The 1,149,688-nt window shown below is 37.1% G+C and overlaps 2 protein-coding genes, 2 long non-coding RNA genes, 1 other non-coding gene and 2 pseudogenes across 10 annotated transcripts; 3 read left to right on the plus strand and 4 right to left on the minus strand.

Moving 5' to 3' along the window:
• The first annotated feature begins 16,019 nt into the window (after positions 1-16,019).
• On the plus strand, positions 16,020-283,363 carry ITGBL1 (integrin subunit beta like 1). 3 transcript variants are annotated; one of them, XM_054445790.2, is made up of 12 exons: positions 16,068-16,597; positions 17,550-17,767; positions 131,620-131,766; positions 139,291-139,413; positions 143,150-143,290; positions 147,091-147,231; positions 162,004-162,150; positions 257,833-257,949; positions 272,223-272,369; positions 279,580-279,693; positions 280,716-280,823; positions 282,661-283,363. In XM_054445790.2, the coding sequence occupies exons 1-11, from the start codon at positions 16,500-16,502 to the stop codon at positions 280,805-280,807; spliced, it is 1,485 nt and encodes a 494-aa protein (XP_054301765.1). In that variant the 5' UTR covers positions 16,068-16,499; the 3' UTR covers positions 280,808-280,823; positions 282,661-283,363. The 3 variants fall into 3 exon arrangements, with proteins under 3 accessions (XP_063507157.1, XP_063507156.1, XP_054301765.1); XM_063651087.1 differs by lacking the exon at positions 282,661-283,363 and having other exon boundaries at positions 16,020-16,597; positions 280,716-281,597; XM_063651086.1 differs by lacking the exons at positions 279,580-279,693; positions 280,716-280,823; positions 282,661-283,363 and adding an exon at positions 273,836-274,828 and having other exon boundaries at positions 16,026-16,597.
• Positions 282,015-965,626, minus strand: FGF14 (fibroblast growth factor 14). 4 transcript variants are annotated; one of them, XM_054445794.2, is made up of 6 exons: positions 964,639-964,698; positions 767,750-767,860; positions 443,876-443,986; positions 437,446-437,549; positions 291,764-291,962; positions 282,015-288,135 (listed from the first exon to the last, which is right to left on the minus strand). In XM_054445794.2, the coding sequence occupies exons 3-6, from the start codon at positions 443,925-443,927 to the stop codon at positions 287,999-288,001; spliced, it is 492 nt and encodes a 163-aa protein (XP_054301769.1). In that variant the 5' UTR covers positions 443,928-443,986; positions 767,750-767,860; positions 964,639-964,698; the 3' UTR covers positions 282,015-287,998. The 4 variants fall into 4 exon arrangements, with proteins under 4 accessions (XP_054301769.1, XP_054301766.1, XP_063507158.1 ...); XM_054445791.2 differs by lacking the exon at positions 767,750-767,860 and having other exon boundaries at positions 964,639-965,626; XM_063651088.1 differs by lacking the exons at positions 767,750-767,860; positions 964,639-964,698 and adding an exon at positions 956,964-957,056.
• LOC129012032 (U1 spliceosomal RNA) lies at positions 344,344-344,509 on the minus strand. The gene has a single exon (XR_008493539.2). It is a non-coding gene; the product is annotated as a U1 spliceosomal RNA (small nuclear RNA).
• Positions 368,088-368,822, plus strand: LOC129011918 (high mobility group protein B3-like; annotated as a pseudogene).
• On the plus strand, positions 668,625-785,107 carry LOC134738078 (uncharacterized). The gene is made up of 2 exons (XR_010123617.1): positions 668,625-668,684; positions 785,048-785,107. It is a non-coding gene; the product is annotated as an uncharacterized LOC134738078 (long non-coding RNA).
• Positions 744,416-760,327, minus strand: LOC134738079 (uncharacterized). The gene is made up of 3 exons (XR_010123618.1): positions 760,024-760,327; positions 756,757-756,839; positions 744,416-755,240 (listed from the first exon to the last, which is right to left on the minus strand). It is a non-coding gene; the product is annotated as an uncharacterized LOC134738079 (long non-coding RNA).
• On the minus strand, positions 824,683-824,925 carry LOC129011154 (large ribosomal subunit protein eL39-like; annotated as a pseudogene).
• Positions 965,627-1,149,688: the final 184,062 nt, after the last annotated feature.

The raw sequence follows: 1,149,688 nt of genomic DNA on the forward strand, positions 1-1,149,688 counted from the left end.
TTAAAAATGTGAAAGATTTAAGTACATGGAGAAGTAAGAGCATTTCCAGTAGATGCAAAAGCAAGATTTTTGAAGATCAAGAAACAAGTGTTGAGGTGGAATTAGGAGTACACAAGGTTTGCTGGGAAAAGGAAGAAGCAAGATTGGGCCGGGGGAGCCATCAGACTTCTATGCTGACCTGACATTGCTTCTGTGTCAGCCCTGTGGGAGGCCCTTGATCCATGATTGCCCTAAGATTATACTACGTTTGGCTCAAATGGCTGGACCCTCAGATCACTGCTTTGTACAGCCAGAGACAGACCATCCTGAGTATCGTGACCTTGGTTCAAACCTGTTTTTGAAGGGGTGAACAGCTGGTGGCTTTCAGCCTACCCTACTCCTCCCAGCTGGTTAACAAGTACTTTTCTGAAGGGAATTCTACACTATATAGCTTTATTTTTCTTCTTATGGCTAAGTGCAAAATGTCAGAAATTATGAATGCTAGTCAGACAGTATCATAGACTATTTGTAATGGAATAGAAACCACCTTGGTAATCATAAGAAATATTACAGATTGTGAGAAATATTCCTCGGGTCTGTCTGGCTTGTGTGTATTTCTCATCGTCTTGCAAACCTGGTATCAGTCTTGATAGTACTTAATAGATGTACACTGAATTTTTTTTGAAAGAATAACTGAATGAGTCTAGGCACGTACCTGTTGCTATGGGAAGGGTATGGGGATGATCCAGTGTTCCAGATGAATCAAAGAAAACTGAGTTACCTGAGAACACGTGGCAGGGAAGGAGAAAGAAGTAACTGAAGTGGAAAACAGATGGGTGCAGAATAAATTTTACCATCTTTATTCTTTGAACTAAGGCAATTCTCTTCCAAAAGAAGCAATTGACTGTAAGCACAATGCTTTCTGTATAATCTACTAGCATGATTATCTTGGTTTGTATGCCTGACTTTTGCGAGCATCGTGTTTCCACCTCATGAAGTTGTATGAGTTAAACAAGATAAAATATCACATCTTGTTTATTCCAAGAGGCAATTATTTTGTTCACATTGTTGACAAATTTGAAATTGGATCAACAGCAATGAATGGCATTTTGCGATCTCTGTTGGTAAGTCATGATGATGCACAAACATCCAAAGCTCTGACTTTGAAATCTGCAAAACTGGTGTCAGGAACTTGCAAGAAAATTCTGAGACAGTAGCAGAGCAAGTGAGTTGGGTTGAGCACGAGTGGGCCATGGTGACTCAACTGAGTTCAGAAAACTTCTAGAAGTTGGAATAAAAAATTGGGCAGCTATAGAAATATACAAAAAGCTCAGCACCAAAGGGATTTGGCTTCTTTCATAGGTTGTGTTAAGTAAAACTGCATCACCTGCACTTAAGGACAATATATAATCAGAGGGTGATATATTATATGAAAAACACAGTCATACGATTCCCAGTTGAAAAGTGAATAGTTGGACTCTCCAAAGGAGTTTTAGGAATATCTCAATCAATTTATTTCACCTGTGTTTTCTTCTTATTTCTATATAATAATATGCCAATATAATGATGTTTTGATAAACAAGGAACCACATATATGATAGGGATCCCATTAAGGTTATAAAACCGTATTTTTACTGTTTCTTTTCTATGTTTACATATGTTTAGATATACATATACTTACTATTGTGTTACAGTTGTCTCCAGCATTCAGTACAATAACGTCCCGTACAGATTTGCAGCCTGGAGGAAATAGGCTATACCATACAGCCCAGGTGCGTGGTAGGCTATCAGGGTGTGTATGTACACTCTGTGATGCTCACACAGTGATGAAATTGCCTAGTGATGCACTTCTCAGGGAAGACCCTGTTGTTAAGCAATGTAGAACTGTAATAGGGAGATATGACAAAAAATATACTTCTAAATAAGCCTAAAATATCTCTTTCAATAAATATAAAATTAAAATCTAACTGATAAGAACACGTGTCATAGTTTAGTTGGCCACATTTTTTTTCTTTTACAGTGGTACATAAAATGATGAAAAATCTCTCAATGGATGGTTATATTTGATAAACTATGGCACGGAAAGTAATTGATACATCATAAGTTCTCAATGAAAGTGAATAGACTTGATTTTTTTTTATTAGTTGTTACTTACCAATCTTAAAGAACTTAGGTAAGCCGTTATAAAGAATTCTTTAGAATAACAAACACAATAAAAATAAAAATATAGAAGATAAACCATCCAGTTAATATCTTCTTGTTCCATAGTATAGGTTTCTCATTAACAGAAAGAAGTATATGCTCTTTTTTTCTGCTTTTATATCCAATCAATTATAAATAGACCTAGCAAGACAGTTAATTTAAAACATGACAATTAAAAAACAATGAACTGCATTTTCTTTCCATTGTATTAAATAGTCTTTCAGTACACCAGGACACTTCCAAGATTATTTAGGTTTTCAAGAACTATTTAATGTGAAGCTTCATTTGACACTACAATGCCAAACTGACTGATTTAGGGGCTAAAGTAACTAAAGGAACAAGTTGCTTGACCATGTCAACCAGAGCTTGAAAGGCAAGTGTAATTTATTGTGTTGCCTGGTCAAGAGGAAGGCAGAAGGTGATAGGAGAAGTGGTAATCGACTGGGCTACCCACAGAGGAGGTAACAAGCTGCTGGCTTTATCATTCAATACTTTTCTCACTCAAGCTACTCTTTTTTTTTTTTTTTTTTTTTTTGGTTACTGGTCTTATTTACCCCTCCTTTTTTCCTTAAATTTAATTCATATCTTACTGTTAGTAATTGATCTAGATTATTATATCAAATAAAAATTTCTATGACTAAATTTCATTTTCTGTTTATGAAAATGAAAAAGTTTTGTGGACAATTTTCATCACAATAAGGCAATGTTTATGGCAATTTGGTCAAAGAAATTACATCAAAATCCATATAATGTCAGTTTTATAAGTTGAATATTATTATGGGAAAATGCTTGGGCTCTCATATGGGCTTTTATACTGTGATTATTATTCCCATAACACATTTTAGTGTCTTACACAGCTCAGGACAGAGTCTCTTGACCCTGGCACTAGCACACAACCTCATGAGCATCTCTCTTCACCTATGGAACCTGTATTTAGTTCGTTGCCTGTGGTTCCCGAGTGTAGCTCTAGTGGACCAGGCTGTGTAGTAGGAAAGGTCTTGGCACAGAGTTCAAATGAAAATACCCATGAATGAAATATATTTGTAACTTCTGGAAACTTATGCTATATAAAATAGCTCTATATGAATGCCTATTAGGAGAAGACTCATACTTGTTTTCATCATTTCCAACTCTGATATGTATGTAGAATATATATATGTTTATTAATCTATTGTATATAATATATAAATAAAGCACCAATCCTGTTGACACTATTCCACAAGATAAGGAAAGAGGGAATCCTCCCTAAATCATTCTATGAAGCCAGTATCACACTAATACCAAAACCAGGAAAGGACATAACAAAAAAAGAAAACTATAGACCAATATCCTTGATGAACATAGACGCAAAAATACTTAACAAAATATAGCTAACTGAATCCAATAGCATATCAAAAAGATAATCCGCAATGATCAAGTGGGTTTCATACCAGGGATGCAGGGATGATTTAACATATGCAAGTCAATAAATGTGATACATCACATAAACAGAATTATAAACAAATATCATATGATCATCTCAATAGATGCAAAAAAAAAGCATTTGACAAAATCCAGCATCTTTTTATGATTAAAACTCTTAGCAAAATCGGCATACAAGGGACATACCTTAATGTAATAAAAGCCATCTATGACAAACCCACAGCCAACATAATAATGAGGAAAAGTTGAAAGCATTCCCTCTGAGAACTGGAATAAGACACGGATGCCCATTTTCACCACTTCTTTTCAACAGAGTACTAGAAGTCCTAGCCGGAGCAATCAGCCAAGAGAAAAAAATAAATTGTATCCAAATCAGTAAAGAGGAAGTCAAACTGTCGCTGTTTGCTGATGATAATATTGTATACCTAGAAAAGTGTAAAGACTCCTCCAAAAAGCTCCTAGAACTTATAAATGAATTCAGCAAAGTTTCAGGATACAAAATTAATGTAAACAAATCAGTAGCTCTGCTATATACCAACAGTGACCAAGCTGAGAATCAAATCAAGAACTCAACCCCTTTTACAATAGCTGTAAAATAAAAATAAAAATAAAAAAATAAAAACCTTAGGAATATACCTAACCAAGAAGGTCAATGACCTCTACAAGGAAAACTACAAAACACTGCTGAAAGAAATCACAGATGACACAAACAAATGGAAACACATCCCATGCTCATGGATGGGTAGAATCAATATTGTGGAATTGATCATACTGCCAAAAGCAATCTACAAATTCAATGCAATTCCCATCAAAATGCTACCATCATTCTTCACGGAACTACAAAAAAAATCCTAAAATTCATATGGAACTAAGAAAGAGCCCACATAACCAAAGCAAGACCAAGCAAAAAGAACAAATCTAGAGGCATCACATTACCTGATTTCAAACTCTACCATAAGGCCATAGTCACCAAAACAGCATGGTAGTGGTATAAAAATAGGCACACAGACCAATGGAACAGAATAGAAATAAACCCAAATACTTACAGCCAACTGATCTTTGACAAAGCAAACAAAAACATAAAGCAAGAAAGGATACCCTATTCAACAAATGATGCTGTAATAATTGGCAAGTCACATGGAGGAGAATGAAGCCGGATCCTCATCTCTCACCTTATATAAAAATCAACTCAAGATGGATCAAAGACTTAAATTTAAGACCTGAAACTATAAAAATTCTAGAAGATAACATCAGAAAAACCCTTCTAGATATTGGCTTAGGCAAAGATTTAATGACCAAGAACCCCGAAGCAAACGGAACAAAAACAAAGATAAGTAGGTGGGACTTAATTAAATTAAAGAGCTTTTCCATGGTAAAAGGAACAGTCAGCTGAGTAAACAGACAACCCACAGAGTGGGAGAAAAATCTTCACAGTCTATACATCTGACAAAGGACAAATATCCAGAATATACAAGGCTCTCAAACAAATCAGCAAGAAAAAAACAAACAATCCCATCAAAACTGGGTTAAGGACGTAAACAGACCATTCTCAGAAGTAGATATGCAAATGGCCAACCAACATATGAAAAAATGCTCAACATCAGTAATGATCAGGAAAATGCAAATCAAAACCACAATGCAATACCACCTTACTTTCACAAGAATGACCACAATCAAAAAATCATGGATGTTGGCATGGATGCAGTGAGCAAGGAACACTTTTACACTGCTGGTGGGAATGTAAACTAGTACAACCAATATGGAAAACAGTGTGGAGATTCCTTAAAGAACTAAAAGTAGAACTATCATTTGATCCAGCAATCCCACTACTGGGTATCTACCCTGAGGAAAAGAAGTCATTATAAGAAAAAGATACTTGCACATACATGCTTATGGCAGCACAATTCGCAATTGCAAAAATATGGAACCAGCCCAAACGCTCATCAATCAATGAGTGGATAAAGAAACTATGAGATATCTATCTATCTATCTATCTATGTATCTATCTATCTATATATATATAGATAGATAGATAGATATATCTATATATACATGTATATATATGGCTAAGTATATATATAGACACACATATGTGTATCTATATATGTATGTATATAGATGTCTATATATATATGTATATATATACTTAGCTCTAAAAAGAAATACTACTAGAAATACTACTTAGCCATAAAAAGGAATACTACTTAGCCATAAAAAGGAATGAATTAATGGCATTTGCAGCAACCTGGATGGGAGAGCATTATTCTAAGTGAAGTAACCCAGGAAGGAAAAACCAAATATCGTATGTTCTCACTCATAAGTTGGGGGCTAAGATATGAGGATGCAAAGGCATAAGAATGATACAATAAACTTTGGGAACTTGGGAGGAAAGAGTAGGAATGGGGTGAGGGACAAAAGGCTACAAACTGTTCTGTGGATACTGCTTGGTTGATGGGTGCACCAAAATCTCACAAATCACCACTAAATAAATCACTTATGTAACCAAACACCACCTGTTCCCCAAAAACCTATTAAAATAAAAACATTTAAAAATATATATAATATATATTTTATATAGTGTATATTATATATTTATTATATAATATATATGTTAATATTAAAATGTTTTATATGTTAAAATATATAATATATTTTATGTATTAAAATATAATATAAAACATACATATAAAACTTACATATTAGAGTTGGAAATGAAATATTTATATACATTTATATATAAATTATATAAATATATAAAACACACATGTATATATGTATAAATTTATGTGTATATAATATATGTGTGTATCTGTATACACACGTGTACATGTGTGTGTATGTGTATCTGTTCTTCATCTATTACTAGAAGACACTGTGGACAAACACATAAAATATAATCATAGAAGTTCAGCATTAGAGAAAACTGATATTCCCTTCAAGCATGCCATTGTGGAAACAGAATTTAGCAGGTTAAGAAACCTGGCCAAAGTCGTCAGCTATTGGATGACAAAGCCAGCAGCACAATTCATCTCTGAATGGTTAAGTCTCCATGCCACTTGTGTGCCTAGTTACATCCTCCTGCTTATTAACAGCTAAATACCACTTTAAGAATTAAAAGTCTATTCATTGGCATAAAAATAATATTTATGTGATAAGTTTCTTTTCCCCTAAAGTCAATGAAAATGACTCCTAGATTTTTTTCCTAAAATTTCCTTCTAGCATCAACTAGAACTGCCGAAATATTCAGAGGAGTGAAAGAATATTTCTCATCCCAGAGACTCCTAATATTTCCAGGTGTTTTTGCTATGTGGGAGGGAAAAAAAGCCCTCTGGTTCTGTGCTAACATCTGGAAAAGATGTTAACTATACACCTTTTTTTTTTTCTCTAATTCCACAGATCTGGCTCAGCTGAGAAGTTCTTTTTCTTGGAAATGCAAACTTATTTTTATTGCTGCCTGGGAATATTTAGCCTTCCTGAAAACTTTGGTGTGCCTTTTACTATTTGAAAACCTGGAAGGTGCCTTTGAGTGAAAGTATTATTCAAGTAGGTTTTGAGTGAAATTGAGATTTTTTTTAAACTTCAAACTTGACTGTAAGTGATTGTAACAATTAGTGCCACACATATATGGAGAGTTCAGTAGGTGCTGTTTATTATCTAACTGTAGATTGACTTTCTTGATATTTTTTCATAATAGATAGAATTTTCTTTGTTTTTATATTTTAGTTGCCTAAATTCATCTCATTACTGCATGTTGATTTTTGCCTTCCATTAAGCTTGAAATACTCTCCTTTAGTTCAAAAGGTTGAGTTTAATCAACATGTATTAAAATTTTAAAACCATTTATTTACTTATTTATTTTATAATTCATTCTGTCAGCAAATACTTGTTGAGGCTTTTCTCTGTGCAAGATACTGGAGTTACAGCAAAGAACAACGGAGAAATGGTCCCTGCTCTCACGGAACTTGTGTTGAAATGGGGGAGTAGTAGATTATTCACAAGTGGATAAAGAAATGGAAACAATAATATTAGATCCTTGTAAGTACTATCAATAAAATAAAATGGAATAAAGGGTGCTTGGACAGAGGAGTGGCTTTAGACAGCACAATCAGGAATCAGCCTCCTCTTTCAGAAGGTGGCATTCAAAGAGAAGCCGCTCAGCACGTAACCTGGGGGGAGAGGGATCCTTGCAAAGCAGGCACTGAGGCAAAGAACAAGCTTAGGATGTTCTAGAAACATGTGAGAAACAGAAAGGCTCTGAATGGTTGGAGAGTAGTGAGTAAAGGGAACAGTAATGAGAGATGAGGTTAGACAGGCTGACAGAGCCACATCACGCAAGGCTTTGTAGGATTTGGGAAGTAAGTGATCAATAGAAATTTATGGAGCAACGTAATAGTGGGAGGAAGAATCAGTGAAAGAGAGTGAGTGGAGATGGAAGCAAGGAAGGAATGAAGGAAGGGAGATATTGTGTAAAGATACAAATGCTGATTTTGCAGAGAAATTACAAGTACCTAGAACTGTTGGACAAGAATATTCTGCCTTTTCCAAGGATAGTAATGGTCAGAGCATGGCATACCTTGGTCTGAGTTGATATAGGTAATACGATAGGGGAGCAGGCAGCTGGAAAACGGAAACAAGTTCACAAAAAGAGATACACACATTTGAAACTGCTTTAACCAGTACTATCTGTATTCATGGTTATTTTGAATTGCTTCAACATGTGTATAATGTGTAGTGTGGTATGTGTATGCGTACATTGATCCTTATTTGTATCATACTTCAGATGTGCTTTATCAGTATAATGAATATTGAAATCAATTTTTAATTGGTGGGATGTATGTTGTTTAAGATAAGAGGTTGGCTTGGAGTGATGCTCTTGCATAAATAAAGTGTTAAAACCAGCCAGTCCATCAGTTACACCAGCTTTGAGGTACATGAGGTCTGGAGGCCATGGGTTCTGGGTCTATTCACTAAAGACCTTGACCACAAGAGATTTGCCAATCCTGTGGGTGGTAAAAATGCCACTGAATATGCTTCAGAAGATTCAGAGGGAAGCTTCTGTACAAAGCTCAGGTTGGTATATCAGAAGACAGGGGTAGGGATATTACTTTTCCAGATAGGCTGTGTGACCACTCTTGCGTGTTTGCTGATAAATGCCTACATGTTTGGCTATTTCAAGTCTGAGGCTCGTTTTCCTTGTGACAAATGCCTAATGGTTTGTGGGGCAGAAACTTACAGCTCTTCTTTCTCCCTCTGTTGGGAACCACCTGATACTGCTGATGTTACCAAAAATCCATCTGAATGACCAAACCAGTTTGTGTTGGTCAACTAAGTCAGTGTCCAAAAAAAAGCAAACAAGTGAACAACAGGGCTTGGTATGATTATTTAAGATCTTTTAGCCCTGGAGAGATCTTTATCCACACCCACATTTTGATGGACAGTAAGAACTGCTGTCATGTTTGTTCACATTTACATTTCTGCAGTCTCAGACCAGTCCTTGGAGAAGCTTGAAGGGGTCAAACTGTCATATTCTCCCAAAGAATCTACTGGAGAAGTTATAATAATAATGCTTAATATCTCACAACAACTTGCCTTTAAAGCCTGGCATCACTTTAAAGCAAAAGAAAAGAGAGATTGTATCCAGACAAGCCATAATTAAAGAAAGGGTTTAGCCTAGAAAAAGCTTTGATCTCCGATGATGAATAGAAGTGTATGACTAGAAATGAAGCAACAAAGACTGGATTTACCAAGATTTCCAGTCATTTCCTACTAAAATCTTGAGGAAATTTACCATCTTATGCTTGCATTTCAGCCCCTGAAATGGAAGCGTCATGGGAATGCTTTCTGTAGTGGAGATGTTTGCACAATGAGTTTATTAATTGATGCATGTAGACAAGAGACTGTTGGGTGGTGCTAGGAAGAAGAAACCGGCACCCTCAGAGAAGAGGTAGGGGTAGTGCCCTGCCCCGTGCAGAGTGGAATTTACTGAACAGAACTTCATGCCCTAAAAACTGGATCATCCCTCATCACTCCGTGGTCTTGGTATACATATGAATTGCATTATTTTTAAAGGAATATGATCCTTGAAAACAGTTTTAAAAGACAAATGATGCACTACTAATAGACTTATGTAGGAATCCCCTGTTCCATCCTCCTACCTCCAGTGTAGCTACCCTGAAGCAAGAACCTTCAACTTCTCTACCCTGAATCAACCGCAGTGCCATTCTCCCCAATGGCATTTACCTCCATGTTTCTAAGTATGTGTTTGTGCTGCTTGTAGTTGATTTATGGTAGAGAAGACTTTAGCTCTCTCATATTACGATTCCATTTCCTCTCTACCCCTGCTTCCTAATTTGGTGATATTACCAGTTTTCTATTTGCTCAGTTGTCTATGTACATATGGTTTGTTTTCCTCTTAATCCAATGCTTCTACTTGTCAAATTTATCATGTCAGATCTGGTAGGTCCATTTTCTGTTCTCTTGAAGATCTGCCTTCTAAAGCCTCACATTGTTATATAGCAATAGAGATTTGTTGTTCTGCAACATAGAACTTGCCTTTGAAATTCCCCTTAACTTCATTATTTGTTCTTATTTTCATTTTTCTTCTGAGTTTTATCTGAATTCCTGGATCCCATGTCTTCTCTTTCTTGATTTTTTGACCTGAGAGTAGTGAATTAGATTTTCTATCAGCTTCCCAGGAAGGGGGCCAGGATGAAACATTTTTAAAAACCAATATATATGAAAGTATTTTAATTAGCATGTATGTTGAAAATAGAATTATGGGCTGAAAATCACCATCATTCTGAATTAAAAAAAAATGCTTCCAATATTACTATTAAAGCATCCAATACCACTCTAGTTCCTGGTTCTCTGTATGTGACCATTTATTCTCTTTTGGAAAGGTTTTTTAAAATATTACTTTCCTATTATTCTGAAATTTCCCCAAGATGTTCCTTGGTTTCCATCATTTTCATTCATCTTTTTACCTGTTAAGTGAGACTATCCAATATGGAAACTCATGGTCTTCAGTTTGGGGAAATTTTCTTGAACTTTTCTTCAATAATTTTATCCCCTTCATTATTTTTCCTGTTCCCTTTCCAGAACTCCTATCGGTTAGACGTCAAATCTCATAGATCAGTCATTTAATTTTTTAGTCTTTATTTGTATCTCTGTTTTGGCTTTCATTTTTAGGAAACTTCTCCTCATTTATTTTTCAACCCTTTTAGTGACTTCTTTCCAGCTAATTTATAATTCACTTTTTAGGTCACTTAATTCATTTTTGATTGTCCTATTTTTATGGCTGCACATTTTTGCAAGCCCAGATCTTCTTAGCTCTCTGAGGAGAGGGATTATACTTTCTTACTTAAGTTGCTTCCTGTTGCCTTCATCATCTATGTCATCTGAGTTTCTTTCATTTGTGCTTTGTTTTTTTAGTTGTTTGTTTGTTTTGACTTGGGCCTTTTATTTTGGAGAGGCTCCTTCAAGTTCTGGTGCCTAGTAATCCTTAGCGATCTTTTTATTAAAAGTGTGGTTTTGAAAGTCAGAGTGTAAATTCACAGTATCTTAGTAGGACCTATTGAGGGTGAGCTCCACCATAGATAATTTTTTTATAAAAGCCTCAAATATTCACATTCATATCCATTGTGTGTTTATATATATATATATATATGTTCAGTTTTCTAAAAGCTAACAATTTAATCGATAGCCCCTGAGGGAAATAAGACTGGTATAGGCCAAGTAAGGAAACGGGGTGGATTATCACTGTTCAGATGGCTCAGTTTCACCTAATTCCCGTTTTCTTTCATACTGCCTTCTGCTGTGTCCAGTATTTCTGAGTTTAAAGCCTGGGGTCTCAATTGGGAAAGAGGTAACTTCCTATCTGAAAGATCATAGGTGAAGATCTGAGGTCAAATTTCTCCTGTAAGAGTATTTATACAAATCTTCTTGTTAACCTCACACCTCACACATCTTGTCGCTTTCAGTTTTTGAATCTTTAAGTCTTTTCTGCATTGTTGACAGAAGCACAAAGATGGAGCTGTCCAGCTCTACAGTTTCCATATATGAGAGGCTTAATGATGTCAATACTGTTGGAGGTAGAGATTAGGGAACTGTTTCGAATCTGAGTGATCAGCCTCTGGGAAGCCTGTCCTCTTATGCGCAGGGCAAGTCTCAGTGAGACGGGCAGCTGTGAGTCATCAGCAGTTACTACTGTCGTCAGCGAGATGGGTGGGTGCATGGGCCCCGGAGAGGGGATCTGGGAGGAACCACAACATCCACTAGGGAGACAATCAGAGTCCAAACACAAAGTAACTTATATGAACTCAGAGAGTATTTGGGCTTTATACTATAAACGATGGAGAGCTACTACAATATTTTCAATAGGGAATGGACGTGATGAAATTTGCATGCTAGAAAGATGTCCTAAGGAGCAGGATAAATGTAGACACAAAAAGATAAGAATAAATGCACAGAGACCAGTTGGGAGGCTATGGCAATAGTGTACAAGATATAAGATGAAGATCTGAAATAAATACATTGAAGTGGAAGGCTAGATTACTAAGAGGTGGGCTCAGTGTGATTCAGGGATTTACCAGAAAATCCAGATGAATTGTAGACAGGAACCAAAGGTAACTCTCACAATTATGTCTACAGGGAATAAGTTAAAATGATATGATTAACAAAAATTGGGAATATAGGAAAAGGATCTGGTGTTATATAGATTCAAGCTGAATCCACAGTGATCTCAGGGGGATACCTAAGGCCAAAATGTCATCTGACAACTGATCCAGAATCCACTATATCACCTGCATCCTTTGTTGACTCATAAATTTATTATTCATGTTGTACATCATTTTTAGTTAATTTATTTTTGCCATAAATATATATCGAGTACGTAATATGTATTGGGCACTATTTTAGATGATGGCAGAAAAAAGTGGTAGCCTATTTAATGGTAAACTAAGAATAGTAAAGCAACTGATGGGACCTTTCATAATATTTTTCTGGGCAAAATTAAGAAATAGGTTCATATCAGACAACTCAGTACACTTGTAAGTGGTTGGATGGCCTATTCAATATGTGCTAAGAGGCTAATATTGTCTTAAGGAAAGATTGTATCTAAACTTGGTCCTCAGCCTAATTTTTTTTCAAATATCTTGTTAATTATTTGAATAAAGGTACAGAATGTGTGCTCATCATATTTACTTTTGAGAGGGTGAAATAAATATAAAACAAGTAACCATAGTTATTTTTACTGACTGGATAAAAGAACAAAGCTTAGATGAAAAATAATAAAGATAAATATCAATTTGTGTTTGGGGAAAAATACACTTATAAGAACACACAACTGGAACAATGTGGCATTCAAAAAAGCAAATATGACCTTCAGTTTTATTGGTAGAAATATAGCATATGAAACAAGAATACTGCAAGTATTGATCTATTCCACATCCATTAGGCCACAGCTGCTTGAATGGTTTCAGTTGTATATATTATACTTTCCAAAAGGCATCCATCCCAGAAAAAGCAAAAATGCTCAGAAAATCAGGGCATTGAAAGCTTGAAGTTATAATACATAAGGAAGAGGTGAAGGCAATGAAAATATTTATCTTTAAGATGTGTGGAATTGTTTGGGGGTTATATAGGCTGGGGAATATGCTATTACATCGTTGAATATTTGATTCAAGGCTTGTGGCTAGAATATTATTTTAAATGTCTTCTTAGAGTAGACCTGGAACCAAGGGGTGAAACCTTCAAAGCAATTCTCAGAAAAGGATGTGGTCCTCTTAATTTTTGTTTTTTTACCAAGGCCACCTAATTACTTGGCAAATATATGGTATGTTATCAACAAATTTAGTTTTGAACTAGACAACCTTTAAAAAATACCTTGAATGCTGAAATTCTCTGATTGTGTAACCTGAGGACTGAAGGACTACATTCTTCAAGGACTAGGGTGTTTTCAATCTTTTTGAATTCAGTTCCAGATGCACCGGGTCCTTTCAGGCACCCTTCATTATGCATCCAACCCACTGCTGTGTCCCCAGCCAGCAGAAGTGAGAAACTCAGGACCTTTCTTGGCCACATGTGTGTCCTTGGGCTTCTGAAAACTGGGAAAATGGAAGGAGTAGGTGTTTCCAAGGCATTCAATACTTTGGTTTAAAAAAAAAAAAAAGAATGCTAAAAGGCATAAATTTAAAGTTACCCTTTGATTTTGACAGAGTTTCTGTGGATCCAAGACTTTCGACTGAGTCACCAAGTCAGCCACAATATAACTATTTCAACTGACTGGGAATATTATTTCTGAGTCACAGGATTGTAATGATCTGAACATTTATATTCTCTCAGTCACCTAGTACATACTAACTTCATTTCAAAGCTGAATAATATATTAAAGAGAATATTGCTTATTGAATACTACACTGTACGAAAATACTACAGGTTAAAAAATCACTTAAATCCATTCAAAATGTTCAATCATCAAGTCCCTATTTCATAATAAATTTTCCCTCAGAAAATATGCGAGGAGTAAACAATACATGACTCATTTATTAAAGCTTCCATGTTTTTATTGCAAATTCCTAGTCAGGCTTTGGAATAGATACTTCCCTTCTATCATTACCATATTCTCTGAGTCACTAGGTTTCTAGATGTTGACAGTAAAGCCTCTTCCTATGTCCTTGTACTATCACACGTGGGCAGGATAAAATGTAACTAGAATTTGTACTAAAGGTGGGTGGAAATTCCACTCTTAGATCCAGGCACCCTCAGGCATCAGCCCTGAGCCCTGTGCTTTGCAGGCTTCTCAAGTTATTATTATGTAAAAGTAGATATCTTAGGATATTATTCAAATGCACTCTGTGATTCCTTAGAGCCGGGGTTGGGGCCTGAGAAGTTGCATTTCCATAAGTTCCCAAATGATGCTGATGTTGCTGGTCCATAGACCACCCTTTAAGAACAACTGACTTAGTAATTCCCATTCTGTCTCTTTTAGACAGGCCCTTCCCCCACAGGCTGTAGTTCATGTGACTTAGGGAACCTGCCAACTCAGAACCTGTGTCCTTTTTTTCTAAGCTGCACTTTGGGTATCCAAGACCCCAGAATTACCTGTCCAGACATCCTCCCAAAACTGTGCATACCTGTCCCCAGTCTGTCCTTGCAATAGAAGACTCCACCAGTGTGTACACACCTGTATCTAAGCGTGGCCAGAAAATCAGCTATTTAAAAAAGGTTAAATTGTGTGGGTAGGAGTTGGGGGGTGGGGGGACACACAGATGTGCCCCATGCAAAACCTCCCCTATTACAGGGTGGAGATTGGGGTAGAAACAGAAATGTACTATGATTAGAGGACCTTCATTTTCTTCTTGCTCCAGCAGGCTAGTGTTGTGGTGGTCTTACCCTTATACCTATTTATATATAAAGGACAGGGAGAAATCCCATCCTGTTATGGCTTATCCCTGATTTTAAGGATCATGGGACCACAGATGATTCTTGGATGGTTCTATTTCATGAGGAAGGATTGCATGTACAGTGCTCTTCTTAGGGTGAAAGAAAAATGTTTTCCCCCTTCCATATAACCCTCTACACATTTTCCCAAATGACCCTAAATGTAGGGGATAGTGTATGCACTTTGGATTTCAGCTGAAATACGACTAACTTCCTGTGTGAATTTGAGCAAGTCAGTTGACCTCTTTGCCCTCAGTTTCTTTATCTTTAAAATGGGAGTAAGAATGTCTCCCTGTTCTCTTCCATCTCCTTCTTATTTCCACCCAATTTAATTCGATGCTTTTTTCAGTTTTTTGTTCAGATGCTGCCATCTTTGATTAGATCAAGTGCCTGTATCTCATCTGGAAGTAACTTCTCACTGCACTTGCAACCGTTCGTTCTTTTTTTTGTGGTTTTGTTTTGATTAATGTATTTCTAGCTCATTGGACTCTGAGAGAGCAGGGATCATGTCTCCTTAGTTCCCTGTTATATTCCTTCTATCTTGCACAAAACCTGGCACCTGATGGATGCTAAATCCCCATTTGCTAATGCATAAATAAATGTGTGATTATTGTCATAATTAGAGAAAACCTACTAAATGACTGGCATATAGTAGGTGCTTAGTAAATGACACCAATTGTTTTTCAGTGCAATTTGTGCTATAAATAAACATTTAATTTTCTTTTCTCACATTTGATATATGGGGAGAATGGGGTGAATTTGAGACAACTACAATTTAAACTGTCCAAGTCACCAAAAAAATGTGGTGTGATAAGCTACTGGCCTAAACAGCTGGAAGCATGACACGCTTTTTAAAGACTAAAGAAATGAAATATCCAGTTTAAATCAAAGGATAATACATGCAAGAAAAAGTTGTATTTGCCAGATTTCCTTGCCCCCGCCCCAACCCAAACTCCAAAGAGTGCATCTTCTTTACCAAGTGTGTGGTGAAAGTAATTCCCTACCCAAGTGTTCACACGACTGTCACTGGCCTCACCCTTCTTCTTCACAACTCAGGAATTATTTTAAAGGTCTCTTTAATATCGGCCAGTCCAAATATTCTCTTGTCAAATATTTCTGGGGCCTGTACTTGAAATCTGTGAACAGGACACTTTTTTTTTAATGTCAAAATAAACCATCTGCTTGTACAACTGTTTCTAATTACTTCCCTGCCTAGACTCTCCACTGAGGGGTTTGGCACCAGCACCCCGCCCAGAGCAGTGCCGCTGCCCAAATCCTCGCAGGCAGCTCATCAACGCAATTGCAACTCCGGCTGGAGCCCTGGACCTGCAAGCCTGGGTGTCCGTGGGTCCGTCTGCCCGGCCATCTGCTGGTGGCACCTCTCCCTCCTGCCGCCTGCCTCGGTGAACCCCACCTTGCAGAAGTGCAGCTCACCCGGAGCAGCCCAGGAGCTCAGCATGCGTCCCCCAGGCTTCAGGAACTTCTTGCTGCTGGTGTCCTCCCTTCTCTTTGCTGGGTTGTCAGCTGTTCCTCAAAGCTTCTCGCCATCTCTGAGGTAAGTTTGGTTTGTTATTCTTCAGTACAGTCCTGCCCTGCTTATGTGGCAGGGCTCAAGCTTGCAGGATGGCTGCCCTAAGCCAAGAGCTGTTACTAAATTGGACACGGGATAAACTGTTTTCAACCTGTTCCTTTTCCTCTCCTTATATCTACACTGTGTGTTGCCTCATGTCTGTCCTTTTGCTTTTCCTTTGGAAAAATGCAATCATTGAAGAAAAATATAATTTACTCTTCTGCAAATACATATCGGGAGGAATTTCTGCTGTGAGTTAAAATTCTATGTGTACCTTTATAGGTTGTACTTCTCACAATCTATAAAGCAGAATGATCTCTGTTTCCCAACAGCAGCAATAGGAGGTCTGTATTACGTTTTGTATCACATCCTGAAAGAGACTGAGGCACACTGCAATAGTGAAACTAAACTTTTTAAAAGTAGAGTTCCTAAAGACTGCTTAATGCAAATTATGCCCGATGCTATCATAACATGTCTAACTCTTTCTATAGATTCACCTCTTCTCTTCTATAATATAACTGCCCATTGGCCATCAGATAGCAGTGGGACGTTTTTTAAAGGAGAACTGAAGAGTCAGCTGAGTGCCATACCTTGGATTACTTTGTATTTAATCTAAATGTGCCTATAAGATTTAGTGATAAACTACCAAAGAGCAGGGCAGATCACCTCTGTCCACCTGGAGGAAGGACCTGTGTCCAGGGGGCAGGTCACCCACTACACATTTTGGGCCCTGGTCATTTCTCTGGTGGGTGATACCTGTTTGCTTGGGAAAATACAGGCCTTCCAGGCAGCGCTTGGACCCCAGAGAGATGTGGGCCTCAGGCTTCCTGTTCTTGGGGTTGTACGTCTGCACCTGGAAGGGACACTGGGGAGGAAACGTGGGTTCGGAGCAGGGGGCGGCGTCCGCGTCTGACCCGGTTGCTTGTCGCCCGCGCAGGAGCTGGCCGGGCGCCGCCTGCAGGCTGTCCCGGGCCGAGTCGGAGCGCCGCTGCCGCGCACCTGGGCAGCCCCCGGGGGCCGTGCTGTGCCACGGCCGGGGCCGCTGCGACTGCGGCGTCTGCATCTGCCACGTGACTGAGCCGGGCATGTTCTTCGGGCCCCTGTGTGAGTGCCACGAGTGGGTGTGCGAGACCTACGACGGGAGCACCTGTGCAGGTAAGGGGGCGGCGCTGTCTCCTCCCTCGGGAGGTGGGAACTCCTCTTCTGGGATTTCTACCACTCCCTAGAAGAGTGAAGGGTGGGGACACGCCTACCTTCACATAAGCACCAATTAAGTTACTGCAATTGTCACACTTTGGCTAGTTAATTCTGGCATCATTTATCACAATACTTTTATCCCCCAGGCTCTGAACTTGAATGGAAGTAATATTTTAAAAATTCATTCACTTAATTATATATTTTATTGTAATTATGATTTTTTAAAGATAGGATCTTGCTATGTTGCCCTGGCTGGTCCCCCCCCACCTACCCCCCAACTCCTGGAATCAAGCCATCCTCCCTCCTGAGTTTCCCAAAGTGTTGAGATTACAGGCGTGAGCCACTGCACCTGGCCGTCATTTGCTTAATTCTAAAATCTCACTTGCCTCTAAAGTTGCTCATTACAGACTAAATTCCCCAATGTCCTCACAAATGGAGTTATTTTGCTGGGTTCTCTTATCCCTATCAAGAATGTTAATGATAATATTTGTAGATCTTAGGCCTGTATTTTATTTTACATGGGAAACAGTGGGAGGGGGAATGTATTATTTTCCTGCATTCTAGGGAGTCAGGTTTTGTCTTTGAAGCCTGATTTGCCCTCTCATCATTAGAATATAGTTCACAGGCAGGAGTGCATATCAGAAAACTATAACAAGGAAAAAAGTAAACAGGCACATATTTACTTAGAATGACTGTTCTTGCATTGTTCTAGCTGCTTGAATTTTTGAGTTGCAATGAAACTTGGTATTTTGTAAGGGTAGAGTGAAAATACATTCATTTCCCTTGCACATTTTTAAGGAGTGATTCAGGTTCTGATACTGGAAAGGGTCAAAAAATTCCTTCCCAGAGAACACCCTTAACCTCTTTACCTGTGTCATTTTACTTTAAGGCCAAGAGCTTCAATTAGTGCCTTGTGAGTGACACAGAACTCCATTAGTGAAAGCACAACACAATGCATTCCAGCCAGGGTTTGGCAAATTTGTAGGAAAAACTAGCCACTTATTTTACCCTCAATGTAGCTGAGAATAATAAGACAGCCAACACTAACATAGAAAGATCAAGAAGGAGTTTATAGCAAAATATTTTTTTCTTGGAACCTGGGCCCAGTAGTGTATAAGTTAGGTTACTTAATATGCAGGCTGCTTGACAGTGCAAAAAATAGTCATAGAAGAAATTTGGAGGGGTGCAGGTGCATCTACTTGATTTGTTTTCCCTGTGAAGGCTGTGGATCAACGCTTTAAAAATACTGAATGCTGGGTGGGGTGGCTCACACCTGTAATCCCAGCACTTTGGGAGGCTGAGGCAGGTGAATCACTTGAGGTCAGGAGTTCAAGACCAGCCTCGCCAACTTGCTGAAACCCAGTCTCTACTAAAAGTACAAAAATTAGCTGGGCGTGGTGGCGTGTGCCTGTAATCCCAGCTACTTGGGAGGCTGAGGCAGGATTGCTTCAACCTGGGAGGTGGAGGTTGCAAAGAGCCAAGATCCTGCCACTGCACTCCAGCCTGGGTGACAGAGCAAGACTTCATCTCAATAAATAAATTCATAAATAAAATAAAAATAAAATATTGGATGCCACAACTTGTTATTTAACTTCGCCGTCCTACAAGCTGCAGTATTATTAAGGGTAGTCCTTTGGAATGAAAGCTAAGTTACCGCCTAATATTTCATTCCAAATTTGACTGTTACTTGGCTTCTCTGACCTATGGCCTCTGGCAAGCCCTCTTCAATATCACGAATTTTGAACAAATTTTCCAGGGCTTTTTCTCTTGTTGTTTTATTAGAGAAGTAAGAGGTAAGATGCAGCCTTTAACTGGTGAAAGTTGTGAGTGCCATCAGATTCACTTTCCCTGTTGAAGAACCTAGGCTGGTGCTTTTCTCCGTGAAACTGTGCAGAAGGAATGCTGTGGTAGACAGCATTCTTTTTTCCCTCCCATGGAAAATGATTTGTTGTTTACTCATAGCATCTTAGTCACTGCATTCCTTCCTTCCTGATACAAAATGCAGGACTGAGTCAAGCATGGTTTTGTTTGGTTATGCATGCATTTCTGTAGAAGACGAAATGCTTCTCTTTATTTTAAGACTGAATGGAATAATGAAGTTCATTTTTTATTCTCATCTTGCTGACTGATGCCCATCGAAGCCTACTCTACAGGGCCTCGAGCAGAATCTGTCCCTGCAAATGCCCTGACCACGTTTGTGGGGCCCATGCGGAGATCCCTACAGGTAGCACATAGGGCTGCCTTGCGAGCTCATCGATGTATTCCATGCTTCGAATTTAGCTTCTCAGTTTTATTTTTAAGAAATAGTTCCAATTTTATCACTGTAATATGGAAATATAATAGGTTTCCTATGTTTATGTGCACCTGTGCTTTTACCTCCATGAAAGTTCCTGTAGGTCCTTTCCAGAAATAGAGTAACTTTCGGAGACCTCTCCAACTTCTAAGAAGAAAACAAAATCCTTCTCTCATAGTACTATATCATGGAGTAATTAAAAGTATGGGCTCTGGGCTGGGTGTGGTGGTTCATGCCTATAATCCTAGCACTTTGGAAGGCTGAAGTGGGTGGATCACCTGAGGTCAGGATTCAAGACTAGCCTGGACAACATGGTGAAACACCATCCCTACTGAAAAACACAAAAATTAGCTGGGCTTGGTGGCATGTGTCTGTAATCCCAGCTACTCAGAAGGCTGAGGCAGGAGAATCGCTTGAACCCGGGAGGCAGAGGTTGCAGTGAGCTGAGATCATGCCATTGCACTCTAGCCTAGGCAACAAGAATGAAACGCTGTCTCAAAAAAAAAAAGTATGGACTTGGGGAGAAAATTTCCAGGATTCAAATCCTAGTCCTACTGCTTAATAGCTGTATGAACTTGGGCAGTTACTTAAACATTCTGAGCCTTCATTTCTTCATCTGTAAAATGGGAATAACAGTACCTAACTTATAGAACTGTTGTAAGGTTTGACATATGTAAAATACTTAGACTAGTGTCTGACATGAAGTAAGTGCTCAGTACATATTAAAATGTATATATACATAATATAATATTACTACAGTGTTGCATAACAAGTGGGCTAGTATGGATGGAAGGATGGGTGGATGGAGATGACAGATGGGTAGATAGCTGGCCTAGTGTTTGTCGGGCATTTAATGCAGTGAGAGCAATTTACTTCTCTTCGTGTAGTCTGGGTCTGTTATTGATTCATGGCCCAAAAGGTCAAGTAGGGATAACTATTTTGGCTCAGCCTCAGGGCAGCTGTATTAGATACACTGTGCCCTTTTAAAGTTAAGTCCATTGGGATTATTATACTGTGAATCATAGGAAACATTATAGTTTGCGCTGGTTGAAAGTGATGAGGTTCCCGCCATTAGAAGTCTATTTCTTCCAGTGTCTACTTGTTCATGGCACATGCATCTTCCACAGACTTTTATAGCATAAAGATCCAGCCAAGTGAGTGTTCCTATGGATGTGATGGTCTATTAAGGGGTAAAATAATTTTGGTAGAATGGTGAAACCCTGTCTCTACTAAATATACAAAAATTAGCTGGGTGTGGTGGTGTGCGCCTTGTAGTCCCAGCTACTCAGGAGGCTGAGGCAGGAGAATTGCTTGAACGCAGGAGGCAGAGGTTGCAGTGAGCCAAGATTGCACCACTGTACTCCAGCCTGGGTGACAGAGCGACACTCCATCACACACACACACACACACACACACACACACACAAAAGAAAGAATGGCAAAATGTTTGATTGCATGGAAAGAAACTTTCAGTTGATATTTCTAAAGCATTCTTGGTTGACCCCATGACCAGCTACAATGACACTTAAATAATACATTGTTTTCTTAGAAATCTTTTGAAATTGCTGTTGAAATATGTCACTTAAAGAGTTTTGGTTTTAGTAATTTAGGAAGAGCTAATTGAATTCAATTTAGCAACACTTGTGAAGCACTGCATATTTTCTAGGCTCTGTCCTGTTGAAGGGAGTGTAAAGATGAGGCATACAAGGCAGCTTACCATTGAGTAGGGAGACACAGACAAATACCAGATATCTATAATGTAATGCAAGATATCATTTGTACCAATTTTTTTGAGGACTCCATTGAGCCAGGGGTTATATATTATGGTTAAAAGTTCTTGAGAAAGAGGTAGCATTTGACATAAGCACTTAAGTACTGGGAGATTTTTTAATACAAAAAGTGGACTGTTGGAATTCTGAGTAAGGAAAATCTTAAGCAAAAGTGTAGAAGCAGAAAAACATGTGGATGTTTGGGAAATAGGGCTACAAGGGTTGGCTTGGCTGGATCTTAGAGCTGTAAGGAAAGTAATACAAGATATGTTGAGAATTACAGTTGATCATATTGTAGAGAGTTTGTTCTTGATTAAACAGCATATAAGAGCTATTAAGAGTCCAAATATAGGAGTGATCATTGGTGCTCTGATTTAAGGAAAGAAATACGGTCATTCCTTGGTATCTGCTGGGGATTAGTTCTAGGGCGCCTCCCCCACCAGTGGATACCAAGGATGTTCCAGTCTCTCATATAAAATGGTGTAGTATTTGCATGTAACCTATACACATCCTCCAGTAAACTTTAAATCATCTCTTGATTACATATAATAACTCACGCAATGTAAATGCTATGTAAATAGTTGTTATACTGTATTTTAGTTGTATTATTTCGTACTACACTGTTATTTTTTTTTTCTGAATAGTTTTAATCTGCCAATGAGGAGCCCACAGATACGGAGGGCCAACTGTATGGTGCCCAAAAGCATGGCAAGTTAAAGTAGAGAACCAATGGGGAGGAACTCCATGGGAGAGGCAATAAGAACGGAATTATTATTTTTTTAAAGGCCATTTAAAAGTAAAATCAATATGAATTAGTGTCCAAGGATGAGTAAGATGAATTAAAACTCATGCTGGGTTTTTAAGTCTGCGAGATCGGAAGTGTGTTGGAACTGATGGAATCAAGAAATCACAGGAAAGAACCAGATAACCAAATCTATGCCTTAAAGTTCTTTTAAAAGAACTCTTATTTTTAAGTGGAATTGATATAAGATGAAAAATTAATGCTAGCAGAAAGAGATTCCGATTTCATTGGCCACCGCATTTGGGGCAGGATGGGAATCTTGTCTGAATTGTTAATGTGGGTTAACTTGTTTGTGTTAACCTTGAGCCAGTTTTTTAATTTACCTGATATTTAGTGCCTTTTTCTGCAACAATATCCTTATGGATATGAAGAACCTTATATTCTGTGTGACATTGAGCATCATTTTATATGTGTAGGTATAAATTTATTTAATATTCATATCCTTTATATACTTCTACATTTATTCAGACTATAAGCCATCCTTAGCTGGGTGTGGTGGCTCACACCTGTAATCCCAGCACTTTGGGAGGCTGAGGTAGGTGGGATTTTGAGACCAGGAGTTTGAGACCAGGCTGAGGAACATGGTGAAACCCTGTCTCTATAAAAGATACAAAAATTAGCTGGCCATGGTGCACACCTGTAGTCCCAGCTACTAGGGAGGCTGAGAGGGGAGGATGGCTTGAGCCCAGGAGGCATAGGTTGCAGTGAGCTGTGATCATGCCACCGCACTGCAGCCTGAGCAACAGAGGGAGGCCCTGTTTCAAATAAATAAATAAATAAAAATAAAAAATAAATATAAGCCATTCTTATAAACATTGATTTTTATGTGCAAATATTAACAATATAACAATTAAAATAATTAGAATACATTGAAACAATTTTAATATGTAAAAATTAGTAATTTTTTTCTTGAAGATGTTTGACTTTTATACTATGAAGTAAGTAGTATGGGAATTATATGTGATTATTCATGAGAACTGGACTTCCTGGCTCTTGAGGCTGTCTGAGGACTGTTCGACTTGCCTTTCCCTTCCAATTGCATTTTTCTTAGATTGTTGAACGATCTCCCTCCAAGCCTACTTGTGGATTTACTCAGGTTTTTTCTTTACTAGTCTTTTTCTGTTTTTCATCTTCTCTCCCTTCCTTCAATCCTCATCCTGTCTTCCTTGCCCACTCCTTTACCTCCATCTAGCCCATCTTGGATTTACCACCCCCTCTCTTTCACAAAATAGCCCTTCCATGTCTCTGAGTCAGAAGCACCAAGCACATAAGAATATTATCTGCCTTGAATCCCCTTCACCAGTAAATAAATGTCTGTAACAGACAGACTGGCTTTCACATTGCCACTTTCCTGTATTTTCTTCATAGTCTTCACATCGCTTGTAGTTTCTGGAAACACATTCAGGAGTTCCCATTAGCTCACCCACTGCACGTAAGCCATTTTTCGGGAGCTCTACTTTCTTACATTCATCTGTGTTGGATAAATGCATATTGTCTTAGCCCAAGTGATATATAAAAGTTAAATGTTTTCATTCGAAAGCAAGTGCCAAACATGCACAGCAATTTTCCTCAATTGTACTGCTTTATTTGGACAGGGCTGTGCAGCTCTACCATGGTTTCTTAGTCTGTTTTGTGTTGCTGTAAAAGAATACCTGAGACTGGGTAGGTTGTAAAGGAAAGAGGCTTATTCGGCTTACAGTTTTGCAGGCTGTACAAGCAAGGCACCAGCATGTGCTAGGCTTCTGGTGAGGCCTCAGGAAGCCTTTACTTATGGAAAGTGAGGGGGGACTGGCATGTCACATGGCAAGAGAAGAAGCAAGAGTTAGAGGGAGGGGCACCACATTCTTTTAAGCAACCAGCTCTCCTGTGAACAAATAGAGAACTCACTCATGACCTTGGGGAGGGCACCAAGCCATTCATGAGGGATCCACCCCCATAACCCAAACACCTCCCACTTGATTCCACCTACAAGATTGGGGATCACATTTCAACATGGGATTTGGAGGGGACACACATCCAAACTGTATCACACAGAGACAGACATACCTTGCCCTGGACTAGGTCATCCCTGCACCTTGATGGTCTAGAGGAACATATTTATAGCATTGTGGTATTTAGATAAAATAGTATAAATGTGAGAAATTCAGGAGTTATTTTCTATGTAAAGTTTCCCCAGAATGAGAAAGAACATATGGAAACAAATTTATTTGTATTACAAATTTTAAATTTGCAAAACATAAACCTCCCTCATAAGGTTCTCAGAGTCTTCAATATATTTTGAAACACGATGCTAAAAGTGACATCGCGTGTTCTTGATATCATAAACCCCCACAAAAGCTGCTCAGCTCCCTGGGCCTCGGATACATATTGTTACATCTGACCTTGTGAGTCACCACGTTCATGTTCTTGAGGTAGGTGACCAATGCCCTAGGAGGGGCTGGGTGTAGTGGCTCACATTGCCTGTAATCCTGGCACTTTGGGAAGTCGAGGGGGGAGGATCCTTGAAGCCCGGTGGTTCAAGAGCAGACTGGGCAGTGTAGCGAGACCTGCTCCCTACTAAAAATTTTTAAAAAATTGCCAGACACAGTGGTGGGTGCCTGTAGTGCCAGCTATCAGGAGGCTAAGACAGGAGGCTCATGTGAGCATGGGAGATTGAGGCTGCAGTGAGCTATGATCAGGCCACTGCACTCCAGCCTAGGTGAGAGAATTAGACCCTGTCTCAAAAAAAAAAAAAAAAAAAATTCCCTGGGAGCAGAGAGCCCCGTTACCGTTCTTTGGGGGAATTCTCTGTCTGCAAAGTTATGAAGTAAGACAAGACATTTTGCCAAGCTTCATATCCTGCCCTTGTATTATTTTTCTATTGCTGCTATAACAAATTACTACAAACCTTGAGGCTTAAACAGCTCAAATGTCTTTTCTAGAGTTCTGTAGGTCTCAAGGTCCCCTGACATGGGACTTCCAGGGCCAAGGTGTTGATAGCCTCTGTTCTTTTCTGAAGACTCTGGGAGAGAATCCGTTTCCTGGTTATTGGTGTTGAGATAATTTAGTTCTGTGTGGTTGTAAGACTGTGGTCCCCAGTTCCTTGCTGGCTGTCAGTTGGGGTCCCTCTTGTTTTCTAGAAGCTGCTTTTGGGTCCTTACAAGTACCCCACTCCCAAATCTCAAAACCGGAAACAGGTCGTGAGACCTTCCTCACACTGCCATCTCCCAGAGCCTCTTCCATCATCACACCCCTTCTTACCACCGTCAGAAAACATACTCCACTTTTAAGGTCTATTTTAACTAGACCGAAGCCAGATAATCCAGGATAACCTTCCCATCCAAGACTCATAAACTTCATCACATCAGCAAAGTCACTTTTGCCATGTAAGGTGACATATTTACAGGTTTCAGGAGCAAGGGTATGGCTATCTTTGAGGGCCCATAGTCTTCTCAGTATAGTCACCCTCCTATAAAGTGCAGGACACTCTGTATGTTGAGTGGCAAGGGAGAGGTTCCAACTCTATTCACATCTGGCTGTTGGTATGCTCCATCGAAGATGCAAGGGCTGAGTCTTTTCCTTCTTTTCCGAGGTTATCTACATGATCTAATTGCTCTGGCCCCAGTCTTTTCCATATCATATCTTTTTTTTTTTTTTTTTGGGATGGAGTCTTGCTGTGTTGCCCAGGCTGGAGTGCAGTGGAGCAATCTCAGCTCACTGCAACCTCCACCTCCCGGGGTCAAGTGATACTCCTGCCTCAGCCTCCTAAGTAGCTGGGACTATAGGCATGCGCTCCCACACCTGGCTAATTTTTGTATGTTTAGTAGAGACAGGCCTTCACCATGTTGGCCAGGCTGGTCTCTAACTTCTGACCTCAGGTGATCCACCTGCCTTGGCCTCCCAAAGTGTTGGGATTACAAGCGTGAGCCATGGCAACTGGTCTTTTCCATACCATTTCTGATAAAGAACACTAAGTGTCTTTCTAAAGCATGAAGAGGGACTTAAGCCCAACGGTTGGCTGCATTCAGTTCCTGACATTGTCATTTGCCCACTGTGGAGCTACAGGGAGGTTACCCAAGAGGTTACAAGCTCCACTTCCTTATGGTTGAAAAGAGGGCAATAATAAGACCAAATAGGGATAATGACAGTGCCAAACACATATGAGTGATTAATAAATCACTGGAGTTATTATGCTTAAATATACTAGACACCCCTCTCCTACCCTAGGGTAATTTCTGGTCCTAACATATTTATTTTCAAATAAGCAATTTTCTTTCCATGTTATATCTTCCTCCAGTACTAAATTCATGTCTTGGAATTACTCTGGTAGTCTGAATTATTCTATCCCAGCCAGCTTGCCTGCTCTATAGTGCCAGGGCTGGGTGTGCCCTCAGCCCTGGCCAGCATGAGGAATCTGAGAGCTTACTGCATCATGTCCCAACTCACCACACTGCCAGCCTTCTGAGTCTTGTATATGTCTTTGTCTCAGAACCTGCCTTTTGTGTTCCTGTCCCTGAAATCTGTACCCTGATTTATACCATCATAATTGATCTAATAGAATGCTCCAGAACCCTACCCTCAGAACTGTGTAATTAGTCCTTGAATTTGGAATTTTCATTCTTTTTCTCTGCTGGAAACCTTTAGATGTCTGCAAACTCCCAGGGCTTACTCTGTAAGTGCAATTCTGCTTCTGACTCTTCCCTCTTATATTTCTAGGGTGTTCCTTGATATCCTCTAAATTGTTGATCCCAAATAGTTGATCCCAGAAACTGCTTCTTCAGTTGCAAAACTGCAGAAAGCAACACAATAAAAAAACAAAATCAAAATAACTCACAGATTTTTAAAAATTTGTAGTAAACATTACTGAATGTTCTGGAGACACTGGGTTGTGTATTATTTAATCATAAGAATGCAAACAACCAAAGATTGAATAGGAGTCATTCTAGTTCTTTTTTTTTTTTTTCGAGATGGATTCTCACTCTGCCACTCAGGCTGGAGTGCAGTGGTGCGATCTCAGCTCACTGCAGCCTCCACCCTCCGGGTTCAAGCAATTCTCCTGCCTCAGCCTCCAGAGTAGCAGGGACTACAGGCGCCCACCATCACGCCTGGCTAATTTTTGTATTTTTAGTAGAGACTGGGTTTTGTCATGTTGGCCAGGCTGGTCTCAAACTCCTGACCTCAGGTGATCCACCTGCCTCGGCCTCCCAAAGTGCTGGGATTACAGGCATGAGCCACTGTGCCTGACCCATTCTTAAAACTCCCAATACTCTGTTATGTACTTCAGCCTCTCTTCTTTATCCTGTTTGAACCCCTCCTTCTCATCACATTTCTTTTTTTATTTCATTTTCAAATAATGTTCATTTTCAACAAGGAGTTTAGTTATTATTTCTGTCGTCTCATTTTTTGCCCATCCATGGCCTCTAAAGTCTTCTTGGCTTGTACCCCAAGTGTTGATGTCCTCAGATATTAAGGATACAGACATATATGCATGTGTCTGTATGTATATATGTAGTTTTTTACATTCTGGTTTATTATGTGTATGTATACATAAATGAGAAGACCCAGGGAGGGACTCTCTCTCTCTCTCTCTCTCTCTCTCTCTCTCTATATATATATATATATATGCATATGTATATTTATTCTCCTATATGTTATTTATGCTTGTATAGGCAATCAAAATATATATATTTCACCCATTTATATTTAGTATATGTATATATTTTGATTGCCTATGCAAACATAATATATATACACATATTTATATATGTATACATACATACATATTTGATATCCTAATTTTATACACATATGCCATACATATGTGAATATGTAAATATGTGCACAAACATGTGTGTTTGTATATATGTGTGAGTCTAAATGTTATACACAGGGACATACATGCGTAAGCCCTTTTCTGATAAACCACTACCTGCAGATCGAAGTCAAGTCCACTTTCAAATTTCTGTAATGCTGACACTCTTGATATAAAGGTTGCTTGGGATTGATGCCACATGTGTAAACCTGCTAGAGATCAATATCTCATTGGGGAATACTTTTGTGTCTTTCTCTGTTTAATGAATGCTATGAAAACAATGACGTATCATTTGGGTGATTCATAATTGGATTCTTTTTTCACTGTGGAGTTAACTAAATGCTTTTAGGCGATTCAAGTCACATTCGAATTACAGTTAATAGTTGGTAAATGGTCCTCATATTGTTATACTAAAACTGTGCAAAGATAGAAAAGAGAAAACAGTTTCTTTTCTTTTTTCAAAATAAATAATAGTGACATTCTTATGACTAATATATTTTAATGCTATACACATTTTTGTGGAGTATTTGGAAATGTCACCAAAATTAGGTTTCATTGGAAATCCTTGAGTCTAGGGTTGGAGACAAAAATCACTCAGGATTCTCTTATAGCTGTCCTCTGAAAGACATAGTCTTAAAAATACAAAACTATGATTAAATTTTCTCTATCTTTAAGGCAATAATAGCTGCTTGTATTATTTTGCTTCTAATAATAAATTCTGATTTCTATTAACAGATATGCTGTTCTTTGCTAAATTACTCTGAATTTTGTAGTCACATCTCAAAAGGAAGAAAAAAGGAAATAATGTGATAAATCAGGTTCAGATTTATCTGGATTTAAGACCCTCTGCCTTAAGAAGCAGCTTGCATTAATGGAAAAATAACTGGATTAGGAGACAGGAGAAACAGGCCCTATTATCCACTTTTCCACTTATCTACTATGTGATCTTGGCAAACAACAAAAATATCCACCTAAGCCTCAGTCACCCATTTATATTTGATACAATACTTCTGACTTTTTCGAAGGGAAGGTATGAGGTTGAGGATCCCTGCAATGAGTAATTTGGCACTTAGTAGGTAGGGGCTCAGTAAATATATGTTCAGTGAATAAATGAGATTCAGCTTATTTAAATTACCATTATGGCTATGGAATAAATATTTACGTAAAGGCATCTGAAAAGATTAATAATTGAGGATAGTGGTAACCGTGTAGAGCATAGAGGATAAAGACACTCATAACTTTAAGAGCAGAGGTAGTGATGTTACTGATAAACAGTTGACAAGCCAACCAAAATGAAGACGTGGAGTCAGAAAGGCCAAGAAAACTTGGAGGGGAGGGGATCCTCTTAGTCATCCAACTAAACTATAGCCAACTTTGACTCATCCTTTTCATTTGCTCTCATATCCTGCCAATATTGCTAATGTTTTTACTTAATTTTCTGCTGAATTTAGTTCTATTGCTAGTGCCTTAGCTTAGTCTTCATTTCCCTTGACAAGGAATATTAATAATAGTTCTTATCACACCTCAGGCTTCATTCAGGCTGTCTTCCCTCCTGTCTATCCTGTATACCACCACTTGGTGAATCACCGTAAGTGACATTTTGTCAAGTGTCCGTGCTTTTCAAATTCACTTCAAAGATCATTCTAACCATTTATACTGGCCACTTATTCTGTATCCCTGCTTTGATTCGCTTCATGAACACACATTGAGGGTATATACTATAGGTATGAAATCTAAACTTTGGCTTCCAATCTACTTGGCCATTAAGACATTCTAGAATCTGATTCCTCTTTAATGGCATGCTGACCCTGCTTCCTCTTTCTCACCCTGTATGCTCCCATCTCTCTAGTTAGATCTTAACATCACTGTCACTTAATACAGTCTACACCAAACACATTTTTCATGATTTCACATGTTTTCTTTTGTTTACAAATATGCTGAATATTCTGAATACGAGCACCATCTCACATATTTTTCTGGAAACGAAAAACATATTTAGCACAAAAAGCAGGCATTTAGCACAGTTCTGAGTAAACAGTACAGATCGATCTTTCCTGGAACTCTGCTTTGTATGGTTTTGAGTTACTGTCTAGTGTCCTTTTATGTCAACCCGAAGGACTCCTTTAGAATTTGTTGCAGGAAAGATGGTTTAGTGCATTCAGGCTGCTGTAACAAAATACCCTAGACTGAGTAATTTAGAAACAGGACAAATTTAATGCTCACAGTTCTGGAGGCTGGGAAGTCTAGAATCAAGGTGCCAAAAGATTCAGTGTATGGTGAGGGCTCATTTTCAGCTTCCTGGATGGCACCTGTATCCTCACATGTTGGAAGGGGTAAACAGGCTCCCCCAAGCCTCTTTTATAAGGGCACTAGTCCCACTAATGAGGGTGGAGCGCTCATGACCTAATCACCTCCTACAGGCCCACCTACCTTCTTAATACTGTCACGTTGGGGATTAGGTTCCAAAATATGGGTCAATATTTGTATCATAGCAGCCAGTCTACTAGCTGACCTTGGCAAAGGGAAACCTCACATCAGTGGGACGGGGGTATTGAAGCCTTTGAACTTTGGGAAATTTAGCTTCCAAACCTGGTCTGAGATTTAAAGGCAAGAGTCACATCTAAGAAGGTGGAAAATCTGGTACTGCTAGACTGAGAGTATCAGGGGAATTTACCAGGGCATTTTTGGGACTCTACATGGGTAAATTCTCAAGCTATTTTCTAATAACTTCTAAATTGATAAAGATAGAGAGCTGCATGGAGGTTGCAAATCTCATTTTCTTTGGAAAAGGAGTGCTTTGTCTTTCCAAGAATCACATTTCCTGGCAAATAAGAAACTATATTTTGTAATAGAAGTCATTCTTCTGTCTACTCTAAATCATTTTACTTAAGGCTGGGTAGAAGAATGAGGGCTTTATAAAGAGAAAAGAAAAATAAGACTTTTATAAGGGTGCTTACTGACTTGACCTTGTACAACCCCACTCTTAGGTAATACGATAAAATCAGTCCCTGTGCCAAGAGCCCTATTGTTGTAATTGTTTGTACATAGTCACTAGTTCAAACACCAAATTATTCAAAGTGAATACCTACCCACTCTAGTTTCCTGTTCTGTTATTTTATCTGGAAACTTCCTAGGGAAACGTAGGCTAAAATTTTTTTTAAATAAGAGGTCAATGAGTTTTGGCATTGCTTAAAAACTTCTCTTATGGCAAGGTAAATTCATGACTTAGTCAATGGGGTAGAGTAAGGAGCCAAAATCAGAAAATGAAAACGTGGTAAATGCATTTCCTAATTATTACTGCTTTTTCAAAGCTATCATTTTCTGCTGAGCAAAATAGTTAGACAAAACTAGTTATTTTTATAAACAAAGTGACTTGGCCATTTAAGCAGTTTCCTCTCCAAAATACAAAAGACAAGTTATAGACTATTTTCTTTTCTTTCCTGGGCAACACCATTAGTTATATGAGCTCTAAGAGCTGTCTTGACATGGAAATAATTCATTTGTTTCAAGAAAGAAAATATTTGATTTGTTAACTATGTACTGGAGAGACTTCTCTCAGTTGCCTGTTTGGATAATTTTAAGCCTTGAAATTAATGCTACATTAGTAATACAAATGAATAAGAGTAGTATCTACCTATATTTGAGTATAGTATGCTGGAAAATATTTTCATACATATGAATTCATTCACTTTTTGTAATAACTTTTAAGAGATAGTCAAAACAATTATCCTCCAACTATTGTGCTAAGTAAGCCTGAGGAGAAATTCCTCCCACCCCGAATCAATAGAAGGGTTTTCTTCAGCATTATGGTAAAATTATCCTAAAACCACATACGTAAGGATAATTTCTTCATGAATTTTGGAGTACTGAAATGAAAAACATAATTTTCAGAAACTTTATTTACATTTAAAAATATAACTTCTTTTTGGAAAAGTAGATTTTGATTCTTATTTTTGTCTTAGAGAGTGCATGTAAAAGCTCAAATCATAAGAAAGTACTGGGCAAAATAACCCATTATGCATCTAATGTTAAAGAAATTGAGATAACCGAAATCACTGGGACAAAATTACTTGTGCTGATAATGAGCATTTTCTCAGCTGTAGTTGAAGTTTTTAGAGAGATTGCATTTAACATCAACCATATCCAAATACGAAGGATCCTCCTGAGTCAGCCTTTGAAGGAATTCCTCCATAACCTAATTTTTCTTGTCTATAAAAGTGAAAGAAAAGGTAGGTAGGAGAGTTGAATCTACATATTTGTTATTTCCTTGGACATTACCTTACATTATTTTGTGTATTACATATTTTGGCTATTACGAATAAGTCACATCAGAGATTCTCTTTTGTTCTTATAAAATTAAATTTCATAAAGTGAGCTTAATAAAATTTAAACACATGCAGATTTTAATATATGTATAGCCTTTTTGAGATCAAAGCTATGTGAGCCAACAATACTGCAAAGAGAGAGAAGAAAGGCATTTACAGAAAGCTGAACAGTTTTGAATGGGTCATCACGTAGGTTCACTTTGCATCTTGGAAATGAATGAGTGGCCCATGGGTCATAATATGAAGGCTTATGGGGACATCCTGGGATTCTGGATATTGTGGTCTTTCAATATTTCAAATATCCCTGTTAATACACCAGTTGTTGCCAGGCTCTGTGGCTCATGCCTGTAGTCCCAGCACTTTGGGAGGCCGAGGCAGATGGATCACCTGAGGTCATGAGTTCGAGACCAGCCCGGCCAACATGGTGAAACCCTGTCTCTACTAAAAATACAAAAACTAGCTGGGCATGGTGGCGGGTGCCTGTAATCCCAGCTACTTGGGAGGCTGAGACAGGATAATTGCTTGAAACCGGGAGGTGGAGGTTGCAGTGAGCTGAGATCACACCATTGTACTCCCGCCTGGGTGACAAGAGTGAAGCTCCATCTATCCATCTATAAAAAAACAAAAACAAAAAACAAAAAAAAACCCACAAATGAAAAAAAAAAAAAACAGATGTTGAATTTTAAGACCTATGAGTGGCAATGCGCTGATCTTTTATTAAAAGATAGTACAGTCTTTACTGAATTTAACAATCTTTTCCTTGGGAAAACTAAGCAGGCAGGTTTGGGTAGGATGAAAATGCAGAGGCAGAATGCTCTGGAAAATGCTTGGGAATTGGAATTAAAAAACAAAGCTGTTTGATCTTCACTATTGTTGCTGCCTGTGTGATCTTGCACAAATCATGTAACTTCTCTGAGCCTCAGTTCAGTTAAATTCAAAAGGCACTTACTAGACATCCCCAAAAGGATGTCTAGAGAAAAACAGGGAAATCTTATGATCAGACCTAGCCTCATTAGCTGTGAGATTTCAGCCATCAGAAGGCAACAGGAGCTGAATCTCCAGTTACTGCAGATTTGATAAGAGGGTGGAAAGAATTTGTTTTCTTACAGTTGACTGCTAAAACGAAATATTCTGTTACCTTAGCTAACCTTGGAAGCTCTGCTTTCCTTGAGGATTTAAGAACTTTCATATCCATAAATAATTATTTAATGCATGTCCAGTGCTTGAAAGGTATTATAATATAGGCATTACTATTTTATTTATTTATTTATTTATTTTTATTTTTATTTTTTTATTTTTTGAGACAGAGTCTCGCTCTGTCACCCAGGCTGGAGTGCAGTGGCGTGATCTCGGCTCACTGCAAACTCTACCTCCTGGGTTCAAGTGATTCTCCTGCCTATGCATTACTATTTTATAAAGTAGACTTGGTGTTTGTCTGTAATTCCCCAACTATATGCCCACAGTCTGTTAAAGCACAATGAAATAATGATATTTGTGTGCATCTCAACATTTACCCTCTAGGTGTATAGTTACCAAAAACCATAATAGTCTCTGCTGCGCTTTATATGAAAGTCAACTAGGCAACCTAGCAAGAGAGCCATGACTTTGAAGAACAACTAATGAATGAGGTGTGTGTGGGAGGGGTGTTGGGGGGTGTTTAGAAGAGAATAGCAATAGTCTGGAAAAAAATTCCTTTTCTAGTAGAACAACATTCTATGGGGTGCCCTTAAAAATCTATTTAATTATAATCCTATATGCTTGTTATGAATTTGAAATAAGGTAATGATAATACAGCTAACATTTATTTAGAATTGCTACATACTTCTTGTGTGGTGTTAAATTCTCCCAATAAACAAATAGCAGGATAAATCATCTTACCATTCTAAAGATAAAAGCATGAGCCTCAAAAAGATTAAATAAAATGTTTAAGATCACATGTTGTCTGACATAAAAACTGTGCAATCAGTCACTTTGTTATTAAGTTACACCATTTAGCACAGTGACACTGGCTAATAAATGCCCCAAGAAGTATTAAATCTCTTTTCTGAATTTTGAATTATCACATGCAGTATTAATCTACCATAATTAAACGTCATTTTCATATGTGAAAGTGTGAGAGGGAGAATACTGAGATTGAAGGAGAAAGACTTATGTGGGTTCCAAAACTGGCTCTGCCTATTATGAACTGTCAGTTTTGGGAAGTTAGTTGATTTGCTTGTGCCTCTGTTTCCTCTTATCATAGTGTTATTATTGAGGAAACTCCCTTGCAGGTAGTAAATCCTCAACAGCAACTTCTTTTTTGTTATCAGCATTATCAGGCCATTCCCATGTCACTAAGATTAAATTATATACTCCTCAAGGGCAGGAATAGTATCTGATTTTCTGTAAGATTTTCTCTTAGGTCTTTGTTGTTATTGCTTCAAGAATGCTTCGTTACAGACCACCACAACATTTAGTGGCTTACAAAAAGGCAACACAAATATATATGTGTGTGTGTGTGTGTGTGTGTGTATGTATATATATATATATATATATATATATAGATAATCTCACTCTTGGGTGTGCAAATGAGCTACAACTCAGCTAGGCAAGCCTGGACTTCAGGCTGAAGGCTGGCTGCATTCTGCTGCACGTTATTTTTATGCTACCCAAGCTACGTTTTTGGTATTGTGGATCACAGGAGCACTAGAAAGTGAGATGAAATACTTGAGATCTCTTAAATCTTTGACTCTGAACCAATAACCTGCACTTTATATCCAAAAATCACTGGGTGAAAGGAGCCACAGGCCCAAGCTGGATATCTCTGCTCTGCATGGTGGCATGGTGGGAGTGAGTGAGGGGCTCAGAGCAGTAATACCATCAGTAGGATTTAGAAGGGATATTCAAATATTCAGTGAAATTAATTTATTGACATGATCATAAACATCTGACATTTAAATTTAATTTGGAAATAAATACATTGTATTTTTAAGTATAACCATATTAATCAATTACATAGTAAATTAATTGACATCATAAGACATTAGGTCTATGTTTAAGGAATTCATTTTTATGAGACTGATATGAATTCTCTTATATATTAACTTCTGGATGTATTTTTACTTGTTTAAAAATTTTCTTGTCCCTTCACAAAAATCCTTAATTTCCTAAATATAGACTTAATGTCTTATGAGTTAAAGAACACTGCACTGAAATATATCCAATATGCCACTTTATGGCACCTTCCAAATGCTCTTAGTGTAAATGTATGTTACAAATCCCATAAAGCACAGCAAAGATAACAACCAAACTATTTGTACAAATTGTGAGACAGATTCAGTAGTTGTCTGTTTTTATATGCACATTCAGTAAGCCACTTACCTATGTTTTGTTACATTACTTTAATTTTCATGCTTTTTCTACCTTAAAATAATATTTTATGTAGGATAATATGGTTAGATCTTTGAATAAGCTACTTTTAGAATTTCTTGAGAACTTCAGGAGTATTAGAAGCAGTCAACATATTTATTATTATTCAGATTTCTGTTTTGGGGGTTTTTAAACCATATAACTCAACTTACTTGAGAAGAAAGGAAAACGTAAATGGCTTTAAATGGTGTTAGCTGTCACACAGGCATTGGGTGGCCAGTCAACTATTGTAAATTAGCTGACAATGCCATTGTGAAGTCCATTAACTTAATGCAGAGGATTGTTTTATTTTTTTAATGGGGAACTTTAAGTCCTTTAGGAATTAATATTTCCATAAAGTTTCATCAATTTTGAAATTTAATACACGTTTTGATTTGATGTCCATATTTGTATAAATATATTTGACAAACATATTTATCCATATCAAATGAACACAGTCTTTAAGAATTAAAACTCTAAAAATGGACTGCTTTCTCATATATAGAGCCAAGGATTTATATATTGATATAAAATAAGAGTTGTATATATTTATGTTGTGTGTGTAATTATGTTGTTTGTTCAATCAACAGTTATTTATTAAGCACCTACTATTTATAAGATGCTATATTCGTAGCTGAAGAGGTTATAAAGATTAAAATATGATTCTTGAGAGGGAAGTGGAACAAGATAGCCAAATAGAACCCTCCAATGATCATCCACCCCACAGAAACACCAAATTGAACAATTATCCATGCGGGAAAGCATCTTTATGAGAACCAAAAACCAGATGAGTGATCACAGTGCTTGGTTTCAATACCGTATCAAAGAAAGAGGCACTGAAGAGGTAGGAAAGAGTCTTGAATCGCCACACCATGCCTCCCCCATCCACCGGCAGCAGCCATGTAGTGTGGAGAGATCATCTCTGTGCTTGAGGGAAAGGGAACGGTGATTGTGAAACTGTGCATTGGAACTCAGTTTTGCCCTGTACAGTGGAAGACAACAAGGGGCAGAATTCAGCTGATGCCCACATACAGAGCATTTTGATCAGCCCTAGCCAGAGAGGAATCATCCATTCCAGCAGTTGGAGCCTGAGTTCTGGCTGGCACCACCACTGTGGACTAAAGTACTCTGGTGTCTTAAATAAACTTGAAAGACATTCTAGACCATAAGAACTATGATTTCTGGGCAAGTCCTGCTCTGTGCTGGGCTTGGAGCCAGTGGATATGGGATGCATGTGACCTGGTGAGAAACCAGCCAGGACAGCCAGGGGAGTGTGTGCATCACCCCTCCTTCGACCCTAGGCAGTGCAGCTCATAGCTCCAGGAGGAGAGGGTAAAGAGGAATTTGTCTTACAACTTGGATACCAGCTCAGCCACAATAAAATCATGTACCAGAGCCCCCATTCCAGGCCCTAGCTCCTTGTGCCAGAAGGAAACCCACTACCTTGAAGGGAAGGACCCAGTGCTGGCAGAATTCATCACCTGCTGGCTAAAGAGCACCTGCGCTTTGAATAAATATCAGTGGTACCCAGGCAGTACTTGCTGTGGGCCATGGGTGAGACCCAGGGCCATGCTAGATTCAGGTGTGATCCAACATATTTCAGTCTGTGGTGGCCATGGGGAGAGATTTCTTTTGCTTGAAGAAAGGAGAAAGAAAAGTAAAGGGGACTTTGTCTTAACAGCTTGGGCAACAGCTTGGCCCAGTGGGGTAGAGGATCAAGTGAATCCCTGGGGTCCCCAGTTTTACAGTTCTAGGCCTTGACTCCTGGATGGCATTTCTGGACCCACACTGGGCCAGAGGGAAGCCCACTGCCCTCAAGGGAGAGACCAAGGCCTGGTAGCATTCACCACCAGCTGAGCCTTGAGTGAACATTGGTACCAAGCCTGGGGTGGTAATGGCCATGGATAGACACTCTTTCTGACTGAGGAAAGGAGAGGGAAGGGTGGGAAGAACTTTGTTTTGCAGCTTGGGTGCCAACTCAAGTCACAGCAGAACAGAGCACTAAGTAGATTCTTAAGTTTCCTGACTCCATGCCCTGGCTCATGGACAGCATTTCTGGACCAGCCTTGAGCCAGGGAGTAGCTTGCTGCCCTAAAGGGAGGAGCACAATCCTGGCTCAGTTTGCAACCTGCTGACTGAAGAGCCCCTGGGCCTTGAACAAAATTGGCAGTAGCCAGGCAATGTGGTTGCTGTGAGCCTTGGGTGAGACCTAGTACCATGCTGGCTTTGGGACTGACCCAGAGCAGTCCCAGTAGTGGTTGCTACAGGGGCGCTTGTGTTACCCCTCCCCCAGTTCCAGGCAGATCAGCATGAAAAGAGAGACTACATTTGTTTGGAGGAAAGTAAGGGAAGTGAACAAGAGTCTGCCTGGTAATTGAAGGAATTCTCCTGGATCTTATCCAGGACCACCAAAGGGATACCTTTACAAGTCTGTAAGAATCACGGCATTACTGGGCTTGGGGTGCCCCCTAATGCAGACACAGCTGCAATGACCAAAGATTTAGATAACAACACAATTCCCTTTGAATGTTTGGAAATCCCTTCTAAGAAGGACAGGTACAAATAAGCCTAGACAGTGAAGACAACAATAAATACCTAACTCTTTAATGCTCAGACATCAGTGAACATCCACAAGCATCAAGGCCATCCAGGAAAACATGACCTCACCAAACTAACTAAATAAGGCACCAGGGACCAATCCTAGAGTGACAGAGTTATGTGACCTGTCAAAGATAATTTAAAATACCTGTTTTGGGGAAGATCAGTGAAATTCAGGATAACACAGAGAAGGAATTCAGAATCCTATCAGATAAATTTAGCAAAGAGATTGAAATAAAAAAAAGCAGAAATTCTGGAGCTGAAAAATTCAATTGACATACTGAAGAATGCATCAGTATCTATCAACCACAGAACTGATCAAACAGAAGAAAGAATTAGTGAGTTTGAAGACAGGCTATTTGAATAGTTAGAAGAGACAAAAGACAAAAAGAATGAAGTTTGCTTACAAGACCCAGAAAATAGCCTCAAAAGGGTAAATCTAAGAGCTATTTCTCTTAAGGAGAAGGGGGAGGGAGAGATCAGCATAGAAAATTTATTCAAAGGGATAACCGAGAAATTTCCAAACCTAGAGAAATATGTCAATACTCAAGTGCAAGAAGATTATAGAACACCAAATAGATTTAACCCAAATAAGACTACCTCAAGGAATTCAATAGTCAAATTCCCAAAGGTCCAGGATAAAGAAAAGATTCTTAAACTAGCAAGAGAAAAGAAACAAGTAACATTCAAAGGAACTCCAATACATTGGAGCAGACTTCTCAGTGGAAACCTTACAGGCCAAAAGCGACTGGTGCAACATATTTAAAATGCTGATGGGGGGCGGGCGGTGGTTGGGGGGAACAAAAACAACTTTTATCCTACAATAATATATTCAGTGAAAATATCCTTCAAACATGAAGAAGCAACAAAAACTTTTCCAGATAAACAAAAGCTTAGGATTTCATCAATACCAGATGTGACCTATGGGAAATGCTAGTTTTTCAATCTAAAAGAAAAGGATGTTAACAAGCAATAAGAAATTATCTGAAGGTACAAAACTCTCTGGTAATAGTAAGTAAACAGACAAATATAGAATATTATAGCACTGTAATTGTGGTGTGTAAAATATTTATATTTTTAGTAGAAAGACTAAAAGATGAACCTATCAAAAATAATAACTCCAATAATTTTTTAAGACATAATATAATAACATAAATAGAAACAATAAAAAGTTAAAAAATGGGTGGATGAAGTTAAAGTGTAGAGTTTTTATTAGTTTTATCTTTGCTTGTTAGCTCATTTTTGCAATTGGTGTTGTCACAGTTTAAAATAATGAATTATAAGATATTATTTGCAAGCTTCATAGTAACCTCAGTTCCAAAAACTGACAGATAAAAAGTTTAAAAATGAAATTAAAACATACCATCAGAGAAAATAATCTTCACAAAAAGGAAAACAGGAAGGAAGACAAAAAAGAAGGAAAGATGACAAAACAACCAGAAAACAAGTAACAAAATGGCAAGATTAAGTCTTTACTTATTAATAATAATATTGACTATAAATGGACTAAACTCTCTAATCAAAAGACATGGAATGACTTAGTGGATTCAAAAACTAAACAAAACAAATGAGACCCAATGAACAGTTGCCCACAAGTAACACACTTCATCTGTAAGACACAAATAGACTGAAAATAAAGGGATGAAAAAACATATTCCATACAAACAGAAACCAAAGAAGAGCAGGAATAGCTATGCTTATGTCAGAGAATATAGATTTCAAGACAAAAACTATAAAAAGAGACAAGTTTATTATATAATGATAAAGGAGTCAACTCAGCAAGAAGGTATAGCAAGTGTAAATATATAGAGACCCCAAACTGGAGCACCTAGACATGTAAAGCAAATATTATTAGAGTTAAAGTGAGAGATAGACCCCAATACAATAACAGCTGAAGACTTTAACACCCCACTTTCAGCATTGGACAGATCATCTAAACAGAAAATCAACAAAGAAACATCAGAGATAATCTGCACTACAGACCAATTGAACCTGATAGATATTTACAGAACGTCAACGGCTGCAAAGTGCACATGCTTCTCCTCTGCACATGGATCATTCTCAAGGGTAGACTATATGTTAGGCCACAAAACAAGTATTAAAGAATTCAAAAATATTGAAATTATATCACGTATCTTCTCGGACCACAATGGACTAAAACTAGAAATCAATAACAAGAGGAACTTTGGAAACTATACAAACACACAGAAATTAAACAACATTTAGCATTAGTAATTATATAATGCTAAATGGCGAGTTAATGGCTGCAGCACACCAGCATGGCACATGTATACATATGTAACTAACCTGCACATTGTGCACATGTACCCTAAAACTTAAAGTATAGTAATAAAAATTAAAAAAATAAAAAAAATTAAACAATATGCTCCTGAATGACCAATGGGTCAATGAAGTAATTAGGAAACAAATTAAAAAATTTCTTGAAACAAATGGAAAGACTACATACCCAAACCTATGGAATACAATGAAAGCAATACTAAGAGGAAAGTTTATAGCAATAAGGACCTACATCAAAAAAGTACAAAAAGTTCCAATAAACAACCTAGTGGTGAATCTTAAAGAATTAGAAAAGCAAGAGCAAACCAAACCCCAAATTATTGGAAAAAAATAAATAGTGAAGATTGTAGCCGAAATAAATGAGATCAAATTAAAAAAATAACAAAAGATCAACCAAATGGAAAGTTGGTGTTTTGAAAAGATAAACAAAATTGGCAAACCTTTAGCCAGACTAAAAAAGAAGAGCCAAATAAATAAAATCAGAGATGAAAAAGGAGACATTACAGCTGATACTACAGAAATTCAAAGGATCATTTGCGACTACTATGAACAGCTATATATGCGCCAATAAATTAGAAAACCTGGAAGAAATGGATAAATTCCTAGACACATACAACCTATCAAGATTGAACCAAGAAATTCAAAACCTAAATAGTCTAATAAAATTGAAACCATAGTAATAAAATTGAAACCATAGTTTATTGTACATTAATGAAAAGTTTCCTGGCCTAGTAAAGCCCAGGACTCAATGGTTTCACTGCTCAGTTTTACAAAACATTTAAAGAAATAATACCGATCCTACTTTAACTATTTCAAAAAATGGAGGAGGAGGGAATACTTCCAAACTAATTCTGTGAGGCTAATATTACTCTGATACCAAAACCAGACAAAAACACATCAAAGTAAGAAAACTATAGGCCAATATCCCTGATAAGCATTGATGCAAAAATCCTCAACAAAATACTAGCAAACCAGATTTAACAACACATTAAAAAGATCATTTATCATGACTAAGTGGGATTCATCCCTGGGATGCAGGGATGGTTCAACATATGCAAATCAATCAACGTGATACAACATATCAGCAGAACGAAGGACAAAGCCATGTGATCATTTCAGTTGATACTGAAAAAGCATTGGATAAGTCACCATTACTTCATGATAAAAACCCTCAAAAAACTGGGTACAGAAGGAACAAACTTCAACACAATAAAAGCCACATATGACAGACCTATGGCTAGTATCATACTGAATGGGGAAAAACTGAAAGGCTTTCCTTGAAGATCAAGAACAGGATAAGGATGCCCACTTTTACCAGTGTTATTCAACACAGTACTGGAAGTCCTAGTCAGAGCAATCAGATAAGAAAAAGAAATAATGATCATCCACATGGGAAAGGAAGAAGTCAAATTATCCTTGTTTGCAGATGATATGATCTTATGCTTAGAAAAACCCACAGGCTCCACCAAAAAACTATTAGAACTGATAAATTCAGTGAAGTTTCAGGATACAAAATCAAAATATAAAAATTAGTAACACTTCTATATGCCAACAGCAAACAATTTGAAAAAGAAATCAAGAAAGTAACCTCATTTACAACAGCTACAAATGAGTTAACCAAAGAAGAGAAAGATCTCTACAATGAAAACTATAAACATTGATGCAAAAAATTGAAGAGGACTCAAAAAATGGAAGAGATTTCATGTTCATGGATTAGAAGACTCAATATTTTTAAAGCATCCATACTACCCAAAGCACTCTACAGATAAAATGTAATCTCCGTCAAAACACCAATGACATTCTTCACAGGAATAGAAAAAGTAATCTTAAAATTTTTGTAACTACAAAATACCCAGAATAACCAAAGCCAACTTGAGCAAAAAGAATAAAACTGGAGGCATCATATTACCTGACTTCAAATTATACCACAGAGCTATAGTAACCCAAACAGTATAGTACTGGCATAAAAACAGACATATAGACTGAAGGAATAGAATAGAGAACACATAAATAAATCCATACATCTACAGTGACCTCATTTTTTATAAAGGTGCCAAGAACATACATTGAGGAAAGCACAGTCTATTCAATAAATGGCTCTGGGAAAACTGATATCCATATGCAGAAGAATAAAACTAGACCCTTATCTCTCACCACATACAAAAATCAAATCAAAATGTATTAAAGACTTAAATCTAAGACTTCAAACTAGGAAACTACTAAAAGAACAGTTGAAGAAACTCTCTAGGACATTGGTCTGGGCAAAGATTTCTTGAGTAATACCCCACAAGCACAGGCAACCAAAGCAAAAATGGACAAACGGGATCACATCAAGTGAAAAAGCTTCTGCACAGCAAAGACAACAATCAACAAAGTGAAGAGACAACCCACAGAATAGGAGAAAATATTTGCAAACTATTCATCTGACAAGAGATTAATATCAAGAATATATAAGAAGCTCACACAACTCAAGAGGAAAAAAAATCTAAAAATCCAATCAAAATGGGCCAAAGATCTGAATGGATATTTTTGAAGACATACAAATAGCAAACAGGCATATGAAAAGGTGCTCAGCATCACAGATCATCAGAGAAATGCAAATCAAAACTACAATGAGATATTGTCTCACCCCAGTTAAAGTGGCTTTTTATCCAAAAGGCAGGCAGTAACATTCCCACCAATAGTGTATGAGAGTTGGAGAAAAAGGAACCCTCTTACAATGTTGGTGGGAATGAAAATTAGCATAGCCACTCTAAAGAACAATTTGGAAGTTCCTCAAAAAACTAAAAATAGAGCTATCATGTGATCAAGCAATCCCTCTGCTGGATACATATCGAAAAGAAAAGAAATCAGTGTATGGAAGAGATATCTGCACTCCCATGTTTATTGCAGCACTATTCACTATCACAAAAGACTTGGAAGCAACCTAAGTGGCCATAAACAGATGAACAGTTAAAGACAATGTATCTATACACAGTGGAGTACTATTCAGCCATAAAAAATGAATGAGATCTTGTCATTTGAAACAACATGGATGGAACTGGAAGACATTATTTTAAGTGAATAAGCCAGGAACAAAAAGACAGACTTTGCATGTCCTCACTAAGTTGTGGGAGCTAAAAATCAATGCAATTGAATTCATGGATACAGAGAGTAGAGTGATGGTTACCAGAGTCTGGGAAGGGCAGTGAGTGGCAGAGGGGTGGAAGTGGGAATGAGTAAAGGGTACAAAAATATAGTTAGATACAATGAATAAGATCTAGTATTTGATAGCTCAATGATGCTATTTTTTCCATTTGATAACACAAATACTAGATGAATGTAGGGTGACTACAGTCAAAAATAATTTATTGTACATTTAAAAATAACTAAAAGAATACAATTGGAATGTTTGTAACACAAAGAAATGTTAAATGCTTGTGGAGATAAATACCCCATTTACCCTGATGTGATTATTACACATCCTATGCCTGTATCCAAGTATCTCACACTCTGTAAATATATACATCTACCATGTACCCATAAAAAGTAAGAAAAAAAAAATTCAGAGTAAAAAATTATATGATTTTGTCCTTGAGTAACTTAGTAGTAGGTTTATGATATAGCATAATGCAGTATTAGAGAAGTACAAAGTGCTTTATATGTGAGGAGTTGGGGTTGTTTTGAAAATGAGCATGATATTGACTGGTGGGTATGAGAAGAATTGCATTGTAGTCAAACAAGCAAAATTTTAAGGTAGGATATCATGGACATTTTGCTTGCCTAGGCCAGCGGGTTCTTTTAAAGATGTTGTTGGAGAGAAACCTTCAGAGATCAATAGGAGCAGCTCATAGGGAGCCTTTAATGTCAGAAGATGTGTGTGTGTGTGTGTGTGTACTCATATATATATGTGTATATACATACACATGCATATATATACACACACGCGCACATAAATATACACACACGCGCACATAAATATACACACACACACACATACATGAGAGAGAGAGACACTGTGAACGTCCTTGGCAGGCAATGTGAGCAGAGAATTGGCTTTTCCAGAAAGGAGTTTCTGGGACATCACTCTTGGGATAAATAGGAAAAAGATAAAAGCCTTCAAATGGAGGTACCAAAGAGAAAGCTATTTAGCTATTTTAATAGCTAATAGTGAAATTAATAATATTCTAAAATTTTGTGGGTGGCTATAGGAAGAAAAGGGAAAGAATGATGCTAGGCACATTGTGATATTATAGAACTGACAGGAATTGGAGACTGGGTTAAGAGGTGGAGACAGGGCTGCAACTTGGTAAATGTAAGCTGTTATGGACATTCTGGCTCTCAAATATTGCAAGTTCTACAACCCTTCCTGCATCCTATCCCAGAGATATCTGAGTGTCTTTTTGGTTTGAATTTCAAATTAAAACCCTGAATATCTGGAGGAACACCCACACCCATCACGCTCTGATGCTAAGTACTTATACCTTTTGCTCATCCTTGGTTAAATCTTTTTTAATTCATTCATTGTTCTCTCTATATATACTCCTCACTAACATGCAAGCTTTTCTTTTTATTTTGAGTTGTATACGTTTTTATTTTTCCCCATTTAATTTTTAGTTGACGTTAATGTTGCACATGTTCACGGTATGCAAAGTGATATTTCAATATGTATATACAATGTATAATGATCAAATCAAGGTGATTAGCGTATCCATCACTGCGAATATTTATCGTACCTGGGAGAGTCAAGGGGAATGTGGTGGGGCCAGAAAGGGGAAATTAAGAAGGCAATATTTGGGAGGCAAAAGAATGAGGGGCAGTTGTTCATGAAATGACAGTCTGAAGGTAGAAAGTGGTGGCCAAAGAATACATCAGCTCCCAAAGATTACCAGTTTATTACGTAATGAGCATGTATTAGCCGAGAAGACTTGAAAAAGTTGACTTTTGAGTGCGACACATTTTCTTTAAAATATTGAATCTGGATATTTTTCTAGTTATTTAAATTCGTATTTTTATTTGTAGGTATCTGTCTAGGGCACTTTGACCCTTTAGTTGTGGGTTAGCCATTTCTCATTAGGACTGGGAAAGATGAGTGAGAAATAAAATTATAGATTGCATGTTAAAAAGAAAAACACTGGTTGTGACACTGAGTATAGGTTTTTTTTTTTTACTATATCTGAAGTGAAATAATATTTATCTGCCTTGTTAATTATATTTATTTGTAAAAATAGTTTCCATTTAAATTTGTCAATAATAAAATTCCTCATGAAAAATACCAGAAACCTACTCTCTTTTATAATGAAAAGGAACCCAAGTATTAGTTTTTTATGTACCTATGACATTTGATTACAAGATGGAATGAAATTTAATTGTAGCATAGTATGAGATGGAAAACACCCTAAATATACCATGAAATTTATGTTTGCTGTGTAATAATTTCCTCATATACTTTCCATATATAGGCACTAAATAAAGTGAAGTAATTTAGGTTAATTTGGGAGGCAGATGTTTTTCAAATACTTATAGGTGTATCAGGTAGAATACTTTATTTGGGGTCCATGTAATAGAAAACCCAAGCCAAGTGTGTGTAAGTAAAAAAATTGCAATTTATTGGACCACTTAACTGAAGTACTTAGGACTGTGATTTCCAAAGTGTGATTCTTGAATCAGCAGTACACGCATCAATGGGGGACTTGTTAAAACTGAATTCTTAGTTTAATACTCATGGCATCAGAGACTCTGGCTGTGGGGCTCAACAGCCTGTGTATTAACAAATCCTCCAGCTTCCGATGCTTCCATAGTCAAGTTTAAGAAACGCTGGTTTAAAACTGGATCTATCCCTGGGTGCAAATCAACCTGGGGTTCAAAGGATACCACCAGGTTCTAAAGGTGGGCTCTGCTAGGCACTGGGATAGCCCCACATCCAGGCTTCACATGGTGGCTAATGACAACATTAGATACATATCATCAGAGCACCCTGTCCAGTGGACAGAGAAATTATCTCACCTGGAATCCTCTTGATGTTCCTGGGTAGCCTGACTCAGGGAGTATCTCTATCCCTCAGCCAATCACAATGCTGAGTGAATGGGATGTTCCAGTTGTCTTATTCTAGTCATATTGTCCACTGCGAAGGTTGCAATTAATTTAGTATGGGGGCATTGCCACAAGAAGGACAAGAAGATGTAGAATATCATTGGCAATGTGTCACAAACAGCAAAGATTCAGTTGTTTCAGAAGACAACCTCAGGCCAAAATTTATTTAACTGAAGTTATTGATGAAAGAAAAATTCAGAGATGCTCTAGAAGTCAATCACTTGACTGGAGAAGGAGAAAAATGTTCACTTGCACAGAAAATGCACAGTCCCATTTTCCAATGTCCTATTACCTAGAGGGCAATTTTAGTTTCATAACCTTGATTACACTATTAATACTGGGCTATTTGGGCTAGTGTGGAGGATAGGCTTGATGTTTGTAAAATAACATTTATTTGAATATGTTTTTACTTCTAAAATTCAATCTTTTTCTTTCTTAATATAAAAATTGTCCTCATTTTACTATCTTACCACATATTTTTGAGATCTAATCTGATTGTTATCACATATTTCTTTAAGTGGAATGGCTTAAATAATTCAGATAATTAAAGGATAATTAAAGGCTTTGTCATCACTAAGATAATTAAAGTATCAATTAACTTTTTAAAAGGAAGCTTAGCCTTAATCAGAAATCCTCTATTCACACAGCAGGGCCTCAGATATGGCAGATATTCCTGAAATGGAAAAACAGTACTTCAAAGTTTAGGCTCTGTGGAACTTCATCATGATTTTTCTTCATCAATCTCCATTCTTTTTTGTAGATGGCATATTTGTTTTTTTTCCCCTGCTTTTTGTCTAACTAGTTTTACGTTGCTTATTGTAGATACTTTTGCAAATACCAAAAGGAATTAAACTCCCAGAAGCAACATTTTAGCTAATTTTTCCCAGTATTTTTCTAAGTTTTATTTTTGTGGTTAAAAGGGATAGGTAAAAACCCATCAGCATAAAAAATTTACTTCTCTAATACCCTAGGAAAACAAGAGAATTACAAAATACCTAGAGCTGAATGATAATGATTTCTGGTTTCAAATATTTCCTGCCATGAACTTAGTTTTATTTATCCTATCAGTGATTATGTATAGCTTTTCTACATGGTTTATTTAATTCTTAAGAATTCTCAGTCATTTTTCTATTCCAACATTGTCAATTGACCCAAGTTGAGTTTCTAGATATGAAAACCACAATATTTGATATGAAAAATACTATATGGGATTAACAGCAGATTCATATCACAGAAGAAAAAATGGTGAATTTGAAGACGGAGCATTAGAAGCTATCCAAATTAAAACAGAAAAATATTTTTATTTGTATAAATTTTAGGATTACAAGTGCAGTTTTGCTACATGAATATGTTGTATAGCAGGGGAAGTCTGGGTTTTAGTGTAATCATCTCCTAGGACTATTCAGAAAATAGGTTTTAAAAATGAATGGAACATCAGTTAGCTGTGAAACAATTTTAATGATCTAATAGAGGTATAATTTAATTTGTGAAGGACAGGAACTGGCAAAATATTTGAAGAAATCATAATGAAAACATTTCAAATTTGATGAACGTTGTATACCCACAAGCACAAGAAGTTCAATAAACTTGAACTATAAACAAAGAACTCTGAAGACACTACACTGAGGCATGTCAAAATTAAATTGCTCAAAACCATTAATAGACAATCTTAAAAAGCATCTAGAGAAAAAAACTATACTACATACAGAGGAACAAAAATAAGGATGATAGCAGATTTCTCTTATTTCAAAGACAGTAAAACATCTTTAAAGGACTGAAGAAAAAATGTAAACCTAGAAGTCTAAACTCAGCAAAATACTTTTCAAAAACAAATGTGAAATTAAGACTTTTTTCAGGCTTACGAAAGAGAATCATCACTGGTCAATGTGAGCTAGAAGAAATGCTAGAGGAAGTTCTGCAGGCACAAGGAAAATCATGCCAAGTGGAAAGATGAATCTACATTAAGTCATGAAAAGAATTAGAAATGGTAATTACATGGGTAAATATATATGGTGCATTTTTCTTTTATTCACATGTCTTTTAAAGAGAAGGTTGCATCAAAAAGTGGGTAAAGGATATGAATAGACAGTTCTCAAAAAAAGATATACAAACAGCTAACAAACATATGAAAAAATGCTCAAAATCACGAATCATCAGGGAAATGCAAACTAAAACCACAATGAGATACTACCTTACTCCTACAAGAATGGCCATAATTAGGCCAGGCACGGTGGTTCACACCTGTAATCTCAGCACTTTGGGAGGCCGAGGTGGGCTGATCACAAGGTCAGGAGATCGAGACCACAGTGAAACCCCGTCTCTACTAAAAATACAAAAAATTAGCTGGGTGTGGTGGCAGGCGCCTGTAGTCCCAGCTGCTCGGGAGGCTGAGGCAGGAGAATGGCGTGAACCCAGGAGGCAGAGCTTGCAGTGAGCCGAGATCACGCCACTGTACTCCAGCCTGGTCAACAGAGCGAGACTCTGTCTCAGAACAAAACAAAACAAAAGAATGGCCATAATTAAAACGTCAAAAAACAATGGATGTTGGTAGGGATGTGGTAAAAAGGGCACACTTTTACACTGCTGGTGAGACTATAAATTAGTGTAATACAACCACTATGGAAAGCAGTGTGGAGATTTCTTAAAAAACTAAAAGTAGAACTACCATCAATCCAGCAATCCCACTCCTGGGTATCTACCCAATAGAAAAGAAATCATTAGACAAAAAAGATAAATGCACACACGTGTTTACAGCAGCACAATTGCAAAGATATGGAACCAACCTAAGTGTGCATCAACCAAGGAGTGGATTAAAAAAAATGTATATGTACACTAGGGAATACTACTCAGCCTTGAAAAGGAGTGAAATGATGTCTTCTGAAGCAACTTGGATGGAGCTGGAGGCCATTATTCTAAGAGAAGTAACTCAGGAAGCAAAAACCAAATATATGTTCTCACTTATAAGTAGGAGCTAAGCTATGAGACTGCAAAGGCATAAGAATGATATAATGGACTTTGGGGACTTGGGACAGGGAAGGGTGTGAGATGGGTGAGGGATAAAAAACTACACATTGGGTACAGTGTACACTGCTCAGGTGATGAGTGCACCAAAATCTCAGAAATCACCACTAAAGAACTTCACCTGTTTTCCGAAACTATTGAAATAAAAATAAAAATTAGAAAAGATCAGAGGGAAAGAATATGGGGGAAATAAGACCCCCATCAAAAATTAAGTGATAAAAGATATTGGGGGAAAACACAGGAGGGCAGGTTACTGGGGAAATAAAGACTATTTGAGAAATGGGCAAAAATGATAAATAATGCAAATCTGCAACATAGGTTTCATATTTTAAAAGTCTAGACCTCTTGCAGCTTTAAAACTTCATGATGCTATTTAAATGTCATGTTTAGTATTGTAAATAATGGTAATTTTAATCATTAATGCTAATTGCTATTCTCTGTGGCTATATTACTATTCATTTATTCAGTCAATGCATGTTTGTTTAGCACTAGAAGGAACATAAGCACACATCCAGTAGTCCGTATTTTATTTGGTTTAATTTCACACACCCAAAAATGCCTATGTAGGTATTAAATGTCAGCTCTTATTTTTAATGCTTTCTAGATTGCATCAGCCAAATGGGAAGAATTATAGAAAATATGTAAAGAACTACTTAAATACATTCATAAGGTCAATAATAACAAAATTTTATAATACTTCTTCATAAACCTTGGATTTGTTTTATTGCTTCTAAGTTCTCATAGTGATTTTGATAGCCTACCTTATCATTTGTTACTATATCTTTATTAGGTATAAATGTTCAGGCTTCGCCTATTACCAGGCATATTAAATTTCACAAGAGAAATGTGTAGTTATAGCTCCAAGGCAGGTGTTGTGATCCTGTCAAATTGCTCAGGCTAATTTTAAATCCTATCAGGTCTGTTGCTGGGAGATATTTGAGGAACACAGGAAATTATATGGAGCCTGTTGATAACAGCCTGTCCTTATCCTGTGACCTAAAATAATACCAAATTTGCCACATTACCAACCCTCTTGTTTAAATGTAAAACCCATATTGGAGGTTTACACCAATGTCATTAAGAAAAGAAACTTAGGATTCAAAAATATGATTGTAATTTTTGAAATCCTGGTAGCGAAAATTTAGCTGAAATTGGCAATTATATTTGACAAAATAATTATTTAATATAAATCAATGTGATGTTTAGTTAAATTACGTCAGGAATATATAGAGTTATCACTGATGGTCTAAAGCCATGCATTCCAAGCTTGGGTGATCATAAGCATTACCTGTGGTGTGTTTCTGCAATACAGTTTCCTAAGCCCCTTTTCCGAAGTGTATTCCGTAGATGTGCAGTTTAACCAGTGTCCTCGGTGAATCTCCTGTGCAGATATACTGGCAACACACTGGCCTAAAATAAGGAATTCTTATGCTTTTTAAGAAACTGGATACAGAGAGCTCATCTGCATCAACTGAAGTATGTTCAGTCTCAGCTTGTCGGTTTTATTTCCTTACAGTTCATTAAGGTCAGAAAGAAGGGTTAATTTTCCTAACTCAAATGATGCTCAGAAGACAGAGGAATTGTTAACTAGGTTTGTGCTCAGTGTGAAACTGGCACAGGGGGCCTGACTGCAAACAGCCATGCAGGGAGGTTGAGGCTGAGGAGGTGGTGATGGTAAGAATGCTGGGGTTCGGAGGAGGAGATCAAATGGGCCTCCCTCGTGATGAGAAGGGAGAGAAGGGATGGAGGATGGCAGGGATTGGGACCTACAGTAAACAGATACTGGTTTTTCTTGAAGGATGTTTGGATTTCACAGCCCATGCTTTTCTAAAAAAAGAGCCAGCCTTAGCATTGACAATTGAGGGAGTATACAATTCCAAATGAGGTTGAAGATAAAGGAGCAATTGCTTTTTACATTAAAGTTACAGCCTTCTCAGAGCAATCTGTTCATCCTCTGTTATCACTTTAAAGGGAGTCTAGTTTTTAGCTTGATATATATATTTAACTGACTCTCTGTAATGGCAGAGAAGACTGCATGGCACTTCCAAGTTCATTTCTTTACCTTTAAGTGGATTAAGGCATATGCCTGCTTAGCTTTCCCACGTTCACTGCTTTGAGGGGAGTAAAACTGGAGTGATTTCAGGAATTGACACTGGAAGAGTTTCCTGGTCACAGGCTTTGAACCCAGAAAGACCTAAGCTGACTGTCAACTTTAACTTGAGAGAGCTGTTAACCACCTCAGTTTCCTTGTCTAAGCGGAAGAACAGAACATGTTAATAGAAAGTGCTGTTTACTGAGCATGTACTGTGTGCTCAGGCATTGTGCTAAGTACCCTATGTCTTATTCATGAACCCCCCACTACAACCTTTGGAGACATGTGTTATGTTCTGACAACAGCAATAATTGTGCGTCTTCCTCATGGGATTTTTTGTTTATGTGTGAGTGATAATGGGATTAGACTCATTAAACATTAAAGAAGATTAAAGCCATGCCAATATTAGGTTCCCAGTTCTCAAAAAAAGGGAGTTATATTCGTTTTCTTTCATTTGTGGCTGTTCCTTTTCATCTTTTCGTGTTTTCAGGAAGCCATTTTGCCTGCAGCCACGGAAGTGGCCCAGCTGCAGATGTTAATGGCTGTTTACCAGTAGAAGCCAAAACACCACACTAAAGAAGCTAGGAGGTGTGGTTATTTTTCCTTTTCTGTAAGATAAATTTCTTAATGCTAATGCCTCCAGATGAAGACATTTGATTTATCTCTAAAGTATATTTTTAAGTATAGAAACTATAATGAGTAGCTAGATTCCTACTCCTCTGTTTTAAAATGTGTTACAAGACAGCTTTCATCATGTCAATCTACAGATCCAACAATTAAAAGAAAGGTTACCGAAATTGTACACAGATAAAATTTTACTTCATATAGCCCTGGCATTCCAGACTCTTCTAAGAATGTGAAATAAAGGATTGATAGATAGATAAACACATGGTAGATCGAGGTCTGATTCAGGTGGTATTAAAAATCAAACAAAAATCATTCCAAAGTAGGGATCAAATTCTACTTCTTTTGAGATATAAACTGTTTATAGCTTTGAAATGACAGTTTCCACCTCAGCACACCCATTAAATTTTTATGGAACCGTTCCTCATCTATTAATACATGGCATATAGGAGGGGCTCAATATAATTTAGTTCCCCTTCAATGCTTTGGTATGTGATTTGGACAGAGCAGCTGACGTAGTTGAATATACATCAGATTTAGGGTTAGAAAAATATTGCGTAGCATCTGTAGCAGAAAAATTAGTTTTCTGAAAAGAGCTAATGTAAATAATGCCAGGGAAGTATGCTTGTGAATAACATTTGGTAAGACCCATTCTGAAAGAAGAGAGTTAGGGAACTTTTATTTTATTTTTCACAGTACAGGAAAAAAGCAAAACAAAGCAACCAAATGTCCTGCTTGGGATGAGGTCATTGATATCAGAGGATGCTGTGATACTGATCAAACTGATAAAATAGCATTCAGTTTGTCTGACTCATTGGTGAAAAATAGAAACCAGTGAGAGGTGGACTAAAGGTCTTAGTGTGATGGTTGCTAGCTTTTTTAGAACAAGCAGAAAACAAAATGTTTTTACTTTAAACTTTGTCTCATGAACTTAGTTGCAGTGATGGGAGCATTTAATAAAGGTAAGTAGTGTTTTTCATTAAATTTTATTAGCATTTTGTTATGGACTGAATATTTGTTTACCCCCAAAATTCTGTGTTGAAATTCTAACCCCCAGTGTGATGGTATTTGGAGGTGGGGCCTTTTGGAAATAATTAGGTTTAGTTGAGTACATAAGGGTGGGGCCCCATAATGGGATCAGTACCTTTATAAGAGAAGGAAGGAACACCAAGAGCTTTCTTTCTCCACCATGTGAAGGTACAGCAAGAAGGCTGCCATCTGCAAGCCAGGAAGAGAGCCCTCACCAAGAACTGAATCTTCCGGCACTTTGTTCTTGGGCTTCCCAGTTTCCAGATCTGTGAGAAATAAATGTCAATTGTTTAAGCCACCTTTTTATGGTATTTTTGTTGTAGTAGCCCCAGCTGACTAAGACACACTTGATAAGTAGCTACTATGCACAGAGTCCTCTTAAGCAATAAAGAACAGTCTAACCCTGAAGCCAGTGAAGACAAGACTAATTAAAATAATACTACTAACAGGGCCGTGAGTAATGTGTTGTTCACACACAGTAAGTAGCCATTAATTCTGCCTGGGATTATCTTGCCGGTGGTGCTGTTTGAGCTGAGTCTTGAAGACTAAGAGGGATTTGTAGCCTTGAGATGGTACAGCTTCTGAAGATAGGAAATTGGAAATGGGCACAGAGAAGAGGCTAACCTACAAATTAAGTGTTTTGACAAAATATGTCAAACCTAACACATGTAGGCAAAGCCACATGCAGTAGTTCTGGCTCTGTTTATCTTCCTGCTCAGATTTTAGTCTGACAGATTTATAGAGAGAAGGGGCAGAGTTTCTGGTTCATTTGAGAAATCATCGCTGAATAACAAGTTTTTCCCTTGATTAGCTGGGAATCCCTAGGGTTGCCCAAGGGCCACAGATACTTATTGACATTTAGTAAAGAACCTCTAAAACATCTTCAGACTGGTCTCATTGTTAATAAGTGGTGTGACACAGATTGTGTGTGTAATGTCTTTCTTTGTTTTTGGTGGACCACTTAAAAGTTTATAAAAACAGTTTTTTAAGGTTCTGATGACTTTTCTGCAATATAATTTGTAAGTGCTTATATATCTCCAACCTGTAACTATGTAAATTACTGTGAATAATTTTGCCCTTAATGAAACTCTGTCTGCTTCTCTGTCTGTGATTAAAGATTATGAATAAAATGCATCGGTCTTTTTTGTCCTACATTCTCCTCTGCAAGGTCAGGAGATAGGGTTTGTCAGGGCCCAGTTCTAGCACTGTCTTAAGACTCCATCCTCAGACCCTCCTTCTCCCCATTACCATCACTGCAAAACTTACCCTATAAAGCAGATAGCTTCCAAATTAACCTACTTTGAAAATTTTTTTATCATTATGAGCAACTTTATCTAGCGGGTATAAGTAGTGAAGTTTTATTCAGATTGTTAAATTTGAAGGGATTTTATAATTTGTCACATTATGGTAGAGGGCCCGTGTGGCCTCCCAAATTATAACAACTTTTCCTCCATCATACATTGTCATTTTCTTATGCCACACATTCTTCTGATGATCTTTAAGTGGATTTGTAAGATGAAAAATTCCGAATCACCTGGATGAGCATTGCTTTCTTTTTCTTTATTTTTTTTTTAAATTATACTTTAAGTTCTGGGATACATGAGCAGAATGTGCAGGTTTTTTACATAGGTATACACGTGCCATGGTGGTTTGCTGCACCCATTAACTCATCATCTGCTTTAGGTATTTCTTCTAATGCTATCCTCCCCTTAGCCCCCCACCCCCTCACAGGGCCCCGGTGTGTGATGTTCCCCTCCCTGGGTTCATGTGTTCTCATTGCTCAACTCCCACTTATGAGTGAGAAAATGCGGTGTTGGTGTTTGGATTTCTGTTGCTGTGTTAGTTTGCTGAGAATGGTGGTTTCCACCTTCGTCCACGTCCCTGCAAAGGACATGAACTCATCCTTTTTATGGCTGCATAGTATTCCATAGTGTATATGTGCCACATTTTCTTTTATTTTTTTATTTTTTTATTTTTTTTCTTTTTATTATTATTATTATACTTTAGGCTCTATGGTACATGTGCGCAACGTGCAGGTAAGTTACATATGTATACATGTGCCCTGCTGGTGCACTGCACCCACCAACTCGTCATCTAGCATTAGGTATATCTCCCAATGCTATCCCTCCCCCCTTCCCCCACCCCACAACAGTCCCCGAAGTGTGATGTTCCCCTTCCTGTGTCCATGTGTTCTCATTGTTCAATTCCAACCTATGAGTGAGAATATGCGGTGTTTGGTTTTTTGTTCTTGCGATAGTTTACTGAGAATGATGATTTCCAATTTCATCCATGTCCCTACAAAGGATGTGAACTCATCATTTTTTATGGCTGCATAGTATTCCATGGTGTATATGTGCCACATTTTCTTAATCCAGTCTATCATTGTTGGACATTTGGGTTGGTTCCAAGTCTTTGCTATTGTGAATAATGCAGCAATAAACATACGTGTGCATGTGTCTTTATAGCAGCATGATTTATAGTCCTTTGGGTATATACCCAGTAATGGGATGGCTGGGTCAAATGGAATTTCTAGTTCTAGATCCCTGAGGAATCGCCACACTGACTTCCACAAGGGTTGAACTAGTTTACAGTTCCACCAACAGTGTAAAAGTGTTCCTATTTCTCCACATCCTCTCCAGCACCTGTTGTTTCCTGACTTTTTAATGATTGCCATTCTAACTGGTATGAGATGGTATCTCATTGTGGTTTTGATTTGCATTTCTCTGATGGCCAGGGATGGTGAGCATTTTTTCATGTGTTTTTTGGCTGCATAAATGTCTTCTTTTGAGAAGTGTCTCTTCATGTCCTTCGCCCACTTTTTGATGGGGTTGTTTGTTCTTTTCTTGTAAATTTGTTGGAGTTCATTGTAGATTCTGGATATTAGCCCTTTGTCAGATGTGTAGGTTGCAAAAATTTTCTCCCATTTTGTAGGTTGCCTGTTCACTCTGATGGTAGTTTCCTTTGCTGTGCAGAAGCTCTTTAGTTGAATTAGATCCCATTTGTCAATTTTGGCTTTTGTTGCCATTGCTTTTGGTGTTTTAGACATGAAGTCCTTGCCCATGCCTATGTCCTGAATGGTATTGCCTAGGTTTTCTTCTAGGGTTTTTATGGTTTTAGGTCTAACATTTAAGTCTTTAATCCATCTTGAATTGATTTTTGTATAAGGTGTAAGGAAGGGATCCAGTTTCAGCTTTCTACATATGGCTAGCCAGTTTTCCCAGCAACATTTATTAAATAGGGAATCCTTTCCCCATTTCTTGTTTTTCTCAGGTTTGTCAAAGATCAGATAGTTGTGGATATGTGGCATTATTTCTGACGGCTCTGTTCTGTTCCATTGATCTATATCTCTGTTTTGGTACCAGTACCATGCTGTTTTGGTTACTGTAGCCTTGAAGTATAGTTTGAAGTCAGGTAGCCTGATGCCTCCAGCTTTGTTCTTTTGGCTTAGGATTGACTTGGCGATGCGGGCTCTTTTTTGGTTCCATATGAACTTTAAAGTAGTTTTTTCCAATTCTGTGAAGAAAGTCATTGGTAACTTGATGGGGATGGCATTGAATCTGTAAATTACCTTGGGAAGGATGGCCATTTTCATGATATTGATTCTTCCTACCCATGAGCATGAAATGTTCTTCCATTTGTTTGTATCCTCTTTTATTTCCTTGAGCAGTGGTTTGTAGTTCTCCTTGAAGAGGTCCTTCACATCCCTTGTAAGTTGGATTCCTAGGTATTTTATTCTCTTTGAAGCAATTGTGAATGGGAGTTCACTCATGATTTGGCTCTCTCTTTGTCTGTTATTGATGTATAAGAATGCTTGTGATTTTTGTACATTGATTTTGTATCCTGAGACTTTGCTGAAGTTGCTTATCAGCTTAAGGAGATTTTGGGCTGAGACAATGGGGTTTTCTAGATATACTGTCATGTCATGTGCAAACAGGGACAATTTGACTTCCTCTTTTCCTAATTGAATACCCTTGATTTCCTTCTCTTGCCTAATTGCCCTGGCCAGAACTTCCAACACTATGTTGAATAGAAGTGGTGAGAGAGGGCATCCCTGTCTTGTGCCAGTTTTCAAAGGGAATGCTTCCAGTTTTTGCCCATTCAGTATGATATTGGCTGTGGGTTTGTCATAAATAGCTCTTATTATTTTGAGATACGTCCCATCAATACCTAATTTATTGAGAGTTTTTAGCATGAAGGGTTGTTGAATTTTGTCAAAGGCCTTTTCTGCATCTATTGAGATAATCATGTGGTTTTTGACTTTGTTTCTGTTTATATGCTGGATTACATTTATTGATTTGTGTATACTGAACCAGCTTTGCATCCCAGGGATGAAGCCCACATGATCATGGTGGATAAGCTTTTTGATGTGCTGCTGGATTCTGTTTGCCAGTATTTTATTGAGGATTTTTGCATCAATGTTCATCAAGGATATTAGTCTAAAATTCTCTTTTTTTGTTGTGTCTCTGCCAGGCTTTGGTATCAGGATGATGCTGGCCTCATAAAAAGAGTTAGGGAGGATTCCCTCTTTTTCTATTTATTGGAATAGTTTCAGAAGGAATGGTACCAGCTCCTCCTTGTACCTCTGGTAGAATTCGGCTGTGAACCCATCTGGTCCTGGACTTTTTTTGGTTGGTAAGCTATTGATTATTGCCACAATTTCAGCTCCTGTTATTGGTCTATTCAGAGATTCAACTTCTTCCTGGTTTAGTCTTGGGAGGGTGTATGTGTTGAGGAATTTATCCATTTCTTCTAGATTTTCTAGTTTATTTGCATAGAGGTGTTTGTAATATTCTCTGATGGTAGTTTGTATTTCTGTGGGATCAGTGGTGATATCCCCTTTATCATTTTTTATTGCATCTATTTGATTCTTCTCTCTTTTTTTCTTTATTAATCTTGTTAGCGGTCTATCAATTTTGTTGATCCTTTCAAAAAACCAGCTCCTGGATTCATTTATTTTTTGAAGGGTTTTTTGTGTCTCTATTTCCTTCAGTTCTGCTCTGATTTTAGTTATTTCTTGCCTTCTGCTAGCTTTTGAATGTGTTTGCTGTTGCTTTTCTAGTTCTTTTCATTGTGATGTTAGGGTGTCAATTTTGGATCTTTCCTGCTTTCTCTTGTGGGCATTTAGTGCTATAAATTTCCCTCTACACACTGCTTTGAATGCATCCCAGAGATTCTGGTATGTTGTGTCTTGGTTCTCGTTGGTTTCAAAGAACATCTTTATTTCTGCCTTCATTTCGTTGTGTACCCAGTAGTCATTCAGGAGCAGGTTGTTCAGTTTCCACGTAGTTGAGGGGTTTGAGTGAGATTCTTAATCCTGAGTTCTAGCTTGATTGCACTGTGATCTGAGAGATAGTTTGTTATAATTTCTGTTCTTTTACATTTATTGAGGAGAGCTTTACTTCCAAGTATATGGTCAATTTTGGAATAGGTGTGGTGTGGTGCTGAAAAAAATGTATATTCTGTTGATTTGGGGTGGAGAGTTCTGTAGATGTCTATTAGGTCTGCTTGGTGCAGAGCTGAGTTCAATTCCTGGGTATCCTTGTTGATTTTCTGTTTCGTTGATCTGTCTAATGTTGACAGTGGGGTGTTAAAGTCTCCCATTATTAATGTGTGGGAGTCTAAGTCTCTTTGTAGGTCACTCAGGACTTGCTTTATGAATCTGGGTGCTCCTGTATTGGGTGCATATATATTTAGGATAGTTAGCTCTTCTTGTTGAATTAATCCCTTTACCATTATGTAATGGCCTTCTTTGTCTCTTTTGATCTTTGTTGGTTTAAAGTCTGTTTTATCAGAGACTAGGATTGCAACCCCTGCCTTTTTTTGTTTTCCATTTGCTTGGTAGATCTTCCTCCATCCTTTTATTTTGAGCCTATGTGTGTCTCTGCACGTGAGATGGGTTTCCTGAATACAGCACACTGATGGGTCTTGAGTCTTTATCCAATTTGCCAGTCTGTGTCTTTTAATTGGAGCATTTAGTCCATTTACATTTAAAGTTAATATTGTTATGTGTGAATCTGATCCTGTCATTATGATGTTAGCTGGTTATTTTGCTCGTTAGTTGATGCAGTCTCTTCCTAGTCTCGATGGTCTTTACATTTCGGTATGATTTTGCAGTGGCTGGTACCGGTTGTGCCTTTCCATGTTTAGCGCTTCCTTCAGGAGCTCTTTTAGGGCAGGCCTGGTAGTGACAAAATCTCTCAGCATTTGCTTGTCTGTAAAGTATTTTATTTCTCCTTCATTTATGAAGCTTAGTTTGGCAGGATATGAAATTCTGGGTTGAAAATTTTTTTCTTTAAGAATGTTGAATATTGGCCCCCACTCTCTTCTGGCTTGTAGGGTTTCTGCCGAGAGATCAGCTGTTAGTCTGATGGGCTTCCCTTTGATGGTAACCCGACCTTTCTCTCTGGCTGCCCTTAACATTTTTTCCTTCATTTCAACTTTGGTGAATCTGACAATTATGTGTCTTGGAGTTGCTCTTCTCGAGGAGTATCTTTGTGGCATTCTCTGTATTTCCTGAATCTGAATGTTGGCCTGTCTTGCTAGATTGGGGAAGTTCTCCTGGATAATATCCTGCAGAGTGTTTTCCAACTTGTTTCCATTCTCCCCGTCACTTTCAGGTACACCAATCAGACGTAGATTTGGTCTTTTCACATAGTCCCACATTTCTTGGAGGCTTTGCTCGTTTCTTTTTATTCTTTTTTCTCTAAACTTCCCTTCTCGCTTCATTTCATTCATTTCATCTTCCAGGGCTGATACCCTTTCTTCCATTTGATCGCATCGGCTCCTGAGGCTTCTGCATTCTTCACGTAGTTCTCGAGCCTTGGTTTTCAGCTCCATCAGCTCCTTTAAGAACTTCTCTGTATTGGTTATTCTAGTTATACATTCTTCTAAATTTTTTTCAAAGTTTTCAACTTCTTTGCCTTTGGTTTGAATATCCTCCTGTAGCTCGGAGTAATTTGATCGTCTGAAGCCTTCTTCTCTCAGCTTGTCAAAGTCATTCTCCGTCCAGCTTTGTTCCGTTGCTGGTGAGGAACTGCGTTCCTTTGGAGGAGGAGAGGTACTCTGCTTTTTAGAGTTTCCAGTTTTTCTGCTCTGTTTTTTCCCCATCTTTGTGGCTTTATCTACTTTTGGTCTTTGATGATGGTGATGTACAGATGGGTTTTTGGTGTGGATGTCCTTTCTGTTAGTTTTCCTTCTAACAGACAGGACCCTCAGCTGCAGGTCTGTTGGAGTACCTGGCTGGCCCTGTGAGGTGTCAGTCTGCCCCTGCTGGGGGGTGCCTCCCAGTTAGGCTGCTCGGGGGTCAGGGGTCAGGGACCCACTTGAGGAGGCAGTCAGCCCGTTCTCAGATCTCCAGCTGCGTGCTGGGAGAACCACTGCTCTCCTCAAAGCTGTCAGACAGGGACATTTAAGTCTGCAGAGGTTACTGCTGTCTTTTTGTTTGTCTGTGCCCTGCCCCCAGAGGTGGAGCCTACAGAGGCAGGCAGGCCTCCTTGAGCTGTGGTGGGCTCCACCCAGTTCAAGCTTCCAGGCTGCTTTGTTTACCTAAGCGAGCCTGGGCAATGGCGGGCGCCCCTCCCCCAGCCTCGCTGCCGACTTGCTGTTTGATCTCAGACTGCTGTGCTAGCAATCAGCGAGACTCCGTGGGCGTAGGACCCTCTGAGCCAGGTGCGGGCTATACTCTCCTGGGGCACCGTTTCCTAAGCCCGTCGGAAAAACACAGTATTCGGGTGGGAGTGGCCCGACTTTCCAGGTGCCGTCTGTCATCCCTGGAAAGGGAACTCCCTGACCCCTTGCGCTTCCCGAGTGAGGCAGTATCTCGCCCCTGCTTCGGCTGGCACACGGTGCGCTCACCCACTGACCTGCGCCCACTGTCTGGCACTCCCTAGTGAGATGAACACGGTACCTCAGATGGAAATGCAGAAATCACCCGTCTTCTGCGTCGCTCACGCTGGGAGCCGTAGACCGGAGCTGTTCCTATTTGTGTGCCACATTTTCTTAATCCAGTCTATCATTGATGGGCATCTGGGTTCGTTCCAAGTCTTTGCTATTGTGAATAGTGCTGCAATAAACATATGTGTGCATGTGTCTTTAAAATAGAATGACTTATAATCCTTTGGGTATATTCCCAGTAATGAGATTGTTGGGTCAAATGGTATTTCTGGTTCTTAGTTCAACCATTGTGGAAGACAGTGTGGTGATTCCTCAAGGATATAGTGCATTGCTTTCTTACAGAGGTGTCTGGAATAAATACAGTTCCTTCTTTTGAAAGTTCAAAGGCTTTAAGTCAATATATGACTGTATTTGTGGTCCTGGTCAACAGTTATTCATTTAGGAGGTGATTTGCTATTTTCTGAGAACAGGGATATGAAATGAATGTGGTTGCTTTTAGAGTCCAGAAATCCATTTGGCTCAATGGAGCTGACACAGTTTATTGCAGTTTTTAGGACCTTTTTGTAATTTACAGTGGATACTAATTTCCTGCTTAAGTTTTCTATGGCAGCTTCTGTGCAGCTGGAACAGAAGCTGGAGCTACGCCCTAAGAGGGTGGTCTGGATTCACTTCTGTGGGTCTTCTCCTCTGCCTCTCCTTCTCTGTTCCCTCTTTCCTTTGCCTTTCTTTTCCCAAATTCCTCAGAGCTTGAAAGGGTGAGATTTTCCTTTTCTTTCCCTTGCTGCCCTCCTTGGAATTCCATTATGTAATTCACCAGCCTCAGCTGTTGGTGGAATAAATGGTAGCTACCAGAGGAATTTAGACAATCCTTTCTCTTGGCTCTCAAGTATATTGTCTCGCTGTACCATCCTCTTTTGAATTCCCAAAGCCGAATATTAACTCTTTCTTTCTTCGCATTGCTTCTGTAATAATCCTAAACTTCCTCACTCCCTTTCCTTTTCCAAGTTCAAATGGAGAAGCTTCAGGCTGCCTAAGGATAAAATGCGTTTATGAAGAATTCCTTTACACAGAACTTTTCTGGGAGTAAATCTCTGTTAAGCATGTAGTAGATGTTGTACAAAGTTTATTGTGTAGATAAATCCATGGGTTAGTGGGTGGAAGGGGAGGTAGAAATTACAGACTTTGTGGAATGAGTAGATTTCAAATCACCCTTGGAATTTTCAAGATTTTACTCAAGGAGCTGATATTTAGAGCTTAGATACACCTCTACTATTTTATAAGTAAAGGGCCAGCTGAAATGTATGAGTTTCTTAGCAGAATTGGAGCTTTTGCTTTTTTGTCTTTCATCGTCTATCCCAAAGATTTGTTGAAAGATGATGAACTGAATGAAGGCTGGGTATCTTTAAGAAGATACCAACAGTGTCACTTATTGAAAAAAAATAAAGCTATTTCGATGACATAGTTTTAATAATCCTCATGTCATGTACTCTTATTACGATTCTCAATATTGCAGTAAATTGTGTTTTGTGGGGCTTTGATTAAAGTTACATTTTGCACTCACTTTTATGGTCTGGAGTGATTCTGATCTGTGGGGGGAGTGATAACATCAGCATGAAGATTTTCTTTGTCCGGGATGTGCTTCAGCTGCGTGACAACTCTCCTCCTGAGTGATATGTGACTTGTGCCTTCATCACCTGTTCATCCTGCCAATATATTTTCCACATCTGTCCTCCCATTCACCTAAAGATTTATTCCACATACCTGATAACAAAATGTCCTTGCACCTGGGGGACCTAAGCCTGTAGAACATCTATCTCATTTTCTTTCTTTTGACACAAGTCCATTAGCTTCATCTGTCTTGAGGACAATCCTGGCTAAGAACCTATCTGATGTTTCTTCTTTGGGGACCTTTCAGAATTTCAAGGTTATAGGAAACTTGGCTTTGTGCAAAGTATGTTGCCATCTGTTGCTAGTTTCTAATTTCAGATCCATTTAAGACATTTGCCAGGTTAGATTTATATAGACATTTTAACTAATTCTATTTCTTTGTACTTAACCTAAGATCACATACTTAGGTTTGTCCTTTCAATATCATTTATCAGAATACTCCACTATTCAGCCACTTTGGGGAGACACATTGTTTACCTGCCACTTGCTGTGATAAGACATTATATGCAGCATGTGTTTATTTGGTAGTTATCAAATAATAATGCCTGGTAACAGACAGCCAAAAAGCAAACAGGGGATTTAGAGGTTCCTGTTTATTTTGGTTTTTTTTTATTTGTTTGTTTCATTTTAAATAAGTAAATTGAAACTCAGAGCGATTATGCAGCTTACTTAAAGTCTCAAAATTAGCTCATATTTCAGATGAAATTTTCCTTCAAGTTCTAGATCAGCTACAGCACTGAAGTTTTGGTGACCATTATTCTTCAGATTTTATTTATGATTCCTTGATTAACAAATCTTTAAAAAGTTGTGAAAATTATTTTCTGGCAAACATTGGAAAAGGACTAAAATATGATAATACTGTAGTCAGAAAAAAACTATTCAAAGACACACTTGTATACAAATAAATATATTTTTATTACATATGCTTCATACACACTTCCTCACATACAGAGCTCTAACTTCAGTGACAATAAGCTCTTTCCAGAGATTTATCTTAATAATCCAGAAGAAGGAAAATGCTATACATATGATGGCTATAATAGCCAAGTGTTATAGGCAAATTGTGTATCCAATAATATAAAATAAATGATAGCATATTAACAAATGTGGTAATTTACAGTCATTAAAATGATGAGTATGAAGACTTAATATATGGAAATATGATGAACAATCAAGTTTAAAAAGCCAAAACCACTGTATTCACTTTCCTTTCAACTATATGAAAAGTATACATGCATAAGACAAAAATGTAAAAGTCTATGAAATACTTAGTGTTAGGTTGATGATATTATAAGTGCTTTTCTACTTTTATATTTTTCTGTAAGTTAATGTTGGTTCCACAACACACCATGATTACAGTAGTATGATATCCACTGCCAAAGAATAGGAATGCATTAGACAAAGAGTGATGGCGATTATTTCACAGAAGTGCTATATTTCTCTACTTCCCATGATTGACATTCTTAATTGATGTTGGAAGGGTTTTGAATCCTTCTCAGTTAGTTCTTCAGGTTCATGAACTGATCAGCAAGAGCATGGAAGTTGCCAACCCTTTTTAACTTTTATGGTAGTTTACTCTATATTCCAAATTAATTGTCCAGAAAGACTATTGACTTTAAATGTGCTCCAAAATATATAAGTAGCAGGAGTGGTGGCTGGGACAAAACTCCTGGTGTTCATTACTTAGAAATGTCTGACGTGGAAGTGATGGAAATGGTGGGATCTGAGCTGGCCGTTGTCGTAGCTGTGAACGAATTCACATTTGTTTCCCAGGCCCCACACACTTAATGGTCTGTCTGTATTCCACAGACAGACGCACGGTCACCCCCACAAGGGTGCTTTTCTGTTCCCTTCCTAGAGTCCTCATGAAAATGTACTTGTTCTCATCTCATCCTCTCAAGGTTTGGCTTTCTACCTCACTGACTCCCAGGATTTAATCCATGTATGGGTGCAGCTCCTCAACAGTGGGATTGCTATTTGTGTAGGAATCTTCTGGGTCCCCACACTTTTTTTTTGTACAAAGAGGTAACTAGCAAAAGGGAGATTTTTTTAAGTAAATGATTTTTGGTACATTTCCAATCATTCTATATGAAGGGCCTCCCTCCTATAAGGATGGGCATGAGTAGGGGAATTAGAAGAGGATTAAAGGGGGTCTTTAGCTGGAGCTACCAGGGAGGTATATGAGATTTCATGGTGTCTGTATGGGACCTGGTAAGGAGTAACCTTTCCCATTTGTGTAGGTATATTTACAGTTGACATAACTGGTATAGCTTTCCTTTATCTCAAGACAGGACAAATAATACTGTAATTCTAGGTAAAAGCAATTCATTGAGAGAGAAACTGATATATCTTACATTGTATATTTCATAATATAGTGAGACATTTTGAAAGCTTACTTGTCTTATATTGGTTTTCTTAATATTCTTTAATTTTCCCAGCAGCTTCAAATTCCACAATTTATCTACATGCAGATACCCACCATTTCTCACAGATACATATATTCCAGCATATATTTCTCCAGAGTTGCTATTTCTTACAGAATATTTCTACTTGAATGATTTGCTAATATGTAACCTATTTTTATTGCAAAACAACAGATAGTGCTCAGTATAGAATTTCACACTCCAATCCAATGTACTCCAGAGGTAGATCAGCTCCCGGGCAGGCTAGTGTTCAGCAGGGACACAGCCCTGGGCTGACAGTTGGGAGACTGGGCCTGGGGTTTTCTCTGCCAGAGCACAGATCTCCGATCCTATAAGTCGTTTAAATTCTTGTGTTTCAAATTCCCTCACTGTAAAAGGAGTGGCTTGACCTAGATGATCTCAAAAGTCTCTCCAAGCTTGAAAATTCTGGTTTTATGATTTTAATATTTAACAATACACATAATCGTGCTTGTGCTTCCATGATAGTCAGCCATGCATGATAAGTGGGGCACAGTGAACGGCTGTAATTAGTTTTACTTCTACAGAGAAAAAATCTATTTTTAAGTCTTTCCACTTCTCATCTTATTAGTTTTTTAAAATATTGATAATCAGTATCAATGGCCTTTGACTTTCCCTTGGAACCTTTTACCCTTACCATCCTCAACTTCCTTCTTGCCACTGCTCTCTGTCATTATAGTGGTAATCACAAATCCACACATATATTAGAGACCATTATGTTGAAAATTAATTCCTGCAGAACTGAGTCCTCCCTGTTCTGACTTTCAGGTAGGACAATCCTCTCCCATATCCTTCATTTTCATCGAATAAAGGTACTTTTGTGGAAGCTTCCTGCCATATCCTGAATGAAGGTGTCCTTAAAAATCCAGAGATGAACATGGAGGAATTAGGTAAACAGGATCTGTTTCACAGGGGCCTGTGGACAGCCTGGGATGTTGTAGTATCAGGCATATGTAGATCATAGTAAAGGGGATGTCAAGGAGCCAGGGGAGCCCGGGAGAAGCATAGCAGAGGGCAAAGCCCACAGTGCAAGAGGCCTGGGGGCCTGCTGACCCACCTGGGAGTTCTGAGGTCAGAGGGAAAAGAGAGGGAGAGTTGTCCTTACAGGATGAGAGAAGCTAGAATTGAGGCCCTTTACTTTAGAAGTAGCCTTCTGGCTCTGTAAGTAAATTTACCTGACAATCATATTAATTATTATAACTAACATTAATTCTACAAATGTGCAAGGAACTGTGATAAGTACTGTAAGAGAATGATTTAACTCCTCACGTTATTCCTTTTAAGTAAATCCTTTTGAATCCCTAAATTGTAGGTTGATGATCTAAGTACTAGAGAGTTCTGAAAACTTGATCCCGGTCACATAAGTAGCAGGCGATGGAGACAGCTTTAGACACAAGGAGATGACATTTTCTTTTCTCTTCTACTTACCCCACAGTCCGTATGCCATCCTCAAAATATATAATTGCAATGTCAATTTTTCCTGTTTAGTTGGACCAGGACATGTAAACCATGGAGGCAGAGTCTGAAAAGTTCTATGTAATTGGGCAAAGTAGTGAAAAAGTGAAGCTGGAAATGAAAGACAAGTTTTGATTCCACTTGGTGTGTTTTAGTTTAAGTTGGCCACCAGGAGTTCCTGAGCAAAGGTGCTCACTGTCTCTAGTGGTACTTGTCTTCCTGAGATGGAAGCTCTCTGTCCTTACTCCCCAAGTGACCATGTCACGCTCCTTAAGGGCAGTCTCTCCAGACGATGACCAAATGGTCATAGGGAAGATTTTAACTCTGATGTGGAGGGGCTCTTCAGGCAAATAGCATTTTGTCTCTTCTCGGTACAGTAATTAAGCTGATAATTTTTTTTTTCTTCCTTTTCGGGCCACTGCAACATTCTCTGCTCTTGGATTCAAAGATGAATGTTCCTTCTGCAAAGTTTAATACGTCGACAGTTCCAGCCGAGATTGGGGGAGATTTTGTCTGATCAGAATGTTTTTCCAATAGTAGTGTCTGGTTCTGTGTTGGGATTTCACTCAGTAAGTTTTTGCATTCAGTTTTATGATTTGGTACTCCTGGTATGCACATCTTAATGTATCTGACCCTTCACTTTAAATTTTTGTTACACTTTTTCTTTTTTTAAATTTTGTACCAAAAAATATGTTCTGTATCCGAGACCTCATATAGCTTCTATTGGGAGTTGTCTCCATTTCAAACTTACATTTCCTTTGAAATCCCAGTGAGTAGCCTTACTTTCCATATGGCCTGATGAGAATGTATTTCCCTTGCAGATGTGAACAAGCTTTTTATTTTTAACTTCTCAAATAAGATGTACATCCAAGACTGTTAAAATAATCTGCTATAATGATTTGTCTTACAGTAGAAATATGTGGCATATTTTTAATCATAAATACATATACATATTATAATTGTTCTTTTGTATTTAAGTTAGTACCTGTGATTTGTTTATCCAGGACAGATGGTAAGGGGTGATACTTTTGTCAGCTTACATCTAGAGATCTATAGTAGGGTTAATTTAGGATTCAAGTAATTTTTCTTCAAGGCTTTATGATTTTATGAAGAAAAAAATAGGAAGAGGTTAAATGTCATCAAGCATTCAGTTTAAAAAATATACAGATGACCTAAATAATTTGTTCAGTTGTATACTTGTATACAGGTGTATGATGTATTACTCAGCTTAAACCTCCAGTCCTTTCTCCTAGAGCCTAATAGCATGAACGGCCACAGATGGGGATTTTACCTAGGTTTCTGTGTTAGCCTGTTTTTAGGCTGCTGATAAAGATGTACCTGAGTCTGGATAATTTATAAAGAAAAACAGGTTTCATGGACTCATAGTTCCACGTGGCTGGGGAGGTCTCGCAATCATGGTGGAAGAAAAAAGGCACGTCTTACATGGCGGTGGGCAAGGAAAGAAATGAGAACCAAGCCCCTTATAAAACCATCAGATCTCATGAGACTTATTCATTACCACGAGAACAGTATGGGGGAAACTGCCCCCATGATTCAATTGTCTCCCTCTCACAACTCATGGGAATTATGAGAGCTACAACTGAACGTGACATTTGGGTGGGGACACAGCCAAACCATATCAGTTTCTGAATGTCCTCTTCAAGCACAATTTTGCCTTGTATTATCTGTGCTCTAACTTCATGCTGCTTGTTTCCTGGCTATCTGCAAAAATAATAAAATGCAGCTTCAGACTCCTGCATTTGCCACATATACTTTTATTATGCTTTACAAACTTTATCCTAGTTATCAAAGACCAGGTGTTGCTGGATATTTCTGCTTTGGCTTCTACTTTTCTTTAATTCTGTCAACCCCTCCCTCATGTCTTTACACTGCAATTACATAGAGGTACTCAGTACAAAATATATTGTATCAGCAGCATAGATGGCTGCAGAGATTGCCTTACAGTAGAAGGCAGTAGAAATTTTTATGGTTTTATATGGAGAAAGAAAATTGTTTGCTGGCACTCACATATTCTTCTCCTTAAGTTCGTTTCTCCCGACTCTGACTTTCACTATAAAAGGCCCTGACTCACTTTTGGAACTGGAGCAAAGAGAACAAGAGAAGTGATCTAGAGTTGCCACTTCTTACTTGGACAAATAAATGTCTCATGCTTCCCCTGTTCCTTTAGTGTGAGTCACATAGAAGACTTTGACAATTGATTTTTCTATTTATAATCAGATATCCCCATACTTTAATGGATTACTCCGACTTTAAAAAAGGAGAGAGATTTCTATATTTAAAATGTTTCATAAAAATAATTGGGGAAAAGAGAAACAAGAAATAAGAGGTGGCTCAGAGCGTAGATGCCTGTGTCCCCTAATTTGCCCCTGAGATGAAGGACATTCCTGCCTTCTGCTGCGTCAGCCTCCTTCCACTGGCTCTTCAACCTCCTGAACCTCAGTGTGGCTTTCCAGGTGTGGCCACTGGCTGGCCTTGGGCCTGTCACCACTCCTTTCATCTGATGCCTTCCCCCACTGAAGGCCATAGGTTTATCTTCCACCATCAGTTTGTCTTATTAAAACTGGCCACTAGACCCTTGCATTTTCTGTGGTCTCACAAAATAACACCTAAGAATAAAGACAGTAAATCCAGAATACACTTTATTTAATTCCTCATGGTGAGGATCATTTTTGATCATTGCCTGCTCCAACGAGCCAGAAAAAAAAGTCCAATAAAATATATTATGCAGTATCTCTTCATAAATTGTTTTCTTGAATAGTTATGAGTGGGTCCATTGGGTTCCCATTTATAACAGAGTTTAATGTAGTGAAATTCCTGCTGACTGATATTGGAAACGAAAGTTTCATTTGTAGGGATGCAATTAAAGCATTGCCAAGTTAAAAATGTCATGTTGCTCTTTGTCAATGAGGTTCATTATGCTATATTATTATATTTGTGTGAATCCTTCTCAGGAGCGAAATGTTCTTTCTGAATATTAACCAACTGCTACAAAATTCTTCAGAGATTATTTTTCTTTCAAATTACATAGAATTTAAAAATCATTTACTAATGAATCCTCCTGAATTTCTCAGAAAAAGAAAGAACTCGAGCAGATTTACCCATTGGTAAAGGAAACTGCCCCTTCTCCAGTATTGGGATGGTTAGTAACCACTCAATTGCATTTTTCCTGCACTTTCATGTAAGTCAATCATAGATGTAGAAGGGCATCCTGGTGGGAAGTAGCATTTTACAGCCTTTAAGCAGATTGTTTTTCCAAAAATAATAACAATGAAAACTATTTGGACACACATGTAAGTCCTTTGTGAGGCTTGAGTCTAGATGAAATATCAGAGTCTACTGCAACATCCAGTCTGAGGGTGCCTTTGAACCGTTTCAGGACAAAAGCAAATTAAACTTGGAATCCTATCCCAAATTCATTACCTAGCTGAATGTACTCACAGTTCATCTAACCTAATTGCTCTTCCTGCTTCCTCCTGACAGTAAATGAAATAATAATGACAATTATTTTAAACAGTAAAGGGATATGTATCTTAGTGGTTGTTATTCTGATTATTACTGTGTGTCTCCTCTGCTTCACAATGGGTAGAGTTTAGTTTGATGGGTGGTTCACCTTTTGGCTTCTGCTATTTGGCTTAATTGATGATTGGCAGGCTATCTGACCTAAATCTGATGACCTTTCTTCAGGAAAGGAAGGGTGAAATGAAGAGATGATAAGAATTTCTCCCATATTTCCTGATCTTTCTTTGGTGGCCCAGGCTTCCAGAATTCCCTGAATCACACTCCTCTGCAGAATCCTTGCAGTAATGGTTGACCATAGTATGGAGAGTGATTGCCCTGTTATCTACTGCTGGCGTGGCTAGACTTATTCTGCCAGCTTTTCTGCTGGTTCCCAGGAACCCAGTGGAATGGGAGTCCTGGCATGCAGTGCCCTGTCAATTCAGTTTCCAGGCAAAACCAAGGAGGAGCTTTCCTTTCGAGAATGCAGCTGACACTGACATCCTCAATGACACTTGAAATACATTGATTACAGTAAACAAAAATACAATGTTGTAAAAAAGAAAATGACTCTTAGATATTACGCAGCAAGGAAACCACAGCATTCCAGAGAATTGTAATGCCCCATGATAGCCCTTAAACTCCCTCACCACTCCTCCTTTTTGATAGAAAGATCTGTAAGGGCTACATGACCTTAGGCTCTACTCCCCAGCAAGGTCAGTTTTGTTCTACAGAATATACTGTAATGTTGATTGTTGTGTTCCCATAAGGTCACCACATCTCCAAGGTCTGTCCTAATGGATAAACTTTTGAATCAGTGGTGAGCAGAGTAGGACAGGTGCAGCATGTGCTCCCTAACCAGCTTCCTGAAGTGGCTCATGGTTGAATTTTTGGGAACCCTTTATCACAAAGATGGAGAAATTGAGGACCAGAGGGTCGAATGTAAGCTGGTTCCTTTTCCCCAGAGGCTTCCCTCTCACCTGAAAGGGCATTTTTGGGTGAGCCTCATCATTGAAAGAAAGTGGGATACAAACAAAACAAAAAGTAAGAATGTGTATTGGCTCCCAAGCAGATGCCCTAATTTAGGGATTGAATGGATATCATAGGTATAAGTAAACACTTAAAAAAACAACAACTAATGCTCTTTGATAGCTTAAACCTTATGTAAGATAGACAATTTATTAAGTCTTTAATTTTTATGAAAATTATTATTTTTTATTTTCCAATTTAAAACATTTGCTTCATTAAATAAAACACATATTAAGGAAACCACACAGGACCATGTATGATATAATAAGTTATCAGAAGGTTAAATTCTTACATCCACTACTCAGGCTAAGAAATTAAAATCTGTGGCCATGCTGAAGCCCTGTGTCCCATCCTAAGTTTGTTCCCACTCTCTTTCTTCAAAAGAAATCGTTATCTTGGTGCCTAGTCCTTCATTTATTTATTCACTTATTCAACAAGCATTATGGTGTGCCTGGCATATGTCAAGTCTTTTCCATCTGAAAAGATTCAGATGGACTCTTAGGTATATGAGATATCATTCTAAATTAATTTTATTCTCCTGGCCTGCAAATTTATTCTCAAAAATTGCTAGTTATATGGTTGCTCTGTTTACTTGGGTACAGGTAGGCTGGTTCATACATTTACTAATTAAATTACTTTTATTGCTGACTTTGAATATTTAATGTCTTGTTTGGTAATTATGAGAGATATGAGTAAACCACAATCTTCGCTTCTACAATGATTATACATTATCCAAACATAATGCAAAGGAAGTGTTACTAGTAAGAATGCCAGAGGCCCTTTTCCCCTAAATTCTTATGTGCCTGGTTCCAGGAAGTGAAAAAGAAAGATTTAGGATGTTTCTTTCTACACCAGTCATTCCCTTGGAGACAAGAGAGAATGAGGCAAGATGAACTGGATTGTTCCTTAGTCTTTTTCCATTATGCCTCTCCATCTACAGATTGTGCTCTCCAACAATTTCCTCCCTCTAATTCAAATGCAGTGCTCTTGGGAACTTATTTTATGTGTACCCAATAAAATGGCATTAATCTGATAGTGGTTTGTTCAAACTCACACAAAGTTTGAAGCAAGTGCTATTTTCCACCAGCCAGATGTCATATTTGGTAAAAGAAATATGGGGTAATCAATTTTAAAGTCCTCCAAGTTTTCCTATACTGTGAAATTTAGGGAGGTAAAATTAGGATTGAGGCAGAAGGATCTGGATCACCTGAAGAAATATGGTTGTGCACTTAGTGTCGTACACATCTTTCCTAACCCTCTCTTTCTTGGACTGTTTGTACTCAGGGTCAGGGAGTGAGGCTGTCATTGGCATGATCATTTAAGGGGTTCAGGAGGTGTCTACTCCACAGAAGGGGCTGCTGAACCTGTGGAAGAAATGCTAACAAGAATTTGAAGAATCAGACTCCAGGAATGGGAAACACTATTCTGAAATAATGGAATCGAAAAGAGACCACATTCCTATCTTGGGGGCTGGGATCAAGAAAGGGCCCCCAGGTGGGCCAGGAACTCACTTGGGCTGGATCCATGCAGAGCTTGTTCATGGTTATTAGAGATTATGCCTTTAGAAGTGACACTGGTGGGCACCCCTGAAATGACCTCCAACACACCCCCTAGGGGAGTACACCTTGAGTTTCCCGAAAAATGAGGAACCACTGACAACAGAAAGAACTGGTTTTCTTTGTGGGGAGAGGTTAGCCTCTGGCAGGGAAGAATCTTCCTTCAGTCTCAATAGCTAAAACTGTGGGGAAGTGATGAATGGTAGAGTTGAGACTTTCCTTCTTTGCTGTTAAATATGATGGACTAGATGATGGATGCTGTTAAAGATGATGATGTTTTGGGACATCAGAGCAACCAACAACTAAACAGCAGCCTGTGATAGGCTGGAGTAGGTTGTCACTAGGAAGACAGGGAGTATTCAAGTCTGGCTTTCTCTAGATCCTGAAATCATTATTCTCACTTTGATGGTTTTAGGCTAATTTGACTTGGTAAAGCAAAGATTACATGAAAAATTCAGATTGTGGCTGACACATGGGCATGTCCCTCAATCTGTAAAAGATAAAGGCAATTAAAAAATAAACTGTGAATGAAGACATATTTTTGCTAAATGTTGGAATAATTGTTAAAAATATTTATTTTGCTTTATAAACATATATTTCCAGGAGGGCTGTCAAAGGCACTGTGGTTAGGATACATACACTTATTTTTTGAAAAGTTGAAGATCTGTTTTTCTTATAAAACTGTTTATCCCTTCTGTGCTTGACACATGCTACCAGAGATACAAAGTGGATGGAAAGGAATCATGCCCTCTCAGAGTCGCGATCCAGCAAAGAACCTGAAAATGACAATCTGATACCCAAGTCCAAGCTCTTAACTACTATTTTACACTGATTCTCAGAATTGCTCGGAAGATTAAGATGATAATAAGAGTGCATCATAACCTTATGGCCAAGTAGAATACCATTCACTAATAAAGCAAATGTTCTGTACATTTCCTTCCATATCTATATCAAATTGTTCATCAAGAACATCAAAATGCTATTATCCATCCACAATTAATATTTACAACCAACATTTTAATAAGTTAATTTTAGGTAAATAAATTGAAACACAGCTTGTATATATATTTTATGTAAAAGTATTAATAGTGAAGTCAGAAACGTTGCATGAGCGTCTCTCCTTAGTCTTTTATACCTATTCTGTGGAAAGATAATTTAAAGAAGGTGAAATTCCCCTTGCAAATGATAGCTGGCTGGCTGACTCACTGCTTTGACTTGCTTTGGTAGCTGCTGCTTCTGTCTTGTCTGTGTTTTAGGGGAAAATATACCTGGCAAATTCCTCTAATGTGCATTGCACCATACTTGGAGGAAATGAAATCTTCACATAATGTCAAAGAAAAAAACAGCATCACACAGCCTTTTTGCACAATTAGGGATAATTCTACCTAAGTGGAAGAAGGGAAGGGCAAAATAGAACATTCAGCAGGTCATCTCTCCAGGAAGTGTTTAATACTAAGGTGTTTTGGGTGTTCGTGCTGTGCTTTAAGCTGTTACCATCTCTCAAGCCTCCCTACTTATTTATTATAAACATTTAAAGCTGAGACCTTTACAAAAGGCCAAAATTAACAGTGAGTGCATTCACACAATGAAAATGTACTTGAATGAGATTTCTCTGCTGTTAGATGGATCGTCAGTGGCATTGTCTCAAAGGATATTTGTGCTTCTCTCCATGTCATTTGGCTTTGACAATCAGAATGATGAAGGTTCATGTAGTAGAAGTGTGCATGTAAATGGAATTTTTTTAACCTATTTTATGAACACTTCCTGAGTGCCTACTGTGGACTGGATGTGCATGTTCTTGAAGAACTCATAATCTAGCAAAAGATATAAATGAATAAATCTATAGAGTAGAATGTGATGAAATGTTGGAGAGAAAGGTGTTCATTTGCCCGGGGGACCCTAAACAGGTTGTGGCTAACTCCGCCTGGAGGATTTAGGGGAGTAATAATGAATAAAACATTCATTATCTTATTCAATCTTTATTGAAATGGATAAAACATTTATTATCTTATTCAATCTTTATTGATTGCTTCAGTGTATGCCAGGCACTGTATTTGGTGCTAGGAATACATGGGCGACAAGACAGCAGTGTCAAGAACTGCAAAAGATCTGAGGTTTCTACCCTCCTTGCCAGCCAACGAGCTCAAGGCTTTCTCTCTGTCTGACAGACCATCGATAGCCGATGTTCCCTTCCTCTTCCTGCTTGCTAATACTCCCCAAAGCAATTCTACCACCGTTTGAACTAGCCACTGAATAGGAGGACACTGACAACTTTGGGTGGCAGCTTTATAGTTCTTCAGAGACTATTAAACCGGCAACAGAGAAGAAGCGGAGCTTGCTGGGACTAGGCCTGCAGGTTTGAAAGTTGCTTCAGTAGCAGAGCACCAGCATCTGAGCTCCCTTTTTTGGCTGCATGTCGGCCCTGGGCTGACAGTGCAGTAGTGACATGAGAAAGAGATCTATTAACAAGAGACTCAGCTGCTTCTGAAGAGGTGGGCTTTCCTACCAAGTGAATATTCTTTTGATGACAAGCCTACTACTATGCACTCACTGTGGAACTAACCTGAGGACATTCAAGAATACTTCAGATGTCCTAAAATGTGATAATGTACTGCTGAGCCAAATAAGACATTCCTGGTGTGTTGAATTTTGGAACTTAGTTTGATTTAGGACAAAAGACCAGGAGGCATATCTCTCTACATTTTTCTAGCATCTGTGACATTGAAGATAGAAGAAATGTTAAATTTGTTTGATTGTTAAAGACAAAACTAATGTGTCAAAGACAATGTCATAATTGCTTCATTTTGTTTATTCTGGGATAAGTTTCTAGAGTCATGTGTATCAGATTAGTAATGGGGTCTTGATGGGAGGCATTGTTGTTCATAGGGACTCTGAAAGACCACATGCAGCAAGGTATTGGGATGCTTAGAAGATGTGCCAAGTATTCAAGGTGAAGTAGCAGGTGCACAAATGGGCAATCAGGGCACAGCCAGGTCGGCAGAGCCAGAATTGTCCCTGCCCTGCTTCCATACTCTACCAACCGCCACCTGCAGGCTGCACACATTTCCGTATGAGGAGTGATTCCTGACCCTTGAGGAAACACAAAAGGTATTGTAACTGAGATAAAATTTGCTTCAGCTTAAAGAATTCCTTCTATTTTTTTTCCTGTGACTTGCATTTTATTTTTTATTTCCTTTGACTTGTGTGACATGTAGGATCCTTGTCTCCTGAGATCTCTCTTGACTGTAAACTAATTACCCATTGTGACATGAAAACAAAATATGCTTCAAATTTCCAAGAACTGTGGATCTTAAAGAGAGTCATTGCTTGTTCAGTGGAGATGAGGGGTTTGAAGATGTAATTGGAAGAGGTAAGCTTTTGTGTATGAGGAAAGGAAATATAAAGACATTGGGGAAGATCTGGGAGAAGGAGAACTGCTGGGGTAGAGGAAGAGGAAATAAGATAAACCTGGTTGCTGAGGTGAAGAAGACATTTGGGAGAAAAAGGAATACATGCAGAAAAGATTCCTTCTCCATGCCCCAGTAAAGTCTTCCCACATAATATGTAGAGTCAACCCTTTTCCTTGCAACTTCATGAAATCTTCAGGAAGACAGTGGTTCCTCATTCATCTATTGAGAAGTCAGAGCTATTTATTTTCTGCTTTTCCTACCAGAAGTTCCATGAGGGCAGGAGGAGAGCCTGCTTTGTTCTCTGCTTTACCCCAGCACCAAGGACAGTGCTTGGTAGAGTGGATATCCAGAAAATACTTGAACAAATAAATGACTTACTTATTTACAAATAAATGCTTTTGTTTACAAATAAATGCTTTTATTTTTGTGATTGTGTTGAACAAAAAGATTTTTCTTCACATATCATCCCGCTTCAAATAATACCTATTTCTAGAATGATTTTTTACCTTTCCTAATGATAAAAATATATATAAATTATTTGATATTTTAAAAATACATAATAATGTGAGGCAAGAAAGCACCCACAACATCATTGATGTTAGGAAACTTAATTCTTTTATGTAGTCTTTCTTGTCTTCTTTGTATACACCATTTTTATACAGCATCATTTCTGGCTGGTGTTTTAAGGCAAAATGGATATATTGAGGTCACAGAGCCATTGGAACAACTGAAGGAAGAGATTTTAAGACTGAGCTTTTGGAAATAACTTTGAGGCAAAATAGATATAATGAGGTCACAGAGCCATTGAAACAACTGAAGGAAGAGATTTTAAGATAGCTTTTGGAAATAACTTCACATTTATCCTGTTCTCTTTCCAAGTTGTGTTCATAAAACTTAGATTGTACGTAGGGCATTGCTCGCAAGGGAGTATGGGAATTTAGTTTTTAAGGCACCAAACCTTTTCTTGTGTATTGATTTTTGTAGTTTTCTTTTGTCTGGACCTCTCTTTCTGCAGCTGGCTCTACAACTAACCTATTGACATATTTCAAGTCTCAGTTCAAAAGTCAACTCTGATGAGATGAGAGACTTTATCTGCTCACTGACTCACAGGTTGCCTCTCCCATTTACTCTACCTTATTACCCCGTTTATTTTCTTTATAGCATTACTGACAATCTGTAATTATTTATTTATGTATCTTGGCTCTCTCTACTACTAGAATGTAAGCTCCATAAAGGCAAGAACTTTGTCTTTCAATACTGTATCCTCAGTACCTAACATTTTGCCAGGGCTTTATGTATTTTATGCACATTTGTAATATGATCAGTTCAACAAAAGTTGTACATTCAGTTTCTTTCCAGTTTACTATAAGCACTGCAATGATGAGCATCTTTGCATAAAAATATTTGTCTACATTTCTGATCATTTCCATAAGATAGATTGGTAGGAGTTATTGAATTGGTAGGTATGGAACATCTTATCTCTTATATTTGCTAAACTGCTTTATAAGAATATGGTTCTATTTACTTTCCTGCCAGCAAAATGTGAGCTTCCATTTTATCATGTCATCACTGGAATTGAATATTTTCACATTTAAATATTTGCTAATTTTTCTCACTAAAGCTTAGAGGGTGTGTTTTCTGATAAATATTTATTAAGTTTTATTATATTATGGATACTTAGGCTTGGTCATATTTTTGAAATAAAATTTACATTGTTTTATTCTATGTTAGAAGTCTTACATTTATATGTAGTCAAATCAATTGATTTTTTTATTTGTGATTTCTCTCATTATTAAGAAAGTTTTTGTCCGGAGCTCAGATGAATATTCCATATTTGGTTCTTTGAGGTTTTCAATATTTCAACTCTTTGAGAAACTTTTTAAATCAAATTTATTGTAATAAATTGTATTTTAAGGTTTTTAAAAAAATTCTCTCCTTTCCGAAACTTGAGACTGGCTCCTGTTAGTAAATAACATTGGCTCATATTAATAGAAAACATTGACTAAGGAACCAAACATAGATCACAAACAAAAAGAAAAGAAAAGTAAAGCTTTTATATCTGTCATATTAGTCCATTTTCATGCTGCTGATAAAGACATACCCCAAACCGGGCAATTTACAAAAGAAAGAGGTTTAATGGACTTATAGTTCCACATGGCTGGGGAGGCCTCACAATCATGGCAGAAGGCAAGGAGGAGCAAGTCAGATCTTACGTGGATGGTGGCAGGCAAAGAGAGTTGTTCAGGGAAACTCCCTTTTTTTTTAAACCATCAGATCTCATGAGACTCATTCACTACACCAGAATAGCACAGGAAAGACCTGCCCCCATAATTCAATCACCTCTCACTAGGTTCCTCCCATGACACCTGGGAATTGTGGGAGTTACAATTCAAGATGAGATTTGGGTGGGAACACAGCCAAACCGTATAGTCTTTTATATGTGTTTATTCTTATACTAGCATTAAGCAAGTCTGAAAATCACATTCAAACATTCATCCCTCATTTTAATTTTATTTACAAACATAATTTAATATTCTACCCAGGTTCTAAATTGAATGATACCATTGGACCCGGTTTACTTAGCACATGTTGTGATTGTTTCAATATTAACCGATATTCAGTATCATTATTATTATTGGATGATAAGGTTTGTACATGGACCTAATTTCAGATTTGAAACTGATCATGGTGACTTCCCAAAGCAAAAATGAATGGGAAAATTTTGGTGTTAGTGATGCACAAAGCCAGTCATCCTCCGTGTCTGATTCCAGAGTAAATAGAAATGATTTCCCATAGTCCCTTTAAAGTTTTAACCTATCAAATAATGTCCTTTAGTCTAATCTCTTTGAAAAACACCATTTTTCAAGTTTCCTGTTATTAACTTCATGTCAGAATTCAAATCCCCAATGTTTTAAAAGATGTTATTGGTTACTATAACAATTAACTTACTTAATTCAACAGAGTGCCTTCCTAGACATAAATTTTGCAGTGACCTTGAAAGAACAAAAGATAATACAAAAAAGAAATCCAATTTCTTTTTTTTTTTTCTTTAGGAGTACTAGCTTTAATTAATTTATCTTTTACTTTCAGCTTTTATTTTAGATATAGGGGGTACATGTGTAGGATTGTTACATGGGTATATTGGACCCAGGTTGTGAACCTAGTACCTAATAGGTAGTTTGTAAACCAGTGCTCCCTTCCTCCATCCCCTCCTCTAGTAGTCCTCGGCATCTATTGTATCCATGTTTACGTTCATGTGTATTCCATGTTTAGCTTCCACTTGTAAGTGAGAGCATGTGGTATTTGGCTTACTCTTCCTGTATTAATTCACTTAGGATTATGGCCTCCAGTTTCATCCATGTTGCTGCAAAGAACATGATTTCATTCTTTTTTATGGTTGGGTAGTATTCTATGATACATATGTACCATATTTTCTTGATCCAATCCACCATTGATGGGTATGTAGGTTGATTCCATGTTTTTGCTATTGTGAATAGACCAGCAATGAACATATGAGTGCAATATAATGATCTATATTCCTTTGGGTATATACCTAGTAATGGGATTACTAGGTCAAATGGTAGCTCTGTTTTAAATTCTTTGAGAAATCTCCAAACTGATTTCTAAAGTAGCTGAACTAATTTACATTCCCACGAACAGTGTATGAGTTCTCTTTTTCCTGCCAGCCTTGCCAGCATCTGCTGTTTTTTGACTTTTTAATAATAGCTATTTTGACTGGTGTGAGATGGTACCTCATTGTGGTTTTGATTTGCATTTCGATGATGATGAGTGATGATGAGCATTTTTTCATGTTTGTTGATCACATATATATCTTCTTTTGAGAAGTGTCTGTTCATGTCTTTTGCCCACTTTTTAATGGGGTTATTTGTTTTTTGCTTGTTAATTTGTTTAAGTTTCATATAGATTCTGGATGAGACCTTTGTTGGACACATAATTTGTGAATATTTTCTCCCATTCTGTATGTTGTCTGTTTAGTCTGTTGATGGTTTCTTTTGCTGTGCAGAAGCTCTTTAGTTTAATTAGATCTCACTTGTCAATTTTTATTTTTGTTGCAATTGCTTTTAGGGAGTTGGCCATAAGTCCTTTACCAAGCTTGATGTCGATGAGGGTATTTCCTAGATTTTCTTCTAGGAACTTTATAGTTTGAGGTCTTACATTCAATTTTCCTAATTTATTGTTTTCTTTCTTAGAATAATCATTCTCTTCTACTCCAATTTGAAAAAAAAATAACTTCAGGAGTAGAAAGGGAGATGACTTTAATTTGCAGAAAGTATGGGTTCACCTATTTAGGCCTTATCAATGAGAACTCTTAAAGAAACAGCCTTTGAGTATACAGTACTGCGGCACACACCCCTAAGGAACCTTCTATGAGTCATGACCTTGTATAATTCCTTTCTCTTGAGTGGAACCTGAGACTTGCCTTTAGCCACTACAATATGACAAAAGTGATAGAATGTCACTCCAGTGATTTTGTTAACTTATACACAAAGGTGAAAGGATTTTTGCAGAAGTATTAAGTCCCTAGCTTTTTGTTTTGAGCTAATAAAAAGAGAAATTTTACTGGGTAGGGTTGACCTAATCAGGTAAGCCCTTTAAAGGAAAAGCCAGGCCTTCCCCGAAGTTAGAGATTCAAAGCAGCAGAGACTCTCGCCCTCCTTTCCTGGCTTTGAAGAAGCAAGTTTCCATACATCCTACAGCCACAAGGAAGTGAATTCCACAAATAACCTGTGGTTGCTGGGAGGTAAAGGCTTCCCCCTTCAAGTCTCCAGATGAGAATGCAGCCAGACATGCACCTTCATGTCAGCCTCCTGAGCGGAATACCCACCTAAGTTGTGCCCAGACTCCTGATCTGTGGAGCTGTGAGATCATGAGTAGATGTTACTTTAAGCGTCTTGTTTGTGGTCATTTGTTATGCTGCAATGGAAAATGAAAACAAGAAGTCTCCTTGATTGCATCAGCTAAGGGAGGAAGAATTCCTTCTCTCAGACATACCAAAATGTGCAATTTCTTTTTCAGTCTGCAGAGTAATTTGAATGTTGTCATTCCAATTTGAAATAATACACCTCTGACTAATAGTAGCAGTTACTCCTGTGGATTTTGAGTTTCTTTGTAATTCGACTACTCGTCCTATTTTTTCTATCCTCATTTAATTCATTTTACTTCCAAGCTCAGATGGATATCCCTCTTCCACTTGCCTTTGTATTTGATGATCTGATCTCTTCTTCTGCATGTTATTTCTACTTTGCCTTTGCCTGGTTATTTCTGTATTTCTTCCTCACTTCTCGCTTATTTCTATTTTTATTTCCATTCTGGGTCCACTCGTGCTCCTCCTCAGGCCACTCACCATCCAGGAAATTTCTGTCTCCACGTCTCTTCTAAGATTTACCTGTACTTAAGAATTTCCATTTTTTGAATGATGTTTCAAGTTTAGAAATGTGGATTTAGGTCTATTTGCCTTGTAAGATTTATGTTTCACAAATTTATTTATTTTCCTTGAGAATTAGTGAACAAATGGTTAGGTAACCTTGAGTGGACATGAAGCTTTTCATCGGAATTGGATACAGATTGTATTTAAACACCTCATCCAAGATCTAGGACTGTGGGATTGTCATTCATAGGTTGTGAGTGAGCACAAAGACCCTTCCCATGGGGCGGTTGACCTTTTGTTTTGAGAGCCAGAGTACTGCAAGGAAATGTAGTTATTCTTTGACTGGAAGATGTCTTTTCTGTTCTGAATGTTCTGAGGTACGTGGATTCTTATCTATAATTACCTTCCCTTAAGTCAATCTGCATGCCAAAGCCTCCCCCAGGTCCTGCATCTGTGCCTCATTCTCTGAAGCTGGGATTCAGAATATATTATAACAGAATAAATTATAAAGATTGCTTGGGTGTTTCCTGTACCAGGACATAGCAGTGGTTTGGTGTCCTGCCCATTTGTGTGGCAGGAAATTCTTTTGTTTGTGCTGGTGAATTTGTTTTGTCTGGGGCTTCTTTCTTTGCTAAAAATCTTTCATTCTTTCATTTGGCAAGCATTTCGTCAACAACTTTAACTTGCAAAAACTATGGGTCCACCTATTTAGGCATTATCAATGAGAACTTCTAAAGGAACAGCCTTTGAGTGTACAGTACTATGGCACACACCCCTAAGGAACCCTCTATGAGTAATGGGGTTGTATAATTCCTTTTTCTTCAGTGGAACCTAGGACTTGCCTGATATTCCAGAGAGTGTGAAGAGGGATATATAAAAATAAAAATGAAAAAGTGTTGCCCCCATAGTATGTAACAAATGCCTCCCAGATGTGACAGATGTGAGCTATACTGTGAAGGTGATATTGATGAGTCTGGGTAGGTGTGCAAACTGCTTATGGCATAAGGCAGGTACACAGTAAGACCAGTAAGACTAAATCAGAATTACTGGGTATGGAGCTTGGGGATCCAATAAGCCTCCCAAGTGATTCCTGTATACACTGAAATTTAAGAAAATTATTACATGGTGCCGAAATTTTGTTGTTGATCATGATGATCATGGTAAGACAAAATACCAAAAATTTTATCCAATGTATTATGTCTTTAAGAGAATGTTATAATTTTAAAAGAGAAATTATATACTCCTTAAAATCATTTTCATTAATCAAAATTACTTATGGCTAGAATTCCTCTGCCTTTATAATGCTCTTGCACTTCTAAGTCTAAAGCCTTTAAAATGGTCAGTAATAATTATACTTCAAATTAATGAAGAACCATTGACCCCATGAAATCAAGTTCTGAAATTGACCTACAAGTAATGAATTGTTAACAAGGATGTATTATTCACATCTGCAGTAATTATTTTACACCAATAATATTCTAGATTTAAATGATCTTGGAAAATATCATACATGTGATACTCCTGATCTCAAAGAACAACTTAGTAATGTATAATTATTTTTATTTTTCTGCAATAACTGAGAATGAAGTGCATATTTAAATAAATATTATATAGTATTCGTTTATTCAATGTGAATTTCATCATATGAAGTTAGTGCCCTAAATTTAATATCTTTTGCATTATTGTGGCAATTGTGATAGTTAAAACATCTGTAAACACGAACACATGTTCTGTGTTTCCATTTGATGACCTATAAATGAAGACACATTCTAAAGTGAGACAAAATAACATATATCCTAAATATTCTATCCTAAACATCCCCATATTCTTGCATTGTATGAAGACGTGTGTTGGCTGGTGTATGCTAATTTAATAGTTAGATATAAATTGGTTGCTTGATGGAAGATAAAGGGAAACTTGCAGTTGAAAGCAGTCAGAATGTTAACATCTGTTAAAAATTTGCTAAGTTTCATCACGAAATTGCCATGACTTAGTACCTTAGAGGGAATAATTATCTCCCTTGGAAAAAACTAATCACTTTAGAAGTGCATAAACTCTTCTAAGTCACAAAGGTGCTGTTTCATGAACGACATCAAATTATTATTATTATTTTTTGGTTAGGAATCATTTTTAGGAGCTAATTTATTTCCTAAAGTCTCTCATTTCTTCTTTAATGTCATTTGTGTAGTGAGAGATATTAACAAGCTAAGTACTCTACAAATGATGAGAAATATAAAAACAAATTAATTGTATCTATTAATAACTGTATCTGTTAATATTATGAAATTTCCATATTTCTCCCCCTAGCTGTTGTCAACATCACATCTATTTATTGTCTGAATTTCAATTTCTTTGTTATCCCTCATATATGAAAGTTTAACCTTGAAACTGAAATGACCACTAAATATACTGCCTTAAAAACTGGAAGACACATGGTGTGGTATGTGTGTACCCTCACTTATTCCAACTTAGATGACTTCCATTCCTTCCATCCACCTTTGCTCCTGAGGTCCCAGGCTAGGGGAATTTGGGTTGTACTAATAAGCACTTTAATATTGGCCACCAGAGGGCTCCCATATTCCTTCCATCTAAGTATGAAAATACAAAGTTCAACTAACATAAAGTTCACCATCAAATAGAAAATGTTGTAGGAATTTATGATCTAGATCTCTCTAGAGTGAAAATGTTCCAAATCCATTGTGTTCTTATATAAAATACTTACAATGAACAAATTTGGGATACTCAACACTTTCATTAAAATAAAGTTATGAAATTATGTTTGGTTTTGTCTTTGTTTTGGGAGGTTATGATAAGACTTATAACACTTAATTGGTGATTCCACATTTTAAATATTAATGTTAATAAATTTGGATGTAAATCCATTATTTACATATGAATGATGTAAAATATAACTGATTCTAGTCATAAGAGTACAATTTTTTATCACAAGCTAGCTATATAAATAATCCTCAATTACAACCCCAGGTATTTTTTTTTTTGTAGGCCAGCATTTTGTTGGTACACAAAACTTTAGACAACAAGATGGTAGGGTTTCTTTAAGTGTGTGTTGGTAGTAAGAAATAGTTCCATTGGAGAAAAACAAGGAATTGCTTCGTTGGTGAGTCTTTCCACTAGTTCTTGTTGGGTTGTGTTAGCCGAGAACCGTTTGCAGTTACTGAGACATGCCGGGATACCTCTCAGGGTTTTAGAAGCAGCAAAGGTATCTGCCATTTTTTTTTCTTTTTCTTTCATTGATGGTAAATTGTTTGGTTTTGTACTGACCAGGTGCTGACCGAAGTATTTATGTATGCAGACATATTTCTGCTATGCAGTAGAGGGTAGGGTTAGCCAATAGTGAAACTGTTGTAATTGACAGTGGAACAGACTTTGAAGTTTCTTTAGGAACTCTTTGAATCTAGGTGAAACATTTCATATGAGTCATCAGATTGATCTTCTCTGCGATGTACTTTTAAAATTACAATTCATTTATCATCAGTAACCGAAAATGGCATTTAACCATTCTACCTTTTTCAATTGCTTTTCTTCTAGAACACATTACTTATATTTCTGCCCTTAAATGTGCATCAAAGAGGATAGCAACATGGAAGGCCTGATTAACTAACTCAATTATACACCCACACCTAGATGCTGTCTTTTTGACTGTGAGACTGCAATACTGCGTTGCAGAAGAAAATAAAACAATCTGTTCCCCTTTTTTATCCATTATGTTATTCTGGTCTGAGAGTTATTGATTGTATTTTTTCTTTAGAAACAGAGAATAAAAATGAGCTAATGTTGGTGCACCTTGTATTTATTGAAATAGTTTTAAAGCAGTGTTTTGAATTATGTTTTGATATGTGTTTTTAAAACGGTTTTTCTGAAAGCAGGCTTTCTTTGTTTAAATCCTCCTCTGTCCCATCCTTTGCTTTCTCTTCATGAGACAATTGTGATTAAAAAGCACTCTAATCTCTAGGGTTAGATTATCATGTCTAAATGAAATGTGGTTATAAAACTATCTTTGTATACAATCTATTTTGGAAATTTGAATAGTTTTATTCAGAATCACACAGTAACAAATCCAGTCCAGTTTGTCCTGATGATTCAGTGGGATTTTGATTTGATAATGTTCACCAGGCATTTGCATTCAATTTCTGCTCAAGGAAATCCACAATATTGCAACTAGTAATTGACTGCATTTTAAAAATATGCACAAGCAAAAGAAAAGATAGAAAAAAATGCAACAAACAATTTTGATAGTGACTGGATATTATCATAGCCCAAAAGCTAATTGTATTATGTTCCTCTTAGAAGTCTTTGAATTAACAAGCAAGGCAAATTTTCAGGGTTAGATAGATTTTATTCAGGAACATCTTTGTTAATTGTCGTATTATTTCTAAGTTTATACTGTCTAGGAATAAAAAATACCTGGAAATGTTTTAATTAGTATGTTCACACACTTCCATGTAAACTGATTTGGGTTCCTAAGTTTCCTGAATAATTGCTCTAATTTTGAAATTCAGCATGCTTAGATACCACTCCAATTGTATGTATTTACCACTTAGAGAGAAAGTTTATTCCTATCTAGCTTGTGTGAAATCAAATTGGCAGAGAATGAACTTTGGCTTAAAACTTCTCCTGACATTTATTTGCAAAGGTTTCTATGGCCAATATTCTTGCACTCAAGGTGACATTAAGCTTCCTTGGTCACTAGGGAGAAATGTGGCTTTTCTCTTCACTGATTCTGGGTATGAGAAGAAAAGAATGACTTGAGGATATGCCAACCTCACCTTGCTTCTGTCTGCCCCTAGCTATATTTGATATTTACATTTCAGGCAAGAGACCAACAAACTGAATTCCCAACACAGAGAGACAGTGGTGAGGGAGAGGACCTGTATCACCCAGCTCTTAAATCCTACATCAGTACCTATTCCTAAAGCTACCAATGATATCCAGAGACCTTCCTATCTGAAGCTATTGATGTTTTTTTTTCTTCAAGACTTTAAGACCTCTCAAAAAATAAAATATAAAATTTAACTTAGAATACTGGCGCTTAATTGTGACTGCACATTACACTCATCTAGGAGTGCTCTTTAATTCCTAATACTCAGGTTGCATCACTGACCAATTCATCAGAATGACTGGGATTCAACCAGACCTCAGTAGTTTTGTAAGCTCTCTCTCATGTCTGTGACTACACTATGGGTTGAGAAGCACTCAAAGTTTGAGAACCACTGTCTTGTAAACCAGGGCCACTAAATGATATCATAATCCTATATCCTGATGTATGTAAAGGATAAGGATCTTAGACTGCAAATCCAGATGTTCAAGAAATACAGGTTGATTATGAGTTGTGTGGTCCAAATTCTGTATTTCAGCCAGTGTGGTGGAGGGTTAATCTTGGCCAATTCAGGATTCTTCCTTTCCATAAGAATGTAAGTGAATTTCAATGGGTTCAGACAGTGCTACATTGTTTAGGGGTATGGCTGGAGAGGACTCTGTCTTAGGTGGCTACTTACCTGTGCCAGCCTTGCTGAAATGTGCACCAAGGCGTCTGTCCACAGTGGATCAGTGGTGGCCCACAGCACTGCCCCTTCACCCCACCAACAGGCCATTTTCTTTCCACCATGCCATGTTATGGCATGACGTGAGCTGGTGTGTACCTGCCGTGAAGTGTCCCTCAAAATTTTTTCCTCTTCAGTCTTCCCCACACTTGAGAAAATGACTACATGTTTGCCGTTTCTCAGAGATTTGACCTCAGATTAAAATGTTAAGAAAGGAACCAATCATTAAACTGAGACTCCTGGTCGGTACAACCAATGTTTCCTCTTCTTTTTAAAGCAAAAGCTTGTAAGTTCCTTTTTTCAATTATAAGGAACCATAAAATCATGCATTTTTTCCTGAAGGAACTTTTTTAGCATGCAATAATTTCATTAAACATAATCACTAAAAAGTATATTACCATCAATTGTTATGTTAAGATACATAATACATGAAGTGTTCATATACATACATTGTTATGTTGCTGGATAAATCTAATTCATCTCTGTTTTCCTAAGGTACTTTTGTCATCTGTCTAAACAGTTAAGAGTCACGTTTAAAATGGTATCAACTGATACCTACTCCAGAGTATTTGTCTTAATCTAATCAGCATTATTGCTCCTGTCATTCAGAATCTTCTTAATTATTGATTTGGATTAATTACCTGGTGAACATTTAAAGCCAATTCAAGGGGAGAAAAAGAACAGTATATCGATTAGCACCATTACTGAGGATATCATCTCAGTTTGTCTTAGACAGGGATCCCCCGGGTATGTATAATATTGGCCTTGAGAAAATGTAATTCTGCCATACAAAGTCTAAGTCAAATATAATGGCATTTATGTTTTTATCAATGTAACAAGAATTTACATTAATTACATTCTTACTATGTGTTGGAGACCATATTAGTACATTGTAAACATTGTCTTGCTTAATCCAATAATCTCATGGGGATATTTACTATTTTATCTCCATTTTACAGTTGAGGAAACTGCTTAAATCACTTTTCCAATTACTCAGCTGGTTAACCACAGTTAGGACTTGCACTATGTTTTTAGCTATTAGACATACAAGTTGAAGGCAGTTCTTGATGTTTTAAACTAATTATTGTAAAGACAGATACATGCACACCCACTTGCAGAAAATACTCCTTTTCCTAATAGATACTAAATTTTAAAAATAAAGTCAGTGGTATGCATTAAAAATACATATGTTCAAATCTATAATGAAATATCAAGGGGAGCCTGGAAATATTTGGGAAATAAATCTTTTTGGGGGTAATATGAGAGAAAGTACCCAGGCCTCTGCAAAAATGTTTTTGATATGAGAATACTGCACTAAGGGCACCATGGTCTACCCCAGGGCTGCCTGATACAGCTATATGCAGTGATGAAAATGTTCTTCATTTGCAATGCCCAGTGTGGTTGTCTGTTGAGCACTTGAAATAAACATAGTGCAAATTAAAAACTGAATTTTTAATTTTTAAAATCTTAATTAGGTTAAATCTATGTAGTCATATGTGGCTATTGGCTACCGTACTGCAAAGTGCAGGCTAATCTGTACCTACTCTGCTTCTTTCTCTCTCTCCCTTTACTCCCACCTCTCCTTCCTGCCTGCCTGTCTTCCCTTCTTCCTGCTTCCCAATAAAGAGAATAAATATAAAGTTTGGATCAGACAAATAAAATTCACTTTTTAATAATCTGCATAAATGCATGCGTTTTTCCTTCTTAAATGCAAACAGTAAATAACAACACCTACTTATATCATTATTTTTAGGAGTAATGAGACAAATAATAACAGATCCTTACTGTAATTTTTTAGAGATAATTAGATAATATATGTAAAGCATCAAGTAGACTTCCTGCTATCAATGATGATCCATTGGTGATGATAACATTATGATGATGGTGATACTGATACTAATGCTGTATTCATTTAGCAAATGGGATAGAAGAAGGTCCCCATTTCTACATCAGTGTCTCATGTGGTAAAAAGAGTCAGATATTTACTCATTGATGTAGTAATATATTTTCTGTCAATAAAGCTATGTGTGTATACAGTGATTTATGAGTATGGGGTAACTGCTCATGTTTGAGCATGTCCACATGCTTTTTGAGTTTAGGGTTGAAATATTAGGCTTGTGTTACTAGTAATAAAATGAAAATCCAGTGAGAGGGATTTGCTGCAGATCACATAGAGTTTGTACTCAAGTTCCTGTCTTCTTTTCCATCTACTTCTCTTTCTGTGTTATCATAGTTCCCATAAAAAAAATGAAAGACTCTAAGATTCAATGAAAAACATAAATTTTGTGGAATTTCATCAAAACTTTTTGATACAAAATAAGATATTAGAATCGGTGGTTGAGTACGATCAAAACTCCAGATGAAATTATTTTTTGCATCTCTTTTTTAACCAATTATTAGCAGTGCTTTTTAGATAGCGGCATTTATTTTGTTTAACCTTTGCAATGAGAGAGCTTCAGGCCCAGTTTTTTAAATGAGTGCAATAGTAGCCAATGATAGAGAAAATCCAGTATTCCTAGGGAATAAAGATTGAAGAAGTAATCGTCTGGCCTTGGAAGTATGTATCAGCATGGCCAAGCCATGTATCGGCTTCCATCTTTCACTGTTGCCATAGTTCCATGGAGGCGATGGAATCCAATCATGTTCTTAAAGGATAACCACTGCTCTGTTCAGGGCACCCTGCTCACTCCTTGGGGAATGCTGGAAGGATGTGGGACACCACAAGGCTGCCTCACTGGAACCAAGGGATTTAGCAAATGCTAGGAAAGAAAAGCAAATTTAAGCTGAGAATGCAAGTCATCTGCTGAGATGTCAAAACAAGAAGAGAGAAGCCAGAGGATTGCTGGGCACATCACAAAGCCATGGGGCCTAAAGGTGGTGGAAATGCAGCATATTAGAGGCCAGATGTGCTTCCACTCAAACCCATTGGTGGCAAGGGCCTGAGAAGGAAGTGGTAATGAGTCACAGGCAGGATGATGCAGTATTCACCCATATCCTTTAGGCGGCTTGAACATAGTCCTTTTGTAGCTGATTCCTCTCTTAGATCAGAATGCTGACTGAGAGACAGAATTTTGACAGAAATAAAATAATAAAGGGTCACCAAGTGAAAGAGTGATAAAAAGTGCTGGAGTGGAAAAATATGTAGTACATTTACAAACTCTGGGTCGGTTCGAAAGAACCGAACTTTGCTAATGTAAGAGTTGTGTTTGGGGCATAGAGTCTGAGATAATATTGGAAAGTTATTCATCATCCTTTTATTCACTCGTTATTTCACTTCTTCATTCATTTCCAGGCATTTTTCTAGAAGCAAGGGACATAGCAACAGATAACAATTGATGAAAATCTCTGCTTACATACAACATTCATTGTAATATGGAAAACAGACAATAAGTGAGAAAAGAAGTAAAAAATAAAGTAGGTTACATGGTGATAAATACTACAGAAAAATTACATAGGAGGGAGGATCAGGGATTGTTGGGCCAATGAGAGAAGCAATTTTAAATTGGGTGGCCAGGGAAGGCCTGCAAATCCAAAGGACCTCACTTTTGTATCTGGGGAACAAGACAGAGACCAGTGTGCCTGGACCTGGACCAAAGGGAATGAGAGGGAGAGTGGGAGGAGATGATGTCAGAGGAGCGATAGGTGGGGACAGAAGATGCCGTGGAGTCTCATCGAACCAGCTTGAAGACGTGGACAGAGGAGGATTGCTTCTCCATCCCGGGCAGCATGGAGAAGGCCTTGTTCCCTGTGTGATCCCCACAGGGGTGCAGAAGAGCATCCTGCCCCTTTCCTGATGTATCCATTTACAATCTGCACAAGTAAAATTGCAACAGCTGTCCCTCTGGACTAGTTTTTTTCCTTTCTTTTTCCTTACCTTTCCTTTTCTTTTTTTTTTTTTTTTTTCCTGTTTGGTTTCAGCAACAGAAATTCATTTTCTCATAGCTCTGGAGGCTCAGGTTCAAGATCAAGGTGCTGTTAGGATTGGCTCTAGGTGAGGCATCTCTCCTTCGCTTACGCTCACAGTGGGAGAGAGAGAGAGGGAGGGAGAGGGAGAGAGAGAAGAGAGCAAAGAGAAGAGAAAGAGATTGTGTGCTCTGGTATCTTCCTATTCTTATAAAAACACCAGCTCTATGAGATCAGGGCCCCATCCTTATGATGTCATTTAACTTTAAGTATCTCCTAAAAGGCCTTGTCTCTACTTACAGTCACATGGGAAGTGAAGACTTCAACACACAAATGTTGGGGGGACACAATTTGGCCCATAATAGTATCTGAACTAAAGTTGTGGCATTAAAAAATGTCTATATTATACTAGTAAAGACCTTACAGACTAGTTACTTTGCATCCACAAAGCTACACTAAAAGAAGTAGAAGAAGAAGGATACTCTTACTATTCCCTCCCTCCATTGGGCCAGCCCTGGAGGTTATGATTTCTGTTACTCTTAACACATGTCATAGAGAAATTTGAATTCAGCTGTGAAGAGCCATTTAAGCCTTTTGAGAAGAAATATACCTTGATCAGAACCATGATTTAGGAAGATCAACATGAACTGCTTTGTGGGAGGTAGGAAGATTAGGAGAAGGGAGACTTATCAAGTAGATTTTAGAGTACTGTAAGAAAAATTCGATGTGGCTATTATGTGGGGCATTGACAGAAGTTTCCTCAGTCAGTACATATTTACTGAGTGTCTACAATGTGCCTGTATCTACTGTAACACATTTATACAGTTCTAGGTGCCAGGAACAAGTCAGGGCTCTTTGTTATTTGCCTTTGATAAAAATGATGAGAAGTCAGATTTGAGGAGCTTTAAATCCAGACACAAGAAGATGTTGTTTTGATCCAGGCAGACAAGTGACAAAGAGCAAGCGCAGAGAGTAGGAATGGAATAAAGTCTTGGAGTTAGGACAATGAAGCAATATCTACAAAGGACAAGCCGTTGGTTACATAGCTGCAGGCAAAATAATGCCAAATGGACAGACATCTCAAAATGCATTCCTCTCTCGTCCAAAGATTTCACCCCAGATCGCTCAGAGATGTTTTTTCTTTTATGCAAGTTAAAAATGTAGACAAATGGAAATAATGCTGCTTTATGAAAATTCAATCTTTAGCTACCTTTATTAGCATATATCTGTTCTATGAAACAAAAGTTATTTGTCCATCCTAGCTCCATTTGTCCTTGAAATAAATATTTGGCCCTAGCTCCTTGATTTCTTAGGAAATTCAATTTATTGCTGGACATGTTTCAGTAATGTGTGAATGACCCCAAATTACCTGTTCATCAGAGAAGGCCAGGCCTGGATGACAAACACAGAAGCCTTTTCATTTTTCCCATGACTTCCTTTTTTGGCAAACCATCCCCTTTGTGAGAGTCCGCCTCCAAGTTGGATTAGAAGATGTCCTGGAGCGTGCAGTTCACCTCCCACTATATTGTAAGCTGAAAGTGTTTTTGCTAACTGAATGTCAAATTAATGAGGTTTTGCTATCTACATGGCATATTTTGACAAAAATACTGTGTGCCTTTATTGACAGTGAACCTTCTGCTCTGGAGTAATGCTAATCCAAGACTGCTGGTTTTTCATGTTAAAAAAAAAACCCATAAACTTGTTATTAGTGCAGATGACTTCCAAAACGTCAAAACTAAAGATGTTGCTTATTCACTAGAGGAGTTTATGTTGTTCACATTTAAGATGACTTATTTTTATTCGCTTGACAACACTTTTAACTTCAAATGGATGCACACAAGCCAATTCTTGGAGGGGCTGTGACTGCAGAAAGAAAATTAAATCTTGTGCTCATGTGTTGCTCCATCATAGTAATCCTCAGTTTTGTCCCAGAAGTAGCATGTGTCACTTCCAGTGATTCAGGACCAGCTGGTAGAAAGGACGGACATTTCATGCTGCCATGAGCAACTGCTGTGTGGTCCAGGATGACTTTTCCAAAAGCTTCACTCACTGCTCCTCAGACCACGTCTGTTTTTGTAGAGGCAAAATGAGATGGCTGAGAGAATTGTGGACTCTGGCCAAATAAGTAGTCATTCCCTGGCCGTAAGTGGGTGAAAGAGAGGTGACAGAACCATTTTTACTGCAGTGTAGTGTGATTAATCTATGTCTTCTTAATGAGATTAAGGGGAAAAACAAACTTAAAAAAAATTTTTTTTTGTATTAGCTCTCCTCTACACTGCAAGTTAAACAACTTATTCTGGCAGAAGGTTGAAAGAAGGGAACAATTGCTCCTTTGCTAGAAATTGTCCTCATTAGGAGCATAGCCTTTCAAAAAACAATGCCACTCATGATATGCTTCAGATTCTATATAATCATCTCACATTGCCCTTCTCCTAATTTATTTTATAAAAGAAGTTCTTTTTTGGTGAGAGATAGATTATAAAACTCAATGTATTCTTATTCTTTTTGGTTTTTTTGCAATTATTCCTGAATACAAAACTTAAAAAATGACACCAGGGCTTTATATCTAGAGTAGACTGTGAAAAAAATGAATACACATTTATTTGGGAAAGATATTGGTGGTCATTACACCAACTGACATATAGCTGTCATCACTGATGTAATTTTGCATTTGTTTGTGTAATTATTTAATTAACATCTGTTTCTCCTACTGTAGTATCAGGTATATGTAGAGGTAATCACAGATGCATCCGCTCAACACTGCTTTTGGAGGGCTGCACACAACCTTGGCACATGGTTGGCACTCCATTTGTATGTTTGTTGGTGAAAGGATGAATGAATAACTACCTATAATTGAAATTTTATGCAGCTCATTTTTTATTTTTGTAGTGCTCATCCAAGCTTTTTTGAGCACCTCTAGCTATACAGAAAAAGTTTTCTTCATAAGGGTGCTCAATGTTTTCAGCAGTTTTGGATATTACAAAGTTTTTTCTTTTATTGAACTGATATATGTTCATATATAGACTTTACCATTTAAAAATAAAATAATTGTATAGAAAAATGACTGATATTAAGGGACAACCTTCTTTATGTAATTTATGTCCTGATTAATGGACTTTTCTTGTTTGGAATTCACTCCTGTTCATTCAAGCATTGTTCACAAAACTTGATTAGTTGTTAATTACAAATGGCCTAAACTATTTTAAGAAAGAATTTTATTATGGAAAAATAAGAGTACTATAAAAAAGTCAGTTGGGGTCACCTCATCTATTGCAACTAAAATAGAATTGACTCAGACCTACATTTTCGTCACCTCCTTTTCCTACCTCTTTCTTGGCCCCCTTATTCTGGCCTTAGATTACTCTGCAGAAACACAGGCACCTTGTTTTTTTTATGATGTGGAAAAAAATTAGGTTTCTTTTTCTTATTCTTACAGTATTCCAGATGAATTCCATGTCTATTTTCTAATAAATGTTAACTATTTTGAAGAGAAATGCATTACTCCCATAGAAAGAACAAATACTTGCAATCAGTGATGTTTTACAGTTACTATTTCTATTTTAATTTTTATTTATTACAAAAAATAGGGGATATGTGTACACATGAAAACATTCTCATTGTGTAACATTAGAGTATTACAGTTAAAACTGAAGCCCTCCTTAAGCAGTAATGCCTCTATTGATTATTAAGCATTTAATATATATGCATATATACATATATCATTGTTTTTATGGGTTTTGGTATGTGGTACCTCAAGACTCTCTTCGCTGTATTTTTCCAAATCAATATCAGTTAATCATAAATTTTGCATTTTCATATATGTATATGTTCATATATATTTCTGATATATGTTGTCTGTTTTTACTTTTGAAAAATAACAACCCTATTTTGACTACTTCACATCAAGAAGTCTGTTTCACTCTTACCTTTAGATTGTTCTACCTTCAAATACAAACATTTTACTTGAAACTGTGGCAGTAAGAACTCTGGAGCCAAAGGCTAGTTTCTTCTTCTTCTTCTTCTTTTTTTTTCTTTTAAATACTTTAAGTTCTAGGATACATGTGCAGAACGTGCAGGTTTGTTACATAAGTATACACGTGCCATGGTGGTTTGCTGCACCCATCAATCCGTCATCTACATTAGGTATTTCTTCTAATGCTATCCCTCCCCTAGCCCCCCACCCCCTGACAGGCCCTGGTGTGTGATGTTCTTCTCCCCGTGTCCATGTATTCTCATTGTTCAACTCCCACTTATGTTTACTGCAGCACTATTCACAATTGCAAAGACTTGGAGCCAACCCAAATGCCCATCAATGATAGACTGGATAAAGAAAATGTGGCACATATACACCATGGAATAGTATGCAGCCATAAAAAAGGATGAGTTCATGTCATTTTCAGGGACATGGATGAAGCTGGAAACCATTATTCTCAGCAAACTAACACAGGAACAGAAAGCCAAAGGCTAGTTTCTAGGCACTCTTTTGGTTTGATTTTGAAATCTGAAAAATCAGCATTGGAGTTTGTGTGTGTGTATGTGTGTGTGTGTGTGTGTGTATAAGAAAAGTACAATAAACACCTTTAGCACCCAAATTAAACACTAGTTAGCATTTTTCTGTAATATATTTTTATGTTCATTAATCTATAATGCCATTATAGATTTATGTATTACCTGCTTATAATTTTTTCTGAATTATTTGATAAGTTGCAGATATCATGGCAATCTACCCCCAAATACTCCAGCTTGCATTTACTAAAAATAAGAACATTTTCTTGTATCAACATAATGCCATAATCACACCCAAGAAAAATAATAATTTCTTATATAATATCTAATTTAAAGTAAAATTTTCCCATTATTTCCAGAATATTTTTAAAGCTAGATACCTTTTTTGATTCTATGCCAACAAAAATTCAGACACCCTATTTAGTTATGTCTTAGTCTCTTTTTAAAAAAATCACATCTATTAAGATAAAATTTGAATTCAATGAATTGCACCCATTTAAAGTATGCACCTTAGTGTATATTGCCCATACATGCATGTTTGATTCTAACTTAATAATCAAGATACAAAACAATATCATCATCTCCAAAATATTTCCTCATGTCCCTTGACTATTCATCTCTCCTTCCATCAGCCCATAGGCAACCACTGAGCTACTTTCTGTTGTTAAAATTAGTTTGCATTTCCTATAATGTAATATAAAAGGAATGATGTACATTGTACTCTTCTGTGTCCAACATCTTTTGCTCTGCATGCTTTTAAGATTCATCCATGCTGTTGCATATAGTATTACATGTATGAATATATCACTATTTCCTTCACCATTCAACTATGGATGGTCATTTGGTTGTTTCCATTTGAGGCTATCATGAATAAAACTATGATGTATATTCATTCCTAAGTTTTCATGTAGGCATGTGTTTTGTTTCTCTTGAGTAAATGCAATAATACATTTAATTTTAGAAGAAACTGCAAAGCAGTTTTACATAATCCTCAACAGTGTCTGAGAGTTCTGGTTACTCTGTATCTGTCAAGACTTGTTTTTTTTTTCAGAGTTTTAATTTAGCCATTCTAATAATGTGCTCAAATTTCACTGATATCAAATTTCAGTTAAATTTTACTAGTATCAAATTTCACTGATAAGTATGTTTTGAATATTTTCATATGGTTATTGGCCATTTATATACATTCATTTGGAAAGTGAATGTTCAAATTTTATCATTTTTTTTAGGAATTTGTCTTCTCATTACTCAGAAGAACATTTATATATGCTTGATAGGAATCGTTTGGCAGGTATGCATATTGCAAGTAATTTTTCCCATTCCATAGCTTGCCTTTTACTTTTCTTATTATATGCTTTGAAGGTAAAATGTTTATGGTTTTGTTAAAATCCAATTTGTAGATTATTTTTTCTTTAATGACCCATGTGTTTTGTTTGCTATATAAGCAACCTGGTGTTTTCTTCTTGGAAAATGTTTTATTACAAAGTTATTGTTTTTATTTATTGTTTTTATTATATAAAAAATATAGGTTTATTAATATTTAATGGTTTATTAATATTTTTCTTTTTGTCAGTTTTTCTATTTCTGTCTTTCAATGAATTTATCCATTTAATCTAAGTTTTCAATTTATTGGCATAGAGCTATTTATAATATTGTCTTATTGCCTTTATAATATTCAAGGAATCTCTAGTTGTGCTCACTCTAATTTAGAATATTGTAATTTGTTTATTACTTGTGTTTTTAACATAAATGTTTGTGTACATTGTTGTTTATAAATTTCATTGATCTTTCCAAAGAGTCAGCTTTTGGCCTCATTGATTTTTCTCTTTGGTTTGTTTGTTTTTTTATTTCCTTTATTTTAGCCCTTATATTTATTAATTTATTTGTGCCATGTTGTGTTCTTCTTTTCCTAGATTCATAAGGAGAACTCTTAGATAATTGATTTTTAGCATTTTCTTATTTTGTTATTATTTTGCTTAAAATATTTTTTAAATTTATTTGTGATTTCTTGTTTTACCTATGGTTTAGAAATAAGTTGTTTGTTCTCCAGATACTGAATGTATATAATGAATGTTCTGTCAAAGTCACTAAGTAGTTCTTAAAACGAAATTAACAGAAGAGGGAGCTTTGTGAAGGTAAACAAGATATTCTGAACTTCAAAATTATGGATCAAGTAATTTTCTATAAAAATAAGCATAGCAAAATATTTAGGCCAAATCCCATAGTAAGATATTATAAGACAAAAGAGAATGAGACAAATAACATCCCTAGAGGTAATAAAAACTGATCAAATAAAATAAATAAAAATATCAACTTGTATTTCAAAACTAGCTAAATGACATTAAGAATATAATGCAAAACATGGAATAACATTATAAAACAGAATTAGAAAAACTCAAAAATTAGGCACTGTAACATAGGGAAAAATATTAATGAAAGAAAATAATAATTTCAGAAATGAAGACTAAACTAGAAATATCAAAAGAACAAATAAACACATGGATAATGCTTTAAGAAAAAACAAAGTTGAAAGTAAAAAAAATTGAGAAAGAGAAATGCAGAAAGAAATACAAATAATTTGAGAGAGAAATTGAAACGTAGAATATGAGTAAAGAAGTTCTAAAATATGGATAATAGGCATCTCTAAACAAGAAAACAAAAGCAAGGGAAAGAACTGATACTAAAATCTGTAATTCAGAAAAAGTTTCTGCAGTGAGAAAAAGATGAAAAAGATTTCAAACTGCATGTTGAAACAGCATACCAAATGCCATATTGACCAGAATTAACCAAGACCAAAATATGTTCTAATAAAACTACCGGATTCTAAAGAAAAAGAAATAAAAAATAATAACTGGGCATCCAGAAAGAACAGTAAGTGACACTGGAAAAAGAAAACTATGTTAACGTCTGTATTTTTGGCAACTATACTATACTCCAGAAGAAAATGAGGCTGCATGGTTCATGTGGTTTGGCTCTGTGTCCCTACCTTGAATTGTGATCCCCACGTGTTGAGGGAGAAACCCGGTGGGAGGTACATGGATCGTGGGGGTTGTTTCCCTCATGCTGTTCTCATGATAGTGAGTTCTCACGAGATCTGATGGTTTAAAAGTGGCACTTCTACCTTTGCTCATTTTCTCCTGCCGCCATAAAAGGCTTGCTGTGCTTCCCCTTCTGCCGTGATTATAAGTTTCCTGAAGTCCCGGCAGCCAATAGAACTGTGAGTCAATTAAACGTCCTTCCTTTGTGAATTACCTAGTCTCAGGTAGTTCTTTTTGGCAGTGTGAAAACAAACTAATTCAGCAGTTAAGATAATCAAGAAAAAAAAAACTTATGAGCCAACAATTTTCTATCTAAAAAAATCACCTTCCAGTATAAAAGGCGTAGACAAACTGTTATCTATAAGGAAGAACTCAGGAAATATTGAGTAATCTAATAAAGAAACAGCCTAAAACAACCGAAGTGCCTAGAGAGAAGAGACAGGTGGTACACATTAAACACTGGTGGGAAGTATTAAAAACATAGTTACTTACGTTGACAAGTCTTACTTTAGTACGAAGACTAGAACAAGTCTTAGGTGACTAAATGCAAGTTAATGGGGAAAAGTATGAAATATAATTATATATATATGTATATATATATATATAGAGAGAGAGAGAGAGTGAGGGGAGAGAGAGAGTAGTGCTGGACAATCAAATTACATTTTCACTTTAAAGAAAAGAATATACTATAGTGATGTCTACTAGTATCTTATAACTAAGAGTAATTATAATAATATTAGCAATTCCCTTGCTGCTTCTGTGCCAGGCATAATTGGATGCCATGTATCAGGGTGATCGTTTTCCCCACCCAGGGTTTTGCTTAGATGGTTCTCCCTTAAGAATGCTTTTGCCACTGTCTCCTAGTTTCCTAGCCCTTCCCTTTTGGTGGAAGACTTCCAAAACCAAGACTGTGAAAGTAAAGTTTGTTTATGCTGATGTGTACTCTCTGGACATTTTTCTTGTAATAGAAATCAGTGTTATTTTATTTTACATCCTGATATTTTATATATTTTATATTTTATCTAAATTTGTTTGAATATGTTTGGTAGTTTACATATGTAGCCTTTAGTTTACAAAAAAAAATTAACACACACATTAAATCTTAAATTTTATCTAATCTATAAGTCATCATATACCATGAACAGTCATGGTAAGTTGCTTGATTTCACTAAGGTTGTTGGGGAATCTTTTAGAAATGTAGGTATGGATCTCTGACTACAGTGATGAGATTTTGATTCTTTAGGTTGGCTATTGACCTAAAAACACATTTTTGGGGTATGGCGCATATAAGCAGCAACAGTTTCTAATGAAATCTTCTTGGACTGTCAACCTCAAATTCTTGAAGGGCAAACCACACATTTACTTAGTGTCTGGTTGGGTCTAGATTCATCTTAAAAAATCACTAAGGAAAGTAAAATCATGTTCGAAAGTCTATGGAGGTTTCTTGTCTTTCTTTCTTTGAACTACTAGAGGAGCTGCAATATAGGAAGAAATATTAGAGGACTTTTTTTTTATTTTTAAAACTTTGGAGGCATACAGGATAAACTTTCAATAATGGCTGAGTTTATGAAATTTAACTGAAATGTGTATACTATATATTTAGTTGCAACTTGATTTTAAAAAAAGTATACTAGTTGGTTCCAATAAAAAAATTGTCAATATTTACGTAATTTAAGTGACTTTAAAAGTTATGGAATACAAAAAAGTAAACAATTGTTTACATGATATGTTTTCAGGACTCTGATATTTCTGCTGCTGCTCCACTGAACTGCAATTTAGCTTAACTGTAACTTAAAGTTTCAGTTTCAGTTTTTGCTAATCATTAATATTCATTCACTTATTCAGTTGTTAAATATTTATCCAGGTCCTGCTACTTTTGTGGGTTTGATAGTGTGCTGTTTTAAAGCAATACTCTGGAAAGGATTTAAAAAAATAGCCATTAATAATATAGAGTGAAGTCAAGGTCAGTGAGTAGGATTTTGCAGAATTGGAAGTAAGACATTTGCACTCGAAAACAGGGGTAGTTGGTTTCTGGAACACACTGCCACCAATTATTTCATAGCGTATTTTTTGGGGGGGAATTTACTTTATTTCTTAAGTAGTTTAGGTGTTTTATTAGCGATTTTGATTTTTCTTGAAGGTTTTATTTTTATTTTATTTATTTATGTTTTTTGAGACGGAGTCTCGCTCTGTGGCTCAGGCTGGGGTGCAGTGGTGCGATCTCGACTCACTGCAAGCTCCGCCTCCCGGGTTCATGCCATTCTCCTGCCTCAGCCTCCCGAGTAGCTGGGACAACTGGCGCCCGCCACAGGCCTGGCTAATTTTTTTTGTATTTTTGGTAGAGATGGGGTTTCACTGTGTTAGCCAGGATGGTCTTGATCTCCTGACCTCGTGATCTGCCCACCTCGGCCTCCCAAAGTGCTGGGATTACAGGTGTGAGCCACTGCGCCCGGCCAGTTTTATACTTTTTAATTTACTCTCCAACATTCAAAACATTTAACATGCACATCTTAAAATAAGTTGTGTATCTGTATTTAAAGAACGATTTTTTTCCAAGTTATTCCTTAGAAGTTATTTATTTGAAGAGATTATTTTTAATCATATGGTTGCTGTTGAATACATTTTTAAAACAAAATATGTAAAGAAGTACACAAAATCATTTTCAGTAATTCTCTCCTTATCTAAGAAGGCAATTTCTATCTTAAGAACCTGCACAGAGTAAATATTCAGTACATTATCAAGTAGTGTGTTTATTCACCACAAATTAAAAATCATCAAATTCCTAATTGTTCTGCTTAATAGATGCTTAACTATATTTTAGCAGATTCCATATATATGTTAATATGTATTTTTGGAATTCAGCATGAGTATCTTTAGATGCTAATTGCAAGTTAATCTTTCTTCCTAGAATGTAAGTTCCATGGATTATAAACGTTATTCCTATTGCAGATTTTCTAAATAGTGTTTCTGCTGGTAAAGTATTCTTCACTCTCTGGTGCTTAAGATTAGAAAGAAAAAAGGAAAGTAACTGAACAAACTAAATTCTTCTTTGAACATGAAATTATCAAATGAAACTGTATATATGCAAAGGAATTTTAAATCATTGCCTTGCAAAGTCTTCTTTTGCATAACAACATTTTGATAAAATGAAGAGACTGACCAAAGTAACAACTCTAAATAATAGCATTTCACTGCCATAAGGATGATTGTAATTATCAGTGGGAGCCTAGAGCATTAGGTCCCAAATACTAATATTAGTTTCAATTTTTATAGCCTAGTTGTTCAAAGACATGCAATTAAACTAACCTAGTATTGTTGGAATAGAAAATAAAGAACTACTGTTGGAAACACAATTAACAATACATAATAGAGGGGCCATATTTCCAATGGCTATGTATTAAAATCAGCACTGAGCTAAACTAAGCATAGGCCAAAGCTGAATATCATCATCATAGGACATACTTCTGGATTACAAGAGTGTATCTGAAAGTCACTACCACTTTAATGATATTAATTTTATCATTAAAAGGTTTTACGGTCAGATTTCAAAATCCTGGCATTGTAATGTAGGGTGAAAGTTCCTCAGCACTGCCATGTGATTATTTCTGCAATGAACCTGCTGCACATTTGCCATTCTAAAGGGACACTGACTTTCAACTTGTGTCTCTGGAAGAGCCGGACCCACCTCTGCCAGTATAGCTTACTGCTAATAGTCATGCTGTAATAACAACATTATCAAGCTTTTCTTCTTCTCTCAAAGAAAATGATTCAGGTAATGCTTTACTTCCTTTGCAACCCAGGGACTGGACACACTGTCTTCAAACAAAGCTCTATGCAGTGTTGGTAGAAATGGTTTCTGAATATTTTTAGAAGCAGACTTAAAACTGTAGCATGATTTCTTGTATTTTCCACAAATGCACTTGACACTTTACTCATTCGTTGAGATAAGTAATCCTTAAAGTCTGGATCCTTCCCTATATTTGATGTTAAATAAATGTTAAATGTATTGGTTAAAACTTTTTGATTAGAAGTTAAGTGTAAATCCAAACACTAAGTTTTGTTCATATTATTCACATTCTGAAACTGATTTGGTATGATATTAAACTTTATAACAGAAGATTTTGCAGCAGGTAATTGAGTATTATGATTTCCAGTGCTGAAGTACAATAAAAGAGTTTGGCTAAGCATCTTGGCTGAGGCCTAACATTAGTGTTTTCCTAATATGATTCATAAAACATTCTTTTCTAATAAAAACAATCTATTTGGCTGCTGCTTTGGACACCTTGAAATCAAAGAAGATTAAATATTCCATTAATAATGTTAAATTAGTGAAGTAGGAAATGGTCCAATTGTTCAAATCTTTGCCTATTTTCCAAGTTAAAAAATAAGCCACTAAGGCAACAAAGAAGAAATAATCAGAGATAGAAAGGCATTCAGAAAATAGTGTGTCAGGGAAGACAAAGACAGGTTTTTAAAGAAAAAATAACTGGCCAACAGCATCATAATCAGCACAGTCTAGTTAGACAAATATAGACTACCATTCTTGTATCTACAGCACGAATGTCATTGTCAACGTTGAAAAGAATAGGTTCAGGGAGTAATGAGAGCAAAAGTTTGGAAGGGGAGAACCATTAATGGGTGGGGAGGAAGGAGAAACAGCAGGCATAGGCTACTCTTTCCAGAAGCTTGGGTTTGGAAGGAAGGGATAAAACAAGAAATAGGTACGTAAGTCTTAGAATTGAGAAAGGTTGCTTTCATGTTTGCTTTTGTTTTTTAGAAGAAGAAATAGGTAGGAATGGTTTTAGGTTGAGGGCAACATACTAAAAGATAAGACAATTTAAAAGTGTAAGAGAAAGATGGATCCAAATCCAGGAGGAAATAGAAGAAGGACTCCAAGATTCACATACACCAGTAAGGAATCAACAGGCAGTTTCCTGTTTCCTCTAAAAATGGAAAGACCCTGGAAAGGGTCAGTGCAGAGGTTGGACAGTCACAACTGACAGGACCAGTGAGAAGAAATCTTAGTTCATGATGGCCTCCATCTTCTTGATGAAGCAGAAAAAAAGGCAGCCTGTTAGGACTGAAAAGGCTGAAGCTTAGGAAGAGGGTGTTAAATGTTCAGAAAGGTCGAAAAGTTGAAAGAAGGTGTTGGAGGGTTTTTTAAGGCCATAAAGGGCTTATTGAGCTGTGTTGAGTGCCCAGAGAAATCTGGAGACCATGATTTTCGTTCCATAAATCTGCACATAGGTGATTTTTTTTTTCCAGCAGTATTATTAATCCAGGTGGAGAGGAGAGATTGTGAAATTAACCCAGGATAAAATAAAACAGTGTAACATAAGATGTTCCGGTGGTGCTACGGCAAGGAGAGATGGAGCATTTGTCAAAGATGATTGTGACCACCATGCTTATTGCCTTCATTCTGTAGTTTGTTTGTCGTATTCCTCTTGCCTTCACAGTCTCTTCATCAGAAGCATCATTGCTTTTACTCCACTTGGAATTGGCTTTCCTGAGTTGGCCCCAGAAAGAGGCTAGAACAGTCTTTTCTTTCTCTGCTGTCATTGACCCTTAGCTGCATTATGCTCAATATATCTACGTGGTGATAATGCCCTATTAAAGGTGAATCTTCACAGATGATATTTTAGGAATCTTAAGTATGTTTTTATTAACTCAAAAAAAAAAAAAGCAAACTTTCACCTACTCCAGCAGAAGACTAGGAAAAGTGTACTCTGATGTTACCCAGATGTTACCTTTTGATGAGGCTTCACCCACTCTTTCAGAGCTCCAGGAGGCTGTGTTCTTCTGGGAGTGCTTGGAGTTAATGCTAGACCTTAGTTAGAGAATATGATGTTAGCTGGCAGAGACATCCTGGTCAAATTATTTTAGTTTGAACTTTCAGCCTCTCTCAAAACATCTTTGAATCCCTATTAAATTCATGACCGGAGAGTTTTCTAAAATTCCTCTGACTTGAGAATCTAGGCTGACTCAGAGCTTGTCCTTGTGAAAACTTTATCTAAATTTCCTTAAGGATAAGTTGAGAGTTCCTATTTCAGAACTGAAAACACGTTGAAGCTAATTGACATAATCTTCACAAACAACAACGACAACAACAACAACAACAACATGTTCCGAGATGTTCTTAAGCTCTTCAAAGATGATTTGATTCCAAAAACTTTTGTGGAGAGTCTTAAAAAAATTTTTCCTTGCAAAATTTTCCAATTCAAATCTCTTCTTCATAATCATTCTTAAAAGTCCAAGTGAAAAGTTTTCATATGGCTGTTAGGAACTATAAGTTGAATATTGATAATTGGCTTAATCTGTGTTGAAATAGAGTTTTTAAAGTATATTTCTCATGGTTAGTTCTGTACTTTAGCTTTTGAAATAGATTTTGTATTTGATCCTCAATTTATTCTCTTTACCTTAAATATAAATATCTGGGGAAGGTTGGTGGCCCTTTTCTTTTAAAAGGACTCTGCCTGGCAAATAATCAAAAGACTAGGTTGTACTTGTTTCCTCTAAAAACAGTATTTGTACCCTATCCCTCCCTGAAGTCAGGCTTACTAATAGAACAAATTGCATTTTTATTTTTAACTTCTAGAAGCTTTCAGTTTCCAGAAGAAGAAATACATAAAACAACAACTATTTTCCCGAGTGACTAATACAGGCAAGATTATTTAGCATAATTTCTAAACATATGTAATTGTAAAATAAATAACCATGAAGGCACACATTTTCTTGAAAGTGTTATTGAGAAGAGGCAAAATTGAGAGCAATTGTTGAAGCTGAGTAGTATAGTAGAAAAGAGAAGACCATGGATATTAAGATTGAGTACAACTTTATGATTTGAGGCAAGTCAGTTGGTCTCCCTGTTATAAATGCTGGCTTTCTCATTCTCAACTCATAAGTTGTGGTCAATAATTCAATAAATTTGAGGACCTAGGTACAATATGTATTCCTTTCTTAGCCTCAGGATTTTTAATCTGCCTCATAAAGACTTCTGAGTAAATTGATGCAAGCCTTCTATTATTTCCCTATGGTTTTCTCACTAGCAAATAATACCTTTCAATACAGAAGATGATTTCTGGTCAAATTAATTTATTATAATCTCATATTAATAATTATTTCCAGAAAATATCTGGAGCAGATGTCACTGGAGCATATTTAAGAAACGAATGGCATTTAAAGGTTTAATTTAAACTGATCACATTTATAAACTTTTAATACATAGATATTCTTTGCTTATCTCTAATTTGAGAAGGATGGTTTTGTCTTTGATGAAAGCTATCTACATTTTAAAATAAACCATTTCCTAAACCTATTCTAGCACCCAGTGTTTCTCTTCCCCATTGTGATAAAACATATGTAAGCATATAGAGGTGACAAGGTTAAAGTCGTACCTTCTCTAACATTCCATGATCAGTCTCCTGAAACATGTGAAATTCATCATATTTTAATCAACTTGTATATTATCAGCCCTGACACAAAAAAATTATATCAGCTCTGACTGCCTCAAACCACATCTTAGCAGTCAGAGACTGGCTCTCCAGGCTATTCCATCTCATTTGAGAAGAAAACCGAGAACCAAACAAATTTTGGTCAAGTAACTTAGGAAGTATTTAAAATGGAATACATATTTCGAGTAACAAATAGATGATATTAAAATAATTTTATATGAAACTTAATCTTTAGAAAAATATAACATTTCAAAGGAAGGCTTTGAACTCAGCCATGAAGCCTGATAATATGTGGCAATTTTGGGATGCCATTGCTGACTGTGGCCTTGGAAAAGGTCAAATTAAAATGAAAGTATACATTTTAAATGACAGATAGTTTGTTTCACTTAGCATAGAGCAGTATTGTACCTTCACTAAACTTCCTAGATTCAAGGTTGATTCAATCATCTTAACAAAACTATATTATTAATTTAAAAACACACAGTTTTCATGTAAAGCAGAGAGTTCCCTCTTATTTCCCAGAGAATTAAAATTGTCATGTGGATCACAATGTATTAAATTGTTTGAATAGACTCCCAGTCATTTTTACCTTAGAATGAACTTTGCAGGTAGTCTATATCTTTAGCTTTGTTTAATAGATTCTAAGATTGTTTGCATGAAGATCCACTGAGTTTTAGTCATTATTATTGACAGGTGGTCAGTTGCAGCTTAATCAACTTAAAGAATTATACAATAATTTCATGAAGAACTGTTAATCCTATGTCAAACTTCAGTTACATAGATTAAAAACTATGTTTGGATCATGCTTTAAAGTCTCACACTAATTAAAGCTTATTAATAATGTCTATGCACACATACATCATAATTTTATCAGTATTAGGATAAATAAGTTATTTGTAAGAGTCATTTGAAGGATAATTATAATTTCATGTATGTAAAACAGGTTTTTGACCTAGACTCAAGTTTTAAAATGTATATTGATATAACTAAGGAAATGTATAGTAGGAAAATAGGATTTGTAGGGACAAGAAGTAGATTCATATTCTACTTTTGCTATTTATCAGTGGTGTGCCCATAAGCAAATAGTTTTAAAGAAGATGAATTCTTAGTTCTAAAGAAGGAAACAGTTTACTGGGGTTGGGGGGCCATATAAAGAGATGATAACAGACTAGAAGTAATGAATATGAGGAGGCATATTGGGGGGTCTAGAAAAGTTTCCTCCCCCATTTGAGAGTTAAGAAGCCTTTCAAGTAGTAAACAAAAAGGAACAAACACTGGCTTACAGTTGTTGGTAGAAATGAAAATTGCTTATAACCATTTTAATGAACTTTAAGGCCATATCTATTAAACTTACATATGAAGATTTGATTTTTTAAATTTACCTTTAGAAATACATAACATGAATGTAATAAGCAAAACTCCAGAAAAAAAAATCAGCACCTGAAAGATCTCACTATGGAACTATAAATTATGAACAATTTTTTTATGTTATACAATTAAAAAGAAAGTGTTTCATTCTAAGAAGCTAATGGATATGTTACTTCCCAGAAATAAGAGTTCAAAGGAGAAATGTCAGGCACGGAAGGGAAAGTTACATGAGAGCAGAGAGAAGTTCTTTTTTAAAAGGATTTAAGAAATACTTATATAGTGTTTATTATGTGACAAGCACTCGTAAGCAGTTTATTATTTTAAATAGAAATTCTATAATGCAAATACTACCATTTTCTTATTTTATAGATGAGTATTCCGTGATATATAAAGAGGTTAAATAACTTTCTCACACAGCAAATCCATGTAGTGGAGCTTTGCCATCAGTGGTACAGTTGCAGAGTCTGTGATTTTGAGATTTATGCTGTGCTGCTTCTAAAACAGTAAGATGAATTGGCGGTGTTTTGGAGGAAAATAATAGGAAAATAGTAAAAATACTGTAAGAATTAAGAATGTTAGAATAAATGTTGTGACAAGAAGAATAATAGATGCACCCAGGCCCATGGGGAACAAGAAACACAGGCTTAAAGATTTAGAAGAATTGAATGAAAAGTAATAAAGTGTTACACCAATGAGTAGAGAGAAAATAATATAGAAAGAAGGAAAAAAGGGAAATCCAACATAAACAAAATTGGTGCACTTGCCGAAGAGAACAGAAAACAGAATAATTTTCAAAGATGTAATTCAAGATTACTTGTTGAAAATATGTACACTTTTATCTGTAGACAGGGAAAAATATGTCCCAGGGGGAAAACAAAAATTAAAAAAAAAAAACATAAAATTCAGCAGTAAAATCGTCCATGGTAAAATCAGTGGATTCAAAAGACAAGGAAAAAATCTAATGGGAGAACCAAGCTAAATATAAACAATAAAAAAAATCATCTTCTTCAGGGAATTTATAGTAACAGCCATCAGTCAATCAGATATATGCACAAAAGAGATATTTTCACACATTGAAGAACTGAAAGAACATCCTGCTCAGAGCATTTTTTCGGGGGAAACTATGAGAGAAAAAGTTTCTATCAAGTAAGTAACAGATGAGCCCCTTTAATAAACACCTTTCCCTGGCATTGTAGATACAGCTAACAAGACAAAACTGTCTTGGTTCTCATTGAGCTAATATTCTAGTTACACAATGGCATAGAGAAAAATAAATTGGAGAATAGAACATTAGACTATGTTCAAGAATGCTTATTGGCCAGGGTAATATTCAGCTGATATGTGCTGAGTAAATTATAATAATTGGTAATACTGTGGTACTTCTCTAGCAGTTAGTGAAAAGATGTTGCCCCAAGTTTTCTAAGATTCTTCAGCCTTTCTTCCACTGGGGCCCTCCGCTGGGACTCATGGACCTGCCTATGATTCAACAACTAAAGGGAGAAGGCAGAGCAAAGCAGCGAGCCTCTAGACTGACGTATGTTCAGATTGGTTACTCCTAGTTAAATATTTTGAATATTATACCTGTTTATAATTACATTCCTAGTATGACAACTACTGAAAGTAATCCCCAAAGTCCCACAGCAGAATAAAGAATAATTTTTAAAAATAATCATACAATGAAATATATTAAGGTGAAAATGAATGAAATACAGCTACAAGTAACCAAATGGATGAATCTTACAATATTATAAATATTACAAACGTAATATTGGGTAAAATGTTATGATAAAAATAATAGCTTTGAGTGACAGAGTTTGTGTAGTATGATTCCTTTATGGACATTAGAACATATGTGAAGTTAAACTGGTCACTTATGCATATTTACAAATTCAATAAAACTGTGAAGAAAAGCAAAGAAATCATAAACATAAAATTCAGGGTGATTGGTGCAATTGCACTGGGCTACAAGGGATACTTATTATGATTTTGGGTTTCATTGTCCAGGTGGTGGTTATGTGGCTTTAATTTCATTATTGGGTGTTAAACCATAGGTAGGGTTTATATATGCACTTTAGTGTTCATGATATTGTGGAACAAAACCATTCACATAGCAGAAATGAAACAAATGAAAATCAACATTTTAAGGGTCCAAAATCGAAGTAAGAAAAGAACAGAATAAACCTAAAAAAGTAAAGAAAGATAATGAAAACAAACAAAAATGATAGAAATAATTTAAAAAGTCAAATGTTAAGTCTTTGACTGTATAGTCTTCCTGCAAACTTAATTTTAAAAACTAACAAATTCAAAACAAACAAAAGTGAAAAGCAACAAACAAACCTAACAGAAAAGCAACAAAGAAAAAAATGGGTAAATATATTAAGAATGAAACTGTATACATTAACTATAGAATTAGCATAGAATTAAGAATATAGCAAGCAACTTTTATCTAGCAAGCTTATAAATTTAGATGAATCTCAATTTCCCAGAAATATTTTTTAATCTGACTCAAAAAGAGATAGAACATGGTAAACTATCAGTTATTAAATAAGGTGGCTAATAATCACAACTGTTTTTCGTATCTTACTGAAGATGCTACCAAGTGAAGTCAAAATAGCATAGCAATGTAAAGGAAAAACAATTCTCAAATATTTTAGCATCAGTAGATCTCTATAATTTTAGGAAGAAAAGAATAATTAATCTAGAGAAAATAAAACACAAAATAAAATCCTATTATTAAAAATATCTCTTGGAAATCTTGCAACAAAAGTCAAACCCAGACTGCAGACCACCAAGATTACAAAAATAATGAAAATCCTGAATATCAGAAATTTGTGTCTGTATAACCTATCTATTTATATTTTTTGTGGACTGACTTAGCACTTTATTTTCCTTTTAGAATTTATTGCTAATTTTTTCTTGTCTGTTTTGTGTATACCTATCTTCCTCCTTTTTGAATTTATTATGAAAGCTAATGACTTTGCCATTTTACTAGCTATTGAACATATTAAGCTCACTTATTCATGTGATTATTTTCTAATTTATTAACTTCTGCTATCATCTTTAATTAGTCCTTCTCCTTTTCTAAGAATTGATATTTAATGACTATTTTTAATTGAAAGATTAATTTTATTATATTCTTTCTTGTTTAGTAAGAAAAATATTTTAAAAGATAGCTTTTTTCCTTAAAACCTCTTAGGAAGTATACAAAAAGATAGAGTGTTGCAAATAAAAATATCTTTATGCATGTAAATATTAAAGCCTAGATGAAATGGATGTCTGGGAAGGGTAGTGGAGAGGGAACTGGAGATGGTTAATGGGTACAAAAATGTAATTACATAGAACGAATAAGATCTAGTATTTGACAGCTCAACAGGATGGCTACAGTCAAAAATAATTTATTGTACATTTTTAAATAACTAAAATATTGGATTGTTTTTAATACAGAGAAAGGATAAATGTTTGAGGTGATAGATCCCCATTTACCCTGATATGACTATTATGCATTGTATGCCTGTATCAAAATATCACATGCACCCTATAATACATACACCTATTATGCACCCACAACAATGAAAAGGAAAAAGAAAAAATGCTTTCTTACATTAAATATATGTATATATCTCTGTATATATATATTCATACACACACAGACACAAAGAGACAAAGCAAACTCTAAAGAGGTTACCGTTTTAGATGTTTAAAAGTCCTGTCACCACCAAGTGCTTAAAACAAGACAAAGTGTTTCACAGATAAATATTATAAAACTTTTAAGAATAAGTTTAGTTCCTTTTTAAGTTCTTTTAGAATGTAGAAAAGAAGGTCAATTTCCAAAGTTTATTCTTCAAGGCTGCAAAACATTGACTATATCCCAAGATAAATATGACATTACAAAACCCTATACCAAACTCACTGGATTGCTAAGCCTTTGAATAATGTATTAACAGATAGAAATAACAGCATGTTTAAGGATACTATACTATTACCAATGGTGTCAGTACAAAAGAGGGAAGGCTGGCTTAATCTTAGTACCTTTTAATATCATTTTCCATATTGAGAGATGAATCTACTTTAAAAATCATGTGGTCATTTCTACAGAGATTGAAAAGCTATTTAACAAAATTTAACTTAATCTGTGCCTTAAATGTGTGACAATAATTTAAAATGGGTGAGTATTTTCTGTATATGAAAAGAATGCATATCATAGTTTTCCCCAAAAAGCAGCATTAAGTTTAGTGCATTTAAGTGAAGAATAAGAAACATATATCCATTTCTGTTATCATTTTAAACATTGTTTTATATATAGAAGGGAAAATAACAAAATGAGTAAAAAGTTGTCTTAACTATTTAACTATCATTAACTTGATAAAGATCTTATTATTCAGCTAAAGCAAAAGAAAACAAAATATCTAAAACAAAAGGATTATTAGAATTAAGAGAATATAGTAATTTATTGAAATTGACAAACTGTTTCTATATTATAAATTATTGTATATCTGTGAATTTACCTTACATTAATCTTTATGTTTAATGTGATTAACTACTCTCTCCAAGAAATTCCAAGATTTATTTTTGGAATTAAATATGCTGAATTGAAAAATAAAAGCTTAAAATGAAGAATACAAAAGGGACATCAGGCCTACCAATTATTTTTTAAAAATACATTATTACACTTGAACATTTAAAAGTCTGGCAGTCACACATGAATTCACGCATAAATTGAGATCAGCAGATATCAACATAAGATTATAAAGAGTTGAGAAAAAGATAAATATTCAGGAATGTAGTATTTAACGAAGATGACTTTAAATAAATGAGAAAGAAATAAGTTGTTCATTAATGGTCCTTCAAAAACCTTTCTAGCCATATGGAAAAAATAAATATGGATAGTAACCATACTTCTTACAGTATAAAAATTCCAGATTTATGCATAAAATCAAACTTTCAAGAAGAAAGCATAAGAGAATTTGATCATATGATTTAGGAGTGTGAGAAACTTTATATATGTCACAAAACTTAGAATTCATAAATAATTTTCAAGCAATAAATATTAAAATTTTATGGAAAAATGTCATTTATTAAAAGTCAAAAGATCAAAAATAAACTGAAAAATAGCTGCAACATGATGGAAGTAAAAGGCTGAAAACAACATACAAAATTGAATGCCCATAAAAATAATGAAAATGTTCAAGACTGAATAGAAAATAAGCCAAATATATAAGGAAAACTTCTAAGAAAATTTTTAAAAATATTTTTGTATATGTAACAAAAATGATTTATAAACCAATGAGAAGATTTTAAATCTTATTCACAGTTGACACACGTCAATGAAAATATCCAGCATAATTTTCAATGCCAAGATTGACACAAGTCATTTGGTAATTTTTTTTTGTTGTGTGTTGGTAAGTGTATTCTTACACATTGTTGGTGAAAATATATTTAATAGAACTTTGAAAACAAATCTGGCTATGTCTATTAACAAGCTATTTGTTATTTATTTAATAGAATATATTTAATAGAACTTTGATAGAATAAAAGTTTAATAAATTAAACAAATTAATAAATTTATTTATTAATAAATTAATATTAATTTATTTATTAATAAATTAATATTAAATTTATTTATTAATAAATTAATATTAAATTTATTTATTAATAAATTAATATTTAATTTATTTATTAAATTAATTAAATTATTGATTTATTAAATTAATTTATTTATAAATAAATTAATAAATTTAATAAATAAATTAAAGTTTAATAAAACTTTAGTAGAATAAAATATATTTAATAGAACTTTGAAAACAAATCTGGCTATATCTATTAACAAGTATTGATATACATATGCTTTCATCCATAAATTCCACATATAATAATTGATCCCAGAGGTCTCTTCATATTTCTGCACAAAGATGCTCGTGTAAGGAAGAGTATTTATGATGATGTAATTTGTAGTGGTAAATGGTCAAAAACTAGTTAAATGTACATTAATAAAGGACTGCTAAATGATTATGGCTATATACTATATACAGTCACAAATTATGCATCTATTCAAAAGAATAAGCCTTTTTCTATGAGCTGGGATAGAGACATGTTTAGATATTGGGAGAAAATTCTGCATGGGCCTCTTGTGTTTGCATATTTTTGTCAACATAGGCCCTGACTAATTTTGTTCCAGACTATCTTTTCATGGCTGTTTGTTCAGAGAACATCCTGGGAAGACAGACATGATGTCTCCCTCTGGAGAAAAAGAGTATATTTATAGCATAATATAATAAACTACTGTCTCCTGGGGCAAAGGTCAAGAATGCTTACTGCCCACTGTGAAAGAGTCGGGACCGCCTATCCTGAGGGTTCCTCTTCTGGAACACAACCAACTGCATGTTCAAACACCATTTTGTTCTCATTGTGTTGCCTTTTGGGAAGTAAAGCTCGATAACTATCTCAAATTGATATTCCAGTTACTGCTCTTGCAGTTATAAAGCCCCTTGACGCTGATTCAAGAGTCTCATGTCTTCTGCCAGAATCCATGAAACTGTGGCAGGCTAATTTGTTAGTTTGAAAGTAAGGTGAAATCTAATCCCAGTCCCCTTTCACAGTTCTCAACAAAAGTTCTCCAAGATATATTTTAGGTGGAAAAATAAATCAAGGCTCAGAACAGTATGTATGGTTGAGTATTAAATTTAAGAAAACTTTTAAGTGTGTGCTTGTGGAAGATTAAACTTCACATTCTTTATCTTGAATATGCAAAGGAAATATTTCTTTTAATTCCTATTTTCTCTGATGTTTCTCATGAGCTTTCTTCCTATTTTCCAACTGCTCACTGAATGCCAGGAAAAAAAATAGAACAAAACTTAATAAAACATAACTTAGTTCAAGCCTACTTAAAACTTAGTGTGCTTCAGTCATGTGAAGAATATCTTTAGGTTTAATTAACTTTCTTCAGAATACATGTTCCAGTCTTGTTCTTTTATTTGCTTCATCGCTTCTTGGATGCATTGGGGTGTATGGATTTTGCTGACCCCCTGTCATCATGTAGGCATGATGGAGAGGGGTGAGGGTACAGAGGAGGATGGGGAGGGTAGGAGAAAGAGGAGAAGTTGTCAAAAGACAAAGAAGCAACCAATGAGGTAAGGATCTAAAAGGCAATTGAACTAAGCAGTAAAAAGCGTATTAGTTTATCTTAGAGAAATGTCAGTAGGATGGTGGGAATGAAATCTGATTGTAAATAAAAGGTGAGACTTGGAATGAAACCTACCTTCGCCTAATATAGTACTGATTATATTTTGTAAAGAACGGGAGACACTTGCTCAATTTTATGGTTTAAGGGGAGGTATCAAAAATGAAGCCAAGGTTGAAATAGAGAAGAGAGAGGAATTCGGGACCCAAAGAACCAGAAGGCCAGGAAGTCAAGGCTTCTTGAAATGAATGGACCTAGACATGGCCTTGGGGGCTGCAGAAAAGGGAGCAAGATGGATCAGGAAGGAAGTTCAGGAAGGGAAGGGATTTCTGTCTTGCTCCTCAGCTCCAGGGTACCTGAGCTGGGTAAGTGAGTTGAGAGATTGGCTAAAAATTTGGAGGAATCATGAAAAGACATTCACCAAGAATTTCCTTTTCTATATGTGAGGATGATTATGTTTTCTGTTTTTCATGCCATTTTGCAAGTCAAAGTGATTTTTAACTCAGAAGATTAACATATGCTTGTGTTATTTTATGCATTATAAACTTGGTAAAGCTATTTTCCAAAGTATTGGTATGCCAATGCAAAAAGGAAGACAAGATGTATTATCTAGAATGATTAAAAATGAGATAGTTTGTAAATGTAAAACTAAGTGAAGATTATCTATCATGACAGACTTTCAGAATGGGGGGTGATATAGCCCATGGGTCAAGAGCAGGGAGGGCAGCCTTGATGGGGGTGGTGAGTTTTGAACTGATCATATTTTCATGGGAAGATATTCCTTTTTATTGAAGTGATTGCTACCACTGTTGTCGTGCTCTTTCCTCAATCTCCAAGTGCCTTGGTTTTAAATGGCTTCAAAACAGCTGTGCATACTGGCTACTGTAGCAACCTTTCCTTAACTGTACAGCTGAGTACAGTTTGCAGTCCCTTTACCAAAATACATGATTCTATGAGAGTTCTACTTGTTGAATGAACTGTGTCCAGTTTTTAGTCCTCAAGAAATGAGATAGGGGCATCAGAGCAGAGCGAGAGTATCACATCCTGCAAAATATTGCTTGGCTTATGGATTTATTCTCAATTTAATTTTTCTGTCTACTGATCTAGGTGTTTTTTAAAATAGAATCAAAAGTGACAACTCTTTTGAAATATTTCTCCCTTGTCTATGAATTGCTTTGTAAATCTTGTGAGCTACTTCACGAGTTATGAAGTTTTTAAGAATAAATAGCAATGAACTCACTTTAGTCTCCATGCCAAGTGCAGATGTTTTTGTGATAGCTGATCTTGTTTTGTAGGAAAACTCTTGCCTTCAAGTCCTTCTGTTGGCTTTCAAGAGAATAATTTCCTTGTTTTAAGTCAGATCAAGCAAACTGTCAATAATGTTTATTAACTACCCACTTTACAACAGCTTACAGTGGAGGTTGCCTGGGGAGTTAGAGTTAATAGAAAAGTCATTGCAATTAGAGGATTTACAATAAAGTTAACTCAAAATATAAATGTTAATTTTGAACTGAGTGAGAAGGAAAGAAAAATAAATTATTGCAATCTTCTCCTTTTCAGTTGGGCAAAGAGAAAATAACATTCCAAAGAATTGAGTGATCATAACATTTGTAGATCATAAGGTGATTATTGGTAATCTTCGTTTTAGCCATTTCACAAATTTATTTGAAGGAGCAGTAAAAATGTTCTGTCTATGAAACATCTTCTCCTCAGGCATAATTTGTAAGCTTTGTGTGGGGGATTCTTTACACAGCCCACTGGAATTCAGTGATGCAATGTTGTTAGTAGAAGAGGACTGACATTTTTTTCAGACAAAGAAAGTGGTCTTGTTTTTTAGACAACAAGCTTTGGGGAATGGAGGAATCCCAAGTAGAATTAGAAAGAGAAGTCATGGAGAGGCATTTGGCCTGTTACTTAGTGATTGCCTCAGCTGTGTGTTTGATTATGTGGGAGATTTCTATTGTGTTTTTTTTTCCTACTGTCTTTAGACACACGTTAGCAAGGAGGAATATATACTTTTGTTCAGAAGTTTTTGCCTTCTGATGTAATTTTCAGGATGGCCCTGGGTATGCCAGGTACAATATTCAGATTTAATTATTTCTCCCAAGATTCATGTAAATTTCAACCCTCATTTATGAGGTCACCTCTTAAGCATATAGATTAAAATGCATTGAATATGTCAATGTGTGGCGATTACTTTTTGAAACTGTAAACTCAGAAATGCAAAATGATATACCTTCATTTTCCTATACGTTTTGAAGACTGTACCTTGAGTTTCTGCCTTGGTTTGCAAGGGCTACTATAACGAAGTGCCACAAACGGGATGGTTTTGAATTACAGAAATTTTTTGTCACAATGTTCTGGAGACCAGTAGGCTGAGATCAAGTTGCTGGCAGATTTGGTTCCTCCTGAGGGTTATGAGAGAGGCTCTGTTCCATGCTCCCTTGGGAGCTTCTGGCAGCTGATGACCCTTGGCTTGTAGGCACATCACCCCGATCCCTGCTTTCATCTTCACAAGGCATTCTCGGTGTGCCTGCCGCTGTGTCCAGATTTCCCCCCGTTTTTGAGACAGAGTTTCTCTCATTGCCCAGGCAGAAGTCCAATGGCGCGCTCTCGGCTCACTGCAACATCTGCCTTCCAGGTTCAAGTGATTCGACTGCCTCAACCTCCCAAGTAGCTGGGATTACAGGCATGCATCACCACACTCAGCTAATTTTGTATTTTTGTAGAGACAGGTTTTCTCCATGTTGGTCAGGCTGGTCTCGAACTCCCAACCTCAGGTGATCCTCCTGTCTCGGCCTCCCAAAGTTCTGGGATTGCAAGCATGAGCCACCGTGCCTGGCCGAGGTTTCCCCTTTTTATAGGGATAACAGCCATATCAGATTAGGAGCCCACCTAATCCAGTGTGATCTCAACTAATTCTATCTGCAACCACCCTATTTCCAAATAAGGTTACATTCTGTGGTACTGGGGTTTAAGTTTTCAGTATATGAATTGTAGGAGGACACAACTTAGCCCATAACAGCTCTCAGTCCACTGATGACAGAATGTTATTAAATTCCATTCAGGTTGCTCTCAATCAATGTGGATTTTCCCTGGAGTCAAGACAATAATCCTTGGGAGTAAACTGTTCACAGTTCACAGGGCTTTGCTACTGTCGCCTGGTCCCTGCTTATGTCTCATTTCTCTAGCTGCTGTCTTACACGATGACATCTGTATCTGCCATGTGGTCAACAGTGGGCAGTCCTTGTGGGCCCATCTACTTGTTCTCACCATAGATCCTCTTCAGACAGCAACCTTCCTTTGAAGCAATTGTGGTTGTTCTCCTGAGCCATGCTGGGTCTGTGGGACATTTGGTGGCCTATGTCAGGCACGTGTGGCCTTAACAGCCACAAGTGCCTTATTCTGTTGAAATTGTTCTGAGATGATTCAGAGAAAATTTGCAACTCTCCAGGGATGTGCAGGTTGGACCTGAGGCTCTATCTTTCCCTGTCTGTACTCCACCCCTCCTGGGGTGGGGCAGGGGACAGGGCCCTTTTGTGGAGTGCCACACAATTCATAGCTTTTCTATGCATTTCTCATACTGGCGTCACATTTTTCTGAATAATAGTTTCCTTTTCATTTAAATAGTCATTAATTACATTCTATTGGCTCTTCACAGCCCCTCAGGTTGCAAAGATTAGTGTTACTCTGTCTTCCCCAGGCAGTGACTTATGAATATGTCAGGATACTATGAGTTGTAACATCTCTTGATATCACTGAAATCCCAAGACAACATCATAGTTAAACAACATCTTTAATATTACTGCTTATAGAGAGACTGTTTCTGACATATATGTTTTTTCTTTTTTAAATTTTTGAGTGAAATATTATCATAAAGTATAAAAAATGATAATATTAATATTGTGTGTTCATCACTCAGCTTAAAAAATAGAATTTTTCTTATAGCTTTGCAAATCTAAGCTTACATCAATTCAAAACTTTTTTGATTACTCATCAAAAGTGAAATTTACACATATATGCATATTCATTTGTAATTTATATAGGCATATTTTACGTCAATATGTTGTGCACATAAAATGTACAAAATAAACATTTTTAAAGATAAAACAAAAATAAGGATAAGTATTAATTCTAGTGTTTTCTTCTTGTATCCCAAATATTTTTTTTTGTACGCCCTCAGTGAGGGCCCTATATTTTGGAAACCACCAGTTTGTATCAGGACCTTTGCTCTGAAGATGAAAAACACAGAAAAATGAATTTTTGCTGTTGGTTATGTTTCTGTTGCTTTTCCAAAGGCAGCTGATGTCAAGGTATAATATGGATATGGGAAGGGGTGGTGTTTAGGAACCTCAAAATAATACACAGACAACGCACACAAGAAAATATATATGCACGTATTTAAGTATTTACATATATGTATGTGTATATATATGCATGTATTTAAGTGTTTTGTGTGTGTGTGTAATGTTTTATATAGATAAAACATTGGTTAGCACTTTAAAGTCTTTGAATTCTTATCTGTCTCCAATTGGTTTTGAATTCATCTCTTAGTAGGTTTGTCTGTTAGTTTTGTGGACATTCTCCAGGAAAATTTCTTATCTCTGTAACCCAGATGCACTATTAGTATTTGATCAGGGATTTTTGTGTGCTATATGAGAGAAGGACTCAGAATTTGCACTTAATGTCCTTTATTTCATTCTGCAAAAGTACTTCTTCATTTAAGTTTAGGGTTGTGATGGTCAGGACAGTTGTGTTAGGGCAACCTGCTCTCCAAACACATTCGTGGATAGTAATAGCTACCATTTTATTGATAAGCAGTGTTCTAAGTGCTTTGTGTGTACTTAGACTCATTCCGTACCTTTGACTCATTCCGTACCTTTAACAGCTCTATGGGAGAGGTGCTATCATTAGCTCTTTTTTCACAAAGGAAGAAGCAGAGATAATGAGAGGTGGTATGAGTTGAACTGGGTCTCCCCAAAAGATGTGTTGAAGTTCTAACACCCAGTACCTCAGGATGTGATCTTATTTGGAAATTGGGCCTTGCAGAGATAATTTATTAAGTTGAGATCATACTGGAGTAGAGTGGGCCCTTAATCCACTATGGTTGGTATCCTTATAAGAAGAAGAAAAGAGGCCGGGCACGGTGGCTCACGCCTGTAATCCCAGCCTTTGGGAGGCCGAGGCAGGCGGATCACCTGAGGTCGGGAGTTCGAGACCAGCTTGACCAACATGGAGAAACTCTGTCTCTACTAAAAATACAAAATTAGGGGTGGTGGCACATGCCTGTAATCCCAGCTACTTGGGAGGCTGAGGCAGGAGAATTGCCTGAACCCCGGAGGCGGAGGTTGTGGTGAGCCGAGATTGTGCCATTGCACTCCAGCCTGGGCAACAAGAGGGAAATTCCATTTCAAAAACAAAAAAAAGAAGAAGAAAAGAGATATAGAGACATGACTGGAGAAGGCCATGTAATTGGAGTGATTGGAGAGGCAAAGATCGGAGTGAAGCAACTGCGAGCTGAGAAACTCCAAGAAATGTAGGTCACTGCCAGAAGCCAAAATAAGGCAATGAAGGATTCTACTCAGAGTCTCAAGAGACCCTGGTCCTGTTCACACCTTGGTTTTGGACTTCTAGTCTCCAGAAATATGAGACAAAATGTTTTTGTTGTCTGGAGTTACTCAATTTGTGGGACTTTGTTATGGCAGTTCTTAGGAAACTAATATGATGGATTAAATAGTTGCCTAAAGTTACATAGTGAGCAAGTCATACAAGCAGAATTTGAGTCAAGCAATCTGTCATTGGAGCCTGCACTCCACAGCCCTGCCTTATCCCTCCTCATGGGACAGACAGAGCAGTGCCACGCTGATGCACAGCTCCTGCTGGGGCATGAGGAATAAGGCTGTGGGCAGAGATTGCTTCTTAGGCAACCAGTGGAACTTAGGATGAAGAACGCAGCACTGTCAGATGAAGAATATTATTAATGTTTATCAAAGATGCACAAAGTTCTGAAAAACATTTTCAACACTGGGAGGAATGTTAAATATCATCTCATTACACAGTGCTTTGACTTTGAGTCACCATTTAAAAGATAAAGTTTATAGCCTTGCTGATCTCCTTGGCATATACTTACATACATAGGTGAATACATAGACACACATGTATGCACATATAAATGTGCATGTCTTTCTTCATTTAACCAGATTCCTTGTGCCCCTGTATTAAAAATGGTCAAGTTTCTATCTCAAACCATGCAATAATTATAATATCAGATAAAGAATTCTTTCACAATCTTTTCTTAGAATTCTAGATGTGACTTAGTTAGTTTCCTTCCTCTACAGTGAGGGAGGAAATAAGAGTGATTTGTGAAGATGCATGTTTTTTTCAGTAAAACTGGGGAGGTTTCACTTATCTCGGGTCTCCTATTCTAGATACAACATTTCAGGAGTCTTGGATTCCTGTTTGATTATCAAGTTCACTTCCATTGACCAATAAATATTGGTAGACGTTAAGTTCTCAGGCTTGAGAGGCTTCTGTCATTTGGTGTGTCTGATGCTAACAGACCCTCTTAAATAAAATGCCTCACGAGGGGCCGGGCACGGTGGCTCATGCCTGTAATCCCAGCACTTTGGGAGGCCGAGGTGGGCGGATCATGAGGTCAGGAGATTGAGACCATCCTGGCTAAAATGGTGAAACCACATTTCTACTAAAACTACAAAAATTAGCCAGGCATGGTGATGCACTCCTGTAATCCCAGCTACTCATGAGACTAAGGCAGGAGAATTGCTTGAATTCGGGAGGTGGAGGTTGCAGTGAGCCGAGATCGCCCCACTCCAGCCTGGGAGACAGAGCAAAACTCCGTCTCAAAAAAAAAAAAAAAAAAAAAGCCTAACGAGAAGGTAAAAGAGCAAGGAGGAAACTAAAGTGAGGATTGTTTTTATTGCAAAAGAGGTGGAGGAATCTTTAAAGATTTCTGAAACAGCAGAAAATCAGATATTGCATGTTCTCACTTATAAGAGAATGAGCTAAACAATGAGTACACAGGGACATAAAGATAAACATAACAGATGCTGAGGACTCCAGAAAGGGGGAGGGAGGGAGGAGGTGGAGGTTGGAAGGTTACTTTTTGGATATAATGTTCATTATTTGGATGATGAGTACACTAGAAGCTCAGTCCCCACCATTAGGCAATATACCCATGTAACAAACATGCACAGGTACCTCCTGAATCTAAGTTTTTTAAAAAAGATTTCTGACAAATAGAGTCTTAGAACTCAAAGCTAGAAGGTGACAAAGAGAACGGAGAATGTCTGTCATCAACTCTAATGGTCTTCCCTTTCTCTCGTTCCCTTCTCAGGACACCTGAGATATGCCATACTCTCTTTTATTATCATGGATTCTCTGGTAGGGAAAGGGTCACCAAGTTTTTGGGATTTATGTGGATGAAACAGGGCAGAGGAAGATAAATCTGACACCCTCTTAAAGGGGCATGCCTTGCCTCCCTCAAGAAATTCTGATCTCATATACATTTTTAATTTACCAGACAAAAATATTGGGACCAGAAAAATTAAAAGATTAACCAACTGGCTGAAGGCCACAGAGCTAGCAGTGACATAATCTATACTAACACCTAGAGGTTTCCTGAATCCCAAACTAGTGCTTGTGTATTTGTATTTGTGTGTGTGTGTGTTTATATAACTTTCATGAATTTGATACATAAATATATGTTTGACTTTATAAAATTTTCTAAGTTCAGCTAAAATATTGTGTTTTGCTTTAGTATAATTTCAATTTCATCCTTTAGTCACAGGTTATTAGAAAACCCCCTAATTTTAGTAGTATTAATGCCAACACACCTTAACAATAAACATATCATGATTATCTGCAATTTTTTTTTTTTTTTTGAGACAGAGTTTCGCTCTTGTTGCCCAGGCTGGAGTGCAGTGGTGTGATCTGGGCTCACTGCAACCTCTGCCTTCCGGTTTCAAGAGATTCTTCTGCCTCAGTCTCCCGAGTAGCTGGGATTACAGGTGTCTACCACTACGCCCGGCTAATTTTTTTTTGTATTTTTAGTAGAGACGGGGTTTCACCATGTTCGCCAAGCTGGTCTCGAACTCCTGACCTTGTGATTCTCCCGCCTCGGCCTCCCAAAGTTCTGGGATTACAGGCGTAAGCCACCGCACCCAGCTGATTATCTGCAATATTTTAATGGATACTTTGAATGACACATAGAATTTTAACTGGTCATGGTTGCTTTTAGTAGGAAACAAGATCTGATCACAATTAATTGATGTCTGTCACCCCCTTGTTTTAATAGATTGCTTTGTTATGAGAAAATACTACTTTGTTATGAGAAAAAGAAAATAATTGAGGATGTAGTATGGGATTTTCAAGATGAAGGGAATCTTGGGGCTATTCAATACAATCTCTTAGTTTTGCACATGAGCACAGTGAGGTAGGTCAAGAAAAAACTCATGACTCGATTTCTGAATTATTTTATGTACCAGTTTTAGCGTTATTCAGTTTTAAATCATGAAGTTCAATAACTTTACTGTTATAGTTCTTTCACCAAGGATTATGAATAATCCAAATCTATGCATGTGTGTTTCAAAGGAAGCAGTAAAAATAAAACCAGTGCTATCAAACAACCAATCCATAGCTTTTACTAACACCACTCTTCCCAGAGAAAGAGTCCTTTCAAGTCCATTGCTAAATTCCAGAACTAAACAGGTAATGTTGGCTGTCATGGGAAAAACATAGCTTTTGAGCTTACCAGCTATGTGACCTTGAGCCAAACCAAACTACTTAAACTCTGCTCAGTCTTCTCACTTGCAGAGTGGAAAAACAAAGCCCATCTCATTGGCTCATTATGAAAATCAGACTAGCTTGCATAAAGTACTTATCATAGTACTAGAAGCCAATAATTATTAGTTTCCCTTTCTTTTCTTTTTTATTTTCCTGTCAAGATTACATGGCTAGTTAGTGTCCAGGCAGGACAAGAGTAGAGACCTTTTAATTTCGAGGCAGTGGAACCCTCTGTATTCTTCCATTGTCCACATGAAAATGCTCTCAGGAACGAAAAGCAGAAATATCTAAGGAACATTCTTTTTTCTCAGCTTGAGAAGCAAGCCAGGGACTGGTGCCCTGTCTTAAAAATGGTGAAGTTTCTATCTCAAATCATGAAATAATTGTAATATCAGATAAAGAATTCTTTCACAATCTTTTCTTAGAATTCTAGATGTTACATAGTTTTTTTTTTTTGTTTCTTATTACTAGAGAAGGCTTAGGAATCCATGGTGGCTCAAAAATGACTAGAGAAAAATTGAGTTTATTATAAACTGAGCATATTTGAATACACTGGAAAATAGGACACAAAACAGGTTTTGGGAATTTACATATTTGAACAAAGCAAATGGATTTTAGCTGGCAGAGTCAACTAAGTGTTCAAATTAAAATACCTCTATTTCAAGGTTATCATGAGGCTGTAGCAGTGGTACACCTAGCTTATTTGATGCACAGAGAGAATAAATTTTTAATATCCATCCTTCTCTATGTAATAAAATGGTTCCCAGTAGTAATCGTGAAGAGATAATTAACAATCAAATTTTTAAATTTGTTTTTTAGTCTTAAAACAGGTAACAATGTACATAGAATAATACATTTACTTTTAAAAGATATTACAAAATTTAATTAAATAATTTATACATGAACAAAAATTTGCACTTACCTCAAAAGTTACACATTACATCCCTCTGTATGCTGTTTTAAAATGTAAAACAAATAAACATTCCAAGTGGTTAAAAAGACAAACACAAGTAAGTTATCCTTTTTTTTGTATTTATAATCTCTGAGCTATAATTATTTCCAATATACATGTAAAGACAGGGCTGTGTAGCATCACAGGTGTTGGGGATGTGAGCTCTAGTTATTCTTTACCCTTGATGAACTTACTTGCAAAGTGGCTGTAAGATTCTGGTTTCCACTTAGGGATGTAGAAAGTTACAAAGTGTGATTCCCATTCTTACGCTGAAGAAAAGTGGGACAAATTAAAAATCCCCATGTGTTTCTGAATTTATCCAAGATCTGAAGTCACAGGAAAAGCAACTGGCCCCAAATCTGGAGATAGATAGGCAGATGAAGGGAGAGAGAGAAATGCGCTCAGGCTTAGCTGGGTAGACACAATTAGGCCCTGAGGAAGGGTGGTTGGAAAGTTGGTAGTGGCCAAATGTGCCCTCATGAATGAGCATGAAGCCCCCGGGTGCTGCAGAATTTGAGAGTCCACACCCTCTTCAGATTTGTATCTATAAATCCTACTGAGCTCTCACAGCAAGGACTGGAGGATGCTTTCGAAAACAGATCCAGGAAGTGGGGAATTCAAGGAAGAGAGGAGCAACTCCTCCAGGATGGTCATGAAACTATCCAGACATTTAGTACCTATTTCCCCTATAAAACAAAATCTTTCACTGTTGGGGGAAGGGTAATACATCTCCTTGCTCTTAGGGTATTTGTAAGTATCCATGGCAGCTATGGGAAGGAAACATAAATAAATGAAAACTCGACATAGATAAATAACAAAGAAAACATATCACACAAAAACAAAGAGGTGGACTTATCATTTTCAAATTACTGAACACAAAAGCAAACAGAAACTCTTACAGGCAGTTACAGAAAAAGAAACACATGCAGAGGAACAAAGATACTAATGACAGGGACTTCTTGTCAGAAACCATGCAGGCTTGGGGAAAATGGAGAGACGTCTTCGAAGGCCTGAAAGAAATAAATGTTAGCATTGAATTCCATATCCAACAAAAAGTATATTCCAAAAATGAAAACAATTAAGGATTTTTATGAGGCTATTCATTACAGCAGACCTACCCTAAATAAATGTGAAGGAAGTTCTTTAGACAAAAAGAATGTGATACTTGACAAACTTGAATCTACACAAAGAAATGAAGAGCAATGGAAATGGAATAAATTAAAGTGTAATAGCATTATAGTTTTATTTTTAGTTACTCTAAAAATAACTGACTGTCTAAAACAAAATTAATGTCAGTAGATTGTGTGTCTATAGGAAACGTGTGTGTTTATGCAAAAGTAAAATGGCACAAAGAATGAGAGGAAAGAGCTGGGAATTTAATGTTTTAAGTTCCTAAAATTACATGTAAAGTGGTACAATGTTATTTGAATGTAAACTCTGGTTTATTAAAGATATATAATGTATATACTAGGACAACCACTAAAAATCAACGTATACAAATAGTAGAGGAAACAGAATAAAAAGTAATTCTCAATAAACAAAACAGAAAGCAGAAAAAAGAGGCAAAAACAAGAACTGATAAAGCTAATAAAAATTGCTTAGAAAGTTGGTAGATTTATATCCAGCAATGTAAAAAATCATGTTAAATGTGATCTCTTTAAACTCACCAGTTAAAAGATAGAGATTGTCAAATTGTATAAAAACTGAGAAACGACTAATCTATAAGAAACCACTTTAAAGATAAGACATTGACAGGTTAAATATAAATGAATGGGAAAGGTATTCTATGCAAACACCCGTCCAATGAAAACTGGATCAACTATATTGATGATAGACAAAGTAGGCTTTAGGACAAGAAATAATATCAAGGATAAAGAGAGATATTACACAATGAAAAAGTAATTATATCCTAAGTTTAAAAATGCTGAGTATATATACACATAAAGCATTTCAAAATGCATAAATTTTTAAAAAATGACAGACTGAAAGGGGAAAAAATCCACAATTGTAGTTGATGTCAATACTCCTTTCTCATAGTCGACAGAACAAGTAGATAGAAAATTAGTGAGGATATAGGAAACCTGAACAAAATTATTACCAGCTTGACCAAATTGACATTTATAGAACAGCAGAAGACACATTATTTTAAAATGCGCAAGGAAAATTGAACAAGATAGATCATCTTCTGGGTCATATTAGAAGCCTTCAGAAATTTAAAAGAAACTCTATTGTCATGTAATAATGTGATTAAACTAGAAATTACAGAAATAGATCTGAAAAAAAATTTGAACAACATACTTCTACATAACCCGTAGGTCAATAGGAAATCTCAAGGGATATTAAAAATATTTTAATGAATAAAAATAAAATAATTTATAAATAAAAATATTTAACTGAAAGAAAATAAAAATATATCAAAAATTTGTGGATTGCAGCTAACATAGTACTTACAGAAAAATTTACAGAATTAAATGTTTATATTAGAACAGAAGAAGTGTTGAAAATTAATTCTTCTATATATATTTCTACCCTAGAAAATAGAAAAAAAAAAGACCTAATTAAATCCAAAGACAGGAGAAGGAAGAAAATAATAAAGATTAGAGAAAAAAATAGTGAAATTGAAAAGAGAAAAACAATAAAGAAAATCAATAAAACCAAAATCTGATTATTTGAAAATAACAATAAAATTGCTTTATTTTTAAGCAGACTGATCAAGAAACATACAGGACATACAAATATTACCAGCATCAGCATGGAATAGCATACATAATATCCAACACTATGCATGTTAAAAAGATAGTAAGCTTATGATATCAGCAAGTCTATGCCTATTAAGTTCAGGAATTTAAATGAAATGGGCCAAGTCCTTGAAAGACACAATCTACCAAAATCAATTAAAAAGAAATAGATAACTTGAATAGCCAATATTGGTCAAGCAAAGTGAATCATAGTTAAACATTTGTAAAAAGGAATATTATAGGCTCCGATGATTTTACTAGCAAATTCTACCAAACCCTTAAGGATAAAATAATGCTGATTCTATACTACCTCTTCCAAAAACTAGGAGATTAGAGAATACATTTCAGATCATTTCATTAGGGCAACATTTTCCTTATCCTAAAAGTAGACAAATACCTTACAACAAACAAAACTACATGCCAGTATGATTTATAAACATAGAACACCAAATTTTTAATAGAATATTAGCAAATGGAATCCAATATATAAAGAAATACATAAAAATATAATACTTACCAACCAAATGAGGTATATCTCAAGACGCAAGGCTGGTACAACATTAAAAAAATCAATCAATATATTTCACTGTATTCACAGACTAAATATTGTTAAGATGGCAATTCTCTCTACTTTTATCTATAGATTCAATGCAATCCCTATCAAAATCTGTGCAAGATGAACTTCTATCCAGGAGATATGTACATATATATGTATATACAACAATTTACATACACATATATCTGTACATATATGTATATATAACAATTTATGTACATATATATGTATCCTGGTTATACATGTATATATGTGTATATATATGTTGATATACATATATATGTTTTTTATATATACATATATGAGACAATGAACTTGCATCCAGGATAAACATACATATACAAGTATATATAAATTTGTAAACATATATATATAGAAATATAGGTATATATGTATGTAAATATGTACATATATGTATATATAATTATATATGTTATATATTCATATGTATAAACGACTCTGAAATTTCAATACAAAAACGGGCAAAATAAGATAGATGTATTGCAAATAAGCATATGAAAGGCTATTCGGTATCATCAGAGCAGAGTTACACTGCCACAAGCCAGGAAATGCTCAAGATTACCTGCAACCACCAGCAACTAGGAGAGAGGCATGGAACAGTTTCTCCCTCAGGTCCTCCAGAACTAACCAACCCGATTTCAGGTTCCAGCCTTCATCACTTTGAGAGAATAAATTTCTGTTTTTTTAAGCCACCAAGTTTGTGGTGCTTTGTTATGGAAGATTCAGGAAACTAACACATAACAAATTATTTTGAAAAATGAGGTGTGTTTTGAAGCCAAGTTATTGGCACTGTAATGGAGATTACCTTGCCACAATAATATAGCAACCTCATCCCCCAAGGTCTGCTAAAGCTCTTACTAACCTTAGAAAAAGTTGTAAAAAATAGTCTGAGTACTATTTTTTAAATATATATTTATCTTTAAACAAGGTTACACAGGCTATTTGATAATTCTTGACAGTCAGAGATCAATTCCTATTCAATGAGTTTTCCTAAATGGAAGAAAATGAATCATGGAACCCTTACTGGGCATAAAGCTTAGAAAGAATGTAAAGGCAGATGGCCCTGTCTGACATTAGCTGTCATCTTTGCCTCCAAACAGATGCTAAGGAAGAAGCTGAAAACACATTACAGTGTCTGACACAGTGTTAGTCTAAGCATGTGCCTAAGATGCTAATACAGGTTATGAGAGAAGGGGGCCTCCTAGCCAAAGTTTTGCAAATTCTAAGCTAAAAAAATTTAAAATATTTTTCATGATAAGACATATGAGGCTCAATAGTGTGCTGATATATATCGTGACACATTAGAACAGAAGATAGCAGACTCTTTTCCATGTTTATTTTACCCTAGAATCTTCTGTGAAGAGAGTTTCATGAAACTGAGCCTCCATGAACTCACTTCAGGGGATAAGCAACTTAGAATATTGCTTCTGTTGATGCTTCATTGGGTCAGTTTGGAAGGGATGGATCTCTCCCTATCCTGTATACATTTTGTTTATTTTCCCCCTATCTTTCTATTTTTAACCATCTCACCTTTAAAAAGATGTTCCTTTGACCCACAAATTATTTCACATCTCTACTGTGTATACTTTAGGATCTAAGATGTCCTATTCAATATAAAATTTAAAAAATCACATTGAGTAGTCTTTTATTCCTGATTCACCAAATTACTGCTACCATAATGCTTTATCTTCTAAATCATTTCTATTTTCTGTACTGTTTATATGAAGACTGTTTATTGGTGTGGAACCATAAGAAACAGCTGATATTCAGCTTATGAAAGTGGCAATTCCATATGGTTCAACCTAATACATTAATGTTATTAAAGAGTCAACACAGTTTCCAAGATAGTTGATTTATCAAAGAGCCTTAGCCACTGCAAGAATTTGGCTCAATGCTTTTATAAATAGGCTAGGTGGTTGACAGGTGAGATTACTTATGCTTATAAATGATACCAAGTTGGGCAAGATTGACAATATTTTGTAGGGCCACGCAGCAATGGAAAATGATGCAGTCAATTTGATGGAGTAATGTGTGCTGAATAGAATGAATTCCTAATAAAATACTTGCAAGGTTTTGGTTATAAAATAGAATAATTAATTTTATAAATGCAACAGAAATAAGAACATTTACGTGGACTGGTCCACATAAAGAGCAGTTTTAAAGTCACAGCCAATCACAGATTCAGGCTCTGCTGAACATGCCCAAATGGGCAGCCTCCAAGCCATTCATACTGACCAGCCATCTGGACCTTATCCCTTGGATTTCAGCTACCATGTTGAATCGGATCAATGACTTCATGTGGCCTATGAATTTTAGGCATTTAGACATAGTAGTATTGTCTTGAGTAATATATGTACACTCTTCCTGTAACCCATTCAAAATCTGCTCAACTTTCAAGGGCCAGTTAACAGTCAAGGAAGTCCAGAAAGTCTCCGCTCTTATGTTTATAGGTCATAGACTTTATCCCAACTTAACTCGAGGTGACAATCACTTGTGGCTGACGATCACATCAGCTTCTTTGTATATTAGCCTTGACTTTGAAGTTTGTACGTTCTTTGAGGACAAGGACCAAGTACTGCACATGTTTTGCCCTTCTGTCAGACTAATGTGCAATCAATAAAAACATTAGTAGGCGTCATCAAGCAGGACTTAATAACGTTGCCGATCACAACAATGAAAACAACATGCATTAAAGAAAAATGACTATTGAGAACATTAAAGATTGAAAAATTTATGTGGAGGTGGATGAATATGAAACAAAATATATACGTATTTTATGTCCATATTACTGAAGTTGGTATTTAATATATCCATAAATTTCATTACATGCTTAATTCGAGTAACAGTAAGGCCAGTGTTTAGTAGAGTTTCATGTAAGAGTCTTTATTCATGGTTTGTGGTTTAATGTGTTATGCAAAATACAGTAAACGAAGTATTTTTTCGTTGGACTTTTGTCTCTTAAATACTGAGATGCTGGATAGAATGGTTTTTCAGTGCTGAATTTTCTGACTCTGTGATTTATCAGGCTTTTTCATGTATTATCCTAATGTCTTTATAAATTAATGTTTTTATAATTTATCAGTTGATTATTGAAATAAAATTTTCATATTCCATTGCATTTTATATAATAGCATTACCCCTCAGCCACTGTGATATACATGAGTTTCAATTTATTATATCTCAGTTCCAAATCTCAATGTCACCGTTAAGAGTATGTGTTACAGTAGTGGTTACCTTTGGAAAACAATCTGAGTCTGACTAGATGTTGTTCAATCCCCAGGCCATGGTAAGTGTGACTGTGGCAAGTGCAAGTGTGACCAGGGATGGTATGGGGATGCTTGCCAGTACCCAACTAACTGTGACTTGACCAAGAAGAAAAGTAACCAACTGTGCAAGAATTCACAAGACATCATCTGCTCTAATGCAGGTAAGAAGTATACCCTGTGAAAATTGTTAAGTGGAATAATCAAATTTTGTTTTTAATGGAAATATGTGGGCGTGGAGAAATGTCGAATCTCAGAGTGAGTCTGCTTTTGAGTATGTTTTTTAGAAGTGAAATTCAGATAAATCAATAGAAAAAAAAAATGCCATCTTGCTGAGACTGGCAAGTTTGATGCTTTCCAGCTGTTCCAAATGCCTCCTTCTAGCAGGATATTCACTGGAAACAACACCCCAACAACATTTTATGTAAATTGTGAGCCATGATATTGAATACCGGATTACATCTGTTAAAAAGGATTTATATAAACCGACTTAATTATTTTCTGTTACAGATCAAGGGTGCTTTGAATTTTTACCTTCGCAAAATAGAACCAAATACTTTAAATTTGATAGAAGTTTCAGATATACTGGTTATAAAGCTCTTTGAAGGATATAGTCACAGAAAGATTTTTTGTTTGATCAAAATATTTTTTATTTCATAGAAGTTATTTGAAAATATTTTTTACAAAATTATAGCGATGCTGTTAAAATTTATTAGCAAAATCATATAAAAGAGTTGCAGTTTAGGTTTCAATGGTATTTAGCGAGTGTTACCGTAATTAAATATTCTTTTTACATTTGGGCAGGTGAAGCCTCAATATCAGATTTTCTCAACCGTGGTTGAACATCAGCATCCCAAGGGGAAAGGAATAAAGTGTCAGTTCTCATGTAGTACACCAGAGGTTCTGTTTCAAGTGCTTTGGTGTGTGGCCTTGACGTTGGTGGTTTTTTTAAAGCTCTCTGGGTGATTTTAATATAGATCGAGTGTGTGACCCATTGCTCTAAATGCTAAAGGTGAGGATTTGACTTCACGAATGAGGACCTTTCCTCCTGAAGCTCACATTGTTGGTAGGGCCCATCTCTAACCAGAGCTGAGAATTCCCCACAGTCTGATTGCAACAGATTGTGTGTTTTAGACTGAGCTGAGTTAAAGGTGTTTTGCTGATAGGAATCAGGACCACATCCAAAGCGAGGTGTGAGTGGATCCGTCAGGGGTCATGACAAATGGTCTTAGCAGTTAGGTCCCTTTCTGTGTTCATGATGTTCTCATCATATTTCTCTAGCACTTCAGTCTTTCTTTCTTCTTAGTAGGATTTCTTTACTTCCAATTCATAACACCCACCCCTCCAAACATACACACACACACACACAAACACGCACACACACACACGCGCGCGCGCGCGCATGCCCCATAGCGTCTTTCATCTTGAAAAAATTATTCTTTTCAAACTGGTTTCAGTAACGAGACTTGAATATTGTTTTGGGTTTGAAATCTATTTTGGGATTTATTTATTTATTGTTTGCAAATCAAATTTAGGTTTTTTTTTTAAAGAGCATTATAATCAAATGCGGTAGTCTAGGATTCTAAAGATGTTTAATATTAAGGAATCTAAACATGTAATTCACCACATTAACATATCTTAAAGGAGAAAACATACAGAAGTGTTTCAGTAGATGATAAAACATATTTGATACAATATAAACGCATTTCTAGGACTCTCTCATTTTTTAAGCATGGATGCAATACTTTTATTCATAACCTGGTTTAGTCAAGTGACCCAGTAGTGTCCTGTATAGCATTTTCCTCTCCTTACAGGATTCAGACTATTGAAAATGTTATGTTTATATCTCTCTTTAGTCTTTAATCTGGGCCATTTCCACAGACTTTGGCTTTAGAGCATTGAAACTTGTGAAGAAAGTTGTCCTCATTTTATTAAAAGAAAAGTGTACTTATCTTGGATTTGTCTGATGTCTCCCCCCCATGATTAGATTCATAATACATATTCTTAGGTAAAACACTAGAGAAATGGTTTTGCGTTCTCAAAATGTTTCATCTGGAAACACATGATGCCCATCTGCTCATATAGGTGATGTCAGTTTTGATGAGCTGGTCAAGGTGTTGGCTAGTGTCTCAACTGTGTTATTTCTGACTTACCCTCTTCACAAATGTGCATTCTATGAGGAAAAATACTTTAAAGCCGTACATGTATCACATTCCTCACTAAAATTACCCCAGATTTATCATCCGCTGATGACAATCACCTGACACAGTATTGACAATGATGACTGGAAAATGATGACTGGAAAATGATGATTTATGAACTGTAACATTCTCTCCAAATAGACTAGTTGGCACTCAGCATTCCATCACAAACAGGAATCCTCCTCCCTCATCTACCAGTTATTTGATATTTCATTTACTTAGTGACTTATTATCAGTCTAGAAGCACAATTCTTATTATTTCATTGATTTGTTATTCATTTTGTACATAATTATTCTGGTGCACAGAGTTTTCCAGATTAGGTATTAGAGCCCATCAGGCTAGCTTTTGTGTTTTTGTGACATGCCTGCCTTGTTTTTTTGTTTTTGTTTTGTTTTTGCAATTCTTTACTTGTTGGCATAATAACATATTCCAGGGTCATATTGGACCTGCTTCACTGCACCTTTGGAATCCGCCACTTATCCAAATAGCCCTGATTCCTTTTAGTGAAAATGGTATTTGAATAAAAATTGTGAGCACAGGGATGCTTATTTCCACTGGAGTGTGTTTGCTTCTTGGCCCTTTCTGCAAATAGGCTTGTGTCAAAAAAGTAGATTGAAGCATAATACAATTTTTATTTTATCTGAGCAAACAATGATTCATGAATCAGGCAGCTCCAGATCAGAAGTGGTTCAGGAGCTTCATTGAGGGAATGCAAGTGGGAGGCTTTTATAGGGTGAACAGATAAAGAAAGCAAAGAAAAATAGTTGATTGGCTAACGTTATACGGTTGCCTTATTTAGTCTATCCTGTTGGAAAGTCCCTAGTTATATAATTATAGGTTTGTTGGTTCCTTCTGATTGGTTAAACTTAAGTTCTGTTCTTCTTTAATGTAGACATTTACAAGAAATAAGCTAAGTTTCACTTATTTTTGCCTATCAGGCTAGGTTAGGATCATTTATGAGGCCTAACTGGCTTAGTCTGCTCAAGCATTCTTTAGGCCTTGTCTCCATTTTAATTTATCTTGACACTAGTAAATATATGCCTGTGCATATACACACAAATACATATACACATACCTGCACACAGATATGCATGTGCACATACACATACATGCGTATTTTAGAAATCATGAATTTACACCAGTGCATCTAATTCCAGTGCAACCTCACAGGATTACTTCTTGTTTTCTCCATTCCATATTTGCATGTCCCATTTTCACAGGGAGAATCCTGGCTCCCAATACCACCAACATATTTACTTATTTGCTCAATCCTATACTACATCTCTAGTTACTCCTAGAAGTGCTGCAGACATACCACTAAACCAAGCAAATCTACCAAAAGAGATTAGGATTTGCAGTCCACCCCTCTCCACTTGCCCCCGCTCACTGTACCTCAGTCATGCCCAAGATTGGGGTGTGTAGTCGAATGCTGTGTTCATAAGTCACTCAGACTTATTTTATTTTCTTCTCTTTTAGTGTGGTTATGGTACTCATTTGAAATACAATTTAGCTTATTTATTTCAGATCACTTTCAATTTTAGGTTTTATAATCCCTTCCCATCTGTATTAATATATTTTATAATGTATAGTACACTAACATGCTTCTAAAATTCATAACTATGCAGAAAAGCATACTCAGAGAATCATCCCTCTCTTCATCAAACCTTGCACCCTGCTTACCCTAACCTTATAGATAACCAACTTTATTGCTTTCTTCCTTCTCTGTGCATGTATTTCTTTTTGTGTAAAGATAAATAGACATATTTGTGTGTTATTATTTCTCATTTTTTTCCTGTGCAAATGGTTGTGCATTCATTCCATGTGTTCTTTTGCACTCTGCTTTTACGACTCAACATAATCTCCTGGAATTCACTCCAAATCAGTTCATAGAAATCCTTCTCTTTATTTTTTTAAAAGCATAGGACTGGATTCTATGTATGCAATGTAATTTATTCAGTCGAGCTCTTATGCTTGAGCATTTAGACAGTAGTCAGAATTTTGGGTTGTAAGTGCACATATATTTTTATATTTTTGGAGGTGTATATTCAGGGCAAATTACCAGAAATGCAATTGGCCAAAAGATACATTTATATTCAGTGTTACATTTAATCTTTTCTGTCTCATTTACTCTTGTAGAAATATCTAAGCCTTTCATGTTTACTTTGGCAATCTCATTCTCACCTGTCTTTCTTTTAATACCCACTTCCACCCTCCGAGTTCAGGACCATTTCCCCCAAATTGCATTATCCTATGAAGTCTCTCTATTAATCTTTCCCTTTCATATCACAGTGTGGTTTTCTGAGGTAGTTTGGAGCAGAAGGGGAAGAGGAGTTAAATGGATTGGGGAATGAGACTGAAGGGCAGGATGAGACAGAGCTGGGGACCAAAGTGTTCCAGAGGCTAACTTTGTGGGAAAACTAGAAGGGAGGTCCAGTGTGCAGAGCAGGGTGAGGCCCCGGCACCACTGCACGGGGATGTGGGCTGGTGTACACGTCTGGTCAGTCATCCTAGAGAGAGTCAGCTCTATTGGGCACTATGAAAATTCAGAGCTAAAATAATCAAGTGTAAGGCAGAAGACCAATCCTAGAGGCTGAGTTAACTGGCAACCACGAGAGAGAAGCTGTGTGTCATAGCATGAGCACAGGAGTCTGGAGCTTTTGCCTGGGCGTCCATATGCCATGTCTTGGAGGCTCAGTTGTGAATTCTGCTTTATGGGTGAGACAGGAAGTCTCTGAGCTGTTGTAAACTTCCCACATCAGCCGGGAATGGTTCCGATGTGTGGATGAGAGGGAGCTGCCTATGGGGGACTTCAGTGAAGAGTCATAGAATTTGGAGGCAGAGGCTGTTCCTTCCCAACTTTCCTGAAAAAACTTCCTCATACACAGCCCTAACCAAGTGACTTCTTGCTCTCATATTATATATGAGAGGCCCATATTATATATGGTTACATGTATAATATTTATATGGGTTTATATTAGTATTTATAAAACAAGAAAACATATGACACAAAGGCTTTTGCAATAGACTTGTGGCAAATGCTATATGAAATGTGTTAATAGGGTATCTCTTTCTTCCTGGTCTATGATTTACTTAATTTTAAGCATCCCATTATTTTCTATAGCACTTAGTTCCTTGCAAACAACATAACAGATAGATAACAAGAAAGTTTAATGGCTGGATATGTGGGTGGTTGAGAGACAGGATGAATAAATGTGAACATGAAAAAGAAGGGTGATAATTAGAGAACAAAAACTAGATGAAGCAATAGCATAAATTATAGCGTTAGATTTCAAATTACTTTTATGAATTGAGATAACTTTTAGGGAAAAATGCAATAAAATGAAGTTTAATAACGGGAAAATTCACATGAGTATTTGCAAGGTAGAAAAATAAATTCTGCAAAATCACCATTTACATGTAACTGTGAGTGAAAATTTTATAGATAATAGTGACTTGCAAGTGATCTGGGTAACAGAATCATGCAGAAGATATGAAAACAAGGATATTGTCAGCATCCATAAATATATTTTCTGGAGAAAATGTTTGGAAGTATGACGAATATGCTCTATATCTTAACGGGAGAAGAGGAAGAACCCAAATTTTCTCAAATCCTACTATGTACTAGGTTCAGCAGTGCTTCTAGAAACATGACTGGGTACATATTCATCGCTTGGTATTGGCAGCATTTCTATGAAGCAGAGATTATTTGCAGATATGGAATCTGGGAATTAGAAATGAAAGCAATGCCTTTAAAAATGCGTAGCTCATGAGGATTAAAACTCGGAATTCAGCTACAGCTCTCTACCTTACTCACAAGTTCATGCTCTTTCTAATACATCACATATAGATTTGCCAATATCTAGTAATTCAAACCAAATTATCAACAGCATCTTTGGTTCCTTCCCATCCTTCACCCTTTACACTCAGTCACCAAATGCCCTCTACTCTTTCTCCTAAAAATATCCCCAAATGTATTTGTTCCTTTCTAAACTCATCGCATCATGTGTCTAGCCACTGTCTTCTTTCCTGCAGACAAATATAACAGCCTTTTAACTTATTTCTTTGCATCCACTTTTGCCTCATTTCAGTTCATTCACTCTTATGCTATTGCTTCATCTAGTTTTTGTTACGTGACAACCAGAGTAATCTGGTAAAAATTCATACGTGATCACAGGACTCCCTTGCTTCTGTGTCTTCCAATTATTGTTGGATTAAAGCTGGAAATCTTTCACATGACCTATAAGACTTCCATGAACTGCACCTCAAGTTGCTTTATTCATTTCATGCCACTTTTCACGCTGTTCTGTTGTATACCTCAATCCTATGTGATGTTTTTCCTTTACCTCCCCTTTTATTGCAGAGCCTGTGCTATTATCTTGTGCTGGAAGTAAGCCTCTTCACCATCTCACTTCTCTTAGCTATGCTTTTGCTCTTGGCTTTTAGTTCTGAGCTAATTCCTCAGGGACTCTGACTTTGACCTACTGGTCTCAGTTAAATCCCCTTGCCATGTGCTTCTGCAACACTTTGCACTTCTGTATTTATTTTATCACATTGGTTTTTGCTCATATAAAACTCTGAGAGGAGGGTTATGGCTGACTTGATTCCCGTTGGATTTTCAGAGTCCTAGGTGGTTTCTTGTGAGTGATCAAGTCTCAGTTGATACATGGTGATGGCTGTGATGAGCATTAAAACTCAAAATAGATACATTAAAAGGAAATTTCTCAAGTGGGCATTCCACCTCTCAAAATTATTTGAGTGCAATATTAATGTTGGTGAAATTACATTTGGGGGATGTGGTAGAATCTTCAGACTTGGATGAGTATATGGCTCATGGTAGACCAGATGACTACCATGCCTCTCTAACATGGAGGTCCCCTGAGAATCTGGTGAGTTCCCAGCAATCCATGCCTAAGGAAATCCACTCTGGTCCCATTATTGTAAGGACATGTGTATCAGGATAAGTTAATGCTGAGGAGGGGAAATTATCAGGGACACATATGATTTTTATTTATGCATTTGACAATAAATTATTTCCACAAATATTTATTATATAAATAGTATGTTCAAACATCGTGCAAAACATTGGATAAATACTGGTGAGGAAGATAAGCAAGGTTGTTTCCCTCACAAAGCTTAGAATTTGCTGCTTTATTTCACTTCAGATCCAGGTGTGATCAGAAGACATTAATGCATTGCTTGGATGGCTATGTGTGGAGTAGCTCTGCACTTGGAGAGGTCAAATTTACATTCATTAAACCATTAGAGGTCAATAATAATAGTTGTGTGATCTAGAATATAATTGCCATGCTAAAATAGCCTCAAGAAAGAGTAGCATGCGCTTTACCTCACCATGCCCACAGAAATATCTAACTGAAATATTAAATTGATTTGGATTATCTACTCTCTTGAAAGAGATGGTATAAAAATTCATTAATTATAGTTGTATATGCATGTAACAAACAGTCGTTTTTGTTTTCATGGTTTAGGTACATGTCACTGTGGCAGGTGTAAGTGTGATAACTCAGATGGAAGTGGACTTGTGTATGGTAAATTTTGTGAGTGTGACGATAGAGAATGCATAGACGATGAAACAGAAGAAATATGTGGAGGTATGTATATTGGCTCTGTAGAAATTAATAAAAGTACCTGTTTTTTCACCTATTTCATTGTTCTTTTATCTCTACATTAATTTCTTCTCTAGGTGTACTAATGTGGTTTAAACCTATGTTTATCTGGAAAACATTTCACATAAGGAGAGTGAGACTATGGCATTAAGAGTAGACTAGTACTTTTTAGATGCAAAGCCAAATTGTCCCCAGAGGAGAGCTGTGTCATTATGGCAACAGGCCAACTGCAGAGCTCTGAAGTAGTCCTAGTAGAATACCATCTCCTCTGCTCACCTTAGCCACTTTTATTTTCCTTTCTCCTACTCTCTTAAGTGTACATTTTCATTTCTTTGTTTTTCCCTTTCTAAAACGTGAGTCCCATGTCCTATTGGGGACATTGAAGGTCAGTAGGGTTATTAGCCTAGAGTTTATCTCCCCCTCTCTGTCCCTAAACACTTAGATAACATTTTCAATGACCTTTTCTGTGTACCACCATTACTCAATTCATTTTTCTGTTGTAGCAGTTCTTGCATGTTTGCTAGTGACAAATTCTGCAATAAGTGCTTTATATTCATTATGTTTTGTCTCACAACATCACTCTAGGGTAAGAATTATGTTTATCCACATAGATAGATGTGGAACCTGGGACGTGGATAAATTAGGTAACGAACCCAGGGTCAGTCCACCAATGATAGTAGAATCTGGGCTCATGTCTGTGTGATGCCAAAGTCTGTGTTCCTGACACCTCACCACTCTCGACTGCATCAGTGCCTCGGAGCTCAGAGCTCCACAAGAGGAGTCTCTCCTCACCTCTTGCAGTTTTCATCTCTTCTACTCAACCTGCAAGCCTGTGCCCAGAGTTTCCATTTGCAACCTTGAGTGGCGTAGGAAAAGGAAAGTAGAAAGCAGAGAGAATCATTTGGTTTAGGTAAATTCTTCTCTGCTCTGAACTTATATTTCACTCCTGTCTCATGGGATTCCAGTTGAAGGAATACTGCCCTGCGTGCAGAAATGGTAGTTTTAAAAATATTGTTTTTCTGGAAGGATTAGGGCCCAATGGGGCCAGGTGGATCCAGAGAACCCTGAGAAACTGTGGCTAGCACAGGACAAGCTTGTTCTTTTGTTTACATTTCGGTAGTTTCAATCCTGTGAGTCATCCAAATACACTTATTTTAGGCCTGATTGGCCCTTCCTCTTTGATCTACTGGCTGTACAACCCACCTGGATAAAACAAACAAACACAAAAATCTTATTTTTATTTTTCCGAGCCGATGACCTAAGCAAGATGCTGCTCGGACAATTCTCTCTTAAAGAGCTCAGTCCGAAATAATTAGATCAACTGGACAAATCCATCCACAAATATATGTATTTGTCCTCTTGATGTTTAGTTTCCATTATTAGAGATGAAAAAAAAAAAGGAAAAGAAGGCAGGAACATGCTTTGGAGCCAGTGTGTGTTGATACCACCACAAAAGCAGAGTCTATTTGCATGTATCAATAGAAAAATGTAACTTGAAACAACACAACAGAAGATGTTTAACTTTCAAACTTTCTAGTTGTTATTTCCATTTGTTTGAGGCTTAAGCAATTTCATGGTGCAAAGTCTCTGAAAAAGGACACCAGCACTCCAGTAAACACCCTCTGGGGGTGACATTGCCTGGGATTGTAAATCTTTCCATGTGTCATTCACATGAAACCAATCTGCTGAGAGATGATTCCACAGTTCATCAGTGAAGCAGTACAAATAGAGATTTTCTTGTGCTATCAGTTTGCACAAAGCAAAGGATTATGTTTATTGTCTGGAATATGTATTGTCCTAAAGCACACATTTTAATCTCAATTATTCAGATGTGTCTCGTTCAATATTTTTATTTATGTGGATATTTGTTTAATTTTCCATACCTGCATAGACGTGTATCGTTACATAATTTTTGCTTCCTTATTTACCTCTAACTCAAAGGTTTCTTAGTAAAACCCTAATTCAATACTGAATTGTATAAATATTCAAAGAATTTGGATGTGAGAAATATAGATTTTTTATCATTTATTAATATAGTAATCCTTACATATGTAGCACCTTCTGTATAAATTTTCTGAAATTACAGAGAAAATAAATTCCGTAGTCCAAAAAGGTGATTGGGTCTTACAAACCTGACTCCTAAGAAAAGCAATTAATATATACTATTGCTTTTTCTTTCAGTGTAATCCTTGAGTTCTTGAGGCCTGTGATATATCACTAGGATGTGATTTAATTGTGTGTGCAAGTAGATACCATTTTAAGTTCATAAATAAGATATATAGATGATATATTCTGTACTGATTAAGTCACTTGACAGCCTTTGCATTTGCTTAAGTAAACAAATTTAAAATTCAGATTCATTGTGGAAATGGTCATTGATTTTTAGGTTAAGAAGTGATTTTCTTTGAATATCCCAATTATAACTTATTTAGACAGAAAACATGGCACTGGGTCCCTGTCTCTTTCTCTGTGTCTCACTATGGCACTCTTTCTGTTCATCTCTCTGGCTCTGTCTCTCGGATGTATGTCTTCTTGATGGAAGTCTCATCTGCTGGACATGAATAGCATAGGAGAACAGAATATTCTGTTGTATTTCCTTCTTCTTATGTGACTTTTACAGGTCCTACTAATGTTCTTGCCATTGGCCAGAAATACCATAGTGTTAGAATGATAAATATGCTTATAAGACAATGAAAAGTAGTCTCATAATCAGTTTTGCATTGTCTTTGGTGGAGTTTGGCTGTAAGAGAAGATTGATGGAAAGAACAAAGACTTTAGCCATAGACTGATAAAACACAAACTCCTATAATACAGAAAGAATAGACTAAAAACAAAACAAGAACAAGGACATACATTTATGCTTAGGTGATATAACTACAAAGATGAGAGTACAAGAAGTAAATTTTGGGATAAATGCCATCTTTGGGGAATTTGCAGAAGGATTGCTAGACGTGGATGAGGAAAGCAATGGTGTGATAATTCATTACAGATGGCTTGGAGACAAGTGCAGATGAGCAATTAACAGGTTACAGAGAGGTGGGAGCTGAAAGAGGGCATCTGGACACAAAATGATGAGTGCTCTTACCTGTCGTTTGTATCCCCTTGACAAGTAGAAAGGGAATTTGATTGTGTGGCCAAGGGCTCATGGTATTTTGTTTGTCTAAATAAGGATTAAACATGGACTAGGCTGAAAACCTCTCTTTCACATGGTGGAACACAACAGCTTGTGGGGCACAGTTGAGTGAAAAGATGAAATATTTCTTCTGCTTTAAAGAGTTGTTTGGTCATTCATAATGTCTATCTAGGTAAATATGCACCATTGGTTTCTCAATAGTTGATTTCAAATGAAATATTTTAATAACTAATTCAAGAAACGTCCTTAGAGTGAATGCTCATATATATTTGGGTTAGATGTGTGCATTTGAGATGGAAAAGTAATAGGCTGTCATGGTCATTCATGTCATTTCTTTAAAAATACTTTTAATCAGTTCCCTGTCTAGCCCAAGTTAAAGGACACTTTGCTCTTTTTGTATAATTAAGCATGTATAGGCACAACCATGATGTGTTTGGAGAAAGCTGTATAATTTGATTATTTTAGGCAAGGAATGTGGAGCTGTGACAGTATTTCAGAAGGCAAAAATGATCACAAAGAGATAGAAAGTTAATTCTGCTTATGAAAGTTGCTTTTTTCCTCACTGTATAAAATTCATTTTGGGTAAAGGCCATGGGAAGTGTTACTGTGGAAACTGCTACTGCAAGGCTGGTTGGCATGGAGATAAATGTGAATTCCAGTGCGATATCACCCCCTGGGAAAGCAAGCGAAGATGCACGTCTCCAGATGGCAAAATCTGCAGTAACAGAGGTGTGTCATTCATACATGTTACTACATAACGGGGAGGCAAACAAAGCTTTTAATTGTTAACACTTCTTTTCTCTGTATTTCCTCTAGTGTGGGAGGAAGTTATCTTCTAACCATTTACTTTGATGTAAATCAACATTCACTATCCCAACAATCTTTTCTGTCTTGTGTTTTATTGAGTAGAAAAGAGAAAGATAAGAAAGTTACTGTCATTCTTTAAGCTTCACTGAATAAACAGTTAACTTAGGGACTGTAATTTCTTTGGCAGCCCTCCAGAAATAGCACAGTGCAGCTAAAAGGCAATTCCTTTAGATACTTCTGTTAAATGTCTCTTGACTAACAGAACCATCTACAGCATGAGCATCTAATTATCCAGAGAGCATTCAGAAAACCCTCTTGTCTTAATTATGAGTAAATGGAAGGCTTGGTTGAAATGCAGATTTGATATGGACTAATTTAACTTCTGTGTGCAATAATAAAAATTTGATATTGAATACAATAGACATACAAAGTATATATCCAATAGCCATAGGAAATGTACACTGACTTTACAAAGGAAGTTAACAAATATATTAATGTTGCTAAACTATAATTTAAAAGTAGTTAACTAACTTTTGATATAAAATCAAACAGTTTAAACATAGTTTTAAAATTCCTTGAAAATACTTAATTTTCCCTTTGCTGTAGTGATAAAGAGAGCCATACTAAAGTTTTCATTGCCTATTCGATGACACTAAAAAGTGATTATACTTCTTCTTTAAAACTAAAAAAATCTAGATAGCTGGAAAACTTTTTTTTCATTTCTATACATGAATGATGCATTGTAATAGATAATGCTAATACAGAAACCGTAGCATACCACCTTTTAGAAATTGACATAGAGGAGTAAAATGTGCCACATTTCTTTACATAGAGAAAATAAAAAGGCAGGAACTTGGAACAAAATCATAAAGTCTTCCTTTGTGGGGACTAAATCTTACTATATATCATACTAATTTACCTTATGGTTTCTTTTTATTTATTATTTTTTATTATTATTATACTTTAAGTTCTAGGGTGCATTGCGCAACATGCAGGTAGGTTACGTATGTATACATGTGCCATGTTGGTGTGCTGCACCCATTAACTCATCATTTACATTAGGTATGTCTCCTAATGCTTTCCGTCCCCATTCCCCCCACATCACAACAGGCCCCAGTGTGTGATGTTCTCCTTCCTGTGTCCAATGTGTTTTCTGCATAAGTCCTTTTATGCAGTAGGGGTCACAGTCACCATTTGTAAGTATATGAAGCTTGAACTGTGGTACTGTGGAAAATGACTATTTAGCTGTCAAAAAGAGAGAGGTGGAAAATGGAATTGGTTAGGCTGTGGATTAAGGTCAGGTTCTGCAGCAGAGTTACATTGGCTGTGAGAGACGATGTTCTTCAGAAACATAAGCTAAGCCACCTGCCTCCCACTTCGCTGTGCTTGGAGCATTCTGACCTGGAGCTCTGGCAGAGGCAGAATGGGAAGCGGCTTGCCTGAGTGAGGCTCACAGCTTCTGAGATTCAGGGGTACTTGAAGACAGGGCAGAAGTGGGCGCTGAGATGAGTCATTTTTTTTTTCTCAAAAGGTAATACTCCTGACTACCCTGAAAGCGTTTCTGCATCATTGCATCCATAGGTAATAGAAAGACACTGGTCCCTGCACATACCTATCTTGTCTTCCTTTTTCCCCATCTTCAGGGGCCAAAAAACCAATGTTGCAGACATAATCATTAATAGAACAAATGTCCTCTATTGCCCATCTGTTTTATTGAGTGTCATATTGGACTCCTTTACACATGGCTGAGAAGCTGCTTCTTTGTCACATCTGCATGGCTCCTAGTCCCTGTTCCTCCTGACCAAACTCATTTATCCTATTATGAAAGCAATGCGTATTCATTTTTTAAAATCTAGATAATAAAGTAGAGTACACAGAAAAATAAGAAAGTGACCCATAAACCTAACTTCCAGGTGTAACCTCCTTTTACATTTTGGTACATGAGCTTTCAGTCCGTATTTATTTATTAAAATTCATTTTTGTGGCTGCCCTATCCCTGTATTTCCTTCTTATTAAAGAAAAAAATCAAATCATACTGTACATGCTGATTTGTAATTTTACACTTTTATTTCATGATATATGTTGTTTATCTTTCCATATTTATGGGGAAAAAACCTAATTATTACTTAGCGATTGCTAGGTAGTCCATATGTGTGCACCATTACTGCGCTAATTCCCTGTTGATCAATATTTCGGTCACTAGTAATTTTTCAAAAACATAAACACAACTATATTTTATACTTCTGAACATACACTTGTGTGTACTTTTTCTTTCTGTTGGGTACATTAATTAAAGTGAGCTGTAAGTCTAAATAATAACACAGATATAAAAAGTACATATTGCAAAATCGCTACCCAGAAAGTTGTAACATTTCGTACTCCTCTTCAGGGCAAGAAAGTACCCATTGTCCCACACCTTTACCGAGTCTGGATCCAAGCAATATTTTCCACCTCTGACAATCTGACATCTAAAATAATTGCCAATCACAATTATTTTGAAGATCTCCCACTGCTACCCACTTAGTAGTGGTTGATTGAGTGATAAATATTTTTCATCTTTATCTATCATTATTTCTGTATGAAATTTCCTTTTGTTCTTTGCTTTTGTCTATTTCACTTTGGGCATATTAATCCTTTATATATTCAATCCTATGATGTATTTATATGTTTTTGAAATTGTTCTTTGTCTTTTACAGACATATTAACTACTTATTTCAGCTTTATCAGTCTTTTTTTTTTACAGTGTTTTGTTTCCAACCAAAATTTTCCATTTTTATGGAAATTTTCAATTTCCTTTTTTAGTAATTGTGCTTTGGGGTCTTGAATAAAAAGAGTTTAGTTCATATTCTACAGTTTTATCTTGTACATTTAAATCTTTAATCCAACTGGTACTTATTTTAATGTAAGAGGAAAAAAAAGGATTTAACTTTATGTCGCTATCAAATGATTAGCTGGTTGCCCTAAAGACAGTTACTGATAATCCACACAGAGTAAATATGATTTACAGCTGGGCATTTCCCTCTGCAAATCTGCAAATGACCAAGTTTATGTTTCTCAATCTGCTCTCCAACATTCTCTATAATCTGGGCTCATCTGATCTAGCAAACCTTACTTCTTAGTCTTTTTTTTTTTTAACATGCACCTCAGGGTCCCTATTCCCATCCCTACCCTTCTTTGCTTAGTCTTTTTTTCTTGACTTTCTCTTAGTTCTACCTCCAATGTCTCCTGGAACATTTCCTCTAATCCCTATATATCCAATCCATCCACTGCTAATTACTCCAACCCTCATTGATCCTCTTTCTCCAAATTCTTAGAGCATTCATGTCTTAGTTTACAAAATATTCGCACATTGTTTTTAGTGTTTGTTAATTTTTCTTTCTAATTAGCTTTCTTTTTGCCAAATAGATTGCAAGCTTCTTGAGGGAAAGGATTATATCTTATATAAATTGTTTTAGTGTTATCTTTGAAGGAAACTAACATAATACTAATGACACATTCCACCAACTCACATAATTATAGAATAGATAATAACTTTTGTTTATTAAGGAATCTCTATTATCAATATTAGATGGTGTTTTTCCTTTTTAGAATATTTTTATCTGAATATATGTGTTTTTTTACAAACACAAAGTAAACAACAGAAAATAATAAGCAATGTGTGAAATGCTTTCTTTCATGGTTTTTCTTGACTGGATTCTTATATAATTCTTCTTCCCACCTAGGGACTTGTGTATGTGGTGAATGTACCTGTCACGACGTTGATCCGACTGGGGACTGGGGAGATATTCATGGGGACACCTGTGAATGTGATGAGAGGGACTGTAGAGCTGTCTATGACCGATACTCTGATGACTTCTGTTCAGGTAAGGGCTCTTCCAATTCCTATTTTTCTGGAGGGGGAGGTGGGGCTGGTTAATGGGTACAAAAAAAAAGCAATTAGAAAGAATAAATAAGACATAGTGTTTGATAGCACAATAGGGTGACTATAGTCAATAACTTAATTGTACATTTTTAAATAATGTAAAGAGTATAATTGGATTGTTTGTAACACAAAGGATAAATGCTTGAGGGGATGGATACCCCATTCTCCATGATGTGCTTATTTCACATTGCATGCCTGTATCAAAACATCCCAAGTACCCCATAAACATATGCATCTACTATGTACCCACAAAAATTTAAAAAGTAATGAATAAAAAATAAAAAATGCATATTTCCCTGTTTTCAAGATTTCTGATTCTCACATACCGTGTAAAAGAAACTGAACGTGTATTCTAAAGCATCTTACGTTTGCAGTGCTCCTACTGGTAACTTGGAAAACCTCCAGAGAATTCCCAAAGTTGGCAAAGACTAGAGATGAGAGGGCACCCACTCTTTTAAAGTTAGTCTAATTCCTCACCCAGGAGAACCATTAGCTCTAGATAGCTACTCAGTTCAACTCTGAGACTACAAAACTAGCAGAGCTGTTGACAATGAACAGGATAGTTACCATTAAGACACCTATATTAATGTATTACAAAACAGGATAATACAGTGCTCAGGGTTATTTTGTGCATTAACTCTTTGATAGGCTTTAAACTAATGTTATTCTGCAATGTAGTCTGTAAATAAATATCAATTAGTAGATTCAAAAATCTTTGACTGTAAATACTATGGAGCAGACACTGTCTGTTAGGGACTGAGTGACATCTGGGCTGCTGGTGTAGTAGGAGCCAGTAGGGGACAGGAGACAGCCATGATCTTTGACTTCATGGAGTTTGCAATCTAAATGCAAATAAATAAAATATGTAAGTCCAGGATGTCTAATAGTGCAAAGAAAAAGAAAGCAGTCAGAAATCTATCTGAAAAGGTATCATTTAGCAAAAATGGAGTTATAGATTTTCAGTCCAGTTCTATTTGATAATCCATAAGGTAGACACATACACATATACATCTTGTTAAGCTTGACTGCCTCATTGGTGCATGCAGATGGATAGAAACTCCTCTGGTCTCCTGAAAGTTTGCCAGCAAGGGAGATAAAAGAGCTGCCCCATTTAATTATGAGTGTGCAACTTCAAAGGCTTCTCCAGACTGACTGGGGAAAGCCTGCTGCTAAATCTTCCCATTGCAGAAGGGTTTCCCTCTTCTGATAATCTCTTGTGCTCCAGGGGATTTCCTAAACATTTTGTGAACACTATTCTCTTGAGGGTATTTTTTTCTAGTATTCATTATACATGCTCATGTTCTTCATTATCATTGCTGTCAACACAGTGGTAATAAAAGAGCTCATGACTAGTGAGCGGCGTCTATGTTCCAAAGAGATGATGAGAATAGTGGAGAAGAGGCCTGTTGGACATTTTAATTAGGATGATGTGGCTCTTCACAGTGGTGGTGATGTAGGGCTCATGCATTGCAGGAGGCTATTGGATCACAATGCATGTGGGTTTTATCCTAAAAAATAATAGGCTTGCAGGTAAAGAAAGATGAGAGGGGCATTCCAAGCAGAAGGAACAGAGGGATAGAATCTGTGTATAGGACCAGACTCAGTTTGAAATTACCAGAATGCAGAAATAAGGAAGCATGTGGTAAAAGGTAAAGTTGGTTGAGAAACAAGAAGTGGGGGGCTTTTTACCTTCCTGCAGACCCAGGTTTTATTCTAAAGGCAATGAGGAGCTGATGATGGTTTTAGGCAATAGAGTGCTGTCATCACCAGATTTCTAGTCTGAGTGTCTGGGAAAATGTTGGTGCCATTTACTGAAATAGGGAATATGGAAGGAAGCTGTCAAGTTTTTTCTAGACGTCTCCAGCGTAGAGGGCAAAGGGTAAGCCAAAGTTTATATTTTTTCCCAGCCTGTTGAATATGTGAGTCAGGGTCAGGGTTAAACCAAGAGAATTTCAACTTGTAAGCATAGAGTTGGTAGTTAAAACTATGCTGGCATTCAGGAAATGCCATTTGACAATGTCATTTTCTTTTTTGAGACGGAGTCTCCCTCTGTTGCCCAGGCTGGAGTGCAGTGGCATGATCTCAGCTCACTGCGAGCTCCACCTCCCGGGTTCATGCCATTCTCCTGCCTCAGCCTCCTGAGTAGCTGGGGCTACAGGCGCCCACCACCACGCCTGGCTTATTTTTTGTATTTTTAGTAGAGAAGGGTTTCACTGTGTTAGCCAGGATGGTCTCAATCTCCTGACCTTGTGATCCGCCAGCCTCGGCCTCCCAAAGTGCTGGGATTTACAGGTGTGAGCCACCTCCCCCGGCGGCAATGTCATTTTAAGATTGCTTTTGAGATAAACATGATTTGACACAATTTAAAATAAGAGAATAAGGGAGGCATATAAAAGGCAGTATTTTAAAATTGTAACTGTGTGGCTTGCTGATATGGAGCCCCTTTTTCCTATGGGTACTCACTCTTGTGAAATCCGTAATTCTGATGTTGATCCTGATTTTGGACTGGGGTTGAAAAATTCAAACTAACTACATTATAGTGATAATCCAGGGTCCTGTGAGCCAGTCCATCTCACTGTGTGGGAGTGGGGTCATGGGGTAAAGATGGGTGATGACTCCTGAATTGACACTTCAATCCTTGTGTAAGCTTGTGTGCAATTCCCGCAGCATGTCATTTAGTCTTAGAGTGCTTACTCTAGGCTGAGCAGGTGAAGTGTCATTAAGGAGGCTGCCCTGGAATCAATTTTCCACCTCACCTGTTCCTCTCCAATCCCTCTTCCCTGTTTTCCTTTTTCTCACATTTTCCTTTCTTTCATACCTTATGAGACTCCACACAGTGGGTATGGACAGGTAGGGGTAGGAAGAGGTGATGGCACAATTGGCTGTAGTTTGAACAAGAAAACATCAGTCTCTTATTGTGATTTTATGATTCGCTAGTTGAAGTGAATTGAACATGGCCAGCTTTCCACAGCTTGGCTCCCACACTTAGAATGAGGAATTGAGGAAAGAGGAAGAAATTCATATTTACAGAGACTCTACTCTATTGGATCCTTGCTGAGTTCTTTTATAAACCTCATTCCATTTTATTTACACACTAACTCAGAGAGGGAGGCATTATTGTCTATAGTTTAGCAGAAGAGAAAATACGTTCAGAGAAATTAAGTAACTTGATAAAGTTCACACTGCCATTAAAGTGTCATCTGAAAATACATATAGCCTGATTACGCATGTAACTTAATCTCCAGGTGACGCAAATACAGTTCTCCAGTTTTACTTTATTTTTCTGAGGAAGAACTGTCCTCTGGGTACTCAGATTTTTTTAAAATAAAACTAAGCTTCTCTGGACATCATTACAATCTGGAGCAGACATCAACCTCTGGAGTATTTCATCATTCTTACAGAATCTGTAGAATTCTATATACTGTATGGTATTATGCTTATTAGTCTTTAAATTTTTCCTAATTACCAGTCTAAGTTGCAGTGTAAGAAGAGTGCCATATAGTTGATTATTGAGTATATTAATACCTTTGTGTTATGGACAGAAGTAACCCAATGACATCAATATTCTCTAGTCTTTCACGCAAGACTAGAATATAATAAGGCTCTGATGAAATGAAGTTTTATTTTTAGCTCCTATTCTTGCCATCCTGAGAGTTTTGGTCTTATTTAAATCCAAGGGAAATCTCTGGATGGATTAGTTTAAGTTAGCTCTTTTAATTGACATTCTCATTTTATTCATTCATTTCCATTCTGTCCATTTATCTATTCAATAATGCATTTAAATGTAAATATTTTATGCCAAACACATCATGAATATAGGGGACACAAATATGTTGAAACATGGTCCCTGCACCCACCAAATAAATCAGTTTTATTTACTTCTTTTCATCCTGTCTGTTGTTCATCATCCACAAAATATGTGTGTTTGTGTATGTTCATTTGCCCATACACCAACATGACTGTTATACTACACACACGCACCCCTCAAAGACAGTACGGTTGACACAATTTGAGTCTGACTGAAATGATCAGGGCATGAACGGGCATCCTGACGTGTCCCGACTGTCCTGTTTGTTACATCCAATTTACTTTCTGATTCTAATATAACTGCTTTATTCCTAATGGCCGCTTACCACTCAGGTCTATTTCCCCAAATCCCATAATTGGAAAAATATGCTGCAATGTGACCTTAAACTTTATCTTTCAGCTTTCCCTGCCTAAGAAAATTATGAAAATTTAAGGAAAGTTTTGGCTTAGAGTTACATTAGTTTGGAAAATTTGTCCCTGTGGATTGTCAAAGCATTAAGAAAAGAAACTAAAGGAAATGATTAAGTATATCCAGACTGTGTTTTCTTGAAAGGAAAAATTAATATATTGAATTTAAAAAAAATAGCAAGTACTACCTAGATCTAAGTTATTCCCCAAAGCTTTTCTCTATTGATGGTCTTCATGTTACTTTGTAAACCTGTTAACAGACTTGTTAACATCAGATTCAAATTCACGGGCATTTTTTGATCCTTTAAAAAGAAAGAAGCATCCTCTAAAACAGAGAAGTGTTTGTCTGGAATAGATGCAACTGCACTTGTGCTGAAACACCTGCACCTGTTTCTGGAGTTTGGATAGCATAACTCCAAAGAACACAATAGTTACAAATAAACAAGAAAAGATTTAGTTAACACCCTTTCCTATAATGGCCTGAGAACCTTAATAACTCCTGCCTTCCCAGCATGGCCTTCGGACCACTTGATGGCTGCTCTTGCTGCAAATCTTCCTTTTCATATGGGTATTTTGGGCTGCAGCCATTTTTATGGTAGGTGGATTATACCAACACCAAGCACTGTATTGTTCTTCCATTGGGGTGTGTGTGTGTGTGTGTGTGCATGTGTGTATACATACAGAGAGGTCTTTAGAGAGCATTTGTCTTATTTGAATTCTTCTGATGTTCGATATCAGGATAAACAGCACCATTCCGAATCTTTCATCTCTATTTCGTTGATCTTCTGCCTACACAGTTTAAAGGAATACTGGTTAGAAGTAATGAAACTAAAACCTGCGGGCTTAACATGCACATAAATTTGACAAACTAGCATGGAAACATTGCATTTCAGATCCATGTAGCAAATTGATCTTTTTTTAGTTCTGTCATTTGAAAGATAAAGCAATTTGACATAAGGCCCAGAAAAGATAGTGGCACATCAGATGAAGGACACAAGTCTCCTGATTTCTTCTTTTATGACCTTTTCACTATTTGTCTATTTAAAAAAAAAAAAACATGATGTAATGTTATGGCAGTCTAAAGGGTTTTCATGCTACCATTATCTCTAAACTCTTCTATATAGCAAAACCCAACATTTTCATCTTCTTGACTTTATCTCTGCCAAATGATTCCTTCTTTGGCATAACTTTTAAAATTGGAATTGAGAAACTGGTAACTTCACAAGAAAAGTTGCAATTTTGTTTTATAATTTTCTATCTTATCTGAAAAGCCCAATACCTGCCTGAGAATCTGGTACGAATACCTGACATTTCTAAGTGATTTTTAAATTCTACCAGTTAAATATCATGAAGGATTTTGTAGGACATGTACAGTTTCACTTAAAGTGGTATCTCTAATATTCTAAAATATATTTTGACAGCACATGACTAACTTCTTGAAATATGTAGTATATAATTTTTATTACTGAAAAAGCAAAAGTTATGTTTCTGTTTTAACTCTGTCAATTAATCTGTAATAGACACTTAAATTAGGCAATACCATTGTCGATACTATTTTTATTATAGTAGGCTAGAATTATAGAAACTTTATCCATGCACTTTTATGCTTGCTTCTTCTATGATATACAGTGAGATATCTTATTTAGAAAATTCTACTTTCCCCAAACAATAAAACCAGTTCTACTCTCCCCAGACAATAAAACCATCAAACACTTTCTGTGCCACTATTTTGTCACTTAAACTGGTTACCATACATTCACTGACTTTCAGGAACTTCATTCTTTATGGATGGCTTATGTATGTCACTCATATTTAAATGCCTCTTCTTTCCTTAGCTTGAACTTGTTCAATTAATATCAAATCCTGGTGGTAAAGCATAGAAGACATATCAGTGGATGATTTAAGGAGGAACATTGGCCATCTTGAACTAAACAATGTTCTCCCACTTTGATACTTTCCTGTTTAGGGCTAAGGTCTTTTATCCTTCAGCCAATCACAGCAATGACACAATCTCTTAAATTCATCCCAATGTGCAAGCAATTGGCTGCAGGTGTGTTATTGAGGAGTCATCACACACATGCCAAAGTAAGGACACAAATATATTATTCCCAGCTTTGCTTATAGTTGGCGGTGCCTGGAGGTGAAGCATGCATTTAGAAGCATGATCCTGGAGAATGTTCATGATGCTGCATTAAGTACACAGGAAAAGAGGTGTGGGAGCTTATAGGCTGTATTTTACCCCTCATGTTTGTAGAAGAGCATCAGAAATAGCAATGGGATATAAAAATAAAGCTGCTATAATGGAATTATGTTAGGGAAAAAAGGTTGAAAGAATTAAACACTGAGAAAAATAAAATGATAAGAAAACAGAACGTGCATATAGGAGAATAAAGGTAAAAGACTGCCAAAGATTTCTTCCTGCAGGTCTAGAGCATCTGAACTTAAAAAGAAAAAAAAAATTAAGGCTTCCACAGCTAATCTGACTTTTGTTACTAATTGGATAGGATTCCAACTTTAAAAATATCTTTTGAATAACTTCTGTCTTTAGGATTTGTTTTATTCTGCCATCATTTGTTTTTAAAGATGTCAACATGTGAATGGACTTCAGATAGGAAATAATGGTTGCTTTTAAACATGGATTCCAACTATGCAACTTAAGAACATTCTCCCTTCAGTCATGAGTTTCCCTCTGTACCTGCCTGTATCACCAAGGTTTCTACTTTATTCTCACTCCCCAGGGAGGGAATCCTCCTGTGGGGCGTGTTACTGCTTGTGAATTCAGGTGGGCCTTAGTGGCAGATGACATTCTCTTGGGCAGTTAGGGATTTCCTGGGTCCTGCATCGGCTAGATGTATTGTTCTAACCTTCACAGCCATTAAACTTTCAAGAGTAGAGAAACTTTTTCTCCCTCTTCAATCTGGTTTTCAATGTTATTGTTAAAGTGTCAACAAGCAATGTTATTGTTCCAGTGTCAACAAGTCTCTCACAAATGTCAGCATGTTCTGTACTTTGCCCAGTTTCCTCACAACAGATCTAACTGTCGCTGAAATAAAACCACTTGTCTCCAAGAATTTCAAAGCCATTGGCTCCTATGAAACAACAGAATTGACTATACTTTAAATGTTAAATATTTCTGTGTTAAAATCATTATTTATATAGGCATTTCCAAAGTAGATCTGTTTGCAATGTTTGTCCTTAACCTTACATGAGGGCTGGAAATAAAGAAAGATAGGAACTTCTTTTTTTGTTTGTTTCTTTGTTTGTTTTTTGAGATGGAGTTTCACTGTGTCACACAGGCTGGAGTGCAGTGGCACAGTCCCGGCTCACTGCAACCTCCGCCTCCCGGGTTCAAGTGATTCTCCTGTCTAGCCTCCCAAGTAGCTGAAACTACAGGCATTTGCCACCATGCCCAGCTAATTTTTGTATTTTTAGTAGATATGGGGTTTCACCATGTTGGCCAGGCTGGTCTTGAACTCCTGAACTCAGGTTATCTACCTGCCTTGGCCTTCTAAACTGCTGGGATTATGGGCATGAGTCACCACGCCCAATGGGAACTTCTTAAACTGAGGTGAGTGAATGGCAAAATCCATAGAACCCAACAACCTATGAAATATAGTTGTTAATAAGCATAAACTGTTACAAAAATTCCCATACTGTAAGGTCTAAATAATCATATTCATATGTCATATATGTTTATTAATAATAACAATTTTCTTTTCCTTTCAACTGAGGTCTAGAGCAGATAATTATGGCAACAATTTGTCAAATAGACTCTGTTACATAGCAGATGATCAACAAATGAGCATCTGAATTGAATTGAATTTGGGATTAAATGAGAGATTTAAATTCAGTGATCCCTAATGTCTCATTCCACTTTGATTTATGATTTTGTGATTTTTTTTTTTTTACTAAAAATTAGTTAAATGGTGAAAAGCTTCTACATATGTGTATTGTCCAGTTTCTTCAAATTCAGAAGATGGAACCGCAAATCTCAAGGAATATTAGTAAAGGGGTCTAGTCTTCACTGGAGGCCAATTTTCATATTGGATGATATACATTAACATCAGATGCTAAAGTCAGTATGCATTTTCATCCATTAGCATTTCTATGTACTTTTAAAAAGTGTAATTCCACTTTTAAAATTCTTCGTACATTTTTGCAGCAATTATGGAAATCTACTTTGTTCTGCATCTGCAGTGATGAGTAGCTTCATGTTTATTAGGAATTACGGAAAGCTCAGTTGAAACTATGCTTTCCTCTACTTGCTTATAATGTGGGATCTGATAAATACAAAAACCAGTAGTTCCTTTTTATGTAGCGTTTAAACTATTTAATGTACTTCCCAAGAAATGTGGATTGATAATATATTTTCTTCCTTTTTAAAATGAAGAAACTGAAACTCAGATGTGGTCATTTGACCAGCCCCATTCTGTAGGAAGCAGAATCAGGATTTGAACCCATTATTTTATTGATAATGTAGGTGAATTTTTGCTAAACCACACCACTGTTTCTCACAATTCTTTGTAAACTGTATATTCATGTGTCGAAAAATTTAATGTCTTTTCTGACTTCTTTTGAATACACTAGGCTAATCTTCAAGAATTGTAAACTCCATGTAGGTTACTGGTTTTACTCTAAGGGTCTCTAGGCTAAACATGTAATATTTACTAAAAAAGTGCATGAAAATAAAGTATGGAGTCTCCATAAGATAACAATCTGCTTCGGTGAAGTAACCAAAACAGAAATTAAGAAAACAATCTTATCTGTGGTCGTGTCAAAAATAATATACTTAGGAATAAAATTAACCAAGGATGTGAAAGATTATTGCACCAAAAACTATAAAACATTGATGAGAGAAATTGAAGATGCAAATAAATGGAAAGATATCTCATGATCATGGATCAGAAAAATGAATATTGTCAAAATATTCACACTACCTAAGGTGATCTACAGATTCATTGCAATTCCTGTCAAAAGTCCCATGACTGACACCCAGCTGATTGTCAACAAAAGTGCTAAGAATACACATTGGAGAAAAGATAATATTTTCAATAAATGGTGCTGGAGAAATTGGATATCCATATGCAGAAGAATGAGATTAAACCACTACTTCTCATGATATATAAAAATCAACTGAAAATGCATTAAAGTCTTAAATGTAAAACCCAAAGCTACAAAATTACTAGAAGAAAACATAGGTTAGTACTTTACTGTGGGCAAGAATTTTTAAAATAAGACCTCAAAAACAAAGCAACAAAAACAAATAGATAAATGGAAGGACATCAAACTGACAAGCTTTTGATCAACAAAGGAATCAACTAAAAGAATGACAAATAGAGCTACATAATGGGAGAAAATAGTTGCAAACTATATATCTGACAAAGGATTAATATTAAGAATACATAGGGAACTTAACAGCAAGAAAACAACCCAAGTAAAAATAGGCAAAATACATTAATAAATATTTCTCAAAAGAAGACATTCAGATGTCCAACAGGTATAGGTATATGAAGATATGATCAAGATCACTAATTGTCAGGGAAATGCAAATCAACACCACAGTGAGATACCTCTTCACTCCAGTTAGAATCGGTTTTATTATAGAATTATAATAAAAAAAAGACAAAACAAATGTTGGCAAGGAGGTAGAGAAAAGAACACTGACACACTGTGGTTGAAAATGTAGATTTGTATAGTCACTATGGAAAACTGTATGGAGGTTCCTCCAAAAATTAAAAATAGAGCTGTAATATGCATATGATTCAGTAATTTCACTACTAGATATATATCCAAAAGAAGTGAAATCAATATGTCAAAGATATATCTGTACCCCTTTGTTTATTGCAGCACTATTTACAGTAGTCAAGATATGGAATCAACCCAAGTGGCCATTAACAGATGAATGGATAAAAAAATGTGGTATATATACACAATGGATAATTCTGTAAAAAGAAAGAAATCCTGTCATTTGCAACAATATGAATGGAACTGGAGTTCATCATGTTAGGTGAAATAAGGCACAGAAAGACCTTATTTCAAAACCTAAAAAATTAGAATCTAAAAATAAAATTGGGATCATAGAAGCAGAGAGTTTAAAATGTGGTTACCAGAGATGGGAGGAGGAAGATGGGAGGATAGGGAAAGGTTGGTCTGTGGTCCAAGTTACAATCAGATAGCAGGAATAAGTTCAACTTCTATTACACAGTAGAGTGAGGACAGTTAACAGTAAGATATGGCATATTATAATTAGAAAATAATTAGAGAAGCTTTTGAATGCCCTTACCACAAATGATAAATGCATAAGGTGATCATCATGTGAAATACCCTAATTTGATCATAATACAACCTATATATGTATCAAAACATCTAATTCTACCCCATAAATATGTACATATAATAATTTTTAAACTCTCCTAGCATTTTTAATAGTAATAACAAAAAAATCGTAAAATTCACATGGAACCACAATATACCCCAAATAACTAAAGCAATCTTCGGCAAGAACAAAGCTGAAGCTCTTGATTTCAAATTATATTACAAAACTATAGTAATTAAAACAGTATGATACTAACATAAAAACAGACACATAGACCAATGGAACAGAATAGACAGCATAGAAATAAACCCATACATTTACAGCCAATTGACTTTAAACAAAGACAACAAGAACACACAATAGGGAAAAGACAGTTTATTCGATAAATGGTGTTGGGACAACTGGATGTCCACATGCAGAAAAAAATTAGAGTCTTATCTCATACTGTGTATAAAAGTCAACTCAAAATGGATTAAAGACTTATATGTAAAACCTGAAATTTTAAAACTACTCAAAGAAACGTAGGAGAAAATCTCCATGCCATTGGTCTTGGCAATGATTTTTTTGGATATAACACCAGAACACAGACAACAAAAACAAAAATAAGTGAGTGGGACTGCATTGAACTAAAATGTTTCTACAGCAGCAAAGGAAAAAACAAAAATGAAAAGGCAACTTCTGGAATGAGAGAAAATATTTGCAAACCATATATCCAATAAGGGGTTAATATTCAAAATATATGAGTTCTAGTCCATTTTTGCATTGCTACAAAGAAATACCTGAGGCTGGTTAATTTATAAAGAAAATAAATTTATTTTGGGCCAGGCACATACATGGTGGCTAATGCCTGTAATCCCAGCACTTTGGGAGGCTGAGGTGGGCAAATCAATTGAGGAAAGGAGTTGTAGACAAGTTTGGCCAACATGGTAAAATCCCGTCTCTACTAAAAATACAAAAATTAGCCAGACGTGTTGACGCACACCTGTAGTCCCAGCTACTGGGGAGGGTGAGACATGAGAATCACTTCAACCTGGGAGATGGAGGTTGCAGTGAACGGAGATCGTGCCACTGAACTTCAGCCTGGGCAATAGAGTGAGACTCTGTCTCAAAAAAGTAAATAAATAAATAACTAAAACCAAAAAACGGAAAACAGGTCTATTTTGGCTCACATTTCTGCAGCCTGTACAGGAAGCATGCCACCAGCTTCTGTTCCTGGTGAGGTCTCAGGAAGCTTCTGATCATGGCTGAAAGTGGAGGCAGAGCTAGTGCATCACATGGCGAGAGAGAGGAAGACAGAGGGAACAAAAGAGGTTGGGAGGAGGTGCCACACTCTTTTAAACAACCAGATCTTACATGAGCTACCAGAGCAGGAACTCCCTCATCACCAAAAGGACAGCATTAAGCCATTCATTAGGGATCTGCCCCCACAGTCAAAACACCTCTCACCAGGCCCCATCTCTAGTATTGGGGATTCCATTTCCACGTGAGATTTGGAGAGGACAAACGTTGAAACTATATCTAACTCATACAATTCAATAGCAAAAAAATCAAATAACCAGATTAAAAAAATGGGCAAATGACCCGAATAGATATTTTTCCAAAGAAGATATTGCAAGTGGCCAGTGGGTATATGAAAAAGTGCTTAATGTCACTGATCAGGGAAATGCAAATAAAAACCACAATGAAATATGACCTCACACCTGTTAGGATGGCTGTTATCAAAAAGTCAAAAGATAGATGTTGGCAGGGATGCGGAGAAAAGGAAAACTTCCATGTTGTTGGTGAGGATGTAAATTGATACAGCCATTATGGGTGATACTATGGAGTTTCCTTAAAAAATCAAAAAGAGAATTATACAATCTAGGAATTTCTGGATTTATGTACAAAGGAAATGAAATCAGTATCTTGAAGAGCTGTCTGCACTGCCATGGTCACTGCAGCATTATTCCTAATAACCAAGATATGAAAACAACACAAGTGTCTGTTGTAAGATGAATGGGTAAAGAAAATGTGAGAATATATATATATATATGCAACATGATGTTTTGATATGCATATGCATAATATGCGTATATTTACGTGTGTGTATGTGTGTATATATATATCTATGTATACACAAATACCCAGTGGAATAGTATTCATCCTTTAAGAAGGAAATCCTTTCATTTGCCACAACATGGATGAACCTGGAGGACATTCTGCTAAGTAAAATAAGCCAGACATAGACAGGAAAACACTGCACGATCTCACTCATGTGTAGAATCTAAAAACGTTGAACTCTTAGAAATAGAGTAGAAGAGTGGTTACCCAGGGCCGAGGGGTAGGAGAAATGGGGAGACTTTGCGTACAAACTTTCAAAGTTACAAGATGAATACGTTCTGGAGATCTAATATACAGCATGGTTACTATAGTTTGTAATACTTTCTACTTGCATTGTATGAGGAGAGTAGATCTTAGGTATTCTCACTGCACATAGACATGCACACAAAGTTAACTGTGTGAGGTGAGGGATATGTTTGTTATCTTGGTTGTGGTAATCATTTCACAATGCATATGCATATCTAAACATCATGTTACATACTTTAAGAATCTACAATTTTTTTGTCACTTATACCTCAATAAATCTTGGGGAAGAAAAGAGCGACCTCTTCTGAATTCTAGATTTCATGCTTTTTGTCAGTTCATGGCCCCCAATTTGACCGTGGTTGTGAGACCTTAATAAATAATGATCCATTAAATGGTTAATTTAAAAAAATCCTGCTCTGAATAATATTCCATTCTTTGGATATACCACAGTTTATTTATCCATAGAGGAATCTTAGATGCATATTACCAACTGAAAAAAAAAAACTGAAAGGACTACATATACTGTATGACTCCAACTATATAACATTAAGGAAAAGGCAAAATTATGGAGGACAGTGAAAAGATCAGGTTGTCAGGGATTGGGGAAAGGTGTGGGAAAGGGACGGACGACTAGGCAGATCACAGAGGGTTTTCAGGGCAGTGAAATTACTCTGTATGAGTGATGAATTCATGTCACTATATGTTTACTCACACTCATACAATGTACACTAAGAGTGGACCCTAATGTCAACTATTCACTTTGGGTAATAGTGATGTGTCAATATACGCTCATCAGTTACAACAAATGTACCTCTCTGGTGGGAATTGTTGATAATGGAGAAGGCTATGCACATGAGGGAGAAAGAGGTATATGGAATATCTCTGCATCTCTCTCAATTTTGCTGTGCACCTAAAACTGCTCTAAAAAAAAAAAAACTAAGTCTTAAAAGAATATGTACTCTCTCTGATATTGTTTGTTAGCATGCTCTAGAAATGTTAATTATGTCTACTTGGCTGTTAATGTCAATTTTTCTACATCCATACTGATTTTAATTTCACTTATAGCATTAATTACTGAGAAAGGAGCATTTATATATTAAAAAGTAGTCTAAAAAGCAAAAAAAAAAAAATCCTGCTTCAAAAATACATTGTTTGTCCTTCCCTGTGACTCCCCTCCATGCAAATTAATTGCCAAATCCACCAAATACTCCTTTCCGTTTTTTCTTTTTTTTTTTTTTTTTTCTGTTTTTTTGAGACGGAGTCTCGCTCTGTCACTCAGGCTGGAGTGCAGTGGCATGAACTTGGCTTACTGCAATGTCCGCCCCTCCGGGCTCAAGTGATTCTCCTGCCTCAGCCTCCTAAGTAGCTGGGATTACAGGTGCACGCCACCACGCTTGGCTAATTTTCGTATTTTTAACAGAGACCAGGGTTTCACCATGTTCATCAGGCTGGTCTTGGACTCCTGACCTCGTGATCTGCCCTCCTCGCCCTCCCAAAGTGCTGGGATTATAGATGTGAGCCACAGCGCCCAGCCCGAATACTCCTTTAAGGCCCCAGCAGACCAATACAATCACATGCACCTGGAATTTGACAGCTTGAAGTTTATAGCCTTACTAAACTGTTTATCTTATCTGTTGCTTTTCTTTACCCCTCAAGATCAAGTCATATAAATCAGTTATTTAAGAATTTGAGAAAAATGTGCCTTTGCCTTAATGTGTTTATATCATGTTCATCAAGATCCTGACTCATTTGTGACATTTGCTGTTAGAATGAAAACTAATTCCGACTTCATTATCTTTATGTACATTTTTATTTTTTGCCACTCTCACGGTGAAGGTCATGGACAGTGTAATTGCGGAAGATGTGACTGCAAAGCAGGCTGGTACGGGAAGAAGTGTGAGCACCCACAGTCCTGCACACTGTCAGCTGAGGAGAGCATCAGGAAGTGCCAGGGAAGCTCTGATCTGCCTTGCTCTGGGAGGGGTAAGTGAGGTCTCAGGGCTTGCCACGGCCTCTCCATCACGATTCAAATGAATTCAATGCACACACATGTTTTTTTTGTGTGTTTGTTTTTTGTTTGTTTTTTGTTTTCTGCTTTTTTTGTTTTTTATTTTTTATTTTATTTTTTATTATTATACTTTAAGTTTTAGGGTACATGTGTGCAACGTGCAGGTTTGTTACATATATATACATGTGTCATGATGGTGTGCTGCATGCATTAACTCATCATTTAGCATTAGGTATATCTCCTAATGCTATCCCTCCCCCCTACCCCCACCCCACAACAGTCCCCAGAGTATGATGTTCCCCTTCCTGTGACCATGTGTTCTCATTGTTCAATTCCCACCTATGAGTGAGAACATGCGGTGTTTGGTTTTTTGTCCTTGCAATAGTTTGCTGAGAATGATGGTTTCCAGCTTCATCCATGTCCCTACAAAGGACATGAACTCATCCTTTTTTATGGCTGCATAGTATTCCATGGTGTATATGTGCCACATTTTCTTAATCCAGTCTATCATTGTTGGACATTTGGGTTGGTTCCAAGTCTTTGCTATTGTGAATAGTGCCGCAATAAACATACGTGTGCATGTGTCTTTATAGCAGCATGATTTATAATCCTTTGGGTATATACCCAGTAATGGGATGGCTGGGTCAGATGGTATTTCTAGTTCTAGATCCCTGAGGAGTCACCACACTGACTTCCACAATGGTTGAACTAGTTTACAGTCCCACCAACAGTGTAAAAGTGTTCCTATTTCTCCATATCCTCTCCAGCACCTGTTGTTTCCTGACTTTTTAATGATTGCCATTCTAACTGGTGTGAGATGGTATCTCATTGTGGTTTTGATTTGCATTTCTCTGATGGCCAGTGATGATGAGCATTTTTTCGTGTGTCTTTTGGCTGCATAAATGTCTTCTTTTGAGAAGTGTCTCTTCATATCCTTTGCCCACTTTTTGATGGGGTTGTTTGTCTTTTTCTTGTAAAATTGTTTGAGTTCATTGTAGATTCTGGATATTAGCCCTTTGTCAGATGAGTAGGTTGCAAAAATTTTCTCCCATTCTGTAGGTTGCCTGTTCACTCTGATGGTAGTTTCTTTTGCTGTGCAGAAGCTCTTTAGTTTAATTAGATCCCATTTGTCAATTTTGGCTTTTGTTGCCATTGCTTTTGGTGTTTTAGACACGAAGTCCTTGCCCATGCCTATGTCCTGAATGGTATTACCTAGGTTTTCTTCTAGGGTTTTTATGGTTTTAGGTCTGATATGTAAGTCTTTAATCCATCTTGAATTAATTTTTGTATAAGGTGTAAGGAAGGGATCCAGTTTCAGCTTTCTACACATGGCTAGCCAGTTTTCCCAGCACCATTTATTAAATAGGGAATTCTTTCCCCATTTCTTCTTTTTGTCAGGTTTGTCAAAGATCAAATGGTTGTAGATATGTGGAATTATTTCTGAGGGCTCTGTTCTGTTCCATTGGTCTGTATCTGTTTTGGTACCAGTACCATGCTGTTTTGGTTACTGTAGCCTTGTAGTATAGTTTGAAGTCAGGTAGCGTGATGCCTCCAGCTTTGTTCTTTTGGCTTAGGATGGACTTGGCAATGCAGGCTCTTTTTTGGTTCCATATGAACTTTCAAGTAGTTTTTTCCAATTCTGTGAAGAAAGTCATTGGTAGCTTGATGGGGATGGCATTGAATCTGTAAATTACCTTGGGCAGTATGGCCATTTTCACGATATTGATTCTTCGTATCCATGAGCATGGAATGTTCTTCCATTTGTTGTTATCCTCTTTTATTTCATTGAGCAGTGGTCTGTAGTTCTCCTTGAAGAGGTCCTTCACATCCCTTGTAAGTTGGATTCCTAGGTATTTTATTCTCTTTGAAGCAATTGTGAATGGGAGTTCACTCATGATTTGGCTCTCTGTTTGTTATTGGTGTATAAGAATGCTTGTGATATTTGCACATTGATTTTGTATCCTGAGACTTTGCTGAAGTTGCTTATCAGCTTAAGGAGATTTTGGGCTGAGACAATGGGGTTTTCTAGATATACAATCATGTCATCTGCAAACAGGGACAATTTGACTTCCTCTTTTCGTGATTGAATACCCTTTATTCCCTTCTCCTGCCTGATTGTCCTGGCCGTAACTTCCAACACTATATTGAATAGGAGTGGTGTGAGAGGGCATCCCTGTCTTGTGCCAGTTTTCAAAGGGAATGCTTCCAGTTTTTGTCCATTCAGTATGATATTGGCTGTGGGTTTGTCATAGATAACTCTTATTATTTTGAGATACATCCCATCAATACCTAATTTATTGAGAGTTTTTAGCATGAAGGGTTGTTGAATTTTGTCAAAGGCCTTTTCTGCATCTGTTGAGATAATCATGTGTTTTTTGTCTTTGGTTCTGTTTATATGTGGATTACATTTATTGATTTTCATATGTTGAACCAGGCTTGCATCCCAGGGATGAAGCCCACTTGATCATGGTGGATAAGCTTTTTGATGTGCTGCTGGATTCTGTTTGCCAGTATTTTATTGAGGATTTTTGCATCAATGTTCATCAAGGATATTGGTCTAAAATTCTCTTTTTTTGTTGTGTCTCTGCCAGGCTTTGGTATCAGGATGATGCTGGCCTCATAAAATGAGTTAGGGAGGATTCCCTCTTTTTCTATTGATTGGAATATTTTCAGAAGAAATGGTACCAGCTCCTTCTTGTACCTCTGGTAGAATTCGGCTGTGAATCCATCTGGTCCTGGACTTTGTTTGGTTGGTAAGCTATTAATTATTGCCTCAATTTCAGAGCCTGTTATTGGTCTATTCAGAGAATCAACTTCTTCCTGGCTTAGTCTTGGGAGAGTGTATGTGTTGAGGAATTTATCCATTTCTTCTAGATTTTCTAGTTTATTTGTGTAGAGGTGTTTATCGTATTCTCTGATGGTAGTTTGTATTTCTGTAGGATTGGTGGTGATATCCCCTTTGTCATTTTTTATTGCGTCTATTTGATTCTTCTCTTTCTTCTTTATTAGTCTTGCTAGCGGTCTATCAATTTTGTTGATCCTTTCAAAAAACCAGCTCCTGGATTCATTGATTTTTTGAAGGGTTTTTTGTGTGTCTATTTCCTTCAGTTCTGCTCTGATCTTAGTTATTTCCTGCCTTCTGCTAGCTTTTGAATGTGTTTGCTCTTGCTTCTCTAGTTCTTTTAATTGTGATGTTAGGGTGTCAATTTTAGATCTTTCCTGCTTTCTCTTGTGGGCATTTAGTGCTATAAATTTCCCTCTACACACTGCTTTGAATGCGTCCCAGAGAGTCTGGTATGTTGTGTCTTTGTTCTCATTGGTTTCAAAGAACATCTTTATTTCTGCCTTCATTTCGTTATGTACCCAGTAGTCATTCAGGAGCAGGTTGTTCAGTTTCCATGTAGTTGAGCGGTTTTGAGTGAGTTTCTTAATCCTAAGTTCTAGTTTGATTGCACTGTGGTCTGAGAGACAGTTTGTTATAATTTCTGTTCTTTTACATTTGCTGAGGAGTGCTTTACTTCCAACTACGTGGTCAATTTTGGAATAGGTGTGGTGTGGAATGCACACACATCTTAATTTAAAAAACAGCTGAGACCCCTGAATGAGGGGCTATTAGTCTTTTTAGAACTAATAATAAATCCAGTCTCCATGAATGAAAGTACGTGGAGAAATATGTTTCTCTTCCTGTATATATATGTCTTTTGCACACAGACACTCTCTCTCACTGTCAGTCTACTTTAGCCTTAAGGTATGTTCAATTTCAGTTCAGTTCAGTTCAATGTTACATTAAAAAAAGAAACACAGTTTAGACGTTTGCTTAAAGCTTTCTGAATGAGACCATCTAATTGCCACTGACATTTATGAAACCCAGTAACATTATTTTGAGGACAGTGTTGGCTTTTGAAAATTCATTGTATAAACAAATAGCTATGAATAAGCTTTTGCCATTTTAGAAGGAAGGCATGTAGCCTCAGGTGTGTTCTTGGTATCAGATCAATACAAATTGGAGAAGGACAAATTCATCTGGAAGAACACGGGTTCCATTCCTCTTGATTTATCAAAATAAGAAATGCAATTTCACTTCTCACATGAGAATAGCAAAGTTAATATGAAATATGCTTTTGAAGAACTCATAATTGACATTATTACCAATTTTGTTCAAGAAAGAGGAAACAGAGAAAGACTTTCTTCACTTGAACATTAGATCAGAAATTTAATTTTACGTTGCATTTTTCTTTTTTAAAAAATGTATTTTAATATGGATACAATTCACATACCATAAAATTCACATACCACTCAGTATTTTAATATATTAACATAATTATGCAGCCATCACCACTGTCCATTTCCAAAAAAATGTTTATCATCATAAAAAACCCTGTTACCCTATAGCAGCCACTCCCCATTCTCTTGTCCCAGAACCCCTAGAAACCACCAATCGACTTTCTGTCTCTTTGGACTTGTCTATTCTGAATATTCCATACAAATGGAATCATAAAATATGTGATCTTCTTGCATCTGGCTTTTTTCACTTAGCCTAAGTGTTTGCAAGGTTTTTCAAAGTTTTAGCATATGCCAGTCCTTCATTGCTTTTTATGGCTGAATAATATCCTGTTGTATGGATACACCACCGTTATTTAATCCTTCATCAGTTAATGGGCATTTGGACATGGGGTTTCTACTTTTTGGCCATTATGAATAATTATGCTGCTACAAACATTCCTTTGCGAGTTTTTGGGTGGACATGTCTTTTAATTTCTTTGGGGTCTGTATCTGTGAGTGGAATTGCTGGGTCATAGAGTGACTCTGTTTTACCTTTTGAGGTAGCGCAGGACTGTCTTCAAAATGGCAATACCATTTTACATTCCGCCAGCAGCGTGTGGAGTTTCCAGTTTCTCCACATCCTTGCCATTTCTTGGTATTTTCTGTCTTTTTGATTCTTTAGAGTATTGTTTATAAAGAAAACTCCATAAAGTGTCTCAGATTGTTTGCAGCATAGATATTTTCTCATATCCAGTATTTTCCCCTAATGGTTGTAAGTAGAAGAGTGGAGGAGTAGGATATGGGTATAATAATTTTTTTTAATTTCAGAAGTATTTTTGACTAGCCCTGTATTTCACCAGCAACCCCAGACAGGAACCACTGCTCTATCTGCATTGTAATATTGTCATTATAGTGCTGCATAAGCCATCATGCTTTTAAAGTAATAAAGAATAAATTCATATCCCTCAGACTGCTTAGTTACCAACACTTGTAATCTACAGCAAAAATAATTTTACATTATTATTTTACATTTACAAAAAGCTTTATCTATTGGGCCCAGCCATGTAAAAAAATGAACATAGGAAGGCTAACCACTGTCTCTTTTTTAAAAAAAATCTGTGTATATTTTCAAAAATGTATTATAATCCTGGGGACAATTCCATTTCAAATTGAAAACCTTGGGAGGGAAAGAAAATGACTTTATCTCAAAAATAGATTTTTGATCTTGAGGAAACTTTTTCAGTTACATTTAAGTTAGAGAACTTTAGGTACAGTGATTTTTACTGTTATCTTAAAGTGATAAACAAAGCAAAGGGAGGTCTGATATCTTAAAACATTATTTAAAGGGTTCACATTTGGTAAAATTATTTAAACTCCAAATGGTTATGTCACTAGTAGAAGTAAACAGAACAGAAACCAATAGGGATATGCACTTATATTTTAAAACAAAGAAATGAACAAAATGTATACTTTTAACAAATGCTTTTATATTTTGAAGTTAAAAATGTCAAACCATATAATAGAAAAATAAGAAAAGCATACAAAATAGCTCTCAAACAGAGAAAATCACTGTAAGTATATACTTATACCAATGGTTTTCATTTGTCTCTAAATTTTTTAATATGTAGAACAAGTAAAATAAAATTATTGGGGACTTAATATATTGATCTTTTATAAACTCCACTAGGTTTTTCCTCAAACATGCATATTTCCTGTCTTTCTCGAGATTCACTAACTTATTTAATTACCATTTTTTAAGCAATAGAGTATGTTTAAACTTTATTTTATTAAAAAGGTGTTGAATAAATGTATAGAATTAAGGTTTTTAAAATTGTTTATAATACATTTCAGCCTCTTGAAGTACTTTAAAACTAAATAAGCTTCATCAGTTTCCTTACATGAGCAAAGTGATTTTGCAGGGAATCATGACAATATGTAAGATTTTTGAAAAGGAAAACCAATAATTTATGACAGCCAGTTGAGTGCTTTTGGTCAAGGTCAGGGACTCTTTCTTTCTCATAGTGCCATATCTGCAAACTCATTGGTACTGGATGTTTTGAAGCACATGACCAGTATGAAAACTTTTAAAGAGTTCGTTTTGCAATTTATGAATGAAAACTGCAGCTGTGGTTACATGAGTTAGGAAAGCAATTATAAGACCCATCAGTTTCTCAATCCTGCCAGCCTCATCAGCTCACCAGCTGGAAAAAAAAATCCTAGTAGAATATACTGAAGTTCGTCAGGGACCAGGTGAAGTCCATAGATATACGATATAAGGATAGCCTTATACCGTATATATTTTTTATATATATATATTTTATATATATATTATATATATATATTTTATATATATATTATATATATATTTTATATATATTTTATATATATATTTTATATATATTTTATATATATATTTTATATATATTTTATATATATATTTTATATATATTTTATATATATATTTTATATATATTTTATATATATATTTTATATATATTATATATATTTTTTATATATATATATTTTATATATATATATTTTATATATATATATTTTATATATATATATATAGCCTTCACCTGGTCCCTGACGAACTTCAGTATATTCTATTAGGATTTTTATATATATATATATAAATATATATATAATATAATATATATATCATATATATAATATATATTTATATATATAATATTATATATAGGGTAATATATATATTATATATAATATATATTATATATAATATATAATATATATTATATATAATATATAATATATATTATATATAATATATATAGCCCTATATCATATATATGATATATATAGCCTTATATATATATCATATATGTGATATATATATAGCCTTATATCATATATATATCGTATATGTGATATATATATCAGAAATTAAGTTAAATTTCTCATTTCTTATTTCTGCTGGTGGTGACTAAGTGTGATCATTATGTCTTGAAGGTAGAATAACTTAGATAATATCTTACATTCTCTATCCTGTGATTCCTTGATTTCTATACCATATTGGCTGTAGATATATTTTCATGTAACTAGATGTAGCTCATATAGCCAATATAGATATAAAGACATTCGTCCTAATTTCGGTTCCTGGGAGTAAAGGTGGGAAAACACTTTCTCTAGTCTCCTAGTGTTCTGCTCAAAAACTATAATGGCTTATGATAGACTAAACATTAGTTTTACATTATTCCTGATTAAAGAATACATCATTATTATTATCGATGTTCTCCTGAGCATCAGTTTGACTTTGGCTTAAAAAAAATGTGAGTAAAATTAGTTTGCATCACATCTGAGCAGAAGCTATAAGAGGCAGGGAAAAATCTGCCATTCTCTCAGGCAGGAGGATTTGCAGCGCAGGAGATCGTCTCTGACCCATTAGCCTGGGTCTCTGAATGGGGATGGGAAGCAGAAACCTCTGTTAATCCACCAATGTTCTATGATGTGAGTGAGAAAGAAACTCCTGTTGTTTTAAACAAGTGAGATTTTGGAGGGAGGTGTTATTGCAGGAGAACCCCTGACTGATAATCGATTCCCCATATAAAATGTAGGGAATGTGGTTAAGCCAAGGTAAACAAACACAACAAAAATCATACTTACGTAATTTATATTTTATATTATATACATAATTTATAAATGCCATAATTTATATTCTTGTAGCAGGATTCATGTACAAATTTCTTAGTATTAATTCTTGGATATGGAATACATAGGTCTAAAAAAACCATGCATATATTTTATAAATGATGTATTTATGCTGTTTTATCAACAGCATTTATGTGCACTTAGTCAACAGGTAAAATGATAAGAACATTGAATACATTTTTTAAAATTTCCTAAAAACACAATGAGGTAGGAAGACATATAATTATTATTCTTTTTACAGAAAAAGAAATTAGATGTCTGAACAGTTTGCCATTTTACATAATTCCAGTGGTGCAAGTTTAAAAAAAATTAATGCATGTTCTCTGACTCCAAGATTGTTGTTTTGGATAACTTACAGGTTCTTGTTACATGCCAATTTATTGGACAATATATATTAAACATATTTCCTGTTACAAATATAATTCTGCAGAATAATTGAAATGGCTGCATAATATTCCATTATATAGTTGTAGCAAAATAATTCAATCAATCCTCTTTTTATTAGATATCTGTATGTTCTCTTATTCAAGTTCTAAATGCCATAATTTATATTCTTGTAGCAGGATTCATGTACAAATCTCTTAGTATTAATTCTTGGATATGGAATACATAGGTCTAAATGAAAAACAAAATAAGTTAAATATTTTGAAGAAAAAAGTCCAATTTATAATCTCTAAAATAAATTATACAGATGTGCTCTCCTGCCAGGGGCATAAGAAAAGTCTTCTTCACCCACCACTAGTGACAATTTAAATAATCTGTTAGCTCTTCTCAATGTATTTTGCTGTTGGTGTTACAAACTTTTGCCATTTATCAAACTTCTTTCATTGACTTCTATAGTAATCAAAATGAATGATTTATCTGCAGGCATTATTATTCAGAGGCTTGTGTTTTCAGTATTTGCCTTCTTTGATCATCGTTTGTCCTTGTGTCTAAGTCATCCTTTCGTTTGATACTGCAATCCCATGTGCTTTTCTTATCTGTCCTGTTTGCCTTTTGGTTTTCTTTTATCAGACTTGTTCTAAGAGGTATTGCATATGTTTTAGTTCCTTAAACATGTAACCATACACCCCCATAAGGGAAGGTGTGAAATGGGGGAAGAATGATAGATGGAGGCTAATTATTTAATATTGTGACTTCTAGAAAATAGAAACCATGTCCTCATTTTTCTCAATTAGCATGCTTTAATTAATGAATTAAGAATTGTTTCAATTCCCTTACCTAGGAACATGCTTTCAAAGAATAATAGCATGCCAAATTCTCACCATCTGGATATTTTTCAATGAAGTCACCATTTATCTTTCCTTTTTATTGGCAAAGCCCATCTTTAATTTCCTGTTTTATATTTCAGAGAAGTTTTCATGATACATGCTTTCTTTCCCCCCCCTGTTTTTTTTCTGACCTGTGTGTTTTTTACTCTATGTAATTTTGGACAGCTGAATCATTACCTTTCTTATTCATGTTTACAGAGAGTTTATTTATTTGGAACAAAGAGAAAGTTTAAAAATTTGGAAGTCCTCCAAACATTTTCATTTAAGCAGCATACCATATATAGTGATTCTGATTATATTTTAAAATTCTTTGTGGCTTAATTAACCATCTTATCATAAGTTTGCTGCTGCAGGAAATGTGCTGAGTGTTTAGGTGACAAGAGAACCCCAATGTGTTCTTCCAGTAGTACTTTGAGAAAGCAAGTGGGATTCAGATTTACTCTTTTCTGAGCTTTCTGCTAGATTTATTCATTATTTCTGCCAGTGCTAGAGGACCCTGGAATAGTCATGCACTGAGTTATGCCATTTGAAAACTAGTTTTTATAAACTATAGCCAAAGATGATAAATAAATGACCCTGCAAAATTAACTTATTTACTATTTCTTATCCAAGAGGAATGGTCCTGCTTTTAGTGTGCATCAAATAAGGAGAAATATAAATGAATTGGTGAATTGTTTCAGAAGGAAAGGCCTGGACTTTGTCATGTTATGGACATTAAATGACAAAAATAAGCCTGCATACCACCAGGGAGTCTTCCATGCACCCTTGAACTGACAATGCCCACTATTATGGCTTGTATATGCTCTATTACCATGCAATAGCCCATAATAGTAATATTACATGTAGAAATAGAAAAGCCTGTTTATCATTTGCTTTCTTTGTACTCGTTATGATATCTTAAACTGTATATGCATCGTACATTTCAGAACACATCAGGAATGTAATTGTTATTTATTATGAGGTTATTAAGGATAGTACTGACATGAGAAGACTGAGATCGAGGGAGAATTAAATAGGGTGCTTCTGGTATCCTTTATCTATCTTTTTGATGCACTTGGATTTCTGTGTTGGGACATTGTGTATTCTCATAGAGATAGCCAAAGGTGCAGGTGCTCAGAATAGTCATCTACTTGAAGGTCCTAGTTAAATCCAGTATTAAATCTCTCAGTCATATGATGAAGCAGCATTTACTAAGCTAATGACATAATCCACATATGTGAAAGGAAATTATTAAAGGGAATGGAAAAGAGCCTTGTTAAATAGAAGAGACGATCTCATTCAAGTTGATTTTTCAGAGACTCCCCTTTGCAGTGGGTATTTATGTTCCTTATTTCTCCTCTTGTGTTTGATCTTGCCTTTCATCTTGCTATTGTTATATTCAACAGAACAGAGAGAAAAGAAGACTCCAGAAGCTGAATTTAATAGTTTTGTTTATTTTTAAGAGATGATAGAAAATAATTCAGTGGAAAATAATAAACATAATATATTTTAATTAACTGAAGTTTTTCTAACTAATAGTCCCGAAAACTGTATTACTACCAAGTAAGAGAGAGTATTTTTTTCCTGTTCTAAATAAACAATCTTTATCTATGGCAACAGAACAGTTTGTATCAAAGATAGGAACTGATCCAAATAAATAGACAAGTTTCATTTCATTTTGCATTATTTTTATGTTGTAAGTTGAAAACCAGTGAAATTCTTTGGCTAAGATAACTTCCTATTAAAGACTGCAACCAATATTGTCAAAATCTATTTGAAACGAAAATAGAAAATTGGATTTGAATTTAATTCCAATTTCTCCAAGCAAGCTTAAAATAAATGTGACAGCTATGACAATTTTGTTACTATGATTATGTATTTATTTCTATTAAAACACTAAAATTATAGTGCAGATTGTAGTGGAGAACTTTAAAAGTTATTTACCTGATTTCATTCAATATAAACAGGCAAACCAGATACTTTTATGGGAAACAATTTGCTCTGGTTATCAGCCATAATCTTCATAGAATCAGCCTCAACAGATGTTCTTTCTAATCGAAAACCAGTGAAGCAGAGTGTTATCCCTTTGTGTAGCCTGTAGAGTCACATAGCTGATCAGAACCTGCGATGCCACTCTTAGGATACACAAAACTTAATAGGGTTGGTCATTGTGCTATAGTTGCAAAATGAATGCAGATACTCTCTACTCACAGCATACAGAAAACATGTACATCATATTTTCATAAATGATGTTGCTTATCATAGTTAATCTAATATTTATTGATCTTACCACCATGTATCTCTGGGCTAAGCTAGTGGTCAGAAAACTGGGGTTAGGCCTACATTCTCTTTTTGTAAATAAAGTTTTATGAGATCATCACGCTCATTTGTTTACATATGGCTACTTTCTTGCTGTAATGGCAAAGTTGAGTAGTGGCCACAGAGAGCACATGGCCCACAAAGCCTGAAATATTTCTCATGTAGCCCCTTACAGAAAAAGCCTGCTACCCCTGAGCTAAGCATTTGTGATAATTGTGACAAATATGTCGGGAGAAGGGATTGAGTGTCTTGAGAATCAGAGGAAGATGACATTTGCTCAATTTGTGTGCAAATGTGGCTTCATGAAATGAGTGAACCTAGTGGGTGTCTGCAGAGATGAATAGTAGCATTAGCCAGATGATAATTTAGAAAAAAAATGAAAGGACATCCCAGGTAGGAGGAACAGCAGGGACAGAAACTCTGAGTTATGATGGAAATAATGTGTAAAGAACAGGAAGCATACTCACTTGTGATGATTTAGAAAAAATAAGAAAATGGTGGGAGACAGCCTGGGGGGAAATATGTCTCTCCCCTCTTACCTAACTTCTTCTTGTGTGATTGACAGGTTTCAGACAGAAAAAGCCGCGTCTTTGCAGAGCTCTCTATGTCATAATTGTCTTATGAGGTTAATCGTTAGTAAAATGATGTCATAAGAACGCCAAGTTAACGTTGCTTCATGCCCATCCATTAGGTCATTGCTAAAATGCCAAGTTTTATTTAACTGAATTTAGTGAGATTCAAGTTTTTCCATGAACAAGACAAATAGTTTAGCATCCTTTCATGTGCCCTTCTGCACCTCGTATCATGTTTACTTAACTACTGACAGAAGATGAGAAAACAAACACAAATCCAAAATTGTTTAATTCAAAGGCATTTATATCAGCAAAGTATTAAAATGACAACTGTCAGCAGTCAGATTTGTAGTTTGAGAATGAGATTACTATTATCTAGATATTGGGTACGTATATAGATACCTACACGTTTAAAATGGGAAAGGGACACGTTGCACAGTTAGTTGAACAGTAAGCTACTGGGTAGAGGTGAGTAGACCCTGAGTTAGTCTGGGTTCAGTCACTAGCCAGCTGTGTGACCCAGCAAGTCATACACTGAACTGGCAGCAAAACCCTGCTCGGTAACCTTGAACTTAGCTCCATAAGCTTGCATTGCCTCCCTTTAACCTCTCTTTGCAATAAGTGAATTTGACACTGTGTTCTGACTCATCTGGACCCTAGATTTTATATCTACTCAAATGGATACCATGCCTGTCATTTCTGACATACCTTCATAGCAGACTTTGTGTCTGGTTTTGCAAAGCTAACTAGACAGACTAAGATGCGACTAACTACGCCTCATGAGAATCATGTGACTAACCCATCGTTCTTTCAGACTCTGCTTTCTACCAAGAGTCTGCTAGGGATTCAAACTAATATATTCTTCCGTTATGGCAGTCTTTCCTTTGGAATATAACAATTTAAGATGGACGAGATTTTGGTTCTCCATAAATATTTATTTTTCATGTGTTGCCTACTATTTGGATAAAGGCAAAAAGGCAAAATTCTTTGGCTTCCTATTTAAGTTTATAAATAATTTTGGCCTCTTTGATGCTCAAAATATTCATGCCATGTGGATGTTAGTAAATAATACCAAATGGCCTGGCATGGTACAGTTGTAAGCTGCTTAAGATTTGGGTGGTCTCTAGGGTGAAACAGCAAATATTTTGAGGTCATGTATAAAGTCCTTTATAAAGATATTAACTCTTTTGCCAAGATTTCTTTGCAGAGCCTTGTATTGTATAATAGTTAACTAAAGGAAGTTAAAAGGAATGTGAAAAACATAAGAAAATATGGAGTATGTAGTGCCTGGTAAAGTCTCTCCTATTGCTTCCTTTAATTTGCTGGAAGTCTGGGTATGGTTAATGATACTGTTGAGTTATAGTTGCAATGGTGAGAGTGAATTGCAAAACTCACCCTCTTGAGTGTAGTTTAATATAATTATTAAAAAAAAAGGTGGTAGCAAAATCCAAGTGACATGATTTATGCTTGAGTCTAGATATATTCTGGATAACTCTACATAGAGAGGAAAACCCAGAGGGATTGCAGTTTTTAGGTTAGGCTTCTTAATAAATAAGATTTTGGATGTGTTAGGAGGCCTGGAGTCTTGTGACCACACAAGGGTATGACAGAGTGAGCACAGGCCGACACTACTCACCCCCGCTCATCTGTTCATCAGTGATACTCTCCTCTTCACCGGCAAGGTCCCTGGAAACGCTATTAACAGGCATCAGTTTCTTGTTTGGGTAGAAAGACACACACGCTGCCAACGCCATGCCTTCCCTCAGCGTCCGTAGCTTACCAAATCAGCCAGGCTCCAACTGTGAGGGCATGTGCTCTGAGGGGCAGGAATGGAAGACATGGCCATGTGGCTGCATGACACCCTCATAGAGCTGATGTCTCACACCACTTATTATTAATGTGACTCTGTAGAGTTTTGTATTTTAAAAAAAAACTTTTTGGACCCTTAATTTTGTTATCTATAAAAATGGCATTATAACAATTGCTGTTTACTCTGAAATGTTGTTGTGAGAGACACTTGAAATGGTATATAGGAAACTTCTTTGTTAACTTTAATATACAATTGTAAGGGCTTACAAGGGTTTTAAGTAGATGGCATACAAATGACCTCCAGGGCATACGATTTAATAGAGAAAACAAGGTCAACGTTCATACATTCATTCATTCACTCACCCAGTCAACATATATTTACCAGGATCCTCCTGTGTTCCCAGAACCACTCTTACTGCTGAGAAAAAATAGACAAGGCAACAGATGTCATAGAGTTTGGGAAAATAAGTTAAACCAGAAAACAAATAACTTCAGATAGTCCTATGAGAAGGGAAATCAAGAGAATATGAGAGAGTGGCCAACATGAAGTCTGGGGACTGCTGTAAGTACGGAGGGCAGGGACCGTCTCCCAGGAAGTCATATTTGGCCAGATTGGAGTATTGAAAGTGGGCCACATGACAACTCAGGGAAGATGGCAGAGGAAACAGGAAAACAATTTCAGACTCAAGGGATAAAGTTTTCCGGAAGGAGATGTAAGTCAGGTGGGCTTCATCCTTAAAAAAATCATGGAGGAGATGAGGGCACTTGGAGAGCTTGCAGAAGTATTTTTAAAATACCAGTGCTGAGTTCCCACCTGACTTAATTTGTCTGCAATATGGCCTGGGCGTCCGGGATTTTAAAAGCTCCCTGGGTGATTCTGCTGAGCAGCCACATGAAGACTCACCACTCTGCAGGATTGTATAACAGGCACCGTCCTGCAGCAGGAGGATGGACACTTTAGTTTTTGCCCTACCTCCCACTGAGCAAACAGGGCTTTAGGGAGTGCTTAAAAGTTGCACAAAACCTATTGCTCTGTGGTGTCCTTTCCCAAAGCTTTGTTGAATAGGGATGGGAGGGAAAGGAATGAGTCAAGGGCAAGAGGGTTGGGTGGGTCGGGTAGGGGTGTAGAGAGAAATAGAGAGAGGGGATCTTGAACAATGAACCACCTTAGGCACGTTTGAATACCGGCAGCATACAGGACAATGATTATTTGTTCTATATGAAAGATAATTGGCTGAATAGATAGAATTGTCAAAGAGTCCAGAAAAGGGGCTTTGTCAGAAATGCATTTTGGGTTTTCACCATAGATAATTTCTGCTTTGAAAAATAATATGGAGGAATGTATTTAGCCACTCTTTTTCCTAGAATAGCCATGGTGATATTTAATAATAAAATATTATTTAGTTCTGTTACCACAACAGTACTAATTGTTTTCCATGTTGTCTTTTTTGCCATTCATATTATCTTATGTGTTGAGGAGAGGCATTCCTCAGGATTATATTTTCCTTGTTAATGAAACTAAGAATTTTGTGGATGAGTCTGAGTAGGTGCAGTTTGAGCACATTTTCCATTATTAAATCAAAGAACTGACCAGCAAATCCATATCAGCTCCCTACAATCTGTTCCCAGCCCAGCCTTCCTGCTTGGTCCGCTGCTAAGCTGGCTCCTTGTCTGCTTTGTCCCCAGGTTTTTGTTTGGGCTTTCGCAGCTACAGTGAGGGGTGACACTTCTGAGAAGTGAGGCGCATGCTCAGGGGGGCAATGAGCCAAGGCGAGGTTAGCAGTAAAACCATTGCACGTTGTCCAGAGAGACGCTCCTCAGGACCAATGCTGGGAAATAGCCCAGAGAAAGTTAGGCTGTCCTCAGATGCTCCCCAGAAACCCTTCATTTGCATAGTGCTTCTTTGAAGAGCCCGATTTTGAAACACCACTTCTCTCTTAGCTGCAGGTGACCCCTTATGATCCACATTGGAGGTATACCCCAACCCTGCCCTCAGGTTAGATTCCTAGGGCTGCAAAAACAAATGACCACATATTTGATGGCTGAAAACAACAGAAATTTATTCTCACAGCTCTGGAGATCAGAAATTTGAAATTGAAAAATGTCAGGATCCCTCCCAAGGATCTAGGAGAGAATCCTTCCTTGCTGTTTCTAACTTGTGGTGGCTTTTGGCGTTCCTTGGCTTGTGACAGCATCACTCCCTGCTCTGCCTCTCTCTTCACATGGCTATCTTACCTGCCTCTCTGTGTGTCCAAGCTCCCCTCTCCTTTCTCCCATAAGCACAATAGTCTTCGGACTTAGGGCCCACTCTAAATCCAGGATGATTCAGCCCTAGTCTTTAATTATATCTGTAAAGACCCTATTTCCAAATGAGGTGACACCCTGGGGTCCTAGGTGGACATGAATTTTGAGGAACACTATTCAACTGATTATACCCTCTTAGGGGAAATCAAGCCTGCTTCTACCAGAGGTATTTATTCAGAAAATAAATGTCTTATCCACCATATACTACTTTATTTGCTGATTTGTGCACATTACTTTGGCCTGAATGTTTGTGCCCTTCTTAAAAATTACATGTTGAAACCTAGCCCCAAAGTCGATGGTATTAGAAGGTGGGGTCCTTGGGAGGTGATTAGGTCATGAGGGTGGAGTCCTCATGAAAGGGAATGGTGCTCTTACAAAAGAGACCCCAGAGTGTGGTAGTGCATGCCTGTAGTCCCAGCTACTCAGGAGGCTGAGGTGGGAGGATTTCTTGAGCCCAAGAGTTTGAAGCTGCAGTGAGCCATGATGGCACCACTGTAATTCAGCCAGGGAGACAGAGACCATGTCTCTAAAAGTAATTATAATAATAATAAAATAATAAATAAATAACAAAAGAGACCCCAGAAAGCTAGCTTGACAATTCCACCATGTGAGGACACAGTGAGAAGGTGCCATCTATGTGTAGGAAGCAGGCTCTCGCTAGACACTGAATCTTCAGGTGGCTTGATCTTGGACTTCCCGGACTCCAGAACTGCAAAGCATAGATATCTGTTGTTTATGAGCTACTCATCTATGTATATTTTATAGCAGCTCAAATGGACTAAGACAAGTATCAAAGTTCAATTAGATACAGCGTAAAAAAGAAAGAGAAGAACATAAATCATTGCAGTAGAATGTAGTAAATGCTCTGACGGAGATATTTGAGGTGATCTCTACCTGCAAAATTAAGAGGGTGAGGGAGGTCTTGAATGGTCAGAAGTTTGCTCATGGAGAAATGGGGAAGAATATGTCCAAGACAGGAAATCCCATCACGAAGCACAGAAAGATGAAAGGATATGATAAGTTCAGGTAATTGTTTCATCCAGCTTACATATATCCAAGGTAGGATGGGAGTCTTTATTTGTAAATAGGTCTCCAGTGTGAATATGAAGTATTTTGGCATAAATTCTGGGGGTATAAATCTGTTTCATAAAACTTTCCTTCTGTGGTATAAGTTGCTCAGAACTCTGAGATCGGCTTTCTGCTTTCATAGCTAGTTTTCTTTCTTTTTCTTTTTATAATTGTTTATTTTTTTTGAAATGGAGTTTCACTGTTGCCCAGGCTGGAGTGCAGTGGCGCTATCTCAGCTCACTGCAGCCTCCGCCTCCCAGGTTGAAGCGATTCTCCTGCCTTGGCCTCCTAAGTAGCTAGGATTACAGGCATGCACCACCATGCCCAGCTAATTTTCGTATTTTTAGTAGAGATGGGGTTTCACCATGTTGGCCAGGCTGTTCTCAAACTCCTGACTTCAAGTGATCTACCCACCTCGACCTCCCAAAGTGCTGGGATTACAGGTGTGAGCCACCACAGGCAGCCGATAGCTAGTTTTCTGAGAGCTACTCTCTGATGTGCTTCCTTGGCCAGAATAATCTGCCTTGTAATGAGGGAGTTGGGGAATCCCATATCCAGGGACTCTTAGCCTGGAATTCATGCAACCCCAGAGGATGGTTAGGTATCAGACAATGAGAACCCCTTAAAATGGCACAAATATATTGTGTTTACCTTTTAATATTTTCGTGCAGAAAGAGTCCATAGCTTCTTTGACTAGATTATAAAAGGGCTTCATAATATCAACAAAGGTGGCAGTGATTTAGACATCTCTGCATAAAATCAAACAAAGACTTTTAGCTGTCACAATATATTATTTTGAGCTACATATGTTTTAACTAGGTACTGTATTGTTTACTAAGTAAATTAGCAAATTATCCAAAAGGTAGTCAAACATAGAAGTACCTTGTGATATCCAGTTTTACTTATAGTTTTTGATTCTGCTTTTAAAAAATTGGAATAAAAAGGCAGACCAAGCCCCAAATTATTTTACTGTAAGTCATAAGAATTTGTCACTGAAGTTTCTTTTTAGGATAATTGGTAACAAGCAGAAGTTCAAGCAGAGAAAAGAATTCCTCTCCTGTTTTACTCTCAGAAGAGAGTGACCTTTGTTCTATAATTCCTTAGGTTTTAGTGTGTATCCATGAGAAGGTTCTCTATTCTGATTAATGTGGAAGCACTGGATGCTCATATGAGTACAGCCTGGCATTCTAGAAATAATAGGAATACAGAAACAAGAAGAGAAATAATTTTAATTTCTATGCTAATCAAGTTTCATTTGAAAATGTTTTAAGCAGACTCATCTCATTATGTAAAAATACAGTCTTTTATTAAAAATATAGAAATTTAATAAAAAATATAATTGATGTTTTGCAATTCCTACATGACTCTAACGTAATATTTAGCCAGTTTATAGACTGGCTAAATCAACCTTCAGCCATATTATTACTGTTTTAACTTTGGCTAGTGAATATCCATATGAATCTTGTGAATGTGTGGGATATGGCTAAATTGTCAAAGACAATTTCAGTGTGGCAGAGCACCCAGAACCTGAGGAGACAATAGTGAAGATGTATTAATGGATCATGAAGCAGCAGTAACAGTGGTTTGTTGATATTGAATGATCCAGGGCCTACCTCCTGGGCTTAGAACTATTTTTTTCACTATATATTCATGTACTTAATCATTCACTCAATGTGATTAGTTACATTGGCAATATAAGATAACTAGAGAATCTTCCTAGTATTCACTTTAGTGAAATAATTTGGTTGCTGCTATTTACCTCTTACATATGCTGTTTATAGATTCTGGTTGAATCCACGGACTTTGTTTCTATGCTATTAACTAGCTACATGGGGGGAAATTATGTTTAGTGAGAATATTTGCTATTATTTGTTCAACATAGGCAATAGATTAGGAAAGTGTTAAAGAGACATGGTTGATGCCTACTATAGATCAAAGACTTAGCAACAAAAAGCTATGGTGTTGCTGGTACCAGATTACACTTAGCAGCAATCTCCAGTTTGGAACATATAAAGAGTTGTTCTTCGTTTTCTATGTCCTGAAAGAATTCTAGTTTCTTTATTACATTTTAAAATCCTTTGTCATTAGTTACAGTGCTGAGCATATAAGAAAACTATACAGCATCTATTTTAATTAAAAGACCTTAGATGAAAGTGGCAGAATCCCAATTCAAACAACCAGAAACAAACAAATGATTTAAGTGCTCACAAACCAAAAAGGACAGGGGTACAGATGACCTTTGGGAAGAATGGTAAAGGGACTTAGACAACCTCCCACAGACTCTCTCACTCTTTCACTTTCTCTATCACACCTACACCCGTGTACACACACATGCACATGGGTTGACACAACAGCCTCCAACACACACGTTTCTGCTTTTATCAGCCCTTTAATCTGAATCTTGTCTACTGCAGATGGATTTTTCTCCATACAGGAGGAACATAGATTTTAGCATCATCTAAGGTTATAGTTTTACTATGCTCTGACCAAGAAAGATTAAAGGCTTATCCTTAGCAGTTTAAGGGAGAAATAAAACATTCAGGGGAAAAACTCAGATTGACTTTGCCTGGATGAAATGGTCAGGTTTGAACCAATCACTGATGATAGAGGGATGATAGCATTCTAAACTTGGGTCACCACTGGGGGCAGGTGGGAATTGGGGGAACGAGATGTGAGACTGTAAGACTTTAAGGAGTCCTTCTGAGCAGACCACAGTTTTCACTAGATACAACTGCATTCAGGTTGATATTGATCTTGAGTATCATTGATTACGTGTACAGCCTTCTTAATGTAACAAAGATGATACATAGCTTATTTCCAGACTTATAACCACATGACAGCATGACAGGACAAAAGAATTCATTGATGATTGTGGTAGGTAGAATACTGCCCCTGTCAAAAACACCCCTGTAATCCCTTGAATCTGTGAATATGTTAGATTACATGGCAAAGGGGACTTATGATAGCTAATCAAAAGATTATACTGCATCATCTGGGTGTGCCCAGTACAATCACAAGGGCCCTTACAAGTGGACACGGGAATGAAAGAGTCAGAATCAAGTGATTCAACATGAGAAGGACTCAACCTACCACTACTGCCTTTGAAGACGGAGAAAGGGGGCCAGGAAAGAGATCCTAAAGCCTCCAGAAGGAATATAGTCTTGATGACACCTTGATTTGAGCCCAGCAAAACCATTTTAGATTCTGATCTCCAGAACTGTAAGATAATAAATGTGTATTGTTTTTAGGCATAAAGTTTGTGGTAATTTGTTATTGCAGGACCAGGAAATGAATACAGTGATCTTTGGACATATTCTTTGGCATAGTCAACAGAATATACATCAGAAGCTGTTTCTGAATTATGTATTCCCATGTATTTTGAAAAGCTTTTTTACAAAAAATCTGAAAAAGAATAATGTATAAAAGATTATTTCCTTTACTGAGAGTATTTCAACTGTAGGCATAAACATAGATTAGTTGAGATACGATTTTCTTCTTGGCTTTTTTCTTGCTTTGTCTTTAAATGAAACTAGTCCTCTTATAACTAGTTTTAAAGCACAAATTTATAGCTTACTCGTTGCACCTATTTGAAATCTTGCAATTTATTCCATGTTGTAATATAATCTTGGTATATTGTTTTTAATGATTATACATTATATTAAGATATTTTGACCAAGCATAATATGCATTATATTCCGTCGTTTAATCAATTTTTCTATTTAAATGGCCCATGAACATAATTACAATATTTTAATGTTATGGTCTAAATTGTTTTACTATTTTTACATTGTAATTCTACATTGCAATTTGGGATGCATGTCTTTGTCTAACATAGATAAGTAGATTCACATTTTGCAGGGTTTACATTTTGGGAGTCCTTTTTAATAAAATGAATTCAAAATCAAAAGTACAAAGTTATTTAAGGTGAATACTAACTTAGGATGAAAAGGCAATCAACACAAATTACATTTTTATATCAGACAGGTACCATAAACCTCACAAATCTAGAATATGATGTAATTATAATTTTACACATCTGTTGTAAGTGGCTCTGTATATTTCAAAACTTGTTCCTTCTCAACTTCCTAAATGTGGGCTGAGCATTATAGGATGCATACAATTTTATTATTTGATCTCTCGTCTTAAATTGTCATGACCCAAGAGGGCTACAGCAGTATTTCTAGAAGGCGTTTCTATACCCTGAAAAGCCACAGAAGTGATGGTACCCGACTAATCTCAAAATGAATGTGTCCTCAACTCACCTTCTCTTTGGCTGAATCTCAGAAGTACCTGGAGTCTTTCCAGAGCCACTGGACATGACAGGAAATGTGGCTGAGTCAAAGTTAGAATAGAAGGAGAGTCAGTCATCTTACTTCACTCAAAACTTCTTATTTTGGAAAAATTTAAAACACGTATGTCATCTATTGTCACGGTCCTTCCCAGTGCCAGAGACTCCCACCAGTGAGGAAATCTAAAGAATAATTGCTGTTAATTCCATGGTAAATGTGCTTGTCTCTTTGATGATTGATACGGAACAACTGCACCTGGGGCTGTACCCAAAGTGGAGAACAGTGAGTTTCTGTGTCGTGACTGTCATTGACCTTCCACCTTTCCTCTCCAAAAGAATAACAAGCAAATCAATTGTGAAGATGGAGCAGGTGCTGTGGTTCAGCCTTTCTTTATATCACCAGACAAGGTGAAGCCTGCCTGGGTTTATCATGGTCTCCCAAAGGACTGTTGACACCTTTATACCTACACAGCTTTCTGCTGCTTGATGCTAATATCATACACATTCTTCTGAAATATTAACAGGAAAATATCTGTTTGAATAAATAGCTTTGTACAAGTGGACATCTCCATCCCAGGCATCCTTCCACTCCCCGGGTGTGTATGGAATTAGAAACATCTACCACTTTATCAGCTTTCAAAGACATTTTTTAAAAATTTGGAAGTGTATAGCCTGGGGCCTCAGTGTTTCTATTTCTGTTTATTTGTCATACAGAGTGTTGCTTCTCACCTGAACCCCTTGCAGACATTCCAGCAAAATGAAAACATGACCTTCAGCCTTAGTTTCACTGTCCGTGAAAAGCTCAACGCTTATTATAGAAATTCAGGGTTAGAGCCCTTCTTTTTTTTCTCCCACTTAAAAAGGGATAAAGAAACTAACCCACCCAGATTGCTGCTAAGCCTAACATGAGCTTTGCATACCCATTGAAAAAGGTTCCCACACTCTAGAATTTTTATTCCACCTTTTAAAATGTTCTTGTCCATCTCTTCTTAAGACTTTGGAGACAGGAGATTTTTCAGTCTTAATGCATTGAAATGAAGATAATACAAAAAGAAAGCTTTTTCAAAAATTTTAGTCTCAAAAAGACTTCTCTTGGGAAAAGGCAGACCTTTATCTTAGTCAAAACGAAATGAGACTGTTGGCGATGACAAATTAAAGTTTGAGGGGATAATTGAAATAAGGAAATGGAAAAGTATGGCTGATTATCCCCAAAGCCTGGATCAGACAAGGAAATAAGCCAGAGGCAGCATAGATTTCAGTGAAGATGTGCACCCTCAGGTCAAGAGCTGAGGCTGGTTGGGAGCAAAGAAAAATAATAGAACAAAAAGAAATGGGAGGACATGTTTTAATACATTTAAGATAGTAGAATATAAATAAGCAGGCAGGGGTTTCTATTTATTGTGTTTCCTTTGCCTGCACAGAATGTTGATTGACTTAACCTTTCTTCATATCCAAAAATCCTTCTATGTGATTAAACTTTTGTTCTTAAACAATGCTTCTAATATTGATGGAAGATTTAATGAATAATAGTAGTTAACATTAAGTGAGTACTTATAGAGTTCTAGGCACTGTTCTAAATGTTTGACATATGTCATTTAATAATCTCATCAACCTCAGGATGATGGTAGTATCATGATTATCCCTACACAGCTAGTAATAACACCAGCGTCTCTCTCTGTTTATATAAATTTAATCATTCCTATTTCCATCAATACCAATTCAGTCTAGGTTCTTGCTTTTGCCCTCCTCTCTGTCTAGAATAACCACTGACACCTTGTAAGCTTGAAAAAAATGCAACCTCACATGTAGCTGTGATCACATTTTCCTCCATATTCCAGCTAAACTGGTGCGCACCTTTAGTTTTGTGTTTGCCGTTTACTATAATTATTTGTTGATGTTGGTCTCTCTGACTCCATGAGTAGTGTTGATTTTCTTTGTATTTCTAAAACCTAGAATCTAGCAAATATTTGACTGAGTAAAGAATAATTATTGACTGTGAAACAAATGACTGCATGAGCACACAGATGAATCCAGTGTTTTTTTCTTTTAAATAAATGATCATGTACCAGTAATTACAGAACCGGTTCTAAACATGGATTCTTATGTAGTTAGAGATCCATGAATAGAAAATCTTTATTTAATTTATTACGAGGCCTCTAGCCTAGTATTCAGTTAGTTCTAGGTTCCCCAGCACTGATCTGGGAGGGAAAAGAAAATTGAATCTGAAATGAGGCTGGGATGTGTGTGGGGTATGTGTGTGTGTGTGTGTGTGTGTGTGTGTGTGTGTTTTCCTGTAGTTGTGCCTTGATATCAAAGACAATTGCAGATAATATGAGAACTTTTCATTATTTATGCTTCTTTTCTCTAATTGAGATTAGATTATATTTTGCAGATAAACAATTTGAATTCGTTAATAACGTGATTTTTGGAAATCACTGACACTTGTTAATGTTACTAGGATGAATATTATTCTCTATTTAAATTGTGTGTTTTGATCTTTCCTCTTAAAAATAATTTACTACAAATTTTAAAATATTAAATATTAATATGATAATGCAATCTGAGGTTTATAATTTAGCTTGATCCCATGACAGAGTAAGCTAATATTAACTATATAATCAACAACTTGTAAAAAATGTTCAGAGATTACCTCTTAAGGCCCACAGTAATAAAACTATCTACACTTTTCTCTAAAAGTCATAAAAATGTTTGTGAAATAAAATCAAGTTTCATGTTTTTGTATACTGAAATTAGTTTCTTATTCCTACCCAATTATCTAACATACAATTGTCATTTTGTTATGAGATACATACACTTCTCATTACACATGGAGAAGCATTATGTCATTATTTTTATAAAAGGCTGATAAATACAGTTGTTCCTTCACATATGGCTCCCATACAGATTCCTGGCAAGATGATTCTATAAAATTATAAAACTCAAATCTCCTGTTGACTTTCATCTGAGGACAGGCAGTGGGTTCACTGTGAGTCACTGTAGTTCAAAGATGTAAAGAAATCTGTTGTAATCACACTTAACCTTCGCAGAGCACAAATTTAAAGGGAGATTCATGATTTAAAAGTGGACAATTAACAAATGAACTTTCTCCTTCACATTAGGTGAGATCATCAGGGCAGTGTAGTAAATAGTCTGACTGTAGAATATTTCAAAGGAATGAAAGGTTTTTTGAGTATACCTTCTGGCCTTCTGGGCCTGTTTTTGGCCTTCTGGGCCTGTTTTAAATCCCATTTTTAAAAACCCTATTGCTTAAAACAGCTAAAAGAACAAATTTTGTAAGCATTCCATTAGACTGGCTAAACATCTCCCCCGCCCAGTTTACAATGTATACAATCACTTATATTCATGTGGCTTAGTGATTTGTACAGGGTGACCTAAAGCCACCCGGATTCCTGGAGATATTCCTAGATATTTAATAGGTTGCGTTGGAGAGTGAGAAGAAATCTGGGCTTGTTGAGCTTTACCTACCCTACCCACTGCTTCCTCTGGGCAAATTTGCTTACGTATGTTTTATTTAGCATGGATCTTTTAATACTTTCATTTGGAATGAAATGTTTCTGCCGGTTTCTTTCTGTTGTTGTGCAAATGTGAAAACTGTTGCTTTAGGGAAAGCAAACACCGTTACTTCCTGAATCACAGCTCCCTCCTAAGCTCTCCTCTCCAGATAAACATTTATGTTCTATGCCCTAATAACTACACTTCTTTTTATTTTCTCTGCTCTGAGCCTTGAAGTGTTCACCTGAAAGCATTTTAAAATAGTCTGTAATTCCAAAGGAAATGAAGTAATTGTCCATGGAAGGGAGGTGAGTGAGGACTCAGGATACAGACTGACCTGGGGTTGTTCATGAATTGAGACCAAAAGAAAAACAGAGGTAGAATAAAATGAAAGGGAGAAGAGCTCAGTAAACATCTGTGCTTTCTCTTTGCTGAGTCCTGACACAGAGCTCACTACCCCTCTGCATTTTATCCCTGTCACCATTTGGAGAATCAGGCAGGCGGGCCCAGCATCAGGGATTTCCTCTCCCTTCAAATTCTGGTCCCTGCAGCTAGCTGGAGCCACCCACAGATTCCCTTTGTTAATGAGTGCTTCCGGAAGGTGAAAGAGAACCTCCCCATCAGGGGGCTGCAAATGTCCCAAACTGCAGCATCATTCACGAAGTGGCTAACATTTACCTTCATTTTTGTAGGGGGTGGAGCAAGGTATTTTTTTATAGTAATAAAATACAATCTGTGAATCCTGCCATACACCAAATTAAAAGAGGTTTTGCGGTACAGCTTTCCATGGAGACAAGGAACAGGTAATCAGAGATAATGCTTCTGAAACAGCACATTGTCACTGTATAATGGTTCCCTGCCGGTAGATAAATGCAGAGGTAAAGACAGTATATTTATTTTTTAAAGCAAGAGACATTCAGTAATGCAATTGCAACTCTTGCAATTACCTTTCCTGTTTTACCAGATGAAAGGTTGTAGATTTAATCATCATGCCTGATGGAGCACTGGTGTCACAAAGTGACAGAAATAAGCCCAGTGACAGTAGCCCTGCTGTGTACAGATTGACTTAGTAAACACTCTTGGCACAGACTTTAGCCGTTGAGGAACTTCTTAGTTATAAATGGGTGGATTCTTCATATACCTTCTCAAATTCTAAATTCATTATATTCCTGCCAGTTAAGCCTTCGTATGTCTTTGCTTTGTCAATGAAAAGTTAGCCGGCCAGGAACAAATCATATACAGACTTAATTTGAATTCAAGGGATGATATTGCTTCTTCTGTAGGTTAAGGGTTGCAGTGGTAGCTTGATAATTGTGTTAACTACACTGCACTGCAAGGGCTCATCAGGCCCCACTCAGTATTTTGTTTCTAATAATAGTAATGGCTATTTTTTTTTTTTTTTTGAGATGGAGTTTCACTCTTGTTGCCCAGGCTGGAGTGCAATTGCACGATCTAGGCTCAACGCAACCTCTGCCTCCTGGGTTCAAGCAATTCTCCTGCTTTAGCCTCCCGAGTAGCTGGGAATACAGGAGCCTGCCACCATGCCCAGCTGATTTTTTGTATTTTTAGTAGAGACGGGGTTTCATCACGTTGGACAGGCTTGTCTTTAACTCCTGACCTCAGGTGATCCACCCACCTCGGACTCCCAAAGTTCTGGGATTACAGGCGTGAGCCACCGCACCCGGCCAGTAATGGCTAATTTTATTGAGCGTTTAATGATGTGTTAGACACTGTTCTAAAGACTGCACATATATTTTTCATCAACCATATCATGTATTTTTAAAATGTGGTAGATTTCTCTTTTACCCAGGGAGAAAGTAGAACTTAAGGGAATGGCTTGGATCTGATCACATGGCTAATAAATGGTAGAACTTTGACTCAGTTGAGTTAACGGGCCTCTTAACCGTTGTACCTTTGCTATTCAAAGTGTGGTTTGTAGACTAACGGTATCAGCATCAAATTGTATTTCAGATACAACTTCAGACCCAGTTAATCAGAATTTGCATTCTAAAGAGATCCCAGGTGATTTGTAGTCTTCTTCATAGACAGTGTCTACAAACTTTTCTGGAATGCTTTTGCTATTTTAAAATGAAGATCACTACCACCCATGGATTTTTATAGCCTTTCTCATCATCTTTGATCTATTAAGCACTTTGAAAATTACACTACAATTTAATGGCACAGAAAAGAATGAGTTTTGTGGACATTTTAATTTTAGAAAAATGTCATTGTAAGTGACTAACAATTTTCTCCAACATAAGCAGCTTACCTTAGAAGTTAGCTTGGGACTGATTGATGTGAGTCCTTGAGAGATAGCTCTTTTGCTGAATCAGTCAGATCTTTCATCTATCTCTCAAAAGTACCGTCTACTCCAGGAAACCTGGCAGTTTCTACTACCTTTATCTGCATTGCTTTGCTTGTGACAGTCCTTTGCATATACGATGGCCTTTTTCAGTGCTTTCTAAAGATACTTTTAATATAAATGAAAGATTTGAATTTAAATTAAAATCTAGCTGCACACATTATTATTAAAGATAATTTAATTGTGGAGAAACTCTAATCAGTAGATATTTTTATTGATGTTAATGTGCCAATTCTCAGACAATAGGAGTACATCTTTTTTTGTAAAGAAATCATTTTAAAATTGATCCTAATTTCAGAAACCTTAAAATATGAAAACATTTTAGAGTCAAGGGATTAGCTAATTAAATGTTTTCCAATTTTGATCTTAGTATTTCTTCGATAGGGAGACAGTAGTATATCTTAAAAAGAGCCCTGGAATAGGAGGCAGAAGATCTGAGTGAAATCCTGATTCAGACACTTATAGTCTGTATGACTTTGCACGGGTCATTTAACTTTTGGAGACTCCTTTATCTTGTCTGCAAATAAAGATAAAACACGAGAATTAAATAAGGATTAAAACTTGCGGTTTTCTGTTTCACTCATTTCTGTAACAGGTTTCATGTTTTACTTTCATTTTCACTGCTTCTCAAAGTGTAGTCTGAGTTGTAAAATTCCTCTTTCATGTAATTTTTTTTTATATTTCTTACAAGTTTTTTTTGGAATTATGACCACAGACCATAGCTTGTAGAAAACATATGATATTTCAGTGCTTTTTGTAATACACTTTATTTTTTAGTGCAGTTTTAAGTTCACAGTAATATTGAACAGAAAGTACAGGGAGAGCCCATATACTCCCTGCCCTCACCCGTGCATGGCCTCCCCATCATCATCCCCCCACCCCACCACAGTAGGTCCACTGGTTACAAGCCAGGAACCTGCATTGACACAGCACTATCCCCCAAAGTAATTATTATAATTTACCTTAGGATTAACTCTTGGTGTTGTATTTTCTATGTGTTTGGTAAATTTTATAATGACACATACCCACCATGACAGTAACATACAAAGTAGTTTCACTGCCCTACAGATCCCCTGTGCCCCACCTGTTCACCCCTCTCTCCCTGCAACCCCTGGCATGTGTGGATCTTTTTACTGTCACCATAGTTTTGCATTTTCCAGAGTGTCATACAGTGTGTAGGCTTTTCAGATTGGTTTCTTTCACTTACGAATATGCACTTAAGTTTTTTAAGTGTGTTTTGATGGCTTGCGAGCTCGCTTCTTTTTATTGCTGAGTAATACTGCCTTGTCTGAATGAACCACTGTTTATTTACTCATTCACCTACTGAAGGACGTCTTGGTTGCTTCCAGGTTTTGGCAGTTATAATGTAGCTGCTGTAAACATTGGTGTGCAGATGTTCATGTGGACATTAAGTTTTCAATCCCTTTGGGTAAATAACAAGGAGTGTGATTGCTGGATCATATAGTATGTTTCGTTTTGTAAGAAACTGCTGAACTGTCTTCCAAAGAGGCTGTAGCATTTTGCATTCCCACCAGCAATGAATGAAAGTCTGTGTTTTCTCCACATCCTTACCAGTGTTGGGTGTTTTCAGTGTTCTGGATTTGAGCCATTCTAATAAGCGTATAGTGGTATTTCATTTTAATTTGCATTTGCCTGATGACAAATAATATATATTATGAAACATCTTTTTATGTACTTGTTTGCCATCTGTATATCTTCTTTAATAAGGCATCTGTTAAGATCTTTGGCCCATTTTTAAATTGTTTTTCTCTTATTGTTGAGTTTTAGGAGTTATTTGTTTAAGTAACAGAACTTTATCAGATATGTCTTTTGGAAATATTTTCTCCTTGTCTATAACTTATCTTTTTGTTCTCTTGATATTTCTTTTCTTTCTTTCTTTTTTTTTTTTTTTTTTTGAGACAAAGCCTCGCTCTGTCACCCAGGCTGGAGTGCAGTGGCTTGATCTCAGCTCACTGCAACCTCTGCCTCCCAGGTTCAAGCAATTCTCCTGCCTCAGCCTCCCTAGTTGCTGGGACTACAGGCGCGCACCACCATACCCAGCTAACTTTTTTTTTGTATTTTTAGTACAGACTGTGTTCCACCATGTTGGCCAGGATGGTCTTGATCTCTTGACTTCGTGATCCACCCACCTTGGCCTCCCAAAGTGCTGGCATGAGCCGCCACACCCAGACCTCTCTTGATATTTCAATGCTTTTTACATGATCTAGTATATGATGGATATATCTATTTTTCATAAATGTTCTGTGGATAGTTTAGAGAAGGTTGATTAGAGTAAGAGGCCAAGTTGACATATTAAATAAATTAACCTTATTAATTATTTTGTTCTGAGTCTATATAATACTGTTTAGACTTTCTCATAATAGTAATCAATTTCTCATCAGTTTCTAACAGTTTTTATGTCATATATATTGATAATGGGTTATACTGATCAAAAATTCATGACTTCACATATTCCTTAACATTCAAATTATAGAAAAAGAAAATTGTATGACCTTTTTGTTTTGTTTAGTTGCTTTGTGTTAAATTCTGCTGGGTCTGAAATTTAGGCTACCAAGCCTTTTTTCTATATGCTTGATAAATCTTTGACAACCCTTTAAATTTTATTCTTCTTCATTCCTTTGAGTCAGATTTGTCACTTTGGGGCAGCATACACTTTGATTTATGATTTTGTTAATTTTTTACCTAATCTACAAATCTTTGCTGTAAGAGGGTAGGGATTAAAATGTTTGAGTTTACTATCATAATTGATATATTTGATTTTATTCCTGCCAACTTATTTTATCCTTTCTTCATGCCATTTTTAATTTTGTGTCTTCTTTCAATTATTTTATAAAATACATTGCATACAGTTTAATGCCCAATCCTTTGAAAATAAATATATATTTTTATTTATCCTAATGGTTAACTTATATTGTTTTTAAAACATTGTCAGTATTTATTTTATATTTATATCAAGGTCTCAAATTTAATGTTGTCATTTGTTCTTCATCTATTTAAAATGAAAGATCTAGCATTTTTTCAATTTTCCTCCCATCTTTACTCACTAGAAATTATTAGTATAAACTTTGCTTTTTGTAACTAGGTAAATAAAATAAAATATTAACTATTTTGTAGTGCTTCAATTTTGATATTTCCATTGAGTTGTATAACCATATTTATATTGGTCCTTAAATCCAACTACTATAGGAATTGATTAACATAATATAGGCAGCCCCATTTTCCAATTCTCCCATATTTTGAGCCCATTTATTTATTTATTCATTTATTTTTTGAAATAGAGTCTTGTTCTGTCACCTAGGCTAGAATGCAGTGACACAACTTTGGCTCACTGCAACCTCTGCATCCCAGGTTCAAGCAATTCTCCTGCCTCAGCCTCCCGAGTAGCTGGGATTACAGGTGCGTGCCACTACGCCTGGCTAATTTTTTTTTTTTTTTTTTTTTTTTTTTTTTTTGTAGAAAACAGGGTTTCACTATGTTGGCCAGGCTGGTCTTGAACTCCTGACCTCGTGATCCACCCACATTGGCCTCCCAAAGTGCTGGGATTACAAGCTTGAGCCACTGCGCCTGGCCTTATTTATTTTTTTGTTATAAATTTCAAAGTAAATTTTTAAATAATTTTATTTGGACAATTTGTTTTCTAAAACCTTGAATACCTAAGATTACTTTTTCTATTGCCCTAACCATGAACACAGTTTACCTTTGGTGTTCAAAATAAGTATTGTCATTCAATATTTATTTTGAAAACAAAATAAATGACAAATCATTGAATATTTTGAATGACAATATTTTCTCTCTAAATGCTCCATTTTTTGCTGTTTTAATTGTAAGAAGTATGATCCTTTGTAGGTGGTCTACATGTATTTATCACTTGTATATATAAATTCTGACATGATGTGAATCTCTTAATTGATCTATCCATGGAGCATGGTAAGTTGTTTCTAACTTCACACTGAGACCTGGTTTTAGGTACAAAATGTATACTTCAATGGTTTCTTCAACGTCACATCTGGTACTGTTGCACTTGATTTTTCTTGGAGAAGACCCATAACTCCTAGATTTGATAGTTCTACATCTATCATCATATTCTAGTGATTTTCCCTTATTCATTTCCTCTGAATTTTTGAAATACTTTTCAGTTTGTATTCCAAATCATTGTTAGATCTCCCCTGGTAAGTGCTGATCTGCATTGTTTTCAATGGCAAATTTAATTTTACAAGTGTACTTTTATTTTCTTTGTTATCTCTTTCTTACCTGCTCCCTTGTAATATTAGTTGCCTCTCTGTCTCTGTATGGCATTTTTGTTATTATTTAATTGGAGCTATATCTTTTGCTGCAATCAGTAAAGACAAAGACTTCTTTTAGTGTTTCTGCTAAAATAATTTTGGAAGCATGTGTTCTGAATTCAACTTGTCGCTTTGCTGGTTCTGTAGCTCTGTCTTATGCTCCAACTGATCAGACATATGTTGATCACTCTGTCCTCTTCTTGGAGATGTTCAGCACCTGTTGATTAGTTAAAGACTCTGATATATCCTGCAGTAAGAAAAGTCTTTAACTCTGTCCAACCAATATTTCCTGAAATTAATTGATCCTGGAACTTTTCTCCCCATGAAACACCTTACAGAGCTACTGTTTCATGAAATCATATTTGATCGCAAATGGTTAAAAATGTCATCTTATAGTTAGTAAATATCTTGGGGAATTCTTTCACTACTATGATTATACACTAATATTCATCTTCACTTTAAGGATAATTTATTTGATTTTCTATTTAATTGCAGTTTCTTTACAAATGAAAAGAAATTGTGATGCAGTTTCCCAGTGATTTTTTTCTTGCAATGTGAGTGATTTGTAGATGTTAAGTCTGTATCTCATAGCTCTTTAAATGAGGAGGAAAGGCATTTAATGAGTTTGTATAGACACATTTTCAGACACCCACACAGAGAAACTGCAGAAGAAAAGCGCAAACACATTTACACTGTCCTACTGCCATAGATCATGTTGAAATTTTGCAAGGGATTACTAAAAGATGTCAAATGAGCTAACTATAGGATGTGAAGTCATGTTTTTGCCTACATTTGCTAATTGAAGAACTGTGTGTGAGAGAGGTTATTGCAAAGTGTCAATGACTCATTTTTTGTGTATCATGAAAATTATGCTCCATTATTTTATAGCTACATAGAATATGAAAAGATACTTACACAAAAGTATCTGAAAAATGAAAGTCAAGAGGGTTTCCACAGCTACAGCTAATTGCCAAGGCAAGTTAATGAGTAAAGGAAACATTTTAAACAAATGGTACTAGAACAATAATATAAATGTTTGAAAAAGAATGAATGGACCCCTTCCACACAGTATATACAGCCGAATGTAAAAGTCTAAACTAGAATCTAGAAGAAAATAGGAAACAATTTGTTTTGACCTTGGGTTGATGAAGATTTATATACGGTACACAAAAAAAGCAAAAACCATAAAAATTGATTGAATTTCTTACAATAAAAACAATAAGCTTGGTTTATCAAAACACACTCTTAAGAGAATGAAAAAGAAAGTCACACATGGATAAAATATTCTCTCTATATATATATGTATATATCTGACAATAATCTATACCTAAAATATATAAACCACTTTTATTACTAAATAATACAAAGATAAACAACCCAACTACACAGGAAAATGACTTTATCAGATATTACAAAAGAAGGTATATGCTTGGCTAGTAATCACTTGGAAAGGTGCTCAGTAATCACTTGGAAAGGTGATTAAAACCCCAATGAGTTATCCCTGCACAACCACTAGAATGGAGAAAATTAAAGAGCCTGAAAAGCACCAATATGTTGGTTAGGCTGTAAAGCCCAGAACTCTCATACACTGCTATTGGGAGTATAAAATGGAACACCTGCTTTGGAGAAAGTGCACACCTACTCTGTGACCTAGCAATGTCACATAGGTGTTAACCCAAGAGAAATGTCTGCGAACAATATGTATTGGTAAGTGAACCACCACTTACCAGTTATTCCATTCATAAAGTGCAATATTACTCAGTAATAAAGAGGAATAAATTACTGATAAAGACAACAATATGGATTTATTTATATAGCTTGTATTTTATCTCCATTCATCAAAAATCTCTACTTATTTTGGGTGAAAGATACACATTTTCTTTCTTTACCTGAGTTTTTCTTGAAAGAGACTATCAGGTTTTCAAGTTTAGAAGTAAGAATGTTAGTCTTCTAAAACATCACTTCAGTAGAGGAGAACTTTTGAGTCACAGACTAAGTCCAGCCTTCAGTTTAATTTCACCTGATGATATTGCTTTGATCAGATAATTATTGTGAATGGCAAAGCAGAGGTTCTCAAACCTTAACATGCATGGGGATCCACTGGAGTTTCAGATTTAGCTGGACTGGAATGAAGCCTGAGATTTCTCATTTCTCCCAAGTTCCCAGGTGATGCTGGCACTGCTGGTCCAGGATAGATGAGTGCTCTGGATAATGAACTTTCTGTTGGAATTGGAAGGGCTGAAAAGAATGTTTTTTCACAATTTGTATTTCAAAGAGTACATGGATATCAGAGTGTGGTGAAGCCTGCCCTTTCAGGCATATCACAGATGGGACCACTGTCTGAGTTCATTTTAAGCCTTTTTAGGCACCTCCATAATGAATGTATCTACTTTTGCCCCAAATTGACCATTTTCCTTTCTACTTGACCTGAGGAGAAGCAATAGTGAAATGATAAACTAGATTAAGAAGATACATATTGTTTTGTATCTTCTAATTGACATGGCGTTAACAATTCCAGAAAGTGTATGAGTTCTTAAGCCATGTCGTTGATTTACTGAAATAGGTTGAATGGTGTGGTGGCTTCATGATCCATCCATGCATGTTGCCCTGTGACTTCTATTGCTGTGAAACTCATGTGAGTTGTCAGCCAAAAAAACCAAGTGGAATGTGAGTCTGACAGTTCTGAGCAGAAGATTTGAGAGCCTCCGGTGGCTTCTCAGCCTTTTTGCTTTTTCCCTTCTGCAGTAAGAATGGCACGTCACAGATAGTGACTGATCTTTCGGCCAAAGTAAGAAAAATACATGAAGAGTTGCAGCTGACATGTAACCTGAGCAAGAAATAAATAATTGTTGTATCTCAGTGAGACTTTGGGGTTATTATTGTGGCAAAATCTAGGAAAAAATCCACAAATAGTCTATATCTCATACCTGGTGTCAGGTATTGGGATAGGCTGATTATGTATTTTATTTGTATTAGTCATCACAATAATGGTTACATAATTCTTCTCAAATTATAGGGGAGAAAATAAGGTTTACAGAGAGTCGACAACATTAATTCTGGGAAAAGATTTATTTCAAATGTACTGTGGTGTGATGATGCATAAAATTATGAAATATGACTAAAGATTTTGTACAAATATAATGAGAAAAGTTATTAATAAATAGTACTAGTTTAACCTTTTAATTATAATATTCTAATCAATGGGCGGAATTAATGCAATTATAGACAATAGCAAAAACTGCTTTTCACCAGAATTGGTTTTCTCATTCAAATTCAATTGAATATATTTTTAAGAACTGAAAGCAAAATGTTCCAGTTAAAAATTTCTACTCTGCAAAACTTGGAGTACAATTTAATTAGCTTTCTTGGAGTAAATGAACTGAGATTTTGATCTTTGAAAGTGGAAGATGATAGACTCCAATGGGGAGATGACCTTAGCCTAGTTAAGAAATGTTTAGTCAAGTAAGTCAACATGATAATGTAACAGATCATTGGTATTTTGGTTGCTAATGAGGCAGAAAATGAAAGCTTCATAGGAGACATAATAAAGGCCTTGATATCCAAGTTTTGTGCTTAGGAGGCTGGTTTTCATGAAGAGATTAAGTTTAGGGATATGCAAAGTAAGATACTTTGGCAATAAGATGGGAAAGATTTCTTTTTTTATTTTATTATTATTATACTTTAAGTTTTAGGGTACATGTGCACAATGTGCAGGTTAGTTACATACATATACATGTGCCATGCTGGTGTGCTGCACCCATTAACTCGTCATTTAGCATTAGGAAAGATTTCAATAAAGATGTTATATAAGGAAAGTTTTGAGAATCCACTGGGCTAGTCATTTGGGACTAGCTTTCTTAAACATTTCATTCATTTAGTCCTTAAATACGTTTTTACAGTGGACCTACTCTGCTAAGAGTGCCAGGTGTGTGTCATATGCACTGAATAGGAAATTATCCTGTTCTCACAGATGTCTTTCATTTCAGTGGGGGAAATAAACAAGAAACAAAGGAATTCCTTTTTAAAATCATAAGTGCAATGAAGAAAATGATAAAAGAAGAGTGTGGCTATTTGCAAGGGGCAGGGATAGTATTTGCAAGAGGAAGGGAGGCAGATGGGGTGAATGAAAAGGGAGCTGATGAGGAACCAATGTTTTGTCTAAGACCCGAATGAACTAAGGAAGCATAGATATACTTTCAGTATAAGCAAAAGGTGTGTGTGTGGGGGGGGGGGTGTGTGTGTGTATTTCTAGTTTTATAGGCAATTATGCTCAATTTCAATTCGAATTTCTTTTCTTTTTTTTTTTTTTTTTAGCTTTATGGGCATATCTTAACTGTAACAGCTATGCTGGGAACATGTTAAATTGTATATTATATAGTCAAAAGAAAATGAGAATGTACAATTATCTGGGAAGGTTTCATATCATTCATACGGACTTTTAGAAAAATAAAATTGGTTCCCTAAATTATCTGTGTTGCCTCGGCAAATAAGAGTCTCTCAAGCTTTTGTGGCACAAAATATCCTATGGAGCAAAAGATTTAGTCACTGAGTTATTTCCACCCCTGGCCTGCCTTCCAAAAATAATGTCATACAGAAGGAAATAAAACACAGGTTAAATATCTGCATAATGAACCAAATAAAAGAACCGAAAATAACATCTATTTCAATAGACTGAATAAGAATATAATCTCTTTGAAATAAACTCCAATTTAGTCATAAACAAATAACTCATGCTAGTCATAGATATTATTACATGCCACGTAGTTGTGTGAGGTTTAAAAAATCAGTCTCGAAGCTTATTAAAGGAAGTACAATTGTATTATTTGCTTGTGGGGTCAAGAAATGTATGAAATGTGGCCATATTTCAATGAGTGCTATTGTGTAAATACTTGCTGATTCCCATGGTGAAGACAGAAGATACATTCTTAATCTGTATGCACTTAGGTACTATAGATTAAATGTGCAGCTCTTTGTGTATTAGAATTCGCTCCAGTAACTAATGTAGACCCAAACCATATAGGAGGTAGTAATTATATATGCATAAAGATGGGCATATTAAGTCATTTCAAACACTTTAAAGAATATCTGGGCTAATTTTCTACTCATATGGAACTGAATAAAATCCAGATCAAAATTGCATCCACCATTTATATTTACCATAACTTAATTGTGGCATAATTCAATCAGTATCTAAAGAAAACTGAGAGGAAACAATTACTGTTTACCTAACCAAGTTATATCTGTTTTAAATGACTTAATTTCCAATTAAATATTAAAAATTAAAGAACATAAAAATTATACAAATTAATTATTTACTCAGTGATGAGAACTTTTTTATCCCAACAGGCTGAGACCATATTTAATACTTTTCCTTGTATTTTATTATTCCATGCAATACACTTTTGAGTTTTCAGAATGTGTTCCTCCTTTCAGTTTGTCCCTACATGTTAGTCAAGAGATTCCCAATGGCAATTCAGAATAGAAGAGTGTTTAAGTCTAGAAATTTGATTTTGGGTACCAACAGCCTGCTGCAGACACTTTCAGGAAGAAAAACTACTTTCTAATTGGCCAGTGGCAAGGATCCAAGAGTCACCTATTCCTTTAATACTCAAACATATATCCACTTAGTGGGAAAGTTACCTTAATTTATCATTTAATCATAATATTCATTTTCAATCTGAACAAATCAGAAACTTATGACATGTTTAATCAAGGGCTAACAGGAGGAACTGGCACTCTGGATCAATATAAAATCTCCATATTTGTTTAGAAGCCTATTCAAATATGTATAGGTTATAGGCTTGTCAATATGTTACTTATATTTCTTCAGTATTTTTTATGAACAGAACTATTGAAAAATTAATTGGAACCTTCTTATTGACTTTCGTTGGAGACACCAAGTTCTACTCCTAGGTTAGCAGAGGATTAATAGCATTGAACTACTTAAAAATAGCTGCATCTTGTGCTTTGCAGAAGTGGGAAGGAGAAGCTAAAGAAAATAATTATTCCTCACTTACACTGTGTAATACACTGGTCCTGGTGATTTTCAATATTGAAATACATTCTATCATCTCTAAAGTTTCTAATATTGATCCTGCTGTATCTTATTCTGAATATATTATTTCGTATTATTTATTTGGATGCCAAAGACTCAGTCTACTGCTTTGACAAATTTTGTTCTAGCTCATCACATCAAATTTTTTGTGGAGTTTAATTAAATTAAATTAATTTTACATGTTATATCAAAATATCACATCCACTTAATTCTGAAAGCAACTCTTCACTGGGGCTGAAGTTTAAAATTGACTACGTCTAGAAAATTCTATGGGTATTAATTAGACAATTTATTTTTATAGTTATAAAGTGTTCATGTGTGTATCACCAAAAATAACAAAATGGGAAGATGCATCAAAGTTACGTAGAACAAGTTCACTAATGTTCCATATATGTGGGCACTTTCAATGACTTGGAGGTGATGATATTTTCAAATAAAATAATTTGAAAGCATACCTCAATTCAATGTTTGTTATATACCCAAAGAAATTTGTGTATATACGTAACCATACTTGAAATGCCAAGTATGGTTTGAAGTTAAATCAGCGCTGGGGACAACAAAGTCAAAATGATTGGAACTATATATATATATATTTTTTTGAGACAGAGTCTCACTCTGTCACCCAGGCTAGAGTGCAGTGGTGTGATCTGGGCTCACTGCAACTGCCGCCTCCTGGGTTCAAGCGATTCTCCTGCCTCAGCCTTCCGAGTAGCTGGGACTACAGGTGCATGCCACCACACCTGGCTGATTTTTTGTATTTTCAGTAGAGATGGGGTTTCATTGTGTTAGCCAGAATGGCCTCGATCTCCTGATCTTGCGATTCACCCGCCTTGGCCTCCCAAAGTGCTGGGATTACAGGCGTGAGCCACCGTGCCCCACGGAACAATAATTTTAAGAACATTAATTGTTGACATCTTGGCTGCCATCACACCAACAGAACTACTGCCATCACTCTAAGCCAACTATCCCTTTTACCCTTGGTTTACATGGGCATACCATATCTGGCTACAGAGAAATTCTCTAGCAGTCAGCAGTACACTTCCACGTTGTCCAACAATGCTAACATTCACTCTTAAAGGTCATTTAGCAGCTCGTGACTGAGTTGATTTTGTGCAGTAAGGCTTAGATCTATAATGAAAAACAAATCTTCATTTACTTCTGTTGCCCCATTTAATGATTATGAAGAGTAAACTCATAAAGTAATACTGTACTTGAAAGGAATATTCCTGTTACACTATAAAATATGTTACCAGATATTAATTTGATGGTAGAAGAAAGGAAGGATCTGTTATAAAATATATGAAGTAAGGTTTTACGTGTCATTATACACAATTGCAGAGTTTTTTGAGAGGCTCTAATGAAAGGGTACTTCTCATGCTTTGGAAGCTCAAGTCCTCCTCCTCAAAGAGAGTCAATGACAGTATTTTACAGAGGATTTTGTAGAAATGAAAAGTAATAAATGCCATATAAAAGCAAAAACATTACATCTGTAATTGCTACATAGTATGTGCATGATAAATTGCTGGTGCCCATAAGGGACAGCACTCGAAGGTCAAAGGAAAGAGCATACCCTTCCACTTCTCAGTTTGATTTGAGGATTAAATGAGCTAGCACACAGCTTGGCACATGTTAGGCTTTCAATATTTACCTTCTTTCTTAAAAAATTAAAAAAAAAGCTATTTGTATTAGCCCGTTTTCATGCTGCTGATAAAGATATACCCTCGACTGGGCAATTTACAAAAGAAAGAGGTTTAATGGAGTCACAGTTCCACATGGCTGGAGAGACCTCACAATCATGGCGGAAGGTGAAAGGCACATCTCACATGGCGGGAGACAAGAGAGAATGAGAATCAAGTGAAAGGGATTTCCCTTTATAAAACCATCAGATCTCATAAGATTTATTCACTACCATGAGAACAGTATGGGGGAAACCACCCCCATGATTCAATTATCTCCCACTTGGTCCCTCCCACAACACATGGGAATTATGGGAGCTACAATTCAAGATGAGATTGGGGTGGGAACACAGCCAAACCATATCACTATTATTCAGAGTAATTATGATCAAATGCAAAAGTGAGATTGAAATGAATATTATTTAATATTGCATTTTGAGTACAAATACATTTTGGCTTTTAATCGTGAAGTCATCATGTTGAATGTTTTACTTAACTGTATTTATTATTAATTTTTTGAAATGGTAAAAAGTAACAACTAACAAACTAAGAAAAAAGAGAAAGGAAATGAACAGTGTTATAGGCAAGTAGATGCTGTGGCTTACAAGCATATGGTTTTCTCCCAGAAACGCCCCAGTCCTGTCTCCTGTCTCATCTCTAGGAGCCCACATCTACACATCAACCTTTCCTACCTGAAGTCAAGACCTAAAATAGCTGTTTACATTTGGAAGATAGTATTCAGAGTATTCGCTTTAAATATCTTATCTAGAAATTACAAAAAGCTCAGACATCTCATAGATTTTCTACACCATATTTTCTACTCATGGCCAATATTTCCCTGAGACAAAGTTTTCTTTTGTTCTGAAATTCATGGGATAAAATAATTGCTTGAATAATCAATTTTTGGAAAGACCGATAACGTTGCACAAGAATTGAAGATACACATATCTAATCATCATTTGGAATTGGGTGAGTCGTCTCCAAGTTATTTCATATGAAATAAAATCAAATCCATTATTTAAATTACAGCTCACAGATATTTCTGAAATTACAACTCCTTCAAATATATATAATAAGAAATTAAATATTTACTTTTAAGATTTATTCTAAGACAAAATAGTTTACTACATTGAATAGACTCAGATTTCAATTTGGGTCTTTAGGTATAACTAGGACCTGTCTTTCTTACTTTTAACTTTTAATTTATTTTAATATGCCTTTATTATTCTGCATTACACACTGTCTTGTGTGTTTCTAATTACAAACCATGTTTCATCAGGTTCTCTCAGCATTTTAGTTTTGTTTTTGAAATATTTGGTGGTTGCTTCTCCTCTAAAATGCTTTAATGCAATTTCGGTTAAACTTCAGATCATCCAATTATCAGAATAGCACTATGTAGACAACACATGAAGAAGTGAGTCATTCACCCATTTCCTGTCTTTTGTTTCTTTACTGATTGAAGGGTTCAATAAATTGCTTCAGCTCATAATGACTATGAAAGTTAAATACTATTTTTATCCATTCAGCTGGGTTTTAAATACAGCGTGTGGATCCATCATTCTGTCATGGGCAGAAGCTCTGGAAATTCTTGACAACTTATAATCTTCCCTGCCCATATTCACAAGTGAAAATGATTATACTTACAAGAAAGAACTTTACACACTAATTTTTGAATCAACTTTCAGAAAGACAAGAAGTCCATGAAAATCAGTGTACTCTACTGCTTTTGAGAAAAAAATTATCTTGGAGTATAAAGCATTCAGGATTTAAAGGTTCAACTTATTACTTGTTTATCATAAGTTAAAGTTCTTACTTGTTTATCACAAGTTGAATAAAATCAATCATTCATGATAACACTTTGGCTTACTCAGATGTTAATATTCTTGGATTAAAGTTAAATTTTAAAATAAGGCATTCTGTTTGATAGAAAATGAAACTTTCACTTTAGGAGAAGAATACAAAGTCCCAGACCACTCAATTTAGATCACACCAGGCACTCTCTTGATTTATCCCATACCCTTGTATATTCTACCTGGGTACATTTTTTACTACCTGAAATCTCACCGTATATTGTTTTACTTCTAGAAGTCTATTTTACCTTTTAGGATAAAATTACAGAAGAACGCAAACTTTTCTTATTTACCTTTGTGGTCTTTTAATTTTTTTAATTTGCGTTTATTTTATTTTTAAACCTTCAACTTCTATTTTGGATTCAGGGGGTACATGTGCAGGTTTGTTACATGGGTACATTGTGTGATGTCAAGGTTTGGGGTAGGAATTATCCCATCACCCAGGCAAAGAGCATGGTACCTAATAGGTAGTTTTTCAGTTTTTGTCCCCCTTCCTCTCTCGCTTTCTAGTAGTCCCCAGTGTCTATTGTTCCCATTTTTATGCCCATGAGTACCCGATGTTTAGCTCCCACTTACAAATGAGAACCTGAGAGCAGTACATTAGCATGTCAAGTACTCCAGTGGCCTAATATATAGCTGATGACTAACGTTGAAGGAATGAAAAATATCCATCATTACTTATTTAGTATTAGTGTACATTTTACTACTATGGCCCTTATGACTAAAGGTTTTGAAATGTGCACTGCAGAACTTCATGGGTCTTTGTTTATGCCTATGTTCTGAGTGTCATTATTCCTCAGTTGTTTCATGTGCATATATGAGTTATTTTTCTCAATTAGGATGCAAACATGCTGATGGCAGGAACTTGCAATAGCTTCATCTTTTGAGTTCTATCATGGCTGACATAGATTAGCAGTGGAGTGTAAATGTGTGCAATGAGGGAATGATGAGTCCATGTCTAGGTGCAACAGTAGGTGTCAAGTGATGGTTGTTAAATAAATGCATTACTCTAATAATCTGCCAGTCAGTTTATGAATAAGGTGAAGAAATAAACATATATTTCTTTTTATTTTTTGTATATTTTAAATTATTTCCTCTTGGTCTATATAAAAAAGGAGTTAAAATGTGTGCTTTCTAAAGCCTCTCTGATTTTTTGATTGATTATTTATGTCATTGTGGTTTTTATTCTCAATTTTGGGGTGTACTCCTTCATAACTTGCCTTTATGTGTCTTTCTTTTTTTATTTTATTTTATTTTTATTTTTTATTTATTTATTTTTCTTTTTTTTATTATGCTTTAAGATTTAGGGTACATGTGCACAATGTGCAGGTTAGTTACATATGTATACATGTGCCATATTGGTGTGCTGCACCCATTAACTCGTCATTTAACATGAGGTATATCTCCTGATGCTATCCCTCCTCCCTCCCCCCACCCCACAACAGTCCCCAGTGTGTAATGTTCCCCTTCCTGTGTCCATGTGTTCTCATTGTTCAATTCCCACCTATGAGTGAGAACATGCGGTGTTTGGTTTTTTGTCCTTGTAATAGTTTGCTGAGAATGATGGTTTCCAGCTTCATCCATGTCCCTACAAAGGACATGAACTCATCCTTTTTTATGGCTGCATAGTATTCCATGGTGTGTATGTGCCACATTTTCTTAATCCAGTCTATCATTGTTGGACATTTGGGTTGGTTCCAAGTCTTTGCTATTGTGAATAGTGCCACAATAAACATATGTGTACATGTGTCTTTATAGCAGCATGATTTATAATCCTTTGGGTATATACCCAGCAATGGGATTGCTGGGTCAAATGGAATTTCTAGTTCTAGATCCCTGAGGAATTGCCACACTGACTTCCACAATGGTTGAATAAGTTTACAGTCCCACCAACAGTGTAAAAGTGTTCGTATTTCTCCATATCCTCTCCAGCACCTGTTGTTTCCTGACTTTTTAATGATTGCCATTCTAACTGGTGTGAGATGGTATCTCATTGTGGTTTTGATTTGCATTTCTCTGATGGCCAGTGATGATGAGCATTTTTTCATGTGTCTTTTGGCTGCATAAATGTCTTCTTTTGAGAAGTGTCTGTTCATATCCTTCACCCACTTGTTGATGGGGTTGTTTATTTTTTTCTTGTAAATTTGTTGGAGTTCATTGTAGATTCTGGATATTAGCCCTTTGTCAGATAAGTAGATTACAAAAATTTTATCCCATTCTATAAGTTGCCTGTTCACTCTGATGGTAGTTTCTTTTGCTGTGCAGAAGCTCTTTAGTTTAATTAGATCCCATTTGTCAATTTTGGCTTTTGTTGCCATTGCTTTTGGTGTTTTAGACATGAAGTCCTTGCCCATGCCTATGTCCTGAATGGTATTACCTAGGTTTTCTTCTAGGGTTTTTATGGTTTTAGGTCTGTTATGTAAGTCTTTAATCCATCTTGAATTAATTTTTGTATAAGGTGTAAGGAAGGGATCCAGTTTCAGCTTTCTACATATGGCTAGCCAGTTTTCCCAGCACCATTTATTAAATAGGGAATCCTTTCCCCATTTCTTGTTTTTGTCAGGTTTGTCAAAGATCAGATAGTTGTAGATATTTGGCATTATTTCTGAGGGCTCTGTTCTGTTCCATTGGTCTGTATCTGTTTTGGTACCAGTACCATGCTGTTTTGGTTACTGTAGCCTTGTATAGTTTGAAGTCAGGTAGCACGATGCCTCCAGCTTTGTTCTTTTGGCTTAGGATTGACTTGGCAATGCAGGCTCTTTTTTGGTTCCATATGAATTTTAAATTAATTTTTTCCAATTCTGTGAAGAAAGTCATTGGTAGCTTGATGAGGATGGCATTGAAACTATAAATTACCTTGGGCAGTATGGCCATTTTCATGATATTGATTCTTCCTACCCATGAGCATGGAATGTTCTTCCATTTGTTTGTATCCTCTTTTATTTCATTGAGCGGTGATTTGTAGTTCTCCTTGAAGAGGTCCTTCACCTCCCTTGTAAGTTGGATTCCTAGGTATTTTATTCTCTTTGAAGCAATTGTGAATGGGAGTTCACTCATGATTTGGCTCTCTGTTTGTCTGTTATTGATGTATAAGAATGCTTGTGATTTTTGCGCATTGATTTTGTATCCTGAGACTTTGCTGAAGTTGCTTATCAGCTTAAGGAGATTTTGGACTGAGATGATGGGGTTTTCTAGATATACAATCATGTCATCTGCAAACAGGGACAAAGAGGAAGGCTTTATGTGTCTTTCTCCATTGCATTAGTATGTTGGAATAAAGTCCACTGTGATCACGGAACACAGTTTGTGGAAAATAAAGTCTAGGACTTCATTTTCTCATATGTAATCTTTAGTCACCAGTGAGAATGAGCTGCTTTCATCCCCTCAAATTGCTAATACAGGGTACAGGGGAGCAACTTGAGAACCAGCTGGATCCACTGTAGGGGCTGGGAGAGTCGCTTGATCTCTTCACTTCTCTATCCCCTCACCTGAGTTCTTATAAATAAGTCTAAGAAATAAGTTCTTATAAATAAGTCTTAGAAATAAGTTCTTATAAATAAGTGACTTATTTATAAGTTTTGTGTTCAGCAGTTCTGGTTTTGCAATGAGAAGTGCTACAACTTCTCAATAAATACCAAGCTCTTTCTCTTCTTTCTGGGGTTGTAAACTGGCTGTCTTCCAGATTGGCCCACACAATGTTAGCTCCGTTTCAAACTTAGAACCAACATCCAGCTATAAAGACACGTGCAAACGTATGTTTATTGCGGCTCTATTCACAATAGCAAAGACTTGGAACCAACCCAAATGTCCAACAATGATAGACTGGATTAAGAAAATGTGGCACATATACACCATGGAATACTATGCAGCCATAAAAATTGATGAGTTCATGTCCTTTGTAGGGACATGGATGAAATTGGAAATCATCATTCTCAGTAAACTATCACAAGAACAAAAAACCAAACACCGCATATTCTCACTCATAGGTAGGAATTGAACAATGAGAACACATGGACACAGGAAGGGGAACATCACACTCTGGGGACTGTTGTGGGGTGGGGGGAGGGGGGGAGGGATAGCATTAGGAGATATACCTAATGCTAAATGACGAGTTAATGGGTGCAGCACACCAGCATGGCACATGTATACATATGTAACTAACCTGCACATTGTGCACATGTACCCTAAAACTTAAAGTATAATAATAATAATATGAAATAAAAAAGAAAATGAAAAAAAAAAAGTGGAAGATCTGGCAACTTTGGCCCAGATCCCTGGCTGGCTGTGCCACCTCGGGGAGTAGTAGCTGCTGTCTTTGAAGGATGTATGCTTGGCCCTCCCTGTTGCTCCCTTACCTGAAACTTAGTGGGAGCTTCCAGTTACCCTCATACTTGTTGAGTACAGTCTAATGGAGAATAAAACACTGATTCTGCACCTTCAATAAAAACTACTTTGGTCACTGTAGATATGTGAGTTTGTTTTCTCCACCAGAATATAAAACAATGGAGCTTTATGTATAAAGTAGAGGGAGATGGTTAGGCTCAATTTTATCCTTTTCATTGCATTTGGAATCTGAGTGATAGTCATGGAGAGGACAACAAGGAGTTCAGGTATTAGAAGTGGTGTCTAATGTCCACTTCAGATAATGGTGAGATCAAATGATTGCGATGCCTGTGGACACTGATGTGGCCTTGGAGATATTAAGTAGAATATCCTCAGATTTATAACTACTCTATACTCACAGTGAGATTACAGCAGGAAAATGAAGTTCATCAAATTTCCATTGAAAAAAGTAAACAAAATCTGCCAAATAAAGATTTAAATTCCTCTTTAGAGATTCAGCAAATACTTGAAAAGCAAAGTCATCCTTATATTTACATTTATATTTTGTTCAAAATGCACTGTAACCGTTTTGAACAAAATGTAACTATACCTCTGAATTTGTCTAAGAAAAATCCAGTAACTCTTTTTTAGATGAGTAATATTTAATCATTTATGTGAATAAGCAATTGACAAATAAAGGAATAAATTAGATATTGTGGAGTACCTGATGAAAATATTAGAATGTATAAGGCAAGGATTTCTAATTCATGTAATACCTTAAGAACTAGATTCTGGGAGAGAAAATTTTGTCAGTTTCAGACAAAAGGATTTTAGATAGAAGATGAATGTCATCAAAATAAGCAGCAATGGAAAATGGAGACCAGATAAGTAAATTGGAGAATTGCATTACTCAGGAATAATTTTTGACTCAATAACAGAGATCCCCCCTCCCAATCAAATGGCAGGTTAAACAAATTTTGAGGGAGGTCTTATTTTGAGGAAGTGTAAAGGTAGGCAGGTTAGGGCTGGTGTGACCACTGTGCAACATGTCATCAGAGACCCAGGCTTGCTTTGGCTTGTGGTCTGTAAGATGGAACCACACTTGCACTCATGCTCTAAGATATCTGCAGGGACCCTAGAGTCATCCCTGCATCTCAGGAAGGAAGAAAGTAAAATGCCAAGGGAAAACAAAACAACATTGCTTGTTCTTTTTTTTAATTATTATTATACTTTAGGTTTTATGGTACATGTGCGCAATGTGCAGGTAAGTTACATAAGTATACATGTGCCATGCTGGTGCGCTGCACCCACTAACTCGTCATCTAGCATTAGGTATATCTCCCAATGCTATCCCTCCCCCCTCCCCCCACCCCACAGCAGTCCCTGAAGTGTGATGTTCCCCTTCCTGTGTCCATGTGTTCTCATTGTTCAATTCCCACCTGTGAGTGAGAATATGCGGTGTTTGGTTTTTTGTTCTTGCGATAGTTTACTGAGAATGATGATTTCCAATTTCATCCATGTCCCTACAAAGGACATGAACTCGTCATTTTTTATGGCTGCATAGTATTCCATGGTGTATATGTGCCACATTTTCTTAATCCAGTCTATCATTGTTGGACATTTGGGTTGGTTCCAAGTCTTTGCTATTGTGAATAATGCCGCAATAAACATACGTGTGCATGTGTCTTTATAGCAGCATGATTTATAGTCCTTTGGGTATATACCCAGTAATGGGATGGCTGGGTCAAATGGAATTTCTAGTTCTAGATCCCTGAGGAATCGCCACACTGACTTCCACAAGGGTTGAACTAGTTTACAGTCCCACCAACAGTGTAAAAGTGTTCCTATTTCTCCACATCCTCTCCAGCAGAATTGGAAAAAACTACTTTAAAGTTCATATGGAACCAAAAAAGAGCCTGCATCGCCAAGTCAATCCTAAGCCAAAAGAACAAAGCTGGAGGCATCACGCTACCTGACTTCAAACTATACTACAAGGCTACAGTAACCAAAACAGCATGGTACTGGTACCAAAACAGAGATATAGATCAATGGAACAGAACAGAGCCGTCAGAAATAATACTACATATCTACAACTATCTGATCTTTGACAAACCTGACAAAAACAAGAAATGGGGAAAGGATTCCCTATTTAATAAATGGTGCTGGGAAAACTGGCTAGCCATAGGTAGAAAGCTGAAACTGGATCCCTTCCTTACACCTTATACAAAAATCAATTCAAGATGGATTAAAGACTTAAATGTTAGACCTAAAACCATAAAAACCCTAGAAGAAAACCTAGGCATTACCATTCAGGACATAGGCATGGGCAAGGACTTCATGTCTAAAACACCAAAAGCAATGGCCACAAAAGCCAAAATTGACAAATGGGATCTAATTAAACTAAAGAGCTTCTGCACAGCAAAGGAAACTACCATCAGAGTGAACAGGCAACCTACAAAATGGGAGAAAATTTTTGCAACCTACTCATCTGACAAAGGGCTAATATCCAGAATCTACAATGAACTCCAACAAATTTACAAGAAAAAAACAAACAACCCCATCAACAAGTGGGCGAAGGACATGAACAGACACTTCTCAAAAGAAGACATTTATGCAGCCAAAAAACACATGGAAAAATGCTTGTTCTTTAAGTAAAGAACTTGATGCCTTTAAAGCCACCTTTTCAGGAGCCCACTCAGTGGCTTCTGTTTCTTTTTTATACAATTATATTTCATTGACTTTGATTGCATTTGACAGGATATAGCTATGCCTATCTGAATGAGCCTGGGAATAGAGCTTTGCATTTGGGCACATTATAAACCTGAAAAAAAAAATTTGTCTCTAAGAAACAAGGGGGTCACTATATTGTATAGGCAACTAGCATTCTCCTTGCTTTTTCTCTCATTCGGGAAAATTAAGTATAATCAATACCTTGAGGCATAGTTTGCAGGTTCTATGCAAAAGCCTTCTCTGGGGTGAGCCAGGTAAGCAGCCAGGGAGTGAGACAGGGAATCTGAATATGGGCTCTAAGAAGTGAAGATGAAAAGCTCAGGGATGGGCATAGCATGAGGTTCATGCCCTGCAACTGCCTCATGCAGGAGGGACACGTGGGTAAGGAGACTGAGTTTAGGCAGGTGTGTTTTATAAATTCTCATTTCTCATATTTTGTTTTCTGGGATAATTTATTTTTTGTTTTTTGGAAATTAAGTGGGGAAAAATCCTAGTATTTAGCTTTTGATATTTGAATTTTTTGTTTTCTCCAACTGAACTTCTCTTGCACTCGACTTCAGAAACAGTCTCCAGTTTTGCTGGAGGAGCAATATAATGCTGTTCTCTGCCTAATGAAAGCAGTTAATAATGATTAATGCCAAAGAGTGTGTGCTCAGAGGGAGGAACAGAGCTGCTGGACAGTATCCACCTTTGATTGATGTGTTTCCATTGGCTTTTACCCTTCATTGTTTCTTTGCATCTGCAATGGCGTGAACTGCAAGCATCATTTTGAGGACAGCGTGCTTCTTGTTGTAGTCTCTCACATATTCCACCACTCTACTGAGTTTCCCTATGAAGAAAACTCTTTTACAGTAATTGGTGTTTCCTTTTGAGAGCCACCAGGTGTAATTATTTTACCTTGTATTTCAGAAAAAAAAAAATCATTCTTAATGTGAAAAAGCCTAAAAAATATATGAAGATTGCAAATTACATAAACAAATGGTCAAAGAACCTTAAGAAATAACTTACCCAAAGGTTAAAAAAAAGTAATTAAAATGTGTATATAAAAGTTCCATTAATTTGGAAATATGAACCTTTTTTACTTATAAATTGGAAGGATATTTTTAGTGATGTTCAGGGTTGATAAGAATTCACCATGGAGTAACTGGCCAGTGTGAATTAAAGAACCTTAAACATCTATACCCCTTTGCCCAATAGTTTTATTTTACAGAGTCTACCTCAGTAAATGCTAAAAAATGCAAAGGTTTATATATATATAAATACATATATAAATAAATATATATATATAAAATCTTTGAAATTTAATTTATAATAGTGGAAAAAAGGAAAGCAACCTAAAAATCTAATAAGAGAATTAAATGGTTAAATAGAATGCTGAACCACACTAAAACAAAACAAAACAAAAAGGAAAAAAACTTTTCAAAGGACATTGAAAGACATGAGATGTTACTGATATAATATGTAAAATAAGTAAGATTCAAAGATGCAAGAGAAGTTCAGTTGGAGAAAGAAATTCAAATATCAAAAACTAAATCCTGGAGTTTTATAACATATATTGTATATAATCTGTTAATGAGAAATAATAGAAATTAAATAGGCCAAAAATGTAAGAGTAATAGACTTTGAGTGGTGCAATTATGTATTACTCTTGTTTCTTCTCTTTTTTTATTTTCCCATTTTACATAGTGAATCTATATTTATTCAGTCATTAAAATGTGTTAAATATCTTAGCATGATGTTTATTAGTCACTGAAATATTTGAAGTCAATTTCTAGGACAGATGAGAAATGCTACATAATCATGAGAATACATTTTTAGACTTCTATTTACCACAATTATAGAAATTAACCTCAAGCAAGTAATTCAATAGTAATAGAAATAGTTATCCAAATTAATATTTTTCATTTTCAAAACCATCTATGATGAGAAAATATTTGTCTATTATTCATTTATAATACAAGATTTTTATTGAAAAAATTTGTTAACACATTTTAAAAATTAATATGTGATTCAATTTCTTATTATGATGAAATAGTTTTAGCAGACCAATGCTACTGACAAAGGCAACAAGAAAAGCTGTATAAAATACCAACAAAAAAAAATCTATTTGAAGGAATGGGAATGTTGTTAAGGCAGCCAGCGCTTGAGAAACCCAGATCTCATTGGGAAAAGAAGCTGATTTGGGTGTGCAATGCTTCCCTCTCAGGCCATTTGCTGAATTTTACCCTGTACAGGGAAAGAGGATGAGAAGTTCAGCAAATAACTTGGATATAAGAAGAGAAGATGTCAGAACTTTCTGGGTTCTTACAGGGATGGAAGAAAATATAGAAAGTTGAGACTTTTAAAACCACCAGCCCTTTTGGGTCATGACCTTGGAGACAAAGGAGGTGCAAAAAAGTGAGCCAACTATTCCACTCTAGTTTTTTTCTCCAAAGCATTTGCCAATTCAAGAACAGTGAAAGATTAGAGAATAAGAAGCCAAGAAGAAAGTGACTAACAAACTGATTAGAACTGGCAGGAGCCCTGGCGTGCTTGGAAAACAAATACTGAATTTCAACATCCATGAAGAAGCATGGACCTCATATTCTTACAGAAGCCTGTGGAAGTATTGGTGAATCAGAGAGATCAAACCTAGCAAAGACTGCTGCCTACCTGGCGTCAGCTCAGTTGCTGATTGGACTTGTGAGATCTACCCCTAATTTTGATGACTGCCAGACAATAGGATAAATTATTTCAGGAGAATTATTACACCGTTCAGAACTTCTACAGTGTCCTACATGCAATAAAAATATGTCCAAACAAAAAAAACAAATAAGCAGACAACAACAAACTAGGACTATTAGGAAATACAGATAATAAAAAGAGAAAGGTGAGACAGATATTGGAATTATCAAATATGTGTGATATATGTTTAAGAGAGGACAAGATGTAGAATTCAAAAGATATTTAGAATCAAGTAAAAGAATGCAGTAGCTAAGATCGAAAGGTGAGACAGATATTGGAATTATCAAATATGTGTGATATATGTTTAAGAGAGGACAAGATGTAGAATTCAAAAGATATTTAGAATCAGTAAAAGAATGCAGTAGCTAAGATCGAGAACTCAAGTAGTGGGTTTAACACAGATTGGGCTTAACAGAAGAGAGAATTAGTCAAAACGAATAAAAGATAGATATTAAATGGTGAAATATTTAAAGCTTTCTCCCAGTGATTGAGGACAAGGTAAGGATGCCTGATAGCACCACTTGTATTCATCATTGTTTTGGTGAACTTAGTCCATATATAAAGGCAAGAAAATTATAAAAGGACATAACAAATGGAAGGGAAGAAATAAACTGTTATTGTTCACCAATGACATAAAGTAATTTCTGGAAAACCATTAAAATTATTAAAGTTCATAGAAAATAAGAATATAAGAAAAAATTAGTTGTACAACTATCCTAGCAACAATGTTAGACATGAAAGAGTATATTCTGCACAATTCCAATTACAAAAATTTCAAAAATTGATCTACAGTAATAGAAGCTAGATTAGTGGTGGAGTTGGTGGGGGACAGAAGAGGAAATCTGGGGGTGCTAATAACATTATTTTCTTTCACTTGGGTGTTAAATTGATGTGTTCACTTTATGACAATTCATTGAGTCATGAATTCATGATTTGTGCATTTCTCTGTATATGCATGATAAGTGATATTAAGATTGACATACTAGGAATATGAGACATCTCCATAAGATTTTATTTAAAGAGTGATAAGAAGAGCCATAATTAAAAGTATGATTAGCACACTTTTAATAAAGAGGAGTATACATATGAATCAAGAAATTTGTAATTTTAGTTTTAGAGTCTTGTTGGCTTTTAAACATCTGCTCACTTTTGTGGTTCACAGATACTCAATTTTTATTGAAATTTAAATGTGAAAACACATCTGTTTCTCTGATTCATATTTTTATGGTCAACTCTGAAATGAGACAGTTGTTGTGAACTGAGAAATCATTTAAAACACAAGGCATGTGTCTTCTTATTATTTGTGAGGAGGAAGTACAATAAAGTTCTGAAATCAGCAAGTTGCATTGGTGGCTTGTTCACATAAGAAAATATATTAAATATTTCCTTTTCTACTTGTGGATTTCTGTCTTTCTCAATTAGACTATAAGGTCAATGTAAGTAGGGTTCCTAAATAAATGATTAAAAAAATTAAAGTGTGAATAGCAGAGCTACATTTTGAATTAGAGATTTTAAAAAATATTGTCAAGGTAATGGACCTGCAGATGATATTTCTCATGGAAATCTATACTTGTTTAGATATTTTTTTTCCGGTCCAATGAGGTAATGTCGGATCGCCTAGATGCTTCTGTCACAACCTTAGCAAGGATCATCATTTCTCAATTGTATTGCCCAAGAGCCTTCGGCTGCTCTTACTGATCAGCCTATTACTCATCTTGTACACTTTGATTTATGTATTCACCACACTACCGTCAAGGTAATGTGGCCAAAATTTTATTTTCCAATTTTTCGGCTTAAAGTTTATTAAGACTTTAGGACATGTCTAGATTCCTTTCCTCTTCACTTCAAACCTCAGTGAAAGTGTGACCTCTTTCAAGAAGCTCTCAGGGCTGGAACCAGATATCTGTGATCCAGCTACATTTCCCACATTCTTACCACCTTGTGTTATAACATGTAGGATTATTTGTCTGCTCTGCCCAATAAAGTGTAAGAAACCTGAGAAGGAATTAGAGTAAGAATAAAAGCAAGAGAGAGAGACTGAGAGAGATAATTCGGTTTTTTTTCTGAAAATGCATTGTCCTCTTAATGCTCATGGTGCTGTTGGGTCTCAACTTTCTCATCAGATTCTAAAATGCTCAAAAACTTTTTGATTAAAGTAAATGTAATTGTTGCCCTGAACCGTGGTCTTATATTTTCTCAGATATATACTAACAGCATTAGAAGATGTACTTTACTTTCTTTCTTTTAGGAAGAATATTAGGTTAGTTTGTGTTTAAATGAACGAATTGTTTTGCAAATGTGTTTATAGGGAGATGATATACGTTTTTTTCTTGTACCTTATGGTAAATACTTGAATGTTTGTATTACATATTTTCCCAGTATCTTCCTTTGAGAGTAATTTTTATATCATGACCCTTATTTCATGTTGAAAAGCATAAATACATTTATGGTAATGGAAAATATTAATTACTTTTCTTTGGCATTTGTCCAAAATAAAAAATAAGTATCACCAGTGATTTAAAATGTAAATTTTGAGAAGTACAAAAATTGGATCAACTTCTGGCTCCCCATCTGCTGGCCAGGTGACTTTTTTTTTTTTTTAAATCAACTTCTAATTGCCAGGGTACGTGTGCGGGATATGCAGGTTTGTTACATAGGTAAACATGTGCCATGGTGGTTTGCTGCACAGATCTGCCCATCACCTAGGTATTAAGCCAAGCATCCATTAGCTGTTCTTCCTGATGATCTTCCTCCTCCCATGTCCCCCTTTTGACAGACCCCAGTGTGTGTTCTGCTCCCCCACAACCTACCGATATGTCCCTGTGTTCTCATTGTTAAGCTCCCACTTATAAGTGAGAACGTGCAGTGTTTGGTTTTCTGTTCCTGCATTAGTTTGCTGAGGATTATGGATTCCAGCTCCATCCATGTCCCTGCAAAGGACATGATCTTCTTCCTTTTTATGGCTGCATAGTATTTCATGGTGTATGTGTACCACATTTTCTTTAGTCTATCATGGATGGGCATTTGGGTTGATTGCATGTCTTTGCTGTTGTGAATAGTGCTACAGTGAACATATGCATGCATTTATCTTTATAGCAGAAGGATTTGTATTCCTTTAGGTATATACCCAGTAATGAAATTGCTGGGTCAAAGGGTATTTATGCTTCTAGATCTTTGAGGAATCTCCACACTGTCTACCACAATGGTTGAACTAATTTACAGTCCCACCAACAGTGTAAAAGCATTCCTTTTTGTCTGCAGCCTCTCCAGCATCTGTTGTTTCTTGACTTTTTAATAAAGGCTATTCTGACTGGTACGAGATGGTAGCTCATTGTGGCTTTGATTTGCGTTTCTCTAATGATCAGCGATGTTGACCTCTAATGATCAGTGATGTTGACCTTTTTTCATATATTTGTTGGTCGCATGATTGTCTTATTTTGAGAAGTTTCTGTTCATGTCCTTTGCCCACTTTTTAATGGGGTTTTGTTTTTTTCTTATGAATTTATTTAAGTTCCTTGTAAACTCTGAATATTAGACCTTTGTCAGATGGATAGAAGGCAAAAAATTTTTCCCATTACGTAGGTTGTGTGTTCACTCTGATGATAGTTTCTTTTGCTGTCCAGATGCTCTTTAGTGTAATTAGATCTTATTAGTCAACTTTTGCTTTTGTTGCAATTGCTTTTGACGTTTTTGTCATGAAATCTTTGCCTGGGCCTATGTGCTAAATGGTATTGCCTAGATTTTCTTCTAGGATTTTTATAGTTTTGGGTTTTACATTGAAGTCTTTAATCCATCCTGAGTTAATTTTTATATAAGATGTAAGGAAGGGGTCCAGTTCCTATTTTCTGCATATGGCTAGCCAATTCTCCCAGCACCATTCATTTAAGTAAGGAGTTCTTTCCCCATTGCTTGTTTTTGTCAGGTTTGTTGAAGATCAGATGGTTATAGGTGTGCAGTCTTATTTCTGAGTTCTCTGTTCTGTCCCATTGGTCTATGTGTCTGTTTTTGTACCAGTACCATGCTGTTTTGGTTACCATGTGACTTTTTTTAAAAAATATTTATTTATTTATTTATTTTTAGAGACAAGATCTCACTCTGTAGTTCAGGCTACACTTGATCTTAAACAAAAGACCAAGAAGCCATGTCGCCCAGGCTAGAGTGCAGTGGTGCATTCATGGCTCAGTGCAGCCTCAAACTCATGGACTCAAGAGATCTTCCTGCCTCAGCCTCCAAAGGATCTGGGCCTACAGGTGCATGCCACCACACCTAGTTAATTTTTTACATTTTTTCAGCAACAGGGTGGCCATGTGACCTTATGTAAGTTACCTAAACCCTGTAAGTCCATGTGCCTCATCTGAAAAACTAATAAAAACAGAACCCTCTTTATAGAGTCATGGTGGAGAAGTATCAAACAATGGACAAGGAATATTTAGTATAATGCCAGTAAACTAGTTGTCTGGTCATAGTCACACAGATGCTTCAGGGCAGGCCTATTTCTTGCAAACCTGTGGTTTCAGGACATTTTCAGAAGTCCCAGGCCTAGAACCCATATGTGGAAAATCCAAATTTTTTGTCTAGGGACAATGAAGGTATCAGTGAACATCTACTCCTTTACAAGAGCTTTGTTAGAATTATTTAAACCTATCAACTTCTAGATGGGGAAGACTGGAAAAAGGTTCAAGAAGTGTTTCCTCAGAAACATCCAAAATGCATGAGAAGGAAATAGACACACCAAAGTTACCTCAATATAGTGATCATCACAGAATAAGAAACTTGAGCAGCCAGGCATGGTGGCTGTGCCTGTAATCCCAGCACTTTGGGAGGCCAAGGTGGGCAGATCACTGGAGGTCAGGAGTTCGAGACCAGCCTGACCAACATGGAGAAATCCTGTCTCTACTAAAAATACAAAATTACCCAGGCATGGTGGCGCATGCCTGTAATCCCAGCTACTCGGGAGGCTGAAGCAGGAGAATCTCTTGAACTTAGGAGGTGCAGGATGCGGTGAGCCAAGATTGCACCACTGCACTCCAGCCTGGGCAACAAGAGCAAAACTCAGTCTCAAAGAAAGAAAGAAGGAAGGAAGGAAGGAGAGAGAGGGAGAGAGAGAAGGAAAGAAGGAAGGAAAGAGACAGGGAAAGAAGGAAGGAAGGAAAGGAAGGAAGGGAAGGAAGGAAGGAGAGAGAGAAGGAAGGAAAGGAAGGAGAGAGAGAAGGAAGGAAGGAGAGAGGGAAGGAAGGAGGAGAGAAGGAAGGAAGGAGAGAGAGAAGGAAGGAAGGAGAGAGAAGGAAGGAAGGAAGAAAGAAAAAGAGACTTGTGCTATTGACTAACTGAGGCCAGTATCATGATGGAAAAGGCTGTTACTAGTGTTGAGGTGAAGGAGATTGACTATATAAGAGATACTTCTGAATTTATTCAGTGAATATTGGGATGTCACTGATTTTATCAGACTCATTACATTTAAGAGTAAGAGGGAAGAAAAGTGGAATTCTTGGATGATGAAGAGTTCAGAATAAATGGGAAAAGTAAACGCAGCACTAAAAACATGACCAAAATCAATCAACAAAAGTCAGTCAACAAATATATGTTAGGTACATATGTGAATTACATTGGTGCTCAAAATAGAATCTTTGACTCTAAGTAGCATACATTTTAATTAGTAAGGAGGGTGCTCCAAAAACATGTAAATAGGCAGCAAGACAATATGTGCTTTTGGCAAGTGCTAATATGAACTATGACCACACAGTAAGAAATGAATATGGGTGGTAGAGAAAGCTTCTTTTTTTTTTTTTTTTTTTGAGACAGTCTCACTCTGTTGCCACGCTGGAGTGCAGTGGCACAATCTCAGCCCACTGCAACCTCTGCCTCCTGGGTTCAAGCGATTCTCCTGCCTCAGCCTCCTGAATAGCTGGGACGACAGGTGTGCACCACCACTTTTTTTTTTTTTTTTTTTTTTTTGTATTTTTAGTAGAGACGAGGGTTCACCATGTTGGCCAGGATGGTCTCGATCTCTTGACTTTGTGATCTGCCCACCTCTGCCTCCCAAAGTGCTGGGATTACAGGCATGAGCCACTGTGCTTGGCCTGAGAAGGCTTCTTAAGATGACTTATGTGTTGAAAAATAAATGACAAGACAGTGAACAAAATCTGGGGGGAATGCTTTACAAGCGGAAGTAACAACAAATAAAAAATGCCAAGTTTGTCGATTTCAGGAACGAAAAGGATCACTGTGTTCAGATGATCATAACTGAGGCCAAGGAACAGAGAAAGATGAGTTCAGATCTTGTTCTGAGACAGACAGTGTAGGGCCCTGAAGTCCAAGTTTGGATTTTATTCCAAATTAATGAAGGCCCTTGGAAGATTTTTAGAAGGGGAAGGTGACATACTTTTCTTTCCTTCAAGGGATCACTCTGGCTGCTATGTGGTGCATGCCTCCAGGGACCCAAAGGTGGGGACAAGGGCCAACTAAGAAACAACAGGAGTTCAGGTAGAAGATGATGATGGCTTAGACTGGGAGTGGTGGAAATGGTATCATAATTTCCATTTGACATCCATTTTACCAAAGGTTTGAGATTTGGAATATGAGTGAAAGGGAGGAATCAAGGTCGTTTTTGGTCTGAGTTACTGGCTGAAGAGTCATGTCATTAACAGAGAAACAGAAGGCATTGAGGAGCTGATTCGATGGTGGCATGGGAAAATCAGTGGTTCTCCTTCGGTCATGTGACATTTGAGGTGCTTATGATATAAAGTGAGAAGTTCAATACACACGTCTGAAAGTAAAAAGAGAAGTTTGAGTTAGACATGTAGAAGTGATGTCCTCAGAATGCAGATTGGTGTAAAGCTCTGGGCCTGGATGCAACCACCCAGGGAGAAAGTCTACTTATGGGAAAGGCTGGGGGCAAAGCAACATTTCCAGGTCTGGGAGGAGAGACCTGGAAACCAAGAAGAAACAGGCAGATTTCAGTTAGAGCAAAAAGATAAAAGCAATGTTCAGAGAAGAAGGTGTATGGGTATAGATGACCTTGGTGATGACAGATTAAATTTCACAGACATTAGGAAAGGAGTGCAGAGGAGAAGGGGCCACAAGGAATAGATCAGAATAGTGACGCATTTCCTTTTGGTGGTGTGCAATCTGGAGACAGATTTCTGAAGATGACTGAGGTGAAAGTGATGCAAGGAATGATGCACTTGCTTAAAAGCAAAGTGTGCCATGAAGGCGGGGATCTTGGCAAAGAGGAAAATTAATTCATCAAAGCACCCTGCCGTTGAAATCTCACCACACTGCTAGATTGAAACTAGATTGATGGCACAGAATGGGTGTTTTGTTTTATTTTATCTCTCTATTTTCTTATGTGGGAGGAGTGGACATATTGCAAAAAGCAGTTGCCAGACATGCACATTTAAATGTACTGAAACGTGAGGTGACAGACAAGAAAAATTTAGTCAAATTTATGCGTTAATAATTTATCTTCAGAAAATGCAAATCCCTGTTGTAGTTATTTTCCTATTTCTACGAATATAATTAAAGCATTGATAACACGGGAAACACAGCATCGGAATTGAGAACAACCTGGTGTGAAAGAAAAGAAGTGTTGAAAATTTTAAGTTTCCCTCTCCTATGCTTTCTATTATTTCTGTCTGTAAACCCAATTTTCACTTCCCCTTTCTATGAAGCTAATGCTAGATCTTATCTCTTGACATTTAAAACATCCACTGTTCCTGCCAACATTCATTTGCTTCTCCATTGTTAAATCGGATAGTCACAACTCTCTGATGTGCTGTGTTGTGGTACCTGAGCTGATTGTATGGAGGCAGACCTTATGACGCTGGCCATTGCCACAAGTGATAATTGGCAATGCCCAAAGAGATGCTATGAAAGCCTTAATGTTGTTGATGAAAAGAGTCAAACTCTGTGAAATATTTGAAGAGATTTACTCTGAGCCAAATATGAGTGACCATGGCCCATGACACAGCCTCAGGAGACCCTGAGAACATGTGCCCAAGGTACAGCTTGGTTTTATCTATTTTAGGATGGCATGAGACATCAATCAAATACATTTAAGAAATACATTGATTTGGTTCAGAAAGGTGGGACAACTCAAAACGAGGTGGGGGAGGGGGACTTCCTCGCTAAAGGTAAATTTAAACATTTTCTGATTGATAATTGGTTGAGTTTGTCTGAAGACCTGGGATATATAGAAAGGAAATGTTCAGATTAAGATAAGAGACTGTGGAGACCAAGGTTCTTTTGAAGTTTTATAGTGGCTTCCCTTAGAAACAAAAGATGTCAAAGGTTTCCTGTTCAGATCTTTAAAAGATGCTAGACTTTTAGTTGATCTCTTCAGGATTGGGAGGACCTGGAAGAAAAAGATCTAGCTGTTAGTAGAGATTCTTTACTGATGCAGTTTTTCCCCCACAAAGGACGGCTTTGCAGGGCCATTTCAAGATATGGCAGAGAAACATGCTTTGGGGTAAAATATTTTGATTTTCTTCCTTGTTTTGTAATGTTATGCCTGAGTCAGAGTGGAAAGTAAGCCACAATATATAGGGTTAAATAAAATCCATCTGATGAGAATTTATGGTTTGTAGGGCATGACTTTCTAGACCACTCAGACAGGAACTTGGGCAAGATAAAAAAAAAAATCAGAGCTTAGTCCTTAATATCCAGAGAATATGATGCATTTTCATAAAAAAAGTAAGGATCACCCACTTAACACTCTACCCTTTCAAAATCCACTCATATTCTAATTTGTTTGTAATAGGTGACAATATTTTTCTTTCATTTATAGATAACTAATCTTCACCTTTATCAAACATGTCTTTCAAGAGTATGTAATACATCGATTGCAGCTCCAAGTCTACATCATCTGTTTTTGCATCCTCCTTATTTACTTATTTTTCTTTTTGTCAATAAAATACATCTTAAATATATAGTCAGGCTCCTCTTTAGCTCAAATAGTGTTGTTTTATTTAATTAGACTGTGTTCCCAGTATTGCTTCTATAGAAGGCTAGCCCAAATGCAGAGAGGAAAATGGCTTGACTTGGCCTTAAACATAATGAAGCTTATACAATGTACATTGTGTTTTAAGTTTGAATATGAATATAACTACTACATGTGTTGTATTAAATTAATGAACTTTTATTATGCTTAGCCCAGTGTATCCTCAGTTTTTAATTCAAGTTGCACAAAAATTTATTATTTTGCTTCTTGATAAAATGATTTATTAATATTTTATTCAACTTCACTGTTTTAAACTTTTATGAAACATATTCCCTCTTTAATCAATGATGATATGCTAGCTTTAGGTAAGCGGTCTGATGTTAACACGTATACAGAGAGTATAAAATTCCACTTGACTCCTCAAGTGCCCATCAAACATTTTTTTTTTAAACTCTTTTGATACATCTTAGTCCCATTCTGCATTTTATATGGGTCCCATTCTTTGATTTTCATTTGTTTTATTACATTTGAGTCTCTTTACAAATTAGCTAAATATACCCAAACTCTAATGGTGGTGTTGTAGATTTTTTAAAGTTACAAAATATTTTGAGATTGGTTTTCTAGTTGTTGAAACTGGACTTCATATTGCAGGGTAATATTCCCCTCATGGGGCTATCAGTATTCATTATCTATTTGATTTACATTTTGAACGCTCTACATGTTCTGTAAAATACCTAGAATGCTGCACACATGGATGAATATTAATGATTGTCTATACAAATAATAAAGCAAGGAACAAATGACCTCTCTTTAATAATCTAGTGTTACAGCAGTCCTGAAAGAAGCGGGCAGAGCAAGGGTCCCCAGCTCTCACAGCTCTTCTTATCCCTTGGGTAGCACACAAGAGAAAGAAGCCCATTTGAGAGAGTTCATGAGCAATTTTAAAAGACTTCTGTAGAAAGATGGATGCTTTTATCCCAAAAATGGTCTACTTACTGATTTAAGTGACTACATCTGCATTCTCTCTTCACTAGGAAAGAATGGCCAGTTAATCAAACTTAAAGTAAATTAATCTACATTTGAAATTCTGTCAGCAGGAATAATTCAAATGTGTACTTTGGCTGGTACCAAATATGTATGCTCCTTTTAAGAAATAATACCATATTTTGGGATAAAGTTCAACTGCAATTTAAGTCATGAAAAAGGCTACTGGGAGAATGATCTTAGTTAAAATAAATCATTTTCAAAATGTTCCTAACTAAAATATTTGTTATAATTTTAGATGAAATTATATTGCATTGTTTACTCATATCTGGAAAAATAGGTGTAGTTAAAATACTAGAAGAAAATCCGTTGAACCATTAACAGTATTTGTTCCTAAAGCTATGTTTAATAAGGAATTTTCTGCCTTCTACTTATGTGTTTTAAAAAAATTAAAGTGATCATGTATTGCTTTAATATTATGTATGTGTTGCTTTGATAATACTTTTTAAATCAGTTAAATTATAATCTAAAATAAAAGGTGATTTTAGTGCATATACATGTATGTGTATACATGTATATGCATATGTGTCTTATATATTTATATTAAAATTTTGAACTGGCAATTAGGGAAGTGGTTTTTTAAACTGGGATAATACATTTTAAAAATATGTAGTGGATGGGAATCTCAGGTAATGGCATAAAAGTGCTAATGACCTGCACAAGCATTGAATGAAAGATGCAAATGAGCAGCTTAAAGGAAAAAATATGAGGAACTTGGTGCTAAATCATTCACAGACAACCTGCTTCTGGGCTGGGGTTTCCTAAGTAGCAGAGCACCTCCCTCACTACCATCTATTGAAAGTCAGCTTTAAAAAAATAATAGTAATAAATAATAAAAAAGTAATAAAAATATGCATATATCAAACAAACTTTGACACTGTGGAGTACATTTTAGATAAATCAATATTTGTTAGACCACAGCACTACCAAGTTTCTATCTTAAACACATTATAGTGACCCCTAATCAGGCCTTAGAGTGGTGATTGAATTTGTTTTTTTTTTTTTTTTTTTGAGACGGAATCTTGCTCTGTCACCCAGGCTGGAGGGCTGGAGTGCAGTGGGGCAATCTCAGCTCCTCCGCTCACTGCAACCTCCGCCTCCCAGGTTCAAGCGATTCCCCTGCCTCAGCCTCCGTAGTCTACTTAAAACACATAAGTAGAAGGCAGAAAATTCCTTATTAAACATAGCTTTAGGAACAAATACTGTTAATATTTCAACTGATTTTCTTCTAGTATCTTAACTACACCTGTTTTTCCAGATATGAGTAAACAATGCGATACAATTTCATCTATAATTATAACAAACATTTTAGTTAGGAACAATTTGAAAATGATTTATTTTAATTAAGATCATTCTCCCAGCAGCCTTTTTCAAGACTTAAATTGTGGTTGAACTTCATCCCAAAATATAGTATTATTTCTTAAAAGGAGCATGTATATTTGGTACCAGCCAAAGTATACATTTGAATTATTCCTGCTGACAGAATTTCAAATGTAGATTAATTTACTTAAAGCTTGATTAATTGGCCATTCTTTCCTGTAGCTGGGACTACAGGCACGTGCCACCATGCCCAGCTAATTTTTTGTATTTTTAGTAGAGGTGGGGTTTCACCCTGTTAGCAAAGATGGTCTTGATCTCCTGACCTCATGATCTGCCTGCCTCAGCCTCCCAAAGTGCTGGGATTACAGGCATGAGCCACCGCACAGGGCCTGGTGAGGTAATTTTTAAGTAACTGTGTATCTGTTCATATGTAAGTATACGTGTGTAGGAGTGCAGATGCCAGTGTGTTTGGACCTCTGGGGAAGGGGAGGGTAAGCAAGAGACAAATGCAACTCAGCCTCAGATGAGCTCAATCACTCACAGGGTTAATTAAGGTAATCGACCCTCATTCACTTCTGGGTTCCTCAATAACAGCACTACTAACATTTTGGACCAAATAATTATTTGCTGTGGAGACTGTTCTTCTGTGCATTGTAGGGTGTTTAGGAGCATCCTTGACCTCCACCCTATAGATGCCAGTAGCACTGTAACCATCAGACAGGTTCTTCCTGCCCGCTGAACAAAGTTAATTCATGGAGACCGTAGCATTGCAGTAAAGAAAGAGTTTAATAAAGATAAGGCCGGCCACACCACATGGGAGACAGTTGTAACTCAAATCAATTTTCTTGAAGGCTCAGAGGTTTGGGGTTTTTTCAAAGATAGTTTGGTGGATAGGGGCCCAGGGAGTGGGGAGTGCTGATTGGTTGGGTCAGAGATGAAATCATAGGGAGTTGAAGCTGTTCTCTTGCTTTAAGCCAGTTCCTGGGTGGGAGCCACAGGACTCAGGACTGGTTGGCAAATGCTGGTGGGGCCATTCATTTTTCAGAAATGCAAAATCCTGAAAAGACATCTCAAAAGGCCAGTCTCAGGTTCTACAACAGCGATGATATCTGCAGGAGAAATTGGAGAAGTTGCAAATCTTACGACCTCTGGAATAATGGGTGTTAATTATGTAACTATGTTTGCATCTTAGCAGAATTCAGGTCCCTCTCATCTTCCTAACCTGGTGGACTTTTATTAGTTTTACAAGGGCAGTTTACTTTTTGGGAAGGGCTATTATCATTTAAACTATAAACTAAATTTCTCCCTAAGTTAACTTTGCCCATGCCCAGAAATGTGCGAAGACAGCCACCCTTGAGGCTAGAAGCAAGATGGACTCAACCATGTCAGATTTCTCTTACTTTCATAATTTTGCAAAGACAGTTTCAGGACCTCTCTATTGTTATATCTAAAAATGCCTCCAAACATTGTCAAATGTCTGGCATTTTGTGGGCAGGTGGTTGGGATGGGTAGGAGGTTGTCTGGGATTGAGAAACACAAAACACTGCTCTATTTGTTACCAAGAGGTGAATCATTTTGCGGGGAATACTTCATCCAGATGCTCTATAGTCTTTTCCACACAACTGTTGACATTCAATTAAAGAAATACGAAACAGGACTAAGGAAACAACAACAGACAATAGTAGCAGATGCATAAATGACCCAGTTATTAGGAATTAACAGATATAGATATTTAAATAACTATAACAAACATAGTAAAAAAAATGGCAAGGTGGGTAATTGGACAATATCCAGTCTAAAGTACAGATAACTCAAAGAATATTGTTTTTCCTGACTTTCACTCATGGTGGTTTGCTTCCTTGTGTGTGTATTTTTTGGTCTTCAGTTTCGAGCTTATCCTAAACTCCGGAATATCTTGAAACCTAAATTCAGGACACTTTTTTCAATAAGCTTTGTCCATTTTTGAGAAGAGTATTACTGATCTTGCACCTCATTTCATGACTGATCAGTCCTCATTTCATGACACCTACTCCCCAGCTTACTCAGGTAGTCTTGGGTCTATCTTTTCCACCTTTATTGCCTGAAGTACCAATGTAGGAATTTACCCACAGAGTTCCTTTCATGTGAGCTTATGGTTTATTCCTCTTGCTTCAGCTTATAGCTCCTGTTTTCAGGTTTCCTGAAGGATTGTATTACTTCCTATAAGCCCAGTAATAAAACAAACAATTGATATTTGGTATAATAGATTATTTGGTCTTTGCATTGCTGGAAGCTAAAGCCCATATACTGTGTGCTTCATTGTAATATATCTTTCATCATGCTATTTCAGAATGTGACAATTTCTAAAAGCTGACATTTAAGATCATATCACCCCCTAATATTTTTTTTCAAAAGTAAAAGTGAAGTGGAAGATAAACAAGAAACTTAGACTAGGTTTAGAAAGTTTATTAATTATACTTCTGAAAAAGCAATTGTCATTTTCTAAACAGATGAAAATGAACTGCAAATTAAAATTCCCAGTGGAATTAACGCAGTGACTCATTACATAATACATCATGGGCAAGCAATCCATCCTTTGTACTCTCAGGCAATCGGATGTATTTAAGCCAAAGATAATTCAAGACAAAAGTAATCAGGTTTCCTCCAACATCGCTTTTTATGTGACATAGAGCTTATCATTGTTTAAAGCATCGAATTGCTTAGGCATTCTTTGTTCTCTTTTATTGCTTTCATTTCATTGTCTGAATAGCTTTTGTAGTATGATGTTAACTATCACTGTTTGGACTGATTGAATAGTCTATTTATTTTGATAACCATCAGGTAAAAGCAAAAGTCATTTCATGGCAATTTCCTGTTACTTCAATGAGACACTGCTTTCCAAAAATGGCAAGAATATTCTTGACAATTAGCATTTACACGTGATTTTAAAATTTTACTTTGTTTTTATTCTTCCATATGAGCTCTTTTGATTTTATTTGAAGATTTGAATGAGTGAGACATACGCACAGTTTAAGTCATATGATGGGAGCTAAAGTAAGTTTAATTTCAATTTCAAGCAAATACTATTTATTCTACATTTTCTATAGTCAGGGAGACATGAGGGCTTGCATGAAGGACCTGCATGTCAAATTCCTCTATTTTCTGACATTTTTCCATTGCCAATATAGACATAATCACATGCATTTGGTTGTTCTTACTTTTCCAACAGCCTCCCTCCCTTTCTCTTTACTGTAATTGGAAGCATATTTCCATCTCTTCCTCTGTCTCCATCCCTCCCACTTTGATATTCTTATTAAAGTGGAATATTTCCTCTTATCTGGTAGAATGTGAGGAAAATAGGGCACCCTAATTTATTTGATCACCATTCAGTTTTTCTAGGTAACTAAGTTTGTCCCTGAAAGTTTCTGGTCTCTCTTATGGTTACATTTTTAATTATCTTGGAATAGTGAAAAAGATAGTCAATTTTTTTTCATATGTCTTCCCACAGTGTCTGAACTATTTCCATGACTTTTTGACTATTTGCTTTTGCCTTTGTAGAAAATATTAATTAGGATATAATTTACAAATCTAATTTTCATAGTTCTGGATCACTTATTGCCCCAGTAAATTCCATTATTTGGAACTGTACCTCTATACTTAACTACTAGTGAATGGCAGAAGGCATTTCTCTATCTTAGCTTCTTTAGGAAAAAAAAGATGATTTGAAGGGAACCACAAGCAGCTTCGTTTCTATCTGTGATGGAAGATAACAATTTTAGTATTTAAATAGATGTTGAATAAATGAGTATGATTTTTATATTTACATTACATAGTAATAATAGTAAATGTCTTTGGGAAAAAATGCAATTAATACCATGATAGATGCTATCAGAGTCTAATAGATTATATAACTTGACTGCACATATTTGAAACATTTAAGTAGAAAACAGGACTGGTAGTTACAACTGGTGTAGCTTTATGAATCTCTAATTCTATTACATCTGAGACACTTTAGAGATCACTTGATCCAGACTCTTTGTGCAGAAAACAAGGAACTGAATCTTTGAGAAGCAAAAGTGGCTTATCCAGGCTAGATAATAAAAACTGTCATCAAAATGGGCCTTCCAGCTGCCATCACAGTGCTTGGCCCATATCAACCATTGATTCATGTGTCAATTCTTACTTTCCTATCAGAAGGCCTGGGCATATTTCATTCTGTCCACCATTTCTTGTGCATATCCTTACAATAAACATGAAATTTATATTTTATAATCCAAATTGAGGTAATGTTCCATTTGACTGTCATACACGGCTTCCCAATCAAAAGCAGATAAGATAGTGGTTGAGGCCAAGCCATCCTGGGTATTAGTTATGTATTTAAATTCTCTAATTAATTGTCTCCAGGAAGGAAACAAATGTGTACATTTTGGAATTTGTCTCTATTACTACTAATGTAAAATAAACATTGCACTAAAACTTGGATGATGATTGAAAAAACAATTTCAAAACCATGAACAAGAAAGAACACCACAAAATATTTTTCTTACTTGAACTACATTAATGTTTGAGGTGGCCTAAGGGAAAGAGAGAGAGGAAATGCTGTTTTAAAATGTTCTCTCTCTCTCTTGAGAAACAGCAGATTTATTGTCATAATAATTTCAAAATGCTTTTGAGGAGGTCAGCAGATATAAAGTACATGCAGATTGAGTGTAATCATTATATCAAAAATTAACCACATGAACAACGAAATGGTACTGTGGTAGCAGCCCTTTGTCAAATTAATGTTCTGAAGAGTGTTATTTGTGAAATACAAAGGCTCTGAAAATAAGTGGACTGGACTAACTTAGCAGTTTTGTGTGTTAAATTTGTAACTGGATTCCAGAAAAAATTATTAGGAGAAGGAGAATTTAGAGCTTAACATTTCTGTTCACCTAATATAAAGTTACAGAATGTCATATCAGATAGCATCACCCAATTAGTCAATTTGCATTGACATAATATATGGGACTTCCATAATGAATAATAGTCAAAATGTATTATTTTGGGAAATCTTGAATCAAATTATTTACAGGTAACCTGAGAGATCTCTATTATAATATTTGTAAAAGGCAGCAATAACTTTCTGAAAAATATTTATATATTGTTTCTTTTTTAAATATTGTTTAATTATACTTATTTTATATTTGTGTCTATAATGTAAGGTAAGGGTTAAAAATACTGTTTAAATGCAATTGGGATATATAACTGATCCAGGATCAATTTATTGAAAAATAAACTTTTTTCACTGCACTGTAACATTAGCCCACCATAAATCAAGTGACCTTATGTGCATGAACCTGTTTGTGGTGTTTCTATTCTGTTTCATTTGCCTATTTGTCTGATCTTGTACTAGCAATCCATTCTTGTTTGTTTGGTTGGTTTTTGTGAGATGAAATCTCACTCTGTTGCCCAGGCTGGAGTGCAATGGCATCATCTCAGCTCACTGCAAGCTCTGCTTCCCAGGTTAAAGTGATTCTCCTGTTTCAGCCTCCCCAGTAGCTGGGATTACAGGCATCCGCCACCACGCTCAGCTAATTTTTGTATTTTTAGTAGAGATGGTGTTTTGCCATATTGGTCAGTCTGGTTTTGAACTCCTGACTTCAGGTGATCCGCCTGCCTTGGCCTCCCAAAGTGCTGGGATTACAGGCATGAGCCACCTCACCCAGCCAATACATTCTTAAATACTATAGCTTTACAGTATGTTTTAAAATCTGATATTGAAATCTGTCTACCCATTTTTTTTTTCTCAGCAAGGCTTTGGCTATTTGTATGCCTTTGCATTTATGTATAAATTTTAGAATAAACTTGTGAATTTTCTTAATATGAAACCTGTTGAGATTTTGATGTGGATGCATTAAATCTATAAATCAATTGACAGAGAATTGACAGCATTGATGTTCTAATCTATAGCCTTCCTTTTTATTTGTATATTTTTTAATTCACTTAATAATTTGTAGTTTTCTATAAAGAGGTCTTGACATATTTCATGAATATTCCTATTTTCTGTTTTTTATATGTTATTATAAATGACATAATTTTAAAAATTTATGTTTTAAATGTTTGTTTCTACTATATAAAAATATAACTATTTTTAAAATTATTAACCACTTGTGTCTAGGGACCTTGCTAAATTTATTTATTAATTGTATGTAGCTTCTTTTATATTTTCTACCTACATAGTCATGTCATATGTGAATAATGACTGTAGCATTTCTTCCTTTCTGTACTGTTTGTATTTCTTTTTCTTGCTTTGGGGCAATTAGCTATGGTTTCTGTACAACATTGGTTAGGTGTAGTGATAGTGAGCATTCTTGTCTTGCTCCTAATCTTGAAGAAAATGCTTTGTGAAAGCTATCAGAATCAAAATGGAATCACTTTTGTCAAACCGTGACAAAACTAAGTGGGGAATATGAAAGGGGGGTTCTTATGCACGATTGCCTAATAACAAGAACTATCACAAGAGACTGCCAAAACCGCAGCATTGCACAAAGACCACCACAGCCTTACACACACAAAAATATATATACTTACGTGAGGATATCTTCCCAGCAACTGCTTGCCTAACCTTGGACAGACACTGGCTTTGTTACTGATCCTTGTAGCCAGGGATAATTATCTCAAAATAACTTATGTAACCTCCTCATTTTACCTTCAAAAACCCTTGTCTTTTGTTTTCGTCCCCTGAAGATGTCTGTAGTTTACTATGCTATGTTATTCCATGCTGTAGTGCTCACTGCCAGATAAACTTATTATCTTTGGAGAATGTCTGTCTTTCTGCCCATTATTAAGACTGACATAATCTGGTATCAAGAAATGGGACTGAAGTAAGCTCACCTGGAACAGCCAGGCAGCCCCTGAAATCAAGTGCAGTATCAACTGAACCCTTTGCACTCTCTGCTTCCAGGAGTCACCTTTTCTGCCCTGGTGATTCTTCTCCTAAATTCTTGTACTTCCTCCTTTTAGTGAGTTCTTTTGACTTTACTTGGGACCGCACTGGTTTATACGGTTGCCTCAAGTAGAAGATATTGCATCCCTCTTGGAACTGTGAGCCTGTCTTCTCTGGCAAGTTCTTTTCAATAGAAGGACAGGTATCTTTCCAGAGAGTTATTGGATTTCTGCAGAACTTACGTTATTTGTGAGGCATGTTTTTTTCTGGTGAATTCACTTTTGTTTTTTTCTTCATGTTGGATTTAATGTTTTGTTTGATCTGTACCACTGGCTTAAAATTTTTGTGAGTACAGAATTTTGTTTCATTTTTGTTTGGTTACATGTGTCTAATGATTTAGCAATTTTATATTTGTCTCCCTCTTGTTTATGAACATCTTTTGAAAGCAAAAATAGGCATTTTAAACACTGGATGTGGGATGGCAAATTGAAAGTCACTAGAGCAGTCACCACCATCTTTGCGGCACCTTAATAATAAGAGCCTCAAAGAAAAAGTCTCCCATGTCAAGATCAACTGTTATGGACAGGCAAGGTCACCTTCAGGAACCCAGTCGGTTCCAAGAAAAATTCTATACAATGAAGGAAACTTGGTCACAGGTCAAAGAATTAGGGCACAAGCTATCTGCCAAGTATGAAAAAAAGGAATCTTGTGCCACCTACACTTGTGAAAGCAAAACGATTTGTCCAAATCCTTAAAATTCCTTGACAGCGCTTATAGGATTATCTGTCACTCTCCAGAGATTAATAAGAAACTGAATGACATTCCGAAATTCTAAGACATGCCAAACCCTCAGACTGCTATACACTCAAAATTTATGGTCCATTCTCGTGAACATTTTTTTAAACTGATGGGAAAATTACACCAAGAATAATGTATGGCTATTAGGGAGATTATTTCAGCCTTCCAAGCTTGTTTTTCTCAGAAATGAATTAGAAAAGTGCAACTAGAGGGCTAACATGTAGTCTTTTAAGTTTTCTATTTTTCTATTTTATCTCTGCCTATTTGAATATACTGACTTTTTTGCTTGTATTGGAATAGAAACTCACTGCTGCAATTGTTCTTGAAACTAAAATAGGTCAAAGTCTGCTTGGAGATTATTTTTCTCATGGCATTTCAATGACACATAAACAGCAAGGAATTAATCCTTAATCTAATTTAACACTGAGAAAAAAAAGGAAAAGAAAGTAAAAGGGACTTATTAAAACAAAATTGCTAGAGAAACTGCTTTCCCCAAAATTTGATGCACAGCCTTCATAATATTACCTATCAGGACAAATGAAAATCTTAAGTTTAGCCATGTGAACAGTTCCCATTGTGTCAGAAATTGAATTTGGATTCAATTGTCCTCTTATAAACTATTGAGTTTATATTACTATTTTACTGTCTTATGACTAAAATTTTTAAATGAAAGCTGTAAGATCTTTGTGTGTATATGTGTTTATGTGTGTTTAGACACATATACATGTGTTATGTTGTATGTTGTATATACATAATAAAATCTGGCATTGTTGGCCAGAAATCCTTTAAGGAATTCTTTTCAAGTTGGCTTAGAGATAAGATATGCAAATGACACTTAAAAGTGTAAAAAAAAAAAAAAAAAAAAAACCCAAATGCCTTTTAGCTCATGGGATTCATATGAATCTTTGATAAATAAATTTGTTTTAAATTTGTTGGTAAAATAAAAATTTAGTTCAGAGTTGTCAGCTTACATTTTGTTGCCTGGGTTTGCTGGTGAGACAGGATTACATTGATCTCTGTTAGATGTTTTACAGTCATAAAACTATAAATTCAGCTTAGGCCAGGTGCAGTTGCTCACGCCTGTAATCCTAGCACTTTGGGAGGCCAAGACAGGTGGATCACCTGAGGTCAGGATTTCGAGACCAGCCTGACCAATGTGGTGAAACCCCATCTCTACTAAAAATACAAAAATTAGCCAGGCATGGTGGTGGTCTCTTATAATCCCAGCTACTTGGGAGGCTTTGTCAGGAGAATCACTGGAAGCCAGCGGGGAGCAGAGGTTGCAGTGAGCCGAGATCATGCCACTTCACTCCAGCCTGGGTGAAAGAGTGAAACTCCATCTCAAAAAATAGGTAAAATAAAATAAAATATATTCAGCTTAATAGCAAAATAGATTTTGTTTGTGTAGCTCTTTAAAAAAGAAGACTAATATTGTTGGTTTAAGAAAAACAGCTGTATTTTCCGAGTTACTGGCAAAATACCCATATATTTCAGGTTCTTACTTGGGTGATGAACACCTGATATTCACAGGCTTCAAAAATAGTTAACAGAGAATCAACTTGAAATGAGAACTAGCTTTGTCTAATATCTCAGTTTTCATGAATACTCTGGTATAATTGTTTAAAATAAATAGGTGAATATAAATGGTATAAATGTGTGTATAAATGAACTTTTCATGTAATTTCAGATGTTAAAATTATGTTAATTTGAATTAAGTAATAAATATTCATATACTGGATTATTTCCAAATAAGATAAAATAATAAACATTAATTTCTGATCAAAGGTTCATGTTTATTTAATTTTGGCTTCTTAAATTTTATAGGAAAACATAATATATTTGGATCTATTAAAAATTATATCATGTTTCACTTTAAAAATTTGTTCTATGAGGAAGCACACATTCCTAGAAGTTGTAAGATGTATATTCCTAAGCTGTTGCTGTATGACAAATAGTTCAAAATGCTTACCTCCTAGGCTTTAACTAGAAATTAAAGCTGCAAAGAGTTAAACCTTTTAATTAATATATATAATTCTATATGTAAGTTGTACAAAGAAGTAAGATACCTTTTTCGTTAAAAAAAAATTTATAAGAATGGGAGATATTTAAATTTTGGTAGGGAAGGAAGAATAATTTTGTCTAAGGGTTATTTCAAAGTATTAAAAGAAATAGCAACAAAGCAAAAAGAAGCCAATAATTAGGGAAGAGAGAAGGATGCAAAGAAGGTTATGAGGAAGTGTTTTTAGGGAAAGAAGTTAAAAGCAGAAAGTGAATAATATGAAAAATAATATTGTGTGGTCAGAATGATAAAGGGAAATAAGAAAAATAAATGTTTGTGCTAAGGTAGAATTTAAAAAGAAGAAAATGTAGGAGAAAACTGAAGGCTTAATCAAGTCGTAAAAGGTCTGAGGAGAATGTAAAGATTTGTAAAGTATAATCTTATGAAAGGAATTTGTGTGCAATCAAATTGGCTTAAGTTAGAAGAGAATTGTTTACAATTCTTTCTAAAATTGAACATTAATACACTGATACAAAACCAGAATCTAGTCCTCTGTGTTTAAAGCAACACAGTTTTCTTGGATTATTGATCTGCTCTCAGTGAAATTTGCAGAAAGTTTTTATTTTTAATTGTAAAACCTGTTTCTTTTAATTTTCAATCATTTTCTGAACGGCATCTTTTGCCCATTTTACAGTTTCCATTTATTTTTTCCCAATTCCAGATTAAAATTGCTATGTTCTTCTTTTAAAATACCAATTTAATTTCACAAATTGGAGTTTCCTCTTGAAGCTTTTCAGATTCATGTCTCAGAAGTTCAACTTTTTGCTGCATCTCACTGCACATAATTTGCAGGTCATACATCATTGCCTCTAGCTCTTCCTCCTCCTCTTCCTGCAGAGGTACATCTTTTCATATTGTTAAAGTTGTGCCTCTCTCCATTGACTTTTTAGTCAGCTCCTACTGCCTTTTTTCCCCCCTCCAGTTGTTACTCTGCCACTGTGGTCTGATGCTGGAAAATGTCTTGAAGGCCCAGAAGAGCAATGTCTTCCTCCAGGATAACTTGATCTGTTCTCTTGGCTTTTCTTGATGTGTCTGATTTGTTCCATGTAATGAGGCAATTTTGCATGCTTTTACTTTTTTTAAGAGCCACATATTACCCTTCTCAAGGTACTAGTTTTCTTGTTTACTTCTATAATATAAAGTGCACTTATAACCTCGGGCAGAAAATTCCAGTGTCTTAGAGAATTCTGATATCTTTTCATTGGGTTCAACTTCCAGGTTATTTAAATGGACTTCCATAAGCAGACAACAATCACACTGCAGGAGGTTTGTGTTTGTGTGTTTTTTAAACCTTTTGGTGATGGGCCTAAGAAACAAAAATTTTGTGTTTTATCAAGATAATTCCCTATGCTTTATGTTGTCTTACTAGGTTTTTCATTAGTGAGGAAAACTGAGCTTTGAAAGAGTTAAAGTTTTCTTACATCCTTGTAATTTTCTGTATTTATTTTTGACATTTTCTGTCACTAGTTAAGTGAATAACTATTATTTCACGATGACATTTGATTCTGTTTTAATTAAATGTTTTAAACCTTTTGACATCTTTGGCAGGCTTCCCCAGTATCAAAGTTCTAAATTAAGTCTTCCTGACTTCAAATTAACTTTGGGAATTTCTAGTCAGGAAATTCTGAAGGATGTGTCTCTCATCTTATGAAAGAGTTATTAAACGAATTAGGCTTATTTAATATGTTGGGTTGTCTGGGAAGCATTGTCTAATAATAGAGTGATGATAAATCTTTTTCAAGTTATATTTATATGAATATATTATTGATGTGAATGTTCTAAAGATTATTTAAAATTTATAGAAGTCTGATGGCTCTGGTTGGATGCTGTCAACCATAATTCTGGTTGTTATCTTTAAATGTTATATGCGATAGAAATAACTGAATTTCTTCATCAATTGTGTCATTATTATAATGAACTCTGCAGAGTTCAAATTCATCCGATTTTTAAACCATAGTTATTCTAAGTCTTTGTCATCTACAGTTACAGTTTTGTTTCTTCTCTAAACACATGTGCATTCAGATGCCTAGAAAAAACTCCAGTAATTACTCTTGCTTACAGGTTTCTGATAACACTAAACTCAGTAGGCCAAGAGAAAGTTTCCAGAACTCTGATAAAGAAACTGATACATTCATGAAACTGCTAACAAAAATCAAGCAGAACAAAAATTAATTACATGAAGTGAAATAACTAACAAAGATGATGTTTTATGACTTTTATTTGAAACGTTGTTTCTTAAACGTTTCAGTTGCAGATTTAAGGAAACTTTCTCTCTTAAGCTAACTATAATTTACAGCTATTTGGTAAAAGTATACCTTTGTAAAACTAAAGTGGAAAAATTTACTTTTTATCTCTATTTGATCCCATCAAAATTCAGAAACTACATGAGTATTCTTATATTTTTTAATGGCAGTATATATGTTTGTGTAAGTTCAATAAGAATCTGCTTTCTTTATAACAGGATAGAACTGGAAATATTGGCTATATTACAAAGGTTTTGACTGAGATGTGATATTTAAGTTTGTTTATAGGTACTACAGACAAAACCTGAAGCCTGCCTTGGTTTGACTTTTTAGTCTCAAGAGATATTTAAGGGTCCAATCTGAGATTACTACATGTTTAATCACTATTCTTGCTGCATTTATGTAAATAATTCAGTCACATTTGACAAAATTAAACTTATTTTACAAACAAATTAATCTTATTCTCATTATCTTTAGTAAAGATTGGGATGACTGTAGAGAGAAAAATTATGTTTCTAAAGAAAAACTCTAATATACTTGTTAGATGGTGGCCCTGTGCATAGTTTCTTAGTTTTTATTATCTATCTGTAGACTAGACTGGATCTTGAATTCTGCTGATATAGGAGTTAAGAAGAAATTACTTAGGCAGATAGTGAGAATATGGGCGTCCTCAGTAAGGTTTTCCTTTTAATGAAAAGCAGCCCCCAAATCATTTCCTTTTCTTACGAAGAGCAGCCTATTGCTGGCAGTTGTGCCAATAGGAAGAAACTACCTGGGAATAGGCAGGTTCAAAATGGCGGCTCCATCCTCTCTTTGCCAGCCACACGTACAGTAAGGAGCAGACAAGATGGTGCTGGCCAAGTGGAAAGCCCATTTGCATAATAAGATTAGGGTGGGGCGACCAACCTTACCACACACAATGTAAATGTCACACCTGATCCAATCAATCTGTGGGCCCTACATAAATCAGACATCGCCCTTCTCAAGCTTGCCTATAGAATCCAGCACACTCTGCCACCAGCAGGTCTTTCCTTTTCAGACACCTCTCCCTGGCAAGAGACAGACACAGACGGCTGCTCTCCTCTCTCCTTTCTTCTGCTTATTAAACTTTCCGCTCCTTAACCCACTCTATGTGTGCGTGTCCATGTTGTTAATCTTCTCAGCACAAAATGATGAACCCCAGGTATTTACCCCAGACAATGATGCCACTTCACTTGTAGGTTCCTCCAATCCACTTTTCTCCCATGAAATTAGTGAGAACAAAACCACCCTTTTCTAAACCCGCATAGAATGAAGCTAGACAATTTGATGTAAATTTCAGGGGACAAGATTTGTGCCTGATGTTTGAGCCACACGGCAAGTTCACCAAACTGTCAAATGCTATATAACCAGAGACCTTCAAACCACAAACAAGGATGAGAAGTTGACAACTTCATGCTGTGAAAAATTCTTCCCAAGACATTGAAATAAGATTCCTTATCATAATGAGACTCTTGCCCCTCTTAATTTTTCCTTGCTTATGCCTATCTTTTTCACTTGGCAGGATAATGGTATAGTTAAAATTTCACAATCAATAGCTTCTGCAGGAAGCTTTAAAAAACGTTGCGTCTGTCATGCCCATCCTAAACATTTGCATGCCCTGCCCGATAAGCCTTTAGCGTGCCCAATGGGTAACTTCAACAACATCTCTAGTATAACTGTTGCTCATTCTGTGTTTTAATTCAACCCAGCTATGAGATACTAAATGATAGACTTGCTGTAGATTCTCTATTGGTTAAATAAGGAGATATTTGTGCTATTGCCAATAATACATGCTGTACCTGGATAAATCCCTTTGGGCAAGTTGTGATGCAAATACTCAAGAAAATAGGCCACATAGTTACAACAGGACTTACCTAATTCCCCATGGTCATTTGGCTGATTCAGTCAGTTGCTTTCAAGCCTAGGTTCTTGGCTCAATATTATTACATAAACTAGAATTATCCTATTGCTATTAATTTTACTTTGTATTTTACTTTATAAACTTTGTACTTATTGCTTGTCAAATTTCTGCAGAAGTACAACCCTGACAGAATAATGCTGGCTCAGAGTTTTGAGATGATAGCCCTTGTCTGTGAAACTGATGCAGTTGGACTTAACAACGAACACTCCCCACAGAACTCTTGATGCTCAAATGTGGCTAAAAGGTTTGATACTGACTCCTAATCAGCAATCACTTCCCTCTGACATGGGATCAGAGTAACCCAGGACAAGTTCATCCTGGCACTGATGGGTGATCAAAATCTAACCACAGAATGATTAGTCAGCAATGGTTTTAGAGAAATATTTTGATCAAAAGGGGCAAATGTGAAAGTTGTCTGAATCATAATGGAGTCACTTGTGTCAGACACTGACATAATGAAGCCAGGAAAGGCCATGAAGAAAGCATTTTCATACACAATTGCCTGATAATAAGACTTTGACAAAACTACAATCATATACAAAGCCATTGCAACCTAATACACACACCCACACACATGCACGTGCACACACACACTTGCGTGCGTGCACACGCTTCTGTGAGGATATCTGCTTGTCTAACCTTGGACTAATGTCAGACTTGTTTTTGATCCTTGCAACTAAGAATAACTATTTCAAAATAACTCATGTAACCCTCCTCACTTTACCTTTAAAAACCCTTGTCTTCTTTTGCCACCCTGAATACTTCCATAGTTTACTATGACATGGTTCTGCATTGCAGTGCGTTTTCCTGAGTAAACTTACTATCTTTGGAGAACCTCTCTCTGTTCTGTTATTTAAGATGAAACCTTTCAATATTATTCTTCTAAATATGATGTTTGATGTAAATTTAGTTTAGATTAACTTCATCAAAATAAGGAAGTTACTTTCTATTTCTTTCTTATGAATGATTTTAAATATTGTCTAATATGGAGTATATATTTTGAGATAATTTTTTCTGTTAATGGTACTATTTATTTTGATTTTAAAATGATAAAGCAACCCTTTATTCCTTGACTAAATCTAGTTACATAATTTTTTTTGGTATATTTCTGGGTTCAAAGTTCATGAGATTGATTTGTAACCTCCTTTTCCTAATGTCTTTATGTTATTTCTGTATCCATGCTATTCTAGTATCATAATATTTACATTCTAGATTTAGTTTAACTTCATCTTATTTTTATGGAATTTTTTCACTTAGATTTACCCTATATTTGCTTTTTGTTTTTCTTTATTTGCTTCTTGACTTTAGTGTTTCTCTTTTTCTTTTTGATCTTTTATCTAATATGTGAAGAAATTTTTTCTTTAACATTTCTTCTGATAGGCTCCTCTGGTCACAACTTCTGTTAGTATCTGTTTGTCTGGAAAAGTTCTGATTTTGCCTTCAAATGAAAGGATATTTTTGCTATGCACAGAATTCTAATTTGACAATTTTTTTCAGAATTTTTAAAATGCCATTTCATCATCATCTGGTTTGGTCATTTGTTTTGGTAATTCAGTGATCAGTCTTGTTGCTTTTTCCTTTGAAAGTAATGCACCTTTTCATCTTTTACTACTGTAAAAATTTTTCCCTTTTTCTTTGTCTTGACTTTGTCATGACTATGTTATGTCTCAGTGTGGATTTCTTTTTATTTATTCTCTTTATGTTCCAAGGAACTCCTCAAATCTGTAGTTTGAATTAGTTTGGCATTTGTGTTAGTTTGCAAAGATGTCAAAAAAATTATTAAAGACTGAATGGCTTAAACAACAGAATTTTAATTCTCACAGTCCTGGAAGCTAGAAATCCAAGACAAAGTTTTAAGTAAGGTTGATTTCTTCCAAGGGCCTCTTTCCTTGTCTTGTACATAGCCTTCCCTTTGTGTCTTCACATGATCTCTTCTCTTTAATATGTGCATTCAAATCTCCTCTTCTAGTAAGATCACCAGGATTAGGGTCACCTTAATGATCTCCCTTAGCATTAATTACAACTTTAAAGAATCTATCTTCGAATGTAATCATACTCTGAGGTACTGGTAATTAGGACTTCAACATATAAATTTAGGGATGGGATATTTCATCCCATAATAGCAGTATAAACATCTTATCCATTATTTCTTCAAATGTCCTTTTTGCCTCATTCTATCTTTTCTCCTTCTGAGAACTCAATTACATGCATGAGATACAATTTCAAGTCCAATGTATCTCTTATGCTCCTTTCCTCAATTCTTTTTCTTCCCTATCCTTTAATCTGGGTATTTTCTACTATCCTATCTTCCAGTTTGCTATTCTTTTCTTCTGTGTCTAGTCTACCATCGAATATCCTTATTCAATTTTTAATTTTAGTTACTGTATTTTTAAATTCAGAATTTCCACTTTATTTGTTTTTTACAGATGATTGTCTGGTGAGTTTCTCCACACAGTAATATAATTTTTTGAACATTTAAAAAGTAATAGATATTTTAGTCAATGACTGATGATTTAAGTTTGTTACCTGCATCATTTTTAATCTCTTTCTATTGTCTGTTTTTTTCTCTTTTATTTTTAGTGAATCTCTCCTGTCTCTTGACATACCTGTTTTTGTTTTGTTTTGCTTTTTTGTTGTTGTTGTTGTTGTTGGTTTTGATGTGTTTAAACATTGTTTATCAAAATCAGTAGAATTTTGTAAATGATATGATCTTCCTTGAGGGACAGTTTACTTTTTTTCTAGCAGATATATATATATAAATATAAATATAGATATAGATATAGATCCAATTAGGAATTGAGATAATATCTAAAGTGAAAATCTGTGGTGTTTATGGAGTGTTTATCAATACCCTCCTTCTTGAAGGTTGCTGTGTTCCAATTACTGTATTTGTAGCAAGATCAAAAAGCCAAAAGCTCTGCCTAGTTTATTCATATTTTAGATATTGTTTTCTCCTTGGCATTTCAACCTCTTGCCCCAAGTAGTTTCAGAAGCGACAAATGCATCAAAGAGATTATTTGGATAGAAGGTAGAAGTCACTTTCCAATGGTCCTCTTTTCTCTAGTATCTTGGGCACTTAAATCCTGGTTGCCTTTGGGTTTACTTAATACTGTTTATTGGATTTTTGGTCATCTAAAAATTATTTCTTACAACAGAGACAAAAATTCCAATAGGACTTTAAAGTGCAAAAGGAGGCAGTTGAAGAATAATGTCAGTATAAGATATTCTTATATTATTTAAATTACCATTAAATTAAATAAGCATAGTAGCATTACTGGCTGGGCACACTGGCTCACACCTGTAATCCCAGCACTTTGGGAGGCCGAGGTGGGTGCATCAGTCGAGGCCAGGAGTTGGGTGGCGAAACTCCATCTCTACTAAAAATATAAAAATTAGCTGAATGTGTTGGCACATGCCTGTAATCCTAGCTACTCGGGATGCTGAGGCACGAGAATTGCTTGAATCTGGGAGGTGGAGATTGCAGTGGGCTGAGATCACACCGCTGCACTCCAGCCTGGGCGACAGAGCGAGACTCTCTTTCTAAATATATAAATACATAAATAAATAATCAGCACTACTTAATAGAGAAACCATAAGTTATCTGAAACATATTGTTAGCAGAGGGGGAAAAAGAAGAAAGCAGAAGTTCATTTTAGGATAAGAAACATATTAGGTGTGAAAAAACCATATACCACTGTCATATACAAAAATATAAAATATAATATGTGTAGGTCTATTTGTGGAAGGCTTTTACTCTTTAGGTTATATAGTTCTTGAATTTTTAAAGCTGTTCGGACACTGTACCACAACCTCATCTCACAGTGGTACCCAGAAAATCCAAACAGTAGTACTTGTGAAAATAGATTTCTATTTCAAACTTTTTAAAGGCAGTTATGTAGATACTCTTAATTTTGAATTTTTGGAAATAGGGAGGATCATTATTTCCTAAAATTATAGCACTTATAAGTGGTAGATAGGGAATTCTCTCATAGGTCTCTCAGACTCCAGAGCACAAATGACCAACCTTTATGAAATATGAACTTCCTGGCTTCACTTCTATCTGGGAGGAGAAATGTATTCCCCTTTATGCTAATCCATTCCATTCAGGACTATGCCGATGGGTAGAATCCTATTTATTATAGTATGTTAAACTCTACTTCTCTGTAACTCTTACTTATTAATCCTGCCTATGATGAATGTGCTGTAAAATGGCAAAGTCAAAGCAAATTTACTACATCCTTAAATTTTAAGCTTATTATGTTTCTGGCATTTGGGGCTATGCAGTTCCCAGGTTCTGCATATGTTTGACACGGCTTCATAGATAAAAATGGCTTACATCCTGAATATGATGCTAAAAACTGTTTTCCAAAATTGGATATAAAATGTGTGAGTAGGTGTATACGTGATTATTGATACGACCTTATTTTTGAAAATACCATTTAACTACATAAATTATATATAGTTTTACTTATGTATTTTTAAATTATAAACTATTTTTATTTGAAATAATTTCAAACTTAGAAGACTTAAGAATAGTACAAAGAGCTTTTTTGCATAAACTATTTGAGGATAAGTTGCTCACATGAATTTGCATCATCCCAAATTCGCATGTACATACATTCTCACATATGTGTAAACTCGTATGTATGCAATATTCTTTCTAATGTCTGCAACTTGGGGAAGTTTATTTTGGTAGAGTCAAAAACAAAGACTAATAAAAAGATAAGCTAGAAGAAACTGTTGTTTTATGGTGAATTTTTCTTAATTTTAAAAGATAAGCCTATTTGTAAGGGAAAGTATATTATGTATTTTTCTATTGGTTTCGTTGTTCAATTTGTAAAATATATTTGCTAATTATCCCAGATTTGGGAAGAAAACAGTTTAATTAGCACTTCTGAAATGTGTATTAAGGAAGTGACAGATTCACTGACACTTTTTTTTTTTTGAGATGGAATCTCATTCTGTCACCTAGGCTGGAGTGCAGTGGCACGATCTCGGCTCACTGCAACCTCTGCCTCCTGGGTTCAGGCAGTTCTCCTGCCTCAGCCTCCTCACTAGCAGGGACGACAGGTGCTCGCCACCACACCCAGCTAATTTTTTGTATTTTTAGTAGAGACTGGGTTTCACCATGTTGGCCAGGCTAGTCTCGAACTCCTGACCTCAGGTGATCCACCGCCTCAGCCTCCCAAAGTGCTGGGGTTACAGGCATGAGCCACTGCGCCCAGCCCACTTTTTAATGTTTTAAAGCGTTAGTACCAAGAAGTTCAAAGTGACTAGAGCCTGATTCTACCCTACTCCTTTCTCCTCCTTTCTCCTCCCCAAATAAACTCATCTTCAAGAAACACTTTTTTAAATTTTTTTTTTATTTTTTTGAGTCAGAGTCTCACTGTTGCCCAAGCTGGAGTGCAGTGAGTGCAGTGGTGTGATCTGCAACCTCCGACTCCCTGGATCAAGCGATTCTCCTGCCTGAGTCTCCCAAGTAGCTAGGATTACAGACATGTGCCACCACATCCAGCTAATTTTTTGTATTTTTAGTAGACATGCGGTTTCACCGTGTTGGCCAGGATGGTCTCCATCTCCTGACCTCGTGATCTGCCCTCCTTCAGCCTCCCAAAGTGCTGGGATTACAGGCGTGAGCCACCGCGCCTGGCCGAGAAACACTTTCTATAGAAACATTTATCTGATTATATCAACGACAACACTTTCTTTCACTGGTGAATGGCGTTGATTGCCTGTGTGTGTCCTTCAGCATTTATCTCATAAAGTAATTTTATGGTGAATTACAGTTGAGTGTGTTTGTTTACAATCTGGAATGAAATCATTAAAGTCAATGTCAAAGATCAGCCAGTATTTCATAGGACTTATGTATTCAGAAATCCATAACTGTGTTTTGGAAGCAGGGCACTGCCTGATAACCAATCAATGGGTTTTGCCAGCTAGAAAAAAAGGAGATTTTTTACTCTAATTTACATGGGCTGCTTAATGGTGGACTACACTGGTCAAGAACTTCAGCTCTACATTTCCTACCTCAGTCATTCACTGGCTTTTTAAACTTGGACCTGTCACTCAGTTTCAGAGTTACTTTTGTATATGAGTATAGTGTTACTACCTAATTTATAGCGTTTTTGTTAGAAAAAAGTGAATCTTGAATAGTTTTTGGTGTTGTTGTTGTAGAAGCCATCTCAAGGTTCAAATAATGAGATAATCTGTTAGAATCCTAAATGACCTCCTCTGTGATGTTTTGCTCCATGGTTTGGAAACCCTTTAGAGATGAGTGTGGCCTGGTGCTTCTCTTCCCATTTTCAATTTTAGACACTCTAAGAGAAGAGAAAATTATATTAGTACAGCATTTGCTTAAATGTCTTAGTTCCTCACATAGTGCATGATTGATTACTTTAATCCTTGGGTACTAAGAAAACACAAATAGAAGAATCGACATTTATCTGTATTTTAAAGTCATGAGCAACTTTTTCTTGGCTAACGATTCATCTGTAATGTCAACGTGGCTTGCATTATATGAAGTTTTACTGGCTGTTTTGAAATGGAAGGTAAGGGTGCCTCTTCACTTTCAAATGTCTGAAGGAAGATTACTGTATTCTCACAAAAATATTTGTACTTAGCTGAAATGGCACAGAATATTATAGTTCTCAAGTGTTTAATTCCTTCTCATAGAAATTGCAAGGGAACTTAGGATGCATTTGGCAGGCGCTTTCTCTAGTGCAATCAGGTTGCTATGGCAAACCTATTATTTTAGGCGAAGAAGGACTATGTTAGTAAAGTGCTAATCTATTTTCTGTTTTATGTGAGCCTCTAATTACTCCCCAACTATTGAGCACATACTGCAAGTGTGGTTTTTATCATTTTAAAAAGTGAAAAAAAAGTAAGGTCATGGAGAGTGTGCCTACTTTTACCACACCAGCAGGTGCATTTGATGATACAGTGCTCTCCTGAAATCATCTCGTTCTGGGTCGGGGAATACACTTGTTTTTTGTTTTCATAGAAAAGTACAATGAAAAAGGAAGTGAACAAATTGTATGTGAGTAATTGAACTCCAAGCCTCCCAGCTGTGTTTTACTTATTAAAATATGATGATAATAATATCTAATATTTGTTGAACACATACTATGTGCCAAGCCCTGTACTGTGTAGTTTGTACACATTATAACATTTAGCCCTTACAATCATCCTGTGCTATGGGTATTATTTTTACTCCCATTATGCAGCCACAATGAATGAGGTTTAACTTATTCTTCCAAGGAATCACATTTAGTTGTGTATGCACCAAGATTAAAATCCAGACCTATTAAAAGTTAGAGCCCACATTTTTAATTGTATCTGTGCCACAAAATGTATTTCCCTGTTAGACACTCAAACAAACACATTAAGACTCAACCCCACATTATCTTTGCCAAAACCTTTCTCTAACCCTGCAGGCCCTGTGGTGCACGTGCATTTTACCTTCATTTCCCCTGCTAGTAAAAGTGTTTAAACATCCTTCTTTCTTTTGTATCTCAATATCTAGCGTGATACGTACCCCATAGTTGATGGTCAAAATGTGTCTGGGGAATGATCAAAGTAATGCAGACATTTAAGATTGTGAGCCCTGCTAAACCTATTCTTCAGCAAGAACATGTGTGTTCTCTATGTGGGGTAGTTAGAAGGAAGTTAGTATTCTTCAGTGGAACACTTTAAATGTGACCATATAGGGAAGAAATGTATGTGTATGTGTGTGTGTGTGCCTGTGTGCATATGTGTGTGTGTGTGTTGCATATTCAGTCATGGTTTCTGGAGGTGATTACAATTTTTAACACTAGCACTTCAAGTCCAGGCATCTACCCTGTGGCTTCTGAGTTTACAGATTTTCACCCTTTCACAAATGTGCAAAAATGTTACTGGTGGTTATGCAGAAGAGATGTAATTGGTCCGGAATAAATAGTGACTTTCCTGAATAAGTTATCTGAGGACTCTCTTGATTGTTAATCCATGAGGTTAGTGGGCGACTGTGTCTGTCTTGTTCGTCTTCTTATCTCCCCATCCAAGATCTAGAAACTTAGTCCCTGCTGGTTTGAAGCCTGTGTCCTGTGGAAGTGAGACCTTAAAGCGAGAAAATCAAAGAAAGTGAGGGAAGGAGATGTCAAAGTCTAAGGCCTGAGATATTGGTTGTGGTTGAGATTATGAAAACAGAGGAATCCAAGAAGAAAAGAAAAACCTGGAAGAAAGAGGGAAGGAGTGAAGGTGGTGTGTGTGTGTGTGTGCACGCGCGTGTGCGTGTGTGTTGTGTGTTGGGAGAGAATAGTCAGAGGGGAAAGGGAGGGAGTAGAGGATAAAGAAGAGGCAGAGAAGGAGAGAAAAGAGGAAGAGGAATATAGCTTGAAAAACACATGTCAAACTTCACAATTTCACAATCTTTACCTTATATCAGTTTTAGAAAATTAACCTCTACCAGAAGTTGACAACTTTCTATAAGGCAATGCTTCCAGATATGAGTCATCCAAGAATGTTTAACTATTAAAAAATAAGACAGACAATAGTTAAATAAATGATTGTGGAACAAGAGATGATCTTTCCATTTCTTCTCTTACCCTCTGATTATTTCTACTGTAACTACAACCCCAGCAATTAATCAGGATGTGAACCAATGAAATTACTAAAGTTTTAATCTTTCTATTTGTAATAATGCAAATGAGGCAATCTGCATTTTATAAAGGACACAAGCTACTCTTTTTCATTTTATCTTATACTTTAGCTATACTGACTTACCCTATAAGTAGAAGAAAAGTTCGACTTTGTCTTTCTAGTATTAAAATAATGGTATTTTGTTTATATAAATCTTGCATATCTTATGGATAACATTCCAAACAACTGTGAATGGGGGTTTCTTCCAGGCTATATCAAGTAAAATTTAGTAACAAAGATTTCAGAAATTTCAAATATTTCAATGAACATCGTAACTTTCCTAAAAGTGTAATTATTTCAAGTTTGCAGTTAATTTCCATCATATTTACTAAAAGATAAAAGTAATTTCATGTTCACAATGATCAATGTATATTACTTCTATTGTGAATAACACATTTTTGTCCTCGGTTCATTTTTCTTTTGCTCATTTATTATTAGTTATTTTTATTTTAGCTCGTACACATAGTAATGTTTTCTTAATGTCTATATTATTTGTACAAATATTTTGTCCTTGTTTATCGTTTATATTTTAGTCTTAGTTTATTCATTTCTCTATAGAAATTGAATATTGAATATTTATGGTCAAATTTATTAATGTCCTTTATATTTCTAATTTGGTGTCATATTTAGAATAGTTTTCCTTACCCAAGTGTTATGAAAACTCTCACCTATATTCTTGTCTGGTTTTATGACTTAAACTTTTACACTTGAATGTTGAAACCCCTGGAAATGTATTTAGTTGTAATGAGTTAAGTAAAGGGAATGAATATTTTTGAAACATGGCTCACCAATTTTATCAAACTTATTTTTTGAATAATCCATTATGCCCAGAAAAGTATATAACATAAATTTATAGCATTATGAATCATATAAAGTAATCACATGCCCAGGTTCAGAAATAGAAGAATGCCAGAATCCTAAAAGCTCCATTCTCACTTCTCTGAAATCAGCATACTCTCTCCCTAAAAAGATAACCTTTATTCTCATGTTCATGTAATCACCTCTATACCTGTCTTTAACGTTTTCTGCCTAGGTATATATTCCCAAACAGTGTGATAGTTAGACTTGACTTTTTTGGAATTAATCAAACAGCATGCATTGTTTTATGACTGAGTTCTCACACTCTACATTATGTTCTTAAGACTCAGGAACTACGTTGCATGTATTTGCGATTCTTTCTTTTAATTGCTATAGTGTTTCATTTAAGAAAATAGCTGATATGTAAGTATTCCGCAATTGATGAACATTTGGGGCATTTCTCCTTTGAAGCTGCTAAGAATAATGTTGCTATGATTATTCTGGAACATTTCCTGGTTCACATGTGTATGCTTTTTTCTCTAGGGAACTTACCCAAGAATTAAATTGCTGATTCTTAGATTATGCATGCCAACTTCACTAGATAATGCCAAACAGTCCCCAGAATATTCTACCAATTTATATTCTCACCCTCTGCAAAAGTCTTATCTGTATTTCCAAACCATTGCCAATGCTTATTAGGGTCAGTTTTTAAATGTTTGCTAATCTGACTGGGTTGGGGCAGAATCTTTTTGTGGTTTTAGTTTGCATTTCCCATGTGAATAAGAGGAGGAGTATCTTTTCATATATTTACTGGCTGTACAATCCCATTTGCTGAAGTGCCCATTCAGATCTCCTGCCCATGCCTTTAATGGATTGTATGTATTTGTTGTTGTTGTTGTTAAAGTTCTTTAAATAGTTTGGATATGAGACAGTTGTCGATATGTGTGTCACTGATATCATCTCTCATTCTGAGGCTCACCTTTTCACGCTCTTATTTTCTAATGTACTAGAGCTCCTGATTATAATTCAAATGGTTAGTATTTTCTTTTTTAGTTGTTTACTCCAGCACCATTTATGTGAAAAGTCATCTTTCCTTTGTTGCTTTTCAGTGTCACCTTGTCCTAATCCAGTATTCGTATATGCAAGGCATTGTTTTTGGATTCTCTATTCTATTCTGCTTTGTCTCCACTTTCACCAAAATCCAACTTTTATAATTACTGTGCCTTTAAAATAAGCCCTGATATCTATTTCAAAAGGTATTTCTACCTTCTTCTTGTTCATAAGTATTTTCGTTATTGGTGCTTTCCATTTCTGCATAAATGTCATATTTGGCTTTTAAGCTTTAAAAAATCCTGATAAGATTTTGGTTTGTTTAAAGTTTGCTTTAAATTGTACTTTGCTGCTATGCTTTTGCAACACAAGGTGCTTTCTATCTTTTACTCATCTATGTTTTGCACAGTTCCTATGTTACTCCTTCCGGCAACCACCACCACCATTGCTTTCCCCTATTAGAATGAAGCAGTTCTAACTAACATTGAACTTACATTGAAGCTATAGATCAATTAGGGGATATTTGGTATTTTAACAATATTGAATAATAAGCATACAGTATTTCTTCACATTTAAATCTCAAAGCTTTCATTTGTCTAATGCTGTATATACATATGCGATTTATTTTTGTATTTGTATGTATGTTTGCTATAGGGCAACTAATATACTCTCTTAATAATCTATACGATTTGTTAGTAGTTTTTGCATTGTCTGCATGCACAGTTTTTGGTTAAGTAATTTTTGTTTCCTTCTTTCAATTCTTTATGTCATCTTTTTATCCTTACCATATTCTACCAACAAAGATATCTAGTGCAATGTTGGATAGAACTAAAAGATAAATTTATCTTTCTCTTATTCCTAATCCAAATAGAAGGTTTTAAAATGTTTACCATTAGCACCAACCAATTATTATTATTTATTAAGTGCATGCATTTCCTTTAACATTTTTTCTCTCTTCCTTTTTCTTCCTTTTTCACTACTAAAACACTTTATTTACTATAGTTAGAGGACATTTTATTTGGTTGAATAATATAAAATTGATGACGTCTGACTATTTTTGACTTATAAAAAGAGTCATTTTACATTGTTCAGCTTACCTGTTATGACATTTCTCCACTTATCTTCCATAGATGCACACAGATTTTATTTTTAAAGTATTTCTGAATATTACCATACTTGTTATTTCAGACAAATTTGAGAATCATTTCATCAACTTGAAAACATTCAGTGAGTTTGATTGGTACAATATTGATTTATTAATTCAGGAAAAATCAGACACTTTTCTTAATAAGAAAGTATGTCCTTTTTAAAATTATAAGTCTTCTCCTATGGCCTTCACTATGAATTTATATGCAAAGTTTTATAAGTTCATTTATTTTACGTTGCTGATATTTTTGTACATGAAACAATTTTCCATTATATTAGGTTGGGTTAGTGTTGGCACATAAAATTTTTTCATTTCTGTATGTTAATTTTGTCACAAGATACCTTGCCAAAATGTTTTATTACTTTAAATGCATTTGTAATTTTTAAAATCTTGGGCATAAAGACAGACCATCTGCTAATAATGATCTTGGCTCTTTATTATATTGTTTGTCTAATTTTTGTTAAATTGCACTTAAACTATAACAATGGTTACTATAAACATCTTCCATTTCTAACTTAGATCACTCCCTGTTAACCATAATGTTGGATTTCTTTTGAAAAGATTATTATATATACCTATTGGCATTAGTATTTAAGCAATTTTCTAGAATAGTGTCTTCTCAGGGGATGACTCTAGGCCAGTGATATATTTGAGAGTGTTCATCATGTAAGACAGTTGTTTAATCCATGGGATAGCAGGAAATTTTGGAAAATATGGAGGAAAGAAGGTTCAGGGCTGAGCCATGGGATAATACAAGATTTAGATATTTGTATAAAGATGAGAATCCAGTAATATAGTCTAAGAAGAATTCGTAATCCAATAATAGCTAATAGAAGAAAGTATTTCCCAAAAGGGCAGGGTCAACTCTCAAAAGCTTCTGAGAGGTTAGATAAGATGGTACAGAGAATTGGCCACTGGGTTGGGGTCATTGGAGACATTGCTGAAGAAGTACTTGTCACATAGCAGTATCTTGAGGTAATTGGATTGGGTTGAGATGAGACTGGAGTTAAGAGAACAGCAGCTAACTTCTTTTTGGGAAGTTTACTTTAAATTGTACTTTGCTGCTATGCTTTTGCAACACAAGGTGCTTTCTATCTTTTACTCATCTATGTTTTGCACAGTTCCTATGTTACTCCTTCCGGCAACCACCACCACCATTGCTTTCCCCTATTAGAATGAAGCAGTTCTAACTAAGCCTCCTTTTCCTCCTCCTTATTCCCCTGCTTCTCCTTTTAGCTGCCTTTGAGGTTTAGTTTCTCATATATGCCAACCATATAAAGAGAAAAAATAATATGATGTATTTTTCATGGATTATGCTGAGATAATTTTTGAAGGCAGTTCATTGTTAGTGGGAAAGGGTGCTGTGGTCTATAGGTGAGGTCTGGAAGGATTTCAGACAAATATTCAAGTGCTGACTAATTTATAAACCCAGAGCAGAGGTTTTACTTCCAGAATTATTTTTACATATAATATATTCAATCTAATAGCATTAAAATTCAAGAATACACATATTCAAGAATACACATAGCATTCTAAAATTTTAAGCTTCCGTTTTAATGAATACTTTAAAGATTTTGAGCTAGCCGTATAGAAGATTGGGTTTAAGGTTAGAATGAGATAATGTGGATTATGTTGAGATAATTTTTGGAAGCAATTCATTACTAGTAGGAGAGGTTGCTGTGGTCTATAGGTGAGGTCTGGAAGGGCTTCAGACAAATATTCAAGTGGCAACTATTTTATAAACCCAGAGCGGAGTTTTATTTCCAGAATTAGTTTTACATATAAAATATTCAATACACAAAATGCTATTCAAAAATACATATAACATTATAAAATTTTAAGCTTCCTTTTTAATGAATACTTTAAATATTTTGAGATAGTTATATAGAAGATTGGGCTTAAGGTTAGAATGAGATAATGTTCTAGTAAATTTTAGCTGTCTATATATTCTATAAAACAATTATTACATATATTGTGACCTTTTAGTTTTATACTAGTAGCACTTTTTTATTATGAAGTTAGTAATGCTGGTCAAAATGTTTAGGGTTTAATTTTAGTGATATAATCATTCCTCCACATTTTTTGGTAGTCAATATGCAGTAAAATGAGGTAAATGCTATAGAATAGCAGACTTTAGAGACATATATATCTTTTATTTAACAGTGTACTCCCATATCTAATCGTGTATTTCATACAAAACAGATTCTTAAATATTTGTTGAATTTTATATAAAATATTTTGGAGTAAGTGAATCAAGGTTTTCACATTTTAATGTAGTTCTTATGAGAAAAAATGTACTCTAAGGTGAAAATAGACACTTTATCTGAATTGTATATCTTAATGATTGTGGGAAAATATAAATTTAAAGAGATTTAAATAAAGAGTTTTTATTAAAATGATTACCTGCACTGCTCAGGAGGCTGAGGCAGGAGAATTGCTTGAATCCAGGAGGCGGAGGTTGCAGTGAGCCGAGATCATGCCACTGCACTCCAACCTGAGTGACAGAGCAAGACTCTGTCTCTAAAAAAACAAACAAAAAAAATGGAGTGCATGAAGAATTTACTCTTTTTTACCTCCCTGTCTTGACTTATAATTCGTCTATATTTTACACAAGTTCAGATTCTGAACTTGTTTGAATTTTCAAGTAAAATCTATTTTGATCGGAACTTCTAAAAATCTGCCTTAGTTCATTATTCATCTTTGATAGCTTATAATGAGCTTTAAAATATAATTCATAAAAAATGCAGTTCTTTATGAAATGATATCATTGGAATGATTTTGTATGTGCCTAAAGATTATCTACTTTATTAAAACTTAATAAGAGTAGGCAGACTCAATGTAGAGTAAATTTCAGATAAATTTTGGTTGGATGATATTGATGATGTTGGTTGAATTAATTTCTTCTCACACAGTTATTTCTATGCTCCTTTCTGTCTGTTTCTGAATTGTCTTCTTGCAAATTACTTGCTTTATTTTTATTTCTTTGGGTATCTCTTTTTTTAGATTTTCTTTTAAATATGTTGTATAAAGTAGCACAGTGCTAGAAAGGCAGATTTCCATTTTCCTTCTTTCTCATGTATGAGAATATTAATTTGGTATTGATTTCAGAAGCCACAGTTGTATCTCCATAACAGTAAAACAATCACTGAAATAATAATAATATCATTTAGTAAACAAAAGAAAAAGATTGGACTCAATTTCTTATCTGAAATCAAGTCAATAAACATGTATGTCAGCGTCCTTCTACTACATTAAGGGAGAACTTAGTTGGCTGCTAACAAGATACAAATCTCACTGTTAGTCTGGACCATAGTGATTTTATCACTTACGATTGGGTTGAGGCACTTGCTTATCTAGTTTAAACTTTGCTTTCAGTATTCTGCTAGGGGTATAGACAAAGAGCTGTGGGATCAGAAAGGTGACAATTCTTCCAGATAACCAACCTGGGATGGCAAGGAGGGTTTCAGAGGAGATTAGATTTGCGCTGGCTATGGAACACTGAGTAGGACTTTACAGAGAAAATGGTGGAGTGCACCACAGAGGGAAGAAATAGGGAACATAAAGTTTCTGAACATGAGTGCACAATAATTGCTGGATATATACTTGAAAAGGTTAAGTTGGACCGTGTGTGGAAAACTCTGTTGAAGAATCTAGTCTTTGCTTTGAAGGTTACATGGGGCCATCAGAGGGATTTGTGCAAAGAAATTACGCAATCATATGTATGTTTTAAAAAAGTGGATTCTGTGGATTTTCACAAAAGACCCAAGAAGAGGAGTAGGTTTGTGAATACAGATGATGAATTTGTCATGGGACATATTTAATTGATCTGACCGTGGAAAACACAAATGAAGGTATTCAGGCAATTGGAAATGAATATCTATTCTGGGAGAGATATACCATTTCAAATTCAAGTTCTACCATTAATGCTCATGTATTGTGTGAATATTTCTAAAGTATTTATATATGATTATTGTTTAATGCACATGTTCAATAAATATTGATTCAAAACATTATGATTGCCGGGCATAGTGGCTCACACCTGTGATCCCAGCACTTTGGAAGGCCAAGGCGGGTGGATTGCTTGAGGTCAGGGGTTCAAAACCAGCCTGGCCAACAGGTGTAACCCTGTCTCTACTAAAAATAGAAAAAAAAAAAATCATCTGGGTGTGGTGGCGCATGCTTGCAATCTGAGCTACTCTGGAGGCTGAGGCAAGAGAATTGCTTGAACCCAGGAGACGGAGGTTGCAGTGACCCAAGATTGCAACACTGCACTCCCAGCACTCAAGCCTGGGTGACAGAGTGAGCCTCTGCCTTAAAAAAAAAAAAAATTATGAGGACATGTAAGAAGCATAGTTAATTTTATTGTATTTGTGAAAGTGTGTGAGTAGGAGGATGCCAGTGTCACAGATTTGGTGAAGTTTTCCTTGGACCTTGAAGAATGATTGGAAATTTACCTGATAGGTATATGATAATGACTGAAACAAAATTGGTAGTGATTTGTGGTAGTGGCTAAATAGAAGTTGTGAACTGAGGCAGCAAAATAATAAACTTACAAAAAAGTCCCGACTGCTCAGGAGGCTGAGGCAGGAGAATCGCTTGAACCCAGGCGGCGGAGGTTGCAGTGAGCCGAGATCATGCCACTGCACTCCAACCTGAGTGACAGAGCAAGACTCTGTCTCTAAAAATACAAACAAAAAAATATGGAGTGCATGAAGAATTTACTCTTTTTTACCTCTCTGTCTGCAATAAATTAGCCTTTCCTAATGCATTATATTTTAATTTTTAGATTTTTAAAAAATGTTGTGGATATATAGTAGGTGTATATGTTTGTGGGAGACATGAGATGTTTTGATATAGGATGCAATGTGAAATAAGCACACCAGGGAAAATGGGTTATTCATCCTCTCAAGCATTTATCCTTTTGAGTTACAAATAATTAAGTTATACCTTTTAAGTTATTTTAAAATATACAATTAAGTTATTATTGACTGTAGTCACCCTATTGTGCTACCAAACAGTACGTCTTATTCTATTTTTTGTGCCCATCGTAATATGTTATTTTTTATTTTTGTCAGAAGCCACCGTATCTTATAAACTGTATTAGGGTTGCATGCAAAAGGTTAATTCATCTCCTAGTTGCCTTAGTATTACTCATTTTAAAACTCCAATAGATACATGGTGAAAAAAGAATTGGAAATTGGTTACTATATTCTCTGATATTTTAAAAAGATATGTGAATTGTTATTTGTCAGGAAAGAAAATGTGCCGACGCCAGAATGTTAACACTTTATTGTCTAACTTTACACAAAAATACAGGACAGAAATTATCCACAATGAAAACAATGGAATGTTGAAATCTGAGCACATATGCCAGTGTTTAGTTCATCTTTTCTGAAGAGGCACAGAAGCCAATGAGGCACATTCAGGAAAATTACTTAAAATGTGAATTACTTAAACTTACTTAAAATGTGAATAAATTTGTCACCATAAATACGTATCCCCTGAAACGTAGAAACTGGTTCTATGTAACTGGAATGCATTGCCCCTCAGGAATAATGCAACTGATGTTCATGGCTTCCCACATCTGTCTGTGAAGGAACAGTTCACCATAACCAGACCACACTGCTGATGGTACTACAGTTTGCCTCTTTCTCCCCACGGCCTGCATTATTGGAATCATTTGCACATCCACCCATGAAAAAGATTACAGCATTTATGCACATTGGAAGGTGACTGGAGTTCAGAAAATCTAGGTTCTAAAACCAACACTACTAATAGATAGAGAGCTGGCCTTGGGCAAATCATTTAGCCCCAGCATGCTTGAGTTTCCTCATCTATTAAATAAATTGAAGGAAGTCATGGATCCTTCTGACATTTTACCAAAAAAAAAAGTGTATTGGTATATTTTTCCAAGGATAGATCTGTGTTCTGCCAGTTATGGTTCCTGATTACAAACAACAAAACCAACTTCATTAAAAGGGATAAAAAATATTTTATTAGAAGGCTGTAGGCTCAGAATGCAACTTTGAACAATTAGCTCCTGCAGCAACCTGGGGAAGCAAGGCACTGCCAAGAACCAGTTCCTGCTGCCATCACTTCTGAATGTCAGCCACTGCAGGCTGAGCTTCACAGCTCCCAGAATTGCTATGCTATTGCACTTGCCACGCTGCCCATAGACGTTGTGCCTTTGCTTTCACCCTCAAGTATCAAAGCCCTGACCAAGGGTATCTGATGTGTCCCTGTTCTGGCTGCCAGGGTATAGGAAGAGGGAATATCGTTGAAGGAGGGAAGCCCCTGCCTCCTGCTGAACTTGGGACTACCTCCAAGTAGAGATTAGTTGAAGGTCAGCCAGCACAACACTGTATTGCCATGTCTTTCACCAGATTCTCAAAGGGATTGTGACCCCATCATGTCAGCTAGAAAATATTATGAATCATTGCATTAGATTATCTTTAATTACAGCTCTGAAATTATATGATCCTAAATACTAATTTTTCTTTCCCCCATCAACCACCAACTCAGAATTTCTTTAACAAGATACAAGTTCAGCAACAGAGTGACTAACAACATTGCAAGGTCAGCCCTGAAGCATCTTGTGATTATTTCAGTGGGTGTGTAATTATGATGGTTGGGCTAATGACAGAGAGTAACAGATGTCTCGGAGCACTGTCACCCAAGCGAATTTCTGGCAAACCAGTAGTGATTCCTCAAACAAAAGAAATTTACTTTCTCATATAGCCTTCTGATGCTGCATTAGACGTACATTAAGATGCAATGTGGTTTAATGGTTAGTTGTGCAAACTTTGAGGTAATGAGAATGTAAATTTTGAATCTATTTCTTCCTAGCTGGTTCACCATTGGAAAGTTACTTGGCCTCAATATGTCTCGGCTTCCTGTTAGTAAAACGATTGTAATGATTCTAGTCAGTGTGTGGTACTGGAAAATGAAATGATGTCATGAAGGGAATGATAGTGTTTGACACATAGTTACCACTCAATAAATCATGACGAAACTCAGCATAATGGGACTAGTTAAGGGGTTCCCAAACGATGAACCAAATTCATTGCAAAAATATTTATAATTTTAAATTTTAAGACGAGGATAATAAAGATATTTAGGTTATGTGCTTTGACATATGTTCTGTGCTAAAATGAGTTCTATGAACTATAAAATTGACTACAAATAGTCACTAAAATAGTACATTGAAATATTACCTATGACCACTTTTTTTTTCTCATGGAGCAGATAGACCCAAGATTAAAACATTTTAAAATGACCACATCATACTAAATTATGTCAGTATATATAATGTATTATGTTATGTTCAAGGGATCATCAAGATAAGTTGTATATGAAATAGCCAGAGAGTTCTATAATGGATTTATTCAAAAATGAATGAAACAAAAATTAGAGAATAGCAAATGTGAATGACTTCTGAGACAGCAACTGCCACTTCCACTAGAGACCACCAGGGAATTTCTTCTTGAACTTCAGCTTACCTTAGGGAGGTTGGAAATGTGTATTTGTGTAACTATTATCAGGCACAGACTAGAACTGTTCTAGGAGATTTGGGTTTAATAGTGTGCTTGCCTCCTTGAAAGCCTTAGTGATTCCGGGACTCACCTCATAAGTGTGCACTTTCTTTATACTTTCCAGGTAAATGTGAATGTGGCAAATGCACCTGTTACCCTCCAGGAGATCGCCGGGTGTATGGCAAGACTTGTGAGTGTGATGATCGCCGCTGTGAAGACCTCGATGGTGTGGTCTGTGGAGGTAGTAACCTTTCTCATAGCTGTATGCTACCTGCATGCCACTTGCTTTACCTGCCTTTCTTATTCTACTGACTCTTGCTTTTTCAATTGCTGTTAAAAATAAGATAAACAGAAAGCAATATACCATTGAACCTAAAAGCAATATACAATTAGGTTTGTAATGACCTTTATTTCCCTGAACTCTTTATTTAGCAGGTATGTGAAAGTACACAGTACACTATCAATAAAAGATCATTGAATCTAAGTACTAAGATACCTCATGATCGTGAAAGGTTTTGGGGCAAGTCAGCATTTTAACATGATGTTCATTACTTTATTTATAAACACTGGTAGGAGAAAGTATAGTATCACCCACAAACTTGAAAAAATAGAGTAAGATTACACTTAAAAATCACAAGAGGTATACACTCAGATTCCGTGATGCCTCTCATACCCAAACAAGAGCTCACTGGCATTAATAAACTGTCCAGAGAATGAGTGAGGCAGATAGAAGATAGTGAGCAGAGGTAACCCACAAAAATGAGAGTCCCAGCAGTAGAGTGCTGATCTGAGCACCTCCATGGCCAGGAATGAGAGTCAACATTATTCTTGTATTGCATTCTTGAAAAAGTTCATATCGCTGCGGTTGATGCATGTGAATTACAGATCTTTCCACGTTTCCAGTATAAATGAAGTGATGTGGACATGGAATTACATTACAAGAAAATAATTATATCCCTTTATTGGGGGAAAGAAACAGACTGTTTGTCTTTTCTAACTTTTAAGTTCAGGGATACATATGTAGGCTTGTTACATATGTCTTATTGGAGGGTAGAGGGTGGGATGAGGGAGAGGATCAGGAAAAATAACTAATGGGTCGTAGAATGTGTGTCTTAATGGAAGGCTGAGGCACCATCCATCCATCCATTCTATCTATCTATCTATCTATCTATCTATCTGTCTGTCTGTCTGTCTGTCTGTCTGTCTGTCTGTCTATCTATCTATCATCTATTATCTGTATATCTATTATCTATCTATATCAATCATCTATATGCCTGTTCTCTTTCTAACCAACGATAAGACATTTGAAACCTGACAAAAAAAAAATACTTTCTTCTTTCCTTTCTCTGTGAGTTGAGGGGAAAAGCTCTTTTAACCTGTTTATGCCCGAGGTTAGAATTTTTTGAATTTTTGCAGTCAGACCTTGGTGATGACCTTGAGCAGTAGGATATAAATAACTCCCACATGCTTAGTGTTCCAATAATGGAACACCAGGCATAAATTCTTAAAACATCTGCTGTGCTGGGCGGTTTATCTTATGCCATTGTCATGGCAGCCACTCTAAGAGATTGTTTCTACCATTTTTTCTTTCATAAATGGAAAATTGAGTGAGGTTGGAGAAGTTAACATCCCATAACTAAAATGTGGCAGACCCAGAATTTCAGCTCTGATATTTAGTTCACAGATTGTTCCTTATGTCACAATTTTCACTAGAGTGACACCAAAGTGTTTTCACAAGATGTCAATATTATTCTTAGATTAAATCTTCTATTCACTGGTATTAGTTACCAGAAATACCTATGTAGGTTTTACTCTTTTTGTTTGTTTGTTAAGGACATGACATATATTAACTCATTTAATTCTCATAGCAATATGTATGTATGTATATATACATATACATGTATAAAAAGCTTGCCTGGCCCCTAGAAAGTGCCATCTACATATCTCTGCTCTTGTTACCATTGTTATTTTTTTTTTCTTTTCTTTTCTTTTTTTTTTTTTTTCTTTTTGAGACAGAGTCTCACTCTGTCACCCAGGCTGGAGTGCAGTGGTAGAAGCACAGCTCACTGAAACCTCAAACTCCTAGGCTCAAGCAATCCTCTGGCCTTAACTTACTGAGTATCTGGGACCACAGGCACATACCACCACAGCTGGCTATTTATTTTTTGTAGAGATTGGGGTGGTCTCACTAAGTGGCCCAGGTTGATCTTGAACTCCTGGGCTCAAGGGATTCTCCTGCCTTGGCCTCCCAAAGAGCTGGAATTATAGGTGTGAGCCACCGAGCCTGGACAGAAATGGCTTTTGTATGTTTTTTCTGCCTATTTGTTGCTTTGGAGTAATCTCAGTCTCTTCCACTTTCATATTTAGGTCAATGTCTCTCAAAATGATTTATCAGCACTCAGTCATTCTTGGCTTTAGATTCTTTTCAATTTCTAATAAAATATTTTCCCATGGAAATTCTTCCAAATTATGCATGGTTTAAACTGAAGTAATTATTTATTTCTTCATTAACTAAACAAATATTCGTTGAGCATCTACTATTTGCCAGCACTAGACATTCAGTGGTGAACACAGAGCATTTGCTCTCCTGGAGCTTATGGTTGAGCGTGAAGGGAGGACATTGAGAAAGGAATGAAAAGGAGCTGAGTGATCTGAAAAGAGATTTGATTCAATGGAAATATACACAACAGGGGGATTTAACATAGGCTGAAGGCTAAGAAAGACTTCTCTAATGCCTTCATATCTGGATAACAACTATGTAACGCAGACTACGTGCTTTACAGGTATTAACTACACCTCACAACAATACTTGGTAGTAAATAGGATACATGGAACTTGGCCAAGTAGGGGAAGTGGGGTGCAGTCAGAAAGCAGCTTGTGCTCAGTTATGTGGGAGAAAAGAGAGTGTGTGGCGTGTGCTAGGAACATTTGAGGTCCAGAGAAAAACCCTGTGTGATTGCAGATTAGAAAACCAAAGGGAAAAGAGTGTGACATGTTTTGTAAACATGTTAATAACTTGAGGCTTTACTCTAAAGGTGACAGGAAACTAAAGGAAGGGCTTAAACAGAGCTTAAACATGATCACAGTGTTTTAAAAAGTACTTCTGGTTGTCAGATGGAGTATGGATTGCTCCAAGGACTATGTGTGTTTGTGGGTTGGTAGGTGAATCTGGATGTTAGGAGATGAGCCCTGGTGAGAGACGAAGGTGCCTTAGCTGGATGGAAGACAGTAAAGGTGGAGGATCTTGAAAGTGTTGGAGAACATGTTAGAAGCAATGTGGTCAAGAGGCTAACAAAACCCTTCACCCTGCTGCAAGAGACTCCAGCACTCTGTTAAACTCCGAGCTCTGGTTCCCTGGCAACAGATGAAGATGGTGCATTTCAGTGTTAACAAGCAACATTGCTCGTAGTCAAAATGATTTATGATTGATAGGTTTCAACTACATTGGGAGAGATGATGAATTGAACTACAAGCAGCTGATGGGAACCTCATGCTTTTGGATTTCATAATGTCATAACTCTGCCAACAGTCTTGTCCCTTGTGGGCTCCTTGAAAGCTATGTTTACGGAATCATCAGGAAAGATTTTGGCTCCTGTTAGGCGTGCGACTTCTTCTAAGCCAGAAAAGCCTCAACATCTGTGCAGTGTGGATCTCATCTCTGTGCATATGGGCTGTGTTATCCCAAGAGAAAATAATCCCCAATTATATGAGTTCATCCTCATGAACTCCTGCAAGAACTCCCATGGGTATATCCTGGTGCCTGACGGTGCCCTGCTGGTAAGATGTGGCTCCTGTCCCACAGCCTTAGAAGGAGACTGGTGGCAAGTGTCAGCCTGAGAGCTTAGTTGAAACTTCGAGCTCCCTCCCCAGAGTACAAGCATATTTAAGGAAATTCACGATTGCACAATATGAGGAGCAGGGTAGGATCAAGGATGATACCAGGTTTCTGGTTTGAGCAACTGAATGGTGGAGGAGACTATGCTTTCTTGACCAGTTGTCTCTATTTCTTGAAAAATTGGTTTCTTCACAGAGAGCAACAGAGATGGAGAAACTTGGATATGTTGCTCCCTTTGGAACATATTCCTTGGGTATGTTTGTTCCCTCTCCCTGACATTCTAGTCCTTATTGTCACTTCTCCTTGTGAATAACTTATCGTCTTTCCATTCTTCCATGATTTTTCCAAATTATCTCCTATAGGAAGCCTCTCTGAAATGATGTCCTACTTCCTCTATACTGCACCACCTGCATCATAGTGTGATGAAGTTGTGTTGAGAGTGTCCTTTTGTCCCTTTCCTTTAAGTCTATAATTCTCATGGATATAATCAATCTCTCTCATTATCATATGCTCAAAGCTAGGATAAAGGTTAATGCTCAATATTTTTATTTGAATAAATGATCAAGTAAAGGATTCACGATTAAGTTAAGGAGAATGAGAAAGGAAGAACTATTCCAGTTTTGGATACAGGATTCTTCAAGTTGAGGTGAGGATGTGATTTGGACCTTGAACAACTAGTATTTAGATGTGCAGAAATAGAAGAACATTTTAGGCCTGGGAAAGCTGGGCAAAAGCACACAGGTGAAAAGATATTTATTAGATATTGAAGGAATATATCGATTTCATTTTTTTTTTACATCAAGAGCTCTTTCTCAGCTGCTTCTGTACCCATCATTAGAAAGGATTTTTTTCACATATTACTTACTCATGTATTGTTTATAATATACATTATGTCACCTTCATTTCTTATACTTGGCTCATCTTTAGATATCAGGTCTTCAAAAATATTGTTAATGTTTTTGCTTTCAAAATTAAAAAAATAAGTAGAGAGAAATGGAAACCACAAAATAAAAATCACCCATTAATTGATCATCCTAGAATAATATCTGATGACACTATGTTGTATTTCTTCCTAGGTTTTGTTTCTGAGGAGTAAAATTATTTTCAAAATATAAATTCATAAATCTTCTTTGGGTATTTTGATATTTTGTCCAGAGAAAGTCCACATTGTATGGTGTCCTCAGTTGCTTTAGTGTACATGGTGTGCACTTTGTTGCATTTTTTCATGTAAGATTTAAGTGAGAAGAAGTAACCATTTTCTTTGGAATTAAGTGAGGCAGTGCCATACAGCAAGATGAATGGGAACCCTGTATTCAGACAGACCAGGATTTTAATTCTGGCTCTATTTCCTGCTTATTGTAGTAACTTGGACAGGTTGTTTGTCTTCTCTGCTTTGGTTTACCTATGTATTTTTGGCCTGTCTACCTTGGTTTACTCCTATATACAGTAAGGATAATAATCCATTTGGCTTTATGGAAAGAATGAGACATAAAGACGGAAATGTGCCTGGTACTATGTGCCAGTGGATATTTGATGAATGCCCTATATCTGTAATGAAAATAAAAGATTGTAGTGGCCATCTGCATTACAGAACAAAATAATACATCTGTCTCAGGTATCTGGAAGCGCTAGCTGCAGAGCGTTTTGGAAGGAAGTTGGACTCACACAAATCAGCAGCTCTGTACCTCGGGGAGGAAATTGCAGCTGGTTTTTCCAAATCAATTAGTTCCCCCCCATCATCTTGCCAGTGGAGAACAAATCTTACTAATACAAGAGTGTGAAACACACAGACATCATCCCTCTGTTATGGCTTCAGAGGATAACAAAATAGAGAGTCACTCATTTTGGTAGTATTTTTAGTTCTTCACCAGACACTAAACCATAAGATCTGTGGCCTTTCACATGGAGAATATAAAACCTATATATCCAACATGTGGCCAGAGAGTAAAACATGGTACCTGACTCCAAAACCAGGGACTGTCTTAGCATTTTAGCAAACAAATAAGTAAAATGAAAAACATGTATAAACTTAACTGATCAGCAGATGCATGAGAACTAAGAGCCAATAGTGTTTATCCCCTTTCCTACCAATAACACTAAAGATGATTAAACCAATTCTGATAGGTTGGATAAATTAGCAATTGTACCTGAAGGTGAATGTAACTAATTTCATAATTTTTACAGTTCAGTTTCGATTACACCAAAATTACAACCTGGAAAAGAGTCATGAAAATGACTAGCAGAAAGAAAATCAGCATGAAGTGAGATCATTCTTCATTTAATTAACTTGTGAGTCATGCTCAATCATCATAGACTGTCTGTGGATGTTCTCAAAACATCTTTATTAGAAGAAAATGTTATGCGACCTATGCATGCATAGATTTATTATCAGATAAGTCACTATTTATAAAAAGCATGATTTGTCCAGTGATAGTTCCTAAGATTTATTTATTTTATTGGTATATTATTTTAAGATTACACAAGTGAAATATATTCACATACTGGCGCATGTGTGTTTAATTGTTTAGCCTAATATAAGTTAAATCAGAGACTTCCCTCCTGTGTGCCATATACCTAGGGTGAGAATAAGAACTAGGCTGCTTATTGCTTTTCTTCTTTCCTCTATACTCCTGGAATAGCTACCCATGAGTCCAATTTAAAAAACAAGAAGGGATAATGAAGAGCCACCTCTTAATTACACAATCAGTTCACATTTCTTCAGGGAGTTCTCTAGTTCATCGCTGCAATTTGAAGGAGATCATGCCACCTGAGAGTATGAATTCAGTGACTCCCAGGCACTGATGGATTTCTTGTATGAGGAAGAGATCAGATCACACACTCAGACTAAGCCTTTCTTAAATGGACAATACAGTCAGAATATGATTGTCTCCAAATTACATCTTAAAATTGCACACCTGTTTCGTGAATTTGTAAGTGGATCAGTTAGTCCTGTGTTTGGCTGAAGGTGATGGACACAAATACTGAGTCTTCAGGTTGTCATTCCAGGGATGGATGGTGAGGCGACTGCCTGAGCACCACAGTGTCCCTGAACCCCATCTCTCTCTTCTGCTCTGCCCTTCCAGTATGACGTTTATCATTGTTATGGTTTGGCTGTGTCCCCACCCAAATTTCATCTTGAATTGTAGTTTCTATAATCCCCAAGTGTCATGGGAGGGACCCAGTGGGAGGTAATTGAATCATGGGGGTGGTTTTCTCCATGTTATTCTTATGATAGTAAGTTCTCATGAGATCTGAAGGTTTTATAAGGGGCTTCCCCCTTCACTCGACTCTCATACTTCTTCGTGCCATCATGTGAAGAAGGACATATTTGCTTCCCCTTCCACCATAATTGTACGTTTCCTGAGGCCTCCCCAATCCATGCAGAACTGTGAGTCAATTAAACCTCTTTCCTTGCAAATTACCGAGTCTTGGGCAGTTCTTTCAACACAGATGTTATTATCAATGAATGGTCTATGTAGATGATTCTCCAACAGTTCTGCCACTCCTGGGTGTTCCTTTTACAGGTCTAAGTGGCAACACAGTCATGTTCGTGAGACAAAAGATAAATAAAACTACTTCTATGGTCTTATTTTTTAAACTCAAATTTCCAGGAACATTCCACTTAGTAGACCTCTAGTATGGGACATGCTCCTTTGTCATTTCATGAGACAACACAATCTTAGTTTTCTCCTTCCTTACTGAATGTTCTTGTCTGGCTTCTCTAGTTACCTAACTCTAAATATTGGGGTCCCCAAGACTGATTTCTCCCTGGATAGCTGCTTCACTTCTAGGGCTTTAAGTGCCATCCACATTTGTAAGCTCCAACATGTGCATGCCTAGAGCCAGCACTAACCTCTTCTCTGAGCAGCAGCTTGTGCCTAGCGGCTTACTTGACCTCACTATCTCATTGTCTTAAGAGTATCTCAAATACAAGAGGTTCAAAACAGAGCTGTTTTTCTGCCTTCAACCTCTTTCTCCTGAAGTGCCCCTACCCAATAAACAGCATCATTATTCACACTATTTCTTCTAGCTAGAAAACTTGTCTTTCCCTCACTTGCCACATCCAATCCAACATTGTGTCCCACATGTACAGGCTCCATCACCAAAATAGATTTCCATGTACTTCTCTGTGTTTCCACTGCCACCACTGTCCTTTAAGCTTCTATCACTTTTCACTTCGAAAACAGCAAGAACCCTCTAACTTCCCCATACTCATTCCTCCCAACATACCTTAATCTGTCCCACCTAGTTGCCAAATGAGTTTGCAAAGTGTAAACTATATCACCTCATCACTCACTTCCTTGATATCCTTCTGTCATTTCTCAATCCTCTTAAAATAAATTTAGATTTTTTTTTTTTTACCAAGAGTAAACCATTTGCTATGTTCTCATTTCTGAGAAGGGAATATTTCTCCATCTTCATTATTCAATGTTTTTAACTTAGTATTCTTCAAACACGTTGGCCTTCTTTTACTGCCTGTAACATGCCAAGCTATTTCTTGTCCCAAGAACTTTTCATTTGTTTTTCTAGGCTCTGTTCCTAGAACATTGGCTGTCTGGCTCCTTCTCATCACTTGGCTGTCACTGAACCCTTCCCTGACTACCCTAGTTAACAGTGTTCTTGCTGTTGAATATACTAGCATTTTCTTTTTGTCTTCTATTACTCAAATGTTGCTTATCGTTATTTTCTTCCCTAGTAGACCATAATTACCATGAAGACAGGGCCAATGCCTATTTTATTTACTGTTATATTCTAAGCTGTTAATACAATTCCTGATACATAGAAAATATTTCTTGAAGATATAACTAAATTATTAGAGTTTATAAAAAAGAGCGTATTGAAAGTTGTTTTTTTCTTAAGTAAAGTCATATAAATGACAACTCAAAGCATTTGAATATTAATGTATTTTGATGATTGGCCGAGCTAGATACCAACTTAACTTCGTGGAAGGATATAATAAATTAGCTAATAATAAAAAATCATCGCCAGGCACAGTGGCTCACACCTGTAATCCCAGCACTTTGGGAGGCCAAGGCGGGCAGATCATGAGGTCAGGAGATCAAGACCATCCTGGCCAACACAATAAAATGCTGTCTCTACTAAAAATACAAAAATTAGCTGGGCGTAGTTGCACATGCCTGTAGTCCCAGCTATTCGGGAGGCTGAGGCAGGAGAATTGCTTGAACCTGGGAGTCAGAGGGTGCAGTGAGTCAAGATTGCCACTGCACTCCAGCTTGGTGACAGAGCAAGACTCCATCTCAAAAAAATAAAATAATAACAAATAAATAAATAATCATCTATTTTCTTGCATAACATTTTATATTATTTGCAATGAGGTGCCATACAATTATTCTTAATAATATCTTAAAGGCAGAATATCAACTTTTAAAAGGGGAAAAATTGTCTCATACTACAACATGGAAGGATCTTTAAGATATTATGTTAAATAAAATAAGCCAGTCATGAAAAGAAAAACACTGTATAATTTCACTTATATAGGTATCTAGAGTAGTTAGATATATAGACAGAAGCTGGAATGGTGATTTCCAGGAGCTGAGAAGAGAAGGGAATGGGACTTACTGTTTTATGGGTGCTTAGTTTCAATTTGGGAAGATGAAAATATTCTAGAGATGAATGGTGGTGATGGTTGTACGACAATGAGAATATACTTAATGCTACTGAACCGTACACTTAAAATGGTTAAGATGGTAAATTTTATGTTATATCTATTTTACCATAATAAAAAAATTGTAGAAAAAAGTAGCTATAGGTCTACTTTAATTATCTGTTTCTTTTTATGTGGGTTTTAATAGATTGTGTCTTTCATGGAATTGGTCCAAATGATCCAGGTTATCAGATTTTTGGACAAATCATTGTAATATTCTATTATCCTTTTAATGTCCATAAGGTAAGATATAATCATCTCTCTTTTAGTTTTTATATTAAACATTTGTGTCTTCTCTCTTTTTACTTGTTTACCCTGGCCTAATATTTATCAATTTTATTGATCTTTTCAAATAGCCAACTTTGTTTTATTGATTTTCTCTGTTGATTTTCTATTTCCAGTTGTATCGATTTGTCATGGAATTGATTGTATTTCTTTTCTTATGACCAATTTAGTTTTATATTGCTCTTCTTTAGTGTTTTAAAGTGAAAGATTACATCACTGATTTTATATTTTTCGCTGCTTCTGATTGCATTCATGCTGTAAATTTCTCTCCAAGTATTACTCTTGCTGTATCCTACACATTTTCATAAGATGTATTTTCATTTTCCATATAGTACTAATTAAATTTGAAAAAAAAGGCAGAAAACAAAAAAAAGAATATTTTTCTATGCAATACAGATTAAATGATTTCAGTTGTGTCAAATTGTTGACAATTCTTACCAACCTAGGGTCAGTAAGAAACATGAGCATTTGAGAATTTCATAGCCCAGTTGAGCTGGTACTAGAAGCTCTCTTTCTCTTCATTTTTGGTTTCTTGTACAACAGATTCTCTGCCTTCAAAGATGGACAACTTTTTATTTAACTCTTTAAGGACATCCGGATTTTAAGTAGACTTTGGTTTTCATGGAGAAGTAAAGATGTATTCAATTTAACAATTATTCGTTGAGTAGATAGCTGCTAAGGGGTACCAGTTTCCTAACTTGGCTCTACTCTACAGTTTGATTTGTGGGTAAAAATGAGAAAGATGTTTTGAAAAAGACAATTTCAATCTCCTCCAAGTTTTTGAAGATCCACTGTGTCTCAGGCATTATGCTAGGCACTCTGAAGACTACAGTGCTGACAGAAGTAATACTCAGAAAATTCATAGTAGAGTAGTGGATTCATTTGACAGATAACTATATACCATGAGATGGAAGTCAAAACAGTTCCACAGGAGGTAAAAAATAAGATAGAAATTCAGAGGAGAGACAGTGAGTCCCACTTAGGGATATTAGGAAAATCTTCACAGAAGGGTAGTCACTTTTTGCTGAGCTTTGAAAATTACTCAGAACCTGAATGCATATAGTAAGGGAAAGGTACTTCTACCTCTGCAAAAACATGAGGTCAGAAAAGCATGACAAATGTGCAGGAAACAATGAATGGGCCAGTTTGGTTAAAGGGAGAAGAGAAGGAATACAACTAGAAATGTAGCTTCTGTTTTTCAAGAAGCTAAAACATAACAAAGGCTAGAGTAGGTAAACTCTATGCCGTGAGCATTAGGAAGTTATACAGGACTAAATATCAAGGCAAGTTGTGCTGTAGGAATCTACGAGCCAGAGTATTGGAGAGACATGACAGGAAGTTTTTTCCAACGTTGTGATGGTGATGTAAGTGGGAATGTTGGAGGTGGTTTCAACAAGACTTGACAACACACTGGATGAGGGCAGTAAGGGAAATTCAAATGAGACTCAAAACATCATGAACTGGTTGATTGAAAGGATAGCTGTTATATTAAAAGAAATGAGAAAGACAAAAAAGCAGCTTTTGGAAAGAAAATCATATATGGATGTAGGAGATTGGTCAGGGTGGTGGGAAAAATTGTAGAAGATGCAAACCTTCTTGGAAGGCTGGAAGGTTTTACAAAAGCTTCGGAAAAGGATTTGGCTGAAGGCAGCCAGATTCTCTTAGCCGGTGAAGCTAATCTAAATAAGTAAGTTAACATAGGCCTTGGAACCTGGCCTTTAATCATCTGCGTGCAGGACTACTCTCTCTGGGGAGGGGAGGGGAGGGGAGCGACCATGTAAATTGCCCACAAGTGTGTTGACTCAGAGCCTTTGTGATTAAATCTATACTGAATAAATGCCCACAGTGCCAGCTTGTCAGGGCCATGGCTGCTGACTCTTTACAGCACCCTCCTTGGTGTCTGGTGTCTGTGAGCAGCCTGGTCCCCTAGCCCACTCTTTCACTGGATACCTGTGTCTGGGTGCGTTTGTTCATCCGTCGTTCCGCCAGGGTCTATGGGTCGGACCCTGCCTATGTAGCTCTGGAGGTATTAAGTGGGGATGCTAATAGAACACAAAGTGTGGAATCATGAGAGGGGAATGTAGGAGAAAATCAGGGGCTGGAGATACAGCCCTGTGGTCTTGGCGGTTATCTGAAAGCCCAAAATTTAATGGATTTTTCAAAAGAGAAGTTATGGAGAGATTTAAAAAGATAATTAAAGATAAACATTGGGTGAATACCTGCACTTATTGGTTCAGTTAAAAGAAAAAAAAAAAACGGTAGAAGAATAAATAGAGACAAAGGAGGAGTGTTGAATGAGGCCAAGAGAATTTTGTGGCGTGCCAATAGAGAAGAGACTTGCAAGGAGAAAGTGCCTGTGATATCAAATATATACCTTCAAATGATGTGGTGGTTGAAAGAGACAAGAATTAAGAAATCCTGCTGTGTCTCACTTTCTAAAGTGAAATATAGAAAGAAGCAAAACAACACATTGGGAAGAGTGTAGACATTGGAATCAGAGGAACTAGAGTCATTTACGATCCTGTGTGGTTGAACTATGTGATTGAGTTGCAAATTACAGTACTTAATCTCTCTGAAGCTCAGTTGCCTGACTGTAAAATGGGATAATACCAAACTTCAAGTCTGTATTGAGAATATATTTAAAACATCACCACATGTTATCTCCATTTATATCTTTATTTCATCTTCTGCAAAGCCGAGCCACACTGCATGGTGAGTTTTCACTTTGTAGACTTCCCTTAGATTCTCAGGCTGAGCCAATTATGGGTCACATGTTTACATGCGTGCTACTTTTAAACTTTAATGGTTTCAGTTTTTGGGTTTTTTGTTTGTTTGTTTGTTTGTTTTTACTTTGCACTTAAGCTAGGTGAAAAATACCACCATTACTTCGTTTATTTATTTATTTACTTTTTTCCTTTTTTGCTAACCTGTGTGACAGGAACAGTCATTAGCCTTAGAAAGTGCCAGAGCAGTTGCTGATTGAGTGCATGTTAAAGGTATGGCAGCGACATTTTTCTTGCAAATTTAGTAGTCCCCCATTTGTATGCGATGTTTTTCCCAAAATATTTTTTAAAAGAATGTCAGACGTTCCTAGTACCCTGTCTTTCTTTCAGGATCCCAATTTTCTCCAGGGGAGCAACATATGCTGGGTTAAAAAAAACACTCTCCCAGACCTTCTCTGGCTGTCAGGAGGCACTTGTTGCATGGCCTGTGAGGTAGGGATGTGGTATAACCCAGGGAAAATCTCTCTTATTTAATTTAAAAAGCAAAAAAAAAAAAAACAAAAACAAAAATAGTTTTCCAAGAAACCCTCTCCAGGAGACTTCTGCTTATCTCTCAGTGATCAAAAACCTTTTCACCACAGTCACTTACCACCTCCTACCAATCCGCATTCTCGCAAGTGTCCTTCACTCCATTTACTCTACTGCATTTTTCACCGTATTTCTCATGCCAAAACTTGGGCTTCTCCACCAGTCTGCCACGTTCATGCTCTCAATTCTCACAGCCATCTAGTTCATTCTCCACTAAACTGTTAGAGGGATTTCTGTAGAAATTAAAGAAAATCCTAACACTCCTAAAAAAAAAAAGAAAAATTAATTATAATAATTAATTGCAAACCATTAAGCATTGGTTACTCATCCTCCCTGTGGAGAGCTGAATGGAGGGGGAGCAGATGGAGCAAGGTTCACTCCTGAGGGTCCTGCCAGAGCAAATGGTCAGGAGAGAATGGTGTCAACAGCTTCAGAGAGGCTAATCAGTGTGAATGATGAGCGTATCTGTCCCTGGGAGAAGAGCAGGGACCACTTTGTCCATGGTGCTTGATTTTGTATCCCCTAGTGCATAGCAAAATGCTCTGTTCATAATAGATACTCAGTAACTCTTTGCTAGGCAAATAGTTGATTCAGAGAGACCCTGCCATAAGGTAATGTACATATCAGGAAAAGGAATAAAGGGTTGAGCGGAAACTGAAATGGAAGAAATTGAAATGGAATATCATGCAATCTAATGGTGTGTTGGTGGCAGGCAATAAACAGGTGTACATCCTGGTACATAGCTGTCATAAATACAATGTTGCATATATACCAAAAGATAAACATCTGAAAAACCAGGAACCAATGTCAGGAACCAAACCAAAAAAAAAAAATGTGCCAAACATGAATCCAAGCTAATGTTAATTTTTATGCAATAATAGAGAGACACCATTACTTCCACTTGTATCTGTTGTTATTTGTAAGCAGAGAGGTATACAGATAAAGTAATATAGTGCCAAATGCCATTTGTATGAAAGTTACCCTTTTGTTTTATTAGTAAGCAGTAGGAGAACAATCAGTAAATACTGCCACCAGTGGTAATGTGACTAGCCTTGCAAATTGGTCTGGATGGCATGGTGTGTGCAATGAAGAATAGCGCTAAGACTCCATACTGATAAAAATGCAAATGAAGAAATATTTTCTATCAAGAAAGTTGGTATAATTCCATTTAAAATTATTGCAAGATTTCTTTCCCTCAAGTCATCTCGTATGCTACATTCAAATTTATTATGTTAAGCTAGAACTCTGTTGTAAGTTCTTTCAAACAATTACATGCCAAATTGACTACGCATAAAGCAGAATGTGTTGGATGGGAAATGAGATCCTATGGTTTACACATTTCTTTCTTAAAACTCTCTGCTTCAGCTGGTTATTTCCTCATCCTCTCCTCTCACTCCTTCCCTGTGGTTGCTTCACAGGCCACGGCACATGTTCCTGTGGTCGCTGTGTTTGTGAGAGAGGATGGTTTGGAAAGCTCTGCCAACATCCGCGGAAGTGTAACATGACGGAAGAACAAAGCAAGAATCTGTGTGAATCAGCAGATGGCACATTGTGCTCGGGGAAGGGTGAGTATCTCTGCTGGTGCCTGGACTCCATTCCTGTTCTGACACATGATTTGTAGAACAGCATGTAGCAACTGTCTTTCCCAGACTGAACTTTGCATGAAAGCAAACCACTATGTCCTCTGCTGTCCCCAACTTGAAACTTGAAGATTAACCAAATGAAGTTTTGGACCTAAGAAAATGAAATGCATATGAGAGGATTCATGCAGAAATATCCTTGTATGCAAAGTTATTGCTGAATGAAATAGAAGTAATACTTTTATAAAGAAATTAGGACAACAAAATATACCAGATACTAAATGGACCCAAAAAAGGGGAGAAAAGGCAAAAGAATGATTATTGGGCTCACCTCTGAAACAACACAGCTCAGAACTACAGAAAAGTAATCACAAGCATCTGAGCTGCCCAAAGATATGACTTTGGGAACTTCTGGGGCTAAATTATTCAGCTGTATGTGGAGCAGGGGAGGATTGAAGGTGTGAGAAGACATAAAAGGAGACAAAATGTTTAGTTTAATTTAGTTTAATTTTTTAGAAAGGAAAGAAAAGCTATGGGGGAGGGGTAGTATCCCACAAGTCTGATGTAATTTTCTTTGCCCTAAAAATCACCAATTGTTCCAAGTAAACATGTGCAGCCTGATATAAGAAAATAGGTAATTGTTCGGTTGGGCACCGTGGCCCATGCCTGTAATTCTAGCACTTTGGGAGGCCAAGGCGGGTGGATCACTTGAAGTCAGGAGTTCTAGACCAGCCTGGCCAACACGGTGAAAAACACAAAAATCTACTCTATTAAAAAAATACAAAAAATTAGCCAGGCATTGTGGCTCACACCTGTAATTACAGTTACTTGAGACGCTGAGGCAGGGGAAGAGCTTAAACCCAGGAGGTGGAGGTTGCAGTAAACCAAGATCACACCACTGCACTCCAGCCTGGGTGACAGAGCAAGACTCCATCTCCAAAAAAAAAAAAAAAAAAAAAAAAAAGATAATAATTAAACAAAGAAAACAAAAGCCTGCCTGCCAAATAGTTATAATCTACAAGTTGGTTGAATAGAAGCCACCAACCCAATAAAACTTTTGCCATGGAAACATATTAAAGGAAAAAGCAAGCCTTCCCCATCTCCCATCTATACACACGCACACACACACACACACACACACAAATTGGAAGAGGTTTCCCCTGAGTAAAGAATACTAGTAGATTAAATTTTGACCACCTTGATTTTGATGTTTCTGTATACTATTCTTGAAGGGATTTTAAAATCCTGCCATTGTACTGCATATGGCATCATCTAGAAAGCTGTTGTGTTCTTCTTTGCTAGTGACTAGGAAGACACAGGGAGCCTCAAAGATTCTCACCTCATGTCTGGGGAGTAGCGCTTCAAAGAAACTGAAGTTAGGGGCTTCCCAGCTCTCCTCTTCAGCTCAGTATCCTCTTTACACCACAGACACACTTTTTTTTTCCTACAAGGCACAGCTCTGGCTGAAGCTTCATTTACCCTCAAAACCTCTGCTGGTCAGGATGACCATGTAAATAATTTTCTGAAGAAGACAGCAAAGCAAAAGTGTACTAGAGACACTGAATCCTGTTGCCAAAGAACCACACCAGTGAGGCTGCCACACACACGAAGGAAGGAGGTCTCTGAAGCAAGATGTGCCATGTGTCCCCTAAACAGTAGCTTTTGTTTTGCCTCGTATGCAAGACCAATGCTATCAAGTTGAAAGAGACTTTTTGGCAGAACTTCAGACATCAAAGAGGATGGATGCTGTGACTATCTGTGGTGCCAAGAAGGGGGATGAAAATGAATGCAAATGTATTCACTTCAATAGATGACAGTGTCCTTGGTTTCCAGGAATTCTGTGTTCAACACTTGTGTTTGCAATGCTCAGGCAAGGAGGCCATGCCATCAACCTAATGCCATTACAGCAGGCAGGTGGAAAATGAGTTTGAAGCAATCGCTTTGTGCCTTGTTTGTTCTCTCATTAATTCAATCTAATTTCAAGCCCCAAACAAATCTTCCACCAGTTCTGTTCTCAGGGGGCTTCAGCCCCTAGAAACACCTACCTTGAATTCAAGCTGTGTTAGGAGAACCAAAAAGAAAGAAAGGTTAAAAGGAAGAAAACAAGGGAAAGAATTGGGGAGAAGGAGATTAAGGAAGAAAAGCAGGAAGGGAGGCAGGGATGGAATTAAACTGCAAGAGAAAAGTAGGAGAGAAGAAAAGAGATGTTATCAGATGAGAAGGGAATGATCTGTGTATAAAAAGATACTGAGAATGAATAGTTTTTGAGTTAGATTTTTTTTTCCTCTGAGCTATTGCTTCAGACATAGAGCACTTAAGTTTAGATACTTTTTTACTTGGTTTTCTGTAATGGCATTGTCACTGGGATAAGAATAGAAGCTTTTCACAGAAGCTCTACTGAAAAAAGATACCCATACGTATTAAAACACTAGTGTGCTTATTTATATTTGTTTATTTTAAGAGTCAACTATTGTTTGTGTTTGTGTGTTTACTACACTCACTATTGAATCATTAACACTTTCCATAAGCGGGTCTTCCCTAAGACCTGTCCAACTGCGAGTACAGGAAGAACACACAAAGCCATACCCTCCAGGGCAACAAATAGTCTTCCATTTCCTAAACTGAAGGTCATGTAACAAGAGTTGTTTCTTCTCAAGAAATAAATATGCTTATGAAAGTCATTACAGCCCTAGGAAAGATTCTCATCTTTCAGCATCATAAATGTAGACAATACAAAGAAAAAAATAGGTTGACTAAATATTGACTCAAAGGCATTTCCTGAAAACAAAACAAAACAAAGCCAAAGAGTCCCTCTAGCTAATGCCTTTGCAAATTGCTTTGGGTGGTGGCGATATATTCAGAGATCAATGAAGGGTTGAAAGCATATTTGTCTAAACTATTTGTTTATCCTTCAATGTGTAGAGAGTTTGGGAGTCCTTAAACTTAAAAGGGAACATGAAAGCTGCCTCAAGTCTGCACATTTTGACATTCCTGTTAGCGGACGGGCCTTCGGACTGTTGGCAGCAGCTGATCGTGATCTCCCTTCTTTTCTCCTGTTATGGAGACATCAGTGCTGGATTATCAATGAAGAAAGGGGATAAAACCAGGATCATGGAACTGTAATCTATGATAGGCACAGAGGATAATGGGGATGCCCCAGTTACTCCTGGTTCCAGTGGGGAGCACTACCCCACAACCCACCCTGAGAACCACAGGAAAAGTAACGCGTGAAATAGACTAAGGGACTTTAACATGGTGATGGAAAAGAAAAACCTGTTTCCGATTTTTTGACTGGGGCCATGTATTTCTCGATCAATTTCATGGACTTGTCCAAATTTTCTATCATTTTTCTCAAATTTGTCAATGAAAGTCCCTCACCCTGATGGTCACAAAAGATATACAGGTTCTTTCTTTATTTGATTATGGGACAGATCTTAGCAGTGGGCGTGAGATCACCATGGCACACAGCTTGGTGGCCTGTACCCACCAAAAGGCTGAAACGTGCACTTCCCACAAGCTGTGAATAAAGCCGTCACCTCAGGAGACGATGAAGAAATAGCGTTTTATTTCTTTACAAATTTATAGCCAAGACAATAAATCACTCCATAGAAAAATTTAAAACAAGATACATTGTTGTGACCTTCATAACAGATGGAGTAGTTAGTACAATAGTGAAAACTGCCTGCTGGGATGTCAGGTTGCAGCATTTTGTCAGGCTTGAATGAAAAAGAAAGTCCAACATTAGTAATGGAATGGGCAACTGAAAAAGGTGCCTTGCCCTTAGACTCAAATCGTTTTTGTGAATAACCAAGCGAGATGAGGTTAGTGCAGTGCCGGGTCTCCCCTAAGCTTAGCTACCTTTGCAAAGTACATGATATAATTCATTGTGGGTTGTTTTGTTCATTTGGGGATTTATTTATTTGAATCCAAGACTACACAATTATATCTTTGCCTTGATTACTTCAAGCTAGATCCAGGTAATCACGTCCAATCTTCTTACAGATGCTGTTGTGTGACAATGGCTGTAAACACATGTCATTAACTGTTTCCTTAAACTCTCACAGTGATACTTCTTGGATCCCACATCATCCAAAGAAGTCCAGCATACACACTCACTCACCCACCCACGACCTGTCCCACATCCCCAGAAAAGAGAGAGTGAAAGATGCTTCACAAAATCAGCCTCAGCCTGGTGTTCAAGTTGCCTCGCTCAATATGCCTGTGCAGTCAGACCTGCAGGAAGAAACAGCTCATTTTTAAACTACTGTATACGAAAGTTTTTGCCTGGAGATACATCACAGATAGGCAGATCACTAAAAAGAAGAGTGGATTGAATCAGAGTGAAGTCTTCAGTTAACTGTTTGTTTATTGCCTGTGAGGTCCAGGGCAGTTTCCTTTATTCTCTCTTCCATTCTCATCTTTGAAGGTAAAATTTCATTTCTTCCCCCTTCCTATGTCCTAAGGTGCCCTGAAGACACATGAGAAAATGTGGCTGATTCCCCAGGGATGGAGGCCAGCAAAAATGCACAGAAGGGAGATGGGAACATTCTTAAGGGTCCTTATATTGGGAAAGAAAATGAATGGATTAGTGGTGCTGTGGTGATGAATTATCTGCCCTGAAACTCCTGCCAGCATCAGCTGTTCTCTGGCTAGGCTGGGTCTCAGGGGTGTGAGTGGGTCTTGGCCAGCCGAGTTGAACCATTTTCTCACCTCTTGATAGTCATGCAGCCTACATCTGTCTGATGGGACCCTCTCCCTGTGTGTTTCCCATTTAAGAGAGGCACAATTTGACCCGTGTTACGGAAGAAAACAGCTAGAGCGTTCTACAGGAAAAGTGCTATAATAGGTCCTAATAACTATTCACACTGTGTTATTACTATGTGCTATCTAGTTCTAGTTTCACAAGCAGTAGAATAATTTCCTACCTCTAAGATGCATTGAGCGTTGACAAACAGGAAAGAATAAAACAGCTGGGAAAATGCTGACTTAGAAAAGCTACTGTTTCATGACACATACAAAATCAATCCTCATTTTTTATTCTAAGTATTTCAGCGACTAGTAGACTTTCAGAACTGGAATTTACTCATCAAATGTTCTATCCATATATGCCATATTAGCTTTAGCTGAGCTTACCGGTTTTCTGAAAATGCTCTACTATGGCATGAAGCTAAGCATTCCAGAAGCAAGAGCAGTGATTAGAATAGTTCCAGGGCCAAAGGATAAGTTTGAAGATGAAATATAAGATATTTCATGAATTGTGACATATATAAAATGATATCCTGGGTGTATATATGAATATTATGGGCATATAAAATCAGATCAGCACTACTTTAGAAACAACTAAAAACAGTCAAATATTTCAAATAATTAATCTTCCTCCACTCAAGGAAATAAAACACTAAGTATGGTGCCTTTTGAGGAAACTTCTCTGATAGTCAATGAAATACTCCATGTGGTCTTTGTTGGCAGATAAATCACTATCCATTTGTTAAACAAGCAGTAGAGTGCTGCACATTTTTTTATGCCTAGAAATGTGAAAGTCTTTAAAATTAGGATAAAGAAATCTCTAAAATCAGGAAATTCCTCACCTTGATGAGACCACAAGGGAACCAGCATCCCTTGCAGACTGACCTGGGAGCAGCAGCTCCCCGGGTCCTGAGAAACCACCAGGTTGTCAGTCAGTTATTAAAAACTGAGATGATGTGTGTATTTCCTCAAGAGCATGCAAATCAACCTGGACCCTCAGGAAAACAAGTCAAGACTAAATAGAATTATACCATAGCTACACAAGAAGTTAAAAATAAGTGAAAACACAATTGTCACAATATAAATAATTCTGACTGCACTCTTACTTTGAGAAGTGTGTCAAGAAATGACAAACATTTAATTTGGACTTTGGGGATTTTTGCAGCTAAAATGCATATACCAGTTTCCCTGATATGAAATATCACATAGTTGAGACACATGAACCCGAATCCTTTCATGATATCTGTGATGACCACAACTCCTTTTTCCTGATCGCTTTAATCACCCAGGCTGTTAACTCATTTTTAATCACTGTGTTTTAAAAGAAGCACTAATGACTGATTCTTGCCCCTTTTCAATATATTTTGAACTTACCAATTCTGCAGTTTTGTTAAATATGTCAGAATACTTTTTTCAACTGCATATTCTTTCAACCTGACTTTTGACTCAAAAAAAATACTGACAGCCATCTTTTAGTAAAGGGAATTCATGTTTGGAAAGAACAACCAACCCAAGGAAACAGAAGGAAAAGGAAGTTCTTTTTATTTGTTTCTTTTTCATTGTAAAGTCTTTCCTGCTGTCGTCGAGGCAGTTTTTCCATGTAAGGTTTTTTAGCCTGTCATGGAAAGCTGTTTAGACTGAGAGAACTTACTTCTGTCTTGGATACCGTTCATCATCTCATTTATTTTCTTTTATTTTAAATACATCATTAATAACATTTTTACTCATAAGTAAAGATATTTTAAATAACCAAAAAGGAAGTTTTTTAATTGGGTAGGAGAAATGGGTGAAGTGGAGGGAAAAAGAGTTGAATCCAGAGCCTCATAAAATATGAACTTTGGGAGTAATTTGAGCTATCCTAGTTTATGACAGAGAGTCCTGAGGATGAGTCTCACAAGGCAAATATACTGAGTGATTGTATGCATTTTTAGCACTTGAATTAGCCACCTAATATGCAGGTGTGCTCCTACTCCAAGAAAATCATGTAAACGAAAATCCAAAATTATAAGCACAATAATTTAGTAGTTGTTTTAATTAGAAATGCAACCTAATTTAATACAATTCCCTATTCATTTCCTTTAAAGAACAGGCACTTTAAAAACATGATTCAATTCAGGGGGAAACAATCTATTTTTGAATACTTTTTTGGAAGACCATCTGTAAGAATCAACCCCATCCTGCTCTCATTGACATTTCAACCAGACTGGGCCATGGGACATTTGCTGAAGGCTAATTGCAACTGTCTAGATCCATAATGAAGGCTTTCCTGGGTGACCTTTATGAATTACAGTAAGTAAAGCTCCCCTCTGAGAAACCAGCCATTCAATAAACTTTTACCTTTGGATGATGGGTTATTAGAAGCCTGTTGTCAGTGTGTCAACGATATTCTATTCGAGATGGAAACCTTTAGTTATAAGGTGATGCTGAGTAATAGCCTTTGTAATTTCAGGTTCTTGTCATTGTGGGAAGTGCATTTGTTCTGCTGAAGAATGGTATATTTCTGGGGAGTTCTGTGACTGTGATGACAGAGACTGCGACAAACAGGATGGTCTCATTTGTACAGGTGCGGTATTAACCTTTTCTAATTGCTCTATGCCGCAGTTTGTCATAGAGCCAAGAGACACTCGTCATGCAATGCTTTAGGTGGCTGGACCAACAGGGCCAACTGTGAATATGAAATATCTACCAACGGCAAAGTGGGCATTTGGGAAAAAGCCCTCACAAAAAGCCCTCACAAAAGCCTCACATTATTCCTGGGCATAGAAGAATACAAGAGAATGAAGCTAAATTTTGTGATTATTTGGGATACTTCCACAAAGTAACCTCCCGCCTCAAACTCACATGTATGTAGTTGTATATTGAACACAGAAAAGAATTTTCTTGGCAACCATTTTACTTTGAACATGGCATAGGGAATGGAATATTCTTTCAAACAGAATTTGGGTACCACTAATTGATGTGTTCGTTGCTTTTAGGGAACTGGATGTGTGTATGGGGGAGAGGTATAAAGAGGGCTCAGCTGTGTCATAGCCACTGCTATCCTAATTTATTGAGTCCTCATAATTGGTTATAAATTCATTTGTTTAGCCAAGTTACGGGGAAACAGAGACATGTATACTTCTCCTCAGCTCTAGCTGAAGGTAAGAGATGACTCTGTGTGTGTCATTAAGTTAGACCTTTGCTTTCTGCCCATCCTTACTACATAAGACTCTCTTCACTGATTACTTGGCCTGCCTCAGGTTATGTCAAAGAGCCTTATGTTTTTCCGTATTTATTCATAAGTCAGATACAACTTGCTCTTTAAGGGAAAACAAAATTGTCACCTAAAAGCCTAGCTGGAGTGATACAGGATGGTTACCATCTGATCGGTAAAGGGTGGCACCAAATAAATGCCACTAATTGTTTGAAAGATTAGACGTCTCGCAGCTGCTTAATAAGCTGTAATAATAACATCATTGCACAATAAGAAAATCTACCAAGGATGAATGAAATGATTTCATTGTGGACACTTGTGATTTATAATAGCATGTTTAAATTTGGCACATTTTGATCATAATCATGATACCTATATGTATTTTATTGCAGGGAATGGAATATGTAGCTGTGGAAACTGTGAATGCTGGGATGGATGGAATGGAAATGCATGTGAAATCTGGCTTGGCTCAGAATATCCTTAACAATTACATGAGAGAGGTCTGGATTCTTATTTTTTCTAGGCCATTAGAACATATAAATGCGAAGGAAACCATGTATATTCACCACTAGGACAGGTTAAAAAGACCATTGTATGTTTTTCTATTTCTGAATTACGAATGAAATCCGAGTACCTATTAGAAATGAGTTTTGCAAATTTAGATGCAAATAACACTAGAAAAAAAAGTTTCTTCCATAATTAACATAAGTGGCTCCTAACGAGAGCAATTTTTCCACCCAAAAGACATTTGGCAACATCTACAGACAATTTTGACTGTCACGCTGGGTGGGGTAGGAAGGTGTGCTGTAGACATTTGGTGGGGGGAGGCCAGGGAAGCTGCTCAGCATCCTGCAGTGGACAGGACAGCCCCCAAACAAGGAATTATCCAGCCCCAAATGTCAACAGGGCTCAAACTGAGAAACATTGAGTTACATGGCTATTAGAAATCCACATTCTTACACAAGAAAGACCATATTAGAATCTAAGGAAAACATGCATATTCACATTAATCAATCGATCAGATTTTTCCAGAATTCCATATCAGTCACCATATTAATATGGGGACAATGAAGACAAACACACAGGAGATAGAATATCAGATTGGGGCTGGATCAAGGGCAAAAACTGGTCATTAAGTCATTTGACATTAAATCATTTAGCAACTAAGTTATTTGTCTACTCTCACTTTAAACTCACCAAAGAAGATTCTCTTGAACAAATTATGAAAAATGTACAATTTAACATTTTAAATAAATAGTGACAGAAGTTGTTTATACTCTGTGTCAGTATATATATCTACTGATAATTTATTTAAAAATGAATTGTTATTTAGGGATATCTATTTTAGGTTTCTAGAAATAAGGGATCACATTTTTAAAACTGGGCAGGGGTTATGTGTATAAGAAATCTGATTTTTAATTTTAATTTATTCCATGGTTATGTGGCCTTTTAAAAAAGACAATATTGAGTTACATAGAAAATGGGCCTGAAGTATGCATCCATTTCCCTTAAAATACTTTTTTTTCTGAGGATACCTTACTTACTGGAAACCTGGGGTCATGCGAAGAAGTCAAGAAGAGAAATACTGTGATAAAATGGCACCAATCTCAGAAGCTCACAAAGGACCAAAAAAAAAAAAAAAAAAAAACTAGAAATGGCTTAAATAGAAATTACAAATATTCACTCAGTGATAGGAACAAAATGTTTATTTTCTTAATGGTGAAACTTTGCTTTGTATGAAATTCACATTGAATTATGAAAGTGTACAATAATTGGGACTTCCCTTACATATTTACAGGTAAATCTACTTATACACATTAGTTTAGGCAACCTTTAATTATTTAGAGCTAAAAAAACCACTTGTTTTCTAAAGGTGAATTATTTTGTAAAATCCTAGAATAATGTAGCAAAATCATTTCCATATTACTTTAAGATGAAAATTTTTACCTGGAAATTTTATTTTAATGATGTAAATATTCTAGAGTCATGGCTTAAACTTTATAGTCAAATTTCCAAAAATAAGGAAAATATGCATCCACTGAGTTACTTAAAAATTTAATATTGAAAATTATTTTAAGAGAACATTTAACTGATGCTGATTTTTATAGTACTAACAATGTTCTCATAATGTAATCGATTTATAAAAATTGTTATCTCTATCCTGAGATTAAGGAGTGCAACCATGTTGTAGTTCTATTATTGAGTATGTAAATTGATATATCTCTTTCATAAAATGAGGGAAATATAAGTAGTCAATAAATAATGTAGGTTATATTCTTTCCTCTTCACTACCTAAACATTTTAAGCTGCAAACAACCTATTATTATTGTTTTGTAGCAATTTTGATGACGTATTTGCTGATGCACAGACATTGGAATTCATTACATTATCTAGCCATCATAATACAAATGACCTTTGGATTTCTCTATCACGGCGCTTATCCTCCTATTAAGGATCAGAAAGTTAAACTTTACGGACCACGTACGTCCCTGTCTCATATTCTTTGTTGGTTTCTGTTTAATATTTTAAAGCTGTAAAAAAAAATAAAAATTCCTTCTGAGCTCCCAGGCCACACAAAAAGAAAGTAAGGGTGGATTTGGCTGGCAGCTGGGCAGTACTTTGTCAGCCTCAGCTCCGCTGGAACTGCCCTTGATTCTCTATAGCTCATCACAAAACCTCAGGTATGTCTTATTTTTCTTATAATCCTCTGTATGTTATCATCCTTTTTATTAACAACAACAACTACAACAAAAGTGCTGCTCTTTTTCATAGTCTCATGTAAGAAGAGTGTCAAAAATGTCCTCAGCGTTTGTTTTCTCAGAAAAAGAATTTAGATATTGGAGAAATTATCATACCATAAAGTTCAAAATGTGATTCGTCTAAAATTTTGGACAAAGATGAAAATATAGTCAGCTCTGTTCTCGTGTTCATTTAGTTAGAAACCATAGTACCGGAACTGTATTATAGTATAAGTAAGTTAATGGTACCTAAACTCTAAGGAATGCTTTTTCTTTGAAAACAGAAATATTTTATTTTTACTTATTTCTGTCCACTATGTTTCTTTGTGTGTATGTGTGTGTTTGTGTGTGTATGTGTGGTTTTGATGCCAGCAATGCAAACACCAATATATCTATTAAGAAGTGATTGAATTTAGATTGGAAAAAATAAAATAGTTACATGTAAAGACATAAACTCTTTCCTTCTTAAATGTGATTTTCAACTCTACGATAGAAACTCCCTCTAAAAAACAAGCAGGGCAAGAACAAACTTGTAATGGGTGAGAGAAAATAAGCAAATCTCATTGGCTCGTTCCTGTTTTTAGGAAGTTGCAGTGGGATTAACGTCAATTGGAAGGGATGCAACAAGTTTAGAGAAGGTGTTGGCACTAACTAACTCTGCTTGTTTGGCAAATCATCACTGAGGTATTCCACCCAAGGACTTTTTCAAAAAAGTCAACTAAAGTGCTAAGTCATAAGAGGAGAGCCAGTATGCCCGTTGTCTTTCTGGGCTCCTTGAGTTTATCTGGATTCCAACAGCACTTTGGAAGTACTGCCCTCCACTACCTCAAATGCAAATACAATCTCTGCCAGTAGACATTGGAATTAGACTTAGTGAAAACCAGGAAAAAAAAAAAAAACTAAAATATAACTCAGCCTTAGTTTGCAGACTCAACTGTCAACACTTTGAAACCCTACTCCATGTTCAAGAGAGTCAACAGGCCCTATGTCAGTCACATTGTAGGCTAAGAAACCTCAGCTATGACTACTATTTCACTCAAAGTAATACAATGTACATCCTGGGTTTTGATATGCCTGCATTGCATTTTGGAAAAAAAATTGAGGATTTAGCCCAGTCGCTTTCCCTTGATATAGCCTTGTTCTGAATTAAAATGGAAAAAAAAATTTCAATTATTTTCATCATCTTCTTCTCAACTGGATGTTAGTCAATGTGGTCTCTTTTTGAATATGTATCAAATATTAATGATCCACAATATTAGGGAGATAATTTTAAGTGAAGTGATACATGTCTAACTTAAAGAATAAGAAGTTTTTGGTTTTTGCTTTTAAAGACAACCAAATCTGATATTGTTCATCCTGATAAAAATAACTTTTAGTGCTTAAAGCATTAATTAAGCACGTGGCTAGGTATGATAAAGAACTTCTGCTTGCTCCCCAAGAGGCAAACTAAACTACTAGAAGAACTGGAGCGGGAGTCCTTTGGACCCATTGTGAATCTCTTTAAGCCACTCCTACCCAAAAACATTCAGGACAAGCAAACAAACATTTAGAGCAAGAATCTCCAAATTCTTCAGGATTTGTAATGAAATGATGTTCAGTTCCATTTTGCTCTTTACATAGGGTGGAGAATTTTCATGTCTTCTCTAATTAATTTTTCCAAGTGGTAGCAAAATGTTTTAAAAAGCAATCTTATATTAGAAAAAAAAAATGTTTTCACTTGAAATACCAAAACAACATTTCTGAGCATTGCTGAGGGACTGGCAAAGCAATCAGCTACTATAACAAATCAGTAGAAATAACTCTCCCACACCAGATATGCATGCAGAAGGAATGGAGTATTATAGAGACTTGATACAATGGACATATGCACATGGAGGTACAAAACACACGGTCTTTAAATACAAATGAATTCCATCAGATTTACTATACGGAACATCAGTAGTGAGAGATTGCACTTACTTAATAACAGCAAACTTAATTTCTGAGGGGAAAAAAATGGTGAAGTCTTATCCCAAACAAATAGCAAGAGAGGTATCCTCAGAGAGCTAAAATTTTCTTTGGCATGGTAAAGGGGGAAATTGAGTTTACCAACTTATTTACATGACATGTCTCTATATTGGTGAGTAATGCAATGCCATTTTGTTACATAAAGTTGTTTGATGTTTTTTAATATGCCTTCATATAAATATTTTATTCACTATGTTGTATTTGTGAATACAACAAATGATATTAAACACAGAAACTACAATGCAGACAAACTCTTCGTATGCAAATTAGCAATACATACCAACAGTTCTTGATACACAGGTACCTACTACATGCAGCTCATCATTGCTGTCCTCTTCCCATGCAACAGCTGAGACCAGACACCAAGTAAATGACTAACTCAATTACAAATAACAAGGACCCCTCTGCAATATGTCTAAACTTATATTAGAAGAAAAAGTATTTGCATCCTTCATGGGGATAAATGCCCTTATAGACACCCCATATATAAAACACAACAGAGATAGATAGATACACATTTACATAAATCTCAGTCACTTTTACAAAAATAAATCTTGTCTTAATTTAAACCAATAAACAGACTTGCAGGGGAAAAAGAAACCAGCAAGTAGGGCTGATTATCAGTAACAAATACATGGGGGTGTTTGCTCTGTGTGTGTGTGTGTGTGTGTGTGTGTGTGTGTTCTAATGTGTGATGTGTGTGATGTGTTGCTGTAAGTAGTGTCTATAAGCCCATTTGATTGATTGGATTACAAGTTAATGACTCAGTTGGCCACATATTATGGGATATACGTTTTCTGAAAATAATTGGTTAATGGAAGTTATCTAATATATTTTAACTGATCCTGTTTAAAACAATAGGCTTCAAGATGACATAACACCAAATCAAAAATGACCAAAGGAATCATTTTGTTACATTTATAATTTAGCATCATTGACAATAAATCTACTCAAACGTTCTGCTAACTTTTTATTTATTCAAGTAGAATCCAATATGAAAATGAAATAAGCATAAACAGTTAAATTTATACTAAACCTTTAATCAGCTAAGCAGGCCAGAATTTTTTAATGCTGGGCAAGGGCTGTCATGAAGATTTATGAAAGCAGTGACAAAATAATTTCCCAATAAATACAGTGCAGATGGGGAAAATGATGACTGGGTCATCCTCCCACATAGAAAGAAAGAATAACAAGAGGCCAGTACATTGATCCCACATATAATTTTCAGTAAATGAGGTTCAGTTTGGTCTCAATGAACTCTTCTGAGAAGAAAACATTGAATTTTATTAGGTGTACACAGAGTTAACTAACAAATATATTCCCAAACAGTTTAGTATGAAACATTTTGAACCCCTTTAGATCCAATATTGAACATTTTGCATGGAATCTTCACTGTGTAAACTGTTCCTGGCCTTTCTTGGTAGTTGTCTTCCCTAAGCTCAGAGTTCAAACAGTATTTATTAAATTAATTAAAAAGGAAATTAATTAAAAATGCAAAATAAAACAAAATAAATGGAATGGACCAAAATCCTGATGGATGAATGTGTTGATTTGCCTTTATTTTCATCTAGGATAATTCAACAGACTGTACTCTGAGATCATGGCAAGGCACCTCTAACCCAGCCACTGGGCAATATGAGCCCCAAATGCTGAGTTAGAGGCATGTACTGGTGAAATACACAGTACCGGACTCAGCATGCTGAGCTAAAAAAAATATTTTTCCTAATATGTCCAGTTTAAAAACTTTTGTCATTAAACACCAAAAATATTAAAGTCTAATTAATTTATAACTAACGTTTGCATTGCTGCTGCAGGAAAGAACACAACAGCCGTCTTGCCCATGCTCTGCTGAGTATGAGGGGAATGCAGCCAGAAACGGGGATGGCGTTAAGTTTGGTTCATTAAAAACAGGACAGAGTATATCTGAAATGGATTTAGGTAGCGCAATTCTTGTAGGTTGTAATTATTGATTTTTTTTTCCAAATAATGAGAATTAATAGATGAAAAATGAACCTTAATCAGGCCTACAAGGCCTACAGAAATCTTTGGACCCACTTTCTCAAAAACCAGTGGGTCTTGCTCGCTGGGCAAGGCAAATGTTACCATTACCAGTAAGCTTGTGATATGTATAAAACACACACACACAAAGAAACTAGAGAGGGATGTCAAACACATATCATAGAGAGCTTCCCTGGATTGTGTTTGAGCCATTTCCCACCCAGGCAATGCCGACCTTGGGAGCACAGTATCTGCTACTGGACAGAGCGTATATGTGTGTTTAATCGATAGTGTGAGCCAGAGACAACAATCTTAATCTTTATAGATGCAATTTGTAATAATAGGTTTAGAAGGCTTCCTGATTCCCTGATTGCTCTCCGACCTAAGCCAACCGCAACATTTAAGATTTAGAGGAACAAAATCCCTGCAAAAGGTCACAGACAGTGGAGCGAGCAGCCCTGTAAAAATGGGACGAAAAGAAATCCGTAATAGCACAGGTTTACAGCGTCTAACTAGAAATTACTCAATATTATTTGTGTGCTACAAAATTGAACTTAAACACATAGATTTCGCTGAAACAGGACTCAAAAAGGATTATGGGTAGCTGTCAGCAGGCAAGGTATCGAGTGTACTTGTGAAGTATGTCATTCACATGAAGTGTCACAGTCACAGAAAAGATCTTAAAAAGGCATTCCATATCTGGTAGGGCATTCCATGGTCTGAGTTTAGCTGGTTATCCAGGTGTCTTCTTGTTGTGGGGGGCGCAACAGGTTGAGGTTTATCTACTTGCAACAGAGAAGTTCGGAGACAGCAAAGAATAAGCATTAGCTTACTTCCCGCTGCTCTTCAGCCACGGAGCAGGAATGTCTGGTGAGGATAAATCACTCAACTGTGCTCAGGACGAATAAGTCACAACACCTGTCAGGATCCGGCTATGTTGTCTTACTCTTGTTGACTGGTTTGCCTCCATTCATTATTGCAGACGCACTTGTGCTTTTACTTGGCGTCACCCCAGGCTTCGGGACCGTTTCCCCGACATCATGCAAAGATGGTTCTCGGTACATGGCAACTAGTGATGGGAAGAAAGGAGGAGGAAAAGCAAACATTGCTTGGTTAGGTGTGAGAATGGTCCATCCATACATGCATAGACCACTGCAGTTTGCCCATTTCTGTTTTCCCTGAAGTAAAGCAATTCCATTGAGAAGGAATTCCTGTTGTAAAGCAATCATTTCCAGCCCACAGAGGACATTACTCCCTTCACATTCTCTGGTCTGTATACCTAAAATATGTACATGAGTGCGCATGGATTTTTGTCTAGGGCAGAAGGTTTAAATGGGAGCTATGGCCTCTTTGTGAGTCCATGATGTAAAACACACACACACACACACACACACACACACACACACTCTGTAGGAGAATGACAGGCATTTAACTTAATTCTCAAAAAAAGAAAACTCAGACTTCCCTTCCACTGCACACTAATATCAACACTTGAACTTCTCATTCACGTCAATCAATCTTTGTAAGCTGCGGTATTTACATCCTAGAACATTAAATTACTTTCTTTCATGTGGTTCAAAAGCAACATAGTCATACTAGTGTCAACTTCAAAGCTACACAAAATAATAACAACTAACTCTCTTCCCATAAGCCAGAGCCTTCAGGAGATTATCATTTCAATGTTCATTTCCTACAATCATGGAAAAAGACCCTTGGGCAGCAGAAGGCAACTCCTCATTTTCTGCTACGTTATTAAAAATCTAATCGTGATACAGGGGCAGAAACAGAATGGCAAGACAGCAACTGAAACTACCTGAATAAACTCTGAGGATTTATCTAAATAGTGTCTGGTGGCATAATCACAGTAGTTCAGGTGGCTTTTTAGAAAATGATTTTTGGAAGTCCTAAGAAAGGACATATAAGAGTGACTGATGTTTGGAAAAACTAGGGATTAAAGTCATCTGCCATCAGAAACACAAGTACGTTAGAGCTGCCCAAACTGCTTTTTAGGTTTTTGAAAGTTGAAGGTATTTTACGAAGAGCCCTTAGGTTTAGTTAAGATGAACTACCATACGCATTCCCTAAGTTCAAGGGGGTAGAATGTGGCCTTTAGTATCAATGCATCACGTGAGTTTTCATGAGTACACATACTTGAAAGTGCAAATGTACATAAGGTTTCTATTAAATTACTTGCTAAGGTAGCAAAAGGAACTAATGTGTATCCTGAAAGTACATTCCAATCCCTCACTCCTACTACTAATTAAATTAGCAGACAAAAGCCTGAAGCATTGACCTTGATTTTCTATGTAGTGAAGTTGTATTGTCCAACAATGACAGACTGGATTAAGAAGATGTGGCACATATACACCATGGAATACTATGCAGCCATAAAAAATGATGAGTTCATGGACACGGATGAAGCTGGAAACCATCATTCTCAGCAAACTATCACAAGGACAAAAAAACAGACACCACATGTTCTCACTCATAGGTGGGAATTGAACAATGAGAACACTTGGATACAGGAAGGGGAACATCACACACTGGGGCCTGTTGTGAGGTCGGGGGAGAGGGGAGGGATAGCATTAGGAGATATACCTAATGTAAACGACAAGTTAATGGGTGCAGCACACCAACATGGCACATGTATACCTATGTAACAAACCTGCACGTTGTGCACATGTACCCTAAAATTTGAAGTATAATAAAAAATATATATATATATAAAACAAAGATATGAATGCCCTAGAGTACCAATAATTAACCAGTTACTTAATTTGTCCTAACATTTCCAATAACATTATTTATATTCGGTATGGGTTTTGAAAGTTTGAAATTAATTTTCCTCTATCAAGTAAACAATGTGATAACCTCTGTCGTTATAGTACCTACTCCCTTAACTGTTTTTAGAGTACTTCTGCTAATTTTTTGAAAACATAAAAACTATTATTTCTCTCTTTCTCATATATATGTATATATACACACAAAACACTCATATACACAAAACAATTAAATACATGAGTGAAATACCAAGTATCATTCTATACCACATCATTATTATCTCAGATATTTTCTACGAGATATGCAAAATAACTGGTTCCCACATTTTACCTCGGTTAAATGACATAACAGCCCTTTTGGGTTTTGTTACATTTATGCAGCTAAAGGGTGAGGTTCTAAAAATCTAGTCAATTCTTAACTATTTACAAAGCATAAAATGAGTGAAAAGAGATAAAGCACGGTGGCAAATAAACCATGGTCTTGTTAGAGCTTCTGTGGGCTTATTTTTTAATTTTTTATTTGCATTTAAATATTGGTGAGTCCAATGTTATCAAAATTTATTTAAAACAATGAAAGTGTATCATGGATGTGTTTTTTGGGAGGAACAGGGAAATCCTCTAACTTCTTTCTAGTCTAATCATCCTTATGATCCACCATATACTGAAAATAATTCACTCATATTACAGACTATGGAATAATCTGTCTTTTCTTACATAGGCCCTGGTGGCTAACTGTTTGGGTTTCAATAAATTGTTCTACAGAAAAATATAATTAAGAGTGACACTAAGTCAACATCATTGAAATTATAGAAGTAGTATTAGCCAACTAGAGTGACTTTCTGAATTTAGGCAAACTGGAAATTATACACTCACAGATGATGAAGAATTGACTGTTCAAATTTTTAAATTATTTTATTTCAATATAGAGAATATGCATTATGAAAACAATATGCATTTTCTCTTGATGGCTAAGCCTTTCCTGTAGGAATAAAACACAAAAAGAAAATTGAGCTGTCCAAGCTAGCTTAAAATATTTACTGAATTATTGTAGATCTGATCTTCTGCAAAAGAGTAAACAAAAGAACTTGAGTAGAAACACATGTGAATAGCCTAAAATCAAATATTTTTGTAATTCTCAAATGGCATATAGATAAAAGTAAACGACACTTTTGGCAGAATCATTAATGAGAGAGGTGCAGATGTCGTTGATTAATTAAAAAACTTTGTAGCCTGCTCTTTGGGTATCTGATTGAAGTAAATGTGAAGTTTCCATTCATCCGGCATGGATGATTGGGTATACCCCTTCCTGCACACAAATGAATGTGGATAAATTATTTTAGTAAAAGAAGTAATGCTACAACTGTATGCAGTGAAGTATTACACAATTTGAAAGCAGATGTGTAACATCAGCAAGTTCTTTAAGAGTCAAGCTATTATCTCTTAATTTTCTGTAATTATAATAATCCACAAGTAGGTAATTACTTTCACCTAGATAATATCAAAATGGAAAATACTTTTGATTCCACACTCAAAACTTATTTTTTCTAATATACTTATTATGTTTTTCTAATATACTTATCATCACAGATTTGTATCATTACAGATTTAAAATTGTTTTAAATTAATTTAAATTATCTAAGGGTTAGAGTGGTTGTAGCAGTGAGGATTTGAGCCTTTGGAGGTGGCAGAGAATAAATTTTTCCTGGTACACATACATACACAAATATGGTAAAGTGTATAAGGGGCACAAATTCTAAATGAATAACTTAAGTAGGCATCTGTGCAACCATCACCCAGATCAAAATAAATGACATTTCCAGCACTTCGTGAAGGTTTCTTATAGCCATAGTAGACGTATCAATTTGAAAAATAAAATATGTAATAAGTCTATAATAATAACGCATGCATAATACTCACCTTCCAATGGCTTGGGTAGAAAATGAGCTGCTGGTTTGGTTTTCTTTACTCTGTTCCCTTTCATAGCTTGCCCTTCCTTATTTAATCCCAAAAACCAGGCTCTACCAGATTCCTGTTGTCTGTACAGCATGGATGAGTAGATTACATAATAATTTTCAAAAACAGATTCTTTAAACTTGCATTCAGGGGTAAAAAGTTCCTGTGGAGAGAAAATGAAACAAAAGTTAGAGGAAGGAACTTGATCTTCACTGTACATTCTATTCATTCTCTAGAAAGTTTCCCAGCATGGTGAAAGAGTGCTTTGGCATGGATGACCGGAGATACCCCTTCCCGCACACAATAATTGTCTATACATTTTTAAAATATACAATAAATTGAGAAGAACCTGCTACTATTGAGAATATATAGAAGCAAAAGTATATCATAAGAAAACAAGACATGAGCAAACTAAAGATTTAACTTAAACAGAAGACAATTCAACCAGAGTATAATCAGAAAGGGAGCATTAAAGTAGCATCAGATATTCACAATAAAGTGAGCCAAATAAAATACACATTTCAGATATTTTATAATTCATTTTACATGTTTCCATAGGAACAGTGATATAATACTCTACAGTTGCCAGTTGCTCCTTGGATCACTGAAATCATAGGGTGATACATTTTACTTACAAAGGAACAAACTGAAACCTCAAACTAAAACCATGACAATCAGCTGGCTTACTTGCCAGCCACTAGAGCTATTGTTGTATAACCAGAGGAGGTTAGGTGTCGTGTTAGCTGGTCATAGTGACAGGAGCTGAAAATAATTCAATGGGGCTCCAAAGGTTTGAGCCCCATTGGAACTCTTGAAGATAAACATCAAAAGCTGCTCCAACTGAAAAACCACACAGCACTTTTGGAAAGCATACAGTTTGTTAAATACTATTATGCTCAACGCCATGGTCTACATTAATTGATGAGCAGCACAAAGCTTACTACTTTACAACTATTATTAATGTCAGAAATATTCACAGATGATTTTTATATACTTCTTACTTTGGGATGAATAATAATGAATATAATCCCATGCCAAATTAATAAAAAAATTGATAAAGGTACAATCTACATATGCATTTTTGACAGCCCTCTATTAAAAATAAATTTGAAGTTCAACCTGTCTGGTTATAGACCATGAAAGACACTTAGCTAGTTTTAAATAGGTCCAACACTGTGCTATTCTATATGTATATAAACTATAGATGGAAAATAGATCCTTACTGTCCTTGATCTTTTTAAAAATACCACTGGACTAAAAAATATACATAAAGTTTTCATTTTTCTTTAATAGATTTTATTATTGCAGAAAATAGTAACTTTTGTTTTTCTTCTAAAAATGGTGTATACCCATTCTGAAAAATATTCCTTAGGGGCTAAAAACTAAAACATTAAAGGCTTGACTTTATGCTAACTGTAATTAGGAATGTGACCTAATGTCATGTAGAAATTTCCTTTCAATATTTCCCATAAAAGTGTGAATTATCAAATGCTGTCTCATGCAGGAGACAATTTATTCAGTGTGCTACGTAACTTTAATTCACTGAGAGCTAATAGTTTTCCAAGGGGAACAGGCTTTGTTAGTGGCAGATGCTTTTCAAGACAAAGATGACAGTTACAATGATCAATTTGATGAAATCGCAATAGCCAAATGGCAGGTTTAGCCCCCTCCTGGAGCAACTTATGTAGATCTTTATTTCTTCTTGATGATGCTACCTCAGATTAGAATAAGATCCCATCCAAATAAATGTTCTGGCTTTCTACTGAGTCCTGCATCTCCAAATATCCTCCTATTACTTTTCTCACTAATAAATGAGAGTCTCACTGAGTCAATGTCCAGGCCATGCGCCAGAAAAAAAGGATTGATAAAACAGTACATGTTCATGCATTTATTGTGAGTAAAACAAAATGGAATGCTACAAATCTGGCTTCTCCCCAAGAGACTAATAAATATATTGGTTGAAACTGTACTTTCTAAAACAAAAGGATTAGACTTTGGCATTTCACTTGTCTTTTTACTGAGACAGGCCAGGGCATCTAAGCATATTGCTTACTAGTTAAAAACCTATCTCAAAATCAGCTATGAGTGAGATGGTAAGAGCTGACTTAGTGGGTCACTTAGCGGAAGTCAGAGGAACCTGGCTCCGCCTCCTGGGCTTCAGGTGTCTCTGCCCAGAACCTGGCTCACTGATGCTCATCCTTCTGCTACAAACACCAAAAACGTAGATCCACAGGATTCTCTTCTGATCATCACTGCCATAATGTCCAAAACATGAATGGTGCTTGCAACACCATCAGCAACTTCGAGATGTATTGTCTCCATTATGAATTCACTATGTTGAATATGGAAGAGAAGAGATGCTTTATGTAGAGGAAGTAATTTATTCTCGGTGGATACCTTAAGGACTTCTGACACTATATCTTTTCAGATGAAATGTTCGCATCCTAGGACTCCAAAGAAGTCAATTCCACTGCACCTTTCTGTGAGCCGTGCCTGTGACTTCACAGATAGGTGATTCTTTCTGTCTTCCACAACTGATAACTATTGCCTTCAGTTGCTTGTGATAGTGGAGACTGGTATATTTTCAGCCTTCTTATTTGTGGCTAAATAATTAATGCACACACAAATGCACATGTTACATTCAAAGATGTTATTGTCTAATACATTTTCTCAAAACTTTTTGAGAACTTAATCTGTTCCTCCAATATTGAAGTCTCAAATAACCCCAGCATTTCCTATAGAACCGATAGAACCAATGGAAGTTGAGGTTAGTTGCTATTTGAAAGTATATAAGTGATATACTTTCAACACGTAAATGGGAAGCAATGGAGCAGATAAACATCACCTGTGGAGGCAGACAGTAGGATTCAACCCTGACCCCACTCCTTACTAGCTGTGTATTCTTGGGGAAATTACTCAATCTCTCTGGGCTTCAGTTTCCTCATCTCTAAAATGAGGACAAAAATCATAGGGCAATAAGGTTGTTGGGATGATTGAGTGAATAAATACGTATTACATATTTAGAAGAGAACTTGGTATACAGTGAACACTCAATAATTATTCTTTAAAAGTTTCTCATTATTTGTAGTCAAAAATATATCCTGATCAGTTATTTCAATTCTGTGAAAATCTCACCAAATCAAAAGTCAGCTACATAGTCAATGAAAACAGTTTTACACAAAATATTGGGTTCAGCATGAAATATACCAAGAAAAATAAGTCATTCATTTCATTGAAAAATGACAGAACAATATAATATTTGTTATGAGTGACTTACCTATAAAATACTAGAGTGATTATAGTGGGAATCAATGGTATTGTGAAAGGCAAGAGGTGGTAAATGGCCTGGTACATTTGGAGAACTGTAAGTAGTTCATCACTGAGATACAGGCTTTGTGGGACAGAAGTAGAGAATGTTGTGGATGGGAAGATAGGTTTGAGCAACGTAATAAAGGGTCTTGGAAACTCTAATAAACAAATTAGATGTCTTATAAGTGAGAGGAAGACATGTTGAATTCCCGAATATGCAAGGGAATAATAATATGGCCCGATTCGTATGTTATAAATACAAATCTGTTGTCAGTGTGGAGGATGGTTTTGAAAAGTTAAGAACATGTCTGTGCTGATGTTTTCAACCCTGATCTCTCACAAAATGAACCTGAAAGTTGTCTGTAGAACATGAGTATGTGTGTGTTCACGTTAATAGTTAGTATTAATATTACAAATGGAGAACCAGAACACACAAAGTAAGGGGAGAAATAATACCACAATTATGACACACTGACTTCTGAACTTTCTGGTAGCCAGGACAAAAACAGAAAGACTATAATGTTATAAAAATTATTCAAGAGAGAAAATATTTTCCTTTTTGAAAATGAAAAGTTTCTTGGCATGAACTTTTGAAAGGTATTTCCTTATAAGGGACCTAAAAAAGTGACATTGACAAATATAAACAAAAATGCTCTTGAGAGTAATTGCACAGTCATACTTTGTGCTTCAATCCTGCAGTATGCTTTAGGAAGACAGACTGCATTGAAAATGTCCAATAGGTAGAACTACTTAAAGTCCAGTAGGTGGAAATAATTGTAATTGATGAGATCTCCAGGGATAATGTGCACAGTACGGGCCACAAACTCAAATGCCTCTAATGACCAGGTAGATACAGGAGTGAGGCAAGCTGGCATGATCATGGCACCATAATGAGGATAAACAGCCTCTGACTCAGGCTCTATGGTGAGATGAAGACAGTGGTAGAAGCAATGATTTTTTTATAAAGCAGCTGTCCCTCACATGGTTCTCCTGTGAAAATAAAAACCTTACATCTTTAGGAGATCTGATTTTTCAAAACAAGTAAGAAATGCAAGTTTCTACAGATAATCTCCTTTTAACATTGGCAACTATTTCTTAGTTTTTGTTTTTCAACCTTGAGTGGGTCAAGGGGCCACGGGGAAGCCTGTGAGCCTTCAGTATGAGACCTCCAATGTAGAGCAGCAAGAACCAAAGAAAGAGGAGTACACTACTTTGCTTCTCAAAGCAGTCCTGGTCTAATTGATAGTTTCTATGCAGTTGGATAATACAATTATTGTGCCAGTGAAACACTCTAAAACTGGCAGTGATAATACAAAAATGCTTATTTAAATTTAGGCTGAAATATAAACTCTTTGAATCTGCCAAAACAAGATCGATAAGGAGTTTGATGTATCTCTTTCTCACCTTGCCTCCTGCCTATGTTTAGAACCATCACCACCACCACAACAAAATCAACAACAGATGAGTTCCAGCAGAAGCTTGAATATTCATTTGCACCACTGCCAAACTAAATCATCAAGTCATAGGATAGAAAAATGCAATAATTAAACAGAAATGTTATATCTTTTTTATGTTATGGTTGTTTTTGAAATGAAAGCACCATCTGTGGTGTACTTATTATCTTAACAGTAGCAGCAGAATTCCTCTTCTGAGGGAAATGCCTTTGTTTAGGAAAATACCCTGATGGGCCATTTGCATGTACAAAGAGAGACTTCTGGTTGGAAGGAGCTCCCCTTCCATAACTCATCAGGAATGAATAACTCAGATAATCTGGCAAAATCATAACCACAGAATTGAAAGTGACCTTGAGAATCTAATCCAGTGGTCCGGCAAACTGGCTCTCAGGCCAAACACAATTTTCATCTGTTTTTGTAAATAAGGTTTCGTTGGAAAACAGGCACTTTCCTTTGTTCGTATATTGTCTGTGTCTGCATTTACACTACAAATTTCAGAGCTGAGTGGTCAAGAAAGATCTTTATGGCTCACAAAACCTAAAATGTTTGGTTTTTTGTCCTTGTGATAGTTTGCTGAGAATGATGGTTTCCACCTTCATCCATGTCCCTACAAAGGACATGAACTCATCATTTTTCATGGCTGCATAGTATTCCATGGTGTATATGTGCCACATTTTCTTAATGCACATGTATACATATGTAAAAAACCTGCATGTTGTGCACATGTACCCTAGAACTTAAAGTATTTTATATTTATATATATATTTATATATTTAGGTATATATATATATACCTAAAATGTTTACTATATGGTCCTTTGCCAAAAGTTTGCCAATCCTGATCTAAGGTAAAATTTGAGGACTTTCCAACCTAAGTGAAGGAAGAGTTATTAACCCAAAAGCAAATTCCTAAGGAGCTAAGCACTCCCAAGTTAAACTTGGATTGCACATATTTTCACATATGCAAACATATACAACTTGAAGGAGAAGCTTCACCAGTGTTTCATCTTTGGAAAAGCCTTTATGTTCTGTTATGAGCCCGGGCTTCCATTAGGAATTAGCCCACTAACTCCACTTAGTTACTGTGTCACCTTGGTGTTATCTAAGACTAAATGAAAATTAGGTTTTTGTTAATGTCTTCAAGTTTGCTCACCACCACCATTTAAGGGAAAACTATAAAAGGGGCATTCTGAACACATTCGTAACATTTTTTAGAATACTAGGCAATTCCAAAATAACTTAAAAAGAGGAAATAGAGAAACGATATTAGACACATAGTAGCAAATAGCACATAATAAATACAGGATAAATAATAGCTACTAATATTTTACTAACCTCTATATTCCAGAGTCATCCAAAAATTCAGTCCCCTCCCATTAAGAGCTCAATAATGACCCTCATCCTGGACTCCATAGGGGAGTATCTCTCCTCAGAGGACGCTTGAACTTAAAGGAGGAGGAGGTCCCCAAGTCCAAGTTCTTACTTTGAGTATAATATTAAATAACAAAGGGTTCTTTCAAATATCAAATAAGAGAGGTGAAAAATAATTTGTGGACTAGAAATTAAGTTGTAATCTGTAGTTATATTTACAACTATAAATTGAGCTTGAAAGTGCAACTCAAATGTTGTTATCATGAACAAGGCTGTTATTTAATTATTCTTAATAGATTTCAAGTTAATTAGACATATCTTTAGATGGGAATTCCCATATTCAGATCCACTTAATCTGAATTCTCAATTTTTTTTCCTCCCTTTTCTACATTTTGGAGATTTGATCTACTAGAGCTTATCCTGAGGTCAGCAGAGATTTATCCCAATCTCTTTCATCTTTTACAGTTTTAAAATCAATTGTATCCTTTAATGCTACTGTTCTGACACTAACCACTTCTTTAAAACAAAAAGGCAGAGTACTCTTAAGATTACTTATAAAGAAAAGAATATTGAGAACTTTTAGAAAGATTTTACAGTCCTGAGGTTGAAACAAAATATTTGCAGTTAACACTCAAAAGCAGAAAATTAAGTTGACGAATGCACTTTATTTATATAAAGTTGTACGTAGTCAAAAACTTTTAATATTGGGCTGTGACTAATGCCCACAGGAGAAAAAAAATTAGTTAATTGGTTGTGTGTATACCTCAAATAAAAGCATAATTATGTATGAGTTTAAGAGACAACTTCTGGCAGGGCGCGGTGGTCACTCCTGTAATCCCAGCAGTTTGGGAGGCTGAGGCAGGCGATCATGAGGTCAAAAGATGGAGACCATCGTGGCCAACATGGTGAAACCCCGTCTCTAATAAAAATACCAAAATTAGCTGGGCATGGTGGCACATGCCTGTAGTCCCAGCTACTCAGGAGGCTGAGGCAGGAGACTCACTTGAACCTGGGAGGCAGAGGTTGCAGTGAGCGGAGATCGTGCCACTGCACTCCAGCCTGGTGACAGAGCAAGACTCCATCAAAAAAAAAAAAAAAAAAAAAAAAAGAGAGAGAGAGAGACAACTTTTATCCTGATTACAGGACCTAGGGAATTTAAGTATATTTCTACCAACAAAGGAGTCTCGACAGCAACTTATATTTATAGGGCCAAATTCTGTTATTTGTTTCCAGGGAAACAAAATTGAAAATTAAAGCATTTTTTGGCAGTAAAGATATTTCTCAACATTTAGAGATTAACACATCATTAGACACAATAATTTATTAAATATTATATGTTACTTTGATTCATTATATTTATTACATGTTTTATAACAATAACTAAATATCAAATAATTTGATTTAAATTTTCACTTATTCAATATAAATATGTATTATATATTTTAAAATATGTATTTTATATGTGTGCATAATTTTTAAATATACATAAGGAGATGTCTGTGTGTGTGTGTGTGTGTGTGTGCATGTGTGTGTGCACGCATACACTTAAAATGTGGTATTCAGGGACCAGTAGCAACGTCATCACCTGGAAGCTTGTTAGAAATGCAGAATCCCAGGCCCACCCCAGACCTACAGAATCAGGATTTGCATTTTAACAAGGTCCCAGGTGACTGTATGCACATTAAAATTAGGACACATTGGCATATATTCTCATTACTACATAGAACAAATCAATTAATGATCACATTTTAAGAAATGTCAATTAAATTGACATTAGTCATAAGCTTCCTACCATTTCTTAACATTAGTACAAAATTTATAAAAGCCAGAAAATAGAAACAAAAATCTGTGGTATTTACAATATGTCTATAAGTAAGATATTTTAAGATTATAAATAAAAATATGTCCCAACTTGTTCTACAATATAAAATCTTTTTCTCTGGAATACAGACATGTATAAACTCCTAAAATAATAATCCTTGTAAGATGAACAGATGGCACCAGTGCTATAAATATTAGCCAAAAATTCACAAAATAAATATGCTCAAGAAAGTATTAAGACAACCATATATCATTTTTACACATTTGTCAGTTTTCAACTGTGTTGCCTCAATATTAACGATAATAATGATGTTAATAACTATAGTTAACACTTTATGCATATTTCTATACTGAGCACTGCTGTACACACTACAAAATCCACTAATTTAACCCTCACCATAATCATATGGCATGACACTATTATCATCCCCATTTTAGAACTGCAGAAACCGAGGCACAGAAGGTTGAAGTAACTTGCCCAAGTACGTTACTTTCATCAAGATAAATATAATTATTTAACTATTCCTACTCATTTATCATATTGTTCAATTGAAAGAATTTACTTTTTAAGATATGTGATCAATTGCAAAAATGGTTCTAATTCTTCATCCTCCTCCTCCCAACCAATGACCTTTGCCATGTAATTTGCAGCATTCTCTCAACTTTGAACAAAGATAAAGAAAGTAGAGGCTTAACAAGCGCTTGTGCAGCTGGGATTGCCCTCCCTCATGCCTGGGCTACTCTCGCTGGAGGAGAGAGACAGGGGAGCAAAGCCAGATAGATTCAATCAAAACTAACCTAGTCCTAGAGGTGATCAAGTCCTGCCGAGATCTACAGAGCCACCTAGCCAAGGCCCACTTGGTCTTAGTTTCACGAGCAATATGCATACACTTATTGTTTTATGGCAGGTTTTGTGGTTGTTCATTATACAGTTGATAACTGATACATATAATTATCAATTTCACTGAATCACTCATTCAACTAAACATAGAAAATATGTATTTTATGCTGCTGATTTTTATCTACCTCCATACCTACAGATGAAAAAATATATAGATGAAAGCAGTAAGGAATTATATAGCCTATCACCCTAGCAGAGGTGACACATCTCTTAGAAGCAACAAATATAAGGAGCAAAAAGGTAAAGAAAAAGAGGCATATTTTAAAACGAGTTTTTAAGAAAGTACCAAAAAAATTTATAGGTACTCAAAAATGAATCTTTCCTCCTCTTCACGCAACCTGTATCCACCTTTTCCCCCTCACTGATCAATTAAAGAAACATTGAACAAAATAGAAACTGGGTTGGCTTCCCTGGATTGCCAATTATCCCCATAGGAAAAAAAAAAAAAAGCTCATTGTTGTTATTAACTCCCTAGGAAGGGGAAGAATGGGATGAGGGTGTCATAGTAGGTGGTGGTATGAGTAAAAATTGAGCTCTAAGATCAAACATGTTTGGTCATACATCAGCTTCTCAAAGGTACACTTCTTGGGCATGTGTAGGGTAATATACTAACTGTATAGAACGTTGTCTAAAAGAAAAATGTAAAACTGATACTGCTTTACGTGAAAGAAATCACACTGTACATATGTAACAAAATCAAGAGAAAGTGCTGCCATGAGTTTTTTAAACATTTCTGGATTATCTGAGTAAATAATGTCACCAGAAAACAAATATACACAGTAATATGCAAAACGTTTCTTTGTTTGACAAATACTCAGGCATCAAAGTAGAGATTAGTGATAGCTCAAAGCCAGATTGTCAGTTTCGCCTCATCCTCCATTATAAGGACACTTCAGATTCAGTGATTCGTACTTTTGTTGTAACACAAATATCACATTAAGCCAAATATATATATGTATGTGTACTGTTATGTGTGTATACAGAAGTGTATATATACATAACCATATCAATGAACATTTGAATATTTTAGAAATAGGGTTATCTTATTCAAAAGAAAAATAATAAAATATACATTCTTCATAGAAGTAGGATCAAGGAACTTGTGCCTGTCTATAGATTTTATTTCCCCTCTGCAATAAAGGAAGTACAGAAATTATGTGAAAACATTTATAAACTATAGAAATTTAAGAGTGTTTTTTATATTTGTTGAATATAACAATAAAATCTCTGGGCTTTTATTTTGTATATTTTTACATTTCCTATTAATTGAATTTTATTGTATTTTATGATATTATCTTTCAACAAAAGATTGGCAATTAATAAAAGTACTGCCCTTCACCACATGTAGTCTGATGGCGGCAATTAATAAAAGTACTGTCCTTCACCACATGTAGTCTGATGGCCACTGCTCTATTATACATGGGTTTGGATATAAATATACATCCAATTAAAGGAGAGCTAAGGTGAGAATGGGTGATGGTTAATATTTATTTACTTATCAGTATAAGACAACCACTATGCTAAAGGCTTTGCATACATTACCTCATTGCATTCCTTTTAACAGAATACAATGCTGCAGTTGAATATCTTGATGAGAGTTTGTACAGTTAGTAAGAGGCGAAGCAGGTTCTAATGCCAACCTGAGTCTACAGCCTTAGCTCTAAATCACTAATTACACCAGTTCTGAAACCAATACGGTTCTAAAAGGAAATCAAAGAGGGAAATGTGGCTTAACAACAGCAACGGCAACCACAAGATTTTTTAAGGTTATTCAATTTGTTTAGATAAATTATTTCTAAAAGTTATCAGTCTTAGCGACTATTCTATTTTTTAATCTTATTTCATTATTTTAGCCTTATGTCTTATAAGCATTGGGTTGGGACTAGGATATGACCTGGTGTGGACGGCGTACTTGATCAAGATTTGTTAGATATTACTAATACCAAAAATAGAGGAAAGATAAAGGGAGGCATAATTTAAGAAATTACTGCGTAATTAAGAGACCCCAAGAATCTGGAAAAAGACAACAAAAATCTGTGTTCTTAGTAATAACGGTTTTAATGGTGGCGATTATCATGGGAGTGGAGGTGAAGGAAGATGCAAGAAAGATACTCCTGAGTGGAACAAATGTTATGGAAAATATTTAGTTCTTTTATGTCCAACGAAAAAGTGATATGATCACAGTTTTAATTTACTCCAACAGAATTTTTGTTAGCCAGAACAAGAATAGAATTTGCTGTGCAAAAAATGAAGTATTTTAGTTTATGTAGTTAGAATATATCAATTTTGTGTCTTGCTATATCCTACCAAAATCTAGTCTGGTTACTTTATCTTCCTTTATCAGTATTTTCTTTCATTTCCTTGTACTTCTCTACCCATTCTGTCTTGAATAATTGAATACAAAATGACATATTTTGGAAAAGAAACAAATGTGTGATTTTTACTCTGCTGGAGTCCATGAATAAAAATCCAATTGTTTTCATCCCATTTTTCCTACCCTTAACTATTTGAATTGTGTTTTAATAATATTCTTGCAATTCCATATGCTTCTCTCCTTAGGCCTGTGTCTACATGCATACACGAGATTGTTCTACTTTTTTCTCTTTCAACCGCATGTTAAATTAGACCTTTATATCAAACATTTTCATATTAAGCATATGTGTTGTAAACTTTTCCTAATAAGAATGTACCCCATCAAAACCACTTATTTATATAAATAGAAATGAAACAAAAGGATCAAAAATACCTGTTTAGCCAGCCTTTAAAATGAAAGCTTTCACAGAAAAATGGAGGAAATATAAGCAGGTTCTACACTTCTCCTAACATACCGTATTCTTCAAATAATAATAATTTCTGATTGAGCTTTATGATTTTCAAAGACTATTCTTGTATACTAAATTTGATACAATAATGCTGTGAAAGATGCTTTAAGAAGAAAAACAGCACCATCTCCATGTCATAGATGATGATTTTGTGTCTTAGAGGACATAATGGATTAAGATGCATTTATTTCTACCCATGTGATATTTCACCTACATCATGCTGCTATTTAGTATATATTCATTAATAATTACAATTTTGAAAATACAAAACAGATAAAAGGGGTTTAATTTTTTCCCCAGGGCACCAAATAAATCATCTTACTGGGATATGAGGAAATTAAGCATCTGATAAGAATCACCAACACTGAATTTGTGGAATACAAAGGAAGCCCACATAGTTCTGAAATGCAATGCTGAGGATTATTTTCTCTTGGTTTTGCTTTATTAGCTGGGAACACATCGGCCATGAGTCCCCAGATTCTGGCAACAACTTGTTTGATAATTCCAAAGGTTAACACAAAAGGACAAACATGAAACACTGAAGAGGGAGGCCAGGAAAGCAAGAAAAGAGGCAATACCTTCTGGAGAAAGAGAGCCCCTGAGGAGGGGAGAATGTCAACCTGTGGGTTAAATAACTCTAACTAGATAAAGCTGGAGCCATGAAAGTTCACCATGCTATAGATTTTGTACTCTAGAAATCAGCAGTGAATTTTCATTTTATACTATGAAATGTTATAGAAATTAATGAATTATATTGTCTTACTTTCCAGGTTCTTAGTTGAAAGTGTGAGACTATAAAGTGGGGAGAATCATAATATTTGTAATTGGTATATATATATATATATACACACACACACATACACACATATATATATACACACACACACACACATACACCAGTTGCGGTGTGTGTGTATATACCAATTGGTATATATATATGTATTATGTGTGTGTGTGTGTGTGTGTATATATATATATATATATATATATATGCCAATTGGTATGTTTATATGTGTGTATGTATATCTATCTATATATATATATAGGTGTGTGTGTGTACCAATTACAAAGATGATTCTTCCCACCTTATAGTCTCATACTTTAACAGTACATATATATGTGTGTGTGTGTGTGTGTGTGTGTGTGTGTGTATACACACTGTAATGGTATGTATATATACCATTACAAATACTAAAATTGGTCTACCAGATATTAAATAACAAATTAAAATTTTTGAGTACTGTGAACACATGGAAACAAATTTCCATTCATTCTTTACTTAATGATGTCTAAAATTCATGCATTCATTTATTCAGTAAATATTTGGTGAGATTCTAGTATTTAGCCATGACTGTTCTTGATCTTGAGAAGTTAGAATAAGCAAAAGTTGACATAGTTTATCATTTTTTGAAGTATACAGTCTAATGAGAGACAAATGTTTCCACTAATGATCGTATTATTACAAATTAAGAAAGGTTTTTATAAGAAAAGGAATGATTTCTATGAGATCACATAGATAAATCTGGCCTAGCTTGGGTGGTAAGGAAAAGCATTGAATTCTGAACTGAGATCTGAAACACCAGTATGAGTTAACTAGACTAAGAGCAGGGTGAAGAATATTCCTGGAAAGGGTGATACAATATACAAAGACCCCGGGGCAGGAGGAGAGACAAGGCATTTGAATGAAAAAGAGAAAACAACGAAATCAGAATCCAGAATGTGAACAGACAGCAGTAGGATTTGGGATTTGGGTATTGGGCATGAGTGAAACCAGTGGTCACATTAAGGGTGAGGGAAGAGAGTGACCCTCTCATATTGTTTTATATTGTTTTATACTCAGTACCTGTTTTAAGAAAAAAAGAAAAAACAACAAGGAAGTAAAACGAAAGACAGGCAGGCCGGCACCAGGCGTGAAACCAGGCCTGGGCCTACCTGGCCTAAACCCAGTAGTTAAAAATCAACTCATGACTTAGAACCTGATGTTACCCATAGATTTCAGGCATTGTGTAAAAGAACATTGTGAAACACTCTGCTCTGTTCTGTTTCACTCTGACTACCAGGGCATGAAACCCCTGTCACGTATCCCCTAGATTGCTCAACCAATCGCGACCCTTTCATGTGAAATCTTTAGTGTTGTGAGCCCTTAAACGGGACAGAAATTGTGCAATCGGGGAGCTAAGATTTTGAGGCCGTAGCTTGCCAATGCTCCCAGCTGAATAAAGCCCTTCCTTCTACAACTCAATATCTGAGAGGTTTTGTCTGTGGCTCGTTCTGCTACAAGGGTTTTCATCGTTCTCTAAAAGCAATGGGAAGACATTAGAAGTTTTAGGCAGGAACATGTCACACTCAGATACAAATTTGGAAAGTCTAGTCTGGCCAAAATGTGAAGCCTAAAAGAGAGCCAATTTGGATATAAGAATTCTGGTTTGTCCATTATAGTACCAGGAAGAAAAAAACATAACAGTTGTGTGGGCCAAGGCATTGGCAATGGAGGTGGACAAAACATGGCCGATTGGAGAAATATTTAGGAGGTCAGAAGGTCAGCACTATGTAATTGTACATGGCAGCTGAGGGAACAGAGTGTCAAGCAGTGTGCAGGTTTCTAGCTTGTGGAACTGGATGACATTTGCTCCATGTTCATTGCTACTTCTGAAAGGTCAAATATTGCAGTTTTGTATTCTTGGGCAAAAAAAAGCATACGAGTATAACATAAGTTTCCAGAGTGCTTTCTGTCCTTTTACAGAATATCATTTCAAATATCTATAGGGTAATTTTCCACAATGTTGCATGTTTAAGTTTTTCCTTATTAACCTGTTTTTTATTTTTATTTTTTGGTGAGTATGTATTTTTTTCAGTACCAAATTACTTCAGAAATCTTCATGCGTTCCTATAACAAAGACAAATCACATATTGTTAGTTGCAGAGCAAATAAGTTGAAAGATAAAGAACTGGAATTTGAGGGGCAAAGGTCCTTAAATTTCTTATGGTTTTATGTCTTATAAAAAAGTCCCCAGTCAGTAAGCAAAGTGGTTCCCACATCACCACTAAAACATAAGAGGACAATGGCCATGATAGACTTCCCAGTTGGAGGCAACCTGTAATCCAAGCACTTTGAGAGGCTGAGGCAGATGGACCACCTGAAGTTAGGAGTTCAAGACCAGCCTGACCAACATGGTGAAACCCTGTATCTACTAAAAATACAAAAATTAGCTGGGCATGGTGGTGGGTGCCTGTAATCCCAGCTATATGGGAGGGTGAGGCAGGAGAATTGCTTGAAGCAGGGAGGCAGAGGTTGCAGTGAGCTGAGATCACACCATTGCACTCCAGCCTGGCAGACAGGGCAAGACTCCATCTCAGAATCAATCAATCTGCAAAAGGTTTCTCTCATGAGCAGTATTATAGTAGGAGACTCTCAGCTTACTAATGGTGAGCAGTAAACAGAAATGTTATTTCCATAGGAAACCATTATATTCCCAGTCAGTGAATCCATTAAGCATATCAGTAAAAGACCAAAAAAACCCTGCTGAAGTAAAATTCTTAACTTTTTCCGGATAATATACGAGATATAGTTCTTAGTGATGTCAACGGCAAATCTACCATTTACAAATTCATCTAAACCTTTAAAAATAGTTGTTATGCTCACATTTTATTACAGTAAAAAAAAAAAAGAAAGGAAAAGAATTCCATCAGAGTACTTCCCTGCCTTTTATTATTCTATATACTTTGATTCTATTCTTGGCACATTTAGCTTTCCAAATTAAATTGTGTGAACTTTCAGATCTGGTTTCATAGATTAGTTCTTCTATTCACTTGGTCAGTCCAATTTGCTGCTGCGACTAAAAAGGCCAACTAAAAGGTGGGCCCCCTAAGGAGAAAAATTGAGAGTAAATTAACAAGTATTAGCACACGTTTTTACATAGCTGCCCTGAGCCTGTCCCTAGGGGAGTGAGTGGTCCCTGAAGCACTACACTTTTAAGGATAATAGAAAAATGCAGAGAAAGAAAACTAAATCAGGTGAGGGGTCAGGAAGTGGCTAGAGTTAGAGACCAATAAATATGAATGCAGTTGTTCCCTAACCCCCATCAGGCCCCAATGTGTGATGTTCTCCTCCCTGTGTCCATGTGTTCTCATTATTCAACTCCCACTTATGAGTGAGAACATGTGGCGTTTGGTTTTCTCTTCCTGTGTTAGTTTGCTGAGAATCTAGCTTCATCCATGTAATTAGGACAAATACCTAATGCATGCAGGGCTTAAAACCTACATGACTGGTTGGTAGGTGCATCAAACCACCATGGCACATGTATACCTATGTAACAAACCTGCACGTTCTGCACATGTATCCCAGAACTAAAAATAAATGAATGCAGTTACATTAAAGTCACCAAGAATGAATGAACAAGAAGAGAAAGTTACAGATGAAAAACCAGTGATTATTGAGTATGGTTAACCCTAAGCATAGTGCAGACATTAAGATTAAAGATTTAGAAAATAAAAAGATTGAAGATTTAGAAACTAAATAGACCTGGATTTGCTTCCCACCCCAGCATCTTACTAACAACTATCTCGGAAACATCACTTCACCTTCAAAATAAAATATTTACCCCTATGGAATTATTGAATTTCACAAGAATTGGCAGTTTTTGGTGCAAAGTGTGCCCTCAATAAATGTTAGCCGTAGTTATGATTAAAAGATGTGAAAGAAAAATAAATCTCAGGACCCTAAAGTCACTAAGTCAAAGGGAAGAGTCAAGCTGGGAAATGCATTGGACAAAGCTGCCTCCCATTCTATTCCTAAATAAGATAGTTATAAAGATAAAAAAGCTACATACCTCCCTCACAATTTGTCCACAAGGAAATTCCCTGTGGACAGGCCGAACTCAAAGTCATCCCTCTGTTCACATGAGACAAATCCATGTCTAATTGCTTCCTCTGCCCCATTGTTCCACTAAACCAGATGAAGGCATAAGTGACTATTTCTGTAAATTGTGCATTCACTGAAAGGCTAATCAGAAACTCAAAAGAATGCAACCATATTTCTCTTATCTACCTATGACCTGGAAGTCCCCTCCCTGCTTCAAGTTGTCCCGCCTTTCCAGGCTGAACCAATGTGCGTCTTACATACATTGATTGATGTCTCATGTAGCCCTAAAATGTATAAAACCAAGTTTTGCCCCAACCTCCTTGGGCACATGTTGTCAGTACCTCCCGAGGCTGTCACAGGCACAACTTTAACCCTGGAAAAATATACTTTCTAAATTGATTGAGACCTGTCTCAGGTACCTTTTGGTTTACAGAGACTAAGAATGAAGAGATCTGTAATACTGTCTGGCAGAATTCATATAACTGTGAGGGAGATCAATAAAATGAATTCAGATCTGTTTACCAATCGTGGAATTCTACAAATGGGAACATAAGCTTGTTGTTTAAGGAGGAAAATTTAAGGCTTTTATATTTATTTATTTATTTATTTATTTTGCTTTGCTGGAAGATGCTATGAATGGAACCATCATCAAAACATTGTTATCTGTGATTGTCTAATTTGTAACAAAATATTAATAAAAACTGAATGAGGGTGAATCCCTCTTCTTTGATAAAGAAGGCAAGTGCCACTTGAAAATCATTTAGAAATGATTTTTCTCTTGCCTTCACACTGTCAGTGACAGAATGTTCAGATAAAGAAACATATACAACGAAGCAATGTCTATGCTCTGTCTATATTTAAGTTTGATGTTCTTTTGAAAGAGAAAATAAATATTGAACATATTCACATCTGTAGATATTTTTACCATAAGCTTATTAAAAAGATTTAAGATATTCATCCATTTTCTTAACAAACTGAACCGTATTTAAAGAGGGTTTACAAATCAGGTATATATACACATATAATTGCATCAAGTATTTAAAAGCTAGAGCACTCTATTTGAATATAGTATTAACCTCAAAATTGTTTACAAATATACTGCACATGTTTTAGGAAATTAGAATAGAAACAAAAATAAAAGTTCCAAAATAAGAGTTAAGGATCCTAAGGAAATGCAGCATTGTAAAATTGACACGATTCTGTAAGCAACCCCTCGCCATATTCCCGTGACCACTAAAATGCTTGAGGATTAATTCAATAACATTTGCAATCTTTGTATTTTACTAAGGTATTAAAATGCACACTAGGAATATAAACTTCTGCCTTTATGCTTTGATTGGGAGCTTGTGTGTGATTTTTTTTACTGTATATGTTGAAAGTAGCATGCTAGAGCCTGGCCATAAATCCTTATAAAAATCCTACAGATCTACATCCAGTGAGACTTTACCTATTTCAGGGTTGTTACCACCTAATTCAGGGCTGCTACATGTATGTCATACAACTCTTGGGGACAGAGTCACAATTCCTGACCATCTGGCTTATGTAGGTTCCCCATCTCCCTCCTCAACATCCAGAAATCCCTATTCATCTTATTTTTGTGAGTTACATTTTTTTCATTTTAGCAGAATGCATCATATTCAATTAGAGTGGGGACTTTGTCAGTCACCTTTGCAAGTGAGTCTCCAGTGTCCAGAATAATGCACAGTAGATGATCAATAAACATGTATTAAATGAGTGAATGAATGAATAAGTAAGTGGTTTTAAAAAATGTTCTCTCTGAGCATCCAGGATTGTATCTGGGGGAATACAGCCTAAAAGAAATAGCTTTTAAATCTAAGAGCTAGGGGGTGTAAATATTCCCATTGTACACTTTTAAGATCTAGAGCTGAAAAACAAAAACAAACGTCTCATTTTTATTAAGAATTGATGCTTTAAATAGTTTATTTCATTTTACTTATTAACACATGCTTGTATGTTCATTCGGTTAGCATTTATTGAGTGGCTACCTTGTGCTAGACTCTCTTCTAGGTGTTTGGGGTTCATGAATATTCAAACTAAGTTGGATCTCCTGCCCTCAAAGACCTTATATTTCAGTAGTGAGAAAAAGAAGGCACCAAACATCAAATAAATGTTTGAACACTAGTATGTGGTCAGAATTATGACTAGAACGGCAGAGATGACAAAGAATCATATGCCGCTCCTGATTCTGTAGAGGTTCATTTTAATTGGGAGAAAATTAATATGTAAGAACTTAAATAATAAGAATATAACTAAATGATTATCCTTGTCTTTTCTTGTTGGCTATGTGAACTACATAGCACACTTATTCTGTGAGTGCTTTAGTAAGGATATATATACACATGTTTTATTTAATAGGGAAGTTTTAAATTCACAGAAAAATTGAGCAGAGTACAGAGAATTCCCATATACCCACTGCCCCATGCCTAACTCCTCCCCATTATCAGCGTCCTGCACTAGAGTGGTATATTTGTTGCAATCAATGAACCTACATTGGCACATTATCATCACTCAAAGTACATACTTTACATTAGGGTTCACTTTGGGTGTTGTACATTCTATGGGTTTTGTCAAATGTATAAAGTCACGCATTACTATTATAGTATCACAAAGAACAATTTCATTGCCTAAAAAATATCTGTGTCCCACACATTCATCAATTCCTCCCTTCTAATTTAATCCCTGGTAATCAGTAATCTTTTTACTGTCTCCATAGTTTTGCCTTTTCCAGAATGTCAATAGTTGAAATCATACAGTATGTAGTCTTTACAAGTAGGTCTATTTAACTTAGCAATATGCATTTAAGCTCCCTTCATCTCTTTTCATGGCTTGATAGCTCATTAGTAGATACTGTTTTAAATGTAGATGGTTTGGAAGAACTTTTCAAAGAAGGTAGGTTTGACCATGTCTTGAAGAATAAAGCTTATATGGAGAGAAGAGTGGAGTGTAGGTGGGTTTCATGGTGAGAACCTACATATGGAGATGAAATGTTGAGAACACACTTAGGGGAATGAAGATGGAAACAGTTTGCTTGGGCAGAGTGTTCACAAGATTGTAGATGGAGGTAAAAGTGGAAAAGGAGGTAGGTTTCAGACTGATTCATTTATAATGTCCTAGAAAGAATGTGATAGAAAGAAAGATCAATTCAGCGGAGATGTGCAGGATAGATGGAGGAAGAAAATAAAGTCAAGTTAATATGTATGGTATTTGGATGTTACAGAAATTTTAAATGGCCTGCAATTAGAAATGTTTAACATTGTCACGTTGGACTCCTCTGAGCCCAACCCTCTCAAATGTGGCTGACATTAATTATTTGGAAACTTAATAAGTAGATTTTGTGTAATTTCTTCATTTTATGAGTCTAGACACCAATTCACAACTATTCACTTAGAAACTGGATTATGCTAAGAGGTTTACCAAGTTCAGATAGAAACTTCTCAAAAGTAATGATGTATAAGGCATGTAGAGACCAAAACCTATTCCTCAAATCACCAGACAACATTCTCTCTCTTGTTCTCCGTCTCAATTCACATGCTTCTCAGTCTTCTTCTATACTGACAGTATTTATTATTAGAAAATACTGAAAACTCTAGCTTAGCGGTGCTTCCCCCTCAAAATGTTAGTACTCATGCAATGTCTAATGCAATTTCAATATTGTTCATATACTCCTAGAGAGTGCAGTTAAGAACTGTTGCTCTAAGTAACTAGGTAAGTAGATGAAGCTACTTATTTTCCCTTCTCTTGCTTTATTTTAGGCGACAGGGGCAAACTGTATACAGTGCCTGGTAGAGTTTGTATGATGATAAGCAGTAGGTAGGCAGGAGCACGAGAAGGCACTTTATCAATGCCAGGAGTGTGCTTTACTAAACCTGAGTGATTATTTACATGTTAAGCAGTCAATGTTGTCCAATGTGAAAAATGATGTCCCTTCTATCATGTGATATTCACATAGGAAACCCCTTAACATTATCATAATGCATTCTCTAGCCATAATTCTGTTATACTTTAGAAACTTAATTGTATTCATTTCCAGAAACTAGCAATAGTTACAGCAAGAAACAGCATTCTATACCTTGTGACTCTCAGAAAACATTAGATTATTAGATTGGAAAATATACTTCATTCCGGGTAGACTGTCTAAACTATGATATTTGCCTCTAGGTTTGCCTGGTAACTAAAGTCTCTATGGTGTATAAGGCATTTTGTGGCAGGAAAGTGATATTTTCAGCATTGTCAATGAAGCTCTTCTCCATTAGATAATGAGCCCCAAATAAGAAATAGATGAGTACCTGCCAAAGAAAGAAGCCTCAGAATAGCCTCTGGTAAAGGCAATTTAGTGACTGAGCTCTGCTAATGAGTACATGATAGATGCTGGGGAAAAAATGTCTTTCATCAAGACTCTGAGATTCATCTAGCAAACAAGTATTAGGTACCCATTAACTGGCAAGCTCTATAATAAGTGTCAGAGATTCAGCAGTGAAAAAGATATAATTTCCTGCCCTCAAGGAAGTGATGTTTACTGGGAAATTTAGACAGAAAAAAAAGTTACAAAATGCTAGTTTGAAAATTAAAAAATTCAAATAGATCTAATTAATTACTTTTGGCAAGTTCTTTAAATGATGACTCTCCTTCTAATTGTTAAGGGATAAGACAAGACTGCAGGTAGACTAGGAAACTTACATGAGGCTGATGATGAAGAAAAGGACAAAAACTCACCTTATTGACCAACAAACATGAAAACATGCTCAACATTGCTGATCATCATTAAAACAAAAATGAAAATCACAATGACATATCTCACACCCATTACGATGGCTACAGAAGGAACAAACAACCTGCAGAATGGCAGAAAATATCTGCAAACTATGCATCCAACAGAAGTTTAACATGCAGAATCTACAAGGAACTCAAATAACAACAACATCAGCAACAAGAAAACACCACATTAAAAAGTGGAGAAAGGAACAATTTTTAAAAGAAGACATACAAATGGCCACGAAGCATATGAAAAAATGCTCACATCACTAATGATCAAGAGAAACGCAAATTAAAACCACAATGAGATATCATGTTGTACCAGACAGAATAATTATCATTATAAAGTCAAAAAATAAAGGTGTTGGAGAGGATGCCGAGGAAAAGAAAAGGCTTACACATTGTTGGTGGGGATTTAACTTAGTACAGTATTTATGGAAAACAGTATGGAGATATCTCAAAGAACTAAAAATAGAACTACCGTTCAATCCAGCAATCCCACTACTGGGTCTATATCCAAAAGAAAAGAAATTATTCTATAAAAAAGACACCTGGACTTTTATGTGTATAACAACACTACTCACAATAGCAAAGATATGTAGTCAACCTAAGTGTCCATCAACAGATGACTGGATAATGAAAATGTTACATATATATGTATACACACACACACCATAGAATACTACCCAGCCATAAAAAAAGAATGAAATTATATATTTTGTAATAACATGGATGGAACTAGAGGTCATTATCTTAAGTGAAATAACTCATAAGCAAAGAGCCAAATACCACATGTTCTCACTTATAAGTGGAAGTTAAATAATCTGTACACACGGACATACAGTGTGGATTAACAGACACTGGAGACTTGAAAGGGTGTGAGGATAGGAGGGGGACGACAGATAAGAAATTCTTTAATGGGTACAATGTACACTAAAAGCCCATACTTTACCACTATACAATACTGCCATGTAAAAAAAAAAAACAACAAAGAAAAAACAGTACTAGTAGCCCCTAAATTATACAAATTAAAAAACAAAAAATAACAAGTGCTGGCAAGTATGTGGAGAAATTGGAGTCTGTGTGCATTGTTTGCGGAATTATAAAATCTTGCAGCCACTAAGGAAAAGAGTATGGAGGTTTCTAAAAAAAATAAAAATAGAATTACTATATAATCCAGCAACTTCACTTCTGAGTATATGTCCCAATGAATTGAAAACAGGGAGTCGAAGAGATATTTGCACATCCATGTTTACAGCAGCATTATTCACAACATCTGAAAGGTGGAAACAACCCAAATGTCCATCAATGGATGAATGAATAAACAAAACTTGGTATGTACACACAATGGGATATCATTTAGTTTCTAAAAGGAAGAATTCTGATACATGGTACATGAATGAACCTTGAGAACATTATGCTAAGTCAAATATGTCAGTCACAAAAAGACAAATGCTATACAAATCCACTTATATGAGGTAACTAAAGTAACTAAATTCATAGAAACAAATTAGAATTGCGGTTGCCGGTGGCTAGGGGGAGGAGGAAAGGAAAGTTGTTTGATAGGTAAAGAGTTTCAGATTTGCAGGGTGAGATTTCTGGAGATCTGATGCACAGCCATATAAATATACCGAACAGTATTCAAGTGTACATTTAAAAATGGAACGATTAAGCAAACTGTGGTACATCCATACCATGGAATATGACAGTAATAAAAAGGAATGAACTACTGATACATGCAGCAACATGTATAAATCTCTAGAGAATTATACAGAGCAAAACAACAACACAAGTCAATCCCAAAGGTTACATATTGTCATATTTCATCTATGTAACACTCTTAAAATGACAAAAATACAGAAATAGAGAACAAAAAAATGGTTAAGATGGTAAATTTTATATTTTTATCACAATTAAAATTTCTAAGTATGCAAAAGGAATCAAACCCTATTTTACAACCTCCATGTTCAGAATCCAATGTGTTCTCTACATGTGTGTTAGGGTCAGGAGACACATTTGACTTTTTGTCTATATAAATCTATATAAAGATTTGGAGTTTAGCAAATGTTGCATCTGAGAACATTTGTTACTTTTCAAACCAGAATTTTATTTGCCCTTTCTTCACATGGACTTTGAAAAATACAGTCCAACTGAGAGCTTCCTATCAGATAGTTTAAAAAATTATAAACTATTGTGAAATAATCAAAGAGATGACTACTAAAGCTGGTGTTTGCTGTGACCTGACATGTTTGTGTCCCTCCCCAAAATTAATATGTTGGAACCTAATCCCCACTGTAATCGTATTTGAAGGTGGGGCTTTGGAAGGTGGTTAGGCCATGAGGATGAATCCCTCCTGAAATGGGATTAGTGCTCTTATGAGGGACTGAAGAGACTGGAGTTCTCCCCTTTCAAGTGAAGACACATCGAGAAAACACTGTCCCCAAACCAGAAAGCCCTCATCAGATACCAAGTCTTCCAGCACCTTGATCTAGAGTTCCCAGCCTCCAGAACTGTGAGACATATATTTCTGTTGTGTATAAACTACATAGTTTATAGTATTTTCATGTAGCAGCCTGAATAGAATAAGATCATGTCTATGGTCAGAGCACAAATAAGATACAGCAATCTTTACACTTACTCTGGCTTGTGCAACAGTGTTATGTATCCCAGCATATAACTGCCAGAATGGAACATTCCAGACTTACTGATATAGAGCACCTGACTATACTTCACTATACATACAGAATGACCAAAAAAAAAAAAATGCAGGATGAACTGACAATAACCTTTAAGGATGAAAACGAACTGCAAGTTGTAAAAGTTTTTAAAAATAGTAGTACATACACAAACACATATTTTGAGGAAAGGTTCCAATTTTGAGGGATGAATGGCATTCATCCATTTTCTTTTCTGCTGGAGAAGTCTTTGTGAAGGAAAATAACATTGTGAATAACAGGAGTGACTGTTATGTGATGTAGAAATGACAATGAAAACTAATGCAAACAGTAAGTGGGAGTGATGGGGCTAGTATGGTCACCAGAAAAGATAACTGACCATAGGATCTAAAAACCTTGATCCTTGGTGTTTACTCCAATGAGTTGGAAACTTACATCCACACAAAAACTTGCATGTAAATGTTCATGGCAGCTTTATTCGTAATTGCCAAAACTTGAAAGCAATCAAGAGGGCCTTCAATAGGGGAATATACAAACAAGCTTTCCAGACAATAGAATATTATTCAGTGATAAAGGAAAATTATAAAGCCATCAAAAAATATGAGAAACCTTAAATGCATATTACTAAGTAAGAGAAGACAGTCTGAAAAGCCTATACACTATATGATTCCAACTATATAACATTCTGGAAAAGGCAGAATGGAGACAGTAACAGTATCAGTGGTTGCCAAGGTCTAGAGGAGAGAGGGAGGGTGGAGAGAGGGAGGGATGATGAGTAAGTGAACACACAGGATTTTTAGGGCAGTGACACTATCTGTATGTTAGTATAATGGTAGATATATGTCATTATACATTTGACAAAACCTATGGAATGTACAACACCAAGAGTTAACTCTAATTTAAACTATGGATGTTAGTTAATATTAATTTATCAATATTGGCTCATTCATTATAAAATTTGTACCATACTAATGTAAGATGTGAATAAGGGAAATAGGTGGAGGTAGGGATGGGAGCAAAAGGAGTTTATGGGAACTCTCTACTTTCTGCTCAATTTATCTGTAAAGCTAAAACTGCCTTTAAAAGTTTATTAATTGAAAAAATTAAAAGAGAAATTTGACTCAGGGTGGAGGAGGATGTTGGTCTGGAGGCAGAACTATTGTAGGTGCTGCAAAGGCTCCCCCACTAATGTCTTAATAAGTTCCACAGTAGGAATTCTCAGCAATTATGCATCAGGGAAAATACATACATTAAGTTTCCAAGAACCACATTTGAAAGCCCAGGTTGACCAAGCAAAAATGGAATCTCTAGGTCAGGAGTGAGAAAACAACAAGCCCTTAGGTCATATACAGCCTGCCAACTGTTTAAGGAAAGTTTGGTTGGAAGACAGCCAAGACCATTAATTTACATATTGCCTAAGGCTGTTTTTGACGTGCAAATGCAGTGGAGGAGTAGCAGTTGAGACCATCTGACCCACAAGCCTAAAACACTTAACTGGCACTTTACAGAAAATGCCTGTTGACTCCTGCTCTAGTTCCTATTGGCTAAGTACAGCATTCATGGGATTCCCTAATGTTTTATATATATATATATATATATATATATGAAAATGCTGAGATGTGGAAACCTTCTCTGGGAAACAACAACAAAAAAAACTCCATCCTTAGACACATCCCTGTGAGAATATGAGATTTGCAGAGATTATTGTGGAGAAGTTTTTTTTTTTTTAAATCTGATCTATAGAGGTAACATAGTATTCATGTTGATTCATTAAAATAACTCAATTGTGAAACAGATTAAACAGCATTCTACACCATATATTTTATTTCACTTTTAATTATCACCTTTGATACACTTTAACTCCTATCAGTAAATCTGCATGGGCACATTTTAAATGAAGTCTGTAATTAAAGAAATATCAGTGATTAAAGAGAAAAATAGAAATATGAAGTACTTGTTTTTGCTTCACTAGAAATAACATCAAAAACACATTTATGTCATCTTTATCTTTTCAATGGTCTAATGCACTGTTGATCAGAGAAGAATGAAATAGTTAGAATTTGATGTAAATGAATTTTTAACATATTCTATACAAATTTTAATCAGTTGCATAAAATACAAAAGAACAGTAATCTACATGTATAAAATACCAACAAGTCTTAATATTGTGAATGATGATATTAAACTAAAAATAATATTATGAATGACGATATTAAATGAAAGTACTTGGCAAAGTCAGTCTCTGTATCATTTCAGAATGCTTTTAGCAACAAGGGAATTGTAGCTGAATTTGGGATTACCCAAATTTCAGTGGCTTACACAGTGGAAAGTGAACCCCTTTCATACAGAAAGTCTCTAAACCTTGGTGCTTCCAGTGTTAGATCAGTGCCTCTGAGTTCCTCAGGAACTCATGTTCTCTCTATTTTTTCCCTTCTGCCATTCTAAGTTATTGATGACGTTCTCACACATAATGGTTGCTCTAGCTCCAAACATTACATTTTCATAGAACAGCATCCCAAGTAGGCTAGAAGAGGGCAGGGCCAAAAAATGGCTATCTTTTTGGAAAAAGAAAATAGTTTCTCAGTAGCTTTCTAAAAAATATTATTTATCTTAACGTTCAGAACCAGGGGCACATAACCACACCTAGACTAATTGCTGGATAAGCAAAGTGGGGCTGCTATGACAGATATAAAAAATGAAATTAATCACAGTTTAATTATGGTTTGATAATTGTTTAATAGCCTTTAACCAAACATCAACTTCCAGAATTAGGACATATGACCCCCTAATAAAAGCAGGTTCTGTTAGTGAGGGTGAAGGAATTCTTTTGGAATTAAGGCAAAGTAAATTTATCTTTCTCTTGCGACATTTTAAATATATGAGTTACATATATTTAATGGTATGACCCAATTAAAAAATATGACATGCAAATGCAATTCAGTAATACCATATTCCATATATTATATATGACCAAATACACACACACACACACACACACACACACACACACACACACACGCACGGTCTGTAATTTCAATGGTGGTAAAAGAAGACCTAAATTCTATTTTAGTTCCACCTTCTCAACTTAAAGTCTTAAAGTATTTTGTTCCTAAATATTGATTTGCTTTTTTGGATTTTGTGGTTTGCAAATTTTTATTGTTGTCATTGAAAATGTAATTTAAACCAATACTTTTCTTATTAAAATTTCCTTGTTGGCCAGGCACGGTGGCTCACGCCTGTAATCCCAGCACTTTGGGAGGCTGAGGCAGGCGCATCACCTGCAGCCTGATCAACATGGAGAAACCCCATCTCTACTAAAAATAAAAATTAGCTGGGCATGGTGGCATATGCCTGTAATCCCAGCTACTCTGGAGGCTGAAACAGGAGAATCACGTGAACCTGGGAGACGCAGGTTGCAGTGAGCTGAGATGGAGCCATTGCACTCCAGCCCGGGCAACAAGAGCAAAACTCAGTCTCAAAAAAAAAAAAAAAAAAAATTTCCTTGTTTATCTCAACAGTGTAGGAGAGTTTCTGGTACTCTTTATTGAGTAAAAGCTCAAAAAACATCCTTTAAATGCCAGGCAAGGAGATCTATGTTTGAAGAAAGTAGCCAAATGAGGCCATTGAACACTGCCCATGAAAAAAACAAAAACAAAACAAAATAGAAAACAAAGAAAGCAAGCGGCAGAGTCTGGAGACCATGTATGCCCGCGTGCCTGGAATAGCCCTGTTTCTTTGCCTTTCATGCTAGCTAGATTACTCTTAAGAATGTTTTGAGGATGAATGCTGTCATCTTCCTAGTTTAGACTTGGGTTGGGTGTCTCCTAGGCTGTTTCTCTGGCTCCCTGAAGTGCCTCAGCTGCTGGGGCTCCTAGGGGCTGATCCAGGGTGCCGCATGGTCACTGTTTCAGTGCAGATGGTGGGGACAAAGGAGCCATCCACCCATGTGTGTTTCCTCCTGCCTTAATAAAAAAGTAGAGAAAAGCCAGCTGCTTCTTTGTTGCCAAGAGTTATCACAGAGCTCTGCTCAGACAGTATCTTTCCCTGTTGCTCTATCTTTGTCAGTGTTTCTAATGTGTTTAAGCCATATCACTAGAGTATACCTTCATTTTAACAATAACAAATGGCCAGGTGCAGTGGCTCACATCCGTAATCCCAGCACTTTGGGATGCTGAAGCAGGTGGATTGCCTGAGGTCAGGAGTTCAAGACCAGCCTGGCCAATGTGGTGCAACCTCATCTTTACTAAAAATACAAAACTCAGCCGGGCGTAGTGGCATGTACCTGTAGTCTCAGCTACTTAGCAGGCTGAGGCGGGAGAATTGCTTGAACCTGGGAGGCGGAGATTGCAGTGACCTGAGATCACACCACTGCACCCCAGCCTGGGTGACAAAGTAAGACTCCATAACAAAAAGAAAAAAAAAATAATAATTTTTTAACAAAAATAGTTGAACAGTTCCTGTGATTTCCATTCTATAAATGGAGAATCTGAAAATCTGAAATACTCATAATAATGATGAAGAGGAAGATGACAGTTATTAAACTTGGAGAAAAAAATCATTCTCAGTTCTCATTTAACTGTAAACTAGGGTTAAAATGCTAAGTAGAATACACTTCCTAAAAGAAATGGAAGTTAAATGACATATCTTTTTGCCTAAGAACTTATATGGCATATCAACATTGTTGGAAGAAAACAGGAAGGAGTAAATATCTAAGTATGTACATATAAACTTATACAAACAAATACTACAGAAACATTACTATATGTGATATAGTAATCATAACAATGTCTGGAAATATAAAAGATTGGGTTACAATTACTTTTGAGTTTAGTTCAAAAGAATGTAGAGAAGACATTCTACAAATACTTAGAATAGCTCATGTTATCTACATTTTTTCACAAAGATGCACAACATAATAATAAAATGAGACAATTCTCACTTCACACTACCCACCCTCTTAATCCTTGTATATTCTTTCCCAATTTTCTTTATGTCTGTCAATTGCCTCTTAAACTTTACATTACACATGAAGAACCAGAGGTGAGGCATGGTGTCTCATGCCTGTAATCCCAGCACTTTGGGATGCTGAATCAGGAGGATCGCTTGCACCTGGGAGTTTCAGCTTGCAGTGAGGTATGATCACACCACTGCACTCCAGGTGACAGAGTAAAACCCCGTCTCTTCAAAAAAAATGAGTAAATAAAAAATAATGATCAAAAGAGTTGGCTAAAAATAAATAAGATCAAACTTTCAAGGAATTCAGAAAAATTGGGGTAATTGGATCTCAAACTGGAGAGAGAATTGAAGGAACTGCCTGAATTGCTGCTCTCCACATGGACAGGACTGTCATATCTTATCAGGTGACAAACAATTAGGCATATTTGTCATCTGATTAGTCTGCAACTGGTGGGAAAGTCTGAGTGGCTTCCTCACGAAGTAATTGAATTGCATTTTTTCTCTTTCAACTCTAATTTGCAAAGGAAAGTTTAGCCCCATGTCAGCTTTAGGCTGGGTTAGTGATAAGAGTATATGCTTATTCTTAACCCACATATACTTTTCAAGAATGTCTTCTATAGTTTTAAAATGGGAGTTTTTTAATTAATGGAAAAAGTACCTAATCTTAAAGATAGGAGTAGCTATTCTCAGGTAAATAATACATGAACAAGAGAGATTGTAAAAGTTATTAGTGTAGCTCTTCCCAATTCTATATAAAAATCATATGCCATTGTACAGATACTATTTTAGTACCAGAGCACAGCAGGCTGATTTTTCTTGGAAGAAAGATTTCAATTCAGACTGCAACCTTCCTTCAAAAATACAATAATGATAAAGCCACCCATCCTTCAAAGACTTACTTTTTTCCAAAGTTAATATCTCTTTATGAACTTAAAGTTAAAAATTTATTTTAGACTAATTCATGCCACATAAAACCTTTCTTTGTGTTTTAACAGAAATGCATTTTTATAATATGCTATTTTTCTGGTTTGTAGAGGTAGATAAAAATGAAAGTGATTTGTACCTGAGAATCCAAGTTTAATTGCTGTAGTCTTGTTTTGCATGAGGTTAATTGGTTTTTTTGTTTGTAAGATAACCATTCAGTGTTCTAGAAACACTCTTTAAAATAGTCTTAGAGCCAGGCACGGTGGCTCACGCCTGTAATCCCAGCACTTTGGGGGGCTGAGCTGGGCGGATCACGAGGTCAGGAGATTGAGATCATCTGGCCAACATGGTGAAACCCCAACTCTACTAAAAATACAACAATTATCCAGGTGCGGTGGCACAGACCTGTAATCCCAGCTTCTGGGGAGGCTGAGGCAGGAGAAATACTTGAATCTAGGAGGCGGAGGTTGCCATGAGCCGAGATCACGCCACTGCGCTCCAGCCTGGGTGACAGAGCAAGACTCCTTCCTCCACCGCCAAAAAAAAAAAAAAAAAAAAAAACCAAAAAATTGTCCTAGAAAAGAAGTAAATATCAATTGAATCTACATGTTTTCATACAATTGGCACTATCCTAAGCCCAGATTTTTTCTGTCAATAATTATTAAAGATCAAATTTTGAAAAATTAAGTTAGTATATAAAGCGCTCAGAATACATAAATATTACTTGTATTCATAGTTTTGCAAATTTTGAGTTGAAATTTTAAATACTACAAAAAGATATTTACTGAGGTGGTTTTAAGAATAACATTGAACTCTGATATCTAACCGAGAGATTTTAGCAGAGGAGTTATAACACAAATGTTTTACTTTCTAAATCTGAACTATAAAAGATAAACCAAATATGGTGTTCAACATTAATTTCTTAAGGTTGACCTAAACTGAGCTCTCTAATTACTATGTGAATATTTGGATTTTCTTTTTCTTCTTTGGTATCTAGAGAATATGTTTGTCTTATTTTTAAATCACCATATAAAACTTAACAAAGTCCTATAGCCTTTTGTTCGCTTGTTTTTATGAAACAAATTTGGGGTTCTATTTTCTCATATGTTTAGTTGTGTGTGTCTTTTGGGAGAAAAGGGGGGAAATATATTTTGAATTGGAATTGGAACAGATAATTTTAAAATTCAGAGCTGAATTTATTAATAAGGAATTTTATCCTAAAATACAAACTGAGAAGTCTGCAATAGCTTGGTTTTAAATATTCCTACAAGACTACTAGATTATTTAGAAATTGAAAGTTATTAATTATTCATGTAGGAGTCACTTCTCAGCCTCTCCCTCACCTTGAGTAAACAGTTATACAATCCAATTTTATGAGATGGCTACAGAAGATGCCCTTACTTTATCCACACCCTGATTTAGATAAAGGTCACCCTCTAGTGGGGTTGATACATATTTCAATCTCAAACCTCACTCAATTGCCTTGCCTTTGAATAGCAAAAGGATTGATTTTGAAAACCAAATGCAAATCCAGGTTCAGGGATTTTTATCAGCGTGTCAAAGATGAAGAGATACAGATTATTGTATTTAGCCCCGGGAAACTGGGATTAAGAAATTCAAAGACCCACTAAGCTTATTAATGTCATGTTAAAGTCATTGTGTATACCTTAAAGTGGATTTAAATGACGGTAGGAAAGTAAGCAGCCTGGTCCTAATTTCTAAAACGGAATAATAAAAATCTGCCATTTTCCTGGTTAAGTATCACAATTTTATAACTTCTGCATCCCATTTAGAACTTATATATATAAAACATCTAACATGACTGCTTATATTGTAGGCAACCTGTGGATTCTCTTGAAGTTAAACAATTAGAAAATAAGAGCAGTGTTTGTAAATTAAATATAAGCTCAATAATATGCTTACTATTTATTGAACACTTACCTTGAACTAAGTGCCTTTGTGTACATTATCTTAGTTTTATAAGGACAACAGAAAATAATCTAAAGAAAAACTATGAAGGATCAGTTATCATTGTTTTATTCAGACAAGGAAATGGAAGCTGAGAGCAGGAGTTCTAACTTTAGCATGCATCAGAATCACCAGAAAGCTAGTTAAAATGTAAGTCTGGGGACAGAGGAGGAGCGAGTTTGCATTTCTAACAAGTTCCCAGGTGATGCCGATGCTGTTTGTCTAGGGACTACACTTTGTAAATCACTGCACCAAGTCAGAATGCAAATATGGCTTTTGCTAGCAAATTCCTTCAGTGTGAGTATGATGAGCACTTCCTAGTAGCTTAATATATTTTACTCTTCTGCCCTTGCAGAGCATAACATGGTAACTACGTGGACCTAGTAACAATGAAGATACAGTAACCATAAAGACACAATAATTAAATAATTGCAGGGCTTGCTTGGCACCCAGGAATCTAAAGCTAATACTTTCTCTTATTTCTTGACCTAACTTTCTAGTTCTCTATGTGGTTGGCAACAAATAAAAAAAGTCCGTGAAAGGATGTAACATCCTACAGGTACATATGTAGTGACTGAGTATAGATCAGCGGTCCTCACAATTCAGTGTGTGCATTTGTGTCTGGGCCCCATGAATTTCAATTCAGCAGTTCTGGGTTGAGGGACAAGGTATCTGCTCTAATAAGCACCCTAGATGATTCTGATGTAGGTGTTGTTTCCAACATGCTTTGAGACAATCTGACTTAAAGATTCAACAGATGTTTGGTTGCTTCTTCCATGAGAAAACAATAACAATAATAACAAAAGCAGCTTTTCCATAAGAGATCAAATTTCTAGCCAAATCTTGGTTTAGAGCATGCCAGAGCTATGACTATGACTGCTTTCTGAGTCAAGTGCACAACAGAGCTACTACTGTACAGCGTTATCGTGAATATTGTCATTTTGACAATTCTGCATCCAAACACACGTTGATTTGGGTGGAGTCACAAGACAGGTGAGAGGTAAGAGCCTATCCCTAACTTTTCTGTCCCCTTCCACTAACCCCAGCAATTAGGGAACCGTAGATGACGTCATGTGGCCAATCAGATGCTCTCAACTGGGAGTCTGAATCTTGAGGGGGTGAGGCACATATATATGTACATGTATTAGGGGACCTGGGATGGAGTAGAGAATGCAGTGATGAATCCAAGAGTGATCAGGATGGCTAAAGATCATAATGCATCAGTGGGCAATGAGCAGTTAGCAGAGGTGGGGCCAGTGGTGCAGCCCATGCAGACTGTATCTGGCTGGGCTATTTCTCTTCTCTCCCATCGTAGCTTGGTTGCCTGGCATTCATACAGATTCTCTGAGTGCCCATTACCCTGCCGACCCATTGTTACAATTCTTAACCTCTGATCCCTACGTTGGAAAGACAGGTTCACATCATTCAACGAATAACTGTCTCACCTATTTTAATTTTACATATGACCTTCCTACTGATGTGACTCGTGGGAAAATAACTTAATCTTGTGGGTTTCAGTTTGCTCAGCTGTAAAATTAAGAGGGAGGAGGCAATGCTCTCTATGGCACTTCTCAGTCCTTAAGATCCTGTCCTATTTAGCCTTATAATAGTCTTTGGGTGGGAGCTATTACTGTAGAGAAAAGAGGATCAGATTTGTTATCTAGCCCTTTTCTGCAGAGGTAGAAATGGAATTTAGATAAATGAAAGGATCAGCCTGGAAGTTTCAGAGGCTGTTTCCATCTCTTCTTATAAGCTTTATAAACTTAGTGGCAGCTAAAAAACCTAATAAACTCCTAAGAGGAAAAAGGATTTCCCAGCTGACAGAGAAATCTTGTGTCTCTTCATCTAATACCAACCCCCGAGCCTGCAAAAAATAGGGGTGACTCCAGTGGTCCTTTCTGCACAGAATACAGTACTAGCAACTAAAGAGAAAATCTACTTTTTCATACAACATAGGGTAACAAAGTATCCTTAGATGCAACTATTTTTTGATGGAAACAAACCCGAGTGAAATATGAACCAGTACCTGAGAATGAAAGGCAAGACTATTCGTATCAGATTCTTTGAAAGCATTTCAGTTCCTAGAGTCTGGGAAATAAAATATATCTATTTGAGGCTTACTCTATGTTCACTGCTTCCTGTCTAGCTTTCACCCTCTATTAAAAAGGCTTTTGTATAAGACCTCCACTTATTTGGTGACTTAATATTCACCCTATCAATACCTATTGTTAAATGATGCCTATTCACATGATGATTTTCAGAGTCACAAAGACTGTTGCAGGGAGAGTTAAAGTGGCAACAAAATCGATGAAAAGTAAGCATAAAGTGCACTTTGAAAATGGCTTTCCAGTGTTTCACACGCTCAAAGAACTGTTCATGCAGTTCCCTTGATCAAAAGCCATCAGTGGCTCCCCATCCCTTAAACTGCTTTTGGCATGTGATACTCTGAAATTGCCTTAACCAACCACCTCATCCATCCATGTACTCATTCAAATGGTAACAAGTGCTTACTGAGCATCTATTGCATGCTAATCACCTGATACAGTATTTTCTTTAATTCCTTCCAGCCTCCCTGGTATTCCCTGTCTTGCTTCCATTACTTTATTTTTCTCTTCCCAATACCCACTGATTTTTGAAACTTATTTGTTTATGATCTGTCTTCTTCCACTGGAATGTAAGTCCTACAGTAGCCTACAGCAGGTAGACAATGAGCATTTGTCTAATAAATCTAAAGTATTTAAAAATATTCAAAGTCAGCAGGCTTAATATTTTGTAGACTTAATTACTCTCTTGAAGGATTTTAAAAAAAGTATTACTTCACCTAAATCCCCTATTAAAAATTTAATCCTTGGATAAAATTCTAATACGGTAATCTTACTTTTCAAACCATAATATTAATTAGGCACACTTCTTCTCCAATTCCATTTACTAACAAAGGTTATAAGGCCCAATGCCTTAAATTAGAGACATTTGTCATAGTAAAACAACAAAATAATGCTATGTGATTCTATGTAGTTTACATGTAAAAATAACTTTTAGCTTTATATAATTTGCGAACCTTCAAATAAATCACAGAATATGCAGGAGAAAACACAAACCAGATTCTTTAACTTATACACTGTCTAAAAATGAGGAAAAATGAGAGATAATGACACACATAGATAGAGATTTTCTTGGTAGTTGGAAAACTCAGATGAGAAAGTTATACCACAATCTATGTTGTATTTTGGGGTATTTTAAAGACCACAGTGACTGCTGCCTGTCACTTGGCCAGTCAGGGGAAAGTTCAAAACTTGGACCCCACGTGACTGTGGGTCTCTGTCAGCAAGTCCCCTTCTACTCTTCTGAGGCATGCAGAAAGGTCGACTATAGACAAATGCTTATTTAGGTTTCTTGGTCAAGTTAGCAGCAATGACTATAGTTAACAATAATATATTATATAGTTTCAAAGAGCACGAAGGAGGATTTGAATGTTCCCTACACAAAGAAATAATACATGTTAGAGATGATGGCTAGGCTAATTACCTTGATCTGATCACCGTACACTATATATAAAAACATCACTATGTACTCCATGAATATATACAATTATGATTTGTCAATTAAAAAAATTAAAACATTACAATTTATCAAGAAAACAACCCTTGTCCTCACCAATGGCAATTGGGTAGGCATTTCTCTGCCATTATTCAGTTTATAATCCAATGGCTTAAAATCACAATTAAAGGCTCCCATCTCTGGGAACACAAACCAACACAAGAGTCCCTAAGAGAGAGGCTGCAAGGCAGTTAGAATTGGACAGGAACCAGCTAACTCCAGCCCTTTTTGATTCTGCTGATTTTGATATTTGAATACCAAATAGTATATGTTGATCATCTGTGTAGCAACCATGTGAGGTACTGTGCTGTGCTGTGAGTAGCCTGTTCCATTGATAGAGACTTCATAAACTTGGTAAAGCCAAAATCCAAATGGTAGGAGCATTTTGTCTTATTTCTAATAGCACTGTTAAACATTCTTTGGAAAAGCTTGGAGGGATGTGTGCCTATGTGAAAGAGGGTTAAGCTACAGAATGCTGCAGTAAATCTTGCCTGGCAATGCAATATTTTGAAATAGCAAGACACAAATATGAAATTGGCAATATATGCCTTCAGCTGGATAAGTGTTTCAGTGAATTCTTCTAACCCCATTGTGCAAAATCCCAACATTCGGATCTAGTTTAAGATTCTAAACAAGAAACTCACACATTTATTATAACAAAAATAACGTTGTCAGGGGCATTATATTCAAGTAAAGCAAGCAAAGGCATAACTGTCCTTCTCACTCTATCTGCTTTGAGCTATCCATTGAAAGACTAACAGGAAATATATACTTAGGTAACACATATAAATATAATAACAATTCAGTCAGTTGTTGTTGGTCTGAGTGATTATGTAACGTGGGTCAAGAAATGAAACAATATGGCAAAACCAAAATAGCTGGCCCATCGGCATTGCTGCAAATGCTCCCTTAGTTGAATGGAGATAACCATAGTACAATCAAAATAATTTTAAGTTTGCCAACTTTCTTTACACTTCAATATTAAATACCTGCTGGGAACCTGAAGTAGGCCAGTTTTCCTTGAACTGTATGGAATTAGCAATTGTCACATTTCATTTTTCCAAATCTGTATCATGTCAAATCCTACCTCCCATGGTGTCATATTTTTCTATCTTGCCCAGAGGAATATTTTCATGCTAGTCAGTAGGTCATATTTAGGCAGGCTCTGACATAGCCATAGGGAATATCAGTGCTGCACCAAACACACACCCTGCCTCCAGCGTCCAGCCTTCAGCCCCATCATAAAAAGGTCAGAGGCTACCTTTCAGACCACTAACTGCCATTTCTCTTTATCATCACAAGGAAAGGCAAACATAGGATTTGTTGGAAGTGTGTAGAATGCACAGAAGTAAGCAAATTTGGCCTAATGAGTTTGGCAGGGTTGGAATTAGAGAGAATAGAGTGTGATGAAATGAAAGGCACAGCACAGAGACCTGTGATTACAGTTAGAAATGCCATTTTACCTGTGACAAAGTCAAAGATCACAACATTCTCCAGTCAGTCATCCCCAGCTGTGGTTAGGCCAGCTGTAAGGCAAGGAGAGCTCTCTGTAGCACTGATTGGCATAAAAAGGTTGGCTGTCTCGGGTGGCTGGAATGTACCACTGTCAATATGTAATGTACTCAACCCATGGGATGGAATGAACAGTATTTTAAGGACCTAGTTCTTTTTTTCCAAATAAGGAAATACCACTTTAATGACAAGACTGAGACAGGCATGGTGAAGGAACTTTGTGTGTGGAGACATCAGGAGTGAAATTTGGTCCTGTATTTATGCATTTCCTTTTCCTCTCTAGCGTTAATTTGAGGTAAGAAACTTACCTTCCTGGCTGGGCATAGTGACTCATGCCTGTAATCCCAGCACTTTGGGAGGCCAAGGCAGGTGGATCACCTGAGAGTAAGGAGTTTGAGACCAGCCTGACCAACATGGTGAAAGCCCGTCTCTAGTGAAAATACAAAAATTAGCCAGGTGTGGTGATGCACACCTGTAATCCCAGCTACTTGGGAGGCTGAGGCAGGAGAATGGCTTGAACCTGGGAGGCGGAGGTTGCAGTGAGCCGAGATTGCACCACTGCACTCCAACCTGGGCAACAAAACGAAACTCTGTCTCAGAAAACAAACAGACAAACAAACAAATAAAACTTAACCTCCCCAGAGCAGCAGATTGAGACTGGCATGGTAAAGGAGCTTTGTGTGTGGAGACATCAGGAGTGAAATTTGGTCCTATATGTCTGCATTTCCTTTTCCTCTCTAGCGTGAATTTGAAGTAAGAAAGTTAACCTCCCCAGAGCAGCAGCTGACCAAAGTTGCAGAAGCTAGTGAGAAGTCTGTCCCCTGGGGCACAGGGGTCCATCACTGACATTGTTAAGAATTGTTGGCACAGAGTGGAAATAAAAAGCATGATAAATTTTAGTGGTTTTATTATTCTTATTTTAATACCCTGATTCCAATATCCTTTCTTGTTGGCTGAACCCTGGGATAGTTTCCGCTGACCCTCTGCCCCTGCTGGAGGTCTCTAAGCTTCAGTTCACTGATTTGCATATGGCAATTTCAGCACCTGCTCCTACTACCCCACAGAATTGCGAGGATCAAAAGTAGTAATGGGAGAGAAAGTGTTCTGTAATTGTCAAGCAAATTGCGCAGTTAAGCACATGATTATCTGAGGTGTGAAGCAGAATGAATGTGATGGAAAATTGAACCTCACTGATCTCCCAACTCTGTCTTTGCTCTTGCTTTAGAATTATTTTCCCTAACCCACGAGTGTTGCAGAAAAGGGGCGATTAACAACAAAATGAGATTCACTAGTTTGAGCATCAGCTTGCTTCTTCACTCTCCCTGCTTATTCTGAGCAGTTTCTCAAGCTTGGCATGATTGGCCTTTTGGGCCATGTCATTCTTTGTCATAGGGCTATCCCATACGATGTAGGCTTAGTGGGATTCCTGGTCTGTACCCAGAAGATAGCACCTCCCCTGCCACACCCAAGCTGTGACACAATGGCAAGAGGTACTGAAGTTAAGGAAGCCAGAAAATTTTCAAATAGTCTTTATTTCCAAATAGTTTCAAATTTACTTTTCATAAAGCAACCAATTCTGAATTTTAAAACAGCTTGTATGGAGTTGAATTTGACCTTGATTGAGAATTAGTATTTTAATATACCACTAAATGATAGTGATCCCACTGGGTTGAATATGAAAATCACTCATGGACTGTAACTTCTCCCATCTAGAGTCTCTATGTGTTTGTCATAAAGTCATCCTTCGTGCACACAATAGATCAGAGGCATTTTGTGAGCAAGCAGCTCTCCTTGTCCCATTTTGATTTGGTTCATATACTCTACAACCTTTATATGAAAGCAATAGCAAAGGATGACTTAGGTCATCATGACTACATCAGGATAATGATAATACTCTGCCTCTGGCACATATATTCCTTCTCTTAATTCTACTCTTTCTCTTCCCTACTTTATATTTCAGTTGTCAGATATTAGAGTTGACAAGCTAATGAAAATTGAATTGACTACTAAAAAACTCACACATACAAAGATAGAGAAATTACTTGAAAATTCCATTTGGGCCAATTCAATGCAGACCCTTGCTTGGCTGCAACTGTAAACCCATCCAGCCTCTAAATGGCATTACTCTATAGCTGACAACATTGGTCCCTGGGAACACTGCTGTAGATTAGGTTAATAGTGGTAAAAAGATGCCTTGCTGTCTCTCACAAATTGTGCTAGAAGACAAAGATGGCCTCCATGGAGGCAAGCAGGTGAACTGATTGCTTAGGGAAGTCTCAGAATTGGTTCGTTATGCCTTCCTACTCTTTCCTTTATAGATCTTTATTTGCCAAATATGTATTTCATGCTACAGATTCATATAGTTGTGGAATGAAGATCACATAGGAGAATCAACATGTGAAACAAAACCTCTGTGTATGTAGAAGCCTTTTATTTATTTATTTATTTATTATTATTATTATTTTTGAGACGGAGTCTCGCTCTTGTCACCCAGGCTGGAGTACAGTGGTGCGATCTCAGCTCACTGCAACCTCTGTCGCCTGGGTTCAAGCTTCTCCTGCCTCAGCCTCCTGAGTAGCTGGGATTACAGGCACCTGCCACCATGCCCAGCTAATTTTTGTACTTTTAGTAGAGACGGGGTTTTGCCATGTTGGCCAAGCTGGTCTCGAACTCCTGACCTCAGGTGATCTGCCCGCCTCGGCCTCCCAAAGTGCTGGGATTACAGGCATGAGCCACCGCGCCTGACCAGCCTTTTACTTCTTAAACAAATCTATGGAAATCACACTTCCCAAAATTGTGAGGCTCAATAATTTGGAAAATCGGGCTCAATAATCATCAACCCTCATCTATGATTTTATAACCAGAAACTGTACTAGCTGGCATGATATCATTCAGGTACAAGATATTTGATGTGAGCACGAAATGTCAATGTTTTAAAAAATGAATTGTATAGGTCCATCAAGTCAAGGCACATGTATGTTTCCTCAAGACACCCACGGGAGCGGAACTCACAACCTTCTCTCTCTTTTTCTTCCTTTCTTCCTTTTTTTCCAATTCTTACTAACTGCTCCCATGAGCCAAAAATTGGTTGTTGTTCACATAGAGACCTGAATAAGTCAACTCCCTTCCCTCCAGGATTGCACAGACTATGAGAGGAAGCAGATATTTATTTAGCAGACTCTTGCAATATGTTGTTAGGGGCATTATGACAGAAGGGAGCAAAACAGGCAAAATAGACACAGAAGGTATGGGAGGAAGGAGTTCTCGGAAGAGTGTTGAACAGGATCAAAAGCAGTGGAGAAGTTGAGTAATATGAGTGCAGTACTGGGCTGAAGAGTGTCCTCCAAAAATCCATGTCTACCTGGAACTCTGAATATGACTTTATGTGGAAGTGTGGTCTTTGCAGATGTAATTAGTTAAGTTTAAATAAGGTCGTACTAGTTTAGGGTGGGCCTAAATGTCATGACTGGCATCCATATAAAAAGAGGAGACACACAGGGGCACAAACACACACACAGGGGACACCTTGTGAAGGCAGAGGTAGAGATTAGAGTGATGCGTCTACAAGCCAAGGAATGCCAGGCACCCCCTGGAAACGAGGAGAGAGGCATAGAACTGATTCTCCTTCAGATCCTTCAGATGGCACCCACTATAAATAATAAAGGTAGTTTTCCTGTATTATGCATAATAGTCTTAAATGGTCTTAACTAGGCTTTAAATGCAATTTATCACTAATTTGTAATGTTTATCTGCTTATTCTCTCAATTTATATTGACAAAAGATAAAATAAGAATAACAATAAAATAAAAGCTCTCCTCAAAGAAGTCTGAATTATCGTAGGCCTTTACATATCACATATCCTTTTGTTCCAAATTTTTTTCTAGCCACGTATGTGATGATGAATTAATATACACTATGATTAATAATTATAAAGGAGCAGCCTGTTCTATTGTACAGAGCTGTGGTTTGTCACCATCGCTGCCTTTGAAAATCTCCTGGGGAGCTGTTTTAAGTACTGATGCCAGAATGCCAGCCTCCAGAGATTCTGATTTAATTGGTCTGGTGTGATACGAGATCATTCTTTTTTTAAAAGCTTCCTAGGGTTTCAGAAGTGCAGCACAGGTTGAAAGCTACTGATATAGAGCAAAGCTTTACTAAAAGCTGATATGCGGAAGCAAAGATGTGAAATGACTCCTGAAGGCACTAAATTGACAATGCAAATCAAATCCAAGAACAAGCTCTAAATGTGTGCTTGTATTTTACTGAATCCCTTTTATAAACCCATGCAATATTTTACCCCAATATTATTGCAATACAAACTGGGGAAGATAAGATACTGCAATATAACCTGCATCAGACAGATAGCAATATCTCGTTGATTTAGGGCAGAGCAGACCAAGTTTTGGAGTAGAGGGAGTAGTTCAATGACAGTGGCAGAGAAGCGGGTAAGAATTTAAAGACAATAGTAGAATCATTATCTCTCTGCTACCCTGTTGGAACAAAGCTCTCTAAAATAAGCAACTAAACAGAAGGAAGAAAATGGTCATTTGACCATACGTATTTTGACAGAAACAGTTATATTACTTTTTAAAAAATTTTAAAGTGTGGATTTGAATTTAATTTTTTTATACAAATGAAGTACTTTTGAATACAGAGCTAAGAATATATTCTTGACAGCTTGAAATAGCTTCTTCATTTTCCTCTTTGATGCCCATATTTGTATTTCATTGTTTTCATAATTTAGAGTAAGGCATTATTGTTTCTAAAATGAACATAAAAGGAAACCCTAAAAATCAATAACATGTAAATATTTTAGTGTCAACAGGGAAATCTCTAACTGCACATAAGATAAAATATCTCTTATTTTAAAAATACATACCTTAAAATCATTATACTCTGAAAAGACTGAATCAAGCAAAAAAAAAGCTTGATGAATGTCCACATAAAATAGTAGGAAGAAAATATGTTTAAAAGTACATTTACTAACAAAACATGTTCAAGGTCTATATGAGGAGAACTATAAGGCTCTAATGGAAAAATCAAAGAAGAACCATATGAATGAAGAGAAATCCATCTTCATGGGTAGGAAGACTCAATATTGTCAGGATTATCAGTTCTTTCCAAGTTGATCTATAGATTCAATACAATCCCAATCAAAATCCCAGTGACTTAGTTGGTGGATTTTGACACACTGATACTAAAGTTTACATGGAGAGGCAAAAGTCCAAGAATATCCACCACAATATTGAAGGAGAAAAACAGAGTGAGAGGACTAGCACTACCCAACCTCAAGATCCACTATACAGTTACCATAACCAAGACAGTGAAGTATTGGTGAAGAAATAGACAAATAGATCAACGGAGCACAGGAAAGAGCACAGAAATAGACCCACATAAATACAGTCAACTGACCTTTGACAAAAGAACAAAAGCAATACAATAAAGAAAATGTAGTCTTTTCAACTAATGGTACTGGGACAACTGGAACGTCCACATGCAAAAAATAAATCCAAACATAGATCATACACCCTTCATAACATTAACTTAAAATGGATCACATAAATAAATGTAAAATGCAAAATTATAAAAATCCTAGAAGGTAACCTACGAGAAAATCTAGATGAACTTATGTTGGGCTATGACTTTCATATATGACACCAAAGGCATGATTCAGGGAAGAAATAATTAATAAACTGGACTTCACTAAAATTAAAAATCTCTGCTTTGCAAATGACTGTCAACATTGTGTGTAGAGAAGCCACAGGCTGGGAGGAAGTTTTTTTTTGCAATAGAAATATCTGATTTTAAATATACAAATATCTCTTAAAGCCCAGTAATAACAAACAATGCAAGTTGATTTAAAAATGGACCAAAGACCTTAAGAGATAAGTTGCCAAAGAAGATATACAGATGGCAAATAAACATATGAAAAGATGTTCCACATTATATGTCATCAGGGAAATGCACATCAAAACAACCACTACACGCCTATTTGGAATGCTCAAATCCAGAAAACTTACACAATTGAATACTGACAAGAAAGTATTAGACAACAGAAACTCTCGTTCACTGCTGGTGGGAATAAAAAAAAATGGTACAACCACTTTAGAAGACAGTTTGATGGTTTCTCATAAAAACTAAACATTGTCTTACTACATGATCCACCAGTCATACTCTTTGATATGTACCCTAAAATGCTGAAAACTTCTGTCTACACGAAAACCTGCATGCAAATATCTATGGCAGCTGCATTCATAATTTGCCAAAACTTGAAAGCAACCAAGATGGCCTTCAGTAGGCAAATGGATAGGTAAACTGTGGAACATCCAGGCAATGAAGTATTATTCATCTCTAAAAGGAAATGAGCTATCAATCCATGAACAGACATGGAATAAACTTAAGTGTGTATTACTAAGTGAAAGGAGCCAATCTTAAAAGCCTACATACTACATGATTCCAACTGCATGACATACTGTAAAAGGCAAAACAATGGCAACAGTAAAAAGATCAGTGGTTGCCAGGAATTGGGGTGGGGAGAAGAATGAATAGGCAGAGCGCAGAGGAGTTTTAGGGCAGTGAAAATACTCTGTATGATACTATAATCACGGATACACGTCGTCATATATTTGTCCAAACCCACAGAACGTATAACAGCAAGGATAAACCCTAATGTAAATGAGGGATTTTGGGTGCTAATGATGCATCATGTAGGTTCATCAATTGTCACAAATGCACCACTCTGGTGGGGGATGTTGGTAACAAGAGAGAAGGGGAATCTCTGTGCCTTCATCTCACTTTTTCTGAGCATCTAAGAGTGCTGTAAAAACATAAAGTCTTTTTTAAAGTATTTATATCTAGATTTTATTCCTGTGGATTTTCCTGCATTCATAACGGAAGAATCACTTATGAATTGTTTGGGTCTAACTGTAATTTTTGTACAAACCATTTATTGTGGGCTAATGTGTGTTGTTACATTAATGCTGTTAGTAATTTCCTCATGTTTGCTATATATTTTTATCTTTATCTCATTATTGTGTATATTAGTGAGACTACAAAACACAAACATTTTAAATGAAATATTTAAAAAACTGTTTTATAAGTGGGATTCATTAAAACAAACATTTGGATAATGAATGACAGGTTAAATTTCATTTAATGTTTAATAAAATAAATATTGCATTAAAAAAGAGTAGCTGAAATATTAGTATTAGTCCTATTATCTCAGCTCAGAGCTGAAAGTACTTAAATTATTAATAAGACAAAACAGTCATCTAATTGTTTTCTTTTCTTGTATGACATTTCTGTAACTACAGAACAAGAAAGAAGTGTTAATTATATATCAATGAGTAATTCCTGTTAAATTACATAGTGAAAAATACCAAGTAAGAAACTAAAAAAGCTAAAATGGGTTAGCATAATAGATACTAAATCTGATGCTTTTTAAAAAATTGTTAATTTGGAGCAAATGGACAGAACACACCGCATTTCTAAACAACCTAATCAATAGTACTCAAAGATCTACTGCAGTGTTCTAGGAACGTTATTTAAATCAAAGAATGACATAGAACTATCAAGGAACTTATTGAGGAAATATACAACACATAGTAACAAAACGCACAGATTTAAAACTATATTAAACAAACAAAACATACAGCTTTAAAATTATATGAAACTATATTAAATTATATTATATTAAACTATATTAAATTAAATTAAAACAGTGTATGAATATTTTCAAGCTAGTAAAATCAATGTTGAGTTAATTAACATAAGATATTGTAGAGGATGCTTAATGCTTAAATATCTTAGCATATCTGCAGTGCAGAAGGATGTTTTGGTGCAAATCAGCATGGATCTCCATATTCTTTCCCATGGAAAGATTCAAGCCCCTACAGTGTTAGCTCCACTTGGCACCATATTTCATTAGCAGTGTGGTAGCATTCTATCTCTACATCCACAAAGAGAGTAGAAGAAAGCTTCGGCAAATACATTGAGGCTAATGAGACGCATGATGAAAGGTTAATTTAACATGTTACAAGGCTTTAATCATCAATGTGAAAAATGCCCCCCCACCCAAGTATTGACCTGAGAAAAGATTTCTCCTCATTATGGCTAGGCTAAAAATCAGGACTAAAGTATTAGTAGATTATTATCACTCATGTGGACCAATTTTACTGAGTAGTAAGTCTATGCACACAACTAAAATGAAAACTTTAAATATGGCATTGAGAGCTTCAATAAAATTATACTTGTAGTAAATTTTAGACTGTAGGCAAATACACATCTGGATGCTTACTCAATCAGGGTTGTTGTAATACTGAATATTAATCTGGCCCATAATATATAACTTACAGCCTGATTTTCTGATCTATGAATTCAGGAAATGGGCTGAAAACATTTTTAGGTAAAACTTTCTGAAGTTTTTTCAACTTCAGAGTTGTGTGGAATTCTAGGGATTCTGCATACTTGGCTTTAGATTCTTTTTTTTGAAACACATTTTAATGATTTTTGAAATAAAAATATACATACTTTAAAGGAGACAGATTAAAATTTTTCTCTTAAATTTGAGAATTTAGACAAACTCTCAAGTTAGGTACTTGTACCACCTTTCCAGTGCATATACGTGTATAAAACAATGTTATCAAACAGATGTTATTTTCTGTCTGCCCTTGATACATTTCAATAAAATACATAAGTAATATATTCAAATACAACAGCCATTCACATTCACAGGAAAGAAAAAGCATTGTTGAAATAGGACATGAATTATTGTATTCAGGAGGACATTGGGGAGGCTTCCTAAACCAGAGAAAATTTGGCTACAGTTATGTTATGTCACATATACATTATGTGACAATGAAGCAATATTAAAAAAGAACCCACAAATTACTCAAGTTCAAAGACAAAAATAAATTCTAGCTTTAAAGTTAGAAGCTGAGAAGTGCCAGAATTTTCTAACTGCACAATCTAAAAGCCAATCCATTGTTGCCTGCTAATTAAGCCACCACAGGGTTTCATATAATTAATAGCAAATCGTCTCTGAATGGAAAAATAAAATAGTTGCAACATGCCTTTACATAGACGTGCATTTTAGGCAGTCTGCCTTTAAACTATAGTATCAGGACAGACTTTCCATGTAGAAGAGATGATTAATTATGTCTTGGGTTGGGTGCTCTCTTTATTTTCTTTTCTCTCAGGCTAGAAAAGCTTTGGTTTCTATAATTACTTCTCATTTATCTCTAGTTAAATGTGGGCGAAATTTTCTATTAATTAAATTTGAATTCATTCTAATTGGTAAGTTTAAAACAATGACAGGAATAAATTATAGCACATATTGCAACCCAAATAAGGCTGAATAAAACAGATACCTTATGTGGCAATGAAGCAATGTTAAGAAAGAAGACCCCACAAATTCTTCAAGTTCAAAGACTAAAATAATTTCTGGCATTCTGTTAAGGTTAGAAAATAAGGATTCTCTTTTATTAGGCAAATGTTTGGAAGAAGCCTTTGAAGGCTACCACTTATAGAATCAAAGATAATTTTCCTACACAGAGGAGAAAAAGAGGACTCACTGAAGACTCCAAGTTATGAACTATTTTAAATCATTTATTTGGCTGTTATTTATAATCAATTTACTCATTGTTGATTTCTAAATATAAAAAATATATAGATAGCAAGTAGACTATCAGGGACTTCATGAAGCCATTGTTTTTGATTAAGGAAAGGTGTGGTAGCTATTCTGCTTAAGTGGCTCCTGTTGCATGAATTTTGCACCAATGTTTGCTGATGTATTTCCTTCCTTTAGTGAAGCAGGAGGTGATGCCTATCAGTAAATATCAGTAGATATATTCTGCATTTCCTTCTCTCCACACTCAGAAGGAAAGAATTTTAAAGCTCAGCCTCGCATTTTAAAACATATTGAATTATAAAACTTTTAATGGAGGGAAATCCCTCAGAAATTCTCCAGCTTGGTTTCCTCATTTCACAGATGAGTAATCAGTTGCTCTGGGAGAGGATGTTATCTGCCCAAGGTCACTTAGCTAATAGGAAATCTAATTTGTGACTAATGACAAATGTGTGCTCTTTCTTTCATACCAACCACTTGTGGGCATTTTTTTTTTCTTGTCAGTGATACAGGTGAACACAATTTCATAAAACTTGCAGATGAACAATCTAATGTGTGAGAAATGATAAAGTAAGAGTTCAAAAGAAGGTTGGCAACTTAGAGAGATAGAAAGAAAATGACAAAATACAATTTTATAGAAATCAGTGTAGAGTTCTCCTCTGAGTTAACCACACATGCACAGACTCCTCACACATTTAGTTACGGAATGAAGAAGGTACATCTTAAGAAGAGCTTGTACCAGGACAACTAGTTGCTGAAAGACTAGTTTAAGTGGGTTTCATGAATCCAAGTGCAGTGTCTGCTGTACTGAAGTTAATGGTCTGTTAATTTGGTTTAGAGACAGAAGACTTGGGCTAAAGTCCTAACCAGTTGTGAGTATTATCTGGGTATGATCTGTAATTTTTAAAAATGTATTCCTCCCCTACTAGATCATAAGAGCTAGAAGAGCGGCACCATTCTTGATGTATTCTCTCCTATATCCTAGGATTTTGCGCTGTGCCAAGCATACAGTAGACACTCCATTAGTACTTGTTAAATCAATTATTAAGGTAATGTAACTTATCCTCTCTGAGCCCCAGTTTTCTCATTTATAAAATTAAGAACCTACAGTTGTGAAAGTGCTTTGGAAACTCCAAAGTGCTATGGAAATATAAGCAATTACTACTGTCATTGAGAAATGCTACCAATAATACTTAGAGACTCTGATACAACTCAGCCTGGAAAAGCTAAGATTAGCAGAATAGCGCTGTCTCCAAATATTTGAAAAATTATTTTATTTAAGAGATTGGACCCATTTTTGTATGTAGTTCCAGAGGAGCAGATGGTGACCACTGTCCAGGCATATGTGTCTCAATGTAAGGACAACATCTGTAATATTAATAATTAGAACATATCCTGTAATTTTCTATCCTTGGAAGCCAGTTGAGATCCAGAGTCTTTCACTGGGAGGCTTAAAGCCTAGAGCAGCCTTGGTGCTAGAGGCGGACAGGGGTAACGAACTAATCTTGAACCAATTCATCCACAGCAATCTCAATGCTTTACTTACCTCTTATAGGTATTTAATGTGGCCAAAGGAATGAAGGAAGTCTTGTTGGTTTGGAAGCCCTGCCTATCACAACCCCTACACCACCCCATCTCCTGCATACTCTGATGTCATCACTAGTGGAAATGTTTAAACAGCAGTGAATATGCATGATAGACAGAATCTTGCATTGGATAAAGAGTGAATCTTTGAATTTCAAGGTCATATTCAGCTGAATATAAGCTAGAGAAATTGCAACTTTTGAAGGTGGTAATGAATACATGAGCTTAAAAAGGATTGGAAAGGGCTGGGCACGGTGGCTCATGCCTGTAATCCCAGCACTTCGGGAGGCTGAGGCAGGAGGATCATGTGAGGTCAGGAGTTCAAAACCAGCCTGGCCAACATGGTGAAACCCTGTCTCTACTAAAACTACAAAAATTAGCCAGTGAGCCAAGATTGTGCCATTGCCCTCCAGCCTGGGCAACAAGAATGAAACTCCATCTCAAAAAAAAAAAAAAAAAAAAAGGAATTGGAAAGAAGAGGCATGAACTTCTCTTTTTGCTTCCCTGAAGTAGAGAAAACAGAGTTTAAGAAACAATTTATATTGACTATGTGTCCCAACTTCCTAAAAATCACCACATAAAATTCTATGTAGGAAATAAAAATAATTGCAGATTAACACACAGTTTATATATTAATCACATCAGTTTATAAATATAATGCATACACATGAAAAACACACAAAAAATGTGTGTTTTAATAAAGAAATTAGATAGAACAGTTCTTAATTTACTTATTTTCATTTTGGCACTTGTGTGAACTTGATTGTCAAATCAACCCAAAGAAAACTTAGCAATTTGATGAACTTTGAATCCATTTAGAATTTGTCTTCTCTGCTAGAAAAAGAGAATGTATGTTTTTAGAAAAACATTTGGCCCACAGATGATATGAGAAAAAGCTTTTCCCATTTAAATAGCTACTATTTTTATAAATGGAACCATATCAACTTTTCCATAAGGAGAAAACACACTCTTGTGAAGAGCCGAGAAATTCTGGGGTGAGTGTGTGTATGTGTTAGAGTTGCCAAGTAGTTTTCCCTTACATTTAAGCAACATATCTTAGGAAAAAAAAGAGATGCACTTAGAGTTACTTCCCTGTCCCTGTGCAGGTTAGTATAGCAGAATGGAGGTCTTAAGGGAGGATAGGGAGCCTAGGGAAAAAGTGTAATGATGCCTAAAGGATTTCCCGGAAGTCGGCAGGTAATGTGAAATGAAATTGGAAGGGTGAGGAGGCTGTGTTCCCCCTGATGCCGGTGTGTGCTTTCATTTGATATTAGTTATTTGATAATAGTTATTTGATAATATTTGATAATAGTTCATTTGATAATAGTTATTGAGCCAAGGGGAAACATCTTTATCTTGTAAAATAATTCATTGCTATCAGTTACGCACGTGAGCTAGAATGTTCAGGCCATGTTCACAAACTTCTCAATTAGAAACCCTGTATTTCTGAAAGTAATTATAAAATACATTGCATGGCAATGTTTTTCCAATATAAAGAAAAATTCATGAAAGCGTTACACAACTTTCTGAAATTCAAAACCAGCCCAGTCAACAGGGACTACCTTCTACAGATTCATTTTCTTATTCACGTGGCGCATTTATGAGTTCCATTAATATAGATGAAAATTACACACAGGTATCTGGAAAAGACATCTGAGGCCTTCCACACTTCACATTATTATCAGTGGGGATATCAGAGGGCAGCTTTATTTCTGCATCATCTCTCTCTGAGTGAAACCTTGTTATTTAACTGCATTTGTCAGCTAATCAGCCAGAATGTGAAGCTATTAAAATTTAGAACTGGCCTCTGGAAAGGTAGACGTTCTGTGAAACGCCAAAATGAAAATTGCCTAGTGTTATGATGATCACCTTAACTTGAAGCCATCATCATTAGGATGCATTTCTCAAGGCAGCGTACAGGGCTCACATGGATAACCATCGGACTGTATTTTCATCTGAAGCTTGCCATTCAGGGACTCCATCCTCAGTTCTGGGACAATAGACTAAATCCCCTCTCAATTTATACAAATCAGTGTCAGATCTCAGCTGGCAAAAGGCAGCCTTCGAGGCTGTCTGCTTCAAAATGTAGAAGGCCACAGCTCCAGCTACAGTCATTGAAAGGCAAGAAGGGCGTAAGAAAATCCCAGCTGCAGAACAAAACCCATGCTTCTTCCAAAGCACATCTCAGTGCTGAGATCTGGTCGCATGAAGCATGTTCTATAGCTACTCTTCTGTGTCTCCTGTGCAATACTGTCTTAGTACATTTGGTATTCTTTGTACATTCAAAATACCATGAACTGGGTGGCTTCTAAACAACAGAAATTTATTTCTCACAGTTCTGGAGGCTGGGAAGTTCAAGTTCAAGGCCCTGGCAGATTCAGTTTTTGGTGAGGGTTTCCATTTCATAATCAATGCCTTCTTGTTGTGTCTTCACAGGATGGAAAGGGCAAGGGGTATCTCTCAGGCCTTTTTTAAAATGAAGTTGTTAATCCCATTCATGCAGGTGTCACCCTCATGACCTAATCACCTCCCAAAGACCTTTATTTGGCTTCTAGTTACAGATATTTCAAAAGGCGAAGTGTTGTACCTTTTCGAGTTTTGTATAGTGCTATCATCTGACTGCTTTATTCCCCCAAAATTCATATGTTGAAATAGTCATCTCAAAGGGGATGGTATTAGACGGTGGGGCCTTTGGTAGGTATTTAGTATTTGTCTTAACTTTTCATCTAACTTCTAAATTCCTGGCCCTGAGTACCATTGTTTTGTAGCCCCTATTCTACTTAGATTTCTCTGGATGGGAGTCAGTGCAAACTTCTTTTGTTATAAAAAGGTTGTATTCTGCCACTAGTGAGTAACAGAGGAAGAGCAATTAAGAATGGCCTTTTATTAAGATGCCATCCTTTGTTGGGCAGTCTTGGTAATATCATAATTGGCAAAATTCAGAAGCTGATGTGAGAGTTCCAGGGCTGTCACCAAAACCCAGGTTTGACATCTGAATTTAACTGACACTGTTTGCTTGCTTTGAGGCTGTCCTTCCATTGTGTCTCTAACTGCAAATGAGAATGACTCCCCGAGGGAAGCCTTTGGGATCACAAATGCATAAACATCTGGGAATCAAATCTCTTTCAATTACATTAATTATCTGCTATGTGCAGGAGAAAGTTTTGAATCTAAAATAACATTAGTTTATTCTCAAGGTTAGAGAGAGATTTTAAACTTCCTTTAAACCCCAAAATGCCGAGGCGGGTGGATCACCCGAGGTCAGGAGTTTGAGACCAGCCTGACCAACATGGTGAAACCCCTAATAAAAATGCAAAAAAATTAGCTGGGCATGGTGGCAGGCACCTGTAATTCCATCTAGTCGGGAGGCTAGGGTAGGAGAATCGCTTGAACCCAGGAGGTGGAGGTTGCAGTGAGCCAAGATCGTACCATTGCACTCCAGCCTGGGTGACAAGAGCAAGACTCCATCTCAAAATAAAATAAAATAAAACCCAGAGGGGAAGAATCTATATGCACACTGTAATGAAATTGTGATAAAACATATGCAGGGAAGCACATCCTTGAGGTACTTCGTGAGAGTGCCTGGTAAATCAAATGTCTGGGATGCTTGCTTCAGTCAATGAGGCAAAGGAAAGTCCTGGCTGCCAAATTATTTACTTAAGAAGTGGTTATAATGTTATTTTACCCAGTTGGAACTGTCTGCCTATACTAGCTTAGTGCTCAATACAGTTTAATTCTGTTGATCCTTTTTATGAAATCTCACGCACATTCTTCTCATCTAAAGATGCCCATTGCCATCGCTAAGCCACCCTATTGTCCATCTCTTCCCAGTACAACCCACACCATGTGAATGTTGCAACATCACTTCCATCGTGGTTCATCATGGTTCTCCTTGTGTAAGTAGCTCACCTATTGAAGCAAGCCTAAACCTCCATCGCCTTGCCTCAGCTTGCAGCTGATGGTCTTCCATACCATTCCTGCAGCCAGCCTCTTCCTGGCAGTCAGGCAGGGCTCCTTGCTGAATGGTCTGTACAGTGTGCTCCTTGGTACCTGTTTTGCTTTTACCTATGCTATGGTCACTGGCTGTAACATCCTTCTCCTCCTGTCCTGCTTCCCATGGTCAAATGTTTGTCATTCTCAAGGTCCTTTTAGGTTCTGCCCCACCTGGCTCTTTTGGCCCACACGACCGCTCCCCTTTTCTAAAAAGTGTTTATAGATTATAGCATGGGTTTTGCTGCGGTTGTGTGTTTTATGAGCATCTGTGACTATGTATGTATCTATAGATAGACACTGCTTGTAATTTCTTAAAGAAAACAGCTTCTACTTGTTTTGTTCAAAATGTCTGAAGCCAATTGTTTTTGTTTGTTTGTTTTTAGAAAAAAAAACTGACATCAAGGAGAGAGCATAACACAGCCCCCACTACCACCAATTATGCAGCCGAGTGAGTTTCCCACATTTGGGGAAATCACGGAAATCAGCACATCAGAATGCAATGGGTAAGCTCACCCTGGGAAAAACCATTTTCATGATCATGCCATCTCTCCTGCCGGGTAAGACCAGTCTGTGAATTTCTCTGTTGTAAAAACATATCCCCAGCAAACATATTCTACCTCACTTCTAGTGAGATATATCACTTAATGAAATAAGTGACTGAAAAGTCACAGAAGATGTCAAAGCACCATGTTATCTGCCCTCCCTTGCCTCCTAGTCTGGAATCACCCCCTTTAGTTATCTCACCTCCCTTTATCTTTATGTGATATTAAAGAATCATTTGAAAAGGCCAGAGGGTGTAGCTGGGATCAAAAATCAGGCAGACAAATATGTTGTGTGTCCATATTAACAACAATACATCTTTCTTCCTGATTTAGAAATCAGACCATAGTTTCACAATAGTCAAAAACCAACAACAAACCTGATAGTCAAAGCTTAATAACGTTCACTTCTTTCATTGTGTTAATGTATGAATATTTCAGCGACTAAGGCACATTTCCAAGAAATAACAATTAAGCGGAAAATGTAATTTAACAATATTTTTACATAAAACCATTATGTGTTTAAATTTATATAATTTCCATTTTGAAATATTTCTCAAATATTTCTCAAAATGTAAACAACAGATAAAAGACACATGAATCAATGCATTTGCGTCCATCTAATCTGAAGGTATAAATATTTTGGGTTTAAACTATTGATCTGAATATTGCACTGAATACTATCATTATTATCTTAATATGTTCATATAAGGTCCCACGGTAATTTGACATTTTTAATGTGTCCTAATGGTAACATGATTTGACTATTATATTTACAAAAGGGACAACTAGCACCCTACTTTCTAGCAAACAATAATGTCATGTAGAATCTCTGAGAGAAACTGCATGGGCTATGTGTTTCTCTAGGAATTTTTTCTTGGACAAATTTAAAGTTGTATCTTTTTATTTTCAGTAAGTATCATGCCTTGAAAAACCTCCCTTCTCTGTGGTTCTATGGTAAAGTATCAAGGGCATAGACTCTGAAACCTGATGGTCCCACATTCAGATTTTGATTCAGCTACCTCTTAACTGACTGGCACTGGGCAATTCACTTAATATCCCTGAGCATCAGTTTGGGTATCTGGAAAGGATAGACTGGTGGTGGTACAATATTTACTATTTAAAGTTGAGATATGGCTAAAATAAATAATTATTAATAAGGTTTCCCACTTGTTGGATTGCTAGAACTGCCAGTACTTGCTAAAGGGAAACAAGTTGTAAAATACTACAAACCGTGTGGCGTTAGAAAGGAACCCTTGGTTCCTTTGCTAACCTCTATCTTTTGAAGGTAGTTGTGGTTCACAGGATCTCAGCAGCCAGAAATACTGCTGCTGATTTTATAATTTTCCAGCAGGCACTTGTGAATCACCATATGCTCTAACTTTTTTTTCTAAGAAATTCTGGCAGCATTTAAAAAATGAAGTCACAATGCCAATGCCAATCTAAAGATGCCAATCTACAACTTAAAGTCTTTGCTACTTTTATTCTTCAACATGAAATCCAAATCTCCACCATTGACTTGTCATGGTCAGTGTCTTTGTCTAAATGACAGTGTATAATGACACATGGTGGGATTTTCTCTTTGTTTGAAGTCAGGTGGGGAAAGGGGTGGTGCACTTGACATGTCTTTATTCTTTGTCTTTAAGAAACCCTTATTAAACCTTTAAAACTGATTTTTCCCACTCCCTTCAAACTTTGAAGGATCTTTGTGCAGTTCACCCAGAACAGAACTCATCGCACAGCACCGATACACAGGCTATGGGGAAGGGGAGATCAGGGGCACGGAGAAGCGCAATGCAGGGGTTTAACAAGCATTTCTTTAATTGAATTTAGGAACTCTAACGTTCCTCCGAAGTAGACGGCTCCTTGCTCTAAGAGCTCCAGTGTCTTCCCACAGCCCATACACCTGCATGGCCTTCCCACTGCCGACAACTCTGCCTCTATTTCGTGCACGTGCCACGTCAGCCACACATGTCCATCTTCCTAATGATCCTCGCGTTTGCTACTCATGGCCACCTCATGGTTCTTACGCTTGCTGTCCACCCCACATGCTTTCCCTCCCCAAGCGTCTTTCCATGGCATGCTCCCCCTGCTCTCTGTCTCTGTCTTTGTCTCTCTCTCTCTCACTCATTTCAATTGTGTGTCCCTTGAGTGTTACATCTGAAATAGAGCCTTCCCAAACTGCTCTTGCCATTCTCTTATTCTGCTCTATTTTACTTCAAAGAGTTTATCACTGCCTGAATTTCTATGTATTTTCAGTTCACTGTTTCTTCCACTAGTCTTTGTTCCACTAGTCTCTGGCCTCAGGAAGACTGGATGCTGTCTTTTTTTCTACCGTATTCTCAGCATCAGAGTAGTGCCTGATCACGATAGAAACTCAAAGACTAAATGAATACATGAGTGTCATACATATATCGAATAGTAGACTTTCAATTGTTGTATTTTCTAAAAAAGCAGGAAAGAGTCAGGGACTAGCATGGTATATAGCAGAGGGCTGACGTAGTTCCTTTAACTGTATTATCTCATTTAATTATTAAAAAAATATAGAGTATCTTTCATTCTCATTTTAGAGCTGAAGCCTCTGATTTTAGAATTTAAATTGCCCAATCTAAACTTGTCCAATCTAAAGATATACACTTAGGAAGTGACTGCCAGCATTTAAGCCCTGGGTTTTAGATTCCAAATTTGATACTTTTGTCTCCACATAACACAGACGTAAAATAGTTTTTAAAGAAGCTTAGAGAGTTTTTACAGACTTTGTTGATTTTTAGTTAAGTCATTAATATTACTAGGTAATTGATTCAGCAGCTGGGATAAGATAAATAATTAAATGAATGTTTATATAAGCAAAGAGCCAAACCAGCAATTGAATTAATAAAGCCTACTATGCTCTCATTTTTCTCTGGCTCTTCTTCTTTCCAACTTCCCTTGAATAAAGGTATCCCTTAAAATTCAGTACATGTTCTTTTTGGTCTATGGAGATCTCATTCTTTTTGATGACTTCATAACCTTAATTTTGCATTTCTATGACTGACCTTCAGTTTGGATTCCAGTCCTGTCTCCTAATGTCTAGTGAATATTCTCACTTTGAGTTCTTCTCGTTATGTCCTCAAAGTCAGTATTACTCTGTGTCCCCAACTGGCTCCTTGTCCTAAATTTTCCTTCCCAGGCACTAAGCATTAGCCATATTTAATTACTTAGCCAAATAATTGTTATATCCTATTCATTCTTCTTTAAATTATGTCTATATATTGCACTTACATCAAATTTACTATTTTCACTGCCAATATCATATTTCAAATCCATGTGCACTCACACCTTGATTGCTACAATAGCCGCTTTTTTGTGGTTTTATTTTGTATTTTACTTTTGAGTTCACAGGTACGTGTGCAGGTTTGTTACATAGGTAACCTGTGTCATGGGGATTTGTTGCACAGATTATTTCATCACCAGGTATTAATTAAGCCTAGTATCCATTAATTATTTTTTCTGATCCTCTCCTTCCTCCTATGCTTCACCCTCTGAAAGGCCTCAGTGTCCGTTGTTCCCCTCTGTGTGTCCATGAGTTCTCATAATTTGGCAACTACTTAATAAGTTAGAACATGTGGTATTTGGTTTTCTTTTCCTGTATTAGTTTGCTGAGGATAATGGCCTCCAGCTCCATCGATGTTCCTGCAAAGGACATGATCTCATTCTTTTTTACGGCTGCATGGTATTCTATGGTGTATACGTACCACATTTCTTTAACCAGTCTATCATAGATGGGCATTTAGGTTGATTACATGTCTTTGCTATTGTGAATAGTGCTGCAATGAACATACACCTGCATGTGTCTTTATAATAGAACAATTTGTAATCCCTGTGGTAATGGGATTGCTGAGTCAAATGGCATTTCTGTCTTTAGGTCTTTGAGGAATTGTCACTCTGTCTTCCACAATGGTTGAACTAATTTACACTCCCACCAACAGTGTATAAGCATTCCTTTTTCTCCACAACCTTGCCAGCATCTGTTATTTTTTTTACTTTTTAGTAATAGCCATTCTGACTGGTATTAGATGGTATCTCATTGTGGTTTTGATTTGCATTTCTCTAATGATCAGTGATGTTGAGTCTTTTTTTCAAATGACTGTTGGTGCATGTATGCCTTCTCTTTAAAAGTGTTGGCCGGGCACGGTGGCTTATGCCTGTAATCCCAGCACTTTGGGAGGCTGAGGCGGGCGGATCACAAGGTCAGGAGATCAGGACCATCCTGGACAACATGGTGAAACCCCGTTTCTACTAAAAATACAAAAATTAGCTGGGTGTGGTGGCACGTGCCCATAATCCCAGCTACTCAGGAGGCTGAGGCAGGAGAATCGCTTGAATCCAAGAGGCAGAGATTGCAGTGAGCTGAGATTGCACCAGTGCACTCCAGCCTGGTGACAGAGCGAGACTCTGTCTCAAAAAAAAAAAAAAAAAAAAGTATCTGTCCATATCCTTTGCCCACTTTTTAATGGCATTGAGTTTTTTTTTTTTTTTTTGGTAAATTTTTTAAGTTCCTTATAGCTGCTAGATATTAGACCTCTGTTGAATGTATAGTTTACAAAAATTATCTCCCATTGTCTAGGTTGCCTGTTTACTCTGTTGATAGTTTCTTTTGCTGTGCAGAAGCTCTTAAGTTTAATTAGATCCTATTTGTCAATCTTTGCTTTTGTTGCAACTGCTTTTGGCATCTTTGTCATGAAATATTTGCCTTTGTTGACATTGCCCTAAATGGTATTGCCTAGGTTGTCTTCTTCGGTTTTTTACAGTTTTGCATTTTACATTTAAGTCCTTAATCCATCTTGAGTTAATTTTTGTATATGGTGCAAGAAAGGGGCCCAGTTTTAATCTTCTGCATATGGCTAGTGAGTTATCCCAGCACCATTGATTGACTAGGGAATGAATCCTTTCCCCATTGCTTTTTTGTTGTTGTTGTTAGGTTTGTCAAAGATCAGATAGTTGTAAGTGTGCAGTCTTATTTCTGAGTTCAGTATTCTGTTCCATCAGTCTATGTGTCTGTTTTGTACCAAAGCCATGCTGTTTTGGTTACTGTAGCCCTGTAGCAGCTTCTTTATTGATCTCTGTTTCCTGATTCCTCTGTTATAATTTATCCTGTACTTTAGTACCAAATTGATATTCCTTAAAGTTCTTTCAACAAGTCACTGCTCACAGTTCAAAGTTTGAACATCATAGCTTAGAAGTAGCTATCTACAATGTGGTCCCAATAGACCTTTTGATCTTAACTTCTACTATTCTTTAATATCCTCTAGTTCAGAGAAGTCTTTTAAATATGCCCTACTCATTTTTGCTGCCAGAAAATGTTCTACATTCTGATCATTTTGGGGAATATAGTTTCTTCTTCTCTCAATTTATTCAGATCCCACAAGGCTCCGTTTACGACCCACCTTCATGAAGCCATTTCTGATTGGGTTGCCACATTGCTCAATTCTAGGAGACACCATTAACATATTTGTGCTCCAGGGAGCAAATTTCTTGTTTACTTTCTAATATTACCCTTTCTTCCCTTTAGATTTTAGTCTTATGTAAAGTTTAATTGATGTCATTCTGAAGTTTATTTAACCTTTTCAATGTTTGAATGGTAACATATACTGAATATAATCTTCCCATTTCCCAGCTATTTTCCCATTCTTATCTAATCTTTCTCTTGTCCCACTTGTCAATTTTACTCACGGCTTTTCAGGGTCAGCATGTGTTTATTAAACACTTGCTATGTGTCTTGGACTGTTTAAGACAATAGACATACACTGCTGAATGAATTAGACTTGATCTTTGCTTTGGTGCAGCACTCACATCATTGCACATGCAACCTATGGGATCAAGTGTGGCAAGGGGGAAGTATCAGATGCTAAGGTGGCTTTAACAATAGGCTAATGAGGTCATGAAAGGGGCCCCAGACATCTATTTCATGCATAGTTCTCAGGATCACTTCTAGCTTTATTTATACTGTTCCACATGAAGAGGAAACAACCAACCCCAGATCTGCTAAAATGTGTTCAGGGTCTCACATTGTCTCCTGGGTACTCTATTTGAGTAGAATGAGAAGTGCAGTCATTACATCTGTCACATAAAAGCACACGTCTTCCAAATGTACATATAATGCATACATGGATGTGACACTGGTATATCTTTAGTTTTAATATTTTAAAAATTATATATAGATATGTAAATTATTCAAAGGCAGGGAGCATCCCTTCTCTCTGCTTTGTAAAGAATATTTGCGGTGAGGGTTTAGCAACCCCAGCTGATCATGACAGAATCTATTTAAATATCCACAGTTTCAAAGCCTAGCTTCTCCCAAAGATTAAAAAAAAAAAAAAAACCCAAAACAAAAAAAAAGCAAAAGCAATTAGAAATTATAAAGTAAAACAATATTATCTAAGTGCTGGGCAACTTGATGTATGTAGGTTTTGCAGCTGTGTCTTTTTTTTTTTTCTGAGAAGGCTGAAGGAATTTATTAATCTGACTCTGTGTACAAAATGGGAATACCACAGCTGTGTCATTTTAAGCCATTCTTATGTTAGTAACTAGGTACTACAAGTTAAACTTTAAGTTTAAACTAAGCTACATTATCTATCACCTATCTATTTATCTATTATCTATTATCAATATCTATCTTTAAAGTAAGATACATTGTATACTGTAACTGTATTCTATTATCAAGGTAGCTGGCTCTATAGTATTATATGTGTCCAGAGGGTTTTTTTCCTCCTTTCATAAATCATTTTTGAGTCTTTTCTATGGGATAGAGAGAATCAAGTGTAAGGAGTATTGAAGATTAAGTTAATTTATAGTGCTTCTCTTTGCTATCAGTGTATTCTTAATGTTTTAATAACAACGCCATGGACCCTACTCCCTATGTTTTAGGACACAGAGTGATCACTGCATTTTGCCCAAGTTTCATTGTCACCTGCCAAGAACTAAACTGGACATAAGATTCATCCATGTTCCTGAAGACCCTTCTCTGCCATCTGGCACGCACCCTGAGTCAGTGTCCAGGAGCTTGGCTGATAGAACCAGCCACTGGATGTCACCCTTTCTCTATAACCAACCAACAGAGCTGGCTGCTCACAACCACCACCAAAGTGCCCACTGCTGGTCTGATGTGCTGGCAGTAAGACACCAGCTCAGAGATTAGACCACACCTTCTACCTCACCTCCCAGAATTCTAAAAGAACTCATCTTCACTAAGTCTGTCTGTCATCATGAACTACCTATTATGTTTTCTCCCATTTCTCTATGAGAACAGGAATTTTTACATAGGCAAAGACTTAATTATTTGCTTAGAGATTTCTGATTATTCTTGACGAGGAAGAGAAAATACTTTTTATATTAGTTTTCTAGGGCTGCCATAACAAAATACCATGGTTGGAGGGGTGGAGGATGGGGAGTTAAACAAGAGAAATGTATTTCCTCACAGTCTAAGAAAGTCTAAGGTCTATGGAAGTCTAAGTGTTGGCAGGGTTGTTCCCTCCTGAGCCTTCTCCTCTTCTTGTTGGCCATCCCTCCCCCCGTATCCTCACAGGTGTTCCCTCTGTATATGTCTGTGTCCTAATTTTCTCTTTGTGTAAGGACACCAATCAAATTGGATTAGGGCCCACCCTAATTACATCATTTTGATTTCATTACCTCCTTAAAAGCCTTATCTTCAAAGGCAATCATATTGGGGGTTAGGACTTCAACATACCCTCAACAATTTGGGGGAAGGAGGCAGAATTCAACCCATAATGCTTTTCTTTTTCCAGTTCATCTGATTCTTGTGTATTCTCTTATTGTTGTTGACAATTAAACCACATAGCATTTATATAGGCTGCTGGAAGTTGGATGGTGTTGTGCCTTTTAAGAAACTTGAAAAGAACCAACTGTTTCCACACTGGATTTTCTGAACACACAAGCCAGGGAGGTCATCACTGATGACTCACGTCATGTTGCTATTTAATCCTGTCCCACCTTCTAATATACAATCTGTCTTGTCTTCCCAATTCCACTCTGCTATGTATTATCTAAAATGCAGAATACAAGGCTAATTCTGCTCTTTATTTCCAGGTGCTCATTCAAAATATATAACAGACAATGTGAAAAAAACACTAGACTATAATTCAGAAAATGTGACATCATCCATGTCACAAATTAATAATGTATCCTTCAACACGTTGTCCAAGAGTACATCATAAAACTAAGCCAATAATACTTTCCCTGATTTCAAATACTGTTGTAATAAAGTTAAGCTCTAATGAATGTATTTTGAAAGCTGTAAAGTACCATCTAGCATACTGAATAGCTGTCACTGTCCGTTTTTATGATTATTGTCATATGAATGAATGGATGAACCGCTGTTTTATCCTTTAAAACCAGTTAGTTTCCATTCCTATGGATCTCATAACTCTCTCCACTTACCTTTATTAGAGTGTTCCTTATACTGTATTTTAATTCTAACTTTACTCATCTGTTTTTCCACTGAGTTACAAACCCCTGGAAAAAAAGGATTGTGTCTGCAAGCAGCTCAGTTTCCTCAATGCATAACCCTACATGGTTCTCAGGAGAAACTCCCTGTGCTTTCTGATGACTGACTGCCTCTCCTCAGAGCATGTCAGCTGCATTTCTTTCTGGGTAGCAGGCATCCTGCCTTTTCTGTCCTCCTCCCCGGTGCCTCCAAGTCCCCACCCATCCATAGTGGTATGTAGGCATCTTTCCAGTCTCTTCTGCTGTTACCCCAGCAATGTGTGGGACTGTGCTTGGGTTTGGTGTTTCTTTTCACCTTGTTACTCATCTCTGTCCGCTGAAAAGCTTAAACCACACAGAAATACCAGGCTGTTTTCAATTACCTTTTAATTTACGTATTTATTTTGAGACAGAGTTTAGCTCTTATTGCCCAGGCTAGGGGGCAGTGGCAGGATTTCACCTCACTGCAACCTCCGCCTCCCAGGTTCAAGTGATTCTCCTGCCTCAGCCTCCCAAGTAGCTGGGATTACAGGCATGTGGCACTACGCCCGGCTAATTTTTGTATTTTTAGTAGAGACAGGGTTTTGCCATGTTGGTCAGGCTGGTCTCAAAGTCCTGGCCGCAGGTGATCCACCTGCCTTAGCCTCCCAAAGTGCTGGGATGACAGGCGTGAGCCACCACCCCTGCCCCCTGCCCCCACCCCCTTTTTTTTTTTTCTTAAATCATAGGGCAGTTCTGCTAGCATGGTATAGAGTGCAGGTACTCCAGGGCAGGGTGACCCAGTGATATGGGATAACCACCCAGCTAATTTGAGATTGTCGAAATGTCTGCTTTCTGACTTCCCTGACCAGGCTGTCTCTGTCAGATTAGAGCAATTAAATGATAATGAGGACTGTGCATAGGAAAATTAATTCTGGGGACTGTGATTAGCATCCTCCCTATAGGAAACTTATACATGTGTGTAAGCACTGAGGAAAACCCTGAAATATCTGCTAGTATAATAAAAAGAGGCAGTTTTGAGATAGAATGCTGGATTAATTAATTTATTATGAACCCAAAGCATGTTGTTGTAAGAGAGACAAATTTGATTCCTTTAATGTGACTTGGACATTACACGCTTGCCTTCCTTGCTTACTTTGAATGTGATCAAGTTCAAAACTAGATACAAGGGGGAGGAGAGACAGGCATTTAATTGGATTTCTCAAAGTGTATTTTCTATGCAATTCTCTAGTTTGTGTTTGTGATATTAACCAGAAGAATTTTCTTTTCAGTTCTGGAAGCATCAACAGCCCTACTTGTTAGGATTTTGGATATTTCTTTGCCCTTTTTTCCCAGGATGCTTCCTGATTTAAGAGAAATCCTAATTCTTTAATGGATTTAATTCTTTAATCCTAATTCTTTAATGTTATTTGTGCCTTTTTTGACTCTCTCTCTATATATATAGATAGATAGATATAGTCTATATATAGAGAGTATATATATATAGACTATATATAGACTATATATATAGACTATATATAGACTATCTCTCTATATATAGACTATCTATAGATAGACTATCTATAGATAGACTATATATAGACTATCTATAGATAGACTATATATAGACTATCTATAGATAGACTATATATAGACTATCTATAGACTATATATAGATATATATAGACTATCTATATAGACTATATCTATATAGACTATATATAGATATATAGACTATATCTATAGAGACTATATATAGATATATAGACTATATCTATAGAGACTATATATAGATACATATATAGTGTATATATATACTATATATATACACAGACTATATATAGTATATATATAATCTATATACACATAGAGATATATAGTATATATATGTGTGTATATATATAGTGTATATATATCTATATATACATAGATATATGTATATAGTCTCTATATATATCTATGTATATATTCTTACTCTGTACATTTATTACAAGATTCTCTTCTTTCCTTCAACAGAAGGACCTATGATTTGGTTTTCCAAATCTTTCTTCAGGGATTTATTAGCCACCATGACTCACAAATGTCTCTGATTTTAGAGCTTTCTACTTCTCTTCCACTGTGGTGTATTTGAACATGTGTAAGAATTCTTCCATTCAAATTTTTCAATATCTAGAATTAATGTCTGGAATGGAGCTCTCTTTCTTAAGACATCATTTTCCCTATTTTCATGCTTCCCACCACTCACATTCTCTTTTGTGTCTCCAGGCTTGTGATTCTGGAACCATTAGGGGTTCTTTCTTCCTCAACAGGTCAGCAAGTACCTAACGTTATCAGCTTTTCGGAGATTCATAGATGCCTTCATGCCCCAGTTTCTGATCTCCAGGTTAGTCCTGTGAGATTTGGTCTTCATTTCCCAGCCCAAAACATAATTTGTGACTCACCTGGAAAATCATGCCCCTTATGCTCTGCTAAATTAGATCCTCTTTTTGAAACATATTTCACAGATTCTCTGACCATCATAAAGTTGATTCATGTAAGTTTCTAAATTCTTCTCTAATCATTTGGATCACTTCAAAAAGTAAAGCGCAAGCTGTTATGCACCTGAGTTTCATGTGTTCTCCAACTTTAAAAGGTTCCAGTAAAATTCAAAGGATCTCAGGACTTAAGATCCCGAGGTAAACTAGGGTGAGAAGATGAATTTTAAAATGAATATACGAAACTTTTTATAGATAGTATTAGTTTTCTAAGATAAAAAGTATATTAAATTAAAAATTCCAAAAACATTTATATATATTAATAAGGACTTTTTATTAAAAAGCTTCTATTATGCCTGTCAATTTTTAGAATCTCCTCTTAATATTTAAATGACTTTACATTATTTTTATATTATTATTAATAATAATGTCCTTACATTATTCTTATTTTTTTCTTCATTGCAAATAATATACACTGAAAGAGGCTGCTTCTCCTTGCTTTTGGTCTTCAACCAGTTGTTAAATGCCTTTCTGATATTAAGACTTCAGATTCTACCTCTGGGTCCCATCTCTATCATCAAATCTTATAATCATTTCAGTTTGTTCCCTAGGTGAGGTTCTAATTGTAGTATTTTGGGTTTTTTTTTTTTCATTTTCCATTAATTTCCCCCAAATCTCATTTTTACCAAGCTTTATTTTTTAAAATAGTAACTTCTTTTCACTCTCTTTTATCTACTCTACCTTTTTTTAAATTAGTAATCAAGGCATTCCATCTTTTATCTAATTATATCCAATAAGAGTAACTGCCATAAACATTTAAGAACTAAGCTGTTCCTAATAATGCCTAGAGCATAGTCAACTATATTTGAGTGAAGAGAACTAGGATTGGGGTAGATTTACTAGTTGTCTCTATTCATTTTCTTTTTTTTTTTTTAACTTTTGTTTAGATTCAGTGGGTACATGTGCAGGTTTGTTACATGGATATATTGTGCGATGGGAAGGAGGGAAAGTGCAAAGGCAAAAAACTACCCATTGGGTACTATTTATTTGCTTTTAACTATCTATGTGTGTCCCATCATTAAGTGTTCATTGTTAAAATAAATACACCACCTAGACATTAAACACCAAATTCCATAAAGCTAGGTGCATTCTTCACACTTCAGCATGCCTCATTGTCCTCTTTTGGAAAATTTTTAAAGCCTTATTCCTGAGTCTACCACAAAGGTGTTGGTTAAATAGTTCTGGGCTTATGTTGGAGAATGAGTATTTTATGTGAGGATCCTGGTGATTTTGATGCAACTGGATCTTGGATCACATTATGATAAATATAGATGAAGAACTAGAAAAGAGTAATTAGCCGTAAATCTGCAGAACCTTGCAATTCATTATATTTGTTTTTATATGTACCAACTATAATGTGAATTTGGTATCGATATTTGTGCCAAAGATATAGGTGCTTGCATTTGAAAGTGCATGCTGTGTTTTCTTTTGTTCTATCAATAAGTCAGATGAAGTAAAGAATTTGCAAAATGTTGATGAAACATATTTGCTAACACACAAGCATTAGCCCTTTTTGTAAGTGGCTGTAAAGGAACAGTTGGTGGGCAAGGAAGTCCTGTGCTCTATTTCTGTCCCTTCCCCTTTACAGCTGGGTGGCCTTGAATAAACACAGATCCCCTCAAACGTGTGTCCCCTCTGAGTATACTCTGCGAATGGCACTTCCTACTTCAAAGGGTTGTTGTGAGGCTCAAATGAAAATGTACTGTAAGTTGCTGTAACCGGCATGAAATATAGGCGGCATGAATATTTTGGGGTGTGAAGCATTGTATGCTGGATTTTCTAGCCTTAATGAGCTGACAATTTTATTCTCCCATTTCTACACTCACCACTCCTAATCTTTACATTACATTTTTTTGTAAGTTCTGAAGTCTCACCTTATTTCCTCTGGAATTTCTCAAAATATAGCAGTTGACAAAGGACAGTCATTTGACAAATGTTTCAAGTGAGGGACTTTACAAGCATACCTACTCATTAGTAAAGGCTTCTTGCTAATATTATTTTCATCTCCTTTCTCCAATACTTCCTTACAAGCAAGGAGATTATTATTATGGACAGAGTCAATCATGGCCTTCTGCAACTGCTGAGGCACAGCAGACTGGCAGATTTCTAAAAGCCAAGATCACTCAAGATGATCTTTGACCTTCCTACCCCATTTCCACCCATTATTGTTAATTTTAACTCTTCTGACCAACTTTGAGTAAAATGTGCAAATGTTCACTGAAACCCACAGTGTAAAAATGTGTCTAAAAATTTGTGTGCATTAAGGAAGTGAGATGACTGAGTCAAACCCATTCATTTGGAGAACCCACTTGAAAAGTAATGTTCCCTGGATATCAAATGACAAGCTGGATGTGTTTATATATTGGCATTAGAGCCTGAAATTAACAGAGTACTAACTTTCCCTAGAGAACGATGCAATGAAATGTACTACCCAATGAACATAAATAGAAATTGTTACTGAAGCCTTATTTGGCCTTTGTGACAAGTGAGAAAATATTTGTAAATTGAAATGATTACAAATAAAAAGATCTATACTTGTTAACAGGAAATAATGTCCAAACAAGAGACTACCTTCTTAACAGTGTAGAGTTTAAGGAAAGTGCAAGTAGAATAAGTAAGGAAAGAAAAACAAAATTGGCAAGAGTGGTATAAAGATGAACAACTACAGTGAACTGTAGCTATTTTCCTATTGTCAGATGAAATCCTTAGATTTGAGGTAAAGAGCCGTGGTCCACACTCAAACACCACCATTGCTTTGGATGGCTGAAACAACAGGAAATAAAGCTAAGAGGTTTCTGGTACAAAATGACAGCTCTTCATTTTAGTGTCACTCAGGTTGACAACCGATGCACAGGATACATGTCACAACTCATCACTGCCTATCTTGAGGATATGGGCCTTGCAAGCCTCCAGCAAAAATGAAAACTCTGAACAACACAGTGAAATCTCATTTCACAAGATGCACTAGAATCAAGGCCATTTTCGTGGAGGAAAAAATCATAGAAAAGAGTTATTGATTTATGCCCCAAATAGACTGCCATTGCAAGAGGGCTGTGAAAAATAAAAATTGTTGTTAGTTGTAAATCCAACATCATAAAACAAATCTTGTACACTAGTATTTTCTTTGCCCTTCATACCATCATTTTTTGTTGTTTTAACCAATTAACTCTACATTTAAAAATGAGGAGAATTCACATAAAGCTGTGATTTCTAGCTTCTCTTGAAAAATCAGAAGATTTAGCAAGTCCTTGATGGAACAATCAGTTGCAGCTGAGTAGAACCTGCCTATTTTCATTTTTAAAAAAATTTCATTGGCTTTTTTGTATGTTGACAAATTATAGTTACACATATATACAATATATATATGAAGTACAAAGCAATGTTATGATTTCTGAATACAATGTGGAATTATTAAATCAAGCTAATTAATTTATCCATCACCTCAAATATTTTACATTTTCTTGCAACAAAAGCATTTGAGAGTTACTCTCTTAGTGATATGGAGATGTACATTACTCAGTTATTAGCTGTATTCACCACACTGTGCAACAGATCTATAAAAAATACTCAAAATTATTTATCCTATCTAACTGAGGCTTTGTATCCTTTGATTATCATCTCCCCATTCCTTCCACCTCCCAGCCTCGGGTAACCACCACCTACCCTCTGTTTTCATGAGTGCAATTGTTTTACATTCCACATATAAGTGAGAATAAAAGTGTTTTACATTCCACTTATAAGTGATAAGAAAAGGAAAATTTTCTGTATGAGAATGTGTAGTATTTGTCTGTGTTTGGCTTATTTCACTTAGCATAATGTTCTCCAGTTCCATTCATGTTATTGCAAATGACAGAACTTCTTCCCTTTGTAAGGCTGAATAGTATTTCATTGTGTATATGCATGTACCACATTGTCTTTATCTGTTTAGGTGTTAATGGACACTTCGACTGATTCTGTAAGTTTGCTATTGCACATAGTACCACAATCAACATGGGAGTGCAGACATCTCTTGGACATACTGATTTCGAAACTTTTAGGTAAATACCCAGAAGAGGGATTGCTGAATCATATGGCAATTCTATATTTAGTTACTTGGGAAACCTCCATACAATTTTCCATAATGGCAGCAGTAATTCACAGTCCCACCAGAAGTGCACAGCCTCTTCTGTCCGTCAACATGACCCATCACTTCCTACACCCAAACTGATTCACTCATTGACGCTCCTGACCTCCTGAACATGTGAGTTTGAGATCATTTGCGAAACCACAAATAGGGCTGTTGTGTGATTCATTCCCTCCACCTTTTATTTTGAAAATTATCAATTAGCTATATATATATATTAGTGAGACTCTGATGTTTGTAGCTCTGTCATAGGCGATAAGGCTTCTTGCAGATACATGGAAATATATGGGAGATAGGTAAATACCTTCAGGGAGAATTGGAATGCCACTGCGTCACACACACACAAACTTCCAATGTCACATCAGCAATTCAAGCAGTTATGTCCTCATAAATGGGTGCAGTTGGCTTCTGACCATTCTGTCATTCTGTCATTCTTCTGACTCAATTTCTGTTTTTGCTTCATCTGTTTTTACTTTATTTCCTCTCCATCTTTGTCTCTCCTCCTTTTCTTGCTCACTGTCTCTCTCCCCGTGGTTCTCTTTCCTGCCAGTAACTACTGAGGCTCTCTGTAAGCATCTGTGCTCTCTCTCAGTCTCTAGTCATTCCTAGCACTTTGCAGTCGGCTCTCTTTCTCTGTGGTTCTTAAATCTACCAAAGGAAAACATCTGATTTGGTCAGTAGTCAGGTGCTACTCAATATAGAATGTGCCTGTTGGGTAGACTTTCTGGCCCTGTTCAGAACGGTCTGAGATAAATACCACTTGGGCAAACCAAGCAGGACCACTTATGCACAACACTGCCAGCGGTCCCTTTTTTTTTTTTTTTTTTTTTTTTGAGACGGAGTCTCGCTCTTTCACCCAGGCCAGACTGCAGTGGCATGATCTCGGCTCACTGCAAGCTCCACCTCCTGGGTTCATGCCATTCTCCTGCCTCAGCCTCCCGAGTCGCTGGGAGTTATAGGCGCCGGCCACTATGCCCGGCTAATTTTTTGTATTTTTAGTAGAGACGGGGTTTCAACATGTTAGCCAGGATGGTCTCGATCTCCTGACCTCGTGATCCGCCCGCCTCGGCCTCCCAAAGTGCTGGGATTACAGGAGTGAGCCATCGCGCCCTGCCAGCGGTCCCTTTTTCTAGGGCCAAATAGCAAGCATTTTGATACACGAACTAATGTCATGGACAGGGCTTCTATGTTTTAGCAGCAGTTCACAGCCTGAAATTTTTTTCCTGTTTCTCATCTTTGAGTCCCTTGGGGATTTAGTACTACCTAGCAGCAGAGAATTAAAAACAAAAACCACCACCACTACAACAACAAAAATGTGTCCCGGAAACCCATATTCAACTGAATATTCTAATGTCTTTGGTTACAAAGCCATCTCTAGTAATTTAATACAATTATGAAATGGAAAAGTTGGCAAATGCAAAACAATAGCTTGTGTTCAAGGTATGTCTTTATTAGTGGAAGTTTATCGAAACAGATGTTTATGCTATTTCCTATAAACCAGATAGATTCTAAAATATTTTATTCTATAAAGATGTATTGACTTTATATCAAAATTTATTGAAAAATCTACAAGCTGGTGAAACTCTTTAGAATTATATTTCTATTACAAGTTTATTTTTAATTTCAAAAATGTGCTGCATAAATGCAACAAAACCTTTATTGTCACATATTAAAACATGTACATTATTGTGTGCAATTAAAATTTCATTACCTTAAGCCAAAAAAGTGAGTTGGCCAGATAGTAAATAATTTAGGCTCTAAGGCTGTAAAGCCCTTGTATTAATTACTCAACTCCACCACTATTTTGCCAAAGCAGTCACAGACAATATGCATTCACATGAATGAGTGTGGCTGCATTCCAATAAAGCTTTATTTATAGAAGTAGGGGACAGGCCAGATTTAACCAGCAGTTACAGTTTGCCAAATGCTGCCCTAAGCTGTTGTTTGATTGTTAAGCTATAAGAAGAGAGAAAGTCCTTTTAGGACTACATATAAGAAGTATATTTAAAAAGAAAAGAAAAGGAAAACTTTTCTATAGCATCTTCTCCATTGTTTAATTATTTCTTTTGTTTAACGTAACTAGTAACTTAGACCTTCTGGGATATGAGGAGGGGAAATTAAATCCCCTGAATCCGTGAGGTTTGCTGTCCCCTTAAAAGTTCAGCTTTTCCATACCCCTGACTCATATCATAGAATAGTGGCAGTAAGGCAACACACACTTTCTTTTTATTTTGCCTTCATATTCCTGAACCATCAGAAGTAGAAAATAAAAATAGCAATGGCAGCCTGGATAGCAGAGAAAAGCAGCACAAAGCAAAACAAGAAGCCAACACTAGAGGGGCAAACCTGCCATGACAATTACTCAACCATAGTACAGGAATCACGTCTTAGGATGCAGACAAAATCACCGTATATCATGTGAGTCACAGATAAATTCATGTTGCATATATTTAGTGGGTGATTAACACATAGCCAATAAAAGTTGGATTTTGCTACATGCAGAAATCATTAGACAGTATTCTATTAAGCATAGAAATAGCTTTGTAATCTTGTGTGTTTTCTCTGAAAATACAGCTGAATTGAGGAAAAAATACCAAATACGATAGAATTTAGCCTGTGTAAATTGTGCTACATGTAGATACTGAATGTAATCTCAGACACTTACCAAAAAACACTTTATATATGACCAAAGTATATGGCAGTTATGGTCAAACTTAACAGCAGTTCCTAGAAAAATAACCTAGAATATTTTTAGAAATCGTAAAATATAAAGTTCCACTGAGTGGTCATGTTTTTCTCCTGTAAATAGCTTAAAATTAATATTTTTAAGTTATATGAACATGATTTAATATATACAAAACCCATTACTAAAATTCATTTCTTTAAATTCTCAATTATCACTCTCTAGCAAGAACCTGCAATAATGCCTTAGATAAAACACCTTGCTGTAGCCTTCCAGATCTCTCCACTCTGATCCTGCCTCCCCTGATCCTTTTTATCTCGGTGCTCACCTTCCATACTGTTCTGTGTCTACTTTGCTCTAATGTTGATCCTGAGCATGCACTGGGGGTCCTTATGCCCCCATATTTTGTTTTTGTGGCCTCTTACCACCAGTTATGGGATAAATTATATTCCCCCCAAATTCATATATTGAAGTCCATACCCCCAGTACTTCAGAGTACAACTGTATTTGGAGACAGGGTCTTAAAGGGGCAATTAAAGACAAATACAATCATGAAGCTAGGCCCTAATCCAATAGTATTGGTATCCTTATAAAAAGAGGAGATTTCCAAATAGGCATTCAGAGAGGAATGACTATGAAAAGACACAAGAGATGACAGACACCTATGAGCAAAGGAGAGAGGCCTCAGAAGAAACAATCCTGCTGGCACCTTGATTTCAGAATTCCAGCCTCCAAAACTGTGAAAAAAATACATTTCTGTGCTTTAAGCCCCCCGGTTGGTAGTACATTGTTACGGCAGCCCTAGCAGACAAAAATATCCTCATTGCTGTCTCCTCCTGCAAGGTCATTCAAGCTATTGCTCTACTTTCTATGTCCAGATTAATCAGGGCCTCCTTGGCCAAGTATTTCCAAATTCTGCCCTCCACAGGGATAACTATCCTCTCTTCTGTGTGGTGCAAGGCTTGGGGCTGGAATCACAAAAGCCAGACCCAGCGCCCAACTCAGCTGCCTATCAGCTTGGGAAATACTCTCGCAAGTCTTCTTTTTCTCATCTTTAAAATTAGAATTATAATACCCACCTTACAACATGAGACAGTGTGTGTGCAAACACAGTTGTTGTTTCTTTATAAACTTACTGAATGCATTTTTCTTGAATTATAACATACTCTATGCTACGTCACTTTTCATTGTTTATACTTCTGGTTTTTCCTTCTAGGTAGCAGGATGCTGGAGTATACGGGTTAAGTTTATTTATCTTTATAGACAGGGTGACTAGTACAGCTCTTGCCTTATGGTTCATCAAAGAGTACTTTCTGGACACAAAATAATGAAATGACCAATTAATTTGTCACATGTAATTGTGCATCCTTTATAAAAACGTTTGTTAGTGACTGGAATGATGCACATAAACAGGGGTCAATTTTCTCATAAAATATCTACAGGATATAAATGGTGGGGTTGGGCCTGAGGAAGGAGCCACAGTAAAAGTTAACAGAACAAATATTTATTGGTAGAGGATTAATCGAGAGAGAGCGCATCACATTAACAGGCTGACCAAGCTTTGATTTCAGCCTTTGCTTTCCAGTGTTAGTTACTGGCTTTGAGAGTTGCACTCCATTTGTTCATTATGAAAATGTATTATCTGACCAAAGAAAATGAAGATTTGCAATCTTGAGCACTAACTAAAGAGAATGTCATGAATTGATATGTGTGTGTGTGTGTGTGTGTGTGTTTATGTGTGTGTGTGTGTGTGTGTTTATGTGTGTGTGTGTGTGTGTTCAACCTCAGTAGAAAAAGAGATAGAGTCAATAAGAAAATGTTAGCTTGGAAATTAGGAAACTTCAAAGAACCAAATAATCATTTGTTCAATAATCATTGTCTTGAAGTTGTTTCAAAAAGCAGTCTTTTGTTCAAAGACATAAAGACAACAACAAAGAATTCGGAAAACTCATGATATTTATCAGTAAATGGTAAGATTTGAAAGTTATGAAAGTACTTGCTAACGTTATTCGCTGTTCTTCGATAAGCTGTAGTTTAAAATGTCTTCCCTTTTATATCCTTTCAGTACTTTTAAATGACTCTTTTTTTTGTATTTGATCTTAAGGAACTTTGCATTCTAATAAAAGAAAAAAGCTGACTTGAATTGCTATGTTTTTCTATCAAAAGAAAACAACAAATCCTGGTTTCAACATGTCTCACAGTTTTCCCTGGAGTAAGCATATAAACAAAACATATTAGGAGCATGTAGTGGGCAATTTAATTCCACAGAGATGTTCCTGTCCTGTAAATAAAACCAACAAACAAGGAGATAAGAATTTGTTTTCTAATTAGTGATGTGTGTCCTGGAAAACTTGCTGTGTCTTTATCTCAGCCTCTGAACTGAAAACTATCTTAACGATGAAATAATTTGAGATTAAAATAGCTCAATTATGTTGATCATAAACAGGTGGCCTTACTGACATTTTAACTCATGACAGTTCATCTAGAAAGTAATAGATGAGAAAAAATATCTAAACTGAACAGCACTCTTCCACATCTCAGATCTCTAGCTGGTCTTTTGGTGGGTGGGGTTGGGGGGCATGTGGTCAACATTGAATATGCACATAGGCTAATGAACAGTCTTGCTATGAATAGGCTAATACAATTTTAAAATTGTGTACGTCTTGCGAGTTGCCATTTTAAGGGCTGTGTGGAATCATGGGTTGCATTTGCCTGTGTCTAAGGGAAGGCTGTTTAGATATGTGCTTATTTAAGTCACTGAAATGTAGGATTAAGGAAGTGAGATGTGTATTTGTGAGTGTTTGTGTGTGTACACTAAACTTATGACTGTGCAGGCTGGCATAAGCAGTGAGAAAGTCAGCCTCATCAATGACCTTGGCATGACATTTGCAAAATTCTGAGCTAACTGCAGTTTTAAAGTGTTGTTTCCTAAAACTATACAGTATTCTGCTACTCAGCAGATATATAAATAATTAGAGCATTAATTATGTCTCAATGAGTTAATCTAAGGTAAAGATGCCTCATACATATACGGTAAACACAAAATAACTATTTGCTGCATACGAATGACTTCCAGTGAATTTTTTATGCAACATGAATGTACACAATTGTTCCACATCTACTCAAGTCTCAGCATAATTTGGCTTTTTCTTTACCAGAAGTCTATTTGGGAATGGGAGGTTGGAGACTTTTTTTCTCCCTGTCTGATCTTTCTTATTTCAAATTCATGCTGTTCTCTCTGATACTCATTTTGTCTTTCAAACCTGAAGTTTCATAGGATATATGAGCCCAAAGGATAGAGAAGTCACATCAGTGCCTTCGTGTGACATTGATGTGATATCTCAGAAGCCTGTCTTCTCTCTTTTCCAGACTCAGCTGCTGTTCTCTTGGTAAGCAGAGGGGAGCCTGCAAGCAGTGTAGGCAAATGCCCTGCTGAGGTGATTTGCCACAGCAGAAGATCTCTTTGCATAGTTTAGTGCTGGAAATAAAGGATTTCAGGCAGCAAAACATGGCTTTAGGTCAATTTAAATAATGCGTGGCAATGACAGAAACAGTGAGCAGCCGAACATTTGGGGGAAATTGATAAATATATAGTATGCACGTATTAGTCTGCAACAGTCATTACTTTTTCTCACTGTCTGGATTGAAGATCGTTGATTCTGCCCTACCTGGCAGACCCTTCCCACTTCCTTCCCAAAGTCTACTATTCTTAGGATAATTGGAAGACTACCCAAAGCAAAAAGATCAATGGAAGGACAGTGATGCAAATGAACGTTAGGAACTAAGGACTTTATAAAAATGCTCAAAACGAACAACCCAAGGGGAAAAGGACACCTAAAAATAGCCTTCAGAATTGTCCACAGTAATGATTTCATGGAAATTACAAGAAGGGTTGCATGATAACATGTATAGAAGGTTGTATATGGATTTTATCAGACTTAGTGCAGACAAATGAATTGCCTTTTAGGTAAACTTTACATAGAAGGAATGTCAATTTTTAAGGAATGTTCTCTACCTACTTCTCCACAGACACATGTCTCCATAGAGACATAAAAAATAGCCCTTTATTTTAATGAGTTAGCGTTTTAGAATTTGCAGACAGAAAGAGTGTCTCGAATAAAAATTGAGTATCTGAAAATCATTATGGGTTGTGTGTCAGCTGAAAATTTATTTCACTTTCCTGTGGGACTACCCTCCCCTTTGTCACTTAAATGGTTTTAGAACAGGGTAACCTCAAGTTACCTAAAGTAATTCAAGTAATTTATATTTCAAAGACTATTTCATGTCCTTACAAATGATATGGAAATAAAATATAAAAATGAATGAGAATTGACATCTATTCTTCAAATTTAACTGCGAAATATGATAATCATGCTACATATGTAATAATGTGATAATATCCATATAAAATAATAGTAATAACAGTGGATATTATAATAAACATGAAGTGTGTCAAACCAAAAGGGACTTATCCATTTGCCGTTTGCACGAATCTAAAAATCTGGTCCTCAATTATTCAAAAACAGCAACCGATCACAATGCTTCTTCTAACTATAATGCAACAAAAGTTTCCATCTATAAAATAGGTATCTACTTCAAAAATTGAAATTAAATGTATCAACAATTCCTATGTTCAGTGTGTCCAGACACTTTTGATTGGCATATTTTGTTGAAGGACACAGATGGCAAGACAATCTGAGGAAGTCCAGCTCAGCTTTACAGAGAACATTTTCACCTTGTTCTAGGGAGTTTTGGATACAGAGTTCACACCTTAGTAGGGAAACTAAGGTCCAGATTCACAACCATAATCAAAAGCCATAGAAAATATTACTTTAAAAAGTGTGCAGCTGTGCTCTAATAGAACTTTATTTACAGAAATAGGTGACTGTCCAGATTTCAGGCCATCCTGAACCTTCATATCATTGTGCACTTAATAATGAATCTGCCTGGAGGAGGGACTGTTAAACTGTTTCAGAAAACGTGAGATAATGCTCAGACATTCTCTTTAAAAGGAATATCAAAACTGGGTGCCAGCAAGCAGGTGTCTGAATGAGGGACAGCTACCTCAAAGCTGGCTCTCAAAGAGCACAAACTTGAAAGCTATCTCAAATCGTTATTTTGGCATCTGCTGTTATTGATGCTAAATGAATAATTCTTTTCTTCACGTGATTGAAGTCTGAACAGAACACAATTTCTGAAAACACAAGATCTTTGTCTACAAGGAAAGCTATGAGGAACCATATAGAGTCTTAGGGTCTATAAGGAGAGCTATGCTGCATTTGGAAAATATGATATAAAACAATTAATTAAATATTTACTGCATATTCAGTATATGCTCAATGCAGATGTTGACAGATTTTTTTTTTTTTCTAAAGAGACAGTATAGATTTTGGGCTTTGGGTAGTATCAAGTCTCTTGCCTCTTGCAACTCCTCACTCTGCTGTTGCAATGTGAAAGCAGCCATAGAAAATATTACTTTAAAAAGTGTGCAGTTGTGCTCTAATAGAACTTTATTTACAGAAACAGGTGATTGTCCAGATTTGTCCCAGGGTTCATTTCTTGCAGACCCATGTGCTGAGATTTGGGGGTTTTCAGAAGCTAGTTCTGACTGGTCTATTTAGAGAGGGTAATTGGAAGAAGTGGGAGCATTTGAGAAAACAGGTTGGTTAAGAATTAGTTTGAAACACAGGCCCCAGCAAGAACCGAGGATGACTTTGGCAGACTTCAGTGTTGATGGTGAAATGTAAATGGAGAATATTTGATGGACGTTAAGAGCTATTTAAGTGGTAGAGAGGGGCCTCTCATGGAGGCGGCTAGCTCAATGCTGGAGAGCACTAAGCCAAGGCATCATGCCCTACATTGCCCAGATTAGCAAACAGTACAGTCAGGATGGCTAAAGGTGACCCCAAGAAACCAAAGGGTAAGATGTCTGCTTATGCTCTCTTTGTGCAGATGTGCAGAGAAGAACATAAAAAGAAAAACCTAGAGGTCCCTGTCAATTTAGCAGAATTTTTCAAGATGTGCTCTGAGAGGTGAAAGACAGTATCTGGGAAAGATAAGTATAAATCTGATAAAATGGCAAAGGCAGAAAAAGTAGGTTCGGATGGGGAAATGAACAATTATGACCAGCTCAGGGAGGCGAGAAGAAGGCCCTTAATGTCCCAAAAAGGCCGCCATCTGAATTCTTTCCGTTCTGTTCAGAAGTCCACTTCAAGGTCAAATCTGCAAATCCTGGCATCCGTGGCAAAAAGCTGGGTGAGATGTGAAATAACTTAAGTGACAGGACAAAGCAGCCTGACATCACTAAGGCGGAGAAGCTGAAAGAGAGGGATGAGAAGGATGTTGCTGACAGTAAGTGTAAAGGAGAGTTTGGTGGCTCAAAGCACCCCACTAAAGTTGCCTGGAAAAAGGTGGAAGAGGAAGATGAGGAAGATGAAGAAAACGTGGAGGACAAAGAGGAAGGGGAGGAGGAGGATGAAAAAAAACTGTTTCATCTGTCTCTTTGTGAATACTTTAGAGGAGGAGAGTGCTGTAACTGACACATCTATTTGAGAAGTGTCTATTGCCCTCACTAGGTTTAATGACAAAATTTGATCAGAATCATATTGCAGTTTTTCAAAGTAGTCTAAAAATTGTCAGTGGTTTACGTCAAGTGGCCGTGGGTATCTGGAGCATCCTGAAACTGTATCAAAATTATACGTATTTCCAAACATTTTTAAAAATAAAAAGGCTATCTTGTGTTTTCTTCACACTGTGCCCTTTGCTGTTTGTGTGATAAGGCATTTAAAGATGTTTCTGGCATTTAAAAACATGTGTAAGGTGATGTTTACTATTTGGCCACAGGCTAGAAATCCTGAGGTGTCAAGTGTACATATATATCGTCTGTAAAAAGAACAAAATAAAGACAAACTCTTGAGACTCCTGGCTTCGTGTTGAGGCTGTGGGGGAAGAGGCCTTTTGGAGAAACTGGAGCTCAGTGCATGCACTGTGAGGCTGGACCTGCTGCCACTGCAATGGGCCCCCATTTAGCTTTGGTTGTCTTGTTTCTGTATATAGTCACATAGCATTCTGCTGCCATTCTTTGCTCTGGACAAAGGGGGTCAGCTGGCATGAAAATTGTTTGGATTTTTTTTAGTTAAGTGCAGTCATTTTGAAACTTTTTTTTTTTTTGAGACAAGGTCCTTCTCTGTCACCCAGGCTGGAGTGCAGGAGCATGATCACAGTTCATTGCAGCCTCAACCTCCCAGGATCAAGGGATCATTCCACCTCAGCCTCCCAAGCAACTTGGGCCACAGGTGCACATCACTACACTCAGCTAATTAAAAAAACGTTATGGAAATGGGGGTCTCACTATGTTGCCCAGGCTTGTCTTGAACTCCCAGGTTCAAGCAATCCTCCTGCCTTAGCCTCCCAAAGTGCTGGGATTACAGGCATAAGCTATCATACCTAGCTGAAACTTTGTTCTTAAACAAACTGCAGAACTGTTCATTGTCAGCAAAGGGAAGAGCCACAGCATCAATTAAAGTTCAAGAACCTCTGTGCTTAAACATAATTTGCAATATTGTTTTTTTGTATGTTTAGAATGCTGAAGTTAATAAACAGTAAAGTTAAATAAACAGTAATGCATGTTAAAAAATAAATGGTAGACTACATAGAACTTAGTAACAGATTGACTATATGATACTGTAGATGTGTCCTGGATGGCACCTAGGCTTCTGGCATGAGGAATTGGGCAGATGTTGCTGCATTTATTGAGCCAGCAAACACTGGAGGAAGCCAGGTTTTGGGCGGAAGGACACGAATTCAATCTCAGACATATTGCATTTCAGATGCATGTGAGATATGGTTATGGAACTTCTGAGTAGGCAGTTGAATTAATATACAAGTCTGGAGCTCAGAAGAGGAATTTGAGCTGGAAATATATAGAAGCTATTTGCATTTAGTTGAAAATTGTAGGCATAGGAATAGGTGTGTGAGGCTGGAAAGGGCATAGGATCAAGTTCGAAGGAACCACAATATTTAAAAATTAGTTAGAAAAAAAAAGCCAGAGAATAAGAAGGAGCATGGGAAGGGTGTGTTACCATGGAGATCACTGAGGTGGTCCAGATGGGGAATCTATGTCTACAGTTACTTCAAAGTTAGATGCGATGAGCATTTAATAACTTGCAGTACTTAGAGACCTTAGTGAAAATGGTTTCAATACAGTTCTTTGAGTTTGGGCTGGATGTGTAAGGAGAGTGGACACCACATTAAAGTGGGTTCCAGAGTAGATGGAAAGTGATGGAATGAAATGGAGTGAGAAAAAAACTACAGCAATGGTAATGAAGAGGGATCACAATGCATCCTAAAGGAATTTTGGAAATTTGTTGGTGTGTAAAGGTAAGTACTGCTGGTATTTAGCATACAAAAGTCACAGACACTCCTACACACAAGAAGATAGTCCCCACACAAGAAGGGAGTTATCCTGCATGCTGCACAGGTTTTCCATGCCTCACGGGACACTCAGATAGATGAAAAACCTACTTATAAGCATCTACACTTAAATCACAACTCCATTAGACATACACAAGTACACATACACACATATGCTTATGTGAGAAGGCACATTTAAATTAACTAGACTTAAATTGTAACTGTATTTCATACATACAAAATACATATATATACACACACACATACATATATACATACACTAATGTATATTCCATATACTAGTTCTTACAAAAATGCAACTACCATGTAAACCAAAGAAAGATTATCTTTTGTTTTACTTGACAGTTACCAATAATTGTTTCGCATTTGAGAAAATAACATCTTTGATGGTTCCCTCATTAATGGCGCCTGAATACCCAATGCAACACACCTACATCAATCTGCATTTGTAACTGGTAGATTCATAATGATTCTACCTAAGATGCAAACATACGGCATCATTGTATCTTGTTGTATGGATATGCTTGAGAGGTCACATGCTGAAATACAGATATTTTAAATTTGAAAGTATCTCCTACAATATTTTCTTTATATTATAGTAAGGTATTATATTACAGTTTAAAAATTATGACTATAAGCAGGTGATATTATCTATGAATTTCAGGTGAAATTAGCAAAGGGACAGTCTCAAATGTTTGCTGTATAAAGTGTATTTGAGGCCTGATAGGGTTGAGAAGCACTCAGCTACAATAAGTAAAAACAGCTCTCTTAGTGGTTGCCTTGTTGAGAAGATCTTGAAAACAAAGGTTGAAAATACAAAAGAAATTGTGTGGAGATCTACATAGATATTTATCATAGGTAAATCATTATGTCTCAAAAGTTATAGAAATTTCTATTAATGGTGGTTTGTATTTTTAAAACATAAGATATATAAAAGCTATAAACAGCTGTAATTTGGTTCCAAAGGCTTTGAAATTCACTTTTATTGCTGTGTTTCTGAGCTTCTCCCAGATAAGAAATATAAACATTTTATCCAATGTCAGACACACAAATTCAGACAGTTAATTCTGGGGGCCAATGAAAGGCCATTAAGGGCACCAAACATGCAGTGGCGTCTTCCTACAGAGAAGTTAAAGATTTGTATGCAAGCAATAGTTTCTGGTCTCTGCTAATCTGAAATATGGCTATATAATATTCTTTTCAAGAACAATTTTGAGTGACTAACGTTACTATCAAAATTGCACAGACAACCAGTGTACAATAAATATAAAATTCTGACCATCCCCTTCCCCACAAGCAGGTTAACTTCAATGTTATTCTATGAAGCTGTTACTATGTATGATGCCAACTTCAATACAATCCAAGTCAAAAAACACTTCAATAAAAATATATCAAAAAACAAAATCGCAAGTGGAGTTCTAGAAAATTCCACTTTTTCTAGATGTGACCAGATGGATTCACAGCCGAATTCTACCAGAGGTACAAGAAGGAGCTGGTACCGTTTCTTCTGAAAATATTCCAATCAATAGAAAAAGAGGGAATCCTCCCTAACTCATTTTATGAGGCCAGCATCATCCCGATACCAAAGCCTGGCAGAGACACAACAAAAAAAGAGAATTTTAGACCAATATCCTTGATGAACATTGATGCAAAAATCCTCAATAAAATACTGGCAAACAGAATCCAGCAGCACATCAAAAAGCTTATCCACCATGATCAAGTGGGCTTCATCCCTGGGATGCAAGGCTGGTTCAATATACGCAAATCAATAAATGTAATCCAGCATATAAACAGAACCAAAGACAAAAACCACATGATTATCTCAATAGATGCAGAAAAGGCCTTTGACAAAATTCAACAACCCTTCATGCTAAAAACTCTCAATAAATTAGGAATTGATGGGACGTATCTCAAAATAATAAGAGCTATTTATGACAAACCCACAGCCAATATCATACCGAATGGGCAAAAACTGGAAGCATTCCCTTTGAAAACTGGCACAAGACAGGGATGCCCTCTCTCGCCACTTCTATTCAACATAGTGTTGGAAGTTCTGGCCAGGGCAATTAGGCAGGAGAAGGAAATCAAGGGTATTCAATTAGGAAAAGAGGAAGTCAAATTGTCCCTGTTTGCAGATGACATGATAGTATATCTAGAAAACCCCATTGTCTCAGCCCAAAATCTCCTTAAGCTGATAAGCAACTTCAGCAAAGTCTCAGGATACAAAATCAATGTGCAAAAATCACAAGCATTCTTATACATCAATAACAGACAAACAGAGAGCCAAATCATGAGTGAACTCCCATTCACAATTGCTTCAAAGAGAATAAAATACCTAGGAATCCAACTTACAAGGGATGTGAAAGACCTCTTCAAGCAGAACTACAAACCACTGCTCAAGGAAATAAAAGAGGATACAAACAAATGGAAGAACATTCCATGCTCATGGGTAGGAAGAATCAATATCATGAAAATGGCCATCCTTCCCAAGGTAATTTACAGATTCAATGCCATCCCCATCAAGCTACCAATGACTTTCTTCACAGAATTGGAAAAAACTACTTTAAAGTTCATATGGAACCAAAAAAGAGCCCGCATCGCCAAGTCAATCCTAAGCCAAAAGAATAAAGCTGGAGGCATCACACTACCTGACTTCAAACTATACTACAAGGCTACAGTAACCAAAACAGCATGGTACTGGTACCAAAACAGAGATATAGATCAATGGAACAGAACAGAGCCGTCAGAAATAATGCCACATATCTACAAGTATCTGATCTTTGACAAACCTGACAAAAACAAGAAATGGGGAAAGGATTCCCTATTTAATAAATGGTGCTGGGAAAACTGGCTAGCCATATGTAGAAAGCTGAAACTGGATCCCTTCCTTACACCTTATACAAAAATCAATTCAAGATGGATTAAAGACTTAAATGTGAGACCTAAAACCATAAAAACCCTAGAAGAAAACCTAGGCATTACCATTCAGGACATAGGCATGGGCAAGGACTTCATGTCTAAAACACCAAAAGCAATGGCAACAAAAGCCAAAATTGACAAATGGGATCTAATTAAACTCAAGAGCTTCTGCACAGCAAAGGAAACTACCATCAGAGTGAACAGGCAACCTACAAAATGGGAGAACATTTTCGCAACCTACTCATCTGACAAAGGGCTAATATCCAGAATCTACAATGAACTCCAACAAATTTACAAGAAAAAAGCAAACAACCCCATCAAAAAGTGGGCGAAGGACATGAACAGACACTTCTCAAAAGAAGACATTTATGCAGCCAAAAAACACATGAAAAAATGCTCACCATCCCTGGCCATCAGAGAAATGCAAATCAAAACCACAATGAGATACCATCTCACACCAGTTAGAATGGCAATCATTAAAAAGTCAGGAAACAACAGGTGCTGGAGAGGATGTGGAGAAATAGGAACACTTTTACACTGTTGGTGGGACTGTAAATTAGTTCAACCCTTGTGGAAGTCAGTGTGGCGATTCCTCAGGGATCTAGAACTAGAAATTCCATTCGACCCAGCCATCCCATTACTGGGTATATACCCAAAGGACTATAAATCATGCTGCTATAAAGACACATGCACACGTATGTTTATTGCCACATTATTCACAATAGCAAAGACTTGGAACCAACCCAAATGTCCAACAATGATAGACTGGATTAAGAAAATGTGGCACATATACACCATGGAATACTATGCAGCCATAAAAAATGATGAGTTCACGTCCTTTGTAGGGACATGGATGAAATTGGAAATCATCATTCTCAGTAAACTATCGCAAGAACAAAAAACCAAACACCGCATATTCTCACTCATAGGTGGGAATTGAACAATGAGAACACATGGACACAGGAAGGGGAACATCACACTTCGGGGACTGTTGTGGGGTGGGGGGAGGGGAGAGGGGTAGCATTGGGAGATATACCTAATGCTAGATGACAAGTTGGTGGGTGCAGCGCACCAGCATGGCACATGTATACATATGTAACTTACCTGCACATTGCGCACATGTACCATAAAACCTAAAGTATAATAATAATTATAATAATAATAATAATAAAAGAAAAAAAAAAAAAAGAAAATTCTCCTGACATAAGGCAAATTCATCAGTTTTTATTAGTGCATATTAAACATGGATATACATGACATATGTATATTCAATTTAGGTATATAAATGTATAGATATGTATAAACATTTTTATACATATACATATATTTATCAGTTTCATTATTGTATATTGAACATACATATATGTAATATATGTATATGAAAATATATAATGTATATACATATAAAATTCATGTGTCACATTGGTATGTAAATATTTAATATGTAAAAGCATTAATGAAAAATATGGCTGGGAGTGGTGGCTAACTCCTGTAATCACAGCACTTTGGGAGCCTGAAATGGGTAGATCACAAGGTCAGGAGTTCAAGACCAGCCTGGCCAACATGGTGAAACCCAGTCTCTACTAAAAATACAAAATTAACAAGGCAAGGTGATGTGTGCTTGTAATCCCAGCTACTCAGGAGGCTGAGGCAGGAGAATTGCTTGAATCTGGGAGGTGGAGGTTACAGTGAGCCAAGATTGCGCCACTGCACACCAGCCTGGGTGACAGAGCAAGACTCTGTTTCAGAAGAAAAAAAAAAGAAAGAAAAATATATGTGTATGTACATTCAGAAAAAAAAAATCTTTTTTTTTCATTTTCATTCCAAAATATGAACAAAAAGTAATTAAAAACTCATCCTAGCATCTGGGATTTACTAGGCATTGAAATATTTGATAAATGTAAGAGTCAATGACAAATTATATTTTATGAAAAAGGGACACAGGTTTAAAATAATCTAGTTTAATAGAATCATTTAGGTACTGGAGCACAGTACTTTATGAAATTGTGCTATAGTATCCTGAAAATGTTATTTAATTTGCCTGTATCAAAGTATTAAAAATGAAACTAGCTGGATTTTTCTTTCTAACATTAACAGCATCATTAATAGCATCACCAAATTTAGGCCCAACTTGAAATAAAAGGGACCTAATGATGTCATGTTTGGGGAGTAAAGACTATTGTTCCTGAAAAGAATCCTGGGGTTCCATCACAGTGATAGAGCTTCTGAATTCAACATAACTAGATTTAATACCTATTTAGAGTGACTTTTTTTCATTTCTCTGGAATAAAATCTCCTTATAACTTTCTATGCGAGCTTCTATCCAGCATAACATAGCACACTAAATTTAAAAACAAAAGGAAGCGGAGAAGATTATAAGAAAAAGAAAAGGGGCAGGGATGGTGCAAGAAAGAGAACAAGAATACAATGAAGAAAAGTACTGACTCTAACCTTATTCTTTTAGTTCACTCCAGACAGCACATCACTTTTAGTGGACTAGCCACCAATGCTGAGCATAACTTATATTCTTTTATCTATCAGTTTCTGGACATAATCACTACTCATTCCCATTTTGATCACTGAAAAGAATTAGAGTCGCATCAGTACTTTAACTTATTTCTTGAGCAAATCCACAAACTCATAAATGCTCCTCAAGCTGCTAATTCTGCTGAGTAGAATTTTCTACTAAAGCAGAAAGGGCTCAATGGCCCCATAACATTATAATGTTTCCTGGAATTGGATGAAGACTACTCACCTTAAATATTCTCTCTGAAAGCTAAAAGGTATCAAAGCAATATGATATATGTATTCATTTACTTCCTTCTATTAAGTGGACTGTTTTTTGGATTATATGTGCATTTTGCTGTGTTGAGCTCTTAATTAAAGCATCATTTTTCTCACCTAACATTTTATAATTTGAAAAGAATAAAATATATATATGCTCTAGGTAGGTACAATTCCCTGACCCTTAGGCCAGGGAAAATAATTACTGAGTATATCCAATTTCTATAACAGGAAAGGTATACTTAATCTATATCACTTCGAAACAAGGAGTGAGTGGAAATGAAGTGGCTGGAAGTGCAGATTTAAATAGAGGATGGTTGGGAAGATTGTTACATGCTGCCACATCAAAGAGATATTTTAATGATTTGAGCTTACCATTTTATGTTTAATAACTTCTATAATAACATGTCATTGAAGTAAGAAGAATGCTGGATTCTCAGGCCCTCAATAGGGTTTTATATAGTACAGAAATGATATTATTCTGCATAATACTGGTCGACACCAGAAATGATTTGTGTCTGAGTGGATAATGCAATGGTTGAAAGGTTGGAGCAGTTGAAGAGATGCAAATAATAGCTAATAAGCAAGAAATATACTATATATTGTTATCCCACACAGAGTTTAGCTCTGTGGTTTGTGTCCAGGAGGTACAATATATGTTTACGGAATGAGAAAACTAATGAATAAATATTTCCAAAAAAGTAGCAAATAGAAACTCATAGCTCAAGTGATTTGCAGTGTTAATTAAAGAAGAGAAACCCATTTATTGTAACTTACATGCATCTGTGAATCTACTAAATATCCTTCCGAGAGAGAGCTTTCTCTATCTCTCATCCCTATTCCTTCTGTTATCCTTTTCATTTTTTCTTTTCTTTCTCCCATCTTCTTTCTGTGCTTCCTTACCTATACCATTCTCCATTTGCTAATCATTATTTAGAAATGAAATGTGCATTAATTGATTTCAATCTAATACAAATTATATTATGCTCAATTTTAAAACTCTGAATTAAGGTTTGTCATATCTTTAAAATTACAATAGTGAATTTATTGGTGATTTTTAAATAAATTATAAGGAATACTGTCTTCACCTTCAATCCAAGGAATGACAAAACAGCTTTTGCTAGCAAAACTAAAATGAGCTATTAGTAATGAAAATATGACTTGGTAGCTATAATTTGGCCTCACTCTCTTGTTGGATAGCCATGATTCTACAACGCACCTGCTATTTATTGGAAATGAATACTGAGAGATAGGAGTCCCAGCAGATAAGAGATTGAGCTAACCTATTACTTTAGACATCTTTTTCAGGTAAAGACTTTAAGCATATATTGAATGAGGTTGGCAATGTCTAGATATAAAACAGAAATATCTGTAAATTATGTTACTTTGAAATACTTTACCATTAATATAGAAAACAATCATAAAATATAGTAATTTAGTGCATAATGTAATTTACAACTCCCTATATCATGTGGGAAATATAAGTCCTCGTGTGCAGCTCCTGGATACTCCGCTGTTGAATTCATTTTACTCTCTTCCACTCTAATTAGTTCCCAGGATGCAGAAAACATTTGAATGCATGCTTTTAAATCTCCGGGAGTTCTTGACTTTCGATAAATTGGGGAATTGATCCAGTAGTATCTCACTTTAATATGTATCCTATGTTAAGAGTGTGACAGCAAAACTTATTTTTTCACAATTGAAGCAAAAATTTTCACCTGTTTTATGTTTTACAATAAAATAACATGTAAAGATAAGTTGATAAACATGTACATACTCAGAAAAATTACTTTATGTAGAGAAAAAGAACTTAACTTAGATTCTAGAATATTATTTTTGTTTTCGGAACACATGATTAAAACCTTATGCCTTTTTACTAATGGCCAATAACTACGGTGGCAGTCAATAGTCTCATGTCCTATCTGTAGATGTTATCCTACTGCCAGGATCTCCCAGGCTCAGGCTATGAAGAGTTTATCATAAAATCTAAAAACAGCAAAACTCACAATAGTTAAATGGGACTCCATTTTGCTGTTTCACTAAACAGTTATATTAATTATCCTACAAATGTTCACAGTGGACTGTTACCAATTGAGAGGGCACAAGCTGGCAGACTTAAACAGGTAAAGAGACACATAGAAAAGCAACAAAAAGCTCACCACATTTTCCCACTCTGGATCTAGGGCAAAAGATCTAGTCAGAGTGCATAACTGATTAAAGGATTATAATATAACAGAGCATGAAATGGGGTTGTATAGGACTCCTAAATTTTGCAGTTTCTGAATGTTGTGTAGATTAACTCATGCCTAAATGGGTTATGGAGTTGATTGATAGATGTCAACCCAACAAACAGAGCTAGCTATCCAATAAATTAATTTTATTCTCACAACCACCCTATAAGGTTTTTTTTTTTCCATTATAATTCACATCTTATAGAGGAAGAGACTCCCCAAGGTCACACAACTAGGTAATTAGCTAGTGAACTGGAAGAGTTTGGATTTGAATCAAGATTCTGACCTAACTACTTAAGATCTTGAAAACAGAATCCACAGCTTAATCATTTGTGTGTTCCTATAGTATTTACAGATTAGTAACTTTTAGTAATTTGTACTTTGTACACAATTGTACTAAGACATAATGTCAAAACTCCCACTTCATCATTACTTCCCAAATGTACATATTAGAATTTCTAGGTCCAAAAGTTGACAAAACCATTAGTAGGAGGGGTGGGCCATGTTCATTAAGCCATAGTGGTTTCTAGTTCTCTGTTGAGCAAGTTTTAGCCCTGCAGTTTTCACCACCAGCACCCACTGAGCATTCTGGTTTTTATGGTTTTTTTTTCTTTTATGATCTATGCAGGCAACTGTGCATAGTATTCTGTTTTATAACGATTTGTTTGAATTTACTTACAGTTAAAATAAAGTTTAAATTAAAAATAATAGAATAGTCATAGTTCCATCCTTCCCACCATTTATATCAGGAGGATAATACCATAATTCACATTATACTGTATTTGATGCATTAGATGAAGCCTGCTTAGTGGGCAATCTAATGCTGACGACCATATCACTGCTACATGTCATGCTGCTTAGAGATCTCCTGCTTCGCTGACATGCAGGACTGGATGACTTTGTCCTTGCCAGTCTTCCCCATCACTTAAGCCCTCTCTTATCTTGCCTTTGTGCAGTCTCTATCTTACAGCCTCATCTTTGCATTCTAAACCTGATAGGACATTTTTGACATCAATAACCAACCCTCAAGGGAGCTCTTTCTTTAGGGTGATTCACGATCCATTTCTACAGACAGGAAGGCCTTTATTTAGTTTCCAAAATATTCTGCTTTTTCAAATATTTCTGACTGTCTTGGATTTTCAAAGAAATCTCAGATTCCTGTCCTTTCCATAAGATGCTGTAGGGGAAAAAATGGAAAAGCATGGGTCTTAACTTGGGTATGACACTTAATCTTTACTAGTTTCACTTATTTTAAAAAAACACTTAATTTTTAGAGCAGTTTTAGGTCACAGCCAAATTGAGAGAAAGGTATGAAGATTTTCCATATACATCCTGCTCCAACACACACATATCCGCCCCCCTCCCCGCTCCCGCATTATCGACATTCCCCATTGGAGTGGTGCGTTTGCTGCAATCTATGAAACTGCACTGACAAATTATAATCACCCAAAGTCTATCCCTTACATTAGGGTTCACTCTTGGTGCTGCACATTCCATGGGGCTGGGAAAATGTATAAGGACATATATCCACTATTATACTATCACACAGAATATTTTCACTGAAGTGAAAAATCCTCTGTGCTCCACCAATTTCTTTCTCCCTCCCCATAACCCCTGGCAACCATGGATCTTTTTACTGTCGCCATCATTGTGCTCTTTCCAGAATGTCATATAGTGAAATCATACAGTATGTAGCCTTTTCAGATTGGTTTATTTCAATTAGTAAGAGGCTTCTAACATTCTTCCATGTCTTTTTGTGGCTTGATAACTCACTTCCTTTTAGTGCTGAATAATATCCCATTGTTTGGATGTGCCACTTATTTATCTGTGCTCATACTAAAGCGCGTGTTGCTTGCTTCCATGTTTTGGGAATTATGAATAAAGCTGCCATAAACATCTGTGTGCATTTTTTATGTGTACACATGTTTTCAATTCCTTTGCACAGAGGCCAAGGGACATGATTGCTGGCTTGATTGTGTGGCAAGATTATGTCTAGTTTTGAAAGAAACTGCCAAGCTGTCTTTCAAATTGCTGTAAAATTTTACATCCCAACCAACAATGACTGAGAGCTCCTGTTGCTCCCCAGAGTTTGACATTAACAGTGTCCTAGATTTTGACCATTCTAATAGGTGTGTAGTGGTAGCAAACTGTTGTTTGAATGAGCCTCACTGGCTCATCTGTAACAGGAAAGGGCTAGCCTAAATATTTAAGTTTATCTTGTATGTATAAAGTTGGAAGGTCTCTAACAAGTAATTTTGTAAGGCTTAAATTACACAGTGAAAGAGGAACAAGTAAATTTTATTATTTAATTCCCTAAATTGAAGGATGATGTGAAAACGAGTCCCAGAAACTGTCATATCTGATTTCAAAAAATTTATCACTAAACAGTTAGAAGACTTCTGCTAAGCACTTCAAATTATATCTAAGTTCATTCATCTATTAAAAAAGAGATGAAAAGATGTCATTCTTCCCCATTAGGGTCATTCACAGGAAGCTATGTGATAGCATTCTAAATTATTTAAACATATTACAGGATTGGAAATTTTGTTACTCGAATCATCAGTTAATTGATAAATTTTAGACTTCAGAGAATTTTTGGTGCAGATGTTCTGAGGACCATAGACTCCCAAGTTGTGAGTGAATAGGGTACAGAGGAAATGCAAACTAAGGTGGTAAATAATACATCTTCATGTTCTCTAATATCTTATTAAACCTCAGCATTTCTTTCAATTATAGACATAAGCAGCAAATGACAGTGATATTGTCAAAACCTAAAATTTTGTTATCCATAAACTTTATAGATCTTTTATATTATATTTAGTTGTTGCAGAGATCTCAAAATATTTATGATCATCACCACTTAGATTGGCCACTAGATTTTATTTAATGTGTTAATTTCAAAAAGCACATATATCACTATTTTTTTATATTTTTAAAACTATATATATATACATTTTTTTTTTTTGACGGAGTTTTGCTGTTGTCACCAAGGTTGGAGTGCAATGGTGCTATCTCAGCTCACTGCAACCTCTGCCTCCTGGCCTGGTTCAAGCAATTCTCCTGCCTCAGCCTCCTGAGTAGCTGGGATTACAGGCACATGCCACCACACCCAGCTACTTTTTGCATTTTTAGTAGAGACAGGGTTTCACCATGTTGGCCAGGGTGGTCTCAAACTCCTGACCTCAGATGATCCACCCGTCTCAGCCTCCCAAAGTGCTGGGATTAGAGGTGTGAGCCACCATGCCCAGCTAAAACTCTATTTCAATATAATTGCTTTCCTTAGCAATCCTATACTTTTGTGCATTTCAAAATGCTTTCTTTAAATGTTGAAGTCAAAGACTTAAGCAGACTGCCAAAGAGGTGAAGTTCATGGCAAAATCATTCCTTGTGTACAGGTGATGAGAGATGGTGACATCCTTACAGTAGCACATGGAGGTACCCAAAGAACCCTTACCTGCATCCAGATCTCCTGAATTTTAAACCAGTGTCCTTTCCACCAGGCCATGCCTTCTCTCCAACTCACTGCTATGGTCTGAGTGTGTCCTCCAAAGTTCCCACATTGAAACTTAATGGCCAATGTGATAATTTTAAAAGGTGGGGGCTTTAGGAGGTGGTTACTGAGGACTGAGCCCTCATGGATAGAAATGGGGCTCTAGTAAAAGGGCTTGAGGGAGTGGTTTGGCTCTCCCCACTCTTCTGCCATGTGAGAACACAGCATTTGTCTGTTTGGCACTTTTGACCCACTCTACCATTAGAGGATGTAGCAAGAAGCCTTCACCAGACACCAAATGCCAGTGGCTTGATCTTGAACTTCCCAGCCCCTAGAATGGCAAAAAGTAAATTTCTGTTCTTTATCTATTCTCCAGTCTCAGGTATTTTGTTATAGTAGCACAAACAGATGAAGACAGTCACCATTTACAATGCCCTTGGTATTTGAACCTCAAACAGTGTATGAGTAGGAAAAAATAGTATTTCAAATTGATCCAGTACAAAGTGTTCCAGAAACAGATGTATTTAAAATTAAAATAAAGGCATCAGGTATCTGAATTGCATTACCTCTAATGGAAGTTAATTTAGGTAAACTCCTTCTTCAGAACACTCTGTTCGCAGAGATACTTGTTCCATAATAACAATATACCTTTGACAGGGGATTCGAGGAACCAAAACAATCATCAGCCTTAATGTAAATGACCACTGAGAAAGCAGCAACAAACATTTTAAAGGGCAAAGGACCTAGTACTGACATAACTAAAGAATTCATTCATTAAACAGTTTATTTCCATGTTGTAAGCTGTTGGATGAAATTATGGATGTTTCCACTTATTTAGAGGAGAAATCAAGTTACTCTTACAGGCTCAGCAAGTGGACAGACAACTAAATATTTGCTACAAAAAGCATGGTTTCCAGAAAAGAAGCATCTGTATCACCTGAGAGTTGGTTAGAAATGCAGAATCTCAGTTCCCATCCCACAACTACTGAATCAGAATCCCATTTTAACTAGATCCCCAGGTGATTCATGTGCACATTCAGGTTTAAGAAACCTTGTCCAAAGAACACTAGAGCTGAAAAAAAAATGTTGGGGTGGGGGTAAAAGACTGTAGGCAGAAAGGGAATGTAACTGAAAAATGTGAAATAAAATTATGCAAAAGCAGTTATGTGACCTTAAAAATGTATCTTCACAATTTTTAACAGCTTACTGTTTAACTTTACACCATGAAATTTACCGTTTAAGGGTAAAATTCATTGAGTTTTAATCAAGTTAGACAAGCATGCAATCATAACCACAATTCAGTTTTAGAACACTTTCATCATTCTTAAAAATTCCCTTTTGCCTCTTTTGTAGCCAATCCTCACTTTCATCCCTACCCCCAAGTGACTGCTGACATGGTTTCTGAGTCTGTAATTGTGTCTTTTGTGGAAACTTTGTATAAATGGAATCATATAATATTTAGTGTTTCATGCTTGGCTTCTTTCACCCAGCATAATGTTTTCGAGGTAAACCTACAGGGATCAGTGAGTAAGCATTTTATTCTACGGATATGCCACATTTTATTTATCCATTCATCAAGTGATGGCTATTTGGGTTGTTTCCAGTGTTGGGCTTACTATGAATAATACAGCCATAAACATTTTCATGTAAGTCTTTGTATTTCCACCATAGTTTTGAAAAGTATTAATTAGCAGTCAGATTTACAAGTAACATGTAAATAAAATAAAACAAAACAATAACAATAAAAGACTCAAAGAGACTTATTAGTACCCCTGATGGTTATTCTGGCAACAAGTATATGTGTGCCAACAAGGTGGGTATCTATGCATGCGCAGAGGGAGCCTCATGCTATCAAGTGGAAGAAAGAATGTTGTTCTGCAATTCCACAAGAGGGTTAGAGGAAGAATGACCTTCCTACTAGAACTGGATATTGATATCTGAGCTGGTGGAAAGAAAGAAAAGATGGGAGTCTACAGTAAGCTTCCACGTTTTTGGTAAATTACAATAACTGGACTGGTGTGGGAGGAGTGAAGTGGAGGGTGGAGTGAGTGATTAAGCCTGGGAAACAAATGACAGGCAGAGGAGGAAAGGCACGCAAGAGGTAATGTTAAGATGAAAGGCTTATTCAGAGTGGTCAAGTATCGGGTCTTTAAAGAATGCTCATCGCCTGGGCAATATGGCACCTCCAAAGGGCTAATCACAGAGACCCTCCAACAGGTCATTGATGCCTGCCTGGAATTCTTTCATGAAGCTGCAGCTACCAGGTACTTCAGGCTGCCCTAAAACTTATATTTTAAGAAGCACTGAAAACAAGAGAAGGGAGAAGGGCGGATTGGAGTTACTTTGGCAAAAGGCAATATAAATGAAGCTAAGTGAGGGCTTCATCATATCTTATCACAGTCCCCACCACTAGTGACTGCCTCCCTTCAATGACTTAAAAGGGATCTCCTCCTCGGCTCACCCAAGGTGCTAACTAGTTGCAGCTGGAAGAGGATGGTGTAGCCCATTGAGATAATACCCCCCCACCCTATGTAGATTTCTCCTAAGCACTTTATCAAGAAGAAACTCGGTGGTTCTGAGTGCCTGATTAGGCAAAAGTCAAGAATGATATGAGGAAGAAACTGAGGAGTGTAGTGTTGACAGGTGGGTGATGGGTATGAGCAAGAGAAGGAATAAGCCATCTTAGCTAGAGACAAGGGGAATTTCATCTGAATTAACAGTCAAATTCAAACTTTGATCATTTTTGGCATTATTGTGAAGGCTATTAAAAAGTTGACTTACCTGAAATCTAAAGGGAGATTTCAGGGTTAAACGTATCATTTAATGTTTATCTCTCTGACTTTTGGAACTTCTTGCTCTCCTTCCCCCACCAACATGATGAAAGAGAAGGATTAAAAATTCACCTAAAAGTGAAATTATACAATTGGCTAACAAATAAGAAAATAGCAACTTATTCCCTAAAATATAATTACCTGGGTCACTGTTTTGATCTGTGATTTAATAAAACAAAATTATATGAAAAGCCCTACAGCTACAGAGATCTGAAAAAATTATACGTCTTAAGCAGTAATTTACTTGGACTGGACACAAAAAGTTCAGCTCATCTTATCATGACTTTTGCATATTTTAATAAAAAATATGCTATTCTAATTCTTTATTAATGCTCTTATGCCCTCATGCGTAAGTGCAATTCTATTATATAGGTATCTGATTATAAAATTCTAGGTTAACCGAAGGAGATATCTAAAATATTGTTCATAATATTTATTTTTATCAGAAAATAAAACCATATGGAAGTAAATTTTAAAATAATTATCACTTTATTTCTACAACAGAAGGATTATCACTGTTACCAGTGGGAAATTTTCTCTATTGTAATGTTAAGCATAATTGTTACTTTGCTAAGCCCAAGTTTAAAAAATTCAATTTTGATTAATTTTTTGTTCATTTCAGGCAGGTTTTGAAAGCTAAGTAAAATAATATTTTCTTCTTTCAAAAGAAACTTTTCAGGCCACACCTCACCTGCCTCTTCCTCTCCTCTTTAAATAATTTTGTGAGAGGACTAACAGAGCACACTTGTTGGAATGTTCTGAGAACTTAAGTAATTTCCAAAAATGTACATAAGTCAATCTACTGTTATCATCTCCCAGGATCATGGGGCCTGATTTCTCAATGAGCATCAGAATACTAGCAATGCTCAGGCTACATCTCCTTTGTTTTATATAATCACTACTTAAGAAATGATTCCCTCTTTTTCCTTTTTTTTCTCTTTAATAGAAAGATGTGAAGTTTGTCTTACAATGAATTAACAAAGAATCTTTAAATACCTGAAACAGCATGAAATAAAACCCTGGATAAACCTTAAATACAAAATTTGCTCTAAAATGTAAACACTGATTACCTTTTTGAGACTTATCTTCAAATTTAAAAAAAGGTGGCAGATTATTCAGAAAAGCGAAGCACAGTCAAATTGCATTTTTTCCTTTCTGTCCAATATACCTGCAGCTACACAATTTCGTCATCTCAAATGCTATTACTTGGTTTTGCAATATATTCTTTGACAAGGTGCTTAAATTAATCTTTTATTTTTCATTTTAATTCACTTTCTCCCTTTTGCTGGTGAAAAGTTGGAGAAATAAAGAGGTTACATTCAGCCTCTGGCGTTCTGGGTGAAGGCGCTCTGCTAAGTGACACTGCCTGACTTTCTTCTCCGGACCTCAACAGCAGTCAGGGTGCCGCTAGGATCTGGCTGCTGCATGAGTTTATACAAAACAGAGAGAATGAATGAAATTTTCCTAGCAGTAGTAATAGTCTGAGAAACATTTCTACCCTTTTGTCTCATAGAGGATTGTCAAGTATGGTTCTGATGATCAAAACAAGAGAAAAATAGAGATTGTAAAAATATTAGTTACCATATATGATTGTGTACAACAGAAGTGATCTAAATAAATTGTATGCCATCTCATTTTTATTCACGCTATCAGTTATTCACTCAGTCAAGATGCATCTAAGTGCTTACTATACATCTGAAACTGTATGCAAGACTCTTGGAAGGTCAAGGTGACTAAGACACAAACCATGACTTGGAGATGTTCTGAGGGAGAAATACCTGCAGACACATGAAACCTTCAGAAGCTCAGTGAAGCTTGAATCCACTAAGACTATTCTGTGTCATACTGCCAGGAGTGAAAGATTCATTTTTGCTTCTCTTGTTATTTTCTTGAAACTTCTTTAGGTGGGAATATTTCTAGACCAAACTCAAACTCAGAAATTCTGATAAGGAAATCATTATCAACCGTACTATACATTTTGCTATCCGTTTTGGCTCTTCCAAAGGACCTGAGCTTGGATGCCTGCCAAAACAGGTCCTCCCTGTGCCATGTAGGATATTTTGGGTAGTATGCTCCCTCCTAGCTTCTGTTAATCCTCCAGCTTTCTTATAACTGTGAAAGACCACTGAAAAATATGTATACATGTGCTATACTCAATTGAAGCCAGACTGAAACCAATGGGGATTACCTGCACAACCGTAACATAAATTTGAAATTCTTGTGGTTTTGGGGGGTAATACAACTATATGCTTTAGCATTTGGATGGTTCAGAGAACTCTATTAAAAGATATTAATAGGTATCTTAAGCAGAATTACAACCCACCAGTAATGTTTCCCAATAAATTATCTTTCTAATGATTCCAAAATGGTTTATAAGCTTTCAGAGAGTAACACAACTTAACTAACTTAAGATAAACAAAGGTCTGTTTCACCAAAGGAAGCAGAACATGAACCTTTAAAATGGCAATAATCCCTATGCAGAGCTAAGCCCACCTAAAATGATTTTAGTAATAGGATTCCCAGTTTTCCTATTTTTCCCAACATTCATTCATCTATGTATTACTCATCCATTACTCCTGGTCAAAAATTACTCCTTTCATTATTTCTTCTGTTCCCTTATTGTGAAGCTTACCCCCCAGGTTACAATCTGGGTCCTCTTGAGCAGTTACCAATTTAAAAAGGCAAAACTGACAACAGCCATTTGTTGAGCATTTACTATATACCCAGTGCTTTGTACCCAGTCAATCATTGTAACAAGCTTACAAGGTAGGGATTGTTTATCCCAAATTTAGAGTAGAGTAAACTAAAGCTCAGGGACCTTAGAGAAGTCACTTATACCTTAGAACACTTAAATTAATTGAGGTCTTAAAAATTAATTTGTGACAATTAAATCATCTAAAGAAGGGCAGTAAGAAAAGAAGGAAAGGGAAAGGAGAGCAAAACAGCCAAGATTATTTTCTTCATAAGACAGTTATTTTTCTTATGAAAAATAAAATATACTCAACTGAAATTCCCAGAATGTGGCATGAATTAATCCAGAGATCCCTATGATAACCACGTTAGCAGTGGGGCATCTTGCACTGAAACTGGGTTCACAGACTCAGTGTGAGTATGAGAGAAATGGACGCTTTAGTAAGGGGATAGCTATCTTCCATTATCTTCTACCTATCAATGATGTAAAAGTAAACCAAAATTACAAATAAATAAAAATGAATTATATGACACAATTTTGTACTTAAAATTTGAGGATGTGAAATTGAATCTTTCAAGTTACTTCAAAGTAACTGCATCATCAATCGTCAGCTTGGTTTTATTTCCAGCATCAGACAAGAAGGTATTTCCTCTTTTCTAGCATTGATATTCATTCCCAAAGTTATTATAATATGGATTTTTAGAATAGTTTTGAAGATACATGATAAATCAAGTACACATCTTATGATAAGAGAGAAAACATGTCTTGATGTCTTCTGTCTTGGGACTTTAAATCCTCACTTTTGCACAGCCATGCACTTCTCCCTCTGATGTTGAGGGCATCCCTGATGGATGCGACGGAAAGATATTTCAGGAAACAGGCTGTGTAATTAGAAAAAAGGATGGTACATGAGCCTCAACATTACACTCATCATTTTTCTCATCTAAGATCCACAAGCTTTTGGAAAATCAGCTTTCCTAGCTATTTCTTGGCTGACAGCAGGTAAAAAGATTTAAGATGAGAATTAATTACACTGATATAAAGTTATCAAGGGACAAGCCTATGGGACTTGCTCATTGGCCCCAAAGGATATAAAATGTCAGAGAAACAGTGGCAGCAATATATCAATGAACCAATGTTTGACAAAACATACTATGGCAATAAATGATGCTGTGTTCTGTAATGAGATTGTACAAGGAAAAAAAAACAGTTTTTCAGCAGATATGCTACTTAAAGCAAGATTTCTTTATGCATATTACCAATAATGAATAGATTAGTCCTATATAATTTTAATAACTTTGCAATTAAGAATGATGGAAAACAGATTAAAATAAAATAAACGTTGGTTGATAACAAAATTAAAATTGTGAAATCAGACTAAAATGAACATATGCAAGATGAAGACTAGCCTTCACATTCAGGTTGTGTTTCTGGGTTGAACGTGTGCAGCAAAGTCATAATTAACATTTAAGAAGGAAAGTTAATTTGAATTAAAGCAATATCATGTTTCTCATATAAAAGCTTATCAAAATACAATTACATATATGTATATTCATTTATGTAGATAGTATCTATGGCTATGCAAGGGGAATTGTGAAAAGCAACTTTGAAAGTGCTTTCCTAGGCTATGATTATACCCCCTTTTTTCTGCTTTAGTGAAGTATAACTTACACATATTAAACTGCCCAAGTATTAAGCTTATAGCTACAGCTACAGTACACACACACCACACACACATAACACACACACACACACACACACACAACACACACACAGATACCAGATCAATACATAGAACATTTTTAGCACTGGAGATTCACTTGTGCTTCTTTTTAGTCCACAGTCTCCCCCGAGAGGTAACTACTATTCTGACTTCTATCATAGAAGATTAGATTTTGCTTTTTTTTTTTTTTTTTTTTTTGAGACGGAGTCTCGCTGTCGCCCAGGCTGCAGTGCAGTGGCGTGATCTCGGCTCACTGCAGGCTCCGCTCCCCGGGGTTCACGCCATTCTCCTGCCTCAGCCTCCTGAGTAGCTGGGACTACAGGTGCCCGCCACCACGCCTTGCTAATTTTTTGTATTTTTAGTAGAGACGGGGTTTCACCGTGTTAGCCAGGATGGTCTCGATCTCCTGACCTCGTGATCCGCCCGCCTCGGCCTCCCAAAGTGCTGGGATTACAGGCGTGAGCCACTGCGCCCGGCCCAGATTTTGCTTTTTTTAAAAATTTCACACATATTGATCGTTCAGCATTTATTCTTTTGTGTCTGGTTTCTTTTTCTCCTTTTTATGTCTGTGAGATCCATCTGAGTTCTCATGTGCATCAATAGTGTGTTAGTTTCACTGCTGTGTGGTATTCTATGGTATGAATATGTTATAATTTATTTATCCATTCTACTACTGATAGAAATTTCAGTTGTTCCGGTTTGGGGGCCATTATTCATAATGCTGTTATTAACATTATTTGTACATGAACTTTTAGTAGAAACATTTGTCTCTCTTGACTATATACCCAGGAGTGGACATGCTATGTTTGAATGTGTAAATATGTTTAACGTTAGTAGATTTTGCCAAAATGTTTTCCCAAATGGTTATACCAACTGACATCCCAATAGCAGTATATGAGAGTTCTTTCTGTTCTACAATATTACCAGCATTCAGTATTCTCAGCCATTTTAATTTTAGCAATTCTGGTGGGAGTCTAATGGTATCAGTTTGTGGTATTTTAATGAGTAATGATGCCGAGCACCTTTTCATAAATTTCTTGGCTATCTGTGTATCTTCTTTTGTGAAGTGCTGTTTCAATTTATTTGTCCATTTTTAAGTAATTTGTCAGTCTTGTTTCTTGTTTCATAGGAATACTTTAAATATTCTGGGCATGAGTTCTTTGTCAGATATAAGAATTGCAGATATCATCTTTTCACTCTCATAATGCTGTCTTGTAATGAACAATTCTGAATTTTAAGAAAGTTCAGTTGATCACTTATTTTTTTAAGTGAATAGTGCTTTTAATATACTGTAGGAAAACTGTGTCTACTCTCTGGTCATTGAGATAGTCATTTGTGTTGTCTTTTAGAAACTTTTCGTTTGCCTTACTTTTTGCATTTAAGTTCCTACTTCAAATTTGTATGTACATATAATAGGTGGTAGGGATTATGGCTCCCTTCTTTCTCAAATAGATATGCTACTGATTAAGTACCTTTTTATGAAAAAGGCCATTCCACGCCCACTGAATTGCAGTGGAAACTTTACCATAATTCAAGAAAATATACTAGTGTATTCCAATATTAAATTTTCCTATACTTGTACCAAAAGCACAAACTGTCTTATTGCGACATTGGCTCTTAGTAAATCTTGAGATCTGTTAGTGTGAGTACTTCAAATTGTTTCTTCAATAACATTGACATTTCCATATAAATTTTAAAATCAGCTTGTAAATTTCTAGCAAAAAAAAAACAAAACCTGCTGGGATTTTGACATGGATCCTAATAAATCTTTAGATTAATTTGAAGAGATATAACATCTTAACAGTATTGAGTCTTCCAATTCATGACCGTGGCATGTTTGTACATATTTATGGAGTACACGTGATATTTTGATATGAGCATGCATTGTGTAACGATCAAATCAGGGCCAATTGGAATATTCATCACCTCAAACATTCATCGTTTCTTTGTGTTGGGAATATTTCAAATCCACTCTTCTAGTTATTTCAAAGTATATAATAAATTATTTTAAGTATAGTCACCATATTGTGATACTGAAAACTAGGTCTAAATCCCACTACTTAACTATATTTTTGTATCTATTAACTAATCTCTCTTCATCCTTCTGTCCACAGCTATCTTTCCCAGCCACTGGTAACCATCATTCTACTTTCTACCCACATTAGATTTTTTTTTAAGCTCCCACACATGTGTGACAACATATGATATTTGGGTTTCTGTGCAGGATTATTTCATTTAGTATAATGTAGCATATGCCAAACTTTCATTCCTTTTTATGGCTAGATGATATTCCATTGTATGAATGTGCTAATTTTGTGTATAGATTCATCCTTTCATGGACATTTGTATTGTTTCTACCTTTTGGCTATTATGAGTAAAGCTGCTATAAACATTTGTATACAAGTTTTTGTGTGGATTTATGTTTGCATTTCTTTGGGTAAAAGTCTAGGAGTTGAATTGCTGGGTTATATGGCAATTCTATGTTTAATTGAGGAATTGACAGATTGTTTTCAAAGGAGCTGTTCTTTGTGCTATTATCCTACTCCCTCTCTCTCTGTATATATATACATACACAAAATAGTATATTTTATATATATTATATATACATGTTTTGTATATATAATATATAGTATATATTTATATATACACATATATCTTTATATATTTGTTTGTTTGTTTTGAGATGGAGTTTTGCTCTTGTTGCCCAGGCTGGAGTGCAATGGCGCGATCTCGGCTCACCACAACCACTGCCTCCCAGGTTCAAGCGATTCTCCTGCCTCAGCCTCCCCAGTAGCTGGGATTACAGGCATGCACCACCATGCCCAGCTAATTTTGTATTTTTAGTAGAGACGGGGTTTCTCCATGTTGGTCAGGCTGGTCTCGAACTCCCGACCTTACCTGCCTTGGCCTCCCAAAGTGCTGGGATTACAGGCGTGAGCCACTGCACCCAACCTATCATTATATATTTATAAAGAAATCTTATACAAGATATACTATGTATAGTATCTATAAAGATACATATTATATGTACATATATCTTTTATATATATAAAATATTATCTATATTTAGTATATATAACTTTCAGAAATATATTATAAATCCTATATGGCGTTGTTACTCTTATTTTTCTTAAATAATCAATAATCAATTGCAATATTTATGCACACATTTAAAATATCTGGTATTCTACATAATTCTATGTTCTGTTATATGCTTACATTTGAAGAAGAATTTATTTTATTTTGAAGAATTTCCTAATAGTATACCTTGTAGTGAGTTGTTAGTGAAGAATTCACTCAGATATTTGTCCAAAGTACTTAAAATTAAATTGTGAGGGACGCTTTTGCTTGTTATAGAATTATAGACTGACTTCTTTTTTTTAACACTTTTATGATTAAAAGTGTTACTTTTAATCATAAAAGTAATCATAAAAGTGTTACTTTTAATGATTACTTTCTTTTTTTATTCAGGATTCATACTTTCTATTAGAAGGCCACCTTAAATTTTATTGTTCATTCCTTGCAATTTTTTGGTTGCCTTTAGACATTCTTATTTGCTTGGTTTTCAACCGTTTGAATATGATGGGCTTATATTTAATTTGTGTGTGTGTGTGTGTGTGTGTGCGTGCACACACGCTTACCATTCTTGGGGTTCTCTGAGCTTGATAATCACACTTCTTCTGTAAGTTTTTTTCATCAGCTTGCTCAGCCATAGACTCTGCACTGATTACTTCGTTCTTTCTCTCCTTTCTTGAGATGATGTCTCTATTTTTGTTTGATTTTTAAAATTACTATGCCATTTTCATCTAAGGTAAATAAATATTTGGTATTAAAACTAAAATGAAGAATTGAGATATGATTTTTGATTAAAAAATATTTGGTCTTAGTCCAGGCTTCCTGGCACACAGCTCCTAAAACCCTTGAAATCTACAAAATAATGTCTTTTTATGTGCATTTGAGATGACTGATGGCTGAAACCTCCTGAATAGTCTTAGGATGGGAGCTGGTTGCCAGAGGAACCAACCACGTGATTTGAGGATTCCAGCTTTCAGCCTCATTCCTAACCTCCAACTGAGGAGAGGGGCTGAAGGTTAAGTTGATCACCAATAATTTTAATCAATCATGCCTACAAAATGAAGCCTCCATGAAAACTTAAAAGGGCAAGGTTTGGAGAGCTTCCGGGTTGCTGAATACATCCCCATGCCAGGAGGGTAGCATGCCCCAGCTCCACAAGGACAGAAGCTCCTGCACTTGGATGCCTTCTGAACCTCACCTTATATATCTCTTCATTTGGCTTTCATTTGTATCCTTTCAAATGTCCTTTGTAATAAATCGGCCATTGTTAGTAAAGCATTTCCCTGAGTTCTGTAAGCCACTCTAGCAAATGATGGAACCTGAGGAAGAGGTGGGAAGGAAGAGGTGGGAAGCCACAATTTATAGCTGGTTGGTCAATAGTTCCAGAGGCTGGGACTTCCAATTAGCATCTAAAGTGGGAGGGAGTCTTGTGGGACTGAACCCTTAACCTGTGAGATCTGACACTAACTCCAGGCAGATAGTGTCTGAATTGAATTGAATCATAGGACTCACGTTGGTATTCAATGGAGAGTTGAAGTGTGTGAAGAAAATCACATCTGGCATCAGAAGTAAAGATTCTTGAGAGTATACTAAGAGAAGAAATGGTTTGTTTCTTCCTATCACTCAAGGATTTCAACACAATCCTGAGTCTGTAACTTTTACTAAATTGCTATTCTTGAAATAGGAGGGCTATAAGAAAATACCATTAATTTTATCTCTACATTTTCAATCTTTGCCGATTATTAAGAAATCTAGAATAGACTGTGATACCTCCTGTCTTACCAGATAGTATGGTATAATACTCATCACTATAGTTAGCATTACAGAAAAATCCACTCTGATATAAAGCATGCATACTGAATCAGATTTTGAGGTGTAAATATCATTAGAATGCATTATTTATCAAATAAAAAATAAAATCTAAATAAATATTTATCCATTATTTACAAAACCTAAAGTAGATGGGGCAGGGGCTATTAAAATACATTGAGATTCAAGTGTCTCAAGCTATTTGTAAGGTGGTCATGCACTTAAATTCAGACAGTTCCACCCAAGACATAAATAACACTAGAAGTATCCCATGAGGATTGTAAGGGGGTTGAATTTGATATTTCCTGATATAAAGATAAAGTTTTTGAAAATAAGAATCAAATCACATATATCCCTAAAAGATAAGACAAGGAGTCCTCTAACATTGGTTTATAAGACCATGTCAATCTGTTATGCAATGTTTTTATCATATATTTGTAAGACACATCCTGTTTACCAAATTATAATTCAGTTTATATACAAATGCATATCTGTGTAACTTTTATCTATCATTTTAAGCCTCTATTGCCTTTGGAAGGGAAGTGGAATAGAAATTATGCATTTCGAAAATGAGAATTTTCTTTCTCACCATTAAAACATGCAGCCATAAATATATTCATCTTTTAGTCTTTTCTTTTCTACCATTCTCTCAATGTTTCCATATTTAAATATCCTTTCATCACTAAACCCCCCCGCCGCCCGCCCGCCGATACACAGAAACACCTAGCAATAAAGCTTTACCCTGAGGCACATTCTACAGAAATTTATGAGGCTGAGGATAATTTGATTCACTTGTCTCAACCTATCACTAAATACCCACATTGACATTAATCAAATTTTGAGTAGACTGATCATAAACAGATAACCAATGAAATAGCTATCCCAGTTAAATCTCAAATTGTATTGGTCAATTAATATTGACTTCAGAGAATTCATCACCTCAAACTTCCCATATCCCAAAGCTCTCAATTTGCTTTTCATGAAAATGTAGTATGTAGAATGGAAAGTACACAGCACCACCTTAGATTTGTTTCTAATTAAAATAAATAGAAATGTCTTCTATTCTTACATAGTAAAATCTATTAATTAGTAGTTGTACCTAAAATGGTGTACATAATTTGATGCCAGATAAATGAGCTGGATAATTGATATAACTAAAAATTTTAAATTATTCTAAATTTAGCTTACATTTAAAAAGTATGAAATTTTTATGTAACAGACATCTGTAAATATTTTTATAAGATGTGTAATTCTAATGTATTGAGAATTGAATTGAGCAATGCAGAATAGTGCTCCCTGTGGCTTTTCTGGCATGTAGGACTTCAAAATATTTAGCTTATGAAATAACCAATTGCCTCGGTAGTCACAGCAATAACTACTAGATAAAGACACTATAGGTACAGAGGTAACATAATCTTGTGAACATTTATTAAAACAGTAAATCTTACTTTGTGGGAAACAAAAGGATATACTTCTATGGTAATTTACATTCTTAAGAACATGACAGCTTCCAGCTAGAAGACAAAGAAATTTCTATTTTTGTTAATACATAATATAATCATACATAGAAATTTCATTTTTAAATGCAAACTTTTAGAGAGTTAATGTTTAGACAGTAGATGTCATATTTTTAAAATGGATTTTGTATAGCACTAGAAAATAACCTTTACATTTAAAATGCAGATAGCTTGGTGTAAATAACCTTCTTCATATTTACAATGCACACAGCTTGGTGTTATTGACAAAATAGTTACCAGAGGTAGTATATTGCCAAATATTAACTTGTTAAATAGTGTAAGGATAATAAAATGTTATATCAACCTCCAACTGTTCCAGTTGTTTGGTATTCTAAAATATATGTGAGTTTTTATGTTTGTATTTTAAAGTATAGTGTATCATCCTTATTTAAAACTATCTAAGACTTATCTTTTATAAATTTCCTTATAAATGCTTTTTATTCTTATTTACTTCAAGAATGAGTAAGGCTATTCATAAGATATATATAAAATACCTGTGAAAGTATGTGCTAAAATTCATTACTACGATTATTTTTGTGGTTTATTATAAAGAAATGTTTGACAATGAAAACAACATTTTTTAAACTAGGCTTTTTTTATAACCCGGATTGTCTATGAGATTCAGACTATTCATGGAAACCACAATTATGAAACATTAAATTAATAATTACTGCTAACTTAAGTAAAACCAAAGCACAGAGTTTCACTTTAGTTTCATTAACTGAATCATGCCAACATAGATCTTTATTACCATAAGACATCTTCAACTACTCAGAGTCATTAATCTAAATCATTAGAGGTGAATTTAAGCAAATCGTCTTCAAATCAAATGTGGCTAATTTCAAAAAAAAAAAAAAAAAGAAAGAAAGAAAAAAATGTGGTATACTGGTATGCTCACTTTAGGTATGTCAGGATATAAATTTCAAAATCATGTCTGAATTATTATGAAATCTACTACTGTAATCTCCCAAGTATAAGTCATTCAAATAAATAATTTAAACATTACAAATAAAACACAAATATATATCTTAAATATGCATACACACACACATATATATATCACACACAGATATTGTTCTGACTCTTTCAAAAAGAACAACAGCCATGAATAGATGATTTGCGGTTCTTGTAATGCAGTAGTTGAACTACCTATTACAAGTCAATTTGCAGACGCCAATATGTCCAAAATGCCAATAAGTTTTTTCTACATGACTAAGTCAAGCAAAGTGCAGGAAAATCATTTCTGTAAGACTGCTCATCAAGAATTGAATATGCACACTGGATCCTTCCTCCAAGTCACTTAAAATGAACATACTCGTCCCTGGTAACTGTTTCTATGACCACATGATAATCATTAATTGTCAAACAATTGATAGAACTATTTCAAATACTTTAAAAATAAAAGACTTTTTTTTTGTGTGAGATGAGAGAAAGCATGTCTTGTACTGCTTCTGAGTTTACCTGATAATCAGTGTTATCATGATGAAATTTCCAATTTGAAGACTGAAAAGGCATCCTGTATTCTTCACATTCATACAGCACTGAGTTCCACATATCCAACACGGCCAGCACTGATGTTTAGATTAAATCAGTAATAACCATGATCTCCCAAATGGATGAGTTTAATCCACAGGTTAATTCAATTCCATACATGCTCTAATTTTATTCCAATTATCCATGCTGGGTTGAGATAAAAATATCTCTTGCTTTAAAAAAGAAGGAACATGTATTTTTAAAAGTCTACTGATTTGCTGTGGTTGCATTTATTTTTATATATGTACTCAGGAATGGAAGGGAAAGAGAACTAGCTCCACCCTAGTTCCCTCACACCCTTCCTGTCTTCTCATTAGAAACTCATTACCAATATCATACTAGGTGTTAGAGACTGCTGATAGTAAACAAAGTCAAGGTCAGGGAAATTCATTTGTGGTTTCTGCCCCTCAGGGTCTGTAACTGCTGTGTTTCTGGTGTTTCCAAATTCAAGTTTTTGCTATTTATCCCTGGGCTGGGAGATAGATCTAATTGCAGGTAAGCACTGACATCCTGGAAGAAAGAAAAGCAAAGTCAAGGAATAATATTATTCTCATCCAAAAGTCTTTACAGAAAGCATACATAAAGTTGGGAAAGAAACCAGCTAGCTCACAGCTAGCCCGGTTATTAGACATCCCTGTGGAAGAAGCACCTTTAAAGATGCAGATGTCAAAGAGTAGGGTAATATTAGCTTTGAATCTGTGTGAAATCAGTTCTATGCAGTATCATAATGTGTTATTACAGGTTTCTCCTGAGTTTAATTTACAAAGAAGAAGCAACCATAATAAGAGAATAAAAATTGTATAAATCACAAACATTGAAAGCCTGAAAATAGTGGTTAAAAAGTAGTGAATTATACTGCTTTTGCACCACCTAAGAATACACTAGCCAGTCAGCATTGCCAATCAGTCTTTAAAGTGTTCACTCTTCAGCTATTCTGGAGGTATTGAGAACAAATAAGAATTTACCCTATTTAAAACCCATTTCCAGCATCATCATCATAAAAAAAATATGTGGTTCAGTAGGAAAACTGATGACCCAGGGCTAAAGTAAATACCAGGATCTGTTAGAGTTGGAAGAATTTCAGAAATAACTGCCTTGGTTGAATGACCCCATCAGGTACTCACAGTAGACTCTCGATTCACTAGGGGTTAAGATTTCAAAACTCTGTTAGCATTCCAGTAATTTTCACTGTGAGGCAAACTTTTCAGCCCACTATTCTGTTTAGTCCTCATAGCAAATACATGAGGTGGGCTCTTCACCTCCATTTTTCAGGTTCTTAAAATGAGGCTTACAATATTTTAAGTGATGTTTCTGGGTATTATGACTTAGAATCATAGGCTTCAAAACCTTTGTCCTTTTCATTGTGGCACAGGCACTGGGCAAGAATAGGGATGGCCATTATTCCCACCACTTACTCCCTGGGAGACCTTAGGCAGGCGACTGAATCTCCTGAAGTATTAGTTCTCTTACATGTAAAATGTATGTAACAGGAACCATCCCTGCCTACTGAATAGAGTTGCAATGCTTTAAGTGAAACAGTGGCTGCAGCAGGAACCTGGGAAAGCATACTTGTAGCTCTAGAGAAGTCTAGTAGCAACCATTTGATTTTTTCTCCATGTCATCATCAACATCTTGGGAGAGGCTCTTACAGTTATCCTGGGACTGGGAGAGGAGGCAGTGATAATAGAGAAATTGTTGTGATGAAGGATAGAAAGAAGGAAAAGCACAGAGTTTATGTCAGCAGCACCAGATGTTCTATCATTTGCCAAGTGCCCTGGGAAGTACAGGTCCCTGGCAGGCCGGAATTTTACAGCTGCAGCAAATGTTCCCAGTATGAGACAAGAAGGACTAAATTCAGGAAATAAATTTAGTTACTGGTTGTACATGGGCTGAGATGCAAATTAACGTGAGGTTGAGAACATTACCTCCAGAGGCGAATTTCCTGTATTTGAACTCTGCTTCTACCACCTCCTAGCCCTTTGATCCTAAGTAAGTCAGTTCCTCTCTCTGTGACTCATTTTCCTAATTTTTAGGAAATTTCTAAATTTTCAAATTTTTCCTATATTAACTCCTGTTAGCATTGTAACATAAGCTTGGGGGCCTAAAGCAACACAATTTCATCTTACAGTTTTGCGGATGAGAAGTCTATCAAGGGTCTCACTGGCTAAAATCAAGGTGTTGGCAGACTTATGTTCCTTTCTGGTGGCTCTAGGGAGAGAATCTACCTTTTCACCTTTCCAGCTCTAGAGGCTGCCTGCATTCCTTGGCTTGTGGCTCCTCTCTTCTTCTCTAAAGCCAGAAATGGCAGCCAAATCCCATTTCATCACTCCGATCCTCTTCTGCTTCTCTCTTCTACTTTTAAGTAATCTTGTGATTATATCTGGTCCACCTGCATAATTCAGGCTAATCTCATCTCAAGGTTGTTAATTTAATTACATATGCTGTATCTCTTTTGCCATGTAAGGTAACAGTAATAGGGTACATTTTGCCTTTCAAATATGAACATTTTGGTGGGAGACATTATTTTGCCTACCCTACCATCCCATATGATTTTTTAAGAATGAAATGAAACATGTCAGGCACTTAGAAAAGTACCAGACATCTAATAAGTATTACATATGTTAGTTACTATCTATTTATTTATTTATTTATTTATTTATTTATTTATTTATTTATTTATGTTGGCCAGGCTGGTCTTGCATTCCTGGCCTCAAGCAATCCTCCCACCTCGGCCTCCCAAAGTGCTGAAATTATAGGCATGAGCCACCATACCCAATCTGTTAGTTACTATTGAATTTTCACCAGAGAGTTATAGGATATTCCATTCAATTTCATCTTCTATCATAGGTTTCATGAATATTTCCTGTTGTGGAAAACCCAGGCACTAGCAGTAACTCTGGATTCAAAAACACTGCAACATACATTCAGGAAGATTCTGTAGGTCTGAGACCGAATTGCAATCCTAGACCATTGGAAAGTGAATTTCCCCAGGAGATACAAAATGGCTTTGGTGTCTCAAGAATTTTCTAAATTTGAGAATTCATTATTCACTCATTTAGTATGCATTTACTTTTCTACTGTACCAGACTCTGCATAGATCTTTGCCTCAATTCACCTGTCAATGAGCTAGAAAGTTGATAGATCAATTCCTGGCTTAAAATAAGACCAATTATCAATGCATTCTGCTGTCAAGCTCAAATAGGCACAACTGTTCTGTGCTAGAGTAAAATCTAAGACTGCAGAGAAACAGAGAGCATGTCACTGCTGATGGAGAAGGATTGGTAGAAATAAGCTGCCAATATTGGGCATGATAGTGTGTGATTGGGATTTAAAGTATAATGAATAACGGCCACCAAATATATCAGGTCTTAATCCCTGGAACCAGTAAAGATTACCTTATTAGAAAAAAAAGTTTTGCAGATACAATTAAGTTAAGGATCTTGGCATTGGGAGATTATCCTTTATCATCTGGGTAAGAATTAAGTTCCATCGCATATGTCTCCTTGTAAGAAAGGCAGAGGGAGATCTGATATACGCAGAAGAGAAGGCACTGTGACCACAGAGGCAGAGATTGAGTGATGTGTCCACAGGCCAAGGAATGCTGGAAACCACCGGAAACCAGAAAAGGAAAGGAAGAGATTATTCTCTAAGTGCCCCAGAGGGAGCATGGCCCAGCTAGCAGCTTGATTTGAACAGACTGAAACTGATCTCTGACCTCTGGCCTGGAGAAACATCGTGTGTGAGCATCAGTGTCTGCTGTTTTAAGCCATGAATTTTGTGGTAATTGGTTACCGCAGCCACAGGAAACTCACACTGGAAGTATTGAAAAGGTGGGGAACTCAGATATTTAAAGGGAAGGAACGTCATTAAATCTAGGAAGAAGAAGCTTGAGTTGGTCACTTCTGAAGAAATTGTAGAGATCAGCTGGACTTGATAAAGGAGGAGACAAGACACAATGACCTGCAGCATGGTTGGCATTTTCAACCCCAAGAACTGAGAGAACCCAAGAACGGAGTGGAAGTAAAAGCAAGTAGAATGAAGATAGCAGCTGAGACAGAAATTATCCCTCCCTACCCCACTTTTGTGTACCCTGGCAGTGGGACCACTGCTCCATGATAATGATATTCAAGAGTGAAAAGGACATGAACTTTTAAATGAAGAGTAATGAGATAGGAAGACATAAGAATTCTCCAGAAAGGTTTTAGGAGTAGTGTGGGATGAGTTTATATCACAAAATTAAGATAAAAAGAAGCACTTGAGTTATTCATAAAAGGGTTTGGAATCTATATGTTTAAAAAGAACTTCCAGGGTTGCCATTCTCCTGTGGTGGTTTTCTCACAAATTCTAGTCAATTGTCTGTAAATGAATTTACTTTTGTTTGCTGGATCTCTTTGACATCACACCAGAAAGAAACCACACACCAGGAAAAGCAGAAGTTCACTGTCCTGGGATCAGAGGTCTAGCATGGGTAGCCCAGGGCTGAGAAGGTTTCCACTTTTTCCTATCACTCATGTCAGGCCAGGGTGGGTAGGAGGTAGGGTCTCTCCACGCAGTGCATATGCCATTCTGCACCTTTCTAAACAGGTATGGCATTAAGAGCTTATTTGCTTGTAAAGGATCAGTGCAGCCATGAGTCTGAACTATTCTGATACACAAATACTTTTCAGAATGGGAAGTTTCTGTCTGATAAGTGCCTCTGAAAAGTCAGATTTATCAGCCTCATTGCTCTTTTGTATGTGCTTTTTAGCTTGTGAAGGAAAAGGAGTGGATTCTCAGTTAAGACATATTTTCAACAGCATTGACTGAATAGCTGTTATGGGCATAACTATTCAACGCTTGGGGATACAGAGTTGAGGAAATAGGGTTCTTGTTCTTCAGACAAAAAAATAAGGACTACAAGTTTAATTTTTAACTAGACTATGAGAAGATAATCTCTTTCAAGTTGTGCAAAGACACAAGATGCCTACATTTTTTAAAGGACTATATAGAAATACTGCTCTCTCTGTGTATATATACATACAGATAGGTGTGTGTATATATATGCATATGTGTGTATATATGTATTTACATACATATATAGAAATCATAAAGACTATTTGCTTGATGTTGGCTAGTTTGCACACAGTTCAAATTTGCAAGTAATTCTTCATCCCCACTGGTTTCATTGCTATTCAGCATCTTGCCAATTTCCACCAAAATTCAAAGCCTGTCGTTGTGTCTTGTTGTTTAATTGTAGACTTGGGGCAACTAAACTTATGTTGAATGCTGAAGTTAGCAAACCTCCTAAGCTGATGAATGCACTTTGTTATATCCTGATGCAAATATCTGAAATGTAATGAAACATTCTACACAAACAAGATCATAATCCTAATTCATATCTAGTGCTATTCACAAGAGAACACCATAGCTTCTTCATTTCTGAAAGGAATAATATCATATTTCTCTAGTGATCAAGCAATCACCTCCAAGTGAGACTACAATAGAGATTGAAAAAATGTGAAACACCGTAGAGCTTGAACTGAAATGTCAAAGTGCTCCTAGTAGATTTTGCACTTTAGGTAGTACATCTTTATTTGATGCATTCTCTCTGATTTCACAGGATTCATTTACTCTATTTTGCTATGGCCTGTTATTAGACCATAGTGTTGATCTCTGAGTACTTCGCACATTTGCATCAAAACATTGTTATAATCTAAGCACTTGAGCACATGGGTACCTTGAATATGTCTCATTTCACAAACGAAATGACACATTCCAAATCAAACCATCAGCAAAGGGATGGCAAATATGTGGTGGTCCATAGCTATGGAGAGTCACTACCTGAGAAAAAGATACAAGCTTTTACTTAATTCAGCATTGTTTCATTAAATGCAGTCAAAAGATTCTTCCAAACACCCACTTATATGTGCTAAGTGGCAGGTAGTATGTGTTATTATTTTCAACATGAAATAAGAAGGCTGAGTATCATTCTAAAATAGGATTTCAAAGGGAGACCTGGGAAAAGAACTGAATACATTTAAATCTCCATTCTCAACAGGACAATCACTTGGGACATACTTCTTCCTTTCCATTACAGAACAATCCAGAAAAAAAGGTTGGGAAACAGATTGGTGAAGCTACTTAGTCACTCAAAACCTCCTAGATGTCAATGGTGATAAACCACAAATAAATGTATATGAATGAGAGTTCATGTTTAACCAGCACAAGAGTTATATATGAGGAATACAGTGTTAGGGTCCTAAGTATTCTGGTTAAGATGTTCTGGTACCATAAGTTTCTTACTAATCTTAACCAAGTCAAAGCAAATTCTGTAAATATTACTTATATTTACAGGCCACACATGGACTAGACATAACATATTTGTTGTTGGCTCACAGGGAGAAACAGAGGTTAACTATGATGGCATATGGATATCTGGAAACAAGAGAAAGAATTTGTAAATCATGACAAAGGATAGCACTGCATTTAAAATCATTTATGATAAATCCACATTCAACTTCTCTTATTATTTCAAAATAAGAAGGTTTCAAATTTACTCTTTAGATTGATACATTGGAGTTGGAAATAACCTTTGAAGATAAAGTAATAGTGCTGCTTCTGCTCAGCCTTTCGAGGTTGTGTATGTGTGTGTGTGTGTGTGAGAGAGACCGAGAGAGAGAGAAAAAGAGAGAGAGAGAGATTTATATTTCTCTTTTTCAATATCCAATTTCTCACAAACTTGATGAAACTGGACAGTTGCACATTTTTTTCCATTGTTAATTTTTGTCTACCTCAAGGACAAAAACCATGTTATCTTATTGTTGTTTTAGTTGTCATTTCCCTGAATATGTTTATATGCCATTTGCAGTGTCTTGCTCTTATATTTTTTCAATTTTATTGGTCGACTATATCTTGTTATTGCCAATATAGCAGGGTAATCGATATGACTTTTTTTGATATGATTTTAGCTGTAGCCAAATATCAAGGATAAAATAGGCGCAGCATGGTCCCAAGTCCTAACATGCAGTGCTAACCCCCCTAAACAGGACATGTGGAGGGTCTGAGAAACCAGCTCTGCTCAAATACACAATAAGCTCTGTGAGTAAAGTGGAGTCACTGACAAGATGGAGGTCTCTAGAGAGAATGGTTAGGGCACTGTGCTTGCGGCTACCCACTCCTGCCATCATGGGAATAAGTGGATGTGCCTCCCTTATTTTAAACTCAAGCAGGAAACAAGATTTCAAGAAAACTTGAGAAAGCTTAAGATATGTTCCTGGATATTTAAGGGCCACAGCAATGGGGTCTGACTGTTGCTGGAAGAAATCTAAAGGCTACAGGCTGCCTGGAAGTACAATGCAAAAGAGAGAGAGGGCTGTGTTGGGAGCCAGTTGTACTTTTAAAAATGGGGGGTTTGCATAGACCAGATGCAGAACCCACAATAGTGATAAGCAGCAGAATAGTGACGTGGTGCAGTGATATGTTTCTAAAACAGGCAGTAATTACTCTAATCTGAGGTGACTGACAGTAAGTCAGAACATGACCATGGCATTAGCACTTTGCTTGTAAAAGACTGAGCAATTTGAAGTCTCCAGTGAGGGAACTGGAGAGAACAGAAAAGCTGGTAAATGTGGATCTGCAAAGAACCAAAGGCTAAGAGATTATGACTGCTCTAAGACAAGTAAGATTCTACCTGATTGCATGCTCTCATTTTCCTCCACCCAAAATAGCAACTACTTATTACAGGTTTCTCAGCAATAACTAGACAGGCCCAAATTAGATAAATAAAGATGTTTTAGTTGCAATAAGAATTTGGAATTTAGTGCTATACTGGACCAGAATTTTAAATGTCAGGAAGTTTTTGTGACTGAACAAGCACAAAAAGTGAGGACCTACCTGAGGTAACAACCGAAGGAGTCAATAATTAGTTTGTAGAGCCAATTGGAAGTGGAGTGGAAGAAGAATAATAACGCTGATTTATAAATTCATCCTCGTATATCTAACTTGTTTAGCAAACTAAATTATAAAAAATACATATTTTGCACATATTTATCTTGTATTCATATACCTTATTAGTTCCTAGTTATTGTTAAGGATTTTATCTTTTCCAAGTGGATGACAGTATCATATACAATTAAAACTTTAATTTCTACTATTCATAATGATTATTTTATTTTATTGTCCTATTGCCTTAGGTAGAACCAGCAAAAGATTTTTGAGAGTTGACAGAAATCATGCCTAATTAGTTCACCATTTTGGTGCCACTGAATTTTGCATTTTATAGTTAATGTAATATTTAATGATGATTTTTGTATAAATAGTTCATGTTTATAGAGCTCATATTTCAATTTCTCCCACAATTTTTAAATTAGAATTGATAGCTGAAGTTTATTAGACATTTTCTTTTAGCATCTATGAATATAATGAGAGGAACTTTCTCCTTCATGTTTTTAGTATAATGTTGGGCTAAACTACGTGAAGAATAAATCCTACTTAGGCATGTCGTGTTCATTATCTAATCAAACACTGGAGTTAGTTGCTAATATTTTTATTTTGAATTTTTCAAGTGTGACTGACCTGGTACTGTGTGTGTGAGTGTGTGTGGGAGTGAGTGTGTGTGTGTGGGAGTGAGTGTGTGTGTGTGGGAGTGAGGGTGTGTGTGTGTGAGTGAGTGTGTGTGTGTGTGAGTGTGAGTGAGTGTGTGTGTGAGTGTGTGTGAGTGTGTGAGTGTATGTGTGTGAGTGTGTGTGAGTGTGTGTGTGAGAGTGAGTGTGTGTGAGTGTGTGTGAGTGAGTGTGTGTGAGTGTATGTGTGTGAGTGTGTGAGTGTGTGTGAGAGTGAGTGTGTGTGAGTGTGTGTGAGTGTGTGTGAGTGTGTGTGTGAGTGTGTGTGTGAGTGTGTGAGTGTGTGTGAGTGAGTGTGTGAGTGTGTGTGTGAGTGTGTGTGAGAGTGAGTGTGTGTGTGAGTGTGTGTGAGTGTGTGTGTGTGAGTGTGTGTGTGTGAGAGTGAGTGTGTGTGTGTGAGAGTGTGTGTGTGAGAGTGAGTGTGTGTGAGTGTGTGTGTGTGTGAGAGTGTGTGTATTTGTGTGCCATCCTGGTCATGTTTTGTTAGAATGGCTATCTACATTTTAATATTCTCTAGTTATTTTCTCATTATCTGTCAGATTTGCCACTTCTGGCCTAACTAAAAAAATGTAGGTGTATCTGAGTTTAAATGTGAGCTCTGCTATGCCAGTTATTACTGGTGTGAACTCTAGGGAATTGCTACCTTATGTCTCAGACTCTTGAAAAGATAAGGTTTGTTGTGAGAATAAAATGAGAGAATGTGTGGAAAGCACTTACAATCAAGTTTGTTGCATAATGTGCTGAATAAATGATGGCTATCATCATAATTGCCCTTAGGGTATTTGTATATGAAACGTATATCTAACAACAATGATGTTTTAAAGGCTTTTATATTGATCTTTGAGAAATTCTTCTTTTAAGAAAGACAACTTTATAAACTCTAAGGTCCCTCAACCTATATACCTGGGTTCATGGCTAACAAACTCCTAAGTCAAACTTCCTTAAAATAATCTAATGATAATCACTTTCACAATTTTCAATTTATCCTGAAATATATTCTGATTGCCCTTGTGATGGTTAATATCGTGTCAACTTGATTGGATTGAAGGATGCAAAGTAGTGTTCCTGGGTGTGTCTGTGGGGGTGTTGCCAAAAGAGGTTAACATTTGCATTTGAGTCAATGGACTGGGAAGGCAGACCCACCCTCAATCTGGGTGGGCACCATCTAATCAGCCTGCCAGTGCAGCCAGAATAAAAGCAGGCAGAAGAACGTGGAAAGACTAGACTGGCTTAGTCTTCCAGCCTGTGTCTTTCTCCCATGGTGCTGGATGCTTCCTGCCCTGCAATATCGGACGCCAAGTTCTTCAGCTTTGGGATTCGGACTGGCTTCCTTGCTTCTCAGCTTGCAGAAGGCCTATTGTGGGACCTCACCTTGTGATCATATGAGTCAATATTGCTTAATATTCCTAAACTCCCCTTTATGTATACACCTATCCTATTAGTTTTATCCCTCTAGAGAACCTTGACTTATACAGTCCTCAATAGGGACTTCTTCTTAACCCTGTTCATATATATATATTTTTAAAAAGTCTCATCTGTGACCCTGCAACTTCCTGCAGCCCTCGGTTTCGTTCTGTGATGTCCTGTTATTCCCCTAAGAGGTGACCTGGAGACAGAGGGCTCCCCTGTGATTCCCAGCCACACTTTGGGATGCTTGGCTCCATCCTTGACAAAGATTTTGCTCCAGGCACAGTGATTCATCCCAAAGCCAAAATGTGCATGGGAGTCACTAGCCAAAGATTAAAATTTATATTTGAAAGAGAATTGCTGGTAGAACTGAGTGCTTATGCAAGGAATTTTGGTCACTTGGTAATCACATAACCTTCATAAGAACTCTTCTAAAGTAAATGTACTTTTTACCCTCCTGTTCTTATAAGGATCTAACGTAAATAAGCAAGAAGTTCTGGCACTGTGTCAAGTAGACCAAAAACAAAATCCTCATGTAAATAAACATTGCTGTAATACGACCTTGAGCTAGGCAGCTAACTCAGGAAAAAACCAAAGTTTTTCAAGAGAAGCAACTAATGCAAATAGGTTACACCTAATTAAATCCTAAATAATGAAAAAATTGATAAACGATCTGTGCCAAGCAAAAATTCCAATGGACAGCAGTAATCAATGAGGCAGAAGCTTGTATTTTCCACTTCTTTTCAGACATGTTTTTGTCTGCTCTTAGAGCTATAAGTAGAGGAAGCCAGGATATCTCTTACAAATATCAAGCAAGGTTTCAAAATTATTGACCCAGATGCCTAGACCCCTTCCCAAACCATTATATCAGATTCATAGGCATCAATATAATTTAAAAGTCACCCAAGGTGTAGTCAAGGCTGAACTCTACTTCTTTAAATTAACATGAAAGATGTGATAATACAAATGGTGTATCTCTACTAATTTCTAGAACCTAATAATTTCAACACCCGTTTCACTGCACTGTTCCATGTCTGATGAAACATCCAATTTTAATATACTCTATTCAAAACCTTTTATTAATTTTAAGTTGAATGCAAAGTTAGGGTCTCTTTGATTCCTTTTAGCAATCATGGCCCATGTGAAGTCTAATTTATAGACATACAAATGTGATCCTGAGAAAAGTCTTGGATTTTGACTTTAAGGAAAAATAGAATTTAGTACTTGAAGGCGACATCTAGAAATAAAAACAGATTGGGTTTGGGCCAATTATGACTCTCACGAAAAAGTAATACCAGTGCTCCTGGCTTAATAAAGCCCACAGAAAACCGGAAGGGAGGTTTAGGATAGCCTCAAAAAACATATATATGTATTTTTTGATTTGTAATTTTTGTGGGTAAATAGTAGGTGTATATATTTACGGGGTACAGGAGATGTTTTGATACAGGCATGCAATGCATAATAACCACGTCATGGAAAATGAGATATCATAATTCAAATATAGAGTTTCCTTATTGATTATGACTATGGTGTTTTCCCAATTGCTCTTTTTGTTGCTGAAATTGAATTATAGTTAATGGAATATTAAAGAAAGCCATAGGTTAATGATACATCATTTTGGCGATCACATCATGTGAACAGACTCAAAATGAAGAAAATGTAATGTATCTTCTATGCTTTGAAAACCAAATTAGAAGCCTATCTTCACTCCAAAGATTTTTCTGCCTAAAGAAATAAGGCTAGAACCTACTCTCCTGAACAGAGCTAGGAGAAAATAAGATCAATTTCACTCGGGAAGAATGGCTTATCTGTTTTTGTGTCCCTTTAACTCCAGCAGTTAAATAAATACTTGTGATTTAATGCCCAATGAAGATATTATTGAAGGAAAACCAAGCCTCAATCTCTTCTTAGCAAATGAGAAATAACTATTTGGAAATGTAAATACTAGTTCAATTAATTCCCATGTACAGTGGATACCTGATGATATTTCAAATATACTGTTATAAAGAAAATACTGAGTACGTTTATTTTAAAAGGATTCTAAATTTGTTTTAAATTATAAACTAGTTTTCAGTTATTCTACCCTATTCTTCTATCAAATTCACAGAAATTATTGTGGCCATTTTATATTTGTTATTTGCCCCCATTTAAAATACATTATGAAAAACCAATCCCTAATTTCTCATAGCTTATTTTATTATTTGATGACAACTTTTTCTTATTTCTCAGTTACTTAAAATAGATATATTTAGTGTCAGTTATTTTATTTCCCTCAGTGATGCATACACAATAACTCTTATTCACTAATATAATTATTAATATATACTTTATAGAAATTTGACTGGCTCTATTATATAACTTTGATAGCTACAAGACTCATATTTATAAATTGATAGTTAAAAGGTATTCAGAAGAATGGTATTGAAATAATACTGAAAGAAATCATGGATTGAAGTCAAAGGCATTGCTACCTGCATTTAAATCATTCATGCAGTGTTGTAAATGTAATATTTTGTGCATGTATATCAACCAAATTGTTGCAACACATAGGTCAGCATGCACACATAACAGAGCTCTTTCCCTTAAAATGGAATGCTTTTTTCTTATCATAATCTTAACTATTCAAACCTATTTATATTTAGAGAAAATCAAGAATATGTGTTTTTACAATGGATAATAAATAGTCTAACTGAGTTCAGTAGTTTTAAACGTTTTACATCTACATAAACTGGTACAAAGATATCATTATCAGGGCAATTATCCTCTAGGTCTCCTTGTAATGAGGAGTTTACACTGTCAAGTGTGGGAAATTTACAATCTCAAGTGTGGAGCTTAAGTGGAAAAGTCCTCCTTGGTAAATATAATGGATTAATTATGTTTGCCTGTAAGGAAACTATGAAATCAGGGAAGTCCAAGTTTGGCGTCCCCTTGGTATTTGGGATGAAAATTAATACTTCTTTCAATGGTAGTAGTTCTCCTTTGATTTTAAAAAAACTTAAGTGGCACATACAATAAGGAGATAAAAATTAAAAAGCTATTTAAATTCCTTACTTTATTATTTTTTTCTCATTGCATTATGTTATCCACTCCGAATACACTGTAAACATGGCAAAAGGGGATAGTGGTTTACCAGGAAATCACCCAATTGGCCACCGATTGAACTGAAAAAAATAATCTCTATATACTCTTATACTGGGTTCCAGGTCAAAGATCTGCACTGATTTTTTTTTTCCAGTATCTAAACTGCTTACCAAGTCAAAGAAACTTTGAGTAGCCTAAGTTAAATTGTAGCAATAATAGACATTTTCCCAAAATAATTTACTATTAAGCATACATATTATTTACTATGGAGCATACATAATGCAAAATCCCATTATAGTAAACGCAAACAAATTCAGTCTCATATCTCAGAAGTCATAAAACCTAAGACTAGCAAGAAAAGTGTTCAGAGGTAGAAAGCAGTTGCCAGCATTGATTGAACATTGGAATGCTAACAGTCACTAGGAAATCAATGGTTGACCCTGTAATAGTTGCTTGGTGGCCAGGTTCCTAGGACTCATCTTTCTGTAGGACACACAAACTGTCTTGTTGTTAGTGTTCTCTTTGAATCATGCCTCAGATTTTCTGCTGGCCCACTATTTTGATCATCTGTGTCCCTGAATTACAAATGCAAGACTTTCTGCTTCTTTCAGCATTCCCCGCCCCCCCCCCTTTTCTATAGCAGTCCCCAGGAGCTCACCTTTTCTGCACGTGAAAAGAATACTCACTCACTATAATCATTTATGTGAACCACCTAATTACCCTGCAGGATATGACTCATTTGCATATAATTAAATGTATTCAGTTTTAAAATATTTTAAATTTTCTTTGGCAACGTTATGATCTATTCACGGTCACTGAGCTATAGAATTTATTGCTCATTTGGTGTGGTTTTAGGCTTATAGCTAACCTTTGCTGAAGTATTTTAGATACAGGTAATAGAAAAAAAGCAATTAAGCTCCATAGGGTGCCAAATTTCTTTTGTCCTTTTTCCAGTATTCTTCTCTGCCCTCAGAAAACAGGCTTCAGAGGTTGCTATCACATCCTCATTTCATCTTTGTGCCTCTTCTCTTTTCCTCTGCTCTCTTTACCTTAATAACACGTCTAGGACTTTCCTCCCTTCAGCACATTAGCAGTCCTTTTTATAAGGTCAAGCTTCACTTGTCAGTGTTATTACCTGTACAATATTAGTTTTACAAATGGTAAATGGAGCAATAAAGATCCTCTTAAACACAGAAGCCTACAAGGGCAGGAGTGCTTATGGCTTCAACAGGTCAAATTCAGACCCAGAAAAGAAAGAGGATTGGTGAATACATGTGAGGACTATGTTCAGGAAGCCAAAGGGTATGTGCTACTGGACGCCTGGGTAGGAATGTTCAAACTACTCTGAGAAAACAAAAGGACTGTAGAAAGAGTCTTATTTTAGTGCAAATAGTAATAGTAACAGGAAAGAAGACAGTTGAGGAGAGGGAGAGAACAGAGAGGTCAGGCCGGCAGATCTGACCAGCATGACTCGGAGAGCAAGGAGCATCACTAAGCACGTTTCATCATGGTTTTAGTCTTTTGCCTGAAGCACTGTTTGTTTCTATTATATCATGCATGCCAATCCCCAAATTACTTGCAAAAATAACTTCAAATATCACTATAGCTAGGGTGACTATATAATTAATCCTCCAAGCTGGGACACCTTTGAGGATAAAAGAGGGTGCTATTAATATTTATACTGGAACAACTTGTGTGAAGCAGAAGTGTCCTGGTCAAACTAAGACAAACGATTATCCTAATGACTGTTCGTCTATACGGAAACATACACACGATTGAGGCTTTCAACAACAAATATGTATTAAGGACCCGTAGTATGGCTGGGTGTATAATAGAGTTGCATCTCTAATTAGGGGTGACCAAGTTCTAAAATTAGCAAGCAAGGCAGAAGTTAAATGTATCAAAAGTATTCTTGAGCACTTAAGCCTATGAATTTTTTGAAGATTAATATATCATTTTAACACAGGTAACAGATCTAGTTTTTCCTCTAGCATTAAACCAATCAACCCCTGCCCCCACCTCATTGTATTTCAGAAGAAGTAGGAGACATGCATTTAGGGAGCGATGTGTATTACAATTTCATATTGCTACATCTACTGTACAGCAAAATGTAGTCACTGTGTAGAGATGCTTATAGCATAAGGGATCCGCAGAGCTGAGTCTGACAGTGGGGGGCAGGCCAATGCCTCCCATTGATGCTCACTCTGGGCACATGCTCAGATGTTCTGCCACCATTTATTCGTAAGTATTCCAAGTCCATATGTATGGTTGACTTTGAGTAACTTATGCATAATATGATGCTACTTTCAAAATTGAAATATATACTTAACTTGAGTAGTTAAACTCTAGTTATAGGAAAAAGATGGCAACATAAACAAATCCTTATGATATCATAAGGAACAGAAGATTACGTAACTAGATATAGAGATAGGAAGAAATAATAACTACATCTGCTTCGGGCGGATCAGCGAACGTGGCCTTTGTCCTAATCTATGGTCAATGAATAGAAATTTTCCTGACAGTGAATGCATGAATGGTGGCTTGGGGAGACAGAGAGGTGAGCATATTGAAAGACAGCAAAATGCGTGCAAAGAGAGCTCTGTCAAACTCCGTGGGATTTACAGTAAGAACATGAGACCTACAAATAGAACAAATACTGTCAGTTATCTATATCTTTCATTTTTAAATTGTTTGAGAAAGAAAGAACCCTAATAGGAGACATAAAATTAATCCATAGTGTCATATTGTAAAGACCTTCTATGGACAAGATAGAAAGTGATTATTTAAATGAAATGTGTTAAAGGACAGAGTTAGTTTCAAAGATATAAGCCCTTTCAACTACAAAAAGCCTTTTTGTGTGTGTGTCTTCTATTTATTGCCACAAACATCAGGACACAAACTGAAGCCTCTAAAATGAAACAGTCTTAAAATCATGAAAAATATATCTTTGCATTGCCAACAATTGGGGGATTTACTAAAACCAGGAAGATCAGATACATGGCAAAGTAGTATAATCAGTGAATTTTGAGATTATACTACTTATACATAGACTCACTGTTTGAAAACATGTTTGTTGCACTCTCAACCTCACAAGACATCATTCCTTGAAACTGACTTGAAGACCGTGCATAAGAGCATCACCTTCCATAGAAATCTTTCGGCTCTGAAGCCCTAATGAAGAACATATATTTAAAGCCCGTTTATCATAATAACCATACAATTACAGGATTTAGCATTTTATTTAACCATATTTAATTCTATTTTACAGTTCTCTTACAGTATGGCTGAGCTTCTTTTTATTTTCTTTTTATCCTTTCATCCCTTGCAGAACAGAACCACCAATTTTATAATATATGATACCCTGGACTTAGCACGGGCAGTGCGCTTTTCCCATTTTATCTTTCCCAAATATTCAGTGATAAAATATAATCATTACATACATAGTGTACATTTCCATTGACGTTTAGGAAAAATATAATCTCCCTATATCACATACAGCTGTTTGCTTAGGAAAAATTTCTGTGGGGGTGCATGTGTGTGCTTGAACACACAAACCTTGGCAAATCCAAAGCAATTAACTAGGAGCAAAGAGTTATGATGCAGAGTCTACAAGACTTCACTGCGAATGCCAGAAACTAACACTCCCATGTCCCCTGACATCGCAGGAATTTACGGGATGTGTTTAAGTCCAGAAAATGTTTCATTTCAGCTGATTGTCTCTGGTACTTAGTAGCATAATAATAAATTCCCAAGATCTGTTTTAGATGTGAACTCTCAGCCTGGAAGGACTTGTCCTACAAGATACAAATCACCATGCCATGCCTTTGTTAGTACTTTGCAAACATCAGGTAATGTCAGCAACTCAGAAAACGGACAATAATACAGTACGCCTTCATCGGTGAAGCAAAATTTCCTGAAAAATTAAATTTTAGGTGATATTTAGAAATTTGCTGTGTTTTTCAAAAACTGTCACCACAGCTATCACAGTCTACTTTTGCATGTCGAAGCATTTCTGATCCTAGACCATAAATGTTTTGCTTAAAAAGTCTTTATGTGCGCAGACCTTGCAAAACAACAAATAACAATTCTGATCTGATATGAAAACTCGGGGAGCAATTCCTCTAATTATAACAGCTGGGTAGGGAGAATTTCTGCTGGCATGGAAAAGAACAGACTTCTAATGTGGCCATTTATAAAGGCAAATGTAAAGGTGAATGATTAACTTGAAAATACCCAATGGCAGAAACTAATTATGACTTGGGACTAGTGGTGAAAGCACAACACGGAGACAGGAAAACACAGAGATATAACACTGAAGGCATGCTGAGAGAGACAGAAAACAATAAAATGAAGTATGAGAGAGAAAGAGAAGGTGACTAGATAAAAGGGTAGTCAGGAGATAATCTTAGACTTGCAAACAAATGCCTATAAGCAAATAAAGAATGGCACCAGAGGCATAAATGAGGTACTGTAACATGCTAGGAGTGTTTCAAGAACAGGAAAAGTCATTCTTTGTTTTGAGATGCAGTGGGATTAGGGGCAGTGGGACTGGAATGAATGACTTCATAGATTATGTTGACAGGAAGCTTTGAATTCCAGAGAAAAGAGTCATGACTTCCCTTTGCAGGGGGTAGGTGGTGGCAGGACTCAGTGCATATAACTACAGTCATATGTATAGTGAACATATCTGGTCGAAGTGCCAATAATCTGGCCAACATGCAACTATATATTTCCAATATTTTGCCACATTGTTCACTCAATGTCCAGTGGACAGTTACTTTCATAGAAGTTGAGTCTAACGTATTTGCCAAATGTATACAATTTATTAATAGTGCTACCATGATACCTAACATTGTAGTTTAAGTTTTAAAAATAGTTATAATTAGTGGTGGCTTGAGATACAGAAATACTAATGTCTATCAATGAAATGAACGGAGTTAAACATCTTTTAAAAAAGGAAAAGAAAACATGTTTTGACCACAAAGCTCCAGGTCATTTTTTCCTATGGGCATGTCACTTTGTTAACTGGAATACTACATTAAAAAATTACTCCATCTTTTTTTTTTTTGAAAAAAAAAGTCATTAGCCTTTACGAAACTCAGAAAACCAGAAAAAATTGTGAATTACTTGGTAGCATGTCAGCATATTAGGAGCTACGAAAAATGCAGACATTTTCCAGTCACATAAACTGACTCTCTGGAATGGAATGTGTGCAGTCTATATTGACTACACCCTCAATTCACTGCATTTTTGCCTACTGTTAAATGTTCCCCTCTTCTCTGTTGAAATTTAATCTCCTTGATTTCTTCAGTGATGCTGTGGCTAAGATGGAGAATGAAAAGAGTGGGCACATAGGATGACCTCAGCATCGCCAACATTGATCTTAAAATTCAGATTTCTCCCTGATAGGATGACATAACTTATGTCTACATACTAAGATAGCCAGAGTGGCTGTTTCAGAATTTACTATATCAATGTTTTTAGCCCTGGCCAAGTCCTCTCTAAAGGCCTCCAGGTAAGTGTAAGTTCATGGCTTTAAAAGTGTATGCGAAATTGAGTTCATTCAGTGGAGAATGAAAATTAGCATTACAAAAGAATTATGTGGGAAGACAGAAGGGCTTAGAGGAGCCAAGTCTGGCAGATGGATTTTTCATAGTCAATTAATTGGGAGAAGAAGTCATGCAGTACAATGGAAAATAAATCTGAATTCTCTTTCTGCCTTTTCAACCGGGTCCTCGATAAATTCCTCATCCTTTTTAACCCTCAGATTTTTCATACCTCAATTGAAGAAGTTAAAATATTTGACCTATGATGTTCCTTTCCATTCTAAAATTCAATACTTCTACCTAGCCAACTTTGAGACAGAACAAAAGAAAATGACCTCCCTAGAAAACAGTACTAGAATTTAGGTTAGAAATAAAGAAGAAACACTCATCTGGGTTGAGAAAGTTAGTAAAACTATCCCTGTCTCTGGAGATCTTTACAAAGAAACTGTAGTTTTATATGCCTGGGGTCACTGTCAGTGATCACTGCCTCTGATTGAAGGCAGCTGAATGCCTATCAAAACCCTCCTAGCTATAGTCCACTGAGACTCTCAGTCTGTGTCAACTGTCCGCCTCTCTTATATGAGCTATAGGATAATTTTAGGTGCTAACGTTAAGCATAACTTAGCTCTTTTTTCTCTGAATCAGAAATGGGAACAAATGTAATAGACAGTAAACTAGTGAATGTTAAATATAAGACAACTGCATCTTTCTTTTTGTTATGAATATGATCGTGTGCATGTTTGTGATTAAGCATGTCTGTATAGACAAAAACATGATAATTAGCCAAGTACTGGGGTGATTGATGGAAATCAAGTTTCTGTTGAAGTCTTCATGTCATACTCTGTGAAATGAATGAAATAAACATTTAACCCTTTCAGAGAAACTCCAATTCTTATTAATACATCTTCAAATCTACAGTTATTGAAGAATATCATAGGCTTTGCCTTAAGAAGAATCTCTTTAATGTAGTCCCATATAATAAAAAGCAGAATTCAGTTGATCTCAGACTGAAGAAATCCAATGAAATTTAAAGCCTATTAAAAACATTAAGACATTTTCCAATCACAGGAAATGTTTAACAGAGCATGTAAAGCACAAAGAACTGAGAGAAAGAAAATTATGATTAAAATGTAGTCTACCTTGCATTTAGTAGAGTAATGGAAACAACCAGTATTAAATGTGGTAGGAAAATGGGTCTATTTGTCAACGCAAGCAGTGAACTCTCATCTTTATTAAGAACTTTTAAAATGGTTTAGACGGTTAGAAAACTACATTAATATTCTAAACTTAACATATTTCATTTAAGGAGGCAACCATTTTATACCTCTTGAAAGCCTTATGATTATATTTTTTTAAAAATCAAGGAAATAAAGCATATTTAATATACATAAATTTATATTATGCCATTTTATCTTTTCATCAACCCTGTCAAGATATGCATTTTACCTTTCATACTATTGAATAAATGGATTCTTAGAGACCCAAAGGTTGAACAAAGAGGAAACAAAAAAAATTAGAACATAAGAGTAATCTTATATACCATCAGAATTACAACATAACTCTATAGACTCCTACTCCAGTTGTCTTTCCATTGCATTTCTATTTAATAAAATGCCAAGCTCCAAAAACCTAAAAAGGTGTAATGTAATAATTTAGTATCAAAAACAAGAGGAAGGAGGAGGCAAAAGAAATGAGTGACTGCCAAGGGAGACACATTCCTTCAGCTACAATGAGGTTTAGATTTGTTATATGTTTTAGAGATGATTGGCAAATCCAGGAACTATAGGTAATTTTTCCAGCCACCGGATAACAGAAAAAGAGAGACTATAACCATGAAAGTCACTCTGGGCTGGAATAATAGTCAAACTAATTCTTCAATGGTTTGAGAAAATAGTACTAATACAAACCCAAAGAGAGAGGGGAAGAGAAGGAGAGAAAAGTGTCTGTAAATGTGGCAAAACATTAAACAATTACTGACCATTGATAAAGGGTACAGAAGTTATTCTCAGTATTTTTACAACTTTTCTGTAAGTTCAAAGATATAAAAAAATAAAAAATAAAAATCTGTTTGGAATTTAAAGAAACTCATACAAAAAAATCTTCTGAATGTTAATAGTTTCTTTACCTCGCAAACTAACCTGAAAAAATAAAAATGTTGGTATAAATGAAAAAAAGTGTATTAGACTTGTATTTTTCTTTTACTTCCTCGCTCACTTTTTGTATCTTCTGTCCTTTCTTCTCTTCCTTCCTTGCTCCATTCTCCCAGCCTGTGTTTTAAACTAGGACATTTTTGTAGTGCTGATTATTTGAATGTGACATGCGCCACTAGTTAGAATTTTTCTGTCTCTGTGTGTGGAAAAATCTATTCTCACATCTATACTTTTAACAAATTGCAGCTTTGAGTAGTTTTTGCTGACTCCTGACGTATGTTCAGCATTTAGAGTGGGAAAAGGGGGTTTTCTGAGGACTGTAAGGGACACAAAATCACCATAAGCGACCTGAAACCAAATGCTTACAAATAACAAAATCAGGAGGTGTTTGCTTACAATTTTATTTAAATGGAGGAACATTTTTGTTTTACTACATTAACTCCCTAGTTGTCTACCATTAATTTTCATAAACATGGGCAGCCACTTGGGCACAAAAAGTAGGAAGGTCTCCAACTCAAGCTTCTCCACACTTTCCTTCTCTAGGCACAGGGGCACTGATGTAGAAGATGCTGGATGTTTATATACTTAGATAGAATCGTACTATCTTTCAACAAATACTTTAATGATATTTACATAAAATGTATGACTTACCCATGCGACCAAATCTAGACAAATATGAGGAAACATGATTATTAAACAAGACAAACCTAGATTCAAGAAAGAAATGGATGAGAGAGAGATACATGGCTGAGCATAGTTCAGCTGTATTCTGGCCAAGCTTTCCTTTAGGGATGGTGCATGTTGAGAGGCAATTAAGTTCCTGAAAATGTTCTTCCTGGGAGTCATAAGCACCAGGTCAAACTCCAGCTCTCCCCCTAATTAACTGAGTGAACTTGGGAGACTCATTCAGCTCCTCTGGGATATCCGCCATCATGAAAGGAAGATGTGGGACAAGGCTACCACCAAAGCTCTGACAACTGTAGGCCATTCCAAATTAAACACACATTAGAATTTTTTATAAATGTGGTTCCTTAATAAAGAAAAAAATTATGAGATTTATAAGGAGCAAATATGAAAGAGGGAGAGGAGGGCAGGAAGAAAAGGAAGGGTCAAATAATCCGTTATCCAAATGCAATGTAAGCAAAATAAATTCTAACTCAAGTGGATATAATATTTAAGTGTTCTGGCCAGGCACACTGGCTCACACCTATAATCCCAGCACTTTGGGAGGCCAAGGTGGGTGGATCACTTGAGGTCAGGAGTTCGAGACTAGCCTGGCCAACATGGTGAAACCCTGCCTCTACTAAAAATACAAAATAAAAATAAAAAAAATTAGCCAGGCATAGTGGCAGGCGCCTGTCCCAGCTCCTCGGGAGGCTGAGATAGGAGAATCATTCTAACCCAGGAGGTGGAGTTTGCAGTGAGCTGAGATTGTGCCACTACACTCTAGCCTGGGAAACAGGGCGAGACTCTGTCTCAAAAGGAAATATATATATATATATATATTTTTTTTCTATATCCAGAACTATGGCCCAATAGATTTTTGCCCAATCTGAAATGCTAAAAGTCATGAGAATAATTTTCCCTTCTTCATATTTGACTTGCAACTTCCTAACCAAAACAGTTTCATTTATTCAGTCATTTCTTTCAATATGTTTTTGAGTCTCTAAGATGCAGAAGGTGTTACATATCATTTATGAGGGATAGGAAGTTAAATAAGATGTGCATTATGGATTGAACTGTGCTTCCTCAAAAGACATCAAACTCCTAACTGCTAGTAGCTATGAATGAATGTAACTATGTTCAGAGGTAGAGTCTTTAAAGTGGGTTGAAACATTACAGTACTCAGAGCCATGCTTGACACTTAGCACTCATTTTAATTAAGTTAAAATGAGCTATTAGAGTGGGCCCTAATCCAATATGTCTGGTGTCTTTATGAAGAGGGACAATGAACACAGAGACAGAGACAGGCTCACAGGTGGATTTACCTAGTTCTGTGGGATCTGCCATGTGATCCTGACAGCAAGGTCAGGATGGTGCTTCTACCAGTCAAGAGATGCCTAAGATTGCCAGCAAACTCAGCATGGGAGAGGTTTGGGTCAGATTTCTCCCCCCGAGCCCTCAGAAGGAACCAAGAGTGCCGACACCTCGATCTCGGGCTTCTGACCTGGACAACTGAGATGATCCATTTCTGTTGATTACACCACCAGGTTTGTGGTACTTTGATACCGCAGTCCTAGCAAACTCCTACAACCAGTCACTTGCATTTAAGCAATTTACAATCTGGACAAGGAAATAATATAAAATTATCAAGTAACATTCTATTGCAACTGATTTAAGGGAGTTGTTTAAACAAGGCGATTCAAAAGTGAGGGACTTCAACCTATGCCTCTGCCTTCTTCTCATCCCCTTTCCTAGCTCACCTTTCTCTCCTCCTCCTCTTCCTCTTCATCACTACTAACATTTTAAGAGCCCTTGCTAAGTGTAAGACATCATTCTGAGTACTTTAATCTTTTAACTCATTCAATAGTCACAATTTAAAGCCATCATTTAAAACCAAAGAAAACCAAGGCAATTGCTGGTATTTAAATAGTGACCTAAATGAAATTGTTAGTTGCCTACAAATATAATCAAGGACACCAAGCCCTCTGGCATTTAAAATATTTCAATTATTATCCACTAAGGGAAGTAGCCTCCCATGGTCACACAGCTTGCAGGTGGTGGAATCAGAGGCTCGGTCAGGTCAGCCGTGCCTAGGGCTGGGACTCTCAAGGAACAGATTCTGCTTTTCTTTGGATAATCTGCTAGTGTAGAAAAGATTTTCCCAGCAGAAGATTAGAAGCAAAAATAAAGTAACATTTGAAATTACACTTATGTTACTGAACACTTATGCTACTGAGGTGTTTTTATTTTACTAAAATAATTACATTACAGGCTGGTTGCCGTATCTATCAATATCACTGCAATTCTGAAATGCCAGCCACCAAAACACATGAGTGTTCAAAGAAAAGCTGACGTCAAAAAAATGTGGGTCTATGTACTTCAACCTTATTCATATCATTGTAATCCTTCCAATAAGACATTAATACATATCATAATTCCTAATTACCCACAAGCATGACAATATTTCTAATGGTAGAGTTTTCAAACAACCTTCCATACTGAAGAATATGGGGTTTTTCTTATGCATAACACTATTTTATCCTTTTCTTGAAGGAGGAAAAACACAGTCCCAAGTTACCTGCTGACAAAAGTCAATGACAAGACAATGTGAAACAGTAACATCATTTGCATATGTGGGGCTGTCTGCACAGTCATAATATTTGAGTGTGGATTTTGGGGTAAGTACTTTTAAATACATCCTTTCTTTAAGTTTTATGACACTCTCTTAAAGGAAATGTCTTTGTCAGGACAGAAAATCAGGGCTCAGAGATCCACGACAGGCCTAATGACATATAAGAAGAAAACTTGATGTCAAAACTCCTCATTCTTTCCCTACCTGATCCACCTTTCCCAAGGCAAGGACCCATGATACCAGATACCTACGTTTCCCAACACGATATGCAAATAGATGTCTTGCTTAGTGGATAATTGAAATATTTTAAATGCCAGAGAACTTGGTGTCCTTGATTATATTCATAGGAAACTAACAATTTCATTTAGGTCACTATTTAAATATCAGCAATTGAAGCAAATTCCACCGTAAATCAATGTCTGCTGAATTAATGACTATGGTAAGGAACTTAATAATTTCCTTGAGGGAATCCTACAGAAATAGGCAGATACTTGGAAAGTGCTATTTATTTAGAATATTTAGGACTTAGGGACACCTTGCTTGATGCAGGTGTATAAGAGACACAATGAGAGAGATGGTTGCCCAGTCTTGTGATCATCTGAGTGTATAGAATGATCACATAAAGAGATCAAAATAACTATGGGAGGTATGTAGGATACCCAATCTTGGCCCGCCACCTTGTTTCTCTTATTCTATTTCCAAGATGACCTTTCTGTCACCCCACTGTCTATTCTGGTTCATGGGGAAGTATCTGACCTCATCACCCCTTTGGGAGTGGCAAGGAAAGGGACTGACAGTCATCGAAAGAAGCAACTTTGACATTAACCTATTACCAACAAATTGTCTCTTCATAGTGAAAGCAATAATAATATACATATCTGATAAATCTGCACAAAAATATTTTAGTGTATTATTTATTTATTTATTTTTATTTTTAATTTTTTTAGTTAGAGATAGGGCCTTTCTATGCCTCCCAGGCTGGAGTGCAGTGGCATGATCATGGCTCACTGTAACCTCTAAGTGCTGTGCTCCTATGATCCTCCTCAGCCTCCCAAATAGCTAGGACTACAGGTGCACACCACCACACCTGGATAATATTTTAAAATTTTATTTTTTGTAGAGACAGGGTCTCGCTATGTTGCCCAGGCTGATCTGAAGCTCCTATCCTCAAGTGATCCTCCTGCCTCGGCCTCCTAAAGCACTGGGATTACAGGTGTGAGCTACCATGCATGGCCATATAAATATTTTAAATGTTCCCAAACATTATAGCCCTCACTACTAATCACTTTGGGGAATAAAAAAAATTACAGACTGATACTCAAGTATTCATTGTATATATTTTAACTCCTCATCAAAAGAAAAGGATTCTCTATTAATTTTATTTCAAACTCATTATGTGACCTCGAAATTATTACATGCATTGATGGCTCTGTTTTGATTTCTGTCTCAAACATCTCTGCACAATCATCATATTTGCTGAATCACTATTATATGATATGAGATAAAAATGCTCATTTAAACTATCTATTCTACATTGCAGTACTGTTGAGATATGTTCCTAATGCAGGCAAACACAATGTTAGAAATTATCACATTTAACTCCATTTGCAGATATCTTACAGGTACTCAAACTGTGTGAGTACAATTTAGAAGAATCATGTGTTTGGATGGAATCTTTTCTTTATTTGAGATTATAACAAGTATGTATATGCATTTATGCATAAATATAAATGCTTATTGCTGTTATCATAATTTTAGTCTTCCTAAGATTTCTAAGAGTGATCCCAAAGTATATAAGAAAATAGAAACAGCACTCATTCATTCCCTACTAAACTGATGTTTCATCACTGAGATTGCTCTATGGTATTAGAAGAACTGTCAGAGAGAGGAGAATACTGCTGCTCGCACTAAACACACCAGGCTTACTGCAGAGCTGTTGAAATTCTGACTTGTTCCTCACGTGTATATGATGGACATGCTGATGTTTGCTGACCCAGTATAATTAATTGCCACCATTCTGTCAAAATGTAATCACAATATCTGAAGATTAAACAAAACATAATGGAGTGTTTTATGCATTTCTTGCAAAGCATTTGAAATGTCATCATCATGTTGTAAAAAGTCATTCAGAATTCTCAAGGTCACTCAGAGGCCCAAATACTTAAATAAGTGCTGATCCTATTGCCAGCTCTCATTCAATCTTTTGAGCTGGGCATTTTCTCCTCCCATGATACCTGTCCACCTATCAATCCCACTCTGTAGCCTGTCTAAGAAATGAATTCTAGAAGTCATTTGCCTTTGAAGAGTTAAAAATATCAGAAGTTGTACATTATAGATCTTACACAATAGCCCTAAGGGTGGATTTTATTTTCATAGCCTTCACAAATGAGTGTGCAGGAAAATCCCTTAACTATAACAAAGAGAAAAATACCTATGAGTACGTATCAGAATACCAAATTTTATGTGTATACCCTTTTCATTGTGTAGGAAAGACTTTGTCTTAGTAGTTCATGATTATATAATTGTACACAAATGCACACACACACACAACACACTTAATAAACTAATTGTATTTTTCTCTAGTGGTATCACACCCATGTATTCTACATTCAACCCTTCAGCTTATAGACTTACCCTTAATAAACTCACTTTGAAGTGACATTAATGATAATAATTTCTTAATACATTAACAGTGACTCTGGGCTTGGGTTTCCTACCTTTGCACAACCTGGGCTTTATGTGTCTTCTTCAACTTGCTGTTCTTACTGTCACCATTTCACATAATCAAGAATGCAATATATCACTTTTTAAATGTCAAAACTATTTTAAAGTACCAAATGCTTCTAGGTAAAACACTGACATCAATAGAAAATGTAAGTAGACATTGAACAGAATGGTTAAGTTCATTTTAACATTCTACCACTGTATAAATTAGTATACACTAATTATTTGCCAGATATGAAAAGTTTCAGCAGACCCCTGGGCCAGTCTCTTTCTTGTTCAGAAAATGGCTGGAATACCTGATCATTGAAATTAAGTCCTGCTATGTGCCACATTCAGCAGTGTTTCCTAATCACTATTAGAAACATAACATAATGAAGTTATTATTTATAAAAAAGTTAAAATTGCATCATATTTTGGACCTGATAGTTCATGATTTTGAAGTCTGAGGGATTTCTAATTGGCTTGAAGGACTGACCATGAGGCATAAAGTAAAATAAAGACTGGCTTTTGTGGCTCAGAGAACCAGAGTATAATTGAACATACTTTGCATTTAAACAACCACGTATTGCTGACATGGTTTTCTTTTCTTTTTATGGTTGTTGTTGTTATTGCATGAATGACGCATAAAAATTAATAATACCTTTGTCTGCATTCAAATTCCTACAAGTTTTTTTTTTTTTTAAGAACACAGGGGAACTCTTGCCCAAGGTAATTCTTCTGTCTATCCACTTCAATGTGCAAGCCTTCTTGTACAATGTAATTTTAAATTAAATAAAGTCTCACTGCTGCTTCTCCTGGGTATACATGTGGCTTTGCTAACTCTGTAAAACCATCTTTCAAATGACTCAAACTGCATTAGGAAAATAGCTAAACCATTTATGGCATCCGTGGAAAAATTTCTTAATAATTTTTATTATTTTAATATAATATTTCAAGTCAGAGTTTAGTTCTCCTTGGACATTAAAAGAGCATGAGTTTGACATTTTTTAAGTATGCATATAAGTGAAATCATGCAGGATATTTGTGTGTGTGTTCCTGGCTTATTTTACTTACCATAATAAACTCCAGGTTTACCCAAAAAAAAAAAAAGAATGCCTCTTATTTCATCTCTAGGTAAAAATTGTCTAGACAACTTTTGAATGGTTTAAAAGTTGATTTTTCTGTTATTAATATTGCTAGAAATATAGATTTCTAATTGATATTTTTGAAAAATAGTGTAGAAGTTAGGCATAGTGGCTACCATTAAATGGGAGGTAGAGTTATTCAACTGGCAGTATCTATTTATTACTATATACCAAGAAGAAGAATTTTATTCAATAATTACTACTGATAATTTTAATACAAAAATTATATTACCTCTGTTGATAACAATTTATGATTATAAAACAGGAAGTGAAATGTTAAATGGCAATATTTAAATAATAATGTGGTCAAGGCTATGACTTCTTCCAGAGTTGCATAATTTTGTTACCATTATTTTACCATTTAACACAACCGTAAGAATATGAGCACATTTTGATTACAAAGAAGGCACTTACAAATAAATTTGCATCTTTGCATTGTAAGCATTTTACCTGACTTCTAATAAAACAGTTGTTTCTCATAACACAATAACTATACAACTCTCGAAGGTAATATATCATCATGTTACAATTTTATTCATTACCTATAAGCAAGAAAGACATTGATTTCTTCAAAGCTATGTCTGAAATACAGTTAGGAATCCAATACTTTTGAACAATAACACAGTATTGCCCACCATAGAAAATAATTTGCTGTGACAGGCATCTCTTTTGCACGTGGTCTAAGGTATAGGTAATAGAAACAGTATTATAAAAGGTCCATAGTTGAAAGGCAGATGAGTTCATTGGAGATGTTTACATTAACGGGGAGTCATTAAGTATCAACTCTTTGTCATTGTTTCCTCATGAAGGGCACACACAGTTAATTTATTTCATAACATCAACAGATGCTTTTCTCATGGAATAAACCAATATTCACCAATTTATTGGGTTAGTACAATTAGACACTAGTGTCAGCTTAATAGTAAAGTAGAATGATGTTTCTTTTTTGCTCACATAATGATTTCTGTTAAATAATAGGAGCCAGGATGAATGCCCAAATAAAATACCTCCACCTTGTCAGAGAACAAAAATCTAGTTATTCCTAAGCCTCACAAAAAATATGGTATTCCCATTCAGTCTCTACCTCAATTGGAACAGCAAATAGCAACTAATTATGGTGCTTTTGTATGGGCTGGGACATGCTTGTTAACATGTGACTCATCTCTCTTTATTTAATATAGTGGAGTGGTCAAATCTTAAAACCAAGGTCTAACCCTGGACAAAACCCCTCAGAGATCTAATATGTTTCTGCTGAAAAGAACATTGTGCACCCTTTCCATGAGATTGCATTCCAGGCTGGATGAGTTATCTGAACACCAACAACCAACTTTTAGTGAAACCCTAAACAGCACAGAGCACAATATGTCTTTCCATAATGTAGTGAAGTCAAACTTAAAATGTAGTGTGCATGGAACTCATGTCTGTAGAAACTCTTAGGTCCCACAAGACTGCATCTGAGTCTATCTTTAATATCATTATTTTTCTCTAAGCTCTAGAATGTGTTAGATCAATTCTGGTGGACAGGTCATATTACAATAAAAATGTGGCCAATATTTTCAGTCAAATAAATGAACACTATTGTTTCAATAGCTTATAGTTTTAAAACTATATAAAATCCATAGATACAAACAACATAAAAAAGAAAAAAAACAATGAAAGCTATCACCAAGGGAGTTATTTTGCCAATTTTTAGTATACAACTTGTGAAGAAAATGTATAGTTTGGCTTTTCAATAAGAATTGTTTTAGTTATTTCTCTGGAAAAAAAGAAAAAAGTCGTTTTTCATATTTTCGTGAATTTCTAAAATAAATTATCTTTCTTATTAATTCCAAAGTGATTAAGAAATGGGATTAGTTATTGGAGCTGCATTGAGGATACTGAGAGAAATACCCCATATCTGTTCAGAGCCCAGGGTTCTCACAGTGCCTGACAGGTACCTCCCATACACTGTCCCTCCCAGAAGTAGGAAGAAGAATAATTATCTTAAAAAAAAAAAAAAAAAGGAAAATAACTTAACTCAACTTGGATAGATGGTATATTGAGATTTCAGTCATGAGTCCTCTCACATGTGTGTATAATTTTTAAAGATGCACAATTTTGTTTCAAATTTTAATAGCTATTAATTGTTGTTTCAGTGTTAAAGTTGATTTGTCATTTATTGTATGATATATTGGCCTTCTTGGCATTTACGTAATTTGTTGCCATTTTTGTAACATGGAGAGTGAAAACAAAGAGAGAATACATTTTGAAATAGTGTTTCATCTATTGTTTTAGGCCTCCATGTTTTAGATAATCTTTGAAACTCCTTACATATAAAAATTATTTTCACCATCTACCACCTACCATGTACCATTCACAAATATAGCTAACCAAAATTTGAAACATTTTGATCAATATAAATGTTGTTACTATTTACAGTAGTTTACATAGTTTTTAACCCCCAGAGGAAATCAGGATAAAAATACAAACTGCAGTGATATTTATGATTTTCTTCTTTGACGCTGAAAGAAAATATAAAACCAAAGTATTTTGTGTCATTTTATGAACATGTAGAAATAACAAAGCTCTTTTTCTAATTATAATTATTAATGCTCTTGCTTTAAAACGTTCAAGTTTAAGTGGTGGCAACATTTACTAAAAATTAGGGTTTATTTTTTCTCCCCTGAGATTCTCTCTTAAGTTAAAGATGACATTACCACTCACTTCATTAATGCAAATATGGCCATATTAGAATGCAGCCGTTGAATATCTGCCTCTGTGTCTGTGGATTTATCATGCTCTTTCAGCAAAGCAGCGTATAAATAAGTACTTTTCTGCAATTTTAACTTGAGAAATAGACATATCTTCTTTGCTGACACTGAATTTTTTCAGTGGGGAAAAAAGACAAGTGATGTGCACAGTACATTTCATGAACATGAAGCCACTTGAGGAATAAATTAATAAAATGTACTGTGAAAACTGGTTTCACCTTAACAGTAATTAATCAAGAAGTACAGATTAAAACGCCCTACATAGCTGTCACTACTTGAGGAAGTGGGACAAATATTTTCATGGAATCACAGAGTCTGAGAAAAGATAGAACTCTTAGAATTCATTTAGTCAAAATGTCCTTTAATGGTTAACTTAACTGTTGTCTATTGGACTTTCAGGTTTTTGGTGTTTTTTTTTTTCAATTTTAAACCACAATTTTTAACTTATCTTTGAAGTCTTGGCATATGTTGTACAATAGCTGACAATGGAAGGAGTACAATAAATACTTGCTGAAAGAGCAAAAAAATGAATTCATTAATATACACTTTGATACCAAGAGCTCTACTCCTCAGCATATATTTGAGTTATGAATATTGAGTTGAATGGTTTTCCATATATTTCTTGCAAACCCTTGTTAGTAGTTTGTGTGTTTAATATTTTTTAAGTAGGTCATATGGTTTTGGTTGCAATTAGGAAATACGTGTTATGATGGGCCCATATGTGAACAACCCACTGTCCACACTGGACATGGAGGACGAGCCACTTCCGTCTCACACTGAGCACCTTGATGTAACTGCTGATCACCTCTGGAAGGAGAAGGACATCTCCTCTAACCCAGAAATGGAACTTGTCTGGAAATCTCTGCTTAGATACAAACAAAATGAAGCCTCAGAGAAAATAGAAGGCTAGGGAAAGGAAGCGATTTATTAAATATAGTTATATCTATTTTTTTTAATCTAAAAAGCAACCACTTCTGAAGCAATCCAGGTTGGTTGACATTGACAACCTGCTCCAATAGGATGCTCTTGTCATGCCCTTCAACTCAGCAGGCGCCTGCCAGCCCTGTTGTTGATGGTCTCGGGCTGATTTCTCCTTTGAGCTTTACGTGGTGTAGACTACATCTCTTTTCCAAGATTGCAAACCAGCCATTATTGGTTGGAAATTTAATGTCTTGCTTTGTTTCTATTGTTTCTTATTTCATTTTCTGAAGTCTCAGCGGAAGTCTTGTCTTTCCCTATATCATCTTGGTGATCGAGGAGACATTTTCTTGTCCTTTTCTTCCCACAGACTAAGAGGAGTGGCCACAACCAGAAGTTTTCTCTATGCACTCCCCAAAGGCCAACTCATCTGGTTAATGGAAAAGGTGACCTCTATGTATGGTCATGTCATTCTGCTTACTCCTAGTTCAAGCCCTGAACTAGGAATTTATAAATTATAACAATAGTAATGACAATAATCAACGGTAGATATAAAAGCAGGTAGTTGAAAAGTCATGATTTGTGGGAAAGTAGTTTAGACCTTGGTCACCAGCACTAGACATGCCTGGGATACATATTCAAAATTATGATTCCTTTTTTGTTTTTTTAGAAATGGAGTCTCACTCTGTTGCCCAGGCTGGAGTGCAGTGGTGTGATCGCAACTCACTGCAGCCTGGAACTCCTGGGCTCAAGTTATCTCCCCACCTCAGCCTCCCAAAGCACTGGGATTATAGGCATGAGCCACTGTGCCTAGCCCTCAAAATTATGATTCTTGAGGTATGTTGAAACCACTTAATTGGAGTCTTGGATTCTGTTTTGTTAATATCTGAGATCAGGTCATTTTCAAAATCATTTGAATAAGTCTTACAAATGTTGATGTTTGTGAACCACTATAAGAGGATCTGAAGCCCTGATATTCCCTTCATATATTATTAGCATCAATTTTGTAGAAACACAAGTTTTGAATTTAATTCAGCTAGTATTCTGCTCTATTATCCAGTATCCAAAATTGACCATGTAGATTCTATATACTTATGAATCAAAATATGTGAGAAAGATTTCTCAAGACCTCATGTTATTTAATAAACTTCTTTGTAATATCTAACTTTATGCTGATGTCACTGACCCAGCATATTCATCTTTGTCTCACATGCAGGAAGAATAGGAAAAAAAATACCATCTGTCACAGAATTGATTCTATCTGCATACCTTTCCCAAGAAAGCCCTGAGATGTGATCCTTCTAGGATCAATGAGCTTCATCATCATCCAATAGTCATTCTGTGACTATAATCCACTTGGATGTCCTGTGGGCAAACTAAGCATGTCCTTAACCAAATGCAGCATCTTACTCCATCCACTCACCCCATCCTGCTTCTGGGCCTTATTTTCTTAGTGAATAGCATCACAGCTTACCTAGTTCTAAGCTAGTCTTACCAGATGAGCTATGACTCTGCTGTCTCCATGCCCAGACAACCATGAAGTTCTTTCCACAGTTTCTCAGAAAACACTTTAAAATATCTCTCATTTTTTTCCACCACGTTAATTCAGAAGTTGCAGACACTGGTGTCTGCAGGCACATAAACAAAGTCAACATACATATAGAAACAAAGGGAGCCTGTGTGTGTGGTGTCTTCCTTTCTAAAATTAAGGAGTGGTTACCGTGTGGCCACAGTGGTGGAATGCATGCCTCACCTAAAGGCATTCAGATCACACAGAACCCCTGCCCCCACAACACACATACACACATGCACATTATCCAAAAACAAGCCAAGAAAACACAATGACAAATGTTTCGTAATTCTCAAGCCTTATTTAGCTTTCTTTCTTAATTCAAGTTTTCAGTATCCTCATTTGGATGACTGTAGTAGATTTTTAGACACTGCTGACATCCCTTTCCACTCATTCTCACTGTCACCAGTGAAATCCTCTGGAAGTTAACTATGATCATAGCAGTTTTCTTGTTTGTTTGTTCTTTGTTTTGCCTGAAATTCACATGAAGCAAACACAGCCATCACTCTAGAAGAGGACTTTCGGGAAGGGGAAATAGGTGAATGTGTCCAAAGGGCTAGAGCAGATAAGGTAATTTGGGTATGGTAGGAAACTGGGCTGAGCTTTAAGAGGGATGGTTTTGTTTTTCTACACCATGTAGAAAGTTAGAATCAGGAGTCAGGTGGATTCCAGGAACATGGTGGAGTGAGCAGAAAACAAGGTCTCCCTTTCTCTTCTTGTGATGGGTTTTCTTCATTTCCTTCCTTTTTCATCCTCCCATCCTCTCTCCTTTCTCTTCTTTTCTCTTTTCTTTCCACAATGCTGCCAAAGCATCTAACTACTGCTGTTCTATTATCTTCTTTCCTTTATATTTATTTTTTTTCCTCTTCTTTTTCTTAGGCTCTCAGTATGTTTTTCACTATCCACTCCAATGTCTTTCTTTATATTCCATAAAATGTCACTGGAATCTGGACAGTATCACAGTAATTTATTTCTGTTATCTAGCTTCAACCTAACAAATAAAAAAATTGGATATTCCATAATTTCTGTTGTCCAAAAGATGATTTATAACTAGTTAAATGCAGTTTACTAGCTGTATTTGTTTCTCAAATTCTTTTTCTTTCCAGTTAGTGACCCTAAGTAGATAATGGCATTCTTGGACATAACCAATTACATTCTGTGCATCAATATTCAATGTCATGGGAATTACACGAATGCTGGATGTTGAAATTAGCATTAGGGGGAAAATTAGCTGAAGTATCACACTTGCTTTATTATTACTATAAATTATCTTGGCCAAGATATCAAGAAAGGATAATAGCCATTTCGACCTGATAGATATATCCAACTGAACTGTAATGTGAAAGAAGTCACAGAAAAGCTTGATTAAAAAAAGAAATATTGTTAAAGGATAACAAGTAAAGCTTTAAAGTATGTGCACATGTTAAAACTGTTATTTAACATTTTATTAATATAAACAGAAACACTCATAATCATGGGATAAATGTATATATAATTTGAGCAGAATGCATAATTTCAATGAAACATACAAATACATATGAGAATTATATATGTGTGTATATGTGTATATATATCCCCAAAAAGTGTTAGATATTGTTTGTGCAGAAAAACATGCATAGTGTCATAGATTGTTGTAATAATTGGAGACATTAATAATCATCTCAAGTTTAATATACTTTTTATGACAAAGAAACCAACCTGTTCAGAGAGATGAAGAATGAAAGATAAAGAATAAAAGAATTTCCATTTTTAAAGGGGCACCTGTACTTGGTATAGCTTTGCCTCAGTGCTCCCAGGGAGAATGAAAGGATCTTCCCCAGGATGAGCAACCAAATGCTGCCAAGGCCCTTGGTCTGCCTGCAATGGATGTTGATGGCCACTGATGGCCACTAGAGCTCAGTTTATTTGATTAAGCAGATGCACTGCCTGGTAGCAAACAACAACAACAAAACAAATAAACATAAAACCCGGGGGAGGAGGAATAGGAAGCCCTGCCAATGACTGAGTAAATAGCGAACATTTTTTATGAGAATAGGCATGTAAAGGTGTTACTCAGAGACAGGACAGGTGCCAGGGATGGGCAATGAATTCACGCAATACTCCATGAGTGTGTACTTACAGGTGAGGGACATGTATGTCTTTGGGTGTGTAACTCTTAGGGAAGAATAGAAAGACTCTGAAGGATGATAGGTACCACACTGACAAAACACAGCAATTGTATTTCTATACCCTAAACTTAAGCAATGAAGAGAGGAATAAATGTCAAGAGGAAAATAACATTGTTCCACCTTGTTTTGCTAGAATTACAGATCCTGCAAAAAGATGAACAGTTCATGGAAACATGAGGTGGGTTGCTCAGACGCTTTTATGCCTTGGTGCCCTTGGAAAGCTAAGGACAGACAGAAACACAGCTCAGGACACATCAATAAGAGAAGCCTGCTGGCACAGAGGAGGGCAGGCAAAACCACCTTTGCAGAAGAGGTTCACTTGAAAATGCTCCTGAAAGATATGATATCAGAACACTACCTTTTGTAGGGAGGATAAGAGTTTGATGACCTTGAAAATGCTTATTGAGGAATACATAGCATTTATCTTCCTTTCCTTATTAAAGAGCATTTCATATATACATATTTATCCTATATTGATAGGTAGGAGAGATGATGCCAGCCCACAGAGGTGACCAGTCCCTATTCCAGAAGTTCTGGGTTGTTGCATAAGTGAAGAAGTATGCCGGTCTGCTTTCAAACTTCTGTAAACTTCAGCTTAGTGGTAGAAAAGTTAGAAAATCCAAATATTTAGTTTCAGTGCCTGAGTAGTCCATTTACTGATTTTCACCAACTCTGTTACCATCACCTTGGTCTAATGTTATCACCATCTCCCCCAGATACCATTGCAGCAATGCTTGTTGTGTTATTGTCCACAGTTGAAATAGTAACTTTAGAATAACCAGCAGAAGTGAGGGAGGGTGACCCTTACAAACTGTTGATTCTTGGGCCTCCCATTAGACCCACTGAACTAAAATATCTAGATGGTGATCCAAGGAATCTGTACTTTTCTTGGCTTTCCAGGAGATTCGCATGAGCCCTAATATTTGCAAAACATGGTAACCGTGAATTTTCCTGGTTTATTTTTAAAATCAACATGAAAAGGGATTCTCTTTCTGTCCACTTATACAATCTGATTAACAGACTCAGATGAGATGCTAATTTCAGGAGAACACTGGCAATTATGACCATGAAGATGCCTGCATCTAGAACATGGAAGCATTGATGGCACCAGGAGGAAAATAATATTCTCATAAATGCCAGCCTGTGATAAAATACCAATAATTAATCTTTATGCATTTTATGTAAAATTACCTTATCATTCAGAAAAATCAATCATACTAAAACCAGAATTCTAAACCCCACAATTAACTTGAAGGATTCAAGAGAAATCCTATAATCTGACAGATGAGGGGACAGACTAGGAGAGATTAGGAAGTTTTAACACAGGTATTGGTTGTCAGATCCAGGACCCAGGTGTTCTGAATAAAGCCCAGAGATTTACTCATTGTATCATCAGTCTCTTTTCCATCCTTCTTTTTCTCCTCCATCTTTCTTATGCCAGAAACATATTCTCACTTCAACTATCCTTTATCCCTGCCCTGATGATGAATGACATTTTCCTTTCATTACCAGTTTTTCCTTATTGTTTACAATTTACATTCCAAACCTTGGCTTTCTACGGAGGATTTTCTTAGTCTTTCGAAGTCACAGGTTTGGAAAACAAACAAGCAAACAAAAAAACTTGACTGCTTCTCTCAGCACTAGAAATAGTGATAAGTGGTTAAAGTACATTTTTGTTCATAAACGTCATTTTAAACTGTCTAATTTTTTGGCAGAATTATTACTCTGCCAGTTTCTATTCTGTGTCCTTGTAGCCCACACTGTACCTTCAATCAAATGGCTTGTATCTGACATTAAATCTCTTGTAGCACAATATCAAGTACCATATTGCAATCATTAGGACCACAAAAGAAATAACTATCGTCATATTGAAGAAAAGATTCCCCAGAGAACAGGCGCCTTTAGCATTGGAAATGGGAACTTACATCTCAGTCAAGTACCTTTTTTCTGTCTCCAGAAGGTGGAATTATCTGACACATTAAATATCTTATTTGGATAGCAAAGGACTATGAAAGTTACTTCCTGAAATAAAAATAGAGGAAGATACACCTCAAGTCAAATCACCGTTGTGATATTCTTTTACCAGAATTCAACTTAGATGACCTGAGTATTTTATTGACTACTTCTAAACCTATGGATCTTCAAAAACATCAATTCCATATTAGACACTAGTTTACACTGCACAAAAATTAAATTAACTTTTTAAAAAATTAGCATAAGCTTAAAATGGATGACTTCATTTCTCAGATTTAAATCTCCATTAACTTCTTTCTTTAAATCTGAGCTTGACTGGAGTTGTCATTTTTTCAAAAATTTACTCATCTTAGTTCAAAACTTCTTAGTTGGGTTAACAACATTTGTCACGGCTTTTAAAACTTAAAGCTTAAATGTTAAATGTAATAAATATAAAAAAATTTAATACCCATTATATAATATCAAACTTTTTCTCGACAAATTTTCTATTATTTTAATTTTAACTCAAAAATCTTTAAAGGAAACAGATTATGTTTGAAATTATACTTCTCAATAATTGCACTGAAATACAGTTTATTTCCTAGGTAACAATTCCCTAAAGTTTTTCATTACATCATAATGTGTTTATAACTTCTTGTTAGAAAAGGTGTCAGACCATATTATGAAAAAATGTCTGGCACATAAAAGCAGTAATAATAAAACAGTTAAAAATGTAAGCTAATGAGTCATACTAACTATGCTCCAATCTTTCCTATCTACCACCTGAGTGACTTTGGGCAGATTCTTAAACTCTCTGTATATCAGTGTCCTTATTTTAATAATATTTGGTTATAAAAGGTTATTGGGATAATTAAACGAGCTAACACAGGTAAAGTGCTTAGAACAGCACTAGGCAGAGTGGATTGTACAAATATCATCACTATTGTTATTGTATAGGTATAGCTATTATTATTTTTAGGATAATAATTGCTATATTGTGCTCTATATTACTATTTTAGTAGGCTCTCAGTAACAAATTATGGAATAAATACTTGAAGATAATTATTTGTACTGAAATATTTGAAGTTCAAATGTTTTTTGCATTGAAATAAACAGAGCAGTTTAATTAGGAGGTACTAATATAGATTCATAATCGCTTTTGGTTTTTATCTAAGTCCTCTTTCCAAAGACGGCTAAGGCGTACAGGGGCCTGGCCTAGGCAGAGGAGATCTCTTAGGGTAGGGGATGAGTGAACAGTGTCTCTTACCAGACTTTGGGTTCAGAACAAAGGATGGGAAGAGGAGAAAACCAACGTCTGTAAGTTAGAGAATAAAGCCACCAAAGGGGAGGCCTGGAAGCCAAGCAACTGGAGAATCAGAAGGAAGGAGAGGAGAGAACAACACACCCAGTAATAAGCCTGAAATTGTTCCTGGGACTCACCCTGGGCAAATGCTATTGCACGCAGTGACCCTCATGAGATCTGATTTCTGCATGCAGAAACCGTATTTAAAATGCAGGGGACTGGACTTGGCAGTTAACACACTTCTTGTTTCTATTCCTACTGCTTAGCCTGCACCAAGCATAATCAATACTTTTATTTTAGGCTAAGACACATACTCAAAATGATATACCCTACCTTTAAAAAAGAATGGCATACATTTACAACCACATGACAAAAAATAAATAAATAAAAAGCAACTCTCTCAGCAGCACAAAGATAAAACAAACATTTCAATTTCCCTGTCATCAACATATGTATCAGAGTACAGCAATGTGATACAATTATTAACAGAAAGATAGAACTAGAAGCTACAGTAGACACTGCATCTAATGATGTTTAGGCCCCTAAAATATTACTTGGGAAGAAGATAAAGAAACAAAAATAACAGAGCAAATTCCAAATCAACAAGATTGAGTTGTATCTGAAAATAAAGCATCTCTAGAAAGTGATCCTTTTTGTATTTAATTTTTTCTAAAGGGAGCATAGGGAATTCTAGCTTGATCTTGCTGGCAACATGCTGCATATTCATCTTGTGCTAGAGAACACAATTTGCATAATGTGGGACCCAGTTCTCTGTGTGGGAACACCCTTCAGGGAACTCAGAATAAGAAGAGCCAGCAGTTTTGAGCTCACCATGAAGGGAATCCACAGCTCAGACTTCATTTCCCTGTGATAGGATTTCCCAAATTGACTGAATAGAAAAAAGCACCTTTAAGTCTTTACTGCTTAAACCTGTGGCAGAAATGAATTCTAACTACATTATATGCATGAATACAGCATATCTGAGTGCAAATTAGTTGTAAATAGAAAATATTTCAGAAGAGGCCATATGGCTGGAAAAGTGCTCAGCTTCCAATAAATATTACCACAAAACACAGAGGCTTGCAAGAAATACACATTTCAATATTATAAGTAGTTATTTTTTCAGTAAAATACCCACACAATTTGAATTCTTACTTTAGAGAACACTCTCCTTTTACTTTTCTCTTTTTTTAGAATTCATATTGTTTCTTTTAAAAAAATTATAAGAAACCCTCTAAGATAAGTGCATTTCTAACTAGAAATACAAAAGATTAGATTCACGTGTATACTAGGTTATTTTTTAAAATATGGCAAAAGCACTATTTAAGACATAGTATTACACTTCCTTTAGATAAACTCATATTACTAAACACCGGTGAATAATAAATAAACAGCTTCTAAGCATTCTCACAAAGATCAAATACTAAGGCAAAAACTGGCAGAAACAACAGACACAGAACTTTCTTTTTGTTGTTGCTGCCATTGTTATTTTACATGCATTGAACGAACGGCCGAGATCTTTGGCGTCTTACTTACTGATGGGTAGAGGTAACCTTCTCCATTCATGGCTATATACAACCCTGTTTTCACTCCCTGGATGGCAACAACACGTAGTCCCACTGGTATGAGGTTGAAGAGCGCTGTGAAGATAAACATTGTCTACCATGAATGGCAGGAAGAAGCAGGGCATAGTGCGATTTTTTCTTTCTGATTTATTTTGTTTAAGAAACATCATCTTTGCCGATACTTTCTGAGAAATTCCAATTAAATAACTTTTATTTCGCTTTATAAGTAAGACGTTTCTGCTGTGGGTAAAACGAGTACTTCAGCTTCAACCTTTAAATGTTAGCAGTCTTGCTGACAGCATTCTGAAGAACTGATGCGACAATAAACAGAATCAAGCCTGTAATCATGCCTCTAGAAACATTGTCTCTGACACCATTAGATACCAAAAGAAATCAACTGTGAAGTCTCTCAAAGAGCAGAATTTTAAAAGTCCACAGAAGGTGTGATTTGTCATTGCAATGAGGTCAGGCCAGAAGTTAAACAGGTGATTCCAAAACTAAACGACTGTGGTAGAACCAATATGATATGCCAGCAAAGCCAGGAAAAGATGTGCACCTGCCAAGGAGCTAAATTTAGAAAGAACTAATCAAAACTGAATGGCATGCAAATGTCAGAGAGACTACTCATTTATGTTTCCATGTTTTGTTTCTTCTCTGTTGATAAAACGTTAAAAGCATTTTATATATTTTTGCGTAGTGCAGATAGCAACGTTATAACATTAAAAAAACTTAATATCCCTTTAATGTATTTCCATGGCAGTGTTACATGTTGAATGTTTAGTAGGTTTTCTAGCATCAGTCTTAGAGATAACTGCTTGATGATTTTGGAAATTTTATTATAGATACATTTGTAAGAGAACTATTAATTATTTACAGTGAGGTTATCTGCTGCTACTCAAGTCCTTCTTAACTAAGTCTAATTCTAAGCAGGACAGAACAGGAAATGAAAGTACTAAAATAGTGATGTAAACATGTAAGTACAATATCCAAACTCAGGCTCTCAACTGTATTGCACAAAACCAAGTCATTTGAAAAATGTGGGCAATTTGGACTTCATTCCAAGGGTCTAAGTAGTACATAATTAAAAACAAACTTTACAAATTGTGTTACATTTAATTCTCAGGGACATGTTTCTTCCTAATAGGTTGAAGAAAATTACACCCTCTCTTCTGATTATTATATGCTGCTGTTTTCAAGATCCCAAGATGTCTGTGTTACACAAATATAAAAGGAAAACTTCAGGCCAGAGCCATGAGTATTATCCCTGGAAAAATACTCAGGGGCATCTATGGTTAGTTGGATATTAGTTTCACTATGTAAACTAATATCAGATTTTCTACTATAGGATTTTAGGGGATTATGTTATTCTTATGAAAGAATTAGTTTTTTTCCTCATTCCCATTATTTAATATTAAATATAGATGTGGAGTTGTTGAGTACAGCTACCTGTGCCATTTGGCAACTCTCAGTATTCCTTCTTGGTGGGAGATGGCTATATTCCCTCTTGTTTAGAACACCTGAACTGTACCATCTCCCCTTACATCTTGAAAGAATGGGCACCAGAGAATAATTCCTGATTTATACACAAAATTTTGGAGGGAAAACCATAACCATATGACTGTCCACGCAAGGTACACTAACCTAATCAATTCAAACTTAATTGTTCTAACTTTCCTCTTCTAACTTTCACACACTCAGAATGATATTTGTAGGTGCCACATATTTTATATAGGCCAGGTAGTATAATTTTAGAAAACAAATAGATCATGAATTCACCAAAATGATGTGGTTATGGGAAACAGAAAAATTATATAAGATAGTTTAAAATGATCATACTGAAAAAATACTAGTGTTTTTCTCTTGTGTTTTGGCTGGGGCCTGAATTATAAAATACAAGGTATTGGCCGGGCATGGTAGCTCACTTCTGTAATCCCAGCACTTTGGGAAGCTGAGGCGGGTGGATCACCTGAGGTCAGGAGTTCGAGACCAGCCTGACCAACATGGTGAAACCTCGTCTCTACTAAAAATACAAAATTAGCCAGGCGTGGTGGGGCATGCCTGTAATCCCAGCTACTCAGGAGGCTGAGGCAGGAGAATTGCTTGAACCTGGGAGGTGGAGGTTGCAGTGAGCCTAGATCACAGCACTGCACTTTAGCCTGGGCAATGAGCAAAACTCCATCTCAAAAATAAATAAATAAATAAATAAATAAATAAATAAATAAAACAAGGTATTATAATTCACAGAATGATAGTGGAAAGTGAATGCTTATGTACACTAAAATGTGGAGAACCATTCAGAGCTGGCCATGATGGAACTGGTACTAGTTAAAACCACAGATACCCACATTAATTGAGATATAATTTTATTTCTCCACTCTGTTTCTTACATAATTATAAGGCAATGTCACAAAGCCTAGGGGAGTAAGAATAATGAAGATGTTTTCGTGACTTTGTTCATTCATGGAACATTCTAGTTCTTCATATAACACTGATTTTCAACTCTGGCCACACATTAAAACTAGCTGTGTTCATAACATAGAATGGCCAGACTCAACCCCATACCTACTAAACCACAATCTTTGGAAACGGGTTTAGGACATGAGGAATTTTTTTGAAAAGCTCCTCAAATGACCCTAATATACAACTAAGGTGAGAACTGCCATCCTAAATCCTGTGGGGTGGTGGCCACTGAGTGATCGAAATATTTTACACATCAAGTTACCAGGTTGAGCATTTCTAAGGTGAGAGGGACTTTTGAGGTTTTAACATTGCCATAGTTAATAGTGTATTGATATCTGTAGAGTCCTATTCTGCTTGTAGTAGCTATTGTCTGTCAGTAGGAACAATGAAGTTTAAGAGCACAGAAAAAATCCATAGCATCCCCAAAAGCAAACTGGGGGAAAAGAAAACTCACCCACTAATAAAGTACCGCAGTTCATGGGGATGTTGACATTTAGAATAATTTTAAATGAGAGTGGTAATGAGGTTACCTAGGTGCTCACTTCCTTTTGTGAAAGATCTTTCCATTATTATGGTAGTCAATAATAAGCAGTCGACTTGCTACAGTATTTTCTCCACCAGAACAATTTACCCATCATCCATGATTTTTGTGCTACTTTTCCTTCCCAGAGATCTACAGATATTAGACTGGAAACCCTTGGAGAACAGGGGCACCAACATTTGCCTACCAGTGAGTCTTTTTTCCCTCTTCTTAATTCATCTGAAATTTTTAACAAAGGCAGTTTAGCAGGATGGTTCTGTCTTTTTTTCATTCTAAATATCCATATTTAGTGTGGGAAATGTATTGAACTCAAATCATGAAGATACGAAAGTTCAAGTCCTCAATTTTGTTATTTAGTGATTTTACAGTGCTATCTGGGTGAGTTTTAGGGGTTTTTTAAATTATTTTTCCTAGTTATGGATAACTAACCTATGGTTTGTATTCAGCGAGTCATAAAAAATGGAAACATGTTTATGAATGATTATTCATAATGTTTACGTTCAGTATGTTTATGAATGATTATTCATAAACATGTTTCCATTTTTTATAACTCCCTGAATACAAACCATGGGTTAGTTATTCATAACTAGGAAACTATATGATTATTACATCACCTCCGTCCTCACAACAAAAGAGCTGTACTCTAAGTAGGACCTGACAGCCTTTCTAAAGCACATCCCTATTTTTAAAGAATTTTTCAGTGCTTACATTTTTCATAAGATTCATGAGACTATTGAAATGAACCATAGAAAAGAGAATGTCTTCAAATTCATCCCAAGAAACACCGTTTTGCAATTCACATAGGCCAGAGGACATAAAAATGAAGTTAATTAGTAATTTCCATTACTTTTATAAATCTGCTACGATTCTGCCAATTGTATTAAATTTTATAGTCATATAATTTGTAGAACCTTTTGAAGAGGGAACGTTGATTTTACCCACTGTTTTTATTTATTTCTTTGGAAATGTTGAAATAGTAATAAAACTAAACTAACTGGCTTACAGTGTACTTGAAATGCAATATAATGTCTCAGAAAAGCTGTGGACCAGAACTTTGCATAGGAATTTGAGCCCCTCGAGTGTGGGCATTATGATTTTCTTCTGATTTCCTTTTACAAAGGGGATCCTGTTTCATCTTTCTTCTCAGGACTATGTCTCACTAGCATTTAGAGTGTCAGAAGAAATTTCAAGATTCGTTCTGAGTTTTTGCTCCTTCTACTGCAGATACAGAAGAAAAAAAAACATACATTTACAGAACAGAAGGTGGAGTGTTTTTTAGTATCTCCGTTTTCCAGTTTAGGCTTTAAAATTATTCAGATAACCAGACCTGTATGTGTGCACATAATGAATCCGCACTTCCATATTTAGAAAGTGCTTATTCAATTCTGAAGCAGTATGCTTTTAAAAGGCAATGTCTAATAGACACTTCTCAAAATAATATTGATTCCTATCATTAAAGGTAACCAATTTGGTTGGCTCTACAAAAATTACACGAAGAAAAAGTGCTAGAGAAAAAACACATAAAACCTTTGTTTGAGTGAAGTTATTTTTCAAGTAGTCCAATAAAGCAATATGTTTATGAAGCTATGCTGTATGTCCTGTCTTGAAAACTTTTGTCATAAAATGGATGGCATCAGTCTTTAGTCTGATGAATCTTTCAGAGTGTCATAGCTCACCTAGCGATCAGAGTTATGGGAAACTAGTTATCACGTTCTAACCCTCCCAGCCAAACAAAATCAGAGAACATTGAAGACATCAGAAATTATGAATCCCTAAACTTTGTGACCTACATAACAGTAACACATAAGAGAAAGGAAATGGTTTTTGTCAACAAATGGGTAAGGAGTTAAAGGGGAAAAGAAACTGAGCAGAGATACATGTATTAGCCTGAACCGTAAGAAACTGACATCTTTTGTTGGTCAAAGATCGTCAAGTACCAATAATCTCTGAAAGTCCAAACTAATAACAAAAGTTGCAAAAGTAAATGTTTGGCATAAAACGCCTCCTCTTTCTTCAGTAGCTGAATTGCTTTACCTTCTCTTTTCCTATACCAAAAAGGAAATAAAGTAAAAATAAGCCAATAAACAAACATAAAAGGGAAAAATATAAAAATAAAAAAGAGTGATATGAGACACAAAGAGAGTAAAGAGATTAGAAACTGACAAGGAGGACAATGTAGATAAACACAATAATTAAAAAGGAATTGAAGAAAAAATAAAAAGTGAAGCAACACACAAAATATAAAAAGCGAACACAATGGCTGGAAAAATAATGATATTTCACATGGCAAAACCACATGTAAAAATAACCTATTTTGCATCACTAACTACTGTCAGAATCAGTGTTACTGGCAATTTGATCACCAGAATTTAAAAAAGGAAGTGCTGAATTTTAAATTGAGCTGATAAAAATAAATAAAAATAAGAAAGGAAGTGCCTTCTGATTTGATTATGTGTATTATTCAAATCCTCACTTCTTTTCATGGAATGATGTTTATATGTGAAGAATAAGAGATACACTAATGAAAAAATTCATATCTATTTTTGATCCACCAATAATGTTTCTTATGATTAAATATTTCTAATATAAATAGTTTTGCTTTTCACTAGCTCCCCCAAACAGTAAAAAGTGTGCTTATTTTGGAACTAATATGCTAAATTAAAAATGAATCAGATGCCAATATAAACAGAAAATGGGAGAGCAAAACACAGACAGTTGAGTAAGGAGAGGCACCAGACGGAGAAATGTTATACATAAAGAAATAGGAAAAAGAACACAGACATTAATACAGTGGAAGATGTGTAGCTTTTTAATTAAAAATGATAACAGATGCAATTCTGTAAAGTATTTCTGTAAAGTAATTCTGTAAAGTAATGAATTTCAAAGCACACAACCTTCATGTTTTTTCTATAAGAAAGATTTTTTTTGTTAAATGCAAAGAATTTTAAATTATATTTCTATTATGTAAAAAAAAAACAAACAAAACTATTCCTTGTAGCTTTTGAGTTTCCACAGGGATAGTTAAGAACCTCAGAGCCTGATAAAATAATACATCCAAAGAAAACATGTAATTAATTTTTACCTAAATATACTAGTGTACTTACTTAACTCTTACAATAATAAGATTAAAAGTAACAGTAATTTTCTGGGTATGATAACTGTCTGAATAAAAAACAAAAATAGTAACATAATCATCTTTAAACCATAGGTTTCTTTGGTTGCTCCATTAATGTTTTCATCCACGTAGTTTAAATAAAATTGTAAATGGCATCCTAGTGTGTAACATTTGTAAAGATGAACCAACATGACCAAACATTTGCAAATGAATATTAAAAAGTCATTTAAGTAGCAGTGTATCTTCTACCAACTGTGTAACTGGTGGCCTGAGGTTGTCACTTACTGGAATTAGTGCTGTCATCCTTGGTTCCATCGAGAGCGCCATCGGGGTGCATTTGCAAGTAGTAGCCTTGCCTGCAATATAACCTGGTCACTATACCCTTGAGCTGGGGATCTGAAAGGCAAACATAGTTATCATAAGCCTCACAATGTGTCACCATAGTTTCCTTTATCTTTTCTGTTTCTCTTTCTTTTTTCAGAAGAGGACATTTTATACAAGTAGCATATTTTATTTTGTATCTCAGATTCTTCTGTGTTTTATCAAACCTGCAGTATTCTATTTATAGAAGGTAAAGGAAATGCAATAGTAAGCCACAGAAACAGGCTGTTTTATAAAATTAGTATATGCATATTTAAATCATTAATTAAAACTATTAAACTAATTAAGCTGTCAGTTTAATTATTAGTTTAAACTATAAACAAATTAATATAACCAATATTATCATTCATGATGGCAGGACAAGAATTTTGCAAACTGGTGACTCTCAGAAGTTTTATTAAAGGGTTTTTTAATGGAGTTCTCCTTTTACTTAAGTTGACAAGTATTCCCCAAATTAAAAACAAACGAAACAAAAAATACCATATTTTAAAAACATTCATACTAACATTTGATACATATTCTTAGGAAAAGCCCCAATTTGGAGAACACCCTCGGATGTTCAAAGGGTCATTGTTACTTCCATGGAAGTATCTGTGCTACTTAGACATATTCACAGGAAAATGGAAAACTCTACTTGTGAGCTCAGGGGAAATACAGCAAACCCACGCATATGAGGTCAGCTCTGAGGCAATCAAATAGAGAAATTAGACAAATTAAACATATAAACTCATTAACTTGTATAACTAAAAAGGACAGTCAAGTTATACAATATGAAATCTGATTCTTTGTCAACGGGCATTGAGATAGAGGGCAGTGGAAGTTTATTTAAACAAAAAGGGAAATCATGCGGTAATAGATCCTCGTTTGATGATTCACGAAAAGACATCCACTCTAGTAATCCAGTGCTTCACAAAGAGTCAGTTGTACCTTTGAAAACAAATATTTGCATGTGGTTTTGCAAAAGCCATCCCCATCTCAGGGAGAGATTGAATGTGGGACATCATAATCTTCACCATGGCAACTGGCATCTCTCCGCAACAGCTGAATGGGCCATGCTACTGCAATCCACTGTCAAAACAGTCGGACGTTACTGAGTAATGAAACCTGGCACCTTGTAATCAATAGAAAAATTGTGGTCTTGCAAATAGGTGAAGACATAAAAAATTTTTTGAGAGCTATACTTAAGCTCTTTATTAGTCCTGAAGAAATTACAAAGAATTTCAATATCTATTTCTATGCACATCATTTAAAATTGATCATTTGAGACATGACTCCATTGTACATAGATTTGCTTCATAGATGGTATAATATTGGAAAAATCCTTTTGGAAAATAATGCATGAACAGCAGAGCGTCACAACATCAGTGTGACTAGCCATATTAGAATATGAAAGCTTTTAAAAGAGTAGGATTTTAAAAATAAATATCTAAGTGATTACTGGATTGTGTTACATATGTTCCTTATTCTGTAGTATATAACTTCTCAAATCACATAATTCTAAGATATGCACTAGTGGAAAAAAAAATACTATTGTGCCTTAGTCTGCCCATCACCTGGAAGACTTGACTAGGCTAAGTACTAAAGACTTCTTCCTTAGTTTTGCTGTATTTTATTTATGCTCTTCACTGAAAATACGTAGCATGGAAAAGAAGAGAACAAAAGCAAAAAGAGTAAAAAATGTGAATAAGAGAATTTTTTATTATTCTCTTGTCAAGAAAAAAATAATGAGAATATTAGTGATTGACAAGTCTCTGTAAAACTTTTATGTTCTGACATCACTTATTCCTAAGCAATCTCCTATTTGAGCTACTATGTCTTCTGGAGTTGAATTAACTAGATCAGGCAAGGCAGTGAGAAGCCACCTACCCACCCACTCACACGCGCCCTCATGCTTACACAGAGAGACCCCTTTGGGATTATGCCTCATTTTGGGTGAGGGAGCACAAATAAAATGTAAAATTATGTTTTTCTCCTTTAATTTCAAGAAAATACAACCAAATTGATTTTTTTTAAAAAGTGAGAACGAAATTGATTTTGATTCATCTGGTTGCATATTGTTTGATGTTTTTCCTTTCTAGAAATCATAACGCCATTGATTTTATTCTTCTCAGGTGCCAGGCACTGTTAGAAGCACATTCTATTATTAACTCATTGGATCCTGACCATTACCTCACTTAATAGAAGCCCACTTGGAGGACGAAGAAATCGAGACACAGAGCAATTAAGTAGTAATAATGTGACAAAGGGCACATAACCAGTAGGTTAACAGCTGGAATCTGATCACTCGGCTCTGGACCCTGCCCACTTAATTGCTACCTGATGCAGCCTCTACAAGTGGAATAATTGAACTAAAATGTCTTCAACACTAAAAATAAAATGCAAATCAATCTGTTTAAGAAACCAAAACCAACTTGTATTTTGAAGATTAATTGCCACTGTGTCTAAACCCAAATCCTGCTAGCCAGAGCTGAATTTGTGATTACAAAGCAGTAACACAAAGGTTGGAAAGGATCAAAGATCTTGAAAAACCTCTTCTCGGATCCATCCCACTTTTCCATTGGCCACATTTCCAATACCTCTCTGCTCCATTAAAACCTTACCAAAATTGCTAGTTCAGTACCATAAGTTTAAAATAAATGGGTTGCTCAATTCCTTTTGATGCATCTTCAGTGTCTCTTGCTCTTTTTCTTTTTTTCTATTCTCACTGCCAGCCCCTCATTACCTCTCTTAGGTGGTCTTCCCACCTGCAGTTTTCCTTTTCAAATCCTTCATATCTGGAAATATGCAGTGACTCTTCACCGTCCACTGAGTTATGTATGCAGCTTACCTCAGTAAGGCTCTATCTTATCTGATGGCTCTGCTCACTATAGCCCTTATCTATCCCCTGCAAGTAGCCTCACCTGGGTCACTGTGGGTTACCTACAAATATTCCATAATTTCCCACATCTATCCTGTTCCCTTAACCTTATCTGTCTCAAATATGGCCACCTTCATTAAAATGCCCCTTTGCACATCTGCGTAGGCATGCACCCACACTCACACAACTTTGCACGCTGCCTCTTTTTCCTCCTCCCCACTCTGGTTCTACTAACATGTCCATTTCCTCAAGAGCACTTTCCTGAGATCTCAGATGGCATCAAATTCTTCCTTTGGACAATTTTATGGTAATTTTATGGTATCATAGGTGAAAGTGTAGCAATTTATGTGTTCCTGGTTAAGTAGATTTATAAGTTATATTATCTAGTTTAACTAAAGTTAGAATAGTTTAGGGGGGAAAATCCCATAGAGATAATAAGGATTAGAGATGATACTAATAAAATAAGCAAAAATAAACACAAAACAAATAACAAAGATGAGATTTTTCTCTTACATGGATTTTGTGGTTAAAAACAAGTATAGAAACTAGTAACAAAAACAAATGATGATCTATTGAAATCTAACGTGAAATTAGCCAAAGGAGTTTGAAAATGTAAAGACAATCTGAAATATAGTTACCATGGTAAAAAATGAAACCTCATCCTAAATGCACATAATACCTTCAGATATAAAAGTGTGAAAATATTACATGTGTGAGACAAACATGTATTAACGTACATGCTCATTTTTTTCAATACACTGATAGAATAAGAAGGCTTGTGTGATATTTTTTTCTAGTAAACATTAAATATAAGGCCTACAAGAACAAGTATTTTTGTTTTAAATACTGATGTATCCCAAAGTCTTACAATACAGATTCCCAATGTATAATACAAAAATAAATATCTAAAGTCCTACACCTATATTTTAGCTAGCCATGCAAAAATGCAAAATACTTTTTAATTCATAAAATTATTAGTTCTTTATTATCTTCTAAAACATTTGTGTTCAGAATACCTACTCTGCTTAAGAAAATATAAAAACTTAGGATCTCTTCTTTGCCTGTCTTAATTCCCCTTTTCCTCCAGTTTTGTCTTTTATTTTCTATTTAGTGTGCCTGATAATTTTACTAAAAACATTTTGAAGATACTCCTTGCACAAAACTCTGTGCTAACTATGATCTGTGATATTAATTAAAATAGAAATAATGAAAACTAATGTGCATACATACCAAGAAAAAAAGATGTTTCATAATATATTACCCTCAACACTCAGAACTCACAGAAATGCAAATCAGTCCGACTGCCTTCAGATTCAGGGAAAAAATACACAACATTTTTAGTTAAAACACTCATTCTCTTAGAAGTGGGTTCAATTAAATCAAACACCATCATAAATGGTTTTCATGCAATGGGAAGACTGGCGAAAGAAGAATCAGGATAACCAATCAAATGGTGTACTTATTTTAAATTACGATTTAAATGGAAAAATGTACACTATGACATATGTTTTTCCGTAGCAAACACATTAATGTATATACATCATACAAACTATGTTTATGTACACATAAATCTCAGTACTAATTGGTTATCGGTGTAGGTTCTTAAACGTAGGTTCTCTTCTATTAGCTATGGAAAAAATCACACGTTTTTATACGGTTAAAACAACTTTTGTAATATACGTTTTTGCAGAAAAAAAAAATGTGGCAGATCTAATTAGATTTTGGCACTCCCAGTAGCAGAAAATAGTATTTGAATAATTTGCTCAAAGATATATATTATCATATAATCCAACCACAAATAAACTGTGTCCAGGAACTTTTCCAAAGGACTGAGAAAATAAAGGTGGGATAGGGACACTAAGGAAAATGATAGATAAAATTAAAGGCATGTGAAAATTTGCTATCTCTGTTTATCCCTTAAGATTACATTCAATTTCCTTTATGGATTGACCCAATGCTACCTCGCAAACCCCTTCCCTCTAGGAACCTGGTTCCAGTTACTTCAGAGTGATTACCCAACTCAGGGTCCCATTCCAATGTACTATTACGTGTGTTAAATTTTAACACTTTTCCCACAGGCTAGAATAGCTCTCCACCACTTCTCTGCCTATCAGAATCCTATGTCTGCAGGCAATAGAGATAGTATCTGGCATTAAAAAGAAACAGGCCAGGCAAAGTGGCTCAGGCCTGTAATTCCAACACTTTGGGAGGCTGAGGTGGGCAGATCACCTGAGTTCAGGAGTTGGAGACCAGCCTGACCAACATGGAGAAACTCCATCTCTACTAAAAATACAAAATTAGCTGGGCATGGTGGCACGCGCCTGTGATCCCAGCTACTCTGGAGGCTGAGGCATGAGAATCGCTTGAACCCGGGAGGCAGAGATTGTGGTGAGCTGAGCGCACCATTGCACTCTAGCCTGGGCAACAAGAGCAAAACTCCATCTGAAAAACAAACTAACAACAATAAAAATAAACAAATGAAAAACCCAAACAGCTCTTGCCCTCAAAGAGTTTGCTGTTTATTGAGGAGAGGAAAGAAACTATAATATGGCTTTATATCAATTAGCCATGTGTTAAGATAGAGGGCTTGCTTGTCTTTCTGCTCTGCAAATAAATGATAAATCCCTTGATAATTTGCATATTACTCAAAATAACCTATGACGGTGCTTGCCACAGAACAGGTGCTCAACTAGTATTTATTGAACTGAATTCACTTTCTGTTTGGTTTTTTAAAGTATCTATATATCTATAAATGGTTTTTGAGGCAAAATGCATTTTTTTTGTATTGTATTTAAGAGTTGGAGAAAAGCATGCTTGAGCTAAAGATAAATGTGGGTTTTGAAATGGAAACACAAATAATTTTAAGCTTTTTCCCCAAAAACTATTATAGCTAAAACATTTCCTCTAAGTAAAGTATATTAAGAGAATGACGATGGGAAAAGACTTTTCTGGGGGAAAATGTTTGAAGAGATCATTAAAGGGAAGGGAGACTCTAAGAATCCTGCTAATACTTGACTCTTATCTCCAAGGAACAGACTTAACAGGAGTACCTTGGGATTCCTAGCCCAGGGTTGAACTCTCACTAACTTTTTGAATATCCAGTGTATATAAACTACAGAAGGAAGGAAATCTTTGGAACTCAGAAAAGCACTCTTTCCAACACTATTTTCCAGTGAAATTTTCTCATTGCAAAGTTCTAACATATTAGAAACACACTGGAGCTCTTATGGCCCACATAATCCAGAAATGGACGATAAAATGGCCAAAATATCAGATCTATTATTCCACCTTATTTATTCATCACTTACAAAGATGAATAATTGTATGATAAAACATCGTGTGCTTTGGCTTACTAATTTATTATTTTTAAGTTGTAATTACATATTTTCAAAATTAAATCCTAAATATTAATTATGTAATTGCAAAATACAACAATTGGCAAAATTCTTGTGCATATTTAAGTAAGAAAAGCATGTATCTTTTGGTGGTAACGTTTGGGATCCAAGTCAATCCATCATTACAATCACATCTAGAAAAAGATTTCCTGATTCTATACTGTGCCAGGGATTCCTGATTTGTGAATGATTTCATTTGCTCCTTCCCAGAACACAGGCACACCAGCAAAGAAGCTGTATGCTCTGTCTGAGGTGCTGGTGTGTCGCTCAAGTGCCGTCTGTGGCACTGACAGATGTGGGTGTGTTACTCATCTTCAGACTCCTTGTTAATATGTCAATGACACCAAACACTAAAAGACACTTATGGTACATTCAGGAACTTTTATGTATCCTTCTATTAACATAAACATTAGTAAGGACTACACTGCCAGCTGAGAGAGTAAATATGTCCCAGATTATGAAGCAAAGAACATTTTATGTAAGTTCTTAAATGCTATTGTCATCTAAAGGGGGAAATGTGAGATATTTCAGTTTAATTGTTATCTAAACACTATTCATTTTTTAACTGTAGATACAGTATTATGTTAAATTTAATACACAGATTTAACATATTCAGCTAAAACACTATGAAGAATGATTCACTTCTCCTTTCAGAAACTAGAAATAGGATTCCCTAAATTTAAAGAATCTGAAGAAAAACTGCTATTTGATTCATTCACAGAATTTTCCACAGCCAGTTAAACCTATAGCAGACCATATTAATTTGTTCTTCAGCTGTCATTACATTGTCTGAAATACAGAATTAGCATGACAAAAAGTAGATGTTAAAGAACCAAAGACATCTGTCCAAATACATGAAAACAAGAATTACACCAGATGTGCAGTTTTATCTATTTCTTCAGATAAATAGTAGAGCAGTAAACTGGGAACTTTGTCTGAAAAAAAATATGTTTTCTGTTTTTTTAATACATTTTCTTTAGAGCCAGGAAGCATTTCTTTAAATGTTTTATGTTAAAAAAATAAGCAGTGGGTGAATTTAAGAAAATAACTGCACATGACAAGGACTGATCTATTCATCCTCCAGAGTTGAGGCTCACACATTTAAGAAGCAACATTTTGGAGCAAGTATATCACTCATCTTGTCTGTTCATATCTAGAACTATTTAGAGACCTCCACCTAATGGGTAGATAGTTGGAAATGATAGTGATAAACACTTTAAAGCTACTTCTATTTAAAGAAAGGTGCAAACATCTGAGCTCTGTTCCCTCCTGAGTTTCTTTTCTAGACATTTGTCTTCTAGCTGCTTCTAGGAGGAGATGGGAGTGATAAAAGATTTTTTTTTTTATTAATAATCCTCTCTACAGAATCTCCCAAACAGCAAGGGAAGGAGAAGAAAAGAGGCGGCATTCAGAGATATGATACATATGAATCCAAGTAGATATCTACACTTTTAACCAGACAGGAAAAACATTTAAACCAGATGTTACGTACAGAAAGAAAGAAAAAATACTCCTGGAAATCAGTGTGAACATTTCATGAAGGATACTGTAGCATTTGCTCTTGAATTCAGTTGCAACCAGTTATATGCATCTCTAAAACCCAAAGTTTCTGCTTATTTTATCACCAGGAAGTGATGCCTCTTCACCATTTTTATTTATTAAGGCTTAAAATTTTAGAAAGGCAGTTCATAACATCACCCTTAATGAATCTTAAAGACACACCTATCTCTAGAATTCTACAACACAGCCATAGAAATACATCATTTTACATTGGAAAACAGGAGGAGAAATCCTTTCTATGTTTTGTTTAAGCATGTTTTCAAATGCCAAGATACTTAACTTGCTCCTTTAGGAGGCATTTATTGTGAATCTACTTTGTTCCAAATGTTTTGTTAGGAGTTGAGAGGAATTTACAGCCAAAGCAGATTGCTGTCAATTGTTCACATCATCATTAAACCAACAGCATGATGTGAGTCCTAAAACAATGAGGCTGTATAAACAGAAAGGTAATATCCAGTGCTAATGATAACAATAGTAAGAATAATAGCTATCATTTCCTGAGCATACACTTTGGGCCAGAAATGACTCTAAGTGCTCTTTTTAAAAATACTAACCCATTTAATATGCATAGCGACTTTTTGAGCTAGGTAGCATTATTATCCTCACTTTAAAGATAAGAAAATGAGGCCAGGTATGGCGGCTCACACCTGTAATCCCAGCACTTTGGGAGGCAGAGGCTGGCGGATGGCCTGAGGTCAAGAGTTCAACACCAGCTTGGCCTACATGGTGAAACTCCATCTCTACCATAAATACAAAAATTAGCCGGGTGTGGTGGCATGTGCCTGTAGTCCCAGCTACTCTGGAGGCTGAAGCAGGAGAATCAATTGGACCTGGGAGGTGGAGGTTGCAGTGTGCCCAGATCATGCCACTGCACTCCAGCCTGGGCAACAGAGTGAGACTCCATCTCAAAAAAAAAAAAAAAGATAAGGAAATGGAGGCAGAGAGTCACTATGTGATGTGTGCAAGAGCAACACAAAAAGGAAATGATGGCGTGAATGTGAAAGCCTCTGGTCTGGCCTCTCACGCTGCCTGGGTACCACTCGGCTCTGCTCTAGGTGGGCATCCCAGTGTTCTCAGACCACCCCTGACACAAACACACAATGAAGGGGCACTGACAGATGAGAGGAGAGTGACAGACAGGGTGGGCCTGGGGAAAACCGTGTAAGAAAATGTTTAATCTGAAGATGATGAAATGTCATTTTCAAAAATTTGTGGGGCTGTCACAAAAACAGAGAATGGAATTATTTAGTTTTGCCTCAGAAGACAGAATTAGGACAAATAAGTAGAGTGACGCCAAGACGGAACATAAATAAGGGCAGTGGTTGCTGTCCCTTTGGTCACTGCTAGATTCCAGGTGCCTAGAACAGAGCCTGTCATATAGTAGGTGCTCAATAAATACACCATTAATATATGAATAAATAAATCAAAAAGGACAATGAAATGTCCAATACTCCTAGCTATTCCATGACAGAATCAACTCTCCCACAAAGGAATGCGTTCCCTGTCGCTGAAAGTGTTCAAGAAGTTGGATGGTCATTTGCTACAGGAATTGGGAAGGGAATTGCTGCTTTGAAAAAAATCTTGAGGAAAAAAGCATACTTTATTTAAAAAGTAGAAATGTATTATCATTTGAAAAGCACTAGTTTAGGATCCCTGTCTCCCTACCTCGTCCCGACCAAACACACACACACAGACACATACACACACACACACACACACACACACACACACACACAGAGTAAAGTACGGCAAACACTGCCCCTTTCTTCTTCTTAGGGGCTGGACTATGAATAATTAGTAAGTGAGGAAGGGTGGACATGAGTGAAGGAATGGAGAGGAGAAAAGGAAACAGTTTCTTATAAAATTGTTAAAAGAAAACAGACAGACCTTGCTTATTAGAGCTAAAGTTTAAAAACATGGAAACCTATTGCAGTCAAAAGTTTGAGAATGTTTTGATACTTCATAAAGCAAACTGTGAGATGTGGAGCTGCAGGCAGTCCAGGGCTATTTTAGAGGTAGTTTGAGCTGGAAGAACATTTGCACTAGATCATGGATTCAACTTTCTTTTCATATTTTTTGTATTTCAGTTGTTTTCTTTCAATTTTAATTTGACTCTATTTCACAAATATAGTTACGTAGTCATAGTGTGCTAATTTAACAAGCAATCCCACTGTGTGGACATGTTTTCAGGGTGCAGGGTGGGAGGGAGGAAGAGAAAGAGGCGAGGTGATTCAGAAACAGATCCTCTTTCCGCTTTCCCCTGACTCTCCCAAATGTACATTTAAGTCCTTCATTTTAATTGGATTTATGGTTTGTAGCTTTGGCATCAGAGCCATACTTCTAATTTCTAAAAAAAGAAAATGCTGGGAAAGGCACTACTCAGCACACATTTTGGCACACTCCTTTCGAATGGCATAGGTAGCCACTGAATTCCTTATCCCTAGGGGTTCTGTATTTTTACATTCATGCTTCTTGCTCAGTACGTGAAGTTTCCCTTTACCCAAAAGCCTTTTTGTGTGTGTGTAACTGATCTGGCACAGGCCTCTGAAAAACAAAACAAAACAAAACAAAACTGCAGGGTCGTGGAGAACCATAGGCCAGAGAAACCTGGAGCTGCAAAGAAGGACAAGATCTGGAAGGTCTGCAGCTAGCCCTCAATGAACCAGGTTTCAAATGAATGCCATGAGGAAACTGAAGAGCAAAACTTTAAAATACCACACTCAGGAACACCGCCTAACTATCATATTCCCATGTCTGTTTTTGGTTTCCTTTAATTTTATAGTATAGTTGTGAAGGGGATAGAAAATCTAACATTTCAAACCAGTTTTAAAATTTCTGGTTAATGCTTCAGAACGTTTGTGAAAACCAAATAAAAACTCCTCCTTTAATTTCAGCTCTATGAAAAGACAGTGTTAAGATCCAAATCTACTAGGAAGTTTAAGGTATTTTCTTCCTTAAAACATTTACAGCTTTATGTGGCCATCAGGTTGGATTATATGGAAAACCGCTCAGCATCAAAAAACACTTTATAGTAATTTTTATGATGTCATTGGCCAAGGAAGATGATCATCCTTTAGAAGTAACTATAAAAATGCTTGCTATGAAGAACAAGCTAGAGGCATCACACTGCCTGACTTCAAAATATACTACAAAGCTATAGTAACTAACACTGCATGATACTGGCATAAAAACAGACACATAGACCAATGGAACAGAATAGAGAGCCCGGAAATGAATCCACACATTTTTGCTCACAAACTCATTTTTGACAAAGGCACCAAGAAAACATTTGGGGAAAAGGACACTTTCCTTAATAAACGGTGCTAGGAAGACTGGATATCCATATGCAAAACCATAGATCCCTATCTCTCACTATATTAAAAAATCAATTGAAAATGTATTAAAGATTTAAATGTAAGACGTAAGACCTGAAACTTTAAAACTACCAGAAGAAATCATTAAAGAATTTCTCAGGACCTTGGTCTGAGCAAGAATTTTGGAGTTAAGACCTCAAAAGTGTAAGCAAGAAAAGCAAATATAGATAAATGGGATTATATCAAGCTGACAAACTTCTGCATAGCAGAGGAATGGCGACGCAACCTACGGAATGGAGACGCAACCAACAGAATGGAGACGCAACCTACAGAATGAGAAAATATTTGCCAACTATCTATCTAACAAGGGATTAATAACCAGAATATATAAGAAACTTGAACAACTCAACAACAACAACAACAAAATAACAAACCCAATTTAAAAATGGGCAAAAATCTGAATAGACATTCTTGAAAGAAGACATACAAATAGCCAACGGTTATATTTTTAAAATGTTCAACATCACTAATCACCAGAAAAATGCAAATCAAAGCCACAGTGAGATACCATCACACCCCAGTTGACACGGCTATAATCAAAATGAGAAAAATAACATATGCCGGGGAGGATGCAGAGAAAAGGGAACCCTCATATGCTTTTTGGTGGGAAAGTAAATTAGTACAGCCACTATGGAAAACAGTATGGAGGTTTCTCAAAAAATAAAAAAGGGAACTATCATATGATCCAGCAATCCCACTGCTGGGTATATGAAAAAAAAATCTGTACTCTCATGTTTGTTGTATCACTCTTCACAATTGCCAGAATATGGGGGTCAATGTCCATCAATGGATGAATGGATAAAGAAAATGTGGTTTGTAAATATATTTCATATATATGTGTATATATATATACACACACACATACACAGATGCACATATATAATGGAATTTATATAATACACAATGAAATATTATTAAGCCATACAAATGAGTGAAATCCTTTCATTTGCAGCAACATGGATGGAATTGGAGGACCTTATGTTAAGTGAAATAAGGCACAGAAAGACAGATATCTCATGTTCTTGTGGGAGCTAAAATAGTTGATCTCATGGAGATAGCGGAATGGTGGTTTGCAGGGGCTGGGAAGGAGTGGGGGTAAATAATGAAGAAAGGTTTTTTAATGGGCACAAAATACAGTTAAATAGAAGGAATAAGGTCTAGTATTTGATAGCACATTAGGGTGACTATAGTTTGCAATAATTTATTGTACATTTCAAAATAGCAGGAAGAAAGATTTGGAATGTTCCCCACAAAAAGAAATGATAAATGTTTGAGGCAATGGATATTCTAGTTACCCTGATCTGATCATTACACACTGTAGTTATGTATCTAAATATCACAGGTCCCAGAAATATGCACAATCATTATGTATCAAAAAATTAACAATAAAAATGCTTGCTATAGATACAAATTGTAACATCTGGTCATTTTAATCCAGGTGGTTAGTGGAAAGCTTTGGAGAGAAAGTGAGATGAAATTGAGTCAGAGATGGCCAAGATGTGGATGACGGAATGAAGTACCTTTTTCAGATAAGGAGATGTCCTCCTGGGAGGAAGTCCAAAGTATTTTCTGAAGACAGATGGGTTTGGAGGCTTTGGGGATAATGGTAGGTGAGGCTGATGGCAGTCTTCAGGCAGCTCTGGGCACACATGAAACTCAAGCTAATAGTTTGCACACTGAACATTAGGAAAATAGTAAACATATTTTCTCAGCTTTTTCTCAAGAAGTGACCCATCGGAGTCACATTTTAGAGAACACTGGGAACTGCTAGTAGGGGTATCCTATTCTTCACACAACAGATACTTGGTAAAATAAATGTTAAAATTTTAACCTGAAAAAGTACTGGACTGTATTTCTAAATTTTTAATTCTGAAATTTTAAGCTTTTCTGTGGAGAATGGTAGCATTTCCTGTGTGCATATACATACACATAAATATATACATGAATGTGTGTGTGTGTGTGTGTGTGTGTGTGTGTGTCAAAGTTTGTGCTCAAGAATTGGGAGGCTTTTTAAAAAATTATGTGACTTTAGGTAATTCAATATGATTCCTACTGACATTTCCACAAGGGGTAATTTAAATAATTTTTAATCAAGCTTACTCTGTTGCTTTATGATGGGAGGATATATGATAAGATCATTAATAGACAATAGCAAAGCTTTAAATCCCTGTCAACAATTTTCTGAAATGTGTTCATGCAGTTAAATAAATGAGCATCTCCCTCATCAACTCAAAGGCAGACAGCTGTAAAGGACCACGTGTCTTCAAGATTACCTTCTGATAGAGCACAACAAAACATTTCTTCAAAGATATAGTTCTTCTTACTTGTGTCTAATGGTGTGAAAGCCTCAAAGGGAGTATTATTAAATGAATTGTGTCCCCCTAAAACTCATATGTTGAAGTCTTAACCAGAATGAACTACATTTGCAGACAGGGCCCTTAAAGACATAATGAAGTTAAAATGAGGTCATTAGGTTGGGCCTTAGTCCAATAGGTCTGGTATCCTTATAGAAGAGGAGATTAGGACCTCAGACAACTACAGATAAAAGACCACATGTAGACCCACAGCGAAGACAGCATCTACAAGCCAAGGAGAGAGGCCTCAGGAGAAATCAAGCATGCCAGTACCTTGATCTTGACCTTGCAGCTTTCAGAACTGTGAGAAACACATTTCTGTTATTGAAGCCACCCAGTCTGTGATACTTTGTTAAGGTAGCCCCAGCAGACTAATAGAGGAAATGCCATTTAAAAAAAATAAAGTGCAACTGCCACGTTCACCGATTTACAGACAAAACTGGCTTCACTTCAGAGGACTATGTAGCTAACGATGAGAAAAATCTGAGTTGTAACACCTGGCTCCCAGGATAGTTTTTGCCTTTTCTCATTCACTAAAGTATTTGAAGAAAGAATTTGATATTCACTCTCTGCCTCAACACTTAAGTACTATGATACATTTTCTAGATTTTTAAGTTTAATGGAATTATAGAGCTATTTTATGGCCCTGATTTTACCCATGTGAAATATAAATAAATGAAAAAAAAATAACCAGACATGTTTATAAACCCACGTCTGAAGAAATCCATCCATCTCCACATTGGGAAATAGATTGCAAACCACTCATCAAAGCAAAACGTCAAGCTGATGTTTTGTCAGATAAAAGAAAGAACAAGGGAATTTTACTATATACTTTTTAACCCAGAAACTTCTAACATCCATTATTTCCATCTCTAACCTACCCCATGTAATACATGAAGAAAACCTGGATCTGAGAACGTGCATCATCTGCTTAGTATTGTCTGGTTAATGAGAGAGAGAGAATTGATTCCAACCTCTACATGTTTCAGGCTCTGAGAGTGCATTGCAGTGCTACTTAGCCTACACTCATGCATTTTTACCATATTCATCTTTATTCAAATGATTTCCTATGCCTCTACACCTGTCAAAACACTGCCCTATATCAAGGCTTAGCTTAAATATCCCCGTTTATGAAACAGTCTCTAATCTCTCCTGTCAAGAACCAGTCTTTGTGTTCCCTAATTATGATATTGTACCAAACCATCTTTGCTGAGTTCTAAAATTCAATTCATTTAAACAATACAAAACCAAAACCAAACCAAACCAAAACAAAACAAAAGGCATAGCTCCTTTAGACTAAAAAGTGTAATAGTTCAGTTCTGATATAATTTTTAACTTATGCGAGGGCTTCAGTACTAGATAGGAACAACTGCTTTTCTGCATATTTCAGAGCCTTTTGCTGAGGAGGTTTGGGTGCTTTTGTCTCATGACTTTCTTTCTTAAGCAGTCCACACCTGTAGCACACCTCTAAGTTTAATAAGTGAAAAGCATTTCCCGTCTTACCTGAAAAAAAACATTGTTCTTGGAAAACGGACTAACACTGACTGCCCAGGACTTGTAAAAACCTTTCTGTCTGCTTTGCTCTGCAGTGTGCCAGGGAGAACCATTTGGGGACCTCTGTTCCTCTAAGTCCCTCCAGGAAAATGAAATCTATAGCTCTAAGGTCATCCCAGAAAGGCAGAACTTTAAATAAAAATCCTCAGATCTCGGCAAGAACAGCAGAAAATAGGTTACAACAATATGGGGTGTATCCACAATGCTCTACTCTCACACAACCTCCACGTGGGAACAATATGTTTCCCAGTCAGAGAGCAGAATTTATGCTTCTGTACGTTCATGGAAGCAGACAAGTCAAGGGGTCCTGTAGCTGAGCATTTCCTTGGCGATGCCACACACAGCAAGATGTCCAGGCCCAGAGCCACATGTACTTCTACCTGCCTTGCTCAGACATCTGCAGCACTCACTCCGGATAAGACGGGATTGGGGGTGGAGGAGGAAAGAACTTGAAGTAGGGGCAAAGGTGGAGCCAGTTACCCTGTCACCAGCTCCCTGAGTTGGATAAGGTGCCTTACCTTTCAAGAGCCTTTTTTTTCTTATTGATAAGAAGACAAGGGAAATAATGTCTACCCCATCAAGGTAGGATCACCAAGATCCAGTGGATGGTGGTTTCAGAACTGTTATCTGGCCCTTAGTAGAGGCTAAGCTGAGGTTAAAACTTTTTCTTCTTTTGCTATTTATTTTCACTGTACCTTTTACAGGAAATTAAGTTTGAATTCATAATTCACATCTTCTGTGAAAGTGCCAACCATAATACAGAGAGGTGAGTATTTTGTGTGAGGAGACCCACTACCCTCTGCTTTGTACCTCTTCTTCTATAAGAGCCCCTGCAGTTCAGTTACCTTGCTCCAAATGCCTGGGCCCTCACATCACATTGGCCTTCCCTCTCTCCAGTTGTGAGGAATATAACCCAATTCCAGATGTGCTCTCTGGAGATGGGCCCTTTGCTCTCAGCGTTCAGATAGTGCCATCCCAGAATACTTTACAGCCGCCACCTTGCAAAAAGCAACCTAATGCCTAGTAATAATACAAGAACGCATCCTTCTCTTTCTGGTCTTCATAGTCTGCTCTGTATCTTCCCATACGCAGTCACCATGCTGGTTGTAATAACAACAGTAATAAGAATGACAGCCATCATTTAGCCATTATTCACGGTGTCAAACACTACTAAGAATTTTACAAATATTAATTGACATCATCCTTTGAAAACCATGCAAATCTATTATTAATGCACTAATTTTATTTATGTAAATACACAAATCAATATATATGTATTTCAATATATATATATGCATATATAAATATAGATATATATACACACACATATAGAAATATACATATAAAATTAGAGACTTAACCCAATCAGAAATTTGACAATGTTCACAGTTAGAAAGTTGTAAATCTAGGTTTTTGATCCAAGCTGCTGAATGTAGTAGTAAATAATCACACAGTTTTAATTTATTCCACCAATCATAGAGAGAACTTCTGATACATGCTTCAGATGGAGAATATCAGAAATAGAGAAAGAAGTTGAGAGGTGAGAGCTCTCTAAATAAATACAGAGAATGAGAGTATGCATGTTAGAGGTAAGAAGATGTGACATAACAAAAAACAAGAAAAGCTATCCAATTACTTGGCAGACTTACAGGAGAACTGATAAGATTACCAATAGCTAATTTTTAAGATGTCTAGAGTTTGCATAGCAAGGAAAATAAAATAATAGGGAATTGAACACAACACAATCCAAAGCTGCAAAAGAAGCATCTTTTCAATTTTTTTGATTATTTAAAAATGTGCCCCTTATCTAAACTCTTAATTTTCCCCTAAGGAAAAGTGCCTTACATTACCTAAAAAATTTTTGAGATGAAGATTTCCACGTAGGTTCCCACTGTACATTCTTTGAAAAGTGTTTTAGAAACAAACAAACAAAAAATAGGCCTCATCCTTATTGTTTACCATTTAGCCACATATATTATTTGGGCATCAGAAAGGCCTAGTAAAAGCTAATTAAGATCAAGACATTCTTAACTTGATAATTCTTTTAACAGCAGAGAGGAAATCCCTGGGCCTTGTAATTACATGGGCCATTGAACATGTGAAGTAAAAGGAATTAAGCTTGTTATGACTCACTACCATGTCCCCAAAATACCCCAAACCCAGCGTTATATGGCTAAAGGGAAAATGAATTTGCAGAAAACAAGGAGGTAGTTTGTCCCATATTCATCCTAAAATCTCCAGGAACAAAATCTAACATTTGACAGTAGGCTGGCTTCCCCACAGTGTGCTGGGAAAACAGTGGGGTTCAGTTGCCAATTAGCTATGTGGTTTAATGTAAGTCACAGCCTCTTGAATTTCTCTGAAAGGTGGACATAACAATATCTGGCCAAATAACAGCATGGGATGCTGTATGAATCTCAAACGTTATTTTAGATAAGAAAGTAGCATCCCCATGGAATGAGGATGGAAAAGATGACCAAGTGTCCAAATCTTGGGAGGTCTGTTAATTATATAAAAAATGAATTGCATCCTAAGAATATTTGAGGTCAACAGATTAAAGCAGGCAGTGGCAAGATCATATGTAGACAGGTGAACTATCACTCTGGTCACTGGATGTTGGGTATGATGCATGCAGTTAAGATGCGATACCCATGACTCTGCAATAGATGCCAGATCCTTTCTCAGAGGCTGGACACTGACAAGGACTTAATTGTGAGAGTAATGTGGGAGGCAGGATGGTAGGATTTTAATAGATGCTTGCTCTCTGCGTGGGCTGCCTGCTATTGAAAGCCAGTCTCTGCATCTTTTCAAATGGCTAGTTCCTATTCACCCTGTCATCACCTCTCTGTCCGTGATTGCCTCTGGCAGGTTTTTCCTGCTCCTGCACCTTGAGCTGCATGAAGTCAGCCTGGGTTGTACCATCACAATATTCTGCAGCCAAGTGCTGCTATGGCATTAACCATGATGTACTGTGATTATGTGTCCATGTGATTGCTTTGCTGTGGTGGAGAGAACAATGGCTCCCTGAAAGCACCTACATTCTTATACCTGAAGTGTGTGACTGTGTTACATGACATGGCAAAAGGGCCTTTGCATACAAGATTAAGTTAGGGACTGTGGCATGGTGAGATTATCCTGGATTATTTGGGTGTATCCAGTGTAATAACAGGGTCCTTAAAAGGAGAGTGGAAGGGAGAGGTGACTATTAAGTAACTATCAGAAAAATGCAACATTGTTGACCTTGAAGTTCAAGGAAAGTGCCACATGACAAGGAATGTAGACGGCCTCTAGAAATGGAAGAAGGCAAAGAAATGGATTCTTTTCTAGAGCTTCCAAAAAGGATCAGAGCCCTACTGACAAGTCAATTTTAGCCTGGCGAGATCCACGTCAGAATTTTAGCCTACAGAACTATAAGATAATCAGTTTATGTTCTTTTAAGCCATTAAGTTTGTAATGACTTGTTGTTACAGCAGTAGGAAACCAATACACCTGACAAGATTCTTAGCATCTCATGGGGAGGGTCTGTGTTTTCTTTGACTCCCAGAGGCATCATAAGGCAGGTCCTCTGTGTTAGTGAAAGTGCTTTCACTGAACACAACAGCCCAACCCAACCTTTCCTGGCTTTTTTTTTCACACTTCTTATCTTGCAGAGATATGGAAAGATATTTAAGAAAGAGTGACAATAATATCAGGCTTCTTTTGCATTTGGAACATTCCTTTAGAGTTTTAAAGGTGATTTCATATACCTTAACTCATTTGAGATTTAACAACTCCTGCTAAGATTGGATTGTATCTACATTATGATTAAAATAACTTACAAATATACAAATACGGAAGAGAAGATAGAAAAATGAAAACGGTTAGGTGAGAGAAAAGGTAAAGCTTTAAATTCACCTTTGTGTGATTATTGTCATGATACTTTATTTAGCTTGCTGGTGCTTCTAATTGAAGAAACACCACCTGTATGGGCCATAGACATAAAATATTAGTGGTAGATAGCATCTCAGGAATTATCTATTAGTCCAATGAACTCCCCCAATCAGGGCAACTGACTGAGACTTATCCTTGTCCTAAGTACAAAGAAGCAGTCTCAGAAACACAAAGTCCTGCCCCACACCCTGCGCTACAGCTGCGAAGTTGACAAAGAAATTTCCGCTCCCATTTTAACCTACTATTTCTGCCAAGAGGCTCTTTATAGCATGTTATATTGCTTAACATATACCCACTGACAGATTTCATTGGTAATTAATGTAGAGTGAGCATTAGATGTGAAACTGAGCTTCTCTAGCTTCCTATCATGGTTTGGGACATATAATAAGATTTTCCTTTACTGTAAGATTAAAGAAAAAAAGAAGGAAGGAAGGTGAAGAGAAATCTACTTAATAGCAATGGTGTCAGTAATTGAAACTGACAAATATATTGTTGCTCTTTATTAGTCACCTTCAACTTTGCCTTTCCAGCACAATTCGCATTTGCATCGAGAAGTGTAGCATGGAAAAAGAAAAAAATATTAATTCTACTGTAAACTTAGACAACAAAATAAAATAGATGAAAACGTTTTTTGCCCTCATTTAAGAATCACATAAAGAATATTAGTTCATCCAATATGGAGACATGTTTCAAATCATTAAATCTGGAACTCTTAAATTATTTGCTGAATATATCCTCAGTAATTCAACTTTTGAAATTCTGTTAATATTAATATCCATCTCTGGACTTCCTTATATAAAGGTCTAAGTGTACATCCTTTTCTTGTCATGTTAATGTGGGTATATGCTTCAGAGATCTTACCTAACTCATTAAATTCCTAATGACTGTTTGGGAAAGATCATTTTACAAGGTATATTAAGTAACATTTTTAAAGAAATCATTGGATTTTCAACAGTTTCTGAAGTTTGATAATGTAATTTTCTTACAAATGCCTTTAGTCCTTTATAAGTAACAAAGTAAGGATGTCAATTTCAGTATATAAATCCAGGCAAAGCATAAAGAAATACTTTATGTATTTCATCTCCATTCCTCCAGTTACTTCCTATTTCTGTTCATTCATTCAAAGTTAATTTTGCACAATAAAAATACTGGTTCTTATTCTAGACATGAATGTAACATGTTGTCTCACACTAAGTAAAGAATCACTCAAAATTTTAAGACCTTTAAAAACCAAGTGAAACATGATTACTCTCATCAGAAGGGTCACTGAAGTGCAAACATACCTGCCCGAGAGAAGTAACTTTAAAAAGTTAAAATGTAAGAAAAGAATGCATCAATTTGCAATGAATCAACTTTCTATACTTTGCATTAGGAAGTTAAAAAGGGAACATCTGTTGTTTGCTATTTAGAGACAAAAATGAAAGGAGAGATTTGTGAGAGTTATATGGAGTGCCTAGACATATTCTATAACAAAAATGCTCCAGTGATTCTCAAGTATTTTTTTTACGTAACTACTTTCAATGGTAGAGGAAAGTAAATGGTCACGTTTCCTGGTGAGCCTGAGGGATGGAGTCTCAAAGCATCTGGTAATCAGGAATTTCTTTGGAATCTTGTATTCTACTCAAATATCCTAACAATTATAATCTACTAAATACTTGTTTGGCTTGATATCAAGTATTTTAAATTACTTAACCAAATTAAAATTGATACTGCATAAAGATATACCTATGGGTTCTCATATCTATGTACTGCTTGGTTCTCCAAGGGTATTCATACCCATTTGCAAAGTTTGCTAGCTAGCAGAAGCCTCCCTTCCTTTCTTTTTACTATTAAGGTGGGACAATAGCAGTCCCTGAATATTTTTCTCATTTTGTGTTCATATCATCAAGTCAGTATCAACTAAATATTTTGCCTTTTTCTTGCCCCAAATCAACACTTCCCATACCACCAAGGACAAAGTTTCAGATGATGGCACTCACACTAAGGTGCTGTGGTTTTTGCATTGCATTTGCCTGAACTCCATAGCTCCCTTTTCTATGCCCCCAACTCTGTACATTTCACCTCCCATCTACCATCACTCCCTGGCTATTAGATCACTCCTCAGCAAGCCCATGGGTCATATCCGCAGACTTTGTGTTCTAATATTCAGATTTTCTCATAGTGTGACTCCAACTCCACAATGGAGAAAAACATAACGAGAGGCAGCAAAAGGCTCCAAAAAGAAAACAGTAATGCTTTCAACAGCGGGGAATCTGAGTGGAAAGGAAATCCCTTCTTTCCTGTCACTTAGGGATGAAGGAAGAGTTGAAAAATATAATAGATCCTTTCTTACAGCCTCAGATAAGCTATTTTTTGGAGGGCATATGTGTACCTACATGCACGCAGGCAGACATGTATATCTGTGTGTGTGCTTTATCTACAATGATGCAATGCTGCATCAACAGTAATCAGTGAAACCAACTAGGAGAGTTATTTCTCATAATGCTCTGACAATGACCACCATGAGACCATAATAGGGGATTTCACAGTTTTGGGCCTTATCTATGTTTTGGGGTAACTTTATCTATAAAATAAGATGACTGAACTGATAATCATTGAAATTGCTTCTAGGCAAGACAAGGAAAATATACTAGAGACAAATAAGGATAAGAAAGATGGAAGTAAATAACAAATAACTTTTATCTTTTTCTCCCAATTCACATTTCCAAACTGATTTATATCAATATTCCTGGAAATGAAATTAGAAACATGGTATGCTAGGATATATATTATTATGTGTACAGGAAAAGAAAAGGGTTCTGATCGAAACACATGTGGAAAGATTTACCTAGGTCCTGGGTTTGTCCCGCTCATCCTATGTGCCTAGAGTGTGACAATTCACAAACACTCTCACATGCATTATCTCATTCAAGTTTTACTTGTGAGTTAAGCAGAATAGATAGAATTATAAACTTAGTTGAGAAATAAGGATATTAAGATAAGAGCAGCCAAGTCACTTATTCAAAAGCACACAGGCCTAATGTGGAAGAGCTCTGCAAACAGAGGTCTATTTGGGGTGTGGCCAAAGCTGGCAGCAGCATCACAATGAACCACAGGCTTCAGAGAAGAATACTCAGATTTCTTGTCAGGGCTACTCCAGTCTTTGCAGGGTTCTTATGAGTAAGAATACACATGTTGCCCAGAGTTATAGCAGCCTGGAGTAAGAGATATGCTGTTTCCAACCTCTCTTGTGAACTTTAAGAGCTAAGTCATAATTAGATCCCACACAAATCTTTATAAGAGACTTTTTCAGGTAAGCTCATAAGTTTTTAACATTCTGGAAGGTGGTTTGATAATCTACAACTTTGTTGCTGCCAGGAAATAAACTTGGAAAGTGAAAGAACAACCCAATTTTTACAACAATAATACTAGCAGTATTAGTAGCATAGGTTCAGCATTCCTAATTACAAAATCTGAAATAAAAAATGCTCCAAAATCTGAAACTTCTTGAACACTGACATGATGTTCAATGGTTATGCTCAAAGGAAATGTTCATTGAAGCATTTAGGATTTTTATTTTTAATTTATTTTATTTTTTATTTTTTGGAGACAGAGTCTTACTCTGTTGCCCAGGCTGGAGTGCAGTGGTGCAATCTCGGCTTACTGCAAACTCTGCCTCCCGGGTTCAAGTGATCCTCCCATCTCAGCCTCCTTAGTAGCTGGGACCACAGGTGTGTGCCACCACGTCCAGCTAATTTTTGTATTTTTAGTAGAGACGAGTTTTCTCATGTTGGCCAGGCTGGTATTGAACCCCTGACCTCAAGTGATCCACCTGCTTCAGCCTCCCAAAGTATTGGGATTACAGGCATGAGCCATGGCACCTTGAGTTTTCTATTTTTAGATGAGGGATCTTCAAACGGTAAGAATAGTGCAAATATTACAAAATTTTTTTAAAATCTGAAATCTGAAACACTTTTGGTCCTAAGCATTTCACATAAGAGATACTCAACCTGTATAAAGGCACAAAACATACAACACACACACACACACACACACACACACACACAGATATCCCCAGAAAAGAGTATTGACAAAAATACCCATCTCTGTCCCAGATTTTATTAAAACTTAGAGTGGAATATGGATTTAGTCAGTGGGTAATGTTCTGAAAGATCAAATCAAATAAAAAGCTAGTCAATATTTTTCTTCCAAAAAATTCAAAGAATTTACATACAAATTTGGTGCTGAAGACTTGGTCATGAGCTTTATATGACAAAAACATCCTCTCTATTTTTGTCAAGATATTTGATAGTCTTTCTATATTTAAGAAGTAGGGACCCAAAATGGAAATAATATTTCCTAATAGCCAGTTTCTCTAAGAATTATGATTTAAAATTTTCACTTCTAGTTATAACCAACTATTAAGCATAAGACCAACACTCCTACCACATGTGAAAGCTAGATATTTTTAAAAAGAAGAAGAGAAAAGAAAGAAAATTGGTTGATGGCACAGGAGAGCTTCCAAGGCAACCAGGACTTAAGGGGCCAACATTTTGGAAGAAAGGAAAACATATGGAGATGAGCACTGTGTTGTACATTACTCTTTCTCTCAAGAATTTGCTGCTTCAAAAGTGGAGGAAGGCAAAAAGCTGAGAATCAGAGCAAAGCTTTTGGCAATCCACAATGCTAAGGAGACAAAAATTGGAGTTCAGGACTTGCCAATAAAGAGTAGCCTTGGTAAACATCCAGGTTTTCAGTTGGAGCCCCTATAAACTATACGTTAGCCAAAAATCAAACTAGAAATAGACAAGCTAGCACACACATACATGTGAAAGCCAATTTCAAATATATTTCATACTACAGTAAACTGGAATCTTCTGCCCCAACTGTAATAAAAAGAAAAAAAATTCCTTTTCAAAGAAGATAAAATCATAGCTTCTATAGTTTTCTTTCTAAAATGTCCAACACTCAATTAAAAACTACTAAAATTGCCAAAGATACCAAAAGGAACAATTAAAAAAATAAATACATATAGGAGTTAACAGACACAGATTTTAAAATAACTATAATTAATATGCTTAAGAAAATCAAGTAAATGATGGAGATATAACCAAAGAACTGAATTAATCAAATGGAAGTTTTAAAACTGGAAAAAATATAATACTGGAAAGGAAAATTCAATGGATGAGTTCAATAGCAAGAGAAGAATAAACAATTTTAAAATGTTTTAATTGAAAATAGCCACCCTAAAGCAAAGAACATAAAAAATGTATAAAATCTAAAAAAGGGAGTAAAAACATGTGGGACATTATGATAAAGACCAAAGAAAGCTGGTGTTATTATACCATAGCAAATAAAAAGTAAACATGAAAGTGAAAAACAATATATTCTGACATAAGGATATATCTACCAGTAAGATATAATAATGTTATATTAGCCTATAAAGAATGAAGGCAAAAACTGAGAGGTCTGGAGGAAATATAGAAAAATTCACAATCATAATAGGAGATTTTTAATGCAGTTTGCTTCAGAAACTGATAAAAATGGAGAAACGAAAATATAAATGTAATTTAAGTCTAGAATGACAAAAGTGAGAGAAGTAATGTAATACTGAAGGAATATTTGGAGATATTAAAAAAAATCATGAAGGTGACATGTAAACCTTACATCCCAGATTTAGAATATGCTGCAAACCTCATGCCAGATAAATGCAAATAAACCACCACGTTGATAAGATTATTGACATAAAAGATGAAAGAGAATCTTAAAAGTAGCCAGGGGATAAAAGAGCACATACATGTATTAACTTCAAATGAGTAACAATAAGATTATAGGTGAATTTCCAAGAAGATAGAGGACAAAGGAATGACACTTCCAGTCTAGAATTCTAAGCCCAGTAAAAATATTACTCCACCAAAAGCAATGCAAAATAAAGAAACTTTCACACAAACAAAATTGACAGAATTCATAACAAATAGACTAAAATGAATGAATGAATATTTAGACAGAAGTTAAAAAGAAAACCTCCCAAGTGTTAACATAAAAATGCAGGAAGGCATACAGAGCAATGGAAAGGGTAAATAACTAAATAAATATTGAATATACTATTAAGAAATAAAAATAATTTCTGATGAGATTTATGTATACGTAAAAACAAAAGCAGGATAGGCGATAAGGGACAAAAAAATAGTGAGATTAAGTGAAAAAGAATACTAAGATCCCAATATTTTCATGAAAGGTGGTAAGTATTCAAATTTATATTAGAATCTATTGTCAATATTAAATGTGGTAATATCTAGGGTAATTGCTAAAGTATATTGTAATATATTTATAAGCCACAAGTCATAATGGTAAAAAAATGGAATAGTGAAAAAAATTCTTGATAAAAAGAATACAAGAAAACAAAGTAAAATGGACACAGAAGAGATTGGACAAATAGAAAACAAATATTAAGATGGTAGATTTAAAGTCATTTATATCAGTAATTTATTTAAATGTAAATAGACCGAATAATTCACTTAAAATCAGACATTATGAGAGTGAGTTCAAAATAAAAACTAAACCAAAACAAAATAAACCTGTGCTTACAAGATGTTCATCTTAAATATAAAAACACAGAAAAGTTAAAAGCATTAAAAACAATCACCATGCAAATACTAAACCACAGAAAGCTGGTGTTATTATACTACAGCAAATAAAAAGTAAACATGAAAGTGAAAAGCAATATATTATGATATAAGGATATATCTACCACTGAGATATAATAATGTTATATTAGCCTATAAAGAATGAAGGCAAAAACTGACAGGTCTGGAGGAAATATAGAAAAATTCACAATCATAATGGGAGATTTTTAATGCAGTTTGCTTCAGTAACTGATAAAAATGGAGAAAGGAAAGTAAATTAAAAAATAAAAATTTGATCTACAAAATCATTAAACTTAATGTAATTGTCATACAGAGAATATTGCACCTGGCTACAAAGTAAAACAAACATTTTGTTTTCAATTTTCTATTTTATTTGTTCTCTGATTATGGTAGATTTAATCTAGAAATTTAGTCATTTATTGTTATAAAAAGATAAGCAGACAATTGCTAAATATTTCAAGCACTTCTAAATAATCCTAAGTGAAAGAAATCACAGAATAAGAAAATATTTTACTAAGTGAAAATTAAAATATAACACAGCGCTAATTTTTAGTGTAGCTAAAGCCATGATTACAGGTAAATTTACCATTTTCCGTGAATGCTTAAATTCTTCAATGGCTTAAAATCAACAAGCTTACAATTTATACTTGCACAAAGTTAAAAGAACAGCAAATTTAACCTAAAGAAATTAAAAACAATAAAATTAAGAAGAAATTTTAATACAAAAAAATTACAATAGGAAAAATCAGCTAAGCCAAAAGTCACTTCTTTGAAAAAGACTAAATAAAATTTAATACACCCAAACAAACCTGCATGAGATAAAAGAGAAAAGGTACAAGTTGTCAATCTCAAAAAAAGGGGGACATCACTACAGATTTTATGAACTACTAGCAGAGATAACATGAATGAACCTGCAAATACAATATTAGGTAAAAGAAACCAGACACAGTAAAGTACATGCTGCATAATATCAATGATATATACTTTTTTCAAGTAGGCAAGACTAATATATTGTGTTAGAAGTCAAGAGAGTGGCTGCTTTTAGGTTTCATTGATTGGAAAAGCAAGTGAGGAGCGTTTCTTGGGGGCCGGGTAGTGCTCTATTCTTGATCCGCATGGTCTTCATACAAGTGTATTTATTCACTCTGTAAAAATTCACTAAGTTGTGTGTGATTTGTGGACTTCTTTTAATGTGCATGTTATACCTCAACAATATTTATTTTGAAAGTGAAATAGCATTTTGAATGTAAAAACTGCTATAACATTTATGAAATAGAATTAAATAACCTCCACATCATCTTCAATATACAGGTTATCTAATAAATCTGCCCAAGTGCTCTACTCTAGGAATTTTATGTATCTTCAACTTTAGTCTTGCTTGAGAAATACTGAAAGGATTTTCTAATCAAAATAAAAGAAATGCCTTTTAGAGGAGAAATAAAAGCTAGGAATGGACAGAAAGAGGATTATAATTTTTCCCACAGGTTGGGAAGAACATTTATTCTGTTAGGTTGTCTCCTGAATTTTATGGTGTTTCAAATTTTATGAAACAAAATATAAAGAAAATCTTTCTGAAAAAAAATATGGTGGAATTCCTATTATTGAAATAGCAACATTTGCGAGAAAGGGATGGGAGAAGATGAACTAAAGCCATAATTCTTGATGTCTCCCTCCCACTTCCCAAGTAGTGACTTCCAAATCTGATTTCTTGCAACTAGCCCTCTGTCCATTTTTCTTATTTGTTATCAAAGAGACCCCAAGTGAAGAGGGAGTCATATCAAAATGGGGAATTCAGATGGGATGCGGTGGCTCACGCCTGCAATTCCAGTACTTTGGGAGGCCGAGGCAGGTGGGTCACCTGAGGTCAGGAGTTCAAGACCAGCCTGGACAACATGGTGAAACTCCGTCTGTACTAAAAATACCAAAATTAGCTAGAGGTTGTGGTGTGCACCTGTAACGCCAGCTGCACAGGAGGCTGAGGTGGGAGAATTACTTGAACCCCAGAAGTGGAGGTTGCAGTGAGCCGAGATTGCACCACTGCACTCCAGCCTGGGGGATAGAGCAAGACGCTGTCTCAAAAAACAAACAAATAAACAACCCAAAAAACCCAACTAATCAAACAAACAGAAACGCGAGGAGTTTGTGCAGAAGAAATCGAAAAGTACTACTACCACCATAGATTATATGACCCAGGAAAAATTACTTAACATCTGTCAGTTTCCATTCTTTCGTTTGAAAAATAAAGAGAATATTGTCTACTTTAAAGGGTTTTTTAAGCTTTACTGAGACACAATTAACATACAAAAATGCAATTCATTTTGATGAGTTTGGACATATTCATATACTTGTGATACCATCACCACATCAAAGTTTTTGTGAAGTTCAATGCAGATAATGATGAAGTTTGATGAGCTAAGATATTGGTTGCTTTATTTTTACTTGAAACCACAGGAATATCTCCGTTTTATCAATTTAGCAACATTCTTAGATTATTCAAAACAAAAAGTGCTTCAAGAGGACCATATACTTAGAGCCACTCTGAGATAAGAATATATACAAGAGTAGGCAAGGTCCCCCATCCCAAGAATTCTGGTACCTACATTTTAGAGGTTTATCACTCCCTTTTTTTATTATATTATTATTTTCTGTCCTTATGCTCTGTCTTTTTTTAAGCTTCTTGGCTTTTCTTGTGTCTATCTAAGGTTCTTTACAGTGTTCAGAGGTATTTAAAGAAAGAAGCTCATACATTTCTTAACAACAAACCCAACAGACAAATACCCAATATTTGTGTGTGCTATATAGTTTCTTAATTGGAACTTTAAATACCATGTCAATATATGCAGTTTACAGCCCACCCCGTTTTTCCTCATGAAACAAGATGCTTGCAGCCAATACTGATGCAGCCAATATTGATACCAAGCCACTATTAACTCGTATGTTTAATCAAACCATCTGTGTGTAATACACTCTAAATGAAATCACCTTAAAAGCAAGCACCAGTAAGTGCAGAATAACTAACTTCCTGAAGCCGTAAAGCAATTCTCTTGACTTATAATTATTTTCTTCACTTGGAAAATTACTATTTACTGAGAGTTTTACCAAGGGATGTTTTTCCTGCTCAAAATCCTGTCATGGTTTTGAGAATCTGAAATTTCACTGGCTGATTGATAATCAGAAACACATTAGTCTAGCCTTCTTTCAAAGGAGGCACTTTTAATAAAAATCTAATAGCTTTAGTTCTATGTTTGAATAATGCAACTTACTAAAATTGAGAACCTCACTTATTTAGTGCTTCTCTCTCTCTTCCAAAGAAAGCTAGCTGATACTATTATCTCAAATTGATTAGTATCCAGTGGTCTCAGTTTTCTAGTTCATCCAATGTTGCCATCTACATCAGCTTGCCAGTTTTCTGAGGTTTTTTGTTTGTTTATTTTGGGGTTTATTGCTTTTTTCCAATGAATTCTAGTGACTATTTAGACGCATGCATGCTGTTGTTGAGGAATATGTTCAATATTACCTACCAGAACTTCAGACTGAAGATCTGAAATTCCTGTGAGGCAATTTGACATTCATTTAAGTTACAGATCAGAGTTGTGGAGACTCTAATTGTGGTGTGTGTGTGTGTGTGTGTGTGTGTGTGTGTGTATGTGGTCATTCATGTTAGTTAGACCTCTTTTCCTAGGCTTGTCATTATTTCCATATTTCCTCATTGAAGCTTTATTCTCTTTAAATAGGTTTTAACTTTGCACCTAGTGTGACTGCTCTTATGTACACAAGCTGTAATTTTTAAAAATAATTCTGTGCAGATTTGAACCCTAGAAGAAAATAATGAGACTTGTTAAGATAAAACAAATAAAAATGTCTGGAAGAATCGAGTTCTATAAATACTGGGAGGCATTAAACAGACTTTTAGTGGAGACTTGAGTAGGCTTTTTTTTTTTTTTCCTCTCTCTATATTCAAATCTGTAAATACAGGAAAAGTGTAGCTTTTATCTGCCTAAATATAGAACAGGGTGACTATAGGGAAGGAGGGAGGGCTGTGTGCCACAAATACACAGAATCTATAGAATATACAAAGATGATTAACCAACTATTTTCAGGCTGCATTTAATGAGCAGCTAACAGGAAGCATGGAGTCTAAGCCAACCCTAAAGAAAGGGGGTGAGGCAGAGACAGGGAGACAGGCACTGAACATAGACTGTCAGCATCCAGAGGACAGTCCTGTTCTCCAGAGGGCCTTTTGTGTTTGTTTGCTTGTTTGTATGAGTGTACGGAGTGCAGGTGCAATTTTGTTACAGGCATAGATTGCATAGTGTTGAAGTCATGGATACCTTAAGTATCCATCCTACAAATTAAAACCACAATGTAGATGGCCTTCTAATGTAACATGTAACTCCTGTGGCAAAGGAACACACTACTGCCTCAATGTTCTAAGATCTAATTCATGAGGGACTCTACATAGCATGCAAAAGAAGAATTGAAAGCTGAGAGGCATCTATCAGATTGTCTTGTACAATGGGCTCATTGCATAGAGGTCTCTGTGTGTTAACAGACCTGCCCAAGTTTTCCAGCCAGTTTGTGGGAGCACAAGGCCCAGAGTGTTGTCTGCCTCTAGGGCTTTACCAGCACCCACCACACCATGAAGAGTGGCAGCTGTTTGTGGACCTTTGGGCTCTAGTAAGGATAGTGGTAAATAATACTGATGGAAATGTGTGAGACAAAATGCAGGTGAAATTTGGGGTATTTTCTTATATTCAGGTTTTATGAAAAAAAATCAACAGGCCTATCTCTGGAGATGCCAATGAGAATGTTGCAGAAAATTTAAAAAAGAGAAGGAATAGCAGTGTGAGGCTAGTCAATTATGATGACACCGGTTATTGCTTAAAAATGGATATTGCAAAGTGCTGTTTCCTTTTTTAAAAAGTGAACAAATAGAAAGACTTAGCTTGCAAACGAATGTTCCTGGGGAGATTCTGCAAAAGAATTCATTGTAACTACTACCATAGGACAAAAGCAAAACTCACAAAGACACAAACATTGTACCTTTACCTTTAGGTTAGCCTGATTTGTTAGCATAGAAAGTTGCAAAAAAGTACTTAACAGTGTAATACGCATCTCAGTTTCACTTGACTATACAAGCATCCAGAAAGTAAAAACGATAACGTTTATGGGAGTGTTTGGACACCAGGGGCATTTCTAATGATAAAAAATGTGTCAGTTCAGCAGCAGTAGCATGGGAACAGGAAACCTTTGCTCATTAGCGCCATATTCTTGAAACTTCAGCAACTATTGCAACTTTTATAATTTTCCAAAATGCAAAGGCATTGGGATGCAGAAAATGAAAGCTGGACAAACATGAAATACTTGAAATCTTATAGGAAAACTTCAACCTTGCTTCACCCTCTTTAGTGGCTTACTCCAAAAGGAAAGTCTAAGAGATGATGGAACAAACGTGTCTGAACTCTGCTGCCCTATATAACTTTTAAAACTATTGTCCCATGCATTGAACAGAAAGGAGTGGAGGCAGATCTGGAGAAGGCTCTTTTCTGCAGGGTGTTCATCATTTGTAACATTACTGTCCCAGCAGTTTCTGCATCATGTTCTCCCAGAGGATTATAAATTATTCTACTATAAAGACACATGCACACGTATGTTTATTGCGGCACTATTCACAATAGCAAACACTTGGAACCTACCCAAATGTCCATCAATCACAGACTGGATTAAGAAAATGTGGCACATACACACCATGGAATACTATGCAGCCATAAAAAAGGATGAGTTCATGTCCTTTGCAGGGACATGGATGAAGCTGGAAACCATCATTCTCAGCAAACTAACACAAGAACAGAAAACCAAACATCGCGTGTTCTCACTCATAAGTGGGAGTTGGACAATGAGAACACATGGACATGGGGAGGGGGACATCACACACTGGGGCCTGTTGGGAGGTGGGGAGCTAGGGGAGGGATAGTATTAGGAGAAATACCTAATGTAGATGACGGGTTGATGGGTGCAGCAAACCACCATGGCACATGTATACCTATGTAACAAAACTGCACATTCTGCACATGTACCCCAGAACTTAAAGTATAATAATAATAAAAAATAATAGGAATGAACAGAGGGAATCTTGTGGTTGACATTCTAGCCTGTTCTATGGGTACATCCAGGAAGACACTAGAGTATAATGCTGACTTTTATTATGATTTAGGATTCATTGAGTTAATTCTAAAACTGTACCCCATATTTGTCAGACTTGTGTTCAAATACTATCCCTGACCACTATGAGTCCCTGGAAAAATTCCTTCACTTCTTCTCATCCATGAAATGAAAATAATACCAACTACGCCCTGTTGTTGGGAGAAGTATGAGATGTGGTATGCAACACTTCTCATCTGAGCAGATGCAGTGAAGATGTCTGGTTACTTTCCCTACACTTTCTTTTAATTCGTCAGGTATGAAACCAAGAAGACTGCTTCTACCTAGCATAGATTTGTACAATATCCTCATCCCTGTATTCAGATCAGATCCCACCCCAGAGAGAAGCAAGACAGCAAATGCATTCAGTCTTCTCTACCCCAAGTTTGGCCTCAGCATGAAATTCTCTTCATGAAAACAGCAGTCATCTTATTTGCTGGAATAAGGATAAGGTAATTATTGAACAACCTAAGCCACAGAAATGATTAAGGTGCTGGTGGCATTTACTTATGCAGAAAGATTAATAGAGTTAAACAATTGTAAGTTGGCCAAATGGTAAGAAGAATAAAAAAGCCATGAACAAATATTTAAAGGGCATGTTGTATCCAAGGATAAGCAGGAATTATTTACAGAAATTCAAAGAGATAAAATGAGGCATGTGGTGTAATAAAAAGACATTAAGCAATGAGAATCACATTATTTTAAAGGCTTTTTCAAAAGAAAGAGAATTGTTGGATTCTGAAGAAAACAAACAAGCAAATACCCATCCATCATTCAAGAGTTTCCTGAGAAAAGACACTGCATTCATGTCTCACTATTGAGCCAAGTAGTTACATGTTACCCCTGGAAAATCTCAATGGAAGAGATAATATTATTCTGTCTATAAATTTGTTCATCTACTCTAATTTCCAGCTCTTTGCCATTTGCCTATACCTTAAAAGCTGTTTGTCATTTTGACAAAATTAACATAGAAAAACTAAAAACACAAATGTAAAAACATTACCTTAATTATGTCTCTCTATGTAATAGGTAGATAAAGAAGAGGTAGAACATATTATCACTACTTGAAACACTTAGGTGTAAAAATAAGGAACAAATCTATCCATGAAAACATTCCACATAGAGAAAATGAACTATGATAAATGGCCCTTCCAAAGTTTGTGACTATTTCTTTCTATATAATGCTTAAACTTGAGTGATATTTATCATTAAGCAAACTAATATTTTAGTTTGCCAATTATTATCTGCTATGATAGTAATTAAGGAGTCTGAAAAGCAGCCATTGCTTAATCACAAATCTATTATATTTAAATATAAAGACTAATTCTCAGAAAGACCATTCATCTTCTTCTGTTTTATAGAGACAAGTCACTCTGTCCAAACACAAATACATGTGATGAAAGGAATATTCTTCCCAAGTAAGGAAACACCAAGCATTGCCTTCTAATAGTACCCGAATACCAACTGAGTACTAATAGTGTTTGGCTGAACATCAAATCACATGGAATAGTTAACGTATTAATACTCTCAATTAGAAACCCAGATATATTGTCACTATAAAAAGATGATCACATAAAGGGTACTGGTTGGGTAAATGGTAGGTTAAAAGTATTTTGATGCTGACTTTACCACTTTGTAGTAAAAAATACAAATTTATTATGAAAATGTGAATGCCAAACACTATACAGGTAGGATAAGGACTGAAAACAGAATCTTGAGTTTGATCACTTGCAGGTCATGGGTGACCTTGACAAGACCAGTTTGTTACTGGGGACAAACACTTGTTTAGAAAGGGTCCAAGAAAGAATGGGAGAAGGATAGTTGCAATTTCTCTTTCAAAGAGTTTTGCCAGTAACAGACAATTAATTCAATAGCTAGAGAGAAATGCATGATCAAGAGGGGATTCTTTTTTAACATGGGATAATTATTTAAGATGTTCTAAATATCAGAGCATATTTAAATACTGGTAAGGATAATACAGGAGGATGTGGGATAATACAGTAGGATGATGCAGAAGAGAGGAAAATTATTGGATTGATTTCCCTGAGTAGGAGAGAGGGTCTAATGCTAAATTTGTGGAGGTCTTGACCTTAGATTACAGCACTAGGAGTTTATCCCCAAGTTCAGTAAAAAAATAAAAAGAGGAGTAAATGGATAGATCTGCAGATAGAGTTATAAAAGCAGTTGTGGAGTATGTGAACATTTATTTCTTATTATTTCTACTTTCTCAGACAAATAGAAGTAAGGATATAGCTGAGAGTAGAAATGGGAGAGGAGACATAACAGGTTTGAAGGGAAGTAAGGTAAGAAATATGATCCAGTTAAGTGAAAATGGATTTTAAAAAAGAAATGTACCAAGGGGCCCCCTGAGGTTATTGACTGTGAATTTAAAGTAGGACCAATGTGTCTGTGTATTTTTCTTCAGCCAAATTCAGCCTTGTAAGTGCAGGCAAATAGTAGGCAGGCAGATGGGATAACCAGTTAGCAGACCTTCTCCTAATCCCAGCCCCACTCTTTAAAGCTATGCAAGCTTTTTATTTTTGTTTGTTTCCGATTCCTCATTTGTAAAATGAATGAATGGATAATATTAGTGTATTATCGATTACTGGATAATTTAATGTATTAATGAATGGATAATGTAGTGTACCTACCACATGGGTTTGCTGTGAAGATTAAATAGTACTCAATAGACACAGAGTGTCATGCAGGTAGTTGTTAAATACATTAATAATTATCCAATTATCGGATCTCTTCAAAGAGAACTACAAACCACTGCTCAATGAAATAAAAGAGGATACAAACAAATGGAAGAACATTCCATGCTCATGGGTAGGAAGAATCAATATCATGAGAGTGGCCATACTGCCCAAGGTAATTTATAGATTCAATGCCATCCCCATCAAGCTACCAATGACTTTCTTCACAGAATTGGAAAAAACTACTTTAAAGTTCATATGGAACCAAAGAAGAGCCCACATTGCCAAGTCAATCCTAAGCCAAAAGAACAAAGCTGGAGGCATTATGCTACCTGACTTCAAACTATACTACAAGGCTACAGTAACCAAAACAGCATGGTACTGGTACCAAAACAGAGATATAGACCAATGGAACAGAACAGAGCCCTCAGAAATAATGCCACATATCTACAACTATCTGACCTTTGACAAACCTGACAAAAACAAGAAATGGGGAAAGGATTCCCTATTTAATAAAGGGTACTGGGAAAACTGGCTAGCCATATGTAGAAAGCTGAAACTGGATCCCTTCCTTACGCCTTATACAAAAATTAATTCAAGTTGGATTAAAGACTTAAATGTTAGACCTACAACCATAAAAACCCTAAAAGAAAACCTAGGCAATACCATTCAGGACATAGGCATGCGCAAGGACTTCATGTCTAAAACACCAAAAGCAATGGCAACAAAAGCCAAAATTGACAAATGGGATCTAATTAAACTAAAGAGCTTCTGCACAGCAAAAGAAACTACCATCAGAGTGAACAGGCAACCTACAGAATGGGAGAAAATTTTTGCAATCTACTCATCTGACAAAGGGCTAATATCCAGAATCTGCAATGAACTCAGACAAATTTACAAGAAAAAAAAAACCCCATCAACAAATGGGCAAAAGATATGAACAGACACTTCTCAAAAGAAGACATTTATGCAGCCAAAAGACACATGAAAAAATGCTCATCATCACTGGCCATCAGAGAAATACAAATCAAAACCACAATGAGATACCATCTCACAGCAGTTAGAAAGGTGATCATTAAAAAGTCAGGAAACAACAGGTGTTGGAGAAGATGTGGAGAAATAGGAACACTTTTACACTGTTGGTGGGACTGTAAACTAGTTCAACCCTTGTGGAAGTCAGTATGGCGATTCCTCAGGGATCTAGAACTAGAAATACCATTTGACCCAGGAATCCCATTACTGGGTATATACCCAAAGGATTATAAATCATGCTGCTGTAAGGACACACGCACACGTATGTTTACTGCAGCACTATTCACAATAGCAAAGACTTAGAACCAACCCAAATGGCCATCAATGATAGACTGGATTAAGAAAATGTGGCACATATACACCATGGAATACTATGCAGCCATAAAAAACCAAGAGTTCATGTCCTTTGTAGGGACATGGATGAAGCTGGAAACCATCCTTCTCAGCAAACTATCACAAGGACAAAAAACCAAACACCGCATGTTCTCACTCATAGCTGGGAATTGAACAATGAGAACACATGGACACAGGAAGGGGAACATCACAAACCAGGGCCTGTTGTGGGGTGGGGGGAAGGGGGAGGGATAGCATTAGGAGATATACCTAATGTTAAATGATGAGTTAATGGGTGCAGCACACCAACATGGCACGTGTATACATATGTAACAAACCTGCACATTGTGCACATGTACCCTAAAACTTAAAGTATAAAAATAAATAAATAAAAAGTAAATCAGACCAAAAAAATAATAATTATCCAGTTATAGCCATTGCTATGTGTTCATTTATCTCAATTGTATTCTATGCTTCTGCTGCATATATGTCCTGACAAATGTGGTATGTTTCATTCACTCAGCAAATACTTCTGAAGTGTTAGTTGTATGCCAGGCACTGGTGAGACAATGACTTTGAAGTGGCCCTTCCCTATGGTGATGCTGTATGGGTTCCTAGCAATCCCAATATCAAAAACCATAAAATCATAGGGAGAAACATACATTCCACAAAATAAATTACAAAATATAATTTTATGAAAGGAGACATTTTTCTGAATGACAAAGTAGTACCTATCATAAAATGGTGTAGACACTGTGTCTGGATTTCTACGCATGCCTACTGGTATCCTGTCACCCCAGTAAACAGCAAATGGTGACATTTTCATGTGATCTGAGTTTCTTAAACTGAATGCTGGACGATTATAGACAAAAACTACTAAATTAGTTGTTTTCTAATGCAAACACTGTAACTGGCTTTAAATTGCATTGGGGTCTCTGAAATGGTCTCTTAGAGATTTGGATTCGTGTGTGTGTGTGTGTGTGTGTGTGTGTGTGTGTGTGTGTGTGTGTTTTAGTTGTTGGGTGCTAAAACAATATTTGAAATATTATATAACATTTGTATTATCTAAATATCATAGTCCTCTTTGGCTAAAGTTTCTCACCATTTGGGGAGACATTAATATAAATTATATCTAGGAAAAATATAGAATTCCAGATCTAAGTGGATAAATCATATTTAGAAACCTTTCCTTTTAAATTTCTACCATTTAAAAAAATTTAAATAAATAAAATTTAGAACACATAACTTTACACCAAAGAGAAGGGAGGTTCTTGTTGAGTTTGAAAATACTTGTTCTCACAGTAACATCATAGAGAATGGAATTACTAACAAAAATCACAAGTTTGGGGCTAAATGTAAAAGTACTCAAATTCAAAATGTAAAGTGAAGCCTATAATTGATTATGGCAACTTTGGGACAGAAGGTTTTGTGTATCTGAAATCTTGTTAGGAAAGGTCACAGGATTTCTTCACCAGTCAGTTGGCCATAGGTTATTAATATATGTAAACTCAACTCAATCTATGGATATAACTAAACCCAAAGCAAACCATTTATGTTTAATTACATTATACCTAATCTGTTACACTATTTTACACTTTACTTATTGAACTACTGAGGTATTAAACATTTTCAGAAACGTATAGCAAATATGGACTGTGAAATCATAACAATTAAGCCACAGGAGGAAAATGCATAAACAATGAACGCTTTTGTCTCTAACATTATTTCATTGACCAATCTGGTAATATTCTCATAAGACTCCTGGCTTAGAAATTGCATTTATAGTATGTCCCTTGTTCAAAACAAAACAAAACTCAACATTTTAATTTAGAAGACCATAATTTGATCTAACCTTAATACAACTAACAAATAATAAAATTATAATTATCAAAAAGTTAGCAACAGGTATCAATATGTAGTAAGACTCCAATGGGTATGGCCTTAGAACACCAACACCAAAGAGAAAATATCTTCCAAAAAATAAAAAATGCTTTTTAGAAAAATGTTCCCTTGTTTTAGTTTAGCCTAAGCAGCCAAAATAAACAAGCATGTGGTCTTTGTATGAGCACATGGTAATGACACTAAAACAGTAGCACACAAAAACAGTGGTTTTTTGATGACTATTTGCTGTGGATTATTTTCTGAGAGGGTAGACACTTGTTTCCTTACATAGCACCTTGTAAGAAGGAAGGACACTTTTCTTAGAATAACTGATGGATTTCACTATCACACTGGAGCAAAGTAGTTTTATTTCTATAGGTGTACATACATTTCTGCTTTTTATATTATGCATTAACTTGAAAACACATTTTAAGTACCTCACTTTCCATTCCTTATACATACTGTAATTTATTTTAGTTAAATTTTTAGTAAGAAGCCCAGGTGCCTGCTGATTAAGCATACATGGCACCTAATACCATAGCTCTCATGATCACAGCCCCAAAAAAGTAAATCTCAAGAAACAACTGCATTAGCAGCCATGCCAAAGATTTAGAAAGGTTATTATCCTGTGAACAATTATGGTTCTTGATTGAAAAATTCATAATAAAAACATAACACTTTTGGGGATACAATGTTCACCATACATCATTGTAGTCAGTGGCTACTTTAGTTTTCATTTTTGTTAAGATTCCAAATAATAAAACTATTTGCAAACTGTTGATTTCCTTGTAAATTCCCTTTTCTTTGGTTAAATCAATATATGTAAATATCTATGTTCATATATTAGTCAAGCTTTAAAATTAGGTTGTTTATATTCCTGCATTCTTATAAATAACCCACAAATATGTAATCCCTCTAATTCTCTTTAAAAACGATATAATTATATTTATTTAGGGAAAGTAAAAAAGGTATAAAATTTGAAAAGTATTTTTATGTCTAAAATTATCTAGTTAGATCACTCTGGTTCAAGGATACTTTCTTTTTTAGCTTGGGCCTATTGACCTTCCTTATTTCACTCCAATCCAAGGGCAATGAGGAGAACCCAGTATATGGCAAACACTCTATCAAGATTTGAGAACCTATGAAGATGCAGAAAACACAGACTTTGCTTCTTCCCTACAATCAGCTGAATATGTATACTTAATTATTATCAGGTATAAACAACAACAGTGACGTATGAAATGCCGCAGGAGAATTATTTTTCATTGTATCAAATGAGGGAAGGCTTCTCAGAGGAGATGGCATTTTCTCTCAGCTTTTCAAAATGAGAGTAATTTCATAATTTCAACAGGTGAATGTAGAAGTGAGGAGAAGATGCTAGACACACAGTAAAGCACAAACAAAAGGATAAGGATTTGAAAGCATATGACTAATCTGCAGGGTGTGTGGCATTGTATTGTGTTTGAAATCTGTGGAGGTCGGTGGAAGGTAGATGGAGCTGAATCTGGAAAGGTGGGTTGCAGTCATGCTGCCTACCACGCCATTAATAGCCATCTTGCAAATTTCTGTCCTTCATAAGAGCAAGTCAACTGGTATAAACATCACTCTTCTATAGGGGTAGGGATGATGGAGATAGGTAAGAGTGTGGGTGTAGGGCTCCAACTCAATAAACTTTACATTAAATAAATTACTACTTGATAAAGGATTTTTTAAAACCCTACATTTAAAAAATCTGTATTACCCTTCCCCAAAACACAAAATGTGGAGCTATTCTTTATTCTGTTTTCAAGCATATCACACTATATTCTACTTGACAGTGTGCTTAAAATTTCTATGCCTCTTTTTTTTCTCCCAACGGGACAAGATTTTTTCCACGTCAAGGTCTCTGCACACACATTGCTTTTTCCACCTGCTCTTAAAATCTCTGCATCCTTCTTACCTGTCATCTCTCAACCTGTGGATCCCAGTGTTGCCCACCCTGACTACTTTATCTAATTAGATCCCTCTCCCCAACCCCTCTCTCCCCCATAATTCTTTATCCCAGCTCTCTTCATGCTTTATAGGACTTTGAATTTTATTATTTCTTATTAATTTGTTCCTTTCCATAGGCAATGACTCTCTACCCCATGTTTGTGAGCTCCATGATGGCAGGAACTTCAACTCTTCTATTCACTGCTGTATATATATAATACCTGCTACAGAGCCTAACAGATTGTAAAGATTCAATAATTGTTATATTAATTATTTTCAGCTATAAAGACATATAAAACCATCAGACTTAAATGTTGTATCTTTAATAAATATGATTTTTAAAAAATTTTCTGAGGGCAATTCCCTATGTAAAGAGTGTGTAAGAAGAAGGTAAATATGCTTGAAAATATGTCCTAATACTTAATTAAATAAATGAATAATTACACTGTTATATATAATAATATAAAAGCATACTATTATATGTCAATATATAATTTACATAACATAAAATCTTAATATTTGTTTTGCTTAAAATTAGTGATACTAATAAATTAATCCTTTTCTGATAGTCAAGAGATATATCTGTATTTTTCTCCTCTGAAGAATATATATACTTTTATATAAGAAATATAAGAAGAATAAAAAATTCTCATACAATTTCCTTATAAGATATCTTCTCTTCTATTTTCCTGTCCAAAGTAAGGTAGAAAGTGATCTTAAATATATTTTTCTTACAGAACATTGAAGATTGCTTATCATTTCAAAATCAGGAATACCAACAGAGCAGTCAGAGTTGAAAATGGAGAAATGGACCATTAGAAAATTCAGATAGCTTTCTATACTGGCAAAAAAGTAAACCCCCAACTTAAAATTCATTAAGTGTAAAGCAAATCCTCCTTCGCCACCCAATATGGCACAAAACATTTATTGTTCATATTTATAAAATCTACTGGCTATATTCTTAAGAAATACACACAAGTTTTAATCATTGTTTATATTAAAATAAGCTTATTTAGTAGATAGTATGTTAATTTACTTTGTGTAGACAGCCAATTTGGAGCTGTATGTGGTGAAAACTGTATTCTAACAGATAGTCTGTTTGATGACATAAGAGGATAAGCACAATTTAAGTCATAATAGATTGATCCTCCGTCTATCAGCAGTGATTAAGGCGGTCGAGTTGGTCTCATTACACAAAGGTAGGCTGAATAAGGCTCTAGGCTAAAGTGGAAAATTAAAATCCATTTTTTTCTTAATTTTCAGACCAGTGTAGGAGTACTGGTCTGAAAATATGATTGATCCCAAATTCTCCAACAAGAAGTTCCTATTTTACTTATATAATTTTATTTCTCTAACAGAACTTCCACTCTGATTTTCTTCCTATCTTTGCCTTTGAAGCTTGATAGTAAGAGCAAGTAATCTCCAATTTCTTAAATGTGACAACAAGCAATTGTCCTTTTAAAATATTTAGCATTAGCCTTTAAAAAAAAAGCATCAAAACTTTTGGTCATCAATTTGCAAATGTAAGGACACGCACTCACTCTCTGAGAAACACATGTATAGCTTATGCTTCTATCCCCCGTCTTTGGAACAACAGGGCATTTAAAACAAATACAGCTGGGAGCTGACAATGTAATGTGCTGGGCAAAAATATACTCCCATTAACGTAAATATATTCTTCAATGTTTCCTACCAACCCCACTTGGTTATGAAAAGGCAGCAATGCCCATTTCCCCCACAGAACACACCACATGCTCTCTAAACAACCAGCCTTAGCAACTGGATGCAGAGACAGGCAGAGAGAGAGACAAAAGCGCCTGGCTCCTGAATAGGATGCCTTCCCAGACCCTAGCATTTCAAAGGCAGCGAAAGAAGGTCATCCTAGGCACTAGTTTCTCAAAGAAATACCTGTAGTAAGGTGACTATTCTAGTCACATTTATATAGTAACGGCTTGTGTCTCAAGCAATTCGCCAGTTTTTCCAATTAAAACTGACACACATTAGGGATTTTTACTTCTGCCCCCCTGCTCCCCGCAATTCGGATTCTTTCTTTACACTCCCTGAGCCTCTGTCCCCATCCCAGGATTTGACTGAAGGGCTGCAGAGCCCAGGGCTGCGCGCTAAGCAGCCTTCTGCTGAACCTCAGCGGACTGGGCCATAGTTCACACACCCTCCACTCCTTCTACAGCAGCTCCCGCTGGGGCACCGCCAGGATCGCCTCACTTGGCCAAGGTCTGGGAACCCGGGAGGTTTCTAGGAGACCCCAGAGACCAAGTGAGGCCAGGCCCACCCCCATGGAAACCCCCGCCAGCTCAGATCAGACTGCTAGCGGTGGCTCGACCCCGGGTGTGGCAGGAAGGGGTGCCCCGCGTTCCAGAGCCAGTCCCTGTCCTCCCGGGAAGCCGAGACTCAGGGGGAACAGGTTTCCCAGAGCCCAGCCTGCAGGGACGCGGAGGGCAGGAGCCGCCGGCGAGGAGCAGCCAACTTGCTATCTCTGGCGGCTGCACTTCTCGGCGGCTACAGGTTGCCCAACAGCGGACTCCAGGGTCCCCGCGACGGCGCCCAGAGTGCTCAGAAGGGAGGCCGGGGCCGGGGTGGGCCGGAAAAACCGAGGGAGGGAAGGAGCCTGGAGCAGCTGCTTTTAGACGGGGAGGGGGCGACCCGGGGCGCATCTCCCGATCATGACCCCCACAGACCTTGGCGCCGCAACCTGCGCTTCTTGAGGCCGAAGATGCGCACTTTGGAGAAAATATCCACCAGGTTACCGTTGCAGAGCCCGCGGTTCTTGCTGGGGCTGCTCCGCCTCCTGCTGGCAGACGGCCGGTCCCAGTGCTGCTCCCGCGCCTGCCGCTTCTGGCGGATCAAGCCGCTAGCGATGGCCGCGGCCATGGTGGCCCCGGGAACAGGTCCGGGGAGGGAGGGCGCCGGAGGACTGCGAGCCGGGGGGCACCGGAGGGGAAGGCGGCGGCGCAGACCGTGGCTCGCCCTCGGGGCAAAGGGGGCGCCAGGCGGGACTGGGGAGAGGGGAAGGGGCGCTCAGTCCTGACTGGGACCCATAGCCCTCTCCGCGGGGCGCGGGGCCAAGCGCGCAGATGCGCCCAGGGCGCAGCCGGACGATCCAGGGAAGCCGGAGGTCGTGGCTGCCGCCGCTTGGTCACGTCCGAGTGGAGCGCGGGACCGCGGCTGCGGACGCTGCCGGTCACCGCTCGTCGCCGGAACCCTGGCGGGGGTCGCCACCGCCACTCGGGCTGCCTTCTCGCCCTGCCCGGCTCCCGGGCGGGAGATAGAGCCGGCCGGCGGCTCCCCGGGCGCCGGCTGGAGGGCGGGTCCCGGCAGGGTCTCTGCGCGTCCGTCGGTCCGGGTCCCGCTGGGCAGGACTCAGCGCCGGGCTCCAGCTGCCCCCAGGCCGGTACCGCCGCCGGCGCCGCCCGCTCTCGGCTTCTACCGGTGATTGTCAAGTGCTTTGGAAATCAGCATCTGGAGAGACCAATCTTCTCCCCTGAGATCTCTAATCAAACGCTCCGTTCCCACCCCACTACACCCCCTCCACCTATGTGGTCCCCCTCCTGATGTACCTCTTCAGAAACAAACAAAACGTATAGATAATGATTTTAAAATAATAAGAAATAAAGCTAAGATGGATTGCAGGGGTGGGGTGCCAAGAGGCCGAGCCAAAGCAGGTGGAATTGAAGGAACATCGGGGCGCTTTTTCTTAGATGCAACTCGCTGGTTCCCGAGGCTTCCGCGGCTTGGTTGGGGCTTCTGGGTCTTAACGTGGTTCCCGGTGCACTGAAACTCTCAGCAGCGGTTGGAGGGCGAGGTGGTTTCCGCCCTCCCTGCTAATCCCTTCAGCACCAACGCCCCCCCTCGCCACCCCCAACCCCGGGGTGGAGGGAGGAGGGAGGCGCCTCCACTCCTCACCTAGTCCACCCAAACTTGCAGGACCCTCCCTTCTGCTGCAGGAAGGGTAGGTTTGTCATTTTGAAAGGCTACACGGAGCAAAACGGAGGGAAGGGAAGGAGGGAAGGAGAGAAGGGAAGAAGGTATGATTATGCGAGATAGAAAGACCCCACTCCCAAATATGCTCCCCAGCCCTGGGAGGAGGAGATGACAGCCGCAGTAGCTGCTACAGAACAGCAGCTGGGTAGGATAAACGCCCAGGAGAATATTGAAGAGGTCAGAGCAGAAATATAAGGGGCAGAAGAGGGTGTCACACTATTCCAGGGACAGTGAAAAGCAGCCAGACAGGACACTCCAATTTGAGCTGTCATCTTCTGGTGTCCCTGGGCAGAGAAGCTCTGTCAGGGAGCAAAGCCATCTGAACTGTGTCTGAAATTCAAATACAACAGCCGGCGTCTCCTCCCCTTGATTTTCTGTCTGTGTCCCGACAGCGGTTCCCTCTTGGATAAATGAAAATGTGAAGGTCCAAGAGAAAGGGCGGCAGTGGAGGGCACCCGAAAAAAACAAAAAGCCGGGGGGAGGTTGGGAGAGAAACACTTCATGCTTGGATGAACACAGTTCCGTGGTTTCTAGGATACACCAGAGTGGCAGAACCAAGTGCAGCTCTGGCTCCAGGCTTCTTACTTTTCTCCCCTTCGCTTTACACTGCTTTGCCTATCAGCTCAGGCAGCTAAAGAAAAAGAAATACTCAAACTAGACTTCTGGAAATTCAGTGTGAAGCAAGGGGGAGAGAAGACTCACTTGGTAATCAAGAGACTTGCAACAACCTTCTTCTCCAGCGACTACTTTAGAGCTGGAAAGAGGGCAGGCACACTACGCAGGCAGCCCTGGGAGCAGTTCTCAACCAAAACACACTTTCTCTTTGTCTCAGGAATAGGCAGTAAAGTACTCGCCACCAGGCAACTGGGGGGAAGTGCAGCAGATTACAGGGAGGCTGGACACCTTCTGCTCTAAGCAACTTATCCACAGCTTCTCCATGGAAGCAGCCACTGCTGGGCTGCTGTTTGTTACCTTCACTCCACATTTACCAACAAGTCTCCTTTTGGGAAGGAAATGCAACCTGATGAGAGTGTGTAGATTTAGATCTAAGGCAGGCATCATTGGCTTTAGGATGGTGTTTGTCATATATTAAAAAGTGTACTTCTGGAAGTTTATTTTCTACACTTTGCTATGTTACATCTACAAATTCTACAATTATTAAAAGGAATATGCTAGAGTTGTTTTGCTAGAAACTTGCAATCTCTAGTCACTCATAAAATAACAAAAGTGAGAAAAAGGGGCATGCTAATTATTTTGCTCTGCCGTTCTCTATTTTCTGTTTCATATGTCTCTTTTCTTCCATTTTTTTGTGAGTGTGCATGTATGTTGTGTTGCTGTAGTCCCGCTTAAAAAGGGAAAGATATCTAAAAGAGAGATGAAAATAACTAAATGGCTATTGAGTGTGTCTGTTGCTTTAATTCACTGAAATGAGTCCCACTGAACATTAAGAGTCACTACTCTTGGTTTCTATTATTGAAGAAAGGCCATTTGTACATTTCAGAAGTTCTAGATTTGAATTTGCAAGTGACTGTAAGATTAAAGCATCCAGGTTTATTATCAAAGGCTTCTTGCAGTGAGTGTTTCGAAAAAGTAAAATGTTAAGTATAGTGACCTCTTAAATCTAGTATGACTTCCCCAACACAACTAGTTTATTTTTAAAGATTCTTTAAGCCTTTTGACGTATGTGCCAACTATATTAATTTGAAAAGAGTGACATTAAGCTTCTTGTTCTTATAGCTGTGCCTCTATTTTTGCAGGCATTTTCTTATGCTGCAGTCTTTCCCCCAAATCCTTGGACTGGGGGGTCAGAAGGTCAGTTTTTGGCCCTCTCAGAGCCCTCCCTTCGTTGTTCAGCAGCCTCGGACCAGCCTGACATTCAGCACCGCGGACAGGGATCCCGCCCCAGCCATACCTCTCCCAGCAGAAGCAAGTTCGCTGATTGAGAAAAGTGCTGGCTGTGAGGGTCTCTGACACTTTCCTCCCCTAAAAGCAGTTTCTCACTTTTTTCCCTCAAGGTGGGAAGGAAATTAATCTTCACAGCTTCTGCCGACATTAATAACACCTTGGAGCACAAAGCCTTTCAGCTTTTCCATAACCGAGAGATACTCTTTCTTTCTCGAGCGTTCCGACCCCTGGCGCAGCTCCTGGAACAGCGGACTCCGGAGTCTCCGGGCATCTATTCTGGCTGTGAATTTCAGGAGCCTCAAGCGGTCATTTCTCTTCAACGTAGCTTCCTATTTTAAGGGAGCTTGGAGAGAGGGGCAGCATTGGGATAATCAAGGTCTTTTAGGTTAATCCCTGCATTTTCATTTTACCTCCCCAAAACGCTGTTTAGTTGTTTACGGATGGAGGTAAGTGAAAGAAAACGCAAGAGAGCCATCTGCTGTCTTAAGCTGTGATAAAAGAGTGTGGAAAGCTAGGGTGAAAACCGATTCAGAGCCGGTGAACACAAATGTAAAGGTTACTGTAGTTCAGAAAATAATTTCTCACTCATCAGAACCTCCTTGGAGTTGTTAATTTTACCTTTGACGTTATAAAGAGGAAAATAAAGTACGGCCCAGGTGGTGTAGCTCCTGACCAAGCTATTGGGAGCCTGAACTCTCATTTCAGAGGTTCTTGGTTCATTTCTTGACTGCAACTTCCTAGCTGTATAACGACCTCCAATGTGTTGCTTTAGTCTCTCTCAGCCTCAATTTCTTCATCTCCCAAATTGAGGTGAAAACAGAACTTCCTTTTCGACTGCTGTGAGATTAAATTTAGTAAATAAATGTAAAGATCCTAGTACCACATCTGGCACACCCTAAGTAATTGAAAATGACAGCTATGACTGTATTATCACCATCTTCCAGATTACTCATTTCTATCTTGTAAATTCTTTTGCAGTTTCCATGTTTTTTCAATATCAAAATATATGTATCCCCTACGTAAATTTCCTCACCACCCCCCCCCACAGTGGATGCATGACAAGATTTTAAATAATTCGAAACATAAGAAATTATTTTAAGTTTTGATGAAATAAGTCCCAAGTTCAAACCTTAGTTATTATTGACTAGATTTGTGAACTGAGTCCCGTAAGCCTACTTTCACACCAACTGATTGATAATAAAAACATTTCTCTACCTTTCAGAGACTATGATGAGGGCCTATGAGAAAGTACTTCTAAAAACACTAAAGCACTATGCAAGCATCAGTTTGGAAGGTAATTAGTACACTATGCTTGATGGTCACCTGAAGATGCTATGATCCTTTTGGTCCTCCAACTTTAAGTATGTTGTTCCCTCTACCTGGAAGATTTCTATTGCCCTATCCTCACACTCCTCTTGGTGATAAAAAAAAAAAAATCATCAGCTAAAGAGTAAGGCATGAGCCACCATGCCTTGCCAACAGATTTTTAAATACAAATAAAGAGACTTTTTGGCTCTGTCTTGATGGAGCTTATAGTTTAGGTCTCAGCATCGATATCTTCTCTGGGAAACTTCTTGCCACCTACCCCTAATTAATACTGAATTTAGGGCACTTTCTAAAAACTTCATAATTCCTCTACTAACACCAGCAATTGTTGAATAAAGAGAGAGCTATATTGAAACTTCTACAAAGATATCTGATAGGTAAGTGTCTCATGCTTAAAATGGCCATGAACGAACTACTGTTCTTCCTTCTTAAACATGTTCTTCCAATCCTCCCCACTTCTGAAATGGCAACTTCATTCTTGTTCCTCAGGCTGAAAACTTTAGTATCATATTAATGTCATTTCTTTCTCTAATACCCCATATATATTTGTGTAAGATCTATCCTGTCTATCTGCAAAATATATCCAAGATATCACTCTCACCACCTCCACTACTACCTACCACCATCATCTTTTGGGCGATTATACTACAATAGTAACTACAAAATCCTATACATCAAAACCAAAGTCCTCACTGTAGTGCCCTGCCATGGCTCATGTGATTTGTGCCCCACCTCTGCCTTCAGTTGTTCTCTGACATCATCTCTATTCATCTCCCTTCACTTACCACTTGCTGTCCATCAAACCACCTGGCATGCTCCTATGACAGGACTTTTATACTTGCTGTTTCATCTGACTCTCATCTCCTACGAATCTTTCCTCACATCTTTGCTCACAAATCTATGTAAAATTACAACTCATAAACACAGACATTTCCTTCTTGCTACCCTGCTTTATGGTTCTACATAGCACGTACAACTTTTAAAATTTCCATGTACTTTCCTTATTTATTTGGGCTGTCTTCCCTGTTTAAAATATAAGCCTCTAAAGGTACAGACTTTGTCTCATTTGTTTACTGCCACATATCCATTGCTTAAAATGGTGCCAGGCAAGTAGGTGCTCAATAAAGATTTGTGTATTGAAAGGATTAAGACATTGGATATCTGAACAAATAGACAGTTAATACCAAATAAGAGGAAGAGAAAATCTTGCTTAACCCAGTCTGTCAAGGATGAAGTACCCCATGGTACCTAAAGAGATCCTTGATCTCTTTAAGCACCAAGACACCTAAAATTCTATCTGGATTACACACAACCTCAACTTCATAAATAGGATACACTGAAAATACAAAAATACTTTAGCCTTTGCTTGATGTCCTGGGCTCAACCAAACATGACAAACAGTTTGAGTTCTGAATTTCAACAGTGACACCCTCGGGGTTTACTGAAGGATGTGAGACTGATTCCATTTGAATCAAAAAGGACTTCTGGTATTTGTGATTCACCACTTCTCCACACGTCCTAACACACACACACACACACACACACACACGCACACACTTTTCTATCTTGTCTCCTCATTTCAGATTGTCGATTGATAAATTGACAATATGCCCCTTTTCAAATTTGCTACATCTAATCATGTAATCCATTATAGAATTTGACACCAGATAAATGTATTTGTTAAAATTATCTACAAATACGAAAGTATATAAACTCGAAGTGAGGAGAGTATATAAACAAGAAACAGCCTTATTGAAATTGAATTTATTATTAAATTTTTTCCTATTGCATTCTGAGTTCCATTATGTTCTGGATGACTTTGTTGCATACTTTGTTTGCCTTCCAAGTAGATAAATTTTGATACAGTTTACTAAAAAAAAAAAAGTGCATGGATTTTATTTTTTATTTATCCTTCAAATGAATTAAAAAAATCCAAAAAACACATTTTGTATGCTGATATCTACATTAAATTCTATCATGTTATTTTTCCAAATAAAAATCTATTACTTTTCCTTCATTTCTAACATTGTCATAGCCACTATTTTGCCTTTCCTAAATTTGTCAAATTTAAGAAGCTGTTAATTTTAAGATTATTTTAGGTACTTTGATGAAAGAAATAAAAGCACTTCATTAAGATATGTTATTTTATAAATTATAATACACATATGAATTTTAAAGGTGTTTATACATAAAAAGTATTGGCATCTAAGAATCACTAAAATATGACGTGTACTTGATCGTTTTCATACATTAAATGACTCACTCCATTTTGTCACATGGTTTCCTTTGTGAATCACTTTTGACATTTTTTCAACATCTCCCAAATTAAAGATAAAATATGAAAGTCCAACATTATTTTTTCCACAATTAAATTATTATAAACCAATTTGGGGTGAGCTTCAGTGGAATTAAATATGATATATATTGGCATTTGTTTTAATCTCCTTTCTCGATAAATGGGTTCTATTTGAAAATGTTTGAGATACTTCTGGAAAGGTAATCGATATTGATGTCCCTTTTCATTTTTTACTAATTTGGAAGGATATTTAAAAAGTCATATTAGTATGTACTTGGGGCAAATTTTCAACTAGTTAATTAAGACTGACTGCTTATCCGCTCATTACAGTTTAAGTTCAAGATCACATTTTATTTTTGCTGTGATAGTATTATTGACCTTTATTTTAGAATCAAAGCTTGATCTAACTGAATATTAAATAATTCTAAATTAGATTTTCAAAAACCAAGTGATTGCATTAATGTTATAACAGTCTTGTTGATTAATTTTGCTGGATATATTTATTTCTGGTAGGCAACAGATTTATATCTATTAAAAAACTGGAAGGAATTTTATTGTTGCTTAATGTTTTGATTCAATAAAGGAAAATTAGAAACTATTCGTACTAAAAACTTGTGAACATTCTTTCCTATAGAAGCAATACCAGATTCATACTAGCAGATGGTTTAGCTTTACAAATTTAGTGATTTTCTTTTAATCCAGCTAATACGTTGGAAAAAATATTTTCAGTAGCTTCCAGCCTTCAATACTAAAGTGAATCCAAAATGGGCATAGAAGTCATTTCTGAGTTGTGAATATTGGCAAATCTTTTCCTACTTTAAATCAGTAGTGGAAGATTAAAATACCAAGCATTTTAATAATAGATCAGTGAATTTTTAACACTATTGAATACCTCAACAGAAAAAAAAATTACTCAATTTCCAAGAAAGTTTGAGAAAGGAAAGTTCATTTATAATCTCAATGCAAAGAGAGTCCCTGTGCACATGTGATATAATCTTTTTCATATTTAGCACTGTAATGAGTTTCTTTTCAATAATTTCTAGAATGACCACTTTCATAGGAAATAAGTGAGCTGGATTAAGATTATGCTCTTTGCATTTAGCATACATGAGTTAAACATATATGTAAACTTGTACATCTGCACACACATGCTTGTATGCATGTGTGCCAAAACACACAACTAAATTTCTGACTCTGTTAAAGGTAATTAAAATAGTGATTTTTTTTAAAAAGCCATTTTCAAACTCCCAGTTCATGCCTCTTAGTAATCTGTTTTCATTACTACCTTCACAGCATAGAACTTTTACATTCACATTTGAAATTTTTCTGGATAATAGTTAAGTGGGAATTAATAATAAATTAGAGAATATTTCAGTCATAATTATTTAAATGGGAACAAGAGCATGTCTGTTTATAAAACATCCAAATAATATGTGTATAATAGTTTGTGAAAAGCTTTTAGTTCTAGTGAAGTGGACATCATGATCTCTATTTTACAGAAGAGGCAATTAAGCACCAGACATGTTAAATGATTGCCAAAGTTACACAGCTACGAAGTGGAAGAAACAGATCTTAAGCACATGCCTTTTCTATCACACTATCTGCCACCCAGCAGTCAGCTATTTGAAATATACATATCTGACACAGTGACCAGTGTAGAATAAGAACTCTTACATAGGAGCCAAGGACTTCCAGAAGCTCCAAGGATGGGTGTGGGATTATCTGTGATTCCCCTGAAATTTATGCTGAAAAAAAGGTGTGCATGTGCATGTTGATAATACCAGGGTTCACAATTTTTATTCAACTCTTAAAAAGCTCTGTGAGCAAAGCAAGAATAAGAACCCAAAACTGTAGAGGAGGGCAAAGAAAGAATGAGAATGAGAACACAACATCCAATTCTACATTTTCTGACTATAAAAGTACAATTAGAATATAAAAATAAATGACAAATAAAAATTGCCTCTAATCCCAACATTCAAATATTTTGGTATATTTTTCCAGTTTTTTAGAACGTTATTTTACATACAAATTTGCTATCATATTTTGGCCCAGTTTGGTGACTAAGACACAAATGCAGTAAAAGCCAGTGCATCAAAGTTCATACACTTTAATTATATGACCTGAAAGCATACCAGGGACTACTATATTCTACATTCTTCCAAAAACTCTCTACAACTAAGAGGGCACTTCCTCCTGCAGGTTCCGCATGCTCTAATCTCTGGGGACAACTGGCACCTTAGTGTGCAGGGTTTCAGAAAGTCTAGTTAAATACCAGAAGGCTTCAGGTTCTGGCAAAGTTGCTATTAATCCGCCTCTGATCTTGTAATCTACTTCTAAAAGATGCAAGTCAAAGTAATTTCCAAAGTGCATGCATGTAGGAAATGTTATAATTTTAAATTAATGCCTTATTCCTGAGCCTAGTTTCTACATTGTATGTAACTGCTAAAAATATAGATCTTAAATCATTCCCCTGAGTCTTTCTCAGTAACCTACAGTATAAGTTTCATATTGCTTCTGTAACAAATTAGCATAAACTTAGTTGCTTTTAAAAATACACATTTATTCTCTTACAGTTCTGCAGGTAGACAGTCCCAAATCAATTTCACTGGATTTAAGTCATGATGTCTGCAGAGCCTTCTGGAGGCTTTGAGAGAAGAATCCATTTCCCTGCTTTTTGTTTGTTTGTTTAATCTTCCAGAGGCCACCTGCCTTCCTGGTTCACAGACCATGACTTGCATCTTGCTTCCATTGTCACATTTCCTACTACCGATTCTGATCCTCCTGCCTCCTTCTTCAAGATCCTAGTGATTTCACTGGGCCCACCCGATAATCCAGGAATATCTCCCCATCCCAGGATCCTTAACTTAATCGCATCTGCAAAATCATGTAAATTGACATATTCACCTACTCACAGGTTGCAGGGATAAGGATATGGGCACCTTGGGGGAGGCAATCATTCCGTCTACCACACCTACCCTGTATCCAAAACACACAGAAACAGAATCCTTCCTAGCCTTTGACAGTCACCCACGCCACTCTGATGGACAGAATAGCTGCTTCCAAATGCCGGTTTTTAAATGAGAGTCCTGTTTCCTACCAACATAATTTTTTAAACACCAGCTGTTTACTCGATTGAATCTCTAATGATTGCCTGCTCCTGCTTCCTCGGCTGCTTTACTCCCCTGCTCAGTGTTACGTGTTATCATTTGCTGGACTGCTCCAGTACCACCTGCTTACCTGAATTTCTTATGACTTTAATTATTGCATCTCTCAGAAAAAAACGTACAGCAATTCTCAGTGATTGTGAAGACAGGACCATTATGCTCCCCAGTAGATTGTGAGAATGCATTTTTCTAAGCCCCACATAAATCCATGAAGAATTTAATTTCTTGAGTTTATAACATGCCTTTCATGAGATTTAAGGCCATAGAATCCAGCTAAATAAAACTAAAGCTAGACATGTGATGCTTTACAAAATGAGATTTGGGGCCTAAGGCTATTGCCAAATGAAGGAAATAGATTCTGCAAGTCTTTTTTCCCCATTCCATTTTCATTTTTATATAGCTGTAGGGGAAGTAGATAATTGCTCTTTCCTTTCAGAAATTTAGATGAGCTCCTTAGGTAAGAATTTGCCTTAACCATATAGGTTGACACTGACTGCAAATGGAAAGGTGCCATTTATGCAAAAGATTTTTAGAGAAACCAAATATTTCCTGGAGCTTTATGTGGACAGAGGAAGAGGAATCTCAGGAAAAGGAATTATTTCAGAGAGAACATCATGGAGATTTTTAAATAAACAAATTTTAGGGCCCCAAGACAAGCCCTGCTCACCACATTTTTCTTTGCTCACTCCTTCACCCCTTTTGGCCTTTTTGTGTTGTTTCTCTCTGTACCCTCCTCTGAGGTCCTACAGAGATTTGAAACTGGCTTTCAGGGATGAGGGTACCCAATGGTTAAAAGAAGTCTTTGGTTGTGAGTCAGGAATAGCGGCCATTGCACTTGACAGGTTTTGTTTTATATGTATTGCAGATATACATAAAATATTTGAAAGCACCAAGATATATCAGCAAATGAATCTCTCCCCAACAGGGAGGGATAAACTGTCCAAACAGAATTTTTTCCCCAAGACACCTAATCGATGCAGTCAGCTGTGCTCAGGAGAGGCCTGTGCTTGCCATGCTCACAGGCTTGTGTTCATCTCTCCATGAAATGGGCTTCGTGATCCTCTCAAGAGATTTAGTTCTAGCAGGACAAGTTTCAGATTCGTTTATGTCATGGGTATTTGAGTACAGATAGGAGACAGCAGTTTAACATATTTGTACTGTATAAAGTTTAGATCTGAGCCCTTGTTGTCCTGCTGCAAGAGTCAAAGCTGATACTCAAATACTCTAATTCCCAGCTCCTTGTCATAGGTTTCATTTCCAGGACCAGGAAGTGCCCCTTTCTGGCCTCTTTGAAGGGTCATTCTACCCTCGGTGAGTCAATGATGTGCACACGCTCCCAGCTTCCTTGCCTCTCTGGGGATCATTTCTTTGACTCCTACACACTCCTGGCCTTCCCAACACACAGCTCCTGATCGCGGGGGCTCCACCTCCCCAGTGCCTGAAGCAGTGCCTGACCCACCACAGGTGCTCAGTCAGTGTTTGTCAAAGGGAGGATGAGACTCAGACAGGAATAGTCCCAGGTTCTGGACTGCTCCTGATGTCTTTAATCCTCCTCCCAATGGTAAGACACATATGCCCTCGGTCCCATTTCCCTCTTCCATCCCCGGTGACACTAGAACTTTTCAAAATATCTAAAAAAAATAGTCCCTTTCTAGAAGAAGCTACTTTTACTCTTGAAGCACTACAAGAGGCCCTGTGGGCAGAGGCTTGTGGAGTTCTGGATGACCACGAGCTGGACACTCTGCATGTGGAAGGAAGTGGAGGGTCTGCTGCCCAGGAGATTTTCGTAACATTTTAATAAAAGGGAATGGCATATGCAAAGGAAAAGGAAGAAAGTCAACCAAATGCAGGCTCTCAGCTTAATTGATAATAATGAGTCTGAAAATAAAGATACATTTTAGTACATATTAACATAATAATCGAGGACCATTTTTTATTCAAATCACTGAAAACTAATACAATTTGAATTTTTTAATAGTACACTTAAGACATTCTAAACTTGCTGTGGTGTGTGTGTGTGTGTGTGTGTGTAGTTTTTGCTAACTTCAATCAACAGGGAAAGTCACTTAGCATCAGGATATTTTCATATTATATTTCTCAATTTTATTCGTTTATGGCTTTGAACTGAAATCTTACTTTATCTTATTTTCCCTATTTTTTTTTTTTTTGAGACAGAGTCCCGCTCTGTTGCAAGACTGAAGGTTAGAACAAGAAGTAGCCTTAGAGATGATTTAAACTAATAATCCCATTTTACTGATCAACACACTGAGGCCCATGGAGGTTAGGTAATTTGCTAAGCTCACGGCTAACTGGCAGCAGCTCTCAGCCTGATTTCTCCTGATGTGGTGTGCCAGGACCTCTCCATCACAGCTCTGTACTTCTCAGAAGGCCTTGGCTACAATGCAGAAGAGTGGCCATTATACTCTCTCCAGAGCATTTCTGGAACATGGCTATCCTCTCTCTTTTCTTGTTAAGCACAGTCCATTTTTTTTTTCTATGCAGCTATACATACTATTCTTAAATACTCTGAGTTGGATATGAATTACTGCCTCCGATGTTTGCAAAATAGGCCTCCCTTGGACAATATATTCATAAAAACATAATTTTCAGAAAGGTTTACCTCTTGGTTTATAGGATCAACCTTTATTTATCATCGAATAATTCATTACCTTAATGTATCTATTGAGCGCTAACTCTGCACCACTGTACTTGAACCGGCATTCAGGCATCTCCCCTCGAGTGGCTCAGAATATAGCGGGGAAGATGGCGGCATAGGCACTTGTGCCTAAGTGTCTCAGATGCTGGGTGTGAAGCATGTGCAAGAAGAGTGGAAAGAGTCAGCTCCACCTGGTATGGGTTGGGAAAGGTCTCGTGGAAACAGTAACACCTGGAGCTGAGATTAAAAAGATGGGAGATAGTCACCAGCTAGTCAAGGTGGGTATGGGGATCGCAGTCAGAAAATGTCAAAATAGAGGAACCCTGAGTTACGGGCACAGCCTAATGTGTGAAGGTAAGTGGAAGCAGCCTCATCTGTGTCGGGGGGAAAGGATACAAAAAGCCAGCCTGTCAGTGATCAAATTCGGAATTTTGTATGTCACTGGGAACATTCGTACCAGCTGTAAAAACAGCTGAGCTAATAAACATTAAATAATAATTCATGAAGAGCTATTTTCCATATAGGTTTGCAGTAGACCCACTCAATTAGCTGGGCATTGTCATGTCATCTCACTATTTTCATGCTGACCTCTTCCCATGCTTTTCTATTAATGTGTGAGACATGGTCATTGGACTTAAAAATATACACACGATATGGCATCTTTATTTATATGTGTGCTATATATCATTAAATATATACATATATGCACATATATATACACATGCACACATTCACATAAAATAGACTGAAGTATAAACAGTGTTTATCAGTAGGTGGTGGGTTGTAGCCCTTTATGTTTTTTATTCTTTGCACATTCCCCCTGATTTTTCACAAGGGGCATGTGCAACTTGCATAACCATAGAAGGATGACTTTGTTTTTAATATAGGTGTTCATTTAGTAAAGAGAAAAAAGGGGCAACACATACATAAAGGAAAAAGTCTGTAGCTGTGGAGCAAGCTGTGGATATCCACTAGCTGATTAGAGGGTTTTACTTCTAAATTTTAATTCATCCCATTACTCATTTTAACGTGAGAGCTTATTCTATTTATATCAAAAGGCTTGCATTTCTAATTCTTAAACATCAATTTTTTTTCCCTTCCCTTTCTGTTTTCAAAGACATGAAATAGTTCTGTTCCAATAAGACATTTGAAAAAACAAACCAAACGAGAAACCCAACAAAAACAATAACAAAACGTTTTTCCTTGAAAAATCAAGGTTGCAAATCTCAGAGACAACTTCAGTATAGCTTTTGAGAGATATATTGAGTATTTACAAGGTCTTACGTAAAAAAGAGCCAGATTAATTTCCTGCATTAAAATATTGCTCTCTTTATGGTCACATCTTGGCTCCTGGGTAAACATACTTCACTGTATTTATAGCACACTCATGTCCCCATATCCTAGTGTTAATACTGTATTGATAAACACAGAAATGAATCTCAGCCACTGGAATGCTCCATTTTCATAATATTCCTTATGTGGTTACACAATCATTCAGTGATTTTCTTTTTAGCCTAGAGGGACTCAGTCAGTTGCAAAGTTTTTTCCATCAACTTTCCTTGGCTACTTGGTATGAACAGTTTAATTTCATTTTCTTCACAGAAGAAAAGTGTTTTACACTGTAACAATCCTTGCATATCATTGTAGATTCAAACATGCTCACTCACACACAGAGTTAAACTAATACTGCTAATCCCTCTAGGTATGTCAAGGAAAATAAAAATAACTGTTTCCATATAGAGTTCCAGAGGCTAGTTTGTTAAATCCACATTTATTCTTCTGCTCAAAAGTTTCGTAGGAAGGGGACTTACAATCATCTGGTCCTACAGTGCTCTAACAGCCCTGTAAAGAGGATGCCTGTTTTCCACTTAAACAGTCCAATGATTTAGAGTCCAACAAATTTACCCCTCTCCTTTTTTGAGATGGTTTGAGTTTTAGCATGCCCTTCTCAGAATTGGCCCCAAAGCCTGGTGTTCTAAAATGTCCAATCATCTTTCACTTATTGCCCACTGGAACAAAATATTTATCCTTCTTCCATATGACGGTCTTTAAATATTTTATGACAAAACCTACCCTATTTATTTCTGTCCCTTTAGTTTCAGGAGACCTCACTGACATTGTCCCATCCAGAAGAGCTATTGCTGAGATCAAACAAACTCTGTAGGTTTTTTCTGCTTGTCTCTGGAATGCAAAGTCTCCCTTCTCCTCTTCGTTCTTCCTGGTCCTGGCTTCCCAGCTCCTTCCATTCTCCCTCACACTGTCTCAGTTCCAAGTCTTCACTCATTTCACTGTCTCTTGGTTTTTCACCAGCAATTTAGTTAGTAGTTTGCATTCGCTTTCTTTGGCACTTCTTCAGAATACACATTTTGATGTTCTCTGTAGTCACAACACCAAGAGACTTCAAAATGAGGCTGCAATTATCTCAATTCTCTGAAAACCTTAGGACTGGCTGCTCCCCTCTCTCCTCCTCCACCATGTCTGAAAGGCATGAGAGATTTTCAGCTTCCCTGAGTCAGGGACTTTGTTTTGTTCACTGCGCATCCAGTCTACCCTCAGAGGCTAGCATTGTGCTTGGCCCACAGAAGCAATTCAATGAACAGCTGTTAAGAGTAACTTTGAAAGGTTGGTTTCCTCTGGGTGAGCCGGACAGGACACCGACGCCCACGTGAAAGCCTCACATCAGAAATGCACACCACAGAGAAAATGGAATAAGTACTTCAGCAGATCTGTACCTCGCAAAGCACCTGAAGAACGCGACTGACCCATTTTAAACTTGCTCCATGTCACTCCTAAGTCTTCTACACCACATTTCCTATTAGAAATTAGTTTATTATTTGAATCTAGCAGAGCTCCAAAGAGCTGCCTATTGGAATCAAATAGGACACTTCTAAAAGGTTCTCTGGGGATGGGTGGGTCTTGGTTATAAGAACTTTCCCTAAAAGCTCTCCAAGATCAATGTCAAATATTAAGATATTATATAAATGATCAGGGATTCCATTAAAATTAAGGCAATATCTTTTCAAAGATTTTGTGGAAACATATTTCTTTCATATGCTGACCTGTAGCCTTGCTCTGCAATTTTCCTTTCAGTTTGTAGAAAACAGAGTTTTTTAGTGGAAGACAGTCTGGCCTTTATTTTGTGCCCACAGGAAAAGGTGAATGGTGTTCTTTTCATTGCTTTTTAAAAACAAATTCCAGGCCGGGTGCAGTGGCTCATGCCTGTGATCCCAGCACTTTGGGAGGCCAAGGTGGGTGGATCACCTGAGGTCAGAAGTTTGAGACCAGCCTGGCCAACATGGTGAAACCCCCGTCTCTCCTAAAAATACAAAAAAACTAGCTGGGCGTGGTGGCTGGTGCCTGTAATCCCAGCTACTCAGGAGGCTGAGGCAGGAGAATCGCTTGAATCTGGGAGTCGGAGGTTGCAGTGAGCCAAGATCACACCATTGCACTCCAGCCTGGGTGACAAAAGTGAGACTCCATTTCAAAAAAAAAAAGGAAAAAAGAAATTACAAAACATAAAAATCGATAATAAAATTACAGATTTACGTAGGGTAGTACTGGGGAAGCTTTGTTTCTTGAGCCACAAGTAACTACTGGCTGAGTCAAATTAGGAGATAGGCAAGTTTCCTAAAATGAAGTTATTTGTCAGTCAGTTGTCCCTACACACTTTTGATAAAGCCCTCTCCCTTTTAAAATTACAGTAAAAAAAAAAAATGCACTGAGAAAAAATTTTGAGGACAAGAAGCAGGTTCTGAAATCCCAGGCCAAGATATATTTGGCTTTAGTGTTTAACACGGTGGACAAGTTTAGAGAAAGATAAAAACCCAATTCAATGAATTTTGAGATCAAAATTGATGAGATGGGAGAAAGAAGCTGAGGGGAAAATGGAAACAGCTAACGAGCTACAGTGATGTCCTGAAGTCCTATTTCTTCCTAGGTGTGTTTCTTTTTAAAATAACCTATTTTTGTCGTAATTTTTCACTCTATTCATCTCCATCTTTCTTACTTGATCATAATATGAAAATGACTGAATTATTATCAGTAAAGTTAGTGATATTTTATATATTCTGTTCTTAATATTTTAAAAACTTAGTTTAATTATTTTTATCTGTCAAAACAAGTTCAAACAAATCCATTAAAACTAATTAAAGTTATCGATATCCCTTTTCCTGGCCTCTTTGCATGTGTTTGCAGACATTCTGTGTCTAACTCTAACTCCCATTTGTTCTACGAATAATGGGAGGTTAGAGGTTCTTCCATTATTCACAGAACAAATGCTTTAAGAGCAATAAATAAGAAGTTATCCAGTACAAGATTTTCAAATTGTCTTTGTGAATTTCTGTTGAATTCTATTGAATTACTGTTATTAATAATGTATTGGTAGTCCGGGCATGGTGGTTCATGCCTGTAATTCCAGCACTTTGGAAGGCCAAGACAGGAGGATCACTTCAGGTCAGGAATTCAAGACCAGCCTGGCCAACACAGTGAAACCCTGTCTCTACTGAAAATACAAAAATTATCTGGGCTTGGGGGCGAATGCCTGTAGTCCCAGCTACTCGGGAGGCTGAGGTGGGAGAATCACTTAAATCTGGGAAGCAGAGGTTGCAGTCAGCCAAGATCGCACCACTGCAATCCAGCCTGGGCAACAGAGTGAGACTCTGTCTCAAAAAACAAACAAACAAACAAACAAACAAAAACATATATAATGTATTGGTATATTTATCTAATTAATCTGTGTCTTAAATTTTACATATTATTCTTTCTTACATTAATTTATATAACCAAATATTACTCTAATTATTGCTCATATGTATATATATTTGACAAATCATACTTTATATATGTGTGAGTGTGTATGTGTTTTATATATGTATACACACACACATATATATATACACATACGTATATGTATAATTCAGAGCAGGAAACAAATTTTAATTTCACAATTTCTTTTGGAATGTCTTTGTTGGCAGAGGATAAAACTATCAACTCTTGTATTCAATTTGGTTAAATTTTTAAGTGATGAATTTTCTTCCTAGCAAGGAAATAATGGGAAGATAAGAAACATTTAAATGATTTGGTAAACAAGTGTGGTTGTTGCTAAATCAGAAGGCAGTCTGCAAGATGCAGCGGCAGGTGAAGGCAGCTGATTCTTCAAAGCACAACAGAAACAAACCAAATGTTATCTGTAGAATGTAAAACAAAGTGGTATATTCATACATTTTAGTACTACCTATCAGTAAAGAAAGCCCAAATCACTGGTATACCAGTAACAAGAATAAACTTCAACATCATTATGTTGAGTAGTTAAGAAGCCAGACACAAAAGAGCACAATCGTGATTCCATTTTTAAAAATGGAATGTGGTATCTATAGATATCAGAATTTTTGTCTCTGAGGTGGGAGATTGACTGGAAAGCATCAAGAGGCAACTTTTTGGGGTGCTGGAAATATTATTTGCCTTGATATGGGCAATGGTTACAGGGATTACACATTTGTCAAAACTCATCGATATGTTTACCTAAGTTATTTACTTTGTATATGTTAGACCTCAATAAAGTGCTATTCAAAATAAACAAATAAGAACATTAAGTCAAATGAACATCAGAAAAACCAATTAACTCAAATGAAGCATCAATCCCATGCACAATTTTAGGGCATGCAGATTCTCTGAAAGTCCAAATGCCCCTCACTCTACACTGCCATTTTCTATACATGAAGATCCCCTGATGGTTGGTGGAGATTGGGAGAATGGAATGTTCTACTGCTGCAGACTGTCTGCCGGGTGAGTATTTCCATGGTTCCCACTGTTACAAAGGAAACTCAATTCTATTTTTTAAAATATTTTTCAGTGAGAACACTTAATATGAGATGTACCCTCTTAACATTTTCATGTGTATAATACAGTGTTGTTATCTATAGACACGATATTGTACATATTGTATTGGCTCCTAGAACTTATTCATCTTGCATAACTTGTTTTAGGCTCACTGAGATACAAAAGGAGATTATGGAGCTATAGATACAGTACATTGAACTCAAAGAAAGAAAAGAAGGGCAATTATTTACAAGAATATATTTTAATAAAATATTTCTTACTAAAGTTGAAATAATAAAGGAAAGCTCGTCATTTCCTAAAATGAGGCTTAGGCCAATGTTAGCAAGCTGATGTGAGAGCAGTATCCTCCTTTCTGCCCCCTCAGGGCTACACCCAGCAGCTACTTGGGGCCCCTAGAATCCACTGTTGAGTCCTCACTAACCAGGCAATTTTGACTTCTCACATTCTGCTGACAGAGCAGCTAGGTGCTTCTTGGTCCTAATTCTCAAGCTGCCCCCAACTGCTATGGTTTGGCTGTGTTCCTGCCCACATCTCACCTTGAATTGCAGTTCCTATAATCCCCACGTGTCATGGGAAAAACAGGTGGGGAGTGATTGGATCATGAGGGCGGTTTCCCCCATGCTGTTCTCCTGATAGTGAGTGAGTTCGCATGAGATCTGATGGTTTTATAAGTGTCTGGCATTTCCCCTGCTTGCACTCATTCTCTTTCCTGCTGCTCTGTGAAGAGGTGCCTTCAGCTATGATTGTAAGCTACCTGAGGCCTCCCCAGCCATGCGGAACCATGAGTCAATTAAACCTCTTTCCTGTATAAATTACCCAGTATCAGGTATTTTTTCATAGCAGCATGAGAACGGACTAATATACCAACCAAATCCCAAGAAACATATGCCCCCCAAAACAAAACACACAGAGATGTTCTATCCATCCAGCAAATTGTCTCTTTTCTCCACAGAGCTTCTAAGTTGTCATCTAGCTACCGTGACTGATTAATTTGAGGATGCATTAAATGCATCATCTTTTCCTGCTTAGGTGAGATCCTTTAATCCTTGATTAGAGATTTTTGAACATAGTATGAAATCCCAAAAGGATAATATTTTGGTGGTTCTATGACAGGTCAGTGAACGGGAAATTTTTAAGGAAGGCATAGAAAGGATCTGTCCATGGTCTTAAACATCACGTATAAACTAACATGTATTGAGTGCCAGGCACAGCAGCAAGCTTTAACATACCTTATGTTATTTAATCCTTGAGACAATTTTATAAAGGAGAAATTCTCCCTTCCATTGTCCAGATGAGGCAGCCAGTGCGCTGCTGCAGGGTCATGCTGTTTGCAGTCTGCTGAGACCAGCTCAGGGCTCCTTCTTAATGCCTGACCCACGAGGGTTGTGAGCACTTATGTGCTCAAGAAGTGAAAAGAATTTCACAGTTGATTTATTAGTGGTTTACTGAGACGAGCTGAGTTTTGAGGGATGCACAAATCCTGCCACTTGCCTTCAGGTACCCTGAAGTCCATACCTTAGGCCACGTCTCCTATCCCTAAACATTGTCGAGTAACAGTCACCATGGATTTCAGAACTCAAGTCAGGAATACCAGTTGCCAGTATCAGCCTTCCAACTTTGTAACTATGAGAGGCAGGTGACTGGATAGGAAAACACTGGCACTTCAGGGACATTTCAACAGCTTGTGGGGGTCACGGGATAACATATTTTAATTAGTGCCTCTTCCAAAGGATCTAGAATGTAGGACCACCATGCCAAGTCAGCACCAGAAATATATCCTCTGGGAGTTAGCTGCCTTCTTCCTGAAGTTCTCTTATTTTTCTTTTTTCCAGAGCAAGCAATGAATGCTATTTGTTCACTATCTTCCCCACAATACTGAGCCCATGGCATATATTGTCAATAATATGTGCTGAAAGAATAAATGAAGGACTGAATGAATGAGAGAATATTCTCAGAATGGAATATTCAGTCAATTGCTACAAAGCCTTAATTTACCATCCATAAGATATTTGCAAATGAATATTCTCTTCCTAGACAGAAAAATTAATTAGTGTATAGGAGCAAATCAGTTTAAAAATGTCAGATCAAAGGGGTAAGGATGGGGGTGTTTGAAACACCAGTGGAATGAAGACTGTATTTTATACAACTCATAATCTCTGTGAAAAATGCAAACTCCCCTTGCTAAAAAGGATGGCGCTTTAATTTGTCACAGCATCTCCAAGCCTGCCTCAGCCCTGAAGGACATTTCAGACTTGAAACCCATTGCCACTGTAGATAAAATTCTCTCTCTACATCTATGTCATTTTATGGATTAGTGGAGCTAATTGAGAATAATGAACATATCAGAATAATTCCCAGTAATCTGTGGTACTAACATGGAAGCTATTTGTTATAGGCTGAAGTATGTTCCTCCTAACTTCATACGTTGAAGACCTAATCGCTAGTACCTCAGAATGTGACTGCATTTGGAGACAGGGTGATCAAATGAAAATGAGGCTGTCGGGTGGGTCTTATTGTAATCTGACTGGTGTTCACATTAAAGGAAATCTGGACACACAGAGATCCCAGGATTGTGCACACACAGAAATAAAACATGTGAAGATGCAGCGAGAAGGTGGCCGTGGACAAGCCCAGGAGAGAGGCCTCAGAAGAAACCAACTCTACTGACACCTTGATTGTGGACTGCTAGCATCCAGATCTATGAGAAAATTCATTGCTGTTTTTTGTTTGTTTATTTGTTTGTTTTTGAGACGGAGTCTTGCTGTCTCTCCAGGCTGAAGTGCAGTGGTGTGATCTCAGCTCACTGCAACCTCCGCCTCCTGGGTTCAAGTGATTTGATTCTCCTGTCTCAGCCTCCCAAGGAGCTGCGACTATAGGCACTCACCATGATGCCCAGCTATTTTTTCTATTTTTAGTAGAGACAGGGTTTCACCATGTTGGCCAGGCTGGTCTCAATCTATTGACCTCGTGATCTGCCTGCCTCAGCCTCCAAAAGTGCTGGGATTACAGGCATGAGGAACCGTAACCGGCCCATTTCTGTTATTTAAGCCACCCAGTCTGTGGTATTTTCTTATGACAGTCCTAGAAAACTAATACATTATTTGAAAATGAACTCATCCTTCTGTTAAAAGAAAAAAATCTGAAATCAAGAAGTCCCGCCTTCATGCACTGAATAGATAAGCAATGGCTTTACACTGGCTTTCAGACAGGGCACCACAGAGGCCAGGTCCTCATGGGGTTCTACCAGCCGTGTGCTGCCTGCGTCGACATCAGTGGAGGTTGGAACGGTCAACCCATCAAGCTTTCACTTTTGATTTCACTCTCACCTTGCAGACTAGATCCACTTATGAATAAAAAGCACCATCCCCTTGCAGACCATTTGCTTCATACACAACAACAACAACAAAAAATCCATTGGCATAGAGAGGCCTGTCTGTCATGTGTATTTACCAAGAATGATTTCTCTTTTTCAAGCACTGTTAACATTAATTATGATGAACATCTGGTAGAGAATATCTTCATGAAATTAATGTTTATAATTCTTCCCTCAGCTTTTATCTCGAGTTAATATTAGGCATGAATATGGAAAGAACACTGATTTAGTTCCTAATAAAAAGGGCTACCAAAATACTACTCTGCCAAGTTTGTCCCAATAAAATCCATGCCATTGAGAAAATTTTGTTCGTAGCAAATTAGTATTTATTTTTCCCTTTAATAAATTAATGAGGATTATACAACTTATTTTTCCTTCTAAATGTATCCTCTTGGATCTCAAAGCCAAGCACATTTTAAAAATATAATTGTTGTCCTCAGCCTAGATATCAGGTGTGTATCTCTCCCTCACCACTACATTTCATTTGACCTTCAGTATTTAAACTAACAAATGTACCAAACTTTGCTTTTCCCCCATAAGCTTCTTCAAATTCTTTGCTGGAATTAGGACATAGATGATAATTCAGAATTATCCTTTTTAGAAAATAAGATACCTTCACTAAGGAGAGTAGTTCTTCACTGAGGGCATTTTTGCCCTCCAGGGAACATTTGATAATGCCCAAAGACATTTTTCAGTTATCACAATGGAGTGGGGATAAGCACTGATGGCCAGGGATGTGCTAAACATTGTACATCACGCAGCACAGCCCTTTCCAAAACCAAGTATTAACCAGCTCAAAATGCCAGTAGTGCCAAGGCATGGAGTGAGCAGATTGGAAACATCAGAATAACTTGATATGGCCCTAGTCAAACATTCAATGTTTGAGGATGGAAAAACCTGAAAATTTTCAGGTTTTATATGGATCTCTAACTTTTCCTTTGTTATACTTTCTCGTTCCAGAGAAACAATTGTTCAATACAATTCTGTGCATTTCATAGATGTTCTTGGTTTCCTCTGAGTATTAGTGGCAGAATTTCCTCAGCTCTCCTAAAAATACGTTTAAAGTTACTAACAGCACCATTACACAAACTCATTTTAATGATTAGAAATAGCTTCGTAAGCCATAGGCAGCTTACTAAACAATCTCAGTCCATTTCTTACTTTATTTTTGTCTGACTTTCCATGGTCCCAAGAGTTATAGCACATCCTTTCTGTCCATTATCTCTGACGGTAAGCCTAACTCCTACCTTGAGTAAGGTTGAGTGAAGATGTTACACTTAGGCCAGGAAGCCCCAGGGTGTTGGGTTAATGCAAAATCCTAAAATGCACCACTGACCATGGTTATTAGATTTGCATCTTGAGTAACAAAGTTCTGTAAAAATCTCACCAATATGCAGTCTTCTATCCTCCTCCTTGTTTCTAATTCACAGACTGTAAATGTCAATCTGTTTTGTATACCTGCATTATCCATCTGAACCAGTCTCACTATCAGAAGGATTCAATATGGACACTCTTTGTATTTAATCTAGTTTATTGGAAAAAAAATTGAAGTCAAAAACCACCAGTGGCTCATATTAAATAAAAATGAGACAAAGAAATGGCATGCTTTAGAAAGAAATAGTATGAATGAAAGTGTCAAAAAGTAAAAGAACCATGATACCCGAGAGAAGAAGGAAAAAAAAAGTAGTTGGAGAAAACAATAAAATTTTGCAGAGGGATATATTACAACAGACAGAAGAAGGTAATTCAGAGAGCTCTGGGTGGGATGCAGAATCCTTCACTTCTCTTTTTTCCTTAAACTGGCAAAATGGCCTTGGCCAAGTCACCTCTCTGGATCTGCAAAAGAGCACTTATCTTGAATGATCTGGCTTCAAGTCCTTCTAAGCAGTAAATCCCTAGTCGTATCCGTGCCTTGGGTTGGCTACTAAGAAACTCAGGGATCACACACTGAAACAGGCAGGCTGTCCAATACAAATTGAATACAGGAGAAAGTGCAGAACAGTGTTTTAAAAGGGCGATCGGGAGGCCTCCCAAAAGAGATCACCTCTTCCTCTGGAAGTATGCAGAACAGTGTTTTAAAAGGGGGATTGGGAGGCCTCCCAAAAGAGATCACCTCTTCCTCTGGAAGTATGCAGAACAGTGTTTTAAAAGGGCGATTGGGAGGCCTCCCAAAAGAGATCACCTCTTCCTCTGGAAGTATGCAGAACAGTGTTTTAAAAGGGCGATTGGGAGGCCTCCCAAAAGAGATCACCTCTTCCTCTGGAAGTATGCAGAACAGTGTTTTAAAAGGGCGATTGGGAGGCCTCCCAAAAGAGATCGCCTCTTCCTCTGGAAGTATGCAAGACATGATGGTCAAGAGAGAGGAAGGGAGGCTCAAGCATTCAATGGAGCCATAATTCTCCAGTGGGAGATGAACGAGAAAAATATCCCCTGTGCACACCTGTTCTTTCCAAGGTGAATGGGAAGCAGTACAGGCAGAGAAGGTGGCCTACTTTCCGTTCTTCAAACATGAAAACTTGTGCTCGCCTTGAGGCTTTTGTACAAATTGCTTTTTTCTACGAACTACCTGACAGGGCTGACCCTGTCCTTTCATTCAGGTTTCTACTCCATAACACCTCCTCAGAAAGGCATTCCCTACCCATCCAATCTAAAGTAACTGACAATCCACAGTAACCACCTGCACTCTTTAGACCTCACCTATTTTCTTTGTCTGCTCAAATCTTTTGTCAGCATGATATCTCATTTTGATTTTTGTCTTTATGCATTTGATGATCAGTCTTCCTCCTCTACAGTGTAAATTCCATGAGATCAGGGGTCCCTTAGGTTTTGTTCATTGCTCTATTCCCTGCTCCTAGCACAGTAAAATTCAATAAATATTTGTTGAAAGAATTTTTTAAAAAATATTTCTCATTCATATGCAAATTTTTCATATGCAAAATAAAATCTGCATGTGGAAAGATCTAGAAGACAGAAAATGAAAACAAAGTAAGTTAAGAACAGATAGAGTCTTCTGGGGACACCTCTGAGACTTAGAAAAAAACAAGACTTGAGCCTGCAGGTCAAGTGAAAACCTGAAGAGTCACAGAAGAATAAACACATGAGCTGAAAAGAGCAACACTGTGGAGAGATTTATGTTTTCAACCTACTCAGTCCTGATGTCTAGGACCTTACAGCTCCAAATCTCAAAAAATGGGATTCATCACAAAGCAAGGACACAGTGAGCAGAGATGGAGTCAACACCTTTTCTCAAAATTTAACAATCGTCATCGATATGCACAGCCTTCATGTGTAGTGTATGCTCCCAGCCACAGCTGTAGTTACCCAATCTCAAAGCAAGTAAACAGCAAGATTCTACACTAGCTCTTAACTGGCCAAGCTATATTTCTATAACTAGAATTGCTATTTGTGGATTTCCATAAGTTATAATAACATGATAAGACCATTTTATCCGTGTATTCTAGTGACTTTTTCTTCCTATAGCAAAGAGAAAAATACATCTTTCACCATTTACAAGTACAAATTTCAAGGAGAAATTTTAAAAGGAGAGTAACAAACTGTCCTGAGTTGCAGCAAGACTCCTGAGAGTTCCATTTCCTGGGCCCTCTGCTGCCTGTTTTTGGCATTGAACCCAGGAAGCTTTTCTAAAGCACACAGAAATCTTGCAAAAGAGGCCATTTCTAGTTAGGCTTTTGTCCAATTGTCTAGTTAAATAAATTATATTCTTAGATTACAAAATGTGCTTCAAAGGTTTAACAAATTGAAATGTCCTTAAGTATTTCAAATAAATTAAGGAAGAATTCCCATTCCCATAGTCTTCTACTTTCCTCTTCCACACCTATGATGAATGTCCTGAAAAGAATAAACCCAGGTAAATTTTTGGTGAGTAATTGTTTTAAATGATCACAGTTGCATCATGGTAATCATTGCTTTTGCTTATTGGGTAGCATTAAGTATAAACCTTAGTTTGTAAAACTATATGTTTTACTCTCTTAATATTTTAAACCTCAACTATCTTCATAGGAATTGTTACTATGTTGTATTCTTAGGTTTAGAGAGGCAAATTGATTGCTTATCAATCATTAATTGACTATTGGGCTAATATAAAACTAATATTTTTCTCTTAAATAATAATGGCATCTTTTCATATTGCATGCCTTAAAACCCTTACCTGAGAATACATCCTGGTGAAAGGAAAATGTTATTCCTCACATACAGCAACTGTGTAAAGTGTGGTGCAATTATCTGATTTGCCAGCAGTGGACACTGTTACTCTAGTTATCACCATTGAGTAACTAGAGAAAAGCCTGTTTAATGTCTCAGGAAATGCCTTCTCCTTATTCCCTTAGATAGAGCAGAAGCCTGTAATATAGGCAACTATTCTGGAAAAACAATAAAATAAATTCTAGAAAAAAATACTAGTGTTATTCTTGAACATGAAAATATTATTAAGAAATAAATTTTCACAGTTAAAAATTTAGTACTCATTTGATTTTGTCTTTTTAATTTATGGAACAGATCTATTAGCTGCAGAATGTCCAATCATCATCATTCTCCAGTGTATCTTATGCATCTGCAAATTATATCTCTCTGAGAAAACACTGACAATCCGTGAAAGAAACAAACTGAGCTAAAAAGCAGTGGTCCGGATCAGTTCTGGCTTCCTAGGAACTAGTTCTGCAATTCTGGGCAGATTATCATTTTACTCTGATCTTAGTCATCTCCTGTCTGTAAAGGAAGTAGCTAAACTAGAAAATGGCCAAGAACTCCTACACTTGTGTCTGTGTTTCTATGACTCTCTCAGGATAGACTAGAGCTAAAAGCCTTTGCTTCACTTGTATTATCAGGTAAGGTGTTAATTGTTTAATCTCTAGCCAGAAAATAACTATATAAAACAGCTCTTCCTTCCTTAATGAGGCCAGAAACATAGGCTTCAGCCCTCAGGGTTGGCATTATGGAAATCAATCGGCAGAGCTAACGAAAACCAGGCAATGGGCTCAAAATAGAACTCCTCTTAATCCCCACTTTCTGCCCTGCACAGCAAGGGGCCTCAGCTTACCATAGCCATGGTGTTTACTTTGTGTCAAGCAAGTATTAGTATTATTCCCATTTTAGAGATGAGGAAACTGAAGTACAGAATGCTAATAACTAGTCCATGGATAACAACTAGTAAATGTAGGATCTGAATCTTGTAACTAGGCACTCTAGCTGGAAAGCCTATACTCTTGAAACTACTAGGTTCACTCTTCTGGGTTCCGTACTGACTCTCAGTATAATACTCTCCTGTTTTAGACTTAACTGTGTGTCTGCTACCATCTACTAGATTGTGAATTGCTTCAGAGTAGAAAACCAGAGAGGCATGGTCAAAAGACCTGGATATAAACCAGTGGTGCTCAACTCCAAGTGACTGCCATCCCCAGGGGTAATTTGACAAAATCTAAAGACAGTTTTGGTTGTGACAAGGGGGGAAGAGGTGTTACTGACGTCTAGTTGGCAGAAGCCAGAGATGCTGCTAAACATTCTACAAGACTCAAGACAGCCCCTCACAGCAAAGTATTATCCAGGTCTAAACATCAGTTGTTGCAGGGATTGAGAAAAGCTGCTGTGGAATAAGAGAAGCTAGGTTTGCACCCTGACTCTGCCACTTACCCGCAGCATGCATTCAGACACCGGCACAAGCTCCGAAAGCCTCTCAATCTCCTCCCTTAAAAATGGCAAAAGGCTGGGTACAGTGGCTCACGCCTGTAATCCCAGCACTTTGGGAGGGCGAGGCAGGCGGATCACCTGAGTTCAGGAGTTTGAGACCAGCCTGACCAACATGGAGAATCCCTGTCTCTACGAAAAAAAAAAATATATATATATATATATTTTTTTTTTTTTCCACAAAATTAGCCAGGTGTGGTGGTGCATGCCTGTAATCCCAGCTACTGGGGAGGCTGAGGCAGGAGAATCGCTTGAACCCAGGAGGCGGGGTTGTGGTGAGCCGAGATAGCGCCATTGCACTCCAGCCTGGGCAAGACTGAAACTCCATCTCAAAAAAAAAGGTGGCAAAAAACAAAACCACTTTCAGCAGACAATTATGGTTGTGAGATGGATTAAATGCTTTTAAACTGTGAAGTTGTCTGCGTATTTTCAAAGACAGTGCCATACTGCAGAAAGAGTAGAGGTTTTATGGCCAAAGAGGCATGAATACTTAAACCTTCTAAGCCCAGTTTTCTTTATCTATTAGAAAAAGAGGCATGGATAGGGAATTTCTACTTTATGTTCTTCCTCAGGATTAAATTAAGTAATGCAAAGATTATTTCATTGTAATGTTTGACACAGAACACATCCCTAAAAGTGATTATTTCTGTCATCCAAAGTATTTACATATTATTTTTTCTTTTGGTCAATCTTGTATGCAAACTCTACTCTCCACAAACAACATTCCTTCCTTCCCAAACCAAATCCAATTTTGTTCTATTATCTAAAACTTTATTTATTAAAACAGATGTCAGGTTAGATCTGACTTGAGGGTCATAGTTTGCCAATCCCTGAGTTGGACTATCAAATACATATTAAAGATTAAAACTTAATTACCATATTAAAGCTCATTATTTATACCCATGTTCATTGCAGCATTATTCATAATAGCCAAAACGTGGGAGCAACCCAAATGTCCATAAAAGATGAATGGATAACAAAATGTGGTATACACATGCAAATCAATATTACTCAGCCCTAGAAAGAAAGGAAGTTCTGACTCATGCTACAGCATGAATGAACTTTGAGGACATTATGCTAAGTGGAATAAGCCAGTCCCAAAAGAACAAATATTGCATGATTCCCCCTTTATAAGGTACCTAACATAGCCAAATTCATAGGTACAGACAGTAGTATGGTGGTTGCCAGAGGATGGAATGGGGAGGGAATGGAGAGTAAGTGTTTAATGGGCTCAGAGTTTTGGTTTTGCAACATGAAAAAAAGTTCTAGAGATGAATGGTTGTGATGGTTGCACAACAATGTGAACGTTCTTAGCATCATAAAACTGTACACTTAAAAATGGTTACAGGCCAGGCGTGGTGGCTCACGCCTATAATCCCAGCGCTTTGGGAGGCCGAGGCAGGTGGATCACCTGAGGTCAGGTGTTCGAGACCACCCTGACCAACATGGAGAAACCCCATCTCTATTAAAAATACAAAATTAGCTGGGTGTGGTGGCGCATGGCTGTAGTCCCAGCTACTCGGGAGGCTGAGGCAGGAGAATCACTTGAACCCCAGAGGTGGAGGTTGCAGTGAGCCAAGATCGTGCCATTGCACTCCAGCCTGGGCAACAAGAGTGAAACTCCATCCCCCAAAAATAATGGTTACAATATTAAATTATGCATGTTTTAACACAATTTTAAGAAAAAAATAATTGAATAAAAGGGCAAAAAATAATCCAAACACGTAAGTCTTCACTATTGCTCTACTCCTGTTGTATTTTATATGAACTGTCAGAACAGTTAGCCATACACAATTGCTGCTGGAGTTGGGGGAGACCTCTATCTTGGCAGGGATGCTGGTGGACCGTGGCAAGAGGCTGAACCTCTAGGCCTGCACCTTGGCCTGATAAAGCAACTCTTGTGTCTGCTACTGCCCTCTCATGGTCACCCCATATTACAAACAATGCCTCAGCAGCCTGTTTCCCTTCTGCCTTCCTTCCGTCTGCACTCCCACAAAACCAGGGACAGCATCCTCATCCCTACCTCCCACTGCATTAGCAGTGGGTGTTCCTGACTTGCCAAAGCCCAGGCAGCTCTGCTGCTGTGACATGGCACACTTTTTAACACGGGGAGGAAATGGAAGGATGCAGTGCTTGTTAACGCCCACGTAGCATTATAGCACTGTTGCCCTCCATGGTGGCATGGGCAAGGTGACCTTTAATTGACCTCAAGTCTCATTCTCTTATTTATAGACTGTTTTATACGTGGTTCACTAGGGAATTTATTCTGTCTCCCATCCCTACACTCTGAATCATCGTGAAGCCTTAATCAGTTCTTAATCAAAAATCAATTCTTTCATTTTTTCAGTCTCAAAGAAAGAATTCTCATTTCCCTTATTCAAACTAATATCCATGCTAATCTTTTATAACTTGGATTTAAAGTCACCTTGGGTTGGGGCAATGGGGTTCTCACTCGTGTTTAAGATCTCCTTATTTCAGCCTCATATGATCAAAGGGCAGTCTTCCCCTTTTCTCTTGCACTCTCAGGACTCCCATGCCTTAGAGCTGACTCTTTCAGGCAGTTTCCACACATCTGCAGTCCTGCCCTGCCACTGTCTCTCTGTTGTCCCTACATCTACCCAACGTCCTGTTGTATTGCCCTTCTGATTTCATTTAATAAAAGCAGCTGCTTCTCCATCAAAAAAAAAAAAAAGAGGCTGAGTCCCAAGTCCCCCTCTAGCAGTTTGGATGTTTTTTGATAACAGAAATTCCAAATCAAACTGTCTTAAACAATAAGAAAATTTATTATTTAACATGTAGTAAGTCCAAAGGCAATGCAGTCCATATGGTTGATCCAGTAGTTCCACTATGTTCTCAAATATCACCCTTCTGGTCTGTCCATTTCCCTGTTCTGCCATCTGTGGAGTTAGTTTTTCCTCCTCAGGCTAACAGTAAAATGACTACAGCAACTTCTGGCACCATGAACAGTTGCTGTAACATCCAGGAGGAAAACAGATTGTATTCTTAAAAAGTAGTCCCTGTGAGAGACAAACTCTTTTCTCCAAAGTCCTCCAAGCTCACTGTCCAGGACTAGGTCACAAGGCTGATGCTAAGTCTGTCACTGGTGGATTACATTAGATAAATTCAATGGAGGCTTGTTTCTGGATTTGGGAGGTATGATCATTTCATGAGGCACTTGGCTGCCGGATTTTAATAGTTTTTATGACATTGAACCCAGTGAAGTTATTATATTTTTATATCTAGAGGAAGAACGCTTTAGTGCCCCGAGTTTTTATCCACTTAATGCTGAGATTCTCTGATAACACAATCCTAATGATAAATTTTTCTTTAACATGAGTTGTTTCTGACATTTCTCAAAAGAAGACATACAAGTGGCTAGGAAACTTATGAAAAAAAATGCTCATTATCACTATGAGAGAAATGCAAATCAAGACCACAATGAGATACCATCTCACTCCAGTCAGAAGAACTATTATTAAAAAGTCAACAAATAACAGATGTTGGCGAGGCTGCAGAGCAAAAGGAATGCTTATACACTGTTGTTGGGAATATAAATTAGTTCAGCCACTGTGGAAAGCAGCCTGGCGATTTCTCTAAGAACTTAAAACAGATCTACCATTTGACACAACAATCCCATTACTGAGTATACACCCAAAGGAAAATAAATTGTTCTATCAAAAAGACACATGCATCTGTTTGTTCATCACAGTGCTATTCACAGTAGCAAAGACATGGAATAAATGTAGGTGCCCATCAATGATGGATTGGATTAGAAAAAATGTGATACATATATACCATGGGATACTATACAGCCATAAAAAAGAACGAAATCATGTCCTTTGCAGCAACATGGATGCAGCTGGAGGCCATTATTCTAAGTGAATTAATGCAAGAGCAGAAAACCAAATACCACATGTCCTCACCTATAAGTGGGAGCTAACCATTGAGAACACATGGGCAAAAAGATGGGAACAACACACAGTGGGGACTACTAGAGGGGGTAGGGAGGGATCATGGATTGAAAAACTACCTACTGGGTACTCTTCCCACTACAAAGGTGACAGGATCCATACCCCAAACCTCAGCATCATTCAATGTACTCACGTAACAAACCTGCACATGTACCCCTTACGTCTAAAATAAAATTTGAAGAAAAAAATTGTTGTTTCCAAAAATTAAAGCAATATGTAAGAAGCAATAATAATATGTAGAACAATGTGGTGGTAGAAACAAGACTTTTAAAAATAGACAAATTCTTTCAGAACAAATAAAGAATATTGATTCAAATAAAATTTAAAGTTTCATGTTTTAAAGAAAGAAAAACCTTGCTGAGAGGTGATGGTGTCCAAGTAGGCCATTTGAATGGATTTCTGCTACCATTTTGTCTTTTGTCAATTCTTAGCGTTGTAGTCAAAAGATGTTTTCGATATGCTGAAACTTAGCAATGGTACATAGTAAATGTTAAGGTGAAGCAAAGATATTTGGTCATATCTTTGTAGGGCATATTATATGTTACTATTGGAGTTTATTTTTTATTAGTAGTAGTCATCAACATGTATTTTAAAATAGCTCAGGTTTCCTTGCCCAATATATAGCATGCCAAATGCAAATTCAGAATTATGTTGTTAAAGAATTCTATACGAACCACTGAAGAGAGAGAAAGAGGGAGATAGAAGAGGGAATAGATGTGGTTGAAATAGGTATACTACACATATGTAACAAACCTGCATGTTGTGCACATGTACCCTAGAACTTAAAGTATAATAATAAAAAAAATATATATATATATAAAGAAATAGGTATACTACATTTTCACTATGGGAAGAGCAAACTTCTAGGCTTCTCCAAAGAAGTCAGCTTAATCACAAATGTGGCTATTAAAATGAGCGCATTCGTAATGATAGTAAATGGGTTCCCAATACATAAGCCTCATTAATGACAAAGAAGCAAAAATTAGTGGTAAATAAAAAGGTTTTTTTAATTATGAAAAAAGAACAAATAAAAAGGAAGTTTGGCACAGAATGTTAACATTTGCCAAAGTTTTTAAAATAAATATAATCATCAAACATTTTTAGAATAGGGCACATGCTAGCTCAACTTTGCCTTGAATTTTTGAAATACGAACAATCTTTCTGCAATTTCGCAAAAGTTTTTTTTTCTTATTTTTTAAAATCACTGTTCCATACTCTTAAGCCCAATTCAAGTGACTATGATGGTCTCATTTGTATGAATTTGAAGGTTTGGAGAAAATATTGATTTCCTATCTCTTTTCCATTTGTATGGGTGTGTTGGGGGCTGGGGAGATGGGCAGCAACAGGAATTGGGTGATGAACTACAAGATAATGGCACAAACTGCTTTCACCAGTGGTTTGTTTATTTTACATTTAGGTTAATATTTCTAAATACGTGCCTCGGTTTTCTCTCTATGAAATGGTCAATAAACTGCATTTTGAGGAGATTGAAATCTGACCAAAATCGAAAAGGTGGCCCAATATTTTTCCCAACCGGGAACCTTTCCTGGTAATAACTCAAAATTCTGTCCTACTTTCTAATGTGATCACTGCCCGGTATGGACTTCCATGGTGACACAGTTCTGATGACTACTGCTTGGAGTCCTTTCTGTCTAGAAAGTTGCTTTCCTATTCTTCCTGAGTGCTTCTCACAGCTGCATGGCTGCGGAACTGCAGAAACCTGAGGGGCTGAACTAGTAGTTCTTTGGGGCCACTGGGGTACTATTTAGTAAATGGATGCCATTTGCAGATACCATTAATTTGGTAAGTGCTGAAAAGTAAACAGAAAAGAAATTCAGTAAAGGCACATTGGTTCTTAGACATGCATGCCCTTTAGTTATTGTACTATGGGGATTTAAGAGGGCTCATGCATATTCCCAAATGCCTATATTTTCCCCAGAAAGATGTTAACTCACTGAAAAAGAGCTAAAGAAGAGTTAGTAAAATATTTCAAATTGCCTGCTGTGGGATACACTAAGTTTTCACCAAGCAGCATTGCATCCATTTTTGTTGAGAGAACCTCAATCTCATTCATTGTGGCAATGTGCTCAACTCCAGGGAATGAAACACAGCTGCTCTAAGCCAACCATGGCTAACCCACTTCCCTTTTCTAGAAATTCATTTCCCCTGCTTTCCTTGAAGATATGTGCAGCTATTGGACCCAATTGCTTTTTAAAGGGAGGTCTTGGGCAGGTGGCAGGAAGTAGGGTGTGGTAGGAGAGGTGATAGGCAAGTTTTCTTTCTTTTTCATTTTCCTCATTGATAAACTGACAATCCATTTCCATCTGGCCTCTTTCTGTATGGGACATCCTTATAAGCAAGAGATGCTCACAGCTATGGAAGTCATCTTGTACCTACCAGATGCCCAATAAGAATAGAAAAGCCTGGGTTTCTAAGTCATTAAAGAGCCATTCAACGAGCCTATAATGACCTCTCTCCAGACATTCCAAGTTACACAAACAACGAAAAACCCAACATAAATTTCTAAACTAAGCTACTAGTAGTTGGCTACTCTGTTACATGTAGCTGAATGTATCCTAATTGATACGCTTAGGTATTTTCTAGGTGTGAATAAAAAGCAACATTAGTTATCCTTAGGGAAGCTTAACTCAGGACCTCTATGGACAGCTATACATGATTGTGTTGATTTGTGTTATTTTAATCTTCTTCATTAGTTAGTAAAGTCCTTAGTGATAGAAAGCATGCCTTTTACTGTCTTTTAATATCCTGTCTCTAAACATGACACCTAGAGTGAGATGCTTCAGAAATACTCAATTAAAATTTGCATAACTGTCAACCCAGTAATGTCAAACAACTTAGGATCACTGAAACCAGCCTCTCAAAGATATCTGTTTGTGTAGTCACAACTTCAAAATGCCTTTTCGTTCAAAGGGAAAAGCTAGTTAAGCCAGGCCTTTGCTCTCAGCAGGTTTTGCATTCGAATGCCAAATTTAAAAATGTGATCATCCTATTAAACAGAAAACCTAATCATTTTTTTTTTTTTGGCTTTAAGGAGTTTTCAAGCTAATGGGAGAAGAACAGGTTTGCAGAGTTAAAAAGAAAATGGTAGTTCAAGTAGTCAAATTAAAAAATGGCAAGATACCACAAAGAAAAAGGGGTTACTTTTGCGTGAAATGCTTACTTACTTTTTAAAGAAGAGAAAAGTGTTGGGATGTGCTCTGAAGAGTAGGTAGGTTTTTGGTATGTAAAACTACCAGTAGCTTAGTTTAGAAATTTCTGTTGGGTTTTTGGTTTTTGGGTTAATGTGGGGGTGAATAATGAGAATTCTAACTAAAGAAAATAGCTGGAGCTACAGCATGGATTTTTGGTGAAATTTATACTACAAAAGTAATGCAGTCAGATAAATGGCTATTTGACATCATACCATTGAAGATTCTATAACTCAGGCTAAGAATGTTGTCCTTTATTAAGGAACAAACATGGAAAATTGCCTAAGGTTTGCAGTCAAAGAATGATGTTCATATGATTTGATGCATGTTGTAGAAGGTTGCACTATGAAAGAGGTATTATTAGCAATATGGGCACAGGTTCAGAGGTTTTACCAGTCTAAGAGGGTGATGAAAGTCTAAGCATAGAGCATGGCAGTGGAAAGAGGAAAAGAAATAATTTAATCCCTTTATTTTCTTTTCAGTTTTCTAGAACCAATTATAATCTGTAAATTGGACAATTTTAGGAATTTTATTAAGAAGCAAGTCATTGATTTTATATATTAAATAGATTCTAGAAATATGGAAACATTAAGGAACAGGGTAAAACAATTAGACTCAAATTATATTTCCCAAGAAGATTAATATTCCTTGTTTCTTTAAAAGGGATGAATTTCAACATTATTCCTCTTGTTTATGACTGCTTGAGCTTGTTGATTTTCAAACTAGTTGATTTCTAGCCTTCAGATTCACCAATTTAGAATTTGATGTCATTCTCAAATAATAACCAGGATTTTCACAAGAATTCCAAATTGGAATCTAATTAATAATTATGTGGCCATGTCCTCACAGCATACAGTGCAGCATCATCATCATTTATCATTCTTATGGTTAATAATAACATTAATAACCCAGACTATCCTCTTTTCAATCCTTAAATTTGTTAATACTGGAAGGAGAATACTACATTATATTCAATTTCTTGGAATCACCTATCAAATATTTGAGTATGGCCAATATATCAACGCTAGTGTTTACAGAATTTTCAAATCATATTAACAAAATGACCCCATTGTGTTTAATACTTTGTGCTTTATAAATGTGATACAATTTATTTAATTAAACCCAGTTAACACTTGTCAAGTGCCTACTATTTTAAATGCTGGAAGATATTTTGTTCATATTTTTTTCATTTTGTCTTTGAAATAAGCATGCAAACTATGCATTATTATCCCACTTCATAGATAAGAATATGAAGGATAAGAAGATGACTCGTTACAATCTTGCAAGAGTACAGTAGGTCTTGGAAAGGATTCCAAGTCTTTCCACTGCAAATTCAAGGCTGGCCTGTTTACCATACACTATGAGCATCAGATGTTTCCCTTTGTTATACAGCATGAAGTTAGATTTTAAAATGAGGACTTATCTAGATTCTGTTTTTCTTTTACACCTGTCTTCATAACTGCTTCTTTGCCCGTTTTTGGCTACTCTTTTGTTTTTTTCTGTCTCTATTGTCTGAATGAAAAAAAGTCCCAAGCAAAAAATGTTTTGTCTGAGGTGATTAGTTTGTTGCATAAGAATAATAAATCTGAATGATGAAACGACACAATTGGCAGAAATAACTTTTCTGTGGCTGTTTCCATAGGTAGTTAAGGGCATCATATCAACTACCTGCCTTCAGAGAGCTCTTTTTTTCCCTGACATGGCAAAGAACAGGCAAATGACACCTATCAAAGAAACCTGGCACCAAAATAAATCTCATCTAGACTATTCCTAAACCATTTCTGATGAATGGATCAACATAAAAGTTTTAAAATGTCTTGGAGGTCAGGTGTGGTGGCCCACGCCTTTAATCCCAGCACTTTAGGAGACCAAGGAAGGCGGATTACCTGAAGTCAGGAGTTTGAGACTAGCCTGACCAACATGGCGAAACTCTGTCTGCACCAAAAATACAAAAAAAAAAAAATAGCTGGGCATGGTGGTGGGCGCCTGTGATCCCAGCTACTCAGGAGACTGAGGCAGGAGAATCGCTTGAACCCGGGAGGTAGAGGTTGCAGCGAGCCAAGATGGCACCATTGCACTCCAACCTGGGTAACAAGAGTGAGACTCCGTCTCTAAATAAATAAATAAACTGTCTTGGAAAGTTGTGTAGATAGCCCATTTTTTACCCTCCCTCTATTTAGCCAGAGTTGCTTTATTACTTTACAATCTCAGAAGTGTCAACAGTTGTTCTATGTCATTTTGAGAAGTTTGTCAACATCTCAGTCCTACCTTCACCTGTTATGTTTGCACAGATTGAAAACCATCTTTTCTTCAGGTTCATCTGTGCACCAACAGTTTTATACTCTTCTGACTTTTTTCTGTTTATCTTTTCCTTTTTAATTAATTCCACCACCTGCACATAGTTGTCAACTGTCTCTACTCAGCTGAACACCCTGAGAGTTTAACCCTGCAGGGGATCTGGGAGCTGTTCTGGTAGGAAAGAGATGAACAAATGTGGCAGCAAAGTGACAGGTGGCTTCTGGACTCCAACCCAATGTCACATTCTCTCCTGGGCCACTCTTCTCTAAAGGTTCCTTCTACTGCTTGAAATGTTACTTGGTCAATTGCTACCTTTCAATATGTATATATATATATATAGTTTTTTAAATTTATTTTTATTTTTTTTGAGATGGAGTTTTGCTCCTGTTGCCCAGGCTGGAGTACAATGGTGCAATCTTGGCTCACTGCAACCTCTGCCTCCCTGGTTCAAGCGATTCTCCTGCCTCAGCCTCCCAAGTAGCTGGGATTACAGGCATGTGCCACCACGCCTGGCTAATTTTGTATTTTTAGTAGAGACGGGGTTTCACCATGTTGGTCAGGCTGGTCATGAATTCCTGACCTCAGGTGATCCACCCACCTCAGCCTCTCAAAGTGCTGGGATTACAGGAGTGAGTCACTGTGCCCGGCCAGCTTTCTAGATTTTTACCAACCTATTACTATAAATTTTAGATCAAGGCATCCATCACCCTCTATGTCTCAACCAAAAAGATGAATTGAAGTTGAGGGAATAACTGAGATTGCTTGAACATTGTCTACAGTCTAAAGTTTCTTTCATTATAGCACTGTGGGCTTGACAGGAGACTGTCCTTCTAAATTTTTGAAGAAGCAGGTAAAAGCAAGGTCGGATTAGGTTTTATTGATCAATGGTCAGTGTTGAGAACATTCCCATAGAACTAAATGTGTCAACTAATCACCAGAGAAGCCGAGATGTCAGACTCATCTCTGTAACATCAAAAAACCTGAACAGGCCTGACCGTGACTTGTTCTGTTCAGTAAAATTAGTCCCTGAAGAGTTATGGAGCATCAACAATGTATGAGGCACTGGGTGGGGGTGGTGGGGGGGGCAGTGGTAATTGAATTTGATGGAATAACTAGAGCCTGCTCAAATAATGTCCCGGTCTAAAGTTTTATTTCATTGCAGCGCTATGGGCTTGAGCGAAGACAGGCCCTCTTCTAAATTTTTGAAGAAACACATAAAAGCAAGGCCAGGTTAGGATTTACTGCCCAATGGTCAGTATTGAGAACATTCCTTTATGCTTGCAAGAAGTTGAAAATAAAGATCTGAGACACATTATGGTTTTCATCCTTCTGTTAGTTGTCAACCTATTTCTTCAATAAAAGGCTAAGGGAAAGTCCAATATATAAAACCTGTGTAGGCTGAGCTACGCTCCCATGGCCCCTGAGGGAACTCGGCAGAAGACAGTTCTGAATTCACTGAATGTGTGTGTGTGTGTGTGTGTGTGCACGAGTGTGTTTGCACATGAACAGCCATAAGATAAGCAAACATTAGAGGTAACAAAATAGCAGTATAAGTTCTAGCAGCTATGAGAATTCAGACTGAAGGAAATCAGTATTGGAGGTGGCTGTTAAGCATCTCAGCTAACAGATTTAGCCTGGAGGAGAGTGTCTTAGGAGGAACAGATGAAATAATATGGTCTCTATGGACTAATAATCCCTCATTCTCCAAGTTAAATCTGAAATGAAGACTATTTCCAAAATAAAAATTAGAAAGAAACTCCTGCTGGAGCTTTTACCAACTGTTAGGTTGTTTTTGGTTCTTTCATTTGAACAAAGCTGCCACCTGTACTGAGGCCTCTAACTCTTGAATAATGTGGATGGGGGCATTCCCAGCTGGAGACTGTAGGTAGATCTAGCAAGCCAGAATGAGCTATGATCACTGCAGCCTGAACACTTTCATTTTAGTTGTCTGAAAATTTTAGCAATACACCAAAGTTGTTTTCCAAATGGAACTCAGTTTTCGGAAATCTCTTTGAACTAGTAGGCAATTTCCTTTAAATCATTCTACACTGCAATTGGGTTTAGCTTCTAAACCGCTAGTCTAACTTGGCTTCAATGATTCTCACAACCAGCAGGCCCCCTGCCTTCATGAGTGGGGCAACGATTTGTGGCTTGTGTCAGCCATGGAGAAGCTGGTTTCTTGTGAAAGTACAAAGGGACGCAATTTGTGATGCAAGAAAACAAGCTCACAAAGTCATAAAAATTAGCTTTCAACATGATTTATTCTACTGCTTCATGTCAATAAAATGGGAAAATGGTTTAAAATATTATAAAACGCATAGGTAGGTAGGTGTCAAAGTTATAGATGACAGCACTGGATGTGCATGACACGCCACCTTCACATGCAAGTCTCCTGAGGGGAAGGGTGAGACATGAGTGTCCAATACTGACCAGAAACTGTGTGGACAGCTGATTTCAATGGTATTCCCTATGGTAAAATTACTATGGTAACATTTACGTTTCTTAACAGATTGATCTAGAATCAAAATCTTTGCTCCAACATAAAAGGAAAGGCACATTTGATAAAGAAACAGTTCCATGGATATCCAAGAGAGCTATTTACCATCAAAGTTACCTTTTATTCATTAACTGAATTTTTTAAAAGATAAACCTTAGATGGGTACATAAACCAAAGACAATTGCTGCCTTGTGTTACCCAGACAAAGTAGAGGGGCAAGAAACAAGTCCCATGTTTTCACTTTCACTTTTCATTTAAGTATTTGGCAAGTTGGTTCATTGGTGAAGACTCAGAGAGAAATATAAGGAAGAAACAAAGTAGTCTATAAAAATATTGTCACTTCATCATCTCAAAATATTTCCTGCAACCTCTGCAACTCTCTGAGGAGGCAAATCAGTTCTACTAGTTTCCCAGACATGAGGCATGCTGCATGAAAAATCTCTACCCAAGTAAAGAAAATGGCCCATTGGTTCACAAACTCATGTGATAAATTGCACTGTTAATACGAATATTAAACTTTAGATAGACACAGATATAGGTAGATGGATCTTTACATCTCTCTTTACATAACACACATGTGACATTTCATATTATCATGTAACTCCTCTCCAATTTTAGATTACACCATCATATTATAGTGGTGAATAATTTTTAAGTCAAATAGAAAAAAATCTGAATTTGCCCAATATGTATATTAGGAAATGATCATTCCATGAGGTGAAATATACAAGGCCTGGAATGTATCGGGAGACTGGCAGTTTATTGCTGGCTTCCTCACTCTCTGGCTAGATTCTCTGGAAAAATTTGTCTTAGTTCTGAGCCTTGGTTCTCAGCAATATACAAACAACAATGAGGACGGACCTAAATATCTGCTAGAGTTAATGAGGTAAAAATATAATATCCACAAGCTATTTAAGTAGTAACATATCATATAGAATAACTTTCATAACTATGGTTTGATTTGCAAAAGGAGTCACTGTTGGTGGTCTTTAAATGCAAAGCTCCCTATCTTCAGATATTATTCACTTTACCAAAAAAAAAAAAGAAAAAGTAAAAGTATGTTTACTGAAAATCTTCAAGACTATAAAGAAATGTGGCTGAGATGCTCCCAGGAAAGAAGAAAAGGAGACGTCCTTCCTTTTTGTTTTTTTTTCTCTCTGTCTCTTTCTCATGTATAGATTTCATTATTTCATTTTAAAGGTAGAAAATTAAACTCTTACTACCATGACACATTTAATTGAGAGAATCACGAGATCATAGCTAAATAGAATCAATATATTCAAGATAATATGTAGAAATATAATCAGGAATCTGCTTCATGAATGCAGATGCTTTCCAGGATATAAAGAAGATACTGAACTCCAAGGAGGGCCTATCTTCCCAAGGTTTCACTCCAGGAACTCAAATTTGCATTGAGATATGTGAAGTATAATACAAAACAGAATATACAATACAGATATATGAATCAACATCCCTTGAATGCTGCACTTCTCTTGTCTAATTTCCAAACCGGTGTGTTTTTTTAAGCGTAAAGTAAAAAAGTAAGTAAATTTACTAAGGTTGTTCTTTTGGGGAAAGAAAAGCAGGTAAGAGTAGAAGAAAGGAATAAAGAGAGACTATATATGTTAGACAAAGATAAGAGGAATAAGACGAAGAAAATACAGAACCTTAGGAGAAACTGAACCAGAGCTCACAGAGTATTGAACAGTCAACAAACTAAGTAAATGCAAAGACAAACAGCTTTGCTATTCAAAGTACGGTCCTCAGACCAACAGCATTGCCACTGGTCAGTAACTTGTTAGAAACACAGATTCTCGATCTTATTCAACCCACCAAATCAGACTCTCCATTTTAACAAGATTTCCAAGTGACTCATATGCATATTAGCATTTGAGCAGATCTAGCTCAGAGTCATCCATTTTGGCCTATTATGAAGAGCTCATCTTTTCCATCCACCCTAATATCTCATAACCAGAAAATCATTTCCCATAGGCAATCTTTATCCATTCACACAGGCCTACTATTTGCTTATATGCAAACACATATGAGATTCAACTCCAAAGGAGGATGTGTGGCATGACTTAAGGAAACCATTATCACTCTCTTAATCCACATTATATTATATCTTAATCCACATGTGTGTTCAAGGGTGGTTACTTCTTATCCATCTGACTATGACAAGAAAAAAAATTGGTGAAGAACGTGGAATGAAAGGGCCAAATGGGTCCAAAATAATGAACTAAAATAGAGTAAATAAATATAGTAAATAGTATAGGAAAATAACGATTTAAAATATAATAAAATGTACTATAAATTACAGTAAATAAAACACATTGTCTATGGCAAACATGTTAACATCTGTAAACAACTTTCACATGAACACCTAATTGTTGGAAATGATGCCTTCCTCCTACTCAGCTTTCAGAGAATTTGAGAGCTTTCCTAAAACTCAGAGATCTTCTCTAAAGCACGTTGTGTGTCTGTGAGGTTGGCAATCTATAAAGGAAGGTGTTTCTATTCCTCCAGAAGCAATGTTCTGAATGACCTTGGACAGAAGTTAACCAAAAGCGACCCATGATTGGCAGCTTCCAGTGTTGGCAGGGAATCCGAAGACGTTAAGCATGTAGGAGTGCCAGCCCCTGGAAAAACTGTGAACTCATTTCATCACTCCTTTACTTTCCTTTACTTCTTCCTGTCCCGCTTATGAGTCCAAAGCCTTTGCGCATCTTCCTGTGCCCCAGTAGTCCTGCTTTCCATTCGGTCTGGTTTAGGCCTCCTTGCTTCTTCTCTGAACTGTTGCAATGGCTCTCTTGGCTTGTGTTCTCTCCATGCTTCACTTTCTGCTCTTCAAAGCACAATGAAGTCAGAAGGTATTAATTCTTATCTCACAAGTCTTCGATTCTGACTACATACAGAATGCTACTATAAGTCTTGACAGAGAAAAAAAGAGCATCCCTGTAATTTAGAAGCCAGCCTCACACTCAGATATTCTCTTGTGTATAAACAATCTCAGAACATACACATCTCAGATAAAAGTCACTCTGAGACCATAATAAAGTGAGACAAAGCAAGGGTGTTTTATAATGTTGCCTAAGCAATGACAAAATCAATGTCACTGCACCTCCACCAAAATACCAAACATCCCCTCTCTTGGCCAACATAGGCAATTTCTATGGCTTTATCAATTGCATTTCTATTCTCAATGTAGTCACTCCTCCCTATGGATAAGACTTACTGAGATAACCCAATCAGAGATTTGCCATTACTCTCTGACAGCATTCAGAGCACACCTCCCCACCCCTTAGACCGCCCTGACATTACCCAAGCAAACCCTCAATCTTCCAACGTAGCAGATGATTTCAGGATGAAACTGTTTCACTGCAGATCATCAGACATTATTTAGATTCTCATAAGGAGCGCACAACCTAGATCCCGTGCATGCACAGTCCACAATAGGGTTCGTGCTTCATAAGAATCTTGTGCCACCCCAATCTGACAGGAGGTGGAGCTCAGGCAGTCATGCTCCTTAGCCACCACTCACTTCCTGCCGTGCAGCTTGGTTACTAACAGGCCATCAGGGTTGGAACCTCTGCGCTAATAGGTTCCTTCTAGCACCCTCCTACCAAGATACTCCACAGTTGCCCATGCTGTGTGTTCTCTCTCGCTGCAATGCGTAGTAACAAAATTTGTATAACTACAGGTATATTCCTGGTGGTCTTTGGGTAAAAAGCATTAACAATTCAGTGTCATCCTGAATGCCCTCCCTGACTTTGTTTCACAACTTTCAGTCTCATATTCGTTTCATTAAACTACTTGTATTTCCTCAACCTGCACTATATTTTCACAATGCTGCACGTGCTGAGCTGTTATTCCAACTTGGAGTTTCTTTCCTCTGACTCCCAGCTACTGAAACCCTGTTTACCTTTCAAAGCTTAGGTTAAATTCCACAAGCGAATTTCTCTGATTTCTCTGGTCAAAGCCTATCACTTTCTTCTCAGTGTTTTGTTCATACTCTACTTGACATTTACTTTATTTGATCTTGCACTATAGTGATTTATATTCTTCTTTACTTCTTCACTCGACATAGAAGCTCCATGAGAATTCCAATCATGCCTCATCTATCCTCTCCTTTCTGTGGTGACTGCCTGGTCTCTGCTTGGTATAAAATAAAATTGTAATAAATATTTGCTAAATTGAATCTGGAGATGAAGTCTCAAACTGCTCAGTTAAAAGTTGAAAATTTTGAGAGGTATCTGTAAATTAATTTAATAATCTCAGCTTAACCATTTAAAGCTTTTCATCTATGTTATAGTAACAAACACATTTATTGAATTTAAAATGTCAAATTATCAACTGTTTGTTGACTAAGACAATTCAGTTTCACTTGCCTCAACCTGAATACTTTTATTATTTTCAATTCAGCAATTACTAAAAGTATTTATTAAGCATATAAGCTGGCCTTGAGAATTTTCTTTAAATAAATGTTTGTCTCCTTTTTTAAATTAAGTTATGGGATATATGGGCAGTATGTGCACGTTTGTTGCATAGGTAAACATGTCCTATGGTGGTTTGCTGCACCTATAACCCATCACCTAGGTATTAAGCCCAGCATGCATTAGCTATTCTTCCTGATGCTCTCCCTCCCCCAGCATCCTCCACCTGACAGGCCCCAATGTGTGATCTGTTCCTCTCCATGTGTCCACATGTTCTCCTTGTTCAGCACCCACTTATAAGTGAAAACATGTGGTGTTTGGTTTTCTGCTGAGGATAATGGCTTCCAGCTCCATCCATGTCCCTGCAAAGGACATGATCCCATTCCTTTTTATGGCTGCATAGTTTTCCATAGTGTATATGTACCACATTTTCTTTATCTAGTCTATCACTGATGGGCATTTAGGTTGATTCCATGCCTTTGCTATTGTGAATAGGGCTGCAATGAACATACACGTGCATATATCTTTATAATAGAATGATTTATAGTCCTTCGGGTATATATCCAGTAATTGGATTGCCAGGTCAAACGGTATTTCTGGTTCTAGGTCTTTGACGAATCACCACACTGTCTTCTACAATGGTTGAACTAATTTACATTCCCCCCAACATGGTAAAAGTATTCCTATTTCTCCTCAGCATTGTCAGCATCTGCTGTTTCTTGACTTTTTAATAACCATCATTCTGACTGGAGTGAGATGGTATCTCATTGTGGTTTTGATTTGCATTTCTCTAATGATCGTTGATGTTTAGCTTTTTTTCATAGGTTTGTTGGCAGCATAAATGTCTTCTTTTGAGAAGCGTCTGTTCATATCTTTTGCCCACTTTTTAATGGGATCTTTTTCTAGTAAATTTGTTTAAGTTCCTTGTACATTGTGGATATTAGACTTTTGTCAGGCGGATAAATTGCAAAAACTTTCTCCCATTCTGTAGGTTGTGTGTTCACTCTGATGATAGTTTCTTTCACTGTGCAGAAGCTCTTTAACTAGATCCCATGTGTCAATTTTTGCTTTGGTTGCAATTGCTTTTGATGTTTTCATCATGAAATCTTTGTCCATGCATATGTCCTAAATGGTATTGCCTAGATTTTCTTCTAGGGTTTTTATAGTTTTGGGTTTTGCATTTAAGTCTTTAAACCATCTTGAGGTAATTTTTGTAATAGATGTAAGGAAAAGGTCCAGTTTCAATTTTCTGCAAAAGTCTAGTCAATTTTCCCAGCACCATTTATTAAATAGGGAATTCTTTCCCCATTGCTTGTTTTTGTCAGGCTTGTTGAAGATCAGGTGGTTGTAGGTGTCTGGTCTTATTTCTGAGTTCTCTATTTTGTTCCATTGGTCTGTGATATGCTTTGGCTCTGTCCCCAACCAAATCTCATCTTGAATTGTAGTTCCTATAATACCCAAATGTTGTGGGAGGAGGTAATTGAATCATGGGGTGGGGGGTTACCTCCATGCTGTTCTCATGGTAGTGAATGAGGTATCAGGAGATCTAATGGTTTTATGAGGGCCTTTTCCCCTTTTGCTAGGCACTTCTTGCTGCCACCATGTGAAGAAGGACGTGTTTGCGTCCCCTTCTGGAATCATTAAAGTTTCCTGAGGCCTCTCCAGTCCTGTGAAACTGTGAGTCAATTAAACCTCTTTCTGTTATAAATTATCCAGTCTCAAGTATTTCTTCATAGCAGTATGAGAATGGACTAATACAGTCTATGTATCTGTTTTTGTACCAGTACCATGCTGTTTTGGTTACTGTAGCCTTGTAGTATGGTTTAAAGTTGGGTAGTGTGCAGGTTGCGAAAATTTTCTCCCATTTTGTAGGTTGCCTGTTCACTCTGATGGTAGTTTCTTTTGCTGTGCAGAAGCTCTTTAGTTTAATTAGATCCCATTTGTCAATTTTGGCTTTTGTTGCCATTGCTTTTGGTGTTTTAGACATGAAGTCCTTGCCCATGCCTATGTACTGAATGGTAATGCCTAGGTTTTCTTCTAGGGTTTTTATGGTTTTAGGTCTAACGTTTAAGTCTTTAATCCATCTTGAATTAATTTTTGTATAAGGTGTAAGGAAGGGATCCAGTTTCAGCTTTCTACATATGGCTAGCCAGTTTTCCCAGCACCATTTATTAAATAGGGAATTCTTTCCCCATTGCTTGTTTTTCTCAGGTTTGTCAAAGATCAGATAGTTGTAGATATGTGGCATTATTTCTGAGGGCTCTGTTCTGTTCCATTGATCTGTATCTGTTTTGGTACCAGTACCATGCTGTTTTGGTTACTGTAGCCTTGTAGTATAGTTTGAGGTCAGGTAGCATGATGCCTCCAGCTTTGTTCTTTTGGCTTAGGATTGACTTGGCGATGCGGGCTCTTTTTTGGTTCCATATGAACTTTAAAGTAGTTTTTTCCAATTCTGTGAAGAAAGTCATTGGTAGCTTGATGGGGATGGCATTGAATCTATAAATTACCTTGGGCAGTATGGCCATTTTCATGATATTGATTCTTCCTACCCATGAGCATGGAATGTTCTTCCATTTGTTTGTATACCATTTGACCCAGCCATCCCATTACTGGGTATATACCCAAAGAACTATAAATCATGCTGCTATAAAGACACATGCACACATATGTTTACTGCGGCACTATTCACAATAGCAAAGACTTGGAACGAACCCAAATGTCCAACAATGATAGACTGGATTAAGAAAATGTGGGACATATACACCATGGAATACTATGCAGCCATAAAAAATGATGAGTTCATGTCCTTTGTAGAGACATGGATGAAATTGGAAATCATCATTCTCAGTAAACTATCACAAAGACAAAAAACCAAACACCACATGTTCTCACTCATAGGTGGGAATTGAACAACGAGAACACATGGACACAAGAAGGGGAACATCACACTCTGGGGACTGTTGTGGGGTGGGGGAAGTGGGGAGGGATAGCATTAGGAGATATACCTAATGCTAAATGACGAGTTAATGAGTGCAGCACACCAGGATGGCACATGTATACATATGTAACTAATCTGCACATTGTGCACATGTACCCTAAAACTGAAAGTATAATAATAATAAAAAAAATTAAAAAAAAATAAAGTTGGGTAGTGTGATGCCTCCAGCTTTGTTCTATTTGCTTAGGATTGTCTTGGTTATACAGGCTCTTTTTTTGCTCCATATGAATTTTAAAATAATTTTTTTTAATTCTGTGAAGAATGTCAATGGTAGTTTAATGGGTATAGCATTGAATCTATAAATTACTTTGGGCCGTATGGCCATTTTCAAGATATTAATTCTTCCTAACCATGAGCATGAAATATTTTTACATTTGTTTGTGTCCTCTCTGATTTCCTTGAGCAGTGGTTTGTTGCTCTCCTTGAAGAGGTGCTTCACTTCCCTTGTTAGATGTATTCCTAGGTATTTTATTCTCTTTGTAGCAATTGTGAATGGGAGGGAGTTCATTCATGATTTGACTCTCTGCTTATCTGTTGTTGGTGTATAGGAATGCTTATGATTTTTGCATATTGATTTTGTATCCTGTGTCTCCTTTCTTAATCAGATTATAATTTTGATATAATATTAGGAAATGTAAACTGAATTAATAGGTCCTAATAACCCATAGAATGACTAAAGTTGTGATCAAAACCAAAGGCACTCAAGGGAAAATCAGAAAAAAATACACTATTGAAAAATAGACATAATTTGTCATAAATCCATTTAGGATAAAATAAAGTTAATTTTCACTGAAATTGTAAAATAAATTATACAGAGCTCTACTACACTTTATGAATAGCTTCAGTTAAATTTTTTATATTTTGAATATAAAATTTGTGATAACTTCATGATGACAGTTGTATGTAACATGTTTATTTTTTTACATGTATTATTTGGAGACTAAATAGCACAATAATTTAGAGAACTGCATCCAGCTTGCTGCTCTGTTTCCCTATCTGAAAAGTGGTGGTGATAAGAGCCCCTAACTTTGTCCTTTGCCACGAAGATTAAGTGAATAAATGTAAAGTGCTTGCAATTGCACCTTGCACATGGGAAGTGGAACTGAGTGTTAACTGTTATTACTATAATTCATCTTCCATAGAACTGCCATAGCTTCCTTCTTGGCTTTCTTTCTTTGGATATGATCACGCTTCTTGCATTTAAAATCATTGAAAGTCTCCCGTTACTGGCAGGATCAAGTTCCATGGCATTCTCATGTCATTCAATCCTGTTCACTCTCAACTGACACTCAGCAACTTTTATTTTAATTCAAATACTTAAGGAGAGAATGAAATGTTGGTTTCTTTTCTAAGGACTATTGCTCCAACCAAACTACATTATTTGACTATTGCTTCGTGTTTTCACACTTGTGACTCTTCTGTTCTGGAAATGTTAATTCCCCCATTTTATTTATCTAGGCAGTGCCCCACCCTTTCTTTTTCTTTGTTCAAATTTCAGTTGTTTTGGCTGTATTCTGTGACTCTACTAGGTATACTGAGTTGCTCCATTTCCTTCATTCTCCACCTTGTATGTGCCTCCAAATGGTCCCTCTAATTCTGACATTTCTGGGGCACTCATTCACCCTTTTTTCCCCCTATGTCACAAACTAATGCTCATTCCCATCCTTAACTGTGCCCCACTCCACTGGAAGTTCCTTGTTTTTCTAAGATACAGTAGTAATCAAAATATGCAACAGCTCTCCATTTTCTACATACAAATGCATGAGCTCCTGACCATGGCTTTCAAGGATATCCATGATATGAATGCATTTATATTCTGTCAGCCTTCTGTATGTATAAACTTGTTAGTAGCCATGTTGGCTTCAGTAGCATCATTGAACTCATTCTGTGTTCACAATGAATTACTTTATTACTATCCAACAAAGATTTAATCAACATCTACTACTTTCTATATACTGTGTTAGTCATGGGAGATACAGAGACATTTCCAGTTGTAGAAAATTTGAGATTATGAGGATTTTTAAGTACTTAGTATAAGGCAGGAATGTCATAAATTCAATTTTATAGGAAAATAGTGTACTGAGACAAGAGGAGTTGAAACACTTTGTGTGAGGGAAGACAACATACATGTAATAAAAAGATATAATAATAAATGCTGAAGTGGTTTTCAAACATGATTTATTTTTAAACCACAAAGTCATAAGAAAATTTATCATGAAACATGATCATCTTAAAACTACGATTTCCTCAGCAAGATCATTGAAGGTAAAAGTTGGATGTTTGGCTTTTGACATTTATATACAGTATTTAATAATCAAGAAAGTTCATTTTAGTTCATCGTATTAAATATATTAAATTATGGGTTTCCCCTCTGTGGATAAATTATTCCTATCCCAATGACTTTTTAGTTGTAAAGATTTTTTTTAACCTGGGTATTTAAAAGTTTTCATGTATTGTTTGACAAAAATATATTATTTATACTAATAAGTGTGTATCCCCACAACTGGATACAAAATGCAAACAGGTTCCTAAGGATGATGTTTAATGAAAACTTGCCAAACAGGATTTTTGCGAAGCCCTGCTTCGCAAGGGCTGAGGACTTCAATCTTGTCTTGTGACATTGCCTGTCACCTGTTTTTAGAGCACAGCCTCATCATTGTGATATCACACAACATGAACAAAGAAATATGATGATATAAGCCATCATCCAGAGAGTATTACTGAGCCCAGAGAAAGACTTGAGACTGCTCCATGTGCTGGTGGCCCAAGAAGTACCATGTTAATAATAAAAATAATTACTCTTCAGATAGCATCTTCTCTGCTGTAATTCTCCTTCTTTCTTTCTAGCAATTAAAGAATAGTATTTCCCTTTCCTTTTCTACTTTCATTTTTTTTTCTTTCTTTTCAGTGGCAAGTTTCATAAGCCAATGTCTATCTTTTATTCAGGATACAAATAGTTGTGCACTTTCCCTGACAGAGAAACTCCCAATAGCTATGGTTAGCTTTCTGTTTTCATATTTAACACATTCTCATTCTGGTTCTCCTTCTGGCTTTTGTGCATATTATCTCCTTCAAAACCTTCTCTTTTATGGCCGGGCACAGTGGGTCATGCCTGTAATCCCAGCACTTTGGGAGGGTGAGGCAGGCAAACCAGTTGAGGTCAGGAATTCAAGATCCGCCTGGCCAACATGGGGAGACCCCCATCTCTACTAAAAATACAGAAAAAAAAATTAGCTGGGCGAGGTGGGAGGCACCCGTAATCCCAGCTACTCGGGGGGTTGAGGCATGAGAATTGCTTGAATCTGGGAGGCAGAGGTTGCAGTCAGCCGAGATCAAGCCACTGCACTCCAGCCTGGGTGAGAGAGCAAGACTCTGTCTAAAAAACAAACCTCCTCTTTTGGTTAACTACAGAGTGAAGTTATTGCAAATGCTACACATGCCTTCACAGGTGGTAAGCTGCACAAAGATCTCCATGAGTCAATGCTATGTGAAGAACTGCATGGCAGAATAACTTCACAGTCTGCTCACTTACTATATAAAATGATGAAAAATTTAAATGTTGTCAAATTTGACCAAACATCAAATATAAAAAAATTCTTATCTTTCTGACTTGGATTTTATTTTAAAAATTTTAATAACTAAGGGATTAAGACCAACTGACAGAATCATCAAAGGCTCTGCCTTTAAGTCTTGACAATTTGGCAAATTTTATTTTAATCCAAATACTTAAGGAGAGAATAAAACGTTGTTTTCCAGGATCTAATGTTAGGATGAATGTGAGATCTTAAAAAGGATTTTGTGTTAGTTTTTTTTTTTTGTAAGTAACATGAAAGAAAAAACCAAAAATCTAAAGAAAAAAAGATGGATAGGAAGAAGTCAACTTACTTTAAGTAGAGAAAAAATACTGAAAATATAAGGCAATCAATTTTAAGGAACTGACTTAACCTCAGGATGAGGTTACAGCAAGTTTCCTTCATTTAACACAGTCCAGTCCAAACATTTTTCATGGGCACAACTGAAAAGTGTCACTCCATAAAGAAAAAATAATTGGTAATTTTATACTTTTATAAGAAGTCAGCCAGATGTCTCCACACATCACAGTCACCAGAACCACAATCAACTTTTCTATTCCTGTACCTAAATTTTTCTGAGTGCTTAAATATATCCAACAACAGAATTAAGGGGAAGGGAGATGTTCTGGATTGAACTGTGCCCACTCCCTAAAAAATGATAAGTTGAAGTTTTAAACTCCATTATCTCAGACTGTAAGCTTATTTGAAAACAGGTTCTTCACAAAGGTAAGTGGGTTGAAATGAGGTCATTAGGGTGGGCTCTATTGCCATATAACTGGTGTTCTTATAAAAATGGGAAATTTAGACACAGAGAAAACACACTTATGCAAAAAGAACACCATGAGATGAAGGCAGAAATTGGGGTGATGATTTATGAGACAAAGAATGTCAAGGATGGCCAAAGACCAATGGCCACTTGCAGAAACTAGGAAGAAGCAAACACAGACTCTGGAGGGAGCATCGTTCTGCAGAAACCTTGATTTTGGACTTAGATTCCAGCACTGTTAGAGAATAAATCGTTGTGGTTTTTTTTGTTGTTGTTTGAGATGGAGTCTCACTCTGTCGCCCAGGCTGGAAAGCAGTGGTGCCATCTCGGCTCACTGCAATCTCCGCCCCCCGGGTTCAAGCAATTCTCCTGCCTCAGCCTCCTGAATAGTTGGGATTACAGGCACCCGCCACCATGCCCAGCTAATTTTTGTATTTTTAGTAGAGATGGGGTTTCACCATGTTGGTCAGGCTGGTCTCGAACCCCTGACCTCATGATCCACCTGCCTCGGCCTCCCTAAGTGCTGGGATTACAGGCATGAGCCACCGCGCCCAGTCAAATCATTGTGTTTAAACCACTCAGTTGTTGATGCTTTCTTAGGGACGACCTAGAAATACAGAAGAAAGAAGGATCGTGAGACAGTTCGTTATTGTTTGGCGAACTGTAGCTGGACTCTGGCTCATATAATGAAAGAAACTTAAAGGAATGCCTAAGAATATTACTCTACGAGTGTAAGAATTTGGTTTGTCAGTTTAAGCTGACATCAGCAGTTACCTAAACCAAGTTTTTTAATAAGAACATCCAGGACTGACATAATGCTATTTTGTTCAGCTCTTTGAAAAACAGCACGAAGCTAGCATCTCTGTGACATTCATTAGGTTCTGTAGCACAACATCCCAGAGGATGGTTTTGGGCTTCCTGAATCTCAGTCACTTAGAATGAACCTTAAAATTCAGATTTTTCAAGGCTCATCCCAAACCTACTGAATCAAAGTGACCTCTTCTGTTGAATCAGAATGTCTGAGGGTGGAGTGTTCTGTTGAGTCAGAATGTCTAAAGTCATTTTTAAACTAATCTCAGATAGATAATCCTTGTACACATTAAGAGAACCACTGTTCTATGTTTACTTGACTGTTTTCATAATGTTTTCCTTCTGATTGTGGTAAAGTTAAAATTGTTGAGCTAAATGTGTACCAATATCAGTTTCTGCAGTATAAGCAAAGCTTGATTATTTCAAGGTCATGCAGTCAGAACATTTATGTTGTGTGGAAGGAACCTCTAATTCCTTCTAATGAATAACACAAGCAAAATACAAGAAAAACAATGGAAACACTGGAAGGCATAAGTAAGCACATCTGTTTTTAAATGTTCTCCTCTCATTGATTCCTCTAATCAAGGTGCTTCTTTAGATATCTTACACATTGAATTATTCATGCATCTGTGCTTTACCAACTCCATGATACTGAAGAGTCTTTGGGCAGTCTCCTGGAGGTGGTAAAACACAAACGCATGAAAATGGGGCAGAGAGCATGTCTTTGCTCTTGATGTCTTTTTAACCTATATTGAATCCTCTACAAAACCTATTGCATAGCTTAGACACATTAAACACCCAATAAATTCCTGCCGCCTAATCAGAAGGAAGAAAATCTGATACATGGATACTCCCAGGATAAAATGGGGTGATGGCTTGGACATGCTGGTAAAAGAGATAACATTTTCTATTTCCAAATTGCAAGTTCACCCATAACTGTAATGGAGATGAGTCACTGGGTCAATGGTCATGTTGTAAATTTGTAGCTCACTGCTAACACTTGAAAATAATTTTTAAAATGATTGTCTTCATTTTATTAGCATGATTGATGACTTGGAAGGGAATCTATAATTGATTACATTCTACAACCAACCTCTGTTACTCAAACAAGTGAAAGTGCAGTTATAAGTAGATAAATCTTGTCTAAGAAATGAAGATAAATTCATATAAGTGCATAAAGGTGAAATTGTTATGTAATGGCTATACCTAAGTTATTAAGCATGTCATAATAAGCCTGACAAGAAGTCTAAAAAACATTTTTTGCAAGATACCAAACAGTAACAAAATATTTTAACTGTTGGATGTACAAAATCTTATTTTTAACAGCTACTGAACACATTATAAAAATACAGCTTAGGCTGGGCGTGGTGGCTCACGCCTGTAATCCCAGCACTCTGGGAGGCCGAGGCCGGTGGATCACGAGGTCAGGAGATCGGGACCATCCTGACTAACACGGTGAAACTCCATCTCCACTAAAAATACAAAAAATTAGCCAGGGGTGGTGGCAGGCGCCTGTAGTCCCAGCTACTTGGGAGGCTGAGGCAGGAGAATGGCGTAAACCCGGGAGGCGCAGCTTGCAGTGAGCCGAGATCGTGCCACTGCACTCCAGCCTGGGTGACAGAGCAAGACTCTATCTCAAAAAAAAAAAAAAATACAGCTTAATATTTCCTGTATTTTATATTTAAGAATACCTCAATTACAAAGGTCACAGCCACAAAAGTGTGGGCATACAGCTGCCAGACTAAGTGTTCTCCCACAACTCTTTTAACTCTCTTTTCATTTGTTCTGTAATCATGCATTCCATCAACAGCCTTTTTATTTTTTTATATATAAAGGAGTGGTTTATTTTTTATTTTTTTCAAGTTTTAGCTTTTTATTTCTTATTTTTTCTTTTTAATTATTATACTTTAAGTTTTAGGGTACATGTGCACAATGCGCAGGTTTGTTACATTAAATCCGGGCATTGTTTGAGTTGAAAAAAGCTGGAGGTTTGGAAGCAGGGAGGGTACTTTCAGGAAGATAGGTTTTTTTAATCACCAGGTCGCTTTCCATCCACAATTCCTTGGTATGGAGAGAAGAGAAGGGCATGCCTAGAGCCTGCAGCTAGCATAGAACTCACTAGTTGAAAGAAACAAGGATGGTCAATGGAAGGGGAGATAAGGGAAATCTGGCCAGTGGGCTCCATGTCTTGGAGTCATGCATAGATCCACCTTTGTGAAGGGGTGGACTGCCTAGGTCTTCATAACTACCTGTGCCAGCACTTAGCTCATAGTTGTCACTTACCATGGGTGGGTAAGTTACCAAATAAACAATTTCATCTGGTCTTGTGACTCTGGATTGAAGGATAAGAAATGGTATAGTCTAGTGTTTCTGGCTGTTAGTCATTGGTAAAGCCAAAATACTCCTGCCTTTGAAGTTTCCTGATGCCTTCTAAACATTGTATTTCAATTCGGTGATGAAACAGGGGTCTAATGAGTCATTTGTGAACCCCTATTCAATAGCCTTGTGGTCCCCCTCCTCATTTCTTTTTATCATTGTACACACTAGGTCCACATGACTGCTTTTAAGACTATTTTTCACCTTAAATTGAACTCAAAGTTTGCATATTTCTACCAATTTTAAATTTTGGCTTATGTTACATTTTATATGAACAATTTGCTGCCTAGAGCAGAAAAGTGGCATCCAATTAGAAAAAAGGAATTTTTATTTGATGAGGCCCCGAGTCGTGATGACTGGGGTGAAAGGAGGGGTTGGGTGGAGGTTGCTCTATTGTTCTAGTCTACAAAACACCCCATATCCTGACAATGAGTGCCTTTAAAGGGCAAAAACTGAGTGTTCATTTCTTTTAATTATTCCTGCCGGTAGCAAACGTTCGTAATTTATGGGTCAGAACATTTCAGATGCTTTCTCTTCTGGCTTTATTGTCATCTGCCTTATAGCAATCTCTTAATCTCTCTTGATTGTCTTTTATTTTATTCAAGATGAATAATAGTGTGGCAGCTTTTGCTAATTCACTCCATTGGTTATCAAGTCTGGGAGACCCCACTTAAATGTCATATTTTGAAGATGAGGGAACTGAGGCTCAGAGAGGCTGCATATTTTTCGGTTCTTTACAGAGACAATACACAGGAGCTCTAGACCTTGTATGCAGATCTTTGAACTCAAAGCCTATTTTTATCTTCAGTACAACAGGAAACATTTATTCAATTTATTCCCAGTATAAGTTTAAAATTAATTGCCCTTATACGCAATACATTTTATTCTTTGCATATGGTTCCTTCAACCAAAAACATTTTTGAGATTCTCTTGTAATTTGTTCTGTCTAGAGGATCCCCTGAGTGACTTTTCAGGATTGCAGATTAATCAAATATTCAGATCCTGGGATCTGCTTCCGCTCAGAAAACAATACCCCAAGGCATGCCTCTTTGACATGCTGAGTACTTTCAACTAAAGAAGCCTTAGAATCAAGGTTGCTTTGACCTTCTTCTGTCCTGTGTCTTTTGCCCCTCTGCCTCTGCTAAAGCACAGGAAGGGGATTTCTTTGGGGTTTCCATGTCTGACTATAAGGAAAGTTCCACCAGAAGAAAAAATGCATTTGCTCTAAACCCCTTCCTTGGCATCTAAATTAACCAGAGAAGGTGCAGGAGAGCATATTAAATACCTCCCCACCCAAAACACTACATGCAGACAGACTTTTCATCTATTCTATTTTGTCTATTCTGCTGCCTGAGAGACTTTGTCTGCATAATAAGACAACTTTTGTTCATAGTGCATTTACTGCACCAACCCTCCCATAGCCTGTCACCACCACCCTCCAGGAGCCTTGAAGCCCCTGTTTCTCTCTGTAGCTCAAAATGATATTTAAGAGTCAACCATCTGGCCCTTCTTTGAGTCTCATATTTTTGGGGACTCCTATGGATATGCACATAATTTATATGCTGTTTCTTCTGTTAATCTCTCTACTATCAAGTTATCAAGTTTATTACAGAGATCGAACCTTCAGAGAACGGGTGGGAAGTTCCCTTCACCCCATAGATCCTAGATAGATAAGAAAATAACAAAATAATGATTTTATAGTTTTTTTGCAGTGGTGTTTCCAGTTACTTAATAGGAGATACAGAAATTTCTGTATGCAAAATTAAGTTTTAATTCTGTTCAGTGTTTTTAAAGCTACATAACACTTCTAAGTTTGAAGAACACAAGTTGTCTCAGGGAAAAAGTGGGGATGCGAGCTCATTTATTGAACGTATATTACATACCAGGTACATAAATTATCTCTTCAAGGTCTCAGCATAGAACTTTGTTTTTTTTGAAATGGGTCTCACTCTGCCACCCAGGCTGGAGTACAGTGGTGGCATGTTCTCGGCTCACTGCAACCTCCACCTCCCAGGCTCAAGCAGTCCTCCCGCCTCAGCTTCCCGAGTAGCTGGGACTATAGGCAAGCACCACCATGCCTGGCTAATTTTTTGTACTTTTGGTAAAGATGGGAGTTTGCCATGTCATCTAGGCTGGTCTTGAACTCCTGAGTTCAGGTGATCCACCCTTTTCAGCCTCACAATATACTAGGATTATAGGCATGAGCCACCACACCCAGCCTCAGCATAGAAATTTGAAGTAGTTATTATCAGTCCATTTCACAGATGAGAGAAATAGGACCCAGAGAAATAAACCACTTGGGCCACGTAGGATGTGTCAGAGTTGGTATTTGACTCTAAGACAGTAAAACACGAAAGTTATTTTCCACTATAAAGTTGCTGTCCCTTATAAAATCAAGTTAGTAAGAACACAGTGCAGCCAATACATACATATGTGAAATTTCACACATGTGTATTCTATATGGCAGGGCCTGGGCCATGTTTCCCACCACTGCACTTGCCATGGAGAGATCCAAATGGGAGCTCAATACTTAGGAACACAAGTAGGAGGAGCCAGGAGCACTGGGGGAATGACTTTTAAACATATACTGGGAATACATTGAATTAAACAAATGTTTCCGCCCCTCTACCAATGTGATCTTAAGTGTCCAGCACAATTCCCAGATGAATCAGACTCAGTACAATGGCAGAGGAATGAAAGATTACATGTTTTAAATACACATGGTTCTGCTTTCCGAGGCACTCTGTTTGTGCTTTAGTGAGGACAGCAGGTAGTTCATTCCCATCCTGTCTCACCTGCAAGCCCAGTGCTGAATGAGGTTGCTGGTACCATAGCAGATTCTCATGAGGCACAGTGAATGACTACCTGACTCAGGGTGTTTCAAAGCAGCCAACTGAAAATATTAAAATAAATACAAAGGTCTCATTTTTGTAGTTATGTGAGGATTGGCACCTGATGTCATGGACAATTTTGCCTGAGGCTACCATATTTTGGCATAAGGTAGAATCTGAAAAACACATTGTTATTGACTCATCTGCAGATACTCCCTGTTCCAAATTTTCTCTCATTTCAAAATATTTGGGATTGCAAGTGGCCTGAGAGATCATTGCCTCCAGGTTCCTCTTTTCTCACTTTCAGAAAAAGAGAAGAAGACTCTCCTTTCACCCTGATGACTCATTTCAATCTTATTGATAAAGTCTTTCTTTTAAAGTTGTATTTTATTTGTCTTTTTTTTTCTTCCTTTTTGTGGAGAATGGGGTCTTGCTATATTGCCCAGGCAGGTCTCGAACTCCTGGGCTCAAGCTATCCTCCCGCCTCTGCCTCCCTGAGAGCTGGGATTACAGGTGTGAGCCACCGTGCCCAGCTTAAAGTTGTATTTTATTTTACTTTGTTCAGGTAAGCCAAACCCAATAAATTTAATGCATAGGGATTTTCCTTTGCTGGGGGAGAGCTTCAGTTGCAATGAGAAAGAGCTGATTTTATGGAAAGAGATAAGCTTGATGAAGAATTGACAAACAGGAGGTCTGAGATTTGTTTGCAAAAATATTGTTGACTTGCTCGGTGGACTGGACAAACACCCACTGAGTACTATAGCCTCCTTCACTTAAAAAAAAGAAAACTCTCTTCACTTTTCTCATAGCTGTCTCTAGCTGACAGCACATCATGAAGTGCACTTCATTTTTTTTTTTTTTTTTTTTTGCCTTTATTGCTATGTTTAAAGTTCTCGAGAATGCATTGAACCAGCTGGTTGGGTACATAATTGGAACTGAGTAGTACACAGGAAGGTTTAAAAAAAGTTATCCCCTTCCTCCAGAGGTTGTAGTCATGGAAACCTGCTAATACCTTTAAATAAAATATATCCATTCTTTCAAAGGAAAACTTGAACACCATGTATAAAGATAAATATTTTATGAAATAACGCAGGTTGGCTTGGAGATATTCTCCTTTGTCACAGTAATTATTTTACTTTCCCTTTTACACTGGATGAATGTATTAGTCAATGTTCTCTAGAGGGACAGAACTAATTGAATATGTATATATATATAAAGGGGAGTTTATTAAGAATTAACTCACAGGATCACAAGGTCCCACAATAGGCTGACTGCAGGCTGAGGAGCAAGGAGAGGCAGTCCGAGTTCCAAAACTGAAGACACTGGAGTCCAGTTTGAGGGCAGGTAGCATCGAGCACGGGAGAAAGATGTAGACTGGGAGGTTAGGCCAGTCTCTCTTTTGACATTTTTCTGTCTGCTTATATTCTAGCTGCACTGGCAGCTGATTAGATGGTGCCCTCTCAGATTAAGGATGGGTCTGCCTTTCACAGCTCACTGACTCAAATGTTAATCTCCTTTGGCAACACCCTCAAAGACACACCCAGGATCAATACTTTGTATCTTTCAATCCAATCAAGTTGACACTCAGTATTAACCATCACAATGAAGAAACCCCAATTTGATGGTTGATGTTGTTCAGTTTATTTGCTAGTCACCGTTATACCTGCTTCCTTAGATCTTCCTTTAAAGGTCTGATGTTTATTTTACTTATTAGAATGGAAATATTTCATGCAATATAATTCATTGCAATCTTTGAATGATGTATTATTGACAACCCTAAAATCTGGTTAATAAATTATACGTCCTGTTTGTCCATTTTGACTTGAGTTAGCCTCTGCTACTCAGTCAAGAGAGAATAAGTCCATATCTAGAAACAGGGAGTACAGAAATAAGTCAGTCCTTGTAAAGTTTGAATCGTTACCATTTGAAGATCCTCTCTACAGTCACACCTTTAGAACTCATCTATGGTTGCTAATCTTTGCATGAACTCTCAGAGCTTCATAGCATTTTCTTCATCTTGCAGATGAGGATGCTGAGGCTCAGAGAGATTAAGTAACTTGTTCAAGGTCACACAGCTAATAAGTGTCAGACCTGGGACTCCCCAGGACCATGACTATGCAGCAAGCCTCTCATATTAGTTTGTCATAAAACGCACAAAACATTTAAACTAGCTATATGACTAGTTTATATCAATATAGACTAGCTTTAACGACTGAAAAGTTCCTATACTCAGTGGCAATGCAACACAATAATATTTTAAATATAATTACCCTAATACAATATATCTCTGCTCTCTGAAGCAGAGCTACCACATCGCACAACTCCAGGGGCCACTGTCCCCATCACGTACTATAGGAATGATCCCTCTTGAAGTAATGCACTGAGCTTGCAGGGCTGCTCTGACAGCCCTGGTGATACAAGGCTTTCTGATAAACCAGTTAAAAAACAATCTCATGGACAGTGGAAAAAAACTGGTGAACCGCAGGTAGTACAAAAAGAATTTTTCTTTGGATAATACGCAAAATCAAATTGCCACATAATGTACCACACAGATATCCAATAAATTCTTGTTGAATGAATGTGTATCCAGGCCCAAATCAGAAATAAGAGATTTCTCACTGAGTGTGATGTGATGGGTAAAGAAGCCAAACTTCTTGAGGTAGAAGCTGAGAAATACAGAAGCGTCTGAGAAATACGCCTAAAGATGAGGGGCTGGGAGAGGCAGGGGAGCGGGGTGGGAAGAGTAAAATAATAAGCAAAAAGGACGAGAGAAGATGAAGGGATGCGTTGACTGAGGTAACCCTGGCTTCCTGGCTGCCCTGTCTGGGTGTTCACGTTCCATGACGACTGACACCTTCCCTGGCACTGCTCAGAACCCTCAACTACAGACAGAAGCCCCAACTCCAGCTTCCTGTGCCCCAACTGTGTTTCCAGCCTCTTCTCACGGTACTCTTTTCACCTCCTACCTTGTGCTGTGACCCCACAGGCCTAGCTGCTTCCCCAGGGCTGTCCTCCAGCGGAAGACAGCACTAACCCCCTCGACTCCTCACATCAGTACCTTCAGCTCCACCTTCACCTGGTGAAATTCGCTCATGCCTGACCCCCCACCATGAACACCACCTTCGCCAAAACACATTCTCCATTGTCTTCACTCAGAAGTCATTCTGTGTTCCTCCTTGTTCTCATCAACTCTTAAAACCTCCAGGACACCATCCTCCACTTCCTGCCTCGTTATTTCATGACATTGCAACTCCCTCTGTTACATGGTTTACCTTCTTAAACACAGGGCTGTGTCTTAATCATGGTTTTAGCTTCCATGGGCTTGAGCACAGATGAGTTACATCAAAAATATTTGTATTGACAGAGTTTTAAATGTCTGTCATCTGCCACATTTCTTGCAAAGTTGTTCCCGCTGAAACACAGGCCTTCTTGGCCTCTTTTTACAGCAAAGATGCTGAGATTCAGAGAGGAAACTTATTAAAATAAAAAAAGCTGGTGTTAAAACCAGAATTCTAGCACAGGTTTTCTAAAGCCCTTGACCCTTCCATGACTGTATCATGTTTTTGTGACAGGAGAAAACAAAATCCACTTAGACAAAGTAGAAAATATTAGCCTAAAATATATTCATGTCAATAGCCACACACGGTCACATGAGGGCCGTAGGGCCTGCCAAATCACGGCCTGGTTCTGTGGGAAGCATTTGGAACCTTCAGCATTTGCCTGCATTAAAGTCCAGGGTGATGATTCGTGTTCAGAACAATGAGCCTGGGTTATAATGAAAATATTTCATTTATTAAATGTGCTCTGCTTTAGAAAGCAGAGAATTATACAATATGTCATTGATTTTCTTTAGTTCATTAATGTGTTGACCTGATTGTTCAGTGCTCAAACAGTGAAAGGTAACTGATCAGTCCCAAAATAGTATAATCCACTGATTCCCAAAGTTTCTCAATTCATAGCACTATTAATGTCTCAGTTTTTTCTCTATACCTTATCCAGTTTGTATTTCAGAAGGAATATATAACAGTTACAACACTTATTAATAAGTTCTGTTTCAACTTAATAAGCATTGATGTTCTAGCAACTTAGCAGCCCATTGAAAAAAATGCTATGATATTTTTATTTCTTCAATAACCATAATTACAAATGGGCTGTGTGCTCCTATTGGGTGCTGTAAAATTTACTTTTTTTGAAAAAAAATCAACTTTTATTTTAGATACAATGGGGTGTGTGCAGGTTTGTTATATGGGTGTATTGTACCCAAGTAGTGAGCTAGCCCCCAATAGGTTGTTTTTCCACTCACACCTGCCTTCTTTCTTCCCCACTCTAGTAGTCTGCAGTGTCTATCTGCACAACTTCCTAAATCTTAGAATTAGATTGGACACTGTGCCATCACCCTCATTTCCTGTTCCTCACTGATTTTTCATTCAGGACTCGGTTTTTATTACAGCAATTGCCAACAATGGCAACAACAAAAATATATTAGTAAAGTTAGGACATCATTGAAAGGAAGATAGCATGATTTCATATAAAAGCTGTAAACTACCCCAACATGGTAGTTTATGCAGTGACCAGCAGATATCGCATACTGCTGTGTTTCCTTCAGAATTCTAAACTAGCCCATGGTGTCATTATGAGTTTGCTGTGGTACCCTGCAGTGCCTCAGTGCATAGCTTGTGAACCTTGGATAATATCATTACATTCCATATATATTTTTGTACACAAATAACTTTAAAAACTTTCCTATTGTCAGTTATGTTTTATATGCAGTTTCTTTATAGAAGCATAGTTAACACAGAAAGGTATATAAATCATGAATAGATAGAAGAATTTGCAGAAAGTGAACACATCCACATAACTACCAATCAGATCAAGCAGTAGAACATTAACAACACCCACGAGGATCCCTCATGCCCAGGATCCAGGCACTACTCCCCTCCTCCCTAAACTTAACCAGAATCCTGACTTCTACTTCATATGTGAGATTCCTAAACAGGAAAGTACTGTTTATGAATACACCGTATTTTTTGAAACATAGCCATTTCCGAGTTGCAGTGGAAAAAAAAATGATTTTTTTCCTGATCACCTTTTCTACTTCTCCCCCACTGTGAAGCAGCTATGAAGATTGGCAGACTGATCCCAAATTGGTTTAAAGGCTCAAGGGTGGACTTCTTATCGGAACCTAAACCAACTGTGCCATAGAATTTCCTGGCCATGGTAATCGAATGGCCTAAGATGACCCAGTCAGAGAAAGGGCCCAGCAGTTTCCTCCCTACTCCTCCTCCTTCCTTCTTTGCTTTCTTTCTTTTTGTGTTTTTAATAGGATACCGTCTCTGAGCTGGACAAGCGAGCAGATGACCCCAGGAACTCTTGGCAGCAATCTTGCAAATGGAAACCGAGTGATCCCTGGGATGCAGCCAACGTCACAGACGGCAGATTGGCAAAAAAGAAAAACAAACAAAAACAAAAAATGTTCCCTGGTATCATCTTAGAACCACTGAATCATCACTGGACTCTACATTAATGTGTGCCAATAAACTCCCATTTTATATAAGTCCATTTGAATTTGGGTTTTCTCTAACTTACATGCTTACTAAATCATAAGATCAGCTAACTATCAGCTAAATGGAAACTTCAGTAATGTAAAACAGCCCTTTCTCAATGTAAAAAAACAAACAAACAAAAAACTAGCATATAATTTTCCCAACAGGAAAGAAAATGCTAGTGAACTAAAATTTCCATGAGAGAAAAATCAGCCAAGCCAGCTTCTGCAATAATTGGTTCATCTTTCTAGGACTCTGTGATTAACTCCACTCATATCTCTTCCAAAACAGGGAGATTTAAACAGGTTAACAAAAATTGGGGTGCTTTTTTGTGGTTTTAAATTATTCTGTTAAGTGAAACCTTACAGATGCAGCAAATATTCTCTTTTAATAGAGTTGCATTTTCAAAGCAAAATTTTCTAGCTGTCCTTGCCTTGCTAATGAAGTTTTCCACTTATCTATAATATGTGCAGAATGGTGATATTTGATGTGGCATTTTCTTGACATTTCTAGCGTACTATAATCACACTCTTTAATTGTCTCTGCCTAATCTGCATAGGAGACCTGACATCTCATCCTAGTTTCTGATTTTAATCATAACTGCATGAAGCCAGAAGGATCACTAAATAGCATCCAAAAAACACTGTCATCAAAGACATTTTTGCCAATGCTTTTAAAAAGCCAAAGCAAATGATTTTTGTCTAAAAAATGAGGTCATTTGTTGTGGTGAAAATGAAGAGATGGCTTTAAATTAAATACCAAATGGGTTTTCTAAGCATTAAAATAGGGTAAGTACAAAACCAGACTAGGGATACATCTCCAATATCACTATGCTGATAACATCACTTAAATTCGCTAGGCATTTATGGAAAACAATGATAATTCTAGTAAACGCCAGTTCTACTTTCAGAGTCTCTCCATTGAAATGAATAAATTACCTCTTATCAGGCCACCAAGGGGTACTGTGATTCTGGAAGCATGACAGTACCTCTAATAGATAAGCCCTCCCTGGAAGAGGAGAATTAATTTCCCCCAGCTCTGCAAAGGCCAGCTCTTGCTACATATCACACACCATACCTGCCACAAAGTGATGGAGACTTTCCTGGAGAAATGGCCATGGTGTGATGGAATTCCAAAGCAGAGAGCCAAAAGAAAGGAGTAGTAGCCAAGAGAGCAGCCATGGGCAAATCAGACAAGAAAGCTTGTCACCTTAAACCCTTTCCCTAAGCAGGGAATAAAGAGAGGGCAAGTCCTGCAAGGAGGGGTTGTGGCGTGGCTGGAGGCATGAGCTCCAGAGCCAGACCTCCTGGCGCTCATCCCACCTGGGCAACTGCATGGCCTTCAGCAAGACGCTGCACTGTTCGGTGGTTCCATTTTCATAAGCATAAAAACAGAGAAATGAATAGGACCTAATTCTTGGGGTAGTTATGAAAATTAAATAGGGTGATATTTTTAAAGTGCTTAGAACAATATCAAGTATGATACACATTTGGTAAGTAAACAAATAAATGGGACTGACATTTACTATGGCTGTTTACTGACATTTGCCCTTTTCATCGCTCCCATAAAGGAGAAAGGAACAGATGTTTTACTTCCTTTATCTCACTGAATTTCCCTTAACAAACTTCAAAATAGGCCTTGTTATCAGCCCTATTTTACAGAAGAGAAAACTGAGGAACAGAGAGTTTAAGTAACTTCCCCTGGGCACCATGATTTACATCAGGTCCCCATCATTCCCAAACCTGATGTGTTGTTTATTTGCTTGTTTTTCCATTGCACAACCTTATATCTAGAAGCTGGGATAGGATGGTAAAGGATTGAAATTGAAATAGAAAGAAGGTATTTTAAAATGCAGCAGATAAAGACAAATACTAAATAGGTTGAAGGCAAAAGGGGATGCTCTCTCTCATTTCTATCATATAATCGAAGTTAGTACACCCCATGGAAAAACAAAAAGAAAACAGCTTTACATGGAACTGATTACTGAGGAAAAGAAAACGACAAGAAAACCAGGCACAATGTAGAAATTCACTTTGATGACAATACAGAGCCATTTACTATAAGCAAAGAGCAAAGTAGAACTAGATAAGGCATCAGAAATGCAAACACTAGATTCACATCTAAATTGCCAGTCAACATTAAATTATTTGCTGCAAGGAAAACAGCTGCCCACTCTCAGTAGTGAGGCAACCAATACCATTTTTAAGGACTTTTTACTACCTAGAAATGCCAAGACTCATGCTGTTATTGCTACTATTTATAAAGAATGAAAGGATTAATTATCTACAAGTAAGCCATCTCATTACTTCTGGCATTCTGTAGTAGATAAAACACCCTGTTATTCCATAAACAGATAAATGTGCAATGAAGTCTAATTTAATTAAGTAAAATTGCAAAACGATGAGGTAATTTGTTCTAATAATTTAAGTTACCTAAATAAAAATTATAGATAAAGGCTAGTTTTTTATTTGGACTTTACATGGATTTAGTGGTTAGTTTTATAATATTATTTATTACAAGAAAATGTCAAAAAAACGGGGCTAGAAAGCATTCTAAGGTTTTCGATTATGAGAGCATTTTTAAAAGTCTCCGCATATACGTAAGAGAAATAATGTAAAAGAAGTCTACTGTAAATGATAAAAATGATAATATTTAAAGTAGAGCATTATAATAATTTTGATAAATTTTCCATTAGAGAGAAGTTGGTAAGGACAAAATTTCAGTGTGTGGATTTACATTTGTTTAAAATTTTCAGGGTCTTTGAAGAGGCAGCTGCCTGTTTGAAAACATCTCTTATGGGTTCTGCAATATTCCAATACATTTGCTACAGTGGATCAAGGCATCTTCTATAGAAAACTATCTTTTTCTTACCAAGTGCCAACAAGCCATCAGGGAGGGTTAACACATTAAAGCATAACCCCTAATGTTACATCTACGTTTCACAGCACAGGACAGAATGCAGAAGGAATAGATTTTTGGAACAAATCTATCCAGGCCATGTATTATGGTCTGAGTTGTTTATGTCTACCCCAAATTCCTATGTTGAAATCAAATCACCAATGTGATAGTATTAGGAGGTAGAGTCGTTGAGAGGTGATTCCACCCTCATGAATGGAGTTAGTACTGTTATAAAAGAGGCCCCATGGGCTGGGTGTGGTGGCTCAAGCCTGTAATCCTAACATTTTGGGAGGCTGAGGTGGGTGGATTGCCTGAGTTCAGGAGTTTTAGACCAGCCTGGGCAACACGGTGAAACCCCGTCTCTACTAAAATACAAAAAAAAAAAAAAAAAAATTTAGCCAGGCATGGTGGCATGCACCTGTAATCCCAGCTACTTGGGAGACTGAGACAGAAGAATCCCTTGAGCCCGGGAGGCAGAGGTTGCATTGAGCTGAGATTGCATCATTGCACTCCAGCCTGGGCAACAGAGTGAGATTCTATCTTAAAAAAATAAAAATAAAAGAGGCCCCAGTAAGCTGCCTTGCCCCTTCCACCATGTAAGGACATGGCTAGAAGGTGCCATCTATGAACCAGGAAATGGGCTTTCAACAAATACCAAATCTGCCAGCACCTTGATCTTAAACTTCCCAGCCTCCAGGGCAGTGAGAAATAAATTGTTGTTTACAAGCTGCCCAGTCTGGGGTATTTTGTTATAGCAGCCCACACAGACTAAGACAACATGTGGCAGACATGGAAAAGTTAGGTGGGGCCTAACCAACATACTAGTAAAGTAAGCCATCACTGTAAGGGCTGTAGGTTTGAGAAAGATCAGAAGATGAAACCCATAGGACAGAAAGTGGCCATAATTAAACAACAACAACAAAAACCCTCGAAATTATACTAAGGTGGGAAGAAGGAATATAAACCATTGATTCTCAAGCTTAGTTCAAATTGGGCCCTTCAGGGGTCTGCTGAAGATTAGGAAGGCTCCATGAAAGAAAAACACACTCTTCAGACTCCTGTAGAAACAGAAGCTGAGAAGGGCAGAGATGAAACAAATCAGCTCCACCTTTAGCTATAGATGAACAGCAAGAGAGAAGCTAGTGGAAGATATTAGGCCAATTTAGCAAAGCCAGCCTTTGAAGGAGCCCACCCCGAGTTCCATAGACTTAGCTACCATGGGCATTTACACTGCCTATGGGGTGGATCTCAGGGGAAAATAAATGATGTAGCCTAGTTAATGTCCAGAGTAGTGACTGGCTGAAAAATGAGTGGGACCAATGCTTTTCTCTAACTTCACCAGTTAGTAGGGTGACCATAAAATTTGACAATGAAAGAGAACCATTTTAAGAAGTGCTGCTAGTAATAATCATGGTAGAACAACAGGTATAAAAAGACTAGACTAATTCTTCTCATTCCAATGCTTGTTTGATATAAATTACTCCATCACAGTTACAGAACATACTAAATATATATTTCTAATTAATACATGGTTTTAAATTATGCTTTTCTATTTTACACAGCAGGTTTAGATCTAAAAGTATTTGACTGTTCGCAAAAATTCTTTCTCAAATGTTAAGGTTTGTTGTTTCTCATTTTGTTTCTCAAAATGTTAAGGTTTGACACTATGAAAAGTCTTTAAAATGCTGCAGAGTAAGAATTACAAAGAGAATTTCCAGCAAAGCTTTGAATACTGCCATATTCTAGAATAAAGGTGTGCACACTCTGCCACCCTAAGAGTAATAAATTAAAAGGCAACATCTTTTATATTAATGTCTAACTTGTAGGATATTCTTTATAAAATAGATCACAACAATTCATCTATTATCTAAAAGTGCAAATTTGCATTTTAAATATTAGGTAGCTAGGCATGCTAGGCCTCACAAAAGCTTAAGGAACTGGGTTATAAAGACAAAAAGCCCTATCCTCATTTTGCCCGAAGTGCCCTACGAAGATAGTTGACCTCTCTGTCCTGGAGAAAGAAAAACCAAACAAAATAAAACCTTATTTATTGTCTGACTTAAATATTTTATCTTGCATAAATATGAAGAAAGCTCTAAAGGCTCTACATCATTTATCCAAGTTAGGCTTCCGGCAAACAGATGAAAAAACTGGAAAGAATGTTTTCCTACACAAACCCATATTTTTAAAGAGACAAGGTATACATGAAAAGCTTGGATACGTTAATGCTATACAGAAGCTCCTTTACGCATGAACTTTCTACTTAGAAGTTCTCATGGAAACAATCTACCAGATGCCCAAACAAAAGCATATCAATTGAGTACTGCCAGCAGTTGATATGAATGGCTGTTTCTGTATTGTCTCTTTGGAGTTATAAATAAATGAACTGGTAAAGAGGCTTTCAGAATTAACATGTTAGGCTATAAATAAACATTTGTGCAGCTGCTTATTACCCAGATCATTTGTACCCTTGTATCTCTCCAAATCAGCACTCAGTATTCCTGATAAAGCATTCAGGATTCCTGACAAAGGATTAACCTATAGCATATAGGTTAATTCTATATTTTATATCAGAATTATAAAGGGTTCCAATAAATACTGAACTGTCTTTGTGACATATTCTATTCGTTTACTATTAAAATACTTCCAACACTGTACAATTGAAACTCAAGTCGTTGGTCAGATCTCGGCCACGTATCAAAAGCTCGTTTTAAATATTTAAAGTAAATAAGATCCTTGTTATGAATAGGAATGCAATAAGTCATCAATCCAAATCCAGAGAAAAAGAAAAAAACATTTTAATGTCTTTGATTATTAGTCTTGGATCTGTCCACTAAGGTAGCAATAGCAGGCCAGTTAAATTGCATTTTGTGTATGCAATTCACATTGTTTTCCTGGCCTTACTTACTATATTAGTTGGAGTACTTTATCTTTATGATACGAAGAACCTACCCTCATATTTTTCCACCCGTGACCTTGAGTTAGTATTGACAGAATAAATATTTCAAAAAACTCAAACCCAGGGCTGTGCTGAGGCATTTCTGGGCAGGCATCGACTACCTGAAAAATAAGATAAGGCCTTGGGCCTGGATAAAAATGGATCCCGCCAATGTCTACCTGGCTCACACCCATATAGAACGGCCTTACTAGCTGGGATCCCCCTAGGAGGAGAGCTTGGGGGCTAGTGGCTATGCAGGCTGTTAACAGTGTTTCCTAATGATCTGGGATCACCGGTCACACTTTCCCATCTATACTTTGGAGTCAGAAGGTTTTCCACTTACTATTTCTGTAACTTAAATACATTACTTAGCTTCTCTTTTAGCCTTCCCATTCATATAACAGAGATAATATCACCTTCCTGTTGCCACTGCTGTGGGGACTAAACAAGATGATGTAGGTAAAGTAGCTGCTACGGAATATGCGCTCGAAAACGTGACTATCTTGATATATTGATGTCAGAAAAGGCCTGGTAAATAAATCCCAAGATTGGCATTGTGATGCTTTTTCATTTGGCACCTTCTCCGTAAGTATTTCACACTAAAATATGAAAAAAATGCACATATAATCAGTTTTAGTAGTCTTAAATTTTCTAAGAACCGTTTATTAATTCAACCATCAATTGTAACCATGAACATTAAACAATATTGATAAATCAAGTTTTTTTTAAAACTCTTTAAAAAAATCTATCTAGTACTTGATTTTCAATCTGTTTAATAAGATGGAAAACCCACCAAATTACTCTTCTTTGGAAGTTGTTCATGTGTAAGTGAATAAACTATATTTTACTAAAACTCATTTCCAACTGTAATTTTTAAGAATACTTAAAGAAGGGATATGTTCAATTCTACATTATTACATTTTTATTTACCCATTTTTAACCAGCATTATTTTGTAAGTCCATCACAACTATCAATTTCCATAAAATGTTGTACTCTCCTAGGCAGGACTAGCGTATTTTAGGAGGCAGGTAGGATCTGTATTCCCCAAAGACACATACATGAAGTGAAAAACAAATCATAACAACTAAATTACACTGAAGACAAGTGTTCATAAAATTTTAAGAAAAGTGATATTTTTGGGGACACATGCTTGAGTTGTGAAAATATTACAATTATATGCAGGCAGCATTACAGAATCTGGATAATCAACAATAAGAAAAGCATAAAAATATTCTTAAAAATCTAATTTTTTGTAAGACTCACTTGGACTATGGTTTAAACTTTGTGATTTTATAAGATTAGGAAAGACAAGCACCTAAAATGTGAAAAAATAGCTACATCACAAAACCATATAGATTGTCATGAGCGTATAAAGACCTGGCCATGAATTCAAGGGTTTTTTTGTTTTTTTTTTTTTGTTTTTTTTTTTTGTTTTTTTTTGTTTTTTTTGCACAACAGCAATAAAAAATTATCTCAGAAATTAGTTTCAGAAAACAGTTTTTCTAATCCTATAGAAGCAGACCCTCAGGCTATTTTTATCATCTTCAAAAAGGAGTTTAATCCTGCATGGAAGCTAAAGGTATGGAGGGAGCTTCCAATCCACTGGCAATTTCTAAGTTAGTTTAATTAAATGAACTGACTGAATTTCCATATGTGTATGTGATTTCTATTTAGAAAAAGAAGAGTTATACATATGTGTGTTTCATTATTTGTACAGAACTCATTACATTATGATGTTAAATAACTACTAAAAATAAAAAAACATAGCACTCATATTAAAATGTTCCATGGACCATGTGTTAAGATGATTGCATTCCTAAAATGCAGAAAAATCCCATTATTTCAGTATCTTGCTGTGTTTCACTGAATCATCAGCATTAATCATAGATGACATATTCCTCATGCATTAGTACTGTCCTTCATGGTGTGAGAACATCTACTAAGGAAATGGCTTTTTCTTTGTTGTAAAAAAGAGTCTACGGTCGTAACAAAGAAACCTGAAAATATGTGTTTTTCATCTTTATCTCTGGCTCTTTTTCCAGCTCCTAGTGACATCCTGTAAAATGCTATGCATAAATTTGTGAACAATAATTGCTATTCAGTTTGCAACAAAAATTAACCAAACTATAAACTGAATAAGCTGTGGGACTTTGATGCGCTTAAATATTTAAAAGTAGAATAAAATGATCTTTCAGTTTCCCATTTTCTTAAAAAAATTTCTCAAAATAGCTTATTAGGCTATGCCATATTTACCCCTCCTACCAAATCTGCAAGTGTTCAGAAAACATCCAACTGCTACCTAAGATAAGGGTTTACATTTCTGATTCTTAATGACTGATCTATGTGCACACAGAAGACAGATGAAAATCCAATTTCAAGGTTAGGAAATTAATTTTGCCTGGAGAAGAAAACACTGTAAGTTCAATCTGATACTTAAGGATGCTTGTTCGTTTGTTTTAATGTCAAGTTGACTATTATTTAGGTCTATTTTAAGATTAATATACCACTATTACCTGGGAAAAGTACAATCATTATTGGGCATTTTTCATTATTTTCTAGCTTTTCATGAGGATTTTCCATAACACCAGTAGTGCACAAGTTTTTCAACTGGGGTTTCTTTTGCTTTCTTTTCTGGAATAAAAGAAAACCTTTCTAGTTTGTGATGGTCCACTCTACTTTCTGGCAATATCTACTGAAAAGCTATGACACAATAATAGTTCAATAACTTTCTCATATATTGAATCTACAGCAATCTTACACTGGAGTTGTGAATATCTCTCCATTAACATTCCAAGTCAGCATATCCAAGCTGTACCCCAGGGAATACTGATGTTTGACTAAATATTTATAGGAACCCCAAAGAAAAAGAGTGTTCTGAGTCAAATAAGGAAGGGAAACAATGAGTCAAAGTTACGTAGGTCTTGCTGTTATTGTTTTTATTGCCAAATTTCTAAGAACCTTAAAAATGAGGCTTAGAAAATATTTTTAATAAGAGCAGGCCTTGCTCAGGAGCAAGTAGCATCTTTGAGATACTTCAGAAAACACATTACATATCCATGTGCGCATCACAAAATCTCCACTGAATGTCTCATAGACGTGTCAAATCCTTGTCTAAAACTGAATTCTTGATATCCCCCAACCAAAATCTATTCATGTTTAAACCTCCCCCTTTTCACTGGATTCCAATAATGACTTTTCAGTTTCTCAGGTCAACAATTTTAGAGACACCCTTGTCTGTCTCTTTCTGTCTTTATGTATACACACACATGCACGTGCATGCACACACACACACCCCAGTCTGTCATGAATTTCTATCAGCTCCATCTTCATAATATAACTTAATTTCTTCCTACCACTTCAACTGCTACTACCTTAGTCCAAGCCATGATTGGACTCTGGCTTAGATTATTGTGTAAGTCTGCTAACTGCTTGCCCTTATTCCACTCCTTCCACCTCTAATCTAATCTCTACATAGTATCTTCTTTTAAAAACAAGGTTCAGATTATATCACATTTCTATTAAAAACCTTCCAATACTTTCCCATCCCACTCCAGGAAAAAAGGTCATGTTCTCACTATGACAGCTACTGCGCCCTCCTCTCCTATCAGTCTTCCTCTCCCAACTCTGCTGCTCTCTCTCCCTGTTCAGAGAACACACTGGTGCTCCTGCTCAGCAGCCTACCTTTTTCCAGAACTCTCCATTTGCCAGCCTACCTTTTTCCAGAACTCTCCATTTGCCATGATGTTTGCTTCTCTTCTCTAATTTCCTTTCAGTCTCTGCTCAAATATCACCTTATCTGAGAGGCATTCCTGACCCCCCATATATTGAAGTGTTTTTGTTTCATCACTTCCCTGCCCCTTTTTCTAAATCATAGCAAGTTTTAACACTTAATTTTACAAATTCATCTTTTTCTTTTTATCACATAATTTATATAAGAAAGTTTATATTTTTACTAGTTTATTTTTATGTCCCTCTGTTATTACCTCCAAGAGAACATAATTTCATTTGCTTTTGTTTTGCAGTTATCTTCAGTATCTACAGCAATATTCTGCATGTGGGCATCCTATCAAGAATGACTGAAATAACCAATGTGAACACAATATATAATAAGTTTTTTTTAAGAAGTCATTAATTCTGTTTTCATTATTAGTCTTAAGGAAAATTCATAGTAGACATCACCTGAGTCATTGATAATGATCATCTCCCTCCACCAGAGCATGAGATCCTAAGTGCAGAGGTGTATATTATGTTTATGGATATATAGTCAGTGCCCACAACTGATCCTGGCACATTTGTTAAGGGTTGAGTGAATAGCTATGATGTATTTTCATTACCACTCTAGAATCACAAATGAAATACATAGAAAAATAATATTTCTTGCATAAGAAGCCATAAGTAAATCTCTTAGAGACACTGAAGTTTATATAGGAAAATCCAATAATTTAGTTTTAGAAAGGTGAGAAGGTTCCTGATTTATTAGCAAAGACACATTAAACTGGGTCTTAGATAGTTGTAGCAGAGATGGAAACAAATGGTGATCAATCAGCAGATGTTAGTCCTGATGTTAATGAACAAAACATAGCAAAGTGAAATTGCAGAAACAGATGGCAACCACTGTTGGCCAAGACGCCAACTAGCAGAAGCACAGGATGATGGCAGGTTCGTCAAAATAGCTCAGGGAGAAGGAAAAAGGAGTAACTGGCTAGCACCATGGATAGCACTAAATGAAGCAATATTTTCCGATCTATTCAACCCAACACAAATAAATGTTTTGCTATTGCTATTCACAATAGCAAACACTTGGAATCAACCCAAATGTCTAACGATAGACTGGATTAAGAAAATGTGACACATATACACCATGGAATACTATGCAGCCATAAAAAAGGATGAGTTCATGTCCTTTGTAGGGACATGGATGAAGCTGGAAACCATCATTCTCAGCGAACTATTGCAAGGACAAAAAACCAGACATCGCACATTCTCACTCATAGGTGGGAACTGAACAATGAGAACACATGGACAGAGGAAGGGGAACATCACACACCGGGGCCTGTTGTGGGGTGGGGGAAGGGGGGAGGGATAGCATTAGGAGATATACCTAATGTCAATGACGAGTTAACGGGTGCAGCACACCAACATGCACACCAACATGCATGTAACAAACCTGCACGTTGTGCACATGTACCCTACAACTTAAAGTATAATAATTAAAAAAAAATAAATGTTTTGTTGTTGTGGGGTTTCTTTTATTTGTTTGTTTGTTTTTTTACCCTCAGATGGAAAATTTGTACCTAAAGACTTCAATCTTAAGATAAAACATAATTGCTTTTAAGGATCTGGATGTGTCACAACGAATTTTCAGGTTGCTTGAGAAATACCTATCAGATAATTCTCGCCAGTCTTCCTCAGTTTTTCAATCTTTCTGGCACTAAAAGTGATTTAAAAAGTATCTTTTAATAATCACTTATTTCACTGAAGATATACTTTTCAAAACAGCTGTATAGGCCCGAGAGAATTAATGGGCTTTGAAATAATCAAGTAATTTACTGTCCTCTCTGTTTGGGATATTTTAAATACCCCTCTCTGTTTTTAAATTATAAAAAGTTACAATTTTGATTTGTAATTATTAAAAGTTCCAATTCACAAATATAATTTTAAGTGGATTTTTATGCCTTTCATATTCACCTCCCACATGCAAAACAATTATCCATGAGTTTTTAGTTTTCTGAAAGATTATGGAGAATTCTATGTTGATTATAAAGAAGAATAATGTACATTTTGTTTCCTACATTAAAACGTGTTTTCTATACCTCATAAATACTGTACTATTCTTAGTCAATTTCACAGTGACTATTTCCTAAATCCCTTAGACAGGGATATTGACTGATTAATGAAATGCTACAGCAATTCTTTTAATAAGTAAAGTTTTCATGGACCATGCCATAGAGCCATGTATGTATGTTTTTGTATATGTAGATATAAAATTGTTGGCTTAAAGCTTACAAATACATTAATTAGGTTCATAGATTTAGTAATTTTTTAATTAATAAATATGTTCTAGTCTTAAACTAGTTGGCAAAGAGGTAAGCAAGCCTTCTGATTTTCTCCACAATAACATTTATGGGGCTCTAACTAGGTTCTCTAGTACGGGATCTTTTGTAGGAGTTAATTAGAGACTTCACTGAACTTATTGTTTTTAATCCTTTTGAATGTCATCCTGTAGTTATTTCACTGAGAACTTCTAACTATAAATTCTTGCCAAGGTCTCTGTATTACTCATTCCAAGCACACGCTGGATTTATTATAAGATTAATAAATTATCCCTAAAAGAGCTCTGTCTCACCATTTCTTCCAAATATTTTTGTCAACTTTTTGTTTGGAAATAACTTTCCAAAATCATATGAGCTGTGGTGTTCATAAAACAATACGAGTCAAAACTCGGAACACACAAACAAGAAAAACTCTAATTGAATTTCTGTTCACATTTTATGATTCGTGGTCTCACTTTGAGTAGGGCTAGCAATCATAGGGCCTGAGTGCTGCCACTGCCTACACCAAACATGGCAGACATGGCTCATCAGTTACTGACCACTTTTGGCCTCACAATGCCTTACACACAATCACAGGCAGCAACTACAGATTTACTGGGTTTTCGCACAAGGTGAATTCTGCTTGCTCTTCCTAAACTGGAACCTTGAATTAGAATTTAGTGGCATATGCCCATGTAGTTAAGAAAGGGCATGATTTTTAACAATTTTAAATACTTTAGAATGGGTGGTTATCAAAATCCTTTTTTATGTTTACTCAACACTTTTTTTTTCTAATTAAATGCCAAGTTATATCTATGTCCAATTACATATTAGCAGTTGTACTTACTGACTGCCTCAAAGTTACTTGACTTTGAAGGATGGTTGTCCTTGAGGGAAGACTTGATCACGAGGTTTAAAAAATGGCCATCTGTAGCACTACATCAGTATGGGGCTTTGGGGTGGCTCATGCACAGGCCTGGGTAGCAGGCTCTCTATGCATAGGTCTCTGGGGTTTCTGACTTAGACAACTTGCTCTGTAGAAATCGGGGAGTGATAACATCCATTAGCTACAAATAATATTATAATCAGAGAAAAATGGCTTAAATAAATTCTGGCTTGTTAGGAGCCATGTGATCTCTATTATGTTATTCCTGAAATCTCAGTTTTTCACATATAGCATTAAGATAATAAAACATACTTCACAAAGTTGTCATGAGGGTTGATAAAGGTAATTTAAGTAAAATTGACAGAACATCTAGCACAACTGAATCTAAATTTAAGTGAGAAGAAACAGTACTAATGTGCTCCTATTTATACTAATGCACTTCTCTAACCTTGCAATTGAAAAACTTGTTTTGTATCTTTCACAGATAATGAATTTCTCAAGATCCGTTATATATCCAATATATGCTTTAAAATATAATCTTATTGAGATATACTTTGTATACTATGTAAAATTTACTCATTTAAAGTGCATAATTCAATACTTTTTTAGAATACTGAATTGGGTAACAATCACCACCCAAATACTTAATATATTCTTGAATTTATTTTTCAATATCACCAAAGGATGTCTCTTCTGTAAGAAAACAATCTGATGAAATCAATGTAAAACTTCTATAATTGAAATGGCAATGACTTTTTTAAAAAAAGTTTGAATTCAGTTGGATTGTTACTAGATTAAGGAGAATACAGTGGAACAATACCAGTTGAAATGTGTAGCCTGTGATTAGTTCCTGGGCCTCAAACAGAAAAATTATGGACTTCCAGTTTCTAGTCTAACATGCAAAGGTTTTCAAAGTTGTCACTCCCATTCTCATAACAAGAAAAAGGCTGGATAAACTAAAAATCAACAACACTGCTTAGATCTATAAGGGAATTGAGATCATAGGAACAACTGCTTTTCTCAAACTGGAGAGACAGGTGGGTACAAAGAATCACAGGTAAACGGCAGAGAAACCCAGGGGCAGGTCCTACAGATGAAGCCAGTATCAGTAGGAACACTTAAGCTGTAACTGGTGAATGACTGAAGACTCAGTGTGGACCAGGTTGAGAGTAAAAAGTCTGAGGATAGGGGCTAGTCTTGGCAAGAAGCCCACACTTTCTTAAATTTTACCTCAGCAGCTTCATCGTGTTCTCAAAGAAAAAGCCCCTCATGTTTCCTTCACGCAGGGAGAAGGACACAGTGACCTTTATGAAATATGTCCCCAAGGCCAGCTATTTTACCAGAGTCTAACTGATTAGGGTTTTGCCAAAGCATAATGCATGTGAAGAAGAAAAATACCCAATGGCAGCCCCCTCTATTCTTCTCAGATAGCTGAGAGTACTTGTAAAGGCCACAGGCCAGGAGCAGAGGCTCACTAAACACTCAGACCTAAACATAAGGCTACAGATGCTTTCCCTCCTTCTACACCTCATCACCATATAAACAGGGCTTCCATATAAAAACAGAGGATTATAGCTGAAAGAACTACAAGCTTCAGATGCTATTTTAAAAGTCTTTTGGGAAACCCAAAGCAATTGGGGGTGGGGGACAAAAATAAGGCCAGTCACAGAAATTTTAGCCACTGACACCATAGCTAGAGGAAACAGTAAACACAGCATGTTAGCCAGATAAACATCAAACCTCATATTAAAGTGCCATTGACTCCAGTTCGTTTTGCCCAATTCATCATATCTGTTTTCAACAACAACAACAAAGTCATGCTAAGGGGCAAAATAAAACAAAACAAAAACCTCAGGCTAAATTATCAAAGCAAGAATCAGGACTCCATTCAGATATGACAGATAATTTGGAGTTATCAGACCAGAAATTTAAAACAATTTTGAACAATATGTTAAGGGATCGAATGAAAAAAAATGAACAAGATGTAAGAGAAGATGGAAAATGTAAGCAGAAGGATAGAAATTCCAAAAAGAATCAAAAGGAGATGCTATAAAATAAGAATTTTTTAAAAAGAAACTGACAGAGATGAAGAATTTATTTAATGGGCCCATCAGAAAACTTAAAATGGCCAGGGAATCACTGGCCTTGAAAGTAAGTCAATAGAAATTTCCAAAATTTAAAACCGAAAAGAGTTTAAAAAGTAAAACAGAATATCCAGGAACTGGGGAACAATTAAAAAGGTATACCTTACACATTTTTGGAATAGCAAAAGGAGAAGAAAGAGAGAAAAGAACAGAAATATTTGAAGTAACACTGGCTAAGGATTTCTCAGAATTAATGATGGATGTCAAACTGCAGACACGAATCTAAGAGAACACAAAGAAGGATAAATAGCAAAATATCTACACTTAAATATATCACACTCAAACTGCAGAAAAACAAAGACAAAGAGAAAACCTCAAAAGAAGCCATAGTGGGGAAAAACCTTACATATACAGAAATGATGATAACGATTACACCAGACTTCTCTTTAGAAATCACACTCAAAGAGAAAGTACAGTAAAATGTTTAAAGCATTGATTAAAAAAAAAAAAAAACCCACACAAACAAAAACAACTACCAACCTGGAATTCTATATCCTGAAAAATTATCCTTCAAAAACAAAAGTGAAATAGACTCTTAGAGTAACAAAACAAGGAAATTTTTTGCCAGTGGAGCTGCCTTGCAAGACATATTAAACAAAGGTCTTAAGAGAGAAGGAAAACAATATTGGTGAGAAGCTTGGATTTAAATGAAGAAACAAAGAGCATCAGATAATAAGTAAACATAAAATATTTTCTTTTTTTGTACTTTAATGGATAACAGATTTTTCAAAATATTTTTAGCAACAAATAGATGAGGTATTCATAGCTAGTGAATAGTGAAATATATGGCAGCAGTGTAATAGCGATGAGCAGGAGAGATTGGAAATACTCGAAGGTGCTTGCACTACACAATAAGCGGTACTGTGTTATTTAAGAGTGGATAAACATTACTTGTAAGCATATATTGCAAACTCCTGAGCAATCACTAACACTTTTTTAAAAGAAGTATAATTGATAATCTCAGAGAAAAGAGAAAATGGGATCATATAAGATGCTCAATTAGAACCAGAGAAGGCAAAAAAAATGGAGGAAAAAAGCAGCAAAGAAAATCTATGAAAGATACCTTTTGAAAAACGGGGAAAATATAAATATAGGTTGGCTATTAGATGAGATTAAGAAATTCCTTCATTTCTTACATGTGATAATGGTATAATGGTTACATGGGATTAAGACCTTATTCTAAAAAGATGCATAGTAAATAATTTAGCAACGAAATGTCATGATGTCTGAAACTTAATCTCAAATGATTTAGCCAGTGTGTGTGTACATGTGTTTATGTGCAAATAAAGATAAAGAGAACAAAATTTCCAATGACTGTTGATTCTAAATGATTGTTATATGGCATTTAGTGTATAGTTCATTCTAGTTTCCTACATGTTCAATACATGATAAAATTAAAAGTTAGAAAAATAAATAAATGGATTAATTAATGTCAGTATATACACATTTTATTTGTTGTAGATTTGGTTTTACAGCAAAGGTCTTGATAAAAATCTATATTTTAACCTTTAAGGTGTCTTTTGAAAAATCTCAAGGCTTATGGGAGGACTTATTGCCAATGATCTTGATAATACCTGTTCTTCAAATTTACAAATAACAAGACTTTTTGTGTGTAATGCTGTTACTTATTTTTACTCCAATTTTCGGAGGGCCGTTGTAAGTTGGTTTTGTACTCGAGACTACCAAATCATCAGCTACCAGTCACGTAAACCCATAAATTACAAATTGTGCAACTTTTATTTCATTTCCCGAGTAATATAATTGTGTAATTATATGCAATTTGAGATTTATAGGAACTTCAGGAAATAAAATTAGTAGCTTGCAAAATTAAATATGAGCTAATATAAACACATTCTGCTAAATTAAGAATTATATTTCATGCTATCCCTTATTAAAAATCTAAGCCCCCTGAGTTAATTTCCTAGTTATTCAAAATATGCCTTGCATTCTAGAGTATATTCCCAACATAATCAAAAGGCATGTTACAGTCCTATTACAAATTTTGTTATGTAATTAGGCATTACATATGCATACATATAATGCATATTACATTATACATTATATGGCTAATAATTATGCAATACATTATTTGGCTACTAGTTACAAATATACTACTAAAACTGCAAAGCCATTATAAACACCTATTTTTCTACTTTAAATTATTTCTTAACCAGAGGATAAAAATAATTATAGCCATTTGAATAGAGCATATTGTTAAAGTATCATAATGTCTGTTATCAATCGTTATATGTAAGTGATCATAAAAATATCCGAAGAGCAGTAATTTTCTAAAATTCATTGAAAGTCTCATTTTTTGTTTTTGTTTTTGTTTTCCCTCTCTCTCTGAAAGAATTGTATTTGCATGTGTGTGTTTTATGTGTGTGCCACTCAATATAAGATGGATAGGTGAGGGATTTCTCTACACAGCATGGCCCTAAACCCAAAAGGTCATGGCTTAAGGAAAAGATAAAAGTTCTCAGTTACCACAAAATCAGAAGTATGCACGTGATGCAATTCAGGAAAAGGAAAATAATTGTTTTTCAGCTTTGATGAAACAGGAGTGTGGCGGTGAATCAAATATTCTGCTTAGGGCTGGGCTAACTCACGTTTATTTTATAACATACACTATTTCAACTTCTAATACTTAATTGAATTCAGTTTAACAAGCATATAGGTACATTACATTATCTTACCAATTAGAGTAACATAAAAATGACTAAAACTCATTTTTAACTTCAAGACAGATCAGAATCTAATGAGGGATAACGTATAAGCCAACATGTAACTGTAATGGAAGGCTGAGTACTAAAGAAAAGTGAAGCTACTGTGCCACAGGAGAGGAGAGAAGAGCAACTCTCTTTAGTCTCAAATCAGGGAATTCTGCCTAGAAGAGCTGGCATTTGATTTGGGCCTAGAAATGTGAAAGGGACTTTGAAAACTGCATCTAAACATTAAAACAATTGAACTCAGGACATAGAGGGTAGAAGAATTGTTGTGAGAAGCTGGGAAGGGTAGTGGGGAGCTGGGAGTTAGGAATAGTTAAATCATACAAAAAAATAGAAAAAATGAAGAAGACCTACTACTCGACAGCACAACAGGGTGATATAGTCAATAATAACTTAATTGTACATTTTACAATAATGTAAAGAGTATAATTGAATTGTTTGTAACTCAAAGGATAAATGCTTGAGGGGATGGACACCCCATTCTCTATGATATGTTTATTTCACATTGTATGCTTGTATCAAAACATCTCATATACCCCATAAATATATACACATATTGTGTACCCACAAAGATTAAAAATAAAAATAAATAAAATCATATATTAAAACAAGAAAGGGAAAGCTTTTTGTGTTTTGAATAGGTACAAATTGCCAGATATGTGAAAAATGAGAGTGGGAAAGTAGTTTGAGGCAGATCATGGCAGACCTTGATTTTGGAGCTCAGTAGATTGTGTTGAGCATTGTGTTGATTAAGAAACTTTCTGAGGAGGGTAGTGACTAATTCCCTTGTTTTTGGAATCAGACTCCAGTGGCAAAACGGATGACTTACAGAATGGAGACAAGGACAGTGGTTTGGGGGCTGTTAGAGTAATTCAGGTGAAAAATGATGAGGAGATAAAGATAAGTGGTCATGAAAACATCTAGGAGATGTAGCTGATAAACTCGGATTAGATTTGGGGGATGGATAAAGAAAAAGATGAGATAAAATATAACTTGGGTTTTGGCATGGTTGAAATCTTGTCCCTGAAATGGAACTCAGAGAGAGGCAGATCTGAGAATAAAGAGCTGAGCATTGGGAATTCATGTAGCAGCTCCCTCACAAATCTAGTTTGTAAGTAGGTTAGGAATTGGTAGTCAGTAAATAAAAGGCATCCCTGATACTTCAGGTGATCTCCTTTTAGGTTTTCATTGCTCTTCTTTCCAAACTTATGAGTGACATAAAGGAAGCTAGTTTACAAAATTACTACTGCATGGAACAATTTTCTCCACCTTCCAAACACAGAGAGGAAGCAACAGAAACCAATGGAATCCACCAGCACCCTAATTATAAAACAAATGTAGGAAGGGTGCTCTCTGACGCCTGGCATATTCCTGCCTCAAGGCATTTGCACCTGCTGTTCCCTCTGCTGAGGACACCACTCACTCTCACTTTATTTAAATGCCCTCTGTTGAGAAGGGCTTCTGCAGCCAGCTGAATTAGCAGTGGTCGCTCAGCCAGACACTCTTTTACTAGGCTTCAAAGCACTTCCTAGCAGTTGTCACCACTAGTCTTGATACTATACACTACTCCACATGTGTGCATTTATTGTTTATTGTCTGTCTTTCCCCGGTAGAAAACAAAATGTTCCATGAGAGCAGGGCCTTTGTTTTGCTTACAAACAATGCTACACCATCTGCTTCTAGAACAGTGCCCACTATGCGCTGAGTCTTAAATAAAAATTAAATGAATGGATGCTGCTTTGATTTTGGACTTGGAGCTCTCAGATATCCTAGTTTCAAGAGTTTTCAAGTTGATTGGTTACTACATGTATAACTCTCAATCACAAGACAACTATGTCCTTTGTTATTTACTAAATTAAATAAAATTATTAATGCTAAGACTCATGGAGAAAACTGATTTTACAAATTTTAGGCATTATAGCAGTGGCTTTAAAATTTAAGCATAGATCAGAATCACTTCTTGCTTAAAATCATGCTTAAAAGCAGATTGCTGGACCCCAGGTCTAGAGGTTCTGATTCAGTAGATCTGGGACAGGTCCAAAAATTTACTTCTAACAAGCTTCCAAGTGATAGAGATATTGCTAGTCCGGGGACCACACTGAAAACCACTGCATTACAAGCTATAACATAATTGCAGCATAAACATGAGAGAAGTCTACAGAGTTTGGGAGTTTAGAAGTTGCAGTATTTTGGTGGCAAAATAGTAGGCCCCTAATAGAAGAGATTACTGTTCATCTGTCCCCAAGGCCTGGAGTTTTTAGCCCATTTTTTGAAGTTTTCTTTCTTATATTTATTTTTTAAATTTTTTACATTAATTGTGCATATTTAAGTACACAACATGATGTTATGGGATACCTATAGATAGCAAAACAGTTACTATAGTGAAGCAAATTAATATATCTATCATCACACCCCTTTGTGTGTGTGTGGCCAGAGCAGCTAAAATTTACTCATTTAGCAAAAAATCCTGAATATAATCTTTTACGATACTTGGAACTCTTTTGTTTTGCTAATTGGGTTAGGATATCGTATTCCATTTCATTCAGTTGCAATACACTTCTCAAAAAAAAAACTAAATTCATATTAAAAAAGCACTGATGCTCTAATGGAAAAATGAAAGATATCCTTAGAAGGAGAATGTACCATACGACTTCTGCTTACCCTCAAGACAACATTAAAGAATATTAGAACATTCCTTGGTACAATTATGCAGTATAAGGCCCTGGGAATTTCCTCTTTAAATGTTTTTCTCTTGGGCCCTTTTTGACTTATGATCTAAGACCATAAAAATTTTAATGATTAAACATAATATACACAGAAGGATCATGTTATTTGTCACACAAACCAGAACTCTTTGGGAGAGAATGGGGTACTATTAATTACAGTGGGTTAATAGCTATCAAAGAGGACTACCCAAAGAGGTATGATCATCTTAGATAGGTTAGAAAATTATATTAGGTTAAAATCAGTTCTTGAAAGATTGTTGTTTATTAGTTGGATTTTGTTTTGTGATTCTGAAGTATTTCTGAAATGTATTTACAGTTTCTGTGCAAGACCTTCAGACAGTGTTCAAGTCTACCCTCACACATTGAAAATCTTCACATCTGCACATAGGTTGGAGGCTCCCCGTTGGTGTATGCATATGATCATGATGTAATGGGAGGAACTTTGTAGGTGGCCAAAATGTAGTTTGCATGTCAGCTCAGCTGTGTGGCTTTGGATCTCTCTGCACCTTTGTTTCCCTAGGGGTGAGTGGTGAAGAGTAATACCTATCCCATAAAATTACACAAATAGCACAAAACACCTAAAGTGTCTGCTCTACAGTATGTGCTTATTAAACACCCATTTTTTCCTTTTCCAAAATACTTTCTAAAATCTCTATAAGCCAAAAATTTAACCCTAGTATTCTAAGAGGTTTATCTGTTTATTAACTCTATAAATGATTTCAAACTATGCTTCTCAATCTCCAAGTGAAAAACCACATGCTAAGACTAGGGAGAGGCAGACTGGGGCATAATTTATTTAGAAAGCAATCAATGAGAAAACCTCAACCTTATTATCTAATTAGTCACAGTATTCATTTTATAATTTAACATTAAAGAAGAATGCATTTTTAAATCTTCATCAAAGGTGATATAGATTTATAAGTGATAAGAAACACTGAAAGAAATTGATTAAATTATGAGTTGAATTTCTAGATGAGAGTCAAAGAAAGTGGAAAAAGTCTAGCAATGTGTAGAGACTGGGTTAAAGACCAGAGGGCCATGGTGTGGTAGTCTGGGTCACCCACAGCATCAGCTGTTTCTGCTTTCCATAGCCTCTTTGTTCCATTCTCCTCTTAACACACAGATCTCCAAAAGCAGCAAACTATTTTGCAAAGTAGCTCTTCTTGGTGGAAGCATCTGCCTCCTGGAGATAGAGGTGAAAGGCTGGGAGGACAGAAGAATCCATGAGTGGGTGGCTGCTTTGGAAATGGGACAATTACTTTATTCTCATTTCAGGAGCTTTGACCTGAATTCCACATTTCTCAGCTTCCACTAGAATTCCATGCCATGCACTTAACTATTCTTCATGCATTATCCTCAGTGACTTTTTAAAATGTCAGAGCTAAAGGAGCTGAGAGGTAAACTAATCCAAGACTCTTAATTTTATAGATTAAAAAGAGACACAGAAATGTGAGATAATGGATCCCGTCATATATGTGATAAGTGAAGTGCCAGGCCCTTATCTTCTGACTCTTGAAGCTGTGTTTCTGTTAGTGGTTCACACTATTTCTTCTCCATCTCTGCCACTAAGGATCCACTCAAAGGGGGTTTCTCCATAGGTCACTCAAATTCCTTGAGTTTCTTCAAAGCTATACTTAACTCTGAGATTTTAACAATAGGGACTTTTCTAAATACATGATATAAAACCTATATACTGAAGCTCAGTATATCCATTAAAAAACTCATGTTTGCCAGGCGTGGTGGCTCACGCCTGTAATCCCAGCACTTTGGGAGGCCGAGGCCGAGGCGGGCGGATCACGAGGTCAGGAGATCGAGACCATCCTGGCTAACACGGTGAAACCCCGTCTCTACTAAAAAATACAAAAAAAAAAAAATTAGCCAGTATGGTGGCCGGGCGCCTGTAATCCCAGCTACTGAGGAGGCTGAGGCAGGAGAATGGCTTGAACCCGGGAGGCAGAGCTTGCAGTGAGCTGAGATCGTGCCACTGCACTCCAGCCTGGGCGGCAGAGCAAGACTCCGCCTCAAAAACAAAAACAAAAAAATCTCATGTTCTAGAACATTTCACAGCATGTGACAATGCTTATGATATATTGTTTTAAAAGCAGAGTACAAAAAGTAGGTACATTATGATGCAAATATTTGTAAAGAGGCTGTATGGAAGAATATACACCAAAATATTAATGACCATTAACTCTAGGTGCTAATATTGCAGGTAAATTGGCCTCACTTATAGTTTTGTGATTTTCACATATTCTTCACAAGTATGTATTTTTGTTACTATAAAAGAAAAAAAGATATCTGGATAGCAGAGAAACATTCCAGCAAGGAAATATTCTGAGCTGGCTTTTTCTAGTCCATTACTTTTTGCTTTCTCCCTTTATCCCTGGCTTTTTTCTCACCCTAAATTTTCATCCCTGACTCCCATTATCACTGTGTACCCAAATGCAAATGCTCATACTGATCTCAGCTCACCTGCTCACTACACCTCTGATCTCAAAGGGAACTAATGCTCCTTTTTGTACTCTTACAATTTGGCTGTGATAGAAAATGCCAATGGAAATGTCCTATCATCAACTGAAACTGTAAGTGAGAGGCTTCAGCTGGAGATGAGATGGAAAGTCATTTATTTACTGAGGATAGCAAAAGCCTGGAGAACAAAAGCCAAGGAATCCTTAAAGGGCAGAGACTAGAACAAAAGTTCAAGGCTGGAGTTTAGGGAGAGGGTCATCATTTAGGGTTGGGATGAAGAATAGAGTCAGGAAACAGAGAGCATAAATAGCAAAAAGTGATGTCATGGAAACCAAGAAGGAAGATCTAAAGTACTAAATGTTGTTATGATATATGTAGCAGCAGAAGCAGAACAATAAAAGAATAAATTGAAAACATTTAAAAGGATTCATAGGAAAAATATTGTATTGATTGTTTAAGAACAATTCTGGGAAAAGGACACACTAAAATCATTTTGATAACATTGTCTTTTATGATTGGAAATAAGGAAAATCATCCTAAGCATAATACCTGGTTTCAGAGGAGGGATAAAATCCACGAACAAAATTTTTGAGTGATGTATGCTCACCAAGAAAGCCTTATGACAGGAAAACCAGGAAGCGTTAAGCTCAAAGAGACATTTGGATCATGTACTTTCACACCTGGGTGCCCAGAAAATATAATATTTTTACTGGAATAAAGGGATGAGACCCTAAATTCTTCCAGGTACCCTTGAGGATTAGGAGATAAAATGACCCACATGTTCACTGCCCATTCTAAGAACATGGGTGTATCCCACACCCATAAGAGTAACTCTGGAGCAGGGAATATAGATAAAGAGATATACTATTTACATTACGTTATATGGTAGTACCTTGCAGGGACATAAGTCCTATGCTATGGACATCACAAGTGATTATAGAACCACTTAAAATGAAGGTCTAATTTCATCTGGAGTAGATTGGGAATGATTGTCAAGGAAGTAACACCTAACTTAGAAACCAATGGATTTGTTAACAGAATAAAGAATAAAGAGAAGAGCACTCCAAGAAAACCAGAGAAAGAGAAGAGCAAAAATATTAATTCCAAGGGAGGTATGCTGTGTCCTGTGCCCCTCATTTAGGTGGCAGGTGGGAACCAGAGACCCTGAGGCCAGGTCCCACATGTATACCTCCTGGGACCCTCCCTGGCTGGTGCTACAGGCACTGTAGCTTACACTTAGCTCTTGGGATGATCCAATTTCATGATTAGGAATGGTTTATTCCCAACACAGGAGGCTATAAAATATAAAACCTGTGGATGCCAGCTGTGTGCACACCCAGCAAGAGCCAAAAAGGTGAATAAAACATGCCCGGGACCCTTGATCCCACTGCCAATGGAGAATGGCTTTCAGTAATTCTGTAACCCCTCAAGATTCCAGAAGCTGACTTTAAAAGCATAGTAAAAAAAAAAAAAAAAAAAAAAGGGCTCATTTCACAGTTAATTTCCAATGATGTTTACCAAAATCTGGCCATAGAAGACTGGATCCATACCCATATAAATCTAAAAGACAAGCCAGTTTTTTCCTTTTGGAGAAATTCTGCTGCTGTTATATATAATAGGCATCACAGTCCTTGGCAGGAGTGTAACCTGAACCTGTTGAGGGAAGGTATAAAACTGTCCAGAAGTGGAGGAGGAGCAGCCTACTATGATGTGGGTAATATCAAGTTGACTTTCCTTACAGCCGCAAGCAAGTATGATACAATGGAAAATCTGAAGTTAGTTGTGAGAGCTCTGAATGCTGTCCGACCCAAATGGAATGTGCAGGCTACCAAAATATTTGCCCTTTTACTTGAAGAACAGTTTAAAATGTCAGAAACAGCTTCTAAGATTAGCTAGATGACTGTTGATCACTTTATTGCACCTTATTACCTAGCGCTAATGGGACTATCTTGTCTTCTTTGCTAAAGAGCCCTTATCAAGTGATTAGGAGCAATATAATTGCTAAGATACCTTACTTAGCTAAAACTATTTTGGAAAAGGATCTCATTCTGGCGTGCAAGTACTGCTGAATGCTATTGCTGCAGAATATTCTGCTTATCATCAAACTGATAATCACATTAAATTAATAAACCCAACAGATGATATGGGTAATATCAAGTTGACTTTCCTTACAGCTGTGTCCTTACAGTTGACTTTCCCACATTAAATTAATAAACCCAACACTGTTTCCTGAAATTAATAGCAAAGTCACAGAGTGACAGGCTTGGGAGTGGATATATGGAAAAACTCCAAAATTTAGTATAGACAGTTACTTTAATATGTTATACGAACAGTCACGCTTGGAAAATTATTCATAGATTAAAAAATGAGAGAATTAAAATTTATAATATTAAAGCACCTAAGGTTTGGTTATCACTGGAAATGTATAACAAATTAAATCCAAGTCTTATTGCCAGTAAGTTTTACCCAGTTGAAACTACTGTGCTAACAAATATATTGCTTAGAATATGTCCAGAAGACCATGTACTACAGAGGAAATTGAATACTCCCTGTGAATAAAGGGCATCATGGGATTCCAGGTAAGTTTCTTAATGCTGCCAGTTTCAATGAGAAAATAAAAATTTTAAATTAAAAAAACGATTCACCTTGAGAGACTGAAATAAACTTGATGAGGCTGACTGGATTATAAATGTGTGTTTCTGTGCCTAATAGTGGGCAGGGCAGTGTAAGAGATGAGCGTCTCAGGAACCACGTAACTATTTCTATGGGAATACAATGCTAAGCTGAGAGGCCATAGGCCACAGGATAAGCTTAGTTTCTTACATCAAAGATGTCATGACCAAGTACATGTTTGAGTTTTTATTGTTGTTGTCTGGGTGTTTTCTTTTTGTTTGGTTTGCTTGTTTCTTTATTGCAAGGGGTTAGCTTTTTTTTTTTTTTTTAATTTGGGCATTGGGAACAATTTACATAGAAAATGCACATAATGCTAAGAAATACCTGAAGAAGCAAGGCCTGCTCTTTCCTTTGACAGCTTTCCTCTGGTTTCAAAAATGGCATCCTCTAGTTGGAACTAGTGGATATTTTAAATGCTTCCAATGCCCATATATATAGCCAAAATAAATAGACATTGAACTTAACAAGGAAACCGAAGACACCACTCAGTGATCAAATGGAGAAGAAATTCCAGGTTTTCAACTCCCTGGTGCTTTTTTGTTTTCTCAAATGTCCCCTCTTGCTTTCTCATACCTCCCCAGAGAGTTATCTCTGTGTGATTCCCACTGACAGGAAAGTTGCCAAGTTGATTCAAGGGCTGCTGAGTCCCAGATTTCATCAGGGAGCTTGTATCCCATGCTTCTACATTGACTAGAATTATTCAATCAAAATAACACAAATAAAACAAGATAGCATTTGCTCCATCAGGTTGGAAGTTAAAGTATATGGTGGCTTTAGAAGAGAGGGAAAGGGACATTTGTAATAAACTTATACTTGAAAAGGGTCTAGAAATAATTCCAGACATTTTCTGCTAGTTTGATTACATTTGAGGAGAGAAAAGAGATGAGTCACTTCAGAATTTTATGTTCAACGCAGGAGTAGAAAACAGCTGTTTCATCAGACCAGACTGGAATGTACTAGGTTCACCATACCATAGACTAAGGGATGGCATATGCATAAGTGTGACTGGGAGCCTTCTTTTGGAACCAGAGACACTTTAGCCAAAGTATTCTCTGCAGCAAAGCAACCTGCTCTTTACTGGAATGTGTGAAAACTTTAATGATGCTCTCTCTCCATAACAACAAGCCTCTGTCTAGTTATAGTCCCTCGATGCACCAATGAACCTGATTACTGATTGGAACTGGATGTGAGGTTATCTTATTCCTCAGTAATTATCTTGACTGAGTTGCCTCTGGAGAAACAGGTTGATATGGTTTGGCTGTGTCCCCACCCAAATCCCATTTTAAATCCTATAATCCCCACAAGTCATGGGAGGCATCCGGTGGGAGGTAATTGAATCATGGGGGCTGTAACCCCCATGCTGCTGTTCTCATGATAGTGAGTGAATTCTCACAATATCTGATGGTTTTATATGGGGCTTTCCCCCCTTTGCTTGGCACTTCTCCTTCCTTCCACCATGTGAAGAAGGATGTGTTTGCTTCCCCTTCTGATATGATTGTAAGTTTCCTGAAGCCTCCCCAGTCCTGTGGAACTGTGAGTTAATTAAACCTCTTTCCTTTATAAATCACCCAGTCATGGGTATTTCTTCATAGCAGCATGAACATGAACTAACACACAGGCATTTATGTGGAGGCATCAATTCCTTTCCAAAGAAGAGATTGCATTAGGAATGTCAGGCAATGGATGACATTTGAACATTTGATTTTATTTATTACTTGGATTTATTCTGAGAAAGTAATTCAAACTTTAATACAAATTGTGCAAGTTTTGCTTTAGTATCTGTTTTCCACAGAAAGGACTTCTTTTTAGTTATCATATCCATTCAGTGATGCTGTTATCAAAATCCCTACATGGATATATAATCAGATGCAAATAAGCCCAAGAAATGTCTATTTTGCTCTTGAATTACAGCATTCTCTATGCAAATAAGAGTTTTGAAACTTGCACAGAGATTTCTGTGTTCAATGCCAGCACCATACAAAACATTTAATGTGCGCTAGGCGTCAAGGTCTTAATGCTTTTCATCTTTTTCTTTCCACAGAGCAGGAACAATGCCAGTTCACAGATCTCTCCAATATGCTATGTATGTTTTTCTGACTGATGTTAGAAGTTTCTCTGATTGATTTTTGAAGTTCAGTGCATGTCAGCACAAGCAAATATGATATTTACAAAGATGACCGCTGAGAGTTCCAAAGTCATCCGAAAAAGGACATTAGATGACACATTTTTAAAGGCTTCTCAGGACTAATAAAACACGGAAAAGTCCAATGATGTAAATTAATCTTATAAAACTAGCTAGTAAAACACATAAACCTGATATAATACGTGAAATAAATGTCGATCTTTCCTGAAATATTATTCCTAATTTGTAATCAGTTTGGAGAAATGGACCAATTTTGATCTCTCAAGCATTTCTGAGTTAAATTAGGCAAAGCCTTTGCATAACTAAGGCCATCATGATAATCATTTGGAAAAGTCATAAGAAAAATTAAAGCAAATGAGAGCTTGTTCCCAAGCTTGCAATTATGTAGGGTGTTTGTATTGTATTTGTAATAAATACAACCACCACTCTTACTTATCTGTAAAGTGTACATGAGCTGAAATTACTTCTCCAATTGTCTATCTACCCTCAATTTATTCAAATAAAATCAGTAAGTACTAGGTACAAGTTCTTAGTGCTACAAGGGACTCAAGAGACAAATGGGACATATTCTGTCATCAAGAAGTTTAAAATCTTATTGGGGAAAATGTTAACAAGGGGAGAAGCTGGGGAAGTGTATATGGAACTCATTATACTATATTTGCAACTTCATGTAAACCTGAAATTATTTCAAGAAAAATTGTTACAAAAAAACTTATTTGTGAACCAAAATATATCCATGTGTAATTATAAAGCAATAAGGCATAAATAAAGACAGCTGATGAAGAACAGCAGGTGTTACTTGCCAATCAACAATACTGATGGTGAATACTGGGGGCCTTGGGATAAGCCAGCCAGTTAACCACAAGGTTGATCTGGCAAATCACTGCCTCAGTGTGAGGCCACCTGTTTTCAATCTGTTGTCATTATGTGGTGAGACCCCGAAAGCAAACTTATTTTACAAATACCACAAAATATCATAGAAGTTTTGTAGAAACTCCTGACCTTTTTTTAAAAGGTAACTCCTTTTTTATTCCACCCAAGCACACCCAAACCAGAAGCAACCAAACTGAATTTTGAAAGACACAAGCCTTTTAGTACCTACAATAAGCCAAAATAAATAACCAAAGGCCTTGAAAAATACCAAGGACTGAAAAATGAGTCACAAAATCCTACTTCTTAGAGTGTGGCCAAATACTGATAAATCAGAAAGAAGTCAATTTTCTAGAAAACAAAGGATATAACACATTTATAAATAAAGTTTTAAACTGTAATCCCCAGTGCAGCTATTTTAATTAGCATGGTCCTCTAAATTTTAGAGAAAACAAAAGGAAAGGAAGTAGTGGTTTTCATGAGTAAAGAGGGTCTAAGTTATGACCTCAGTTGTGATGATCTCCCTCTGAATCATGAAATGGCCTAAACTGAATCTAATGCTTCATGTATAGTGTATGTGTTCAAGGATTAATAAATCTGAGGCATTGTCAGCAAGTTGCATTTTGAGGCAAATGTTTCTCATAATCAAAAGCCATGAATGTATTGCATTTATTGTATAGATATGGGAAATAGGATAAAAACAAAACTGGGCAGAGTATAGAACTATGAGCACGTCTCTAGACGCCTAGTTAGTGAGCAACAAAGCATGAATCAAGACTGGCTAGGTAAGAGAGGTGAGTCCCACCTCGCTCTGACACTGTCCAACAGGTGGTGACATTCAGGGACTCTGTGACTCCATCTCTTTGTCAAGCGATGTTCATGAAACTCTTTATATTAATTGCCAAGGAGCTTATCCCTGTGAGAGCTGACTCTGAAAATGGAAGAGCTGTGAAAATGCCTCTGATTTTTATCAAAATAATGACAGCGGGTTATTAACTTTTCACTCTATATTGCTATATTTAAAGGACATGGTTCTCCCAGGGATGTCTTTAAGCTAATATAATAATGAGAAAGCTATAATGAGTTTCTTCAGTACCAAGGCATTTTGTTATTTGTTGGAATAAAGTGGAGCAGATGAAGAATAAAGAAATCAGGGAATGGGTGTATAACACAAGAAGCTTTAGATTGCACTGGAATGGGTGTATAACACAACAAGCTTTAGATTGCACTGAGAATCCAAGCAGGGATGAGACTAGGCTACAGGTGAGAATGAATCATCCTATTTCACTGCATCCCTATTTGTAATTCAGGTAGAAATTACCATCCTCTAGAGATCCTCTAATTCCATCTTATTAGACAACACTATAATGATCGCCAAGAGAAAAATAAAAGAAAATCAGATTACCAACTGCCATCTAATTGGTGTGTATCTATTACGTATGCATGGGCTGCTAGAGACTGACACAAATCTTTACTACCTGAAAGCAATGGAATGATCTTCCAACTATCTGTCTTGAAAACATATTGATCCACAGCTACTGAATTTCTTATTATTTCCCATGTGAGGAAAAAGACCTCTCCAAGTCACTCCACCTTTATTAAAAATCATTTCTGTTGACTGTTCATTTGATGAACAGACCTCAGTACTGAAGAGTGCTATTCTGCACTTCCTAAGGCATCTTTGTATTTTGGGGTTCTATAAGTCTTCCCATTAAACTGTGATATTACAGGTCAGGTGCTAGAAAGACCTGACATCCTGCACTGGGAAAGTACAATGATAGTGACGTTCAGTCATGTAATGTAATGTAATGTAATTCCATTGCCTTTGGGTCACACGTTTGGATAATTGACAGCCTTTAAATAACAAGATGGTTGGTATATTTCTCAGTTCTTTCCACATTTTTTTTTATTGCTCTCTTGAACAACAAAAATATAAATATGGATGTAAATGTTCATGTTTTCTAGGATGTGAGCAGCTGTTCTCTTGAACTTTTTACAGGAACTGATCTATTTAATATAAATCAAACACATTTTCAGTAAGGACTTTAAAGAACAGTGAAACTGATGTGTAATCACAACACAATTTAATTTTTGGATGGGAAAGAACGAGAAAGTGTCATTTGTTAGTTACTCGTGTTATAGGATCTAATTTTACCAATTCTAAATCTGTATTATATCCTTAATAAAGATCAAATATATCCATTCCGATTTACAGAAGACTATTAAAAAATGTAGGTCAACTTGAATATTTGTTGGTTATGAGGAGGAGATTACAAAAAAATTTTCTCCTTTAATATAAAATCCATACATGTCCTTTGAAGAAAACAAATGGAGAATACAGATTTAAAAATCAGGGAAAAAGCCGTATATTTTACATGTTTAACACCTTGCTGTATATTCATTCAGGCTTTACCATGTACATTTGTCCTTGTGTGTATTGTGTCTATAAGATCATGCTTGAAATCATATTTTGTAACACATTTTTTATTTAGTAATATACTATAAGCATCTTTCCATGTGAACAGTTTAGATGGGTGGGTGGATAGATGGATAAATAGGTAATAGATATTCACAATATAATATTTGATGGCTAAATAGTAGTTAACTCTATTGGTAAATTTTCCAATCAATCTCCTATTGTCAATTGGTTGGAAATAGTTTTTTATCAGTTTGACGTGCATGAGTTTGTGGTTTCACTGTGCATTGTAATCAACATACTTGTATTGATATCTATACACATGTTCTAAATTATTTTACAATATGATTTTGGAAATACAAAGTTTAGTCAAAAATATATGTTCTTCTGAATATTTTTATGAGGATTAAAAAATTGTTCTTCAAAAAGTCCACACCAATTTAAACATGCACCATGAGGATACGACCTTGAAAATTTCTGAACATATTCACAATTACTAGTCATTATCTTTGAAAAAAAAACTAGTTATTTCTTGTTTTAACATTTCATTGTGTTACTAATTTTAATAAGAGGTTCAACTCATTTATAACCAGGTAAACTACAGACTGGTTACCAGATTTCCAAAGGAAATAATCTAAAGAATTAAAAGTACTGTCACTTCTCTTTTCCTCTCCTTCCCCAACACATGTTTTAGAAATATAGAGGTTATTAGTGAAGCCGTCCAAAGCCATACAGAGATGATAAAAAGAACGCTGATATTTTGCAATTCTTTGTAGAAACCCTGCCAAGGTTGACTATAAAATTTCATGATCTAAAAATTCTTAAATGTTGAATGATGAAAATAATATACCTAGAGAGAAATGGAGGAAAGAATCAAGTCCTTCTAAAATTAAGCAACAGTGGAGCAGAGGAAAAGAAGATGGTACTGCTGCTACCTCTGGGCCCTATTTAGTTATTTTCACACTCTAAATGAGCCATTCTCTTTCTACTAGGTGCATGGTGGAAATGGCATAACTCCTCACTTTAGTTTAGAAACAGAACATTCTCTCACAGTGGGTTGTATATTATATAACAGGTTTGAAACAGAAAATAAAGTTGATGTGAAACCATCAACCCAAACAGTTAAAATGGCAGCATATGTCACCAGTGCATAAAGGCTGGGGCTGTTTCTATGGAGAGAGGAAGAAGCCTCGAGCACAACATTAGCCTGGTTTGGTCCACATTTTGGAGCACAGAGATGTGACTATCCCACAGAGATACCAGAACTAATAACACAATGAATCAACTTTGCCCAGAATCAGATTCCTGTTCTTTGGTGTAACCACTGAGAAAAAAAAGGAAGTGTTTATTTTCTATAAAGACAATGTTATAAGCTTTTATTTGCACAATATGTTGTTGATGCTAAACACAATCCTAGGGAAGTGATCATAGCTGAGTTTCTGGAAAAACCTAGGTTTTAAAGTGGAGGAGACTTAAGTCCAAAACCCGGCTTCATCACTTACCAGCTACAATACTGGGATATGTTAACTTCCCTTGATTTCAGCTTTCTCTTCTGTGAAATAAAGATGATAACAATGCTTTCCTGACCAGATTACTGTATTTTAGATAATGCAACCAGCAAATGGCAGAATGGTGAAAGATAGGAAACAATGGGGCAGTGTATCAGAGTGACAGCCACTTGCTCAATTTCAATCATCCATGGGTAGGGATGAAGGATGAGAGAACGTGGAGAAACTTACACTTAAGAATATCAAAGTGAGTTTTTGTTCTCTTAACATTGCCTACATAAATCAGAATATGCTAAATTTAAGAAGTGAATATACTTAGAGTAGGTTTTCTATTTTTAATAATGCCATTGTTCATTTTAGTGTATTATTTTAGCGATGTGCCCTTTATGAAAAGACGAGACTCCCATCTCCATGAGAACAAGATTTTAAAAACTTGAAGACATTGTTTTTGTTATATTGCATTCCTCTGGGAATCATTTAGGATAGCATTGTTATAATAACATTTTATTAATTGCCTTTTTTATATTTTCCTAAACACTATATGGAGAAAAGTACTATGGTGACATACTTTGATCCTTCTCTCCTGGAGCTTCCAAAAAAATTTACCCAATATATTAAAAAATTGACCTACAATCCATATTCCTTCCCTCTTCTTACTTGATTATACCTAGGAGAATAAGACTTAAGTGTCCATTCCTAATGCTGCAGGAGTATGAAGCTTATCCATAGCTGAGAACATAGAGAGCAGCTCAGACAAACCCAGGCAGGATCACTTCAGAATGCCTTTTGGAAGATGCTTTGCCATCCAGGGAGTGGCAGTCTTTAGAAAAGGGTTTCTGGAAGGACCACAGAAATGTGACCACAGAAGTGCAAAGTCTCTGGTCATCCAGCTCTCAGAGTGTTCTCTGCAACAACGTGACAGGGTATAATGATTCTATAAATACTGATCTCCAGCTCACCCATCTGCTAAGGAAATATTTTCCCAGCATCTGAATTAAGTGGAGAACTGCTTAACTAAAGGACAGATGAAGCAAATCATCCATCTTCAGCGATCACTCATGGCTTTGTTCACGAGTGGTAATTTGTGGTGATAAATTCATTCTTTTATTTTTGCTACCCAAATATATTTGTTTGTTGGGATTTTTCTAGGTTTAGCTTGGAGACCAAAATGAGGGACAGGAGTAAAATATCATACATAGTCTCTTATCATGCTGCCACTGAGGGAGACGTCACATTCAGTTTTGAACAGTTCCTAAATTTTAAATATAAACTAATCAATTTGCCGATCCAGTGACCTGACAATGCCTTGTGGAAATGGACAGAAGAGAAGGAGGGGTTGCGGGTGAAAGGACAGAGAAGAAAAGATCATGGTCTCAGCTACACAAGCCATGAATATTATGAAAATTAAAATTTCATTATAATCATAATATTTCTTACTCCTGTGCTTGAGTCTGGAAAGAGAAATCGAAGTCTTTAATGCTACGGTGACAAGTAGTTACTCTCTGGTAACAATCTAGATTTCCTAGCAGGCCTTTGTTATGTCTGGGCCTTTGGAGAATTTTTCTCTAGATTATTTTGTCTGTGTCTGAAAGGTTCATACACATGCTCCTGCCAAAGCTTGTCATTTGGGGGTCATTTTAGTCACTGGCAGGATATAGCTAGACAAACATGAGGCAGCTGATAAAGGACAGGCAATGCCAAAAATTAAGGTCTTTCACAGTAGATTTATGTTTGCAGTGAAATGAAATAGACTCAACACCAAACAAAGCAAAACAAGTTAAATGGATAAAAGTAAAGTTGTGTGGTCATGTAATATCTTGAGTTTTTGGAGTGTGACAAAATGAAGATGGTAAGAGAAGAGGAACCCCTCCCGCACTGGGGCTTGTGAGGATAGAGAGCAGCTCTCCCGTGGCACTGCCTCACTTTCTATTTTCGGCCTTTCCATCCATGCCCAGTACTGGCTTGCACATGAAACCCGCCTCTTCTGGATGTCTGAGCCCCCTTATTAATCTCATCTCTGTTTATTCTCATAAAGTGATGCCAAGTGATCAACAATGGAGTTGATACAAGCTGGGGTATTCATGACTGCTAATGGGGTGATGAATTACCCATTCAAAGCATCTCCTCACCAATTTTAGTAAAAAATATAGATACTGAAACAGAATCATGTAGTCCCAGCTACTTGAGAGGATGAGGCAGAAAGATTGCTTGAGTCCAGGAGGTGAAGGATACAGTGAGCTATGACCATGCCACTGCACTCCAGCCTGGATGACAGAGAAGAACCCTGTCACACACACACAAAAGAAAGAAACAAAAAACACCAGAGATAAAAAGAAGTAGGACAGGGGAAAAAGAAGAGCAAAGAAAAAGAAGGAAATGATGTAAAAATTAAATGCACTCAGCCTTCCACATGTAGTAGTTCCTGCTCAGGTGTGCTAAAATTTAATTTAAAAATTGGATCAATCATAAGCCTTTCTGAGAAAACAATGAGAAAAAATGTTAAAAATATAGATATTTTAAGAAAATTACTGATTGCATGTATTACAGCTTTTCTAAGGATTATCTTCTTGGAAGAAAACACTGTCAAATGGTATTTTTGGTTTCTGTCACAAATTTTAAGGTGCTCACAAACTATCTGCTGTCTTGCTATGGAGCTGTTTAAGATGTTCCCCACTGAAACATGAATTTATAAACAGATTCATAAACCCAAAGGAACTGTGCAATTCTTGAATAATAGAATCCATTGGCTGCACAATTTGACAATTTAAACACAATGAGTGATTTCCTAGGCTTAATCAGCCTTCCTCCCAAGAAGCGCAAGGTTGCCTGGAAGTGTTTTTCATGTTTATTTGTTTCATATTCCCCTACTACCTACTAGGCTTGATCATATATGACATTTTATTTCATTGTTAGGACAATTGTGTCAAATAAGCATTTTATCTTTATTTTAAAACTAAGGATATCTTAGGGTGGAGAGATGACAGGACTTGCTTAGAGTCTAACGGCTTGTAAGAGGCATAATCAGGTTTAGAGCAGACGTCTTCCAATACAAAGAGCACAAAGGAAGGTCAAATGCTAACGTTCAATGAGTGATTCCTATATGTCAGGTACTTTTAATGTACTAATGAATTTAATCTTTACAACAAATTTAAAAATCTATAAAAGTATCATTTTAAATAAGAAGATAATGTGGTATGGAGTAGTTAATGAACATTAAGGTCAAACAGGTAAATGATGAGGCCAAGACTTGAGCCACAGCAGCCTGGCCAAGTTGGAATCACTATTCATAGTACCTGAACTGATGAGTGGAAAGAGGAAATCACACATAAATAGTGAGCATTGAAATACACTATGCTGATCTTAAAACTCTCTTATCTCTTCTTCTGTGACTTTTAAAAATTTTGGTTGACTAACATAGCTGTAATGCAAAAAGCAACTTCTAGTTAATTTTTTAAATGAAAAATTTTTCCACTAGTTTAACAACTCTATAATATTCAGTGTAATTTCACATATGTATACATTGACCAGAACCTGGCATATTCCTAATAGTGCATGGAAAAAGCTAAGTATAAAAGATAGCCAGGAAGTCATAAGGTTGTGTCTATATTTTAAGTATCATCGCAAGTGCAGTGACTTGGATCCCAGGTAAACTAAAGCAAACAAAAATGATAAGCAATGCAGAGGAACCAGTTATCGAAAAGTGATTTACATTCAATTAAATCAAGAGTTACCTTCAACTTTTCTCTCAGTCCGCAATAGTTGGAAATTTGAATTTTAAAAAGACATAAAATGGCTTTTGATTATTCAAAAACACAAGTCTTTCATTTTCTACTCCACAGTCATTTATTTCATATGTAAATGATTATTTCATAATACAGAACAGCTAAAAACACAATAAATAAAATATAACAACCTTTTTTTTTATATTAATCGCCATGGTTCTTTGTTGCAGAAAAAAGATGGAAAGAGGGCATGAGAATTAAGAACAGTCATGTGTGTAAAATATGGTTGAAGTCTAGATTCAGTCAAAAAGATTTTTCTATTCTGCTAAACATTTATTTATTTATTTATTTATTTATTTTGAGACAGAGTTTCATGCTTGTTGCCCAGGCTGGAGTGCAATGGCACAATCTCAGCTCACTGCAACCTCCACCACCTGGGTTCAAGCGATTCTCCTACCTCAGCCTCCCATGTAGCTGGGATTACAGGCCTGTGCCACAACGCCTGGCTAATTTTTGTATTCTTAGTAGAGATGGGGTTTTACCATGTTGGCCAGGCTGGTCTCGAAATCCTGACTTCATGTGATCCACCTGCCTCAGTCTCCCAAATTGCTGAGATTACAGGCGTGAGCCACCGTGCTCAGCCTGCTAAAATTTATGAGAAACACCAGCAGAATTTAGACTTTGTTTACATTTCTAGATACTTTTATTTACCACACATCTGTCTAAATAGAAAAAAGCTCTGCTTTCGTATCACCAAAGGAATATATATATTTTTAAAATCTGTTAACTTATTTCACATTGTCACAGGCTCTATACTTGCAAATGCTTGATTGTCAAAAGATCCATAGTGGAAGAATGAATTAAAAAGGGGTGGGGGGAGTGGGGAGGGATAGCACTGGGAGATATACCTAATGCTAGATGACGAGTTAGTGGGTGCAGCGCACCAGCATGGCACATGTATACATATGTAACTTACCTGCACATTGCACACATGTACCATAAAACCTAAAGTATAATAAAAAAAAAAAAAGAAAATAGTGCATCATGAAAGTAGAAACCTTTAAACAACATTTGCAAAAAATGTTAAGTCAGCAAAATTAAAAAAAAAAAAAGTTACCTTTAGGCTAGCAAGAAAAATGTATACTATCAATTATACATTAATTTTTCTTATCAACCATTGTTCTTATGCAAAGAAAGACTATAAAATAAATTCCTTTCAAGAAAATTCATGGTAGGCTGTTTCTAAGTGTTCCCTGGATAGGATATGTGGACTAATCATTACACATTCCTTTCTGCCCATCAAACATGGAGACAATGCATCAGTGTCATGTCCAGACTATAAACTCCCCATGGGGTCAAGGCCTGGAGGATAGGGTGGTAGGAAAAAAACTGTCTTCTTCTGTGCTATTTTTCCAAAGATCCTAAAGCAGCTTTCTCAATAAAATTAGAAGCTCAATGCATGCTGTTACCTAAATAGAAAAAAAAAAATCGACTTAAAGACACAATATGCATTTCTCTCCCTGGAAATAGTCTTAGTTAAACTTATTTTTTCAGCTTCAATAGCATTTCAGCAAGTTTTGTGCTATCTATTAAAAAACTGCAAAAACCAATAGAAATACTCTCCAAAATTTAATATATTAGTGCTCAAAACTAAGCTGAGAGATTAGAGCACTATTATCAGTCTCTTAGGAAGAGAATTTTATGAATTTTGGTATAATATCCCTTCTCAATAAAAGACAATAAAATTCATGATTTTCATGAATAACAGCTTGCATTTGAGTGGCCAATATATGCCAAAGCATCATTTTAAGTATTTTAGTTCATTTAGTCATCAAAATGACCTTAGGAGGTAGTTTAACTGTAATCTACATAATTCCCATTTTATAGTTGAGAAAAATGTGGTTTATGGAAATTACAAAAACAAACTATTTTCTCTTCCTGCACCACAATATATATGACTATACGTATTTTACATTTTAACTAACCTGCTATCAGGATAATTTGAAAAGATTTTTAAAATTTTAAACATAATGCAAAACAGATATTTTAAAATTTAAAAATTAAACAAGACCACTTAGAACAAACAGGGAATAATGTGAGATAACTGAGATTAGTTAATTGCTATAGCTGATTTTTCTAAAAATTTTTATTGTTGGACCAGAATTAATACAAATACCTGGACCTAAACATAATGTGAGCTGTATTGTACAGGTCTTAGAACCAGATTACATAGTAATATTTTTCTCTTATTTTCCAAAGGCAAAAGATTTAATATAAAGATTCAAGATTCACATCATGACAAATGATACAAATTTATGAAATATCCTTTCTTCTTCCTCTTTTTGTATTTTTTGTAGATGGTTTCACCACACTGCCCAGGATGGCCTTGAACTCCTGGGCTCAAGTGATCCATCTGCCTTGGCTTCCCAAAGTGCTGGGATTACAGGTATGAGCCACCGAGCACAGCAGTGGCTTTTTCCATTTTAACTAACCTTGCCATCTTTCTCCCTGTGCTTTTCTGTTACTGCCCCCTCCTGTTTTCCTACTACATTGACTGGTTATATTGACAGGTGTGCCCCTCCCCCCTGGTAGTATAGGAAGTTTACTCTTAGACAAGCTAGGACAGTATAAATTCTAAAAGGACTAGTCAACCGCAGTAGTGAGATGGGGGCAAGGGGCAAGTAGAACAGGGAATTCTATCTGTAACTGACTGTGAACAATCAACTGAAATAACTAACTACCTTCAGACCAGCCTGTTTTTTAACATCCCCTTTAACTTTATTAACATCTAGGTAATATCTGTAATATTCCTTGCTCCTCATCCCCAAGTATGCTGTTAGCTGTCCATCCTTCTGGGTAGAAGTGTATTCTCCAGTTTTACTTGTTGATTTTTGGATGTGTGCTGGGGGAAAAAAGCATATTGTGTTTATAGTGTGCTAAAGTATATTCTCCAGTAATTAACTCAAAGTGGCCATATGTGAAACATAATCTCTAAATTATTCAATATCAAAAAATACCTTTGTTTTATCCCTAAAATCAAAAGCTAGTTTGGCTGGATATAGGATTCTAAGATTAAAGCCTTTTTCCTGCAGAACTTTAAAGATATTGTTCCATTTACTTCTAGCATCCAGTGTGTCCAGTGATAAGTCTGCTGTCAATCTGATTCTTGTTCCTTGGTAGATTATTTCTCTTCTCTCTATAAAAGCCCTTATTATTTTCTCTTTATCATTAGAATTCCAAAATTTCACCAAGACGTGTCTAGGGGTCAGTCTCTTTTCATCAGTCTTACTAGGTACTCGGCAAGCACTGACAATCTAAAGACTTGAAACTTTCTTTAGTTCTGCAAAGTTTACATCAATTATTTCCTTAATTATGTCCTCTGCTCCATTCTCATTATTCCGTTTTTCTGGAATTCCTATCAAATGAATGTTGGAGCTTCTGGATCTATCCTCTATATCTCTTTGCCTTTCTTTATTAATTATCTGTTTGGTCATTTGGACTGTATTCTTACAGAATTGTTCAATTTGATCTTCTAGACTGTTCATTCTTTCTTCAAGTATGTCCATTCCGCTACTCAGATCATCTATTGGATTTTTAATTTCCAACACTCCTGGATGGGAACTTTTCAAATTTCCAATCTCCTTTTGTATCCCTCTGATGCTATTAATCATACTACCTCTCAAGTTTTCTTCTGTTTCCTATGTTAAGTCTGCTTCTTTGGATGTTAGTTCTTCTGTTTCCAGAGTTCTGTGTCTCTTTTCTTCCGTTTTTTAAAAAAGTTTGGTGACTCCTGTTGAAATACTCAAATTTGTATGTGAATGTTTTTTATGCTTATCATAACCTATCTCTAGTGACTTTGAGGGAGAGGCCAAACATAAAGTCAGACAGAGTGTGCCAGTTCCTTGACTTGTGGGAACAGCTGTTTCCTCTTCCTCCTGGGTTTTGTACACCACCTGGTGTTTCACCAACATTTTCTTCCCAGAGTCCCCAACCAAACAACTAAAGGGAATTTCTTTTTGTCTATGTGAGTTTTCTTTTTTTTTCAGTCAGGGAGGTAGTCTTTACCTTTCCTATTTCAGAGCCCTTTCCTTCCTCTTCCTCCTCTGGCTCAGAATCCTCTACTGAGTCAATGAAAATAGTTTCCATACCATCACTGGTTATCTCAACTCCATGCTTTGCATCTACCAAAGTATGACCCTGAAAGGTTGAGTCTTATTCCTTACAGAACACTGAAGTCTGTTCCTCCTCCTCTAGCCCTGAGGCCTCTTCTTCCTCTTCCTTCTCTGGCCCTGAGGTCTCTGCTTCTTCCTCCTCCAGCCCTGAGGCCTCTTCCTCTTGCTCCCCTAGCCTTGAGGCCTCCTCCTCCAGCCCTGAGGTCACTTCTCCATAGCCCTCCATCCTTGAGGCCTCTTCATCCAGCTCCTCTAGCTCAAAAAACTCTTCCTCTTAAGCCTCTAAGTTGTTCATCTCCTCTGGCTTAGCAGCTTTTTACATAGTAACATTTTTCAAATATGGCAGCTTTTTTTAAATGAGCTACATCTGAATCAATATGGAACTTACAGACTACCAGATAACATTCCAGACCTGCTGAATCAGAACTTTCAAGTATGCGGCTTGCACATGTACATTTTACAAATACCCACAATGAGTTGCATGCTCAATCAAGGCTGAGAATATGTATCATTATAATCTACCACATTCAAAGCACTGCCTTATCAGTCCTCTATAAATACCAATCACCAAGTTTCAACTTGTTGTAGACATTTTGCAAGGCATCATGACAATATGCTCAGCTTTGTGATGAGCCAACCTAACAGTCATGACAATTTTGAGAATACAGTCAGTTGGTCAAACCCTATCCTCACATCCTAACCATTCCAGATCTTCATCTTGAGGTCCAAGTGAATAGGAGTCCACCTAACTTTCCTCAAAAGAGAGTATCAGTAACTCTTGCCCTATCAGCCAGTAGGGTTTTAAGAATCGCTTTCTTCTGCTCTATGTCGTGATTCACGAGGGTTCTGCTGACCTGTTTCCAGGCAGAATCAGGACATCTTCTGTGTCTAACCACCTGCCTCCATCTACTAGTTAAGACTTTCAGGGTCCTGAGTGCCCCGCTCGAGAGCATCTCCAGTACCAGCCTTGTGCCTGACTTCCCTGATTTCTATGACAGATAAACACCCCATCTTTCCCTGGATACCCCTGAGGCTGATGTTCTTGCCTCTGCCTTGGAGAAGTAATAACTTGCTTAAATTCCCATAAGTAGTAAGTAATGGAGCAGGTATTCAAACAGGTCTCTGTTTCTAAAGGTCACACTTTTTCTACTTTTAAAGCATACTGATTAAATGTTTCTCCCCAAAATGAGATGTTCTAAGCAAGCCTTTGGCAGGTGCTGAATCCTGAGACATTTGTAATTAAATTCTCTTCATGTTGTACTTGTACTGAAGATACGTTCCATTGTTTGTTTATGCAAGAACCACACACTTTAAATACAGAGCTGGGAGAGGCAGAATTGTCCTTCTGTTAAAAGGATGAGAATTGGACTCGTATTATTGCCAAGAAAGAGGGTTATTCCATTTAATGCAGGTGTGAACATTATGGATGCCTTTCATAGGAGATAATATTTAGCTCAAAACGAAAAAGTAATTTTATTTTTGTCAGGTGCTTGCCTACAGCAAAAATAAAACAAAAGCATGAAAGACTGCATTATGTAACATATTTAGGAAAAACATACACAATATACTCATTAATTTATATAAAGCAGTCATTTGATAATCATGATGTTGATGATAATGAATAGTGTAGGCATACTAGAGTGAATTTCTGAGAAAGGGATGGGATTTGGAGGGAGTGTGGAGGAAATGGGCTTATTTGAGGGAGGGACATGAGAGTGGTTGCAGAAATGTCTAAGTTTATAGCTTCAGCAGTGAAAAGAGGAGACCTAGGAGGTAAGAGAGTGAGAGAATAGGCTGAGTATGGTGGCTCATGCCTGTAATCCCAGCACTTTGGGAGGCCGAGGCGAGCAGATCACCCAAGGTCAGGAGTTCGAGACCAGCCTGACCAACATGGTGAAACCCTGTCTCTACTAAAAATACAAAATTAGCCAGGCGTGGTGGTGCATGCCTGCAAATCCCAGCTACTTGGGAGGCTGAGGCAGGAGAATCGCTTAAATCTGGGAGGCAGAAGTTTCAGTGAGCCGAGATCACGCTATTGCACTCCAGTCTGGGCAACAAGAGTGAAACTCTGTAAGAAAAAAAGAAAGACAGAGAGAGAGAGAGAAGGAAGAAAACAAAAGAGAGAGAGAATAGCAGAAATGTCAGATAAAGAGTGGAAAAGTCAGATGACTAGAAGAATGGAACAGGATTTTGGGTAGTGCTAAGAGTACAATTGAGGTTGGTCATAACGAATTAACATTTTCCAAGTGCTTGTGACTTTCTCTAGCAGCATTTAGCAACTAGAGTGCAGGAACTCTGAATGTGAACAACTAGGTCACTACACAGATGGGATGTTACCTGACAAATACAATGTGTACTCAGAGTGAAGCTAGTTTAGGGCAGCAGCATGATGACCACATTGAAATGGCACATAAGAAGGGAGTGATGAAATAAGATGTCGAAGAACATAGAGATCCAAAAAAAGGCTGAGGAATGGCCTCGCAGGGAAAAGATAAACAAGAAGGTTGGAGGGAGAGTAGTTGGTGGTCAGAGTACAAGGTATTTGATTAGTGGTTTTGGAAGTGCATAGTTTTGATGACAAGCTAAGGGTATGACTATTGGGTGTATGTGCCTTAAGTGGAGGGAAGAAAAACACTGGAGATAAGGGCGCCAAAGAACTGAAGGCCGAGAGTAAAGGAGATTATGCATCATTACAGAGGAAAGAGAGTTAGAGTTAAGAAGACAGCAAGTCTGGTGCCAAAGTCTTGGATAAAGGAAGAGCAGAAGATGGATAGTGAATAGGAGGATGAAGCAATGATATATTTCTATGACAACATTCTTGAAAGAGTAAAGGCTTCGTAAAAGAGAGTAAGTGCGTTGTGCTCTGGTGGGAGTGAAGTTCAAGGTGGATATCATGAACTCCTCACTCCCTAATCCTGGGGAAATGTGATGAGAGGAGAAAGAGCCCTTTGGGAGAACTGTAGAGGAACTCAGATTTCTTAACTCTTACTCTTTTCTGGTGGTGCCCTTTATGAGTAGCTGTGTGTTGCCTGTCACTCAGCAGCAACCCTGAGTCACAGGACAGAGATGCCAGGTACCTGGCGTAATTGAAATTAAGGGAAGGACAATCAGTAAAAGATATGGAAAACTGGTTTGCTCTGGACCAAGCAGAGAAAACTGTTCATCAATTAAATTCAACATATGTTTGGTGAGAAATTACTTTGGCTAAGAGTCCACAGATGAGATAATTTATACTCATTGCCAGAAATACTAAACTGTTTCCATAGCCCGTCATCCTTGGGACCTAATGTGTGTATCTGATACACGAGGCAGCGTATTCTTTTTAGATCATATAAAAGAAGGAAGCAGGAACCATGACTTCTATTCTTAGTTCTTCTACTAACAGATCATGCGCAACTACCTACAACCCCAAACCCCAGTCTCCTCACCTAGAACATGAGTGAGGATTAACTAGATGATCACTAATTACCATTCCAGTTCCCAGGATCAATGATGTCATGATTCACGGGGACTCCCCAGATAGAACTGCCATATCTACTCTGTGTCCACTTGGGCAGACTTCCTGCCTAATTCTACCTTACACTTCATGGATTCCCTCCTACACACTTCCAGAATGCTGTTAAGTAGTGCCCCCCTGCCCCCCGCCCCTTACTCAATGGCCTTACTAAACAGTCAAGAAGAGCTTCCTTTTTAATCTGGGCAAGAAATGGCCCTCTATTCTTTAAAGGACATAGCCAGTTGCCTCTACTGGCACTCCAAAAAATGACAAGCAGGCATCATACCTTTGTATTGCCAGAACTCATCTCTTTAAATGAAAATGAGAGGAGAGGGAGCAAATTAGGGGAAATTGGAAGATTTCCTAATCACGGGCCTTGAAAAAGAAAGTCTGCAAAGCTGTTCAGTCTCTTGGAGTCATAAGAGCAAGGAATCATTGAGATGACAAGCTAAACTCGCTCAAAGAGATGGCATTATCAACCTCCCTTTTTTGTTACTGTTTTATTTTTTCCTCACTCCATCTGCTCAGAGGAACCCAATCTTGCTGAATTGGTATGAAGACGGCTGGAGAATTATAAATTAATGGGAGGGATGCCAGAGAACATAAATAGATGACACCGTCTCACATGGCCGATACATTTATTCAGTTTAATAGCCAAATGAAAGGCAAAGAAAGCCACTCATTTAAGATGTTTAAAATTGCACAAAATGTTAAGAATTGTGTCATAGTAAAATAATACTCAAATGAAATATATGCCAGTTCCATTTTAAACTATAAAAAAGAGAATATCTTTGTATAAAGCCTCTGTATTAATAAACATTGTATTCTGTGTAAGTGCTTAATGTGTTAGATTTCACCATGTACATTAAACTTTAAATGTAACTTCCCATTACGATATCTTAAGAAAATTTCTCAATCTATTAACAAATGAGAGGAAGCATCTTGGGTGAAGCCCTGTGCTGGGCTCCCTAGGACAAAGGCAAAGTTCAAGGAAGGGCCTCTACTCTAAATAATTTACAGTCACAAAAGTAGTGTAATTTACAGTGCACAAAAGTAGTAAAATATTTTCGAACACACACACACACACACACACATAGCCACACACAAAATACGTAACAGATCACCATTGCCAGGTAGTGTCTAACTGATTGCCAGATGTCTACTAAAGAATGTTACAGTTTAACCCTAATATCAGTCTTTCAAAACTCATTTGATAGGTAAGTAAATGAATTTAGAGCACTTATTCAAGGTTATATACCTAGTAAGAAGCAAACCAATATATGAACTTAAAGCCAAATTTTATCCTCCATTTACTCCACTGCGCTACCAACTAAAGTGCTACAGATTTTTAATAAAGGGAAGAACACGCTTGATTAAAAATAATGAGATTAGACATCTCATGGTATAGAGCTCTCAATAGAGCTTTTAATAAATTATTTTTATACCAGTTTTATTGACATACAATTCATGTACCATAAAATTCACCTTTTATGATGTACAATTTAGGGTTCTTTAGTATATTCTTGGAGTTGTGCAACATCACCACTCTCTTTCAAAATTTTATCATCACGAAAAGAAACTACATACTCATTATCAATCATTTCTTAATCTTCCCTTTCCCCGGCCCCTGACAACAACTAATTATGTTCTTTTTCTATGAATTTGCCAATACTGGGCAATTCATATCAATGGAATCATACAAGATGCAGCCTTTTGTCTGTCTTCTTTCACTTAGAAAAAAATTTTAAGGTTCGTTTATGTCATAACAGGGTGCACTGACAGAGTAAGGCCTCACTTGGAAAGTTTAGGGCATTGGCATAAGGATCATTGAAATAATGCATAAGAGGAGAATAAAATAACAAGGTGTCAATAAACATGGGAATCTAAATGAGGTCCCAGTGGGAGAAGATAAACAAGAATGTTGAAGGGAGAATAGTTGTGGTCCCAGACCAAGATATTTTAATGTCTTTTTATTGACAAGTAATATTCCACTGTGTCGATCTACCACATTTTATTTCTCCATTTATCAGTTAATGAACATTTCGGTTGTCTCCACTTTTTCACTATTATAAATAATGCAGCTGTAAAATTTATGTACAAGTTTTACATGAACATGTGTTTTTAAAAAATTTTCTTAGGTATATAAAAATTTTCCTAGAAATAAAATTCCTGAGTTACTCTATGTTCAACATTTTAAAGAGCTGTATGTGTTTTCCAAAGTGTCTGTACCATTTTACAATTCTGCCAGCAATGCATGAGGATTCTAATTCCTCCAAATTCTTGCCAACACTTATTTCTGTCTGACTTTTAATTTTGGTTATCCTAGGAGTGGGAAGAGGTATTTCATTGTAGTTTGTATTTGCATTTCCATAATGACTAATGATGTTGAGCATTTTTCTTGTGTTTATTGGTAATTACACAACTTTTCTGGAGAACTGTCTATTCAAATGCTTTTCCCATTTTAATTGGGTTATTTTTCTTTTTAATGTGGTCTGTGTTTTTATATATTCTGAAAACAAATCTCTCATGAGATACACGACTTGTAAATATTTCCTTCCATAATAGGAAGCGTTTTTCACTTTTTGATGGTCTCCTTTGGAACATAAGTATTTTTAATTTTAATGAAGTTAAATGTATCTATTTTATCTTTTGTGACTTGTGATTTTTGTGTCTTTTCTAAGAAAACTTTGCCTAATTTACTATCATGAATATGTACACCAATTTTTCTTCTAAGAGTTTTATAGTTTAGGTCGATGATTCAATTTTTGTATATGGTGTGAGGTAAAGGTGTAACTTCAATCTTTTTCATGTGGCTGTTCAGTTATTCCAGCACCATTTGTTAAAATATTACCATTTCCCCCACTGAATAGTCTTGGTACCCTTGTCAAAAATCAATTGACCATCAATGTTAGGATGTACTTCCAGACTCTCAATTCAGTTTTACTGGTATATATATATATACGTATATAAAATGGAATCTATATATATACACACACACATATATAAACACACACATACATGCATACATATATATATTTATATAATTATATTATATGTATGTCTACTCTTATGCCATGTATACTGGCATACTTCTTAATTTGGTTTGTAGTAATTTTTGAGATCTGGGAATGTGAATCCTCTAACTTCATTCTTTTTCAAGACTGTTTCGGCTGTAAGTCCCTTCAATGTCCATATCAACTTTAGGATCAGATTGTCAAACTCTAAAAAAAAATGCCAGCTGGGATTTTGTTATGAATTATGAATTGAATTGAAACTGTAGTTAAGTTTGGCAAGTACTGACATATTGACATGTTAAGAATATTAAGTCTTCTAGTCTGTAAACATGGGATGTCTTTCTATTTATATAGACATTATATAATTTATTTTGATGATGTTCTGTTGCTTTCAGTGAATAAGTATTGTACTTTTTTTCTGTTTTTGAGACAGATCCATCACCCAGGCTGGAGTGCAGTGGCATGGTCTTGGTTCACTGCAACTTCTACCTCCAGGGTTCAAGTGATTCTCATGCTTCAGCCTTCTGAGTAGCTGGGACTACAGGTGTGTGCCACCACGCCTGGCTAATTTTTGTATTTTCAGTAGAGACAGGATTTCCTCATGTTGGCCAGGCTGGTCTTGAACTTCTGACCTCAAGTCATCTGCCTCAGACTCCCAAAGTGCTGCGATTACAGGAGTGAGCCACTGCACCCAGCCAGTATTGTACTTCTCTTGTTCAATTTATTTTTAAGTGTTTATTCTTTTGATGATATTGTAAGTGCCATTTTCTTAACTTCACTTTCAGATTTTTCATTGCTAGTATATAGAAATACAATTGATTGTTCTATATTGAGCTTGTATCCTGTAACATTGTCAAATTCATTTATTAGTTCTAATAGTTGTGTTTGTGTGTGTGTGTGAATTCTTTTGCATTATCTATATAGGGGGTTGTGTCATTTGTAAATAGAGTTAATTTTACTTCTTCAAATACAATGTTAAATAGAAGTGGCGAGAACAGACATTTTTGTCTTATTCCTTATTCTAGGGGGAAATCATTCAGTCTTTCATAATTTAGTCTGATGTTGACGTGCTTTTTTTTGGTAGATGTCTTTATTGAAGTTCTCTTCTGTTCCTAGTCTGCTGAGATTTCATTGTGAAAAGGTGTTGAATTTTATCAAATGCTTTTTCTTCATTGATTGAGATGAGCATGCGATATTTTGTTCTTTATTCTATTAATATGGTATATTACATTGAAGAATGTATGTGTGTAACAACAACAATGCATTCTGGGATAGATATTTCCATTTGGTTATGGTATATATTCTTTTTATGTGTTGCTAGATTAAGATTTTTATATTTCATTAAAATTTTTTCATTTATATTCATAAAGGATATTGATCAATATATTTATTTCCTTGTAATATACTTTTATTTTGATATTAGAGTAATATTAACTTCATTGAAAGAATTAGGAAGTGTTTCTTCCTATCCTAGTTCTTCAAAAATCTTGAACACATTAAGTAGAATTTTTTTATAATAAGCTTTTAAAAAAATTTGCTATCTTTTGGTCATTTTACTTTTCCCAGAACTGAGTTTAGTGTTCTGTATTATTTGTCATCTATATTCTGTAGGTAAGTTTTATAGTTCTTAACACATTTAATCCAGTTAAATTAGTCAAGAATAGTGAGAGCACTTAATGGCTAGAAATAAAACTATTTTTCACTTTAATATCACTGGGTAGAGCAGTACATATAAAGGTTCAGACTTTAATTTTCCCTTATTTTGCATGTTTTTTCTTACTGTGAGTCATTATTTATATAAGAAATCGTTTTAAAGGTCACTTTTAAGTGAGAAAAGAAGCTCCTCACTATATAACACAACCAGATTTCACTTAGAATTGAACCCAGTGAAAGACTTTTACAACAAATTCTATTAGTAGCTTGACTTAGATTCTGTTAATAGGTTGACAATTTGAACTGTCTTTCTACCCATTGTAGTAAACTCATAAACCTAAATGGGCTGTCTAAGAAATCAGAATAACTAGAACTTGAAGAGTAAATTATGCATACGTTTAATGTTCAGGCCAGGCTATCTTTCCTCCTTTGGCATAGTCAATTCCCAAGTCAAGGTTGGATTTAAAATCAAACTTTCTAGTAAGAGTAATTGGCAAACCATCTCCCTAATTAGCAGGGGTTCACTCAACTTGAGAAATAAAAAGAAACACACACACACATACACACAGACACACACGTACACAAACACACACACATATATTTATAAAATAGTATAATATGCATTATCTATATTACACATAATATAGATAATGACTATATATTATAATCATAGTTCTACAGAGGATTTTTTTTCTTTTTTAAGCTTTAAGCCACAAATGTTCTTCTTCTTTCATTATAAATGGAGATTAAATGAGGAGAAAGGGGGATACATAAGCAAATTTCTTCTAATATATACTCTTTCTACTATCCTAAATGGCTAGCAGGAAAGCTAATTCTAACAATACTTTACACACCATGTTGCAAAGGTTACAGCTATCTTGAATTCCCCCAATTTACTCATTCCACACATAAAAGGAATGTCAAAAATGGCTAGTAAGTTTTCTCAAATCTATGAGAAATGTCAACAATTTTTAGAAAATTCTAGCTTATGGCTACCTTATTTACTAAGCTATCCATCCTTTGCTTGACTCGGTATAATCTTGTTTGCTAACTATAGCCTTTTAGAGAAGAGAATAGTTTAGGACATTGTTGGAATTTGGACGTGGGTGCATGTGTGTGTCTTCAAGCTTGGCTGGGGCTGACGGGTTATCCTTTCACGATTTACCTGTATTTATTCTAGGTTAACCTGCAGGTGTTTCCATAGCAACATCTCTCGATGACAATTATTGTTGTGACACCAAAGGAGGTGACAATCTTAGGGAGGCTTTTTTTTTATTATATAGAGAGAAACCAATAGAAGTTTATGTTCCCTGATTATTTATCATCCTTTATTGGCAGAGTGTGGCCACCTCTGGGTTTTGATTTGGTGTCCTTTCACTCCACTCACACCTAAATCTCTCTGCTGTCTGTTCTTGATGATACAACACAACCCTGCCAACTGTCACTGTTAGAAAACCCCAAAAGAAGGGAAGAAGGGAAGAAGGAAAGGAAAGCATGTCTTTGAAAAGACAGAAGTTTTGATGCCTTTTCTCTCTCTCTTTCTTCCTGAATGGTCTGCATGCTTGTGCTTCCCCCAAATTTATATTGAAACCTAGTCACTAATGTGCTGGTATGAAGAGGCAGTACCTTTAGGAGGTGATTAAGTCACAAGGGCAGAGCTGTCATGAATGGAATTAGTATTCGCACTGGACTGGGCCTTTACAAAAAAGACCCAGGGGAGCTGATTTGCCTCCCTCCACCAGTGGAAGTGAGAATGCGCCATCTGTGACCCAGAAAGCAGGCCTCGCCAGATATCAAATATGCTGGCATCTTGACATTGAATTTTTGAGCCTTCAGAATGATGAGAAGAAAGTTTCTGTCATGTATAAGTATCCAGGTAACGGTATTTTTGTTATAGCAGCCTAAGTTGACTAAAGCATTGATCAAATGCTTACTATTTATCAGATGCTTACACTTCTATAGACATTTATTAAGTGCTTCTAGGCACTTAAGTAAATACTCCATGTATTGAGGAAGCCACTGAGAAAATTAGGTATTATGCTGACCCCAAGTCTTCATGTCAGGGAATATGGTTTTTGTTTTGTTTTGTTTTTCATTTTTAAAGCTTTAAATCACAGATGCCCTTCTTTCGGAATAATTGAGGATCAAATAAGGAAAAACTGGGAGCTATAAACAAATTAACTTTTTGCCTAGTGAATCATTTTACCTAAAATCTTCCCTGACTGTTAATCTTGTGTATGGCATTCACGTCTCTCCTGAGCTTTGCAAGTCTACCTGCCTTGCTATCCTTAGAATGTGCCTTTTCTCTCCACAGGGGAAGGAGCATTCAGCTAAAAATGAGGCTCAGCAGAACACATTCTCTGGGCATGCTAGAAATCCACAGCTCATCGGTACAGAAATAAAACATGCCTGATTTATATACAAACAATGGTGACAGGATTGTCACAGCACACATGGTAACTTTGCTGGCTTGGAAATCATCCCAAAATCAACTAACGAGCACTTCAAAAAGGAGGGCAAAATGAGGCTCTCATGTTGCTTGTGTGTGTGCCTTTCTTCAAAGTCAAGTGCCAGATCTACTTAGAGCAGACGTTCTTATGTTTTAAACGCTGATTTGGTTAATTTACTGCTGCTAAATGTAGTATCAGATATTTTTCCTTTTATAATAATATAACTTAGGATGCAAGATTTTTTCCATCTCATTCTCATTAACTAGATCCCCATATTTATAAACTGCCCCTCTTATATCTACTGATCAGTTACACCACAAATATTTTATCTTACACCAGAGCTAGCCCAATGAACAAAATATTCTGAAATAAATGCATTTGAAAATGAAACAACTTGAGCCAGTATAGCATCATGTGTGTAGATCGACATGAATTGTGTCATTACAAACAACTCAAAGTTTAAGCTACATTAAACTATAAGATCTCTACTGCCCATTACAGCTCCTCCAGGCTATGATTTTGAAGAACTTAGCCCAAAGCAGAAGCTACAGAAAAATTTGACTTTGAGATTTTATAAAATAAAAAATTGAAAATCTTTGGAATAACATAATTTATGAAACAAACCTATTTTTTAACCCTCCACTCCCATCACTTATCTATATAGAACGCAGGCCAAAATGGAAACAGAACTGATGTTTTCTTTGGGAGACCAGAATAAACATTTAGTAAGAATGGTGGGAAAAGGCTCTGGATTATTTAGTTCATTATTTAACACATCTTGTGTCTTGTGCCCATGTTATGCATTAGGCTCAGTGCAGGATGCTAAGAATATAGGAGTAAGCAATAGAGAAATGATTGTTCTTGTCTTCATAGAGTTTATAATCTTGCATGGGGGACAGTCAACAAACAAGTTAACAAATACATAAACCAAGGACTCCTCTTTTTAGGAGAGAAAAGTATTATGTGTCAAGTATACAATATAATTTTTAGCTACACTAGGTAACTGTATGAGAGATTTTTCATTTATAATACCACTATTTATTGAACCCCCAAATTCCTACAATGACGTACTTTAGTAAAAGAAGCATATTTGTCTGTGGATAATTTGTTTTTAGATAATCTTATTGAAAGCCATGAAAAAATGTACTTTGTAAAGTCTTCTTGGGTGATAAAAGTTAATATGCTTTTCTAATCAGTCTGCCCCAAGTTCCAGAGATGAGTGTCCCAGGGAGTACATGCCCCCACATACCTTCAAAGATGAGGCAGGGACCCCACGGGGTCAGTTTGTGTAGATATGATTTTGAGCATCATTGTTGTGAAATAGCTGCAACCAACCAGCCAACCTTCAGCAGAAAGAAAGGACAACCAAGGCATAGGAAAAGATCAAGTTCTTGAGACAGTCACCAGACAATGAAAGAAGGCTGAAACAAATACATTCGGGGGAAAGATTCACATAAATGTCATGGTTTCAGCACAGGAAGGGGCCTTAAGATGACTTCTGATCTTCTTTGCAAAATCTTCAACAGTAGGAGCCCATTTCAAGAAGAGTCCAGGAGTACGGCTTCACTGATGTCTTGGGTTGATCCCCATCTCATCAATGTCAGGGGACAGCCTGAGTCCCGCACAGGGACTTCGGGGAAGCCTAGAGGAAAGGTGGCTGTGGGAGAAGCAGCTACAAACCTCCCTCCAGCTTTCTCCCTCAGAGTAATTGTCTTACTTTTGTTCCCATAACAATCTAGGCTCCTGAGGTTATTCTCAATGGAAAATATGGTATAAGGGAATACTCGGTATGAATTTCAGTGAAATCACGTTGTAATTCTGATCTTACAGGGAAAAATTAAGATCCATGTTACATAGAAATGCACTAGGCATTGCTGTCTCCCCATGAAACATGACTTAAGCACAGGATGTTTGGCAACAGCTTTATAACATAAGTCAAAATAAAATTGGTTTCCATGCCTCCCATATAGTTACATAAAAATCATAAGTGGCAGAAATGTTCATGTTTTACATTTATGCTTTATGAAGTATTTTGTGCTTGTCCTATTATGTAACAACCCAGAAAGAATATATGCACCGGTCAATTTTTCTCCACTTCTGCATACTTATTTTGTACCCTTTATAATTAGAGTCCTGATCATGAAAAAGATCCAAGCACAGACTATTTTTGTTGTAAAAAATGAAATTAAAATTCTTCTTTATTATAATGAGGTGAATATAGTTTGCACTTAGCAACACATTACACACCATTTATTCCTCACAATGCGTTAGGTTTCCTTATGCACTTATGATATTTGAAGCTCAAAAATGCTAAATTATTTGCCCACATTCGTACAGCTAGTGCTGGGGATTAGAATTCAGATTTGAGTTACTATGAAACCATGCTTTTTTCACTAAAAGTTCTTCCTCTTATGCTCAATTTAATAACAGTTTAGTTAAATTTGAAACATTCCACTCATTATGATATTAGAATTGTAAATATTCCTCCAGAGCTTAAAGACCAAAAATCTATATTTTCGTATTTGATTGAATTACAATACAAATATAATGAAAACATAAAACAGCAAAAAAAAAAAAAGCATAACAATATTGGCAGTCTTCATTTTGGACCTTTGAAGAGCACTGAGTCCATAAATGGGTCCCCTAAGACCTTTAGAAATGTATTTCCTTAAGGCCAAAAGCGTATGTATAACCCATGACGAGTCTATAGTCAAACCTTTTCATATGAATTCTTAATAAAACAATTTATAAAGAAATGAAACATTAAGGAATTATGGTGATGAGGTTTCTTTTCATTTGTTCATCCAGGTTTTAAGAGTAACAACAAAATTAACATTCATTGCTGTACTTTTCTAACATTACAAATCTGTTCATTAGCCTCCTGGCACAGGAATCATAAAAATGATGAGGGGATGTTGAATTTATAACATCATGAGAAGGTGAGAAATATGCTGCTGTTGATATTCAACATGAAGATACTGATGACTGACTCCAAAACTCCTGCTGGCCCACAGCTCCACATTCCCCTCAGATCAAACAGCCTGCAGCACAGGACCTTACCCACTGGGAACTTATATCCATGATGGAATCAAAATTACTGAAATGCAACTGCTTTCAGCCTTTTCTCTCCACTACCCACTAAATAGGGTTTCTATTTGGCTTTCAGCCTCTTCCTTCTCCCACTCTGCAAAGAGGGTCCTAATTTGTCTGACTAGTTCTTGTGCTCTGTGGTTCAGAATCAGAAAGAAATAAACAAAGTGGGCAACAAGAGAGGCAAAGAGAGCTGGAGGAATTGCACAGAAAAATAAAACACCTTGAAAAACAGGTGCGAGAACAGCCATAGTAGCTGAACGTAGTGGATGGGAGACAAAACTAACAGGGTCTTAAGGTATTTTGAGCAATGACAGTTTTTATCTTCCTATGGCATTTGGAAATTCCAGTATAGAATTTGACTTATTTTGAGGCACGTTTTGTTGCATGGTTGTATTTGGTTTGTGTCCTTTAATGCTTATACCCCAATAGGGCTGCACTATGTGGGCCACCCACATATCAGTGTGGCACAGTTTGGGGGAGAGCCAGGCAGGGGACATACACTGTCACTTGCTTTTTGCTCCTCTTCAGGAACAACACTGACCCTTGCAGGTGCACTGTCACAGCTGTACCAGGATGGCACCATACGGAGGCTGTCCATGAGGAAAAGACCATGGGGAAGGCAGCAGTAATCCCAGCTATGTCCTATTCATCCCTTCTGGATCTTCACCTCTAAGTAACCAAGATTTTATTCCCTGAGCTTTCTTCATGAAGCCTACCTGAGAAGGAACAATGACAAGGAGCTCACAGGGGCCAACTGTGGTCTAAGACTCTTCAGAGGATAAACTTCATGACAATATCAAAACTTCACTTGACGACAACTGTGTATTCACTTTCTAGAATTGCCTCATACACAAGAAAAATGCCTTGAAATAAGAAAATCCTTGAATACCCTGCCCATAAACTTTAAAAGTTGGAATCCCTTTCCATGAATCCATATGCCAGTATTTATAGTATCTTCATGATCAGTTCCTTTTCCAGTGCATCTCAAGCATATTCTGATTTCCAGAACATTTTGAATACCGTCTTACTGTAACTAACCATGGAAAATCATGGTGTGCCAAACAGTAACAAAGCCATATACCAGTACACAAATAAAGTAAAATAAAATAACAAATAAAATACAATAGTTCTACAATAGAATCATCATGAGAAGTGGTGGTTAAAATGGAGCACATGACAAGGGAAGCCTTAGGTTAGATCAATTCCTGGGAGAAAAAGAAGTGTTCTATATTTTAAAAGAACACCAAGCTTAACAGACCCATTCAAATCAATATTTCAGCCTATGCCTGCGCGCGCGCGCGCGCACACACACACACACACACACACACACACACACACACACTCATGCACGCATACTCAATGACACCATAAATTTCAGAGACTTAAAAGGCTTATACTCTTAGGCTTGTCACCTCAGCATTACTTTCTCCTGATTTGTAAAGCTGTTCTTAGGACAAGATCTGAGCTACCCATGCTGAAACATAAGCTTAAGAAAAGAGAGGAGAGGCTGGCACAGAGTTATATTAGGATGCAATGTCTATTCAGCAAGAATGCTCACTGGCTCTAAAGCATTTATATCAATTTTAAAGATTATTTGCAAAGAATCATTTGGTTTCAGCAAAACACTTTGAAACAATTTCACAATTGCAATTCAATGCACTTGAAACCAAGACTTCCTATCAGCTCAGCTCACGGCATGGAGACGTACAGTGTGGAGAGGTGGGGCCCACATATTGCATGGTGTCAGCACGCCGTCTGCCTGAAAAGCCATTCATTACAAAATGCCGCATCTCGGGAGAATGAGCCTAGAAAAGTGAGGCCCGCACAGCAGAGAAAAATGCAAGCTCTGTGTTTGCCATGATTTCAACAGCTGTGCCTCTCTTCTTTCTGGGATCAATGCACTATTTTATCTAACAGCAGGAAAGGAGAAGATTGCATAATGTGGCAGCAGATACAAAAGGAGAGAATGTTAATGTAGAGGCTGCAACTCAATTTCCCTAGAGACTGTACCCTCCAGAAGCCCAGGACTCTGGGATACAACATAATGAGAGAGAGCTGACTCAATGGAGCATGACAAGTCATCACATTACAAGTCAGCTGGAACATCTGATGGAGTCACAATGTTTTCTCATTCTGTGGAGAGAACAATGAATAAGAAGGCTCTTAAGAGTTAGAAGCATAGCTATCAAGCAAGTGATTTGTATAAATAGATGACTTCTTCATGATACTGGCTGTTTAGGCCAACAGAGGATGACAGTGGCAGCATCGGTCGCTGCATCTAAACTTTCTATCTGTGAAATAAGAAAGACATCTTCCTCCCTTCTAATCCTCTGACCAGGAGTGAGGCACTAGCCTTGGGCAAAAATGTAATGAGGTGCCAAGACATCAGTCACCAAGGTAGTATTCCAACATAAGAGCTATTTTAATGAAAATCAATGCAAAAATATCCATGATAAAAAAGTCACATTTTAAAATTAAAAACAGAAAACAATCCTACATCTGTACCATTCAGCTCACTCTCCTCACCCTAGTCCTTGTCCTGCCCCTCACAGGGATGTTGGTGGCATTAGATGATGGCTATGCCACGAAGCTTTAAAAATAAAAAGCACTATTACCCTTGAGCACCTGCTGGAGTCAATGTATGGCCCCAGACTCTCTATAAACAGGGTCTCGCTTTGTTCTTGTAAAATTTTGAGGCTTCCATTATTGTTCCATTTTGCAAATGAGGCACCTGATGTTCTTAAAAGTCAAGCATCTGGGCTGGAATTGAATCCTGGATGTCTAATACCATCTTCTGTGCTGTTTCCACCCCATCGTGCCATTATCCACTAACAATGAAACTCATCCTAAGACTTGTTTAATGTATTCTAAGAATTTGAAATAATACAGAGAAATCAAGTGAGGTTGTCTGATGCCTGAGTTGATGATTAAACCACTGGTCACCTTCTAAAAAGAGCCCTACGTCTCAGTATAGGAGCCTGTTAACAAAATTCATATCAGAAATAAGGTTCTAAGGATATGCAAGGACGAAATCTGGGGTGAGCATAGAAAGAGGCGATAGAGGAGACTGTATGGCTCTCTTTTTGTATTTACTTATATTTATTTCTATTTTTTATGTTTTGCAGCCATGTGTTTGGATGAAGATGAGTACAAAGAAGCCAGGTAGCTTTATTTAAATGTGAAGTTTCTAGGAAGGGCCTCTCAACCCTTGCCTTATCTGTCCTGTCCTGCAACACATTTCAATACTAATTAGCTATTTGCTCTTGGGCTCTAGCCTGTATATGGAAGAGTCCCATGTGGCCTTGTAGTAGGTGTGACTACTGGTACCACTGGATGACTCAGGACAGTTGATCAGTCAACAGCTTCCCCTGGACCTGAAGCCAACATTTTCAAATGCATTGCACTGCTAACTTTTACTTTTTCACTGCTGGAGTTATTATTAGCTTCTCTCTTTAGTTTCATGAGGAAGGAAGCTATATTTCTGTAATAACATCTTAATAATTTTTAGCACTTCAAAATTATTTAAGGTTTTTACTACAGTATCTTTCTCTGGATTCAGAGGATAAATACGCCCCTCTCCACCTGTGTCTCAGGTAAAAATGCAGTTGCTTTACCAGACAGTCACCAATATTCCTTCTAGCTCTAAAGTGCTGTGTTAAGTCCAGGAAAACGGGCTAAAGACAAGGATCAAAGAAGCAGAATGTGTGGAGCATGTAAAGGGGACATGAATCAGAAAGGAAGGCCTGGGGAAGGGAAGATCAACGTAAAGGAAATCCCTCATGTGTTATAAATTAAGGACAGAAAGGTAAATTTTTAACAGGAGCAAAAGAGTAACAGCTACAGGCTGTAAGCTGGAGAGGGGATGAGGGAGTGGGGAAATAGAGAAACGTGATCCCAGCTATTTCAGACACAGGAAATGTTTTCACAAGCCCTTCTTATAATGACTCTCAGGCTCACTGAAGCCTGAAAACCACTGGGCTAAAGCACAGTGTCAATGCCTTTGTTTAAAGATATGTCCATTACATTTCTTATGTCAACATCAAAATGACTAATGGGAAACAATATGTAAGGAGTTCTTGGTAAAAGAGGATATGCTAGCCAGTCTTATGTACACCACCAACACAGATGGCCCTACAATGTGCTAAGCAGGATACACCTCCTGTTCACATAATAGTTAGACACAGAACTATTACTCTGTCCCATGACTGAGACTCTACTCGAAAGGAGGGACAAAGTTTACCTCCAGCCATTCGAGGGTGCTCCTGAAATGGGAGAGAGGGAAGCCTGGTTGTGGTGAGCAGAAACAATTTTCCAAACAACATCATATGATGTCACTAGGGGCATTCCATGATGCTATACCATAAGTTATGGAATTTATATGAAATTTCTGAAGATGTAAGGAAGCAATAAGAAATTAAAGTTTGGATCAAAGAGGAAAGAGAAGAAGAAGGAGAAGAAGGAGAAGAAGGAGAAGGAGAAGGAGGAGGAGGAGGAGGAGGAAGAAGAAAAAGAAGAACAACAACAACAACAACACATCACATCTTGGGTCAAAGCTATGAATTTCTACATTCAGCGTCTGAGAAATGCAGAATTCTATGTCACAGATTTGAGAGCAATGAAGAATATTAACTTAGAGAAAGATAAAGGAATGCTAATATTTCCTCTTATATTTTAAAATTCTTGGAAAGATGAACTTGAGGAAAGAAAGGAGATTTTTCCTGCTTGGCAATCACAAATCTGAAAATGGTCAGAGCAAAATACACAGGGAGCATATTTTCAGAGTAGCATCCTCTCCAAATTCTATCTAGTCATCACCCTAATGGATAACCATGTTCATCAGTGCACAATTGGGGAAAATTATCTCTTGAGTGTTTGAGAGTTTGTTGGTGACTAATTACCATCATGGATTAAAAGAGAGACTATAACTCTTAACTAGATTTTATTATGAAAGTATATCCTATAGTTCTATTATATTGTATTAATTTTCTGTTGCTGCTGTATCAAATTATCATAAACTTAGTGGTTTTAATCTACAGAAATTTATTGTTCTCTATGTCAAAATTCCAACACAGGTCTCAGTGGACTAAAATCAGGGTTGTGTTTGTTCCTGGAGGCTCTAAGGGACAGTCTGTCTCCTGATCTTTGCTGGTTTGTGGAGGTTGCCTGTCTTCTTTGGCTCATGGCCTCTCTGCTCTGTTTTCAAAGCCAGCAAAATTGCAGCACTCTGTGCTTTTCCTCCATAAACTCATCTCCTTCTTGGACCACAGCCCCAATTATAATGAGCTGCTTGGATAATCCAGGAAAATCTCCCTATATCCATATTCCTAACATAATCACATCTGCAAAACCCTCTTGCCAATAGGAGAAAATAAGGGAATGGGGAAAGATCATGAAAAGGACCACAACTACTAACACTAAATAAATACCTAGTGGGTACCTGGTTCTCTGTTCATCAAAAGTCAGCAGTTTAGTAAATTTGTTAATAATTGTCTTGTTTCATAATGACTATACAAACATTTATTAAGGAAAATCAGTTGCACATTAACTGTTGCACACCAGTATCCAAATGGATTGAGCCTAGTAATGGATTCCTGTCCTCAGGCTTGATAGACACCACGCTTGCCCATTGCACAGCAAGTCAACTCACTTCAGTACACCCTAGAAAGTATAAATTTCCCTTTATATCAAATATTATCTCAAACTCCATGTTAATTCCCCCATTTTATACATCCAGTGTGAACAAGCAAGAAAGGAAAAACAATGTAAATGAGACACGAATATGAGTAAAATGGATCTCTTGCTTGGTGTAAGAAGAGGTGAGGTATAGAAGGAAATAATGTACACCTAGAGAGATTGCTAAAAAGTCAAATAAATACATCTAGGCTGGGATCCAAAGGAAGATTTCATTATTTTGCATGAAATGCTCTGTTACCCAAGTTTAGAAATGCTCATATTCAACTATATGATCATAAATCCATTCTAAAGCCAAATATGAATGGGTTTGGATCAACCACCATTAAAAGTATCTTAACTTCTTTTATTCAAAAATGGAAAGGGAATAATATCACCCAGTGTAACAGTTTGTTTTGGAATATATGTTATTAGTGAGCATAGCCATTTTGAGGAACTGTTAAGTTCCTTGACCATAGAATGACACACACCACAGCAGAAGAGATTGACTGAAGCCTGCTCCTAGGGTATGCAAAACTTGATAAATCAACATGAAAAACATTTTCCAGGGAGCACCTGGGAACAGTTATATTATCCATTTTTCTGCCTCTAATTTCCTTGATTTCTGATTTTTACAATGGGAACCATAAATTTTCACATTCATCATGAATAACTTGTTTTCAACAAATGTATTAAGCAGGGAATTGGCATGTTCCTAAACCTGCAAGAAATTCTTAATTTTATTTATTCTTATCTTACTAATCTTTAGTTGGTTGTATTTGCTATATGCATTGGATTTCTACCCCCCACTGTGAGACAGTCAGATCCATTTTATTTTATGTCATTCATAAAATAAAGCCAACATATTTTGAACCAGTGTGAAAGTTTTAATTTTTCATATTATATCTCTAAATGATTAAATGAAATATACATTCTATTATATTGAAATTTTATTTATTAATACTTGATTTTAAGAAATAAAGTTTTTAAAGTATTACATTAGCTTCTAGGAAAAACTTTCCTGTCCCATAAATACTATTTCTACTAGTACAAATGCTCCCATGAGTGATCCCAATTGCTGAGTATGTACTATACCAGGTGCTATACTGGTAGTGACATGGATTAGCTCATTTAATTCACACAGCAGCCACTTGAGATATGTTCTGCTATCTTCATTATGTAATAGACAGGGGAAAAGAGACTCAGGTAAATGACACAGCCAGGTCCCTTAGTGGATACAGCAGGGAAGCTGGAACTTGAATTCAATTCAGATTTAAAGTCCATCTCTCACCCACACATTCTGATACCTTCACTCTATTTTGTTGCTGTCAATAATTAAAGAGAAGCTTTCTGAGCCACTCATATTTTCCCATTCACTGTTTCAAGATAACTTTCTTTTCCTTTCACCAGATGGAAAAAATAATTGAGTTTGTGGAGTGGTATGTCATCCCAAAAGGAGAAAAAGCCCACAGCTTCCGAGTGGGTCTTCTGGGGCTCCTGCAAGGAAGTACTACAGACCGCGTGGCTCAGAACAGCAGGCATTCATTGTTTCATAGTTCTGGGAGGTAGAAGCCAAAATCAAGGTGCCAGCAGGTTGGTCCTACAGCCTCTGAGGGAGAATCCATCCCGTGGCCCTCTCCCAGCTTCAGAGGCTGATAGCAATCCTGGTGTTCTTTGGCTCCTGCGGTGCTGACTCCTGTCTCTGCCTCTGTCATCACGTGCTATTCTAGATGTGCCTGTGTCCAAATGTTCTTCTTATAAAGATAACAGTCACACTGGATTATGGCCTACCCTAATGATTTCATCTTGATTACCTCTGCTAAGACCCAATTTCCACATATGGTCACATTAATAGGCACCAGAGGTAGAGACTTCAATATCTCTCTTTAGGGGATGTAATTCCCTGAAAAGTATCTTATCCGCTGACAAGAAGACGTGGTACTTTTGGGGTTTTAATCCTTTGGCCCAGTCAGAGAAATCTATCCTCTGTGTAAACTCTAGAGTTTTCTTCCTGTAATTCTGCTTCGAGGCTCATTACTCTGCAGCCTAAAAGCTGCCATTGAGACACAAAGCAAAAAATTACTTTGTGTTTACATGTTAAAAAAAAATTCCTCTTCAGCATGCATCATGTTCCAGGGCTCTAAAAGTCAAACCAAACTACAGGCCTCTCTGAAAATGTTACCTGTGAGTTGTTGTTTCAACAAAAAACAACAGCAACAAAAATCCTATCCATTCTTCAAGCCTCTTTCAAATTGTGATCTCTGTGAAACTCTCCCATTACTCTAAAAATGTCTCTCTTGCTCCTCTGCTCCCTAGTGGGTTGTTTCCTTTGTACTGTTGAGCTTTTTATATTCTCCCCTGTAATTCTCATGATCAAGTATTTCTTCCTTATTAGCTCACATTTTACTAGCTGTGGGCGGAGCAAATAATCATATTTGTCTTTTTTTCTCTCACATCTCCAGGTATACAATACCTTTTTACATAGAGGGTGCTGATTAAATGTTCAGCAAATTGACAGCTATACCGTCAAAAATTTCAGAAAATCTTGCATTTCCACAATGACAGTTGCTACAGAAACAGTAATGAAGAGTCTTATGTCACCCTATATCTTTCAGCCCTGACTTACACATCTGTAAACTGTAGATAATAAAAACTACTTTACAATCATGTCACAAAAATACAGTGAAACGCTGGGAAAGCTTCTTTGTAGGATATATTGGACATGGCAAATTGAATGGATATTTGTTGGCTGTCAATGTGTTAATTTCCCAATTCTGCTTCCATGTGTTAAAGCCCTGAAAGCTATTGAATCTTGGTGAAAACACATAAGTGAAAAGCTATGGCATGCATTTTTGTTACTTTATCTTTCTGGGCAATCAGTCTGGGGGTACCTGGGAAAATTGCAGTGCCTGTCTGCTGTTTCTGTTGGGTCCAGTGGTTCTCTCTTAATTAATTTATGCTCTGACTCATTTTGCAAAGACTTTAAGGTGCTTGGATCCTCATTAAGACTGAGGTCTTAGCTACCATATTTCTCATTCTTGGTAGTAAAAAATCCCTTACCTAATCACAGATTGGTGCACCTGTTGAGGTAGAGCCAATGTTTACTTACTCACCCTACCATACCCAGCAGTTGCTCAACAAATAATCAACTGAATTGAACTCCTCCACTCAAGTCGGTGTTTTCTAATCTAGTAGCTCCAGTCCCTCCTTTTACAAACAAACATTGTATGTTGTACCTATTTGCCAATCTGAAAAAAAAATTTATATAACTTTCTCTTCACACAAATTTCTTAAAAATTTAATTTAATGCCCTAACTATAATATAAAAAAGCAAGAACAATATAATTATTTAAAAAGAATGTGCATCTCAATATATAAATGATCAAGTTTGACTATCCTAGAAGAAATAATAGTTAACTACCTTGTAAACTATATGTTGTAAAGTTATAAACTTTAGAAAAATGGGAGTGTAATTAGTGTGAAATTAGAATCATTATGACTATGACAGTTACAAATTCAAGCTGATACATGTATGTTTTATTCTTATTGCTATTTGCGATAAGATTTTTCAAAATGGTGAACTTTTGGTAAAATTATCAACAAAAATAGTATGACCTTCTTTTGATTTACATGGTAGGTGCATTCCTGAAAAAAAAAACAGTATATGTTAAGCCATGCAAAAATTACTTTGTGTTTCCATGTGAAAAAAAAAGAGAGAGATTTTATTAACAAGTGTTTCCTTTACTTGAACTGGAACAGGAATTTTGAAAGTCAGAGTGTGCAGAGCAATGACTTCTTCTGTGTGCAGAACTGTCTTTCACTGTAAAAGACATCTGGAAGGGGGAAGGTACTTAACCTCATAAAAGCCAGAAGTGCTTCCTTGTTTTCTTTTAGAAGTGTCTCCTTGGGAGTGGGGAGAGAGAACTACCTATCTAGGTGAAAGTTCTTTCAGACCCTACCTATGGACATGATTTCCTCACATTCCATCAGCATCCACAGTGAAGTCTCTAATTTCCTTCACATTTCTCCTTCACAAGTCTCCTAAGTTCCATTGCTTTAGAATGCACATCTTAATATTGTGACCGGCCAGCCAAAGTTCACTTAAAGGACTCATCTCACTATCCAACACAACAAAATGTTTGGTAACAAATGAACATACTCAAAGAAGAGCAAACTTTCCTTCCTTAGTCATTTCCTTATGCCTAAATCCTTTTCTAAAAGACTGTATCAATTTTCACATCTGAGTTCTGGTTCACCTACTACCTAGCACATGATAGGAACTCCTATGTGGCATAAAACATGGTGATGAGGCAGTCTGCATCTGCATGGCAGCTGACAAGGAATGCTTATACAAATATGGTATCACTTAGTAAAACAGGCACTTTCATGCATGACACTAACCTGTGAAATGTACATAAATTCATATCAATAAATTAGTACAATCTACTCAGCTGTTTCTCACTTCTGAGACACTGCAGTCTAGCTCAGTGAATTCAGAAGGTCTTAATCATTGTTCCTCAGTGACCTTGTCTATTCTTGTATTTAATATTAACTCTAAGAGGCACCTGTCATAGTAAGTACTTTCACAAGTTTCCAACATGTTGTTTTTATTCAGTAATATATCCTTAGAACCTAGAACAGGGCCTGGCATATAGTAGATGCTCAAAGCCAAAAATGTCTAGAATGAATGAATAAACAAGTGAATGCTGTGTCCAATATGTGTGAATGCCATGTAAGCACAAAGGTAAAAAAGATAAACCCCCGCCCTTGTGGATTTGCAGTTAAATGGAACATAATCTCTCTAATATTAGTGATGTGCCAACACATGTCTGTGTATATTTTAGGAGAATACAAAAAACAGAGAACTAATGTTTTTAGTGAGTGAGTCAATTTTATTCAATTTTATTCAGACAATTTTATTCAAAAAGCAGGGTGTTTCACTCTCAAAACTATTGATATTTGGGGCTGGACAATTCTTTGTCGCAGAGGGCTTTGCATATTGTAGAATATGCAGTACCAGCAAGTGTCAGTAGCAAACCTCCAGCAGTGACAACAAAAATATCTCAGACATTTGTGCCAAGAGCATCACTGGACTAAAAAATACGAATTTACCAGACAGACGAATGGATAAAGAGAAAAATATGAGCTTATGAATGACAGGGTCTGGACCATATTTATCTTTGCTTTCTAGCAAATAGCATTAGTGCTGATCATAAAAAGAAATAATTAATGTCTTATATTGCTCTTTTAATCTGTCATGTCCATTCATACACATATAATCCTTAAAACAACCTTGTAGGAAAATAGTGTTGATATTGACTCCTTTATTAAATAACACAATCCGGATAAGCAAAATGAAGCACCCAAGGTCACCTTTATATTTTAGTGGTCTTTGTTCTTCTCAGGACTTTTCCTCAATCGTACTTAAAGCCACTAACCACTCAGATGACTTATTCTTCCAATTGGAACCTGGCTGCATTAAATCACAATTGTTTAATCACTGTCAAACAATAGGTTTCATCCAACACTTACTCTATGCCAGATACTTTGCTAAACACTGAGGCAAAACCTCCAAACAATTTGCTTCTTTTTTAGAAGGGCAAGTACTTGACAGTGGATGAAAGTGGAACATCTTTCCCCTAGAGGGATCAAACTGGGGTATAACTCTAAAGGCGGGTTTGAGGGAGAAATTAAAAAGAGGTAAAATGCAGTATGGGACATGAAGATGGAAAACCTTCTCAAATAAGGCCAGTAAAGCGCAAAACAGGGTAAAAGCAAATACCTGACCGAAACAGTGAGCAATATACGAAACATGAAACTAGATTAGGAACTAGGAAATCTGGCCTTTCCTTCCCACGGTTCCACTATTTATCTTGTTGATCTTGGGCAAGCCATTTAACCTCTCTGGGTCTCACTTTAGATGGTCTCCAGCCCAAAGGCCAGCTTAACTGGCATGGATGCGGACTATCAGTGCGGCTACCACATCCTGCCTAGCAACTGGATTGTTGTCATGGCTGCTGCACCATCTTTGTACAAGTGCAGCAATCAGAAGGATCTCTGAAATTACAGTGCTCAAGTTCTGTTAAGCTTTAGCTCTGGGAAGCTGTGAGTGGAACTGCACAGAAATGACACTGGAATGCAAATGCCAATGCCCAAAGTAAGGTGGCTCTGGCCAGCCATGCTAATTTGTCTTGAAATCTATTTGCACAGAAGATACAGCTGGAACATGTGCTTTCCTCCACTTCATCTCACCTGGGGTCAAGATCAGGTTGGCCAGCTGACTGGCCACTGACATCCCCCGTGACTCCATAGAGAGCTGCAGTTGAGGTACTTTCCAAATGAATCCTGACTTACACAGGTACTCTCTTCCTCCTGGTAGATGCTGTCCTAACTGCTAATTACCCCTAAAAGATAACTGATTCCATTCCTATTGTTTCTCCCCTAAACTGCAAAAGACGATTGGAATGATTTAAAAAAAAACTGCTTTTATTAAATGAACTTTTGGAAAAGGAACATATACATGTTCAACCTAATGGGCATCCTAGGGGCAACTATTTACCAGATCATCGATCTGTTGAGAAAGGAATAAAAGCAAAGTCTCCTCCTTCTTAAAAAAAAAATGCACAAAATTTTCTGTAAGTTTCAGGTGGCTTGGAGATACTCTGAAGCATTGAGTTAAACACAGTTTAAAAACTGCCTTAAAGTGATCATCATTTTAATTATTTCCAAACCCATGATCTCTCAAAGCTATTTAATTGTTGTAAAAGGCACTTTCAGGAGGAAAACATAATCTCAAATTATCTTCCACCATCATCCACCACTCAAGAAGAAGAAAGATATACATCGTCAGTCCCCCACAACTTTCCAACGTCAAAATTCCAAGCATTTTATTTGACCAGATGCATGTAGATCATTTACAGTTTAATAGAAATATTGACATATGTCTACCAAAATACTCTAGATCTATTGGAGAAATTTTGCCGAAGTTGGTGTACTCTGACTTGCTACCATGGCCAGCAAATAGAGGTGTCCACACATCCTCATTCTTATACAAGAACAGAACAATAATAGTGGCAAAAACATGTGTCTATAACCTCACTGACGTTCCTCATCCATGTCTGTTAAGCTGACCCCAGAGTTTGAGAGTGTCAATTGAATTTTACTCATCTAATAATTTTGATACTCAATTTAGGTAGTTAAAATATACATCATAGGGTGAACTTTCAAGAGTTGTCTCAGACGCTTCCCATCAAGCATCTGTGTGCACACAGAGGTAGACTAAGTATGTCACATCAGCTAAATATACATCCTTTAGGGATGACTGGAAAGAAAACTGCTATGCAGATGAGAAAAAAAAAGCTGTAACTATAGATATAAATATATGTAAATACACACAGAAGTTTCAGTTTTCACAGGATGCCTGAAACAGGAATGCTTAATCTCTTTCACGAGTATTAGGTTTTTAGAATTTCATAAAAAGTGAGGAGAAAATATAAAATGGCACAGAAGGCTGTGGTAGAAGAACTCAGGTAACATATAAAGAAACCATCAGCACAACTCATTGTCTGATTTTGATTACTGTGGAGCAACTGTGATCTCTAGCATGAAAATTTCTTAGCAAGCTAGAAAAAAAATTAAAAGACCTCGCAGTGAAAGAATAATGGAAATGCAGAACATGTTACATTTTACATAGGGATCTTTGAAAAGGAAAAAGCACAAATTGTATGTATCTGGTTCATAATCATATTTGATCCCTGATACACTTTAGAGATGTGTAATATCTACATCTCTTTCCCATTCATTCTGGTTGTAAGTTTTAAGTTCAGCAAATAAACTGTGTGATTAAAGCAACTTAATTCAGCCTGAAAATCTTTGCTCTGCCATCTATAGGACAGTCTGTCTGGTAGCTACTTGGAGGCACTACAGCATTAAGCATGTCATTCATGCAGAAGGGCCTGGGGTCTGACAATCCTGGTGAGGAATGGCTAGAAGAGCTGAACAAGCATTCTCACAAAACCAATCACTTGGTAATTGCTGAGTTGTTATCACAACAATTACCAAGTGATTGATCTTGTGAAGGTTAGAGAAGTGGTAAATCTTTGGCAGGTTCGTAAGGACTTTTGTCAATGTCAAGATCTACCACTACTCTAACTCCCACTTCTTGCACAAGAGAAAAGAGATGCCTTTTATTCTTGCCTGGGCAGGAAACACTGACTCTCCAGTTACCCAACCCCCTAACTCCATTTTCCTAAGCCTCTCTCTAGTCAATTCCTAGGGGGCTGATTTCTGGAAAGATAATTCCACTAAAATTATTAACATGAAAACCATATATCAATACCATAGAATTATAAACACAGATAGATTGTAGTTAACTGCACCTACAAATAAACATTATTAATATTAAAGTTTGTGCATAATGATGTGGGAAAATTAATGCTTATTGTCAGAAAATATTTTTGAGTTTATTAATATAAAGAACACTAAGCGAAAAGCTCTCACATGTTATTACTATTTTAAAGAAACATGAATTAAATGGAGAACCACAAAAAGCCGGAGTATGATGTTGCGACAAATAGGAAAAGTGAGTATAGATACCCAGGGGCTAAATCTGGGGTCTTGGTCATAAATCTTTATTTGACAATTTAATGCACTGTTTTGTTAAACTACCATTTTGCTTTCATTGTTCCTACCTCAAATGACACGATTAACAAATTGTGAGTGCTGATGGTGATATCCAATAAAAGGTGGAATATATTAAAAAGGTTTATTGAAATTACTTTATCACATCTTCAGAAAATTGTTGAAAAGTACAGGTGGATAGATGAAAAGCCCTAATATCTTTTCTACCATTAGCAAGTGATGATTTTAAAAATGTAAATAAATGCATTTGCTATATTTGAAGCATAATTTCTACATTGATAATTTAGTTTAGAATAAATGTTGCTACTCCAATAACGAATGTCTCTTCATGGGTACTGCTGTCATAATTACTTAAGAAAAAAATATTAATTGGTCACCAAACCATCTTAGCAGAAGGATATATTGGGGAGGTGTCAGGTTAGTGTTACATTTTAGCACAAAATTGTTAAGAGTGTGTTATATTATTCAAAGAATCAAAATCATACAACTCTAGATAGGAATTGGCGAAGAATACTCCAAATGGAAAATTCACACATAAAAATGAATAAATACTATATTTTTTCTGGTTTGTAGCCTAGATAAGAAGAGAACAAAATATTTAAATGAGAAAATTTAGAAGTACAATACATATGGACAGCAGGAAATGTCATCCAAAAAGGTCATTTTTGCTTTATATAAAAAACTAACCATTTTATCCCCTTCCTACCATCCCACACATACACATACATACATCTTGGCAGCTTCAAAATTTTGGTTTAAGAATAATTAGAATAATAATGCAAACCTAAAAGATTCTCATTTTAATCATTTCTGTTCTTGAGGGAGATATAGCTATACCTTAAAAAAAAATACTGGCCTGTTCAGGACAAAATAAGGATTGAAATGTTTTAAAGGATTAAGAAAATGTGGCACAGATACACCATGGAATACTATGCAGCCATAAAAAATAATGAGTTCTTGTCATTTGTAGGGACATGGATGAAGCTGGAAACCATCTTTCTCAGCAAACTATCACAAGGACAAAAAACCAAACACCGCGTATTCTCACTCATAGGTGGGAATTGAACAATGAGAACACATGGACACAGGAAGGGGAACATCACACACCGGGGCCTGTTGTGGGGTGGTGGGAGGGGGGAGGTATAGCATTAGGAGATATACCTAATGCTAAATGACGAGTTAATGGGTGCAGCACACCAACATGGCACATGTATACATATGTAACAAACCTGCACGTTGTGCACATGTACCCTAAAACTTAAAGTATAATAAAAAAAAACATCTTTACAAATAGTTTTTCTCAACATTAAAAAGGAAATTTAAACCCACTTTTCATGCCTTCTATTTAGAAGCAACGAATGTATGAGAAAAGAGTATGGACCCTTTTAGTTGGTATGGTGCCAGTTCCTTTAGAAGGAGACTTTCTAAGCCTGGTTTATTATCTTAGTTGTTTAAAAAAAAAAAAAAAAGCAGCAGCTGATATAAAGTTTTCATATTTAACTGAAGTTTACTCTGAAGAGATTAAGAGAGTTTGTATTCCATGAAATGACTTGCTCTAGGCTTCTATAACTGGGTTTCTTTTGGCTAAATGGCCCAGTTCAAGCTGTTTAATGATGTGGTAGATGAGGAAACAGCATGGCTCTTAGGTCATAACCTTGCTCTGCTGTTCAAAAGCTGTTGTGATCTTAAAAAAAGTACCAATCTTATTTTTTGTCTTCTAAATAAGGGGGTGTGAGGGAATAATAAATACCTGTACTGCATGGTTGCTGTGAAAATTGTATGGGATAATGGACACATGAAGAAGAGTTTGCAGAGTGCCTGATACCTTGTGGTTAGTATACGGTAACTCTCATTTTTTGTTACATCTTTCACTTTGGCTCCATGTTTTATGCCCACAACATTTGGAAGTAAATTATAATTTCCATCTTAGAGTTGGAGTCACTTAAGGCTTAGAAGTTCAGTGACTTGCCCGCTGTCGTGTATGACAGATCTGAAAGTCTTCCAGTTCCAAAGCCAGAATAAACTTTCCACTCCTCATCCTACCTGGGCAATACTTAGTGCCACGTAAGTGTTACCTGCTGGGGATGATGACGCTGCACCTGTGTGAGAAGGAGCAGACCCATGCTATTTGAAATAACTCACTGGGAAGACATTCCCAGAGGAAGAATGATATTGACCTTTGGAAACTTATAGTAGCCAGAGTTTGTGCCCAATTCCAGAACCGAGGCTGTCTTCACTCAGGCACATTCCTTATGTTATTTAGCCTTTGCTTCCCCAGCTATGGAGAAAAAGAGGATTCTCCTATTCATTACTCTGGATTCCAACTCTAATTCGTCAGATACTGTCACATTAATTATTTAAATCGGAATAACTTCCCTTCCTAAAACAGCAGTCTTTTGATATTGCTGTATTTCAGCTGATAATGGGAGAAAAAGTTAGATTCTAAGAAAGGGCAAAAATGATGATACAAAATAAAAAATTAAGACATATGTCTCCTGAGAAAACAATGTAAAAAATCGATAGTCAAAGAAACTCCAATCAACCATTTTAAAGGAAAATTTTAGGAGAAAAATACAATCAATATAAATATGAAAGGATATTAATTTTGAACATGCCAGAAAATCCTTATAGGCTATATATAATTTTTAAATAAAAGACACAAACTTTGATTTGCACAATTAAATGTCCTTTCTTTTACCTCTACATTCTGAGTTTTAACCAGTCAATAAATGTGCTCTTTCTAGACAAAAATAAATCTGAAAATAAAATTTTTATTGACTTTAAAATCATTATTCCAGGACTGAGCACCCAGTGTCATTGGGCCCTCATTGTCACTGTGAAACCCTTCTTGTTGTTTTGAATGGGATTACTGATTTTGAGTCTTCTAATAATATGTTCACTTCAAAACAACAAAAAAATAGGAGACAGAATTGGATTTCCAAAAGTCCAAATCATCATTAAATAAACATTGTTTGCTTGCCTGAGCATTACTGCTTGCATCTTACTCTCCTCATTCATATATTAAGGTTCTAACCACCAGTACCTTAGAATGTGACTTTATTTGGAAATAAGATTATTACAGGTATAATTAGTTAAATTAAGATGAGCTCATATTGGAGGAGAATATGCCCCTAATGCAATATGACTAGCATCCTTATAAAAAGGGGAAATTTACACAAACGCACCCCCCCACACACACAAACACACAAACACACAATGTCATGTGAACATGAAGGAAGAGACTGGAGAGAGCTGTCCACAATCCAAGGAACAAAAGAGATTGACGGCAAACAACCAGAATCTAGGGGAGAGGCATCAAACATATTCTATTTCATATGACTGCAAGGTACCAACCCCACTCATGCCTAGATCTCAGACTTATAACCTCCACAACAGTGAGATTTCAATTGCTTAATCCAACCAGTTTGGGACACTTTGTTATGACAGCCCTCCCAGCAAACTAATGCAATGACGTTGTTTCAGCAACATGCTGCTGAGACTTAGTGTTCCATTTCTTAGTTATAAAAGCTATAAAAATATATGGAAAGAACAAGGCAAAGTCCAAGGTACTTTATTTCCTTTCAAGGCTGAGTGGATGATTCAAATGTGTTAAGAGGAAAATAAATGAGAAATTTCTAGGATGTACTTATCCTTCCATCTGTATCAGGAGAGAGTATAGATAAATAGATTAATAAACTCATAAAACTAAAAGCTTTCTGTATCTTATACATAAAACCACCTTGGGGGATGGGGAAGCTCTTATAAGCAAAGAAACAAAACTATATAGTTTTGGAGTCACACTTTATGGTCATCATCTCTTCCATCACCATAACCAGGAACTTTTACAGATCATTGTAGAACTTGTACCAACTACAAACATTGAACACCTAGCACCCTATAAACATCCAACAACTGACAGCTTTCAAGATGCCCATATATTTCTTAGGAATAAGCTGATGTTCTGTCTAATAATGAGGATTGAGAAATAAAATTAATTAATAAATCTACAGATTCCTTAAGACTCAATGTAAATGGTGGACTACACCAAGTCACCAAGATGATGTCACAAATATGGTAGAGTAAGAGACAAGCCTTCATCCCACACACAAAAAAAGAAAAAGCGCAGATAGCTGCTCACAAATCAGATAAACCCAGGAAAGGCTCAAGGGCTTATGAAAAAATTGGCAGCAATACAGTAGAGAGAAAAAAAAAAAACCCCACAGAATATTGATACAGAAAGGATCACTGGTGGGATCAGCATACCTGAGACACCAGGATACTGCTAGGACTAAAGAAGAAAGGTGGACCTATCAATATCAGCCCATGGTCTAATCTGCAGAGGATACTGGCATATCTTGCCACTGAGGTAACCAACAGCCATTCTTGATGAGGAACACCAGAGACAGGTATGGCTGCACAGCCGTATTAAGTTGCTTCAGGAAATTAGCTATCACCTCTCCCAAACCACCATATATCTCAATTTCAGAGCTGTGGTCAATATGCAAGTGCCCACATTACAGGCTCAGGCTTGGTGGCTATGTTAAGCCCACTCATGTCTCAGGCACATGGAGTGAAGACTTAGCTCTGGGGCCCACAGTGTGAAACATCTCATTCCATGTGCCCATGTTCCAGGCACTGGCTCAGCTGCCATAGAGAGCTAGGCCCCACCCCAACCTTTAACTCTCACCCATCTGTGATCTCATTTCCAGATCTCTTTGCTGCTCCACAAGTATCCATGTCTCACACTAAGTTACCAGCATGGTAGTGGGGAGTGCCTGTACCCTGAGCATCATTGCCATTACTTTCCTGGATCCCAGAGCCACAGAAACTCTGTGCATGCCTGTACTTCAGACCTCAGATCCACAGGCACCACACGTCAGACATGGGTGCCACTGCCACTTCAAGTGAACCCACAAGCCAGACCCAGTGCCCCAAAGGACCTGCTGAGCCATAACTTCCCCACTGTGAGAAAAGGGATCAGGAGGACTTTGGCAGCCATCGCCACCAAATACCCTACCAGTGCTCACTACCACTATGGATAGCACAGTGTTGGCTGCTGAGGATCCCTGCAACCTTTGCCAACTCTGACCTTAGCTCATAGAGCTACACAGACACTACATAGCAGCACCCTTACTGGTGTCAGAACTACTGCATCACAACCATCAAGCATTCTCACATCCCCCCTCTCCCATAAAGGAAGGTCTTTCCACAGCAAGACCAGACAATAGAGTCTGAAAGTGGTGAATACTCCACCAAATACATAGACATCAATGTCAACAAGAATCTTGAAAAACCAAAGAGACATAACACCACCAAAAGAACATAATAATCTCTTAGTAGCTGACACAAAGAAATGGAGATATATTAAATGCTTGAAAAAAAATCACAATAATTGTTTTAAGGAAGCTCAATGAACTTCAAGAAAATAGAGAAACAATTCAGTTAATCAGGAAAACAATGAATTACCAACACAAAAAGTTTAACAGATTAAAATTATTTTAAAAATTAATCCAATTCTGGAGCTGAAAAATACAATTAATGAAATGAAAATGAAATAGAGGACATCAACAGAAGAATTTGTCTGTATCCAGAAGATAATATCTGTAAACTCAAAGACAGGTTATTTGAAAATATATAATCAGAAAAGAAAAACAACAAAAAGGAATAAAGGAAGCTTACAGGATTCATGGGTCAACATCAATAGAGCAAATGTTTGAGTCCTGGCAGTTAAGAAAAGAGAGTGATAAAAAGCTGGAAAGTTTATTTAAAAAAAATAGCAAAAAACTTTCCAAATCCAGGAAAAATATAAATATCCAGGTACAAGAAGGTCAACAGATTCAATCTAAACAAGACTATACCAAGACATTGTAACCGATTTTTCAAAACTGGATTTTTGAAAATTTTTGAAAAATTGTAACCAATTTTTCAAAGACAGAGGATACTAAAAGTAACAAGAGAAAAAAAAGCAAATCATATATTAGAGAATTTCAATAAGGCAGCAGTGAATTTTTCATCAGAAACCTTATAGGCCAGCAGAAAGTGAAATGATAGTTTTGAAGTGCTGAAAAAAAAACTGTAAACCAAGTATACTGTATTTTTCATCAGAAACCTTATAGGCCAGCAGAAAGTGAAATGATAGATTTGAAGTGCTGAAAAAAAATTGTAAACCAAGAATACTGTATCCAGCAAATATGTCCTTCAGAAATGAAGAGATGCAGACTTTTTCAGACAAACAAAGTTGAGGAAGTTCATAATCACCAGACCTGTTTTACAAGAAATAGTAAAGGGAGTTTCTCAAGCTGAAAGAAAAAGATGCTAGTGAGTAATATGAAAACATCTGAAAGTACAGAACTCATAAATAAAAGTAAGCAGATAGTTCATCTGGAGTACTCTAATACTGTAATAGTGGTGTGTACATCACTTATGTCTTTAGCGTGATGACTAAAAGACAAGTATTAAAAATCCCAAAAGCCACAATAATATGTTAACTGATGTACAACATAAAAAGATGTAAATTGTAACATCAAAAACATAACATGTGGGACAAGAAATGGAGTAGAGCAACTTAAAATACCCTGTTATAAGATGTTTTATGTAAGCCTTATGGTAACTGCAAAGCAAAAACCAATAGTAGATGCACAAAAGATAAACAGTAAAGAATCTTAGCAAAACACTAGAGAAAATCACCTAATCACAAAGGAAGATAGCAAGAAAGGAACAAAAGATCTATAAAACAATGAGAAGACAATTAACAAAATATCAGTGGTATTTATATATCAATAATTACCTTAAATATAAAGAGATTAAATTCTGCAATCAAAAGACATATAGTGGCTGAAGGAATAAGGCAAACGAAACAGAACAACATCCAACAATATGCTGCCTACAAGAGACTCACTTCACCTTTAAGGAAACACATGGACTGAAAGTTAAGAGATGGAAAAAGAGATTCCTTGCAAATGGAAACCAAAAGAGAGAAGGGGTAGCTATAATTATTTCAAATAACAAAAGAAAATTCAGAAAATTCACAAACATGGAAATTAAACAACATGCTCCTGAACAACCGATGGATTAAAGAACAAATTAAAAGCAAAATTTAAAAATGTCTTGAGATAAACAAAAATGTAAACACAACTTACATAAATGTATGGGGTAGAGTAAAAGCAGTTTTAAGAAGTAAATGTGTAGCAATAAATGCCTACATCAAGGAAATAAGAAAGCTTTCTAAGTGTTTGATATTCGCTTATTGCTTTATAAATGTTTAAGTCTCACACAAGCTCTGGGGTAGACAAAAATTATGTCAATTTCCCAGAGGAAAAACCAGAGAAGTTAATAAACACATATAATGGCTTAGAACTTGTACTTTGCAGAGTTGGTATTTTGGAATGATTATATCATTACATAAAAAGTGAATAGAACTTAAGTTCTGCTTCATTTGTGTTCTGTTTCTTTTGCTTTTACTGGACCGTAAGTTCTGGCAAAGGGTTTCACCATTTTATCTTTCACATTTAACACAGTTCCTGGCACATAGTACTCACTCAACTAGTTTTCAATCAATGAATGAAGAAGATTTTGCTTCTCAAATTCCTTTATATTGCAGGCCGGTAAGCAATATTTATTTCATGGTTGATATACATGTCACCATAGCTATGGACATTTACTTATAGATTTTGCAGCATCCTTAGGAACAAGACAAGACAGAATGGGATAAATTTGAGGCACAGAAAACCAATCTGTCATCACTGATGTGAGAGAATACTGAGTTACTTTTTAAAAATGTAACTTAAGAAATATTACATTTTGAGAAATAATAGTTAACTATGATCTTGATTAACTTTTTCTCACACTTTTTGATGTGGCATAATCTATCACAAACAGTGCTTTTAAAAAATCAATATATTTAGAGGAGTTCTCTCCTAGAATTTTATCTCCTCTTTTATAGTGGACATAATGTTTAGACTATACATTTAAATTACACTTTACTAAAGCTGTTTTGTAATGTGAGGAAGATAGTCCTATACCACTGTTTGGCCATCTCCCCTATAAGACAATGAATGAAGCATACTTAGCCACAGAATTACTGTCAGGATTAGGAAGAGTCCGTTTTCTTAACCTCTTCTCAGTCTGTCCCCCACTGGTTAATGTTAATGTCAATTTTAATTACAGAGTAAGGTGTTTGGACTTTCCCTGGGTTTTCTCAGACTCTTTGTGGCATCAGCTACTATCCACCCTCTGCTGATACACAAGTATTTCTACACCCTTCAACTTTCTACTACACATTGCATCTGGATGTCTAAACTCAAATTCAACTTAGGGTGTCCAAAACACAAGTCATTATGTCTCTCTCCTTTTCTACCTCTCCTCCCACCACAGAGCAAGGTGTTACTGCTTCTACATTTTCTAGGTAGTTATCAGAGTCATCCCTCCTTTTATTCATCCCCAATATGAAACCATTCATCAAATCTCGTATTATTGCCAAAGAATCCTCCGAAATTATCACTCCCGCTTTCTCTTCCCACAGCCATTTCTGATTTTCATCACCCATCTTTTAGAATCACTGCACAACCAGGTATCCATGTCTACATTCCAGTCTTTTATCCACTCTCCAGTCCCATGGAGAATATAGTTATTTCTAACTATAAATAAAATCTCACCATACCCACTTAAAGACTTAGCCAATTTCTTAATTGTTTCTCACAGTTCAATGCCCCATTTGTAGCATACAAAAATCCAACCTAGTTTTTCAGTCTTATTTCCTGCCACATGCCTCATGCACATGTTTTTCTAGTCAATTTGAATTTTTAAAATCATCTCCAATACATGCTGAGGCCCTTTTGATTGTCTGCTTATGCACATACTATTCCCTGTGCCTGACATGCTTTCCTTGACTTAACTTTTATGACTCAAATAAATTTAATCTGCTCTGTGAAACGTTTATTGCTTTCCTCTAGAGGGATTAATCTCTGCCTCTTTGTTGTGCTTTCGTAGTACTTTCTTTGTTCTCCAAACCTAAGTCAGTGGGATCTTTTTAAAACATAACTAAGATTATATCATATTCCTGTTGAACACCATTCAAAGGCTTGTTATCCTACTTGGAATAAAATCTAAACTCTTTACCCTGTTCTATTAACAAATCATCCCTTAGAACTGGGCAGTCAGGCCTCTGTTCTGCACCCGAAACTTCAGCATATTAATACCACACCCATGATAACATTTATTAAGAGAGACATGGGTACTTCTGCCACTTGAGATTCAATGTTCAGTGGGGGCATAGCACAACACAGGGGGTGGCAAACCACAGCTCTTTGGGCCAGACCCAGCCGGCCTATTTTTGCAAATAAAGCTTTTGTATTAATCCATTTTCACACTGCTGATAAATACATACCCGAGACTGGGTAATTGATAAGGAAAAAGAGGTTTAATGGACTCACAGTTCCATGTGGCTGGGGAGGCCTCACAATCATGGCAGAAAGTGAAAGGCACGTCTTACATGACAGCAGCCAAGACAGAATGAGAGCCAAGGGAAAAGGGAAATCCCTTATAAAACCATCACATCTTATGAGACTTATTCACTACCACGAGAACAGTATAACTGCCCCTATGATTCAATTATCTCCCACTGGGTCCCTCCCACAACATGTGGGAATTATGGGAGCTACAATTCAGGATGAGATTTGGGTGGGGACATAGACAAATCACATCAGCTTTATTGAAACACAGCTATGCTCATTCATTTATATATAGTCTACAGCTGCTTTTGCACTACAATGACAGAGTTGGGTACTTGTTACAAATGGCCCAGAAAGACAAAACTATTTGGCCCATGACAGAAAAATTTGCCAGCCATTGACACAGCCTATAACTCTTATCTGCCCTTGAGACTACCTACATTTAGGCTCAAAGAAACATATTTCAACAATCATTTACCTTTGTTTTCAAAGCAAAGGCTACATTTTGTCCAATTGGTGCAAGAGTTTTCAGTTCACGCCACTACCAACAGCAGAGATTAACACTTCTGTGCTTTCGGTATAAAAAAGACACATTAATTAACTTGTCAAATCTTTCTTCTCAGAGAATATGGATGCAGTAGATACTTACATAATAAAACATAATTTCTCCAAAGTGCTAAGTGCCCATTTTCCTACTTCATGTTCTCATTTGTGGTTCCATAAATACTCACAATACAGCAAATTATATGCAATAGTTGCACATGACAGCTAAGAAACATTTCGTAATATTAAAAGCTGTATTTTTGTCTTAAATTTAAATATGAATAGGTCTAGAAAGAACATGAGAATCAGGACCCTACAGTGATTCAACAATGAATACCAGAATTATATTGTTAATATATATGTAAAATATAATACAGATATAAATATATTATAAAACTAAAATGAATATATTTTATATTTATATAAAATATAATGAAATTCTTAAAATAATTTCAATAGAAATATATTATAACTAGTATTCTCCCTTTTATTGCAATAGGTAATTTTGAATTTTAGAAAAGTAATGATTTAGTACATTATATAAATAATTTGTTTTCCAACTTTTAAAATTTGCTTTGACATATTTTTATGATATTTAAATTTTATACAATTTGAATCCAATTACATTTCTGAATTCTTTAGATCATTGCTGCCAATAAAATATGATTTATGTGATGTTTTATATTAGCTTAATTAGTGATTTTGCTAAAATGAAAGCAGAAAAAGTAAATTCAAAGGAGTAATGATATAATTGTTTATAAACTATGAATTTTTTTATCATATTATGAACACAAGATAACTGACCTATTAACAGAATATGAAAAAAAAAAAGCAATGATAACTAGATTCAGTCACCTTTAGTACTTTGCTAAATTTTAGTCATAAAAATCTTATAGTTTAATGAATATTTCACAAATTGTTATGATGAAGGCTTATTTGTCAGGGTAGGAAAGAATACATTTCAGTCAACAGTTTGTGAGTCTGATTGATAACTTTAGCTCTTTACGTGTATGGAACATGGTCTCCATTTGCAGTCCTGTCTCAGGCCCCACAATTGGATGGAGTAATTCTGCTATTAATAATAATATTTTCTTACAAGATTAATACTTTAAAGTATCTCTTCCCTAACCAGAATATAGTTAGTATGAGAACAAGGACCATATCTATTTTTTAATACTGTATTCTCAGTGATCATTATAGTATTTGAAACATAGGGAGCATGCAATAAATATTTGTTGAGTAAATAGCTATTTATGGCATGAATAGTGCATCGTAATCATCTGTGGCCATGAATTTATTTTTGTTGACAGTAATTTCTTAATGCATAATTCAGTGCTGACTGAAAAATATTTCTTGAATAAATGGATAGATAAATGATAAATAAAGTGATTGAATACATTTAACCACTGTAAGGAATTTATTCCCAATTCAATTAATAGAATATTTTAGACCTTGGGTTAATTCTTGAAGTGTCTTAATTTCTCCAAGTGCTGAATGTTGGGATCACCTTCCACCACTAAGCATACTTTGGGGTTAATTTGTGGAAGCCTGTGAAATTCCTCCACTGATAATCACATTACTTTATTATTGTTGTGTATCAACCACCAGCTCAGAACATATAATTTGCCAAGAACGTGTTCAAGGCAGATGGACCTGAAACCTGTGAAGCTTTTATTATTTTCATTAGCACTTGTAACAAAGGACATGAGTCTCTATAATCAAACATGGCTACAGAGAAGCTAAGGCTTTGTGACAGCCACAGCCACCACAACATGGCTCCTGCTTATATGAATGTGATGGCTACTGACATAAGCAGAGATTGTAGTCGAATACCGAAAAAAGGATTATTTTATTAACAATCTCTTGGTTTTCTAAGGACTTCCTTCACACATACAGAAAGTGAATAACATGAAAATAAAATCTAAACACATTCTCCCACAAAGAAGACATCTATTTTGATTTTCTCAGTAATCCAACTCATTTTTTATCAGGTAAGGATCAAAAGTTTGTCTTCATATCTTTCTTCCCTCTTGAGCAAAAGTAATTGCTTAACTTTCATCAAGGGGTTTTACCTTAGCCCATGAACTTAATAAAGTGTATAATTCCCATTTTAAAAAATGAAACTGGCATTTTATTATTAACAAAGTTGTATATTTGCATCGTAGAGAGTAGACAAATATAAAGGGTAGAAAATAAAACAATTATACTCTCCCCATCACTATTACCTCTTAGTGTGTCATCCCCAATAAATACTCCCATGAATATGCATTTTTTCAAAATAAGATAATGCAATACCTAGTTTGTAATTTTCTCTTCAGTTAAGATGTCCATATCCCCATTTTAATGAGTTTTTTAATGTAATCTAATAACCAGTCTTACTCAAATTTGCCCTGAAATTTCCCCTACTGCTTATTTTTCTGAGTCCGAATCCAATGTGGTATCACACATTGTTTCTAGTTGCCATACCCCTTAACTGCTTTTTACTCTAAAATAGTTGCATTTCTCATGATATCAAATTGCTCAACAGACGAGGAATTTCATCAGTCTTAACTAAAAAAACAAACAAACAAACAAAAAAACAAAAATAGAGATGTATGAAAAAAGTTGGCTATGTGGTCACAAGTATACAGCTCCATCTCATCAAATCTCCAGTGAAATAACAAAAAGTTTTCCCAAATTGAGACTGGGGGCTGTATATGGTCTAGAAAATAACGATAAGGCTACTTCACATACCAGAACCAATGAAGAATGTGTTCTAGACCTAGAGCAGATTGAATGAGATTGAAGAAGGAAATGTCCTCTGAAAGTCTAGAATGTCTAGGAGGCAAGTGGAAGGACACATTGTCACATAATCAACTGGAGCAAGATAGGGGAATAGTCCTCAGAACAATACTACCAAGTGTGGCATCTCTTTCCTCCCTGCAAGCCAATGGCCTTTAGAATGCACCAATCACAATGAAAGACAGGGGACTCACTCTCACAGTGAGTGACCACACCAACCAGCAGGCAAGGTATGTGTCTCTAAAAGGAAAACACTGTGGCTCACAGGCTTTCTCAATAGCCAGCTTGGAGTATGGTTGTATAAAAAGCAACACAGAGCACTCAAAGATAGGCAAGGACTTAGAAAATGCCGGAACTATGCAAGTCTTCTAAATAATTCAATGACTGAGCTATGCCAGAATAATAAAAGATTAAAGCAGGGCACAGTGACTCATGCCTGTAATCCCAGCACTTTGGGAGGCTGAGGCCAGTGGATCACGTGAGGTCAGAAGTTTGAAACCGGCCTGGCCAACATGGTGAAACCATGTCTCTACTAAAAATGCAAAAATTAGCCAGGCGTGGTTCTACACGCCTGTAGCCCCAGCTACTCGGGAGGCTGAGGCAGGAGAATCACTGGAACCTGGGAGATGGAGGTTGCAGCGAGCCGAGATTGTACCATTGCACTCCAGCCTGGGTGCAGGAACAATTATTATTGTTCCAAACAATGTTATTATTGAAATAATTAACGTCTTTTACCCCAGCCTCCAGATTCATCATCATCTATTAAGACTGGATAGATTTCATGTCAAGGAGAAAGGAAGCTGTACTTCTAGAAGTAACCATAATGGATATAGTGCTTTCTTCCAGGATTATATATCACTATAAGTGTTTATAATGTCAACTTGTGGCTCAAGGCAAATCATTCATATACGATCTACAGTGCTACATTCCTAGGAGCTCAAGTCAAATGGAGCCCAATACACTTGGCTCTTCCAATTCCAATAACTTATTTCAATCAACAACAATGTCCACAGGGTCTTTGAGTATACAATGACACAGCTTAAAACACTCCAAGATATTTCTGGTACATTGGTATCCCTACAGTTATGAAAATTGATTCCAGAAGTATAGGGAAGATAACAGAAAATAACATGGTTTATTTTAAAATACAAAAAAGAGCAAAAAATAGGATGCATCTCATATATGCCTACATATAGTAGCCTTAAAATTAAGGCATTTTCTATAGCACACATTTTAAATTTGTATAATTGAGTCTTTTAACAATACAGTCAATCCTCAGTATCCCTGGATTCTGCATCTGCAGATTCAACCAAACATGGACAGTTAATATATAACTGTCGAAACCTAGACAGTTGTCCAAATATATAATATGTTAATGTATATTATATATTTATAAATATTAATATATAATTGTCCAAACATGGAGAGTTAATATATATATAAAATATAAAAGTCATTTTTATTTGACCAGGAATTTACCAAGTTATCAAATAACATAATGAATAAACCATTAATCATTTTAAAAATCATTACCTATGGATATATATTGTAGTAAAAGCATATTTAGACAGTTCAGTTTTCAACATATTCCAATCTACTTTTGTGATGTAGATTTTGAATAGTAGATGTAGCTCTTGGCTCTATTTTACCATATTTCATATACAGCTAGTTAAGAATGTCAGCACAAAATAATACACTTAAGTAATACATTAATAATAACAATTGGCTTAAAATATATCCTGGTTTTAAGCAGGAGGTTATTAATGTATCATGAATCCATACCAATCATTATAGTAGAATGCCCAGAATTTAAAATAGGAGGATAATTCATAGTGGTAATATTATTTTTTAAATGAATCTTAATTCAATATCTAATAAGTACCTTACTATGTAAGTGAAGTCCTTTATCATTGTTACTGTAGCATATGATTAGAGAACACATTAAAAAGCTATTGCTTTTCTGACATCTAATTTGCATCAGGTTCTTAATTTTCAACTGGATACAAATTAGGCACTCAAAAATAAAGAACCAGTTAAATTACCTTATCAATAACAATGCTTTTTACCAAAGACAATTAAAAGTAAGGACATTGACAAGCATGGACTTTTCAGCATCAAATATATCTTATTGTTTAAATTCATGTTTATAAAGCTCCCATTACATATGTTACTGGACCCAAATAAATAGCACAATGTTTATTCGCTCCAATAACCTTCTGAATTTCCAAATGATACATTCAAACAGTGTTTCCAAAGTTTTAACAAGGAAACATTTCTCTTCACATACAACTCTCTCCTTGTTCTTAGGAGTTCTGACGGTCTTTCTCTAACTAAGCTATAATTATTATTGAATCCTAGTTGTGCTTCAATTGAAGTATCTCTTGCATCTGCAGAATCCCTGTCTCCTCTTAAAACAAGAGCTCCTCCCTTTGTACCTAGGCTGTCCATGAACCTCCAGGCCTCTGCTGCTCTCTCCAGTTTCTCCCCATCCACACAACCCACACTTGAATCATGAAATGTGCCTGCTCAAAAGCTGCATGGTTCCCCATGGCTTACAGAAAATAAAAAATTGTATTCAAAGCTTTCCATAGTCAGGCCTTAGATTACCTTCTCACCATGTCTCCTACTGCTTACCAACTAAAGCTCTTGTCTCCACCTCACTTCTTAAAACTATGTTTCTGGAGCATAGCAGGGCTTATGAAGTCACATTTTCCCCCATATCCTCATGAACAGTAGTTCGCACAAAACAAGCAACATATATGTGATATTTGGATTTATTTCAACTGATAGGATCATCAAAAGGCCATTTGGGAATTATCAATTATTTCATTTTATAACTATGCATATTTAGTTGCATGGTAAGGTAATTAAGTCACTTGTACATGACCACTCAGCTAGAGTGACCACTCAGCTTGACAAATCAAAACCAAAATTCTGCCTCACGGAAATAACACTTTTTTATTATTTCATATTATGCAAATAATTTAGAAACATCGATAATAGTGATGAATAGGATGTAATGAGATGCTTTCCTTGCTCAGTAAAAATATATTGAGCTTCCCATTTTCTCAACTGCTAACTGGGTGATTGCACAGAAAAAAAAGATCCATTTAGTGTGAAAACAAGACAGTCAAATAGAGCACTTCAGTGACCAGCACGCTTCCCAAGGAAAATCAAATTGACTATTTAAAAATGCACAGTCAAGGGAGACAAAATAACAAAGAATAAAAAGGAATAAAGCATGCCTACTAGATCTACAAAAACCTCAAAAAGGCAAATCTAGTAGTTACTGGCCTTAAAGAGGAGAGACAGAGAGATTAGGGTGGAAAGTTTATTTAAAAGGATAATTACAGAGAACATCTCAAACCTAGAAAAAGTTATCAATACTCAAGTACAAGAATGTTATAGAACACCAAGCAGATTTAACCCAAATAAGACTACCTCAAGACATTTAATAATCAAACTCCCAAGGGTCAAAGACAAAGAAAGAATCCCAATGTAGCAAAAGAAAAAAATAAACACATAACATATAATAGCACTCCAATACGTCTGGCAGCAGACTTCTCAGTGGAAACCTTACAGGAGAGTGGCATGACATGTTTAAAGGGCTGAAGGAAAAAAATGTTACCCTAGAATAGTATATCTAGAGAAAATATCCTCTGAACATAAAGGAAAAATAAAGACTTTGCAGACAAACAAAAGTTGAGGGATTTCATCAATCCCAGACCTGTCCTATAAGAAATGCTAAAGGGAGTTCTTCAATCCAAAAGAAAAGGACATTAACAAGCAATAAGAAAACATCTGAAAATAAACAATCTCATAAACAATCTAACGAAGTATCTTAAAGAAGAAAAGCAAGAGCAAACCAGGCTGGGCGCGGTGGCTCACGCCTATAATCCCAGCACTTTGGGAGGCTGAGGTGGGTGGATCACCTGGCGGGTGGAACTTCTGACCTCAGGCCCTGAAACTACTAAAAGAAAACATTGGGGAAATTCTCCAGGACATTCATCTGCGCAAAGATTTCTTGAGCAATACCTCAAAAGCACAGGTAACCAGAACAAAAATGAACAAATAGGATCACATCAAATTAAAATGTTTCTACACAGTAATGGAAACAATCAACAAAGTGAAGAGACAACCCACAGAATGGGAGAAAATATTTGCAAATGATCCATCTTACAATGGATTAACCAGAAGATACAAGGAGCTCAAACAACTCAATAAGAAAAAAATTGAATAATCTGATTACAAAATGCACAAAATATCTGAATAGACATTTCTCAAAATAAGACATACAAATGACAAACAGGTATATGTAAAGGTGGTCAATATCATTCACTGATCAGAGAAATGCAAATCAAAACTACAATGAGATATCATCTCACTCCAGTTAAAATGACTAATATCCAAAAGACAGACAATAACAAATGCCACCATAGATGTGGAGAAAAGGGTACCCTCGTACACCATTGGTGGGAATGTGAATTATTACAACCATTATAGAGAACAGTTTGGAGGTTCCTCAAAAACTAAAAATAGAACTCCCATATGATCCAGTAATCCCACTGATAGGCATATACCCAAAAGAAAGCAAAACAGTATATCAAAGAGATACCTTCATTTCTATGATTATTGCAGTACTGTTCACAGTACCCAAGATTTGAAAGCAATCTAAGTGTCCATCATCAGATGAATGAAGAAAACATGTATACGTACACATTTAAGTTCTAAGAGCAATATTTTGACAAAGGAATTGAACTAAACCAGTGAGTTTTCATGGAAAATAAGACAAATATGGTATATTTGTGTTAAATAAGGCATGTTTTTTAAAACAGGATTTAAATTCTTCCTCTGTAGACTGTAGTATAAAGACCTATTTTCATGAATAATGCCATGAAGCCAAAACTACAACAAAGGTTAAGTCCAGTTGGTAACTGGTTCTCTAAGGACTGCAATCTTGTTTGCTAGAAAACACACACATAAAAACATCACTGAAAGGCTTTCTAAGCTCCTCTGAGGGAACAGGCTGCCATCCTATAACTTCAGCAGTGAAATAAGTCAGAGCTTACACCAGCAACAAAATCAGCCATACTTTCTCTCTAAATCATAGGTAAACATCACAGAAGGAGAAAAAGATGTTTAACAAATAATCAAGCAACAGTTATCTGCTACCCTTAGAAGCACGTGCGTGCACATCGTGGGTGGAAAAGTAACAGCACGACAAGGCAGGGAGAACCAGATCCAGATTGCAGGGCAGATTTAAACATCGTGTCTTTGTGGATAAGCAAAGGAAAAACTACCAAAGCCATTTTTTCATTATACATATAAATCACAGTAAAATGTGTCACAGGGAAGTTTCGGTTGATGATCTGATGCTTCAGCTATCTTCTGGGGGATACTCAATTTTAGATTGATGACAGTCATCAATTTGCCTCCAATTTGCTTTATACTGGTCTCCCCGTGTTTACTATTTGTTTTACTTTTCCTCCCTCTTGGTATTTTTTATAATTATCATGTTAAGATTAAATAACAGAGCAAAAATCTTTCCTTCAAAAGCAACAGTAAACGGAGATTTATCACTGTCTTTCTTGGGTCCATTTGTATGAGCAATTTTTCCACATGTAATAGAAAGTGATCCGTTTACTTCCCCTTTTCTGCATCACTTCTTTTTCCATTGATGGTAGACAACTAGATACAGACACATCCTATTTTTCTCTACTCTTCATTTCTCCATAGGAGATACCTACTGAGTAATGATATAGTGGCAGTTGTTTCTGTTTTTCATCATTCAAGATGTAACTATATAGAGATCTGGGCAATCGGAATAGGAGGAAGTCCAATTTTAGTCCTGAAAAATTGTAATAGACACAATCTGCTGTGGGAGTGGTGGGAATTACACTCTCACGAACAGACTTACTATTGGCAAAACTATCAGGGCTAGAACAGCCGTTCCCCTCCAACCCCCCGCATACAAAAAGTAAATGGAAAATATAAATAGCATGGACTCTATTTATACCACTGCAAAATAAGGAGGGAAATCATGAAAATTAAGAGGCAGAGCTCACTGCTGTGATAAAGCCTTACATAAGGATGCAAGTAAATAGGGTATTTGTGAAAGAAGAACAGAAAATCACAAAGCAGGAAAAGGCAATGTATAAAGGCATTGTAAGAGGCAGAGATAGAAAGGGGAGAGAAGATGGAATTTCAGGACACAAAATTGCCATTCTCATCGGAGACAGCAAAAAGTAGCATTAACTCTTGGGGAAAATTGGGTCACTGACTTACAGAACAATCTTTAGAATCTTTCCCAGAAGTTATTTAAAATCAATAAAAATTGATTCGTAAACAATAAAGCAGAAAAGGATACATAAATAAATAAATAAAGGATGGAGGGCAAAATATCACTCTCAGAATTATGGGATTCATAAGGAATCATCAAGAACAAAAGTAGCAATTAGTAGCTCAAAGAAAGAAATATTTAACTAATAGAAATCATTTAATACAGGGCCCTACAACAAGTTCTTAACAAATTTAATGATAGCCCTTCCCAAAATTCTACCAACACTGTCAACTAAGTAATACAGGATAAGGGAGTGTTAGATACTGAATTTTAAGGAAGAACTTTTACAACTCATTAATCTTCCCACAGCCAAGTTGCTTTAACGTGTGAGGAAAACAGAAAGACTATTTTACTTAAGAAAGGACTGGCAGCATATTATTCATTTATGCTTTTGTAAAAATTACCTGAAGCCTCACTCAAATGATAGAAAAAGAAAAAAAAAGAAGTTAGGAAATAGAGAAATACAAGTTGTAAACTGAGGTCTCAAAATCAAATGTCTTACTGGAGGAGGGCTAGTAATATAAAGGTGTAAATTGGCTGATGAATGGCAATAGAATGTGGTGATATTTGTGGCAAACTGAAGAGTTCATGCCCCACCTAAAGGCAATGAAATGCAAATGCTGAAAATATATCTTACTTCTTACTGTATCTGTTGCCTCCACCTAGCCAGAGTCAGGCAGATCATGTGAGGTTAAGAGCTCGAGACCAGCCTGGCCAACATGGTGAAACCCTGTCTCTACTAAAAATACAAACATACACAAAAATTAGCCGAGCGTAGTGGCATATACCTCTAGACCCAGCTACTCGGCAGGCTGAGGCAGGAGAATCATTTGAACCCAGGAGGCAGGGGTTGCAATGAGCTGAGATCATGCCACTGCACTCCAGTCTGGGTGACGGAGCAAAGCTCCATCTCAAAAAAATAAATAAATAAACAAAAATTAAATAAATTTTAATAAAAGATGATGGGCAGCACATTGTTGCAGTGGTTTCTGAATCTGTCCCTCCCCACACACACCTATTCCAACATGCAGCAGGCAGCAGGCCACAGGCTTCACCATATGCTTCCTATGGAATTTAGGACCACCTTTGATGATGGATTAAAATAATCACAAGATTTGTTCTGTTCCAGTGGTGCCAGCTAATAAAGCCGAACATTTATGTATAATTGGGACACTGTGCCAAGAAAGTTAAATTTATCCAATAAAACATATTTCTCCTTTTAAAGCTGTATAGAAAGGCATTATTGCCAACTTCATTGCAAGGAAATTTTTCAAAACATTTAAAATCAGTGAATCATTCCTTCCTTAAACCTTGTATTAGTTGACTAAGTCTTTCACGCTAATTGGGAAAAAGCAATAACAATCAAATGGAAGATCTCTCTGTTATGTAATTTTTATATCAAAGGCCTATGATTATACTTGCATTAACATGTTTAATACTCTGTATTTATAGTTGAACTGTGTAAAAATTAATGGAAAAAGCAAGACCAAGGCCTTGATCTGAGGGAGATGGGGGATTCCCTGAAGCTAAGGAAAGATCTTGATGACAGTTCTTTCCAACAGGGAAATAATAATTGTATTACTCTCAATAGTAGTTGTATTATTCTCATTCGCTCCCTCTCTCTCTGCCCTTCCCAACAAGGTCCGAGACAGTTTCACCAAAGAAGGAAGAGCTATCTTGTTTTTTTGAGACAGGGTCTTGCTGTGTCACCCAGGCTGGTGTGGAGTACAGTGGTGTATTCATGCTCACTGCAGCTTCAACCTCCTGGGCTTGAGCATTCCTAACCTCAGCCTCCAAGTAGGTGGGACTACAAGTGTGCACCACCATATCTGGCAATTTTTTTAAAATTTTTTTTGTAGATATGGGGTCTCACTATGTTGCCCAGGCTGGTCTCAAACTTCTGGATTCAATCTATCCTCCTTCATTGGCCTCCAAAGTGCTAGGATTATAGGCATGAGCCACCATGCCCAGCAGCACTATTCTTTATGAGCTCCAGGTTTACACATTTGTTCCTGGGGGGAAAATATCGTATTCTTTCACCCAACTCCCTACATGGGTAGTATTCTTCTGAACCATGACTCTCAGATATTGACACCCGGAAAAACACAACTATTCATTAAACAAGTTTTGAATTCCTAACATGTGGCAGGTGTCATGTTAGACACTGGAAACACAACTGTAAACAAGATAGATTTAGTTTACATCTTCACAAAATAATGAAGTAAAGGGACTACTTCTAAACATTTTACGAGGCCAACATTAGCCTGATATAAAAGCTAGAAAACAACACTACAAGAAAAGAAAGTTACAGGCCAATATCCCTAATGAACACAGATGCAAAAATCCTCAACAAAATATCACCAAACCAAATTCCGCAGCACATTAAAAGGATTATTCACCATGATCAAGTGCAGTTCATCCCAGGGATGTGAACATAGTTGAACATAAAAACATGATCCACCATATTAGTGGAATGAAGGATAAAAACCATGTGATCATCTCAACAGATGCTGAAAGAGTACTTGAAAAAATTCAACATTCTCTTATGATAACAATTCTTAATAAATTAGATATAGAGAGAATGTCTCAAAACAAAAAAAGGCTATATATGGCAAGCTCACAGCTAACATTATACTCAGCAGGCAAAAGTTGAAAGCTTTTCTTCTGAGATCAGGAACAAGACAATGATGCCCACTCTCCTCAGTTCCATTCAACAAAGTACTGGAAGTCCTAGGCAGAGCAATTAGGCAAGGGAAAGAAATAAAAGGCATCCAAAATGGAGACGAAAAAGTTAAATCAAACCTGTTTGCAGATGACACATTCATAAAGAGGTCACTAGAAAACTGTTGCAACTAATAATTTGGTATAATTGCAAAGTACAAAATCAGTATACAAAAATCAGTAGAATTTCTGTATGCTAACTATGAACTATCAGAAAAAGAAATCAAGAAAGCAATTCTGCTTACAAGAGCTACAAAAAACATAAAATACAATTACCTGCTGCACAATGAATTTGGTTAATGACAGAAAACATATAAGACAGTGGCCCTATAAGATTATAATCATGCTGAAAAATTCCTATCATCTTAGCACAATGCATTTCTCATGTGTTTGTGGTGATTCTGGTGTAAACAAACCTACTGTGCTGCCAGTCATCTAAAATATATAACACATGCAATTATGTACAGCACATAATACTTGATAATTATAAAAACAACTGTTATTTGGCTTATGGATTTACTATTTATCCAACTGGCTTGTTGTGGATTTACTATACTGTACATTTTATCATTATTTTAGAGTGTACTCCTACCTACAATAGACAAGTTAACTGTAAAACAGCCTCAGGTGAGTCCTTTGGGAGGTCTTCCAGAAGAAGGCAGCATTGTTATCATAGGAGATGACAGTTCCATGCGTGTGATTGCTTCTGAAAACTTTCCAGTGGGACAAGATGTGGAAGTGCAACACAGTGATATTGAAGATCCTGACCCTGTATATGCCTAGGCTAATATGTTTCCATCTTAGTTCTTAACAAAAATATTTAAAAAGTAAAAAAAGTAAATGAATAAATTCTAGAAAAAAGCTTACAGAATAAGAATATACAGAAAAAATATTTTTATAGAGCTGTGCAATGTGTTTGTGGTTTAAGCTAAGTGTTATAACAGAAGAGTCAAAAATTTAAAAATAACAAAAATTTTATGAAGTAAAAAAGTTATAGTAAGATAAGGTTAATTCGTTATTAAAGAAAAATATTTATTTTTAATAAATATAGTGCAACCTATGTGTACAGTGATTATGAAGTCTACAGTAGTATGTCCTAGGCCTTTACATCCACTCACCACTCACTGACTTACCCAGAACAACTTCCAGTCTTGCAAGCCCCATTCATGGTAAGTGCCCTATGCAGGTGTATCACTTTTTAATCTTTTATGCCATATTTTAATGTACCTTTTCTATGATTAGGTATGTTTACATACACAATTACTTAACACTGTGTTACAATTGCCCACAGTATTCAGTACAGGCATATGTTGTACAGGTTTGTGGCCTAGAAGCAATAGGCTACGCCACATAGTGAAGGTGTATGGTACACTATACCATCTAGGCTTCTGTTAAGTATTCTCTGTGATGTTTGTACAAAGATGAAATTATCTAATGACACATTTCTCAAAACATATCCCCATTGTTAAGCAACACACAACTGTTTTGGGGAAAAAATTTAACCAAGGAGGTTAAATATTTGTACACTGAAAAACTGTAAAACATTGATGAAAAAAATTGAAGACACAAATAAGTGGAACAGTATCCCATGAACATGGATTGGAAAAATTAATATTGTTAAAATGCCCACACTTTCCAAAGCAATCTCTATCAAAATGACATTTTTCACAGAAATATCCAAAAAGTCTTAAAATTTTTTATGGAACCACAAAAGAACCCTGAATAACCAAAGAAATATTGAGCAAAAGGAACAAAGCTGGAGCCATCACATTACCTGACTTCAAAGCATACCACAGAGCTATAGTGATTAAAACAGCATGGTACTATCACATAGAGTAACAGAACAGACACATACATCAATGGAACAGAATATAGAGCATAGAAATAAAACCACATATTTATAGTCAATTGAGGACAAAGATGTCAATAACACACAATGGGGAATGAACAGTATTTTCACAAATAGTGTTGGAACAACTGGATATCTACATGCAGAAGGATAAAATTAGATTCTTATCTCACGCCATATACAAAAATCAGCTCAAAATGGAAGACTTAACCTAATAAATCTTAAACATTTAAATGTATGACACAAGTTGTAAACCACTAGAAGAAAACAGAAAAAAAGCTCTGTGACATTGCTCTGGGCAATAACATTTTGGATATAAAGCCAAAAGCACAGGCAACAAAAACAAAAGAAGACAAATGGGATTATATCAAACTCAAAAGTTTCTGCACAGTAAGGGAACAATCAACAGAGTGAAGAGACAGTCTGTGAAATGGGAGAAGATACATGTAAATGCATTTGATAAGGGGTTAATATCTAAGATACACAAGGAACTCATATACCTCAGTAGTAACAAAAGAACGAAATTCTTAAAAACAGGTAAAGGATATGAATAGTTATCTCTCAAAAGGAGATAAACATGGCTAACAGGTATATGAAAAATGTTCAACATCACTAATTATCAGCAAAATGCAACTAAAATCACAGTGAGACATCACCACACACCTGTTATTTTGGTGATCAAAAAGATGAAAGATAACAAATATTGGCAAGGATGTAGAAAACAGAAAACTCTTCCACTGTGTTGGAAGGAATGTAAATGAATACAGCTTTTATGGAAGACAATATGGAGATTCCTCAAAAAATTAAAAACAGAACTATCACGTGACCCAGCAATCCCACTGCTGGGTCTGTATCCAAAGGAAATTAAATCAGTATGTCAAAGAGATATCTGCTCTCCCATGTTTACTGCAGCATTGTTCACAACAGCCAAAATATGAAATCTACCTAAGTACCAATGAACAAATGAATGGATTTTTTAAATGTGGTATATATACACAATGGAATATTATTAAGCCTTAAAAATGAAGGAAATCTTGTGTTTGCAACAACATGGATGAACCTGGAAGACATTTATATTAAGTGAAATAGGTGAAGTTTAGAAAAACAAATACTGCATGGCCTCATTCATATGGGGAATCTTAAAAAATAAAAGCCACAGAGGTTGAGAGCATAATAATGGTGGTTTCCAGGGGTATGGGGTGGGGGCTCAGAAGATTTTGGTCAAAGGACACAAAATTTCAATTCGATAGAAAAAATAAATTCAAGAAATCTATTGTCCAATATGGTAACTATAGTTGATAACTATGTATTATATTCTTGAAAATTTCAAAAGATTTTAAGGAGTTCTCACCACAAAAATAAGTATGCAAGGTGATGCAGATATTAATTAGCTTGATTTAACCATTCTACCATGTATACGTATTTCAAAACACCACGATGTACACTATAAAAATATAGTTTTATTTGTCAACTAAAAACAAGTAAAACAATACACACAAAAAATAAAAAACTTATAGTCTAGAGGAAAGACTGATAAGTAAAAGACTAATAAGTGTGACTATAATACTATGAATATGTACAATCTGTACTGTAAGGCAGGATGCTACAGGACTCTTATGAAGACATCTAGCCCAGTGAAGCAGGTATCAGGGGAGGCTTCTCATCCAACTGCACTATGGAAGATGAACAGAGGGGTAGGATTTGGGGCTGCAGAGGGATGGAAGTTCACAGAGACCCAGTAGTTGGAGACAATATAGCACAGCTATAGAAAGTTAAAAGCTGGAGGAGTGGTGAGCCATGACATTGGAAACTCTCGATGTATACTAAGAACTCGAACTTCATTCTCTCACATTAAATGGGGAAAGCTAGCAAAGAGTTTTAAGGAAGAATATAACATGATCACATTCACCTTTTAGAAAGAGTTCTACATTCATGGTGTAGAGAAAGATGTGACAAGGTTGAACTCTGAGAAACGTGGTGGCTAGAATCTGGGTAAGAGGTCCTGTGGACGATGAGAAGTAGCTGTGAGAACAGTGGAGGATATAGAAATGGTCAGGAAGAAAACCCAACAGACTTGATGGTTCTTCAGATAGTGTTGGATTTAGGTTGCAGTCAGAGCTGTCTCTGTCCTCCTGTTCCTCAGAGCTGAAGTCTTTGCTGATGGTCACCCAGGGAGCCCTTAGGTAGTTAATTTTAGTGGCCAGTTTTATTTTCACCATCAGTCTCTTCCCCAGAGACACACAGGATCTCTGCCACTGGCTCCTGTCTTACCATGCTCTCGTTTTTGTTAAATTCTTTCTTCCTTAGCACCAACTTATGCCCTTCAAAAGTCCATGTTTAAAATTTATGCTTTTTCTACAGAATGAAATACAGTTTACTCTGAACTTTCAGGAAGTCATGGAAAAAGAGAGTTTGCACATTTTCTTTCCCAGAGGAAATCATATTAAAGTTAAAAAATAAGTTATTCATTGATCTATTCAAGAAATACGTATTTATTTACTTTTATTTATTTATTTATTTTAGAGACAGAATCTCACTCTGTTGCCCAGGCTGCCCTTGAACTCTGAACTTCAAGTGATCCTCCTGCCTCAATCTCCCAAAATTCTAGGATTACAGGTGTGAGCTACCATGTCCAGACTCAATAAATATTTATTAAGTGTCTTTTATGTGCCATGTACCATCCATGATACTGGGGCACAGCAGTGAACAAAACATAGAGTCTGTGTCCATGGAGCTCGTTCTTCAGGGAGGAAACAGACTCTGTACATCACAAATACTATACGTACACACAAACTACATATACACACATACATATAGATAGATGTGTCAACATATATTAAGTCTGATGGCAATAAGAGGGAAGGCATTGTTACAGTGTACCAGGGAAAAAGCCCCATTATGAAGATGACCTTTGAGCAAAGACCTAAAGAATATAAGAGAGGAAACACAGATATCTGGGAGAAAAGTAGTCTGCAAGTAGGATCAATAAGTGGTGCCTTGCCTGGCATGTATGAGACATGGCCAGTAGACCGTAATAGCTGCAGCAGAGTGAGCAAGAGGAAGAAGCTGGGACATGCATTCATGACGCACCGGGCAAGGATGGGGTGGGAGGGAAGAAAATCATACAAACTTGCCTCTTCTTTTCATTGACTTGGGAAGCCACTGGAGTGTCTGTGTAGAGGCCTGATACCATTTGACTTGAGTATTAACAGGCTCATCCTGGTTTCTACTTAAAGAAAAGATTGTAGGAGGGTAAGGTAGAAGCAAAAACACCAGTTAGCAAACTTTTGCATCCAGGAGAAGATGGTGACTTGGGCTGGAGTTATGCAGTGCAGGTGGTGAGCAGTTGTCATGTTCTGGTTATGTTTTGATGAAATGTCTACAGATTTTGCTGAAAGAACCAGGGTGGGTGTCGGCGACATCAAGGATGATTCCCAGGTTTGGTCTTGCAGTTTGCTTAGACAAGTCTTAGACAAGCCTTTTAGATGAGTCTGCTGGGGCCATCCTCAATTCCTCCAAATATACTTTCTCACCCTTTGACTGTTGGCTGTCCTGCTAGCCATTTTCTCCTTTTAAGATGAGGATATTTAATAATCACTCTCTTGATTCTCTACCCATCTTCTTCTAAAAATCAACCATCCAGTTTCCAAATGTGTAAAATGTGTGGGAAAATCAAGCTATTTTTAAAAGTGCTGTAAGTGATTACAACCTAAAAGGATAAATGTTGGTGTTTTGTCTACACAGCCTCTCTTCATCCCTCCAGAACTAATTGTCAATGTAGACAGCAGAATGAGGATTAGCTGGGCTCCAGAAGAGTTCATCATGTTCTGTGGGAATAATCTAATTTACCCACATTTGTGAAAAGTACATTTATTAGATTTGTCATATTGTGCCATTGAATTAAAGACCAACTAACATTTGCCTCTCAGCAGAAAGCTATGGAGACTAAGCATCAGTAGACTACCCACGGGAAGCCACTAGGCAACCAAGACCACAGAGGACTTCCTCCAGCAAAGAGACAAGGACACATTCCTTTGCATGAGGGATGTTGGGATGTTCTAATAAATGTATTTGGCCTGAAACCTTCTTCTCACATTCAAGGACCCTTAGAAACATTTTAAAGAGAAGGTTGAAATAGCAGGAGGCAATAGTAAATCATGTAAAAAACACACCATAAAAGATACCTGAATTAATGTACTTGAGAATGAGGAAGGCTTCTCCTTCTATTTGGCTAAAGTGAAATTGTTGCTCTTCTTGGCCATTCATTCAGCCAAAGCATAATCCTTAAACCAAGTAAAAGAGAGAGTTGCATCATCTTGCCTTCGGGCACAGATTCCTTGAAACTCTGAGTAGATACCTGAGGTGTTTAAGAATGTTGTCAAAACCTTCAGGTAAAGGAATAACACTCTGATTATAGGGTGTAGGCATCAACTAGTGAGGAAGACATGTTGGAGGATACCAATAAATGTTCAGGACATTTAAGATTTTCCTTTGCCTTTACTCTGGTTGTGATGTTTTGGTCACGGCCACTGAACATTCATCGACCTTCCCACTGGCTTTGGTCAAAATATCCCCAATGATATTCTCTACCATTTCCTGAATCTTTCACTTAATGCAAAGATTTTCATCCCTGCTCTTTTTTTAAAAAAAAAAAATTGTGGCCTGATTATCAGTTGGAATAGATACTCATCCTCTGACATTTTATGAGTTTAAGATTCTAATTAGTTATATAATTATCTTATGTATTTTAATTTATTTACATTACTATGATATGTGTTTTTGTCCTCCATGTAGAACTACAAACTCTTTATATCTAGGGATAATATATAGCTGGTAAAATGCACCAAAACTTTTAGGTAGTGTTATGCAGACATCTACATTAATTGAGAACATTAATGATAAAAATTGTAAAAGCAAAAGCGGAATGTGTTTCCAAGTGTAAAATTATGATTCAGATTTAGTTTCTATAAATGGAATCATACCAATACAGCAATATTTTGTTTCAACTAAAATCTCTTAAGTAACAAACTTTTAAAATTAGCTATAATTATTTACGCAGTCAAAACAAACAGGGAAGCCAAAAATTCCATATCAAGATGTTATGAATTTACCCATTCTGACATTACTATACAGGAGCTGTATTTAAAATTACTTCTAAGAAATTCATGATGCAATTTCAAAATGGAAAATAAACAAAAAAAGACTACAACATTTTGTCAACAGCACTCTAAAGAGGTCCTGATGCAGATAACTGTGAATTATTGTGAAATTCTATTATCTCATAGAAGGGGCTTAATGGAAAAAAAAAAAATACAGTGTACTTTAGTTCAGCTGGCATTTGCCAAGCTCTCTAACACAGCTATTCCTTAGCATTATTAAAAAAAAAAAAAAACTCTAAGCCATGTCTTCTCTTGTTAGCTTGTATTCATTATAGAAAAGAAAGCAGTGATAACATAATATAGAACTGGCATTCTCCAAATGACTTTAATCCACCTTCCCAAAGACTAGTTATCATTAATTTCAATAACCAGTCACAACCAGAAAATCAACAACCGCAACAAAAATGGATAAACAGTGACTTAAATGATGTGTTCGGAACCCTGTAAAATGTAAAACTGAAAGACACAAAAAATTAAAATGGGGCCAACATTCGACATGAAAATAGATGCATACATTCCCATGCCTTGACTAAGTAAAATATTCCAAACTCAAATTAATGGGTCATCTCTAAAGAGCACTTTAGTAACTCATTTAATAATTTGAATGAACCAATTTTTCTATATAATCACTTGCTTTGGTTCTTTCATCCAGCTTCCACAACCATCCATCTAACAAAGCCAAGAAACCTGGAGTGTTCCTTGATATCTTTCTATCTCTCCATTTCACAACTAGTTCCTCAGCACGTTTTGTCTACTCTACCTTCAAATATTTTAGAGCTACTTACATGACCACCGTTTCCGTTATCTTTTATCTGGATGGCTGCAAAAGCTTCATGGTCTCTCTCTTCCATCCTTGTTTTCCTTCAGCCTATTCTCAACTCTGCAGCCTTTCAAAATCTGAGGACTGAACTCTGACCATTTTTCTTCTTCTTGCCCAGATTTCTTTCTAAGGGGGCTGGGGAATTATGTCTTACGAACCATAGTATCTCATTCAGTGTTGGGTTTTTTTTAATTAACCCAATATAACGTGGCTTACTTTCCAACCTGACTCTGGTACAGCATTAAATGACAGATAGTAGACCCCCTTACCTTAAGCATTCCTTTCTACTGACGCCTCAAGTCTTTAGACAAAGCTCAGCTCTGACAACCAACTGCCAATGAAAGAAGCTCTAAAATCCACTGACAGCTTGTAAGGTTGTGCTTCAACATGCTTTGCCTTTTCAGGCTGAACCAATGTATACCTTTCATGTCTGGATTTATGATTTTACCTGCATTTGCAATCTCCCTGGAATGTATAAAACTAAACTGTAAGCCAACTGCCACGGGCACACTTTCTTGTGCTCTCTTGAAACTGTTTCCAGAGGTCGCAGTCACTCGTTGGCTCTGAATAAACCTCTTTAAATATTTTGGCAGAATTTGGATTTTCCATCATTAAATCTAAGGCAGTTGGTCATTTATTTCTTCAAAATTATGAAATTGAAGAAATAGCATCCCATTTTGCTTAAAGTAAAAGCCAAAATCTCTGTATCCTTGAAGGCCCTATAAGATTAGTCTCTCTTATCTCCAAGTTCATCTCCTAATTCTCTACTTTTCTCTCTGTAACTGGCCTTTTTTTTCTCATAAATTATATCTCCTCTTGAAGCCTTTGCTCAAGGCACCTCTCATCCTGGAATGTGCTTCTCTCATATTCAGAAGGTGAAGTCCCTCATAATTGCTAAATGTTTACTTAATATTATCTTCCTACTGAGGCTCGCCCTATTTAAAATGGAACTTCCTACACATTTCTTAACCTCTAACTCTGTTTCTTTATTTTTCTTTTGCGCTCATGATTTTTTAACATACTCTATTGTAATTATTCTTGCCCTACTAGAATATCAAACTCCATTTTGGTAAGATCTTTTGGTCTATTTTGGTTCACAGTCATATCCCGCAGCACAAAAAACTAGTTACTGGTAAATATTTGTTCAAAAAAATTCAATGAATAACAGAATAAATTACTATTCTTTCTTTCATTTAGCTTTCTTACTAACAAGACATTTTTTATTCCATACTTTTTTTTCCTTTTATAATAGAGATTCAGGGAGAAACCTTGTGTGAACTACTCATTAAAATGATTAGCGTTATCTGCTAATAATTTCAGGACAGAGCATACAATTAAGGTCAGTTCTGGCACAGAGAAATAAATACTATTATAACACTAACACAAATTATACATTATCAAAGGAAGCAAGTTTGTTAAGGCAATCACAGAAGGAAAAGAATAAAAACCCCAGCAACAGGATGACTTTAAAGATGTATTTCCAGATAACTTGTATTCCCCCATGATCAGCACAAGTGAAATGCACTGATGGAGCAAAGCCTCCTTGCCCAGGTGTGAATTTTCTCATAAACATGGTAGATGGAGTGCTTTGTTAAGTGAAATAATTGTGATACTCCTTACTACAGAAAGCAAAACTGTCAGAATGGCTCCCCAAACCCTTATTAATACTGATTTTCAATGCCTTCTACTATCACAAGTTTTGGTCTTTATTCTTTAAGTGAAAAGTTCCCCCACAACTCCCAGCAGTTATCGTTTGACTGTCCCTGAAATTATCTTAGGAAATATCTTGACCAAATTTGAAACAGAGCAAAGTTAAACAACGGACATTAACAAGGAGTATAATTGGCCTTAGCATTTACCACCTTTCCTCTGCCCCCTTTGTGTGATACATGCTCTACATACTTTTTTGATCAGTAAAATTCACTTCTATTTAGACTAAAGCTAAGTTTTCCTCTTTCTCTTTCCCTTTTTCTTCCCCCACCTCCTATTTGTATGTGCTGGTGGGGGAGGGGGAGGAAGGAAGAGCTGAGCTACAAAATTAATCAGCTCCAGGTATGTGCCAGGCATTGTACTTAATCCAAGTTCATTGAATCTGAAAACAATCCTAAAATGAAGATTCCCTCACCCCAAATCCCTCAACTGGTAAATGCTAGAGAAATAACTTGGTCTAAGTTTAGCAATTTAAATTTTTATATTATTTTTCTAAATCAATTTATTGTTCCTGTTATAAACAATGGGAGTGATGTCAATCAATTTTCTGGTTAATTATTAAGAGGATAATTCTAATGGAATAAACAGTGACTAAGGCAATATTTAGCAACGGAAGACATAGGCCATTTCCTAATTTGATTTCCAGAACAATATAACTGATTTCACTAATTTCTCTGACCATGTATTATCATGGGGAGTTAATAACTTATTTTTATTAAGGTGAGAATAAGTGTACTCAGGTACACAGGTGGCAGAAAAAGCTCATATACCCAATTACCTGCATAATGAAACCAATCACTTAACTTCTTTGGCTGTTGGAAAGTCAGAGGTGCTAAAACCAAATTTTCTCAGTCCCTTAAGTTGGACTGAAAATCCTCAAGCAAAAATCACTCTACCTCATATATGGAGGAAAATCTGAAGACAAAGGAATAAAGCATCTTAAGTTCTACTCTAGGAAGTTTGTTTAAGTTGCTGTCTTGAAAACCAAGCCTCTGATATTTTCTTAGCTGTATTAAATTGTAGCTAAAAATAAATGGCTATTTAGCATGTGTTTACTATCCAAGGTCCACAGAGCAAGCAAAAGGGCAGGCTACTGCTTTTAAAACCCATGTAGGGATTAATTAACAGAAGGGCACTAGCTAGCAAGTTATGCTAAATGACAAGTCTTGATTAAAAGCTAAAAACAATGCTTATTACAAACCTAACTTCCTGGTCTATAGTTACTCTCAACTTTAAATGCAATTTGCTAATTTCAACTCCAAATACATATATGCCCTTAGGGTTAAGAAGTGCTTCGGTCATGCCTGTAATCCCAGCACTTTGGGAGGCCGAGGCAGGCGGATCACGAGGTCAGGAGATAGAGACCATCCTGGCTAACACCGTAAAACCCCGTCTCTACTAAAAATACACATTAGCCGGGTGTGGTAGCAGGCGCCTGTAGTCCCAGCTACTCGGGAGGCTGAGGCAGGAGAATGGCATGAACCCAGGAGGCGGAGCTTACAGTGAGCCGAGAATGAGCCACTGCACTCCAGCCTGAGCGACAGAGCGAGACTCCATCTCAAAAAAAAAGAAGTGCTTCTGACCTTATTTTATCAAAGCCTTTCATTTTCCAAATGAGAATTTAAGGTATTTTATCAAGAAAATTTTTATAAAACAACAAAAACCCCAGATGTTTTTAATCTCAGAATCTGAAGATCACATATGCTAGAACCACTATACAGTGGACAAAGAATTAGTTTTTTCTTTCCTCTTATTCTGTATTTCAGGCCCAAATAATCTACCCAATTTAGAAGGGAAAAGATATTCATTTTTCTTAATGCGTGATGGAATTTCAATATGTACAATCATCACTTCTTTGAAGATGGGCTGGCACACACAGAACTGTGCATTAGGCTTTTAAAACTTTCCAGGATTACGTAGAGTGAGTAAAGGCAATTGACATCGGAGGCAGTCTGATGATGCGGAGTGAATTGGGAATCACAGCATTCCCCAAAAACTGCTCAGCTGATCTTTCTGTATTACCTGGAAGCTCCTCTATGAGCCTGACTTGTAGCATTTGAGGCCAAGAAACCAGTCATTAGGACGCAAATTTGTCATTTGTCAGGAGGAACACAGAGATCCAAAAATAATCCTGCCATAATGTAGCTCATTAGATTAGTTGGTTTGGGAAATAGGGTACAGGACTGATATAAGTTGATGGGACTGGGGTTAGGAAAGGTCTTTGTGTAATTCGCAAAATTGTATACTTTGATGATCCCTGAAGTGTGAAGATCTCTGCAACCTGAAGTAGCAGGCAGACTGAAGTAAAGTCAGTGAAGCATTAGGGAAGGAAGAAAAGAGAAGAGCTGCTGCAATTTAAGGGTTTCCTAGCAATGGGACCTGGGGCAAGATTCCTCATGTCTACTTTGCCCAGAAATAGTAAAAAATACAGACTGTAATTCTTTTTTTTTTTTTTTTTGAGACAGAGTCTTGCTCTGTCACCCAGGCTGGAGTGTAGTGGCGTGATCTCGGCTCACCGCAAGCTCTGCCTCTCTGGTTCACGCCATTCTCCTGCCTCAGCCTCCCTAGTAGCTGGGACTACAGGCACCCGCCACCATGCCCGGCTAATTTTTTTTTATTTTTTTATTTTTAGTAGAGTCGGGGTTTCACTGTGTTAGCCAGGATGGTCTCGATCTCCTGACCTCGTAATCCACCCACCTCAGCCTCTCAAAGTGCTGGGATTACAGGCGTGAGCCACCGCACCTGGCCCAGACTGTAATTCTTAACACAGAGCCTAGCACAAAGCAGGTGATATACAAAAATGGTATTAGACATTGTCTAAATTAGCTTTACCAACTCTGTGCCTTCTCTGTGTCAGATACGACACTTTTTACATATCAACTCATTTAACACTCACAACAACCATCTTACAGTTAGGGTATGTAAATTCCAGAAATAACTATAGAAGACGATATGTATGCAGATGTTTGTCTGATTGTAAAGCTCATGGCTTTTCTACTTCTCTATATGTATGTAAAAATAATTTTGAGAATGACTTACGGCTTATGGTGGTCACTTAACTTTGTATCAGTTCTGTCATTTAATATTCATATCTAACTTATGAATTTGAAATTATTATCTTATGTAACAGGAACAACAACCAGAAAGGTTAAGTGCCAAAATCATACTTTTTAGTAAGTGGGTTAGTTTCCTGTTCCTGTTTGGGTTCCTTTCTCCATGATACACAATTGAGACATACGTACTCAGCTGTCAACCTGCAATCAGCCAGAGACTAAGTTGCTCCTGAAATTTGGTCACTTTAGAAATGCTGTAGTTTAATGAAGGCCACTTCAAAAACAATCACTGTCAAGTTGGGAAAAGTAATAAAAATGGTAACTGTGATAAGCAGAGAGAATTATTTATTTTGTATTAATGAAAATGAATCTTAAAGTGTGGCACACATCACATGTAACATGTATTTTTTAAAGGTTCATGTTACAATGTACCATTCGCATAACTTAGAAATTTAATTAATTAAGTACACCAAATGTAGTGTTCTTTTATTCATCAAGATATGGAGTAATATTTAGGTCAAAAATATTCCATATTTTCAAGCTTTATGGTAAAAGATACTTCACTGCAATATTTTCTAACTGAGAAATCAAAGTCAATCCATAAGGTATTTGACATATACAATTGAAACATAGAAATATGTATTAAACTGGAAAAATATATAGATTTAAAATTCTATAATCTAACATTTAGAAATATATATCCTAAATCTAATAATTAATTTTTCAAATTTGGGCACTTTATATTAAATTAAAAGAGACACATGTTTGTGTCATACAAACCCATATCATAGCAAATATTATAGAAAATGCTTACCGTAGGTCAGATACAAAGATGAGTACATTATACATAAAGTTCTTCATCTAATCCTGACCTGAAAGTTACCGTATAAAGTAGGTACATTCTTGATCCACATATTGTAGCTTAGGAAACTAAAGCACCTAACCATAATTTGGAGCCAAGCTGTCAAGATTTCAAAGATTGTGCTTCTGTAAAAGGAAAGTCAAATCCTTTCTGGTTCAACTTCACCTGTTGAAAATATTTCTAAAACCCAGTTTTCTGCCATCATAGATACAGATTTCAGAATACAATCTTAATTTCCCACTGGAGTGTTCCAGAGTGTAGGGAAAACTAAGAACCAAGGTAATCTATTTTAAATATTTGTTTGCATTCATTTGAGTCTAGCATATATTTTATGATCACAACACAGCCAGACTGTGTTGTATTACCAATTGTTTCCATTCTCTGAGGTCAAGGAGAAACTGTTTAGCTCCTATGTAAAAAGGGTAGAAAATGTCTATAAATGCATTACATTCTATCCAGAAGAGGGCACTGGCAGGTATTCAACCCAATATCTGGTATTTCAGACAGAGGGAAGCAAAGCTCCAATGTAACAAGTATCTTTTCAGTAAGATGGGTTTCCATTCATGCCCTGCAGTGTGACTATAAGAAGCACTAATATACCTGGATAAAATCATGTTTTGGAAACTGATGCTAGTATTTTTAGCAGTTAGCTAATTTTAATAGCTGGCATAAGATTGCACTTTTAGTCGATATTACTGCCTAAACGTTCCACATTTTTCCTAAGTTTTACTTTCAAGGAAGTTTACATTATTTAGCATTCAGTTATGAAAGTTCTGTCAACTATTACACAATGTACGTAAGGGGGCTATGAACCAAATGTGCCTCATGATATTGACTTTTTGAGCACAATTCTGTTTCATCAAAACTTACAAGACAGAAATTGAAAAGAATCATGGTTTTGATGTCTGATTTCCTGAGTGGCTGAGACAAGTGGTTTATCAATCATATAATTCCTGCAGATCATTTTAATTAGTTTTCTCTTACAAGCAGTTCTTTTCTGTACTGTGTAGATATGAAAGCACTCCTTATTTTGTGTCCAAGGTTTATACTTAGAAACTCTCTGGGAACAATTGTCATTGTAAGGCCTTGTCTTTGTTATTCTCGTGTTGTGAAATTCCATTTGCCATATCTGAAGCTTAAATGGCAAAAGACATGTTGAATAATTGTCTTCCAGTGTTAGATGATTAGCTTTGTATGTACAAAATGGCTTTTTAGAAAAACTACCTAGATAAAAAGGTCAAAATCAAAATGGACCAATTTGAAAATTATCATTGCAACAAAAATTTGTTGTGGATACATACTCTCTGCATATATACAACATATATTTACTGAGACCCTAATATGTGTCAGACATTTCTATTACAGGCTTATTGAATTTTTCAAGAAATCGATGTCAATTAATTTGTCACATAATTGTACTACTTGCAAAAATAATCCCCTAAAATTAATGACTTTGTCTCCTGTGTTACTATTCGAAGGCAGAGTGGAAATGGCTTTTAGGTTATAGAAAAGAGGCAGAGTGAGTTCTCTCACTAGCTGTGTCTTAGGTAAGTACCAGGTCTCTGCAGTCAGTTGCTGTATCTATAAAATGAAGATGATATTTACTACCTGGAAATGTTGTGTTTACAACCTTTATCAGAGTAGTTTACTGCTGTAGAAGCTCAACCACTGGTAACCATTGTGTTTAAGTTTAATTTTCACTAAAATCCCAGGCTCTGACTGTAATGGTCACTCAGAGTTGTGCCACTGAAAGGGCACAGATGGCACTGGTCAAGTAGGCCACGTCCTCTGCGTGCCTTTTTCACTTTCAGAAGTAGGGCTACAAAGCTGAGGACAGCCAGAATGACTGCTGAGATTCACATTTCCATTAATGCCTGTCCATTCCAAAAAAAGATCAGTGTATGCCAACTGCGAGATGCCTTCCTCAATGAAGTCAGAATCTAACAGCGCAAGAGATCCTTTGTATTTACAAGCTTTGAAGCTGAGATCAGACGGCATTGCCATTGAGTCGGCTAGAAGCCAGTAGTCTAAAGTCTAAGTATATATTATACTCTCTGAATCAACTTAGTGGCTCCCAGTTCTATCATATTTGAAACTCATTTTTGTAATAAATATTTGTTAATGTCTCTTTTGCTATTCTGAAATGAAATTGCTAACTCCCTCTAAGAATAATCTTAAATCAATGTAATATGTTAATAGTGACATAAAAGACAATAGTAAGAGATTAGCACATACAAATAGAGTACTAGTGGTATAATATGCAAATGCTTAGGTACAATTATACCAGATGATGTGGTTATAATGGGTAACTCTGGATTTAGGAAGTGTAAAACAATAGCCAAATGTGCTAGTTATTTACTCTGTCTCTCGGTTCTAAACTTGCTCTTCTATGCTCTGCTTTATGCTGCTGGGGCTGAGACCCTGCAAACTACATTCTGTTTTGCCAAGATTCTCTCTGTTAGGATCTGCCACTAGGAGCACCAGAGACTTCAAAGCTGGACGAGGTGGAAGAAACTTGCCCCTTCCTGTGTCCCTCTAGGGGAGCTCCCTCCTGCTTGTGGATTTTGTGAGCATCACTCTAGGATGCTTCAATCACCCCAGCAACAGCAGAGCCTCCTTGTGGCAGCAGCTGAATACGGTTTGCAATTTTGTTCAACACTTGGAGAACCAGCTTAATTGTCTCCTTCTTCCCTCAAATATCAGCCGGCCATTGGTCCTCCTCAGAGGTCTGGATCCCAGCTTCCTGGGTCTTTCCTCTGAGCTCAGAGATACCAGCACCAGCCCAGCCATGCCTTGCTTACAGGTCTGAGTTTGAGCTTCACCAGACCTTCCCTCTAAGTTTTTTGTTTTCCTTTTCTTCCCCACAATTCTGGGGGTGGGAGGCAGCTGCTTCCTTAAGTTGCTACTTCCACAATACCTTAGAGTTTCTTTTTCTACCCTTTAAGTTACCAGCTGACAACTTTTTACTAATTAAGAAGTGTTTGTATTAAATCTTCTCTGTTCAAATAGCTGGTATCATTTCTGTCTCCAGAGTGGACTCTGACCACTACCTCTACTGAATATTGTCAACATTATTTCTTTCCTGAGCTGAACATCTTATTGGACATTCGAAATAAGGCCTGGTGATAAGTTTATATATATGCATAAAATCATAATAAATGCAACAGCTACTGGTACTGACTGATGTGGGGATGACACATTGGTGGCTGAGAAGCCACTAGCAGCATTGCCATTGCCATTGCTAGGTTCAAAAATGGTGAAACAACTCTTGATCTCTTGATGATGTACTAGACAAAAACTACAATCTGCCCTGATTTGTAGTGTAATTTCATTCCTGGGAAAGTTAGCACACATTAAAATGGTTGAAAATACACTTTGTGTTTTTATGTAAAATATAGCCATGCCATACAAGATATGAAAATATTCATTGTTCAGGACAGTCTTATGCATTGCTATTTGTCTTAAAACTCTGACTCTTACCCACTAAGTGCCATTGCACTTATCCCAATTACGGGTGACCAAAACTGCGCCCACATCATGTCTTAGAGTAATGTCATATCTGTTCAGAATAAAATAAGGCAGAGGCAGAAGAGGCCATTTCCTTTATGAATTTAGTTGAGGATAAGTCATCCCACAGGTCTTCCACACTGACAGGGCATCTCCTCATGCTTCTTTCCACTGGGCAAAAGTCTCAAAGTCTAAGTTATAATGAAGATAGTTTTTCTGAAAAGGATAATATCCTAAAAGAAATTCTTAGCCCCTATAAACACATTTTGAAATCCATACATGTTAATTTTAACATGAAAGAAAATACATGTAATATCAATAGTAATATTTGTGCATAATCATATTATAATACATAAATGCCTAGGCACAACTACATTTGATACACAGAGTGAACACAATTATCAATCTAGTTACCCTGGAGCACCCTAACACAAGACACCAGAGCGGCATTTAAGGTTTGAGAAGAAAAGGGAAGAAGAAAGAAAATGATTCTAAAAATTAATAAAAATGTTATACAGCAAAGGTTTTATGAAGAAGAAGGCAGCATGAAGCATAAGGTTAGGATTAGAGGGCCCTCAAGATTAAGGTGAAGTTAGGGGAGAAAATACACATGCATGGTTGATATACATGTGTATTTTTATTCGGGAAACCTGTTGATGTGGACACATATACATACGGGCAACCCTTGAACAACACGGTTTGAACTGTACACATCTATTTCTAGGTAGAATGTTTTCAATAAATGTATTAGAAAAATTTGTGGAGATTTGTGAAAATTTGCAAAAACATGCAGATAAACCATGTGGCCTAGAAATATAAAAAAAAAATTCTTAAGTTAGGGGTGTCATGAATGCATAAAATATATGTCAATACAAGCCTATTTGATGATTTGCTACCATAAAATTTACACAAATCTATTATAAAAAGGTAAATTGTATCAAAACTTATATATGTACTTACCGACCAAACATGGTACCACTGCAGTTGAGAGAATTATAAACAAACATAAAGATGCAGTATTAAATTATAACTGCACAAAATTAACTGTAGCACATACTATACTACTATAATTTCATAGCCACCTCCTGTTGCTATTGTAGTGAGCTCAAGTGTCAAAAGTATCCACTTAAAATGCCATGTAATACTAATCATCTCTGCATGAGCAGGTCATAACTCTGGTAAATTACATATCACAATAAAAAGTGATCTCTCATGTTTCTGGTGTATTTTTTAAACATGTTTTAATGCAATAGCATAAACCCTGAATAACATATGAGACCCATAAAAACTGCCACTATTGATGCTGGAAATGCTCTTAAGAAGCAGAGAAAAGTCATGACATTACAAGAAACAGTTAAATTGCTTGGTATGTATTATAGATTGAGGTCTGCAGCTGTGGTTTCATTTCAAGATAAGTGAATCCAGTGTAAGGACCATTGTTAAAAAAAAAAAAAAAAAGGAAGGAGAGGAGAGGAGACTCATGAAGCCACTGCTGCAGCTATGCCAGCAGGCATGAAAATCTTGGACTTTTTGCAAAATACCTTTTTATCTTGAATTGAAAATGCAGCTTTTATGTAGATACAGAATTGCTATAAGGAAGGCATATCTATAAACACTAATATGATTCAAGAAAAAGCAAAGTCATGGTATGACAACTTAATAAAGGAAGGTGAAGGATCTAAAGCTGAAGAACTTAATACCAGCAAAGGATGGTTTGACAACTTTAGGAAGAGATTTGTTTTAAAGATATGAAGATAACAAGAGAGGCTGCATCTGCCAACCAAGAAGCGGCAGACAAGTTCCCAGACACCATTAAGAAAATCACTGAGAAAAAAAGGATATCTACCTGAACAGGTTTTTAATGCAGACAAAAGTGCTCTATTCTGGAGGGGGCAGGGAATCCACAAAGGACATTTCTTAGTAATTAAGATAAGCAAGTGCTAGGATACAAGGAAGGAAGGGATAGGTTGCTCCTACTGTTTTGCACAAATGCAATTGGATTTATGATTAGGACTGCTCTTTTTATACAGCTGCTAATTCCCAAGCCTTGAAGGGAAAAGGTAAACACCAGCTGCCAGTCTTTTGGCTGTACAAGAAGAAGAGCTGGACAATGAGAATGCTTTTTCTGGGTTGGTTCCATCAGTGACTTTGTCCCTGAAGTCAGGAAGTACCTCATCAATAAGGGACTGCCTTTTTAAAGTTCTTTTAATACTGGACAATGCTCCGGCTACCTAGAACCCCATAGTTCAACAATGAACACACTGAAGCAGTCTACTCACCCCCAAACACAATGTCTCTAATTCAGCCTTTAGGTCAGGGGGTCCTAAGGACCTTTCAGACTCATTATACATGGTACTTTATGGAAAGGGTTATCAACACTATGGAAGAGAGCTCAAATAGAGAAACATCATGAAAGCCTGGAAGGATTATACCATTGGAGATACCGTCATTATTACAGAAAATGCCCTGAAAGCCATCGATCCAGAAACCATAAATTCCTGCCGGAGAAAACTGTGTCCAGATGTTGTGCATAACTTCAGAGGAATTATGACAGAGTCTATCAAAGAAATTACTTTAAAAATTGTGGATATTGGGGAAAAAAAAGTCAGGATGAAGGGTTTCTGAAATGGATCTTGGAAAAATTCAAGAGCTAATGGGCAGCCAGAGTAGAGAAATTAACAGAAGATGACTTGATGGAGACGAGTGCTTCTGAATCCGTGCCAGACATTCATCAGACAGTTTGGCAGAAGGGTTCCAATTATCCAAGATTCCTTTTGACTTCTTTTACAACATAGGCCCCTCTATGAGACAGGAGGCCCATGAAAACAAAGCAAATGGTGAAAAAAGGATTGGTACTGTATAGAAACATTTTTAGAGAAATGAAAAAGCAAAAAGAAATTACAATGTATTTTCATAAAGTTACACTAAATGTGCCTGCCTCTCCTGCCTTCTTTTCCACTTCTTCCACCTCTCCATCTCTGTCACCTATGAGACAGCAAGACCAGCCCCCCCTCATTCTCCTCCCCCTCAGCCTACTCAATGTGAAGACACCAGGATGAAGACCTTTATGATGATCCACTTCCACTTAATGAAAAGCAAGTATGTTTTCTATTCTTGTAATTTTCTTAATAGCATTTTCTTTTCTCTATCTTACCTTACAGTAAGACTACAGTATACAATACATATAACATACAAAATATGAGTTAATCAACTGTTGATATTAACAGTAAGCCTTCTCAATCAACAGTTAGTAGTTAAGGTTTTGGAGAGTCAAAAGTTATATATAAATTTTCTACTGCGAGTGGGTCAGCACCCCAAACCTTCATGTTGTTCATCAATCAACTGTACATATTTAAATACAATTTGTGTATATACATGTATAATATATATTTCTTTGCTTTCTTTGCTTATTTGACATAAAGAGGACATTGTTTTGTATCTTACTCAAAATTATTAGAGTTGGGATACATTACCTTATATATCCAGTATATCAAAGAAAAGTTATTAGATTAAAATAGAAATAATGACCTTTTAGCAAAGGTCACTCAATAAATATCTATAAAATTAGGAATGAATAAGTTATAGAGTGAGGAGAGTCAACTAAAGAGAAACAAAATTATAAATGCTGATGATGCTGACGTCCAGATGATGAGCAGAATTAACTAGTGGTGAAGCTCTAATCTCGTTTACTTATTAGAATTGAGGATTAGTCCTCCTTGAAAAATAGTGACCAATGTCCTGGTATGCCAAGGACAGTCTGACTTATGCCTGTTGTCCTGGTCTTTATTAATACTTTACTCTTTAATTAAAAAAAACCACCATCAATTTGGATAATGGTTAAGAAAACTTAGGAAAACTGTTTGATAAGAACAAGTAACATTCACTGAAAACTTAATATGCACTATGATGATATTTTCATGTTTTCATATGTGATTGTATTTACTTATTGTAACAACCAAGAAAGGGGATTATATTTACCCTGTTTTACATCTTAGGATTCCCAGAGACTCAGAGAGGGTACTTGAATTTTTCAAGCACGTGCGGTTTCCAACTGTCAGAGGCAGGATTTCAACCCACAGCTATCAGATTTCAAGCTGCCATTAAACATGCCTGGGATATCCCTTCTGAGAGGAGAGTAGGCACAAAATATAACTAACCAGGAAATATAGATTCCTTATGCAGTCAGAAGAAAAAGAAACTGGGCCATATATAAGCTAGGACCTTGCTCGAACAATGGGAAATTTAAAAAATAATAGGAAGAAATTATCCACAAGATATGTTTTCAGCCAGACTAATTTATGACCACTGTCAGCCACTGTAATTGCCTATTTGTACATAGTCTGTACTCATATAAATTCCCATACTTGCAATGAAATAACTGTCTGCTTCAGGCAAATGACTGGAGAACTTTTTTTTTTTTTTTTTTTTTAAAGCACTGTAGTGTCGGGTCATAAGAAAACACAAAAATAAAAACCTATATTCTTGAAAAAATCCCTCCCAGGTAGAACTAAAAAATCCTAGGTGGTTACCACAAGATGCCTAAGACAAACTTTCATTACTTCACAATTTTGACTACGTTAAAACTAATTGGTTAACATGTAGCTTTCAAAATATATTCATGTGCCTCCTATTCTAAAATGACTAAGGCTTTTAGAGCAGAAAGATCCAGAATTCAACATTTTCCCAAATTTCCAGAAAGGGCAGTACTTATAAAAGCATTTGGTCAGAGACAGTGTTAGAAATATACTATCCCTTGGTGAATCTGTTTGGGACAAATAGTTTTCCAATATGCTTTTAGACAAATGTATGGTTTAATGAATTCTTTTGCCTACTTGATCGTAGTAACAAATCGGACATATTTATCACCTTCCCTTTTAACAGGCAGCAATTCTGTCTCCCAAGTAGACTTGGCTGACACTTTGCCATATTCTTCATGGTCCAAGTGATTAAAGAGTCCAAAATCTTAGACTGACGCAGTAACACTCAGATACACAAAAGTAACTTTGGAGCTGAGGGCCAAACTGGGGACACAAAAACTCCCTGGTGGGTATAAGATGACTGAACGAGTTTGTCATTTTTCCATTTTCAAATTGCCAACCTCGCCTCCTTCACACACAGGAAAATTGTATTTGTCCCAGAGCACATCTGTCAGACGATACTCTGAGGAGTGTTTGAAGCCACTCTGTGTAAACAGAGCAGAGACGATCAGAAAATAACAACTGCCACGTGTGTAAAGCTCCCTGCTGAGATCTGAGCGAGCACATGGGTGTCAAAACCGAGAGCTAAGAGCCCTGCTCCCATTCGTCACCATCAGCAGTCAACCCGAGGAAAACTGCTGAGCCTCAGCCCAAGTCTGGAGACCTGCTGCTTACTGGAATGCACTAGGGCTCACCATGCAGCCCAAATGGCCTCATCACAGTCATGTGTGGCTTTTCCCTTTTCAGGTGTAGACTGAGTCCCATCTCCAGCATTACCTGTATACCTGTGATTGGACCTGCCCTAATTCTGCACATTTGATGAAACTTTCTCAAGACCCTCACCAGCCAGTTCTGCATATCACTATCAGTAACAAGAGTTTCCTTTCTACCTCCAGCACCCTGCATCTATGCAGAAGACAGACAATCTGTCAGTAGTTTGCTTTTTTATTTAGCACTCCATTTCTAGAAAGTCATGTCCCTAGGTATTTATAATTAGAATGATGATTTAGCTGATATACCCAGGTGTAATACCTAGACAATCTCTTAAGATTTATATCTTACAAAGGATCTATCATGTTTTTGTGAGTAAAATATAAGTATCAATTTTTTTTAGTAATTCATATACTTTTTTATGTTTTTATGCTAAGGCAGTGTGTGACAGTTTAGGAAGATGTTCTATTTACAGCTATTAATAATTTACTCTTGCAACATTTGTTAAAATATTTATACAAATAGGTTGTGCATGATAATTGCCTTGATTAGATTTAGATACTGAGCTGTGAAATAAGCAAGCATTTGTTCAGAAAGCAGGAGAGGTTAAAATGTTATTAGAAATGGCTGAGACTAGAGGAGGTCAGAACTGGCATGAACTAAGTCCTGAGGTCTGTGTGCTCCGGGTCTGTCCCTACTCCTTCATTTTGGAGAGGACCTATCAGGGGACATTGACTAGTGTGCTTTTAGGACAGAAAAGGCTCCCCTGCAACCAGGTAACCTCCAATGGGCCTGTTGCCTAAAATGATTTTAACTAGAGGTAAAGGCTTTTATATTAAACTTAGACTTCAAAATGTAAACACCCCAAGGAGAGAAAACAGATTGACTTGAATCTACTTTAAGATGTAAAGGACAGAAAACTATTTTCTCTCAGTTTTCCTAGAAGTGGGAAGGAAACTATAGACTGCCATATGTGAAGCAGGCAGGAAGGAAGCCTCTAGAAAAAGAAAAGGATATAACAGTGAGGGGCAGGGCTCTGGAGGGAGCCACATCACAGCTTTGCCAAGGGGGAGGGTCATTCCCCTTTCCTCCTGCTCCCCATCCCTTCTCAGCTGAGGGTCTTCTCCAATTGACCATACACAATATTTATATGGTCCTAAAAGTCATAGTTTTTCAGGGAGAAGAATGGACACAGAGAGAAGATAAATGGATGGGAAAAGGCAAGCAATGCATATTTTACAAGGGCCAAAATTAGTGGAAAGAGGACAGAAATAACAGAGTGCTTGCAAAATGGGGTATTTACGTGCAGAGAAACAGTGTGCTCTTGCACCGCTAAGCACTGTTCTCTAAACGTCTCTCTGCATCCCACTTTCTAAAATCCTCAACCAACTGCCTCTTAACCACACAAGAGTTCTTAGAGCCAGATTGTCAATGATAAAAACAAAATAGGGCCAATTTATTAAGCATCCATTATTGAGCAGACACTGCACAAGGAAGTTTATGCAGTTATATCACCTAATTCTTACAACCATCTGCTGGCCCCATTTTTTTTTTCAGTTCAAAAAAGGCTCCAAGTCATATAATAAGCAAGTAGCAAGTAGGAATTTAAACCCAACTTGCCCTGGCTCCAAAGCCCAAGGTCTCTCCAATTCATTATAAATACCTCAAAAACATCTCTTATTTGTTAATAAGATGCACTATTTATTATTAAATTATTTGTTAATAAATGCATGTGTATATTAGTATTTATTTAATAAAATTCTTAATAATTATTTGTCAGTAATATTAATAAAATAATATGACTATCATATATAGTTAGGTTTAGTAGGGCCCTAGCAATGGGATATTTGATATTCAGATATGTCCAGGGTAATTCTTTTCCTCGGAATATTTATTCACAGCCATGGATTTATTCAGGTGTGGAGGAGTCTTCTGAAGAAAGCAAAAATTAGACTCATGTCTTAAATTGAGGCTTAGACAAGTATAGACATGCTTGATGAATTGGGATGAGGCTAGGAGAAGATAAAAGCTAGGTTTTTCTTATTCCATGAAAGACAGTTCATCACGAGAGAAAAGTATGGTATGATGCCTGGATGCACTTCCAGGGTTTAAGAATCAAATCAAATGATATATTCAGGTGGAAAACGACAAATGCCTTGAAACCCTTGAGACCTAGCCATGAAAGCAGGATATATATTCCAAGAGTCAAAGAAAAATTATATATGCAAACCAAAAAAGCTGCCTTTTCAAGATCTGCAGATTGGGTTCCAAGCAATGCTGCTGTGGAACCCTCCCTACAACAGCATACCACAAGGAGAAAGCCATTTCCCTCCCAACCTTCAGCAAAATGCCACGTCCTCCTAGCAATACCAGACAAGGAGTTAATTGCTCGAGGCTGACCTGCAATAGCAGCAGATTCCTGGCTTTGCAGAACAGAAGGAGGTGCTTCCGGACCTCTTGTCCAGCCAGCATGTCAGGTGCACAGACAAGGCTTGTCAGTAGTAACAGTGATATCAGTGACCGATGATCAGAACTATCTGTCTGAGCACTAGTAACAAGCTGCTTGCTACTTGGGGATACTTTGGTGAGACTGGGCAAGACACAAGTTGGTTCTTGGAAGCAGAATGATTTAGCCACCTGTTGAGAGCAAGCTCATTTGTGCATATACAGCATGGGAGCCACTACACTGGATACCTTACACACATTCATTTGTTACATTCTGCAACAATTTGTTAAGAACAGTACATTATTCATATCTTAAAGATAAATAACCTGTAGCTTAAAAAGGTAAAGTGAGGCCGGGCACGGCAGCTCACACCTGTAATCCCAACACTTTGGGAGGCTGAGATGGGCAGATCACCTGAGGTCAGGAGTTTGAGGTCAGGAGTTTGAGATCAGCCTGGCCAACATGGTGAAACTCTGTCTTTACAAAAATACAAAAATCAGCCAGGCATGATGGCGGGTGCCTGTAATCCCAGTTACTTGGGAGGCTGAGGTGGAAGAATTGCTGGAACCCGGGAGGCGGAGGTTGCAGTGAGCTGAGATCACACCATTGCACTCCAGCCTGGGTGACAGAGTGAGACTCTGTCTCCCGCAACCCCAGGAAAAAAAAAAAAGGTAAAGTGACTTGCCCCAAATCACACAGCTTTAGTGTTCACATTCTTTCTACTATATCCTGTGCTCTTTCATGACCCTTATCTCCTCATATTCCTTAGACTAAGTCCCAGACATTCTAGCAATGACCTTTTATTCAGAAAAATGGTTATTCGGGAACATTATGAAATAATTCATAAATTTAACTATTTACAATTACATACATACTTGGGCCTTCCCCTGTAGATATTTTGTACTTCAACAGAATATGATATAATAACCAGAGAATTTCCTTTGAATTCTCTGGTAGAGAAACCCAAAGGTAAAGATAAGCAAACAGATAATTCATGGGTACACCTCACAAAAAGAGATGTCAGCCAAATTTACCATTTATGTCCTTTTTAATTGTCTGCCAGACATAATTATGGTACAACTTTTAAAAAGGCAATAGAGTGTACCCATTCTTTATCTCAAATACACTTTGCATTCATCCCAAAGCAAAGTGCAGTTCCAAAGAGTCTAAAAATTTGTAGAGAAGAGTCAGGTGTACAACATATACTCTTAGGAGTATTAATGAATGCTCAACATTCTACCAGTTTTCCCTTTTTTTTTTTGAGATGGAGTCTCACTTTATTGCCCAGGCTGGAGTACAGTGGCATGATCTTGGCTCACTGCAACCTCCACCTCCCGGGTTCAAGCGATTCCCCTGCCTCAACTTCCTGAGTAGCTGGAATTACAGATGCATACCACTGCACCATTAATTTTTCCATTTTTAGTAGAGATGGGGTTTCACTATGTTGGCTGGGCTGGTCTTGAACTCCTGACCTCAGGTGATCCACCTGCCTCGGCCTCCCAAAGTGCTGGGATTACAGGCGTGAGCCACCACACCCAGTCCAGTTTTCCTTTATGAAATACACCCTGCAAGAGAAGGAAGTTGCCAAATACTTATCCTACTCAGCATTCCTTCAAGGAACAAAAGACAAACTCTAATGAAAACTGATGCAATAAAATTGGTATGAGTGATTAACTTTGCACAAATGATCATATATGTATCAGGCATTTTCCAAGTGCTCTCAGCTAAACCATTTTAAGAGAGCTCTAAACCAGTAGTAGCAAGAACAAGGTGTAAGAAGAAATGGCAATGAAAGGCAGTTTCTTGTCAAATGTCACCAAGAAATAATGAGTTTAGAAGTGGGTTCCTTACCATTCTGGATGGTTCCTGACTTGATGCTTAATAAACTGCTTGTGGTAGTCCAACAAGCAATGACAATGTAAGTCAGAAAAAGTCCAAAAAGTGCTCTTTTTGGAGAACTGTATTGCCAGCTTAATACAGAAAGTAGAAAAGCTCATGCTTATTTGTTGTAACCAGCAGAGTTGGGGAGTAGGAGCTTTTGCCCAACCTCCTCATCAGGGAAAAGCTTGAGGGGCAGAAGGCCACTATTTTACCAATGACTTGATCAGCATTGAACATCCATCAAGACTCCATGGAGCCCTGCCCCGCCATTGAATATCACAATAATTCAGACAAGTCAGTGGGTGACAGAATCTCCCATGTAACTCAAATACCACTACTGACAATTAATTTGAATATGTATTGATGAACTTTCATATGCATTTTTCATGGTATCCTTCTAACCTTCTGTGTAAGTAAAATGGGTATGATTCCATTTTGCAGATAGGGTAACTGATGGTCAAAGAGTAACACAGAAGCACAAAAGTAACTTACATCCAAGTAAAGGACTCTGTCTCTTTAAAATCTCAAATAGAGCAACCTTTCTCCCTGCAGTATACTCAGGGATACTTGGGCCAGCTTCCAAGCCTGCAAATCCTCATTCTAGTACGTGGCCAGGAGGAAAGGGTTCCAGGGAAAGATCTAAATCACAAGAGAATCTGTGACATCTGCCTGGCAAAATATTATTTCTTCAAAAAGTCCATTTTTTTCAGAAATGACACTGAAGGTCTAACAACATGCCATCCTTCAAAACCTGATGAAATTTGCTGAGGGGGGGAGAGAAAAACAAGAGGTGAGGACAGAAAGAATAAGTAAAGGTTCCTGATTAAACTCTGTAGAACAACCAAGTAAGAGAATGAATACCAATGGTAGTCACAGGCTCACAGGCTAAAAGCTGCTAAAAATATCTCTGCCCAGGAAGAAAGTGAAAGTTCTGGAAGCAAAGAAACTTCAACTTTCTCAGTGGGTAATGAAAATAACCATTTCATTTTAGATCACACACCTTACAGAATGGAAAGAAAAAACTTATCTTAAGATACACTCAAGTTTTTTGACTATTTTCGTGAAACCAAGGCGATGGTACTCTGATACTCTGCTAGGATATAAATAAGATTTATTTTTTATGAACTGAGCCCGTGATTTTTTTTGTCTAATGGTACAGGGCACCTCAGCTTATAAGTAAAATTATATTCCTATTATTTTCCAGATGTTCTTTTCCTATTAACAAGGCATTGATGTTTATAGGCATAACCAGCAAAAATGAAGCAACATCACATGTAACTTGCTACAAATGCAAAGCATCAAAGCCCAACAAGACCTCCTCAATAATAATGTGCATTTTAACAAGGTCTGCAGGCGGTCTATTTGCACACTGTCTGAGTAGCACTGTTTTAGAGGTCCTTTACCTGAGCAGGCTTTATTTTAGGTGCTGGCCCCACCCTGCTTTGGACTCTTTCTCCCGTTCTCTGCCATAGAGTAATGCAGAAGTCAGTGACCATCAAGGAATCCGGGACGATAAGTGCCAGAGGGTCCTTCTTCATTATCAAAACCTGGGGACACTGGCCATGGTAGTCTACCAGGTTAGTGGCAGAGGCTGAGGCTCAGTCTTATTTCTCCAACTTCCTGCTTCAGGGACCTTCTCACTTCCCACTATGTTTTTGCTGTTTGCCATCCCTGCAATGCCCCTTCCCTCACTTACACATTCCCACTCCCTACAAAAGGATATCGAGCAGGTGTGACCTAAGTCAAAACGGTAAAGTAGTACATTTATCTTCAGTATCCCCAAGGACTAAGGATCCTTTTGGTTCTGTTCTTTCCCCTAAACCAGCCATCAGCACCACTACTATCATTATACCCACCGACTTGTACTGAAGTTGCAGAGAAGTTTCGATAACAATAACAGTAATAGCAACCAACATCTATTAAACATGCATGACTTGCCAGGCACAGTGCTAAGCACCTTACCCATTTATTTCTGATAATATCTTCAGAATAATAACTCACTATAACACAAAATTCTATCAATTCATTTTGCACATAAGAACACTGGAGGTAGAAAACCACAGTATAACTTGCCATAGGTCACACAATTAGTGGCATTTATTTACTTACCTTCAGCTAAAAACAATCAATGATTTAAGAACTCTCACTGCCAAAGCTATTTGCATTCTACAAGGCACAGTGTCTCATGCCTGTAATCCCAGAACCTTGGGAGGCTGAGACAGGTGGATCACTGGAGCCCAGGAGTTGGAGACCAGCCTGGGTAACATGGCAAAACCTCATCTCTACAAAACACACACACACACGCACACAAATTACCCAGGCATGGTGGTGCATGCCTGTAGTCCCAGCTACTCTGGAGGCTAAGGTAGGAGGATCACTTGAGCCTTATAGGTAAAGGCTGCAGTGAGCTGTGATCTTGCCACTGTACTCCAGCCTGGACAACTGAACAAGACCCTGTCTTTTAAAAAAAAAAAAAAAAAAAAAAAAAAAAAAAAAAAAAAAAAAAAAAAAAAAAAGAAGTGTTAGGAGAAGAGGAGCTACCCAGTAAAATTCCAGCAGCCACTAGCATGAAGGTTTTCCTTTGCCCCTGAATTCACCATCCCTGCAATAGTGCCCTATTTACAAAGACATAGGGGTATTTAGAGATTAAATCAAGAGTAAAACACATTTCCAGAATCCAGATTAGGCTGTAGCAAGGACTGTGTCCAGAAACCAAATCTAGGATACACAGCGAAATATGACTTATGCAAAGGAAAATATCAATTTTCTAATGTAAGGAGGTTCTGCTTCAACCAAACAGTTGCCCCCCTGTTTTGATGGAGAGGACATTTACTAAGAAACACAAAAATGAGGCTAGTCGGCTCTTTTCTTAATGTCAGTAAACTAATGATTGTGTTCTGAAGGCAGTGTATTATGATCTGCTGATGGAGGTTAGAGTTTCACATTGTGACTGAAAGTATTTTTCCATTGTTTCAGGCAAAAATACTTATTTTTTTTAAGAGAAAAGAAGAAAATTGCTGCCAGTTTTAAGCAGGTCTAGAGAAATAATTAGGCATTTTCCCCTGATTATTTAATTGACCATGGTTGACCTCTATCGGTGACAATTATATTTTTTTCATGAGGAAACACTGACCTATTTTATTCCATTTGCCTTCCAATATTTGACAAAGTGGGGCAAAAATGTGGCTTGAATGTAAATGTTTATAAATCCCTAATCGTGGAAATTCGGAGGCATCTCTGGGCATTTTTATCACTGATAATCATTATCTTCAATGGAGAGTTTTCTGCATTATTGGAGAGTAGATTTCTAAAAGTGTGAAATATTACAATGTTAAATATAGCTAAGTGGGACATGAAAACTGTTTCATTTATTTTGTTATTCCAACAGGGCTTGGCTGATACATTGTTCTTGTAATTTATTCAGTGATTCAGAACCAGTAGCTTATTAAGTGGAAAAAATTAAATAGGAACTGCCTGTCATTTTGTAAACTCAATTTTCAGAGCATTTCAGCACATTCAACCAAGGAGTTAGGTAACCAGAATCTCAGGAGATATTGGATTCAATGCATAATGTGTTTGTTTTAAATTATCAATGGCATTATCTATTAATTATTATCAATTGCCAACATACATTTCAACATATTGCAATCAATATTTTGCATACTTAATAAATACTTATGAAAGATGGTGGTGGATTACAGACTGTAATAAATATATCATTGATTACAGGGTTTTGACCTATAGCATTTACATTCAAAAAGATCAACATATTTTTACATTGGACCACAGAAAGGAGATCTAAAATGGTTCAGCTAGAAAAATATTATTCCCAGATAAACATATTTATTTTATAAAATAAAATTTAATTTGAATATTTTTATGTACAGTAAGTCAATGTAGTGCTAAGTGATTGCTACCAAGGTATCCACACTAATTTGCATATACTTTGCTTTAAATATAAAAGATCTAACAGTAATTCACTCTTACTAACTGAAAAGCCTTGGCCAGGCGCAGTGGCTTACGCCTGTAATCCCAGCATTTTGGGAGGCCGAGGTGGGTGGATCACCTGAGGTCAGGAGTTCAAGACCAACCTGGCTAGCATGGTGAAACCCTGTCTCTACTAAAAATACAAAAAAAAAATTAGCCAGGCACAGTGGTGGATGCCTGTAATCCCAGCTATTCAGGAGGCTGAGGCAGGAGAATTGCTTGAACCCAGGGAGGTGGAGGTTGCAGTGAGCCAAGATTGCACCATTGCACTCCAGCCTTCGTGACAACAGTGAAACTCTGTCGAAAGAGAAGGAGGGAGAGAGGGAGGCAGGGAGAGGGAGGGATGGGCAGAGAGGGAGGGATGGGCAGAGAGGGAGGGATGGGGAGAGAGGGAGGGATGGGGAGAGAGGGAGGGATGGGGAGAGAGGGAGGGATGGGGAGAGAGAGAGAGAGAAAGAGAAAGAAGGAAAGAAAGAAAGAAAGAAAGAAAGAGAAAGGAAAGAAAGGAAAGAAAGGAAAGAAAGGAAAGAAAGGAAAGAAAGGAAAGAAAGGAAAGAAAGGAAAGAAAGAAAGAAAGAAAGAAAGAAAGAAAGAAAGAAAGAAAAAACTGAAAAGCCTTTACCCCCAAAGGACACGATCACAAGGTAGACAGTTGTGTGCAAATATTTCTGTTTGTGTTTATAAACAGTATCTTCACATATTTCTAAGGAGACTGGTTAAGAGAAAATATGCTTACGTGCTTTCCTGAGAACATAGGGGAAATACATTATGGCTTGTAGTTTATAAATAAAAGTTAACTGCATACTCATTTCATCTTTACTTAAACTAAATAATATTCTATTAGAGTAAATGTGGTTTGTGAGTGAGGAAAATTATTCAGGTGGTCCACACCTGGACTGAGGCAACAGTCTGATAGCTCACGGAAGCATTTTAAGAAAACCATTTAGAGTGTGGACTGTTTCAGAACGTGAACAACACACAATAATGTCCTGTTGATTTTCTTTGATGGTTGGGCTTATTTGAACTTCAGTTTGATGACTACTAGCCATATTTTATATGAGATGTGGTTTAGAGACAATTTTTATAAAAACCAGTTTGCACTTGTATCACTAAACCTATTTTTTAAAAAAAACGAATTAAACAGAGTTCAGTATAGGACTTTGGCAACTGTCTTAGTTGCTGACCCGTTAGAAATCTGGTTCCAAGTACTGTTGAGAGGTTGTTATGGAATTTAAATGAGTGCCACGGTATTTAAAGCTCAGGTCAGAAGTAATAAGAACATATTGAAGAAGCGGGCTTTAATTCTAAGGAAAGACAGCTGGAAATTTGGCAAGTCTCTTTTGAGTCGATTAACCCAATTGCATCTTGACAGTTTTACTTTTCATAGTGAGTAAAATTTGATTCAATTCAATATACATTAGGAGCATGGTGAGATATTCAAAGGTGAAAAAAAACAGAGACTGGCCCCTGAGGAAGTGGAGGAGAATAAAAACAAGAAAAATGTCAATATTTATTGAGCACTTACTAATCCTTAGACACTATTCCAAGCACTAGTCATGATGGAATGCATAAAGAGAGATGTAACTGGTCATGTGTTTTTGCATGTAGCTGGTGCAGAGGGAGCAGCAATGAGGTCAAAATGAAGTAACTGGCATTGGAAAATTTCTTAAGATGGCATGATTCAGAAGTCAGAGAAGAAAAGGATGGCATTCTGGACAGATGGAATTGCATGAGCAAAGGCACACTTGCAGCAGAAACTGCAAGGCATAATCAGAAAACAAAGTCGTATGGCTTGACTCTATCATAGGCATGCTGGATACAGAGGGAACTTTTGCCTTCCTTAGCAATAGAGACAGTACGTTATGTAGTTTTCACAAAGATATTTAATCTCATTTGGAAATTCATACTATGTAAAATATTCTCACGGTTCTAATGAATTATGTGAATATATGTTACAGCATTTCTTCAGAACATTTATAAATTATTTAGACTAAATAACGGCATTAAATTGAATTACATTTAATAACTTATGAAATAGTCATTAAATAGGAGTTTAGTAAATATGGTTACATAGTTTATGCTATTTTTTCATCTTTGAAAATGATCAAAATTATCTTTGTGCTCTAGATTAATTTTTGATCTTATCTATTGTATCAATTTTGGAGAAAATCAGTACAATTTTTTAAATTTTCTTTCCATGCCATTAACCCTATGTTGCAGGTGTAATTTTGTTCTTTATGAACCACCCACATTTTCCTACTTATTACTTCTCAGTGATTTTCCCCAGAAGCCTGGATCTTGCATGTTTGTATTCCTAATGCTCTACCTGAAAGACACAGAACTACATAGTAGTGATATCGGTCAAACAAGCAAAGGGTTAGAAATGTCTCCTAAGGGGAGACTTGTGTTAAAAAAGTCAAATCTAGAATTAGATTGGATCTCTGTGAAACATGTTAAGATACTGTGTCAGCTCTTTCTAAAGATTCTTAGCCTTTGAAGACAGGTTTTATGTCTTAATCTCCTCAAAGGTTAGGTGTATATTTAAACCTGTGTGTATATACAGGTGGATATGCATAGATGCATGAGTGTGTATATAAGTTCATGTATAGAAATAGATATGGATAATTGCACATTTAATTGAACAGCCCTTGTTCATAGATGTGAAGTTTTTCCATTCTTAAAGGGCTAATTTAATTTTACTATAATCTATCTGGTTTACCATATAACAAATAGGATAAAAGGATTTTAAAGAAAAGCCCCTGGTTTGCTTTAAATAATATTTATGAGACTCAGAACATGTCACACAACAAGATATTTCAACTTAACACATATTGTCCTTATGTTACTTCATCTTTTATATGTATAATGTCAAAGACCTCTCAATCTGACTCATCTTTTAGATCACTAACAAGGAAAAAACCCAGAGGCTTTCAGCTAGGTTTCATGTATGGTCCTGAATCCCTTGAAATTGTATATATGCATGTACACATAAACATATAAGTAAAGTAACGTGTGTGCATGCATGCGCAAACATATTTCTAGAGAGGTCTTTCATCACATTTTCAAAAATATCACAGTCCCCAGAAGTTTGCTTCTGTGTGTGACCCTAAATAGTTTTGATTCAAACTCAATTATAATTAAAGTTAAAATCATAAGATTTTCAGGAAAATCTCATGGAAGCAGAATAGACTGGTGATTACCAGGGACTGGCTGGGGGGTGGTCCTGGGGAGGTTTTGGTCAAAGGATATGACATTTCAGGTGAAGAGGAGGAATAAGTTCAAGATATCCACTGTAAAGCATGACTGTAGTAATAACAATGTTTTGTATACTTGAAAACTGCCAAGAGAATAGAGTTTAAGTGTTCTTACCACAGACAAAACACTATGTGAGTTAATGCACATGTAATTAGATTTTTGCTATTCTATAATGTGTATATATATCAAAACATCATATTGTATACCATATATACAATTATAATTTGTCAATAAAAAATAATCACTATTTTTTGTAATTTTTAGCAGGAACTTTAAGATTGCTTGATACGTTTTTTGTTTGTTTGTTTTTGAGATGGAGTCTTGCTCTGTCACCTAGGCTGGAGTGCAGTGGTGCGATTTTAGTTCACTGCAACATCGCCTCCCAGGTTCAAGAGGTTCTCCTACCTCAGCCTCCTGAGTAGCTGGGACTACAGGCACCTGCCACCATGCCCAGGTAATTTTTGTATTTTTAGTAGAGATGGGCTTTCACCATGTTGGCCAGGCTGGTCTCGAACTCCCGACCTCAGGTGATCTGCCTGCCTTGGCCTTCCAAAGTGCTAAGATTACAGGCATGAGCCAACACAGCCAGATGGTAAGTATTCTTTAGAGATTGCAAAACACTGCATTATTAATTAAAGATTAAGATACATAGATACTGGAAAGAGACAAATAGATTAAAGATAAATCGATCCAATGGATGTGGATCAGAATCCATAATGTGCTAACTTGAATTGTTGTTTTTCTGTATTCCATAATCATAAAATTGAGGTTTTCTCTTAAGTCTACTTGCTAAGATAAAGATATTTCCTATTAATATTAAAATTTATAATAGCTTCAAAAGACTTGTTTTAGAGCTTTAACGTGATGAGATTTGTTATAAGAAATGACATTTAATGGAATGTTTCTGGTAGAAAAAAGTGTTTTTTTCCCCAAAGCTGTGCACAGTGTTTGCCAACAGGGGTTGCCCTTCTGTCACACTTTGTGACACTCTCCTCATAATTAACTGCTTGATCTAGTTATAATAAATCCCGTCACCAAAAAACGATGCCCATCTACATTTATAACAAGGAATACAGATGCAGGATCTCCAGTGGTCTGCAGACCACAGGCTGTGACTATGGCCGCAGCTTGTTTTTATAAGGAATGTTTTACTGGAGTGTACCCTCACCCATTCCTTCAGAAATTGTCTGTGGCTGCTTTGGGGCTGGGATCACAGCATTGAAGAGCTCCAACAGAACCACATGTTTCACAGAGCCACAAATATTTTCTAACCAGCATTTACAGAACAAGTGTGCCAATCCTTACTCTAGACATTCATTGATTTCTCAATGTCCATCATACACACCTGTTACATGATCCTCAGGTTTCAGCACCCTTGCCCCTTAGATCCCACAGTCACCAAGCCTTCTAGGGAAAGAATTTCAAGCACCCTCCATCTTCTTCATTTAATCGCTGGCTCAGTTCCTCTCTACCCTGCAATTGTTTCCTTTTTTGCTTCTCCTGCCTCATTTCTTCCCACTTGAAAATAATAATTTACTTTTCTGGAAATACCATTACCTGCTACTCTTGCTATAAACTGACAAAGGTTCCCATTTGCCTTAAGAAAATGTTTAGAATCTTTATCCTGACATAGGAGGCCTTGAAGAATCTGTTCCTGAGACCTTCATTTACAGAATCCTCTTACAGACAGCCCTCTGCCCAAGACTGCCTCTTTTACCACCTAAGTCCTGCCCACCCCTGCTTCAGGTTTTCCCACAATGCCTCACTGTCAGTCAGGCCTTTCACAGCCTCCTCCACCTGCAGGCACCACTGCTTCCTCCACACCCCTCAGCCATCACCACCTCTCATCTATACATGAAACGGAATATCCCCTTCCATTGGTGGATGCTGGGTTTGAGTTTCCCTTTCTACCTCTTCTACTAGAGTTAAGCTCACCAAAACGAGAATTCTTTTATGTCTCTTGACAGCCTCAAAACTTAGCCTAGTGCTTTGGGCAGAGTTAAGTGTAAAATATATTCTCATGTGTGGTTAAGGAGAGCTGCAATACTAGCAATTGTTGACTGTTTACTACATATCAAGATTGTCTCATGGGTTAGGCATGGTGGCTCATGCCTGTAATCCCAATACTTTGGGAGGCCAAGGCAGATAGATTGCTAGAGCACAGGAGTTCGAGACCAGCCAGAGCAACATGGCAAAATCCTGTCTCTACAAAAAAATACAAAAATTAGCCGGGTGTAGTGGCACAAGCCTGGAGTTCCAGCTACTCGGGAGGCTGAGGCAGGAGGATTGCTTGAGTCCAGGAGATGGAGGCTGCAGTGAGCCAAGATTGTGCCACTGTACTCCAGCCTGGGCAACAGAGCAAGATCCTGTCTAAAAAAGAAAAAAAAAATGGTAGTCTCATGTACAAAGAATTTCGTAGGCCAAACAAACTAACAAAAAAAACCAAAGCAAAAAACAAACAAAATAAAACCAGTCCTTCAGGAGCTTATAGTCATACTCTGACCTTATTCTTACGAACTTTGTAGTTTATTGTCTCCTGTGACATGCAAGAACTGAAATTTTCTTTAGAAATAGTTCCTATACTTTTTAAAATTTAATTTGTATTTTCCCCACTTAATTCTCATGTTATTCTCAGTTCGGTAGGTTAGTCTACACATCTAGCATCATAGCTCGAATAAAGTCTAACATACTTTAAACCCAATTAATAATTATTATTAGCATTTATTGAGCATTTGTTTATTAAACATCAATATTATTCTAATACTTCACACTTATTATCTCATTTAATCTCCCAAAACTCTGAGCGAGGTATCATTTTTAGAGACGAGGACACAGAGGTGGTGAGGTAATCTGACCCAGAGAGTAGAATAGGTCAGGCTTCAAGCCCAGATAGTCCATCTCATAAGCCCAGGCTGGTCAGGACTGCACTGTGCTACTGCAGCTAGACATGAATCTACACAGGTGGGGCAGGGGTGAGAAGCTCAGGTCCCACCTCTCCACACCTGCCACCCCCCAGCCCAAAGGACTGTCCAACCAGCTCAGTGTTTAAAATCCAAGTCACATCTCACGCGTGGAATTCTCACAGACCACCCGCAGGTTTTATATTGATTTTTTTTTCCTGAAGATTTTTAAATCATTTGAAAGGTATATTTACTCTCTTTCAAAACCCATGTTTTGAATTAACCATTTATTCATTCATTGAATCAACATTTACCAAAAGTCTTCTGTACTCCAGGCATTTGGAATAAATAAATAAAACCATAGCTCAAATTATCTTGGGGCATGATATGATTAAATAGTTAATGGTTCTGGGATATCTTAATAAAATCCTTAATAGTAATGACAATAAATTATCAAATTATTTGATTTTAAAACATGTGCAGCACTTTATAGCTTCTGCACTTTACACTTTAATTTCTGAGCCTCATAACAACACTGCAGGGTAGGTATGTAGCATTCCTTACAGACGAGAATATAGTTTCATCAAGCTTGAGCAATTTTCTCATGGCTCTCTCAAGACTGAAGTCTTCCAAGTTCGGGTTCAGTATTCCAAAGACTGGGGACATAATGCACTATAAGACATTTCAAGAGTTCTTGTACTCTTGAAAAAGTAGGTCATAATTCTACAGAAAAGCTCAGATATTTAGCTATACACTTTACTGACATCTACTTAAATCAGAAGTTGATCTTCATGGAGTACAATTAGTTTGGTTCTTACCTGTGAATTCAATTAGCAGTATGAACAGATCTAAAGACAAATATTTCACCATGTACTTAAGATCTAAGTTCTATTAACAAGCATGCTTCTCTGTTGAAAGCTGTACTACAGATAAACTTAATTGGATTTGCTGGTATAACAGTTAAAAGATCAGAGTCAGTTTGCAAGAGGAACCACCTTCCTGATTGATTTGGATCCTGTATTCATTAGGATCCTAGACCAGGGCTTCTCTCTTCATCCCTTTCTTTTTCTCTGCTTCCTAACCTGTCCCTCTGTGGTGTGTGTACATTCTTCAGGGATAGGACATCAAACCAACTCTGCAGCAATCCCAGAAGGTGGCACAGCAGAATACAAAACTCTACTTTAAACCACAAAGATCCCTGGGGATTATTTACTGTAAAATACAACTACATGGAAAGTATCTTAATTATAATACAATTCAATTGTCAATATATCTATATTCTACATTGACTCCACCTAAAACTTTGAGTTAGAATTACTTTTGGAGCTTTTTCAAAATGCACACATCAAGAGCTATCCCCAGACCCACTAGTTCCAAATCTCTTTAAAGTATTTGTTACAGCCTAATGGACGGTGCTGCTGTGTAGCCACATTTGAGAACCACTGGTCATAGGGTTGGGACATGACCCTTCCACCCCTTTACTCTCAGAGTCATAAACAGAAGATGCTGATGTTAAAATTAAGATGTATTTACACTGAAGAAAACTATATTAGTTTATATATCTTCCAATTTTGCAAGTAGTAAAAGGAATAAAATTATGGAGAAAATCATTATTACTTAGGCTACTACACTCCAAGAAACAGAAATTCAAGAAAAGGCACCAAGGCCACCATGTTGGGGCTCACCTCACTGTGGAGATGGCTGGTTTTACCTCCAGCTGAGACAGGAACCTAGTCCAGGCCTAACAAGATCCAATCCTTCAGCCATCAAGAGGCAAAAGAAAATATCACAAGATTGGATTGGTCATTAGATCAAACTACAAGGGAAGGAGAGTGGTGCAAATAATCTAGTCCAAGGAGGAAAATGAAACTGAAAGATTGTGTCTTGTTTGCATTTCTTGGATGATTAGTGACATTGGGCCTTTTACATATACCTATAGATTATTGTATGTCTTTCTGAAGAAATAGCTATTCAAGTTCTTCACCCGTTTTCTAAGTGGGTTATTCATTCTTGGGTACTATTGAGTTGTAGGAATTTCTTACATATTTTAGAATATATCAACCCTTTATCAGATATATGATTAGCAAATATTTTCTCCCATACCATATGATGCCTTTTCACTCAGTTGATTGTGTCCTTTCCTGTGCAGAAGCTTTTGAGTTTGATGTAGTCCCACGGTTTATTTTTGTTTTTGTTACTTGAGCTTTTGGTGTCAATTCCAAGATAATTGAAATAAGAATCTGGAAGAGATATCTGCATTGTTATATTCATCACAACATTATTCACAGTAGCCAAGATGTAGAAACAACATAAATGTCCATCAACATTTATGTTGTCATAAACATAAATCAACAGAGGAATGGATAAAGTGTGGTGCATATACACAATGGAATACCATTCAGCTTTAAGAAAATCCTCTGATATGTGACAATATGGATGAGCCTTGAGAACATTATGGTAAGCGATATAACTCAGTCATGGAAATACAAACACTGCACAATTCCACTCATCTGAGGTATCTAAAACAGTCAAATTCATAGAATTAAGGAGTGGAATGGTGGTTACCAGGGGCTGAGGGAAGGGGGAGAGGAGAAGTTACTCATCAACAGGCACAAAGTTTCAGTCAAGATGAATAGCTCCAGAGATTGGGGGTACAACATTGTACCTATAGTCAACAATTATATATTGAACACTCAGAAATTTGTGAAGAGGGTAGATCTCATATTACATGCTCTTACAGTAAAATAAAATAAACATTTCATTGTATAGCCTTTTAAAAGGCTGATTGGACAGATGGGACTAACAGTAAAGGATAATATTTGAGAAATGAGAGTGGAGAACCCCTGCCCACCAGGTAAATGATTTAGAGGGCGGCTTCTTCCTTGATTCTCCTGGTGATGACAGCACAGTTGCTTACGCATGAATGGGATCAATAGAAGCCTTCTTGTTAGAGGTTACCCTAGGGGGAACAGGTTTTGTCACAGAGGTAACACAGAGGCACAGCTGTCCCCATGGTTCTCCTTCCCTTCCCCGCCTGTCCCCACCCTCTCTGTGCTTACAACAGGAAGGCTTTATCATATCCATACCACTGCAGTCTTATCACAATCATCAGATGCAAGACCACTGCTCAAAAATGAGCAATGATTATTTTAATGGTCATTTTAATGGTAGCCATTCTGACTGGTGTGAAATGGTATCTCATTGGCATTTTGATTTGTATTTCTCTGATGATTAGTGATGATGAGCATTTCTTCATGTCATTGCTGACCACATGTAGGGCTTCTTTTAAGAAGTGTCTGTTCATGTCCTTTGCCCATTTGTTAATGGGGTTGTTTTTTGCCTGCTGATTTCTTTAACTTTCCTATGGATTCTGGACAGGAGCTAAACATTGAATCCACATGGACACAAAGATAGAAACAGCAGACACTGAAAACTGCTCGAGTGGAGAGGGTCAGGGGGCATGGGTTGGAAGGCTACCTATCGAGTATTTTGCTCAATACCTTGGTGACAAGATCATTTGTACACCAATCCTCAGTGACACACAATTTACCCATGTAACAAATGAACCAAAAATAAAAGTAGAAAAAAACAGCAGGGTGTGGCGGCTCACGCCTGTAATCCCAGCACTTTGGGAAGCCAAGGCAGGTGGATCACCTGAGGTCAGGAGTTCAAGACCAGCTGACCAACATGGAGAAAGCCCGTCTCTACTAAAAATACAAAATTAGCCGGGCTTGGTGACGCATGCCTGTAATCTCAGCTACTAAGGAGGCTGAGGCAGGAGAATCGCTGGAACCCAGGGGTGGAAGTTGCGGTGAGCCGAGATCATGCCACTGGACTCCAGCCTGGGCAACAAGAGCGAAATTCCATCTCAAATAAATAAAGAAACAAACAAACAGTAGAATAAAACACAATCTACCACTTCATATCACTAGGATGGCTATTATAATTTGAAAAAAGAAAAATAGCAAGTGCTGCTGTGGATGTGGATGAATTATAATCTTTGTGCATTGCTGGTAGGAATGCGAAATGATGTAGCCATTACGGAAAATAGTTTGAGAGTTCCTCAAAATATTAAACATGGAATTGCCATATGATCAGTAATTTTACTCCTAGGGGTGTGTGTGTGTGTGTGTAGTATAGTGTGTGTGTGTGCATGCGTATATATGCACATATAGGAGAATATATATTCTATATACAACAAATTATATTTTATAATCATATGTATAACATATACAATAGAATGTTATTCTTCCACAAAGAAAAAATAAATTTCTGATACATGTCACAACATAGATGAGTCTTGAAAATATTATACTAAGTAAAATAAGCCAGGCACGAAAGGACAAATCTTGTATGATTTGATTTATGTGAAGTGCCAGAATGGGCAAATTAATAAAGACCTAAAGTATATCAGAGGGCGCCAAGAACAGGGGCATGAGGGAATGGAGAATTATTGCTTAATGCATACAGAGTTTGTTTGAGATGATAAAAAATTGTAGAAACACATAGTGGAGATGGTTGCCAAATATTCCAAATGTAACTAATGCCACTGAATTTTAAAGGTAAGAGTGGTTAAAATGGTAAATATTATGTTATGCATACAAGTATTTTACTACAATAGGAAAAGAAAATCCCGGTTAAGCTCGTCTTAGGTCCACACGGCCCTGCCTTACCTCCCAACACCAACATTGAATGATCAGCCCACTTGGGGTCATGGCCTTCGCTGCAGAACGCAGTCTACCTCTCACTCCACCCACAGACAGCCTCCCACTCCCCATCCTTGGGAACCTCGTGCCAGCCAGGTAGGGGTCACTCACTTTCTGAACACCTGAGCCTACGTTTTGCCTCTGATCCCCAGGTCCTTTTCAGCTGTTCCGAGCTTCTTGTCTGCTTTTCTCCTTACCTAGCTTGGCTTTTTGGTTTCTATATTTTTTCTGGTGCTGGTGGTTGGCCCAGTCTTTGCAGGGACTATTCAGCTCTCCGTATTTGGCTTTTCCAAATGTCTTGTCTGTTTACTTGGCTTCTGCCCTTTATCTGTCCTCATCCTCCCACCTCCCATAGCTCAACTCTAGTCTGCTCCTGTCCTGACTTGCTCCATGTTCTGGGCCTGCCATACCTGAAACACAAACTTCTTTGTGGTTCTAAGCACCTGACTTTTAAGTGAGCCAATTCACAATCCTAAGTTTATCCCAGGAAGCCTCAACTCAGCTTCATAGAGGAATCACTTGGAGAGCTCTGAAAAATACTGGTAATCAAGGTAGAAATTTACCCTAAAGACAATATCTCTAGGAGTGCAAAATACTACAGGCACAGGGGGCATTGTTTATAATAGGAGAAGCCAGGAAAGAACTCAAGTGTTCATCCCGAGGGTACTGATAGAATAAACTGTGGCACACCCATCCACTATGCAGCCAAAGAGGATCAAGAAAGACAGTGGTGTTGGAATGATCCCAAGGATAAGTTGTTTTAAAAGAAAAGAAAATGTGTAGAATGATATATATGGTGTGCAACATTTGGTAAGGACAGGGAAAAATAAGAAAAATATGTGTAAGTTTACGTATGTATATTTGTTTATTTTTTCAAAAAGAAACAGTGGCAGTATAAATCAGAAACTAACACAAATGGTTACTAAGTAGAAAGAAAAATGGGCAGAGAGGCTAGGGAAAGAAATAATTTTTTGTGTGAACCTTTTTATTTAATTTCAATTTTGAGCCATGTAGATATTTTACCTATTTTAAATAAAAAACTACAATAAATGAATATAACTGTATGCCAAATTGGTACCCAATCATAAGAGAACATAATTATTTCAACTGACCTTTTAACACAGAACTCTGTGTATATACTCAAGACAAAGGAAAATCTAATGTGAAATTTTGACGATAGTTTTGTTGTTAGTACTAATGTTGAAATATTAATTTTGAAGTTATATTCATTGCATAGGATAAATAAATATATTGTACAGGATGAATAATTTTGACATTATTGTAGTTATTGTATGGGATAAATAAATATATTGTTATTAGGAACCAAGCTTGTTAATGTTAAAAAGAGAAAAATAATTTAAGAAAACTCTATAATATTAAATATTAAATTTTGATTTAAAAATAATTTTTTTAATTTTGACAACTTAAAGGGCCAAGAAAATAATACCCCAGTGACAATAAAAGCCTCTATCACCCAAATATTGGTTACTACAGACTATTTTATACTCAAAGGATCTTGCGTTGCTTAGATAAATGGTGGTCCATCTATGTCAGAACAATTTCAAGATGAGCCTGAGACATTGTGCCAGAAACCAAATAATTCCTCAAACCTTAACAGTAGGTTTTCGGAAAAACTCACGAATGAACTTATAGGGACTCCCACTTTGCAAGTTTGGAAAAAAAAATTTAACTATGTTATATTTCCTTCTTTTTATGATTGAATAGTATTCTATCATATATGTATATATACTTCAAAATATCATGTGCATATTAAATACATACAATTTTATGTCACTTAAAAAATAAATTTGAAGATATTTCATATTTGTTTACAAAGCATAAATAAGTATATGATTTCACACTTACACCAAAAAATGAAACTAAATTTACTAGATGTAATTGTTATACAATTCTTACTCTGAAAAAAAATGGTGGTCAAATGACAATGATTATGCCTTTACCATTATGTTATTGGAGTAAGAATAGTTCATTCCCAGCTAATAAATTTAGAAGAATCATAGACTTCTACAACCCCTAATGAATTCAGTAAAACTGTTGATTCAGCCAAACATCATCACTGGATGCTAGGATCTTTATAACAGGGGGATCTGTCTAACATCAACTTGAGTATCAATAATAGTGACCTCATGGGCCTCCAATGTGTTGCAATATGAAGTCTACAGCATCATCTATGAGGCATCCTTGCCAAAATTAGTAAGCTGAATCTCATCAAGCATTTAGGCTTACCTTCCTTATTCCAGAGAAAATAACACAGAGAAACAAACTAGCCAATACTTTGAAAAATCACTCAGATCTATCTTGAACACAGGTACTCTACAAGACAACTGGCTGAGTCATCTAAACAGACTATATCATGGGGAGAGGGTAACTAGGGTGATTGTTCTAGATTGGGAGAGACTAACGACACACAATAACCAACACAATGCAATAACCTTGATTGGATCCTGGATAAGAAAATAACTAGGGATGACAAAACAGAAAATCTGAATATGAACAGAATACTAAACAATGCTAAGGAAGTATTTTTTAATATTCTAAGGAGAATAATGATATGTGACTATGTCATGAAAGTCCTTATTCTTAGAGGTGAGGTAAAATGATGTCTGCAGCTTCCCTTCAAATGGTTTAGAGGGAAATAAATAAATAATATATATGTATGTCTGTGTACATATATATATATTCTACATTCACGCACACATAAAAGTATGTTATATATGTATGTATGTGCACACACGTGTGTTCCCCTGCATTTGTGCATGCATACCAAATATAACAAACTGTTAACAATCATTGAAGCTGGATAGTGAATAAGGATGTTTATTGTTCCAGTTTTTAAATGTTTCCGTATGTTTGAACATTTTTATCACAAAAGTCAGAAAAAGTACAGAGAGCAGGATCCACCCAGAGAGATTCAGATGAGCCGGGATGGGGCTTGGGCATCAGTACTTTTAATAAACTCCCATGTGATATTGATCTACAGCCAGTGTTGAACATTGCCCTCACCCATCATGCCCCACCATCCTGCCACCCAACCTCACTAGATTCTGGCATCTCCTGGCCCTACAGACACCTCCTCAGAGCTCTTGGTGCCTCATTGAGCCCCTTGAGTCAAGGCTTCTGGGGAGCTCCTTCTTCAACTCACTATACAGGCCTTTTTGGATGGCCAAACAAAAGCCCACCAGGAAGACATTCATCAAAAAGAGAGGTGTCATGGAAAACTGCAAAGGCACACAAATGTGAACCATAGAGGAAGATATGGGCTTAATATGGGAAGCAGCAACACTAAACAAAGCAGTAAACAACTCAATGAAAAGACCTAGGGAAAAAAGCAAAGAAAGTGGAAAGCTATACTAATGAGAGTCCCAAAAGTACCGCTAAGCCATGAGGTCATGCTTAGGATTTATTCATGTCAGCGTCATGAGTAGTGTTAAATGAGGAGGAGATCTATTAGAGAGACCTTTGTTTCAGGGATTCAAAAGCTGGGACCCAGGGACACAGGATATTAGATAGGCCTGGGCCACTACCAGTGCTTTCACTAGAAGAGAAAGTAATTTTGGAAGCAGCACAGATGTGTGTCCCCAGCTGCTCTGCCTCCCCTACCACTCACAAAGACGTCATCCAGAACCCTGGTGAAATGCAGCGTTTCAAAAAATGGTCCACAACCTGTAAGAGATTTGACAGTACAACACAGCGTAGCCTTGTGGCTCATCTACCATAGAAAAGTGAATTTTTTTTTTTTTTTCGAGACAGAGTCTCATTCTGTCGCCCAGGCTGGAGTGCAGTGGCATGATCTCAGCTCACTGCAACCATCACCTTCCAGGCTCAAGCGATTCTCCTGCCTCAGCCTCCCAAGTAGCTGGGATTATAGGCGCTTGCCACCACACCCAGCTAATTTTTGTATTTTTAGTAGAGACGGGGTTTCGCCGTGTTGGCCAGGCTGGTCTCAAACTCCTGACCACAGGTGATCCGCCTGCCTCGGCCTCCCAAAGTGCTGGGATTACAGGCGTGAGCCACTGTGCCTGGCGGAAAAGTGATCTTTAAATTAGGGACTGAGTACTTCCGAGCATACACACTTTCCAAGGTACTCAGGCCAGAATGATTTCAGGATCAGATGCCAAATCCTTAGTCCCTATTTTTCTACAATTGACCTGCTTAAGCCAGCACCTGCTGTAGGGTTGCATGCCTGTTTGGAATCTGCTTGCCCACAACTTCCTTCCACAAATGAGCTTCTCACTTCACAAAGGAAAGCCATACTTCTCAGTGGTCAGGAATCTTACTGTGGGGCATTTCCTACAGGTGGAAAATCTTATCAAAGGGAAGTTCAAAATATTTGTGTTGGCAAAATCTCCTTTGCCCAAGGGACCATACTCTTCACCATTTTTTATCCCATCCATCTCCAGAAGAGATGTGTACCTTAAAAAATTAGTTTTTATAGTTAACAATTACTAAATATTTTGAAAAAAAAACTATTTGATTCATCATTTACTACTAATAAGCATAGTAAAACTAAATGCAGAAGAAAAAGTTTAGCCCTGGGAACCTTATGTCCCATGAAAATTATTTAATTTATTTGTAATCACATTTTGTTGCCAATAACTACGTGTTATAGACTTGATCCAAGTGGAAATGTTTACTTATATTAATTTATACACCCTTGTATTTTGCTTTAAAAATAGTCTAAAGTATATATGTTGTATATACCCAAATGCTTCTGTAAGACTTGAAAGTGTGTCTTTGAAATTGAGGACGGGAATGTCAGGAAACAGCTTCTGCTATATCAAGTGTGTTCTGAACAAATCTAATGGAGTGTAAATTCATCAGGCTCCTAATCAAAGGTTTGTCTCATCTGGCTTAAAGGCAATTAAACATAAAATCCAAGATGTCTAACATAAGCAAAAATAGCAGTTTAGCTTTTTGGAGTAGCCTAAGAAAACAGCTTTCTGCTGAAGAAACCTTATTCTGGCATTTAAAAGTTAGCTTTCAATGGAATGAAATCAAATGTAAATTGACAAAGACAAAATAAGAAACCATCAATGATTGAAATATTGTTTGTAATTGCACAAATTCATGGGATATACTAGAGTCATGAGTTTTGTTCTCCTGGGATGTATTTGCATTTAAAAGCAACAGATTAAAAAGCAACTTAATTTATTCACAAACTCACCCAAGAAAAATGCCATCCAACACACTGAAGATTTCTATTCATTCAGGAATTTGCTAATTTCCCCATAGTATATGAGGCTGGTATTTTTATACTCAGCCCACATATTAGTAACAGGACTTCTGATCCTAGCTGAAATTCTCTTTTATTATCCAAAGGCTCGTCAAACTGGATTCTCTTGAAATCCTAATCACATCCCATCCCTCCACCCCACGTCTGACTTTCAGCAGGTATCTTGACCTTTCATCTCACAGCTTCCTGCTAACAAGCCCCTAGCCCATATGTGCCCACAAATACCATTTCCCCTTGCATAGATATTATGACAGCGGGAGTAGCTCATCATATACAGCGCTCTCTCCAAAATAACCAGTCGTCATCTTGTTGTTAAAGCCAGTGAGTATCTTTCAGTTGTTATATGACTGCCAAATGACTCTTTAGCAGCATTTTACACTTCTGAAAATCAAAATGCAACTTTTTATAAGCACTTTGATTTTAATAGAACTAATTAGTTACATACCCTACATGGCATTTTCTCTGGCAGGAAAATGAACAGTTTGGTCTTAGAAAGATTTTTGATATAAATATTTCAAAAATAACAATAGCAAATACTGATTGAGGACGTAAATATTCCAATATTTATTTTAAATACTTCATATTTATTAAAGCGTTTGATCCCCCAAATAACTCTATGAGATGGGTATGTATACTCTCTCCATTTTACAGATGCTGAAGAGAAAGTGTAAAAAAATTGCTCCAGGTCACAGAGGTGGCAAGTGTTTGATCTCAAGTTGCCTTAGCCTGCCCTTTACCTACCAAATGCTGCCAAGTCACCTGTAAAATTCACTTGCCCAGACACATCGAGCAATCAGATTAATTGAGATTTTATTCTAAGATGGGCAGCATTACAAAGAATTTATAGACAGGTAGTGAGATACCTAGAAAGACAGACGGATGGTAAGAATTCGCTGATTAAGAAGACACCTCCATGTGAAGTAGCTATCAGTTGGTATACCAAAACCAAATCATAGAAAGATTAAAGAACTTGGAGGTTATCAAATCAAGCCTGGAACAGAATTTTCTAGGTCATATGCAGCCAACAATGTTTGCTACTAGATTGAGAAGAAGCTACATTTTCTTTTAAGCACTTTGCTAAGTAAAATTACAAAGATGGTAGAAAGAAGAATGCAAGGTTAATCAATAATTAAATTGTTAGAAAATGAAGTTTTGCTTAAGATATCAGATAAAAGCATTCGAGAAATTAATTAAAATGCATATAATGCTGCTGCTGTAGAAATTTAGGTAACAGGCAGATTAAGTAAAAATTAATTTTTCTTGCAAGACACTAACCTCCAGAATATCAAGGGGTGGACAAAAAAGAAACAGTACTAAAAAATTTTTTTGAACCCAGGTGATCAAAATGTTATTCAGTTTTCCAAATTCAAACACTATGAAGCTGTGCAAGTCCTTAGATAATGGCCCTACCATTTTCCCATTACTTTCCAACTTTCATATTGCTCTACATATTCAAAGGTTTTGTATTAGAGATAGCGGATATCACTAGTAGCTTTAAAATAAGTGATTCTTGACCCCCATCCAGATATTAAGTGTTTTGCATGCTCAGACTCAGGTTTAATTTAAAGACCTACTGGTAAGGCACTCCATAGAATAAGTGTGAAACAATAGTCATTTACGTGAATTAAATATTTGACATTAAAAGTGTTTTGAGCCTAGAAACAGACACATAAATGATCGTAGTTAATGGAAATACTGCCATGCTTAAGATCATTCAGCACTTCCCCAGAATGCAAAGTATATTTAGAATTAGATGCAGATTTACATGTGAATAAAAGATTTTCTCCAGCCTTACTCTCCAACATCCAATGAGTAAACAACAGAACAGCAATGAGAAAGAGAAAGTGACATGAAAATAATTTGAGGGTGAAAAGCAAGAATGAGAACTGTTCATGCTCAGGTAAATTCTGAGAACAAGGTAGTGCTATAAAGAGGGGAAAGAATAGAAAGAAGTATTAATTAATAGTCACTAAAAATTAAAAAGCTGTCCCACTTGAAAGTATTAACTGGGTTATTAAGAGAAAAGAGGAAAAATTACTGTGGACTGTGCAATGTGGATCTGGGACAAAAGGTAGTATAGGAAAGCATAATTTATAGAATAGAAAGCTATATGGAGTTTTAAAAATAAGCAGTAATTTTGACCAGCAAAATAGAGATGAGCATACTCTTAAGAAGAGGAAAATGTTGAGTTGCAGCCATAGTGGGGTTCTGTTACAGCAAAAGTACAAGACAATGGAATATGCAGCTATTAAAAATTAGAAGAGACAAGGCCAATATTCTGTAGTACTGGAAGTTTTTGGTATTCACTAAAATTAAAGATTTAAACAAAAGGAAAGTCAGATGTCTCTTACCTTTAGAATGCACCAGTATGGATGCAGTTCTGGAAATGTACTATACAGGCATGAGTTCAAGTCCTCTGATGGGCCAGAGGGATTTTTATCTCCTCATCCAGGAGCAGGAGGGCCAGCACATTTCTTGCTTTTAATGATCTGAGGCTTCCAATGTTTTCCTTTTGTCTTTCTCTAGCATCTCTGGCTTTTTCTTGAGCCTATTTACTCTTGCTTCATCTTCCTGTTATTTATATATATTCATAGCAAACACTCCTTAGCATTCATTTTAGGAACAAAAGCTTATGATGGTATATAAAATTCTTATCTTTACCTTCCTTCTCTCTATATTGAAAAATAATTTCTTTACCTTTTATTCTTAGAAATACTATTTCACTACTCTAGTATTCAGAACATACCTCAATTTCTCCAGGTTAAGTTTCTGAAGTTCAGCAAATTACATGAAATTCCAATAATTCAAAGTAGAATAACCATATGGTTTCACAACACACTGTTATTGTTTTTTGTTTATCTCTTTTGAAAAACTTTAAACTGTGGATTGCTTCATCTTTTGGTAAGCTAAACTCACAGATATTACTGTTTAATATGTACACTTGATCAACTTTTCCCATATTGTATTTCTATTGAAAGTTTCTTTTGCTAAGGTTATCAAGCTAGTTATCCAATTTGTTAGTCAATTATATTTTTGGTTTTGACAAGTAAGAAAGCTTTCACTGAATTTTCTTATTACACATGCATTTATATTATTTAAAAATACATATTCATAGAAAAAACAAAACATAGAAAACCGTAAGAGTCACTCGAAATATCTCAACTTGCAGATAACCATTGTTAACATTCTGCTATGCATCATCATTTAGAATCATAGAGCCAATCCTCAAAGAGTAATAGACACAACGCTTCACCTACTGGTGTATAAAAGCTGGCCCATGAATTAACATAGAAAGAAAATGCTGGTTCATGGTAACTATTGCTGTATGTGTGTCTCCATCAACTGTTGGATACTACCTATTCTTCTGGGGATATGGGATGAAATATCCTCTCTCAGGAAGATACCTGGATAGCAGGGCAGAAAAGCCATTTTACATTCAGCCTTTTTGACAAAGAAGTAAGCACTTGAAAAATTATTGACTTTTTCTGTTTTATTTTCTAGTATGGCATTCAATTGATTTGAACTGTTTCTTTTTAAAATATATTTTGCATAGTGCATCATGGTGTAAAACACACAACAGTTATTTCAACAAATATTTATTGTCTAACTTTCCTTTTGGCAACTGATGATGTGGATATATTCGATGAAATTTTAATTTTAAATAAAAGCTCTGTCATATCATAAGAACTCTGAAGCGATACAATTTTAAAATTCTCAAATTTCATGGGAAAGCTTGCTTGGAGATTGGATTATTTACTTCTCACCCAAACCAGCTCTTCTCTCTCAATTCCCTGTGTCCATGGTTACCAGCATCATTCTCTTGCTTATCTAAGCTAAAGAGGCCTTGGCTCTTTTCTCTCCCTTCATCCCAACCATTGTAAAGTATACAGTTCAGTGGCATTAATTATATTCAGAGCACTGTGCAACCATCACCACTACTTTTTCCAAAACTTTATTCATCATCCCAAACAGAAACTACCGTACCCATTAAGCAAGAACTCCCATTTCCTCCCTCTCCTTTGCTACTGATAATCTCTAATCTACTTTAGGTCTCTATGAATTTCCCTATTCTCTATGAAGTTCCCATTCTAGGAACTTCATACATGTGGAATCATACATAAGTGTCCTATTGTATCTGGTTTATTTCACTGAGCATGTTTTCAAGGTTCATTCATGTTGTAGAACTTCACTCATGCATCAGAACATCATTTCTCAAATATTCTATTGTATGTAGATACATTTTGTTTATTCATTCATCTGTTGATAGACATTTAGTTTCTGTCCACCATTTGGCTACTGTGAATAATGCTGCAATCAACACTGGAGAACAAGCATCTGTTTTCGTCCCTCCTTTCAGTTCCTTTGGGTATATACCTCGGAGTGGAATTATTGGGCAATATGGTAATTTTATATTTTTTTGAGAAACTGTAAAATTGTTTTAAAACATATTTGCAACCATACTTCAATTTTATATCACAATTTAATAATTAAATACCAATAGTAATCTTTTAATAAAAGTACCTAACTCTTACTGATCATTTCCTCTATGCCAGCATCTCATCTAATTTTTCTCAATGATTCTGTGCAGTAATTACCATCATTAGCTACATTCTATCAAGGAGAAAACTGGGGCTAACAAAAATCAAGCCATTTGTCCCATCTGGTGGTGGACGGGATTGGCAGGTAATTCTATCTGTATAAAATACCTAAAGAAGATTTAACTGTTGTCATTTTACGGTAGAATCAGGGCCACAATGGCTAGAACAATTTGCTTTGAGGTAACAAGCTGAGTAAGTAACTGCAGGGTCACTAGAACTGCAGAGTTACACTAGAACTCACTTCTTAATGACTTGCCCAGCTCTTCCATTGCACCAGGATGCCTGCCTCACTCATATTATATACATATATATAAAAGATAATATTGTGATCATTGTATATCTACACATTCATATTTACTCTTAAACTGAAGTCCATTTGTCTCATAAGTAAAAAGAGAAAAAGCTGGAGACCAAGATTATTACAATTATAATAAACCTGAAGTATTTATGGAATAATATATTTGCACTAAGCATTGCACCAAATGCTTTACACACATTATCTTAACTTCACAATAAATCTATGAGGTAAGTGTTATTATCACTTCCCCTTTCTGTATGAGGTATAAAGTAGATATCAGAAAAACCAATGAACTTGGAAAAGTGTACACAACCACTAAGTTGTAATGCAAGGCTTCAACTCTCAGTGCACCCAAAGTCAAAGCCCATGATATTAACTCTTCTTATTCTGTAAGAATTATCTATCATAAGGAAGAAAATCAGATGCAAAGAGGATTTGTCTAACTTTTACTCACACTTAAAATCATAAGAAACCCTAACTCAGAGAATCATGAATGCTTATGATTTTATTATTTAAAATGTTTATGTCTTAATGTTCTTTTTGTTACAAGTGTTAAATTCATAAAATGTTGGTTGATCCTAGATTCCTTCTAGGAAAGGCAAAATGGGAGAAATTCCTCACCACTGAGCAATGCCAATGACTTGAATGAAGTGACTAAAATAAATTAACACGAGTGGTGTTCACAATGAGATTGTTAGAAGTGCTACATATTTTTTAACAATGATTCTTTTGCATCATGTTAGCTATGGAGTCTCAGCTGGCAGCTATCAGCTGTCTCTAGCTGTAAATGACAGCCCAAGTGAGCAGGGCTCACCTACACTTGCTCTGCTCCCACTGATCCCTCCATCCCCATCTCGCAGCGGTGGGGAAGCACCTGCCCCTTCCAAGAAAGAGAACACCTTTGTGAACACTGCCTGCCCCGGCTCTATCGGAGAGGCAGTGGGTTCAGTGTCATAATGCGGTCTTCACTCCACATCCAGGATATCCAATCCTGACTCCACCCCTTACTAACAAGGGAACCTTGGACATGTTGCTTAACTTCTCTGTGCCTCAGCTTTCTCATCTATAAAAAAGATGATGATAGAAACATTTAATCCATAAGGCTGTTGAGAGGGTGGATCCTTCAAATAGTAGTCCATACTAGGAGCTCAGTAGCTGTCAACTAATATCATTAATCATTAACACTATCTCCCAGGAAAGATTAGCCATTCAGGAACTCCAGCCCCAGTAAGAAGGTGGACAAATATGCCTGTGGCTGACAAGTGGATTGGCCAAGTAGAGGTAGGAGGTCCCTGCGGTGTTACTTTAACAGAAAGCTGAAGTTGATTCTGTAATTCCCGTTTGGCTCTGAACCCACATTCTATTGAAAGGAAGTTTGAATTTGTTCCAGCAAATCAAACTTACTGGGCTTTTAACCACATGACTCACCCCAATGTGAGTGCTAATTCTGAAAAACTCCACCCTCACTTCCCCATGAACACATGTTATCACTCTAGAGTCACTGCAAACAGACAAAGGGAAACGAAGCATGAAGCTCATTCTAGGTCACTGGTGAATGTATGTGAAAAGAAGGTGCTGTCTTCTGAAGAGAAGTGATTTATGTTGGAAAAGGTTAATGGCATTCTCTTTGACATAGGCAGGCTTTTCAGTAATACTGAGTTCTCTTAAAATTTGAAAATTAGGCTGGGCAAGGTGACTCACGCATGTAATCCCAGCACTTTGGGAGGCTAAGGCAGGCGGATCACTTGAGGTCAGGAGTTTGAGACCAGCCTGACTAACATGGTGAAACCCTGTCTCTACTAAAAATACAAAAATTAGCCTGGCATTGGGGCAGGTGCCTGTAATCTCAGATAGTTGGGAGGCTGAGGCAGGAGAATCGCTTGAACCAGGGAGGCGGAAATTGCAGAAGTTGCACTCCAGCCTGGGCAACAAGAGTCAAACTGTGTCTCAAAATAAATAAGTTAATTAAAAAATACAAAAATTAGCCGGGTATAGTGGAGTGCACTTCTGGTCCCAGATACTCAGGAGGCTGAGGCAGGAGAATCACTTGAACTCGGGAAGCAGAAGTTGTAGTGAGCTGAAAGCACACCACTGCACTCCAGCCTGAGTGACAGAACGAGACTCCATCTCAAAAAAAAAAAAAAAAAAAGAAAGAAAGAAAGAAAGAAATTAAAACTTCCCTTTAAGGATTTTTTTCACTCCATGTTGAACTGATTACTGAGGACATTGACTAAACTTTGAAGCAGAGCAGTTCATTAATAAATTCGTTGTGATACAGTTTTACATGTTTAGAAGAATTCCAGAGTGGACGAGCAATGAACCTGGCATCAATTCTCTCCTTTAGCAAAACTTGGAAAGAATATTGATATTAAAACTACATTACTATTGGAAGAGATTTCTGTCTCTATTTGACACAAATAAAGAAATGTATATTACATGAGTATTTCCTTTCCTCAATTCCTTACAATGTGTACACACTAGTTCTCTTTGGGAAGAAACAAGCCAAGCACAAGTTTCAAAAAATTCTTACTGATAACGCACACAGGAAGGGGAACATCACACACCGGGGCCTGTTGTGGGATGGGGGGAGGGGGGAGGGATAGCATTAGGAGATATACCTAATGTAAATGACGAGTTAATGGGTGCAGCACACCAACATGGCACATGTATACATATGTAACAAACCTGCACGTTGTACACATGTACCCTAAAACTTAAAGTATAATAAAAAAAAAGAATTAAGAGCCAACCTGGTAAATTAAAGTTCTCCATTGCAGGTCTATTCTATTGGGTAATAAAATGTGCTTTCCTTGGGCCAAAATCAGCAAGAGTGTTACATTAGTTTCCTGGTGCTCCTGTAACAAATCACCACAAATGTAGTGGCTTAAAACTACACAAATTTATTATCTTACAGTTCTAGTATCTTATATTTAAGGTTTTAGAGAAGGTAGAACCTTGAATAGTAGCCCATACTAGGAACTCAGTAGTTGTTGGCTAATATTATTACTATTGTCATTAACATTAACACTTACTATCTCACAAAAATGGTTAGCCATTCAGGAACTCCAGCCCGGGAAAGAAGCTGAATAAATATGCCCATGTCTGACAAAAGGACTGGCAAAGTGGAGGTAAATGAGTTCAAAATGGGTCTCACTGATCAACAGTCAAGGCAGGGCTGTGTTCTTTCTGGTGGCTCCAGGGAAGCTGGGTTTACCTGCTTTTTCCTGCTTCTAGAGGTTGCCTGCATTCTTTGGCTGGTGGCCCCTCCTCCATCTTTGCCCAAAATGATGAGTTGAATCTTTCACGCATCACATCCCTCTGAGCTCCTCTTCTGCCTCCCTTCTCCAATTTTAAGGACCTTTGTGATTACATTGGGTCCACCTGGATAATGCAGGCTCATTTCCCTAGTTTCAAGCCAGCAGTTTGGCAAATAAATTCAATCTGCAAATTAATACCCCCTTTGTCAGATAACTGAACATATTTATAGGTTTCTGGAGTTAGCTTGTGGTCACATTTTGGCAATGATGGTTCTACCTATCACAGGTAGAAAATAAAAAACAAGAAAAATAAAGTAAAAAGATAGCGTACAAGGGAAAGCCAAATGCCCTAGGACGACACTTTCAAACATCACATCCACCTGTCTTAATCTAGGTTGTTGAAGTGAACAAACAGCTGAGGGCATGGTATATTTAAGCTTCTGTGAGGGAAGGACAGGCCTCCCTCAGCCCAGGAATGAAATCCACTATACCTGAAGGCTATAATAACAGATCAAATGCTCAGAGATTTTACTCTGAAGGACTGTTCATAGTGTAAATGTTGCCCAGGAGCCATTAAATACGTTTGCCCCCACTTTTTGCTTGCTTAAATGGAAATTCCACCAAGTGAATAAATGCATAGCAAAACTAGGTGCATTCTTGCATTGTGGACAGTCAACACACCTAAAGAGTGTGACTCAAAACTAATTGAAATTAAAAGCAAAATTCTCCAATTGATGTGTTTCTGGTGTCCCCTTATAGACACGAATTCCCTCCTTTGCCTCTCCCTTATGTTTCTGCCTCAAGCAGCAGGCAATGAAGGCTAAACCTCTGAAAGTGAGCAGCTGAAAAATTGGGATATATTGCTGGCGTACTTGCTACTTGTGAAATATCTCCTGTGCTAATAATGAAATCCATCATGTGACTAGCTGTCTTTGCAAACCAAAGAGGTAGAGCAAGTTAAATTTCTATTTCAACTGATGCTTTTTATAAAGAAACCACAGCAGCTCTCATTGTTTATTTAAAATTAGTGCAAATGAAAGCTTTTAATTGTCTCTGTGATGTGGCTTCCTTCCTGCTTAAGATGAGCTCACGGTGCCTCCTCCATGATCCTCTCCCCTCCCCAGCCTGGTCTGCTGTCTCAGCTGTATGCGCAACTCATTCTCATCTCCATGGTGTCACTCATGTTATCTGGCCTGAAATCGTGCCTTTTCTCTAAGCCATTTCAATAGGATAAATTGGAATACTATTTTCCATATGAAGCTTTGGTCAAATACTACAACTCAGATTAATTTAATGCCACGGAGATTGCTACCTAATTTGTTTATATGTTTTCTTTCTAATCTTCTAAGATGTTCTAGGCTTTATTTGACTGCATCTCACATCTTGTTTTGTAGTTTTCTCAGTATTTAAGGCAGAACCTAATGTTCAAACTCACTGGTAATCACGGAAACACAAATTACAACCGTGAGAAATGATCAAATAACATGTGAGATCCAACGAAATGGCAGAAATGGGAAAGTCAATATTACCAACTGTGACTAAAGATGGGAGGAATTAAGTACTCTTAAGTCCTTGTAGATATAAAGTTGTGCAGCTATTCTGGATCAAATTGGAAGGACTTGGGAAAATAAGTTTTTTTTTTTGTTTTTTTGTTTTGCCTTAAGACACAATTCACTCTCTCCTGGAGAGAATATCCCAGAGATATTCTCACAACATCCATCAGCAGACACAAATGGGAATGTTTTCCACGGTCTCGTATGTGGGAATGGGGAGTTGGCGACCACCCCAGGGTCCATCAGGGGAGAGGAATTGTGAACTATACTGGAAGCACACTGCAAAAGAGCGTGCAGCAGACAGAGACAACATGGGGAGAGCTTACACACATAACATTAAAAGAAGAAAGAAAATACAAAATATTTTCTACCACATTACTACTTTTGTAAATTTAAAACATATACACATAAAACATTACATATTGGTACATTTTAAGACATAATTAACTCAATCTGAGGTCCAAACTAAAGCAGCTAATGACAGACAGATGTGGATATACAGAATCTAGCAATGTCATGTGAAAGTCATAGGCAGTTTTCTGTCTCATCTCTTAAGAGGGCTTTTTTTTTTTTTTTGAGACAGAGTGCCCAGGACTGAGTGCAGTGGCATGATCTCGGCTCACTGCAACTCCCGCCTCCAGGGTTCAAGCAATTCTGCCGCAGGCAATTCTTCTGCCACAGCTTCTCAAGTAGCTGGGATTATAGGTGCACATCACCACACCACTTGGCTAATTTTTTGTATTTTTAGTAGAGACAAGGTTTCACCATGTTGGCCAGGCTGGTCTCGAACTCCTGACCTCAAGCAATCCACCCGCCTCGGCCTCCCAAAGTTCTGGGATTACAGCTGTGAGCCCCTGCACCCGGCCCTTAAGTGGGTTTACTTTTGACTAAAGATAACATTACTTATCCTTTAATTAAATCCAAAAGTGAGCGATGAAACACTGAGTGGAGTTGTTAAAAAGATTTTCAGGTGTTTTGTTGAACCTGAATACATTTCCATTTGAGCAGTTGCATTTATCTCTGAAAACATAGCCAGCAGGGAGCTTTAGAACATCTGCTATCAAAACCATCAAAACTGAAAGCCTTTCTATTCCATCTCTTACAATTATATTGAAATGGATTGTTGACCATTATTTTCTATCTTCAACACATTTATTTTCATCAACAATTTCCCACCAGCACAGCAGTATGACATTTAATGGAATAGCTATTGTGAAATAATTATTTTTACCATTATAATTCTAGATCTGCACTGATTTTAATCAAACTATTCCAAATACCTTTTTGATCATAGTTATTATATAAAATTTAGAATAATCTGATCAGGTTGGAATAGCTTCTCCTAATTAAACAAGTGTGTACATAAAAGGTGTATATGAATGGCTGTTTACATTTTAAGGAATAAAAGAAAATCAGACTTATGAATGCCTCATTAAAATGAACAATAATTCAGATTGTGTTAAATCAGTTCTCTATAACACATGTCTGCATTTATGTGTGTATATATATTATAGAAGTGTGTGTATGTATCATAGAAGACTAAATATATGGTAAAGATTTCTATAGAGCATAATATGTAAAGTAAGAGACTTATATAGAAATGGAAATTCAGAAGGTAAAATTTCCCAAGAGAAAAATATTCATTCTAATATATCAATCATGATTTACTAAGTTGCAAATCTTTTTAAAACAGTCCCAACATTTTAGATCAATTGTTAACCGACAATTGGCTTACATGAGGTGGATTAATTAGTTACTAGCTTCATTTGTACTTTCTAAAAGCATGTTTTAGCTTCTATTTGTCATACAACAGAGTTGAGCATGGGCTACCTTGTTTAGAATTCTCTTGTTTCTGCATGTGGAGGTTAATACCCATGACATGAGCACCAAAAACCTGGTCAGTGTGCATGGGGAATGGACTATTAACATGTTTCCCTGCTGTTTCTTCTAGGAAAACTGACACGCTTCACTTTTCTTGATCTCTTTCTACAAAACACACAAATTAAGCAAATATCTGAACACACCAACAAACAAAAGCAATAAACAAACACTTCAATTTATTGTGTCATCTTTATTTTTATGTAGTGTTTATTACATTAAAACATATGTTATATATATGTCTTGAACAAGTCACTGGGCTAGACACTAGGTATTGAACAGACAAATAAGTTATAGTCCCTGCCTGTAAGAAGACTAAAATCTCTTCAGAAAAATGTAGGTGCCATGCATTCTAATGAAGGACACGGTAGGAAAAAAGCCTGTGAGAGAGTAGTGTGTTCAGTCAGGCTCTAGGTTATTTCAGTCCAGTCTTTCACGGCTCCTTATTCTTCCCAATGCTTAGGAAAAAAAATCCCTAAGCAGTGTTGCTTGACCAGACCTGTGTGCTTGTCCCCAATATGCTCAAGAGAACGACACAGGTACTTTTCTGCCCACCTTGAGATAATCAATTGTCCTGAATGGAAAATCAGTGCTATGACTGGCAGCCCCATACAGGCAAGCATGTATGTTATACCTCCACCGGAATCAGTAATGAAAGTAATGATGGGCATCAAATATTACGTAGCCTGTCTTAGCACTTGTGCCTTTGCACACAATAGAGTTAATGTGAATCATCTTGGTGTAGAAATTGTGAGAAAAAGGTCACTGTGTAAACTGACAAAGAGCTTTCCTCTCAAGTGACAAGTTGGACTAATTGCCTGGGGCCCCATGCTGAAACTCAACAATATAATGACCAGCGTGTTCCTTATAGTGACTGATATGGCATCTGAGATGGAGGAATTCAAAATTGAGTATTTGTTCGTTATCATTTTACAAAGTAGCTTAAATTAAGGATTTTTAAATTAAACAACAAAAATCTCTGTTGATACAAATGTTTCCTGGTCCCTTCTAGATTCTTAAATCAAACTTATTCAATGTAGGCTCAGGCCAAATTACTTTGAACTAAAAATCAGCCAGGTTCAGTGGCTCATGCCTATAATCCCAGCAATTTGGGAGGCCAAAGTAGAGGGATTGCTTGAGTCTAGGAGTTCAAGACCAGTCTGGGTAACATAGGGAGACCTCGTGTCCACACACACACACACACACACACACACACATCCACGTGGTGGTGTGCACCAATAATACTAGTTACTTGGAAGGCGGAGGCAAGAGCATCACTTAAATCCAGGACTTCAAGGCTATAGTAAGCTATGATCACACCATTGCACTCCAGCCTGGGTGACAGAGCAAGAACCTATCTCAAAGAAAGAAAGAAAGAAAAAGACAGGATAAAAGTCACAGAAATGGTCTACACACTAGGAAAAAAATGTGACAATTTTTTCAGGAACACAGCATTGTCTCCTCTTTAAAGCCCTCCATGTGCCCCAGCTAAGATCTGATATCAAGTCAATTACGTGGAACAAAGTCTGCTTGCACCATGAGAAAGCTCAGCAGCATTTAGTTTCTACAAGCCATAGGAACAAATAGCACATTTACAGGAATGCAATTACAAAAACACTTTATCTGAGTTAAACTTAGTATTCTCATTAAAATTTTTTTAATTGGTTGTTTTTATTACAAACAGTACAGAGTTAAAAATGATAAGATACTAGGACTTTGGTTAACAGCTCTATAATGGAGTTTATAATATTTGGAAAACTGCCTGTAAACAGAATTTCTCTACATGTGGGATTTGAAGTGCAATTGCAATGAAATATTGTTTGTTTTTGAGATGGAGTGTCACTCTATTGCTCAGGCTAGAGTGCAGTGGCACCACCTCAGCTCACTGCAACCTCTGCCTCCCAGATTCAAGTGATTCTCCTACCTCAGCCTCCCGAGTAGCTGGGACTACAAGCATGCATCACCATGCCCGGCTAATTTTTGTATTTTGAGTAGAGACAGGGTTTCGCCATGTTGGCCAGGATGCTCTCTAATTCCTGACCTCAAGTGATCTATTTACCTTGGCCTCCCAAAGTGTTGGGATTATAGACGTGAGCCACCACGCCCGGCCCCAGTGAAATTTTAAATAAGAATTTTCTCTAAATCTTTTTACTTAATTTACATATCTTGATGCATTTGCTTGGAGAACTATATTCCCTAAAAGAAGTAAGATCTCTAGAAGTAATATATCATATTATGACCCAGAACTCTTTAGCTTAATGATAATGATAGGATTTTAAAATTTAATGCTCCATTCTATGTCATTTTACACCTTAACAATAAAAATATTATTCATATCTAGAATGCAAACACTGATAGTTGATATTTATCGTGAACTTATTAGATGCCAAGTACTAGTTTACCAATTATATGTGTTTTAAATCATGGAACCCTTACAGCAATCCTGTGAAGTGTTATCATCATAATTATTATCTGTGTTTTATAGATGAGGAAACTGAGGCATGGAAAGTTTAGAGGGCATGTCCAAGATCACACATTAAGTGGCAGAGCCACTGACTGGACTTAGGTAGACTCATTACACATTCGAGCTCATGCATCCTATAACAACAACAACAACAAATCAACAGAAAATAATCAGCTCCAACACACCCACAGCATTGCTTAGAAAATGGGCTCCCTGATTCAAATGGCTTTAATTGCAAAAAAGCACTATAGCAACCACAATGATCCTCTTGGAAGAATTAGTTCTTCTAGGATCAACACAGGCAGCAAGCCTAGCTGTAAAGCAGCCCACAGATTAAATAAATTCTAAGGAAGAAAAAAAAACAAAAACCTGAGATTGATAAAGTGAGTCCATAGGTTTGAACCACGAAACAATCCAAAGTATGACTGATCTGAATATGGAAATGTACTGTGTTCAGTTAGCAAAATAAAAGTGGCATATTCTTCTCCATGTTTATCTTAACTAGCTCATATGTATTTGATGTATGCCAGATAAAAAGAAAACAATGATCCAGAGCCATGCCCTGCCTCTCTCCCATACTTGGCTAATGGACCAGTCATGGAGTTTTTATCAAGACAGGGAGAAAACCTGGGACATTAGATTACTTAGTCGAACAATATTCATGAACTTTGTGACAGTGATAAGAATCTGAAACTAGGCCATTCTGCTCTTTATATTTTAGAAACAGCAATGAGGTCACTTTTAAACTATGCTAAAGTTTGGATACTAATGTGGTGTGGTTGCTTCACTGTGCTCTTAAACAGCCACACCAGCCATTCCTTCAGCACTGTCTATTAGGCACTCCATAATAATCCCAACTTTTAATTGTTTTTCCAGTGATCACAATATATTCATGCTGAAGCAACCTCATTTCAGACATCTATCCGTCTTGGCAACCAAAACAAGATAACTGACAAAGTTAAAAGCCAAAATTTAGTCGTTTATTGACTTTACACAACTAACTGCAAACTTACCTCCTAGAGATATACTCTGGACAAACAAATAAAATTACTTAAGCAAAAGTATCTCGAAACTACACATAGTTGTCTAGGCTGTAGATTATTCCATAATAAAAAAATAATATGCAACCAAGGTGTTTGGTCATACGCCTGATGTGTCCCAAATAAGTCTGGACTCCGGTAATTTTTAAACCTAGATGAGGAATCCTTACAAAGAAATGGACTTAAGCTTGGTGCAACCCAAGCAACTTGTTCTGGACTGTCAACACCTTGAATCTGTAGGTGAAATATACATCCTAGTTCTTGTTTACTGTCCAGGCATAATAATTAGTAACTCATTTTACTCTCAAAATGTCTTTGTCTGAATGAATTGTAGTCATGATACATCAGTACCCTTCAAGTCTGATAACATAAACCTTGGGAAATTTATAGATATTTTACTATTGTGTTATTGTCTTTTAGGGCCATAAGTTAGATCACATCCTTCAAGTGGGTAAGGCTTTGTCTGAAAAGAATGATAGTCTCATTGCCAATCAATGAGAAGGATGAGTCCCGAGATAAAACATGGTGACACAGGAGGTGGGCCTCAGTCCAGGGCGATGGAGGAGAAAAGCACTCAGCCTAGGACTGGGATTTCAGGTGGCCCCAGACACTGAAGTTCTGAGCAGTCCTTGTGAGGGAAAGTGGACTGTCCCAGCTGAAATCCCAGTCCTAGGTCGAGTACTTTTCTCCTCCGTTGCCCTGGCCTGAGGCCCACCTCCTGTGTCACCATGTTTTATCTTGGGACTCGTCCTTTTCATTCATTGGCAATGAGACCATCATTCTTTTCAGACAAAGCCTTACCCACTTGAAGGATGTGATCTAACTTACGGCCCTAAGACAATAACACAATAGTACAATATCTATGACAGTCCAGAACAAGTTGCCTGGGAAACATGGAAAACAGTGCAGAGCTGGATCCTGCCATCCAAGGCCAGAGTGGCAACACAGGAGTGGCCCACAGGGAGAGGCAGTGTGGTGAGGTGTCAGTCCATCCAACGCCTCAGCCACCGAGGCGGCCCTCAGTGTCCTGAACAAGACAGAGGAGAGGACACCAGGTACTTGCTCCTGAACAGAAGAAGCTGGGCAAATTAAAGGGTGCTCATTTCTAGCAATCAATGTGCCATTATATGAAGCAAAGTTATTGTGCAACATGGGAGTTGTTCACAAATTGTTAGCAGCTTACATAAATGATCACAACTGGTATTGTTTTCATACAGTAAAACTGCGTTTTAGTGTTTCAGTTCTTTATAATTGCTTTGGGATCTATGATCAAATGTAAAAGCTATGAGTTTTCTGAGTACTATGAGCTTTTTATTTATCACTATGCACATTTTAAAGCAAAAGTGATGATTTGTATTGCCTAATGTGTAAAATTCCCTTTGATAGCCTTGCTACAAGTTCCATGTAAACAATGTATTCCAACGTCCCTGTGGTCTTTTTTGAAGGCAGAGATGGTTACCCTTGTCAAGACAGTATAATCCCCGTGATCAACAGATCAGAGTGTGAATCTTGGGTCTTCCACATTGGAGCTCAGAAGAGTTTGAAAGCTCATAACTCATCTGAGTCTCAGTTTTCTCATCTATGAAATAGAAAATACCACTAGCCAGGAATGGTAGCACGTGCCTGTAATCCCAGTTAATTGGGAGGCTGAGGCACAAAAATCACTCGAACCCAGGAGGCAGAGGTTACAGTGAGCCAAAGTCATGCTACTGCACTCCAGCCTGGGTGATAGAGTGAGACCCTATCTCAAGAAAGAAAAAAAAAAAATATAGAGAGAAATGGAAAATAACATATATCTTGTAGGATTAGTATAATGATTAATGATGAAATATGTAAAATGCTTAGCAAAAGAGATTAGCTAATGATAATATTATTATTATTAATCCAAAGAATGTGTCCCCATTCATCGCCTCATACGTCCTATGAGCAATGCTCCATGGATGACTGCTGTGGAGGCGGGGATGGCATGGAAGAGATAATTCTAGTTAAGGATGGAAGGAGAGGGACTTAGAATAGGCTCTTAATTCCTAGAATCAGAGGGCACTGGGCAGAGTGAGAAAATCAGAGTAATCAGTTATGTGAAGAAACGAGGAAAGACCAAGATGTTCCTATCCCAAGAAGCTTTCAGAAGCTTTCAGCGCTTGCTGCTGCGGGCTGGAGAGCTATGGGAACAAATTCACCCACTCAACCCCTCCACCTGCCAGCCTGCTACAAACCAAGCCAAGGCAGGAACAGCATGCCTTCCAGGGGTGCCTGATATACCAGATATTTTCATTGTCATGTAATTGTCTTGCATGAAACACAGTGGATTGAAAATATCACATAAATGTCATTACATACAAGCCTTCATGTAACATCAAGTTTATGGTGGCAGCTTTAGGTCAAACTCTTCAAGACCCCCCCTTAAAGTGGTAACTCATCCGTGTTTGGTGCTTTGGTGGAAAATGGTGACAGAGTAGTAAGATTTGGAGAATCTTATTAGTTGTGTGGCCTTGGGCAAGCCCTCCAACTGTGCTCATTTATAATGGGGATAATAATGGGGGCTTTGAAAAGTTGTTCAAAAAAGTTGTAAAAATTAAAACTCGTACTAGACATAAATAAAATGACTGTCCAATACAGTATCTGGTATATAGTAGATACTCAATAATGTTAACTAATTTTGCTATTATATTTGACCAAAACAGACTCAATGCTTTCTGTGTACTAGGCACAATGTTTGATGTTGGATCATTTCAGATGCAAAAGAAATGTGTGCCCAAGCCACCCAGGGATTTTCATATTTTTCTCCCCAACTTTTACTTCAAAAAGAGACAAAGTGTATCATTCCATTATTTTAGAGATAAAAGGCTGAAAACTACCTGTAAAAGGTAACAGACTGCTATGAAGGAAGTCCAGTGTGCGTGTGATTTATCATTACCTATGTTGGTAAGGGGAGTGAGAAAATAGGAAAATCCAAGGTATTTAAAGAAAGACAGGTGATACCTCTAAATAGGGATAAAGTAGCAGAACCTGAACTTAATAAAACCTCAAGATGAATATGAAAGAAGTCACAATTTTTTGAGGAGACTCCCTGACACTTTAGCAGAAACTCTGCCCCCAATACTCGATCTATAAACTGGGTTATGAGAAAATTCAAGAATAGAAACTGACAACATGCCTTGTTGTATTGTCGTATTACTTTGGCAAAAAGTGATAGAAACTAAACTCAAACTCAAATTAACCTAAGCATACTAAGAATGTATTGTGTTACCAAATTCAAGGATGAATTAAATGACCAAAAAAAGAAGAGAAAAGTGGGGTTATAGGAAGAGCAGACAGCTGCATCCTCGCAACAGAAACCAGAGGCATTAATGCCACCAAAATTTTCTTTCCCATTCTTAACTCACCACCACCATTTGACAGTAAACATGGCTACCAATAGTTTTTCAGAAAATATATTGTAGGGCTTCCTCTACTAGAAATAGACCTACTCTCTTTCTCAGCACTAGTTTCAGAAATCCCAGGGGAGGATTCTTGTTGGCTTGGTTTGGATAGGGAGTCTATTCCTGGCCCAATGAACTTTGGTCACCCAGGAAAATGGACGTTTTGAATGAAGGCAGTGACTGTTTCAGAGACACGAAACAGAACTGGTTGTACACCCAGTAGATGTTCAGTAGAGCCATGAGTTCAAGAGCCATTTCTATCTGGGCCTTTTCTATGAGGGTCAGTTATTGCTACATTAAACAAGACAGTTTTCTCTTTCATGTAGCTTTCTAGTGATACTCATCAGTACAAAAACAAGAAACAGTTTATGAATGAATGCAGCAATTTATAAGAGTTTTTAAAACAGATTCCAAGAAGAGAAAATGCATTTGTGGAAAATGTGCTTACTTTTTCTCAAAGAATAACAGCATTTTGCTGGGCAAAAGGAACCTGAAAATCATGAGGAGTTATACTATTGTAATTTCAGAACTTTAGCTAGATAACTGCTAGGGTTATTTCTCCGATACATAATTTTGATGCATTTGGAAAATATGTTAAGCTCAATTACATAGGATTTTTCTTAAGTATAGGTATGACTTAACACTATTTAGTTATTTGGATGCTGAATCATTATGTACCGAAAGAAAAAAAGAGGCAGCTTTCTCTGACTTAGACTGCATAAATTTATGCATCTACCACTAGAGGGCACAAATAAGGCTGTTTTCTGGGAAAAGGTTTTGAAAATGACAAAATTCCATATTTTGGAACGGTGACTGAGTTAAGATATGTAGATATGCATGTTTTCTTTAAATCTGAGAAGAAAAATCAAAACATACTCATACTTCACCATGTACCATTTTGTTCTCTTCCCTCTTTCTCTCAAAAATAAAAAAGTACACATGCATGAGGGGAAAAAAAATATCAATGGTTCATAAGAATTTAGACACAAATAATACAAATTAAATGGCTATCAAGAAATAGACTAGCACATAAAAATACTGCTACAGCAACATGGCAAAATGCCACAAATTAGCAAAAGTATTCATATTTGTTTACACCACACTTAGAATCTTTGGAGTGATTTTCTCCTAAATCATCAAGCGCAATACAGTTCACAAAACTGATTCCAAATCTTGCAAATATTAGAGCTATATTGCATCTTTTCTTAACAAATGTAGCACTGTGGTAAAAATAGGATATGACTTGGTTGCATTTTCACACAATACTGTGCTTGAGTCACGCTCGCAGAATACCTCCATCTGCAACAGCTGTTTTACTCCTTAAAAAAAAAAAATGGAAAAGGAAAAATCCCAACTTCTCCAGAATAAGCAAACAGTCCCTAATCTTGTCACCCTGGATGTCTGACAGGTACTAATAACTATGACTAGGTTTTGGTAACTTCCTTGATTTGTTTTCAGGGTTATTATTATTTTGCTGGAAAAGGGCCTTGTGAGAGCCAATGATTGTATTGGAAATAAAGCCAAAACGAAGTTCAAAGCTTGCTGAGATGCCTCTAAGGTAGGAAGGGTAGCAAGGTGAATGGCATGATGAGGAAAGTGAAAATGCTGTCGCAAACTGGAAAAAAGTGATGAGTTGGTAGCTTCCATACCTTTCACACCTTGATTTCCCCCTGATGTTTCCCATCACTAATTCACAGTAGCATCAAGAATGTATCAAAATGTAGACTGTCTTCACTTTATTAAAATTTCTCTAAAACACAAATTTTGAAGGTTATAAACAGGGAGTTAATAGATGTTCATTCAATCACTCAGCTTAGTCCCTTCCAATGTTTCCTTTAAAAACAACATATTCTTTTATTCTCTTTTTAAAAAATGCTCTACTAAAATACACACCTTCTGCACCTTCTATAAACATTTTCCTCTAGTCCAATCCTGTTTCCTTTCCTGCTTCAGGTTTTGTCATTTTCCTCCTGATGCCAACTTGAGATTCCACCATGGTTTATCCCCATACATGGCTGAATCCACAGAAAATGGCAATTATGACACAGATACCCACTTATCCTCCCATTGATGGGCATGCATGTAGCAATAAGAATTCTTTTTAAGAAACAGCTCGTCTCAATCTGAGCCTGAGGGTAGAGTTTCCTCTACAAAATACTTTCAAATGCTTTGTCCTCTAGAATTTCTTATTAATGGTTTTCACAAGTATGGGGCGTTAGGTGGGCCATAAACTGCTTCCAGATGGCAAAAGAACTATTAACCCTTCTACACAGATTTTTTTTTTTAATTTTAACAGAAACTCAATTTTGTTCAAGGTATTGTGGGTAAGAGTATAAATCCTCCATTTGGAGGAGGTTGAGCCCTCGTTAGCACTTCTATGTGATTTCTAATTAAGTTATGACAATCATGGTAATTGGGTTTTTTTGGCAATGATTGATTTAGAAATCGGCATGAGACTCAATTCTAGCCAATGAACTATATAAGTTCTACTAGAAAAGGAAGGTGTTTTGGACATTATTGGGTGACGTCTGGATCTGCTGAAGCTGTCTTGCGCCATAGGGCTGAAGCCAACATACCCATGGTGGCAGAGTGGTAAGATGGAAAAAATAGAACCTAGACGAATGTCATTGAGCTGCTGAATTAACCAACACTAGAATTTCCCTTCCTCTAGGCTTTTAATTTAAAGAACATTTTAGCTGGGTTTTCTGGTTTCTCATACTGACTTATGTTAAATCATATAATCCATGCCTATTTTAAATATGCACTTTCCTTCAATGTACCAGTTACACCTGTTAATGATAGTCTTTATACTGAAAAATCACTGTAGTTGTTATGCTGCATAGCAATAGCAAAAGTGATATATATGCCTTTTCCCCAACAGCTACATTAGGCCCCCAAACCACCTTAGGAAATATCAGTAGATTAATAAAATTAACCAGTGCATTGGTTATCTTAATGCACTTAGCACAGAAATCCTCCTACAGGGAGAGACAGTATTTAGAGAAGTATATAAACTTATTTTATTTGAGTGCAAGAGATATGAAATCCATTTACTACGAAAGAAACAAACCAGACTATATCCTTGCAAAATCAGTCCTATTTATTTTTCAATAGCATTCTACTTAAGCTCCAAAGATTGCGCATTAGGAGAAAACAGTGAGTATATCAGAGAAGAGCAGATCCAACCTATTAGCACTCTGATAAGCAAAGCATATTACTGAGGATAATTACCCAGGAACTTTTATATTCTGCAAGCCTGGTTCTTGTGACTCATAAAACTCTTCCTGGTTGCTTGTACAAAGTCACTTCACAATGACTATCAGTGTCAGTTGGGGAAAAAAAAGTTTTGTTCTATTTTACCCTTTTCAGTGTAACATGTAATTTATATGCAGTACATGTTACCTTAGATTGATGCTAGTGGTTCTTGGTAGGACCTTGAAGAAGTCACTAGCTGATGAAGGTCAGTGTTGATTTTGGTGGCTGACAAATTATTTTGTGGGATGAGCAACAAAGTCACATTCATTTTAAGGTAACGATTAGTATAGCATGACAATGTCATTAGCTCATGGGTTTACAGAAATAAAAGTGGCCCCTTTTTATGTTTGACATGCGCAAGAGAACTTAAATACGGCAATATGTCATTACTTTCCTAATTCGTTCAACCAATACTTTTGAAGCTGCCTTTATAACAGCTTTACAGAGTAATAAATATCATAGCTAGAAGACACTCTTTTCCATGGTCTTTGTAAGTGGGAAAATGGAAGCCCAATGAGATAAAGAAATTTACACTAGTACAGGTATTTAGTGTCAGCAAAAGAACTCAATTTTGAATCTCTTAACGTCTAGGCCACCACTCTTTCAACTACACCATGTTACTTAGATAATATAAAAATCCTCCAAAAAACTGCCTGTGTTTAATTAAACCAAGAAAAAGCATGAGTTTCAAATGATAAAAAGGTACATTTTTTCCAACCAGTCCTGGTGACCAGACACATTCATGAAGAGCACTAATGAGAATGAATTGTACAAAACACAGGGAAGACATCACATAAAATAACAGGGACCATGAGGGAAAAGAATAAAGTCTGAAGTGCTGATGGAAACTTAATGATCAATCCTTGGTTCCATTTTAGCTTCTGCCAGTGGCTGGCAGCTTATGACATCAAAAGAGTTATCAGTGATGCTCATTGATCAAAGCTCTTTTAATAAATAAATAGCATCCACTAGTAGCCCCACAGAATATATTATGGTACAATTTAGTGGTTATAAAGTATTTTGTTGAGATATTTTAGGCCACCCTTGGAGAAATATTTATTGAAAATATTTATAGAAAGAACCTTACTTGTGTCTAGTCAAGACCCTTTGCTAGCAGATGGGGAAAGTGAGAATCAGACTGAAGTGACTGATCCAGGGAGCCTGGAAGCAATTGATAGGATTCAAATTCTGGTTTTCTGAACTCTTTGTCCAAATTGATTCTGTCCTGAATTTGACCAGGTAAGATTCATGGGCTTGTTGCAAAGGCAGTCCAGGCCTTCTGAATATGCAGGTGTATGTGTTCATAGTGCAGGCCATTTATTCAGCATTTCCATATGCCTGACACTGGTGGAAAAGGCAATGCACAGATGAATAAAACGTGCCTACTTTCAAAGAGCTTATGTGACACAAAGGAAGGCAGACAAACATATTTCATTGTCATGTGTTAAATATTATGACAGTGGAGAGATACAAAAGATTACTAAAAGGACAACTTTTAAAAACCATCTCTCTTGTACATGTCAAAAATGTCATCAAAATGCCACTTTCTAATACTACCTATTTAGACCTTTGAAATGCAAATATTTCAGCGTAAGAGCCCAGAGTCCTTGGGGAGGAGATGGATGGTCTGCCTGCTTCACTAAAAGGGGAGTGGTAGAAAAGGGGCTGAAAGGACTAAAAAAGCTGAACTTGAGTTAATTTACCTTCCTGTCAGCGATCTCAAACTTGTCTCACAGGAAGGTTTTGCATGCCAAAAATGGTTCTCTTGTTTAATCTTAATAGGGAAAAACTGTGCAGGTTTTAGTTTATTCTGTATGCCAGGCCATGCATTTAGAGAACTTCTTATGCACACACACATAAGTAACAATTACTCTTCAAAATTTGGCAAATGTCCAAAATGTAGCAATTTCCCATACCTGGAAGGTATGTAATTTTTTAGAAAAATCTTTATTTAATAAATCTGAATTAAAATGTTTTGCCAAGCATTGAGCCTCCAAGGCTACAAGAGATAATGTGTCAACGGTCCCTGCATCGAAAATGAAAGTTTTATCCTACATAAGAAGCTCATTTATCTTCTGTGCAGTTACTCTCTAAAATCTTATATTTAAATTCAATGTAATTTGGGGGAAAAAAAAGTCATTTTGGAACTCCAAACTAAGAAACTGATTGAGCAATCAGAATTATTTTTTGAAAAAATAATTATAAAATCACTTTAATTGTTGTATTGATTATATACAAGAATTTTTGAGCCTGATTTTTTAACATGATACTTTCTTATATATTTTAATTGTCTTATAATTTGGCTCAATATTGCCCTTTTAAAAAATGAAGAAATCATCACATCATATAGAGTGAGGGATCAAGTTTGTGTTAGGAATAGAGTTTTAAACAAAAGTTTCCTGAGGTTCAATTTACTCTGTAAAAAATACATTCGATGACCAGGCGCGGTGGCTCACACCTGTAATCCCAGCACTTTGGGAGGTCTAGCCAGGCAGATTGCCCGAGCTCAGTAGCTCGCAACCAGCCTGGGAAACACGGTGAAACCCCGTCTCTACCAAAATACAAAAAATTAGCCGTGCATGGCGGCATGCAACTGTAGTCCCAGCTACTCGGGATGCTGAGGCAGAAGAATTGCTTGAACCCAGGAGGTGAAGGTTGCAGTGAGCCAAGATTGCACCACTGCACTCCAGCCTGGGCAACAGGGCAAGACTCAGTCTCAAAAAATTAATTAATTTATTTAATTTAATACATTCCATTATTTGAAAAAAATCCACACTCATTGGTTATCTGGACTAGATTCTAAATTGGGAGATAGATGGTGAGCCTCTTTGTAATCACTGACCAGCACATACCTGGAATATACAATGTGTGCTGCAGTGCCACACATGTATACACACAAACACTTTTATACATATTAGGATATGCATACATTTGTCAGGGAGACACAGAAAACTGCAACTTTTTATTAGTAATAGCCCACATTTATCTAGTACTTACTATGTGTTAAGCTATATGCTAAATGCTTTACCTGCATGGGTCAAAACAGAAATATCTAAGGCAGCACGTCACTAATTAAAATAATATGAATAATTAAAATAATATAATTATTTTTAAACAATTGTTTTTTATATTTATTAAAATAATTATAAATAAATGTTTGGAACACTCATTGATATAAAATGGCCTTTCTTATGGCAAATTCTAAGAAACACTAGGTTCTTTGACTGCAAACAGGTGTTACTTAAAAAAAGAAAGGTTAAGTAAGCTTAAGGAAGGATAAGTCAAGTCAACAGGCCTCTGTGCCATAGCACTTCTTAAAGCCTTTATTATACAACTACACACAGTACTGAGAGAGAGAGAGAGAGAGAGAGAGAGAGAGAGAGAGACTGAAGACCCTGACATCACACTCATGCAAGGCCACACGACATCTTAGAGCGCATCTCTGACCTGATACACACAGAGTACACCTTGGAAAATATTAATACAAAGACTCAAAGTGCAATCTCATGGAAGAGTCAGGTAGGTGGAAAATGCTCATAAAGGAGATTAGACATGAAATTTGTTTGAAAGGAGACTTTCCACTTGACTGATGGGCGGGGAGGGGAAGCTGGAGTTGGGGGGAGTAATAGAGACAAAGGCACAGAGCCCAGGCAGGGCGAGGAAGTGGAGGCAGATCAGGCAGCAAGAGCAGCCCAGGGCAGAGCTCGGAAGCCTTGTAAGGGGAGTTAAGGAATTGGGTAATACAGGGAGCTCTACTTGGACATGCTTGTTCCTTTAAATCATCTCTTCTTTCCTTTACTAGGGAGAATAGACAATCACAGGCCCCTGTTCTAAAGCCTCTACTTAGCTATGACAGCACAGTTTTTATTCAAGAGAAGCTTGCAAACAAACTCAAAGACAAAAATCATTATATATTTATATACATTTATTAGAACTATGCATATGAACCAGGATCTTTAGGGAATGTCTTAGAATGTGAGTTGAGGGGAAAATGCTACCCTAGTTGAAGCGGAGTAAGACAGTGGAAAGAGCATTGATGAGGGAACCGAGAAATTTTTCTGGTCTCAGTTCCACTAGCTCCATGACTGCAGTCAAGTCCCTTAGCATCTTTGAATCTCAACCTCACAGAGATTATCAGTAAAGGTAGAGATGTGGCTGGATGATCTAAAATCTATGAAGCCCTAAATGTCTACATTCTCTAGAGTGGTTTCTGTGTATTTGTGCTTTTAGTTTTTTTTTTTTAATAACAGAAGTAAACATTGTGACATAAAGTGGGGATGATAATATCAACCTGGCAGAGCTGATCTTAGAGTTTAATATAAAAGACTAACAACGTAAATGTAAATTGTTCCATTATTTCTCGAAGGCATGGCCACTTTTGCAATGGGTTCCTCACGTGCCCACCATTCTCACTTACGTTATTCCAAGTCACACCTCTCACTCCATGCTTTGTGGTCGTTATTTGTCCTATGATTCCTGATTCTACTTACCTCCTTTAAACATGACAAGCCAAGGAGTAAGAAGATAAGGAAGATAAAGACCAAAGGGTGAACGCAGAGGTTTTTCTCATTTGAGCATCAGCCTGCTCATCTCATTCTCACACTCTTCCCTGGAATTCCTCAAAACATCTTTCTCTTGGTGTAGACCAGTGGTTCTCAATTGCAGGTGATTTTGCCTGCCAGGGAATATTTGGCAATCTGGAGACATTTTTGGTTGTCAGCTAAGGGTCTAGGAGGTCTACTGGTATGTTGTAGACAGAGATCTGGGTGCTGCTAATCACCTTGCAAAGCATACGACAGCCCCTACAATTAATTATCCAGCCCCAAATATCAGCAGAGCTGAGGCTGAGAAACTGGCCCAATTGAAGTAGGCAGTTTAGCAAAGAAAAGTATGTGTTGGGAATGCAAAGAAAATGGATACACTAGCAGTAGATAACAAGGTTATGAAGATTATGCTTTTTTTAAGCACTTTTGCATTTTAACAGTTTTCAATGAACTTACGTTACTTTTAATTTTTTCCCCAGCTATCTGGTGGAGCAGAGGAAGAAATGCTATTGGAAAACTTCATTGTGTTTGAGGTTTTATTATAGTACAGAGCCAAGAGACAGGTCAGCAGGGGGCTAACTTCTAAGTTCTTTTATTCTTTTATACCATAATGAGGTATATGTCATGGAGAAATTGCTAAATCCAAATGGAAGTAGCAGCTGTGTGCCATGTTGATTATGTGATGCCGGGGGGATCCAGCGTACCCAAAGTAAGACCCAAAGTACCCAAAGTAAGTGATGTCTGTTTTTTCTCACCTATCCTGGTAGGCTTCCATCATCTTCTTAGGCCTTAGTTTAAAAGCCTCCTCCTCCCAAAATGAGAGTACTTAACATCCATACTAATGTCAAATCATATGCTGAGAATGAGATATCTCCAGTTTTTTTTTTTTTTTTTTTTTTTTTGAGACAGAGTTTCGCTCTTGTTGTCTAGCTGGAGTGCAATGGTGGGATCTTGGCTCAATGCAACCTCCTCCTCCTGGATTCAAGTGATTCTCCTGCCTTAGCCTCCAGAGTAGCTGGGATTACAGGCACCAGCCACAACGCCTGGCTAATTTTTTGTGTGTTTTTAGTAGAGACGGGGTTTCACCAGGCTGGCCAGGCTGGTCTCGAACTGCTGACCTCAGGTGATCCACCTCACCCTCCCAACATGCTGGGATTACAGGCGTGAGCCACCATGCCCTACCTCCATTTTTACCTTCCAGTAAACAGTCCATGTAAAATAATGACTCACATTAGTAGATAACACTTACATAACATTTATATTTATGTAACTCTATAGCTTGTAATAACCTAGTATTTCATAAATGTTAGCTCAATTATTTCCCACAACAAGATTACAATGCATTATTAGCCCATTTTACTGCTGAGGAGATTTCCAGGAAGTTGATGTTCACAAGGCTCACAGGGTCTTCAAGCCCCTGACTGCCAAGTGGTGGCTTTTCATTCTACCCAATATGAAGCATGGATATTTATGGTATTTCATCACACCCCACACTCAGCAACACAAATACTGGTTTTCTATACCTGAAAGTGAAAATGGTGGTTTTCTTTATCAAGACTAATTTTTTGCTACTGATGACAACCTCTCATCATGATTTCATTAGAAATTTAAGACTTGGCAAAGCTCCTAAACATCAAAGCAAACGCTTCACTGGTCGTGTTAGTTTGCTAGGGTTCCCATAACAAAGTACCACAGATTGGGTTGCTTAAACAACAGAAATTACTTTCTCGCAAATGAGAAGTTAGAGTCCAAGATCAAGGTTGATGTCTTCTGAAGCTTCCCTCCTTGGCTTGTAGATACCATTTTCTCCCTGAGCCTTCATGTGGTCTTCCCTCTGTGTGTGTCTGTGTCATGATCTCTTCTCATAAGGATACAAGTCAGATTGGATTAAAGCCCACGCTGGTGACCTAATTTTGACTTAATACCTATCTCCGAATACAGTTGCATTTTGGAGTATAGGGAGTGAGGACTTCAACCTATGAATTTTAGGGGGATGCAATTTATCCCATAATACTGGTGTCAGGGAATTTGTTAGAGCTCAGATCTGTGTTCCATAAGTAACGGAAACCACAATGCCCAAATAGAAAGATCTTTTTGGAGTTATGCCATGTTCTGCTTTACCTATAATTTTTACATCTGTTAAAAAATATATCTAAACACTGCATTTTATTCTTAGAGCTTACCTTTGTGCAGTGATGTGGAAGATGTATTGACATGTTAATCTACTAATGTTTCAAGTTCTGCTGAACATTTAATTTTAAAAGATGTGAGGGGGCCGTTTAAGAGGTCTGTTTTTGGCTTCTTCGGAAACCACTTTTTGACTTTCTATGTGACTTCATTCTCCCTCCTACACCGTGGCAGGCCCAGGTCCTTGCTAGCATCAGGCTGTGCACAGCTTGGGTGGAGCTGCTGGGAGCTGCAAGGCTGCTGCTCTCCTCCTTTCCAGGTGCATTAACCTGAATTCGCCTATAGAGTGAAGCGATTAACCGAATTCAAAATTATCTCAAATAGGACAGAGCTTTTGTAGACATACCTGACATTTTTATATTTCAAGGGAGGCTGGAGGAGAAAGAACATCATAGAGAACAGAACTAACTGCCAAGGTTAGCTGCTGCTCTGTTTTTCTCCTGATAGAGAAAGAACTAGAATTTTTATATGTAGATGCCCCTGATATGCATACGTATTTTTCTCTGAAGTACAGATGATGGCAATTGATCTAGAGAACAACAGCATGTATAGAAATAGAAAGAACTTGATTCTTGGCTCATAAAGTCTGGCTTATATCAGCAAATCTGGTATTTGCTTCTTGCATGCCCTTGAGCAAATTGTTCCCCTCTGAGGTTTACTTTTCCATATGCAATAGAATGGGCATCATCTCAGTGCAGCCTATTTATTTTACAGTTTTGTATGGATCAAATGAGATACAGTACATGAAATGTAAGTAAACAATTACCATTTTGAGAATTTTGCTTATTTCATTTTATTTTTATTGAGGTAAAAAATGTATACAATTTACCCTACTTATCATTTTTAAATGTACAGTTCAGTAGTAGCAAGTGCATTTATATTATTTTTCTTCTTCAGTTCTCCCTCCCTCCTTTCCTTCCCAGCCTCTGGTAACCACCATTCTACTCTCAGAGTTAGCAATATATTTCTATTCTCTCTAGTTGGAAAACCATCTAATCTCAGAGAATGAGAGAGAAGGACGAATCACAAGTAATCACAGATGCAATGAAAATAACTAATGTTTAATAACCTCTTACTACGCCTGGGCACTATATTAAGCAATTTATAAATGTGGCCATATCTAATTCTCACAAAATCCGGTAGGCATTGTTCTTCTATTCCAGCTTCAAGGAAACCAATATTTAAAGAGGTTAAGAGTCAAAGGCAGGCTTTGTCTCTGGGTTATCCAACTTCAGCATCTCTTAGTTTAGCTTATATTCTATATGGTATCCACGAGAATAACAACAATGTAAATATAGTTAAGTCTTTGAACTCCCAATCTAGCAAGGCAGGCCAACATTCAAATTCAGGAAATACAGAGAACACCACAAAGATACTCCTAGAGAAGAGCAACTCCAAGACACATAATTGTCAGATTCACCGAAGTTGAAATGAAGGAAAAAATGTTAAAGGCAGTCAGAGAGAAAGGTCGGGATACCCACAAAGGGAAGCTCATCAGACTAACAGCTGATCTCTCAGCAGAAACTCTACAAGACAGAAGAGAGTGGGAGCAAATATTCAACATTCTTAAAGAAAGGAATTTTCAAACCAGAATTTCATATCCAGCCAAACTAAGCTTCATAAGTGAAGGAGAAATAAAATACTTTACAGACAAGTAAATGCTGAGAGATTTTGTCACCACCAGGCCTGCCCTAAAAGAGCTCCTGAAGGAAGTACTAAACATGGAAAGTAACAACTGGTACCAGCCACTGCAAAAACATACCAAACTGTAAAGATCATCGAGGCTAGGAAGAAACTGCATCAACTAACGAGCAAAATAACCAGCTAACATCATAATGACAGGATCAAATTCACACATAACAATATTAACCTTAAATGTAAATGGGCTAAATGCTCCAATTAAAAGACACAGACTGGCAAAATGGATAGAGTCAAGACCCATCAATGTGCTGTATTCAGGAGACCCATCTCACATGCAGAGACACACACAGGCTCAAAATAAAGGGATGGAGAAAGATCTACCAAGCAAATGGAAAACAAAAAAAAGGCAGGGGTTGCAATCCTAGTCTCTGATAAAACAGACTTTAAACCAACAAAGATCAAAAGAGACAAAGAAGGCCATTACATAATGGTAAAGGGATCAATTCAACAAGAAGAGCTAACTATCCTAAATATGTATGCACCCAATACAGGAGCACCCAGATTCATAAAGCAAGTCCTGAGTGACCTACAAAGAGACTTTAACTCCCACACAATAATAATGGGAGACTTTAACACTCCACTGTCAACATTAGACAGATCAACGAGACAGAAAGTTAACAAGGATATCCAGGAATTGAACTCAGCTCTGCACCAAGCGGACCTAATAGACATCCACAGTACTCTCCACCCCAAATCAACAGAACATACATTCTTTTCAGCACCACACCACACCTATTCCAAAATTGACCACATAGTTGGAAGTAAAGCTCTCCTCAGCAAATGTAAAAGAACAGAAATTATAACAAACTGTCTCTCAGACCACAGTGCAATCAAACTAGAACTCAGGATTAAGAAACTCACTCAAAACCGCTCAATTACATAGAAACTGAACAACCTGCTCCTGAATGACTACTGGGTACATAACAAAATGAAGGCAGAAATAAAGATGTTCTTTGAAACCAATGAGAACAAAGACACAACATACCAGAATCTGTGGGACACATTCAAAGCAGCGTGTAGAGGGAAATTTATAGCACTAAATGCCCACAAGAGAAAGCAGGAAAGATCTAAAATTGACACCCTAACATCACAATTAAAAGAACTAGAGAAGCAAGAGCAAACACATTCAAAAGCTAGCAGAAGGCAAGAAATAACTAAGATCAGAGTAGAACTGAAGGAAATAGAGACACAAAAAACTCTTCAAAAAATCAATGAATCCAGGAGCTGGTTTTTTGAAGGGATCAACAAAATTGATAGACCGCTAGCAAGACTAATGAAGAAAAGAGAGAAGAACCAAATAGACGCAATAAAAAATGATAAAGGGGATATCACCACCAATCCCACAGAAATACAAACTACCATCAGAGAATACTACAAACACCTCTACACAAATAAACTAGAAAATCTGGAAGAAATGGATAAATTCCTCGACACATACACTCTCCCAAGACTAAACCACGAAGAAGTTGAATCTCTGAATAGACCAATAACAGGATCTGAAATCGAGGCAATAATTAATAGCTTACCAACCAAAAAAAAGTCCAGGACCAGATGGATTCACAGCCGAATTCTACCAGAGGTACAAGGAGGAGCTGGTACCATTCCTTCTGAAACTATTCCAATCAATCGAAAAAAAGGGAATCCTCCCTAACTCATTGTATGAGGCCAGCATCATCCTGATACCAAAGCCGGGCAGAGACACAACCAAAAAATGGAATTTTAGAGCAGTATCCCTGATGAACATCAATGCAAAAATTCTCAATAAAATATTGGCAAACTGAATCCAGCAGCACATCAAAAAGCTTATCCACCGTGATCAAGTGGGCTTCATCCCTGGGATGCAAGGCTGGTTCAACATACACAAATCAATAAATGTAATCCAGCATATAAACAGAACCAATGACAAAAACCACGATTATCTCAATAGACACAGAAAAGCCTTTGACAAAATTCAACAACCCTTCATGCTAAAAACTCTCAAGAAATTAGGTATTGATGGGACATATCTCAAAATCATAAGAGCTATTTATGACAAACCCACAGCTAATATCATACTGAATGGGCAAAAACTGGAAGCATTCCCTTTGAAAACTGGCACAAGACAGGGATTCCCTTTCTCACCACTCCTATTCAACATAGTGTTGGAAGTTCTGGCCAGGGCAATTAGGCAGGAGAAGGAAATAAAGGGTATTCAATTAGGAAAAGAGGAAGTCAAATTGTCCCTGTTTGCAAATGACATGATTGTATATCTAGAAAACCCCATTGTCTCAGCCCAAAATTTTCTTAAGCTGATAAGCAACTTCAGCAAAGTCTCAGGATACAAAATCAATGTGCAAATATCACAAGCATTCTTATACACCAATAACAGAAAACAGAGAGCCAAATCATGAGTGAACTCCCATTCACAATTGCTTCAAAGAGAATAAAATACCTAGGAATCCAACTTACAAGGGATGTGAAGGACCTCTTCAAGGAGAACTACAGACCACTGCTCAATGAAATAAAAGAGGATACAAACAAATGGAAGAACATTCCATGCTCATGGGTAGGAAGAATCAATATCATGAAAATGGCCATACTGCCCAAGGTAATTTATAGATTCAGTGCCATCCCCATCAAGCTACCAATGACTTTCTTCACAGAATTGGAAAAAACTACTTTAAAGTTCATATGGAACCAAAAAAGAGCCTGCATCGCCAAGTCAATCCTAAGCCAAAAGAACAAAGCTGGAGGCATCACACTACCTGACTTCAAACTATACTACAAGGCTACAGTAACCAAAACAGCATGGTACTGGTACCAAAACAGAGATATAGACCAATAGAACAGAACAGAGCCCTCATAAATAATGCCACATATCTACAACTATCTGATCTTTGACAAACCTGACAAAAACAAGAAGTGGGGAAAGGATTCCCTATTTAATAAATGCTGCTGGGAAAACTGTCTAGCCTTATGTAGAAAGCTGAAACTGGATCCCTTCCTTACACCTTATACAAAAATTAATTCAAGATGGATTAAAGACTTAAATGTTAGACCTAAAACCATAAAAACCCTAGAAGAAAACCTAGGCAATACCATTCAGGACATAGGCATGGGCAAGGACTTCATGTCTAAAACACCAAAAGCAATGGCAACAAAAGCCAAAATTGACAAATGGGATCTAATTAAACTAAAGAGCTTCTGCACAGCAAAAGAAACTACTATCAGAGTGAACAGGCAACCTACAGAATGGGAGAAAGTTTTTGCAATCTACTCATCTGACAAAGGGCTAATATCCAGAATCTACAAAGAACTCAAACAAATTTACAAGAAAAAAACAAACAACCCCAACAAAAAGTGGGAAAAGGATATGAAGAGACACTTCTCAAAAGAAGACATTTATGCAGCCAAAAGACACATGAAAAAATGCTCATCATCACTGGCCATCAGAGAAATGCAAATCAAAACCACAATGAGATACCATCTCACACCAGTTAGAATGGCAATCATTAAAAAGTCAGGAAACAACAGGTGCTGGAGAGGATGTGGAGAAATAGGAACACTTTTACACTGTTGGTGGGACTGTAAACTAGTTCAACCATTGTGGAAGTCAGTGTGGCGATTCCTCAGGGATCTAGAACTAGAAATACCATTTGACCCAGCAATCCCATTACTGGGTATATACCCAAAGGATTATAAATCATGCTGCTACAAAGACACATGCACACGTATGTTTATTGCGGCACTATTCACAATAGCAAAGACTTGGAACCAACCCAAATGTCCAACAATGATAGACTGGATTAAGAAAATGTGGCACATACACACCATGGAATACTATGCAGCCATAAAAAATGATGAGTTCATGTCCTTTGTAGGGACATGGATGAAGCTGGAAACCATCATTCTCAGCAAACTATCACAAGGACAAAAAACCAAACACCACATGTTCTCACTCATAGGTGGGAATTGAATAATGAGAACACATGGTCACAGGAAGGGGAACATCACACACTGGGGCCTGTTGTGGGGTGGGGTGAGGGGGGAAGGATAGCATTAGGAGATATACCTAATGTTAAATGACGAGTTAACGGGTGCAGCACACCAACATGGCACATGTATACATATGTAACAGACCTGCACATTGTGCACATGTACCCTAAAACTTAAAGTATAATAAAAAAAGAATCTTTGAACTCATCCAGTGGCTTCATTTTGAGGATTCCAAAATTAGATCTGGAGATCTACAAACTGATTTATAAATTTTGCACTGTGAAATCAGAGCAAATAGACCAGGAAACTACTATAAATTATTTAACAGCCATCACAATTGTACTATTATTTGCCACTATTAACAACATTCGTCCAGGTGAAGTGGCTCATGCCTGTAATCTCAGCACTTTGGGAGGCCGAGGCAGGTGGATCACTTGAGGTCAGGAGTTCGAGACCAGCCTGACCAACGTGGTGAAACCCCGTCTCTACTAAAAATACAAAAATTAGCCTGGTTGTGGTGGCATGCACCTGTAATCCCAGCTACTCGGGAGGCCGAGGCAGGAGAATCACTTGAACCCAGGAGGTGGAGGTTGCAGTGAGCCAAGATCATGGCACTGCACTCTAGCATGGGTGACAGAGCCAGATTCTGGCTCAAAAAAAAAAAAAAAAAAGAAAAAAAAAATCAAGGGATTCACCTTCTGCTTTCACATGAACATATGAAAAACTAGCTGTAATAGAATATGGCAAATGTAATCATTAGTGATATGAACAAATGATTATAGAGGAAAAAGGAAGGCATTAATTTAATCTGCCACCACCCAGCAAAGCTTCATAGCATTGACATTTTAGTTGGGCCTCAAAGATGAATCGGTTTTCTCCAAATGGAGAGATGGGATAGCAAACACAGCATCAGTACAGAGTACAAAAGTGGGAGACAGATCATAGAATTCCTCATTAATTATAGCTTACATAGTTCCCAAAGGAAAATGCCAACTCTTCTCCACTGTTATTAAATGGGCTTTAAGAAAACCACACTTCCAGTGTGGCTTTTCGAAGACATCTCAACAAGAAAGTCGGAGGCAGAGCTCATCGTGCACTCTTCTGTTGTCCCACCTATCAAACTGTAGCATAATTGCGTGCTTATTGCCTTATGAGCTCCTATCTTATTTATCTTTGTATGCCAAGCACCCTGCATGGTACCTGACCCACAGTAGAATTTAACATGCATTTGATTAATTAAGTGCCAAATTACAACATACAGTTAGTATTGGCTGAATTTCTAGTGATGCTTTATTTCCTCTTTCAAATTTTCTCTGTAAGAAATCTTACAATTCAAAGTTATCTGGGTCAGATACTAAGAAAATTAGCATTTGTAACCAGTGTATTTAAGTATCTCATCTCAGTGAGGTATGCCACTGAAAAATAGTTTTATTTTTTCTAGTCAGCACTCCTAAAAATGCTATGTCAAATCCTTTCTTCCTGCTGGGTAGAATATTTCACTGTGAAGACTTAGTATACGCCCATTTACAGCTTCAGTCTCATCTCCTATTCAAGGTTGTTTCCTCTCTGCACAGAATGCTCTGCCCTGGCATACCCTCCTCCTTCTCACTCTCCTAGGCTCCAATATGGGGGGCTCTAAGAAGGGAAGGAAACAAGGGTACATTTTTGGTTCTTTGTTGTTCCTTGGAGGTAATCAAAGACAGCACATGATGTGAGAGACCTGGTGCCTCCCCAGCATCCTCCACTCTTCCTCAGATTCTGCCTCCTGTGGCCCATCCAACTGTTTCTGGATGCTGTGGTCTCTTCCCCCAGGGACAACCCCCTAGATACTGTCATAGCAGGATGGCTCAAGCCCAGCTATGTTCTACACCATCCAGTCCACCCCCCAGAAACAGCAGCCTCATCAAACCACCTGTAGCAGGAAAGGGCTGCTACGTCCACTACTGTGTCTTCTCTAAGCCTGATCTTCTCACACACCCAGCTCTCTGCCCAGACCCTTCATCTCAGAGAAACTTAGGAACACATGGGCAAATCTTAGCCTTATCTGATGTCCAACTAAAAAACAAGATATAATTTCTCCCTCTTAGCAGATATCGTATGCCTGACAAGAGCTTCTCTTGGAACACCACTCAATTGGCTTTGGGAAGATGAAAACATGTTCCACAGAAAACACAGGGACTTCCCTTTCACAAAAAATGCTAGAATATCCTCAAGATCAGCAAACCAAAAGTCCCTAGAATAGGATAAATGAGAATTCCAGAGATAGTAGGGCTTGGAGAAGAAGGCTGAATGCTCATGGTTGGCCACATCTATTTTTGGTGGCAAAAAAAAAAAAAACAGTGCTTATAAAGTGGTAAAACAATGAACGAAGCTCCTCATCCAACTTTTCCATTCAGTTTCAGCTCAAAATGTAGTGTTGAACTACAACTCAACGGAAGAACTCACAACTGAACCTCAGCACTTCAGTTAGTCTTCAAAGCCACTTCAAGTCACGCGTGCATTTCCGCTTAGAGGATATTAAAAGTCATATCGATAGTTCAAATCAACATGGAAAAAATAGAGAGGAAAATAGAAAGTATTCCTAAGAGAGAGAAACAATGGAGGAAGGCAGAATGTAAAGGAAAACTGTTTCTCATAAAATTTACATGGATCATTAATGTGAATATATCTACAATGTATCAGGTACTAAGTAAACATCTTGAAGAGACGGATGCGTAAGTAAAACAAAAAATAAATTAAGGAGAAAGAAAGAGAGGAAAAAAGGAAGAGCAGTTGTCAGAATTTCACGTCCATGTTCTGTGGAAGGTTTTCCTCCCTCTAAACAATGAATTATCATCATTCTCAAGGGAAAATAATCCTGCTGTTCCAGTTTCCACTGGAGTAACTGTGGCTGTCTTGTCACCACTGTATCCCCAGTGTCTGCTGGCTAAAGAGATGAGAAAACAGAAAATACTTCTTTCCAGAGAGCAAATGACAGCAATCTTTAGTCAGTGTAAGCTTGCCTTTGCAAATGAAGGAAAACTCTTATCTTAGTTGTAAAATATCAATATTCTCTATGCAACCAACTTTCTATTAGTCATAGTACCCCAAGAAGAAGAAGAAGAAGAATAGAAATGTGTGTAAGAATTCCTCAATAAGACTAAGCTCTATGCGGGCAGGAACTGCTTAATTCATCACTGCGTTCCCAATATAGTGCGCCTAGAAGATGATTAAAAAAAAAAAACTTGGAGAATGAGTGAATGACATTGCTCACTATGTGGACCTTCATTTAATCTCTTTATCAAGGAAAATTATAACGGTTTTCTTTTTTTTTTATCCTAAAGGTAAGTAGTAGGGTTTCAAGAAACACCTCCATGAGCCTTTCTGATGTGTTAATATTACTTAGAATATCAATGGAACAACAAAAATCTGACACTTGGGAGACATTTTGTCAGTTAACAAGCTTTTTTAGGTGTTATCTCCTGTTTTTTAAAAGATGCTAAGAGGAGGGACTAGAACAAGTTTCTGAAACTTGCAGCTAACTGGGAGGTGGTTGGCACCATGCTTCCAAATGATGCTCTCTCAATGGCAACTGAAGTCTCAGCAAACTCAGAATCTCTCGGTCAAAGGCTGAACAAAGCCTGCTATTTTAGGCATTTGGTAATAAATTATAAGAATGGATCACAGGAATACATTTACTGAAAAGCAATTGAAGAGAAGGCTTTTAGAAAAACAGATTTTTGGCAAAAGCGGCCATGAGCTATTCTGGTCTTTGGCATTATGAAGCCCATAGAGCAAATTTCCAAAGCAATTAATATAAATGAACATCACATTTAAAAAATCAATTCTTTTATATGAGACGCAAAAATATAGAGACTAATATCCAGGCTTACAAATAGGCACTTTGCATCATTAAAAGTATCACAAAGGTTTGAACCAAAAGGGCCTAAAGTATCAAGTTTATAATATTACTACTATCATATGCATTACTAGACAGACGTCCTGATCTTAAAAATATAACCAACACAGTTTATGGAATCCTTCAATGTAACAAAAGACTTCATTATGTGTTCAGAGTGAAATTTGATTTATAACTAGGAATAATAGAGACAGTAAACTACACAAGAAGCCATAGCTGTTTCTCTGGGCCTCTCCAGTGAGTTGAATGCTGTGGAAAATGTACCCCACCCTTGTGTTGAAATGAGCTGCCAGGTTTTTTCTATTGTATGTGCAGTAAAGCCTTTTTGGGAGGATATTAGAAATCTGGTAGCTTTTTCTCTGGTCACTGGCAGTGGTTAGCAGCGTCCCCCTCATTTGTAAGTAGGTTAGTAGCACTGACACTAAGGGAGAAAATGAATGATGGTTCTAATTCTTAGAGAAACCTATCTGATTGGAAAATGCCTCTAAACAAGCATGCTGTAGAAATACACCCACATATTTCATATAGAGGGATTCATAACTTTCCTCAAAGATACAAAATATTTGATTTTCTGTTTTAAAAAGCTCCAGTGCTTCCAAACATAGCCAGACTCTCAATAATGTAAATACTTGTAAACGTTTTCTGTCCAATTCCATTAATAACATGTCATAGATGAATTACACCTGTGGTGACAAATAAATGCTTACTGGATAGTTTAGGGCTATCATAGCCCTTCTGCCTTTATTTTGTAAATTATTCTCTAGCACAGAGGTATTACACACCACATGCCATGCCTTGTGTAATATGGTCTACCAGAACAGGGGTTTTCCTATTTCTCTTCCATAGAGGAAGGATTTATTAAGCACCAGATGTGACAGGCACCATACTAAGCTCCAGGGTTATGAAGGTGAGGAAAGCAGTGTTGAGGCTCTGCCATCGAGGAACTTTAGAGCAAGTGGAAGGAAGGCCGTGTAAACCCATGAATACGATGAACTTAAGAAATGCTCTATAACAAGAGGTGTGTACTGTGTCTTAGAGAAGCACCAACTAGGATCAAAATCTCTGGGGGGTTCTCAGAGGTCACTTTGATCTGGGTGGATGGTTATCAGGGACCAGTATTCGAGGAGGTGATCTGGCTGGCTGCAAAGGCAATTGAGGAACACAAAAGCATAGGGTATATGGTGGGGAAGTGACCAAGGGAGCCTGGATTGGGAAGATTCGCAGGCGCCATGTTTAGGAGTTTAGGCATTTCATACACAGAATGGGAAGCCTCTGAAGGCTTTAGTTCAAGGTAAAGAAATAATCAGACTTGCACTCCTAGAAAACATTCTGGAGGCCACTTAAAGTATGGAACAAAGAGAAGCATGGAAAGATGGATTAATGAAGCCATTCCAGACATAAAAAGGAAATAGTGAAAATCTAACTTAAAAATCTGATTCCATGAACAATGAGAACACACGGACACAGGAAGGGGAACATCACACACCGGGGACTGTTGTGGGGTGGGGGGAGGGGGGAGGGATAGCATTAGGAAATATACCCAATGCTAAATGACGAGTTAATGGGTGCAGCAGACCAACATGGCACATGTATACATATGTAACTAACCTGCACATTGTGCACATGTACCCTGAAACTTAAAGTATAATAATAATAAAAAAATCTGATTCCCATTGTAGATTATCATGTCTTACCATACGTCCTGATGTCCTCCATGCAGGAGGATAATGCCTTTTCTCCCTGTTGACCAGGCATATTGCTTTGTCCAGTGTAATGTCACTTACAGGTAGAAGTTTTCAGAGGCTGATCAATCAGCCAAGGTCCTGGAATAACAGAGCTGTAGCCAAGTCACAATGCCACAGGACCACAGGACATGAGCAAGAAATAAATCTTTCTCTTTGTATGTTGCTGAGATTTGGGGATCTTTCTGTTCCTAGCCCAGCCTGACTTCTAAAATCTCCAAAGTAGTGTGCATTTTATTTTTCCTATTTTCTTGTGGTGAAAAGCACTGCTGACAATCAATGAATAAATATTTATTAGGCCTCTACTTGAATATTAGACACTGTGTTTACTGATGACCAGCTTTTTTCTCCCTTAGAGACCTTGCAATCATGCCAGGAAGAGATGACATTAAACAAACAATATCTTTGGGAATTCAGAAAGCACAGAAATTTCTTCCACCTGAATGGGATGGGTCATGGATGGTTCCCCACAGGGTGGAATGAGAATAGGGAGAAATGAAACAGGTAGGCAATTAAGACCAGGATGGGGAACAGGAAGAGGGTAAAGTCATAAAGACAAAAGGCAAGAAAGGAGAAATTCGTACATCATCTTTGGGACAGAATGAGCTAACTATTCTTAATCGGCAGTTAATGTCTGTGCTGTCCAATAGATTAGCTGGTTCCTCAGTTTGACTAGTCACGGTTCACGTGTTCACCAGCTGTGTACAGCTAGCTCAGTGCAGACAGAGAATATCTCATCATTGCAGAAAGTTCTATTGGACAGTGCTGGTCTAGGAAAAGATATAAGAAAATATAAAGAACCAGAGAGTCTTTGAATGTTGGGATAATATTTTCTTTTACTTAAAAGTTCAAAAGTTAAGACACATAGTGACAATATGAAAGTAATTGAAAAGATTAGTATTAGCAAGAAGGGAGAATTAATGAGACATGGCTGGAGAGGAGAATAGTGAGGGAATTTTGCAGCAACCGATGAAAGTGACCTAGATCAAAATGGTGATGGGAAGAATAGAAAGAAAGGAAAAAATGCTCATCATCACTGGCCATCAGAGAAATGCAAATCAAAACCACAATGAGATACCATCTCACACCAGTTAGAATGGCAATCATTAAAAAATCAGGAAACAACAGGTCTGGAGAGGATGTGGAGAAATAGGAACACTTTTACACTGTTGGTGGGACTGTAAACTAGTTCAACCATTGTGGAAGACAGTGTGGCGATTCCTCAAGGATCTAGAACTAGAAATACCATTTGACCCAGCCATCCCATTACTGGGTATATACCCAAAGGACTATAAATCATGCTGCTATAAAGACACATGCGCATGTATGTTTATTGTGGCACTATTCACAATAGCAAAGACTTGGAACCAACCCAAATGTCCAACAATGATAGACTGGATTAAGAAAATGTGGCACATATAGACCATGGAATACTATGCAGCCATAAAAAATGATGAGTTCATGCCCTTTGTAGGGACATGGATGAAACTGGAAACCATCATTCTCAGCAAACTATCACAAGGACAAGAAACCAAACACCACATGTTCTCACTTATAGGTGGGAATTGAACAATGAGAACACATGGACACAGGAAGGGGAACATCACACACCAGGGACTGTTGTGGGGTGGGGGAAGGGGGGAGGGATAGCATTAGGAGATATACCTAAGGCTAAATAACGAGTTAATGAGTGCAGCACACCAACATGGCACATGTATACATATGTAACTAACCTACACATTGTGCACATGTACCCTAAAACTTAAAGTATTATAATAATAAGAAGAAGAAGAAAGTAGATTCCTGGTTGCCAGAGGCTAGAGGAAAGGGAAAGAGGAGGAATGAGGATACTTATAAGTATGGTTTTCTTTTCCTTTAAAAAAAATGTGATTACAGGTAAAATTTATCATTTTAACCATTCTTAAATGCACAGTTCTGTGGGAATAAGTACATTCACTTTGTTGTCCAGCCATCACCATCGTCCATCTCCAGAACGTTTTCATCTTCCAACCAGAAACTCTGCATCCATTGAACACTCCCTATTCTCCCCTCACCAAGCTCCTGGCAACCACCAGTCCACTTTCTGTCTCTCTAGATTTGACTACTCTAGGTATGTAAGTAAAAGCATACAACATATAAAAAAAAAAAAAAAAAAGAAAGGAATACAGTCTATTCTCATAATTTGTGGAGTTTGTATTTGCAAATTTGCCGTTCACTTTATTTTATTTTATAATTTTATTACTTTATGAAATTTATAAATTTCATAAAATAATTTATTAAATAGATTTATTTTACAATTTATTTTATAACCCCAAAATCAATACTTGCGGGACTTTCTCCGTCATTAACAGACAAGTGCAGCGTAGAGGAAAATGCCAGTCGTCTAGCAGATGCGCGCATTCCCAGCTGAAGTCCGACATGGCAACGCTCTGCCTTCTTGTTTCAGCTCTCATACTGTGCACAAGTGTCCTTTTTGAGTTCATTTAGTGCCATATTTTTTGAGTTTTTGGAGTTGGTGATGTTGCTGTTTAAAACGGCCTCCAAGCATAGTGCTTAAGTGCTTTCTGTTGCTTCTAAGTGCAAGAGAGCCGTGCTGTCCCTTACAGGGAAAATATGTGGGTTTGATATGTTTCGTTCAGGCATGAGTTACAATGTCGCTGGTCATGAGTTCAATGCTAATGAATCAACAATATGTACTAAAATAAGGTGTCTTCCAATAGAAACACATATAAAACAAGGTTCTGTGTTGAGGGGCTGAGGAAAATGTTGTGACCAGAGATTCACAAGAACCTAGCCCTGTATTCCCTCTTGACACAGCGGTTCAGTATTTGCTAATTCAGTGTTTTCAGTGACTTTATAGAACATAACTACCATGAATATCAAGAATTGGCTGTTTGGGGAAGAGGTATTGCAAACAGAGATAAAACAGAAGCTGGGCACTAAGAGGCTAATAAAGACAAAGCAAATTGGCAGGGTGCAGTGGTTCACCCAGCACTTTGGGAGGCCAAGGCAGGCGGATCACCTGAGGTCAGGAGTTCGAGACTAGCCTGGCCAACATGGTGAAACCCAATCTCTACTAAAAATACAAGGCTCTCAGGAACTAAAAAGTTTTTGTAAAAATACAAAAATTTGCTGGACATGGTGGCACGCCCCTGTAATCCCATCTACTCAGGAGTCTGAGGCAGGAGAACCACTTGAACCCAGAAGGCAGAGGTTGCAGTGAGCTGAGATTGCACCATGGCACTCTGTCTCAAAAAAAGGAAAAAGGAAATTAATTGTTACCTCAGGTTGCATCTATTGAAACAACATGGTACCAAGTTCCAGACCAGAATTTTATTTTAATTAAAGCTTAAGATTTGCTCATAGTCACTGGAAAGACGCCACCTACGACTGGATTTTCTGGCTTGCTTACTCAGACTATTTCCTTTTAATCTACTGAAAATCTAAGCAATACTTTTAATAGTTTACTTTAAAAAAACCCACTGGGTATAGGAAGTATAGGAGTTCTAATTTCTATGTTTATGTGAATCATTCCACCTAGATTAATTTTCACTCTGTTTTGCTACCTGAATAGTTGGCAAATAGGAAGTCTGAAAAGTAAGTAATAACACTGAACCTGTTGAGTCAAGAACAGTATACAAGCGAGATTTTTTAGTTTCTGAAAGCCTTGAGATTTGAAAAATCCATTAGAGAATCCTCATTAAGATATTAGAAACTGGCATGTTAGGTCTTTTTTTTTTTATTTTAAGAAATGTCATTTGAAAGATGCTAAACGCATTTAAGGATGAGTCAATTCATAAAAGAAAAAAATAATGTAACCTTTAGGTGATGGATCAATAAAAACAAATAAAGAGCCAGGTATATACACACATAAACATAGATGCACACATCTCTAATTTAACTTTCTCGCCCTCTATGTCACGGCTTTTTAGTATATGTAGTCGTTGACTCTCCTTTAGTGAAATTATAGCTTCAAAAACCTAAAACCACATATTTTTGTTTTTCTCACACAGACCATGGGTGAAACAAATCACTGACAGCCATTCCTTAAACCTTCACTACTTTTCATTAAACATGAAAATTTATGCTTGCATAGTTTGCATAGTGCTGCTGATTATGGCATTAATAGAAGCCATGTGCTTTGACAGTGTAAACATTTCCTGAAGAATGAAGAAAAACGTGTGCGTGATGGGGAGGGCAGGCAAAGACGTCAGATCCTCAGTGCCTAATCAAATTGCACTCCCACATGGCTGGGACAATAGGCACACACCACCATCCCTGGCTAATTTTTTCAGTTTTTTGCAGAGATGGGGTTTCTCCATGTTGCCCAAGCTGGTCTTGAACTCCTGACCTCAGGTGATCTGCCCACCTCGGCCTCCCAGAGTGCTGAGATTACAGGCATGAGCCACTGCACCTAGCCTAATTCTTTTCTTCATACTACATTAATACAAAGACTCCACTGACCCTAAACAACGGGTTTTAGAGCACAGCTACCCTTTGATTAATGTGGTGTAACACTATGTAGGAACCGAAAAATGCTTCAAGAAATAGCCTTGTATAAATCCAATGCATGTAGCAGAATAATCACTGGATTCCTTATTTTGAACTTCTTATAATAAACCATAGGCACAAATGTCACTTCTTGAAAATACACTAATATTTTATTGCTGGGGAAATCTAACATAAAACTGATTTGGGCAGGAACGTACTACCACATATTTATTTTTCTCAGGCCATGATAATGTTCTTCAGAGGGGGAATTCCTCCTCGAACTGTTTTAGTCAACAAACACACACTGAAGATCTGCCTTGTGGCAAGGAGGATAGGGAGCATTGGAAAATACTGATTTCTGAGTTTAAGATATTACGATAATATCATGGAGAAAATAACATGGAGAATTAGAGCACAGTTAGATGCTAAATTATATCCAGAACAGGGAGACAGAGAAGAAAAAAAAGAATACTCACAGTTTACTATTCCATCCTCTGAGACTAGAGCACTGATCCTGTCATTGATCCCGGATCCTACCTTAGGATATATGAAGCTTTGTAAGATTTGTAAGCTTTAGGCAACTAGATTACATTAAAGGGTCTACACTTTTAAGTCAGCAAGGCTGCTCTCATTTATAGGCTCGGCTTTTCACAGCCTCACCTGTGGAGCCCTTTGGCCTTACTTGTGCTTCCCCACATTTTCCTAATATCTTCAATCCAAAAGCTCTCGATTTCCACGCTGTTTCCAATTCTCCATTCACCCCTTCAACCTAACACCTGGTTATCCCCCGTGGTTCCCTAGACACCTGTACTTGGTCAGGCAGCCAATTTCTTTCATGCCCCTGAGGACAGGACCCAGACTAGAACCTCAGACAAAGTTTTGTGTGTTTCTGAACCATGTGTAAAGGAAATAAGAAACTCCAGATGGGAAGTGATCAAAGGAGAGGTAACCATTATTATAATTCCCTAAGACATTCAAGAAAGGAAAACTAATACAACAAAAGTCCCTCTGCAAGGAAAAACAAATAATTCAATTATTTAAAGTTATAGAACCATATTTGCAAATTTACATGACTGTGTGAAGATGAGCAAATGTTAAAAGTGGGTTTTTGTTTGTTTGTTTGTTTCCTGTTAACTGATCTAAATCTGCTTAAAACCTCCACTCAAAAGCAATTTAATCGGATAACCTTTATTCCAATTATTGAAAGTTCTTTCAGGAATTCAGTCTCCACGTAGAAGCTGCTGACCAATAGGCTTGGCAATGATGGGCAAGTTCTATAGCTACACCACCCAGTCCAGCAGCCACTAGGCACATGTAATTATTGAGCACTTGAAATGTGGCTACTGAGACTGAAGGGCTGAAGTTTTTTTAAGTTTTATCTTAACTGATTTAAATTTCAATATATATAGCCACATTTGGCTAATGGCTGTGGAATTGAAACCCAAAACTATAGATGACAGGTGCTCCTATGAGTTTGTGGCAGAAACAGTGAGGAAGACAGGAAAGGGGCAAAGTCCTTGTCTTCACTCATCTTATCGTAGTGGCTGGGTTGGAGGTAAGGCCTGGCTTTCCATCCCTTCTTTGGGGCTTACAGTCCTCCAGCGTGGGGAATACAGGAAAACTCTGCGATGTGGCTGGCTCCCGGTATGTTAAAAGAGGAGGTAAGGGTATTTAGATACTAATCGTTTTCTGTTTCAATAGATCCTAGCTTTCAAGTCTATTAATCTTCATGAGGGCACAAAAATCCTATTACAGGAAATATCAACTCTCCTTTTTGCCTCTTCTTCTTCTCCCTGTCCTCCTCCTCCTCCTTTTTCTCTTCTTGCACTTCTTCCTCCTCTTCATCCTTCTCTTTCTTTAACAGCAAGGCTACTACTTCTGCCCTACACCCAAGCAGATGGCTGACCTGGTCTAACTTAGAGAGAAAGTCATTTACAGACAAATGCAACAGAAGTGCAGCGTGACATTACTAAGTGCATCTCCCATCACAGGAGCACGTATTTTATAATCAGTTCAGTGCTGCAGTTTGGTGAAAGGCCCACAATGACCAAGGACACAAGGAAGCTTTTGTGCTCATAAAACTATAGGTGGGCCGAGATGTCCCTCAGCAATATTTTGTTTTCACAACATTGAAAAACAAAACAAAAAACCTCCAGTGACATTTCAGCTACCCAGCACTATATTCTTCCAAACCACTGAAACCAAAGGTAAACCCTTCTCATGGCAGAAGGTAGGGACTGTTTTTCTTCTATGTTCTTAATAGTGAATTTATACCTGCATCTAATAATGTATTTTTCTGTTCTAACTTCTGGGTTATTTGCATCTACATTTTCAACCACTTCTGGTGTAAAAGGATTCATGTCAATATCTCACAAAGCATAGTGAGTTACAAAAAACAATGTAAAGCATTACTTTAAAACCTTTAACAATGAAAGCTTAAAAATGAAAACAGGAATTTAAAGAAGTGATTGACTTTGTTAAAGTTATTTTAGCAAAAATGAAACTATAGGATAATATCAATTTAAAGCATCCTGTAAAAAAAATTAAAAACTGGAGATACAAACGTATAATATTTGAGGCAATATAGACACAACCATGTTAAAAAATACTTGCACAAAGATTTAACGTATTGATCGATCCCGCATTTTTAGACCAGTGTTTATCATGTGGTGTTTCTATGTCAGTCCTAAACAAGGAGGAGTCCACTGTGAGCTGTGAGAAAGACACTTACAACTTCCCAAGAACAGTAATGAGTTGGTCAACAAATGATTGCACAAGGAAGCATTCAGGAAATAGATTTGATAATAATGTCTTCAAAAAATCCCGATGCTTACATGCTTACAATCATTAGAAATGACAAATGATAATGTAGCTTTTAAGATTAGATTCTTCATCTAGGTATAAAAGGAAGTCTCTCCCTTTGAGTTAATTTTTTCTTATTTGGGAAATCCTTCAGGAAGAGACAAAAAGCCTATCTTTCTTTTTTAGCAAATGAATAAATAGAAGAAAATAAAACAACAAGACTTAATGTCTTTCTCACTTAAATCTTTTGGAAAAATATTTAATTCTTTGTGTGAAAAATAAGTAAAATCATTGCAAGCAACAAGTTGTTTATCAAATGAGTTGGACATTGCCCACCTTCCAGTCATTCTTCAGTAAATAAAAACACAAAATCTTTAAATATTCTGGTTTTTTTTTTTTTGCTGTTCTGTATATTTTTAAAGACATTTCAAAAGAAATTTTGCAAAAAAAGATATGCACTTACCATTTATTTATTTATTTATTTATTTATTTATTTATTTAGTAGGGACAGAGTCTCACTATGTTGCTTAGGCTGGTCTTGAACTCCTGAGCTCATGTGATCCTCCTGCCTCAACCTCCCAAAGTGCTGGGATTACAGATATGACCCCCTACACCTGGCCCTCTTCACCTTTTAAACTTAAACCTGTATGTTTCTAGGACATACCATAAAATACTGATATCAAATCTCAGGGAGAAGAAAGTAAACATTAAATCAATTCTTACCAGTGATTTAAAACAACTCTATTCCACACAAATAAGCCAGCCTTTCCCCAGTCCAGTTTGGAATTACCTTCCTTCAACTATTTTATTAGCATGCCAATGATGACAAACCCTTAGAAAGTTGTGGGGGCAGAAGGAAAGGTTGGGGACAAGACCAAAAAGGCAGGATTTAACATAGATTTGGGGCATTTTGCTGGAGAAAAGAAGGAGAATTTAGAGTAACTTAGTCTAGCCGGTAATGTAGTGACATACATTTACACTCCACTCATACCTGAATCTGAATCAGAATCATTCTATAAAAAGTGTTCAGAAACCTCCTAGTATGACTGCACTTAGTCTTCTGGAGGGACTGCACTCTCCCCTTGATAACCTCATCTCTTAAGAATGTGACTGTGATCAGCACGAGCTCTGTGATGCCACCATTCTCACTCAGCACTCTCTTCATACCTCATTCAAATGTTTTGAGCCCACAATGAAGAGTGTTAGCCTTAAAGGCCCTTGTCTGCTCACACAAGAAAAATATTTTCTCCATCAATACTTCTTGTATTTTTCACCTGGAGCTGGAGATCATCTTGCTAATATGGGACAGAATTAGAGAGGTGGGGAGCCCCAAGTGCACACCTGGTTAACCCACCACATGATACTGAAGTGTCAATGGACAAGTTTCTTGGACTCTTGTTAAGCCAGCTACCAAATTAAGTGAGATTCTATATGTTTAATAACAGTTTGACACAGAAACCAAACAGTCTGTTTGGCTGGCTGTGAAGTACCAGGATGGCCAAATGGGCATCAGCTTATAAACCAACAGAATGAAAAGGTAACATATGAAACTGGAATATTTGCAAACCATATAGCTGATAAGAGGCTAATATCCAAAATATATTAACAACTTCTACAATTCCATAGCAAAAATAAAAAATAATAAACTGACTTAAAAATGGGCAAAAGACTGGAATAGATATCTCTCTGAAGACATACAGATAGCCAACAGACATATGAAAAGGTGCTCAATGGTTTTACTCATCATGCAAATCAAAAGTAATGGGGAGATATCACCATGCACCTGTTAAGATGACTGTCATAAAAAAAAAAAAAAGATAAAAAGCATTGGTGAGGACATGGAGAAATTGGAACTCTTATACACCATTAGTAGGAATGTAAAATGGTGCAGCCACTGTGGAAAACAGCACAGAGCTTCCTCAAAAAATCAAAAATAGAACTGCCATGGGATTGAGCAGTCCCACTATTGGGTATTAATCCAAAGGTAATGAAATCAGTATCTTGAAGAGATATCTGCACTCTCATGTTCATTGCAGCATGATTCTCAACAGCCAAGATGTGGAAACAACCCAAATGTCCATCAACAAGTGAATAAAGAAAATGTGACATATACATACAATAGAATATTTTTCAGCCTTACAAAAGAATGAAATTCTGTCATTTGTTAGGGCATAGTTAGGTTGGAAGACATTATGCTAAGTGAAATAAACCAATCAAAGGACAAATACAGCATGATTTCACTTTGATGAGGTATCTAAAATAGTCAAACTGATAGAAGCAGAGACTAGAATGGTGATTACCAGAAGCTGAGGGTAGGGGTAGGGGGGTATGGGAAGTTGTTCAATGGGTATGAAGTTTCAGTTACACCTGGAACAAGAAAAGGATGCCCACTCTCACCAATCCTATTCAGTATAGTACTGAAAGTCCTAGCCAGAGCAATCAGGCAAGAGAAAGAATAAAAGGCATCCAAATTGGAAAGGAGGAGAATGTCAAATTATCTCTATATGCTGATGACATGATCTTATACCTAGGAAACTCTAAAGATTCCTCCAAAAGACTCCTAAACTTGATAAACAACTTCAATATAGTTTCAGGATACGAAACAAAACATGCAAGAGATCAGCATTTCTTTCTTTTTTTTTTTTTTTTTTTTGAAATGGAGTCTCACTCTGTCGCCCAGGCTGGAATGCAGTGGCGCGATCTCGGCTCACTGCAACCTCTGCCTCCCAGGTTCAAGCAATTCTCCTACCTCAGTCTCCCAAGTAGCTGGGATTACAGGAGCATGCCAACATGCCCAGCTAGCTTTTTCTTTTCTTTCTTTCTTTTTTATTTTTGTATTTTTAGTACAGACAAGGTTTCACTTGCTGGCCAGGCTGGTCTGGAACTCCTGACCTCAGATGACTCACCCACCTCAGCCTCCCAAAGTGCTGGGATTACAGGAATGAGCCACCGTGCCCGGCCAGTTACATTTCTATATATCAACAACACTCAAACTGAGAACCAAATCAAAAACTCAATTCCATTTACAAAAGCCACACACAAAAATAAAATATCCAGGAATACATTTAACCAAGGAGATATAAAATCTCTACAAGGAGAAATACAAAGCACTGATGAAAGAAATTGTGGATAATGGAGATCATAATTCTAAGCAAATTAACACAGGAACAGAAAACCAAACACCACATGTTCTTACTTATAAGTGGGAGCTAAGCATTGAGCACACATGGACATAAATAGGGGAACAAAACACACTGTGGACTACTAGATGGTGAGGGGAGGGGGAGTGGATTAAAAAACTACCTATCAAGTATTATGCTCACTACCAGGGTGGCAGGATCTGTACTTCAGACCTCAGCATCACACAATATTCTCATGTAATAAATCTGTGCATGTACCGCCAGTATCTAAAATAAAAGTTGAAATTAAAAAAAAAAAAGAAATTGTAACTGGCACGAACAAGTGGAAAAACATTCCAAGCTCATAGACAGGAAGAGTCAATATTGTTAAAATGTCCATACTGCCAAAAGCAATCTGCAGATTCAACACAATTTTTATCAAATTACCAATGTCATAGAAATAGAAAAACAATTCTAAAATCCCTGTAGAACCAAAAAACAGCCTTGAATAGCTAAAGCAATCCTAAGCAAAAAGAACAAAACTGGAGCATCACATTATGGAACTTAAAGTTATACTACAAAGCTGTAGTAACCAAAACAGCATGGTACTGGTAAAAAAAAATAGACACATAGATCAGTGGATCAGAATAGAGAACCTAGAAACAAAGCCACCTACCTACAGCCAACTGATCTTTGGAAAAGTTGACAAAATAAACGACGGGGAATGACACCCTATTAAATAAATGGTGCTGGGAAAACTAGCTAGCTATACATAGAAGAACAAAACTAGACTCCTATCTCACCATATACAAAAATTAACTCAAAACAGATTAAAGGTTTAAATGTTACGACCTATAAAAACTCCTGGAATGAAACCTAGGAAAAACTCATGGCCCAGCAAAGAATTTAGGACTATATCCTCAAAAGCAAATGTTAACAGAAACAAAAATCGACAAATGGAATTTCATTAAATGAAAGGGTGCCTGCACAGCACAACAGAATAAACAGACAGCCTGCAGAATGGGAGAAAATGTTTGCAAACTATGCATCCAACAAAGAAATAAGATCTATAATATGTAAGGAACTCAAACAGATAAAAGAGAAAAAAGCCCAAATAACCTCATTAAAGAGTTGACAAAGAATATGAAAGACACTTCTCAAAAGAAAACATACAAGTATCCAACAAACATGAAAAAAATGTTTAATATCACTAATCATCAGAGAAATGCAAATTAAAACCACAATGAGATACCATCTCATACCAGTCAGAATGGCTACTATTAAAAGGTCAAAAAATAATAGATGTTGGCGAGGATGTGGAGAAAAGGAAATGCTTATACATTGTTGGTGGGAACGTAAATTAGTACAACCCCCGTGGAAAACAGTATAGAGATTTCGCCAAGAACTAAAAACAGAACTACCACTTGACCCAGCAATCCTACTACTGGATATCTACCCAAAGGAAAAGAAATTGTTATATGAAAAAGACATGTGCACTCATATGTTTATCGCTGCACTATTCACAATAGCAAAGTCATGAAATCAACCTAAATGTTCACCACTGGTCTATTGGGTAAAGAAAATGTGGTATTTATACATCATGAAATACTATGCAGCCACAAAGAAGAATGAAATCACGTCTTTTGCAGCAACATGGATAGAACTGGAGGCTATTATCCCAAGTGAAATAACTCAGAAACAGAAAACCAAATACCGTATGTCCTCACTTATAAGTGAGAGCTAAACAATGGGTACACATGAACAGAAAGATGGAAATAATTGACACTGGTAACTCCAAAGCTGCGGAGAGTAGAAGAGGGGTGTAGGGTGAAAAATTGCCTATTGGTTACAATGTTTACTATTTGAGTGACAGGTTCACTAGAAGCACAAACCTCACCATTACACAATACATCCATGCAATAAACCTACACATATACCCACTTAATCTGTAATAAAATAACAAATAATAATAGTAATAAAATTTCAGTTGCACAAAATGAGTAAGTTCATGAGATCTGGGGTATCTGTGGTTAACAACAATGTATTGCACAATTAAAAATTTGCTAAAAGGATAGATATCATGCTGAGTGTTCCTACCATAATAGAAAAACACAAAGAAAAAACAAAGAGGCACAAGGAAATTTTAGAGGTGATGGACATGTCTATTACCTTGATCATGGTGACAGTTTCATGGGTAAATGCATTTGGCCAAATTCATTAAATTGTAAACATTAAACATGTGTGTTTTTTTTGTAGGTCAATTACACTTTAATCAAGTTGTGTAAAAAATACTTGCACAAACCTGTAGTATACTAGTTGTCCCTCATTATTAGATCAGTGCTTACCATATGCTATGTCAGTTTTAAAAAAAAAGGAGTCAGCTGTAGCCAAGACCTTTACTACTTCATAAAAACATCAGTCAACCAAACAATGGTTCAGATGGTGAAAGAATGACTGCACAGTGAAGCATGCTCAAGTGCTTGGATCTACTTCACTCAAATACAACACACATTCATTGATGCTTACAGCCTGATCCCATGCGAAATACGTCTTCATAGAGCTTAGCATTCAATAACTAAACAACTATTAATTTGGAAGATGTGAATTTTCTAGAAAATTGATTTTTCTCTCATTCATTCAGAGTGGAGAGAAGATAGCCAGAGCTTGAGTCTGGGTAAGCCAGATCCCTCTGGAAGCTACACAGTGTCTGCTAGGAACCAAGCTAAATTCAAAGACAATGACTTCAAATGTTTTCAGCCTTAGTGTCCTTTAAACTGTCTGCTGGTGTGCCTCTCATTTCTTTAGATTGTAAACTCCTCATTTTACTTATAAAATAACACTCAGTGCTTCTTTCTTTTTTTCCAAGGAAAATCATAAGCTTTTTCAATTAATATGTGCCACAGTGTCTGCTACTTTTCAGAAATACCATTCCTTTTCTGCATTGCCTATTTCCAATTTTGCATCTGCTGATGTCTGTGTGCCAAATCTATCCCATAATGTTTTGTCAGCAAGTTATTCCCAGAAAAATAATGCAAAACTCTTAAAGTCTGCTTGAGTGATTTCTCAGGAACCTTATGGCTCATGGAAATCCTGTATTCATCCAAAGGGAAGTCTATTACCAAGAGCTATTTAAGGCAAGTGTGACATGGAAGAAATTACAAAGGAAAAAAAAAAAAACTTCCATCTCAAAAAGTTATCTTCATTTTATGATTTTTATACGAAAGTTGGTATCACTATACTCTTTTAAATGTGTTGTTAGAGAAAATATGCAAATCCTTAATTATATCTTCAATAAGTAAATATGAAAATATCACAAGCCATGATATCAATTCATCATTCCGCACATAGCACATGTCTCTCAGTTCATGCCCCAAACCTCCCCTGACCACAGCACCGCAGCACCTCACAGCAACATCCCAAAAAGAAATCTTTCAGCATCACACCCTCACCTCCAGCACAAACATAGCACTAAAGTCTCTTCGACCAGCTCCCTCAAATCCCAGTGCCCTGCCCCACTTCAGCAGCTTGAAGAGAGAATAAAATGAAGATTGGGGAAGAGAAGGTGACCTAAGCCACTGACAGTGGGAATTACAGAAACACCATTATGGCTCAGGAGGTTGCAAAACCAAAACTTTCCAAAGTGAATCATAATTTTCACATCCCGGAAAACGTGACCCCAATGGCTACTAAAAACTGACTTTGCTGACTTAGGTCACCAATTTCACTCAAAGCACCTAGATCTCTAATACAACTCTTGAATATTCACCATTAATTATTTTATTTTTTATTTGCATTAATATAAGGGGTAAAAGTATAGTTTTATTTCATGGATATAATGCATAAGGGTGAAGTCTGGACTTTTAATGTAACCATCGCCCAAATAGTGGACACTGTACCCATTAAGTAATTTCTTGTCTGTCATCCCCCTCCCACCCTTCCAAGTTTCTAATGCCTATTATTCCATATTCTATGTCCACGTGTACACGTTATTTAGCTCCCACTTCTAAGCAAGAACGTGTGGTATTTTACTATTTGTTTCCGAGTTATTTCACTTAAGATAATGGCCTCCAGTTCCACCCATGTTGCTGCAAAAGCCATGATTTCATTCTTTTGTGTGGCTGAGTAGTAATCTATTGTATGTGTGTGTGTTGTGTATAAACACATCTCACAAAAGTTGTGAGATATATATATGTGTGTGTGTATATATACCAAAAATTTTAAATTTTAATTTGTACTTACCACTGTACTTTAAACTCAAATGCAAATATTTTATCTATTCACTTTTGTAATCATGGAGCTATATACATCCATTGGGGAACCTGATATTATACAAACAGTAAGCAGTGATGAGGAAGAGATACTGAGGAAATCAGGGAATAAGGACATTAAAAAAGTAAAAAGAAAAATGAAGGAATGAAAACTAAAAGTAATGTCAACTGTTGTCTGCAGAACGGGATTCAGTCATGTAGCCCATGGCAGTAGCACAGCCACATACCAAATAGCAGAGAAGCGAGTCGTAACAGGAAGCCTCCACTCTTTCTTGGGCTTCCTGTAGCAAGTGGTAAAGAAATAGGTGAGTACCATGAAAAATCATCCAGTTTTTCCCAAGAATCAGGGCTATCCCTGTGTCAGCAGAGCATGGCCCTATCTCTGCCTCTACCACAACCTCACATGCTTCATCCCAGAAATGGTCCCAGACCTGACCCCCTCTTCAGCCACTTCATTCACTCCTGGTTCAAGTTTTTCCCCCTGTAAATTGGGGTCTCTCAGATACTTAATCACTTGCTTAATGGTTTGGGGACTACACAATCTTCTGTCAGCCCTAGGCCTACACATTCCTTAACAGATATGTGCAGGAACACAGGGTACCTTTTAACACCACCACCACCACCACCAATACTCATAATAAACAAACAGATGAATAACACTTATATAATGCTTATTATGCACCAGGCACTCTCCAAAACACTTTATACTAGGTACTACTTTTATACACATTTCAGGAAAGTAAATTGAGACTTACAGCGGTTAAGTGATCTGTTGTGAAGTAGCAGATCCCAAATTTAAACACCTGTATGTTGGTTCCAAAGACCACATTCTTTATCACTATTCTATGCTAAAGCTCACAACTGAAGACTTAATAATAAATCTTTAAAACTCCAAATATATAACTAAAATTTGGAGTACATAGTTCTTCCATCAAGAAGGCCTTGTGAATAGGATTAAGTGGACCCTAGCTCTTCCATCCCTTTTCAAAAAATCTTTATGGTTGGTCAGCTTCTTTATATTATATGAATTCTAAAATATATTTGCCAGAGAAACTCAATCATATCTATAAATATGATTACTCCTCATCCCTACCAAACCACTTAACCATCCCAACTAGACGCCCCACTAACTTCATATCTTACTGCTAATGCAAAAAAAAAAAATCTAATGCATTTCTGGCAAACAGAGAGTTTCTGTGGAAATCAATGGATAGAAAGGTTAACATTGACTTCTAAGGCAAGACTATAGACTAGCCAGTTAAATGTCACAGATATAATTTCCTTATTTGAAAGACACATCATATAAAATTGATGATGCTTTTCTGTTGACAGTATGAATGCTAATCATTAGGACTATTTACTATCATTTCCATGCTATAATTCTGCTCAAATATTGAAATTTGTAATACCAAGTAAGAGAAGCTATTTTCATTACTTTTTACTTTTTTTTGAGACAGTCTTGCTCTGTCACCCGGGCTGGATTGCAGTGGCACGATCTCAGCTCACTGCAACATTTGCCTCCTGGGTTCAAGCGATTCTCCTCCCTCAGCCTCCCGAGTAGCTGGGATTACAGGCATCTGCCACCAGGCCCAGCTAAGTTTTGTATTTTTAGTAGAGACGGTGTTTCACCATGTTGGCCAGGCTGGTTTTGAACTCCTGACCTCCAATGATCCTCCTGCTCAGCCTCCCAAAGTGCTGGGATTACAGGCGTGAGCCACCTCACCCAGCCAAGAGAAGCTATTTTAGATTTCAAAAATATACTTTTACCAATTAACTGGTGTTTTCCTAAGCGAGAAGCCTAGTAATATTATTCTGTTATTAGCAATTGCCTGGGAAGAATGTATATGCTATATGAAACTCTGTGGCTAGGCTGTACATATTACCCTGGAGAAATATACACAGGTAGTTGGATACTAGCATTTCTTTGACATAAATCAAGGATATATATTATGAGTCCTAAATCTGGCAAACCTTGTTCACATTACCCAAAAAGATCTGTTTTATCATGTGGTTCACTCCTACATATGTATTCCAGCCCAACTGGGATTAATTTCTAATATATTTTAAAAAACATGCTTACATTATAGTAAATGGTATTTCTGGTAACACTCTAATATGTTTTGGCCTAAATAAGATTTGTTTAGAGGAAGAGTCAGTCAACCACAGCCTGCAGGCCAAATCTAGCTCTCTGTCTGTTTTTCTTCAACCTGTAATTGAGAATAATTTTTCCAGATTTGCAATCAGTTTAATGACAAAGCTAATTTTGAATCTCAATTAAACAGAATGTTATTTAAAAAAAAAAAGAAAAGTTTAAAAGATTTTCAGTGTTCTTATTATTAAATGCAGTAGGCAGAATAACGATCTCCAAAGACGTCCATGCCCTAATCCCCAGAGCCCATGATTATGTTACCTGACATGGTAAAAGGAATTTGGTAGATGTGATTAAGGTTATGGACTATTATGGGTTGGACCATGTCCCCTACAAAGATACATTGAAGTCCTAATCCCTGATACCCATGAATGTTCCTTTATTTGGAAAAAGCGGTTTTGTAGATGTTATCAAGTTAAGATAAGGTCATCAAGGTAAGCCCTAATCCAATATAACTGATGCCTTATAAGAAGAGGAGAAGAGACAGAGGCACGGGAGGAGAGGAGGCCTTGTGCTGATGGAAGCAGAGATTGAAGCAATGCAGCTGCAAATCAGAAAATACTAAGGATTGATGGGCATAGCTCTTCCATCCCTTTTCAAAAAAGTCAGCTTCCTTATATTATACGGATTCTAAATTATATTTGCATCTATGGAATATGAAACTCTGTTGCTAGGTTGTACATATTACGCTGGATCCATAGCAGTCCATTACCTTAATCACATCTGCCAAATCCCTTTTACCATGTCAGGTAATGTATTCACAGGTTCTGGGGATTACGGCATGGACGTCTTTGGAGACCATTATTCTGCTAACTGCATCTGTGGAAGAAAGAACAAGAAAAGGAAGGATCCTACTCAGAACCTCACAGGGAGCATGGCCCTGCTGAAACCTTGGTTTCTGATTTTTAGACTCCAGAACTGTGAAAACGTTTTTAAATAATTGCCATTGTTTTCAGCCACCCATTTTGTGGTACTTTGTTATGGCAGCCCTGGAAAACTAGCTCCTGGACCCTGCATTGCGAAATTTATCCTGAGTTATCGAGGTGGGCCCAGTGTAATCACATGGATCCTTAAAACTAGAGAGCCTTTCCAGGCTGCAGTAGAGAGAGAAATGTGGCAACAGAAGCAGGTTTACAGAGACGCTACATTCCCGGCCTTGAATATGAATATGATTCCTGGTATTGAATATGAAGGAAAGAGCCATACATCAAAGAATGCAGGTAACCTCTGACATCTGGCAAGGCAAGAGAGCAGACTCTACCTCAGAGCCTCTGGAGGAGCAGAGCCCTGCCGACACCTTGATTTTAGCCCAGTGAGAACTGTGTTGGACTTCTGACCTCTGGAACTGTACCATAATATCATCAATTTTTTTTGTGTAAGCTACCAAGTTTCTGATAATACATTATGGCTGCAACAGAAAACTAATACAATAGATTTGTATTACAAAAACTGTTCTTTATTATTATTAATATTATTTTTTACTTTAATTTTGTTGAATTTTGTGAAAATTTGTTTTCTCTCTTCTTAGGTAAGTACCTACATAATGTGTTTGATTTTGCATCTTGGCCCATAAAGTCTAAAATATTTACTATTTTGTTCTTTACAAAATTTGTTGACCTCTGGTTTTGAGTGTTAGCAAATTTCAAGTTTGTTAAAAGGAAAATACTTAATGTGGCTCTTCCATTTATAAATACTACATTTCTTGCCAAATGGTTTATTGAAGTTCAGATTACAGAAGTAGATTGATTATAAAGATTTGTATAGTTCTAGTTCTCAGAAAGAATTAAAAGAAACATATCCATTCTTCCTATGACTGTACTCGTGCATCTAAAAACTTGATTTGTGAAGCTTGTGATGTGCCACCATAGTATAGTGTAGTTGGGACAGCAAGTGTATGTTAAGTATGGGTTCAGAATGAGATATTAGATAACCTGGAACAAAGGTGAGTGCTGACTTAAATTTCTGGAATACAAGCAAGCCCACTCATCCCAGAGAGATGGACAGGACATTGCCTGGCTGCAGGCAGGTAGCTTCATAGCACTGTCACTATGGAGCGCTATATAAAAAACACATTTGATAGGAATGTGCAAAATTAAAAATAAAAAATAGAAAAATAAATATTTTCCTATAAAAGAAGACTCCACCTATAATATGTTCAGAATTCATTCCCCTAAGGATTTTTTTAGAATTCAAAATTTCTATTATATTTTCAGTAAAGTTAATCATGTTTTCTATGAGTTCAAAACATATTCATCTTAATCACAACACTTGCAGTTTGGTAGCCTCATTTTGAAGAATGGAAAGTTAAGAGAGCATAAATCAATTGCTAAAGAAAGACAAAGTCATTATAAAGCAGAATAAGTACTGCCAGATTGTCCCTGCCATATAGACTAGGTAACCCTACTTTTACATGAGAGAAACAGGTAGCTTAATGAAAAGCATCTTTCATTCAGTAATAACAAATAGTTGTTAAGCGTCTACCATACGCTGGGAATAAGAACCCCAGACTTGCCCCTGTTCCTCAATGAACTCAGTCATTTGCTGTCAGAATGGAAGGTGCATTTAACCTTTGCTCCCACCCCATGTGAGTCAGTCCATGGGTCACATTAGCATAGAAAAGGCACAAGCTGAGATTTCCCTACCCACTGCCAGATTGGCAAAGAAATACAGCAGAGAGGCCATGCCAGGCTTGGGAATCAGACAGACCTAGATTCAAGCCCTCTCTCCTTATTAGCTATGTAATGGCGGGAAAATAGTCTAAGATGTGGGACACAGTTCCCTAGGGCTCAGATGTAAAATAAGAACCATCGCATCTCCTTTGCGGTGTTGCTGTGAGGACTGACCAGGAACCACACAGATGCTCACCCAGTTGGCTCATCATACAGGGTGCTGGGTACATTTTAACCATGAATGTCCTTCTAGGAGGTAAAGTAAATAGCAAGAAATACAATGAATAGAACACTTAGCCTTCTTTGCACATTCTGCAGGAGTCTTGTGAAATCACTGAGTTCCTGTCACTCAGGGGACTTGGTAATGGAGCCCCTGCTGTACTCGTAGACACACAGCCATGGGTAAGAGAAGGTGGGGATGGGACATCAGACAACCTGGAACAAAGGCCAGTACTGACTTCCGTTTCCAGGTTCACATGCAAGCCTACTAATCCCAGGATACTACAAAGATGTCAAAACATTTACACTGAGGAGAGAACATCATCACAAGGAAGGGTGCATGGAAGAAAGGTGGGGGAGGGCAGTAAAAACAAGGAGGAGGAGACAATAAAGACAGGCAGAAGGCTTAGAGGCACATATTACTCAGTCACTCAGCTTCCCAGGGATGGGCTCGTGGTCCAGTCCCTGAATGTATCTAGAGTCACATGTATAGTGAGGGATTGATCATGCTGATTGCAGCTCTAAATGTCTTTAATTTTCGTGATTCTATTTTCCTGAAGTAGAGTGGTGATGAATGATAGTGGAGAGTTAAGAAGATTAGTTGGACAATTTTCAAAAGAAGAATAGATATGACTAGTAAATATGAGCAGTAATAGTTCAATTTTTTAAATAATGCAAATTAAATCAATGTGATGCAGCATTTGCCTATCAAATGAAAGAAATTAACAAGAACATCTGTGCAGATGAGGGCACCATGAAATACATGCACTCTGATGTTGTGGACAGGGGTATGGATTGGTATGAGAGTTTAGAAATAAATTTGGTAATGTTCATCAAAATAATTTAGAATATTCATCTCTTTTGGCCTATTAAGTCTTCTTAGAAACTACCATATGCCAAAATGCCCATAAAAGTTATGCACAGACGTGCATCATTTATAATAACAGTGAGAAACTGGACATCACTCAAGTATTCAATATTAGGTAGATGCTTAAATAAGACAGAATATATCAATATGGTAGAATATTTTGTGGCCATTAAACATAAAAGCTTTCTAATAATATAGGGAATTTAATAACATTAAAAATGTCAAGTAAAGAAAGCATATGTTCTCAGGTAAACTAAAAACTTATTTTTAAAAATACACTAAGAAATTACTATTGCTGGAATAATAAACACATTTCCTGATTCTTCATATTTTTCCAAATTCTCTACAAAGCACATGTCTCATCTTTAAGCTCAGAAAGAACATAAAGCTAAAATAATCATCATAATAAGAAAAAAACAAAAGATAAAAAGGAATTGTTCTCATCCATTTTCTTTCATAGTTCTGAGGCCTTATGTTCATGAGAAGAAAGGTAACAGGAAAACGATATTTTTATTTATACTGTATTGATTTTGGACAGGCCACGAGACAGTGGAAAGAAAAATTAAGAGACGGTGGCATAAATTCTTGAAGGCCGAGCCTTATTTTCTTCCTCTATTACTTGACTTTCACATTTTAATCCATGTTAAAAGACCTGTTTTATATTCTTGTGTTTTATCTAAATCTTTTCTGGCAGTCAGCAGAAATATATGTATATTCTATACTCACAATAATAAACTATATCAGATACAGGATGAGAAATGTATCTCTTAAAGATCTCCATATGAGTTAATATTACACCTTCTCTAGATAAATTTATCTATCAGGAAATTAGTTTAAATTTAATTTAGAGGAGCCACATGATATAGTGAAAGGAGCCCAAAGCTTGAAGCTGGAACACCTGTATTTGGAGATGGATCCACCAGATTTATGATTGGCACAATTCACTCAGTCCCTTGGCTCACAAATGTGTCATGTATGGAGCTGAGATGACATCATCTTCACAGCATTACTGCGATGATATGAGATAATACATGTGGAAGTGACTGCAATGTTGTGAAGTCACTGTTTAACCCTTTCACACCAAAAGAAGGAAAAAGTGTTTGATAGGGCCTCTTCATGCTATTAACATGCTGTATTTAACCAAATGAAAATAATAATAATAATAATAAAAGTACATTTAATAGATTTGGTGACCCAAAGTTCATTGCCTGGCCACATTTCCTTGAGTGCAGCTCAAAAATTTACCAGCATTAACATGATGTGATTTTTTTTCCAGGTTAAAAAAATATATATATGATTCAATAACTAAAGCTGATAGTTTACAAAACAGAAAGCAGCTACTCTAATAATAAATGGAATACTGCCACTTATAAGCTCAGCATTTCCCTAGGTAACAGAAATATTTTCTCTTAAGACGGCTTATTGGGGTCAACAGATTAGAACTTATATGTACTTCAAAATCAAACGGTATAGTTTTTTTTTTTCTTTTCAAACTTAGTAATGTAAAGATCTCTTGTAAAGGAAAAAGATCTCACTGACTGCCAATGTTGACAACTTATTTTTACAACAATATTAATATATGCCACTAGGTATAATCTGCCTGCCCTATCCTCATGGTTCTTTTACAACAACTATAAAACTAAAAATTAATTTATACATTAAAAGCAATCAAAATCTTTAAAGTAGTGTGAAAATCAATAACATTGCTATGAATAAACACATTATTTCACTGAAAGTAAGTTATAATTCTCAGTGTGAATATGATAGTACACAGGCACACGTAAAGTTTGACATGTCTATACATATAATACTCTCAAAATTTTTGTCTATTCCAACTTTTGTAAAATCAGTGGTATGATACATGTTTAAGTTATATATTTAGTGCACATAGGGGGAACATAAGAGCAATGCCTGAGTTACATGTTTAGTGCACATAGGAAACACATGCAAGCATACATCTGAGTTATACATGCAGTGCACATATAAAACATGTACACGCACTTGAGTTACATAAATAGTGCACATATGCAATCAATGCAGGCACACACCTGAGTTATACATGTAGTACACATACAGGCTCACACATAAGTTACATACACAGCACACACAGGAAACACAGACACACATCAGAATTACATACATAATCCATGGAAAACGTACAGACACACACCTAAGTTATACATGTGGTGCACATATGGAGCACAAATAGGCACATGCCTGAGTTATTTAGGTAGAGTACATATGGGGAACACACAGCAATACCTCGGTTACATATGGAGGACAAACCTAGCCTTTTCCCATTAACTCAAGATAAATAAATAGCACTGCCTCCGTCTAATCAGATTATTAATTCATCAAAAGTGTGCTACAAAAATTGCATGATTAAACTGCATTAGGAGGCCCAGATAACCCAGACATGCATAGATTACTTTTTTAGGGCTATAATCAAAATGTAATTATAAAATGGATTATTTTCTTGGAGAATACACACGCACAGGAAAATGTTCACATACTCTTGTCTGAGAAACTCTGCTATTGATAACATGACCTATGTCCAAACATTTTTAAAAGTTTTTTATAAAATAGAATCCTAGAATTCCTGATTTGAATAGAACTTGCGGGGCACCGGAGTTCAGCCGGATCTGACTTATTGATTTATGTTGCTAACTCAGGGCAACAGCATCCGCAACAGCCTCTAAGGGCTGGGAGCTCTGGCATTTAATTTAATCTCGTCCCCATCATTGCCCTTCATCTTCTCCTCATTGCTGCTGCTTCTCCTCTCTTTTCCACCTTCATGCCCTGTCCTTGCTATTCTTAAGTACCACGCACATTTGAGGACAGACAAAACAGACATACCATGAAACAGATTTGTTTTCAGTCTGAAAGCCCACAAAACAGCACCTCTGTGGAAGGAAAGCCATAGTTACAGTTGGTTGTGTGGCTGGAAATTCTGAATTCCCCTGGAAACATTTAAGACTAGGCCCTTTTCTGCTATCAATTACAGAACAAATAGACCCCCAGGTCTGCTCACCTGCACAATCCACACAGAAAGTAATGGGTATTCCACATATAATGGGTAAATGATTTGACATTTTGCTATTACACATATAGCTATGGTCTGCATAAGGACAGTTGAAAGAGAAGTAGACACGTAAGAAGTTGATTTATTGAATTTTCAGCAATTCATTAAATTTAACAAATATTTATAGAGTGCTTATTTTCTGGAAAATACTGAACAATTTTTATTTTTCTCTTTACAGCAATTGTGAAATAAAAGAACCAGATACCTAGGCTCCAACTTAAATATCCATCTCCTTTATTTAAAACATATATTGGCTATTTATCATGAAGTACCAGGTGTTCTGCTGGGGTCAGTGAGATATTAGAGGCCAAAAAAAATGTTTCTGGGTTAAAAGACTAGAACACATGTTATGAATAACATAAAAATTTAGACTGGGAAAAAAACAATTTCAACAGATAATGACAGAGAGACAACAAAGACAAGTAAGGTGAAAGCAATATAGCATTGTGACTAAGAACAAGAATATGAACAAGCGGAAAGATCTGAGTTTAAGTTTCAGGTTATTTCAATTATCTGTGTGACCTTGGGAAATTATTTAACCTCTCCAAGCTGTAATTTCCTCTTATGTGCCAGCAGGCTAAATAGAAGTACCTAACACATTCTTTCATCTTGTTTTTGTTTTGAGAATTAAATGAGATAAAGCACAGTATCTGGCAGAGGGCTAGTGCTAAGTAAAAGCTATGTATTTTCATTATAATTACTACTTTTCATATATTGGTGCCAGAAATAGCATAAGAAAATGAACAGAGGCCAGGTGCAGTGGCTTACTCCTGGAATCCCAGTACTTTGGGAGGCTGAGGCAGGTGGATCACTTGAGGTCAGAAGTTCCAGACCAGCCTAGCCAACATGGTGAAACCCCCTTCTCAACCAAAAATACAAAAATTACCTGGGCATGGTGGCACATGGCTGTAATCCCAGCTACTGGGGAGGCTGAGGCAGGACAATCGCTTGAACCTGGGAGGCAGAGGTTGCAGTGAGCTGAGACTGCACCACTGCACTCCAGCCTGAGTGACAGAGTGAGAAAAAAAAGAAAGGAGAGAAAGAAAGAAAGAAAGAGAGAGGGAGGGAGAAAGAGAAAGAAAGAAAGAGAGAGGGAGGGAGAAAGAAAGAAAGAAAGAAAGAAAGAAAGAAAGAAAGAAAGAAAGAAAGAAAGAAAGAAAAAGAAAGAAAGAGAGAGAGAGAAAGAGAAAGAAAGAAGGAAAGAAAGAAAGAAAGAGAGAAAGAAAGAAAGAAAAAGAGAAAGAGAGGAAGAGAGAGATTGAGAGAGAGAGAGAACAGAGACAAGAAACATAAGACCTTACTCTGGAAACTGTGAGAATTCTCATTTGGTTAAAAGACTAGATCATAGAAGAAAAGTAGAGGTTCATAGGTTTGAAAATTTGGTTTTAGTCAAATTGAAAAACAGGCTGAGATACAGGGTTTAATCGGTAGATAGTAAAGAAATCATTGAAACATTTTGAACAGAGCAGTGATAAAATCAGAGGTGCACTTTAGAAAAATAACTAAGGATGGCAGGATAAGGTGGAGAGAGGAAAAATCAGAGCATTTTATGAAAAGAATTCCACTTAACCAATTAAGAATTAAGAAGTAAAATGGGAATTAGAGTGTTGATATGAAAAAGAACTAAACTTGAAAGAGACATTATGGAGGTAGAATCCCTTACAACATTTAGGAGCACCTTTAAGTTCAAAGAGTTTGAATAAAATAGGTCTCACAGGAAGAGCAAAGGTCATGCCATAAGCCCAATCAGTGCTATAATAATGACCCTTAATATCTACTCAGTGTCAGACACATTGTATTACCACACTTTGCATTACTATAGTGGAATACCTGAGACTGGGTAATGTATAACCAAAAGAGTTTTATTTGGCTCATAGTTCTGCAGGTTATGCAAGCATGGCACCAGCATCTGCTTGGCTTCTGGTGAGGCCTCAGGAAGCTTACAATCATGGTGGAAGGCATAGGGGGAGCCCACAGATCACATGGCAAGAGGGAACAAGAGAGCAGGGAGGAGGTGCCAGGCTCTTTAAACAACCAGCTCTTGAGTGAACTAATATAGTGAGAACTCACTCAACACCAAAAAGATGGTACCAAGCCATTCATGAGGAATCTGCTCCTATGACTCAAACACCTCCCACTAGACACCTCCAACTTTGGAGGTCACATTTCAACATGAGATGTTGAGGGGACACACACCCAAAACATATCACACGTTATGTGTCATTTTTAGATTCCTTTTAAGGCTGGTCATCCAATGGATTTCACATCCTCACACAACCCAAACAAAAAACAGAAAAAAAGAAACTTCCTCTAGTTGTTTCCAGCAACCTTCTCTCATACCTCCCTGGCTTGAATTGGTTACATTTCCATTCCTGAACTAATAACTGTGATCAGGGGATTGACATACGCTTTAGGACATAAGTTTTGTTTACCTGAATCAATTTTTGTGTTTATAATAATGAAACTATATTAATTTGGTTAGAACAGTGATTCTCAGTCTGAGGCAATTTTGTCCAGCAGGGGACATTTGGTAATGTCTGGAAAACTTTTGATTGTCACAACTGCAACAGTGTTACTAGCCTCTAGTTGGTAGAGTCCAGGGATATTGTTAAGGATCCTACAACGCCCAGAACAGTGAAGTATTGGACCCAAAATTTCAATAGTGTTCAGAGTGAGAATGTTGGCTTTGAACAATTAGGGGTCATCCCTGGATCTGAGTGTGAAACCAGCTCCAAATCCCACCTTACATTAATAGATAAGGATAAAACCAATGTTAGAGAGACAACAAAAAGTCAATTAAATTAATATACTCAACAAAAATTAATTGAGTTAGGGTGTTGGGACATTGCAAGAATGCTGCAGTGAAAGGCTTCCAAATATCTGCTCCTCCATAATGGCAATGAAAACACTAAATCAACATTTTAAGAACTCTGTCAACTAACCAACAGAGAAATTCAAAGATTCTTTATTAAAGAAAAAACAGCTGAATCTCAATGAGAACAGTGACCTTTCTGGTGTTTTAACTTGCGCTACTCCCATCCTCTCTTCTCAGCTCTACAATAGCTTTGAAAACCAACAGCTTGGTAAATATGATAGCAGTGATAAGCATAGCCATAAAAAAACCAGCAGCCTACCAACCAAAAGAGAGGGAAAAACAGTTTTGAAACTCCTCAAAAATGCCCTTACCAGTTGTTATTATTTGATCTGGCTGGTAGTTTCCTGGAAACCTCTACTAGCAGGGTTTGTCTTTACTTGACCGGACTCAGAGATAACTCCTTGTAAACAACGTTTCCCCAGGACATCGGTCAAAAACCATCCATGGTAACTGCTTAATATCAGCTACCTGAGGCTTCTATAAAATTTGGGCAAACAAGAAGCTGACCAAAACCTTACATGGAAAATGTGGTGAATGAATTGTCCATAGTGTCTGTGTGCTTGGGCTGCCATAACAAAATACCAGAGACTGATCACTTGAACAACATAAATTTATTTTCTCACAGTCCTGGAGGCTAGAATGGTCCAGCATGGTGAAGTTTTTGAAGCCTCTTTTCCAGGCTTCTTTCTCACTGTGCACTCCTTTGGTTCACATGCACAGAGACAGAGCAACATCTCTGGTATCTCTTCTTTTAAGGGCACTAATCCCATCATGAGTTCCCATTCATATGATCTCATCTAAACTTATTTATGCACCCAAAAGCCTCATCTCTGAATAGCATCATATTAACATATAACTTTGAGTGGCACACATATATTCAGTTCATACATTCTGCCCTGGACCCCCAAGATGTCCTTCTCACATGCAAAATACCTTAATTTTATCCCAAAAGCCTCAAAAGTCTTAACAGATTCCAGCATCAATTCTAAAGTACAAAGTCTCATCTAAATAGTATCTAAATCAAATATAAGTAAGGCTTATCCCAAAAATCAAAATTATTCTCCAGCTGTAAACCTGTAAAACCATAAAAGTTATGTGCTTCCAAATTATAACAGATAGTGGAATAGGCATGAGATAGCCATTCCCATTCCAAAAGGAAAAATTAAGAAAGAAGGAACGAGAGACAGGCCACAAGAACGTCCAAAACCAACCAAGGCAAATTCCATTAGCTCTTAAGGCTCAAGATATCTCTTTTTCATTTAATGCCATTTAAGACCTACAGGGATAGTGGATCCTGCCTCCAGGCTTTTACACAGCCCTGTCTCCAAGGCCACATCCCCAGGCTTTAATCAGAGGCCATATGGCCTATTGAAACTGAGGCAATGGTCCCACCCTTTGCCACAAAGGACATTGACCTGATGATCTCTGAATTGCCTTTGGGGTCACTACTTCATTTTCATGAAAAGCACAAAGTTACAGCCAAATAGCTCTCCGGTCTGGTCTTGCAAGATCTAAAAGTCTGGCAGCCTTTATTTCATCTCATTTGTTTCTGACCCCTTAGTTCAAATTGACAGTGTTTTTGCTTGTATAATTGATCTCTATTCCTGGCCTCTTCTGAGATGGCTGATTCAGTCCATGAGTCATTACCACGATCTCTTTATCAAATAATTGTTCAACCACACCCTTCCTGTTGTCTTCACAACAGGCTTTTTTATTTTTTTGCAATAGAGATAGGCTGAAAACTTTCCAAATCTTCAACTCTGGTTCCTTTATGCTTAACAATTTCTTCTTCAATTTCTCTCTCTCCTTTCACATTTTACCATAAACAGGAAGAACCAAGCCACTCCTTCAACACTTTGCTTAGGTATCTCCTTAGCTAATTATCTAATTTTATCACTTGCAAAATCCAAAGTCTTATCTAAATATTATCTAATTTTGTTTGTCAAAAATATCAATTTCACAAAACACTAGAACATGGTTAATCCAAGTGCTATGTCACTTTATAAAAGGATCACTTTTCTTCCATTTTCCAGTAATTTTTTTCCTCATTTTCATTTGAGAACTCAACAGAATGGCCTTCAACATCCATATTGATATCAACATTCTCTTCATGATTATTTATTATATTATTATATCTCTAGAAAGACAGATAATTCCCCTTAGCTGTTCTCTTTTCTTTCTGCGCCCTCACTCCAACTGCCTTAAATACTTCACTGCAATTTTGGCTTCTTCTAGCATACACCTCAAAACTTTTCCATCGTCTATCCATTGCCCACTTCTAAAGCCACTTACGCATGTTTAGGTATTTGTTGCATCAGCACTCCACTTCCTGGTACCAAAATTTGTGTTAGTCTTCTTGGGCTTCCATAATAAATTCCCATAGACTAGGCGGTTTAAGCAACAGAAACTTATTTTCTCACAGTCCTGGAGGGCAGAATTATGAGACAAGCATGCCAGCAGCACACTTTGCCAGGTTCTGGTGGGAGCTCTCCTTCTCTCTGTGCTCTGGCATGGCCTTTCTTTGGAGCATGCGTGTGGAAAGAGAAGCAAGCTCTCTGGTGTCTTCTTTTGGGGGCACTCATCTCATCATGAGGGATCCAGTCATATGATCTCATCTAACTGTAATTACAACATAGACATTTTGAGAACACAGATATTCAGTAAACAATAAGGACTTTGAAAAGCTCCAACATGTTTCTGAGAATCTAGAAGGCAACACACAAGTGCAGGAAGTTGAGACACCTGAAAAAGTCTTAATTTTTTAACTCTTGCTGACCTTGAGTATCTGAGCAAGTAGGACATTAATGGTAACAGAGTTTTCAACTGCCTACCAGTAAATTGAAGGCATGCACCTAACACACATGGAACTATTCAGGAAAGACTGGGAGAGTTGCTGGTTCAAGATATTAAGGAAATGCATGTCTAGTCATTAGCTGACAATTATGTTAACCAGTTACTACACATGAGAAACTATAGAGTTCTTACAGGAAAGTCATGAAACAAAGAACAACAATAACAAACAGGAACAATAGCAAACTGTGAAGAACAGGATCTGGTTTCCAGAGTTGCTACATCATATTATCTAAAATATTCAGTTTCAAAAAAATCATGATACATGTAAACAAACAGGGGAATATGGCCCCAAAACAAGGGGATAAAATCAGTCATGAATTTTTGCCCTGAAAAAGTCCATGAATTAGAATTCCTAGTCAAAAATTTGAAATAATAACATTAAATTATAATTTAAAGACATTACAATTATTTTCAAAGACCAAAAGTAAACCATGAATACAAATTTAAAGAAAAACATGAGAATGATATATCAGCAAATAGATAACATCAACTTAAAATATAAATTATTTAAAAAATCGAAATTCTAGAGCTCTAAGATACAATAACTGAAATAAAAAATTTGCTAGGGAGCCTTTTTCTATGTTACAAAATTAGCCAACTTTTATTGAGAGCTTAAAACATATTAAAATACATATTAAAATGTATTGTAAATGCTTTATTTTTCTCTTTTTTTAATTTAATTTTAATTTCTGGGATACATGTGCAGGACATGCAGGTTTGTTGCACAGGTAAATGTGTGCCATGGTGGTTTGCTGCACATATCAACCCGTCACCTAGGTATTAAGCCCCACATGCATTAGCTATTTATCCTGATACTCTCCCTCCCACTGCCCCCCTGACAGGCCCCAGTGTGTGTTGTTCCCCTGCTAGGGAGACTTAATTGCAAATTTTACTTGGCAGAATAAATAATCAGTGAACTTGAAGACAGGTCAATTGAGACTATCTAGTCTGTGGAATATAAAGAAAAAATAATGAAGAAAAATGAACAAAGTCTCCAATGTCCCTGTGATGCTATCAAGTGTACCAACATCCACATAATGAAAACTTTAGAAGGAGAAGTAAAAGAGAAAAAGTAGAAAAAATATTTGAGGAAACAATAGCCAAAATTTTCAAAATTTCATTTGAAAATCATTAAACTGTACATATTAAGAGAAACTCAGAATGTATGTAAGATCAACTAAAATTATCCATGCCCAGACACATCATAATCGAATTGTTGTCAACAGTAAAAGATAAAGACAGAATCTTGAACATAGTAATAGAGAAGTGGCTCATCACTTACAGGGGTCCTTGATAAGAGGAATAATTGATTTCTTATCAGAAACTATGGTTTCCAGAAGGCAATGGGATGACATACTCCAAGTACTGAAAGAAAAATACTGTCAAATAAGAATTCTATAATTTTCACAACTATTCTTCAAAAATGAAAAAAAGTTAAGACATTGCCATATAAACAAACTGAAATAATTTGTCACTCATAAACCTACTCTATAAGAAATGCTAAACGGAGTTGTTCAGTCTGAAAATAAAGGACAACAGACAATAAATAGAATCCACATGAAGAAATATTAACAGCACCAGTAGACATAACAATATAAATAAACATAAGAAATAGTATTAATATACCCTTGGTTTGTAATTTTTTGCCTGTTTATTTAAAAGGTAACTATACAAATCAACAACTATAAAATGGTGCTGATGGACTTATAATCTGTAAATATTTATTCTTATAATATATAAGAGCACAAAGAAAGGGGAAAAAGTAGAGCTATGTAGCAGCAAAATTTTGTATACCACTGACATTAAATTGGTATTGATCCAAACTAAATTGTTAAGATACTAGTTATAATCCTCAGAGCAACCATTAAGAAAAGAATGTAAAAATACAATTAAAGAAATATTAATATTAATGGAATTAAAATGTTATACTAGAAAACATCTATTTAGAATAAAAGAAGAAAATAATGGAAAAACAGAGAAACAAACAAACAAAAAAAGACATATAGAACATATGTGCCTGGACAACATGGTGAAACCCCATTTGTACAAAAAATACAAAAATTAGTTGAGCATGGTGGCCCATTGGAGGCTGAGGCTGGTGGATCACTTAAGCCCAGGAAGCAGAGGTTGCAGTGAGCCAAGATCACACCACTGCATACAAGCCTGGGTGACGCAGTGAGACCCTGTCTCAAAAAAAAAAAAAAAAAAAAAAAACCCAAATCAAAATAACAGTTAAAAAAACCCACATGTGGCAAAATGGCAGATGTAAAGCTTACTTTATCAGTAATTATATTAACACAGAACATTACATTTGGATAATGATTTTTCTAATAAAATTTGTTGTAGACAGAAAACAGAATTAGATCAGTATTGAGATTACAAAGTGGCATTAGCAACAAGCAAGGAACTGAATCCACAAATGTCTCTTTGGAGACAGGAAGCAGGATGTATGTGTCACCTCTTAATAGATTCATTAGGATAAACTAAACAGCATGTTCAAAAAGTTCATAGGATTGGCAAATAATGTTTTGGTAAAGTCATTAGAAACCATACAATAGCTATTATGATGATAATTTACAGCCGTGACAATCGTCTAGACAAGAGAATTAAGACATTACTGGTTCCAATTTTAATTTGAAACAAAGCTAACCGTATCATATTAAGTGCCCTGGTCTTGTGGCCTCCAGCCACTGGATGAAAATGTTAAACTCATTTGCTATTTTTCCCAGAACAGCTGACAGAAGTAGGCAGGGGTAGGAGAAAGGAATGAGTCAATTGTAAAGAAATTTGAATTCAAGCAAAAAAGCCTCAGGAAAGAAAAAAATATCCTTCCTGCTGCAGCAATGTTATCCAAACAGTGGGGTTCTCAGTTTGCCTGGTACTAAAGGACATCTGATAAACAGCCTCTGGTAAATAAAAAGGTAGTGGTTTATCTTTTTAAAAATTTTATTTTATTTTTCATTGACCAATAATAATTGCATTTATTTATAGCATACAAGGTGATGTTTTGATATATGTTCACAATGTGGAATGATTAAATCAGACTAATTAACAAATTCATCACCTCACATATAATTTTTTGTGGCAAAAACATGTCAAATCTACCCTTTTAGCAATTTTGAAATATGTAATGCATTAGTATTTATTATAATCACCATTTTGTGTGAAAGATCACTAAAGGTTACTGTTCCTGTCTACCAGAAACTTTGTACCATTTGATCAACATCTACCCCTTTTCCATCCATCCCCCTCCGTCAGGCCCTTTTCAGAGATAAATCACTGGTGGAGACTAGAATGACTGTTACCAGTGGTTTATCTTTGAAAAGAGTCCACACCTGAGTCCAGATTTTGTTTTGTTTTTTTGTTTTGTTTTTCCTGCTCTTACAATGTAAACTTAAAGCAAGATGGACTCTAGTGGTCTGATTGATGAGGAGAGAAAATAGAAAGGAAAGACCTATTTCTGTGAGTAGTATCTGCTAGGATGGGTTCTCAGGACACAGTTCTAGACATTCCATTGTAAGAACAGGCATTCATTTACATTTGATGAATGTACAAATCAACCACATTTAGTTTTCCTATTGAGGTTTTATCATACTTTCTCCAAGCCAATGACTTCTTCACATTTCTCCTTTTGGTCCTTCTAAAGTGGATGTCAAGTCAAAGTATGAGGTAGTGCATTTCAGAATCATGAGTAGGAAACAATTTCAAGACCCAGAGCCTACCCCATTTACCAGCACCAAGTGCTACTGCCCTAGACCCATACTGGAGGGTATCCTGGCCTGGAAAGTACAAACTGAGCTCTAGGTGGGGCTGTTGCTTTTCCTGAGACCTTGGCCAAGTCACTCAACTTTCCTGACTCTCTCAGTTTCTTTACCTAAAAAAGGAGGAAGATGAACTGGTTGAGCTCTCTTGCATCTTTAGAATTTGGCAGTTTTAGATGCCCCTATCATATAAAATAAGTCTCTCAATTCCTTTAAAATAAATATATTTATGCGTAAATAATTATATATTTATACATAATAAAGCCATAAATACAAATATCAATATATTTACACATATAGATACATATTAATATCTTTTATATGTAATTATATATACATACGTAGCATAACACACATATGGATATACATATGCTATATAAACAAAATATACTATGATAAAAGTGCTTTGAAACAGTCTCCCAAACAGCCCATCCAAAATAGTTTCAGATCATTACAAAATTATTTCAGGGTCTCAGAATCAAAACACAGAAAAGCCTCATGGTACACAGTAGCCCACTCCTGATTTGAGATGGCATTAATCAATGAGAAACCTCTAAATAGAGGGCAACCAATATTTTGAAACATGCTGTCTGAGCAGAAATAGCCTCAGAAATTATGGCGAAGCAACAACCTTTTCTTCTTTCACTCTCTAGCCAGGGTCCTCTTCTAACTGGGCACCGACTCTTTCCTCCTCTCCCAGCTTTCTCCTTCCCCTACCCGCCCTGGCGCAGAGTTGTCGTCTTCTGACTCTGGAACCCCCCTTCCAATGTGCTGTTTCTGTACCTCACCTCTTGGAGGTAGATGTTGCAGTGGCAGCCTCAAACAGGGATGCTTTTTTAGGCACCATCAGAAGCCACGGCACAGTGCTAGGCAAGAATCAGAGGAATAAAACACAATCTCCTGGAGCTGATGGTCCAGTTGTCCCAACTGGAAAAGGAAGTTAGACCACAGTGGTATGCAAAGTGTCTTCTGACTGTAGAATTCTCAGACGAATGAATGCACACCAGTGCAAATTATAACACATTAATTTTAATTGTAGCCCTCTAGAGAGGATGACCTAGCCACTGAGTGAAGATTTCAGGCAGGTGGGCCTTTCTGTTTCCACCGAAACTATATTCTATTGGCAGCCGCCTAGTCTTAAAATTGCCTTTAGGAAGGCGTAGGAGACTGAATTGGAAAATGCAGACAGGCAATTTATGGGAAAATTGAATGAAATGTCCTTCTGAGTAAGGAGACAGGAGTGTGGTAATGTCAATCCTCCTTCTAAAGACCAGAGAAAATTTCTGTTCCACCTGACAAACTCTGTATCCTTTTGGACTTTGTAAATATTGCACTTGGAATTGACTGTCATTTAAATATTGAAAGGAAAATCTGCCAAAGTTATTTGATTAGTCAAATGCTTTAAAGATTCATTAAAATACCAACGCTGTGGGATGACGGGAGCCTCCCCCCTTATTCAATGCCTTCCTCATGTGGTATCTCTGACACGGCTTATGGACTTCCTCAGCAGTTCTAAAGGGATCAAATGTTTAAGTTCCTGGAACAAATGGAAAGTGCTTACCCCTCACTCTTTGTCAAACTCTAAAACTATGACTGCCTCGGTGAAACCCCAAATATCCTTATGTCTAAATGTCACAATGATGATGAAGGTCTTGAAATATACAAGGAACTGGCTTAAGCTGATATAAATCAGAAACTGAAACACTATTATTTCACTATTACAAATAGTTTAAAGTTTGTAAAGATGTGTAGGTGGTTCTTAGTTTTATTATCTTTGCCGTGAGTCACTAATATTGCTTCATAGTGGAAATTGTCCATTTAAACTAAAATAAATCTTGTCCACAGAGAAAGCTGGTATTTGTTGCTTTTTAGTTAAAACAGTGTAGAGCCTCGGTTTAATAGAGAGTTCGTCTTTCTTCTGAGGAATTAAAACATGTTCATACAATATATTATCTTTTTATATCTTTCCTTCTACCACTTTACCTCTAATACTAGGATAACTAGCTAACATTTAATGAATGATTTCTAAATGCTAGGTGGTGAGTTGGTGAGTTAAAGTGGCTTTCTATGGATTATTTATCTTCAGAACAACCCAATGAGCCAGGTACTTTTGTGACTTGATGAAGATAAACAACTTGATTAGGTAGCAAACCTAGTTAGTCGTGGAGCTAGAAACCCAATCTTTGACACTAGACTAGATGAATTCATTACAAAGTCTTTCCAAAGGGTCCATCTATCCAGCCTCTTCTTTTTCATATTTTCCCTTAGGCATTTTCTGTTTGGAGAGTACAAAAGGCCTCTAATCCACCTCTCTGATCCCATGCTGTAACCCACTCCACAGCCAGTCTACACTCTAATCTCATGCACTGCAATATATTCACTCATGTAATCCAATCCTTCAGAAAAATCTAAACTCACACATCCTTCCCATTCACAATTTCTTCTTTCTCAGTGTGCCACATGCCAGACTTTAGAGCATGTTTCTCTCCCTATCTGAGACCCCCTCTTCTTCTGCACCTCAAACCCACTTCCTCCAGCAAGCTTTCCATAGCACTTACTAGGCACATTACACTTTGGGGATGTACCCTTGTCCTGGATTAAGAAAATAATGTATGCTGCAATAGAAAGATCACAGGGCTTAGAATCCAGAGACAGGTGCTAAAATCCTGTTTTACTTGCAATTTTACTTAATATCATGTGGCCTCAGTGTTGTCATCTGTGATGTGGAGTTATTACTATCTGCCGCATAGAGTTGCTAATAGAGATTAAATGAAATTGTGAACACACACACAAATATATGTATATATTTATATGCATATACTTTCATATATGTACAATTTCATTTAATCCTTGTTATATTTATGCATGAATATATGTGCATTTATATATATATAATTTTGTATACCCACATATAATAACTTTGAAAACTATAAAATGCTCTAAAGAGGTAAACAATCATTACTGTTGCTAAACTGGTTTATTATGTATGTATATTTTGCTTCCTCAACTACATTTTTTATTCCTAAAGGACAGCAATTCTTTTCATTTATATCTTTCTCTTTCTCAGATTCTAGCATAGTGCTATATACCATAAAAAATGCTCCCCAAATACTTGAGTAAGAATATTCCCAAGACCTCTAGGGAGAAATCATGATTCCCATATTATATGTTAGAAAAACGTCAAGGCAAGAAAGTCGCCAGCCAACTAGCCATTGGCAAATGCAGATCTTCTCATTCTCATTTGATTTTTTTTTTTCAACCAGGCTGTTCTGTCAGCTTTTTCCTTAATAAATCAGACTTCATTTTTACTAATGACAGCCAGAGACTGTACTTACTATTTGTGGGCAGCACCAAGTAGGTGGAGTGTCAACTTCATCTGGAGGGTGTCATTGCAATGAAAAAACACCCTGACAACTTGAAGATGTGGGCAGATATAAACAACAGCATTGAGGCGGTGGCTCATGCCTGTAATCCCAGCACATTGGGAGGACGAGGCGGGTGGATCATGAGGTCAGGAGATCAAGACCATCTTGGCTAACATGGTGAAACCCCGTCTCTACTAAAAATACAAAAAATTAGCTGGGCATGTTGGAGGGCGCCTGTAGTCCCAGCTACTAGGGAGGCTGAGGCAGGAGAATGGCGTGAACCCGGGAGGCGGAGCTTGCTTGAGCTGAGATCTTGCCACTGAACTCCAGGCTGGGCGACAGAGCGAGACTCCGTCTCTCAAAAAAAAAAAAAAAAAAAAAAAAAAAAAAAAAAAAAAAAGACTAATGTCTTCTTTATCAAAAGTCTCCTCAGGAACAGTTTGAAATGAGAATGCTAAAATTTAAGATCTAGTGGGCGATCTCCTCAAGCTAGTTCTTATTACTTAGTTTCCTTTGAATCCATCTCTACTTTAGGATTCCCCAACACGACGAGTAAAGACAACATGGAGAGAGCTGCGAGAGAATAATAAAGGCGCCAAGGGATTTGTAAAATCTGTCAGTGAACATGTAGAGTTCACAGAAAAAGAGAAAGAGAAATGCCCTTAGTATACAAAGGAAAGCAGCTACCATCTTTTTTCAAATCCCTCCAAAATGATTCTAAATTCCCTAAGAATAGGAATTGGCTGAAAAAATTCTCTGAGGTGTGATTCACAAATTTAATTCTTCCGTTGTTTCACTGAAAATTGTTTCCAGGGCAGATAATGAAATCTCTTTTGAACACATGCATTTGATTCTTTAGCAAGATGTTAGAGGATGCAAAACCTTAGATGGTCCAGAAGCTGAATGATGAACTAGTGAGCATGATGTATAAGACAAGGTGAAGAAGATAGCAGAGGGAAATGTTTGGAAAAGAATATTAATCTGGCACTGTTTTGACCCTGAAGCTGAAGAGAATGCTGAGGGATAAATTTCCTCTGGAGAGAGGCAGGGATTGAAAACTAAGGAATAATGCTTCCCTATTTCTGTTACTAGGGGACAGACAATATGACCAGAAAGACAACGTACCTCCCTGATGTGGTTTGGATCTGTGTCCCTTCCCAAATCTCGTGTTGGATTATAATCTCCAGTGTTGGATGTGGGGCCTGGTGAGAGGTGATGGGATCATGACTGGTTTAGCACCATCTTCCCTTGGTACTGTGTAGTGAGGGAGCTCCCATGAGATCTGGTTGTTTAAAAGTGTGTGGCACCTCCCCCAATCTCTCTTCCTCCTGCTCCTGCCATGTGAAGTGCTGGCTCCCCCTTCGCCTTCCCCACGACTGTAAGTTCCCTGAGGCCTCCCAAGAAGCAGATGCTGCCATGCTTCCTATACAGCCTGCGAAACCATGAGCCAGTTAAACCTCTTTTCTTTATAAGTTACCCAGTCTCCAGTGTTTCTTTATAGCAAAGCAAGAACGACTAATATACTCCCATAAGCCAGGGCCCCAAGCAAGATTATCATGGTCGGGAAACAGTTAGTGCCAAGGGCCTATAAGGATGCAGTCATTGATGAGAAGAAGTGGTATGGAAGTTGATAACACTAGTTCTCATTCCCCCACACAAAAAGGAGACCCATGAGCAGGAAGCAAGTTTATGATACTACAGAGAGAAGGTGATAAGTGAGGGTGATGGCCAGGGCAGAAGGAGGACTTACAGAACATTTTGAATCACCACTAGCCTGTTCATATTACACAGAAAACATTCAGTTTATGCCAGATGATATCCTGCTGTATTGGGGGAAAAAGTCCTTTGCAGTTGTTTCACAGAATTAAACTTTCTCATCTCAGCAGTATGGCTGTTGCTACTTTTTGAAGCCTCATAATGACAGCATTCTCATCTTAGAAAAGGTCTGAGTCTGACCTAGTGTGCTTAGAGTTATTGTTTTTCACTTTTTATTCCAGAACTTCAAAAGCATTTGCAGAGAAGTGCTATCCTTACGTAGTAGACAATTTGGTAAAATCTCCTTTTCTGAGTTCCATGGCATTATTCTGACCACCAGCAAGAAAAGGGCTCAGACTTAGAATACTGCAGTGCTGCTGTGCTTTTAATGCCCCGTCCAAAACTCTCAAAGAAGCGGAGAATGGGCAAAGGAGCCCACAGGCCTCGATACTGGTGCTCAGGAGGCAGTGCTGTCCAAACCTTCAGTCTTAGTGTAGATAACTAATAACCAGATCAGGATTTACCAAAGTCCCTCCAAGGCAGAGACAGGCATGGAAGACAGGAAACCCTATTCCAGCAGCATTAGGAAGAGCCACAGCCACCATCATTTAAACACAGGGCAAATTCTACTCCAGTTCGATGTTTTATTACAGTATGTGTTTTCCTTTGTTTTGATAGCAGCATATTTGTCTTCTTAATTATGCTTTATGTAAATACTGTAATAAATTAGTTTGCATCTCCCAAGTGCACATCAACAACTAATTAAATGTCAGCCCCTCAAAAGACAAAAGAGAATCTGCTTTGTAAATACATAGTCATAAATCTCTTGAACTACGTGATGTATATGAAGACTTTTGTTATAATTTTTATAAGAAAGAATAAAATCCTGAATAACCCTAGAAAGATATTAGCCCAACTATAGAACTATTGCCTCTGGGGAGAGGCACTGGGTGGCCCAAGAACAAGCATGCACAGAACCCTTTCCCTAGGATCCTTTAGTTATAATTTTGTACAATGCATCTACGACCTCTTTGAAAGTAAATTACACAATTTCTTGATTTTAATACAAAATGAGACCAGTAAGAGGACATTAGTGAAATTTAATTATGTTTTATCATATTTAAAATCTAGAATATTCATATCTGGAAAACTTTTATTAAGGAAAAATAAAATTTTATTGAAACAGCGAATTTTAAACATTGTTCCATTTTGCTTTTAAGTGTACTTCATGAAGTCTAATTTTTTATTATGGAAAAAAGTTACATTCTTCATTTTTTTTCTTCCAATTAACACGTTTTGACACCAATTTGCATTAGGACAAATACAATTTAATGTGATGAGACCATGCACCCCTTCTCCCATTAAAGTTGGACTGTATGATTGGAAACAACTGCTAATTAAAGCCTAATTGTTCCTTCTGTGCACTGTTCACTTAATTAGACAAGTGGCTTCTGACAGAACAACTGGTTTATGCTCAGTGGGAAAGACTATATGACCAGGTACTATAGACGGCCAAGGTCTCCAGTCTTGCAGAACAACATGGATTTTGAGTTTCTGCTCCAATTAAAACTTTCAGTTACCACAGTGGAAACTGAATTCATGGCAACAATATCCAAAATTGTGATTTGACTCAGCTTCAGATTCGGGCAGGTTTTACAGGACCCAGGTAAACTGGGAGGTAGGTAGTGTTTGTGTTTAGACATTGCTGTCTGGCCCACTTCAGCCAAGCTTGTCTGAGCCTCCACCATATGTGATGGTTGCTCAAAAACTGCTTCTCCTGAGTCCCCTTAGTTCAATTTTCCCAGGAAGAAACACACACACACTCCTCATACTCCTCCCATCTCAGATACCTAAGCTACGATTTGGGCTGGATAAACTGGACAACCTCATCTCCCACCCACTGTAACCACACCTCTCCGTGCCAAACCTGTTTCGTGGCCAGGAAAGCAGAGACAGCAGGGCAGAGTGAGTTGGGCATGGCCCATATATATGGTTGGTGCAGGTTCAAACATTTTTATTTAATTTGGGGCAAGGATCTTTTATTTTATTTTATTTTATTTTATTTTTTGAGACAGAGTCTTCCTCTGTCACCCAGGCTGGGGTGCGGTGGTGCAGTCGTGGCTCACTGCAAACTCTGCCTCCTGGGTTCAAGCAATTCTCCTGCCTCAGCCTCCCGAGTAGCTGGGATTACAGGCATGCACCACCACGCCTGGCTAATTTTTGTATTTTTAGTAGAGATGGGGTTTCACCATGTTGGCCAGGCTGGTCTCGAACTCCTGACCAAGTGATGCTCCCACCTCAGCCTCCCAAAGTGCTAGGATTGGTGCAAGGATCTTTATAATAAAACTTAAGGCAGGAAAAGGACAAATGGCCAAAATGATTATATCACAAGGTATAAGATTAAAGCCATGGCAACACAAGGAGATAAAGTAGACAATATGGGGGCATTCTACAAAAAGAGATAAAATGTCTTGGTACAAGTTAGGTTGATTTTGTACTTCAGGGGAAAACTGACGCAAATCAGAGTATATGTATTTTCCTTCTCTGCACACCTCCACTTGGCCCCATCTTGAGACAGCTTTCTTCTCTCCTGCTTATTCTGAGAATAGCTTTCTTCTCCCTTGCTTACAGAGCCAGCAGAAACTGAGAGAAGAAGGGCTTTGGCACATGGCATTAGGTGCGTATATGTGTGTGTGTATATGAATGCACATGTGTTAACTTGAGAATTATTTAACTTCTATGAGCTTTGGTTTTTCCATTTATAAAATGGAGAATATTTCTAATATTGACCTTACAAAACTGATATAAATTCTAAATGAGATGATGCACATGGAATGCTTAACATAAAACAAGGCACACACACTCAAAAAAAACCCCAATAGTAATTATTACTATTACTATAGTCATTATATAATAATTGGACTTGGTTGGAATAGAAACAAAGCATTTAGCCAAACTACTGCGATTGTGTGTGGGCATTAGACATTATACGTGTCATAGCTATTGTGCTATGGGAGATGCAAAGTATAACATATGGGAGATGCAAAGTATAACATATGGTCCCTGATCTCAATTTGCCTTCAAGGGTCAGAGGGAGAAGAATTAATAAACCACAGGAAGAAATTGATAACCTGGTATATATTCTCCAAAGGGAAAGAGTTCTCAAAATGGGAGATGCTAGACTGGAGGGGTATAAACTGCCTTCAGAAAGGGAAAGAAACGTGAAAGCATTTTGCCATCTCTCCCCCAAGAAAGGTTGAGACAAAAACAAAAAAAACCTCCATAAATAAATTGTTTAAACTTCCCTCATAATCCAATGTGTCTACAAACAAAAAAGTAGGAGCCCCTGTTCAAAATGGGAAGTGGAAAGTGGGTCAGGCAAGCAGCAACTCACACACTCCTAGTGGAAGCCATGAGGAGCATCACACACTAGACTATCCAGCTGAGGCGACGTGGACCAGTCACTGGGACTTGGCTTCCACGAGAAGGTAGCTCAAGAAGCTCCCTGTGGTAAAAAAAAAAAAAAAAAAAATGCAATAGATTCCAGCTGCTAGGGTTACAGGTAAATTCATTTAGGGGTTGGAATGGAAACAAAGCATTTAACTAATTCACACTAGTCAACCTTCAAACACACACGCACACACACACAGGCTCCATGCTATTTGTATTTTCAGAGGACCTTTTCAGAGCAAGTTGGGTGTGCGGTAAAAATCTCATTCCTCGATGCATAGGAATACAGATGCAGTGAATTCTATGCAGCTCCCACATCCGCTCTGGTTTCCTAGGGTCCTACTCTGACCAATTCAGATGACAGTTTTGTGAGCTAATAAATAAATACATAAGCCACAGCACTTTAAATGAAAAAAAGAATCTTTCTTAAAATTATATTAATATCAGGCCCAGCACAGTGGCTCATGCCTGTAATCCCAGCACTTTGGGAGGCCGAGGAGGGCAGATCACTGGAGGTGAGGAGTTCAAGACCAGCCTGGCCAACATGATGAAAACCTGTCTCCACCAAAAAATACAAAATTAGCCAGGCATGGTGATGTGCACCTGTACTCCCAGCTACTCAGGAGGTTGAGGCGGGAGGATCACTTGAATCCAGGAGGTGGAGGTTATAGTGAGCCCAGATGGCACCACTGCACTCCAGCCTGGGCAACAGAGTGAGTCCCTGTCTCAAATAATATATATATTATTATCAAATTAAAGTGTTTTGAAGGTGTTTGCAGAAACAACAGATGAGAGAGCTGAGTGTGAAAATAACACGTGAATCAATAGCAATTTGAATTATCTTGAATCCTTTAGGCTCTTCATGCCATTGCATACAACAAGATAAATATTCTAATCAGGTGAAAATTAGGTCATCATTTTATCAGGTATAAAGCCAAATATTTGGGGCACTATCTCATCTTAAATCACACCACTGACTACCTAAATGTCAATAATTCGTAAAAGGCTGTATTGGATAAAAAGGGCAGAAACAAATTTTCCCCTCCTGGTCGGGTACAATGGCTCATACCTGTAATCCCAACACTTTGGCAGGCTGACGTAGGCAGATTGTAAGGTCAAGAGTTCGAGACCAGTCTGGCCAACATGGTGAAACCCCATCTCTACTAAAAATACAAAAATTAGCCAGGCATGGTGGCACATGCTTGTAATACCAACTACTCCAGAGGCTGAGGCAGGAAAATCACTTGAACCCAGGAGGCAGAGGTTGCAGTGAGCCGAGATCATGCTACTGCACTCCAGCCTGGGAGATACAGTGAGACTCCATCTCAAAAAAAAAAAAAAAAAAGAAAAGAAAGAAAAAAACTCCCCTCCAAACCTTAGATTTAATATTTTCTCAATTCAGTTAATGCAAGGACCTAAGAGAAGCCATTTTACACTTCAAAGTTTCTAAACTCAGGGAAACTGACAAAAAATGGTCATCAAAGAAAGCCATATTTATAAACAAGCAAAACAACTTAGTAAATTTTTTCAAAAAACAAATGATTCAAAGTATCTGAAAAGCATTTGAAAAATGCTGGTCTGGAAAAAAAAATAACAACGACATTTTAACAAGTTTTGCAACATCTGTCCTTGAGAAAAAAGGGTCAGTTTTCATTAAAAAAAAAAAAAAAAAAAAAAAAAAAAAAAAAAAGACAGTGTTTATAGACCTAGAAGGTCTTTCAAACATAATGGACTAAAATGAATGTTTTGAAGGTGAAAATAAAGAGCATATAGGATTTTCAAAAATGTCTGTGCTGAATGTTTGACAATACCTAGCCCAAACATTGCATTTTTCTAATTACAATAGTTCAAAAAGGTTAAATGATTTGTTCATAGCTGCACAGTGAACCAGTGATTTTTCTTACCCAATGATAGAAGAAGCCAGTTCCTCCATCTACACTACATTCCACTAAATCACATCAGCCCATAAATCTATAGAGTTCACAAAAATTTTTAGTGGGATTGTGCCTTTGATTTATAGAGGAAAATCAAAGAAATTCTGTAATTTTCTCTAGGGACTCTCACTTCATTAAAACTTTAATTTCCAAGATATGTTATCCAAGATCATTTCCAAGGTTAATATAGCATTTGAAAAAGATAAGTCACCTCTCTTCATTCAACTAAGGCAACACATAGCCATCAAAAAGCAGTGACGGTGAGAGATTCGCAAGGGGAAAGACGGAATCACTCCACTCAAATCTGTTCTCTTTTTTCATCTAACCTGTAAGCAGAAAGTAGTGCTGACAAGCCCTTTGACATCCTGGAGTGTGCTAAGACACACATCAAGTATCACTCATTTAAAAATAAAAGGTTTGATGTTCAGGAGCATTTGTGTTGGTTGTGTTGCTATTTTATTTTCTAATTTTCATCTCCCTGGAGTCAAAGTACACAGCATCATGCTTCCATAAAAACAGTAATTAAAGCTTTTAAAATATACATATTAGCAGATCACACACTCCTATCAGTTTATCTTGTGAATATCATAAATACCGTGCACACAACAGATGGAAATTGCATAAACAGAAAAATTCTGCATTATTCATGAACTGTAGTTTGCTTTTCCCTTGGCTCCATGCTACTAAGGAATATGTGTGCTTGTGTACATATTCCCTGTTAAAAACCACATCTTTAATTACAACATAGTTTATGTTGAGGTATTTTAAATGTGAGGATTATTACATTTTAAAATGTGAGTATACTGCAGTTGAGTTTATCCTACCTCACACTTGGGAATGAAAGGAGATCATCCAAGACATAACCGAAATATTATTGACTCATTAGTAAAAATCCAAAGAGAGTATTTATCAAGGGTGGGTCATATTTTCAACAGCTGTCCCCCTGTTGAATATAGATATTTCATAACACAAACAATATAAAAAGATACTAGCAAAAATAACCACAATATATGAAATAGGCTCATTGTATTATTTCTACCCAAATTTAAATGATTCTTTTCACTCCCTTCAGCAGAATCACACTCCAAAAGTGAAATTTCTTGAATAGAGAATTTACAATGAGTTTCTTGGGAACAGACTCGATGAAAACAGCTATGAGAGGTGCTCCCAAGAATACGCCTGCGAGGACGAGAGGAAGGCAGGACTGGGTGGAGGGGAAAGCTCAATGGTTGCAACAGAAGCCTTAGGCCAGTTCTACAAGGAGCTCTAGAGCTGAGCTGACGCTTCAGCTTTGTTTCCAGTTGGGTGTGAGGTTCCTTATCTGGGTGACAGTTTCAATCAAAGCCCAAACCTTGGGGTATTTGTAATGAACCAAATCCTTCACTTTTGTGAAATCATGAATCCAGAAGGAGACATTCTAGGCATATTATTTAGAATTTTGCAAGTTAGTATCAGAATAAATATAAACAGAAACAGTCAAAAACTGTTGGTGTCTGAAGCTGAGTACGTTCTTCATGAAGTTTGGATTTTCCATACTATACAATAAATTAATGTACTTTTAAAAAAGAAAGAAGATTTGTCCCAGTTGAAGCCAGGCATTTGTACCTCTGCACCAGCTAGACATGGCTGTAGACCTGCATGTTAATCTAGGGCCAGGCAGGTCCCTTTGGCTGAGAGCATGAGAGCAATTCTCCAGTGAGGGGCAGCTATAAGCCATCAGTTGCCCATTTTCTCAGCATCTGGGAATCATGCTTCTGACTTGAAGCAGGGAGCTAGGAAGAGTACCATAGTATCCCTACAAAGGGGATTTTAAACTGTAGCAAGCACCACCAATTGCAATTTCAAGCTAGAGCAATCTTGATTCAAACTTTTAACTTCTACAATAGATTAAGAGTTCCTAGCCAATGAAAGGCGCACCTATTAAACAAAAGAGAGAATAAACAAATTTTTAATTAAAACCTGGGAAGAGAGAAAAGACAAATATATCTTTTTCTCATCAATTCATTTATACAAACAATTGTTCTCAGCACTTAAAACTATAAAAATAAAAAATTAAAATACAATTAATATTGAGCCTTTTCTCATTCTAGTAATAAGTAATGTCACCCCAGATGAATAAACTAATTAAAATATTCAAAGCTCATCTGTTTCATTAAGAGATGCATTTTAAAACAAATGTAGTTATGTTTATTGGTTACCTAAATCTAAAATTATTTTGATCAATGATCCTAATGAAAATCTAATTCAGAAAAAAATATTTTTAAATTTATATAAATATTTTCATTATAGAGAGGTATGAAAGAGTGATCAATAAAAGCCTTTAAAGTATAGATATATTACTTTAAGTTCTGTGAAGAAAGTTAAATGGAAATAAGAGTTCATGGAGGAAAGGAAAGGATAGAAAAATTTCCATATGTTAAAGAAGAGATTATTTATGTATTTTAAATGAATAGCAGTAATTAACAAATCACTGTAGTTTCCAGATATAATCATATATTCTTAAAAAAGAGATGTACCATTTTTGTTCTAAAATGGAAACATTTACATTAAAAACTATATAATTTGGGACTGTAGTATTTAAATTTGTGATATAAATTTTAGGCTTCATTTAAAAATGTGCAAGGGGACAGACAGATTTCCAAAATTATTTTGGGGGTGGGTAGTGCAAAAGCAAAACAGTTTACAGAGCACCTGTTTTTAAAGTCCCTCCCAACTCTTAGCTACTTATTGTTATAAATGGCGTGTTTCCCATGGCCCTGAAACTATTGCCTATCCAGAACCTTAGAACTACCAACAGAAACATGTTTAATTAAATGTCAAGAAAGCATTTTAAGAACCCTACCCAGCACAATAAAGGAAAAAAAACTGATCACGTTAAAACCACGTAGGACAGGGAATATTGGAAAATGAGGGGGTTTCAAGGTAGAGAAAAATCCAACTCACCAAACTCCAGAAGGGCAAAATAGTGCATTGCATGGAGTCAAAATAATCATAGTCTCAATTGTAGTGTAAGCCGAATGCAGTATTGTTTTTCTTGTCATGAGGTAACTCTTGTCTTAGGCGGTGAACAACCTCTTGGGAGGAAAGACCCCTGGGTTCTCTCTTTTTTGCAACCACTATGACCACCTTTGTTTATTTCTCTTACTGCCTGCCCTCCTCCCTTTATTCTCATTTTTTTATCTTTCTATCTCTCTGCTTAAAGACCCCATCTTAGTAAAAAAGAAAATATTATAGTTATAATGCAAAAGGGAACAACATAAAAATCACTCGTTATTTTACCAAGAACAAGAGACAGATTGGCTAAAATAACTTTACAGGAAGGAAGAGTTAATTAACAACACACTCTAGTCAGTCTCTTAAATCCCTGTATCTATTTTCATTCCAAAAAAATACATATTAATAATAATATGTGTGTGATTTACCCCACTCTTACCTAAGAAAACATTTTAAAGAACATTTTAAACAACAGCATTTAAAGAATGCCTTGCCGTGTTGTAAATTTGCTTATTCCCCTCACCCTAGTCAGAATTGATGTGTTCATACGATTGCTTTACTACTTTCAAAGATTAGTTTTTGCATCTTTCATTTTAGCTCAAAATTAATCAGATCTTTGGTTCAATTACTTCCAAAACTTTTTGAAGTTAGAGTTAAGGGGGGAAAAAGCCAACAGACAATTTTTCCCTGCTTAATACATCTTTTCCTACTTGGCTACAACAAACACACTGGACCCTTGTGTGCCAGGAACCTGGTGGGCCCAGAGAAAGGGTTGGCTCTCAAATCTACTTCACATTTTAATTTTGTTCAATACATTTTCAATGAAACTTGGTTGCTCTTTTAAACTGTTACTCAAAAAGAGTTCAAGATCAGTGAAGTTACAAACGGCTTTATTCATAACCAAAATAATTTGCCAAACAGAGCAGAGGAGCTGGGCAAGCACTCTAGATCGCTTTTCGTATGTAGGACTTCAATTCTGAGACTGCCTTTTGTTACTAAAGCTTCTTGGTTCAATTTGACATGCATATAATTTTGCTCAATTTTTCTCGTATCAATCCTAAATGTCCGTTCCGTTAAGTCAAGCTCCCTGAGTTTGCTTAAATTTCCCTTTCACAGTTACTCAGTTGTTTTCCGAAAGAGCATTTAGGGCTCCTTCGTTTCCAGGTTTTCTCTCATTAGAGGACGTTAGGGAATAAACAGATGACTCTGATTCCAATTCCCCCACCAGTTCCACAACTGGTCTGCCCAAATAGGTGACCTTTGTGCATCTTATTCCATACTAGTTCCCACTGACTTCCTTCTCTGCCATCTCAGGCCTCCTTCAAAACTTTTCATTGTAATAATAATAATAATAATAATAATAAAAGAAAAAAAAACTTTTCATTTGTTTGTTGGTTTAATATGACATGTTTTTTTAAAGAACTAAGGTAGGTCAACCTGTTTCCCAGGCTATAAGCAAATGGAAGGAGAGTATCAACGTTGAGCATCACACAAATTCATCGAACACAGTAAAATCTAACATGCAATAGTCCCAGAAACTTACCAAAGGGATCTCAAAGCACCTCTGAACCTGCATCCCCTCTGACCTCCACCCTTCACCTCCCACAGGAGAGCTCTGAGGGCACAGTGCTCCCTGGGCAGGCCTGTCCCCCTGCTATTCTGTTCATTTCTGTATCTGCCTTTCTCTGCCTCCATCTTTAAGCTTCTGGAGGTGAGGAACCACATCTCCCTTCTCCTTCTCCTTCTCTTGACAACTTCAGAGCTACAAATAACATACTCTGGGCACAGCTTTGGAAATATGCATTGAATGAAGAAAACAGGGAATTATGATTCTAACATTATTATCAGATTAACAAGGACTAATTACAAGACTGACAATTGAGGAGGGCAAATAACTATCTACCTCTTCAAAATTTACAGATACCCTGACATTACAGCCATCTCAACACATATTATGATGGGCTTCTACCAGCACTGCCAAGCATAGCTTACAAAAAGCTTTGCTCCAGTAGGAGTCTATTGTCACCAGGCTGCATGCTGCAACCAAATCCAAATAAAGTCTGTGACTCCACTTCCCCACCCCCCACAGTGCAAAACACTTAGCTTTCTGCGAAAGGGACAGAAAAGTATGCTGAATGCTGCCAGTTGTCAGCCTTTTTTACATACTGTTGCAACTGCCACTTTTAAAATTATACAACACCTTGAAAGAAATAATAACAAAGAAGGAGATTTCTTTGAAAACAGCTCTAAAGCAGCCTGCTAAGCAGGAGATTCACGCCTGCAGCCAGCATTTACCCCGTCTGCCTTGCAATTTCAGGATCAGTATACATCAAATCAAGTGAACAACCCAGGGAATTCTGCTGTTACCTTTTAGAAACAGAATAAATATTAACAGAGCTTTACTTCTTTCCACCAAGGGGGACTATATGTTAATACAGTAATTTACACTGGAAAAAATATAAATGAAAGGGTTTAGAACCTCGTAACTTTAAAAATAACATAATTCCTCCTAGAACATTCCTTTCACTTGTGATTCTCAAAGCGCTTTGCATTTCCCAGCTATTGGCAGGACTGGAAGTAGGATCAAAGTATCACCAAACGGTAGGTGAAATAAATGTCATAGAGCATATATGTCAGGCTGATTTTCAGGAGTACAGGAATGGAGTCATCAGGCGACTTTAAAGTTAAGAATCTGTTGGAGCAGCTGCCAATAAATCAAGGCCCAAAGGAGAAAGCTCTTTGGAAACCTTGAAATATTGTATACATTTAGATAATTATTGTTGTTGTCAATGTTAATGAAAAAAGCAATAAATCAGGGAGATGGCACAGATGAGTGAGGAGAAATAGACTCCACAATTTAAATGGAATCATTCCTTATCCTCCTTCCCCAACAAGCAGCCTCAACAGTGTTTGCTTCTGCCTGCCAACAGCCAAGCCGAGTGAGAAAACACTATATACCCTCCCTATATATCCCAGCCATCAGTTACCAGCCTCTTTAGATGGCACTAATGAAAAACAACCTGTAGGTCTTCCTGTCTCCTTTAACTAGGAGACATCTCAGTCTATGGTACTAATAGGTATTACTCAGATGCTCCAGCCTCAAGAAGGAGGAAGACTGATGATACCTTTGGCCTGAGAAAACCTCTGGGTGAGGATTCAGATCATCACTCAGGAGTCAGGTCTTACAGACAAGGTGGCCCCTCTCCTGAAATGACTGACCAGTTGAAAAGCAAGCATCGAGTCCATCCGCTGCAGCACATTATTTGGCCTTAGCCTAACCTTTTCCTTTACTGTCTTGAGTTGCACTCCATAACTTGTAATACTTGAGTTAGCTGCATTTGCAAAATTAATAATATTGGTCCATCGTTGTTCCTCAGGAAGATCCTTTCACTCCCTGGACTTGCTCATTAATTCCCTTCCTTTGCCATTAATTACTTTCAACCAAATGATGAAATGTTGTCATTTTTTAAAGTTCTGTTTATTTTGAAGCAATCATGCAGAGTCGTTTTTATTGTCTCCTTCTATTCTTACTTTGAGGCTCTGACCCATCATTTAAGATTCAGAAGCTTAAAAAATATATATACAAATGTGTATAGGTTTTCCTTCCTCAGGATACATCATTGGGTAGCCCCAAGAAGAATCCACAGCCTTTTATGAAACTATTTGAGCAACTTGGTCATCACACAATAAACACAACAAAAATACCCATTAAGTGTGTTAAATTCATCCTTTAAGTCATAATCCCTGGAATGCCATTTAGTTTCAACACTCACTACTCCCTACAGAAGCTAGGCAACCATCTGGAATGACCTCCTCTCACTGTGTTGTTAAGTTCATTATGTATAATTTACATTTCTAGATCAGGGGATCTCAACTGGGAGAGATATTTGGCTACTGCTGGAGACATTTTTCATTGTCACAACTTGGGGGCTGCCACTGGCATCATGTGGGTAGGGGCCAGAGATGCAGCTAAGCATCTGATAATGTACAGGACAGCCCCGCAGATAAAAAATTATCCATCCCAAAATGTCAGTGACGTCAAGGTTGAGAAAGCTTGTTCTAGACGTTCTATCTTGCCTAATTTGCTCATATTTGGTATGGAAAGGCCATTTACTCATCAGCCTGAAGAGTTCCCATAAAACCTGAAAGAACAACTCACCTATGAAGAAAGGAGTGGGAAACAGATTCTTTTTTGGTGGGAACTGAATGTCACCACCCACATGCTGTGAAAGAGAAACATATCACTATTCACTCTTCTAGGAAAATTAAGTTTAAAATTTCACAATTTACCTCTTCTTTTGGTTCATATGCAAATTATAAGGTACTAAAAATGGGAGACACTGACAGGTTAATTGCTCCCACTCTTCTGGTCCAGTTGCACAGAGCTGAGGCAGAGGGAGCACAGAGAAGTGAGAGAGCCTCCGAGGTCAGCATGCTCCGGCACTGGATACATCAGCATATCATGGGTTTTGAGTCAGAATAACTGATAACATAACACATGTACTTGAAGTTCACTGATTTGATTTCAGCTTTTTAAAAATAATCTTTTAAGCAGAAGCTGGCACTGCTTTTTACTCCTTTATTTTTTTTCTCTGTACTTCTTAAAAATAAAGTATAAATCTGACATATGTTTCAGGCAAATTGGCTCAGAACTCAGAAAAGGTAAAAAGAACTCTCCTAGACAGCCTATGTTCCCAAATAGAAATCATCTCTAGTTCCTATGGCTGCATCAAGCCTCTCTAATTAAGTGATATTTGGTCCTAACAGCCAGGTCAAACCAACCTACCTTTATCTGAGATCTGAGCCCCTTCCCCACAGCCCACAACCATATTTACCATCCACACTACTGTGTGTGTATGTTTAGGCTATTTATATAATTCTGATTAGAACATTTTGTATCCTTCCTGAGATAATATGCTTTTCAAAAGCAGATTGTGAGTTTTTGAATCATCTGAAACTCTTCTTTTATTTGTGAGTGAAAAGGGAATAGGGACGACGCTATGTACATTATTTTAGGCACGTATTTCCTCTTCTTAAAGCACTCTTCTCATTCACTGATGAGTAGCAGTTGACTCTGTAATTTTCAAGTGGCCAAAGCAGATGGAGTGAGAGAAAGAAAAGTCAGAGACAGAGGTGCAGCTAGATCCGGAAATGTGAAATGGAGCCACAGGAGAAGACGTGCGGACTGAGAAGGTCAATATTTACAGAAGAGCCAAGAGACTAAAGGGTGCATACAGTTAGGCAGTGGTAGAAAGAAAAACAAAAAACCCTATGAAAGCATGGTAAAAGAAGAAAGGGGATTCGCATCGCTGGGATATGAATAGAATTTGCAGGTGCTATGTCTGTCTCTCAATCCAGAGCCCAAATCTATTTGCCTCATTCTATACCTCTGAGTAGCTCTGAGATAACACAGGATGAGGTTTGGGAAAGCCACATCATTCTACCAGATAGAATGCCTGGCTTCACCATCTACTAGCCAGATGATCTTAACCAAGTCGCTCAACTATCCCCAAACTCCATTTCCTCAAAGTGGGGACAATCCTTAAAGTGGGGACAATCATTTATTCACAGCAGGATTGAGGTAACATATGTAAAGAATCAAGGGCATTAGCGAATGTTACGTGGAAGGCTCTATGATCACATCACGCAGTATTCTAAGTAATGGAGATAAAACATTTTAACAATAGTAAAAGCAAAATTGAATTATAAACATTGTTTTTTTTAAGATTGGCACATCATAATTTTACATATATGTGGGGCACAACATGATGTTTTGATACATGTGTAAATTGTATAATGATTGAATTAGGGTGATTAGCACATCCTTAAACACTTATTGTTTGTGATCAGAGCATTCTAAAACCTTTCTGATAGCTGTTTTCAAGCATGCAACACATCATTGTTAACTAGTCATCCAACTATGCAATAGACCACCAGAACTTATACCTCCTATCTAACCGTAGCTTTGTACCCACTGACCAATTTTTCACCATCCTCCTCTCCCCTGACCCTCCCTAGCCTCTAGCAACCACAATTCTATTTTCTAAGTCGATGAGAACAACTTTTTAGATTCCACATATGAATGAGGTCATATTGTATTTGCTTTCCTAAACCTGGCTGATTTCACTTAACATAATGTCCTCCAATGCTCATTCATGTTGCCACAAATGACAGGATTTCATTCTTTTTTATGACTGAAAAATACTCCACTGTGTATATGTACATTTTCTCTTTCCATTCATCCACTGATGGACACAGGTTGGTTCTATATCTTGGCTATTGTGAATAGGGCTACAATAAACACAGGAGTGCAGGTATCTTTTTGACATATTGTTTTCATTTCCTTTACATACATAACCAGTAGTGAACATTCTTAATACAATGGCAATTTAAAACTTTATGAGCTAACCACTAATTCCCAGAAAAGAAAACTTGATATTCTCTAAAGAAGACTTTAAAGCACTGCAATTCTAAGATACTTTGGGAGTAAAAAAATAAACTACATGCACACACAGTTTTATTGCTATCTTCTTCCAAGGAGAAAAATAAGTCACTATCAAAACCTTCACAGAGACATTTCTGTTCTAAAGAAAACAGTAGTCAAGAATTTAACAGACCCAATCTCAGTGTTACAACCACTGTGCAGAAAATACCTCAATTTACTATTAGCTAAAAAATCATTTTTATATTTTAAAAGATCATTTGCCAAAAATGAGATGAATAGGCGTTTCAATGCTCAAGACGTTACATTTCATAATTATTAATGGGGAACAAATAAAAGCCCACTCTGTGTAATTAAATTGGAATTTAATTTCCGAGAATAGTCGCAAACATGAGAATCAAAGAAAGAAGATGTTGACTCAGAAAAAGAAAAGTAATTAGTAAGGATGTCAGAAGTCACCGCTGTTTCACACAACTCCACAGGCAGAGCAACATGCAACCAACGCAGCAAATGTGAGGTCCACCGGCGAAGCGCTACAGCTGAGATGGCCCCAGCTGAAGTGCTGCCTTGATGAGGGGAGCACTCTGCTGCAGAACTGTGCCAACCAGAGTAAGCTGAGAAAGCCCGGAACACTGGTGGCAGGGTTCAGGACCAGCCCAACTCCATCATGGCTGTGCAGATCAAGCCCATATTGCACAGTAAGAAAAATGCACATATATTCACAAATTAGTATTTAAAATTGTTTAGAAAATTCCCCTCAGAAGCCAAATTCTGCCCGTTTCAAGAGAGGACTCTCTCTAGTATTCGTGTGTTCCATTTTTTACTAGCACAATCTGCCTTGGGACCTTCATCAATTTTGCTTTGCCCAACTCTGCAAATGCAGTATTGATTCCAAGAAGAAATCAATCTCAGCTTGAAAGAAGATCTTTCTTCAAATTCATATTTTCTCCTCAATGCCAGAGCTTTGCTTGAATAAAAAGCCCTGACCACAAAGCAGAGGTTTCCTTCCATCTGATTTGTTCAGCAAATATTACTGAGAGCCAGAGCTTTGACCAGGTCAGAACAGACCTTGACTCCACAAGAAGAGGGCCCACCAGGCCCACGCTGGACCTGCAGCACATGGGAGAGCACAGCTGGCCATGGGAAATTAGAATTTGAGGGGAGACAGCAGTTTTTGGTTTGGAAACTGTAACAGAAATAGGTACAATTCCTAGTTGAATTGTGGAGAACTTGGAATCTTCTGGGTGGTTGCAAGAAAAGTTAAAAGAAAGAAAATATCAAACATTAGAGGAGAAATCCCATCATTCGGGTTGGTGGTGAATGATGGGATTCCCATCACTCAATCCCATCGTACTTATTTCTATGTTAAAGGGCCACCAAATGAAACTAGGTTGCCATAACTCTCATCCTTTTTTATCTTTTTCTTTTTGCCTGCACCTATGGCACATCCACTTAATGTCACCACCTTGGGGTGTTTTTATCCTCATTTTTATGCTTACTCATAAAATGATACACTCACATATATGCATATATGTAAGTATGTAGTAATATAAACCTGTACACTCTTTTCTCTTCATTTTATAAACCTAAGATTATAAATTGCTCTCTTAAGAGCAAATTCATTTTTAACTCATCAATTTTCATGTCTGCATAATATTCAAATTGTCCTCTTTTTATTTTTAATTTTAATTTGTATGGGTACATAGTAGGTGTATATATTTACGCAGTACATGAGGTATTTGGATACCAGCATACAATGAGTAATAATCACATATCACATCAGGGAAAATGGGGTATCCAGCACCTCAAGCTTTTATCATTTCTTTGTGTTACACATATTCCAATTATACTCTTAGTTATTTTGAAATCTACAATAAACTACTGTTGACTCTAGTCACCCTGTTGTGCTATCTCAAATTGCCCTCTTTTTTTTTTTTTTTTTTTTTGACATTTTCTCTTGCTTCAAAGCAGCTACACTGGTTGGATAAAAGGCATTTTCTGTTTCCTGTGCGGGCCTTTGGATGTTGCGTCCGTTCCCAGCATCTCCAGAGTCTCCCATTGCCTGCTTACGTGGAGGTGCATTTTCTTGCCCTACCTCCTGGGGCTGCTACCTCCATGCAATGGTTACCCTAGAGACAGAAGAAGGACTTCTTCACCCAGGACTTGACATCAACCCCTGCTCCCTAGATTTCTACTGCTGAGTGAAATTCTTCCATTTCAAATCTTGCTAAAGTTAGTTGTAGAAGTGAACCTTCTGAGCTTGTGGAGATTGGTTTGGAATTCAGATACATGATACTTCCAACCATGAAAGAAAAAGTAATATGCTTCAGGCAGAAATTTACAATGTTTACTTTTTAACTTCCTCCTGAAATTGGAAGGCTGGATTACCATTTTGGTGGTGTTCAGCTGTTGAAATTGATACTAAAATATACTCAGTTTATATATCTCAAGCCCCAATTCACAATTCACAGTTCTGAATTCTATAAAATGATCAAAGTGAAGCCAATAATGGCAATTAAAAGGCAAAAGATTTTCTTTTAGTTAAGCCTGAGACATATTCAGAGCTTCTCAAGAAATATGTATTTGTGAAACCTAACCCAGGGACATTACTTGTATTTTATAGTGTGGCTATGGTTGAATTTAATCTTGTTAACAGTAGCATTTATACTAATAATTATCATTGGAAAACTACATTTGTATAAGACTAAGTATAATACAACATAAGTGTAAGTGATGTAATAGTAAGTGATGTAATAGTAAGTGATGTAATAATTCCATATAATGTAGTTTTCATATGATAATTATTAATATGAATAATAATATTCCAGCAAGTGACCTTAGATTTCTGGATTTCCATTTTCCCTTCCATAAAAGCTAAAAGTTGAATGAAAATTGAATTTCTAAAATGTCTTCTGTATTTAGTCTTTTTGAATTCTAAACTTTTCTGCTCATATGTCCCAACCCTCTAAGAGAAAAGTGCTTTTACTTGAGAAGAGGCATCTAATTTTTAATCTTATTTTAGTAATTCTCTTAACAAAAATATGTGATTATATTTGTCATTTAAGAATGGAAATAAAAATGTTATATAAGCAATTCACTAAGAAGACAGATTCCAAAGAAAAATTTCTAAATAAGTCTCACTTTTAGTCATCAACATGATAAACTCTAGATCTACACATAAAATCCAAACTGTGTGTTTTATATAGTCGTTCCTTTTAAAACACAGAAATTTAAGAAGGACAGCTACATATCTTGAAGTTTCAAGACATTAGATATATTTTTATTTATTGTACTCGCCAACATACAATTCAGATCACTGCAGATGATTAAAATATTGCCGTCATTCTCCTTAGTCTTCCCTGTCTAATGCACAAAAGTAAAATATTTGATCATGTTCTTGCTTTAAAATAACAGAGTTTTTCAAGGCATTATATACATCTTTCAAAAGCGCATTTTCTAGGTTGCTGTACCTTCTCTTGGCATCAAGAGTCACTTCACATCATGTCTGCAAGTTGCATTTACTAATGTGCTCCTTATTGGATTCGTGGCATGCACACCTTCCAGAGCATAAGATTATACAAGTTAACATCAGCCTGGCTGGCTCTTACTCATGCTCATGAGACAGGCATGTTGGTCTCAGCTCAGCCTCTCTTTAGCGGTATAATCTTGGACAAATCACTTAATCTCCTTGACATTCCTCTTCCTGTCTGTAAAATAAGGAAATGCACTACACAGTGGTATTGAGATAACAGTTTTAAAAGTGAATGACAGTTTAAGCGCACTCTGTAAATAGGTTATGGTAGCATTAACATTCTTCATGTTAGAAGGAGAGCAGACATACAACAGATTCTGTGAAAGAATTTTTCGCAAGAGCCCTTGCTTAGTTTTCAATGTTCAACTAACTCTAGGTACTCTAGCAATGCAAATAATTAAATAACAGAATATTTACAAACATATCTATGTGATTTTAGGCAAACTGCATTATGGAGACAACTCTTATCAAAAAAGAACTAAATTTGGGGACTAAGTGTTTTTTTTCAGATGGAAATTTAATGAAATAAATTTGAAGCCACAATTATCTAATGAACACAAACCCACCAATAGCAAAGGACAGAAGGTTAAATTTTAGAAAATTTAGGTCTTTTAAGAAAACTGAGTGAAAGAAGAAACTAATTTGATAAGATGATAAATCTAAACCCATTTTCTATCACTGCTCCACAGAAAGGGATCCGAAAAACAAGCTAGAATCCTGTCCTTAAGAAGCTGAGTACGTGAGAGGGGGAAATTTCTTTTAAAAGGAGACCGCATATAATAGAAACATGCACAGCCATTTCAGCCTTTCAGAATATATGCTTGAGGGCTGGGTTGATATGAATGATATCACACAAACACACACACACATAGATTATAAGTGAAAATGTGATCACAAGCTCTTTGAACTAACAGATAATTTACAAAGAGGTGGGATGAAAGTCATGTTGAAGTTCAATTGCAAATGTAGAATTACAGTGCAATAAACATTTGTCAAATTTTTAAATTATTAATTATTTTATGTCATTGCTTAATTTCCTAACTAGACTACAAGTTCCTTGAAGGTAAAATTCTTGTCTTTTGTATTTATATTTCCAATACTAACTAAAACAAACTTGGAATCTAATAAATAAGTGTCCACTAATGTCTGAAACCACTTAATTCTGTAGACACTAGAAATGTCTATCACAGATTAGAAAATGATTAGGAGTCAGAAATTGTTTATCTTTAGCAACAATACTTGATTCTCAAAAACTGGTACAATTATGAAACTTATTATACACCTCCAAATCCTCTTTACCCCATACAGTCTTCAGAGATTATGAAGCCCAGTCTCACTCTGAACATAGAATATAGCAAAATGCCTGTCTATAGCATCGTAAATATGTAGTAAGTATTTGCTGAATTCATCCACTGCTATTCCTAGGGTTTTTCGAGGACTTTGTTTACACTGTTATTATAGCACTTACACTTATGTGTATTATACTTAGTCTTACACATGCCATTTCCCCTAATTTGATTGCTAGATCTTCTGGCAGGGTTCATTTTACATTCAGCCTTGCACTAGCACAGTGTTTGGCAGACATCTGGTCAACCATTATTTGTTTGACAACGTATGTAATTTTGAAAGTTGAAGGCATTATTAAAGACATGCATTGCAGCCTTATATCAAATTAGGAAACGTTGACCAATGGTTTGCCATCCACAGCTTAAATACCTCCAGTAGTCATAAGCTCCTAAGGCAGTCCTAGTTATTACAGAGAAGGGCATCCCTAGCTGTTAAAGAATTCTCTTTTGAGCTGAAATCATCTTCCTTGTACCTCCTTCCCACTGGTTCTAACTGTTAAGAAAAATGCAGAATAGCTTGTTCTACTACTTCTAGAGGATACTCTTTTAAGATATAGGTCAGCAATCCTGTCTCATTCAGGACGTTTCTTCCCCAGGGTAAGCATCCCATTCTCCTTGAGTAGTCTTTGTGGTTATCCCGATCATTCTTCATGAACACACACTCCTCTAATCAATGTCCTTCTCAAAATACAGCATCAGAAATGAACATAGTCCTCTAAGGGCATCTGTCCAGCCTGAAGTGCTGATTACATACCAAAATCCAGGTCAAGGCCTCCATTAACGCAGCCCAAGACCCTACTTAGGAGAAAATGGAAGAAATACATTGAAATCATATTTCAAGAGACTATGTAGAAATAAGCTCTCAATAGAAGTCTTTCATCATCCATCGGGATGCTATCTGGGTCAGTTAAACTATCCTGGAATACGCTAGCTTTCACTTTGTTTAAAACCTCATTTTCTACAGTTCCAAATATAGGTTTCAAATTACCTAGAGAAAAAAAAAAAAAAAAAAAAAAAAAAAAAAAAAAAAAAAAAAAAAAAAAAAAAAGAAAAATCACCCTAGAAAAATGCTAAAGCCACAAGTTCACATTTTTACCAAAATTTAGTATGAGTGGGGGTAAGGGTGTATGCAAGACCACTTTACTAAAAAATATGGCTGGTGACTCCGAAGCAACATCAGTGACTAGCTAGACATAGAGACAGGTGTCTGGCTTGGGGAAGAGGGCAATGCACAGAAACTGGGAGCTTGTCAGTTCAAGAGTGAAAACTGTCCTGGCTACTGGAGATGCAAAAGGCACCAAAATTATTTATTTGTAAATCCTCCCAATTAATTCCATTTTCAGTGCTGCCCCTGGGATCACTGCAAGTACTCTTGTCAGCTTTGTGGTTTAAATATTATTTAAGAAGGACTAGAATTTTGTTAGGCCCCCTGTTATCTATGTTTGATATGATAGTTTTAATCTGCTTTTTTCCTCTGCACGGTGACACTCATTTACGATGGTCTATGTCTTTCAGAAGGATTTTACTCCACTTTTAAAACACTTAAAAATTAACAGGGTCTTTGCCAATATTTTCCATCTACTGTCATAATTCACATTTATCCTATCTGTTTCAATCTCTATAAATAACTATCCCAAACGTTGCTACCACAGTTTACCAGCATAACATAAAATGTTCTGCCCTAGAGCCCAAGAGTTTGAGGCTGCAGTGAGCTATTGTCAGGCCACTGCACTCCAGCCTGGATGACAGAGCAAGACGCTGTCTCAAAACAAAACATCCTACTTTAGAATATTATTATATTAATTTTTTTTAGTTTTCATTCTGATATAAATGACAGAATAACATAATGGTAATAAGAACTTGAATTGAGTTACAGATTAATCAGGATGGTAAGAGATGCATCTCTCCAGCCTCTGAAATGGCATTATCTTTCTATCATTTGGCTTCTCTTTTCATACATAAACATATATAAACATATTGAAACTAATAAAGATATTTGGCTGTGAAACAGTAGAAAGATTATTTTCATCATATAACTTTTTCCTATCATTATTAATAGAAAAAAATTAAATAAAGAAAACATATCTCCAAAAGGCTCTCTCGCATTACTACGCATTCCAATAGCCCTTGGATGAAAGGAGCTCTCCCCCATATTACATTGGCAGGGTTTTTGCAGGGCTTGCAAAGAAACACCAGATTAAAGGAATTTTTAGTGTAAAAATTAGTAATAAAATATTCTTAGTAATAAAAACATCATTTCAGTATCAGATCTGTGGTGGAGAAGTGATCTTTTCCTAAGAAAGAAGATATTTAATTGTATTGTGTACAACCATGTGCTCAGGGTTACAGAGGTGTCAACTCTTTGGCGCACCATCATATTATAGATTCGAATGTCGCTATGTTGAATTAATAGATCCCATTTATCATTTCCACAAGTTGTCCTAGGACAAAGAGAAGGAAACATTCAGGGTCCTATCCAACTGAAATAGACAAAAAATAATTTTAAAAAGAACCAAGGATTGCTGAAGACAGTATTTCTAGATGGTAACTTGTGTCATGTATACAAAATAGATTTTAAACTATTCAATACGCTGCTAAGTATCCTCATGTCTCTGAGCCTAACGAAACTATACTACATAATGTATTTCCATCAAATATAAGACATTATATAATTACTCAAACATTAGCTTTAGTTTTATCCCTTTGAGCAAATACCTTGATGAACAATAATAATGGCTGTCTTAAAAGATGCCTTGAGGAGGAAATGTTTAACACACTGTCATCTAAGTTGGTGCACTGAACTGCAACCTCGTCCTCAATGCTGAGCCATAAACATTTTACTCTCTGCTTCCCTTCCTTCACAGAAATGTTCTAAATATCTTCCCTATGCCAAGCCCACAATTCCCAGCAGAATTCCCTGAAGAGGAGCCCTTCTGAGGGTCATAGTCACAGCCTCTCCCCAAGACAGCACACGCTTCCCCACGTCTCAGCCCTGTCTTACCTCTTGATTTAGAAAGCTCTCCTCCTCCACGAGAGCTCCTCCTCCTGTGAATTTTGTCCCCCAGGCCTTTAGAGCTCTGAAACCTGCTTCCTTCATTGCAACTCCTCTTTCAATCCCTCTCTCTCCCTCCTCTCTTCACTGGCCTTTCCCCTTAGCCCATGGACAAGCCCTTGAACCCAAAAAAAATCTTCCTTCAACCCTGACTTTCCCCTAAATCTCCAGTACTTCAACATCCACCTCTTCAAGGTGACATTGCTAGACAGAGCAATGTCTCCACTTTTAACTACCCGCTCATTCAGGGCTGGACAAGACTAGCTCTCTGGACAGGCTAATTATTTCAAGCCCTTTCAAACCATTATTTTATCTTCCTTTATTTTATGCTGCACTAGAGAAGACAATTTTTATGAATGCAAATTGTATGTCTCTCCATCAGTTCAACAAGGGATTTATTTCATGAACTAAACCTATGCTGTTAACTGATTTAGAATTGTCCTTCATTTTGCTCATTTCCAATCACCTCTAACTGATAATATTAGTGTCCCTGAGTATACATTAAAGGCAGAATAAAATTAAAGATTAGAAGGCTGATTCAAAAATGTTTATAAAAACTGTTTTGACTCTCAGCTCTGCAAAATATGTCTTCTCTTTGGCTTTCTATTGCAATATTACAAGCCAGACTACTTCTTGGAGACATATTAAAGCAATTAACATTTATGTAATAAAGTAAATTATATTTTCCTTGAAAACAAGATTCTGCCATGCATCTTTTCAGTTATAGGATGTACACATTGTAACTGACCACTTGCAGCAACTGTCATTGAGATAGTCCCTGAGTTGAGGTCGTGGCCACGTATTTATTCATTGTTTCAATTCGTGAAAGCATCCTTGGAAGAGTTTTTACCTGTCCACTTAAAGTTCTTGGAAACTTCAGTTGACATCAACATTGACATTGGGCTGATTATACTTTGGTTCATGCATGTTGCAATTTCCTCCCAATGACAGTCCACCAGGAAGCCTGCCAGCTGGCCCGTCCCTTACAGCACACTTCCTAAGATGCTATATGTGGTGGTTACGAAGGTGGGCTCTTCAGCCAGATGGCCTGGGTTTGAATCAGAACTTGGTCATTTATTAGCTTTATGATCCTGAGGTAGCCATTTGACTTTTCCATGCCTCAGTTTCCTCCACTGAAAAATGAACTAATGCTGAAACCTATCTCACTGGAGTGTTGTGAGGATTCTAGTTAATAGACCAGGAACAAAGAAAGGGCTCCATAAATAATAGCTAGCTATGCTAATTTTAAAGTTATCCCATTTATCTCCTAAAACTATTCTTACTGCTGTCTGTATAATGCCTATTTCAATATTCTTATTTTCTTATTCTATTCAATTTTTGACAATAGATAATATTTTGGAATGTAATATTTTTGAGATGTTCTTCAACATTTCAGCTTCAATACTTCAGCAACAATACTTCCTCCTGGCTTTCCTCTTATTTCTCTGAACATTATTCAGTCTCCTTTTGTAAGTTCTGTCTTTATCTCTGAAATCTGCTTATTCTTCCAGTATCTGGCCTTTTAGTTCTTATTGTACCTGATCTCTTTAGGGAACGTCATCCACTCTCATACTTACAATTACCACTTTGATTACGATGGTTCTCAAATCTCTGTCTGCAGCCCACTTAAGCCAAATCTTTATTTCTAACACTGTCAGCACATTTTTCTCATGAACAGCCACCAGAATTCAATTTATCAGTTTAACCACACATTCTACCTTCCTTCCTCTACCCCCTTTTCAAACCTCTCTTGTTTCTGTATTTTCTAAAGAAAATGGTTAATGGTACCAATTTTTAACCTTGATATCCTAGCTGGAAACATTAAGATCATATTTAACTCCATTTCCTCCCCCAATATACATTTAAGAGCCAATTTTCCTATATTCTATCAAATTCCTGGAGCTTATTTTCAAACATGACCGCTTGTCTAGTCCTGGCCATTTTTCTTCCCAGTTTAATATTTAATGGATTTTTATTTTTCTGAAAATAAAGCCTACATTACTATTATAACACTCAAGCCCTATCTCTTTCTACCTCCCATTCTATCCAACTAGGGAATCCTATAGGCTGATCCTTTAGGGCTGTTACATACTCTCTTGCTTCATGGAATTTTTTTCTTGCTTTTTCTCAGTTTGGAATGTCCTAGCCTATCCACCTGCCAAGGGAGATCTGCTTCTTTTTTCCTCCACGCAATGCTTAAATGTCTCATCTTTCCTAAGCCTCTCTTCCAGTCAAAATTAATGACAAAGATTTGGGGTGCTTGCCTTTATTCTATTTTTTAATACTGTGTCTTCCTCTCCTACTATGTAATCTCTCTGAGAGCAGACACAAAATTGTGTACATTTTTGTCCCCTATGCGTCCCCACCCTGATGTCTATCACAAAGACCTGTAGTAGGTATTCATGTTTCACAAACATAATTATGATGTGTACACCATGAATATTACTCTACATCACACAACTCTATCCAACGTCAGCCATACGTCTTCTAATGCAAAGTTTTACTAATACTTATCTATTAATAAAACTACATTATTTATACTCTGCCTTCCCAAAAGGACTTCTTGCAACCTAGAATAATAGATACAGGTAATATAAAAATATTAAGTATGAAAGAATGAGAGTCCTCAATAAAGGGGATGAGGAAATGTAGGATTCTGTTCCTCCCATTGTGTTTGCAGAATAACAGGTGGGTACTTTCAATCAAGCGTACATACCATCTGGCGTCTTGTCTGCTGAGCTACGTAAACCACCCGCCTTTGTTTTACATCATATATTGCATGCACCACATTTTTGACTCTCAGACACTTCCAGATTTATTTTAAATATGTTTACTAAGGGAAACTCTGCATATGATACTCTTCATTCCTCATTGAATAACAGCCAAGTTTTCTTATTGAACGTTTATGTTGACCAATATTTTCTTTCATGTTTGCTAACTGTGAAATGGCAAAATGGAAACATGCTCTTTTGATTTCTTCCTCATGGCAGTTTTCCCTGTTTCAAAGATTTGTTTTCATCAAAAATGAACGATGTTAACTTTATCCCACTATATTTATCCTCAGGTATGTTGGACAGTTTTTCTTCTTCACCAACACAAAATGTAGTTTCTAGTTTCTCAATGGTAGCTTTAAAAAATTAAGATACATTCCTATGTGGTAGGGGGTGCCATTTAGGAAATGGTGAAAATGAAACAAACAGAACACTAAAGTCAATCAAAATCTCATTATCTTCCTCTCTAACACTGAAGGTGCCCTCTGCCCCTTAAACTTACTCAGAGGTATTAATTGAATAGCATATGATTAAAGAAGCTTGAAACTAGAATTGCCTAACGAATACTTAATATCCTTTTCCTTGAGATTGAAAACAATGTCCTCCTATCCATTCATTCGTCTATCATATTCAATTATACTAACATTATCTGTACTCACTGATCCCTTCTTAGGCACCAAACCCTTTGCTAAGTTTTTTGTTAACATTATCTAGTTTCATATTTAAAGTACCCCAAGGAGTTGGCTATAATAATTCCCATTTTACAGATAAGAAAGCAGAGGCTTAGGGAAGTCAAGAATCCTCCTGTTATTGCACACTAAGTAAGTGCTAGTGCCAGAATTTTTGTTTCAGTGATTCTAAAAGTGTGCTCTTAAGAGTTCTGCTATACTGTCTTCTAAACATAGCACACCTCTGTCCTATGCAAGCTGAATATTAAAATATAAAACCTCCTCTTCCATTGTTAGGTATATTTTAAGCACAGTCTCGAATATATTTTGGGTTGATTTAAACATACAGTTCTCAAGACTACTGAATGTTGTCTTCTCTCCTCCTAACATCATTTTATTCTAATGTTCCTTTATTTCATATTCTCACTTCCTTCTGTATTGAGGAAGCAGAAAATCTGTTTTTCTTGGCTGCATCTTGAATGGTTATGCACCCCAGGGAAGATGTCAGAGTCCAACCTTGCCCTACCACTTAGAAGACCTAGAAGGAGCCAATGCTGCCTGGGAGTTCTCACTCACAGGAGACTTTGTGAGTTTTATGGATACCCGTCGTTTGCTAGACTCCAAAATCTTACATGATTACATTAAGCTCTGTTGTCCTAATTTCATTTAAATCATGCAACCGACAAGAGTATTAATAACTAATATTTATTTAGTACTTAAGACATGCAGGACTCCATGCAGAAAATCTCACATGACTTTTACAACTTCATCCCCACAACAAGCTTACAGCTTAGAATGACTATTATCCCCATTTCACAGATGATGTGTGGCGCAGAGAGATGGGGATGAATAGGAGAAATGAACTTATATTTTGTGGGCACTGTCCATTATTCTTTCCACTATTTCTTGCTACTGGTAAGGGTAGGTATAAAAGATCCTAAAGTTGTGACTAATGAGGATTTTCATGGCAGACAACTGCCTTTACCTGAACATGGGCTGCTCTCTTGGCTTGGAAGACACCACTCTCCTGGCTGTCCTCCTCCCTATCTAGTCCCTCCTTCTCAGCCTCCTCTTGGAAGACACCACTCTCCTGGCTGTCCTCCTCCCTATCTAGTCCCTCCTTCTCAGCCTCCTCTTCTGGATTCTCCTTCTTTAGCCCACCTCAAGGCTTCTCAGGTCTTGGTCATGGTTAATAAAATAAGTGTTGCATCTCCAACAGCTAAGTGTGTACTTACCAACAGCTATGATTGGAGATTTAGGATTTAATGAAGACTAAAGGAGTTTTAATACCAAATTTTCCAGATTAACTCTGAATTGTGACAGTGGACAGATCAGAGGTGAACTTAGGGTGAATTATTTGAGCATGCTGTGGAAGGCTTCCTCAAACTGAACAGCCTTCTGTTATTCAATTCATTAAATGACGATTCTATTCCAGGCATTGTACTAGTCACTGATATACTGCTGTGGTCTGAACGTTTACATTCCTCCAAAATTTACGTATTGCAATCCTCACCCCCAAGGTGATGGTATTAGGAGGTGGGAATTTGGGGAGGAGATTAGGTCAAGAGGGCAGAGGCCTCATAAATGGAATTAGTGCTCTTATAAGAAGGCCCAAGAGAGCTTGTTTGTTCCTTGTACCATGTGAGGACACAGCTAGAAGTCACTGTCTATGAGGAGTGGGCCCTCATCACACAGCACTGAATCTGCCAGTGCTTTGATCTTGGACTTCCCAGTCTCTAGAACTGTGAGAACTAAATGCTTGTTGTTGATAAACCACTGAGTTTATGATATTTCCTTATAGCAGCCTGAAAGAATAGACTAAGACAGATACCAAAGTTAAGAAGATAACCTTTGTCCTTAAGGAGCTCCCTGTCTACCAGGGAATAGAAAGGTACAAACAAACACTGCAATTACAAACTAAAATAAAAGGGTCCTATATTAGAGCACCATAAAAGGTATATTGGGAGTACAAAGGAAAAAGTGGCTCATTTATACCAGCTCCCCCTTCCTAGCCCAATTCCAGTGTTGGGGACTGGGCCTCATGAGGGATGTGACTCCAGGGGACTTTGCAGGCAGTTGCAGGTGGAAAGGGTAAAGAGCAGTCCAGAAAAAGGAGGTGTGTGTGCACTTTGCTAATATATCTATTAGTGTGCTAGTTGTTCTGGAAAGAACTTGTGCCATTTATTCCTCAAAGACCCTAACCCATCTCAGTTATAAGATTGAGTAGATGGAAACCCTCTGAGCATTTATTTGTAATTTGCCATAATACCTGTAAACAGCATTGGAAAAAAAATGCAATAATATTACTGAAACTTTTATTAAATAAATGTATAATTATAGGTGGATAAAGCCATATTTTATAGGTATCATTAATATTCAAACTAATTGCGGGGGGAAGTTATCTCTATTCACCTGGTAAAGAAACAGATTTAAAGAGTTAAAATGACATACTCAAGGTCTGAGAGGTAGTAAGTGGAGAAGATGGAATCTGACCTGGGGTATCTTCATTCAAAATATATTATTTCCACTGAATTATTTCCCTTTTCTTTTTCGTCTATAATGTCATACTTTGATATCTGTCAATCTGGTGAGCCAAGTTGCCACTAAAAATATTTGTCTCAGTTTCTCTGTCTCTCAGATACAAATTTAATATGTTGTGAAATATATGGATCATTTTTTAAGTCCTGAATTTTAAATTAATGGTGAAAGAGCTGTTTACACGGAACAGCAGGTTGCAAATCAACAGCTTATCAAGGTCACATAAAATAAGTACTCTGCTTTGCATTTTGATCTGTTTATGTCTTTAAAAAGTAATCTCCTTCACCTTTCGGTGTCCTGTGAATCTGGAAAAATATTCTTTGTGAACAGCAGTGACAGGAGGTGAGTTGGCTACAAGAATAAGCTAGAAATGTTTAGAAATGAGAAAAATCATTTAAAGCAAGAGCAGAAGGCAGGGTCTGTGGGGTAAAACAGCTTCATCAATAGAATTAAAGAACTGTAAGCCACAATTCTTGAGATGCATAACAGAAATATACTAATTATGCTATTTTAGAATTATGTTACTTCTTAAGCATTCAGTAACTGACGAACCAGCCAAATATAGCATATGTTATGTCCTCCCTCCTGTCATCTGTCTAATGGCTATCTCATTACTCATGAGAACCTGCTAGAGAAAGAGCACAGAGAAGTCAGATCTCATCAATCCAGTGATATCAAGAGGACAGTCTGAATTCAGATACCTGACTCCACCTCTTTCTGGCTGAAACACATTGGCAAATTACCTAAGCTCTCTAAAACTCTGTTTCTCCATCTGCGAGATACGTATGGCAGTAATTCCCAACTCACAAGGTCATTACAAGGGCTAAACAAAAGAATGCATGCAAAAATTCCGACACATAAAAAATGCTCAATTAACTGATACTATTATTAGCTGTTGCTGATTGTGATAGAGAAAATAGCCTGAGACTAAAGTGCAAACTATATTAGAGTGTGCTGTGGTTTATGTAGGGAATTTATTTTTATTTTTTCTAATACTTATTCCCACTTGTTTTGCTAATCAATAAAAAACAGGCAGACTACTATAAACATGAAATTAAATAAATGAATCCCACAAGAATTTACACCTAAGTATCCAAAGTCATGTATTACACATACATTGAACAAACCTAACTACAGTTAACACTAAATGTTTAACATGTTTTTATTTTAGCTATTAGGTGATTAAAAGTAGAAAAAAAAATCACAGTCATATGGAGCTACAAGCTGATGAAAAGAATAAAACTAAAAATAACTTTCACATCCACATCAACAACAACTTTACCTAAACAGTAAGCTGCAATGCTATATATCCTATCGAGCTATCACAAGAAATTTAAATAAGAAATAACTCTAGGCAAACATCCAGTGACAATTATATTCCATTAGATTTTTTATTTTTTGCAAATAAAACTACCACATCTACAATGTGTTATTTTCAGAGAAGCGTTTGCAAATATCCATCTGAACCCTTCTCTTTTATTTTGACATATGGAAATAAAACATAAAATTATGAATAATTAACAAGTTGATTTTAGGCGAAAATGTAAGAATTCTAAATTCCAAGTCATAAGAGCAATTATGATCTTCTCTTGATTCCTTAGTATAGTTAATGTATATTTTAACATATATTCAGACACAAAAATAAACATGATGTAAATCGTTGTAGACGTTTTTCTTCAGACTTTTCTTTTGCAATTGCTTTAAGTTAAACACCATGTAACACATGCCATGTGGGAAAGAAATGCCTTTATAGATGAATATTAGAAAACCCTGAATAAAAAATTACTTTTATATTTGATGACAATAAAGTAGTAGTTTTATCTTGAAATGTGCTTATCATATATTAGGTGAAACAGGAGAGGCTTTAACCCAGTTATATGCTGGTCCAAAAGGAGTGTCCCCCACCTTTTCCGGTGCTGCCTGCTCTGCCTGAGACATCCGTGCAGCCCTCCCTTCTTCCCCTGAGGTCTTGCCCCTCTCACTTTCTCAGTGCAGCCTCCTCTGGTCCCACCTCACACCATTCCCTTGTGACTCATTTTACTACCAAAGCACTCCTCAACATCTAATATGCCTTTTTTTTTTTGAGACAGAGTCTCACTCTTGTTGCCCAGGCTGGAGTGCAGTGGCATGATCTCGGCTCACTGCAACCTCCGCCTCCTGGGTTCAAGCGATTCTCATGCCTCAGCCTTCCAAGTAGCTGGGATTATAGGCGCCCACCACACCCGGCTAATTTTTGTATTTTTAGTAGAGACGGGTTTCACCATGTTGGCCAGGCTGTTTTCGAACTCCTGACCTCAGGTGACCCACCCGCCTTGACCTTCCAAAGTGCTGGGATTCCAGGCCTGAGCCACTGCACCCAGCCTCATTTTTTTATTTAACTTGTTTTTTTTTTTTGTCTAGCTTCCCCCACTGGAATGCAAGTTCCACCAGGGCAGGGACTTTTACCTGTTTTGTTCACAGCTGTACCCCCAGCACCTATAACAGAGCCTGCTACTAGGAAGAGCTTGAATTAAATTGTTAAGCAAGTGAGTGAACTTGAGAGATCATCTCTGGTGCAACTCCCTAATTCTGTAGATGAAACACGTGACTCCCCATAGCTGAAGATGGAGTCAGATAAGAGAATCTTCTATGACATCATAATGCCTATATAAATTAGTAGAAAACCCAGCCACTGTTCCAGGAAGCTTACTCTTGTCGACACACAACCCAGACACTTTTCCAGGAAGCTTACTGTTGTTGACACACAAAACAATGAGGTCAGTGAGTAACTGAAGCCTCTATTTGCATCATGCTGACTTTTAATGTGCTTCTAATTGGTTTCTTGTCAAGTTTTTAAACATCTATCTTCAACTGTTAAATAAACTATGCTCTTCTATATTTGACTACTATATGGTAGACAACTGTCCATCTTACATGAGGTATCTAGATTAGTCAAAATCAGAGACAGAAAGTAGAAAGGTGGTTGCCAGGGACTGGGGAAAGTGGAGAATGTGGAGTGGTTTAACAGGCAGAGTTTGGGTTTTGCAAGATGGAAAGAGCTCTAGAGATGGAAGGTGGTGATGGTTGTACACGTCGCCACCATCAATGTGAAGGTACTTAATACCATGGAAACATACACTTAAATGTGAAGGTACTTAATGCGATGGAAATATACACTTAAATGTGAAGGTACTTAGTACCATGGAAATATACATTTAAATGCGAAGGTACTTAGTACCATGGAAATATACACTTAAAAATGGTTAAGATGGCACATTTTATGTTATGTGCATTTTACTATAATTAAAAATAAAATAAAATAATTTTTTTTAAATAATAGACAATTTTCAACATTTTTTTCTGAAATGTTGAGAGATTATATTACTATCTTCAAAGTGTTCAGAATTATTCTCTCAAGTTCTGAACATATTTCATTAATATATATACATATATATGTCAGACACATTGAATGCATATTAGTCATAAATTACATCTGAGCTTATGAAACATACACGTTTGTCATCTCCCCAGCGATGTGTATGAGTTATGACATTGGAACCTGGAATTCCATTTACTTTCTGTGTATGGAGAAGTCATGTGTAGAAAAGACTGTATGGATGAGTGACGCTTTAAAGCACTGTTTGGGTAGGAGAAGTAAATTCTTGTTATTATCAGAGGAACATGAACTCTGCCTCATGTGCAGCTATATCTCAGGTTTCCACATAGAATACATTATCTGTCATACTGAGAGCTCCCACAGAACAAGATTTTTTTTTGTCTGGCCAAACCAATGTATCATTTGAAAATTATCTGATTTATAAATTTAGTTTACTCACAAAGTCTACTACATATATGGCCAGTGAATTTCTGAAACAAAAAACACAAAATCATTTGGCAGCATTTATTCCTTTGGAAATTATATTTTGGGATCTATTTCTATTTTTCTGTAATGTTTAATCATGCCAAACAATATGATCCACTTATCATGTAGGATAATATTAAAATTCCAGTGTGTCATTAAAGTTTTACAAATGAATCAATTAAAGTTATGAATAATTCAGAGATCTAATCTCCACTTAGCTGTCAATATAACCAAATACAATCATTCACTGAAAATTTTTTGCTTTGTTCTTTGCTGCTCAAAGTTTGGTCTGTGAGCCATAAGTGCCCTGGTCACCTGGGAACTTGTTTGAGGTTGAAAACCCCAGGCACCATCTACATCTCATGTAATAAAATCCTTAGCTGATTCGTGTGCACCTTAACATTTGAGAAGGACTTCCTAGGGATATATAAAGATATACAATATGAATGTTGCAAATTTATGGTCAAAAGGGATCAGGATCAGGGAAGATAATTTGTTTATTTTTTAATCTCTTATTTCTTAGCTTGTAAAACATATTTTCTAGAGAAAAAATGTGTCTCTTCGAGGCAACTGGATATTTTGATGCAGGATCCCTGTCTTTAAAACTTTCGGATTGTCAGAGGCACTGAAACCAGAGTGACTCTGTCTTGAATAGGTACTGGGTAAAATGAGGCTGAGACCTGCTGGGCTGCATTCCCAGGTTAGGCATTTTTAGGCACAGGATGTTTACAATTAAGGGAACAGATTAGTAATATTTACTGAATAGACCCAGGACTTTTAACAAACCCAGCAAATGTCCTGATGTCCCAATATCTTAACAATAAAAGCATTCATAGTTTAAGAATTAGTTTTACTTTCAAGATAGTAACATAAATTCTTGTGGAAGACAATAGTTACACAAAGCTTGGCAATCCTTTGTCAGGAGCCCTTGTAGTAGAGCACACCTTCCCCATGACTTTTTGCTCTGTTATCTTATACATAACAGAGTTTCAAACCTAAGGTGAGTGCGTCCCTCCTCTTGCTTTGGGGAATGCCCTGCTCTGTCTATTCTTCCATCTCTTAACTTTCTAATAAACTTGCTTTCACTTTACTTTGTGGACTTGCCCGAATTATTTGTTGCACAAGATCTAAGAACCTTCTCTTGGGGTCTGGATCAGGACCCCTTTCTGGTAACAGGATCAGCAGATCAGGGATGAGAACAGGAAAAAAATGATAAAGAATGGCCTAAAATTACATGCCTTTGCAGAAGGAAAATCCTTCAACAGACTCAGGAAGACTTTTGCTTGCAGTAAATAGCCCATCAATGCCTGCTGACCCTTTGACAGACTGAAAACTCTCACCGGATGCAAACAGGAAGCCTGACCCTATTTGAAGAGTAAACGATTGGTGGCACAAATAGAACGAGGTGCACTGCCCCGGGAAGCCAAACAGTACAAATGAGTGGAGTTTTCCAGGCTGTGGAAAGAAGAGCCTGATCTCAGGGTAATGCCTGGTTTCCCTCCCCCAGGACTGTGCATTGTTCACCCTCTAAAGAACCTCTGGAATAGGAGTTAGAAACGTGCCCGGGGTCAAACAACTCACACTGAGCGAAGAAAGCTAACAAGTAAGAGTGTTTCCTTGCAGCCTCTTGGTAAAATGGGTGTCTAGTAAGTCCACGTGGACATAGGATGTGGAACACTCATTTGCATCACCAGCTTAGAGCAGGTGCAGGGTGATTCCCTTCACTCATGCCGGAGTGAGAAAGGCCCAGAGAAGCCAGGCTGGAGGGTGCTGAGCTCTCAGAGGGCCTCCCAGCAGGAGGTGACTGGAAAGCAGCTGGAGTGCTGACAGTTGGTTGCGCGGGACTGCAAAGGAGCACAGAGGGGCCGCACTGGGTCCCAAGAATGCCATTCTCCTGTGTGATCACGCCTCAGAGGTACTGCTGGCAAACCAGGCCTAGAGGAGGCTGCCAGGAACATTGCAGGCTGCAGGACTCCCATCTTCTCTGTTGTTTGCTCAGCTTAGTGTCATCCACCACAAGGAAGACTTTCTGATAGAGCGTTATCTCACACTCCCACTCACCTGAGACCTTCCCACACACATTTGCCGACATTCAAAAACCCTAGAGACTCACATGTCTGCAGAGTGGGGTGTTCTTTCTCTGAGAACATCTGAAAAAACATGAGGTGGGTTCCCTGCATCTAAGCAGCAGGAGGCCCTCTGCACAGGTGAGGGGACTGAGCTGGGTGTGTCTTTCTCCAGCCCCAGCAAAAGCCCCGGAGAGGCTCTGGAAGAGAATAAATCCCTGGGAATAGAGCCTGTCCCTCGTCCCTGCGAGGAACGCGTGCCCATCCCCTTGAGGAGTGGTGAATGTCACAATTCACAATTGAACACCTGTTACTTTGGTGCAAACCCTGTTTCAGCAGAAGGAGTATTTGCACCAGATTTCTAAACTACTTGGGGTTTTTTACACTTCAAAAAAAAAAAAAAGAATTACAAACCTGGTTCAAATCAAGCTAAAAATTTTTTCATATTACCAGAATTTTTAAGCCATAAATTAAATACATTTCTAAAAAATTGTCTTCAGCCTTTCAAGGGAAAATATTTATAGTGTAGAACTGACCCCTGAACACTCAATCTTCTGTAAATTAACAAATAATAATTATGAGTTTAAAATAACAAATCTAAAACATCTTTTTAAAGTGAGGTTTGATTTCAATAAAGAAGTGATGTGACTTACAACTATAGACATATGCAGAGTTTTGGACCACATCTATTGAGGAAATCTGTGTCTTGGAATTCACTCTAAACTGGTATTAAGGACACATATTACCTAAATAGTCATGTTTTTAAGATCTACTTAAGTTTTAATTATGCAGCTATTTATACTCCCCTAAATCTAGTTAGTTACCATTTATGTACCTGGGATGTGTTTCATGGGCAACATTTTCTTTATTATCATTGAATTTGTGTCTTAATTTAATTGCTATGCTTACTAAATGAAATAATTGGAACATAAGAAATTTGTATTGTAAAGGCTGCACTCAGTCAAAATATTCTAAAATATATTAAAGAAAGGATTTAACAAGAATATATAAAGTGATGGCTTTAAGAGATGAGATAAAGGTTAATCCAAAGATTAACAAATGCCACAATTCAAAATAAAACAGGTTGCAACTACTTTTCCAGAGATGATTTAAAATGTGTAGAATATAAAGAATGTTTCCATCTCCTGTCCTGTCTTGTATATCCTTTCAACACGCACTTTTATTGCAGCGATATTTGTTTTCCGGACTGTTACTCTAAACTGTAGAAGATACACATTTCATCAGCACGCTTGACACTGTTTCTTTCCATTAAAAGCCATTTATATATCTCACATCTCAATCAGATGATATTTCAGAGAGAAACTGAACTTCCCTCTTTCTTTAAGATGTATTTTATGAACACAGTTTATAATAATGTACATATTTATAATTTGTCAATGAGTGAGAGCATTATATTTTCACCAGAAGTATTTCCACGTTGTTATAGCCAAGAAGACAGATTCAAAGTATAGACGGTGATATGGCAGACAGCCAGGATCATTGATTCATTTTTAGAGCAAATTAGCTGGAGACTTATTAATGTAATTAGTTAGAGATTTATTAATGCTATTTAAACTATTAAAATAACCTCACAGTGCTTTTACACAGGTCTCCCCTAATTTTCCCTTACCTCTTGCTCATTTATGTGACTTATGTGTCTGGTACATGTGTCTGTCCTTAGAAAGGTAGTACATATAAAATAAAATGCACATTGCTGAAAAGAATAGCAGGACTGAATATAGTTCTGTATACCTGTGACCTATGTTGCCTATCTGCTTAATGGAGTGGAAAGCATGGTGGACTCAAAAGACAATGGAACTCAGAGGCAGAACACTTCACTGTAGCTGAGGTAGAGAAAGAAGTTCAGTAACCCGCTGATGAAAAAAAAACAAAACAAACAAAACAAAAAAAAACGGTAAATGACAACCCCAAGATCCTAGCCCACATCTGTCAGACTCCGAAGCCCTGAAGTAGCAATTGCATTGTAGAAATGTCTATTACCCAGTTACTGTACAGATTTTTCTGTTTCATCATACTGTGGCCAAATTTTTTTTTTTGGGTTTATATTGCTTGTTTGCTTTCTGTTCAAAGACATGTCTAGTGTACTCATCAGATGAACTAAAGATGATAGAAATTAAAAGCCAAATTATATTTGTTCCATTAGTGCTACAGAAAAGGTTTCTCAAACATTAATTTTGTAAGAAATGCAGATTCTGACTCAATATTTCTGGGCTGGGCATTCCTAGCCAGCTCCCAAGAGATGCTGATGCTTCTGGTGTGAGGACCACACTGAGTAGCAAGGCTTACGGAAGACTCCAACCAATTTTCTGCTTTGGAATTTGAATGAGGCTGGTGAAACTGCTAAATGGGGAATATGCATTTATAGCATTAGCTGCACATGTGACTAACAAGTAAAAAAAAAGATTATGAAATAATGCCCCTAACCAAAAGTGGTCCCTTTGATTTCTGGAGCTCTGCAAATGAATGGAGCCACTAAATGACCAAGAAAACCTGGACACAGTTTTCCTGAGTTTTATGACCCAGTATTTATTTTTCTTACTGCAACCCTTCTGATATTGTCTTAATTATTTCTGATTCCCTCCTTCACAACAGGTCACCTTCCAAAAAGAGGACCAGGAAGTCCTTTTTTAAACACAAAGTTTAAGAAAATACATCTTTAACAAATGTCACTGGAAGCAGGAAAATCATCCAAAGTATGTAATTAGGATCAAGAAATCTAGAATGTAATTTTACAAGATAAATGCAAAGGATATATTAGCATTTTGTTCTGATTGGGGAAAGGCTCTCTTTAAAAGGCACACATAAAATGTGTTATTTTACAATGGAAATTTTAACACAATGCTTTTACCACTTCATAGCATAGTCTATCTCAAGAATATTACCAGAAATGCTGGCTGTCTCCTTGCACCTGCATTGTTATTTTTTATCAGCATCATAGGGAGAAAATGCTTCTTACAGATAACATACATAACTCTCAGCAAGATTATGAACAGGAGTTTAGAAGGTACAGATAAAATATCTCTATATATAGCAATCTTAATTCAAAACAGAATATAAAGCATATGGCCAACCAAATGCAGTCATTCTGTTATCTTTGCTACTCCCTGCTCTATAAAATAATGCTTTCCCCGGCTCACACATTATATAATAAAGACATGTTTTCACTCTGCAAAGCATGCTTTCCTTGCCTACCTCTACTGTTAACATTGCTCAACTAAAATAAACATTTCCCGGCAAATTCAAGAGCTGATATTTGCATCTTTCAAAATAATAGACCAATTTTCTGCTTCCCACCATATCTGGTTTATAGTCTCCCTCTTTCATAGAAAAACACCCTTTCTTGGAAAACACACAACTTGTAAGGACAACTACTGCAGTGCCAGTTCTCCTCAGCTATGAACTACTCAGTAAGTATTGCTGGAAGAAACAGCTACAGGAGAGGAAAGATAAATACCTACCATTTAAAAATGACTAAAAGAGTATAACTGGAATGTTTGTAACACATAAAATTTTTTAAAACATTTTTTAAAATACCTACCACAGAATAACATGTAAATTCCAGAAGGACTGAAGATGCAAACTTTAATGGAGTAAACAAAATTAGGAGAAACAATACAAGAGAATAATTTTTACCCTCTTATTTAAAAAAATTATCAAAATACATAATAGGAAATGTTTAAGGTCCATAACATGAAAAGTGCTTCTTCAAATCATTAGGAGAAAAGGCAAAGGGCAAAATGTAAAAATAGGCAAGGGTTCTGAAAAGATAATTCTCAGGGTGGCAGAGGGTGGGGGGAATATGCAAATGTCAAATTAACATGAATAAAGATGTTCAGCTTTACCAGAAATCAGGAAAACACAAATTAAAAGAATTCGAGTCTTTATATCCCACCAGACTGATAATGAACAGTGGATGCTTTGATCGTTGTAGAGAAAAGGGCACTCGTAGAGAATGGGGCACTCTTGTAGATTCTAGCTAGAAGACTCTGTCGCAATAGCAATCCAATTCCTGGTGATTTTTTTCCCCTTTGCATAGATAGGACAGACTACATGCATGTATGAGAAAACTTATAATAAAAAAGGAGCATAATTTCAAGTCCCATATCCCTTTACCCTAGTAAACAAGAAATGGTAGGGGTCAGTTGTTGCCTTCACATTGCCAATTCGTTCTGCAATTGTACCCCATACAATCCATGTGGCCAAACACAACAGCCCTGTTCTTTCCCCATCGTAAAAAGACTCTTTAGAAGAAACAGCAAAAAGTTATAAGATGAAGATTTCTTTGTTGAATATCAGTCAAAAGAAACTAGGACAGCTAACAAAGACAGCTCAGAATCCTCCTGGAGTTATGCTATAGAAAAAATGTGATCTGTCCACCTGCTTTGCTAATTTGGGCTCAAGAACTTGAGCATCAAGACAGTTTATTTTTTTCCATTATTAAAAAACCCTTTCCATGAGTAGCAGCCAGCCTATCCTTCCATTACCTACAGAGCCATCCACTTAATGAAGAAAGAGTTTGTTTAGAGTACAATGAAGGTAGACAAACCGCTGGGGACAAGGTTTTGCCAATGAGAAGCCCTAAAGCTCTGATACAGCAAATAGCTCCTGCCAGGAAGTCTTATTTTTAGTTAGGAAATAATTTTCTACAAGCCATGCAAGTTCTGCTTGCTTTGTATTTAAGATTCAAAGAATCTTTATTCTTGGCAACCTGAAAATAAAAAATCAACTAAATGCTCTCTTTTGGCTTTAAGACTCCAAAGTGAGGGTAATGAAAGGTATAGTGGCTTTTGATTTGAAGTTAAACCCCTCTTCCTTCAAGTCATTGTCTGAATTTCAAGTACAAAGCATTGTATAATGAGCCTCATCAGAATAACCTAGTTTGGGAGGCTAAAATAAAATGAAATACATGTAAAATATTTGTAAACTGTATAAATAAGTTATTAGCTCACAGAGGTCCCAAGTGGTCCTACTCTTAACTCCCTCTTTCTTGAATATTCCTCAGGCAATACAGAAAATATTACATTTAAGTTGCACTTAAGTTGTAAATATGACAAAAAGAATCTGACAGGCAGGAAGAGCCAAGCCCTGACCATACTGTGAAGTGACATGATGTCTTTGTCCATTTCAGCTGCTGTAACAAAATTCCTGAGATTAGGTAATTTATAATGAACAGAAATTAATTGGCTCCTGGCTCTGGAGGCTGGCAAGTCCAAGATCAGGGTCAGCATCTGGCAAGGGCTTTCTTGCTGTATCATCTTATAGCAGAAAGTGGAAGGCCAAAGAGAGAGCAAGAGAGATAGAGAGAGAAAAGGGGCCCAAATTTGTTATTTTATAAGGAATCCATTCCATGAATATGAGCCCACTCTCATGATAAGAGCATTGATCCATTCCTGAGGCATCAGAGCCCTCATGCCCTAATCACCTCTCATTAGGCCCCACCACTTAACACAGCTGCATTGGGGATTCAGTTTCCAACATATGCTTTTGGGGGGACACATTCAAACCACAGCATATGCATTATCTCCTCTGGGCACATCCACTTCATGTACAGTCTTTATCCTTTTCACAGTATACTGCTTGGAAATCCATTTGTTTAACCAATCCTGTCTTTTTAGAATACTACTCCTTCCAATGTGTGACAGACAAGCTTTCCCTCAAAATCAGTTCTCTACTCTTGCCCTAGGCATTGGGCTGCACAGCTAGAGACTATATTTCCCAGCCTCCTTTGCTTTTAGGGTTATTCATGTGACTAGGCTCTTATCAATGGAAGTGAGTAAAAACAGTGTGTTCTACTTCCAAAGCTTGGCCACAAAACCTCAGTTATGTACTCCACCATTCCTTTTTTCTCATTTCCTCATAAGCTAAAACAGGGACATAATGGTGGTCAGCTACAATAAAGCCCTAAAGGATAGCAGAGCAACAACATGGAAATATGCTGGGTCTCTGAATAACATAACAAAGCCAAGCTACTCTGTCAGACTAAATTGGTTGAACTATAATAAGAGAAAAATAACTTTCTATCTTCTTTAAGTAATGGTCTCTTTGTCATAGCAGCTTAGCTTTTACCATCACAAATACAGAAGAAATCGACTTGTTCAACCAAATTCTGCCTTTTAATGCCACCTTTCCCAGAAGGAACTCCATTTGAATATGGAATCCTGATAATTCAAAAATGTTTTAAAGTCCAAAATAGATTATGTAACTGTATAAACCCCAGTCACTGGTGATAAATATCTAAGCCCAACATTTATTTATAACAACACATAATTGAATTGTTCACTTGAAACAATTAACAACAAAAAAACTAATTTTCAAGTACTGATATAAAATAAGTTGGGGTATCAGTGTGGTAAAAAGTATGGTAACATGGAAAGGAGGCAGGAAGACCAAGGTTTCAATTCAAGGTCTCACAATTAAGAGCTGTGTGACTTTGGACTTTTTTTTTTTTTTTTACATTTCTCTGGCCCTTGATGAAATGCATATAATAAGAGAGTATGACAATCCACCATATGATGTTAAAATAAGTGTTTAGCCTGGTAACTGGCAAATAGGTGGTCAGCAAGAGTGAAGCTACTAGCAGTAGTGCTTTAATTAATGAACATATATACAGAAAACAGCTATTAAAGGACAGTTCCTCTCACTGAAACACTATTAAAAATCCTTTGGCAACTATGTTGATGAGAACTCTTTCATTTCAAGTCCCGCTCAGGTTTCTCTTCTTGGGTTGTCTAGACTAAGCAGATGCTCTCAAGCATCTCTTACTATTCTCATCCCATCCTGTTCTGCACTGGGATGCTTTTCCTACTATAGAAGCCCCTCATCATTATATTTAGTAAGTGCTAATTCCTTACCTATGCAATTCCTTCAAAGTTTCCCCTAAATTCTAAGTTTTAAATGAGAGTACTACAAATGCGGTCTGTATTCTCCACGTGTCCTATAAAATTTAAACTGGTACTTATTACTCTGAGATTGAATCTTCTTGGAATTTGTGGAGTACTGTAGATCTGTGTTGGGTCTGAATTATGCATTTTTGAGTTCTGTATTTGTCTTGAGTTCTTTTGTTGAAAAGTGTAACTTGCAAGTTGGGTGTGCAGTAAAAATCTCATCCCTGATACATAGAAATAGGGATGCCATGGTTTTTGTGCAGCTCCCACATCCTCTCTGGTTTCCTAGGGTTCTACTTTTTGACCAATTCACACACAATTGCATGAGCTAATAAATAAATAAGCACAGCATTTTAAATGAAAAAAAAATCTTCCTTAAAATTATATTATTATCAAATTAAAGAAATTTGAAGGCTTTTGGGGAAACAACAGATGAGAGCCGAGTGTACAATTGTCATGTGAATCTATATGAATTATCTCAAGTCCTTTAGGTTTTTCATGTCATTGCATACAATGAGCTGAATATTTTAATCAGGTGAAAATCAGGATGCCATTTTAATCACACAACTGGTATTGTGAGGCAAATATATCTTCTTCTCAAGTAAAGAACATTGAAAATGCCAATGAAATGTGCCTGACCCAGCACAGAGAAAGAAACTGTGCTCCATCCCAGCAGAGGCCATGTGGACGGCCTCTTGTATCCTAGGATACCTTTCCAAGGAAGAACCATATGTTTCTGTTAACACACGTAAATACACAGAGGAAAACAGATTTAATGTGTTTAAACCCGGAAATGATATAATTTCACAATAACAGCCTTTCAATAAGGTAGTAGAAAAAACATCAATTTATTCTTAGAACATGAAATGTGGAAACTACCAGCTACCTCTAATCAACATCAAAAGATAAGAAAAGCAGTTGCTCTCCATTTAGGGAATGCCTGCAGAGATATTTATCACATCTTCTTTTCAGAAATCCCAACCAGTGGACAAATCAGCTCTGTATGTGTGCTCGTTCTTTAAATGATCCCAAATGCCATCTACAGCCTACCTGAGCTTGAGTGAGTCATGCAATCATATCTATAAAAAGACAAGGTACACAGACAGCCTCTCCGAAGAGTTACTTGTAAGAATTCAGATCCAAAAGAATAATGCAGTTGTGTCTCCCTATGCTTATAGCAGTTTGTAAATATAAACACTTCTATTAGAAGCTGGTAGTTAGAAAACGTTAGAGAACAATTACTGAAATGTCTTTAAAGTATTTATGATGAGTGTTTTAAAAATGTAGACTAAGTTTTACCAGGAAAGGATCATGTTGGCCTTATTTTTATTTTCATGACTGGGGCTCATCGAAGGCCTAGCACATAGGAGAGATTCAATAGAAAGGTTTCCAAATGAAGGAGTAAATGTATTAAATAAGTAATGGTAACTTAGAAGTAGAAAAAAATTATCCATAAACTCAAATTCAGCTAACATTAATATTTCTATATAATTTCCTTTAGATTGTTAATTTTATAAGGATTTAATGAAAAATAATTTTAATAGGATGATAGCATTTCCTGAACACACACTATCCTCTGGACTAAATAAACACCTCTCAGCATTACCTGATTTAATAAGCACACTGCGTGTGTTGAGGGCTTCTATTACCCTCAAAAAACAATTATGAGAATTGAGATATGTTTTTAAAGTGTCATTTGATATTTAAAATGTAAATTTTTGCTTAATATTCAGGAACAAATCTGTGTGCAAGACAGATCAAGTGCATACACTTTTAAAGTACAGTAAGAAAAACACAAACTTAGCAGCTTACAGTCTGGTAAAAACCGGATGCCTTCATTTTTCCTACTTACCACTTGAAAAACTTGCAATTGATCATGATACATAAAACATTACCAGTGTTCTGTTTCATTCCTTTCTTTCTAAAACAGATTATGTGATAGGTGGACATTTTCATTTTCTTTTGTCTTAGAAAAGAAGTGAAGCACAGAAAGTTCAAGTAATTAGCCAAGATATCTGATAAGCCACTGTGAGATACATTCACAGAATTCATCTCTCCTTTATGGTTAGACTACTGCTTTTGCTATATGTATTCTCAAAAAATTTAAGAATGATCATACTCAATATGAGAATTGATAAAGCAAATGACCATCAGTATCAAAGCTGTTACACCCCTTGGCAGTCATTATAATGTTAAGATTTTCAAATAGCCAATCAGCCTTCAAATGTTGAATTAACAAAGGAAAGCAAGCAATGCTATACAGATGTAACTATCTAGGCTACCTTTTGAAAATCAAGGTGAGTTGGTTTGAAAGTGTAATGGCAAACCCTCAACTTATATCCCCCCGCCATGCAAAAGCACTTAAAACAGATGGAGCTGGCACTGACAGAGAAGGCAAAGCAAATTTCAACACAGAGAAACACAAATCCTTGTTATTCATTGGGGAAAATGAGGAAATTTTATATCCAGGTTTGTTAGGCAGTTAATGATTGACTCTATTATGTTTCAATGAATCAACATCAAATTAGTTTAAAATGGCCATATTCCACAAAGCAATTTATAGATTCAATGCTATTCCTATCAAACTACCAATGACATTCTTTACAGAAGTAGACAAAACTACTTTAAATTTTATATGGAACATATATATATATATATCCCGAATAGCCAAGGCAATTCTGAGCAAAAAAAACAAAACTGGAGGCTTCACATAACCCTTCAAACTACACTACTGTGCTACAGTAACCAAAACATCATGGTACTAGTACAAAAACAGACACATAGACCAATGGAATGGGATACAGAGCCCAGAAATAAGGTTGCACTCCTACAACCATCTGATCTTCAACAAAGCTGACAAAAGCAACCAATGGGGAAATGACTCTCTATTCAATAAATGGTGCTGGGAAAACTGGTTAGCCATATGCAGAAGACTGAAACTGGACCACTTCCTTACACCATATGCAAAGTTCAAGATGGATTAAGAATTTAAATATAAAACCCAAAACTATAAAAACCCTGGAAGACAACCTAGGCAATATCACTTTGGACATAGGAACTAGCAAAGATTTCATGATGAAGATGCCAAAAACAATCGCAACAAAAGCAAAAATTGACAAATGGTATTTCATTAAACTTAAGAGCTTCTACACAGCAAAAGAAAATATCAACAGAGTGAACAGACAACCTACAGAATGGGAGAAAATATTTGCAAATTATGCATCTGAGGTCTAACATCCAGCATCTATAAAGAACTTAAAGAAATTTACAAAAAAAATCCAACAACCCCATTAAAAAAAATTGGGCAAAGAACATGAACAGGCACTTTTCTAAAGAAGACATACATGAGGCCAACAAGCCTATGAAAAAAACCCTCAATATCACTAATCATTAGAAAAATGTAAATCAAACCCACAATGAGATACCATTTCACACCAATCAGAATGGCTATTACTAAAAATTCAGAAAATAACAGATGCTGGCAAGGTTGCAGATAAAAAGGAATGCTTATACACTGTTGGAGGAAGTATAAATTAGTTCAACCATTGTGGAAAGCAGTGTGGTGATTCCTCAAAGAGCTAAGAACAGAACTATCATTCAACTAGCAATCTCATTACTGGGTATATACCCAAAGGAAAATAATCACTCTACCATAATGGCACATGCACACGTATGTTAATTGCAGCACTATTCACAATAGCAAAGACATGGACTCAACCTAAATGCTCATCAATGGTAGGCTGGATGAGGAAAATGTGGTACATATATCCTATGGGATACTACACAGCCATAAAATAAAAGAAGGTCATGTCCTTTGCAGGAATGTGGATGGAGCTGGAGGCCCTTATCCTTAGCAAACTAACATAAGAATGGAAAGCCAAATATTGCATGTTCTCACTTAGAAGTGGGAAGTAAATGATGAGAACACATGAACACAAAGGGAGAAACAACAGACACTAGGGCCTATTTGAGGGTAGAGTGTGGAAGGAGGGAGAGGAACAGTAAAAAAGCAACTAGTAGGTACTAGGCTTAGTAGCTGGTGTGTCAAAATAATCTGTATAACAAACCCCCACAACACGAGTTTATCTATATAACAAACCTGCACATGTATCCTTGAACCTAAAATAAATGTTTTATTAAAAGTATATACTTTGCTTGTAGGGCATGGTTTTCAGCATTTTGGAATATATAAAGAAGTAGAGAATATTGTCCCTTTCTTTTTGACTCTTAGAAATTATTAATGTATACTTCTTTACCAACTAAAATAAAATGAGGAAACAGATAAAATGAGACAATGCTGCAGACATGCATTTTACACAGGTTTAGAGTACATATATCTTATGTGAGATATTCAAGATTCCGGTAAGAGCAGAGGGGTGGGAAGTAGACTTGATGTGTTCAGTATAAAAATGTGGAGACCAGTCTGACTCAAGCATAGTGTTTGTATAAAAGGAAAAGTGGAGTACAGAGTGGGAGAGGGAGATGGGGGCCAGATGACCAAGAGGTTTGGATTCTGGGCTAAGTTTGGATTAAATTCACCAGGAAATTGTGATCCATGTATTTTGCACCAGGAATTAACAGAATGAAAGCCATGTTTTAGGACGACTTCGGGTGAAATACGCAAAGCATATTACATACAGAAAGAAAAAGTGAAGGGAGAAAAAATGTCCACACCATCTTTCGTGATGTGAAAAATAAATGAACAAGACAGGCAGTAGAATGAAAGGTGAAAAAAGCATTAAAAGAAAAGAATGATTGAGACTTGATGACTGATTACATGTAAAGCAAGGGAGCAGGAGGAGTCCAAACCCCAAAATTTCAAGTCTAGATGATCAGGAGAATAACAGTGCCATTGATAGACGAAGGAAGTGCAGGAAGTAATGTCCTGGGAAAGAAAGAATTGAGTTTGGGATACATGGGTTCTAGGTACGATGGGGCATCTATGTAGAGCCACGGAATGTTCATTGCAGACATAAACCTGGAAACATGTGAATGGAGGCTAGATGGAAGTCACGGCCTGAAGATGAAGATTTAAGAGCATTTACTACAATGGATGAGATTTCCAAAAATGATAGAAAGATTTACCAAGGACTGGGAGTTTATTCCTGTTACTCCCTTACTTGAGAACAAGCAAAAGGAGATACACTGAGCAAGAACTGGTTAAAAAAGTAGACAGAACTTGGATAGCAAAATGTTGTTCAAATCAGAAGGGAAATTCCTAAAGTGGTCAGAGAGCACAAGTGCTAAAAAAACAACAACAACAAAAATGTAAATTGCCCATAATCAGAAAGAAAAGGTTGGCCTCGAAGACAGCAGTTTTGCAGAACAATGGGAGCTGTTGCTGAGGGCCATGGACAGAGCAGACAGTGCGGAATGCAGACTGTGTGTGAGAGTGACCAACAGCTCAGAGAATTATGGTATGGTACTGAGAGGGGTGCGTGTGTGTGTGTGTGTGTGTGTGTGTGTGTGTACGCGTGCACATGGGCGTATGCATGTTCGAGGGTATCTTCTGTTAACTTCTGTGTTGAAATATGTAACACTGAATGTTGACACAGGACTACACCTGTGTCTATTTCAACCGAGTCACCAATCTGGTGGTCCTCAGATATCTGAGTGAAAGACAGCATTTCTTCCTTCTTGTTCCCCAATTCCTAAGCAACAGTCTTGGGAAACTCTTTCACATCTCTTGAATTCTTTGGTGCAATTCAAAGATACATAAAGGATTTCTTCAGTTAGAGTGCAGAGCATTTTCTTCCTCCTCCTCATGAGAAATCTCTCACGGACTCTAGAACCAATTACCATGGGCTGGGAGGGAGAAGGACTGGCTATCCTCTCTGACAGTGGACTAAGGGGGAGGCATGAGTACTCCTCCCTGGACCAGGCCCAGCCACAAAAGAAAGGGAGATGGTCTTGCTGCTGCCTATGTAAGAAGACCAACCCCACGGTAAAAAGACATGTGTTCCCTGTCAGTGGAACTGTTGGAGAGGACACCCCTCAAAGCACCATCATGGAAGGAGCAAGCTTTAACATCAGCCAAGCTGACAGAAAGCAACAGAGCTAAGTCACAACTGTCTTTCTGCCTAGCCTCTTACCTACACTGCGCCCTATCAGGGAGATAAATGCAGTTACCAAAGGGAGGAAGTGCATAAGGAGAGGAGAGCCACAATTTCCCTGGGACACAGGCTTCCAATGTGAACCTCCTCTGACCTGGGAGAAGTCCAAGGTTAATGCACTTCTTTGGAATCTTAATTTTTGCACAGTATATTGTGCATATGCTTTTGGAATTAAGTCTGTTTTTATAGCAAGAGGAATTTCATTATCTGAAAGTGATCAAATATCATAGCCTCATCCAAGCCTCCTCCAAAGGAAAAGCAGACCACCCCCACCAATGTGTAAAGGAACAGGGTAGGCAAAGTGGAGTTGATTTTTAATGAGTTCAGACATAAGTGTGACTGGCATTGAATATTATGTTCCCCTTCTGGGAAACCACAGTGCATTTTGCTATATTAAAAGCCCTGAGAAATCCTGCAATAAAGAAGCCTGTTCACTTTGTTAACCCTGGTATTTCCCAAATTTATTTAAAGAGAAATATTTGTTTCAGAGAATGCTGATTAATATGCTGATAAACTAAGATTAATATTTCATTAAACAGAGTTTGAAAAGCATTGTTCTAGACATTTGGCATATTACTAAATCTCTATCTCGTAAAACATATTTAGGAACACCTACATACAAAATGACTTACTCCAAAGAAGGACCTATTTAGTGTTATTCCTTTATTTATAAATTTTATAATAAAATGTCTTTGGAGTACTTTTTCTGCAAATCTTTGCTTAGCTAACCTCATTGAGAAATTAAGCATCTTACATACACAAATTTTCTGGATAACCAGAACTTTCTCCTATAAACTTTAACACTTAAAAATATCAACCTTTGAAAATAAAACCTCTGAACATAATTCAGATTTTTATTACATGAAGTTTTCATTATAAACATGAATGCTACATCAAATCACTACTCATTGGTATGGTATCTTTGTCTCTGGGAACTATGGAGATAGAGGCACAAGGTTCCCTCCTGGCTGCTGACTTCTTAAGGCCTGGATGTCTGTTTGAAAATTCCTTTTATTTCCTGTCTTGCAATCCACCTGTCTGCTGCTGCACCCAGTCAGAAGGCTCTGAGTGAGGGCTGGAGCTTTTATGGCACTCTAAGCCTCTGGACTTTGTAAAAACTGTTGGTTCCCCAAGAACATTTTCTGTTGGCTTGTTGGATTTTGTTTTATTCACTTCCAAATTCAATCTTTTAAAACATCAAGAAACAGGATCTCATGATGAAACAGCATTTCTTTCATCCTGAGGACTGCTGCAGACAGTAAAGTTTGTACACTGCATAAAGGACAAAAACAAGGGGCGAGGAGGGCTAAAGTCCAGTAGAGATGCCAGCCATAGAGTTCTGAGCCTATGGGATTTGGGTTTTCTCTACTAGCTATGCTCTGCACAATCAGAGGAGGCACCTTTTCCAAATTCACCTCAGGGCAATTGGAACCCAATATCCCTCGTGCTTCAGTGGAAATCAGATGCCACACCCTTTACATGACTCTTTTTAGACTTCTCTTCCTGCATCCTCCAAATGATGTTACCAAATCTCTCCTTCCACTAAGCCTCATCCAATCCCCAAATAACTTTCCCTTTATTGGCAAAAGCACACCCTTATCTAAATATCACTGATAAATTTGAAATGAAATTTATGAATCCACAGAACTCATTTTCTTTGTTCCTCTGCATCTCAGCCTACAGAGGCTATGACCCACAAATGGATAAAATTAATTATCGGCATCATGCTGTACCAGTCCAGTCACAATGTTTTACTGATCCCAGACACCTGTATATCGATGCGGCTAATCTAATCTGTCTGGACCATGCTAGGAAGGAAGATAGCTGGGAAAGGCATTATACACATTTTGCAACCAAATAGAAAAAGAAAATGAGCCACTTGCGAAATGTGGGTTGCATGGGAAGAACTGGAGCAGGACACATCCTAAGGGTTGACATGCACTTTTTTACATGGCTGAGGCCACTGAGGCAAGACCCAGCCCTGCTAGAGTGGGAAACTCACTGGTTTCATGGGGCAAAAGCAGTATTGAGGTTTTGATTCTCCCACTTAACTGCTATACAACTTTGCTGAGCTTCAACTCCCTCATCAATAAAATGGAATCAGTAATAATAACTTGCTTAACAAGGCGAGGATTTCATGAAATATAGCCGTACCTTGGTATCCAAGGGGACTGGTTCCAGGACCTCCCAGAGATGCCCAAATCTGCAAATACTCAAGTCCCTATTATAAAATGGCATAGTATTTGCATATAACCTTGGCACATCTTCCCATATACTTTAAATCATCTCCAGATGAGTTAGAATACCTAATATGATGCAAATGCTATGTAAATAGCTGTTATACTGCATTGTTTCTTATATGTATTTTTATTGTTGTATTCTTATTCTTTTTTTTTTAATTATACTTTAAGTTTTGGTTAAATGGGTACATGCTCAGAACGTGCAGGTTTGTTACATAGGAATACACATGCCATGGTGGTTTGCTGCACCCATTAACCCATCATCTACATTAGGTATTCTCCTAATGCTATCCCTCCCTTAGCTCCCCACCCCCCAACAGGTCACTGTGTGTAGTGTTCCCCTCCCTGTGTCCATGTGTTCTCATTGTTCAACTCCCACTTATGAGTGAGAACATGTGATGTTTGGTTTTCTGTTCTTGTATTAGTTTGCTGAGAATGATGGTTTCCAGCTCCATCCATGTCCCTGCAAAGGACACAAACTCATCATTTTTTATGGCTGCATAGTATTCCACGGTGTATATGTGCCACATATTCTTTATCCAGTCTATAATTGATGGGCATTTGGGTTGGTTCCAATTCTTTGCTATTGTGAACAGTGCCACAATAAACATACGTGTGCATGTAACTTTATAGTAGAATGATTTATAATCCTTTGGGTATATATGCAGTAATGGGATTGCTGGGTCAAATGGTATTTCTAGTTCTAGATCCTTGAGGAATCGTCACACTGACTTCCACAATGGTTGAACTAATTTACACTCCCACCAACAGTGTAAAAGTGTTCTTATTTCTCCACATCCTCTCCAGCATCTGTTGTTTCCTGACTTTTTAATGATCACCATTCTAACTGGCATGAAATGGTATCTCATTGTGGTTTTGATTTGCATTTCTCTAATGACCAGTGACGATGAGCTTTTTTTCATATGTCTTTTGGCTGCATAAATGTCTTCTTTTGAGAAGTGTCTGTTCATATCCTTTGCCCACTTTTTGATGGGGTTGTTTTTTCCTGTAGATTTGTTAAAGTTCTTTGTAGATTCTGGATATTAGCCCTTTGTCAGATAGATAGATTGCAAAAATTTTCCCCCATTCTGTAGGTTGCCTGTTCACTCTGATGATAGTTTATTTTGCTGTGCAGAAGCTCTTTAGTTTAATTAGATCCCATGTGTCTATTTTGGCTTTTGTTGTACTCTTACTCTTTATGGGTTTTTTCCCCCGCATATTTTCAATCTGTGGTTAGTTGGATTGGGATGTGGAATCAGATACAGAAGGCTGACTGGAGGTGAAAGAACTGTAAACGGTAAATTGTACTGTATAAACAAATAAACTTTAAATGCTATATAAGCCTTTTATTTATGGAACTCTTGTGAATAGAAGTAAACTGGGATAGGAAAATTTCCATTTCATTGACACAAGTCTCTTTTCTGTCCCTCCTCTCAATAAAGATGAAAATTTTATTCCCTCACCTCATGTGATTTTGAACTAATACAGGTCAAGTGAAGGCAGACAATGAACACAGCACACGGTAACACCACCTAAGGGTAGTAAGGTTTCCACCCCAGCAAGAGAAGGCAAGATTGGTTGGTGATGGTGAATTTCTCCATTATTTGGGAAAACTGCTCATTAAGTTAACAACCTTAAACAATCCCAAAACTTCCAAAAATATAACATGGATAGTGGCCTTCATAAAGTTAACTTGGTTAATATTTTTGTTAATCTCACGGTGAGTGCTTATGGCACAAACTCACGATGCAGGTCGTCTGTGAGGGTTCGGCCATTGTCCCAAAATGTTAAGAGATGGGCAAAGTCAGCCTAGGGGATCTACTGGAGCTCTGGATCAGATCTGAGGTCATAGCTGAAAATACGTTACAGGTGGAGCTCAGGGGCTGAACCAAGATCTCATAGTTGGGTTTACAGGAGCTTCCAGGCAAGTCCAGGAGCCTCTTTGTCACTCCAAATAACCCTGGACTCAGAAGCAATTTTATACTTTATTAAGATTCCTAAGAATTCTGATGGCCAGAAGCCCCTAGAAGACCTCCATTTGAGGCTATCTGTAAGGAAGACCTACCACATGGTCCTAGTCGTTGGTACAGATGAGGGTTTCTCAACAGCAGAACTTTTGACATTTAGGGGGCTAAAGAATTCTGTGACGGCGAGCTGTCCTGTCCATGGTAGGAAATTCAACAGCATCCCTGGCCTCTACCCACTAAATGCAGGTAGCATCATCCCTCAGTTATAACAATCAAAAATGTACTAGACATTGCCAAATGTCCCCTGAGGAGCAAAATGGCTCCCAGTTGGGAACCACTGACATAGCTGACGTCCTGGAGACCTGGAGAAAATATAGAGATTGCAGGCTATGGACACTTCTCACCAACTTGCTTCATGTTTTAATTAACTGTTAATAGACTATTTTAGGAAATAGCTAGGTGAAATCTCTAAATCATTGATCATCTGAGACAGTTTAATGTAAATTTACCATTCTTGCTTTGGAACAAAATGTCAAATTTGAAACCCCTTTTATTCTGGTCATTGTTCACAGTGCTGTTTCCATGAATCAAAACTGAATCATTTAGACCTCATCAACCAGAAAGACAGTGCAGACCACCTCAAAATTTCTCTCTTTCATCACTGAGTTCCAGAGATAGTAAATTATTCTTCTATATTCTATTACTCCTTTGGCCACTTATTCTGATTAAATTTGAGCACGATTTGATTTTGAAAGGGAGAGGAAAGGCCAGAGGGGAAATCCAAATGTCCAACCATCTTTCGGTATCAAGTACAGTGATAGGAAAACTACTCAGTCAGCCACAAAACATGAACCAAAAATTGTTGAAAAATAAATAGCATTTTTACCCAAAGAAATAACATCCATTTGCCTTTTCTTTTTACATGAGATTATCACACAATAAAGAAAAAAGAAATAAAGCAGATGAGAGGGGGAAGCGATCCATTTAAAGGAATAAATAAGATTTATAAATCAGGAAAGAAAAGAGGCTGTCATGTACAATCAGTTGTCTTATTAACCCACAGGCAGAGATACAGTCAGAAAGGTCCTATGATGGAAGATTTACCCTTGCTTATAAATGAGGCAAGACTACAAAGTAATGTAATTTCCTGGGTAAGTTGTGAGTAAGTAATTATCTCATCAAGGAATTCTGCTTCTGGGGGGCAAGTAGATGAAGAAAAACAGCCTTTCTTCTGTCTAAGACACTTCTGCTGGGAGAAAAAAGGTTACTATTGCCTGATTTTGTACATGTCTAGCTGAGTTAAAACCATAGGTCTGCAAAGACACCCACCATCATCTAACTTCTAAAGGGCTAATATTGTGAGCGAGCATGCTGCTTTAGGACTGTAACCTTGGTACTTCAATGCATCTTCCTCTAAACTTAATGTCAGGAAACCTTTACAAGGCATGCTTGATGGTGGGACTGGTTCTGATGGAGAAACAGGTTTTAGAAAATAAACTTGAATTTGACAATAATTAAAAACAAAAAAAACTCATTGATCGGAAAAGTATCCAAGACCACTCAGTTTCTACTTGGGGACAGGTGAGGCACGGCAATAACTCAAACTCTAAATCAGGATGGAGCAGTGTTTTGATTTGGAAATATAAAGGGATGGTATGAGTTGATGGAAGAGAAGGAGAAATGAAAAGATTGAGAACAGGTCACATACATTCTATGAAGTCTTTCAAAAGTAGCTAACATGCCAGGCATGGTGGTTCATGCCTGTAATCCCAGCATTTTGGAAGACCGAGAGCTTAGTGGTTCAAGACCAACCTGGGCAACACAGGGAGACCCCATCTCTACAAAAAAAATTTAAAAAAAAATTAGCCAGGCATGGTGGGACACATTGTAGTCCCAGGTACTCAGCACAGTGAGGTGGGAGGATCACTTGAGCCCGGGAGGTCGAAGTTGCAGTGAGCTGTGATCACGCCACTGCACTCCCGCCCGGGTGACAGAGCGAGACCCTGTCTCAAAAAAAAGAAGAAAAAAGTAGCTAATGTACAAGTTAAAACAGAGGTGCCTAGCAACTTGTCAAATTTTGTTGGAACATTTCTCAAACTTCCCTTGGGAACTACTGAATCAGATGCTCTAAAGAGTTAACATATCTTCTGGAATTTCCCACATTTTAAGCAGAACTTACTTCCTCCACAAGATCTGTCCTAAATTATTATATAACTTACTAGTAATTGCTCATGCTAGAACATAAGGGAAGCTTAACAAATGGGTGACATTGCTTGATTTAAAATTAAGAGTTGATGCTGATAATACAATAAAATTAGTCCATGCAGAACAGTTTGACTTTAAGTTATATGTTATGCAATATCAGGTTTATAAATTAAATCTAAGTAGTCTGAGTTAAAATAATTGGTCATGAACTGAAAATATGTTGAAAAAATAAATGATATTTTTGCTCAATGAAATAACATCCATTTTCCTTCACTTTTCACATGGAATTAACACGTTTCTATCTGAATTTGGTGGCTTGTATTGAACTTGATCTGGTATATAAGGAAAAAGGAGAATTGGCTTGCATAATAATTGGCATAATAAAGGCAGTAAGATTATTACAAAATTAAGCATCAGCTAACTTAAAATTGGCATTTCTCTCACGACAATAGCATCAGAGTATATAATGGTAGGTATACACGGTTTACCTATTAGAAAAACAAAAAGCATACCTGCCAACAGATAGAAATGCATTACCTCCAATAATAAGGACATTTTCTGGAAGTAAATTCTTTCAATAGTTTGCTGATGGTTTTAATGTGACATCTTTTCTTTCCTTTTTGCATGCATGTCCATTTCGTTTCTTTTCTTTTCTTTTTTTTTTTTTGTTTTGAGATGGAGTCTCACTCTGTCACCCAGGCTGGAGCACAGTGGCATGATCTCAGCTCACTGCAACCTCCACCTCCTGGGTTCAAGTGATTCTTCTGCCCCAGCAGCCTGAGTAGTTGGGACTATAGGCATACATCACAATGCCCAGATAATTTTTGTAGTTTTAGTAGAAGTCAGGCTGGTCTCAAACTCCTGACCTGAAGTGATCCACCTGCCTCGGCCTCCCAAAGTGCTAGGATTAGAGGTGTGAGCCACCACGCCCAGCCATTTGCATGTGCATTTCCAACCAATAGAGTCCCCAGCTACCCATCTTCTGCCAATGTATATTTTTTCCATCAATACTTCCATTTTTCATACTTGCTGCCACTAAGCCACAAGGAAAAGGGAGAGCTTCATGCAAGAACCCAAGCATTTGACAAGGCTGACAGTCTGCAGTGTTTCTGGAGGGGCCACCTTCAGTCTTCTCCTTTCTTTTCTTCTTCCTAGCTCTTCAAGCTGAACTAACCCATGTCCCTTTCTGGCCCAGTTCCTCAGCCACTTCTACCTATAGCTGTGTATTAGTCTGTTCTCATGCTACTGATAAAGACATACTTAAAGAGACTGGGTAATTTACAAAGAAAAATGTTTAATGGACTCACAGTTCCATGTGGCTGGAGAGGCCTGACAATCATGGTGGAAGGGAAAGGCACGTCTTACATGGCAGCAGACGAGAGAATGAGAGCCAAACGAAAGGGGTTTCCTCGTATAAAACCATCAGATCTTGTAAGACTTCCTCACTACCATGAGAAGAGTATGGGGAAGCTGCCCCCGTGACTCAATTATCTCCCACCAGGTCCCTCCCATAACATGTGGGAATTATGGGAACTACAATTCAAGATGAGATTTGGGTGGGGACACAGCCAACCCACATCAAGCTGGGAGCACAGCAGCAGCTTCAGCCCACATGTCAGGGACATTTGTACTGTGCCCCAACCACCAGTGAGGCCAGGAGGCCAAGCGACCATGGAGGTCGCTTGCCTCCACCCCTCTTGCTTGTCCAGGCTGCTGTGCCCTTTCTTCTGCCACAATTGGCTGAGGTCCTCTGTCTTAGTTCCCTTTTGGGACTGCCTCACCCTAGACACCGGCCTGCCTAGGACTCTGGGAGCTTGGGCATCGCTTGCCAAACCCCTACATGAGTGTTTATTTCTTGCCCCCATACCTTCAGTCTGGGGACTGGAGCCCATGAGAAGAATATGGCAGCAGATGGCAGCAGATGGGCCGCTCCACCATTCCTGAGCCCAAACTCCCTGTAATGACAGCTGTCTCAATGAATCACTGATTCCACCTATTGTGCTGTGGGTAATGTCAGAGGGGCTGCACATGAGCTTTGTGAGAGATGTGCTCTTGGTTTCATTAAGTGAATGGAGGAACATACAAACAATAACGTAAAAAAATGTCAGGATCTCTTAAGTAGGTTTGGGACAAATACTATTCAAGTAAAACTAATGTGAAAAGTAAACACAGACCATTACAATGGGGAGTTGATTAACCTGTGATCCATGGTTGGACTTCAGGGGCTCTTTATGCCTCCCAGGAAGTTAATAGATAGATAGTTTTACCTGTATGTGTATTTTTTCTAGAGAAAAAATTAATATTCTCAAAAAAGAACATGATCTGAAAAAGTTAGAAATCATCTCCTCATTCATCTGCTCATTTTGTGATGGGCGCTACCAAGGCACAAAGAGGCTGTCCTGAAATGCAAATATCATGATCTTACTCCTCTGTTGAAAGACTTCAGTGGCTCCCGCCCCTCTCCAGATGAGATAGAAAGCATGACATGCTAGGCTGCATGGGGCTCTGGCCTCAGCTCATCCCTCCAGGTCCATGCCCATCACTCATCAACACACCTGCCCTGTGGACACAAACTGAGCCCCTCACGGCTCCTAAACAGAACACATTCCCTTTGTGAGCACATCCCCACCCCCTGCCATCTCTCCTAAATAATTTTATTTTTCTGGTTTTTTGTTTTGTTTTTTGAAACAGAGTCTCATTCTATGTTGTCCATCCAACATCTCTTCCCTTATAAAAACTTCCCTGACGGCAACCTTGGTTCTCCAGTCCCTGTTAGGAGACACTCCTCCGTGTTTTTGTAGATACTCACGCCCACCTGTCTTATAGCATATATATCATCCCACTATCATAGTAAATTTGCTTATCTCTGGATTTATCGACCCTGTGGGAGCCCTCCCCCATCCACTCTTTGTTCTATCAAGGTAGGGCGTTTTTACCTTCACATTCCCCAGAAGCCGGCATAGCACCTAGAACATTCTAGGTTCTCCATGTATGTTTTTTATATGAATGAACAAACGAAGCAGAGTTATAGATAAAGATAAAGCACTGAACATCCCATACTAGCCCAAGATGCCACATAGCTAGTCTGTGATAGAGCCAAAAGTAGGAATCTGCATCTGCCTCTGATTCCAGTACTGTTTCTATGACACCCATTGCTTTATGTATTTGCTCTGGAAAAAAGCAGGAGCATTTTTTTCTGCATCTTTTAAAAACGTAAGTATAAATACTACTTCTTCAGTCCTCACCGGACAGAGGGAGCTGTTTCCCACGTTCCCAACCCCCTTTCAGGAGATCCATAATTTGCATGTTGGTTAAGGGTGAGCACATCACTAGCGAAGCCCTTGATCTTCAGGCAAGAAAGAGAGGGGAGGAGGAGGAGTCAGAGAAGAAGAAAAAGAGAAGGGGGAGGAGAAGGAGGAAGAGAGAAGACGAAAAGAAGGGGGAGGAGGGGAGGAGAGAGTAATTTTATGTAACTTTTCCTTGGGACACAGTTGAAGTCTAGTTATCTTTTGAATGGGTAACTGGTACTCAAATTCTCAGATATTTATATCTAAAGTTAAAACTAAATCTCAAGTTACCTCAAGTAAAATATAGATCAGTTCGCCATTGATCTTGGAAACCCAACCACGCTTTTTTTACTGAAAGTTTGTTTCAGTATCAAATGAAGATTGAGAATCAAATGCAGTGGAGAGCAAAGTAATGCCCTCCAGACACTGGCACGGCAGCATTTCAGCCTGTTGGGCTCTCTAGAGCCCCTCTGTGCTGAGCTTTCATGATGGTTCCATGGGGAGTATCAGCAATTGCTCTGTTTTGATTTCCTCTGCAAACCTGCAGCTGCTTCTCTTCTCCAATTCACTACAACATGCTAATAGGGTGATTAAAGAGACAACTTTGCTATCTCTATCACATTGACTCCTGTTCATTTGCTGTAACGTGCCAAGAAGCAAAACGGGCATCAGGATCAAGAGAAAACTAACTCTCCATATTTTAAGACATTCTGTAAATTGGCTGAGTGTGCCTTTAGAACCTTCATCCTACCCAGCAACTTACAGTACACACCCAGTGTAGCCTGTTCACTCTCACCTCCTTCTTGTGAGACATCCTGTTTCCATGCTTAAGAGTATTCTTCCTTGCCCTGTCCCCTTCTCTGAATGACGCCTGTTATACCAAGTGTCTCAACAGAGAAGTTACTTGCCAGCGCCTTTCCTAACTCCTCCAGAGAGGTACTCCCATTGTGCCCGCTATTGTGACTGCCTCTTTCCCTGTCCCTGTCCCAAAAAATTGTCAGCTACTTAGGGGCAGAAACTGTGTCCATAGGAGACACTCAGATACCTGAAAAGTGAATAACTGAAATTGTTTCATCTGAACAGATTCATGTCATTTTATTTTAGATCAGTGTCTACAAAAAATGACATCAGGCCCCAGTAAGGGCAAAAAGACCATGGGATCCTAATAAGATCCACCTGGACTGTCTGATAATTAGGATAAAACAAGGCACCAAAAACAAAGGAAAAGTTTTGTAAGAAGCAATTAGATAATTTTGGAAAATATTTAAGGAGCTTTACCTTTAGCTTCTTGGCTATTACAACAAGTTTTAATTCAGCTTGGCTGGATGTCGTAGAAGAAAAACGTTGAGATATTTAAACCAATAGCAATGCTACCAGTTTTAAAGAAATGGGAAAAAAATGACAGTAAATGAAAACCAATGTGAATGTAGCATCTTTAAAGAATTATAAATTAGCTGGAAGCAGCATCCAAATAGCAGTTCCCAAGATGTCACTATGTAATTATAGCTCATCAGCACATGTCTTGCATATTCCAAAATAACCTGTTATACTACCCTCTCTTTCCCAAACCGGGGAAGGAAAGATGACAGCAGGCCTCAGAAATAATGACTAAATGGTTCCTTTCTAACAAGGGTGGCTATCAGCTTTTAGTGTCCAATATCTTCTATAAAAATACATCACACATAAGGAAATATGTAAGCACATTCCTAGAATTCAAATTAAACAGTCTAATTTTCAAAGACTTTCATAAGTTTTTAAAGACAAAATGATTTTTCCTATTGAATTTTAAATAAAGAAGAAACTATTACCCCAAAAATAAAATAGGGGGTACCCAGTAGGTTTTATTGAGCTGGGGATATGTAGGAGTCTTTTTGTCCATGGCCTCTTTGGTGTGATCACCCAAAATGCTTAACAGATGGGATGCATGGCTTCATTAGCAACTGTATCAGGACACATGGAGAAAGGGGGCCCATTTAAGTTGGGTGTTTGGCTACGTGATTCTTTCTGGAAGCAGTAGGCTTGTGGATTCACTCAGTACTAGCTGCGGCTGAGAGCAGGGTAAATGCCACTGAGCAAACAGATGTGAATGTTCTAAAGCAGATGCTGATCTTTAGTATCACACTATTGGGAAAACCTTTTTTTCATGGATACAGCAAGAAATACTTGTACATTTTTACTCTAATAGATGCTAAAAGTAAAACATGTTAAGGTTATAACACTTAAACATTTTAAGTGCTTAAGATGAAATATTTAGGTATTTAGGTTAAATACTCTGAAGCTTTTCAGAAGTAAACGTTTGCTATCTACAATGGAAATAAAAATTCAGAATGATTATTTCCTACCTACTATTGCTTGGATCTCCCTTTCAACCAATCAAACTTAAAAAGAAAAATCACTTTTTATTTCATGCTCACTCTGTCCCTGTGAGGAACTTTATAAAGAAAAACTGGTGCTACAGTTCCTATCACTGACACTCTTCTAACCTTGTTTCTTGGTGGGTAATTGTTTATTTTAAAAAGTCTTTCTAAAATTCCTAGCAGGAGTAATTATGTTGATAAGTTTTTAAGTGTAAATGTAGCTCTAAAAAAATCCATGCACATATCTGTTAAATTATATAATAATGATCCAATATAGCCAAGTAAAGCCAAAATTTAGCACCCACTAATAGGTAAGCATTATGTTAGGCAGTGGATTCTCAATGGTTGAATAACACACTTTCATCGATATTTGGACTTTTTATGAAGCCCATAGTAGTTCATGTTTACCTTATTTTATTGCTTTTATTTTGATGCTATTATTTTATATCATCTCAGAAGTCAGTGATTGATTGATTGATTGATTTTTATGTGAACGAAAGGTCTCACATATTACTGAACCCAGCAAACCAATGTGTTCATAACAGATTCAGAGAGAAAAAAATATATATTCCCAACAAAACATGTCCAACTCTCCAGATAGTGGTGACATTTTCAGCTTGATATGGTAACATGATTGTGACCTTCAGACAGCATAAATATGTGTGCCATCTCATGTGCAATTCGTCATAGACCCAGCGTGGTTCTTCTCCAATGTCTCCTCTTGGAGTTTTACCTGATTTTATTACCAGTTTTCATCTGAATCCACTGGGGAATGGGATGATTTTGCTTTTGTTTCTTGGCCAGGAATCCTAAAAGTCTTTTAATCCTAAAAGTCTTGTGAGAAGACATGGCGAGAAGCAGAGTCAAGCACACACCACGATGGCAGAGAAAGGACGATTTATTTTAAAAAGCAAATTTTATAGGATATTTCTTTGAGCTTTAGTAAGGTGGACTTACTCATTTTAAAGATGGAGAAATGGAGTAGTGAGCAGTGAAAAATTATGTAGTACCATAATTTGATGAATAGGACAAATATTTAGTCTCAAGTGCTAAGGGTTTACATAATACCACATTTTCTTCTTCATTCCTTAAACACATGAAAGGCACCCCCAATAGAAACAGTACCTATTATGCATGAAGATTAGAGAGAGATTATGAAGTAATTCAATACCAATATTCTCATTTTATGCCAACTTTTATAGAAACATATACTTTGTTCACTTTTTACAATATCAGAATTACTAATTTAGGCTCTATGTATTTTCATGGACTCTAATATAATTTTGTTTTAAATAATAAATGTTAGTACAGATAAAAATATTTCTAGTATAATATTTCTGGACATCATTCATATTGCTTTTAATTCATGCAGAATTGCTAAAATTCAGAATTTGTTTAAGAAGTGACCTAGAGGGAAAATCAGAATAAACACTCTTAGACAGTGAAATAATTCACTCTCTGTATATGGCTCTGTTTAAGGTATTTGAAAGGCCAAATATAAGAACCAGGGGAAAAAGGTTGATTGTCATTTAGGGGCAGAATCAATTCGAAACTTTAGTCTTTCCAAACTGGCTGCATATCAGAATCACCAAGTGAGGGGTGAAGGCTTATATAAGCTTTCCAAATCGAGAACCCCTAGAGGTTTTCTCTTTCCTTTTTTTTTTTTTTTTAGCGTATCTGAGATAGTCCTAATAATCTGTATTTTTAAAAGAATTCCTATGTACTTCTGAGGTATAATAAATTTGGGGAACCAATTTTAGACGGAGTGAGATCAAAGCTGTTTGAATCATAGCTCTCTCATTTGCCAGTTTGGAGAGTTGGAGAAACAATTTAAGACTCATGATACTCATCTGTAAAATGAAGCAAAATAGACCTTTCTCATGAGATTCATACTAGGATTGCCTAGGGACAATGGAATGCTGAACACTGACACCAACGCAAAGTTGAGGCTCAAAAAAAGTTTGCATTCTTTGCTCCTTCTCTATAAAATTAGCATCTACTATTGACATGGAAAGCATGAAATATATAAAGCACGAAAACTGGCCAAAATAAAAAGTTCTGACCATTTCAGCTGATTGAGTTATATAGCCATTAGATCGTCTGTGTTTTTTCTAGGACAATACCAGACACTTAAAGCATATTTCTACAAACCAAATAAGTCTAAGGGCCTCATTTGGTCCTGTACGATTTGGGGTTCTAGCAGAAAATAACACACTTCTTGTTGTTTGAGTAGGGAGTTTATAAAGGAATTATTTACGAGTCTTTACAGGTTGTACAGAAACCATAAAGGATAGTAACACTATCAGGGAGCTAAAGATGGTGGGGGACTAAACCACCTGAGTCAAAAAGGGCAAGAGGGGAGTGGTTATTTAAACCTGGAGTCAGAGAAGTTTCCCTCAGAGGAACCATGACCTGTTGTCAAGGGACACAGTTGGTACACAGTGACTGTCAGGAGGAGGGTATTAGGACAAAAATCCCCAATCTCACTCTTCTCCTGCTAGTTGTTTGATCATGCAGCCCATTGGCCAAAGGTCAAGATCAGTCTCCAAGGGCACAGCACGGGATGGAGAAGAGCTGAGAGTAGATAGGAGGAGGAAATCGGAGGCATACCATGTAAGTCCTATGTCATTCTGTATCATAAAGAAACACAGTCCTTCACCCCAAAGTAATTAAAAATAGTTCTAATACTTACTTGTATCTTTTGAAAATATTAAAAGAAATTCAATTCATAAACAAAAAACAATTGAAAATGCCTTTTCTCTCTCTTTAACTTGGCCTCTCTCTTCGTTTCTCATCCTCCATCAAAACCTCCCTCCAAAACGAGGTCTCCACTACCTTCTATTTCTCCATTATGTTTTTATGTAAGTAAATTTTGGCTCTTTCTGGTATAAACTCCTTAACTCTCCATACCCATTTCTGCTTTGCAAATGCTCAGAAAAAGAACTGCCAGGTTCATCATCTCTTTTAGCAAACATGGCGGAAGGTGAGGATAAGGGAAGTAACTGCAAGCACAGACACACTGATATGCGCTGTTGTCGATCTCCATCAGACTTGGTGAAAAATAAGAGTGCATCTGAATATAATTCAAGCAAAAGGCAGAATCTATTATGGTCTTCTATAAGCCATGACTTGGGTTTTCTTCCACATGGAAAAATGGAAGTGTTTTTCCATATGTAAAATGTAAATATTGACTGTACCTGATACTTGCATTAGAATTGGTAGCATTCCAGATTTTCATGTCTTATTCTGTTTGATTCTCACAAAATAGCCTTGTGAGGTAAGTAGGAATTTTTATACCCTTAAGACTGAGAAAAATTTAATGACTAAATAGAAGAATCACAGCTGGTAAGTGAAGAAATCAAAATTAGAATTCCAGAATACATTTTTCCCTGAGAACTGAAAACACTTTACCTAAGAACTGAAAACACTGAAAAGTGCTTCTTTTTCAAAATCAATAAAAATATTTTTTAAATTGATGCAAATGCTTACTTTGATTACTCTATTTTGAAGCATACTAATGGAGATTTCTTGTAAAATATAAGAAGAAAAAAATATTTGTTTACTTCCTGCATTGTCATTTAAAAAATTGATTAAAATAATTAAGAATTAGATAAAATTAGAATTGCAATGAAATTGGGACGCTATGACAACCCCACAAAAAAAGACTAAGAAGACTATTGCAAAATACAATTGAATTGATACAAAATGAGAGAAAAAATAAGGGACAACTCATCTCTCCAGATCTTGACCAAGACGCAGATTTCTTAAAAGTAACTGGTAAATTCAAAAAGGTCTAACTAGTGATCCTTTACTTGGGGTGAGAAAATATAGGCTCAACTTCTACTTCCCAGAACAGTAGAAGAGGCTGACTAAAGGTGAATGACAAATATTGGCCATTTTTGTTTTTGTTTTTCCCATTAAAACTCCTGACACCAAGAAACTGCCAAAGATGGAGTTAGATGGAGTTAGAAGAGCTGAAGAGAGCGGAACCTCCCTCTTTGTAATTGCATACCGAGGTCACCAGATCAGTGATAAGCAAACTCTAAATTACAAAATAAAAATGTGTAATTTAAACATCCAATTACAACAAGCCTAATCCTCTTTGTGGGTGATCTGCTCATCTCAAAGAGAGAATACAGGAGGGAGAGAAAGAGAAAGGGAGACAAAGAAGCAAAGATCAGATAAATACCGCATTTTATAAAAGAATTGCTCCCAATGAACAGAAGCAAATTTATATCAAATGATATTCTTAAAGAATATAAAGAAAACATGCAACATGGACCATGGATTCTGGGTAAAGAATTTTAAAAAGATATTAAACATATAAAAGAGGGATCAAAGATAACAGAGATAAAACATGAACTCACCAATTTCAGAAAATAAATTGAAAATATCGGTATAGTCATTTTTCAGATGAAAACTACACTTGAGAAAGAAAAGAGTGGAATATATACCGCTGAAATCAGTAAGAAAGGTAAAACACAAGCTTGAAAAGCAAATTACACAAAAATAAAGGAATAAACATATAAACTCACTGGAGACAGAAAACAATAGTTACAGAAGACAAAAAGTGACCAAATGGTCAAAATTGATATTCTTGAAGAAAACAAACAAAAACAAAGAAACAGACAAAATTTCAATGGTTTAACAAAAGAAGTCTTTCTTGAAATAAAAGATAATGAAGTTAAAGAATCACACTGTATTTACAAAGAAATGATGTGGAAAGTTAACTGAAGATTCTAGTGAAGTTACTCAACCTTAAGACAAAAGATAAACTTTCTATTCACAACTATTGGGTTAGAATTATGTCCATGAGCCAGATGACTGATTTGGGGCTCAACCACACCCTAGTCGGGGAGCTTCACAATGAAGGGATTTGAGACTTCTCCATCTTTGTGCCTCCAGCACTGAACATTGTGCTTGGAACAGTGTGGTGGAGAAAAAGCAAATTGGGAGCATTTCAGACATCAATTTCCAATGACCAATGCAGTGGAGAATTGCTGGCAAAATTCTAACAGAAAAAATACATGACTCATACATTGTATACTCAGCCAAGATTTTTCAGTCAAGTGTATAGACAAAAATAATAATTTTTGGAACATTCAAGGACATATGAAATGTATTGGCCATTTTTAAAGTTATGTATCATACATGTAAAGGATATATGTATCGTATCTATGGTTATATATATGAATATGTGGAGAGAGAGAGAAAGATATCTTCAAGCAAGAGATAAATTTAAATAATGTGTTCTCTATAAAGGATGACTGCTAGTGCTAGATCAATATAAATGAAAAATTAGATTTAAATAAACAAGATAATTATGGTTACAGAACCAAATGTAAATGTTATAATCCTTGGTATTTTACAGTCATTTAAGTACTAAAATTCGGGGGTAAAAGAAAATACAAACATTGTAATTTCTAAGTTCCAAAGCAGACAGAAATTGTATAAAGTTAATAATCAAAAAATAGTTATTCAAATGTATTATCTAAAGATATTGAGAAAACTACTAAAAGAAGCTGGTTAGGTGAGCTGACGTTTTTCATGCCTCAAAAAATACAAAAAATGAGTACATTCAATTTAGCTATAAATAGATAAGAAGGAAACAATAAATCATGAAATACAATCTTCTAAGACATCAGAATACGACCACACACATTTATGAAATCAATAAATGTAAATGGAATAAAATTTATTCTGAATATAAAACCTGCCATAATAGTGAAAAACTTATCCTTAAGGACACAAAAATGTGAGCACTTTGAGGACAAAATCTTGGTCTTTGTTCACCACTGTCTCCACAACATCCAATATAAGTCCAAGCACATTGCAGACACTCGGTATCATTGACTAACTCACTAAGGGTTAGTGAAATAGTTCATAATAATCCACACAAAGGAATAATGTGTAGTTAAAAAAAACTTTTTCCTTATTGTAAAAAACAATAAGGAAGATCTAAAAATGACTGATGTGAACATTTTTGCATGATAATTTTGGTGAAAACGCTGCAGAATAATGTTATACTATGATATCATTTGAGTAAAACCAAAATATATAGATATTATATAAAAGTTATGTAAGTTATAATACATTATATACATATATAATATTGTGGATACAGGAAAATGTCTAGAATAATATATGCAAATACATATGAAAATCTCAATAGAGTTTCCAATAAAGGAAACTAGGGATGATGGGAGAAAGAGAATTTCACTTCTCATTTCTGACCTGTTATATTTTAATTTTATATGATGATGGTGTTTTTATAATTTAAATCATATATATCAAAACTTAATAAAGACTACAGATGTTACCTGGAAATTTGTAGTCAAAAATTTAATCCTTTAAGTTAAATCACTAAAATACATGAGGGGAAAACATGTTATATTATTCAAATAGAAATAAATTAACAAAAAATATTTCCATCAAAAGACTGACTAGTCTTTTGATAAGTCTAATGATAAACTCACCATGGCAACCAATTTTATCTGCCTCTATAACAAGAAGATCATTCAATAGGTTACTGAGAAGATAGAGATGTTATTTTTGCTGGCAAAATAATATTTAGATTGTGTACCATATCACCTAACAATTAGCAATCTGGAGAGATACAACTTTCTCATTCAATGGTGAAGTAACATTCAACTGAGAAAAACATAATTCAAGCTTAATGTTTGGGTGATACAGAAAAATGTGCTCCGAAACAGGCAGTGAATGACTTGTTTGGCACAAATATTGGAAAAGTGAAAAACAGTTCATCAGGAAAAGCAAAAGCCACTAAGTCCTAGGTGGAGACCAACTGGACATACGCGAATTCAACAGTCAAGGCAATTTCTGCTAATATATCACAAATTTCACAATCAGCAGTAGACTACAGTTGTAAAACAAAGTTCTTTGTGTTAACTCTGAAAGTGTCTGTCAGCATGGATAGCACAGGCAGATTGGGGAAGACCATAAAAAGCATAATTCTGCTTTTAATTTTAGGTGAGCTATTATATAAAGAATGGTGATAACTGTTTGCCATCTCTTATAAAAACAGTATTAAGAAAAATTCTATGATAGAGAATTTTATTCAGATGTAAGTAGGGATGTGGTGAATTTCTTAGGCGTTAAATTATCACCCTGGCAATCTTTATTTTATTTCATTATATTTTATTGTATTTTAGGGATGGAGTCTCAATATGTTGCCCAAGCTGGCCTTGAACTCCTGGGTTCCAGTGATCTTCCTGTCTCAGCCTCCTGAGTAGCTAAGACTGCCAGGCGTGTGCCATCACACCCAGCTCCACCCTGGCAATCTTTAACACAAGTTGATGGAAGTCAGATGTGGTGGCACATACCTGTAATCCCCGCTACTTGGGAGAATGAGGCAGCGGGATTGCTTGAGCCTAGGAGTTCAAGGCCAGCCTGGGCAACATAGTGAGACTCAACCTTTCAAAAAAAAAAATCAGAAACTAGTGGATAGATACCATCTGTTTGGAAGGCCTGGTTATCATGGTGTCCACAAGCCAGAGGCCTGACCAGGAGCTTTGCATCTCACCACGCCCGAGTCGAGTTGCTGTTCAAAGGCAGGGATGAGTTTTTTTCCATTATTTCACCAGTACCTAGTACTATGCCTGAGCAAGTTTAAAAAAATTCTCTGGTCTTAAATTTTTACAATTTAAAATAGAATTAATCTGTCATCTGACAATAAAGTTGTAACATTTTAAGTAAAATGATGTTATAAAAGTATTACATGCTGCTTCAAGAAAATATGAAACATTCAGCGAAAAAAAAATAAAAGAACCATATTCCTTCACTTAGAAACATCCATATAGTAAATGTCTTTCATCTCTCTCTCTCTCCCTCTCTCTGTGTGTCTCCAAGGTATTTCATATATTTTAAGCATAAACGTAATTTTTACTCTGATTTTTATTTTATGCTGTATTGGAAGCATTTCCTATGTTACTACACTATTTTAATAAATCATATTTCAAAATCTGTATATTACATGAAATGACTTTACCACTGAATCTCAAAACATTTCTCTATAGATAGAAATTTCAGCTGTTTTCATTACTGTAACACTTTGACTACTTAGGTTTGTTTTCTTAGGGTAGATTCTCAGAAACAGAATTACTTACCAAATATATAAAAGCTTTTAAAGATCTTTACACATATTGTCAAACTGCTTGCCAAGAATTTACTTTTATAAACAATATAAGTTGAATTTCACTTACATGCTTTGAACTGTGAGCATAAATACATAGACATATAGACATATATATTGTACATTGCATTGTATTTTATGTCTGGGTATTTGTTTCTCCTTCTTGCTGAATTGTCTGTTCAAGCTGTTTGTCATTTATTTGTTTATCTTAATGTTTTTCTTATTGATTATTATGAATTCATGATAGAGTAAATATATTAGTCCTTTGTCATGTTTGTAGCAACTGATGTTTGGGTATATATTCTGTGTAAAGTGCTTTCAAAATTTGTTGTCAGATAAATTTGATTTAATGCAAGTATCATTGTTACCACTGAATAAATGCATTAAAGTATTATTTCTTTGCTTATGCTGTTTGCTAAAAGAAATGAATGCATGAACTTTTAAACAATAAGCAGTTAACATGGTTTTAAAAGGACACAGTTTCTGTACTCATATTAGCTAGTTACTCCGCATGCTCTGCAGAGATATTATTAGTTTCATCTTGCTATGTGAAGGAGTGATTTAGTCAATTACCCTTGGTTTCATGGTAAATACTTAGCAGAATTAATATCACGATACACAGTTTTTGGTTAATTTGGTGTCTAGTGAAATTTTTCTTGAAATTAAATTCTGAATCTCTGCCAAATTTTTAACAATTTTTATATCTCATATTGGTTTGCCAGTTCCCCAGCACTCCTTCCTGCAAAATAAAACTCCATCATACTCATCCTTCTCTTCACCATTCTGTCTCGTCCATTTGCCGTGTTCCGGTCACAGCAATTCATGTAATTTTCTCTAAATACTCCATGAACATTTATAACTCTGAGCCATGCACCTCCATTTTCTGTCCAGAGTGCATTTCTTCCCATTTCTCAACATGCCAAACTCCAACCCATCATCAATGGAAGCTAAAATCAAATATTATTTCTCCCACAAATTCTTTTGGAAAGCCCCAGATGAATGAGCTCCTTTGAGTACTCGTACCATCTATTTAGGCTCACTGGAGTTAATATCATGTTATGTTTCATTAATTTTCATATGTCCATTTTCCCTACAAAACTATAAGTTTAAATTCCAAATAACTAGTACAGTGTGTGGGTCTGCAATAAATGTTATGAATGACGATCGCTATCCTCGAGCACTTTTGGGTGTCTGTCTGATGTGTGCTCAAGTAGACAGCGTGGCACAAAAATAATTCCAAAAATTTAATCTGAATCTTACCTCTTCTTTCCACCCTGGATCCCAGCTCTGTAGACCAGGTCACCATCATTTCTCACATGGGCCACGTTGGCAGCCTCCTAACCTAAGTCTCTGCTTCTTCCTTTGCCCCAACCCAATAGTCTATTCTCTAGTGAGGACTCAGAAGAATCTTTTTGAAACATACATGTGATCTGTCTCTCCTCTGCAATGGCTTCCAGTCGCAAAAAAAAAAATAACACTTAGACTCCTTAGCCTGTCCAGCCGCTCTCCACGCCCCAACCCTGGCCGAACTTTTTGACTCCCTCCACTTTGCCCACAGTCTCCAGCCACTCTGACTTTTTTTCTTTTCCTCAAACGCCCCTTAGGTTTTCAGTCCTATAGCCTTTTTACCGACAGTTCTCTCCCCATTCTCCCTCTTTCACCTTCTTGGCTTGCTTTTTATTATCATGAAATTTGAGTTTAAATATCACAAACGCAGAGCTTTCCCGGACAACTCAGTCTAATAAACCCTTTTGTCTTTTAATCATTTCACTCTATGTTAATTCATGCATTTCTTATTGTTTATTTTACTATTTTGCTTAAAAATTGTGATTACTTGTATCTCACCATTGAATGTAAGCTTTAGGATAGAAGAGAGTTTGTCCATAACTTTTTTCACCCTTGTAAGCCCAGTGCTTGGCACAAAGCAGGTGCAAAGTAAATATTCCTAAATGAGGATATGGTGACGGCAGGAATGGTAATAATAATATCTAACATTTATTGAACGACTACAGCACACAGGGTCCTGTCCTACATACTGCGTATGTGTTAATTTATTTATTTTAAATAAAAATGCATACACACATGAAACTCTGCAGTAGAAATGGTAGTCATTGTCATTATCCCAATTTTACAGATAGGAAAACTGAGACACAAAGCTGTGAAATAACTAGCCCAAGATCGTATAGATATTGAGTGATACAGGGCCAGAGTTTGAATTATGTCACACTGACAGGAGACCCAACTGTCTTAACCACTGCACTATGTACATCTCACTTTAAAATAAGGAAAGAAATTCAGTGATAAGACTTTTAGAGATAGCTTCAAATGTATTTTAATTTAATAAACAAATACATCTCATGAGTTCACAGAAGAAGATTTTTTAAAAATAGAGCAGGTTAGGTTGTCATTGTTGATATCATATCCTATGACCTGTCATGAAACAAATAAAAACTAGTTATGTGAGAGCTAATTCCAACATCTGTCCTTAGAAAAAGGCAAAGACTTTTCCTTTAGTTGAAGGGAATATAAGGGACATCACTACATTGCATTATTTTGACAAAAACGTAGCAACGCTGGACATATGGTGTGGTTCAAGCCCGTGCTGAGTAACTTTTGGACAGGGACACTAAAAAATAGACCTAACCTAGTTAATAATAGCAAACCACTGATCCGTCGACTAATCGTGTTTATAGGAAATAGAATTCACGACAAAAAGAAATAGCAGCATGAAACAGAATTAATCCACAACATGTAATTTCCTTCCTGTGCATAGCCTTCACCAAGAGGAAATCTGAAGACTCGCCACCTGTTCAGAGGTTTGCTTTTCAGAAGATTTGGAATGGCCTACCCTCAAAACGACTAAAAGCATTCATTTATGCCACATGATAAAAATAACCATTGTGCTTGCTGAAAGGTAAATTTTGTGATCTGAAGAAGAATGAAGTAAAAAAAGTTACATTTTCAAACTTAATTTTAGTAATAGATTGTGTGCGTACTAATATAGAACACCTGAAATGTCATAAGCAGAAATTAGTGATTTTTATTGTTTGTTTAAATAATCAAGCTGTTTTCCTAATTCACAGTAAATGCTTTTCTCTTCTTAAAAATCTTTAATTTATTTTCCCTTTCTACAAGTCCGGGAGTTTAGGACCAGCCTGGGCAACACAGTGAGACTCCAGCTAATCATACAAAAATTAGCAGGGCGTGGTGGTGAGTGCCTGTAGTCCCAACTATTTAAAAGGCTGATGTGGGAGAATTGCTTGAGCCCTGGAATTCGAGGCTGCAGTGAACTGTGATTGCACCGCTGTACTCCAACCTGGGAGACAGAGCAAGAGCAAGACCCTGTCTCAAAAAAAAAGGAAGAAAGAAGTCTCAAAAACAAAAGAAAGAAAGAGAGAGAGAGAGAAGAAAGAAAGGGAAGGGGAGGGGAGGGGAGGGGAGGGGAAGGAAGGGAAGGGGAAAAGAAAAGAAAAAAGAAACTGACAGCAATAGTAGTCACCTCGAGGGGTTTGCTGAGAGCTGTAGATATCATGTGGAAAGCTGCTGGCATGTAGCACATGCTCTATCGCGGATCTGCCATTACCACTATCCCTTGCCTGTGCCTGGCTGGCTACACGTGGGGCTCCCACCGCATTCTGCAATTCCCTGTATCATTCATTCTCTTCAAACATGCTCTTTGGATACTTAACACAATAACATCACTGAATCCCACAGTGAATCCCACCTTGGGGCACCTGTACCTCTGAGTGTCAGAAAGATTTTGATTTTTTTAAGTTCTATAGGAATGCTGCATGTATCTGTGGCAACCTTGTACAAACTACAATGTCAAGTTGCTTTCTAATGGATATAGAATTTTATTAGTTATTTATTTGTCCCCTACCCCCACCCACACAAACCCATATTTTAATATTCAGGAAAGCAAGGATGCTGTCTCTTTGGATTTTGAATGCTGTGTCCAGCAAAATGCAGGTTGCAGGTGATCAATAAACAAGAAGAATGAAATGCCAATTTTCTAAAATGTTGCTCAGAAGTTCTGATTAACACTCATACATATAATATATTTTTTAAAGAATGCAGCTTGTTTAGAAAGTTAAAAGCCTGTCAAACAAGGGGTTCAAACCCACACATACACGCATACACATACATACTAAAGCCGTTGGCCCTTGGTGGAAGAAATATTGAAAACCACTGATGTAACCCATATTCTGGTTATGTCTGACTTGGAGTATTCTGTCTTTGATCCTCAGATATGGAATGTAGAAACCGTGCCTATACGTCTTGTAACCAATATAGAGTTTTAGTTTTGTTTTTACTTGTCATTATTTATTAAATAATGACAATGGCATTTTACTCGTAATAGCATTCAACAAGGTAATAGCATTCAACTCGTAAGTATCTATAAAATCCAAAATAATTAAATGTATCTTGGTTTTCTATGAACACATCAGGATCACATTTTGCCTAGGACAGAATCTTAGCATATATTTGAAGCATTTTCTCCTGTATGCATTCAATTATGTCCTATCTTCATAGCAAATGACAGAGATTAACTATTTTCTCTGAATTTTGACCTTGTGGGAAATACTTCCTGTAATGTCCTGCAGAAGCTACTAAACTGCCAACTGAGATTAGGCAGATTTCTCTCTCTCTCTCTCTCTCTCTCTCTCTGTCACTCTAAAATTCCAAAGGGGTCATTTTTGTTTTGATATTTTTATAAATAAAAAAAATGCCAAAAATACTATCTAATGAAGAACTTAAATCATAACATCTGGACAAGGGGCTATTATATTTTTTTACAACCTCTGAAAATTTGTATTTAAAATTGAATGGACTTCTCTCCTAATCTTTATATCAAACATAACATTTGAAATGTTTGAAAAGTGAAGAAGACAAAAATGAATTTGAAAGTAAAGAGCTAAGTATTCAGCCATAAAGGCATTCCATTGGGAAATAACTTGCCAATAATTTCAATAGCTGACATGGATCCTTGTAAAGAACATTAGATATAGCATCGGGGTCTCAGACTTTCATGCCTAATAAACTAGATTTCAGAACACAAATAGGACTTCTAAAGTTCTGTCCTGTGAGTACTGTGAGTCCAAAGGATTCTGGATCCTCCAAGAAAATACTTCTTCCCAATTGTCACCTCTGCTTAGCTTAGACAACTCAGGCTCTATTTAACTCCCTCTACAATCTTCCCAAGAGTAGAAAAAGGAACAGTTATTTAAAATGAAACATACATACAAGACAGAATGAGACCACTGGCTGATCTCAGCAACATAATAATAAAATAAATGTAATCTTAAATTGAGTTTAAGAGCAATGAACAGTAAAAAAAACAAGCAAAACAAACTTCCCTCATACCTACTTATTGAGCTACTATCTCACTACTGTAAAGATTAAAGTGGAATTTTACTTTTAGGAAGCATTGTAGAATATGAAATGACTATAAAAGAGTCATTCCTTACGAAATGGTTTTCAGCAAATTGTTCAGTCTGAGACTTAGTTTTTCCATTAGTTAAGTGAGACTCAAAGTTGGCCTGAGAATTGCATAATTCTGAGATAATACAAGTGAAAAGCATTGCACAGATGAGATCTCAGTCAACAGTGCTTTTGCCTGAACTACTGAATAATACTAACTAGAAGCTTCTGGAAATTTCTGTCTTCCTAACTTGGAAATACACACACACACACACACACACGTGTGGGTGTGTGTGTGTATATAGGCATTATTGGTTCATCATTTCTGAAATCAAAAGCACTTCAGCAAAGATCTCCTGAAATCTCCAAACTACTGACATATTTAGCATATGGAAACTTTCTTAATGTTCATTGCATCTGACACAGGCCATCAGACAGAAATTCTCCAGCTCTGAAAAGATTGTTTGTTCACTGTCAGTTCAAAGAATTACTTTTCCTTTTAAGAAGTTTGAAAGCCTTTGGTGCATTATTCAACTTGCCTACAAAACACATAAGTGTCACAATATGCATTAGTCTTCTTTCTTAAACAGTATAAACAAACTACAAAGAGATGTGTGTTTGAGCCCTAATGTTTTTAGATAATTTTTTATTTAAGCAACATCTTATGTAAGCAACCAGAAACACAGGAATGATGTGTTTAGTTACTATAATAGCATGACATTTAAAAATTGACAGTAAATTATATAAAGAGTTAGAGATTATGAGGCCTCAGTGTTGCAGACAATAATAGGATAAAGTGACTTTGACTAACTTAGTAGTATGTTCACAAGTATCTGTGCTGATGGTCACCTATCTAAAATTAATGGAGGCCAAGACGCAAAAATTATGAAGCTAAGGGTGCTTGCTAAAAGCATGTCAACCTAGAAAGATGATGGAAGGATTAATATGTTGCCTAACTTTTATCATTTTAAATTGTAATTCCTTTATCTGTTCAAATATTTTGTAGATTAATTTTATCAACTGCCACATTACTAGAATATGGCCAATTTTACCCACTTTATTTTTAAACAGATGCCAGAGATTGTGGTTGACGAAAATCTTTTTTAGAATGACTATCAAGAAAATCTATTTTAGAAATCACTATTCACGTTATATTCCTATTTAAAACAACTGCAGTGTCTCTTTGTTTTAAATTTGCACATTCCTCGTTAATTCTAAAGTTGAGCTTAAGCTGAAAGTTACTCAAAACTTGGAAAACCATGACTCACTGTCCTAAAGGAGAGAATGTCCCCCTCTCAGCTATCTCTGGGAAGTGTGCAGGGCACTCAGTGCCCTCCCTCCCAGGCAAGAGCAGTATGTTGGCCCCACCGCATGCCCACTGGGGTTACGTAGATGATTCCTCATCAGCTTGACTTATCAACCCAACCTGCAGCCTGTAGACACTATTCCCTTTCCTAGGGGAGGGACCTGGAGGAGCTCCAGGCGGATCAGGAGGCCAGCCCTGGGCTCTGCTCTGCTCCCTCCCATTACCCCGCTGGACAGCATCCCAAGCAGGGGAGGACCCCAGGAGAGGGAAGACTTTTCATAAGCTCAACCATTTACCGGATCTTATTGAGAAAAAGGAAGAAAGCCAACTACTGAACTCCGCTTTTTACACTAATTTTACAGCCATTCAAACCCTTCTCTGCCACATGTTGACATCCATTATAGTGAACCCACAAAAGTGCTCTTGCATTCACTGAGTTCTTAGCCTACTTTTGTAACTGACCTAATTTAATGTGTATTTGTTTATTTACATCCTTAATATCCCCATCCAAGTCATTACTACCTGTATCGGACTGCCAATTTTGCACAAATGGGATCATATCTGCTCAATTCAGTTTTCAAAATGATTGGCGCAGAATCAAATACAAGCCTTAGAGTACATGCTTTTCTCTTGGGCTGACTGTGGTCTTTGAAGAGCCTCATTAAAACTGCATTCAAGGTGGGAGCCCACCTACTATTCAACGGAAGTGGCTCTGCTACCAGCTTCCATAATTGAATTCTAATGAAATAACACAAAATGTAGCTAAAATCCTTTAGATGATCCCACTCACATCCATAACCCATTAAAAGAGGCAATGAGTCACAGGCTAAGGGTTCTGAAGAGTGCCTTTCTTCACATATGACAAAACAATGGAGGCCCAGTGAGATAAAATGGTTTGTGCAGAATTAGAGCTGACTGGCATCCATCTCCTGAGGCTCAGGGTTGCCCTTCACAGAGTAAGCAGCGGACGAGTTGAAAACTGGAAAGATGGCTTCAAGCTAAGCGCGAACAATACAGTGGTATGTACTGACATCAGCCGTAGCCATTCCTGAAGTTAGTCTTTTATAAAGTTAGCTGCATTTCACCAGCTGATGAGGTAGATGAAACAGAGGGTGATTGAACACAGGTTCAAAATGCATCATTCCTTCTGGAAACAAAATCAAGTTGCTCTAAAACTCAGGCTTTTAGATGTGTGACCCCAAAATGCAAATGTAAGCAATGTAAGCAATGTAAGCGTCACTCTACATACATTTTGTGTAATACACACACACACACACACACACACACAACTTCATTAAGCTCCAGTGTATGCATTACTCTGAAAAATCCCTCTCTGCTGCTATCATAACGCTCATTTGTTACATTTTAAGATAAATGACTGAAAGCAAACAGCAATTGTGAGAGGGGAAATCAAATTCCATCAAATACAGAAGTCTGGTACCATCTGCCGGGGGTGCAATGATGAAGTATAAACACAGAGCGCATTTTGAGCCCTCCATAGTGACCTTGTACAAAAGTGCCCAGGAAACGAAGATGATGTGACATATTTTGCGACTTATATATACCAGCTGGATAGAAAAGTCACAAAAAGCAAAGGTGATATTATATATTTTTGACATATATGAATTGGATTGTTTTGTTTTAATTTATTTAAATGTTATTTTATGACTATGAAAGTACTGAGAACTAGTGGAAGAAAACTGGACAAATTAAAAATTTAAATTACCCATAATCCCTCCATCAAGAGATTATTTTGAACATACAGCTATATTTTCTTCCAAACCTCTCTATATTTATGTATGTTTGTATAGATAGATAGACAAATAGATGATAGATTTAATAAGGTTTATACAATGTTTTCATTCTTCTCCCAAGTAATATATTTACATGGAAACATGTTTTATGGAAAACATGGTATTTTGGTAGCTACCATCATACATAAGCTTATCTGTTAACTATTTCTTATTGTTGAAGGTTCAGGTTATTTCTACCTTTTGGCTATTAAACTAACACTACAACTAGCAAACTTTTAACAAAATGCACATTACATTTAATCAATTTAGTTGCCAGGGTTTGCTTCTTCACGTTCCAACTTTGAGTTATATATTATGTGATTGTTTTTAATATATTATTTGTGTCTATTATTTTGTTCCTCACTTTGTATATTGTTGATCACTAATTTGTAATACTAATTCTAGTAAACATATGCCAGGCACCATTCTAAGCACTTTCCATATATTTGCACATATTAATATTCTCAGTAGTTTCATGAGATAATACTACTGTTATCTTTTACCATCTTTAAAGAAAAAAAGGAAACTTAGCCATACAGAAAACCTGCTGTAATTTTCCTAAGGTCACACAGTAAATACGGAATGGATTGCGCTTTCAAATCCAGCAGTCTGATTCCAGGGGCTCTGCTCTGAATCACTTAAGTATATGCCATGTCTCTAAAAAACAAGATTGCATGATTATTATTGCATGTTATTTTAACATAATTCCCATTTTTAAAAGAGAATGTAAGAACAGGAATACTGATGTATAACAAACAGAAACAACAACATACAGAGGGAAAAAATCAGTGACTCAATTTCTTCATTGAAACAGCTTTATTATATTCTCCCTACAAATGACGTTTGTCTTACTACTCCTCTCACAGAATTACAAAGTGTTGTTCTCATGTCTTTCAAAAGAAAGACTGGAATAGAAAGTCTTAAGTTCAAAAACTGAATAATGGAGAATTTGGTTTCCATGTTCTGAACAATTGAGGCGTGATCAGACTAGAGTTGAATCCTAACTTTACCCTCTTACTAGATGTGACTGTAGCACAGATAGTCACTTCCCATAGTGCCACATTTCTAATCTGAAAATAGGGGCATTAAGCTATGTCTCTACATTATTGTAAGGACAAAATCAAATGCCACATACAAAATAATGGGCACAGTGCCCAATGCATACTAAATTATATTTTTTCTTTCCTCAGCTTTGCTCCCTTTAAAAAAAGTAAGTTAATAAAAACTGAACCCTTCTTGGAAACAACACAGTCTAAAAGTCTAAGCTTTATAATCTAACCATTAACAACTTGTTCAGAATAAAACCCTTTGGGAACTCTATTTGCAACGCATCTAGGCTCCCCTGGAAAATGCCTGGCCATCAATTCTCCCTGCTGAATGCACAGACGCCTTCCAAGTCTTCTCCCTAATGTTATACAGAAGCTTTCCTGCATTTACATCTATTGGAAACAGACTGACTTGGAGACATGCTGCCCAGAGACCAGGCCTAAAGTTACATTCTGTGTTTGATTTAATATATTAGGGAGGAAGTTATATACATAGTAAATAATAATTACAAATATCATTTAAGTATAACGTGGATGTAGTGCTGTATATATTAAATACAAATTATTTTTCCGTTTTTCACTCGGTTCAAATAACAGTCCCTTCTCAGACCACATGCTGCAGGAAAAACAGGCAATTATTTCAACATTATCCAGACATGTCAGCTACTAAAGAATAAATAGCATACTTATCTTTTTAAAATTATGTAGCAGGTTGGAAACAAACGTCATTTTAACAGCTGGTACCAGAGTTTCCCAAAGAGAGAGAACTGCCTTTGTTTAGGAAAATACCTGGGGAGACTGTTGTAAGTGGGGGAGTATGACCCAAGGAAATGTTTTATGTGAAAAACTACAAAACCAACTGATGCTGACTGCTTCATGAGATGCTCATAGAATCTGGAGGGTGGAGAAGATATCAAGAAAGGAGAGAGGGCAAGCCATTAGTGACAGTGGAGGGGGCAGTGGTCAGCAATGGAACAGGATGTTTGATCATGCGGAAAAGGAGGTCAATTTAAAAAATTCCAGTGTCAGGAATGCAGGACGACAGCTGAATGAGTGTTTGGTTCTGCAAGGTAAACTGCCTTAGTCATTGCAAACCTTCAGTGAAGCCATTATACACACCAATGCCTTCTTTGAATGGTGGTTTTTGTTTTATTTTGGAGTATGCGTGAGATAAAGAAATAAGAACAGCTCCAAGAGCTAAGATTTAAAAAACAAACAAACAAGATCTAGAGTTTAGTAGGAATATGAAAACAGATCTAGAGTGAACATGAGAACAGGTGCCCCTGGGAAACACCAGAAATCATGGGAAAGACATTGAGCTTCCTACAGAATATGAAGTTGAGAGTTTGGGTCAACTCTGTGTACATTTCAAGGGAACCTAACATCATAGTTCCATGAATGAATAGATACAATCTCTAGAGGAGGAGTATAAAATAAACAGGATAAAAAGGTGCTTTCCAACATACTTGGAGAACTGGACTTAGATTTCATCTATTTCTGCTATTACTTTCTTTTATTCCTTTTTTTCCCAAGTGCTTTAGTTTCAGTAGTAATATTTTCACAAAACCAAACATAAAATAATTTTAAGGAATTCTAAATGAAATCAAGCCATTGTTCTGATCAAAGGTATGATTTTCTTTTTACTGGTTATAAAATAGAGTAGCATCAAAACTGAGTTACCTGGATGCAAGCTCTGAGTAAGCTCAGGAGGTAGTAATCGCTGTCCCTGAGCCTGTGCTGCCATCGGTCCTTGAATGCTTTTCTGGATTTAGAAACGTCCAGTAAAGAAGAAGCAAGAGTGGCCCTCTCCCTGAAAACTCTATTCATCAGCCCAGCAAAGAGAGGGTATGTCTCATCAATGTTCTAGCATGTTTTGGTCCCACCTCATCTCCCTCCTCACAGTTATCCACTCTTCAAAGCAGAGGAAACAAGCCCCTACCGCTATCAGTGCTTTGACCTGACTCTACTCTACCATGGTCACCAACAACCTCCTAATGATCAAAACCAGCAATCTTCTCTTCATTTCCATCTCTCCACACTTGCCCCTGAAGTGTAGTCTTGCCATAAAAACTACTCACCTCACCTTGGAATCTTTGACTCTGTCTATCTTATGTATTCCAATATTGCTCTGATCCTAACTTCTTTTTTTTTTAAGTTCAGAGGTGCAAGTTCAGGGGTACTGAAATGACTTCCAAAAACATTTCTCCAGATTTCTCATCTCTCCCAGCCTCAAGCCTCTATTTCCAAAAGCATGGACTACGTGTCCATCTAGATGTCTAAATAACTCAATATCTATGTGTCCCAAATAGTGGTGGCAACAAGGTATGACCTGGTCAAGATTTATCATTTCTCTACTAGGCACCTCTCACAACTATACCAAAGAAAGAAAATCATATGTCTGTACTGCAAATGCAGCAACTTCTTCTACCATCTTAGGCCCCACACATATAAATTCAGAAGATGCCACAGCGGCTGACCTTGCCCCTTCTCCTAACCCTGCTTCTTTTTTTATTTTTTCCTTTGAGATGGAGTCTTGCTCTTGTTGCCCAGGCTGGAGTAAAATGGCGTGATCTCAGCTCACTGCAACCTCTGCCTCCTGGGTTCAAAAGATTCTCCTGCCTCAGCCTCCCGAGTAGCTAGGATTACAGGCATGCACTACCACGCCTAGCTAATTTTGTATTTTTAGTAGAGATGGGGTTTCTCCATGTTGGTCAGCCTGGTCTCGAACTCCCAACCTCAGGTGATCCGCCCACCTTGGCCTCCCAAAGTGCTGGGATTACAGGCATGAGCCACCACGCCCAGCCTCCTATCCCTACTTCTTACTGGTTATCACATAAGGAATCTGAGCCACTTATTTTGAAATTATTTCATCTGTCTTAATGTCAGTTGAGTATCTGTAACAATAACTTACTTCATTTTCTTTCCAATGAAATATATCTTTATCTCCATAATACTTAGTGCTCCATAATGATATGTGGAATTGGAGGGCTCTCTACAACACAATCTCCTCATGCCCACACCTACCTTGAACATTTATCTTAAGCTCAGCCACTAAGAGCTTTCTCAAGTTGTGCTTCCTAAAGCTGCAGTTCTCAAAATCCACTCCACATACCTGTGAAGCCAATATAGGAAGCCCCATTTTAAAAATAATTTTTGTAATCGAATAAATATTAGAAACACTTCACACCTCCCCTTGGAGATTCATTCCAACCACTATTAGGTCACACTATTTTCACTCATATTCCATTGGCCAAGGCTTGATCACATAGCTATCCAATAAAAGTTCTGAGAAGTCGTGCAATTAAAAAAAAAAAAAACCTCTCTAGCTTCTTAATGTCAATGTTTTCCAAACCTTTTCTTAAGTTATGTTTATTAATATCTGAAAAACGTTAGGATTCAGATTATCTATGTTGAAAACTAGTAGTGGTTTAGATAAGGTAGGCATTTATCTCTTTCTCTGAGAGCACCATCAGCCCAAAGCTTGTATGGTGGTTTCAAGGTTCCTTCTATCTTGTTGCTCTGTGGTCCTGCAAAAGCAACTTTTCATCTATGACTGCCCCAGCTCCTGCCATCACGCTCATGTTCCACTCTATGGAGACAAGAAAAGAAGGGGACATATTGCACTCTTTTGAGCAAATGACCTGGGAATTGGTCACACTATTTTCACTAAAATTCCATTGGCTATGGCTTGATCACATGATCACAATTAGCTACAAGGGAGGCTGGGAAATGTAGCCTTTAGGGACATGATCATATGCTCAGCTGAAACCTCTTTTACTATTTTAAAAAGAAGAAGAAGAGAATAGAGAATGGAGAAGAATTTGTAGTCTCTGCTATAACAGCTCCAGAACCCCTTCTGGTACATGCCGGGCTAAAGACCTGATGAAGGAGAATAAGATTATGGAGGATGCATATTAAGTGATCTAGAAGTGTTTTACCAGCAATATCTAACATCTTCAAACGTTCACACTGAAAAACAGTCCTTTGCCATCAATTTCATTTCACCATTTCTTTTGAATTTAGTGTAAATTCCAACCATTCTTAGAAAATTCTTTTATTAGAAAACAAAACAAAACAAAAAACAAAAAACAAAAAAAAAAGAAAATTCCTTTATTAAATATTTTTAAATATTTTCAAAGATTTACAGTAAACAATTTCTCTGAACCTACTGTCTGCTGTAACCATACTTCATTGAAAAAATGAAATCAAAATTTATTTTCTCTAATGGTGTGTGTACAAAAGGGAGACATTAAATTACATTAAATAATTTGTTTCACTCCCTAATCTTTAAATTCAGGTCTGCCACTCACTAGCTTTGTAACCATAAGCAGGTCAGTTGATTTTTCCAAGTCTCAATTTCTGAGTCTCATTTCCTCTGTAAAATGAAAATAATGCATATTGCAGTATTGTTGTGGGGTTTAAATGGAATAATGCATATATATGTCAGTACGTAGTAGGTAGTCAATCATCGCTGGCACTTACTTTCGCAGGCAAAAAGTAGGTATTATAACTAGATGATCCTTAATATTCTACATTTCTGTGACTTAAAAAATAGTGAAGGGTGGGTAATGCAGAAGTGCTGGCACTGGAACGTCAGGCAACACTGTAGTAAATTGGTGCTTTTTTTCCCCACAAGAGAGAGCAGCTTTCTTGATGTCATCTCAAAGTCTAGGAAACAGGTCTTGCATACACAAAAGCATATTTCAGATGGCACAGCCAGAATGTCTCCAAATCGAAACTCTGACAAAATCAATTATAAAACTTCATAAGATTATCTTGATCTTATAAAGGACTGCCCCTCATGAAGGACTATATGAAGTCCTCAATAAAATTTGTTGACGACGGGAATGATTGAGGGTTGCTGGGTAAATAAGGCAGAACTTAATGATAAATGTAGCAAAGTCTTAATGAAAAAATTCATCAGTAAAGTTTACTTTGGATAAAGTTTAACCTTTGCATAATATGAGCAATAAAGGAATAAACAGTGCAATGACCTCTCACATTAAAAAATGAAAAAAATATTATTTAAAAAATAATGAAATTGGTCTAGATGCTCTCTAGATTTTTTTTACACTAAAATTTTAAGAAATTTACAATATTAATTTCAGTGTGAATTTTTTTAGATTAAATACAATTCTATGCATTAAGTACAAGTACAGAAAGCCATCTGAGTTTGACGGTCAGCTATAAAATAATAGAAACACAAAACTAAAGCATTCCAGCAGGAATATCAAACATAAATGCTTACTCATGGTTTTGATGCAGACAATCCTACTTTTAAAAAATTAAATGGTATTTTTTACCGAGGAGTAAAGAAGACCCTAAATAATTAATATAATCATTGGTTCTTATTGCAAATAGTCAGTTTAAGTCTTAGCGCTCTCTCACCCTGTCATTCTCCCTTTTCTATTTCTCTCTCTCTCTCCGTCTCTCTCTCCCTCCCTCTTTCCTTCCCTCCCTCTTTCTCTTTCTCACCACTTTGAGCTGTATACATTACATTTTTCAAAAAGAAGGAAAAGAAGAGTCACCAAAGACATAAAAAGTACAGAAAAAAGAATGAATCTTGGAGGACTCTGTGATTGAACATATTTATTCACTTAGAAATTGCAGCCACAAGAACACATCTACTTATACTTTCCTAATGTCAGAGGAAATTTTTTACAGAGCAAAGGATAATACTCATGAGTCCATAATAAATCCATTTGGTGATCTGATTAATGTTCTCGGTACCTGGATTAATACAATTTTTTTGGTTATATATTCTGCTTTGAAGTGAAGAATTATTTTATTAAGAAGAATTTCTGGAATGTGTGATGTTACATAAATGTATTTCTGGTAGCTATTTTTCTGGAGATAATAAGAATTATAGAAAACTCACTTTCTTGGAATGGTTTACATCCACGAATTTCAGGAATTAGACTGAACTGACAGTTGGTGGGGTAAATGCTAGTTGAGACTTATATCATATCAACAATAAACTCAGTTCTTCGATAACCTGGAAGGTTACACTAAGAGTTAATACCACACAATCTCTGCCCTGAATTCTTCTGTATTTTGATATTAAACTGTTTGAGAGTACACTACATTCCAACATTTCTAATGATTTTTCTTCACACACTCTCTACTTTTTTAGACCTGTGTTTATTCAGCAAATGGATAAGATAAATCTCTGTGAACTAGCCAAATAATATCTTGATGCCTTTTAATACATTGATAGCATTTAATCAGTACCCAGCACTGTTCTAAATATTTTAAATACTTACAACTTACAATAGGGTAGATATTATTTTTATTCCCATTTTCGAAATGAAAAAATGGAAGCAAAGAGAAAGAAAGTAATTTGCCTAAGGTTACAACAGCTTGTAACACATGAAGTCAAGGCTGATACTTCAAGGCAAAGGGTTGCAGAGTTGCAGGGATCGTAGTACAAGACAGAGGATTGGTAAGGAAGACTAAGAAGGGGGTACCCCTCATTGAACAGGATTCAATAGCAAAGCAGCATCAAGAAGGAAGGAAAACTCACTGGAATCTATATCCAGAACCATTGGTCTGAGACTCCTAAAACATCCTCAGAGAGCAAATTAGGTCTCATTGTTCACGACATGCTCCAACTTGGTAGAGGGAGTTAAGTAGTCTCGTTCATGAATGTTTTTATTTAGGGGCCAGCATTCCTAAGCAATCATTGCCATATTCTCACCAGGTTTGTCCACAAGCTCTCTCCTGCATGCATTATGAACACTAATTCTTTAGCACCAACTTCCCTGACCACGTTCTCCCCAGCCCACCAGTCTGCCCCCTCCTACTGCCCAGAAAGAAACCCCCTGCTGCCCAAAGCTCACCCATCACATAGGAACTGGTCAAGTTCCACCTCTTCCACAAAATGCCCCCTTTCCTCTTAAATACCTAAATCGCTACAGCATTTGTCATCCGTATTTTACACTCAGTCACATATTTCATTGAAATGTTTTTGCTTCTCTGCATGAGTAACTAACCTGGGAATTCTCTGAGGCCAATGACCATGCAGTATTACTTCTCTCTATAAGTATCACTTAACTCATAGTGCTCATCATGGTGTTTGCTTATACAAATTGCCTAATGGGTACTTGTTAAATAAATGTATCCATGAATGTCATAACTTCCGTCAACCCACTATTTGTGGTACGTAAAAAAATGCTCAGTAAGTCCATATTGATCAATGAATTATTTCACTGTTGAGTCAGTAATTGTTTGCAGTATTACAACAAAAGACTGTGATCCTAATCCAGTACTAGTTATTTAAAATAAATAATATTTAATATGTGTCAAAGGCACTTTGTATAATTCTACAGGAGCCACACTACGGACTAATCCCTGGGATTCATCTCTAAAGAAGGCAAACATTTTCCTTATTCTCTCAAACCTAGTGAGAATACATTGCATCCCTGGTCATTCCCTCCCTATCTTTGACACATACTTGACAATGGTTGTGATATTTGAGTTTTAATAGTCATGGGGTAGGGGGAGGGGGGAGGGATAGCATTAGGAGATATACCTAATGTAAATGACGAGTTAATGGATGCAGCACACCAACGTGGAACATGTATACATATGTAACAAACCTGCACGTTGCACACATGTACCCTAGAACTTAAAGTATAATAAAAAAAAGAACAAACAGAAAACAAAACAGTATTTCAGAAAAAAAAAGTGATAGCAATTAGGAAGAAGGCTAGTAACTCAAGGCTACAGTCCCTGGCTTTGGTTTTGCTTTGGCCGTTCTGTAAATGTGTATGTACACAGCATGCTTGCATGTACTGAGTCTGGTGTAATACTAAGACAATGAAATTAAATGTGACTGGAGATTAAATAGCAGAGCCACCTTAGTTTATGACATTATTTGGATATAATCACTATAATCACTATGAACATATCTGTTTCCTAGTAACTGTTTAAAAGGTAGACATGCAATTTAGGGAATAATTCTTTCTGAAAACATCTCTATTAATGCCATGCCTTTTTTTCTTCTCCTCTGCAAAATGTTTTCGACTTGTGTTTTATTTAAATTTCAGACCAGAATAGTAGGGCAGATCACATAGTAACTTATATCTCCACAATGAGAAAATAACCTTAGTTGATCAAATTTCTAATACTGAATGTTTATTTTTTAAATGTTCTTGTTTTTAATCTAAAAGGCCAAAGAAGACCTAATAAAATATATCACATGAAATTTTAAAAGTGAAAGATAAAATGTATGCAGACAATATTATTCCATTTACTTCCATGCTAAACCCCTTACTTTATTACAGACTTAACTCTGGGGGGATAATCCTCTGGCCACTGGAGTCCAGCTTTTTACCTTTGTCTTCCCACTACCTAAGCACAGCAGAAACTCTCTAATCACCTTGTTCTTCCAAACATCAGATGCAGTGCCTGGCACACAGTAGGCATTCAGTAGTTGTTTGTTCAATAAATAAATGAGAATCTTTTGAAGCCACACAAATGAACTAATATCTTTTGAAGATGAATGATAAAAAGCATTTGCATCAGAGAATAAAGTAGTCTTTGAAGTTGAATCTCTCTAAGTCTAAAAATTCAAAGGCTCTTCTACATGGCCATGACAGTTTATTTTATATCAATACTACTTTGAAACAATGACTTCATTTTCTCTAGCTTTTTTATTTTCCTCATTCATAATCAGAAAAGGCTAATAAAGTGGTTATGTTTATATAATATTGCAAACTAAAGTCTATTGCAAACTGGTGAAAACAACTTGTCACAACTGACAAATAATGTAAGCCTTATTCTCACATATCCTGTTATTCACAATAATTAACAGAAAAACTGGTTCAAAGATCTAACTTTGTATTAAATCTAAGTGCAGCATAAGAGATTTACTTTTTTACTATTCCATAATAATACTCACTGAATTAAAACAAAACAAGTGCTTTGACTCTCTCAGAAGAAAAATATTATTCCCATAAATTTTAAATAGTCCTTTCATGACACAAAAGTATCTACTTTTTGCTTATTTGTGGAGTAAAATACATTTCCTATATTTTTATATATCTATACAGCTGATGTCTTTTCTCATTTTTTTTAATTTAATTTTTTTTTTTTTTTGAGATGGAGTCTCACTCTGTCACCCAGGCTGGAGTACAGTGGCAAGATCTCAGCTCACTGCAACCTCTGCCTCCTGGATTCAAGCAATTCTTCTGCCTCAGTCTCCTGAGTAGCTGAGGTTACAGGCACCCGCCACAGTGTACAGCTAATTTTTATATTTTTAGTAGAGATGGGGTTTCACCATGTTGGCCAGGCTGGTCTCAAACTCCTAACCTCAAGTGATCCGCCTGCCTTGGCCTCCCACCATGCTGGGATTACAGGCATGAGCCACCACTCCTCACCCTCTTTTCTCATTTTTAAAAGCTTGTATCCTTCAACATTTTTCTCTATATTCTGTGAATTTGTCAGGTTTTTTTTTTTTCAGTTGGAGTACCAATAAATGCCAAGGTTAGCCAGTGAAAGCCCGGGCATTATAGGATGTCACTAAATTGATTTCTTGACCCTTTGCCTTACAACACCTTCAACATCAGAGAAGTAGGGATTCAGTCAGAAACTCCTCAACACTTAGTATTACTAGAATTACATTACCAATTACAATTTGTTCATCACTCCTTGAGTGTGGTCTCTTGTGAGCCCTGCAAAGAATTAAACAAAAAGTGATGAAGGTTTTAATTCCACCGTGGGTCTGCTTGCCATCACTATATTTCTAGATCTCATTATACACATTCATACATTTATACACTATTCATTCCCAGCATTTCACACATGCTTACTTTTAATGGTGTGATAATCTGATTAATGGCTTTCTAGCCCATTAGAAAACGCATTGAAACTCTTTTGGTAAAGAGCTAAAATTAAACATTTTAGGCTTTGTGCACCAAAAGTTATTTGATGTAACTACTCAAGTTGGACATTATAACATGAAAACCATCATAGGCAATATGTAAAAGAATAAGGATGGCTATGTTCTGATAAAATTTTATTTCAGTGTGTGTACACCTAAATTAAATTCACACAATTGTTTACATGACACAAAATACTAGTCTTCTTTTGGTGTTTTTCAGTCTTAGCTTGAGGGTTGTACAAAAACCAGTAGGAGGCAGGTTCAGCTTGCAGATCGTAGTTTGCTGACCCCTGCATTAGATTTTCAGACCCATAAGAAGAGATTCTGTGTCATATCTTAATTTGCCAACCTAGGTCCAGGCCTTAGGCAATGCTCTATACATTGTACACGCTCAGCACATGCTTAGAGGATGAATCACTGCTAAATAATGTATGGTTCTCTGAATACCATGGTTACCTTGTTCGTGTGTGAATGAGTTTTTTGGTCTCTCTCTCTCTCCCTCCCTCTCTCTCTCTCTCTCCCTCCCTCTCTCTCTTTCTTTCTAAGATTCTAGTGAAGTCAGAACATGGTAGCCTTAGAGGGTTATTCTATTCTTAAAGGGTTATTCTTATTTTAAAAGGTAGGTTATTTCTATTAAGTTCAGGATATTTAGAAAGAGACTTAGTTTTCAAAGAAGAGCTCAGTTAAATAGCTCAAATGGTCCAATGAACTGAATGATTATGTCCCTCCAAAATTCACATGTTGACAGTCTAATCCCCAAGGTAATGGGATTACAAAGTGAGATTTTTGGGAGGTGCTTAGGTCATGAGAGTGAAGCCCTCACAAATGGGATTAGTGCCTTTATAAAGGAAACAGACAGCTCTCTTGTCCCTTCTACCACCTGAGGAAGCAAGGAGAAGGCACTGTCTAAGAGCCAGAGTATGAGCCCTCACCAGACACCCACCCTGCCAGTGCCTGGATATTGGACATCCCAGCTTCCAGAACTGGACAATAAATTTCTGTTTAGCTTATAAGCTACCCATCTTAGGGTATGTTTTATAGCAGCCTGAGCAGACTAAGACAAATGGTAATAAGCCACATAGCACATTATCAGAATTGTCACTGCTACCTTCCTGGAGTAGCCTGAGTGCAACAGTCAACAGTCTCCTAAGATTGAGAGAAACATATCTTTGGCTCTCTGGACCTGATCTACTTTGTTCTGGTGCCAACTACCAACTTTTCCATTAAATTCTAGTGCTGTGCCTGAGCCCAGCACCAATGTAGCATCGTGACCTTCTGCATATGCAAGACTTGGCTGTGGTCTTCAGCTTTCTTCTGGAGTGAGTGATAGGGTACAGCCCCGAGCTAGGTCCAGGGCTACTGTCACTCCTACCAGGGCAGATTTATTGCTGCGTCCCTCCACAATCCTTAAAATCACATGGTCATTTTCACCCTACGCAGTTGTCACCAGCCCTTGCCACAGCTACCATGCCTACAAAATGACATACCAGCAGCAAAGGATAACTCTGTCTTTGTGAGACCTACTCTATGGATCTATGCAAACCTATATAGTTTAAATTGTTCTTTAGGGGGGCATCAGATGTTGCAGAAACCAAGTACAAATTCTATCACCAATAATATTTTGAAAAACAACGTTATTCTTATTCACTTTGTATCACTTTCACATAAAAATAAAAACTCAAAACAAAGAGAGAATTAAAATGGAGCAATAGTATTTTATAGCTAGTAAGCGGCATGTTTTCTTGTGCGTGACCCTAAAAGCAGTGAAAAGATGCTTTGCTAAAAAGCATGATTGATATAAATTTTCTAACTTTTCAGCCACACGCTGTTGAAAATATTTCTACCAACGAACTCAAAACAATCTTATAAATTATCTACATTCCTTCATGAACCATCACGTACAAGTTACAATTAAGCCTTTTCTTCTTTTGAAACTGTCTTTACAAACATTACCCTGGGAATTTTATATATGGGGTTTGCTCCTACCTTCAGATTAGAGAAACTGTATTGAGTTCTGAGTAGAAGGCAGAGAGGAACTCGCTAACACGTTCATAGGATTTGGGAGAAAAAAAAGTCTAGAAGTTTTCACAGTGGTGCTAGGAGAAGCTTAAAGGAGTGTATTCCTTCCCTGGGTCAAGAATGTGTTCTCTATTCACCAAAGTAAATAAATAACTGCATAGGTATAAATTAAAATAGATAGATCAATAAATAACATATTTTAGAACCAGAAAAATCAGCATCCATCAAGCTGAGAGTCCTCACACCCATACTGTGGGGTGTGTTATACTGAGGAAACCAAGGAAAGAATGTTAAAGACTTGATTGGAATAAAATCAGATCCTAAGAATAAGGCCGGCAAAAAAGACAGAGCTCAGAGCCCAACAGCTACGTACACCTGAAAGGATTCAACAGGTCCCAGGAAGGTGTCTGCACCTCTGCCCTGACTCCTCCAATGCTCTGGTTTTTACCACCTCAAAGGGGAGGTGGGGTCCTACTACCTTGGGTTCCATCACCTATTGTAGGACCCTAGGCCGACCCTCCTGCTTGCCCACGTGGTGCCTGTGGTGCCTACTTGGACTTAAAGTACAAAACTTGGAAGCACTTAAAGGATAAGAGAAATGCTTGAGAGTCGCTGCAGTGAGTCAGCATATTAATGCTGACTCCACAGTTATCTGGATTAGAGCTGGCCTTGTCTGTGACCCGGACTCTCACTTTGCCCAATCCCAAGCGCTTGCAGAATGGCTGGCTGGCCGGAGCCCCTGCCAATTTGTTCTTCTGGCTTGCATTTCATTATTTAACATAAACTAGGAGTCAGTACTAAACCAGCCTTCTAGTTCTCACATCTTTAATCATCCCAGAAATTGACAAAAACTGACAGAGTTGAGAGGATGTCTCATTTTACCTGCCAAATATTTCCTAATTTATACTCTATAGCAAAAAAAAAAAAAATTGACAATTTCAAAGCATTTTCACAGCAGAAGATGTTAATGTATTGTTATTCTTGAGAATAAATCTTTCAGGATATTATCTTCCAGAATTTCTGATGTAACAGGAAAGAGTAAGATCAGTATCTGAAGCAGTTTCCACAGATAAGACTAGATCATTATATTTTTTAAAGATATGTACATGGACATCAGCTTGTTCTGGGCTCTCACATATATTTACTACAGTGTCAGACACCAACCAAGTGCTTAATAAGTATGAATTATTAGCTTTTCCTTCAGGGTTTTGGGTAAGCCTTTGCAATTTCCAAGTCGAAAGTCAGCAAAATGTTATATATCAAACAAAAGAAACCACCTCACCTACAACAATAGGCCTGAGACTCAGCAGGATGAGAAATATCTTTTTATGAATACGGTTTTTAAAATACGGAGCCACCCCACATAATAAACAGCAGGACAGGTCAAGTATTAGACAGCAATGAATGCCAATGGGTGGTTTTGGTGTCTCTTTTGAACACAGTGGGCCATAGTCATGGTCCTCATTTCTTTCTAATTGGCACTTGTGGCATCTGGACCTCTCTATTAGCCTGAGGTCACAGCAGTTTGTGCAGGAACCACAGATTTAAAGAGACCTTGGTATGTATTCATAAGGCTGAAATGAAGATCACATCTGTGCAACTCCACCAGCCCTTTGCTCAAAGTCTCTCCAGGATCGATGATTAAGGAAAGCAAGATGATTGACAGGCAGTACTAAAAGGATTAGCAAATTGCAGCTCCCTTCTCACCACCCCACTGTCTGTCCATCTCTGGTATCCATTCCAGTTCCTCACCTCCCAACTAACTAACACCTCCCAACTAACCATGTTTCTTCCCCTAGAGAAGATGATGAAAGCGAGAGATCAGGTATTCAAAATTGCCATGAAGGCTCTCTCTTCCTTGCCATGCCATCCCTGGCATCTTGTCAGCTGGCTTCCAAGTTTCAGCATTCACTTTGTAAAATGAATTAATTTATATGAAATTTGCTGATAGATGCAGGCTCAGCACTCTCAAAAAATGACAAATCTTCCTGATGGAATTTGTCTTTTAATTGTCTTCCCTTGGAGAATACACATTTTCACTCTCCCTATTGCTACCATGGGTACTGCATTTGTCCTGATCAGCATAGTAACATAAAGAGGCCGTAGAGAAGGCATACGGTCGGCTGCACTTTTCATTTCCTGGTTCTCTGTTGACAGTATTGCTTATTTCCAGATGGATAAATAGTTTGCACCTTAATGTAATCAAAGACTGAAAAAAAAAGATCCACTTGAAAAACATTTGGGAAAAGAGAAAAGAAGGAGAAAATAGGCCTCTGAGGCGGTATCTATAATGTGGTACTGAATTTCATTCTATCTTCACAAACAATAAACTTCATGTTTTATAACATTTTACTGAAGCCTTATTTTCTAATAAATCCCCTTTTGTTTTGATTCTTGTTGCTGTATAATAAGCAAAAAAGAAAAGAACAATGGCTGGAAATTCTGTCTGTGTGATTTGAAGTGCTCTCACTTGCATGCTGAGAAGTGTTATAACAAATATTTTTGGCATCAGCTGATGATAGCAGCTTGGTACTAGCAGCACTTGATTCAGAATGTCATATGATACAATAATGCACAAATTGAGTGCACAGAGGGGGAAAAATCATGCAACCTGTCATAGGTACAGCAATATTCCATGAGTATTCAGGGCTGGAGATGTAGAAGTAGAAACCTGAAATCTGAAATATGAAAAAAATGAACAAACACTTAACATCCACAAATACCAAGCAAAAATTAACAAATGAAACATAGCAGTTGTTATGCAATCATAATACAAAAGGCTTCTCTAGTCAAAATCTTATGGCATAAATCTATGAATGATCTGCTACAACTAAAGTACTCAAGTCAATGGGAAAACATATTTATTCAAATAAAATGTCTTTTCTATGACTTTTTAACAATTAATTTTCCTAAAATAACAGGCCTTTTCTCCATTGCTTAATCTTCATCTTCCACTGCTTTTTTCTAGAAGACTCTTTGGTCCAAAAAAAAAACACACACACACACACATCCTGAATGATTAGGAAAACTACTAGAACTGCTTTATCAAAAAATTTTTTCATATCAGCAGGGAATTTATTTCATGTTATCTCTAAAAATAAATACATTCTAAATATTAACTGCAGGGGCATTCTTTTAACCCCGTGGCATCCCCTTGGCTTGAACTCTATCACTTGTGTTTGAATATTTGAGTGGTTGCTGGGACTAGATTGTCAATTTCTGTTTGCCCTCCCCTCCTTTCTTATTTCCACTATTTCTCCAGTAGTCAAAATAGCTGTTTCCTTCTGATAATATTAGTGAAATTTTTCTAGTTTCACTTTTCCCTAGTCTATATAGTTAGACTGCCATTGTCCAAGTTCTGGCTCCCTCAGAACCATCTGTGTGACCTCTATTAAAAGACGGCTCTCCCAGTGCCTCAGTTTCCTGATCTACCTCCTGAGGTTACCGTGAGGACTAAATGAGTTACAATAGCACTTAGAACAATGTCTGGCACAGAGTAAGCTCTGTGTTAATGTTCTCAACTTGAAAATTGAAGTGATTTCATTGTGAATGCCATTATTCAAAATATTTTAAAATATCTACTTCGATTTGTTTTTCTCCCATCAGTTTATGGATTACTTTACTTTAAGTAATTGGTATGATTATTTTAAGTTGGCCACCCATAGGAGTTTAAAACCAGAAAGAACAACAGATAAAAATCATGTTGTCCAACTTCTACAGGAGGTTATTCATCATTATGATTATCACCAGGCATTTGTTACTCAGTTAGTTGTACTTCTCATGGATTCCGGTGCCACTGGAGTGCATTTTTATCTAAGCTCGGGGCATGGCGATGTTCTCAACAGTATCTAAAAATTCACTTTCTTCTCTGTCCCTCTCATCAACATCTTCTGAACAGTGAGGATCTTCACTCCACCATGCACTGTGATATCTAATGGTTCGTGGTGTAGGCAAAGAGGATTCCTAGTTACTCTAGACTTTTCCTTGCCCCTTAGCAGCCTTAATTTTTGTCTTGTCCTTTGACTTGTACGGTACTGTGTGGTTTGTGATGCCTTTGCACAATTATTACACAATGGATCCTAAAACCAACTTCCTAAAGGTCGGTGAAGCAGGCATAATTATTCCCTCATTCTCCCTCAGGGCACTGAGAATCCAAGGCTAGGATCTTGCCTGAGATTACAGAATTAGAAGTATCAAAGAGAAACATAAAGTCCAAGTCTTAGGATTTTCTCCCCAAAGGTTTTTTCACAGCACCACACTGCTTCTCCCCAAAACACATTGCTTCATACAATCATATTAGAAGAAGCAAATACCTCAGCAATGGGCAGAGACCAAGAAAATGACAGAAACGATAAAATAATGTCTGAATGGGCAGTAAAATATTTACACCATTCAGCAGCTCTGGGTTAAGTTCACACTGAGGCCATCCAGATGATGCAGAGATTGAGAAAATAGATTCCTGACTTCCCTATCCATCCAAAATGGAGTTGAAAAATAAAGTCCCTTTGAACTATAGAAGAAAAAAACAGAAGAATTGGCCTCAGTCGTGTTGCTCCTTAATGTTGGTTATGAAGGACTAAGTTTGCATTGTCAGGACCACTGTTTCTGTTCCTTTTGGAAGGTTAGAAAACCATTGTTATTTAAGTAAGGTAAGTGTATTTCAACTCTACAATTAAAAGTTTTTGCATCCCCTTCAGATATTTAGGTAAAATGAAGTTGGTGTGACATTTCTCATCATGTCTCCCAGGCCCACAAAGACAACAGATGGTCTCTGAGTTCTAGAGATCTCTTTGTGTTCTATATTAAAATGTTTTCCAATAGATTGACATAGTGTAGGAGTCTGGCTCTTCATTAAAAAATTGTTTCTTAGGTTTTCTGCAACTTCTTCTGAAAAGTATAAGATTTTGAGTTATCGTGGTTTGCAGCTTGGTGCACAAAACCCCTCTGCACACCGTATTGGAATCACTTTGCATTTTTGGGGTGGCCTGCAGAATAGGGCAATGGACTTATGGACACTTGATTGGCCTTGATAATCCCTGATGTACTGCAAGGCAATTAGCAACTAAGTTTTTGCTAAGTGCATTTAAGAGTAATAAGAAAAATTAAAATGTCATTGAAATGCTAACCACAGATTCAACTAAAACTGAACCAAAGAGTGGCATATTTAGTCTTGAGCTTGAAGACCTAAATCACACAACTATAGAAGCACAATTGTGCATCCCTAGTGCTCCATTTCTCCTTCCAAACCACTTCCCCCAGAAAAGCAGCTTTGGAGACTGTCTTTACTTCAGTTAGATGCTAAAGCTCAAGAAATGTGAAACAACCCAGGGAAACTAGAATTCAGCAGCAGTGCTAAGACAAAATTAAGTGCACTCCTTTTAGCTATTCATGAAATCCTCATAAAGAGGCCAAACTATTGCATTCTATCATGGAGAGAACATAGCTGAAATAATATACATGTTCCCATTTTAGTGTAGTAAATCACCCCAGCATAAAAATCACACAAATATAGAAGTTATCTTACCCATGATCTACCTACTAGAATCATTTAATCAACAACAACAACAACAACAAAAAAGTAACTTTGCAGTGGAATAACATGACTATGCTAGCTCAGACAGGTGCTCAAAGTCTACATCAATGGTGATAAGTCATACTGATAGTATTGGTAGATAACCTTCATATGATGGGAAAAGGTGGCATTTTACCTCGGATTTTCCTCCCCCCAGAACCCATAATACTCTTCTAAACATGAAGAAAATATCAGACAAATTCAAATTGAGGAACATTCTACAAAATACTTGAACCAAAGCTCTTCAAAACTGTTCAGGCCATCAAAAACAGGGAAAGTTTGCAAAGCTGTCACAGTCTAGAGGACCTCTAAAAAGACAGACAACTCAATGTAACATGGTATCTTATATGAGATCCTGGAACAGGAAAAGGACATTAGTTAGAAACTAATGAAATCCTAGTAAATTGTGGGCTTTAGTTAGTAATAATGTATCAATATTGATTCATTAGTAGTTATGACAAATGCAGCATATTTACATAAGAGGCTATGTAAGAGGAAGCTGGGTGTGGGATATAATGAGAACTCTGTACTCTCTCTGCAACTTTTCTGTAAATCTAAAACTATTCTGAAATAAAAGGTTTATTACAAATAAAAAAGGGCATAGGGGTTCATGCTTATAATCTCAGCACTTTGGGAGGCTGAGGTGGGAGGATTGCTTTAGTCTAGGAGTTTGAGACCAGTCTGGGCAATACAGCAAGATCCTACCTCTATTAAAAATAAAGAATAAAAAAATTAGCAGGGCATGGTGGTGTGCATCTGCAGTTCCAGCTACTTGGGAAGCTGAGGTGGGAGGATGGCTTGATGCCAGGAAGTCATTAATGATTGCATTATTAAATGAACCAAAACTATTTTTTATCTCTTCTGTTTTACAGATCAATGTGATGGTGCCCGTGGAAAGCTGGCCACAGTGGCTGGGATGTCCTCACAGAATGTCCATGCAGGGAAGTTCTCGTGTCAACAACACATGGCCGTAAGTTTGTTTATACACATTGTACTGTTGCAGTGTAAGAATTTTTGAAATCACAAGTATAATTGCAAAAGACAGAGTTATTTCTATGAAAAATAGATTGGATGATTTGGCAAAACCTGGTAGAGGCAAATGTCTAAGAGTATTTATTTAAGTACATGTGTTCTCATACCATAAACGATTGGGGAAAAAAAAACTCATGAAAATCAAGAAGGATGCTGCACTCAGCTTGCTTATGTTCTTCAAGTTCTGCTCCACTTAAAAACACCAAAATTAGAAATCATAGATCGTGGGTGTGATTTCTGCAGGAACTCAGATCAGTTCAACCCTAATCAAAGAACACACGGTGGAGCTATCTCAAAGTACTGATGAATGAGCATTTATATATTTAATATAAAATAAAATGTTCAAGGCATGTGTGTATCATTTTTAATAATTGTCCTGTTTTACTCTCTATTTTTGTTAATTTATCTTTTCAATTAACCACTTGCTCCTGATCCCAATTGACTAACGAAGACAGTCTATTGAAGGTGATTTTTCATTTTACCTTTTATGTGTTAGTATTTTACAGTATGTCTTTTACCATATTTCCTTTCTTTGGTAAGTTCCGGTTTCTATCTTGCACTGTTTTATAATAAATGCGTTGTACACTTCTGTCACTGTTTTTCCCTGGTGGACTCTAGACACAAGGGTGATTGCCTAATTATACCGTGCTGCTTAGAAGAAGCAAATTAGTTAAGTGGCTTCTTAGATGAACAGTGCAAAGTACCACGTGAAAGCTGGAGGAAAAATATCCCCAAGAACAAAAGAGCTTTAAAATGTTGTTTTATTTTTTAAAAATCCGGTGTCTGAGAAAACATCATTTCTTCAAAATTAAGTGACTCTATTTTCTAAGAACTCTTAAGTAGGAGCGAAGATGAGAACTGAATAAATGTGATGTGCTTCTCTCTCGGCCTCTAGGTAATAAATTCTGTACTAGACAGATTACACTAGACGTGAATCTGTTTCTTATTTTATGCTGAGAGCAAGATCACTAAGACATACTTTACCTTCCTTAACAGAATCTATCTTTCTCAATGATGGTGATAAAGCAGTTTTTTCTACATTGGTAGAAAACTCATTCTAATCGAAGTTGAATAGTTCCAAGCTGTTAGAATTTTCTAAGCAAAAGAACAGCAAGATGCTCCAAGGATACAACGAATGAAATTCAACGGTTATTTACAAATTCAGCTGTTCACCGAAAACGAAAAGCTTCTTAAAAAATTAGGGTGGTTGAGTCTGAAGTATGGTTTGGAGAAGTGATTTTTTAAATAGAGTATTTATAAAAATATACTTGAGAAACCAATCCAGGGGAGTCAAAATGGATGCAACCAAACCTTAAGAATATAAAGCAGTGCAAACAATCCAAAAGCAGTGCTTCTTAGGATTAAGCCATGTGCACATTTAAAGGTTAGGAGAATTTCAGCGTGTGGCTTGGCTGGACCTTTTCTGTTTCCATTATGTTCATACTATTGTCAGAAATCCCAGCTAGCAAGCAGGCTAGAAATAAAGAGGAAAATCAAATAGGAGTAGAACCACTGGGGCTGCCTGAATTTCTAACTGCACCTTTCCCGACTTAGGCAAGGGGACTTGGCTGGACAGCGGGAGGTGGAGAGGGAAAGGGATGGTGGCAGAAGGAAGGAGGAGGCCCCGGAAGTGAGGTCTCAGGATAGCATAGGCTCCCTGTTTCTTTTCCTTTCTTTGCTTCCTACAAGCATTAACCTTGAGACTAAAAGCACAATATGAGGAAATAAGCAAACAAGATGAGGGGCAGCACAGAAGAAATTCTCTAGGCCCTAGGAAGGTTAGATTTTTGAGAACACATCAACTTGGGTAACACAAAATATGAGTAAAAAAAAAATAAGAGAAAAACATATATGTAAACTAAACACAAAAATTGAATTGAACCATTAAAATTTGCTGATCTTATCCCTAAACAAACTTCTGGGATATGTGTGTTTCATCATTCGTGTGTTTGAAATTAAATTTTATTTAACTGATATTTTTAAGCTAACTGTTCTACCACCAAAATCAGTTTTAAAATACACTTCTAGTTTCTGCTACATTCTCATATAATTTAAAATCAGCTGTGTGAAGAAAATACAAACCTCATATTCAAAGCCTAGAATCAACTATATACCTAAAATATACCAGAACTGATTGTTTTATAAATGAGCAACAGTGAGCATTCTTCTCTTTAGAACCTGGCTCGTAACTCATCTCTCCCACCAACCTTCTTGTTGCTTCCTCAAATCTTCCCTTTTCTCCAGCTGAAAACTACAGCATCATCATACATATCTGCCTTCTTCTCATGTGAAATGTAATCTATGCCTGGAGAATCTCACCTAATTCCTGCTGGACATTTCTAAACAAATGTCCATATGTACCCCTCAGCAAATTATTCAACATCTGAAAAGTGTCTTTCCCAAGATTTGACAGTCTTGTTGTATTCCCTAAAGAAGTTAATGCCAACCTCGTCCTCTCAGTTGCTCAAGAGCAAAACTTCTGTGTAATCTTCTATAACCCTTTCTCCCTGACCCCTCACCTCTAATCAGTTACCGAAGTGTACCCAATCTATCTCCGTACGGACTATAATTTACAACCCCAACAGCTTTTAAGCTCTATCATAGTAAGAATATTAGATTTGTTTGAAATACTGTACCCATTACTCAGTACCATATCTGGGACAAGAAGATATACAGTGCATATTTGTTGACTAAAGTTATATATTACTATATCTAAAGGCAATTATTTTAGTTGTTAGCCTTTTATATTTCACATAATCACACATGAGAGGATTTTCAGGGATCCTTTGCCCATCACAGAACACTGATCTAAATTTGCTTATATTCCCTGTTTTCCTGACTCCCCCAAGTCCTTACCAATATGCACACACACACACACGAACACACAGACACACACACACACATCATTTCAAATTTAACACATCATTTCACACACAAATCATTTCACACACACATCATTTCAAATTTAACAACATTTCAAATTGATAATCACTATATAGAAATTATTTTTAAAAGAAAAAGGCTATTAGGCTATTGTCTTTTTTCATCTTCCAGGCTTTCCTCAAAATAAAGTGGAAAACTGGCAAGCGATGAGTCAATTTGATAAAATGTAAACAGTCAAATGAAATAGATCAGGCCAAAAGCTTTATTGAAATATTTAGTTTCATCCATCTACTTAATTGACAAAATTGGCCATATTGTTAAAAGTTTAATTTATCTCAGCCTTGCTGATATATCTATAATCAAAAGTAGCATTGTGGAATGGAATAGTTCCTTATACATATTTATATGGAGTTGACTTTTTTTTTTTTCTTTTATTATTATTATTATTATTATCATTATTATACTTTAGGTTTTATGGTACATGTGCGCAATGTGCAGGTAAGTTACATATGTATACATGTGCCATGCTGGTGCGCTGCACCCACCAACTTGTCATCTAGCATTAGGTATATCTCCCAATGCTATCCCTCCCCCCTCCCCCCACCCCACAACAGTCCCCAAAGTGTGATGTTCCCCTTCCTGTGTCCATGTGTTCTCATTGTTCAATTCCCACCTATGAGTGAGAATATGCGGTGTTTGGTTACGTATGTTTATTGGAGTTGACTTTTTAAAAAGAGTTTTCAACAAAATTTCACATAATGTAGCCGATGTATAATGACTAAGAAAAATAGGAAAACACAATTCAATTGACAGTTATGGATTTCCTACTTTGCAGACAATAAAACCTGCTAAGAGTATGTTGGAAACATCGAATAAAACATGGGCTCCTCGGCAATTGGGGTAGGTAGAGAAAAATGTAAATTAATAAAGGAGGTGGATTATAATCCATGACAAAGTGGAAAAACAGAAGGCTTTGACTTCTGAGCTTCTGTCCTCTCCCTCCTGCCCTCTCATCTTGCTTTACCCATTCCCTCTTGAACTTGGACTTACCAGTCAGGACTCACTCCACCTCTGCATGCATGCAGAGGAGCACACCTGAGGGGAAACAGGCAGCTCCACAAGCACACTTTTCTTCAATCTATGACGACTAACCTCAAGTGGGCCTTTAGTGCTGGAAGGCAATCTTACAGTATTCCCTGGAGATCATTCTATACCTCCTTTCTTCTCAAATCTTCCAGTACTTCACACACACACAGAGATACTCTCAGATAATGGTTTTACTTCTGCCTTCACTGAGAAAGAAAGGAAGTGTCATTGGAAGAACACATTCCCACCACCATATCTGACAGCCACCTGCCTCTGTGTCCACACACTCTGTCTTCCTTTCTGCTACTTTTGTCAAAATGTCCAGACTTTTAGATAGGGCCTCCTCCTCCACCTGTACCCCAGATCCTTCCTCACACGGCTTGTTCAAGAGCATTACCAGAGCAGTTTTTCTCCTTGAGTATTCTTTGCTTTCTTACCAGCTTAAGGATAATTCAAAAGATTTTTAAAATACTATATCTAGCATATTGAATTGTTTTCTGCAGAGTGTTGAATGGAGTGCCAGTTAACCATGTTGGAGATACATTAGTGGTTAATCCTCAGTTACATCTCACTTGATCCATCAGCAGCGTTTAATATAATTAATCTCCCCTTTTTATTAAAACACTCTTCCACGTGGCTTCAGGAATCATGTTGCTTATTCCTCCCATCAGATGTTTTTCCAAGTTCTTCCTCAAATCCCTGTGCTGTAAACATCAGCCTGCCCAACGGTCCAGCTCCAAACCAGGCCTTGTCACTACCTACACTGATTTCCAGGTGGAGCCATGGACTCAGTTGCTAACAACTCCCAAATTTACATCCCCAACCCTGGATTTGTGCCCCAAATTCCAGACTCAGAAATCCAGCTATCTGCTCACCACCTCCACTTGAACATCTCTTAAAAGCTTCTTAAATTTTGCATGTCTGAACCCAGACATTTGCTCCCAACTGCCAGATATCTTCCCACAAATTCCCAAACTCAGTAAGTGATAACTCTCTCTGCCTAGTTGCTCAAGCCAAAATAACTCAAATGATCTTTGACTCCTGTCAAGTCTACTTCCAGCATATGTCCAGAATCTGACCTCTCTCTAGTCCCTCCACCAAAACCACCCTCTTCCACCCAACCATTATCTTGTGCCTGCACAATCTCTAGTATTTCATTCTAAATCTGGCCCCTGACATCTATTCCCACACAGTAGCCAGAGTGGTCCTTATAAAACGTAAGTCAGATCCTGCCACTCCTTCACTCAAAACCCTTCAGTGTTTTCCTGTCCCCTAGGAGTTAAAGCCAAACCCCTCACTATGTCCTACAAAGCCCTAAATAAGCTGCCCCCAGCAGAACATCTTGCTTCTCTGACATCATCTCCTACCACTTTCTCCCCGACTCACTCTGCTCCACCCAAAGTGGACTTCTTGATGTTACCCAAGCCAGGAATGCTCCCACCTCAGCATCTCTGCGCTGACTGCTCCCTTTGCCTGGACTGTGTTCCCCAGACACCTGTATGCTCTTTCTGCCACTCTTTCTGTCCTCTGGGCAAATGTCTGTGAGGATTTCCTTAACCATCCTACACAAAACAGCATCTGCTCCACAGTGACAGCACTTGCTCTCCTCCTTTTCTGTTTTATTTTCTTTATAGAATTGATCACCATCTTAAACACTTTGTATTGTTGTGCTTACTTTATGGTTATAAACACACCATGAGGATGGGGATTTGACCATTTTTTTCAGTTCTGTTTCACATATTTCAAAACTATAAATAAAAAGAAATCAATAAAGAATTGTCAAATGAATAATTGAATGGAAATTTTAAACAGATATTTATATGAATAATAAAATCTAACATTTATTGGGTGTTTGCCATCTATCAGGTTCATTCAGTATTTTGCAGGTACTGTCTACTGAACCTTCACAATAATCTTTGAGGTAGGTTCTTTTAAACCGCAATTTTACAAATAAGAAAGTTAGGGCTAACAGAAATCAAATAACTCACCAAATGTCCCACAGCTATAGCTAGTATGTGGTGGACTTGAGACAGACACTCAAGCCTGCTACACTTCACATCCCATTGTTTTTCTAAATTGATTCCATGTATCTTATGGTTGTGTCACTGCCACGAACCTAGATAATGACCTTAGTGTACATTAAACACTTAATAAGCATCTGCAATTAGTGTCTTTAAAATTCAAACTGCACACAGTAGGTAAAACACTGAATGATAACTTACCAGATTCAAAAAGCTGTGTAGCTTGCTAAGCAACAAATTTACCAACAGCGATTTTAGACATTTAGTATATCTTTATTCATTGCTAAATGGATGCTGTGACTTTGGAATTAGCATATCTTCAACGTAGCCCTCAAAAGTTGGTTGGTGTTTATTGATGCAAATCTTCAAGTTATTAAAATCAGTTTGCCAAGTCACTACTGAACCCAAATCATCATCATCATCATCATCATCATCATCATCATCATCATATGCACAAACAAGAAAAGTCTATTACATTATTTTCTCTAATGATAAATAGCAAGGTATACACCTTGCTTTCTTCTCTGAAACCCAGTCCCTAGAGTCCTGTCTTCCTACTGAATCCCACGAATTCTTGCTTAAAGGAAGCAGCTACCCTGAGATGCTACTTGGTTCAATACCTACTCTATTTTGGAATTGTCTTCCTGCCTCAGATTCTGTTACTACTCTGATCCTAAATTCAGCCCTACTATGTCCAATACTGTTAACCCTACATTCTACCAGCTCCTGATTCTTCCCTAACATGGGTTCTCTATTCAACCCTAAATACATCGAAATTGTACTTGCAAATTTTGCAGAATCACCATTACTCAGTCAGATAGATTTAAGAAGTAAGAAAAAGGAATCGGTGGTCCTAACCAGCCTTCAAGAGGGACTCCAGTGATTCTCACTTCTGGATATTCACATTCTTTTATGGGCCCCTCCCATATCAAATAGGATAACCTGTGTAACTGAGGTTAGACCATAGAAGACACTGGGCTATCTGCCTTGCACTTAGATTATTCTCTCTGGAGGAAGCCAGTGATCACGTCATGAGGACACAAAAGCAGCCCTGTGAAGTCTACTTAGCGAAGAACTGAGGCCTCCTGCCAACAGCCAGCACCAACTTGCTATCCAAGTGCTGGCACCATCTTAGAAGAGGGTGCTCCAGCTTCAGTCAACCTTCAGGTGACTGTGCCTTCAGCCAGCACTCTAACCACAACCTCACAAAAGACTCTGAGCCTGAACCATCCAGCTAAGACACTCCTGAATTCCTGACCCACAGAAATTGTGTGAAACGATAAATGTCTATTCCTGTTTGAACCTACTGAGTTTTGGGGAAATTTATTATGCAGCAAAAAATAACTAAAACAGTGTGCACACAAAATCCATTTGTAAGGAAAGTAAACCTGAAAAGTCATGAGTCCTATGACAAAGAAAATTGTGTAGAAATTCAACTCAGCATTGAAAATGTATTGGGTATATTAAACAGATAAAAGAATGATTTTGTCTTTTTACAAAGCTTTGAGTTTTTATTATGAGTCTTTATGAAAAGCTTTTAGCTGACTTTTTCTTCTGTCAGTAGAGCCCTAAATATCAGTATTTCAGTAAGTTTGTAAAATAGCACAAATAGCCTAACTAATAAAAAAAAAAACAGAGCTCCAATGACTTTAAACTTTAAACGCTGAACTTTAAAAAAAATTAAGAAGCATAATTTTCTGCTGTTAATGCAGTAGCCCTGATTTAAAATATAATAATAACCAATCAAATGTGGATTGCCTAGGATAGAAACAGATGTACAATACAGAAGCTTAAAGACAATGTCAGGGTGTGATTATGAAAGAAAATATCAAGACCAGGACTAAAACAGAAATATTTGCCTTAAGGATGAAAGTTTGGTGTTAATATCAGAATAGCATTGCAATTAGATCAGTATTTTACTTCCTTATATAAATAGAAGTTTGCTAAACCAACTAGAAATTTGAACATAAATCATTCCACATATGAGTTCAGTCATTCTAAACTAATTTTTCTTCTTCCTGATTTATGACATCCTCCTTGGAGTGATATTACAGAGAGTGAACTCAGCCAAGTGAACCCAAATTGTCAACTGCAGTCGATTTTCAGATATTCAAGTAAACAGACGAAATAGGGTACACCCAACTTATAGATGCACCTAATGTTGCCAATGTTTACTCTGGTCTTGATATATCACACATTACAGAGAAGAACTGCTGTAAATCTAAAATTGAAGACAACAGACATGAGGATAATATTTGGCTTCTCTTTTGAAGCCCTGGGGAAGCATTTAGGAGATAAATGCTAAATAATTTCAATGGCCTGCCCTGCCCACAAATAAAACATTTAGCATTCATCCCCTAATGAGGAATATACAACTCATTTTGTCGGAGAGGTACCACTTTGATGCTTCCTTAGAAATTAGGCTGTAAACCCCTAGGGTACCAGAACTGTGTCTATTTATGGCTCTGCCTCTGGCCCCAAGTTTTGAATCCTGGTTTTGGCCAATAGATCACTACTGAGTGACAGATTAGACAAATACTCTTCTTCTAATCAGTACACTGGAATACAGCCAACAAACATTGCATCTTATCTTCTACCAGGCACTGTATTCGGTGCTAAGGATACAAAGAAGATGAAGAGCCATTCCTGGCTGTGGAGGAGCTCATGGTCAGTGGGAGATTCAAGCATATGCATAGACATTGCAGGGCAGGAAAAACATGTCATGCTTGAGAGAAGGCAGATGATGGAGGGGAAGACAAAGAGAAGAATCAGGCCTTCTGGAAAAAGTAGGTACTAAACAGGCTGAACAGGGCATTATAGAAAAGGATGTCATGAAAATCATGACCTTGGAGTTTGGTCTTTAGGCAGAAGCTCATCAATGGACAGTCGGCTTTTGACAAGGTAAGAGGGGACCCTATGCCAGAAAGCCGGAGCTTTTGCAAAGTAAGACTGTGTGCCAAAAACATTGCTTAAAAAATAATAATCACATAAGTATTTCTCAAGGGCCCATAAGGCCAAAAGAATGAAGAAAGAAATTAGCATACCTACTCTCAAACTGTTCAGGCCTTTTAACCTTTTGAACAATGAAATTTGCAGTGCACAGTATACTTAATTGGAACTATCCACCATCTATAAGAAAAAGGCCAGAGTCATATATTTTCACATTCTAACTCGTATGCGCAATAAAGACCACCCTCTGCAAATACATCCACGCCATAATTTCAGAATCTGTGCCCATATTATCATACACGGTGAAGAGGGTGCTGCAGATGTGATTAAGGGTAAAGACCTCGAGATGGAAAGAGTATCCTGAATGACCCAGGGCATTTCTCTGGGTCCAATCTAATCCTATAAAGTGGGCCCAGTTCATCATCGGAGGCCGTAAAAGTGGAGATTTCCCAGCTGTGGTCAAAGAGATGGCAGCGTGACATGAATTCAATGTAGCAGAGCACAAGCAAGGATGGCAGAGAGGCTTCTAGAACATAAGAGAGGCCTCCAGCTGACAGCCAACGAGGAAGTGGAGACCTCAATCCCATGACCACATGGAACCTAACTTTTCCAACATCCAAGTGAGCAAGAAATGAACTCTGTCTGAGAACCTCCGGAAAGGAACGCAGGCCCCTGATGCCTTCATTTTAGCCAGGTGAGATCCACAGGAGACTTCTGACCTGCAGAACTGTTTGATCATAAATTTGTACTGCTTTATGCCACCAGATCTGTGGGAATTTGTTACAGCCGCATTCAAAAAACTAATACACCAATAAATTCTGTTTGTCACTTAAAAATGGAGTCACAAGAACTGGCTTATAACTTGAGTTTATAAAACTAAATTCTGTACAATATCCAGAAATGTTGGTACCACTTATTTTTATGAACTTTTAAGACTAATAAGTGGTACCATTTATTGAGGAGACACCATGTACTTGTTATTGTGCTAAGTGCTTCACATAGCAATAATAATCACTAATATTTTTAGTATATGTACATGTATGTTAGGATGTGATAGGCACTGTACCAATCATTTTCATGTATTAATTCATTTAATCTTCACAACACTCTTATAAAGCAACTTCTATTATGATTCCCATTTTACAGATGAGGGAATTGAGACAGAAAGGATATCCATAAGGTGCCACGGTCATTCAACCCCCACTGCAGCTCTCTAACAGGAGCAAGCATTTATTACAAATATACTGTGTTCTAGGTAATAGGCCAAGTACTTCCCATTCACTAGCGCACTAATGCCACAATAGCACCCCATTTTCAGATAAGAAACCTGGGGCCTAGAAAATTTTAGTAACTTTCAACGTGTCTCACAATGAACAAATAGTGCTGCTAAAGCCAGAACTGACCTCAGAACAGGCCCTCTCAGCCATCCAGGGTGTCCTCGAGACACCAGAAGGCTGGGCTGGCATCAACAATGTGTGGCTACCTGAAGATGTCCTTTCCCTAAGAACCTTCAGAAGACTATTTCAGTTAAAAGATTTCCAGATGTTGGATCAAGCCAGATATCTCCCTAAGATGCTCAAGATCCTCTCCATTGGCAGAGGGTGGGCTGCACATCCACCAAGTGTACAACTGAGGATATTTGTGTTTAACAATAAAAAGTTTCAATCACTTTCCCACTTTTTAAATTCAATCCTGATTACAAAACTGACTCAACATGTATTGGATGTCCACTATGAGCAGATCAATATAACGGGCATCAACGAACATCCAAACACGTATAATTTCTCCAGGTGTACTGATTTATACTTTATAACTTTCAAGAGAAGTTAAAAGGGCTTCAGTAACACATTTGGGTAACACCATGGCCCTAAAGAAACTTACAGGATGTATAAAGGGGGAAGTCTGATCAACTTCGTATAATGTTCTAGTAAAATTCAATGCAATTATGTCAGGAAAAAAAGAATTGGACTAAAAGGTAGCAGACCTAGTTTCTAGCCCCAGCTCTGCCTGAATGATCTGAACAAGTCATTTTACATGTCTGCCTCCATTTCTTCATCTGTAAAATAAAAGGATCAGTCTACATTATATCAAATATCTTCTGAGTTCTGAGTTCTGTGATTCTGCTCTTTGAAATCGGCCAGTCTGCCCTCACACAAGAGAGTGGTTACAGTCAGGCAATGTGCTAAACAATAAGACTAGAGTGGGACCTGGTACCTGGGGTGTTATTGGGGGCAGAAGATGGCAAATATCCAGACTCCGGAGCCACTTTGTATATGAAGTAGGAGGGTTTCTTATTTAAAAAAAAAAAAAAAAAAAAACAGACCCTAGGAAGAAAGCACTCCAAAGTATCTGCAGAAATGTAGTGAGTTTTCCAAGACCTGAATAAAAATGGGACACCAGAAATAGTAACCTTGCTATGTTAGTAATGGCCGATGTACTTGCTACTTGGTTAATGGGATTAAATGAAAAGTAAACATGCATCCACACAAATGCATGTATGCATAACACACACACACACACATCTCCTCACACAGCAATGCGTGAGTGCCTCCCAGCCCTTCAAGTGGATCACTGAGCCGATCAACATGGTGCTATTACACAAGCTTGCTGCACTGCACCAAACTCGCTGAGCGCACAGCATGCCTGGAAATGCTACCACATTCTCCTACAAGCATAAAGGAGGTTCTGGAACTTCTCCAAAGCCCCATGCTTTCATCAGCTAGGTAAAGGCATTCACTTCACTGGCTGAAATGACGGGGCTATCAGCCTGCACAAACCAGCCCTGGGAAGTGCAGTTTTATAGTTTCTGGTACTGCAGAGTACCACAGAGCAAATGGGATTCTGCCTAGATCTGCTAGGAAAGAATCAAAGAGATGAGAAAGTTGCATTTTATTGCCCACAAGTGATTTATCTTGCACAAAAGGTCATACAATTTGGGTAAAAAGAATTGAATCATGAAAAAGTAAATTCAATAATCAGATGCAAAAATCGGATGAGCACTGAAATGTTTAATAAACAATATGCTAAAATTAGTGCTGCCTATTATAAAATTGCAAAGGATGAAGCAGCTACATATTTATCCATCAAAGGGATTATATAAATGAAAATTCTCAGAATTTAAAATCTTCTTAGAGCACATAACCTGGCTCTTTTCCCCGCCTTCTTCATATATGATGGCAGGGACCTCTCTGAATCTTCATCCTGCATTTGCTTTAGCCTTTGAATCTCAGCAACTCTTGGACAAGTTTCATTTGAACCTAGCAAACTCATCTGGATAGAAACCTCTGATAGGGTCTCCATGACCTCTAATTGTTTTTTACCCAGGCACAGATTATCTCTTAAAAATATATAAGGCATTCACTTCCACAAACATCTCTGTGTGACTCTAAGCTGCCACTTCACCAGTTTAGAACTCCTTTTCCTACCCTATAAAATGAAAAGGTTTGCTTCCTTCTATAATAGCTCTGTCATTCTGGCATCAGTTTGTCTTTAAATGGCTTGGCTTTGAATTTGGAAAACTTTGGAAAGGCTTTAATTCTAACAAGCCCAGAAGGTGAGAAGAAGGAAAAACAAGAGCATAGTTTCACTCTTGCCCTCTTTGGTCTTGGTTAAAATGAAACACATACACACACATCCTTCCCCCTTTCCTCACTTAGAGTCTTTTTTTACTGTTTGTTTGTTTGGATCACTAACTATTTAAAGTGAGAAATCCTAACAGGCAGAATTCCTGAATTTTAAAAATAGAAGGGACCTTGAGGAGCACAAGGAATGAATGGAACTAATAAATATTAAATGAGAAGAGAACTTACTTTTTGAAATTAGAATGAAGTCTTTTTGCTTTAAGTATGAGCTGAGCTTCCATATGCATCTTTGTTGTATCTGTCTTCAGAGTTTGTGCCCACAAGGGACTGAAAAGTATCTTTCTGGGCCAGGAGATAGAGGGAGGCAAGGAATAAAACCTTCTTTCCTTTCTGTCTCTCTCCCTGTTTCTCTCTCTCTCTCTCTCTCTCTCTCTCTCTGTGTGTGGGGGGGGGTGTTTAACTGCTAGAAAACTCCCCTTTCCTTTGTCTATAAGGTAGCCAGCCCCAAGGTCTAGGTAAAGGAAGCTTGGCCTCCAGCAGGTCTGAAGTCCCTGGTCTCAGGAGTTAACTAATCATTTGGGGCCAGATTCCAGACCAGATTTTTCCCCCTTGGGGGTGTGAAGTCACTGCCAGGGTCTCATTTTCAGGAGCTAAGAACTGCATCCAGGGCGTGACCTAATTCAAGCCTGTGTCCTTCTACCACACCAGCATCGCCTCTGTTAATATGACCAGCTGTGTCCCATATGGCCCACTAGCATCAAAATTTATACACACATACACACACACACACACACAATTTAAAAAGGATTCGGTCAGCCATTAACTAGGCTAGACTGCTCCATTGCACCCTCATTCAGTGTTCTTCCATTCATTACATTCAGCGTGGTCCAAGGGAAGAGGTTATTTCTCAAGGGTGTGAAGAAAGATGCATTTGGACATGCATTCATTAGGGAGAACAAAGATGTCCTTTTCTGAGAAGGTCATGAACAGATCACACTGCATTAGGAGTTTCTCTTGCCCTGGTTTCTGGGCCCTGGGGAGTTGAGCTTTATGACATACTAGGGGCAGTTATCTGATCAGTGCTGAAGAAAATATCTTTTCTATGTGAGCTCTTTAAAGTAAAACTAAGTTTTGTCACTGATTCTCCCCAAGAAATAACGGTGTCTTTAATTCTAGCTACAATGCCCCTGCTGGCAAGAGTCCATCCTTCCCCACAGCTGAATTGGGCCGATTTAAAAGTCACCTCATGCATTTGGGACAGGTTGGAGGTGTGGAAAAACACTCCCATTACAATTCAGAAGTGCTGTCATACTACCAGAACCAAAAATAAAGCTGTAGAAAAGGAGAGAGGAGGGGAAAGTAAGCAGAAGAGATTAAGGGTCAGGCGAAGCCAAGGGCTTAAAAAGACAGCGTGTAACACAGGATATTTAAAACGAACAAAGAACTGAGCTATTTTAAAGCACAACTACAAACACTTCTCAAATATCTGTGATCATAGATGAGAGCTGAACAAGTTATCCCCCATCCCTTTATGGTTCTTAGAAATACAGAAGGCATAACACAACATTTGCCATAAGAATAAATAAGACAACTCACCGATGTGCTAAAAAGTCTCTTTCAAATATTGAGGTAAGCCAAAGGGAAATGAGTATCTGAATGTTACTAGGGTCTCATATTTTCCAACATTTGTTCAATTTGGCCCACACATTTTAATGTTTCATATTTATGGGTTAATAACATTTTAATTTAGGAACCAAGTGACCTGAGTTTTAGTTTAGCTGTGCTGCTAAGAACTGTTTGATGTTTGGTATGTTACCTACTCTGAGTTTCAGTTCCCTATCTGCTAAAGTATTCCATTCTCTTTAAGGCTGTCTACGATTTATGAAACAATTATTGCCCTCTCTTTTGTACTCTCTGACTTTCCATTTTATTACATAATGAACAAGTACAAGACCTAAACCAAAAAAAAAAAAAAAAAAAAAAAAGGCAAACTCTGCTTGCTCATTTAAATGAAAGCAGAAAAAAAATCTTAAGTGGGAGAGAGCTTATATTAGCAACCTACTTCTGAACAATACCAATTTTCAAAAATACTATTTTCAAGGAGGTTTCATTTACAGCATTGTCTTTCATTCTTACAACAAACTTTGGAAGCTAATATTTATTACTGTTTACCAAGGAGAAATTCAGATCCAAGATCACCAAAATAATGTCAATTAAAAGAATAAATAGGACTGATACTTGGGCCAATGGTTTAAAATGTCTGTATGCTTTATAAAAAATCAAATCCACTAGAAATTGTATTCCCCACAAACACTTATGAATGGCATTATACCACTGCACTATTAATCCTAGTGCTGTTAGGAATTCCAGCTACCCCCCTGGATGGCTTAAAGGATAGAGACATGAGTGATAGCCCTAGGAAAAATATAAGAATGAGAACTTACAGGAGAAGGAAGTTTATTGTTTTGTTTTGTTTTGTTTTTCAGGGCATGGATTTGAAAGCTTCTGATAGCAGAAATTTCTTGCTGATTGTTTTCTGCTATCAACAACATCCTCAGAAACATATGAAGAATAAAGAAACGTTTAGCTCTTCCATCGAAGCCCTACTTCTGGTCTCCGTCCACAGCCCCAGATATCCCTTTCAGTCCAGAGCTCGGCAGGGACATCACTCAGGGGCTGTGTGAAAAGTCAAGTGGGGTAGAGAGGAGATACAACCCTGACAAAAGCAAAGGAGTTCTCCTCCTCCTGTGGTGGACCAACCTGCTCCTTCCTGAGCCACGGTCATAGGAGCAGACATTTAGTTCAAGGACAACAGAGCACCTTCCAAGCACTGATAGCCTCACAGTTCTCCAGGGAAAAAGGCAGGGCCAAGCAAGGCCCCTCTGCAAGGTTCACATTCAGCTCTCCAACAATCAATTCAACAGTGTCTTCCATCTCACTGTGGGCAGGGCACTGCTCCTGGAAGGCACCAGGCAACGTAAAACCCAATCCTGAGCCTGGAGGCACTCACACCCAGGGAAAGCAGCCGTGGAAATAGCTAAATTACAATTATGTGCCTTGTCTCTTCATCAATTACAACAGAAGTGTGGAGAACTCAGAAACTGAGTCTCACGAGGTAACATTTAAAGTCAATCTTGAAAGATGAGCAGGAGTTGTTCATTGGAGCCAGGGAAGGGCACTCTCATCTCAGGGAAAGGCATAAGAGAATGCAGATCATCACTGATGAAACAGTCCGAATTTTACAGGAAATGGTGAGAAAATGAGAGTGAAAATTGTAGTTGGTGGTCCAAACAAGATATTATTTGGGAGTTCTCTCAGAAATACTCCATTTACCTTTTAAGGCGTTGGGCGGCGGAGGGCAGTAAGAGCTCAAAGCAGTTCACATTATTGGTTTTAATAGATTTTTAAGCTAATAACATAATGACATTAAAATGTCTATTTTCAGCCCCAACCCCAAAAGAAATATATTCTTGTTTGCATTAAAGAAGGTTTTCACCAAAACTGTTCAGGTTCATTTCTATGGAAAATCATTCACAGTCATCAACCCTCATGATTTTTTCAACAGTCCAAATGGAAAGCAACAACATCACATCACGAATTCCTCCACAAAGTAGTACCTAGATGTTCAAGACCGAGAAATTAAAATACCAATTCTTTTCTCTAAAACTATCAAACATGTTTTCCATCACTCAGGCAGAAAATGCAGCCATTATGAAACAACTCTGCCAGGCTGAGGCCGGAGAACACAGCCAGCACACAGACGACCAAGATGTTCAGTCCACTTAAGAAAATGCACCTCACTACTCCAGGAGCCACGCAAGCCGTCTTCATGAGGCATTACGTATTGAAAAAAACTGTCTAATTTTCTGAGAGGTCAGTTGAAATATAAGAGACAGAAATTTCTTTCTGCTGCTTGTACAATCAAAATTTATTTAAGTCAGTTAGCAACAATGTAATTTGCCTGACCTGATAATCTTACAAATTGAAGTCATCAATAAAGTGTATTCACTTGTGTATCATCATGTTTTATTCAGCTGGAACTGTCTCTCTCCACCGATGGCCCCAAACATATATTACATGCACAAATTAAGCAGCACCCATTCTATATTGACTACTTACTAGTTCCTTCTGAATATGTCCTCAATTGCGCTATACATATTTTCTGAACTGAAGGGACCATTCCAAGTGTCTTTAGAGTGTAGGTTACTTCAACAAACCGAACATATTAATACTATATGGAATGTCTGCATTTTCCAGATACTGTACCAGATACAAGGATCCAATGATTAATAAAAAAGCTTTCCTGCCCTCAGAGAGCTGAAAGTCTAGTTTTATTATCACAGAAACTCACGAAACAATTATTCATAGTAAACACTCAGAAAATATTTGGTGAATAAACAGGTAGATGTACATGCAAATAAACAAATGCCAATCACTCTTTCAAAGTTGTTTACAACAAGAGTTACTGTTTTTATTCTGAAAGTTAATTTCTGCTATCAGAAAAAAAGTCATCTTGTGTATTAACTCAGGAATTCCCTGTGAAGCTCTGAAAGCAAGTACTTGCTCACACCTGCCAGAAGGGTTTGGCATTTCTCGACATGGGAGTAAATATAATGTCTTATTGCTCTCACTTCTATTAGCTTTAGCTAAAAATTTATATATAAAAATACATAATAAATGTACAAAATTATACATATTATATTAATATATTATATAACATATACATTATTATAAATAACATATTAATGTATAATAAAAGATTCACATAATAAATGTTACACACACATACAAACATATGTATACATATATGCATATATACATAGGATATACAAACATATATATGTACAAACATGTATATATGTTTGTGGTAATGTGGTAATATATATGTATATTGTGTGAATATTATATCACACACACACATGCCTTCCCTAATAAATAGGGCAAAGAAATGAGTAGCAAGGAAAAAATATTATAAAACCTGGCATTCCTCCCTTCTGTAAAAGGGATCTTTTAGAAAAGAAACACATATTGCTCTAAGAGTCAGTCACACTTTCATAAACAGAAGATATTGCTTCCAAAGTGCCTCCCAGCCTGCACCCCTCAGGGGACAGTAGAGCAGTTCCCTGAAGCCCTACCTCAAGTTCAAAAACTATCACTTCTCTCAACCCTCCCCTGTAGGCAATGCCTGTAACATTTCACTGCACTTTTTGCGGGCCTCTTTTACTTGACTAAGTTCTCTGAGAGCCAGTGCCAGTACTATGAACCATTTGTGTTTAAATGCCTTGTATTTGGCACAGTTTGGGTCATAACCCAATACTGCAAAAAGGGAACTCAATGGCATGGATTAGTTTATTAAATTAATTTTAAAATCATTTTCCTTTTAGCTGTCTTGTAATCCTTCTTGAAATAGTTGAGGATCCCCTAGCATTTCACAAAACAAGAGTTGGAATTTTCTGTCCCAAATATTATTGCATCTAAAATATATCAGCTTGGGTCCTGTGTACCTTAGGGAGAACCCCAAGCTTGAAATAAACTAGGTAAGACCTCAAATACAGCAAGGCAGTGAGCCTAACACAGATTTATTGAAGCTTTAATTCCCTCTTCTTACCTTTCTAGCAAATTACTCCTTTTTACAATATCCCAAGATATTTAAAAAAACCTGTTGTATATTACATTACACTCTTTCATGAATATACCAGCACTGCAAAAGAGCAGAAACTAGGACATGACTACTTGGGTGCATAATGAGCCCTATACAATCCCACAGCTACACTGTGCAGAGAAGAATAAAGCACTTGGCCAGTGCTGTCTCATTAGGGGAAAATATGTCCTGCCAGGAGGCAAGGGTCTAAACTAGGAGCCCCCTTGGAGTCCCATATTAAACCCAGCAGACTGCAAAATAACAGAAATTAACAGAAGGATAAGCTTTGTGCCTGGAGAAAAATTTAACTTTCTCAAATCCTAAAATCCTGACCTTTCTGCCACAGTACTCAACCAAGTTTTCATGGCACACTATCATGTTACATACAATCAGTTGTGGGACATGTCAAAAGCAATGTTACCAACAATAGTCTCTCAACATGCACATCAAGGGTCGAACATTCAACAAAAATATGGTAAGTTGACGGGGTGACAGATATGTTAATTAGCTTGACTGACTATTTCTACATAGATCAAAATATCACACTGTGCCCCATACATATATAAAATTATTATCAATTAAAAATAAATGAATAATTTTTAAAAGGGAGAATATCTTGCACATAGAAATCCCACACATCATGCAAGTTGACTATGAAACTAAACATGTTAAAACATTGAGAACCACTTAGGACAACGTAAACAAAACACATTTACAAATTGCCTTGAATCACTCTCTTGAACTATCTATGTATGTGTATGTGTGTATATATATGCATAGAAAATATTACAAATATTGGCATGTAGTTTTTCAGCCAAGGTATTATTGGAGGCTTTAACCTTTTTGTTTAGATGTCCTGAAACAGATCACTTTAAAAATCAGAATTTTTGAAAATATTAACTACTTTTTGCACGGTTAATCATACAACCTCTGAAACACCTGAGAAATTATAGTAAAAATAATGTAATCCATTCTCAGGGTTATCACCATGATTACTGATATTAAATGCTGGCATCTTTCAGGATGATTGAAATGTGGAAGAGTAGCTCCAACATGCAGTGAATTCACCTCATGAGACTCATGATACTTCTTTTGATTGTATGGCTTTTTTAGGCCATTTTCCATTCATTAATTCATTTCATTCCATCATGTACCTTCTCAGACATGTGATACAGACAGGCACCGATGTCAGTATGCCTGCCTCTAGCACGGATGCATTTCTCCTACCCTAACTACTTGCTACATTTATTCTGCAAGAAGCCATTAATTTACACAATACGGTCACTAGCTTTGTGATAAAATAAGAGTAAAAAGGTTCTCAGTAAGATTCTTAAGATCTTTTCTAGAAGTAAATAATTTGAACAATACATAAACATTTGCAAGATCGATTCAGTAATTTATATTCTTTCATTATTCCTTTATTCCCACCTGCGTTCTGTATAGTGGTAATAATTATTAGGAAAAAAAATCCCCGAAAACAAGAGAAATTAAATATACATATGGATATTATGAACCAACTGATATGTTCCTTCCTCATTTACACACATTGAAGGAGTTAAGAATGTTTCATCCTTTCTCCTGGCTTTCTGCTTCTGTCTCTGTTATAAATTATATCACTTAAATATAAATGAATGAATTTTTACTCTATAGCTTTGAGACACTCTGGTTTTTAAACCTTTGTTTTTTTCTAAACACTTTCCAAAATATATGACCAAATTTTTAACATACTTGAGAGGCTTAAGTAAGCTGAGAACCAAGGAGAGCAGCAGATCCCTCAGTCCTGGACAGGACCCGCCCCTCCCTTCACTACTGGGGAGGGAACATCCCACCCCTTCTGGCTTCTACCAAATGTGAAAACTTGCCTGCTAGGCCTTCTGTTAAGAGCCGGATTTCCTGTCTGCCTCCCACACACTGGGCAGCAGCCAGACTGCAAAAGTCCAGTTTGACCACGTGGAAACCTTTGCTTGGTTCCTGCCAGAGCCTTTCAGTAAGTTGCCCTATTTAGAGTCCAACTCAGATAAATCCTCCCCTTCCATAATCTGGCCTACTACAACAATTGCAAGACCACAGACATCAGCTACATCAAAGTCTGACACTACCCTGTGCCTGGGCCCTCACCCAAGGTCCTTGAAACTCAACATCAGCCCCAGTCATGCTTGATTTTTAATTTTTGTTTGCTTAGACTAGGGTTTATTCATTATGTTACCATCATGTCTGAAAAAACTGATAATAGTATCTGGCATTTTCAGTAAATGGAGGGAGTTGGAGGCCCCAGCCACCTGGGTCTTTCCCAAATATCTTGAAAGCTGAGAGGATCAACACCTCAGCACACCTGCAGACATTTAGGGCCAAGCAGTGGGAAGACTAAACCCCTGGAAGGAGCCAGAATTCAGTTTGAACTCTACTCACATAGGGAGTGCCCTGGGTGCCATAGGAGCTGCTGGCAGCAGGGGGTCCCAACTGCGTATCCTCAGCCTTAGAGCACCCACCCTACCCAAACTGGGCACTCAGATGTATTTGTGTCCTAGGCTGCTGTAACAAGGCACCATCAGCTGCGTGGCCTAAACAACAGACATGTATTGTCTCACAGCTCTGGAGGCTGGAAGTCTGAGATCAAGGTGTTGGCAGAGTGGACTCTTTCTGAGAACTGGGAGGGAGACTCTGGTCCACGCCTTTTCCTAGCTGCTAGTGGTTTTTCTGCCTGTCTTCAGCTTTCCTTGGCTTGTAGAAGTATCACCCTGATCTGTGTCTTCTTCTTCGACTGGCATTCTCCCTGAGTCCCTATCTGTGTATAAATTTCACCTTTGTGTAAGGACACAGTCATATTCAATGAAGGGTCTGCCCTACTCTAGTATGACCTCATCGTGACTAATTACATCTGCAACAACAGAATTTCCAAGTAAGGTCATATCCTGAGGTTCTGGGGATTAGGACTTCAGCACATAAATTTGAGGGTGGCACGTTTCAACCCATTAACTCCAGGAATGACATTGATGGCTACCTGCAGATCATCTGAGACAGGGTTTGGCACACAGTAGGTTGGTACTCAATACACATGTGAGTTAAATAAATGAATGCATGAGTGAATCATCCTTTCTGAGTGCCAGCGAAGAAGTCTCTGACTTGGGGTGTCATGATTTTCATGATCACTGTTGAGCACTGAAGACTATTGAGGAGAGAAGCCGTTGCTGCAAGCTTTCTGAGGCTGCTTGCTGAAAGACGAAGGCACTCCTCACTGTCTGATCACAGCAGAAGGCTCTGAATTTGAAGTCGGAGTGCTATAAATAGCAGTTAGTCCTATCCTTCAAAATGTCATGTGTACTTTTTAAAAAGATTTTAGTGTCATATGAGAGTCCCTGAGTAATTCAATTCATAGGAAAGGGAGACCAGAAAAAACTAACCATATTATAATTAATTACCTATGCAAATGATGGACTACATCTAGATGCATGAATCCATGTCTAATCATAGTTGGCAAAGGTTGGCAACTGCACACCTGGACTGGGGAACACACCCCCTGCTCTGCTTAGATACAGACGCCATCAACAACCTCTGAAAATTTCCCAGAAAACCTGGAAATTCAGTTCTGTAAGTGCCAAGCCTCCTGCCTTCCCCCATCCCTCTCTGGGGCTTGCTCCCACCAGCACACAGCAGTGCACAGCAGTGCACAGCAGCAGCACACAGCAGTGCAGACACCACACAGCACAGCATGGCCAGTGGGAGGGAGGCCACCAATTGCATACAATAACAACTTTGTTGTCACTGCTAGGAGCCAAACCAGCTGTGATGCCTTACAATTGCTACTTAAATGTAGGCAGTGTCAGGAAAGTCTGAATGTAAAGAAGTTTCTCAGTTCTTGAGCCAAATGACCAGTTGCTTGTGTTCTTCTATTAACTCTAAAACAATTAACTCTATCAGCTTATGCTGATAGCCACTGTGCATTTTTTGGAGCACCTGGGCACTAGCTAAGGATAGTGACTGATATGCGGATGATGAAATATATAATAGAGATGATACAGACATACATGTGCCAAATGCTATATATACGTGTATGTATGTATGTATATATTCATATATATGCACATGCATACTGATGAAAGCCACTTTGCTGATATCCCCAACTACACTTTGCTGATATCCCCACTGAACTACAGATAGCAGATTTACAGAGCATATTGTTGGTGTTGTTTCTGAGAGTACCTACCATAGTATTCCTGTGGAAAGATACACACCTATATAGTTTCCATTTTCAAAATGCACGCATGTGCCTCTGTGTGTGTGTGTGTGTGTGTGTGTGTGTGTGTGTGCTTCCAAAGCAGCAGCTGTAGGGGACTGCACAGAATAATCATTCAGCAGATAATCAGGAGTCCTAGATTTGAGTCCCAGTCTTACTACTGATCAAAAATGGAAAGAATGAGTTCTATTACCCAAAGTATGAGCGTGAAATTAAAGAGATAATGTGAAAGAACCTTGAAAACTCCAAAAAAAAAAAAAAAAACAACAACAAAACAAAATGACCCTCATGAGACTTCACAAGTCAGCAAAGGTAAAAATCAATGGCAAAAGTTTCAGGCAACCTTGTGTTCATCCAGGTGGAGACATGCTTGATGCCTCCTGACCCTGCAAACACTTCTGGGCACCTCCCTGGCATGCATTCAGTTGGTGCTGCACTGGAGTTGCCATATGACTGCATCCTGAGTCTCTGCTATGGGACTGGAGTTATCCTAGGGAAAATGGTGACTAGACCAAGTTCCTCTTCAGTGTTCTTTTTCATTCCCATTTCCTCCTGTTTTGGAGACTTGTTTTGTCATACAGTCTTAAAGGAAAGGGATCTGGTTTGTTGGTTCACAACTAGAGGTTGGAGACAAGGTAGCTCCTCCCCTAGGAGTCTGTGCTCTTTGAAAGCCAATCTGGGAGGACCTCCCTAGAGGCACATGGAGATATAGCTGAGCAGCATCTATCTACTCACCTACATATTCCCTTGAATGGGGCTAAAGATGGTGCATGTTATGCCAGAAGCTGAAAAAATAGCAACGTGAGATAGGAGAATGGATAGTGAATGTTCATTGTGAACTCTTTAAGGAGCAATACCTCATTTCCTATTTCCTTCATCCCTCCCATTCACCTTTCACACTGAATTCTTAGCCAACTCTACATAAAATAGACTCCCAATAGGACCAGTATGGCTATACTCAAAATAGCCTCTCTCTAATATGGGCTCAATTTATAACCTGGGTAGCTGGTACAGTTCATACGTAGAGAAGTTTTGGCCATTCAAAAATATTGGAATATCTGATTCCTGCTTGACATGCTGTAGAAGTAAGGGCACCAATTTGCAAGTCAGGAGGCCAGACTACAGTGTCTCCTTGACTGACAAACTTCTATATATCCTTGGACAGACCCCTTCATTGCTATAGAGCACATTTTTTCTCAATAAAATGACTGAATTGAAAGCTATAGCTCTAAAAAGCTTTCAATTCAGTGCTGGAAATTCAAGTTATATGGACTGTTTTAATTTCCATGGTAGTCGATAAATAATATGGTATGGCATTTTGGTTAACTTGAAATTACCATGTAACTCCGTATATGGAGTTACTATACAATTTGCAATTCTCAAAGAATCATAATGCAAAAAATAAGTATTTAACAATGCAACATACAGAATACAATTTTTAAATGAATTTGAAACATAATGCTTCCCAGGGTCATTATAAACACAAATTTTCATTTATTCGTATATTTTAAATTGCTAATTATCGGAAATTTTTGATAAATTCTTGTTACTGGCTTTTCCATACTGTATTTTTTAAAGCATGTTTGTGTGCATGTGAGATTATTACAAGCAAAGGTAACTGAATAGGGACCTACTGCCAAAATCTGCTTACATTTCACTAATTTTGATTGGGCCTTAATGTGTTTTCTAAACTTGGGTAGGGCATACCAAATACAACAAAACTAGATTCCACATCTAGTTCATAATCAGGAGCATTAAGTATATGATGACTCTATCAATTCTCAGTAGTTTGTGATTCCATAACTAATAAAGAATCATGGTTTATCCTGATTAATTGGTTCAGATTAATTTAGCACCCCCTGCCAATGTCCCATTTTAACTGTCTTCAAACCCAAAGGTAGAAAGTGACATTTAAATGTTTTTCAACTCTGTACCGGGAGCAGACCACATTTCCTAAGTCAGATCCAAGCCAGAGTGGTTTGACCCAGACAGGATTAGATGGAACCTAGGAAGGGTGAGATTGGAGAGAGGCACCCAAACCCTGGAACACAAGGAGGGTGGTTCACAAGCTCTTTTCCTTCCAGCATTCACTGTAATGAAAAACTAATGGGCGGAGATTTGCCTTCTAGGAAGAGCTTAAGCATTGCTTTACTAAACACACCTACATATTGTTTCTAAATGTCATGCTAAGATGTGCAGGGTATTGCCATGAACTTCTTGAGCAGTTAACTCAGTGGCTTAATGCTTGCCATGAAGCATCTTTAAATGGAAACATCCTTTACTACCAAGACTGAGGCTTCACCATGGTATCAGAGGAAGTCAATAAAATGTACCTTGGCATAGAGTACAGGAACATATTTATTATTGGTGGGAAAGACCTATTAGGCCTGTCTGTCACAATGCCAATGTATAATTTATCCCTGAGGCTTTTGGGGATCCCATAACTGCCATGATTTTAATGGCTGGTGGTGAGTCATGGGCATTTATGAAGATAGAGCACTTCAGTGACTATTGACTGGACTCCTAAGATACACATAATCCTTAAAAAATTATCCAAAACTTTGTCTTAAATTTGAAGTCTTCACATACTTATAAATAAAGTTGTGGTTCAATAGATCTTTCTCTGTCTTCTGCATGATTTCCTTTTGGTACAATTATCATCGTTGACTTGGCAAAAACAATGTAAAACATAGGGCTGCACGGAACTTCTAGAATTTCAGAGGATGAATACATTTGTAGCTTCATACTAAAATGTGTCTAAATTATCCCTAAAACATGCATTATAATATGTGTTCTAATTCCACATCCCTATTATAGAAACAAATACGCATCCGTTCCCATACTGTCCCATCTCTACCTCTTCCAGTCTATCACCAAACTTAACATTAAAAAGAAAAGCTGCCATGTGATATTGAAAACAAAACAAATTATAAGCTAAAGAAATATCCTACTTTAACTTCTTTGATCCTTGCTTTTCTCACAAATTGATCCTTACGCTAGCATTTCTTAAACTGGCAAACAGCATAAAGGTGAAACAGAAGCCCTGTGGTTTCTGCTCACAAAGTAAATTTGGTTAGTATTGACTCCAACGGCTTTTGTTTCCATTTTTGCCCAAGTGTAAGGTTAAAAAAGTTGCTGCAATGTCAGTTTATAAATGATTGTTAACTTGTGTCAGCATGTGACACATCGCAGTGTATGAGAAACACTGAGAAAAATTGTTCCATGTCAGTTTGAGACCTTTTAAGCTGCATTAGTCACAGATTTCCCTAAGAATACCTGGAATTCTGAGTCCTCAAATTAAATCAGGATTATATGTAGTTATAAAGGATTTATAAGTTCATATTTTCTGTAGTTCATTAACTTGCTTCTTTTTATTTTGTTTCCTGTCTTTGTTATTGATGAAGTAAGCTAACTGAATTTCATTAAAGTCTGTTTTATAATTTTCATATAAGTTGTCTAACCAATAAATACATAAGACTGGTTTCACCATTTGAAAGGCATTGATATGACATTGGTAAAGATCAAAAGCTTATCTCAGAGACAAATTGAAATCATATAATTTGTGTAGTAATCAAGATTAAATTTACCAAGAGTCCTTTCTTTTTAAAAACTGTATTGGCTCCTTTGTGAATATAGCAGTAAGACCAGATGTCCCTCTATATTTTTTGACCTTTGAGCCTTGAAAAGATAAATGACCTACAATAATCAATATTCTATCAATCATTAAGAACAAATTGGAATTAAGTTAACCTCCTAGTAGCAATAAAATCTCATACTCATAGGAGATTTGAATTCAGGTTCTGAGATTAATTTGCTGCTCTCCCACTTGTAATGTACAACTAAAGGAAACAAATTTAGTTCAGGTCAGTGATTATTTCATTAAGCTTTCAAACCACTGCTTAACAGAATGTTATATATCAGATGACTCTTTAAAGGATCCCAATGTGCAGTGTGTGTGTGTGTGTGTGTGTGTGTGTTGCTGTACATGTGCTGTTGTATGTGAGCACAGGCACACACATCTGGAGGCATTACCAGACATATCCTTGTCTGATTTTATGGGAAAAAGAAAGCTATGATAGTATTTTTATACTCAAGGGCAATAATCATAGCTATAGAATTCAGTGTGCCTAATGCCATATCCTAACTCTAAGATGAAAGTGGAGAGAAGCGGCTGTGGGCTTAAGGAATGGAGGGAGAGAACCCTCGTTCTAGTGCCCTCCACACAACACTAACAAGAGCCTCATATGTGTTGTGATGAAGAGCTTGGGCTCTAGGGTTAGACTGACTGGGTTCAAATTCTGTTTCTACCATTTACTAAGTATGTCCTTTGAGTCATTTATCTAATCTCACCAAGCCTCAGTTTCTTCATCTGTAAAATGGGGCATTTCTTTTTACCCATTCAACAAAAAAAGGTCTTCAATGTCTAATACATGCTGGGTGCTATGCATCCTGAGATGCAATCATGAACAATACCTAGATTTCTTCCCACCCCTTGTGGAGCTTTCATGCTAGTGGTCCTTGTGAGGGTTAGATTAGATCATGCATGAAAGTCTTTGACACAGTGGCTAGAACAGAGCAGGCCCTCAAAAACCGTCAGTACATGGGTGGATAATTATCACCGGGTGTCAGGTGACATGATCTCCAATCCCCACAACAATAGGGTAACTGTTATTAACTTTGTTTTACATATTAGGAAACTAAGGCTAATAAGGTGAGATGTCTAGCCCATTTACAGTTTGTTTTTCTCTATTACAGACAGATATTGCATTTTTATATGAGAAGATCTGTGTGTTCAAAACACATTACAAATGTGAATACATTTAAATAATAACTCCTTAAAACTCACCCCCTTTTCATTGTACCATATCGCCTGCTAACCACTCATTGATATTTGTTATTCTTTTTTTTGATAATTTTGGAAATGTTAAAGGTGAATTTTTAAAAACTTTACTGTGATTCTCAATTCAATATCATAAGCACACACATACATATGCACACACAGCACCAACAAAAGATTTTTTTAAAAAAAGAGGAAAAGATTCTTGCAATCATAGCACATCAAAGAGAAAATGCTCAAAGGAAATGGAAGGAACCTGAAAATAAAAGATGGGACCAGACTTCTACAAACAGCTGTCAAATAGCCTACAGAAACAAGGAATAAATGATCCCAAAGGAAAGATGAAAAAATTATACTGGGTTTTTAATTAAACCTGGAATTATTTTTTTTCCAAAGAATTTTGAAAAGAAATGGAGAGCATCCTATTAGATCAAGGTTATGAACAGAAGAAAAAAATTTTAGAAAAACATTGTTGTGAAATTATTTTTCTCTCTTTTTATTAAGAAAAAACAATACCAACAGTCCTTACAATATTGCTTTGGGCCATTCAAAGACTGTAATTCCTTTTGATGATCATTTTCTGTCTGATCTTGGGTCTTATCACACCCTCTTGTGCACACCACTCAGCCATCGTGGCCACCATGGTATTATTTGAATGTGCAAAGAGGCATACTAACAGGCTGTTTCCTCTGCCTGGAATTCGATCGTCTGGAGTGTATCATGGGTAAGGCCCTTCCTTCCTTCAAGAGGCCTGCATTGTCCTTACAATTTAAAATTTAAATTTGCAACCTCACCCATACTTTAGTAATCCTGATCCCAGTTACCTAAGCTTTATTTTTCTTCTAACACTACCATCTTCGGTCACACTATGTGCTCTACTTATCTACCATGTTTATCTTTTATTTTGTCTGTTTCCTCCTGCCTAGTCCAAAATGAATATAAGCTCAATGAAGGCACAGATTTTTTTGCCTTCATTTGTGTTTGTTTTCATTCATCTGTTCACTGGTGTACTCTGATGAATATAAACTGTGACTAGTGTGAACAAACAAAAAGTGTTTGTTCAATAAATCCCAAATACCTATAATTTTTTTCATACTTGCTCCAATGGACATAGGTGATGCTTAAAAGCAAAACCAAACAAAATAGCCTAGCACTTCTGATTGGGCATCTTTAAGAGTAAAGGAAAACTAATCATCTCTGTTACTTGTAGAACTGAAATGTGAGATGAATTCAGATCACTATGAGTACTGTTCAATTCAAATTTTAAGGCATAACCTCAAATAATAACTAAATGAAATTTGTAAATAAGCCCAGAAGCCCAGGAATAACAATCAAAGTATCAAATGCAAGCATCAAATGCAAATGCAATAAATTTCTTGAATGAAAACATGTCAGCCAAAACACTGTATTGAAAAATGCCATTAAATATGCTAAAGTGACAAACTGCACAATGCAAATAAAACTATCAGTATAATTAGGCCGAACTTATACAGAATTATTATATAGCCTAAGTTCAATTTAAATAAATCAAAACCAAAAGAAGAATACTGACCTCCTGCTTATGATTTCCTTGGCCTTGTAAACTCTTTTCTTGGGACATATTAATGATTGGTAAATAAATAATGAATGGTATAAATATTTAGCACAACTTCCTCATCGCTGAAGGAAGAAAAAAGTACTTATCTATTTATAAGTTGGCTATGAAATGCGGTTTGGGGGATAGAAGACACATGCACACAAGAAAATAGCTCAAAAGGGAAGGAAGGAAGGAAGGAAGGAGGGAAGGAGGGAAGGAGGGAAAGAGGGAAAGGGAGGGGAAGGGAGGAAGGAAGGAAGGAAAAAAGGAAGGAAGGAAAGAGGGAGGGAAGGAAGGAAGGAAGAAAAAAAGGAAGGAAGGAAGGAAATATATATGAGCAAACCAATGTTTCAGATATGGGAAACTGTAACTGAAAAAGAGGGATCATGAAAACTAAAATATATGAACTAGTAGAATATGATTTTGAAACAGTCAAGATAACCCCAATTATTACCCACAGAAACTGAACCTGAAAAGAAGGTTCTGTTCAGCTCATGTGTTAAACCATAATAATAGTTCAACCTAGCATAGGATAAACACAGAAAAAACCCAAAAGCCCAAATTGAAACAAGTTAAATAAATAGAATTTCCCAGCAACTATGATCACAGTTCAAGGTGTCTTCATCAAAATAAAGTTCAAAAATGCCAAGTAATGGTCTACCAGCCTACCTGGCGTGGATTTCTGGTCCTCCAAATTGCATAAACTATTTAAGTCCCTATTTCTTTACTTTCAGTAACATTAATGTTAACATAAAATTATAAACACAGCTTCTCACATTTGGCTGGTTTGCAACACATCTGTTAGGATCCAAGGTTACTTGGCAGGGAGCAGTGGGTCAAGTCAACACACAACAACATAAAACCACTTAAAAGTCAGCACTAATTATTATGGTTATCTCACACAAGCTTACACCAATATACAATGCAAGGGCAAGTATCCATTGAATTACTAACAGATGCCTCCAACTCCAAACAATTACCTTAATTCAAATAAATAGATTTGGCCAAATCACTTATATAAATCTCTTTTATCTAACAGAGGGCAACTGTACTACAATCATGAAAACAGAGGAGATCAGCTGGGTGTGGTGGTTCACACCTATAATTCCAGCACATTGGGATGCTAAGGCAGGAAGATCACTGAAAGCCAGAAATTTGAGACCAGCCTGGGTAACATAGTGAGACCCTGCCTCTACAAAAACAAATTTAAAAACTTAGTTAGGCATGGTAGTGCATGCCCATGGCCCCAGCTACTTGGGAGGCTGAGGCAAGAGGATCACTTGAGCCTGGGAGGTCAAGACTGCAGTGAGCCATGGTGGTGCCACTGCACCCCAATCTGACAGAGTGAGACCATGTCTCCAAAAAAATGAAACAAAAAACAAACAAAAAAAAAGGATGTCAAGAATTGACTCGTTTCAAAAAAAAAAAAATGGTTTATAAGCAAAAGGCAGGATAAAGGAACCTGGAAGGATCAACAACAACAACAAAAAACTTAGAATAAATGCTGGAATGTGAATTAGGGTCTCCTCTTCACTGCTATGAAAAAAAATGAAAGTGGCCTAAAACTCATAAGTCTCCCCATTATCTCAAACCAGAGCACAAATGGTCTTCTCCATTCTCCCTTCTGGAATGAAAGGCAGTGAAGTCTCACTGTTTTATTTTGTACTTGAATTTTAACATAAACATTTGCAACTTATTCAAGTTAACCATCTTGAAGGTTGAAGTTCTTCATAAGTACATTTATTATTTAATCACTTATTTATCGAAAATTTTGAACATTAACTACGTATAAACCTGTGCCAAGCACTAACTGGGCAGAAATCAAATTCTTTGCAAGTGGCTATAAAATTCTGTTAGTGGTCTGGCTAAAATGGGTGAATTTGTCTTCCAGATAGACTATTTTATCTTCCATATTTCTAGAAAAACTGACATCTAAACATGTCTCTACCTCCTCTATTTTCCCACATAAAGCACAGGTTTCTATCCTCCTTGTAGTTATTTGCTAGAATATTAGTCTGCCCCTCTAGACTGTGAACTTCTCAAAGCAAGAATTCTATCCATTCATGGAGCTCCCACCTACTCCCACACTTAAAGCTCTAGAGCACTGCCTGGTACATTGTGGATGCTTAGAATAGCTGTATCGTGTGATACATGAAGGAGGAGCAATAACGTAGAGTGGTAAACGGGAAAAAATCCCTAGTTTCATAGCTGAGCATTCTCACAAATAAAGAAAATGAGTTCCTTAGTATAAATATCTTGTATAAATTAAGATGGAGCCCTAACACTGCTCATATTCCAGGAGTTACAAGATATTCCAGATATTCCAGATATTCTGGTGTTCCAGTGAAACTGATGCCATTATTTGTAGGAATAGGAAAATCCTGAAGCCCTACATGCTCTTGGCAAACCCCTCATTCTCCTCTCCCCTTATCACACCAAGCCTCACCACCATAATGTCCCTAGACCTCCTACAGCCTAAGTTTACTTTCCATTTTTAAGAAGCCTAGGAGTTCCAGTTCATTCCTGACCTCTCAGACTGTCACCCCATATGGTTCTGTACATCCTCCTCTCTGGCCCTATCCACTATGACCTAACTGCTGAAGTTCTTTCACTTTCAACTTTCAGTTGAGCAAATAGAGGGTTGCATTAATACCCATGAGCTTACATCAAAGCTCATGGCTACTAGTACAAAAGCTCATGGTTATTAGTACAACCCACTATTTGATCAACTTCTCTGACTCTACCCTTCAGCTTCTTGCTCCAAGGCTGAGAGCTGGCTCTCCTCTGAAGATTTGGCTTCTTCTTAGCCCTGTGAGTGAAGGCTGCTTTTTTTCCACATGACCCCAACAGTAGTGTCAAAAGCCTCCTTGTTCTTTGCCAGATCTCTCTCCATTCCCCCTCCCGAAAGACCTATAGCTCTTCTGCACTGCCTGTGAGCAGGACTCAATGTGAGCAGACCTTTGTCATTCCCTTAAAACCCATCAACCACTTGCTCTGTATTGCAACCACCTGCTGACCACTCCCTTCCCTGTTGGAGTTCTTCACCTTTTAGTTCATCATCAATCTACCCAAGAGTATTCAAAATAATCCTTGGTGATTTCCCTTTCCAGTTCACGGTGGCCTTTCAGTTCCTTGGATCTTTCCTCCAACCTTGTGCTCTGTTCAACTTCAGCTGCTCAGACCTGTGGACGTATCCAAGAAGACTGAATCTCCTGAATAATCTCGTTATCAAGCACCCGTGCTCCGACCAGCACCTCCTGTTTTCCACCTTACTCCTTTACTGTTAACCCTACCATGCTGTACAATCCATTCATCTCCTCACCCTTTCCATGGCCCTTACCCACCCCCACCTTATGTCCTCACTTCTCAGCTTATATTTCATAATTATTAGCTCTTTATTACACTCTTCTGGCAAAACTCTGATCACATTTAAACCTAAATTTTCACCAACTAATCTGTGAATCCTGAACCTGACTTGAGCATCATGTTCACTTCCCCAAAGTTAAACCCGCAATCGTGCCAGTTATTCTCACTCTGATCACACAACCACTAACCCCAAGTGGACCCCTAATGCTAACAGGCAGGGAACCAGCAGAGATGTGTTTCCGTCACTCTAACACTATTCTAGAGGACAATTCAATATTGTTCTCCACTCCAAATTTCAGCAGAGCCTCCCTGTCTGCACTCTTCAGCTCAAGATCTGATTTTGCCTTTACAATGAGAAAACAGAAGTAAACAGAAGAGAATGCCCTCAACTCCCACAAGTTCATCTCTTCACCTACCAGCATCTGTGCTCCTATCCTCTGCCTTCCTTCCTATTATTGTGAACCAATTTTCTCTGTTCTTATCTAAGATCAAGTCCTACACTTTTGTACTGGGTCCCATCCCATCTCACCTACTCAAGAACATTGCTATAGCAATTCTCAACTCTCTCTCCTGCATCATCGATTTTTCTTTTACCAATTAATCATACTATAATATCTCAAGTCTTACAAAATTTAAAAAATCCCATACTCTCTTGACACAGGAATAATTTTGGGACACCTAACTCCAAAACACTGCCTGTATTCTTGCTCCTTCCAGTTCTTCCTCCAGTTTCTCTTTAGCTATCTACAATAAAGTTTCAATCCCGCCCCACTCCCATTTCAATTATACCTCTGTTCATACCTTTGCTGCAAGGTGAGTTTCTTGGCAAGGCCTTCCTGACCACCCTACTCAAAACTACAAGCTCCACACCCTTGATCATCACTCCCTCCTCCCTTCTTGGCCTCAATGTCCTCTAAAGCTTCCGTTACCATGTGACATTCCATGCATGTATTTCTTTCTTCACTGTCTGTCTCCCCTCTACAAGTAGGAAAGTGCCATGAAATCAGGATTCTTTGTCTACTTCATTTTCTGCTATTTTTCTGGCATCTAAAATAGCAATAAGCCAATAAATATGTGGTAAATAAATTAATGAATGGATGTGAGAGAATTATAGCATAGTGCTTAATTAACACCAGGGCTTTGGAATCAGACCGCCCTCCATTTGAACAGCAGCTTTGGTGCTTGGACATGTCATTGAACCTCACTGCAATTCAGTTTTCTTCACAGTAAAATGTGGATAATAAAGTATGTCATAGAATTATTAAAGTAAATAAAATGCTACATATAAAGCAGTCAGAAAATTCCTTGGGACACAGAAACCCACCAACAAATGAATGGCCACTTTTACATTGTCCCAGATCAAAAGGTACAAAGCAGTTTTAATGATTAAATTCTGAACTGCTCCATTTTTCTCATATTTTAATATCCCAAGGCCCCTAAAGACATAGTTTCAGCTTATGCAATTTAACATGGATATTGGTATAATCCCAATAGCTTGGGCCCATATTGGAAATGCTGTTCTACTCCGTCACATGTGTGTATCATCAGCTTGCATGTATTGGTTAAACATTTGCCTTCATTATTGTACATTCACACTGTGCTAGGCCCTGAGAACAGTAGTTCACAATGCTCCTAATGTGTGGGTGCACATACCACCCAGCAAAGCACAGAAAACCACCCACAATGATGTGAAGAGACCTAAAGCAAAATGTCAACATCTGACTAAAATAACTTCACTCTTCCTTTGAACACTGCATCTCCAAAGGGATTGATTTATAGCATTATTTCTCATGCCATCTTTAAGAACAAGGTGCAATAAAATAACTAAAACACAGTATAATGAACACAAGCTACGTGAAATGCACAATGAAGGATTTTAGGGTTCAAATGCATTTTTCATACATAATTGGTGAACAGACAAGAGAATCATAAAAGTTTAGAATTGGTAGTACAGCATCCTTATGATATAAATGAGAAAAGTGAGGCGATCCACTGAGTTTATGTGAAGAGAATGGGCATTAAGAAAATCCTTCCCCATGGAAAGGAAAAACTTCCATAGAGTAAATTCCCCATAGCAGAGACAGACAGGCAGCTTAATGGAATAGAAAGGGCACAGAAATAGCAATCAGCACAGCACCCAACACAATAAATATTTGTGCAAGAACTGAATTAAGGGTATGATGACCTGAATTCTGGTTGCGGCTCTGCCCAAATTCTCCTTGAATAAGTAACTTTACTTCTTGGTCTCCTTTTTCTCCTCTTTGTACTAAACGGCAGAGTCAGTAGGGTTCCAGCGACTTAAGAGCATGTTAGGTGGCTGATTGTAATTTGTAGAGATAGGAAAAGAAGAGAAACTTAAAGTTTTTTTTTTTAAGACTCCCAGAGCTGTGGTAGGACACTGGATCCTAAAGATCACATTCTATTTCAATAAATAGAAAAATTAAAACATTTGAAAAAAGAGTAAGATGAGTAGAGTTGACTGTCCATTTCCCCAAAGAAAATGCATAAATGATGCAGTAGAAGTAAACACTCATTATTCTGAGATGCCATTGTATGTTAATATTTTAAAAATATATCTTAAATCTAAAATCACATTTTTAATCATCAGAGATTTTATTAACTGTGTGTGTGTATGAAACATTAATGAGAATCCAAAAATGCAAGAGTGAGGATCCCTTCTGCCATGTTTGTAAAACTAAGGGAAAATTCCATTTTCCCAGAATTTAAGGCTGCAACCCATGATTTCTCCAGAAAGAGCTTTACCAACATTTTTTTTTATAAATTCAACTTCTGTGCATCATGTCCTCAAATACATCATCCACAGATGATGACTAACTCACAGCAGACCTGTCTCCTCTCAAGTGCTGGTTGAAATGTTACCATCCTTCTTGACAGGTCTAAGTATGTCAGTTATTAATAATAATTTTTACTTATAAGTTTCTTAACACTTATAAAAGAAGACCCCCCAAAAGCTTTGCAAGTTAGACAGCTCTAGTTTGCATATATATTTTAAGCATCAGTGAAAAGACATGATATTTCTCAAAAAATAGCTCAGTTACAAACAAATCAGAACTAAGACCAGAAGTCCCATTTTCTATTCCTTGACGTGACTGTCCCATAATGCTTCTAGCTAACTAATGAGAATTAACTTAAAGGAGATCACAACATAGAACTCTTATGAAGATATTTCTATATGCGGTATTTCTAGAAACATTACAAATTCTATGTGTTAAGCTATGTAAAATTTGGGAACTAGATTATCATACTGCACTAAGTAAATCTTGGGATATCCAACATGCCACCCACGGGCCATATGAAACTTCCAAAATTGAAAAGCCTCTTGATTATATATATGTAATTCATGCCAAAAAGTAAAACTTCCCTTCTACCTTAACCCAACGTGGCTCTCACATATGCGAAGTGTTCATTGTTTGAAAACACATCAAATGTCCATGATTTATAACTAGCAAATCAGTGTGTGTCTGTGAGAATATGAGTCATAGATCTGCAAGCAAGGTAGGAAGGTCTTTATTCCAAATAAAAGAAAGCTGGCCCATAAAACAGTCTAGCCCAGGGTCAACTTGTTATTTGAAGATCAAACAAGATTTAAAGCTTATGTCATTGGTTCTAAACTGAGTCCCCTTCTATACCGTTTCCTATGGACTCACTGAAGAGTCAAAACCATGGATGTTACACAAGAAGAGGCCCCTGGGCTTTTGGTACAGTAGGAACACAAAGGCAATGTCAGAGATATTCAGCAGAGTTCTTGCTTATGATTTCTTGTGTTCTGATGATGGGACATGTAAACAGTTGTCAACCAGTTACCAAAAATACTGAACACATTCAGAAAGGACGTAAAGTGTCTAGGAGTGAATAAACAATGCTCACTCCAAACCTGCTGCTGCCATTCAGGGCCAACATTTGATCCAGAACAAAGAAAAAAGAGGTATTTGATCATTTGTTATGGTAATCTCCAGCGTGTAAAGGGCTCTTCCCATCAGAGAAATCACCCAACAGCCACCACAGGATGTTTCTTATTTTGATGACTGAAGGGTACATGCTGGGTCTGGAGGAGGGAGCCATTGATTTATTTTCACCACTTTTCCCTGGCTGACAGCAATCTAAAAGAGAAGAAACAAGCCAGATCACTCATCTGCCTGCTTGGCATGCCTGGTAGTCATGGGAGCCCATATAGAGGCCATCTGTTCAGGTCCCAGTCTCTCCAAACAGGCACAGAAAGATGACGTCAAAAGGGGTGTGCTTCAGCCCCATTAATGAGCCACCCGAAGTAAACCAGAAGACTCAGCCTGAGTAGCCCACCCATTTATCTTCTCTGTTAGCAGCCAAGTTCAATCAAGTCATGGATTGGGGCAGGCACAATTATTTTTAAGTTTATTTCCCTAGGCAAATGTTAAGTTGATTTGAACATCTGTGGTTTAGTCCTATCTGTTAGACGTATAGGTGGGTAGATTCCGTGAGTCAAGAAAAATGCATGTTGCTTACAATCTACTAAATGAAACCCACCTCAGAAGACATGATGTTCAGCATTAGCCTGATGGTTTGTGTGCACCTTCAAACTCAGCTTTCAAATGCCCCTAAATTACTGCAGCCAGAAAAACTCTCTGCAGCAAGCCATGCAGATGATGGCCACTCTTCAGAAACAGCAGTGTCATGTAGCTCTACTCAGTGAAATAAAGCAAATGAGATGTTCTCTTTTGCCTCAAGATGATCCTCCCATTGCACCAAGATTTATGATCTATTACAAAGAAATGCCAATCACTACAGATTAGTTGGGATAAAAAAAGTGTTCATATAAGGCTTCTGTGATCAGAATTCTAACTTCATGTTATATGCACAGTATTTATGAACTCAAATAGAAATAATTTGGCTTTCTAAGATGTTTTGAATTTTTGCTTTTTGTACCCTAAAACGTGTCTTGCATTTTTAGTTATCCTTGAGATGATCATGTGAAGGATGTCCTAGATTTTTCAAAATAACCCATTATGATAACAAGAGAACTTCTGGGATCTAGGACCATTTCAGCAGTTATGTTGGTAGAGGCACCCCTCCATCCTCAAGAAGGGACCTGTTTTCAATCCACAGTAAGACCCCAAGTGACCAAGCAGACCCTCACTGACTAGAAGCCACATCTTAAGAGTCATTGTCACATCTTCTGCTTTTTTCCTATCTATACCCTCTTCCATCAAAATCTACTTTCCTATAATTGCATATCCATATTCCTTCAGGGCCCTCCCTGTGTCTCTGTACGATGAAGGTAGCTCATGGTGACTTGTTAATACATCACATCTCAGTTTATTTCTCTGCATTCCAAGTTAGACTCCCTGTTTTACTTGGCCCAATCTCTGAAGCTACTGGAAAGAGAGACAACAACATCTTCACCGATACACAAACATGCCACACTAGCCTTCATTTCATTATTTTTGATCATTTCAATACTATTATTTTGTTTGGTCTTTCCTGCTGAAACCCCTGTTAGATTTTGGACCTCATGGATTTTCTAAATTATTTCTAAGTGCTATCTATGCATCTCCATCTATGCACTGGCCTATTCCATAAATAACCATAAGGGTTCTCAATAAGAGTAGTCTTTTGTTAAGTAATTTTAGCAGACACAACCCAAACCCCATTCCACCAAGAAATAAAATATAGTGAAAACACTTCACAGAAAAGAGGAAAGAAAAGCCCAAGTGCCTATGAAAGAAAGAGACCAAGAAGGTACACTCCATTTTACCCTGAAGAACCCACAAAAAGCCTAGGAGTTGGAAGTACCAGATACAATGCAGGGGAGGAGTACAGGCATGACTCATTTTACTGTGCCTCTCTCTAATGCATTTCACAGATGCTGTGCTTTATTACAAATTGAAGGTTTGTGGACTCTGTGTTGCGCCAGTCTATCAGTGCCATTTTTCCAAGACACTCAGTGTCTCTGTGTCACATTCTGGTAATTCTTGCAATATTTCAAACTTTTCATTATTGTTATATCTGTTATAGTAATTTGTAGCCAGTGATCTTTGATGTTACTATTGTAATTGTTTTGGGGTGCCCCAAACTGTGCCCATTTAAGACCGTGAACTTCATTGATAAATGTGATAGGTTCTGACTGCTCCAGCAATTGGCTGCTCCCCCATCTCTTTCCCTCTCCTCAGCCCTCTCTATTCCCTGAAACACAAGAATATTGAGATGAGGCCAATTAAGAACCCTACATGGCCTCTAAGTGTTCAAGTAAAAAGAAGAGTTGCATGTCTCTCACTTTAAATAAAAAGCTAGAAATGATTAAGCTTAGTGAGGAAGGTAGGTTGAAAGCCAAGATGGCTGAAGCTAGTCCTCTTGCACCAGTTTGCCAAGTGTAAATGTGAAGGAAAAGTTCTTAAAGGAAATCAAAAGTGCTACTCCAGCGAACACATGAACGATAAGAAAGTGACACCGCCTTATTGCTGGTATGGAGAAAGTTTTAGTGGTCTGGAGAGAAGATCAAACCAGCCACAACATTCCCTTAAGCCAAAGCCTAATCCAGGGCAAGGTCCTAACTCTCTTCAGTTCTATTAAGTCTGAGAGAGGTGAAGAAGCCACAGAATTAAAAATGGAAGCTAAAAGAGGTTGATTGATAAGGTTTAGGAAAAAAAAAAGCCATCTCTCTAGCATCCAAGTGCAACGTGAAACAGCAAGTGCTGATGTAGAAGCTGTAGCAAGTTATCCAGGAGATCTAGCTAAGATCATTGATGAAGGTGTCTACACTAAACAACAGATTTTTAATGTATATGAAACAGACAGCTATTGGAAGGAAATGCCATCTAGGACTTTCATAGTGAGAGAAGATAAGTCAACGCCTGGCTTCAAAGCTTCAAACTCAGCCAGGAGAGGCTGACTCTGTTGTTAGGGACTAATGCAGCTGGTGATATGAAGTTGAAGCCAATACTAATTTATCATTCTGAAAATCCTAGAGCCCTCAAGAATTATGTACCTGTCCTCTATAAATAGAACAATAAAGCCTGAATGACAGCAAAGCTGTTTATAGCATGGTTTACTGAATATTTTAAACTCCCTGTTAAGACCTACTGTTTAGAACAAAAGCTTCCTTTCAAAATACTACTGCTCATTGACAATGCACCTAGTCATCAAAAGCCTTGATGGAGATTGTACAGGAGATTAATGTTGTTTTCATGCCTGTTAACACAACATGCATTCTGCAGCCCATCGGTCAGGGAATCATTTCAAATTTGAAGTCTTATCCTTTAAGACCTACATTTTGTAAAGCTATTACCACCATAGATAGTAATTCTTCTGATGGGCCTGTGTAAAATACATTAAAAACATCTGGAAAGGATCCACTGTTCCAGATGTCAATAAGAATATGCCTGATTCATGGGAGGAAGTCAAGATGTCCACATTAACTGCAATTTGGAAGAAGTTGGTTCCAATCCTTATGGATGACTTTGAGGGGTTCAGAACTTCAGTGGTGGAAGTAACTACTGATTGGGTTGAAAAAGTAAGAGAATTAGAATTAGAAGTGGAGCCTGAAAATGTGACTTAATTATTACAATCTCATGATAAAACTTGAACAATTAAAACTTAGACAATTAAAACTTAAAGTATAATAATAATAAAATAAAATAAAACCTGAACAAATGAGAAGGCGTTTCTTATGGATGAGCAAAGAAAGTGTTTTCTTGAGATGGAATCTACTTCTGATGGAAGATGCTGTGAGTGTTGTTGAAACAACAATACAGGATGTAGCATATCCTATAAACTTAGTTGATAAAGCAGAAGAAGGGTTTGAGAGAATTAAGTCAAATCTGAAAGTTCTATGGTGGGCAAAATACTATCAAACAGCATCATGTGCTACAGAGAAATTTCTAGTGAAAGGAAGAGTTAATTGATGCAGCAAACTTTATTGTTGTCTTATTTTAAGAAATTGCCACAGCCGCCCCAACCTTGAGCAACGACCACCCTGACCAGTCAGCAGCCATCAACATAAAGGCGAGACCCTCCACCAGCAAAAAGATTATGGCTCACGGAAGGCTCAGATGATTGTCGGCATTTTTTTTTTTACTAATAAAGTATTTTTAAATTAATATGTGTACATTGCTTTTTTAGACAAAATGCTTTTGCACATTTGATTGAATACAGTATAGTGTATACACAACTCTTATGTGCACTGGAAAACCAAAAAATTCACATGACTCACTTTATTTCTACATTTAATTTATTGTGCTGGTCTGCAATATCTCCAAAGTATGCCTGTACATTCAAGGGAAAGGGTTGAAAAACATGGTAATATTTTGTCTGTTTTGTTGTTGTTGTTGTTTTTTCAAAATCAGATGACATATGCATACAAGGAAATATTTTGAAAGTCTCCATAAGGAACATTTAATTTCTTGCATCCCTACTTCCAACACAATCTATTACATGATTACCCATTGTTCCTTCCCTCAGGAATGTTGAGAAATATTAGGTGGAGAAATTGAGTCTGAGATTCTTAGGAACACTGGAGGGTGATGGTGAGAAACACTGACATCCACGCCCCTCCTTCTGCCCAGCTTAGGACATGAACGGTTAAGTTTCTGCTTCCTTCAAAAGAGACTGGAGAATCCTGCTCTGGAGAGAGTGGGGGAAAATGTGGACATACTGACTGACATTTGGGGACCCCCAATCAAAAATGATCTGGCTGGTTACAGAAAAGCTGACCAATGAACTAATGTAACTTTCTCACAGAGCTTCCCATCCATGTTTAATGAACATAAGTAGAAAAGCAAAGATTACCACATGTTTGAGAAAGCCTCCAATTTAAAATAGAGAATAAAATAGGAAACAAAAGCGAGAAAAAAAACTGAAAAATTCAAATAATCTATCATTGATATCATCAAAGATGTGATGTTGTGCCCATGAATTAAGAACAAGATATCATAAAAAGGAATAACAAAAAAATAAGAAAAGGACCGGGTTCCATGGCTTATGCCTGTAATCCCAACACTTTGGGAGGCTGAGGCGGGTGGATTACTTGAGACTAGGAGTTTGAGACCAGCCTAGCCAACATGGTGAAACCCCATCTTTAAAATACAAAAAATTAGCCAGGCATGGTGGTGCACACCTGTAATCCCAGATACTCGGGAGTCTGAGGCAGGAGAATCCCTTGAACCCGGGAGGTGGAGGCTGCAGTGAGCCAAATTGTGCTAGAAAAGAAAAGTTCCCTGAAAATAAAAATATAAATATGTAATTTTTTAATCCAATAAGAGGATTAGAAGATTAAAAACAAGGAATTCTTGAGGGTGTGAACACCCCATTTTCCATGATGTGCAAATTTCACACTGCATGCCTGTATCAGAACATCTCATGTACCCCATAAATATATATACCTACTATTTAGCCACAAAAATTGAAAATAAAAAAATGTAAAAATTAGAAAAGATAGATTCAAGGAAATTTGTTCCAAAAAAGAATAAAAAGACAAAGGGCTTATAAACAAACAAACATAAAGAAATTATTTAGAAAAGCCATGAGTTCCAAAATTTTACAGGAGTTTCAGTAGAAAAGACCAAACAAAAGAATTTGTATGGAAATGATCAAAGATATAATTTTAAAAACAAAATTTTATAACTGAAAGATGTAAATCTCTAAAATTAAAAGTCCTTGAAAATGTCTAACAAAATCAATAAATATCTACAACATATACTTAAAAATTCCAAGGGGTGAGGTGAGAGCAAAGGTCCCATACAAAGGATTTTTTTAAGTGGCATCATAGTTCTCAATATTATTGAAAGTTAGAATCTACTGCAGTGATATCCTCAAAATTCCAAGGAAAAACAATTTTCATTCTATAAGTCTGCACCAAAATTATCAATCCAAAAGGAGGATAGAAAAAGATATTTTTAGACATGTAATATCATATATTATTTTCCTTTATCAAGAAGTCATCATGGTGAGAGATAACAGGAGATCCTAGAGATAGAAGGTCCCACATAAAAAGGGTTAAAGAAATTTGCACAATGATAGCATGGGCTACGTAAACTCACAGTAAACAAGAAAAAAAAGGACCACACCATCTAAAGTGAGTTAAGCACTCACCACAATTCATTTTCCATTTTCAATTTTTACTAGCTTGCTAGGAGGCAACTGGAGGCAAAATTGAGGTTAACAACACACAGAATAAGAAAGGAGCCTACTAGTGTTTGGATAAGAGATTAACAGAATTTCAAAGGCACTTGGACTTGTTTAGTTCATTTTTAAAAAGAGAAAAAAACACAATAATTAGTATCTTCAGATTCCTACTAGACTAATGGAAACGCAACCAAATTCAGCTCATTTACAATTCTGTCTAGCAGTGCACAGCCCTGAATTTCTTTCCAATTGCAATGTTTTCAGATTCAAATTGCCCGTCCCCACATCTTTTGCCATTTTGGCGAACCCCTTAGAGGGGAGCCATGTAGTTTAGAATCAGAAGCCATTGCGTTTCACATCAAAAAATATTTTTCTTTGAGAGAAACTAAGACAGAAAAGCCATAATAATCTTGCTTCTCTTTTGAGTTACATCTAGGATTGCTAGCAATTCTTTGCCCGCACATCCTTGCCACAGTACAAACACATACACACACACACACACACACACGCCAAAAAAGAGTGTTCATCAGTTCCAGAAGGTTCACAAAATATACAAGCCTTTTACCCTAAAACCTTGTGATGCATCCCAAAATATCTTTTACCATCAGAGATTCCATATTAGCTCATCAGTCCTTTTGTCTAACTATCATATTTCCTGATTCTGAAACAATAGCTCACAACTAGAATGACCTTTAAATATGAAAAGAAATAGAGAAAGTGTCCAACAAACAAAACTTAAAATCTATATGTGGATCAAGAAGCCAGTCATAAAATGCAAAGGGCTTCTTATTACAGTAGCTAAAGGCAAGGTAATCAGTTAAATTACCATGATGAATGTACTTTCGTGGGCATTCAGAGTTTGTAATAAAATGGCAATCAGATTTACTCAAGAAAGCAAGAATATCCCATGCATGAGTAATAGTTTACTCAATCAAGAAGGATTTGCTAATCAGCTACTATCTGCTCATCACTGAATTTGATGCTGAGATTTTTATTAAGTAAAATATGTGCTATTACACTTGTTGCCGGTGTAATTATGGTATGAAAACTAAATATGTGTTAAATAGAAATGGAGTAAGGTAGAATAACCAATGAGAAGCTTCAAGGAGGAGGTGTCACTTTCACTGTACCTTCAGGGTAAAATTAACAAAAGTAAAAGGGGGGGAAAAAGACTCCCCCAGCCTGGGAAGAAACCAAACTTTTGTTTCTGACAATTTTATAACAAAAAAAAAGAAGTAGAATGGGATGTAATCCAGAATAAAGGTGAATAGCTTTACAGAGTAGAGAAAATGCTTTTATATGAGACTAGAGAAGAGTAAGAGGACAATTATTTATGCAAGTAAAAAAGAAAGAAAAATCATTCCATTATGAGGAGACAAATTTGTTTTGGGTTCCTGCTTCATTCCAAATAACAGAAAGTAGATATACAATATCCATCATCCATTCATCTACCCATTCACTCATTCAGCAGACACTTCATAGTGCAGATTGTGTGTTGAAGACAATAGCAGGCTTTGAAGAATACAAAAAACATATAGCTCCTTCCCTGAAAGTGCTGCTAATGTATAATTAAAGGCTGTTCTTTTCCCCTTCCCCAACCTACCTACCATCCCTATCGTGAGCTCAAAGCAGGAAGGCTGACAAAGCTGTTATTTGAAATATTTGTATGATTGAGAAGGCGACCACCTTTCAAGGTTTCCAAGACACGGCATTTTTCAAGAACTGTTTATGTCCTTCTTCCTATGAATAAGACAGAAAGCTGACACAGAGCTATGGTATTACTCTTCTTTTTACTTGAAATTGCAAAATGATTAAAGCCATCAAGCAACAATAGTTGACCTATTGAGGGAAAATACCAGATAGGTGCCCTGGAGAGACTGATGAGTGAAAATATTTAGAAAGGATTCCCAGGACTATTTGCATTTGTCTCTGAGACTGCTTTCTCTCCTTTGCCACTGTGGTTAGCTTCTCCATAGCTCCGCGTTGTCATCCCAGCTGAACCTACTTGATATGGAGCCTCCTAAGCTACAGGGAAACAACAAGCCCACTCATCAACACAAGTAATAACAGACTGAGAATCTTCACTCATGCAGTCAAAGTTTCTGTTGATTTCAGTAGAAAATCAGTGTTTTCTGATACTTTTAAGGCAACACCTACAAGTTTAAAGCCATTTAGATAAAGCCATAAGTTACGAGGGAGTTATGTGTCTCAATCTCTCCATTCATTGAGGACTTATCCTTCCTGGGGCACTTTTCTGCAGGGGGACAATGAAAAGCAATGGAAAGTAAGCAGTGGCATAACTCCCAGCTCCAAGCCTGATGTCTCCTGAATAGTCCCTACATTAACATGCTACTGGAATGATTTTCAAATACAAAAGGGGAGGAAAGCATTTTGGAAATGCTTTGCATGGTCTCAGGGCTTCATTTTTAATTTGCCATGAAATCCTACATAAGTTACTTGAGATTCTGGGCCTCAGCTTTCTAAACTTTAAAAAAAAATACGAAAGAAAAATGGACAAAATTAACACTCTCTGATTCAACCTACATTCCAGTGATGGTGTCTACTTTGGTAATTACTTTTAAGCCTGCAGCAATGGCAATGACTAATTCTATTACTACATATAATGAACATACTAATACATGACTTTATATTATTTAAGTAACTCAGAAATAACAATAATCCAGTAATCAAGATCAGTGATAGCTCAAGGAACAAAATAACATAGAACCAATCTTAATAGTCACAGGAAGCCAAACAGGAAACTAGCTAAAAAATGTTGATGTCACATGCACACGTATGTTTATTGAGGCATTATTCACAATAGCAAAGACTTGGAACCAACCCAAATGTCCAACAATGATAGACTGGATTAAGAAAATGTGGCACATATACACCATGGAATACTATGCAGCCATAAAAAATGATGAGTTCACGTCCTTTGTAGGGACATGGATGAAATTGGAAATCATCATTCTCAGTAAACTATCGCAAGAACAAAAAACCAAACACCGCATATTCTCACTCATAGGTGGGAACTGAACAATGAGAACACATGGACACAGGAAGGGGAACATCACACTTCGGGGACTGTTGTGGGGTGGGGGGAGGGGGGAGGGATAGCATTGGGAGATATACCTAATGCCAGATGACGAGTTGGTGGGTGCAGTGCACCAGCATGGCACATGTATACATATGTAATTTACCTGCATGTTGCACACATGTACCATAGAGCCTAAAGTATAATAATAATAAAAAGAAAAAAAAGAAAAACTAATGTGAATGTTTTAGGTAGATATCGATCACTACCAGCTGTTATAGAAATCAAAGGAGTTGGACTTCATTCTGTAGGTAATGGGACAGTCATTGGAAATGTTTGAATTGGTGAATGATGTAATCAAATCTATATTTCAAAAAAGAAAATAGAAACTAATACCCAGCAATTTACAGATTAGTCCATATGATCCTTAAAGCACTATCTTGTGCTTGTGGGATTTAGCCACTTTAGATAGAACCAGAAAAAATTGAGAATTGCAAGAAGACAGATTTTGATTCAATATAATGAAGAAATTTCTACCTATCATGCTGTCTTAAGATGAAAAAACTGTTGGTAAGCACCTGACCAACCTTTTCAACTCTTTTTGAACAGTTCCAGCAAAGATTACATGGCCATATTTCAAGCCCTACATGAGCTGATGCAGTAGCTGAGCTCAAGGTTTCCTTCTAGTCCTAGAGATCTTAGAGGTCTGTGATTTCATGGCATATTAATATGCTGATTAATTAACATGATGAACAAAACAATTATTTCTGTATTTTGTTAGCTTCATATTTGTTCTTTCCATTGTCTATAAAATACCACTATGTATTTTATAACTTATTATATGATTATATTAAAAAGTCTATTTAAAAAAAAAAATGTTGATGTCATTTTCCTCTATACGCTTCCCACAAAATTCTAAACCCATCTGGGAACACCAGTGGAGGGCAAAATGGGTCAATAGGCACGTTTCTGTGGATAAAATGTGGGGTGGGTGGGGCTCAAAATTGAGAATTTTAGCAACAATGCTGTTTTTCTTAGCCTAAAGTATTTTCTTCTGTAGGAATATAAGTATTTGAATAAGAATTGAAATTAGAAACCCAAGCAACTAATCTCCAATGTTTTCAACTACAACATTAATACAAAACCAGTAAGAGTAAGATGAAGACTATTTTGGAATTGCAGGCAAAACTTCCATGAAGGATACGGTTTTTGAGAGTAGGCATAGTCAATAGTTTTGACTCTGAGGTATCAGTGAATCTATTTATAAATCAACTAAGTGTCATGCAGGGCCTATCCATGCAGAGATAATAAGAGCTTAGAGTCAAAGAGGGAAGGGTAATGACCACGCAGAGATAATAAGAGCTTAGGGTCTAAGAGAGAAGGGTAATTGAATACAAAAATTGTTAAGAGTGGCTTGAAAGAACCGTGATGTAGGGGCAGATTATTGGTGCAAAGGAGGGATTGGTCAATCCCTGGGGAGGATGAACAGAGACCATGCATTTCAGGTAGACAGGGATGACTGCAGTAAGTAGCCACTGGCTGAGGAATTCTAGGCACTGTGAGTTGCTCCCTTATAGCTCAAGCATGGATTTCTAAGGCAGTTGTTGCAAGGCCTGCTCAAGCAGGACGTAGTCTGCCAAGCTAAGGCATCTAGATTTCACCACTAAAGGGCTTTAAACAGATGAATCACATAATCAGATTTTCTTTTAGAATGATAACTGTACCAGCTGCATAGAGAATGGATTAGAAGGGTGTGATATTACAGACAGTCATATGCGAGACTGTTGGCTTCCAAACTAAATTTAAGTGACCCCTTTCTATGAATTCTATGGGTCAAAACTTCTACTAAACATAGCTCTCACATTCACATTGCCTCTTTAGAAGCATAGCAGAATCTAAACATATTTTGAAGGTTAATATATTTTTTAATATCCTGTTAGATTCCCTTAGCAGGAAAAAGAAAAGCCATTCAAGGTTGACATTAAGATACATTTTTCAAGCGGCTGTTATGATCATTCTAACCCAATCTTTCTCTGACTATACTACTAAATACAATGTAGTTAAGCTTTTGCAGGAAAACATTCTCATAACCATATTCTCTGCCTTGTGTTTTTCATACTCTGTCACAGAAAGAATATGGAGTGCTTTTAAAGCTGCTTATATAATTCACAGCAAGATCTGTTCCATTCTTAGTTATCAGTAAAGTTATTAAGTTAGCAGCAATCCATGTACTTTTTTCTACTTCTACCAGAAAAGAAGGAAGGAAACTCAATCACTTATGAAATGATCCTCCATGAATAAATTATCCTGCGGCTATGATATTTTTAAAATTACCTCACACCTATTAAAAACTAAATTAATCAAATCACTTAGATGTCAGAATATTTTTTAAAAGATAGACACTGTCAAAATGCTACGATTTCTGGTAAAGATCCTCCAACTTCTTAAGGAATCTGAATTAAAATAGAACTGCTTCCCTAAAGAACGCTACTAAACCTATTAGCTATTGAGATTGTAACACATGCTGCTTCTGGGTAAAGAATACCTATGTTTGCCCACTTGGGCAAAACACTAATTAGATGTGTAACAACACAACATCTATTACTAGAGCATTTGAAAAATGTATTTTTAAAAATCAAACTAAATTTCCTTCTAAGTAGAACGTAGTTCAACAGTATTTATCTGTTGGTTGATTGAGATTTGCTCTCATATCATGTGTGATATAAGACAACCTGTCAGTTTAGGCCACTTTCACAGTATTTGAGCTCTCAGTGCCTGTCAGTCTCTGGATGTACAAAGGATCTGCAGTAAGGAAGGAGAGGCACATAAGAGATCACTGCCCTCTCAAGGACAAGGTCCAGGGCTAGCATAGCCATGCACGTGAGGTTCAAAGAAGGTTTCCTGGAGAAGAATACTTAGAGTTTGACACACAGTAGTGTGTCCAGGTAAAGAAAGGTGCAAAGGGCATTTTATTTAGATGAATCTACGTGGCCTAAAATATCATACAAAGGTATGGAGCAGCATTGGTGCAGGAACAACTACTGGTAGCTTGATGTACCTGAAATGAGAAGCTGTGGGAAACCAGGCTGTTGAAGCAGGGAAGGCCTGGAACCTGGATGTTCTTCTAGAACCAGTACATGAGGCTGGCTCACTCTCCTAAGACAGGATGAGGAAAAATTTTACTGAATTTCAAGTGAGGGGCCATATAATACAACCTCTGGTTTATGGTCTTAATTCCAGCACTAACTTGCTATAAACATCTGGGGAAAATCACTTAGGCTTTCTACATCCCTCTTCCATTTTAAGAGATACTCTACCTAGTTACTCAGGTACATTGAAGAAGTAAAGAGGATTTGGAGAACATAACCACAATATTATTTAAGAATATTGTCATTTTATTAATAAGTATTATGCATCACACGAACTACCCAAGGTGAACAAGAAATAGCAAGCACATACATCTTACAGCATGTGTGGATAGCACATATTTCTATAGAGCAAATGCGATGATGAGTTTATTAAACATGGCACTACTTTGGCATGTCCTCCCGTTCTTTTTTTAAAAACCAGTGCTGTCCCAAGGGAAAACAAATAAAGCAAATAAAAATTCTCTCCATCCCCTCTCAACCTATCTTTTTTTTCCATTCTTTCCTTTTTCCCTACAAAGCATGCCTTTTCCCCCATCCCTTTCTAAAGTAAAAAGCTGGAGCATGCTTATCTCATAGGTATATGTTGGTATAGAGCTGTTGCCATGGGTGGCTCTTTTCTAGAAGAGTTAACATCTTCACCCATGTGGCCATGGCTCCTACGTTATTAAGAAAGCTGTGAACATTTCAGGGAGGCAGTATGAGTTCACTAAAAATGTATTAGACTAACCTAACTTTATTTACTGTTATGAAACTCTTCTTGGAGAGGTAAAATGTGAGAATGCAACAAAGATTATATATTCTATTTCTTCAGGGCTCCAGGCAGGATTTCTCTTGCTCTTCTTTTGGACTGGAAAAGGGTGTTAATCAGAAGCAGACCAATCAGTTGGATAGATTCAATAGCCAATTAATAACATTAATCAAAGTGTACTGATTATTAGTGTATTCATATCCCTAGGACAACAATGGGGAGAGTTACTATAATGGTAACAATGATGGAATACATAGTTCTCTACTGCATTTAACATCTTTGTCTATCATTTGGATTAAATGTCTGATTATCAAATGTGTAGTAACACACAGATTCAAAAGATAAAGATTGAACAGTATCTTTAAGTTATCCCAAATCCTGAAGTATTTTGGTTGAAATCAATAAAATAAAATTTAACAAGCACAAAAATAAAAAATTCAGCTTCAGAATTCAAAAATTGAATGGTAGGATAAAGTAGACCTAATTTAAAGACGTTGTAAATAGGTATATTCATAAAATGAAATACTATATAGCTAAATAAACCATATGGCTGTTATAAATATGTTCTATAACTACATAATTCCATATACTATATAAATGTATAACTAACTTTAAATAACTACATAATTGAAGTCTAGAAAAGATTAGTAACCCATCCCAGGTCATATAATTAGTAAGCAATGGGATGTACAGCCCAGGGCCATCTGAATTCAAACCCTAGATTCTTATCCACTATGCCACATTGCTTCTCAATGCAGAATGGAACTCTGTTTACTGACATAAAGAGACTTTGTCATATATGGCAGCGTACAGAGCCATATATATTTATATAGAGAGAGAACATATAAGCTCAGAATATACACACATACATATACACATTACACATAACATATATGCATATATATCAACAAAGATGGCTCACGGGAAAACTCTTTAAGGTTATAAAATTTCAACACTGGATATTTCTTGGTAGTGGCATTAATTGCTGATTTTAAATTATTATTTTTCAACTGAATTTTCTAGTTTTTATAGTGATCATGTATTGCTTGTATAGTTAAAATGCATCATGTGAATAGCGAGGCATTGATCAGAATTTTAGTATTAGTCAACAATGTGACTCAGGTGCTACAATCATTAAAGCAGTTCTGTTGTGTATTTAAGAACAGCCATATTCTAATGGAGTGGAAAACCACTTTCATGTGCCTTGCGCTGATGCCCAGAACACCATGTTCAATAGAACATCCAAAAGTGGATAGCCAGCATGGTAGGAGGTCTGGAGACCACGTCCTATCAAGAAAAGTTAAGGAACCAAGCAGAGCCCAAAAATAAAGGGGAAATACATGGTGAGATGCATGACCATGGCCAGTTAAAATGGCAAAGTTCAGAAACTGGGTTCTTTAGTGTTATTCCAGAAGTGGACAGGAGAAGCAGACCTGCCAGTCAGTCAATATTGAGGTCCTTCTAGGTACCAGGCCCTATGCTTGACATCAGGGACTTACAATGACTCAAGAAACAATCACTGCCCTCAGAGAACTCATGGGTGAGTAACTCATCACATTATTGCTAATAATTAAATAATTCTACTGTAGAAAGTGTCCTAAAGAAGATATGCAGGTGCTCAAGGAGCACCCAGTGTGGCAGCTTGTCATCAGTGTCACAGAAGACCCCCCTGAGATGGTGAGGTGGACGTGTACAAGCTGACACCTGACACATTATCAGGAGTTGACAGGGCCAGGAGGGGGCTGAGTTTGTAAAGGTGGAAGGAGGCTTTAGCAAGTGTGCAGAGTGGAAGGGAGTAAGGCCTCCTGCGGAAATCAATGAAGTCCTCTCGCACTTTTGCATAAGAAGCAATGACTCCTAACAGCACTGGCAATCCCAACTGCTCTGGCCGTGAGACACACCTAACAGGAACATGTTGCAAGATCCAGAGTGACAGAACTGTCAGCTTTACAGTGGGTCACTGGGGTCAGCCACTGAAGTGGAATCAGGCCTCGGAACACTAGGTGATGCTAGAGAGGAAACAGTCTACTTTTAACCCGAAATTCGAATGGAATCATATGATTCTGTTTTGTCATGGATAGGGAGTCATTTAGCAACATGCAGCAAAGGGAATGTTTACAAAAATATAAACAGTGATGATCTCCCAGGAGCCAATCTCTATTTATAACAAAAAAATCTTCAATAACTAAGAAAAAATAGATACAGCAATATCTCTAAGAATGCATACGACCCTAAGTAAGATTTTCTGGGTAAAAAAAAAAAAAAAAAAAAGCAATCTGATAAGCACATCTCATGAGGATGTGTGAGTGGGCAAGAAATTCACAGATAAGCTTTGATGTGGGCAAGTGTAAAATTATTCATTTATGCAAAATAATTCAAATGTCCCCTGTAGAAAGATGAGTTCCAAGAAATCAGTTACAGCTCAGAAAAGGATCTAAAAGTCAGATATTCCCTAAAAATGTGTTACTATAGTCTAAACAGCATATAAAATGTTAAGAACTCTACATTATTGACAACCATGGTATAGGTAGCCTAGCCTTAAGGAACCAGTTTCCTAAAAGATGAGCAGCCTTGAGAGATGTTACGGGATACAGCATGAGGGAAACTGAGTCTCCTGTAGTTTGAAGCAAAGAAAAAACAACCAGTGAGAGACGAAAAAGAAAGAAGAGGCATTTCTCCCTCCACCCATGAGTGCAGAATGTGAATTAAGGAAGACAATTAAGGACTACAGGAAGTGAGCAATGCAAAGATGAAACAGAAGCAGCCAACCTAAGAAAAACTAAGGGTAGCAAGCCTGGGCATAGAGAAAATCACAAAGATAATCGAGAAATGTCTAACACCAGATAGCACCAAAGGTGGTTATTCCAGAGCAGTGGTTCTCAAAATGTGACGTCTTTGCAATGCATCAGCATCACCTAGAAACCACAGTTTGAAATATAAAATCCCTCTCAGCCCCACCTGGGATCAAATGAATCAGAGAGATCAAGAAACCAGGAAACTGAAGAAGAACCCTCCCCCAGCCCAGGCTGAGCAATGTAGCCGGGTGTTGGGTTTGTAGGAGGCCACATCAGACACGGGGCCACTTTTCTTTACCAATCCTTTTTCTCTCTAACCTCGTTTGCATGCCTTTAGCAAAAAGGTACTTCTTACTCAGCAATCTTCTCTTCCTGGAAACTGATGCCCAGGTTTCTATCCCAGTGCTGCCCTCTGGTTTTATCTAGACCACTGGTTCTCCACTCTGGCCATTTTGCCCCTCAAGAACACATCACAAAGTGGGAGACCTTTTTGGTTGTCAAAACTGTGAGAGTGGGATAATGATACTGGCACCTATTGGGTAGAGGGCAGAGATGCTGCTAAACATTCGGCAATTCACAGGAAATCTCCCCACAACAAAGAATTCTCCAGCCCAAAATGTCACTAGTGCTGCTGTTCAGAAACCATGATCCAGATCATTTGCCCCGGAAACTACATTCACATCAAGCATCATCTCTTTGCTCCTCCACTCCTCCAGCTCAAACTGGTTCCACTAGCACCGTGAAATCCTGATTGTGCTGACATAGTCAATTTCCCTTTATACCCAAACTTCTCCGTGTCTGCTCTCCATACGCTCAATTTAATTACATGTGGCTTTTCTCAGGCGACACAACCCTCTCAGCTGCATTCTCCATGTCAATGATGAATATAATATTCATTCTATTGCTTACAAACCCCAAAAGAGAATTGATGTCATGTTATTAGCAGTCACGTTTTCTGATTTGAACGTGTTGAACAAGCATATTAACAGTTTCCATAATAATGCCACTTGATCGGGAGTCATAAAAATCTGCAAACTTTAGCTTCAGAAAGATAATAAAAATGCATCTCTCCAGAAACAGTTTTGACTTTCTTTTTATCAATAGAAACTTCAAAGCCAGAAGGCTGAGAAGTGAATTTTTCTAGATAGAAAGTTAAAAACCCTGAGCATGTTTGATTCCTTGGTTTTACCTAAATATAACATATTATGAACCCATGGGTTTAGGTTAAAGTAGGACAAATTGTGGGAATATGTACTTTCACTGTATGGGAAATTGTGGTGCAACAAATCTATAAATATTTTTCAAATATTACTTTCACTAATCAGTAGTCCCATGGAAATGATGAACCTCATTTTTCTCCTCAGAATAAAGCTGATACTAAGGGGGAAAAATTGTAATTACACATGTGCATGCACACTGAATTATGCTGCACTGTTTTCAAATACAAACCTGAGAAGAAAATGCAGAAGAGACAAGAGTGAATATGGACTACGGTGACCTGTTAAAAACACACACTTGTGAAAACATTCATTAATAATAAATTAACACACATTTACCAGATCCTTATATGACAGCACACAGCAGGTAATTTAACCTCAAAAATTCAGCCAGGAGCTTGACATCAATCTGAGCAACATAGTAAGACCCCCGTCTCCACAAAAAAATTAAAAAATTAGCCAGTGTGGTGGCACATGCCTGTAGTCCCAGCTACTCAGGATGCTGAGGCAGGAGGATCCCTTGAGCCCAAGAGTTTGAGGTTGTTGTGAGCTATAATTGTGCCATCGCACTGCACTCCAGCCTAGGTGACAGAGTGAAACCCTCTTTAATAAAAAAAAAAAAAAATCACCTCGCCAACAGGCTTAAAGGAAGAATCCATCGGCTTCACAGAAATGTCCTTTGAGCTCATGTGGAGCAAAGGCAGACGCCTCGTTACACTTCCTGCCCATGTGGAAACTCTGATGGGTCTTGCTTTCCCAACTCTCTTCCTATCTTGTGTGGTTAACTTGCACACCCTCCTTAGCAAATTGCAGAACTTTTTAGGACAAATAAAAGTCCTCTTTGTACTTGGCAAAAGTCAAGCTGCCTGCCATGGCCTTTGTATAGAACACAGGAAGGGGCTGACCAGTCAGCTGACAAGCACTGTACTTCTTGACAACTGTCCAGGTATTCAGGTGTAAAATGATGATATGGAAATTCAAAGGACGCTATATGGGAATAACAGAGCTTCCGCTGAAGTAAGGAGTGGCGTAAGATGCAGCCATATTCATACAAGTTTCTCTTGAATGTCTATTCATCTCCTGCAAGCTTTCTACATAAGCGTGGTCATTGGACACGGCCTCCCTCTCACCACTGTAAACTCCAGGTCATTCCAACCTAACTTGCTTCAGGAAGCAACAGATTCTCCTCTTATGGGGGTGGAGGTATCCACCACAACATCCACGTTGCTCCTCCTGAGACCTGCAGGACAGCACTAGGTACTCTCTTCTGCTTCTCACCACTAACTGCTAAGGGCTTCCTCTCCTTTCTCAGGCCTCGTGTAACTCTCTCCCCATCTCCCTTTCTACCTCTCCTCTAACTCTTGCCTCAGGAAAATTACTGTTCCTCCTTCTGAATCTCTCATTATATTTCTTTCCTACGTGAATCAAAAAAACTAAAATTTTGTAAAAAGTACAGTTACAAGTATAATAAAATTATACCCAGTTAAAAACCCAGGATTTCCCTTTGGAACCTAAATCATAACAGAAAAAAAAAAAATCTTCTTCCTCATCTTTCTCTAATTAAATGTGCTTTCTTTCCCCTCGAACACATCTTCAAATTACATTCTTTATTCAGGTTTACAGTGTCTCCTTTGCCTGAAATTATATTTTAATAGTTTTTCATTGGAAATCTTCAGAGTATTTAAATTGAATTAAACAGCGTTTTGTGGGTGTATTCGTTATGGGTAACTAGTTACTGCAAAATTCAGTGGCTTAAGACAACAAAGATGTTATTATCTGACAGTTGCTGTGGGTCAGAAATGCAGAGCGTCTTAGCTGGGTGGTTCTAGGCAGTGAGGCTATCAGCAGGCCTGCAGTCTTCTCAAGGCTTCAGAGGGACTGGCGGGTCCACTTCCAAGCTGGCGTCTTCACATGGCATTTGGTCAGAGACCTCCGTTCCTCACCATGGGGGCCTTTCCACAGGCCACCTGAGCACCCTCAGGATGTGACAGCTGGCTGGCCCCAGGGCGAGGGATCCAGGAGAAAGGGAGAAAAGAGAGCCAAGGTGCCTTTTGTCATCTAGTCTCTGAAGCCACATTCAGTTGCCTCTGCTTTTTTCTTTTTTTTCTATTCGTTAGAAGTAAGTCACTAAATCCAGCCCATGCTGAAGGGAGAGGAATTAGCTCTACCATTTGAAGGTTTTGTCAAAGAATTTCTGAACATATTTCAAACAACCACAGTAAGCAGGGCTTGAATGCAAGTCCCACTTACGACATTATTTCCATTGGGGAAAAAGTGTTCTGCAACCTAACTACAAGCAAATGTTTAAAACGCAGATTTTTTGGTAAAGGAGATACACCTCATATTATATGAATATGGCTGGGACATTGTCAAACATTATGGTGTATTACTGAGCCTTTGAAATGTACTGAAAGCTGCAAGTTTATAGATTTCACAATTATAAAATACCCAAACAACCACAATATCTGTATCTTTATACACATACACCCACACACACACACACAAACACACACACACACACACACACAAACACACACACACACACACACACACCTGCAACATTCATTTGAAAATTGAAATACCTACAGAACAGCTATAGGGTTCCATAGAGAACAACAGGATTGGATGACTCCTTGAGGAAAACATGGGGGGAATTTTAGCCACTAAGGAGACAAGTTGTTTTAATAAATGGCTCATAAACCTTATCTACATTTACTCATACACCAGGACAAGTCCATCATTAGCCATCAGCAATTACATAAACTAGGGATTCTTTTAAGATGTTAAGATATAGTTAGCAAGAAAACAATTTGTCTTTAGGAGAGAAAAGTTTTCCTCTCAAAATATCCTCTCTTATAATAGACTGCTCTAATTCTCACTCCTCTTCCCCTTCCCATTGTGTACCTCTGCTATCCTGAAAGAGTCTTGAATCAAGAGTTTAGATTTACTTTCATCCTCTATAAACACTATGTGAATGGATATAGTTTAAATTCCAAAGTGTCTTGTCTATAATAATTGGAGTCCAGTGTCAAGTCACAAGGAATTGAAAACCATTATATCTAAAAATAAAAGCAATATACCTAGTAAAAATGTATATTGGACTCATGGAAAAATATTAGACATAGTCATGAAAGCAGTGAGGCATAAAGAAAATACAGTTTGCTAATAAACTTCTTGTTTTTCGGTCTTGCTGTGCATTCTCTCAATCTCTTTGCCATCTCCCCTTCACCATCCAAGTCTTCACTATTGGTGTCACTCAAAGTTCTGTGTATTGTTTCTTGTCTTCTCATCTAAAATACTTGGTGATCTCATCAACCCCTGTAGCTTCAATACCAGTTCAATGTGATCACCCCAAAGCTGTGCCTCCAACCTAGGCCCCTCTTCTAAGCTTCTGACATAGATACCCAACTGCCTTCTGAAAAGCTTTACCACAATGTCCTAAGCTGAAAGCATTATCTTCTCCACGGAAGTTCCTCCTCAGGTGCCTCCTGGTACAATCACGCTATAATTCAAGCTTCCTTTTCACACCTCCAGTCCTCTCAAATTGAATCAGTCCCCAGTACTCCCACACTCTGCCTTCTTGCAAAGTAGATGGATCGCTTCAATCCATCCTCACTTCCTGGACCTCGCTACCTCCCACTTAGACTACTGACTGCAACAGTCTCTTCATTCACTCTTCCCATCCTACACTCTCGACCCCTCAAATCTATTCTCCACCCTGCAGAGTGTTTTTCCTAACTGTATTAGTCTCCTATTTAAAATCCTTCTGTGGCTTCCACTTCAACCATCAGGCTCTTCTAAGTTCATTTTGATAGTTATGGGAAGCCTACTTTGACTTCATTCTCATTTATTTCTCTAGGTTCCCTTCTGGTAGCTTCCCACCCTGAGCCTACATTCACCATGTCTGGTGTATACACTTTTTGAAAGGCAAATAAATCTCAGGACCCCAAAATCACTAAGCCAAAGGGAAATGTCAAGCTGGGAACTTGCTCAGGCAAAGCTGCCTCCCATTTTATTCCTAAATAAGATAACTACAAAGATTAAAAAAGCTACATACCTCACTCACAATTTGCCCACTAGGAAATTCCTTTTGGAACTCAAGATCTTTACCTTAAAAGAGTTCTGTTGGATTTCACCTTGGCAATGTAAATTGATAGCTTATCTTCACAGGTGCGGGACAAAGGACAGAACTCAGTCATCCCTCTGCTCATCTGAGGCAAATGGATATCTGATTGCTTCTTCTCACCTACTGTTTATATAAAAATTTAGATTCACTGAGCCAGACTAAGACAAAAGTGACTCTTCCTCTATCCCCTCTCTCACATGTAAATTCTGTATTCAGTGAAAGGCTGATCAAAGACTCAAAAGAATGCCACTGTTAGTCTCTTACCAATCTATGACCTGAAAGCCTCCTACCCGCTGCAAGTTGTCTTGCCTTTCCAGACCAAATCAATCTACATCTTACACATATTGACTGATGTCTCATGTCTCCCTAAAATATAAAAAACCAAGCTGTACCCCAGCCACATTGGGCACATGTCATCATCTTGAGGCCCACAAAGAATTTCCTTGTAGGCAAATTGTGAGGGAGGTATGTAGCTTTTTTATCTCCTGAGGCTGTGTCATGGGTGTGTCTTTAACCTTGGCAAAATAAACTTCTAAATTGATTGAGTCCTATCTCAGATACTTTTGGTTCACAACTTCATCAATACTGTTGAAAGAATCATTTGCACTTCCCTTTATATAATGTGTTAAATACACACCTCTGTGCTTATTCTCTTTTTGGAGAGAAAGTATTTTCCTTCCTATTTATTTGGTAAAATCTGTTCATCCCTCAAGACCTAGTTTGAGTTACCTTATTTGTAAAAACTCCCTTAACCTCCCCTCACATCTCAGCTGCAGCTGGTCATACCCTTCTTTGTGCGATCAAGACCCATATTCTTACATATTTTGTAGCCCGTTTCACACTGTCATGGAACTATTTGCCTTTGTGACAGTCTTGAGGGAAAAAGGTATGTCTTTTTCACCTCTGTATTTTCTGTATCTAATACCTATTACTTAAAAGGTACCCAATGAATGTTTGTTGAGGGCTGAATGATGGAAGTAGCAAAATGCAGTAACAATAATGGAATAATAGACTGACATGTTTTCTAACACAGATTCCAACAAAGCATGGACTTACGTAGATCCTGACAAAAAACAAATGCATTAGGCTTTGTAGGTCACATTAACTACTGTCCAATGAAATTTGCACAATCATTATATTTCACAGGTATCCCTGCACTCACAATACTGAAGGCCTCCATCTATAGTTGCTTGGATGCTGGTGACACATTCCGAAGAATGAGTCAGTGAGATATGTCCAGACTAACAAGGTGTTGCTGTATTACTGAGGCCTCCTCCAGATGGTGATTCCTGGAAAGTTAAGTATGTGCTTCTGGCTGGAAGTTTGCAGCTTTGACACAGTGGCAATGTTTGCCTTAGGACAGTGGAAACTCCCCATCTCGTATGACACAAGGTGTGTGAAATTGTTACCCCAAATAACACAATCTGCCCTTCCCATGAATTCATACAAGCATGAGGTATTCTATAGAAGGAACAGAATTTTGAGTAACTCTACTCAAATTGTTAAAAAATTACAATTTATTAATAACAGTATAGTCTCCACTGTAGTTTGCGTCTTCATACTCTGAAAACCTTGTGCAGAATATTTTGAACATAATGTGAATATATTTAAAATAATTCTTCCTTCAATTAATTTTTCTAAAAATTACAGAAAGTACTCATATCAATTCAACAAAATAATGCAATTATAGATTATGTTAGGACTAATTCAAGCCTAAGATTTTTTTCCATCTCAGGTAACAACCTATGCTATTAAAACCTCATGTGACTTTGCACAGAGAGAATAGCAGTTGAGTTAGCACAATGTCCCTGTCTCTCCCAGACATCAATTTAATTGCCATTTAGAAGTCACTTGCTCAGGATTATTATTTTTAGAACTTTTCACAAAATACTTTCACTACCTAACATTAGGTCATAACATTTTTAAGTGGAGAACTGGAGAAAAATAAAGAGATGAACATTTTAACAAAGGTCAAAGAAAGGAGACTTAAATGATTACTTGCTGATAAGCAGTTAAAACATCTCAGCTGAATGTAAAGCCAGACCCAGAAAACATCACTTCTTCCTTAATACAATTCTTTGCTCCTTACTAAGAGCAAAACTTTTTAAAATGCAACCATGCAACTTTAAACAACACTGAAGAGTTCTTTGCAATATAAGGATAACTCTGAAGCAATTAGACATAAATCTAGAACTTCAGGTGTGAAAGAGTTGTAATTGCTTTAAAAATATAGGATTCAGAAAGTTAATGCCTACCTCTTGCCTGACAAAATATAGTGAAGGTTCATATGTCAATCAACCACATAGAGTACATTAAGCTTCCCCACCAAAAAGTTATATGTTACCTAAAATCTGTCATTATTATTAATGAAAAACCTTGAAAATTTGCTAAAGATCTGACGATCTAAGAGGCAGGAATGCACCAATGCCTGAGGGCAAGATTGTGCCTCTCTATCCTCAATGTCCAAGTCCCACTGTTTACTGTCCCATTGAATCACACAACTGGGACACAACCCAATTTCCAATAGCAGGGCACTGGTTACATAAATTATTTGATTACTTTTAATAGCATTATTATTTATATTAAATAGATTTATATTCTGGAATACCCAGCAGCTGTTTTTAAAATGAGCTAATTCCCAATATACTGACATGGACTTCTGAGACTGGAAGATAATTATAATTTATTAAGTAAAAAAAAAAATGCCAGAACAACATGTAAAGTATGATTTTAGTCTATAAAACACACACACACACACACACACATATATATATATACACAAAGAGATATTCATGTCTGCAGATACTTCTTAAATATCTAGAAAGTTCCATTTCACACTGTTAAAAGAGACTATCGCTAGGAAGTGGTGGAGGAGCAGGCACTAGTGTACATTCTAAATCATAAAATCTGAGCTGTTTAATTCTAACACAGGCTACTTTTATTATAATTTTTTTTTAAATGAAAGCATCTGAGCTCTTAATCATGGTAAACTCCTCACATTCCATCAAGGACACCAGGTTGCACACCTCGAGGGTGTAGGATGTACATTATACATCTTACGTCCCTCATGGTCCTTCACAGTGTACCACGTAAGATCTCCTCCAGGAGGAAGGAGCCACACCTGCATGCACACTCCAGAGCTTTCTGAAGTGGGGCCCAGAGGTCTCCTCTGGGAGAGTGTGCGAGGGCACTGACAATATGTCTGTCAGGATACACGGAAGTTCTACCAATAGCAGTAGCCAAGGTCCAGAAATAACAGAATAAGAACTCCAGAATTAAATTAAAATGTTTAATTCTGGAGTTCTTATTCTCCCTGTTAAAATGCAACTCAATGTAGCTGTTAAAACAGTATGTTCTGCAGTCAGACTGTCTAAATTTGAATCCTGAATCCATCAGCTATTAGCTAGGGGACTTTGAGCAAATTAAATAATTTCTCTATGTTTCAATTCCATAGCCTATAAAATGTGGACAGAAATAATAGGGACATTGTGGAGTTTCAATGAGTTAGTATAGATGAAGTGTTTAGAACGATGCCTGGACAATCATGTGTTCAATAAATGTCACTTTTTGCTAGTGTTCTTGTCTGGTAGGCAAGGTGTTATTATTGAAAATGGGTTCACTGATTATACTCACTTTATAAATGTCTCAAGAATAGCCACATTCACAGAGAAACACACACACTAGCCCTCAAGGTCTAGCTTACCGTCCTCTAGAGCAAAATGTACATATCTGTAGATATACAGGAATTATACCAGCATTTACACACCAGACAATTGTATGGGCAGAGATATCAGAAGGGAAACATTTTTCACCAACAGCAATCCGATTATTTCTATTTTGACCAGAGTTATTTCCAATTTGACCTCACATCAGGAAAATCTTATTTTTAATGGGAAAAATTTTGAGCTTTATATTTAAAAAATCTTGAACTTTATATTAAAATTATTTACCTTTAAAAATTATATTAGAACATAATTTTTTAAACCTTTGGTGTCCTCTAATGATTGCATATAAACAGTTGAAATATGAATCATTAACAAAAATGTGTTTCATGTATATATTTTCAGGAATACATTAATTATATGAAACAAGTAATTTATAATCACTGTCTATGACCTCCACTGAGGGCCATTTTTAATTAGTGTTTGTACTTAGTAGACATTGACACCATAACAGTTATAAAGATTTTATATTCCAATACATCCCAGTGAACTTAAGAGGTTTCCTAACTTTCAGGCTTGTAACTATATACTGTTTTGCTAGGAGGATTGAAAACAGTTTGGTGCCAATAAACTAGCAAAGGTCGAGAGTGCAGTGAAGACTGCACAAGCTGTTAAGGCCCAGTTCACTTTATGATTTGAGGTCATCAGTTAATCTACAAGTAGTATCGTGTACGTGTGTGTGTGTATGTTCTGACCTGTACTCCACCTGAAAACACAATATAGTGTGTGTTTGTTTTTACTTCCCTAACACAAAACCATTCTCTGCATGGACCACAAAATATGTTTCTTAACAAAATTTAAAGATAATGAAGATATTGAAAAGGTTGCAGATGATAAAATTTTCTTTTTCAAATGCTTTAAATGCTCATCTAAGATTAACTCTATAATGAATGGAGTTAAACCCTAGAAAAATCTTCATTAGTCAGATTCAGATAAGATTTATAATCTGATACGTGCCAGCCACAAGGAAAACGTGCATCACCACTATTCATAATAGCGAAGACATGGAATCTACCCAAATGTCCATCAGTGATAAATTGGATAAAGAAAATGTGGTACATATACACCATGGAATACTGTGCAGCCATAAAAGGAATGAGATCATGTCCTTTGCAGGAACATGGATGGAGCTGGAAGCCATTATCCTCAGCAAACTAACGCAGAAACAGAAAACCAAACACAGCATGTTCTCACTTGTAAGTGGGAACTGAACAATGAGAACACACTGGCACAGGGAAGAGAACAACACACATTGGGACCTGTCAGTGGGGGTGGGGGGAAGGAGATCATCGAGATAAATAGCTAATGCATCCTGGGCTTAATACTTAGGTGATGGGTTGATAGATGCAGCAAACCACCATGGCACGCGTTTACCTATGTAATAAAGCTGCATATCCTGCACATGTATCCAAGAACTTAAAATTACATTAAATTAAAAAGAATATGTGCTTCACATACGACAGACAAGCATATAAACTATTGTTGCACCTTAATATTTTTTTCCATATTATCATAATTTTTAGTATATAAATTTCCGGCCACATTTTGATGATTTAATCAAAATACCACGGAAATCTGAATTCCCATACATTGTGCTAGTTTTCACTTTTGCATTTCTTTCTGCATAACACCAGCTAAAAGGCAGCTCTTTCACTATTTGGTTTCCCTAAAGAAAAATAATATGATCAATTTCAAAACTGGTAACAGTACATCTGAAAATGTACAGTGGTTTAGTTAAAGTTATAAGCTTCTGTTCCAAATTAAAACTTCATTTTTAGCCCTTTATATCTCAGTGAAATTCTCTTATTAAGTGAAATTTTGCATTAAGTAGAGTAGGGAAAAGAGAATTCACTTCCTTTATACGTTAACTTTCTGAAAATCTCAACATAATTCCATTGGGAAACTACTATAGTGGTTTAGAAGAGAAATAAACCAAAATCAACTTTATGTTAAAAAAAAAAAAAACAGTCCAAGGGGAAAATAATTTGCTGTGTTTACAATTTTTTTCTAAGCCCTAAAAATAACAGAAGGAAATGTTATAATATACAGAATAACATAGAATGAGTAGACTGGATTTTGAATAAAAATATAATTTCAACCAAAAAATATGATGATGTCTTTAAAACAAAGCTAAAGAGCTATAAATATCAGAATTAGCTATAACACATAAAAATATGGATTCATTACTCATTTGCCCCTTCAGCCATTCTAACTTCACTTTTATTAAGCAATAATTAATACTACTTAAAGCCACTATCTTGGCATACACACAAAAAGGATATGCTATGTGCAAAATCCTCATTTGAAGAAGGATCAAGATCATGCCTTTCGTCAGCTTGTGGTGATTTTAAAACTATGACATAGCATACAATTTCCAGATGATCTTGTTGGGAACAGTCTACATATTTGAAAATTAGCCTACAAAATAATTAAATTACTTGCCCCAAAATGTGTGCTACCTACATCTGCTCAAAGGTAAATAAACCCAAGCATGTTGATCTAGATGGCAGCATCGTGACTGAAAATTTTCCCTGTCATGGATGCAGTAGAGCAGGTTAAAAAGAAATAACAGAGCTTGCCTGTGTCCATTAAAAATTAAGGAAATAATTATGAAACAAACAAAATAGTATCCCATGCAGTACTAGCTACTTGGTAAAATGATTACCCTTAAGAGGTAGTACAAGATGAAAATATAAGCTCTCAATTAGAGTTTACATAAATCACAGGTAATACCTCCACAGTAAGTTGAGAAAAATTAGCAAGAAGAATACAAACACCTTTTGAAGTCAAATTCAAGGAGGAAAATTATCAGACTGTCCAGTCAACCATTCACACCTGTCTGAGAACACTTCTTAGATGGACTTTTACCCTCAGTCAAAATACAATTCTTATGTCCTCATGTCTTAACCAAGCCAGTTCCCACTGTATACTCCATTCTAAACGCTGGACAGTACACATACTTGTGCGTGCACACACACACACACACACACACACACACACACAAGCCACAAATTGCAAAGCAAAGAAGGCCATAAATTACAAAGCAAAGAAGGGATTAGATTGCTGTATCATTTGAAGGTAATTCTAAAATATCTCCCAGTGAAATTATATCCTTGTCTAAATTGAAGAACTTTAAAAAAAAGAGTGCATGTTAAGATCTCCAAGTAAAAATTACTAAGCAAATGTATCTCAATGTCTTGATTGTAAATTAAAAAGTTATATAACACATTAATATTAATTGATATGCTCTTTTTTGAGCATCTCATTTCAAGACAGACCATCAAATCAGAGCGGTTTCAAAGAAAAGCAAATGTCACCATCAACAGCAAGTCAGAGGCTCAGCACTCTTCACCTGGACTTGTCTGTGGTCCAGGAGAGGAGGTGAGCCAAGAACAGGCAGAATATTATTCACCTGAAGGACATCAAGTTGGAAAAGACAGCATGGAGAAGAACGGAAGTTAACCTGGCTTCAAAGCCTGATGCCCAAAATGTTCAAAGCATTCAGGTGCCAAAATGTCTTAGGAAATGGTGCCTAAGACGTAGACTGGCCATGGGGATTTTAGGTCTCAGATTCCAGCCAAGCTGTGTGTTGGTTGTGAATTTTCTTTCATAGCACACATACAGGCCAGTACTACAGGAATTTGTAACAGAATCCACTTCCAGAAATGCCGCTCTGTTTTCCCTGAATGTTTTCTGCACCGTTTGCCACTCCCTCCTTATTTGCCTTCCCTATAAATGCTGTTGTTCTTCAGTTCCACGGTTTCAGCTATGAATTCATGTGGGATTCGTTTCCAAACTTTTGTCTTTACCTTTGAACACTATTTTGAATTCTAGACCCCTAAAACAACTTCAGATTTCACATCTTCCAAACTGAACCCATTGGATGTCTTCCTTGTATTCATTAGGTTATGATTTTGACTGATACAACAGAGAACCTAATAGCATTTGCTTGAACAAGAAAGGATTTTTTTTTTTTTATCTCTCAAATAACAGTGTGGACGTGAAAAGCAGTCCAGGGCTGACATGGTGGTTTCATGGTGTCAGTAGCCCAGTCTCCTTCAGTCTTCATTGTCTCTTGGTATCATGTCCTCTTCTCAATTTCCGTGGCCACTGCCTTGGTTCAGGACTTCATCTTCTTATTTGAAGTATTGTCGTGCCCTTCTTTCTGGGGCCACTGCTGCTGGCAGTGTCCTCGCTACTGCCAGAAACTGATGTGATCTGTTTGTTCCAGAAGACTCTAAATTCACTGCCACGATAGTCCAGGCCCTTATAATTATGGCCTGGGTCTAACCGTTTCATCTCCATTTCTAGCTACTCCCTAACACTAGGTCACCCTTTTCCAAATACTTTACAAGCTTTCATTCCCTCGTGATTTTGCTGGGACTGTACTTTCCTCCTCACCCCTATTTTATCCTTTTTCTGGCTCATTATTATTCGAGCCTATGTCAAGTATTATCTCATTCGCTGAATGTTATCTCCTCTATGGACTCTTCTAACTTCTCTCCACCAAACTGAATTCAGTAAATGTTTAATGAGCATAATTCAAGGTAAGGAATAGAGATAGTGAGATAAATAAAGTGCTTCTGCTCTAAGAGGTTAAATATTTAGCAGAGGAGATGGAAAATTTACTCATTATAATACCTTATCAACAGGACAACTGCAATATGAACAGAATGATATGGGGGAAGTTAATCTTGCCTGCAGGCAAAATCAGCTGTTACCTCTATGTACAATAGCACTTTGTTGACATAGCACTTGTATGTTCAATAAATCTGTGTCTCTCTTTCTCATAAAATTATGAGTTTAGTGAGAACAGAACCCACGGTCCCCACACCACTATTTTATCCAATGCCAAAAGAAGAAAGAAAAGAATTTTATTTTGGTATTCATTTCTAAAGTCCATACAAGTATAGAAAAAAAATCAAATTTTAAATAACGATTTTGCAGGGTAAAATTTTCAAAATCAGATTAAAATAATAACTATCTTTATCTAATCATATCATGAAGGGAAAAACTTACATGTTAATTAAATCCACATGGAAAAGGTTACTTTATTGAAGTGTTGAAAAAAAGAATGATTTACTTTCTATAGGAAAAAAACTCATTAAAAATAGTGAGCATGTTAAGAATATTAAACCCTTAAGGCATACAAACTGACTTGACTTTAATAATATTTCATTGTGGTAACATGAAATACAATAAAATTCATTGTTTTAAGCAATATATACATCTGAAAGAAAAATGTTTAAGTAACAAAGAAATTGAAATGTAATTTTGCACCAATCACAGTTAAAATTAATACACTCTGAAATTCAAATAGAATGGTTAATCAACTTAACATTTAGATCAGTTAATTGTGACCTCCAGTTATTAGAGATGCTAATTTATTTATAGAGAAAACATACTCTTATTCACTGATTTAGAAAGAAAATATTCATTTGGGATGGGATTAATTTCCTCATTTTGCAAGGAAAAGAAAGTGATTCTGGGAGAGGTTGAGCAAGTTTCTGTATTTCACATGGTCAACTGGGAAATCAGAAATAGGACTCCAGCCTATTTGGATGAGGTAAGAAGTATTAAAAGAGCTTTGTAAACTGTAAAGTGCTCTAAAAATGTAGGCGCGGTACATGCTCAATTAGAACACTATGTGTTCCAGTACACCACCACTGCATTCTGTTAGAAAAGGCTCTTTTTCCCATAGCAGGATTCTGCCATTAAGATTAATGTTTATTATTATTATGCAAGAAGGAAAAACAAAAGGCATTTCTTGAACCAGAGAAAATATATTATTCTTTATTTCTCTAATGTGATGTCTCCATCATCTGCCTGTGACCGCCGTTGGGAGCTCTTTATTTGTCCTGTTGCCACTCTGAATAGTTTGATGGATTTCTTCTCTATCTGCTTCCACAAATGTATAGCCAAGATTCTTTACCTTCATGTCTAACATTTAACAGGGAGGTATTTCCATTTTTCAGGGGAATGGAACTCAATGCCCTGCAGGATCCTGTCAAGCGTCTTTCAATGGATCTTTACCTGAAGGAAGATCTTGACTATTATTTTGCTGCATTTGAATATCTTAGCCCCCAAACACACTTTCAGCTTCCTTATTTGCACCTGAGATGGAGGCAGAACTAAGCTAACAATTTTAGATCATTTGGGTACCCAGGCACGTGGCTGTGGATCTGAAGGAAATTGTGTTATTGCTACTTTTTTATTATAAGGAAGATGCTGTAAGTGCCACTGGATTTTACACTAAACTTTTTAAGTCAATTTCAACAGGACAAATGTGCACATCTGTAATAATGCAATGCAATGATTTCCTTAGTGAACACTCAAATGATCAAAAGCACTTGTGCTGTAAAATATGTTTCCGGGCACCATGCTTGAGGTTTAAGAGCAACCAGGATGCTTTAACATGACACTTTGTTTTCATGGTTTTGAAATGTGTATAACAGGCCACGACCTCATGGTGGACTCAATTCAGCCTTAGAAGGTTGCTCACATATTCACAGTAACTCCAACAGTAGTGGGGTTCTTCTATAGACTGAGTTTGTTCAGGCAGTTTCAAATTCCAGCCCTCCCACTTTAGCTCTTCACTATTTCATGCTTAAGAATATTTCCTATTTACTACTCCTGAGAAAAAAGGAATTATGGCAATTGAAGGACTTCTCAATAGACATTTCTATATATTGCCAATTAAATCCAACAATACTTATGAAGTATAAACAGATCTGACTTTAGATTATACAATGGCAGAGACAGACCTTGATGACAAAGTCTAAGCGAGTTTTCAACAAAAGGCATCCACCCTTCACTGGAACCATCCACAGCACTGCAGCCAGTGGTCAGAAACCACGGTCTCTCCGAACTTCTCCATTTGGTTCCTCTGCAGTTGAGCATCAGCATGCAACACAGCGCAAAAACAACTGTCTATGGGAGAAATGTCCAAAAAACTGGAAACCGCATGCACACAGGCGAGCTGCAAAACTGTTGCTTAGTCATAACATCCATGTGGCCTAAATTGTTCAGTCTGACCTGTTTCCCTAAGTGGGATGCAGAGTTAGCCCAGCCCCAAGTAAGATTTTTCCCTTAAAAACTTACCTAACTTCCAACACTCTTGCTCTTTTTTGTTCCACGATCAGGACTCTTTACACCACTAGGTCTCTCCATTGTGGGAATGTACTTTTCCATGATCTAAGTATTAAGTAAGACCATCCCTCTCATTTCGTCATCCTTTTGGTCCCTTGAGCCGGGCAGTCACTGGGAGAAACAAAGTTCTGAAGCTCTATCAAGTCACAGCCCCTTTGAGAATCTCAAAGTCTAGCTCCTCTAATCGGGAAAATCCACATACACACACAGCCTATGCATGACAGGATAGCACAGCACGGATCCTGGAGGGCCATGCCTGGACACCCAGTTGAGGAATCCATGGAAATGGAAAGATCTGAAGTCAAAACCCCTAGATTCCAATTTTGGCTTTATCCTCGACTAACTATGAAACCTTAAAAAAAATCAATTAAAATTCTTTGAGCCAGTTTCTTCATTTACAAAACAGTGATAATAATTCCTGCTGCTGCCACCTCTCTGGATTCTACTCATAAAAATTATTATGTATATCAAAATTTTGTAATTATATTTCCCCATGCTTGTTAAAGTATGACTTTTCATTATAAACTTTTGCGTTATCTTTGATTCCTTGTTTTGCTTTGTCCACTAAAATCTGTTAGATGTTCCTTCACGGAATCTCTCATCAGTTCTCTGTCTCACTCACCTTGCTAAGGTCCTCATGTCTGAATTTCAATCTCCACTTCCTTGGGGATCTCCTACTTCCAACCTGTTTATGTATATACGTGTGTGTGTGTGTGTGTAGTTATAATTATAGTTATATATAGTTTATATATAGTTATATGCGGAAATGTATATGTGTCTATATTTTTGTATATGTAGACCTACAAAATTTGTATATGTGAATATAATATATAGTCACTATTTCCCTGACTTGGCTATATTTCTATGAGACAGCCATATTTCCAACAATAATAGGTTGTTTGATCTAAACGATGTTCTCTCCACTGTCATTTGCCCAACTGTCAAAAAGTAAGCTAAGATAGAAAGTTTAGAGTTGTATATATAGGAAGTGTTTGTTAATGGGGGTAGGGGGCAAATGGGCATCAATGGTTAGTGAAAAGGTTTTCATTAAGAAAATTTTATCTCACCCAACACAAGGTTATTAAAACAGTGATATTAAGAGAATGTTAAATCAAATAGAAATTGTATCCTGCTGCCTTTCACTGGAGTTCATAGACTACTGACTCGTACCCAGTCTTCCCCTCCTGGTACCCTGGGAAACACAAGATTCCTCAGCTTAGAGACAATCTCAGAAACATTGTACAACGTTAAAGAGTAAATCATGAGTGACTGAAAAACTTAAAAGCACAGTATATTATAACATGTCGTACCAGTACCAGTGGTCAAGCTGCTGAATCATAATATTCCTTAAAACCATTATATTTGTAAACATAACCTGTTGGTTGATGAATAATCTAAGATTACTCACATAAAATGCTGAGGCATGGTACTCAGGACATAATGAAGCCTGCGACCTGCACGTGGATGTGGTGCCACAAGCACTGGCTGAAACACTGACAACATTCTCCTTGCAAAAAAAAAAGCGGTTACTTCTAGATTCTGTCTTCCTCCTGACAGTAAACTCTTAATAAAAATGTCCTTGGCTTGTTCTTTCTCAAAACTTCACAATGGAATTCAAACTATAAAATAATCTCAAGCAGGTAATATCTTAAAACAGAAAAATACACATCTGATGGAAAGTAAATTTCAAAACCTCTCCCTTCTGAACTAGCAGAGTGTATCATTTTTTAGTATAGACCGTCATACAGAGCTTGCCTAGAACTACAAGATTAAAGTAAATAATAAGATGTATTTAACTAAAATTTAATAACATTGTGTGGCAATTACTTTCTCATTTAGCTAACTTAAAAACTCACTGTTAAAAGCAGGAATTGTCCCAGAGTTGAGGGAAAAACACAAAGAAAGGAAATAATCCAAAAAGGTTTGTGTTGTTATCTATTACCACATAATAAATTACCCCAAAACTTAGCTTCTTAAAATGGCAGTAAGCATTTATCATCTCACACAATGTCTGTGGGTCAAGAATTATTTGGGAGCAGCTTAGCTGAGTGGTTCTGGCCCGGGGTCTCTCATGAGTTTGCTGTTAAGATGTTGGCTTGGGCTCAGCCATCTGAAGGCTGACCTGGGTTGACTCACCCACTTTCGAGATGGCCCACTCTCATGGATGGCAAATTGGTCCTGGGTGTTGGCAGCAGGTCTCAGTTCCTTGCCATATGGGAGCTCCCTGGGGCTGCTCTAGTGTCCCCACCTGATGGCAGCTGGCTTTCCCCAGAGCAAGTGATCCAACAGAGAGCACTGACACATGAAAACACCACTGTCTTTTATGACCTAGTCCCAGAAGTCACACTTTGTCTCTTCTGCAATACCACACTGGTTACACAGGTCAGCCCTATTCACTGACAGAGGGAACAACAAGGGCATGAACCCCAGGAGGCGAGGATGACAGGAGCCATCTTGAAGGCTGGCGACCACAGATCCACCCCTAACTCCAAACCACCAAATTACTCAGAGTGTGTGTGGGGTGAGATGGAGTAGAGGGCAAAAAAACAGATTCTTTGGACTGAGAGAGATCTAGTTTCAAGAACTAAGTCTACAGATCACCAAGGAGGTGATCAAGGAACATGATCTAACCTCTCTGAACTTCAGTCTTCTCATTTTTAAAATGGGGGTGACAGTGCCATGGCAGACCCAGTTGGGGTCACTGCTATCCATCTGCCCCCTCGCGATTCCCAGCATGCCCACAGTGCGGTCAGCCCATGTGACTAGACCCCAGACTATGGACTAAGAGGGAAGAGGAGGTGCCTAAGTTCCGGGACGAGGCCTTAAGAACCCATGCACTCTTCTCCTGTCGCTCTTCCCTGCGGCAACAAGCAAGGAGTCCTCATTCCAGGGAGCGTGACCGCATCGTGGTGCTTCTTCCCTTCTCTTGGCCTCGACTGCCAAGGAACCACAGGAGGAACTGGCTTGGGAAGTCCCCTGGCATCAGAGTAAACCTTGTGTGAGCGAAAAATAAACCTTTATATTATTAGGCCACTGAGATTCGGGGTCTATTTGTTAACAAAGTATAATCTAGCCTATTTTAATTCACGTACATAAAATAATACCTATTTTGATAATTAAATGAGAAAATACATCTTAACTTCCTACACAGTACCTACATGATAGGGGTTTTAATATGTCAGTTTCTGTTCACCTTGTCTGAGCTTGTTTTCTCATTAGCAAAACAATCAAAATAATATTCAACTCACAGAATTGCTTTCAAAATTAAAGGGAATAAAATACATTAAAAATCTTAACAGACAGTAAGAAGTTAATAAATATTTAAGTTTCTTCTCCTTCTTTCCCTGGAATTATGACCATAGGGGGTTCAGAAGGTCTTTTTCCCCTCATCGGACCTTCTCCTCCTCTATATTCAAAGCTTCGGAGTCCCTGAGAAGCTAACATACTGAGTTTATTTGATAATTCCTGAGAAAATATCACGCTGCCTACTTAAGACACTGAATGCAGCTGCATGACAGAAATGATAATAGCTTAAAAGATTTACCAATCCTGACAATAATGCCATGATTTCATTTCAGAATTACCCTAAATTAGTCATTATTTTCTTACATATAAAGAAAATGCAATTCCCCTTCTTTTGTAATGTTGATATTAAAGGCCCATAGATGCCTTATTCTATCAGGTCTTTTGTCCCATCAAAAGAACTATGTAAGATGTGTCCTGACTTGTGTCATCTCTAAATTTAATAGCATATAAAGCGGAAGTATAATGGATCCTTTGGACCTAAATAAACATGAATAATAAGAATTTTTTTAAAGCGAATCCAGCCATCCTGTGCCAAGTCATTACACTGTTTCACAGGACTTGCTCCAGAGAGATTTCATCATGAGTATATTATAAGCTCTCAGTCAACAGATTAGTAAAACTTGCCTACTTCCTCATTGAAAAACTAATCATGTGTGTCTTTTCCATGCAAAACTGGAATCGTTGGCCCAGTTACACGCCCAAGTCACAGCCTAACACTAGAATACTGGCTGATGTCCTTGGAATGTGGTTTTTCAGCCACATGGAAGCTCCTGACACTTTTTGGTGTTCTGTCACTGTCCTTCATTGAAGGGCTCCCAGCAATGACCAATATGCCCACTGCAGCACAGAAAAAGTGGAACAGCATGCATTCTGCTGCTCTCCCTCTCCTCAACAAAAGTAAGACAATAAATTGCCCAGATCCATTCTGCTTTCCTCTGTGGTAGCCAAAGATATGGGGGAATGAGATGTGCTGTGGGAATACAGGTGTGGTGTCTCAAACTAATTGCCATGTGACAGACCAGCTTTGCCTCCTGTGTGCTCCTTATGCTGTGCAATCAATGTCTGTTTGATGCTGAGTCATGGTGACACAGGATCTGGCTGCAGACATTATCCAAAGGGATGTTACAATGTTGCACTTTCTCCCTACCCTAGGGCCACCTGGCTCCTTACCTATTCAAGGTTATCCATTGCTGCCTTAGAGTCTGGGTGTGTTTAAAGACCTCATCAACTGGTGTGCCTCCCTTAATACACCCATGTAAAACTCAACTCACAAATAGCATTTTTGAATATAAAAATATACATGAACAGAAAAATAATGCATAGGAATATATAATTTATGTTACATTTAAATAGTACATTGTGTTGTATATAAAGTGATACATTTCTTGGAACAAGAAAGTCCTTACATATAAAGCATCACTGCTTGTTGCTTCTTTGTCTCAGGTTTTATGATTTTAATGCTGAGCAACAAAGCTAAAACTACGAATTCAAAGTCCACAATTTGGTCTGTCTCAGACTTACCCAGCATTGACTTATTTAACTATCAAATAGAATAAATCCTTTTTTTTTTTTGAGACAAGGTCTTGCTTTGTTGCCTAAGCTGGAGTGCAGTGTCGCAACCACAACTCACTGCACCCTCAACCACCCAGGCTCAAATAATGCTCCCACCTCAGCCTCCTGAGTAGCTGGAATGACAGGCATATGCCACCATGCCCAGCTAATATTTTAAATTTTTTGTAGAGACAGGGTCTCGCTATGTTGCTAAGGCTGGTCTTGAATTCCTGGCCTCAAGTGATCTCCTGCCTTGGCCTCCCAAAGTGCTGGGATTACAGTTGTGAGCCACCATGCCTGGCATCAAAGAACAATTCTACTGACACATTAAAAAATGAAAAGAACTATACATTATTATATTTCTATTTTTAAAATTTTTAATGATTATGGGTACATAATAGATACATACATATATTTATGGGGTACATGTGATGTTTTGATACAAACATTTTTGTTTGTTTGTTATGAGATGGGGTCTCACTATGTTGCCAGGTTGGTCTTGATCCTCCCATCTCAGCCTCCTGAGTAGCTGGGATTATATGCATACACCACCACACCTGGCCATGATTATATTTTAAAGTAAATGATAACAATCACAGGGCAGAAGTTATCAAAGACAAAGGTTAATTTTGATAAAATCATTATGTGTCAGACAACTGGATTATTTTATTTAACTAAGTGGGATAAAAAATGGGTTTGCCAATGTGCATCCTGTTATTCTTATAATACTGACTAGATTTGTCAAAATAATAATGAAGTACAGACATGCAAATGCACCCATCTTAAACATTTTGTGTTTCTTCTTAAATTGAACAAGAATGTATTGAGTATTGTTAGGAGAGAGACCCTGCCTCTAATGACCTTAAGGCCTTAGGGAAATAACACACATAGTTCACATACATGAACTATCCCTATTTTTTATCCTCACACCTTCTTCTGCATACCAAAAAAAAAAAAAAAAAAAAACAGTAACAGAAAAATTGTTCAAATCCTAATAATTCTAACTTAGAAATGTCTCGCATTCAAGATCTCTCCACTTCTAGTGCAACTACACTATTCCTATTGTCCTCATGTATCCCATGAACTACTGCAATAATTTCTGGCCACGTATTATTTCATATTCCAGGTATATTCCTGAAACAAACAATTAGGTCTTACTGACTTAAGGCCTCAGTCTTATTTAAAACCCTGTTGACTATACAATAAAAACAAAATTTATAACCTGATACAAAATGTCCTTCATGGGCTCCTCTTGCCTGTCTTTAAATCGAATCACCAACTCTGTTCATTCTACCCTGTTTCCAGGATGCCCCTCCCCACGCCATCTTCTCACTAGTTCCAAGTCACAACAGGTTATTTCACAGGCTGGGGTGCTGGGGTTGAGGGTTTTTTTATTCTTTTTTACTCATTATCTCTCTCTCTCCTCTGCCTAAAATAGCCTTATTCCCTTCTTGGCCAGCAAACTTCTATTCATCCTAGAAAATCCAGTCTAAATGTCCCTTCTCCAGTGAAACCTCCATTAGACTACTTTCTCTGGATCTTAGAAGCAATTCATTTCATTGTTATAGCTCTTGTCACATTGCATTATAATGTCAATATTGTATCTGTTTCCAGAGCTGTATGATGAGCTCCACGTGGACAGAGATTTGCTCTTATTTTTATATCCTTAGCACTAAGCACAATTCTTGGCACACAGAAGATTGATGTGCCAAGAATATTAAGTAAGATGCTTACTTAATACGAAAAAATGAATAACAAAGTAAATGCTTTACAAATTTACAGAAAGGAGAATTCAGTGTGTTATGGAGTAATTAGGAATTGCTACACTAACATATATGTAAAATACATGTAAATAAAATGTACATAACAAGCTTTAAACAAAGAATAATCACACTTCAACCCTGTTTAATTTCAGATTTTCTTTAAAAAGGATATACTATCATACATTCCCTTTAATATGCCTTAAGTATGTAGTTGGAAGATGCTCAGGTTCAAGATTCCCTTAAGTTCTTGGGATCAGATAAGTAGGAAGATGTTCTTCTATCTGGATCATCATTGTCTACTTTTATTTATTGATATTAATTTGTAACAATTATATTTGTGGTATTTTAACCAATGAAGCCATTTTAATGCTATAATTTAGTCTTTTCACTTACTAAGAAGTACTTCTCTCTACTTCATTCAAAAACAGTAATATATTAGTCTAGGATAAAACCTGCCCAACATCTAACCCCAAAATTCCTACATAGCATGTAGGTAGGGGTTGTCAGATTTAGAAAAATTAAGAAACCTACAGGATTCTCAGTTAAATTTTAATTTCAGGTTAATAATGAATAAATATAAAAGTCCCTTGCAACATCTGAGGCATATTTATACTACCAGAAATCTAGTCATTCATCCGAAATTCAAATTTAAATGGCTGTCCTTTATCTGGCAGCTCTACAAAGCAGCAGACAAGAAGACTAGCAATGAAGACATGCCAGGAAAGTCTTGGTTGATGTATGCTACTAGAAAGGCTAGCTTTCCTGGTTCCCCAGAGAAAATCTAGGGGCGTCAACCATCCCCTATCCTCTATACCCTTAAAGAGACTCATGTTTACCCATGTGCTGTGGCATTAGGACTTCCAACAGGAAACTCATTTTGGTAAAGGAACAATCTAAGATCATGTCTCAGAATAGTTTTTTTTATAAAGGAGCATACAGGTGATGTTCTCTACAGAACTAGTCTCAGGATTTTTTCCTACTACTGGCAGGAAAAAAAAGAAAATGTATCATCATTGTAGTCTGCCCAGCAATGCTGGTATTCTAATGTATCACAAAATTTAAGTCCACGAGCCCTTTCTATAACACAGGGGCTACTGTGAAGCTTTATATGCATTATTATTATAAATCTTCATAACATTCCTACAAGATATATGGCATTCTTTCTACTGTAAAAATAGGGAAACTAAGGCTGAAAATAATAATTTGCCCAAGGCTACACCATGAGTAGGAAGGGAGGTGAAACTCAAACACAGCTCTTAAGACCTTAGAACTACTTAAATATTTATCAGTGATGTTACATATTGACTATTCATAGCCAAGTCCTACTAAAGAACCAAAAGAAATGTAAAGGTGCTCAAAAGAGCTGACATACAGGTGGATGGTCTCAGGACAGATAAGTTCCTAAGCAAGAATACAGGCTTGTGTGTTTGTGTGTGTGGTCACATGGTGCTTCCTCTGAAAATTCTTCTCTAAAATCAAAGAGCTTTATAAAAACCAAGCCTTCACTATTCCACTCAATTCTTTCAGTATATTTGAAATTTTCTACATGGTAAATTACCTTCCTGTGAAGCTAGCACATTTCTAAAAGTGCCTAACTTTTAACTATAAACACAGTAAGGTAAATATGTAAGGTACATGTAAAAACAAGTCTGCTCATCCCTTCTCTGTTTCCCCAGGTTGCAGAAAATGAAATGACCATAATAACTCCAAGACAGAGCAGAAGGTTCATCTGAGTCATACCAAATAACTTCATTGCTGCTAAAGTAAAATTTGAAAATGATTGAAGTGATTTTTATGATCAGCCTTTTGGAAGTCATTCAAAAGTGCTGCAATGCTACTTCAAAGAAGATAATTCAAATTTAAATGTCACTCTTCAGTGTTGTTTATCAACAGCTGAGTATTAAAATTGGTGAGTTTGATTTGTGTTATTTCATTTCACCAGCTTATAATTTAAACACTCTTATAATTATTATTTGAATAAATGGAATAAACACAAATCAAACTTTGGTAGTGAGGTGCTCATCTTCAGAGGAGTTCAATTAGATTGGAAAAATATTTTGTAGAGATCTTGTAGAACAACAGCTCTCTACCTTGAACGCACACTGGAATCACCTATGGGGTTCTAAAAAAATATCAATGCTTAGGTCTCACCCCTGAAAATTCTTATATAATTGGGCTGAGGTGGGACCTCAGCACTGGGATTTTTAAAACTTGCCAACTCATTCTAATATACAGCAAAAGTTGAGAACAACTGCTACAGAAGGAACTCAAGCATTGGATAGAAAGCTGGAATAATGACATTTCAGGATCCTTTCAACTCTGAAAGTCTATGTCTAATTGTACATGTGACCCTACTATGACATCGAACTAGAGCAGACCTGAAGTGTCTTTGGATATACAAATTAGGAATACATCTTTACAGTCAATAATTCCTAGATGTAGTTTCAAAGTACAAAGAAGACGCTGCTATTATTTACACTTCTCTTTCAAGTTCTGATTATCTATTGAAGAGACCTTAAAATAAACAATTTAATCAATTCAATGATTAAAAATATACTGAGCATCTACTGTCGGCAAAACACAGTACCCACAAAAATGTGGGTATTGAACATTTATTAATGAGTAAGCCAGAGTCAGATTTTTTTGGAACTTACAATTTAATGGGCACAAATGGTTGTACTACAAAAGTAGGGGGAGTATGTTTGCAGTCTAAGTGCATGATGGTTCATTTAAGTGATTATGTTCAGCTGTGAAGGAGAAAGGCCGGCAGAAGTATTCTTTTTATCACTGCAGAAGTCCATACCTTATTCACTTTATTGAAGAATAATAAATGTAAAAGTAAATTTTAAAGTTTCAGGTGATATTTCACACATTTTAATATATATCTTACATATAAAATATATATATATGTCAGTAAGCAGATGTGTCAGATTCTTTAGCCTCACTAAACATTCACCAAAAGGAATTACGTTATACAAAACCAAATCAATTTCTTCTAGTGGTTTTTCAATTAAGGGCTAAAGTAAATTTTTAAGTGATTCAAGAGATATTGGTAGTTTATGCAATTTTAACTAAATTTCCAATAACTTGAAACAATTTCATTAAAATACAGGCTTGCTAGTGAATTATGCTGATTCTGCAAGATAAATAATATGTGAGATGTGAGAGAATTTTGATTAATAAATACACATTTGCTAAATTCTGCTTCGGGTTACTAAACTTTTTGTTTCTTGGAACTAAACAAAACAGAGTTCAAAAAGGCAGAGTAATGTAACACAACTAGTTAAAGGGAGACTTTAGATAAATGAGCCGTAATATCTGGCCAATCATTTCAGCTCACTGTACCCAAATGGAACTGGAAACACACAGTGATAGGAAAGGTCACTCATGCTGGTAAAAAGTAATACCCCTGCTGCCACAGTTACACCCCACAAATGAAATCTACATCCATATTGTCTTAATCTTCACTACTAGGCAGGATCGATCTAGGGGCAGGTGCTCAGCTGGAGCCAGGATTAAGTATTTTGTGCTCCTGTACCCTAATTTCTAGCACAGTGTACAAGTCACAGCAGTGATCAAATCAGCCAGCATATAGTGTAATACAAATAATAAAATGTTTTAACTGAAAGCATAAGACTTTGTAGTAAATTAATGACTGGAAATCAACTGTTTGACTCAATTTATCGTTATTTAATAACAATGATGTAGAAGACTAGGCAAGGCTTTATAAATAAAAAAATTAAAATCATACATATAAAACCCACCTTCTGAGTGAAATAAATACTTGAAATTCAATAAATAAGACTGCTTATATGGCAGGCTACAATCTTAAATATAAACTTTAGTTTCTATTTTAGATTATATCTTCCAAATTCCAGTAAGGAAAATTATTCATGAGAGTTTCTTTTCATGCAAGAAAAAACAATTCTAGTCTCAAGAGAACCCAAACTCAAACCAGCAATTAAAGTATCAATGAAAGCTATCTGCCTTGTTTGTTTTTCCAATCTTGTTCCTTAAAAAGATCAACAACAAATTTAAAACTGCACATGTAAAATCAAATATCATAACCAAAAGAATAGGATATGCTAATATATATTTTCTTTGAATGTATCTTCTTGAATTCAAACCTAATTGAAATGAAAAAAACTGTTAATTTTGAAGCTGTAGTATCTAGAGTACATCTCCACACTGACATCCAAATTTTAAGGAATAAATCTGCTGGTTCTACTGTCAATAAAAATGCCTGGCTGGGCCTATTATTTCATTAACTATTGGAATCTGTAAGCACCCTTGATATGGTTTGTGTCCCTACCCAAATTTCACCTTGAATTGTAATAATCCGCATGTGTCAAGGACGGAACCAGGTGGACATAATTGAATTTGGGAGCAGTTTCCCCCATACTGTTCTCATGGTAGTGAATAAGTCTCACGAGATCTGATGGTTTATAAATGGCAGTTTCCCTGCACAAGCGCTCTTGCCTGTCGCCAGGTAAGATGTGACTTTGCTCCACATTCACCTCTGCCATGATTGTGAGGCCTCCCCAGCCATGTGGAACTGTGAGTCAATTAAACCTTTTTCCTTTATAAATTACCCAGTCTCAGATATGTCTTTATTAGCAGTATAAGCACAGACTAATACAACCCTGTTCTGTGCTCTTTTCCTTCCACTGTCTGCCTCTCCTCCATGCCCTCATTCATTCCCAGGTTTTCAATTAGCGGTCAGACACTGATGATGTCGTCATGGCTTTTATAGCCCAGGCCTCCTTTGTGAGTAGTATACACAACGGTCTAGTCTACAGCTCTCTTAAAGACGTTTCCTTTCACCCATTGCCTCTCCCGGAAAAAGAAAACCCTCGCTATAATTCTGTAACATTCTAAATAAATAAAATATCCAAAGAAGTATGAAGTAACTTTAAATTTAATTGCTGCTGGGATATTAAATATTCAATAGGAAATCAATTATTTAATTAGTTGATTGACATTTTGAATCAGGTCATCTTCACTTGCGAGTTTCTCTAAACCATATTCTCGGAGCACGTTGGAATTCCATATTTTCCAACGATATTCCTATGAAAGGGAGAAGTTTGTTGTTTACTGTCACTGGCACAAGCCCACGGGTGCCAGGTGTGAGCAACAGCCCCAGTGACCTGAAGCCTGCAGTGAGAAATGCGCTCATTGGGCCCAACTTCTCTACCACCCAAGACAGGATGCCTATTGACGGAGCAGAGAATTTCCTACAAGGTCCTTGAAAAAGGCAAATTCAAGCTAGACTTCAAATATGTAGGTCACTTTTTTTTTTCCTAAGAAAAAGAAGTGAATGACAGAGCACAAAGTAGTCAGGTAGGAATAAAGGAAAGGCTACAATTTGCATGAATATAAAAAGTTGACAGGACAGGCTATTTATAGTGTTCAGGTGTGAGCAGAATCACCAATAGCAAAGCTAAGGCTTAAATACTTAGGTTGCTTTAATATGTGCTTTGTTCATTTATAACTAGAGTAAAAAGCATCAGAGAATGGGAATGACCGTAAAATTCACCTCAAAGTTTTTGAGATATTTATTTTTAGGTGTAAATAATTAGGGAAGAGAATAGTAAAAATGAAGTGAAATACATACATTATAAAAGCCTAGAAAATATTTTAAAATATCCATTTGGCATATACACATGAATAATATTAGAGTACATACAAGAAAAGCAGGTATTTTAATATTCTAGCACTGATAAAGGGCCAGGCACAGTGGCTCACGCCTGTAATCCCAGCACTTTGGGAGGCTGAGGCAGGCAGATCAACTGAGGTTGAGAATTCAAGACCAGCCTGACCAACATGGAAAAACCCCATCTCTACTAAAAATACAAAATTAGCCAGGTGTGGTGGCACATGTCTATAATCCCATCTACTCAGGAGGCTGAGGCAGGAGAATCACTTGAACCCAGGAGGCAGAGGTTGCAGTGAGCTGAAATCGTGCCATTGCACTCCAGCCTGGGCAACAAGGGCAAAACTCCGTCTCAACAACAACAAAAAAATTCTAGCACAGATAATTTGACAATTTTCTGTATAATTCAAGAACAATATAAGACTTCAGAACTGTCTGTCTATAGCCAGTCTCACTCTAGGCAAAATACAAACTGTTCTAGGCTCCTTTAGGTCCTAAAGGCTTGCAAATCAAGAACTGGTTAGGCCTATAAGGTACAAAAGAAGACTCAGTGACAGAACAAGGCTCTTACTAGGCCTCTAATACGTCTACCTTCACCTTAACTTGGATACTTTTAAAAAGCACAAGGATTTTTAGGGCAGTGAAGATACTCTGCATGATACTATAATGGTGAATACATTATATATTTGTCCAAACCCACGGAGCATACAACACCAGGAGTGAACCCTAATGTAAACTATGAACTCTGAGTGATGATGTGTCAGTGTAGACTCATCAGTTGTAACAAATGCACCACTCCAGTGTGGTATATTGGTAATGGAGAGGTGATGGATCTGTGGGGGCAAAGGGTATAAGGGAAATCTCTATGTCTTCCTTTCAATTTCACTGTAAACCGAAAACTGCTGCAAAAAAATAAAGTCTTTAAAAATTAAAAACTTCATTGATTTATAAGCCCTATGCCACTAGCTATAGGTAAAAGCTTTAAAATACTATACAAATTAAAAATATTAATTTTAGCATAGATCATTTACCAGAGAATGAAGGAAAGACACTAACATTCTTTCTGACAAGGAAATGGACAGGCAAGAATAAATAAATATCTACATTCTAGGTATTACATTAAGTATGTTATATATATATATATCTCTTCTCTTTTAATCACTACATATTTAAAGGAGGTATTCTCCCTCTACTACCAAAAACAAAACAAAGAAACAAAAACAATCCCGAGGCACAGAGAAATTACAGCTAGAATTTTCATCTTTAATTCCAAAGTTCATATAGTGCTGTCTTCATCAATAAAAAAAAAACAGCAACAGAAATGATTTTTAAAACAGATGACTATCTAACAATAATTGCAAAGTAAGACAATAAAAACACAGAGGCATTTAGTGGTCTTTACACAGGGTTACATAAAACTGGCCCATCGATATCAACAGGATTGGGGACACTTTGACCAGTACAAGCCAAAAGAAGATACAATCATCTGTCTAGGAGTTGTACCAAAAGCTCTATCTAGCCTATGAAGGAGGACATAAAAGATTGAGCTTTTTCATTCATTCTGGAGGACACTGTCTATTAAAGGGAAACACCCAGGCAAATCAAAATTCCAATTTTTAAACATTGTATTATTTAACATTATAATAACATCATCAAAAATCTCTATAAAGTGGCTATTTGTACTGAAAGAGCTCTACTTTCAAGTTTGGGCTAGAGATATCTAAATTAAAGGCATTAGAAACATACCACTATTATTTTCAAGGAAATCAATATTACTCTAACTACATACATTCAGCAAACCCACAAGGCATCAAGCAGTATGTCTTGACACTAAAGGTAAAGAAACAGCAAAGGTAAATATGTTTTATTCTCTACATTTGATTTACCTGTACACCTAGGTAATATAGATACACACACACACACACACACACACACACACACATATTTATATATGTGTGTATATATATATATATTTACCTGTATATATGTGTGTGTGTATATATATTTTTAAACTTTCAGTTTAAAGTATATATATACACATACACACAAACACATATATACACATCCAATATGCAAAGAGAGAGAGATAATTCAATGGTCAAACATTTACTATGTTTCTTAATGTAACATGTGCATATAGATTAAGGCAAAAGAACACCTACATCCTAACATGTTCATGTTAACAAGTTTACCTCTTCTAAAGTTTGAGGCCAACTTTGTTTACTTATCTAATGAGTAAACAAGTTAGAAAGGTAAAGCAACTCATCTCACATAATTGTACTTTTCTCTGGCAATGTAACTGAAAAGAAAATATTTTTTGCTATTATAAAACAAAAGGTTTATCTTTTAAGAGAAAAACTGCCATATTCCTTAAGAAAATAAACCAAGAGCCTCCAAAGTTTTCACTGGAAAGCCAGCTAGGTCTCTGAAAGCCTTATTCAAGCCCCCAGAGATTCATCTTCCCCTTTAGGTAGCTCACTAACGATGGCTTCAAAAGAGAGAATAGTGAGTGAGGCTCTGAATTTAATACTCTGAATTTAACACTCTGGTTTAAGCAAAGGTAAATGTCCCTTAATTTCTCAGAGCACACCCAAGGCAAGGCTGAAATCTTAAATGCAAGATAACGAAATATTTGGATATAATACAAAGGAAGTAAACATAGAATGTCATGCAACTGAATCATCCGGCATATAGTTTACCTGTTTTCAGTTTAAAGTTCAGCACCAGTGCCTCCCTATTCAGCTCTAACCTACCCCAAATGCCCAATTATATCTAGCAACTTAAATATCCAAACCCAAGAAATGTATGAAACAGAGCATGAAGTCCCTTTTGCTATCTAGTTAACTCCCAGTTTCAGGGTTCAAGTTCATGGCTGCAACTTTCCTCAGATGACTGACCCTGAGAATGTCTAGCTACTTCAGGAGAGGCTCTACCTACTTATGATGACAGGGCTTTAATCTACTGAATCAGGTATTTCCCTAACAAAGCACAGAGAGCTGCAGCAGGAGAGGCTGGTCTGTTACAACTTTAGATGACATTCAAATCAAGGAATGTTTATGTTTTGCAAGAGATATTTAATAAGGAAACCAGAATAAATTTAAATACAAGAAGTGTAATTTACATCTCACAGTGAATCCTGACTTTCATTACATTTAACTTTAAATGTAATGAAAAAAAGACAAATTAAAAGTAAACATAGCACCACATTGTCAGTGTATTAATGAAATGCCTATGCTTTGAAAAATAAACACAGATAAAGAGTCAGAACAATTTTTAATCAAAGATAAATACAGATGCTCCTCAACTTATAATGGGGTTATGTCCCAATAAACCTATTGTAAACTGAAAATATTCTAAGTCAAAAATCCATTTAATACACCTAACCTACTAATCACCTTAGCTTAGCCCAGTCTACCTTAAACATGTTCAGAACACATATTAGCCTACAGTTGGGCAAAATCATCTAACACAAAGCCTATTTTATAATGAAGTGTTGAATATCTTATGCAATTTATTGAATATTGTACTTAAAGTAAAAAACAGGATGGTTGTATGGGCAGACTGAATGTGTATTGCTTTCATACCATTGTAAAGTTGAGTAATAGTAAGTCAAACCATTCTAAGTCAGGAACCATCTGTACATAAAAATTGTTCATTCCATTATCTACGAATAGTCTAAGTGTTTGCTGTGGTCTAAATGTCTGCGTTCCCCCAAAATTAATATGTTGAAACCTAATCTTCAATGCAATTAAGAGGTGGAGCCTTTAGGAAATGATTAGGTCATGAGGGCTCTCCCCTCAGGAATGGGATTGGTGCCTTTGTAAGAGAGGCTCAAGGGAGATTGTTCTTCCCTTCTGCCATGTGAGGATGCAGGAAATAGGCACCATCTTCGAGGCAGAGAGCAAGCTCTCACCAGACACTGAATTTGCTGGTGCATTGATCTTGGACTTTTCAGCCTCCAGAAACATGAGAAATTAATAAATACCCGGTCTAAGGAATTTTGTTACAGCAGCCAGAATGGGCTAAAACATGTTCTAGTTTCAGGAGGATATTAATTTCTTGAAAGTGCTTATATGTTTTACAAGAGTATTAATTTTTTAAAAGTTCTAAGCTAAGCTACAGTAAAAGTAGGAATGCATTGTTAGCAAAAATGTTTACAGTATCCCTATTATCGTATCATGTAATATATAATAATTTATTTCTTTGAAACACCAGGACATTTTTAGATTGTTCTTTGGTAAAACAAATTAAGAATGGTAAAAAGGTATTTTAGTTATATGTCAATTCAAAATGAGATTTACATGTTCCATGAGATTATCAACAAATGTTCCTTGAAAAATTAGATGTCTACAGGCATAAGAATGAAGTTGGACCCCTACCTCACAACATCTACTAAATTAAGTCAAAATAGATCACAGACCTATATAAGTGCTAAAACTCTCACAGAAAAACTTAGGACCAAATCTTTATGATCTTGGGTTAGGAAATGATTTCTTAGGTATGATACCAACTACGTAAGTGACAAAAGAATAAACACATAAACTAGACTTCAACAAAATTAAGAACTTTGTGTTTTAGAGGACACCATTAAGAAAGTGAAAAGAAAATCCACAGAATGGGATAAAATACTTCTAAATCATATACTTGATAAGAAACTTGTATCTAGAATACAAAAAGAGCTATTACAACTCAAAAATAAAAAGACAACCCTATTAAAAATGGGCAAATAATTTGAGTAGACATTTCTCCAAAGATATGCAATTGGTCAGTAAGCACCTAAAAGATGCTCAACATCATTAGTCATTAGAGAAATGCAAATCAAATCCACAATGACATACTTCACATCCACCAAAATTACTACTATCAAAAAAAACAGATCATAACAAGTGTTGACAAAGATATGGAGAAATTAGAACCCTCATACATTGCTAGAGTGAATGTAAAACATGCAGCTGTTTTGATAAACATTTGGTAGTCACTCAAGATGTTAAACATAGATTATCATCTGACCTAGTAATTCCATTGCTAGTTACATACCCAAAAGAATTGAAACATATGTCCATGTAAAAATGTATACATAAATGTTCACAGCTGCATTATTTATAGTAGCAAAATAACGAAAACAACCCAAATGTCCATCAACTGAAGAATGAATTTTAAAAAGGGGTATATCCACACAGTGGAATACTATACAATAATGAAACAAAATGAAATATTGATACATGCTTGAACCTTGAAAACATTATTCTAAATAAAAGAAGCCAGATATTGAATGATTCCATTCATATGAAATATCTAGAATAAGCAAATTCATAAGACATAGAAAGCATATCAGTGGTTGCCAGGGGATAGGGAATGGAGAAATAAGAGAGTTACTGCTAATAGGTATGGGATTTCTTTTTTAAGTTGATGAAAGTATTCTAGAATTGGATAGTGGTAATGGTTGCACAACGATGTGAATATACTAAAAACTATTGTATACTTTAAAAGGGTAAATTTTATGGTATATGAATTATATTTTAATAAAGCTGTTATAAAAGTGAGATTTATAACTCAATCTGGGCTTAAGAAATGCAATTACAACCACAATTGAATTGTTATCAATTATACCAATTATTTTACATTTCTTATATAACAAATATGTTATAAAAATAATTGTTATATCAATTATTTTAGATTTCTTATATAACAAAAAAGTTCTTCGAAGTTGTTTTATTATTCATTAGACAAATATGTTTATTTGTGGTCAAGTAAGCATATTTAAAAGAAAAAATGCACAAAGGCCCTAAAAGCACTGTCAATCAGCTTTGTTGGACAATAAACCAATTTCCAGTCATAACCTACTTTATAGAAGTAATAGCTATTACTATTTTCATCATATTATTATCTTTTCAACTTAAAAATGTACCCAACTTATCAAATGCTAAGGACAGCCTGTACTCTTCATTCTGTTTGGAAATATTCCAGTCCAAATCTATTCCTAATCTGGTCCAATGAGTAGAATCTCCTGCCATGACTGGCAGTGACAAGGAGAGAAAGGGAATGGGAGAAAAAAGGGGACTGAGGATGGATCCGTTTATTCCTCCACCTCTATCAATCACTTCTTTAGCTCCAGGATTGACCATCCCCAGCAACTCTTCATCTTTATCCAACTTTCCAGCGCCCTCTAATCCCCTTGGAAAGATTATGATCCTGTCCGATTCATGTATCACCCATGGGGCCAAGCACACTGTCCTTCATGTAGAAGGAATTCAGGAATGGTTGGGTGTTGAATCAACTATCTGAAATGGGATATCACACATTAAAAATGTTACAAAAAAATTTTAATATTTTTTTAAAAGGAGACCAACTCTCATATGTTAAAATCTAATATCAGTTCTCAGTCATGGTGTTCCATCACTCACATGCCATGATCAGATGCAAGATGTTATTCAAGTAACTTGTTAATAATAAAAAAGTTCCAGTGTTTTTCAATGTTTGTTTTTTCTATAATCAAAATGTATTCAAAACCATTTTTCTAGTAGCGTTTTTGTTACATGATTTATAATATTATTTTTTGAGATGTAGCAAAAAAGGGAAGTTAAAACCTGTGGGTAGGAAAAAATATTTATAAAACTGCATTAGACATGAGAATATTATCTATCATGTGTGGCAAATTAAAAAATGGCTGCAAATCTGTCTCTTGTATTACATGACAAAGAACTACTAGAGGTATATTTGGGAGGTACAAAGGATAAATATTCTTGATAAGGTAAAACTCTCAGATTTCACATATCATTATGTCTACTGGAAGGCAAATCAACTCAAATTCCTACCCCTCATGTATGTATACTTGTCATTCTTGGTACTCACCACACTCTCTCATGCCCCTAAAAATGTTTAAGGTTTACTGTTTTCTCTTTCTTGAACAATTACCTTGTGCCTTTCCTACCCGACTAATCCTCAATCATTCTTTGTGACTCAGTCAGAATTTTATGCCCTGCAGGAAGCCTGCCATGCCCTCCTCTTGAGCCCTATAGCATCAGAGCCACAAAAATGACAGACTACTCTATGATATTACTGTACCCTACAATATTAATCAGAAAAAAAACTGTTAAATGTTACCCTTACAGATACACGCCACAGTCTACATATTTTATTTGCTGTTTTATTAAACCATCGCTTCTGATCAACTTGGAGATCAGCTCTCAAAGTCATCACAAGTTGATTAATTTTTAAGGAAGTCTTGGAATCAAAACCTTTGAATCTCCTCCCTGCTTACAAAGTATCTAAAGGAAAACTAAAAACAAACAAACAAAATAAACAAAAAATAATGCAGGACAGCACCTACACCAGAGATTTTCACCTTTTGTTCTTTTAGATAAAAGATTAATAAGGAGATATAAAAGAGTCATAGCAGTCCTTAGGAGACTATAAGGTAAAAGTATTGGCAACTGTTGTCAAGTATGTCTAACCACATACAATAGAAATCAATGATATAGGATATGTTAAAACTCCTGCAATGACCATATGGAGACAGCAGCCAACAGAATTATTCAGAACATTTTTCGTTTCCTGCCTGTGAAGTTTTGAATAGCCTAAAGACTTATTGACTACGTATTTTTTCTTTTGCATCTTATTTTCTGCCTTTCTTCTAATACCTGCTAGTATACAGAAAAATCATGGTATCAGACAACCCTGAACCTACAGAAGAACCTATACTGTAACTTAAATATACCACACATTTGGAGATTCCAACACTTACTTCTAAGTTATCTCTGTGGCTTACTTACTTGTCAGAAGAAGTGAGTAATAGCTGGTTATACTATACCAATAAATAAATACCAATAACCAAGATGCCTGACTAGTAAACCTGACACAGGAAACAGACATACTTAAAAATGTCTTGTTCTCCAATTACATCCTACTCTGTAGATCTCAGCATCTAAATTTTAATTTAAAAAAATCTCAACAAAAGCTACTTTAAAGCCATGAAATGAACTGATGTGGATACGAAATATCATTTTTTATTTTCAAAATCACAAATTTAAAACACAAAAAGTTATTTTTGTACTGAACCCACTTCTAAGCTATTTATTTCTGTCTTCAAATTACTATTAATATCAACCCTTTCTGACTAGCTCTCTTGGGTGAAAGATTCTAATGGCCAACAGATGGGGTAAGTGCACAAACACTTAGAATTTTGTCCCAAGCTAAATGTCTGGCATACATACACACCCATAAATACATTCAGCTTGCTTTGTATTTGCCTTTAAAATTGGGAAAACTCAAACCAAAATTTAACCTGTGAAGTACTGTGTTAGAGCAGTATTTCACTATTTAGCAGCTTAAAATACAGCAATTTTGCCATAATGTAATATAGCATTTAGGAAATAAATATGATGTGTTTTACCCGAAAGTCACTTTCACACAATTTTTGAAGTTCCTTGAACTTACAATGGCATATTTATTAACAGTACTAACTCCTATTATTTTCCTTAATTTTCTTGTAATTCTAAAGGGGAGAGAGATAAGAATAGCTCCCAACAAAATATACAGTAATTTTTTTTTTTTTTTTTGAAACAAAGTCTTGCTGTCTCCCAGGCTGGAGTGCAGTGGAGCAATCTCAGCTCACTGCAACCTCTGCCTCCTGGGTTCAAGCGATTCTCCTGCCTCAGCTTCCTGAGTGGCTGGGATTATAGGCGTGTGCCACCAAGCCAGGCTAATTTTTATATCTTTAGTAGAGACGGGGTTTGCCATGTTGGCCAGGCTGGTCTCAAACCCCTGACCTCAAGTGATCTGCCCGCCTCAGCCTCCCAAAGTGCTGGGATTACAGGCATGAGCCATCGCGCCTGGCCCCTACAATAATATTTAAAAGTATTTCTACCAATTATAAATTTGAAAGAATACATAAAAAATAGTCAAAGATTTGTTTTACATTAAAACTGTAACACTAAAAGAAAAAAGCATAGTCAGGCAAAAACTGTTATCAAGATATGCAGATATAATGCCTCCTCCTGCTTTCAATAATAAAAGTGAGAGTAAGGTTGTAAGACACAGAGTGAACTGAATGACCCTAACTTCCTTTCCTGAGGCTCTCACAAATACAAGTTAGCTGGCACCAGAGAGGCTGGGTAGGAAACTGTGCACATTTCCATATGACACAGATTGGTTCGTGACTCTGAAGTGGCACCTTTACATGGAAAGGGTGTACATTTTACTTTTTCATTCAAAGTTATGTTCATACAAAATTCAAACCTTTTATTTAATGCTGCAGGATTTAGTACTGTGCAGCTGTCTATTGCATTTGCACTCATTTGTGAAAAGTTTGATTAAATCACTACTCACTCACCCACTAAAATGACAGAATTCAGGTTTGTGCTGCCAATTTGCTCCCACCACAGTATGTCTACTACTGCTATCACCACCTAAAATGGACCCTTCCCCTTCTTGTATGAATCATGCTTGTGGCCCTATAAATACCAGTCTTATAAATCATGATTTCTAATAAGGATCCTAGTTCTAAATCAAAGAAATTGCAACTGTTGAGAATAAGGCTTTATTAGTTACATTTTTATAAAATTTGAATAGCCATTAAGAATGTAGTTGCTCTCATTTTCACAAAAGTTACCTTCCTTAATATATCACTTTATAAATTTTGTGTCATTCTTAAGCATTCAAACATCCAGGAGACAGATATTGACCCCTTGAAACACAATTCAAATTTTATAACAGAAAAGAGTAAGGAAAGCAAAAATTATTTCTAAAAGTTGTGCTTTTAGCCAACTGTTCCTTAATGCATATCTCCTCTAAGCAATGATCATAAAGGTTACTAAAACATATGATCAATACTAGAGCCACAGCAGCATACTGGAATTCTTACAGAAAAAATTATGGTCCAAACTGGTAAAAAAAAAAAAAAATTCCTTATATCCAAATAGCCTATGACATTTTTAGTCCTTCTTAGTTGCAGGGCTTTACTAGAAAACATCATGTATTTTTATATTTTTAAACTTTTATTTTAGGTTCAGGGGTGCATGTGCAGGTTTGTTATGTAGGTAAATAGTGTATCACGGGGTTTGGTGTACAGATTATTTTCTCATCCAAGTAATAAGCATAGTACCCAATAGGTAGTTTTTTTTTGTTTGGTTTTTTGAGAGTTTTTGGGGTTTTTTGAGATGGACTCTTGCTCTGTCGCCAGGCTGGAGTGCAGTGGCGCAATCTCGGCTCACTGCAACCTCTGTCTCCCGGGTTCAAGCGATTCTCCTGCCTCAGCCTCCTGTGTAGCTGGGACTACAGGCGCGCACTACCATACCTGGCTAATTTTTGTATTTTTAGTAAAGACGGGGTTTCACCATGTTGGCCAGGATGGTCTCCATCTCTTGACCTCATGATCCGCACGCCTCAGCCTCTCAAAGTGCTGGGATTACAGGCATGAGCCACCGTGCCCAGCCCATAGGTAGTTTTTTGATCCTTAAATCCTCATCCTCCTCCCTTTCTCCACTCTCAAGTAGTCCCTGGGGTCTGTTGTTCCCTTCTTTGTGTCCATGTGTACTCAATGTAGAAAACATCATTTTGCAGGGGAATAAAATGCTGCTAAGAAGAGTATGTCAATACTGCAAAGTTGTTCAGTATATCTTAAAGAAAGTAGTCAAAGCCATTCTCCCCTTATTTAGAAAGCCAGTAATGTCATCAGGGCTAGCAAAGTGACTTCAAATTACATAAGAAAATTAAAACTGCAAAGTAGGCTCAAATTGCATAGAAAGATGTATAATGTTTGCTCAGACAACTATCAACTACATGTAACAACAACATAAATGTGCCTACTAACTAGATTTCCTATCTCACATTCTCAACAAACCATCTATGACTTCCAAGAGTCGATGGAGGCCACTTTCCCATGAGGCACCACAGTCCACAGTGACTCCCACATCTCTCATTTACGCCTTCTGTTTCACCCATCCTTCCAGGTTCCAAGAAAGCAGTGCCCTTCCTGGCCCACAATTTCTCAACGTATGCCTTCCATTCATCCCTTCCTAATTACTGAGCAATTTCTCTCCTGCTCTTATTACATACCCAGAACCATCCTTTTATCCAAGCTCCTGTTTCCCATTTCGAACTAACAGAAGGACATTTTCATTTTATTGCTTTAATACAAAAATCCCTCCTTCCTCCTAGTACTGCCCCTCCCCACAATCAGTTACACACCCCCATTATAAGTGAGCAATTCTCAATCATGTATGTCATTTCTCTTTTTGGAAAAGTTCCCTAGTTCACTAATTTTCACCACATCCCAGCTAACTCCTCTACAAGGCTTTTGGACCCCAAAATATGATTTCACTAATCCTCTAAAATATGATTCCATTAACTTTCCATAAATCCCAATCATGTATCTTTCAATCTATCCATAAATAATCCCAGCCTTTGACTTTCATTCACATTACTCCTCTTGCCAAGAATATGCTTATCTCTCCTACCAATAGGAACACACGTTCAAGAATCAACTTAGATCATGCTTCTCTAAAAGACTTCCCCTTCTTCCCCTTTCATCCTAGATGAGTTTTCTAGCAGAATTCTTTCTCATATCTAGTATTCTCCATACATTTAGTTTTATTACTTGTGGGTCAAAGACCAAACCTTTATAGGATGTTTTAAATCTCCCCCAGTAACTAACATGTAATGTTAACATATCACATATTAGTTACTTAATAAATGCAGATAAGTTTATCATATAGGATTGTATATTATCTTCTCAAAACTTCATGATCGATTTTAAGATAATTTCCAAATAACAGTTATTTTTCTAAAGAGTAAATACATCAGTAGAGTAGTAAGCATGGCAGTGCCAAGAGAAATAGAAAAGGAAGAAAGAGTTACCTTGCAGAAACAGATTTAAATGAGAATTTTCTCATGGTATTACTGCATGTCTTCTAACAGCTTTTGTACCAGACTGTCCTTGCAAAAATATTTGCATAACAAACCACCTTGTCATCTAGAGATGGTGCCTCCCTCCAGGTTAGAGGACAGATTTGTTTCCTGACCAGGATAATAAAGATAACACCTCCCTGCAGAGAAAGATTAGGCAGCTTTGCTAGAAGCCCCTTAAAAGATTGGGAATTTCCTGATATGGCTGCATATCAGACAACTGAGCAATGACACAAATCCGCTGTGAGCAAGCATCCACCTGAGACACTCAGCATTGTCCCTGAAAGGATTTTGGGACATACAGGGAACCGACAAACACATGAAGCTCATGCTGTCTGCTATGCTCTGAGTAATAAAATCCCCTGTCTCCGACCCAGGAGTCCCCTATCTTCTGCCAGCACCATGGAACTGCGGCAGACTAGCAAGCTGGGCAAACTGTGAGACCCTTGGTAGTTCCTGAAATTTTTAGATGTTAGGAGTTTCCGGTTTAAAAAATAAAACAGAAGCTACCACGTTGAATTCTCCGTGTCTAACATGCAATGTCATATCCCAGAAACAATATGTTGAGTGAAAAAGGCAAACTCAAAGCTGTGAAGACTTCATCATTTAATGATATGAAGTTCTACTATAGGTCAAACTAAGGGGAGAGAAATCAGAATGGCGGTTGCTTCTCAGAGCGGGGATGGGTAGGAACAGAATGGAAATAAGAAAAATTTTGGGGGGGGCGGTGATAGGAATATTCCATATCTTAACTAGGGTAGTGGTTACAATGACACACACAACTGTTAGAATATATCAAGCCATAAAGTTAAGACTGTGCATTTTAATGTATATAAATTATATCTCACTAAGAAAGCATTAAAAATTCTAGATAGCTAAACAGTGAATACATCACAGTCCCTTTTAGTTTCAGGACAGAAAAATTCATAAAAACATTAGGAGAAATACTGATCACTTTCACAAGCATTCTGTTCAACATCCTTTCTAGAGCGGTAGCTGCAATTTAGGGATTTAAGAGTATATTCTGGAGTCAGATTACTTGGTTTTGGTTTTATACTCAGATCTTTCAGTTACTAGCTAGGTACTCTCCAGTAACTTCCTTAATCTTTTCATGCTTGGGCTTCATAATTTTTAACAGAAGTATAAAATAATTTCCTATCTGTGATTTTAAAGATGAAATTAGATAGTATAGGTAGAGTGCCTAGTATATAGAAGCATTCTCTAAAGATTAGTTGCTATCAACTAATAATAACACAGGATTCAAAATAATTCAGAACATTTCTGTTAAAGCAAAAGAGTAATATAATTTTAAAAATCTAGTAAGTGTAATATACATTCGTTAACGGGAAAACTAGGTGGGATATTTACAATGCCCTAAAAGTCATTTAATTATATAATCAAATAATGCAATAGATCCACATCACAGTTCTTGTACATGTTAATTTGACGTACAGAAAGAAAAAACTTAAGCCAAATAAATATCACTTTGGGTAAATGTTTCAAGTTCAGACAGATGTTTCTCGTTTACTCTCAGACAACTATTTTATTATTTTGGGTCTATTTTCCTAATGTAATGAATGTAAAAGAGGTAAATCCAATTGAATACTAATCCTGATCTTGCCTGAAGAGTAAGTTGATGACAAAATTTTTGAAAAACACGACTAAAAAATATGTAAAAGGACAAAATCTAGAGTCAGCCAGTACAAATACAGGGAGAAGGAGACAAAGGGATGAAATATCAGTGCTGGAAAAGCACTTTGCTACAACAAAGGGCAAGGGGTCTGACAAGGCTGGGCAAACTTTATGGTTGCATATCAGACCACATACTATCTATAGCATTCATGTCACAGTATCCCTCATACAGAGTCACATCTGCCACACATGTACCAGAATGGCCTCAGCACAGTGTTGTTTAAAATTATTCCCAACATTTTAAAAGAAAACTAGAAAAGAGATAACAAAAAGCAAAAATGATGTAAAATTTTTATCCTATATCAAATTTCCTAACTGCATCATTAAAATATCTCTAACATTTAGTATTGATCTCATTAAAAGTATTTCCAATATTTAACAGTCATTATTATTTGTCTGAGATGTGAGGTATTTTATGTTACTTAACTGTCATGTGAGTTGAAAAAATTTTTAAAGGTACAAGAAAAAATAATCAAGTTAATGGAAAACATCACTTCTCAGGAAACAAATCAAGTCATTTAGCAATGAAGGAGGAAAGAGCATATTGTGTTACTGCTTTCAGTTTGTCCCAACAATAAAATGCTAAGGCCAAATGATGGTTACTACCGAGTGCTTACGTAGAAAACTGACTCAGGTCTCCTAGCAGACAGGGTCCTTTCTTTGCTTAAAAGTTACACCATCTGGTATACAGCAGCAATACGACTGAAGAAGATGAGTTTCAGACTACAAATAAGTGGCTGTTGAAACAAAAAGGACTACAATTATGAGATATGATTTTTCTTTTAGTCTTTAAGCCTTCTTATGTTCATATTTCTTATTTTTTAAAGTACAATATTATATCATGTGCTCCACACAGGAAGTGGAAAGAACAGATATTACAATCCCTCCCAAGCTACACCTTTAAGATGCAGCATTACAGATAAGGTTACCACACACTTTGGTGATCCACTATAATTGTGCAGACAACAAAATGCTACAGGAGGAAAAAAAGGCATTTTAATTACAACTACATTCATTCCTATCTAAAAAAGCAGGTGCGCAAACTTACACATGTAAATTCAATAAAGTTCATACTTCCCTCTCTTTTCTTGCCAGACCTGAATAGTTAATCTGAGAACTTGGCTTTTAATTGCACTACTTGACTCCTCAAACTAAACAAAGTATTGTGTCCATAAAAACATTTGCTATTGACAAAGAATTGTATATAATCATTTAAAAAAATCATTTTGGCTTATCTTTATTGTAAAGCATTTTTTCCCAGTCCTAAGGATTTTCGGGTTTGAAATCAAGATGAACTTTTTATCCCACAGCAACTCTCCCAGAACTGTCCATTTAAATTTTAATCTAGAAAGAGAAGCTTGTCTAAGTCTCCTACTTGCTGTTAAAAGCTACCTCGGCCCCTAAATATAAACAGTCAGAAGAGAGTCAACCATGTCTCAAGAAGATGGAAGTGTTCTGTTGGCAAATGGCCAGAAGACTAGCTCACCAGAACTGTCCAAATCGAAAACCTGTAATCAGAAAATTCCAGACTCCTCCTTCAACTTCCTTCCCAAATTCAAACTGGCCACTAAGATGGATGGACTTCACTTCCTCTCTAGTGCCTATCACTGCCTTATTCTGGACCTCTCACGACTGCTCACTGCTCTTCCTCCCTGGTCTTTCCACCTTCAACCTTGCCCAACCCAGAGCTGTTTTCCACGCTGTAGTCATAATGGTTGTCTAAAGGGTAGATATTATCATGACACAGAAGAGAGCTCACGATCTGTGCCTCACTACCTTGCAACCCCACTCACTACCTGCCACTCCCTAGAAACACCCTCTATTTCTCAGTTGTACTTGATATTCTCGTTCTGCACCACAATCTTTGACGCCCCCAAAGCTTAAAGTATGCTTCTTTCTCTTCCTTGACAGCCTAACCAGTGCTTTTCCCACGTGGCTAATTCTTAGTCATTCTTCATGACTCAGTCTGAGTTTTATTCTCTCCAGAAACCTTTCCATGCCCCTCTTCCTTGGCCCTATAGCACCTTCGTCCACCTACACAGAATTGTTCACCACATCATAATTGATCCTGTCTTTTGTCTTTCCTGCCAATTCCTTGAAGGAAGAACTCTTCTTCACCCCTGTATCTCCAGCATCAACAGCTCAAACACAGCAGCACTTTTTAAGTGTTTACTAAGTTTTGTTTTTTGTTTTTTTGAGATTGTAGTTACTGAAAAAGTAATAAAAAGCATGTGGACCTAAAAGAAATACTTCATAAATTTCAGAGTTGTAATAAACTCTTAAAATAATCTTTTTCAACTTCTTAATTTACAAATGAGTTTTATAAAAAAATATTTAAAAGATTTTTCCCAATAGCATGGATATGAGAGAAGGAAAAATAAACTAGTGAAGACACCCTCCCCTACCCCGAAAATCGTAAACTCTCTAAGGAAAAGGTATCCGGGGAATATAATGGATAAATAGAATGCCATCTATTTCAGCACCAACCACACAATTCTATGAAGCGCATGAGGAGCTCTTCCTAGTGTCACCAGTAAAATACGTGTTTCTTCACCCAAGGCTCAAAGCTTCTACCTGTGTTTGTGCCTACAATTCCAAAACTGGCTCTTGGAACAGTCGCTTCCTCCACTGGGAAGGAGTTGCCACACCTGTAAAAGGAACAGGTTGTTTGTGATCGCTAAGGTCAGCCTCTATCTCTGATAGTCTCTGAATTTAGAGTACAATTTAAATATATAGTTAACATAGTCCGGGAGAGATACAGGCAAGGGGTGAGGGAAGTTTACTTACAATCAGGACTGGGTGTGAACGTTATAGGAACCTAGAATATTAGAGCTGGGGCTGATCTGGGATTGTTCTAATCAATATCCTTCTTGCAGTAGCAGAGGGGACTGAAGCCCAGAAAACTTCAGGACCCGCCCAGGGTCTCCCAGTAGCTAGTGGGGAAGCTGAGACCAGAATTTGGCTCGTTCTCTCCCAGTCCTGAGCTTGGGCAGAATCACCAGCAACGCCAGCTCCTTTCCCTTTCCTTCAGATCGGTCTCGGGTCCAGAGCTGGCGCTCGCTAGCGCGAGGCCAGGCCGGCAGGGCGGAGGCAGCCACCTGTGGCTTTCCCATCCCTCAGGTCCAGCAGCGCACATGGGGTGCCCCCGCGTCAACGCCGGAGGAGTGACCTGCAAACCCGCGCCCAGCGGGCGGCAGAGCCGGCTGCTCACTGCCCGGTCCCTGGCCACCACGGAAGAGCGAAAATCTCGGCCGGGGCAGGGGCCCTAGCCCCGACCCGCGCACCAAGTCTCCCCCGCGCGGGGGCTTCCGGCCGCCATGGTTTCCATAGCAACAACAGCACCAGCTGCCGGATCCCAGAGACGCCCTAGGTCAGAGGTCATCTCCGTGGCAACGGAAACTTCCCGCGCTACGGCGGCTCCAACGGGCTGTTTCCGCCGCATTGCGTAGCGGAGCCCCCGGCGAGCCGAGACTGGGAGCGCGGTGATGGCCGGTGCCCATGAGCAGAGGGCAGCGGCGGCGGGACCGGGGACTCTGGGCCAACGGGTAAAGCCAGAAGGAAGCTCGTGCCTGGCCCGTTGGGCTCCCTCCTCTTCAGAGCCGAAGCAGTCCACACTCGGAACCCAGCTTCAGCCGGATTACCGAGGGGTTCCACGCCTGGAGGCAGAGCTGCAGCGTGGGCCCGCTCGCGGCTTTGCAGAAAACAAATAATGACACACTTCTGGAAGCCCGGGGCCTGGGCCCAGAGCCGTGGCTTCTGCCAAACTTTTTGGTCCCTGACACCAACTCCCCGCCTGTCAGCCCGAGGCCACAGCGGCCCAGCATCCTGCACCTTTTAAAGTGGCTCCAAAAAGGAGGAAGCCAAATAGATCAGGGTGGCGGGCGCAAGTGCAGGGAGCTGCGAAGTTGGAAGATGACTGCTTTTCAAACTGCCATAGAACAAAATACTAAGCGAGAAACTCCGTCCAAAGCAACTGGAACTCGAGGTTCTTTACTAATGAGAGTTGAAGTTACCATCTTCAGAGAAAGGAGCTCAAAAGAGGAAGTTTATTCTTTGCGGAATGTCTTCCTTGTTAAGACGAAAATTAAAGATTAAAAAAGAAAATGAAGGGTCTGGCAACTATGAACCTAATTGTGCCCTAACGTTTGCTGTTCTAAGGCCGAGAGTGCCAGATGGGGAGAACGCCATGAGCTTTTGAGCTTGTATATTTTGCGAGAGGCTCGAGTGTGAACAGTAGACTACAGGCCTTGAGACTAAGAAGGAAGCTATAAAATGTGGACCAAGGGAATGTCTGCAGGACCGGGTTTCAGAGCACCCTATCGTGGCGGATAAAGAGCCACTAACAGCTTTTTTCTTTAAATTATTTAGTAGCCAAATTCTTGGTTGGCGCTTTGAGAAAGGAGTAAGCATTAAGCGAATTTAGCCAAATAAAATGTATCGTCCTGCCCGTTGTAGTCCCATAGTTCACTATCCTAGAGATACCTATTTTTCACTATTAAAGTGTATTGAAAACCTGCCATGTGTCGTGAACAGAATTTTTGTCAAGAGACAGTGACAAAGGCAGTGGTGCCCAGCAGTTGTTGAGTGACTTTCTTACATGATGTTACCAGATTAATCAAACAAGAACTTCACTCTTCCCTGTAAAACATGTCTGCGGCATTCCTCCTTTTTGCCTTCACGTTTAGGAAGTCCCTAAGAATCCCTCCTTTTGTTCCCTTCCCTTCATCATTCTACCTTTTACATTCTGACCAAAGTAAAAAAAAATAGCGGCAGCTAGAGAACTACACAGGGAAAACATCAGGACATAGTTGGTCTTGATACAAAAGAGCTATTGCATCTCTAGAGGTATACGGGGAGCTGAGAAGTCTCCGTCAGAAAACTCCATGCCCTTCAGTACCGGGGTTCAACATATAACTAAACCTTGTACCTGGTACACAAGTCCTAAGGAACACCACACAGACTATGGCACTGAGCAGGCGGATGTGTAAATAGGTGTTTCCCTGTCCCACAGTCCCTCCTGGAGGTAATACTGAGTTGGGCTCAAAGGTTTTATTAAAAATAGAGGCACAGTGCAATGACTTGTTTAACACTAAATAGAAGAGCTCCTGTGAGACTGTTCAAACATCCCCAACTGTTTCCCCTTAAGGCAGAAGAAACTATTTTGAATAAATGCTTCCATTTTGAGACATCTACGTGGTATTTATAGAAGGCGTATGAGTCAATTTGAGTGAGGTATGATGCCAAAATGTGCAAAGGAGTGAAAACATTGGTTGTTGTCCTTGTTACCATATGTATAAAAACACTTCACAAAAGTCTCCAATGTTTGTGTTGCTAAAACATGGAAGACTGGGTTCGAACATTTTAAAGGAATGGTTCATTGTAGGAAATGTGAAGTATAGTATAGAATTAGCTTTAGCACCTTCAGAAAGTACTGCATCATTTGAACAAATTTTCTCAGTTATGGATGCTAAGATGAGAACAAGTTGTACAGCCAAAGTCATCTTCATTGTTAAAACTAAGTTTAGATTATGCATTGAATTTTACAGTTATTAACTGGGATATACATTTCAAAAAAGAAAAATCTCCTCTCTCAACAAGGCAGTAGTCGGAAGCCTACCTAAAATGCCATCCTTTGGTTCATGGAGTGGCACTGCTCTACAAAACCCATTTTGTTACCTCAGTAACTAAAGCTTCCTGGATGGAGTCCAAGGCCAACTCATACTACATTGGATCCCACTCTAAAGCCAAGCGTGTTAGAAGAAGCAACGTACATCTATTTGGTGTTCCAGCCATGCAGTCTGAATCTGATGTTTTCATTTGAAATATACTCAGTGTTTAGACATGCAGAGGTTGTGGCCCATTTGTGGTTCACCCAGCTCTACTGGAACCTAGGATGAGTCGGTAGGCTGAGAAGGAGGAGGAGTAAAAAGTGCTCACTCTTCTTCCCTCTCTTCCTATTTTCTCACTTCCAAACACCATGACAGCCCTAGATGTAAAGCAAGTAGCTTTTAAAAATAATGTATATTTAAATGAGTAACAGTGGCATACCAGGTGTTTTGGCACCTAAAACAGCTTAGTGAAAGGCAAAAGCAGAGCTGAAAGGCAGCCAGACAAGTAGGAAATAGAAAGTGATCATGGGTCCTACCAAGCCCTGCATGTTCCATCTCAAAGTTACATGACAGAGCGGGAGACTGAGTTCAGAAAAAGAGAATTGATGGAATGTTCTCAGTGTGCTGCGCAGAACTAGGTCTAGGGCATCTGCTTCGTACTAACACTGGGCACTGACATTTGTACTCAATAAAATCCTCTTAGATTATGATTTATCTTAAAATCTGTGTTTTCCAAAATCCTACCAAGCCATGGAAGTTTGGGGATACCCTGTGTGTGGTTGAGTGGGTGTATCTATTTGAGGGTCTGTGGCTTCCTTTGCTGGTTTTACATTATGTGCCTGAAGAGACAGCAATGACATGACCTTAGTATTTATGTTTATTGTGGATTTTCTTTTTTCAACCACGCTTCTTTCCTTAGTACCCTTGGCTTAAAGTGCAGTGACCTAGATTATTTCCAGAACAGGCCTAGTATATACATTGGTCAATCCAAACTATCATACTGGTTTAAAGAAACCTATGAAGCCTCCTTCAAGCAAAATAAATGCCTTGGACTTAGTATTCCCTATTTAATGATTTGCCTAAAATACAGTCACCTTGCATGACTCCTACAGTGAAAGTTGAAGCAGGTAACATTTATTCTAAATGCATAGCTGTTCCTCTGCTAGGAAAGTAGGACATTTAAGAGTGTGTGTGTGTGTTCTCTGATAATAGTTGTTAGACTGGGTGTTTTCATGAAGATAGCAAATTTACTTTACATCCGGGACTTTTAAGCTATTGGAATTTATTTTAAAAAGCATATATTGTGCAAACACATTTTTCATGTTCTCTTCCAGTTAAATTTTACATAAAACAAGCCCAAAACACTATTTAATGAATGCCTCTTATTTAAGTATTAATAGTGAGCTAATCAATAACTTTTGGGTAGATGAATAACTTTGTCCTTAAATTCGTATCTCTATTTTCTGCTTATTTTCACACCAACTTGATTATATAGCAGTGCTCTGAAATTCCACAAATGCTTGACCAAACTACCTACACTTGTTGACAGTTTAACGAATTGGAAATAATCAGTAAATTATTTCATAACTTCCAAAGATGTAGGAAGGAAAATTAACCTATTATTTATCTCTGAAATAAGAATAGGTGCTTTACACCAAATTCACTGGTATTTGGCAGTATTCTCCCAAGTTTCTTAGTTTGAAACCAGTTAATTGTTCTCTTTTTAAATTTAAGATAACATAATAGGTAGTAGTCAATCTGTTCCTTTTGGCTGTAACAGTTAAAAGAATTTTAGTGTTTGTTTCATCTTAATTACCCAATTAACTTTTTAGTTCTACTGCTATTTTGGGATCAAAAACCTGCAAAAGATTTTAGGCTTTATGTTAATAGCAGGAGAATGGAACTCACGAAGTACAATACTGAAAGGGAATGGCTTGGCATGGGTTTGATTCAAGCTTAACAGGCTAAAACTTTTAGAAGGTAAGATAAATAATGTGGCACATTAATGTCCCATTTAAATATATAGATTATATATATGTAATATATATAATATATATATATATACACACACACATATTAAATGCTCTAAATCCCTGGTTGGAACTCATATCCCTGGTTATCTAAGACTAAATTATCCTATTAGAACAGTTGGTAATGTTCTTAGATACACTTTGAGTTAGCCCATCAATTCATACCCAAATACTTTAGCATTCATAAGCTGCAAAATGAATTGTTCTAAAAATAAATTGTCATTTGTTCCACAGTTTCCAAAAATGCCTTGGAAGGGGGGAGAAACTATTCCAGAGAGATGAAAGTGGGTGGGATGGAGGAAGTGTAATAAGATTGTGAATTGTGTATAGGGAGAAATTTAGTGTTCCCGGTAAAATTGTTTACAAAAAAAATTATAAAGGCCTACAAAGAAACTTACTGTTCTGTGCTAAATTATTTCCCACTCTCCAGTACTATGGAAGGACTGACTTCAAGGTCCCTAAGACAAATGGTCACATCTAAATAAAAAATGTTTTTGCACTATTCCTTTCTCAGAAGAGAGTTAAATCTTTTCACAGAAAGACACAAGAAGGGTTCAAAAGACCACTATTTTTGCAGTGTAAAGCAGTCACCCCTGCCCTTCCCACTGCAGCCCTTGGCCTTTCTCACTTTGAGAAGTCTTGCAAAAAGGGTCTTCATATTAGGCTGTGAGGTAGTGTTGCAGGTGTAAGTTGGTTTTGTATGAACCAAGCGTCAGCAAGTTTTAGGTTTGATGTCGGGGGCTTGGAGTACATCTTGGGGTACACTTCACAGCTGAATTAGACATGCGGGCGGAAAGGTGACAATACTGTTTTCCCCTTGGGCAATTCTCAGGTTGGTGTGTCGTTTCAGAGCTGCTAAACGCTGAGGAGTTAAGAAGAGAGAAGGGTAAAAGGACGGAGGAGGAGGAAACAGAGAGGGTGAATAGAAAGGGTGTAAGAACTAGAACACAGGGAGGAGGACTCAGGGCAGAGCCCAGAGCCCACTGCAGCACCGAGTCCACGGAGCAGCCAGAGGCTACTACCAGAGCCTCAATTGCCACCCCGAAGTACCAGCTGGGGGCAAACTTCTCCGCCCCAGCATAGGAGCCTCTGCCCTTTTAGACTGTCTAACAACTCGCAGTTTCTCCTTTGCTGCAGGAATGGTGGCCGCAAACGGTCTCAGCCTCCACACCCACAGCCTCCGTCCCCGCCCACCCACACCTCCTCCTCCTCTGCCTCGCGCTGCACCCGCAGGCGGCAGACCCCTCGGAGCGCGCCACTCCAGCTACGTTGCATTGGCAAGGTTCGGAGGCTGGAGGGCAGCAGCCACTTGCTGCCCCAGTCGCTGGGGCTCTGGGTGCCAGTGCGGCCCCCGGCAGAGCCCAGGGTGTCAGGGAGGCCGTGGAGAGCCATGATCTACTGCACCGCAGTGCCAGCGTCAGGAGCTTCCAGAGCCCGGGCTGCCACTGCGGGACGGCCGATCTCCCCGCTCCCTCCTTCAGACACAACCTCAGACAAAAACAGCCGGCGCCGGGTCCCTCCCCACCCTGAACGGAGCTAAGGGACGCCACACACTCCCGGCTGCCAGCGGGAGGGGTTCCGGGAAAGGCTGCGCCCAGCCTCCTCGCCAGCGCCGCCGCCACCACCATGCAGCCCTCCAGCCTGCCTCCCCTGGGTTGCTCGCCCACAGCTCCGCGGCCGCCCCCAATTGCCTCAGACTGAGACGCGGGGACGGGAACCCCTGGGATCCGACTCCCCAAATCAGATGCATTTGCATTTCTTATGTAATGTACTGCAAGTTCCCTTGTTGGAGCCCTTTGGAATCGGGGCGCATGATCACCAGTAGGCTTAAAAGCAGGAACTCATGGCCTGGCTCATCCCCACCCCCGGCCCTGTGGGACCCCGACGCAGGGCTTTGACACCACTTTCTAAAGTGGGGGACTTAAATTACAAATATTAGAGGGGCTGGGCTTGTCCTCTCAGTCTGGGGTTCCCTCCAGGCGCAAGCCTTGCTCAAGTATTCCCAGTGGCAGGATGTGTCAGAGGCAGACAGGGGGAATGAGTTAATGCTCGGGCACCCGGAGCTGGACGGGGGAGGGACGCGGGGGCTGACGGAGGAGCGGGGCCGCGAGGGAGGGGGCCTCTTTTACTTTGGTAAAGGTGGTCGTGGTAGCGAATATTGTGCAAGCTAATCAGAAAGTCTAGAGCAGGTTCTCGGAACCCAGCTACGTCCCCCGAACCTGCTGCAGAAGTAAGGGGAGCTCGCGGTTCTTTTTCCTGGCAACTACCGAAGCTTCAGCTGCCTGGGGCACAACCTTAAGCCATAGCCCTTCACTATTCCACAAAACATAGGTAACCAAATACGTTAAAAAAAAAAAAAAAAAAAGTTTCCTCCTCCCTCCTAGTGATGGATTGTGTCACAGCCAAGAGATGACGATAATGGTTTTGGGGTTCGTAGACGCCGATCCAGCTGTTACTTGTTTATTCATGCAACACCTCTATATGCAACACTGTCCTGGTTCCTGGTATGTTTCCCCTGCCTTCCTGCATAGCAGAACTGCAGATCTAGCTCGATGAGCAACAGACAGGTTATTATGAGGAAAAACATAACATGATGCATGTTTCGCTTACCAGTTGGGTTCTTGTTTTTCTTAAGACTCTTGCCACAAAGACACTGCAGCATATGCGTTCCTTTGCTGAAAATGTTCCAAAGAAACCACATTGATTTGGGCGAAAAGCAATCCAGCAGCTTAGACACCCTGAGAAAGAAGAGATCCTTGCGGTTGCATAATAATAATTTGAAATCAGTTCTCCTGAAGAGGGGCACCGGTTTTACCATAGGAAAAACGATAATATTCCGGATCTTCTCCCAGTTTTTTCCCCTCACGTGGTATATTTCTTTGAGACTTCTCAGTGATTGTTTTTTTTCGGCCAGGGTGAATGATTTATCCCCCCTCGATCACCACCGGATTATCACCAAAGGGTTGGAGAAAAAATCCTTTTTCAGCATGAAGCCAAACAAAAAAGCAAAGAGATCCCAACTGAGATCAAAACTAATCAGGGAGAACAGTAATGCACAAAAGATCCCCAAAGAGAATACCATAGCCTTTTTACTTGATCGCTATGAGGATGGGTGGATCTGCAGAAGGCAAAGCAGGATTCATCTTACTGAGAGAAGACTGCCATTGTGTAGCCCCTAGGAGAGAAGGAAAAAAAAAAGAAAGAAAGAAAGAAAGAAAAAAGAAAAAAAAAGAAAAAAAAAACACCACCACACACACTCACACACCAATACCACCTCCGAGATTGAGTCTGACAGCCGAAGACAGAGCCTCCCTTCTCCCAGTGTCGATTTTTTTTTATAATCAATCGCCAGTGCTCAGTGGGATCGGTTTGAACCTGCAGTTCTCAATCACCACGAAGAAAAGATGCAAATTTAGGTGCCCCCTCCCCTTGTCAGTCTTGTAGTAGGTAGAGAGTGCCACAAATCCCCTTCCTCCTTCCTCTCACTCTTCCAGTTTCCAACAACCGTGAGCATGAGGAAAATCTCCCCTCCGGATTCCTCGCCCAGCCTCGGATGTGAGTTACAGGCATTAGAGGGAGGAGGAGGAGGAGTTGAAGTTTGCATTGAAAAGACTGGCTTTCCATGACGTAGCCACGTGCTTTCAGACCCGTCACCAGTGAGATGCTTCAACCAGCCCAGGGAGGGCAGTGTCACTGCAGTCTCTCTGCTAGGGCCCCTCCTGAAGTCTCTCCACCCGCCAGCTCCAGCCCCAGCCCCAAATCCAGATCCAACGCGCGACCCTCTCCCTCCTCCGCCAAGCGCCAGTCGGCCTGCTGTTTGCTCTTGGAGCCAATCTAACAGCCTTCTGTTAAAAGTGAATTTTGAAAAGTAAAAATTAAAAATTATAATGAGTAAACCTTAGAAAATGCATGATGGGAGGTTGGAGGTGGGGGGGAAATAAAGAGAAAAAGGGTTTAATACTTCTCCACCCAGCCAAAATTAGTTCCACCTTCACATTTTCAAAAGCAGCATATAATGCACCTAAAACATTAAGGAAAACTCAAGTTCCTTTAATTCTTATTATTGGACTCCTAGTTAAGGGGTTGTTTGAAAAATGCAAACTAGATATATAACAGATATTACCAGAAACCGCCTCTTAAAAGGACAACCACTAAAATCTAGGTGGCAAACTGTACTTTTGTGGGGAGGGTCATGTATACATGAGAAAATGTATGCCTTTTGTAGACAACACGTTACCTTTAAATAATTGTGCAGAAAGTCCCTGCTTAAATCACGCCCTAATTCTTTGCATGTTTCTGCACTCATTAATTGAGCTAACATTAAATTCACTCTCATTTACTTCTCATCTGCACATCTCACCTACACTAATCCAACCTAACAAAACAGGCGAATTTTCTATTTTCATCAAGATATAACCCAGCTTCCTACTTGCCCAGAAAAATCAAAGGATTTCAGACCAAGCTGTTATTTTATTTTATTCTACTTGCAGGAAAATACAATGTGCAAAGTAATACAAACAATTACAAAAAATAATATAACAAACTCCAATGTACCCACTACCCAAAATTAACTTAAAAATTAGCATTTCATCATATTTTTGAGATAAGGATTTTAGAGAAGTAAAATTGACCACTCCCATTCTCTGTAGGTAAATGAATTAAACTTATGCCAGTTTATTTCTATTTTTATAGGTAAACTGACATAAACATTTTAACTCTAATTTAAAAATATATATTTAGAAGTTTATTCATAATTTCAAAAAAATTAAAACTACTGCCTCTACTGCATGGTATATAAACTTAAATGTCGATTTATATAGTTGAGGATTGATGGAAAAGACTGATTTGATTTTTAAAGTTGATTTAAAGAAAAACGACTAACACCTTGATTATCAGTTGTCAAAAAACAAAAAATGGAATAAACATCTTTACCACTTTTAGAGTTTTCTATTAGTTAGGATGCTAAAATTAGCATTGATATCCTGACCTTCTGGGAAACATCAGTCAATTCTAGATAAGATAGAAGAATTTAAAACCAGTAAATCCTACTAAGGTTAAGACATTGGAAAGCTGTATCGTGATGGCCTTGATGTGTCAAAAGGATCATGTCACACAGCTTTTAAAAATTACTATGATTTAAATATGGTCTAAAAAGGTTTGTGAGGTAAAGAAATAGAGAATACTAAAAGTACCTTAATTTAATGCCAGTGACTTACTAAGAAGAAACAGACTGAAAAAAAAAATGAAGAATGGAATTCTTTTTGAAAGAGGAAAAATGGAATAGCATTGCCAAATAATCAGAAAATAATTTTTATATCAATCAGAGACAGATACCATATGCTGCTTCTATAACATGTTGGTGTCTCCTAGGGGGTTCCAGAATATCCCAATATATTATCACTGGGCAAATGCCAGAGAAATAGCTGAAATATAAATAGGCCTTCCAAACTCACAGGCTCTGATGTTATGTTAAAACTTTCTGAGTTCCCTGGAGTATTTCACAAATAGAGTAAAATTTGGGGAAATATTCTATAATTATTGGATCTTCTTAAATGCTAGTTTGTTATAAAGACAGTCTGTCTCAAATCAGCTCTTCTTGAATATGAAAATTTGACTTTCTTCTCTGCATTCTGACAGTGAATTTGTTCCCTATTGAAATAAGGAATAACTGCCAGAAAACTGTCATTTCTTTCGCTACATGTTGGTGGAAAACTTCTTTGACTTGTGACCTAAGGAACACTATAAAAGATAATTAACTGTGACTACTATTTATTGAGAATCTATTATGCCAAGCAATGTGTTAGTTGCTTCTCAAATTTTATACTATTTAGAGGAATGAGAAACTTTCTTATGATGTATAACGTTTTGCTCTTTCTACACTTCTTTCCTATATTTATTGATATATTATTTACTTAGGTTACATAGGCTACTATTCACATCATTAAACCCCCCAAAAAGCAATTGTTTTTGTCTGGAAAAGATGACTAACACCGACTAAGGTTACTTTTGGTCTAAAGGACCCTCAATTTTTGATGTTTTCTGAGCAGCCCAATTCAGTCATTCAACCAATATTTATTAAGCATCCGCTCAGTGAAAATAACTGTACAAGACTCCACGTTGGATACTAAGTGATGAACTTGAACTAGATTTCCAGTTATATAAGAAAGACTAAGTATGGTCCAAGAATTAACCCAGGTTCTGGGGCCTCCAGATCACAGATGATTCAAATATACATATGATACTGACCTGAATTCCAGACAATTATTTAAGGTTTGTTTGGGAAGATATCAAAATGTTTGCTTACCCTTTGCCATGCTACATTCAAATCAATATTAGATGACAAAAGTGAAAACTATGGGGAAAAATGCAAGTTTTGAAATGCATGTAAGTAGAAATAAGATTTAAAAATCTGACACTGTAAGAATTGGTAGTAAAATTCATAGTATATAGGAGAAAAAATCTGTAAGACTGTTTTCATAAGGCTAACGTAAAATAAACCCAGTACTCATAAACAAGTTCATTTAAAAATTAAACCTACCTTCAGCATATTATAGTAAACAATTCTAAAAGTAAGTGTAATGACCAGAATTTCATGACACAATCACATTTGCATTTTATTTTAATGTAAGACATGTGAACTTTCATGATATTAATCAGCAAAAATCTGTAAAACTATTGCAGCATGCTTTTACTATTTGCTTCCAATTGTTGCCCTTCTATTGCACTCTTCCTTTTAGTATTGAACCCCACCCGCTCTACAGTTTTGGAAGGGTACATGGGTACTCAGATGGAGAATATAATTTTCAGCCCCATCATAGTTAAGTATGGTCATGTGACTAGATTCTGATCAATGAGATGTGAGCAGCAGTGACATGTCCAACTTCCTGGTCATATTCTTCAAAACAAGCTTCTTACCTTCCACGTCTCTCTTCCATCCTTCCTGTGAGCTGGAAAGAAAATGGTGCGAGTAGCTTTGACTACTCACGGGGACAGGAACACACACCAAGAGTGGTGTAGTATCAAGATTCAAGAAAGCTAGCACCTTGGACAGAGCCACCAACCTACCCTGCCCACCAGGCTCTGCACTGTCAACAAAGAAAGAAACTTTTATCTTGTTTGAGGTTGTCTTAGTTCATTCTCACTGCCATAACAAAACACCATAAACTGGGTACCTTATTAACAATAGATATTTATTTCTTACAGTTCTGGAGGCAGGAGGTCTAAGATCAAGGCGCCAGCGCTGTCTGGTGTGGGCTTCCTTCCTATATAGAGTGCCTTCTAGCTGTGTCCTCACCTTACATGGTGGCAGGGGACAACAAGTTCCCCTGGGTCTCTTTTATAAGGACACAAATTCCATTCATGAGCAATCCACCCTCCTTATTTAATTACCTCCAAAAGGACCCACCTCTCAATACTATCACATTGGGCGTTCAATTTTAACATCTGGATTTGGAGGAATATAACCATCCATAGCAGACCACGTGTTTTTGTGTGAATTTGTTACAGCAGCTTATTCTCTCTACTATCTTATGGGCTGGCCTTGTGTTAATAACAACACACTTATATTTGGGTTAGTTATTTATTTTAAAAGAATAAAGAACTTAAGTACATAACATATACCTATGGCTTTACCCACAGTCTGCCAGTCTTGTTTCCATTCACTACAGCAGCTGCTTATCTCTTAGTTGCCTCTTGCAAACCACCCTTGCTTATTTCCAGCAGCAGTGCAAACATCCCACTGTCAGATTTTACTTTTCCTGCCTCCTTCTCTGTCCTGCTCCCTGCTCATCAAATACAACCTATGGCAGTTTAGAGCCTACGACCGTGACAAAAAAGCTTTGATCACTGAAGAAGTAGAAGGGCAAAGTGATTGAAAGAGTTGACCATCAAAGGACTAGAGATAGAAAAAAAAAAGACCAATGTGTATATAAGGACTTCAGTGTCTATATTTACCTTGTAAATCTTTTTCAAAAAGATGAAGCTTTATGTTGTTTGCACATGTATTCCTTCTCTATTTTTGTTGCTAACAATTATCTTCACCTTTTAAGGAATAATTCTAAATTTCACATCTCTATACTACTCATTAGTACCTGTTCTTCCTCTCCCCATGTTCCTGCATTTACCCATGATATAAAAAACCTCTGCTCCTCTCTGCTGGAAGGAACAGTCTGGGAAGGTAACTTGAGTTCATCTCTCTTCCCCTCCCAACTTCTCAATGAAGGAGAAACAACTTAAGGGGCCCAGCCACTTCTATTCTCTCTATCTGCAAGAAGCTTTCCTGCCTGCAAGAAGCTTTTAGACTCCTCAGCCTCAGCTCTTCCATGTGAGAAGCATGGAGTCACCTCTAATTGCCAGTATCTCTATCTCTGAGCTTGAGATGTCTTCTCTTTTTTTCAGATTCAGGAGTACATGTGCAGGTCTGTTACATGGGTATATTGTGTGATGCTGGGGTTTGGGCTTCTAGTGAACCCGTCACCCAAATAGTACTCATCATAACAAATAGGTAGTTTTTCAGCCCTTGGACCCCTCCCTCTTTCTCTCCCTTCTTTTGGAGTCCCTAGTGTCTGTTGTTTCCATTTTTATGTCCATGTGCACCCATTTTTTAGCTCCCACTTATTAGTGAGAATATGCAGTATTTGGTTTTCTGTTCCTTCATTAATTCACTTCGGATAATGGCCTCCAGCTGCATCCATATTGCTGCAAAGGACGCAGCTTCATTCCTTTTTATAGCTTGATAGTATTTCATGGTGTATATGTGCCACATTTTCTTTATCCAATCCACTGTTGAGGGACATTTAGGTTGATTCTATGACTTTGTTATTATGAAGCGTGCCATAATAAACATAAGAGTATAGGTGTCTTCTTGATAAAACAATTTATTTTCCTTTGGGTATATGCCCACTAATGGAATTGCTGGGTAGAGTGGTAGTTCTATTTTCAGTTTTTTGAGGCATCTCCAAACAGTTTTCCATAGGAGTTGAACTAATTTACATTCCCATCAACAGTGTATAAGTACTCCCTTTTCTCCATATCCTCTCCAATATTTGTTTTATTTTGTTTTTAACTTTTTTTTTTTTTTTTTGAGATGGAGTCTCGCTCTGTCACCAGGCTGGAGTGCAGTGGCATGATCTCGGCTCACTGAAACCTCCGCCTCCTGGGTACAAGTGATTCTCGTGCCTCAGCCTCCCGAGTAGCTGGGATTACAGGCACACGCCACCACACCCATCTAATTTTTGAATTTTTAGTACACACAGGGTTTCACCGTGTTGTCAAGGATGGTCTCGATCTCCTGACCTCGTGATGCACCCACGTTGGCCTCCCAAAGTGCTGGGATTACAGGCGTGAGCCACTGTGCCCGGCCATTTTTTACTTTTTAATTATAGCCGTTCTGACTAGTGTGATATGGTATCTCATTATGGTTTTAATTTACATTTCTCTGATGATTAGTGATGTTGAGCATTTTTTCTTATATTTGTTGTCTGCTATGTCTTTTTTTGAGAAGTATCTGTTCATGTCCTTTGCTCACTTTTTAATGGGGTTATTTGCCTTTTTTTCTTGTTGATTTAAGTTCCTTGTAATTCTGGATATTAGTCCTTTGTCGGATGCACTTTGCAAATATTTTCTCCCATCCCACAAGTTGTCTGTTTATTCTGTTGGTTGTTTCTTTTGCTGTGCAGAAGCTCTTTTGTTTAATTAAGTCCCATTTGTCAGTTTTTTGTTTTTGTTGTAATTGCTTTGACTGCCATACCACCCTGAATACACCCAATCTCATCTGATCTCCAGGGGTTTTTATTTAAACCACAGAAGTCCCTTTATCTAGGCACTCAAAGAAAAGACTAGAGATTAATGCTCCCTGGGAGAATTTCTCCATCACTAAATATTCCAGCTCCTTTGCCTCTTGGGAGGGATAATGATGAAGCATGTGTTTTACATTCATCCACAGTTTTCCTGTGGGATAAAGACAGGTCTTCCACTGGAGTAGTTGGCTTATCACCACGTTATTGGCTTCCTCCCCTTCCCTAGATCCACTCCTGACTCACCTGCTGTATTTCCTCCCAAGTAAATTGCTTGCACCAGAATCTGTCCTCTAAGGAAAATCAAGCCAAGACAGGGCTGAACAGTTACAACAGGGGTTTTGGATAAATGTATCTGCTCTCCAAATCCAAACCCTTCCTTAGATGGCCACTGCAATTTCCAGATGTGGAGGAAATATCTAGAGACTCAAATTCTTGTCCTCAGGCCAAGTTTCCAGCCCTCAACCAAACTTATCAGTAATATAAATAGTATTTTTATTCTCATATTTCTAACATGTGTGGTCATTTTTCTTAATTGAATCTGAATTCAGAAGTAGGAAGAAAAGGCAAAATTAATGATCACCTCTTAAGGCCCCCAAATACTAGAAAATAATATAAGGAAAAAACCCTCCTTTGTTCCAATTATGTTCAGAAAGTATAATAAAACAGTGAAGAACCGGCCAAGAGATACAGATAAAAACAGGTGAATTCCCTGGAGTCCTCAGAAATATGAGCTTCTCTTGGCAATGTTCCACAGGCTTCACTTCTCACTGAAATGAACTTTATCACAGTCTATATAGATATGATGGACAATAAAACCTCAATTCCCTGTACAGCCCAGCAAGAGTTCAGAGGACTCTCTCTGCATCCTTAGAGGCAGGTGAGGGGATCTTTTTACAGCTGAATTGGCCCTGAACAATTTGCAGACATATGCAGCAAAGCTCTTTATATCAATGCCTCTAGACCTTTATAACCCATGCCTCCTATTAATAAACCTCCTAAACCTTCATTAACATGATTTAAATTTTAATATGAAATTAAGGCCTTGACTAAAACCAAAGCAACAGTAACTTTTATAAACTAATTCAAGCTACACTTTACTTTCTTCCCACTCAACCAAATTTTTCTGATGCCTTATTCGAGGCAAGTATGCTCCCAATTGAAAATAATTGTTGCCTGTGATTTGAAGTATTCCAAGGTCAGACAATATTTTGCATACATAGAATCCAGTTTCTTAATTTTTACAGCCATGAATAGGACAACTTTGGATACATCATTTTTAAATTACAGGAGAAATTTGTCAGCTGAACTTTTTCCATTTGAGGAGAGATTTATATATTCCAAAATTTAGAATATTATTTACCCTGGACAACAGGTTATAAAACTTGGATAATTGGAGAATTAAAATAACATTACTGAATATGTACCTAAATGGAAGAGAAGCCTCCCTCTGAATGATGAATTTTCCGTGGTCAACTCCGCACCAACACCATTCCAAGCTCACCTGAAGAAGCCAGGAATAAATTTCCCAGAATATACTTTCTGTGTGTTCGCAGGATAGTTTTCTCCAATGAGAGGCCCACAAACAAGAGATTTGGGTGGCAGAAGAGAAGTCATTATTCTCTGAAGGCAGTTGTCAGGGCCAGTGTGAGATTCACAGTCAATTCTTGGCGCATTCTTAAAAACCATTGCTTTGCTGCTGCAGACAAAAATCTCAGTCACTTCCCAATTAACTCTTAAGAGCGTCCACTTTCAGTGCTTCAGGCTGAGATCATGGATGATAGTTTCCCTTTCATTTCCCAGCTTTCCCAACAGTTCTAAGTCTCCAATTCCTCTATTAAAACACTTTGAAACCAGAAAATATCAAATAACGTGTTCCTGACTGATCCCAGATGGATACACAGTGTTTTTTCTGCCTAGGTAGTAAGCCATTATAGGTACCTGGTACCTTACTGATAAGGAATTTGCTTTGAGTTTGCAATGGTTTACTTGATCCCTAAACATCTAGTATGACAATGAGACCTTCAATCCAATATGCACATGTTTTACCACACTCTATGAAACATGTAAACAGGGATTATTTCCTTCCATTAAGTGCTTACTGAGCATAGGCTTCCAACAGGCCAGTTTCGGAGAGAATCAGGTTGAATCTGTAGCACTTTTCACTTTACATTGAAGAAAATGACTTAGTTGGATTTATTTAACATATTTCTTCAAATAAGAGATTTATAAAATCAAATTCAACCCTCACATAAGAAAATACATGAAAACCATTTTATTACAACTTGAGGATAAGTGGTTAAAAAAACATGAAAATCATTGCACTTGTAAACTCACATTTCTTGTCATAAAGTTAAAAATGAGTCATTCATAAAGCTATTATTCAAGATAAATGTAAAAATTGCAATTCAGTAAAATGTGTCATATATTGTAACATTTAGGTTACAAACTTAATGAAGAAAAATGCCAACCCAGAGAGACTTTATACTCAAAAAAATAAATGGTACAAGTCTGTTGGACCATAAGTTTCCAGAGGTCAAAAGTTAAGGTTATTGAACTTGCTTAATCCAGCATCCTAATAATCTCAGATATATACATGTTTAATTGCTCATGTCCAAAATATTTAATTTCCGCAACAATTTAGATTCAGAGGATTACATTATGTGAAAAAAAATCCTATTTCATGTCAACAGAGATCCTCTTGAGCATTTATAATATTGCAGATTTAAGTGCACACAACTGAATTGTCTATGAAGGTGTGAAAAATGCTCAAATGTTGCATTTGAACATTGATTGGGTTTAATGTAGTATTGGCATCTTGACAACAATGCACTTTTACTTTATTACTCGTCCAAATGAGATAAATAATAGAATACACACACATACGTATGATGGCTCAGAATACTACTTAGCACTTAGTTTTAATTGTTTTGATAAATATTAAAATAAACAATATATAAGTAATTAGTCAAGGATATCTTGACTCATATATTAGGTTACTTTTAAGGAATTTATAATTTGGGTAACATTGGAATAAAAGTGTGCAAAAGTCATATTTTAACCTCAATATCAATTACTTTCCCTTAATCAATATATATTTCTCAAACTCTGATACACATTAAGATACACGTTTTTGTTTGTTGTCATTTTACCTCTTAAAATAGGCACATACTTTATATAGATATTCCCATGTTCAAGAATGTATCTGTTTTAAAAGGCCATTGGTCAATTGGGTCTGATTTTATTCCATTAAGGTAACATTTTAAAGTAAGGTTTTCAAGTATGTTCAAATAGTGGGAGATTGGAAGTAATGATGCTCAAGGCAGAGGCATGTGGAATAGTGTTATAGTAAAATTAAAATTATCAAATATACTTTAGTGATAAAACTTACACCATCTCTATCAGATTACGGTATGACCATTAGCAGCAGCAGGTGCCAAAAAATCAAGTAGAATTTAGGAGAAAACTTAAAATTGAATTAAAAAACAGCTATCAATAATGTTTCTATTTTATTTCTTACAGTATTCGGGGAAAGACAACTATTTACAGCAAAACACTGCCGTTTAACTCTTGAACATTGGAACTTCAAAGGCATCATCTGACCAACGGGCATGAATTATAACTAAAATGCAGCTTGCATCCATTTGCCCAGCCACTTCCCTGGCCAGGTGGCAAAAGCCTAGGCTAGGAAAGGCATCTTTTTCTAATAGGCTCATCCCAAAGGGGCTGCCATTTTCTAACTGGTTCATCCCAGTGTGGCTGGCTCCCGTTTTCTAATTGGGCGGCCCAGAGGATATGCTTTTTCTGATTAGTCAACCTAGAAAATGTACCTTTCTAAAATTGGTCCATCCAGAAGAGATTTTTTTCTAAATTCCATAGAGCACTGGATGCTTGGCCTCCCTGGCTATGTACCTGTGGGCCAAGGAGGCCCACGAGAAGTACCCATGAGACCCAGGAGATCCATCCTGAAAGAATTGTTCAGACACGTAAGCTAGATCAAAGAAGACAGACTCAGATTCACAAAGAATGGTGATTTTTGAATGCAGTATGAAGTTTGAAATTTATTGATTGTGGCCTATTTTCCATGGATTCATGGCTGATTGTGGAGGGTGCAGAGAGAGGGACACCAGAGTAGTTTTATTTTTAACACTATATTCATAATAAATCTCAGTAAGAAGTCAGTTCCATTCAGAAAGGCTTACCCACTAAGAATTTATTGAAGAGACTATCTGTAGCAATATGAGCAGGGTTAAGGAAACCAACAAGTTATGTTGAGGTCCACCAGACACCAGCAACAGTGGAAAATTATTACCGCTACCCTGTTCGAAGGAGAAATTGAGGACATAATATTACTGGATTGTAGGGAGAGCCAGAATAGTAGAAGAGAACATTATGAGCTGTATGAGTCAGGGGAAAAGTCTACTTCCAAGACCAAAGTGGAGGAACAGAAGAGAGGACATAGGAAAAAAAAAAAAAATACTCTGATTCCAGCCACTGTGCTCCAGCTACTGCCTCTCCTTGTCAAACCCAGCTTGAAAATAGAAGACAGGGGAGCCCAGGTGATGCAGTCTTTGCAGTCCAGGCTCATGGGGCACAGAGCAGAGAAAGATGAATAACACATCTGTAGAGCTAACAGACAAGAAATGGCAATGTGGGATGTTACTACCACAATATATGATGATAACAATAATGATGATGGTGATGATAGATTTAGCAGGGGCTTAATTTGCGCTAGATATTGTTCTCACCACAACTTCATGAGATAGATACCCTTCATCCTACAAAGATGAAGCAATTGTGGCACAGAGAAGTTAAGTAACTTTTCCTAAGTGGCACTCACCCAGTAAGTACCCTTTTGTGGTTGATACACAGCTATATACTTTGGGATGTATGTTACGACAGAATAACGCAAAGTTAGAGAACATGACATCCCTTTTCATGAGGAAACACAGCATAGCCTTGGTTCCTGGTGTCTCTCTTTTGATCAGTTCAAGGTGGCTGCAAAAGAAATAACATAGGTATCCCCAAGAAGACTTTACTAAGGATCATTTCCAAGGTAACCTCTGGGAAATTCTAGTCATTATTAAAGACAGGCTTTGATGGTGACCTTATTTTTATCCTGGAGGGTGGTTGTCTGCCACAGAGAATCCATAATAGACCCTGAGCCCTGACATATAAGCCTCATAAACTGTTAGTCATGGACCCATTTAGTGCATATCTTCAGCTTTAATCTCTCATGTCATTAAGTCTACATCACAATGTTAGGAAGCAATAGCTAATACTTATGAGCATTTATTTACTATTAATACATGTCAGGCATTTTGCTGAGTATAAATTGATACTTCACAATAACTATGAAATGGGAGGCCATTTTATAACTGAGGATACTAAGTTTCGACGAGGTTGAAAGATTTACCCACAGAATCCCAGCCAGTAAGTGGTACGGTCAGAATTTCACACGTGTGCTCTCATTCCATAGTTCTTATTCCCTTTATGCTGCCCTGCTCTGAGTCTTTGAGTCATGAGTTCTCCGAGTCTGGGAAGCAGATGGAGTTTGCAAGCTGGCTTAGAACTTGGGGTAACTTTGCAGAAAAGCTGCCAAATGAAGGAGTTGAAGAAAGGGAGGAGGCAGGATGTGGTGGAAGTTTTATTCTGTGGTCCAAGGAATCTACAATTTTAAGGGATTCTGGAGAAGAAAAGCCAGACCAAAAATGGCCATTTAATTGTGAAAGCTACATGGATTTAGGGAATGCTGTGTAGAGCAGGGCAAATACTAAACTGAAAAAGCCACACTGGAATATCTCTGTAAATGGCAAAGTTTGAGAATAAAAATGTTTGCTTAGCGTTTTTTACTCCTTTAATTTCAAAATTAGGCATGATTACTATCCTTATCTTTTTAAAATTAGTGTAACATACAACAGAGAAGTATACAATCTTAAATGTACACTGATCTTTTTGCATGTGCTTATATTTGGGCATCCACAATGCACATAATAACAGAACATTTGTAGTACCCCACAGGCTCTTTTGTGTGCCTTTCCAGTAAATTTACTCCCACAGGAAATTACTATTCTGATTTACCAAGAATTACATTTGCTTGAGATTCATGCAAATTGAATCATAAATGTACTCTTCATGGGTGGCATATTTTGCTCAACATTATATCTGTGAGAACCATCCATATTGTTACATGTAGCAGTGGTTCATTCTCTGGATTGCTGTGATCGATTCCACTGTGAATATGCCACAATTTGTTTGCCCACTCTGTTATTGAGGGACTTTAGGGTATTTTCCATATCAGGATTATGAACATCCTTGTTTATGTCTGGGTGGACACGATAACCCATTTTCTTTGGGTAGTTACCTAGATTACAGATTAGCAATATTTTCAACTTTAATAAATACGACCAGTTTTTCAAAATGACTGTGAAAATTTACATTCCCACCAGCAGCATACAAGAGTTACAATTTCTCTATATTCTCACCAACATCAGAATAATCTCTTTTTATATTTTAGGCATTCTAGTGTAGTGGTACCCCACTGTGGTTTTATTTTATAGTTCGCTGATACGTAATCATGTTTATCACTTTTTCATATGCTTATTCACCATTCATTTATCTTCTTCTATGAGGTGTCTTTTCAAGTCATGTGATTTTTTTTATTAGGTTGTCTGCTATTTACTATTGATGTGTGGGAGTCCTTTACATAATGGGTCCACATCTTTTGTTATGTATATGCATTGCAAATACTTTCTTTTTTTTTTTTTTTTTTTTTTTTTTGAGGTGGAGTCTTCCTCTTGTTGCCCAGGCTGGAGTGCAACGGCAGGATCTCAGCTCACTGCAACCTCTGCCTCCTGGGTTCAAGTAATTCTCCTGCCTCAGCCTCCTGAGTAGCTGGGATTACAGGTATGTGCCACCATGCACAGCTAATTTTGTATTTTTAGTAGAGACAGGGTTTCTCCATGTTGGTCAGGCTGGTCTAGAACTCCTGACCTCAGGTGATCCTCCTGTCTCAGCCTACCAAAGTGCTAAGATTACAGGCATGAGCCACTGCACCCAGCCTGCAAATACTTTCTCCCAGCTTGTGACTTGCCTTTTCAGTTTTCTAAGGTTGTATTTTAATTATTAGAAGTTCTTAATTTTTAATGAAATACCATCTTTCAATCTTTGTGTCAGGTTATACTGGCCTTATAAAATGAATTAGAAAGTGAGCTCTCTTTTTTCTTCTCTGGGAAAATTTATGTAAGATTGATATTATTTTTCAATAATGCATGAGGAAAAATCACCAGCAAACTCATCTGAACTTGTAATTCTCTTTGTGAAAAGGTTTTAATTGCAGATTCAATATATTTAACAAGTATAGAATGCTTCACATTTTTTCATTTATTTCCATTCTTCTATTTCTGTTTTGCTATGTTTTCAAGGGATTTTTCACACTATCTAAATGAAACGACATAAAGTTGTTTAAAATGTCCTCTTACGATTTTACTGTCTGTAGGATCTATAATGATGCCCCATTTTATTTCTAGTAACGTCACTCAAGTTTTGCCTTTTAAAAAAACACTATTGCCACAGGTTTACTAATTTTATTAATATCTTTTTTAAAAGTAACTTTTGGTTTTGTTGAATGTGTTTATTGTTGGTCAACTTTTAATTTTCATTGATTTCTTCTCTTATCTCCATTTACCTTTTTAGTTTCGTTTGATGTTCTTTTTCTAACATTCTGAAAGAGAAGCTTAGATTACTTATTTTCAAGCTTTTGATTTTTCTAATATATGCATTTAGTGCTATAAATTCCACTTTAAGGACTTCTCCTACATCCTGTAGTTTTTGAAGTCATATTATTTTTATTCATTTAAAAATATGTTCTAATGCCAGCTAACGTGGTGAAACCCCATCTCTACTAAAAATACAAAAAAATTAGCCGGGCATGGTGGTGGGTGCCTGTCATCCCAGCTACTTGGGAGGCTGAGTGAGGCAAAAGAATGGTGTGAACCTAGTAGGCAGAGCTTACAGTGAGCCGAGATCATGCCACTGCACTCCAGCCTGGGCAACAGAGTGAGACTCCATCTCAAAAAGAAAAAAGTTCTAATTGATTTTTTTACTTCCTCCTTGATTTTTATTAGTATGTATATTATTTAATTTTCAAGCATTATTTATATTCTTGTGCTAATTTCTAGCTTAATGCCATTGTGATCAGTGAAAAACATTTATATGATTGAATCCTTTGAAATATGTTTAAGAGTGACTTTGGCTCGGAATATGTTCTATTTGGTAAATGTTCTGTGAACCCATTAAAAAATAGTATATTCTTCAGTAGTTTGGTGAAGAGTTCTCCACGTGTTGATTAGTTTCAGTCCTTTCATACTGTCATAAAAATAATCTATATCAGAACTGTCTAATAGAAATATAATGTGAGCCACATATGTAATTTTAAAATCTTAGTGGCAATATTTAAAAAGGTAAAATAAAAAAAGAAATTGATTTTAATAATATATTTGAAACAATATATTCAAAATATTATCATTTCAATATTTAATCAGTTTTAAGTTACTAAGAAGTATTTTACTTTTCCTGTCCTGTCTTTAAAATCCAGGATGTGTTTTACACTGACAGTGTATCTCACTTAAAATGTTAACTTTTTATCTGAACTATTTGGTTTATATTGATTCATAAAATTACAGTTGAAGAAGTAGATTCATATACCCAAGATGTTCAAAATACACTTAAACACTTTCCAGTAACTTTAACTACTAAGAATCATTTTCCTTTAATAATCTCACTCACATTAACAGCATTTGTTGAGGTTTTTTCTATAAAAATTGATTTGACTTTTAAGCAAAAGTATATTAGTTTCAAAATTGTGTTTTCCAAGTTAAATTTACTAAATCTTGTGTCAATAGAATATTATTAATATTTATTTCGAAGAGTTTTGCATAAATTGAGTGATTATTCTAAATTTATGAATTTCAAAAATAATTCTTTGAATTTTGCTTAAAGATTTTGAAGCCAGTTTACATAATGTTGTTAACAATTAACATATTATTTATGTTGATTTATGCTAAAATATATGAAATAATTATTGTTCATTTGTATGATGAAAAGTTTTAATTTCAACATACATTTTTGATTTTGTCTAGTTAGGTCAGAAATGAGCTTTTCCTTTCCTTGGAACTTCAAATTTAGCTCATTAATGTGCAGTATAATATTAGTGAGAAAACATAAGTTACTGTCATTTTTTGTCTTTGACTATTAAACATTTAGCAAGAATTTCTTTTGCTTTAAGAAAATACAGAATTAGATTCAAAAGTATAGTAAACCTGTGTAAAACTTTTCCACCATTTAACAAGTGAGCATTAGAAAAAAATCCAAGATTATTAGATTGTCTTATTTCTTACAACAGTTCTACAAATTGCAAATTGGTGATCCATAACATTTGTGCATATATACTAAATGATTTTAATAGTAATATCCATGACACTTTTGATAGTTTGCTTCAAAAACTGGAGTTACAGATATTTTCAATATGTGTCATGCAGTAGAATGAAGCAATTAATGTCAGGCCCACATTAAATATCAGTAAATCTTTATCTTTGACCTAACATAGCTGGAACACTGACCACTGTGATAGAACTAATTTTTTATATCTATCTGAAATCATTCTTTGAAAAATATAAAAGTTCCAAAAATATTAATGACAGGAATTAAATTTTTTAGAATGCAAATTGATATTTCTTTAAAAAAATTGAAATATTTTGAGACAAAGCATAGCCAAACTGTTAAATGGGCAGTATTTTATATTATACAACTCATCTAAAGCTTAACAATAAACCTGAAATGTTTAAAATTTTGAATCAATTAATCATTGCTATTGTTAGAAACATCTTGTATTCTCCAGTTGATTTTTTGGTAGCTTACTTTATCTTTCCACTTTTGTAAAATAATTCTTTGAGTATTTTTCTTTTAACTTTCTAACCAAATTTACATAAGTGAAATAGTGATTTATTTTGCCATCTCTTCATCACAAAATTGTTTTCTTTGGGTATGTGTGTTCAAAAGTATAGGCTTCTTTATAGGGGGCCAAGAATATAAGCTCAGATTCTGTTAAAATTATTTCTTAAAGGCTGGGTGCGGTAGCTCACGCCTGTAATCCCAGCACTTTGGGAGGCCGAGGTGAGTTGATCAGTTGAGGTCAGGAGTTCGAGACCAACCTTACCAACATGATGAAACCCCATCTCTACTAAAAAAATACAAAATTAGCCAGGCATGATGGCAGGCACCTGTAATCTCAGCTACATGGGAGGCTGAGGCAGGAGATTCACTTGAACCCAGGAGGCAAAGGTTGCAGTGAGCTGAGATCGCGCCATTGCTCTCCAGCCTGGGCAGTGAGAGCAAAACTCTGTCTCAAAAAAAAAAAAAAATTCTTAAAAATGTTTTAGACATTTGCTTCTAATTTCAAGTGATTTACTTGTAACACAATGTCTTATTTCAAGACATTTACTTCTAATTTCAAGTAGGTAAGTGAACTTAAAGTGCATTATTAGTGGTTTCACTAATAACGTAAGAAAATTATAACAGTTTAAATTCACTTAACTCCTTCTCATCTTTTGCACTAATGTTGCATACAGTTTACTTTACGTAGGTTTTTAATTATGTATTGTAATTATAATCAATATTTATTTACTTTTATCTTTCAGGGGTACTCTTTATTCTTTTCTACACTATATTCTCCAGTTTTCCTTGTCTGAAAATGTCTTTATCTCATTTTCCTTTTTAAGGATATTTTGGCTAGGTATAAAATTATAGGTTCAGTTTTTCATTAAACACTTTAAATATGTTTCATTAAACACTTTAAATATTTTATATTCCCTGGGCTATTTTTTTTGTTTGACAAGTGGGCAATATACTTACTGCTGTCTCCCTAAAGGTGATGTGCTTTATTTTCTGAGGCTCTTTTGTTCTCATTGTATTTTATTTTCTTCCATTTGAACATAATGTGACTAGATGTGATTTTCTTTGCATTTATTTGACTTGGGCTTCTTAAACCTGTAAGTTGATGTCTTTTAAGCTATTTGGGAAATTCGTTTAGATAATGCTTTTATCCCATTAATTTTCTTCTATTCTCCTAGGATTCCAATTACAGATTTGCTACATCTTTTCAAAATTTCCCATGTGCCTTTCAAATTCTTTTCTATGTTTTACATGTTTTTCTGTGTGTGTCATTATGAAAACTTGCTACTGACCTATCTTTCAGATAACAAATATTGTTTTCATACTGCTGTTATTCTCATCTCTTGAAATTTTAATTTTAGTTATTTTAAGTTTTATTTATAGAATTTCAGTTTTGCTTTTTTATGGATTCCAGTTATTTGCTGAAATTTTTTCTCTTCTGTTATTTTGAATATATGAATCCTAATTATTCAAACATACCTGTCTGAAAACTCCAGTAAGTAAATCTTCTCTGGGTCTGCTTCTATCATTTGTTATTTCTCTTAGTTTCAAGTGCATTGTTTCTGTTTTGTATCATGCTTTGTATTTTTAATTGAATGCCACATTGTGTATATAAACTTGGGGAAACTGTAACTTTGTTTTATTCCTGAAAAAAAAAAGTGTATTTTTATTTTGGAAGGTAGATAGAATACTAGCAGATCATTTTAATCCTGTCACGGGTGTGGCCCTTCTGAGGTCACAATTATAAGACTTGTTTGTTTGTTTTTTTAAGCCTCTCATAACTTATGAAACTTAAACTGCAATCTCTGCTTCTACAGAACGAGGCAGATGCTAAAATATTTGCTCAGCTATTTATCCTTCAACTTGATGCATTCTACTGGGTTTTTTGCAGTCATATCCTGTATTTGAGTATCTTGAAAGTCAAGACTAGAAGAAAATTTACATGCAGATTTTGTTGTTTCTTCCTCTGTGCCTTTCTCCTTTCTGCAAGTTTTGCCTTTCAATTTCTGGCTGCCCTGACAGTCTTGATCTCCTGTTTATGTCTCAGTCAAGAAAAACAGCTCCCATTGCACAGAACTCACTCATAGCATGGAAAACTAGAACGTGCCCTCAAAGAAAGCTGTGAAAATGTGGATCTCATTCTTTTAAGGATGTACTCCTTTCAGTTTTTGCCATCTCTCATGGCTCTCCAGTGCCTTCAGATTTTTTTAAGTTGGATTTGTTCAGCTCTTATAATTATTATTGGCAGAAGACTTCATTTCATATTGGCTACTCTGTCATGATACGCACCAGACTCTAGTTCCTTGTCCATAAAAAGAGCTACCAAGTGATGCTTTGGACTTCCTTTTTTCCTCGAACATTTTGCTTTTATCTTTTTCCTAGGTTTCCAGCACAAGATTTATTAAGTTTTATTTTTGTTTCATTTATCAATTATAAACCCAGGGAAAGACCTAAGCAATGATATTGGTAATAAGTCTGGACAATATGACACTGTCTGGAAATGTTTTGGTAGTTGTGAACATGTGTTATAAATTTAAAATATCTAGGATTTACATCTCTTGCCACTCCTGTTCAACATAGTATTGTAAGTCCTGGCCAAAGCAATCAGGCAGGAGAATGAAATAAGCGACATCCAAATAGGAAAAAAGAAATTCAAACTATCCCTGTTTACAGGCAACATGATTGTATTTCTAGAAAACCCAGTAGTCTCATCTCAAAAGCACCTTCAGCTGATAAACAACTTTGGCAAACTTTCAGGATACAAAATCAATGTATAAAAATTACTAGCATTTATATACATCAGCAACAGCCAAGCTGAGAACTAAATCAGGAACACAATCCAATTCACAACTGCCACACACACACAAAAAAATACATACAAATACAGCTAACCAGGGAGGTGAAATATCTCTACAAGAAGAATCACAAAACACTGCTCAAAGAAATTAGAGATGAAACACACAAATGGAAAAACATTCCATGCTAGAAAGAATCAAAATCATTAAAAATGGCCATACTGCCCAAAGGAATTTACAGATTCAATGCTATTCCTATCATACTACCAATAATATTCTTCATAGAACTAGAGAAAACTATTAAAATTCATATGGAACCAAAAAAGAGCCCAAATAGCCAAAGAAATGCTAAGCAAAAAGAACAAAGCTGGAGACATCACATTACCCTACTTCAAACTATATTACAGGGCTACAGTAACCAAAACAGCATGGTACTCATACATAAACAGACATACAGACTAATGGAACAGAATCTATTTCAAGCCCAGAAATAAGGCTTCACACATATGACCATCTGATCTCCAACATACAACCATTTGATCTCCAATGAAGCTGACAAAAACAAGCCATGGGGAAAGGACTTCCTATTCTATAAATGGTACTGGGATAACTGGCTAGCCATATGCAGAAGATTGACACTGGACTCCTTCCTTATACCTTACAAAAATCAACTCAAGATGGACTACAGACTTAAATGTAAAACCCAAAACTATAAAAGTCCTGGAAAACAACCTAGGTAATACCATTCCGGTCATAGAAACAGGAAAAAATTTTATGATGAAGACACAAAAAGCCATTGCAACAAAAACAAAAATTGACAAGTGGGACCTAATTAAACTAAAGAGCTTCTGCATAGCAAAAGAAACTGTCAACAGAGTAGATAGGCAACCTACAAAATGGGAGAAAACATTTGCAAGCTATGCATCTGACAAAGGTCCAATATCCAACATCTATAAGGAATGTAAACAAATTTACAAGAAAAAAACAAACAGTCTTATTAAAAAGTGCGGAAAGGACATGAACAGACACTTTTCAAAAGAAGACTTACATGTAGCCAACAAGCCTATGAAAAAAAACTCAATATCACTAATCATTAGAAAAATGCAAATCAAAGCCACAATCGGATACCATCTCACACTCGTCAGAATGGCTATTATTAAAAAGTAAAAAAATAAATAACAGATGCTGGCATGGTTACAGAGAAAAGGTAACACTTATGCACTCTTGGTGAGAGTGCAATTTTGTTCAACTGTTGTGGAAAACAGTGTGACAATTCCTCAGAGAGCTAAAAACAGAATTACCATTGGACCCGGCAACCCCATTACTAAATATAAACTCAAAGGACTATAAATCATTCTACCATAAAGACACATGCATGCGAATGTTTATTGCAGCACTATTCACAATAGCAAAGACATGGAATCAACTTCAATGCCCATCAAAGACAGATTGGTGAAAGAAAATGCGGTACATATACACCATGGAATATTATACAGCCATAAAAAAGAATGAGATCCCATCTTTTGCAGGAACATATGTGGAACTGGAGGCCGTTACCCTCAGCAAAACAATGCAGGAAAAGAAAATGAAATACCACATGTTCTCACTTACAAGTGGGAGCTACATGATGAGAACTCATGAACACAAAGAGGGGAACAACAGACACTAGCCCCTACTTGAGGGAGGAGGGTGGGAGGAAGGAGAAGATTAAAAAAAAAAATTATTGGGTACTAGGATTAGTACCTGAGTGATTAAATAATCTGTACCATAAACCCCATGACACAAGTTTACCTACATAACAAACCTGCACATGTATCCCTGAACCTAAAATTAAAGTTAAAAAAAAAAGCATTTAAAAAATAAATGTTTTGAATTTAGGTCAGAGATGTCACTGTAAGTTTCATTTGTCTTCTATTTCCTGACAGTGCACCTGCTGCATTTCATGAGGTGCAAGTTGTTATAGTAGAGAGGAAGAAGTTACATTAGTTATGGGCTTGTAGAATGTAGAAAGAGACTTAAGTAAAAAGTTTTGCAGGGAAAAAATAAAACTGTCATTACACAAGAAGGCATAAGAAATTTTCTGTAGAATCTTTAAAAAGATTAAAATTAATATGTGATTTTAGCAAGGTCCCTAAATTTAAGGTGGATATATTTTAAAATGAAAAATAAAATTTAATAAATAATACTCTTTACAATAGTACCTGAAGCATCAGTTATGTAGGAATAAATCTAATAAAAGATGTGCAAAACCTCTACACACAGCCTGTTAAAAGATTTTTAAAAAATTAAAGACCTACATAAACAGAGAGATATATTGTATTCATGTAGTTGAAGACTCAAATTGTAAATTTGCCAATTTTACACAAAGTTTAATGGCAATCACAAAACTTTAGCATCATTTTAAATAACATGATCAAGCTGATTCTGAAACTTAAATGAAAATATGAAGGGGCAACTATAGTCAAGGAATCCTGAATAATAAAACTAGAGGATTTATACTACCAGTAATTGAGACCTATTCTAAACCATAGCAATTAAGACAAGGTAGTATCAGTGCAATGATAAACAAATAGACCAATAGAACAAACCAGAGAGTCCAAAAACAGACCTACAGTTACACTATTACCTGATTTATGACAAAGTGGCAGTGTCCTACAATGTAAAAAGATCATCTTTTCACAAAATCTTGCTGGATCAACTGTATAAATGTCTTAAAAAGTGTAGATTGACCCATACATACCACTTTACACAAAATCATTCAAGATTTACTGCAAATCTAAATGTAACAGGTAAAATAATAAAGCTTTCTGAATAAACATAGGAAAACATTTGTATGACCTTGGTGTATACAACGTTTTTAAAAACAAGACAAATAACCATAAGGGAAAAATATAAATGATAATGATAATAGCCCCTGTCAACAACTCACTATTAAGAGAGTGGAAAGACAACCGGCAGAGTTAGAGAAGTTGTTTGCAAAACATGTACCTATCAAGAGAATCACATCCAGAATCCATAAAGAACTCTTGCAAATCAATACAGAAAATACAGACAACCCAATAGAAAAATGGGCAAAAGATTTGAACCGGCACTCCACAAAAGAGGATATCTAAATGGTCAACGAACATTTGAAAATATACTCAAAAGAACTACTCAGCATTCAAAGGGCATTGAGATTATACAACCCCAAAAAATAGTTTAAATGATTGTAATGAGTATGAAAATAAAAAGACAGAGAATATTGAGAAAATACCAATTAGAGCATTCATACAGTGAGTGGGAGTGGAAATTGAAAAACCTGCTTTGGAAAACTGCTTGTCATGCCCATCATTTGGTTATTCCATACCTACATACATACTCAGAAGTAACATGCTCATATGTCCCCCAAAAGAAATGCGCAACTATTAGGTTAGTGCAAAAGTAATTGTGGTTTTTGCCATTACTTTTAATATCATTACTTTTAATGGCAAAAACTGCAACACTTTTGCACCAACCACCTAATAATACATTCTTAATAATGCTAACTGCAATAGCACAAAACAAGAGGCTATCCAAATGGCCATTAAGAGAAGAATGGATAAATACATTTTGTTATAGTCACATAGTAGAATAGGTTATAGCAATAACAAGGGAAAACTACAACTATGTTCATGTGGACATTTGAGTAAATTTCACAAACATAATAATGTTCAAAAGAAGACAAAATAGATACCAATGGTATATACTGTATAATTTCATTTATATAAATATTAAAAGCAAGGAAAACCAATCTATGTTGTTAGAAGATAAGGTGTTTTACTTCCCAAAACTAATAAATACAGAAAGTTATCTGGGTGCTGGTTACACAGGCATATACATACACATGTTTTAAAATTCATTGAACATTTGTGATTTGAGCACTTCTCTAGATTTTGTTATACTTAAAAACTAAAACTAAAAATTAAATCCATTAAAAGCAAAAACAGGAAGAAAAAGCCTTTGGAAACCTCGTAGATATCTTGATGTCCAACAGTGCTCCTAAATCCCATATCCAAATTATAAATTGTTTTTCTGATTTCATTGAATTGATTGTGTTCATTCTCTTGTATCTCACTGAGTTTTATTTATTGTTTTGAATTCCTTTTCTGACATTTCATGTATTTCCTTATGATTGGGGTCTATTATTGTTTTCCTTTGGAGGTTACATGTTTCCTTGCTTTTTCATGGTTGATGTGTTCTTATATTGATTTCTATGCATCTGGTGGTATTGTCATCTCTTCCAATTTTATGGAGTAGGTTTTATAGGAAAAGAGTTATTCATGAAAATGGGTCTTAGGGTGTCACTTCAGTGAACTGCATTGGCATTGGTTCTAGGTGGATGCAGTGGTGTGTTCTTCATGTAATATCTTCAGCTGTAATCCATTCAACTAATGGCATTTACATGTTTCTCAGTGGCCTAGATTGAGAGAACTTGTGGCTGGTGGGGCATCTTTGTCAGGAGCAAGCTGGCTGGGCTGTTTCTCAGATTAGGGGTGTGTGCAAACACACAGTGTATTGGCCAACTCAGGGTCTGGATCACTAGGGTTGGAACCATGGAGCTGTAACTCTGGCCAGGAACACAGGCACATCATTGCTTAGCTGACCTGAAGTCATGCCTGCCAGGTGCAGCTTTCAGGGAAGTTCTCAGACCTGGGATGCATGTACAAGGCTGGTCAATTGGCCTGGGGGTATATTTGCAAGAAGCAGCCCACAGGGGTGCTTATCAGTCCCAGATTGTAGCCACACACTTCTTAGCTGACCTGGTGTGTGTATGTTGGGGGTGGTTGACAGGGCATTTCCTCCAGCTCAGGACACAGGCACACAGCTATTCAACCAGCCTGGGGACATGTCTGCTGGGGTTAGCCAATGGAATGAGCCAATGGAATGATTCATTTCCTCAGGTCCAGGACATAGATGCATGGCTCCTTGCCTATCCTGGGGATGTTTCTGTCAAGGGTGGCCCACACTGTTTTTTGTAGGCCCAGAATATGGACAAAGGGCTGCCCAGCTGGCCTGGGAATGTGTCTTCTAGGGGCATCCCGCAGAGTTGCTTATCAAGTCTGAGACATAGATTCAAGGCTGCTCACCAGCTCAAAGGCATGCCTGCCAAGGGTGGCCCATGGGGCTGTTTCTCAGGTCTGGGGTGTGGGCTTTTAGCTCTTGGATGATCCTGGGGACATGCCCTCTTAAGGTGGCCCGCGGGACTGTTTCTCAAGCCGATATTGGAAGTGCAGGTCCATTGGGAAGTCCAGGCGCATGTCTTCAGGGGCTGGGGGCACTGCAGGGCTGTTTTTTAGGTCCCGTGAGTGAGCACATAGCCATTCCACTGAATTGAGGGTGTGTCAGATGCTCAGGGACTCAGGAGTCTCTCCTGCTTGGGGAAGGGCATGCAATGGTTTGGTCAGCTCAAGGGTAGGTTTGCTGTGGGCAGGACTGGCAGATTGTTCCTCTGGCTGGAAGTGCAGTGGCAGGGGCTGATTTCCCTGCTGTTCAAAACCACATCACAGCCAGCACCGGGCCTAAGCCCCGTAGTTGGGGTTGTGGTGTTCAGCCACCTCTGTGGGCTTGGCATAATGAAGTTGAAGCTCCAGTGCTAGAGAGGTGCAGTGGCTACTGGCTCCCAGAACAGGGCACTCCAGAAGCAGTTCTGGTCTCAAGACGGTACTACGTTTTAGCAGCTTGGCTCACAAAGAGTGTGTGGGGAGTGGGAAGTACACACTTTGTGCTCCTAATCTGGGGCAATGCAGCTATGTGAATTCCCAGCAGCCCTCCAAACTGGGCTCAAGGTTGTGAGGACCATGGAATTCTCCTGTAGTAAGAACTGTATGTGTTTGTGGTGGCAATGGGGACTGTGGGGATCTTCTGCTTACCTTTTTCCAACAATAGGAAGTCCCTCTTGTCTCTGGGCTGATCTGATCTTGGTGAGGAGACATGGCTACAGAACCCAGGTGTCTTCATGCTACTCTCCTGGACTTCTAATCACCACATGTGCATGTCCACTCCCCTATTGCACTCTAGCACTCTCCCTTTGACAGTCCAGTCAAATCTTAGCTGTGTATTCATTGCTTTGGTCCTTTCTTGTAGGAGACACAAGCACCAGCTAGTCTAGTCAGCCATCTTGCTGGTGTCACTCCTGTCCCTATGGTTTTCATTTGCATTTATTTGATGATTAGTGATGTTGAGAATTTTTTCATATACCTTTTGGCCATTTCCTTTCCTTTCAGAAATGCATTTTCAGATCCTTTGCAATGGCTTTCAAATCTCCTCCTTCGGAAGAGAGTTTCATAAACTCTCTTCTCCCTTAACTTCTTCAGTTTCTTGTTTCTCTTGCCACACTATCAACTCCTCCTCCCTCCTTCTCTCATTTCTTAATTAGATTATTTGTTTCCTTGCTATTCAATTGTTTGAGTTCCTTATATATTTTGAGTACCAACCCCTTATCAGATGTATGGTTTACAAATATGTTCTTCCATTCTGTAGATGGTGTCTTCACTCTGTTGATTGTTTCCATGGCTATACAGAAGCTTTTCAGTTTGACATCATCTCATTTGTCTGTTTTGCTTTTGTTGCCCATGTTTACAGGTTCATACCCAAAAAATCATTGCCTAGACCAATGTCATGGATATTTTCTCTTATGTTTTCTTTTAATAGTTTTACAGTTTCAGGTCTTACATTTAAGTTTTAATCCATTTTGAGTTGTTTTTTATGGTATGAGATAAGGGATCTAACTTCATTTTTCTGCTTTTGGATATCCAGTTTTCCCAACACTATTTGTTGAACAGACTATCCTTTCCACTGTATGCTGTCGGCACTATTGTTGGAAAGCAACTGACCATAAATGTGGACTTTTTTTCTGGCCTCTCTATTCTATTCCATTGGTTTACATGTCTGTTTTTATGCCAGTACTGAACTGTTTTGATTACTACCCCTTAATAATAGATTTTGAAGTCAGGCAGTATGGTGCCTCTGGCTTTGTTCTTTTTGTTTGAGATTGCTTTGGTTATTTGGAGTCTGTTGTAATGCTATACAAATTTTAGGGTTTTTTTTTTGTATTTCTGTGAGAAATGTAATCAGAATTTTGATAAGGATTGCATTAAATCCGTAGTTTGCTTTGGGTAGTATAGAAATTTTTAACAATTTTGATTCTTTTAATCCATTAACATGAGATATATTTTTATTTGTTTGTGTTTTCTTTTATTTCTTTTATCAATGCTTTACAGTTTTTAGTGTACAGGTCTTTCACCTCCTTGGTTAAATTGTTTCCTAAGTATTTTATTTCTTTGTAGCTACTGTAAATGGGATTTAAAAATTTTTTAGATAGTTTTTGTTAGTGTATAGAGCTGCTACTGATTTTTGTATGTTGATTTTATAACTTGCAGCTTTATTGAATTCATACATTAGCTCTAACACGATTTTTGCAGGGCTTCAGGAATTTTTATATACAAGGTCATATTGTCTGCAAACAAGGACAATTTAACTTCTTCCTTTCCAATTTGGATGCCTTTTATTTCTTTTCTTGCCTAATTGCCCTGGCTACAGTTTAAATCTTTTTTCTTGCTACTGGCTTAGGTACTATAGATTAAATTTTTATTATTTCATAGTTTGCATTTTTTAACATGCATGCTTCTATTATTCAAGGTCCCAGATAGCTCACTCATATTCAGCTATTTGAAAAGATGTTAATAAAAGTATGTAGGTAGGCAACAACATGGGCATAAACCATACAGTATAGTGCTGAAACTTAGAAGAAAGTGCAGCAGGGTTATTACCTCCCTCTAGGCCTGGAAGGGCAGAGGAAGAAAGGGTACTGGAACTGAACAAACTTGGAGACAGAAGATGCTGTGTACCCTAACCTCACTCTCCTGCCTCCCTTTAAACTTCTGAAGAGGGCTCCATTGGCACACCACTGAGAAGCCAGAAGGGAAAAGTTGGATCTAGAGAGGCAAATTGAAGATATCCAGCACAATCTTTGACTTGAAGTTTTTCTAACAAAATTTATGATTGTTTGGCATTTCTCTCCTTATCGTAACAAAAATTTCAACACAGTTAAATGACTCATTGGAAACTGCCCACCCCTTCCAAGTATTGTAACTGTTTTTAAGAGTTTTGGTTGTAGCTGAACAAAAACTTGTGATTATTTGAGTGGTCAATAATTACTTGCTGATATATTTTATCAATTTCCGTGTTCAACACTGTTTTCTGTATCTCACATCTCTCCTCTGGGGTCACTTTTAATCTTGCTGAAGTAGTCTCTAACAATTCTTTTAGTGAATGACAATGATTGGAAAATGCTCTTAGTATTTTCTTTGTCTGACTCTTGAATGATGGTTTGGCTAGTTATAAAATTTTAGGTTGACACTTTTTTCTCTAGGCAATTTGAGGCTATTATTCCATTGTTTTCTAGCCCATCTTGTCCCTGATGAGATGTCTGCTCACTCACAGTCTGTCTTTCCCTTGCAAGTAATCTGATTTTACTCTCTGGTAACTCTTAAGCTTTTTCCCTTTCTCTTTGATGATCTGCAGTTTCACTATGGTGTGCTTATGAGTGGATTTATCTTTATTGGGCCTACATTCTATTCAGTGGGTACTCTTCTTCAATTCCAAGATTCTCAGATATTATCTCTTCAGATATTTGTTCTTTGCCATTTTCTCCATTCTCTTTTATTGCAAATTCTTAATCACAAATATTGATTCTGTTTTACTTTGTCTTTGTTTTCTAATTTTTTTTTTTTGCTTATGTTTTATGTAAGCTGTTCTTTTGCTTCCCTAAAGTCTTGGTCACATTGTTCCATCAAGTAAATTTAATATAGAGTGAATTCATATTCTGATTGTTGAGTTCATTAGTAGTCTTTCTTAGCATTCAATTTAAATGGGTGTTCGAATTTTGGCTTTAAGAAAGTAAGAAGAAAGATTTTTGTTTACTTTTCTTTGTTCTCTCTATTCCTTGTTTTCTCCCACCCTGTCTCATGGTTGCCTCCCTCTAGCATCCTCTAGGACCATAGTCTAAAATAGAAGGCATGGAATTGCTGGTGCTCACAATATGCAGTGACACTCAGGATTAAATTAAGTCCCCAAGGCAATACCTAGCCATGAAGACTTGCCTTTACCTTCCTCTTCTTCCTAAGCTCATAAATGCCCAAGTCTCAGTAGCAAGTACAATTGTATTTCAGAGTCCTTTGACAAAACAGGGAGTTTCATTCCGCCTCCTGGCCTCCAGGCCCTGCTACCCCTCAAGAACCAAACTCCCAGAAGCCTCTGCCCAATATGAATCTTGCTGTGGCTTCAGCCTCCATCTCTTTGGGGAATTTCTATTCTACTTCTGGTCTGTGAAATTTTTTTTTCCACTTTTTTTTTTTATTAATAAACTTCAAGTTTTAGGGTACATGTGCACAATGTGCAGGTTAGTTACATATGTATACATGTGCCATGCTGGTGTGCTGCACCCACCAACTCATCATGTAGCATTAGGTATACCTCTCAATGCTATCCCTCCCCCCTCCCCTCACCCCACAACAGTCCCCAGAGTGTGATGTTCCCCTTCCTGTGTCCATGTGTTTTCATTGTTCAATTCCCATCTATGAGTGAGAACATGCGGTGTTTGGTTTTTTTGTCCTTGCGATAGTTTACTGAGAATGATGATTTCCAGCTTCACCCATGTCCCTACAAAGGACATGAACTCATCATTTTTTATGGCTGCATAGTATTCCATGGTGTATATGTGCCACATTTTCTTAATCCAGTCTATCATTGTTGGACATTTGGCTTGGTTCCAAGTCTTTGCTATTGTGAATAATGCCATAATAAACATATGTGTGCATGTGTCTTTATAGCAGCATGATTTATAGTCCTTTGGGTATATACCCAGTAATGGGATGGCTGGGTCAAATGGTATTTCTAGTTCTAGATCCCTGAGGAATCGCCACACTGATCTCCACAATGGTTGAACTAGTTTACAGTCCCACCAACAGTGTAAAAGTGTTCCTATTTCTCCACATCCTCTCCAGCACCTGTTGTTTCCTGACTTTTCAATGATTGCCATTCTAACTGGTGTGAGATGGTATCTCATTGTGGTTTTGATTTGCATTTCTCTGATGGCCCATGATGATGAGCATTTTTTCATGTGTCTTTTGGCTGCGTAAATGTCTTCTTTTGAGAAGTGTCTGTTCATATCCTTTGCCCACTTTTTGATGGGGTTGTTTGTTTTTTTCTTGTAAATTTGTTTGAGTTCATTGTAGATTCTGCATATTAGCCCTTTACCAGATGAGTAGGTTGCGAAAATTTTCTCCCATTTTGTAGGTTGCCTGTTCACTCGGATGGTAGTTTCTTTTACTGTGCAGAAGCTCTTTAGTTGAATTAGATCCCATTTGTCAATTTTGGCTTTTGTGGCCATTGCTTTTGGTGTTTTAGACATGAAGTCCTTGCCCATGCCTACGTCCTGAATGGTAATGCCTAGGTTTTCTCCTAGGGTTTTTATGGTGTTAGGTCTAACATTTAAGTCTTTAATCCATCTTGAATTAATTTTTGTATAAGGTGTAAGGAAGGGATCCAGTTTCAGCTTTCTACATATGGCTGGCCAGTTTTTCCAGCACCATTTATTAAATAGGGAATCCTTTCCCCATTGCTTGTTTTTCTCAGGTTTGTCAAAGATCAGATAGTTGTAGATATTTGGCATTATTTCTGAGGGCTCTGTTCTGTTCCACTGATCTATATCTCTGTTTTGGTACCAGTATCATGCTGTTTTCGTTACTGTAGCCTTGTAGTATAGTTTGAAGTCAGGTAGAGTGATGCCTCCAGCTTTGTTCTTTTGGCTTAGGATTGACTTGGCGATGCGGGCTCTTTTTTGGTTCCATATGAACTTTAAAGTAGTTTTTTCCAATTCTGTGAAGAAAGTCATTGGTAGCTTGATGGGGATGGCATTGAATCTCTAAATTACCTTGGGCAGTATGGCCATTTTCATGATATTGATTCTTCCTACCCATGAGCATGGAATGTTCTTCCATTTGTTTGTATCCTCTTTTATTTCATTGAGCAGTGATGTGTAGTTCTCCTCGAAGAGGTCCTTCACGCCCCTTGTAAGCTGGATTCCTAAGTATTTTATTCTCTTTGAAGCAATTGTAAATGGGAGTTCACTCATGATTTGGCTCTCTGTTTGTCTGTTATTGGTGTATAAGAATGCTTGTGATTTTTGTACGTTGATTTTGTATCCTGAGACTTTGCTGAAGTTGCTTATCAGCTTAAGGAGATTTTGGGCTGAGACAATGGGGTTTTCTAGATATACAATCATGTCGTCTGCAAACAGGGACAATTTGACTTCCTCTTTTCCTAATTGAATACCCTTTATTTCCTTCTCCTGCCTAATTGCCCTGGCCAGAACTTCCAACACTATGTTGAATAGGAATTGTGAGAGAGGGCATCCCTGTCTTGTGCCAGTTTTCAAAGGGAATGCTTCCAGTTTTTGCCCATTCGGTATGATGTTGGCTGTGGGTTTGTCATAGATAGCTCTTATTATTTTGAGATTGAGAAGGGAAGTTTAGAGAAAAAGGAATAAAAAGAAATGAACAAAGCCTCCAAGAAATACGGGACTGTGTGAAAAGGCCAAATCTGCGTCTGATTGGTGTACCTGAAAGTGACAGGGAGAATGGAACCAAGTTGGAAAACATTCTGCAGGATATTATCCAGGAGAACTTCCCCAATCTAGCAAGGCAGGCCAACATTCAGATTCAGGAAATACAGAGAACGCCACAAAGATACTCCTCGAGAAGAGCAACTCCAAGACACATAATTGTCAGATTCACCAAAGTTGAAATGAAGGAAAAAATGTTAAGGGCAGCCAGACAGAAAGGTCGGGTTACCCACAAAGGGAAGCCCATCAGACTAACAGTGGATCTCTCGGCAGAAACTCTACAAGCCAGAAGACAGTGGGGGCCAATATTCAACATTGTTAAAGAAAAGAATTTTCAACCCAGAATTTCATATCCAGCCAAATTAAGCTTCATAAGTGAAGGAGAAATAAAATACTTTACAGACAAGCAAATGCTGAGAGACTTCGTCACCACTAGGCCTGCCCTAAAAGAGCTCCTGAAGGAAGCACTAAACATGGAAAGGCACAACCAGTACCAGCCACTGCAAAATCATGCCAAAATGTAAAGACCATCGAGACTAGGAAGAAACTGCATCAACTAACGAGCAAAATAACCAGCTAACATCATAATGACAGGATCAAATTCACACATAACAATATTAACTTTAAATGTAAATGGACTAAATGCTCCAATTAAAAGACACAGACTGATAAATTGGATAAAGAGTCAAGAACCATCAGTGTGCTGTATTCAGGAAACCCATCTCACATGCAGAGACACACATAGGCTCAAAATAAAGGGATGAAGGAAGATCTACCAATCAAATGGAAAACAAAAAAAAGGCAGGGGTTGCAATCCTAGTCTCTGATAAAACAGACTTTAAACCAACAAAGATCAAAAGAGACAAAGAAGGCCATTACATAATGGTAAAGGGATCAATTCAACAAGAAGAGCTAACTATCCTAAATATATATGCACCCCATACAGGAGCACCCAGATTCATAAAGCAAGTCCTGAGTGACCTACAAAGAGACTTAGACTCCCACACAATAATAATGGGAGACTTTAACACCCCACTGTCAACATTAGACAGATCAACAAGACAGAAAGTTAACAAGGATACCCAGGAATTGAACTCAGCTCTGCACCAAGCAGACCTAATAGACATCTACAGAACTCTCCACCCCAAATCAACAGAATATACATTTTTTTCAGCACCACACCACACCTATTCCAAAATTGACCACATAGTTGGAAGTAAAGCTCTCCTCAATAAATGTAAAAGAACAGAAATTATAACAAACTGTCTCTCAGACCACAGTGCAATCAAACTAGAACTCAGGATTAAGAAACTCACTCAAAACCGCTCAACTACGTGGAAACTGAACAATCTGCTCCTGAATGACTACTGGGTACATAACGAAATGAAGGCAGAAATAAAGATGTTCTTTGAAACCAATGAGAACCAAGACACAACATACCAGAATCTCTGGGACACATTCAAAGCAGTGTGTAGAGGGAAATTTATAGTACTAAATGCCCACAAGAGAAAGCAGAAAAGATCCAAAATTGACACCCTAACATCACAATTAAAAGAACTAGAAAAGCAAGAGCAAACACATTCAAAAGCTAGCAGAAGGCAAGAAATAACTAAAATCAGAGCAGAACTGAAGGAAATAGAGACACAAAAAACCCTTCAAAAAATTAACGAATCCAGGAGCTGGTTTTTTGAAGGGATCAACAAAATTGATAGACTGCTAGCAAAACTAATAAAGAAAAAAAGAGAGAAGAATCAAATAGATGCAATAAAAAATGATAAAGGGGATATCACCACTGATCCCGCAGAAATACAAACTACCATCAGAGAATACTACAAACACCTCTACGCAAATAAACTAGAAAATCTAGAAGAAATGGATAAATTCCTTAACACATACACTCTCCAAAGATTAAACTAGGAAGAAGTTGAATCTCTGAATAGACCAATAACAGGAGCTGAAATTGTGGCAATAATCAATAGATTACCAACCAAAAAGAGTCCAGGACCGGATGGATTCACAGTCGAATTCTACCAGAGGTACAAGGAGGAACTGGTACCATTCCTTCTGAAACTATTCCAATCAATAGAAAAAGAGGGAATCCTCCCTAACTCATTTTATGAGGCCAGCAGCATCCTGATACCAAAGCCGGGCAGAGACACAACCGAAAAAGAGAATTTTAGACCAATATCCTTGATGAACATCGATGCAAAAATCCTCAATAAAATACTGGCAAACCGAATCCAGCAGCACATCAAAAAGCTTATCCACCATGATCAAGTGGGCTTCATCCCTGGGATGCAAGGCTGGTTCAACATATGCAAATCAATAAATGTAATCCAGCATATAAACAGAACCAATGACAAAAACCACATGATTATCTCAATAGATGCAGAAAAGGCCTTTGACAAAATTCAGCAACCTTCATGCTAAATTTTTTTTTTTTTTAATTGAGACAGTCTTGCCCTGTCACTCAGGCTGGAGTGCAGTGGCATGATCTCAGCTCACTGCAACCTCTGCCTCCCAGGTTCAAGTGATCCTCTCGCCTCAACCTCCCAAGTAGCTGGGACTACAGGCATTAGCCACCATGCCTGGCTAATTTTTGTATTTTTAGTAGAGATGGGGTTTCACCATATTGACCAGGCTGGTCTCAAACTCCTGAGCTGAAGTGATCCATGCACATTGGCCTCCCAAGGTTCTGGGATTATAGGTGTGAGCCACGACTCCCTGCCTTGGTCTGTGAAAATTTCAATATTAAATATTTACCTTGGCGTGTAATTTTTGGTTTCTGGTTTTTATATTGCATCCATCACTATAATGTTATTGGGACAAAGAGAATAATTTAAGATGTTATTTACTGTGCCATATTTATTAACCATGTAAACTCTACCACCTTTAATCATAAGTGTTTGTCAATAAAGATTAAATGGAAGAAGCACCAAGGGATGTGCATCTATTTTTTCTGACTAATATGAAAAATATAAGCTCTAACATCTCTACTGACCACTTAGTAATTGCTATCACTTAATAAACTCCTTTTCCTGAAACTCTCGCATCCATGTATTGGCCAACTGAAGAATAACCATTTCCACCGAGTGGTTTCACATTAACTGATTTTTTTTTTAATTCAAGACATTTTTGGTTGTACGTGATAGAAACACAACTCTGTTGACTCCATTAAGTCTGAGAAGAGCAAAAATTTCACGGATTCTCAAAGTTGAAAAGAAAAGAGTTTTCGCCTTTTATCTCCATTCCTCTCAATGTGTCAGCTTTATTCTATCAGAGCAGCTTCCTTCACAAGAGTGGGAAAAATGGCTGCTGGAAACCGCTATGTCTTATGTCTCACAGCTTTACCAATAGAGAAAACTCAAGACTTGTTCTCCAGACCCAAATTTAGGGATTCCAGCTTTGCTTGATTCATCTTAGGTCAGTTGAGTTGGCCATCCCTGAGCCAACTAAAAGTAGTCTTGGGTGTCAGATATCTAATAACATGGCAACACTCATTCAAACCACATGGATAAAATAGGGAGGGGGTTAAAGAAAGAAGCGAGTACTAGTTTTGACAGGCAAAAGAATACATTTCCATCATGGCTTTCAAATAAACATTAAAGTAAATTCAGTGGAAACAAAGATTATATGAGTCAATGTTTGCTTCAGGAAAGAGAAATCACTCTGAGTGAATTAAGAATTTAATATACTTTGGCAGGCCGAGGTGGGCAGATCTCGAGGTCAGGAGATCGAGACCATCCCAGCTAACATAGTGAAACCCCGTCTCTACTAAAAATACAAAAAAAAAAAAAAAAATTAGCCGGGCGTGGTGGCAGGCGCCTGTAGTCCCAGCTACTCGGGAGGCTGAGGCAGGCATGAACCCGGGAGGTGGAGCTTGCAGTGAGCCGATATTGTGCCAGTGCACTCCAGCCTGGGCAACAGAGTGAGACTCCGTCTCAAAAAAAAAAAAAAAAGAATTTAATATAGGCAATTAGAAGCTTACAAAGTCATGAAACAGATGGAGTAACTGACATCAATGGAGTTGGCATTGAACTATTGACTTCAGGGACAAATACGACAATGAATTACATAAGTGCTAGGTAATCTAGACTAAAAATTTAGACTATGATTGCATGATAACTCTCTAGGTAATGCACAAATTAATAAAGTATTATCAGAAACTCTATTTTCTTTCAAAAAATTAAGAAGAAACAAATGCAGCTAGGGAGTTACTCAGATAAATATTATATTTAGTAATGTCTGGAATATTATCAATGACCTCTTGAATATTCAGAGTTATGTTTTGCATGTTCATTTGATTTGTGCGATGTATAATCCTGTTCCCTCAAAATAAGATCAACCACTTCCATTTTTTAATTTGCATCTTGTGTTTTTGTTGAATTACTTGTGTCTTACCTCTTTATCTTTGTATTTAAAATTAATTTATTGCAGGATACTTGCAAGAATATAGAACAATAAAATTATGTATAAAATCAACAAAGACTCAGTTGGATCAATGTGAGTAAGCTTCAAATTTGAGTTTTTAGAAAGCAAGGGAAAAACAAAAACATGACAAATTAGAAAAATTTTGTTATAGTAAATAATAATGCACAGGTGATCGTTAAGGAAACCAAATATAGTCATTACCTGAACAACATAGTAAGTGCCTCCAAGAGAACTTGGAAATACAGATAATAAAAGTTTACTTCAGCTAACGGTAACAGAAGACTAGATAAGTCATTCCACCATTCCAGCTAAAGGTATCTTCCTTTTTTTAGACATTAAACAAATTTTTTAATTGACAAAGAAAAATGGTATGTATTTATCATGTAAAACATGTTGTTTTGAAATATGTATACTTTGTAGAATCAACTTCCTTTTAATAAATAACAAAATGTAAAGAATTGCTAGCTCAAAAGTATTGAAAAGAATCAAGAGACTTTAGCTCTTTATATGGCACCTCTTTCTCTAGAAGCATTTGTCATCAAAAAGTAGCTATTCATGGACTGAGTCACAATTGTGACAACATCCCAGAGCTGTAGGGCAATGTCAGAGAATCCCCAGCCAGCCAAAGTTTGTGTCTAAGTCAGCACGACTGAACCAAGTTCAAATCAACTGGATGGGCAGATAATCTCAAGTCTTGGAACTGATTAAAGGAATCCTTGTTTCTAGTGCCCCCAAAAAGGAAAAACAAAAACAAAAACAAAAACAAAAAACCTTTCCAGAGGAAGGTAATGTTATCTTTTCCCTCAAAATATTTTTCAGATAACTTCATCACTTGTGTCTTCAGTCAGTAACATACTATGACAGACTACTGGAATAGTTTCAGTAATTATAGCAGAATGGGCTGGGGAGGAGTATGGAGAAGCATACACCAGCTTTAAAGTCTTCCTCTTAGACGTGAAACACATCACTTCCACTCACACTACATTGCCTAAGGTAAATCTCATAACTGCACTTGAGCCTGATAGAGTTAGGAAATGCAATTTCTCCAATAAAATAGAAACCCAGAAACGGATAAGCAGTCATGCAATTTTTCAGGGCCTGCCAAATATTTATTTTCCTCTTTTTTCTCAGTGCAAATCACACTCAACCTCTCCCCAAAGGACATATCCAAAATTTCCATCCAATCACTACTCTCAAAGTTCAGGATCTCCAAGTGATGCACAACAGCCTCTACATTGGGTCTAGACCTGACTTTTGATCTGGAGATTTGATAACTAGAGACAAGGTATCTGCCCTTTACACTCCAAAAAGGCAATGGGAAGGGATAACACCTGTACACTATCCTCTCCTGAAAGAGCAGAAATAGGAGAAGTCACTAGTAAATAACAATTCCAAAGTTGTGCAGAGCATATGTGCTGAGGGGCTCGTATTCAGAGTGAGATGTGTTCTCCTCTCTGGCATGACCTTCCCAGCCCATTGTTCTCTGTGCCCCTTTGCTCAGCTCTCTGAGGGGTCCTCCTTTTGTCCATTATCGTCCTTAACCACACCTTGAGAGAGCATTGAAGAAAATGCCTTCCTTGAGAGCTGAGCAGCTTTCTTAGCCAGCTTCCTTCTAGTAGAGGCATGGGTGCCTATGTGGCTTTTTAAGTACCAGCTACAGCCTCTTTTAGTCCAAGTGATGGCCCTTTGCACAACAAAATTCTCTCAAAAATCTAGATAGCTTATTACCTATTTTATTCCAGGCAATTTTCTTGTTCCATGTCCCATACCTAACATACATGCATGTATATTGTGTTTATGAGACAGAGATAGGAGAGTTACATGTTTAGTCTGCTTTTCTTCAGCCATTTTATCCAACTAAAATAATTTACTGGGAAAACCTTAATCTCTCCAGAAATTGTAACAATGAATATGACAACCATGCTCTTATTTTATCCTCATCTTAACGCTGTTTTAATTAGCCTCCACATTTATTTGTATTTTTATTTATTTAAAACTCCCCCCTTTTTTCTTAGTCTAGCTGAGGGTTTCTCTATTTTTTCAAAAAACCAATGCTTATTTTTGTTGATTTTTTTCTATAGTTTTTCTAGTAGAAATAATTCTGCCTGATCTTTATTATTTCCTTCCTTCTGCTAACTTTGGATTTAGCCTGCTCTTCTTTTCCTAGTTCCTTGAGATGTAAAGTTAGGTTGTATTCCAAAAATTCCTCTAGGTTTCTGTGTCAGTGGATGATGGAGAAAAAAAAAAATTCTCAGTGTTATCTTTTAATAATTAGGTTTGGGAAACAGTTCTCTCTTCATTCCTACAAGTACTTGAATTTACATTACCGCTATTCTTTTCCATTCTTGCTTGCAAATTACTCAGTTTTGTTCTGATTTTGTCTCTTTTAAGATCTCTGTACCCACTTCACAGATGAAGAAAAATAACTATCCAGGCTGGGCACAGTGGCTCATGCCTATAATCCCAGCACTTTGGGAGATCAAGGCGGGCAGATCACTTGAGGTCAGGAGTTGGAGACTGGCCTAGCCAACATGGGGAGACTCTTGTCTCTGCTAAAAATAAAAATAAATTAGCTGGGCGAGGTGACAGGCACCTATAATCCCAGCTACTCGGAAGGCTGAGGCATGAGAATCGCTTGAACCCAGAAGGCGGAAGTTGCAGTGAGCTGAGATTACACCACTCCATTCCAGCCTGGGCAACAGAGTGAGACTCCATCTCAAAAAAAAAAAAAAAAAAAGATAAGGCCAAGCCTGGTGGCTCACCCCTGTAATCTCAGCACTTTGGGAGGCCGAGGCGGGTGGATCACCTGAGGTCAGGAGTTTGAGACCAGCCTGGCCAACATGATGAAACCCCATCTCTACTAAAAATACAAAAATTAGCCAGGTGTGGTGGCACATGCCTGTAATCCCAGCTACTCAGGAGGCTGAGGCAGGAGAATCGCTTGAACCCCGGAGACAGAGGCTGCAGTGAGCTGAGATTGCATCAGTGCACTCCAGCACTCCAGCCTGGGTGATAGAGTGAGACCCTGACTCAAAAAAAATAATAAAGAGAAAGAAAGAAAGAAAAAGAACTCTCTAGCCACTCCAGAAGGCCCCCAGAACGTCCAGGACCAACCACAGCTCTCTCCCTCCATGAGGAATTACTCTCACAGCTTTTAGAGGACTCACTTCCTTACATTATTTCTGTATTGTTTTGTTATCCTAATTTACATCCCTAGATACTGTAGTTTAGCCTTCTCATTTCTTAAAATTGATACTGTAGCAGGACGAGCCTCAGACAAAACCTCTCAGACACTGAGTTGTAGAAGGAAGGGCTTTATTCAGCTGGGAGCATCAGCAAACTACTGCCTTAAAATCTGAGCTCCCTTAATGCACAATTTCTGTCCCTTTTAAGGGCTCACAACACTAAAGATTTCACATGAAAGGGTTGTGATTGATTTGAGCAAGCAGGCGGTACGTGACAGGGGCTGCATGCACCAGTAGTCAGAGAGAACCAGAACAGGGCAGGGAGTTTCACAATGTTCTTCTATACAATGTCTGGAATCTATGAATAACACCGGTTTCTAAGTTATGAGTTGATTTTTAACTACTGGGTTTAGGCCAGGCACGCTCACACCTGGTTTCTGGCCTGGTGCCAGGCTGCCTGTCTTTGGTTTTACTTCCTTGTTGTTTTGTCTTAAAACAGGTACTGAGTATAAAACAATACAAAATAATATAAGATGGTCTCTCTCTTCCTTCAATACCTTTAACTTCCTTTCAATCTATCTTTTTTCTTCTCTCCTAACTCATTTGTTGGAAGAGCCTACTCTTGTGAGCTGTAGTTTCCCGTTGCTTGGTTTTTGCTAAGTGAGTTCTCATGCTTCAGGGCAACATGTTGCTTTTTCCTGCATATTGGCAGCTGGATCCAGAGTCTTGATCAGAATCAATTTGATCCCTTTGGCAAGGTTAGAGTGGTGTTGTGTTCATTCATCATGAGGCACATTATGTCTTTCTCTTTCTTGATGTTAGCAGCCTTTGATGCTCAATGCCCAGGACTCTTTAATTCATAGGAGTTTACAAATGGTAATATTTTAATTCTATCATTTTGTTTTCACTTATTGGCTGTAATAATTTTGTAAAACAACACTTCCGCTCATCTGCTACTTGATTACCCAGGGATAGCGGCTATATAGAACAGGCAGGATAAATAGATTGATATTCTCTTGTTGATAGTCATTACAGACTCTTAAGTTTAAACATATTTGATAGTTTTTAACCCATTGAAATCTGTATCTTTATTAAGGCTCAAATTATGCTACCCTTGGTGAATACAAGCCTCTTTGAATTGACTCTTGTGTCCTTTTGACACAAACCTAGTAGCTTTTTATAGCTTCTGTGCTATCTGGTATGTCAAAATGTCCCAGTTTCATTTTGTATACTTCCTGTCCACAATCAATTTTCCAAGAACCCCTCTTTTTAAAAAATGGAGATGATCTTTGAGACCATAGTCTAGATGCTGTGCATGTGTGTTCATAGTGAGCTGGTCATTGCTTCTTGACCTCTTTATGGATAGAGCTAGAAATTGCACACACACACACATGCACACACACACACTCCTTTTTCTTTTCCTAAACATGTCTTTTCAGCATGCACCTTCTTTTCTCTTTGTTATAGCATGGGATTCATCACAATATGTTTTTATTGCGTCTTTTTATTTTCCCAAATTTTAGAAGAAAGATTGGTTAGCTAGCTCTACTAACTTTTTTTCAAGCTCACAAAATTTTCTCTTCTCTTGTTTTTATGTGATTTTAAAAATAGCACCTTGTTTTGGGAGTTTTTTCTTACTTGTTTTCCCTCCTCACAATAATCTTGACCTATTTTTTCCTGTGGGATTTTTTTCTATATCCTAACTTCTGACTTGAAATTGCACTGTCAAGAAAATAATTTACACATAGTATGATTTTATAAGCAAAGATGCTCATTGCTGTGTTTTTAACTAGAAAAAGTTAAAATGTTTTTGTTATTATTTCTAAAAATGGGGAAATTGTTAATTTGTGTTCAAAACCAGAGGAATAATTAGACAAATCGTTGCTGATATTAAAGCCTTACTTGGAAAAAATTTGGAATTATGTCTCCCTGTGTCAAATCTTAAAGACATGGCTCATTGAATCAAACAAGGAAACCCCCACATTGATTTATAAACATAAATTAGTATGTTTACAAATTAGAATGGTAGTTTGGGAGAAAAATATTTTCTAATAAAGGATTAATGCTGCAGGTTACCTAGTACCTAGTTCTTCCTTACCTTCTGCTATTGGTATAGATATATTAGATCTCCTTGAAATAGACTGGTTGCTATGCATCTTAACCTTTCATATATCTGACCCAAATTTCTTTATACTGACAGTTCAACAAGTGAAATTAAAGAATTAAATTGACTTCATCTGATTAACATTTTTTTCTTTCTACATATCTACAATAGCTTTACTTTAATGAACTCTCTATAGAAACCCTCCGACATTTCTGGTGTCAGATATTATGGGACAACTGAATATATCATGAGTAGGTCTCATAGGGAGAATGTGGAACCTGTTCTTCCCTTCTTTCAGGCTTTGGAGAAAGAGTAAAAAATAAGAATAAATTCTGACATACTAAACAAGACAGCATATAAAATAGAATATTCACAAATCATTTGGTTACATTATTTTTTAAACCTCATATAGCCAAGACAAATTTTAAACTAAGAAGTGCTAGTGGGGATTTGCAGGGATCGTGGTGGACGGGAGGCAGGACTAGATTGCAGCTCCGGACAGAGCAGCATATGGAGGCTTGCAGTGTGAATTTTAGCTCCAGATCAGCTGCAAGAACAAACCAGCAATCCTGAGAGGAGCCACAGACCCTCTGAGGGAAGCTGACTGCTCCTGCAGGACCTGGAAGACACCCCAAATACTGTGAGTAACCCCAACGACAGAAGTGGGAAAGGGAGGCCCTCCTCTCCTGAAAACACACCCCCACTGGAGAAGCTGAAGGTCTGTTTGTGGGAGAAGTTTCTGACTTTACCTGGAGCTGAGTCAAATTAGAGAGCTGAGCCCAGCGAAATACAGGAGTAGAGGAAGCAGCAGAAAGGCCCTGGGAGCTCGCTGGGTCCCCAAGCAGCCCATTCCTGCCTGGCACCACAGGGATCCATCGGGAGGGTGGCCAGAGGAACAGGGGGTAAAACTCCACAGGGGGAAGGAATTCTGTAGCTGGCCTTTGTAACAATTTGAAGTGGCAAAGAAGCCTCCTGGGGGAGAGTGTGAACTCGGGCATGCAGACTTCACAGGAAGGGGAAGAACTAAAGTCCTTTTCTTTCACAGCTGGGAGGCGGAAAGCCTCAGGAAAGTTTTCAAGCTCTTCTTTGCCCTCCACCTGGAAGCGGACTGCTGGGGGAGGCATGGTGGGAGTGAGACCAGCTCTTATGTCTTTGCATGGGAGCTGGGTGAGGCCTGTGACTGCCAGTTTTCCCCTATTTCCCTGACAACCTGCATGACTCAGCAGAGGCAGCCATAATCCTCCTGGGTACACAACTCCAGTGGCCTGGGAATCTCACCCCCATCTCCCACAGCAGCTGCAGCAAGACCCGCCCAAGGAGAGTCTGAGCTCAGACTCGCCTAGCCCCACCCCCACCTGATGGTCCTTCACTATCCACCCTGGTAGCAGAAGACAAAGGGCATTTAATCTTGGGAGTTCTAGGGCCCTGCCCACCATCTGTGCCTCTCCACACTACTATAGCTGATGCTGTCTAGAAAACACCACCTCCTGGCAGGAGGCCAATCGGCACAAAAATAGAGCATTCAACCACCAAAGCTAAGGACCCTCACGGAGTCCATTGTATCCTCCGCCACCTACACCGGAAGAGGCACTGGTATCCACAGCTGAGAGACTCATAGACGGTTCAAATCACAGGACTCTGTGCAGACAACCCCCAGTCCCAGTCCGGAGCTGGGCAGACTCTCTGGGTGGTTAGACCCAGAAAAGAGACAACAATTATTGCAGTTCGGCTGACAGGAAACCACATCCATAGGAAAAGGAGGAGAGTACTACATCAAGGGAACATTCTGTGGGGGGGAAAAAAAAACCTGAACAACGGCCTTCAGCCCTAGTCCTTCCCTCTGACAGAGTCTACCCAAATGAGAAGGAACCAGAAAACCAACCCTTGTTATATGACAAAACAAAGCTCTTCAACACCCCCAAAAATCACACTAGTTCACCAGCAATGGATCTAAACCAAGATGAATTTCCTGATTTACCTGAAAAACAATTCAGGAGGTTAGTTATTAAGCTAATCAGGGAGGCACCAGAGAAAGGCAAAGCCCAATGCAAGGAAATCCAAAAAATGATACAAGAAGTGAAGGGAGAAATATTTGAGGAAAAAGCTAATTTAAAGAAAAAAACAATCAAAACTTCAGGAGACATCGGACACACAGAAATGCAAAATGCTCTAGAAAGTGTCAGCAATAGAATTGAACAAGTAGAAGAAAGAAATTCAGAGCTCGAAGACAAGGACTTTGAATTAACCTAATCCAACAAAGACAAAGAAAAAAGAATAAGAAAGTATGAACAAAGCCTCCAAGAAGTCTGGGATTATGTTAAATGACCAAACCTAAGAACAATCAGTGCTCCTGAGGAAGAAGGCAATTCTAAAAGCTTGGAAAACATATTTGGTGAATAAATGAGGAAAACTTCCTCAGCCTTGTTAGAGACCTAGACATGCAAATACAAGAAGCACAAAGAACACCTGGGAAATACGTCACAAAAAGATCTTCACCTAGACACATTGTCATCAGGTTATCCAAAGTTAAAACGAAGGAAGGAATTTTAAGAGCTGTGAAACAGAAGCACCAGGTAACCTATAAAGGAAAACCAATCAGATTAATAGCAGATCTCTCAGTAGAAACCCTACAAGCTAGAAGGGATTGGGCCCTATCTTCAGCCTCCTCAAACAAAACAATTATCAGCCAAGAATTTTGTATTCAGCAAAATTCAGTATCATGTATAAAGGAAAGATATAGTCGTTTTCAAACAAATACTGAGAGAATTCACCACTATCAAGCCACAACTACAAGAACTGCTAAAAGGAGCTCTAAATCTTGAAACAAATCCTGGAAACACATCAAAACAGAACCTCAATAAAGCATAAATCACACAGAACCTATAAAACAAAACTAAAAGTTAAAAAGCAAAAACAAAAAAACAAAAAAATCCAAAATTCGCAAACAACAAAGAGCATGATGAATGCAACCGTACATCACATTTCAATAGTAACATTGACTGTAAATGGCCTAAATGCTCCACTTAAAAGATGCAGAACCGGCTGGGTGTGGTGGCTCATGCCTGTAATCCCAGCACTTTGGGAGGTCAAGGTGGGTGGATCACCTGAGGTCAGGAGTTTGAGACTAGCCTGGTCCACATGGTGAAAGCCCGTCTCTACTAAAAATATAGAAATTAGCCAGGCATGGTGGCAGGTGCCTGTAATCCTAGCTACTTGGGAGGCTGAAGCAGGAGAATTGCTTGAACCCGAGAGGCAGAGGTTGCAGTGAGCCAAGACCACACCATTGCACTCCAGTCTGGGCAACAAGAGCAAAACTCTGTCAAAAAAACAAACAAACAAAAAACAACAACAACAAAAACAGATACAGAACCACAACCACAGTATGGATAAGAACACACCAACCAACTATCTGCAGCCTTCAGGAGACTCACTTAACACATAAGGATTCACACAAACTTAAAGTAAAGGGGTGGAAAAAGGCATTTCATGCAAATGGACACCCAAAGTTTGCAGGAGTAGCTACTCTTATATCAGACAAAACAAACGTTAAAGCAACAGCCATTAAAAGAGACAAAGAGGGACATTATATAATGGTAAAGGCCTTATCCAACAGGAAAATATCACAATCCTAAACATATATACATCTAACACTGGAGCTCCCAAATTTGTGAAACAATTACCAATAGACCTAAGAAATGAGATAGACAGCAACACAGTAATAGTGGAGGACTTCAATTTCTCCACTGACAGCAATAGACAGCTCATCAAGCCAGAAAGTCAACAAAGAAACAATGGATTTAACTATACCTTTGAACAAATGGACTTAACAGATATATATGGAGCATTTCATCCAACAACTGCTGAATACACATTCTATTCAACAGGGCATGGAACTGTCTCCAAGATAGACCATGTGATAGGCCACAAAACAAGCCTCAATAAATTTAAGAAAATTGAAATTATATGAAGCACTCTCTCAGACCAGAGTGGAAAAAAAAACTAGAAATCAACTGCAAAAGGGACCTTTAAAACCATGCAAATACATGGAAATTAAATTGCCTGGTCCTGAATGAGCATTGGGTCAAAAACGAAATCAAAATAGAAATAAAAAATTATTTGAACTGAAAGACAGTAATGACACAGCCTATCAAAACCTCTGGGATACAGATAAGAGGAAAGTTCATAGCCCTAAAGGCCTACATCAAAAAGTCTGAAAGAGCTCAAACAGACAATCTAAGGTCGCATCTCAAGGAACTAGAGAAACAAGAACAAACCAAACCCAAACCCAACAGAAGAAAAAAATAACCAAGATCAGAGCAGAACTAAATGAAATTGAAACAAAAAAATACAAAAGATAAATTTAAAACCTAGTTCTTTGAAAAGATAAATAAAATTGATAGACCATTAGCAAGACTGACCAAGACAAGAAGAGAGAAAATCCAAATAACCTCACTAAGAAACAAAACAGGAGATATTACAACTGACACCACTGAAATACAAAAGATCATTCAAGGATACTATTAACACCTGTATGCGCATAAACTAGAAAACATGGAAGAGATGGATAAATTCCTGGAAAAATACAACCCTCCTAGCTTAAATCAGGAAGAATGAGATACCCTGAACAGACCAATAACAAGCAGTTAGAGTGAAATGCTAATTTAAAAAGTACCAATAACAAAAAAAGTCCAGGACCAGACAGATTCACAGCAGAATTCTATCAGAGATTCAAAGCAGAATTGGTACCAATTCTTTTGACACTATTCCACAAGATAGAGAAAGAGGGAATCCTCCCTAATTCATTCTGTGAAGTCAGCATCACCCTACTACCAAAACCAGGAAAAGACACAACCAAAAAAGAAAACTAGAGACCAATATCCTTGATGAACATATATGCTAAAATCCTTAACAAAATACTAGCTAAGTGAATCCAACAACATATCAAAAAGATAATCCACCATGATCAAGTGAGTTTCATACCAGGGATGCAGGGATGGTTTAACATATACAAGTTAATAAATATGATACACCATATAAACAGAATTAAAAACAAAAATCACATGATTATCTCAATAAGATGCAGAAAAAGCATTCAACAAAATCCAGCATCCCTTTATGATTTAAACTCTCAGCAAAATTGGCATACAAGGGCCATACCTTAATGTAATAAAAGCCATCTATGACAAACCACGGCCAACATAATACTGAATAGGGAAAAGTTGAAAGCATTGTCTCTAAGAATGGGAACAAGACAAGGATGCCCACTCTTACCACTCCTCTTCAACATAGTATGGAAGTCCTAGCCAGATATATCAGACAACAGAAAGAAATTAAGGGCTTCCAAATCAGAAAAGAGGAAGTCAAACTGTCACTGTTTGCTGACAATATGATCATTTACCTTGAAAACCCAAAAGTCTCCTCCAGAAAGCTCCTAGAACTGATAAAAGAATTCAGCAATGTTTCCAGATACAAAATTAATGTACACAAATCAGTAGCTCTTTTGTACACCAACAGAGACCAAGAGGAGAATCAAATCAAGAACTCAAACCCTTTTACAATAGCTGCAAAAATAAAACATAAAATAAAATACTTAGGAATATACCTAAATAAGGAGGCTAAAGACCTCCACAAGGAAAACTACAAAACACTGCTAAAAGAAATAACAGATGACATGAACAAATGGAAACACATCCCACGCTCATGGATGGTTAGAATTAATATTGTGAAAATGATTATACTGCCAAAAGCAATCTACAAATTCAATACAATCCCCATCAAAATACAACCATCATTCTTCACAAAATTAGAGAAAACAATTCTAAAATTCATATGGAACCAAAAAAAAACCCACATAGCCAAAGCAAGACTAAGCAAAAAGAACAAATCTGGAGGCATCACACTACCTGATTTCAAACTATACTATAAGGTCATAATCACCAAAACAGCATGGTACTGGCATAAAATATAGGCATATAGACCAAGGGAGCAGAATAGAGAACCCAGAAATAAACCCAAGTACTTACAGCCAACTGATCTTTGACAAAGCAAACAAAATCTTAAAGTGGGGAAACGACACCCTTTTTAACAAATGGTGTTAGGATAATTGGCTAACCACATGTAGGAGAATGAAAGTGGATCCTCATCTCTCACCTTATACAAAAATCAACTCAAGATGGATTAAGGACTTAAATACAAGACCTGAAACCATAAAAATTCTAGAAAATAACTTTGTAAAAACCCTTCTAGCCATTGGCTTAAGCAAGGATTTCATGACCAAGAACCCAGAAGCAAATGCAATAAAAGCAAACAAATAACTGGGACCTAATTAAACTAAAGAGCTTTTGCACAGCAAAAGGAACAGTCAGCAGAGTAAACAGACAACCCACAGAGTGGGAGAAAATCTTCACAATCTATACATCTGACAAAGGACTGATATCCAGAATCTACAACTAACTCAAACAAATCAGCAAGAAAAAAACAAACAATCCCACCAAAAAGTGGGCTAAGGACATGAATAGACAATTCTCAAAAGAAGATATATAAATGGCCAACAAACATTTGAATAAATGTTCAACATCACTAATGATCAAGGAAATGCAAATCAAAACCACATTGCAATACCACATTACTCCTGAAAGAATGGCCATAATCAAAAAATCAATAAACTAGATGTTGGCATGGATGCAGTAAACAGGGAACACTTCTGCACTGCTGGTGGGAATGTAAACTAGTATAGCCACTATGGAAAGCAGTGTGGAGATTTCTTAAAGAACTAAAATTGGAGCTACCATTGGATCCAGCAATCCCACTACTGGGTATCTACCCAGAGGAAAAGAAGTCATCATTTGAAAAAGATACTTGCACATACGTGTTTATAGCAGCACAATTTACAATTGCAAAATCACGGAACCAACCCAAATGCCCATCAATCAATGAGTGGATAAAGAAACTGTGGTGTGTGTATATATATACATACTATATATATACACACACATATATATATACACACACATATATACACATATATACACATATATACACACATATATACACATATATACACACATATACATGCATATACACACATATATACACATATATATACATATATACACATATATACATATATACACATATATACATATATACACATATATACTTATATACATATATATACATATATGTATATATGATATAATACTATGCAGCCATAAAAAGAAACGAATTAACAGCATTTGCAGTGACCTGGATGAGACTGGAGATTATTACCCTAAGTGAAGTAACTCAGGAATGGAAAACCAAACATTGTGTGTTTTCATGGATATGTGAGAGCTAAGCCATGAGGACGCAAAGGCATAAGAATGATACAATAGACTTTGGGGACTTAGGGGAAAGAGTGAGGGGGAACAAGGGATAAAAGATGACAAATATGGTGCAGTGTATACTGCTCCAGTGGTGGGTGCACCAAAATCTCACAAATAACCACTAAAGAACTGACTCGTGTAACCAAATACCACCTGTACCTCAATAAATTATGGAGAAAGAAATTGTTTTTTTAAAAAAAGTACTAGTGTAAGTGTTTATTAAGCTGGATAAGAAAACAATAATGCAAATAGATTTGGGAATATAATTTTCATGCCATGACTTCAGAAATAGAAGTTGCAAAGTAAAAACCCCTATTCATATCTGGGAAGCCTATTGCCACTATTATCCTGCTATATGGATTGGCAAACATCTTTGTTCTCAGACCTAAAGTGTTTAGAATATAAGGGACAATGATTACTAAATCAAGCATCCAAAGAATCCAAGTGTATCTTATTTAGTGAATGAGAGTTTTAAAACACATCCATTTTAAGGAGGAAATGGGGATTGAATCAAAATAGAGAGAAACAAGTTCTTATTGCATGAGGACAGAGCTCCATAATTATTCCTTGAACTTTTTTTCTTAACTGAAATTGATGAGCTCACCAAATATTATCACTGCCAAGAATATTTTCTTATGTAATTGGAAAGAAGATCTGAGGCTGAGAAATGAAAAAAGTTATTTTCTAGAATCTATTTCTAGAAACATTTTTGATAACCCAAACGAAAAGTAGCAGATTGGACTTTTTGCTTCAGACTCCTTATTTCTTCTTTAAGAAAATTACATTTACTCCAAGGACTCCAACAGAGCAAACAAGATTCCACACCTCTGTGTAGTTTAGGTTACATGGAATTTTTTTTTTTTTTTTAAGATGGAGTCTCACTCTGTCGCCAAGCTGGAGCACAGGACCGATATCAGCACTAGATTTCACGTTGTTATTAATATGACAAGCTTCCTGTATTCTAGTCTTACCTGCTGGGCCCTGGCAAGGGGACTTCTGGACATTTTTTTTTTTTTTTTGAGACAGAGTCTCGCTCTGTCACCCAGGCTGGAGTGCCAGTGGCACAATCTCGGCTCACTGCAACCTCCGCCTCCCGGGTTCAAGCAGTTCTCCTGCCTCAGCCTCCCGAGTAGCTGGGACTATAGGTATGCATCACCACACCCAGCTAATTTTTGTATTTTTAGTACAGACAGGGTTTCACCATGTTGGCCAGGATGGTCTTGATCTCTTGACCTCGTGATCCACCCACCTCAGCCTCCTGAAGTGCTGGGATTATAGGTGTGAGCCACTGTGTCCGGCCTATTGTTTTTGGTGCTGTGCTAAGACCTATAGTAGGCAAGCTTGGTACATCTCAACTAAAATATTGTATTGCTGATATAGTTTGGCTGTGTCCCGCCCAAATCTCATCTTGAATCGTAGTTCCCATAATCCTGACATGTTGTGGGAAGGACCCAGTGGATTCAATCATAGGGGTGGTTTCACCCATGCTGTTCTCGTGATAGTGAGTGAGTTCTCATGAGATCTGATGGTTTTATAAGCATCTGGCATTTCCCTGCTTGTACTTCTTCTTGCCACCTTGTGAAGAAGGTACTTTGCTTGCCCTTTACCTTCTGCCATGATTATAAGTTTCCTGAGGCCTCCACATCGAACTGTGAGTCAATTAAATCTCTTTCCTTTATAAATTACCCAGTCTCAGGTATTTCTTCATAGCAGCATGAGAACAGACTAGTACAATGGCTGACCCCTTTTATGATGGAAAGGGCTATAGATTTTTATAAATTTTGAACTGAAGCCTTCAGAAAGGAAAAAATCTACAGAAAAAATCATATTATCAACCTAAATAAGAAGAGTTGTTAGTTGATGTAGATATTAGAGATGTTCCATGGAATGATTCATAATATTAAAACATTTTTTACCATTTCAATGGACTCCCTAAATTGGAGAAGGAGAAAGATTCTTTAATGAAAAGATCATTAAATTTAGGAAACTGGGCCAAGAATGTCAAATTAGGTTCATCTGCTATGACAGACCAAATAAATTGGAAGTGGATGACGTGACAGCTCTTTGGGGAAAGCTTATGGGGCTATGTTCCAATTCGCTGGGAAAGAGTATTGGCATGTGCCTGCCATGACGGGAGGAAAGAGTGGGAGCTGGTGAGACTCAGGTCTGCCCTCCCTCTGTGCCTTTGGCCATGAAGATTAGCCAACAAGAATTCAAACTGTTCTCTCCAGGAAAATGGCTGGAGTTTTGTAAGACTCCTCATCCATGAGGATTCTTCTGGGATGCAGAAAGGCATAATATCAGGAAGTGTGCAGAAGTTTTCAAGTTCATGTATTCCTCCTCTCCTTCTTGTCCCTGTGCCAGTGCATAATCTTAGAGGAGAAAATATTGTTGATATGTGGTTGAAACAGATGCCCATTGATTTACCATGGGCTTATGCCCCAATATACTAAGTTGAAAATACGGTACATCAAAAGTGCGTTTAGTACATTTAACCTACTAAACATCACAGCTTAGCCCAGCCTTCCTTAAACATGCCCAGAACACTTGTGTTAGCCTACACTTGCGCAAAATCATCTCACACAAATTCTATTTTATAGTAAAGTATTGAATATCTCATGTAATTTACTGAATACTGTACTGAAAGTGAAAAACAGAATGGTTGTGTGTTTGCTTGAAGTACCATTTCTGCTAAATGCATACCAGTTTCATACCATCATAAAGTGAGAAAGTCATTAAGTCAAACCAACGTAAGTCAGGGGCTATCTGTATTTAAAAGAATGAATGGGGGCTCTGAAGAAGGGAAATTACAGGACTGTCTCTGGGATGCGCCTCCAGATAGAGGGTGGATAGAGCAGGAGATTCCAAAAAGGGAGCCTGAGGAAAAGCTGCCAATTATGTAGAAGGAAATCAAGGAGAGGAGTATAAAAAACCAACTCAGAAGAAGTGATGTAGAGAAATAAAGTTACAGTGGAAGGAAGGGCAAAGTCAGAAGACCGACTCTAGTTCCTTCAGATACGAGGTACAAAAGATTGTTAATATTTGTGCAGAAATGGTTCCAGTTGAAAGAGAGAGAAGTAAGCTGAAAGTGGAGATCTAATCAGAGCTTGTGAGAAGGCCAAAAAGATATGGGATTCAGAGCCCAAATGAAAGAGTAGAGGCATTGCACTTTTTTAAAATTTAATTTTAATTTTGAATTCTGGGATACAGTGCAGGATGTGCAGGTTTGTTACATAGGTAAACGTGGGCGTGGGCATTGCACTTTTATAAAAATGATCTTTCTCTCTCTAGAGAGAAAGACACAGATTTAAATGCAGGTAGATTTCTGGACTTGGAAGTGTAAAGATGAAGAGACTCCTCACTGACGATTGCTACATTTAAATGAAATAGGAGGCAAAGTTAAGAGTAGGGATGAAAGTATAGGAAGGAGAAATGAGAAGTTTGAGGAGAAAGGAAAAGGCAGCAAATAGTTCACTTAAAGAGTGAGAAAAGCAACTTACAAGACAAATGCAGGTGAGTTGTCAGTCAGGGTTGAGTGGCCCCTTGGAGTTTTATACAATTTCTTTAAAGGGAAGCCACGAGTCTGCCTGGCTGCATCACTCTCCTCCTGCAATGTTCAGCTGTCTGTATGTAAGCACTGAAATGTGCTTGGATGGTTGAGTCATCACAGACTGGGGTTTTACCAGGCCAAAAAACATGACAGAAGGAGAGAAAATAAGGTTTTAAAATTTAATAACAAGTTATTAAATGTCTAATAGAATAGGAGGTCAGTAGACCACAGCGGTGAGGAAAAGAAGAGAATGATTGCTGTGAGCAATGTCTGTATGCTCATCAGGTCAGCTCTGCACTTGCTCTGTGCACCACTGAGTCCCCCAAGGAACACCTCAAAAAGCTCTCTTGCACCCTGGTTTCTGGTGGGGTTCAGCCAATGGGGAGCCTTTTCGGAGATTGAAGGGAGGAAGGTCTGATTACTTATTCCCCAGGTTGCGTCAAATTGTTCCCTGGCTCCAGGTCATTGAATGTTCAAGGCAGCTGATGTGATTTGGCTCTGTGCCCCCACCCAAATCTCATCTTGAATTATAGTTCCCATAATTCCCACGTATTGTGGGAGGGACCTGGTGGGAGATAATTGAATCATGGGGGCAGTTTCCCCCATACAGTTCTCATAGTAGTGAATAAGTCTCACAAGATCTGATGGTTTTATAAGGGGTTTCCTCTTTTGCTTGGCTCTCATTTCTCTCCTGTCTGCCGCTATGTAAGAGGCACCTTTTACCTTCTGCCATGATTATGAGGCCTCCTCAGTCACGTGGAACTGTGATTCCATTAAACCTCTTTCTCTTTATAAATTATCCAGTCTTGGGTATGTCTTTATCAGCAGCATGAAAACGGACTAATACAGCCGCCAATTCTACATGGGTCTCTTACTCTAGGTTTTGATAACAACTCCCTAATGCCTCCCTTGAGGTGACCACTCTTACTAGTTCCAGGTTCCTGCACTATTCCTCATAGTTTCTCTATAGCCTACTTGTATCTGTGTAAATGCTCCTTTTTTAAACCCTTCTTTGAATTTTCCTACTCTGAGTGTGCCATCTGTTTCCTAGCTGGGACTCTGACTGATACCATGATAGAATCAATCAGATGGTATAAGCATGAAATTTTTTAAAAGAAAAAGAGAAAGAGAGAGAGAGAGCCTAATCATTCAGAAGTGGCGATGAGAATTAAGAAGGGGAAAAAATGCCTCCAATTGAAAGGCTTCAGGGGAAGTTGTATGCTGAGATACCAGCCAGATTTCTGTTAGAGGCCCTGATTGGAAGGAATAGTAAAGAAAAGATTTGAGGGTGGAGGGGAAAATGGGAGGAAATGAAGGAAGGCTTTTAGACTGCAGAAACAGACCATAGAGCTATTCCACTGGACGCACCCTTCTTCATACAAGGGAAGAATGACCACGAAAGCTCTGCAGAGATCATCAGGGCTGCCTCTTCCTATTTCAAAGGGTGGGAGTTGGGGGGATCTCCTCAGTTTCTATTTCAACAGGTCAGACTGTGGCTACCTGCAGCCTTGAGGGAAGGGCCACCGGAAGTCTTGGAGCACAACCCCCACCCTGCCCCCTGGAAGAGCTGAGGAGGCAGGATAGCAGCTCCAGTGGGTCCTGTGGGTTGGGAAGGCAGAGCATCAAACCACAAGAGTATTCTCCATCTAAAGGTGCAGTGGGGGCCTGGCAGAGTGGCTCACGCCTGTAATCCCAGCACATTGGGAGGCTGAGGCGGGTGGATCACCTGATGTCAGATGTTCGAGACCAGCCTGACCAACATAGTGAAACCCTATCTATACTAAAATTACAAAAAATTAGCTGGGCGTGGTGGCTGGTGCCTGTAGTCCCAGCTACTTGGGAGGCTGAGGCAGGAGAATCACTTGAACCCAGGAGGATGAGGTTGCGGTGAGCCAAGATCGCACCACTGCACTCCAGCCCAGGTGACAGTGTGAGACTCCGTCACAAAAAAAAAAAAAAAAAAAAAATGCAGTGGATTTTGCCTCGCTAGGTTTTTGACTTGCTTGGGACCCATCATCATCTACTTCATTACTTACCTCTTCTTGAATAGAAATGTCTAACCCTATGCCTTCTCCACAATTATATTTTGGAAACACAAAACATATCCAGGTTCATGGTTTCACAGCTGGAGACGAATTTTGCTTCAGGATGAATTGTACCTCAAGTCTCACCTATATCTGATTTCAATGATATTTAGGTGAGACTTTGGATTTCAGACTTTCAAGTTAATGCTGGAACAAGTTCAGACTTTGGGGTTGTTGAGATGGAATGAATGTACTCTGCATGCAAGAATGACATGAATTAGAGGGGGGAGCCAGGGGCCTAATGTTATGCACTAAATGTTTTTCAAAATGTATGTGTTCAAAATAATGTTTTTTAAATTTATATGTTGAAGTCCTAATTCCCAATGTGATAGTATATGAAGGTAAGGCTTTTGGGAGATAATTGGGCTTAGATAGGATCACGAGGGTGAAGCCTCATGATGGTGTTAGTGTCTATATAAGAGGAAGAGGCTGGAGCTTGCTCTCGCTCCACCGAGTGAGGATACAGCGAGAAAGTAACTATGAGCAAGTCAGAAAGGGAGCCCTCGCCAGGGACCAAATCTGCCAGCACCTTCATCTCGGACTTCTCAAACTCCAGAACTTGTGAGAAATAAATGTCTGCTGTTTCAGAGACCCAGTCAACGGTTTGTTATAGCAACTTGAGCTGGCTGAGACAAAGAGGACTTGGCCAGTCACGGAGCAGGAATTCTAGAAGGCACCGTGATGGGGTTTAAGGTGACAGGGAAGGTTGTGGGATTGGGACACATTAGGGGTATACAGAGAGGAACATAAATGGAAGTTCAAATGGTAGCAAACGTTCTCAGAGGTTTGGACTTCTGGAGATAACCAAAGCAAACTGTGAATGGAGGCATACTATGGATAGTCATGATTATGTCTTAAAGGCAGATTCGCTTTGGGCTCTAGCATTCCATTATGTCCCAAACGTTTCTATTGTTGATATTGCTACTGGTTGCTCAGGTCATAAGCAGTTAGTCTGGCAAGCAACAGAGCAGGACCACTCCTGAAGGCTTTGGTCAGTGTTCTAGCTACAAACAATGGGCTAATGCAAACATAATTTGACAAATGATGAAAGCTTATTAAGATGGAAGAGACTAGGGTGTATTTAAAAAGCTGATGGGAAACAGATCAAGGCGAAGCAAGAGGTTGAAGACACAGAAGAAAGAGAAGGTAATGACTGAGAAGTCCCTGAGCCAGCTGGACAAGATGGAATCCTGAATGTAAGTGATGAGATGGGTCTCTTCCATTCTGACAAGAGGTAGGTAAAATTGATCAGTATAGTAGAGGCTTGAATCTGCACAGGTGGTTGTATGCATGAGGGGTAATTCTATAGACCGTTACTCAACACTGGGGTGCAATTTCACATCGCTTTAATGTCTCCACATTAAATGTCATCTGGCTTGGCATCCAAATGGCAGACTGACACAAAGTCCATTTTTAACTCTTGGGAATTCTCCCACTTCCCATTAGATATTCAAAGAAAAGGAATATCTTCCATGTCCCAGAGGTGGCTTCCTCCAAATGTGCACTCCTAAGAAGGGAAATGTCTTGATGTCACTGAGCTCCCGCAGGTGCTAGTGCCCCTTCTTTCTCTGATTTTGCAACCTGCCCTCCCAATCACAACAAAATAGGGCTGTCACCAGCTGCAGGCTCAGACCAGTCAGGTTCTTCGATGGCTCGTGTCTCCACCTCTTCTTCTACGTGGTACCTGCATCCGGCACCCTAGCCACAGCACTAGGCACAGTGCTAGAGATTATTGTGCCAAAACATGTATGTCACTTTCCCATAACAAAATCCACACCCACCTTGCCCTTTCTCCTGGAGTTTGGGGATAGCCAGAGAGTTCACTGCTTTTCGTTTCAACCACTGAAACACCACCTTTTTCTCTCTAAAAGTAAACATGTTTGCCCAAGACAAGACCCTGGACTTCCAAGACACAAAGAAATTTTTTTCTCTTCTTTAAGAGAAAGTCAGACTTAGACCCTAAAAACATAAGGGCTTTTATCCCTTCTCTGAGAAGGGGTTGAAGGGAAAAATCTCTATCATTCCACATGGATGAGTAAAGCAGCTCTCCACATACCCAACAGCAAAAAAGAACATTTTTTGGCTGAAGGAGGAAAGAAACTGATAGCACTATATTTAGCAGGTCACCCCCACTACTTGTTTTAATTCAAGTAGCCACATTACCAATGGGTGACATTGCACCTAGATCACTGGTATGTAAAGTCCAAGAGGCTGTGGGCTAAGTTTGCACACCCGAGACAGGCAGCTCACATACCTGTGTGTCTTGTATATACGTGTAATGGATGATGGCGACTCTGCCCCATGGAAAGAAGTGTCTGAGCCAGAGGCAGCCAGGGATCACATCCAATTTCCAGGTCATCAGGTAGTTTAGAGAGGGGACATGGAGGTACGGAGGCCCATGCCCAACTCTGGGGACAAAGGAGACAGTACTGGGGCAGCTGGTCTGCCTGTGCTTCAACAGTGACACCATGTGGCAGCAATGACTACAGGGACGGAAGACAACCTTTAAACTTCTGGTTTCCTCTGTGCAAGGTGACTGACACGTCATCTGGGATAGCCTGAGATTCTTGACCTGTCATGTGAAGTGTGTGTGTGTGTGTGTGTGTGTGGTGTGTGTGCATGTATGTGTGCTTCAGGTGTGAAAATTGATAGAAGTAAAATGCCAGGGGTAAGAAAACAAAAAGATCTTCGAAGATTGTGAGAGGAGGGCACGATTCCTTTGATTTGGAGAATAATAGAGATTTAACTGCTTTGTACCCCTGGTGGAACAGGGCATACTGGCTGCAGCTCTAAGATGGACCTTCCTTCACAACACCATTTACACTCAGTAGCCCCACTGGAGTTACAGAGGGAAATTTCCTAAGTCAGAACAGGGACATACACCACAGAGTAAAAGGTGTGGATTTTGATGTGAGGTAGACTTGGGTTTAAATCTCACTTCTTCCACCGATTAATTGTGTGACTTAGGAAATGTTCTCTTAACAATATGACTCTCAGTTTCCATATCTACCAATGGAGGTGAGATATAGGATCAATGTCATAATTACAGTCATCAAGTGTTACCACAGTGAGAAATTTCACATCCTTTCTCCTCTTCTCAGGATATGTTGAATTGTTGATTTGGCTGTCAGCATAACATTCATCCTTGAATGTTTATAACAATGACAAATTTGGAATAAATTACATGAAAGGGAAATAAATCAATATGATGAATTCATATTCAGAAATACTATGCAGGCATTAAAAATAAAGCCTTCAGCATATTTCAATGACATTAGAAAGCATTGACAGAATATTAAGTTAAAAAGTTCGCACATCAAGCCTCACATGATGTGTAATTTAACCAGGATCATATTTACATATAGTCATATAGTATTCATATCCAAATATATGCCTTGTATATGGAATTCAAAGGGCATTGAAATAGTTGCTTAAAGGAGATATAAAAATCTTAATAACTCCACTGGGTGCAGTGTCTCATGCCTGTAATCCCAGCACTTTGGGAGGCCAAGGCGGGCAGATCACCTGAGGTCAGGAGTTCGAGACTAACCTGGCCAACATGGTGAAACCCCATCCCTAATAAAAATACAAAAATTAGCCAGGCACGGTGGCGCACCCCTGTAGTCCCAGCTACTCAGGAGGCTGAGGCTGCAGAATCACTTGAACCTGGGAGGCGGAGGTTGCAGTCAAATGAGATCATGCCACTGCACTCCAGCCTGGGCGACAGAACAAGACTACGTCTCAGAAAAATTAAAAAAAAAAAAAAATCTTAGTAACTCATCTCTCTAGTTCATGGGATTCTAATTTGGGGAGAGAAACATCTTCAGATTTTATAGTCATAAAGTAAAGCCTTTTAAAAATGAAACGAAATAGAAGCACTGCTTTATGGCTTTTCTGCGTAATTTCAGCTACTGTTCTGTGAGATTGGGGCTTCATCTTCTCTTTCTTATGTCCCCACACTTTAGATAAAAGTACAGAGAAAGAGGTTGGGTCTGTGAAAGAAGGAGGGAAGGCGAGGGAGGACACAGCCTTTCAACCCCTCAGCCACATTCTACTTGTTCTTGGCCATGTACTAAGGGATGCCACCCTGAGTCTGAAACTTGCAAAGTTCTATTTCTTCCCTTGAATTTTATTCACTGAGGACCCTGAATGATGCCAAATCTGAGAGGGCTAAGACTCATCCCCTTCCGTGGCAAGTAAGCTGTTATGATGGTAATAGCTAAATATGAGTATTTATTTAAAATAGTAGTAATAATAAAACATGATCTACATTTCTCAGAACTTTCTTCTTCTGTCCCCAAAGTAACCCTTTTGCAGCTCTAGACGAACATACGTGCCCCTCTCTCCAAGCACCTATTTGATGTCCCCTAGAGTTTCTGATGGTAAGCTGGCAGTTATTTTAGGAAAATTAATCTACTGCAGTTAATTCACTTTTTTGTTCACTGGCGAACACTTCCTAAGTATCTTCTTTGTGCCAGGCACGATGCTATGGAATGAGGATCCAAACATGAATAGTTGGAGTTTGCAGACTGTTGCAGACCACTTGGCCATTAGCTTGATGAATAATGTGGTGGAGGTCCATGCAGAAAACTGTGGGACCCCAGAGGGCAAGCAAGGCTCTGCACAGGAAATACAGAAACGTGGCAGAGAAAGTGCTTGCATGGGTACGGAAGAAGGCTTTGAAGCCTCTCCCATGTTTGGGAAACTCTGTTTTATGAGCTACGGGTCCCCAGAGCAGAAGCTGGAATCTCACTTTCCCCACCTCCATCGCAGCTACAACAGGCACAGGGCACGGGCTCCTCCAATCAGACACACCTGCTCAAGAGGCCGGTTTGGAGAATTTGGAGGAGGATCTGACAAGGTGCACTCCAGGGAAGGGTGGCAGAGGACCCCGCACTCAGCAGCCATCTTGGGGGTAGTGATCCTGAGCACTCACAGTAAGTGGCAGAAGCTGGGGTCTTTATGGGACAGACGCACACCACCTCCATTATGCTCTTGTGAAATTCTCAGAAACCCCAAGAACTGTGAACTATCCCTAGATAAACTCCTTTTCTTCTTAAACCAAAAATAAAATTAAAATGCTTTTTCTTAATGTTATGGTAAAAACATTTGATTTTTTACTTTTTAATGCCAGATTTCAGGGTCCTCAAATAAATATTTCCACCTAGAGATTAAGAAAGAGGTAAAATGACATTATTAAACTGAAAAACTCAGTTCAGTTTACATCAAATACATATTTTAACCTCTTTGAATCAATGGCTATCCAACTTTTTAAAGGGCAGAGGACTTTTTAGTTGGTATTTGATGACATATATAAACCACATGCATTAATATGTAAACGGGTAACAGCAGATTTCCTGGTTGCTCTGGGACTGATGCAGGTGTGGCCTCCATTCTTCATTTCGAGGTGACTGTGTGGCTCTGCACAATACAGTTAAACATCGCTTCCTTAACTGAATGGTTCACAAGATTCTCACCACCCACGGTTCTTTATTATTCTTTCCCAAAGTTTCTAACACTTCCTCCTATGCCATCAAAAGTGAATTAACTGATCTAGACTTTCTACATATAATTTCCTTTAATCTTCTCAAAATTCTTATTAGATTGATACCAATGTATCCATTTGCAGACATTTTTTGGTCACTTGCAAACACTGCTGTCTTTGGGCTTTACTCAAGACATGAGCATCTTGAAGCTGCTGTCAAGGACGCAAAAGCAGCCTGAGCAGGTGTTGGTCTAGGTCCTCAAACGGTTGCCTGTTCTGGTCCGTTGGACAGGGGTGGAACCAATGCATTCTTGGTCCCTTCTGGAAGGTCTTGGATAAAACTGGATCTACAGCTCGGGTGGATATAATTGGCAGGCAGCTCCTCTCCACCAAATAACCGAGGCAGAAGGACCCACAGATGCCACAACGCCTGAGCCACACTGGCCTGCTGCACCCTCCAATTCCTAACAATACTTAAAACATTTGGCATTCTTGCAGGCAGCCTGTCCAACAGATATAATCCAAGCAACTAAGTTATCTGAAATTATCTTGTAGCCACATTAACAAAAATAAAAAGAAACAGGTGAAAGTAATTGTAATGTTTTATTTAACCCCATATAGCCAATATATTTTCAACATGTAATTGATATAAAAATATGATTAATGTTATATTTTGTATCTTTTTAAATGCTACTTCTTGGAAGCCTGGAGGGTATGTCACATTCACAATACATCTCTCAGTCAGCCACACTTCAAAGACTCAAGAGACACCTGTGGCTGGTGACTACTGAATTGGATGGTACAATCAGGGGTTCTGATTCACTTGCCTTTGAATTGTTATTTATTTATAATACCTCATGAAATGATAGTAAGATGGAAATGAAGACAGACTGTATTACTCAAAACATTTGCCTTTTACCATAACAGGGTAAACAACGCTTCCAAACTGGCCCATGTTTGAGTCAGTGCATAGGAATGCCTATAGCTGTATGATTTTCATATTTTTCCACAAAAACACACAGAAAATACAGTTTTCTTAATGTAAAATGATAGAATGCTTCTAATGCTAACTAATTTTTCTTTTTAGCAAGTATTCAAGTGTATGATAGAACATATTGATTTATTTAATTTTACGTAAGTTCTCTCAATTGTCAGTCTTTAATATTCTGTCAAGACTTGAAGGCATCACAGTAAATGCAACTGTACTTCAAAAAATTGAGAAATCAATAAATATGTTCTGCAAGGTGCTATTGTCAGATTCAATTAATGAATCATTGTCCGGGAACTTATAAAGTTCATTTCCAGGTTTTATAGGAAGTCATAGTAAAAACATTAAAAAGTTATCCATTTTATTATTTTCCTAAATTAGAAATAACTGCAATCCACCTCTAAGCTTCATCCAAGGGCTCACTTCTACATGAAGCCATCCTTCTGCAGGCTCTGAAGTGTTGTAGAAATTATCCTTTTTTTATTTTTATTTGACTCCACTTGTCATTTTAGAATCTGTAGTTCTACTTTCACAGTCTCCCCAACTATTTCTACAAATTACAATGGGGTGTCTCACATGCATTTCTGAACAAGAACTCTCCTTTAACTTGTTCAACACATTTCATTTTTTCTTATATTCAGATAGAAGATAAAAATGTCTTACAGCTGTTTTCATGATGCCTGCAAAGAGCACTAGCTAGGTATGCTACCACGGTGCCGGGTGTCCTCTTCTACTGTTGCTGTTATTTTCAACTGACTCTTTCCCAAGATGAGACACTACCAAAGCCACATTGCACTGATGACACCTCTATTGCGATGGGAAAAAAATTACTCCTTTTTTTGCCATATGTCCCCCTCCTTCCTACCAAAAGACACGTGGTATATTTTTAAAAAACTACTATTTTTGTAATTGCCATCCTCTTCCCATTCTAAGAGTGAACGTTTGGTGGGAACATTTTTGAAGTGTGGGGTATATGGGAAATACCTTAATGGGCATTTTTATTATACAAAGTAGTATCCAGAGCCTGGTATAGAAAGAGGAGTTTAGGATAAAGAAGAGTCAAATTACTTTGCAAGGTAATAGGAAAGGTTGCCTTGCTGGTGGTCAGGATGGCATTTTGGGGAAATGATTTATGTGGGTCAACTGATTTATCTACTATTTGTCAGAAGCCAATCAAAGACTGAAAGAAGATTTGTTAGGGGTTGGACCTGGAAAGAGAAGAACTGAAGAGGTTCTAACAGCATGATGACACACAGGAGGTAGGGAAGGGTGATCATGATGCTGTAGATACTGGAGGAGGTTTCAAAATAGGGGCTATAAAATTAGAATCCTCATTAGGAATTTTGCAAAAAGCCAGAAAGAAGGAAACATGTATCCAAAAATGGAAAACATTTCTAGGAGATAGCGTGTTGTTGCTTCTGGCTGCTTTTAACAGATTAGGTAGACAAACCTTCTTAGATATGACACCAAAAGCAAAAGAAAAGAAAAAGAAAAACATAAAAAATTTTAAACTTTTGGCCTTAAATGATACCCTCAAGAAAGTGAAAATACAACCCACGGAATGGCATAAAATATTTGCAAATCCTCTACTAAGGGTCTAGTATCCAGAATACAGAAATATAAAAAGCTATTACAACTTAACAACAAAAAGGCAAACAACTCATTTATAAAATGAGCAAAGGACTTGAATAGACATAGCTCCAAAGAAGGTATACAACTAACCAATAAGCACATGAAAAGATGAGCAAGATCCTTAGTCATTAAGGAAATGCTCATTAAAACCATAATGAGATACCACTTCACACCCACTGAGATGGCTGTTAACAAGAGTAATTCAGGAATAAGTGTTGGTGAGAATGTGGAGAAATTGGAAGCCTCATACATTTCTGGTGAAAATGTAAAATTGTGCAGCCATTTTAGAAAACAGTCTGGGCTGGGCGCAGTGGCTCATGCCTGTAATCCCAGCACTCCGGGAGGCCAAAGAGGATGGATCACCTGAGGTCAGGAGTTCGAGACCAGCCTGGCCAACATGGTGAAACCCTATTTCTACTAAAAATATAAAAATTAGCCAGGCATGGTAGTGGGCACCTGTAATCCCAGCTACTTGGGAGGCTGAGGCAGGAGAATCACTTGAACCTGGGAGGCGGAGGTTGCAGTGAGCTGAGATCACGCCACTGCACTCCAGCCTGGGCAACAAGAGCAAGACTCCATCTCAAAAAAAAAAAAAAAAGAAAAAAGAAAAAACAGTCTGGCAATTCCTCAGATGGTTAGATATAGAGTTGTCATGTGACCCAGCAATTCTACTCTTAGATAGGCTAGATAGATAGATGGATAGATAGATAGATAGACAGACAGACAGACGGACAGACAGATAGATAGATAGATAGACAGATAGATGATAGATAGTATATACGTATATTATATATACATATATAGAGAGAGACATGGAGATATCTATATCTATCTATCTATCTATATATATACATATATCTACCTAAGAGTGGATATCTATATATATAAATACATATATCCAAAAGATATGAAGACATATGTCATCACAAAAACTTGTACATGAATGTTCATGGCAGCGTATTCATAAGGGGAAAAACATGGAAACAACTCAAATGTGTATCAACTGATGAATGGAAAAAATGTGATATATTCATTCAAGGGAATATTATTCAGCAATAAAAAGGAATGAGGTGTTTATACATGCTACAGCATGGATGAACCTCGAAAACATGCTAAGTGAAAGAAGTCAAACACAAAAGAAAACATATTGTATGCCTCTACTGATATAAAATTTTCAGACTAGGGAAACCCATACACACAGAAAGCGGATTAGTGGTTGATTAGGTCTGGTGAGGTGGGGGGAAGAAGGACAGTAACTGCTCATGGGTACAGGACACTTTTTTTAGAAATAAAAATATTCAAAAATTTATTTTGGCGACGTTAGAATGTATAAAGACCCAGAGATATAAGGAGTCTCTGACAGCCAAAAATCGAAACATTTCTCATTCTCGAAAGTTTGATTTAGCTGTGTTTAGCATTATTTTTTTAAAGTTCCCTTGTTTCATTGAGACTTGTGATTACTTATCAGATTATTAAAAAGAGAAGGGAAGTGGCGATATGTATCATTGTTGTAGATGTCTACAACCCTGGCCAGGACCAAAAATAAGATTGAACTGATCATTGGCCATGGGTGCCAAAGATGGTGCCATAAATAGAAGATAAAACATATAGGGGCAGGGATCAGATAGCAGGCCTACATATAGTTTTTATGGCCAGGATTTTCATAATACATAAGGAGGATTCTACTATATGGGCCAAGAGAACGGAGAATCTGAGAATCTGGAGGTCTTGAGAAGACCTCCAAATGTATCTCATGAAATGGAAATTCTTTTAAAAATTTTTTTCAATTGACCAATAAAATTTGTATATATTTATGGTATACGATGTGAAGTTTTGAAATATATACAGATTGTGGAATGGCTAAATTGAGCAAATGAACGTATGCATTACCTCACATACTTGTTTTTTATGATGAGAACACATAAAATCTACTTTCTTTGTGATTTTCAAATATACCATAAAATAGAACATTCTTCCTCCTATATTTTATACAGGGAACTGACTAAGTGGGTTTCTCTAGTTATGAGGCTTCAAGCTGTGAATCTGTGCTGGTGCAAACATTCAAAGAGAGGGCAGGATTTCTGTTAGCAATGCATTTCAGAATTTCCACCACAGACCCTTCATTTCTTCCTGTCTCTAAACTCTAAGAGTGTTAGGCCTAACCACAATTTTTAACATTGTTATTGTAGGAATTCAACTAGGAGACTAGGAATTTTTACAATTCAGTTAGATGGAGAGCTTCTCTTTCCTTTTATTCTGTATACAAAACTGGCTACTGTGAGGAGGACAGAGGAAGGAGAGCCTTAACCGCTGCAAAAAATAGGAAGTGGCAGGGAGAACGTAATAGATCCACGGCGTCAGTGAGAGGGAGTGACAGGGTAGCCAGTCGGGAAGTGAAGGGCAGAATGGGGAGTTGCCTGCAGCCTCTACAGCCTGTATGACACGGGGTGGGTGTGTGTGTGTGTGCGTGTGCGCATGTATTTGAGTGTGTGAATAGGTTTTGGGGACAGATGTTGAAATTATAGGTGAAGGGGTGGGAACGAGGGTTTTATAAAAGGGAACAGACTAAGTGGCTTTCTTCCTGGCAAAGATGGCTGTCCATATATGAGTAATATTAAGCTCCTAAAAACCCTCAAATAATACATTTCATCACCACAAGTTGATTTGATTTAATATATAGCTGGATGTGTTTCTATAATATTTGTGAATTTATTCATTGATTTATTTCTTTATTCTCTCATTCCACCAAGAGTTATTGAATGCCTAATCAGTGCTAGATACCCTGTAACAGTAGTATTAGCGGAGGACAACATGGACATGGTCCCTCCCTTTGTGAAAAGTAAAGAAATTAATCATATGTTTCCATAATTATTACACTCATCATAAATCCTAAAATGAAAACATATACAGTGTTATGAGAGCATATATTATGAATATGTGATTTATTTTATGGGGTTAACAAGGGATTCCTTATAAAATTTATGTTTAAAGTAGGACTGAAAGATAAGGGAGAGTTAGCTAGGAGAAAAGGCAAGGGTAGGGAAAGTGTTCAAGACAAACAGAAAATCATATTTGGGGGGAGGAGCCAAGATGGCCGAATAGGAACAGCTCCCGTCTACAGCTCCCAGCGCGAGCGACGCAGAAGACGGGTGATTTCTGCATTTCCATCTGAGGAACGCAGTTCCTCACCAGCAACGGAACAAAGCTGGACGGAAAATGACTTTGACGAGCTGAGAGAAGAAGGCTTCAGACGATCAAATTACTCCGAGCTACGGGAGGATATTCAAACCAAAGGCAAAGAAGTTGAAAACTTTGAAAAAAATTTAGAAGAATGTATAACTAGAATAACCAATACAGAGAAGTGCTTAAAGGAGTTGATGGAGCTGAAAACCAAGGCTCGAGAACTACGTGAAGAATGCAGAAGCCTCAGGAGCCGATGCGATCAAATGGAAGAAAGGGTATCAGCCCTGGAAGATGAAATGAATGAAATGAAGCGAGAAGGGAAGTTTAGAGAAAAAAGAATAAAAAGAAACGAGCAAAGCCTCCAAGAAATGTGGGACTATGTGAAAAGACCAAATCTACGTCTGATTGGTGTACCTGAAAGTGACGGGGAGAATGGAAACAAGTTGGAAAACACTCTGCAGGATATTATCCAGGAGAACTTCCCCAATCTAGCAAGGCAGGCCAACATTCAGATTCAGGAAATACAGAGAACGCCACAAAGATACTCCTCGAGAAGAGCAACTCCAAGACACATAATTGTCAGATTCACCAAAGTTGAAATGAAGGAAAAAATGTTAAGGGCAGCCAGAGAGAAAGGTCGGGTTACCATCAAAGGGAAGCCCATCAGACTAACAGCGGATCTCTCGGCAGAAACCCTACAAGCCAGAAGAGAGTGGGGGCCAATATTCAACATTCTTAAAGAAAAGAATTTTCAACCCAGAATTTCATATCCTGCCAAACTAAGCTTCATAAGTGAAGGAGAAATAAAATACTTTACAGACAAGCAAATGCTGAGAGATTTTGTCACCACCAGGCCTACCCTAAAAGAGCTCCTGAAGGAAGCGCTAAACATGGAAAGGCACAACCGGTACCAGCCACTGCAAAATCATACCGAAATGTAAAGAACATCGAGACTAGGAAGAGACTGCATCAACTAACGAGCAAAATATCCAGCTAACATCATAATGACAGGATCAAATTCACACATAACAATATTAACTTTAAATGTAAATGGACTAAATGCTCCAATTAAAAGACACAGACTGGCAAACTGGATAAAGACTCAAGACCCATCAGTGTGCTGTATTCAGGAAACCCATCTCACGTGCAGAGACACACATAGGCTCAAAATAAAAGGATGGAGGAAGATCTACCAAGCAAATGGAAAACAAAAAAAGGCAGGGGTTGCAATCCTAGTCTCTGATAAAACAGACTTTAAACCAACAAAGATCAAAAGAGACAAAGAAGGCCATTACATAATGGTAAAGGGATTAATTCAACAAGAAGAGCTAACTATCCTAAATATATATGCACCCAATACAGGAGCACCCAGATTCATAAAGCAAGTCCTGAGTGACCTACAAAGAGACTTAGACTCCCACACATTAATAATGGGAGACTTTAACACCCCACTATCAACATTAGACAGATCAACGAGACAGAAAGTCAACAAGGATACCCAGGAATTGAACTCAGCTCTGCACCAAGCGGACCTAATAGACATCTACAGAACTCTCCACCCCAAATCAACAGAATATACATTTTTTTCAGCACCACACCACACCTATTCCAAAATTGACCATATACTTGGAAGTAAAGCTCTCCTCAATAAATGTAAAAGAACAGAAATTGTAACAAACTGTCTCTCAGATCACAGTGCAATCAAGCTAGAACTCAGGATTAAGAATCTCACTCAAAACCGCTCAACTACGTGGAAACTGAACAACCTGCTCCTGAATGACTACTGGGTACATAACGAAATGAAGGCAGAAATAAAGATGTTCTTTGAAACCAACGAGAACCAAGACACAACATACCAGAATCTCTGGGATGCATTCAAAGCAGTGTGTAGAGGGAAATTTATAGCACTAAATGCCCAGAAGAAAAAGCAGGAAAGATCCAAAACTGACACCCTAACATCACAATTAAAAGAACTAGAAAAGCAAGAGCAAACACATTCAAAAGCTAGCAGAAGGCAAGAAATAACTAAAATCAGAGCAGAACTGAAGGAAATAGAGACACAAAAAACCCTTCAAAAAATAAATGAATCCAGGAGCTGGTTTTTTGAAAGGATCAACAAAATTGATAGACCGCTAGCAAGATTAATAAAGAAAAAAAGAGAGAAGAATCAAATAGATGCAATAAAAAATGATAAAGGGGATATCACCACCGATCCCACAGAAATACAAACTACCATCAGAGAATATTACAAACACCTCTATGCAAATAAACTAGAAAATCTAGAAGAAATGGATAAATTCCTCAACACATACACCCTCCCAAGACTAAACCAGGAAGAAGTTGAATCTCTGAATAGACCAATAACAGGAGCTGAAATTGTGGCAATAATCAATAGCTTACCAACCAAAAAAAGTCCAGGACCAGATGGATTCACAGCCGAATTCTACCAGAGGTACAAGGAGGAGCTGGTACCATTCCTTCTGAAACTATTCCAATCAATAGAAAAAGAGGGAATCCTCCCTAACTCATTTTATGAGGCCAGCATCATCCTGATACCAAAGCCTGGCAGAGACACAACAAAAAAAGAGAATTTTAGACCAATATCCTTGATGAACATTGATGCAAAAATCCTCAATAAAATACTGGCAAACAGAATCCAGCAGCACATCAAAAAGCTTATCCACCATGATCAAGTGGGCTTCATCCCTGGGATGCAAGGCTGGTTCAATATACGCAAATCAATAAATGTAATCCAGCATATAAACAGAACCAAAGACAAAAACCACATGATTATCTCAATAGATGCAGAAAAGGCCTTTGACAAAATTCAACAACCCTTCATGCTAAAAACTCTCAATAAATTAGGAATTGATGGGACGTATCTCAAAATAATAAGAGCTATTTATGACAAACCCACAGCCAATATCATACTGAATGGGCAAAAACTGGAAGCATTCCCTTTGAAAACTGGCACAAGACAGGGATGCCCTCTCTCACCACTTCTATTCAACATAGTGTTGGAAGTTCTGGCCAGGGCAATTAGGCAGGAGAAGGAAATCAAGGGTATTCAATTAGGAAAAGTGGAAGTCAAATTGTCCCTGTTTGCAGATGACATGATAGTATATCTAGAAAACCCCATTGTCTCAGCCCAAAATCTCCTTAAGCTGATAAGCAACTTCAGCAAAGTCTCAGGATACAAAATCAATGTGCAAAAATCACAAGCATTCTTATACATCAATAACAGACAAACAGAGAGCCAAATCATGAGTGAACTCCCATTCACAATTGCTTCAAAGAGAATCAAATACCTAGGAATCCAACTTACAAGGGATGTGAAAGACCTCTTCAAGGAGAACTACAAACCACTGCTCAGGGAAATAAAAGAGGATACAAACAAATGGAAGAACATTCCATGCTCATGGGTAGGAAGAATCAATATCATGAAAATGGCCATCCTTCCCAAGGTAATTTACAGATTCAATGCCATCCCCATCAAGCTACCAATGACTTTCTTCACAGAATTGGAAAAAACTACTTTAAAGTTCATATGGAACCAAAAAAGAGCCCGCATCGCCAAGTCAATCCTAAGCCAAAAGAACAAAGCTGGAGGCATCACACTACCTGACTTCAAACTATACTACAAGGCTACAGTAACCAAAACAGCATGGTACTGGTACCAAAACAGAGATATAGATCAATGGAACAGAACAGAGCCGTCAGAAATAATGCCGCATATCTACAAGTATCTGATCTTTGACAAACCTGACAAAAACAAGAAATGGGGAAAGGATTCCCTATTTAATAAATGGTGCTGGGAAAACTGGCTAGCCATATGTAGAAAGCTGAAACTGGATCCCTTCCTTACACCTTATACAAAAATCAATTCAAGATGGATTAAAGACTTAAATGTTAGACCTAAAACCATAAAAACCCTAGAAGAAAACCTAGGCATTACCATTCAGGACATAGGCATGGGCAAGGACTTCATGTCTAAAACACCAAAAGCAATGGCAACAAAAGCCAAAATTGACAAATGGGATCTAATTCAACTAAAGAGCTTCTGCACAGCAAAAGAAACTACCATCAGAGTGAACAGGCAACCTACAAAATGGGAGAAAATTTTCGCAACCTACTCATCTGACAAAGGGCTAATATCCAGAATCTACAATGAACTCCAACAAATTTACAAGAAACAAACAAACAACCCCATCAAAAAGTGGGCGAAGGACATGAACAGACACTTCTCAAAAGAAGACATTTATGCAGCCAAAAAACACATGAAAAAATGCTCACCATCACTGGCCATCAGAGAAATGCAAATCAAAACCACAATGAGATACCATCTCACACCAGTTAGAATGGCAATCATTAAAAAGTCAGGAAACAACAGGTGCTGGAGAGGATGTGGAGAAATAGTAACACTTTTACACTGTTGGTGGGACTGTAAACTAGTTCAACCCTTGTGGAAGTCAGTGTGGCGATTCCTCAGGGATCTAGAACTAGAAATTCCATTCGACCCAGCCATCCCATTACTGGGTATATACCCAAAGGACTATAAATCATGCTGCTATAAAGACACATGCACACGTATGTTTATTGCCGCATTATTCACAATAGCAAAGACTTGGAACCAACCCAAATGTCCAACAATGATAGACTGGATTAAGAAAATGTGGCACATATACACCATGGAATACTATGCAGCCATAAAAAATGATGAGTTCACGTCCTTTGTAGGGACATGGATGAAATTGGAAATCATCATTCTCAGTAAACTATCGCAAGAACAAAAAACCAAACACCGCATATTCTCACTCATAGGTGGGAATTAAACAATGAGAACACATGGACACAGGAAGGGGAACATCACACTCTGGGGACTGTTGTGGGGTGGGGGGAGGGGGGAGGGATAGCACTGGGAGATATACCTAATGCTAGATGACGAGTTGGTGGGTGCAGCACACCAGCATGGCACATGTATACATATGTAACTTACCTGCACATTGTGCACATGTACCATAAAACCTAAAGTATAATAATAATAATAATAAAAGAAAAAAAAAAGAAAATCATATTTGAAAGAATCTGCATATGAATCAGAATAGGGCTTAGCTGCCATAGTTAGAAATACAGAAAAGAGAAGGGACACAAGTTGTGAGTAGAGGCCCTAGAGATTTGAAGGTGCCACTCCAGTAAGAATTTTTAAGGATTTTTGACTTAGGGAGAATAGAAAGCTGCTGAAGGGATTTAACCAAGGAAGTGACGTAAAGACTTGCCTTTTAAAGAATAGCTCTCAATGAAGAATGAGGAATACATTGAAGGGAGAAAGAATGTGTTAGAAAGTATCGAGAGTATTACAGAAGTCCAGACGGGATATGATGGTATTGGACAATGTGATAAAAGTGAAATTGGAAAGATGTGAACAGATTGAGGAGTTATTAGAAGTAAAGCCGATGAACTTGGTAACTTCTCACAAGTAGGGAGATGAGGTGAAAGCAAAGTTTCAATTGTAAATGTCATTCCCAGAAGCTTTCTGCTTCTATGCAGGATGTAGTGTTCATGGAAACTTAACACTCCAATGAGAAAAAGCCTGATAAATTACAATTATCACATTGTTATATGCATAAGAGAGGGAGACCCATTTCCAGTTGAGCTAACATATTCCAGAAATTTTTCCCTCTAAAGATGTGTTGATTCTGTGCATAAACTGAGGATTGGCCGGAATCCAGGAAGAGATCTCATGGTGGAAAAAATTCAGCAAAGGTTTGGCAGTTAACAAGGTCTGGGTTGACTAATTAGGGACACGGGGTGCCTCAAACACACAGACGACAGGGCATTTGCTGAGCTGCGGGCTGTGTGGAAGGCAACACAGACCTGGAGTCCCTCTTAATATATTTTCCAGCATTTGAACTATGTGGAATGAGAGGCTACAGAACTAAGCTGAAAACCTCTAATAAAGTCTGGGAGGCCAACCCCTAAAATTGGAGTGAAGCCAGAAGTAGGCTGGGTCTTGCCAAAACTGCAATCCAGCTTCAACCCACCTCAATTCCGGGTTTGTTTTTTGTTTTTTTTTTCTTTTTTCTTTTTTCTTTTTTAGAGATAGGGTCTTGGTCTGTCAGCCAAGTGCAGTGGTGGAATAATAATAGTTCACTGCAGCCTTGAACTCCTGGGATCAAGCAATTCTCCCACCTCAGCCTTCAGGTGTCTAAAACTATAGCATCATGCCACCACACCCAGCTTTTTTTTTATTTTTTGTAGAGACTGGGTCTCACTACGTTGCCCAGGATAATCTCAAGCTCCTGGCCTCAACCAATCCTCCTGCCTCAGCCTCCTGGCCGACCACCTCAATTCTTACCAGGATGAAGTGATCAAGCTTCTACCCTACCTAACAGAGGAAAGGAGAATCTTCTGTAGGATAGAATGTCATCCGGAGCCTCTGGACTTGTTTTATACACAATGTTAAGCATACAACAAAAAATTACCAGACATGGAAAAAGACAAGACTATATGAGTGATAATCAAGAAAAAAGACACCAAACAGATTCACACATGGTCTAGATATTAGAGTTAGTAGATTTGAAGCCGACAAGAGTGGATGGAAGCACAGACAGAAGTGGGAGGCACCAGATTTGCTGGCTCAGAATAGAACATAAAACTACTCACTGTTACTTGAAATTTTCTGATAATTCAAAAGCAGTACTTTTTTTTTTTAAAAAAAAGACACTTTATCTCCTTTTTGATGTTTTATTCCTTTATTCTATCAAAAAGAATTACTGATTTTCAGTTTTAAATTCATGTATATTTAGCACATTCCAATATGGTCTTTTCTAACAGCTCTAAATAATTATGAAGATATTAAGAAAACTCTTTACAGTATCAAAAACTAAGACAACGTTCAACCTAAAACCAGAATCTGTAAGTAATTACTGATAAAGTACAGAAATTACACTGAAAACTGTACAGATTTTAGAATACAATACAGGCCAGGCATGGTGGCTCACGCCCGTAATCCTAGCATATTGGGAGACAAACGTGGGTGGATTGCCTGAGCTCAGGAGTTCGAGACCAGCCTGGACAACAGGGTGAGGCTCTGTCTCTACTAAAAATACAAAAAATTAGCCAGGCATAGTGGTGGATGCTTGTAGTCCCACCTACTCAAGAGGCTGAGGTACGAGAATCACTTGAACCCAGGAGATGGAGGTTGTAGTGAGCCAAGATTGTGCCATTTTACTCCAGCCTGGACAACAGAGCAAGACTCTGTCTCCAAATAATAACAATAATAATAATAGTAATATTAATACAACCAGCTCTGATTGACTAAACTGAATCCACTCCTAAAAATTTGTAAAGAGATGCTTTTTATCTCCCATGATCTGCTCTTGAATTTAGAGGCCCAGATCTGGTCCCAACCAGAACTAAATCCCCTAGAAGTTCTTCTGCCTGTAATGTGTGCATATAGAATGCAAGCGGTTAAGGGAGCTAGCTTATTCTGGAGCAAATAATTTGTATGAGTAAAGCATAGGGTGGAAACAGGATAAAAGGGTATTTAGAAAACATAGGAAGATTGCTTGATGATTTGTGATGTAGAAAAAAGAAAGTACAAAAAAAAAGAAAAAAAAATACAGGAAACCCCCTGCATACTGACAATTTTTTTACATACTTTGTCAGATCATAAAACCAAGAAATAGCCTTATGAGAAGATAAAAACATAGTGAAAAGTAGTATTGGAGGTAAAAGCATGCTAGAAATGGACAGGATGGCCACTAAGCACATCAACTCAGACTCACACTACAGACTTAGGATGAGAATTTCATCTAAATATCAACAAACAGAGAGTGGTGCAGAGAACAATCCGCTTGTTTGTGTCTACAATCATTGGGTCTAATCAGATCTTGATATATTAAAATAGATAAGCAAGAGTCTCATGAAATCATACTGCAGAGCAAGAGAACATTAACAACATCCAAACCTTGGATTCTGGGGAAGAGCATTCTCCTGGAAGCACACTCCTGAAGACTTCAGAAGAAACTTTATGAGTAATCACCACACCTAGATAGAGTTCAAGAAGATATAATCACTAAGAAAGTGGAGCAGAAAATAATGCAAGAAACATCTGGCATAATAAAGAAAAAGGATGACAGCTTCAAGATGAAGAAATGAACAAAGCAAAATCCGTTTTTGCTCTACACCTAGAGAAAGAAAAATATATACGTAAATTCTTAATTAATGAACACATACTTGCCTTCAAGATGCAAAGGAAGGAATTATTACGCCAGAGGCTTTGTGGCAACTTTAGAGGAAGTAATAATACATTAGCTTCAGAGCTAAATCAAAACTACTCCAGCAAATTGTCACCCAATAAGATGCCACTACCTTTGCAGGAAACTGTACCTTTAATGCCCTATGACTAGACAATTTCAGTGACATAGGCCATTGAAATGACACAGACTAGGACACTGGTAGGAAAACTCCATTACATAAGGTGAGCTCAAAAGAACCAACAAGCCTATAAGGGATGCCTACACCATGAAAGACATGTATCTAAAATCACAGTAACAAAACACCCGACAAATTGAAGAACTTACATCTGAACAGAAATAAGAGAAGAACAATAAAAGATTTAAAGTAAGTATCCTTTAGACTGTAAAGACATAAAGGAAAGTCAAATGATAAATAAGAACAGGAAGTTATAAAACAAAAGTGGATTTTCATGGAAAAGTACCACTTAGAGATCCTAACATTTCTTCTAAAAAATAATTGTTTAGGGTTCAAACAGACACTTGTACACCAAAGTTCATAGCAGGATTATTCACAGTAGCCAAAAAGTGAAAACACAAATGTCCATTAACAGATCAATGGATGACAAAAATGGAGTATATACATAAAATGGAATATTATTTAGTTACAAAAATGAAATTCTGACACATGCTACAACCTAAAGGAATCTTGAAGACATTATTCTTTGTGAAATAAGCATAGACAAGAAAGAACAAATATTGTATGATGCCACTTACATGAGGTACCTGGAACAAGTATAGAGACGGGAAGTAGAATCAAAGTTACCAGAGTCTGGGAGAGTTGGGGAGAAGGCATTATTGTTTAATGGGCCAGAGCTTCTGTTTAGGGTAAAAAGTGCCAGAACTAGATGGTGGTTATAGTTGCACACTATTGTGAATGTAGTTAATGCCCCTGAACTGTACACTTTAAAATGGTTCAAATGGTAAATGTTATGTTACATATATTTTACCACAACAAAAAAGACCAAAAAAACCCTACCTGTTTAAAATTTAAACTTTGAATATAAAAACTCAACAAATGAAGAGTTGGCTGGACATAAGAAGTGAATTGGCTATCTGGAAAATCAAACTAAGGAAGTACTCAAGTACACAGTTCACAGAATTAAAGAGAAGGAAAGGGTAAGGGGAAAAGTTAACAGACATAAAAGAGATGACTTTAGAATGTCAATATCCATCTATTAGTGACACCTAAAGGAAAAACTAGAGAGAATGTAGAAGAAGCAATATTCTAAGTACTATAAGCAGATATTCTCAAGAATTCTGACAAGTCCTAAGTTTTCAGTTGTAACAAGCCCACTGAGTATGATCAGGAGAAACAGAAGAAAAACCAAACCTAATCTAGGAAATAACTATGATAGAACTTCATACTATCAGGGGAAAAATAAAATCAGAAAAGCTACTGTATTAATTCAGTCTCACACTGCTATAAAGAAATGCCCGAGATGGGGTAATTTATAAAGAATATAGGTTTAATTGACTCACAGTTCCACATGGCTGGGGAGGCCTCGGGACACTTGCAACCATGGCGGAAGCGGAAGCAGGCATGTCTTACATGGCAGCAGGCAAGAGAGAAGAGCTCATGAAGAAGGAACTGTCAAACACTTATAAAACCATCAGATCTTGTGAGAACTCACTCACTATCACAAGAATAGCATGAGGGAAACCGCCCCCATGATCCAATCACTTCCCTCCAGGTCCCTCCCTCGACACATGGGGATTATGGGGATTACAATTCAAATTAGATTTGGGTGGGGACACACAGCCAGACCATATCAGTTACCAAAAAGAAAGGGTTTCTTGTCTGGGCCCTTGAGAAAGAAAATTCCAAAACAAGGATTTAAATGTTTATTATTTTGTTTTTTTAATTTGATACTTCCCCTCTCATATAAAGAATGTAAAAATATTAAAACCCACCACAGTAAACTTTTTTAGAACTATTTCCCAACCTTATAGAGGTGTAAGTAATAAAAATTATAAATATTTAAGCTGTACAATGTGATGTTTTGATGTATGTATGCATGTGGAGTGATTAAATCAAGCTAATTAACATCTCCATCACCTCACATTGTTATAAGAACACTTAAAATATATTCTCTTAGTAATTTTCACATGTACCACACATTATTATTAACTATTGTTAACATAGTTAATAATAATGTATTATAGACATCCAGAATTTATTCCTTCTGTCTAATAAACTTGGTACTCTTTGAACAATATCTCCCCATCATCCAACCCCCCAGCCCCTCATAACCACCATTCTACTCTCCACTTCTCTGAGTTCAACTTGTAGATAATGTATATAAGTGATATTATGTAATATTTATCTTTTTGTGCCTGGCATATTTCACTTACTATAGTCTCCTCCAGGTTTATGCATATTGCTGCAAATGACAGGATTTTCTTTTTTAAAGCTGAATAATATTTCATTATATATATGTGTGTGCATATACATGTTATATACATATCACTTCACATATATGTAGAGGGTGATACATACGTAATCACATTTTATTTATCCATTCATCTGTTGATAGACACAGGCTGATTCCATACTTTCGCTATTGTGAATAATGCTGCTACATACATACATGGGAATGTATATAGTTCTTCAACATGCTGATTTCATTTCCTTTGGATGTGCATGACATAGTGGAATTGCTGAATCATACAATAGTTCCATTTTTTATTTTGTGGGGGGGAACCTCCATACTGTTTTTCCATAACGGCTTTACTAATTTACATTTGCAAAGCCCCTTGAGGACTATCCTCAGGAATATTTGGCCAGAGTTGGTCACATGCCCATGAATCAATCAATCCCTGGACAGGAGAAAAATGGTAAGACCAAGACTAGACCCATCATGATCCAACCCCATGGAGCCAGGGCGGGAAAGCTCTTTAGTGTGTAGATACACAAAGAATTTACACTAAGACTAAATCTAAACTGGTGATTAAAATTATCAGATGTATGATCTAGAAAGATCCTCTGGTGTTATGGAGATTGGGTAAAAAGCATGGGGTACACAGGTGATAAAGAAAAAAAAGCCAGTGAAATGAGGAAGCCATGAGGAAGATCGAACCTGTACAACAGCATGGGAAATAAAGAAGAAAAGACTGATATCAGAGAAAATGAGAAAGTAGAATCAACAATATTATGTGAGAAATTTACATGGGAAAGAAAAGGAAATTAAATGCTATAATTGGACTCCCAGGATTCTTTGAACGTCTGCTGCTCATTTTTTATTTCTTAAGTTAGACCTGATTAGTTTTTATCCTTTCTTCTCTAACATGTATACAAAAATTTAGGGATATAAATTTTGTTATGTGTGGTTTTAACTGTATCACGCAAGTTTTTACACGTAGCATATTTATTACCAGTTTTAGGTGATTTATATTTTCCATTAAAACGTCTTTTATAATTCATATGTTATTTAAAGCTGCATATTTACATTTTCAAGTGTGTAGTACTTTTTAATTGTCTTTTGTTACTAGTTTTTACTGAGTTGTATTCTGTATAATAACATTTCTTAAGTCACACTGAGATTTATGGTGTAGTATGCTGCTCCTTTTCATAAATGAAAGGCTTAAATGTATATTTGAAAAAAATGTGTATTCTCTGATTGTTGTGTGCAGAGTTCCATATATGTCCATTAGATCAAGGTTGTTCATTGATTGCATTGTTTAAATATTTTATATCCTCCCTAATTTTTCCTTCCTCTATCAATTACAACGAGAAGTTTTTAAAAATATTCCACTAAAACAATTGTTTCGTGAATGTCATTGTTTTCCCAATTTTTACTATACATGTGTTGAGGCTATGTTATGTACATAGTATGGAGTTACATATTTTGGGTGAACTGAAAACTTTATTATTATGTTTCATACCTCTTCATTCCTGAGAGCCTATGTCATGTGATATTCTAATCTGTTTTGTTTAATTAATATTTGCCTAATCAATCTTTTTCTGTGTTCTTATTTTTCAAACTTTGTCCTCTATTCTAGGTACAATTCCTGAAAATAACAACATACAGATGCATTTCTTTTTCAATCTTGTGTGCCATTTTTTGCCTTTGAACAGGTATAAATAGAATGTTTTCACCAAAATAAACTTTTCTGAAATTTTAAATCTGGGAGAGAATTACCCGGGTTCCCTAAATTTTTGTCATTCTTTGCTCTAGACTTGCACTCTGCAGAATGATAGCCACTAGCCACATAAGGCTTTTAAGCATTTGAAATGTAACTACTTAGAATTAACATGTTCTTTCAAAATAGAATAAAATAAAAACATTCCTTAAGCATAAAAATACACATTAGATTCTAAAGGCTTAGTACAAAAACAAAAGAATAGAAAATATCTCATTAATATTTCCAGGCTAATTACATATTGAAATGATAATATTTTGGATATATTGGGTTAAATAAAATATTGTTAAAATTAAATTAATCCAGGTATTAGAAAAATCAGGATTACAGATATGCCAACATTTGTTGCTCACATCATTTTCCTATCAGACAGCATGGTTCTAGACAATCTTGACACCCAGCTACATTCTTGCCTGTGGGTTCTGATGATAGAAAATAAATTAGACAGAGAATAAATTTGTATCATTATAATAAATCCTTCTTTTGTGGTTTAATATGGTTCAAGTAATTTTTATTACTTGCCATTGAAAGAGTCATAGCCAATATATTCACTAAAAAGCATTTTTAGCATATCATTTCATCATATATTGATGCTGAATTTCTTACTACATGGGATCCTGAGATATGAGTTTTCTCTATAATTGAATCTAACAGATAATGGCAAATCAAATTAAAACATCTCAATAACATTTTTGCTAGATTCTGAAGCACAAAATTTTTGAAGTGGATCAATTTGTGGATGATTGATTACTAAGTTAACTTTTTCTTAAATTCAAGTACTTATAGGAATTCTCCTAAATGTTCCTAAGAAAAGAGGTTGAGAAACATAATCTGTGATTCTGGGAACTGATACCTAGTAAGTTCCACCCCAAACTCACTTTCCTGGAGATTCACAGTGGACATTCATATTACAGATTTTGCATTGTCTTGAAGAGAAAAAGAAATGTTACCTTGATTGAATTCTCCAAGGTTCTGGAACTCATTTGACCTTAGAAACCTATTTTATGTTTTAAGAATAACAACCAAAATCTCAAATAAACTTGGAAAATGTATCACGCTTAAATATTTTTAAGACTTCAATCATAAAGTAACAAAGCATTTTTAAAGATGTTCTTAACTTTCTTTTCAATGTAGTTAAGTCAGATCTTTTGAACAACAAATATTCAGAGGTTGACATACGTCATCATTATTTTATTGGCCGAAATTGTCAGTAAGTCACTTAATCTTATCAATAGTTGTTCAAAAGGTTTGTAGCTGAACTAATGAAAGAATGATGTGTTATCTTTTATATAAGAAAATAGAGATAATAACTAACTATTTGGACAGGAAAATAATTGTTTTCCACCAGTAGTGATGGAGATAAGCAGATTCATCTACCCTCCCTTTGCCCATGTGACAAGTGACAGACTTTGCTTTTACAGCTGGCAAAGGTTGGAGACAGGCAAAATTACAGAAGCAGGGATAGAAATAAAACTATAATTTTTTGAATTTTTGATTTTATAAGTGTTGTTTAATAATTGAAGGCTGGCTGGGCATGGTGGCTCATGCCTGTAATCCCCGCACTTTAGGAGGCTGAGGCAGGCAGATCACTTGAGGTCAGGAGTTCGAGACCAGCCTCACCAACATAGTGAAACCCCGTCTCTACTAAAAATACAAAATTAGCCAGACGCGATGGCACATGCCTGTAATACCAGCTGCTTGGGAGGGTGAGGCAGGGGAACCATTTGAACCCAGGAGGTAGAGGTTGCAGTGAGCCAAGATCACGCCACTGCACTCCAGCCTGGGCAAGAAGAGTGAAACTCTGTCCCAAAAATAAATAAATAAATAAATAAAAATAATTGAAGGCTTTAGAAAATATCTCTATATTTATTGTCTAGGTGTTGTGCTCCAGCTTGCCTACTTATTTTTTAATTTCTAATGCACCAGTGTACAACATATCTGCAGAACATTTCAAAAATCATAATTATGATTGAGACCTAAATCCATATTTATATGATCAAGTGCTAATGTTTCTATTTAATTTTTTTCTTCCATTTACTGTTTTAAGCATTTGTTGCTATGCATAGAGCATTTGGATGCCCACATATCTGATGGATGTCCCCCATTTGACACTAATTCCAGTATATAGGACCAAATTAAGACTTGCTTATATTCAGTTTTGTTCAAAAGAAAAACGTTTCACTTTGAAATTATTTTAGAATGTTATCAAATGTAATATTTTTAATTAAAACATTATAAATTAAAACATTTTTTAATTTTAAATAAATTTTGTTAGATCAATTTGGCAAATGCTGAATTCTTTAGGATGGATAGGCAGCATTATAAAATAATAAAGAACATGTATCAAATTGGAACAATTGAGCCTACTTTGGTTTTATCAGCCTAACCTCACACTACTTTCTGTCTCTAATATGGCAATTAGGAAGGATAACTACTATTTGTGAAGAGTTTTACTCACTTTATCATCATTAATTTACAAAGCAACTCTATGAGGTAGTTATTTCCATTCAGATAATGAACTTGACACTGAAAGGGTTTTAATACCTCCTCATGGAAACATAAATAGAGTGACGAGGTCAGGATGGCTGCAGGTCTATTTGCTCTATCTTTCCCACTTTTTTTGTGCTAAACTTGTATTATCACTGTTTGATCTTTTGCTCTGAACCATAGTTGACCCAACCAAATACCATAGGGCCTACGTCCTACTTGACAACATATTTTTCTATAGAATAGGTATGTAATTTCGGGGCCAAAATCCGGAAGATGAGGCAAGCCCAAGGTGCTAAGTGCAGCATTTGGACCACTTTTCCTTTAGAGGCATCTGAAAATTTTGGAGATTGTAAATGAGAGGCTCAAATTGAGAAGAGCTCTCATGAGACTCAAAAGGCAAAAGAATAACCAACAATAAACAATCCAAAAAGGAAATTAAAAAAAAATTCCTTTTACAACTGTATCCAAAGGAATAAATACCTAGGTATAAATTTAACCAAGAAAGTAAAAGACTTGTATATATAAAACTTCAAAACATTACTGAAAGAAATTAAAGACCTGAATAAATGGAAAAGCATCTAACGTTCATGGATTAGAAGACGATATTGTTAAGAAGTCTATACTACCCAAAGCAATCCGCAGATTCAATGCAATGCCTATCAAAATTCCAATGGCCTTTTTTGCACAAATAGAAAATACGATTTTCAAATTCAGATGGAATTGCAAGGGGCTTCAAATAGCTAAAACATTCTTGGAAACAAAACACAAAGTTGGAGGGCCCACATTTCTCAATTTCGATAGATTCTTAGCTATGACATCAAAAGCACAAGCAACAAAAGAAGAAAATAGATAAATTGGACTTCATTAACACTTAAAACTTTTGTGCATAAAAGGACAGTAACAAGAACATGAAAAGACATGCAAACCATGTATCTAATTAGGGTTTAGTATTCAGGATATATTAAAAATGCTTACAACTCAACAACATTCCCAATGACCCCCATCTTCTACTATTCTCATTCTTTTTAAATAACTTACTCTTAATTGTGCATTGGACCTACTGACTTGTGTATAACCAGTATAATATGTCAAGAGTGATGGGATGTGGCTTCCATTAAAAACTTTCATCTTGCTGATATTCTCTCTCTATTGCCTTCTTGGTTTGCATGCTTTGATGAAACAAGATGCCATTCTGAAGAGGTTTATATGGCAAGAAAGTGAGGTCAGCCTTTGTCCAACAATCAGTGAGAAACTGAATCCTGCCAACAACCACAGGAGCAAGCTTGGAAGTATACAATATTGCTCCCCAGTGGAGCCTTGAAATAACTACAGCCCCGGCTGATACCTTCACTGAAGCCCACAAGAGACCACGAACCAAAGGACTCAGCTAAAACGTGCCCAAATTCCTGACCTGCGGAAAGAGTGATTTAATCAATGTTGTTGCTTAAGCCACTAAGTTTTGGGGTAGTTTGTAATTTGTTAGGCAGCAATAGATAGCTAATACAATAGATTCATTCAAAACCCAGTAGAATTGTATTTCTTGAAATTGACAGTTTGATTCTAAAACATAAATAGTGATCTAATAAGCCAAGAATAGTCAAGGCAGTTTTAAAGAACAACAAAGCTGGATAATTTACACCTCCAGATATACACTCCATATACTCCATATACTTCATATACTCCATATGCCACACATATGCAGTGCCCTGCTTTATGACATAGGTGACTTTGCAATGTAGAGGGAGAATGGATGATTTTTTTAATAAATTATTACTGGGTCAGTTGGACACACACATGAAAAAACTTAATTTGACATCTATCTCCATGTGGGCTACAGATAAAAATGTGAAAGGTACAACAATGACGTCTTAGGCAAAAACATCAGAGAATGTCTTAATGAACTCAGTGTAGGCAAAAATTTCTTAAACAGATACAAAAAGTGCTAAAGTGCTAACTTAAAAAAAATAAAAATTTTTAATGTAAAGAACCTCAGTTCAAAAAAGTACAATTAAGAGAGTTAAAGGCAACCCAGATAGGGGGAGAAAATATTTGGTATGCATATTCAACACAGGACCGAAGGACTCATATCTGGAATGCATTTTTTTAAACACACAAATTAGTTAGAAAAAAGTTAAACCAATCTTTAAAAAGAAGGGCAGGAAGAAAAAGGCTTGAATCGTATTTCACAAAAGATGACATGTCAGTGGCCAAATGTGCTCAATTGTATTAGTTGTCAGGGAAATACAATTTGCAACCAAGATGAGATCACTAGATATCACTACAATCTGCCTACATGGCTAAAACAAACAAACAAAAAGGTTGATGAGGATGTGGAGCAACTGGAACTTCCATCTGCTGCTGGTGGAAGTATAAGCTACTACAATCATTTTGGAAAACTTATTAGCATCATCTAATAAATTAAATGTGCATATCCCATGACCCAGAAATTCCACTTCTAGGCATTTACTCAATGTGTAAAGTACCTGTGTGTTCACCAAAAGACACATATAAGAATTGATAGCAGTACTACTCATGATAGCCAAAAATTGAAAATTGCCTAAATGCTAATCAATAGAATTAATTTTAAAGAACGTTTTTATATTTGTACTGTAGAATACTGTTCAATATTACTAGTAAACAGGCTGGGCATGGTGGCTCACACCTGTAATCCCAGCACTTTGGGAGGTCGAGGTGGGTGGATCACTTGAGGTCAGGAGTTCAAGACCAGCCTGGCCAACATGGTGAAACCCCATCTCTACTAAAAATACAAAAGTTGGCCAGGCGTGGTGGCAGGCGCCTGTAATCCCAGCTACTCCAAAGGCTGAGGCAGGAGAATTGTGTGAGCCTGGGAGGTGGAGGTTGCAGTGAGCTGAGATGGTGCCACTGCACTCCAGCCTAAGTGACAGAGCTAAACTCTGTATCAAAAAAAAAAGAAATATTAATGAACAGATTTCAAAAATGGGTAAATATGGGGCTACTGGGAATAGTCGGAAGGAGGAAGTGGGTAATGATGGAGAGGGCTACTTGTAAAGCCCTGGTAATGTTTGTAAAGCCCTGGTAATGTTCTGGTGTGATGGTTAATTTTGAGTGTCAGCTTGATTGGATTGAAGGATGCAAAGTATTGTTCCTGGGTGTGTCTGTAAGGGTGTTGCCAAAGGAGATTAATATTTGAATCAGTGGACTGGGAGAGGCAGATCCACCCTTAATCTGGGTGGGCACCATCCAATCAGCTGCCAGCATGACCAGAATAAAGCAGCCAAATGAAAGTAGAAGAACTTACTGAGTCTTCTGGCTTTCATCTTTCTCCCATGCTGGATGCTTCCTGCCCTTGAACATCAGACTCCAAGTTCTTCAGCTTTTGAACTCTTAGACTTACACCAGTAGTTTGCCAGGTTCTCTCAGACCTTCAGCCACAGACCGAAGGCTGCACTATTGGCTTCCCTACTTTTGAGATTTTGGGACTCAGACTGGCTTCCTTACTCCTCAGCTTGCAAACGGCCTATTGTGGGACTTCACCTTGTGATTGTGTGAGTCAATCTGCCTAATAAACTCCCTTTCATATATACATTTATCCTATTAGTTCTGTTCCTCTAGAGAACCCTGACTAATACACCTGGCTAGTAGTTACATAGGTATGGTTACAGTGTGGCAACTCATTGAACAACTCATATATTTTATGATTTTTGTCCTCCTCTTTGTTATACTTCAATAAAAAAGTGAAGAAAACATTGTTCAAACAATGAAAAAAATAGAAAACCTCTGATACCTGAGTTCGAATCATGGACATATTTAAAGATTCTTGCCTCCTTCTTGATATGTTGCTTACTTCCTATCATATTCTAGTATTCCCTAGATCTTGGTTCCCAATTTTACCTCCTATGTTGAGATTTTCAATTGCAGCCTTTTTCACTCAGCCCTTAGCCTTTCTCCTGGTCCATTTACTACAATCATTTCCCTCATGATAACCAAAAACCGAAAATTACCCAAATGCTAATCAATAGAATAACAGGGAATTACCCTGTTCCATGCAGGCCCAAATCTCCCAGTGGCATGGGACAACCTGGCTGGCCCTTTCCTCAAGGTGGAATCAGACATATTGACACCTTTCTGACTTACAAACCTCCTGTCTATCTCCTTCAGGAGACCATAAGCTTCCCTTCAAAAGAAGCCATGTTTTGTGCATGTTCACATTTAGCAGAATTCTTGGCCCAGAGCCTGGCAAGCAACAGACATTCAGCAAATGAGCAATGACATTGCCTTGACAATGCATTTGCTGGAAAGTACACCAGTGTCAAAGAAACAGAAGGGATGGCAGGAATGTGGCTGGGGGACACTTTTATGCCTCTTGTTCTTAACACAAGAAATTTTATTACATCTACCTGGAAGATTTTAATGTTTTGTTTTTGTTTCCTTTGATTTTGCCCTATACTTGACTTCAAGTATTCCTCTGCTAAGTTCTAACTATGGTATTCTTTGCTATAATTATCTGATTACCAGAGAGATTAATAAGCCTTTTCAGCTTGCCTCATAAATCACAAATTTCTACAAGTGGGAGGTTTTCAAAAAAGAGGCAAACTCACATTGCTTAGTCACTCTATTGTCTACTTGAATCAGTTTTTGAATCTAACAGCACTTCATGTTCACAGGCATATAAAAGTATTGACTTTCTTTGAGATGAACATTATGTTCTAATGACCAAAAGTGATAAATATTGTATTGAATGAAAGTAAGACAAGCCCAATATTTCAAAAGACTATAAATCTTAACGTTCTCCCAAACAAAAATGCACTGTTATTTTATTACTAGAGAACAATTTGAAAGATTTAAACTACTAAAGGAACAAAGTAATATTATGTCTGGTAAAAGAACCTGGATACTAACGTACCCAGCAGAGTTTGTGGCTTGTAAGAGTTTATATTAAGGAAACATTGAGTGGGTGCCAGATTCAGTTTATGAACCAGGAGGAGAGGCCATAAGAGGATGCCCAGTGCAAGAACTAGGTTGAGAATTCTAGGGAGGCTTCCAAGGACAGTAACTGCAGATTGTTTACCTGAGAAAGCAGACAAAGATATAGGCATTTTGGAGCCCAGGAAATAGTGACTGGTGTCATTCAATTAATTTTACTGTGCAAATTCTTTTTCAATAATCCAGGCTGCATGACATCTTACCACCTACCACCTGAACCACTCGAAAGTTGAATTTAGCTAGTAGCCTCCATCCTATTTCACCCCACAACTTCCTTCCCTGCCCTTATGTCTTTAGCATTAGTGAAGAAAACCCTATAAAAGTATGCATTGGGACCTTCCTGAACCAATTATGTCTCATTTCAATTGGTGCCAATACAGTGCCAAGGGTGTGCTTGGTCAATTCCCCCTACAATTTCCTTCAGGGGACTTTCCAAAATTCATAACTAATTTTGCAGAAAGATGGCCACATTATTATCTTTAATTTTATGAAAAAAGGTAAAATATAAAATATCAGAATGACACCAGAGAAGAGCAGCCTCACTTTTCTTAATCCCAATTCAAAAAAACAATTGTCTGGGAAGAATTCTCGCTTGCAATCGTACACATGTTTGAGGAAAGAAAGACGACTGTGTGATTGGCAGTTCTACTATAACCAAAACATTTTAAGTAGGAAAAGGAATTAGATCTCTCCAAAAAGAGAAAAAGCATGTTTTCCCAGAGAAGACTAAAAACAGATTTGTTCCACAGTACATGTTGTAGAATTTGGCAGATAGAATTAAGCATACCTCTTCAACTGCCTCTGAGTTTAGAACTGATTGAGAGAGAAATGCAGACAACAGATGGATAGGGGTTAAGCTACCTGTGTTATCGGTAATGCTGAATTGGAAGGAAGAGCTCAGATCTACAGTGGGTATCTATCTGCCTTATACTTGGTCTTATGTCTAGATATTGAGATTACACACCTGATGGAGAGTTTGAATCTTCAAAGCAGAAACATCCAAAATAACTGCCTTGCACCAACAAACCCCACAGTGAGGCAGAGAGAAATGTTTCATGCAATGTCATTATCATTCAATGAACGATGTTCAGGTGTAAAGACATTTACAAATAAATAAAATATGTCATTTAATGAATATTTAATTTAATAAAATCTATACTTTCATAAACAAAAAACATCTCTTATGTGTGAAGCACAGTTCTAAAGTGCTTGGCAGACATCAATGAACCAATCAAAGACTCCCTGTCCTGTGGAACTGACTTTCTAAAGGTAAACAGATATTGATATATATGAGAGAGAGAGACCAAAACAAAGAGAGAAAGAACATACTAGAGCCAAGGATTGCTAGGGCATTGATATGGTTTTGCTCTGTGTCCCCACCCAAATCTCATCTCCAACTGTAATCCCCACGTATTGAGGGAGGGACTGGTGGGAGGTGATTGGATCATGGGGGTGGTTTCCCCATGCTGTTCTCGTGACAGCAAGGGAGTTCTCTTGAGATCTGATGGTTTAAAAAGTGGCAGTTTTTCCAGTGCTCTCTCTCTCTCCTGCCTTGATGTAAGACATGCCTAGCTTCCTCTTTGCCTTCCTTCATGATTCCTGAAGCCTCCCCAGCCATGCAGAACTGTGGATGTTAATTAAACCTCCTTTCTTTATAAATTACCCAGTCTCAGGTAGTATCTTCATAGCAGTGTGAAAACGGGCTAATACAGGAGTAAAGATTAAAGAAATGGAGTAAAATAAACATGTAAAAAGCAAGAGAATTATGAGCTAGCAATGGAAAATAATAAATAAAGCTTGGGAAGAGAAAAGTTGGAGAATTTTACATATATTAGACCACTGGGAAAGGGAAATATTCAGCAAAGGGAACCAAGGAGCATAATTTCAAAAAGGAGTAGAAAAAGCTTTGTGTTGTCTCATGGTTCAACTATAGAAGTACATCCATTAGGACATACATATTGACATTTATTGAAAGGAATTGGCTTACACACTTGCAGGAGCTGGCTAGGCAAGCCCAAAATCAATAGGGAAGGCTGGCAGGGGAGGCACTGGCTGGAGCTCCAGTCCACAGGTACAATTCCTTTTTTCTCAGGGAAGCCTCAGCTCTCCTTTTAAGGCTTTTCAACTGATTGAGTCAGGCCCACCCAGATTATCTGGGATAATGCCTCTTTACTTAGAGTTAACTGATAATAAACTTTAATTACATCTATGAAATGCCTTCACAGCAACACTTAGATTTATATTTGATTGAATAGCTCAGATCTATAGCCTGGCAATGTTGACACGCAAAACTGTCCATCACAGGTATGAAAATCAAAAAAGAGGATTTTGCTTCATCAACGACCACGAGAGAAAGTGAGACAGTCTTGGGAATGAAACAATGACACTCACTCCTCAGCGAAGTGAAATTCCAGGTTGAGTAGTATATGTCTAGTGGGTCAAATGAAAATCTACTTGTCATATTTAGTGGGTTAGAGGTTATTACAAAACAGGAACCATAAAACCCACAAACCTACCATTAACTTTATATAAACATAGTGGCTAGAGGCCAGTAGCATTTTTTCTACAGACATGTAGCCTCTGCTTGCTGTTCCCAGATCACATCTTGGGTTTCTTTCCTTCCTTCCTTTGCTGTGCTCTTCCTCTTGCTAAGAATGATCTTACTATGTCTGTCCCTATCCTGCCCACATACTGCAACCAGGAATTAACCTATCTTAATTCCTGCAGGACCTACCACTTTCTAATTCTTACAGTATTCCTTGTGTGCATCCTATCCCCTCTACTAGACTGTAAGCTCTCTGAAGAGAAGCACCCATTCTTATATCTCAAGGAATATATTGCATATAGCTGAGAACCAAAATATATTTGATGAATAAATGAATAACTGAGATAATTATATAAGTGATCCATTTTAAACAATGACTAAGATTTCAATACAAAAATTCAAAAAGCCTCTAAATAATTAATAGTAAGTCTCTTGACAATTCAAGAATTACATTTAAACTATTTTTAGGTTTGCAAAATGTCTTGCCTTCTTATGCAATATTAATGTTTCAACTGAATGACACAATTAATTTTTGACCAACCAAAGAAAAGACTATAAAGTAAAAGTGCTATGAAATTAACTCAAAATAATGACTTCCTTAACTCAGGAATGGAAACCCAAACATCGTATGTTCTCACTCATAAGCAGGAGCTAAGCTATGGGATGCAAAGACATAAGAATGACACAATGGACTTTGGGGACTCAGGAAGAAAGGGGTGAGGGATAAAAGACTATAAAGTAGATGCAGTGTATACTGCTCGGGGTATGGATGCACCAAAATCTCACAAATCACCACTAAAGAACTTACTCATGTAACCAAACACCACCTCCTCCCCAATAACCTATGAAAATTTTAAAAAATGACTTATTGTATACTTTTAAAAGAAATAAATATAACATTTTAAAGGAAAATTTGGTAGCTTTTAGCCATGTTATTGGTACATCACTAATATCCAGGTAAATAACATGATTTCTCATTAGTTACCACTAAATCCATATTACATTTACTTTTTAATTGTCAAGTGTGCTTTCCAAATGGACATCAGTGGACAACTTTATTGCAAATAGAACAAGTTTAATTTGATTTTTCAAGAGAAAAGCACTTTATATTTGGTGTACTTTAGAAAAAGAAGAAAGATACCAGATGCCCTTCCATAGTGGCTTCCCTATGGGACTCCATAGGGCCTGAAACTCTCACTCTTAAACTCATTGTTGGGACATACATACACAGCCACTGAGTATTTTTACTGGTTTTTTTTTTAATAAAAGTAATGCATGCCCATTGTAGAAAATTTGGAAAACACATCACAGAGAAGAAGAGTCCATTTACCTCTCATGACCAACTTTCTCTCTTTCCCACCCCTAATTTTACCCTCAGCCACAGTGCAAGACTTCCTTTTGCCCAAGCACTGTTCTATCCCTTGTGAAAATGTTAACCATCAGGTCAAGCAAATCTTGCCTGACTACTTGAGAAATGACAGGAGTAACCAGTACTGCTCCTAGCAGCTGTTACACTCAACGCCACGACTCTGAACCCACTCCAAAGTTTCTCTATCTCTCTTCTGCAGGCTCTTCCAGCAGGTAGAAAGCAGCTCAGCTCCACACTAGAGACATTTCTAGACTTAAATCCAGATTTTATTCACTCAGGTTATATTAAATTCAATTTATATTCATACATAACTCTTGATTAAGGGGAAAAAAATAGAAAGTTCCAAACTGTAGACAATCAATGGGAAGCCTGTGGGCCTGGCTGCTTAGAAGGATGGGCACATCTGAGTTGGGCAGGGGGAGGGAGGAAGGTGCAGTACAGGCAGCAGCAGCATTGGGAGGGAGCTGGGACCGGAATGCCAAAATTAAGCTGTCCGGGCAGGGAGGCAGGCTGCATGGGTAAGCACAGATTGAACAGCTGTGAGACTCTGCTTCATTATTTTGCGTGGGAATGGCCCTAAATGTCCTCATGCCTATATCTGGGCATCCCTATATTTTAGAACACAGAAATAGAAATTTAAAAAAAAGAAAGATGCACCTGGGCAGATGGCCTTTTGCAATATATCTCCTAGGCAGTTGCTTTTACTCACTGGGTCAGCAATCGGACTCAGCCCTGAGAAAAATGTGAGCATCTGAAGTGAACACCAGATTGAAAGTAAATGCTCCCCTGGGCCCCCACAGATTTTCAAAATGACTATGAGGCTACATACCTCAAAATGGGGGAAACAAGAACAGCAGTTTTAAAAAATCAAACACTCCTTTTTTCCATATAACCCAGCATAGTTACAGGTGCCAGGATTAAAGACTGGGACATCTTTTGGGATCATTACTCTGCTTACCACAGATGAGTTTAACTCATTGGTTCCCTACACATGAGCTAAAACTTTGGAATGATTTTACAGAAATGCTGAACCCATAGGTATCTCAAACTTTGTCTTTAAACTGAATAAATAACAACACGGGCAACTGACATTTAATAAGCATTTAATATGTGCCGGCCACCATTCCTAAGCACTCCACATCTATTATCTCTTTTAACCCTCAAAGAACTGTATGAGGAGCTAACTGTATGTCATAGTCTTTTTTTAAATATATATAGATATGGTTGTGATTGATGATATATTAATTCTTTCAAAAAGTGTATGAAAATCACAATAGATTTTTATTGTATGTAATTTCTCAATCAATAGATACTATGCTGAGGTAGGAACTTAAATTTGTACTGACATTTGAACTTGTCTTTGAAATTTTCTATTTGGGACGTTTCTTTTTCTATTTAAAATGTATTATTTAATGTGTGATACATGAAAAGTATATGTAACATATATGTAACTGATGAAGTAACACTATAAACTTATAACTGAAGATCTAGAACATTGCCGAGAGCTTGCATCTTTATACATGGTCTTTCCTTATATTATTAACCTGGCATCTCCCTGTTCCTACACCCACTCAGAGGTAATCATTACTCTTAATTGTTTATTATTTCTGTTTTAAAATACATTGTAATGATATTGTTATAGACTAAGTTTTTGTTTTCCTCCAAAATTCATATGTTGAAACATAATCCCCAATGTGATAGTTTTCACAGATGGAGCTTTTGGGAGGTGACTCAGTCATGAGGGAAGGACCTTCATGAATGGGATGAGGGCCCTGATAAAAGAGATACCTGAGAGCTCTCTTGTCCCTTTTGCCACGTGAGGTTGCAGCAAAAAGACAGCCATCTATGAGCCAGGGAGTGGACCTTCACCAGACAGTGATCAAGTCCACAAGTTGGAACTTGGATTTCCCTGCCTCCAGAATTGTGAGAAATAATTTTATGTTTGTTAGCCACCCAGTTTATGGAAGTTTGTTATAGCAGCCTGAAAGGACGAAGACAAACACATAATAAATATAATATAATGTTTAATTTTGCTTGTCTTGAAGATTTATGAAAATGATGGCATAGTAAAGATTCTCTAGTATAGCTTACCTTTTCTTCACTGTATGATTTCTCTAAGATTCACTGAAGTTATTACATGTAGTTATATTTCATTTGTTTGCCATGTAGTATTTTACTGCATAAAATGTAAAACAGTTTATCTTTTTTCTAATCACTAGGTTTACTTTGTTTTTTGATACTGCAAACAATGTTGTAAAGAGAATTCATATGCACATCTGACACATGAGCAAGAGTTTCTCTAGTATGCACTCTAAGGATGGAATTTCTGTCAACAAGGTTGTACCAGTTCATTCTCACACTGCTATGAAGAACTACCTGAGACTGGGTAACTTATGAAAAAAAAAGGTTTAATCAACTCACAGTTACACAGGCTTAACAGGAAGCATGACTGGGAGACCTCAGGAAACTTATAATCGTGGCAGAAGGCAAAAGGGAAGGAAACAACTTCTTCACATGACAGCAGGATAGAGAGGTAGAGAGAGAGTGAAGGGAGAAGTGCCACAAACTTTTAAACCATAGGATCTTGTGAGAACTCATTCACTGTCATGGGAACAGCAAAGGGGACATCCGCCCCATGATCCAATCACCTCCCACCAGGCTCCTCCTCCAATTCAACATGAGATTAGGGTGGGGACACAAATCCAAACTGTATCATTCCACCCCTGGCCCCTTCCAAATCTCACATCCTTCTCACTTTGCAAAAAATTGACCCTTCTCAACACCTTCTTAACTCATTTCAGCACTAACTCAAAAGTCCAAGTCCAAAATCTCATCTGAGAAAAGGTAAGTCCCTTCCACCTATGAGCCTGTAAAATTAAAAACAAGCTAGTTACTTCCAATACACAATAGGGGTAAAGGCATGGGGTAAATGCTCCTGTTCCAAATGGGAGAAAATGACCAAAACAAAACAGCTATAGGCCCCATGCAAATCTGAAACCCAGCAGGGTAATCATTAAATCCTAAAGCTCCGAAACAATCTCCTTTGATTCCATGTCTCACATCCAGGGTGTGCTGATTCAAGAGATGGGCTCCCAAGGCCTTGGGCAGCTCTCCCACTGTGACTTTTCAGAGTGAAGTCCCCGTAGCTGCTTTCATGGGCTGGCTTTGAGTGTCTGAAGCTTTTACAGGTGTGCAGTGAGTGTGGTTGGTGGATCTACCATTCTGGGGTCTGGAGAATGAAGGCCCTCTTCTCACAGCTCCACTAGGCAGGACCCCAGTGGGGACTCCGTGTGGTGGCTCCAACCCCACATGCCCCCATGTCCCCTCTGCACTGTCCTAGTAGAGGTTCTCCATGAGGGCTTTGTCCCTGTGGCAGACTTCTGGCTGGACATCCAGGCATTTCCATATATCCTCTGAAATCTAGGAAGGGGCTCCCAAACCTCAATTCTTGCTTCTGCGCACTGACAGTCCCAACACCATGTGGAAACCACCAAGGCTTGGGGCTCGCACCCTCTGAAGCCACAGCCCAAGCTATACCTTGGCCCCTTTAAGACACAGCTAGAGCTGGAGTGGCTGGGATGCAGGGCTCCATGTCCTAAGGCTGCACAGAGCAGCTGGGCCCGGGCCTGGCCCATTAAACCATTTTTCTCACCTAGGCTTCCAGGTTTATAATGGGAGGGGCTGCTGTGAAGTTCTCTGAAATGGCCTGGATACATTTTCCCCGTTGTCTTGGCTATTAACATTTGGTTCTCCTTTACTCATGCAAATTCCTCCAGCAGGCTCGAATTTCTCCCCAGAAAAAGGGTTTTTCTTTACTACCACATGGTCAGGCTGCAAATTTTTCAAACTTTTACATTCTATTTCTCTTTTAAATATAAGTTCTCTTTACTTATCCAAATGAGTATAGGCTTTTACTAGCAGCCAGGCTACATCTTCAATGCTTTGCTGCTTAGAAATTTCTTCCACCAGATACCCTAAATCATCTCTCTTAAGTTCAAAGTTCCACAGATCTCTAGAGCAGGGATAAAATGCAGCCAGTCTCTTTGCTAAAGTATAACAAGAGTGACCTTTGCTCCAGTTCCCAATAAGTTCCTCATCTCCATCTGAGACCTCCTCAGCTTGGACTTCACTGTCTATATCACTATCAGCATTTTGGTCACAACCATTCAACAAGTCTCTAGGAAGTTCCAAACTTTTCCACATATTCCTGTCTTCTGAGCCCTCCAAACTGTTCCAGCCTCTGCCCACTACCCAGTTCCAAAATCACTTCCACATTTTCAGATATCTTTATTGCAATGCCCCACTCCCAGTACCAATCTTCTGTATTAGTCCATTCTCACACTGCTAGAAAGAACTACCTGAGACTGGGTAATTTATGAAGAAAAGAGGTTTAATTGACTCACAGTTCTGCAGGCTTAACAGGAGGAATGACTGGGAGGCCTCAGGAAACTTACAATCAAGGCAGAAGGTGAAAGGGAAGCAAGGACTTTCTTTACATGGTGGCAAGAGAAAGAGGGTGAAGGGGGAAGTGTCACCTGCTTTTACACTATCACGAGAACAACAAGGGGGGCATTTGTCCCCATGATCCAATCACCTCCCACCAGCGTCCTCCAATTTTATATGAGATTTGGTTGGGAAAAATCCAAACCATATCAGAGGTTATGTGACTATTTAACTTTACCAGCTAGTACCTAACTGCATTCCAAGGTATTTCTGTAGGCTGGCTGTGGTGGCTCACACTTGCAATCCCAGCACTTCAGGAGACCGAGATGGGAGGATTGCTTGAACCCAGGAGTCCAAGACCAGCCTAGATAATATAGTGAGACCTCATATCTATAAAAAATAAACAAAATTAGCCAGGCATAATGGTGCATGCCTGTGGTCCCAGCTACTTGGGAGGCTGAGGTGGGAGGATCACTTGAGCCTGGGAGGTTGAGGCTGCAGTGAACTGAGATCATGCCACTAAACTCAAGGCTAGGCAATAGAGTGAGACTCTCTATCTAAAACAAACAAAAAGCATTGTAGCAATGTACATTATTTATACCAGTACAAAATCTATGCAAAAACCTCCCATGACTCTACCTCCTTGCTAACACTTAACTTTAACAGGCTTCTTTTCTTTTTTCCAGTTCAGTGAACATAAAATGGTATCTCATTGTTGTCTTAACTGGCATTTCCTAATTCTGATAATATTAAGCATCTTTGTATAACTGTGTTGAACATTTGTATTTCCATTTATGTATGATGTCTATTAATGTGATTTGATATGATAGTACACTTTCCAATAGATTAATGTGTTTATCTCTCCATTTGTTTATATCTTTCATAGTGTCTCCTAATACAGCAAATAATTTTGAGGGAAGTGGAGAATGATGATCAAATAGAACTCTCCAGAGATCATCACCCCTACAGGAACACCAAATTGAACAACTATTCACACAAAGAAAGCACGTTCATAGGAACCAAAAATCAGGCGAGTGATCACAGTACCTAGTTTTAACATTATATCAAGGAAAGAAACACTAAAAAGGGTAGGTATAACAGTCTTGAACTGACAACACCATTCTTCCCTCATTCCCCAGCAGCAGCCACGAGGGGCAGAGAGAATCTGTGCACCTCCAGGAGAAAGAGCAAAGTGATTGTGGAACTTTACATTGGAACCCAGTGCTGCCATGTTACAATAGAAAGCGTACACAGGGCAGAATTTGGCCAGCACCCACAAAGGGAACATTTAGTCTAGCCCTAACCAGATGGGAATAGTCCATCCCGGCAGTCAGAGTCTGAGTTCCAGCTAGCCCCACCACTGTGGGATAAAGCACTCTGGCATCCCAAATAAACCTGAAAGGCAGTCTAGGCCTCAAAACCTGGGTATAGAAGGAATATATCTCAACACAATAAAAGCCATATATGACAGACCCACAGCTAGTATCATATTGAGTCAGGGGAAGACTGAAAGCCATTCCTCTAGGATCTGGAACATGACAAGGATGCCTACTTTCATCACTGTTATTCAACATAGTACTGGAAGTCCTAGCTAGAGCAATCAGACAAGAGAAAGAAATAAAAGGGATCCAAATTGGAAAGGATGAAGTCAAATTATACTTGTTTGCTGATGATATAATCTTATACTTGGAAAAACCTAAAGACTCCACCAAAATCTATTCAAACTGATAAACAAATTCAGTAAAGTTGCAGAATACAAAATTGATACACAAAAATCAGTAGAATTTCTATATGGCAACAGCAGACAATCTGAAAAAAAGCAAAAAAGTAATCCAATTTATAATAGCTACAAATAAAATATCTAGGAATAAACTTAACCAAAGAAGTAAAAGATCTCTGCAATAAAAACTATCAAACATTGATGAAAGTAATTGAAGAGGACACACACACAAAAGGATATTCTACTTTCATGGGTTGAAAGGATCAATATTGTTAAAATGTCCACACTAACCAAAGAAATCTAAAGAATCAATGCAGTTCTACCAAAATACCAATGACATTCTTCATAGAAATAGAAAAAGTAATCCTAAAATGTACATGGGATCACAAAAGACCCAGAATAACTAAAGCCATCCTGAGCAAAAAGAACAAGACTGGAGGAATTACATGACCTGACTTCAAATTAGATTCCAAAGCTACAGTAAGTAAAACAACATGGTACTGACATAAAAACAGACACATAGACCAATAGAACAGAATAGAGAACCCAGAAATAAATACATACATCAACGTTGAACTAATTTTCAACAAAGATGACAAGAACATACATTGGGGAAAGGACAGTTTCTTCAATAAATGGTGCTGGGAAAACTGGATATCCATAGGCAGAAAAATGAAATTAGACCCGTATATCTCACCATATACAAAAATAAAATCAAAATGGAGTGAAGACATAAATCTAAGACATCAAACTATGAAACTACTACAAGCAAACATTGGGGAAACTCTCCAGGACATTGGTCTGGGTGACAATTTCTTGAGTAATACTCCGAAAGCACAGACAATCAAAAGAAAAATAGGTAAGCAGGATCACATCAAGTTAAAAAGCTTCTGCACAGCAAAGGAAATATTTCATCAACAAAATGAAGAGACAACCCACAGAATGGGAGAAAAATATTTGCAAACTATCCATCTGACAAGGGATTAACCAAAATATATAAGGAGTTCAAACAACTCAATAAGAAAAAATCTAATAATCCTATTAAACAACGGGCAAAAGATCTGAATAGACACTTCTCAAAAGAAGACATACAAATGTCAAACAGGCATATGAAATGGTGCTCAACATCACTGATCACCAGAGAGATGCAAATCAAAACTGCAATGAGATATCATCTCACCGCAGTTAAAATGGCTTATATCCAAAAGTCAGGCAATAATGAATACTGGTGAGAATGTTAAGAAAGAGAAACACTTGTACACTGTTGGTGGGAATGTAATTAGTACAACCACTATGGAGAACAGTATAGAGGTTCCTCAAAAAACTAAAACTAGAACTACCATATGACCCACTGCTAGGTATATACCCCAAAGAAAGGAAATCATTATATCAAAGAGATATCTGCACTCTCATGTTTATTGCAGCACTATTCACAATAGCCAAGATTTGAAATCAACTTAGTATTCATCAACAGATGAATAAAGAAAATGTGGTACTTATACATAACAGAGTACTATTAAGCCATAAAAAAGAATGAGATGCTATCATTTGCAACAAAGTAGATGAAACTGAAGGTCATCATGTTAAGTTAAATAAGCCAGGCACAGAAAGACAAACATTACATGTTCTTACTTATTTGTGGGAGCTAAAAATTAAAACAAGTGAACCCATGGAGGTAGAAAGTACAATGATGGTTACCAGAGGCTGAGAACGGTAGTGAGGAAGGAGCAGGAAATGGGGATGGTTAATGGGTATAAAAATATAGTTAGATACAATGAATAAGATCTAGTATTTGCTAGCACAACAGGGTGACTATAGTCAACGGTAATTTTTGTACTTTTTAGATTAACAGAGAGTACAATTAGAATGTTCATAACAAAAAGGAATGATCAATGCTTGAGGTGGATAACCCCATTACCTGGATGTGTTTATCACACATTGTATGCCTGTATCAAAATATCTCATGTACTTTATAAATATACTCACCTAATATGTACCCACAACAATTAAAAATAAATTTAATTTAAAAATCCAACAGAAAAACATAATTTTGTCCATACAGCTCATGCACATATTTTGTTAGATTTATGTCAACATACCTTACATTTTTATTCCTTTAAAAAGGTATCTTTTTGTAATATTAATTAATCTTTTCATTTTAAAATAATTATAGATTTACATGCCATTATAAGAAATAATACAAAGAAATTTACATATGCTTCATTCAGTTTCCCCAAGGGTAACATCTTACAGAATCATTGTGCAATATGACAACCAAGAAATTGACTTTGATAGTATTCCCTTATCGTATTCAGATTTCACCAGTTTTACACACATTTGTACATATGTGTGTGTTTGTGTGTATTTAGATCTATGTAATTTTACGTGTGGCTTCATGTGACTACCACATTTGAGATACAAAACAATTCCATCACCATAAGAATCCCTTAGGTTGCCCTTTTCCATCCACATCAGCCTTGCTTCCTCCCCATCCCCCAACCCTCACCTATGCCCTGGCAACCACTATCTGTTCTCCATCTCTATAATGTGGTCATGTCAATCTGAATGCAATCATACCTTATGCAACCTTTAGGGATTAGCTCTTTGACTCAGCATAATTCCCTTGAGATCCATCCAAGTTGTTGCATGTATCAATAGTTTCTTTCTCTTGTTGAATAGTGATCCATGATATGGAAGTACATATGTTTACCCATTCACTCATTGAAGGGCATTTTAGTTGTTTCCAGTTGGAGCTATAATGAATAAAACTGCTATGGACATCCATGCACATGTTTTTGTGTAAATAGAAATTTTCAATTTTCTAGGGTGAATGCCCAAGAGTGTAATTGTTAGTTTGCATTGTAAGTGCATGCTTACTTTTATAAGAAACAGCCAAACGGTCTTCCAGAGTATGTCTGTGCCATTTAACATTGCATTTGTAAGATCAACCCAACTATCATGTTATATTATATTTATATATTACTGGTCATTTTTTGAATAACCTCATTGATTTTTTAAAATTTTACTCTTTATTTTGTTAAATATTTTACAAACATTTTATATTCTGTATCTAATAATGTGATAATATAAGCTCATATTTCATTGATCTTAATCTGTAGAAATACTGGAGGCTATAACTGAGGATTTTTTCACTCAGAGAGCATTTATATTTTGTGTCTGCAGCAAGCCAGAGGTTTTACCACCTAAGACCCTTTCAGCTCCTTTGCAGTGTCACCTAGTTTAAGACTCAAATTCTGCTCCCCCAAATTGCATTTGTTTCACATCTTACTCTCCCAATTAAATATAGATATATTTAAGATAAAGGTAAACAGAAGTAAAAAAGGAAGGAGTGTAGCAAAGGAGCACAGAAGTCCTGAGTGGCTTGGACCTGTGGCATAGCATTGACAAAAGAGGTAGACCCAGGTAAGTGCCCCCAAAATTCACACCGCTCCCTGCGTTGGAAGAAGCAGAATAAGAGAACGAATAGTATAGGAATCAAAGGAAGTTTCCAAAGGTAAACTGGTACTGTCTTTCAAATTTGTCCTTGAAAAAGTCCTTTCTAGAAGCTTGCAGACATTTGCAAGTCTCCTTTCCAATGTTATTTACGGTATTAAAATAACAAGACGTTGTTTTGCTAAAATCTCAGCCAGTCTAAACTGAGTCATGTCAGTTAAACAGTGCCTTGGCTACTTTAAGCAATAAAGGTTATAGGTAATATTCCCCCAAGACCAATGGAAACTAGAACATTCTCCACTTATGGAGTTTGTAACACAAATTTTCTATTGTCTTACAAAATCACAATATCATTATCACACCTAAAAAACATAACATAATGCATGCTTCATAGTAGTCTATAGTAAGGGCATTTTATAGTTGTAGAATAGTCTTCTACTGAGGATCATTTGGGTTATTTCCAGTCTGGCTTTTTATAAGTCATTATCAGAGCTTTCATAATGAAATAACTCCTAAAAGAATACAAAAGTTTAATTTTGGCTTAGAGCTACACATTCAAGTCCTTCTGCAAGTAACCAGCCCTGGATTTTGGGAGGAGGGATAGAGGAGGTATGTTTATTGAGAGTGTTTCTTGAACTGTGGTAATATGTTTTGGTTCCTGAGGTGACGTCAATGGAGATAGACAAAATGTGACATAAAACATGTAATTTACAAAGCATAAGCAAACCCAACCTCTGGCCACCCTAAAAGAAAATGTAATTTAGATTGCCTCCTGCTGATTTTTGAAAGAACAAATCTTGGAATTTTCTCAATTTCCTTACATTCTAACATGTATTGGCCTCCATTTCCATGAGTTCTTTTTAATCAAATGAAGGCTTTGGATATCTGAGTCAGTGTTAGGTCAAGTGGCAGATTTTTATATTCAGCATTTGCTCAGTGAAATGGAACTTTTAAAAGACAGTCAATAAATCACTCTGTCACTTGAAAAGTGAACTAGAAAAAAGATAATGGGAGTGGTAAGACAAATTATAAAATGCCAAATACATTCAATGCAATTCATTCATAAAACAGAAGAGAACCGATTTCAACCTTTGAAGCATAATTCCAATATAACCTTTCTTTTCTTGTAGTCAAGGAGCTCAGAGAACCAAACTCAGCTCTGATATCTCTACATATAGAAAAATCAGTTTAGCTTAGGAACATGGGGCTGTTAAATGATGGTACCATTTTTTAAGCTGCTGAAGTCCCAGTTTCTACATGTACAATCTGCTCCTAATATAAAAAATGAATAATGAGTAGCAAAGCTATATTGTCAGCTCTCATTTACCCAAATCAGGGTCTCCTTCCTCTCCCTGCCCTGTACTCCAATATAATCAGAGCAGTAGATTAACTCAGGAAAAGCACAGGGCAGAGTCAGGCAGAGGAGGTTTCCAGTCCTGGCCTTGACACTTTTTGGCCACCTGGTTTTTAATAATTTGCCTTCTGAATCTTATTTATTTATGACACTGTTAAAATTTGGATTATAATACATATTTTCTGAGGTTGTTTGGAGAATTAACTTGAGTGGTTCTTGCACTTTGCTGAACATTAGCATCACCTGGGAAGCTTTTCAAAATCCTGATGCTGAAGCCTAACCCTAGGCCAATTAAATCAGAATCTCTAGGAGGGAACCTGAGTGTCAGTTTTGTTTTGTTTTCTTAACTTCCCAGGTGATGCCAAGGTGCTGCCAAGCTTTAAAACCCTATTGAGTTAGTACTGTCTATGTAAATATCTAGTACACTGCCTGTCCCTGCACAGACTTTCAGTAAGTGGTGGCTATAAGTATTCTATCCTATCAAATTTCACCGTGTCTTTTTGTCTGCCCTTTCTTTCCATTCTCTTATCTGCAGGTCTCCAGACAGACTGTTAAAGTGAGTACAAATTGACTTTAGAGCCTCCCTCCTCCCAACTTCATCTTGTTTTTCCCTTAGGATCCTCCTTTCTTATCTCCCTGCTCCCCATCTATTCCCTTAATAAAATACCATTCTAATACCCCTAAAGTTAAAGATGCCAGGATAGGGTAGAAACAACTCAAAGTAGAATTTCACAATCAAAGAGTGAAGCAGCCTGGAGATCAAGGTGTCGTCCCACTGCCTCTCAATAAGACCCTTCATCACCACTGACTATACGAGGCTGACAATGGGGGTACAATTTTGATTTGCCATTTCCAACTCTAATTACTGTGTGGCACAATATGGCTGTTTTTATTAGTTTTTTAAACTGTTATGCCTTTTTATTCCAATCACTGTTTGTCCAGTTAAGTAAAAATTGTCCTCGATAATTATAAACCAGCATCGTCATGGATGCCATGGCATGTAGCCAAACAAACACAGCACGCATCTGACTTGAAGAGCATCCATCTTCAGGGTTGCCAGACTGAGATGTGTTTGCTTTTAAATGAAATGAAAATATAAGTTAATTAAGATGAGATAAGTGATGAGTCTGTCCTTAGACAGGGAAGTGTTGCTTCAGGAAAGCAAGTGGTAATATTGCTACAGGCATAAGCCACCTCATTTTTATCCTGACATGCATTATAAGTGTGTGTCAACCATTCCCAGCAGATTTCTGACACAAAGATGAATAATTTTCTGCAAGACTTGTTAAATCAAACTTAGGATTGAAAACTGACAGATGAAAAATTGAACCTTCCAAGTAAGCCAACCATTTGAACTGAACAATATGAAATTTCATTCTCTGTCCCTTTAAAAAGTCTCTGAATTCTATTGATTTATATCTCAGATTAATACAACTAATCGACAAATAAGTGTCAATATAAATGTCAATGTTGTTTTAACCATTTCTGAGTTCATGATAAAAAGGTTTGGAGGGAAGGGGGACAGCATTATTAAGAGTTCCCCTTTGTATGTTTGTTTGGAGTTCAGCCACTTCCAAGAGTAATCTACATTTATATCAATTATTTCTGAACTCCCATTCACTTCTCAATACCCTGCAATAAGTGAATATTATTTTTAAAAACTGAATTTTAACCCTATACCTAAAGTACCTTTGTTTTGATCACCTCTTGTTCAGCCCACTGTTGAGGAAGGGATTCCTACCCTAGGATTATGACCAAACACACAACATCCAGCACTGGACGGATGAGATTTAGAGCAGTGTATTAGCTACATGTACTCACAATCTGGGAGAAAAGGACGCCACACCATGCAGGGCTACGCAGGGATTGCACTCTGGAACTGAGTGAACAATCGGGGGCTGTGGGAGGCAAAGGGAGGTGGCCCCTAACTTCCAGCAGAGGGTGTATGTAACTGCTTGTCTGAATAAATTTGCAGGCTGGCAGGAAACTGAAGTCCACAACTCAGGGACTAACAGGCACTGTGCATAGTCCCCATGATCAAGAAGCGTTGTTTGACTAGGGGGCCTCATCCGTGGGAGCAGAGGAAGTAGTGGAACTTGCAGTTTGGCCACTTGAGGCCCTCCCAGTTTTCCCCGAATGTCAAGGCACCTATAACGCTCAATTTTAGGCCTTATACCACCACGTTATGTAGTGCGGACAGTCCAGTCACTAGATAGGATAATGAGAGGGTTGGATAACCAGTGGTTTGGCAGCCAAGCAGATGCTTCCTTGTTTAATTGTGTGTCTTTCTCATTAAGTTGTAAACTCTATATGGATAAGCATTACGTCTGTCTCGTATTCCACTAAAATTGTGGATAAATATTTAATTAATTAATTAAAAACATTTTTTATCAGTTCTCAGAGATCCATTTGCACATAAACCTTTGAGTCAATGGTTCTAAGGCCTTAGTTAAACTTCTTGTTAACAGAGAAACATGATATTAACTTCACAACCTTATCATCTTCAATTTTGCGATACACCCTAATCCTGTCCTACTTCCTAGAGCTCTCATTAAAACATATGCCAAGTTGCGATCTCTTAATATTGTTCTATATATGTTTAGTGACAGCGTACAGGCTAAGAAACTAGGAGCTTGGCAGAAATCAAGAACAAAAGGACCAACCTCTAGCCAGTTGAAAAATGACAGTGATCTTGGTGGACAGTACACACTACCATGGGTCCTTTCCTTCAGCATTCACTGCAAATGTTATGAGCAATACACTGATTGTGCTGCTCTTCTCAACATGTATAATTTGGGAAAATGAGTCAAGCTTTTTGCTTCCCCCTTACTCCCTCTTTACAATTCAAAGCCAAAGCCCACTCTCAAACAGTGTTTCTTAAATGTTGACTCAAGAACAAAACAGACCAAAAGACAATTGTTTAAAGTCAATTTAGAAATATCTACCCAAAGAAGAAAAATAATGAATGCCAATGTCCAGATGGCTTTCATGATTAATAAGTTGGATTCAATCATGTCTAAAATACATAAGCTTCCTTTCTATATATTGAAATTTTAAATTATTTTGGCTGACTATAATTCCAATTAATAAAGTAGACATGGCACAGCAGCCAACTGAAGATGATTGTAGTGAGAAGAAAACTATCTAAAATTAACTATTTTAACTGAGATTAGAAAGTATTGCATTCTTCACAATTTTCTCCCTAATAATCCTGAATAGAAAGAAATCAAAAGACTCTAATCTAAATTTGGGTGCTCCATTTTATAAGATATTTGGGCTTGGAGTTTACTTAATCTCTCCAAGCTGAAATTTCCTCATCCATGTAAAATGGGGATAATAATAATTGCCTTGCTAATCATTCTGCAAAATAAATGAGATAGTATTCATGGAAACAGTTTGAAAAGTACAAAATGTTATGAACAAATGTAAGATACTATTAGAACAAAGATTCTTTGATATTTTTGTTCCATGCTTTTCCCCTGGATCATCCAGTTATTTTTCTGCCAAAGGGTGGAATAAAAACTAAAATGTTGTGATTATGACTGAAGCTGCTCTCTGTGATTTCATCATTCACACACGGGCAGCCCAGAGTTTAATCCCAGGTCCAAATCCAGACTCCAAAACCAATTCATTTGCAGAGAAAAGATTGAGTGTGGCTTCTAGAACAATTGTCTGGATTAGATTCTTGTTCTGCTATTTGATATGGTTTGGCCAAATCTCATCTTGAATTGTAATAATCCCCGTGTGTCAAGGGTGGGACCAGGTTGAGGTAACAGAAACATGGGGGCAGTTTCCCCATGCTGTTCTCATGATAGTAAGTTCTCATGAGATCTGATGGTTTTATAAGCGTCTGGTATTTCCACTATTGATACTCATTCTCCTGCCACCCTGTGAAGAGGTGCCTTCTGTCATGATTTTAAGTTTCCTTATGCATCTCCAGCCATGCAGAACTGTGAATCACTTAAACCTCTTTTCTTTATAAATTACCAAGTCTTAGGTATTTCTTCATAGCAGCATGAGAATGGACTAATAAACACCTCTTAGCTATGTAACCTAGAACACAGCCTTTAATCACTCTGTGCCTCAGTTTCCCCTACTATAAAATGTGAATAATAATGGCATCTCTTTCATAGGGTTCTGGTTCCTATTAAATGGGCTTGCACATGTTATGTATCTAGACAGTATCTGACACATATGAAACCCTCAGCAGCTCTGGTTGTTATTACCAGCATTACCTCCAGCCACTCTCCAGCCTTCCAACCTGCTTCTCCTCCAGTGGCTACCACAGTCACAAATCTGGGGAAATCTTGCTTCTCCCCACATCCTCATGCTGACATCCCATCATTCATCCATGATATGGTTTGGCTGTGTCCCCACCCAAATCTCATCTTGAATTGTAGCTCCCATAATTCCCGTGTGCCATGGGAGGGACTCGGCAGCAGGTAATTGAATCATGGGGGAGGGTCTTTCCCAGGCTGTTCTCATGGTAGTGAATAACTCTCACAAGATCTGATGGTTTTATAAAGAAGAGTTCCCCTACATATGCTGCTCTCTTGCCTGCCGCCATGTAAGATGTGCCTTTGCTTCTTCTTTGCCTTCTGCCATGATTGTGAGGTCTCCCCAGCCATGTGGAACTGTCAGTCCATTAAACCTCTTTCTTTTATAAATTGCCCAGTCTTTGGTATGTCTTCATTAGCAGCACACAAACAGACTAATACAGTAACTTGGTACTGGTAGAGTGGGGTGCTGCTGTAAAGATACACAAAAATGTGGAAGCAATTTTGGAACTTAGACAGGGTTGGAACCATTTGGAGGGCTCAGAAGAAGACAGGAAAATGTGGGAAAGTTTGGAACTTCCTAGAGACTTGAAGGGCTCAGAAGACAGGAAGATGTGGTAAAGTTTGGAACTTCCTAGAGACTTTCTGAATGGCTTTTATCAAAATGCTGATAGTGATATGGATAATAAGGTCCAGGCCAAGGTGGTCTCAGATGGAGTTGGGGAACTCGTTGGAAACTGGAATAAAGATGACTCTTGCTACACCTTAGCAAAGAGACTGGCAGCATTCTGCCCCTGCCCTAGAGATCTATGGAACTTTGAACTTGAGATGGATGATTTAGAGTATCTGGCAGAAGAAATTTCTAAGCAACAAAGCATTCAAGATGTTACTTGAGTGCTGTTAAAAGCATTCAGTTTTATGTATTCGCGAAGATATGGTTTGGAATTGGAACTTATGTTTACAAGGAAAGCAGAGCATAAAAGTTTGGAAAATTTGCAGCCTGATGATGCAATAGAAAAGAAAGACTCATTGTTTTTTTGAGGAGAAATTCAAGCTGGCTGCAGAAATTTGCATAAGTAACAAGAAGCCAAATGTTAATCACCAAGACAATGGGGAAAATGTCTCCAGGGCATGTCAGAGAACTTCATGGCATCCCCCACCATCACAGGCCCTGAGGCCTAGGAAGAAACAATGGTTTCATGGGCCAGGCCCAAGGCCCTCCTGCTATATGCAGTCTAGGGACTTGGTGTCCTGTTTCCCAGCCACTACAGCTGTGGCTAAAAGGGGCCAAGGCACAGCTTGGCCCAGGGCTTCAGAGGATGCAAGCCCAAAGCCTTGGCAGCTTTCACATGATGTTGAGCCTGTAGGTGCACAGAAGTCAAGAATTGGGGTTTGGGAACCTCTGCCTAGATTTCAGGGGATGTATGGGAATGCCTGGATGTCCAGGCAGAAGTTTGCTGCAGGGGTGGGACCTTCATGGAGAACCTCTGCTAAGGCAGTGCAGAAGGCAAATGTGGGGTTGAAGCCCCCATACAGAGTCCCCACTGGGTACTGCCTAGTGAAGCTGTGAGAAGAGAACCACCATCTTCCAGGCTCCAGAATGGTAGATCCACTGACAACTTGCATCATGTGCTGGAAAAGCTGCAGACACTCAAAGCCAACCCATGAAAGCAGCCAGGAGGGATGCTGTACCCTGCAAAGCCACACAGGCAGAGCTACCCAAGGTAGTGGGAGCTCACCTCTTGCATCACCATGATCTGGATGTGAAACATGGAGTCAAAGGAGATCATTTTAAGATTTGACTGCCCCACTGGATTTCAGACTTGCATGGGGCCTGTAGCCTCTTCATTTTGGCCAACATTTGGAATGAGTGTATTTATCCAATGCATGTACCCCCATTGTATCTAGGAAGTAACCAACTTGCTTTTGATTTTACAGGCTCATAGGCAGAAGGGACTTGCCTTGTCTCAGATGAGACTTGGGACTGTGGACTTTTGAGTTAATGCTGAAATGAGTTAAGACTTTGGGGGACTGTTGGGAAGGCATTATTGGCTTTGAAATGTGAGAACATGAGACTTAGGAGGGGCCAGGGATGTGAGGAAGTGAGGAGGCAGAGGTAAAAGATAAATGTAGGGATTTGACTTGACAGAATTGGATTGTGTTCGTCTGTTCTCATGCTGCTAATAAACATATACCCAAGATTGGGTATATGCCTTTCTTCTGCCCCTTCTCACTCCTTAATCCGTTCTTTCCATTTTTAACTAAATGACTTCTCATAAATGAGAATCTGCTCAGATCACCTTCTGGTTTAAAGCCCTTCAGTGGCTCCACACAGTCTCTAGGACACAATTCAAACTCTGTAACATAGTCACACAGATAATAAACCTCCAGGGTCTTGCCTCTGCGCATTTCCCTGGACCTAGACTTAGTATTCTACTCACACCACCTCCAGTCATGCTCAAGACTTTTCAGTTCCTCAAAGGAGCCCTAATTTCCTTCCCCTTGATGCTGCTACCTCAACTATTTTCTTACCTAGAATACTTGCCTGAAATATTGTTCCTAAAATATCATTCTTCAACTGCCTCACTCTTACTCTTGCTTAATGTCTCAACTCAAATATCACTTCCTACAGAAGAATTTCACTGACCCATGAAATGTGATTAGGGCTCCCTGCTTCATGCTGATTTAGCCCCCAAACCTCTGGTACTTCCTCCTTTAGTTTGATTACTTGGATAGTGTCTGTCTTATACTCTGTATCTGAGCTCCATGAAAACCTTAGCTATTTCATTTACTTTACTATCCTGAGTTCCTAGCACAGTGTTTGGCATGTATATGCTTAAGAAATATGGAACTATGAGTAATTAATTAATACCACAGCTCTGACATCCAGTGGTTGTATCCTCCCTCTATTCTTCCATAACTCTCCATGCACAGTTACCAAACAATTCTAGGGTAAGGTCATTTGGAAATACATCAAAATTCTAAAGAGTTTTGCCATCTGAATATAAATGAAAGAGATAAAAATATTCAACTGCTGCTTGGATAACACATACTTGGGTGACACATATGTTAGTAAGTCCTCTGGAAAATACATATATGAAAAATGACTTTATAGAGAACAAAATGAATCTATTTGGAAATTCTAAAATAATAGGGCCAAAACTTAAAGCCTGTAATAATTATCACTTAGATTAGATTTTATACTTTCAAAGTCTTTTGAGTATGTCTTCTCATTTGACCTTCACAGTTTACCTTTGAGTTATATAAGAGCAATGTACCAGTTAGGGTTATGTTCAACATCACTTACAAGGATCAAAATAATTGTAGCTTGAAGGAGACAGAGGTTTATTTGTCTCTCATGATAAAGTCCAGGATTGTTATCATAACCCTCCTCTGAGAAATACTCCAGGTTCCCGGCTCCTTCAAGACCAATCTTTCCACATCAACAGGGTAGAGCCCTCATCTTCCTGGCCAAGATGAGGACTAAAGCTCTATCCATTACATTTATAATTGGAGGCTGCAAAACAGAAGAAGAGATAAAAAGGAGGAAGGACAAAGGGTACATCCTAAGTATCATAAGGGATCATGTAAATGTCATGAGCATCGTGACATTTCTGCTCACATCCTATTGACTGGCATGTAGTCTCAAAGTCTCAGTTAACTGCAAAGGTGACTGGCAAATGTATTTTGTTTTAGTCTGAGAGACCATGTGCCCTTAAAAAAACTGAAGTTTCTACTACAATGGAAGAAAAGATTAATGGATTTTGAGGGAGAACTAGCAGACTCTTCTGCAGGTGATGTTAGATGCCCATTTTTCAGATGAGAAACTACAAAAGTTGTGAATGGAAAAGGCAGGGTTGATATCTAAGTATGCTGAGTCTCCACTCAGTGATATTCCTATTTCCATTGCTATGGACTGAACTGTGCCCCACTTCCCCCAAAATTTCTTGTGTTGAAGCCCTAACCCCCAGTGCGACTGTAGTTGGAGACAGTGTCCTTAGAAGGAAGTTAAAATAACTTCCTTCTTTAGCCCAGCTTCCTTCTGCCTGGCCATTAGACCACAGATCTAACTTGACCATCCAGGTGGCTCAATCTCTTCCAGGGGTAACACCTCCTCCCTTTTTCCTTTCATTCTTGTTATCACTATTCTTTAGGTTACCTAACATAACCCTAACTGGTACATTGCTCTTATATAATGCCAAGGTTAACCATGAAGATCAAATAAAAAGATATATTCAAAAGAGTTTGAAAGTGTAAAACCTTATACTAATCTAAGTGGTCATTATTACAGGCTTTAATTTTTGGCCCTATTGTTTTAAAAAAGGGTAAATTAGGTCTTCAGTGTAGAACCCTAATTTGATAAAATTAGTGTCCTTATAAGAAGAGGAAGAAAGACCAGAGTTCTCTCTCTCTCTCTACCATGTGAGGGCATGGCGAGAAGGTGGCCATCTGCAAGCCAAGAGAAGAGGCCTCAGAATGAAACCTACCTCACCAGGACCTTGATCTTGGACTTCCCAGTCTCTGATCATGAGGAATAAATTTCTGTTATGTAAGCTACCCAGTGTTTTGTTATGGCAGCCCAGGCAGAGTAATACAACCATGTAGCCATCACTGGTGATTAGTGACTGTTTAGACCTGGATCCATTCCCAAACTTTTCTTGCTTGCTTGGCATTGCAGGTCTGTATTCCACAGGCTCTCTGATACTCAGGGATGGTAGACTGAAGGGTGAGAAGAGTGAAGAAGCCAGAGCATTTCTTCACCTTTCTCTCTGCTTCAGGAGTCTCCAATGGGAGCTGCATCTCCTTCTTCAGTCCAGCTTCCTTCTCCCAGTCCTTTAGACCACAGGTCTAACTACCGTCAGGTGACCCCAGTACCATCCAGTTGGCTCGAGCTCTTCCAGCAATACCACCTCTTCCCTTTTCCTTTCATTCTGTAATTGCTATTCTTTTGGTTGCCTTTCTTTCCTCTGTTCACTCTCTCAGCCCTTCTAACCCCTTTGTTAGTTTCCTGTGCTAAATTTCCTCTTCCTGGCACGGGTTTTGTTCTCCCACCTAACCCTGACTAAACATAATCGGACACTAAATAAAGCCAAGAATAATTGTGTTTTTCAGGAAAATGCTATTCACAAATGTAGGCTGCATGTCATCTTAAAATGTACCATACAGAAATATTTTTACTGTAAAAGACTCCATATGCCATAACTTATATTCAACAACTAGGCCAAGAAGTCTACAGTCCAAAGTCAAGTCACAGGAGTTTTAATTCAGCTTCACAAAGTTGAAATTTGCAGTGATACACACTACTTTATTTTAAAGAGAATAGATCACAGAAGAGAGTAGCCATTGCAACAACAGATCCATACATATAGAAAAGTTGAGCCTATGAGGAAAAATAAAATGGCATTCCTAATAATTGGGAAAGGAATGGTCTGTTCAAGGAATAGTACTGAAGCAACTGGGTATATCCATGGAAAAAGCAGAAATAAAATTTAATCCCTATCTATAAAAAAGAAATTTCAAATTAATATAGAAACTAACATAAAGCAGAATATAAAAGAAAACATGAGAACATTTTCATAATTTTAAATACAAAAAAGAAAAAAAAACAGTAACCATAAAATAAAATATTGGCAAATTTGACTGTATAAAACTTGCAATTTCTATATGATGAAAAACAAGAAATAGGATAATATATTTGTAACATATTTAATAAAAGATAAAAAATAAGATTATATAAGCCATGTATGTATATATACACACACATGTAAAATATATAAGTTATGAGTTACAAATATAAATTCATTTTTGGGCAAAGGATGGAAATTTATTTTTGGGCAAAGGATGGAAAATTATTTTACAGAAGAAACAACACTGAAGAACAATAAACCTATGAAAACTATCCAATCTCATCTGTAACCTGAAAAATCAAAATTAATAAAATATTTTTCCCAGATCAGATTGGTTAAAAACATAATCAATTGCCATCCGACACAGTCCCCAATGGCCAAACGGGAAAATTTGAGGAACAAAATCAATGAAATTACATTAGATTATAACCCAAAGTATGAAATACATAGCTATGAGTACATACTGATATAAATAAGTGATGGAATAAATAAATAAATGGGGGAGGATAGAATTCAAAATAATGTATGTAGCTACTCTACTTTCAAGAGGGTGGAGCATAACTCTTCTTCCTTCCTTAAGCATGGGCTCCACATAGTGACTTCCTCTCAAAGACTGCAGGACAAACAGGCGGAAAGAGCGACTTGGCAATGGAGAAACCTGACAAACCCTCCCTCTGCCAGGTAACCAAGGTTAACACCACCTCCATAAATCATGTTGATAGCACATCCCCTTGACATGATGCAATGAGACTGGCACTTTACTTCTGAGATTTTTCCTCTGCAAAACCCATAATCCCAGGCTAATCATGAAGAAAAAACATCAGATACATTCAAACTGAAAGACATTCTACAAAATCTCGGACCCATAATCTTGAAAACTGTAAAGGTCATTGTGATGGATAATTTTATGTGTCAACTTGACTGGGCCACGAGGTGCCCAGATTTTGGTTAAACATTATCCTGGGTGTTTCTATGAGGGTGTTTTTAGATGAGTGTAACGTTTAAATGGAGAGACTGAGTAAAGGAGACTGACCACCCTCTCTAATGTGGGTGGGGGCCTCGTCCAATCAGATAAAGGCCTGAATAGCACAAAGGGCTGATCCTCCCCCAGATAATAGGGAATTCCTCTTGCCTGATTGCCTTGAGGTGGGACTTCAGCTTTTCCCTGCCTTCAGACTCGAGTGGAAATATCACCTCTTCCTAGGTCAGGAGCCTTCCAGCCTTTACATTATTTACTCAATGCCTACTAGACACTGTGTTAGAGTCATTGCTGGATTTTAAAAAGATGGAACCCAGGTACATGTCTAATTGCATAAAATAATCTTTCTTGAATAAACTTTGAATTGTTAGAATACTAATGAGGGAGAGGAGGGGGAAGAAAGAGAGAGGGGTAGGAGAAGTAGAAAGAAAAAGAGGGAAAGAAGAGAGGGAGAAGAAAAAGAAGAAGAAGGAAGAGGAGCAAGATGAATGATGACAAAACAAAGCTTGTATTTTTAATCAGTCTCAACAATCCCTACTGACTTCCCCCCACCAAAAAAAAAAAAAATCTGAAAATATGTTGGACATGATTATACAGAAATCGGGCAGAATAATGTCAATTGTTTATGTCATTAGTCATATTACTTTAACTTGCTATGAGTTTTCCTGTTATAAAGCAAACACAGTACAATTTAGTAAACTCTAATAGTATTTTACTAGGTGTTAAGAGCACCAGGAGCTATTAGCCTTGTTTTCTAGGCATATATTTATGCAATTTTCTTTTCATTGTGTTTCTAGGTTTAACAAAAGTACTTACAAGGATATTTGCTGCAAATCGTTTTATTTACTGGCTGAATTACAGTTACAAAGACTCATTTTATTTATGTCTAAATTTTGAAAGTTGTAGAATGACATTTATATTAGTTACCCAATAAAGGTGGGGGTGTTTTTCTGCTGTTATTACTTTTCAATTCTAAGCAAGACAGAGAATCTCTTCTAGCTTCTAAAAGAAGCTAGAAAGATGTATTGCTAATGATGTTCAGTCCATGTGTTACTTTAAATAATCTTAAGTATTATGAAAGTACCAGTCTAATAGTCTGATTTGCCTTTCTAATTTTGATTTTAATTTATGACATATAAATAAATATTAAAATAATTTTTTCTCTTATCCTAAGTCTGATCTTTTGAGTATATAGAATGAGACATGGTCACTGTCTGCTGAGTGCCTATCATGGGCTATACATCTTCCATTTATCATGTAGAAGAATGTGTATACCACTGAATAGTCAAGAAGCATTTAATTTAAACCTTACTCATCCCCACTTTTTGTTTAACAGATGAAAAAACAGGTTCAGGTAGATTCAGTAATTTGACCAAGGATAAAACAGCCCTGAAGTGGATACTAACCCACTTCTGAACAACTCCAACACTGCCACTGTTTCCCACCTGACATGTTGCCTTCATTCTCACGGTGGGAACATTATATTTTATGACACAGTTGCCTCAAAGTTTCATTTTGAAAAGAGGTGAGTTAACCACCTAAATCTTTAATATGCCTAAATGTTTTCCAAAATAAGCTTCCGAACATTTCTAATTACATGTGTATACGTTTTGGTGTTCTTTCATTGACCTTAAATTTAGAAACTCTGATAACCAATAATCTCAACTCACAAACAACAGTATTTGAAGCCTCTGAAGTACTCTGGTTTTACTTAAGTTCCATTTGGGGAGGGGTCGGGGAGGGGTGGAGACCTGGAATGGCCATATAATGGCCCGAGACCCTTAAAAGCAGAAGCATGTCTGGAAAATGAGTGTCCTTGCTTATGACAAAGGCTTGAAAAATATGGGATGGCTTAGGTGGTACCACTTCCACTGTTACTCGCCACACAGAATATTTGGGTCTTTTTTCTTATGACATCAGTGCCAGGTGGTGAATCTCCAAATCTACTGGTGCATGGGAGTGGGTTAAATAAAGCCAAAATAGGTGATCTCTGATTCTGTTTGCTAACTAAGGACCATCCTAGGACAGTTTTGGTTTCTTTATTTATAAAATGAGTAATTTGGAGCAAGATACCTTTGAGTTTCACTAATCTGGGTATTCAGTGCCTAAAATTGCCCAGCAATACACTAGGAACTCAAATTTTGAACAACTAAATGTCTGAGCCTTTCAATATTTTGAAGTAGAAAATTTTTACTGGCTTATAACCATCTTTAAATGTCAGAATTGGTCAGGTCTATTCTACAAATGTCTTTTCTGCTAAGAAACTACCTTGGGAAAATCCTTTGCAGAAAAAATCACTACATAGTTTATGTATTGGCAAAATTTATTTTGAAGTAAAAATGGTCAGTTTATGTTTTTGGTGATATTAAGAACAGAACCAGATAAATTGCATATACATTCTGATAAATTTTTTAGACATCTTCCATTAAGACAGTTAAATAATGAGGAATCTATCAGGACATTGTAGATTCACAGATATGAAATGTATGGGTATAAATCCAGACTATTTTAAATTAACAATTGAGCCATAAAGCTTGAAGCTCTGATCTACAAAAATATCAGTGCACATCATGAATACATAGAGGTATCATAACTGCAAGAAGAAAAGGGATGAAAATGTCAAATCATATTTTTCTTTGTGTAAGTTTTTATTATAACACAGACTTTGGGGGAAAATACTTCCATTTCATTAATAGAAAAAACATATTTTCCTAATTAATATAATTCCTGGTAGCATTATCAAGGCATTTAAATACTATTCAATATGGTAATTCATAATCTTTTTTGAATCACAAATCCTTTGAGGAAAGTAATGAAAGCTTTGAATTCAATTTTCATAAAAATGCATATTCACACAAGTGTGCATAAAATTTCAGGTGATTCATGGACTTTAGGTTAACAACCTTGTATCCAGGAGTGTCTTGGAGCTACTCAGACCTTTAAATACATATATTTACATATATATTTATATATGTATGAAGATATATATGTTATACGTATATCTTCTGCAACAACTTGGATATGAGCCCAGTTTATAGAAGAAATCACATTCTTACATTATCATTGATTATAAAATTAAACTTACAGAAATTTAAAAGCAGTTAAACTTTATTATCTAACTAGCAGAGTTTCACTGATCTGTGATGCATAATGTAATAATGTAACAAAAATATGAAACAAAAGGATAACATTTTAGTAATGAGAAAATTTAGAATATATTAGAATTTGAGGAAACTTACTTTCATTTAGCATAATATATAAAATAACTAGGAAGCAAGAAAACACAAAAACTTAAAAGAAAAATTCAGTTCGCTTATTTAGCAAGAATAATTTCAGGGTGCAACTAGTTGTCAACACTTTGCTTGACTAACAGTTGAACCTGTCCAATCACAGGGACATGGAACCATTATTTTGTTCCATTCTTTCACTCTGCCGAAAACATTGACTTATCCTCCACAAAACACAGGTAGTCCCAGGTTCAAAAGAACTCTTCAAAACTCCACCTGGACTTTAATGGCCTGTGCTGCTGCAGGGTATTAAAAATTCCTTCCAAGAAGGAAAAGCTTTGAGGAAAGAGAATCACCATAACTAGCATACTTGTAGGTGGAAATACTGCTTCTTAAAGGAGCTGGTTAATCTGATTCATCTTTCCATCTTTCCCCCCTGACAACTATACTGTGAGTCATTCAGCAAGGAAGCCGATTGGAAACACACAGGCACATGTGCAAACACACATACATACAAATTATAAGGTTCTACAATTTCAGTCTTGCACATAATGCATACTGCATATAATGGCCTGCTGAAGCCAATGCTCTTACTGCGAAGAGCTGCTGCTCTATGTTTTTGCAAGGAAATTAAATTATTTTCTTGTCCCTCCCACATTCCCCTGTAAGTTACAAGCAAACACTTACCACCTGTTGTCTTTGGCTTCTGTTTGAATGCCAGAATAAACCTGGTAGGCCAGTGGGTAAAAAGTATATTTCTAAGGCCAGATTATAAATAAAAGTAAGTTTTGTTTATGTTTTACTCATATTACTGAAGAAAAGCTTTAACTAGGCTACAGCTTTATTATTTAAATGTGATGTTGGAGAACCTGTCAAAATTAGTGAGAACAAATTGAATTGCCTCTTCCGGTATGCATATCTCCTTCCTTTGAATTTCTCCAACAACTGTACATATAGCACCATTAAGAAGCCCTATAACACATGTGTTTGTAATTACGTAATTTACCCAACCAGATTACATAACACCTTTATGGTCAGAAATTAGACTCTTATGCTTTATATATACAAGGTCCTCAGTAATGTATTGATACTATTGTTGAAACAGAAGTCAAATACGTGACTTGCATTTAAATGAGTTTAAAAGTAACTTGTAGATAATGGGCTATTTAACATTTTTCTAGGAAGTTGTACAGAATAAAGTATACAATTAATTTCACAAAGAGGAAACGAAAATGCGTGTAAAGCATTTAGCATAGTGCACGCAGGTACACAGCAAAACCTCAATCAGTTCTTATATTTATTGTTTTATTCCCCTCATCAGTTTCAGCTCTTTATAAATTATAGGAGTTCAATAAATATTTGACTGGATAGGCGAGGCAATGGTTGACAAGAGAATTGTCTCAGTCCTACAAATTGATTTTTTTAAAACAATTGCGTACCATAAATAGTTAATAAATAGCAGTAAAGTTTACTTAAGAGTTTTCTGTCCACATTAATATTACAAGAGAGAGGCCAGATGCTGTGGCTTATGCCTGTAATCTCAGCACTGTGGGAGGCCAAGGCGGGTGGATCATCTGAGGCCAGGGGTTTGAGACCAGCCTGGCCAACATGGTGAAACCCAGTCTCTGCTAAAAATACAAAAATTAGCCAGGTGTGGTGGCACACACCTGTAGTCCCAGCTACTTGGGAGGCTGAGGCAGGAGAATCGCTTGAACCCGGGAGGCAGAGGTTGCAGTGAGCCAAGATTATGCCACTGCACTCCAGCCTGGGTGACAGAATGAGACTCTACCTCAAAAAAAAAATTATATATATATATATATATGGAGAGAGAGAGAGAATAAAACAAGGGAGAAAGAGACTATACACTACATTCTACAAGGTATTCTCCCTATTTCTGAAGCTACATCGCTTACATTCTAGTAAGAATGAATTACATACATTCCAGCAAGAAAGAATCTTCTTATTTCTGTAGTTATATGTCTTCTATTAAAGCCTAAAGCCTACTCTTTACAATCTTTGCTAAATATTGACGGAAGTCTTAGATGGAAATTTGATCAATGACATTCTCTCTGCCTAAAGTCCATTCTTGACTGCCAGTAATCTGCCAGATCAAATCCTAGACCTCTGTCCAGTGCCAACCACACAGCCCTCCCTCTTCTCTGCAAGCAGCTTCTCTTTGATTCTTACACTCCTTCTATACTGAACTTTTTGTGGCTTCCAGACCCCACTATGCTTTTTGGTGCCTCCACAACTTTGTTCTGCCTGGAATACCAGGATCCTTTTCTCCCTTCCACCCACTTCATCTAGATGTCTCCTAGTAACTTCTCAAGACCCAGCTCCAGCATGTCCTCCTCTAGGAATTGGTCCCCACCTTCTGCCTCCTCAAGACTAGCCTAGAGCAGAAAGCAGAAGTCAGTGTCAAAGTGATAGTCTCCCAGAGAGAAAGTGAAACTATGGGAAAAGATCTGCTTTTGATTCAAAATGTTGGAAGTTCTGGATTTTGAACAATAAGAACAGCAATTTCTTCCACAGTACCTCCTAAGTACTGGACACTGTTCTAGCCGGATTTAAAGAGGGAGGCAGAGTCAAGAATCCAGTGTAAAACACTGTCCCGAGGTCTAGAAAGGTTCCATGGCCTGAATATGCCACATATCAACATAAAAGGAGAATCTGACCAGGCACAGTGGCTCATGCCTGTAATCCCTGCACTCTAGCCTGGGCGACAGAGCAAGACTCTGTCTCCAAAAAAAAAAAAAAAAAAAAAAAAAAAAAAAAAGACAAAAAACGAGAATCTGGTTTTTTTGGGTAAATTTAGTGGTCCTGGTTCTATATAAGAAGGATTCAAAGGCCGAGGTGGGCAGATCACAAGGTCAAGGGATTGAGACCATCCTGGCCAACATGGTGAAACCCTGTCTCTACTAAAAATACAAAAATTAGCTTGGCCTGGTGGCACACACCTGTAGTCCCATCTACTCGGGAGGCTGAGGCAGGAGAATGTCTTGAACCCGGGAGGTGGAGGCTGCAGTGAGCCGAGATTGCACCACTGCACTCCAGCCTGGCAACAGAGGGAGACTCCCTCTCAAAAAAAAAAAAAAAAAAAAGGATTCAAAATAAATGACTCAGGGTCCTGAATTGTTTGCACATCTGTATCCTTCCAGACCTCAACTTATTATTAGCAATAGTAGGCTATCAGAGGGGATGGTGTCTGTCAGATAATGTCATGACAAGTGCTATAACCAAGTCTAGAGTTACATTTGGAATGCTCGGGAGCTCAGAGGAAAAAGTAAGTAATCAATTGTGTTAGGTCAGGAAGTCTTTGCTGAGCTGGGATTTGAAGACTGAGTAGGAGAAAGGAGGGAGATTTCTGGGGAGCAGGACCACATAAGCAAAGGTACAGAGGTGGGAGAATGTTTGTTTTGTTCAGGGACTGGAGGTGAGTAGTTTGATGTGGCTAAAAAACAAAGAGAAGGGGTCACAGATTTGCAAGATAATTACTAAGACCTTTAATAATGGAAAAACACCTTACTTAAAACATAAGTGTGTCACGAAACACTGATTTTAAAAGACTGCCAATGGTATTGTCCTGTGTCCAAACTGTTTGAAATGACAGCAAAATGTTATGGAAGGTAGTAATGTTTGGGATCTGGTTCTATCTCTGTCATTAATTTGAGGTAGGACCTTGAACAAGTACCTCAATCATTGTGCGCCTATGTCCTCCCCGTATCAGAAATAAGAGAGAGCCAAGGATCTCCAGAACAGCTTTCAATGTTAAAAAGTCAGTAATTTTAAGAGATGTAGGTGTGAAAAATATACCTTAATATATAACCAATATTCACTCAACAAATACACATTATGTCATAATCTACAAAGCAGAGTGAGGCTGCAAGAATGAAATCAACACGAGCCTTTCCTCAAGGAGGGTTTTTAAGCCTTCTTTAAATTGCACTTGTAAATAACTTTAAAATTCCGCATTTTCCCCAATTAATGTATCACTAAAATACACTAAGGGTATTGAGATGGAAGTCATCCTCTGAGTTCTCTCTGCAAAGACACAGTTTGGTGACCATGGCTTTAGTTACAACTTCTGAGTCACTATCTCAAAATCTGTAAAAATCAAGATAATTCTGTTAATCCTGCTTTTCCCCCATGGCTTATTAGGGGACTACAGTAAGAAACATCACAATGTACATGGCAAGGTGCCACCCAAACACAAGCTGTAGTTTCGGAGAATCATCGTGATAGCACGTCCTTATTAAGTCGCTTCCTTTTAGTGAGCACTTGCTCTCCTGCTACTTGTTATGCCCTTGAATTTCTTCCTGTGTATCTACCAGGTACTACAAAGTTTTCCAGTCTTCCAGGGCCACCTGCTCTTTCTTTAATGCCCTTTAAGTCTACTTCCTTAGAGATGATGCCCCAAAGATCTGATTGAGAGCTAATAGTGACTAAACATTGAAATTCTAACATCAGATCATTTCCTTTATGCCTGAATTTTAGAGGTTTCAAGTGTTCATAAATTACAATAAGGAAGATTCAACCCAAGGAAATGTAGAATGAAATCCCACACAACAAAACAGAGGATTAACAATGCAAAATAACGGGCAGTCAAACTGTTTATGCCCAGTAGAACTTACAGCAGTTTATAAAGTGGAATTCTATTAACCAACCCCGATTCCCAGCGTTGTTTCTGTAGGGAACACAAAGCTGCCATGGATTTCAGTTGAAAGCTCCAGGTTAGGATGGAGAGAAAAAGAAGAAAGGGAAATAATGCCTTTCCACTGTGGAAAAACAGACATCAGACAACTCGGAGGCACACAACACTCCCTTCTTAAAACATTTTCTTGTCTAGCTTACCTGACTCTTGTGTGCTCTGTGCTCTCCTTTCCCTCTGACCATCACTTCTCCATCTCAGGCTGGGCTGACGTCATCAGACTTGTCCCCAGATATCACAGGTCTTCTGGAGTCTGCTCAGCAAGTTTCTTGCTGGCTGTGGGGAATTTCATGCACTACTGTGGATTTTGCTATCACCTACATGCATAATAGCATTTGCTATGTGCCAGGCGTTAATTTAAAGTAATTTGCATTTATTAATTTATAATCTGCAGATGATTCCAAAACTATCCTCAGCCCAGGTCTCAGGGTGTTAGAGTCATTCAACAAACTGCCTACCAGACACCCCTACCTGAGTATCTCATAGTTAAATCAGACTAAAACTGGCAGAAACCAAATTCAATTCTCATCTCCTAAAATCTTATTGATTTCTCTATTGTCAAACCTAATTAATGGCAATCATTCATTCATCCAAATGAGAAGCCTAAAAATTATTCCTGGCTCTGCCATTTCACTCACCGCCAACCGCTAAGCAGCCTCAAAGCCTGTCAATTCTACTTCCAAATCTCAGCCCCATGCTGGCTGTCATTGCCCTCGTTCAGGGCACTTCTCTCTGAGATGTTGAAATTGCCTCTACCCTGCTTCTTTCTATGGAGTCGTCTCTTGCTATTCCCTTAGATACACCTCTTTTACTGAAGGTACTTTATGCCTCTGTGCTCCTGGACAGGGGTTCCCTCAAACTTGACTGCTCTTGTCTTTGTGAGCCTTGAAAACTCCTGCCCATTCTTCAAGACTCAAGTGCCACTTCTCCTGTGAAGCGGCCTTTGCAAGTTGAGTCACTTACTCCCTTCTCTTCATCTCCGCAATAAAAGTATGTATGCATCTATCACAATATGTGGAACTGCTTCATTTAACATTTATTTCAAACATCCTTGAAAAAGATGCTGCATGTCTGTCTTTGTCCCCTCAGCACTAGCATGGCCTAGCAGGTACTGAGAAATTATTGTTGGATTTAATTGTATTGAACTCAGCCAACGTAATGCTTCCCATGCTATGATAAGTGCTAGCTGGAGATGGAATTTTTTAAAGAGGGTGCAGCGGCAGGGGCAAGGCAGACGTACATTTCAGATGAAGAGGATTTCTCAGGATTTTTCATTTCAGGTAGAAATAACATCATGGACACAGACAGACGTAAAACTTCTCATCATGTTTAGAAAATGTTTAGTAACTAAATATGGCTTACGCCTAGGATGTGTGGAGAAAAGCAAGAGAAGAAGTTGAGAAGGTACATGGCATGAGATAACTAAATTACTTAAAAGTGAATCTTTGGGAGGCTGAGGCAGGTGGATCACCTGAGGCCAGGAGTTCAAGACCAGCCTGGCCAACGGTGAAACCCTGCCTCTACTAAAAATGCAAAAATTAGCCAGGTGCAGTGGTTCGCGCCTGTAATCCCAGCTACTCAGGAGGCTGAGGCAGGAGAATCACTTGAACCTGGGAGGCGGAGGTTGTAGCGAGCTGAGATTGTGCCACTGCATTCCGGCCTGGGCGACAGAGCGAGACTCCATCTCAAAAAAAAAAAAAAAAAAAAAGTGAATCTACCTACCCAAAATATATTTCAATGCATTATTAGATACCTGAATTACCTATTCTGTAGGGCTCTTTATGATTGACATTTACGGTTGTTTTTTCCTTTCTGTATATCTCTTAGTTTCAAATCTTAACATCAATTAATCCATCCAAAATTTAGATAAATAATACCTGGACCTAGAAATATCTAATACACCACGGGAATTTTGACTACTGGTGACTAACTCTACCCAGCAATCAGGCAAATAAATACCAATTGGGAAATGAGTTAAACAGGCTCTATCCCAAATTGAAAAGACTGCCAGTAATTCACACTAAGTTCTAACAAGGAACATTGGCAGAAGAGTAATTCCTGCAAGAAATATATTGCCTGGGGCAGAGAGTGGGTTATTTCAAATTTGAAATAATCACAGTTTTACAGCATTAAAATGGCTACCATTTGTTGAATTCTTCTGCACTTTAAGCGCAATACTAAATTTTTTGCCTGTGTTGTTGGGTTAGTTCCTGGTGACGACTCTGAAATGGATTTTATTACTCCCATTTTACAGACACAAGCCAGAAGCACAGAGCAGTTTAGTTGCTCAGCAAATACAACAAAGCAGGCATGCAGTGAGGTCAGTCTGCTCTCCAACTCTCAAGGTTAGTGCGAAACGGATGCTATATAAACCATCACAGATTTTTTAGCAGGATAGCGATGTGACTTAAAGGGGCAGAAGATGCTAATTTAGCACAGTCTCTGCAAGCAGACTGTTGAGTGCAAATCCTAAAATTACCACTTTGTGATCCTGAGCAAGTTGCTTAACTTCTCTGAATTTCGAAGGAGGAACATGCATAAAATGGAGACAATAAAATCTCCTCCACAGGGTTGCTATGAGAATGGAATTAATACATATAACGAGCTTTGAAGTATATCTGACACGTAAGGATCCTGCCATTGTAATTACTGAAAAAACCCTGCCAGAAATGTGGAACATATATTGTCAGGGCAGAGTCAAAGCAAGCAAAGCAAAGCCACCCTAACTGGTGAGGGATGATGAGTGCCTGAAATAGGGCACAAAGCTGGAGAGGAGAGCAGCAGAGCTGCTTGAGAGCTGTCCCCTAAAATGCAAATACCATTCTGGCCATGCCACCTTGGAGAACTTGATCTGCAGGGAGCAGCTGGCACACCAATGAACACAGTTTTATCAGGTTATAGAGAGGAGCAAGGATGACAAAGTCTCGGGGAAAAGACAAGCTACTTTTTAAATTTTCAATTGCTTTAGGAGTACAAATAGTTTTTGGTTACATGGATGAATTTTACAGCGGTGCAGTCTGAGATTTTAGTGCACCCATCACCCAAGCAGTGTTTCGGGAAGTCAGGGACCCCCAACGGAGGGACCAGCTGAAGCCATGGCAGAAGAACGTGGATTGTGAAGGTTTCATGGACATTTATTAGTTCCCCAAATTAATACTTTTATAATTTCTTATGCCTGTCTTTACTGCAATCTCTGAACATAAATTGTGAGGATTTCATGGACACTTATCACTTCCCCATTCAATACCCTTGTGATTTCCTATGCCTGTCTTTACTTTAATCTCTTAATCCCATCATCTTCGTAAACTGAGGAGGATGTATGTCACCTCAGGACCCTGTGATGATTGTGTTAACTGCACAAATTGTTTGTAGAGCATGTGTGTTTCAACAATATGAAATCTGGGCACCTTGAAAAAAGAACAGGATAACAGCAATGTTCAGGGAACAAGAGAGATAACCTTAAACTCTGACCGCCAGTGAACCAGGCGGAACAGAGCCATATTTCTCTTCTTTCAAAAGCAAATGGGAGAAATATTGCTGAATTCTTTTTCTCAGCAAGGAACATCCCTGAGAAAGAGAATGCGTCCCTGATGGTAGGCCTCAAAAATGGCCGCTTCTGGGGGTGGCTGTCTTTTATGGTCAAAGCTGTAGGGATGAAATAAGCCCCAGTCTCCCGTAGGGCTTCCAGGCTTATTAGGACGAGGAAATTCCCGCCTAATAAATTTTGGTCAGACCAGTTGTCTGCTCTCAAACTCTGTCTCCTGATAAGATGTTATCAGTGACAATGTGTACCCAAAACTTCATTAGCAATTTTAATTTCGCCCTGGTCCTGTGGTCCTGTGATCTCGCCCTGCCTCCATTTACCTTGGACATTCTATTACTTTGTGAAGCGTGTGATCTCTGTTACCCACACCCTATTCGTACACTCCCTCCCCTTTTGAAAATCACTAATAAAAACTTGCTGGTTTTGTGGCTTGTGGGGCATCACGGAACCTGCCGACATGTGATGTCTCCCCTGGACACCCAGCTTTAAAATTTCTCTCTTTTGTACTCTGTCCCTTTATTTCTCAGACCGGCCGACACTTAGGGAAAATAGAAAAGGACCTATGTGAAATATCAGGGGTGAATTTCGCCCGATATCTGGCTGAATTTCCCCCAATAAAGCAGCGTACATTATACACAATATGTAGCTTTTTATCTCTCACCCTTCTCCCTTCCTTCCCTCTTCTGAGTGTCCAGTGTTCATTATACCACTCTGTATGGCTTGGCATATCCATAGCTTGACTCCTACTTATAAGTGAGAATATACAGTGTTTGGTTTTCCAATCCTGAGTTACTTCACTTAGAATAATGTCCTCCAATTCCATCTAAATTGCTGCAAAAGACATTGAAAGACAAGCTACTTTGAATGTTGTGGGGAAACAGGAACGTAACCTGGATGCCAGGAGAAATGCTGTCTGCTTTTTCCTGTTGATCACAGCTTCCCTGCCCTTGGCATATCTACCTTCTAGTTGGGGACACTTGAAGATACTTAATCCACGGCCCTGTACTATGAACTTGGTAAAATGAGGTAGCTGGTCTTCAAGAGTCATTTTTCAATATTAAATTTCTATTAATTAATCAAAGAAGTTGGAGAAGTACATGGGAAAGGGCACCATGAGGTAAAAAACAAAAAACAAAACAAAAAAAAACCCTTGGTTCTTGAAAGTTACATGAAATACAGACTTTTATCTTGCCTATGACTGCTCTCATCACAGAACAGTTAATAGACAATCTTATGATTTTGAAAATATTAAAAACCCATTAATGCACCATTTTAGATCATTTTAAATGGTCAGTGAAATTGAAGATTTAGCTATTGCACTATATCAAGTAAAATAATTTTTTAAGTCTTCAAATTGCAGAATAATGTAACAATATCTGTGGTGGCATGACTTCATCCTCTGCAGGTGGATGAAGGAATATATATTATTAAATATTCAATTTACTGGGAATACAGTTGATGAAGCATGCTGAAAAATGAATGTGGTTACTTAATAGACTACACCTTCAAATAAATAAGGAAAGATTGCTGCCCTGCTTGATATTTCTATTTTAAATCTTCAAGCCAGCAGTTATTATTATAAATTAGTGCCTCTAAAGTGAGTTCTCAAGACAGTTTTCTATTGATGAACTGAATTTCCACTTTAAACCTGTCTGTTCAAGTTCAGAGAATACTATTGGTGAATTCGAAGTTAAGGTTGAAATTCAGTTGCGTTAGCTTTCTATTGCTGCTGTAACTAATTACCACAAATTTAGAGGCTTGAAACAACACACATTTATCAACTTACACTCCTCAAGGTCAGAAGTCCAAAAGGAGCTACCCTGGGTTAAGCCTAAGGCATCTGCAGGGCTGTGCTTCTTCTGAAGGTTCTAAGGGAGAATCTATTCATCTCCCTTTCCCAGCTTCTGGAAGCTGCCACATTCCTTGGCCCGTGGCCCCTTCATCCTTCCTCAGAATCAGCAACCACGTCACTCCAACTTCTACTGCCACATCCCCTTCTCTCTGTCTCTTGCCTCCCTTCCCCTCAGAAGGAGCCTTGTGATTATACTGGGCCCACCCAGATAGTCCAGCATCACCTCTGCATCTCAAGATCCTTATTCAAATCTGCAAAGTCCCTTGTGCCATGTAAGGGAACATGTCCACACGTTCTAGGAATTAGAACACAGACATCTTTTGGAGGCAATATTCTGTTGGCCCCATCAGTCTATTCAGATTTTCTCCTTTCCCTCATTTCCACACCTCATGACACAAAGCCTACACAGAGAGAAGTCATGCAAACAAGACAATGGGGGACAAGCCACACTGAATACTTTACACATTTCACACTCTGAATACTTGACATTACCTTGCCACATTTCTGTCCCGTGTAGCAGACCTATTCATTTCACAGAACTGCTGATATATATAATCTTCCGCTTTCAATACAGCAACACAGTTTCATAGCTCAGTTTCCATACCCGGAATGTGCTTTGTTCCTGTTGCAGCCTCCTTGACAACTGTGATGTTACAGAAATTAACACACACACACCCTCTCTCTTAAATCCCTCTTTATGGTGTGTGAGGCTCAGGTGGTTCTTAACACCTAACAGGGCACACCTGGAACATTAAACCCGCGAGGCTATGTTCAGCCCAATAAGATACTTTCAATTTATACACAATTTATCTGTAATATATTCAAGCTGTTGATATCTTTGATGACTCCGTTTGGGGTTTATAACCTTGATCCAGAAGATGCCTGCTCCATCAGAATAAATCTTTGTAAATTTGCTTCTAGTTTATGTGTACTCCCTCCCTTGAAAAAGTTGCCCACAAACCTATTTTTTTCTTCAAATATGTGAGAACGTGGACTTGCAGATCCTGACGTGGCTGTGAGTGCCATGTGTCCGCAGTGTGCCCAGAAATGTAGGTGTGAGCCTAGATGGACATTCTCAGCTGGCACCACTGCAGGTCACCTGTCTTTGCCCCCAGGTGGCTCATATATTTTCTAGCTCTTGTACCACCTTCGCCTCCACCCAAAGGAAGCTCATCTGTGCCCAAAGGCAAAACTCAGGCACCCTGAGAACCTACATCCCCTGGCACCAACTTCTGGCCAGCCCTTGACAGTTTCTTTATTTAATGGCAAAGTCACTTTGGGCCTACCAGGGGTCTCTTAGCTATTGCCTGGGAATTTGAGGAACTGTTGGAGGCTTGCCTGTGCCACAGGAGAAACGTCAGAGACTCCCAGGACTATCTAAGGCCCCTTCTGACTGGGCCAGCAGTTACCACCTTGGTGCCTCTGTGTGTTGGCACGGCGCCATTGAAACCTAGGACTCTCTCCGCTGGTAGAAGCATGCTCCACCCAGCGCCATGTGCCATCACTGCCCCAAACCATCTGCAGGGCTTTGTGCTCCCCACCCTGGGCTCAACTGAGGCACAGCAGGTGCAAGGCCCTTTCTCAGAAACCCTCTACAGCATCTGATATTTGACCATCCTCACTTTTGGGGTGGGGCCCGGGAAGCTGCATTTTAAACAAATACCCCAATTTACTTGGAGGCAAATAGTACATAAGCCACACTGTGTACACGTACATTTCAAATGCAAAGATTTCAGATCAGACCTGTCCCTTCATTTTCATGATTTTGCTTTTTTTGACAGTGCAGCAGTTCCTGGATTGAGGACAAACACTGAATAACTAAGCTATTCTTTATCTGAAGCACACTAGCACATCCTGTCTTTGTTTAAGCCAAATGTGCCTCCTCTGCTGTTATATATGATTGTTAAAGCACAGTGGCCTCAATTAACTGAGGACAAGCCAAAGCCATTATCAATACTAAATTGCTAAAATTGTTAACAACATTGAGAATAGGAAAGATAAATAAATGGGCCTTCAGACAAGGAATGAATAAGGGGAATGGCTTCACTTGCCAGGAAAATAAAAGCTATTCCTTACGTCAAAAGGCACTGGGCAATGAACCATTGAGATGTACATAGCCAAACCTTGCCAGTGACAATTAGAAATTAGCAATCTAACCATTATCTTCTGTCCTCCAGTTAGTAATAGGGCAGAGAGTAGTTCTTAAAAATGTGTTCACCAGACCAACAGCATCAGCATCACCTGGTAACTTGTCAGAAAGTGTAATTTCTTGGGTTCCTCCCAGACCCACTGAGTAAGAGACTCGAGGATGGAACCCAGTAATCTTCATTTTGACAAGCTTTAACAAGAATCTTTTGGTGGTTCTGACGCAGGCTAAACTTAGAGAACCCCTAGTATAAAGAGAAGCCAGGAGCAAGTTATTTCTGTATCATGCAGTGACTGAAAGTAAAAAAAAAGCTGAGATGAAGTATTTACAGGAAAGGAAGTAAGAAACACTAAGGGAAAAAGTCTCCAACACAAGTCAGATTTACATTAAAGAATCTGGTTATTTTCAGACAGCTGAATCAGATGCTCAAACCTTTTTTAGCATTCTACGCCCACTTCTGGTCTATATCTTCCTCCCCCTGGAAAAATCCTTCAGTTCGATTTAATTAGCATTACAGTTTACAATGTGTGTTCATACACATTATCTCATTTGATCCTCATAGTAATCCATGCAATAGGCAGAAATTATTCCCATTTTATAAAGGAGATAACTGAAACTGAGAGATTAAGGGATTTACATGAAACCACACAACTATTAATTTGCAGAGGCAGAATTTGAATTCTGGGCCTTTGCTAATCCATGATCTTTCTGTTGACTAAATTTAGCTACTTTTGGGAAATTCCTCCTAAAGGATTTATTTCAGAATTTTTCAATCTCAGCACTACTGACATTTGGGGGGTGGCTAATTGTGGGGGGCTGCATTTGTCATTAAGTAGCAGTCCTGGCTTCCAACCACTGGATGGTAGTAGCACCCCCCCTACACAACCACCCCTAAGTTGTGACAACCAAAAATGTCTCCAAACATTGCCAAATGTCCGCAGGAGGGAGTGTGGTGTAAAATCATCCCTTTGAGATTTATTTTAACTAAACAAGTGATTCTCAAGCTTTAGTGTACATCAGAATCACCCGGAGAGCGTTAAACTTCAGATTGCTAGGGCCCACCCCTAGAATTTCTGATTCAATAGGTCTGAAAGGGACCTGAGAATTTGCGACTCTAACAAGTTCCCAACTTATGTAGATGCTGTTGGTTTGAGGATCACAGTTTGAAAAACAATGGGCCAAACCATATGTTCATAAAAGGTATGTTTGCTTTTTTAAATATTTCATTACACAAAAATGAATAATCCCACAACACAGCAGCTCTGAAAACATCTTCTTCCCATATATCCACCAAGCTGAAGTTGAAGCTCAAATGGGGTTTCCATTATTAATACTTGACCCTTGAATATTATTTAAACAAAAAGTACTCTTATGCTGCTCAGTGGGAAATCTCTCATACTTCTTACTTCCCACATCTCTTTATGAAATTTTTATACGAGTGAGATCGTGCAATATGTGTCTTTCTGTGCCTTGCTTATTTATTTCACCTAACGTAACGTCCTCTAAGTTCACCCATACTGTCCCAAATGACAGGATGTCCTTTTTCATAGCTGAATACTATTCCATTGCGTATATATACCGTATTTTCTTTATTCATTCAATGATGAACACTTAGGTTGGTTTTATACCATGGTTATCATGAATAGTGCTGCAATAGACGTGGGAGTGAAGACATCTCTCCAACATACTGATTTCATTTCCTTTGGCTATATACCTAGTCCTGGGATTGCTGGATCATATCATAGTTCTATTTTTAATTTTTTTAGTAACTTCCATACTGTTTTCCACAATGGCTGTACTAATTTACATTCCCACCAACAGTATGCAAGGGTTCCCTTTTCTCCACATGCTCACCAACAATTGCAATCTTTCTTATTTTTGACAATAGCCATTCTAATAGGTGTAAGGCGGTATCTCACTGTGGTTTTAATTTGCATTTCTTTGGTGATTAGTGATGTTCAGCATTTTTTCACATTCCTGTTGGCCATTTGTATGTCTGCTTTTGAGAAATGTCTATTAAGGTCATTTGCCCATTTTTAAATTGAGTTATTTGTTTTCTTACTATTGAGTTGTTTGAGTTCCTTGTTAAGTTTGGATGTTAACCCCTTATGAGATGTATGGTTTGCAAATATTTTCTCCCGTTTCATAGGTTGTCTGTTCCCTCTTGATTATTTCTTTGGCTGTGAGGAAACTTCTTAGTTTAATGTAATCTTATTTCTCTATTTTTGGTGTTGCTGCCTGTGCTTTTGGGGTCATATCCAAAAAATTATTATCCAGGCCCATGTCATGGAGCTTCTCTCCTATGTTATCTTCTAGTAGTTTTGCAGTTTCAGGCCTACATTTATGTTGTTGATCTATTATGAGTCAATTTTTACAGTGTGACATAGGGTCTAATTTCATTCTTCTGCTTGTGGATATTCAACTGTCCAACACTATTTACTAATAAAACTGTCTATTTTCCACTGTGAGTTCTTGGTGCCTTGGTTGAAAATCAATTAACTGCAAGTACCTGTATTTATTTCTAGGTCCTCTATTCTGTTTCCTTGGTCTATGTGTCTGTTTTTATGCCAGTATCATGCTGTCTTAATAGTAAATTTTGTAGTAGACTTTATAGTAGATTTTGAAGTTAGGTAGTTTGATACCTCCAGCTTTGCTCTTTTTGCGAGGCTGAGGTGGGAGGATCACTTGAGTTCAGGATTTCAACACCAGCCTGAGAAACATAGTGAGACCTTGTCTCTACAAAAAATTTTAAAATTACCCTGCTGTGGCTGGGCACGGTGGCTCACACCTGTAATCCCAGCACTTTGGGAGGCCGAGGTGGGCAGATCATGAGGTCAGGAGATCGTGACCATCCTGGCTAACACAGTGAAACCCCATCTCTACCAAAAATACAAAAAAAAAAATAGCCAGGCATGGTGGCGGGTGCCTGTAGTCCCAGCTAGTTGGGAGGCTGAGGCGGGAGAATGACATGAACCCGGGAGGCTGAGCTTGCAGTGAGCCGAGATTGCGCCACTGCACTCCAGCCTGGGTGACAGAGCGAGACTCTGTCTCAAAAAAAAAAAAAAAAAAAAAAAAAAAAAAAAAATTACCCTGCTGTGGCGGCAAATGCTTGTAGTCCCAGCTACTGAGGTGGCTAAGGTGGGAGGACTGCTTGAGCCTGGGAGTTCAAGCCTGCAGTGAGCTGTGATAGTGTCACTGCACTCCAGCCTGGGTGACAGAGCAAGACCCTGACAAAAAAAAAAAAAGGAAAACTCCAAAGTAGAGACTATCACAGTTAACAGGATTAATATTAAGGCATGGTCTTATTTTGATTAAAATTTCCTTTAGAATTTGAGTCTAGGTAATTTTCTGGTTCAATTTTGTGTAAACTGAACAACTAACTGACTACATTTATTCAAATAGGCAAACAGGAGGTAATCATGGTGGACAGGAGGCAGGACTACATTGCAACTCTGTCTCTGATGAACAGAGAAGCTTGTGGAGTCCCGCATTGTGAATTTTAGCTCCAGAACAACTCCAAGAACAAACCAGAAATCCCGAGAAGAACCACAGACCCTCTGAAGGACCCAGGAGGTGGAGGTTCCAGTGAGCTGAGATCGTGCCATTGCACTCAAGCCTGAGCAACAAGAGCAAAACTCCATCAAAAAAAAAAAAAAAAAACAGCCTTGCGCCCTAGACGCTGTGACAGAGCCTACTCAAATGAGAAGGAACCAGAAAACCAACTCTAGTAATATGACAAGACAAGGCTCATTAACACCCCCCAAAAAAAATCACTCTAGTTCACCAGCAATGGATCCAAACCAAGAAGAAATTTCTGATTTATCTGAAAAATAATTCAAGAGGTTAGTTATTAAGCTAATCATGGAAGCACCAGAAAAAGGCAAAGCCCAATGCAAGGAAGTTCAAAAAATGACACAAGAAGTGAAGGGAGAAATATTCAAGGAAATAGATAGTATAAAGAAAAAAAAAGTCAAAATTTCAGGAAACATTGGACACACTTATAGAAATGCAAAATGATCTGGAAAGTTTCAGCAATTGAATTAAACAAGTAGAAGAAAGAAATTCAGAGCTCAAGGACAAGATCTTTGAATTAACTCAATCCAACAAAGACAAAGAAAAAGAATAAGAAAATATGAACAAAGCCTCTAAGAAGCCTGGGATTACATTAAATGACCAAACCTAAGAATAATCGGTATTCCTGAGGAAGAAGAGAAATCTAAAACTTTGGAAAACATATTTGGGGTAATAATTAATGAAAACTTCCCTGGCCTTGCTAGAAACCTAGACATCCAAATACAAGAAGCACAAAGAACACCTGGGAAATTCCTCACAAAAAGATTGTTGACTAGGCACATTGTCATCAGATTATTTAAAGTTAATATGAAGGAAAGAATCTTAAGAGCTATGGGACAAAAGCACCAGGTAACCTATAAAGGAAAACCTATCAGATTGACAGCAGATTTCTCAGCAGAAACCCTACAAACTAGAAGGGATTGGGGCCCTATCTTCAGCCTCCTCAAACAAAACAATTATCAGCCAAGAATTTTGTATCCAGCAAAACTAAGCATCATAAAGAAGGGTAGAGTCTTTTTCAGACAAACAAATGCTGAGAGAATTCACCACAACCAAGCCACCACTAAAAGAACTACTAAAAGGAGCTCTAGATCTTGAAACAAATTTTGGAAACACATCAAAATAAAACCTCTTTAAAGCCTAAAGCACACAGGACCTATAAAAAAAATACAAGTTAAAAAGCAAAAACAAAACAAAACAAAAAAACAAGGTAGACAGGCAACAAATAGCATGATGAATGCAATGGTACCTTGCACCTCAATACTAACAATGAATGTAAATGGCCTAAATGCTCCACTTAAAAGATACAGAACTGCAGAATGGATAAGAGCTCACCAACCATCTGCTGCCTTTAGGAGACTTACCTAACACATAAGGACTCACATAAACTTAAAGTAAATGGGTGGAAAAGAGGATTTCATGCAAATGGACACCAAAAGTGAGCAGGGGCAGCTATTTTTGAATCACACAAAACAAACTTTAAAGCAACAACAGTTAAAAGAGACAGGTACATTATATAATGGTAAAAGGCCTTGTCCACCAGGAAAGTATCACAATCTTAAAGATATATGAACCTAACACTGGAGCTCCCAAATTTATAAAGCAATTACTGATAGACCTAAGAAATGAGATAGACAGCAACACAATAATAGTGGGGGACTTCAATACTCCACTGACATCAAGACAGAAAGCCAACAAAAAAAAAAAACAATGGATTTAAACTATCCCTTGGAAGAATTGAACTTAACAGATTTGTACAGAACATTTCATCCAACAACTGCAGAATACACATTCTATTCAACAGCACGTGGAACTTTCTACAAGATAGACATATCATAGGCCATAAAACAAGCCTCAATAAATTTAAGAAAAGTGAAATTATATCAAGCCATCTCTCATATCACAGTGGAATAAAACTAGAAGTCAACTCCAAAAGGAACCTTCAAAAAGCAAATATATGGAAACTAAATAACCTGCTCCTGAATGAGCATGGGGTCATAAACAAAATCAAGATGGAAATTTAAAAATTCTTTAAACTGAACGACAATAATGACACAACCTATTAAAACTTCTGGGATACATCAAAGGTGATGCTAAGAGGAAAGTTTATAGCCCTAAATGCCTACATCAAAAAGACTGAAAGAGCACAAACTAACATTCTAAGGTCACACCTCAAGAAACTAGAAAAACAAGAACAAATCAAACCCAAACCCCACAGAAGAAAGGAAATAATCAAGATCAGAGCAGAACGAATTGAAATTGAAACCAAAAAAAAAAAAAAATACAAAAGATAAATGAAACAAAAGTCGGTTCTTTGGAAAGACAAAATTGATAGACCATTAGCAAGATTAACCAATAAAAGAAGAGAGAAAATCCAAATAACCTCACTAAGAAAAAAATCGGGAGATATTACAACTGACATCACCGAAATATGAAAGATCATTCAAGGCTACTATGAACACCTTTACGCACATAAACTAAAAAACCTAGAAGAGGTGGATAAACTCCTGAAAATATACAACTCTCCTAGCTTAAATCAGGAAGAATTAGATACCCTAAACAGACCAATAACAAGCCGTGAGATTGAAATGGTAATTTAAAAATTACCAACAAAAAAAGTCCAGGACCAGAGAGAATCATAGCAGATTTCTACCAGACATTCAGAGAATTGGTACCAATCCTTTTGACACCATTCCACAAGATAGAGAAAGAGGGAACCCTTCCTAATTCATTCTGTAAAGCCAGCATCACCCTAATACCAAAACCAGGAAAGGGCATAACCAAAAAAGAAAACTACAGACCAATATCCTTGATGAACATAGATGCTAAAATCCTTAACAAAATACTAGCTAACCAAATCCAACAACATATCAAAAAGATAATCCACCATGATCAAGTGGGTTTCATTCCAGAGATGCAGGGATGGTTTAACATACACAAGACAATACACCACATAAACATTATTAAAAACAAACATCACAAGATCATCTCAATAGATGCAGAAAGAGCATTTGACAAAATCCAGCATTGGTTTATGATTAAAATTCTCAGCAAAATCAGCATACAAGGGACATAGCTTAATGTAATAAAAGCCATCCACGACAAACCCACAGCCAATGTAATACTGAATGGGGAAAAGTTGAAAGCATTCCCTCTGAGAACTGGAACAAGACAAGGATGCCCATTCTCACACTCCTCTTCAACATACTACTGGGAGTCCTAACCAGAGCAATCAGACAAGAGAAAGAAAAAGGGCATCCAAATCAGTAAAGAGGAAGTCAAACTGTCACTGTTTGCTGACAATATGATTGTTTAACTCGAAAATCATAAAGACTCCTCCAGAAAGTCCCTAGAACTGATAAAAGAATTCAGCAAAGTTTCCAGATACAAGATTAATGTACACAAATCAGTAGTTCTTCTATATACCAACAGCGACCAAATGGAGAATCAAATCAAGAACCCAAACCCTTTTACGACAGCTGCAAAAATAAAACATAAAATAAAATACTTAGGAATATACCTAAACCAGGAAGCTAAAGACCTCTACAAGGAAAACTACAAAACACTGCTGAAAGAAATCATAGATGACACGAACAAATGGAAACACATCCCATGCTCATGGATGGTTAGGATCAATATTGTGAAAATGATTCTACTGCCAAAAGCAATCTACGAATTTAATACAATCCCCATCAAAATACTACCATCATTCTTCACAGAATTAGAAAAAACAACTCTAAAATTCATATGGAACCAAAAAAGAGCTCACATAGCCAAAGCGAGACTAAGCAAAAGGAACAAATCTGGAGGCATCACACTACCAGATTTCAATTTATACTATAAGGCCATTGTCACCAAAACAGCATGGTACTGGTATAAAAATAGGCACATAGACCAATGGAACAGACTAGAGAACCCAGAAATAAACTCAAATACTTACAGTCAACTGATCTTTGACAAAGCAAACAAAATCATAAAGTGGAGAAAGGACACGCTTTTCAACAAATGGTGCTGGGATAATTGGCTAACCACACGTAGGAGAATGAAACTGGATCCTCATCTCTCATCTTATACAAAAATCCACTCAAGATGGATTAAGCACTTAAATCTAAGACCTGAAACTATAGAAATTCTAGAAGATAACATCAGAAAAACCCTTCTAGACATTGGCTTATGCAAGGATTTCATGACCAAGAACCCAAAAGCAAATGGAATAAAAACAAAGATAAATAGTTGGGACTTAATCAAACTAAAGAGCTTTTGCACAGCAAAAGGAACAGTCAACAGAGTAAACAGGCAAGCCACAGAGTGGGAGAAAATCTTCACAATCCATACATCTGACAAAGAACTAATATCTAGAATCTACAACGAACTCAAATCAGTAAGAAAAAAAAAACAATCCCGTCAAATAGTGGACTAAGGACATGAATAGACAACTCTCAAAAGGAGATATACAAATGGCCAACAAACATATGGAAAAATGCTCAACATCTCTAATGATCAGGGAAATGCAAATCAAAACCACAGTGCGATACCACCTTACTCCTGCAAGAATGGCCATAATCAAAAAATCAAAAAACAGTAGATTTTGCTGTGGATGTGGTGATCAGGGAACACTTCTCCACTGCTGGGAGGAATGTAAACTAGTACAGCCACTGTGGCAAACGGGGTGGAGACTCCTTAAAGAACTAAAAGTACAACTACCATTTTATCCAGCAGTCTCACTAGTGAGTATCTACCCACAGGAAAAGAAGTCATTATACGAAAAGGATACTTGCACACGCATGTTTATAGCAGCACAATTTGCAATTGCAAAATCATGGAACCAACCCAAGTGCCCATCAATCAACGAGTGAATAAAGAAACTAGTATGTATATATGATGGAATACTACTTAGCCATAAAAAGGAATTAATTAATGGCATTTGCAGTGACCTGTACCCCAATAACCTATGGAAAAATTTAAAAATAAAATTAAAAATAAAATTGGAGACTATTAATCTAAGTGAAGTAACTCAGGAATGGAAAACCATTGTATGTTCTCACTGATATGTGGGAGTTAAGCTATGAGGATGCAAAGCCATAAGAATGATGCAATGGAGTTTGGGGATTCAGGGGGAAGTATAGGAGGGGAGCAAGGGATAAAAGACTACAAATAGGGTGCAGTGTATACTGCTCAAGCAATAGGCGCACTAAAATCTCACAAGTCAGCACTGAAGAACTTACTCATGTAACCAAACACCACCTGTACCCCAATAACCTATGGAAAAATTTAAAAATAAAATGAAATGAAATACCAAAAAAAGACACAAATAGGCAAACAGGCAATATGATTTCCTTATTAACATATTTTATCCCTGTATACTTTATTTTTAAAATGACATTCAGTAGGTCAACACCTATAGATAGATTTTGAAACATTTTGAAATTATTATGAGAATAATTGATAAAGAAACAGTTGCTTTCCTTCTTCCACCTTAAGAAAAAAACACACAGTGTAGAAGGTGACTAGAAATTATTTTACTTTGATGGTGCTAATTGAGATAAAACAAATACATTTCTATTGCATATCATCCTTTTTGGATCTAATTTAACATTTTAAAAACTAAGCATCCACATTTTAACAATCAGTAATTATGTAATTATAGTCTGCATATGTTTAAATGATTGAAAAGTAATAGCACAGGACAAATGTCTTATAATTAATTGGATGTTTTATATGAAAAAATAACAAAATGACTCAAGGCTAAAGTAAGAAAAATTTGCAGAATTATTTCTTTTAAATGAATTCGCTGTATATTTAACTAGGGCATAAATGTGAAATGAAAAATTCAAGCAAATATTTTACCACTTATTCATTTCATAGAAGAGCTATCTTTGCCATTCCCGGTTATGGTCAGGTTAATTCCAAGATTAAAAAAATTAAAGCAAAATTTAATTTTACACCTCTATTGTAATTTCTCTTCTCCTTCAGGGTGTTTGCCCCAGATGTCCTGCAATGCTAAGTGGCTGCATAAACCCTTCTGTCTGCTAGCTGACCCACCAGAGATATCTGATTCACCTCTATGCACTGCAGTACTGTATTATCAAAATAATAACCACATTTTTATGGCAGTCTTCAATGATCTACGTTAAAGGAAGTGCTATGAACCCCAGCTCCCCTGAAACTTCCCTCAAGTACTTCTCTGGTCATTATTGATAAGACCTAAGCCTCAGACTACTTTCCAAAGTGCCAAAGAGATTTCTAAACCCTACTATTGTAAAAGAAAAAAAAAAAGCGTGAAGATCATTCTCATAGCCACTGTTTCCACATCAATCATTCTGCTCCTTCTTTTCCTCTTGAAATGTCTGTTGTAGGGTTCTCCCTTTACCTGCTCACCAATTTCACCAATTGGTTTGTTACCATTTCATCATAGAAAGTGGATGTAATTCCCTGAAACTTGTCAACCAAAAAAAAAAAAAGGAACCTGAAAACAATTACCTGGGTAACTGAAAAACAGCAAAGTTTTCCCTTGTATCTGCTTAATAGAAAAGAAACCAGACTTGGTGATTATTTGATAACAAAATGAATTAAAGTAGAAAATTTGGGCATTACCCAAAGTGTACTTTATCTTGAATTAGCCATTTGTGTTCTCTATTCAACCGAAATTAAACAAATAATGTTTAACCTACACCTGTCCACAACAGCTTGAATGTGCTCAGACTCCATCATTTGAATATTTCAGGGAAATTCTTTTCTATCTTAAACATCTATTTAATTCCCACTGGGGTTGTAGAGAGCCAGAGAGGCATCACATCTGTGTTCTTTCCATACCAGGAATTCAACAAAAAGAAAGATCCAGCCACACCTTTATAGCACCTGCTAAAGTGACATGGAAATCCTGGTACTATTTAATATGCAAATATTTCAAAGACAACCCTAGAAGTGTTTAAAAGGAAAACTGTGTTGGAAAAAGTATTTCATGGCTTCCTTTATTTTCTTTCCTCAATATGTTTACTGAATCCCATGTGTCACAAATGATGCAATGATGACAGACACAAAAGTAAGACAGCCTTTGCCTTCAAATATTCCACGCTCAAGTGGGAGAAACAGACAAGGAAATTACCAGCCATTGTAGATGTTGATTTTGACTACACATAAAGATGCCCAGGTATCTTTAAGAGCAGAGTTGGGGGTCCCTAAGGTACTCTTAAGATGGGATGGTTGAGGGGAGTTAGGTTTCCATAGAGAGGTGGGGAAAGAACTCAGATCAATGGCATGATATAAAAAATGTGTAATTAGCCTTGACGTTTTCACAGTAGTGATTATGAAGGGGTGTCATGTATACATATTGGCATGGCTAATTCATACTTTGAGAGGGGACAGTACACATAAAGTGATTTAAAGACAACCTGGAACCTGAGGTGTGTTCAAACATGTTGATTTTGTCCCGGCAATATTTAAAGCCTGCCGGAGTCAGCTTTGTTGTGTGTCAAGCTACTGTGTTTATGAATCTCCCAAGGCTGTTTATTTTAAACTCCTTATTTTTGAAATTGCTGATATTCTCATACATTTGTCTCTGCAGTTTTAAAGAGCCTTCTCCACTTACACATTGTTTCTTTACATTTCTGTGCTCCCTGAGGTTAATAATAATGAGTCAATGTGAAACCTTCACAAACACTTTAAATTGCCCTGGAAATGGAAAATCTCAATTATTGTGATTAAAGAATCCCTCCATCAAAAAATAGAGAATAATTTGAGGCTGCTAACAAAGTTAAGTCAAACAAGATCCCAAAATATGGTTTTATTTTACATTTCTTCAATTCCCTTCAATATTTCTTGACATTGTAACATTATTTTTCTGAGTGAAATATAGTTAACTGTATTTCCTTAGTCTCTTTTTATAATAAATAAAGCAAAAAGGACCGTAACAGACTTAGAATATGGTCCAAAGAGAGCAAGCAACCCTTGGAATGGAGTCAAATAGAACCAGAAGAAATAGGAGGAAAAATCCACAAAGTAGAAAACTAAAGCTCGTCAATCATATGAGAGTTTTAGAAGAGAGTAAATGATATTTTATCAACATGAGAACAGAGTCCTATTATCATTGCAATGAAACCATAGTGATGTATATACATATACACATACATATATATATTCTCCATATATAGTATATGCACACACATATGTGCATACACATATATAGAGTGTGTGTGTGTGTATCACTGCCATGCCACTTCCCAGTTGCACAGAGAAAATTTTACTTTTTTATTGAATAGTGGAGTTATTTTATGCAATGACCATCAGTGCTGTATAACTACAGTGATAAAATATTCCCTCAATAAGCTATTAGTTATTCTTAAATCACCCTCTCACATGAACTTTCTATAGTATATCTCAACCCAAAGAATTTGCTTAAATTTTAGAAAAGCACGTGTGTCTCTTTAAATTTAAAAACATTAGGAAGTTAAAAATTTGATTTCAGAAGTTGTGCTTAACCACTTGTAAGTGTTCAAGTAGAAATATTTCCTGAGAAAAGCTTGAAGCAGTTTCCACAGAGGGATCCCATTAGAAAAATGATAAAATGGAAGAACTCTCCAAAGATCATGGTTGCTCAGCCAGCATTCACTCTCCCATTCTTCCTCCGGAATACATCTGCAAAGTGTGTACCTTTCTTCCGCAGCTACAGTGGTCACAGGGAAAGCTGACTCCGCCCTCGTCTTCAGTATAATCTCATTCTCCTTGCCAGCCATTGGCTCAGGATTCTGACCTCTGGGGGACATGAGGGATGGCCTGCAGCAACATCATGCCACCAGCCTGGGGATGAAGCCAGCATCGAAGAGGTCAGAGCAAATAGAAGGAAAGGGCTCAACAATATCTTTGTTGAGCCACTGAACCAAACCCTGAAAGCTACCTTGCCTCAGAAGTCCTGTGATGGTGAGATTATATATTTCTGTATTATCTGAATTGGGATTTCTGTTACTTGAAGCTGAAAGGATCCTTAAGACATAAAGAAATCATTAAGGTGTCATTTAAATTGTGTTTAAACTACTGTGCTCCATTAAATGTTTCTGTTTTTTAGGTAAGGGATATTGCAAGTGAGAGTACTATCTTAAGCCATTAAAAATGACATGTTAGGGAGGCAACAACTTCCCCAAAATAAGTTGTAACTTCTCTATTGATCCAAAAATTAAAGATGTTTGGTTTTCATAGTTAATGAAAGAAGGACAGAAGAAACTATAAAATAGTTTGAAAATATATCACATCTGCAGGTTATTTGGGTCCCTGAGAACATGAATCAAAATGGAATTTTAATAAATTGAACCCTATTTTGAATGCACCACAGACTGGATGAAGGTGACTTAATATATTTAGCTACTCCTCCAATGCTTGTAGTTTGAGTTTTTTGAAGGCCTACTCCACACTAGATATTGGGTATAGCATTTTCACAAGTGTCAGAGTACAATCTGCATAAATCTCTGTAGGGTACGAATCAATATGCCATTTTATAGATGAAGAAGATGGCACAGCTGGGCATGGTGGCTCATGCCTGTAATCCCAGCACTTTGGGAGGCCGAGGCGGGAAGATCACGAGGTCAGGAGATCGAGACCATCCTGGCTAACACGGTGAAACCCCATCTCTACTAATAATCCAAAAAAAAATTAGCCGGGCTTGGTGGCGGGTGCCTGTAGTTCCAGCTACTCGGGAGGCTGAGACAGGAGAATGGCGTGAACCCGGGAGGCGGAGCTTGCAGTGAGCCGAGATGGCACCACTGCACTCCAGCCTGAGCGACAGAGCCAGACTCTGTCTCAAAAAAAAAAAGAAAATGGCACTTGACGGGTTTAATAGCCTGGCTAAATCTACACAGATAGTGGTAGAGCCAGGAGCCTGTCTCCCGAGACCATGTTTTTGATCACTAGACTCTACCTCTTAGGTAGATGATTGTAAAAAAAAAAAAAAAAAAAAAAAAAAGCTGTCAATAGGTTGCTAGTTCTCTATTGCTACTATAATAAATTACCACTAACTTACTGGTTTAAAATAACACAGACCAGAAGGAAGAAGTCAGTTCCACTGGGCCAACGTCACAGCGTCACAGGGCTGATTCCTCCCAGAGGCTCTGAGAAGAGAATTCATTTTCTTGTGTTTTCAGCCTCTAGAGGCTGCCTGCATTTCTGGGCTCATGGCCCCTTCTGCCATCAAAGCACCTTATTCCAATCTGCTTCCATGATTGCATCACCTTCTTTCTGACTCTCATGTCTCCTTCCTTTGTTTCATAACGACCTTGTGATTACACTGGGCCCACCAGGGAAATCCAGGACAATCCTCCATCTCAAGATCCTTAACTCAAGTACATCTGCAAAGTCCCTTTTCCCTGTAACATTCACAGGTCCCAGGTGATTATGTGGACATCATTGCAGGCCATTATTCATCCCACCACAATAAGACAATCCAAGACAAAAGGTCACAAACATAGAGAATGAAAGAAGATAAACACAAAAGAAAACTGGGTAAGAAGCTTACTGCAAATAAATATACACATATTTGTGACTTCGTGGCAATCAAAGTCTGAATAAAATATATTTTATTAGTTACAACAGCATGTCAAGGAGCTCAACTACTAGAGAATCAGAATTAATTTGCTTTTTTTTTCCCCATTTGCTACATTCATCACTACCGCTTACATTAAACACCAGGATGGAAACTATTTACACACATCGAATTCCCAATCCCCTGTTCTTCCCAATAAGCTCACATGAACTTCTGTCCTGACTGGTCCAGAAACCAGCTATCCTGGTGCTTCCCAGACCTGTGTAACTGAGATGGAAAGGGAGAGAAGCCGGTGGGGGTGGAAGAAGTCGAGCCTGTGCACGTGCCCTCTTTCCTGGAAAGCTTCTGTTTCCCTCTAGGGTCTCAGTCTAGCAGATCATATAGGGCCCTGTTGCAATTTTAACCAGTTAGGTCTTTACTCATAATGAGACGGGAGCCACCAGAGGTGTCTGAGGTGAGAAGTGATATGATCCAACTTATGTTCTAGCCTCAGATTGGAGAAGGAGTATGGAAGGAGCCTGCTGAGCGAGGAGAAACCTCTCCCATGAGGATTCTGCCCTGGTGTCTCATCTGGGCTTAAGCCCACTCCCCATCTTCTCTCTGCTGGGCCATTGCAGTGACTGTCTAAGTCCAGGCCACAGGTTTCTTCCCACTCAGCTGAGTTTCTTCCAAAGACGGTGAGCCACCGTCTTTGTCTTGCACACAGACTGAACTCTATTCTGCCCCACTCTCATGCTAACAAACTCGTATTAGCTCCACATTTCCTATATCATAAAATCCTGACCCTCTTCTTTGTCATGGAAGATTGTTCCAGGCTGGGCATGGTGACTCATGCCTGTAATCCCAGCACTTTGGGAGGCCGAGATGGGCAGATTACTTGAGCTCAGGAGTTCGAGACCAGCGGGTAACATGGTGAAACCCTGTCTCTACTAAAATTACAAAAATTAGCCAGGCATGGTGGCGTGCATCTATAGTCCCAGCTACTTGGGAGGCTGAGGCATGAGAATCGCTTGAGCACGGGAGGCAGAGGTTTCAGTGAGCCAAGACTGTGCCACTGCACTCCAGCCTGGGCAACAGAGGGAGACCATGAGACCCTGTCTCTGTCCCAAAAAAAAAAAAAAAAAAAAAAAAAATACTGTTAAGACTGTTCCCGATCATTGCCCACCTCTCTCTGTGAGCCTTTTTCAGTGTCTGAGTGCACCAGTCTTGATTCTTGTGGCTGAAGATACCATTCCTTCTGCCTAGAGTGCCTTTCTCCCCTTCTCCCTCATCACTTTCCCAGGCTCTTTTGATCCATTGTTTGTGTTCCCCTAGAAATGTGTTCATTCTTGTATCTCTATGTTGTATTTTACATAGTGTTTTGGCATCTGCCCAATTAGATGTACTCCTCCTCCTTGGACTACATATTGCTATATTTTAGGCCTTGGATCTCAATAAGATGGGAATGTCAGAACACCAAAAGAAAGAAACTAGTCATAGTTTCCTTAGACCCTTTTATTCCTTATTAAATATTGAGCTTTGCTCCAGGCCTTCTGTTTACAGGCGGAAAACATCAATTGTTTGAACATCCTGGAGGTACTGCCTGCTCACTTTTGTTGAAGGTAGGGAGAAACATCCTTCCTACTGAGCTTAGAGTTCAGCTTCTGCAGGGAATCTATTGAACATCCACTTGGTACCTAAATGGAAGGAAGTCAGGTTTCTTTTTATTCTGTTTAAAGACTAAGAGCCTAGAAATTACAGCTTCTTGGTCAAAGCCAGTCACAAAGCCTCCCATTCATCCCTGGAAGGCAAAGCCTCAAAGTTGTTATTGGCCTCTCCCTAAATAGGTTGATGGTGTAAGTCTAGGCAGAAGGATACCTATACAAAAACATGGAATGTGCATGTCATTCAACCTTCCTTAGCACAAACACAGATTTCTTTACCAAAAGGGGTACAATGACCTTTTGGCATACCTCATTCATACATGTTTCTTTAGGTTTTCAGTTATCACATAGAAAGGTGATTGCATCTCATACGTTGTTGATGGGAATACAAAATGACACAATCTCTATGGGGGAAATTTTGCAATGTTTCCAAAATTAAAAATGTACTTTCACTTTAACCCAGAAATCCCATAGCTAGTAATTTATTCTACAAATATCCTTGCACATGTGCAAAATAACATGTTACAAGATTACTCATTACTGCATAGTTTGTGATGATAAAAATTTGATAGCAACAAAAATGTTCCTCATTAGAGGATTGTTTAAACCAGGGGTTTTCAACTAGGAGTGATTTATTTTTGGTTGTCTCAACTGGAGAAAGTGACACTCATGGCATCTAGTGGGTAAAGGCCAGGGATGCTGCTAAGCATCCTATATTGCATGGGACAACCTCCACAACAAAAATTATCTAGCCTTAATTCTCACTAGGACTGAGGGTGAGAAATCTTGGGTTAAACAATCATTCACACAATGGAATATTATGCAGCCATTAAAAATAGAATAGGAATACTTTCTGTGTACAGATATTAAAATATCTTTATAATACATTAAGTGAAAAAAAAAGGTCAGGGATGGTTTACCTGTTAACTTTTGAGAAAGAAAGAAAGAAAGAAAAAGAAAGAAAGAAAGAAAGAGGAAGGAAGGAAGGAAAGAAAGAAAGAAAGAAAAAGAAAGAGAGAAAAGAAAGGAAAATGTGTGTGTGTGTGTGTGTGTGTGTGTGTGCGTGAGCGTACACTCTGTCTGCATAAAGAAACCCTAAAATGATACACAGGGAATTAGTGAAGATGATACCAAATGGGGATTTATTGGACTGGGAGTGCGGGTTGGATGGAGACATAAGTAGAAGCTATCATTCTAATTTGGAATCACATGTCCTTATTACTGATTCAAATCAATACATAAAGATTTAGGGCACAAAAATAAATAAGACGTGTGAGGTCTTTGAGAATAAAGGGATTATATCTTATTTATCTTTGCGTCCCAATTATCTGGCATTATGCTTGCCCTAAAAGAGACACTTAAATATTCATTAAAAGAATTGAGGCAGGGCACAGTGGTTCACGCCTGTAATCCCAGCATTTTGGGAAGTTGAGGCGGGAAGACTGCTTGGGGCCAGGAGTACGAGACCAGCCTGGGCAAGGTAACAAGACCCTGTTTCTAAAACAAACAAACAAACAAACGAGAACTAAATTCAAGCCAGTAGCTTTCACATTACTAATTACCTATGCATTCGTGAACATTGGGCTAGTTAAAAAACAAATGAAAAAAATACCTTATTACCTTTGGTCTCATGGAGGTTACAGTCTGGTGTAGAAATAAACACATAAGACAGTTAACAATCCAATTATTTGGGTGATTTCATGAAAAAACTGAATTTTATAGATTTTCAGAAAAATGAAAATGAGCTAAATTAAGCGGTGAGCCAATTTATCAACTGCTCCTTTCATTGAGCATGCAAATTCGTTCTTTGTTAATTTACAAAGACATCTGACTTTGATTCACAGGTTTACTATTTCAGTTAGTGGATTGAAGCACAGAATTAAAACACTGACATCACAATATACTCCACTAGACAAGACAAAACAAATTAGCCGCCACTGATTCACTTGAAATTTAACATCATCTGTCCAGGAAAATGTCACTCAGTACTGAGGGATTGCTGCCCTCAAGAGGCTGATCAAAAAACTCCAGAATAAAAAGGATGAGGTTCAAGAGCTAGGAGACGGCGATTGAGAAGGGAAGACATGGGCTGGAGCTTTTTTTAGAAGAAAGTGAGACCTGAGCCCCAAATTATGGAAGAAAAAGGGGAGAAGATTGGAGCTCCTAAGAGTAGAGATGAGTTTGTAGCAAGGGAAAGATAACAGAGTGAGCATCCAAAAAACATCAAGGGCAGCTGCTTTAGGGAGACTTCTTAGAAGTTTTTACTTTTTTCCTATTTCTGCCCTGTATGTCCCCATAACTGTTTATGGTTAAAAATCACTAAACATGCTTAAAGGGTTCTGTGCCTATATCAATTATTTGGGAAAAGCGGTGAGATTTTATTCTACTCAGCAGTAGGCCAGAGGAAGGAATCCCCCGTCAGAATCAACTATTAAATGCAGTGGAAATGAAAGCCTGCAAACAAAATCACTGCACCTCAAAACTCTCCTTGAAGTAGTAGGCAGAAGGAAGGGACTCTGGAGCCCAGGGTCTAATCCAGCCAAAGATGGTGAAGTGCCCCTCCAAAGCAGTTTCTCCCCAAACCCTTGGGATCTCTTTCAAGACCTTAAGCCCCTACCTCATCAGAAATCCTACCAAGAAATCCTACCGAGAAGCATTCACTTGGTTTCCAGAGATCGGGAGCTTAAGTTCCCAAACTCTGCTGCCCCAACTGGGGAGAATATTTTCAACATAAGTTAAGTTGGAATTCATATGTGAACATTTATCTATGGCTGCATATGTTGCTGTACAGGTAGGTTAAATAAACATATGGGAGGTATGGTTTCTCTGTTCAGATTTCAAATTGCTGACTTAGAGAAATTTCTGAGGAAGCAGAATAGCCTGGGAGAAAGGCTCGAGACTTTGATGTCAAAGAGACAGTAAATTTCAAGTATGGTTCTGCCCTATATTTGCTGTCAGTTAACTTATCTGAATGTCAGCTTCCTTATTTATAAAATACAGATACATTTTATACAGATACAGTATAAAATGTAGACCTATATTTATAATATAGAATATATTTCTAAATCTAGAGATACCATGTATATATGTAATAGAAATATATTTATGTATCTATAGATATATGTTTTATATATGTAATATAAATATATAATATATGGAATATAAATATATTTTTATATATCTATAGAGATATATTTTATATAATATATAATATAGATATACTTTTGTATATAATATATAATATAAATATATCGTTATATATTTATATACAATATATAATGTAATATATAGATATATTTTAATATATATGTAATATATATTAATTATATATTAATTAATTATATATTAATCTATATTAATTAATTATATATTAATCTATATATGTAATATATAGATATACATAATATATAATATATTATATAGATATAATATAAATATATGGATATGTATTTATATATAATATATAATATAAATATATAGCTATGTATTTATATAATATGTAATATAAATATATAGATATGTATTTATATATAATATGTAATATAAATATATAGATATGTATTTATATAATATATGATATAAATATATAGATATATATTTATATAATATATGATATAAATATATAGATATATATTTATATCATATATAATATAAATATATAGATATATTTATATAATATATAATACAAATATATAGATATATTTATATCATATATGATATAAATATATAGATAAATATTTATATATAATATATAATATAAATATATGATATATATTTTTATAGAATATATAATATAAATATATAGATATATATTTATATATAATATATAATATAAATATATAGATATATATTTATATATAATATATAATATAAATATATAGATATATATTTATATATAATATATAATATAGATATATATTTATATATAATATATAATATAAATATATGATATATATTTATATATAATATATAATATAAATATATGATATATATTTATATATAATATATAATATAAATATATGATATATATTTATATATAATATATAATATAAATATATGATATATATTTATATATAATATATAATATAAATATATGATATATATTTATATATAATATATAATGTAAATATATGATATATATTTATATATAATATATAATGTAAATATATGATATATATTTATATATAATATATAATGTAAATATATGATATATATTTATATATAATATATAATGTAAATATATGATATATATTTATATATAATATATAATGTAAATATATGATATATATTTATATATAATATATAATGTAAATATATGATATATATTTATATATAATATATAATATAAATGTATAGATATATATTTATATATAATATATAATATAAATGTATAGATATATATTTATATATAATATATAATATAAATGTATAGATATATATTTATATAATATATAATATAAATGTATAGATATATATTTATATAATACATAATATAAATGTATAGATATATATTTATATATAATATATAATATAAATGTATAGATATATATTTATATATAATATATAATATATAAAATATAGATATACATTTATATAATATATAATATAAATATATAGATATATATTTATATAATATATAATATAAATATATAGATATATTGATATATAATATATAATATAAATATATGGATATATATGTAAAGTTCAGATATATATAGAATATAGATATATAGATATATAGATATAATATGTAATATAAATATATAGATATATATTTATAATATATAATATAAATATATATCTATCTATTTATATTATATATTATAAATATATATCTATCTATTTATATTATATAATATAAATAGATAGATATATATTTATAATATATAATATAAATAGATAGATATATATTTACAATATATAATATAAATATATAGATATATATTTGTAATATATACTATATAAATAGATAGATTTTTATAATATATAATACAAATATATAGATATATATTTATATAATATATAATACAAATATATAGGTATATATTTATATAATATATAATACAAATATATAGATATATATTTATATTATATATAATATATAGCTATATATTTATATTATATATAATATATATAGATATATATATTATATATAATATAAATATATAGCATAAATATATACATATATTTATATATAATATATAATATATAAATATATAGATATATATGTAAAGTTCAGATATATATAGATATATAGATGTATATATTTATATATAATATAAATATATAGATATATATTTTTATATAATATATAATATAAATATATAGATATATATGTAAAGTTCAGATTATAGATATACAGAAATATATTTTTATATATCTAGAGATATATCATATATAGAGAGATATAGTATATCATCTATATTTGTATATAGATATATTATATATAAATAGGGATATATAAATAAATGGAGATAGATAGCTATATTGCTATAGCTAAAGGATTTACAAATGACATATATTAAGTATACATAAATATTGTGTGCTTTATAAATGGTAGCTATTATTACCCTGTCATGACTAACCTGTGCTATGTTATACAAAGCAGAAGCAACTTTGATTGATGTGCCAAAATGCATAGTTCAGACACTGAAAAGCGACAGGCCATTAGGAAGGAGGGGATCGATGTCGACAGGAAATATGAGTAGACTTTACAAATAAGTGAGATGAAACCAGATCAAAAACCTGACAGTTCATTTGGAAAAAATGTCATTACCACCTTGAAATATTTGCAGAGATAGAAGATATAAAATTTACAATGTGCATTCAAGCTTGATTAAATATTAGACCATTATGAGAGATTTGTTATCCATATCAAGAAAATCACTTGAGTCATGAGTTTATACCTCCTAAATATAGCTTTGATGGCAACAGATCTATATAATTCTGAAAATAGGATCCTGTTTTTGAAGTGGCATACTATTATGGATAAGAGTTTATCCCAACAAAACACCATATGTTAGAGGCCTTCCTGAAGCTGCAGTAACAAATTATCAGAAACTTGGTGGCTTAAAATAACACAGAATTATTCTCTCATAGCTCTGGGGGCCAGGAGTCTAAAACCAAGGTGTCTGCAGGGCCACATTCATTCCAAAGGCTCTAGATAACAATCTTTCCTTATCTCTTCCAGCTCCTGGTGGTTGCCAGCATCCCTTGGTGTCCTTGGTCTGTAGCTGCAGAACTCTAGTCTTAAAAATATTTACAAGAGTATAAAACAATGCTACTCTTCTCACACATTATGTTTGCGTTTCAAAATACAGTTTTTTAAAATTAAAATTTCATTTCATGTTAAGCATACAAATAAAAATTTAAAATTTGTGTTTTAATTTTAATACAGTAAATGTCAACAGAAAAAACACACAAACACAAATGCTCTTTGAGATTCTCTATGCTTTTTAAGAGTTAAAATAATCCTGAGACCAAAAGGTCTGAGAACTAACAAGTTAAGAGAATTTGATTTATTGATTTTTCATGTCTGATTTATTAAAGACATACATGTTTCCTAAGAACCTCAGAAAATCTTCCTCGTTAGATTTGTAATTCTGTCTTTCGAAGAATTTGAGAGAACCGTATTCTTTCCTGTGTAAGTGTAACTTACAATATCCTAGGGAATGTCTGACGTATATAAGTAGTGCTGATTATCTAAGGTAAATCAATTTGTATTTACAAATTAATTCAATATTCATTAAAGAATCAGTGATAACTTTGTTCATATTTTTGTATAGCATTTACTAATTTGATTTTATAAATTTAATAAGATTTTTTGCAAATAAGATTGCTTTCTTGATTTCTTGCTAGTTTATTGTTAGTGTATAGAAACGCTACTAATTTTTGTATGTTGACTTTGTATCTTGCAGCTTTACTGAATTTATCAGTTCTAAGAGTTTAAATAATTTAAATAGTAAAGACTATATTTTTAAAAGTTTAAAATTAAACTTTTAACAAGTTACATGTTATTTACAACACAAGTAAGTATAATAATCCTTTCTATGCACAATAGAAATTTAGATATTAAAATATATTTCTAAAACCCATTAACAGGTGTTAGGAACATAGATAACTCCTAAGAAAAGTGGGCACAGGACAGGCACATTTTGATAAAGGGCCAAGAGATATGAGAAGTGTCTCCAGGAAGAACCCAATAAGTAGCATCCTTGGGGGTGGGGTTGTCAAGGAGGGGGTGTCACAAGGCCCCTGGTAAGTGCGGGGAAATTCTAGAGAGGAAGAAAGCCCAATAGAGGCCGTGGACATTGAGGATAATCTTTATCAACCTCTTAGGTATTAATCCCTTGTCAGATAAATAGTTTGCAAATATTTTTTCCCATTCTGTAGGTTGCATCTTCACTCTGTTGACACAGGAAGGGGAACATCACACAACAGGGCCTGTTGGGGAATGGGGGGCTGGGGGAGGGATAGCATTAGAAATACCTAATGTAAATGATGAGTTGATGGGTGCAGCCAACCAACATGGTACATGTATACCTATGTAACAAACCTGCACGTTGTGCACATGTACCCTAGAACTTAAAGTAAAAAAAAAAAAAGAATGGACCCCTGGCTGGGGTAAGATGGTATATTATTGAGGTTTTAATTTTTCATTTCCCTGATTATTAGAGATGTTGAGCATTTTCTCATATATTTGTTGGTTATTTGTATATCTGCTTTTGAGAAATGTCTACTCATGTCAATTGCCCACTTTTTAGTGGAATTATGTATTTTTCTATTGTTGATTTGTTTGAGTTCCTTGTAGATTCTGGATATTAGTCCTTTGTCAGATATATAGTTTGCAGATGTTTTCTCCTATTTTGTAAGTTGTCTGTTTAATCTGTTAATAGTTTCTTTTGCTGTGCAGAAGCATTTTAGTCTAATTAGGTTCCATTTATGGATTTATTTATTTTGTTGCATTTGCTTTTGACCTTAGTCATAAATCCTTTGCCTAGGCCAATGTCCAGAAGAGTTTTTCCTAGGTTTTCTTCTAGAATTTTTATGGCTTCAGGTGTTAAAGTCTCTAATCTAGCTTGAGTTAATTTTTGTATATGATGAGAGATAGGGATCCAGTTTCATCATTCTACATGTGGCTGTCCAATTTTCTCAGCACCGTTTATTGAATATGATGTCCTTTCCCCAGCATATGTTTTGGTCTGCTTTGTCAAAGATTAGTTGGTTGTATGTATTTGGCTGCGTTTCTGGGTTATCTATTCTTTTCCATTGGCCTATGTGTCTACTTTTATACCGGTAGCATACTGTTTTGATTACGATAGCCTTATAGTACAATTTGAAGTCAGATAATATGATGCCTCCAGATTTGTTCTTTTTGCTTAGGATTGCTTTGGCTAATCAGACTCTTTTTTGGTTCCATATGAATTTTAGAATTGTTTTTTCTAATTCTGTGAAAAATTATATTGGTAGTTTGATAGGAACTACATTGATTATAGATTGCTGTGGACGATATGGTCATTTTCACAATATTGATTCTTCCAATATATTATAAGCTTGCTCTGTGTTTCCATTTGTTTGTGTCATCTATGATTTCTTTGATCAGTATTTTGGAGTTCTCCTTGTAGAGATCTTTCACCTCCTTGGCTACGTGTATTCCTAGGTATTTTATTCTTGTTGTGACTATTGTAAATGGGATTGAGTTCTTGATTTGATTCTCAGTTTGGTTGTTATTGGTGTATAGCAGTATTACTGATTCGTGTACATCGATTTTGTAACCTGAGACTTTACTGAATTCATTTATCAAATCTAGAAGTCTTTTGGAGGAGACTTCAGGGTTTTCAAGATATAAGATCATGTCATCAGCAAACAGAGATAGTTTGAATTCCTCTTTTCCAATTTGAGTGCCTTTTATTTATTTCTCTTGCCTGATTGCTCTAGCTAGACTTTCAGATTCTTTCCATGGTAACCACTGTAGTGTCTCCTTTTTTTATTTCAGATTGTATTTATTTGGGTCTTCTCTCTTTTTTTCTTGGTTAGTCTAGCTAATGGTTTCTTGATTTTGTTTATCCTTTCAAAAGGCAAGCTTCTCATTTTGTTAATCATTTGTAATTTTTTTTTAGTTTCAATTTTATTTCTTTTTGCTCTGATACTTATTATTTCTTTCCTTCTACTAATTTTGGGTATGGATTGTTCTTCCTGTTTTGGTTCTTTGAGATGCATTAGTAGGTTACTTGAAATCTTTCTATTTGTATGATATAGGCATTTATTGCTATAAACTTTCCCCTTAATACTGCTTTTGCTATATCCCATAAGTTTTACTGTGTTGTATTTCTATTATCATTTATTTAAATAATTTTTTAATTTTCTTCTTAATTTCTTAATTGACCCATTGGTCACTCGGGAGCATGTTGTTTAATTTCCATGTATTTGTAAAGTTTCAAAAGCTCTTGTTATTGATTTCTAGTTTTATCCCATTGTGTTCAGAAAAAAATACTTCATATGATTTAACTCCTTGTAAATTTGTTGAGACTGACTTGTTTTGTGGCCTAACATGTGGTCTGTCCTGGAGAATGTTCCATGTGCTAATGAAAAGAACGTGTATTCTGCAGCTGTTGGTCCATTTGGTCTAAAGTACAGTTTAAAACCAATGTTTCTTTATTGATTTTCTGTCTCGATGATCTGCCCATTGCTGAGAGTGGGATGTTGAAGTCCCCAACTATAATTGTATCGTAGTCTGTCTCTCCCTTTAGTTCTAATATTTGCTTTATATATCTGGGTGCTCTGGTGTTGGGTGCATATATATTTACAGTTGTTATATCTTCTTGTTGAATTGATCCCTTTATCATTACATAATGAACTTCTTTATCTCTTTATACAGTTTTGACTTAAAGTCTATATTATGTCAAATAAATATAGCTACTCCTGCTTGCTTTTGGTTTCTGGTTTTTTGAAATATCTTTTTCTATCCTTTTATTTTCAGTCTACATGTTTCTTTATAGGCGAAGTGAGTTTCTTGTAGTCGATATAATTGGGTCATTTTTTTTTTATCCATTCACCCAGTCTTTACCTTTTAAGTGGAAGATTTAATTCATTTATATTCAAGATTAGTGTTGATAGATGATAAATTACTCCTGTCATTTTATTAATTGTTTTCTGATTGTTTTGTATATCCCTTTTTCCTTTCTTTTTTTTTCTTTTTTTTCTTTTTTTTTCTTTTTATTATTATTATTATTATTATTATTATTATTATTATACTTTAGGCTCTATGGTACATGTGCGCAATGTGCAGGTAAGTTACATATGTATACGTGTGCCATGCTGGTGCGCTGCACCCACCAACTCGTCATCTAGCATTAGGTATATCTCCCAATGCTATCCTTTCCCCCTCCCCCCACCCCACAACAGTCCCTGAAGTGTGATGTTCCCCTTCCTGTGTCCATGTGTTCTCATTGTTCAATTCCCACCTATGAGTGAGAATATACGGTGTTTGGTTTTTTGTTCTTGCGATAGTTTACTGAGAATGATGATTTCCAATTTCATCCATGTCCCTACAAAGGACACGAACTCATCATTTTTTATGGCTGCATAGTATTCCATGGTGTATATGTGCCACATTTTCTTAATCCAGTCTATCATTGTTGGACATTTGGGTTGGTTCCAAGTCTTTGCTATTGTGAATAATGCTGCAATAAACATACGTGTGCATGTGTGTTTATAGCAGCATGATTTATAGTCCTTTGGGTATATACCCAGTAATGGGATGGCTGGGTCAAATGGAATTTCTAGTTCTAGATCCCTGAGGAATCACCACACTGACTTCCACAAGGGTTGAACTAGTTTACAGTCCCACCAACAGTGTAAAAGTGTTCCTATTTCTCCACATCCTCTCCAGCACCTGTTGTTTCCTGACTTTTTAATGATTGCCATTCTAACTGGTGTGAGATGGTATCTCATTGTGGTTTTGATTTGCATTTCTCTGATGGCCAGTGATGGTGAGCATTTTTTCATGTGTTTTTTGGCTGCATAAATGTCTTCTTTTGAGAAGTGTCTGTTCATGTCCTTCGCCCACTTTTTGATGGGGTTGTTTGTTTTTTTCTTGTAAATTTGTTGGAGTTCATTGTAGATTCTGGATATTAGCCCTTTGTCAGATGAGTAGGTGGCGAAAATTTTCTCCCGTTTTGTAGGCTGCCTGTTCACTCTGATGGTAGTTTCCTTTGCTGTGCAGAAGCTCTTTAGTTTAATTAGATCCCATTTGTCAATTTTGGCTTTTGTTGCCATTGCTTTTGGTGTTTTAGACATGAAGTCCTTGCCCATGCCTATGTCCTGAATGGTATTGCCTAGGTTTTCTTCTAGGGTTTTTATGGTTTTAGGTCTAACATTTAAGTCTTCAATCCATCTTGAATTGATTTTTGTATAAGGTGTAAGGAAGGGATCCAGTTTCAGCTTTCTACATATGGCTAGCCAGTTTTCCCAGCACCATTTATTAAATAGGGAATCCTTTCCCCATTTCTTGTTTTTGTCAGGTTTGTCAAAGATCAGATACTTGTAGATATGTGGCATTATTTCTGACGGCTCTGTTCTGTTCCATTGATCTATATCTCTGTTTTGGTACCAGTACCATGCTGTTTTGGTTACTGTAGCCTTGTAGTATAGTTTGAAGTCAGGTAGCGTGATGCCTCCAGCTTTGTTCTTTTGGCTTAGGATTGACTTGGCGATGCGGGCTCTTTTTTGGTTCCATATGAACTTTCAAGTAGTTTTTTCCAATTCTGTGAAGAAAGTCATTGGTAACTTGATGGGGATGGCATTGAATCTGTAAATTACCTTGGGAAGGATGGCCATTTTCATGATATTGATTCTTCCTACCCATGAGCATGGAATGTTCTTCCATTTGTTTGTATCCTCTTTTATTTCCTTGAGCAGTGGTTTGTAGTTCTCCTTGAAGAGGTCCTTCACATCCCTTGTAAGTTGGATTCCTAGGTATTTGATTCTCTTTGAAGCAATTGTGAATGGGAGTTCACTCATGATTTGGCTCTCTGTTTGTCTGTTATTGATGTATAAGAATGCTTGTGATTTTTGTACATTGATTTTGTATCCTGAGACTTTGCTGAAGTTGCTTATCAGCTTAAGGAGATTTTGGGCTGAGACAATGGGGTTTTCTAGATATACTATCATGTCATCTGCAAACAGGGACAATTTGACTTCCTCTTTTCCTAATTGAATACCCTTGATTTCCTTCTCTTGCCTAATTGCCCTGGCCAGAACTTCCAACACTATGTTGAATAGAAGTGGTGAGAGAGGGCATCCCTGTCTTGTGCCAGTTTTCAAAGGGAATGCTTCCAGTTTTGGGCCATTCAGTATGATATTGGCTGTGGGTTTGTCATAAATAGCTCTTATTATTTTGAGATACGACCCATCAATACCTAATTTATTGAGAGTTTTTAGCATGAAGGGTTGTTGAATTTTGTCAAAGGCCTTTTCTGCATCTATTGAGATAATCATGTGGTTTTTGTCTTTGGTTCTGTTTATATGCTGGATTACATTTATTGATTTGCATGTATTGAACCAGCCTTGCATCCCAGGGATGAAGCCCACTTGATCATGGTGGATAAGCTTTTTGATGTGCTGCTGGATTCTGTTTGCCAGTATTTTATTGAGGATTTTTGCATCAATGTTCATCAAGGATATTGGTCTAAAATTCTCTTTTTTTGTTGTGTCTCTGCCAGGCTTTGGTATCAGGATGATGCTGGCCTCATAAAATGAGGTAGGGAGGATTCCCTCTTTTTCTATTGATTGGAATAGTTTCAGAAGGAATGGTACCAGCTCCTCCTTGTACCTCTGGTAGAATTCGGCCGTGAACCCATCTGGTCCTGGACTTTTTTTGGTTGGTAAGCTATTGATTATTGCCACAATTTCAGCTCCTGTTATTGGTCTATTCAGAGATTCAGCTTCTTCCTGGTTTAGTCTTGGGAGGGTGTATGTGTTGAGGAATTTATCCATTTCTTCTAGATTTTCTAGTTTATTTGTGTAGAGGTGTTTGTAATATTCTCTGATGGTAGTTTGTATTTCTGTGGGATCGGTGGTGATATCCCCTTTATCGTTTTTTATTGCATCTATTTGATTCTTCTCTCTTTTTTTCTTTATTAATCTTGCTAGCGTTCTATCAATTTTGTTGATCCTTTCAAAAAACCAGCTCCTGGATTCATTTATTTTTTGAAGGGTTTTTTGTGTCTCTATTTCCTTCAGTTCTGCTCTGATTTTAGTTATTTCTTGCCTTCTGCTAGCTTTTGAATGTGTTTGCTCTTGCTTTTCTAGTTCTTTTAATTGTGATGTTAGGGTGTCAATTTTGGATCTTTCCTGCTTTCTCTTGTGGGCATTTAGTGCTATAAATTTCCCTCTACACACTGCTTTGAATGCATCCCAGAGATTCTGGTATGTTGTGTCTTGGTTCTCGTTGGTTTCAAAGAACATCTTTATTTCTGCCTTCATTTCGTTATGTACCCAGTAGTCATTCAGGAGCAGGTTGTTCAGTTTCCATGTAGTTGAGCGGTTTTGAGTGAGATTCTTAATCCTGAGTTATAGCTTGATTGCACTGTGATCTGAGAGACAGTTTGTTATAATTTCTGTTCTTTTACATTTATTAAGGAGAGCTTTACTTCCAAGTATATGGTCAATTTTGGAATAGGTGTGGTGTGGTGCTGAAAAAAATGTATATTCTGTTGATTTGGGGTGGAGAGTTCTGTAGATGTCTATTAGGTCTGCTTGGTGCAGAGCTGAGTTCAATTCCTGGGTATCCTTGTTGATTTTGTGTTTCGTTGATCTGTCTAATGTTGACAGTGGGGTGTTAAAGTCTCCCATTATTAATGTGTGGGAGTCTAAGTCTCTTTGTAGGTCACTCAGGACTTGCTTTATGAATCTGGGTGCTCCTGTATTGGGTGCATATATATTTAGGATAGTTAGCTCTTCTTGTTGAATTAATCCCTTTACCATTATGTAATGGCCTTCTTTGTCTCTTTTGATCTTTGTTGGTTTAAAGTCTGTTTTATCAGAGACTAGGATTGCAACCCCTGCCTTTTTTTGTTTTCCATTTGCTTGGTAGATCTTCCTCCATCCTTTTATTTTGAGCCTATGTGTGTCTCTGCACGTGAGATGGGTTTCCTGAATACAGCACATTGATGGGTCTTGAGTCTTTATCCACTTTGCCAGTCTGTGTCTTTTAATTGGAGCATTTAGTCCATTTACATTTAAAGTTAATATTGTTATGTGTGAATCTGATCCTGTCATTATGATGTTAGCTGGTTATTTTGCTCATTAGTTGATGCAGTCTCTTCCTAGTCTCGATGGTCTTTACATTTCGGTATGATTTTGCAGTGGCTGGTACCGGTTGTGCCTTTCCATGTTTAGTGCTTCCTTCAGGAGCTCTTTTAGGGCAGGCCTGGTGGTGACAAAATCTCTCAGCATTTGCTTGTCTGTAAAGTATTTTATTTCTCCTTCACTTATGAAGCTTAGTTTGGCTGGATATGAAATTCTGGGTTGAAAATTCTTTTCTTTAAGAATGTTGAATATTGGCCCCCACTCTCTTCTGGCTTGTAGGGTTTCTGCCGAGAGATCCGCTGTTAGTCTGATGGGCTTCCCTTTGATGGTAACCCGACCTTTCTCTCTGGCTGCCCTTAACATTTTTTCCTTCATTTCAACTTTGGTGAATCTGACAATTATGTGTCTTGGAGTTGCTCTTCTCGAGGAGTATCTTTGTGGCGTTCTCTGTATTTCCTGAATCTGAATGTTGGTCTGCCTTGCTAGATTGGGGAAGTTCTCCTGGATAATATCCTGCAGAGTGTTTTCCAACTTGTTTCCATTCTCCCCGTCACTTTCAGGTACACCAATCAGACGTAGATTTGGTCTTTTCACATAGTCCCACATTTCTTGGAGGCTTTGCTCGTTTCTTTTTATTCTTTTTTCTCTAAACTTCCCTTCTAGCTTCATTTCATTCATTTCATCTTCCAGGGCTGATACCCTTTCTTCCATTTGATCGCATCGGCTCCTGAGGCTTCTGCATTCTTCACGTAGTTCTCGAGCCTTGGTTTTCAGCTCCATCAGCTCCTTTAAGCACTTCTCTGTATTGGTTATTCTAGTTATACATTCTTCTAAATTTTTTTCAAAGTTTTCAACTTCTTTGCCTTTGGTTTGAATATCCTCCCGTAGGTCAGAGTAATTTGATCGTCTGAAGCCTTCTTCTCTCAGCTCGTCAAAGTCATTCTCCGTCCGGCTTTGTTCCGTTGCTGGTGAGGAACTGCATTCCTTTGGAGGAGGAGAGGTACTCTGTTTTTAGAGTTTCCAGTTTTTCTGCTCTGTTTTTTCCCCATCTTTGTGGTTTTATCTACTTTTGGTCTTTGATGAAGGTGATGTACAGATGGGTTTTTGGTGTGGATGTCCTTTCTGTTAGTTTTCCTTCTAACAGACAGGACCCTCAGCTGCAGGTCTGTTGGAGTACCTGGCCGGCCGTGTGAGGTATCAGTCTGCCCCTGCTGGGGGGTGCCTCCCAGTTAGGCTGCTCAGGGGTCAGGGGTCAGGGACCCACTTGAGGAGGCAGTCAGCCCGTTCTCAGATCTCCAGTTGCGTGCTGGGAGAACCACTGCTCTTCTCAAAGCTCAGATGGAAATGCAGAAATCACCCGTCTTCTGCGTCGCTCGCGCTGGGAGCTGTAGACCAGAGCTGTTCCTATTCGGCCATCTTGGCTCCTCCTCCCTTTTTCCTTTCTTCTTACTTTTGTGTTTATCATTGTGGTTTTGTGGTTTTCTGGAATTATAAGGGTTTTCTTTCTCTCTATCCTTTGTTTATCTGCTCTATCAGTGAGCTTTATTCTTCTGTATGTTTTCATGAAGGTGGTATAATCTTTGACTTCAAATGTAGTATTCCCTCGAGCATTTCTTGTAAGGCTGATCTAGTGATAATTAATTCCCTCAGGTTTTGCTCGTCTGGGAAATACTTCATTTCTCCCTCATTTCTGAAGGATAGCTTTGCTAGGTTCTTATATCTATTTCTGTATTCAATATATTGTAACATGTTGTTTTGGTTAAAGTATATAAAGAACGTTCAGATTAACAGAGACAAGTATTTGGAAAAGGTAGGATAATTTTTAATTACCTTTTCAAATAATTGCAGCTATTCTTCTGTGATACTACACCAGAATTCCATAAGTGATAGTTTCGTAAAAGTTAGTCACAATGTGGAATCTGAAATCATATTAATGAACCTTTTGTACTCTGTAACATTAAAATCCAATGGTCTTTCTTGCGATTAAAATAGATTTTTTACCTATGTATGATTTTGTAACATCATGCATTGGTCATTTGGAATATATTGGTTCACTGAGTTAATTAATTATTCCAAATGTGGACACATTTTACTTCAAAATATAAAAAAAAAAAGTGTCAGTATCACCCCCAGTCTCAGTAAGTGCTGAGAAACTGTTGAACTCACAGTGACAGACTCAAGTATCTAATTTTATCTTGAAAACTGAAACTTTATGATTGGCAAAAAACTGCCGGTTGTTTCCTTAAAAGTTGCAGGCTCCTAACAGGCAAATGACATGTGAAGGGGGAAGCATATAGCAACTTATATTATGAAAATAGTCTTGACCGCAAGGGTCAAGACTTGAAAGGGTCTTGGACAACCTGAGGAGTCTAAGGATATACTTAGAAACTCACTCTTTTAACTACTTTAAACATTTAAAAGCAGAGAAAGAAAAAACAGGCAAAGAATAGACTAGCTAGAGAACTTACTGTAATACTTATGTGTATCCAACTTCCACAAAATTATAAATTTATTTATCATTTCTATTCTTACTTGAAAACCTTTTCAAGGATGCAGTTTAATCCCTTAACCAAGAAGGTAGAATTACCTTTCTTGGGCTTGCAACAGTAGTTGGCCTTATGATATCAAGTACAAGGGCTGAGAGCTTCTTCCAGGATGATTCATTGTGAGCCATTCCCTGAGCAGCTTCTTACAGAAAAATAACTTAGCAGACGTAACTTCTTACACAGCTTTTTGTGATTAAGTTAAGATTCTGCAATATCTATCCAAATCCAACTTATACTTTTACAGTCTGAATTGAGTACACTAAATTCCACACCCTCAAGCTGGAGTTGCAACACTCTAATACAACAATATTTTATGAGATTCTATACTTGATATAGCTTATAAACAACTATTCATTAGTCATTATATTGGCAAGTAATAGATATGCAACTTAATAGAGCCTTTTTGAAAATAAGTAAATCAATTTAAAGGAAATACTTTATTTTTATATTCCAAAAGGAGCATTTTTGGAAAAATCCAAGACATTAGATTTTTGTTAATGTTCTCCAAACAAAAGTTTAGAGAATGAAGAAAAACCCATTCATAACTGCGTAATACAATAACTAATAACAATTTAAGTATGTCTTTCAAATAATCTTATACACACATTTTTACATAGGAGCAATCATAGTATACATAGATTTTAAAGAATTTTTTTAATTTAGCATTTATCATTAACAATTGTCCCAAAACTTCAAAATTGTTATTTTATCATGACATCAAGTGAATCATTTACTCATTCTCTAATAGCCAGATAGCCAGTTTGTTTCCAATGTTTTACTCTTACAAATAAAATTGTAATAAACATATCAGGCACATAATGAAGAAACGTTTAGGAGCAACGCCAGACAACTGGAAAAAGACTAGTGGAATCTTCGGTACAAGAGGCATTTTGCTACCTGGCCTGCTCACAAGATCACTAGGTTCTAAGTTCAGACAAATAAGCAAATAGATACCATAGGAGGTAGAGCAGCAAAGAAACCCTGAAAATTAGGTAGCTGACCCGAGCTAGGGCTGCCAGGCCCTGAGCAAGGACACCCAACTAAGGTGGGAAGTGGGATGGGCACTCAGCCCATGCTTTTTCAGCCAAACTATGTGCCATCCGAGCTCAGGACTGTATCCTAATTTGTACAAAGACAACAACATCCTCTAACCAAGCCCAGTGCCAAGGAAACCACATCCACCCCTATGAGGTGACTTCTTTCACTCAAAAGCTAGAGGAGGGACTGACTATTATGTAAGATCTGAAACACTATGGTTGCAAGAGCAGAGTAGAGCCAAGGAAAAGATGGGGGATGGAATTAAAGGCAAATAGATGAGTGTTTATGATGAAAAAACAAAGAGTAGTTCAGACACCATGGTGGATTGATTTTAAGATAATTGAATATGTGAAAGGATAGAAGGAAGACAGTCAGAAGCAATAAAGTCTGTCTAGGGATAAAACCCAAAATAAGTTTTGGAAAAAAAATCGCATCTTTTAAAGAGTAGCTTAAATTTACTAGTTCTAATGTGGTTGTTTGGTGTTGACTTCCCATAGCATTGTTCCTCCAATGCTCACTACTGACAAATACAGAGTTAGCTATGTCCTTGTTTTTAATTAAAGTAAGTTATTTTTGCCTATTTCATGAAAGGTTGAAGAGGCATGGCGTAGTGTTTATGTGTGCAGGTATCCAAGTCAAAAAGACACACGTCTTAAGCTCAATCTTTCTGAGCCTCCTCATGAGGTTCCTAATACATCTTACATAGTTATTGTGGAAAAAAGTAAAAGGCACAATATATGGAAACATTTAACATACTATTAGACTCATAGTTGGCCTTCAATAAATGTCATTTTTTAGGTTTACAGTAGAAGTTTAGATTACTAAATATAAACAAATAGTTACAGTTAGAACCAAAGACATTTTAATTTAGAAAAGACTTTTAAGACCATGGGGGATGTCGAATACGAATGTAGAAGCCATAAGGGTGCCGAGGACATGGCGACGTGCCACCAAGGTCCCACATCAGTGACCCGTAGCCCAGCAGCTGCCTTCAGGGTCAGCCCCTTCAGCAGCAGTTATCACTACAGGCAAAGGAGCAAGGTCAGGGAGAATGTGCGGAAACCAGAGGGAGCAGTGACAGTCACAATAGAAGAGGGACAACCAACAAGAGCCTTTGGTGGGGGATGAAGCCAACCACAGATACCCCGAAAGGGTGAAGCTATGGAAATAAATACTCTGGCCTTCCTGTCTTATCTCCATATCTGCCAGGACCTCCCATTTACTAGGAGCTAGGAAGGAAGGAAACCCATTGATGAGAAAGGTCATTCTCTCAGAGCACAGAGAAGGATGAAGAAGGACAGAAAGTGGACCTGGAGTGGTAAATGGAAAATATCCAGTGCACCTTGGTCCCTCGGTTTAGAAGCAGTCTTTTTTTCACCTACGCCTTTTTTTTCCCTAGCCCCCAGCATAACTGTGGTGTCCCACTCTGGTTGACCTGACAATGAGCTGGCTTAAGCAAGTAGCATAAGCATCCTCTTCTCCCCATGGAAGAGCCTTTCCCAATCTCATCTTCCTGTAGTTCTGGTGGCCTCATTCCCCCAGGTCCCCAAAGTCACCACGTTCTGAGCAGCTTGTTTCCTCAGAAAACTCCTATCTTCAGCTGGCACCCAAATCGAGACTGTCTTGTTTTCAAACTGATGCTGTGTTCCCTACTGATGTGTTAACTCTTGCCCCATAAAAAAGGGGACTCCGCTGAAATTCAACCCCTGTTTTGTGTCCAGCAGACTTGAGAACATTTCTCTCCAGATAAAGCAGGTGGGGAGGGGGATCCATGACTTCTCTTCATGACTCTGCCTTGTTTTTCCTTTCTCTTTAAAGCCTACTTCACAGGACTTGGCATTAATCCCTGACGTGTGATCCTGGTGCCCTGTGTGGGCCTCCATCCAGCCCAGCAGGGAAGAACACAAAAAATAGCCACTTTGCAAGCTGTAGGTCACCTTGCTGTAAATGTCAAAAAGAAAGTAGGCTGATGTCCTCCTTAATCTCTAAACTTCACGGGCATACGAAAAGCAAATACGAAGGGTAGTGAATATGCCTCCTTACAAAAGAGACTTTTTGTAACAGATGTTGAAAGAAAATTTAGAATACTAATTTCTGTAATTCTTAACTGAAAATTGTAAACAATATGTATATGTCATAACCTACATGAAAGTAAATCTCATTCAATTTAGCAAATATCCTTTTAGCTCCTATTATGCACTTTGAGTTTTGGTAAGAATAAGAGAAACAAAAGATGGGGCTGAGAATTTAGTGAAAATAAAATTGGCATCATTCATATGACAATAATAGTAATAACAAAAATTAACTTACTACATCATGACCAAATGGACCGATACTATTCCTATAGCCAAAAATCTATGATGCCTCTTCCCAGTGCTTCCCCCTCCTTCGAGGAGCTGGCCTCCTAGCCCCATGGCTAGAATGGCAGCTCCATTCTCTCACTGACCCCAAATCTCTGGCCACAGTTGATTTATACAGGCTTGGCTTCCTGAGCTAAGCTGTTTCAATGGGATTTCCTTGGAATTTTTGACCATCTGACCCAGAAATCCAAATTAACCCCTCTCTGGCATTAAAATTAAAAAAAAAAAGACTTTTGAATTGATTATGGAGAAAGAAAAGGGCAGTCTTTTATTAGTGAAACCATGACATGTAAAAGTCAAGAATTCAGTGGACACGTATCCCGTCATGTGCAGAAAGTGCATGAAATAAGGAGGAAGGAAGCCCACCTACTGAGTGGACACATAAAGTCAAGACCTGGGCAAAAGGCCCTGGTGATACGTGCTTCCCTGGTTCCATCAGTTCTCTGACTCTGCTCTCTCTCTTCCCTGATAGAGTTTTGAAAAGTCAATACTTCCTGAGCTCTGAGGATACCCTCTGAGGCTGACAGCTCTCACCTAATCAGGTGAAAGCCGCTGCATCTTTAATAAATCTCCTAAGTAACACAGCCTTGTTGCACACACTTCAGTAAACAGAGGCATGTCCTGAGGTGTCTTGCCATAATGGTGACACCCCCAAGGTGGCAGGGAAATCAGGAATGGTCCGAGGCACCACTGGCTGCAACAGCTGCTTGTGCCATAGTGCAGCTCCTCTAGCACACTGACCTCCCTCTCCCAGGTTCTTCCACAGGCTCCAGTGCTGCTTCCCCTTGTCTGGGAGGCACTCTCTCTTCCCCACCGATGACTGCTTTCCGCCCTGAGCGCTTACTTTCTGCTGTCCATGGTCCCCACATCTCAACCCTCATCAGTATGACCAGTCACCTGGTGTTGAGAGAACACAGCTGCCCAGTGGAGGGAATTGTAACTGCCCTAAATCCAGCAGAAACACAAAAGGGCATGAAATCACCTACCAAATTATGAAATGTGAGTTCAGTTTTATGTCAGTGTATAAAAGTAATAAATGTTCTCATGATGGCAAACAAGATTGGAGGACTACCAGGGCCGTCTTGGAGAAGGACCTTCTACTATGAAGATATCTATTATTCCAACACTGCTAATACTTTAGTCACCATGTATACCTATAATGTCACCGAGTTCATGTACATTCTTCTTGTCACATCAGCATACACTCTCATCTATCACTAAACTCCAGCATCGCTGCTATCAAGGAGTGAATTCTAGTGTGTCACTAAAGCATTAAAACGTGACTTGTGGCCAGGTGTAGTGGCTCATGCCTGTAATCCCAGCACTTTGGGAGGCCGAGGCAGGTGGATCACTTGAGGCCAGGAGTTCGAGACCAGCCTAGCCAACGTGGTAAAACCCTGTCTCTACTAAAAATACAAAACTTAGCTGGGCATGGTGCCACACACCTGTAATCCCAGCTACTCAGGAGGCTGAGGCATGAGAGTCTCTTGAACCCAGGAGGCGGAGGTTGCAGTGAGCCAAGATCATGCCACTACACTCCAGCCTGGGCAACAGAGAAAGACTCCATCTCAATAAAATAAAATAATTTTTAAAAAAACATAACTTGTTAATGCACCCATATCATAGAAGTTGTAGCTATCCTAACTAAATAAGTGATTTCATTACTTTAGGGAGGGATGAGAAGCTTAAATTATTATTGCTTTGAAGTAAACTTTCATCTTATTGTTTAAAATCACCTATGAAAGTCTTCCTTTTGGATGTGGAGAAATAGGATCACTTTTACACTGTTGGTGGGACTGTAAACTAGTTCAACCATTGTGGAAGTCAGTGTGGCGATTCCTCAGGGATCTAGAACTAGAAATACCATTTGACCCAGCCATCCCATTACTGGGTATATACCCAAAGGACTATAAATCATGCTGCTATAAAGACACATGCACATGTATGTTTATTGCGGCACTATTCACGATAGCAAAGACTTGGAACCAACCCAAATGTCCAACAATGATAGACTGGATTAAGAAAATGTGGCACATACACACCATGGAATATTATGCAGCCATAAAAAATGATGAGTTCATGTCTTTGTAGGGACATGGATGAAATTGGAAATCATCATTCTCAGTAAACTATTGCAAGGACAAAAAACCAAACACCACATGTTCTCACTCATAGGTGAGAAGTGAACAATGAGAACACATGGACACAGGAAGGGGAACATCACACTCTGGGGACTGTTGTAGGGTGTGGGGAGGGGGGAGGGATAGCATTAGGAGACATACCTAATGCTAAATAACGAGTTAATGGGTGCAGCACACCAACATGGCACATGTATACATATGTAACTAACCTGCACATTGTGCACATGTACCCTAAAACTTAAAGTATAATAATAATAAAATAAAAAATAAAAAAATAAAAAAAGAATACACAGACAATGAACACTTGAATTTGTTTGGCCAAGAGAAAGATTAAAGACAACATTTTCATTGTGCTGTAGCTTCCAAAAAAAAAAAAAAAAAAGAAAGTCCTCCTTTTGGCTTAAATTTTGTTAAATGGCAATTTTTGGCTTAGGATGACAAGTGATTTTTCTACTAAACTAATACATCCATGTATCACTATGATTTTTATCTCAGGAGTCTTTCCAAACATTAAGAAACTCTTCTTTATGATCACTTTATATTATAATTAAAACAGTTACCGGCCGGGCACGGTGACTTAACGCCTATAATCTCAGCACTTTAGGAGGCCGAGGCGGGTGGATCACCTGAGGTCAGGAGTTCAAGATCAGCCTGGGCAACATGGTGAAACTCCATCTCTACTAAAAATACAAAAATTAGCTAGGTTCAGTGGCACGTGCCTGTAATCCCAGCTACTCGGGAGGCTGAGGCAGGAGAATTGCTTGAGCCTGGGAGGCGGAGGTTGCAGTGAGCCGAGATTGCACCACTGCACTCCAGCCTGGGCGACAGAGTGAGACTCTGTCCAAGAAAAAAAAAAAAAAAAAGACAGTTATCATTTCTTACTAGCAGAAACTTGTCCTTACCTTAGCATTTAGGTCAAATGCAATGTGTAAAGTCCCTGGATTATCCAGAAATAGATTATAAATGAAATCACTTCTCTAAAAGAGAAAAAGCAAGAAACATCTACTTTGGAGTGTACACTGTTGCAATAAGCTGATTTAATGCCAAAGTGGAGACATTTTTAGCATGCTTTCCCAACTGAGGCCAAACAGATGCCTTCTCATTTGAGGGGGTGTCACAGGGAATCGTTTGAGCAGTCATCACATATGTATGCTCAACAGAATTCAGCATAAACAATTGGGAAATTGCAGTCTGGTAAGAAATTTATGATTAGCTCATTTCTTTAGGTATATTCATTCTAGGAAAGACAGGACTGCTTGCTTGTTTTCTCTGAATTTCCATTTCTCCAGCCCAAATGGTGAGCTGCAAAGATGACATTGATAATGAAAGTCCTAGAAACCATTATCCATAAATATTTATGGAGTACCTACTCTGCTCAAGGCAGTTTGCTCAGAAAATCTGAGAATCTACTGTATCAAAGATGTTTTAACAACACGCAGCAGCTATTACTACAGTCCATGCCTTGCCTAATAGCAAAGAAGACAGTCTTTATTGTGCTGACATCTTCCCTGGAAGGCATGCCTCCGAGCATGGCTGCATTCCTTAATTCTCAACTAAGGACCTCTGCATCATGGGGAATTCAGTTAAATGGTCCAATGTGGGGGAGAAGGAGGGCAATCCCTCAGCAAGGAAGAGTTGTGAAAGATGGAAAAGACACAGGACCTGTGGGTGACAGTCTATCTAATAAGGATCACGTACAACAGTGACACGTGCCAGTCTCATTACATGGTAGTCACGTGATTCAAGGACCTTTCAGTTCCAGCTGTTCCTGACAGCTGTGCTCCTCCCTCTCGCTCAGCATGAAGATCCTGAAGCACCCAGATGACGGCCTTATGTTCAGTGTGGTCACCTGCACTGCCTGATTATACTTGCTAAATACTAAGATGAAAATACACTTGCTCTATATCCTGCTTTCATTTCTTCTATCTCTCAGTCTCTAACTCACATGTATTTACCTGCTTTGCAAGTTTCTGGATGTCCATGTTTTTAAATGTCCCTAGAAGCAACATTTTCCTAATTCATTTACTGTATCAAAGAAAATATCTCCTCCAGTACCTTCATCCCCATTAAGCCTTGGAGCTAAGTACTCCAGAAATATCATCTGTTACTTTTTCCTTGAAAGTCATGCAAAAAATTATGACATTTATATATAAAGGTGGCTTTTTTTCAATCTAAAGATGTTGAAAAGTCTCCAAAGTAGGAAACTATTACCACAGACTGTATATGAATGCCTGTATCCCATGAGATTCTACCACCGAGTCTCCGGAGACGGTGTATTGAAAGCCCCTTTTAACCTGAACTCTTCATTTGGATTGCATTTGCAGGAAGCTTTTAAATGCTGTATATAGGGAATATTTGTTGACTGACAGAATCAATTTAAATGCAAGTCGTGAGTTTTAAGAAAATTAAAGCAGCTTTATATAGAAGTTAAGTTAAGGCAAACTCCATGGCTTGCTGCAAAGTGGAATTAGAGTGCAGGCATAGATAGCAAAATCTATATTCTTCACTCCTGGCGCTGGCTGATAACAAAAAGAAAAAAAAAATCCTGAAAGGGATCTGCTGGAGACAGGATTGGCGAGAGCAGGGGAAAAGACAAACGGCACTGCTTCAGCTGGAGCACAGAGGACAGGACCCATTCAGGAGCCAGAGGAGGAGATGGAAAGCAACCCACAGAAGCCATGAGGCCCTGGGGGCTCTGGGAGGATGCAGCAAGAAATGCAAGTGGATGGTTCCCTCTATTGGTGAACAAATTGCAGATCATATTAGTTGCATCATTGATTCCTGGGAAACAATGAAGAAAATATTGGCAAAGGTAATATCTGAGGATACCAAGGCAAGGTGGGGAAATCTGATTTGCAATTTTAGGAAAGGAATCCAGTTTGGTGGTCTGGAGCATTTGTAATAGCAAGCCAGAGTCACATAGAAGCCCAGGAGCTCGCTTAATAGCTTATTTTTATTTTTATTTATTTATTTATTTTGAGCCTGAATTTCGCTCTTGTTGCCTAGGCTAGAGTACAATAGTGAGATCTTGGCTCACTGCAACCCTACCTCCCAGGTTCAAGTGATTCTCCTGCCTCAGCCTCCCAAATAGCTGGGATTACAGGCACCCACCACCAGGCCCGGCAAACTTTTTTTGTATTTTTAGTAGAGACGGTGTTTCACCATGCTGGCCAGGCTGGTCTTGAACTCCTGACCTCAGGTGATCCACCTGCCTTGGCCTCCCAAAGTGCTGGGATTACAGGTGTGAGCCACCACATCCAGCCTTAATAACTTGTTTTTAGGACAAAATGTATGTATAGATTTTATTTTTTGCAGAAACACAATTACATTAAATCTAGCTCTTTGTTTCATGGTAAATGAGAGCACAAATATTATTCCTCCTGTATAAATGATTTATTTAGCTGAACAAATTACATCGTAATTCTCCTTAGTTTAAAAATGTAGAGCTTATGGGCTTTCAAAAGGTTCAGGGGAAACACACTAAGTTGCAAAGCCTAAACCTGTTAACATTCCTCTCTTATTCTTACTTTATCATGATATGCTATGCTGCAGATGTTTCTCAGAGACATTCAATGAAAATCTAAGTCTCTCTGTTCATCATTTTTAATAGCCATGTGAGTTCAAGTCTTCAAGAATGGTTGAAAGGGGACAAATAAGAAACTCTCTTTTCTTAAATTAAAAACAAAAAAGTCTTCACCAACTTAAGCATCTGGGAAGCTATAAACTGAGAGTAATAAAGATTGATTAACCTTAACTGGAGAAAACTCCCACAGACCTTGAAATACTTTTGTGTAGGAGATAAATAATACAGCTAACTAATGATCTCACAAGTGCAAACATAGAAGATGAACTGGAGACATCTACAGGATCTTCCTTGTTAGGAACACTGCTCAGGTCTTCGTTCTTTGAAGGAAATCTACATTTATGAGCAGCCAGATCTGGCCTGTCAAACCTACTTTTCGTTTTAGTGATTGACTGATATCCAGATGACATGAACAGTGTTTACATGTGACACATAAATATGTGCATGCAATTTAAGAGCTTTGCTGGTCTTCAGATTTGGAGAAGGAATAAAGGAAAAAATCATATGCATTTTTTAATATTTACATATCAATACAAGACTAAATTTCAGTCTGTGTGCCTCATAGTGAGATCAGCAGATACTCTGCCTGCTTTTTTTCTATTGAGAAGTTCAACAACTTTAGACACACAAAAAAATTACTGGTTAATTCTTTTGCAGTACACATTTTAGTCTGAAAAAAAAAACCCTTTATTATTTTCTATGATTGAGAATCAGTGTGTCCTTTTTGCTTAAAAGTATCAAAATATGATGAAGGATTTCATGCATCCAGATATTGATTGAGGAAGCCACTAGTGGCCTTTGCTGTAAGAATGTTGATATTTTAAGTACATTTTGAAAGGTTGAATAAGTGAAAATAAATAGTGCATCTATGCTCATTGAGTTTAGACATTTAGATCAGAGATTTTGAACCTGAGAGTCTCAATAGAAACTCTCTTGATCATTTGTGAGATTTGTCTCAAGAAAGTGTTTGCTCCTAATGAAGCATTACCAGGAGTAGTTTGAGAGGTGGGGGGTTTCTTATCGTGAGACTGGACTCAAGATTCAGTGCAGTGGCAAAGTCATTGAGCTTTGCACGTCAGAGGGAAATAAAGGTTTTCCTTAAAGAAACTCTCACTTGTGTTAATAAGCTTTTCTGAGGGAGAAAGAGAATGCTGAAGTGGGGGAATTGTATATATCTTGTATCCGAATTTAGCAGTAAATAATCATTACTGTTGAACCTAAATAGCTGTACTGAATACAAATTATTGCACTGCATTATTTTTACCAAAATGAAAGGAGGAGAAACTTTTCTGAAAATCTGGGTATAACTATGGCAGTTGTCTCATATTTTAACTTCATAATAGGAGGAAAAGGCTGGGAGAATGGGAGCTAAGAACTATTGATTTAAATAAATTCAAATGACTACAGTCAAACACTTATAAGAGACCTAAGCAGGTGTCCTAGTGGCCCAGAAGATCCAGCTTTGGCAGTTTCTGACCTACACACACCCCAGATTTTGAGAGAAAGACAGAGTGCACTACCTTGGTCCCCTAATTAGCAACAGCACCGAATTTCTAAAGCCAGCGGAGTAGAAAATTCATAGGAGGTGAAATTCCCCAGCTTAAGGCCTGGATCTGACCCACGCTAATTTTATGAATGGCATTTCTTATTTAACCTCCTTGTTCCTCAATGTCCTTATTTATAGTATAAGGAAATAATGACTGTTTCCTGTCTCTTGGTGTTACATGAGGATTAAATATGAAAAAGCAGATGAATGTCCTTTATCAACTATAAAGCACTGTACGAATACAGTAATTACCCCCCCAAGACAGTATGATGTCTAAATATAATAGGTGCTAAATATTGCTTATTGAGTGAATGAATAACCAAATGAGAATTGACCTGCTCTTTCTCCAACACTGCCCCCAACCCAACCCCAAGAAGCAGCTACTACAGAAGTGAAAACTAGACTCAGAGCACATTGAAAGGTTCCCTTTAGGTCTTTTTTAAATTAGTTTTTTAATTGACAAATAAAAATTGCATATATACGGTGTACAGCGTGATGTTTTGTTCATATGCATACATTGTCAAATAATTAGATCAAGCTGATTAACACATCCTTCACCTCACACACTTACCATTTTTGTGGTGAGAACATTTAAAATGTCTCTTAGCAGTTTTCAAGTGTACAGTACATCATTATTAACTATACTTACCATGCTGCACAATAGATCTCCAAAACTTACTCCTTCTCATTGAAACTTTGTACCTTTTGACAAAGATCTCCCCATCCCCACCCCCACCCCCAGGCCCTGGTTATGAGCATTCTACTCTCTACTTCTATGAGTTCAACTTTTTTAGATTTCACATATAAGTAAGATCATGCTTTATTTGTCTTCTGTGCCTGGCGTATTTCACTTAGCATAATGTCCTCCGGATTCATCCATGTTGTCACAAATGACAGAATTTCCTTCTATTTTAAGACTGAAGAGTATTTCATTGTTTATATACACCACATTTTCTTTATCCATCCGTTAGTGGACAGTTAGTGTGATTTCATATTTTGGCTACTGTAAATAATGCTGCAATAAACATGGGAGTTCAGATATCTCTTCAATATACTGATTTTATTTCCTCTGGATATATACCCAGAAGTAGGATTGCTAGATCATATAGTCATTCTGTTTTTAATTTTTTAAGGAACCTCTATACTGTCTTCCACAATGACTGTACTGATATACATTCCCACCAACAGTGTACAAGTGTTCCCTTTTCTTTGCATCCTTGCCAACAATTACTTTCATCTTTTTGATAACAGTGTTTCTAACAGATGTAAAATGGTATCTCATTGTGGTTTTAATTTGTATTTCCCAAATAACTACTGATGTTGATTATTTTTTCATATACTCATTGGCCATTTCTTTATCTTCTTTTGAGAAGTGTTTGTTACAGTCCTTTGCCCACTTTTTAATCCAGTTATTTGGGTTTGTTGCTATTGAGTTGAGTTTCTTATATATTTTGGATATTAACCTTTTATCAGATGTATGGCTTGCAAATATTTTCTACCATTCTATGCATTGTTTCTTCACTCTGATAATTGTAGCCTTGGTTGTGCTGAAGCTTTTTAGTTTGATGTAATCCCATTTGTCTATTTAACTCTTTAATCCATATTGAGTTGATTTTTCTATGTGGTGTGACATTAGAGTTTAGTTTCATTCTCCTGCATGTGGATATCCAGTTGTCCCAACATCTTTTACTAAAGACACTATTCTTCCCTTTCTTGTGTGTTCTTGGCAACTTTGTCAAAGATCAGTTGACCATAAATGAGTGAATTTATTTCTGGGCTATTTATGCTGTTCCATTGGCCTATATGTCTGCTTTTGATTGTACCATGCTGTTTTGATTGTTACAGTTTGGTAGATTTTGAGATCAGGTAGTATGAGGGAGAAATTTTTTATAGGTTTGAACATTTCTTTTTAATACCTGGAACTTTAAATTTTGTTTGTTTGTTTTGTTTGAGACGGTGTCTCACTCTGCCACCCAAGCTGGAGTGCAGTGGCATAATTTCAGCACACTTCAACCTCTATCTCCTGGGCTCAAGCAATCTTCCCTCCTCAGCCTCCTGAGTAGCTGGGACTACAGGCACAAGCCACCATGCCCAGCCAATTTTGTTTTTTTATTTTTTTATTTTTGTAGAGATAAGGTCTCACTATGTTGCCCAGGCTGGTCACGAACTCCTGGGCTCAAGCGATCCTCTTGTCTCAGCCTCCCAAAGTGTTGGGATTACCGGCATGAGCCATGGTGCCCAGGCCTAAAATTGTTATTTCTTAAGGTGTTATTCAGTATATTTAAGTACACATTCACAGTGGGTGATCTTGTACTGAATAAAAGATAATTAGGAGCTGCGCCAGATACTGCTAGTTGCCTACCCAATAGTTCTTTTTCCTTCTTATTAAACAACCTCTGTATTGTGTCAGTGAAAGCAGCTAAACATCTCCCAGGCTCCTTTGTAGACAGAGAAGGTCAGCACCGTGTAAGAAGTAGAAAGTTATTTTAAAATATTTACTCAACTGGCAGATACATCCGTTTTGTCCTCCTCTCTTCTTCTTTCTTCCTTCTTGAAACATGGATATAAAAGGCTAGAACCCCAGTGGCCTCTGTTACCCAGGAAGAAACCTTAAGGATGAAAATCCAGGTGCAAAGCAGAAATGCAGAAGAAGCCTGGCTCTCTGATACCGGCATGCCAATGAGAACCGACTACATCTGACTGTGACATTTTATTTTATTTTATTTTATTTTATTTTTATTTTTGAGACAGGATTTCACTCTGTCACCCAGGCTACAGTGCAGTGGCGTGACCACAGCTGATTGCAGCCTTGACCTCCCAGGCTCAGGTGATCCTCCTACCTCAGCCTCCCGGGTAGCTGGGACTACAGGTGTGTGCCACCATGCCCAACTAATTATTTGTATTTTTTGTAGAGACAGGATTTCACCATGTTGCCCAGGCTGGTCTTGAACTCCTGGGCTCAAGCAATCCGCCTGCCTAGGCCTCCCAAAGTGCTGGGATTAAAGGCATGAGCCACCATGCCTGGCCTTCCATAATGTTTTAGAAAAGAAAAATAAGCCTTTATTTTGCTTAAGGCACTGCTATTTCAGATCTCTGTTATTAGCAATGAAACACATTCCTAGCTCTTATAGGAGACTGATTTTTTCAAAGTTTTGTTTAACATTTAAATAAAGATAAAAAAGTCTGAATTAATAGTTTTAATAATATAATCAATACATTTCAATGAAATATGAATCCAGGACACATCAGTAAGTGAAAAGTAGAGAAACAGAATTATAAACTATCACTACCATAATATTTACAAAGATAACACTTTCCAAACTAGAACTTAAATTTTCTTTAGAATATTGTGATGCCTTTAAAATTCTGTTTCCTTTACTGGATTACTTAATTTTAAATACCTGTTTTGGAAAGTGGTCTTTCTTTTTAATTGATAAGTAAAAATTGTATGTGTATCTATATGTTATACAACATGCTGTTTTGATATAAGTGTACATTGAGTAATGGCTAAATCAAGCTATTTAGCCTATGCATTAACTCACATACTTATCTTTTTATGGTGAGAGCATTTAAAATCTACTCTCTTAGCAATTTGCAAGTATACAACATATTGTTATTAACTATATTTACCACGATGTACAACATCTTGAACTTATTCCTCCAGTCTAACTGAAATTTTGTGTTCTTTGTTTCTCATGGTTTCTAGAACAGGAGATGGCACATCCTAGACACCTTATACGTATTTTCTTTTCTTTTTTTTTTTTTTTTTTTTTGAGATGGAGTCTCGCTCTGCCACCCAGGCTGGAGTGCAGTGGGGCAATCTCAGGTCACTGCAGCCTCCACCTCCCGAGTTCCAGTGACTCCCCCCCCCCAGCCTCCCAGGTAGCTGGGATCGCAGGCACATGCCACCATGCCTGGCTAATTTTCATATTTGTAGTAGAGATGGGATTTCACCATGTTGGTCAGGCTGGTCTGGAACTCCTGACCTCAGGTGATTTGCCCGCTTCAGCCTCCCAAAGTGCTGGGATTATAGGCATGAGCTATCACGCAAGGCCCCTTATACGTATTTTCAAGGTAAGGGAGACTGGCTCTTGGCATAACATATAGCCAAGAGCCTTATCTAGCACCGATGGAATTGTGGGGTGATTAATCTTCCTTTGGTTTTAATTTATGAAAAATAAACTATTTCCTAGAATTGTGGGGTGATTAATCTTCCTTTGGTTTTAATTTATGAAAAATAAACTATTTCCTAAAGAAGAATGTGGGAGAGAGAGAGAAAGGAAAGGAGATATCAAATAGATCAAAGACAAATTCACTCTTTTGTTTTGAGCCATCTTCGTTCTCAACAATCAAAATTCTGAAGTTTTTTTAACCTGATGGACAAGGTTAAGAAAGACAAGTTAAGGTTAATAGAAATAATTCACCAAATTGTTCCCTAATATCCAGCTTTCAGAGGCATGACTCTGGATTCAAACATTTGCTTCACTGCTTACTCTGATGTCCCTGGACGAGTCACTGAACCTCACTGAGCATAAGTTCTCGCATCTCTAAAAATGAGAATAATAGAATCTCACATGACACTCTCCTGCAAATCAATAAGAAAAGTCAAATGGACAAAAGATCTGACTAGGAAACAAAGCACCACTGCATTTATCAAGAGTGTTTCAAATATGTTGGATATCAGAATTGCAAATTCAAGCAATGATGAGGTTTCATTTTAGACTAATCAGACAGGAAGAACTTAGAAAACTGGATAATTCCACTGCTAGCAGAGAGACACAGAGATAGGGTTGCCCGTGCTGCTGGTGAGCCTTGGCCCGATTCTCAGCAGCCATTCTGGGGAGCAGTCAGACAGGTCTCTGTCAAAATGCAGGTAGACTGCTCACTGTGGCCTAGCAAGGATGGATCCTGGGTGTGACTCTCATAGGAATTCTCACCCAGCTCTATACGAAGCAAAAGCGGAGACAGTCCTTGCTTTGCCATCCCTGGGAAATGGAGGGGTAAACCAGGCCTCAAGCACATAATAGAGCACTAGCCAGCTGTTGGAGGTAGTCAGATGGTGTACACAGGACAACATATAGAGATTTTTAAAATAGTGTTGAGTGAACAAAGAAAGAAACAAAATAAGACAATACAACAAACATAAGTTAGAATAAAGGCACATACAACAGCAATACACATTTTGCTGGTAGCACATACGTGCAAAACAGTGTGCACCGCACTCCTTAGAACTGCACCCTGTGAGGATGGGAGTGAGAATTTTGGCTACAGGAAAGGAGAAAAAGTAACTGAATAAATAACTTTAAAAGTAATTGAGGGGGTCAGGTGTGGTGACTCGCGCCTGTAATCCCAGCCCTTTGGGAGGCCAAGATGGAAGGATTGCTTGAGCCCAGGAGTTTGAGACCAGCCAGGGCAATATAGTGATACCTCGTCTCTACAAAAAAAATAATAATAATAATAAAAAATAAAAAAAAATTTAATTTGCAGGGCACGGTGGTGTGTGCCTGCGGTCCCAGCTACTCAGCAAGCTGAAGTGGGAGAATCGCTTGAACCCAGAAGGTAGAGATTGCAATGAGCCCAGATGGTGCCACTGCACTCCAGTCTGGGCAACAGAGTAAGACCCTGTCTCCATAAATAAATAAATAAATGGAACAGAGACCACAAGTGTAAAAGAATTTAGTATAGTGCATGGTACAAAGTAAATGCTGAAAGAATATTAGCTCATATTACCTCTTTTTTCTTCTTTCTCTAAAAATTAAAAAATAATAGTAAAATAGGTCGGGTGTTGTGGCTCAGCCTGTAATCCCAACACTTTGGGAGGCCAAGGTGGGAGGATCACTTGAAACCAGGAGTTTGAGACCAGCATGGGCAACAAAGCGAGACCCCCGTCTCAAAAAATAAAATAAATTAACCAGGCGTGGTGGCGTGGTCCCAGCTACTTGGGAGGCCAAGGCATGAGGATCATTTGAGCTTAGTAGTTTGAGGGTGCAGTGAGCTATGATCGCACCACTGAACTCCAGCCTGGGCAACACAGCAAGACCTTGTCTCAAAATAAATAAATTAATTATTTAATTAGAATAAAATGAAAATGGGGGGAACATATGGTACATTAGCATTAGCATAGCCTTTGGAATCAGAGACAGTTGTCAGCTATTCTATGAAATTGACCAAGATACTTAACTTCCCCCCGCCCCGTCCCCCGAGACAGAGTCTCACTCTGTTGCCCAGGCTGGAGTGCAGTGGTGCAATTTTAGCTCACTGCAACCTCCGCCTCCAAGGTTCAAGCAGTTCTCCCTGCCTCAGCCTCTGGAGTAGCTGGGATTACAGGTGCCCACCACCATGCCCAGCTAATTTTTGTATTTTTAGTAGAGACAGGGTTTTGCCAGGCTGGTCTCAAACTCCTGACCTCGGGTGATCCGCCCGCCTTAGCCTCCCAAAGTGTTGGGATTACAGGTGTGAGCCATGGCACCCGGCAACATACTTAACTATTTGAGCTTCTGTTTTCTGATATCTGAAAGGATAAGACCAATTGTAAATCGTGGTTGTCTAGACAACTAAATTTAGATCATATAGGTAAAATACCTACTATATAGTATGTTCGTACTTTATTTTCCATCTCCCTTCACCCTAATATGTCCCCAGATTTGCTATAATTTGTAGAGTGTGGCTCTCTTTCATAACTTTTGGCTGTGAGAGTCTCCTTCGCCCCACAATATCATAATTATTTTTTCAGAACAGTCATTAAACACTGCATTGCCTCTGCCTGTTTGTTCCAAACTGTAGAAAAACCCTAGTCTTCTGGATACAATCATTTTACTTGACATTTTCTGCAACTTATTCAGCTTCATTCTATCTTTCCAAAGGAGCATTGATCAGTCCAAAGAAAATAGCATTCCAATCCATACTCTTGGTTGGTTTGTATACTTAGCATAACTTCTTGGTTCTATTTTCTTTACGTTGTCCTGCATTCTGTATGATTTTTCATCTTCCAGCACATATCAAGCCAACATCTTCAGTGAGTGGTCTGCTGGGACTGGTTTACCATGCCTCACTCAGGTATCTCCTAGAACAAAATCACAATTTACCAAGCGCAGTAGGATGAGTCTAGACAAGATGCTGGCTTGTAAAGAAGGAATTCAACCAGAAGGTGGCACTATTGCAAAGCCAATCTAAATGCATTGCTTTTAAGACGCATTTTCTAGGATTTAATCATATACACAAAATAAATATTGAATCAAATTTTATATCAATAAAAATAAAGAAATGTGTACTCCTGCTTATGATAACTATAGTGGAATTATAATTATAAAACTGAACATGTATTTTAAAAGTTTACTATCAGGACAGCATGCTTCTTTACAATATGTAGATTTGCAGTTAACTATCAATTGTGGCCAGTTTTAAATATCACAGCCATTTAAGCAAAAAGGCAAACACTTTTCTGGCTCTCATCATGTGCTAGGGATAGTTCTAAATATTTTATACAAAGTCATTTAATTTTTGCAGCATCCCTATGGAATTGGTATTATTGTTGGATTAGCATCTCTATTTTTTTCTAGATCACGAAACTGAGGCACAGAGAGGTTAAGTCACTGGCCCCAAGTCAGAGCTGACAGGTGAGAGAGCCAGTACTCAAACCCATCCAGGGTAGCTCCACTCTGTGCACTTAACCACTGCAGTGTGCAACCTCTGAAAGTTAGAAGGAACTGTAAAGGTCATCATGTCTCATTCCCACTGGAAGCAGAAGCCCTTCCTTGGCTACTCTGACAGGACAATGGAGGAATCCCACTCTTCAACATGAGCACACATCAGGGATCCATGGGCCAAATCACCCCCACCCACCACCTCCACTCTGAGCAAGGCTCGATGTAACCTGCAAGACTGGTTCTCCCCTTTCCCTTCTAGCTCCATAGTAGACCGCCTGCTGCCCATCATTACTCTCTTTCCTTCACTTATATTAGTGCCACAAATGCAGTGATGCCTGTCTGAATCCCAGGTGTGATCTGAGTTTAATTCTCCATCACAGGGCCCTATGTAAACCACTTTTAACTCTAGTATTAAAGTTAAAAGTAGAAACTATTAAGAATAACTATAACAACAAAACCTTGTTCATAGGTACACAATATAAAAATACACTCTGACATCAATAACGTAAGGTAGGGGGAATAAACATGTAGAGCTTTCACATGCAATTCAACTTAAGTTGTTATCTCAAAATAGGCTATTACAGCTCTGAGGCTCATATGCAAGCCTCATGGCAACCACAGTTGCATTCCTATACACTTACAACAAGCTATCCAAAAAGGAAAGTAGGAAAACAATCCACATCTTTTTCAGGTTCTATTTAATGCCAAGCTTTTCTTTTTTTGGCATGTTTTTTGCACATTTTGTTGGTAATCGTGCTGTTTAAAATGGACCCCAAATAGAAGTGCTGCCTAGCATTCTTAAGCACAAGAAGACTGTGATGTGCCCTTATGGAGAAAACACACAGAGAAACTTCATTCAGGCATGAGTTCAGTGCTGTTGGCCATGACTTCAATGTTAATGAATCAACAGTATGGTACATCCAGGAAAAGGAAGTGGAAATTCATCAGTCTGTATAAAAGAGCACTCCAGAAAGTGCTGGAGTTATGTCTACAGTGTATTATAAACCTGTGTGTATTAGTTCATTTTCACACTGCTATAAAGAACTACCTGAGACTGGGTAATTTATAAAGAAAAGAGGTTTAATTGACTCCCATTTCCACGTGGCTGGGGAGGCCTCAGGAAACTTACAATCATGGTGGAAGGCTAAGAGGAAGAAAGGTACGACTTACATGGTGGCAGGAAGTGAGGCAGGAGGAAATGCCACACTTTTAAACCATCACATCTCTTGAGAACTCACTACTGTCATAAGAACTGCATGGAAGAAACTGCCCCTATGATTCAATTACCTCCCACCAGATCCCTCCCTCAATAATTTTTCCAAACAACTTTTATTTCCTCATAGTCTTCCTTAACCCTGTGGAACAAGAGCTGCCATTGACTCAGTCCCAGGGTAAGGCTGATATCTTTTCTACTCCCTCAATATATATTTTTAAAAATGCCTTCTAAGTATTATGCAGGAAAAGGGTTGTATGAATTGTAATGAAGGAATTACAATTCAATATGAGATTTGGGTGGGGACACAGAGCCAAACCATATCACTATGGAAAACATGGATTGATGAGATAACCACTGATTTAAAAAGCGTGTGGACAGCATTGTTTCGAGGCTGAAAGCCAAAGACATTTATGTTATGTTCCTTGGGACAAGGAAAATGTTAAACCTTTCTCAGCTACTGGCTGGCTCACTCATTTCATTCAAAAGGCCAGATGGCATGAGATGTTGAACTTGCAGCTGAGGCAGGGTTTGCAGATCAAGAGGCTGAGGAAGAATTTTTAAAACCTCTGCTGGAACAGGTGAGGTAGCACGGCTGGAAAGGCCACTCTGATTGGGCCATGAAGTTGAAGTACCCCCTAGGGACTCAGTTGGCCTACAAAGATGCTGTCCAGGTATCCTGCCTCCAATGTGTGCTCAGACAGTGTCAGTGCCCAGCAGAGCTGACCAAGACAACCACAACAGTGCAGCTCGCCATTTTCACCAACATGCCAGGTGGCTTGCTCTTCTTACTTGTCATTCTCCATCACTACACGGCCACCAGTAATGCCAAGAGGCGGGAGTATGAGTGGGGCTTCTCTGACCAGGGTTCCAGGACACAGTCTGAGGTGAGATGGAGGGTGTGAGGGGCTTTCGCACTTCACTTCACCCCTCTCCCCATCACAACATACAAAGCAATGCCACCTGGATTTTTCGAAACAACTTTTATTTCCTCATAGTCTTCCCTAACCTTGTGGAACAAGAAGCTGCCATTGACTCAGTCCCAGGGTAAGGCTGATATCTTTTCTACTCCCTCAATATATATTTTAAAAATGCCTGCTAAGTATTATGCAGGAAAAGGGTCGTATGGAAGAGCAGGTTTTGAACACCAGTGAGGCTGGCTTGTTTTACAAGGAAGTTGGCAAATAAATCTACCTAACAGGGTGGCATCTCAGTTGACAAAAATATTTCAGCCAGAAGCTCACAGGAACATAATCCTGTATTTCCTAGCGTAGGAGCAATGGTTCAGAATTTGCTAACTCAATGTTTGCTACAACCTTGTAGACTATAACTACCGTGACTAACAAGGATCACCCGTACCTCCCTGTCATGCTGAAATCGGGCATATCTATGCTTTCATCAATGAAATGGGAGCAGAGGGGACATGTTTGATGTCCAGACAGAGTGTTCAGAGCACTATATCCTTCACTATGCCCTGTTTTCCATTAACCACATGGTCGTCTACCAATGTTCTAGTCTACAGCTTCTCCATGAGCCAGAGCCTCGACAGAAGATGTCAGGGAATAAATCAATGGTGATCATGCTGGAGAGAGAGAACATGTGGTATGGAGTCATTGAGATTTGGGGGGTCATTTTGATTACAAGATAATCCAGGCTATCCTGATAGAGAAGGCTCCTGTATAACACAGACAAAACATCATGTTGGCTTGGATGAAAATGTTAGCAGTGGAGGTGATGAAAAGTAATCAGATTCTGAGCAGTGGAGGTGATGAAGAGTAATCAGATTCTGAAGATCAAGCCAACAGGTTTTGAAGATGGATTGGATGGATGGCAAGAGAGTGAGGAGACAAGATTTTTGGCATGAGCAACTAGAAGCTTTAAAGTTTCGTGTAATTGAGAAGAGGAATACTAGAAGAAGAACAGATCTGGGGAAGACAAATAGTTAAGTTTGGAGCATGTAAAGTATGATATTCTTATTAGACATCCGAGTGGAAATATCAAACAGGAGTTAGAATGTAGGAAAGAGGTCAAGCTGGAGACTCGCATTTTAGAATCTTCAGGTTGCTGATGGTACTCAGAGCCATGCAATTAGATTTCATCATCAAAGGTGTAAGTGTAGGCAGAAAAGAGAAGAGGTTCAAGGACTGAGTCCTAGATCATGCTGACATTCAGAGGTCAGGAAAAAAAAAAAGAGGAACTAGCAAAGGAAGCTGAAGCCACGAAACAGGAAGACATGAGGAGACAGCAGTGTTCTCAAAACCAAAGACAGTCTCTCGAGGAAGAAGCAGCACTCAACTGTGTTAAATGCTATGGACAAGGGTCAAGTAAAAAGATGAGGCTTAGCTTTCAGAGTCAGCAGTGTGGAGGTCCTTGAACAGACAGTTTCAAAGGTGAACCTCATCCTAGTAGATTCTTAAGAAAATAAGAGGGGTTAAATTAGAGAAAACACAAGTAAAAAATGCACAAAGCTTAACCTTGTGCCATCTGGGAAGGGAGACAAATTTACAGGGTCCAGCTCCAGTATCAAAAGCAGAGCAGAGAAGGTGCATTTGAAGAGGAGAGGCAGGAAGCTGACAACTGGCACAGTGCTCCATGGCATAAAAATATCTTAGAGAAACTTCCCAGTTTTAATTATCCATACTGTAGTGCTATACCAGAACTAAGTACAGCAAATAAATACAGTTTAGCTCAGTGTTCTCCAAACTTCCTGATGACGAGAATCACCCAGGATCTTTGTTTAAAACACAAATTATGATGCATTTCTACTAGAGCTTCTGATTCCATAGGTCTTAGGTGGAACCCAGGTAAACTGTATTTTTAACAAGAGTGCTGGGTGATTCAGATCTTTGGGCAGGTTTGGAGACACTAGTTGAGGAAATATTTTTCTTAGTATACAAGTAATACATATCTACATCTGATTTTAAAGTGTGTATGGGGTCTGTGTGTGCATATGTAAATGCGAGTGTATTTTATATATTGTATACTGTATACACACATGCATATATTATGTAATTTTGTTAAACATTTTGTTTTAAAAACTATGTATACAAAATCTTCAAGAAATCAATTAATAAAAAAGATTTTAATTATTTAATCTCTTATAAAGCCTCTTCTCTTTCCTTCCTACCTTCTCCCTATTCCTTTTATATTCCCCAAACCACCTCCAAAACAACCCAAAACAGCTTTATGAATTCATTGGGAATTGGCTCATTCTAAATGAATACTTATAGTCAGTTTTAGAAGACTTCAGAGAATTCTGTCTGGCACCCCAAAATGTGACCACCCCAGTTCACATGAATACACACACGAAGTAATTTTTATAACCAATTCTCTATTTGTCATTATTTTACTAAAGAAAAAAGAATAGTGCCGCAAGATCAGACATGTCTGTTGTTTAAAAAATTAGATTCCAGAAACAGTATAAATGTATCTGTCCATAAAATATTTGACAAATTATAAAGTAAATTTTGATGATTTACCTCAAGAAAACAAGGTCCCTTTAGTATATGGCTAAGCTGATTTTTAAAAACATTTCTTGCAAACTAAGAAGTCCTCTTTTAAAAAAAAATTAAGTCTTAACTTGAGGTGGTGTAAATATGACCAGTTTTGGTTTTGTTTATTGAGTCTCAACTACATACACCCACATTTTAATAATAGCAAATAGTTATTAGCACTGTGGAAGCTATTTTTTCTCATGTAACTTTTTTTTTTTTTTTTTAAGAGAGAGAGTCTTGCTCTGTCGCCCAGGCTGGAGTGCAGTGGCACGATCTCTGCTCACTGCAACCTCCGCCTCTCAGACCCAAGCAATTCTCATGCCTCAATTTCCCGAGTAGCTGGGACTACACGTGTGCACCACCACATCCATTTTTGTATTTTTAGTAGAGACAGGTTTCACCATATTGGCCAGGCTGGTCTTGAACTCCTGGCCTCAAGTGATCCACCTGCCTCAGCCTCCCAAAGTGCTGGGATTACAGGTGTGAGGCACCACGCCCGGCCTCATTTAACTCATATAACTTCCAGATTGATGACAGAGGAAGCAGAGGCCTTGCTAAAGGTCAGGTAGCTAATTAGTGGCAGACCTAGACCTAGAAGACGAAACTCTTTAACTCTTGCCCAGATGCTTTTGCTACCATATTGTTGGCTTCTCTTGTTCACTTCAGGATGTTCAGGATCATCATAGAGATTCGCCTTTAACTGGAAGCCTAAACCCAGCAAGTTTTTCTGACATTCCAAATGTGGGCAGATGGACAGGTTTTATGAAGTCCCACGCAGGTGCCACAATTGACAACAGCCCCAGTTAGGCAGGTCCAGGCATGAACCCATCAAGTGAAGCACCACAGGGGAGGAACTACACCTTGGACAATGTCTTCACTGTCTGATTGAATACATGTCTGCCATCCTCATGGTGATTTATTGTCATGGAATTCAGTGAGAGAATGTTTTTGCTGATTAATATACATCAGGAATTGAAGTGAAACAAAATAAGTACTGTATGCCCTGTTCTAGCAGAAGCTGCTTTAAGTAAGGGAAAATTCCATATGATGTCAAATAAAAGTGTCAAATGTAAGGATACAAAGGAGTCACCTGTCAACCCAAAAGCAGAAGCTGATTGGACCAGAAGCTCACTGTAAGCCCCCATCACACACTACATACCCATTTGCTTCTTCTCTGCCTCGGGTCAGGACTCTACTCTTGGTCCATTGTCTATGGCCAGAAGGTAAGTGGGTGACATTCTTCCTGCCCACTTGGCAGGGACTGTGGGTTGAATGCCTCTAAGGACGGGAGTGGAACTTATATAAGCCATATACAGACATCTGACTTTGTCAGAACTAAAGTAAATGAAGACCTTTATTACCCAAAAGGCTTATGTTTTGGAAACAACTATACTTGCAAGAAAGTACCCATTTCCAGCTTCTCAAGAGTTTTAAAAACAAACACATAGAGTTAAATAAACTGATATATCCAAACAAATTAATAGTATGCTTGATTAACAAGAAAGAATAAAATTCTATGTACAAATATTCATCAGGAAATATTGTGAAGCAAAAAACAAAGAAAAAAATAAAGTGCAGGACAGTGAGTATAGTATACTACAATTTGTGTAAAAAAGGAAAGAGGAAATATATGCATTATATTCTTTGTATGCATACGACATTTCTGGAAGGATATACAATTTAAGTCTACAGAATTTTACACTCTTCAAGCTGCAATGTTTCTTGGGCATTCCTTTCTCTCTATGGTACCACAACACATAATGTTATCCTGTTTTTCTATTATTCTTTTTTTCTCATTCCTAAGAACACCAAGTAATAGAGTTAGAGAGACTGTGCAATCAGTAATTACCAAATAGTGTAAACATTTGATATTAAAATAAATTGGGTGAGTGCACAAAGATTTGAGAACGTATTCTGAGTTTGAAGTGGTGTGAGACATCACTGGGTATGGTAGAACACAATTCTTTGGCCAGGGAGGACACAGTGTAGTGCAATCACTATTTCTGAAGCACTCAAGTGCTAGGTGGTATATAGTTGAGAAGATAGGACTCTCAGATGACCTGGGGTAATTTCTTCTATACAGGGGGTTATCCACGAGTAGAGGCCTCCTACTCTCTGTCTAGCAGTTCACACAAGGTTACTAACTATGGTGGGGGGGCGGGGGGCACTTCCTCTTGTAGATGATGCAGGACACGAGAGCACCAAAACTGGGAGGATTCTTGGCTTCACTCGGGAAACAATTCAACGGCAAGCCAGTCGTGTTAGCAACCTTTTACTGAACAGCACTGCTCCTTGCAATTCACCCAGAGTCAGCAGCATATGGGCTCTTGGCAACTGTGTTTATACTCACTTATACCCACTTACAATTACATGCAAATTAAGGGGCAGGTTAAGGCAAATTGAGGGTTGGCTTACTTAGAACATTTTTAGGAAAGGGGAGGTAACTTCCAGGTAGTTGCCATGGAAAGACGTGTAGCTTTTGGGTTGTTGCCATGGCATTTGAGAACTGTCATGGCACCGGTGGGACTGTTTTATGTCAATGAGCAATGAGGGCAGCGAGGGATCACTGTTGTCACCATCTGCTGGTTCCCACGGTCTCTTCACCTCATTCATTGGCACCAGGAAATAAGTCCTGCCAGTCCCCCACCTCATAGATACTCCATTACCAATGCTTCGCTAGGGTGAAAACAAAGTGGACATCAGTAAGGGTGTG

This window comes from Pongo pygmaeus, chromosome 14 (assembly GCF_028885625.2).
Source record: "Pongo pygmaeus isolate AG05252 chromosome 14, NHGRI_mPonPyg2-v2.0_pri, whole genome shotgun sequence".
Taxonomy (NCBI): domain Eukaryota; kingdom Metazoa; phylum Chordata; class Mammalia; order Primates; family Hominidae; genus Pongo; species Pongo pygmaeus.

Coding starts and splice junctions, on each gene's coding strand:
- ITGBL1 (XM_063651086.1), top strand. CDS start 16,500: ATGCGTCCCCCAGGCTTCAGGAACTTCTTGCTGCTGGTGTCCTCCCTT. Junction 16,598..17,549: donor AGCTTCTCGCCATCTCTGAG/GTAAGTTTGGTT, acceptor TCGCCCGCGCAG/GAGCTGGCCGGGCGCCGCCT. Junction 139,414..143,149: donor AACAGAAGAAATATGTGGAG/GTATGTATATTG, acceptor TTTTGGGTAAAG/GCCATGGGAAGTGTTACTGT.
- FGF14 (XM_054445791.2), bottom strand. CDS start 964,846: ATGGTAAAACCGGTGCCCCTCTTCAGGAGAACTGATTTCAAATTATTA. Junction 291,963..437,445: donor AAGGTTACCTCTACCCATCA/GTAAGTAAGACG, acceptor TTCTCTCCACAG/GAACTTTTTACCCCTGAATG. Junction 288,136..291,763: donor TCTACCCAAGCCATTGGAAG/GTGAGTATTATG, acceptor TCCCATCACTAG/TTGCCATGTACCGAGAACCA.